The sequence below is a fragment of the Rhipicephalus microplus genome, chromosome 5 (genome assembly GCF_043290135.1).
Source record: "Rhipicephalus microplus isolate Deutch F79 chromosome 5, USDA_Rmic, whole genome shotgun sequence".
In the NCBI taxonomy this organism is placed as follows: domain Eukaryota; kingdom Metazoa; phylum Arthropoda; class Arachnida; order Ixodida; family Ixodidae; genus Rhipicephalus; species Rhipicephalus microplus.
In genome coordinates this window covers 220,530,288-221,664,330 of record NC_134704.1, presented here as the reverse complement: position 1 = coordinate 221,664,330, position 1,134,043 = coordinate 220,530,288, and the positions used below count along the sequence as shown (strand labels likewise).

The following is a 1,134,043-nucleotide window of genomic DNA, read 5'->3' as shown; positions in this document are numbered from 1 at the left end:
TAGATCAGCGTTCATACTCACGTGAATTCTCACATATTTCAAAGCCGTGTCTTTTATATACCATTTGAATATTTATTGATCAGTGGCATAAATTACATGGTGGAAGGCCTCGACCTTTCCCTAACCATTGACAACTAAAGGAAGTTGGTGATAACCTCTCCTTACATACATTTAATAAAAAAAAAAAAGTTGGTGATGAATATATATTGCGCTGTCATCTCTTTCAAGAAAAACGACCTTACTGGTTTACGAGCACTCGTAACTCGTATTCGAAGGCACCATATGAAAAGGTGCCAAGAAGAGCATCGATTACCTGAAATTTCGGTGTTAAAAAGCACTGGCATTGTGGTCGAAAAAGACAGTGAGTCCGAGCGAGTCCAGCTGAACAAATTTTTGTGATAGTGAGTACGGCTCCCAAAAATGTTTATTGAGTCCGAGTCTGAGCAAGCTCCACAAGTTTTTCTGACTTACGCTACCTTGGGTTGAAGCAAAGTGGAAGCAAGTTTCTATTAAATGTATGATTTAAATATGACTACATTGCAAGTTGTACACAGTGAAATATTTGTGTTTAAAGGTTTTCTACTTGGCCCATATAACAAGATTTTAAACTTAATAGGGCCCTCCAACACTTCGAAAAGTGCACTGTTGTAGCCAAACACCGTAAGCAGCTAACACGAGAGATTATGGAGGCCAATGAAATGCAAATGCTGGGTGATCGATGTATCAGCATGCCTTCACTTGCTCCGACTAAAAAAGAAAGCGAGTTTCTGGCTTTGACACAATTGATTGTGAACTTGTGCTGAGCTGTGGCGTTGTAACCATATAATGAGATGATGATTGTCTTGCTGTGATGCAATACATTGCGCGGTGGTGTTCCGTCATGAGTATATATTTCCAGCATTTTCGTTAATAAAATTTCAGTTGTCAGCGCTCTTTCTGTCCTTGTCTCTTCTTCTGTAGTTACATCGTAACTACTCGTAGTCTTGCGCTGTACAAATATGTTGAACCCCTTTCACCAACTAGCCCAAGCATCTGTCTTATCAAGTTATGAAATAAAAACACTGTATACCCAAAATTTCCAAAACAAAGAAAATTCAGAATATACAATTTGAGAATAAATGACCCAAGAACAGTACAACAAATTTATAAATGATGCATATGATGGTTCTATTCAAATAGACAAAAAAAATTGGAAGCGAGGTGCCACCTCATTGCTAGTGTCGTGCGGTATAAAGCATTGCTTGATTTTTTTTTTTTTTGTAGCACACATGAACTCAGTTTTCTCAATAAATTTTTGTTCTTATTGCGATAAGAGCCCACAAGTGTTCTAATATAGATGGATGTTATGATATGATTCCACTATAAATACCAATGTCCAATGAACTTCGCTGTTTAAAATTAACAGGGTTGCAGGCACTATAACCTAACTCAGTCTTGAAAGGTCGCTTCACGGCATTGCGAATATCCCCAAAGTGGTTGGTTTCACCGCACAGAAAACCTATGCGGCAGTGAAACCGCCTTTCAAAGCAGTTACACACGGTGAAGTATGTCTCACAGGCGCAGCCACTCAGTGATGTTCTGTGCAGGAAATTTTTGTTTTATCGGGGAATATTCGCCTGTCATTTTGAGGCAAAAGAAATCTTCGCAATATTGCAGGGTATTCCAGAAATGGTTAAATTCTCGTATGACGACCGATAATTAGCGGTCACAGTGCGCCTTCATCTGCTGTTATCGGTTCTGGTGCATGCACCACGCTAGCAGAACCCTTGAGATTTGATATACGCGGAGCGATTTCTAGTTCATTATTGGTGTTAGACTTGAAGCCCGCAATGTGCAGTGTACTCTCACTATATGAATGAATATGCCATGGCTTTGTTGTGCGGCAGCGGATGGGCTAGTCATGATTTCAAAAGTGGCCAGTACGTCACACATGTGTAATTATAGTGTTTGCGTAGATGAGGGCGGAAATGAGTACTGTTATGCAGGGAAATATGCTGGAACTTTCGTCAACGTTAACAGGGAAAAATTCCCAAAATAGGGAATTGTCATGTCTATGACCGCGAATTCTTCAGCGTAGAACGAAACATCACCGGCCACAGTGTACATGCTGAATCAGCGGTGACGTCAGACCACTGGGTCGTGTCCACGTGGTGTCCACGAAGGCGATCGCTCCACGAAGTTCGTCCTACCACTGTGGTTGTGACCGTCAAGTTTGTACGAGTGCCGATCGCGTTGTTGCACAATATCGAGGCACAATGGAGGAGATGCGTCAGCCACTTGAGGTCGTAAGAGATGACCAGCAGTCTACTGAACACGAGTCCGTGTTCCGAGCGAACTTGGCCGACGAAGACGCCATCAATGAATGAATGGAAGCGTACAGCGTACGGACCAACACTTCTTGGATCGTCTGGCGCGTCCAGAGTGCTGGGGAAAGGTGGGTTTGCCTTGTTGATGCCATTTACTGCACTACAGCCATTTGAGCGATCATTTACACAGGGCTTACAGCTGAAATCATAGTTTCGAAATTCCGCGCCGCGCTACAAGGCGATTTTATTGATGTCATGGCGGCAGCTCCATTTGCGGTGATGAGGTTGCTGCGGCAATTGCGCCGAGATGTGAAAACTGCTACACACTGAAACATTTTGACAGAAGAGGCACAATTAAAGCTGAGCGTCCGCCAAGACGTTTTCACGGTCTTTCGGCAAAAAAAAACGAAAAAAGTGGTAGGCGATCGAAACACGAGTGCTCGACCATTTTTCACCATGGCAAAAAAACGCGCTTGTCCCGTGTCCTCTACGTGCCTACTTGCGCATCATATTCAATTGTGCTGCCAATCGGTAGTCTAGGCTCCTCAGGGCATGTGAGCCAAACATAGCGCAGCACGTGAAACAGAATTTACAATTCTTAAACACCTTTAAATCGTTCGCTCTTCTCTCCCCCCAATGATGCCGTCAACCTAACCGCGCCATAAACTCAAAGTGGACGGCCACTGGCTGATTTGACACCCCGTGATGGGCAATGTTACCGCGGCCGTCACAAAATGCGGCGATGTTTGCTCGCTCGCACTGCAAGTAGCTTAGCATTCCCAGAAAAAAAAAAAAAGGCGACGCGCGCTGGTGAACAGGTGTGCCTAACCTTGCCTTCTTTTATACATGCTTGTGTAGCTTTCAGCCCGCTCGCTAGTACAGAAAGCACTTAAAAACGCAACCAACCCCATTAACTCTGACCATACTTGACACTGAAAATTGTTGCGGCAGTCGATTCGTACGACAATGAACTCCTTTAAATAGCCATTAGATGACTACTTGAAAAATGTAGCAGGGTCTCTAAGTTACTGCTGTAAATTTTAGTGCTCATTGAACAACACAGATAAGAGCTGCATAGTCCTAAAATCTCTCCAGGCCAATAACATCTAGGTGGGAATACCAACAGTGTAGTAGACACGCCACTTGGCAGCCTAGCGTCCTTCCTGTCCCTGTCTTTTTTTGCCTTGGTTGCTTCTGCATTCTGTTGATGCTGCTGGGGTTCCCACCAAGACTATATAGCAACTTGCCCAACAAGCCATCTTAACTCAATAACTGAATACTCAACAGAGATTATTTGCTTGAGCTAATGATAATGATGAGGCAGTTGACAAAAGTTACCTAACTCTTGGTTGAGCTCACAATATTCATGCATAACCACCATCTGTTCGGAAACTTTGCCTGCTGCAACCGGTCTTGCACTACTGCAATGACATGCGCACACTGCAGTATCTTGAATGTGGCAACTTCAGCACCGAAGCATGTGCCCTACCATAAAACCTTGCTTGGTGCATATAGATTACAACATGATGTGTCATTTCACCTAGCAGGCTCTGCAAAAGCTACAAGTATTGGCCTAACCAGCGATGCTGAAAAAGGTAATAGCTGAAATTGCCATGTGTTGTAGCAGGCTCTTGGTATAAATACCCAACTTGATGTTAATGTCACGTTCATATAGTGCCCGTCTCTATGCAATTCTGCCACAAATTCTAGATGCCTCTTTTTTTTTCTGGCTCGGGAGGGGAAGAGGGGATCGTCGCAAACAATACCAACTACAACTTATTTAACACATTGTCCGGTCTGGCAAAAAAATATTCATTAAGTTGTGGAGTCCAAAATATGTCATAATTGGTGAAGTTAAAGGTTATTGTGAGTATTGAATAATTCTTTGTTGCTTTCAGTCAACAGTCTGTATAGACAGAGTCCTTTCCTAACGTGCACCGAGCCAAACGATTGTTCAACACTACCATCATCTTCATGATGGCATGGTGGCTGAAGCACCTCTGGGGTGCCCCAGTGAGATGTGCGACAACCACTCATATGGGGCTCATACAATCGTACGGTGCCATGCCATTGCACAGAATACAACATACGAGCAGCCAGCTGCAAATGTGATAAAAGCATAGCTATTACAGCAGTGCAACTGTGAAAAGAGTTTTGTACTTATAGTTATTCTCACTTAGATAATTATATTTTACAAAGCAGTGCATTATGAAAGAGCTTATCCCCATTTGCACTCATGTGTGTCATGCAGGATGGCTTTTCATAAAATTTGGCGCTGCCAGCATCACACAAAGAACAAGAAGAGTGGCCCACGCAACGCCAAGTGCATGGCCAAAGTTGATGTAAAAATAAAGCTGGCCACGTTTGACACCAAACGCAGGGACAAGTATCTGCAGACAGAGGTGCCTCTTTCTGCAGTGATACGAATCGACGACAGGCACAGCCACAGCACCGACTCAGCGGATGCTCTGCGGCTACTTCGCGGCACCAGGTCAACAAGGCAAACATTCCTCCGTTACTTCAGCGAAGGCATGACCCCTAGTGAAGCAAGGAGACTGCATGAGAGCAAGCTCTCTATGGAAGATGATGACCTTGCAAAGCTGGCCAATGCGGCTTTAAATCCCCCTCAAAGAACGGTCCACCACTGGCACAGCGTTTGGAGGGAGGCCTGTTTTGGTGGTACTTACGTCGACCCAGTGCTGAAACTGGAGGAAAAGGCTTCTTTGTATGCAGCTCAAGGTATGTCTAAACTTGTGGGAGAATCTGTCCCCTACGTAAAACAGTATTCATAAGCACTCATTTTCAATGTGTGAATGGTGAAGTTGTAGCTATGACAAATTACAGACACATTCAGCACAAAGCCTCATCTACTTGTGATTCATGCCAGTGGCTTGGTTGTACGCTGCACCTGCCAGTCAAAGCATACATTTACCATTATTTTCTTGGGAAGTAAGAAATGATGTATTTACTTTGAAATCCACAACTTTTTGATGAATTTATGTCCCTGTGAAATCAGAAACATCAAATACTTGGAGTAACCTTGAGTATGGCAAACTTAAAGCCCAAGAGGTGCACAGGTGGTCGGAGTTTCAAGTGGCGAAACCAGAAAACCAGATCAGATTGATAGAAAAACCAAAATGATGAAAAAGAAAGGGGGGAAGAAGAACATATACATGACCAGATAAAAGAAATAACGAAAACGTTATTTACTTTCTTTGAAAGTGACACTGACTTATTTTTAAAAGGTTTTTGGTTCAAGGCATAAGTTGGCAATCTAGACCAACTGACACGTTGCATCAGCATCAATTCACAGGGAACCAGCATTAATGAAGCTCGCGAGTCAGCCCATGGAAACAAATTGTGAAATATAAAACATGAAAAAAAGAGATGAGATGCCTCATACTGGCCGGCCTATGTTTCAATGTAAGTATTTATCTTTGTCAAAGGCATTTTGTCCTTCTTGGCTGTTACTTGAAAGGATTAGTTGTAAATGTCATTAAAGGAAGTGTTGAAGTTTCGGAAAGCATGACAGCAGCAGCAACCAGAGCTGTACAGAGTGTCAGCCACACAGGTCAATCTAGAGAGGCCATTTAAACTTGGGAGAAAACAAAAAAAAGAAAAGAAGCGTAAAGCGCACGAACGGGACAAAGGAAGGCGATACAAAAATAAGCGCTGACTGCCAACTGAAATTTTAATCAACAAAATCAAGGATACATGGATACAAAAAAAAATGATTAGATTACAAATCTTCAGTCATGTGCATCACATCAAATTAATTTTTTTTTAAAACAGATTAAGTAGCGGAGTGCTCACACATCTATGGCCCCTTTGGTGGATGGCAAAAGCCTCAAATATCTCCCGTGCGATCCTTTGACAACAGCATTTTAGGACTGTAACATCCGACAGACGAAGGCATGCTGCAGCCATGCCTAGCACAATGTGTGGTTAAATTACTACAAACACCAATCTTTACATGAATTGACACGTTTGCGAGGCCTATAACTGATGCACCGCCCAGTCTGTACCACAGACACACAGCCGCACGAACACTGAATTATGACATATATTGATCACTGGATGAACGGCTTGATATGTTTCTTTGAACAGCTTGCTCCGCTTCCTTCCCGTTCGTTCGCATGGCGGCACATTTCGCCTAGCTTGGTGGCACCGATTGCTCTCACTGTTCAGAAAGATGGTCAGGTATCTTAAACCTATCTTATCCTGGTCCTGGCGCCATACCATTGAAGACTGAGAGGTAGAGCCGAAACAGAGAACACCTTATTTGACAGATGGGAAACTAACAAAAAAAAAATCAGCAGATCCCATATACTTTGGGACTTCACATTATGTGAAGCATGCGGAGGGAAGGTGGCCGTGTTGTAATTTTTTTTATTCAGCGACATGTTACGAAATGATGCTAAATATATGTACAAATGTTGCAGGAACAGATGCATATTGAACAGTTGCAGATGTTTCTATAACCAGTTGTTTGCACTTGCACAATGGTGCCATCAGTAACATGAGTATCAGCAACACCAGAAGTGATAAGCTGATATGAAGGGTTTGTGCTTGCAAGGATGGTAGCCCTGGACACTGGTACATAAATCCACTTCTGCGCATGGCACCTAACTACAATGCACGTTTACACAACATAAAGGTTGTAGCATTGGAGTAAATATGTAATCTTTATGAGATTGCATAGCCAGCACTGCAACCACATTTGACGTTTTACGAACATTACGGTCTATTTGAAAAATAGTTCCGAGATCTAGCATGGCTCTGTGGTAGAATTCTTGATTGCCTCGCATTATGCTTGGGTTCGACTCCTGCTGGCACCCTGATAGATTAATATGTGGAGTTTGACGTCCCAAAACCACCATATGATTATGAGAGACGCTGTAGTGGAGGGCTTCGCAAATTCCAACCACCTGGTGTTCTTAAACGTGCACCCTAATCTGAGCACACTAGCCTATAACATTTTTGCCTGCATCGAAAATGCAGCCGCCGCAGCCAGAATTAGATTCCGCGACGTGCAAGTCAGCAGCCGAGTACCTTAGCCACTAGACCAATGCGGCGGGGCCCTGCTCGCCCCCTGACATTTTTCTTTGTGTTTGTCGAGTAAACGCTGCCGCTGCCAGTTTTATCTTAAAGAGGCCCTGCAACACTTTTTGAGCATGGCCAGAAAATGTTGCCATTTGGTAGAAGAGGCTCCCGAGAACACACGGGCCAAATATTATAGTGCAGCACGCGGCTTGGAATTTGTAATAAATAAATGACCAAAGTCAGCTAAAAATTGCTTTCTCTCGTTTCAACAAATGACGGAGGAAGCTGAAAAATCATTCAAAGGCCATCTATGAGCCATTCGCTGATTTTAACATGGCGCGTTCGGTCCTTACAGGGATCGCCGCGAGAGGCCGCAACTTGTCCCCACGCGCGCTCGCGATCACACAGAAAAGACCATGTATTCAAAGCGAAAAAAAAAAAAAAACAAAGAGAAAGTTTTCAATGACAAAAGGCACATGTGACATATATATATTTTTTTTTTGCCCATGCCATACCCCCCACCGGCTTAGCTCCCAGAGCTTTCGCCGGGATGAGAGCAGAGCGAATGCGATTGCAGCATGACAAATCATTGCGAGTCCGCTAATACTGGACGTATTCTTAAAATATTTGCAGCGTTGAATTCGTGAGGCAATAAGCCCTTTTAGTGAATCCATTCCATGGTTACTTAAAAAGGTGTTTCAGAGTCCCTTTAACGTTCGTGTGTTACAATGGCCCATGTGTGTTCTGTCGTTTTTGGGTAGATACCAAGTGCCAAACAGCTGTGGCAAGGTATGTGCCACTGTTTAACTGTTTAACAAGAAGTGTTTAACAATGCATATAATGTTATTTGTGTTTTGACCAGCGTGTCATAATCATCAAACCCTCTCATATTAATTTAGGTTCCCACCAAGTTAAGGAGATTATCACGAGAGCACCCAGACGTAAGCGGCTAGATAGATAGATAGAGATAGACAGACAGATAGATAGATGCCACCACCGCAACAAGGATTCGATCCCGCCCCCTGTAGGACAGCAGCCGAGTACCTTAGCCACTAGACCACTGCGGCAGGGCTTAGATACATACATACATACATACATACATACATACATACATACATACATACATACATACATAGATAGATAGATAGATAGATAGATAGATAGATAGCTAGATAGCTAGATAGATAGATAGATAGATAGATAGATAGATAGATAGATAGATAGGATAGATAGATAGATAGACAGGTAGATAAATACCGAAAGTGCATGCAGTACGCAAAGAAATGCTCCGCATTCATAAGGGAATGCGGGCACCTGCACGGGTCTATGCTCTCTTGATTTTGCTCATCTTCCCTGCTCTATCTGATACTAATATGTAACAATGCTCGCTGATGTAGCCTCTTTCCCTTTGTCATTAATCGCTGTGTAGCTGACAGTGTGCTCGTGGAGAATCAATAAATGAAGTACAAAAAGATTGCAGTAAACCTGAACTCCACTCGTACTTCAAGGAGTCAAAATATTTTTGCAGCAATTGATTTGTGAGGCAACAAACTCCGGCAATGAGGTAATGTTATGATCGCTTGAAAAAAGCCTGCAGGACGTTTTTAAAAGACAAGGTGAAGCTAGAACTAAAACTTACTTTGCAGGAACACTTTACACTGTACAGAGAGCAAAATGGCCATTATAAGTCATGCGCCTGAAGATTGTTCTTAAAAGACCACCTGCCATTCCACATAACTTTCCAGGCACTCACATAAGTGTGACTCGTGGTGGCAGCAGTGCCTGCTGGGCAGTGGTCGTGGTTACCCCCATCGTGCGACGAGCTCATAACCTCGAGCTGGCAAGGGAGATCGTCTTTGTTGATTCGACTGCCTCATGCGGCACCACCAAATCCACAGTAACAGTGGTGCTGACTGCAACCAAGGCTGGTGCTGTCCCACTCGCAGTACTAATTCACAAGGAGCAGAGCACGGATGGCTACCTGGCTGCTTTCAAGCTCCTCAAGGAAGCTCATCCTCTCTGCTTTGGAGGCCAACCAGTAAGTAAGGAAGTAGGCACAAAATTGTAAATTTTGTGCACAGTGAATTGCTATATATTAATGCCATCCCAATTCTCTACAATAGCATTGTTAACACAAACTTAGAAGAGCAACTAGTGAAGAAAATGTAGAGGCCAGTGCTCAATGCGTGGCTTGACTATAATTCAGTATCTTAAGGGGAGACGCTCCTCGAAAGCACTTTTTTTTTGTTATTCAACTTAGAGCTTCAGAAATTGGACCACTGATGCAGTTTTTCCTCCCGATTCCAAATCTGTAATCAGTTTTTACATAAGTGCAATAGTTTGGGAGTTGTGTTTCAAGTAATGGTGAAACTTGATAAGTTTTCCGGGAACTTTCGCGCATACTAAATGTTCATGCAGAGAGTTGTTCAATGGCTCCTTTTGCTCCCTATTAGCCATAGAGTGCCGATATCTAGCTAGAAATTGTGCTCCAACTTTGAAACTATGAAAAAAACATCTGTGTAGCAAACTACCCTTTTTTTTCCACTCGACCACCATTAAATTTATTAATAGATATTTACAGCTGATAGGTTGTGCTGATTCAAGTAGATATCGGCACCCTACGCACTCTCCTCAATGTGTGTGCCAAATTTCGTCGTCGTATGACCATTCTAAGTGCCCGAAACACTTCCCGCAAAAAATGCAAATTGGCCAAAATTGCGAAATGAGAAAAACGCGTTTGAAAGTTTGAAAGTCTGTATTTACAAAAATGAAAAACGCAGTAGCACGAAACTTGTGCTGAACACATACACACATGTCCAGAGGGAATATCAGTTGTCTAAAACTCTCCAGCACCGTAGGTTTTCCCTTCCCGGCTGGTGCGGCAGGACTCCTCCACCCGGGCCCTCTTGGCTGCACTGCGACGGTGTGCCCTCGCCTCAGCGGTTTGACGCACATTCATCTTGTGCATGCGCATGCTGTCTCGGCGGTCGCTGAGGGTAACCAGGGCCTCCGAAGGAAGCACCCCAAGCTCTTCCAGCACCTTTTCAAAGCTCGCGTGGCCCCGGTTGAACCACAGGACTGCAATGGCTGTGGCTGTTTCCACAGCAGTCCGGGAAGCAAACCGGGTCTTTGGACACAGCAGCCATATTTTGCTGTTCAGGGACTCGGCCGCGTTCTGTGTCTTGCCGTGGAGGCACCGGGCAAGCAGCTTCGCATCTGTGAGACGCTTGTAGATTGGGAGGACTGCCAAACCCTGGGCCTTGGTCAGGAGGGGGGTGTGGCACGGTGCAGGCTGGCCCTGCGCCTCAGCACGTCGGTGCTTGCACCACGAGTCTGGGCCTGCAGGACAGAACTTGTGACTTCCAGCACCGTCTGTTGAGCACGAGTGCAAACATGAGGCCCATATGGCAGTGTACATCTTGTGGACATTTCCCCGATTGTTCACAATGGCCACCTGAAAGTAAGTTTGAAGCTTCTGGATGGTGGTCTCCTTCAGCTTCTCCCCTCGTGGAAGTGGCGTTGGCAGCTTCCGCAGGCCGGTGCCCAGACGTTTCGCCACGTGGTTGGTGCACTCCTCTTTTTCAATTGGAGTGTCAGGGTACACGTTGGCATCACAGACCCCGTTGTAGGCCTTGCTGTCTCCATCGCTTAGGAAGATGGTGAACCGCAGGGGTGTCTCATAGTCCACAGTCCTCTGCCAAATGCGCACTGCAGCTTCGGCCTCCATGGCATGCGAAGAACAGTCGCAATTCTTCTCACAAACGGGATGATGAAACGCCTGCCATGTTTCTTCATCGCCTCCCATGTCGTTATGCAAACTGCACGCCAGGCAGAAGTTGGAAAGCACTTCATAGTCCAGGCACAAACCAGTGTCCAAGGACACTACAGTTCCCACACCATTGTGGCTTTTGTGGCCTCTTTTTTGCCATGTGCCGTCAAACATGACTGGCACGTCACTGTTACCAGCCACCTCTTTGGTGACGCTGCGTGCCCTTTGCATGTTTTCACAGACAGCCTTCACTGCCGCACTGTGAATCTTTTTGCCGATAGCATGGAAGGTCTTATGGTGCATAGGGTTTGGCAATCCAACTACTGCACAAAATCGTGAAAGTTGCTCATGCCCGATACCGACGGCACGCGCTGCAAGCACCACTTTCAGGTTCACGGCAAAGGCGTCACGCGAACTCCCGCTGTCGTAGCTTCTGCTTGCACCGCGGCCGCCATCTGACGCGACCCGCTTCGACGAGTACGCGGACGAAAGGATGCTCTCCGAGCACTCCGCATTCTCGCAGTGTAGCTCCAGAAACGCCGAAAGGCCTTTCCGCTTTTTATTCGGTGCCCGAACTGCGAGTTTACTCTCGTGACAAACGGGGCATGCCGCGCCTGCGACGACGGCCGTCAATGCACCCAACTCGCACAGCACTACGCTTTCGGCACGATCGGCATTCGGCCTGACGTCGTTTTCGAATAACGCGATCTTTTTCTGCGATGCACTCACAAAATTCACTGCAGCGTTGATCTCGTCGTCGCAGTTGCCATGGTCGACGTTGCCGTGGTCGATGTTAGGCCTACCGGCCGCTGGCCCATCGCGGACATTTTCGTTGGCGGTGGCTTTCTTGTACGTCCTCCGCCGCTTCCCTCTGAACTTGTTCTTACTTCTGTATTTCCGATGGTCGGCAACGGCCTTTTTCGGGCTTGCCATCGCACGAAAACAGCGAAAAATAACTCCGGAAAACAGTGAAGCGAACTACGGCAAGAAAACACGGGTGCTGTCAGCCAATGGCGGCCCTGCGTTAGTGGCGCGCGGTTTGAAACGGCGGGAAAAGACTGTTTTTGTTGCTTTTTTTTTAGATTTTTCGTGAACGTACGAGACTTCAAGAACCGGGATCGTGGAGAGTAAGGACAACTCTACACGAGCCAGCGGCCGCAATATGGCGGACAGCTCTCTTCGCGGCCCCGCGAGCACGCGAACAGCAGCCCGTTTTGTGTAAATTTCGTGATGCCGCGCGTCACTGCCGCTCACTCAGACGCGTTTTTCACTGACTTCTGATGCTTATTTCGCTGTGATATTTTCAGATGTCAAAATATAATGTATAAAGATGATAAAGCAACAAAAAACAGAAAAGGTGAAATTTGGAAAAAAAACGCGACTTTTCGACCCGCGTCTCCCCTTAACTACAGGTTTTCGCGCCCACTTTAATCCAAGTGCCAGCTTAAATAATCTGCTTGCCATTGAAATAATCTGAGTGCCGAGCTATTTAATCCATGTGCCAAATATTTAATCCAAGCGCCAACTCAATGAGGCCGCATGTCAGTGAGTTTAATCCAATTACCAATGACTAATTAAAGTGCCAGTCATTTTAATCCACGCACTAGAAACACTAGTTTGCCGCTTTAGACAGTATAAATGTGAAAATAACGTAAACATGAAGTCACAGGAAGAACTTTTCCTTCACCTATACATGCTTGCGCTTATGAAATGAAGTGCGCATTGCTATTTCCTCCTAACATTTTGGTATCATAGCTTCAAAATAAAAAAAGAACAGTGTGTGTTAATTGCATTTATGGGTACTAAGAGTATTTGCTCATAGAGTCAGTGTATGGTTCGTCGCTACTGCATAATTCTGGCTAACCATGTACACCATCCCATATGCATAGATTCGTGTCGTCTGCTAAGCAGACGGCTTTTGGCTACTTATTCGCTGATGCATTTGCAGTCGTCTGCTCAGCCCGGTGATAACGGTGTAGACAGATGGTCACCAGGGCCTTTGTCAAGCCCTTCTCGCGGCTTTTAGCCTTGGCGACCCTCCAGTTTTTGTCCAGTAAATAAATAAAGTTTGATTTGATTTGATATTCATTCATTCTTGAAATCAGAAACAACCATTCAAAACTCAAGTTGCATTTGTTTTGGTTCATTTGGAATTAAGTTTTTTATAAAAGCATCAAAAGAAAAACTCCTGTTTTCATATAAAAAGACAACGCTAGTATTCCTGAAGCGTGTTTGCTTGAAACACGCGTTCATCGAATACACATAATTTTGTTTGAATAAAAGATAACTAATATGAATATAAAATATGACTTCTGTTTTCCACATCAGGGTCACGAGTTTGCGTCTTATGTGCCCTGCAGGACGAAAACCTCTTAAATGATTTCTAATTTGCTCTGCCCTAATTTATTGAGCATGTACCTGTTTCTGACTCATCACTGCCCACAGTCAAGTTCTTCATATCTTGTTATGCATCCCGGCACTCCAATAACAATATTATGTCTGCCGCATTACATGACCTGGCCCAGACATGTAATGCTATACAAATCTAATTATGAGCTTTGTTGACGAACACAAAATATCCTTGCTTTTTTCTTTCATTGCTATTAAAATGACTCCACCCGGGCCAAGCACTCATCTACAAACTTGTACATAGCACAGTATAAGCACTGCAAACATGGCTCAAGAGAACCACGGAATTTTTGTTTCCTTGAATACTAGCGGCGAATACTAATAATAATGATTTATTCTACTTTCTGACTATAGTATTTTATATTGTAGAAACTGCATTTCAAATGCATTGCCATTTTTACGCCCCCCGTATTGTGCTTTTTGTGCATGGATTGAACTGACTGGCACCTGAATTCAAGCCATTGGCGATTGGGTTAAACATGGTGGCACTTGGATTAAAATCACTGGCACGTGGCCTGATTGAGTTGACACTAGGATTAAATATGTTGGAGCTTCATTTCTAAAGAAATTCATTTCTAAACATGGATTAAAGAGGTTGGCGCTCAGATTATTTCAATGGCGTGCAGATTATCTAAGCTGCCACTTGGATCAAAGTGAGCGGGAAAACCTGTAGTTTCCTATGGAACTTATGTAACTACTTTTGAAGACATTTCTGAATTTGCATAGTGTAAGTAATGACACAATAGTAAATAGCTCCATTAAGCTGGACCAAAAAAAAAAAAAAGTTGTACCAGGACAGAAATTATTTGTGAAAAAAACAAAAGTAAACAATACTGCACAAACTAAGCCACAGGAGAGGGCCTTTGTGGTTCTTGTGGGCATTTATAGAAATCACCTACATGCTCTCATCATCATCATCACACATTTGGCTATGAATTCTAATCTTTCCCATGTGACACCATCATTGTGGGTGAAGTGTGCCTGTTCTGTGCATTTCACTCAGGCTAGATAAGCGTTTCTCAAGCTAAAACATGTGCCCACACCATAGGTCGGCATAGCTTGTGGAACTCTCTCAGGCTCATTCATGAAATATATCAGTCTGTTCAATTTGCCTGCACCACGTGAACCAGTTCTAAATGTTTTGCGTCTTGCCATTCGTTTCAGCGGTGCAGCATTGACAACCTCTGAACCCTGCCATTCATTTCTAAAGGTGCAGAAGAGGTACAGCGCTGGTTCACGATTTCCCGCCCCTCCCACACTGACAGTGCCGGCTTGGTGCAGCCGCGCGTGCAGCTGAGCAGACGACGCTATACTTTGGTGTAGGCACCGTACCTGCCTCCACTAACACGATGTGTTTTTTGCTAAGAAGTTTGTGCCTCATAAACTGTATGCATAATCATTTGGCCATCAGTCAGTGTTACCTTAACGGTGTTAACTAAGTGAACAGAAATAAGGCCTGCATCAGCACATCGTCATTCGTTTTGGGTGTTGCACTGTGCCTGCACCACTGAACTTGCGCTTCACAATTTCTGAACTTTGCATGCACAGCCGTGAACCGGTTTCAATTGGTGCAGGTAAATCAAATGCACCTTGTATATTGAACTTTCCACTCATTGTACTCAGACTCACAAAATTTTTTCCGAGCTGAACTCACCCAAACTCTCGTTCACACATATTTATTTATTTAACAATACTGTAAGCCTTTGTACAGGCCCACACAGGTTTTTAAGCCGGACTCACTCAGACTCAAACGCACCAAACATTACTCAACCGCACACACTCAGCCTCAGACTCACGGCTGGACCTGAGTGTGAGTGAGTTCTACTGAGTCAACTCATGAGTTCATCAGAATGAAATTAGCTTCTTTGATTGTGGTGTCAATGCTCTTTAACACCAATATCTGATGTAATCGCTCTTCTTGGTGCCGCTTCACACAGCATCTTCGAAAACGAGTTCCGAGTGCTTCCAAACCAGTAAAGTCATTTTTCTTGGAGGAGATGTTAAAATATAATAGTCGAGAAATTCCCTGGAAGACTTAGTTTGGGACTGCCAAGGTGCCCCCTTGTATAATTAAAACGTCTAATTAATAAATATTGAAACGGTGTATGAAAAGCACTGCTTTGGAATACCTATGAATAGATGTGAGTATAAATGTGAATCTAGGTAAAGCTGAGTAATGCTGAAAATGTCTAGGTCGAACCTCAAGTCGGCAAAAGAAAGTGGAACTCACTCAAGAAATATATTTTGCGCTTTAGACACACTCGGACTCAGACTCTCCAAAATTTTGCTTAGCCGAACCCGCTCGGACTCACACTCACTAAAATTTTCTTCAAACAAACTCTTTCGAACTTCGACTCACAAAAATAGTGCTTATCCAGACTCAGACTCATAATGTGAGTCTGAGCGAGTTCGTGTGAGTTGGCCAATGAGTGAGTTCGTCGACCTATTGCCCGAACTCTCTCCTCTTTTTAAAATACTGGTAACAGATGCAAACTTACACTTGTCTTTAACCTTGAAACTTACCATAAATGTTACTGCTCTCTACAGTTTATTAAAAAGCAAACAGCGAACTCAAATTCAATAGAAAATTATTAGCCAAGGCTATTTATATTTTTAGATTCACCCACGAAAATTGTTCTCACAACATCCACGACTTTTCTATGGCTTTATAACTATGGACAGCTTTCAACTTTATTGCATTGTCTGCCAGGCCCCACAGGTACTCATGAGTGACAATTCGAGTGCTGACTGAGAAGGCCGCCCTGCAGCAGACATGGCCGTCAGCAAGGCAGCTTTTGTGCCATTTTCATGTGGCACAAGCGGAGTGGCCCTGGCTGATGACATCTCACAACTCTGTCGACAAAGACCAGAGGAGACGATTCATGTCTGCCTTCCAACTGGCAAGTTTTTTTTGCAATCTAGTTGTAACTCTAGCTCTAAGATACGAGGTGCATTCGTTGCATCTGCACCTAGTGAACAAATTCACAATGGTCTGCTATTTTAGCATTCGTTTCATGTTTCCCAGATGATGGCGCTGGCATAGCAGCATAGGAGTTCAGTTCAGGCTGTCAAGGTAAATGGACGTGTTTTTTGAGCGCTCCGGATCGACTGCGCAGATAAGTGTTGTTGCATGTTTTGAGCTTGTCTCTATAATTATAAGGCAGCGGTTGAAATCTTCGTAGCACTTATTTTATGGTACGGCTTTTTCGGGGGCCAGTCACCAGGTATTTATTAGTTAGTGCGGGTGTGTGTGTTTGAATTTTTTTGTTTTTTTTATTTTGCCACCCCGTTGGGGAGGTGCGCGTACATTGAACACGCAAATTTTTGTAGTAGAGCTTGGACTTTCTTTTTTTTTTTTCGTAGTGCAGGGCTCGAGTTTAGTAATTATCGAGTATAGGGACTATTGGTGTCAGAAAGGCATGGTTAAAAAGACTGTAAAGTGTTCAGGATGTGGAGTGGGTTTGAAAGTGGACCCAAGCGTAGAAGCGGATGGAGAAGAGACTGACGCGAAGTGTAGGCAATGTGAGGTCGAGGAAAAAATGGAGAAAATGATGGTTGCCCAGAGAGAACTGCTGATGAGAATCGCCAAACTCGAGACTGCGTTGGCGACAGAGCAAGAAAAAACGAGGGCAATGGGAGAAAGACTGAAGTCCGCCAAGGAAGTGCTAGCGAAGCTGAACAAAGAAGCGACCTACCGAGAAAACAGTAGGGAACCGGCAACCAGAAAGGTGGAGAAGGAAAAGCAAGCAAGCTTGGAAAAAACAGGTTTAGCCGGTTCAACTGTCGCAAGGCCCAGCTTCAGCGAGGTAGTGGTGGTGAAGGAAGGGAACAAAAGAGCCGGCGTCACAGGTGCAAGTAGCCCCCAGGTGCAGAACGCTCCAGCGGAAAAGTCACAGCATGTGATAATCGCCGGGGACTCAAATTTAAATCGATGCACAGAAGCCATCAAAGAGAGGGTAAGAGGTGACAAGAGGGTTGCAGTAGGGGCGTTCCCAGGACGCAAGCTGGAAGCAGTCGTGAAGCAAGCGAGCGCAAAGCTCAAAACGACAGCTGATAGACGCAACCTCGTGATAATTTCAGGCGGTTTAAACGATGTCCTAAATGAAGATGCAGCAGGACTAGCAGCCACACTGGCGAAAGGCGTCGATGACATGCGCGCCACTTCTCCTAAGGTGCAGGTAGTGATATGCACGATACCGGAGGTACCGGTGCGTGATAGCAACCTGCAAAGAGCATTGGTCAACGCAAACCAAGAGATATGGCGGATGAGTCGAGAGAAAGGCTTTGAGGTGGTGGAAATAAACAGAGAGGTGCATAGGTGGGGGGGTTTTCAACGAGACAGAATTCACTTCGATGGGCGGCTAGGTCATGAGGTGGGTTGGCGACTTGCAGGACGCGCAGTAGCTTTTTTGGGGGGCAAGCGAGCCCTTCGGGGTGCAGGATAGCTAGTAACGAGGAAAACAACCAGGGAGACTCTTCGACAGGTGGTATGGACAGATACGATTCCAAAGTGGAACCAATATCTAAGATACGTAGAGTCCGGGGCATAAATAGACGTAGCCACGAGCGCCGAGCCAATTCAGACATAGGGTATATTAACATGCAGGGTGGTAGGAACAGGCTGAAGTGGGAAGAGATAGAAGAACAGCTAAGGGAAGAGAGGCCGATGGTATACGGTTTTGTAGAAACACATCTCAGGGACATGGAACAACCTCCGAACAATCCGGACTACGCGTGGGAGTATTGTAATAGAACAGAAGGTAGCAGAAAGGGGGGTGGTATTGGGGCATTCATTCATAAAAGTACAGACTGGCAAAGGGTCAAGCAGGAGTGCAAGGAACATTTATGGCTAAAAGGGAAAGTGGCAGGTCAAATGAGACTCCTTGGTGTCGTGTACTTGTGGACGGGAGCAAAGGCCAGAGAGGAAAACCAGGCAATGGTAGAGTGTATATCAAAGGACATTCAGGAGTTAGGAAGAGAGTGCGAGATAATTATACTAGGAGACATGAATGCGCACATAGAAGATATAGATGGGTATACCGACCCGACAGGCAAAATGATCATGGATATGTGTGAAAGGCTTGATTTGATCATTTGCAACAGTACCGAGAAGTGTGAAGGGCAAATAACATGGGAGGTAGGAAGGCTTCAGTCGACGATAGATTATGCACTGATGTCACATAGGATGTATGATAAGCTCAGGGAAATGCACATAGATGAAGGTGGCTCCAGAAGTCTGGGTAGCGATCACAAACGTATCAAGCTAAGTTTTGGAAGAGCAGTGAAAGTGGGAAGGAGACAAGATGAGCAACTACAGGAAAATTTTTATCCAGAAAGGCAAATTGAAATAGCCACTAAACAAATTGAGAAAGTAATCATGGAGGATAATAAGACAGTGTGGACATACACGAATCTAATTAGACTCTTTGAGATAGAGCTTGCTAAGACGCGTGACAAGTCACCCCGGAAAAGAAGACACAAACGCAAAAGTTGATGGGATGAGGAAGTTAAGAGAGCCATAGCAAAACGTCAGGAAGCCTCTAGGGAACACAGACATGCTAAGCAGCGGGGTGAACCGACAGATGATGTGGAAAGAAAATGGGCAACCTTTCTAAGCTGTAGAAGGGATGCATCCCTTCTGATCAATGAAAAGATTAGAAGGAAGGGAGCTCAGTGGCTGGCAGAAGTACATAAAAAAGATAGAAAGGCAGCTGCGAAATTTTGGAACCACCTAAACTCCCTAAGAAATGAGACGAGCCTAGAGCAGAACTTTATAACTACAGCCCAAGGTGCTAGGCTAGAAGGGGACGAAGTATTGAATATATAAGAACAAGGGTGACAGAAAAATTTCAACAGAGAAGTACTTTATGCACCACAATAGACAAAGACGAATCAAGTGGTGCAATGGCTCCATTTTCACAACAAGAGTGGGAAAGGGCTGAGAAAAGGGTTCCTAGTAGTACATCAACAGGCCCAGATGGCATTCCAATTAGGCTGATAAAAACATTAGGTCCGAAGTCTAAGCAGGCTTTGAGAGAGGCAGTGAGTACAATAATAATCGATGGCGAAGTTCCCGATGAATGTAAACTTAGCAGGATGAGCATGATCTATAAAGGAAAGGGGGACAAAGCTGACATAAACAACTACCGTCCTATAACAGTGACATCAGTGGTCTACAGGCTGGCGATGCAGATTATAAAGGAAAGACTGCAGGCGTGGATAGAGGATGAGGGGGTGCTGGGGGAACTGCAGAATGGGTTTCGAAAACACAGGAGGTTGGAAGACAATCTGTTCTCACTGACGCAGTGCATCGAAATAGCAGAAAAAGAACACAGGCCCCTGTGGCTAGCATTTTTGGATATCAAGGGAGCGTACGATAGCGTGGTTCAAGAGAAATTGTGGGGAATACTGGACACACTAGGCGTGGAACATGTAGTCACTAATCTTTTAAAGGGTGTCTATGAAGGTAACAAGGTAGTTATAAAGTGGGAAAAACAGGTATCCAAGCCTGCAGAGGTAAAACGGGGGCTTAGGCAGGGGTGCCCCCTGTCACCCTTATTATTCATGATGTACCTACAAGGATTAGAGGCAAAATTAGAGGGAAGTGGACTGGGCTTCAACCTCTCTTTAGTCAAACAAGGAAAACTTATTGATCAGGCACTACCAGCATTAATGTACGCAGATGATATAGTGCTAATGGCCAACAACAAGGAAGATTTGCAGAGATTGATGGACATCTGCGGTAATGAGGGAGATAGGTTAGATTTTAGATTCAGTAGGGAAAAATCAGCAGTCATGATTTTCAATGACAACGAAGGTAGTGAGCTTAGAATACAAGAGGTCACGCTAGAGATAACAGATAAATACAAATATCTGGGCGTATGGATAAGCAATGGGACCGAGTATCTGAGGGAACACGAAATATACGTGACGACTAAAGGTAACAGGAATGCAGCAGTCATGAAAAATAGGGCACTGTGGAATTACAATAGGTATGATGTTGTGAGAGGAATATGGAAAGGGGTCATGGTTCCTGGGCTGACGTTCAGCAATGCGGTCTTGTGCATGAGATCAGAAGTTCAAGCAAGATTAGAAATTAAGCAACGTGGAATAGGTAGGCTTGCTTTAGGAGCTCACGGGAATACACCAAATCAGGGAGTACAGGGTGATATGGGATGGACATCATTTGAGGGCAGGGAAGCTAGCAGCAAGATAAAATTTGAGAAGCGATTGAGAGAAATGGGGGAAGAGCGTTGGGCTAGGAAGGTTTTCAGCTACTTGTACATGAAGAATGTCGATACAAAATGGAGGAAGCGAACCAGGAAGTTGACTGGTAAATACTTAGAAAACAGCAGGTGGCCAAACCAAAAAGAACTATCGGTTAAGAAAAAAGTGAAGGAAACGGAGACTGACATGTGGAGAATGGGCATGATTAAGAAGTCCGCACTAGAGATCTATCGAACTTTTAAGCAGGAAATTGCCAAGGAAAGGATCTATGATAATACTCGGGGTTGTTCTCTACTGTTTGAGGCTAGGACGGGAGTACTGCGAACCAAGACATATCGGGCCAAATACGAAGGGGTCGACACAGTATGCAGTGCGTGTGGAGAGGAAGAAGAAACTGCCGAACACTTGATAATGTTCTGTAAAGGGCTTCACCCTATAGTTCAGGATGATGGCGCAGAGTTTTTCAAAGCACTGGGATTTAGGGACAGCGAGGGCAAAATAGACTTTAAGCGGGTAGACTTAACTAGAAGGAGGTTATCTGATTGGTGGCTAAAGTCAAGGCACGAGTGAAAATTAAACCCTTCACTGCGAAGTACGAATCCTCAACTTCATTATTTAAAGGAAAAAAAAAGGTAAATGTAATGGTTAGTTCACTAAGTATTACGGCTAGGTGGCGTTAGCCGCCGCCCGATCTAAAGGGTACAGCCACATCCATCCATCCATCCATCCAGGTGTATAAAAAGCACAGCTGTCCTGCAAGGCTAGTGCATGAATTACCTTTACTTCCTCGTGATATAATTTGGAGTGTATGTCGCACAAGATGCCCTAATCTGCAGATGACAACGCAGACAGTACTTGTGTCCATTTTAATCACATTTAAAAAGTACACCAGTAAACGTCTGGTGGGTTCAAATGATTTCAAATGCCATAAAATGAGGCTTGTACAAATATTCAAAAGCTTTGAATATTCAAATGAATAATGCAGTAATCAAATTTGATTTGAATCGAAGTTAAATTGCTGAAAATTTTGAATTATAGAAACCGAACAAAATAGGTGTATATTAGTCCACATGTAACACTCTGTAAAGGTGCTTTCACGGCAGTGGAGGGATGCTAAACCATGAAAGCACTTACCCAAGCATATTAGACCACATGTAAAAGTGGTTTCACTGCGGTGAATTGGTGCTAAGCCATGAAAACACGTAATCAAGAGAAATTCGCACTGCAGCAAAGCCCTACTTCAAGGTTTTAATAAAGAATTACAATGACATCGATTCTGCTTTTTTTTTGTTTTCAGTTTAAAAGCTCGTTACACAAATTTATATGCACTATGTAAAAAAAATTGAAACGCAGCATATTTTACTGGCTATTACTTGGACTGCACCAAAAGTCGAATGCTGCTACAATTCGAAGTTGTTGCCACTTCCTTTGATGAAAAAAAAATGGCCTTTGCATAGGCCCTGCTTCAATTTTTAAAGATCTGTGCAAGTTTGTTTGGCCATGACAAATATGCCCCTTTTTGTTTATAATAGGCAATATATACACTATTACAATTCAATTAGATATTATTCGACCAAAATCACTATTCGCTTCGAACCTAAAATTCCCTATTCGCACAAGCGTACAGAAAATGTCAGCAGCATCAACTTTTATGGACCACCGCTTGGCAATTCGTGGAGCAGACCGCGGCAATCAATTTCCAGATTACAGCGCTGCGCACCGTGCACAGCCTCCATTTCGAAAAACAATTCCCGCGCTCCTTTCCTACACCTGACCAATCCTCCTTTCATGAGCAGTGACACAAATTCGCCGATCGGCGACTTGACGAAGCACGCAGCTCATCGGTTGGGTTAAACCAGTCACGACGGCAGGCTACGCCTTTTCCTTCCTTTGAAAGAGAAGGGTGGCGAGACCGCACGAAAATTTGAAACTAGCTGAAACCAATGTTCTAACCCCTGTGAATTCCTTAATAAAGTATTTGCAAAATCCTTGAGGAGGCAGCATGTTCACGGAGCAAAGGTGCACATATTTTTGATTTTTGGTCCTTGGGGGTTGTTTACTGGCCCTTTGAACTGGGGCAAGCATGTGCAGATCACAAAGTGACTTCAATGCAGACAGTGAAGCATGAATCTGTATTATGGTGTAGTTTAAAAAAAGCGAAAATATCCAAATACGAGCACCTCATTGAAAAATTTCCTGCTCTCTGCAGGTCATGTATGCAGACACAGCAGAAAAACTTGAAGCTGCCACTGCCGAAGTGAAGGCCCTACAACACGATGCCTTCGTGTCTAGAGTTCTGACATTCTTGCGCCGACAAGAAGAGTGGGTGCAGCTCTACCGTGTGGACGTGTTGACAAGGGGCCACAACACCAACAATTTTGCGGAGGCAACCATACGCGTGCTCAAAGACATTATCCTGAACAGAGTCGAAGCATTTAATGCAGTCGCACTCGTAGACTCGGTGGCTCTGGTGTGGGAGAAATGCTTTGAAAGCCGTATCCTCCACCACGCCTACAGCCGTGTTGCAGCCCATCAACTATTGTACAAGCGGCTGCTGTCGAGAATGCCGAAAGACACAGCCGAGGCCATCCAAGTCGTAGGCCAGGGACAGCACATTGTGCCTAGTGCGACCCACCCCAGCTCCAGTTATGAGGTCTATGCTGACATAGGACTATGTACGTGTCTTTTTGGTAAACAAGGTGTATTTTGTAAGCACCAGGCTTTGGTGCAGAAAAAGTACGGAGGACTGTTTCCGAATGCTCCGGCATTAAGTACTGACGACCGGTACCAACTGGGACAGCTGGCCCTGGGCGAGAAGTGTCCCCCCAGGATATTTTTCGAACCCTTCCAAGAGGAGGAGCCCAGCAGTAGTTCCAGAACCACGGCAGGTACCAGTGCCCAGCAGGAGGAGCCAGACAAACTCCAAACAATGCAAGGCACCAGCACGCAAGAGGCCACACACCTCGCACCTGTACCGTCGGTGCCTGATGCAGCTTAACTTGCCCAGGTAGGACAAGCCCCTTGAAAGGGCCCTGAAGTACTTTTCAATTAAACATGGGGAATGCTACTGAACAGTAGTCAAGGCTTCTTTTATTCCTGTAAGCATATTATTGTGCTCCATTGCACTCACGAATTTACCATTTCATATTGGTGGATGTCATCATTCTGAGGGCGATTTCAAGATTTCAACACTATTGGTGTCGTATTGTTCCATGTTTGGGACTACAGGTCACCAATTGTTGGTATTAGCAGCACTTCCACTAACAGAATAGTCAAAACAGGTGACAGGAAAACCTTAACTTAAACTGACTCCTCAGCTTGAACTTTATTCTCGAGCAGTTGTCTGCAGTTAAAGAGGAGCAAAATAAATGTGCAGTTCTTGTTGGTGTGCTGTACACTTGAAGTATATTTCTTTCATCACTTTTTGTGCAGGCCCAAGAACATGCATATGAGTTCCTGGAGGTCCAGTTGCGGCGTGTGCATTCTATGAATGCACACAATCCAGCTTACCTTGATATCGTGAAGGGCCTTGCAGAGGAGCTTGCTCATGTTCAGAACAGCAGCGATGGGACAGGACTGATGCTGGCATTCAAGGCTACCGCTGCAGCAAGACGTCGCCGGGCCCGTCACATAAGGGTGCAACCGACCAGCACTGCTAGGCGTAGGCCAGGGCTTACAAGGGGGTCCAAGAGGGTCCCTACAGGGCGCCCAGCAGTTGAGCCAGCTGCCAAGAGAGCAAAGAAGAGGCCCCATTCTTTGAGCCACAGCATAGAGAAAAATGTGCCTGGTGCAACGCTGCACTGAAGGGCAGCTGCCTCCCACCAACTGGGCTCACGACAGTCCTAGGCACAGAGCCAACTTGGTTTCAAACATCATTTCTAGCGTTTTATGTGGCGAAACGATGATATGATTGTGAAGCACACCGCAGTGGGTGACTGATGATATGTGGGGTTTAACGTCCCAAAACCACCATATGATTATGAGAGACGCTGTAGTGGAGGGCTCCGGAAATTTCGACCACCTGGGGTTCTTTAACGGGCTCCCAAATCTGGGCACACTGGCCTACACCATTTCCACCTCCATCAGAAATGTAGACACCACAGCCGGGATTCAATGCCACGGCCTGCGGGTCAGCAGCATAGTATTTTAGCCAGTAGACCACCGCGACGGGGCCCACAGTGGGTGACTTCGGATCAAATTAGGCCATGTGGAATTCTTTAAAGTGAACCTAAATTTATGCGAAGGAGCAGCTCATCGCCACCGCTGCACTTGATGCTTCATCTTTGATTGAACCAAAGCGAGAACAACTCCTTGCACTAGCTGTAATATCATAACGTTACAATTAGTCACCTTAGCCACAGGCAGAAGCATTTGGCTCTGCACTACTACCTCAGTATCATGCATACAGCCTTGTCAAAGCTGATGTTAAAGAATGGTGCCCACTAATCCCACTAGTCTCTTGGATCCACCAGGTGTGGCCCTCACAAGTCACAATCAGATACTCATCAATGTTGTGCAGTAACATTGTGCCATTCCACCATGAGCGACTTTTGTTTCGCCTTACCGTCAGGAGTAACGAGCTCTTCAATTGCGTTTTTTGAGTGGCGGGGGGGTTAATGTCCCAAAACCACGACACTGACAGTATTGCTATGTGCCGCTTACCTAGAAACCGAAGAAGTTAGAAGACTAGGTGGTGCCTGTCCTGGCCATCGTGGTTGTTTTTAACCGCAGTATTGTTACTATGAATATTGTAAATACACTCATTTTCTGTCATCTCCCCGTAATATCTTTGGTGGAGGTGCTGGGCACATCAGGAGCACACAACGGAACTTCGCAGCGGGCGTATTCTTGGACAGTCCATCATGCTGGCAGACAATTCTGCTGATTCAGCCCCCGCTATGCCGAATGCACCCAGTCACATTGTCGTGACCCACCTCCGAGGCCCAGGCCCCTTCTGCGGGACTGCTGATAACAGTAGGGTGGAGAAGTGGCTGGCCAACTAAGAGTGCAGCAGCAAGACCAATCACTGGGATTCGACTTTAATGCTTGCAAACGTCAGGTACTACCTCAGGGGTAGGGCCAGCATGTGGTTCGACACACACGAGGAGAATTTAAACGTACGTAACAAAAAAAAAAGACGTATGTAAACAAAAAACATGAAACACCTTTTTGGAAAGCCCATTGCACGCCAACATAAAGAACTCTCGTGCTGTGCCCAAACCTCAAAGGAGCTGCACATGGTTTACATACAAGATGTCTTAGTCTTGTGCAACATATACGTCGTAACACGAGGCAGCTGGCTGTTCGCCTTTATTTTATCTGACTGAAATCCAATGTTGCCTATGGACACCAATGATGCCTCCTTCAACATGTCCACCCACTGAATACGCTCAATAAGCTATAGCCCATGCCGACCATACACGTCAACTTGTGTGCATTCGGCTAACCGACTCGCAAGCGGGCCAACGATTTCGTTACGAGAGCAGTCATATAAACACTCACTTTCCTCCAGGATTCCTGTGCTGTGGTCTCCAGCACGCTGTATTGGGCTTTTTACAAAGCTACTGTTCTCGCCCTCCGAACCGTACCCTATGCACCGCCAAGTGACCGTCGTGACATAAGAAATTGAATTGTCTTTGTCCTCGTCGACTCAACCCCGTACCAACATCGTTTACGTTGTACGTCTGAAGCCATGTCATACACCGGGCTGCCGCAACGCACATGTATAATAACCACCTCTATATCGTCTTTCTCTGACTGCACCAAGTCGGTGCCTTCACCGCCGGAGGGTAACAATATGTGCCGCTCACATAGAGAGGACGAAAAAGTGAAGGACTACGTGGTGCCTGCTCTCGCTATTGCAGTTGTTTTTACCCGCATTACTGTGACTGTATATATTGTAAATATACCTGTTTTCAGTCATCTACCAGTAACAATATCATTTATGAAACACCCGTTGGGGCACAGACATATTTTCGGAGAAGGTTTTTGGGCTATGATACTATTTCGGGCCTTACAAGGTTTTACAGCGAAATACTGAAGTACCCTATGAGGTTCTCCAAGAAGGCACCTCAAGAAACTGCTATTAGCTTCCAGAAAGTGTAGTCGCGCGCGTTTCTAGACTTTAACCGTATTTTTCTTGCTCCAACTCGTCTAATTAGCAACATTACAGTGTATTGACAACTTAGCATGGTTTCTTTTCATTCATCTTCTCCATTTTGTTGTTTGCTGTTTATTCTAATTTGATACCTTGCTTGATAGTGGCCAATTGAGCTATTTTGCGTTATGACACACCGTCCCATTGTATAGTGCACTCATCCTTTTTCTTTCATTCCAATGCTGCATCGAGACTGCCACCGCGGCCGGGATTTCAATGCCGTAACCTGCAGGTCACCACTAGATGTGGTGGGTTGGTCCTCAGTGCTGTCGGCCCACATCACTCAATGTATAAAACGGTACCAGAACACCACTTGTCACCACCAAGTTCCCTGCAATGCACACTTATGTGTTAACCCGGCAAACTACCTGTGCTGTCAGCAATAGTATGCCCTTCTGTGAACACCACATCATCCAGTGCATCATTATATGATGGCCAACTACCGAGCCCACATTTTTAGTACCGATGTGCCACTTGCATTTTCAATTTTAGCTCAAAACAACAGAGCCCTACTCTAGTCTCAAGATGGCTGAGCCTAAGTGCAGTATAGTGCTTTCTGGTCAACAGAAAGTCAAATTGATATTGCCTGTGTATGCACCAAGCTTCATCTGTGTACTTTACACACATTGGCATGACAGCATCGTGTCGATAGTGTCCATTTAATATACGTGCCTGCTATGCCGCTTCCACTGAAATTCTAACAAAGACTTTGTGCTTTTTGAATCAATACTTCTTTGCAGACTAGTTGGTTTCATACTTGAAAACTTTGCTTGCAGTGCAAGCTGATGGAAAAACGAGAAGGGGGACAGGAAAGAGTACGCTCTTTCCTGTCTCCCTTCTCATTTTCCCTTCAGCTTGCACTGCAAGCAGAGTTCATTTTGCTTTTCAAAGTTATTACCATGAATGTTCATACATGAACTCACCAATGTGTACATTCACGTATGTCTATGCTTGACGCATAAAGTGTTATCTTTGTTGTGCCATTCTTCTGTAAATACCTTCAGTGTTCTCTCATGGGACAGTTTTCATGTTAATAAATTATGATCTCATGTATTGTATATTTATTTTTGCATGGGTATAGTGGTTACAACAGTTGGCAGCTGTGACTTTAGTAAGCTTTGCCCTAATACATTCTTTTATTGAAGAAGCCTCTCAAAGGAGACATCATGCAGAGTAGAGCCACATGGAGTGCACTCGACAGTTTCATAGAGAAGGGTGGCAGATTATTTTCAGATCACATAATAACACAGTGGGGCGAAAAAAAAAAGCGACAACCACGAACGGGCGAGGATAACTGCGAGTGTAACTTGCCTTCACCTGAACATGGGGCCGTATTGCAGTGAAGCCACGAAAAAAAAAAAAACATCCGCGAAGAGCTCTCCAATAAGTTTAATTCTCTTGTCTCAAATTAGTTCGACTAAAGACAATGCCTTGAGGCTGCATGCTTTACTTTTAGCTTCGACATTGTGGTAGTGACGCACGACAAGGTTTTGCACGCAGGCTTTCAAGGATTTTACGATCGCACGCATGTATCACCACTACATTTCTGTCCTTGCTGCCCGAACTCAGTTCGTAGCCTTATTTAAAACGACATTATCAGAAACGCGCTTTCAATAACAGCATGCTCTCAAGAATTTTACGATCGCACGCATGTATCACCATTACATTTCTGTCCTTGCTGCCCGAACTCAGTTCGTAGCCTTATTTAAAACGACAGTATCAGAAACGCGCTTTCAATAACAGCATGATGATAATCAACAAAAACTCACCAAGTGGAGTTCAGTAATCTCCGGTGCGGCGTTTTTCGCAGCAGGCCTAGGTGTCGACTCGGCTTCAATGCATCCTGAACGGCGCGGCTTTGCGACTCGGCAGTGAAAGGTGGGGCACACGCTTTCTTCATGAGTATCCAACTCGGCGTAGGGCGTTCGTTCAGTGGGAGGTGGGCGCACACGCTTCTTTCGCGAGTATCCTACTCGGCGCAGGGCTTCCTTCTGAGCACTTGGCAACAGGCGTAGTGGCGACTCGGCTTTATTGCGTCCTGAATAACGCGGCTTTGCGACAGTGAGAGGTGGGGGCACACGCTTTATTCACGAGTATCTAACTCAGCGCAGCACGTTCGGTCAGACGAGCCGCACACGATTACTTCGCGAGCATCCGATTGCAGGGCCATATGCCTTGGCAGGGCTTCCTTCCGCGAGCGCGACCCCCCGCTAGGCTGCAGCAGCAGCCTCCGGCAACACTATACGAAAGTGCGGGGAGCGACAGCGCAATGATACAGTTAGGCTTAGGCTGGCGGAAATGCATAGCCTCCAAGAGCGCTGGGCCGCGGTGCATTGTGGGTGGCTCTATTCGCTCGCCTTTGTAAATTCGCAGCCCGGCCATCTGGTAGGTGTTCTGTGGCCCGGCTTGATCCCTCGCGCCTGCTCGCGTATGCCCCTCCGACGTCGACGTCAGTCGCCAAACTGGTTGGTGTTCTGTGCAGTCAGTGGTGCAGTCGCTTGCTGGATTCCGTGCCAACCGGTTGTGCGCCCGCGCGCTTGCGACCTTCGGCGTCAGCGTAGCTCTGGCCGACTGGGCTCGCCCTACGTCACCTCCTGCCGTCGACGACCTTCGACGACAGTGTAGCTCTGATACCGGTGTCACACGGGCGCGCAAAAAGTCTTTTAAGTAAGCGGTCTTTTATGAAGTTGAAAGACTTTTAACAAAGAGGTGTTTGCGGCGCAGACACACGGCAGCAACGATCTCCTTTTAGTGTTTTCGTTCGTGGCGCTAGCAGTTAAAAGAGAAGCAATGAAAATTAAACGATGTACAAGTTAAAGACTTGTTGCACTGCTCGTTTCTTCAAATAAATTTAAGAATGAGAGATGAGGAAACACCAATGTGAAAGTTTTTTGCACTAGATAAGGAAGCATTCCCATAACTAGCGACGTGCACAAGTACGTCTGGCACCACTGTGCTTTTATTTACCGTATTAGTGTATTCTAGTACACTGTAGTATTAGTACAGTTATAGTGCCTAGAATATACTAGCTAGTGTTAGAGGTGTGCGCCGACTGGTCGGCGCGCCGCCGCCAATAGTTTTCACCGCGCCGCCGACGCGAACTGATCGGCGCGCCGCCGCCGCCGCCGCTTTTCATCGGCGCAATCGGCGCGCCATTTATGCGCCAGTACGGACTTTTCATAGATTTGTCTTCTTTTTCATCTTGATTTATAGCCTCGTTTCACATTTTATGTAGCCAGTAAAAACCAGGCTTCTTAGTTATCTTCATCCAGCTTCAGAGGCCGAGAGTACCACTATGAACAGCGGAACGAGTTCGGCGGCCGCTGCATGAAATGACATATTGGACAAATTGACAAAAAATAATTGTAACAGTTACAGTAAAGCATAGACACTGCCTTCTTAGGCTCAAAAGCAATTTTTGCTGTTTTTTTGTGTCGTAATTAGCTATGATTATGGTGATACGACGTTGAATGTAATGGCCCAGCGTTTTGATGCGTGCGAGTTCACCATAGCACGATTCGAATATTCATACGGATGAAAAACGGCTTCATTATCAGTCCAAGATGGCAGCCTATAATTGTGCCCGAAACAGGGCGTATATAAAGAAGAAATGAAGTGGTAGCAGTGCAGCACGAATGCAGCGCGTTAGATGAAGGGAGGAGGAGGAATAAATGAGGAAGGACAGGGAGGTTAGGCGTTAGATGAAGAACTACACAAAACCCCGAAGGACGAAATCGAAAGGGAGAAGTTTAATGAAGATTAAAAGCGTCGAAGCATAATACATGCTCGAACCTACTCAGGGTATATCAGCACCTGTCCGTGGTGTTATAGTTGATAATTTTCGAGGATGACCACCTATATGCAGCGTCTGAACATGCCGCAGAAAATATTAACCGTCTGTTTTATTGTTTAACTTATCTGTTTGTACCGGCCTTTTAAGACATTGGATTCCCGGGATGAAGATGCCAAGGCAGTAAGATGGCAAGAGAGAGAGAAAGGAAGGCCGGGGGATTAACCATATCTTGGCATACGGTTTGCTGCCTAGCACTGGGGGTTGAGAAATAGGGGCAAGAAAGGGCGTGTAGAAAGACAGAAAATAAAACGCATGTGCACTCAGGAGGAAGATGGCAAACTTAACAGAGGATTTATTACATTCTGTACAGACAGGGCGAGAGGTCTCTTGCGAATGAGCTGGGTGGCTCACTATAAAGTGTACGTTTTGACTTAATCAGGGAATGGGTCCAGAATGCGCTGTTGAATCACGAGACACACACGCCATTTCTGACGGTGCCGCTCACACTCGCTCAAGTCAAGGTCTTTGATAGGGGCGTGGCCACCACACTGCATCTGTGACACCAAGAAACCATTGTGGTCGCCTCGTCGAACGTCTTATGGTGTCGGAATGCCACCTTACTTCCCGGCTAAGATGGACAGTACACGGCGGACAGCAGGCTGGCTGCCCTTCGGTGACTTGTTTGATGAACAAAGAACGCGGCCCTCCCCCGTTGGCCCAGGCGCCGCGCGTAACAACGGCTATCCGGTGGTGAGAAGAGGCGTAATAAGCTTGTCTGAGACCACCAAATTTAAAAAGAACAAAACAAAAATTAAAAACTTGCCAGTAGACAATTTACAAAAGACGGCTGGATTCATCAAAAATTCAGAGACCGACATTTGAGCGACATGTCATGTAGTGTCTATCACCAACACTTCGCTATCACCAACACTTCGCTCTCTATTTGCTGACCCTGGAACTCGATGTTTACCAAGGCCCACTGATCATGCAACGTTACTTTTCCATCATAGCCTTGTACTCGTAGAATTCTTCCACTATGCAAGCGATTTGCATCCACCAGCTTGGCATTTATAATGGACACAGAAGCACCGCTGTCTACCAGAGCCATCATATGTTTGTTTCCTACTTTGACGGGAATGTGAAGTAGGCTAGAGCAACTTAAATAAACAGTCTCATTTGGAGTCATCGGGTGGGACTGATCACCCTCGTTTATTAGTTTTTTTTCTGTCGAATACTCCTGAGCTTCAGTGTCGATATTATTCACTCGACCTCTTGGAACACGCCAGGGCAAGTTATCTGTGCGAGTTGCGAGGTGGCTCGGTTCTCGCTGAGCGCGGCTTGACCAGTCCGATTTACTCCGACTGAAACAGCTGCTTGACTCGGCGGTTATGCTTGTTTCCGAAGCTGATGGTATGTTCTGAAGACACGCGAGGAGGTCATCTAGAGTCTTTGGTGACAGTATTTGCACTTGCTTCAACACGTTAGTGTGCAATCCATGCATTATTAAGGCAACTACGGCCGTAGATGGAAGCAAAGGCTCCGCCAGCTTTAAAAGACGGCGTTTCTCAAAGAAGTACTCGACAAGGCAGCTTTGCTCAGACTTGAAATTAAGCGCCGTGTTCCATCTTTCTACTGGATTGCTTCGGAATGCAGTCAAAAACTTTTTCCTCCACTGGCTCCAAGAGTCGTCACTGTCTTCCAGAATGCATGTTTCATACCACTTTCGCGCAACACCTCTCAAGTAAACGCGCATGTTGGTGATTTTAGCCTCATCAGAGAGCCACTTGTTTTTTCCAGCGGCATATTCGTAGAAATCAAGCCAACTTTCTGGATTTGAAGACACACCGTCGAAAGCATCAGGTTCTACGAAATTAGGTGTCGGTCTCTCAGCATTCAGAGAGCTTATAAGAGATGTCATTATTTGGTTTTGTTGAAGCATCTGTTCCTGTTGCAGCTGAAAAGCTTTCAAAACGAGGCTCACCTCTTCCGTCGGAGATCGTGATCCTGAGTGTTTTCGACGCGCTGGTTCAAGAACTAGGTCGTTGAAGGTCGCCACACGCAAGTTCACTTTCACAGCACCTTTCCGTCGTAGTTCAGTAGTGTCTACGGCTGCCTTTTCCACAACCAGGTTTACGAGTTCTTCCGAGCTGAGCTCACGAGGTAGGTCTACCGCTGCTTCGTCTTGAACTTGGTACTTCGAAAAGATGATCTCCTCGGAGGTCTCGTCTATGAAGAACGTCACCCACATGATGGCTTCGATGGCCGGCTGCGCCAAAATAATGTAGTGTTCCTACTTAAAATAACGGAACAGCATTAAAGCTTCAGTATGGAACTGGCGTCCATCTTAATCTGCTTTATTTTTTCACTTCATGTCATATATGACATAGTTCAGCAAACTGGTTTTCATGACGTAACTTGAACGGACCTACTGGCACTGGGAGAGGTTAAGAATGATTGTCGCTGACAGATGTACTTCTGTTGCGAAGGTAGTGCTCAGAGTCAACCAAATAAAACTTAACATTATATTCAAGTCTTGATAAAAAAATAAGTCAAGCTAGAAGGCTCCTGAGGTGACCAAATAACAAATTACTTCACCATACTTTATGAAGAAGTAATTTGCAAATAAATAATGCAACCGCTGTTTATATGACATTCAATGACGTGACCGCAATCAACGGTGTGTCGTCGCTATAAAACTGGAAAGTTAGATGTGGACCCGATCGGGCGAATGCGGCGGAGAACGAATATGTCACGTAATAAAAGCGATGTGATGTTGCACATTTTCATCTTTACAACTCCGTGTCCTTCCGCTTGCTCGTGACTAGGAGGATATATATACAAAAATTGCTGGAGTGGAGGGAGCGCTCTTCAAGTGAAGCCAGCGCCGCCATGTTGTGGTGGGCAGAAAGCTCGGCTCGGCTGGCTCGGTGGCGGCCAGCGCTGCCAGTTCACCTGCAGCGACGGTGGATTGCGGTTCGTGCGCCTGTCTTTCCTTGACAAGTGTGTCTCTGCAGTGCATTCGAATGCGTGCGGCTCGATTCAAGCGAGCATGGTACAATCCTGCGTAGCGTATGGGTGCACAAATCGCGCGATTCCTGCTTCCAAGATCACATTTCACAGGTGCGTACTGAAAGCACGTAGTGCTTACGCGGTCTAATACGGCTGACTCGTGTTTTTCATTGGTAGGCTTAAGGAATTAATATTTGGAAATTATTGGCAGGTTTCCAAAAGATGCTGAGACACGGAACCTATGGGAGCGAGCTGTGCGTCGTGAACACTGGAAACCGACAGATAAAGATCGCCTTTGCTCTGCGCACTTTGATCCGGCGTGTTTTGACCGGACCGGACAAACAAGGTTGAAAGCGGGAAGTGTGCCGACTTCGTTCGCTGCTTTTCCTGCCCACCTCCAGGCACCGGTAAGCATCGGAACTTCGCAGATATAGTGCTCTGACATCAAGGAGGTTGGAATGACGTAGACATATCTCTTCTGTCGTGTTTTGTCGACGTGACTGCATTGCTGCGTGTTTCCTCGCGAGCTTTTCGTCCCGTTCGCTCGTTTACAATATCGCTCAACACACGATTAGCGCATGATCATTGTCGAATGTTCCCGAACATGCTTTCGTGAATACATATATTCATGTTATGAGCAATAATTGAAGTATATATATCATTCTAAAAGTAGTTAATTTCCACTATGTGCTTATTTCAGGTGAAAAGGAAGCGGCCAGCACCAAAACCTCGAGGATGCAGTCCTGCTCAGCAGCAAGAGGCCTTAAATACTGAAGATCATGTCACTGTATCACCATCAAAGCAGTGGTACAAGACGAAGTTGCAGGAAACAGAAGACGAAAGATTGCACTTGAAGAAAAAAATTGAGAAAGCTGTACAAATAAAATTTTAACACATGAAAAACGAACCGTTCTGTAGTCTCTTTAAATACTGCCAGTGTATCGGCGACTATGTGAGCACGTTTTTACTTCTCTAGCAGCAATCATTTGCGAAAAAAAAAACGGCCGCGGAAGTGCACTATATGCTACGCGGCCGCCTTCCTGCCCACCACAAGATGGCCGCCGCCGGCTTCACTGTGCTCTATGGGTAAGTATAGGCGGCTTCCACTCCAGCAATTTTTTTATATATATCCTCCTAGGCTCGTGATGTGTTCGAAGGAGCTAGCCAAGTGTCAGGTAGAAGTCAAGCAGAGTAGCCGGGGCTGATAAGAGCAACGTTTATGTTCACTATTTACACAGTAAAGGTAGCATCATGGAAGCTTGATGAGAGCTTCTGAGAGCTGGTTCAGAGCGTCTTGGTGCTCGCGTTTTAAGCCGTGGTTTTCCTAAAATTCTCTGCAGGAGAAAACAATAGATAGTTTGCAATAATCTGCAAAGCAGCTTTTCTGTAAGGTTAGTTTTCCAACCATAAACTCTCGTTCACAGACTGCTTTTCTTGCTCATTTTGTTTTTGCCATTCATCTTTTTGAGATCTTGTTGTGCTCGCGTGCCTTTGCTGGAATTTGGAGAGGTGACATTCTGTTGTACTCGCGTGCTCGCCTGCATTCGCTGGAATTTTAAGAGGTAAACACACAATGCGGGAGAAAAGCAGTCTGTGAACTATAGTTTTTGGCTAGAAAATAAACCTTACAGGAAAGCGGCCTTGCAGATCACTGTAAATGGACAGACTGCATGTCCATTCAGTCCAGGGCAGTCCAAAGAAATTGTCGTCTTCAACTTTGTCCCCCAAATGGTGGGGGTAGTGGTTAGAAGAAGGCGCCTAATTTCTGCAGCCCAGCAGGGAGCACGGCGCAGCGAATAAAGATAAAAAAACGAGAAGGAGAAAGAGAGAGAAAGTCAAACACTGCCTTTTTTTCTACCCAGGAAATAGAAAGGATACATGTTCAGTTCGTCACACGGCGAGAGAGAAACACAACGTAGGTCATAGTGCAATAATACGCACAACGCAGCACAGTGCAATAACGTTGCATCGCACGTGCAGAATAGGGTCTGCAGCGCTAGGGCCTGGGGGAGTGGAAGACTTGAAAGCACCACAGAGTGTGGGAAACATACCTGACGACGGATCCCAACCTCTCGGCTAATTATTCAGCGCGTCTCGTGGCACGTCGAACGAATCAAGCTGCCTTGATTTCCGACAGCTCTTCCTAGGCCGTCAGTCAGTCAGGCGTGTCCAAAGAGTTTTTGACGAGGGGAGCCAACAGCCCTAAAGAATTCGAAGTATGACTTTCGTGTTGTCGCCTCTTTTGGCGCACCTCGAGAGCATTGACCCGGAACAAATCAGGGTAGGTGAGGTGACTTTCCGCGAACCTTACCTGCTTTCCAAATCAGTTACTGCATGCAAGCTTCCCCTGAATGGATGAATGTGTGGCTGAAGAAAAAGAAAAAGACACCATCTTTCCTTGCGAGACCACGGCTTAGTCCCTTGAAGGGAAATGGGAAAGTGGAGAAAATAGTTTAGAAGTAGGTAGGAGGAGAAGGTTTGGAAGAACGTGACGGTCATGGCTGCTAGAGCAGAAAGATAATAGGGGCCGTCGGCAGGGCAGTCTGAGTCGTACAACTTGGAAATGTGGAGCTGCAACCATGTACGCAGATACCTAAGGTCATTCCCACGAGAAAAAAAAAATCTGCATCACCTTTCTTGGGCAACAATATAGAAAACTAGCTAAACGAAAAAACTAAAATAAGTAAAGAAATAACCGATAATCTAACCACCAATTGTCACCACAGCTGCGGAAGGAAAGAAGGAAAAACGTAATCCGCGACCTCGGCACCAGCGGCTACGCAGAGGCATTTATTCGCAGAATACTGTGTATAAGAAGAGACACGGGAAACACGACACCAATGGCGCCGCAACGACGCCACGTGTCGACCAAACTTGAGCTCACGGAACAGCGAACGAAGCACAATGGCAGAACACTGCGAGACCACTCGCAACAAGTTTGCCCCATACCAGTCCCCATGGCACGGTGTAGAGCTCGTTGCGTTGTTTTGTAGTCTTTCTGCATTCCTTGAAGTGCACAAAGCGCGCGAAAGCTTCGGTACGAGAAACCTGAGCGTGGAAACAACTTTGCCATCAAGCCGTTTGCAATGTGGACTGGACGAATGCAACGACATGTGAGGGGCGACGGGAAGTTCTACGCGCTTCAAAGATGTCTCTGAATGGAAAAGTGTTTAAATGGGAACGAAAAAAAAAATATACAAAAACACGGTCATTGCTATGTTGTATCAGTACAACAGAATTGCAAGCCTGTTGAAAAAGATGGCAGCAATATCTCATAAAGAGACCCGAGAATTAAAAGCCTCTCTGATTGCCGAGAGGTAACAGAATTCTTCGACCAGGTAACAGAATTCTTCAACCAATAAATTTATTTCCGCGAGTGATAAAGGATCACGTACGACATGAACGGTGCGTTTCTGCCTCCTTCCTTCTTGAAATATGACCGCGACAATTTTCATGGTACCTTAAAATACGCCGCCGCTGTTTAACTGGTAGCAAATGACATGACAAAAGCCCATAGTCTGTGCCATTGCTACATTTTAACAAAACTTGAAATTCAGCCAGATGGCGCATTGCTATCGGGAAATTTCAAGCGCAAACTAATGCTTCCACATGACGTTCACAAGCATCTGTCCTGTCTCTCTCGTTCTTGTTAACGTCTTGTTTGGCGCTCACAACTTTCCCAATCACCACAATTATTCAAGAAAAAACTGAAGTGGCATCTGATGGCACAAGCAGTTCAACGCAATAGAAAGACAGAATGGGTGCTCGATTGCTCGCGAATCGTGCTGCTTTCTCGTCCTTGAAGCCACATTAATAATAAAACCGGAGCTTAGCACTCATACTCCGTTGATTAAGTAGATAATCATAGATCAAGCTCAGTGTGGATTCCGATGTCGCGTAATAAATGTGACCTGCAGTGCCACATGTGTCACAACATGCTGCAGAACCCAATTCCATGCCTTCGTACCGTCATGCTCGTTTAATACGAACGTTTGTAGATTGGACTACAGAAACAACATTAAAGACCGAGAATTATTTAATTCTTCCGTTCATTAGTAACGCACTTCGTTATGCATTCTTCTGTTCTCTGGGAGCAGGTCACGTGAGTTTTGTAGCATGAATTAACATAAATTGCTGTTTCTATTTTACCACAGTCACCGAACGGTGTACAATATAAAGACATCACCTGCATTAAACTTCGTGTCAGCACAATGTATACAATGCTCAATTACATCGCAAAAAAATACGTGTTTCATGCAAAGAATTTCCTAATGCTTCGTTAGATATTCAACCGTTTAAATTAAAAATAGCACCACCGTGAACGGGATTAACTCCGTGACCAAATTTCAGTGCAAAAAGCGCCTGAATAACTGCACCTTGCAGGTATGCAATATACATTGCATGAGGTTTTAGATGTATGGTGACTTCATTAGTTCAGGTTACATTGTTTTTGTAGAATTAGCTTTTTAGTCACGTTTACTATGCTTTTTAATGTTAATATTTCACCTCATCAGTCATTTAGTGATGGTCATTTCATTTCCACATCCTTAAATGAGAGTTATGAATAGTTAATATCCAAGCATTTTTTAATGATATATGACTGGTTTTTTTCAAAGGACCAACCCTAGAACGAGTTCCGGGAAAGGGGGAGATAGTAACAGTCTTATAATTCGAAAAATAAAATTCTCGGCTATACAAGCCGGAACGTCAAGAGATTTTAAATATTCGGAACACTAGGTCGGCAAAATAAATGGAGCCCACATAGACCCACTCAGTAAATGTGCTTTTATCTTATGACTCGATATAGGGCCCATCCTATAGCCGGAATTTCGGTCACCTATAAAAATATTTTTCTCTGCAAAACATTTTCGCAATAGACTGCTTTCAATAGAGTAAATCAGCGCGACATTTTTCGAATACAACTGAGATAGTGGAATGACCGATCAAACTTTACGTGAATACCTATGACTTTTCGTCTCCACTGTCTCTTTCCAAGTTGGTGTTCTTCCTTTCTTGACATTCAACTTAACAGTATTTTAACAAATCCGCATCATATTGGTTCTATAGAAGAAAATAGCTTGTGGTATACGCATCTCAAATCAAACTTGGGCGTGCACTTACGCCCCATCTCACTGTTTTGTATCGAGCATTTCAGCGTTCTCATTTCACTTACGGCATTGTCACGTGGTTGCGACGGCAAAAGATATGGTACGTGGGTTGCTCAAGACGACACTTTTTATTGAGTGAACATGTGCATAGGAAAGTGCAAAGTACTAGAAATTCGTGCTTTACACAGATAGCGGCAATTAGAGCATTGGTCGTCGGTAAAATGATCTGCGCGAAGGTACGTCGCCATTTATACGCGTAGCATTCATATCGTAGGTGTCTCAAGCTTATCAGGAGATTCTAAAATAATGTAGAGTTTTCGCAGACAGCCAAGCGTCCTTTGCGAAAGGAAACTGATTAATATGTGGTGTTTAACGTTTCAAAACCACCACATGATTATGAGAGATGCCGTAGTGGAGGACTCCAGAAATTTTGACAACGTGGGGTTCTTCAACATGCACCCAAATCGCAGCACATGGACCTACAGCATTTTCGCCTCTATCGAAAATAAAGCAGCCGCAGGTGGGACTTGATCCCACGACCTGCGGGTCAGCAGCAAAGTACCTTAGCTACTGAACCACTACGGCAGTGCCTTTGCGCAAGACAGTGACATAAAAATACAAGTGAGCGTGGCAGTATAATAATGTTGCGATAAAAATTTCAGCAGATGCAACATGTTTCACTGTGGATGCCATTTTCATACAGAACCGTCAGTGGGTGGCCACGCGTTGCAAGGTGAATCGACGTCTTTGGGTATTTTGAGTAGGATAAATTTCTACCTAAAACATACGGCGTGACGACAGCACTCACGTTGACTGTAAATATTAATGAAACGAAGTGCACGCTTCGGTGGGATGATATGCATATGATTAAGAAGCTGTTGTGTATTTCTCAAAGGTCGAGGTCCTTAATGGTCGAGTGAGCCTTCTCTATCACGTGCTGGGTGAAAGGAATATATCCATGTAATGTTTACAGCCAGCCTATTGACCGCAACAACTGACGGTGTCGGCCGACATCACTCCTGTAAGTCTATTTATTGATGTATCCGTTACAGTAAAAAGTAACTAAATACCTCACTCGTTACTCAAATAAGAAAAAGGGGAACGTTTCACGGCTCCACGTTATATAGATACATAAAAAAGGAAACGCACTACTGTTACCGTAACCGAAAAAAACAGAACGAATGTTACCTCTGCCGTAGCTCCGGAGTCATCAGTTTTAATCAATGTGTCTTTGCTGCAGAAACCCACAATGATAATTTTAAATCTGAAATTTATGTTTCACACATACTAACCCAAGCAAGGATTATACTCAAAATGTTCAGTTAACGAGAATTATTTGTACAAATATACTGAACCTTAGCAATGTCATATAGAAGCTTAATGATGCCTGCACATGTGATGGCTTCTGACTCTGCAGTGACACAGGATGAAACCATTTTTTTATTGGAGCATTATACACAAAGTGAGGTCCAATAATCCACGGTATTCATGAAGAAACTATCACTGAACTCTCAAGAAATTTACAAATATCGGCCTTTTCTTGATCCTTCAGCACCTCCAATAAAGCAAGTCGAAATCGCCACTGTTGGACCTAGCCACCGGAAGGGCCCACCGCGCGCCAGTAGGCAATCACGGAGGCCTACATTGGTGCCTTTTTATTAGAGAGGGGGGGGGGGGATCGGGAGATGTCGTGGGGAAAAAGGGGGGCACTTACAAGCTTGTGACACCAGATGTGCCTTGCAGAGACGTAAGTCTAGAAAAATCACGTCTTGCAACACACATCTTGCAATAGCAGCCTTTTTTTAATATGTTGCAGGTTTTAATTTTGTTTATATAAGAATTCAAATCATGCCTAGAAATCAAATATACAAAAAAACAAAGGTTCCCAGCACTCGTAATTGCATTGTTCTGTTGTGTTTTTTCCGGAACAAGTCGAGAGTGGCAGTTGCTATTTCGATTTCTCGCACATCTGATGGGTATTGAGCACGTGAACACGCTACAAAAAAGCATTGAACAGTTGAATGTTTTATACATACTTATCAAGCATTCTTATTTGTGACGTTTTTATGAGAAATTTTAATGGGGCCCACTTACAAGGGGTGTTTCCCTCCCCTGACCAAACACCAAGGGGTCGGGGAGTCAACGTTTTCTGCAGGCGTGGTCAACGGACGCCCAGCTCGTGACCAGTATGGGTTGTGTATCTGAGCAAATATTGCATTTGCTCTCATCTGCACATATGACCATCGACAGGTTTTTGTCTTGGGGGGATGCAAACCCTTCTTTCAACTTGCATCACGACTGAGGGAGTAGGTCGTGTTGGTGTCGCTAGAGTGGGTAGCAAGTGCTGGTGGAGCTTGAAGGGTTCAAGTGTCCTTTTTGCACCACCCGCCTCGCCCACGCCCATGTCTACACTTCATTCATTGAACACCGCGCTGAGAACTAGTTGAATAAATGCGCAGATTTGTTTCCTTCCACATCCTATACCGCTGCATAAAAGATTCTCACATTGTGAAAAGTAGGTATTTTGATTCGTTTGAAGGAAAGTTACATTCAAAGCATGACAGATACTCAAAAAATCGGTATCATGCAATCGCAATAACAAAACTCGAAGCAGAGGTGCTTCTTTTTTGTGCAGCGTACAGTGTAAAAGTAAGATCGCATTCGGAAAAAGCGAAATGAGTGACGTGCGTCACTGCTTGCTCATTGTTCAATGAAAGAAGGTTTCATAAAGTATGACGTAGCCAACAACAGCAACAAACTGCTGCATCTTAAATTAAAAAAAAAGCAAAGTGCTGCACGTTCACGGTAGAACATGCACTTATATTGGAATACGCGTTATTTTTTATGAATGCAAAATAAAAACTATTTTACCAAACGCTTTCCATTCATAGGGATGTCGATACATCTGTGTAGTGTCATTTATGCTATTTGGATGAAAATCCCTGAATTTCAACGAATTGAGTAACCTGTGGCAAAAGAGCCTTTTGAATTTTCAGTTTCGGTTTCTGCGCCGCCGACGCCGCCGCCGCCGACGAAAATTGGCCGCACGCCGCCGCCGATGAAAAAACCGGCGTGCGCCGACAACGCCGCCGCCGCCGACTCTGGACGACCCCCACGCCGCCGCCGGTCGAAATCGCCTCGGCGCACACCTCTAGAGCCTAGTGTACGGAGCGCGCGCATTCCGTACGAGAGAGGGTGGCTCCGCACGTGATGACTGCGCGCAGTAGCCACAAGTGGCGCTGCCGGACGAGTGGGTGCATGAGAGCCGCCAAGCTCCTGTCGTCCCATGCTTTGCTCAGCGTTTGACAGCTGTCAGTGTTCGACCTGCTGTAGTGTGAAGTTCGTCGTCGCAAAATGTGGGCAGCAACGTCTTGAGATGTTGAAGGCTAAGCAGCAATGCAAAGAAAGGACGTGTTTTGTGCCGCTGTGCCGGAGCGGATATCGTTCGAACGAGGAAAAGGTGTCTTTGTTCACCGCACAGACGGACCCAGCACGGCTTGCAGAATGGGAGAGCAAAATCAAGAGGGCAGACAGGAGACTGACGCCGAAGGCTGTCGTGTGTGAAAGACATTTTGAGAGTGGCTACATGGAACGATATTTTCAGACTACGGTGAACGGTGTCGTCAACGAAATCGCCCGAGACAAGCCACGTCTGAAGCCCGATGCTGTCCCTACGGTCTTCGAAGATTATCCGACTCATCTTGTACCTAAAAAGGCGGTGAAACGAAAGGTGAGAAACATTTGCGACCAAGAACCGGCACCTAAACAACAGAAGCGAAATGTCGAGCTGGCGGACCCCGAGTTGTACGATGGCGATACGCCAGTTGACTCTAATTGCATCGCGCCTGGAGTTGCATGGGAAGAACGACAGCGTTCGGATTCCGAATAGGCACACCTTGCTGCAGAACCAGTGCGTAACGGCGGAGTGACACCGCAACAGCCGTGTCCAAGTGATCCTCGGCACCCATTCGATGGAATTTTGATTCCGGTGACCTGGATGAAGTTGCCTGCTATGTCAAATGACACCTTAACTTATGTCTATTGCGAGACTGAAGCCGGTGACTTTTCAAATGTTTTCATTGAACGACGGGTAAGTTTTGGAAAACCTTTGCGTGAGCAGGGTTCGGTAGTTGCCACAGTGCACTTCCGAGGAAGAGAAAAAGAAAAGCGCGTGCTCACAGCCCGCCATGAGGCAGAGGCATTGATCAAAAGAAGTTGCTCTGCCTGACCTGTGTAGTGGATGCGGCATGATACCTGTTGCGGGCAAGCATACTTCATACAAAAATAGGTACTTTGCGGAGAAATGCTTGCTGACCACTGATGAAAAAGAGAAGTCATGCTTCCACTGCAAATATTTACGGAGGCTCTCACAGAACAACATGTACAGAAGAAAAAAGACGAACGATGCTTGCCCTGACAAAACTAAATACAAGAACCTTTCGCGTGCTTTGAGAAGAACAAAGAAGAGCCTGGGCAATGCTCAGCAGCAAGTGACTCAAATGAAGGAGCAAAACAGTGCACTTAGCGAAGAAGCTCTAGAGGCAAAAATTCAGTCGCTCCCGAAGAAGCAGCAGCTAGCTGTGAGAACTTGTTTCCGGGCTGCAAGACGAAAGTCTCTCAAAGGCATGACCTATGATGATGAGTGGGTTGTTGAATGCTTGCTCATGGGGATGCGAAGCCCGAAGCTCTACGAGCATCTCCGGAAGCAAAGTATTATGATTCGGCCTGGGCGAAGTTACTTGCAGAAATATCTACAACGATTCAAGGGTGGCTTTGGTCTCAACAGCAAAGTTTTTGCGGCATTAAGTGAAAAGACGAAAAGCATGGACACCTTCAGTCGTCATGAGGGCCTGCTTTTGGACGAGATTAAGCTCTCGGAACATCTAAATGTGAAGGCAGCCGGTGAGTTTTTACACTATTTCCATCATTTCATTCTTGTAGATTTATATTATTTCTACAATTCACATTTACAAGCATGATTGCATTTTATTTGTTGCATTTTAACCGCCTACATGCTGCATGATGTGTAATGTGCTTTTTGTAACCATTCAGGTTACATTGAAGGCTTCGTGGATCTTGGGGACTACACAAACAGTAACTACAAGGGTGTGCTTGCAGACCACGGGATGGTTGTGCTGTTTCAACCCTACACCGGTAAGTTGTTTTAAAAAGAGACTACTGTCAAACACATGACATAAGTAACATGGTAATCTTGCACCATCATTGTTCTTGCCCATTTTTTAGGGAGTTGGACACAAATACTTGGCGTTTTTGCCTCGAAAGGCAATGTTCAAACAGCTACGCTTGCAAAAATCATAGTAGAGTGCACCGTCCTGGCTGAACGAGCGGGCTTGTATGTTGACTCCGTGACCTGTGACGGGGCCAGCTGGAATCACAGCATGTGGCGGATCTTTGGCATACATGGTGAGCAAATTATTAATTTCACTCACTTAGCATTGTCGGCCTGTGTGTAGGCATAATGGGCATCTGGAAAGCTATGTTTTAGCTACTTGAAATTTTCATGTAGTCATCTAAGAAGCTCTCTTCATCTATTGTGTAATTAGAAGCTCTTAAAATGTGTATAAATTATAGGTGGAAACAAATTCATAACAGAGAATTGCGTATATTCAGATTTCTTGCCAATATATTCAAAAGCTTAAAGTTAGATGTCCTGCACTCCTGCTACCGTGATTAAGATTTCTAAAATGTACTGCTCTATTAAACTCAATTAAAATTCTGTAAGTGAAGCCTACATTGTGTCTTTCTCACGCTGACTTTCAAAAGTCTTGTTCTCGCATCATTTCATACTTGACTAATGCACAAAATATGTTTTTATAGGTTCTGCTATTCACCTGAGGAGCAGCACGAAGCACCCTGTGGACCCCAAAAGACAACTTTTCTTCGTGTCAGACTTTCCACACCTTCTGAAAAATGTGCGAAATGGTTTTCTGTCCAAGGGTTACCTGACTCCATTTGGCCACGTACACCGTGGCATTATTGAGACAGCCTGGGAGTCGGACCGTGAGAATGTTACACTGAAAGCTATGCCCAACATCACTAGCGCACACCTGATGCCGAATTCTTTTGAAAAAATGAGAGTAGATTTAGCCTTCCAACTTTTTGGTGATCAGGTCATCAAAGGGCTCTATGTGCACAGGAAGCTTATAGATTCTGTGTACACAAATGTGCAACCAACAGAGGAATTCATCAAACGAATGAATCGGCTTACCCCCATCATGACCTCAAGGACGAGTCAAAAAGCTTTGAAGCCTGGTAATCCAGATAAAAAGTTCCTGGAAGATTTTCTAGATTACCTAGACGCATGGGAGAGGCACGCAGAACCAGCTGGGGGTGGATTTCTCACTGAAAACACTGCTTGTGGACTGAGGGTTACAATCAGAAGTACGTTAGACTTGCTATCTTATCTTAGTTCCATTGTTGGCTACAACTACCTCTTCACGTCACGTCTAAGTCAAGACAAACTGGAAAACCTTTTTGGCATCATAAGACAGGCGTTAGGTTGTAATGACCATCCTACCGTGTCACAGTTTCTCGTGACTGTTAACCTAATGTCATTTTATAACCTGGCAAAATCACCGAGAGGAACAAACTGCTCACCAGATGTTATAAAAGCACTGTTGAGCGAAGCACCTACATCAGAGCTTAATGCCAAGGCAGCACCACTTTTGAACATTATTGATGAATTATTTGACCATGGAAAGGTTGATGAAGTTGAGGAGGTCATTGACAGTGTTCTGTTCAAACATGATCATGCCGGCTATGTAGAAAGGAAAAGCAACGCTGCCTTGATTTATTATGCTTCTGGCTATGTGGCAAGAAAAACAATCGCAAAAAACGCATGTCCACAATGTGCGTCTTGCCTTTGTGTAACCCCAAGCGATGCAAGCATGGATGAGAGCTCTAACTTCACGGCTCATTTTGACAATGGCGGGCTTGTTTATCCTAGTTCTGCCCTGTCCACAGCAGTTAAGCTGACTGAGGACGAATTCACTGTCTTCTTTAGCAAAAACATTCTTCATGAAGAGAGTTTGCTCGATTTTGCAAGGTGCCTGCGGTCAGTCTCATTGCCGCAGCTTGGCTGCTCTAGCCATGAAAAAGAAAATCTCTCTGAAGTGGTGAAGTTTTATGTCTTATTACGGTTCAGATTTTTTGTTAAGGGCCTCAACAAGGAAAGAGAAGGGCAAAGGCAACGACAAAAACTGCTCAAGTTACGCCGCTGCCACTAGCGTGAAGTGCGTAGAATTCTCGTTTGAGCCCATTCTGTAGTGCCTGGTTTGTTCTATTGCGTTGAATGCTCTGTGAATAAATGTTTGATGCCTGCAGTATTTCGAACTTCACTGAATTGTTGTTTTTATCATTTTTATTATTTCCAGGTATCCTTAGATCAAATTCAAACACTTACCAATGACCACACTCATGGGTACAGAGCGTTATAAAATGGTTTAAAATACAGCTTGGACAGAAGTTTGTTTAGTCAGGATGCAAAATGAGAAACGGATTAATTTGTTGGCTTGTTTTGGCATACCAGCATTTGAATGATGCACTGAAAACAGTATATATATATATATATATATATATATATATATATATATATATATATATATATATATATATATATATATATATATATATATATATATATATATATATATATATATATTCTATTTCAACGTCTGCTTCCCAGCGCAACAACGCACTTCAGAATCTCACATGCCGCAGTAATGTCTGGTTTTTGCTTGGTATTGCTGTCATTCTTTGTGCGCACTCATTCTGATGGAGTGCAGGCTATGTGGTAAGGGTTTCCGAACCTTCTGTGATATTTCTTGCTCTAGCAAAGTAAACTTTCAAAATCACTTTGGCGGTATACTATCAAGGAGATTTTTTTTTTTGCTGGTAGTAGACAGCGAGGTGTACGTCCCAAATGGATCTTCGTTCGGTATTGCAAAATACGCTCAAGTAGGTCTTATATAACAAAGCGTTTTGTAAATAACGCTCTGAAAATGCGAAAAAAAATTACAGTTGGCCTCGCGCAGCTCGGCTTACTGAGAGCTTCGCCGCACTTGGGGAGCGCGCGCATTGAACGCAGACGCAGGATGGATGGATGGATGGATGGATGGATGTGGCTGTACCCTTTAGATCGGGCGGCGGCTAACGCCACCTAGCCGTAATACTTAGTGAACTAACCATTACATTTATCTTTTTTTCCTTTAAATAATGAAGTTGAGGATTCGTACTTCGCAGTGAAGGGTTTAATTTTCACTCGTGCCTTGACTTTAGCCACCAATCAGATAACCTCCTTCTAGTTAAGTCTACCCGCTTAAAGTCTATTTTGCCCTCGCTGTCCCTAAATCCCAGTGCTTTGAAAAACTCTGCGCCATCATCCTGAACTATAGGGTGAAGCCCTTTAGAGAACATTATCAAGTGTACGGCCGTTTCTTCTTCCTCTCCACACGCACTGCATACTGTGTCTACCCCTTCGTATTTGGCCCGATATGTCTTGGTTCGCAGTACTCCCGTCCTGGCCTCAAACAGTAGAGAACTACCCCGAGTATTATCATAGATCCTTTCCTTGGCAATCTCCTGCTTAAAAGTTCGATAGATCTCTAGTGCGGACTTCTTAATCATGCCCATTCTCCACATGTCAGTCTCCGTTTCCTTCACTTTCTTCTTAACCAATAGTTCTTTTTGGTTTGGCCACCTGCTGTTTTCTAAGTATTTACCAGTCAACTTCCTGGTTCGCTTCCTCCATTTTGTATCGATATTCTTCATGTACAAGAGCTGAAAACCTTCCTAGCCCAACGCTCTTCCCGCATTTCTCTCAATCGCTTCTCAAATTTTATCTTGCTGCTAGCTTTCCTGCCCTCAAATGATGTCCATCCCATATCACCTTGTACTCCCTGATTTGGTGTATTCCCGTGAGCTCCTAAAGCAAGCCTACCTATTCCACGTTGCTTAATTTCTAATCTTGCTTGAACTTCTGATCTCATGCACAAGACCGCATTGCCGAACGTCAGCCCAGGAACCATGACCCCTTTCCATATTCCTCTCACAACATCATACCTATTGTAATTCCACAGTGCCCTATTTTTCATGACTGCTGCATTCCTGTTACCTTTATTCGTCACGTATATTTCGTGTTCCCTCAGATACTCAGTCCCATTGCTTATCCATACGCCCAGATATTTGTATTTATCTGTTATCTCTAGCGTGACCCCCTGTATTCTAAGCTCACCACCTTCGTTGTCATTGAAAATCATGACTGCTGATTTTTCCTTACTGAATCTAAAATCTAACTTATCTCCCTCATTACCGCAGATGTCCAATAATCTCCGCAAATCTTCCTTGTTGTTGGCCGTTAGCACTATATCATCTGCGTACATTAATGCTGGTAGTGCCTGATCAATAAGTTTTCCTTGTTTGACTAAAGAGAGGTTGAAGCCCAGTCCACTTCCCTCTAATTTTGCCTCTAATCCTTGTAGGTACATCATGAATAATAAGGGTGACAGGGGCACCCCTGCCTAAGCCCCCGTTTTACCTCTGCCGGCTTGGATACCTGTTTTTCCCACTTTATAACTACCTTGTTATCTTTATAGACACCCTTTAAAAGATTAGTGACTACATGTTTCACGCCTAGCGTGTCCAGTAATCCCCACAATTCCTCTTGAACCACGCTATCGTACGCTCCTTTGATATCCAAAAATGCTAGCCACAGGGGCCTGTGTTCTTTTTCTGCTATTTCGATGCACTGCGTCAGTGAGAACAGATTGTCTTCCAACCTCCTGTGTTTCCGAAACCCATTCTGCAGTTCTCCCAGCACCCCCTCATCCTCTATCCACGCCTGCAGCCTTTCCTTTATAATCTGCATCGCCAGCCTGTAGACCACTGATGTCACTGTTATAGGACGGTAGTTGTTTATGTGAGCTTTGTCCCCCTTTCCTTTATAGATCATGCTCATCCTGCTAAGTTTCCATCCATCGGGAACTTCACCATCGATTATTATTGTACTCACTGCCTCTCTCAAAGCCTGCTTAGACTTCGGACCTAATGTTTTTATCAGCCTAATTGGAATGCCATCTGGGCCTGTTGATGCCATCTGGGCCTGTTTGATGGGCCTCGCGAATCTGACTGCAGCGCTACGCGCGGCGGACAGCTTTTTTCGTCACAGCGCCTCCTATAGACGCCCGCTTCGCTCTTGCCACTACAAAACCTTCTAGTTCACTGTAGTATTAGTAGAGTGTACTTGAAGCTTTTGACTCGAGCGGCTGCCTGGGATCGGCCGTTTCGGCGTGGAATGATGCGGTGGCGCTGGCGTCGACCAATCTACCCGGGCGGATGGCTGGCAGGCGTTCCGCGTACGTGTTGGTACCTCTCTGTCGCGCCAAGTGTGAAGATGATCTCCCTGTTTTTTTTTTCTTATTCACATACCTCCCCTTTTCCGCGCAAATAAACGTTATTTGACATTATTGCTATTGAAGTTGCTGCTGACCGCACTGCATCCCGAAGCAGCATAGTACATTGTACAATATAACGAGTGCGTTTTTTTTAATTTTTAAAGTGTACATATTTTATACGAGAAACCAGCTGGCCGGCACACACAAGAAGCGCCCCCCCCCACCAAAAAAAAAAAAAAGAAAAGGAATATGCTGCACACAAAACGAAGAACTCTTGGTCGATTCCACGTAAAACACCAAAGCTGGACTCAAATAAAAGGTTCGTTGCTTGTGGCTGCGTGCACACACGACAAAAAAGTAGGCTTTATTGATATCATTTGAAGAACAGCAGAGTTTTTCTAAACCTTTTTTTGGTTTTGAAATATGGGAATAGATTCATTGTTGTAGGACCCACAGAAATGCAAATACGTAATGCTGCAGAAGAATGTCTTAGGTGAAACATAGTAGTCGAAGATTTTGAGAGTTTAAAAAACGCAACAATACTGCAAAGCAAAGTGGTATCTAATGATAATCTTAATTGATAATATAAAAATGCAAGGTTTACATATTTAAAAAACAATACATTTGGACTTAGGTCAATTGTAAAAAACGTAAAATATAGAGCCAGGATACAAAAGATAACATAAAACAATGCAAACAAAACGACAGAGTTTAGGTTGTCTTTCCAAAATGCATTTAAATAAAAAAAAGATGTTATGGTCGAAACATCGTTTGAAGGGACACTGAAGTGTAACAATGAATTGGCTTAGATTGATTAATTATGCACCGAGATGACTAATGCTGCTAAATTTACCATCACAGGTTTAATACAAAAAGATTCAAGATCAAAGATTTATTTTGAGATTTCGCGTCATTATTTGCACGTTCTCTCACTTACAAGCCTCTTCTAGGAAAAATTGTTTTTCTTCTTGGTGTACCGTCCAAAAATTAAGTGTGTAAGAAAATATGCACGAAAAATGACATCCTTTTTACGCCACTGTAGCATTTTATAGCGTACTCAATTTTAGGTGCTGCTGTGCGCTTCTTCGTTTCTCATCCCGCGACTTGTTCAAACAGGTGAAGTATACGGCTCGTTGAATGCAAAGTTCACGAGTGCTAGGATTCAGTGAGCACGCTACGTACGACACGCCGTCAAATCCAGGAAACTCGTGCAGCGCCCATGACTTTGATGGTAGGACAAGACCACGAAGGTCACCGAGAGTGGCAACCGCGTCAGACGAGGGACTTGAGCTTGTCTCGTCAGCTTCGTCGCCATCTGAAGAAGTTGCACCGTTGGTATCCACAAGGAGGTGTGCAGGAGTGCTAATGCGTCGCCGTTTTCTGTTGTCATTCTCAGCCGGCACACACTGATGCCGCCGCTTTGTTTGGGTCCGCGGAGCCGGAGTTTTGAGCGTCAAATATGCAGGCAGGTTGGGCAAGATCGTCGGGACTGCATCAGGGGCAAGTGTCAGCGTTCCCCTAGGAATTCGGACTTGAACACCATTGATAACATGTACGTAGTCTCTCACAATGAAATGCGGTTCGAAATGTAACGCGCACACAGCACAATCGGCGTCAAGTGGCTTGTCAAGTCGATGGAGGTTCCGCTCCCAAATAAGTCGTCGTTCTTCGTCTTTCGGGGCCTTAAAAAGCGATAACTTCCGACTTTGTTGCACACGGGGATATCCAGTTGTGCAACCTGGCGCGTAACAGTGGTTTAGACGCTGCTTCTTCGTCATTTCGCGACTAAAACCGAGATGCTGGCCATGCCGCCGAGCCAGCCGAGTAAACCAAGTGGGTAGATTGTGCGATGGCAGCGCCACCGCCACTTTCGCCACAAGTTGGGGATGGAGAAAGCAAGGGGACAGCGTTTCGGTCGCGCCACTCAAAAGTTCTAGTGCACTCTAGTATTAGTTTTTCGCTGCTCTCGACTGCTCTCGACACGTTATGGGTGACCGTACGGGAGAAAAAGTGAGGATAGCAAGCCTCACGGACTGCCTTCTCGCTCTGGAAAGCGAGGCAGACGCTGCAAAAGCCGCCAAGGAGAGGATAAAGCAGCGCATGACCGAGCGTCACCACGTGGTATTGCCGACGCGTTGTAGCTGCTTACGAGAGTAGAAAAAGAAATAACCATTAAAAGAGTTAATTACACCTTCTGCAGGATATGAAATTTGTTTTTACAAAGAGTTTTGGTGACAGAAAAATAAGCATTGGCTCTTTTTTTTCCACCGCTCGAAAATCGCTGGCGCCCACTGGTTTCGAGGCTACTCATTCAGAGCCGTAAAAGAGATCTACGAACGCCGTTTACGAAAAAGACCGCTTCTGAAAAGGAGTTCGCTCTGTGCCGTGTGTCTGCTGTCAGGAACTCCTTTTCGGAAAAAGACCACTTACTTAAAAGACCTTTAAGTGCCCGTGTGACAGGGGTATCTGACCTGCTCTACGCCATCCACAGACGCCGATATCTCTCGCAAGTGTACCCCGTCCTCGGACTCCAGTGACCGTGCTTCCATCTTTCCTGTATCTCCTATCCCCTCAGTTTGTTGTTGCTTCTTCTTCCTCTTTTCTACACCTTTACTTCTACCCTTTTTATCCCTCCTCACCCCCATCCCTTGTGAGCTCTGTGGCGGTGTCGCTCACTGAAGCAGACAATAACGGGGCTCACTTTTCTCTTCCTTTCTCTCTCTTTCTTAAGAATCGACGCCGAGAGGCGCATTTGACGCTTTTGACGCGTAGACGCGAGCGTACGCGTGCCAGTGGTTGGCACTTTTACATGCCTGAAAATCGAAGAACCCCGGTAGTGCGCGCTTTTCCGAGTCTTATTCAAGTTTGCGCCAATGATGTTTTTAGCACCACCTGTTATATCATGGAGGAAGGAAAGGTTGCTATATAAACTTCCGACCTGCTCATGGCGTCGCTCCCCATGTCACCAGATTTGCTTTTGCTTGTTTAGTTTTTTTGGTTCTCGAAACGGCCACAGCAAGCCGTGGCGCCACCACTAACCCCCATCGTGTTAGCGGCCACTTCATTCTCCGTACGCTCCCAGTCGCCGCCAACACAGAGTCTGATGTTTGCTACATGCGATAGGTGCTCCTTTGTGAAGATGTTGTGTGTAATCAGTTGATATACATAGTCGGCAACATCGCCAAGAAACGGTAGTTCTATAATACCATTTTCTGCGATGGTATACTGCTGCGTTCCTTACTGCAAGTCCAGCGGGCGACTTTCTAGGAAGAGCAACAAGTGTCGGCCGCGCTAGTAATGGGTGATTGGGAGAATGAGTATTTTGGTACACTTTGGAAGTGAATTAAACTATATTTTGAACAATGGTTGCGTCCGACCCTTCGTGTAGAGTGTCCTTGCATATAGAGAAAACCAACGACAGGTTTGTTAAAAGTTTGGTGTCGCCACCTCTTTGAATGATGCTTTAAGCTCGAGGAGCTGCATAAAACATTTTGCCATCTGCCCCCTTCACACCAAATTCCACTTCAGAACAGCCTTTTTCCTGCCACGAAATTCAGAATATCGATTCCATCTTTGATGAAGACTGCACATTCATTGTTGGAAATGTTAACTGGAATATGCCTGCCAAATGCAGGTGTTTCAGTGTATGCTGAATGAAATAAACTCATTTAAATTGTGAACTTGCTTCTTAATCCTGCTTCTTGCAATGGGAAAGCTTGCACAGGTAACGACAATAGCTTCCGAGGAATCCACTTTTGTATCTTCAGCACCAAACATGGAATTTATGAACTTGTGTAGTAGTGAAATATATATGGGACTTGTCCAGTAAATTGCCAGGGTGAATGTGTAAACAGCATTGAAATTTCGTTCTTCGAAATTATTGCCAAACAGGCCTTCAGGATGCATTATGTGTACGATTTTGTCAACCAAGAAATTCGGAAATGCAGCCTTTGATCAGAAACAGTGCATGCAAAGTAGGTATTGCTGTGTAGGTTAACATAGTTTTGCAAACTGTAAAACTTGTTGGCAGATATAAAATTTCGTGAAACAAGAAAGTGATATTGCAAAGTGGATAGTCGGAATACATAAAATGATAAGGAGAGCAACTGATTAAGTTGGGTTTGTCTCGTAATGCTTTTATATGAAGCATATTCTCAAGACTGTGTACCAGCAGTCATGAGAAAGCGTGGTGGCCCCGCCAATGCAAGATACGTGGTAATTTTATTGAAGGCGCATCAATGTTTCAACTGGCTGTAACCGCGATGACTAAATTTAGATGGTGGACCTTTTGAAAGTACTGTTGGCGCGAGCTGTCGTTGTAGCGACAAGCCGCTATGTTGCTAAAACTTTGACATGTGCAAGGGCCTCACGTATACGTCGCCTTAAGTTTGCTTGACCCTGACGGTTACAATTATCGCTCCTCACGCACCCTTCACATCTGGACAGGTTGGGAATGGTGTGTATTAAAACAGAAGTTCTTGCAGCGGCAACGAGTTGGTCCTGAAGACAGGCGACAGCGTGGCTGCAGCAGGGCAGAATGCTCTGCCGAGACTCCTGTTTCAAGATGCGCCTTCAACCCCGGAATTGCTTTTTTACAGCTGATGCGAGGCTCTGCGAAGCAAATTTAGAAATGTGACGGTTGCATTCCCCTCTTCATTTTTAGTATATTATTTGGTTTTGCGGCCTACGTGTTCCCGACCGTCTGTTGGCCGTCTGACGGAAAGTCGACTGATCAACATCAATTCCACTCGACTCCTGTGCTCATTATGACCAGAGTGTCGCCTCGAGATATGAGTAAGTCAGCGCACGTGTTAAAAGCAGAAACACACACACACACACACATGAGCGCGCGCACCAGTGCGCGGGGACTTCGCCGCGCGCTCATGTAAACAACGGCGCGTCGTCTGCTATGTGAATAAGTTTTGGTGGCATCTGGTGGCACTTTTGGTTCCTACACATCAATTTTCAGGTCCATGCACCGCGGTAAGGGAGCGCGCCGGTGAGCAGGTCGGAAGTTTATTTAGAAGGTCGTGGTTTTTACACAGTCGGCGGCTTGTTGGCATCTACGTGAAGAGGGGACAACAGCAAAAAAAATAATAAAAATAAAAAATGACGTCACAACTTAGTGGTAGGACGGCGCAAGGTTTCTAGAACTAGGTAAGTTTCAAAACTCTCCGCGTCAGACGATCCATCACATGGCGCCAAGTCAGCTTTTGGTTTTGTGGCGCTGGCGGCGCGACAAGCTTCTGCTAGCAGACGAAAACGCGCTGTCGTCGTGGAAAGACGCCGTGGCGGCCGTTCTGAAAGAGCTTTGCCGACAGTATATTATCGGGATTTCTCGTTGTGCTGCCGCAGAAACTTCATACTGGGTAATATTTTAGTGGTGTAAGGCAAATACAGTGTAATGTGGCTTTCTTAACTGCCCACAATAAAAGATCCTTGATAGCATAACATACGGGTCTCTCCGTTTGTTGCTAGTTGGCAGCTTCGCAATTAAATTTAGATTTACGAATTTACATATGCAGTTAAATTTTAGGCACGAAAAAAAACTAAATTACAACGTCTTGTATCCTCGCTTGTGACCGTGTTTTTCGTGCCTTGTTACAACTACGTGGCGCAATCCCGTGGCTTTTGTGTGGTTCTGTAGTCAACTTTTCTTTTTTTCAGGTCAGTCACATTCTTTAGCAACTTAGGCCGTCGAAAAGCTGCTCGTGTGGCACTTTTCTTAAGCATGTCTTCCCTCTGCTTCTTCTTGAGTTCCTCTAATGGAACCTGTTAACACAGCTGAAGCCAAAGCTTCGAGCAGGGACCGCACTTTGGGGTATCGGTGAGCACTTCGTAGTCATTACTCATTACTCACGAGGCTGCCCGCTGACGCATTGGGACAACATGAACACACTTCCAGCTTTTCTATGTCCTCCAGAAGTTCGGCATATTGGTTGATGGCATCTGCATTGCTGGGCGACTTGGCGAAGCGATGGGGACGGCTACTAATGGTGACTGTCATGTCTTCTGGGACGACTAGACTACGTATTTCTTCACAAATAGCGCTCTTTTTCTTTTTTGAGCACTACAAACACCACAAGACATCTTGTATCGCCATTCTCAACAACTTTCCACCCACATGCAGCAGGCAAACAAACGTTTTCTTCATTTTGGTGGACCATGACAGGCTCCTGCTTAAGTGTACAGCCACCGACGACAAGTCCATGGATCTATTTAAGATGCTAATTCCCGAAAGTCTGAGAGCCACACTGTTGCGATCCTCTCACGACGAACCCATGGCCTGAGTGGCCGAAAGTTTTTCATAAAACTGAGCAGAATTGTGACCTGGCCCAGCATGAAGCATCGCTATTGTCGTGCCTGCCACGCCTGACTAACAGTGAAACCAAGAGTTGGCAAGGCACCCGATATTATGAAATTGATTGTCAGTGAGCGTCTGTGTAGCATACTAGCTGAAAAATCTCCTTTTGGGAAAACCCAGCCGTGACCATATCGCAGACCTGAAAGCCTTTGTATCACGGTCTGCGAGCTCGCGTCAGCGCTAGTGGCACTTGGCGCAAGCAACAGGGCACACTCGGGGCTGCGGAGCGGGTTCAGACCATGCACCCATATAATCTGAGGAAACGGTCACCTTTGTCATTTCACACAGGACGGCGGACTTGTTTCCCGCAACCGAAGGCCCCGAGTTTACTGTCTAGCCTCAGTATAGGTTAAATTCTTTACGGCATGGGCTCGTAAAAAAGTCGGCCCCACCCAGTTTGATGCTATTGTCTTCGTTAAATGTTGAGGTGTTTTTTATGTTTTGATGTTCTTTTGGCCAAATATTAAGTGTAATTTTGCTCTGTGTAACTTATTTTGTGTTTTTATTTTCTTCTACCAGCAATGGGAGTTGTGAATACTGGTGCTTATGCGGTGGGGAGAGGGACCGAAAAATGCCGCCTGCATCTTCCCACGGGAGAACTCGAGTAAATGCGTCGCAGAGTGAAGTAGGTATTGCGTGAATGTTGAGTAATTGAGTATGGTTCGGGAATGCTAAATTGCTATTTCATCTTTTTATTCTTATTTATCGAATGAGAGAAGCGTCGCTTCCAACGAGTGGTGGGATGCTGTCACAGGTCCCGTTAAGTAGGGAGGCGATCGCCGGGCTAATTCCAAGGGCCGAAGTATCGGCTCCCCGAACCGCACCACGAAAGCGTGGACAATTTAGAAGTGGTCCTTTTTGGCACACCAGAGGACGCCGGCTGTGGCCCAAAGAACAAGTCAGAGCCGAGAGTTGATAAACAAACAAAATTATATTCTCAATAATGGCAGATCGAAAACAATGCACAAGTATGCACACTCTACAATAGTTGAGTACAATATGTCACCAATCAAACAACGTACTACACAGTACAATCAGCCACACCGGCAACAACGGACACAGACAACAATACGCACTACAATGCAGTCGCATCCATGGAACAACCAAGACACTTAAAGACTAAAGAGATAGAAAACCTATTCAGTCCAAAGTTCTTGGAACAAAAGTCTGGATGATACTCTTCCGAGAATCACTCACTCAAAGTCCAGCATTGTCGTTTCGCTGCTCCCGAAGTTTCTCTTCCAGGAAACCTCTGTCGTTCTGCTGCTCCCGAAGTTTCTCTTCCAGGAAGCCTCGCGTCTTCAAGTGCTCCCGAAGTTTCTCTTCCAGGAAAGCTCTGTCGTTCTGCTGCTCCCGAAGTTTCTCTTCCAGGAAGCCTCGCGTCTTCAAGTGCTCCCGAAGTTTCTCTTCCAGGAAACCTCTGTCGTTCTGCTGCTCCCGAAGTTTCTCTTCCAGGAAGCCTCGCGTCTACAAGTGCTCCCGAAGTTTCTCTTCCAGAAAACCTCTGCCATTCTGCTGCTCCCGAAGTTTCTCTTCCAGGAAACCTCGCGTCTTCAAGTGGCTCCCGAATTTTCTCTTCCAGGAGACCTTGCTTCTAAAAGTGCTCCCGAACTTTCTCTTCCAGGAAACCTCGCGTCTTTAAGTGGCCACTCTCCAAGCTTCAAACTTCTTCGCCGGAAACACGTCGGCTTCACACACGCAGCTGTTGCCACGCGTCTTTGCTCGATAGCGGTAACCACACACTCCTGCCTGTAGATTCAGTCGTCACCCCTCAGGTGGAAATAATCTTCTTCTCCTGATTTGTCTCTACGGACAAAACCTTCGCCGACTACACGGCGGAATCCCTACGCGCTCTGGCGCTAACTTCCGTCTTCTCCTGATCTCCCATCTCCGCTGCTCGGTTAAATACCTTCCACGCGCGATTCCAGAAAATTCTCATCATTTCGTCGGCGCGATGCGCAGCGAAGGCTGGGGGAAAGCGCGAGACGGTACGAGGGCCGTCCGCGACGGGTGACTCAACCCGGCATCACCACGCCCCTTTCCATCTAGAAATTTCAAGTGCTTGCTCGGCCGCCGATGTGGGGTGAGGAGGTTCGTCGTTGAACCTACACTTCCGAGGGGAGAGGGAGCGTGCCCGGGGAGTCTTTGGATGCTTGTTTTATTTTTTCTTTTTCTTTTATTGTTGACCTCGCGGCGTCACTCCGGCGTTTCGTCGCGAGAATTTGGCGGCGCGCCCTTTTTTGAGCACTCTCGTTTTTGTGACAGACGCTTATATGCGATCCAGTGCTTACATATACGGGTTGCCAGGGAACGGTTGTGCAGCTCAAGCAGTTGGTTTTTACTAGCAGACGCTGCCTGCTTCGGCCTTGTGAGGTGAGAGATGGTTTGGGAATGCTTAATTGTTATTTAATTTTTATTATTCTTTTCTTATTTACTGAATGAAGAAGTGTTGCCTTCAATGAGTGGTAGGACGCTGATGTGCGATCTAGTGCCTACATATAGTAGGTGGCCAGTGAACGGTTGTGCAGCTCGAGCAGTCGGGTTTTACTAGCAGATGCTGCCTGCATCGGCCTTTCGAGACTAGAGAGGGGGAGGGGGGGGGGCGGTTAACTAACAGTTGGCACGAGACGAGATGCGAGGCACAAGCATGCGCAGTGGGGTTGTGGACAATGCCGACACACAACGCGAGACATTGTGCGAATAGGAAATGCTTCGCATTAAAAATGCTTTGCGTCTTCGCTTGCACGCGATTCTCGAGGTGTGTGTGCATGCTTATGTGCATGTGTTTGTGCGTGATGCTTCGGTGCGAGCGCGGGAGGAGTGCGCGTGGTGGGTTTGTATCACCGACGTGAACACAAGAGGTGCTCGGAGCCCTGATTCACTGACGACTGACAGTGCAGCTGATCCTGCCCTCGGCCGTTGTTGAGAAGTCTTGATATTTTTCCACCATGGCTCCTGCGTGAGGCCAGCTGACACAGCAGCCACACATGAAGTCTTCTAACACCAGAACGCCTCGCAGCAAATTTCAGTTCGGCCTCCTTAATTCTCGGTGAGGGTCGGCTCTCTCAACGACGTCCCAGCTCTTAGAGCCAGAAATTTGGTACTTTGGAACAGCCACTGGAGCGCCATTCGTCAGACTTTCCGTTTAATCGTCGAGAAGAGCCACAAGCCATGAGAGAGCCCCTTTCTAAAATGTTCTAGAAAGGGGCAGTGGGCTGACTGGAGGCCGTGCACTGACGCACTTTATGTCTCACCTGGTAGATGGCGCCACCACCACCTGCAATGGAAGCGACGCGTTGCTGCTCTCGGCCAACGCAGCGCGAAGGTTAGTTTGCCAGCGCTTCAAGCACAAACTACTCTTGTGCAACACCTGTTCATAGCCATTTTCGTTGCTTTTCTTCTTTTGACTGAGCATATTCTTGCCTTGGCCGTCGTTCTGGCGCATGAATATCGCTAAACATGAGCGCGTCATCAGCGGGATGCAATATACGCTGTAAACAGCCAGTTTTGTATTGCGCTCTCGCAGTTTTATTGCCTTTAGATAATTGATTTATGAAACCACTTTCTGCTTATGAAGCACGCCGTAGTGGAGGACTCCGGACATTTTAACGTGCACTGACATCGATTGCCTTTAGATAAAAGAGACTGTTTTCATGATCACTAATAAGTCGCAGAGTGGCATATAAGTGGCTCACATTTCTCCACCAATATGCTAGCGTTTGTACTCAATAGTAACTTTAGTGAAGTCGTACTCTCACTAAATAAAACAATATTACTACAAACTTAAGCACCTTACGCGCTCTCAGCTGATATATTCTCCTGAAAAGTGCAAGAAAATGTGTGGTAGTGCACAGAAGGAAAGTCCTATCCTAATCATGCCCAAGAAATAAAAGTGAATTTGTAATGAAGGTGTGGAAAAAAATATAGACAACAATCGTTCACGGGAATAAGTCAAAAGTTTATTTGGTGGGGCAGCACAACGACCGTACTTCAAAGAAGCCATGCATATCAATCACTTTCATTCTTTTTTCTCGAAGTGAAAGCAGATGGAAAACCCTAAAATAGCTTGAAGAGGGCCTTGCCCCATTATGTACTCATCAGCGTGTGCGACAAAGAGCATGTCTCCTAAAACAGCCCAATAGATGCTAGAAAAATATTCACAACAACAAATAATCGCAAAGATATGCTAAACATTTTCAATAGCACACTTGGCATAAAAAAGTTCACAAAAACACATGAACACTCAACACATATTGTTCACACAGTAAGTAAAGACACTGAATCAGGAGAAATACTGAAATTGACAAATAATAGACACATTTCCATTCAAATAACATGCAATTTTATAGAGATCTACAGATGTTCTCGTAGATCATATTAATCGCACTGTTGATGGTACGCCAAGGACCAAAGTCACCATTCACAATTGAATTAAGCAGAGTTGCCACTTAGTCAAGGGTTTATTGCTATAGTATGCGTGGCGAGTGATTGATTGATTGATTTGTGGGGTTTAACGTCCCAAAACCACCATTTGATTATGAGAGACGCCGTAGTGGAGGGCTCCAGAAATTTTGACCACCTGGGGTTCTTTAACGTGCACCCAAATCTGAGTACACGGGCCTACAACATTTCCGCCTCCATCGGAAATGCAACCGCCGCAGCCGGGAATCGAACCCGCGACCTGCGGGTCAGCAGCCGAGTACCTTAGCCACTAGACCACTGCGGCGGGGCATGCGTGGCGGGTGGCAACATACTATTTTGCTTGTTTTTCAAATCTGGCATTCTCTTGTATTTGGGTCAGTGAAACAGAAAAAGAATATTCAGAAAGGATTCATACATCAAGTTTAACCTACACTTGTAAAATCCACAATGGAACAATATTAAATTTTTAAAAATCTTCTAAAGCAAGGAAAAAATATTTAACAGCAGCGGCTTATCTTTAAGTGCTTTGCTTTCTGGCGTTTGCCTGCTCTGTCTGTATTTAGCCCCTTAATGTAAAAATGAAGTCGCGTAACAACATAGAATTGTATTATTTTTTGAGAGAGCATTGAGATATGGCTTGGGCACCCAACCTCTTGTCAAATCCTTGCTTTCACAATGGTCAGCACATCTAAAATGCTGTCTGCATGGAGTTGTTCACAAGAAAAGCAGCCCGTGAACAAGTGTTCAAGCTTCTTTATGAACCGAAATAGGCGAGCACTTGGGTAGAGGAGTCCACCGTTGTCACGAAATAGTGTCAACCATGCAAGCTGAAAGCTTTCGTCTGGGGCAGGCACGGTAAGTAGTATCAAACAATCTTTACAATTGTTTTTCAAAATGCACTTTCGTGCCACGTAGCCAGCAATGTAAAATATAATTCTTGAGTCGCTCCTCGCAACATGCTGGCTGTGGTCCTGGGAAGGTATAACCAACGCCTGCGCATTCGGAGAAGAGCTCGGTGCCAAATCCATGCCTGCTGCATTTTGCGATGTGTCTCGTGGGCTACTAACTTCCAAAAAGGAACCTAGCATGCCCTCTTCGCAGTTTCATTGACTGACACCTTTAACTAAACCATAGAATGACATGCAGTTTACTGTAATCAAAAACCGAGTTGGTGTTGGATGATCATTATTGCCAGAAGATTGCCTGATAATACCGAAAAGGTTTTCCAAAGGATCCTGGCTATTTTTAGCAGTCATTAGGTATTTAAAGCCAACATTTTCAGTGAGATAGTCAAGCAACTCTAGTGTACTCGAAATGGTCACACGTAGGCCAGCAGCAGTGGAATTGCTCAGAAAGCCTCCTCCACCTTTCGTATGCTGCTCCCATGCTTTGAGGTAGGACAGAAAATCCTGCAGCACTGCTGTTCCTGATGAACACGGTCTGAGGGCTTCAGCAGGGAACCGCGATGTCATCACTCTTATGAGCTGGTGGATTTTGCTGAAATATGCAAAACAGCTGTTTTCATAATTTTGTAGTTAACATTGCATGATGCATTCTTCATAGTTATGAACGGTGCAAAACACACGAGACACAAAATGACGAAAAACACAAGGACGTCATTTTGTGTCTCGTGTGTTTTGCGTCGTTCATAGCTATGAACCAAAACCAGCTCACCCAAATGTTGGTGCTAATGATGCAATCTATTAAGATATAATTTTTATTTATAAGTTGGTTATATCAGACATTTCACTACCTAATTTTAACCAGCATATGACAAAAGACGACTCACCTGAAGAACTCTTGTGTTACATCCATCCTTCCAAGTGTTGCTTCCAACTTGTCTTTGTATAGGTAGAAAGCTTGGAGGACTTTTGTCCCAAAAAGCTGGAAGGCATAGCTCATCTTCTCAAATCCATTAGTATCCAGGTGACACCGTGTTATGCCCGGCATCACTTTAAGGATCACGTTGGAGGAGTCTATTTTGTGAGCTTCCCTTACATGTTGCATATCAACCTGCAATGAAATTAAGCGGACCATATTGAAATGCACCTGGTTAAGCTTGGAGATAATGTAAGCATATATGAAATCCAATGTGTGATATGCGTAAAAAACATCAGACTTACATGACCTGCAGGGGTGTTGAATCCAGACTTCAGCAGCGAGTTCCGTAGGCATTTGATGAGATGTGGGAAGCCAGATATAAAATATAGGTGCCATGATGCATCACTGGGGTGTTCAATTTTCGAAGTAGTAGAGTCAGCTGTCGCTTGGATCCCAAGTACTTTCCACATATTTCTATTCCAACTTGCACCATCGCAAGTAATAAAATCCACAAAGAGCCCACTCTTTTCAGCTAGTATGGTTGCTTCAATGACAACTTTGGTGAGTGTGTCACCTTTCATGTTTCCATGTGAAGCAAAGTAACCAATAACTTGACTCCATTTACCTTGAAACGGGACGAAAAGGATAACCATACCGTGGTCACATGGTACACCTTTGTCCTTGAAAGTTGTAAATGGACCTAAATCCACAAAACCCTCAATTGCACCCGACTTCTTCACTGAAAAATGTTCTGACAGTTTCAGTTCGTCGATGACCAATCCACCGTGTTTCTTCCAAACATCAAGCTCCGCTGTCTTTTCCTTTAGCTGCTTTAGAACTTTCTCACTAAAGCCAAACACAGTGCGGTATGCATGTACATAGCGCTTCAGGGTTGATTTACATGGAAGGGCTAGGATGTTATTGCGACGAAGGTGTTCATACAGGCGAGGGCTCTTCATCTTCATGATTAAACAATCTTCAATCTTCATGATTAAACAATGAAGGTCCGGATGTGCTACGTCAGTCGCAACCAACTCTATAAGAGCTGGACCATTCCTCAGCATCGACAGTGGGCGCGGCGAAAGCACTGGGAACATGTGGCTCACGGCTTTTCGTTTCTTCATCGTACAGGCGTTGCTGAATTCTGCTGCTGGGGCCTTATCATCGATTCCCACCGCCGAGCCGTTTTATCAAGGCAACTCAAGACAGCAACATGACTTCGACGTCACCGTCATCGAAGAGGCGCTGCTGCATTTCCGGTCCGGATGTGCTACGTCAGTCGCAACCAACGCTATAACAGCTGGACCATTCCTCAGCATCGACAGTGGGCGCGGCGAAAGCACTAGGAACATGTGGCTTACGGCTTTTCGTTTCTTCATCGTACAGGTTAGATATGAATGTTCAATACGTAGTGACAACAGATTTCTTGTTATTCTGCCGTACCCACGCACCTGCTTTCTTATTGCGTATGAGTGCTACTGTTCATGCAAAATTATTCTCTGTGGGGACGTGGAATCAAATCCTGGTCCTACTGTTGAACAAATGTTTCAGGCAATCCTGGATGGACGGAGGGAAATCAAGGCAGAGATAGCCGATTTAAAAACTCATCTTGAAGGTACTGAAAAAACGATCGAGTGTTTTGGTGTGCGCCTAAATACCCTTGAAGCTAATGTTAACGAAACCCATGGAAAACTAACCACTACCGTTGAAACTGTTCAAGAGGCCGTTCAAACCCAGAGCGCGAAGTTCATTTACCTAGAAAACTACACCCGCAGATCGAATTTGATAGTTTTTGGTATTGCTGAATCGCAGAATGAAACTGAATCCGATCTGCGACGTAAGGTTATTGATGAATTGTTTGGGAATAAGTTAGATGTGAATTGCTCTTCTGTCGCTCGTATTCACAGGCTTGGACGCAATAAAGATAACAGGCCGATAATTCTATATTTCCAAGACTACAGGGAAAAACAGGCTATCTGGAAAAACGTTTCAAAACTTAAGGGCTCCAAGATTAGTATTGAAAACGACTACTGTGCGGAAACGCGTCGGAAACGTAAATTGCTTTGGCAGTCAGCTAAGGCAGATAAAGATGCCGGTAAAGATGTATTTCTTGTTGAAGATAGGCTCCGTATTGGTACCGACCTTTTCAGTTGGAACGACTCTTCAAATTCCCGTCAATGGCTGTCAAAGGTTAAAAAGCACCCCGCTAAGGCATAGCAATTCCCAACGTTCCAGCTTCGCTTGATATCTTTTAATGCTAGGAGCCTAGCCAACAAAATCGATAAGCTTGAAAATCTTCTTCTTTTATATGACCCACATATTTGCGTCATTACTGAAACCTGGCTACATGGTCTGATAAGTGACAACGAAATTGTGCCGCCTGGATATCAAGTTTACTGGGTAAACTGGTGTGCGCACAAAAAAACAGACAAACGACAGCAGAGAAGAGACAGGGACAAGCGCAGACTTTCAACTAAATTTAATTCTTCGTCAACCTTCAATTTACAGTCGCACAGAACATAGTCAAGTGGTCACGAGGACAGAACCTAATAGTTTACAACAGGCCACGCAAAAAATGACGCTCACTATCAAAAAGCGAAATGGATGTATCACTAACACAGGTATTGCCTCTAGCAGAAATATAAAACGCTTCCATCAGTTCCCGGGCTGTGGTATCAGCACTCCGACCCAAAATCCTGATCTCCGAGAAAATCGGTGAGCACGTGCAAGCTTTGCAATGCGCGGGCAAATGCGTGATCCCGTTATTTTTAAGTGACAGCTCATGTTCCCTTGCACGGTCGTTCACGCAACGCCCCGTATGACCCACGTAAAATTTCCCACAAGACAGCGGTATTTCGTAGACAACGCCCGTCGCACATTTCACATACACAAACGCGTGCTTCTTTCCGCAACCACCGGATCTCTTCTCGCCAGGGAAGATTCTGGGACAAAGTCCAGCCAACTTACGTGGGGCGGAGAACACGATCGGCACACCGTGTCTACTCGCTATCTTTTTGAGGTTGTGGGAAATGCGATGCATATAAGGCATCACCTCCGGACGCCACCTGCGACGCAGGCCAGGGTTCCCGCTGGAACGGACTGCTTTGGCATCACGCAGAAGCACTTCAGCGACTGCCGAGACTACCGTGCAAGGATACCCAGCAGCAATTAAACGCCGCACCTGATCATTAAAGCTTTCTTGCATTGCATGTGAGCATGACTTCTCAAGAGCGGACCGTAGACACAGTTTGGCAATCCCCCTTTTTACAAGTTTAGAATGCGCAGAATCATAGGACAAAAGGGCCTTCTGCGCACGGGGACAATAACGCCAACATAGGTGGTCATATAAAACGAGACGTAAATCTAAAAACTGCAACGAATTATCAGTAGGAAATTCATAGGTGAAGGTCAAGCCCTTACCGCACAGTTTAAATGCATTAAGAATAGCGTCAACAGAGTTGTCCAAAGAAGTAAAATGGGGTCTCTTTAAAAGAATTAAAAAATCGTCCACATACCTAAAAACTTTAACAACGCATCTATTATCAAGAATGCTAACTAAACCCCGATCAACATCCGCCAAGAAAATGTTGCATAAAACAGGCGCCACGCACGATCCAATACAAATACCTTCTCGCTGCAAATAAAAACCATCTTTAAATGAAACAAAGGTAGAACGAAGATAAAATTCTAGTAACGACATGAAATTCTCGACCGATAAGCCGGAAGCATTTTGAAAAGCTATGACTCCATTCGAATCAATGCAGGCACGAACAGACGCGAACAACTGCGCATGAGGAACGGAATAAAATAGATCCTCTACATCCACAGAAAACATAAAGTCCGTACAATTCTCGACCTGCAGAAACCGCACAACATCCTCTGAACTCTTTGTAGCGAAAGGATCCACAACTTTCAGCCCATTCAGTTCTTTGAGCAAGAACTGGCTAACTGAATGCTGCCATGAACCCTGCTCATTAACTATCGTTCGCAAAGGAACTCCAGGCTTGTGCGTCTTTGCAGTGAAGAAAACTTTGAGTGCATTACCTTTGCTTGTGCTAATATCTCTTGCCAACCGAACGAGTTCAAAGTCCTTGCACATGTTAACTGCTTTAGTTTTAACACGAACAGTACTGCTTTTAACAGAAACAAAGTTCTTAGAAATTGCCTTCATAGCCTTCTCAGCATACGAACCAGATCCTAGAACAACAAAACCGCCCTCTTTATCCGCTTGAAGAAGGCAAAGATCATTTTCTCTGAAATACTTCACCACCTGTTCTGTGGGATCCCGCCGCTGATGGCAGTTTGCCTTATGCACAGTCCTTGACAATGCGTCGACGCCCTCAAGCAAACAACGCACATACTGATCTTGAGGTGCTCTGGTAGCAACACGTCTGTTAAAAGCAAGCAATTCTTGAGGCGGCACAACTGGTTCATAGCTAAACTTGGGACCCTTCTTGAGGATGCGTTCCACGTGTTCCGGGATTTCCACATCATCTCCTAAGACGAGAACAGGTGACTCACCTCTTCGTTTGTCGGCTTTCTTTCGGATAACGTGAAGCACACTACTCAGGTAGGAGGCCCACCAAAACTCAACCATGCGAGCAGTGTACGCCCTCAGGGAACGCAACTCCACTTCTGCCTTCCAGGGCGGGTCACTAGCATAGCATAAGACACGCAGATAATCCTGGAGAAGCCGAGTTTGCCTCCAAAGTTCAGAGCGGATAAGACGACACACGCGATTGGCATGACCTGGCGTCGGTAACGCAAAACCGAACAGCCCCAAAACTTCTGCCGGTACCAGGCCTTTCCTTAAACAGAACGAAAAATATCTTGAACGGCAGGTAGTTGTGACAATGTGGCTCACCAAGAGATTGAAGGTTGACGACGAAGGAACGGACGCATTTTTTGCGTGGCCTGTTGTAAACTATTAGGTTCTGTCCTCGTGACCACTTGACTATGTTCTGTGCGACTGTAAATTGAAGGTTGACGAAGAATTAAATTTAGTTGAAAGTCTGCGCTTGTCCCTGTCTCTTCTCTGCTGTCGTTTGTCTGTTTTTTTGTGCGCACACCAGTTTACCCAGTATTATGAACCAACTCGCCCAGCTACAAGTTTTATTGATATCAAGTTTTTAGGTGGGATAGAGGCTCTCGTGGTGGGGGCGTGGCGGTTATTGTAAAAGATTCCGTTGACGCCTGTCTCGCCGATCAAATTGCTGATCATGAAAGCATATTTTTGAAAATATCGCTTGACCATGTTACCTTCTTTCTTTGTGCTCTTTACCGTACACCCAATGCAGATGATATGTTTTTGATGAAATTATATGATCGACTTCTAGGTTTATGTGGGAAACACGTCTTGCTAACAGGTGATTTTAACTTGCCATCTATTGTTTGGGATAATTTAAGCTATGGCTGCTCTCCTTCGGGTGACTCAATTCTTGACATCATGTTTTTGCTCAACCTCAAGCAAGCGGTGGATGTCTGTACTCGAGGCGGGTCGATTTTGGATTTACTCTTTCTAAGTGAGATATTTTCTGATGGCTATGTTGCAATCGAACCGGGCATTTCTGATCATAAACTGATTTTTTTTACTTGGAATAAGGCTTTACATCATGCTAAAAATACCAAGCCTGCCACACTTATAAAGGAATTTACTAGGGCGAATGATGTAGCTATAATTGACTACCTTGAAACGCATATCGGATCCTTGTTACACAATGTTGAGATCTCTTGGCAATCGTTTGTTAGAACCATCCGTCATTGTGTTGAAAATTTTGTACCGTGTCGAAAAACTTATAAGCATCGTGCAAACCCTTGGATTAGCCGAGAAATAATCCACATGAAGCGTAAAATTAAAAGGCTTCGCAAGAAGCATGTGCCAATGACACCCCAGCTTAAAGTACTGAAAGACAAACTACAAACAAGCTTGGCGCAAGCAAGAAACACTTTTTATAGTAATACGCTGACTGAATTTCTTCAGAATAGCCCTCAAAAATTTTGGAGGTACTTAAGCGAGTCTAAGACAGGGAGTAGTAAAATGAAGGTTAATGGTGTAATAATAACGGACGCTCCTACTATTGCTGAACATTTTAATGCATACTTCCAGAGCGTTTTTTCTCAAACCGATGATTATGAACTTGAGAATTCATTCGTTGACGCAGACAATGTCCTATTAGTGACGCAAGAAGGCGTTTTGCACATGCTATTACAACTTGATCCCAAAAAACCTCCGGGGCCTGACGGCATTCCTAATGCTTTTTTTAACCGCTACGCTGAATACTTATCGGAGTTCCTAACTGGACTTTTTAATCTTTCAATTGCTACGGGGGAAATACCGGCTGATTGGGGTATAGCACGTGTGAAACCAATTCATAAAAAAGGTGACCCCTTATCATTTGAGAATTACCGCCCTATTTTTATTACGAGCAGTTGTTGCAAGATTCTTGAGCACGTTATTGCTAATTACGTCTATGAATTTCTCAGTGAACACAATGTACTATCAAAGCATCAGCATGGCTTCAAAAGGGGGTTATCTACTGTTACCCAGTTAGTTACAACTGTCCATGAATTTTCACGTGTGCTTGATGTTTCTGGGCAAACTGATGTACTGTTTTTAGATCTTTGTAAAGCCTTTGATAAAGTGCCACACGGGAAATTGTTACACAAATTACAGCGTATTGGACTACCTACAAAAATTGTTCTGTGGATTCAGGCTTATCTTCAAGATAGACGTCAGTATGTAGTGATTGGTAATTCTTCATCGACTGTTCTTCGTGTGTCCTCTGGAGTCCCACAGGGAAGTGTGCTAGGGCCACTTTTGTTTTTAATTTATGTTAACGATTTAGCTTCTCTTATTCCTGAAAATGTGTCTGTGCGTTTGTTCGCGGATGATTGCATCATTTTTAAGCAAATTTCCTCACCGTGTGATCATGTGGCTTTACAAGATGCACTTATCATTATCGATAACTGGTGTCAGAACGGGGGCATGCAGTTAAACACTAACAAAACTGTGCTTCTGCGCATCACCAAGAAGCTAAGCCCTAGTAAATTTCACTATACTCTAAGAGGCACTAACATAAATAATGTAGACAAATATAAGTACTTGGGCGTCACACTCTCAAGCAAATTAACTTGGTCGACCCACATAACTGACATTACCACTTCTGCATTACGTAAGCTATGGTTTCTAAAAAGAAAACTAGCATCTGCACCCTCGCGTACTAAAATTCTAGCCTATAATGCCTGTGTTCGTTCTAAGCTTGAGTATGCTTCTATTATCTGGGATCCGCATACCAAGAAAGATATTATGAATCTGGAACGTATTAACAGAAAGGCTGTAAAGTTTATTTTTGGCAAATATCGTAGGTTTGATTCCCCGACCACCTTAATGCAATTAAACGACATTTCTACTTTAGAAGCTCGGAGAAAGTTCAGTCGTCTTTCCTTTCTTTACAATTGTTTGTGTGGTATTGTAAAAATTGATCTCCCTGACTGTGTTAAACCACTCTCAGTACGACGTTCTCATCATGGTCATGAACATGCTCTAACCCCAATTTTTGCCCGATCAAATGCTTTTAAATATAGTTTTTTTTCCTAGAACTGTCAATGACTGGAATTGTTTGCCGTGTGACATCTTTCATTCTAATAAGTTTCTTGGTGACCTTGAGCGTCACCTTCTTTCTTAACCTTTTGTTTCTTTTATATTGTTGTCTGTTGTTTTCTTCAATTACGTTTTGATGTATCCACTCCTGCTTGGGCCAGCACATTGGCCTGCAGTATTGTGAAATAAAATAAATAAATAAATAAACAAACCCAGCTTTTCGTAACCCATTGGGTTTTACTCTTGAAGCTGCAAAGCACTGTCGTACAGCTTCCTGCTGTCTTGGTGGAAGCCTTGCAATCTGTGCTTCTAAAGTTTCTGTTTTTATAGCAGCATTCCTAATTTGCATTTGTTCCAGCTTCCTTTTCACACTTTTCAAGCGAGAAAACAATCTAATGTTTCTTCTGGCCACAACACGCAACTTCAGCGCTGCATATTGGCAATTCCTTGTTGCTGTTTCCTTCCCCCGGGCTCGTCGGATTTGCAGTGCTCGTTTCAAATAGCGGCAAGACACACATTGTGCACCTGAAAGAAAGGTGCAGTGAATTAGGTTGCAATAACTTGCAAGAAATCTTTCGTAGCGACAAGATTTATAGCTGTCATACTAGTAAAAATGCACATTATAAATACCTTTTTTATCAACCTGGCCAAGACACTTAATGCTGAAGTACATTTCGTTGCATGTAACCACATGGTCCTTTACCTTCTTCGTAAAAAATCGTTCTTCATAGTCTTCGTGAGATATTGCTCCAATGCAAATGCACATACGATCACTCGTTTTCAGCACTTCTTCTGCTGCTGCCTCTGTTTCCACGGTGCCTTCTTTCAACAGGGTACCTCTGATGAACACTTTGCAGTAGCTCGCAATGCGTGACTCAAAAAACATGACCACTTTTTCCGATCGTACTTCATTCTTCGGTGTCAACACGGACGTGCAGTACACAATGCCTTTGTGATCTGGAAAGATGTGCTTAGTCCAGTGCGGTGATGGTACCTCAAGACATCTAAATAACGACATAGACTTGCGGTCTTCCTGCGGATTTCCTGAAGAAGAAACTTCTACATCGATGGCCAGCTGTTCGTCTTCTGGCCTCGATGCTGCAGCGTCTGGATCCGGAGTATTTACGGCGTTTGTGTGCAACACCGTCGAGTTGCCACTCGTGCACAGCCGGCGCTTCACTGGCGAAGCATGACTCTCAGACTTCCTTTTTCGATGCGGCCTTTCTTTCACTGCTTTTTTGGTGAGATACGATAGGAAATTTGGCAAAATAGTGGGAACAGCGTCACGGCTCAACATAGGCCTCCCGCGTAGGATCCGCACTTCTTTACCGCCGATGGTGTGTACATAATCGCGAATTACGTACCGAGGCTCGAAGTGGAGTTCACAAACCGCACTTGTGTCTTCGAGTGGCTTGTCCGCACGGTGTAAATTATTCTCCCACAGTCTTCTGAGTCTCTCATCCCTGGGGACGACGAACAGTGACGGTTTTGGAGCACCTTTCACGTGAACGTAGCCCGTCTGGCATCCGGGCGCATAACAATGGTTCTGGCGATGTGGTGCCATTCCGCACTAAGTGTCGATGACCGCGAGGTGTTCACTACCAATCTACATTATTCAAAACTATAAGAACTGAGAAATGGAACGTATTGACAAAGCACTGCTCGGCCGTAAACCTGCAGCGACGACGACACACAGCCAACACAGAAGCGGAGTGAAAAGGTGAAAACTCCCATTGCTGACGATAGTAGCGCCGCCACGCGGGCACTCAAGAAAACAAAAACTCGTTGACATTTTTTGCGCCACGGCAACGTACCCCCTCCCCGTAGAGTGGGCTCACTACCCATTATTCTAGAACACTATACCCTTTCTTGCTTCGCACACGGGCATCGCATCCAGCGGACATCATTACGCCACGGCCGCTTGATCTCCCCCTTTGGTGCGGCTTGCCAAGTTGAAAAATTGAATTGCTGCACAAACTTGAAGAAAAAAACAAGAGAGACAGGAAAGAGTGCAGAATTTAGGAACTGCACTCTTTCCTGTCTCTCTTGTTTTTTTCTTCAAGTTTGTGCAGCAATTCAATTTTTCAAGTATGAACCAACTAGTCTGCAAAAAAGTATTGCCAAGTTGTCTACCGAACAAAACAGCATGCGTGTGAGCAAAAGTTGACTGACCGGCCACGGCGGGAGGTGGGATTTACTGTACATTGGAGAAGTTATCGCTTTGGCACCTGCTAGTACAGAATTGCGTGAGTGTGTAATCCCTCATCCTCCCTATTTTGACAGTCATATCCTGTCTTCATTCAGTCAGCATGCGATGCCATTTTGTGTTTCCAGAATGGTAAGTTTAAATGTCCGAGATCTCAATCAATAAGCTACCGAATTCCTTCCTGGCCAATTGTGTGGACTTCTTAGCTGCTCACTAGAAAACATAAGTACTCTGAGATTTTCGGAAACTACTTTTCATCAAAGCCCTCTATTTCTTAAATCTTGCATCATTTTAGTGATAAATAATGTGGATGTGAGACTATTTGCCAAGAATCATTACTGATAAATGTCTGATACACATTATACGTACACTTTTTATTTACAGAATACTGCGGTCGAAAGACCAAACAGAGGGCATAATAAAAAGTGATTCACAATGTAACTTAATTAAAAGAAAGTTCAAGCAATAAAAACATGTTAAGGCAGTAGAACACGGGATAACATTTGAACAAAGTTAAATGGCAGCAAGAAATTGCAAATTGCAACCACAGAATGCAAATCAAATACAACGTGAGACAATCCGAGATCTTGAGTTGTACGGTTAAAAACTGAAAGATACATAGTTATCGAAGTTAGGATTTTCGTTATCACAGAATGCTTCAAAAGGTAACGCGTTCCAATCATTGATCGTCCGAGGAAAGAATGAGTTCATGAAAAGATTAGTACGTGCGAAGTAAGGTTCAAGAGTGTAGCTGTGAGTATGTCGAGTTTGTCTTGAGATTCGATTTCTGATATAAGTTTCTGGACAAATGTTAAGTTTATAGAACCAAAGTGAGTGTAGAAATTTCAGCCGGGCAACAGCTCTTCGGTATTGTAAAGTAGGGATATCATTAATGGCCATGATCGTTGTTGGCGAGTCATTTCTGTGGTAGGCATTAAAGATAAAGCGAACCGCCTTTCGCTGCACCATTTAAAGCTTCTTAACATCTTTCTTTATATGTGGGTCCCAAACGACACTAGCATAATCTAACTTTGGTCTTATAAAATCATTGTAGGCCAACATTTTGATTTCTGAGGGCACTGTTTTTAATTTGCGTCTCAAAAAACCGAGCTTTCTAGAATCAGATGAGCATGTTTTATTAATGTGGCTTGACCATGTTAGGTGGCTTGTAATTGTGATGCCCAAATATTTATATTCGTTAACCTCAGTCAATGGACAGTTGTTGAGAGAATACGTATATTTACGACGGTGTTTCTTATATGTTATATGCATGACAACTGATTTATTGCTATTTAATTTCATTGACCAATCTTCATACCAATTAGAAATGACACAAAGGTTGGATTGCAGGCATTTCTGTTCATTCGGAGCAGTAATCGTTTTATAAAGTATGCAGTCATCTGCAAAAAAGCTTTATGTGGACTTGTGATGTGTCTATTCATTTACCAATGCCATTTATATACACTAGAAAGAGAATAGGTCCCAAAACACTACCTTGAGGAACTCCTGATGATACTGGTAGAATACCAGACATACAGTCATTTACTTTAACATACTGCTTGCGATTGTGAAGGTAAGAACAGATCCAGTCAATGAGGTTAACAAGTAGACCTAGGATATATAATTTAGAAATGAGTTTGCTATGCGTGACAAGATCAAAGGCTTTACTAAAATCTAAAAAAATAGCATCAATTTGATTCCCCGTATCCAGCGACGACGTAAACTCGTGAATTGTTGTAACTAGCTGCGTTGTGGTCAATAATTTTTTTCTAAATCCGTGCTGTAATGGCGACAGCAGGCGGTTTTCTTCAAGAAATGTTGTGATGTAATGTGCGACTATGTGTTCTAATAGCTTACATGACGTACACGTTAAGGAAATAGGCTTGTAGTTTGCAATGTTTAAACGATCCCCTTTTTTAAACACTGGTACTACACGTGCCATGCGCCAGTCATCAGGAATGAAGGAATTTTCGAAGGAGAGGCAAAAAACGCTTGTTAAAATGTGCGCAATGGGTTCGGCATATTTACGCAAGAATGTGTTAAGGATATTATCTGGACCAGCTGAAGAGTTATTTTTCAGGTTAAGCAGCAAAAAAAAAAAAATGCCCTCATAAGTTATGAACTCGGAAGACATTACTGGAAGAAGGTTGTCATGTGGTGATTCATGTTGGGGAGCAGAAAACACGGAGCAGAAGTATCTGTTAAACTGATCAGCGACAACCGACGCATCATTTACAATGGAACCATCAACAGTTATTTGACTTGGCATAGCATCCGTTTGTTCTGAATATCGCCAGAATTTTTCAGAGCTTTTTGTCGAAAATTCAGGTCATGAATGAGTGAAATACCTAGTTTTTGCATCGAAGAGTTTGGAAGCAAGGCTAACTTTTAATTTAGGTATCTCGCTAACTGGTTTTTTATGTTTTTTGGCTCGTTTTAGCCTACGGTGTAAATGAATGATTTCTCTTGTCATCCACGGGTTATTTTTGTTAGTGCGAACATATTTGGAGGGGACAAATTTTTCAATGCAATAATGAATAGTTTCTTTCAGAGCATCCCAGAGAGTTGTAACGCAGCCCGGCATGTTATCACAAAATTCCCACAAACAGTCAAGCATTGCATGGTCATCGGCTTTAGCGAAATCTTTTATTAACTCTTTTCCTTGTTTTTTGTGCAACTTCGCATCACCAAGCGGAAAGGAAAGGTACACCACCTTGTGGTCCCACACACTGTCAACCACATCCACAGAGTATGTAGAAATATCATTACTAATAAAAATGAAATCTATTACTGAACGGGCACTTCCAGCTTCTCTGGTGTACTCTAACAGTTTGTTTTAAATCACACAATCATAATATCCACAAGATGGTTTATGTCAACATCGAAAAAGGAAACGGGGTCAGGCCAATCAATGCACGGAATAATAAAATCACCGGCGAGTATCACCCTGTTGTTCGAAAACTGAGCCATATGATCGCACAGTTTCGAAATGTATTCAGGGGAAGCCGATGGAGGCCTATACACAGCACACACGATAAAGACATGGCCCCAGCAGTTTACTCTGAGGAACAAACTTTTATGACCATCGATTTGGTTTATAACAACACCTGTCAACGGATGCCGTAAAACAATGGCTACGCCACCGCCCCTACTTGGCCAATCACAACGAAAAATGCTATAGTTTGGCGGCATTAAAACGGAATCACAAACGTTGTCATTTAACCAGGTTTCCGTGATTACTGTTTTGTGTGGATCATGTTCAAGAAGCAACAGTTCAAATTCGCCCATTTTATTTACAAGGCTCCGAGCATTAAAGTTTAGTATCGTTATATATTTTGCCTCTGCATGCGTTGTACGTCAACGAGTGGCGTCCCGCTGCTTTGGAAGTGCTACACGTTCATTTCCGGTATCGTCCCATACAAAGATGGTGTCATCAATTTTCAACTTATCATGCAAAAGAGATACGCGCTTCTTATTCACTCGGTCAACCTTGGCGCTATACCAAAGAAGCTTGCGCACGCGCAGTGTTTCATGATTGTAGTCATTTTGAATGAAAATGTTTGTTCCTTTAAGTTTGTCTGTATTTTAAATGACAGCCTGCTTTTCATTAAAATCTTGAAAATAAGCTATTACTGGGCGTCGGCCGGCGCGGCGGCGAAGGCGGTGAATACGGGCTATAGACTCGCATTTAACTCCAAGTTTTTTCTCAAAATGTCTCCAACAACACTTTTTCTTAATGATGCCTCGTTTTCCCCGTTATTTTCCAAAATGCCATAAACGATTATGTTTGACCTTCGACTGCGATCTTCAAGGTCAACAAGTTTTCTGCTTTGCAAGGCCACTGAAGTTTGAAGGGATAATGACGACGATTGAAGCGCTGTAATTAGCGGCAAGCTTTCCTTTGATTCTTTCATAAGTTGCTCTAGTGATTTTAGACGTGAGTCAAGATCACGAATAAGCTGTACACAGTCGCTAAACCTATTTTTCATTTCAGTAACCTCGGCGTGAATATCGGCCTGTCCCATCAGTACATTCTGTAAAATATCAGCTGTGGAGGGACCCGGGTTGCTTTCAACATCGCCACAAATCAAAATTCCAAGAGCTACGTAACAGTCATGGCAATACTCAAACAAGCGCCTGGGCACGGCAAAACCAATAAAAACAACTCATCTCCACTCCTAATTGTAGAGAATGAACAACTAACCTGCACAGCGAGAACAAACTTCTTGGTTAGCGGCATGGTCGCAGCCGTTTCGCCGTGCCCACTGGTGAAGTAGTTCTGTGGTAGTGCTTTTATACTGTCCATGGTGCATGACGTCACTGACATGCGCAGATCCTGAAGAGGGGTGTCCAACATGCCTGGCGTGAGTATTGATCTTGATTGCTGCCGTGTGTCTGAGCTTGCGTTGGTCGCACTGGGTCCAAGGCACACGTTGCACGAAGTTTGTACGCCGGCGATCGCTAACAGGAAAACCTGCACAGCGAGAACAAACTTCTAGGTTAGCGGCATGGTCGCAGCCGTTTCGCCGTGCCCACTAATTCGTTGTTGATATAAATACGTCATGACCCGGCAATAAATAAATGAGCTGGGTATCTCTATAGAAACCATTACTGATTATTGTCCGATTCAGCTTATACCCAGATATGTGTCGCGGAAATAAATACGTCATGACACGCGAACATATGAGAAGCTTTTTTTTTCAGAATGGACCAATTTTAAAACTAAAACTAGCTCTATTATTGCATAGACACCCTAAGCTTTCATAAAAACATTACTAATAAATTAATAACAGCAATTCGTTACTTATTATTGTTGTTTTAGAGGGAAGTTGAATGTATGTGTCAAAACAGCCTTACGTAGTTAGTGTTGGTTTTGGACTTTGCCCATTTCGAAAAAAAAGCTCCTCAATTATGCACTGCATTTATTTATAAATGAAATACACATTGACATTGGCTATATAGTTGGCACTGAATTTGGAACCTCTACATGTCACTTATTCACAACAACATTATTAATGCAATGTTTAGTTGTGTGAACTAGAGCCAGACGAGGGTCTTTTGCTTCCTTAACGCTTTATTTTATTGGACAGCCACACTCGCAGCATTCATATAATGGAGCAAATGTATGGAGAACCATCTACCTCCAAACAAAAAACTCATTGTTAGGAAAGTTAGTTGTGCTCAACTGGCTTTGACATATTGCTTTAGACCTATTATACATTGTTTCACTTCATGCACAACACTGGTTAATGGTGCACATCTAATACACATGTGGAGTTTTTCTTTCTGACTTATCTTTTTCAGAGCAACTGAGATAACACAGAAATCTTCTTACTGTAAAGGGGGTTTATTGAAGGAACTGAGCAAGCAGGTGGTAGCTCGAAAAGAATACAGGCGGACCCAGATGACGAAGCTCGATCGCCGATCTCGTGCCTTTTTCTTGTGTTGATGATAGTTGAGCTAATGGTATTGTCTTTCTTATTCACTATAATTACCCGCGGCGAAAAAGTTGAAGCCATCCTGGCGATCTAACACGTGGGGACAAGTGGGTCGAAGTAGGGCTTGAGACGGTTTACGTGAACAATATCACGTCCACGCCGACGACGGTCGCTGGGTGGCGTGAGGAGTTCAATGGCGTAGTTCACGGGTGAGGTACGCTGGACCACGCGGTAGGGACCATCGTAATCAGAGAGTAGCTTGGGTGATGCACCACGGGTGCAGGGCGGTACATGCAGCCATACAAGTGCTCCAGGAACGAAAGTTGGTGCAGAACGATGGTCGTCGTCACGGGTCTCCTTCTTGCGCTGTTGGTCGGATGTGGTAAGCCGCTTGGCTAGCTTGCGGCACTCTTCTGCGTAACGCGCGGCTTCCGAGACAGGCGTGCATTCAGAGGGATCTGGCGAGTATGGCAGTAAAGTGTCGATAGTGTGCGATGGTTGGCGACCGTACAGGAGAAAAAATAGGGAAAACCCGGTAGTGACTTGCGTAGCGATGTTATACGCGTATGTCACAAATGGAAGAACGAGGTCCCAGTTTGATCACAAGCGACATGCGTCGCAAGCATGTCCCCCAGAGTTCGATTAAACCGCTCAGTCAAACCATTCGCCTGTGGGTGGTAGGCTGTATGTACTCTTCCGGTGTACAATATGGCACTGTTGAAGAAGTGCTTGGATTACATCGGAGAGGAAAACGCGCCCTCGGTCACTGAGGAGTTCGCGAAGAAGACTATGACGAAGCACAAATTGATTGAGTATCAAAGTTGCGACGTCTTGTGCTGCAGCTGTGCGGCGAGCAGCAGTTTCAGTGTACCGTATCCACAGCCACGATAGCCCATCGGTTGCCTGCCGTTGTCAATGGTAGTGCATGGTCCGTAGAGGTCAATTCCTACACGGTCGAATGGGCGGTCTGGGCATGGTCCGGTCTGAGAACTGGCTAACCTCCCTGTCCTTCCTCATTTATTCCTCCTCCTCCTCCTGGGCATGGAAGTGGCTGCAATGAACTTATTGCAGGAAGTGGCGGGTTTTTCCGCCGCTGACATTGGTGGCAGCCGCGAATGAACTGGCGGACGAAGGTAAACATTCCACGCCAGTAATACCTTTTTCGTAGGCGCTCGTAGGTCTTGAAAACACCAGCGTGAGCACATTGTGGGTCGGAATGAAACGACACACAGATAGTAGAGTGCAGCGTTCGGGGAATGACTAGTAGCCATTTCCTACCATCTGCTGAATAGTTGCACCGGTACAAAAGGTTATTCCGAATACTGAAGTGCGGAGCCTGGTGGCGCAGGGTTCGAGTGATTGGAAGTGTCGGTGCCTCGGATAACGCGTCGAAAAGTGAAGCGATCCATGGGTCATTGCGTTGTGCAGAAGCGATGGTGTCCTCGTCAAGAGCTGACGTGTTGTCTGAGGAAACAGTTGCAATGTCCGGGGATAGGGGAGATCGCGATAGTGAATCAGCATCGGTATGCTTGCGGCCAGAACGACATACAACGCGGATGTCATACTCTTGAATCCGAAGAGCCCAACGGGCAAGACGACCTCATGGATCCTTGAGCGAAGACAACCAGCATAATGCGTGGCGGTTCGTTACTACATCAAAAGTACGGCCATAAAGGTATGGGCGGAACGTTCCCAAACGATCGCCAAGCATTCCTTCTCGGTGACGCTGTAGTTCGATTCAGCCTTGGTGAGAGTTCTGCTGGCGTAAGCGACGGCATACTTAGCGAATCCAGGCTTGCGTTGCGCGAGAACCACATCGAGGCCGACACCACTGGCATCAGTGTGGACCTTAGTTGCCGCCGTAGGATCGTAGTGACGCAGTATTTGTGGTGAAGTGAGAAGACGACGAAGGGTACAGAAGGCTTGGTAACACTCAGAAGACCATGACGAAAGATCAGTGGCCCTGCCTAGAAGTTCGGTAAAAAGCAATGATAGAGGTGAAGGTGCGCACTAACCGGCGAAAGTAAGAGCATAACCCCACTAAGCTGCGTAACTGCTTCATGGTGGTTGGTTTGGGGAAGTCGGCGACAGCACGTAATTTAGCCGGGTCTGGAAGTATATCGTCCTTTGATACGATGTGCCCAAGAATCGTAAGTTGCCGAGCAGCAAAGTGGCACTTTTTGAGGTTGAGTTGGAGCTGAGCATTCTTCAGGCACGTAAGGACGTGTTTCAGGTGCTCGAGATGTGTCGCAAAGTCTGGCGCAAAGACAATATCTTCGAGATTGCAGAGACATATTTGCCACTTCAAACCCCGAAGAACCGAGTCCATCATGCGCTCGAAGGTGGCAGGCGCATTGCCGAGGCCGAAAGGCATCACATTAAACTCATATAGACCGTCGGGTGACACGAAGGCTGTTTTTGGTCGATCGGCATCTGCAAGGGGGACCTGCCAGTGCCCTGAGCGCAAATAGAATGATGAAAAAAAAAAGGCATGACATTAAACTCATATAGACCGTCAGGTGTCACGAAGGCTGTTTTTGGTCGATCGACATCTGCAAGGGGGACCTGCCAGTACCCTGAGCGCAAATCTAATGATGAAAAAAAAGGCATGACATTAAACTCATATAGACCGTCAGGTGTCACGAATGCTGTTTTTGGTCGATCGGCATCTGCAAGGGGGACCTGCCAGTACCCTGAGAGCAAATCTAATGATGAAAAAAAACTCGGCACCTTGTAATGTATGAAGGGCATCGTCAATCCTGGGTTAAGGATACACGTCTTTTCGAGTAATCTTATTTAGGCGCCGGTAATCCACGCATAAGCGAACAGAACCATCCTTTCTTTTTAACGAGCACTACAGGTGAGGCCCATGGACTTTGTGAAGGTTGAACGACGCCGTGTTGCAGCATATCGTCCACCTGTTCGATAATAACTTGGCGTTCCGCCGCAGAAACACGATATGGTAGTTGCCGTAGTGGCGCATGGAAGCCGGTGTCGATGTAATGTAGAGTGGTAGAAGTGCGGCCAAGTGAAGGTTGAACAACATCGAAAGATTCGCTGTACTGGTACAGCAGTTGGAGGATTTCAGATCGTTCAGATGGTGACAGTCTGTCTGCGATCGCCGAATCGAACACTTTCGAAGCCTGTATGTCAGAGTGGTTACTAGCACTGACGGCGGGGAGGTCTTGCATGCTCGACGGCAGGGTGCGGGATCAGAGTCCCAGGATGTAGGTGATGTAGTTACCCAGCACGATTCACCAAATGTAAAAAGGGTTTATTGAAGGAACTCAGCAAGCGGGTGGTAGCTCGAATGGAACGCAGGCGGCCCCAGACGACGGAGCTCGATCGCTGATCTCATGCCTTTTTCTTGTGTTGATGATAGTTGAGCTGATGGTATCAACGTCTTTCTTGCTCACTATATTACAAATAAATCTTAAACATATAGTTACAGAGGTTATAGAGGCCGCATACAATGCCTACGGTAAACCAATACTGCAATATTCTTGTCCAGTGTGGGATCCTTTCCAAAAAGTACGTATTCATGCACTTTGCGTAGCGTATTCAGTTGATCACAGCAAGATTCGTTTTGTGGAAATATGACCAAACTTCGAGCTCCCAATGTATGAAGAAGAACCTTAATTGTCAATCTTTGCAAGACCAAAGACGTAATCTAATACTGAAACTATATTTTATTCAATCTCTAACAAGAAAACAAGAATTAATCCTACAGAAATAATCCTACAGATGATTTAAAAACAGCACATTATCAATCCTCTCGTAATGACCACAAACTTAAGTACGGCCATCGAACCCCAGAACTGATCTTTTCAAACTTTTTTTACTTGCCATTGCCGAATGGAATATGTGATCAGTCGATTTGGTTGGCCGCAAGACTGCGAATCAGTTCTATAAAGGACTGTGTGCCCCGTAATAATGCCTAAGATGGTGCTGCCGGTATAATCCTCCCTCCCCCTAAAAAACGTAGTTTTTTGCTGCAGACAGTATGTTTTGGCCTGCTCCAACAATTTCTTTACTAGTGTGCCCACGTTACCAAAATGACTCAAAATCAATATTGCAGTTGAAATCTACATGTGTAGCCTGCTATCGCCAGCATACGGGAGTAAATTTGTATTTTGCTGGGCATGAGTTAGCTCGTAAAAAGGTCTAAATCGCACCAAGTTAGCCAGGTACATACAAATCTTCGTTTATAACAATAATAATGATAATTGGGGGTTTACATCCCAGAACCACAATAAGATTATGAGCCATACCGAAGTGAAGGGCTTAGGAAATTTAAAACCAGCTGGTGTTCTTTCACATGCAGTGATATAGCATAGTTCATTGGCTTTTACAGCCGCGGCTGGGATCATTTTCTGTGCTCGTCGTATTCCTTGCGCTAATATGTGTCACTCGGTCATCGGCTGCTAGTCCAGCTGAAGTGAGCCAGCCTGTTCATGAGAGCATGACAAAGCACTGATCAGAAATAAATAAAATTATCAGTGCTGATAGCTCACTGTGGCAGAAGGGTGCTTTGGGATAAACACCTGCGTCACCGGTAGCTATCGCTATAGCCAGTGTAGCGGGTTGAAAGGGAACTTGCGCTCTAACAGGCGAAGGGGAGCATTCGGTGGGCCGCACCCAAGAGGGAGATCGAGCGGCTATGACAACGCTCTGTCCCCCGCTTTGTATGGTGTATGCTATCTCACCTAAGCTTCACCGACACTACCTTTACTTGCCTTTGCTCCCTTTTGCCAAAACATTTGTCGCGTTGCGACCGAGTGAAAGGCCATGCGCATCCTGACCGGCCGCCGCAGCAGAGAAAAGGGACGGAGCCGCTTTCGATGTGGGCGAGATAAAATCAACCAACCCTTTATTCCATGCAACCAGCATACATATATAGCAGACACTCATGTGACCATTGACACCACGTACAAGCAACACTTTACTATTGCGGGCGATAGCACCTGATATCACGGACACTTGACGTGATGATACTTGATAGATTGGACACTTGATGTGGACACTTGATGTGGCGATAGTACATAAGCACTATCCCCACATCTCCCCTTCTTTAATAATACACTGACAGTTGCAACCAACTTAGCAGCACTGCCAGCGAAAGAACACTTTACAGAAACAACAATGCACAAGAAACAATACAGTCAGTTGCTGAACCCGTCGTGGTCCGGCTGTCGAACAAGACGACCAGATCGCGTTCGGTATTCAGGAAGGTCAGTGCCCGGCAAGGATGTTCTAGATAGATCGTCAGGTGCCATGCTGTCTGTAACGCGATTAGATTTCTGCTTCGTTTCTACCCGACTATCATTTGCCTGAAGAAAATCATATCTACCTCCATCATCCTCACCTTTTTTTTTGGCTGTGAAACAAAGCAAACCAAGGATTTCCTGTTTCTTTCTAGGACTACACCAGTCGAAGTTCTAATCACATACGAGCTCGGCCGCCCTGCAAGTCCCAAGACTGGCGCTTTTGCTTTGCAGTCCGTCACCCAGACTTCTGCGCCTGGTTCGAGTACTCGCAATGAAGTAGCCGTATGACGACGGTTGAAGTTTTTATGCTGCCGCTGTCGGGCATTAGCATAGGAACTATGCTGCCGCTGTCATGGCTTCTGAACATCCTCAGGTTCACCGTCTGAGGCAGAAGGCTGGTAGAATGGACAGGCACCGCTGTGTGTAGCCGCCTGCACATTAGAAGCTCTGCAGGGCTTTTCCCAAGTAGCCCCGGAGTGTCCCTGTACGTTAGGAGAGAAAGATATGGGTCCTTCGCTTTTGTAATGAGACCTTTAATTGTCTGGACCATTCTCTCTACTTAATTATTTGCCTGGAGGCACCTGGGGCTAGACGTCACAGCGCGAAAACCGTAGTCGCAAGCAAACAACTTGTATTCCTGCGATACAAATTGCGCTCTGTTATCAGACATAACGACTTCTGGTATGCCATGTCTTGCAAAGAAACTTTTAAGGTGCGCAATGACAGTGGCACACGTTGTAGATGATAACAAAGCAATCTCTGGGCACATAGAAAAATAATCCACGACTGCCAAATACCATCTTCCTTGAATATGGCAGAGATCAGCGCCTAGTTTTTGCCAAGGGCACTGTGGAATGGCTGTCGGGATCATTTGTTCTGGCTTTTGGTGTCTGTGTGCGGCGCATACGAGCTCTGCATTTTTCGATCCTGAGGTAACTATCGGGCAAACATATCAAGACCTCTCAGCGCAATTTTCCAGGAATGACCAACCTCGCACCTTTAAGTAGCACGCCTTCAGCAACTGTAAGCATGGCTCTTTCCTGCCAATATGGACGCAAGACCATCAGAAGAGATGAGAATTTTGGCCACCCTTTCTGACTGAGTTTTAAGAGTGCTTGACAAACTTCGTCAGCAGCTTGTTCCGCTTTCACTCTTTCAAAAAGGCTGGCCCCGACTGCGTTTGACAAGCATCCTGAAACGTGCTTGCTGGCGTCACTAACAGACAATGCATTATCACTGCTTTTTCCCCGATCGGGGCCCTCGGCAATACATCTGCAGTAACCAGGCTCTTGCTTGGGACATGCACAACTTCATAGCAGAACCGCATGAGCCTCATGCGAAAACGCTGAATGCGAGGTGGTATAACATCTAAAGGAGATTTTCCCAGCAAGGTTACAAGAGGTTTGTGGTCGGTTTCACACACAATTTCAAGGCCTTTGATGTACTGTTTGAATCGTTCTGCCGCCTACGTCATTGCTAGTGCTTTTTTTTAGTTTGGGAATATCTAGTTTCGGCAGGCTTCAACGAGCGCAATGTAAAGGCAATGGGTCTTATTTCGTTGTTTGGTTGGGCTTGCATTAGTACCGACCCCAAACTGAATGATGACGCATCGGCGGAAAGAATCGTAGGGTACTTTGCATCATAGTTAGCCATGACGAGCGCCGAACCGATAACGTCGTTAACGTACGACAGCGCTTACACTTGGGCTGGTCCCCACGTCCATTCAGAACTCTTCAAAAGCAAGTGACGACGATGCCGTTTTTTGAAGCCAAATCTGGTATTAATCTTGCCAGATGATTAGTCATACCTAGCAACCGTCGAACGTCAGACGCGTTATTTGCCGTCGGCAGTTCTTTGGTGGCCCGGACCTTTTCAGGGTCTGGCCTGATTCCATCTCGACTAAGAATACAACCAAGAAACTTTATCTCGGTTACTCCAAAACAACACTTTTCTTTGTTTGGTGTAACGCCAGCACTCTTGAGACCCTCTAACGTCAGACGCAGACGCTCATCATGCTGAGCTTCGTCGCAGCCATAAATGAGCACATCATTCATCATGTTTACCACGCCTGGGATTCCTTCCAGAATCTGCGACATTTTCTTTTGAATACACTCAGGTGCTGACGTTATTCCAGACGGTAGCCTCTGAAAACAGTATCCGCCAAATGGTGTAATGAAGGTAGTCAATAATTGGCTCTCGGCGACAACTTGACCTGATAAAATCCAGAATTAGCAACCAGCTTCAAAAAAAAAAACCGATGCCCCACTTAACAGACCAAGGCTATCTTCATCAGTCGGCACAACATAGGGCACTTTTATTTAGTTACGTCAAGTCAACACAAATACGAACGTCTCCAGAGGGTTTGAGTACTGGTACAACACCTGCGCACCATTTTGTTGGTTTGTCTACTTTGCGGATTACATCGTCTCGCTCCATACGTTCGAGCTCCTGCTTAACTCGGTCCCGCTGAGGTAAGGCAGTGCAACTAGTGACCTGATTAGCAAAGGGTACAGAGTTCGGCTTCAGTATGATATTTTATTCCCCTTTCATAGCTCCCAGACTACCGAAAAGCTTAAGGTAGGAAGCTTCGATGGCTGTCGCGATAGCTGATAAGCTGATAAGCTGAAGCGCTTAAGCTGATAAGCTCGCTGACCGAGTCAGCGAGCTTTATCAGCTTAAGCGCTTCGAGCGCTGGGAGGCCCAAAAGAACCAAGCTCAAAGGCGAGAGCACGTACACGGTTTGTCGGACAATGCGTTGTTCCCACTGGATAGTGGCAAGAAACTTTCCAAGAGCATGCAGTGGCTCATTCGTAGGGCCTGTTAAGGTTTTGTTACACTTCTTTAATTTGGTAGGCGATCCGGAAAACGTTGAGGGTACAACGGACACTTCTGCACCCGAATCAAGTTTAGCGAACACCGGAGTGTCGTTAGTAACAACTTGAGCATACTGAGAATTAGAGAGCTCCCCATTTATTGTGCCTACGAAATATGCCCCATTGTCCATATGGAGAGAAGATAGCTGTACCTTCGTTCGCTCGCCTGCAGCCTTTATTCTAGAGACCACTGCGAAATGTCCGGAACAACCATAGTAGTTGCATTTCGCAGCTCGTGCCGGGCAGGAGGTCCTCAGGTGCTCTCCTTGACCGCTGTTGGGGCATGGACTGGAGCTGAGAGGTTGGTAGGACTGTGGTCTGGTGCGTTGATCTTGTGTGACAGGTGCACTGGTCCTTGAGGAGGTGCCGGAACGCTGGCCTGGAGAGTTCTTCTGAGGCTGCTGTTGTGTGTTGACCGCGTCCAGGTTGCTGGCTGGTGCTGGTGAAGGTTCGTCGCTGCTTTTTCGCAGCTGTTGCTGCTGTCATTGGACGGTCTCCTTCAAGTGAGCTTTTGCCAAAGCGCTGGCGAGTGTCAAATTTGCATCCATTTGCAGGGACTCCGAGTGCTTGGCATGCAAGAGGTCCGTGGTTCAAATCCCGGTACCGCGCAGTTCCCAACCGGATTAAAAAAAAAAATCCGCGTGTTGATGGAACTGCATTAAGAGGCCTGGGGTGCGGCCTCACCGGCAAACACCGCCGAGAACGCACTCCCTCACCAGAGAAGGATTGGCCACCCTGGTGCAGTATCTGGCCACTACCTCCCACATGCTTACGTCAAATAACTCACGGCCCTCAGTCCCCAGCAGCTGCGAAGCAACTGACCACGGCGGCGGTCAGATCTGCAACGCAGCAGAGGGTGCTAAGAATCTCTGGATCCGGACAGGCCGCCATTGGAACCTGAACTTGGCAACGTTTAACGCTAGAACCTTATCTAGTGAGGGAAGTCTAGCTGTACTATTCGAGGAGCTAGAGGGTGTTAAATGGGATATAATAGGGCTCAGTGAGGTTAGGAGGACAGATGAGGCCTATACGGTGCTACAGAATGGGCACGTCCTTTGCTACAAGGGCTTGGCAGACAGAAGAGAACTGGGAGTGGGGTTCCTAATTCACAGAAACATAGCTGGCAACATAGAAGAATACTATAGCATTAATGAAAGGGTGGTAGGTATCGTAATCAAACTGAATAAAAGATACAAGATGAAGATAGTACAGGCTTACGCACCTACATCCAGCCATGATGACGCTTCAGTTGAAAGCTTCTATGAAGACGTGGAATCGGCAATGAGTAAGGTAAAAACACAGTATACTATAGTGATGGGCGACTTTAATGCAAAGGTAGGGAAGAAGCAGGCTGGAGACCAGGCAGTAGGAGATTATGGCATCGGTACTAGAAACGCCAGAGGAGAGCTACTAGTAGAATTCGCAGAACGCAATAATTTACGGATTTTGAATACCTTCTACCGAAAACGAGAAAACCGCAAGTGGACATGGAGGAGCCCTAATGGCGAAAATAAGAACGAAATAGACTTTATAATGAGTGCACACCCTGGAATCGTGCAGGATGTGGAAATGATTGGCAAGGTACGATGCAGTGACCATAGAATGGTACGGTCTCGAATTCGCCTAGACTTGAAGAAGGAACGACAGAAACTGATACGCAAGAAGCCAATCAATCAGCTAGCACTGAGAGGGAAAGTACAGGAATTCAGAGTGTCGCTGCAGAACAGGTACTCGGCTCTTAGTGAGGAAATCAACCTTAGCGTAGATACAATGAATGATAATCTGACGAGTATCATTACGGAGTGTGCAGTGGAAGTTGGAGGCAGGGTAGTTAGACAGGACACTGGCAAGCTTTCCCAGGAAACGAAGAACCTAATTAAGAAGCGTCAAATCATGAAAGTGTCAAGTACAACAGACAAAATAGAACTGGCAGAGCTTTCGAAGTTGATTAATAGGCGTAAGGTATGCGATGTAAGAAGGTATAACATGGAGAGAATTGAACACGCTCTGAAAAACGGAGGAAGTGTCAAAGCATTGAAGAGAAAACTTGGGATAGGCAAAAGTCGGATGTATGCACTAAGGGACAAAGAAGGCAAAATAACTACCAATATGGATAGGATAGTTAAAATAGCGGAGGAGTTTTACAGGGATCTGTACAGTAGCCGAGACAACCACGACCTTAATACTATAAGAACTAGCAGTAACCCAGATTACACCCCACCAGTAATGATAGAAGAAGTCAGAAAAGCTTTAGAGAGCATGCAAAGGGGCAAAGCTGCTGGTGAAGATCAGGTAACATCAGATCTGCTGAAAGATGGAGGACAGATTGTGTTAGAAAAACTAGCCACCCTGTTTACGAGGTGTCTCCTGACGGGAAGAGTACCAGAGTCTTGGAAGAACGCTAACATCATCTTAATACATAAGAAAGGAGATGACAAGGACTTGAAGAATTACAGGCCGATCAGCTTGCTCTCTGTAGTATACAAGCTATTTACAAAGGTAATTGCTAACAGAGTAAAGAAAACATTAGAATTCAATCAACCAAAGGAACAAGCAGGATTTCGAACAGGCTACTCAACAATTGACCACATTCATACTATCAATCAGGTAATAGAGAAATGCTCAGAGTATAACCAACCACTATACATAGCCTTCATAGATTACGAGAAGGCGTTTGATTCAGTAGAAATATCAGCCGTCATGCAAACACTGCGGAATCAAGGCGTAGATGAAGTATATATAAACATTCTGGAAGAAATCTACAGGGGATCAACTGCTACTATAGTGCTTCATAGAGAAAGCAACAGAATACCAATCAAGAAGGGTGTAAGGCAGGGAGACACAATTTCCCCAATGCTATTTACCGCGTGCTTACAGGAGGTTTTCAGAAGCCTAGAATGGGAACAGTTAGGGATAAGAGTCAATGGAGAATACCTTAGTAACCTGCGCTTCGCCGATGACATTGCATTGCTGAGTAACTCGGGGGACGAATTGCAACTCATGATTACGGAGTTAGACAAGGAGAGCAGGAAAGTGGGTCTTAAAATTAATCTGCAGAAAACGAAAGTAATGTACAACAACCTCGGCAAAGAGCAGCGCTTCGAGATAGGTAATAGTGCACTTGAAGTTGTAAAAGACTATGTCTACTTAGGGCAGGTAATAACCGCAGAGCCGAACCACGAGATTGAAGTAACTAGAAGAATAAGAATGGGGTGGAGCACATTCGGCAAGCACTCTCAAATTATGACAGGTAGATTGCCACTATCCCTCAAGAGGAAGGTATATAACAGCTGTATCTTGCCGGTACTTAGCTACGGAGCAGAAACCTGGAGACTAACAAAGAGGGTTCAGCTTAAATTGAGGACGACGCAGCGAGCAATGGAAAGAAAAATGGTAGGTGTAACCTTAAGAGACAAGAAGAGAGCAGAGTGGATTAGGGAACAAACGGGGGTTAAGGATATCATAGCTGAAATCAAGAAGAAGAAATGGACATGGGCAGGGCATGTAGCGCGTAGACAGGATAACCGCTGGTCATTAAGGGTAACTGACTGGATTCCCAGAGAAGGGAAGCGGGTTAGGGGGAGACAGAAGGTTAGGTGGGCAGATGAGATTAAGAAGTTTGCGGGTATAAATTGGAAGCAGCAAGCACAGGACCGGGTTAACTGGCGGAACATGGGAGAGGCCTTTGTCCTGCAGTGGACGTAGTCAGGCTGATGATGATGATGATGATGATGATGATGATGAGTGCTTGGCATCACTAAGGCCAACTACAAGCCGGTCGCGGATCATGCGTTGTTTTTTCTTGTAGTCGCACTGGTCCGCCAGTGTGTGCAACGCAGTGATGAATTGGTCGACTGACTCTCCAGGCTGTTGTACACATCGGTGAAAACATGCCCTCTCGTAAACGAGGTTCCGTGCGGCCACAAGTGATCGTATAAGTTTTTTCTGACGACTTCATACTGCTTCTGCTGTTCTTCACATACTGCGAAGGTCGAAGAGATATTTCTCGCTTGTCTGCCCATCGTGTAGAGTCCGGACTTGCACGTCTTCACTTCGCTCATTTAGGCCAGAGGCAAATCGGTAGTCGTCGAATAGTTGGATCCAGGAAGTTGAACGTCCGGTTGAAGTGAAATGTTGGCGGAGCTGGAACAGCGAACAAGCCGTGAACTGGCTTGACTTTTTTGTCTTCTGACATGGCGCCGCTTGACGAAGACTGGTGCAATGCGCCTCGAATAGCAGAAGACGGCCACTTCTGACACCATGTCGCGTTGCGGCCTAGCGAAAGCCCATGCGCATCCCAGCTGGCTGCAGAAGCAGAGGAGAAGGACTGAGCTGCTTCCGATGTTGGCGAGATAACATAAACCAACCTTTTATTTTGTGCCACCAGCATACATATATAGCAGACGCTCATGTCACCCTTGACGTCATGAACAAGCAACACTTTACAATTGTGGGCGATAGCACCTGATATCGCGGACACTTGACGCGCATAAGCACTATCACCACAACACTTGTGTCATGTTTTTTTTATGTTTCTCCTTCTAATCAATTTTTTAGCAGCAGTTACAAGGCTAGACTGGGGTTAGCCGTTGCTCATAGCAGTGTCAATTCAACAACATGGGTGACATCCAGCTGTCTTTTCATACCGGTGTACGGCGAATTGAGGAGAGGGGATGTGGGAATGGAGGCTAGCTCATTGCCATTGTGTGGGCTTTGTTGCCTATTTCTGGCGTTCTCATGTCCTAACATGACTCTCCCCTTCTGTGCGATCGGTTGGCGCTGGGAGAGCGAGCACCCGGTACCAGGTCGTACTGGATCTCGACTGTGGCGCTACCTGGCGAGACGTTTCCGTGCGCGCGGCGGGAGTAGAAGTGAAGGGTGAGCATATGTTTTCTTCCGCCCGCTTCCTCTGTTCTTGCACCTTGCTCGAACTCGCCAACATTGCCTTGCTCCCGTAGCGAACGCTTACCTTTCGTTTTCCCTTCCGAATGCTAGGCTTAAGCGTGGCGTGCAGTGTGTTCGCGGGTGGTCTTACTACGCCTGACCAGCCCTATCGGAGTTTGTCCTTGCTCGAGCAATCGGGCCCTGTGGCCACTGGTCGTGAGAGCGCGCACCATAGTCGAGAGAGCCTGTTTCTCTCAGCGGCATGTCACCGTGAACCATTTTGCCCTTGGAGACGTGCTCACAGCACCCTTTGAGGGTGGCGTGGATAAGCCGCTTTTGCTTTCTCACTGCCTTTTACAGCGAGCACTGTACCTCGTTTTGGTGTTGTCGCAGGCAATAAAGTGTTGCGACTTGTTTAAAAGCAGTACTGTGTTCTCGCCACGCTGCGCTTGGCACCTTGGATGTTCGAACGGGCGTGTGCAGCGGCATTAGTCACGCAAGACAATGGTGAACACGGCCTTGTAGCTTGCTAAGACCGAACCCACACTAGTGGCCGTACTACTGTGAGATACGTGTACACTACAGTGCTCAATGTGAAGAAGCCAGGTTAGATTTGAAGTTATATCAGCACCCAAATATTTGCATGAATTAGTCGCAGTGATTCTTGGTAGACGAATGTGCCATGGCCACATTAAAGTTGTGTCCCTTAGCCAGCACTCTGTGCTCGGTCGGGGAGAGTTGTCTGGAGCAGGGGTTCTCAAGCATGTTGGTGCCCGGTAACCCAGCATGTTAGTTGAGGTGACACCAGCAGGCAGAAAAAGTGTTTAAAAATGAAGAGGGAGGAATCCTGGCCACCAAGGTGCACGGCCTCTTTGACCATCCCTGTCAAAATCAACCCGAAAAATTTCCTCTCTTGACAGCTATTTTACGTTCTTTGCATTCTGAGCGAAGAGAGCAATTTGCTTTCAATGTGCTGCCACCTATCAGCGAAGTAACATAGGTGCAGTGCAGCGCTGGTTGGGAAAACAACACAAAAGTGGAGGACGAAGTTCAAAGCGCGAATCCGATAGAGATTTCGCCAGCTAGCGCTGTCACCTCTATGCCTCCATTGCAATGAGAGTGAATCTCTGGATCATTTATTTCGAACGTGCAGATTATTCACCAATCAGAGGAAAAGACTTTTTGACGAACTGCTTCAAAGGCCGTTGAGGTTAAATTTAAATCTTCCGGTTCTTTCTTTTGGGGATACCATGCTGAGTTTTAGCCACAGGAGCATTTGCCAAGTCATATGCGATTGCCTACAAGAGACGAGACAAAATGAATCCTAATTCCATCGAATTCAAAAAACTTTACAAAGATTGGTAATCTTCCTTTACTTTTAAAAATTCAGTTTAAAGATTATGAAAAGCAAATATATTCATTAAAAACGCCAGTGTTCTTTTTCTTTTTTATTTCGAAATATTCTAATAGATGATTTCAAAACTATCTATTACCATTTTCAAATGGTTAACAAATTTTTTTTATGGTAAGGCACCACTCGTTTTATGTCTGATCTCCTATGGTGGGTTGCACCAAAACAAAAGGGCAATAAATCAATCAACCATTAACGAGTAAAAGCACATATTGCATCAATCAATCAATGACGTTTAGTCCTCGTTGAAATGCGTCAGCTGAGGACACGCCTGAGCCCTCAATGTGGTCGGTACTTGGTCATAGTTGACAGTAGCCATGGAACGAGCATGGCCATGAATGACTGAATGGTTGCTCGCAAGATTCATACAGCTCTTTTCTGATAAAATGTAAGGAATTTTAGTTTAATGTACCACCTGTTTCTTACGAAAGCCAGCTATTAAAGAGACATCACGAGCTCACGCAGGACGCCGCGTATGATGTGTATGTGTTTTATACACAACAAAAATACCGACTGATAATATATGGAAGCAAAATCGCACAGGTTTCAACAGTAAACGACAGACACTAACATTTCACTAACCGTGTGGCTGCTGAAAACTTCGCAGAGCTGAAATGCATACGCTGTGTGCCATCAATGGCAACATGACTTTGCCAGGGTGCTTTGCCATTTAAATACATAGCAAAACACCCTGGCAGAGTCATGCTGCCAAGATTCTATGAAAACTATGAATTAAAAAGTGTGCGTCTCACTAGAGGCTTAAACTTAACTTGTCATGGATGGCCTGGTTCGTTCACGAATTCATGAAACAGGTAAAGGCGTAGCGTTTCTTTTTAACCAACACATTGACAATTGGGCTAACACAGCTGAGCTAGGGAATACCTGCCGCCCCGCCGCGGTGGTCTAGTGGCTAAGGTACTCGGCTGCTGACCCGCAGGTCGCGGGATCAAATCCCGGCTGCGGCGGCTACATTTCCGATGGAGGCGGAAATGTTGTAGGCCCGTGCGCTCAGATTTGGGTGTACTTTAAAGAACCACAGGTGGTCGAAATTTCCGGAGCCCTCCACTACGGCGTCGCTCATATTCATATAGTGGTTTTGGGACGTTAAACCCCACATATCAATCATTAGGAAGTACCTGTCAGTTTGTTGTCTGCTAACTCATTTGCTGACATCCTGCTTGGTGGTGTGACAGTCTGTGGGCACTGTGAATACTGACGTTCCATCAATCATTCTTAATTTTAGAGGCAGTGGATGGAAATACTTCACGCATTTGTGTGTGCGACATGGCCCAACTAGAGGCCAGTGGTATGTGTATCGCATGCCTGAAAAATACTCTGTATTTTGTCATGTGTGCAAGAATGTAAACGACTGTTTTCTTTGTAGAGACTTGCTGCCTGTGCTGGTGTGGTGTATCTGGCTAACAGGATTGTCTATGCCATCGGCTACTCGACTGGAGGTATGTTAGTTCATGTTACCGCAGCTGCCAGTGAGTGAAACATTGTGCTGATGGTGGATATTGAGTTGGCGATTGTGTATTTTATGGCTGTTACACTTTGCACATGTGCTGCCTGAGTACAGTCCATGGTATATATACAACAGTTAAACCTGGAGATAACAAAATTGATGAATTCCTGGAAAAGTTTGTTATAAAGGAGACTTTGTTATATGCAGGTTCATTGCCAAAATTGGGAAAATAAATGTACAAATCAAACAAAAGAGGAACGGAAGGCAAAGCTAACCCTAAACACTTATTTAGCGGTAAAAACTGCGTTATTATTGTGATAGCAACTGTATGGACACTCTCAGCAGGTTTTTGTCGCCGCCACCATGTTCCGTAACAAGTGAAGTCTAAATTGATAACATGCTCTCGCGCATCGTAACTGTCACGAGCTTCAGCATGCTAGCACTGCTGAAGCTCAGATCAAATGAGTCGGTCCATTATGTCACCTGGAAGGCGGGTAAAATAATAAATGTCCTCTCGTGTGGGTAGCACTGCCGTCGAATGCTCAAACCGAAAGGAAACCACCTATCTTAAAGGGCCACTTACCAAGTTTGACAATTTTGAGCTGACAAGAGCAATGCGTAGACTAGGCGTTCATGATCACTTCTGCCAAAATTTGCAACGCTACGCGCCGTGGAAATGGGTCAAATTTCAAGATGAACGCTGCTCTCCTTTCCTTCTGCTGGTGTGCGCCCAGAGAATGAGGGCATGACGTGCACGTATGAATGGCCCTACGTACACGGCAATGCAGTGGCATCGGTCCTCTACGAAGACGGCTCTGCTCTGATGTCGTCAACAGTGGCACGTGACATAGCGAAAATTATTTAACACGGCATGCATAGTCTATGTAATTTGTTGCTTGAAAATACCAATAAAACTCGACAAATAATGAGACGCAATAAGGGAATGTGACCGTCTTTTCCATTTTTCTCCCGCGTGTTCCAACGAGATGCGGGGCTTATGTGTCGGCTCTCGCATGCGTTCGTGTCCCCGCGGTCAGTGCATGCAGCAGACGACCGCCGTGGAACGCTCCTATGCGTTTGCGCACTCATTGTGCTCATCTATTTTACCGCATCTAAGCCAGCGTTTCCAAATCATCCTGCAGAAACAGGTAGAAGACCACAAAATAATGCTGGTCAACAAAGCAACGCCGCTCGCATGCTCAGGGGTTGGACATGTTTGGACACGTCATGCGCACGCCATCTCTTGGTCGGATGCCGAAGAGAGCAGGAAAGAGATTTGTCTTGCGAAGGCTACGCGGAGGAGCGGCAAGTGTTTCGAGCTCGCCTCCTCTCATTCTCGTTTCGCGCCGCTTCAAGAAACATGTTTTCTCCGCTCGTGATGAACCGATTCAACAAACTTTTGTGGCAAAATGTTCCTCATCGGACACCCAACAACTTCCACTGTCTAACTGAAGTTTGGTATGGGGCCTGGTGAGTGGCCCTGTAAACTAGAATAAAAAAAAAACGTGAGGGGAGGTGGGGGGTTGCTCGAGTAGTAATAATGAACTGTGCTGATAAAGGCGGCGGCCGCGATCGCTTGTGCACGTGCTATCTTGGCAAGTATCAGTGTGCTTTCAACAGGAAAGGACTCTGTGAACAAAGGACTTCTCCCTGGAGCGACCGTATCTGCTCACACCAGCGTTTTGTAGGAGTACCACGATATGGAATCGAAAAAAAGTTGTCTGCTAGCCTTACTTCGTGTAACATTATAATTTTCTGCTATCGCCTTCATGGCATTGCTTTCAACACGCTGTCGTGTTCTTGCCAGAACTAATTGGCTAATCGCGATAGCTATGAGCCTGCAAACTTGTGGCGTGGCACGAGATAGAAGTGCGTGATGAGTCGACACCCAAAGATTCGGTGTCACCGTGTGAGAGTTTCCATCAGCGCCTATTGTGACATCCCCTTCGTGGTGACGTAACGGTTGTCCGCAAAAAAAAATCTCAGCATATCCACGGAGTGAATGATGATGACTGAAATGAAGCGTCTGTCCATCTGTCCGTGCATGTGTCTGTCCGTCCTGTTACGCCTTGAAGTTTAAATCAAACTTCATTGCTTCTGAAAATGCAACCAGCATCAAAGCCAGCGAGCACGCTAGATTGACACATCACCGGCAGCGGTGTTTCTTGCGCAACGCGCAGCAAGCTCCCTCCACCCACGGGTTTGATTTCAGGCAGCTTACACAATTACTGGCAACTCTTGCGTGCGTCTTATGCAACGCGTAGCAAGCCCCTTGCCCACAGGTGCAATTCCAGTCCGCGACCAGTGGCGGTTCCTGATTGGAGGCGGCTGACGCAACGGATCCCCTGGGCCTATAAAAGAATCAAGTGGCACGACGAGAAGCAGCGTCAGAGCACCTGAGAGGTTCCGAAAAAATCCCGGCTCCTCGTTGTACCTCAGTGCGAGCTCCTTAAGCTCTCGGCGCCTGGGCTGAATATGTAACGCTTCTATTCATGCTGTACATGTTGCCTTAACTGTAATGTTGCCTTAACTCACTGTGGCCTTGTCCACTCCGTCTATGAGCTCTGCGCAGAAGCAGCCGCGAGCTGAGACACGCCTCTGCCAACAGTGGTGGCAGAGGCGCGTTTTGCATTAGAGGATGGTAGCTGTTGGATCAGCCGGTGTCAGCTACCGCGATGCTGTGAGTGCGTGATGTTTTTCCTTCAGTTCACCAGACTGCGCTAGCACAGGTTATAGTAGTTTAGAGAAGGGCTGTGTGAAGCATTGGAGTGAGCTTTGATTGTGTCAAGCCGAGTCGGAGCACTTTGAAACCAATGTTAATGCGGAGGGTGTAAACATGGTAGTGTTGAAAATTGCTTGCGTTTCTTGCTAGTAGATTTGTAGTGGGTATGGCAAGTATATTCTGAACAAGGGCAAGTGGCAAGAGGCTAGTGTGAACAATGGAGAACATTAAAAGTGAAGGAACTCATCAAAACTTGAGAGGAACTTGGCCTTACTCTGGGCTGTGCGAAAAGAAAGCAAGCAATCCTTGAGATCATGAAGGAGGAGAGAGTGATGGCTGAGGGAGTCGATGAGGCCTGGGTGAATATCAAAGCATGCCACGAGGAGGTCGAAAAAAGAGAACTTAAGGAGCGTGAAGAAGCAGATGGGCGTGAACTTTGCGAGTGTGACAAAAGGTGAGAACTTTGTGAGCATGAGGAAGCAGAAAGGCAAAAACTTTGTGAGCACGAGAAAACAGAAATGCGAGAACTTCGCAAGCACGAGAAGGCTGAAAGGTGAGAACGCCGTGAGGAGGTTGAAAGACAAGAGTGCTTAGAGTTGACAAGAATGGAATCGGTGCTCCTACAGTGCTCATAAGCGCCTAGCAAAGTTTTGGCGACAGTTCAGGTCGGCGGTCATAGAATTTGGGACCAACTGCCACCATTCGTAGTAGGTGAGGACATGGCGAAGTATCTCGTGAAGTTCCAACACGTCTGTGACCGAAATGCTATCGTGCGGTCTCTTGGGGCGTTGAACAAGTTAGCCCTACTTTCTGGCAAAGTATCAGGCGTGATCACGTGCTTGTCGAAGGAAGCGTTTGATAGCTATGACAAGGTTAAGCAAGTTCCCTTGAGGCATTATCGTTTGTCACCCGAGGCTTTTCGGCAAAAGTTCCGGTATGCAAAAAAGGCAATGAACCACACGTTGACTGCGTTTCGTCTTAAAGCTGATTTAATTGAATGGTTCGAGGGCAAAGATGTTTATGACGATCGCCGTAAGGTGGTAGATTGGGTTACATTGGAACAGTTTTATCGCTGCATTGAGGATGACGTCAAGCTTCGGCTGCAGGACAACCTTGGTGAAGTACAGCTAAACAAGGCAGCAGAGTTAGCTGAAGAGTACTACGCTCGCTGAAACTTGCATATTAAGGCAGTGTGCGTTAAAAAGGGTCAAAGAAAAGGGTGGCTTTTCAAAGAAACCTGGTGAACAAAACCCACTCCGCACCGTAATTTAAGAAAGAACCCAATCGTCTCTTACGAAGGACACTGTAGGAGAAGGGCAAACAAAAGCGCAGAAATCGAGTGAAGTTTCTAAACAGCGCACTGATCCCACACGGGCGTTCAAATCAAGGAAGCTGCTAATCTGCTATAACTGCAAAAAGGAAGGGCCCATCACGGTAAATTGTTAACAAAAATTTGCTTTCGCAACAATCCGAGAATCTGAAAAGAACATGCGGTTGTTAGAGCCGTATTTCCAGGAAATTAGAGTCAATGGGAAATCGTGTCGAGCATTTCGAGACTTAGCGGCAACCTTTGACGCCGTCCATCCTTTGTTTGTGTTTTAGGACAACTTCACAGGAGAATGCATGTTAATCAGGCAAGTCGTCGAGACGGTTGTCATTGAAGGATCTTTCGCTAAGCTTCGCACTGAAGCGGCTGTGTATACCACACTTACCAATTGCTTTTCTTATCTTTTTTTCACATAACTCTGAGCAGCTTCTCAAAGAGCAGAGTAAAGCGTTCTTTTCAAACTTGGCAGATATGCTTTTCACTCAATTGCAAGCGCGGAAGCTTTCGCAGGACCTTTATCTCGTTCAATTTAGTTAAACACCACCCGCAAAGGCGGTCGAGCTGCGTGACCTTAGCGGCGAGTTGAACGAGCCTCGGACAGAAAACTCTTCGGGTGAGTCACTTGAGCCCCTTGTCGCTGAAATTAGTAGCGTCCTCTCTATCGGCTGAGGAACCGAAGTGGTGCCGTTGGGCAAGAGGGACACTATTCTCCCGCCTGTAGCTGAAAGTTTGTATAAACTGTCGAGAGTTGATAGGGAAACGCTCATTCTGCTTCAGAATCAGAATTTTATTAATAAAAGTTGAGCGAAGTTTCAAGCGCGTGGTGTACAGGAGGAGGTCCCATAGTCAAGAGACTGCATCAGAACCGCCTGTTAAATCAAGTAAAAAGCACATCATAGTAGCAATAGAAGCGAGATCAGTCATTTAAGAAATATAACATTCATAGAAAAGTAATGCATGTGATTACATAAAACAATTCGCTTTTAACATATCGCAGCAAAACAAAAATGACAAGAGAAGAGGAAAAGAAAAAAAGAAGTAGTACAACAGTAATATTATCTATACCCAAAATACTCTGAACACCAAAGCACATGTATCCTAAATGAAAGACAGAGTTACTCTTTCGTTATTCAGAATGAAGTAAGTGCATTTTTAGTTCCTTCTTAAAATGATGTAATGGTCTTGAGGTTTTCATAATAAGTGGAAGAGTGTTCCAAAGTGAAATAGAAGTGAATGCTACAGTTTGCTTCCCCTAGTTAGTCCGAATTTCGGGTAAAAGAAAATTGTTGTTCATCGCGAACCGAGTAGTGCTAGAGATCGTGAGATTAGATGATGGAAAAATGGCTGGTGGAAGTTTGTTATATATAAGCTTGTAGAGAAAAATACCTAGGCTGTATTTAGTTAGTTCAGTTATCATGATAATGTTATTCTTGTGTAGTAGTTATTAGGCATCGGAGAGGCGTGGGCTGCAAGTAATTACTCTTATAGCATGGTTATGGACAATCTGGAAAAACGCAATATGAGTTTTGTATGTATTTCCCCAGCATGTTATACCATAAGTGATATGAGAATGGACAGAGTGATAGAGAGACAGCACTGTGGTGCATGATAAGTAGGGGCACGTTTTAATGAGGATGCATATGCGATAGGTTATTTTATTTCTGATGCTAGCAATATGGCTCTGACATTTTAGGTTACTATCCAGAAGAATCCCTAGAAAAGAGAAACTTGGGCTATGAGAGAGGCAGTGGGGACCAATACTGATATGTGGTATTGATGATATACTATGCCAATGTGAAATGTATACAACAAATTTGGTTTTAGTAGCATTGATGGATGACATGGTGGTATTACACTACATTAAAATATTATCTAAATGAGCAGTCAAAATATTAACGAGAGATGAGATATCTTTATTAGAGGCGAATATTTTCTTATCGTCGGCATACAGAATGCACTAGGATGTAGAAAGACAATTAGGTAAATTATTAATATAAATCAAAAACAAAAGCGGCCTCAAAATAGAGCCTTGGGGCACACCGATATTAGTAGTTCGCTGTCGAGAATAAATGCCTGATATAGAAACAACTTGAACTCTGTTATATAATTAGCTTTTTATTAGTGAAAGAGCGGGTCCACAGACTCCAATTGACTCGAGTTTAGTGAACAGAATATTATGATTTATACTGTCAAAGGCTTTTGTTAGATCGTGAAAACTGAGGGAACTAGAAATTCTTCGTCGAATAACGTTTTTAGCTGATCAGTGAGATGAATAAGCGCCATGTCAGTTGAATGTCCATGGCGGAACCCCAACTGACAAAAAGAGAGGATGTTTTAAACTTAGAGAGGTATTTTTTTAACCGTGTTTCAATTAGTCTCTCAATTACTTTTCCAAAGAATGGCAATATGCGAATGGGTCGGTAGTTACGTAAAAAAGATCTGTCGCCTTTTTTAGTACTGGTGTCACTTTGCCATGCTTAGGTTCACAAGGAAATATACAATTTTTAAATAATAAATTAACAATAAATGAAAATATATCGGCTATTAGGTGCACAATAGATTTAATGTTAGTTGGATGATTCTCATTTATTCCAGCACTTGTCAATTTTAAATTACATACTACAGCAATTATTTCGTCCGGTGTAGTAGTAAATAAGAAGAATGAGTGGGGTAAACGACTCATGTTGATAATTGCCAGATACCAGCATGACGACCTCGATTAAAGTGCTACTGGAAAGCGTAAAATTGAAAATAATTTATAAAGAGAATAGTTTTTTATTGAAAAATCAGGGCTCCTGTATAATAGCTATACAGATGTGCAAGGTCGCAAGTATGAGCAGCTCTTTGTACCACGTAAGCATCGTCGCCTAAAAGTGGCCGATTACGGAGGTGGAGCATGACACTCCAACTCTAACAGTACAACTTAGGCGTTCATTACAAGAACGAAAAGTTAAACGGTAATGCAGACGCTTTAAGCCGTGCATTTCAGTCAGCACCTTCTCCACTTTTCGGTCTTTCGCTGGCACGTCGGGGAAAAACTTTCTCGTCACCACGGCCTTAGCTGAGCGCTCCCATTCAGAGTGATCTCAAGGGGCCAACTTTATGTAGTATTCTATTTCATTGCGTTGTTGCACGCGTAAAATTTTGAATTCTGATTTTAAGAGTTTTGTGTCCCACATGTGCCTCTTGATATAGAGGGAACGAAATTTTGATAGACACATAGCTAGGTATAAGTTCTACTATATCATGCCTGGTGTTCTGTCGGGTAACCGAGAGCACTCGCTTGTCTTGTGTGTTGCCTGCTGTCGAACCGTTCTTGACAAGTTGCAGAACCGTTGACAAGTTTTGAGACCAAAAATCATCAGAAGAGATGAGCGAAGCTAGTCGACAAATACAAGTTTTGGCGACGAGCCACTGGAGCTGAGATCCTTCCTCAAGAATGTGATCTGTTCATGAAACTGAGCCTGGAGCCACATTCTCCCTATGGTTCTGGAGGCGAATCTGGAGGTACCTGGCGAACGAGTGAGACCAACATCGGAGCCTTGTGGAAGCAGCTCGTCTTTCCGGGGCATTTCAGGCATCGACTGCACATCCGCTAAACGGTTCCTGCTTCATATTACAGATCTACGTACGACCAGGGTACGAAAACCGTATCAGCATCACTGCGTGAACTGGTCCACGATAAAGGTGACGAGCTACAAGAGCAAGATCACTGCGCAAGTATGATCGCTCCCGCTCAGGTGTCGCTGGAATTGGCACCTCGTGAGCAACGAAGCAGCCCATAAAGACAGCAATGCTCCCGGGACACGACATTAGGCAGCGGTGACAGCATCGACTGCACATCCGCTAAACGGTTCTTGCTTCATATTACAGATCTATGGACGACCAGGGTACGAAAACCGTATCAGCATCGCTGCGTGAACTGGTCCACGGTAAAGGTGACGAGCTAGAAGAGCAGGATCACTGCGCAAGTCTGATAGCTCCCGCTCAGTTGTCGCTGGAATCGGCACCTCGTGACCAACGAAGCAGCCTATAAAGACAGCAATGCTCCCGGGACACGACATTAGGCAGCGGTGACAGCATCGACTGCACATCCGCTAAACGGTTCTTGCTTCATATTACAAATCTATGGACGACCATGGTACGAAAACCGTATCAGCATCGCTGCGTGAACTGGTCCACGATAAAGGTGATGAGCTACAAGAGCAGGATCACTGCGCAAGTCTGATCGCTCCCGCTCAGGTGTCGCTGGAATCGGCACCTCGTGACCAACGAAGCAGCCTATAAAGACAGCAATGCTCCCGGGACACGACATTAGGCAGCGGTGACAGCATCGACTGCACATCCGCTAAACGGTTCCTGCTTCATATTTTAGGTTGGCCTACTATTCTTTTATGCTCATAATCTTCTTAGAAGTTTTTGCTGTCACTGCTGCCACAGTGTACCATAGTGTGTTCTGTAGCATATGCTCATTTATGTTGCGAATTTTTACAAGTGTGTCTAGATAACCACTGAAATGGCTTCTGGCAAACCTGACGCTCTGTTGGATATTTTTAAAGTCATGGCTGAAAAGGCACCAGCTAGCATTAAAGAGATATCAAAGGTACTTATTGAGATGACCTCTAAATTTGTTGAAGCTATCAATGAACTGAAAACGGAGATGAACAAAATGGATGCGATGAATAACTCCATGAAAGCTCAGCTCACTTTCATCAGGCAATCTGTCGGGTTCATGAACGAAAGCTTTGAAGAATACCGAACTGAAATGAAGAGCCTTCTTCGACTTGAGCTCGGTGAATTAAAAACCAGAGCCTTGATTGCAAGAAAGAGAATCTAAGACTAAACAAAGAGCTGCAGGAAACAAAAAAGCAGCTTATTGAACTGAATCAGTACAGTAGGCGTAACAACTTCGAATTAAAAGGTATACCTAAGGCCGAAAATGAGGACGTCCTCAAAACAGTTAAAAAGTCGCATCTTGCTTGTGCGTCCAACTTTCTGACGGTAACATTGACGTCGCTCACCGCGTCGCGTCAAAGGGCAATACGCCCCCAAACGTAGTAGTGAAGTTGAAATCCGGATCAGTTCGGGACAAAATACTGAAGGAAGCTAAAAAAACGACTCAACACTGTCATGCTGGGGTTCCAGAATAGTGACCCAGTCTACATAAAGGAACACTTGTGCCCTGAAAGAAAAATTCTCCTTAGAAAAGCAATCCAAAAGAAGCGGAAAAGGGATGGAAATTTGCATGGGTCTGTGACGGAAAAATACTTCTACGGAAATCTGAGGATTCGAGAGTAGTGCATCTAACAGGCGAAGAAGATTTATTGCTAATAGTATGAGTTTTTTTTCCATAACCTATACCACATTCCTTCATAATGGCTTATACAATAAAAGAGGTTGATAATCACTGTAGAGCAAAGACTACAAGTTTTTCACTGCAACATCCGGAGTATTATTAAAAACGGGGGTTTGCTTTCTGCATTCCTGTCGCAGCATGAGCATTCGTTCAATGTCATTGCAACAACTGAGACGTGGTTGCGAAAAGGTGAAAAGGCTGTTTTCCAGGTTACAGAACAGAATCAAATGCGTGGGTTTCACGTTCACGTGGGGGAGGCGTTGCTTTGTTCATTAAAGAAACATAGCCTACCGCACAATTGAAACGGCCACATATAGTTGCCATGACATTGAATCCCTTTTTATTCGCCTTGAGTATGACGTCAATATTGGTGTAATTTATCCCCCTCCGAGCAGTAGTATCGCAGGCTTTCTTGATAAATTGGAAGCAATTTTTCGCGTTTTGTTGGGGCACCAAAATACAACAGTGATTATAGAAGGTGACATGAACATAAACACATACAACGTTACAGACAGGGATTATGGCTATTTGTTGCAGTCTTACAACTACCATAACTTAATTACGACGCCAAAGCGTATAACTGAGGTATCGACGTCTTTAATCGACCACGCACTAACATATCTGGACACGGGGGTCACTGGAGGAGTTTACTTAGAGTCGATCTCTGATCACCTACCTACATTTGCTGTTTTAGATTCCCTTACGGGCACCATGACAACAAAAAGTAACCTCGTAACCAAAATATATCACAAGATATTACGCCAAGAAATTCGTGGCATTAAATACAACGAAATACAAAATGAGGACATAGACATCGTAACTGATAACCTAATCAACTACCTACGAAACGCTATAGAAAGGAGTAATCGCAAGGTAAAGAAAAGCATCCATGAAAAACCTATGTGCCCTTGGATGACTGAAAAGATACTTCAAACATTCAAAGCCAAAAAATACTGGCACGACAAATGACGCCATAACAAAGACAATCTCTACAACTTACAGCAATTTAAAGCTCAGCGGAATAAGTCTGTCGCTATGATTTGGTCGCGTAAAAGGCAGTATTATACTCAACTAATTAGACAGACCGCTGTCAACACGAAAAAAGTGTGGGAAATTATAAACGAAATCATAGGTAAACAACGCAAGCTAACGGTGCTTCCCGAAACCATTGATGAAGACGTTGTAGTAAATTTCAACGCATATTTCGCAGGTATTGGTCTATCACTGGCCAAAAATTCTAATGACTCGGACAACATTTCTATATCGCAGAGCGCTCTGCCCAACACCTTCGTTATGTTTAACATTGAGTCTGAAGACGTGATATCAGCAATTAATAAAATGTCTATTTTTAAAGCTTCTGGACTAGACGAAATTCCTATTCATATGATCAAAGAAAATATAGATGTATTAGGAGCAGTATTATGCCACTTATTCAATCACTCCGTCAGCTGCTCCAGATATTCATCTCAGCTGAAGATTGCTAAGGTTGTCCCTATCTACAAAGACGGAGACCACAATGACCCTTCTAGTTACAGGCCAATATCCTTGCTCAGTACCATTATTATTGTATTTGAAAAAATTCTGATCAGCTGGTTTTACAAATTCATTCAGAAATATCTGGTTATGTGCCCGCAGCAACATGGTTTCCGCCCAAATCACTCTACTTCATCAGCAGTGTTAACGCTAACTTAAAAACTTAATGTATCTTTGCAAAGTAATGTACTTGTGTGTGTCATATTTTTGGACCTGAAAGAAGCCTTCGATACGGTTGATTACAACATACTTTTAGATAAGCTAAAGCATTATCTAAAAATTCTAATTTCTAAAAAGTCCTGTGGACCTGATAATCTCCCAAATATGTTCCTAAGAAGATATGCCGAACATGTCGTTAAATTCTTGCATGAAATCTTCCGTGTTTCATTGTTGTCATCAAAGCTACCATGTGACTGGAAAGCCGCACGCATAAGTCCTGTATTTAAGAAAGGTGATCGCTTGTCGCCTCAAAATTACTACCGACCCATATCCTTGACCTCACCCTGCTGCAAATTAATAGAACACATAATTGCTACACAAATTGGAAATTTTTTGACTCAACATTCAATCCTGACCAATTTTCAACACGGCTTTAGAAAGGGATATTCGACAGTGACGCAACTAGTTACAATAATCCACTCATTTGCACTTAACCTGGATAACAATAGGCAAACTGACATAATATTTTTGGATTTCAGTAAGGCATTCGACAGGGTTCCACACGACAAATTGATCTTGAAACTTAAACATATTGGCCTTCCCGAAATCCTTGTAAACTGGATTGCTGACTATCTAAATAACCGTGAACAGTTTGTTGCTATTGCCACGTTCCATTTCCCAAGTTTTTGTTATCGTCCCAAAACACCACACGATTCTCAGCGCAAACCGCGCCTGCAGTTTTCTAGAGGGTTCCGGACTGTAGTAGATCATTTCGATAAGATCACGCCCACTGTGCGAATGGTACAGATTGTTCTGGAACGCACGCCGCCGCCAGCGATAGCACTAGAACATTCGACGGCGGGAGTATAAATGCCGACGCGCTTCGCCGCTTGTCAGTTGTTGATCGAAGGCCGACGCTCCGTTCGCCGCTATCAGTCCGAAACTGCTATCTGTGCGAGACTGCTGCTGTAATTGGACTTTCAGTTTACCGGGCACAGGTTCGCCCAAATAAACAGTTAAATCCTAACACGAAGTCTCCTGTCTTCGGCCACGTCACGACCCCGTGACATCTGGTGGAGGTGCTGCTTCGTTCATGTACCGCACGCCCCCGTCAAGCCGTGAACCCAGCCCACGTCGCGGAGAAGACGCCGACGCCAACCAGGAGCAGCGAACAAGCCGCCGACAGCAAGGGCTACCACCGGAGTACGAGATTCTAGAAGACAAGGCGCGGAAGACCAAGGCCATGACCGCGACTGCAGCGACAATGACAACCGCCGCATCTCTGCCCACGATGGTCATGCATCAACCCAGGGAACCACCAATTTTCCATGGGTCATCGTTCGAAGACCCGGAGTCCTGGTTAGAAACATACGACCGTGTGGCCGCCCTCAACCACTGGGACAACGAAGAAAAGCTCCGGCGTGTGTACTTCTACCTGGAAGACACCGCAAGGACCTGGCTAGAGAATCGTGAGTCCACGCTCCAAACGTGGGATGTCTTCTGCGGCGCATTTCTTCAAACGTTCGCGAGCGTCGCTCGCAAAGAAAGGGCCGCTGCTCAACTAGAGACCCGGGTTCAGCTACCAAACGAAAAGGTTGGAATTTTTACAGAGGAGATGACCCGCCTATTTCGTCACGCTGACCCAGACATGCCTGAGGAGAAGAAAGTTCGTTTCCTCATGCGAGGAGTCAAACAGGAGCTCTTCGCGGGACTAATGAGGAATCCACCGAACACCGTCCAAGAATTTTTATCCGAGGCGACCACCATCGAAAAAACCCTGGACATAACGATAAGCAAGAACAGCTCAAGGCCCTGCTCCTGCAATACGAAGATTGCTTTTCGTCGTCATCGAAAATTCGGCAGACCCCAATCACGAAACATCGCATCATAACCGAAGAAAATGCCAGACCACTCCGTCAGAGTCCGTACAGGGTTTCGACGCGAGAACGTGAGGCCATGAAGAGACAAGTTGATGAAATGCTGCGGGATGACATTATCCAGCCGTCCAAAAGTCCATGGGCATCCCCCGTGGTGTTAGTGAAGAAAAAGGATGGGACCCTACGTTTCTGCGTCGATTATCGCCGCCTGAACAAAATCACGAAAAAGGACGTGTATCCCCTCCCACGAATAGACGACGCACTTGATCGGCTCCATAACGCCAAGTACTTTTCGTCAATGGACCTTAAGACTGGCTATTGGCAAATCGAAGTCGACGAAAGAGACCGAGAGAAGACGGTGTTCATAACACCAGACGGCCTCTTCGAGTTTAAGGTGATGCCCTTCGGCCTTTGCTCAGCGCCTGCAACGTTTCAACGCGTTATGGATACAGTACTGGCAGGATTGAAGTGGCAGACTTGCCTTGTGTACTTGGACGACGTCGTCGTGTTTTCCTCGAGTTTCGACGAGCATCTTCGGCGCCTTGAAGCTGTACTTCAAGCCATCAAGACTTCCGGACTCACACTGAAGCCACAAAAGTGCAGGTTTGCGTATGAGGAGCTCTTGTTTCTGGGGCACGTTATCAGCAAGTCTGGAGTTCGTCCCGATCCACGGAAAACAGCCGCCATCGCCGACTTCCCGCCGCCCACTGACAAGAAAGCCGTGCGCCGATTTCTGGGCCTGTGCGCCTATTATAGGCGGTTCGTGAAAAACTTCGCCCGCATCGCCGATCCTCTCACTAACCTTACCAAGGCCGACGTGGAGTTCAAGTGGGAAACGCCACAGGAACACGCTTTCCAGGAGCTTAAACATCGCCTCCAGACGCCTCCGTTACTTGCCCATTTCGACGAATTCGCCGAGACAGAAATACATACTGACGCAAGCAGCGTAGGTCTTGGCGCCGTTCTTGTGCAGAGGGCTGACGGACTTGAAAGGGTTATTAGTTACGCCAGCCGATCGCTATCCAAAGCAGAAGCAAATTATTCCACAACAGAAAAGGAGTGCCTCGCCATCATCTGGGCTACGTCGAAATTTCGCCCATACCTCTACGGCAGGCCCTTCAAAGTTGTGAGCGACCACCACGCCTTGTGTTGGCTAGCCACTTTGAAGGACCCTTCAGGTCGCCTCGCACGATGGAGCCTGAGACTTCAAGAATATGACATTACTGTCATTTACAAGTCCGGCAAAAAACACTCCGACGCCGACTGTCTCTCTCGTGCGCCTGTCGACCAACCACCACCCGACGACCCGGATGACAACTACTTCTTGGGAACGATAACTACCGACGACTTCGCTGAACGACAGCGGGCCGACCCGGAACTTAAGGCCCTAATAGAATACCTCGAAGGCAGGACCGCCGAAGTCCCGAAGGTATTCAAGCGCGCACTTGCGTCGTTTTTTCTACGAAACGGTCTTCTACAAAAGAAAAACTTTTCACCGCTTCGAGCCAAGTACCTCCTTGTAGTGCCTTCAGCTCTGCGACCAGAACTCCTGCAGGCCCTGCACGACGATCCGACGGCAGGGCACCTCGGTGTTTCTCGCACGCTCGCGAGGATACAAGAAAGGTACTACTGGCCGCGTCTTACAACCGACGTCACTCGTTATGTGAGGACATGCCGGGACTGTCAGCGACGCAAGACACCGCCGACAAGGCCAGCGGGACTCCTGCAGCCAATTGATCCACCTTGCCGACCTTTCCAGCAGATTGGTATGGACTTATTGGGGCCGTTCCCGACGTCGGCTTTCGGAAACAAGTGGATCGTGGTAGCCACCGACTACCTCACCCGCTACGCCGAGACAAAAGCCCTGCCAAAAGGCAGTGCATCCGAGGTAGCCAAGTTCTTCGTCGAAAATATCGTCCTACGTCACGGCGCCCCGGAGGTCCTTATCACTGACAGAGGAACGGCATTCACTGCCGACTTAACTCAAGCGATCTTGGCATACAGCCAAACAAACCACCGCCGGACGACAGCGTACCACCCACAGACCAATGGCCTCACCGAGCGGCTTAACAAGACGATCGCCGACATGCTGTCAATGTACGTCGATGTCGAACACAAGACGTGGGATGCCATTCTTCCGTATGTGACCTTCGCATACAACACGGCGGTGCAGGAGACGACGCAGATATCTCCATACAAATTGGTCTACGGAAGGAGCCCGGCAACGACGCTCGATGCCATGTTACCCAACGTCACCGACGAAGAAAACCTCGATGTGAACGAGTACCTTCATCGCGCCGAAGAAGCCCGACAACTTGCGCGGCTCCGTATCAAGAATCAACAGACGACCGACAGCCACCGTTACAACCTTCGACGACGCTTCGTGGAATACCAGCCCGGTGAACGTGTTTGGGTGTGGACGCCGATACGCCGACGTGGACTAAGTGAAAAGCTTCTGCGACGGTACTTCGGACCGTACAGGGTGGTTCGACGTCTCGGCCCACTTGATTACGAGGTTGTCCCCGACGGCATCACGAACTCTCAACGACGCCGATCGCGACCTGACGTCGTCCATGTCGCACGCCTCAAGCCGTTTCATGCGCGTTAACAAACTGAAACAGTGTTTTTTTTGTATTATTGTTGTATCGTGGTTTGTTCATTGTACTTTCTTGCATTATTGTTGTACCTTCGTCTTTAGTTAGAGCATCGAGACGATGCCTTTTTCAGAGGGGGGCAATGCCACGTTCCATTTCCCAAGTTTTTGTTATCGTCCCAAAACACCACACGATTCTCAGCGCAAACCGCGCCTGCAGTTTTCTAGAGGGTTCCGGACTGTAGTAGATCATTTCGATAAGATCACGCCCACTGTGCGAATGGTACAGATTGTTCTGGAACGCACGCCGCCGCCAGCGATAGCACTAGAACATTCGACGGCGGGAGTATAAATGCCGACGCGCTTCGCCGCTTGTCAGTTGTTGATCGAAGGCCGACGCTCCGTTCGCCGCTATCAGTCCGAAACTGCTATCTGTGCGAGACTGCTGCTGTAATTGGACTTTCAGTTTACCGGGCACAGGTTCGCCCAAATAAACAGTTAAATCCTAACACGAAGTCTCCTGTCTTCGGCCACGTCACGACCCCGTGACACTATTAATGACCAGCGTTCGCAGTCTCTACAGGTCACGTCAGGTGTACCCCAAGGAAGCGTCCTAGGGTCATTGCTTTTTCTTCTATACATAAATGATATTGTAAATGTCATCACCCCTTCTGTACAAATTAGAATATTTGCAGACGATTGTGTTTTGTTCCGGGTTATTAACTCTTTAGATGATCAAAATGAACTTAACTCAAACCTTCATAATATTCATCTGTGGTGCAATGAGTGGGGAATGATCCTTAATGCAGAAAAGAATGTCTGCATGCGTTTGACACGTAAGAAAGTTCCACTAAATACTACGTACCAGCTTGGGTCTTCAACTCTTAGAGAGGTTACAAGCTACAAATATTTGGGCCTAACTATAACTAGTAATTTGTCCTGGAACATGCATGTAGACAACATATGTTCAGCTGCCTTTCGGAAACTTGGTTTTCTAAGACATAAACTGGGTACCTGTCCTGCCAATGTAAAGCTTCTTAGTTATTATTCTTTTATACGACCTAAACTGGAATACGCCAGCATTGTATGGGACCCTTACACTAAGCTTAATATTAACAAACTTGAGCGGGTTCAAAGGAAAGCTGTTCGGTTTATATATTCAAAATACTTACCGTCGGATTCACCTTCCGCGCTGATGTCTGCAAACGACATTCAGACCCTTGAATCCCGCAGATGCGAACAACGGCTGGATTTCCTTCAATTATTACTTAATCAAAAACTCGCAATCGATTCATCGCCTTACTTATCTTTTCTGTCAACAAGGAACACACGACATCATCATCCCAATTTGCTAACCCCATTTTTTGCGAGAACCGATGCCTTTATGTATACTTTTTTTCCGCGAACAGTGTCGGACTGGAACAAGTTATGCGAACCTCATTCATTGTAACGTATGTGTAACGTATTGTAAAGTATGAGGTATGCAATGTATTGTCGTTGTTTGGCGTAAGTTACTACTTGTGTTGTGGAACATAGTGTAATGTAGTGTTGTAGAACCGGGTGTGTTGTTGCTTTGCATATTGAAGTTTATTGTAGTGTATAGAGCGAAGTGTGATGTTGTTACATAACGAAGTGTATTGTAGCGTGTAAAACAAAGTGTGCTTTTCGTATGATGTACGTCATTACGCCTGTGGTATACGTGACGTGCCCTTCCTGCTTGGACCACTTAGTGTCCGCAGTATGTATTAAATAAAAATTAAAAAAATTATGTTTATCGCGGTAGCCCATTAGATCTTCTCACTAGCTACCTTCATGAGCGAGTGCAGGTAGCTAGAATGAACGATATTACGTCATTACCAAAGTATATGCGTACTGGAGTCCCTCAAGGATCCGTCCTAGGGCCACTTTTATTTTCATTATATATTAATGACCTCCCACAAATTTCGGACACTGGTGAAGTTATTATGTATGCCGATGACACTTGTATTGTATAACAGCGGACAACATTCAAGATCTGCAAACTAAAGCGAAGAAAGAGTTAAATAAAGCAAGTGGATGGTTCGTGAAAAACAAACTTACTATAAACGTCAAAAACACTAAATATGTAGTGTTTCGATCACGCAACAATATCATGCCTCTTATATCACTAGATTTGTGAATAGACGAATTTCAACTTGACGAAGCCAGCTCATTTAAATATCTTGGCGTGATATTTGATAAAAATCTGCACTGCCAAGAGCAAATAAACGCAGTTTGTACAAAGCTCTCCTCGGGATGCTACGCACTTTCACAAGCACGTCATCATCTTGATACCAATACTCTGCGTACTTTATATTTTTCACTCATTCACAGCCACATCTAATACTGCAATGAATCATGGGGTACGACATATAAAACGTTTCTTGAACCTGTTCACAAACTTCAAAAACGAGCCCTGAGAATAATCACCCAGTCTTGCTACAATGAGCCGAGTATGCCTTTGTTTATGAAAATGAATAGTTTGCCTTATGATAAGGTACACGAATAAAAAATTGCCACGTGTGTTTTCAATGTTGTCAAAAACAACCTGCCTTTTCATGTTTCTTTATTTTGCACATCCTCTCGTGTAACCAGAAATCAAACATATGGAAATTTCAATCTTCCTCCAACGAAGAATACTTACGGACAACGTTTGCTGCAGTTTTCAGGGCCAAAAATTTAGAATAAACTACCAGCAGAAATAAAACAGCCGAATAATTTTTCATTAGTTCTCAAGAAATACTTACTTACACAGAACAATGTTTGTCAATGAAAACAAATATGATGTCATTTGTGTGTGTGTGTGTGTGTGTGTGTGTGTGTGTGTGTGTGTGTGTGTGTGTGTATGTATGCATATGCGTCTGCCAGAAAATTGTGAATTCGTTTAAAAATAACATTGTCACCCAGTGATTAGGTTTTTGTTTTCGGTATTAGCCATGCATACCTTAACTTTCATAATAATGCAACAATATGCTTTGTTTACTTGTATTTTTGTAAGTTAGAACTGTTAAAAACAATCGTGCATTTACCGACACTTTCGCTCTTCCTTTGTTTTCCCTCGTGCAAATTAAGTATGCACGATAACTATCTGTATGCTTGTGATATATCTTTTTTGTACATGGAACCCTTAGTTATTTATTTTTTGGACCCCCAACTAGCCTTCAGCTATAGGTCCAACCAGTCGTGATGTTTCTGAATGTTTCACAGTTTGCGAATAAAAAATTGAATTGAATTTGTTTGGCAGCGGGGGTGCTATTATGCCTTGGAGTCCAAGAACTTCATTGCTTTTGCAAATGCAACCAGCGTCAGAACCAGCGAGCGAGTCAGGCTAACACATTCATCGGCAATGGTGTGTCTTACGCAACGTGCGGCAAGCTCCCTCCACCCACGGGTGTGATTTCAGCCAGCTTACGCAATCACCGACAACTCTTAAACGTTTCTTACGTAACGCCTGGCAAGCCCCTTGCCTACGGGTGCAATTCCAGCCCGCGACCATTGTGGGAGTTTCTGATTGGACGCTGCTGACACAAAGGATCCCCTGGGCCTATAAAAGAGCCAAGCGGCACGACGAGATGCAGCGTCAGAGCATCTGAGAGCGTCCGAAGCAATTTCGGCTCCTCGTCGCACCTCAGTGCGAGCTCCTTAAGCTGTCGGCCCCAGTGCTGAATATGTAACGCCTCTTCATGCTGTGCATAAATGTTGCCTTAACTCAACGTCGCCTTGTCTGCTCCGTATATAAGCTCTGTGCAGAAGCAGCCATGAGCTGAGACACGCGATACACAACAGTGGTGGCAGCAACGCGTTACCCAACAATTTATCTGCCTGTTTGTCTGCTGACGAGTACGAGCCGCCACAGTCCTCCGCTCCACTCCGTCCATGCTCCACCAACGATCCGACAGATACGATGACAATCCCGGAGACTGAGAGAGGCACTTGTTCCCCACGCACCAAGGCATTTGTCTGTCTGGCAAGCACGAGCCACTGCGGCCCTCCGCGTCCGCCGCTCCGCTACGTCCATGTACCACCAATGATTAGACACGTACGGTGACGATCCAGGAGTCTGAGAGAGGTGCTCATTCCCTGCACAGCCAGGCACAGCTCACGCAGCAGCCAGTCGGAGAGTAGTGGTACAGCGCTATCCAGAATATGTTCACTCAGCTGCAGCTTGTATATACTTCTATGAGACAGCACCATCTATTATACTGTTCAGGAGATACTGCCTATTCCGCCTGACACGGGACAAGGTTGGACTAAGAAAAGCTGCGCTCCTAAAGATAGAGCAAAGCTGAACATTGTCGGGGGCCACAGCATGTGCACGCAGAGACCATGCTGGCATGCACGGTGTCGAAAATGAAAAGCGAACAATACAGTCAAGGACACCACAAAAAAACTATCCGGTAAACTATGCAGCGTGGCCTCACACATGTGACTCAATCTGAAAGCGTGGCACTGCCAACGCAAAAGTATTTTCTTTCTCTTTTTTGTTTGTTATTGTTTTTAGTTTGGAGAGGGGGGGGGGCACATCCGGGCATGCTCCCGCAATGGCAAGAATGCCAACAATGCCGGCTCGTGGGGCGCAGGCCCGCCTGCCCGCCGTGTGCATCACCGCAAATGTAGGTGTTGTTGGCCGCCCCTGTTTCGTGCTTCGTCGGCACCGGGCGTTCGCCGAAAATGTATACACGTGCCAAAATGCCCAAATCCGAGGCGATATTTCGAGATTGTCTGTGGGGAAAATTTATAGATTCTGTGCTTTCCCCGCTGTTACTGTTTTACATAAAGGTCTCAAATACATGTGCTTCTATGGAGCAACGGCGGGGAATAAAAATATTTTGTTATATTGAGGAATTCGTTATATGGAGGTTCGTTATTAGCATGCCTAACTGTATATAATGCTAACATTCAGGAAATGGCTAACAGGGGAAAATTCAATCTTGCAATAAAGAAAAAAATGTCAGAAACAGGGTGTACGCTCGAGCTGCTTCGACAAGTGGACTCTTCGAGGCTGGATACTGCAAAAAAGACAAGTGCACTTGCCGTAACGTGGCACACACCCCCTGTTTACGGATTTTGACACATACAGTTGAAACCTGCAATAGCGAAATCAGCGGGGAAGTGAAAAGTTTCACCCGTGTGGGAGTTTCCTTAGGGTGAGAATGTGGCAGAGAGGATAGGAAAAAACACATTTTATTGCCAAAAGTCAACAAGCTTACTTTGTTGATTTCATAGCTCTTAACCCACAATATAAAAAATGGTTCATTTCTTCATTGTCATCATGCTCACAAAAAAGACGAACAAATTGTGTCCAGGGCATGCAACACATCCTGCGAAGTCATTATTTTCTCTGGCTATTCCCGTCTTAGATTATCTGGTTTACCTACCTTGAACAGGCTACTGATGATGGCTTTGCCATGGCACAAGTTTCGTCCTATGCACTGTCCAGTGGCAGCGGCACCAACAGTGCTGTCATCAAACGTACATACAGGCGAACCTTCGTTCAGCTTTTCTGGATCATTGCACAAGTGACAAGGCCAGCATGTGTGACACTCAGTGACCGCTTCACACACATAACCTTGTGCAGCAGCAACAAATGCGCAATGCCGACGAAGCCGATGAACCAAATTTCTGTAGATGTGGATTTAGCTGCCGACAGTGGTCATAATTATTGTACTTGATCATCAGGAGGCCTTTGTTACCATGCTAGACTTTTGGCACGAGCCTGCTTCAAGGTCATATAACTTTATTTAATCTCTGCTCTGGGCCATTACGCTAACGCAAACCCAGTTGGCCTACAGGCTGTTGTGCCAGCTATATCACAAACGCTTGCTGGGCTGGTGCATTAAGGACACTTGGTAAAACTTTCTAGCCACTATAGTGCAACTGATGCACTTGACAACAGACAACGATTGACTAGACAATCTGTCCACACCTTGAACTTTTGTGCTATGAACAGCGGCGATGGTGACAGCAGTGGTGCACTGCAGGCAACTAGAATGGTGACAATACCAGCACAGCACTTTAGCTTTTTCGTTACCACACCTATTCAAATCCATCACCGGTGATCGACACTTTTGGATCATCAATTATGGCATGTTAAGTTTGTTTCTTGTGCACCCAGCACTTTTTAGTGGTTAGTCCAGTCACTCAACTTTCAGAATATATTTGAAATTGTTTGTTCTGGCAACATTGTCTTTTTTGACAGACCTTTACGTGAACCAATGTGTGTGTAATGTTAGAAAAGGGCACTAGGCCGGCGAAAGCGCGTGCCCCTCGTGATTATGCTTCAGTAACATCAAAGTTCTGTATTGAAAAGAACCTTTGCAAGCCAAATATCGAATTGAAGGGTGAGCTTCGCAATTTAACTATGTTGAGCAGTAATATTTGCTAGAGGTTATGCCAGTAATTCAAAGAGAGCTGTTCCTAGAAGTCAGAAAATTTTGTTGATCAAGAATTATTTACAAAGGTCCGCCGCATATTTAAAATGCCGAGGTGGCCTTCTCTGACAGTTTCCAACAGGTTTAGTTTTGCTTGCATATTTATATCAGACACAGAATCGCATCTAGTTTCACTAGTCGCTCTTATGACGTCGTCGTCACACGTGCAAGGGTGTGCACCTGCGCTGCAAAACAAGTGCGCTGCTCGAAACTGTCTTAAAACCCTACCTGAACTGAGGACAAGCTTACATTGATGATGACAACACCTCAGCTTCAAGCTTCATGGCGACGATATTTGCGTCAGCGTGAGACATCCTCAGCCGTTCTTGTGTTTGTTTTGTTTACATCCTCAAGTTGTGTCCTCCATCGCAAGCACGTATGGCTTCTGACCTTAGTGCACCATTTTATAGCTATTCTGGTTACGTGCATGGTCCACACTTTGCTGGGGCACGGTGGGTTGGTACTGGCTGACTGCAGAGCTTCTCCTAACAACAAAAAGGCCATTGTAGCACATCTTGGCTCTGACTACGGAGCAGTGCGAAACGTTATGGAACTGCGTGCGATGTTGTCCTTTTTAATCCAATATGCGCAAAAATACAAAGAAATATGCTCAAATGCTTGTATTAGAAGACCGACCTATGCGGAGGGAGGTGGTTCATGGAAAGAGGTGACGCTAGATGAAATTGGAAGTTTATTGGACATCTCATTTAAAGAGATTATCTACATCATGGGTATCCACCTATATTTGAAGACTTGGAGATGCTTATGGCAAGACAACACAAATTTACCTTCAAAAGTGTACGAGTGCACTTGTGTCTCATGAAAAACCATGCAATGCTTCACCGCACAGCACGAGCAACGCAGCAGCACCTCGGTTCCGATTTTCTTTGTCTATGTGAAGACAAGCATTTTGTACAACATACATTATTCTTTATACTGTTCCTAGATCATTTATCTACAAAGTGTATATTCTGAATTTTCTTTGTTTTGAATATTTTTGCATATGTAGTGTTTTCGTTGCGCTGTTGACTGAAAATTATACTTTTTATAGTTTTATTCATTCCAAAATATTTTGTTGCTCTACAACAAATATTTTTTTAGAAAGAGCATTTCAATGTGCCAAATGTTGTATGCTGCAATGCATGCTAGAGTACTTTTTAAACTTGATCAAGCGCACTTCCTGAGAGATATGAAAAACAGGCATTTTTCGTGGGGTAATAAAAGAGTTAAAAAAACTATTTTAAAGGAGTTTAAACTTTTAAGGAGTTTCAAATTTTCAACTAATTGTGTATTTGAAATTCTGGCCAAGGATTCAATATTATACCTCGGCTCGTTTTACTATTTGGGTTAGTTTATTAGATATAGAAGCACAATTTCCATTCCCAGTACACGTTCACCTCTACTCTATAACTCAAGTTATCTTACTAAGCTGATCAAAGATTTTTGTCATCAACAAAAAACGCCAGGCCTGCGCACAAGGCGCAGCACAGTCACAGCGAAAGCTAGAAGAGCGGCGTTTCAGAGCTCTTTCTAAACACTCGGGTTTTTCTGAATACTAATTGCAAGCACACCTGGTTGAAGCACACTATGGCATTAATAATAAAAATTTTAGGACACTAGGCCGGCATTCGCTATGCTATTTTTTGTCATTCTTCTGAGAAGCATGGTACCCGCTAAACTATTGCAGGGAATTTCGTGCCGATTGTTCATGCAGTGGCTGACGACGAGTAATTATGCCTGAAATGGGTATGCGCCACAGTTAATAGTAGAACAAGAACAAGCTTTTGTTATGGGTTGGAGAATTCGACGACCCACTCGTTATGCTATTTGCATTGTGCGACGACTGCTTGGTTTTTCGCTGTTTTAAAACTCTTTACAAGTCGTATTAACGTGATTGCTTTCCTGACATCAAGCCTACCTATGTCAAGTTTGCCAACAAGTCCCAAGCGTCAGCGTGGCTCAGTGGTAGAATACTGGGCTGGCACCCCGTGTACCCGAGTCTAGCCCCACTGTGTCATTCGTACTAAGTTTTTTTTTATAATTTCACGCGATGTGGTTACGGACACCGGCAATGGCAGACAACTACAGCGCTGCGCTCGACCTGAGTTGTGATTTCATAACAGCTTTTGCTGTAAAAGCATACTGTTCCTAGGTCATTTATCTTCAAATTGTATATTCTGAATTTTCTTTGTTTCAAATGTTGTTTTTTTTGTACTGTTTGTCAGCTTGAAACAAAACTGCAGTTTCGGCAGGGGTGCCTTAATGACATCATGCGCACCAACTGTGCTGACCTTCGTGAGCTGCAGTGTTAGAACGATGGAAAAATCGAGAACACGGGGACTATTCGTGTGCGTCCTGGTGAGGGGTGGTACTGTATGTTCGGACGCAGGGTTACGGCGACTGTAAGGATTACCATTCTTTGCACACATTGTGCGCAGAGTTGAGTAGTAATGTGCCTACCTGTTGGTGCACGTATGCTGATTTTGCATCGTTTCATAAGGCATGAACAGTTGTGTAAGCCTTTAATGGGTAAAAATGTGCTACTGCAGTGCAAGCCAGCGTACAACTCAGGTCGAGAGAAGTACTCTTTATTTTCTGCCACGAAAAACGACGGAAGATTGGATACACAACACGCTAATACCCATGAAGATGATTTTATGTATTGCTATATGAAATGGCAGTGAACTTTCACTGAGCTTGTACACTCATTGCCTTGAACCGAAGTCCAGTCAAGCACGCCATCTGTTTGAAAGTTGTACTAGCTGGGTCAGGTGTCGCGAAGACAACCCTTATATTCCACCATTGAAGATGGAACACAGTGAGCCTTTGGTCTTTGAGCACTACTGCGAGCTCAAAAATTGCTGTAATATATCATTTATTGCAACCTAACTTTCATATAAAACTTCTACTTTAGTTCTAGCAAAGGTTACCTATGTTTATGATTTCAAATGTCTTAAGATGACATCACCTGTTAAGATGACATCACAGCCTGTGGCGGCCAGCAATGCCACATTGTCATTATGAGAGCAGAAGAATTCTATCATTAAATGTAGACTGAATGTACTGCCATATTATTTTGTAATTGGCAAGCCTGATGCATATTCAAGCAGTAAAAATTACAATCAGGCAGCTTAATTTTTTTTCATGATTTCTTTAATGAAAAAGTATGGTCTTCTTGAGAATATCAACTGAAAAATAACCTATAATGCAGCAATATAATTCGCTTTACACTTTGAACATATGGAGCATCTTTTTATAGGGTTGCATGCGGAACTTACTGGACTACTTGATGACCTCTGATTAACAGAAAATTGTAATTAAGCAACTTGGAATTATCGGTAGTTCATTGTACATGTTCTGCATCTCTAACAGATCTAGGCCAGCCCTATTACGAATTCAGGCCAGTGGTATGATAATATTGCGACGTTCCATTTCCCAAGTTTTGTTATCGTTTCAAAACACTACACAATTCTCAGCGCAAGCCGCGCCTGCAGTTTTCGAGAAGATTCCGGACTGTAGTATATCATTTCGATAATATCACACCCACTCTGCGAACTGTAGAGATTATTCTGGAACCTACGCCACCGCCAGCGATAACGCTAGAACATTCGACGGCAAGAGTATAAATGCCGACGCGCTTCGCCGCTTGTCAGTAGTTGATCGACGGCCGACGCTCCGTTCACTGCTATCTGTGCAAGACTGCTACTGTAATCGAACTTTACATTTATCGGGCACAAGTTCGCCCAAATAAACAGTTAAATCCCAACATAAAGTCTCCTGTTTTCGGCCGCGTCATGACCCCGTGACATCTGGTGGAGGTGCTGCTTCGTTCATGTACCGGACGCCCCCGTCAAGCCGTGAACCCAGCCCACGTCGCGGAGAAGACACCGACGCCAACCAGGAGCAGCGAACAAGCCACCGACAGCAAGGGCTACCACTGGAGTACGGGCTTCTACAAGACAAGGCGCGGAAGACCAAGGCCATGACCGCGACTGCAGCGACAATGACAACCGCAGCATCCCAGCCCACGATGGTCATGCATAAACCCAGAGAACCACCAATTTTCCATGGATCATCGTTCGAAGAACCGGAGTCCTGGCTAGAAACATACGACCGTGTGGCCGCCCTCAACCACTGGGACCATGACGAAAAGCTCCGTCGTGTGTCCTTCTATTTGGAAGACACCGCAAGGACTTGGCTCGAAAATCGGGAGTACACGCTCCGAACGTTGGATGTTTTCTGCGGCGCATTCCTGCAAACGTTCGCGAGCGTCGCTCGCAAAGAGAGGGCCGCTGCTTTATTAGAGACCCGGGTTCAGCTACCAAATAAAAATGTCGCCATTTTCACAGAAGAAATGACCTGACTATTCCGTCACGCTGACCGAGACATGCCTGAGGAGAAAAAAGTTCGTTTCCTCATGCGAGGGGTCAAACAGGAGCTCTTCGCGGGACTGATGAGAAATCCACTGAACACCGTCCAAGAATTTGTAGCCGAAGCGACCACTATCGAAAAGACCCTGGACATGCGCAACAGACAGAATAATCGTCACTGAAGACCTGCGTGAAACTCTGAAGACTCGCGTTAAAGGATCCGAGCGATCGTGCGGGAAGAGCTGCGCAAGCTCTTGCCTTCGGCGCAGCCTCAAGTGGATTCGATCACCGACATTGTGCGAGAAGAAGTTCGGCAATTGCTTCGAATTCCCTGAGCACCGCTGCCCGAGTCGGAAGCTATGAGCTACGCCGCTGCAGTGCGCCACAATGCTCCTCTCCGTCCACGGCAAAACGCCACCTCATCGCACTTCCCTCGACAGACGCCACCGCCGCCCCCCCCCCCCCCCGACGTCCTACCGTTCGCCAGCGGCCCAGCGCAGTGCACCGAGGAAGACTGACGTCTGGCGCACCTCTGACCACCACCCGCTCTGCTACCACTGCGGCGAGGCCGGACACACATACCACCTTTGGCAGTACCGACAGATGGGACTGCGTGGCTTCGCCGTCAATGCACTACGTCCGCAGCCAGGAGAACGACCACGTGACATCGCCGACTACCTGACAGGAACTCAGTGGACACCACGAAGCCCTTCGCGTTCGCCGTCGCCCAGCCGCCGCACCTCACCGTACCACCGGCAGTACTCTGGCCCAACGCGGGGCCGGTCTCTTAGCCCGTATCCGGGATACTAAGGGCAGCAACCGATGGAGGTGCGGTTGCTGTGCGACGAACTACCGAAGATCCTCCTCCGGCGACGACGCCGCGACGGAGTTTTCCGAACACAACGCCAACCAGGCAAAGCCCTGACGGCGAAACCTCACTTACCGAAGGTGACCTGACGACGCAACATGGAAGCAGCGGAACAAGCCGACGCAGCCGTGACCCGACGCCACGCCCTACCTGTAATGCGAGACGGCGAACTAGCGACCTCGACGTTCTTATCGACAGCCACAGTGTGACCGCTCTCGCCGATACTGGAGCCGACTACTCCGTCATCAGTGGGTCGTTCGCCGCGAAATTAAAGAAAGCTAGGACAGCGTGAGAAGGCCCTGAAATCCGTACAGCCGGAGGCCATCTCGTAACGCCTGCAGGAATCTGCACAGCGAGAGTCACCATTAATGGCCGTATTTATCCTACAGACTTCGTAGTCCTACAGCGTTGCTCGAGAGATGTAATCCTTGGCATGGACTTCTTATACCTCCACGGTGCTGTCATCAACCTAAAAACAAAGTCGATAACGTTATCCACAGAAGAAGCACTACCGCCGCGCACGCCGTAAAGAAACCATGCCTTGAATGTGCTGGAAGAACAAGCCACCATTTCGCCTCCTTCAAGCATCATTATTTCAGTCGGCGATCCTAACTAACCTGACTTGGAAGGCGTCGTTGAAAGCAGTCAGCATCTGTTGGTCACCTGAAGTATTTGCGTCGCAAGAGGAATCGCAGAGCGGTGGGGAGGCAAAGCAACGGTTATGCTCACGAATTTCAGCAATGAGTACAAACATGTAAACAAAGGAACAACGGTCGCATACATAGAAGAAATTGTCGAAGCCACCAGTGCTTTCGCCCTCGCCGATTCTGCGGAACCTGCTCAGAGGAACCAAGCCCCTCCCATAGCTTTCGATGTCAATCCCAGACTTCTGAACCATAAGCAAGAACAGCTCAAGGCCCTGCTCCTGCAATACGAAGATTGCTTTTCGCCATCATCAAAAATTTGGCAGACCTCAATCACGAAACATCGCATCATAACCGAAAAAAATGCCAGACCACTCCGTCAGAGTCCGTACAGGGTTTCGACGCGAGAACGTGAGGCCATGAAGAAACAAGTTGATGAAATGCTGCGGGATGACATTATCCAGCCGTCCAAGAGTTCATGGGCATCCCCCGTGGTGTTAGTGAAGAAAAAGGATAGGACCCTACGTTTCTGCGTCGATTATCGCCGCCTGAACAAAATCACAAGAAAAGACGTGTATCCTCTCCCACAAATAGACGACGCACTTGATCGGCCCCATAACACCAAGTACTTTTCGTCAATCGACCTCAAGACTGGCTATTGGCAAATCGAAGTGGACGAAAGAGACCGAGAGAAGGCGGTGTTTATAACACCGGACGGCCTCTTCGAGTTTAAGGTGATGCCCTTCGGTCTTAGCTCAGCGACTGCAACTTTTCAACGCGTTATGGATACAGTACTGGCAGGGTTGAAGTGGCAGACTTGCCTTGTGTACTTGGACGACGTCGTCGTGTTTTCCTCGAGTTTTGACGCCCATCTTCGGCGCCTTGAAGCTGTACTTCAAGCCATCGAGATGTCCGGGCTCACACTGAAGCCAGAAAAGTGCAGATTCGCGTACGAGGAGCTCTTGTTTCTGGGGCACGTTATTAGCAAGTATGGAGTTCGTCCCGATCCACGGAAAACAGCCGCCATCGCTGACTTCCCGCCGCCCACTGACATGAAGGCGGTGCGCTGATTTCTGGGCCTGTGCGCCTATCATAGGCGGTTCGTGAAAAACTTCGCCCGCATCGCCGATCCTCTCACTGACCTTACCTAGGCCGACGTGGAGTTCAAGGGGGAAACGCCGCAGGAACACGCTTTTCTGGAGCTTAAACATTTTCTGGAGCCTCCAGACGCCTCCGTTACTTGACCATTTTGGCAAATTCGCCGAGACAGAAATACACACTGACGCAAGCAGCGTAGGTCTTGGCACCGTTCTTGTGCAGAGGGCTGACGGACTTGAAAGGGTTATTAGTTACGCCAGCTGATCACTATCCAAAACAGAAGCCAATTATTCCACAACAGAAAAGGAGTGCCTCGCCATCATCTGGGCTACGTCGAAATTTCGCCCTTACCTCTACGGCAGGCCCTTCAAAGTTGTGAGCGACCATCACGCCTTGTGTTGGCTAGCCACCTGGAAGGACACTTCAGGTCGCCTCGCACGATGGATCCTGAGACTTCAAGAATATGACATTATTGTCATTCACAAGTCCGGCAAGAAACAGTCCGACACCTGTCTCTCTCGTGCGCCTGTCGACCAACCACCACCCGATGACCCGGATGCCGACTACTTCTTGGAAATAATAACTACCGACGACTTCGCTGAACGACAGCGGGCCGACCCGGAACTTAAGGCCCTAATAGAATACCTGGAAGGCAGGACCGCCGAAGTCCCGAAGGTATTCAAGCATGCACTTGCGTCGTTCTTCCTGCGAAACGGTCTTCTACAAAAGAAAAACTTTTCACCACTTCGAGCTAAGTACCTCCTTGTGGTGCCTTCAGCTCTGCGACCAGAACTCCTGCAGGCTTTGCACGACGATCTGACGGCAGGGCACCTCGGTGTTTCTCGCACGCTCGTGAGGGTACAAGAAAGGTACTACTGGCCACGTCTTACCACCGACGTCACTTGTTATGTGAGGACATGCCGAGACTGTCAGCGATGCAAGGCACCGCCGACAAGGCCAGCGGGACTTCTGCAGCCAATTGAACCACCTTGCCGACCTTTCCAGCAGATTGGTATGGACCTACTGGGGCCGTTCCCGACGTCGGCTTTCGGGAACAAGTGGATCGTGGTAGCTACCGACTACCTCCCCCACTACGCCGAGACAAAAGCCCTTCCCAAAGGCAGTGCATCCGAGGTAGCTAAGTTCTTCGTCGAAAATATCGTCCTACGTCACGGCGCCCCGGATGTCCTTATCACCGACAGAGGAACGGCATTTACTGCCGACCTAACTCAAGCTATCTTGGCATACAGCCAGACAAGCCACCGCCGGACGACAGCGTACCACCCACAGACCAACGGCCTCACCGAGAGGCTTAACAAGACGATCGCCGACATGCTGGCAACGTACGTCGATGTCAAATACAAGACATGGGACGCCATTCTTTTCTCCGTACGTGACCTTCGCATACAACACGGTGGTGCAGAAGACGACGAGGATATCTCCATACAAGTTGGTCTATGGAAGGAACCCGGCAACGACGCTCGATGCCATGTTACCCAACGTCACCGACGAAGAAAACCTCGATGTGAGTGAGTACCTTCAACGCGCCGAAGAAGCCCGACAACTCGCACGTCTCCGTATCGAGAATCAACAGACGACTGACAGCCGCCGTTACAATCTTCGAAGACGCTTCGTGGAATACCAGCCCGGTGAACGTGTTTGGGTGTGGACGCCGATACGCCGACGTGGACTAAGTGAAAAGCTTCTGCGATGGTACTTCGGACCGTACAGGGTGGTTCGACGTCTCGGCCCACTTGATTACGAGGTTGTCCCCGACGGCATCGCGAACTCTCAACGACGCCGATCGCGATCTGAAGTCGTCCATGTCGCGCGCCTCAAGCCGTTTCATGCGCGTTGACAAACTGAAACAGTGTTTTTTTGTATTATTATTGTATCATAATTTATTCATTGTACTTTCTTGCATTATTATTGTACCTTTATCTTTATTTAAAGCATCGGGATGATGTCTTTTTCAGAGGGGGCAATGCCACGTTCCATTTCCCAAGTTTTGTTATCGTCCCAAAACACTACATAATTCTCAGCGCAAACCGCGCCTGCAGTTTTTGAGAAGCTTCCGGACTGTAGTAGATCATTTCGATAATATCACGCCCACTCTGCGAACTGTAGAGATTATTCTGGAACCTACGCCACCGCCAGCGATAACGCTATAACATTCGACGGCAAGAGTAATAAATGCCGACGCGCTTCGCCGCTTGTCAGTAGTTGATCGACGGCCGACGCTCCGGTCACTGCTATCTGGTGCCGGGGCAATCCCTTCTGGGTTTTTGGATTTCACGGTCAGCCCAGGTCCTGCCGGCTTCGTCGCCTCGTGCGAGCGACTGCCACCTCTGGGTCTCGGGCATTCCAGCCCGGAGCCCCCCACCCCTATGCCAGGAGGAGCACGGTTGCCGGTCCACGCTACCTTCCCGGAGCCCGCCTGCAGCCCACCCGACTCCACCTGATCCCGAGCGGCGTCTCCCCAGGCTTAGCCGCAGATTTACCAGAGTGCAGCTCGACTTCACGCTACTAGTTTTCTACAAGTCGCGCCCCCTTCTGCTGGCGACAGCCCCTCCAGAATGGCGGCCACTACCGACCTACCAGTGCGGGAGAATTGCTTCCTCTTCACAGCGCCGGACGGCGACGTATCCCTTGATGATCTTATAGACGCTATTGAATTAGAAGCTGGTGATGATAGTGTTCTTGTTATGCAGCATATGGGCGGGGCCAAGTTTCTCGTCTGTACACTGTAGCGATCAAGCTATGCCTTGACCCAGCGGGTCATTCGCCACGCCGGATTAGTGCCAAAAGGACAGTCTCGCCACGGCTGGACGGAGGAAGCAACAGAAGCCGACCCCACGAGACGGCGCCCACTGATTGACAGCGGCGCCAACTGGGTGGAATGTCGCTGAAGAGGGTTTTGGAGCCGCCGCTCTATCTCCCGCCTGGGCCACGCATCGTTAGCGCGTTAACCGGCAGACGACGACGGCGCTGGTCAAAGGGCTCTCCCCAGAGGAATCCACGAACCTGGCACCTCTCGAAAGAGCGGCGCTTCTTTAATCCGCAGTCAAGTAGCCGACCGGCCGACTGCCTATGCCCGCCAGGCATTGTCCCAGAGGACGAGACGTAGTGTCGCCAAGACGCCGCGACGCCCCAGAGAGGACAACAGGGACGGCGTCTTCCTGGGGGAGACCGCGGCGGCTGCCGCGGATCGCCCCGCTAATTGAGCGAACAAAATCGGCGGACCCTCTGAAGTATGCGGCCAGGATCGTGGGCGCTCTCGACTAAAGGCACACACACGACGAGGAAGAGCACTGCTGGCGCCACCACAGTGCCGTGTTCACGTGGACCTTGCATGCTCGCCCCCCCCTCACCTGTGTGTGCGTGATTGGTGGTCGACTCGGAGAGGAGGAGCCCTACAGGGCATAAAACGACGCGGCAGAGTGCTGGACGCTGCTCTGAACCTTGCTCTGAACTATGTGAAGTTCAACCACCACGCTCGTGGTTTGTTAAACCACTAGTTCTTCTCTTCTCTTCTGTCATCTCGACAACTCACTGTAAAGATGTAAATAAATCCGTTAAGTTCGCTCAAAGCTCTCCCCTGGTCCTTGGCTCGACGGAGCGACGGCGATCGGCCCCGCTACCCGCAGACTGCGGTCGCCGCGACGCGCAACAACTGGTGGCAGCGGTGGGATGTGAGCCTGGAGGACGGAGAATGAACAACACGCCGAGATTATGGAGACTGGCAGCTGTGGACTGGTGAGTGCTGGCTTTGGTTTTTTGGTTGCCAGGCTGATTAGATAGAAGTGCAATCTTTTCGCTGGTAGAGGCTACCACAGAAGCAGTTGGTTACGGAACTTCTGGATAGAGAGTGAGCTGCACCACACTAGTTCTCTGTCATGGATTGGAAGCGCTTGTTGAAGAATCAGCTCCTGATTCTGGGGGAGGAGCTGGGAGCAGAAGTAGATACGGGGATGAAGAAACACGCAATTGTTGGCGCTATCGAGGGCTTGAATCTGAGCAGTGAAGATAATAAAGAAACGTGGAACTAGATTCAAAAGCAACAGGAACAGGAGCGTCAGGAAAGGCGTGAGGAACGCGAGCATGAAACAAAAAGACAGCAGTCTGAGAGAGAGAAACGCCGCTCAGAAAGCGAGCGTGAAATAGAAAGACTGGAGCACGAGATTGCGATCCGCAAACGAGAACTCGAGTTGAGAAAGAGGTCAGGTAGTAGTCCCCAGCAAGTGGTACCTTATCGCAACTTGAAGGCCGAGTACTGGATGTCTAGGTACATGCAGCCATATACAGATTCAGGAGATATTGGCTGGTACTTTAGGATATTTGAGCGGAAGTGCGAGGAACTGTCATTTGAGCGAGACACATGGTGTCAAAGGCTACTAACGGTTCTGCCTTGCGAGGCAGATGAAGCTGTTGCGCGACTCAGTGAGCAGGACGCGAACAACTACGATGTAGTTAAGGCAGAAATGCTCAGGTTATTCGGAACTTCCGTCAGCAGAAAAATAGAGCAGCTCAGACAAGAGTCTGAAAGAAAGTGCGAAGCTGAAAGACGGGAGTCTGAAAGCGAGGCGCGTCAGGAAGCTGTGCTGAGTAGAGAGGCCGACGAAGGCCAGAGCGAGTGCGACGAGGTGCTTTGCCAGTTAACTGTTAGCGAAACAGCTAGAATAGCTGTAGAGAATCTGGCACAGACCTCAACTGTGTTTGTCGTGGCGGTGGATCTTGCAAATGAGGTCGAAGTAGGCAAGAACACCGGGGAAGGCTCAGAAGAAGCGAGCGTAGAGAAGGGTATCAGTGCAGTTGCAGACAGCTCTCAGGAATGCGAGCAAGATTTTTCGAAGGGAAACAGCTGCATTGTTCCTAAGTGTGTTAACAAGTCCGCCGGTCTAGAGGGTGAGAATAAAAATGACCAGGTCGAAAATCATTTAGACCGCGCGACTGAGACAGCTGACGAAAGCTGTGAGAGGGTTCACGAGTGTGAGATGCGATCGGGAGGCTCGGAAACGACACGCAAAAAGCGGCGCAGACGAAAGAGACGTCGCTAATCCGCGAGAAAGACGAACAGTACTACGCGTGTAAAAGAAGGCGCAAAACCTGTCCGCGTAGCAAATAAGAGCTTTGCAGCAGCGTCAAAATTACATTGCATGCGTCCGAGCAACTGGACGAAAAGTAAGAGGAAAGCGGGTTCGCGAATGGAATTGCGTGGAGAGCGCCGGTCTTTCCGTTCTATCCACAGAACGTTTCAGGGCGCACCTGAGTACAGCGTTAGCACAGGTGAATCAGCCAGACAAGGCGACAGAGCCAAGAAATCAAAGTGCCGAAACACTGTGGCAGGTGGTGCAGAAGCACCCTTGAGCTGTAAAACTACCGATGACGCAACCCGAGGCCAATTTCCTAACGGTGCAGAAAAAGTCGGTTGTAGACGTCGCCGTAGAGGAGTGAAAGGTACGCGCGCGACAAAGCGACGGCAAGGAGGAAGCAAACATCGCCGAAAAAGAAAGAAGCGGAAGCGATCGGCACCGCCTAAGCCTAGGGCAGGTCCCGCTCTGTCCCGAGAAAGACGAAAGGGTAGGCCATTATTCCGTTTCAGGAAACGTCCCTGGTGGCGTCCATGGAGGCGCCAGCGGCGAGACAGGTGTAGAGGGGGGAAACGAGGTGCGTTACCCCAACGAAAAGCGCAGTTGCGTTCGATGACTTCGGGAAAGCGGCCTTGCCCGGTGGGTCAAAGTCGAAAGCCCAGAGTGGCTAAATACCGCGTAGGGGAGAACACACAAAAAAAAAACGGCACAGGTTTCACCCCTGCTCCTCACGTCCCTTGCACATTCCTGAGAGGAGCCGGCCGAAATTCAAAATGAGGCGTGACACCAGGACACAGCCTAGCATTAGTGTCTTTTGTAGCCTCTGGCGTGTTCGAAAACCGCCGGGACCGCGACCCCATTGTGTGCGATTCAGGCAAAACTAGTGTAGAAAAGGGGGCACGGTCAGTTTTAGTAATTGTTGCACGCGCGTGCTGAGTATGGTTATTCAGTATTGAATTGGAGATGCGTACTGGTGTGTTTAAGTTTGTAGGTTACAAGATGCGGTGTTATTTTTTTTAAAGAAAAACCGCTGAGCTAAAGCATGAAGGTTAGTAAAAGTAATTTAATCATTAGTACAAATATACCGAGAAGGTAAAAACTAAGGAAAATTGTTATATTTTTTTAGTGTTTCAAAGGTTTAGTGTAATATCGTATGCCTTTACTGTCATGTGGATGTGGCTTGAATGGGCATTTAAGGAAGAAGATATTAACATAGACCAGATGATTTCGTAAAATGATTAAGTTTGGCGTGACACGGTGTAGTCGTTACGCGCTATGAGAATTGAGAACAATTGGCGCACGGTTTTAGCATAAACCAGTGCAAGTGTTGTGGGTTGCTTTTGATAAGTATTGCACCTAAGATTACTTTTGTGTTCAGTTGAGGGACGGTTTTCCGTAATGATTTTAAGGGGTATTTGGAGTAATAGAAATTTTTAGCTATGGGCAAGAGTATTAGTGTGGTTGCCATTTAAAAGAAAAAAAAGCGTAGGTGCATTGTGGCACATTTGAAAGACCGGCCTAGTTGCCGAAAACTCATTGCCGGCGCTTGCTGGTTCTAGCGGTTGGTCTTTGTGGTTTCAGTGGTGTTGGGAGACTGCGGTTACTGTGATCTCTCCCGTCGAGCAGCTGATACAACCCGACGTCCGAGATCTTCCCGTCGGCGGAGGAGCTGTAGCGATCAAGCTATGCCTTGACCCAGCGGGTCATTCGCCACGCCGGATTAGTGCCAAAAGGACAGTCTCGCCACGGCTGGACGGAGGAAGCAACAGAAGCCGACCCCACGAGACGGCGCCCACTGATTGACAGCGGCGCCAACTGGGTGGAATGCCGCCAAAGAGGGTTTTGGAGCCGCCGCTCTATCTCCCACCTGGGCCACGCATCGTTAGCGCGTTAACCGGCAGACGACGACGGCGCTGGTCAAAGGGCTCTCCCCAGAGGAATCCACGAACCTGGCACCTCTCGAAAGAGCGGCACTTCTTTAATCCGCAGTCAAGTAGCCGACTGGACGACTGCCTATGCCCGCCAGGCATTGTCCCGGAGGACGAGACGTAGTGTCGCCAAGACGCCGCGACGCCCCAGAGAGGACAACAGGGAGGGCGTCTTCCTGGGGGAGACCGCGGCGGCTGCCGCGGATCGCCCCGCTAATTGAGCGAACAAAATCGGCGGACCCTCTGAAGTATGCGGCCAGGATCGTGGGCACTCTCGACTAAAGGCACACACATGACGAGGAAGAGCCCTGCTGGCGCCACCACAGTGCAGTGTTCACGTGTACCTTGCATGCTCGCCCCCCCTCACCTGTGTGTGCGTGATTGGTGGTCGACTCGGAGAGGAGGAGCCCGACAGGGCATAAAACGACGCGGCAGAGTGCTGGACGTCGCTCTGAACCTCGCTCTGAACTATGTAAAGTTCAACCACCACGCTCGTGGTTTGTGAAACCACTAGTTCTTCTCTTCTGTCATCTCGACAACTCACTGTAAAGATGTAAATAAATCCGTTAAGTTCGCTCAAAGCTCTCCCCTGGTCCTTGGCTCGACGGAGCGACGGCGATCGGCCCCGCTACCCGCAGACTGCGGTCGCCGCGACGCGCAACAACACGTAACGCCAGCCAGGCAAAAAAGTTAATGGTGGCGGAAGGTTTCAAGGTTAATGGAGTAAGCGTACCGGTTGAGGCCGTCGGGCCGCCGGTCACGTACGTCAACGTCTACCGATACCCCGCCTACCTGTCTGACGACATACTTGGTAACGCCCTAGCACAGTACGGTAAGATGCGGGGCATCTCGTTTGCTACTGTGGCCACCCGCCAAAATAAGTTGAACGGCGTCAGAGTCGTAAAAATCGAAATGAGTAAGCCGGTGCCCAACTTTGCGACCATTTCGGGGCACCGGGTCATGTTCGAATATAGAGGCATGAGACGGGTGTGCGCGCGATGTAGTGAGGTGGGCCACATGGCGACCGCATGCTCCGCACCACACTGCAAACGATGCGGAACTTTCGGTCGTAAAACTGAGGGCTGTTCAGCCGAATGTAAGCGTTGCGGGGGTCACCACGGAACGAAAGAATGTTTTAGGAGGCGCTCTTATGCGTCAGCCGCTCGTGGGTTCCCCTCGGTATCGGACCTCGCGTCGAACTCGGTCCAGCCGAGTGGCTCCCCGTCGCAGACGCCAGGCGAACCCCCCTCTCGCTTACAAGTGCTCGTACCCAAGACCGCGGCCCGCGCCCCCCCCCCCCCCCAAGGCCTCCCTCCAACTAAGGCCGCGAAACGGATGCCAGCTTGCTCACAGGAAGCACTTCGGCGGATTCATCCGCCAACGAGGAAGACAAGCCCGACAAGACTGACGTTGCCGCCACCATGTCATCGGAAACGGAATCGAGTGACCTCGAAACCGTCTCGGCCCAATCGTCCCCGTCTATGCCATTCGTCCCTCCGTCAGTTTAAGATGAAGGCCACAACTTCCCGGTGCTTGCCCAAACTTTCAAGCGAAGTGACCCCCCCCCCCCCCCAACAGCCTCCCAAACACCCTTTAACGTGTTGGCCCGAGTGTGCGCCCAGGACTTGGATGACGCTACCAATGACCCCTCCAAGGACGAATTGCCCATCGTGAGCCGCGGGTATTACGCGCTCCCTGACGACCAAGACCATGCTCAAATAAACCAGCCCCTCTCCTTTGAGCTCCCCTCGGTAATGCGTCGCCCTACATAGACCGCCAACTTGACCCACTCGCGTTCCAGCGGGTGCCAGGCCGTGAGCAGAGAGCTCGTTCGCGCTCGCGCCGACGCCAGGGAGAGGAAAACAAGAAAGAAACGAGAGGGAGAGCCACAAGCAGAGAGGCGCGAAAACGCCAAATTGGGTCAGAAGCGACGGCGAGCGACAGCGATGCCCCACCGAAGGCGAAGACGCAGAAGCTCGGCCAAAGCGCCGCAGGCAAAGGGGAACCGCCCCCTAAAGCCAGCGAGCCGATCTGATAACACCTTCGCTTCGTTACAGACGGCAGTGCCCGTGCGCGCCGGCGCCGCCGTTTACCCCTTCCTGTTTCACTCCCCCATGCGCTGCCTCCCCTTGCCCTCACCCCTCCCTTCCACACACTCACGTACCCCCCCCAACACCCTCTAGACTTTTAAGGCCTGAAGGCTGCCGCCGTGACGTCACAGAGCGGAGGCGAAGGCGGCGCCCGGCCGCCGTGGAGGAGTGCCTTCAGCATGCACTGTGAAGTAATGAACAGGCTGTTCCCGCCGCTAAAAAGGAAGTTTACAGCTGCAAACATTTATCGACCAGTAAACCTCACCCAATGTAACATTTTCTTCGTTTCAAACCAGCAGAAAAGCGTGCTTGGGAGAAAGAACTAGCAAGCGCACGGAAATGTCGTTAGTCAAGCTACCAGCAGTACATTTACAGCGCGATAGTGAACTCGTACATAGGTATTGTCATCAATTCTTGTCTATCCTTGTTTACGTATCCCATAGGTAACAGGATCTTTAGTCTCATAGATATATGCAACAAAAAGCAGCCCGAACGGATAGTTAAGGTCGCATCTCGGAAATAAGTACCTACATGTAAATCATTCCGGTCTGTTCAAATGGTTCAAAACAATACTACTCGTACACGAGCGTTAGCATTTGCCATTTAGCAAAAATAAAAGTTGACTGCTTTCGGGTGTTAATGTGAATTTGCGAAACATTTCCCTTCGTCAGTTGCGACTGCCAGCGGGCGATACATTTATGGACAGGCAGTAAATAAATTCCAGAGCAAATCTTACACAGATTGCGAGGCATTTAGAATGCTTTATAAATGAGGTTGGGAGACGAATAGCATCTTGTCTGAACAAGTTTATTTACAGGCACTTATTTACAGCACATTTATTTACAACACACAAGTTTATTTACAAAGCCACTTCGACAGCTATTTCTTGCTGAGTGTTTGCAACTTTCTCTTTTTTTGTGCGTCAGAATGCGCTTTTGAAATGTCATCATTCATTCTTCTGCAGAAGTTTTTGAGCAGAATATTTGTGCTGCACCACAACACATATTTCAGAACTACCTCGCTGGTGTGTCCATCGTCGCAAGTGTCGAAATCGGACGACTCGTCGTTTGTCAGCAGCTCCACCGTGAGATTTGTAACAACTTGCCGCTGGTTTGAGAGTTTCAAAAACACTTCGTTTTGTGAAAGTTGCTCCACGACGGCGTAATTATGTGCCACAGCATTCACAACCGACATTGCTGGGTGCACAAGCCCTCCTCGATCCATCGATCTGATGAGGTCGTAATGTTTGTCAGCAACTGACACTGAAATTTCCTTATTCAGTGTCAGTGCTTCCCTACACTTGTCGCACTTGAGTTTCTTCAAGGCCGCATAGGCTGCATACCCTGCCACATACACCAGTACAGGGATAATGTCTTTCATCTTTGACAGCGTTTCTTCTGTGACAACTACGTTGCAGCCGGGCCCTGAACAGTTAGCTTCACTGTCAAGATCCTGCCATTGCTCGTCTGGGTCACTGACACTTACAGTATTGACAACCGTCGGCAGCGTGCTTTGCAAGCGGAGTTTATTTTCACACTCATACACTTGCCTTATCGACACATGGTATTGAGCGCCAGCTAGCTGTCTGTATTTGCCGAAACGGTCTTCCAGGCAATCGGTCTGTATTTTGCCAAGCAGCACATAGGTAAACTTCAGTTCATCTAAGCAGTACCTGGAAATCTCAATGAGACCTTGCGTAGTCTGATACAGAGCAGCATGGGTTTCCTTCGTCAGCGTACCACTATCGCAACCCTTCGTCCTTTCTTTCCACTCCTCCATCCAGTCCAGAAGGTTGTAGAGGAAATCTACTTTTCTGTCGGAAAGCGAAAACACGGGCTCTTGAAATTCGTCCCTTAATCTGGCTCCCTTAGACGGGGTCTTCACGTTCACGATCTTCCACCATTTCACCATGATTTCAATGAACGTGGCGGTCCCTTCTACATGGCAGAGATTGTTCTTTCCCCCAATTTCACGAACAGCGGGAGGAACAGTATCGTTCAGCACTTGCAAAGCAAGTTTCACATTCTGCTTCTCGAGGTTTGACGGAAACAGGGCTTTCCGCGACAGCGTGTAAGCATGCCTGAGTAGTTGGCCAACCTCAAGGTTGTACACATCTACAATGGTGCCAAACGATGCCGACAGCATACGTCTTTCCGAAGCCGTTTGCTGCTCGAATTCTGGGAAATAGAAGCAGCGTTGGTGATTGCGCTGTTTTATCCAGTTGTTGCGAACGCACTTTAGAATGTGCACTGGATCAATCACAACGAATAAAGGCCTTTTGGGATCGCAAGGGTGCGGGTACACGAAAGCTGGCGAATCGCTGGTTAGCGCTGATGAGAACTGTTCCATTGCGTTACGGTTCACTCTGTTGTTATCGGTCACAACACAAATGACTTTGTACCCGATCTTCTCAAGACCACAGATGACCTCCATGAGCAATTTGTGCAAAATATTTCCTGTGGCGCCGCGGAGAGGCACTATGTGAGCAACTTCTTTAAAACTAGAGGCAACGCTCTGCACCATAAAAACCATGGCGCTAGTAGCGGCCTCGTGGGTGTTCTGCGCAATGCCAGTGATGTTACCGCCCTTGTAATCGAAGAACGGTTTAATGTGGATCTCGTCCACCATGACAGTAACTGCGCGTTGACGCTCATCCAGGCCAGATATCCTTGTCTTCATGTAACCCAAGAAAGTAGAACTCTTATGTTCTGCCTGTGGATTCATTCCCTGGCAGGAACATACAGACCTGATAGTTACTGGATGTGGCATTGTAATATCACCATAACTACGCATATATTTGTACGCATGTGGCGATATTGTGTACAGGAGGCAACAAAACACTGTGAACTCCGGTGAGTACCGCCTCCGCGTCATATTTTTAGAAAGCAGCCTCAACTGCTCTGTCAAGAATCGTATTGCGCCGGCGTTGTCCTCTTCCCCCAGCGGCAATCCACTGAGCAGAAAACAAATGGCTTCAATAATGTCCTCAGTGTGCTCTTTCGATGGTGAGTCCGTGTTGGAGTCCCATGCCTGGACACCGTCGAGGAACTCCATGACGGCCCTTTTGCTTTCTGCTGTAGCCGGGACGCACAAATCGCGCCCTAACGTTGTTGTCGGCTTCTTCATAAAGTGGAAAGTTGTCCCCATGTCAGCTTTTACAACAAGCGAATACTTGATCCAAGGAGCTTCGTCTTCCACGATGTGGACTATGACCAGCCGTTCTTTGTTCTCGATGATGTGCCAGAATGTTGAGTCTCGATTTCTCAAGTGACAAGCTAAATCTCTAATGCATGCTATTCTGTCGGCCTCTTCTTCGCGGAGAGACGTTTCTGCGGATTCTGCAATAGCAGCCTGGAGGGCTTCCGCTTCAAACCGCTTCCGCTTCGAGTCCGGGCTTTCTCTGCTCGTGCTCTCTTTTGAGAAATATGATGGGCAGGCCGGAAATTTCGAAGGCACAGCACCTGGACGAATGCGGGAACTGGGCAAAGGCGCCGTTACCGTACGCCCTGTTCGATCGTCGACGTACGAAGTCTCGTACATTATGTCTTCGGGTTGGAAGTGCAGCTCGCAAACCTATAAAAACGAGTCGTACTTTAACTTCAACCTTTCACCGCATAAACTTTTAGTGCCATGGGCTTTTTGAAGAAGAAATGTTGTGTACTTTTAATTGCAATCTAGAGCACAAAGAAAATTTTGCGGGATAACTCACCCTGGAATACTGTGTCGGACTGAAGTTCTCTCGCGGTACAGCGCGCACCCATTTCCTGCACAGTTCCTCGTCGTGGGGAAACCGGAAAACGCGCACCTTGCGTGTCGAGTCATAATTGCCACGGCACTGCGGCACACAACACTTGTACGGCATGGCGAACTCAGCAGGGTGGTTCTTCAAACTTTGTTCCACACATCACCACAACACGGCTGATAACCACAATTAAATCACAAAATGCACGCAATCACGAAAGCAATAAAATCACAGCACAACGTGTATGCACGTGCACCCACGTGCGCCGGAAAAAACCTGACATGACCGGTTTGTTGCGGGACTACTTGTATTCCGCAGTAAAATATAGTGCGCTCTCACTACGACGTTTCCCAGATGAATAATACTGTTTTGTTAGAATATCAGTGCTATATGAACAATGCTTGAACACCCACAGAGATAATTGCTTTCCTGTCTTTTTGAAATATCACCATGATTCAGAAAAATTAATTTTTGTTGTACTATGGTGCCGCCATCTAGTGGGCCGCAATGAAAACTGACGAAGAAAAATGTTTTCATTGTGTGCTTCCGCGCCCACCACAGCGCCTTGCACCGCTGCCTCCCACGGCGGCGGCGACCGCCTACGCCCCGTGACGTCACCACACTGTGACGTCAGCAGCCCTCCGGCCTGTAGTCTAGAGGGTGTTGACCCCCCTCGTTTCCACTCCACCATATTGCGACTGATGGCTGACCGAATCTGTTTCGCCACTTGGAATGTTCGCGCTTTCCGTGACATGACGAAACAAACCGCGGTCGTTTCCTTTGCGAAAGCCCGCAGCATCGACTTGTTGTTCGTCCAGGAGACGAATTTTTTATCCCCCCTCGACATCGCTCGCTTCCGCAGCCTCTGTCACGTCGAAGCCTTCTTCTCATTGACGAGGGCCAGGTCATGCGGGGTTGGGGTTGTGTTCGTCACCGGGAAGTTTAGGCAAAAAGACCATTGCGTGTTTGGCGCTGACGGCCGCACATTAATGCTTGACATCTTCATCGATGGGCAGAAAGTTCAGTTTGTGAACGTGTACGCGCCAGTAACTCGATCGGAGACGAACCCCTTTTTCAGGGAGCTTGGTGAGTACCTGCTGGCCCCCCTCCCGCACGTAGTCCTTGGAGACTTTAACTGTGCGGTCGACACTGCGAGGGATATCCGGGGACCAAGTTGCGGAGGCTCAGCCTACCGTGCAAAAGAACTGATCAAAGTTCTCGAACGCCTCCGACTTTCAGACGCATGGGTCCGCCTCCACGACGACGACTTCGGCCCCACCCGCGTGTCGAGGGTCACCGCTAGCCGGCTAGACAGCGCGTACTTACCGGAGCTCCTACTTCCATCCCTAACAGCGTGCGAGGTGGTCCCGTTGCCACCCCCTCTGGCCGCTCTGTCTGATCACGCGCCACTGCTAACAACCCTCCGTGCAAAGCCTGGCCCCAAACCAGCCGACGCATCGTGGCGCCTGGATTCTGCACTACTAAAGGATCCGGTGTCTGCACCACAGATCGAGACGCTCATAGAGGCCTCGATTAAAGCATCCCCCCGCGTAACATCGACTACGTGGGACGACGTCAAGGAGGCCTGGAAGGTGCTCCTCCAAGACGAAGGCCGCAAAAGGAAAAAGCGCTTGACGTCCCAGATGAACGAGTTACTGCGCAGAATGCGTATCATTCAGAGTGCTGACACCCTCACCTCCTGTACACGAGATTATTTAGCCTCGCTCAAGGTGCAGTACGAACGGCTTCTTCGGGCAGCTACTGGCGATAAGCGCGCGACTTGGGCCACCTCGAACGAGCGGCCAGAGGTAGCCTCGCGCGAAGTAAGGGGAAACGGCTCTGTGCGTATTGCAGAAGTAAAGCGCCCAGATGGTACCCTCGCGACAGACCCGGTCGAGATCGAGGCGACCTTCTTGCACCACTTCGAGACAGCCTTTCACGAGCCGGACGCCACAATGATCGCCTCGGAGCCAGCGTCCCTGTCGGAGCTGTGTAAATTCCTTAAGCGTCTGGAAGAGGATGAATGCCTGACTATGTGCGGCGCAGCGACGTTACCGGAATTGAGGGCCGCTATCCAGTCAATGCCACCAAACTCGGCTCCCGGTGCGGACGGCCTCACAGCGGGCTTCTACGCCACCTTTTTCGAGGGCCTATGTGAACCGCTCCTAGCCATAGTCAACACGGTCCTCGAGAGACACGCGAAACCTGCCACCTTCGGCATGGGGCGCGCAGTCCTCATTCTTAAAGAAGGTGCACCGCCGAATGACCCTGCTTCTTGGCGCCCAATCACGTTGTTAAATGTAGACTACAAGATCGTGGCGTCAATCTTGAACAGCCGACTAAAGACCTTTCTGCCGGATATTATTGCTCCACACCAGGCTTGCGCTGTCCCGGGCAGATCAATGTTCACCAACCTGACCACGACAAGGGACGTGTTCCAGTACGCTTTGGAGAAAAGAGCCACTGGAGCCTTTTTTTTCACTTGATCAGGCCAAGGCTTTCGATAGGGTCAGGCACGCCTACCTGTTCGAAACCCTGCGAGAGTTTGGCCTACCGGCAAGCTTTGTACAAGTGATAAATAAGGCTCCTGTACTCAGACCTCAGGGGCCACGTAGTGGTAAATGGCTCCACGACGGACACCTTTCAGTACACGAGAGAGATCAGGCAGCGGTGCCCGCTTGGCCCAACCCTCTTTGTACTCGCGATAGAGCCGCTACTTGCATCGCTGGCAAGCGACGCGCACATCCGGGGCCTTCCTCTCACAGGAACTGCGGACCTGAAAGTCCTCGCATACGCTGACGATATCTCCCTTTTTGTGCGAGATTCAAGCAGTCTCGAGCGCTTTCACCAGGCATTCGCGTCATACGCCCTAGCATCAGGTGCACAGCTAAATGAGAGGAAGTGCAAAGCCCTCCTATTCGGCCATTTCCCGGCGCACGGGATCGGCAACTTCGAGGTGGTCACCGCTGTTAAGGTCCTCGGTATATACTTTTCCCGCGAGGGAGTTACGGCCTCAACGTGGTCCCGAGTCGTGGACAGGGCTGCACAAGTGTCAGAGAGCGCTAGCCTACAAGGCCTGACGCTATGCGAGAAAGCAGTAGCCGTCAAAACAAGCATTTGCGCCCTAGCCTCGCATGCGAGCCGAGTAGCGGTGATGCCCACAAGAACAGCAAGCCAGTTGACCAAACTCATTAACGCATACCTCTGGGATGGGAAACCGCCACCATTGAAGCAAAACTTGCTACAACTGGCAGTGTCAGATGGGGGTCTCGGTCTACCACATGTGTTGACCACGAGCAGAGTCCTGGCCCTGAAAACCGCCCGCATGCTCGCGCGCGCGAGCGATTACCTAGGGCGAAACCTACTCCTCTACTGGAGGGGAGTGAAGCACGACTGGCTGGATGCAGGCCGCCACACCGGGCCCTTTGCTGAAGCACCCGCGCCCTTCTATAAAACGGCGTCGGCTACCTGGCGCATGTTGAGGCAAGAAGTGCCCGAAGGCGATGTGGATGAGGACCCGCCAGCGCGCATCGTTGAAGCCATCACGCGGAAGCAGCTGAGCGACACTGAACAAAAAGGAGCTGAGCGCGCGAGGCGCGAATTACTCTCGCTCCGTTGCGGCACCCCCCGTGATGCACAGGATTTCCTCCTGAAAAAGGCCTGGGCCGTCCTCCCCACCAGACAACGCCTGCATAAATTTGGAATAGTCCCGGATGCACGTTGCCCGAACTGTCACGTAGTTGAATCGCAGGATCACGCGTTGTTCCAATGCGTGGTGGTGAAACCCGTGTGGCGGATGGTAGCCCACTCCTTTGGTATTCGCCCACCTCCCCACCACAAGCGCAACAAAGGTGCCTTCTGCCAACTTGTGCTGATCTTCACGATGCTAGCTATTTGGCAAAGGAGATCGCTAGCGGAGGCGCGTAGAAAGCCTGTGCGGAGCCCGTTTCTGGTGGTCTCGCGTATCCGGCGGTTGCTATGGGCCCACCTATCCGGCGAACTCGAGGCCAGCGGCGAGGAAAACTTCCTTCGTCGCTGGCATACCAAATTCTTTTTTCTGAGGAATGGCAATCTAGCCGCTCCAAACACTACCTGGTGACCCCCCTCCCTCTGTCTAGGACATACGGAAGGGGACGTGTGTGTGTGTATATATATATATATACATATATATATATATATATATATATATATATATATATATATATATATATATATATATATATATATATATATATGTGTGTGTGTGTGTGTGTGTGTATATGTATATATTTGTATCACCTTTTTCATTTCATCACCCCATTGTCGTTGTTATTTGTAATCGATTCGGGCAAAGTGTGCTGGTCGACACTTGAGTTAATTTTTGTATAGCGCCTTCTTCATTGATTGGCGCCTTCAGTCAGTTTTTTACGCGCAGATTATTGCTGATGGCTTATTTGGGGGGAAACAAGAGTCCCCCCCCCCACTTCCTTGTAGCCCCCCCCCCTGCGTCCCCCAGCCTCAAGGCCTCTTTTATACTTCCGGGCATGCACTTACTGTGTACGAAAGCAGCATTGTTTCAGGCGACAAAAAAGGAATAATACGTAGAGTTTTACAGCGCTAAGTCGCTTCTTGTTCCAACCGCGTGTTGAGAAGACCTACCGCTGCGCATGATTAAGCCTGCTGGAGCACCACGCGCTGTACAGTAAATAGAGGGGTACATTCCCCCACATACATTGTACCTCGGTAGTGGTGCTTTCCTCATTGTACATGCACCCTTTGTGGTCGTGAAGCTTGATGTTTTTGTCATGTACTTTATCCTTGGTTGGAAGTCAATAAACTTCTCTTTGTTGCTATCTGTGCAAGACTGCTACTGTAATCGAACTTTCCGTTTATCGGGCACAAGTTCGCCCAAATAAACAGTTAAATCCCAACATAAAGTCTCCTGTCTTCGGCCACGTCGCGACTCCATGACAATTGTTTTTAGTGGAGTAAAACAAATGCTGATTAGGTTACAATGATCAAAAATTTTAAAAAGTGTGAGATCTTTCTGCAGTTTACCTTGGGCGGCGTTTTTGTTTTGTTCCACTATTTTTGTCCGCTACCAGATGGAATTTCATGTAACTCTTGACTATAGATAATATATTTTTAACAAGGGCTGACTCTGGCCTTGTTGGTACGACATATTTGAAATGATTTAGCATATATTTATCGAGACAGGATTTACACGAAGGGGATGCATGTTTCTTGTAATGGTAATCCACCTCGTCATTTTGACCAATGCTTGCTGTTCTTGCTGTTCTTCTCTCTCAACATTGTTTGCAGACCCATCCAAGCGGATGCGTGGAAGCTTCCAGTACTTTGATGTCTTTACCCTGCTCGGGCTGACTGTGCGCCAAGGGCTGCGCATGCTGGAAATTGTATAAGGCCGTCACTCCCTTACGTGGCACAAAGCTGTTCAGAGTAGAACAGTATTCAAGCTTTCGGTTAACTCAAGCTGACAACTCACATTTTGGAGACATGAGAGCATGCACAGACAAGACCAATGTAGTACTAGTGCTGCTTTTTTTGCGTTCATGCAAGGAGGTACAACAAATATTTTTTACAGACTGTGGGCGGCAGATATGTTAGCGGGAACTAGAACACTCATGAAAGGTGGGTGAGGGAGTAGCCAGCTTGGGAGGAATAAGTGTTTGTGCTAAGATTGCCATCCTTTTTTAGACAAAAAAAAACTTTATTTTCTGTACATTTCTCTGGGTGTGAAAATTTGTCCCCAGTGGGTATTGTAAGGTTTGTTTTTAATGTGGAATTTTTCTTTTTTTTTTGATGGTCTATCAAAAGTCGCGGGCCTCATCGCAGTGTTTTCCTGCTTTAAAGGGGCTCTCCAACACTATTCAGCCCCCCATGTTTTATTTATGTAGAGTGAAGTACAGACTGATGCAGCAAAAACGGCAGTGATAACGGCACGCAATCTGAAGTTACTCGACTTGAAAAATTCAAAATGCAAGAAAAAAAATGCTGGCCCTCAACTCAAATTTTTTTGCGGTGACTTGACCACATTTCACTCGCCCATGACATTGGAAGGCTGCTCCAATAAAATAAGCTAGAAGCGCCTATGTAGGTGAAGCTTGCACCCCATTGTTGCTTTTTTTTTCAAAGTCATGTTGACCTTGTCACAGTAACAAGCGTGGTGCCTGACGCCTGGCTCGCCAGAACATGAGCGGGGGCTACTGTGTCGAAGCGAGGTATTTGATGCTTTTTTCTACAACATTCCAAATCAATCCCTCCTCTTATTCCGAGAAAGGAACTTGTCGAACAACCAAGACAGTGAAGTGTTGTTGACCCTTCACGTGTTGTTCCGTGAGCCGCCCGACGAACAACAATGGTCCACTGCACCCCTTCAACAGCGCACGTGCGAAAAAAGACAGCTCGCAAACTCCCAATAGCAAGAAGAGGGAAGCCAAAAATCCAGTGGCGAAATGGCAGCAAGCGCCTCTGCCGTGCTTTGTGGTCGCAGTGATCTTTTTCTGTTCAGGGTTCGATGAAACGCACAGAGAAGAAAAATGAAACAGATTGGTAACCCCAATTTCGATCTTACACCACAATCGCTTCTAAGGTTACATTTATCCAATGATATGGCGACAACCTTCCGGCGTCATTTCCGTCCGCAAAGTTCTGGCGAGTGCCACTACGTGTTAATGTGGTCAGCAGCGATGTAGTAACTTTATTGCATGATTAAAATACTAGATCATTTCATATTGGTGCTTAGACACACACTAAACTTATCTCCAGCTATCGGTATACGCAAACTACAGATAAAAAATAGGTGCTTCAATTGTGTTAGAGGGCCCCTTTAATATCCATGCTGCATGCTTCTCTTTAAGGACTACAATGTGCAAGGTCTGGGTGACCTATGCCACACTCGTCGCCTACGTGGATTTCACAGGAGGCGTCATCTGTGTGGGAGAACATGTACTGTAGTATTTCGTTTTTTTTTAACATTTTGTAGCATTTGGCACGTGCTTTATTTTTGATTTCTTGTTTGTGTTTGCATGAGTAAACTTTCGGTTCGAATAGACATTGTTTTATCCCCCACCTGTTTTATTGCTTTTTGTTTCCGTGGAGCTTTTGTATCCTATTTGTGTGTGCGTCTTGCCACAGTCTGGCTGCGCCTTGCAAACAACAGAGGTAGTGGTGACATATCACTGTGACATAGCTGTTGCTGCGAGCGTCCTTTCTTCAAAGTGGTTCGCCACAAATTGCGCTTGTTTTTCTTGCATTATTGGTGACGCTGTGCAATATCTGGTGCATGACATGCCACATTTGTTGTTGACTTGGCCGGTGTGGTGTGATGCGGGAGGTCACGTGATCTATATTTCAACTACAGACTGATTGATGAATAAACTGCTTCTGAAAGTTTTTTACACCAGGACACAGTGAGTTCAGTGTGCACCCCAAAGGGTGTTCGAACACCGCCTCCCCAAAATTTGTCAATGTTGCTTGCATATATATATAAATATATATATATATATATATATATATATATATATATATATATATATATATATATATATATATATATATATATAAAGAACACAAGCGAGTACACGTACGAAAGAGCAATACTTTTATGCCAACGTTTCAGCCGTGGCACGGCCTTCGTCAGGGAATAAAGAGTAGACAAGCAGATGCCCCTTTTAAGGGCCGTTGAAATCACACAATTGATCAGAATAGTGATTAGAAAGTGCGAAAGCAATACCAAAACAACATTGTCAGTATAATTTGATACGAGTATTGAGCAACAATATCGCTGTGGATAACTCAAGATATGAGCGCATAGCTTCAGCGTAGGGCAAATTTTTATGCGTAGGGCAAATTTTTAAAGCAATAAAGCACTTCATAAGCCAAGCGAATATCATGAGCACATGTCACGCACACTGTAAGATACCCGAGGGACAGTAAACAAAATTCAACTGGTAACTGAAGCGTCAAGTTTGATGCCAAACTACTGCATGCGCACATATAATAAATGGAAGCACACACAAAAAATATATATAATCAAACAAATGAGAGAAGAAACGATGGCATGGGTTGGGGGGCATTTAACGCATTCCTGTGATGGACAATGCTACATAGAAAGGAAAGTAACGCGTCCAACGCTTTCGTTGATGCCTGAGTGCAAAGTGTTGAACTTGTTAATGAGATAGGACTCGCGAACTTCTCGGTCATGATGAGTTTTAAACCCGGATTGTAATATTGTGGCTTTGATGTTTTCGAAAGAGTGCCCTGGCATCTGGACATGTTTTGACAGTGGAAGATGAGGAAGGTTAGAAGCATGGGCTCTGTGGTTGTTAAAACGTAACCTGAATGATGTTTCGGTATGCCCAATGTATTGCATACGGCAAGTGGAGCACTCAAGCATGTAGATAACATTAGCGCTGTCGCAAGTGAAGTCTCCGTTGATTTTTAAGGAAAAGTTTGATGCGGTGCTAGTTGCGGTATGAGTACTTGACATGTGCGGGCAAACCTTGCAGCGGGGCTTATTGCAAGGATGGCAACCACTGTAGTTGGACCGATTAATTATTTTCGATGATGTTAATGTATCATGCAGGTTGCGTGATCTGCGGTAAACTACCCTCGATGGTTCCGTAAAAATGTCTTTTAAGTGATCACTTTGTTGCAAGATATTGTGGTGTTTTCTTAGAATATTGGCCACATTAGGAACCGAAGCTGAGTGCGTAAGGATGAGGTTAACACTGTTACGTGAAGTGTTTGCAGATCGTTTGTTGCTTGTGAGCAACTCTTTACGGTCAATGTTGTTAGCCTTCTTGAGGGCGTCGTCTATGATTCCCGATGGGTATCCTTGCCTCGTAAGAGCACCTCGTAGGTCTTCGCAGTTGCGAGCGAAATCATTGTTATCAGAGCAGATGCGTTTAAAGCGAATGGCCTGACTATATGGAATACTGGTTTTGCAGTGTTTTGTGTGACTACTATGGAAGTGAAGATACTGATGTCTATCGGTTGGTTTCCTATATAGTTTGGTCGTCAATTTTCGATTGCACAGTGTCACTGTGACGTCAAGAAAGTTGACACTGGTGTCCGAGTATGAGTGCGAGAATGATATATTTGGATGGGCATTATTATAATCGCTGATGAAAGAAAGAAGCTGGGATTCACCATGATGCCATACTAAAAAAGATGAGGAAGGTTCGCCAAGGAAGATCCGCCAAGCAGGCTAGCATCACAGTTAGCCATATCTTCTCGTTGTCTGTTGTCCTTATGCGAACGTGGGGGGCACCTGTTTCACTGACAGTCCTTGACATAGACATGTCCAGAAACACGGGAGTCTAGTCCGCGTTGCCAATGTGCCCCAACAATATTTGCGACAAGCGGCGCAGGTCGAGTACATAGCGTTGAAACACAACTAGCTTCGCTTCGAAATCTGCTGGTAGCTTGTGCCTTATCGACGTTGTTCGCCGAAGGGAAAATTCATTTCTTCGCATGAACTTTTGTGCTCATCCTCGTGAAGCCTTGAAGTTCTCCCGCGGGATTCGCATCTCTTGAGCTACGTCTCGGGCTTTCCACTGAATCAGCTCAATGTTGACCCCTAATAGGCGAGTTCACTGCTCAATCACAAACTCCACCACTTTTTTTTCACAGTTTTGTGTAACAACCACAACGAGGTTGACGGAAGCCTTTTCAGCCGGACTCTTGAACAGCGCTTCACGCTGGAGCCTCCACCCGCGAATAGTAGATTCCGCCACATCTAGCCACAGCACACCTATTTACTATCTAGCTGTCGAGCAGCGGCTGAGTTCCCGATATCCTCAGCCATCAGTATTGCACTTCTCTTGAAGGGCCACCCACCAGGTTTGACAATTTTGGGCTGACAAGCGCAATGCGTAAATGCGGCGTTTATGATCACGTCTTCCAAAATTTGCAACGAACTGCAGAAATGGGTCAAATTTCAACATGAACGCTGCCCCCCTTCCTTTTGCAGGTGCGCACTCAGAGAATGAGGGCATGACGTGCGCGTATGAAAAGACTTACGTACACAGTAATGCAGTGACGTTGGTCCTCTACGTAGACGACTATGCTCCGACGTTGCCAACGTGACATGGCGAAAATTATTTAACACACCATGGGCAGTTTATGCATTTGTTGCTTGAAGAGATTAATAAATCTTTATATAAATAATGAGGCGATATAGGGGAAAGTGAGCATTCTTTTTTTTCTTTTTTTGCCATGAATTGCAATGAGATGAGAGGTTAATGTGCCGGCGTTTCTCATGCGTTCGCGTCCACGCGCTCACCGCATCAAGCAGACGACAACCGTGGAACGCTCCTATGCGTTAGCGCACTTATTGTGCTCATCTATTCTACTGCACCTAAGCCAGCATTTCTATACTATCCCGCAGAAACAGGCAGTTGACCTCAAAACAACGCTGGTGTCACAGGTCCTGTTAATTACAGAGACGATCGCCGGGCTAATTCCAAGGGTCGAAGTATGGGCCCCCCAAGCTGCACCACAAAAGCGCGGACAATTTAGAAGTGGTCATATGTGGCGCGCCAGCGAACGCCGGTTGTGGTCCAAAGAACGAGTCAGAGCCGATAGTTGATAAACAAAACAAAATTATATCCTCGAATATGGCAGATAACCGACACACAAATATGCGCACTTGACAATAGTTGAATATGATGTCATCAATCAAACAACGTACTACACAGTACAATCAGCTACACTCGAAACAACGGACACAGACAACAATACGCGCTACAATGCAATCACCTGCATTGAACAACCAAGACACTAAAAGACTAAAGAGTTCGAAAACCTATTCAGTCCAAAGTCCTTGGAACAAAGCGTGAATAATACTCTTCCAAGAATCACTCACTCAAAGTCCAGAGCTGTTGTTGATCCGCTGTCCCCAAAGTTTCTCTTCCAGGAAACCTCGCGTCTGCAATTGGCTGCTCTCCAAGCACCAAACTTCGCCGGTAACACGTCGGCTTCCCACGCGTTGCCATTGCAGGACGCGTCTTCGCTCTCTGGCGCTAGTCTCACACTATTCTTCTGCTGGTGGCACCAGTCTTCACCCTTCAGGCCGAAACCCTCTTCATCACCTGCTTTGTCACTAAGGACAAAACCTTCGCCGATACGATACGGCGGAAAGACCCTATGCACAGTTGCGCAAAACTTTTATTTCCTGCCTTCGCACACGGGCGCAAACTTTCTTCTCCTGCTTTGTCACTGAGGACAAAACCTTCGCCGACAAGACGGAGCACCCTACGCACCGTAGCGCAAAACTTTCTTCTTCTCCTGCTTACGCCGCACACGGGCGCAAACTTTCTTCTTCTCCTGCTTTGTCACTGAGGACAAAACCTTCACCGACAAGACGGAGCACCCTACGCACCGTAGCGCAAAACTTTCTTCTTCTCCTGCTTACGCACCCTGGCGTAAACTGTCTTCTTCTGCTTTCCCTTTTTTGCTGCTCGCTTAAATACTTTTCGCGCTAGATTCCAGCAAATTCTCATCGTTGCGTCGGCGGGATGCACAGCCAAAGCTTGGGAAAGAGCGAGACGTTTGGAGGGCCGTCCGCGACACGTGATGCAACTCTACATCACCACGCCCCTTTCCTTCCAGATCTTTCCAGGGCTTGCTCGGCAGTCGATGTTAGGAGGTTGGTCGGCGAAACTACGCTTCCGAGGGGGGGGGGGGGAGACGGCGCGCCCGGGGAGTCCTTGGATGCTTGTTTTCTTCTTTATCGTTGACCTTGAGGCGCCTCTCCCGCGCTTGGTCGCCAGAATTCAGCGGCGCACTTTTTTTTGAGCGCTCGTTTGTGACAGCTGGTCAACAACAACAACAAAAAAAAAACGCCGCTCACGTGCACGGGCGTGGGGCTTGTTCAAGCACGTCATGCTCACTTGACCTCTTGGTTGGATGCGGGAGAGGGTAGGGAAGAGATTTGGCTTGCAAAGGCTACGTGGAAGAGCGGCAAGGGCTTCGAGCTCGCCTACCCTCGTCTTCGTTTCGCGCCGCTTCAGAAAGAGTTTTCTCAGCTCGTAATGAACCGATTCAAAGAATTTTTGTGGCAAAATGTTCCTCATCGGACACCCAACAACTTCCATGGTCTAACTAAAATTTGGTATGGGGCCTAGTGATTGGCCCTTTAAAGCAGGTTTCGTACTGAACTTGTTGCGCTGTCATTTGCTAGAGCCGAAGTCGTGGAAGCACAATGAAAATGAAGCGCCCGCAAAACACGTCACCATGTGTACGTCGCAAACAATAGGAATGGATTCGATTCGACTCAATGTTGACAGCGTGCATATGTTGCCAGCACACAAAAGGTTGAAAGATCACTAGGATTGTCGTAGCCATTTTAAGGAACCAGTGGGGTGGCACCGCCAAGGCACGATTTGAGGTGCTTCGATTATAATGCGGACCCCCAAATCACTTCAGAGAAATTTTGAAAAAAGCTCTCGTTACATTCGAGTAAATACGGTACTTGGTGGCGCCGGCTAGAAGCATAAGTTTGTCTAGAGACGGTCAAAGCATGTCCCAGTTCAACTGCGTTGAAAACCTATGTTTTCCGATGCTTGTGTTTCTTTGCACACTGATACCTTTATACTCAACGTACACAGTGTGTGCATGCGTGCATAAGTCGTAATATCTCCCCTTATTAGCGTGCGGCCAGCAATGATCTGGTGCCGCACGCTTTTCGTTTGGTACTATTTTACACGCGATGCAGCAGCCAGAATAGTAACGTTTCATGACTTTCCATCGCATCGGACTGCCGCATCGCATGTCTGACAAGCATCACACCGAGATTTGCCAGCGCTCCGGCGGCTCATCATAGAAGCCACGGTCGCGCCGGACGGCCACAGCCAATGATGGCTCTCTTCATGCCACTGATTGTGCGATCTTCCTGTCGCCACTCCAATCACCGTGGCCAAGGGTTGGCCTCCAAGATGGCGCACCGGCAGGATTCTCCAATCGCACGGAGAAGCGTATAGTCTCCTCGTTTTGGATGCACCGGCAGCATCAGTTGAGCGGGTGCAGCACCTTCCTCCTCGGTTTGCTGGTGCCGCGTGTGCGCTCTGCATTGGCTCCCTAGTTTTGTCGAGGTGGAAGCACAGTGCTACACGAGTTCTCTGCCGGCACAAAAGGAGGTGCAGTATGGCGTGTGCCCCTCCAACGCTTGGAGCAGTCCAAGCAGACATGCATGCATGTCCACTTTCTCAGTATACATGCAGCGAAAAACAAAACCGAGGCCTCTGAGGTAGCTCCGCATTTCGCGGAGACTAATGGCAAGATTAACCTGATTGTGGTCACGACCATCATTTCGCAATTTACGTGCATTAAATATACGTATTCACGTTTGCAAGTTAAAACTGGAACTTAGAGCCTTCAAAGCCTGCGTGCACGATGCTGTGTATTGCTACCACTTTAGATTATTGATGTTCGCAACGATGTGTTGTTTATCGTGCGCGTCGCCATTCTACTGTTGCACAGCGCGCACCGCGGTCAATTACTCTCTTAAGCTTCATAATCAAAGTTACCACGGTTCTTCGTTAAGGCTGCTCAAAACAGTAACAGAAGACCTACATTATCACACTCTCAAGCGACCAGCTGTGGAGAACGCAAGTAGCTCGCTTATAAGTGCATTACTCGCTTATTAGCATATTTTAAGAAAATTATAAGTATTCGCTTATAAGTGAATAAGGAGTTTGTCTTCTTTTATTCTGAGAAAAGAACTTGTGGAACGACCAAGGTGGAGATGCACTCTTGACCCTTCGCACGTTCTTAGGTGAGCTGCCCAAACAACAACAATGGTGCACTGCATCCCTTCAAAAGTGCGCATGCGGAAAGAGAAAGCTCTCAAACTCCCAAAAGCTAGGAGAGGAAAGATAGACAGCGGTCTTTCTTATGGACATGCAACTCGCGCAAGGTGAAAATCCAGTGACCAAATGGTAGCCAGCGTCTATAGCATCCTTTGTAGCAGCAGTGATATTTTATGTTGCGGCCACGCCTGTTTGTGGTTGGATAAAAAAAGCACGAAGAAAATTGAAACAGATCAGTAGCCTGTTTTGTTCCTACACCACGATCGCTTGACGTTACATTAATTCAATTATATGGCGACAACCGACCGGCGTCATTTCCACCTGCAAAGTCCTGGCGGCACCTTTACATTCCAGCACCGTTAGCATCATTCCGGATGGATGGATGGATGTATCCGGCTGTGCCCTTTAGATCGGGTGGTGGCTCACGCACCTAGCCTGAAGTTAAGGGGAGATGCTACTTGAAGACACTGTTTTTAATATTCACCCTAGAGCAATGAAACTTGAGCTGTTTATGGAACTTTATTTTCTGATTTCAAATATATAATTAGTTTTCTTGCAAGTTGCTTACTTTTAGCTCTGCAAAATGACAAATTAAAAACCTTAACCCTTTTGCCCCCCTCTTTTCATCCCTGAACTTTCGTAATTTTTTATCATTCATAGTTCATAATGTTTGAAATAAAGTGTAGAATGCAAATAACTAATTAGGAAGCACATACAAAATATGTAATAGGCGTGAAAAATAATAGACGTAAAAAGTCCATGTTTTACCATAAAAATACATATGTTTACATAAAATTTTTTATTATACAATAAAATATTGAAACTTAAACTAGATAATTGCATTTGCTATAGTATAGAAAAAAATTTGGCAAAATTTCACGCAGATCTGAGCACTAGAAGTGCCCAAAAAAGGAGGGGCACATTGAAATAAATGGAAAATTTGTGTTTTGAGAAAAACGAGTTTTTAAGTTAAAGTTGAGTTTTTATTTATAAAAGATATAATTAAATATGATGAAATTTGCACACCAAAAAGAACAATTCTTCTTGTAGTGGCCACTGCGACTAAAATACGCTAGCCCCATGAGTTTGTCCCCTCTCGACTTTTTCGAGCCGACTCCTCACAGACAGGGTCATTAAACGCTTGCCAAACTTCCGCTCCATCTGGCAGAGCCTTATACCAACTGCAAGCTAGGAAGAAGTTCGACAGGACTGCTATATCTTAACTAATTCCAGTGTCATGTCATTCTGCGGCCATGTTTGTGCCACATACCGTCGTGCTTAATGGCAATATCGTCCCTGCTAAGTTCTCTCAATGCGAGCTCTTTCAACCACGCAAGATTGGTGCTGACGTCATCCACTGCCGCATTATGAACTTTCCGGCTGACAGGTGTGAATGACTTTTGATGCATTGGTTTTGGTTTTGATGCATTGACCACAGGTTTGGCATTCATCGCAAGATGGTTTGATTTTGATGCATTGGTCGCAAGTGAAAGCCGCACAACGGCTTTCACTTGCGAGCAATGCTTTTTTCCTTCATAACGGAGATAATTACACGAGAAAAACATTGTTAAGCTGTGCTGCTCGACAAGACATGGACCCCGTAAATAGAATTCACAGCACATACAGTTGCGCAGCAGCCAATGGCGGTCCCCGATCCGTACCACGTGATAAGCCAGTCACGGCACTCGAAAAACGTGCAGAAGCTCGCTTCTTGCACCGCATCAGCGAGGGAAACTGTTGTTGCTTGAAGAGTGAGGCTCGACTTTTCGGCTCGTGCGATCAACAATGGCGAGCGGTGGCACATTATCGGCGGCAAGGTGCTCGAAGACTGCACACTTCGTACCTTTTAACAGGCACCTTGTGCTCTTTAGATGCAATTTTAAAGCATTTACAGTTAAGTCTCGACCTGTATTTTTTTTTCATAACAGTAGAGCTACTAATCTTATCAAAACATGATTTATTTGTGGGGTTTAACGTCCCAAAACCACCATTTGATTATGAGAGACGCCGTAGTGGAGGGCTCCGGAAATTTTGACCACCTGGGGTTCTTTAACGTGCACCCAAATCTGAGTACACGGGCCTACAACATTTCCGCCTCCATCGGAAATGCAGCCGCCGCAGCCGGGAATCGAACCCGCGACCTGCGGGTCAGCAGCCGAGTACCTTAGCCACTAGACCACCGCAATCTTATCAAAACAGGCAAAAATTAAAAATCGGTAATTTGAAAAAAAAAAAAAAACACCTGCGTTTTTCGACCCACATCTCCCCTTAAGTACTACTATCGCTGCGTGTTTAAGAATTGAATTTCACTCGTGCCTCGATTGTAGCCACCAATCTGTCAGCCTCCTCCTGATTATTTCTACTCGTTTAAAGTCAATTTTGTCTTCCCTGTCCATAAACCCCTATGCTTTGAAAAATTCGGCATCATTATCTTCGACTATAGGGCGGAGGCCGTTACAGAACATTACGAAATGTTCAGCCATTTTCTCCTCCTCTCCATATGCACTACATATCGCGTGTGTGTCTTCGTATTTTGCTCAGTACGTCTTGGTCCGCAATAATCCCGTTCCAGCCTCGAAGAGCAGAGAACTATCTTGGGAATTATCTAAATCTTATCCCTTGCACTTTCCTGCTTACAAGTTCGGCAGGTCTCCAATGATGATTTCGTTAGCATTCCCATCTTCAACATGTCCCACCCTGTTTCCTTCAACTTCTTCTTAACTGATGTTTCCTTTTGACTTGGTATTCTGCTGTTGTCTAAAATACTTGCCTGACAGTTTTGGAGTTCACTTCCTCCATTTAGTATCAACATTCTTCATTTACAAGTAGCTGAAAACTTTCCTAGCCCAACACTCCTCTTCCATTTTCTCAATTGCTCCTCAAATTTTATCTTGCTGCTAGCTTCCTTGAACTTAAACGATGTCCATCCCATGTCACCCTGTACCCCCTCATTTGGAGTATTCCCCCGTGTGCTCCCAAAGCAAGTCTACCAATGCCATATTGCTTAATTTCCAATCTTGATTGAACTTTTGATTTCATGCACAAGACCACATTGCCGAACGTCAAACCCGGTACCATGACACCTTTCCAAATCCCTCTCACAACGTCATGCCTATTGTAGTTTCAAAGTGCCCTATTTTTCATTACAGCTGCATTCCTGGTGACCTCAGTCATTACATATCTTTCGTGCTCCCTTAGGTACTCAGCTCTGTTATTTATCCATACGCCCAAATATTTGTATTTATCAACTATTTCTAGCATGACTTCCTGTATCTTATTGGGAGCTTCACCATTATGCTCACTGCCTTTGTTATCATTAAAAATCATAATTGCCGATTTTTCCTTGCTGAACTTCAAATTTAACCTATCTCCGTCCTTACCACAGATGTCTATCAATCCCTGCAGATCTCCCTTGTTGTCGGCTATTAATACTATATCATCTGCATACATCAATGCAGGTAATGACTGTTCAATGTGTTTTCCTTGCTTGGCAAAAGAGAAGCTGGAGCCGAGTCAACTCCCCTAAAATTTGGCGTCTAGTCCCTGGAGATACAGCATGAATAACGAAGGTGACAAGGGACATCCCTGTCGAAGCCCGCGTTGTATCTCTATAGGCTCAGATACCTGTTCTTTCTATTTGATAACTACCTTGTTACTTTTATGGATATCCTTTAGAAGATTAAGATTAGTTATTCTATCTTCCACATCTAGTGTGTCCAGTAATCCCCACAAGTCTTCTTGAATCACACTATCGTAAGCTCTCTCGATATCTAGAAATGCCAGCCTTAAGGGCCTGTGTTCTTTTTCCGCTATTTCAAGACACTGCATCAATGAAAACAGATTGTCCACCAACCTCCTTCATTTACTAAACCCATTTTGTAGTTCTCCCAGCACCCTCTCATTCTCCACCCACGGCCGTAGTCTTTCCTTTACTATCTGCATCACCAGCCTGTAAACTACTTACGCCACTATTTTAGTATGAAAGTTTATACCAGCTCTGTCCCCCTTTCCTTTATAGACCATGCTTATTCTGCTTAGTTTCTATTCATTGGGAGCTTCACCATTCATTATTGCTTTGCTCGCTGCCTCTCTTAATGTTTGCTCAGAGTTTAATCCTAGTTTCTTTATTAGCATGATTGGGATGCCGTCAGGGCCTGTTGATGTGCTATTAGGAACCCTTTTTTCTGCCCTTTCCCACTCTCGTTGTCCCAGTGGAGCCACTGAGCTAATTGGTTCATCCTCGTTTGGTACGGTGCATGCAGCGTTTTCTTGGCGTTTAAATTTTTCTGTCAGTTATTGCCTTTATATATTCCATTGCTTCATCCCCTTCTAGTCTGACCTATCAAACTGTTGTTGTAAACCTCCGTTTCATGCTTGTCTTATCACTCAGAGAATTGAGATAATTCTAAACTTTGCAGCTGCCTTTCTATCCTTTTTGTTTACTACCACCATTAATTGGGCCCCCTTCTAATCTTGTCACTTATCAAATCAGACGCTTCCACTCTGCAGCTCAAAAAGTTATCCCATTTTCTTTTGATATCATCTTCCGTTTCACCCCTCTGTTTGGCATACCTGTGTTCCCTGGAGGCTTCCTGACGTCTCACAATGGCTCTCTTACTTCCTCATTTCACCAGCTCTTGGGTTTGTGTCTGATTTTTCTGATTGATTTGACTCGTACCCGAACAAGCTCTAACTAAAACAGTCAAGTTAGATTTGTGTACGTCCACTCTGTTTTAGTATCCTCGGTGATTATTTTCTCAATCTCTTTAGTTGCTATTTCTATTTGCCTTTCTGAATAAATATTACCGTGTGGTTGCTCGTGTTGCCACCTTCCCAATTATATTTCTCTTCCAAAACTCAGCTTGATACGTTTGTGATCACTACCTAAGCTTCTGGACCCGTATTCTTTCATGTTCATTACCCTTAGCCGATCATACATCCTATGTGACATTGTTGCATGATCTATCGTGGACTGCAGCCTTTTCACCTCCCATGTTATCTGCCCTTCCTATTTTTTGGTGCTGTTGCAAATGATTAAATCATGCCTTTCACATATATCAATTAGCATTCTGTCTATTGGGTCAGTATATCCATCCATATCTTCTATGTGTGCATTCCTTTCTCCTAATATAACTACCTCACACTCGTCTCCTAGTATTTCAATGGCATTTTCTATGCACTGCACCATTTGTTGGTTTTCCTCTCTGGCTTTTGCCCCTGTCCACAAGTATACAAATCCCAGGAGCGTCATTTGCCCTGCCACATTCCCTTTAAGCCATAAATGTTCCTTGCACTCCTGCTTGACTTTTTGCCAGTCTGTACTTGTAGAGCTGCGGCGATGGCGTAATGGTTAGAGCATCCGCCTCGCATGCAAGAAGTCCGTGGTTCAAATCCCGGTACCGCGCAGTTCCCAACCAGATTAAAAAAAAACAAAAAATCCGCGTGTTGATGGAACTGCATTAAGAGGCCTGGGTTGCGGCCTCACCGGCAAACACCGCCGAGAACGCACTCCCTCACCAGAGAAAGATTGGCCACCCTGGTGCAGTATCTGGACACTACCTCCCACATGCTTACGTCAAATAACTCACGGCCCTCAGTCCCCAACAGCTGCGAAGCAACTGACCATGGCAGCGGTCAGATCTGCAACGCAGCAGAGGGTGCTAAGAATCTCTGGATCCGGGCAAGCCGCCATTGGAACCTGAACTTGGCAACGTTTAACGCTAGAACCTTATTTAGTGAGGGAAGTCTAGCTGTACTATTAAGGAGCTAGAGGGTGTTAAATGGGATATAATAGGGCTCAGTGAGGTTAGGAGGACAGATGAGGCCTATACGGTGCTACAGAATGGGAACGTCCTTTGCTACAGGGGCTTGGCAGACAGAAGAGAACTGGGAGTGGGGTTCCTAATTCACAGAAACATAGCTGGCAACGTAGAGGAATACTATAGCATTAATGAAAGGGTGGTAGGTATCGTAAATAAACTGAATAAAAGATACAAAATGAAGGTAGTACAGGCTTACGCACCTACATCCAGCCATGATGACGCTTCAGTTGAAAGCTTCTATGAAGACGTGGAATCGGCAATGAGTAAGGTAAAAACACAATATACTATAGTGATGGGCGACTTTAATGCAAAGGTAGGGAAGAAGCAGGCTGGAGACCAGGCAGTAGGAGATTATGGCATCGGTACTAGAACCGCCAGAGGAGAGCTACTAGTAGAATTTGCAGAACGCAATAATTTACGGATTTTGAATACCTTCTACCGAAAACGAGAAAACCGCAAGTGGACATGGAGGAGCCCTAATGGCGAAAATAAGGACGAAATAGACTTTATAATGAGTGCACACCCTGGAATCGTTCAGGATGTGGAAGTGATTGGCAAGGTACGATGCAGTGACCATAGAATGGTACGGTCTCGAATTCGCCTATACTTGAAGAAGAAACGACAGAAACTGATACGCAAGAAGCCAATCAATCAGCTAGCACTGAGAGGGAAAGTACAGGAATTCAGAGTGTCGCTGCAGAACAGGTACTCGGCTCTTAGTGAAGAAACCGACCTTAGCGTAGATACAATGAATGATAATCTGACGAGTATCATTACGGAGTGTGCAGTGGAAGTTGGAGGCAGGGTAGTTAGGCAGGACACTGGCAAGCTTTCCTAGGAAACGAAGAACCTAATTAAGAAGCGTCAAATCATGAAAGTGTCAAGTACAACAGACAAAATAGAACTGACAGAGCTTTCGAAGTTGATTAATAGACGTAAGGTATGCGATGTAAGAAGGTATAACATGGAGAGAATTGAACACGCTCTGAAAAACGGAGGAAATGTCAAAGCATTGAAGAGGAAACTTGGGATAGGCAAAAGTCGGATGTATGCACTAAGGGACAAAGAAGGCAAAATAACTACCAATATGGATAGGATAGTTAAAATAGCGGAGGAGTATTACAGAGATCTGTATAGTAGCCGAGACAACCACGACCTTAATACTATAAGAACAAGCAGTAACCCAGATTACACCCCACCAGTAATGATAGAAGAAGTCAGAAAAACTTTGGAGAGCATGCAAAGGGGCAAAGCTGCTGGTGAGGATCAGGTAACATCAGATCTGCTGAAAGATGGAGGACAGATTGTGTTAGAAAAACTAGCCACCCTGTTTACGAGGTGTCTCCTGACGAGAAGAGTACCAGAGTCTTGGAAGAACGCTAACATCATCTTATTACATAAGAAAGGAGATGACAAGGACTTGAAAAATTACAGGCCGATCAGCTTGCTCTCTGTAGTATACAAGCTATTTACAAAGGTGATTGCTAACAGAGTAAAGGAAACATTAGAATTCAATCAACCAAAGGAACAAGCAGGATTTCGAACAGGCTACTCAACAATTGACCAAATTCATACTATCAATCAGGTAATAGAGAAACGCTCAGAGTATAACCAACCACTATACACAGCCTTCATAGATTACGAGAAGGCGTTTGATTCAGTAGAAATATCAGCCGTCATGCAAACACTGCGGAATCAGGGCGTAGATGAAGTATATATAAACATTCTGAAAGAAATCTACAGAGGATCAACTGCTACCATAGTGCTTCATAAAGAAAGCAACAGAATACCAATCAAGAAGGGTGTAAGGCAGGGGGACACAATTTCCCCAATGCTATTTACCGCGTGCTTACAGGAGGTTTTCAGAAGCCTAGAATGGGAACAGTTAGGGATAAGAGTCAATGGAGAATACCTTAGTAACCTGCGCTTCGCCGATGACATTGCAATGCTGAGTAATTCGGGGGACGAATTGCAACTCATGATTACGGAATTAGACAAGGAGAGCAGAAAGGTGGGCCTTAAAATTAATCTGCAGAAAACGAAAGTAATGTACAACAACCTCGGCGAGGAGCAGCGCTTCGAGATAGGTAATAGTGCACTTGAAGTTGTAAAAGACTATGTCTACTTAGGGCAGGTAATAACCGCAGAGCCGAACCACGAGATTGAAGTAACTAGAAGAATAAGAATGGGGTGGAGCACATTCAGCAAGCACTCTCAAATTATGACAGGTAGATTGCCACTATCCCTCAAGAGGAAGGTATATAACAGCTGTATCTTGCCGGTACTTAGCTATGGAGCAGAAACCTGGAGACTTACACAGAGGGTTCAGCTTAAATTGAGAACGACGCAGCGAGCAATGGAAAGAAAAGTGGTAGGTGTAACCTTAAGAGACAAGAAGAGAGCAGAGTGGATTAGGGAACAAACGGGGGTTAAAGATATCATAGCTGAAATCAAGAAGAAGAAATGGACATGGGCAGGGCATGTAGCACGTAGACAGGATAACCGCTGGTCATTAAGGGTAACTGACTGGATTCCCAGAGAAGGGAAGCGGGTTAGGGGGAGACAGAAGGTTAGGTGGGCCGATGAGATTAAGAAGTTTGCGGGTATAAATTGGCAGCAGCAAGCACAGGACCGGGTTAACTGGCGGAACATGGGAGAGGCCTTTGTCCTGCAGTGGACGTAGTCAGGCTGATGATGATGATGATGATGATGATGATGATGATGACTTGTATGAATGAATGCCCCAATACCACCCCCCTTTCTGCTGCCTTCTGTCCTATTGCAATATTCGCATGCGTAGTCCGGGTTGTTAGGTGGTTGTTCCATGTCTCTAAGATGTGTCTCTACAAAACCATATACCATTGGCCTCTCCTCCCTTAGGTTTTCTTCTGTCTCTTCCCCCTTCAGCCTATTCCTGCCACCCTGCATGTTAATATACCCTTTGTCTGAATTGGCTCGGCCCTCGTGGCTACGTTGATTTCGGCCCCGGACTCTACGTGTTTTTGATATTAAAAAAAATTGGTGCCCCTTTGGGATTTTATCTGTCTATACCACATGTCAAGGAGTCCCCCTGGTTGTTTCCCTCGTTACAAGCTATCCTGGACACCGAAGGGGTGCCGGATAGCTTGCCTTACAAAAAAGCTACTGCGTGCCTCACAAAAAAGCTACTGCGCATCCTGCAAGTCACCAACCCACCTCATGACCTAGCCTCCCATCTATGTGAATTCTGTCTCGTTGAAAGCCACCCCACCTATGCACCTCTATTTACACCACCTTAAAGCCTTTCTCTTGACTCATCCGCCATAGCTCTTGGTTTGCGTTGATAACTGCTCTTTGCAGGTTGTTGTCATGCACCGGTACCTCGGGTATCGTGCTACCTGTACCTGAGGAGAAGTTGCGCGCACGTCATCCATGCCTTTCGCCAGTGTGGTTGCTAGTCCTAGAGTATCTTCATTTAAGACATCGTTTAAACCGCCTTAAATTATCATGAGGTTTCGTACATCAGCTGTAGTTTTGAGTTTGGCATTCGCTTGCCTCATGACTGCTTTCAGCTTGCGTCCCGGAAACGTCCCTACTGCAACCCTCTTGTCACCTCTTGCCTTCTCTTTGATTGCTTCTGCGCATCGATTTAAATTCAAGTCTCCGGCTATTATCACATGCTGCGACTTTTCAGCTGGAGCGTCCTGCACCTGGGGGTTACTTGCACCCGTGACGCCGGCTGCTTTGTTCCCTTTCAACCCCACCACTACTTCGCTGAAGCTGGGTCTTGCGACCATTGAATCGACTGAAGCTGCTTTGTTCCGAACTTGCTTGCTCTTTCTTCTCCGCCATTTGGGTGGCCGGTGCCCTACCGTTCTCTCCGTCGGCCGCTCCTTTGTTCACCTTCGCTAGTGCCTCCTCGGCGGACCTGAGCCTTTCTCCCATAACCCTTGTTTTTTCTTGCTCTGCCACCAACGCAGTCTCCAGCTCGCTGATTCTCATCAACAGTTCATTCTGGGCAACCGTCATTTTTTCTATTTTTTTCCTCGACCTCACATTGCCTACACTTGGCGTCAGCCTCCTCTCCATTCACGTCTGCACTTGCGTTCATTTTCAAACCCACTCCGCATCATGAACATTTTACAGCCTTTTTAATCATGTCTTTTTGACAGCCATTGTCCTTATAAATTGTTTCACTCGATAATTACAGAACATGACGTATGACGAATCCTGCTCTACAAAAAAGAAAATGTAAGCTCTACAAAAATTTTGCATGCTCAGTGTACGTGCACCTCCCCGACAGAGTAGCAAGAGAAAAAAAACACAAACAAAACACACAAACAAGTAAATACCTGGTGACTGACCCCCCAAAAAGCGTACAATGTAATAAGTGCGACGAAGGTTTAACTGCTGCCTTAATACTTATAAAAGGAAGCTCGAAACATGCAAAGCCACTTATCTGCGCAGTCGATAAGGAGCGCTGAAAAGACACATCCATCTACCGTGCCGGATGGATGGATGGATGTATCCGGCTGTGTCCTTTTAGATAGGGTGGTGGCTCACGCCCCCTAGGCATAAAGTCAACTACAATCACTGTGTGTTTAATGATTGATTTTCACTTTGCTGCATGATTTTTCGTTGGTCATGTTTTCTCTCAGGGTAGGGTATCCAACAAATTAGTTCCTGGTTAGGCTTCTGATCTTATGTTTCTTTCTAACTTAGTTTATATTTACTCATAGAATTGAAGTGTTTTGATGAACTTTGGCTTCTTTCTCTGTTTGGTGGCTTATTCGTGAGCTGTAGTAAAAGTCTTCTGCCACCTTACTATAGATGTTGAGACTGTTGATTACGTTACTCCATCTGTTGGAGTGTGCATTCGTAAGTAGTTTTCTGTTGTCATGCTCTGTCGTTTCAATTGTTCGTCTAATTCTTTGGTGCTATAAATCCCCGTGTCGGCAGTTTTTTTTTGTAAATCAGCCCTTTTAGCTCAGTTAATTCAACTTTAGACCTTGAGTGGGTTGCTTTCGTAGATTGTTGTTTCTTTTTTTTTGTGATTTGGAAGAGTTTGCTTTCTTCTTGCCCTAGTGCTTTAACCTAACTACAGTTGCGTTTTAGGAATCAATAGAGTTATGATTTTGTTCATTTCCTCTATGTCACAATTTTTCTCTTGTTCTAAGGCCTCACATATGAGTCTTCTAAGGCACTTCTGAGAATGCGCGTGACTGTGGCTCTGCTCCATTTTTAGAGGAGCCTTGCCATTTATCTGCAAATTATAATAAAAAAAAAGAAATGGCATTTTCGGGTGCATGAATTTCCGCATTCAATTTTGGCGTGCGTACTGATGGTGATGACTGTGGAACTCAAGCATGAAGAGATCGTTTTTGTCAAACATTTAAAATGAAAAGTTAAAGATGAAAACGTAATAAACACGAATCACTGGTCATCGCTGCTGTATGCGAGGTTGTAGCTGCGTTGAATTTTGCTCGCAACAACTTGGGCTTACATTGGCGTGTGGCAACTTGAGCTAGTTGGTATCGCATGACGATAGTTATAGCGTGAGAACAAAACGACAACACAGAGACAAGAGACTTGTCTTGTCTCTGTGTCATCGTTTTGTTTTCGCGCTATAGCTATCGTCATGCCATACTAATCAGACCAAGCTGCCACACTTCTAAGTTACATTTCTAGTTATTCGGACTCCTTTTCGTGCATTTCTCTTCGTCATTCAGTCCTCTTAACCCTCATCGCAGTCTCCATTTGCCGTGCGCGCACCTTTACCTTCTGCATTCGCACCAAGCACCTGCCTCTGGACGTTAAAGCCTTGTTTGGAGGTTACCACCCCTCTATCGACCATGGCATACGGGTGTGCAAAATTCTTCGGTTTAAATGGCACCGACAAGAACGCACGTACCGTGACGCCCTGTATGTCTAGCTTCAACAGACAGATCTTACACCGAGAGTGAAGAAAAGAAGATGGAAAGAGTACTGCGACTGAATCAAACACACTGCAAACAGCTTGTGATCACGGGAGCTAACTAGCCTTCGTGCACAGTGCCCAAAGTCGTCCCGGCAATCGGGTGTGGCCCACTCCTGCAGTGTTGTCGTCCTCCCAGACTACGTCCACAACACCCTCGCCCTAGGTCCGAAGTTCGCTGTTGACCGAGAGAGGTCCGCACCCGAGCTTCTTTCAATGGTGCGCTCTGTTGCTGGCCGCGCCTCACCAGATGATTCAGACAGATGCATCTCAGGAGGCGTCGACGTGCTCCTACGGGGTAAGCCTACCAGCACCAGCCTTCCGTTGCGGAAGACGACCAAGTTTCTGAGAGACAATGAACTTTGTGTCGTGCCGTCAGATAAGGAGGGTGGTTTCGCAGTTCTTCCAAAATTGCTTGTGCCTAGAAAAGGTGGTCACAGCTATTGGCTCTGTTTTCAAATGTTGTATTGACATTCGTCTAGATAGCACTCGTGTCCTTCGTCTCCTTGTCTTTGCGTCGTCATTTTGTTCTCGCGCAATAAGTATCGTCTTACGCTGGCACTGCGTCTGTTTCCTGCAAGGAGGTTCTACAGAATCTCTGGAGTCACAGTCCCGACCGCCGCCAACGGGAGCAAATGCAGCCGCCGGCGGCCATATTGCTAGATGAAAAACGGGGTGGAACCGCCATAGACTGCAATAGAATACACGCGTTGCACGCGTTGGTTTGCAGATTCACAATAAAAAAAATGAGGTGGAAACCACTTTTAGGTTACACCAACGAATAAATGCGTCTTCTTGTTTATGAAACAAATTATTTCTTGCACCCATTGTCAGCTGCACGCTTTCAGATCAATCTGTTGTCGAGGGATGCTTCGCATATCGAGCTTGCTGGCGTACTATTGCGGTACAAAAGGGTTGTATTGGGTGTTTTAAGAAATGTGCGTGCAGATACTCAAGATCAAGGGAAACGTGACATTTGCTCACCTCTTTCATATCTGTGCTTATATGTGTGTCGGCAGATTACCAGAGAATATATATAAAATAGTTGAAATAATTGAACCTAAAGTTAGAAAAGAAAGGTAATTAGGTAAACTTGGAGTCACCAGTAATTTTTCTAGTGTTATCGAATTCTTACCATTTTACAGGCGGAACCAAAACCGAAGCACCGATGTCGCGTGCAACCGACAAACTCCAGGAGACGCATCCCAAATGAACCGTTTATAAGAACGATTGCAGTGGCATTAGTTATGCATAACTTCCGTTGGCGACGTTTGTTGTCATGGAAAGCGCAGCCTTCGCAGCCTAGAAACGAGGTAGCTCGATGTTTGATATAACACCACTCACTCATTTTGGCAAATTCGTCTATCGGTGTTTCGGTTTCGGTTTCCTTGGCAAAATAGAACAAATTTCAAAGATGTCTCATCTTGTTTTTGACGCAATTGCTTATTTTTGTCACTACAGTCTATTCAAGCTACGTCCAGGAGGTAGAAACTGACAGGTTTTTGCAGATGTGCTCGAAAAGCAAGGAAAATCGAAGGTGCACTGCCAGACCGCAGTCTGGTTCTCTGCCCCGCTCTGTCGAAGCAGCATTCTGTCAAGTGAATAGAACAGAGATGGTAATAATTGTTCTGAGGTGGTCACCGTGCGTAGCCCTCCAACTATTTTTTCGAACAGAACGTTACCAGGCAGAACGCAGCGCACTGTCTTTCGGAAACCTGTAACACGGATAATCACGGCGTGGAATTATTCTCTAGGTTTGCGAATTCCTCGATAAACAAGCATTAAATTCAATATTCACTCGCCAATATATATATATATATATATATATATATATATATATATATATATATATATATATATATATGCATGCACGCCGTCAGTCTTGCCTTGTAAGACAACACCAGAAAACTTGGAATCCAAAGGGCATTCAGACGTCCTACTCGTTCCAATGAGCTTCCTCAATTTACCAAATGCCGGATCACTTGCGGATGGCCCGTGCATCATCATCATCATCAGCCTGACTATGTCCATTGCAGGACAAAGGCCTCTCCCATGTTCAACCAGTTAACTTGGTCCTGTGCTTGCTGCTGCCAATTTATACCCACCTACCTTGTACCACCCACCTACCTCCCTGCGCATAGAGTTCCCTATACACGGCCCCCGGACGCCTCGGCTCACAGGTGGCTACGTCACATGCACGTGGCCTCAATGTCCCGAGCCAGCCCGAGCTGCTTCGGGCCATCTGCGCGCTTGATGCTGACTGCATCCGTTGTGGCGTCTGCTATGCCAGGCTATGGACGAAGATTTGCAAAAACTGATGGACATCTGCGGTAATGAGGGAGATAGGTTAGATTTCAGATTCAGTAAGGAAAAATCAGCAGTCATGATTTTTAATGATAATGAAGGTAGTGAGCTTAGGATACAAGAGGTCACGCTAGAGATAACAGATAAATACAAATATCGGGGCATATGAATAAGCAATGGGACCGAGTACCGAAGGGAACACGAAATATACGCAACGACTAAAGGTAACAGGAATGCAGTGGAGATGAAAAATAGGGCAGTGTGGAATTACAATAGGTATGATGTTGTGAGAGGAATATGGAAAGGGGTCATGGTTTCCGGTCTGACGTTCCGCAATGCGGTCTTGTGCATGAGATCAGAAGTTCAAGCAAGATTAGAAATTAAGCAGTGTGTAATTGGTACGCTTGCCTTAGGAGCTCACGGGGATACACCAAATCAGGGAGTACCAGGTGATATGGGATGGACAACATTTGAAGGCAGGGACACTAGCAGCAAGAAAAAATATGTGAAGCGATTGAGAGAAATAGGGGAGGAGCGTTGGGCTAGAAAGGTTCTCAGCTATTTGTACATGAAGAATATCAATATAAAATGGAGGAAGCGAACCGTAATATTGACGGGTAAGTACTCAGAAAACAGCAGGGGCCAAACCAAAAAATACTATCAGTTAAGAAGAAGGTGAAGGAAAGGGAGACTGATATGTGGCGAATTGGCATGATTAGGAAGTCCGCAGTATAAATCTATCGAAATTTTAAGCAGGAAATTGCCAAGGAAAAGATCAATGATATTACTCGGGGTAGTTCTCTACTTTTTGAGGCCAGGACGGGAGTATTGCGAACCGAGACAAATGGGGCCAAATACGAAGGGGTACTTGATGAGACAAGCGCAAAAAAATACACACTCAGAGAGGACACAGACAAGCGCTTACTAGCAACTGAAAATTTTATTTCGAAGCGAACACTAATAAATACATCACATGCATGTACGTCATTCCCAACTTCCCCTGTCATCATCAACAACGTGATGTAACAAAATATGCACGCGCCCACAGCCGGAAACGAACATGTACCAAGAACTAAGAAAAGAAAACGTAAAAACAAAGAAACATCAAAAACAAAAAAATGTAACACAGAGAAAAACACTGGGTTATGTGACGTCCAAAAAAGCGAATTCCGCATCTGTTAGTAGAACTGACGCTTGGATGACGCAACTGTCCCCTCCTTTCCTTATTCTATACGCTTCCATTATTTCTCTCGTCGTCCGCTTGTTGTGCCTGTCAATTATCCTTGGGTCGTAAAATTTCGGTTGGCATGTGCACTCCTTGCAGTGCATCGCTAAGTGTGAGTAAGGGGCCCCCTTTAGTGAACTCTCATATTCACGAAGGCGCACATTTATGCACCGACCCGTCTGACCAACGTATTCCTTTCCACATGTGAAAGGAGTTCCGTATACAACATCTTTTTTTGCACTCAACGTACCTCCTGCCATGCTTTATGCTGCATTTTTTCGATTCTCCAGTTCTTTTCTTGTTGACTAGCCTTTCTACTGCTGGACAAATCTTTGATAACTTGTTTTCAGCTGAAAAAACAACCCGCACGCCATACCTTAATGCCACTTTTTTCAATCTATGTGAAATAATGTGCAGATACGGGATCACCACTGTCCGCTCTCTTTCACCCTCAACTTGTCTCCTCTCTTAGCTTGTGCCAATGACTGCATTTTTTACTTCCCGAAGATTCTTCTCACAGGCCAAAAGGATACAATCATCTTCGTAACCGGCTCCCCTCAAGCGCTTGATATGCGCGGAAACACCCTCATTCAATGAGTGTACGCACGATTTTATGAGGGAAGCTTTGATGCAAGAAGTTGCAATCCCATTCTTTACTATCTTCGAATGTGCCGAATGATATCTGAGCAATGGTGTTTCCTATCTAGGGTGATACATCCAACACGTGTGAAAAGGAGACAAATTAATTTTTATTTCTAGGTCCAGAAACTGAATGCGTCGTTCCTTTGGCACCTCAAAGGCAAACTGTAGGCCACACCCGTTTTTCCTAAAAGCTTTTAAAACAGTCACTAACGTGCTCATACTCGGATCGTTTTTTACCAAAACAAGGTAGTCATCTACAAATTTAAACAGCTTCAGATCCATACCATCTAGCTCTTTACCTACTGCAGTGTCAAGTTTGCTCAAAAAAACATTGCATAAGGTCGGGGCGACACCAGACCCAATGCAAATCCCATCCTTCTGGACGTACACTTCTTCATTCCACCCCACTAGCGTGGAACTCAGATATATGGCCAAAATCTCCATAAGACCTTATACAGATATTCCACAGACGTTACAAAAAGCCACTTCATAATTTTTTTCCGTGATGCACTCTTGTAAGCTTTGTAGTAAAGGACCATGCGGAACAGTATAATATAGATCTATCAATACTGAAGGCATCAGAGACCCTTACATCATCTCCCTTTAAGTAGTCCACTACTTCCATGGAATTGGAAACCAAAAACGGGTCACAAAACCGGAGCGTTTTCAGGTGTTTTTGCAAAACTTCGGACACGAGACATAGCCAGGTACCCCTTTCCGAGACAATGGTTCGAAACGGAAGGTTCTCCTGGTGTGTTTTTACCGTAAAGAACGCTTCCAGCAAGGGGTGAACGAAGGGGTAAACATGGTATGCAGTGCGTATGGAAAGTTGGAGGAAACTGCCGAACACTTGATAGTGTTCTTTAAAGGGCTTCACCCTACAGTTCACGATGATGGCGTAGAGTTTTTCAAAGCGCTTGGGTTTAGAGACAGAGAAGGCAAAATAGGCTTTAAGCGGGTAGAATTAACTAGAAAGGGGTTGCCTGATTGGTGGCTAAAGTCAAGGAACGAGCGAAAATGAAACCATTTAGTGCAATGTAACAGTCCTTTACTTCACTATTTAAAGGGGAAAAAATCTATTTGTTGGTTCACTAAGTATTACGGCAAGTGGCGTTAGCCGTCGGCCGGTCTAACGGGTACAACCACATCCATACGCCATCTGCTCCCTTCATAGCTGTGACACCAGCCACAACGCTGCCCCATTTGCAACCTAAAAAGCAGTTAGGTAGTAAATTATATTTATTTTCACATTGATGCAACTTGCTGTAAGTGAACTGCTCGAGCGCGTGCGCATCGTAGACCGACGTGGTTGTTCTACCACTGTTTCTTCTAGCGAATATAACGCGTGTTTGCCTGACCTTCGAGAATACGCACATGCTCGACGTGGCTCAGAACATTGATGATAAGAACTGGGTGCGATAACAATGCGAAGTCAAGAAACATGCAAGAAACGCACAGAAAAGCAAAGAGAGAGTAAGAACGCATCGAAAATTTCTCGTGTTTAACTTAAGATGGCCGCATAGCATGCGCACCGTGCTGTCAAGGCCGCTGGATGAAAGAGCACACGGTGTGTGGGCTTTTTCATCCAGCGCTCGTGGTGCTGTCATCTGCCAGCTGCCCGAAAGAAATTGTTTGGACGGATGGATGGATAGATTGATGTGGCTGTACCCTTTAGATCGGGCGGCGGCGAACGCCACCTAGCCTTAACACTTAGTGAACTAACCACTAGATTTATCTTTTTTTTTCCTTTAAATAGTGAAGTTGAGGACTGGTACTTTGCAGTGAAGAGTTTAATTTTGACTCGTGCCTTGGCATTAACCACCAATCAGATAACCTTCTTCTAGTTAATTCTACCCGCTTTAAGTCTAATTTGCCCTCCCTGTCCCTAAACACCAGTGCTTTGAAAAACTCTGCGCCATCAACCTGAACTATATAGGGTGAAGCCCTTTACAGAACATTATAAAGTGTTCTGCAGTTTCCTCCTCCTCTCCACATGCACTGCATGCCGTGTCTACCCCTTTGTATTTGCCCCGATCGCAAAACACCCGTCCTGGCCTCAAACAGTAGAAAACTACCCCGGGTATTATCATAGATCCTTTCCTTGGCAATTTCCTGCATAAAAATTCGATAGATCTCTAGTGCGGACTTCTTAATCACGCCAATTCTTCACATGTCAGTATCCGTTTCCTTCACTTTCTTCTTAACCGGTAGTTCTTTTTGGTTTGGCCACTTGCTGCATTTACCAGTCAATTTTCTGGTTCACTTCTTCCATTTTTGTATCGACATTCTTCATGTGCAAGTAGTTAAAAACCTTCCTAGCCCAACGCTCCTCCCCCATTTCTCTCAATCGTATCTCAATTTTTATTTTGCTGCTAGCTTCCCTGCCCTCAAATGATGTCCATCCTATATCACCTTGCACTCCCTGATTTGCTGTATTCCCGTGAGCTCCTAAAGAGAGCCTGCCTATTCCACGTTGCTTAATTTCTAATCTTGCTTGAACTTCTGATTTCATGCAAAAGACCGCATAGCCGAACGTCAGCCCAGAACCATGACCCTTTTCCATATTCCTTTCACAACATCGTACCTATTGTAATTCCACAGTGCCCTATTTTTCATCACTGCTGCATTCATGTTACTTTTATTCGTCACGTATATTTCATGTTCCCTTAGGTACTTGGTCCCATTGCTTATCTATACGCCCAGATATTTGTATTCATCTGTTATCTCTAGCATGACTTCCTGTATCTTAAGCTCACAACCTTCATTATCATGAAAAATCACGACTGCTGATTTTTCCTTACTGAATCTGAAATCTAACCTATCTCCCTCATTACCGCAGATGTCCATCAATCTCTGCAAATCTTCCTTGTTGTCGGCCATTATCACTATATCATCTGCATACATTAATGTTGGTTGTGCCTGATCAATGAGTTTTTTTTGTGTGACGAAAGAGAGATTGAAGCCAAGTCAATTTCCCTCTAATTTGGCCTCTAATCCGTGTAGGTGCGTCGTGAATAACAAGGGTGACAGAGGACACCCCTGCCTAAGCCCCCGTTTTACCTCTGTGGGCTTAAATACCTGTTTATTCACTTTACTTGTTACTTCTATAGATTTACTTTAAAAGATTAATGACTCCATCTTCCACACCTAGTGTGTCCAGTATTCCCCACAACTCCTCTTGATCCACGCTATCGTACGCTCTCTTGATATCCAAAAATGCTAGCCGCAAGGGCCTGAGTTCTTTTTCTGCTATTTCGATGCACTGTGTCAGTGAGAACAGATTGTCTTCCAACCTCCTGTGTTTCCGAAACCCATTCTGCAGTTCCGCCAGCATACCCTCATTCTCTCTCCATGCCTGCAGTCTTTATAATCTGCATCGCCAGCCTGTAGACCACTGATGTCACTGTTATAGGATGGTAGTTGTTTATGTCAGCTTTGTCCCCCTTTTCTTTACAGATCATGCTCATCCTTGTTACGACCGGCCCTGGGGAGCCAAGCAGGAAGAGTTTGGGGGAGAACCGGTTCTTGACCGACGGTGTCGTCCACCCCCACCTCCCCATTCGGGTTCCTCCTCGCCGGGAGAGCTCCAGGGTATGCTGTGCGTTCGTGACCATGTTTGGTAACATTTTAGGGCGCAGTGACCATATATGGACCTCGTGTTAGGTGGTGCCACTCCATGTGTTGTCAGGTGTGTTTCCGCCTCTCTCGTGGCCGAGGTGCCGGAGACATCGTATTGGCTGACGATGCGGACGGGGCGCCCAGTGTCAACGGCGCGGCGCTATAAAATGCCGAAGACGTTTTGTATCACACTCACTCTTCTCTCTTTGGGTCAGTTGACCACTTCTCCACATGTAAATAAATCTCTGTTGTTCGTTCGGGCGCTTCTTCTCGCTGAATTGTTGGACGATGGATCCTGTGACGGGGCCAGCTACCGAAAACGAGACCGGCAGGACCCGGGGTCACAACAACTGGATGGCAGCGGCGGGATGCCGATAACCCCGAAAGCGACCACTGGACGGAGTGAGCCCGAAGTTCAACAACGGGACGACAGGAGAAGGATTACAAGAGCTCATCGACTTCCAGAGGGAATCGAACGGCACTTCTGAGAGAAGCACGACGCCGGAGACATGACTGCGAACTGGGTGAGTGCCGGCTTTCTCTGTTAAATTTTACCAGGCATTTACTCTATGTGTTAAGTAAAAGCTGGTAGAGAGGGGCTGTCTTGGTCATTGGGTTAACAGGTAACTTGCGTCAGGCAGAAATTGTGTGATAGCTTGGTTAAGCTCTTTCTGTCAGTGGTGTCAAGGTTAACAGTGACAGGGCAGGATTCCGTGTAAGAGCTTTTGAAGCTTTATTTGTAGACTAAGTTAACGGAAAACTTGAGGCAAGGCAGGTATCTAGAGCTGTCGTTGCCGTCAAGGTTAATTAGTTGCAGAACAGGAATCTTTGTGGAACAGAGACAGCGGTACTGGAAGCAGCCATGAATATGAAATCCCTGCGAAAGTCCATGTTGTTGCTACTTGCAAGGGAGTTGAATCTGGAGGTGTCGGACTCTCAAAGAAAGCCAGAGCTGATAGAGGCGATTCTCGCTTTGGGGGTGGAGGATGACGAGCTGTCAGAATGTGTCGAGGAGATTCAGGAGAGGCAAGCGGCAGAGGCCGAAAGAAAGGCGGCCGCGGCCGAGGCCGAAAGAAAGGCGGCCGCGGCCGAGGCCGAAAGGAAAGCGGCAGAAGCCGAGGCAGATAAGATGCGAAAGCACGAGCTTGAAATGAAGCGCCTCGAGCTAGAGATTAGCCATAATAGTAGAACAGGAGGCAGCGAGGCATCCGGTACCGCAGAGCGGGTCAGGTTCAAAATGACGGACCTAATGAGATCGTACAAGCTAAGGGAGGACATTGGGCTGTTTCTCGTCAACTTTGAGAGAACTTGTGAAAGGCAAGGTTTCAGCCAGGATACGTGGCCTCAACGCTTGTTGTCCCTACTTCCGGGGGAGGCCTCAGAAGTAATCGCGCGCCTCACGAAAGAGGAGGCTGACGAGTACAGTGAGGTAAAGTCGAGCCTTCTCAAGAAATACAGGTTGTCAGCGGAAGGTCTCAGACAAAAATTTCGCAACGCCGTAAAAGAGAACAATGATTCATACCCGGAGTTTGCTTACAAGTTAATGGCCAACATGGGGGAGTGGCTCAAAGAGGCAAAGGCGTATGGGAATCATGACAAGGTGCTCGAGTGTATCGGTCTGGAACAATTCTATCAAAGGTTACCAGAAAAGGTGAGGTTCTGGGTGCAGGATAGACCGGACGTGAACACAATAACGAAAGCCGCAGAGCTCGCTGAAGAATTCATTACGCGCCGCGCCCTCGGGGCAAACAGCGAGCCTAAAAGGGAAAAATTCCTACTACCGAATAAGGCGCCGTTTAGAAAACAACCGACAAGTCTCGCACAAAAGGGTGAGGAAAACAATTCATCTAACCATGGGGCGTCGGCAGAGGCAAGCAAAAGAAAATTTGAGGCGAGAAAACCGGCTGCTTGTTTCAATTGCCACGAAACAGGGCACTTCGCGAAACACTGCCCGAAAGAAAAGGTGGCCTTTTTATCTATAAATGAAGCCGACGAGAACATGAAGTTGTTAGAGCCGTATATGTACGACCTTACCGTGAACGGCAAGCAGTGTCGGGTTCTTAGAGACTCCGCAGCCACTATGGACGTAGTTCATCCGTCTTTTGTTCAGTCCGGACAGTATTCAGGAGACTGTGCCTGGATTAGACAAGCCGTAGAAGCAAACAGTCAGTGCCTCCCCGTAGCTAAAGTTGTCCTTAAAGGCGCATTTGGTACGTTGGAAACGGAAGCCGCGGTATCGCCATATCTACCCCCTCAGTATCCTTACTTATTTTCAAATAAGTCAGATCAAATGCTGAAGGAGAAAGGTCTAACGTTGGGAGAAGGCATAGTGCAGGCACTGACTAGATCGAAGGCACGTGCGCTGGCTGCAAGAGCAACATTCACTGAGGCAAACAAGCCTCAAATCGACAATGGGCCTGGTTGCGAGTTGGACACCACGGTAACAAATCGACTTGTGCGAGAACAGGCTGCAGAAGCCGTAGTCGCGGAAGCAGCCATTCCTAAAGGCGACGATGAACCTCCTCCCGAATTGGAAGGGGCCAATTACGCCTCGTTGACCGAGCAAATAGAAAATGCCGTTGCTCCCAAGCCGATTCCTGGTAGTACAGAGGATAGCACAGAAGGTGACACATTCCAGGTACTAGGAAATACAAAAGAGTTGTGTGTCATGCCAACTTCGGATAATTTCAGTCGGCTGCTGCAGGTGAGTCCCGCTTCATTATTAACCGAACAAAAGGGGGACCCGACGCTTAAGCAATTCCAGGACAGTTCGAAAGAGGGAATCGCCAAACGAAATGTGAGATTCCAAGAGAGGAGCGGCATACTCTATCGAAAATATCTAGATAGGCGAGGAGTAGAATTTGACCAGGTAGTCGTACCTCAGGCGTATCGTCAGGATTTGCTTAGTTTGGTGCATGGAGAATCATGGTCAGGCCACTTAGGCGTAAAGAAGACAAAAAATCGTCTTTTACAGGAATACTACTGGCCTGGATGCTTTAAAGATGTAGAGAGGTTTGTAAAATCTTGCGATGTGTGTCAGCGAGTGGGTAAGCCGGGAGATAAGGCGAAATTTCCAATGAAGCTGGTACCCGTAATCACGGAGCCCTTTCGTCGGTTGGTAATTGACACAGTAGGTCCTTTGCCCAAAACAACTTCAGGCTACCATCACATCCTGACCTTAATCTGCCCAGCTACTAAATTTCCAGAGGCGGTCCCGCTAAAAGAGCTAAGTTCCGTCGAAGTAGTGAACGCACTTCTGTCCGTGTTTGCCCGGGTAGGCTTTCCTGCCGAGATACAATCAGACCAGGGCACCATTTTCACGAGTGCCTTAACGACAACCTTTCTAGAGCGGTGTGGCGTGAAATTATTGCATAGTTCAGTCTACCATCCGCAGTCTAACTCGATAGAAAAGCTTCACTCCGTGATGAAGCGAGTGTTAAGAGCCTTATGTTTTGAACGGAAAACTGACTGGGAAATGTGCTTACCTGCAACGATGTTTGCACTAAGAACTGCACCACATGAGACAACAGGGTTTACGCCAGCGGAACTTGTTTACCGCCGCAGACTGCGGTCTCCTCTTCGTATGCTGAGAGAGTCGTGGGAAGGTCAGGGTGATGATCCTGTAGTAGTGGAATATGTCCTCACCTTATTGGATCGTCTAACAAAAGCCCAAGAACTGACTGAGAGTGCGATGACCAAAGCACAGCAGAAGGCTAAGCTTTACTACGATCGGACCGCTAAAGCACGACATTTTGCTGTAGGAGACAGGGTCATGTTGCTGAGGCCCTCCCAAAAGAATAAGCTTGAAGTGCAATGGGTCGGCCCGGCCGAGATTACTCGAAAATTGTCTGACACCAACTATGTGGTAAAATTACCAGGAAGTCGTAAGGCACACCAGGTGTATCATAGCAATTTACTCAAACCCTACAAAGAGAGGGAAGCCATCGTGAACATGACTTTAAATGTTCCGGAAGAGGTTCCGGCAGAAATCCCTGAATTAGCTCCCGAATCGGACGAAGTCCCGATCGAGAAAAGAGTTGAGGATTTAGTATCAAAGTCACAACTAACAACAAAGCAGAAGCAGGAATTGCGTGGCCTTTTGACCGAGTTTCAGGACAGATTTGTAAGCGAGCCAGGCCGGACATCCGTCCTCACTCATGACATAGAGCTTACCTCGACGGAACCGGTAAGATCTAAGACGTATCGGGTGTCACCTCGCCGGCTTGAGCTAATAAAAGCAGAGGTTAACAGGATGCTAGAATTGGGTGTGATTGAGCCGTGTGAAAGTGATTACACTTCCCCGTTAATTCTCGTGGAGGTACCCGGCAAAGGTCGGCGTCCTTGCGTAGACTATCGTAAGTTAAACCTCATCACCAAGGATCAGACATACCCAATTCCCCACATTGAGGAACGCGTCGAGAGGGTAAGCAGCGCGCAATTTATCTCAACGCTAGACCTAGTGAGAGGTTGCTGGCAGGTGCCGCTCACCGAGAGGGCGAGCCGGTACGCTGCATTTATTTCACCATTGGGGACATTCCGCCCTAAAGTGTTGAGTTTCGGCCTAAAGAACGCGCCTTACTGTTTTTCCAACTTAATGGATAAGGTTTTGCGTGGTCAAGAGGACTTCGCATTGCCTTACTTGGACGACGTCGCCGTGTTTTCCTCGTCCTGGCCAGAACACTTGACGCATTTGAGAGCAGTACTGACACGCCTACGCGAAGCAGGTTTAACGGTAAAGGCGCCCAAGTGTCAGCTAGCACAAGCAGAGGTACTCTATCTCGGGCATGTTATAGGTCGAGGGCATCGCCGTCCCTCTGAAATGAAAGTGGCAGCTATCCGAGACTTTCCCCAGCCCCGAACGAAAACCGATATTCGGGCTTTTCTTGGAATAGCTGGTTACTATCGTAAGTACATCCCTAGATATTCCGACATTGCCAACACTCTTACTGACGCGTTGCGCAAGACCGAGCCCCAAATGGTCGACTGGGATGAGGAGAAAGAAAAGGCTTTCCGCGTTTTGAAAGCGGCCTTGTCGAGCCAACCTTTGCTTATTTCACCGGACTACTCGAGGCCTTTCATAGTCCAATGCGACGCTAATGATAGAGGCATGGGGGCAGTTCTTAGTCAAAGGGATGAGGGGGATCAAGAGCATCCCGTTCTATATGTTAGCCGGAAACTCACCCTTCGCGAGCAGGTTTACAGCGCTAGCGAAAAGGAATGTGCGTGCTTGGTTTGGGCAGTCCAGAAACTGGCTTGTTATATTGCCGGAAGCAAGTTCATTGTGGAAGTGGGCCACTGTCCTCTCACCTGGCTACAGACCATGTCCTCTAAGAACGGCCGCCTGCTGCGTTGGAGCCTCGTTTTGCAACAATATACGTTTGAAATACGCTACAAAAGGGGTGTACTCCATGGCAACGCTGATGGCTTAAGTCGATGCCCCTGACGCGAGAGGATGTCTCGAGAACTCTGGCATTTTTTTTCCTGACCTAGACAAGAGCTAGTATTGTTTTTTTACTCTTTTAGGTGTACTTGTTTGAAAACGTTGAAGACACGGCTATCCAGGGTTTCGGATTCGGTGTGCTTCCAGTGTTGTTGTTTTGTGTCACCTTAAACTGTGAGTAACATTTTGAATAAATTGTGTATTTCCTTTAATATCAGTTAAAGGGGAAAATCGCCTGGTGGAGTTTGGCGGAATTGTCCGGCGCTCACCGGCTGAGTAGTTGTGTTTTCATGTGCGTATGTGATGTCTGTTGAGCCCTCAATGAAGCAGGTGTTGCCCTCTACTTCATCAAAGACGGTCGTCACCAAACCGACTGCCGGCGCTGATCTCTCCGGACAGTAGCTGCAAACCTCAGCCCATCGAGATCTTCACCCCCCCCCCCAGCGCGAGAGACTGTTACGACCGGCCCTGGGGAGCCAAGCAGGAAGAGTTTGGGGGAGAACCGGTTCTTGACCGACGGTGTCGTCCACCCCCACCTCCCCATTCGGGTTCCTCCTCGCCGGGAGAGCTCCGGGGTCTGCTGTGCGTTCGTGACCATGTTTGGTAACATTTTAGGGCGCCGTGACCATATATGGACCTCGTGTTAGGTGGTGCCACTCCATGTGTTGTGAGGTGTGTTTCCCCCTCTCTCGTGGCCGAGGTGCCAGAAACATCGTATTGGCTGATGATGCGGATGGGGCGCCCAGTGTCCACAGCGCGGCGCTATAAAATGCCGAAGACGTTTTGTATCACACTCACTCTTCTCTCTTTGGGTCAGTTGACCACTTCTCCACATGTAAATAAATCTCTGTTGTTCGTTCGGGCGCTTCTTCTCGCTGAATTGTTGGACGATGGATCCTGCGACGGGGCGAGCTACCGAAAACGAGACCGGCAGGACCCGGAGTCACAACATCCCGCTATGTTTCCAGCCATCGGGGACTTCACCATTGATAATTGTTTTACTCAATGCCTCTCTCAAACTCTGTTTACACTTCGGACCCAATGTCTTTATCAGCATAATTGGAATTCCATCTGGGCCTGTTGATGTACTACTTGTAACCCTCTTTTCAGCCCTTTACCACTCTTGTTGTAAAAGTGGAGCCATTGTGCCACTTGATCCATCCTTGTCTATTGTGGTGCATAAGGCACCTCTTTGTTGAACTTTTTCTGTCATCGTTGTTTTTATATATTCAATAGCTTTGTTCCCTTCTAGCTTAGCACCTTGAGCTGTAGTTATATACCGCTACCCTAGGCTTGTGTCATTTGTTAGGGAGTTTAGAAGGTTCCAAAATTTCCTTTTCATGTACTTCTGCCAGCCACTGAGCACCCTTTCTTCTAATATTTTCATTCATCAGGAGGGATGCTCCCCTTCTAGAGCTTAGAAAGATGTCCCATTTTTTTTTCAACGCCATCTCTCGGTTCTCCCCGCTGCTTAGCATGTCTGTGTTTCATAGAGGCTTCCTGGCGTTTTGCTATGGCTATTAACTTCCTTATCTCACCAACTCTTGGGCTTGTGTCAATTGTTACGGGATGACTTGTCACGTGACTTAGCAAGCTCTAGCCCCCACAGCCTAATTAGATTTGTGTATGTCCACACTGTTTTATTATCCTCACTGATTACTTTCTCGATTTCTTTAGTAGCAATTTCTATTTGCCTTTCTGAATGAAATTTTTCCTGTAGTTGCTCATCCTGTCTCCTTCCCTCTTTCACTGCTCCTCCAAAACTTAGCTTGGTACGTTTGTGATCACTACCCAGACTTCTGGAGCCACCTTCATTTATGTGCACTCTCCTGAGCTTATTATACATCCTATGTGACATCAGTGCGACCGTCTGTGCGCAATGGATGAATGGATGGATGGATGTGGCTGTACTCTTTAAACTAGGCGGCGGCTAACGCCACCTAGCCGTAATACTTAGTGAACGAACTACTAGATTTATCTTTTTATTCCCTTTAAATAGTGAAGTTGAGGACTGGTACTTTGCAGTGAAGAGTTTAATTTTGACTCGTGCCTTGACATTAGCCACCAATCAGATAACCATATTCTGGTTAATTCTACCTGCTTAAAGTCTATTTTGCCCTTCCTGTCCCTAAACCCCAGTGCTTTGAAAAACTCTGCGTCGTCAACGTGAACTATAGGGTGAAGCCCTTTACGGAACATTATCAAGTGTTTGGCAGTTTCCTCCTCCTCTCCACATGCACTGCATACCGTGTCTACGCCTTTGTATTTGGCCCGATATGTTTTGGTTTGCAATAATCCCGTACTGGCCTAAGACAGTAGAGAACTACCCCGAGTATTATCATAAATCCTTTCCTTGGCAATTTTCTGCTTAAAAGTTCGATAGATCTCTAGTGCGGACTTCTTAATCACGCCAATTCTTCACATGGCAGTCTCCGTTTCCTTCACTTTCTTCTTAACCGATAGTTCTTTTTGGTTTGGCCACTTGCTGTTCTTTAAGTATTTACCAGTCAATTTCCTAGTTCACTTCCTCCATTTTTGTATCGACATTCTTCATGTACAAGTAGCTGAAAACCTTCCAAGCCCAATGCTCCTCCCCCATTTCTCTCAATCGCTTCTCAAATTTTATCTTGCTGCTAGCTTCCCTGCCCTCAAATGATGTCCATCTCATCTCACCTTGTACACCCTGATTTGGTGTATTCCTGTGAGCTCCTAAAGCAAGCCTACCTGTTCCACGTTGCTTAATTTCTAATCTTGCTTGAACTTCTGATCTCATGCACAAGGCCACATTGCCGACCGACTTGTTGATGTCGGTCGTGCTACGTAGCGGCCGGTGAGAGTAAAATCTCAGAGATTATCCGTAGGAGGCGTTGGTTGAGGAGTGGAGCCAGGCTGGGTTCTCGTTTCTTACCAAATTTCATGCACGCGATGGCAAAAAAATCTAATAGCAACAGGATGTGTTGCGTGCTTCAGTGCACGAAAAGAGCGGTGAAAAATGAGATAAGCTTTCATTCGTTTCCGCTGGACGCGCAACTCAAGAAGGAGTCGGTGGGCAAGCCTGTGACGCCACCAATGAAGGTTTGCAGCACACCTTTTGTCTCCGAAGACTTCTTTCAGAGCAGCATCGGTAAGCCAAATGCAAATGGTTGACATTGTTCACGAAAGCATAAGGATTACGCTCTAACGATATTGTTGAATTGAACGGCGCTGTCGATGCGGGACGATGGACGTAAACACCGCAACACTTGATTGTTGCTTTTGGAGAGGTTAGGAAGCTAGTGCCTGGGCGTCTGTCGCCAGCATGAAACGAAGGAAGCGTTAATTTTGGCATTCTGTCGGTTTTTTTAGGAGACCGTAATGCGCGACTTCACTTTGAAGTGTCTTTCCACGTGGGCTATTTCGTTGCGATCAGGGCCAATCCGGATCAGATTTCGTGATCAATACTGATCGAAAAACCTGTCCGGATCATGTTTGGTGCAGACGTCAAGGAAACCGCGATCATATAAATCCCAATCGCACTTAGTTGCAAGTAGCATTGTAGGGGCGATTGATCTGGACCGAGCCCGATGCAAATCGGCCCTGATCGCGAGAAAAATTCCTTTGTGACACCGGCTTTGCTTTTCAGCGCGATAGCTTTGTGACTGGTTTTTAAGTCTCATTAGTGCGCATTAGCACTCTGTTTGAACCAAGGAAAAATTTTAGTTTTTAATTCCACCGATGGCAGCTGCATTGATATGAATGCAGAATTACGTAAAATGCTTGCCTATCATGCATGCATTGAATGCTCGTTTAACAGTAAGGTATTGGAAATGTACTTTTCTGTAATGCACTAAATTAGATTGTTGTTGCGGTACATGAAATCGCAGGATTTCATTCAATCCTCATTTTATGTAGATCCCAAATTGTGGACACCTAATCGAAGATGACTGAAGAAGACTGCTGTACCTTCACAGAGCTTGCCCATAAGAACAGATGAAAAAGAAGACCTGGCAAAGATTCAGGAAGCAGCAGCGCGAAATTCCCGTGTCTCGATCTGCTAGACATGAACATGGTATGTTTGTTATTATTAACATTTATTATGACACGCCACGCAGGGCATACAACAAAAAAACCTTGGAAGGCTGTGGAATCGACCATAAGTGGGTCGCACTATGGTATATTGTTTATTAGTCGGCATTTGTACTGCTAGATTAGAAAAGCTAGTAAGCCCTTAGATAGTCATATTTGCAAGTTTTTTTCAGAGCACAAACACAGGAAAAAAGGGACAGGACAGGGTCCACGAGGCTGAAGAGTTCATCACGCTTTTATTTAGCTGCTGTGCAATCGTTCCCGAGAAGTTGTAGAACCAGGGCGTGACGGTACAGGCGAGCCTGCCGAAGCCATTCCAAGCATAAAATTTTGAATACTCTTAAACCATGGCCAACAGAGGGAGTCGGGCCACCAAACAATGCCTTGACTTCAGGAATTATTTTTAACCGGATGCAATACGCCAAAGAGCATGGGCGGCAAACCGCCACACTGATTAAACTGACGAGAACGGCTCGTAGAAGAGGAGATATAGATGTCCGATGTACTAAAAATGTAACTAAAATGTAAGATAGTCAGTTGTGTAATGTCAAACCAATTCAGTTCTGTTCTGGAAGTGCTGCAAGCTAGTTAAGTACTACTGGCTATCGGCGATCTCTACACTATTCATAGGCAGTTTTCATCTCTCCTAGATTTCTTAAGATTCTAATTTCTTCTGCAATCACCATGATGTTTCAGACACTGCAAAACAATGCTACCCGACATTAGGGCTACCAGTGAATTGTGCGTCATAGAACTGCTAAAAATGCACACAACCAAACACATGGAAAGTTTCATAAGTGCATGACACCAATGATAGCAATTGGTTGAAACGTGCACTCACCACTTCGAGAAACAAAGGCACAAAGAAGACACACACGGAGCGCGTTTTTGCGTCCTTGTTCTTATGTAGAGTTCACACTGCCTTTGTGTCTTCGTTTGTATTCTGTGTTGAGTCTGTGCCTTGCAACCACATTTGAAAGAAACTTGAAAGTGCCTAAGTCTTAAAAAAAATGCAACAGCTTGCTACAGAAATGCATGGTTGAGGAACCGTAAACGAGCCAGACTTATTGGCAGCCAAAACTTATCGCTTCGACTATTTGACATGAAAGAGCTGCTGTGTAGTTTCGAGTGCATGTTGTAAAAAGTCTGCAGCAAAAAAAAAAACTAACAAGGCATAGAATGTGGCTTGTGACATTGTCCACACGGCATGTTCTCGTGCTCCAGCTCAAGCAGTGAAGAAATGACAGGAAGTGAGAGCTTCCAGTTACACTCCTTTACTCTCCAAAAATTGGCTTCCTTGCAGTGATTTCAGGTGGTCACAAGATGTATTAATGCCAGACGTATGTCAGCAAAACATGTGGAGCTCACTCACGCTCGGCAAATACACTTTGCCCTTAGGGCTGATTCGACCTCAGGCTCACAAAACATCTTCTCAATCGGACTCAAACTGACTAAATTACTTACCACGACTCATTCATACACAGACTCACTACTTCGAGTTTGAGCGAGTTCACTTTTAAATTTGCCAACCTTTGATGCCAGATAATATCTTGAAATTCAGGACGTAACAGGGATAAATTAAAGCATTACGCACATGGCTAGACTACATCACTGTAAACACGAATAAAAGTGTGCTGCTCAGTAGAGCTGCTTGCTTTCATCTGGTGCTAGAAAATGTAAACCAATCCACAACTATGCAAAGTATATCCATGTCGTGTTATGGCCAAGATAAAGCAAAATGGCTCAGGCTTGCACGTTTAACATGTCTTAAATACACTCTGAGCTGTCACTGTGCCTGTATACTCTTTTGTAATGCAGAATGTTTATGAATTCTTTCATTTTACTTTTGTGCAGGATCAGCTTCTCAAGGAACATGTTGGCAGCCTGCTCAACCTGTGCATGTGTCACCTTGTGAAGGGAATCCCGATGAAGCCCTTTGTGACGTAAAGGCTCAATCATATGTTGTAATATGTAGTGCTATTGTAGTTATATGCATCCAGGGTGAAAGCTTGGAAACTAAAATAAGGATTTATAGTAACCCGAGAGAACATCATCATCATTCTCATCAGCCTGACTACGTCCACTGCAGGACAAAGGCCTCTCCCATGTTCCACCAGTTAACCCGGTCCTATGCTTGCTGCTACCAATTTATACCCGCAAACGTCTTTATCTCATCTGCCCACCTAACCTTCTGTCTCCCCCTAGCTCTCTCGCCTTCTCTGGGAATCCAGTTAGTTACCCTTAATGACCAGCGGTTATCCTGTCTATGCGCTACATTCCCGGCCCATGTCCATTTTTTCTTCTTGATTTCAACTATGATATCCTTAACCCCTGTTTGTTCCCTAATCCACTCTGCTCTTTTTTTGTCTCTTAAGGTTACACCTACCAGTTTTCTTTCCATTGCTCGCTGCGTGGTCCTCAATTTAAGCTGAACCTTCTTTGTAAGTCTCCAGGTTTCTGCTCCGTAGCTAAGTACCGGCAAGATACAGCTGTTATATACCTTCCTCTTAAGGAATAGTGGCAATCTACCTGCCATAATTTGTGAGTGCTTGCCAAGTGTACTCCACCCTATTCTTATTCTTCTAGTTACCTCAAGCTTGTAGTTCGGCTCCGCGGTTATTACCTGCCCTAAGTAGACATAATCTTTTACAACTTGAAGTGCGCTACAGTCGAACCTCGATATATCGAACGGCGTGGCGATCGCAAAATAGTTCGATATATCCAGAATTCGATATGAAAAATCAAGAAAAAATGCGTCAACAGCTTCCTGAAAACAACCAATGAACCGTTCAAGCGTGGTAAATACTCACTTGAAGATTCCAACATAGTATTTATTGTGTTGGTTTAAAATATTGAAAAAGAGTAGCCTGCTTTTTGTTGGCCATGGCATGTTTGACGACTGCGATCCATAAGTGATAGGCCGGTTCCTTCAATCACGCCGCAGTGGCGGCGCACAAGGGCCAAGGCAGCTACCTCAACTGATGTCGGGAGCGGGGCACCATCAGCGCTTGCGGGATCTACCTCGGCAGAGTCTTCGTTTGGCTGCTCAGCAGTAGCTTTGGCGACAATTTCCACATCCGAGAGCTCCGCCGTTCGGAGTTAGGCCTGTCGCGCACCACAGCGCGCGACAGGCCTAACTCCAAACGCACGAGCACTGCGAGCACAAAGACCGATGCCTGCCGATGCTACGGGGAGGAGCTTGCAACAAGTGCGCAGAGTGCGGTTGACACCATAGAGACTGCAACGACTGCAAGCTGCAAGGCTGCGGCGTGAGTCCGGGTGTAAAGCACGCACATGACGGCTCGCCTGACTGCTTCCCCTTTCCCGGCGGCAGCGTGGGCCGCGTCCGAGACAGTCGTCTGCGTCCTTTCCCTCCTATACTTTCCTCCTCAATCTTTACCTCCTACTCCCCCTTCCCTCGCGCGAAGCCGTGTCGGTGCCTTCGTATTGAAAGACAATAACAGCTCCACGCTTTTCTCTTCACTTTCCTCATTCAAGAACCTCTACCGCAAGGCTGCGGTGCGCGTACGCCGCTACGTTAAAGTGGCGCTCTTGGACTGCGCGTGGGAATATTGGACTACGCGTGGGAATATTGTAATAGAACAGAAGGCAGCAGAAAGGGGGGTGGTAATGGGGCATTCATTCATAAAAGTACAGACTGGCAAAGGGTCAAGCAGGAGTGCAAAGAACATTTATGGCTAAAAGGGACAGAGGCAGGTCAAATGACACTCCTTGGTTTCGTATACTTGTGGACGGGAGCAAAGGCCAGAGAGGAAAACCAGGCAATGGTAGAGTGTATATCAAAGGACATTCAGGAGTTAGGAAGAGAGTGCGAGATAATTATACTAGGAGACATGAATGCGCACATAGAAGATATAGATGGGTATACCGACCCGACAGGCAAAATGATCATGGATATGTGTGAAAGGCTTGATTTGATCATTTGCAACAGTACCGAGAAGTGTGAAGGGCAAATAACATGGGAGGTAGGAAGGCTTCAGTCGACGATAGATTATGCACTGATATCACATAGGATGTATGATAGGCCCAGGGGAATGTACATAGATGAAGGTGGCTCCAGAAATCTGGGTAGCGATCACAAACGTATCAAGCTAAGTTTTGGAACAGCAGTGAAAGTGGGAAGGAGACAAGATGAGCAACTACAGGAAAATTTTTATCCAGAAAGGCAAATTGAAATAGCCACTAAACAAATTGAGAAAGTAATCACGGAGGATAATAAGACAGTGTGGACATACACGAAACTAATTAGACTCTTTGAGCTAGAGCTTGCTAAGACGCGTGCCAAGTCACCCCGGAAAAGAACACACAAACCCAAAAGTTGGTGGGATGAGGAAGTTAAGAGAGCCATAGCAAAACGTCAGGAAGCCTCTAGGGAACACAGACATGCTAAGCAGCGGGGTGAACCGACAGATGATGTTGAAAGAAAATGGGTAACCTTTCTAAGCTGTAGAAGGGATGCATCCCTTCTGATCAATGAAAAGATTTCAAGGAAGGGAGCTCAGTGGCTGGCAGAAGTACATAAAAAAGATAGAAAGGCAGCTGCGAAATTTTGGAACCATCTAAACTCTCTAAGAAATGAGACGAGCCTAGAGCAGAGCCTAGAACTACAGCCCAAGGTGCTAGGCTAGAAGGGGACGAAGCTATTGAATATATAAGAACAAGAGTGACAGAAAAATTTCAACAAAGAAGTACTTCATGCACCACAATAGACAAGGACGAATCAAGTGGTGCAATGGCTCCATTTTAACAACAAGAGTGGGAAAGGGCTGAGAAAAGGGTTCCTAGTAGTACATCAACAGGCCCAGATGGCATTCCAATTAGGCTGATAAAGACATTAGGTCCGAAGTCTAAGCAGGCTTTGAGAGAGGCAGTGAGCACAATAATAATTGATGGTGAAGTTCCCGATGGATGGAAACTTAGCAGGATGAGCATGATCTATAAAGGAAAGAGGGACAAAGCTGACATAAACAACTACCGTCCTATAACAGTGACATCAGTGGTCTACAGGCTGGCGATGCAGATTATAAAGGAAAGACTGCAGGCGTGGATAGAGGATGAGGGGGAACTGCAGAATGGGTTTCGGAAACACAGGAGGTTGGAAGACAATCTGTTCTCACTGACGCAGTGCATCGAAATAGCAGAAAAGGAACACAGGCCCCTGTGGCTAGCATTTTTGGATATCAAGGGAGCGTACGATGATAGCGTGGTTCAAGAGGAATTGTGGGGAATACTGGACAGACTAGGCATGGAACATGTAGTCACTAATCTTTTAAAGGGTATCTATAAAGGTAACAAGGTAGTTATAAAGTGGGAAAAACAGGTATCCAAGCCTGCAGAGGTAAAACGGGGGCTTAGGCAGGGGTGCTCCCTGTCACCCTTATTATTCATGATGTACCTACAAGGATTAGAGGCAAAATTAGAGGGAAGTGGACTGGGCTTCAACCTCTCTTCAGTCAAACAAGGAAAACATATTGATCAGGCACTACCAGCATTAATGTACGCAGATGATATAGTGCTGATGACCAACAACAAGGAAGATTTGCAGAGATTGATGGACATCTGCGGTAATGGAGGGGATAGGTTAGATTTTAGATTCAGTAAGGAAAAATCTGCAGTCATGATTTTCAATGACAACGAAAGTAGTGAGCTTAGAATACAGTAGGTCACGCTAGAGATAACAGATAAATACAAATATCTGGGCGTATGGATAAGCAATGGAACCGAGTATCTGAGGGAACACGAAATATACGTGACAACTAAAGGTAACAGGATTGCAGCAGTCATGAAAAATAGGGCACTGTGGAATTAAAATAGGTATGATGTTGTGAGAGGAATATGGAAAGGGGTCATGGTTCCTGGGCTGACGTTCGGCAATGCAATGCGGTCTTGTGCGTGAGATCAGAAGTTCAAGCAAGATTAGAAATTAAGCAACGTGGAATAGGTAGAAGCGTACGCATTTGGGCTGGTTGGTTCATGTTCACAGAAGTTAAAAAACAGCGCTAAAAAGACGAGACAAGAAAAGAAAGGACAACAGGACAGCGCCCTGTCCTGTTGTCCTTTCTTTTCTTGTCTCGTCTTTTTAGCGCTGTTTTTTAACTTCTGTGGAATAGGTAGGCTTGCTTTAGGAGCTCACGGGAATACACCAAATCAGGGAGTACAAGGTGATATGGGATGGACATCATTTGAGGGCAGGGAAGCCAGCAGCAAGATAAAATTTGAGAAGCGATTGAGAGAATCGGGGGAAGAGCGTTGGGCTAGGAAGGTTTTCAGCTACTTGTACATGAAGAATGTCGATACAAAATGGAGGAAGTGAACCAGGAAGTTGACTGGTAAATACTTAGAAAACAGCAGGTGGCTAAACGAAAAAGAACTATCGGTTAAGAAGAAAGTGAAGGAAACGGAGACTGACATGTGGAGAATGGGCATGATTAAGAAATCGGCACTAGAGATCTATCGAACTTTTAAGCAGGAAATTGCCAAGGAAAGGATCTATGATAATACTCGGGGTAGTCCTTTACTGTTTGAGGCCAGGACGGGAGTACTGCGAACCAAGACATATCGGGTCAAATACGAAGGGGTAGACACAGTATGCAGAGCGTGTGGAGAGGAAGAAGACACTGCTGAACACTTGATAATGTTCTGTAAAGGGCTTCACCCTATAGTTCAGGATGATGGCGCAGAGTTTTTCAAAGCACTGGGGTTTAGGAACCGGGAGGGGAAAATAAACTTTAAGCGGGTAGACTTAACTAGAAGGAGGTTATCTGGTTGGTGGCTAAAGTCAAGGCACGAGTGAAAATTAAACTCTTCACTGCAAAGTACGAATCCTTAAACTCACTTTTTAAGGGAAAAAAATAAATATAGTTTTGGTTCATTAGGTATTACGGCTTGGTGGCGCTAGCCACCGCCCGATCTAAAGGGTACAGCTATATCCATCCATCCATCCATCCATCCATCCATCCATCCATCCGTCCGTCCATCCATCCATCCATCCATCCATCCATCCATCCATCCATCCATCCATCCATCCATCCATCCATCCATCCATCCATCCATCCATCCATCCATCCAACCATGTGTGCAGTATTCGTAAACGCCCGCCGCTCTACCGCTACTTTCGAGAGTTGCGGGAATGCTTGCCGCCTGTCAATGGAGCGCGGGTGGTTTGGGGCGGCTGAGTTCGATATATCCATTATATGTCAAACTTGGTTCGAAATAAAAAATCAATAATGCATGCGATTTCCCGCGTGATATAGGAACCATTCAATATAGGCAATAATTCGATATATCCGTGTTCGATATATTGAGGTTTGACTGTATTACCTATCTCGAAGCGCGGCTCTCTTCCGAGGTTGTACATTACTTTCGTTTTCTGCAGATTAAGTTTACAACCCACCTTTCTGCTCTCCTTGTCTAACTCCGTAATCATAAGTTGCAATTCGTCCCCTGAGTTATTCAGCAATTCAATGTCATCGGAACAGAGTAAAGAAAGCATTAGAATTCAATCAACCAAAGAAACAAGTAGGATTTCGAATAGGCTACTCAACAATCAACCACATTCATACTATCAATAAGGTAATTGAGAAATGCTCAGAATATAACCAACCACTATACATAGCCTTCATAAATTACGAGAAGGCATTTGATTCAGTAAAAATATCAGCCGTCATGCAGACACTGCGGAATCAGGGCGTCGACGAAATATATATAAACATCCTGGAAGAAATCTACAGGGGACCAACTGCTACCATAGTGCTTCATAAAGAGAGCAATAGAATACCAATCAAGAAGGGTGTAAGGCAGGGGGACACAATCTCCCCAATGCTATTCACCGCATGCTCACAGGAGGTTTTCAGAAGCCTAGAATGGGAACAGTTAGGGATAAGAGTTAATGAAGAGTACCTTAGTAACCTGCGCTTCGCCGATGAGAGAGAACAACTTTATGTCAATAGCTCGAAGCATGTATCCCTCAAAGCGTTGTTATGCCCTCTGGCAACTTTTTTACCATCATAAGCCGTACACTGATCTAACCTTCGATATAGGCACGATTAATAGCTGACATGACGACAGCGGAGAATGAAGTGAGTAGCACGAACTAGTATGCAAGGTATGCACAGGGTAAATTTACAAAACGACTCAAGGAATGCATATAAACTTGTGCAGTATCATCGAACATAAAGTGAAGGCTTCTACTGAATTTTAGAGACGCTTCAGGAAAAAAAAATATGCCACAGTTCACTTATTGCAAGCATTCATACTTTTGTTTCAAAATAGTGTTGTTGTAGCATGTACCTTAAGTTTTCTTATATTTTGCTCCGTAGGTGAAAATATCAACATGCCACTTTATCACAGAAACAATGAGTCAAGCAGCTGACAGGATAAGCAGGGAGTGAAATACCAGTACACTAATACAGTTGAACCCATTTATAAGGGACACTGATGTAAGAAACAAATGAATATAAGAGACATTAGTGTGCGTACTTTTAAATAGGGGTTCCTAAGAAAATGCTTACGTAGTACCCTGCTGATAAGAGACATCTCTTGTACATGACAAAAATCGCTCCCTGGTGTATGCCTCTTATAAAAGGGTTCAACCGTATGCACAAATTGATATAAACAGTATAAGATCATGGCATTCCACTATGGCACGCATCGTCAGTCATTAAGCAACTGTGTATACATGTGATGCTATTGTCACGGGGTCGTGACGTGGCCGAAGACAGGAAACTTCGTAATGGGATTTAACTGTTTATTTGGGTGAACCTGTGCCCGGTAAACGGAAAGTCTAATTACAGCAGCAGTCTTGCACAGATAGCAGTCTCCGACTGATAGCGGCGAACGGAGCGTCGGCCTTCGATCAACAACTGACAAGCGGTGAAGCGCGTCGACATTTATACCCTTGCCGTCGAATGTTCTAGCGTTATCGCCGGCGGTGGCGTAGGTTCCAGAACAATCTGTACCGTTGGCACAGTGGGCGTGATCTTATCGAAATTATCTACTACAGTCCGGAACCTTCTCGAAAACTGCAGGCGCGGTTTGCGCTGAGAATCGTGTGGCGTTTTGGGACGATAACAAAAACTTGGGAAATGGAACGTGGCATTGCCCCCCTTTGAAAAAGGCATGGTCCCGATGCTTTAACTAAAAATGAAGGCACAATAATAATGCAAGAAAGTACAATGAATAAATTACAATACAAAAATAATACAAAAAACACTGTTACAGTTTGTTAACGCGCATGAAACAGCTTGAGGCACGCGACATGGACGACTTCAGGTCGCGATCGGCGTCGTTGAGAGTTCACGATGCCGCCGGGGACAACCTCGTAATCAAGTGGGCCCAGACGTCGAACCACCTTGTACGGTCCGAAGTACCGTCGCAGAAGCTTTTCACTTAGTCCACGTCGGCGTATCGGCGTCCACACCCAAACACGTTCACCGGGCTGGTATTCCACGAAGCGTCGTCGAAGGTTGTAACGGTGGCTGTCGGTCGTCTTTTGATTCTTGATACGGAGACGCGCAAGTTGTCGGGCTTCTTCGGCGCGTTGAAGGTACTCGCTCACATCGAGGTTTTCTTCGCCGGTGACGTTGGGTAACATGGCATCGAGCGTCGTTGCCGGGCTCCTTCCGTAGACCAATTTGTATGGAGATATCTGCGTCGTCTCCTGCACCGCCATGTCGTATGCGAAGGTCACATACGGAAGAATGGCGTCCCACGTCTTGTGTTCGACATCGACGTACACTGACAGCACGTCGGCGATCGTCTTGTTAAGCCGCTCGGTGAGGCCGTTGGTCTGTGGGTGGTACGCTGTCGTCCGGCGGTGGTTTGGTTGGCTGTATGCCAAGATCGCTTGAGTTAAGTCGGCAGTGAATGCTGTTCCTCTGTCGGTGACAAGGACCTCCGAGGCGCCGTGACGTAGGACGATATTTTCGACGAAGAACTTAGGTACCTCGGATGCACTGCCTTTTGGCAGGGCTTTTGTCTCGGCGTAGCGGGTGAGGTAGTGTGTAGCTACCACGATCCACTTGTTTCCGAAAGATGACGTCGGGAACGGCCCCAGTAGGTCCATACCAATCTGCTCGAAAGGTCGGCGAGGTGGATCAATTGGCTGCAGAAGTCCCGCTGGCCTTGTCGGCGGTGTCTTGCGTCGCTGACAGTCCCGGCATGTCCTCACATAACGAGTGACGTCGGTGGTAAGACGTGGCCAGTAGTACCTTTCTTGTATCCTCGCGAGCGTGCGCGAAACACCGAGGTGACCTGCCGTCGGATCGTCGTGCAGGGCCAGCAGGAGTTCTGGTCGCAGAGCTGAAGGCACCACAAGGAGGTACTTAGCTCGAAGTGGTGAAAAGTTTTTCTTTTGTAGAAGACCGTTTCGTAGAAAGAACGACGCAAGTGCGCGCTTGAATACCTTCGGGACTTCGGCGGTCCTGCCTTCGAGGTATTATATTAGGGTCTAAAGTTCCGGGTCGGCCCGCTGTCGTTCAGCGAAGTCGTCGGTAGTTATCGTTCCCAAGAAGTAGTCGTCATCCGGGTCGTCGGGTAGCGGTTGGTCGACAGGCGCACGAGAGAGACAGTCAGCGTCGGAGTGTTTTTGCCGGACTTGTAAATGACAGTAATGTCATATTCTTGAAGTCTCAGGCTCCATCGTGCGAGGCGACCGGAAGGGTCCTTCAAGGTGGCTAGCCAACACAAGGCGTGGTGGTCGCTCACAACTTTGAAGGGCCTGCCGTAGAGGTAGGGGCGAAATTTCGACGTAGCCCAGATGATGGCGAGGCACTCGTTTTCTGTTGTGGAATAATTTGCTTCTGCTTTATATAGCGATCGGCTGGCGTAACTAATAACCCTTTCAAGTCCGTCAGCCTTCTGCACAAGAACGGCGCCAAGACCTACGCTGCTTGCGTCAGTATGTATTTTTGTCTCGGCGAATTCGTCGAAATGGGCAAGTAACGGGGGCGTCTGGAGGCGATGTTTAAGCTCCTGGAAAGCCTGTTCCTGTGGCGTTTCCCACTTGAACTCCACGTCGGCCTTGGTAAGGTTAGTGAGAGGATCGGAGGATCGGCGATGCGGGCGAAGTTTTTCACGAACCGCCTATAATAGGCGCACAGGCCCAGAAATCGGCGCACGGCCTTCATGTCAGTGGGCGGTGGGAAGTCAGCGATGGCGGCTGTTTTCCGTGGATCGGGACGAACTCCATACTTGCTAATAACGTGCCCCAGAAACAAGAGCTCCTCGTACGCGAATCTGCACTTTTCTGGCTTCAGTGTGAGCCCGGACATCTCGATGGCTTGAAGTACAGCTTCAAGGCGCCGAAGATGGGCGTCAAAACTCGAGGAAAACACGACGACGTCGTCCAAGTACACAAGGCAAGTCTGCCACTTAAACCCTGCCAGTACTGTATCCATAACGCGTTGAAAAGTTGCAGTCGCTGAGCTAAGACCGAAGGGCATCACCTTAAACTCGAAGAGGCCGTCCGGTGTTATAAACACCGTCTTCTCTCGGTCTCTTTCGTCCACTTCGATTTGCCAATAGCCAGTCTTGAGGTTCATTGACGAAAAGTACTTGGCGTTATGGAGCCGATCAAGTGCGTCGTCTATTCGTGGGAGAGGATACACGTCCTTTCTTGTGATTTTGTTCAGGCGGCAATAATCGACGCAGAAACGTAGGGTCCCATCCCTTTTCTTCACTAACACCACGGGGGATGCCCATGGATTCTTGGACGGCTAAATAATGTCATCCCGCAGCATTTCAACCTTCTCTTCATGGCCTCACGTTCTCGCGTCGAAACCCCGTACGGACTCTGACGGAGTCGTCTGGCATTTTCTTCGGTTATAATGCGATGTTTCGTGATTGGGGTCTGCCGAATTTTTGATGACGACGAAAAACAATCTTCGTATTGCAGGAGAAGGGCCTTGATCTGTTCTTGCTTATCGTTTGGAAGTCAGGGATTGACGTCGAAAGCTATGGGAGGGGCTTGGTTCCTCTGAGCAGGTTCCGCAGAATCGGCGAGGGCGAAAGCACTGGTGGCTTCGACAATTTCTTCGATGTATGCGACTGTTGTTCCTTTGTTCACATGTTTGTACTCAAGGCTGAAATTCGTGAGCATAACCGTTGCTTTGCCTCCCCGCAGCTCTGCAATTCCTCTTGCGACGCAAATATTTGGGGCGACCAACAAATGCTGACTGCCTTCAACGACGCCTTCCAAGTCAGATGATTTAGGAGCGCCGACTTAAGTAATGACGCTTGAGCAAGGCGGAATGGTGACATGTTCTTCCAGCACATTCAAGGCATGGTGTCCTGACAGCGTGCGCGGCGGTAGTGCTTCTTCTGTGGATAACGTTATCGACTTTGTTTTTAGGTTGATGACAGCACCATGGAGGCAGGAGAAGTCCATGCCAAGGACGACATCTCTCGAGCAACGCTGTAGGACTACGAAGTCTGCAGGATAAATACGGCCGTTAATGGTGACTCTCGCTGTGCAGATTCCTGCAGGCGTTACGAGATGACCTCCGGCTGTGCGGATTTCAGGGCCTTTCCAAGCTGTCCTAACTTTCTTTAACTTCGCGGCGAACGACCGACTTATGACAAAATAGTCGGCTCCAGTATCGACGAGAGCGGTCACACTGTGGCCGTCGATAAGAACGTCGAGGTCGCTAGTTCGCCGTCTCGCATACAGTTAGGGCGTGGCGTCGGGTCACGGCTGCGTCTGCTTGTTCCACTGCTTCCATGTTGCGTTGTCCGGCCACCTTCGGTAAGTGAGCTTTTGCCTTCAGGGCTTTGCTTGGTTGGCGTTGTGTTCGGAAAGCTCCGTCGCGGCGGCGTCGTCGTCGGAGGATCTTCGATAGTTCGTCGCACAGCAACCACACCTCCATCGGTTGCTGCCCTTAGTTTCCCGGATACGGGCTAGGAGACCGGCCCCGCGTTGGGCCAGAGTACTGCCGGGGGTGCGGTGACATGCGGCGGCTGGGCGACGGCGAACGGGAAGGACTTCGTGGTGTCCATTGAGTTCCTGCCAGGTAGTCGGCGATGTCACGTGGCCGATCTCCTGGCTGTGGACGCGGTGCATTGACGGCGAAGCCACGCAGTCCCATCCGTCGGTAATGGCAACGAAGGTATGTGGGCCCGGCCTCGCCGCAGTTGTAGCAGAGCGGGCGGCTGTCAGGTGCACGCCAAACGTCCGTTTTCCTCGGCGCACTGCGCTGGCCCGCTGGGGAACGGTAGGACGTCGGTGGGGGTGGTGGTGGCGGTGGCGTCTGGCAACGGAAGTGCGACGGGGCGGCGTGTTGGCGTGGACGGGAAGGAGCGTTGTGGCGCACTGCAGCGGCGTAGCTCATAGTTTCTGGCTCGGGCAGCGGTGTTTGGGGAATTCGAAGCGATTGCCGGACTTATTCTCGCACAATGTCGGCGATCGAATCCACTTGAGGCTGCGCCGAAGGCAACAGTTGGCGCAGCTCTTCCCGCACGAGTGCTCGGATTGTTTCACGCAGGTCTACGGAGTCACTGGCTTGAGCAGCAGCGCATTCTGGAGTCAGGCGACGATTATACTGTCTGGTGCGCATGTCCAGGGTTTTTTCGATGGTGGTCGCCTCGGATACAAATTCTTGGACGGTGTTCGGTGGATTCCTCATCAGTCCCGCGAAGAGCTCCTGTTTGACCCCTCGCATGAGGAAACTAACTTTCTTCTCCTCAGGCATGTCTGGGTCAGCGTGACGGAATAGGCGGGTCATCTCCTCTGTGAAAATTCCAACCTTTTCATTTGGTAGCTGAACCCGGGTCTCTAGTAGAGCAGCGGCCCTCTCTTTGCGAGCGACGCTCGCGAACGTTTGCAGAAATGCGCCGCAGAAGACATCCCACGTTCGGAGCGTGGACTCCCGATTCTCTAGCCAGGTCCTCGCGGTGTCTTCCAGGTAGAAGTACACACGACGGAGCTTTTCTTCGTTGTCCCAGTGGTTGAGGGCGGCCACACGGTCGTATGTTTCTAGCCAGGTTTCCAGGTCTTCAAACGATGACCCATGAAACGTTGGTGATTCCCTGGGTTGATGAATGACGATCGCGGGCTGGGACGCTCCGGTTGTCATTGTCGCTGCAGTTGAGGTCATGGCCTTGGTCTTCCGTGCCTTGTCTTGTAGAAGGCCGTACTCCGGTGGGAGACCTTGCTGTCGACGGCTTGTTCGCTGCTCTTGGTTGGCGTCGGTGTCCTCTCCACGACGTGGGCTGAGTTCACGGCTTGACGGGGGCGTCCGGTACATGAACAAATCTGCACCTCTACCAGATGTCATGGGGTCGTGACGTGGCCGAAGACAGGAGACTTCGTGTTGGGATTTAACTGTTTATTTGGGTGAACCTGTGCCCGGTAAACGGAAAGTCCAATTACAACAGTAGTCTTGCACAGATAGCAGTCTCGGACTGATAGCGGCGAACGGAGCGTCGACCTTCGATCAACAACTGACAAGCGGCGAAGCGCGTCGGTATTTATACTCTTGCTGTCGAATGTTCTAGCGTTATCGCTGGCGGTGGCGTAGGTTCCAGAACAATCTGTACCGTTCGCACAGTGGGCGTGATCTTATCAAAATTATCTACTACAGTCCGGAACCTTCTCGAAAACTGCAGGCGCGGTTTGCGCTGAGAATCCTGTGGTGTTTTGGGACGATAACAAAAACTTGGGAAATGGAACGTGGCACTATGAAGCATTTAAAAACAATTACAAAGCCAAACACGCAATGTGATTGCTTTTTATAGCAATTAAGCCAAAACAAGCTGAATTATTTTGATGTAATTTTTCCAAGAATTACAAGATTCTCAGCACTCTTGCATTGGCTTGAATCTGTCTTTATGGGAAATCTTTCTTGCGTGCAGGTACAAGAGCAGGGCCAGGAAACTGCATCACATCTATGTCCTAGTGGTGTAACTGCTACAGTTGTATCAACAGTGGAGGTTGGAGAAGCCCTTCTTCAGCTTTCGCAGTGCATGAAGGATGTACCAGACATCATGTGCACACAAGACAAAGGCGTCCAGGTCGATGTAGACTTCATTATAGCGAAGCAGTTCAGGCTTATAGGAATGCTGACATCAGACTGCTTGCTTTTACTGGTGTGTCATCAATGACTGTGTTTGTAGCCATTAGTAATTAAGTGAGCAGGATTGAAGACGCAGCAGCTGAAATGTCTACTCTTGAACGAGTCGTTCTCTCGTTCTTGTGCGATCGAAAACTTGCTTACCCTTTGTGTGTATGGCACCACTATTTTCTGTGCGCCGCACAACCATATCTCGCCACTTCTACAGCACACTGCGTAACCTTGCAGCGGTACTGAAATGTGCAATTCCAAGGCCAAACCAACAAGAAATTGCAAGCAATCTGCCTCAATGCTTTGAAGAATATAAAGAGGGACATGTTGTGCTAGACTGCACAGAGGTCGCAGTAGAAAAATCGCACGCTGCTTCTTGTAGAATTTTAATATACTCTCATTACAAGAGTACACACACAGCAAAGCTTCTTGTTGGCGTCTCACCTGATGGCTTAATTACTTTTGTGAGCTGTAGTTTCGGAGGCCGAGCGTCGGACAGGACTTGCGTTGAGAAATCGGGAGTTCTAGAAAAGGTCGACAGTTTTGAATATGATGTCATGGTTGACAAAGGTTTCAACTTGGGCTGGGGGTTGTGCAGCCTCCGTTTCTTCGTGGACAGCTGCAGTTCACGGGGAAAGACTCAGAGGAGACTAAAAATAGCCAGGGCACGCGTGCACGTCGAGCGTGCAATCCAGAGGATGAAAGTTTTTAAAGTTCTGAAGGAACCTGTACCTTGAGAAGTTGTCGGCGCTCTTGATGAAATATTTATTGTGATTGATGGAATTGTAAATCTCTCCTCCCCTATTCTCTCTGAAAAAAGCTTTGAGGGATATTATGGAGCTCTTGTTTACAATGAAATCTGGTAGAACTTGTTATGCAGGTACTCAGAAACTGAACCTATGGGACAGAACTTTGAGGTCAATGAAGAAGCTAAAGAAGCTGAGCACCACAATATGAGGGATAACACACCATTGTGCAATGTAAAGACTATTGAGTTAACGGACCAAGACAAACAGGGTCTCTTGGGCAATTGCCTAAGAAGACTTGAAAACGAAAGTCATCTTCTTTCTCTTCTCTGTCGATGCACTGTTGCACCCCCTCGCCCAAGACACGTGTGTTTGTGAAGAAAGATATTATTTTCACTGCATTTCCGAGCTGAAGAAGTTATTTTCGATTTTTTCCTCTGTCGATGTACCATTGTACCCCCTCCCCGATCCAGGACACATGTGTTTGTGAAAAGAGTTATTTTAACTGCATTTCCGAGCTGAGGAAGTTATTTTCGATGTACACCTAAGCATATGCACAGCTGTGTGATAGAACACCTGCTAGCCACGCAAATGGCCTGAGCTCAATTCTCACTCGGTAATTTATTCGCATATTTCTCGATTTTTTCATCATGGGCAAGATGATGATTGTTCACTCACAACCAACGATCCTGACGCCGGAATTTTTGTCAAACGAGCTCTTTAATGCTACCGCATTATTATTCACGAACCCATTGATGCTTCCGACTGCTCACAACATGGCTGTGTATAGACCACACGACGAGTGACATTACACATATCTTATGAGCAGAGGGTAGGCCCATATTTTCCATGTAATCTAAGGCTTCTGTAGCATGCATTTTTTCTTTACTGACTGTAAAGTGTTTGGGTTTGTTTCATTTTGTGCGTCAGCATGTTCTTGCAGTGGAACTAAATGACAATAATCTATCAACTGTTGATATTTTTCGCATTTGTTCAACAAAGCATGTACATTTTGTCATTACCTCATTATATTTCGGTAGCTTCGTATTGATGTTTGGTTTATTTGAGGAAGAATTGATCTTCTGTCTTAAATTGGAAGTATTTTTTAGCAAACTGCAGGCTATCTGTCTCGCCGCGTAAACATGGATGCTATGCCTCATGATCGCCTCCTTGACTTGGGGTATACCAAAATTAGTATGGAAGGATAAGAGGGTTTTGAGGATATATGTGGCTGATCATAATATGATTAACGGGACAATCATGTCACGCACATTGTCTAAACCTCTCTTCAAGACACGTGTGGCTTATACCTGTTATCATGGGTCGCGGTAGGCAGGTAATGCGAGAAAGGTGATTGACAGTTTATATCTACCTAGGAATGGTGAGAACAAACTTTGGTGATTCTGTGGGGCATTCAAACATTCTACCATAGTACCACACCAGGTCTCGAAACAGTTTTGAAAAAAGGCCCTGTGTAGCTATAATGCCAGTGCAGTGTCAATTGTGGTTGCTTGCTACCTAATGATATACACCTAAATATTACTCATGTACTCCAGTGATGCAGGCGTCATATCGAGTTAACATAATTTGGAGTTAGGCGCCATTCTACAAAGTTAGTTTAGGTTGCACTAGCCAAGACTACCATCCTCGCAAGCACGAGGGATACATATCAGTTAACCACTTCTGGTGTTGGTAATATCCACGTTTCTGTTGGCATCGTTACTGAACTCTTAGCAACTGGTTATATAAAACACATGTGACTGTGTGTGCGTACAACATTTGTGCATATCTTTAACATCATTTTGTAATGTTTTGCTGAATGAATCTATTACAGCACAGTCACTTCTCTCCCGCATGTTTGGATAACATAAGATCCTCATGGTGTGTTGGATCTGCCAAATTTTTTTAGGTTGCTCTGATGATTGGTCAAAGGTAACAAAAAAAAAAGCTTCGACATATAGAGAGCTAAAGTGAAAAAAAAAAGTTCATTTCATGTTTTGTTCGAATAGATCGTCTGCTATGAAAGCATGACATGAATCATCATCTCCCTTTCTTTGTTCCTGGTTTGCTTTGCTGTAACTTCCGTCTCTATTGGCCAAATACTGATAATGGCAATCTATCGCACCAAATCATATCCCAGCGTTACGCCTAAACGGCCTTGATAGTGTTTACTGTGGCCATGCAGGCCTTTTAAATAGCCAGAACAGTTTCAAAGGTGGCAGTTTTGGGGGCTTTTCACTTAAAGAAACAATACATTGTGTTCTTCATGTGTTTCATGGTTCCTTTGCATTCTGTGCAGTTACAATTACAGTTACAAGTGGTGGCGGCGGCGGATACACAAGAGCAGCATCTGGGAAATTTTGCTCACTTTTGCAGTGCCAACTGGTAATCGAAGCTCGGAACTGCGACGCGCTGTCGAAGTGCCGGCTACCCGCCCTTCCCAGGTTTCTACCGTGGAATCCACTGACATAAGGGTCCCGGACAAGGAAATACGACGACACTGCAGAACAACATTTTCAAGCGTCAACGCACCACGTGACCTGCTGCTACCCCATATAATCAGCTATAAACGCCTACTGCACACCAGTGATCACACTCAGGCAGTGGTGGCGGCAGCGGATACACAAGAGCAGCATCCGAGAAATTTTGCTCACTTTTGCAGGTTAGTTTTGCTGCTCTACAAAATATTTTTCCGCACTTGTACTCATTCCTATATTTTGCTGCTGCTCTACTGACCGAGCAATTGTTCCTTGCTTAACGTGTTTACTGAGAGAGTGTGCTGAGCTTGTGTAACGCGTTTACTGAGCAAGCAGGTGTTCCTTATGTATCGCGTTTACTAGCACTTTAAAGAAAGTTCCTGTGCACTATCGCCTTGGAACTATTGTAAGTGTGCGGCCCGTGCTTACGCCATGAGCAACGACCCTGGTGAAACGTGTCTAGCATGTTTTGAGGAGATACTGACAGATGAAGAATGCATGAAATGTGCAGAATGTGGTCTGCGTTATCACCTCGAAAAGTGCTCAGGCGTCGGCGAGCGTACGTACAAATCCAAAGACGTTGAAGCGAGGGCGAGTATGAAGTGTCAGACATGTCGCTTAACAGCGTCTCGAAGCGCTGCCACTGCTCGACAGGAGGATGGCAATGTATCCATTGCTATGAGCAGGCAGCTGGCGGACATAAGCAGAGCCCTTGCTGCGCTTACAGTTAAGGTCGATGAGATAACGAGTCTTAAAGATGTAGTGAGCAACATTGAGATATCTGTGCAACACATGTCTGACACTTATGATAAGCTTATAGAAGCTTCAAATAAACATGACAAGCAAATCGAAGCCCTACAAAAGACAGTTGATACGCTCAAAGTAGCTAATAACAAGCAAACAATTGCTGTGCTGCGCACGGAGCTGAACACCCTTAATAAATATAGCAGAAAACAAAACATGGAAATACATAGCTTGCCTGAAACTGAACGCGAAGATTTGATGGGAAAAGTCAATGAACTGGCAAGAAGGCTCGATTTGCTGGTGCTTACAAAGAATGATGTTGATGGGCTGCATCGCATTCCCTTAAGGTCCGACAAAACCCCGGTAGTGCTCATCAGATTTTGCAAACAGTCCACAAAAGCACTGTGGATTGCGAAGCGTAGCACTCTGAAGCAATGCATAAAGGATGTTAAGTTTTTCGACAACTTAACAGCGCAAATCAAGAGGTTATTGTGGTTCACAAAGACAAAAGCTGTGGAAGCACACTACCGTTTTGTCTGGACGAAGGAAGGGATGATATTTGCTCGAAAGGAACCAAGTACTCGCGCCATCAACATTAACAATGAAAGCGACTTAGACAAAATTATCTAGAACAGACTGTGCGTTTCGTCAGAAAAAAGTTAGTGACAAATGGCCCATTTTTCTACTGATTCATTCCTAGTGTTGAAAATTTCTGGATACAGTAGAAACAATAGCCTGTCCTTTTATCACTTAAATGCGCAAAGTTTAAGAAACAAGGGAGAAGTCGATGCTGAAATGAAGCAGATCAACTACACTTTTGATTTTTTTGCTTTTACCGAGACAAGGTTCCGCTCGGAGGAAGACGTCATTCAATTCACTGGCTACAAACATGTAACTCAATTCAGGAAAGAAAAACGAGGTGGGGGTGTGACTATATACACGCGCCAAAACTTATCTTTTGGCATCCTGACTGATTATACGGGCGTTTTCGAAGATTTCGAATGTGTTGGCCTGTTACACCGGAACATTTTTATCATTGCGCTGTACCGCTCACCTCAAGGTAACACAGAAGCCTTTCTTCAGTTTATTGAGACATGTTTAGATAATGCTAATTCAAAGAAATGGCGTGTTACTGCACTTGGTGATTTTAATATTGATGTTATGGGTAGATCTCCGATTCAAGCGGCTTTAACTGAAATATTGCTACTGTATGGCTGTACAAATACGATTGAGTCCGCAACAAGAGTAAACAAATCAACAGCAACAATAATAGATCTTTGCTACACGAACTTTTCTCGTGGCGCGTTTTTTTCCAGAGTGTTTTCATCTGGTCTAAGTGACCACTTGCCGTTCTTTGTATTTGTCCCTTTAAGTAAAAAAACGAACTACCCCTATTCATTCACGTCGAACGAATGATTCCAATAATATTGCTGTTTTCTCTGAGTTGCTGAAAACAACCGAATGGACAGATGTCTACAATGCAACCGATTCAAATGAAGTCTACGAAAATTTCATTATGAAGGTTATTAACCATTACAATGTCACTTTCCCTGTTATCGCCATTACAAAACACAGAAAGGCCCCTAAAGATTGCATAAACAATGCTTTTATTATGAGAATAAAAGGAAAGAACTTGATGTTCGCTAAATTTCTCAAACGAGAAGTTCTGAGATATTAGCTGAATACAAAAAGTTTCGTAATGTGCTAAATGCTGATCTAAAAAAAGCAAAGTCGTCATTTTACACAAAAAGTTTTCAAACATAGGTAACAATCCTAAGTAGATCTGGGAAGGAATTAAAACTCTCATCGGCAGCAAAGCTAACACAACACCCGTCGAAATGCCGGTTAAGGGTATTATCTATGACGGTGTTGCATTAGCCTAAAAATTCAATGAACACTTCCTGGAAGCTGGTAAATATGACGGCTCAATTCCCTTGCCTAATAATACCTCTCTTACGTCATGCATTCAGATTTCCAACTATGACTCGATATTTCTGACGCCAACAACAGAAGCAGAAATCACAACCATTATTAATTCTTTAAAAAATACTTGTGCTCCTGGTGATGATGACATCTCACCATTGCCAATTAAGAATTCCATTATTTGCCTTATAGAACCACTGACCTATATATTCAATCAAATGTTGGCTACCGGCGTGTTCCCAGATAGATTAAGATAGCACGTGTTACTGTTGTCTATGAAGGTGGAAATAAAACAGAGTTCGGTAATTACCGGTAAATTTCAGTTCTGACAATTTTTTCTAAGGTTGCTGAAAAAATAATTTATACACGTTTCTTTGGCTTCCTTTCCGCAACTAATGTGATAAGTGATCATCAATATGGTTTTCGACCTGGGAAATCGACTGAAACCGCATTGCTTTATATAAAAAATGTCTTAATTCGAAACATTGAAATGAAACACTTTACTATCGGACTATTTCTCGACTTCAGTAAAGCGTTTGGTTCGGTTCAACATGACATTCTCTTAGCAAAATTATAAATTTATGGAATTCGTGGCATTGCAAGAAGCCTTATGAAAAGCTACCTGACTGCACGTCAACAATACACAAAGCTACGTAACGACACTCGCTCTAACTACGGAACAATAAAATATGGAGTACCTCAGGGATCAATATTAGGACCCCTTCTATTCACTGTGTACATAAATGATATTGTAAACATTCCTTCATCTTCGAACATTATCCTATATGCCGACGACACTAACATCTTTTTTTCTGGTCCCAACCTAAAAGAACTTGAGCAGAGAGCGAATAGTTGGCTTGAAAAATTAGAGGGATGGTTGAGGATAAATCAGCTGAGATTAAACGTGAAAAAAAACTAATTTCATGTTATTCCGTGCTAAAAACAAAGCAATACACCCCAACCCAAAACTCTATTTTAGTAATTCAGAGATAACATGTAACAGTAGCTGCAAGTTTCTGGGCGCACACTTCCGCAATGACTTGAGCTGGTCTGATCACGTGAGTCATGTAAAACTGAAAATGGCTCGATCCATTGGTGTTATAAGCCGTATTAACCATCTTCTTCCTCATTCGGTGGCAAAGCAGTTATACTTTTCTCTCGTTCATTCGCACCTCGGATACTGCAACTTAGTCTGGGGCACGTGTAATAGGACCAATGCACAAAAATAATTACCATGCAACAAAAAGCATTGCAGCTAATAAATGAATGGCCAGATAGACATAGACATAGCAACTTACTTTCTGTTTTTCGTGTATTGTCTTTCACTGAATGCTACAAACTTAAAGTGATGGTTTTCATTTATAATTGTATAAAACAAGATTTTGCTTCATTCAGCATTATGTACCTCACTCGTCACATTGAATATAACTTACGAAGGACGTCACTTGTTTCAGCACGATCTAGAACAAATTACGGTACCCAAACACTTGACCATCAAATTGTAGATATATGTAGCAGTTTTCCTTCTGTAGTAGAATTATCACAGATAAACAGATATGTACATCATTTTAAAAAGAAAGTAAGATCACTCTTCGATCCAAGATGAAGTGCTTGACGCAATGTGTTTTGCCATTTGCGATGTATACTTTTGTTCACCAGGTTGTACTTCACTGCATTTCATTTGTTAAGCTACGCACATTGTTAGCTCCACTTGAATTCTGAATTATGATGGATACTATTGCACCTCTTCATTCATTAAATCTATTCACAACTTTATTCTGATGGACATATCAACATGAAATGGTTTTTATAGGTTTTCGTACTTCTATAGCGAAATTGCTTGAAATTCCATGACTTCTCTACAGTGATGCTGATGAATTGTGCTGTACTGGATGTTTTTCGCTTTCCTCACCGCTGTCCTTGTTTTTGTTTTTTTTTGTTTTTTGTGTTTTTGTTCACGAAACTGTTCACATGAGTATATGTCTCACTCCTTGTTTTTTTTTTTTTTTGTTCACGAGCCGGGATGTAGGCCTAGTCAGGAAACAGTTTCGTCTGTTCCCTTTTGCCTCATCTCGGTGGCATGTAACTGTTGTGTACACATGCCAGAATAAATTATTATTATTATTATTGTAAAGGGGGTTTATTGAAGGACTGAGCAAGCGGGTGGTAGCTCTAAAGGAACGCAGGCGAACCCAGATGACGGTGCTTGATCGCCGATCTCGTGCCTTCTTCTTGTGCTGATGATAGCTGACCTGATGGTATCAACGTCTTTCTTATTCACTACAATTACCCCCGGCGAAAAAGTTGAAGCCATCCTGGCGATCTAACACGTGGGGACAAGCGGGTCAAAGTACGGCTTCAGACGGTTTACGTGAACGATATCACGTCCACGCCGACGACGGTCGCTCGGTGGCGTGAGGGGTTCAATGGCGTAGTTCACGGGTGAAGTACGCTCGACCACGCGGTAGGGACCATGATAATTGGAGAGTAGCTTGGGTGATACACCAGGGGCGCAGGGCGGTACATGAAGCCATACAAGTGCTCCAGGAACGAACGTCGGTGCAGAACGATGGTCGTCGTCACGGATCTCCTTCTGGCGCTGTTGGTCGGATGTAGTAAGCCGCTTGGCTAGCTTGCGGCACTCTTCTGCGTAACGAGCGGCTTCCGAGACAGGCTTGTATTCGGAGGGATCTGGCGAGTATGGGAGTAAAGTGGCGATGGTGTGTGATGGTTCGCGACCGTACAGGAGAAAAAATGGGGAAAACCCTGTAGTGACTTGCGTAGCGGTGTTATACGCGTATGTCACAAATGGGAGAACGAGGTCCCAGTTTGTTTGATCAGAAGCGACATGCGTAGCGAGCATGTCCCCCAGAGTACGATTAAGCCGCTCAGTTAAGCCGTTCGTCTGTGGGTGGTAGGCTGTACTCTTCCGGTGAACCATATGGCACTGTTGAAGAAGTGCTTGTATTACATCGGAGAGGAAAACGCGCCCTCGGTCATTGAGAAGTTCTCGAGGAGGACCATGACGAAGCACAAAACGATTGAGTATGAAAGTTGCGACGTCTTGTGCTGTAGCTGTGGGGAGAGCAGCAGTTTCAGCGTACCGTGTTAGATGATCCACTGCCACAATAGCCCATCGGTTGCCTGCCGTTGTTAATGGTAGTGGTCCGTAGAGGTCAATTCCTACACGGTCGAATGGGCGGTCTGGGCATGGAAGTGGCTGCAATGAACCTGTTGCAGGATGTGGCGGGCTTTTCCGCCGCTGACATTCGTGGCAGCCGCGAATGAACTGGCGGACGAAGGTAAACATTCCGCGCCAGTAATACCTTTTTCGTAGGCGCTCGTAGGTCTTGAAAAAACCGGCGTGAGCACATTGCGGGTCGAAATGAAACGACGCGCAGATGGTAGAGCGCAGCGTTCGGGGAATGACTAGTAGCCATTTCCTACCATCTGCTGAATAGTTGCGCCGGTACAAGAGGCCATCCCGAATACTGAAGTGCGGAGCCTGGCGGCGCAGGGTTCGAGTGGTTGGAAGTGTCGGTGCCTCAGATAACGCGTCAAGAAGCGAAGCGATCCATGGGTCATTACGTTGTGCAGAAGAGATGGTGTCCTCGTCAAGCGCTGACAACGTGTTGTCCGAGGAAATAGATGCGATGTCCGGGGATAGGGGAGATCGTGACAGTGCATCAGCATCGGCATGCTTGTGGCCGGAACGATATACCACGCGAATGTCATATTCTTGAAGCCGAAGAGCCCAACGGGCAAGACGACCTGATGGGTCCTTAAGCGACGATAACCAGCATAATGCGTGGTGGTCCGTTACTACATCAAAAGCACGGCCATAAAGGTATGGGCGGAACTTGACAAGCGCCCAAACGATCGCCAAGCATTCCTTCTCGGTGACGCTGTAGTTTGATTCAGCCTTGGTAAGAGTTCTGCTGGCGTAGGCGACGACATACTCGGCGAATCCAGGCTTGCGTTGCGCGAGAACCGCACCGAGGCCGACACCACTGGCGTCGGTGTGGACCTCAGTTGCTGCCGTAGGATCGTAGTGACGCAGTATTGGTGGCGAAGTGAGGAGACGACGAAGGGTACAGAAGGCTTGGTCACACTCAGAAGACCATGCCGAAATATCAGTGGTGCTGCCTATAAGTTCGGTCAAAGGCGCAATGATAGAGGCGAAGTTGCGCACGAACCGGCGAAAGTAGGAGCATAACCCCACGAAGCTCCGTAACTGCTTCATAGTCGTTGGTTTGGGGAAGTCGGCGACAGCACGTAACTTAGCCGGGTCTGGAAGTATACCGTCCTTTGATACGACGTGCCCGAGAATCGTAAGTTGGCGAGCAGCGAAGTGACACTTCTTGAGGTTGAGTTGGAGCTGAGCATTCTTCAGGCACGTGAGGACGTGTTTGAGGCGCTCGAGATGTGTTCCAAAGTCTGGCGCAAAGACGACTATATCGTCGAGCTAGCAGAGACAGATTTGCCATTTCAAACCCCGAAGAACCGAGTCCATCATGCGCTCGAAGGTGGCAGGCGCATTGCAGAGGCCGAAGGGCATGACATTAAACTCATACAGACCGTCCGGTGTCACGAAGGCTGTTTTTGGTCGATCGGCATCGGCAAGGGGGACCTGCCAGTACCTTGAGCGCAAATCTAATGATGAAAAAAACTCGGCATCTTGTAAAGTATCAAGGGCATCGTCAATCCTGGGTAAAGGATACACGTCTTTTCGAGTGATCTTATTTAGGCGCCGGTAATCCACGCAGAAGCGAACGGAACCATCCTTTTTTTAACGAGCACTACAGGTGATGCCCATGGACTTTGTGAAGGTTGATTGACGCCACGTTGCAGCATATCGTTCACCTGTTCGGTAATAACTTGGCGTTCCGTCACAGAAACACGATATGGTCGCTGTCGTAGTGGCGCATGGGAGCCGGTATCGATGTAATGTAGAGTGGTAGAAGTGCAGCCAAGTGAAGGTTGAACAACATCGAAAGATTCGCGGTACTGGTACAGCAGTTGGAGGAGTTCAGATCGTTCAGATGGTGACAGTCCGTCTGCGATCGCCGAATCGAACACTTTTGAAGCCTGTAGATGAGAGTGGTTAAGAGCACTGACGGTGGCGAGGTCACTTTGGGATGATTCTTGCGGCACTGTAAAAATGTGTCCGTTATCAATGGGCTGTACGCATCCAAGAGACTCGCCTTTAAACAGTTTGATGGTATGCGGAAAGGGATTGGTAAGGCAGAGAGCACTGGCTCCATCAGAAATTGAGAGGGCTGAATAAGGGAGCAGAAGTGGTTTCCGACTTAGAAAGAGGCGTGATGGCTCGAAAAATGCTACTTCATCACGCATGCCGTCGGATACCACAGGGAGCAAAACAGCTGTTGTCGGTGGAATGTCAGTGTCTTCTTGGACAACTAGCTTGTGCGCGGCTTGATTAGTGTGGTCGTAGGGCTGCTCGAAGAACGGAAGCAGTTCAAGTTCGGAACGGGCACAATCTATAACGGCACGATTACGGGATAGGAAATCCCAGCCAAGGATGACGTCATGAAAGCACGAGGAAAGGACGATAAACTCAACAATGTAGTGGTCCTCCGCAATTTTGAGTCGGGCAGTGCAGGCGGCTATAGGTCGAACAGGTTCTCCATTTGCTGCACGTAAGAACATATCAAGCGGCGTGGTCACCTTTCGGAGCTTGCGGCAAAGTTTGGCGTCTATAACAGACACAGCGGCACCGGTATCCAAAAGAGCGTATGCATGGGCGCCGTCTACAAAAACTTCGACGATATTTGACGGCAAGGTGCGAGGACTTGAACATTTCGATAGCGCAGTTCTTGCCCCTTGAACTGCGACGGCTAGTTTCCCTCATTTTGAGGGGCTGGTCGTGGACGCATGGGTGACAAGGAGCGTCGATTGGGTGAAGGTGAGCGACGAGACGAAGTTGCCGGATAGTCACGGGAAGACGTGTTTGACTGACGATCCGAACTTTCATAACCAAAAGGTGGTCGGTCCATGTAATTGCTTCGTGGTCGGACGTCTTTGTAGGCGGGCACGCGACGACGGCAGTATCGGGAGATATGGCCAGGTCCGCCGCACGCAAAACAAATCGGCCGGTTATCGCGCGTTCGCCAGGCATTTGTAGCAAGGGGCGCCGCCCACGCGGCATACGGCTGAGTCGAGGCTGTCGTAGCGAGGGGAGGAGCCCATGCGACGGAAGACTGAGTAGGAGCGGTGACAAGCGGCAGTCCATTGAACGGCGAGGGCTGGTGTGGCTGCTGCCTCTTTACTGCGTCAGCATAAGTAAGAGGCGCGGCGACGACTTGCTGCTGAAAGGGCACTGGCATAGCCTCGGCAATCTGGTCCTGAAGTGCATGTCGGAGCATGGGAGCTAACGGTGTCGGTGGTTGCTCTTGCTGCTGCTGCGGGAGCTCTTGGCGCTGACAAAACGGCAGGAGGGAAAGCTGACGTGCGACCTCCTCACGAACAAAGTCTTTCATTTGTGCTAGAAGGCGGGAGTGGTCAGGTACGACGTCCAGTGCAGCGAGTGGTTGGTTAGGCTGAAATGGACGACGGGTGAGAGCTCGTTGCCGTCGCAATTCGTCGTAGTTCTGGCACAGAGTTACCACTTCAGACACCGTGCCAGGAGACTTCGCCAGGAGCATTTGAAAGACGTCGTCATCAACACCTTTCATAATGTGCTGGATCTTGGCACTTTCGCTCATTGCGGCATCGACGCGCTTGCAGAGATCGAGTATATCTTCAATGTAGGCGGTAAACGTTTTGCCAGGTTCTTGTGCCCGTGAGCGCAGGCGTTGTTCGGCGCGCAACTTCCGCACGGCAGGGCGACCGAAAACCGAGGATATTGCCTGCTTGAAAGTGGCCCAGTTCTCAAACTCGGATTCGTGGTTTGTATACCACAGTTTCGCCACATTAGCCAAGTAAAAGTTGACGGGGCTCAATTTAGCAGCGTCATCCCACCTGTTTGGTCCACTGACTTTTTCGTAGGACGACAGCCAGTCCTCGACGTCCTGGTCTTCGGCGCCCGAAAAAATCGGGGGGTCTCGCTGGTGAACCGGGCCGGGGCAAGTAGGAGCCGCGAGAGGTGCTGTCTGTTGGGCAGCGTCAACTTGCATGGTCGACGGCAGCGTGCGGGATCGGAGTTCCAGGGTGTAGGTGATGCAGTTACCCAGCACGATCCATTAAATGTAAAGGGGGTTTATTGAAGGACTGAGCAAGCGGGTGGTAGCTCTAAAGGAACGCAGGCGAACCCAGATGACGGTGCTTGATCGCCGATCTCGTGCCTTCTTCTTGTGCTGATGATAGCTGACCTGATGGTATCAACGTCTTTCTTATTCACTACATTATTATTATTATTATTATTATTATTATTATTATTATTATTATTATTATTATTATTATTATTATTATTATTATTATAAATCACGGTTTGTTGAAGCTTCACATCAATAGAGGGAGAATATCATTTTTAACCGCAACAAAATTAACAATAGTGCAACTAACCTGAAAATGGATGCACAGAACAGCGCCTACATGCACGTCCTGGACACGCAAGGCAATAGGCCTAGGTGAATGCAACACATGTTAAATGTTAAGAAAACCAGCATCAAGTACCTTTAAGTAGCCATAATACTTTTCTGGAAGCCTGTTACGCTAATAAGAACAACTGGTTTCAATTTTAAAAACCATTCACTTGATTTTTAAGTTATTGCACACCGCTTAGACGACAAAGACTGAACCACACGAGCACAAGCGCAAACTTTCAACTGAGTTTAATAGACAGACACATGATGCTTTTGTAAAATCATGTTTCATGGTTAGAAAAAAAATGTTGACAAAGATTGATTTACAAAAATTTAAACAGTACACTGCCGATAACTACACATGTAGAGAAACCACATACCTATCGCACAACCCTACATTACGAATACAGATACATTACATCCTTCTGCGTTAGTCCCACAGATGGCATACTTACGCAGTCATAACGCAGTCGAATAATCTTTGACACCTCAATGATTTCGAGCATCATCTAATGATTGTGTATAACGACCACCTTGGTTTAATGGAACTTCAGCTGACATCCACAATCTTGACAATGCAAGCCTGGGTGTCCTTGTACAGATTTATGCGCATTGTTGTTGTACTCCCGGAGTCATTCATTAAGGCGCCTTCCCCTCTGGCCTACGCAATTATTTCCGCACAAGAGTGGTATCACATCACCTCTTTTTGGACACAATCCATAAACTTGTTCGTGCGGTTAGTTGTGCAAGCATCTGCTCCTGTCACATTTTTCTTTGTTACCCTGCAAAGTGATGAGAACTTACAGGGTGCCGTAAGAACCGCTTGCGCTCACACACGGCTCCCAATCTTTTTCAGGCTATAAGAAACATCGTGAAAGTATGGTATCACAGTGGTCCCGCATAAGTCTTCGTCATCTAAGTGGTGCACAATTATGTAACAATGAATAGATACTAACTTGCTCAAGCAAGTAACCTTATATTCCCTTGCACCAGAAAGCCGAGGTTGTGCGCGCTATGAGAAAAAGAGGGACTTGGCTGCTCGTCAGTTGGTCTTCAAAAGCCAGGTCGTTCACATTAATAAAAACACACAAAAATGTGTGGGGCATTGAATATTGTTAAGGAAGGCTCTATCATCACAAACAACCAAAAAAAATCAATCTGATTTTATTAAATTTACCCTACCTTCAGTCCTTAAGAACTTAACATGGCAGAGCAGGTAAACGAGGCCAAATGTTACTGAACAGAAATGCATAGCCTGCTCATTTTTAAGCAAGCTCAGGAAAATTCGGCAAAACATGCTTGAAATACACAAATTGCAGTTTGTGGAGAAGTTTGTTATTGTTGTCATCATTTCTATGCACAGTTAATATCATTGACTCCAGTTCTGAATACACTACAAAGTGTGTAACAGCCAAGTTCAAAAGAAACATGCCAAGCTGCACCTGCGAGAAGTATGCATGCCTAGGGTTCACAGTGAAGTTTTCGCCGTTCTTCTTTATGTAGGCAAGCTTCTTTTGCGTAGCAAGTTGGGCAGCAGTTTAAGTTTTTCCCAGTACAGGGATCTTGACTTCCAACAAAATTTCAGGGTTGGAATTCTTGAAAACAACACCGTCTGGGCTGTATCCAAGCCTTGGAACCTTGGGGTGAACAACGAAACTAATCTTTGAAACACCGTTTCTGGTTATCCTACTGTATTTCTCAACGGCAAATCGTTTGCAGTGTTTACCTTAATGAGTAGCGTTATTTCCGCAGAAGCTTTTGGAGAGCATTTTGGACACCTTGCTTTACCAAATGTTGCATCTTTTAAGATGTATATAAAATAAGCGGGACATATGCTCCCTGTTATGCTCACTTTTCGAGCTCTTCGCCACTTTGCGTTGTCCTGATGCCTTGTCTCAGTGCACATTAGAAGTGCCTCCGCTTCAGTGAGTTGAATGTGTGTGTTGTAGAATTGAAGCTCATCTTTCGCAAGGTCATTTTTGGAAAACTTATAAATTCTCATTGCTGTTGAATCACTGAATGTCACGTCATGAAACATTGGGGGCACGACACCGGTTGGCGCAAAATGTTCACGCCGCTGCTCACCTTCCAGATCGTGGCCTGTTGGGTTGCAGACACCGTTGGCCTGGGCGACTGCGCTTGGTCACCACCCGGTGACCTACCCGTGCCCATAGCGCCCTCAAGCCATCTGGATCAACCACGGATTTCGTCACCAATCGTCAGCCCGCTGATACCAGCCCGCGCCTGCAGCTACGCCTGGCAACGCTTCTCATCGTCGACGTCACCAACCACGTGGGGCCAATGCGGCCTACATAATCTTCACAACATCACCAAAAGCTCGGGGCACGACACCGGTTGGCGCAAAATGTTCACGCCGCTGCTCACCTTCCAGATCGTGGCCTGTTGGGTTGCAGACACCGTTGGCCTGGGCGACTGCGCTTGGTCACCACCCGGTGACCTACCCGTGCCCATAGCGCCCTCAAGCCATCTGGATCAACCACGGATTTCGTCACCAATCGTCAGCCCGCTGATACCAGCCCGCGCCTGCAGCTACGCCTGGCAACGCTTCTCATCGTCGACGTCACCAACCACGTGGGGCCAATGCGGCCTACATAATCTTCACAACATCACCAAAAGCTCGGGGCACGACACCGGTTGGCGCAAAATGTTCACGCCGCTGCTCACCTTCCAGATCGTGGCCTGTTGGGTTGCAGACACCGTTGGCCTGGGCGACTGCGCTTGGTCACCACCCGGTGACCTACCCGTGCCCATAGCGCCCTCAAGCCATCTGGATCAACCACGGATTTCGTCACCAATCGTCAGCCCGCTGATACCAGCCCGCGCCTGCAGCTACGCCTGGCAACGCTTCTCATCGTCGACGTCACCAACCACGTGGGGCCAATGCGGCCTACATAATCTTCACAACATCACCAAAAGCTCGGGGCACGACACCGGTTGGCGCAAAATGTTCACGCCGCTGCTCACCTTCCAGGTTGGTTACCTTACCCATTCTAAACAATACTATACCAATAACTACTTCCTTGTCACGGTGTCGTGCCCCTACGACTTGAAATTGCGCAACTGGCTATGTACTTGTTACAATGTGTTCACCCTACAATTGTTGTCACAGTTGATACTCTTACTATCAGGGGATGTGGAACTAAACCCCGGTCCAACTAAAGCACAGATAGAACCTCTATCAGACGCTATCAAGAAGATCGAGCAAACCGTTTTAACCATTCGTGAAGATATTAATCAGCTCATGGCAGTACAAACTAACCATGAAACAGTTCTCTCAGCACTAACAAACCGAATCTCAGCGCTAGAAACAGTCCAAATCGAACCCTCATCGGGCGCCATACCCGATGACGCCGCCAAAATCAAACATGAAATTGAAACGCTAAAAGCTGCTAACACCGACGCTAGTAATCGACTGCGCCGCAATAACCTTCTTTTTTTAGGTATTGAGGACTCTGTTAAAGAAACTTGGGAAGAATCAGAGCTTAACGTCATAAACTTTTGTTCCGCCCAACTAGATATTACGCTCGAACCAAGAGCCATAGAACGTGCTCATCGGATCGGAAAATTTGCCCCAAACAAGAATAGGCCAATCATGATAAAGCTCGCTCACTTTAAAACGAAAGAAAAGATTTTGAGCTGCGGAATTAAGCTCAAAGATACGACCTTCGCCGTAAGAGAAGACTTTGCAGCAGCCACTCGCCTTGCACGCTCTAAATTACTCAAATTCATTCGGCCACAAAAGTGTGCATTTAAGCTGAGGGTTGACAAACTTATTGTTGGAAATAAATCATACTTCTATGACGCGAAAACTGATAAAGTCACAGAACTTCGGAACTCACCCGTCATTACATTTGAAAACAGCGCATCATCGGAAGCCACCTCTGTTGGCAGAACATGACGGGTTTGCAATCATTCCGCCTCGTGTAACACGTGTATCCGTCCTATGGCATTTCTAAACATAAACATTGCATTTACTAACATACGAAGCATAATTCCTAAACGCGACGAACTTTGCAGTTTCATAAATGATATCAGTGCTGACATGGTGGTACTAACTGAAACATGGTTGCATGATGACGTCACAGATACGGAAGTGTTTCCATCCAATTTAAATTTTACAGTTTTTCGCCGGGATCGCAAAAGTAAGAAAGGAGGTGGCGTGCTCATAGCTATTAAAAACACTCTAGCATCCTCACTTATTTTCCATGACGATAAAATAGAATTAATCTGGGTTCTTGTCTCCAACGGAGCCTCGAAATTTGTTTTTGGCGTCTGCTATAGGCCGCCAGACAGCCACCCCGACTTCTGCGACCTACTTCATCAATCCCTCCACACCATTACAAATAAACATTCTAATGCACCTATATTTTTGTTTGGGGACTTCAATTATCCTTCAATCAGTTGGTCGTTGCTTTCAGCGTCGAATGGGACATCATCTAAAGAGCAACAATTTTTAAACACTGCCCTTGATTTTAACCTTCACCAGGCTATTACGTGCCCTACCAGGGGCAACAACATACTAGACCTCCTGCTAACTTCGAGCCCTGACGACATAAAAACCATTAATACGCTCCCTGGTCTTAGTGACCACAACCTAATCCATATTTGCATCGCCTCCCCGCTTAAAAAGAAATCACCCACACGGAAGGTAATCACGGATTACAAGAGAGCAAATTTTGATGCGATTAATCACGAACTCGCCAACTTCTTAGAAAACTTTAGGAATACGCACCTAAAACGAAGTGTCAACTGTAACTGGGAACTTTTTAAGACTACAATGCTTAACCTCAAAAACAAATACATTCCTTCTACCCTCATTAAATCAGATTCAAACTGCCAATGGTTTAACAAACAGCTAAAATTACTCTGTAACCGAAAGAAACGCTTGTACAGAACGGCCCGCCTAAGCCAAAGTTCAACTGCGTGGGAGCGCTACCGCGCGTGCGCTAATCAGTACTTAACCGAACTAAAAGCTGCAAAAATCAAATTCTTTTCCCATGACCTACTATCAATTCTTCAATCAAATCCCAGCAAATTTTGGCGCATGCTGTCCCCCAAGTCACAATCTAATCGAATAAGCCTCACTAACGCTGACGGAGAACCAATACACGCTGACCAGTGCGCTTCTGCTTTAAATGACCACTTTACGTCTGTGTTTTCCTCTGCCAACACCACTGATACCGTAACACTGCCCGAATCTGCAGCTGTAGCGATGCCAGAAATTGAAATTACCCCAGAAGGAATATTCCTACTCATTAACAATCTTAAAGTTTCATCCTCGGCGGGCTGCGACAGTATTAACAGTAAATTACTAAAAAATACCGTTTCTGTCTCAAGCCAAATACTTTGCCTAATCTTCACACAATCATTACAAACAGGAAACGTCCCAGACGATTGGAAGAAAGCTCAGGTTATTCCCATCTTTAAATCAGGCAACCGCGCAATCCCAGCTAACTACCGACCTATTTCCTTAACCAGCATCCCATCTAAAATGCTCGAACATATTATAGCTTCAAACCTAATGACATATCTGGAATCCATCAAATTTTTCTTCGATCACCAACATGGTTTCCGGAAACAACTATCATGCGAAACACAACTGGCCGAATTCACACATGATATTCTTCACTTCATGGATGAAAATCTTCAAACTGACGCCATATTTTTAGATTTCTCTAAAGCATTCGACCGTGTTCCTCATAACCTCTTACTCTCTAAACTATGCAACCTTGGAATCCCTCCCAACATAATTTTCTGGATAGAAAATTTTCTAAAAAACCGTAAGCAGTTCACCAGCGCTAATGACCACGACTCACCTCTTTCCGACGTAACGTCCGGCGTCCCCCAAGGTGCCTGTCTCTCCCCGCTCCTTTTTCTAATATACATAAATGACTTACCCACCAATGTGCTAACCAAATTAAGACTTTTTGCCGATGACTGCGTTTTATACTCTCCAATCTGTACACCAGACGACAGCATTAAACTTCAACATGATTTAAATTTAATTGTAACTTGGTGTGATAAGTCACTAATGCCGTTAAACCTAACTAAGTGTAAAATTATGTCATTCACCCGCAAAAAGAGCCCAGAAAAATTTACCTATAGCATAAAGTCTGTTCCCATTAGCCCTACCCTATCATACAAATACCTCGGAGTGCATCTGTCATCGTCGCTATCCTGGTCAACCCATATTCAAATAATCTGTTCAGAAGCTTCACGCACTCTCGGATACCTGCGCCGCAACCTAAAATTAGCCTCACCAGACATTAAAAAATTAGCTTATGAAACGTACGTCCGACCGAAACTAGAATATGCTTGCTCAATTTGGCAACCCTCACAAACATATCTAACTAACGATTTAGAAAGGATTCAGAACCGCGCTGCCCGTTTTATTTACTCCCAATACTCTAACGATATCAGCGTTACTGCACTAAAAGAATCATTGAAACTGCCGTCCCTCGAATCTCGTCGTATCATTTCTCGATTGTGTCTGATGCATGCTTTCTATTATCACCCTCAATCACGGCACGTCCTCCTTCAACCATCACACAGAACTTCATCCCGCATAAACCACAGTCACCCTATCGCACCAATAAATGGACACACTTCTGCAATGATTACTTCCTTCTTTCCCAATGGGATAACACTGTGGAATAAACTACCTGATAATATAGTCACGTGCAATAACCGCCAAATTTTCCGCAGTAAGCTAAAATGTCACATGTCGCAATCTAACTGAATGTGCTGTTTTCCCTGCCAATGTTTAAATACTTTTTTTAACTAATGTATAAACTGTCGTCACTTTTCTCTGGAAGCTTACCTTTGTACCATTACTTTTTTATTTGCATTTGGTAATATTGGCGTTTTACTTTGCATATTGTACCTTTTTTTTTTCATTGTTCTTTGAATGTTTACGTTTTGGAACCCTTCGAGTTTTGTTGAGTTGTTCGACATACCTTGTACGCCGCCCCCCCTTATGTAATGCCTCCGGGCCTTTAAGGTGGAATAAATGAAATGAAATTAGTTCACTGTATTGTTCTATTTCATTCTTCATGATGTGCTTGATTAAAATTCGCTCGTGAATTGTGACACACTCGCGAACTGGATTGCTTTCAATATAGTGCATTATGGATGGATGGATGGATGGATGGACGGACGGACGGACGGACGGACGGACGGACGGACGGACGGACGGACGGACGGATGAATGGATGGACGGACGGACGGACGGACGGACGGACGGACGGACGGACGGACGGATGTGGCTGTACCCTTTAGATCGGGCGGCGGCTAACGCCACCTAGCCGTAATACTTAGTGAACTAACCATTACATTTATCTTTTTTTCCTTTAAATAATGAAGTTGAGGATTCGTACTTCGCAGTGAAGGGTTTAATTTTCACTCGTGCCTTGACTTTAGCCACCAATCAGATAACCTCCTTCCAGTTAAGTCTACCCGCTTAAGGTCTATTTTGCCCTCGCTGTCCCTGAATCCCAGTGCTTTGAAAAACTCTGCGCCATCATCCTGAACTATAGGGTGAAGCCCTTTACAGGACATTATCAAGTGTTCGGCAGTTTCTTCTTCCTCTCCACACGCACTGCATACTGTGTCTACCCCTTCGTATTTGGCCTGATATGTCTTGGTTCGCAGTACTGCCGTCCTGGCCTCAAACAGTAGAGAACAACCCCGACTATTATCATAGATCCTTTCCTTGGCAATTTCCAGCTTAAAAGTTCGATAGATCTCTAGTGCCGATTTCTTAATCATGCCCATTCTCCACATGTCAGTCTCCGTTTCCTTCACTTTCTTCTTAACCGATAGTTCTTTTTCGTTTAGCCACCTGCTGTTTTCTAAGTATTTACCAGTCAACTTCCTGGTTCGCTTCCTCCATTTTGTATCGACATTCTTCATGTACAAGTAGCTGAAAACCTTCCTAGCCCAACGCTCCTCCCCCATTTCTTTCAATCGCTTCTGAAATTTTATCTTGCTGCTAGCTTCCCTGCCCTCAAATTATGTCCATCCCATATCACCTTGTACTCTCTGATTTGGTGTATTCCCGTGAGCTCCTAAAGCAAGCCTACCCATTCCACGTTGCTTAATTTCTAATCTTGCTTGAACTTCTGATCTCATGCACAAGACCGCATCAACGAACGTCAGCCTAGGAACCATGACCCCATATTCCTCTCACATCATCATACCTATTGTAATTCCACAGTGCCCTATTTTTTTTCATGACTAGCCCCACCGCGGTGGTCTAGTAGCTAAGGTACTCGGCTGCTGACCCGCAGGGCGCGGGTTCGAATCTCGGCTGCGGCGGCTGCATTTCTGATGGAGGCGAAAATGTTGTAGGCCCGTGTGCTCAGATTTGGGTGCACGTTAAAGAACCCCAGGTGGTCGAAATTTCAGGAGCCCTCCACTACGGCGTCTCTCATAATCATATAGTGGTTTTGGGACGTTAAACCCCACATATCAATCAATCAATCAATCAATCAATCAATCATTTTTCATGACTGCTGCATTCCTGTTACCTTTAGTCGTCACGTATATTTCGTGTTCCCTCAGATACTTGGTCCCTTTGCTTATCCATACGCCCAGATATTTGTATTTATCTGTTATCTCTAGCGTGACCTCCTGTATTCTAGGCTCACTACCTTCGTTGTCATTGAAAATCATGACTGCTGATTTTTCCTACTGAATCTAAAATCTAACCTATCTCCCTCATTACCGCAGATGTCCATCAATCTCTCCAGATCTTCCTTGTTGTTGGCCATTAGCACTATATCATCTGCGTACATTAATGCTGGTAGTGCCTGATCAATAAGTTTTCCTTGTTTGACTAAAGAGAGGTTGAAGCCCAGTCCACTTCCCTGTAATTTGGTCTCTAATCCTTGTAGGTACATCATGAATAATAAGGGTGACAGGGGGCACCTCTGGCTAAGCCCCCGTTTTACCTCTGCAGGCTTGGATACCTGTTTTTCCCACTTTATAACTACCTTGTTACCTTTATAGATACCCTTTAAAAGATTAGTGACTACATGTTCCACGCCTAGTGTGTCCAGTATTCCCCACGATTCCTCTTGAACCACGCTATCGTACGCTCCCTTAATATTCAAAAATGCTAGCCACAGGGGCCTGTGTTCCTTTTCTGCTATTTCGATGCACTGCGTCAGTGAGAACAGATTGTCTTCCAACCTCCTGTGTTTCCGAAAACCATTCTGCAGTTCCCCCAGCACCCCCTCATCCTCTATCCATGCCTGCAGTCTTTCCTTTATAAGCTGCATCGCCAGCCTTTAGACCACTAATGTCACTGTTATAGGACGGTAGTTGTTTATGTCAGCTTTGTCCCTCTTTCCTTTATAGATCATGCTCATCCTGCTAAGTTTCCATCCATCGGAAACTTCACCATCGATTATTATTGCGCTCACTGCCTCTCTCAAAGCCTGTTTAGACTTCGGACCTAATGTCCTTATTAGCCTAATTGGAATGCACTCTGGGCCTGTTGATGTACTACTAGGAACCCTTTCCTCAGCCCTTTCCCACTCTCATTGTGAAAATGGAGCCATTGCACCACTTGATTCGTCCTTGTCTATTGTGGTGCATAAAATACTTCTTTGTTGAAATTTTTCTGTCACGCACCGAAAGGCGGGCGAGTTGGAACTTATCCATAGTGGGCAGCGCACAAAAGGAAACACACAAGAGATTGTCCTGATTCCTTCTCTTGTGTGTTTCCTTTTGTGCGCTGCCCACTATGGATGGGTTTTCTGTCACCCTTGTTCTTATATATTCAATAGCTTCGTCCCCTTCTAGACTTGCACCTTGGGCTGTAGTTCTGAAACTCTGCTCTAGGCTCGTTTCACTTCTTAGGGAGTTTAGATGGTTCCAAAATTTCGCAGCTGCCTTTCTATCTTTTGTATGTACTTCTGCCAGCCACTGAGCTCCCTTTATTCTAATCTTTTCATTGATCAGAAGGGATGCATCCATTCTACAGCTTAGAAAGGTTTCCCATTTTCTTTCAACATCATCTGTCGGTTAACCCTGCTGCTTAGCATGTCTGTGTTCCCTAGAGGCTTCCTGACGTTTTGCTATGGCTCTCTTAACTTCCTCATCCCACCAACTTTTGGGTTTGTGTCTTCTTTTCCGGGGTGACTTGTCACGCGTCTTAGCAAGCTCTAGCTCAGAGTCTAATTAGATTCGTGTATGTCCACACTGTCTCATTACCCTCCGTGATTACTTTCTCAGTTTGTTTAGTGGCTATTTCAATTTGCCTTTCTGGATAAAAATTTTCCTGTAGTAGCTCATCTTATCTCCTTCCCACTTTCACTGCTCTTCCAAAACTTAGCTTGATACGTTTGTGATCACTACCCAGACTTCTGGAGCCATCTTCATCTATGTGCATTCCCTTGAGCTTATCATACATCCTATGTGACATCAGTGCATAATCTATCGTCGACTGCAGCCTTCCTACCTCCCATGTTATTTGCCCTTCACACTTCTCGGTACTGTTGCAAATGATCAAATCAAGCCTTTCACACATACCCATGATCATTTTGCCTGTCGGGTCGGTATACCCATCTATATCTTCTATGTGCGCATTCATGTCTCCTAGTATAATTATCTCGCACTCTCTTCCTAACTCCTGAATGTCCTTTGATATACACTCTACCATTGCCTGGTTTTCCTCTCTGGCCTTTGCTCCCGTCCACAAGTACAAGAAACCAAAGAGTGTCATTTGACCTGCCACTTTCCCTTTTAGCCATAAATGTTCCTTGCACTCCCGCTTGACCCTTTGCCAGTCTGTACTTTTATGAATGAATGCCCCAATACCACCCCCCTTTCTGCTGCCTTCTGTTCTATTACAATATTCCCGCGCGTAGTCCGGATTGTTCGGAGGTTGTTCCATGTCCCTGAAATGTGTTTCTACAAAACCGTATACCATCGGCCTCTCTTCTCTTAGCTCTTCTTCTATCTTTTCCCACTTCAGCCTGTTCCTACCACCCTGCATGTTAATATACCCTATGTCTGAATTGGCTCGGCGCTCGTGGCTACGTCTATTTATGCCCCGGACTCTACCTATCTTAGATATTGGTGCCACTTTGGAATCGTATCTGTCCATACCACCTGTCGAAGAGTCTCCCTGGTTTTTTTCCTCGTTACTAGCTATCCTGCACCCCGAAGGGCTCGCTTGCCCCCCAATAAAGTTACTGCGCGTCCTGCAAGTCGCGAACCCACCTCATGACCTAGCCGCCCATCGATGTGAATTCTGTCTCGTTGAAAACCACTCCACCTATGTACCTCTCTGTTTATTTCCACCACCTCAAAGCCTTTCTCTCGACTCATCCGCCTTATCTCTTGGTTTGCGTTGACAACCGCTCTTTGCAGGTTGCTATCACGCACCGGTACCTCCGGTATCCTGCATATCACTACCTGTACCTTAGGAGAAGTGGCGCGCATGTCATCGACGCCTTTCGCCAGTGTGGCTGCTAGTCCTGCTGTATCTTCATTTAAGACATCGTTTAAACCGCCTGAAATTATCACGAGGTTTCGTCTATCAGCTGTTGTTTTTAGTTTTGCGCTCGCTTGCCTCATGACTGCTTCAAGCTTGCGTCCTGGGAGCGCCCCTACTGCAACCCTCTTGTCACCTCTTACCCTCTCTTTGATGGCTTCTGCGCATCGATTTAAATTCGAGTCTCCGGCGATTATCACATGCTGTGACTTTTCAGCTGGAGCGTCCTGCACCTGGGGGCTACTTGCACCTGTGACGCCGGCTGCTTTGTTCCCTCCCAGCCCCACCACTACCTCGCTGAAGCTGGGCCTTGCGACAGTTGAACCGGCTAAACCTGTTTTTTCCAAACTTGCTTGCTGTTCCTTGTCCACCGTTCTGGTTGCTGGTTCCGTGCTGTTCTCTCCGTAGGCCGCTTCTTTGTTCAGCTTCGCTTGTGCTTCCTCGGCGGACTTCAGTCTTTCTCCCATTGCCCTCGTTTTCTCTTGCTCTGTCGCCAACGCAGTCTCGAGCTCGGCAATTCTTATCAGCGGTTCACTCTGGGCAACCATCATTTTCTCCATTTTATCCTCGACCTCACATTGCCTACACTTCGCGTCAGCCTCTGCTCCATCCGCTTCTACGCTTGGGTCCAGTTTCAAACCCACTCCACATCCTGAACACTTTACAGTCTTTTTAACCATGCCTTTCTGACACCAATTGTCCCTATACTCAATAATTACTGAACTCGAGCCCTGCACTACAAAAAAAAAGTCTAAGCTCTACTACAAAAATTTGCGTTTCCAATGTACGCGCACCTCCCCCACGAGGTGGCAAAAGAAAAAAAAAACAACAACAAAAATTCAAACATACACACCCGCACTAACTAATAAATACCTGATGACTGGCCCCCGTAAAAGCCGTACCATAAAATAAGTGCTACGAAGATTTCAACCGCTGCCTTATAATTATAAAGACAAGCTCAAAACATGCAAAAACACTTATCTGCACAGTCGATCCGGAGCGCTCAAAAAACACGTCCATCCCCCGTGACAGCCCGAACTGAACTGAGCCACGCTGCCACACTGATGCCACGCTGATGCCACACTGATGCAGCGCCAATGCACTCTGGTGTGCTGTCGCAATCAGTCGCTAGCGTATTTCTTGTTGTTGTTCGGTGCCCAAAATTGGCAGCGGTTTAGACTGTACATGACACAGTTCTTTGAGTTTACAGGCATCATATAGTGCATTCGTCTTTAACTTGCCCCTGGCTTCTTTAACATCAGTAGACGTCAGCAGGTCCAAGTTCTGGATGCCAGTACTAATAATAAAATGAAAGGAACCATAAATAACACTCAAGATAGCTTCTGCTACTTTGCAGTGCTGCGAAATAGATTACTTGGGAAGCACTTGTCGAGCATGTTTCGCAAAGTCGCACCTAAAGGTTTACTGATTAGTAACCTGTGATGTTGGCTGACTTTCTGAGACATGCCTGTTACACAGCTATCTTGAACATTTGTTGTGCACGTCAATGTTCCCGGTTCTGATAATTTATTTTGCTCTGTATCAATGAGTCTTTAGCAGTGATTCTGGCATAAACCAAACAGCATGAAGACACCATAGTGAACCATAAAATTACTTTTTCACTCATATGTAACTTTAGCTACTTATACAAGATATTCATGTGCAGTCTTGAGCTACTTGATTGAGGAGAGGCAAAATGAAAAAAAAATGCTGCGAAAGGTTTTCCCGCAAATATTTTTGGTGCTGCTGCTTGTGGTATTACCATCAGAGTTTACGAACAATTCATGATGAGACAGTAGCCCCATTGAATTATACTAGAGGCACCAGAAGCATCAGTGCATTTGAATGCTTGCTGCTGCAGCATTAAAAGCCATAAGCCGTAAGTGGTGAAGGGAAAATGAGAACCACCTCTAATGTTTGTTTGTTTCTGAGTTTTGGACACCATGGATTCGAATGGTGTGTATGCTATGCCTGAGAGTGTTAGAAGGCCAGTTGCTGTAAGAGGCAATGCTTGTGATAGTGGCAGGTCAGTATCATTATTTGATAGTGAGTGCAAATTTTTGCATGCCTTTTTGTAACCTGTTTGATCATGACCATGTGACTATGTGCACTTCGAAATGTCTGTATCATGAATATCTATTGCGGGGTGACGATAAATAAAAGCTGAAAGTTGGCGCATGAGTATCTATTGTAGGGTGATGATAAATAAAAGCTGAAAGTTGGCGCCTGTTCATGTTCATTCTTTTCATGTCCCTGCCTAGTTTATAAGCACATACCAGTTTTACCTTCAAGTGTGAACCAAAGCGCCCAACTACAAGTTTTATCACTGTAGAAAACATTGATGGAAGTTTAGATCACTTTGTTTTGCTATCTGTATGCTGGATTGGTGTTTCATGCAATTCAATAAAATGAGAAAACTGCTCCTTGCCTGTTCACATGTAGCAACATTGCAATCATATGTTTGCAACGCTCAGAGTTTCTGGTTTTGCAGGAGCAGTAGCCCTGCAGAAGAAAGTAGGTTATGCACATAAGCCACCTTTGAGAACATAGTAACATTTATTCCGAATAAATATTACACTACTGCGTTAGTCACCTAGGCTCGGAAAGGAAAGCTGCTTCCAGATGGCAGCTGGCAACTGTCAAACTAGGTTCACGATATCCACACATGCACCATTGCCACCCAAAGGTTACCTAAAAATGATTTAATTGAGTCAGTTATAAAAGCATAAAATCTGCAAAGTGATTTTAGGTATTGCTACAACGGCAGTTTAGTTTACAGCAAAAAATTTGGTTGCTTTGGGTAAAGTTTCATTATTTAGGAGCGCCATAATTATAGTGGGCTAAAATTCAGTTAAGAACACTGCTGGATCACTTGCGTCATACACACAGTTTATCAACGCTGTGCATGAATTTTGAGTATTTGATAGTTTGGCAAAAATACAATAAAATTTTGTAGTACGGAAGTGCAGCTCTCAATGCAGAAAAAAATGGCAAGGTACAGCCTGTTTCATACCTAATGGAATACCAGGAGCGCATTACAAGTTTTCACCGTAACGTACACCAATCAATGCTTGGGTTTCGGCTATTCGCCGTGCTTTTTTTCTAACCCACGTAGGTTGTACAATAGTTCTTTCAATCCCACCCCAAGCATCTTGCTTTGTTTTCGTCGCTGAGGCAGGCAAAACGGAATAAGCAAAGTTCATGGGCGACACGCTGAAGCGCACATCCTTCACCTCGCCAGGCTCATGGCATACGAACGTAACAGGGTCCGCAGCTCCGCGCCGTCGCTAGCTATCTAATCTCTATCTTACATTGTGCACTATCTTCGATCATAATCCAATTTGCAAACGAGACCAGCGTACATTTCTGGCCTACTCTGAAAACACACACAACTTTATTGTCATTTTTAGATACTGTGCGGTAAGATAAGCGCATACGCACTTCTTGTTCGTGACGGTACGATGTCGAGCATGTACACATTACTTATTGAACAGGGTAGTTACCTTTCCTTCCTCCGAGCTAGTCATCGATATTTACATGGGGTTTGTGACGGTTCGGTGTAGACGTATGCGCAGCCACTGTGACCACATAAAGCTCACGTAGTACGTACCTTGATGCGACTGTTCATGTCGAAAAAGAGCTCCAACTATGAGGCTTCCCTCGAACATGGGACGTTTGCAGGCAGAGTCTTTGAATGTTAACGGCGTCAATGTTGCATGCTTTCACGCCACAACAAATAAGGTGGCCGGCGTTAAAAACCTCTTCTCCCTCGATGAGACACTGAATCCTTTTTCAGGAGCTTCGAGGTTTGCCATAATATCCACTAGGAATAGCTGCTTTGTAAAACGCAGCATCATTTTACGGCCGTTCAGAATCAACTATGACAGAGACTACAAAAGGCCGGCCTGCTACGACACGCTACGTGCAGTGAACAAGTTGATCATCTCTCGGTCCTTCATCGGTGGATGGATGGATGTATGGATGGATAGATGTGGCTGTATAGATCGGGCGGCAGCGAACGCCACCTAGCCTTAATACTTAATGAACTAACCAATGGATTTATCTTTTTTTTTTCTTTAAATAGTGAAGTTGAGGACTGGTACTTTGCAGTGAAGAGTTTAATTTTGACTCGTGCCTTGACATTAGCCACCAATCAGATAACCTTCTTCTAGTTAATTCTACCCGCTTTAAGTCTAATTTGCCCTCCCTGTCCCTAAACCCCAGTGCTTTGAAAAACTCTGCGCCATCAACCTGAACTATATAGGGTGAAGCCCTTTACAGAACATTATAAAGTGTTCTGCAGTTTCCTCCTCCTCTCCACATGCACTGCATGCCGTGTCTACCCCTTTGTATTTGCCCCGATCGCAAAACAGCCGTCCTGGCCTCAAACAGTAGAAAACTACCCCGGGTATTATCATAGATCCTTTCCTTGGCGATTTCCTGCTTAAAAATTCGATATATCTCTAGTGCAGACTTCTTAATCATGCCAATACTCCACATGTCAGTCTCCGTTTCCTTCAGTTTCTTCTTAACCGATAGTTCTTTTTGGTTTGGCCACCTGCTGTTTTCTAAGTATTTACCCGTCAATTTTCTGGTTCGCTTCCTCCATTTTGTATCGACATTCTTCATGTACAAGTAGTTGAAAACCTTCCTAGCCCAACGCTCCTCCCCCATTTCTCTCAATCGTATCTCAAGTTTTATTTTGCTGCTAGCTTCCCTGCCCTCAAATGATGTCCATCCTATATCACCTTGTACTGCCTGATTTGGTGTATTCCTGTGAGCTCCTAAAGCAAGCCTGCCTATTCTACGTTGCTTAATTTCTAATCTTGCTTGAACTTCTGATCTCATGCACAAAACTGCACTGCCGAACATCAGCCCAGGAACCATGACCCCTTTCCATATTCCTCTCACAACATCATACCTATTGTAATTCCACAGTGCCCTATTTTTCATGACTGCTGCATTCCTGTTACCTTTAGTCGTCACGTATGTTTCGTGTACCTTTAGTCGTCACGTATGTTTCGTGTTCCCTCAGATACTCGGTCCCATTGCTTATCCATACGCCCAGATATTTGTATTTATCTGTTATCTCTAGCGTGACCTCCTGTATTCTAAGCTCACTACATTCGTTGCCATTGAAAATCATGACTGCTGATTTTTCTTTACTGAATCTAAAATCTAACCTATCTCCCTCATTACCGCAGATGTCCATCAATCTCTGTAAATCTTCCTTGTTGTTGGCCATTAGCAATAAATCATCTGCATACAATAATGCTGGTAGTGCTTGATCAACGAGTTTTTCTTGTTTGACAAAAGAGAGGTTAAAGCCAAGTCCACTTCCCTCTAATCTGGCCTCTAATCCTTGTAGGTACGTCGTGAATAACAAGGGTGACAGAAGACACCCCTGCCTAAGCCCCCGTTTCATCTCTACGTCATGAATAACAAGGATGACAGAGGACACCCCTGCCTAAGCCCCCGTTTCATCTCTGTGGGCTTGGATACCTGTTTTTCCCACTTTATAACTACCTTGGTACTTTTATAGATTTCCTTTAAAAGATTAGTGACTCCATCGTCCACACCTAGTGTGTCCAGTATTCCCCACAAGTCCTCTTGATCCACGTGATGGTATCGTACGCTCCCTTGATATCCAAAAATGCTAGCTGCAAGGGCCTGAGTTCCTTTTCTGCTATTTCGATGCAATGCGTTAGTGAGAACAGATTGTCTTCCAACCTCCTGTGTTTCCGAAACCTATTCTGCAGTTCCCCCAGCATCCCCTCATCCTCTATCCATGCCTGCAGTCTTTCCTTTATAATCTGCATCGCCAGCCTTTAGACCACTGGTGTCACTGTTATAGGACGGTAGTTGTTTATGTCAGCTTTGTCCCCCTTTCCTTTATAGATCATGCTCATCCTGCTATGTTTCCATCCATCGGGGACTTCACCATCGATTATTATTCTGCTCACTGCCTCTCTCAAAGTCTTTTTGGACTTCGGAGCCAATGTCTTTATAAGCATAATTAGAATGCCCCCTGGGCCTGTCGATATATTACTAGGAACCATCTACTCAGCCCTTTCCCACTTGCGTTGTGAAAATGGAGCCATTGCGCCACTTGATCCATCCTTGTCTATTGTGGTGCAAGGCACTTCTTTGTTGAAAATTTTCTGTCACACTTGTTTTTACATATTCAATAGCTTCGCCCCCTTTAGCCTAGCACCTTGAGCTGTAGTTATAAACCTCTGCTCTAGGCTTGTTTCATTTCTTATTGAGTTTAGGTGGTTCCAAAATTTCGCAGCTGCCTTTCTGTCCTTTTTATGTACTTCTGCCAGCCACTGAGCCCCCTTTCTTCTAATCTTTTTATTTATCAGGAGGGATGCTTTCTTTGTAGAGCTTAGAAAGGTGTCCCATTTTCTTTCAACATCATCTGTCGGTTCACCCCGCTGTTTAGCATGTCTGTGTTTCCTAGAGGCTTCCTGACGTTTTGCTATGGCTCTCTTAACTTCCTCATCTCACCAACTCTAGGGCTTGTGTCTTCTTTTCCGGGGTGACTTGTCACGTGCCTTAGCAAGCTCTAGCTCTAAGTAGATTTGTGTATGTCCACACTGTTTTATTATCCTCAGTGATTACTTTCTCAATTTGTTTAGTAACAATTTCTATTTGCTTTTATGAATGAAAATTTTCCTGTAGTTGCTCATGTTGTCTCCTTCCCACTTACGCTGCTCTTCCAAAACTTAGCGTGATACGTTTGTGATCACTACCCAGACTTCTGGAGCCACCTTCATCTTGAATTGCCACGCGCGCCACCTATTGTTCGTGTGCATTGCGAATAGAGACTCCTTGGTTTCCTGTGAGGAAAAGTGCCATGGTGGCTTTCGGGTTTGTTGTTGGACCAGCGCGAAGTTTAAGCTACGTGTTTATTTGCCGCAAGCACTCTTCCTCGCGATAAATCTATTCTTGAGTGACAACAGTGATGAACACAATTATTCACAGCTTGATAGAGCACCTCGTGTCAAGGACGGGTAAGCTGTCAACCTCTTACCTCCGGATGAACGAGCTTTTGCACCGTTAATTTCTTGGCAGTGATGGTAATACCGCTCTGTGTTCTCACTGCGCAAATCACTCGGTTTGTACAGCAGCCTGACGAGACTATTGTAAAGGCTAATATAGATCTTGACAATAAAAGTAAGACTCATTGTTTTACCGTACTTCCACCGTACATGTTGTTGCATATTTCTCTTGCTGCAATACGTGTAGTCATGATGTCCATTCATTGTGTGTGCAATTTAAACACGTTGCTAGTTTTAGGATCACGTGTCGCTGTTCTGCTGTGCCCAATCTGCAGCGGGAGCGTTTTAACTAGGTAAAATCGGCTGCGCTGACACTGAGTGACAGACGAGTCAGCTAGCTGCTCAGAGTCGCATAACAAATTAGGGTAATACGTCACATTTGGCCCACTTTTCAAATCGTTGTGCTATTTGAATTAATAAATCACCAAAAAAATTGCCGATGAGATTTTACCCCACCCCACGAGAGGGTAAAATGTTTTCCACTTTTGCCCTGGAATGAACTATTCATTGGTCAGCCAGCAGTCATGCCTCTGGCACTTGACATGCTGGTAATAAATAGACGCAATTACTAAATATCTCAATTTCTGTGCTACAGTGTAAAAATATCAGCCTCTTTGTTTCTTTCATGTTTTCAGTTTTAGTATAGTACGTACTAGTCTGTAGACCAAGCAAGATGGCAGGAAACGAACAATGAAGAGCAATCGATGGTTCACTAACTAAGTCAAATGATTACTCATAAGAAACCAAGACAATGTGTGCATTGAAGATCTACCAAAATACAGACAAAAATGAGCTATTATTAACGCGGATTATACAAGGCAGTAGCAATTTTATTATTTTTTCTAATTAGAAGTGTCATGTTATAAAACAAAAAAAACATACAAGCTGAGAGGAAGACACAAGCTTAAAGAGATGAAAAATTTATGAACATGGGTGGTCGCTAGAGCCATCGTCTCATCATGCGGACTTCTTCAAGGCTGCAACTGCCAACCTTATCTGAATTGTGTAGGGCAGATTTATCAAGATGACGCGAACCGACATACACTGATGCTAACAATCAGCAAATGACCACAAAACATTTCACATTTGTTGTACCAACAAGGCAAAAAGTCATGCCTCACCTACCTTAGTGCATTTTGAGTATTCTTCATACCCTCTACTCCAACTTAAACAAAGCAAGGAAGAAATTTATGTAGCGCGAGGCGAAAAAACGAACACAGGAAAGAATAGACTGAGAGGACAGAGCGCTACTAGCAACAACATGTTTATTTTCGACCTCCAAGCCGCTTTTAAGCCATAATCGTCAGGCGAGCAAGCATATAAGCACGTGTATTCAGATAAATGCACGACAATGTCATCTACCTACAAGAAAAAACGATAAATAGGACAACAAAAAACCTCACAGATAAAATCACGTATCACTGCGTACGCAGGAACGCCAGTTCCTTGGGTGACAAGGCAATTGAAGGCTTGCTAATACAAACATCTCCAAGAGCATCAATAAGTTCGGATTCTATGATCAACCGAGTCATCTCATCTTTATGCCGACCAACTATGATTGTACTCTGGAACAAAGGCCTGCACCCACACGCGTGAATGTGAAGAGCGAGAAAACCTTCTGGCGGCAGTTTATCAGCCTTGTAATTGTGTTCTTTCAATCGCTCATTCACACACCTACTGGTTTGGCCGACATATTTTTTCCCACATGTGAACAGAATAAGATAAATGGCGAATGAAATGCGCTCCACAAATTTGTGTGTATGCCTTTTTGTGCACAACACCCTTTCCCCACGTGACGGATTCGTCAGCACACACAATTTACCAAGTTTATCACGTACTGAAAATAGCACCCTAATATTGTTTCGAAGTGCCACTGTCTTAAGGTTATGTGACAGCTGGTGAACATATGGAATTATGGCCGTGCGTCTTGATTTTGCCCGTGAATCGACAAGAACATTCGATTGGCTTGACCTTGCACGAATCCTTTTCAACTCTTTTTCCGCAACTGAAACTAAAACATGATCCGGATAGCCCGATCCTTGCAAACGTGTGATCTGATTATGGAAGCTCTACTTCATAAGGTGTGCACATGACTTGTTCAATGTGTTTTTTAGTCAAATCGTCACGATGGCTCTCTTAGTTAGTTTGGAATGACCGGAATGAAATGGGAGTAAAGCTTTCTGAGCACGCGGATTATAGCACCAGAAGATCTGGTTGTCAGAACACTGGACACTTAAATCTTAAAACCTTATTCGTCTGTTGCTAGGCCATTCTACTGTCACTTCAAGGGGCTTAAGACCATCACGAAACACATTCAACACACTAGTACTCTCACTTTGGAAATTTTGCCCCGAGCTGTCAATGAAAATAATAAAATAATCTACATATCGGAACACCTTCTTAGCCGTCGTCTCTGCGAGACGATATGCCACAATTCTATCAAGTTCTGCCAGAAACAGATTGCTCAAGACAGGCGCGATGCAAGAGCCGATACATATACCCTGGTTTTGCAAAAGAATATTATTGTTCCATTTAATGAACGTCGAAGTAAGATAAAATTCCTACAAGGTAAGAAAATTATCAGCGGATATACCTGACTCAGAAGAAAATTTAACAGCACCAAATTCATCAATGCTACTTCCAACACATTTTAGCATTTGTGGATGGGGGAGGGAATAGTACAGGTCTGTCACGTCAATTGAGAAGGCTCTTAGCCCTTCATTTTCATGAGCTTCCATGAACCTTAAAATACTATCAGAACTCTTGACTAAAAACGGATCTCGAACTTCGAGAAGATTGAGTTTGTCTAACAAAAAAGTAGAGAGTTCTTGCTGCCAAGTACCTATTTCCGAAACTATTACTCGAAAAGGAGTGTTAACTTTGTGAGTTTTTGCAATAAAAAATACATCGAGGCTATTCTTCTTACTTTTTTTAATACTTTTTGGAGTTCCATCTACGTTCATATTTTTGCACAATTGGATAGCCTTTGCTTTTACTTTGTTCAACGATACGCCGTCTTTTACATGGAACACCCTAGAAATAGCATCATTAGCTTTTTCCAAAAAGCATGAACGCGAAAAACTGCGAAGCCACGTTCCTTATCTCCCTGCAAAAGACACAGCGAATTATTGTCCAGGTACGACAAAACACGCTTAACAGGAATGTGAGAACACACAGGTTTACAACGCGAAATGGCGTCTACTCCTTCAGAGGTAATTCTTTCCTCCTCACCTTCAGTCGCACGACGTGCCACCTGTCGATCGACAGTCAGGAGTTCAGAATTTGTCCTCTCTCTTTGAAGACCGAACTTCGGCCCCAACTCTAAGTCTTGAATGACGTCAATCAATCAATCAATCAATCTTTATTTTTGCATAGTATGGTTACATCGTTAAGGATATGCAGAAGAGGGTCCCAAGGTCCGAAAAACCGTACCGGGACCCTCTGTACATGATCATTCGGTAAGGATTACAAAATATGCACGAAAATGGAAAAAATAAAAGAAATATCAAGTCAACCTAAAAACAAGTGTACAATAGTTATACAGAAAGAATACTACGATAACGATAATCGGAGACATCGACATTTTTACGCGTACAGAACTGTTTTCCATTTGTATAAATACTGATATTAAATATACATATACATACATATAAGTATATACACACATCTATATACACATATATATTCATACCAAAAGTGAAAGCATGTAAAGAGATACACCATGAACAATAACAATGTATTTCACGTAATGTTCATATGTAAGTATAGAGGAAAGAAAAAAGCACTAAAAACAGTACATGCTATGAATAAGTTATAATTATTGGTTCAAGAAATGAACTTTGAGTGTTCTTTTTAAAAGAGGAAGAGATGACGATGTTTTGATGGGGTGAGGAAGAGAATTCCATATTTTGATAGCACAGAATGATGCTGTCATTTTACCATAATTAGTACAAGCTTTAGGCAGCAAGAAGTTATTTTTTTGAGCAAAGCGAGTAGGGTTATTATTCTTCAAGGAATCCAAGGAAATGAACACGTGGGTGAGATCTTTATTAATTAACCTGAAAAGCAAGGTAATTAGGTTAAATGCAAATAAATCATTAGTGGTGAGCACGTTATTCTCCATGCGTACGATATTAATATTATCGCGACTAAAGTTAGAAATAATGCGCAGAGCTTGATTTTGTATATGTTGAATAGAAGAGAAATGACACTGATATGTGTTGCCATAGGCAGCAATACCGTAATTTATATGACTATGAATGAATGCATGATAAAGTGAAAGGAGAGCAGAAGTAGACAGACAATGTCTAGCTTTTATTAGTGCTCTTATGCCGAAAGAAGTTCTTTTCCTAACTTGTGATATATGATTGTGAAATTTTAGTTGTTCATCGAGATAGACACCGAGAATGAAACGCAGTCGCTAGTCGAAATGAAGTGGGAGTCGAGGGCTACCTGAGGTGAAAATTGAAGTCGTCTTTGGGGAGAATGGAAAACCATGAATTTAGTTTTGTTTGGATTTAAAATCAAGTGATTATTCTGACACCAAGTGACAATATTAGCTAAGGCAGTGTTTAATTTATTAGTTAACGTTGTTATAGATACATCCGAGTCTGAGATAGTAGTGTCATCAGCGTATAACATGCATTGTGAGGGTGAAGCGTGTAGAGGAAGATCATTAATATATAGGATGGATAATGATGGTCCCAAGATTGAACCCTGTGGCACCCCCTGATTAATTGTTTTAGTGTCTGAAAACTTGCGAGATAAATAAACTGTTTGCTTTCTGTCACACAAGTAGTTTTTCGGAAGGATTAACGCTGGCCCTGTTATTCCATAGGCTTCTAATTTTTTTAGTAACATACCGTGAGAAATTGTATCAAAAGCCTTTGAAAAATCTAAGAATACGGATCCAACAATGAGCCATTTGTCTATGGAACTGTTAATGTAGTCTGTTAATGAGATTACCGCCAAGTCGGTTGAACTACCAGAACAGAAACCGAATTGGCGGTCGTTCAAGAGATTAAATTTTTAGGTAGCTATTCAGGCGACTAACAAATAGTTTCTCAATTATTTTGCTGACGGATGATAAGATAGAAATAGGTCGGTAATTGAAAATAATTGACCTATCACCTTTCTTAAAAATGGGTATGACTTTTGTGTTCTTAAGGGTGCGTGGAAAAATTCCAGTTTTAATGATGCTGTTAATTATGCTGGCCAGCGTCGGTGAGATTAACTGGCCTACCATTTTTAGGTGACGTGCATGAATGTCATCTAATCCAGGAGAGGTATCTTTAAGGCTCTTAATAGTGGTGAAAACTTCTTCTGATGTTACAGGGAAAAGAAAAAACGAAAAATTAACTCGACTCATGCTACATTCAGCGCCCGTGTGATCCTGATTGTAAATTTCAAAAAAGAAGTCACTGAAAGCATTAGCTATTTCAAGCGCGTCATCGTACGTACAGTCATTATACATAATTTTTGAGATTGAAGTGTGACACGTTGTTCTGTTTAGGAATGTATTGAGCAACTCCCATTTTCTTTTAGAGTTGTTCTGGTGACTTATAAATTCTTTTTCGTAATAACTTTTCTTAGCCTTTTTGAGCAAAGAATTTAAGATGTTGCAGTACTTTTTGTATCTTGATGCCAATTTTGGATTGAAAGGTCGCTTCTTTGTTTTTTTGTATAAGTTTTCTTTTTACGCATGCTTTTAAGAAGACCCTTGGTTATCCAAGGACATCGAGGTGAATTGTAATGCCGTTTACATTTGCTAATAATTGTATTCCGAGACACGGCTTCTCGAAAAAAATCGCAGAAACTTTTGAGTGCACATTCAGTATTTCGCGTTGCACCTGATCAACTTCAGACCAATCGATATTACTCATATCTTCTATAAAGCTGCTCTTATCGAATACTTTGGCTAAGTATCGTGTACTGTCCGAGCTGGTCGACGAGTTAAAGATGATGAAAATAGGATAATGATCGCTAATATCAGTTTTAATCACCCCCGAGATAGGTGCAGGAGTGATGTTAGTTAATGCGTGATCTAGAAGCGTTTCTCTTCCATAAAGAGTGCATCTTGTTGGCGACGTTATGAGTTGCTCGTAACCAAATCCACTAAAGCAATCAGTATAATTTACACACAGCCTGTTGTCGATATCTAACAAATTGATATTGATATCACCCACTATGAGAACGTGTTTATTTTCTGCAGCTGATATGTTGAAAATGCGATCGAGGTGAATCATAAATTCAGATGAACATGATGATGGCGAACGGTATATACAGCCCAAAACAAATTTTTTTGAATCAACGGACAAAAAGGAATGATCAAGTTCAATCCATACCGACTCACACTGCGCAATAGGTATACTAATGTCGCGCCTTCTAGTGTAGGGGATTTTATCGGAAATAAATATAGCTGATCCTCCATGACAATCATTTGAGCGGTGACAGTATTCTGATTGATAAGACGGAAATCCAAACATGTTAGTATCAGCTTGACAAAGCCAGGTTTCGGTTATGCATATGAAAGAAAATGGAACAGAAAGGGAAGTAAGAAAGCTACTGATATTATCGTGATTACGCCGAGGGCTTCTTGCGTTCAAGTGAACGAGGCAAGGATTGTTGTCAGATATCAAAGATCGTACATTAGTGGGCGACCGAGAAGCCATGTTTCCCATATATGTTGCATTTCATGGTCGTAGTCAGAAAAGAAGGAAATCTATGTGAAAATGCGCAGATCTGAGTCTGCGAGAATGCGAAACACCCTGCTGTCGTTAGTCTTTCACGCCTTTATCTGGCAGTTTTCTGTCCACAGAAAGGACCACCTTTTTTCTTTCTTCAACGCAAGAGCCCTAGAAAACAACTTTTTGTTCTCGAGAGTCAAGTGATCGTTTACATACACGGCCCGATCAGTCGCATTACCGAAGCCGATCTGGCATGTGTGAATCCGAGCTTTTCGCGCCTTCTTAACAAATTCATTTTTCTTCTCGCGACAAACAAAACGTGCAATAATATTTTTTTCGCCAGATTTTGCAGCAACACGGTGAACACAATCAATGTCATCAGTCGAGACAGGACAGCCTATTGCTTGCCCAACCTGCTCAAGAATGGCTGCGCATTCTTCTCCTTGAGTGCTTGGGACGCCCTTTATTTCAACGTTGTTCATTCTGAAATACTGATCAAGGTCTTCCAGTTTTTTTCTGAGGGCTTCATTTTCATTAGCAAGGGCTTTGTTGGCAGCAATAAGCTCGTCCTGTCTTGCACGTATTGCATCATATTCCTTACTTAGAAATTCCACTGTATCGCAAAGCGAACCATGTTCGTCGATAGAACGGTTCTTGATTTTTTCTAGTAGCCTTCCTGTTAGGTCATTCACGAGGTCCTCTAACTTGTTTTCAAACTTTGTCTCGAGCGATTCGAGCCTTTTCGCGCGTTCAACATTTGATGGCATTCTAGTTTACGACAAGACAACAAACCAAAATGCACAATGGTTCAGCAGCAGCCGCGGTGAAGCTATTTTACAGAAAATACCTTAAAATGGAGCGCAACCAACCTGCAGATACAAGAAGAGGCGTTTACGGGATGTTGACTTTGCCGCGGACTGCTGCTGAATGTGGCGACGACGCTGTTCGCAGTCTTTTATAGCCCTTGTGGAGCGGCTAGCTTACTGCGCAGGTCCAGAGTGCCGCCAACAGAGGCTTGTAAGTCGATTCGAACGTCCTTCTGTCCACGTGGAAACTGATACGGTGATCGTCAATGCCACACCCTGCAGATACAAGAAGAGGCGTTTACGGGATGTTGACTTTGCCGCTGACTGCTGCTGAATGTGCTGAGTGTGCGACGTGCAGGGCGCGCACACTCAGTTTCTGCATCCGCAAAGGTATTATTCCGGATGAAGTCCTCGCGCTTTGCGGGGGCTTTTCGCCTTCCTTTGGCCATACAAGAAGGATTTTCAAGATTTTACGCGCTGAACTGTATCGCCACGTTCGCTTGCACCGGATTCGTCTTCGTGCGCATCTTCATACTTCCTTTGATTCATCTGTCGCTGGATCTCTACTGAAAAGGTACCTGCAATTGGCTGGACAAGCTACCGAAGCTTTTTGGATGCCTCAGCTGCACTATGTTCGTGAGCGGGTCACCACTGTTCGACGGATGGCCAAAAGAAAGGTTCATGTTCCTGAAGACCTCCAGCTTCCTGATGACGTCATTCAAGACCTAGAGTTGGGGCCGAAGTTCGGGCTTCAAAGAGAGAGGACCAATTCTGAACTCCTGACTGTCGATCGACAGGTGGCACGTCGTGCGACTGAAGGTGAGGAGGAAAGAATTACCTCTGAAGGAGTAGACGCCATTTCGCGTTGTAAACCTGTGTGCTCTCACATTCCTGTTAAGCGTGTTTTGTCGTACCTGGACAATAATTCGCTGTGTGTTTTGCAGGGAGATAAGGAAGGTGGCTTCGCAGTTTTTCGCGTTCATGCTTTTTGGAAAAAGCTGATGATGCTATTTCTAGGGTGTTCCATGTAAAAGACGGCGTATCGTTGAACAAAGTAAAAGCAAAGGCTATCCAATTGTGCAAAAATATGAACGTAGTTGGAACTCCAAAAAGTATTCAAAAAAGTAAGAAGAATAGCCTCGATGTATTTTTTATTGCAAAAACTCACAAAGTTAACACTCCTTTTCGAGTAATAGTTTCGGAAATAGGTACTTGGCAGCAAGAACTCTCTACTTTTTTGTTAGACAAACTCAATCTTCTCGAAGTTCGAGATCCGTTTTTAGTCAAGAGTTCTGATAGTATTTTAAGGTTCATGGAAGCTCATGAAAATGAAGGGCTAAGAGCTTTCTCAATTGACGTGACAGACCTGTACTATTCCCTCCCCCATCCACAAATGCTAAAATGTGTTGGAAGTAGCATTGATGAATTTGGTGCTGTTAAATTTTCTTCTGAGTCAGGTATATCCGCTGATAATTTTCTTACCTTGTAGGAATTTTATCTTACTTCGACGTTCATTAAATGGAACAATGATATTCTTTTGCAAAAGCACGGTATATGTATCAGCTCTTGCATCACCCCTGTCTTGAGCAATCTGTTTCTGGCAGAACTTGATAGAATTGTGGCATATCGTCTCGCAGAGACGACGGCTAAGAAGGTGTTCCGATATGTAGATTATTTTATTATTTTCATTGACAGCTTGGGGCAAAATTTCCAAAGTGACAGTAGAATGGCCTAGCGATGGACGAATAAGGTTTTTAGATTTAAGTGTCCAGTGTTCTGACAACCAGATCTTCTGGTGCTATAATCCGCGTGCTCAGAAAGCTTTACTCCCATTTCATTCCGGTCATTCCAAACTAACCAAGAGAGCCATCGTGGCGATTTGACTCAAAAACGCATTGAAAAAGTCATGTGCGCACCTTATGAAGCAGAGCTTCCATAATCAGATCACACGTTTACAAAGATCGGGCTATCCGGATCATGTTTTAGTTTCAGTTGCGGAAAAAGAGTTGAAAAGGATTCGTGCAAGGTCAAGCCAATCTAATGTTCTTGTCGATTCACCGGCAAAATCAAGACGCACGGCCATAATTTCATATGTTCCCCAGCTGTCACATAACCTTAAGAAAGTGGCACTTCGAAACAATATTAGGGTGCTATTTTCAGTACGTGATAAACTTGGTAAATTGTGTGTGCTGACGAATCCGTCACGTGGGGAAAGGAAGGGTGTTGTGCACAAAAAGGCATTCACACAAATTTGTGGAGAGCATTTCGTTCGTCATTTGTCTTATTCTGTTGACATGTGGGAAAAAATGTGTCGGCCAAACCAGTAGGTGTGTGAATGAGCGATTGAGAGAACACAATTACAAGTCGGATAAACTGCCGCCAGAAGGTTTTCTCACTCTGATAATTGATTGATATGTGGGGTTTAACGTCCCAAAACCACGATATGATTTTGAGAGACGCCGTAGTGGAGGACTCCGGAAATTTTGACCAATCGGGGTTCTTTAACGTGCACCCAAATCTGAGCACACGGGCCTACAACATTTCCGCCTCCATCGGAAATGCAGGTTTTCTCGCTCTTCACATTCACGCGTGTGGGTGCCGGCCTTTGTTCCAGAGTACAATCATAGTTGGTCGGCATAAAGATGACATGACTCGGTTGATCATAGAATCCGAACTTATTGATGCTCTTGGAGATGTTTGTATTAGCAAGCCTTCAATTGCCTTGTCACCCAAGGAACTGGCGTTCCTGCGTATGCAGTGATACGTGATTTTATCTGTCAGGTTTTTTGCTGTCCTATTTATCGTTTTTTCTTGTAGGTAGATGACATTGTCATGTATTTATCTGAATACACGTGCTTATCTGCTTGCTCGCCAGACGATTATGGCTTAAAAGCGGCTTGGAGGTCGAAAATAAACATGTTGTTGCTAGTAGCGCTCTGTCCTCTCAGTCTATTCTTTCCTGTGTTCGTTTTTTCGCCTCGCGCTACATAAATTTCTTTCAAATGTTTCACCAACAAGCCCACATCGCCACTCTTGTAAAGCAAGGAAGGCCACATGCGAAAAGCAGTAGATGAAAACGAGGAGTCGGCATGCTGAATCGGGTGACTTAAAAGCCGATCTTTTGTGATGGGTTGCGCCAGGGTGAAAGGGGCAATCAATCAAAAGCCCATGAAACAGAAAGAAATGAGGAGCAGGAAGGAGCAATAGTTTTGCATGGGTGATCGGAAAAGGAGAAGACATTTTGCAGAATTATCTTTGCCTCGAGGAAACCCCACCTGATAATCAGCCTTGGAAATTCCTTGAAGAATGGCTTACTTTTTATTGGTTCTCATTGTGTATGTGCCATGTCAAATAGGTTCAAGTGCCCACTTTGAAACATTTGTACTTGTTGGCTGGAATGTATTAAACTTGTGAATAAGGTGCGGCATTTTTTTTTTTGAAAAGCTGGATACTTTATTTAACATTTAGGATCGTTGAAGGCATGTCCTGCCAATATAAAATGCTGCGCCATTGCTTCCAGTTATTTGCCATGTCTTCTTGATGCTTATTTAATGAAACGTTAACAGGTTGTCCTGTTTGTTCAGTTGGCTTGAGAGCTGAGCTAGTTGGTGAGATATCATTTCAACATGTGGTGTAGTAGCACAACTTCGACGGGGACACAGAGGACAAGAAACGTGAGTGTCGTGTTTTCTTGTACTCTGCAGTCCCTGCTGAAGTTGCGCTACTACACCATATGTTAAAATGTTGCCCTGTTTGTGACAATATGTATATTTAATCATCTTGATAATGTTTGAACTAGTGTAGGTAAAACTAGATTTTATACAATGCTTAAGTCACTTTTAGTGCTTTTAATTCTAATATAACCTTGAAGGTGTTTCAGCTCCTAAATCTTTGACAACTAGGTATTATGTGTACAAAAAAAAAGGCGGGTTTACTTTTGCATGCACTAACACGTCGAAGAACGTTTTCCAAAGCGGCTCGTTGCTTGTCAATGCTGGGTAATACTTGCGAAGAATATTAATTAAGTTTGGAAGTGCGTTTCGGTATTTGATTGCAAAGGCTAGCGGCTGGTTAGGCTGTGCTACGGGATATGTTCAGCTAGTGATGACTTCCTAATTTGCAAGCTTCACTTTGGATTTTGTTCAGAGTGTTGTGCAGGTCATTTCGCCAAATGTCTCCTTTGGCTTGCTTGATTGGTTACTATAGGGATCGTTGTCGCTACAGATGCTTCTTAAACGCTTTGCCTGTTTTACGAATATTTCTTCTTTGTCATGTCATGAATGATGGCTTGTGTAGCCTATGTATTATAGTTGGCTATTCATTGGCATTATCTAGAGGGTAACCTTTGAATTCTCTGTGAAGGCAAGAACTCCCAGACAGCCCCATTAAGATGCCCATCGCAAGAATTCACCACTGAAGATTAAATTTGGCCAAACATGTTAGCAGCAAGAACAACATTGTAAACCAAACAAAGATCTTTTTTTTCTTTTTGTCCGGCTCTCCTACACATCCTTCCTCTTTAAAATTTCACTTGGCTCTGCTATGTTAATTTTTCTTTTCTAATTGGCATTGCCTGCTATATGTTTATGGTGGGGCAGAGGATTTGTCTTTTTTTCATACCTAACAATAAAGAATGTTTCAATAGATACTGTCATATCCAGAAAGTTAATTTTGCTGAAAGGGTGGTGCATGGTAAATTTACTACTAGGGTGAAACTTCTTATATTTGCCAATTAATACAATTGTCATGAATGCATGTCAAAAAGGAGGCTAGCAGCAGAGCTATCGAATCTATTCTTCAAAATGGTTCTATTTTCAATAATATCAGTGTTACCTCAAGACAACTTATCCACTGAAATATCAACAAACAATATTTAAACCAAGATAAATGCATGTCTTAGTCTCTGCTTATGATAGAGTTGTAAAGAACAAGTGGGTTGGATGTCATGTTTTGCCACTATTGAACCCACGTGATTGAAACTGTGGAAGGAAACTTTGGGGGGATTTATAGGCCTCTTCTGCTTTAGTCACGAGCAGTTTAGTTCCCTTCCCTGCACCAATGCGACATGGGTGAAATTACATTGTACAAACTCCGTAATCCCAATACCAGTTTGCTGTGCAGCTTTGCACTCGATTCACAAGCTTCTTGCGTGTATTTTACAGAAGTATTACGAGGATACTTAAGAGGAACAGTGGTGTTGTTTAGATTTACAAACTGCACTATAAGAACTCTAATGCCAATGCCATATGTTTCACTCTCCCGAGTTCATTATTAGCGTAAAAAAATAAGGTAGAAGGTTCACTATTGAAATTTGTGCGGAAATGTTCATGCGTGGCGTCAAAAATTTCTAAATGTATTTTTCATATTTTTGCAATTGTCTCAGTAATACTTTCTGAAACTTCGTTTGGTAGGTATATGACACCCACAGACGACAATGTTCTTCATTTTCATCGGTTATAAGCTATGTAGAACCCAGTAAATGCTATCAAAATTAATGATGCCATGGTGTTTGGTGAGACATTTTCTTTACGCGGTTTCGCACTTGCCAAGCGTCGTGTCGTGAAGAGTGGTGCTGTGAAATCATACTTCAATAGTATGCGAAAAATTATTTCGCTCTTTAGTGTCCCTTCAAAACCCAAAGAAAAAAAACTAACAAGAATGACGTAGAGTAGCTGACCAGCTCATTCAGCTGGCCCGAAGAGAAATGAAAGTCAGTGTAGTTGTAATGTTAGGTGTATCACATCTCAATGCGTATAATCCTATAGGAAGGAAAATGGGAACCGTGACACAGAGGACAATTTATTGCAACAGACACACATTACATGTACATTTAAACGAGCCCGGGCCCTGCTTCTCTCAAACAAGCAAAAGAAATATGCAGTCTCACAAGTCTGCAGCACTGTGGTACCTCGTGAGGCCCCGTTCATATGCTCGAGTAGAGCACTATGAAAATACCTTCGAACAATTTAACCGTTGTGCGCTCCGTTAAAAAAAGGTTTCCAGTCAAGATAACTGGGTTGTTAGCCACTCGTTGCAACAAAAAAATGACACATCCAGTTTTTGTGTCTGTGCTCTATTACCATTATTTACTAACTGAATTGGAACTACCAAATACAACTGCCAAACAAAGTACATCGCCTTTTGAAGGCATCTATTGGCAAACAAAAGAATGAATTATGGCCGTTGGATAGGCGCTGATAAAAACAGAAGTGGGCCCGCTTTCTTTAGCTGTAGGTTGATGGTACTGTAGCCAGTCTCCGCTGAGCTCAGGCCACGTGCTCACGTTTTCCCTTTCATAAAGGATGACAGTGTTTCGCCATGCTGACTATGACTGGTAACGTGGGAATTGTGTCCTCACAAGCTGAAAGGCTACACATGGCTGAAGATTGCCCTCATTTACACAACTTGTTTGATGGACATGCGAGTTTCACCATGGTGTACTAAAGCTTGAAACAGTGCAAACGTATTTGGTATGCTGTGTTTTTTTCTTTTTGCGTAGGGGTACAAGCTGTCCAGGTTCTTAGTACTTCAAAGTGAGTAATGCACACTGGCCCAAGCACTACCTCCAACTTCGTACTACTGTAAAATCCCGAGAAATCACCCCTCGACGTTGAAAGATGATCTGGAAGGGGACCCTTGCTTGGTCTCGGACACTAATTCAATATAGAAGTGCCTTTAAGAAAAATTCACACGTATTTACTGTTTTACAGACCCGTGGAGAATCCTTGTGTGAAATTTCAGGTGTTATGACAAGGCGGGAAAGATATTCTACAAATGTTCAGACAATTTGTGACAACTCAGAATGCAGCCTCGAGGCATCACACTGTAAAAGTGTTAAAAAAATCTTCCGCATATGTAAGGACTCTCAGAACTTTAGTTCCAAAGAACTGCTGCTGCAGAATTTCGTTGTGGAGATAGGTTAAAAAATAAGCGCGGGAGGGGAGGGGGCGCTTGCTCGGTCATTGGCACATATTCAAGATCTCCTGTAAAATAAAAAGGGGCGCTTGCTCTGTATTTTACAGTGCCCACTCGCGATTGAAGTTGTAATGGAGGCACTAGCATGTCCTTTTTTCATAGCATTGCCAGGGCTGCGCAAGAGGCCTATTGAATGCGACTACCCGTACAACCAAGGCACGCTCGCCACCAATTCAGCTGCTCTATCTGCGAGTGTTCTCTTCACGCTATTTTAACTGTGCTATACTTTACAGTAAAAATGCACACCTATTTTCATTATTTTGTGTTTAACAACCAATTTTGCTTAAATATCTGCAGTCTGAACAAAGTGGACACTTATTACAGTTTCTGATGAGAATTTATGCTTTGAATTGCAGCCCGAGTCATGCAGTGAAGTTCGTACATGCACAGCTTACTCACCGCCACCTTTATTTGGGAGTGGAAAGATAGGCTGCTGCTTGAATTGTACAGGAAAATAAAGGAGAAAGTGGAATACTTTGCCATGTCTGTTACAGGTAGGTGTACTTGCTGCCAAGGACCTCAAAGGAGGATAAGTGACAGTGGTGGAAATGAATCTGCACTCCAGCCAAGTGCGAAACGCGCTAAGTCAGCAACATCATTGAAACGAACCACAAGTTAAGATTTAAAAACTGCTAATAAAGCATTGTCTTGGCTTCATCATCCAACATGTGGTCGTTTTCATAATGTATTTATTTTTCCTGCATCAAAAACCTCAAGCTGAGCATGCTATCGTTATTACTAGCGCATATGTTTGCAGGTGCTTATTTTGCTGCAATCTTGAATAGGATATTTACTACTAAAAGTGCTCAGTGGCATTAATGTTTATATGCTCCCTCGCTTGGTTTTAAGATGCACTTTTTTTAGATTTCCACTTGTCTGTAATTGCGGAGTATTCATATTGATCCTTGAGACGTGTAGTAAATAACAAGCAACTTTTTCAAGCAAGGTTAACTTAGAATTTTCGATTATATGTGGGGTTCAACGTCCCAGAGCCATCATATGATTATGAGAGATGCCTAACTTTGCATTTTCCTGTCAGCAACTTTTATTAAACATTTGTATTTGTCTTGAACATTTATTTCTCAGACAGTATAGCTGCATGACTGCCGCACGATGATATAGAATTAGAATGTGTAATAGGGATGCAAGAATTTTGTTGTTGATTTGGAAAAGGCGTGTGTACGAGCCAACTTGAACACATCAAAAACTGTTTCAAACATTCCTCCCATGCAGTTTGCTGGTGAACTTGTCATCTGGTATGAACAAATATTTGTTAAAACGTTTCAAGGTCATTGGGAAGGCCTTGAAAAACCACACTGCTAAATAATGCCATAAAGTTTGTGATAAACCAGACATTCTACAACATTCCACATAAAAAAACTGGGAGCAAGGTTTTGCAAGCAGTGTGCATTTATGCTGGCTCAAAGAGGAATTAATAAAGTTAAGCTCTACGGTTTCATGCCGCAAGACTAAAATCTGGTTATGAGATGCGCTGTTTCAAGTGAAAGCCTAATTATTTTGACCTCATAATCTCGCTGAGTGCATGGCACTAGCACATTAGTACATATCGCATAATGTGACTGCTGTGATTTGAAATCAATTCTGTGATCTCGTGCAGAACTGCACACAGTGGTGGATCCCAAGGGGGATGGTAGGGGCGATTGCCCCCCCCCTAAATCCTGTCAGTACCCCCTCCCCCTCTCTTCAGTGCTTGACTTCCACCTGCTATCACCAATTAAGACAAATGAGTGGGATTGCTTTGAGCACACAATAATAGTATTTATGCTATGATAGAGTTTTTATGCTAGTAAAAAAGACAAAGAAGTGATGACCACGCCCCTCTCTCCAGTGTTACTTTAAGCCTCCCCCCTCCCCTTAAAATAAATGACTGGATCCACCCCTGACTGCATAGCACCATTTTCCTCAACCCTAGGGGCAGAATAGAGATGCAGACTCTTTTTCTTTTAATGTACTACTTCATATTTGAATAGACAGCCGTATTTACACTGATGATTTTTAAAACTACATGTGTAGACCAAAAAAGCATGTAAATGCGACCGATGGTATAGCCTCCTGTATGAACAAACAATATTGCTCATATGCTCCACAGCAAAAATGCTGAATAACGTCACTGCCTTAAACAATGGTTTTAAAAAAAACCTCTTCGGGGTGACTGGGAGATGTGACATATTGCCACCTGGTGTTCTGTGCCAGTAAACAGTGAGCCAGTTCTGTGCCAGTGAACGAAAAAGACGAAGAGGAGCAACCTGTGCCAGCGGAGACGTCCTTCTTTGTGTCTCAGATTTTTGACAGTCGCATCCCCTTGTACGTTTCTTCGAGCTCCTAGCGCGTGACAACTGGGGGAGGTGCTGGGTACCCTATGCATCGAACCCCTCCCAGTGCAAGAGGCTCTAGCCCCTTATAGGTGGTTATGCCTGTTCACCGTGCTAGCCGAAAGATCCGTGGACTGGACCCCGAGTTCGGACTCTCAGAGAGGATGACGGCCCCAACTATCCCAGGCAGCGCCGTCCCAAGTGGCTCCAACCTAGCCGGTATAGAAGGCGTAACGCCAATGCACTATGCGCTGTTCAAACCATGAACGCCGAATCCCTTTCATGGTGCTGTCCATGAGGATTTTGAGGAGTGGCTAGTCCACTATGACTTTGTTGCCGCTCATAACATGGGGAATGACACAGACAAACTCCGACATGTCTACTTCAGTTTGAATGACGGGGCGCGTGTTTGGTAAAAAAACCGGGCAGGTCTGTTCACGTCATGGGTGGACTTCAAACGCCGGCTTCTCGAAACGTATGCAAGTCCCGATCGCCAAGAGCGAGCTGAACGTGAAGTCGAGTGCCGTATGCAAATGCCAAATGAAAGCGTAGCAATGTATGTTGAGGACATGACGCGTCTTTTTCGACGAGCTGACCCTCACGTGCCGAAAAAGAAGGTGCGATACCTGATGCGTGGAGTGAAGGAGCAGTTGTTCGGTGGTCTTCTAAGCAGCCTGAAGCCGTCCTAATTGAAAGCACGCTTCGGCAACGGACGCAGACATACGAGCGACAAGTAAACTTTGCCTCTGCTACGGACTACATGGGCGGCCTTGGGGGCCACGTCGACTTCTTCCGAGAGCTCATACGCTCTGTAATCTGCGAAGAACTGCAGAAGTTATCAGTGCCCTCAGCCCCCACTGTCAGTTATTTGTCCGGCATTGTCCGAGATGAAGTTCAGCACGCACTAAGAGAACCGTCCGGTCAGACAGAGCCGCGACCCCTACATGACTTCCCTCGTAAGTCGTATGCGCAAACTCTGCTCCAGCCAGCACCACCTATGGCTCCGCCTCCCATCGCAGTCCCTGCCATGCTTCGGTCAGACCAAACTCTGCGCCAACCTGCACCACATTTCACTCCGCCTCATATCACGGCCCCAGCCATGCTTCAGGCAGTCCTAGCGGGCCCGTACCTCAGCGACCGATTCCGGGAAAATCAGACGTGTGGCGAGCCCCTGATCGACGCCCTTTTTGCTATCACTGTGACGAACCTGGGCACATCCACCGACAGTGCACTTATTGATAGCTGGGACTTCGTGGTTTTTTGGCCAACTCCGCACCTCCTAGGTTCGGCCAGCGGCCTCCGGAAATTGCGGACTACGTTGCCCAGCAGCACGTATCAACATCTCAGCACCACTCACGTTCTCCATCAGCACAACTCACGTTCTCCATCACCGCGGCGGTTCTCGCCGAATCATAGCACCTATTCGGGCGGGGTGCAGGGCCGGTCACCTAGCCCGCGTCGGGAAAACTAGCCACAGCGATCTTCGGGGGCAAGGCCGCTCAGACTGGTCATGCTGAAGGCCCCTTATCCACGCAGACTGAAGATACCGATGATACATCGACAACGAGTTCACCGGCTGATTGCGGAAGAGTTTCCTTAGATATTCCTTTTCTGATAGATGTTCGCGAAGTCATCGCTTTAGTGGACAGTGGTGCGGACTATTCCATTACTAGCGAAAAACTGGCCGGCCTTTTGAAGAAAGTAACGACGCCTTGGAGCTGAACACCAATTCATACAGCTGGCGGGCATATCGTCACGCCATTCGGTATGTGCACGGCAAAATTGCAAGTCCGTGGTTGTACATTTGCTGTCAGAGCATTCTCCGGCAGTGTTCTCGAGACCTGATCATTGGCATGGATTTTCTCAGGCAGCATTGTGCTATAATTGCGATTCGATGACGTCTAGTCATTTTCGCGACCACAAACGCCACAACAGCTTACGCGGACCCCAGCCACTCCCGAGCGTCTCTTCACGTTATCGACGACGCTGTCACACTACCACCCCGTGCAACTGTTGTGGTTCAAGTGGCGTGGAACGGAGTGATGCACGGTGAAGCATTCGTGGAAAGCAATCACTTGCTTTTGCTGTCTCAGGGTGTCTGCGTAGCAAGAAGCCTCGTTGACATTCGTGATGATCACTGCGACATTTCTATCACAAACTTCAGCTACGAGCACCGGCACCTTTTTCCTGAAACTGTCATCGCTTATGCTGACCCAGTCGCCAATGTCACCGAGTGTTTTGCTTCCGCACTGCTGAAGCGCCTTTCCACAGCGTCGACATCAATCCAACGCTTTCTGAAGCGAACAAGCAGCGTTTGAGCGAGCTGTTGCTGGAATTCCTCACATGCTTTGCACATTCTTCGAAGATATGTCAAACACAGATTACTAAACACCGTATTATCACCTAGGACTACACGCATCCCATAGGGCAGCAGCATTATTGTGTTTCGTCAACCGAACGGCACGCGATTCAATCGCAGGTTAAGGAAATGCTTCAGGATGGCGTGATACAGCCTTCAAGCAGCCCTTGGTGTTCACCAGTCGTTCTTAGGAAAAAGAAAGATGGCACTTTTCGCTTTTGTGTCCACTACAGGAAGTTGAACAATGTCACAAAGAAAGACGTGTACTCATTGCCCAGAGTGGATGATTCTCTGGACAGGCTACGGCACGCGAAGTATTTTTCCTCCATTGACTTGAAGGCAAATAGAGGTTATTGGCAAATAGAGGTCGATGAACGTGACCGAGAAAAAACGCTTTTGTAACGCCGGAAAGCCATTATGAATTCAAAGTGCTCCCTTTCAGCCTCTGTTCCGCTCCAGCCACATTCCAGCGAATGATGGTCACCGTCCTGGCAGACCTCAAGTGGAAAAGCTGTCTGGTCTACCTCGATGATGTCGTTGTGTTTTCAGAAACGGTTGACGAGCATCTTCGTCGCCTCCGGAATGTGCTCGAAGCCATCTAATATCGGTCATTCTTACACTCAAGCCTGAGAAATGTCATTTCGGCTATGAAGAATTAAAGTTTCTTGGTCACGTCGTGAGCGCCGTTGGTGTTCGGCCTGATCCTGACAAAACTGCTGCCGTCGCCGCTTTTCCAACTCCAACTGACAAGAAAAGTCTTCGACGATTTTTTGGGTCTGTGCGCGTATTACTGGCGCTTTATTGAAAATTTCTCCGACATTGCGGAGCCACTATTACGCCTCACGCGTGATGGCACACCATTTGTCTGGGCTGACGAACAGCAGACTGCTTCTGCGGAACTACAGCACCGGCTCTCTTCCCCTCCCGTGCTAGGCCACTTCGATGAAGGTGCTGACACAGAGTACGCACTGATGCCAGCAATATTGGTCTTGGAGCTATTTTGGTACAACGACAAGACGGCATTGAACGGGTAATAGCCTACGCAAGTTGCACATTGTCTCGCGCACAATCTAACTATTCTACGTCAGAGAAAGAATGTCTCGCGGTCATTTGGGCAATTACAAAGTTCAGGCCATATCTCTATGGAAGACCATTTAAAGTGGTGACTGATCATCATGCTTTGTGCTGGTTGACCAATCTACGAGACCCTTCAGGACGATTAGCACGATGGAGTCTGCGCCTACAGGCATTTGATGTCACCATCGTGTACAAGTCAGGCAAAAAGCAGGAAGATGCCTACACTTATCACGAGCACCTCTTCGATCCGCCAGTATAAGCGCAGAAGAGGATGGCACCTTCGTGGCAACTCTGAGCAGGCCGGATTTTATGTCTCATCAACGAAATGACGCCGATCTAAGAATGATTATAGATCACTTAGAAGGTGGCACCGCGCCCATTCCTCGTCCAATGTCGCGAACGTTGCCATCATTTTGCCTACGAAATGGCGTCTTATACAAAAAGAACACCGGTGCTGGTGACAGATCTCACCTTCTCGTCGTGCCTGAAGCCCTCTGCGATCACGTCTCATTAGCTTGCCACGACGAGTCCACATCCGGCCATCTGGGCTACTCGAGAACTATGGATCGGGTGCGACAACACTACTACTGGCCTAAATTGTCTGCCTGTGTCAAACGCTACGTGAAGGGATGCCGTGAATGCCAGCGTCGCAAGACACCACCCTGAAAGCCCGCAGGCCATCTACAACCGATCGATCCACCTCCTACACCATTTGACGAAGTGGAAATGGACCTCCTAGGCCCGTTTCCTTTATCTTTTTCCGGCAACAAATGGATTATTGTCGCAACCGATTACTTGACGCGTTATGCTGAGACGAAGGCATTGCCACGAGGGACCGCAGCTGAAGTTGCCAGTTTTTATGGATCAAATTGTGCTACAGCATGGCGCCCCATCATATGTTATCACTGATCGAGGGACATTATTCACATCGAAGCTCTTGGATGATATCTTCAGGTTGAGTTATACAACCCATCGAAAGACCACTGCGTATCACCCTCAGAGCAATGGGTTAACAGAAAGGCTAAACGAAACGCTAGCTGACATGATCTCTATGTACGTGGATGTGCAGCACAAAACGTGGGACGACATTCTGCCGCACGTAACATTTGCGTACAACACTGCAACGCAGGAAACTACACACTTCACGCCATTTAGGCTCGTTTATGGTCGAGATGTCAGAACTATGCTAGACGCCATGATTCCGTATGAGGACATCGACAAGTTCGACCAATTAGCCCCCGACATCAATGAGTACATTCAGCACGCTGAGGAAGCACGTCAGTTGGCCCATGTGCACATCAGAACTCAACAGTGCGCAGATGCACAGCAGTACAACATCCACCATCGAGAAGTTAATTATGAACCTGGTGACCAAGCTTGGGTTTGGACACCCATTAGTCAGCGAGGTCGCAGTGAGAAACCCTTGAGGAAGTACTTTGGACCTTACAAAGTACTCAGACGTGTGAGCGACATCAACTACGAAGTGGCTCCAGATGGAGGCTCACCATCATCCCAGCGCAGGTTACCACGCCCAGAGACTGTACTTGTCGTCCACTTAAAACCATACTTTACGCGGTGATGCGAATTTTTCTCGTGTGCCAGTGAACTCTTTATGTGAACAGTGAATGCCGTTTATTTCTTATTACCGGCCCCAGGACGCATTTTCTCTCGTGCGCTACTTTGTTTAATGTTTGTTTATGTTGCCTACTTTGACCCACTACTGTGCACACTTTTCTTGAGCATCGTGTCGATGCTCTCTTGGGGGGAGGAGTAATGCCACCTGGTGTTCTGTGCCAGTGAACAGTGAGCCAGTTCTGTGCCAGTGAACGAAGAAGATGAAGACGAGCAACCCTTGCCAGCGGAGACGTCCTTCTTTGTGTCTCAGATTTTTGACAGTCGCGTCCTCTTGCACGTTTCTTTGAGCTCCTAGCGCATGACAATATTAAGCTGTTTTGCCATCTAGCATCGGACACAATGCTAAGTCGGAGTGAAATATAACAAAGACTGGCAATGTTAATACGACTTCTGGGTTTAAATGTCATTAATAAAATGCACAGGCATAAAAACAGGATAAGTATGGTGCTACTATATATAAATACAACAAAGTGGAGCTTCAATACTAATTATTTAAATTCAATTAGTTCTGTGGCTATGGAAATCACCAGCAATGCTTTTACTGAAAGATATGTTACCCCCTTCATGAGATGCAATAAAATATCACATTTGAATTATGCAACTTTACTGTTCACTAAGTTAAGACATTTGTTATTAGATCATTTGTGATGTGTTTAAAAATCTGTGAAAATGCATGGCAATTGAAACAGTAACTGTTCAATCAGAGCAAAAATATTCTATTCATTACAGTACTGTTCAATATGTTACGATGCCATCCTGGCACGCTAAATAAAATCCGAATAACTTGTGACAATCTTGACTTCAGTAGTATTTGAATTTCTAGACATTCAACGTTCAGGAATTATCAGTTTGTTAATGAATAGGAAAAAAAGCTATATAAAGAGTAAAAATGGAGATAAGTATAACATTGTTCCAAGGCCAGCAAAAGAGATTAAGACCTATAAATCAGTTGACTTTCCTTGGTGTTAGCAGAGGGTGTTAAAACTTTACTGCCAAAAACTAGCAAAGGTTTTTTTAAAGACGATAGCCTTTCTTGGGGTCCTTCGACGAAAAAGTTTTGGTCTGTCTGTCTGTACATTTGTCTGTCCGCCCTAACACTATCTCAAAAGGCACCAAACTGCCAACCCCACCCGCAGCGCCCACCAATATTGCTCAATATTGCTCATTAGCTGTGTGATTGTCAATTAAAGAGCAATTATTGCGCATATCTGAGGTGCCACAACAACGCTTCGATGTTTTGTATGTCTGCCTTTATACTAGAAGAGCCACACACAAGTAACTCTAAGGAATGTAGCATTTATCGTGCTGCGCTGACAATGCAACGCGATGTTCAGAAAGGTGTTTCCAAAGCTTTGCTACGACGTCACTGTGGTGGCACCTGCCCGTGGCTTTGAGTTCTACACCTTATCACCTCCGAGACTGGCGCGCATCTTTCTCTGTGGGCTGCACGCCTTCGTTTTCGGAGATAACTGCCAGATGTCTGTGTCTAACATGCCTTGAATCGCTCGTTCGCCTCCGCTACATGCACGAAGCACTCTAACGCAGCGCCTCCAGAATACCATTCACCGATTTTCTTGCGCAGATCAAATAAACGTTTTGTTCACTCTCTTCAGATGCAAGATTATCGTCTTTCGATAACTTTTGCAATGTAACGTGCAGATTTGGAACCAATTTTTTCAATCACAATCAAGAGAAGCCTTGCCTTGGTTTTTCTGCTTAGGAAGCATTTTCTTTTTGACCACTAAGGCCTCCTCAGGGGGTGTTATAGCACCTAAAGATTATAAGTACTTTTACCTCCTCAACTAATTCTAACCAGACAAACTTCCTAGTTGAAATGTATGGCTGCAAAAGGTAAATGAAATTCTTTTATTATGCTTTTAATGGTCAGCAACGTAGGTTCCTGCTGTGCATAAACCTGCAAGCACAGAAACTTATGCAAGTACAAAAAATCTGTACTTGGTGACGGACTCCCAATAGGGATGTGATCAAGTGCTCCGAGCTGTTATTTAACTGCAAATAACTTGCTTAAAGTGCCGCAGCTGTATTTTCGTACCTATTGACCACATATTTTAGACAAATACTATTACGCTGTGCAATAATCAGGAGGCATAAAGTACTATTTGGGTGCTGTTTAAAAACTAATGAACCAGCTGTTGTCGATCGTCTGAGCATGTTTTCACAACCAAAAGTTTACAGAGGCAAATGTTACAATAGAATTTATTATGCATTAAATATGTCAAGCAGTGGTTTTTGAGTTGCAGTTGAAAATTGCAATATGGTAGTGCATAATCAAAGTGTCAAGGCCCTCCTCTGCCCTGGTCTTTTTATTAATGTATGAGATGTGATCTTCTAATAATTAATTTGCATTATGAAGTGGGAAAAAGCAACAAGACCATAACTGATATTTCTTGCCCAAAATAAATTACTGCTCATCATGAAAAAAGATGCTCTGACCAAAATACGCCGTACTTTAGTGCACTGTGGAATGTACCATAATGTTCACATTATCGCTTTCCATAAACTTATCAAACTACACCTTCACATACAACGAAGACCTATACATAGCCTTCATAGATTACGAGAAGGCGTTTGACTCAGTCAAGACATCAGCAGTAATGCAGGCGCTACGGAATCAAGGCAACGAAGTACCCTACATAAACATACTGGAAGAAATCTACAGTGGATCCACAGCCATCATAAAGAAAGCCAAAGAATCCCAATAAAGAAGCGTGTAAGGCAGGGAGACACGATCTCTCCAATGCTATTCACCATGTGCTTACAGGAGGTATTCAGGACCTTAGACTGGGAAGAGTTAGGGATAAGAGTTGATGGAGAGTACCTAGTAACCTGCGATTCACTGATGACATCGTCTTGATGGCATCGCCTTGAACTCAGGAGATGAATTACAGCTCACAATTACAGAACTGAACATAGAAAGCAGGAAAGTAGGTCTGAAAATGAATGTGCACAAAACTAAAGTGATGTGCTACTGTCTCGGCAGAAACCAGCACTGAGCTGAGCCACAGAACACCTACTGGCTGAGCCAGCTGAGCCTGGATGGATGGATATGGCTATACCCTTTAGATCGAGCAGCGGTTTACGCCACCTAGCCGTAATACTTAGTGAACCAAAAACGAGATTTATCTTTTTTTTCTTTAAATAGTGATGTTGAGGACTGGTACTTTGCAGTGAAGGGTTTAATTTTCATTCGTGCCTTGACTTTAGCCACCAATCAGATAACCTCCTTCCAGTTAATTCTACCCGCTTAAAGTCTATTTTGCCCTCCCTGTCTCTAAGCCCCAGTGCTCTGAAAAACTCTGCGCCATCATCCTGAACTATAGGGTGACGCCCTTTAAAGAACATTATCAAGTGTTCGGCAGTTTCCTCCTCCTCTCCACACGCACTGCATACCGTGTCTACCCCTTTGTATTTGGCCCGATCTGTCTTGGTTCGCAATACTCCCGTCCTCGCCTCAAACAGTAGAGAACTACCCCGAGTATGATCATTGATCCTTTCCTTGGCAGTTTCCTGCTTAAAAGTTCAATAAATCTTAATCATGCCAATTCTCCACATATCGGTGTTCGTTTCCTTCACCTTCTTAACCAACAGTTCTTTTTGGTTTGGCCCCCTGCTGTTTTCTAAGTATTTATGCGTCAATTTTCTAGTTCCCTTCCTCCATTTTGTATCGACATTCTTCATGTACAAGTAGCTGAAAACCTTCCTAGCTCAACGCTCCTCCCCCCGTTTCTCTCGATCGCTTCTGAAATTTTATCTCGCTGTTAGATTCCCTGCCCTCAAGTGATGTCCATACCATATCACTTTGTGCTTCCTGATTTAGTGTATTCCCGTGAGCTCCTAAAGAAGCCGACCTATTCCACGCTGCTTAATTTCTAATCTTGCTTGAACTGCTGATCTCATGCACAAGACCGCATTGCCGAACGTCAGACCAGAAACCATGACCGCTTTTCATATTCCTCTCACAACAGCATACCTATTGTAATTCCACAGTGCCCTATTTTTCATCACTGCTGGATTCCTGTTACCTTTAGTCGTCACGAATATTTCGTGTTTCCTTAGGTACTCGGTCCTATTGCTTATTCATACGCCCAGATATTTGTATTTATCAGCTATCTCTAGCATGGCCTCCTGTATTCTAAGCTCACTACCTTCATTATCATTAAGAATCATGACTGCTGATTTTTTCTTACTGATTCTGAAATCTAACCTATCTTCCTCATTACCGCAGATGTCCATCAATCTCTGCAAATCTTCCTTGTTGTCGGCCATTAGCACTATATCATCTGCGTACATTAATGCTGGTAGCGCCATATCAATGAGTTTTCCTTGTTTGACAAAAGAGAAGTTGAAGCCAAGTCCACTTCCCTCTAATTTGGCCTCTAATCTGTGTAGGTACGTCATGAATTACAAGGGTGACAGAGGAGACCCCTGCCTAAGCCCCCGTTTTACCTCTGCAGCTTGGATACCTGTTTTTCCCACTTTATAACAACCTTGTTACTTTTATAGACATCCTTTAAAAGATTAGTGACTCCATCTTCCACACCTAGTGTGTCCAGTATTCCCCACAAGTCCTCTTGAACCACGCTATGGTACGCTCCGTTGATATCCAAAAATGCTAGCCACAGGGGCCTGTGTTCCTTTTCTGCTATTTCGATGCACTGCGTCAGTAAGAACAGATTGTCTTCAGTTTCAGTTTTCAGTTTTATTGAGCATTTTCTTCACAGTGTTGCGGAAAGAAAACGCAAGGATAAGAGCAAAAAGCTGCTATGTTAGTTGTTTGACGAGGCCCCTACCCCTTTTCACTTGCCAATACAATTCCACAGCGCACTAACATGAAAAAAATAATTTAATGTCGATTTTCAAAACTTGAAGTAATTAGGAAATAAAAAGAGAAGGCATCAAAATTACATCAGTTTCTGCTTTACATAAAATAAGCAAACCACAAAGAGAGAAAAACAATAAATAAAACAAGAAAACAGCGTACGGTCAATCATGAAACATTGCACACATTGCTATACGGCTGACAAAGTATAACAAATTGATTACAAGACGTTTACAACACTGTGTATGCGAAAAGCACAAGTTTTGATGTACAAGGGAAACACTGACGAGTGAAATGTTACATGTTTCACTCGTAAAAAAAGCCACGAAAAAAATGGCAAAGAAAGCAAACATCATAGGATGCCATGTTACACACGAGCACTATTATAGGGTGTTTCTTTCACATATAGTATTTTAGCCGGACAATAAGAAGAAGCTAAACTACACGCCGCCATTCTGGATGAGAAGCTTCTTAAGTTGCTTTTATGTATATTAAAGATGTCAATGTTTTTATTTTCAAACATGTTAAAACAAGCAGGAATACAGTGTTCAAGTCTTCTCAAACCATGATTAGTTCGTGAATAAGGAACGAACCAGTAAGGCCTTTTCCGAATGTCGTAATAGGATTGTGTAGTTTTTCTGAGGTTACACAGTTTAAAACAACAAGCGCTGTTTGATAGCAAGCTTTGTTTGTATTTCATAATAAGGTTAAATCTGTGTATGTGATCGATCAGTAAAATGTTATATTCTCTAAATAAATCACTTGTATGTGCGTCGTATGGTACGTTTGCAATATAATGAATCACTTTTTTTCTGCAGTAAAAATATTTTGTTCCGATTTTCTTTAGATGTATCTGCCCACACTAGACTACAATGGTTTATGTGAGATGAAAACAACGTATTATAGACTAAATGTTTAATGTTTGCTGGAAGCATCTGTCGAAGTTTAGAGAGTATATTATACGTCCTAGCTATATTACTAGTTACTTTATTAACATGTTTGTTCCAATTAGGATTTTGATTAAAAATTACTCCTAATGATGAAACTTCTTTGACAACCTCAATTTTTTCGGGCCCTAGGTGTATATCCAAACCACGACACAGAGCTTTCTGAACTGGTGTGAATACCACAGCTTTGGATTTTTTTGTGTTGATCATTAAATAATTTGCAGTATACTCCATATGAAGATGTCGTTAAGAATGTTGTTGGCTGTGTCTGCAAGCTTACCTAAATCATTACCATGATAAAATATACTAGTGTCATCTGCATAAACTATGAAGTCCCCATATTTGCTGACACTTATGTTGTTTATATAAATATTATACAGTAGGGGCCCTAATATGCTGCCCTGAGGTACACCTGACGTTATGGTTAGTTAGGAGGATTGGCTGTCATTTATAACTACAGATTGCTTTCTTTGTGATAAATACGATTTCAGAAAATCAAGTGGTGTTCCGCGAAAAACCATAATGACGCAATTTCGCATAGAGTATATCGTGGTCGATTCTGTCGAATGCTTTGGAATAGTCAATAAAAACACCCAGTGTTAACAGTTTCTTTTCAAATGAGTTAAGTATGAGTTCTTTCTGTGTGAGGGGAGCCAGTTCCGTGGACATGCCCCGTCGGAAGCCGAATTGATGCGGTGATAATATAGAGTACTTTTCACAAGAAGACATGACACGTTGATATATGATTTTCTTTAGCCCTTTAGATATAACAGGAAGTATGGAGATCGGACGTTAATTAGAAAAGATATTTTGGTCACCAGATTTGTATAAGACACTAACTCTCGCATGCTTCATTCTTTCTGGGAAAACTCCCGTGGATAAGCCGGTATTAAACAGATGGGTAAGAACAGGTAACAAAAGATCAAGTGCTGCTTTAATAGGCTTAATTTGTAGGTCATCTATGTCCCGAGCAGTAGTGTTTTTTAGTGACATAAATACAGACAATACTTCTTCAGGAGTTCTGTTTAAGAAATATGCACTGCTCATGTTTGGCACACCTAGAAAGTTCCTGTAATCACTATTACAGGCACGAGAAGGGTTTGATAAATCGAAGGACACCAGCATTGTGAAGTACACGTTAAATTTATTAGTGAGTTCTTCACCTCTTACTATCTTGTTATCTATGTTTAACTCAAGTGCGTTGTCTCGGGAGCAACGGCTATTAAGAAGCTTATTTATTTCTCGCCAAAGCACGTCGCCACGAGTACAAACCCTGTTGAAGAGAGCTTCATAGTACGCATCCTTAGTTTTTCTCAGGTGCTTCGTTACAAAATTTCTATACCGCTTGAATTCCGAAAGATCGTAATGGTGTATTGTTTTCACGAATTTCGCGTACAGTAGATTTTTCTTCTTAATCATTTACAGACGTTCTCGCGTCATCTATTGCTTCCGACATCTCTTGAGGGTTTTGACCGTTTTATATTTAAAGCACTTATGGTACGTTTTTGTTGACAGGCACACGAATATTTCATATGCCTCATTAGCATTAACTGATTTATAGACAGGATCACAACTAATCTGGGTAATTTCACGCCTAAAAGTGTCTAATATTTTGTTACTAATTTCCTGTATTTTGTATGATTCTGGAGTTGATACTTTTGCAGGATTAAAATACTCGTTGCGATTTTGAAGTATATAAGGTAGTGTTCACTAATATCGGCAATAACAGTCCCAGACACGGTTGAATCACTTATGTCATTTGTAATAAGTAAGTCGATAAGGCTTTCAGTATCTGAAGTGACACGTGTAGGTTCAGTAATAATATTAGCACACTCAAAAAAATCAAGTAGTAGTTTGAAGTTACCAGATGTTTCAGTTTGCTGTAGAAGGTTGATGTTGCAGTCGCCCCCTATGATAATGTGCAACTTGTTAGAGCGCGCATACGTAAGCAGATTTTCAAGAAATCGAAAAAACGCCTCTGTTCTTCCGTCAGGTGGATGATAAACTACCTCATATACATACTTGTGACATGTTGGTGATAATGCTTCATAGTCTGGTGTAATCGCTGAAAAGTCTGAGAGAAGGCTGCAAACTAAATGGTCAGCAATTAGTTGCAACACACCTCCCCCTCGACGAGAGGGCGTGTTTAGAAAGAACGATTTATACGTTGGCAAGCGTAGTACCTCGTCATTGCACGTGTACCAAGTTTCAGAAATCATGATGTCGAATTTAAACAAGAATTCATTGAGAAATGCGGTTATATCATCGTGCTTGTTGTGAGCTGGTCTAGCATTTAAGTGCGTGATACTGCAATATCAACTAGTTTTAGGTGTATGGATAACACGTGGTAATATCGCCATCTTCACAAAAGAAAAAAAAAGAAGAAAAAAAGGTCGCGCTGCAAAAACAAAAGCACAAATCAGATAAGCCTACGGCATGCTAGATGCCCCGCGGCTGCTTGAAGCGGCCGCGCGCATCTTATGCAAGTCGGCTTCACATGCGATTTGAACTGCACGAGGTGTTTCCGTTTCACGCGCAAATAGTTTGCCACCACTTGCCCACGCGAAGCGCCAGTTCATTTCTCGTTTCCGAGCAATCGTCATACCCAGCAATTCTTTCAGTTGGGGACAAAAATGCTCTTTTACGAAAACAGACTGTTTAGTTGTGAATCACAGTTCTTCAGCTGTGAATCGAGTTCTCTGTGCTTTCTTAACGATGACATCCCTCTTAGCTCGGTGATTGAAAACAAGCACGATGTTTTCGTTCAGGGGGGCGTCACTGTCTGCTCTGCTACCCCAATCGGAAACAGCCCTTGCACGAGGGTGTACCTCGTTGTTCTTTGCAACACCTGGGTCTGGTGCCGTGCTACTTTGCGAAGCAGCACTCCTCGCTGGCGAACGGTGGCATATTTCTATGTCCTGTTCACTTATTGGCTCCCCCAAGGCGTCACCAACAACTTTGGCAAGCAATTGCACAAGGTTTTCATTAGGGGCACGTGGGATCCCTTTAATTTATATGTTTTTGTTTCCAGAGTATTGATCCTGAGCAGTTAGGCGCGTGGAATTTTCGTGCACTAACTTTCTCAAATGGTCTATATCACATTGCATTGTTTCTTCGGACGCCCTGAGAGCAGCGTTTTCCTTCCTAATTTCAGCACACTCTTGTTTTATATTTTCGTAGTCTTTGTTCATGTAGTCAAGGCTTCTATTTAACTCTCTGATTTCTTTCCTAATGTCGCGTTTGAAGTCCGCGAACTCAGTACCCATGATTAAAGGCCAGTTTATAGATTCAACAGTGGGCAAAACAAGTGCGAACTTTGAAAATAGGCAACAGAGACAGCGCTAGGTTAACGAATGAACTATACAAAACAGGAGGGCAAATGCCTAACCTGGGAAGACAACAGCAATGAGCGTCCCCGTCGTATGCTGTCCCTGCTGCCAAGTGATTGAGGGAGCCGTTGCCGCTGTCTTTTTGAAGGGCCAGGGGGGGTTGATGTCACGTGGTATGGTGCCGGGCACAAAGACGTAGCCGGTCGGTCAGTGCAGCACTCTTGCAAGGCGCTGGATGCAGCACGCTGCGCTATCAACGTTGATAGTCGGCCACGCTACGCCTCAAACACCTGGGAAGACAACAGCAATGAGCGTCTCCGTCGTATGCTGTCGCTGCTGCCAAGGGACAGCATTGATTGATTGATATGTGGGGTTTAACGTCCCAAAACCACTATATGATTATGAGAGACGCCGTAGTGGAGGGCTCCGGAAATTTAGACCACCTGGGGTTCTTTAACGTGCACCCAAATCTGAGCACACGGGCCTACAACATTTCAGCCTCCATCGGAAATGCAGCCGCCGCAGCCGGGATTTGAACCCGCGCCCTGCGGGTCAGCAGCCGAGTACCTTAGCCACTAGACCACCGCGGCGGGGCAAGGGACAGCATACGACGGGGATGTATGCTGTCCATTTGGGTTTCGGCAACCTGCTGTGTTTTCGAAACCCATTCTGCAGTTCCCCCAGCACCACCTCATCCTCTATCCATGCCTGCAGTCTTTCCTTTATAATCTGCATCACCAGCCTGTAGACCACTGATGTCAATGTTTAATTATTTATACTTATACCTACAGCGCCCTTTGGGGGCATTGTTGTAGGGGGGGTTACAAATTCAAAGTACATTTAAATCAGCGGGGACAAGTTGAATTGCACGCACACAAAAAATAAGAACAAATAAAAAAATACCTAAATCACAGCATACAATAACATTGTGTGACCCCATACTCCTTTAAAAGGGAAGGACACATTATGGAAGGGGCGGTCACAATGTTTTTTTGGAAGACTGTTCCATTTGTGTATAGTTTTAGGAAAACAAGTATAAATCAAAACAGGTATAAACAAAAAGGTAGACAAAACAAGTATAAATCAAAAAGAGAAGCGGCCATATAGTTGCAACCGATAGTTACAACCGATAGTTGCAATCACTTGACTTGTCACCACTCTTGAAAATAGGAATTACATTTGCTCGTTTGCAGTCATCAGGTAATGCACCCTGCAATAAAGAATTTCTGAACACAGCTGTAAGAAACGGGCTTACTGAAAAGGCACAGTTCTTTAAAATGAAGTTTGAGATTTGATCTAGCCCTGATGCCGAGTTCGCACTAAGGTTTTTGAAAGAGATGCAACACCTTGTTCTGAAATTTCAAACTCCGCCATTTCCGATAACGTCACTGTGTTGCACATTGTAGTTGAACGGCTAACGAAACCGAAAACACAGACTGAAAGTACCAGTTAAAGCATTCAGCTTTACTTGTACTGTCCGACAAGTATTTAGTACTATCGTTTAAATCAGGAATACCACCAGGAACCTTTGCTTTCTTTTAACGTATTTCCAGAAGAGTTTTGAGTGAAGTAAGGTGAATGGGGAGCGACAGGAGAGGGCTCGTGGAGCCAGTGGCACCCCTCTTGACGGGCATCTAAAAATAGAGGAGGTGCTGCTTGAAGAGTCCAGCAGCAGTAAACACAGATTCTGAGGATTGTGGAGAACAGTTGGCGAAGAAAGCGAAAAACACTCGCAAGACATGGCCGAAAAAAGAGCCTATTGCTGCATGGGTGATCTGCGATGGATGCGAAATGTGGAGCCAGCTCGAACACACACTTTTCGTGACAACGGATGAGGTAGAGGCAGCCGAGACCTATTTGCGCAAGCTCTGTGAAAAGTTCAGGCTCCTGAAGGAGGAGTTCTTGCTGATGATGAGAGAGATGGACAAGGTATGGCGACTGGCCGTGCAGAACATCACAACATGACTGACAGAACACATCGACAACACAGCAAAAGAGAGGCATGCATTAAGAGAAGAGCTAGCTGAGGAGAGAGACTGGAGGACAGCTCTGTGCACACAGGTTGAAGAGCTTCTGAAAGCTCCTCTGTATGTGCGCTCAGAGGCAGCAGATCAAAACTTAGCCCAGGACAGCGTTGCAGCAGAGGAAAATGCAAGCCAGGTATCTGGATGCGCAACAGGCGACAACACAGAATGCCAACCTAAGAGTAGCCTGGACTCAGGCAAGAGAGACAAGGTGTTCAAAAGTGATCAGAATGTGGGGACAGAAGGTCCGCAAACTGGACAATCATGAAAAGTTGCCTAAAGCAAGGCAGGAAGAAGAAGAAAGCATATCAGATGCAAGAATTGGCGACACCAGGGGGCTCCACAGCTGCCACTCCACACACGCAAGAACACCTCAAGGACATGACGGGCATCAAGAGGAAAGAGCGACGTGCATTCATCTATGGAGATGAGAGTGCCGCCAGGATGAAACACACAGTCCTCCGCACGGTAAAATGAAACAAGCTGGTTTACTACCGGGTGAGTGATGGTGTCTTCAAGAAATCAGTGGTGCTCAAATGGGTTCTGCAGCAGATATTTGGAACATACCTGAAGCCATGGTTATCCTACACGCGGGTCTTACCAACCTGCAGAAAAATGAGGTGCCAGAGGAGGTGGCTCAAACCTCAAAGGCTAACATACAGGCCTGGAATACGAGAGGTAGTGGCCACTTCGTTATATACGGGATGCCAGAAACTCTCAAAGGACAAGCAAGAAATGTGGCATGGCGTAAAGGCAGGAACTAATGTCTTGACCAAATGTGTCCTGAACTGGGAACAAAAGTAGAGCTTGTGATACCAGGGGGAAGGAGACCTGAAGGTGATACACAACAACCGTATAGACCACAGAAAGCTGGTAGTCGTCTAGGCCGCAGACTTTGTTCTTTTTTAGGACAACGAGCAGTAGCCTTGAGTGGGACGCGGCTGACAAGCAACCCTACTACCCCGATAATGGCAGTCATAGGAAAGGCCAGAAAGCTGCAAGATGGCCAGAAAGCTGCAACCTCCCAGGCCCAAAGTACGCTTACAAGACTCAAGCCAGTGAGAGTGCATGCGGGAAGCAGACGCCGACATCGTACGAGAGTTACTTCCGCAAAAGTGGGCTTCCTAAACGTGTATGGAGCAAGAAAGCTAAGCAGGTGGGAGGAGATATACAGGATGTTGGATTCTGAGGCCATAGAGCTTTACATCATTGCAGAGACGCATCTTCGCGAGCTAGAGGAGCCACCAGTTAATTCACGGTGGCAGTGGGCCGGTAACAGCCGTGAAGGAGAAGCACGTAAGGGTGGCGAAATAGGCTTCCGATCCCGGAATGCACAAGAGTGGGAAGAACTGATGTGCCAGTGTAGTGAACGCATGTGGATCCGCGGAACAATCTTGAGGATTCCTACAATAGCGTGTGTACTCTATCTTACGATCACGAGTGGACAACACGACGGTAACGTCCGAACTATGCAGTGCATCAGTGAGCACATCCAGCGGTAGGGGACGGGGAGTGAATTGCTGATCCTAGGAGACTTTAATGGCCACATCCAAGAAATGGATGGATTCCTACACTTCAATAGTGACCTCATGCAGCAATGTACAAGAAGGCATAATCTAGAGGTAGCCATGCTTCGGCCAGATTGCGAAGGAAAATATACATGGTGTGCCAGAAACAGTCGGACCTGTATTGACTATGTACTTGTCTCATCTCGACTGGCACGTCAGGTCAACCACGTCAACATTGATGAGGGGGGGGGGACTTCAGCATCTGGAGCAACCACAATAGGATCAGTCTAACTATCTGCTATTCGATGTGGTTTGAAAAAAAAGCGAGAATGCCGAAGCCTGCGCAACGATTCCTGTCTGAAGCGGCCTATGATGACATTTCCCAGGAGTTCGAGAACAGGCTACAGATCTCTAAATCTCTCAAGTATGAAGAGTTCGTAAAGGAACTGCGACGCGTAATGCGGAAATACGAAATCCACTTCAACTCACGAAAAGGGGTGCAATGAAAAAAAATGATAATTTGGGTGCACGTTAAAGAACCCCAGGTGGTCTGAATTTCCGGAGCCCTCCACTACGGCGTCTCTCATAATCATATGGTGGTTTTGGGACGTTAAACCCCACATATCAATCAATGAAAAATGATAATGGCATCAAGAAGTGCGGAAAGCCTTGGAAGAGCGCAAAAAGGCAGACCGCGGGCACAAGGAAGCAGTGAAAACCCTTCTCGCAAGTGATGCTCTCCAAGCATGGCAGGAATACCTAAACTGCAAACAGGCAATGCAGACAATAGTCCAAAGCAAAATCGCCGAACACAACAGCCGACAACTCCAGTCTTTCACAGCGGACAGACGCAATGGAGCCAGTAAGTTTTGGACTTACCTGTCGTCCCTGAGTGGGAAAGCCAAGGTACCTCAAATTTGGCACGAGGATACGGGACTGCCAGTATCGGACATGTACAAGCACCTAGCAGACCACATGTGTAAACTGTACGATGTCAGCAACGGTGATCCAGAAATCAAAATAACCGACGATAATCCCATCAATGAATACCGCCTGAGCAATAAGGTCAAATGGGAAGTGACCCATCCAGCCCTGTACAAAGCGATTAAACGCATAAGAGCACACACCGCCCGAGCGCTCGACGGCATACCTGCGAGGCTGCTCAAATGCTTAGGAGACTAGGCCAGGCAGAAGCTGGCAGATATCTTCTCGGGCATCATGGCAGGAGAACTAATACCAGAGGATTGGCAATGTGGCCGAGTGATTTTGGTGCCGAAGAGAGGAGGAGATGCAGGGTTGCTACGTGAGTACAACCCCTCACAGTTACGAGCGTGCTATACCAAACTTTCGCACAAATCTTAAAGACATGGATGGACGGCTGGGCAGAACACGAGAACAAATTGACGGAGCTACAGAATGGTTTCCGCAGCAGACGGCACCTCGAGGACAATGTATTTGTGTTCACCCAGGCTATCGAGATAGCATGAAAGGTGAACAGAGGACTGTACACTTGTTTTCTCGACGTCGCGAAGGCATATAATAGCATGCCGCATGGACCTTTGTTTCACTGCATGACGCAGGACAAGTTACGGCATGCCAAGGACATGAGTTAGTCTGCTGCGACGGCTGTACACGGACAGTATGGTGGTGGCGTGTTTTGCCGAAGCCCAAGTCGAACCAGTGATGGTGAAGCGGGGTGTATGCTGTATACGGCCAGCTTCGAGAGGGCACTGCTGGTGGATGGAGGTGGATTCTCTCTTGCTCACTCATATGGTGAAGCACCAGTGCCCTGGAGGCTTCCGGGCTTGGTATACGTGGATGATATTGTCCTAATGGCTGACAGTCTGGGTGACCTGCAGCAATTCGTTTCATTATCGGCAAATCACCTGAGCAAACTTCGACTCTGCTTCAATGCCGAGAAATCAGTGGTGCTGGTGTTCGCACGCACAGACATAACTGCGGCAGGGTCCCTGCCAGAGGGTGGGCAGATTCCGTTGAAGGAAAAGTACAGATACATCAGTGTCCAACTCAGCACATCAGGGCATGTTCTAGACATTCACGAGGAAAACATCCGCAAAACATCACTCAAAGTGGCGAACTTGAGCAAAGGAAGTCTTTGGGGCTGTAACCGCTTCTTGCTGGTTCGGGAAATGTGAAAGTGTGTGCATGACCCATGCTTTTCGTTTTCCAATGTTGTACTAACCGTCCAACCAGGAACCAGACAGTGGCTGGAACGAGGGCAGCGAGAGGTTGGTCGCTGGCCTTTGGATGCCACGGATGAGTTGCTATAGAGGCCATTAAAGGAGACGTTGGATGGTCTTTATGTGAGGGTGGAGGAGCGAGGAGCAAGATAGCCTATGAGAGCCGCCTGCGTCTCATGAATGACAACAGGTGGGCAATGCGCTTGTTCCGATACACGAGCCTGACTGAAATAACGACACAGTGGACAGCGCGGGTGTACACCCTGTGCGGAAAGTTCGGTTTCTTCGCGAAACCCGTGAAGGCAACCAAAGAGTGCGGATGGGCCCGTGCCACTCAAGAACAGGTATGGGAGGAAGAGAATGAGATGTGGCGGAAGGCGATGCGTTGCAAGAATAAAATAGAAAAAGAGCGCATGTACGACAACAATCGTGGTAGTGGCCCTCTGTTCGAGGCACAGGCAGGGCACTACGAACGCTTGTGTACCGTCGCGGATTCAACGACAATACTGATGACACGAGTGCGATGAGCCGGGTCTGCAGGCAGGAAGAAACCATCTCCCATCTAGTGCTACGTTGTACGTGTTTGGGCCCGCACCAACGAGAGGGCACCACACTGCCCAAGGCTCTGGGGTTTGTTTACAAAGGTGACCCGGGGGCACTCGCAGGCAATGGAGCGACTGGTACAGTGAACTTGACAGCAGTACGCACCACCAAAACAGGCTGGTGGAGTGGTGGCACAAGACACAGCGCTAGTGATTTATGTTGACGAAATTGAAGGCGTGCAGATACGGGGTGTGTACCCCTGTGGAGTGTTTTTGTTTATTTACATTTTAGGTGTTTTTTTCTCTGGCTAGGGCAGCTTAATCTGGCCTGCCCGATACAAAGGGATCAGCCTCAAATCATCACCATCACAGCCCGGAGGAAGGAAAAATAAGAGAGGGCATGCCCAGCCCGCGCTACGTGAAAAGTGTGGAGGAAGCATGAAGGAAGAAAAGATAGGAGAGGGCATGCCCAGCTGGCGCGCTACATAAAAAGTGTGGAGGAAATGACATCATGGTGGCCACATTCACTGGGCACAATGGCGAGGTTGCTATGGTTACGTGTTGTGCAGTGTAGCTGGTCTAGCAGTGAGCAGCGGAGGCTGCCGGCGGCATGCGTGCCTCCGCAGGTCTCGTGCTGAGCCGTGGCGGACAATATCCGTGCTTTGCACTGCGTTATTGCTTACGTAGTGTTCTCCTGGCCGTTACTGTACTCTTAGCAACGTTTACAAAACCTTTCATCCACCACGGGGCTTTAACAGTGCGTAGAACGAGCGCATATCCATGTGTCATGTGGCGGAACGAAGCATTTGAAGTGTTCAGCGAAATAGCGTTGGGCACCATGATGAAGCGGAACGACGACGAACGCCTTGAAGGTCAGCGAGGGTTGTACAATGCTCCTGTTCGTGGCAACAGACGAAACTGTTGTGCCCAGCAAGACGCAATCAGGATCATGTGCAGACACGTAGTTTCATGTTCAGTATGTGTACAGTAACTACTTGCATGTGCGTAATAAAACACCTTTTGTGTTCCGCTTGTTATACTCGCCCCCAGCATTGTAATTTCAACGTTAGAACAACCGCGTTCAAGTGTCACTTGCACCGTGCTCAAAGTCACCACGGTCGCAGAATGCTGACGCCGGTGAGTTTCACGTGGAACACAGGCACAGTGGCCGGGCACTGCGTCGGCCTCGTAATCGGAATGCAACCGTAGAAGAAAGCATTGCATTGTCTGTACAGTTGCCGAATTAATTACAAGAAAATCTCGCCGTTGTCAGTGCATCTAGCGCACGTTCTCTCTTGACTTGCTTCGTTGTCGGCAAGCCGCTACTCGCTGTTAATACTCGGACGAAATTATTTCGCCAAAGGTGTCGCGCTGGCCCAAAGCTGAGCCTCGTTCTCTAAGTTTTGCATCGTCACAACACGCGCGCTACGCAGCCCACATGCTTTCTGAGCCAGGGAGCGAGTCGCGCTTTCTTTACATTCGGATGTAAACAAGAGAGGAGAATTTGCCCAGTCAATATGGCCGACTTCCGGCTTCACCACGGCTTCCCAACGAGTGATGTCAGGGCCTCCCATAAGTTTTTTTTCCTTCCTCCATAGTCCACAGCCACAAAAACTCCGTGTCTAGAATGCACATGGCACATTTCCTCCGACAGCAGTTTTCTTTTTCTGTAGTTGTTACTGCACCCCAAAACCGCGCAGTGCTTCCCTGATGACCAATTCTTGGTCATCATACCAATGAAGAAAAACGAAACCCACATGTTGGCTTAATACACGCCAATTGCTCGATAACACATATCAGCGTCAACACACACTCCAAGCCGTCGCTAGCATGCCAGAGAGGAGGAATTTGTTGGTTGCCAGGTCGGACCTCCTCACCCGATGCAAAGGTTTCTTAAGTTCTCCGTGTGCTGGGAAAGGTTGCCGAGCAGAGTCCGCCTGATATGCGCTCAGCGACTTCCTCCGAACCCGAACTGGGCGCTAGCGTCTCGCACCCAATGGAAAATTCGCCCGTACAGGTATAAAACCAGTGTGGGCATGCCCTCACCTTGCTTCAACACCCCCTTCCTCTGCTTCTCCCCTGGCGTCGCCCGTGAGGCCAGGAACTCCCTTGACCATTTAGATGAATACTGAAGTCAAATAACAATTTACATCAGAGTGAAATCTCAATGTATGATGTCTAGAACGACAATATTATCTAGATCAAGAGCAATACCCTACTTGCCGAGAAATTAAGGTAAATGCTCAAGAGTACATGTGCCGCAGTAGGACATTTTAAAAATGATCCTGATGACGTCAGACAAACCGCCTACAATTATTCAGTAATCGAACTAGCTGCACTAAATAAAACACCTTCTGTGCATCAGGAGACGTAATAAAACGCCGCTTGTTCGTTTGACTCGTGAAAAAAAGAACCACTAGACGTTACTAGGGAGAACGGCACAAGTGATTCAAAAGTTTAAATTTTGCGCAGTTAAACTGGACAGGTCATGCCATCTAGCGGGTCCCAGTTGAACCAATAATGTATGCCATCACTGAGCGAATGGCAGGTAATATTTGAATCGTCATTGCTGCTGCTGTGACTCCCTCTGCTTTGGTTCTTCTGTTACTAGTTTCAGCAGCCGCGCAGTAAAGCCGGGCAACGTTGTGCATGGCAACAATGACGGGAGACGTTTTGTTTGGGCGGGTGATTCGAAGTGCGCTAACCCGGTGCAGACTGCTGAAACATGATTTTATTCTAAAATAAGCACATCCTTGGAACAAAAGTAACACTGTAAGGTTTCTCGACCGCCATATCAGCAATCAATGTCAACTTAATAGTTGCCTTTAGTGTCCTTTCAAATGGTGTTCCTTTACTTGAACAAACGAAAGTCTTGTGGAAGTATGTGGCTTCTAACATTCATTTGTCTGTACTTTGTCCGGGTAAGCAGCACTGCCTTTTTTTCGGCTGGTTCAGCGCATGCTCTGTCTTGAAATTGTTCTCGAGGAGGTGAAAGTTTGCACTATATTCTGTAGCCCTGTATTGCTAAACATTTATAGGTCATAAAAATTATTTTATATAGCAAAGCACCGCTCGTTTCATCGCCCATAATGGTTCGCGGCAGGTTAAAGGGCAACCAACCAACCTTGCATCAGTACTTTTTGTATACGCCACCTGAAGGTAGGATATACGGTAACTTTATGCAAGAGCCCATTCCTGCCCCACCATACCTCTCGTTCTCTCCCTTTCTCTTTCCCGATATCCGAGCCCATGAAAAGCAAAAAGATAAAAAGGTCAGCCTGTTTATAAGCATGATTTCAACCATGAGCGTACCTATCCAGGTTCGTAGAGAAATAATTTTTTCTGGGGTTTTGGATTCCCTGTATATGCGATACGACAGGTGTTTGTATGTGAGCACATGTATATACATATACAAAATTTAATAGTACCGGAGCAGTTGAATCCTAACTTCCCAGACCTCCTCGCTTCGACACTGAAATTATCGCTTGAAATGTTCATTTTCTTCTGGTCCGGCCCAAACCAACTCGGTTAGTGTTGAAAATCGGAAAGGGACAGCACTGCCCACGATCTTGTTGATGAAAGATTGCAATGGAGAAGCTGTTTACCAATTCACCAGACACTTGACCCTGCAAGTTTAAGGCGAACTTTTATGGGCAGACGTCGAGATGAAACGACAAAGTTAGAAAAAAAAGCTAAGCACGGGCTTTCTTACGAGGTTCTTTTATTATCTTTTTCAAATCAGGAACTCATTCACAGATCACTGCCTTTTATAAAATTGCATCACTCCTCAATTTCCTATTAAATTTCTCAGCGCAAACAACTTTCAACAACTAACACAAGAGACGAGGACAAGCGCAGACTTTCAACTCATTTATTACTACTACGACGCACATATACGTTACAAAAATACGACATGATCACTAGCTTTAGCAGAAACAAAAAAAAACACAGAACCAAAAAGTCAAAAGAAACTGCGAGAGACCACGTGCTCACACCGGACCCACACGTGATAAACTCAAAAACACCAATTCTTTTTCAGATAACAATATTGATGGTTTGCTGATGCAGCTGCCTCGAGTGATTGCTGCAGCCTTGATTACAAGACTTGTGCCTTCGTTAAGGTGGGACGCAAGAACCCTTGCCTTTTCGAAGAATGGCTGGCACCCACATTCTGAACAATGAGCGGCCAAAAAACCGTCCCATCTTGCACTTATTATTTTCTGGCAATGTTCCTGAAGTTTTACATTAAGGCACCTTTAAGGCATTAAGGGCTGACTGACCTGTGTACTCTAGTCCGCAACACAGATGTACACCATAAACAATCCCTGGTGCACACTCAACAAACTTTTTACGGTGCTTAATCTTGCAGCTGTCACGGTGGTTCCTACAGCACTAGTTCGGACAGATAACTGAGACAATTTATTCGGTGTGGAAAAACCCACTGACACGCCCGCTCTTTGGCCTATTTTCTTTAGTTTATGCGAGATACCATGCAGATACGGTATCACCGCTATCCTCTTGGTAGTTGCTTCTTGTAAAGCGTCCCCACCGTTAGCTACTCTTGACTGTCTGCGCAGCTTCTCACAAACAGAAACTAGCAACGAACCGAGATAGCCCGCTGCCTCTAGACGAAGAATCTGCCTGTGGAAACTTCGCTGCACTCAGTAGAAGCAAGATTTCGTTAAAGCGTTATGTATACATGCTTTTACAATTCCACGCTTACCGTTTAATGTGAGAAGACGCATACAGCAAAAGGGGCTCCTTCCCCCGTGGCTTATACGTCCAACAAACGATACAATAATTCGAAAATTCGGCACGCAAGGGTCCGGTGTGAGCACGCGGTCTCTTGCAGTCTCTTTTAACTTTTTCGTTTTGTTTTGGCTTCTGCTTAAGCAAGTGATCTTATCGTCTTTATTGTAACATATTGACACGTGTTTATATGAAAAAGAACGATGATAGGAATGTTTTGTAGATTCCAGCTAGTGGGTCAGGCGGTTTTTCGGGATGACAACGAAGCAGGCATCTTGCTGTACAGCTGATCCTGAATACGCTCTTTTCGCTGCCGTAAGCTGCTGTCATCTTTTGTTCGCGTTGCACTGCGACACTGGTGGAGGTGCTGGGTAGTATGAAGGCGGAGCGGTTGCGGAGCTTCGAAGGGCGGCGGCGTACGTCATGGGACGTTGTTCGGGGACAGGATCAGCTGTCGAGAATGCTTGGCGGATTTCGTCATGGACGACTTGAGCGACAGATGTCATGGGTGTATCCACTACCGGAGTCCGCAGCCTTTGCAATTCTTCACGAACAATCTCTCTAATCATGTCACGTAAGGAGCTATGACTGTCAAACGTCACAGCGGCGGCCTGAATTTGGGGGCTGCTGCACAAGCGGTCATATTGTCGGCAGCGTTGGTGGAGGGCCCGCTCGATAGCCGACGCTTCTTTGATGAAGTTCTCTACAGTGCTTGGCGGGTTGCGCAGAAGTCCGGCGAACAACTGTTCTTTCACGCCACGCATGAGGTAGCGCAACTTCCTACCTTCAGTCATCTGCGGGTCAGCCCTCCGAAATAAACGTGTCATGTCTTCGGCGAACATGGCGACCATTTCATTGGGTTTTTGAACCCTTAGCTCTAGTAGTTGGTGGGCGCGGTCACGTCTGTCGAGATTGGCAAAAGTTTCAACCATCTTCTGGTGAAAGTCGGTCCATGTGGACAGGTTGCCTTCTTTGTTTTCGTACCAAGTACGAGCGCTGTCATCGAGATAGAAGTAGGCCCGGCCGAGCTTTTCCTGAGCAGGCCAGTGGTTGATCTTCGCAACACGGTCATAGTGGTCTAACCAGTCTTCTACATCTTCGTGTGCGCCACCACCAAAGCGTTTAGGCTCCAGCGATTGAAAAAACGTTACCTGGGATGGAGCGGGAGGACTGGTGCCGAGAAGTACAGGCTGGGGGCTGGTGTTAGCCATTTCTAGATGTCTGGTAGAGGTTTTCTGCGAGGGGTTGCAGTCTGGAGGAATACCTCGTAGCCGACGACTGAATTGATGGAGAAGGGTTAAAATGGAAGACCTGTTTAGTTTATCTAGACGACGTCATAGTGTTTTCCCTAACTTTTGACGAGCATCTCAAGAGGCTAGAAGTTGTTTTACGAGCCATACGCTCCGCAAGCCTCACATTGAAACGAGAGAAATGCCACTTTTGTTTTGAAGAACTGCTGTTTCTTGGTAATGTCGTCAGCTGTACCGGCGTTCGGCCTGATCCCGAAAAACTTGCGGCCGCGGCACAGTTCCCAGTACCGTCCGATAAGAAAGCTGTCAGGCGCTTTCTGGGCCTATGCGCCTACTATCGCCGGTTCATCGCCGACTTCGCACGGATTGCGTCGCCGTTAACTCGCCTCACTAGAGACGACGCCACCTTTGAGTGGAATACACAACGCACTTCGTTCGGGACTACGATATGGCACGACTCATAATCGCGCGACACGTCCGCGCTCTTCACCCAGACCCCCGCACAGCAGCCGGCACGCCTGTCGCACGCCTGCCGTCAACGGGAATCGGTCGTCGTGCTCGAGCTTTCCTGCTGCGTCTTCGTGCTGGATGCGGCCGAACAGCACAACTGCTCTCCAAACAGCGTGGCAGTGGCAGCCCTTCATGTGTGCAGTGTCCGGCAGAGGAGACCGTTGAACACATTTTGTGCCAGTGCCCAGGATACGCAGACATTCGTCGCCGTCTCTGCAACAGCTACGGGAAACTCGGCCTGCCACACGTGAGTGCAGAACACTTGCTGTTCCCCTCGGCGAACGTTGCAACACTTCGCCGGGCGTTCTATGCGCTCCTGGACTCTTTTGGCGACGCTAACCTTTTCACGCGCCTACAAAGAGGCCCGTTACAAACCCACGTGTTGTTGTTTACTGTGCCGCGCGCCACGCCCCCTTGGAACCCCACGTGACTGTTTACGTAGGCCACTCCCACCTGCCTGACGGCCTTTTTCTTCTCTCCTATGGAGCCTCTCCCGTCGGAGCGCACACTCTCTCCCCTCCCCTCGTGGTTTCGGAGCGCCCAAACTTCTTGCCTGTTCGGTGGTGTGTGTGTTTGTGTGTGATTTTTTTTCTTCACTACTCGGGAGGAGAAAAACTTTATTCAACAGAGGAGTTTGGAGCTCGCAGGCTCCCGGGCCCCCGCACGACCCCTTTGCGCTCAAGCGTTCATTTGGTGGTGGTCCATGACGCTGGCAGCCCGGTCGGCCGCCATGGTCTGCTCAACCGGGTCCTCTGAGCGCAGTAGGGTCTCCCAATCCTCCCAAGTCTTTAGGTGCTCTAGGGCCCGCGGGGGAGGATCCGCCGGGCAGTGAGAAAGGATGTGTATAGCAGAAGCATGAGGTTCAGGGCAAAGGGTACAGGCTGAGGTGAAAAAAAGGGGGTGATAGTGCGATAGGATGAGAGGAGAGGGAAGAGTGTGAGTTTGTAGCTGGCGCCAGAGGGTTGCCTGTCGGTTGCTCAGGGACTTGTGCGGTGGGGGATATAGCTGACGTGCTGCCCTATAGGCCTGAGTCAGCTCGTTGAAAGTGTGCGCGCGGTCCTTCGTGAATCCCAGATCGGAGGCCGCGGGAGCCCGGTTTAAAGAACCTCGGGCTAAGAGGTTGGCGGCCTCGTTTCCAGGATTCCCGCAGTGCGCGGGCACCCAAATCAACTCAACTTGACGGGGCGGGGTTGCAGCGGGCGAATCCAGTATGCAAAAAGCAGGGACGTGAACTCGGCCTCGTGCAAAATTTAAAATTGCGGTTTTGGAATCTGATAAGACGTACCGTGCTTCTGTGTTTACGATTGCTAAGGCAATGGCAGCTTCCTCTGCAGCTTCGGGGGACGTGTCTGGAGGGAGTGTGTGTGTACCTATGGGAGAGAGATTGTGATCCACCACGGCAGCGACCGCTTCATCACCCATGCAGGCTGCGTCTACCCATACGGCGTCTGGTTCGGCGCCGTAACATAGGTGTAGAGTTTTAGCGCGAGCTCTGCGACGTTTATCGTGGTGGTCGGGGTGCATGTTACGGGGAAGTGTGTAATGAGGAGTTCGCGGTGCAGGGGTCTTGGTATGGGGAGTAATGTGGGATCATTGGCGGGTATCTGGATTCCAAGAGAATGTAGAATATGCCGACCAGTGTCGGTTTGTGTGAGACGAAGGTATTGTGCTTGGCGGTGCGCGTCTATACGTTCCCCGATAGTGTTGTGAAGGCCTAACTTGAGAAGTCGATCGGTAGGTGTACTTATGGGAAGGTGGAGGGCTACTTTGTATGCCCGACGGATGAGGGCGTCCAATGTTTCAGTGTCGCGGCGAGAGAGTTGGAGGTAGGGGGTGCAGTAGAGCACACGGCTGAGTACAAAGGCATGAATAAGGCGACATAGGTCGCCCTCCTTCATGCCTCGGTAACGGCCTGAGACCCGGCGGATGAGGTGCGAGATCGCCCCTGCAACCTGCTTGAGTCTCCGGATTGTGTTTGTGTTCTTCCCATCACTCTGGATATGCATGCCCAGTATCCGGAGGGTGTCGACCTCTGGTACCGATCTGCCATCCAGTTCGATGACGATGGGTGGGGAGGGGGAGTTGCGGCTTTTGGGGCGGATGCAGAGCAGTCCGGACTTCTCTGGAGAACAGGTTAGTCCTACGCTAACTGCATAATTTTGCGTTAGGTTGGCGGCTGTTTGGATGGTGTCCTGTATGTCACCGTCACTGCCATGGGTAGACCAGAGCGTGATGTCGTCTGCGTATAGGGTATGTTTTAGATGAGGAACAGTTGCCAATTGTCGAGCTAGGGGGATGAGGGTGATATTAAACAAGAAAGGTGAGAGGACGGACCCTTGAGGGGTGCCGACACTCTTTAGTGTGTATGTTGGGTGGGTGAGCGGGCCGAACTGAAGTTCGGCCGTGCGTGCTGTGAGAAAGGCCTGAATGTAAGTGTACGTACGTGTACCCACGTTCAGTGGAGAAAGTGCTGTCAGGATCGCATGATGCTCAACGCGATCAAAGGCTTTGGATAAGTCCAGAGCCAGCACTGCCTTTGTGTGGCCCGGAATGAGCGGGTCGAAGATGTCGTGAGTGATTTGTAGCATGGCATCTTGAGTGGACAAATGGGGGCGAAAGCCAACTATGCTGTGAGGGTATAAGTCACGGTCTGTCATATGCTGTGAAAGCCTCGCCAGTACAACATGTTCGAAAAGCTTGCCCAAACACGAAGTTAATGAGATTGGGCGAAGGTTTTGGAGTGTAAGTGGTTTGTTGGGCTTCGGTATGAACATTACTTTCGCGTGACGCCAGGACTGGGGAAGCGTTCCTTCCTTCCAACACTGGTTGAAGTACTCCGTGATGCGAGTGATCGATTTGTCATCCAGGTTGCGGAGTGTTGTGTTGGTAATCAAGTCGGCTCCGGGTGCGGATTTAGTGCGGAGAGTCAACAGCGCGGCTCTGACCTCCGCCTCGGTTATATCTGTGTCGAGTTCGGCATTCGGTTGTCCTGTGTATGAGGGAAGAGAAGTTGGTATGCCGGGCGATGTGTAGGTGTCGCGGAGTGTATCCAAAAGATCATTGGGGTTGTCCATGTGTGCGTGTATAAGCCGGGTGACGTGGTGCTGGGTAGTGGTTTTCGTGTGCGATGGGTCGAGGAGGTGTCGGAGGAGATGCCACGCCCTTTTGGTGGTCAGTCTGCCAGCAATGTCGTCGCATACCTGCCCCCAATTGGAGCGGCACAGCTCCTCCGAATGTATTTGGATTTGGGATTGTAGAGTGGCTAAGCGTTTCTTTAGCGTCCTGTTATGTTTACCCCGTTTCCACCGCTCTAGAAGGCTGTGGTAGGCATCCCATAGGTGAGCGAGTCGGTTGTCTAGTGTTGGAGTGTCTGTGGTGGTTTCAATTAGTTGCGTGTGATGTTGAATGTCAGTCTGAAGAGATTCCACCCAGTCGTTGATGTCGGTTATGGGATTGTCTGCGCGGGTGGTACGCGCAGCACGAAGAGCGTCCCACTTAATGAGTTTGTGTGTCATGTATGTGTGCCGGGGTGGTTTGAACGGGACAGTGACTTGTATAATGTAGTGATCACTGCCCAGTGTGTGCTGTGTTCTCGTCCATGTGACAGTACGGAGGGAGCGACTAAGCACCAGATCCGGACTAGTGTCCATACTGACACTGTTGCCTATGCGTGTAGGTGTCTGAAAGTTGTTGTGGACGGAGAGTTGGAGGTTCTGCATGAGCAGCCAAAGCCTGCGACCTCTATGTGTAGTTGTTTTGTATCCCCAGTCAGTATGTTGACTGTTGAGATCGCCGCCGATTAGCAAGGGATGTTTCCCCGCCAGTCGATGCAGCTCCCGGAAGAGGGAATCCAGCGAGGCCATCGGTTGGGATGAGGGGTGGTAAATGTTGGCAATAAATATGGAGGGGATGGTATGTGTGTGGTGGATAATTTCTGTTATTACACAGGGTGTGTCTGATGTGATGTAATGTGTCTTGTATGTGAGAGCGCGGTGCACAAGGGTAGACGCTCTGGGTGCGTTTGTGGTGTCAGAGTGTGTGGAGCTGTAACTAGGAAGTGTGGCCTGTGTGGCAGTATCTTGGAGAAGAAGGACTTGGGGCGTTGGGGAGAGAGTAGGAAGTAGAAGCTGCAGGGGCGCGCGCTTGCCTCGAAAGCCACGGCAGTTCCATGTTATGATATTGCTACGATACTGAGGCTTTGGACGCCGCTTCGCAAGCGCGGCCTCTGCCAAAAGTTTCTGGCCAACTACACCGGTCCATTTGTTGTCTTGGAACGTCTAAGCGATGTCACGTACGTGATATCTCACCTGTTGTCAACTGGCTGCCGCTCAAGCAAGACCAACGTCGTTCATGTTGCCCGTTTAAAACGCTATCATCATCGCAACGAAGCCTAACTCGCCCGGTGGGCATCGTCTGCAAAGGGGGAATTGCTACGATACTGAGGCTGCGCGTGGAAGAAGAGGAGAATGAGGTTGGCACGAGCAGTGATCGGCCAGATCCCTGGATTCTCGCATTGATCATCTCCTGTAAATAAAGGCATCCATCGCACCGTAACAATATGAATGGAACTATTATAGGCCCGCACTGCCATAATGGAGCGTAGGGGGATGTATGAGCGGTGTTAGACTCTCGTTAATAGAGGTGTGGGGATCCGTGGCGGCACATTGTTCTGTGAGGGGAAAGGGGGTGGCAAGCGGAGGGAGCTGTGCGAGGCGTGTCTCTAGAAGGCAAACCATCCTCTGGAGAATAGTTTCCATGCATTGTTCTATCCGTGCCTCTAATTTTGTAGTTATGTCACTGATAAGGGCGTTGAATTTACTTTCGATGCGACTTTCAAGTTCCTGGAGCTTCATGTCGAATTGGTCGGACAGATTTTTCAGCTTCGCGTTGATATCGATCGATTCGGAGGTGGGGGTTGGGGGATCAGTGCGTTGTTTTTTGGAGGGTGGAGGATGGGGAGGGATGTTAGCATGCGTTTGAGTAGTGGGGGGTGAAGGTATGAGAGAAGGGGTGGGAGGGGTTAGTGAGCGCTGTGTTATAGCTTTAAGGCGGCTTACCTCCTCCCGCAGGGCCCGGAGCTCACCATCGTTGTTGTGGTTCGGAGTCTGCTGGACGGGGGCTGGCGGCGATTTTTGTGCTCGATCGGCCCAGGTGAGGTCCTGCTTGGGTTTGAGGCTCCGGTCAGGGGAGGTTGAGCGCGGTGCATTGCGCGATGGCTTCTGAGGGGCTGGTTGTTTCTTCTCCTGGGATCTGGCGCATTCATCGTCTCCGGCTTCTCGGCGGTCTTTCGCTCGGTTGCGTGTGCTGCGTTGTTTCTTGCGCGCGTGCGCGGGGCCAGTGATCGAATGCATTTTACCACTCTATTCTTACCTCTTCTCTTCTGCCTCTTTCATTCCCATTCCCCCTTCCCTGCGCTTACCTGTGGAGGTGCCCTCATTAAGAGAGGCAGTAACGGGACAGCGCTTTTTTTTTTCTTCCTTTTTCCTCTTTCATAGCCACTCAGTGGAATCACGAACAGTAAGCAGCGTTTAATGACCTTCGCCAACGTCTTCAAACACCTCCAGTGCTTGCTCACTTCGACGAACAAGCGCCAACAATGCTTCACACTGACGCAAGCAATGTAGGCCTCGGAGCTGTGCTTGAGCAGTGTCAAGAAGACACGGAACGAGTGATTGCCTACGCAAGCAGGACGCTAACACGCACTGAGGCCAATTATTCAACAACTGAGAAAGAATGCCTCGCCGTGGTCTGGGCAGTTATGAAATTTCGCCCGTATTTGTATGGCCGCCCTTTCAAATTTATAAGTGACCATCATTCCCTCTGTTGGTTGACTAATTTAAGAGATCCAACCGGCCGATTAGCACGGTGGAGTCTGAAGTTACAAGAGTTTGATATGACAGTCATACACAAGTCTGGGAAGCGCCATATGGACGCCGACTGCCTGTCTCGATCACCAGTACAGTCAGCTTCTCTTTCTGACGACGACGATATGGCCTTCCTTGGTGTTCTCGACGCGTCCACGATTGCCCAACAACAACGAAGTGACCCTGAATCGCTTGATTTGATTAATTACGTGGACGGACGTTCTTCGAGGGCACCTAGAGTCTTTGCAAGGACATTATCGTCGTTTTGCTTACGCAATGGTGTCCTCTACAAAAGAAACTTTTCATCCATCGGAGCTCCCTATTTGCTCGTTATTCTTGCACCCCTTCGAACTGAAGGGCTCCAAGCATGTCACAATGAGCCGACGTCTGGCCATTTAGGCTACACTCGCCCATTGGCAAGAGTACAGCAGGGATACTACTGGCCACGACTCACAACAGCCGTCAAGCACCACATTCACACTTGCTTCGATTGCCAGCGACGCAAGTCACCTCCAAAGAGACCCGCCGGTCAGCTGCAACCAGTTCAGGTTCCACGTACACCGTTTGAACAGATAGGAATGGATATTTTGGGACCCCTTCCTACTTCTACTGCAGGGAATCGCTGGGTTATAGTCGCAACAGACTACCTAACCAGGTATGCCGAAACAAAAGCTATCCAAAAGAGCACCGCAGTGGAAGTGGCGAGATTTTTCATAGAAAATATTGTGCTACGCAACGGTGCCCCGACTATCGTGATCACAGACCGCGGAACAGCATTTACGGCAGCTCTTTTAGACCACGTCCTAATGCTTAGTGGAACGACTCACCGTAAGACCACTGCGTACCAACCGCAAACGAATGGACTAACAGAGCGCCTCAACAAGACGATTGAAGACATGCTGTCGATGTACGTGGATGTCCAACATAAGAATTGGGACGAAATTTTACCCTATATCACGTTCGCATACAATACGGCTAAACAAGAGACGACTCGCGTGACTCCATTCAGCTTGGTTCACGGACGGGAGGTACGGACTATGCTGGATGCGATGTTGCCACATGAATGGGATGCTACCGACACAGGCGCTGACGTGTTCACAGAACGCGCGGAAGAAGCTAGGCAGCTCGCCCGCTTACGGATCCACCAGCGACAAGACTACGACGCAGGCCGCTACAATGCTCGCCATAGAACTGTAACGTACAAAATCGGTGACAGAGTGCGGGTTTGGACACCCGTACGAAAACATGGACTGTCCGAGAAGCTGCTAAGGCGATATTTCGGGCCATACCGAGTATCGCGCCAGCTAAGTGATGTCACCTACGAGGTTGTCTCCGACAGTCCCCAATGCCCGAGGCGTCGCCAGCACCAGCATGAACTTGTTCATGTAGTGCGTATGAAGCCGTATGTGAGTGACTGACTGCACGTTAAAAAAAAATACTGTGCGTCTGAATCAGCATCAGGGCGATGCTCTTATAAGGAGGGGCAAGGGACACGTGTTTATATGAAAAAGAACGATGATAGGAATGTTTTGTAGATTCCAGCTAGTAGGTCAGGTGGTTTTTCGGGACGACAACGAAGCAGGCATCTTGCTGTGCAGCTGATCCTGAATATGCTCAAGCAGGCATCTTGCTGTGCAGCTGATCCTGAATATGCTCTTTTCGCTGCCGTAAGCTGCTGTCATCTTTTGTTCGCGTTGCACTGCGACAATATATGTGCGTCGTAGTAGTAATAAATTAGTTGAAAGCCTCCGCTCGTCCTTGCATGTTGTGTTAGTTGTCGGAAGTTTTTGCGCTGAGAAGTTTAATAATAAAGTGCAAACTAGCCCAATCCCGCACCTTACTCCCTCATTTCCATCTGTGTATTACTGCTGCAAGGTGCTCGAAGGCTGCGCACTTTCGACCTTTTAACAGGCACCTTGTGCTCTTTAGATGAAATTTTAAAGCATTTCCAGTTAAGTCTCGGCCTGTATTATTTTTTTCATAACAGTAGAGGTACTAATCCTACCAAAACAGGCGAAAATAAAAAATCTGTAATTTTGAAAAAAACTCGCATTTTTCGACCCGCATCTCCCATTAAATATCGGTACGACTTCTGCAATTTTCCAATCGGAGGGTAGTATTTCATTAGTTAGAGACCGCTGAAAAATGTAACACAGAAATTCATTAGACACGGTAATGGTATTTTTTATTATTTTAGAATTTATTCAATCAATACCTTCTGAAGTTGGAACTTTTAAGTTATTAATGAGGCTCGCTGTACCTTCCTGTGTCAATAGGTGTTGTGTAATTATTATTTCATTCACAAACTACGGGGAAAGTAGAATGTTCCTCAGAAGTAAATACTAATGAGAAGTGTTAAATATTGCAGGGCACTCATTGTCTGGTATAAAATTAGTGTTACGCAGTAAAGAAATCCAACTAGTGTCTCGATCAGGGCACATCTGCTTCCAAAACTATTTAGGATTACCTTTCATTAGTACTGCAAAATCATGCTCAGGATATTTATCTTTAGCAATGGATAAGGTCGTCCAGTAAGTTTTTAAACAGACATGGTATTTATCCCATGCAGGAAAGGTGGCCGCACCCTTCGCAGTCCGATATGAACCTTTTTTTCTTGTTTCTTAATTGTTTAAGTCTTCTAGTATACCAAGGGTTGGATTTTTTTTTAGAGGGACATATTGGTGAACCAAACATGACACCTCGTCTCGAAAGTTTTCTTCAATGCATCGGTCATCAAACGATGGTATGTATCGAAAAAGAAATTTTCAAGCTCTGTGTTTATCATTCTGAAGTTAGCTTTATTGTAATCGTAAATTTTCTTAGTCACATATCCCATAAATGGAATTGGAATATCTAAGGTTATTTGAAGCAAAGGGAATATCTAAGGTTATTTGATCGCTGAAGCCTTCCAAGTGTGTTATTAAATGCGAAGCATTTCTTGGCGAACTTCGGCGACTTTGAGCGTATCTATCTATCTAGCCGCCTACGACATTGAGCTCTCCTGGCCGTTTCGATATGGTATCGATATCAAACTTCGTATAGCATACCATGACATTATAAAGAACATATTTGACTAGTCATACCATGTAAATCATGACATGTATGTCATGAATGTCATGATTTACATTTCAGAGTGTGCAGCTCTTGCGGTGGTTTCGTTCACATGGCATGTTGCAAAGCTGGTAAGGTATGACATGATTGTATGCCGAACACAAGCGACCGACCCTAACATGAAAATCATGACATACGTGTCATGTAACAACATGACTACATGCCACACTCACGATGCGCTCGCGGCCATTTCGCTAACTTCACATATACCAAATTCGGCATTACGGTACGTGACTGGATGTCGTAGCTGACTGGGGCAGATATGATAAACATGACATGCGTGTCATTTAACAACATGACTACATGCTACGCTCATGATGCGCTCGCGGCCGTTTTGCTAGCTGCACATGTACCAAACTCGGTGATACCCGACGCGAACAGACAACATAGGTAAATGACACATCCAAATATGATAATCATGACATGTGTGTCATGTAACAACATGACTATATGCCACACTCATGATGCGCTCGCGGCCGTTTTGCTAGCTTCACATATGCCAAATTTTGTATTACGTGACGTCAATGGTTGACGAAGGTATGTGCCTGGTGCAAACATAATAATCATGAGGTGCGTGTAACGTGAGAACATGGCTACATATTACAGTCAAGGCGCCAATACATTTTGACAGACGCGGTGCGCGTGCTCGCCGGCGTTACCACGCCAGGCGCCAATCTTGCCATATCTTGCAGGCGCGCACCATGCTGCGTTGCTTTGACGCATGCGTATTTCAGCACGTCCAGCGTCCCTCCGTCACGAAAAGAGAAAGACGCAATGTTGTCTGGTTAACGCATCAGCACGAAATGCACCATGTCGCATTTCGTGCCGGTTGCCTTTGGGCCGCGCCGACGAATGCTGGTCGCACCGGTTGCGCCTGGGGTCAGACCATAGAGTGCTTGCGTTTTGCTAGCGTACCGTCGCTGTGCCCAGCGTGCGCGCGTCAATGCTACATTTGAGTATATTGGACCCTTCATGATGTGTTTGCGGCTGTTTTGCTAACTCCGCATATACGAAATTGGGTGTTACGTGACGCCAATAGATGACGAAAGTATATGACTGATGCAAACATAATGCTGACAAGCGTGTCATTTAAAAAAATGACAACATATCACGTTCATAGTGTGCTCGGGGCCATTTCGTAGCTCCACATATACTAAGTTTGGTATCACGTGACATGAATAGATGACGAAGGTAAACGACACATCCAATCATGACACGTTAATCATGTACGACATCGTTTACCTCTACCTTGTAGCATTGTGCTGATTTTAGAGTGACATATCAACCTTCCTCATTCGTGCTCCGCATATCATCGATTCCCACTGTACGCGAGATCTGCCAGTTTTTACTGCTATTGTTTCTGGCACTGTTGTCAGTACTAAATCGAGCATGTTAGTTTCACGGGTCAGCTGGTTAGCAACTTGGAACAGGTTATAATCAAGTGTCAGGTTGCAGAAGTCTGTGGAGATTTCACAGGATGATGATAGCTGAACCCAGTTAATCAAAGAATAATTGAAGTTTCCAATGAGATAGATGTTATCAGTGAGACACAGCTCAGTTGCCTTATTAGGCCCTTTCAGCCCTGGAATTTTTATTTTTATCATAGATTTTTTTCTCTTACATTTTTTCACTTTGAAGGTTCAAATGAAATGCTCACAAAATATAAAGCTTGTGTGTGAAGTAATTACCGATTTGGCTTCATGTGCTCAAAAAAGGACATCAGGGCTCAGTTGTTGTAGGAATGAAAAAAATGTTCACTTTATTTCATGCGGCTCTCACAACAAAAACTAAGCACAAAATTGATTATTTCTTTGTGTGAAAGTCTTCGAAGCGATTCCTGGACTTCGTCAAGCACAGATGCACCTTGCACTTTTCACAAAACACTCGAACTTTCCCTGTGCATCCTTCCATTTTACACCGCTGCGCCTTAGCGTCGGTGTGAATTGGCCAATGTCCAATTTGGTCAAACCTCACATCTTCTATAAGCCTATTCTCTGTGTAGCGAACTTGCTTCCTGGGCTCTAGTGGAGACAAAGATGGCCTACCACGCTTCATTATCTTGCATTTCTTATTTTTCTTTGCAAGAGCATCAATGATTCTGAGGGTGAAGTCCAGGAGGTCAAGCTGTTCATTCGATGAGACTCCTCGCACGTCGGCATCATGTCTGTACTCTAACCAAGAGTTCACAACAGCAAGATTGAAAAATGAAAAATCATTCTGAGAGTCCACTTTCTTGACCGAATTGTGGTCCTGTACAAGGCAACAAGGAAGTCCATCTTATCTACACCTCCCGTGCTTCGGTTGTACACCCAGACTACAGCTGGGCGTTTCACATCAATGAAACATTTGTCCACCTTGCTCCAGCGCTGTGCTGTTTCTTCCTTTTCAACACCGACAAAATTCGAGGCCATATTTATGACTCGATTGTTCAGCCACTGCGTCACAACAATCTTGCAGTCTTTGCTGACCAAACTGTCAGATGACCCTCGACCACTTTTCTTTAGTTGATTTTCACTCATGAGTGGGTACTTTTCACACCTGTTCATGCGTACAGTACCAGCTGCAACTATTTCTCGTTGACGCAGGGCGCACAGCATGGGCAACGAAGTAAAGTAATTATCAAAAAAAAAGGCTTGTGGCCAACAAACAGCGGGATTCGCTCGAACAGGTGCGAAACAATTGCTCCTGTCACACCATACTGCTGTTTTTTACTCTCATTCAGCTCTGTAAAAGAGCCCTGGTATACCAGAAAATCGTAAATAAGGCCAGACTCGCCGCATAGCATGAATACCTTCACACCCCAAGGGTGAGGCTTGCCCTTCACGTATTGCTTTATGTCCAAACGGCCCTTGAAAGGAACAATCTGCTCATCAATGCACAGATGCTCCTCTACCTCGAGATCGTGGCACTTTGCTTGAAAATTCTTGAGTAGAGGTCTCACCTTCCAGAGTCTGTCGTTGATGTCGGGCTTGTTCACATCAACAATGTAAAGAGTGTTGTGCAGCTTCTCGAAGCGGTTGCGCGAGATCTCACATTATACGATAAGAGCAGTTGTCATTGCACGCTTCCAATATAAGCGCAACCTTGGATATTTCAGGACGCCCATTATCAGATGGAGAGCCACCATCCGGCTGATTTCATCTTCATCAGTGTTTACACACGTGCCATACTAAAAAACTGAGCACTGATTTGTTTTCTCAGCCAGCTCAGTAAAGACACTTTTTGGGATATAACGGCTAAATTAACCAAATGGTGAGGGTATGTCCCCTACGACGTCAAAGTCTTCGTGGGCTCCCCCTTTGAATTGGGTCTCTGGCACCTTGAAAGGCTTTCTCGCCCATCCGCTTGCCGTTGCTGGTATGCTAACATCTTCCGAATCAACTTCGGAACTATCACTCTCGCTCTCCGCCGGGGCTCCAAGCGCGTCGTCCCTCTCGTCATCGCTGCCGCCAGACTCGTCGCACTCGCCTTCCACGTCAGATAAATTACCGTTGTCCAGTTCTTTAAAAAGACTATCCCTGCATTCTTCCAAGCATCGTGACCGTTTACCATGGCACGAATAAAATAACGCCGCCGGTATCGATGCACCTAAAAAATATAAAAGAGAATACGGCTAAAACGACACACGCACGACTTACAACCACTAAGCCCTGATGTCGTCAACCGTGGACATGTAAACAAAGGGCCACTACAGAAAAAGTATGCAGGTTAGGCCTACAATTTTTCGCGTGCTGCCTACGTTAACAGTAGGACATAAATATAAAAAAATATCAGCTACAAATACTCGCGACTTCAAAAGTTATACATCGTGAAAGTCGATACTTACCCGAATGCTGCTCAGCCCAATGTTTCTAGAACTAGGTAAGTTGCAAAACTGAGCGATGTTGCGCGGCGCCGCCGCTGCCAGCGACAAATGTGGCGCTGGTGTCGCATCCAGATTCACTCACTGCATGCTCGCTCATGTCACTCCCGTAACCTCCGTTGGCTCTGCATGTTGCAGTGCGTCTTTATCCGTGGAGGCTTCTTTCTGCGTGAACAGTTTTATGCTTCAGTGCGCCATGTTCTGCTTTGTATGTGTTACGTGTTTTCATCATGCCCAGATGTTGCATTCTCGGCTGTAGAGTAGCTACAGGAAATGAGAGACAGCACAACATTTCTTTTGTACCCACGTGTACCTGAGCAGCGAGAGGTATGGGACCACGCTATTCTTCGTACGGATAAGAAACTGCCCAGCACCTCACGTGTGTGTAATATGCTCTTTCATGAGAAGGACATCCTGAAGACTTTTCACTCACGTCATATGGTAAGAAGGTACAAATCGCAAGAGGAAAGTGGGACCTCATCGAAGGATGCGTTCCACGAATATTCCCGAGTTTGCCCGCTTACCTTGCCCGCTTACTTTTGTTGTGGGGCCTGCGACGAAGAAGCGAAAGCTGCCCGATAGGAGTGGGGTCTTTTCCAGAATATCATCGGCGAAAAAGAATAGACTATCTCCGAGCACTGAGCTCGAAGACAGTGAAATAAGTCTTGACATGCCGTCAACTAGTGGCGTCATTTCACTTAAAGACATAAAAAACGGTTGTTTGCATGCTGGCGAGACAAGATGTCTTGTGGTGTTTCTAGGGCTCAAAGAAAAAAAAACGCTATTTGTGGAGAAATGCGTTTTCGTTGCAGAAGACATGACAGTCACCATTAGCAGCCGTCACAATCGCTTAGCCAAGTCACCTGGCAATGCAGATACCATCACCCTATGGGCCAAACTTCTGGAACACAAAGAAAAGCTGCAAGTGTGTTCATGTTGTCCCAATGCGTCAACAGGCAGACTCGTCAGTAATGACTACGAAGTGCTCACCGATACCCCAAAGTGTGGTCTCTGCTCGAAGCTTTGGCTGCAGCTGTGTTAAAAGGTTTCATTAGAGGAACTCCATAAGAAGCAGAGGGAAGACATACTCAAGAAAATGGCCGCACGCGTAGCTTTTCGACGGTCTAAGTTGCTAAAGAATGTCACTGACATGAAAAAAAAAAAAAGCTGACTACATAACCAGACAAAAGCCACGAGATTGCGCCACATAGTTGTAATTTATTTTCAAGCCCGAAAAACACGGCCACAAAAAAGGATGCCAGGCATTGTAATTGGGTTTTTTGCGTCTAAAAATCTGTTGTGAACGTGCACTAACTAGCAACTAACCGACAACTCGTATGCCATGCTATATATATATCAAGCATTGTTTATTATGAGCAGTTCAGAAAACCATAATTATTCTGTATTTGTCTTACACCCCTTAATATTATGCAGTAATAAGTTTCTGCGGCAGCGCAACAAATCTCGATAATATACTGTTGGCAAAGCTCTTGCAGAACGGCCGCCACGGCGTCTTGCCACGACGACAGCGCGTTTTCGTCTGCTAGCGGAAACTTGTTGCGCCGCCAGCGCCACCAAACCGAAAGCTGTCACGGCGCCGTGTGACGAGTAGTCTGACGCGGGGAGTTTTGCAACTTACCTAGTCTAGAAACGTTGGCTCAGCCATGGTGCCGTTGTCAGATAGGACGCGTGGGCACTTCATCGTCGTCTTCGCGTAAACGTGCACAAAACGCTCTGCTGCTGATAGCAGTGGCAATAGGGCTCACGGAGGAACACCCCACAAAAAATTCATTGGTTTCAGTTTCGGTTTTGCAAGTGAGAGTTACGCTTTACTTTGTGGGATCAATTGACGACGCCAGGGCCGAAAGGGTTAATGCTGGTGCGCAGTTCATTGACAAAGGATTGACCAGAATCAAGTGGGTGGTAACAGGTGGCTATGAATACCTTAGGGGAAGATATTAGACAAGACACCCAAATGATTTCGAGATAGGAATTGGCGTTGATTGTGTATGACGTCAGTGCCTTCTTTATTTCTCAGAGGATGCCACTGCCTCGTTTATTAGGACGGTCACGTCTATATATAATGTATTAATGCGCAGGAGGTGAAATTTCGTCGTCTGTAATGTTAGGATTCAACCCCATTTCTGCAAGAATGATTATGTGTGATTGACTGTCATCTAGGAAAGATGAGAGATCTTGTTATGCTGGCATATGACAGAGAGAAAATTGCAAAAAACTGAAGGATATATATACAGATATATACAGAAGGGTCAAAACTTTTAGCTTGTTGGAATGACTTCATCGTAAAAAACAGCAAACACACATGGTACAAGAAAGACGACAGGAGTGAACAACGCAAAGTCTTTAGTGTATCGTGTGTTCATGCTGTTTTTTACGATATACTAGCGGCGTCAAATGAAACACGAACAGTGTCAAGTGTTAGCAGTGGTATAGTCATCACCATTGACAAGCACGCATCTGTTCGCGTTTTATTTGACACCGATAATACTAAGGACTATTTCAGGAAGGGCTTGAATTCGCCCATTTGACTCAACTGGCAATTACAACTGGTTAAAAAGTCAATTGTGTAAATTTCTATAATTACTGCAATACGTAATCTTTGTACCCATCTGAAGATGCCTTCTGCAACAGGAAGGCAACGCCGCAAGTAGCACGCAAATACCTCCTTTCTGTAATTTTTAAAGAATATTGGACACATTTCTTGGAACACCCTGTATATGCGACAACAGGGTTTGCTGGAATAAATTTTTAAATGCAGTAAAATATGTAGGCATAGTATGCAGATTCGATGTACGTAATAAATAATTTTGAGCAATACATTTCACGGTGATATAGCCAAAAACTATAAGAACTGTTTGCATTCCCAGTTCATCATTTTATTTTGTGTGGTTGCAATTTATCTACTATGCATATTTCTTGTAAAGCGAGACGACAAGTTACCGACAAGCATAAAGTTTCCTATATATCCACAATAGGGAACTCTGGCGCAAGTGTCTATGGGAGCTGCAACGCGTGGCATTCCAGCCAGCATGGGAATCGTGAACACAAAAAGCCGCACACATACAAGGTCCGTTCGATTCGCCTGCACCACGTGAAACCAGTTCACGGGTTGCTGCACTTTGCCATTCGTTTCAGTGGTGCAGCATCAATGACCTCTGAATCTTGTCATTCATTTCAAAAGGTGCAGAAGAGGTGCAGCACTGGTTCACGATTTTTGTGCACCTCGTACGATGATGGTGCCGGCTTGGTGCAGCCGTGCATGCAACTGAGCAGACGACGCAGCACTTGGGCGTATGCGCCGTATCTGCCTCTACCAACGCTGTGTATTTTGCCAAGATGTTTGTGCCTCATAAATTGTCCGCATGTGCGGTTCGCCATCGTTCAGTGTTAGCTGAACGGTGTAAATTAAGCCAATAAAAATAAGGTCTGCACCTTGTTGGCACATCGTCATTTGTTTCGGGGGTCGCACTGTACCTGCACTGCTCAATGCACGCTGCACAATTTCTGAACTTGCCGTGCACAGCCATGAACCAGTCAATTGGTGCAGGTGAATCGAAAGAACCTAAAGGCAACAGCAAAGTGTGCTTGTTAAACAACGAGAGTGTGAAGTCAGAGACTACATGGCCTCTCCGTGTTTACACCTCTGCACGGCTGTGAATTATGTACTATTGCAGTCGCCATGAACCAAAGATATGTATAGTCATGTTTTCCCCGGGACGCTGCTCTCACCATGTATTGTAAACAGAGAGCGATGTAACGGCCTCCTCCTCGAGGACCCCGCCTCCATCGGGCCAGTCTGCTCGAAACTTTGTAACTACGAGCAGCTTAATAAAGTTTCCCTTCCGCCCTCTGATCCTGCGTTCTTGATATACAAGAATGATGAGTTCGCCTAATCTCCATACTTCTGGCTCCATGTGTGTTCGTGTGGCTTGGAGTTATTCCGTCAAGAAACGGAAATTAGTCAATGTTCAGCGATTGCACTTCACCACCTTGATCTTTTAGGCTTACCTCTTCAAATCGGGTCACAAAGTTCAAAAGGGTTAATTTTTTCCTACAAAACAAAACCGAAAAACAGTAATAAATGAAGCCACAAGTGCGAAGATTAGACAAATCTGTGTACTACCCATCACTCCCATGGTCGCTGAATGATTGCAGCACCAGAGTCCCCTCTAGTTAATTTTAGGAAACTCTATGCTGACAAGATTCATTTCTTTTGTCACATATTTTTCATACTTTGTGGACTCTTGGTGTGATGAGTGGATGTGCAAGACAACTTTAGTACTCTGTAGAGAACAAGCAATCAACAAATCACCCATTCGCTTGCTCAAAACAGCCAGATGTCTCTCTTGCTCTTTTTACTCAACCATTAATAACAATATTATTAATATTAATAATGACAAATTATGAGGGGCACGGAAATGTATTTGCTGAGGGCCCCGTCTTAATTAGTTACGCCACTGTGTGAGGGGTGATTTTTCTGTTTCGAACGTGGCACTGGGACTCGCGTACTGTGCGGATTTTGTCAAGGTCTGGTTGTACAACCGTAGAATCAACAAGGTGGCCAAGTAGTTTGATCTGACGGCATCCAAAGGCGCACTTCGATGTGTTAAGCTCGAGGCCAGTACAGCGAAAAACATCAAGAATGGCAGACAGATGTGGAAGATGGCTTTCAAATGGTGGCGAGAAAACAATATCATCTAGATGGCACAGGCACGTCGCCCATTTAAAGCTGCGAAGGAGAGAATCCATCATGTGTTCAAAAGTTGCAGGCGCATTGCACAACACAAAAGGCGTGACTTTAAATGGATAAAGGCTGTCGGGTGTGATGAATGCTGTCTCCTCCTGGTCGTCAACTGAAATTTGCTAATATCCAGATTGAAAGTCCAGCAAAGAGAAATACTTGGCACCATACAGCCAGCTGAGCGCATCGTCGATTTAAAGTGGCAGAACCACCAGGTCTTATCTGCTGTGGCGCTTCATTACGCACTCAGCCCTCATAGATTGTTCAACCGGCACTTTACGGCTAAAGTTGCCTTTGTGCTCTGACGTCACTCCTACAACTCGCACATGGCTACGGTCCACGGAGTGTGTACGATTACCACCTCAGGCCGCTATGTACGTTCCTATGCTACGGTTCTCACCTGTTCCTGATGGCGACTATCTGGCAGCTTCCCTCATAGACCTGACCTTGTCCCAGAACATCACACTTCGTCATACTGCAGTGAGAATGGCCGACAACAGGACACATCTCCCCGTCCTCAACTTCTCTGCGTCGACCCAGGTTCTTCCTCAAGGTATTGCTTTAACAGGGCTCTCCAGTTTGGAGCAATGTATACCTTGTCACCTCCGACGCCAAGACTGTAGCCGAACCTGTCGCAGCCGCGCAAAATAGAGCATTCCTGGACAAAATGATATCAAACCACCTGCCGCCGTCGCAAGTTAAAGCGCTCCGTGGTGTACTATTTTCTTATCTCGACATTTTTGATATCTATGACCATTCCCTAGACAGCACTGGTGTCGCAGCCCATTGTATCGACACTGACGACGCCAGTCCACTTCATAAGCACCCTTACCGTGTGTCTTACTCAGAGCGCCACATTATACACAAGAAGACAAAGTGCTTGACAAAAACATCATAGCCTTTTTCAAGTCATTAGGCATCACGTGTTGTGCTTGTTAAAGGCAAGTATTAAGTCGTTGGTAATTACAAGCAGCATCTTATTACGTCTCCTGATGTACAAAAGGTTCTATATTTAGTGCAGCCAGTTTGATTATTTGTTATTAATAGTAGGCAACAAGCCTGATCTGATCGGGATGATTTTGCGAATGTCCTACCCCTGGTGCATGTGTTCTTGAGCATTTACATTTATTTCTCAGTAAATAGCGCACTGCTATTGATAATATTGTCATTCTAGACATTGTCATACAAGCTTTTATTCCGACCTAAATTGTTATTTGAATTTAGTGTCCCCTTAAAAACGGCAACAGGGCAGATCAGACACAGCCCCTCAACATCGTCATCTTCATCCATTCGGTGTCATTTTGGCGCGCGTGCCTGGGATACCCGTGACAATATTTTTCTTGGCAGAATGTTCCAGCTGCTCACCGATTTCAATAAATAAAATAAGCAAGACTTTTTTTGGATACAATTGAGGACATATGGCACAAAATACCCCAAATTATTATTTTTTCTTCTCAGATACAATTAGCCACCTAAATGAGTAAGGGAAAGAAGTGTACACGTACGGGTTCGTTCTCTTTGTTAGACACAATATTAATGAGATTTAACAGATAATCGTGTCAAGTATAGAAGATGGTATATGAGGTAATTTTAATGTAGATGTGCAGAAAGAAACGTGAATGAAATGATAACTTGGCACTGCACTCTGATATCTCATTAACAATTTGTCTAACAAAAAAAAAAAAAAAAAAACGAGCCCTTAGGCATACGCTTCTTTCTTTCATTCGTATCGAAGGTCTCGATCCGGCAGTCTTCGTGCCTTCAGGTAGTATCCGAGGGATTGTTGATCAAATGCCAGCTCGTAATAAGATCACATGCTGCGTCATGCCAAAACTGACAGAAAAAGTGTGTGCCACACTCGCCGTCATGGCTACAGGTGGCGCTGATTAATGCTCCCACGTTTAATTCACATATATACCCAATAAAGTGGATAGAGGGACAGCCACTGTGGTAGCTCAGTTGGTGTAGCATCAGACGCATTATTAAAAGGTCGCAGGTTCAATCTCTGACCATGGCAAGCCATGTTTTTGTCCACTTTCCTTTCTTCATATTTACATTACAATTACCTCATGTAACACACCCTGTACTTTTCTTGACATGATTGTCTGTCAGATCTCATTAATGAATGAGTAAGGTGTTACTAAGGTTAATTGCTGTAAAAGGGCCAAGTTACTGCTAAGCATTGTATTACTCAGCAGCAAAGATGGAGACCGACGAAAAGATGACTGGAAATTCAAGCTGAATGTGCAAAAACTTTTATTGTCAGCCTACACCATGGTCTTACAATACATTGTGAAAATAAGAGCAATTTTTGTATGACTATCGTTGCTCAAATACTCCCTTGAAGCAAAATTTTACATGGCGGTCCATTGGCTAAGTACATGAACTAAAATGCACTGCTCTCTGTTTTATCTCATGTGAATTGCAATGCCTTGTTTATGGCGACCTCTCCTTAAATAGAGCAGTCTCATTGAAGAAAAATTTTCCCAGTCGACATCATTTTATATAACAAGCAGTAACAGCTTATTTTAGATGAAATGCAAATTTTTGACCTTAAGTGCATTGTCAAAAGCCACCTCAGAACAACATTTTGGTGGCTCAGCTAGATGTGCATTTTGTGAAATGGTGTGCCTCTTTGCCATGGAAACCAAAAGGCACAAGCAAGACAATGGCCATAGGCACAGGGGACCAAGAGGTGCAGCGCTGTCAGCCACACATTGACATGATAGCGAGGGGGGGTGGTGCTGCGACAGACAAACCTTTGCCCCCCCCCCCCTTTCATGAAGGAGAGGAACCCTGTGCATACTTATGACACTAATGATGTAGCCTGGCTTGCCATTCAACACCAGTCATGGCCATGTGATTGGCGTCCGATGCTTTTTCCTAGGAGGTCCCTCGCCAAGACACCTATTTGTGATGCTCCTCTGCAAGGATCAATTGAGTAAAAAGAGCAAACATCAGTAGCAGTTATCATACCCCGAAAATTGTTATGCAAAACTAATTACAGCGAAAGCTCTAATGAGATCACAGCTCTAGTCACAAGCAGTTGCCCGCCGTCGGTGCCCGTAACCACATAGCGGGAAATTAGAAAACGAACCGAGCACCAATGACGTAGTGGGGCTTGAACCCAAATCTCTGGTTGCCAGCCCAGTATTCTACCACTGAGAAACACCGGTGCTTGTGACTTGTTGGCAAACTTGCCTTAGGCAGGCTTGATGTCGGGAAAGCAATCGCGTTAATACAACTTATAAAGCATTTTAAAACAGTCAAATAACAACCAGTGGTTGCACAATCTGAATAGCGTAATGAGTGGGTCGTCCAGAGCTCCAACCCATTACCAAAGCTTGTTCTTCTTCCCCTATTAACTGTGGTGCATACCCACTTAAGCCATGCTTCCTCATCATTGTGTGCCACTGCATGAACAATCAGCGAAACATTCCTTGCAAGCGTTTAGCAGATAAAAAGCGTCTCAGAAGAATGACAGCCCACTAACCCAAAAAATATATTATTAATGCCTTAATGGGTATCAAGCAAATGTGCTTGCAGTAGTTACCCAATGAGTGTTTTGAAAGGCCGCTCTTCTCCCTTTAGCTGTGACTGTGCTGCACCTTCCACGCAGGCTTGGTATTTTTATTGGAACTATGCGTGTTCTCCACCACACGAAACTTGTTCAAGCCTCAGAAAATACACTTCTACCAATGGATACGCAGTCCCTCCCATCAGACATCTTACTCAAAGGGATACTAAAGAGAAACAGACGGCTTGGCTTAGGATGACCAACTGCACTTTGAATACCTAATGTCACATGTTTCACCATCATAGATTCATCATTTGATGCGAAATTCAAGGTCGAAGTTTCATTTTTAAATTTCACCCTGAAATCTCCACCATGATGTCAAATATTTCAATATGTTTACTTGCCCATTTTCTCTATGTTGGCAGTATGAAATTCTGTGAGATTTCATATGCTAGCTTTATGGCACCGAGAGATGACAATGTGCTATATTTTTATTGATTAGAAACTACGTAGGACCCAGTAGACAACTTCACAATTTATATAGCAATGTTTATTGTGGGAATCTCAAGGAGGCGTCACCACCTGCATCTTCTCTTTGTGCCAAGAGTTGTGTTGTGGGCAATGTGAAATTGTAGTTTACTAACACGGAAAAAAATTTTTCAGCTCTTTAGTGTCTCTTTAATGAGAGAGATACAGCAAAATAGCACACTTAATTGGATTGGTAGCACACGCCATGGGGGGAAAAAAAACCTGCAAGTCTCACATTTGTTTGCCGCGACTACTCATTATGATTAGTACTACACTGTTTCAAGAATGTGAAAGGCTTTTAGATACGTTCACAAAGTCATTCCAGGCATAGGATGTCAGGAGAAAGCTGCAGCACAAGGTTTGTTTGCTTTGTAGGAGAGGGCATTCCACCAATGAAATTTCAGTATCTGCAAACAGCCAAAACAAGTTCGACCTCAGCCTCCCAGTTCGTATCACAATCAGCAACTGAAACAACTCCACAAGGCAAGCTCCTCGTGATGTAAGCGACTAATAAACTTTCGCACATTTGCTTTTTCTGCTAAATCACACATGTAGCAATCCTTCATAGGTTGGACATAATCCCAAAATAGTATATGGATGAAGTCAACTGTGTCTATGCAGTCGCAACCTACAGTCAGTACTAAGGGCTGCACGTCTCATGGCATGCACTTCTAGCAGCACCCTGCACTGCCCCTCCTTCAGTGTTGTACACGTTCCTCTAAAACTGTAACGTTCCTCATTCCTTCCAAATTTTGGAACAAGTTCCTGCAGGACTGAAATAAAGTTTTTTTATTTCATTCAATTCCCATTACAAGTACCTTTAGAAATAAATTGAACAAAAGGCGAAAAATTACTATTTTGGGCATGTATTTAACAATGACTGCATGTGCAGAATTAACAAAGTATAAGAAAAAATAAACAACATGCTTAATCGAAGGCCAGCCACCACACGAACAGATACATTGAATCTCAATGGTACTCCTATAGATGGCACAGAAGTATTCATTGACTTGTTTGAAAAAGTGGAATGTGTGGATCACGGCATTCCACCTACACTGCATGTAACTTCATCAAGGGAGTCTCCATTTCTAAAGCCTACTAATACTTCAGAAGTGACTGCAACATTTTTATCCCTGAAAAATAGCCACAGCAGGGATGTGGACCATCTAGAAATCAGACCAATCAAATATGCCACAGACCTCCTTGCTCCAGGTTTAACGCACCTTCTCAATGTGTCCCTGTATATTAGAGTATTTCTCTGCCACATGCAAGTAGCGTGGGTAATTCACAAAGATGGTTGTAAAAACAATATCTGCAGCTGCAGACCAGTTTCTATACTTCCTATACAATCGAAGGGCCTCTAAAAGATTGCCAACAACCGTATTCAAAATTTTTCACAGAAACAAATTGCTAACCGAGGGTCAGCACGGTTTCCGGAAAAAAAAAACAAGCGGTCCACTGAAACTGCCTCAGTCTACAAAACATTGAGAAAAAACTTTTAGTTTAGGTTTATACTTAGACTTCAGCAAAGCATTCGATAGAATCAACCACCAATTGTTGCTGCTGAAACTAGAAAGGTATGGCTTCCGAGGAGCAACACTTGAACTCATCCAATCTTACCTGGAAAACAGGCGTCAGTTTGTTGAAATTATTGAAAACTAGTCACAACTAAAACCTCTAACAGCGAGAGTGCCACAAGGGAGCATCCTTGGCCCGATATTGTTTCTCTATTGCATCAATGACATTGCAAAAATTAGTGAAATATGTAAATTTGTCTCATATGCAGATGACTTCCATTTTCTTTACAGGTAAAGACAAAATAATTAATGCCTATAGCTACTACTGTATGCCACAAAATTCAAGAATGGTCAAAGGCAAGCTGCTTCATTCTCAATGAAACCAAAACAAAATGTGTTATTTTCGATGCTCAAGGAATTTCTACTATAGAACCAGATAACATTGTCCCAGCTCCGTATACGATTACTATTACATCTTCTATGGAAACACTCGGCATTATATTCACTTTGCACATGTCCTGGAATGAACATGTTGGCAGTGTTTGTTTGAAAGTATAAAAAAATGTCAGTGTCTTGTATCCCATTAGCACAAGCTAATGGGATACAAAGAAGGAGACAAACGAGCGCAGACTGAAACTTGGTTTATTCAACGAAGATGTCTTAAATCGCTATCGTAATGTATTAGCCTTTAGAATTAAGCATCTCATTTATCATGCTCTTTTCCATTCACACCTCAGTTATTACTCACTCATAAGGGGGAACACTACCGCAAAAAAAATACAGAGACTGGAAACGCTTCAAAAGAAAGCAATTTGCGCCATAGCAAATGTTCCTTTCTCCGAACATATGGAAGAACTTTTTCGGCACTTTTGAATACTAAAATCTGGTGCTATATGCGAACTGAAAACACTAGAAAGCCACAAGAATGCTATCCTAGGAAAGCTAGATTCATTTCTAGCTTTGCCTACCTACAAGAAAACAAAAGTACATAATCATATCGCCCCCATCAGGCTTAATGGCAAATTCTTTTTGCCCACACTAAATATAAAAAACAGCGCCTTTGTCACACACTGCCTTTCCTAATTAACCGTTTCAACAAACAAAATGATGACGTTCTAACACTAAAATGCTAGACCTATTCTTGTGGCAGATTATCAACATAAAAAAAAATCCAAGCAACTTTTTATGGTATGCTTCTGTTATAACACTTTCTTTCTATGTTATATAAGAGTCTTTCAGTTGTATTCCGCAGTTTCTATATACTTGTTAAATTTATTCATTACATTTTTATTACGGTGGTATTCATATTTATTTATTTTTTTATTTATCAGATACTGCCGGCTGCCTTTTGAGAGCAATGGCAGGAGTGGGTACATCACATTACAATGTTACACATTGCATCGTTTTAGTCGACAACCGAAATAAAGAAAAAGAAACTATGAAAAATATGCAACTGAAATGCTATGTAGCGTATGTATCACATGATTTTTACTATTGTGCTAAGAACAACTTCATCATTGTCTGTTGGCTGCTCACCTGCAGGTCGCGGGGCGGGATCAAATCACGGCTGTGACAGCTGCATTTTCGATGGAGGCAAAAATGCTCTATGCTCGACTTGGGTGCACGTTACCCAGCTGGTCGAAATTTATGGAGTCCTCCACTACAGCGCCTCTCATAATAATATTGCCACGTCCCATTTCTCAAGCTTCGTTATCGCCCCAAAACACCACACAAAAAATTCTCAGCGCAAACCGCGCCTGCAGTTTTCTCGAAGCTTCGGGACTGTAGTAGATCATTTCGATAATATCACGCCCACTCTGCGAACTGTACAGATTATTCTGGAACCTACGCCACCACCAGCGATAACGCTAGAACATTCGACGGCGAGAGTATAAATGCCGACGCGCTTCGCCGCTTGTGAATAGTTGATTGACGGCCGACGCTCCGTTCGCCGCTATCAGTCCAAGACTGCTACTATAATCGGACTTTCCATTTACCGGGCACAGGTTCGCCCAAATAAACAGTTAAATTCCAACACAAAGTCTCCTGTCTTCGGCCACGTCACGACCCCGTGGCAATATGATGGTTTTGGGACATTACACCCTACATATCAATCAATGAAAGCTGAAACATGCGGCTACGGTGTTTAGCAATGGGTTCAACCCGACATGGCACTGAAGCCTTTAACAATTATTGGTTACATGTTCGTGCTTCTTAATGAGGTTAGACACATATTTGACTTGGGTATACCACAGTGTTTATTTCACATGCTGCACATTGTTCCTCGCATGATCATGGTCACAGACGAGTGTAATGAACGGTTAAATGCGTTTGACAAGGCATTAATCACAGTAGTTGTTCTCGAACCACAAGCGTTCACAGACAAAGCCAATTTGCCGCTAAGATAACTCCCGTTGAAAGCGAGCATTTGCCCCATCGAATGCGCTCCCACAATCATCCCATTGACACCGCATCGCTCCGTTGTTGTAAACATTTGACATCGTGAGTCAATTCAACGACGTGGTTTGCAGAGTCCGTCTGTCACCATTGCTTGCACTACCGTTTCCCATTTAGCACAGCTTGGAAGGCTCTCGGATCATCGGTACGCAGTTGCTGCCGGCACTCAGTCTACCAAGCTTGTTATTGTGCCTGGACTGCAACATCGGCCCGGTAAATGTGAGCTCTCTCAGGCTGTCCGCCCTCTTCTAGAGTTGTCTGTGGCATACCGACGTGGAAGGTTTCGGGAGAAACTGATGCACTACATCATTCACAACGCAGCCAATGGCACACTTGCTGGGATACGAAGCCGCGAACAACGTAATTGATAACACAGCCAATGAAGACCGCTCACGACACCACTGCCGGACGGTCTTTCATTTCTCCTAGCCATCCATATACAGTAAAACCCAGTTAATTCGAACTGCACGGGATCAGAGGAAATGTCCGAATACCCCGAGGGTACGAATTATCACGAGTATGAACAAAACGCTTGAAAAATGTCTCCTACACCATCAGGCCTTTATTTCTTAAAGAAAAAAAGTCTATGATCGCGGTTTGCCACGCACACTGTCCAAAGAAAGCATGCATATGTCCTCCAAAATGGCCAACGCATGCGTAGCCTCCCTCATTGTGTGGCGTGGACGCTCGTCAGAATCACTTACTTCCTCGTCAGCCGATTCCCCTTCGTCGTCCCAAACTTCGGCGACGATATCACTGTCGGTAACTGTGCCGGCCACGACAACACTGCTGTCAATTGCAAAGTAATTGCCAAGGGGCACATCAGCTGGCATGATGCTCACATAGCGGCAGTCTTGCTCTTCTTTATTCTTTATTCAAAGGTTACCCCGCATTGCCCAAAGGCGTTACAGCAGGGGGGTTACAGGAACGACATGAACAATTCTTCATTCTTACAGCACACTTGCATGGCAGACAATTCATTCCACAGTTTTAACCGGTTTCCTCATTGGCCACCACACCTGGATCAGCAGCGTCGTGCACGAAGCCTAAAGCAGTTTGTGACTACTGCAGGCGGTGTGTTCCACACATATGTCAGCATGTGGAATGCGCGTTCGTGTGCTGTCTGCGGTCCTCTTCGTGAAGATGCCGTATTCGACTCGCATGGAGCCCGGGAGTTTTGCACAGGTCACTGAACATGGCCACGCCTTGTGTGACAGAGAGAGCTGCGCGGTCGGCTGCGATCGCATTATGGAGAAGAATGGGCGAATTATACGGCCAACATGCGTCCTTGTGCCATTTCGTCTCCTAGCCGCAATTTCATTCTCATCACCCAGTTGCTTACTTCGTACTGCTTGCCTGACTCCATGCAGAGCAACATCTGCTCGAGTACGATAGCGGCTTTTCACGAACTGCATGATTCTCTGGTCCATCTACTGCAGGGAAGCCGTTGTGTTTGGAGGCGGCAACAGCAGTTCAATGTTCTCGAGCTCGGGCACCTTCGTGTGCGCACTACAGTTGTCTAGCATGAACAACACCTTCCGAGCCTTGGCCCTTCATGCGACTGTCTTGTTAGGCAAAGCCTTATAGAACAGCACTGTCTCATCAGCGTTGAAAATGTTGCACGGCTCGTACGTAGAAAGGCGCGCAGACAGTCCAGACCATCAGCTTTGCACAACACTTTCGCCAACCGCACCTCTTTCACCACTTACGTTGCAGAACACTAGCCCGTGTCGCTTCTTGAAGCGGTTGAACCAGCCTTCCGACGCACTGAAGGAGTCAATGTTATGGTCACCGCGAACTTCTCTGCTTGTACGCAAATAAGGGGCCGCTTAAAAAGGCAAATGCACATCGCGCGAAACGGCAATCCAGCACGACAGCGCTTCTTCTAGCTTGGGACGCGCTGCCGTTCGAAGCCTCTTCCTTTGGTCGCCTAACATGTCCCCGTCATACGCTTGCATAATCTGCTCTTCGTTCTTCACGAGTGCTCAGCGTGTTTTTCTTCACATTGAACTTTTCCACCACTACTTTTTGAGATGCTCTCGCTTGCAACGCCTTCAATTTTTCACCTTCGCAGCCAAATCCTTTGCTTCGTACTTCGCCCTCTTCGCTACGGGAGTTGGGGCGGTTGGGGCCACTGGAGACGGAGGGGAAGCCATCCCGACGTTGCTCGCGCACTATTTATTTATTTATTTACAGTACCTGCAGCGCCCGCGAGGGGCATTAGTGTAGAGGGGGGATAACGATTTCGAAATGCAGAAAGGCGACAGTCCATTAACACTGAGTTGAACATAAAAGAAATACAGATACATAATAAAGCATCCAATGGTGACACGTAATAAACATTGACGTGTGTAAAGGTACAGCAGCAAGAAAAAAATATATATATATATATATAAAATGCATACGCACACACATATATATATATACATATATATACACACACAGATAAAAGCAGGCGGAAAAAAAAAAGAGCTGAAGCGTAGATCGCTAGAGAGATGAAACGAAAGTGTAGGCAACTTTAATGTGTGCTCAGGCTACGATAAAATATGATGTTCCAGTACAGTGGCGAATGTTTCCCTGAACGCGGCTACAATTTCATGAGGTAGTTTGTTCCATTGCTTAATTGATCGCGGAAAAAATTAATATTTAAAAAGTTTAATTCTGGCAGCGAACTCGCGCACTTTAAGGGGGTGATCAGTACGAGCAGATATATACGTAGGCTCCGATATGTAGTTTTCTTTGTGAATACCCGTTAAACCATGGAATATTTTGTGAAACAGAGATAAATGTAAGAATTTGCGCCTGTCTTCAAAAAGAAGCCATCCTAAAGTACTCCTGATTTCGAAAGATCTTTTAGAAAAGTTGTAATCACCCGTGACGAAACGGGCCGCTCTCAACTGCATGCGTTCTAGAGCGTCGATGTTCACCTTAGTAAAAGAGTCCCACGTGCTGCACGCGTATTCCAAAAGTGGGCGTACATTCGACATATACAGGATTTCTTTCAGGCTGGCCGGTGCTTGTTTAAAGTTACGTCTTAAGAAGTTTAATGTGTTGCTGGCCTTTGTTACGATGTAGTTTATGTGGGCATTCCAAGTCAAATTGCTGGAAAAAATGACTCCTAAGTACTTATATTCTGTTACAAGGGACAGCTGTGTTGTATTCATGACATAGCTTGCCATCAGCGAGTGTCTTTTGTTTATGAATCTCAAGAGGTTGCATTTGGACAGGTTGAGTGTCATGTTCCAAGTCGAACACCAAGACATGATTTTGTTCAGATCATTCTGTAGCAGTTGACTATCTGATTCACTTGAAATTTCACGGTAAATACAGCAATCATCTGCATATAACCTCACACGGCAAGACAAGTGTTCAGTAAGGTCCTTGATAAATATAAGAAAAAACAGGGGCTCTAAGACGGACCCCTGTGGCACTCCAGATAATACAGAGACATCAGAAGAGCGGACACCATGAAGTATCACGCGTTGTTTTCTATCTAACAGGTAAGCTTCCAACCACTTCAGGAGGGTGTTCGGCAAGTTGAGGTAGGACAACTTTAGTAGTAACAGGGTGTGAGATACGGTATTGAAAGCTTTCCGAAAGTCTAAAAAGATGCAGTCAACTTGCAAACCAGAGTTAATAAATGCTGCGATGTCATGGCGAAATTCTGCAAGCTGAGTGTCGCAAGAAAAGCCAGCCCTGAAGCCATGTTGCGTTGGATAATGAAGCTATTTTCTTGAAGGTGTGCCATTAAATTTGTATAAACAACATGTTCAAATGTGTTACAAGCAACGCTTGTGAGTGAAATTGGGCTGTAGTTGCACGTTCTTGTTTTTGAACCACTTTTGTGAATTGGAATAACATTTGCAGTTTTCCAGTCCGAAGGTAGAGCACCAACTTGAAGAGATATCTTAAATAACAGTATTAAGAAAGGGGTGACAGACAATGAACAGTTTCTTAGGACAAAATTTGAAATAAAGTCAGGACCGGTAGCCGAGTGGATGTTTATCTTCCATAGTAATAATGCGATACCATCTTCAGACAGCTGAATTTCCCTCATCTGAGTAAGCTCTCTGACGTCATGTGATTTCAAAAGTGCGGCTTTTGAGCATGAAAACACGGAGTGAAAATAAGCATTGAAGGCCTCTGCTTTTGCCAAAATATCTGCGCCGTAGGCTTTTTCATCTATGACGTCAGGGATAGCATCACCAGAGTTCTTTTTGCTCTTGACATATTTCCACATTTTTTTTGGATTAGTTTTCACTTTGTGTCCTAGAGTGAAAAGAAACTTTTTATGTGCATTGCGCATCAATCTCGCTATCGTTTTGCTCATTACCTTCATCTTTGCGAACAATGTAGGATTCGGCGATTGGCAGTGCTTACGAAAGGCTCTATTTTTCCTGTTTAACATCGTATGAATCTCTTTAGTAATCCATGGTTTATCGTTTCGACGCTGGGAAGTAATGACATGCGAGAGAATGAAAGTTTGTGTCAAGGACAGTATTTTAGTCTTAAAAAGATCCCACAATGCATTTATGTCTAGACACGAACATTGAGCCCTGAACTCTGGAAAAAAATTGTCTAGTTCACATGATATTGTTGCGTAATCGCCTCTTTCATAAAAAAAGACCTTGCGAGGCTGCGCAGAACGACAATTCTTGGCGGCACAGGACATCTTAGCGACGACAACATCATGATCACTAATACCAGGAATCAAGGTAATCGAAGACACGAGATCAAGCACATTGCAAAAAAATAAATCAAGTACATTTGCACTACTAGCCATAATTCGCATTGGTTTTTGCACAAACTGTAGTAACGAATGGGCATTTATCATTTCACGGAAGGTCGTGTACAGGAGGGATGAATTGACTAACACTGGTGTAAGCTGCTGCCATATCACATCTGGTAAATTAAAATAACCTGCCAAAACAATATATGTAGTTTGTAGTGTCAGTAGCACGTTGCTTAAATTGAAAAGGGGCTGAGGGGCTCTCGTGCTGGGTGACCTGTAGAAGAAAATGAATGCCACAGACGAGCCGTTGTTCAAGAGTACTTTGCAGCAAACAATTGCTACAAACAAGTAAAACCTAAAATTATTTTATTAAACACATTTCACTTAACCTACTTGGTCATTTGACCAAGTATCGTTGCCTATAAGATATTTTAACTTGGTTTTAAAGCAAAGGTGAGTGCTCATCCGAGTATTCTGGTAAAATCGTCATTTTCTGTGGTTTTACGTAAACAGAGGCTCCCCTCGTGACGCTGCAGAGGTCAAGCAAGTATTGTCGGCATCAGAGAATGTTTTCGGCGTGAGCATACCCTGACTGGCACACCACGAGGACTATTGTTCGTTACCGCTCTCGCTTTGTTGTCGGGCTGCTCTCAAGGTGGCTTTCGCTGCTTACGCCAGAAATGCTTTTCTTTTTCCTGAGGGGAACACGCTCAATACACCCACATGGTTTTATTGTTCACCGCCCTCAGTTCACCCTATTTTGAAACGGCGCGTTCAGCGTCACCAAAGCTTGAGCGCATGTAGTCTCAGGCGCTGCCCCGCTGAGCAGCGCTAGTTTCTTACGAGGCGTTTCGGTCTGAAGCAAAATTGTCCTGAATTAGTGATGCTAGCATCAATTATAGGAAGCATTAGGGCATTTACGATTGAATTTTAGCATTACCAGGCGCAAATCTACAGATTACTGTAAAAAAGTCGCCAACAAAGCTTTTGCTGTCAGAGGTCCTTTAAACACTCCTTTTAAACTTTTCAGAGTCCCTAAAAAAGTCGCCAAGACTCCAGAGAATTGTCGTTAGCACGACTGAAAACACGCTAAATTTAGCGACTTTCTCGCTAAGTTTATTTATTTACAAAATACTGCAGGCCCATTTAAGGGCCCCAGCAGGAGGGGCAAGATCATAACATTGCACACAGGTGTAAAACAGCAAGAACAATAAAAAGATACATCATATGCAAAAGATACAAAAACATAGGTCATGGTTAAATATGCTCAAGTGCCTCTACAGAGCCAGTTAACAATTGAGGTGGGCAGTTGCAGTTGTTTATGGTTCGAGGAAAGAACGAGTATTTGAAAATGTTTGTTCTGGTGAAATATGGTGTAATGAATGAGTTTGCCGATATTGGGTTTGTCTTGTCGTAAGCGGTTTCAGATACAAATCACGGTTTACTGACAGCTTGTTGTTATTTAAAAGAAAAAGAAATTTGAGCCTGTGAGTTTTACGACGTTTTTCAAGTGTGGGTATACTGTTTTCTTTCAAAAGGTTTGTGGGGGAATCAGTTCTTAGTTACTTGGAGTAAATAAAACGGACCGCTTTGCATTGGATTAGTTCGAGAGCCTCAATGTTTCTTTTTGTGTATGGGTCCCAGACGATTGAGGCATATTCCAATGAGGAGCGTATAACAGTCAAATAAGTTAGTTTTTTTACAGTAGAAGGAGCATGCTTTAGTTTGTGTCTCAAAAGACCAAGTTTACGGAAAGACGATGCGCAAATATTAGAGATGTGCTTATTCCAGCTGAGGTCGTTGGTTAGAGTGACACCAAGGTACTTACGGTATACTCAACAACCTCAGCTGGTGTCTGGGTACTGGATTGATATGTAAATGGCAAAATATTTTTTTTGTTGGTTATTCGCATAAAGACGGTTTTGTCTGTGTTTAACATCATCTCCCATTGCTCGCACCATGCAAAGATATTTTGGAGGTTAGCGTTTAGCAAGACCTGGTCGTCATAGGAAGTTATTTCATTAAACAGCACACAATCATTAGCAAACAGTCTGATCTGAACCGGCGAGGAAACAGTATCAACAATGTCATTATTATAAATTAAAAATAATAAAGGCCCAAGTACACTCCCTTGGGGAACCCCAAAAGTTACAGGGAGCGGGTCAGAGCAATTACCGGCAATGCTTACAAACTGAACGCAGTCAGACAAATAGGAATAAATCCAGGAAATTATAAATTCTGCAAGGCCAATCGATTCCAGTTTTTGAATAAGCTTATCATGAGGAACAAGATCGAATGCCTTCGTAAAATCCAAAAAGATGACATCAACTTGACCTGCCTGATCTAAAATTTGTGGAGAACTGTGCACAACAGAAATGAACTGCGTTTCTGTGGAAAACCCTTTCCTGAAACAATGCTGAACTTTGCAAGACGAAGCCGTTATAGAAATTGGACGATAGTTTAGCACCAAATCTTTATCATTCTTTTTGTGCACTGGAGCAATGTGTCCGACTTTGCAGTCATGAGGGAAGCGGCCGGAACGGATGAAAGCGTGGAAAACGATTATAAGAAATTCCGATAGCATCTCGGCACATCGTCGTAAAAAAGTGTTGGGAATTTGACCAGGACCGGTTGAAGTTTTAGTTTTCAAATTCAGGAGCAACGAAACAATACCGGGTGAAGATAAAATATCTGGAACGTCCTCATTACTTCGAGAAAATCGGTGCTCGTTAGAGGCTGAAAAAACGTTATGGAAGTAGAAATTGAAATGATTGGCAATAGTTTTCTTGTCGACAATAGTTTCTCCTTCATGTGTTATTTGCTCAACACAATTGGTCTTTTTGCTCACAATGTTCCAAAATTTTTGTGGGGCAGACATAATAAAGTTCGGTAGAGTATCCTGAAAGTATCTACATTTAGCTGTCCTCACAGCCTCGTTCACTGTGTTCTGGGCAGAAAGAGTAATATTGCGTGGAGCACCCTTGCGTTTAAGCCGCTTTAGTTTCCTTTTCATGTGCAAGACATTTCACGTGATCCAAGGATTTGATTTGCGTGTTTTTTTTACTTTGCTAGGAATAAAATTATCCAGACAATGCAGGTATATTTCTTTGAATTTGTTCCACAATGCTTCAGTGTCAGTTCCTTGAAAGCTGCTGAGAGAAAGATCAAGGTTAAAACCTCGATCTTTCCAAGACCAAGATCAAGTTAAAACCACTGATTGACTCGCCGACTTTGCTCCCACAGCCACAAGCAAGAATGACTACTGGATTGGCTTGTCTCGATCTCGAGGTGTTGCCATAATTGTGAGACTACCTTTGGCATAAGCGAGTCTATGTTGTTTGAATTCAATGTCATGCCGTTTGGTTTGTGCAACGCTCTGCGACATTTGAAAGGTTTATGGACAAGGCACTGCGTGGTCTCAAATGGGTCATTTTTTTATGTAACCTCAACATCGTCATTTTTTGATGCACTTTTGCTGAACACAATCATCGACTTGACGTTGTTTTAACATGCCTTGAACAAGCTTCCCTTACTCAGAACTCCAAGAAATGTCACTTCGGTCAGCGAGAAGCACTTGTAATTGGTCATCTTGTAGACAAGCATGGTGTGTGCCTAGACCCTCAGAAGGTTGCTGCAGTTACCTGTTTCAAACAACTGCAGTCACAACGCGTTAGAGTTTGTGCGGTTTAACTGTAGGTTACCAATAAGCACCGTTTCTGTTAACCGATGAATTTTACTGTGCAAGACAGAAATCCAGCCATATGAGCCCGCTTAGTTCCGTTAATGGGGCATTTTTGTTTAAGCAAGTTTTGTTTACTGGGAGTCCACTGTAGTATAGTCATCTGAAGCTGGTTTAAGGACATACCAATCATTAGCAAAAGGACACATTTTCGAGCCAGAACACACCCATCAGAACGGTCATTACTACTTTCTTCATTTTCCCAGCGATTATAAAGCTTACTGTTATTGTTACTGTAAGTGCGACTTTATGTGTGTGCTCTCTCTTTCTCCACTTTTAAGGGGGGACGCGCCCTTTGAAAACCGAAAAATCGCGAAAAAGTCGATTTTTTGAAAACCACATACTCGGGCAGTATGACTCATAAACTGCCTCTACTGTAAATATCAATGTCTAATTCATCGCAAAAGTACGTCAAATAAATTTTATAACATGCCGCGGCAGCCGGCAAGCCGCGAGCGAGCGCCAAAAATACCCCAACTTCGCGCGCTCGCCATTTCCCAACCGCTCGGCCGATCGCCGCCATCTTGATGTTGTTTTGCTCGTGAATTCTTGCCCTTTTTTTTTTTTTTCGCCACCCGCGGCAGTGGCGGTGGCGCTCCGAGGCGGGAGTCACTCACGATTGGGGGGCTCGCGGAAGCTTTCGAATGTCCCGCTGCCTGGATGCGAAGCCGCGATTGGACAAAACGCGCGCCTCTCGAGGAAATGGGGGAACGCGCGGCTCCTATTGGCTGCTGCGCGCGATGACGTAGCTGCTTCTCCGGCATGCGCCGGCTCGTCGTCTGCACCGGCGCTTGCAATGCCGGCGTTCTTTGTGTGCCCCATTTGCTATCATTCCGATCGGTCGTCACACGTGCTCCTCTATCTTTCACCGTCTTCACGAGACGATCTTCTACCGTCTTCACGAGACGATCACTACCGTCCTCACGAGACGATCTTCCGCAGTGTTCACGGGACGCGGATTGTTGCGCTGACGGTCACGATGGGCATTTCGAAGTTCAAGACTCGGCACGCGTTCGGTTCAAAAAAGCGTCAGCTGAAGCTCGTACGCATGGCGAAGCTCACCTGCACGCCCACGCGCGGCGACAGTTGCACCGATGCTTCCGCTTCATCTTTTCAAGACGATTGCGTCGACGCTTCTAGCGACGAAGCTTCTACACCATCGGCACAAGGATCCGTCGTGACGAGTGAGGCTGGTGTTTCGTGCTCAAGTGCGCCTGGTGTGTCGCGCTCGCCAACCGCATTGATTCCGGCCCCGAACAGTGAGACCGCGTCGTCGACTGTGCCCATCCAAACACGTTTTCGGACGTGCGAGGAGTTGGCGACGGCGGAGAGAGAACGTGCTGCTGTGCAACGAAAGCTTGGCGCTATGCCAGCGACCGAGAGGAAGTTTCAAGCGATGATGCCTGAACCCGAAGCTGCCACCGCTACGACCGAAGGCGAGAGATATTTCCTCGTGCAAGGGGATGCCCTTAGCGACATGCTGTCCAAGACCCCGTGCCCGCGCTGCCTCGCGACCGGGATGAAAGTTCAAGGAGGCACCCAGCTTGGACTTGCCACGAAGCTTGAGCTGGTATGTCCACATTGTGGAATAGTTTCAAGTTCGTGGAGCTCTGCTCGTCAGAACGAGTCAAGGGCCTTCGACGTGAATATAAGAGCCATTACGGCCATGAAACAAACAGGGAAGGGACAGACAGCCCTCAACGACTTTTGGGCAACTATGAATGTTTCCCACCGTGGCCTGCACCACAAAACTTTCCAGAGGCACCTGAAGCAATTCAGAGAACCACAGCAACAGACCCTGGATAAATTCTATGAAGAATCGGCTTCTGCTGTGAAAAAAGTGTACAAGGAGATGGACCCATCTTTCTGCAAGGACATTACAGTGAACTATGATGGCACGTGGCATAAGCGCGGACATACATCTCACATTGGAGTTGGTGCAATCATCGAGTATCACACAGGCCTCATCTTGGATGCTGTAGTTTTATCGAATCAGTGTCTCGGCTGCCAGGTAGGACCGAAGCCTGAAGACGAGGGCTATGCAAGCTGGTTGAAGCACCATGTGTGCCAAAAAAACACTGATGCCAAGTCTGGGAGGATGGAGGTTGAAGCAGCTGTAACTCTGTTCTCACGTTCACTGTCCAAGCATAACCTCCGGTATACAACCATTGTATCTGATGGGGACAGCGCCACATTCTCTGCCCTTCAACAAGACAATGTTTATGGGCTAGTCCCTATTGTGAAAGAAGAATGCTTGAACCATGTCCGGAAGAGGATGGGCACAGCCCTACGTAATCTTGTGCAGAAAAGCGAACAGGCTCTGGGAGGGAAGGGCAGATTGACAAAAGCCCTTATTGATAAACTCACAGACTGTTATGGCTGTGCACTGCGGAACAATTCAAACAATGTGGCTGCAATGCAGCGTGCAGTGATGGCGTCATATTATCACGTCACCTCAACTGACGAGGATCCTCACCATGACTTGTGCCCGGAAGGTGCAGACTCGTGGTGCCGTCATAATGCCTGCAAGGGGAATGGCGTGCCACCTCCAAAGCACAAATACAATCTTCCGGGCTACGTTGCAGAAGCGCTGCTGGCAGTCTACCAGCGCCTTTCGCAGGCTTCTCTAATGCAACGCTGCCTGGGAGCAAAGACGCAAAATGCATCGGAGTCATTCCATTCTGTCCTATGGTCCTTGATGCCCAAGGAGCAACATGCATCATTGATTGCTGTCGAGACAGCACTGCATGACGCAGTTTTGCGGTCTAATGCCGGCTGCAACAGGGCCACCCAAGAGTTGTCGTCATCAGTGGGACTGACACCTGGCCACCTAACCATTCAACGAGCTGCGGAGAAAGACTCTCTGCGTCTGAGAAAGGCTCAGAAACGGATGAATGAGAAGCAGGAAAAGCGGCAAAGAAAAAGAGAGCCTAAGGACACATCTAGCTACTCTGCAGGGTCATTTTAGACCATAATAAATGTTTGAAACTTTCGAAGTCAATTTTCTCAGAATGACTTTTTTGGCCAGTGAGGCTGCTTAGTCAGGTGATCTCTCTGGAACTGCTGGTCTGATTTCTATCAGGTTTTTTTTATTATGCACCTTAATAAATTGCCCAGGGCAAGACAAGCCCGCTTTTTCAATTTATTGTGTCTGTAATTTGTAATAATTAACTAAAACTTCATTGATGAGAGCCAAATTGTGAACACTAAATTCAGTGCTCTGCTAACATTTTTTGGCAAGGAAATTTAAAAAAGGGCTCTGTCTTGCCCTAAAGCACCTATCCAGGAATCATCATAGTGAATTTCACAGTGCTAGGACATTTTTCAAATTCTCCAGACCCTAAGGGACCCATGTGTACTACCCTGATAAATGGCTGTAACTTGGGAACCAGTGAACATAACTGCATGAAACTTTGTGGTTATTCAAATGGCTTCGCTATTAGTGTACCCTGAAAATTTCATTAAGATATCTCAACAAACAAAAAAGTTGCCCTTCGAAGGTAGCCTCCCCCCTTAAAACTCCCCCACGCCGTTCCCCTGCACAAAGTGGTTAACATCCCTGCCTCTCCTTTCCTTCCCAGAAAGAAAAGGGGAATGGTCAAATCATGATGCGCTGACACGCTGCGAGGAGCACACGACATGCTGCCCGCATGTCACGACTGTGTTGCAGTGAAGCATGCTTTATATTTCAGCTGACTGAGCATCGCACTTTGAGGGGCTTGCCGTTTTGCCTCAGTCAGATCTGGTGTGGCGTCATCGTACTTAAGCGCTCAACACAGGCCTACAACAAGGCTATCAATGCTGGGTTGAAATAAACAGGGGTGGAAGTAGACTTAAGTGTGCTGGAGCAGCTTTGGCACAGTAAAACGAGTGTTTTGGAGCAGGTTCGGAGCACCAAAAGGTATGTTTTGGAGCAGAGAAAGTCAAGTTTTGGAGCAGCTTTTTCAGATCAAACGTCATTGTAACGTTATCGTCACTTAAAATTAATTCTGGTAAAAAAAATTCCAATGGTTTTCAATAAACATTCAGTACTAATGAGCTTACGAGACTTACCACCCACAGATGTGTGCGTGCATATGTGTACCATCATTAAACACAATAGCAGACAGAGAATTCTCAGAGGAATTAAGGAATAAGCGATGCTTATCTCTTGTTTTCATAACTGCAAATAATCACGCTGCACTTCGCTCCCCACACTAATTAAATACACTACTCTGCTCATCGGTCTGGAGTGAAGTGCGGACGAGCAATTCACACGGCAAATTTATTTATTTTTTTATTCATTTAATACTGTAAGCCTTTCTCAGGCTCATACAGGGTGGGCGAGCAAATATACACAGTCACGGCAATTCACATGACAAATCCAGGCAGATGGCACAGCGAGCCGCAAGGCAGTGACAACGTGGGCAGCATAGGCACTGCACTGCATGCAAATAAATGGTACACGTCATCGCTCCGAGTTTCAACAACTGCCAGTTGTCGCTCAGTATCCGATCGCAGTAGAGAAGCCCATACATGTATCGCAGAAAGCCGATAGTGTCCCCGTTGTTGCTTTTCAGTCACTGCATATCACAGACTCTCTAATAGTTTCTAAATGCTCCTTAGCGTCGCTACTGCGAGCAATGAAACAATAGTGCGAGAGTGCCAGCCGAGTATCTTTTGCACACTTTGATAAAAAGTAGGAAAAGACTTGCTGGTGGGTACTTCGGGCAACATCTGCTGCAGTACTGTGTTTGTTTAGGGGTGGTGATAACACACGTCAGAGAATCACATGTTAACTTATAAACGCACACTGCTGTTTAGTGCATCTGACGATTGACAGTTACTCGTGTTGGTGCCACCACTTTTGCGGGGAAGTCACGGCGATAACAGCAATGAGACAAGCACTAGTGTTGTATTTGTTTCGTTTGTAACGCCAGCAAAACCAGCTGTGCGCGCACCATTTCGTTTGGGCCCTGTGCGCCTTCATTCTCCCTCTTTCCCCCTCCCTTCACCCTCTCCTAATGCCAATGTATATAACCACGCTGCGGACAATAAACGCCGTCGTGTACTGCCCGACCATCGTCCTTGCTGCTTCGCTGCGCGCGCTTGTGTTACTACAGTGGCGACGAGCCCGGAAACCGCCCATGCTGCCGTGAAAGTTGAAGCCGACGGCCTGCCGCAACAAGTACCGGCGACCATGACCAGCCTCCAGCTCCCGGTTTTCGACGACACAAGAGATAAGTGGAAACCATACCTTGTTCGGGCTGAAGCGTATTTTGAAGCAAATGCTGTTACTGACTCCAAAAGGCAGAGAGCACTTCTTGTGGCAGCACTCAGCACGCAGACTGTGCAAGTGCTAGCGGGGCTAATTGCACCCCAAACGCCAAATTCCCTTACTTACGCCGAAGCGGTCGCAGCATTAAATGACTACTGCGATCCCAAGCGTCACGAGATTTCAGAAAGCTACAAGTTTTTTACCCGTTGCCAACAAGAAGGGGAGTCGGTGCACGCATTCCTAGTCGAAATATGGCGCATAGCAGACAATTGCAACTTCGGAAGTGTGCTGAACCGGATGTTGAGGGACAAAATTGTTTGCGGCGTACGCTCAACTAACTTGCGCAAGCAGTTACTGGCACATAAAGATTTAACCCTTGAGGAAGCTGAATCAATGTCCATTGCAGCCGAGGCAACTGGCAGCGATGCAAAAGATATGAGTGCAGAGCCGCCGACTGTGCTAAAAATGCAAACCCATCATCACTCGCCCTCTCGAGGTAATCGTACACTAGGCGCGTCGCATGACTGCGGCCGATGTGGAAGCACGAAGCACGACGATAACACCTGCCGCTGGGTTAACGCACGCTGCTATCACTGTGGGCGGCGCGGTCATTTGGCAAAGAAATGCTACAGTGCTCCAACTGATGCAAAGGTGGGAAGGCGGGCAGCGAGTGTAAAGGCACTGACAGTTGAAAGCGCGTCTAATAACGACGACCTGGATAGCGCACACGTTTAGACGTTGATTTCGGGAAGAAAAAACGGTTTGGAACCACCCATACGCCGCACGTTTAGATGGGGCAACGTAGACCTTGCCATGGAAGTGGATACTGGTTCCCCGGTGTGCGTCGTATCGCGCCAAGTGTACGATCGACACCACGCACAGTGGCCGCGCTTACAACCACCACGAATCAAGCTGTCATGTTACGCGGGACAGCTTCCGGTGTTGGGGGAACTCGAACAAACTCCCAGTGAAGTATAAAAATGTATCTGTGGCTTGCCCGCTCATCGTGCTTGACTGTGCAGGACCCAGTCTATGTGGCCGCGATCTCATTGCTTTGCTTAGCAAGACGGGCGTTCCCATTGGAGACCTGACTGCGCCGGACCCTACAGCAAGCGCCGAGCCAAGCGACCCTATGCTGAACCGACTGCTCGGCGAGTTCGAGGATGTTTTCTCAACAGGCCTTGGACTAATCAAAGGTCCACCAGCCAGCCTAAAACTCAAGGAGACAGCGACACCGAAATTCTGTAAGCCCAGATCTCTTCCTTACGCCCTTCGCGATAAGGTCTCTCGTGAAATTGATCGGCTGGTGTCACTCGGTGTTCTATCGCCCATGCAACATGCAGAATGGGCTACACCTATTGTGGTCGTTTTGAAAAAGGACGGGAGCGTGAGGATATGCGGTGACTTTAAGGTTACCCTTAACCCGGCATGTGAGGTGGAGCATTACCCTCTTCCGGTGATAGAGGACATGTTCGCAAGCTTAAACGGAGGCGAATATTTCAGCATCTTGGATTTAAAAGATGCATACAATCAAGTGCCCCTTGACGAAGCGTCCAGCGGGCTGTGTGTCATTAACACGCACCGAGGGCTTTTTTGGTATAACAGATTTCCGTTTGGAATAGCTTCCGCACCGGCCATTTTTCAAAGAAAGATGAATGCAGTACTCGGCGGGCTGCCGGGTGTTCAAGCGTACCTTGACGACGTGCTAGTGTCAGAAGGCAAGAGTGATAACGGAGAGCAGCTCAAGAGAGTGTTGGAGCGGTTCCGAGAGCACGGCGTTAAACTTAGGATTGACAAATGCAAGCTTCGGCAACCTTCTGTGACTTACCTTGGCCATCGTATAGATCGGCAAGGCCTCCACCCCATTGAAAAGAACGTAGACGCCGTCATGCAAGCCCCGCGCCCGCATAACGTTAGCCAATTGCGCTTGTTCCTTGGCATGCTCACGTTCTGCGCACGTTTCCTGCCCAACATGTCGACTGTGCTCCGCCCCTTGTATCAGCTCATGGAAAAACGAGCCCGTTGGGAATGGCGGGAACCGCAGCAGTCAGCGTTCGAGAAAGCGAAAGAAATGTTGAAGAATGCGCAGCTTCTCGTTCATTTTGATCCCAACAGGGATCTGAAGCTAGAATGTGATGCTTCCCCGTATGGCGTGGGTGCTGTTCTGTTTCACTCGGCGGGAAATGAGCCCAGACCAATCGGTTTTCGCTCCAGAACGTTAACAAAAGCGGAGCGAAACTACTCTCAGCTGGAGCGAGAAGCTTTGGCACTGATTTTTGCCGTTTCTCGTTTTCGTGACTACCTCCTAGGTCGGCAATTCACCCTGGTAACCGACCATCAGCCACTGCTGGGACTGCTCAAGCCTGACCGCCAAACGCCGCCGATGGCCGCCGCGCGCATTCAACAGTGGGCACTGTTCCTAGGAGGCTACCAGTACAAGCTACAGTACGTTACGGGGAAACAACTACTGACAGCAGATGCCCTCAGCAGACTACCAGCCCCGGCGGCAGCGGAACCAGTAGCCGAAGGGGAGCCTCCCGAGTACGTCCTGTCGTTGGAGGCCCTGGACGAAAGCATAGTGACGACGCACGAGTTGCAGGAGCTCACTGCCAAGGACTCGTTAGCCCGTGTCCCGGAATACATCTTGCATGGCTGGCCTCGAACAACAAGTGGAATGGTGCCCGACTTGCTGCCTTCTTTTGATCGCGAAATGGAGCTGTCGATGGCTCACCGGCTAATCTATTGGGGCAACAGAGTCGTCATACCACGGCAGGCACAGGAAAGGATGTTGCAGCTGCTACATGAAACCCACCAAGGCTCCTCGTCAATGAAAGCGGTGGCACGGTCACTGTTTTGGTGGCCAGGGATGGACAGGGAGATTCAGGAATTGTCGGCGCAGTGTGTAAGCTGTGTAGAAAACCTGCCCATGCCTGCGGCAGCACCACCGGTGAGTAGGCCGAAAACGGCCGAGAGATGGTCCCATATCCACATTTATTTTGCGGGCCCATTAGCCGGCAAGATGATACTTGTGGTGGTAGATGCTCACACGAAGTGGATTGAAGCAATACCTATGATGCATGCGAACACAGCAGGTACTATTCGCTGCTTACGAAGTCTGTTTTGTCGGTTTCGAGTGCCACGCAGAATCGTGTCCGATAATGGCACGCAATTTACGAGCCAGGAGTTCGCCACGTTTGTAGCAAGAAACAATATTGTGCACTTGCGTACAGCGCCTCTCCATCCTCAGTCGAATGGAGCAGCGGAAAAAGCAGTGCGAACCCTTAAGGATGGCTTGCGGAAAATGCAAGATGGCCCACTAGAAGATAACATCATGCGCCTGCTATTCCATTACAGGAGGACCCCGCAAAAAGAAGGACAGCCACCCTCGGAGATGCTTCTCGGTTACCAGCTGCGGTCCCGTCTTGACACCTGCCTGCCGCCCAGGGATGAGAACTGGTCGCCGGGTGCTGACGATTGGACCATCTCGCCAGGAAGCAGCGTCTACGTGCGCAACTACGGTGCAAGCACAAGATGGACGCCTGGACGCATAAAAGCTGCGTCGGGGGCGAGAATGATAGCCGTGGACACACCAAGAGGGTTAGTGCAGCGTCATATCGACCAAGTTCGCCGCCGCCGCGAATCGACGCCGAAGTCTGCAACTGCGGGGACAGCTGAAGGCGCGGACGCTGAAGCTGAACCTGCCAGCGTGACTACTCCTGTCCCGTCTCCTGCGTTGCAACGCACGTCCAGGCGGAATGAGCAAGAGCGAAGCCCAGAGCTACCGGCAGCGGATGGTCGGAGTGAGTTTTCCCCACCAGCTGCTACGGAACCTCCAGACACCAGGACTCCAGGAACCCGGTACAACGGTTCCACTTTTAAGAGGAAAGAAATGTTGTATTTGTTTCGTTTGTAACGCCAGCAAAACCAGCTGCGCACGCACCATTTCGTTTGGGCCCTGTGCGCCTTCATTCTCCCTCTTTCTTCCTTCACCCTCTCCTAATGCCAATGTATATAACCACGCTGCGGACAATAAACGCCGGCGTTGACTGCCCGATCATCGTCCTTGCTGCTTCGCTGCGCACGCTTGTGTTACTACAACTAGCAAACCCTATGAATTTACAACACGATTGAACTACACTGGATATGAATGTGGCCAAGGGCTTACAGTAGCCAACGCTCTGTGTTGCTCGGTCGACAATAATCCGCTAGATTGGGCAGTTTACACTTCCAATCGACAATTATCACGGAAATTGCCGTTCATGTGCAATCTGGTGCAGGAGGTCAGGTTGGCGCAGAATGGCACAATTGGCATAGTACTTCCACCCCTTAAAGGGCCACTCACCAGGCCCCATACCAAATTTTAGTTAGACAGTGGAAGTTGTTGGGTGTCCAATCAGGAACATTTTGCCACAAAAATTTTTTGAATCTGTTCATGACGAGCGGAGAAAACAGGTTCTTTGAAGCGGCGCGAAACAAGTGTGAGAGGAGGCGAGCTCGAAACACTTGCCGTTTCTCCGCGTAGCCTTCACAAGCCAAATCTCTTCCCCACCCTCTCCGGCATCCGACCAAGAGATGACGTGCGCATGACGCTCCCGAAAAAGTTCAACCCCCGAGCACACGAGCGGCGTTGCTTTGTTGATTAGCGTTATTTTGTGGTATTCTGTCTGTTTCTGTGGGATGGTTTCGAAACACTGCCTTAGACACGGTAGAATAGATGAACAGAATGAGTGCGCGAACGCGTAGAAGCGTTTCACGGCGGTCGTCTGCTCGATGCGCTGACCGCGAGGACACGAACACATGCGAAACGCCGAAACATTAGCCCCGCATCTCGTTGCGATTCACGGGAGAAAAATGGAAAAAAGACGCTCACATTCCCTAACTGCGTCTCATTATTTATATAGAGTTTTATTAATCTCTTCAAGCAACAAATTACATAAATTACGCATTCCGTGTTAAATAATTTTCATCATGTCACGTGCCACTGTTTGCAACGTCAGAGCAGAGTCGTCTACGTAAAGAGCCGTCACTGCATTGCCGTGTACATAGGGCCATTCATACGCGCACGTCATGCCCTCATTCTCTGGGCGCGTGCCGGCAGAGGGGAGGGGGAGCAGCGTTAATCTTGAAATTTGACCCATTTCCGCGGCGCCTAGTGTTGCAAATTTGGGAAGACAAGATCATGAATGCCTCGTCTATGCACTGCGCCTGTCAGCTCAAAATTGTGAAACCTCGCGAGTGGCCCTTTAATAAACATGATCTAAAATAATTCCTCTAATAGAAATAACCAAGAAATAATCACAATAATTGATTTCAAATTGCTAAAAAGTTTTAGAAACATGTGGCTGACTCTAGTGCCACGCAAAAGAGAACACAATTGTCTCACTAAGAGCGATTGGCCCTCCCGCTGGCTCCAACAACAGAGATATACCCCTGGTGAGGAAAATGATGACACGCATCTCAACTGCCGTAGCAAGTCGATTAGGCGCAGCAAGAGAGTAGAGCCCACGTAAAACACCACGTATGCTCATCTCCCTAACAAGATTCTCTTTGTGCATGGAAGCCTTACATGCTCAACTCAAACATTGGCGTGATTAATGGTTCAGTAAACGGAGCAGTGGCAACTCTAGGAATGGGAATTACTGGATGCCTGGGCTATGCACTTCCTCAGGTGTCACAGCCGTGAAGCTGCATTCATCGCAGGATTTGGAAATACACCAATCACTGCGCAAGAATGACACCAGAGCTGAATATGAATGGCATTGAGAGCTACATTAATTACTAGATACAGACCTTTTTCGAACCATTTTTGTGCTGGCAGCAAAGAGGCTGAGGTGCTTGAGCTTAGAATCGCTATATGCCACTACCTCATGGCTCTAGATACGCAGCAAAATCACAGTGGGGTGTTGCTGGCAAACATAACCATTGGAGCAACAAACTACCATACAATTCTAGTTACTTTCAGTAATTCCATGCATTCCACTGTTTGTATGTTTTGTTAACTAAAAAACTGAATAAATCCAAGGATATCAGGAGTGCCAACAACTTTTAATTAGCAAGGTGTTATAGCATTACCCTTGGCTCGCTCCGTAGTGAGGGAGCATCCCGGTAAGGCATGTTGTATGTAAACTTCTGTCAGGGATAATTTTTGAAGACTACTTCTAGTCGTACTAGATGAACAAGCCACATGACCCTCCCAGCAGACCCTCTTTAGTAGATAACATGGCTCTGCAGGCAGTTCCATCTTCAATAAGTTCCACGTTAGGTTCTTTGCATAGGAACAGTGTACTACTCGCTCACCATATTGCTCAATTAAAAAAATAGGTCCCCACCCAAATGAATCGAAATTCAGGCACATAACTAAAAGCACACAAAGAGCTTGATCCGCTTAGAACAAAGTGGTGAGCAAAGGTGTTGGCAAGCTGTGGCTATCTTTTTGCATATTTATGACAAATCAGCTGTGGCTATCTTTTTGCACATTTATGACAAATCAATGCCGCAGACAAAATATTCCCACACGGGCACAGAACAGGCCAAAGTAGCAAAGCCACGACTGATGACCAAGCAAGTGCTGAGTGCTCCCAGGTCTTTACTGTGGAGAAAACTAGAGCTGTGAAACTCGATGGGGGACCAAGCTCAAACTGTTAATGTCAGTTGTAATCCCGTTGCTGGTGTCCCTGCGATACAATCCACATAAAAATAAAGTCTTCCTGGCACTTAAAAGCGGCCATAAGAAGACTGGTCACATTTGAGACTTGCCTGAAGCACCAGGCAATACAATCAAAGCTATGGTGAGCGGTGCTATAATGGTGAAGCAATACACAAATAAAAATAAGAAAAACATTGGTGTGCCTACTCTTCTTTGCCTATGTTTTAAAAAACAACAGTGGTATGCCACAGGTAAACACGTAAACAGAAAAGCCCACCTTGGTAGATTTAGACTCCTCGTCCCAGGAACCCCATTCACCCCCACTGGATTGTCGGCCACTCTTTGTGTGAGGAGGTTCACTCGGCCGCTGTGGCCCCTTGCCATCGTTATGACTGCGGTTGCCTGCGCTGTAAATGCAAGTGCAACCGTCAAACTGTTAGATGCGGTATGAACACCGAAAAATGGCAAATGGGACAAACAGCACTCGACGCTTCACTTCAACCTCACTATAACAAACTTCAATAGAATAAAATTCTTGACATAAAGTACCTTACTTTGCAGAACTTTGTAACCAAAGAACACCATGTGTTTTGAACTTCAATATAATGAAATGTGTTTACCAATACTACAAAAACCTCAACAAAAGACCTTTGTCACACCAGCACTGCAGGACCAACCAACTATACGTAGAAACTTTTTGCTGAGGCTCGGGGTGATACGGTTGAGTTGCACATGGCTTTTGCAAATGCATTTTATGTTATAAAGAGCAGCCAACAATGCAGAGCACCTGCTTTTCAGCAGGGGCTTCAGGGAAAACTCTGCGCTCTCGTCACCTTCAGGGCAGCAGAGTGATCTTGCGGCAGACTTACACCGTGTGGGAAGCCACCCGACATGAGAGCCCCATATGGTGGTTTGAGGAGAAGCTCAAAGAGCCACAAAGAAGGCAGGGAGCTGAATGCAACAAGGTGGCATGGTCTGAGCTCAGGAAATATATGCCCTGCCGATGAATTTGGAAGCGATCCCGATTGCCAAGAAAAAAGATGTTTTCAGATCCCCAACTTTGGAGTGAGCTATTCTAGCCTCCTAAAAAAAGCACCACAGTTTCAAAGACTGGCCTGTATAAACACAGTCCCATCAGATGTGCACTTTTCCATTTACAGCTCCTCCTGCGCCCTACACTAAGAACATAACGCGGACATAAAGAGACGGCTACTCTCTCCACTGAGCAGTGTGTCGTCATGCAGCCTGTGCTCTTTGGTTTTTAGTAGCAGTATTTACTAGAGGCATGCAAATAGTAAATGTTAGAACCAAATAGAATATGAATCCAACTAAGATGACACCAAATCGAATAACAACAATTAAATGCTATTATTCGAATAGTTTTCAAACAGTAGGACAACAATTTTCAAGGAGAGCTTTAGAGGGACTGTCTACCACCCAGAGAAATGATCTGATTGTGATGCACATGAGAAGATCATTCATCACATTGGCGGTAACGAGCATGCTTTTGTCCCATACTGCTGCAATTTCGAAATAAAATTCATAGCACGGCCGCTAGATAAAAAACAAGGTGCGGCCTGTTGCGTCACGTTGCCATCAATGGGCAAGCGGGAGTGGGCAGAGTTGACAGTTTCGGCCGCTTTTTTTTTTTTGGGGGGGGGGGGGGCGATAACGCTACACCTGTCGAAGCGAATGGCACTTCGTGTGTCAATGTGGTTGCGTTAGGATTTGTGCATGTCCATGTGCTTTCTTACAATTTCTTTGTGTGCGATCGTCTATAGGAGGTAGCTCACCTCATGTTTCCTGCGATCGTGTACGATTCTTTGTTGTGTGCGTCTGTGGCAGATGGTTTTTCAGTGGTGTGACGCCGCGAAGCTGCTGTGCGCCACTGAGCAGCCTAAGCGTGAAAAAAAAAGACGCTACTTTGAAGTACAACGTATTCCCCTGCGATCTACAATGTCTAGAAGAGTATCGGGATGCGTATTATTCGTAGTAAAGCACATACTTTTGTCAGAAACGAGCACTGAATCAGACGCGTGTCGCCCCCAAACGACTGCATCAAATCATTGTGCCAAGTGTTTCTTCTATGAACGCACGTAATGTAATAAGAAAACAAGCATCAAAATGCACCCAGGGCATGCCCTTACGCTCTACACACGCGACAGCCAACAAGCACAGATCAGGAGAAATCTAGACATCGAAGCGGGGCCTTTTTTGGAGGCCACCGTTTTCACAGACGAACCAGTGAGATGAAACCCTTTCCCCTGGCTGCTGCCCTGGCACGTACGTGCCACGCAAGAAGGTTTGGCGCTAGACGCAGTACAATTATTTGGAATGTTTGCAAATCAGGAAGGATCCAAACAAGAGGTGTCGGAGGGTAGGGCAAGCGGTGAACTCGGGCAGTAAGTTGTGATATTTGAGCGTGTGAGTTAGTCCTGTATAGTCCGATTCAATCGATGTTGAAGAATCGAGTTATGACACCGCTGGAGTCCTTTGTTGAAGAACGTCGGCAGGACGACAACCAGTGCTGGAGTTCATTTCAGTGTTTCCTTGAAGATAAATATTCGTATTCGAGACATGTTCGAAGAATTGTTGAGTACGCGTGTGTGGTGAATATTTGATGCCGCTAAGTGTTTTTGCGCACTTTATAATGCGTGCGATTGCATTTGTAGTGCGCCAAGTTTGTTTCCGTTGTTTTAAATGCCTTCTAAGTGATTTTGTGAGTTGTAAATGGTACCTGCCAAGTGTGCAAGTTTGTATGATGCCTTTACTGATAATACATATTTTCTTTGTGTCGTAACCTATTAGTTTTTATTTAGGTCTTTGCACCACCACCGGCGTTGTTGATGCACTAAAAGAACCTACAGTTAAATTGTTTGTGCTTTTGCCGTGTGTTTCGGTGGGCCAATGCGTTAGCCCTTGGAATCTGCCTGGCGATTGCTTTCCCCATGAATGGAATCAGTGACCCTTTTCATTTTAGGCGAGTCCAATGGGCAGCGTTCATGGAGAGTATTGAGGCCTATACTCTACGAATGATCAGCCCTCCTAGGGCAAAGTGTTCACATATGTGGTGTAATAGGTACTCCTAATAGCGATTCAGAATTAAACCTGTGATGTGCAGCTACGAAACACATTATTTACGGCCTACTGTCCCGTGTAGAAATTCTCATGAAAGCGTTTCTCCTGGAAGTAGTGGTGGCGCCAGAGTGGGCGCGAGGTGAACTAAGCCCAACTCACCGCTTCAGCTGGACGCATTAGGCCGCACCCTTTTTTTCATCCAGCGGCCGTGTATACAGTTTTATGCTAGAAATACTCTTCTTGAAATTCAGAAAATGAGAAACATTTTACAGATCTGAAAATTTAGCTATCTTGCACACAATCTAATAACAGTTACAAAAAATTTCTACAGGGCAACACGAATTTAAAATCAGCATCACACGTCCTAAACAGGTTAAACATGCTGTTTTTGTTTCTTAAATGGTTATGACCCATGCAGCAGAAAATTACTGTGCTGATAGCTATGCTCTTTGGCGGAGGAAGCTTCTACTGAAGAAGAAAAAGTCAGACATATTTGTCCCAATTTCACGAAGGGTTAAGGCCCAGTTAAGGCAGTAATTTCATGCTCTGGGTGCAGCCTAATTCAGTTATTTGTACACAGGAGAGCATGGTACAGCAACTCCAGTCACGCTAAACAGGTGACCATGGAAGCAGTAAAATCGGAGTATTTTAACTGACCGTAGCTTTGTGGTGGTTGAATCAGAGGAGAAATCCCGGGAAGCCTTCCGCTTGCTGCGACTGTCAGCGTGCTTCCGCAGAGCAGACAGGGCTCGTCCCGACCGGGTGTCCCGATACTTCCGCTGCGGCAGTGGCAGCACCGTCTTCTCATACAGCTGCACCAGTGCTTCTTTGTCTAGTTCCTCGAGCCGTGGGTGTTTCACGTACCGCTGTGGGTAAATACAAGCAGGACCCTTTGCAGAGCCATTTAGGCAAGCCAGCCATGCTTTCCTGAGTATACTTTTGAGCTATTTTACTTATAGATGTTATTCTTGCTGGCCCATTAAAGAGTGTATTAGCTACTTCCCTAAAGCCTAGAAATGCTCAGTTAAAAAAAAAACACACCAACAAGACTGAAAAAAAAACCCCCCAGCCTATGAATGTAACAACTTGTTTCATACAATGCCGCAGCAAGAAGCAGATGGGCTTCCTTATTGCTGGATCAATCAGACAAGTAGCATTATTCACCATAAAAAGCCGAGCTAAAATAGCAACACTAAAGCTTCTATTCCAATGTATGAATGGAGACATTAAGATTAATAAAACCAAGTTCATCTCATTAAACAATACAAGACCAACAAGACAGAAACACTCCCAAACATTAGCTGAATGCTCAACCAACACATTTTCTTTTTTCTTTGTGCATTTTCTTTGTGCAACAAGAGAATGGAATGAAGTAGATAAATCGATCACTAATACAAAGTCCGTAAACACATTTGTGACATCATTACAAAACTCTCTCATGATCATGTAATTGCAATAACCTTTTTATTTGTTATTTTTGTACTTTTTATATTGCAAACTTGCTGCTGTAGTATTCTCAATGCGTGTACGCCAGACAAGCATCACACTACTTTTTTCCTTATGCTTACGCGTATACCTACGATGTCCTTTTGCTTATGATGTGATGTACTTTAATTTTCATTACTTGAGCCATACTGGTGCGCTGCAGACATTATTTGGAGGATATGCAGAGTGCCTAGTACTAAGAAGCTAACAATGTACTACGTATTTTTGTTGTTGTTTCTTTAAGACTATTGTATGTGACACTGTGTTCCTCCTGCAATAATCCTGAATGGGATTGGCAGTATTGTAAAATAAATAAATAAATAAACCAGAGGTGTCAGGAGTGAGGTCGTTCATCTCTCATGCAAGAGCAGTATGTGGCTTTCTGGGAAACAAGAACTTGCTAAAGGTTGAACTTGGTTTCCTCATTCAAAAAGTTAGCTCGGAAAGATAGAATGCCTGACACACGGTGTAAAATACAAACGCTTTAGGTGGGGACACTTCTCGGCTTTCTTATGAGATGCAATCGACCAGATAAAATAACAAAGACACGCGTCCGTCGAACCATGGCCCGCAGCGCACCTATTGGCCAGCCAGCACAACTTGAAAAAAAAAAAATAATAAATTTTCAATGCTTTATTGCTATAGTAACCGGTGAGGCTGGCAGCAACGCCTGCGTTCCAAAAGCGTCGCGATTTTCTCTCGCAATAAACAAGTCATTCGGCTGCTTCAGTCTCTAGCAGCCTTTGGCTCGTTTTATGAATAGGTGGCATTTCATCATTCCCGTTAGCGAAATGAACTTGTGATGTGGTGAGCAGCCATGAATGAAACCTGCTGAAAGAAGACATTCACACAGTGAGTGAATATGGAAAGAAAAAGCTTAGTTAGTGGTTGCGGGTCAGGTTACTCTACGCGCCAACAAAATGTAATATTATCCAATGTTCCTTCTGATCCCGAACACCAGAAAGCATAGACTCAAGCAGTTTCCAGGAAGGACAGTCCACTCAGCCCAAAAGATACAGTCTGCGGCGAACATTTCACAGATGAAACGATTCATCATAAATGTGAATGAATCATTTCCGTAGCACAAACATTTCTTTTAAGTTTATACAACACAATGACGTGTTCCAATAAATAGCGATTTTTGCAATTACATAGGCACTGAGCTTTTTTTTTTTCCATATTATGTTGTGCATTCACTGCTTTTTGTGAGCAAGTTTTTAGCGGCATTCCTAAAAAAGTCCGGTGATTGTTCAATGCAAAAAAAAAAAAACTGTAATCCTCTTTTCGTGCACGATAAGAAGGAATTAAAATCAGCGAGAAGATAGGTGTAGGGGTCCGGTAAACTTGTCTCCCAGCAGGTAATCACACGGTCCTGAACTTTTCGCCATGAAAACAAAATTTGGTGCAACACCGGAGGTATCTATGTAATGCATGCAACAAATAGGTCAAGGTATCGAAGTGGTCGGTTCTCCTTTTACGAGCAGTCACGCGGTCTTATTCAAGTTCTGCTTTGCTCGTCATCGAAAGAATGTGCATCCCCCATGCTCTTTGCGCGCTTCGGAGATCCAGCTTGCGGATACAAGCGCCCCACCTACCATGAACAAGTGCATAAAAATTAGCCTATTTTAATAATAAACTGCTTGATACAAAATTTTAGAAAGCATGTCAGTTATGTGCGTATCTGTCTCGCCCCAAGCAGTATTAAGTTCAGAGGACGTACGAGAACCACTTCCAATATCGGCATGCGCTCCATAGAGAGGCATCTATCTAGACCGTGCTCTCCACGTGACTCAAGCTCCTGGCATGCTTGCAGATAATAGTAATCAATTTTCACTCTTTGGCATGAACAACATTCCTGCGCCACTGAATTCAAATTTCTCATTAATGACCGGTTGTTATAGCAACACCTCTTTCTGTCTAGAGGTTCCGTCTATTTACCGGTAGGCATTCTGCCGGCAGCGGTTCGACAGACGCGCGTCGCTCTTACTTTATCTGGTCGATCGAATCTCACGAGTGTCCCCCCTAAAGTGTATCTTACACCATGGCCCAACACAAGAAATGTGCTGTTTAATTGTCTTCTTTATTTTGTTAGCTAGTTCTCGTACAAAACAGGTGGGATGGAAAGAAACAAGAACAACGCGGTGTGCTTTTTTTATCACGTTCTGACCATGATGGCAGTGAAAACATGCTAGACGGTTCTACATTGTGTCATGGATGACTCTAGTGTTTTTTTGTCAAAATTCAGGCGACAACTGGTTACATTAAATGTAGACGCTGCAAGCCTGCACCTGTTTTCACATCCACAGTTGAATTACGCATTTATTTTACAAGATGACAAGCTTTGCACCAGCATGGCAGCAGGCACGTGAGCTCTTTTCACCAAGAAAGAAGGAGCCATCTTTAGGTTCTGGCTCTATGTGGATGCTAATAAACATCTGTGTGAGTTCTTAAGTTTTTTCTGGCTGTTTATGCCATACATATTATATTCATTGCAGAAACGGTGGAGGTGACAGCCGGGGAGCTACTGACAAGAGACATTGCTGGTAGCTACCAAGTGGAACAACAGAATGAACTACGTAAGCGGACAGTTCACCTCACCGTCATAGACAAGCTAAAGTCGAACAGGACCCGCCCAGAATACCGAGCTAATTCAGCAGACAAGTGTGCTACTTGAAAACGACGATGTGATTTACGAGAAGTTCAAGAACAATAATAAAGCGCTGGCAAAGATTGTTGAGCAGAAAGATGAGGCATTCCAGACAGAGTATGCCACCGTAATTGAAAACGAGGACCTGGATATTAACTGTGCTCTAAAGCAAACGCCAAACGCGTAACGAAGCATCTGCGGTGTCACCACCATAATGAAGTTTGTGACCTGCCGAAAAGCCACTGGTCGAGTTACCGAAGCTGACAATTCCTTAACAGGTGACTTGTGCAACTAGAACGAGTCTTGGGAGCAATTCAATCAGGTCATCAGCCGGAGTGGAAATCTTGCATCGACTGAGAAATTCAACTGTGTCGAGCTTTTCTTGAAAGGTGACACGTTGGCAGCTACAGCGGGGCTTTCCTACCACCAAAGCATGTGATGAAGACGCATTGGTCATGCTGAAGAGATGTTTGGGAGACAAAAAGTACTTGGAGCAGGAGTATTTCTCAAGGCTTCGAAGGCTTAGTTTAGTTTGTCCTTCCAAAGAAGTGACCAAACTGAGCAAGTTGTGTGACGACGAGCTGAATTAGAGTGGAAGCGCTTGTTGTCCTCATTGATGCCATGCGACGTTTTGCTGGGGACACTATACCCACTGTGCACCTTGGTTTCGCTTCCTTGTGCTTTCTTGTTACATAGCATCTTTACTGTGCACAATAGTGCACCGTATTGTTATGATTTTTTGATGTCTATGCCAGTGTTGTTTGTATGCCCACTTTTTTCATGGCTTAAAGTATCCTTTAATAAATAAAAATAAATGGCACCAGAACACCATTTAAGACACATGCATTGCAGGTAGAAGGGGAAAAAAATGTTAACCCTAATAGAACCTGTCTTGCGGTTAAGGCCCGTGTGCTCAGATTTGGGTGCACGTTAAAGAACCCCAGGTGGTCAAAATTTCCGGAGCCCTCCACTACGGCGTCTCTCATAATCATATGGTGGTTTTGGGACGTTAAACCCCACAAATCAATCATGTCTTGCGGTTAAGGAGTTGGAAAAAGAGTGCACCAAATGATATGCATAACTATGGCAGCTGATCGTGTAGAGGATAAGCACTCTCTCAGTGACATACCTATCAGTGTGGGTGTGTAATTACTAGAGACCGGATTATAGGCAAATGCCTATTTTGTTCCTTGCATTCCTATCGTGGCATTTTGATATATGAGCATGAATTAGGGGTTAAAGAGGGCTTTTATAGTGTTTTAATAGTGCCTATAAATGCCTATTTCAGGGGTTCGTGGCTAAATGCCTATAAGTGCCTCTAAATGTTTCTTTTAAGAAATCAGTGCCTAAATGAGCACTATCTAGGCCCAAATTTTGTTTTGGAGCGCGGTTTGAAACTGTTATTCATGTAAAGGCAACATTGATAATTCCAAGCACTATGAGGTTCAACAAAGTCCTCTAGATCTAGCAACTTCTGCAAAACAACCGCGAATCGCAGTGAAAAGACGCTTGCTGGCCACCATACGTGAACGATCAGAGGAGGAGCATGAGGAGTGCAAAATGCTCTATTTCTCAGCTCTAAATGGAAGCAGCATCTGTAGGGGATCGAGGAGAGAGAATTAAAGACAGGAATATGAGTGGCGTCTGTGGCTGAGGCCATCATCTACAGAGAGCTGCTCAGTGTCTTGAAGGAACTGATGAACAGCAGCTTTTTCTGTGCAGTCGCTAGTATAGGCGCAGAACGAATTAAAAACCATATAGGGCCACTCATGGAATGCTCATGTTGATTCAGTGGTGATGTAGGCCGCTAAATCATTATACTTGATACAGCGAAGTCTGATAGAGACACCAGCATGTTTACAATCAACGGTGTATTAAGCATACATCCACCCTATGCTTGAATACGCTTGTGTCGTACGAGATCCCCTGGCATATGTCTTTAAGTGACAAACAAACAAATACAGAACAGGGCTGCAAGGTTTGTCCTAAACCATTACTTAAAAAAATGACAGGTGTACCAATAGGAATATTGAGCTTGGATGGGAAGTGCTATCATTGTGCCGGATCAAACTGGGGTTAAAGTTCTTATGTCTAGCATTTCATGATAAAACTCTCATTCAAAAATGATTGTACCTAAACAGTTCTCTTCGCACAATGGTAATTATTTTCAGATTTTAGAATATTGTATCAGATCTAACTTTTATATTATTTGTTTTTTGTTAGTTTCATGACTGAATGAAATGACTTTTAAAGAGAACAAGTGTGCTGTATCAGTGAAGGCGTGTTCTCTTTGACATTGTAACCCACCTTCTGCAGCACCTTCAGATAAAAGATGTGATGAGCACGCGGCTTTTGTTTCGTTTGTAATTTACTTCTTTAAGGACCCCTCTGTCAGTGACATGAGAAGTGACAGTTAGACACTAGTTCTTGTGTGCCCAATAAAAAGCGTTCTACCACGGTGATTTTCCAAATTGGTTCGCTACGAGCCGCAAAACCATGATGCGAAGAGACAAGCTTGAATCCCTTGCCTCGCACCTCATGCAGCCATCACGAGCCTCATTCCTTCCCTGCTCTCTTTGGTATCGGGAATGGGGGATAACATCATGCATACGCACCAAGAACATGATGCGCAAGCAAGGCCACGTGTGCACCACGTGCCCCAACCTATTCATACTCGTACGTCATCGATGTTGTCATTTCGACATTCTCTGTAGTGTATTACCCATTTATGTATGATGGATCAGTTGGTGGGTGTACTTTTGGAGAGGCTGGGATGGATCATGTATCGTAACAGTGATACACGACGTCGCTCTGCTGAAACTGTGGTCAGAGACGACGCACCAAATGCAAGTTGATTGATATGATTGATATGTGGGGTTTAACGTCCCAAAACCACTATATGATTATGAGAGACGCCGTAGTGGAGGGCTTCGGAAATTTAGACCACCTGGGGTTCTTTCACGTGCACCCACCAAATGCAAGTTAAGCTTCGTCAGGGTTGGCGAAGACACGATGCAGGAACGACGAGAAGACGAATGCAAGAGAAATGAGACATAATAGCAGAAGCAGTAGTGGTAGTTTGTGCAGTTTACGTGATAAAACCACGATATTGCTACGTGCCAGTGCATGGAGCTGAAGAAGAAAAAGCAGTTAGACTGGCGCGAGCTAATCTGTGTGGCTGGCGCTGCTCACCTAACCAGCTGTAAATACATCGGTGACTACCCCTCTGGGTCAGTCTCCTTTCCGTAACATATTTGGTGGAGGTGCGGGGTAGATGGTCGGCGGGGCTGTGGAGAACGAGACTGGCGACGTTGGGGGGATGGAGAGCGGGAGTAGCGGTGTTCAGAAGCAGGTTCCTGGGCAAAATGGTCGCGGCTGGTCTCATGGCGATAGGCAGGACGGGCATAGAAGGGACGAGAGGATGGTTGTGCAGGAGGACACCAGCGACTTCTGCAATGGCGAGAAATGTGCCCGATTCTGTGACACGAGAAGCATATCGGCTTGTCATCATGTGTTCGCCATGCGGACGGGTTACGAAACGTTGAGAGAGAGCCGGTCGGGAAGGGACGTGCAGGCGTGTATCGGAGCTGGTAGTCGGTGCGGGGAGGCGGTGAGATAGAGTGAATTCCCAAGCTGGCGATTTCCTGCCGGACGACTGCTTGAATGAGAGGCAACGTAATTGGCGGAGAGGGGTCAGGGGACTTTGGTCCCACATTAGCTGGAGCAGTCGCTTCAAGCTCCCGCCTGACGATTCGCGTCAAGTTGTCACAGGTGACCGGTGGATGATATGTGCCGAGACACGAGGACGTCGCAGTGGTGTTCGGGAGGCGCTGGAACTGATGGGAGATGCGTCTGCTTTTAGCTTGTTGGAACCGGCGGCATTCTTGAATGATCGCATCAACAGATGACACATTGTTGAATACCAACAAGTTGAACGCATCGTCGGCGATACCCTTTAGGATATGCGCAACTTTTTCAGGTTGAGACATATTTTCGTCAGCTTGGCGGCATAGTGAAAGGACAGCCTGAATATAACCGATGTAGGGCTCCGTGGAAGATTGTGCACGAGTCGACAACTCCTTTTTCGCAGCTTCACGACGACCAGAGATGTTGCCAAAGAGCTCACGTATCTTTGCCTTGAAGCTGTCCCAGCTTGTTATGTCATGCTCGTGGTTATCAAACCAAACACGAGGGGTTCCTTCGAGATAAAAGATGACGTTTGCGAGCATAAGAGTGGGATTCCACCTGTAAGTGGCGCTGACGCGTTCGTAGAGGCGTAGCCACTGGTCGACGTCGGAACCCTCGCTGCCCGAGAACACGCCGGGGTCTTTGAGGGCGGGAAGCGTCACGAAAGTTGTTGCGGGCGCTGGGTTGACAGGTCGGGCAGAAGGGGGAGCGACCGGAGAGAATGTAGCCGAGTTTTGAGTGGTCATGTTGTAAGCCGCGAGGAAGCGTCTGCTTCGGAGTTCCGTGGCGAGGACGGGGATCGCACAACTCCACCAAACATGGCCATGATTGCGTTATTGCATATGCCAGGCGCCTCTTATCCGCCCCTAAACGTAACTATTCGATAACAGAGCGTGAGTGCTTGGCTCTTGTATGGGCGGTGGCGAAATTTCGACCTTATTTATACGGACGCCCATTTTCGGAAGTTACCGACCACCACGCACTCTGCTGGCTCAACTCTCTGAAAGATCCATCAGGCCGCTTTGGTCGCTGGGCTTTGCGCCTGCAAGAGTTTTCCTATTCGGTGGTCTACAAATCTGGAAACCCACACCACGATGCCGATTGCCTCTCCCGGTACCCTGTCGACGATCCTGAGGACACTGACGAGCCCACGGAGAACTCTATCTTGTCAGTGTCCGACTTCCTTAATATTGGGGAAGAACAGAAGCGTGATCCAGAGCTGTTTGACATCATCAGCCATATGGAATCTTCCACAAATGATGCTTCCGTCCACTACTCTGTTATTCAAAAGGGTGTGCTATACCGTCACAATTTCCGACCAGACGGGCCCGACCTTCTCATTGTTGTGCCTAAGCATTTGCGCCGCTGTGTTCTCACCGAACTTCACGACGCTCCCACGGCTGGACACCTTGGCGTATCCCGCATGTAGGAGCGCGTCCGGCGCAGTTTTTTCTGGCCAGGCCTTGCTCGATCGGTACGCTGATACGTTGCGACGTGTGACCTATGCCAACGTCGTAAGACACCGTCGCTGCTACCCGCTGGCCATCTTCAACCAATTGACATACCCGCGGAACCATTTTACCGTGTTGGGTTAGACCTGCTTGGTCCTTTTCCCACATCAACATTGGGAAACAAATGAATAGCCGTTATTACAGACTACGCTACACGCTACGCTATTACGCGAGCTCTACCGACCAGCTGTGCAACCGACGTTGCTGACTTATACTTATGGGACGTTATATTGATTCACGGTGCTCCAAGACAGCTTCTCACAGACCGTGGCCGTGCATTTCTATCCCGAGTCATCGCCGACATTCTGCGTTCCTGTTCCACGCAACACCCACTGACAACCGCTTACCACCCTCAAACAAACGGCCTCACGGAACTATTTAACCGCACTTTAACAAACATGCTCGCTATGTACGTGTCGCCCGACCACCGAGACTGGGACCTTGCCTTACCCTGCGCAACTTTCGCGTATAATTCATCCCGTCACGACACAGCGGGCTTTTCGCCGTTCTACTTATTGTACGGAAGAGAGCCAACTTTACCACTGGACACGGTCATCTCAGCTCACATCTCGTCCATCAGCGAGTATGCCCGCGACGCAATTGCGCGAGCCGATCATGCCCGTCAGCTCGCTCGCGCTCGGCTGATGGCGTAGCAAACCAACCAATGCCGTCGGTATGATGCGGAACATAGAGACGTACATTTCACTCCCGGTACCCTCGTTTTACTCTGGTCCTCTCATCGTCGGCTGGGCATATTCAAAAAACTTCTGTCTCACTACACGGGACCCTACCGTATATTGCGTCAAGTAACACCTGTCACCTACGAGATCAGCCCCATCTGTCCATCATCATCTACTATGCGGCCCAGTGATATCGTACATGTCTCGCGGATCAAGCCCTACAATAATGCTTCAGATAACGACCTTTAAAGCACCGGGACGGTGCCTCCACCGTCGGGGGTCATGCTACGTGCCAGTGCATGGAGCTGAAGAAGAAAAAGCAGATAGACTGGCGCGAGCTAATCTGTGTGGCTGGCGCTGCTCGCCTAACCGGCTGTAAACACATCGGTGACTACCCCTCTGAGTCAGTCTTTTTCCCGTAACAATATGATTATGAGGGATGTTGGAGTGGAGGTCTCCAATACTTCTGACCATCTGGCATTTTTCAATGTGCACTGACATCGCGCAGTACTCCCGCATCTATCTTTTCACCTCTATCTTAGACGCGACAGCCGCGGCTGGCATAGAACCCACGACATTTGCGTCAGCAGCGGAGCACTCTAGCCTCTGGTCCACCAAGGTAGACGCAAAATGAGGGCCGATCAGTGTAGAAAATTTCGCTGCCATTGAAAAAAAAAAAAATAAGACGAACAACCTGACATTTTGTTTAAGCATTTTTTCATTTTATTTTTCTCGACTTTCATTCATTGTACCTTTCTTGAAAGGACAACGCAAAGACGCAGGGAAATGAAAGACAGAGACAAAGAGTGGTGTCTTTCTTTTTCCTTTGTCTCTGTGCTTCCCTTTCAAAATGATATGACTCAGCTAGACCAAACCAAAATACTTTTCATTCATGCTACACAACAGAACACACAAATTGCACATGCCAACTAGAATAATTAGCATACAACCCTCTTAATGAGGTACCATTTAAAATGCAGGATGTAATCAGTAAATGGGACATTCATCGTCTCTTCTTTTTTAAATATAGCATTTAATTTTTTTTAGATATAGCATTTAACCAAGATCTGATAAAAAGTGTACAGTGAGCGACGTCAGAGCATGAATGTCAACGTAAAGAAGCGACGTAAAAGCAGGAACATTCCTTGTTGTACGTCACTCCATTCATCTTGGGCAGCACACCCACGACGAGGGCAAGTGGCATTCAGTAGAAATTTAGTGTTTTTCCGCGACACGTAACTTTCGAAATCCCAACAGGCATGATCTCGAATGCCCAGTGCATTCATTAAGCTTGTCAGCTCTAAATGCCCAAACCTAGTAAGGAGCCCTCTAAGGTGTTCACTGACAGTGGAGAAATTACGCGATTAGACTTGGCATCACTCTTTTCTGGGGTATCAGTGGTCTGGTTATTTGCTCCTGCGGTGCCCTTCCTAGTCAGGACAAAACCAAAGAGACCCAGGAGAGTGAAGATTGGATAGTGGACACTTGACTCACAATGAGGGACAATAAAACAAAATTCGTTAATCTGCGAATCGCGTGGGAAATGCCTGTTTAAGTTCAACCGTTGGTGCCTTTGTGCTACCTTAAACATTAAAATTTTTTTGCTTCTTGTCGTAGATACAAGTCACCAACGTCTCGTTTTAAAATATGTTATGTAAAATGAGATGAAATGGAACTATTTGCCAGTGTATTTACACCGATAAAATCAAAGCGAAGCACACAGAGCGAGCAAACCAGTCCTCTTCGTCGTCTTGTCCACAGAATGGTTCACCTTTCATGCGATAGCGATGTAGCATTACCCCCCCGGTTGTAATAGCACCGGCTGGGTGCACTTTATATGTGTTCTTCAGAAGGAGGGCGGTATGATTTCAACCTACTGACGTGGACTACGTCACTGGGGGTGTTTGCAGACAGGTTAGTCCCGAAGACTGGAATGACCTCATAGATAACATCCTTTACCCGTCATATGATACAGTAAGGTCCCTTGTACTGAGATAGCAACTTCTCTGACAATCCAACACTACGAATTGGGCACCAGAGAAGAACTAGAGAACCAGGTGAGAAGTCAACATCGTCATGCTTGCTGTTGTAACGAGCCTCCTGGGTTGCTTGTGAAGCCAAAAGCCTAGGGCGGGCAATCTGACGTGCGTGGTCGGCACGAGCGATAGCATCACGTGCGTATTCACTCGGCGGAGGTGTAGTAGTCTGTAGTAGGATGTACAGTGGTAAGGTCGGATTACTGTCATAGAGCATATAAAAAGGTGAAAAACCGCAGTATCATGACGAGATTAATTATAGGTGAACGTCACGTGAGGTAGCGCTAGATCGCAGCAGTCATGGTGGTCAGATGAGACATACATCGATAGCATGTCCGTGAGGGTGCGATTTAGGCGTTCGGTAAGGCCATTTGTTTGAGGATGGTAGGAAGTGGTCAGTTTGTGTTGCGTTGAAGAAGAGCGCAAAAGGTCGTCGAGTACGTGTGACAAAAATGCGCGTCCACGATAGGTGAGCAATTGCCGAGGAGCGCCATGGTGTAGAATTACATCGTGGAGCAAAAAGTCGGCAACGTCAGTAACAGTGCTGGTGGGGAGTGCTCTAGTGATGGCAAACCTGGTCGCATGGTCTATAGCAACGGCGACCCACACATCGTGGAGCAAAAAGTCGGCAACGTCAGTAGCAGTGCTGGTGGGGAGTGCTCTAGTGATGGCAAACCTGGTCGCATGGTCTATAGCAACGGCGACCCACTTGTTCCCAGAGATTCATTCAGGGAACGGTCCGAGGAGGTCTACACCAACACGGAAGAAAGGTTCGGTAGGGATGGAGATAGGGTGAAGTCCAGCAGGGGGTGCGGCAGGTCGTTTTCGACGTTGACATTTATCGCAGCAGGCCACGTAGCATCGAACGGACTGCGCAAGACCACGCCGAAAGAAGCGGCGCCGGACGTGGTCGTACGTGCAAGATATGCCCAAGTGGCCGGTAGTTGGTTAGTCGTGACGCTCATGCAGGACCGCTGAACAGAGATGGTTAGGCCCGACTAGAAGTAGCTCAGGGTCGTCTGGCTGGACGCTACGACGATACAGCGTGCCATTTAGGAGAACAAACATGCGGAGTGACACGTCGTTAGGGTCAGATTCTAGACGGACAATGAGTGACCGCAAGGAAGGATCGCGACACTGTTCACCACCAATCTGACGAAACCTAGACATGGACACGACGATGGGGCCAGGCTCGCCGACCGATTCATCTGGTTGGTCAACAAGGTAGCGGTTTTTGACAAACAAGCAATCGGCGTCCAGATGGAGGCGTCTAGACTTGTAGGCAACTTAGTAGGAGTACTCCTGAAGATGCAACGCCCAATGACTAAGTCGTCCAGAAGGGTCCTTCAGTGAAGAAAGCCAACAGAGGGCGTGATGATCTGTGACAACAAGGAACGGGCAGCCATACAAGTAAGGACGAAATTTCGAAACCGCTCAGACAAGGGCAAGGCATTCTCGTTCCGTTATAGAGTAGTTACGCTCAGAATTTGAAAGGAGACGACTTGCATATGCGATCACACGATCAGTGCCCCGCTGAGTTTGGGCCAAAACTGCGCCTATGCCGTGACTGCTAGCGTCTGTGCGTACTTCTGTGGGAGCATCTGGGTCAAAATGTGCAAGTATAGATGATGTCGTTAGAGCGGTGATTAGTCAAGAGAAAGGGATAGCTTGAAGAGGACCCCAACAAAACGGGATGTCGTGTTTGAGAAGGTCTGTGAGTGGGCGTGCGAGTGCCGCAAAGTCTTTCACGAACCTGCAAAAGTAAGAGCATAGGGCCACAAAACTGCGAACATCATGAATAGAGCGCGGAACAGGTACTTTTGCCGGGTCTGGTCGTACCTTGTAAGTGTCAACAGCAATTTGATGAAGACCGAAGCAGCACTTCGACGAATTCAGCTGGAGGCCGGCATGTCGGAATGTTGATAGAATGTTCGAAAGGCGTTCAAGGTGTGTGGCGAAGGTGGGTGAGAAGATTATCACGTCATCCAAGTCACAAGCATGTCGCCCATTTAAGTCCTCAAAGCAGCGTGTCCACCATTCTTTCGAAGGTTGCTGGGGCCTTGCAGAGACCAAACGGCATGACCTTGAATTGGTAAAGGCTGTCGGGGATAACGAATACAGTTTTCTCACGATCCATTTAGTCTACAGCAATTTGCCAGTAGCCAGACCAGAGGTCAAGAGATGAAAAAAAAAGTGGTGCCATGAAGACAGTCAAATGCGTCGTCAATACGTGGAAGAGAATACACGTTTTTCTTGGTTATTTTGTTGAGGTGGCGATAGTCAATACATAAATAGCAAGAGCCATCTTCATTGTTTACCAAGACCACTGGGGAGGCCCAAGGGCTTGACGATGGTTTGATGATGTCTTTCGATAGCATGTTGTCCACTTCCTTCTCAATCACTGCTCGTTCTGATGCGAACACGCAGTAAGGTCGACGGTAGATGGGCGCAGAGTCACCAGTGTTAATTCGGTGCTTGACAATATTAGCCTGGCCCAAGGGATGATCACAGATATAAAAAATATCACTGTAGGAGGCCAAAACGCAACAGAGAGCGTCGGCCTGATCAGGCGAAAGGTCTGGTCCAATCATGTTTCGAAAGATGGCTTCGGCAGAACCGGGTAACTGTGAGACCTCGGCTTGGTCCGGAATAGTTACAGCAACAATGTTTATGTCATCATCTCTTATGGCAGTGAGTTTAGCAAGCGACATCTGGTAGTGCAACACTTGAGGAATGAGGCCGAAATTTAGGAGCGGAAGAAACACACAGTTGTCCACTATGATGGCGATGGTATGCGGCACTGTAACACTGCGCGTCAGTCGTGCGTCTGTTATCGGTGTAACGATGTAGTCTCAGTCAGGAACTGGAGGAGTCAATGACAGACGTATGTCACAGCTCGATGCGGCAAGCGAAGCAAAGTGGTTGGACCCAAGCGGCTGACGAGCTTTTCACGGGCATCAGAGAGCAGGGAATGGTCGAGACTTAGCATGCCAGAAGAACAGTCAATTAAAGCCGAGTGTGCCGAAAGGAAATCAAGGCCTAGTATGAGGTCATGGGGGCAACGATTGAGAACGGCAAAAAAGGACTACGGCGTGACGACCAGCAACGTTGACACGAGCAGTGAACATTCCGACGACTTCTACAGCGCCGCCGTCGGCAACACGTATGGCTTGAGTCGTAGAGGGTGTCATGATCTTCTACAAACGGCGGCGTAGATGTGCGCTCATAACAGATAGGTGGGCGCCTATGTCAACAAGGGCAGTAACAGGAACATTGTTGACTTTTATTTCAATGAGACTGTGGTGTGTGGGCAGCGTCAGTAGAGGGTTTCCGGGCGTCAATGGTATTGCAGCTTCACCTCCATAAGCTGCAATATCTAGTTTTTCTGCTGCGATTGTCCAGAGAAGCTCGGCGAGGAAAAGCGCTGAGGCGGCAAAGAAAGGGATTGGCGGCGTAGCGGCGACTGGAAGGAGGGGCAGCAGTGGGGAGAGGCTCGTGAGAAGGCGGCGAGTAAAATTTGGGCGGTGTAGCGGCTGGACGTCTAGAAGTGGTAGGGTAGCTCTGACGTGGTGGGTTGGACCAACGGCGACGGCAATAACGAGAAATATGTCTAGATTAATGATAGAAAAAGCAGATAAACTGGTCGTCAGGGGTTTGCCAATGCGTAGGGTTCCGTAAAGGCAATGATGGAAGAAATCGGCGAGCGCTACCAGAGGAGTATGAGCGTACTTCAGGGTGACTCATGGGACACGATGACGGAAGACGAACATTAACAAACTCCTGCCTTACCACAGCTTGAATTAAGGCTACCGATGGGTGTGATGTGTTCGTGGCTTGGGTTGTAAAAACAGGCTGATGAATGGGAGCTGGACAGGCAGCTTCAAGCCATCAATGAACAATTCGGGTGACGTGGTCGTAGGTGAGTGGTTAGCAGCGGCTTCACACCATGAAGTTGCGGCCGTGTTGGGCAGTTGTGTGAATCTGTGCGTGATACGGCGGCTCTTGGCGTGTTCAAACCGCCGGCACTCTTTGATGATTTCATCAATAGGGGCGACGTTAGTGTATACAAGCAGGTTGAAGGCATCATCGGCGATGCCTTTGAGCACATTCGATACCTTCTCAGGCTCAAGCATGTGTTCGTCAACCTGGCGGCAAAGGGCGATGACATCATGAATATGCGTGACGTAGGATTCGGTAGATCTCTGTGCCCGAGTAGCCAACTGATTTTGCGCAGTTATCTGTCGTGCAGCGGTGTTTCCAAAAAGGTCACGGATCTTCTCCCCGAAAATGTCCCAGCTGGTAATGTCGGCTTCATGCGTCTTGAACCACACCCGCGGAGGGCCATCAAGGCACGTTGGCAAGCATGAATGTCGGTTCCCACCTTAAGCTGGCGCTGATCCGTTCATACACGTTGAGCCACTTGTCAACGTCAAGGCCATCCTGTCCAGGAAATACGCCATGATCACGAACAGGAGGCAGGACAACGTAAGTAGGAGTTGCAGAAGAGGCGGGTGGTTAGGACGATGTTCCTTGAACTTGTGACATGGTAGAACCCGCTATGATGCGGCCGTTGTGGAGCTTCGTGATGGGTACAGGGAAGGACCAGCACATCCACCACAAATATGTTGTGTAAAATGAGATGGGACGGGACTATTTTCCAGTGTATTTACACCGATAAAATTGAAGCGCAGCATACAGAGCGAGCAAACCAGCTCTCTTCGTCGTCTTCTGTACACAGAATGGTTCATTCACCCTTCATGCGATAGCGACGTAGCAATATGTCAATTTTTGTAGAAATTTATTGTGCCTTTATTTATGATTTTGAAGGCCTAAAATGGTGTTTTACCTGCCTGTCTTTGGTGCCTAAAAGACACTTTTTAGTGCCTGAAAATCCGGTCCCTAGTGATTACCTGTGAGCATGCTTTACACGTGCATTTTTCTCGGAATATAATCATCCATTATATTGACTATAGGGATGAAAGGGCAAAGACACAAACAGAAAAAATCAAAGGTATTCCCCCGACTCACTCTGCCCCCTTCCATGGCATCCCCAATTGAGGCTGAGCTCTCTCTGTCAGGTATTTTTCTTCCCCATAGATAGAATGAATCTTTCTTTTGACGGGTAACTACTATATCAAAATTACAACTTAATGTGCTCCACTACATTCCTTTTCTTCTAGTCACTACAGTCTCATCGTTTGAATGTGTAGTCACTACATGCCCTAGGTAGATATATTCCTTCACCTCCTTCGGTGCCTCCCTACCTATCGCAAAGGATTGTTCTCTGTTGAACCTTACCTTGGTTTGCGACATATTACTTTTCATACCAATGCCGTCCAATTCAGTAATCATTCCCCCGAGTTACACAGCAAGGCAACATCAACAGGGAATGGCGTCCCTAAGTGTTCGCCATCTGAAAACTTGGAGCAAATGTGTGGTGAACAGCACTGGGGAGATTGCATCCTCTTCAGTCCAAAGAAGGCCATTTTGGTGCAGTATATTTGAAACTTATTTATTTGGTTCTTCTAGACTCAAAAGCAACAAAATTATACTTAAAGAAGAAAACACGGCAGTTCACAATGAACGGGTATAGTATATGTTTAAAAAATCAGTTTGCACACAGATCTTGTACTTTATGCATTTATTTAGCACATAGATTCCGTACTTCATGTATTTATGTCAGAGACAGAGTCTCAGCAGGTCCACAGGCTGAGTATCCGGAAAAGCCATCGTTAGCGGAATAGCCCGTGGTGGTTGGCATTGACTGTGCCGTGGTGGTTGGCATTCACTGTGCTGTGGTGGACGGTCTTGCACATGCCCTAACCTGTCTTGCTGAGCTGCCGAACATTTTGTGGGACGACAATGCCTGTGTCGGGGTAATAGTTGAAGGCATCGGCCACGCTGTGACATAACGTGAGCGGCAGCAGATAAGACAAGCAGCTGGCACTTTTTCCGTTTCTTCGAGCCAAGCTTCTGCCCGGCGGCTGTGTCCTCAATGACCATACTTTGGTATCCAACGCACGTGATATATCTCCGATGTCAGCAGCCGTGTTACTATTGAACCTTATAAACATCGTTGAACGGGATGGAAAGATCACTTCAAACGAATTTCGGAGCTCGTCTGCGAGATGTGGGGACCGTTGAATATGAAGTCATGGTTGTGGCGACTTTGTTGCAGATGACATTGTGGTCAGGTAGGATGGAACTTTGCACGTGGAGAGCATCCGCACGCTCGACCAAGAACTGTGGAATGCGCGACATCTGGGGAGATGTGGCTCCGACGTGGGAGGGCCGATCTTGTTGGCATTATCTGCCTGGTCTAGTTTATGTTCAAGTGGAGTGCCCTGTCTGGCAGTAGTCAGTGCGTTCTCGTGGTGAAGTGATAGTGAGCGTGAGAGCAGCCTCTCTGACTGTTGTTGGTTGCAAACGCTCTCAGTCTCTGTCGGTATGACCGTGGCATCACGTACTGACACACCCTCAGATAGCTGTAATGGTGTTAAGCTTCCGGGGCGAGTTTCACCGGCAGGGAAATTGATGATGTTTTCTGGGCAAGAGTCATCGAGCACAGCTGCAGTGTCGGGATGGTGCTGTTCACGACCGCGGTCTTCGAGAGAGGGCATAGTGGTGGAAGCCTGAGCTGCGCGATCGAGGTTGTCTGCTTTGCAGCTCTCCTGCGGGATAAAGACTTGGTCGGCGTCAAGGGCTTCAGAGAACCGCTCTTCACGAAGTCTGTCTTCGATAGCGGTCCGTGGCCATGACAAAATGGTTTTGGCACTGGCAAAGAGTTTGGGAGCTCAAGTGGAGAACTGGAGCGTACAGCTGGAGCCTCGAGAATAAACCTTTTTTGAGCTCTATCATTGGTACCGGTCAGGTTGGTCTCAGTGCCGTCAGAGAGATAGGTGGGAGTCTGGCCAAAAGCAGCAATTGGCCTGCAGCTCCATTCCACCCAGGATTGCTGCCGCACACCTTCGTGCCTGTGCCATGCCATGGCAGCATTCTGACACAGTTTCCTCTGGTCCGTCTAGGCTTCACAATCTCCAAGAGCGTTAACAGTTGCCACCCATTCCTCGTGCAAAACTCCGGTAGTTGGAAGCAGCCGGAAGTGATGACAGGGAATGTAAAACTTCGAAAAATAACGACGCCAGACAGCAGAGTTGGTGTGAAAGTGCCATGAGGGTATACAGGAGCTTTCTGCAGCTCACGGGTGACCTTTCTCGATCGTCTTGCGAGGTGGCTGTGGCCAACGCCTCACCGATCGTGCAGTCCTGGCAAGGCCACAGGGTACAGCACAGTGGTCGATGCTGCCAAAGAGTTGACCGCGAGGCGGAGTCGGGCGTGCTTTCGGGCGACCCACATGCAGAGCCAGTGGTGGCGTCTGAAGAGTATTCCTCGATTAACGTACACACTGCGATGGTACACTTGAACAGCACCCCTAAGCGGCCGAGGTGACGTAGGAGTACACAGCAAGAGGTTGCAGTGGGAAGCGTAAACAGCATTCCCGGGCAAGGGTAGGCCATGCACTGTCTTGGTGGGGTCGGGGTAAGCCTGCCCAGGAGCCATCAAGAAGGCCTGGACGCCGTCCTTGAATGGTGGAATAGGCATTCCCGGCTGCAGGGGGGTCATCGGCTCCATGATTGCAGCGCCGTGAGCGGCGTTCATTAGAAGGCAAGCCCACAACAGCAAAGACCCACGGGGCCGCAGTTGTGATTCGTAGGTCGTTGACTGTGCCATTGTGATAGTGAGAAGTAAGAGACAACGCCTGTTCAGCAGGCTGGCTGTTCTCATTCTGATCTCTTTCTTCTCAACATGCTAGCCAAATACATGCCAATGCCCTGCTTTGTACAAGTAAAAAGAAGGGTCATTCAGGGCACTAATCCGGAACAAGCTCACAAGGTCAGAAGTTCGAAACCACGTAGGGCGGTTTTTTTTTTTTTTTATTAATAGGGAACTTAGATTTTCAGACCACTACAAAAAAAAAATGTGAGGTGAGCTACGAGCCAGGTGAAGTTGGCAGCTTATAGGCGGTCAGGTGGTTTGCTACATTGCTAATCAAGTGCAGCAGACCATCTACTTTGAGATAGCGCAGCAGCCAAGCATGCCATGACAAAATTCAGTTCGTATAGAGATGTCGAACCATTCCCAATTGTATGTCTACTTAAAATGCGTGAGCAAGGAATCATTAAAAAAACGAGGTCTTCGGTGCGGCCTCACTGGCGACCATCTGCTGGTAATGCACTCCCTCACCAGAGCAGGATTGGCCACCCTGGTGCAGTACCTGGCCACAACCTCCCATGAAATGAACACAGCAATTAACCCTTGGCCCTCAGTCCCCAGCAGCTGCGAAGCAACTGTCCAAGGCGGCGGACAGACTTGTGAAGCGGCGGAGGGTGCTAAGAATCCCTGGGTACGGACAGGCCGCCATTGGAATCTGAAAATGACTACTTTCAACAACAGAACGCTATCTAGCAAGGCTAGTCTAACTGTGCTGTTCGAGAAATTAGAGGGTGTTAAATGGGATGTAATAGGGCTCAGCGAAGTTAGGAGGAAGTGTGAGGCTTATACAGTGCTGAAGAATGAACATGTCCTATGCTATCATAGATTAGTTGACAGAGAAGAACTAGAAGTAGGGTTTCTCATACACAAAAATATCGCTGGCAACATAGAGAAATACTATAGCGTCAGTGCGAGGGTGGCAAGTATCATAATTAAGTTTAACAAAAGGTACAAGATGAAGGTAATACAGGCCTACGCGCCTACATCGAGCCTTGATGATCATTTGGTAGAACGCTTTTATGAAGACGTAGAGTCAACCACTAATAAAGTAAAGGCACAGTATACTATTTTTATGGGCAACTTTAATGCCAAAGTACGCAAGAAACAGGCTGGAGACCATGTAGTGGGGGAATATAGCATCGGCTCTAGAAATGCCAGAGGGGAGTTATTAGTAGAGTTTGCAGAATGGGATAATTTACGGATTATCATTACTTTTTACAGAAAACGGGCTAATTATAAGTGGATGTGGCAAAGTCCTAATGGCAAAACTAGAAATGAAATTGACTTCATTCTGTCTGCACACTCATACATTGTATAGGATGTAGAAGTAGTTGGCAAGATTAGATGCAGTGACCATAGAATTGTAAGAGCTCGTATACACCTAGATTTAAAAAAGCAAAGACAAAAACTGATACTCAAGAAGCCAATTAATTAACTGGTTGTGAGAGGAAAAATGCAGGAATACAGAGTTTTGCTTCAGAATCGATTCGAGGCACTAAATGAGATAACCAATGTTAGTGTTGACACAATGAATGATAATATTACTAGTGCCATCAAAGAGTTGGCAATCGAAGTTAGAGGTTCAGCAACTAGACTAGAAACTGGTGAACTATCTCAGGAGACGAAAGATCTTAATAAGAGACGACAAACGATGAAAGCCTCAAATGCAACCGACAAAATAGAGCTAGCGGAGCTTTCGAAGTTAATCAATAGGCATAAAGTAGTTGACATCAGGAGGTATAAAATAGAAAGAATTGACCAGGCTGTAAAAAGTGGCAGAAGTATAAAAGCTGCGAAGGTAGACTCCTGCATAGGCAAAAATCGAATGTATGCATTGAGAAACAAGGTAGGCAATGTCATAACTAATGTGGATAGGATAGTAGAGATGGTGGAGGAGTTCTACAGAGAGCTGTACAGAAGCCAAAAGAACCAGGATAGTATTGGGAGAAACTCTAATAGCCCAAGAGAATTTGACATCCTACCAATAACGACAGGAGAAGTAAGAGAAGCCCTAGAAGGAATGCAGAGAGCCAAAGCCGCTGGTGAGGATAAAGTAACAACGGACCTCCTGAAAAATGGTGGAGAAATTGTGTTAGAAAAATTAGCCACCTTATATACAAAGTGTCTCTTGACGAGAAGGGTACCAGAATCTTGGAAGAACACCAACATCATCTCAACCCATAAGAATGGACGTCAAGGACTTGAAAAATTACAGGCCAATCAGCTTACTCTCCGTTCTCTACAAAATATTTACAAAAATAATAGCTAATACAATTAGGACGATATTAAAGTTCAATCAGCCAAAGGACCAAGCAGCATTTTGTACCGGCTACTCCACCATAGGCCATATTCATACTATCCATCCGGTAAAAGAGAAATGCGCTGAATACAAACAACCCTTTTAACGTTATTCGAAGGTTCAATAGCTGCTCACAGCAAGTTATTTTTTCACAAACCTTTCTTTCTTCTTATTTATCTTACATTGGCTCTAACAACTTCCCCCATACATTCCTTGGCAATATTGTCTGCTAGATCTCATTAATATTGCCGCATTCAACCTGCAGAGGAGAGCTCGCACAGCCAGAGAAGAAGACGAAGCTCTTGCCCGGTCCTCTTTACGAGCGCCTTTCATTTTTAATTAAAGTGAGCTCTTCTATATCGAACTCCTGCTGTGTCTGCGTCGTGACACTGGTGGAGGAGCTGGGTACATGTCCAGGACACCTTCCAACAGCCCAGGATCTAGTCCACAAAGACTTCCGCTCGTCGAAACACCCGTTCACCGCGCCAGCCGCCGCCTGTTAGGCCTGAGCCCAGAGTTCGGTCCTTGGGCGGAAAACATGACCGCGCCGGGAAGCAGTTGCCCCACCATGACGAGCCCAAGCAAGACACAGGTGACTGTTTTCACCCCTAAAACTCCTGTGGACTTCCATGGCAACTCCTATGGGGACGCAGATGACTGGCTTGAGGAGTTCGAGCGCACAGCCAACGTTAACGGGTGGAACGCCGCACAGAAGTTGGGGTACGTGTATTTCCCTCTTCAAGACGGGGCTCGCACGTGGTTCACGAATCGTGTGTGGTCAACGTGGGACGAGTTCCGGCGGAAGTTCCTGGACACCTTCGCAAAACACCGAAAGGCGGGAGCATGCACAACGACTCCTTGAATCACGGATTCAAAAGCCCAACGAGTCTGTTGCTATGTTTGTTGAGGACATGGCTCGTCTCTTTCATCGAGCCGATCCCGACATGTCCGAGAACAGAAAGATCAGCCACCTCATGCGTGGTGTTAAAGAGCAGCTGTTTGCTGGTCTCGTACGGAACCCACCTTCAAACGTCGACGAATTTTCGAAGGAGGCGACCGCCATAGAACGCGCACTACAGCTACGGTACCGCCAGTACGACCGTCCAAACAACAGCGGACAAATCAGCGCAACCGCCATGACCACGGTGACTCCTGACGAGCGTTCTTTGCGTGACCTGATACGCGAAATTGTGCAAGAAGAGGTGAAGAAGCTCGCCGCCACACCCAATGACTGCGCGATTGCGTCGGTCACAGAAGTTGTTCGCCAAGAAATAAGGCAAGCGCTTTCACTTCCCGAGCCAAACACTGAAATAGTTAGGCCAACATATGCAGATATTCTCCGTCGACAGCCTAGATCTAACGTGCCGCCACCTCAACAGTACCACCAGCAACAGCCGCCGACAGTGCCTTGGTACTACAGAGAAACGTCGACGCCGATGCGACCCCCACTCCGCAAAACCGACATATGGCGTACCCCTGACTACAAACCCCTGTGCTTCCATTGTGGGGAAGCAGGCCACATTGTGCGGTATTGTCCTCATCGCGTTGCCGGGTATCAAGGATTTCCGTCCACTACCCCTCGGCGCTATTTCGACGGAAGACGCAACGTTGAAACGAGCGCGACGATCCCGCGAGACGTTTCTCCTGGGTTCCGGTCACGCTCGCCCTCCCCAGGTTACTTTCCCCGATCTAATAGAGGTAGCACCACGGACATGGCGAGAGGAAGGTCTCCCAGTCCACGCCGGGGAAACTAAAAGCAGCGACCTTAGGGGGGAAGGTTGCGAATTGCCGAAGATTTGAAAATCCCCCATTGCCGCCGCATGAAGTGCCACACATTTCGAATGAACCAACGAAAGACGAGATTGTCACCGCCGACATTACACTTTCAATTGACGGTCACGACGTGACCGCACTGGTCTACACTGCTGCGGACTTTTCAATAATGAGTGCGAATCTGGCCGACCAACTCAAGAAGGTAAAAATGGAATGGACGGGGCCGCAAATTCGAGGAGCCGGAGGCCAGCTGCTGACACCTACGGGAAAGTGCACCGCACGAATCAAGATCGGGGATTCATCATTCGTGGCAACCTTCATTATTCTTTCTGAGTGTTGTAAACAGGCCATCTTGGGTATGGATTTCCTGCGGGAGTACGGTGCCATTATAAATATACCGGACGGTGTACTGACCTTCTCAGCGGACCATAGCGCAGCGCTGCAGCGCAAGCCCATGCGCGTGATTGACGACGTGACCATGCCACCGTTGTCATGCCGCCTCGTCTCTGTCACGTGTAACACGCAGCATAGTGGAGAAGGTGTCTCGGAACAAATATCGACGCTTTTACTCTCTCTCGAGGAATCGCTATTGCCAGAAGTCTCGTCAGTGTAGTGTCTGGGCAAGCAGAGGTCCTGTTGACAAACTTCAGCAACGAGCGTCGACACATTGCAGAGGGTACCACAGTTGCATACTTCGAAGAAATTGTAGAATTCCGCGAGTGCTTCGCAGTACAACAGGCAGAGACGTCGGCCGCTTCAACACCACTGCCTGTCGACGTGAGCACAGATTTATCGCCAGCGCAGAGGCAGAGTCTTCTAGATATTCTCGGCCAGTTTGAAGATTGTTTTTCGTCGACCTCGAGAGTAAATCAAACGCCACTGACAAAGCACCGAATTATAACGGAAGAGACGGCACGACGAATTCGACAAAACCCATACCGCGTGGCACCGATAGAACGCGAAGCAATCCAAGAACAAGTCCAGAAAATGCTCAATGATGACATCATTCAGCTGTCAAAAAGCCCCTGGGCATCACCGGTAGTGCTAGTTAAGAAGAAAGACGGCAGCTTACGCTTCTGTGTGGACTACCGCAAGCTGAACCACGTGACAAAGAAAGACGTATACCCACTACCGCGTATTGACGATTCACTTGACAGGCTGAGGCATGCACGCTTCTTCTCGTCGATGGACCTGAAAAGCGGAGTTTGGCAAATCGAGGTCGATGAGCGGGACAGAGAAAAGACTGCTTTTGTTACGCCTGACGGGCTTTACGAGTTTAAAGTCTTGCCCTTCGGATTGTGCTCAGCCCCAGCAACATTTCAGAGACTGATGGATACCGTCCTATCAGGCCTTAAGTGGCAGACGTGTCTGGTATACCTCGACGACGTCATTGTTTTCTCACCAACATTCGAGGAACATCTAAGACGGCTGCTATTAGTATTTCGAGCAATACGGTCCGCTGGCTTATCGCTGAAACCTGAGAAATGTCATTTCGGTTTCAAAGAACTCCGATTCTTAGGACATGTGGTGAGCCATGAAGGTGTTCGTCCGGACCCCGACAAGATCGACGCCGTCCGAAAATTTCCGGTGCCAACAGAAAAGAAGGCCGTAAGACGTTTTCTTGGCCTTTGCGCCTACTACCGCAGATTTATCGCCAATTTCTCGCACATAGCGTCGCCCTTAACACACATAACGAGAGACGATGTTCCATTTTTATGGGGCGAAGAGGAACAAGCAGCATTTGACGGTCTATGACAGCGCCTGCAGACACCCCCTGTGCTTGCTCACTTTGACGAGGACGCTCCAACCATGATCCACACTGATGCCAGCAACGTAGCTTTAGGCGCTGTACTCGTCCAGTGGCAAGACTCAGCCGAGAGAGTGATTGCATATGCAAGTAGGACGCTTTCCCGTGCCGAGTCCCATTATTCCACAACGGAAATGGAATGTCTTGCTGTAGTATGGGCAGTTCTGAAGTTTCGCCCATACCTCTACGGCCGTCCCTTCCACGTAGTCAGCGACCACCACTCTCTTTGCTGGCTGACCAACTTGAAGGACCAATCCGGTCGGCTAGCGCGCTGGAGCTTACGCCTACAAGAATTCGATATGACGGTCGTCTATAAGTCGGGACGACAGCACTCTGATGCTGATTGCTTATCCAGGTCGCCTATAAAGCAAGATGATGTCTCAGAAGATGATGACATGGCATTTTTAGGAGTGGTCGACACGGTCACCATTTCGTCTAAGCAGAAAGAAGACAGTGAGTTGCTCCATCTTATTAATTTTCTTAACGGCCAGTCTACAAGCGTTCCCAAGATATTTGCAAGGAGCCTGCCATCATTCTGCTTGCGCAGTGGTGTCCTATACAAGAAGAACTTTGCCCCCAGCGGAAATGCCCACTTACTTGTCGTCCCGACATCCATTCGCGATGAGATCCTGAGCGCTTGCCACGATGAGCCAACCTCCGGCCACCTCGGATACACGCGCACATTGGCCAGAATCCAACAAAAGTACTACTGGCTGAAGCTTCCAGGCACTGTAAAGCATTACGTCCGCACGTGTCTCGATTGTCAACGACGAAAATTGCCACATTTAAAACCAGCCGGATTGTTGCAACCAGTTCAAGTGCCCACCATGCCTTTTGCACAAATCGGAATGGATCTCCTTGGACCCTTTCCGACTTCGCATACTGGAAATAAGTGGGTAATTGTCGCTACGGACTATCTTACTCGCTACGCAGAAACAAAGGCTTTATCAAGTGGAACCGCAGTAGAAGCGGCACGATTTTTCATTGAAAATATCGTTCTGAGGCATGGTGCTCCTAGAATTATAATAACAGACAGAGGTACCGCTTTCACGGCCATGCTCCTCAAGTCAGTGCTTGAGTTGAGTGGAACAGCGCATCGAAAAACTACCTCCTACCACCCACAAACCAATGGCTCAACAGAACGCCTCAACAAGACAATTGCTGATATGCTTAGTATGTACATCGACGTGGATCATAAAAATTGGGACGACGTTCTACCATACGTGACGTTTGCTTATAATACGGCGCAGCAGGAAACTACGCGGAGCACGCCATTTAGTCTTCTTTATGGCCGTGGAGTGACGACAATGCTTGATGCCATGCTGCTGCACGACTGCGAGGATACAGACACGGATGTTCAAGCCTTTACCCAACGAGCTGAAGAGGCACGGCAGCTAGCACGCGTGCGAATCGCCCGACAGCAGAGTTATGACGCACAACGTTAAAACCTGCGACACCGATACGTCACTTATCAACCAGGCGAAAAAGTGTGGGTCTGGAGCCCTATTCGCCGACGCGGCCTTTGTGAAAAGTTATTGAAGAAGTACTTTGGTCCCTACAATGTTATACGGCGCCTAAGTGACGTGAATTATGAGGTCATCCCTGACAGTTCTTCGCGAGCTCAAAAATCTGAAATCGTACACGTTGTGCAGATGAAGCCATATTACAGTGAGCCAGTTGCGTAATACGTCAACTACATACACCGTGTATTCTGTAGCCGAGCATCGGGTCGATGCTCTTCCTGGAGGGAGGCAAATGCCGCATTCAACCTGCAGAGGAGAGCTCGCACAGCCAGAGAAGAAGACGAAGCTCTTGCCCGGTTTTCTTTACGAGCGCCTTTCATTTTTAATTAAAGTGAGCTCTTCTATATCGAACTCCTGCTGTGTCTGCGTCGTGACAATAATGTGTCAAAACACGGAAAAACGAGCCCTTAGGTATACACTTCTTTTCCCGATTATATATATATATATATATATATATATATATATATATATATATATATATATATATATATATATATATATATATATATATATATATAAATATATATATATAGGGGTTAGATCCTGCTCACGGCAAGTTGTCTTTTCGCCCAATTTTCCTTCTATACATTTACATTACAATTACTACTGGTAACATTGCCCACACTTCCCTAGGTATCATTGTCTGTTCTAATTAAAAACAACTGCATTAAAGAATTGAAGCGAGAGTCCCTGAACAGGGACTTCAAAGTTACCTAACAAGAGACTGCCACAATGTACATACACTGACCCTGATTCAAACCTTCTATGAAAGCTGGAAAAATGAAGGTGAAATGAAACACATGTTAAGAAAACAAAAGTACTCATACCGAGGGAAGGCAGCCCGTGTATTTTCGTTGGAGATGACATTTCTGAAACGCACTGTGACTTTCCATCTTTGCAGGATAGAGAAAATAGGACCTGCCGAAGCAGAAAACTCAGAATTTCAGTTGAAGTTAACATTCCCTATTTGTCTGCGTATGCTTAAGCTAATGTCCCGATTAGTGGGTGCAAGGACTCAGTACGTTATTGCTTTTCTTTATGGTGGCTTTAGAAAATTTCTATATCTGGTTTGTTTACGTCCCAATTGGATAATGCTTGCGTGACTGCCAAGAGTTCCACCAAATGAGACACTTTATTATTCTGGGTATTTTTACATGGTGAAATTAATCAAGAGGTAGCTAACATAGGAAAGTACGATAAGAAGAGACTCGAAAGACATGTTCTAAAGAACAGGCAAACGTAGTGCGCCACACAACTGATTAAGCACCTTGCGATATCGACATCAACTTGGCTGAGGTGGAAACCAGAAGCAAGTTGTGAGGGCACCGAAATACACATGCAAGCGTAGTAGAACAACACACACGCATTACACTTTTGTGTCGCGACTTCAGCAGCTGTTACTTTTAGGCCTCCTTGGAGTCACCTTGCCATGTTGCAAAATGACAACAAAGAGCTGTAAAAGGTCTTAAAACGATTTTGTTGCGCTGGAGCAAACGAGTTTTCCAGCTGTGTTTAGGTCTCCACATTTACTGCTAAGGGTGTTGACAAATGTTAGTGAATGTGTATAGGCAAAAGTCAACTCGAGTTTTTGTGAGTGTGTCAGTGACAAAAAGTTAACTTGGGCAAAGGTGAATGAAGATTAACGTTAGTTCCTGTGACTACGTACATCACGAATAAGAACATGGGTGTGCAAAACTCGGAACAGAAGACCATGAAGAATCGACCTGATTGGCGTCTTACGGGCGTTCTAGGTGCGTCACTAAGCGCCGACGAGTGCGCTGGTGAGAGTAGGCATGAGTACGAACGCGATCACTGCATATCAGTGAGTCCACGCAGCCCACCGCGGCTTCTGACAGAGGGTTTGACACCGGCCTCATTTCGATGGAGGAGGCCCGCGCACTCTACGATGTCAGTGCACGTTAACAATTATCAGGTGGTGGGTATTTCTCAAATCCTGCCCTGCAGTGTCTCTCGTAATCATATCGTAATTTCGGGACGTAAAACCCCAGACACTGCCATGGGAAGCTGCGGTCCGTATCGTGTCGCTTTTAAAACGTGTCAGCCTCTAATCCCCATTACAAATCTGCCACAACACCTGCGGCATAGTGAACTCTCAACACCTGGTGACCTGCATTCGGTATCCAAGAAGTTTCACCTTAATGTCTGGAAAGGTTCTGTTTGGCGTTGCATTAGCTGGCGTCGCCTTCCTCAGGGTAGCGCGTGTGATCTACTGGAGGCCACCCGACTGCCTACTACACAAAACGAATGGACGAGAAGACCAACTGGTTTACGTTGCCCACAGATCTTACCTAAAAGAGCTTACCTCTTTTAAAATGTTGACGATGGCCGTGGACGACATGAGCACTGGATAGAGCAGGTTCACATCTTCGGGAGGAGCTGACGACGCAGCCGCCATCGCCAGATTGAGGGTAGCCGTAGTTGCCAGCTGAAAAAATTGTTGAAGGAGCACTGACATCAAGACGATAGTTAAGGCGCGAGAACAAAATGACGGCACAGAGACAAGAAGAACACGAAGGACACGAGCGCTAACTTCCAACTGAGTTTATCGCGCCAAGCGCGAAAATATATAGAGGAGACAGTAACCATTTGACAAAAACCATATGTCACAAAGAGCAAAACATGATTAGGAGAAAATAAAAAAACAAAAGCACAGAAAAAGGCAAAAAGAAGTTTATAAGGAAACGAAACAGAAAAGTAAAGATAATATAACTACTTGCGCGCACCGAAACGTTCTCGCACAGAGACACTGAGGGCTTGCTAATGCAAGACACCTGTTCGCGTGCCATCGGCGCGGTATCGATAATGACTCGGGTGCGCTCATCTTAAATTTGTGCTTGTACAGCGTCGCTGTGTCCTTGAGATGGTTGGAAAGGTGGTTTAGTTGGTAATTCATGATGGTTCAGCGAACTGGGAGCGCGCAAGGAGGATTTTTATATCCTCCTTGGTCTGCTGCGTCTGCTGCCACCGGGTGGCACGAACCTTTTGAGGGCCAAAACGTTCGGTTCACCCAATAGCCGCTTCAAACCGGCTTGACTTGGCTGAAAACGTATGAATAGACGGCGACAGAATCGCCGTGTTGGACATTTTTTGGGGGACGTTTAGGTGGTGGGAACAAAAGGTCTAAGGTTCCTCACTAACTTGTGAGAATTTTTACCGTGCGGTGGTTATTTATCCGTGGTCTTTGCCTGGCCGGGAGCCTTGTGCATTCGCGAGAACCGCCTCTGCGCATGGATACGTGGTCTCGTTCTGTAATACTGTCTATAAGCAATGTGGTAACGACTTGCCCGATCATGAACACCGTGTGTTATGCTATTTGTGGATGTATGCCGTACGTGTATGTCTGGTAAGTGCGTGTGTAGCGTACGGATCAATGTGTCGCTTCGGTGAAGTGTATGCTTGCGCCAAAACTTTCTTTGAAGCTTCTTCTTGTGTAACTGCGTGAGACAGATACGAAATGTACAAGTTGGAAGCGATAGAATATTACCAGGCGTTCACACGACGTTATTTCCAAGTGGCTTAAATATGCTGTCGCCGATTACGATAATCGGTTTTCTAAGCTATGTCTGTTCTTGTGGGTGTATGCAAAGGAAAAAAAAAGAAATAAAGATGAAGATATGCTGGGAGCAGTATAAATATTCGCTCAAAATTGTCACCTTAAGCGTCTTTTTAAAATTAAACAGTGCCGCAAGGCAGTCGTGCCTTGCGGTGAAGGGCACGCTGTGTATTGCGGTAAAGCATACATATTGCGCGCGCTCGTGTTTAAATTAGATATGTAGCACCGACATTGGGCCTCGTGTGTGCACCTAAATTGTACACGCGATATCCTCTGCCTCATCAGTGACGATGCGGCAGTCAGTATTGTCATCATCTTCAGCTTGTGTAACAAGCACAGAACAATTTACCTAGTAAAATACATTTTGTGGCAGGCAATTCGCAAGGCATTCAGATGTTAGTTCATTGCAGGATTAATTCAAGATTGTTAAATGGCACCTTCAAATAAACGAAACATGCATATGAGAGGCTCCAGTCGTACTTCAAAATTTGTGCCATGCCCCAAATTGAAAATGAATATAAAGAAAATATATTGCCACGTTCCATTTCCCAAGTTCTTGTTATCGTCCCAAAACACCACACGATTCTCAGCGCAAACTGCGCCTGCAGTTTTCGAGAAGGTTCCGGACTGTAGTAGATCATTTCGATAAGATCACGCCCACTGTGCGAACGGTACAGATTGTTCTGGAACCTACGCCACCGCCAGGGATAACGCTAGAACATTCGACAGCAAGAGTATAAATACCGACGCGCTTCGCCGCTTGTCAGCTGCTGATCAAAGGCCGACGCTCCGTTCGCCACTATCAGTCCGAGACTGCTATCTGTGCAAGACTACTGCTGTAATTGGACTTTCCGTTTACCGGGCACAGGTTCGCCCAAATAAACAGTTAAATCCCAACACGAAGTCTCCTGTCTTCGGCCACGTCACGACCCTGTGACATCTGGTAGAGGTGCAGCTTCGTTCATGTACCGGACGCCCCCATCAAGCCGTGAACCCAGCCCACGTCGCGGAGAAGACATTGACGCCAATCAAAAGCAGCGAACAAGCCGCCGACAGTAAGGTCTCCCACCGGAGTACGGGCTTCTACAAGACAAGGCGCGAAAGGTCAAGGCCATGACCTCTACTGCAGCGACAATGACAACCTTAGCGTCCCTGCCCGCGATCGTCATTCATCAACCCAGGGAGCCACCAACGTTTCATGGGTCATCATTTGAAGACCCGGAAACCTGGCTAGAAACATACGACCGTGTGGCCGCCCTCAACCACTGGGACAACGAAGAAAAGCTCCGTCGTGTGTATTTCTACCTGGAAGACACCGCAAGGACCTGGCTAGAGAATCGTGAGTCCGCGCTCCGAACGTGGGATGTCTTCTGCGGCGCATTTCTGCAAACGTTCGCGAGCGTCGCTCGCAAAGAGAGGGCCGCTGCTCTACTAGAGACCCGGGTTCAGCTACTAAATGAGAAGGTTGGAATTTTCACAGAGGAGATGACCCGCCTATTTCGTCACGCTGACCCAGACATGCCTGAGGAGAAGAAAGTTCGTTTCCTGATGCGAGGGGTCAAACAGGAGCTCTTCGTGGGACTAATGAGGAATCCACCGAACACCGTCCAAGAATTTGCATCCGAGGCGACCACCATCGAAAAAACCCTTGACATGCGCACCAGACAGTATAATCGTCGCCTGACTCCAGAATGCGCTGCTGCTCAAACCAGTGACTCCGAAAACCTGCGTGAAACGATCCGAGCGATCGTGCGGGAAGAGCTGCGCAAACTGTTGCTTTCGGCGTACCCTCAAGTGGATTCGATCGCCGACATTGCGCGAGAAGAAGTTCGCCAATCACTTCGAATTCCCCAAACACCGCTGCCTGAGCCAGAAACTTTGAGCTACGCCGCTGCACTGCGCCACAACGCTCCTCCCCGTCCACACCAAAACGCCGCCCCGTCACCCTTCCGTCGCCAGGCACCACCGCCGCCACCACCCCCACCGACGACCTACCGTTCACCAGCGGGCCAGCGCAGTGCGCCGAGGAAAACCAACGTTTGGCGCACCCCTGACCACCGCCCACTGTGCTACCACTGTGGCGAGGCCGAGGACACTTACCGCCGTTGCCAGTACCGACAGATGGGACTGCGTGGCTTCGCCGTCAATGCACCGCGTCCACAGCCAGGAGAACGACCACGTGACATCGCCGACTACCTGACAGGAACTCGGTGGGCACCACGAAGCCCTTCGCGTTCGCCGTCGCCCAGCCGTCGCACGTCACCGCACCACCGGCAGTACTCTGCCCGAACGCGGGGCCGGTCTCCTAGCCCGTATCCGGGAAACTAAGGGCAGTAACCGGAGGAGGTGCGGTTGCTGTGCGACGAACTACCGAAGATCCTCCGACGACAACGCCGCCGCGACGGAGCTTTCCGAACACAATGCCAACCAGGCAAAGCCCTGGCGGCGAAAGCTCACTTACCGGAGGTGGCCTGACGACGCAACATGGAAGCAGCGGAACAAGCCGACGCAGCCGTGACCCGACGCCACGCCCTAACTGTAATGCGAGACGGCGAACTAGCGACATCGGCGTGCTTATCGACGGCCACAGTGTGACCGCTCTCGTCGATACTGGAGCCGACTATTTTGTCATCAGCGGGTCATTCGCCGCGAAGTTAAAGAAAGTTAGGACAGCTTGGAAAGGCCCTGAAATCCGCACAGCCGGAGGTCATCTCGTAACGCCTGCAGGAATCTGCACAGCGAGAGTCACCATTAACGGCCGTATTTATCCTACAGACTTCGTAGCCCTACAGCGTTGCTCGAAAGATGTCATCCTTGGCATGGACTTCTTATGCCTCCATGGTGCTGTCATCAACCTAAAAACAAAGTCGATAACGTTATCCACAGAAGAAGCGCTACCACCGCGCACGCCGTCAGGACACCATGCCTTGAATGTGCTGGAAGAATAAGTCACCGTTCCGCCTCACTCAAGCGTCATTATTTCAGTCGGCGCTCCTAAATCTCCTGACTTGGAAGGCGTCATTGAAGGCAGTCAGCATCTGTTGGTCACCCGAAATATTTGCGTCGCAAGAGGAGTTGCAGAGCTGCGAGGAGGCAAAGCAACGGTTATGCTCACGAATTTCAGCAATGAGTACAAACATGTGAACAAAGGAACAACGGTCGCATACATCGAAGAAATTGTCGAAGCCACCAGTGCTTTCGCCCTCGCCGATTCTGCGGAACCTGCTCAGAGGAACCAAGCCCCTCCCATAGCTTTCGACGTCAATCCCAGACTTTCGAAAATAAGCAAGAACAGCTCAAGGCCCTGCTTCTGCAATACGAAGATTGCTTTTCGTCGTCATCGAAAATTCGGCAGACCCCAATCACGAAACATCGCATCATAACCAAAGAAAATGCCAGACCACTCCGTCAGAGTCCGTACAGGGTTTCGACGCGAGAACGTGAGGCCATGAAGAGACAAGTTGATGAAATGCTGCGGGATGACATTATCCAGCCGTCCAAGAGTCCATGAGCATCCCCCGTGGTGTTAGTGAAGAAAAAGGATAGGACCCTACGTTTCTGCGTCGATTATCGCCGCCTGAACAAAATCACAAGAAAATACGTGTATCCTCTACCACGAATAGACGACGCACTTGATCGGCTCCATAACGCCAAGTACTTTTCGTCAATGGACCTCAAGACTGGCTATTGGCAAATCGAAGTCGACGAAAGAGACCGAGAGAAGACGGCATTTATAACACCGGACGGCCTCTTCGAGTTTAAGGTGATGCCCTTCGGCCTTTGCTCAGCGCCTGCAACTTTTCAACGCGTTATGGATACAGTACTGGCAGGATTGAAGTGGCAGACTTGCCTTGTGTACTTGGATGACGTCGTCGTGTTTTCCTCGAGTTTCGACGAGCATCTTCGGCGCCTTGAAGATGTACTTCAAGCCATCAAGACGTCCGGACTCACACTGAAGCCAGAAAAGTGCAGATTTGCGTATGAGCAGCTCTTGTTTCTGGGACACGTTATCAGCAAGTCTGGAGTTCGTCCCGATCCATGGAAAACAGCCGCCATCGCCGACTTCCTGCCGCCCACTGACAAGAAGGCCGTGCGCCGATTTCTGGGCCTGTGCGCCTATTATAAGCGGTTCGTGAAAAACTTCGCCCGCATCGCCAATCCTCTCACTAACCGTACCAAGGCCGACGTGGAGTTCAAGTGGTAAACGCCACAGGAACACGCTTTCCAGGAGCTTAAACATCGCCTCCAGACGCCTCCGTTACTTGCCCATTTCGACGAATTCGCCGAGACAGAAATACATACTGACGCAAGCAGCGTAGGTCTTGGCGCCGTTCTTGTGCAGAGGGCTGACGGACTTGAAAGGGTTATTAGTTACGCCAGCCGATCGCTATCCAAAGCAGAAGCAAATTATTCCACAACAGAAAAGGAGTGCCTCGCCATCATCTGGGCTACGTCGAAATTTCGCCCTTACCTCTACGGCAGGCCCTTCAAAGTTGTGAGCGACCATCACGCCTTGTGTTCGCTAGCCACCTGGAAGGACACTTCAGGTCGCCTCGCACGATGGATCCTGAGACTTCAAGAATATGACATTATTGTCATTCACAAGTCCGGCAAGAAACAGTCCGACACCTGTCTCTCTCGTGCGCCTGTCGACCAACCACCACCCGATGACCCGGATGCCGACTACTTCTTGGAAATAATAACTACCGACGACTTCGCTGAATGACAGCGGGCCGACCCGGAACTTAAGGCCCTAATAGAATACCTGGAAGGCAGGACCGCCGAAGTCCCGAAGGTATTCAAGCATGCACTTGCGTCGTTCTTCCTGCGAAACGGTCTTCTACAAAAGAAAAACTTTTCACCACTTCGAGCTAAGTACCTCCTTGTGGTGCCTTCAGCTCTGCGACCAGAACTCCTGCAGGCTTTGCACGACGATCTGACGGCAGGGCACCTCGGTGTTTCTCGCACGCTCGTGAGGGTACAAGAAAGGTACTACTGGCCGCATCTTACCGCCGACGTCACTCATTATGTGAGAACATTCCGGGACTGTCAGCGACGCAAGACACCGCCGACAAGGCCAGCGGGACTTCTGCAGCCAATTGATCTACCTTGCCGACCTTTCCAGCAGATTGGTATGGACCTACTGGGGCTGTTCCCGACGTCGGCTTTCGGAAACAAGTGGATCGTCGTAGCTACCGACTACCTCACCCGCTACACCGAGACAAAAGCCCTGCCAAAAGGCAATGCATCCGAGGTAGCTAAGTTCTTTGTCGAAAATATCGTCCTACGTCACGGCGCCCCGGTGGTCCTTATCACCGACAGAGGAACGGCATTCACTGCCGACTTAACTCAAGCGATCTTGGCATACAGCCAACCAAACCACCGCCGGACGACAGCGTACCACCCACAGACCAACGGCCTCACCGAGCGGCTTAACAAGACGATCGCCGACATGCTGTCAATGTACGTCGATGTCGAACACAAAACGTGGGACGCCATTCTTCCGTATGTGACCTTCGCACACAACACGGCGGTGCAGTAGACAACGCAGATATCTCCATACAAATTGGTTTACGGAAGGATCCCGGCAACGACGCTCGATGCCATGTTACCCAACGTCACCGACGAAGAAAACCTCGATGTGATCGAGTACCTTCAACGCGCCGAAAAAGCCCGACAACTTGCGCGTCTCCGTATCAAGAGTCAACAGACGACCGACAGCCACCGTTACAACCTTCGACGACGCTTCGTGGAATACCAGCCCGGTGAACGTGTTTGGGTGTGGACGCCGATACGCCGACGTGGACTAAGTGAAAAGCTTCTGCGACGGTACTTCGGACCGTACAGGGTGGTTCGACGTCTCGGCCCACTTGATTACGAGGTTGTCCCCGACGGCATCACGAACTCTCAACGACGCCGATCGCGACCTGAAGTCGTACATGTCGCGCGCCTCAAGCCGTTTCATGCACGTTAACAAACTGAAACAGTGTTTTTTTTTGTATTATTGTTGTATTGTAATTTATTCATCATACTTTCTTGCATTAATATTGTACCTTCATCTTTAGTTAAAGCATCGGGACGATGCCTTTTTTTCAGAGGGGGGCAATGCCACGTTCCCTTTCCCAAGTTTTTGTTATCGTCCCAAAACACCACACGATTCTCAGCGCAAACCGAGCCTGCAGTTTTCGAGAAGGTTCCGGACTGTAGTAGATCATTTCGATAAGATCACGCCCACTGTGCGAACGGTACAGATTGTTCTGGAACCTACGCCACCGCCAGCGATAACGCTAGAACATTCGACAGCAAGAGTATAAATACCGACGCGCTTCGCCGCTTGTCAGTTGTTGATCGAAGGCCGACGCTCCGTTCGCCGCTATCAGTCCGAGACTACTATCTGTGCAAGACTACTGCTGTAATTGGACTTTCCGTTTACCGGGCACAGGTTCGCCCAAATAAGCAGTTAAATCCCAACACGAAGTCTCCTGTCTTCGGCCACGTCACGACCCCGTGAGAATATGCTAAGGCTGGGTGTAGATTACCATTCACAATTCAATTATTATTCATATTTTAGAAACTTAGAAAATTTGTAGCTCATGTTTTCCTATCGAGTAAGCACAAAAATAACTGTTGAAGAATGGTCTACAATTACTTACACAGTTTGCAAGAAATAGATCTTTGAAACGTATGTCGTGCCAGAACTAAGTGCAAGGTGGTTAGAGGAAACTGGTTATGACCCGACATAATAGAGCATTCGAACGTTTTACATGGGCTGCTTGTTGGAAAAATTGGGTGGGAATTAGGTAAGTGCCTGTAGGGATCTGTACCAAGATACGAAACCTGCTACATCTTTTTCATAAATTTCATTATTTGTGTCAAGCATGCGTGCACTCTTCGTTGTTGTGTTTTCTCAGGGAGCAAGTATATAGCATACGCTTGAAATCCTTACGTTATCCCTGCGATTTGAAGATGTTATCACAGCGGACATGAACGTGCAATGTAGTTGAAATTGTTGCTGGGCACCAACTTTCTTAACAATTTGAACCCGCTTATACTACAAAAGTTACCACGTGACTTCAGCCAAATAGTTTCTAACTGTTGTGGTTACTGTCAGATAAAAGTAATAATGAGCTAGTTGTGCTTGGAGAACAGTCTTGCTTTACTGTATTAAAATACAGTAATTTAGTACCCGCATATAGAACTGACCACTTAGTTATTTTTTTTATTTGTGGTCCTATTAGTTAAAGTTTATTTTCAAAATATTTCATACAAGGTGGTTAAGTTTTAAGTCCATACAGTGGGCAAACTTTATCAGCAGTACCGCATGCTGTACAATCACTTTTACTTCTCCTAGAAGGCATGGTGTTCCACTATTCCGGTATGTCTCGGCTGGGCTTCTCGACCGCGACGACTGTACATGTCAAACAGTTTGCCAAGTGTAACTACTTACTCCCCCATAACTCTAAATTTTGTCGAGCCATAATAAATAATTGGCAGTAAGGACCAGTTACAAAACCCTTTTTTTGTGAAGCGCTCAATAATAAGGGACCTAACAATTCTGTACATAAACGATGACAGCAACCACTTCTCTACAGATTGAACGATTATATTGTAATAATAAAAGCATTAATGTAATCAGACTCTTTTTTTTTTTTGGAAAGTAAATACAATGCATAAGTAGTCTTACCGGTCCGTGATTCAGTATTGTAGCTAAACTATCACTGAAAGCCAGAGTCATTTACAAATGCTATGTGAATTCCCGGAGAACGCTAGGTAGCTTTATATAAATTGGGAATGTCTGCAAAAAAGCAAAAAGCCTACGTTTATTTGGAGCAGAAGTCCAAGTGAACATGCATACATATGTTCATGAACTAGTTCCGTGTAACATGTGGTGCAACAGCTCTAGCTTAAGCTTCAGGCGGCTTTTATGCTGCTCCAAAAAGATTTTAGTTGCACCACAAGCTCCGGATATGCCTTTCATAAGTCATGTCACTGTGCCCGTTGAGTCTTTAAAAAAACAGGTTTGAAGGGGATGCTAAAAATTTTTTTTGAAGGGGTGAGTAGCAGAGAGCATTAATTTATTAATGTCTTCAATTTTATTATGTTAGCTCTGAGGCTTGCAGGTATGTTAAATGAGCATGGTCGCATGAGTCGAACGTTTTACACCTCATAGGTCAATAATTATTGGGTTGACAGCAAGGTATGAAGAGACAGGATTATGAAAATTGCAGAAGTAGAAGTAATGAAGTTGTCGAAAAGACTTTGTTAACAGTACATTTACAGGCTTCACGCAGAATTTGCTTTCTAGCAGGGTGAATTTACTTTTGCTGATGCTTCCGATGGCATCATTGCACTTCATAAGCACTGGTTTTATGCACTGCACGTGACGATCTTGTTTTTTCAAGGTTAATGTACTAATTAAAAAGTATAGGATCAAGAAACTTACATGCTGTCTTAAGGCATAATCAGGCTCACCATAGAGGTAATTGGTGACATTTTAGTGAGTTGTATGTGGGAGGTCTGTGTACATAACATCATAGTAATCTTGCAATGCTGTAGCTTGATTTGTGTAACGAGTGAAGCTTCTTTTCCTGTTAAGAATTTCTGCCAAGCAAACAAGTTCCAACAGTAGGATTTGCCCTTGGGTAAAGCAGGTGGTAAGAGTGAGGTTATTCAGAAGGCCTTGTAGAGTACCCACTGAAGGAATTAGTACCTATAGGGCAAAAATTCCAGTGCACCAAGAAGGGCAAGGGAGGGCGGTGCATGTTAACATTTCAGGAGGGCATCTTCTGGACATCATCCTTCTCTAGCCACAAGCTTGTATAGCCAATGTTTAGCAGGCTCCTACTAACATAAACTAGGTATAAATGTTGCTTCTCTATTGTAAGATGACACACCATATAACTTTTGAGAGTCTCCTCACCACAAGCCCTTACATTAGCCTAAATATATTTTTTTTCTACGGTGCCCTTTTTTTTGTCCTAAACAGTTGTCTCAAGCAACAATATGCACATTGTGATTGTCTAGCTGGTGACCACAGAGACTGCTCCAGCCATCACGATGTATACTCCACTCAGAATGTAAGACACTGCAAAATCATAGCCCGGTGTGCGTGCATACGACCTTGAACATGCAAGCAGTGACCACTTCTCTTGTGTTCTCTGCACTGGCGCATGCTTGTTGCACACCTGTTCAAGATTGTGACAGTGAAATTAGTTCTGGCAATGCTGTCTCAGAAGTAAGACTGTGTACACCCTTAGAAACACCATGGTGGAGCGAGCAGAGATTCATATCAAATATAGTAATAAACTGGCAACACCATGGTGATATAAGTACACTTGCATTAATTTATTACATTTTTATTGAGGCAGACATCACACAGCTAAGCCTAGTTGTGATCTCTTTTCATTATTGTCCACATAGTTTTTCCGTTGGTCACAGCACAGGAAGAAAAATATCTCTGTGGGAGCACCATATTTAAAGCTTGCATGACTCCGATGAAGCATTGTGCGAACAGATATATTGAAAATGTCAATACTTCGGGTCCTATAAATGGTGAACTGGTTGTCACATTCAGCCGGTGATCCTGCAGGAGCTTTAGCATATGCTCTAAGGTCATTTTGCATCAGCAATGCCACATACAATAGTTTAACAATGTTTGTTAATGGGCAAGATTATGCATAGCTTCAGGGAGGTAATTAAGCTAAAGGGGAAAATTATAGATGCCTAAGCACCACTGGAAAAATGAAAAAACACAGAAAAAGAGCATCGGTCGCAGCTGAACTACAGAAAATATTTACACTGCACCACACATTCGCATCGTCTAAAATTTTCCCTAATAATGTTATACCAACCTGCCCAGCAACAAGTACTTCTAAGGTAATAAAGTGCAGAATGACACTTGCATAAGACAGGAAACAGGACGCGAGTTAACTGCCATCTATCTTTGTTTGTGCAGGGTGTCTACCAACCTGGGAAAGTCGGGGAATTGGGGCCTTGCTGGAAAACTGGAGGAACTTTGGTAAAACCTGGCTAATTCATGGAAACTGGTGGCAGTCTGTGCCACCATCACAAAAATAAGCATTACCCTTGATCAATACTCAAAAAGTCACTCCTTCGACTGCAACTACAGTGAACAGCTAAAAGAGGCCTAAAAAAAGGCAATGCATAACTATTTCTTCTTAGTGTACAAACAAAAGAATACACCGACCAAAATAACACAAAGTTTACTGATGTTTGGGCACCTGATATTGTTCTGAATGACAGCCATAAGAAAGGTACATCGTATTTAAGAATGACTAGGTGCATGATGTAAGCACCAAAAGTATATGGTCAGCGTTCCATAAATCTTATTGAGGATATGTGCAGCTGTGTGAAGGGATTCCAGGTGCTGGCATGATGCAAGCTTGTTTTCTTCGACCAGAACACGGTTGCTTGACCAGTCAATTTGAAAGCCTGTATATTCCACATGTTCAGCGAGGGCATTCAAGGCCACCCATGACTTGGTGACTTCATTTTGAACTGTTGTGTTGTTTAACTCTTTCATTGAAATCACAGGTCTCATAGACTGACATGTTGTCACACTCGTGGCAGACTACAGTGTAAAGAAGACTACAGAAAGTTCCGCTCGGCAGCTTATTCTTCCCAATGATTAAAGCATTCCTTAGCTTCCATGTTGGTACATGCACTATTTTGATGTATGTTCCTTCTACATATCACATACCATATCTGACTTTCCAAGCACAGCATTTCTCACATCGGTAAATTTGTGCATATTTGTCGTGGCCACAAATTCGGCTTGCCTTGAAGGCCTTTTAGTTTGGTGCTTATGTTAGAACTGCCATCACAAGAGGTTTGCTGGGCTATGTCTTGTCTTGTATAATATTACTGCTATTATTATTATTATTATTGCCGATGCAGCTGCAAACGTCCTCCGCAATGCACTTATTGCAGATATTTCAAGAGTAGCACACTCTCTTCTCATTTCATTTCCTTGAGATGGTGTTATTAAATCGATGAGTATTTTTTATCATTATGTTCATAGAAGAGTACGTAAATGAAGGTAACCAAAACACGCAACTTAGCTTCACAAAAAAAAAAGCCTACTGGCTTTTTCAGCTTGCCTTTGTTGTACATAGCCTGGTCACGCCTCACAACAGTGTTCATGCTGTCTGAGACGCATCTGGAAGCTAAGTTGCATGTTTTGTTTGCTGACAAGGAAGGCTTCTTTTCAACTCTAGATGGCTCTATGTATAATGAAAAGGTAGTCACTGGTTTGGAAAAAAGCTGAATGAATCATTTTCTGAGCAACTGCAGCCAATCAATTTATGTTAATGGACATGCATCTTCACTTTCACATGCAAAGTCTGGTGTTTCCCAGGGATCAATCATGTTTCCCAGGGATCAATCAGTTTTGTTTCTCATTTACATCAACGACATTGGACATGGTTTGTCATCTACTATCAAATTATTTACATACAACTACATCAATTATAGAAAAATTGACAGCACCCAAGCTAACGAGTCATTATAGTTGGACCCTAATAAACTCGCATTTTGGTGTCACCATGGCAAATTCACACTTCCAAACGAAGGCCATGACGTTTACAAGAGCACATAAAACAGAAATGAGTCAATATGAAATTCAAGCTCTCTCCATTGAAAAAGTATCCCTATTTAAGTATCTTGGAATTCATTTATCTTCTGACTTGCCTTAGAATAAGTGCATCGATATCATAACTAGTGAGGTGTCAAAAGCACTTGGATTTATTAAAAGAAACCTTTACTTGGTGAACTATACCTCTAAAATGCTAGCATACACTACACTTGTCCGTTCAAAGATAGAATATGCATCCATCATCTAGAACCCACGTCAATCATATCTCATCGATTAACTAGAAATAAAATAAAATGAAGCAGCAGGATTTATCACCAAGTAGTATTCTCGCAACTACAGCACTACAGATATTACACACTCACTTTCATTACCCCTTCTTGAAAAACGCAGACTGTCGTCACTGTTGTTGCATCTTCGTACATTTTATCATAGTAAATGTGCCTTCATGAAGCTTGTACAAACACACCTCATAATATTTTGAAACATATTGATCACCAATTCAAAATACACCCCTTTTTGGCACGCACAATTATGTATCAACACTCACCATCACTTCGAAGCACACATCACTGGAACACACTGCCGGGCGACATCGCTTGATTCATTGATCATGCCGCCTTTGTAAACCAATTCAATATTTTCTTGGACATATGACTTACCTATCTGTGTGAGTTTGTAAGTGCATGTATGCGCTTATTTTTACTCTTCTTTCATTGTAAATATATTTTCTCCTTAAAGATAATAGTCTTGCTTGGGATACTCCAACGCAAAAATTTGGTCTGTCTGTCAGCAAAAAGGCTCAAGTACGACCACATCCACAGCATCCACCAGTATTGCTCAAGTTTCTGCATTCATACTTGTACGATTGTCAATAAAAAGCAAATATTGAGCATATTTGAGGCACAATATCAACACGACATTGTGCACTGTGTTTATTTATACTAGAAAAGGTATAAAGAAGTAATTCTAAGCACTGCAGCTGACAATGCGACGCTTTGCATGGAAAGGCGAGTCTCCTACGCTTTGCTAAGACGATACTGTGCTGCTACCTGTCTTGAAATCTACAAAATATGGCCTCCAAGATTGCACGCATGCTGCGTGCTCGCTATAACAAAGGCCATCCTTTCGTTTTCTGAAATTACCGCCAGATGGCACTCATGTCTCACGCAACACCTCCAGGATCCCATTCACCAGTTTTCTCGTGCAAAACATCAAATAAATATTTCTGTCTATTCACTATTTTCAGGCGAAATACTCACTCTTAAATATTCACTCTTTTCAGGCGAAAATGTCATCTTTCGACTACATTTTTGGTCAAATATGCAGATAGGAGGCAATTTTTTTCATGGCAATTTTCTGTATATATATATTTTTGCACTATAGGTGTGTCTCTCTTATTGAGTTTTCATTCCTGCCACAATTTTTTTTTCCTTTTGCATCTTTGTCTATGGAACTGTATTTTACATTCTTTACCACTTTAATTTTATAATGGCAATGTTATGATTTGCAAATTTATTGCATAACTAAAACCCCCTGTGTAATGCCTGAATGGGCCTTTAGGGTATATATTAATAAAAAAAAGTGTTGATGCAAAAAGCGGGTGACTGAACGAATAAGTTTATGCCCTGTTACTAACGCTTAATCGGGAACGCGGAGCGGCAAGTGTGAAAAAAGCAAAAAGGCAAAAAGTATCAGTTTTTATTTTTTTATTTCATTGAAGATTCATGTTGCCACTAAGAGCTGCTGTTTCAGAAAAAGACACTTGGTAAATAAATGTTTCAGGGTATATTCAAAGAAATTTGGAGCATTTGAAGACTTGTGATCCGCTAAGAATTTCTAACTCTGAATCTATCATCTTATCACTAAGTGAACACCCTTCTTTGTGCCGTAATGCATTCGGTATAGACGTAAAAGAATTATATTATTGTTTGCCCCAATGTGAAGATTTGAAGTGTATAAAGCAGTGCATGAGAAAAGATAATGATGAGTTGTTGTTTCAGTGCCAGTGTGGCATCTCTATTGCGTCGTTTTTAGAGCTCATGCAGGCCACCTAAATTCTACCGTTGTGTCTTGTAAGGAAAATAATTTTGTCCAAAAATCTGGTATCTGCATTGAATCATGAATATACCTGTAATTAGTTATATTTTTCTTGGGTATGTAGACGGGCAGCTGCAAAAGCATTTGAATTGGTTATCATCACACGTTGTTTGATATGTCCATGACTTCTTAGTTCTACTGGACATTAACAATTGCTCTTTACTGGTTGCTAATATAAAAAAAGATGTTAAGGAAAACGAAATGTCAGCGTTTCACTTTGGAGTTTTAAAAACTTGATGAGCTACAGTTTCTCAATTTAAGACAGGCTTTCGTCAAAGATCACATATATAGCAATACCAACCTAGATTCATAAAGCCAATTCTGAATTTTAATTTCATTTCATTTCATTTATTCCACCTTAAAGGCCCGGAGGCATTACATAAGGGGGGGCGGCGTACAAGGTATGTCGAACAACTCAACAAAACTCGAAGGGTTCCAAAACGTAAACATTCAAAGAACAATGAAAAAAAAAAAGGTACAATATGCAAAGTAAAACGCCAATATTACCAAATGCAAATAAAAAAGTAATGGTACAAAGGTAAGCTTCCAGAGAAAAGTGACGACAGTTTATACATTAGTTAAAAAAAAGTATTTAAACATTGGCAGGGAAAACAGCACATACAGTTAGATTGCGACATGTGACATTTTAGCTTACTGCGGAAAATTTGGCGGTTATTACACGTGACTATATTATCAGGTAGTTTATTCCACAGTGTTATCCCATTGGGAAAGAAGGAAGTAATCATTGCAGAAGTGTGTCCATTTATTGGTGCGATAGGGTGACTGTGGTTTATGCGGGATGAAGTTCTCTGTGATGGTTGAAGGAGGACGTGCCGTGATTGAGGGTGATAATAGAAAGCATGCATCAGACACAATCGAGAAATGATACGACGAGATTCGAGGGACGGCAGTTTCAATGATTCTTTTAGTGCAGTAACGCTGATATCGTTAGAGTATTGGGAGTAAATAAAACGGGCAGCGCGGTTCTGAATCCTTTCTAAATCGTTAGTTAGATATGTTTGTGAGGGTTGCCAAATTGAGCAAGCATATTCTAGTTTCGGTCGGACGTACGTTTCATAAGCTAATTTTTTAATGTCTGGTGAGGCTAATTTTAGGTTGCGGCGCAGGTATCCGAGAGTGCGTGAAGCTTCTGAACAGATTATTTGAATATGGGTTGACCAGGATAGCGACGATGACAGATGCACTCCGAGGTATTTGTATGATAGGGTAGGGCTAATGGGAACAGACTTTATGCTATAGGTAAATTTTTCTGGGCTCTTTTTGCGGGTGAATGACATAATTTTACACTTAGTTAGGTTTAACGGCATTAGTGACTTATCACACCAAGTTACAATTAAATTTAAATCATGTTGAAGTTTAATGCTGTCGTCTGGTGTACAGATTGGAGAGTATAAAACGCAGTCATCGGCAAAAAGTCTTAATTTGGTTAGCACATTGGTGGGTAAGTCATTTATGTATATTAGAAAAAGGAGCGGGGAGAGACAGGCACCTTGGGGGACGCCGGACGTTACGTCGGAAAGAGGTGAGTCGTGGTCATTAGCGCTGGTGAACTGCTTACGGTTTTTTAGAAAATTTTCTATCCAGAAAATTATGTTGGGAGGGATTCCAAGGTTGCATAGTTTAGAGAGTAAGAGGTTATGAGGAACACGGTCGAATGCTTTAGAGAAATCTAAAAATATGGCGTCAGTTTGAAGATTTTCATCCATGAAGTGAAGAATATCATGTGTGAATTCGGCCAGTTGTGTTTCGCATGATAGTTGTTTCCGGAAACCATGTTGGTGATCGAAGAAAAATTTGATGGATTCCAGATATGTCATTAGGTTTGAAGCTATAATATGTTCGAGCATTTTAGATGGGATGCTGGTTAAGGAAATAGGTCGGTAGTTAGCTGGGATTGCGCGGTTGCCTGATTTAAAGATGGGAATAACCTGAGCTTTCTTCCAATCGTCTGGGACGTTTCCTGTTTGTAATGATTGTGTGAAGATTAGGCAAAGTATTTGGCTTGAGACAGAAACGGTATTTTTTAGTAATTTACTGTTAATACTGTCGCAGCCCGCCGAGGATGAAACTTTAAGATTGTTAATGAGTAGGAATATTCCTTCTGGGGTAATTTCAATTTCTGGCATCGCTACAGCTGCAGATTCGGGCAGTGTTACGGTATCAGTGGTGTTGGCAGAGGAAAACACAGACGTAAAGGGGTCATTTAAAGCAGAAGCGCACTGGTCAGCGTGTATTGGTTCTCCGTCAGCGTTAGTGAGGCTTATTCGATTAGATTGTGACTTGGGGGACAGCATGCGCCAAAATTTGCTGGGATTTGATTGAAGAATTGATAGTAGGTCATGGGAAAAGAATTTGATTTTTGCAGCTTTTAGTTCGGTTAAGTACTGATTAGCGCACGCGCGGTAGCGCTCCCACGCAGTTGAACTTTGGCTTAGGCGGGCCGTTCTGTACAAGCGTTTCTTTCGGTTACAGAGTAATTTTAGCTGTTTGTTAAACCATTGGCAGTTTGAATCTGATTTAATGAGGGTAGAAGGAATGTATTTGTTTTTGAGGTTAAGCATTGTAGTCTTAAAAAGTTCCCAGTTACAGTTGACACTTCGTTTTAGGTGCGTATTCCTAAAGTTTTCTAAGAAGTTGGCGAGTTCGTGATTAATCGCATCAAAATTTGCTCTCTTGTAATCCGTGATTACCTTCCGTGTGGGTGATTTCTTTTTAAGCGGGGAGGCGATGCAAATATGGATTAGGTTGTGGTCACTAAGACCAGGGAGCGTATTAATGGTTTTTATGTCGTCAGGGCTCGAAGTTAGCAGGAGGTCTAGTATGTTATTGCCCCTGGTAGGGCACGTAATAGCCTGGTGAAGGTTAAAATCAAGGGCAGTGTTTAAAAATTGTTGCTCTTTAGATGATGTCCCATTCGACGCTGAAAGCAACGACCAACTGATTGAAGGATAATTGAAGTCCCCAAACAAAAATATAGGTGCATTAGAATGTTTATTTGTAATGGTGTGGAGGGATTGATGAAGTAGGTCGCAGAAGTCGGGGTGGCTGTCTGGCGGCCTATAGCAGACGCCAAAAACAAATTTCGAGGCTCCGTTGGAGACAAGAACCCAGATTAATTCTATTTGATCGTCATGGAAAATAAGTGAGGATGCTAGAGTGTTTTTAATAGCTATGAGCACGCCACCTCCTTTCTTACTTTTGCGATCCCGGCGAAAAATTGTAAAATTTAAATTGGATGGAAACACTTCCGTATCTGTAATTCTGGCCACTCAAAACCATACAGGGATTCATTGCGTCAACTGTGCTGGGTGCCGCTCTTCAGAAGTTACGTGAGCACCTTATGGCGCATGCATTTGATGCACAAGTTGCTCGTCTTGCAAATTCTGGCTTTCCGAGTGACGTGATTTGCTCCTTGTCAGAAAAACTTATTTCAAAAATTGAGAAGTTTTATCATTGTGATTCTATTGCACTAGAAATTAGCAAGAAAAAAAGGCAGGCAGTTATCCCATACATACACAGGATAGCACATGGTTTGAAAAATGTTGATGCTCGTTATTGCATAAACATGTCATTCTCAGCACGTAATAAAGTACATAATGTGTGTACTTTGGTAGATAGAGCATTGTGTCAGCAGCCAGGGAAAGGGAACATATGTCTCCAGTCATGTCCACAGATATGCTCCTTGCACTACTGGCGTGGTTTATTGGATTCCACTGTCTTGCAGATGCGAATATTTAGGTGAAATGGGGCATTACATAAACGTGTGCTTAAGAGAGCATGGGCTAATGCTATCAGATGCTAAAATCACGTCTAATTTGGCAGCTCGTTGTAGGCCATGTGGATGTGTTCTCAGGGCTGGGCAGAGATGCCCGAAAAAGTATTCTGGAATGCAGATGTCGAAATGCGTGGTTTGGAAGCATAAAAAACAGATACTGAGATAAATTTGCTATTCATGTGTGAGGATATTTCAGAGATACGTTTGCAAAAAGACAAAAAAAGTATTCCAGAATACATATACTAAAATACTTTTGTCTATGTCGGGGATAGTTATACTCCATACAAACATTTGTTATGTTCAGCATAATATTTAAAATGTGCAGCACTTTGAAACTTGCAAATGAAATTGATTTATTATATTTTTGCCATTCTCCGAGTGTCATTAAGGCATTACAAAGGATGCTTACACTGCACATAATTGTTAATAACCATATACTTACAGATATCAGTTGCAATAAAAAACTATGCCATATGAGAGCATCAGTCACACGCATTGTACACTGAAATCCGGAACTCAACAGCAACACTATTAGTTATGCTAGAAGGAGCACAGTTCAAGCGAAGTGCTGGAACCATAAACAAACAAACTTCCAGTTGAAGGTTTAGTGTTTTCTAGAAACATCTTAGAAAAGGCAGAAAGAATTAAGAACGGACAAAACAAGGAATGCGAAAGGAAACTCAAAAAGACCTCTTTCGAATCGCTGTTTGGCCATGCTGGCGTTTTTCAGAAATGCTCTGCAGAAAGAAGTATCGTAGATGGCACACGGCACCAAATTCTCTTTGGGTGGTTTGTGGCTTCCGCAATAAGCTCCGGTTTTTCAAATGGGCGCTGCAAAAGAAAAGTGGAAAAAAAACAAGAAAAACAAACACTACTCGTTCAATTGGCATGAGGAAATTCAAGTAGTACCCTAATAAAACAAGACCTTGCATTTCAGTCACTAGAAATACGCCGCAACATTGCTCTTTTATGTCTGTTTCATAGGTACATTTATAGTAACAATATTCACTGTTTGCCACTTTATTCTCCTGCGCGCACTTCCCAGCGCATTCACAATGCCCGTAGTTTTATGCGCATTCATGGTCACACACAGGCATTTAACTTGTCATCACTACCTCGAGCCATTGCATATTGGAACGGTCTTCCCGATCATGTTGTATCCATTTGTAACCGTGAAATCTTTCGTGACAACCTGAATTCGTTGCACTCTAGCATTGTATAACGCTGTTGCACCTTGATTTTTGATTTTTGTAATCTTTTATATATGTATATATTTTTTCGTCTGCTTTTCTCCTTTATTGTTATTTCGTTTGTATACTGATGCCCCCCTTACTCAATGCCCTTCAGTGGGCCTGTAAGGTATTTTGAATAAATAAATAAATAAATACATTTAAAAAATGGCGCCCATTGTGCAGTATACAACACTCCTCACAATGAAAATATCTGCGCTGGAATTCAATATAGCAGTATAACATTGTTGTCACGCTGAAGCAGGCCATCATTCAAACACATTCCAGTTCTGCCTGAAGAAGCACAATGGGATGCGGGTAGCAAAGCAACTAGCTCGCTTTCAAGAAGCTAGGAGTCAGTTTCGCCCTCAGCAGAAATGTAGAAATGGTGGGTGCATATCTTGCCGTGGACTGGCAAGGTCACAGCAGAAATTTTTTTCCCCATTGTCACCACGTCTCAGCTCATTTACGAAAAAAAAAAGTAACAAGATACCCGTGTCCTGGATAGTATCGCGATACATGCGATACACCGTAAAAGTATTTCACTACTGAGATACAAATACATTTTTTAAAAGTGCCTCGATACAGCAATACAGGCACTCAAAAGTATCTCTTAAATACTATTGCGATACTACCCAGCCCTGTGTGTGCCCCACTTGTAGAAAACAAATATCAAATATTGACATGTTCATTAGCGCATGTGTGAAGTAGCCGAAGCATTTTTCATTCGCTCTAACAACAAGTGCATAAGTATTTCATGTAACACTCGTCTATATGAAGAACATAAGGTCTTAGAGAAAACATGAATCATTCTGTGTTGTAACACATGTGTACATGTGCATAGTTTTGATGAGTCAATATTTTCTATATATGTTCTTTCCTTTTCCAAATAAATTTCAGTTGTGAAATCAGCGATGTGACCCTCTCTGACTGCTTCTAACTCGTTCCTTTGTAAAACATTCTACGGTGAACACTCACCAATTTGCCTAACTCACGATTCTGCATCTTTTATTTACCTATGGAATCGGGGAAGCAGTTGCGGTCTGACAGATTCCTTTTTTCCACCCCATATTCAAACATCAGCGCTTCAAACGCTACCGCAGCTTTTATTGCAGGTGTCTGAGTACTTTCATTGTGCTCCACGTGTCAGAACCCAGAGAAATAAAACACCAACAGGCTTGTGTGCATTGTGTAAAAAAAGAAAGTGAAAGAAAGGATAAAGTAAATTTTGCTGTACGGTTCTGTTGCTGTGACATTGTTGTTAGTCGTTGTCAAGACAAGGTTGCATAAAATACGTAAGTACTCCTTTTTGCTGAAAAGTTTATTTTAGACATGTACAAATGAGACGGGGATGCAAATCATTAGTAAATACAGCAATCTAGGTCAAGGTAATCTAATACAATCCTAAATGGCCTGCAGGCTATAGCCATTATAATGAACTAGAATGTGCTCCAGTAAGCCAACTGGCCGGGCATCCTTGTTTTATACGAATGCCGCGAGATAGCGCCACCTTTACGTTTCCTAGCAGCATTGGCTGCACTGTTGGACTATCGCAGGCTCCTTCAAACTTGCAGCTGCAGTTGATTTTATTTGTGTGGTTGTGTTCTGGTTGTTCCAAAAACCAAACAGCCAGCTTCCTCAGTGCCTGGGTCACAAGTTTTGTTTTGACCAGATACACACGTTTTGTCATATTTACCACATACACTCACAACATTATGAGTGTGTGTAAAATGTGTTCATTTGTTTTATATGAGTGCCTCTTATTTTATTTTTTTACTGCTAAAGTGTTCTTTCCACCGCACATTTTTCCAAGCAGACATTATGGTCATGGAGTTTGCTTTTAATCTATGTGAAAACCTGGAAAAATCACTAAATTTGAAAAAAATGAAATTGATAAACATCCTGTTGTGGCTTTGCTAGCAAGTATGTTAGGAAACAGACACATGTGCAGTATGGAAGTGTGCATTGTCACAGTAATGTATTGTCAAGAAACCTCACATACCTACGCTTGAAATACTTTTCTGACCTTCCAAGTTTCAACAGATGTGTCAATGACACATCACTTCTTTCCTAGGATGAAATGCTTTCAATTCAAGAGTCCTATCAGGACCCCTGCCTGTGATCTTTGTCAGCTATTTAATCTGAACTGACATGCCCCAATGCTTGCATACTTACACAACAATCTGTCAAATTTGTCCATACACTCTTAACAGCCTGTAAATTCACTCCTAACAGCACCCCCTCCACTCTTCCAGTATAGGCCAAAAGGGTGATTACTTACAATATCACGCTTGTGGAACATTACTATCTATGAATCTTACAATTGTTTGGTGAAAAAAATTAGGGGACCCTCAAGGTTTGAGTAAAACACAACAGTGATATCCTATCTCTAGTGCATACTCCAACCACCTAGTGCAATCTTTTTGCAGGGTAACATTACTTGAAAAGTTTATACTGCAGATTATTACTACGTAATCAATGTTTAAAGTGGCTTGTGCTAGTAAGGGTTTTGCATATAGTTGCAGTCTGCGTAATGGATTTCTAAATGGTGGCTAAGCGAGCTTGTTGATACGTACACATAGTTACTTCGAAGAGCGCAGAGATGGGACACAGGATAGACCACGCAACACAGGTACTGGGTAGTATGCTTTAAACCACGAGCAACTATGTGCATGAAATGTTTTTCAACTTGATATGCACCCAGTACATGGTCCTAAGAGAATACTTCTGTAGCATTTGTGCCTTTTGTTTTTCGTGGCTACTTTAAACAACGAAGTCATTATGATAATCACACGTTCTGATGGCCAGTGGCAATGTACATTTGTACCATGAAATACTGCGATATTACATGTTGTATTGTGAAGCGTGTATACTAGATGCGTGTATTTGTAAAGCATGAAAATTATTTTTGAGCAGGCACGTGGCTTTGTGGTAGAATGCCTGCTTGCCACACAAGCAGCTTGGCTTCTATTCTCACTCAGACCTAGAAGGATTTATTTGTTATTCTTTTTATTTTTATGTTTTTATATAATAGACGAGATGAAAAGTGAACATGTAGAATTTCATGCACCAAAAAAAGGCCAATACTGCAGCTGTACAGGTGGAATCACACTTGTCCAGAGCAGTGGAGCGCATGGCTCTTGTTAGTGACGGCTTCTATGTCACTTTAGCTACATGCTTCTGTTCACGCTTAAATTATCGCACAAAGGCCTAGCACGCCGTATGCCATGTTAGATATTCATACGGCGTCGGCATTAACATATTTCTGCAGAAAACAGCAACTGGAGCGGTCGGCTGGGTGTTTTAGACAAGTGTGATTCGATCTGTAGAAATATTAAGTGATTTAACACTCCAAATTTAATTTTGTTGTGTTCGATTCAACAGCCATGATTTGCAAAACTGTATATGTTTTAAAAGTTTACTAATGTTTTAAAATGTTAAGTACACCAAAATAAAAGAGAACTTGTGCAACAGTATGATACGCAGAATCCGCCCTGGCACAATAAAAGAAAAGACTTGAGAAGTTGTGTAGCGCAGCTGGCTACTCAGCTCCAGGAATGTGCTTGTACCAATGAATACTTACCTTTCCTAATGGTTCTGTGGATTTCGAGGGCCTGATTATTTCCTACGGCCAACCAATTTTTTAATGTACATTTCTTTTATGTCACTGGAAAGCTCGTAATTCAGAATGTCTAATCACGCATTGGCAACACAAAAAAGGCAATGAAACAGTTTTCACCAAACGTTGTTGCTGATGGAGTCTTATATGCAACACATGTTGCAAACAGTGGCCTACAGCCATTCACTGCATTGGTACCAAATTCTGCCATGACAGAGTGCATGACAGAAGTGCTGGAGAGATGGTGTGTGCATGCACTGTGGTTCAATGCAGGTTTTTTGTTGCTGTGGAGGAAGCTCCACTGCTGAGCATCAATTTCTTAACCTTTTGATGGTTAATAAAATGAATGCGTCCCGCTTTTTCCTCAGTAAAACTTTCTGTGCCACTTTACGTTTCCATCAGCACAATGCCTTCCAGCTGTGGTGTATCAGAAACATTAAGGAAACTTAGAAACTATATATTGCACATTTCCAATGCATGATATCAGTGATACGTTGAGTTTAAAATCTTTTATTCTGTTAATATTTTTTTTTCAGCCGGTGTCATATTGCATACCAGGTAGCTAAAGTTTCAAATTTATGGTATTCTTCTGTTCAGATTTTTTAGAGAATTTTAGGGTGCAACTATAGATTTTCTTTCCAAATTGCAAAAATTATATCTACCTAAAATCATTGTGGAAGTGCACTCCAATGAAAAATGAAGCAGTTTCTTGCATAGCCTAACAACATAGCATACATGCATAACTGTTTTTTCATGTTTGATGGATGTCACAAAACAGCACATTCTTTGATATTTTTTATTATTATGAGGAGAGGCAATGAGACCAAAAGCTGGGGCTAAGACACTGTTGCTAAAATTTCGGGCCAAAGGAAAAATATGGCAAAATTGCTGCTTCATACAGCCAGGAAGCCAAAGAGAACACAAATATTCAAGATCATCAAATCATGCAAGATATATGAGAAAAGCAAATATGTCACACCTGAATAGAGTTCACGAATATGATGCAGCATTTGTTAACACACTTACAGCATTCAGTGCATTGACATCACGTCGAAGTGGCTTGCCATGATTCATTACCACAATTTTAATTATTTGCGAAAATGCAGGCTTAACTGAGATGTTCGCCCTTATCCATTGCAGATACAAGGCAAGACATGCATAGACACAGCTTCGTTAAATGTGAATGAAATCAATATTCTCCTTTTTCTTTATTTTCATATGAATACGTGCACTCACCTATGCCTGCTGTTTTCTCCTTGTTTTCGACGAGTTTCAATATTATCGCCACCTACCGACAAGACAGACACAAGCTGAAAGGGCACGTGTATGTGAAGACCTTGGGACAGAGCCGCTAGACTCAATGCCACAGGCAGAGGCACAGAATTGCGTAGAAAATCTGAAATTAAGGTTCACTGCAATTTTTCTCCCACAGTTTTAGAAGTGTTCCTCTGTACTGCTTCCATTGGGCCCTTTTGGGCAAGAAATTTGGCAGCAGAATTACAGCTTAGTGCCCTTATGAGACAATGTGACATGTGTTGCCCCACTTATTCAAAGATGCTTCATGGGTCGATGAGCCACATGCCTCCCACTTTTTTCTCATAAATTGATGGCCATAGTTTAGTGAAGATTGTGTCACACTATTTTTAGGCATGAAGTTCTGCAAATTTCGGTTATTATGTGGAAAATATCGATGAATTCACGAAGGGTAAGTTAAATTGCATAATAAGCAAAATTTAAAATGAGAATGCAATATATATACTATATAATTTTAAGCCAGATTAACGATTGTCTGAGCTGCAGCAGGCAACGTGCAGAAATTCTCCAGAACTCGATACTAAGCTTTTGCCACGAAGCGGTGTAATGGCACAGCTGCTGTGATTTTCAAACACCATTTCAAAATACATATACAACTGAAATTACTCGAGGGAAAGGGAGCTTGACTTTATCATACTTCTGCATGTTTCCAAATAAAGAAAGATCTATTTACACTTCCTGGCCAGTTAATTGCTGTACCCCTAAACAGACATAAAAGTGAAAGCCATGACATTTGGTAGTCTAACAATGGACCTAGGGATTTCAACATCACACCAATGTGATTTGGCATAAGCTGTAAAAGCTTATTCAATCAGTCATACATTGTTACCCTTTTTTTGCCAGTTTTAACGCGATAGTTTTAAAAATCTCGTGGGCATCGTTGATTGTGAGTGATGAACCTTGTGAGCAACCGGAAAAATCAAGAAAGATGCAAATAAAATAAGTAATAAAAAATTTCCCAGTTTGCGGGAGGATGAAGCCCAGGCTGTTCGCATGGCAAGCAGGCGTTCTACCGCACAGCCACACATCTGCTTGGAAATTAAGGAAAATAACTTCATCTGCTTGAAAATGCAGTGAAAATAATGTTAGGCTTTGCAAACACATGTGTCCTGTATACTGCCTTCACAATTCAATATGTAATATCACAGTAATATTTCTTGTGTGCATTGTAATCAGGCATCAGAACATGTGATTATCTTAAGGACTTCATAGTTAAAAGGTGGCCAGCCATAACAAAACGCATACATTTTGCTGCACACATTTCCTTCAGACTACATAGTGAGTGCATACCAAGTTCGAAAAGATTTCATGCACCAAGTGCTTGAAGTATGCACTAGGGCCAGGGTATCATTATCGTGTTCAATTCTTGAAAGCGAACTTTAAGGGTCGCCCAACTTTTCTCTTTTAGGTGATGGAAATGAAGCATTATTCTAACCATGGATATTTTATGCCAGCAATTAGACTAGTAGGTTAGCTCAGTGAGCCATTTTTGCGTTTATATCAGGTTTGTTGGACTCAAGGAAAGCAATATTATTTTGAAATAGCACTGTATGCCAAAGATCTAACATGGTGTCTATTGTTGGACATTAATCTCCAGGTATCCTCGGCTCTCCCTCTTTCCCTCGTTGAAGGGCCTGTTTTTTGTTTGAGAAAAGGTGGCAACCCTGGTGGCTGCAAAGTGTGAAAACAGTATAAAAATATTGAAGCAGGTTGTGTAGACAACAATCTACAGACAGTGAGTGGCCTACATAATTTACTTGGCTGTCGTTAATGTGTGTGTGGGGGGGGGGGGGGGCATGAAAAAAGCTGCTACAGGGCCAAAACAGATGCCTTAATTGCAGTGGCAACTATGCAAAAGGGCAGCTGGAATGTCTACTTAAATCTTCCAAACATGAGCATCTTGAATTCGCTGTAGCTTTATCTCGAACAAATTAGGACTTGAAAAAAAAAAGAAAACCTAGTCCTCATATATTTGAAACAGGCACATATTGCAAGAAGGCTGTTGATAAACCAGGAACAAGTTTAGCCATGCCTTCATTGTTGTCAATTGTGAGCACACAATACATACCACAGCGATACTTTTGGGAAGTACACCTTAATGTGACCGAGGTTAGGGGCACAGGCTTACACCCAGGTGCCGGGGAAGAAGACACCTTTGAGAGGCTTCTTGACGACAGAAACACACAATTTATTTACATATTTACAGGTGTAAAAAACACAAGGCGTCGAGATGCACTTTTACAGGAGACAGGACTGGCCGTAACGAAGGCCACAGAGAGAGCCCTGAGTGCACACGTGACGCGCTTTTCATATCCTCGGTCCGTGCATGCGCCTCTCCTCAAACATGAACTGTCTGTCCCAGCAACGCTGATGCATGTTCCCTGCAGCACACCCAGACACCTCTTGCGTTTCTGCTGGATGCGTACCACATTTGGCTGGTACGCCAATGAGCGTCTATTGCAGACTTGGTCTTTGCACTGCCAGTCATAACATTTGAATGGATACTGGCAAGCTAACTGGCACCTTCGAACCTGTGCAGCTTTAGAAGACGGGTCCCATCGACAATGAACCACTTCTTAGCAGCAGAAGAAAAGAAAACAAAAATACTTCTTGGTTTTTTTTTTTTTTGCTTACCCGAGGCAATATTCGAACCAGCGAATTGAAAGCTGAGCATAATAACTATTCAGCTATTTATGCACGGTGACAGAAGAAATCATAGCCTTAAATGGTAAATAGTATAGGGGGTGGCAAAGGCAAGGGAGGATGCAAAGGAGAGAGTGAAAAAGAAGATGGGAGAACCATTAGAAAGAGGAGAAAGAGAAAAAAACAAGGGGAGAAACCAATTGCGAAGAGAGAGCAAAAAAGACTTATTAACTAAAAAAAGCAGGGTTGTGCAAATATTCAAATGCTTCGAATATTTGAAGGAACAGTACTGTATTTAAACTCGCTTTGACTCGATTTTAAATTATTAAAAATTTTGAAGTATTTGCAATGAACAAATAGTTAACATTGATCTGCACATAACCTCCTGTGAAGGTGATTTCACTGAAGCATAGAGTGCTATGCTGTGAAAGCACCTATCCAAGAGAATTCGCACTGCCGCTAAACCTCTTCAAAGTTCAAGGGGCACTGCAACTCTTATTGAATATGGTCGTAAAACGCGGCCAATCAGTAGTCAAGACTCCCGAAGACACGTGAGCCAAATATTGTTGCGCAGCACAAGGCCACGATTTCTCAATAAATATTCAAATTCACCTGAAAATTGCTTTCCTTTCACTCGACAAATTGCGCTACAAGCTCAAAAATTACCCATTACAGCCATTGTATCAGCGATTGGCTGATTCGAGCATGGCACGTTGGACGTTAATGGGGCCAGGCTCACTTGGACTATGATCGAGTCGTGAGTTTGAGTGAGTACAGCTGAGTAATATTACATGAGTTTGAGTTAGAGTGAGTGTGGCTAAGGAAAATTTTAATGAGCTTGAATCCGAGTGAGAAAAATATTTGCAAGTCTGAGGTGGTGAGCCCTAAGCTCAACGTGTATTTCTTGGGTGAGCCTTAGTGAGCACCACATTTTATTTCTGACCTATATGTTCCTATATACCCGCCTATTAGCATAACTATCGACGTCATATTTGCTTACATTGCTAATCAAGTCTGTTCAAGCATACATCAACACACAACCGTTCATGCGGTTATTGCACAGAGGCACAAGTTAGGAGATAAGGAGGCCGCCAAGACCTCCCTTCACAAACTCTCTCATGGGACATTCATGGCAAAAATTTCTGATGTGAGCTGCATATTTCATAAAAATATTCTTATTGGATTGCGACTAGTGACAGCTGTTCGCTCACTCAGACACGGGTCAAATCGCGAGTCTGAGCGTGCCGAACTGAGTAATATGTTGGTAAGTTTGAGCCTGAGTGAGAGTGGTTGACAAACAGTTTAGCGAGTCCCAATTAGTTCTGTTGAGCTAAATTTAAGTGAATTTGAGTCCAAGTGAGTTTCCATGGTGAAACGTATTTCTTGAGTGAGTTTAAATAGGTTCCACTTTTTCTACCGGCCTAAGGCTGCTGCTCTCAAACATTGACACTTAATCCTTGGGCAGCATTGAAGCAGCTGCAGACATTCAGCCCTCATGCCTGCGATGCAGGATCGTTTTACTGAGGCAGGGTCTCGTTTCAGGAAAGGATGTGCCAGTTTTTCAACACAAATGTCAAACATTTAAAACAAATATAATTTTAAATAAAAGCAGAACAATCACACTGAAACTGCACCCATTACCAAACTACTAAAACAAGCAAAGCTTTGTAATTAAATGAAGTTCTGCTGAACATTTGAAACAAAAACAGTCACTAGTAGTTCCAATGCTGGTGTCATCCACAGTGGCAGACTCATTCTTTGCAGGTGTATTTGTTGGCTGAAGCAGATGAGAAGCCCAATTCACCCATAAGTCATGGACAGAAGCGCTTCAGTCACAGTGTGAAAACAATCTCCAAATGTGAGCAGAGAGATCAGAACATCTGATAGATAGAGCTGCAAGAGACAAGATGTCCCTTGCAGCTTCTGTTTCTTCTTTCTTTGTCTAGTTGTAGTGCTGTTTATAGCAAGTTCACGACGTATTAACAAGCCTGCATTAACACTTTATATCAGACAGATCTACCCATGCATGCACCATGGTGGCTGGTCACTGCACCATCGTGGCTGGTGACCAGAAGCAGGAACCCGCTCGCCAACCTAGACGGCTCAGTCAGCCTCCCAAAGGCAGGTCAGGACCAGGACATGATGGCTGGCAGCAGGTCCTTGTTATGGTCTTGTGAATGGTAACCAACATGAGCACTGCACTGATGTTACACGCACATCACAATGTCTAAGTATATGCACTGACTTAAATTTCAGTGATGTGTAAAAACCACTGGCTGCTAACAGCAGCAAAAATATGGTTGTCACTAATATAAACCATGACTATATGCCTGTTGGTCCGCGGGCATAACTGCCTGTACCATGATATGAAGCAGCTTTGTGCAACTTCACATCATGGAACGTTTCTCTATCCGCCACCCGAGAACGCGCTCTGTAGCAGTCAGGCTCCGCCCAGAGACTTAGACAGTATGAAACTAATACAGGCCATGCTAAACTGCTGCCTCAAACTGCAGCCAGTCTAATGGAATCAAACTTTGCCACAGCAAACATTTAGACTTTTACGAAAAATGATGCTGTTTTCTAGGGAATGTTCAGAATATGAACTTTTTGTTAATGCATTAAGAACATCTTACATTGTAATACAATCACATAAAATTTATTTGCAGTTGGAAAAGTAAATTTTCACCAGCTGCCCACATTAGCTTTCATTTTGCCGAAGTATGTGTTTCCACATTGCACAGCTTAGAAAATGAAGTCAGGCATTCAATCACAAAGGAACAAATTTTCTTCATCTGAAAGGGACGCTAAAGGCAAAAAATTTCTCTTCTTCGAATGATGAGTGAAAGTTTAAGAATGCCTAAATGCCAGTATTATCTACAGGGCTTAGTTCACCAAGAAAGAAGTAAATGTATGATAAGGCTCCAGTCACCCATGCCTTATTCTGCGAACTCTGTAACTCTATAAAATGACATAGTCGAGTCCCAGAAAAAGTAATTACTGAAACTGTCCACAGTAGAAAAGACAATTTCAGCGCATTAAAATCTGGTATGAAATACTTATTTTTTTATAAGTAAGGTTTAACGTCTCAAAACCAGCATATGATTATGAGAGACGCCGTAGTGGAGAGCTCCGGAAATTTTTACCCCCTAGGGTTCTTTAACGTGCACCCAAATCTGGTATGAAATGCTGCTTGGTTCTTTCTATTCCTTTCTTTGAACTAAGAGCCGCCGACAAGACTCATGGCTAGCTTCAATTATCCCCCAAAAACAAGGGGGGGGGGGGCAGTGAATGTTCTCTCAAATTACCTACCTGTGCCACAGAAGCTTCTCCGAAGCTACTGACCGGTGTCTGCTCATAATAGCAAAATTTTCCTTCTACCACGCCTGCTGCTACTGTATTTCACGCCACCTAAAGGACAAAATGTCAAGAAGACCTACTTGGAAAGTTGTTTAAATATGTACCAGTTGTAGCATCCTGACCACTTAATATATAACTTCTTTTTAAACAAGGCATTTCCTTAGCACGGAACAAACAGTGCACCACAAACAGTGCACCAACAGTATGCCTTTAGGGCCCCTTTAAAAGGTTTCATACATTTATATACTTAAACATCTAAAAAGGTTGCAACATGCTAGGATGCTCAAGGTCCCTAAAATATACCACAAAAATAATAACTTTCTGGCCTGCGTTATTTACACAGTTCATTTTATTGACCGATAGGCATCAAAATTTATTAACTTTTCCTCAGAGCACTTAGTTTTTAAAAGCAAGGTGCATATAGTATAATGGTTTGCATTATTTTGTGGATAAATAACGCCTGTAGAAACTTATCTCACTGAATAACACGGACCAAAGAATGTCATTTCAAAATTCTTTGTGGGGCAGAAGAACTAAGAATTGTAATGGTGATGACCGAGTATATTAATAACCTAGAGTTGGATTCTATAGAAAGTTCTCAAATCAGCCGCTATAGAATTATATGGTTTCAGTTTAAGGCTGATTTTTTTAATGGTTTAAACATGTAATATTACTTTGGAACAAAAAAGCAACTTGACTTTGGTTTTACCCTGGGCACTTGCATTGTAGCAATAGGGAAATGCACCATCTCATTGTCTGCTAAACATGATATTAAATTCCTGCGCATTAAGGTCTTATCAAAAGCAACGGTGCACGGGTCGACGCCAGATGCAATGGTGAATGCATTAGCAATGGTGAATGCATTAGCAATGGCAAAAACGCCACAGTCATAACAGTTCTCTTGACGCTGTACTGCCTTAGCGTGAATGGTGAGAGTGTTAGAAGCTAGACTCATTATGTTCATAACTTGAGTTGCTACACTTGGCATTTGCTACACTTGGGTTGCTACACTTGGCTTCAATGGAGCGACACCAGGTGCTCTTGGTCTACATGACTTTGTGTGAGCTGATGCCGACCTGATTGCATGCGAGGAGTTCTGCAATTTTTGGGTAACTCAGAAGGCAGCCACGTGACCCAAAATTTTTTCTCTCAAAAAAATTTTACCATTCAGTATTTTAAACACAGTGCTCCAGGAAGATTTTTTTTTCAATACATTTAAGATGGTTGCCAAAATGGCTGGGACGTTCGATGTATAATGATCCAATTACATGGATGACTTGCAGAATTTTTACTTTTTATATCAGACATTGCTGCCCTGTTTTGGAAACAAGTAAGGCATATCAGACATCTCATTTTCAGTATTTCAATTAAGAGAATAAAATGGGCTAACATGGGTTTGATGAAATATGATCTGTGTTCATAACAATAACAGTAACAGTAGTATTGATCTTTCCTTTGATGCACAATAGGGAATTCACATTTACACCAGATGCTTGTCAACTCATGGCAGAGATAATGCACATAAGGTAGGTAACCTCACTAGCCTCCTTAGTAGTTTTTGTCAGATTGCTTATTCTGCACTTCTGAGTAAAGGAGATGCTGTTGCATAAAGGCTGTGCACCAGTGAGCTTACCCGTTGGTGCCTCACAAATATACTGTGATAATGAACACACAGTAAAACCCGCTTATATCATTGATAGCCGAAGTCGCAAATAGTCCCACTGCACGCGTCATTTCACTCTAATCAAATCATTTCGGAAGGCTCTACATGTGCCAAACATGACCAACAGACAGCCGCTCGATTCCGACGATCTAAGCATGCAACTTATGTTCAAAGGTCGTCCGTAGACCTGCAGTGCCAACATAACGAATTAACTCGGGAAAAAACGAAAAAGGCCGTAGCAAAATGCCGCTAACTAAATTCTCCAACGTCCACGTTTACGTGGCCTTCACTGCACGGTACCACACTGCGCGAAAAATATACGTAGGACGGCTATCACAGCTACACACACCTAATTTCACCTAGTTTTTATCTTCCGCGGGCACTTGCGATGAAGCACGTGCACTGTAGCGCTGCAAGCACGCCTGCGTTTTCTTGGAGGATTGAATTCGTCCCTTCTAAATGCAACAATTGCAATATGTGTCATTGACTCGTCGCTAACCCGTAACTTTGATCGTCCGCAGCTGCTACCGACTAGGCAGCTAGCCCCTTATAACATCCACATTAATTGCTTACCATGGCTACAACGTTTCGTCGGGTGCACGCCGTCAGCCTTCAGCATCCCCATCAGCTCGCATGTGCCGTCCACGAAACCGTAGCCGTTCTTGTGGCACAGCGCCTGCAAAATGGCATTCGTCTCCCCGGCATCCGTGTTGAACACCTCCAATTCTCCGACAGACAGCGCCCACTGGCACTTGCGCAAACTCGCTTGTCTCGGCAGAATTGCAGACACTACAGCACGGATTGACATCAAGAATTCTGGAGATCAGTGATCGGAACCTGGCAATCAGCACGAGGGGTTCTTCACCGACATTGTTAGTGCCAACGTGAAGAACGACCACGTGCACATCTGCCAGAGAATGAGCATATTAAAGAGAAAAATTGCTCAATCCGCACACCGCTGAATGAGCGAACCTCGACATGTGTCCTGGAGCTCAATGTGAAAGACCCTGCGAGGTACTTCAACATTGAGTCTCCGGCAACGAGTGCACGGGTCATGTTAGGGTTGGCTTTTCAGCAGCCGCACACGAACACTTCAAGCACACTTAAACAGAGAAATAAATGCGAACAAACTACAACGCGAAAAGTGCAACAGAATTGACAGGCACAACTGGAAGATCACATGCAATCTCCAACACGATACGGTAGCAGAATCCGCCGGCTGTCAACGGTTAGAATGGTCCGCACAGTCAACCGCACAACCAACGCCGACTGCGTTGGCACAACTGACCACCACTGAACAACGAGGGCACAGTGGGTCCGTTCGATTCACCTGCACCACTTGGAACCAGTTTACAACTGTGCACGCGAAGTTCAGAAATTGTGCAGCATGAGTTCAGCGGCGCAGGCCCAGCGCGACCCCCGAAATGAATGACGATGAGCCAACAGTGTGCAGGCCTTATTTCTCTTCGCCTAATTTACGCCGTACAGCTAACACTGAACGATGGCGAACCACACATGTGGACAGTTTATGAGGCGCAAACATATTGGCAAAACACACCGTGTTTGTACAGGCGGATATGAAGCCTAAGCCACCTACGCTAAAGTGCTGCATTGTCTGCTCAGCTGCACATGCGGCTGCATCAAGCCAGCACCGTCAGCGCAGGTGGTGCAGGAAAATTTTGAACCAGTGCTGCCCCTCTTCTGCACCTTTTGAAATGAATGACAGAGTTCAAAGGTCGTCAATGCTGCACCGCTGAAACGAATGGCAAAGTGCAGCACCCTGTGAACTGGTTCATGTGGTGCAGGTGAATCGAACAGACCTAGTGCTAGGGAACAAAGTTCCGAAATGAGAGCTTTTGCCGGTATGCTTTCTGCGCACGCGCCAAAGGCGGGCGCAAGGCAGTATGGGAAGGCGAAGCGCAAGCCGCTGCAGGGCTTCGGCCGCCGAAGTTTCGTCTGCTCGACTTGCACCCTTGCTTGCAGCGCGTGGGAGCGTGTTGCGCTGTTGCAGCGCGTGCATGCGAACACGTTGTTGCAAGACTAACACGGGTTTGTGAGCAGGCAACGTACACATACCAATAGCTGAACCATTTCCCCGAAGAGAACCCTGCTGGGATGCGAAGCAGCAGTGGTGTGCATATTGTTGACCCAGTTGAAACGGGCGTCGACGCGGGTGCTGGAAGAACGGCTGGAAGCGAACTCGGTGTAATGTTTACTTGAGTAAACGTTTGTTTGAAACGCAAAGACATGGGAGGCGGGTTGGGTTTCCTGTAAGTTTCATCGCAGATAACGAGCTGAAAGAGTGTTTCGACTCGACGTGCAGTCGAGCATTGCGGGTGGTGGAGAGGGTGAAGTGGGGAGATGTGTGTTATGAGCGGGTGGAGGACCGACGAATGCAAAGAATAAATGTCGCGGTCCCGTCAGGAATCGAACCCAAGCATTCTGCGCGGCACTCAAGCATATTTTACAACAAAGCCACGCCAGATCTCGGACCTACTTTTCGAATAGCTTAATACCTTAATATGGTCATGAAACGTTAATAGTGGTTGCAGTACTGGCAATCCAGCTTTATAAACATTACATATGTACTCCTATGATGCAGCTGTGATGTTGGGTTAACATCAATTGTTGCTAGGTGCCATGCACTGAAGTTGATTTATGCAGCAGCGTCCAGGGCCACCATCCTTACTAGCACCAGCACTTCATACCAGCTTATTGATTCTGGTGTTCCTAATGCTCAAGTTCATGTTTGCATCATTGCACAAGTGCAAACAACTGGTTATATAAACACTTGGAATTTTTCAATGTATGTCTGTGTGTGAAACTTTTGGACGTATATTTGGCATAATTTCATGACGTGCCGCTATAAAAAAATCACAACATGGTCACGCTACGCATGCCTCCGCATGTTCGCATAATGTCGATTCCGGAGCTACGTGGAATATGCTGAATTTTTCAAAAATATCCTTGGGCAAGGCGTACTTTCGGCACGAATCTTGACGTAGGTATGTGTCAGTTTTTTACAAGAAAATGTTCTTAGAAATGCTGATTACCATATTTTTAATTGTATAGTCAGTGTACTTAAGATTTCAAGCAGTACTCTCTTTTATGTTCATACAAAACACAGCTGTAGAGTACGGCTCATAGTTGAGGAAAATGCTGGCAAAGCACAACTTGCACTTCTGGAGTTAAGACGGCATAACTTAAGGGCCCACTGAACGCTTGTGTTATGCATGGTATACTACTTAGTTATTACCGTTACTTCGTGCGATCAGGCTGACATGATCTGTGCATGATACAGCTCCTCAGCTGCACGATAGTGATTTACATTGCAAAGCTGTTTTCTGGCACGACAGGCATGAAAATTTTGGGACAGGATGTGACAACGAGCACGTACCCTAAATCTGAGTGCGCCATCAATTCAGTCGATCTGTGTATAGGAGCGAAAATTTAGCCAGGTAATGGTAAAAAAGTGACGCATAGGGAAAAAACGAGGAGCCCTCAAAAATGAGGGCGAGAGAAATTCAGTGTGTGTGTGCCTCCTTCTTTCTCTCTTTTTTTTCTCTCTTTCTCTTTGAGAGCTCGCCTTTTTTAGGGGCGAAGCTCCTTAGGGCGTGGGCTGTGCGTCCCCTGTAGCCTGTATGTAGCCACCTCTAGTTTAGTTCTTGCAGTGTTCACTAGATGGCGGTACCGTCCCCTGTATGTAAAAATTAAAGGTGAAAGTGAACGCTGGATGACAGAGATACACGAAAAAAAGGAGGCCGCGCCTAGGATTTTTTGGAGCCACATAAAGGCACTAGGTAGGAAGTCTGTCACAACGCAACAACATATTCTAGATGAAGGAGGAAATCAATTGGAAGGGTACGAAGCGCTAGGTTACATCCAAAAGGTAACAGCCGACTCGTTTCAAAAGAGCGTCCAGGGGATCTCCCCGGTGAGTAAAAGTGTGGCGGAGAAAGCAACAGAGGAAGAGCTAGTACTTGATAATTTCAACTGGAAAAAGGCCGAAGGAAAAATTCCAAAGCGCACTGCCGCGGGTTTAGATGGGATTCCCGTTAACCTCATTAACGAACTAGGACATAACACTAAAGAAGCATTGTTAAAAGCAGTAGAAAAAAGCTTAAAGGACGGACAAATACCGGACAGTTGGCGACAAAGTAGAATGAACTTAATCTATAAAGGCAAGGGAGAAAAGGACAAGATTCGCTCGTATAGACCACTAACCATTACATCGGTACTATACAGGTTGGCGATGCAAGCAGTAAAAATGAAAATAGAAACATGGGCCGAACATAACGATATTTTGGGAGAACTTCAGAACGGATTTCGAGTCGACAGGCGGTTAGACGATAACCTGTTTGTTCTCACTCAGTGTATAGAAATATCTAAAATAGAGAATAGGCCCTTGTACGTGGCTTTTCTAGACATCACTGGGGCATACGACAACGTTAATCAGGAAATTTTGTGGGATATATTGAAAGGAATGGGCATGGGCGACGACTGTATACAGCTTTTGAGGGAGATATACCGAGAAAATACAGTTTGCATAGAGTGGGAAGGAATGCGTAGCAAAGAGAACGTTGAGGTTAGCAGGGGTCTGAGACAGGGATGTCCTTTGTCCCCGCTGTTATTCATGCTGTACATGGTGAGTATGGAAAAAGCGCTAGAAGGTAGCAACATTGGTTTTAATCTGTCACACAAACAGGGCGGCATGATGATTGAGCAGAAGCTTCCAGGTTTATTTTATGCGGACGATATCGTCTTATTTGCGGACAGTCGAGATGATATACAGCAGCTGGCGAATATATGCGGAAGGGAAGGTGAAGCTCTTGGACTAGGATTCAGTGTAACGAAGTGTGGATTGATGGTATTCAATGATCCCTGTGATCAGACGGTGTCCATACAAGGCCAAGAAATACCGAGGGTAAGTGAATACAAGTACCTTGGAGTATGGGTAAATGAGAGTGATAGATACATGAAGGTACAGGAAAAAGCCTCGGCAGCAAAAGGAAAGAGGAATGCGGCAATAATGAAGCACAGAGCGTTGTGGGGATACAATAGGTATGAGGTGCTTCGAGGTCTGTGGAAGGGTGTAATGGTTCCAGGGCTTACTTTTGGGAACTCAGTGGTGTGCATGAGGGCAGAGGTGCAATCGGGAATGGATGTAAATCAAAGGACTGTGGGACGCCTCGCGTTGGGTGCTCACGGGAAGACGACAAACGAGGCTGTAAAGGGCGATATGGGGTGGGCAGGTTTTGAGGCGAGGGAAGCGCAGAGCAAAATAAGGTTCGAAGAAAGGCTAAGAAATATGAAGGAGAGTAGATGGGCAGAGAAGGTGTTCCGTTATTTGTATAGGAAGAGCGTGGACACACAGTGGAGAAAAAGAACTAGAAGACTCATTAGTAAATATACGGCTGGTATTGTAAGCCATATGTCAACAAAGAGCGTTAAGGGAAAAGTCAGGGAGGCGGAGAGGATTTACTGGATGGCAGCTATGGAGAAAAAACCGGCTTTGAGTAACTACCGAAAGGGCAAAAATGAAATAAGGAGGGAGGCATTTTACGATAATTCAAGGGGAAGCGCTTTACTGTTTGAAGCGAGATCGGGTTGCCTTAGAACGCGTAGTTATAAAGCAAGATTCAGTAAAGAAGAAGAACAATGCACATGCTGCGGGAAAGATAAGGAAACGGCGGAGCATGTTCTGATTGAATGTGGAGATATCCACCCAGGTGTACGCTTGGGCACGAGCCTACAGGAAGCCTTGGGTTTTAGGGACAACAATGGAAAGCTGAACACACCCGCGATTGAAGTAAGTAAGAGACGGTTAGAGGATTGGTGGCAGAAAATTAGAGAGTAAGGACAAAAATAAATATTGGAAAAATAAAATATGGGCAGTGTGCCGTAAATGGCAGAGAACTTAAGCTGAAAATTTACCTTTTTTCCATTAAGATAGAATTTATCGAAGTAGAGGCATTAGGCCAACATAAAAAGAAAAAGAAAAAAGGTTTTTTTTTTTTTTTTTTTTTTTGTCGAGCCTGGTGGCATACTTGTCACCACCCCGTTATAAAGGGGACGCTCATAGCATCCATGTTAGGGTTCCTCGATGCGCGCTCTCCCCTCCGCCGCCTTGGAGGGTGGAGTTAGAGTGCCTAGAATATTTCTCCTAGTGTCGTGAACGGGCTGGCCGAGGGGAAATGGTATGCGATACAGCCGCCAGGTGGCAGTACCGCTCTCTGGCGCGCTGCTTTTTCGGCAAGCTGGGAAGGCAGCAAGCCGGAGCAGACGCTTTGCGTTGAAATTGCAGTGGTGGTTTCATGGCTTAGCACGTGATTGCCTTGTTATCCTGTGTTTTCCATGCAGACTGTAAATAAAGCGTGTGAATTTGAACGAAATGTATGCGAGCTCTCTGCCTTGTTGAGATTTTGTGTCCTCCTGACGTGCCGCCTCTTCATAGATTGGTCGCTCGCGCGTTACCAATGCTACTTTTTAAATTGCGGTAATTAAGGGGTGGCCAACCGGGGGCTCCCAGCGGTACGACTGTTCAACACAAAAAATCACATATTTCTCTCCTCATCCGCGACCACCATTCCCTCCCGTAGGCGCACTTAGTGCCAGCGGCAGGCTCAATTTCGCAGCCGCAACAAAGAAGCAGATCGTCGGCCCTTTTCAGCGAAGCGAGTGCGTCAGTTTCGGTGCTGACATAGTGCTCTTCCACATTTATGCCGCGGCAGTAAGTACTGCAAAGGTACCCATCTGCAGCACCTACTTCCTTGCTTGACGAAAACACTACGTGTTTCAACACGCAGACGTCACCCAACACTGTATTGTAGTGCCATGCGAAGGACAATGCTTCTGGGTTACTGGGCAAGCAAATTTTGCTGCAAAATGCCGACGGCGGCGTTATGCTGTGAAACGGGTGCGGCGCCTGTGCTGTTTCCTCGCCAGCGGCAGCATCGTCACAGGCCTGGGAAGTCGTGGGTTCATTCGGCGCTTTACGCTTAGCAGGCGGAGCTGTGCAGTCAGCAATATTCCTCTCTTTTCTTTTTCGAGGCACTGGTTTAGTCAGGTAAGCGGGGCCATCCGGGAAAATGGTAGGAACGGCGTCCGGCGTTAGCGATGGTCGTTCACGGTCGAATTCGATGTCCTCACCGTTGATGACATGCTTGAAAGTTCTTTGGATGTAGCGATCATCAAAATGACGAGAACACACTACACAAGTTTCGTCTAGAACTTTGTCACCTCTTTTGATGTTTCGCGCCCATTCTTGAAGACGAACAGGGTCTGCCGGAGCCCTGAACAGAGACACCTTCTCTTTGAAAGACTTGTACCCGCCTTTGCACAATGCACGTTCTTCCTTTTTTTTTCAGGCATAGTCACACACAATCGCTGCACGAGAATTCACGGCACATATTCGAAACGTAGCGAGAACACGCTTCACCACACAGACAAGTCGCCACCCGACACAACGTTGAAAGGCCTGGCCGGCACGCAAACTGACGCGCCAGTTGCAAGTAGCGCCCCCTAACGCCGAATCCAAATCAATTTCCCAGCCGCCGATGGGGAAGGCGCCTGTTCATGACACTAGGAGAATATTCTAGGCACTCTAGTGGAGTCATTCTGTGAGGGGGTGAATGCCGCCTTCCGATCGGCGGCCGCCATTCGGCTCCCCCCCGCCTCGCTAGAGTGTGCTAGCCCCGTCGCGTCTGGTTTGTGTGAGACAGGTGCGCGGCGTTTTATAGCGTTTTCTCGGGCAAAATGCCCGGGTGTTGCGTGCCACAGTGCACAAACCACTCGCGAAATGGCTATAGGATGTTTTTGCACACGCCAGCGAACTCTAGTTATGAGAATGACGACTCTGAGTACCTGGTTGACATGATTTCCCAAGGGAAAAGAGAGTGTCGAGGAGATGATGAAGAGGAAATTGATGATGGGGAAATTCTTTTCATTGAAGCGTTGACTTCAATAGAGTGCAGCATTTTACACCATATAGGTGGATTCCTTGTGAAAAGAATATTGAAGAAAACGGACTGCAAGCAGTGCAGGGCTGCAATGCAAGACTCGGCGAGCCATGAACACGCATATTTAACTGCACTAAAGGAGTATGTTCAGGATGGTGAGAACTTGTGTTATCCGAGCGGTGAGGTTATGAGCTCGCTCATATCTTGTGAAGAACACTTTAAAGGGATCACATCCTGGACAGACAACTTGTTCACCCTGAAGTCCCCTCTCAAAGCTGTAACTGAATATTTAATCAAGAGGACCAAGTGCAGTGTGCAGGCATGCCAGCAACACAAGGGTTCTCTGGAAAAAATGTTGATATCCAGTTATGCACGAGTAAGGCTTCGCATTCACCTGCGCCAGCTCGAAACAGCGAGAACCAGTGGGAGTGGAAGCAAGACATGCGCTGCGGTTAACTTGCAGTGAGTTGTAGCACTTGTTTTTGAAATATATTAAAGTTATCGATGAAATAAACAAGCTATGACATCAGAAATTGCCGTATATTGAACGCAATTTGCTTTCTTATTGTTGAGAAGCCGTGTGGTCGCTTCATTTTAACGATATCGACGAACGCTTTATTACAGTTACTAATTTATAATATATTCCAGCGGAAAACACGCTAAACCTGGTTTGATAGTCAGTGTCTGCGTGCGAGTCATGATTTAATGCCATAAAAGCCGTATGTAGAGCCCCAAATAGTATATGTATTGAACAATTTTTTTGCCCATCTGCTATTTACAGTAAGGTAAAAAAGATGAAAACAAAATTCAGCATACTGTGCGTTGCAGGGTGCGGTCCGTAAATGGAGTAGCTGATGAATAATTCGAAAACTAGATCTGAAAATATGGTGTGCAATCACAGTTTTTTCTCTTTTCTCGTGACAGCACATTGTTTTTTTTTAATTCTTTTTTTGACCGGCAGGCAAACTGTTTTTACACTTTTGTGAAAGGCACAAAACACACAGACACAATGAAAGGTTATGGGACTTGCGTGCGTGTGTTTCGCATCTTTAACCAGTATAAATAGTTACCGACTAGCCCAAGAAGATGCTAACTGAAAACGTTAACGTGGCTGGCGTGGACGGTAGTATTCTGCTGCGAACAACTCCAGCTGCTAATGTCGCTTTAAAAATAAAGATTAGAGAATAGAAATCTGAGACCTTGACACTCCCGATGCGAAAACTTTGTATTTTTGTCATGTTGTTTGAGTACCACTCGTTTTGACACAACGAACTCTGCATGCAGCCGCGCGACGCCCGTTGGCTGCCTATCGTGGCTATAGGTGGCCTGCGGAGAGGGCATCCTAATGGCGGACGCCGTAGCAGACGACGCTGTTGTTTCCACCCTGTAAGGGGGCGCGCGCATCGAGGAACCCTACTGTATGTAGCCACCTCTCGTTTAGTTCTTGTAGTGTTTACTAGATGGTGGTACTTGTAGTTGATGAAAGACGCGAGATCTTATAAAATAGGAATTATGTCACATATGGCGCGTGTCATTGGTTGAAGGCAATCGTTCGATTTAGTGCGGCGACGTACGCTAGGGGGAGCGATGTAATAAAATAGAGTGGGCAAAATGTACAGAGGATTCATGGTTTACCAGGTTTACCTCCGGAGCTTCGCCCACTCATCATCATTCACTTCGTGGATATGGCGGAATTTTTTTCTTGCTCTGTTCCCTGTTTTATCTTTCCTCTTTGTTTTCTTTTCTGCCTTTGGATGCATCAATTTCTACATTCTTTCCTTTCCAGGTGAAAATACTCCACGGTATCAGTTCACTTTAACTGAAACCATGGCTGTATACAGCTGGGACTAAGTACAAGCCAACACATTAGCAACATGTTCCAGTTGGTCGCAGCATGAACCACTCGAGACTGAAAATGAAACCAGCTGGCCTGGAAATGGAATCAGCTGCAATCATTTGTTATAATGAAACCAGTTGGTGTGAATTATTATTATTATTATTATTATTATTATTATTATTATTATTATTATTATTATTATTATTATTATTATTATTATCGTCAACTTCTTTATAGCCATTCTCTTCATCCCAGAATAGCTGTAGTGCAAGGCAAATAAGTGATAAGGGCTCATTGGCTTCATGATGTTTTTTTTTGTACATCTAATGCTGACAACATTTACAGTTCATTGTACGCCAGTACAAGTTTCATTTCAAAAAGGCACAGGGTATTTCAAGCAGTGCAAACAACTAAAAAACAGTTTGTGTAAAGCACAGGACATATGCACAACCAAATATTGCTGTGTGCTGCACCGAAGTTTAAACGGGCTGGCACTCCCTTACCTCCTATTGCCTAGCACCTCTCTGCCAGAGGAGGACATGGCACTGAAATTTACAGAAAGGCATAAAGCTACTCTGAAAAGGTCTAACGGCTTTGCCTCATACTGCCATTACCTGATCATTTGGAGATAAGGTGAGGTTGCATGAAAAACAGGTAGCCGTGCATCAGTCATTCCCTAATATGTACACCTCCTTCAAAAATCCAAAGCATACCCGGGATGTCCTGAAATGACGAAAGTATTCTTGTCCTGCAGGGTTTGCCACAAGACTGGCTGATGTATCTGAGTCCATTAAATGCAGTTAAAATATGTAGGTCTTTGTAAGGACATTATAAATACTGCCTTGAACAGTGTAACAGTGAAATACAGATTTAATAAGTAAACTGCAAATCAAGTGCAATGTTATCAATGCAATAATAATAATAATAATAATAATAATAATAAATGAATATATTACTAACATGATTATAATAGCATTGGGGGGTTTCCACATACAAAGTAACTAATTGCGAGGATTAAAAGGGGGTGCACAGGAAGGCAATGAGGTATATTTATAACAAATGCAATCTAACGAATTCTTCTACTGAGTTGCAAACGAAAGCTGGTCTATTAACACTACAAGGTAGGACAAAAATAGCAAGACTAAAGATTTTGTTTCAATTAATTCTTAGTGACATAAACATCGACACGTCAAAAGTAATTTTTTTCTGTCATTTTAAGTTAACACATTACAGGCACTCACAAACACATAATAAATACACTTTTAAATCAAGTTGCTATAAATATTCATACTTCCCCCAAACCATAAAAGAATGCAAACCAAATAAGTCCTTTTGGTACTGATGCCTCATCTTTCACTGTGTCTTTAGATATGGTACAAGCATCACGCATAACCGAGAGAAGAGAAAACAAAGAAAAGAAGGCAGTATTTGCCGAACAGTATAATAGACAGCGCTTTCTTTAGAATTACATAGAAACTGCAGTTGGGTAAAGATAACTAGATGGCGCTGTACCCCTACTCTCAGATTGGCTGCATGGGCGGCTGTGCCTGGGTATGCATAGAACGAGCGGATCTCTCAGTCTCCTTTATAGTCGCCATACGTAGTGGATCGTTGGTGGGGCATGAACGAAGCAGAGTGGCGGGCACGTTAAAGACGCTTGCGCTCGGCTCTTTTGGCACGCGTCTTATCGGTGTTACCCATGTGTCATCTGCATTCTCGAACTCGATCGAACGCATAGACGCATGCATGGACGGACGCTTCAACCCACTCATCATCAACCACTCCATGAATATGCTGTAACTTTTTTTAATTTTTTTTCTTCTGGAATTTAAACAATTTATTATCATTTTTCCTCATTTTAACTTGCACATATGTTGTAAAACCACTACTATTATTATATTCTAACAAAGCTTATTCAGCAGCTAAGTACGTCTATATCGCCCTACATTTCATACAACACTACGCAGTATAGATATATATACAGATAGACTCCACTTATTTACTCATAAATTGTGCCATTCTCTTGATGCAGTGATTTATAGAATGAATTATTTTAGAATTTTCTAACACATATGACAAGGCCAGTCCTAAACATTTACTTTAAAATTAAGTCATCTGGACCTTGGCACTACCGAACAAAGTTTAGTACTTTGAATGCTTCGCATGAGATTGAACTCACTTTGTGCTCAGCTAAGCCCAGCTTATTTCTCATTTTAACTGCCAATACCCCTTCCTTGCTATCATTTAAATTTCGTAATAATTTGCTGATAATAGTGTTGTCATTTGTGAAATTACTAATAGAAACTATTTGTACCACATGTTATAGATATATTGCTAAAAAAATAGGATGGAATTAATCTGAAACTCCCGCACTAACTATAAAGTTAGTGCGGGATAAACAGCATATTCTTTCGTCCCGATCGTAAAAATGCACGTGGCGGAGGCATACTCATCGCCACTAAAAAAAAACTATCATGCTCTCTAATCAACACATCTTCACAACTAGAATCATTATGGGTAATATGCCGTGCCCCTCCCGAAGCAATAATACTTGGCGTATGCTATAGGCCCCCTCGAACTGACCCAGACTTCCCCCGCAAACTTAACGAAGTCTTATCCCAGCTAACTAATAAACACCCTAATGCACGTATTCTGCTTTATGGGGATTTTAACTTTTCCTCCATTAATTGGCTCAATCAGGTTTCACCAACCTCGGGAAATACTGAAGCAAGAGTATTCGTCGATGTTTGCCTCAACTTTAACCTCATCCAACAGGTAACCGAACTAATGCGCGTCACTAGTGAATCCTCAAACACTTTAGACCTTGTACTAACAAATAGCCCCGAAAGCTTAAAATCTATTGCATACTTACGTGAAATCAGCGATCACAAAGTCATTCATACCATATTTAACTTCACCCCAAAAATACGCTCCATTTTCTGCAAAACGATTCACTTGTATGATAAGGGTAATTATGAATTAATTGTGAATCGCGAGATTTCCTACCATACTTCGAGCTCAATCTCGGTTCCTGTTCTCTCAATGACAGCTGGCTAATGCGTAAGGCCAAGATAACTGACTTGACTAATAAATTCATCCCCACAGTGAGCTTTACTGCCAATAAAAATAAACCATGGTTTTCCAAAAGTTTGAAAACACTTGAAAATAAAAAAAAGTGCCTTTACCGAGCTGCGAAGTTAAATGGTAATGCGTGCACATTGGGCAAGTACTATGCTGCGAAAGATGCTTATTATGCTGAAATTAGAAAAACGAAACAGACATTCTATCACAATGATTTATCTAAAATTCTGACATCTAACCCTAAAAAATTCTGGGAAATCATAAAACCACAACTAACACGAAACATCATGCTTACAAACGATAAAAATGAAGACGTAAGCGACATTGTTTGTGCCAATATCTTTAAAACAACGTTCTCATCAGTGTTCACTAAAGAAGCCAACGTACCGTTTCCTACGCCACCTACTACGACATTACCAGTGATGGCCTCTGTTGTGTTATCCGTTAGTGGCATTTCATCACTCATTGACAAATTAAAACTTTCATCATCAGCTGGCATAGACAATATTAACTCTAAATTGTTAAAAAATACTAAGGAAATTATTGCAGTGTACTTTTCGATGATGTTCTCATTGTCACTTGAAACAGGAATTTTAGCAGACGACTGGAAGGAGGGAAAGGTTATTCCAGTACACAAATCAGGTAACAGACAGTCCCCCCTAAATTATTGACCCATCTCTCTAACAAGCGTCCCCTGCAAAATCATGGAACATGTCATATATTCACACATCATGAACATTCTTGACACCAACAATTTTTTTCATTCTTCCAAGCATGGATTTCGTAAATCATTATCCTGTGAAACCCAACTTGCTATATTTATTCATGATATACACTCTTCTCTCGACCGTCACTTTCAGACCGATGCAATCTTTCTCGACTTTGCAAACGCCTTTGATAAGGTACCGCACAAACGCCTACTGTTAAAACTTTCCCAGCTGAACCTGCAGCCCAACATTCTTGCATGGATCACACAATTTCTTACTAACTGCTCTCAGTTTGTCTCCATTAAAAATACTCGTTCTAGCTCCCTCCCAGTAACATCCGTCGGCCCCAAGGATCTGTACTCGCACCCCTCTTGTTCCTAATATATATTAATGATCTTCTTGTTCATTTATCTTCCCATATCTGTTTATTTGCCGACTTCTGTATCATCTATCGCACAGTTACTAACATTTTTGATCAAACTACGCTCCAACAGGGTCTGGATCTTGTGCAACAGAGGTGTGATCTTTGGTTAATGAAGCTTAACCCCACTAAATGTAAACTCGTCTCATTTCAACGCCAGCGTAATCCTTTATCATTCTCATACCTAATCTCTAATTTCGCTATCGGACAAGTTCAGTTATATAAATACCTAGGCGTCACCTTGACATCTGACCTTTCCTGGAACACACACATCAACAACATCATATCATCCGCGAACAGATCCCTCAGTTTCCTAAAGCGTCATTTGCGTCACGCACCACTAGACATAAAACTTCTGGCTTACAAATCGCTCATCAGACCTAAACTAGAATATGCAGCGCCCATCTGGAGCCCGCACCAGATATACCTAATAAACGAAAAAGAATCTGTACAAAATCGTGCCACTAGGTTCATTCACTCTTCATATTCATACGACATAAGCATATCATCCCTAAAACGTGACATTGATATTGCTAATCTTTCTGTGCATTGTTGCATCGCCAGCCTCTGTTTGTTTCACAAGTTCTTTCACAGTTCCCTCAATCAGGCACCTTACATCATCCCACCAATGCCCATATCTCCCTTTGACAGTTTTTCTTTTTCCGTTTCACTGTTTACTGTGTTTACTGTGTTCTCTTCCTTGCCACCATGTCTTCATTATGCCACCATGTGATGCCATGTATTGCCACTTTGTATTTTGCTTTCCTTCGCAAAGTATTACACCATGTTTGTTTTGTACCGGCCTGTTACCCACTCCTGCCATAGCCCTTACGGGTTGCAGTATGTAAAAATAAATAAATAAATAAATAAATATCTCACCGCACAACCCATCCTTATTCAATCGCACGCGCACGCCCTCGCACTACTACTTTTGCTGCCTCATTTTTTTTTCGCACAGCAGTGGACTGGAATGGCCTTCCCCGTGACATTGCAGCCATCACGTGTTCATCAACGTTTGCGCAAAACATAAATACATATTGTTTGTCAGAAGATCACTCTCTGTAACCTCCATTTTTTAACCCACCCCTTATGTAATACCCCCTCACCGGGGTCTTTAAGATAATAAAGTGAAGTGAAGTGAAAGTTAGCAATGCTAACCACATGCTTGGCTTGTGCCAGAAATGTCGCACCACTCCTTCCTTTCTTGATGTTAACGTACAATCAAACCAAAACATGTGCACGCATGTGCCTTTAACACATTTTGTAAACAGATTTGTCCAATGCCTATAAACAAGCCTTACCAATGCCTTTTGGCCTGTTTGACACTTCAGGGCCTTCGATGCACTGTAAGGGCACAAGAAAACTTGTGGGTCTTAAAATGACTTGTTTCAAGACTTTGCAATATGATGGTTGATTGAAAGGGATAAAATACTGAAGTTGATAAATGAGTTAGTTGTGGTGTCTTGTATAATAATATGCATACTCTGTGAAAAAGATGCAAGCATGCAAATTAGTAAATTCATAATGAAAACATAATGACATCAGTGCAAGATTGGTTGTTGTGGTAACTCACCTGCAGTTTGATCGTAATTATGGAATATGAACTATCTTGAGTTTTAATGAACTGGCATTCAGTTTGTGAATAACAGTATGCAAAAGAGCATGTACCTATTCTTGTTTGGTTGTACAGCAACAGCGTTAGGAAATATTTTTAAAGAATGAGTGGTAAAAAATTTGTGGCACAAGCCAAGAACATTATTAGCATTGTTCATTTTGTAGTCAGCCTGGACATTCGAGAATAATTTAACAGACATCTGCCCAGCCAAGTATTTAAAATTACCAAGGATGTTTCAAGGGACGACTACATAATAATTGCACCTGCATGCATGAGCTCGTGTCTCTCAAGTTTTATGCATGTGCTTCGTCATGGCAGAGCACGGTGCAAATCACCCAATGGTTGTCGGGGCCACTGTTTGGTACACAAGTTGTGCAGCAAAACGAATTTGAAATAAATTTTAATACAAAATGTTTCATTGCTATTTCCCAGTTGATGTATTATTTCCATTGCAATATAAGAACAAGTACATGAAATACTGGCTGTATCTCCCTTTGCAGCTATGATAAGGACTCCTAGCAATCTTAAAAGTAGGAATCGAGTATCTGGCGAAAACATCAAGCCCTTAAAATGTACAGAAGTGTTAAGAAAGGGTAAGTGACAATTGTATAGGTAGCAAAATCACTTTTCTAGAGAGAAGCAGCCAGCTGCACTAGATAAGCTGTCATGTTTAATGTGTATAACCTGCCAGGGATTAAATTTATGATACTTTTACACTTTTTTTTTTATTTCAGTGCACTTAACATTTTAAACTTTATTAAACTAGTAAAAAATATTTAGTTCTACAAATAATGGTGACTGAATCAAATAGAACAGTATTCAACTTGGTACGTGAAATCGTAGAATATTTTGCACACCCTTCGAATTTGGCAGTTTCAGAATTTCCCTGGGACACATACTTCTCCATATGGGCTTTACATGTTTTCTAGAGAAAGCTTTTGGACCATCATCGTGAAATAATTTTTTTAATTAAGCCATCACAGCAAGTGTTATACTTGTACTTTATTTGTTTTTGCAAAGCAGTTGTAGGGTTCACATATCTCTATTTTCAAGAAATATGAAGTGAATGAATGAAAGTATAGTTAGGCAGCTAACTGAATGATATAATGACCCGTATGGACTATGACCACTGGAAGGGTGGAGCGGGTGTTGTTACACGTGGACTTACAGGCTGTTAAGGGTAGATAGACAAATCTGGCTGATTGTGTGTAAGTATTAGGGCATGTCAGTTCAGATTAAATACCAGACAAAGATTACAGGCAGCAGTCCTGATAGATGTGAACTGTTGGAAGCAGTTCAAGCTGGAAAAGAAGTGGTGTATTTAATTGTGACACATTTGTTGAAACTTTGAAAACCAGGAAAGTTTCTCGAGCAGGCAATATTGAGTGATGTTTTTGATGACTGTGACATTGCACACTGTCACTCTGCACATGTGTCTGTTTCCTTATATATTTTCTACCAAAGCCACAAACAAAGATAGATGGCAGTTAACTCGCGCCCTATGTTTCCTGTCTTATGCAAGTGTCATTCTGCACTTTATTACCTTAGAAGTACTTGTTGCTTGGCAGGTTGGTATAACATTATTAGGGAAAATTCTAGACGATGCGAATGTGTGGTGCAGTGTAAATATTTTCTGTGGTTCAGCTGCGACTGACGCTCTTTTTCTGTGCCTTATCATTTTTCCAGTGGTGCTTAGGCACCAATAATTTTCCCCCTCAGCTTAATTACCTCCCTGAAGCTATGCATCATCTTGCCCATTAACAACCATTGTTAAACTATTGTATGTGGAATTGTTGATGCAAAATGACCTTAGAGTATATGCTAAAGCTCCTGCAGGATCACCGGCTGAAGGCGACAACCAGTTCACCATTTATAGGACCCGAAATATTGACATTTTCAATATATCTGTTCGCACAGTGCTTCATTGGAGTCATGCAAGCTTAAAATATGGTGCTCCCACAGAGAAATTATTCTTCCTGTGCTGTGACCAACGGGAAAACTATGTAGACAATAACGAAAAGAGATCACAACTAGGCTTAGCTGTGTGATGTCTGCCTCAATAAAAATGTAATAAATTAATGCAAGTGTACTTATATCACCATGGTGTTGCCAATTTATTACTACATTTGATATGAATCTCTGCTCGCTCCACCATGGTGTTTCTAAGGGTGTACACAGTCTTACCTCTGAGACAGCATTGCCAGAACTAATTTCACTGTCACAATCTTGAACAGGTGTGCAACAAGCATGCGCCAGTGCAGAGAACACAAGAGAAGTGGTCACTGCTTGCATGTTCAAGGTCGTATGCACGCACACCGGACTATGATTTTGCAGTGTCTTACATTTTGAGTGGAGTATACATCGTGATGGCGGAAGCCATCTCTGTGGTCACCAGCTAGACTGTCACAATGTGCATATTGTTGCTTGAGACAACTGTTTAGGACAAAAAAGGGCACCGTAGAAAAAATATTTTTAGGCTAATGTAAGGGCTTGTGGTGAGGAGACTCTCAAAAGTTATATGGTGTGTCATCTTACAATAGAGAAGCAACATTTATACCTAGTTTATGTTAGTAGGAGTCCGCTAAACGTTGGCCATACAAGCTTGTGGCTAGAGAAGGATGATGTCCAGAAGATACCCTCCTGAAATGTTAACCTGCACCGTCCTCCTTTGCCCTTCTTGGTGCACTGGAATTTTTGCCCTATAGGTACTAATTCCTTCAGTGGGTACTATTGAAGGGCTTCTGAATAAGCTCACTCTTACCACCAAGGGCAAATCCTACTGTTGGAACTTGTTTGCTTGGCAGTAATTTTTAACAGGAAAAGAAGCTTCACTCGTTACACAAATAAAGCTACAGCATTGCAAGATTACTATGATGTTATGTGCACAGACCTCCCACATATAACTCACTAAAATGTCACCTTTTACCTCTATGGTGAGCCTGATTATGCCTTAAGACAGCATGTAAGTTTCTTGATCTTATACTTTTTAATCAGCACATCAACCTTGAAAAAACAAGATCGTCACGTGCAGTCCGTAAAACCAGTGCTTATGAATGCAATGATGCCATCGAAGGCATCAGCAAAAGTGAATTCACCCTGCTGGAAAGCGAATTCTGCATGAAGCCTGTAAATGTACTGTTAACAAAGTCTTCTCGACAACTTCATTATGTCTATTTCTGCAATTTGCATAATCCTGTTTCATACATACCTTGCTGTTCACCCTATAATTATTGACCTCTGAGTGTTACTTAAGTGACCATGCTCATTTAACATATCTGCAAGCCTCAGTGCTAACCTAATAAAATTGGAGACTTTAATAAAATAATGCTCTCTAATGCTCACCTCTTCAAAAAAAGTTTTTAGCGTCCCCTGAAAACCCATTCTTTAAAAACTTGATCATCAGAGATGTGATGTATCTCCATACCTGATGACAGACATTTGTCCAATCACAGCCACATTATAACAACAAGCAGCCTTTGTAAGATGCTTGAACATGTGCCATCATCTCAGGTCAACATGTTTCCTGAAACCACCTTGCTCTTAGTTATGCGACAGATTAGTTTTCATAAAACATTTTCTTGCTAAGCTCAACTTGCCCATGGCAAACTGTGTGTTTAATTTTAGACCAATTTTGGGGAGCTATTTTTCTTAATAACTAAAAAAAAAACCCGATAAAGTGATGCATGAGCTTTTAAAAGAAAATTTGCAAAACATGCACAATCATCTCCAATACCTAGCCTAAGTATATCTTTCAATAATAATGGTCATTTTCATTTTAGAGCACATATCTGATGGCACAAAATCTGGAGTACCAAGGAGTCTGTCCCAGGTATTTTTCACTTCTTTATTGGGGGCCATGCAACAATTTTAAATTATTCATGTGATATACTAGAAGTTTACTGCAGTGTGAATCACTTGCCACAACTAAAAAATACTTACGGAGGGAACATATGGACTCTTTACAAAGGTTGAAGTTGGTGCTGATGCCGTCTGTCGCATGACCAGTAATGAGACAAAGCACGGCGCATCGCATTAGGCCTAATAGCAGTGCTACGCTTCCATTTCAAACACACACGCGCGCGCGTTATGTATGCTTTACTGCAATACACTGCAAGCACTTTACCCCATCACACTGCTGTATTGCGACAATGTTAACTTTTAAAAAGACCTTTACGGGTTAGCAATTGAAGCTCAACAATGCTCCCAGCAATTAAATTTCTATTTTATTACATTTTTCTTCATTTTTATACACTTGCCTAAACTAGTGTTACCAGCCGTCCCGAATTTCGCTGGACTGTACAAGACTTTGCCCGCGCTGTCCCAGTGGGGACAGATGTCCCCGATTTTTTCCGGACTGTTCAGTAAGCTAAAAAACAAAACAAAAAGAAACGTTTCGTGTTATAAAAGGCATGCCAAATAACGTGCGTCCAACTGATCACATAGACAAAAAGATGTTGCTGTGGTTAGCTGCAAGGAACTTTAAACACTTCGGCTGAACTTTAGCGTCAACTTTTACTAGATCATTCTAGAGCGAGAGGAAGTGTCGCGAAGAGCACATAGCAAAATTTAGTGCCACATCAAGAGACCGACGCAATGAAGAGAAGAAATAACGGATTTGTTTGGAAGGCACCGCAACAAAGAAAACTACTTTCCTCACCCACACACTACTACCTTCACTGTTGGTTACCCAATCTAAACGCACACTGCTAAGCAAACAAATTGCCATCATCTGCGACTGCTTAATAAAGCCACTCGGACAAAACGTTCTCTAATTCCAACTTGTGCATTCCGTATCTATCTCGCGCACTTACGTCAAAACAAGCTTCAACGAAAGCGTTGGCACAGTATCAGTCCTTAAGCAACACGCATGCACCTACCATACATCCGCGTAGTACATGCGTCAGACCAACATTCACAAATCGCGTTCCAAAGGCCTTTATTTTATGCTCGTTATCATTGCTTGTAGATTTGGTGGCAAACACTTCGGGCTGGTAGGTGTTCTGTGCTTCGGGCGAATGACGTTAACTACTCGATAAGCACGGATGAGAAGCTCCTGAACACGGCGACATCACAGGAATTAACAAAAGCGGCAGCGACTTGCGTATGAATCACTTTCTAACAACAGAAAGCGACCACGACCCCACGGGCAGAGGCGGTTCTCGCCATTTCAAACAGATTACAGTCCAATCCAACACCAACATCGGAGAAAACAACATAACGACTAGAATCACGACTAGAATACGATTAACCCGCCACAGACTGTGTGTCACAAGCTAGTGAGGAACTCTACCTGAACCACAGAATAAACAATGCCTAAATCGCCTGAAAAATGTTTTTCAACACACCGACTCTAGCGCCATCTATTCATACACTTTAAGCTAAGTCAAGCCGGTTTTAAGCGGCTATTGGGTGAACCGAACGTTTTTGCCTCGAAAAGGTTCGTGCCACCGGGTGAACCGAAACACTTCCTTGTTATTATTATTTACGGCTACGAGACTACTTGAATGCCTGACTTCGCACACTTGATGCCGCCCGGTTCTCCTCCGTGTGCCGCCCGGTTCTTGGCCGATCCCCCTGTGTGGGCGAGTGCCAGCAAAGCTGAACGCTCATCATCATCATCTCTGATAGGCTCTCCGAGACCTTGAGTCCAGCCACTCACGGTAGGCACTGTTGATCGCGGAGAAGTGACTTGTTATCGGTGCCCAATTGCAGTGCTGCTGTAGGCCTGTGCAAACGCACCAGTGGGCTGCGTAAGGTGACCGTCGAACTGCGCTGCTGCAAGGTCTGTCTATGCGATGGCCTCTCTCACATTGTTCGCAATCAGATCTTGATCTTTGTATATAGCTCTCCACGGTCCTTGGTCGCCGCTGCATGGTCCCGTATCACGGGTGTCGCTGTTAAGCGCGGTCTGACTCGCGCAGCGCGTTTATGCCGAACGGATAGGTTCTGTTTGGTGTTGCATAAGTTGTTGCCAGACTTGGAGGGTTATTGTTGTCAGACTGCCACTAGATTTGGCAGAGAAGTTTGCCTCTGTAGTTGTGGCTTCTCCGTGAGGTTTTGGTGTCGTCCGCGGTGCATTTTGCAAATGCATGAGCGACGCTGGCCGTTTTAATTACGGAATTAACCGCGCCTTGCAGACGTTGGGACGCGTTCTCTTGATGTGTGCTGCTGTAAATAGGACCCGCCGTCGCTTGCAGGACCCCACCCACAATAAGCACCAACGACCAAAATTCCAAATTATGAATGCTTGTGCGGGGTCCTATTACAGGTACGCGCGAGTCGCGCTTAATACGCTCCAATTCACTGCGTCGATAAAGCAGCCTTCCAGGCATATCCAACGTACCCCGATCAGCCAGTCTTGGGACGTTTATTCGTCACATGTGCACGAGTCCGAACGAAATGTCTTGAGCTGACGCAGCTATGGGGAAGCGTAGCGTCCCCGTCATGGCACGCGGTCGACGCGGCACGATCAGCTGTGAAAAAAAAAAGGGGGGGTGGGGGGTGCAGCGCACTGCCTACTGCGTCTCTATTCAGTTTTCCCCGTCGTCCGTAATACTGAGACGCGATCTCTTGATTGCACAGCTCCGCACACAGCAAAAGAACGCGCCCCGATTTTTGTAACGCGTGGTTCATTGTGTTTAATCTGCGCACACACACTCGCGAACAAGTTCATCGCACTCGCGAAATGCACGGCGGGCGACGCATCGTTGATTCCCCAACTCTGCGACACGATCTATTAATTGCACAGCAGCGCGCTCAGCAAGAAAATGCGCTTCGACTTCTGGAACACTCGTTTTACATTCATTTTGTTAAATAATACAGCGAACGTAACTCACGCACTTCCTAAATGCACCACGGATGACACTGAACCCTCACGGCGAAGCCTCGGCTACACAGGCAAACTTTTTCGCTAAATTTTTAGCAGTCTGGCAACAACCACCCCTAAGTCTTGCAACTGACTTATGCAACGCCAAACAGAACCTTGCCCATGCCGATCCGACTACGGGTAGAGAGAGATCTATCGAGCATAATCGCGTGCGTTAATGGGTGGCCGTGTCATTCGCATGCCTTTCGGCGCACGTCAAATTTTCTTCGTGGGTTACAGAAATAAGGAAGATCATGCCCCTTATAGTTTGTGGCACTACAAGAACTTTGCGTTCAGACGCTGTGTTTGAGTACTGCGCGAGAACGACGAAGACCGGAGGGGTGCGTACGAGCTCCGACTTGCAACTGAAAAGGTTTATATTGAAAACACATGAACGGGGAAGAGAAAGCGTAGAAGCGTAAAAAAAAGGAGGGGGTAGATGTCTCTCATCACCTGAAAGGGAGCGCAAATCTTCTATCTAGTCGGACGTTTGCCACTATTGTTTAACAGCATGGTTATTATGGCCATGTAGTTTTTTACAGGGGCAGCCAAAGGACACTGATGTAGCATTCCGAGAACAATTACAATTTGCTTCCCGTGCCTTTACGGAGAGACTAAAGAACCGCCAAAACATGTCCACATTGCCATACCGTGCACTTTTTGGGTGCCGCCCCTGGGAAATTCTAAGCAAGATATGTTTCTCGTATAGCCCCGTGGCTTCGCGCGCACCGTTAATCGTGTGGTTGAATCAAATGCTGGCTGCTTAGCGCGTCTAAAGGTGTACGCTTTGGAAGCGTCACTTTAGACTGAGCGGTTTGGAAGGAGAGGACATTAATGATTGATATGTGGGGTTTAACGAGCCAAAACCACCATACGATTATGAGAGACGCCGTAGTGGAGGGCTCCAAAAATTTTGACCACCTAGGGTTCCTTAACGTGCATCCTAATCTGAGCACATGGGCCTACAACATTTCCGCCTCCATCGGAAATGCAGTCGCCACAGCCGGGATTCGATCCCCCGACCTGCGGGTCAGCAGCCGAATACCTTAGCCACTAGACCACCGCGGCGGGGCTGGAAGGAGAGGACAATCAGCTTTGTGTGCGCCTCTGTACTCACTGCTTCTGAGCTCAATGAGATGAATAATTCACTTTGTGATTGTGTTGGCATATCCAGACAGTGCATTGAATTTGACTTATGTGTTAACCTAGCTGGCATATTGAGGGGGCGCCTTGAGAGAGGAGGAAGTGGAACCCCTAAAAAATTTTTGGCTGCTCCCCCCCTCCTAAGATGGAACATACAGTGGCCAAGTTCCCCGCCTCCCGGCCAATTTTTCGTAAAAGGTTGCTTGGAAAAACGTTAAGGGGAGATGCGGTTAAAAAAAGTTTTGTTTTTATGTAGCCTTGGGCAATAAAATTTTTTGTTGTATATATATATGCTTTTACTCTCATTCTGTCCAAAAGGGGCAAAACGTGTTACATTGACTCATCTTTTCAATGTTTTTAAGTTAGAACTTTTCTAGATTTTTTTCTTCTACGCATTGTTTTTGGGATAAGCTATTCCTGTTGTTTTCTACCGTTGTAAAATGTAATATCAAATGCATATATATGTACCCACTCCTGCCTACGACTTCGCATAGAAGTCGGTAGTATTGACTAGATAAATAAATAAATATATATAATTTGTTCTTTAGTAAGTTGCACAGTTTTCATATTCTGCCTTGACAATGTTCAAAGTAGTGTTTTGTTTTGGACAAGTGTTTTATGTCACTAAACATTTATGGTTCTGAGCCATTAATGGCTCATGTTGCTCCACATGAACTATAGAATGCAAATAACGATCAAGAAAGTGCATATAAGACATTTTAATAGACAAAAAATTGTTATGTGATAATTCTTGGAATCCTTAGCCCATACTAATCGTTCCCTTTTAATTTGTAATAATTTTAATGGTGTTATCAAGTTTGAAAGAAGATACTTCCACTCTTCACATAATTCATGTGGGCAAGATTTCATCCCGATTGGGCTATCAGAAGTACTAAAATCATGATGTCCAAACTTGAGAAGTTGCCTAATAGTAGACCTTGAGAAAGATGCATTTTAAAGGTATGAGTAAAAGCTGATCTTGTGAGGAAAGTTTGTTTTTTGAAATTATTTCTTCCATCGTGAGAGTTTGTCAATCATTGTTATTTTGAGCATCTGGCTTTAGTGAACTCCTCATGCAAAATGCATTTTGCAAGCAGCCATTTCCAGCCCCGCCACGGTGGTCTAGTGACTTAGGTACTCGACTGCTGATTCGCAGGTCGTGGGATCAAATCTTGGCTGCGGCGGCTGCATTTCCAATGGAAGTGGAAATGTTGTAGGCCTGTGTGCTCAGATTTGTTTGTTTCTTTGTTTATTCAATACTGCCAGCCACCCTTTGGCAGCCAGGGCAGGAGTGGTACAGTGCACAAAGTTTACACGCAAAGTTTACAAACACAAAGTTTACACGCGACCAGTAACACGGTCCGCGGTACACAGGGAAGCAATAATGCAATAAGTAAGTAAAAAAAAAGCAAAAAAAGCAGTGTACGTTGTAGCATGGTAGCAAGATAACACGTGAAATACGTTAGTTCAATAGGACAGGGGAACAAGACCAGCACTTCCAATCATACACAATTTTGAATAGCCGTTGAAAAAGCATTTTGATTAGTTAAGTTAGTAACGTCGCGTGGCAAAGTGTTCCATTCTGCTATCGTTCTCGGGAAAAAGGATAGACGGTGAGCGTTCGTTCTCGTGAAAGGCATTAGGATTGTTTTGTTGTGCTTGTTCCGGGTGGGGCGTGACATGTTGAATTCGAGATAAGTATTGAAGTCAAGCTTTGAATAACCATAGACTATACTGTGTAATGTTTTAAGTCGATGTAATTTACGGCGGGACTCTAGTGTTGGTAGGTCAGAACGCTTGCGCAGTTCTGTCACGGATACTCGCCTGCTGTATGCGTTGTGAATAAATCGCAGCGCTTTCTTTTGTACCCATTCGAGCATCGCTGAATCCGTCTTTGTGTGTGGGTCCCAAACAACGTCTGCATATTCGAGCAAGGGGCGGACCAGCGTAGTGTACGCAACGGTCTTCGTTCTGCTTGTACAGTGCTGAAGTCGGTGTCTTAGAAGCCAAAGTCTGCGCAGTGCTGATGATGTAATATTTTGTATGTGTTTGTTCCAGGTGAGGTTTGATGTCATGGTTACACCCAAATATTTGTACTCGTTAACAACCTCTAATTCAACATTGTTAATTTGATAAGCATATTGAAATGGAAACTTTTTGTGCGTTATTGTCATTTGGCGGCACTTTGTTATGTTGAGGCTCATGTTCCAATCGGCACACCAATTACTAACAGCTGTTAAGTATTTGTTGAGAACTTTCTGGTCATTTACCGATTCAATAGGGAGATAAACAACGCAGTCATCGGCAAAGAAACAGAAACGCACCAGACAGTCGAACTGTAAATCGTTTAAATAGATAATGAAAAGCAACGGACCTAAGACGGAGCCCTGTGGGACTCCAGAAACAACTGATGACAAGTGAGAGGCAGAGTCACCTATCTGAACGTACTGATACCGGCTTGATAAGTAGGAGTCCAACCACTCAGTTATTTTCTCATTTTTGACCAAGTTTCGAATTTTTAACATCAGGTTGCTATGGGGTACTCGATCGAAAGCTTTTTCGAAATCCAAGAATATAGCGTCAATTTGCCCCCCCTTATCTAAAACTTTTGAGATGTCGTTAGTCGTGTGTATTAGTTGTGTAACCGTGGAAAATCCACGCCGAAAACCATGTTGATTGCTCGTAAAAAACATGTTGCTCTCAAGATACGTTACTAGGTGTTTAAATATAAAGTGCTCCAAAACTTTACCGGCTGTACACAAAAGGGATATGGGGCGGTAGTTTTTTACAGAAAGTTTATTGCCGGATTTATGCACAGGAGTAACTTTTGCAGTTTTCCAATCGTCTGGAACCACACCGCTTAGTAGACTTTCGCTAAATATAATGTAAAGGTATTTCGAGCACCACTCCGCATACCGGTGAAGGAATGCATTTGGTATTCTGTCGGGACCTGCGGACTTTTTAGGGTCAAGGTTGAGCAAAGCCGAAAATATTCCCGGCTCAGTAATAGTTATATCGGGAATGTCAAAGCCAGGAATATTGAAATTAGTGCAGCACTGGGTTGTACGTACAAATACAGACGAGAAAAAAGCATTAAAAGCCCTTGCTACCGAGCAGGCATCGGACACTTCCCTGTCGTTTACTGTAATTTTGCCGACTGGGTCTTTCTTTTGGGTGATGTGAGTCCAGAACTTCTTAGGGTTGGTGACAAGAAAGCCGTGCATCTTAACATTAAAAAAGTGATACTTTGATTCTTTTCCGTAGGTCAGCCCTTAGGGAAGGTAACACGTTAGGCGTTTTGGGCGCTTGGGAGAGACGCTTAACACGACGTTTTAAGTGAATTATGTCACGCGTAATCCACGAGCTTTGGCGGTTAATCTTTCTTTGTTTTTGTGGGACATATTTGTTAATACAAGTATGCACGGCCGTCTTGAAGTGCAACCATAATCCGTTTACGTCGAGATACCCGTTATTGTATTTGCTCTTAAAGGTGTTGAAATCTAGTTCGAGGAAGTCCAAAATACTTTCATCATCAGCACCGTTAAAATCTCTAAATGGCTTAATGATTGCCCGCGAAGTTGAGGGCAACATATGACTTTTAAACTGTACTATTTCGTGATCTGAAATCCCGGGCAGAACATTGACATCAAAACCGAGCCGTTGAACGGATTCAGAAAGAAAGACAAGGTCAAGTAGTGACCTTGAGTTTGTCGAAACACGAGTAGGTTCATGCACAATTTGGCCTAATTTACAAGAAAAAACAACATCAAGCAGCAGTTCGGAATGATCGCAGGTAGGAACGGCACGCATCGAATCCCAGTCAATTCGGGGCAGATTAAAATCACCGCAGAGTACCATATGCGTGTAACGCTTGGCATACACGCCTACATGATCTGCAAATGCTTCAAGTACTGTAATGTTGGAATTTGGTGGTCTGTAAAATACACCGATAAAGATGTTGAGTTGTGGATGGTGAAGAACAATGCAAGCCATTTCAATGTTTTTGTGTTGGGGAAGGGGGGTATAGTCCAGGCCTTTTTTTATTATTAGTGCCACACCCCCACCTTTTGAAGCCCGGTCACAGCGATAGATTTCGTGGGAGCTCGGTATCGCTACCGAGTCTGGAATTTCGTCACTTAGCCACGTTTCTGTTACAGCCGTGACGTCGGGATCGTATACGGTGAGAACGCTTTCCAGATCATCAGAATTGTTTAAAATACTTCGTGCATTTATATTCAAAACAGAAAAGGGTTTGGAATTCGTGAGCGAAGGCACATCAGAGTCACTCTTTCCTTTGCTATCAGCTCGGTCGTGGTTTGGTGGCAATCGTCACTGCGGAGCGAAAAAGACTCTCGCTCCAAGAGTGTCGTCCCACACAAAAAGCTTACCATCGACTTTGATTTTGTCGAACGACTGCGTCACTTTTATCCCCTTCTTTCTTAGTTCAGCAGTGCTATCCCAAAGTTTTTTCCGGACAGCCCGGACGCGAGACGAAAAGTCTTCTGATATGCAATAATCCGTGTCTTTCAAGTTTTTACAGTTTTTTAGTATCCTCGCCTTGTCTCTACCGTCCACCAGCTTGAAAATTACTGGTCTACATTTGTTTTCCTTTTTTCTACCTATCCTGTGAGTACATTCTATTCCGACGTTCTTCACTTTTAGTATTTCACCAAGAATGTCGTTCGATACTATCTGCTCTAGTAACTCCACCTTTTCATCCTTCATCTCTTTGATACCGTACACTATCAAATTACCCCTCCGACTGCGGTTTTCCAAGTCGTCGATTTTATAAACGAGGCTGTCTACTTGTTGTTGTAGTTTGTCTACTTTAGTGGTGTAACTTGTTACGGTGCCAGATAATTCGTCTAGCTTTCTCTCAATTGCTGAGAGCTTATCACAAGTTTCACTCAAGCGTTGTGTGGCGGTACCTGAACTTTCTTTGAGTAGACGAATTTCATCTAAAATCTTCTGAAACATAGCTTCTGTGGGGCCAGGGTTCGACTCAACGTCCCCACAATGAGGTAGCAGGTCTACAAACAGTCATACACTGCAGAAAGAGCAAGTAGTAGCGACCGTGGGCACGGCAGAAGCACAAGGCATACATCATCATTACGATATTCAAGCTCCGGACGGTAGTCTCTCACCTGAATAACAAGCAAGAAGGGGTTCCTGAGAATCATGCTCTCGGCGCCTCTGTCGTGCCCACTGGTCGGTACCGGCCGAGCGCTTCTTCTTATATCCGTTGGTGTCGATGACGTGGCTGATGGTGGTACTCGATGCGCCGCCAGGGACGGAGTAGTAGTGCGCAGGCTTGAAGAATTGGTGTCGATCCCATACACGGGCGGATACGTGCTCCAGGCAGCATATCTTGCTGGTTGCGTCTCGGTACAAGGGAACGCCGGTGCGCAGATGGCACGAACATGAAGCAGCACCTGAATAACAAGCAAGAAGGGGTTCCTGAGAATCATGCTCTCGGCGCCTCTGTCGTGCCCACTGGTCGGTACCGGCCGAGCGCTTCTTCTTATATCCGTTGGTGTCGATGACGTGGCTGATGGTGGTACTCGATGCGCCGCCAGGGACGGAGTAGTAGTGCGCAGGCTTGAAGAATTGGTGTCGATCCCATACACGGGCGGATACGTGCTCCAGGCAGCATATCTTGCTGGTTGCGTCTCGGTACAAGGGAACGCCGGTGCGCAGATGGCACGAACATGAAGCAGCACCTGAATAACAAGCAAGAAGGGGTTCCTGAGAATCATGCTCTCGGCGCCTCTGTCGTGCCCACTGGTCGGTACCGGCCGAGCGCTTCTTCTTATATCCGTTGGTGTCGATGACGGGGCTGATGGTGGTACTCGATGCGCCGCCAGGGACGGAGTAGTAGTGCGCAGGCTTGAAGAATTGGTGTCGATCCCATACACGGGCGGATACGTGCTCCAGGCAGCATATCTTGCTGGTTGCGTCTCGGTACAAGGGAACGCCGGTGCGCAGATGGCACGAACATGAAGCAGCACCTGAATAACAAGCAAGAAGGGGTTCCTGAGAATCATGCTCTCGGCGCCTCTGTCGTGCCCACTGGTCGGTACCGGCCGAGCGCTTCTTCTTATATCCGTTGGTGTCGATGACGTGGCTGATGGTGGTACTCGATGCGCCGCCAGGGACGGAGTAGTAGTGCGCAGGCTTGAAGAATTGGTGTCGATCCCATACACGGGCGGATACGTGCTCCAGGCAGCATATCTTGCTGGTTGCGTCTCGCTACAAGGGAACGCCGGTGCGCAGATGGCACGAACATGAAGCAGCACCTGAATAACAAGCAAGAAGGGGTTCCTGAGAATCATGCTCTCGGCGCCTCCGTCGTGCCCACACGACAGAGGCGCCGAGTGCACCCCAATAATGTGGGTGCACATTAAAGAACCCCAAGTGGTCGAAATTTCTGGAGCCCTCCACTATGGCGTCTCTGAATTGTATGAGGGTTTTGGGACGCTAAATCCCACGTATTAATCAATCAAGCTGCCATTTCCATAGGACTTTAAACATTGAACTGTTTTTAGTCTTTAGTAGCCACCTAGTGCTCTTTAAAATAAATTTGTACATACTAAGAGTTTGGTTACAATTTTCAGTTCTTTTGTTGAAAAAGCAGATAAACTAAACTTGGGAAAACCAAATAAAAATGATGAATATGTAATTTTCAAAAAACTTGTGTTTTTCGACTCGCAACTCCGGTTAGGCTTCAGAAGTTTGCGATAGTGGCCATACAAACAATATTATTGCTCATTTTAAACAAATGAGGCGATCAAGCCACCATGCGAATGAGCATCGTGGCAAAGCCGGCCTTCCTACTTGGAACACGGCACATGTTTACTAAGAGCAATGTTGTACGCGTTCCTCTCAACAGTAATGGAAACTTGTGTTTGTTCCTTCCTGAATTTGAAGGAGTTGCTGTTACAAGTGTTTTTAATGTGAAAGGGATGCATTTTAGCTGTAATATCAGTATTATAATGGGTCGTTACTTTAACGTTACATTTGATTTTCAAATTAACATAGGGTCAGATCATCTTTATTGATTGATATGTGTGGTTTAACGTCCCAAAACCACTATATGACTATGAGAGACGCCGTAGTGGAGGGCTCCGGAAATTTAGACCACCTGGGGTTCTTTAACGTGCACCCAAATCTGAGCACACGGGCCTACAACATTTCCGCCTCCATCGGAAATGCAGCCGCCGCAGCCGGGATTTGAACCCGCAACCTGCGTGTCAGCAGCCGAGTACCTTAGCCACTAGACCACCGCGGCGGGGCAGATCATATTTATTGAAAAGGGGAACTCAGAAGCACATTGATACACATACATTATATCATTTAGCCAGAAGTAGTTATCATTAGCCGGAAGTAGTTACTTTGAGGAGCTAGGAATTTTTTGCGAGAAGTTTCGTTGAGGAGAAGAATTCTTTCAGGAGCAAGGAATATACTGTCGACATGTCTAACTTAGTGATCCTCTATACCAAGTGTAATACATGTGGCATTTTTGATGCCGGTCTTCATTAAAGCTCCTGTACATTTTGAAAAGTTCTCTTGATATAAGCTTCCATACCTTTGACTGTGGTAGCATGTGCCCTTTTCTTGGAATTTAATTTGCTTTGCCAGTTAAGAGCTTCAAAGTTCCACTTTGCTGCGTGTGCGCTGCATGCAAAGGGCACAATGTGTGAAGTGCACTCGAGCCTCGGGCATTTTGTCACGATGCCAGTTCGCTGTGTGTTTGGCTGCCACAACTGTGACACCCAAGGGTTTTAAAAAACTTTGATGAGCTTTTTCGCATGGAAATAAGAATGAAGCTTGTGGCAGAGCTTGGCTCCTCAGAATAGGCAGTGATGTAAGTGCTGCTTCAATCACTCAAAACTCCTCCAAAAGAGAGATGCTGCTACAAAATGCATTATTTGTTTGTAATTGTTCCGAACCTACACCGAAAGGTTTCTCTAAAAACAATGAAGTTAAATCATGTGACCGTCTACGAGCTTACATGAAAGCGAAAACAAGCTGTATATTGTTATCTAGTGTACAGCTTGTATAGTGGCTGTATACTAGAATACTATTGACTAGGCTAAACATACTTGGACAGTTGCTTCGCAGCCGCTGGGGACTGTCCAAGGATGCAGTGGATGGTGCTCTCTGTGTCCTGGCAGGCCGCCGTTGGAATCTCAACTTGACTACGTTCAACACTAGAACTCTTCCTAGTGAGGCTAGTCTAGCTGTCCTATTCGAGGAATTAAAAGGTGTGAAATGGGATGTAATAAGGCTCAGCAAAGTTAGGAGGACACGTGAGGCTTATACAGCGCTGAACAATAGACACGTCCTATGCTACCGTGGATTAGCTGACAGAAAAGAACTAAATGTGAGGTTTTTTATACAAAAGAATATAGCTGGCAACGTAGAGGAATACTATGGCATCAGTGAGAGGGTTACAAGTATCATAAATAACTTTAGCAAAAGATTACAAGACGAAGGTGGTTCAGGTCTACGTGCCTACATCGAGCCATGATGATCATTTTGGTTGAATGCTTCTATGAAGGCGTTGAGTCAGCCATCAATAAAGTAAAGAGACAGTATAATATTCTGATTGGCGACTTCAATGCCAAAGCTGACAAGAAACAGGCCGGAGACCATGCTCTGAAGGAATATGACATCTGATCTAAAAATTCCAGAGGGAGTTACTAGTAGAGTTCGTCGAGCGTAATAATTTATAAATCTTGAATACCTTCTTCAGAGAACAAGCTAACTGTAAGCGGACATGGCATAGTCTTAATGGCAAAATTAAAAAAAAAAAAAGAAATAGACTTCATTCTGTGTGCACACCTAGGCATTGTACAGGATGTAGAAGTAGTTGGCAAGATTCCATGCAGTGACCATAGAATAGTAAGAGCTGGTGTTCACCTAGGTGTAAAAAAGCAAAGGCATAAACTGATAACCAAGATGCCAATTAATGAGCTAGCAGTAAGAGGGAAAGTACAGGAGTTCAGAGTTTAGCTTCAGAATAGATTCCAGGTGCAAAATGAGGTAACCATTGTAGCATTGACACAATGAACAATAACTGTACTAGTATCATCAAATAGTCTGCACTGGAAGTCGGAGGTGCAGCCACTAAACAGGACACTGGCAAACTACCTCAGTAGACGAAAAGTGTCATTAAGAGACGACAAACTTTGGAAGCCTCAAATGCAACCGACAAAATGAAGCTAGTACAGCTTTCGAAGTTAAGCAATAGGTGCAAAGTAGCCGACATCAGAAGGTGTAGCATGGAGAGAACCGAGCAGGCTGTAAGAAACGGCAGTGGCAGAAGCCTGAAAGTTGTGAAGTCAAACTTGTGCATAGGCCAAAATCTCATGTATGCATTGAAGAACAAGGAAGGCGATGTCATACCCAATATGGATAGGATACTTGAGGCGGCAGAGGAGTTCTGCAGAGAGCTGTACGGAAGCCAAAAGAACCAGGATGATACTGCCACGTTACTTTCCTCAAGTGACAATATCGTGACCCTGCGGCAATATTGTGAGAAGCAATAACAGCTCATAGAAATTAGACATTCTACCAGTAACAACAGAAGAAGTCGTAAAAGCCCTTGGAAAATTGCAGGCCGATCAGCTTACTGTCCGTTCTCTACAAACTGTTTACAAAAGTAATAACTAATAGAATCAGGGCGACATTAAAATTTAATCAGCCAAAGGACCTAGGAGGATTTCGTACAGGCTACTGCACAACACAGCATATTCGCACTCTCAATCGGGTAATAGAGAAATGCTTGGAATAAAACCAACCCCTTTACATAGCTTTTATAGATTAGGAGAAGGCGTCTGACTCAGTCGAGACATCAGCAGTAATGCAGACACTACAGAATCAGGGCATCGAATAACCCTACATAAACATACTGGAAGAAATATACAGTGGATCCACAGGCACCATAGTTCTCCTTAAAAAAAGCGACAGAATCCCAAGAAAGAAGGGGGTGTAAGGCAGGGAGACAGGATCTTTCCAATGCTATTCACCGTGTGTTTCCAAGAGGTGTTCAGGGCCCTAGATCGGGAAAAGTTAGGGATGAGAATGAATGGAAAGCATCTTAGTAACTTGCAATTCGCTTATGACATTGCCTTGATGAGTAACTCAAAAGACGAAATACAGCTTATTATTACAGAAGTGTACACGGAAAGCAGAAAAGTAAGTCTGGAAGTTAGGATGTACAAAACTGATGTGCAACAGTCTCGGCAGGAAACAGCACTTTGCGATAGGTGGGGATACGCTGGAAGTTCTAAAGAAATATGTGTGCTTAGGACAGGTAGTAACCACAGAGCTGAACTATAAGAGTGAAATAACTAGAAAACTAAGGATGGGGTGAATCACATTTGGCAAGCATTCTCAAATGATTCATGGTGTTACGGCTCGTGTCGCTAGTGCTGCCAAGGTCACGGGCCGGGATATCTCAGCTTTCGGTAGCGCGTTTCTCAGCTCGCGGCTGCTTATGTGCAGAGGTGATAGACAAAGCGGACAAGGCGACAGTGAGTTAAGGCAACTTTATGTACCGCATAAACAGGGGCGTTACATGTTTGGCACTGGGGCCGACAGCTTAGGAGCTCAAAGAGCCCAGATGTCTTTGGGCGCTCTGACGCGTAGGTCTGCGCATGACACATAGTTATGACACATAGGTCTGTTATCAAGGCCTTGTGTTAGTGCTGCGACTCCTTGTAGTAGTTGTCGTAAATGGCCTGGTTCACCGAAATACCCTTCTGTTTTCACTTTTTCCATCCTTCGTCCTACTCATCGACAGTACAGAAATTTCACTGTTTTCTCTTCTGAATTGTGCAGTATTTAACATATCAAGACCTGGGCACACACTCTTAAAATTGGTTTTGCATTCATTTCAACATTCACAATGTCACGACTGCTACAGATGCTGTAAAACGTTGCATGCCACCTTTTAAGTGCAAGACAAAATTTATTCATGAAGTGGCCAGCATTCATGAAAAGGGGCAAAAAATTTTATGGTGCACTTACCCCTTTTTTTTCTTTCTTGAGACTTTCATTGAAAGTTGCGCACTTGTCTAATGCTCTTTGATTATTAGCACTGTTGAAATTAGGGCTTGTTGGTGCGTGTTGATGCTGAGAGAAGTAGCGCTGAATGATCGGGGACACAAAACGAAGACACACAACACAGTTTGCTGTAAATGAACTCTCTTACAAAAATGTTGATAAAAGCGAGAGTTTGCATTGAAGTATTTATTCTTGCATTTGTATTGTCTGAATATATATTGCTGTGAAAGTGCTACAGTGACCTTGTTTTCCTATGAGTTCTTCTATATGTTTTGGGAAATTTGTCAATCTTAGTATAAACGAATTTGATGAATCGGTGCAGAACATGAGAGGCACTCAAACTGTGCTCCTTGGTTAGAGTTTCGTGCTACTTGAAATCGTTTTGGTTCACTAGAGTAGTCATGGAATGTATTCACTAAAGGAACTTATTGCCTCACGAATTCAACGCTCCAAAAGTTTTAAGAATCCGTCAAGTACGAGCAGAATAACAGAGATTGGTTGCACGCTGCAATCGCATTCTCTCTTCCCATTGAAAGCGCTGGAAGCTGTGGAGAGAGGAATGGCACGGAGAAAGAAATTATGTCACGCATGCCTCGTGACCTTGAGCACTTTTTCGCTTTTTTCTTCTTCTTTGAGTACGAGCTTTTTCAGTGCGATTGCTTGCGCACGCATGGACAAGTCAAGCCAATGGCTGATTGAGCATAGATGGTCCCTACGAAAAACTGGGCTTGCCCAAAATTGAACTGTATAAGCATTATGGTGTGGGCTTACTGGGGTGTTTCTTCAACTGTGGCAGTCGGGAAGCAAACTATAGGTTCTATGTTTGCTTCTCGTCCATAGTGTGGCAGTATAAATGCTTATTTGACAACCACTGTATGCATGTTAGCGAGGCCCAGGTTATACCTTCGTATCAATGTAGATGATTATTAGCCATTTATAGACCCTCATTAGACTGTTATACTATGTAGAGCCTTATTAGCACACATTTATTAGCATATTCAAAGAAACCCTCGCATGTTCTCCTCTCATAAGAATCCGTTTTTTTACCCTCTACAAGATTTTGATTGATTGAATAATTAGTTAATCTGTAAGTCAATTAGTATACTATGTCCTTCACAATCTTCCAAGGTTGTGCAAATATTTAAAACTGAGAATATCAAATAGAATATAGTATTTTTTGTGATTCATTGTTTAAATTGAGTCATGCATAGTAGGTACAGATATGCAGTATAGTTAAAAATATACCAGAATGTTAACTGCACCCAGCATATTAATGCAAATGTACAATATTTCTGCTGCATATTGTGCCTTACTTACACCTATATATGTTATGCCTGCAGGCACATTGCGTATAGGCATAAAGAATTGACAACCTACGCACCAAGGCTATGTCACTTGAACCTTGTCTGCAATACAGTCTGAATATGCAACGAATCTGTTACGTTTTGGTATAACTTTTTTTTTTCCAATAAGAAAATTTTAAATGATTTTATATTGTGGAAAATGTGACAGCTAGTTGAAATATGCTCTCTTCAGCTTGACACTAGCACTATTTGCATCCTAAAAAAATGACTCCATTTGTTAGGCCTACAGCTTTCAATACAGTCTGCTAAAAGGAGGCAGTGTGCTCACTGAGGGGCGGATCACTTTGTGTTGCCACCTTGTAGCATTACCTGAATCTTTTCGTCGGGTTGAAAGGTGCATCTAATGCGCATTGCTGTTTTGCGCGTAAGAGAAGTCAAAGTCACAGCGGGTATGCAACTTTTCTGTGTTTTAAATAAATTACTGCCATTGTGACTGATTTACGAAGGGTGGGTGATGTTTTAAGGAGCTCTTGCGTGGATGAATGCTAGTCCACACAGCCGCTGCAGGAACAAGGCGTGTAGTTGGAAGCATTCAAGTTCATTTTTTTTTTGCCTGCTGATTTATACGATGTTCAGTGCTCTTTTACCACTGTAGCGATAATAACAACTTTACTTCCGCCTTTCGAGCTCCACTATGTAAATAAAAATGGCTCATTTTCTTTTTATTACTTTCTCATATGAGCGAGTCTAATTGTAACTAACCTACCTAATGCGTTTTTTTTCCTGAAACATTTATGGGTAGAATCATGGAATCACTCAGCATTGTGATAAATGTGTCCACATTGTAACATTAACAAACTTTATATTTGCACATGTTGATCATAAAAGGAAGACTTTAGGCATCTTCGTAGACTATTCAAAGGCGTTCGACACAATAAATCACATTACGCTACTAAAGAAATGTGCACACTATGGATTTCGAGGTGTTTTCTTACAACTCATTGAATCATACCTAACGTATCGGCTGCAGGAAGTAGTCGTCGGCAATTGTACCTCCAATTTACTAAAAATTTCAGCGGGTGTACCACAAGGTAGCATATTAGGGCCTCTGCTTTTTTGTGTATACATAAATGATGTTGTAAAAATTGACACGTCTGTAAAATGTATTATATACGCTGATGATACAACCTTGCTTCTTACTGCTGAAAATTATACAAACTTAATTAATGACGCAAATGAGGTACTGGCGAAGTTGGCCACGTGGACATGCGTTAACTGTTTAAAACTTAACACATCAAAAACAAAAGCTGTATATTTCAGGCCGAAAAATAAACAAACCCCTTGTCGTGTCCCATTAAAACTTGGCAGTTCAGAACTTGAGATAGTACAGCGTATTAAGTGTCTGGGAATAGTTTTCGATCAACACATGTCTTGGAACGCACACACTGAAAAACTATGTGGCACTATATCAAGGATTTCGGGCATATTATCCCGGGTGCGTTTCTCGCTACCTAAGGCAGTTAAACTTCTCATCTATAAATCCCTGTTTTTATCTCATGTCAACTACTGTCATCTGGTTTGGGGATGACAACTCTAACAAATATCCGCAAACTGCACGTCATACAGAAAAGGGCTGTTCGTGCCGTTGCAAATGCTCCATATCGCAGTCACACCACTCCCATATTTCACGACATGAAGCTGCTACCTCTACGTGAATACTACCGCGCAATGCTTGTGAAACGCTACCAGGCAGGATTAAAAGGCGACAACCTTTTAGGAACCATTGCCAACCTAAACCACCGCAAAGTTCTTTATAACACGCGTTTCAATCACACATGGCTTATCCCGCGCACGCGCACTAACTACGGCAAAGAAATGCTGCGCTTCCTCCTGCCGTTTCACTTGAATGCCATATCGTCTTCCATTTGAGTGACTGTTCTGATTGTAAGTCTAGTAAGCGTATTGGGCACATGCCCCATATTTTTTTTTTTTACTTTGGTGCTAATCTTGCGATCTTCTTTTCTTGCATCGTTACACTCTCTTATTGATATCGTATGTGTAAGGAAATAACTACGATCATTTCTTTGAGTTTATTACTTTTCAATCTTCATGCTTTATTATGCTTATGCTTTATTATGCTTATGCTTATTATACTTTATGCTTTATGCTTGCTCAAATTTTTGTACATTGTCACTGCAATAAATGTGTTGTCTATGCTGCCCATTTGTAAGGGGTCGTGGTCCCAGTCAAGCCCATTAGAGGCTTTTTGACCACGGCCCTCAGCATCCCGAATGTTGAAATAAAGTTCAAAGACCGTTTGAACATGTAGGCGAATGTAGTGCTATACTTACGGATCTATTGAAAAAAATATTCATGCATAGTTATAATGAGTGCATAACAAGTAATATACATAACGTGTGTACACATACTTTTACTACACCATAGAATTGCACCAGCTCTCCAGCACCATGAATAAAACAGGACACAAGGAAACTCTCGACAACGTGATGCACTGAGAAATTGATTTTATTTGCACAATATCCTGTGTATGTATGTGGAAATGCTTGCTATATCTCATTATAGATTAAAGATGCAGAAATTGTCACTAATTATCAAAAAATGAACTAATGCAGCCAATGTGAAAGAACATCTGCTAATTGACCATAAAAATGAAAAAAAAAAGACAGTAAGTCATATGCAATGTAATTCAAAAGCTTATCAATAGGCATCCAGTGTCCGAAGACAGAGGCATCGTTAATGTGCAACTCCGCTAAAAGCTATTATCACGCACAACAAGAAAGAATCTATGCATATAGTTAAAGGTCAATGATTGTAAAAAAATATATATATAGAAAACATAAAAAGTAGGGTTAAACCGCGTAACAACCAACACAAAACCACCCAGAAAAGCAAATTTTCTATCATTTAATATAGGTAACTGGCTAGCGTAGTTGGAATCAGCCAAGGTTGATGTATAAAAAGGCTGATGTAATGTTTTAGTAATAGAGTTCTCTAGCTTCACCAAAGCATGATTATGGCTTTGCAGTCAATCTCGTGTTTTCTTGCTTTTTTTTATCGTACTTGACTCTGCCGTCAATCCTTGATGGGTCCAGCTCTTTTTGTTGTCAAACGCTGCCCCAAAAATTCCTCTGCATGCTTTGTGTGGGCGACCGCCATAGGCTGCAAAAAACGTGTCCTTCCTGACCAGATGCAGCAGCAGGCTGCGCTTGAGACAGTTGCTAATGGGCATGCACGAATAGTAACTGCAACCTGAACTACTTTAGTTGGCTTAAAAAAGAAAAAAAAGGACTCTTTCTGTATGCATATACGCATATATTTATCTTTTTTTTTTTTCATTGTGGTGACCCTCTCCCCGCCTCCAACCCGTTTTAATACTTTCCGATCTACAGCGTAACCAGGGGTACCCCAGGGACATCGCAAGAGAAGTTTTAAGGAGAAACTGGCGGCAGAGCCCCTGGTGGGTGCCCGAGCAGCCGACAGGGGGGCTGCGGCGCTGCAGCGCAGAGATAGGGCAGTGCCCCCTTCTAGTTTTTATTCGTAGCTGTGTGTTGCTCGACAGAGGTTTAGTGGCAGTTTGTCTTGCTTGATGCAGGTCAGGTGGGCAGCTGCTATGTCATCCAGGCCGGGCGGAAGCCAACCACTGGGCGCCATGCCAGCTGGAGGCATGAGTGCCTTGCGCCGCCATGCTCGCAGCTTTCTTGAACATGGCATCGAGCAGGTAGCATGCAGGGGCACTTTGTTGTTTGGAGCGGCACTAAAAGCCTCAGCTACCTTGATCTGCTGCTCACGGGGATACGTGTTAGATACTTGCTGTAATGTGCTGATCTTGTCATCAGTTTGCTTGTTCTTGTAGATAATTGTATTTCTCACCTTGTGACAAAAGCACAGGGTCATGGTAGAATTCATTCATTCATTCAATCACTGTTTATTCAGACAAATACAATGATTGCCTAGGTTGAAAGGACTAAAGGCAGATTACCTCTGCCTGACTAAGGTCCCTCCACCCATAAGTTTGCTCAGGTGAAGTGGAACAAAGGATACAAATTTCATTCTGCTTTTGAATGAGGGGACACAAAATTCAAATTCAACAAGTATAACAGATGTTGATACATACGTTTTAAAATAACACATTACAGTCATCACCAATTTGCAGTACCAATACAAAATATATATATAAAAAATGCAACAAGGAGAAATTTCTGACAGAATTACTAAGTATCATAGAGAAATACATTTGAAAAGAAAGAAATTGAGCAGTTTTCAATTAATATGCAAAAGCACGAATGACACAAAATAAATATTTATAATGATTAATACAATTAAGGCTCCTTACAAGGAACGAAGTACATCTTAACTTTCTTCTTCACACTGTTTTTATTGTTATGTTCTTTCAAAAGTTCATGGACATAGCTATTTTCGTGGAGTAGATAAGGTATTTGATATGATAAAGTTTGCTTACCATATGTTGTTCTGAAAAAAGGCAATCGAAAAAGATCAAAGCGTAGTTCATAGGGAGTATCGCTTGGGTAGCAATGCTCCATATAAGTGCCAACGGTGTTTCCTATTAGATTAACGACATATAAGCTGAGTTTAAGATTGTATAATTGGTAGACAGTAAGTATCTGAAGCTTGCAAAAAATGGAGGAGTATGTTCTCGTTGCAGATTTTCTATGTAGCGTAGAGACCTTTTTTTGTAAAACTAACAGCCTGTCAAGATTGGTTTTTTAAGTTGTGCCCCAAATTAAAAGACAATAATGTAGATGGGAATGAACCAAAGAATAATATACTAGCTGGAGCTTTAACCAGTCTGGAACTAGGGACCTAAGTTTACTTAAAACCGAAATCGATCGAGACATATTGGCGTGTACTTTATTTATTTGTGGTGTCCAACTAAGGTGCTCATTAAAAAGTACACCTAAAAATTTAAATGAGTGAATATGGCAGACAAAAGTGAAGCACCAACAAAACAAGTTGTAGTTTCATTTTTATAGCTGTTTCATAGAGTGAATGTTAAATACCGAATAGCTATACCAACAAAAGCATAGGCTGGTGCTTATTCTTTAGTAATAAGTGTATTGGATATTTGTAAACATTACTGTGCTGGAGGACAAAGGAGAAAAAATAGGGAGGCGAATGAAGTATGCAAAAACCCATGTGGCCTATGAGGTCATGCTGTGACATCATGATGAAGTCAGTTATTGAAGAACCTTGTGATTTCTTTAGTGACATGGCTTCATTGCTTGGTCAAAGGTGGCCAGTGTCGGAGGTCATGTTGCAGAGCAAGTGCCAAGAAACAGTGCAATAATTTTCTGAGAACGCCCGGGTAATTGAATGCGTGTCGCTTGCTGGAAGTCGTCAACTGATTGCATGACCGAGCTTCCAGCAGGATTTTACTCTCAAGTGTTGCTGAGATAAACATGCTCCTGTGAGGAGCACTGAGTGAAAATATTTTACCATTCACCCAGTTTCTAGCCTAGGCCAGCGTGGCATTTCATTTCATTACCAGCTGTATCGGTGCAGCCTATGCCATAATTAGGTTAGGTGGCTGTGAAAGATATGAGACCGTTCGGCATGCTTTTTTCTCGTTGTTTCTTGTGCGAGCGCATGTTTTTGCAGGTTCTCCCACATGCACTGGTCAACAAGGCAGTGCAGCGTGAGGGTGATGCACTGCGTGTGAACAACGAGCTGGTGCCCCTGGCACACAACGCCTACCTGGTCGGCTTTGGCAAAGCCGTTGGGGGCATGGCCAATGTCATGCAGACTCTGCTGTCCGACCACCTCGTCGAGGGCATCGTCAGCGTGCCCCAGGGCACTCGACAGATAGCAGCCAACATGAATCGGCCGTGCGTATCAGTGCAGCTGTTTCTTGTCTGCCTGGCAGAACAATAGCTGCTTCTATGTACATCTTAGAAATGTGGCACTGAGGGCATGCATGTAACAGTGATGACCACTTGTTGATACACATTTCACTTGATTGTGCTTGGCTTCACTGCATGAAATGCATTGTATTATTAGGCCTAGAGTAGCCAGGTACAGTGAGGATTACATGTGCGCTTGGTTCTGCCCACAGTGCCAAAGGAGCTCTTTGTAGCTTCTACGTTGCAGCTGGTGTGCCACGACCACATTAGTGTTGTATGCACTTCTTGTGCACCAATCAAATACTAAATGAGCTATGCAAAAAGGCGTGTACACCTCGATTGCAAGATCTACGGAGAAACTAAAAGCTGCTTTGGATACTGTGAGAATTTCATTATCGTGAAAAACAAAACAAAACTTTATTGCTGAACTTTACAGGGAGGGTCCGCACCTCCACATACCTCAAGAGTCTCGAGGGGTACTACATAAGGGGTGGGCTAAAAAAGAAAAACATAACAGATGAAAAAAAGAAAGAAAGCAAAGTGGGGCAAACAACAACAAAATATAAAAAAACAACAGTATATCACAATTAGAAAGATAAAATATGGCTTTTTAAGGCGTTTTTGAATTGATCGAACTGAGATGACATGGTGATGTGGGCAGAAAGGTTATTCTAGTCATGTGCTGCCTGAAGCAAAAATGACTTCTGAAAGGTCTTTGTTTTTGGGCATACGGGAGGACTGCTTTGGGGTGATAATTTCGTGATGTCCGATGTGCAGGTCTGATGAATGCATTGCCTGATGGCAAGGAATGAAAAAACTTCTGGTACAAGCACAAGCGTGAAATGTTATGGCGAGAGGCAAGATGAGGAAGATTAGGCTGGTGTTTGACAGCTGACACACTTATGTTATTTGAGTAATTTGAGATAATAAATCTGAAAGCACGGTTCTCAATTGATTCGGGCATAGTGGAAAGGTTAGCTTGATGAGGATCAAAAATGGCAATAGCGTACTCCAGTTTAAGCCTGATGAGTGTTTTATAAGCTATTAGTCTAGTAGCAGCAGGTGCCGAAGCAAGGTTACAACGTAGGTATTCAAGAACTCGATTATCTGAGTTAGTGCTGCTAATGATGTGTAAAGTCCATGTCAGATCAGATGAGATATGAACACCTAGGTATTTGGTAGTGTTGGTAGTGGCTATGAGGTAGTTGTGTAGAAAGTAAGTGTTAGCGATCTAATCTTTACGATAATGAAAACTCATTAGCAAAGTTTTGTTAACATTTAATGACATTAACCAGTCCTCACACCATTGCTGTATAGTGTTAAGATCTGACTGTGAAACGGAAGAATGTGAGGCATTATTTACAGGGTGATACAACACATAATCATCGGTGAATAATCTGATAGTAGAGGTGATGTTACGTGGCAAGTGGTTAATGTAATTTGAAAAGAGGAGGGGACCTAGTACAGTACCTTGTGGAATGCCCGAATGAACGGGAGAAAAGGGAGATTTGCAAGAGTTAGCGACAACAAACCGTCGGCGATGGGTTAGAAATTTGCGAATCCAGTTCAGCATGGAGGGGTCTAAGTTCAAAAATGAAAGGTTAAGCAGTAAGTGACGATAGGAAACCTTATCAAATGCTTTTTCGAAATCATTAACGGGGATATTATTATTAAGGTGAGAATGAATTTCATGCAAGAAAAGGGCTAGTTGGGTTTCACAAGGATAGCTGGGACGAAAACCATACTGATTAGGATGGAAAAAATTATTAGTAGACAAAAAATGCGCTATATCAGAGTACACTATATGCTCCATTATTTTGCAACAGACACTGGTGATGCATATGGGACGGTAATTGTTAGGAGACGACCGATTACCTTTTTTGAAGACAGGGACGACCTTCCCGATCCACCAGTCCTCTGGAACTGAACCTGAGTCTAATTATTGCTGAAATAATAGCGATAATATGATACTGGTTACATGTTTGGTGTTTTTGAGCACTTTGGTATTGATACCATCAGTTCCAGCTGCTGACAAGTTTTTTAAGTTGTCGATAGGCACAATGCCCCTTCGACTAAAGGTAATACAATTCATGAGTGCATAGGGCGAATAGGAAGCGGCTAAGTGGATTCACGGGCGAAAACCGAGCAAAACATATTGTTTAGTTCAATAGCGACATCCTCTTTGGCAATGGGACAATCATCAGAATCGATTAGTGAAATACTTTCCATTTCTTCAAGTGTAATGGTTTTCCAGAACTGTTTAGGATTGTTGTGCAGGAAAGAAGGTATCATGGTCTTGTAAAAATGACTTTTGACATGCGTGATTGAAGTTAGATAATCTTCAGCTGCATCGATCGAGCAATGCTTGTAAGTTATGCGCACGCATGCACCACCGTCAACAAAACTAATCTTAGATAATGACCACACGTGGTTATCATGCTGCATACTATAAATACGCATTCCTTGTTTGAATAAAAGGTCTTTTGTTACTGGCTTCCACTCGTCACAGATCTGATACATGGTGTCAAAAGTGGTCGCGTCGCTCCGCGACGTAGATGAAATCGGCCCACAAGCTGCAAACAGTAGCCGGTCTATGCAATTAGAAGCCACGACCACCCGGCAAAATTGAGCATTAGCAATGGAACTTCCCAAGGCACCAGAACCCTTGCTGCTATCCGGAAACACGGCAAAGAACTGGGATAGATTCAAACAGAAATTTGAGCTGTTCTTGGAGGCAACATCACCAGCGAAGGAACCCAGGACTCCAGCTGTCAAGACCGCGCTCCTGCTGAGCTTTGTGGGAGACGAAGCACTCGAGGTATTCAACAATTTCTATTTTTCTGAGAGTGAAAGCAAGCAAGATTACGAGACAGTTGTGAAGAAGTTCGATGAATATAGCCAAGAGCAGAAAACGAGGTTTTTGAGAGATATCTGTTCCGCATTAGGACCCTTTGAGCATTTTCTACGTGACCTCAAGAGACAGGCACGCTGCTGCAACTTCGATTCCTAGACAGAATTTTTGATACTGGACCAGATAGTCTTCGGCACAAACAACGCCAATCTGCGCGAAAAAATGCTCAAGGAGAAGGACTTTATTCTCGACAAAGCAGGGCAAACATGTCAAGCTGCGGAAGTATCCGCCCAACAGAATGAAGCGTGGTCCCATGCATACAACCAGATAGATGTAGTTAAAAAATCGCAGCAGCACGTTTGTGCCAAATGCAGTCGTTCTCACGCGCGTGCTAGGTGTCCAGCCTTTGGCAAAACTTGCTTCGTGTGTAAAGAAAGAAATCACTTCGCTAGGTGCTGCACGAAATGTCAAGTAGACGAGGTTCACAAAGAAAGCTATGACTTCAGCGTTTTGGATGTAAAAATTTGCAACGTCAACAGCAGGGAAGATTGGACAGTCAAAGCGCAGGTTGCGAGTGAAAAGGTTGTGCTTAAGGTTGACACAGGCTCTCAGGCAAATCTGCTGCCTTACTCTATTTACCGAAGGTGCAAGGGGGACCTGAAGCTTTACCTAAGCTGTGCCGTACTTCGGTCCTACAGCAGAGGTGTTATCAAACACGTCGGCGTGGCAACACTGCAAGTTGAGACGAATGATCAGTCGTGTAGCATCCCCTTTTTCGTTGTGAAAAAGAGCAGCCCCGCTATTCTGGGATTAGCCGCAAGGGAAACTCGGGGTCTGGTGTCGCGCAACGTAAACATGGTCAGAAAAGATGGCACCAGTGACATTGTCGAAGAATTCCCGGATTTATTTCAGGGAACTGGCTGCTTGCATCAATAGTACCACATGGTTTTGTGCAAGGATTCAGCACCAGTTGTAACGCCAGCGCAGCGCGTACCATTGGCACTGCGAGGACCACTACAAGATGAGCTCGACCGGATGGAAAGAGGCGGCATCGTAGAGAAGGTCAACGCGCCAGCAGGCTGGGTGAGCCCTCTAGTAATCATAAGAAAGAAAAACTGAAAGCTGCGTTTGTGCATGGATCCTAGGAACATCAATGAGTGTCTAAAGCGAGAACATTATCAAATGCCAAAGTGAGAAGATATTGAGGCTGAGTTAGCAGGGGCCAAATATTTTTCGCGCTTTGATGCAAACACCGGCTTTCACCGAATCCTTTTAGACAATGCAACGTCCAATATCTGCATGTTCAGCACAACGTTCGGGCGATACCGTTTTCTCAGGCTCTCATTCGGTATAGCTTCCGCTCCAGAAGTTTTCCAGAAGGCGATGAGCGAAATCTTTGACCGTGTAGCAGGAGTGCACGTGTATGTTGACGATGTCCTAATATATGGAACTACTAAAGATGAACATGATGCGTGCCTCCGTCATGCTTTGCAATTAGTCAGACAGGCTGGTTTGATGTTCAATGCTGATAAATGCAAGTTCGGGCTGACTGAAATTCATTTCTTGGGGGACGTCATATCTGAAGAGGCAATAAAACCAAACCCTTTGTTGAGCGCATTACTGGGCGATTTACCTCACCAGGCCGACAAGGCAGCCGTACATCGGATGCTAGGCGTGGCTAATTACTTTGGCAAATTCATAACCAACCTGGCCGATAACATGAACCTGCTGCGCAGCCTTTTAAAGAAACACACCATTTTTGAATGGTCAAAGAACCATGTGCGTGAGTGGGCAGTTATTTGCGAGCATCTCATCAAACCACCACTGCTCGCCATCTTTGACGCGTCTAGAGAAACTGAAATCTCTGCAGACGCTTCGAAATGCGGGCTAGGAGCAGCTCTTTTACAGCGTTACGGTGATGCTTGGTGGCTAGTTGCCTATGCATCTCGCGCTACGAGCGATACAGAACAAAGATACTCTCACATCGAAAAAGAGCCGATGGCAATTACCTACGGATGCGAAAAGTTTCACCAGTTTGTTTATGGATGCAAGATTGTGATTGAAACTGACCATCGTTTGTTGATTGCCATTGCTACAAAACATATTGGTGACATGCCTCCACGACTTCAGCGTTTCTTTCTGCGTTTGTTCACCTATGACTTTGATCTTTACTTCGTGCCAGGCAAGCAGCTACTCCTGGCGGACATGCTGTCCTGGGCGTCACCAAGTGCCGCAGGAGATATTGGATTCAACGAGGACGTGGAAGTCCACGCAATAAGAATTGTGTCCGAGTTGGTAAGCAAAAAGACCATGGATCGCCTAGCGAAGGAAACTGCAGCCGATCCCGAGTTTCGAGCTGTTATCGACTACTTATGCGGCAAAGGAAAGCTCGAGGGCCCATTGAAACTGTTCGCATCCGAGTTATCACTCGTACAGGGCATTTTAGTTAAGGGATGCGAAGTGGTTATCCCAAAGTCATTGAGGCGAGAAACACTCGACCGCATTCATGAAGGGCACTTGGGTGTGAACAAGGCCAAAGCAAAAGCTCGACGTCTGGTTTTCTGGCCAGGGCTTAACGTGGACATCGAGAAGATGCTACAGGGCTGTACAGCCTGCCGCAAGTACGCTTATGCACAGCAAAGTGAGCCGCTGGTATTGAGGCCGACACCGCAATACGCGTGGTACAGAGTTGGAGTTGACATTTTCCAGCAAGGTGGAAGTTCATACCTCTGTGTCTTTGGTGCTTTGTCCAATTTCCCAGAAATCGAAAAGCTAACGGACTTGACCACTATATCTGCAATTGAAAAGCTGAGCGCCATTTTCGCTAGATATGGCATCCCAGTAGAAGTTTGCAGCGATAATGGTCCTCAGTTTTCATCCTATGAATTTGCACGTTTTGCCTCCAGATACGACTCTCAGCATGTGACATCTAGCCCCGGATTCCTTCAGTTCAATGACCTCGCTGAAAAAGGCGTTCAAATTGTCAAACGAATCATGAAGAAGACTGCAGAAACGAAACAGGACTTCTGGCTTGGGCTGTTGAGCTATTGTTCGTCACTCCTCGAAGATGGTCATTCCTCTGGTGAACTCCTCCAAGGCAGACGCCTACGCACGAGACTTCCGGACTTCAGCCACCACTCAAGCATTCCCGTGACTAAGCACAAACAGTCCGATGATCAGAACATATGCTTGCCAGCGCTCAAGAAAGGCGAAGTTGTACGCGTCAAAGACAAGGCATGGACCAGAAAGGCACAAGTGCTAAAACGAGTCGCTTGCCAGCGCTCAAGAAAGGCGAAGTTGTACGCGTCAAAGACAAGGCATGGACCAGAAAGGCGCAAGTGCTAAAATGAGTCGCACCGAGATCTTACGAAGTGGCCACGGAGGGCGGCAGAAGGTTTCGACGTAACAGGCGCCACCTACTGAGGACAGGTGAGCAGTATCGGGAAGACTTTGAAAGTGAGTCCTCATCGAGCGATGAACGTGATGGCCTCAACGAGCCAGGACGGGCTCAGCATGAGCACAGTGACGAACATTGAAGGCCTGGTAACAGATCATCCGAGCAGCCACCAGCACAAGATCCTCAGCAAGGTGTACTTCCTCCCCTACGCAGGTCTGCTCGGGAGACACGACCACCGGATCGACTACGCTATGATAGTAAATTTAATCAAGTAACTTAAGTTGTTTTGTTTTCCGCGAGAAGATGTATCGATCGAGCAATGCTTGTAAGCCATGTGCACGCATGCACCACCGTCAACGAAACTAATCTTAGATAATGACCACACGTGGTTATCATGCTGCATACTATATATACGCATTCCTTGTTTGAATAAAGGGTATTTTGTTACTGGCTTCCACTTGTCACAGATTTAAAACAGTTTAGCACAATAGCGACATCCTCTTTGGCAATGGAACAACCATCAGAATCGATTAGCGAAATACCTTCCGTTTCTTCGGGTTTAATGGTTTTTGAGAACTGTTTAAGACTGTTGTGCAGTAAAGAAGGTATCGCGGTCCTGTAAAATTGACTTTTGACCTGCTTGATTGAAGTTAGATAATCTTTAGCTGCAGCGAAATACAGTGAAATCTCATTAAACAGTAGTTGGCCAGAGCTCAGAAAAAGTACGTACTAAACATACTGCTTAACCGAAATTGCGTCAGGTCGCTCACTTACCTGTCAAAAGAAGAAACTTTGAGGGAGTGAGATGAAAGAACAAAAAACGTGCAGTAATTTATTAACTTCGCATGACAAAGTCTGTAATCTTCATTTGACGACGCGGCGACCTAGCAGCAACGACAGCGGCCTCAAACTCACATATGCTGTGAGCCAGCTTTTCCACCAGCCCCCTCTTCTCGGCAAATACCCGCATGACGCTGACGCAATGCCCTGCTTCGGCCACTGTCGGACCTGGATCACCCGTGTTGTCACTTTCCATGTCGTCCTCATCACTATCATTTGGCGACACTTCGACAACCGAGGCAACAATGGCTTCGTCAGACATGTCCGGAGATGTCTGCACATCGCTGTCTGCGTCTCTCAAGTCGGGGAAGGAAATGCCTTCCGTAACGCCCTGCCGCTCCAGCACTTCAGCTAGCAAAGTTTTGCAAGCTTCGTCTACGATGTCCGAAGTCTGGTCGATGGTGTCACTGGCGTCATCTGCGTCGCCTGCACACACACTGAAGCCAGCTTGAAGCAATTGCTTGAAGCAATTTTGAACTGTCAATGCTTCAACCTGCCGCCACGAGTATTCACGCAGGTGAATCGCGCCAATCAGGTCGATGGAGAATAATTTTCCACATTCGATGGGGAGAAGCAGATTCTTCTTGTAGAGCTGTTTTACGGCACGAATGATGCCTTGGTCCAAGGGCTGGGCAGTTGCTGTTGTGTTCGGTGGCAGAAATGCCATCTTCACAGCCGTCAGGTTGTCCAGGGCAACGTGCGCCGTAGCGTTGTCTAAAATAATAACAACTATTCTGTTCTTAGCCGCAAAATGACGATCGATGAGGCGCACGTACTCCTCAAAGAGTTTTGCCATCATCCATGCTTTGGTGTTGCTGCGATAGATGACCCTTGATGGCAACCGGGCGCCTTTGAAACATCTAGGCTTCGCCGACTTTCCAGTCACGAGGAGCGGAGTTTTCTCGGTTCCAGTCATGTTTACGCAAAACGCCACTGATATTCTGTCTTTTGCATGCTTGCCGCCGGTGCACGTCTCGCCTTTGAGCGCGAACGTTTTGTCTGGTAGCAGCTTAAAGAATAGCGCCGATTCATCCATATTAAAGATGTCCTCAGGTGCGTAGTCTTCCAAGATGTTCTTCAGCTGACCATTTTGCTACTGCTCCGCGCCATCCACGTCAGCAGCAGCACCTTCTCCTGAAACAGTCCTCGTGATAACGCCATGCCTCGTCTTAAATCTGGCCAGCCAGCCATTGCTGCACACGAAGTTGTCATGGTTGAGCTGCGAGGCAAAAACCAGGGCCTTCTCCACGAGCAGGGGTGCGCTGATAGGCAGATTTTTTGACCGTGCAGCTTTTAGCCACTTCACCAGTGCCTCCTCTACATCTGAAAACGCCGAACCGTGTAGCCGGCACCTTTTCGCAGTTGCAGCAGCACTGCCGAGCAACTTCTCTCTGGAATTCCAAATTTCACACACCGTGGTTAACAGCAGGTCCTTTTCGCGTGCCAGCGCCGATTTTTTCGTGCCACTTTCAATAGCATGAATTATGTCCAATTTCTCCTCTATTTTCAGCACTCGATACTTTTGTCCCAGCTTTGGCATGAGGCAAGTACGAAGCAGCACAAGCACACATACACAACACGTGAAAAACGATGCGAGAGCTGTACGGCACGAATCAACCAGAGAACACCTATGCACGGCGCCAAAGAAACAAAGAAAGCAAAGCAAGCACACACCGTGTTTGCGTGTTTGTGCAAAGCGCTATCGCGTGGACAACACAGAAGCCTAGCCGGCCGAGTGCTTCTTATTGCAGAAAAATCCAAGAGATGGCACTCACCAACACAGCCGCATAAGTGCATGAGTTGGCAAAGAGTCAAGCAGGGATGCAAGGAACATTTATGGCTAAAAGGGAAAGTGGCAGGGCAAATGACACTCCGTGGTTTCGTGTACTTATGGGCGGGAGCAAAGGCCAGAGAGGAAAACCAGGCAATGGTAGAGTGTATATCAACTAACATTCAAAAGTTAGAAAGAGAGTGCGAGACAATTATACTAGAAGATATAAATGCACACATAGAAGATATAGATTGGTATACTGACTCAACAGGCAAAATGATCATTGATATGTGTGAAAGGCATGATTTGATCATTTGCAACAATACCGATAAGTGTGAAGGGCAAATAACATGGGAGGTAGGAAGGCTGCAGTCAACGATAGATTACGCACTGATGTCACATAGGACGTATGTAAGCTCATGGGAATGATATAGATGAAAGTGGCTCCAGAAGTCTGGGTAGTGATCACAAATGTATCAAGCTAAGTTTTGGAAGAGCAGCGAAAGTGGGAAGGAGACAAGATGAGCAACTACAGGAAAATTTTCATTCAGGAAGGCAAATAGAAATTGCTACTGAACAAATTGAGAAAGTAATCACTGAGGATAATAAAGCTGTGTGGACATACACAAATCTAATTAGACTAAGGCACGGGACAAGTCACCCCGGAAAAGAAGACACAAGCCCAAGAGTTGGTGGGATGAGGAAGTTAAGAGAGTCATAGCAAAAGGTCAGGAAGCCTCTAGGGAACACAGACATGCTAAGCAACCAGGTGAACCGACAAATGATGTTGAAAGAAAATGGGAAATCTTTCTAAGCTCTAGAAGGGAAGCATCCCTCCTGATCAATTAAAAGATTAGAAGAAAGGGTGCTCAGTGGCTGGCAGAAGTACATAAAAAGGACAGGAAGGCAGCTGCGAAATTTTGGAACCATCTAAACTCCCTAAGAAATGAGACGAGCCTAGAGCAGAGGTTTATAACTACAGCTCAAGGTGCTAGGCTAGAAGGGGACGAAGCTATGGAATATATATGTTGTGACTTCTTTTATTCATCCCTTGCAGCAGAATAGCAGTCATCATCATTATTGAGCCTCCTCACGAGCTGACGCTTGGCCTCGTGGCATGCCCCGCTCACCCTTGTCTTTTTCTTTCTTTAGTTCCATTAAAACCTTTCATCTGGCAAGACGTGTTTTTGCTTGATGTGAGCCGCGCCGCAGCAGAAAAGCTCAGAGGTCCAACACATGGTGGCGAAACCCGGGACCTTCGACGACGCCAACATCATCGACGTTAGGAGCCGCAACACCTCGGAAGACGGTGCCTGCGATCTTGTCGAGATACATCGACTGCGGGTGGCAGAATGGAACGACATCTTAGACGACGCCACAGCCTGCGGTCCCAGCTGGATGTCCTGTTGTCCGAGGCGGAAGACCACTTGCGAGGAAATCAAGCCGTCACGGCAGCAGCAGTGTATTCCTCGACCGAATAAGCTCATTTTATGGTCAGATAGAAAAAGTGGATGAGGCAATTTTTGAGGAGACGCCAGACGACCTGTTGGACAGCGAGACGTTAGACGCTGGAGAATACCACGACAAGGTTGTTACTCTCACAGCGAATCTACGAGTCAAGCTGAATGAATGTCTGGCTCCTCCAGCCCCACTACTTACGAACGTTCACCCTTTATCATCTGGCAAAAGCAAGCTTCCCCAACTAGAACTCGTAAAATTTGATGGTAACCGCAGACTATGGCCAAGATTTTGGACGCAGTTTACATCAGCAGTCCACAACAACAGCGAGTTAAGCACAGCTGGTAAGTTCAACTACTTGAACAGTTTTGGTTACCGGAGCGGCCGCGTCAGCCACATCGGGATTACAAGCTACCGAAGAGTGCTATAAAGACTCTATTTAAATTTTAAAGAAGCGTTTAGGAGATGAACAGATCATAGTGCACAACCATTTGCAAGGTTTGCTGGATCTAAAGCCGGTGTCGTCGTCAGCAGACGTTCGTAAGCTGAGGCAGCTTTACGACAAGGTAAAGGTTCATATTCGAAGCCTCAACGCGCTTGGCACAAGCTCGAGAACTTATTGCTCCATGCTTCGGGAAATCCAGCTAAGAGTTCTACCGACGGACATGGTGCGGCGATTTCACGAGATGCACAAGGCATCCTCGTCGGCTGCATCCTCTTCGAATGTGCAAGGCAATTCAAACCGTGTAACGGTTCCAGAAAATAACGATGTTCGAATGCTTCTGGAATTCTTCGAACTTCAACTCGCTTGTCGTGAAGCTATTGCTGAACAAGATGTAACAGAAACTCATCGAGCCCCAGATAAGGGAGGACTAAAACACAGTCATCCACGTGACGTTTCCACGACAGCTGCTCTACGAAGCTCAACAAAAAGTCCACAACAATGCCTGTTCTGCTGGTCTGAAAAGCATTCTGCCGAAGTCTGTGATACGAAGAGTACCGACTTCTCAAACAAAAGGGAGATGCTCATCAAAGCTGGACGACGCTTTCGTTGCTTAAAGCAGGGTCACATGGCAAAAGATTGCAGAAGCCGGTTAAAATGCGGCAAGTGCGCAAGAATGCGCAACGTCGGATGTGCAACATCTCTTTGCGCATCCGACGACATCAAAAACGACAAGACGGTGATATCTGCATCGGTCAATCTGGTGTGCAAGCAGGCAAGGTCAGTCGTAATGCTCCAGAGTCTGACAGCCACCGTATTGGGCACCAAATCATCTGGTCGCTACCGAGTCCTTTTGATGGCGGAAGTCAGCGAAGCTTCATTACAACCAAAGCTTATGGAAGACTTGGATGCGAACTAATAGAAGAGGAAACGTTAGCCATTGGTGTGTTCGGGGGTGATAACATACGGAAAACCATGAAGAAGGTGCGTGTATCGATTCTCCCTGCGAACCAAAAGCTTGCGATTTCAATAGAGCCGCTGGTGGTGGACACGATATGCACTGAATGTATTCAGGTACCAGAAGAAAACGTTATAAGAGAAATGAACAAGATGCACTTGGATACGCGAGCTCTCTCTTTACAAGGAGTAGAAGACAAACAGATTGCGGTCCTTATTGGATCAGACTATTATTGGAATATAGTAATGGGTATTGTGAAGCCTGTGTTCGAAAAGTTGAAAGCCGTCAAGACGAAACTGGGATGGACTGTGCAAGGACCATTGTCTACTGCAGCCGATGTTACACAAAGTGCCAGTATTGCAGTCCTACGATCCACAGTGACCGAGCAAGATATCTCGAAACTTTTGACTCGTTTTTGGGATATAGAAAGCGAGCCAAAATGGGATATATCCAGGCCAAAAATGAAGAAACGATGGTTGCTGAATCGGTGCTGGCAAATTTTGAGAACAACATCAATAAGAAAAACAATCGATATGAAGTGGCGCTACCGTGGAAGGAAAGGGTTGAGATGGGTGAAAACTACGCAGTTGCACTCAAACGTCTGCACAGTTTGATGAAGAAGCTTAACAAAGACAGTGAGCTCTTTAAACAATACGAAGCAACTATTCGAATGTACCTCGAAGAGGGATATGCTGAAAAAGTACCTTCAAAAGAAGACTAACCAATTGGACCCCGGTATTATATTGTCACGCACCAAGAGCCGTAGAGACAAGACAGGAACAGCGGGGCAGAAAGACACGAGCGTGTATCTTCAGAACAAGGTGCTAACCACACTTCTTCTTCGTTCTCTTTGCCCTTTTTGGCTCGCTAGGTCTTGTCGGCTCACAACTCTAGGTGGCATTATTCCCCCTCCCATTAGAGCATCGACTCGATGCTCATACACAAGGGGACGGCAGGGCCGATAAGGAAAAAAAAAAAAAAAAAAGAGAGAAACGGTACCTATAGTGCACAGGGCATATGCAGGTGCAAAAAAAAAAAATTGTCTGAGGTTGGTCATAAGAGAAAAAATCATTAACTGAGTTCACAGTTCATTCGAGACCTAACGGACAATGTCAAAAAAAAAGGAAATGTTTGCTGCTCGAGCACAATAAGGCGATTATCACCGCGTAATACCGTGGTATAAGTTTTTAGGCGGACGACATGCACAATCTCTGTTCGTGGTGAGTGGCATTGGGTCGTTGCCGAGCCTCCGTCTGGAATAACTTCCTAATTGACCTCGTTCAATCGCCGCAGTACTTTGTAGGATTCGAAGCACTTGCTCAGGAGTTTTTCGCTGAGACCTCGCCGTCTAACAGGAGTCCAAACCCACACTTGGTCGCCAGGTTGATAGGAGACTTGTCGATGGTGGATATTGTACCTTCGGGCGTCTTCACATTGCTGCAATCTTATGTGCACGCGAGCTAATTGACGTGCTTCCTTTGCACGCTGAATGTAAGCATCGACATCAGGAGTTAGTAGCTCTTCCTGGTCGATGTCACAAGGAATCATAGCATCTAGCATGGTTTGCACGTCTCGACCGTAAGCGAGGCGGAATGGTGCGAACCTTGTCGTTTCCTGGGTTGCGGTGTTGTACGCAATCTATGCACCGTACCCCTCCGCATAGCAGGAATGCAAGCGTCGTACCGGTAGTCACACCTGTGCATCGCGCCAGCAGAAGAATCCGAGGGCTATCCCCTGAGTTCGGACTGCTCGCAAACAACATGGCAGCTCCGACCAGCCCTACCGACACCAACCCAACCGGTATGAACAGCACAACGCCACTTCATTGCACCTTACTCACACCGCGAACGCCAAATCCCTTTCATGGCACTGCACTTGAGGATGTAGAAGATTGGCTTGTTCATTACGAGTTTGTTGCCTGCACAACCAGTGGGATGACGCAGACAAACTGCGGCACGTCTATTTCAGCCTTTTGGACGGCGCACGTGTCTGGTATGAGAACCGGGCAGGTATTCTCACATCATGGGAAGACTTCAAACGCCGACTTCTTCGGACATATGCCAGCCCTGACCGTCGGGAGAGAGCTGAGCGCGATCTGCAGTCCCGCATACAATTGCCGAACGAAGGGGTTGCGATGTATGTCGAAGAAATGACGCGCCTTTTTCACTGAGCTGACCCCGGCATGCCAGAAAAAAAGAAGGTACGGTATCTCATGCGCGGAGTGAAAGAGCAGCTTTTCGGTGGGCTTGTAGGCAGTCTACCCAAGACTGTCTCAGAATTTCTCACGGAAGCCGTCACCATAGAAAGCACTTTTAGGCACCGGGCCCCGTCATACGAACGGCACGTCAACGCTTCAACTACGAACTACTTAGGAGCTTTCGGTGGCCAAATGGATTTCTTCCGAGAGATCATACGTTCAGTCATCCGCGAAGAACTCCAGAAGCTGTCAGTGCCCTCGCAGCCCACTACCTCCTCGTCAAGCGTTGTCCGAGATGAAGTCCAGCATGCCTTAAGAGAACTGCCTTGCATGCGGGATTATCAACCACCCGGTGACTTTCTCCGCATGTTGTATGCTCAAGCTTTGCAGCAACCTGTTACACCTGCCATTCCGCATCCCACCGTGGCCCCAGCCATGCTGTAGACGGTCCAAGTGGCGCCATATTACAGCGCACCTCGCCTGATCTCGCGGAAGTCAGACGTCTGGCGTGTGCCATATCGACGTCCTCTCTGCTTCCACTGTGGTGAAGCTGGGCACATGTACCGACAGTGTCCTTACCGACAACTTGGACTACGCGGATTTTCGACGAACTCACCACCACCGAGGTTCGGTCAGCTGCCCCCTGAAATTGAAGAGTATGTAGCTCAACAGCGCGGAACTTCGTCATCCTTGCACCAGTCACGCTCCCCGTCACCGCGGCGATTTTCTCCTCATCGCCGCACCTATTCGAGCGTGGCGCAGGGTCGGTCACGTAGTCCACGCCGGGAAAACTAACCACAGCGACCTTCGGGGGCGAGGCCGCTCATACTGGACAAGCTCAAGGCCTCCTACCGACGCTTCCGCAAACTGACGATTCTCCGACGACGACACCAGCTGGTTCCGCAAAGATTTCATTAGACATTCCAGTGCTGCTCGACGGTCGCAAAGTCAGTGCTTTAGTTGACAAGGGTGCGGATTTTTTTATAATAAGTGAAAAACAGGCTGCTCTCCTAAAGAAAGTGACGATGCCTTGGAACCTCAGGCCTATTCGTACTGCTGGCGGGCACATCGTCATGCCACTCGGCGTTTGCACAGCACGAATACAGATTCGTGGTTCTACCTTCGTTATCAGCTAGAGCGTTCTCCGTCAGTGTTCTCGAGACCTGATCATTGGCATGGACTTTCTGAGGGAGCACGGTGCTATCATCGACATTTGGCAACGCCTCGTCAGGTTCTCGACAAAAAGCGCCACACCAGAGCATAATCGCAGCCATGATCGAGTATGTCTGCGGGTAATTGATGATGCTGTGACGATACCACCGCGCTCAAGTGTTATGGTTCAAGTGGCGTGTAACAAATCAGCACACAGTGAAATGGTGGCGGAGAGCAATCGATCCCTACTCTTTTCCCAAGGTCTCTGCGTAGCACGAAGCCTATTAGACCTACAGGCTGGCCACTGCGAGGTACTTGTTACGAACTTCAGCTACGAGCGCCGACACCTTTTCCCTGGTACTGTCATCGCCTATGCCTACCCAGCACCTCCACCAGTTTGTCACGCACCAAGAGCCGTAGAGACAAGACAGGAACAGCGGGGCAGAAAGACACGAGCGTGTATCTTCAGAACAAGGCGCTAACCACACTTCTTCGTTCTCTTTGCCCTTTTTGGCTCACTAGGGCTTGCCGGCTCACAACTCTAGGTGGCAATATGCCACACCGAGTCGTCATACGAGAGGACCGATCTACTACGAAGGTACGCATCGTGTTTGACGCTTCGTCTCACGAATCCGGGATGAAGTCCTTAAACAACAATCTAAAAGCCGGACCAAATCTAAATCCCGACGTAGTGACGCTACTGCTTCGTTTCCGACGCTACAAGATAGCAATGAATGCTGATGTTGAGAAGGCGTTCTTTCAAATTGGCCTGCAAGAACACGACAGAGATGCACTTTGCTTCTTTTGGTTCAAGACTTCACCTCAAGTGGACAGCGCACTGCCGGAAACAGAAGTTTGGAGAATGACGAGAGTGCCCTTTGGAGCTACTTTAAGTCCTTTCCTTTTGACTGCAACCTTAAAGCACCACTTCAGGTCCGAAGAAAATCGCTTTCCTTCGACAGCCCGGCTATTGCAAGACTCCATATATATGGATGATCTTCTTATTGGCGCTGACACCATTAAACAAGCTATTCAAATGCATAAAGAGATAATTGAAATCTTCAAAGATGCTTCAATGAACATTCGTAAATGGGCCAGCAACGACCCCGTTGTATCTGCTGTCTTCGTACAAGGAATCACATTTTCCGAAAAATTACTTTGCTCACCTTCTGGACCTCTGAAAGTCCTAAGACTTTATTGGAACAAAGAGACGTATACCTTTTCGTTTAGGCCGCAGGATATTCTACAGTTTATGGAGGAGCATCGAATTACCAAACGCTTTGTGCTCCAAGCTGTTGCAAGGATCTACGACCCTTTCGGGTTTCTGTCACCCTTTATAGTAAGGGCGAAGATCTTCCTTCAAGGTCTCTGGAGGGGAAACCTCGGCTGGGATGACACCATGCCAATGAAGCTGTCAGCTGTCTAGAAAAAATGGAGCAAGGAGGTAGCCATGCTACATGAGATCAATATTCCCAGGTTCCTCGCAGCGGGCAGCGAAGGCGCTTATCAAAAGGCAGAACTGCACATATTTTCCGACGCTAGTGAGTCAGTATACGGTGCTGTAGCCTACCTTCGTACCGTCGACTCAAGTGGTACCGTCCACACTATACTATTAATGGCAAAGACAAGAGTTGCACCGTTGAAGACGGTTACCTTGGCGAGGCTGAAATTAATGTCAGCTTTACTTGCAGCCCGCTTATATGCCTACATCATCAAGAACTGCGACCTGGGCATTGGTGAAGTAACATTTTGGTCAGATTCCCAGATTACCCTTTGCTGGATTTACAAGGACCCCGTTTCTTGGAAGGCATTCATACGGAACTGGACGCAGGAGATCAAAAATTTGACAGAATATTCTCGATAGCGATTTTGTCCCGGAAAAGAAAACCCTGCAGATTTGCTAACTCGAGGCTTGACTGTACACAAACTGAGTAAATCACAGTTGTGGTGGTATGGACCCGGATGGCTTGCCATGTCTCATACATTTTGGCCTGAATTCAGGGGAAACCTTGACCTCAAAACGGAAAACTCGAGGCAGCTGAGACAGGGCCAGAAATCAATATTCACGCTGTTAATACGAGAACATCGATGCCAATGCTGATTGATAACGAACGATTCAGCAGCCTCACAAAACTTGTAAGAGTAACGGCATGGGTTTTCCGTTACGTTAAAAAGTTGAGGAAGGAAAGCGATAGGTTCGAGGAGCTGTCTGAAGAAATTCAACAGGCAGAGTGCTACTTGATTCGCGTAGAACAGAGAGCTCACTTTGGTAACTAAGCCAACTGCGCTGCAAACGAGAATCTGACTCCTTCCCAAAGTCCAGCTGGACAATTAAGATTGTTCCTCGACAACAACGGGCTGCTTCGGGTACAAGGAAAAGTTCAGATTACGGACGACCCGTACGGTTCTCGCCATCCAATCCTCCTACCGAAAGACTGTCACCTCGTTACTTTAATCATCAATCATGCTCACAAAAAAGTCTTCCACGGAGGAGTACGAGACACACTGACTCAAATAAGGGAACAATACTGGATTCCACAATTACAACAGCTGGTGAAAAAAACAATACGACGGTGTGTCATCTGCCAATGCCTACAGTCTAAACCAGTTGAACAAGTTTCACCTTGTATGCCCCAGGATCGTTGTAAACATACGCCTCCATTTCTTGTAAGTGGAGTAGACTTTGCGGGTCCACTTTACATCAAAGGGCATCTTCACCAGCGCTCTTACATCGCTCTTTTTACTTGTGCTGTAACAAGAGCTGTTCACTTGGAACTTGTTGAAGATTTGACGACAGTGGCTTTCCTTTGTGCACTTCGGAGATTCGTATCACGTCGAGGCCTCTGTCACACAGTGTGCAGCGACAATGCTCGAACCTTCGTCAAAACGGCCAAAGATCTAGAGAAGCTCTGGCGAACAATTCGGCATCCCGATGTACTTGCATATTTCTCTTCCTCGAAGATTCAGTGGAAATTCATTTGCTCAAGTGCTCCTTGGTGGGGTGGATTTTACGAGAGACTCGTACGTTCTGTGAAGACCTGCTTGAAGAAAATGCTTGGTCAACGTTTGGTAAATCAGAGTTGGTCACATTACTAACGGAAGTGGAAGCAGTAATAAATTCTCGGCCTTTAACATATGTGTACAATAATGTGGATGAGCCGTGCCCCCTATCTCCAGCAGATTTTCTCGTTGGAAGAAGACTGACAACGCTACCACCTTACAACCTCAATATAAAAACCGAGTCGACCAACGATCAACTGAAGAAACTTTGGAGCAAGAGAGAAGAGGATCTGCAAACTTTCTGGTCTCATTGGTTAAAGGAGTACCTCGATGAACTCGGGAATTACACATTCAACCAAGCCAAAAGAAATCACATATTGAAGGAAGGCAATGTAGTTCTACTCGGAGAAAAACATTGTTTGTGGACCTTGGTTCGCATAGAAGAACTGATCGGTGGACGTGACGGCATCGTGAGGACTTGCTTTCTACGCTTGCCCGACGGCACTGTTGTGAAGCGTCCTGTGCAGCTACTCTACCCATTGGAAGCAACCTAGCGTCATCTGTCGGCACGGGAGACTGTTGTGACTTCCTTTATTCATCCCTTGCAGCACAATAGCAGTCATAATCATTATTGAGCCTTCTCACGAGCTGACGCTTGGCCTCGTGGCAGCGCCCACTCACCCTTGTCTTTTTCTTTCTTTAGTTCCATTAAAGCCTTTCATCTGGCAAGACCTGTTTTTGCTTGATGTGAGCCGCGCCGCAGCACAAAAGCTCAGAGGTCCAACAATATAAGAACAAGGGTGACAGAAAAATTTCAACAAGGAAGTGCTTTATTCACCACAATAGACAAGGATAAATCAAGTGGCGCAATGGCTCCATTTTCACAACAAGAGTGGGAAAGGGCTGAGAAAAGGGTTCCTAGTAGTACATCAACAGGCCCAGATGGCATTCCAATTATGCTGATAAAGACATTAGGTCCGAAGTCTAAACAGACTTTGAGAGAGGCAGTGAGCAGAACGATAATCGATGGTGAAGTTCTCGATGGATGGAAACTTAGCAGGATGAGCGTGATCTATAATGGATAGGGGGACAACGCTGACATAAACAACTACCGTCCTATAACAGTGACATCAGTGGTCTACAGGCTGGCGATGCAGATAATAATGGAAAGACTGCAGGCATGGATAGAGGATGAGGGGGTGCTGCGGGAACTACAGAATGGGTTGACGCAGTGCATCGAAATAGCAGAAAAGGAACACAGGCCCCTGTGACAAGCATTTTTGGATATCAAGGGAGCCTACGATAGCGTGGTTCGAGAGGAATTGTGTGCAATACTGGACACACTAGGCAGAGAAGATGTAGTCACTAATCTTTTAAAGGACATTTATAAAGGTAACAAGGTAATTATAAAGTGGGAAAAAGAGGTATCCAAGCCTGCAGAGGTAAAACGGGGGCTTAGGCAGGGGTGTCCCCTGTCATCCTTATTATTCATGATGTACCTACAAGGATTAGAGGCCAAATTATAGGGAAGTGGACTGGGCTTCAACCTCTCTTTAGTCAAACAAGGAAAACTCATTGATCAGGCACTACCAGCATTAATGTACGCAGATGATATAGTGCTAATAGCCGACAACAAGAAAGATTTGCAGAGATTGATGGACATCTGCGGTAATGAGGGAGATAGGTTATATTTCAGATTCAGTGAGGAAAAATCAGCAGTCATGATTTTGACAATGAAAGTAGTGATGAAGGTAGTGAGCTTAGAATACAGGAGGTCACGCTAGAGATAACAGATAAATACAAATATCTGGGCGTATGGATAAGCAATGGGGCCGAGTACCTAAGGGAACACGAAATATATGTGTCGACTAAAAGTAACAGCAATTCAGCGGTAATGAAAAACAGGGCACTGTGGAATTACAACAGGTATGATGTTGTGAGAGGAATATGGAAAAGGGTCATAGTTCCTGGTCCTACGTTCGGCAATGCGGTCTTGTGCATGAGATCAGAAGTTCAAGCAAGATTAGAAATTAAGCAACGTGGAATAGGTAGCCTTGCCTTAGGAGCTCACGGGAATACACCAAATGCGGGAGTAGAAGGTGATATGGGATGGACATCTTTTGAGGGCAGGGAAGCTAGCAGCAAGATAAAATTTGAGATGCAATTGAGAGAAATAGGGGTTGAGTGTGGGCTAGGAAGGTATTCAGCTACTTGTACATGAATGTCGATACAAAATGGAGGAAGCGAACCAGAAAATTGACTGTTAAATACTTGGAAAACAGCATGGGGCCAAACCAAAAAGAATTACTGGTTAAGGAGAAGGTGAAGCAAGCTGAGACCGATATGTGGAGAATTGGCATGATTAAGTAGTCCGCACTAGAGATCTATCGAACTTCTAAGCAGGAAATCGCCAAGGAAAGGATCTATGATAATACTCGGGATAGTTCTCTATTGTTTGAGGCCAGGACGGGAGTATTACGAACCAAGACATATCGGGCGAAATACGAAGGGGTAGACACGGTATGCAGTGCGTGCGGATAGGAAGAAGCTCACTAGCGCCAGATTTCTCTCTAAGTAAGTTTGTGAGAAACTCTATGTACCGATCTTATGATTTTGAATGATGTAGGCGGACACATAAGAGAACCATTCCTGACAAAACAACTTGATGTTTTATGGAATAGTCGACGTCACGTCATCCAAGAACTACGTACAGTCTGAGCAGCTAATCACTGCGTTCTGCAGAAACCACTCAAAATATCTATTGAATTAAAGGAAATTGAGCGTGCCCACCGTCTTGGTCGCCACGCTCCAGACAGGTGTCGGCCCATAATAGTGAAATTCACCTCTTTCAAAACCAAGGAAGCTATCCTTGGTAATGGCCCTAAACTTAAAAATACTGATTTTAGCGTTAGGGAAGATTTCTTGCCACTACTCTGGAACGCACGAAAGCACCTTTTCGCCTTTGCTAAAGAAAAATTGGGTCCTTTCCTTCTACGGTACAAAACATTGTTTATGGGCCCTAATCGCTACGTCTTCGACGATACTACCGGAACTGTCGAAAAAAAATCGTAGCAACCCCCTTCTCACCCCAGGTCATCGAATCGTTCTGTTCTTGGTCTCAAAGCCAATCTTGGTTTTTCGATTATATTCACTAATATTCGCAGTTTTCTGTGTCGAATCTTGCATCTTCATCCAGTAGCAGTTTGCTAATACTAACCGAAACATGGTTGACAGATGACGTCACCGACAGCGAAGTTTTGGCCGATTTGCCGAACTTTAATCTCCTTAGAAAAGAAAGGATCGTCCCAGCACACATCGGAGGGGGGGGGGGGGCGTTCTTATTGCCGTAAACAAACAACTCTCATGCTCTGCTATCAAAGTAGCCTCTCACCTCGAAATCCTATGGTTGATCTGTCATTCCGCACCTCAGTCAGTACTCTTAGGTGTGTGTTACAGGTCCCCTAAAAGTAGTCCAGGATTCTCTCGCGAACTTAACAGTCTGAAATACGTGGCGCAAAGTTTCTCATTGTCAACCTTGCACCACGTATTTTAGCCTAATATGTACCAACTAGCCCAACATAACGTACTGTTAAACTTAACTGTATTTTAACCAAACTGTCGATCAAATACCCAAAAGCTCGCGTCCTTCTCTTTGGGGACTTTAACTTTCCGAACATGGCTTGGACAAACCTAACCTCGTCAGCACTCAATGCAACAGAAGCTAATGAATTTCTTGACGTCTGCCTAAATTTTAATTTTACTCAGCTGATATCCCAACCTACACGAGTCACTTCCGATACCGCCAATATTATTGACCTAATCTTAACAACAGACCCGGGCAGCCTGTCTTCCATAACATATCTAAATGAAATAAGTGATCACAAAGTCATTCACGCTAATTTTAACTTTGTTCCTGAAATACGTCAAGCTTGCATTAAAACAATTCGGCTATATGACAAGGGGAACTATGAAACCATCATTGCTGAACTTGATGCCTTTCTTCCATCTCTTTAGGACGGGTTTTGGGATCAACCTAATAACAAAAACTGGTTACTCTTCAAAAACAAACTGAACCGGTTAGCTGATGAATTCTTCCCCAAGGTAACCTCCCGTCTCACCTGCCAAAAGCTCTGGTTTACGAAATCATTCAAAACACTTGAAAACAAGAAGAAACGCCTTTTTCATGCCGCAAAGACTAGAAACAATGCTTGCGGATAGGAAAAGTACAACATTTCAGAAAAAGCATATTTAAGAGAAGTTCACAACGCAACGTATTCATTCTTTCACAGTGGACTGCCTAAAATCCTCGCTGATTCACCCAAATTCACCCTGGGCTGATTCACCCAGGGGGGGTGGGGGGACAACACCCCCCACCCCCCCTGTTGTCCTTACTAATCAGTCTGGCCAAGAAGCAAGTAGTTTTGAAAGCGCAAATATGTTTAATAAAGCCTTTCATTCGGTCTTTATGAACGAACCTAGCCCTACTGATACGGAACTGTTCTGTGTTCGTCTGCCTGAAATGCCATTCGTAAACATAAGCTTCTCTGGAATCGTTTCTTAAAAATAAATAAAATGAAATTGTCATCTTCTACTGGTACGGATGAAATAAATACCAAGCTCTCAAAAAACACACCACATATCTGCCGAATTTTTGCTGTTCTCCCAATCCCTGTCCATAGGAATTCTGCCTTACGACTGGAAGTGTGGAAAGGTCATTCCAGTTCACAAATCAGGTAACAGAGACTGTCCGCAAAATTACTGCCCCAGTGTGTTGTGCAAACTCATGGAACATATTATATACTCTCAAATCATGCAGTTCCTTGACTCCAACCGCTTTTTTAATGCTCACAACATGTATTTCGAAAAGGCCTTTCATACGAAACTAAATTAGCCCTTTTTCTTTATGACCTGCATACTAACCTCAATACTAACCTACAAACAGATGCTATCTTTCTTGACTTCACCAAGGCGTTTGACAAAGTACCCCATAAGCGCCTGCTAATGAAGCTTTCTCAACTGAATCTACCACCCGACGTTCTAAACTGGATTGCCTAATTTCTGACTAACCGCTCTCAATTTGTTTCTCTTAGCAACGTCCACTCTAACTCCCTGTAACGTCCGGCGTACCACAGGGGTCTGTCCTCGGTCCGCTGTTATTCCTATTATATATCAACGATTCGCATAACAATTTACCATGCAACATTTGCTTGTTTGCTGATCACTGTGTTATCTACAGAAAAATGAATAACACTTCTGACCAAATTTCCCTACAGAATGACCTTAGTAATGTGTTAGACTGGTGTAACCGCTGGCTAATGACCCTTAATTCTAAAAAATGTAAATTAGTTTCCTTTCACCGCCGCAATAACCCGCTCCTATTTTCCTATGAAATCGCTAACATACCTGTCCAAACAAGTGACTCTTATTGTTACCTTGGCGTAACACTAACCCCTGATCTTTCCTGGCCCACGCATATTACTAATATCATTTCATCGTCTAACCAGTCATTAGGATTATTAAAACGCCATCTGCATCACTCACCCTATCACGTAAGACTTTTGGCTTACCAATCACTAGTACGACCCAAACTTGAGTACGCATCGCCTATTTGGAGCCTTCATCAAGTTTACTAAATAAACGCCATCGAAGCAGCGCAAAATCGTGCTGCGCATTTCATTCATTCTTCCTATTCATATGATATCAGTGTGTCATCCCTTAAAAATGAATCTGGGCTGACCACTCTTTCGTCTCGCCGCAGAATCGCTACATTATCACTATACCACAAGGTTTATCACAGTTCTTTCAGCCAACCTCCTTACATCGCTCCCGCCACACGCATTTCCCCCCGTACAGGCCATCCACTTCAAGTCTCCCGACCCCGTTCTAGCACGAATACCTTTTCTGCATCTTTTCTGCCGCGCAGCTGCAGAATGGAATGGCCTTTTCCGCGACATCGTTTCTATCACTTGTCCATCACATTTTGTTCAAAGTGCATGTATGTACCTGTCTCGTTAATAAATTGTGGCATTAATTACATCTCTATACAACCCACCCCTCATGTAACACCCCCTTGAGGGGTTTTTAAGGTAATAAAGTGAAGTGAAGTGAAGAATAAAAATTTATTCTTAATAACCGCATTGTCCTAATATTCTTTGTGGAACTGGCAGAGGCGAGATATTTCTCTACATTGTGAAAGCACAGTGTGATGAGTAAAAGAGAGGCAGGAGGCACGTACTGAACGTGGAAGCAGGGCGATAGTGCACGAGGAGACAAGAGTCACTCAAGCACACGCGCACCAGCCACGTAGATGCAAGAGATTGGTCGGACAAAGGCTTGTGGCACGTGACCCGAGAAGAAAAATCTCAGAGGATGAGCTGGCACTGTGTGCTGGGATGCCGAGCTGCTAATACTTGGGAAATGAGCGTCGCTACCGTGACGGAAGCAGTAGAACTGCCTGGTTCTGAGGATGTCGGCAAAGAGCTTCGGGAAGTGGCCGTCGATATCGGAAGAATTGAGCGAGGCTGCCCCGACTTGCCGCAACCTTTCACAGCAGTTCCTGTATGGACTATAGCTCCTCCGCTTCGAGACAGAACCTTTGCGGCCCGCTCCACCGACACTAGAATAAACTCAGTTTCAATGCTTCGTATCTCCGCCAGCGAAAGAGGATGGGCCAAACGGCGTTTGCGAGAACTAGCAGCGCTGTAGTTTGATCTTGCGCTACTCTCGGTGCATCGTCTGCTACGGCGGCGTACCACGGCGGTTTGCTGCACTGTTCCTCGCGCCGGCTTCCCCGTTTTACTGTTATCGAACTTGACCATTCATCATGCGCTTCCAGTCGACATGCTCGCGTCGCATATGTGGACTGGATAAGGTCTCGTGTATAGATTGGCCTAGATGTGTTGCTCATTGCAAGTTGGCTAAGAGTTGATGTCCTGCCTATATTTGCACAGTCTGCATTCGGTTTAAAATCAAAGTACGGGAAATTCTACATTAATGAGCATTTTAAGTGTAAACATTTTATGACAACCGCTAGCATTTTAACCACTGTCATCTTGCCTAGATGAAAAACGGCCCAAAATGTCTGTAAAAGCCTCAAACAAGTTGACTTACTGAAATACAGAAATGCTCTTTAAGAACAGTACTCATGTTTTCTACTAGGTACAAAAAATGAAAAACTTTCTTCAAAAAACGGTACGCGTGCTTCACACTGTTCATCAGACAAGTCTTTGCGACTGCTACCAATCGAGTGCAGAGTGCAAAATGTTACAGCAACTTCACCGCCTTTATCGCATTTTCTACCTTTTCAGAAAGCTCCTGAATGTAGAACAATGTAAAACATAACCCTCACATTCTCGTGATGTCTCGTGATGAGCGGTATAACTCAAAAGATGCAGTGAAAGGAAAGCCACTCCAACTTTTCAAGCCCCATCTAGAACAGGTCATCAGCCAGGGGGTCATCGTGAAAAGCCTTTCGACAGTTTTCTCAATTGCTTTTAGTGTAGAAAGAAAGCCGTGTAAGGGATCATCCAAGCAGCCTTCTTGAAAACACCTCATCTGAACGAGTGCACTTTCGTTTGATTATCCAATTTTTTACGAAGGTACCCACAGGTGCAGTACACTTCGTGGTGCACTTCGCTGCGCTGACAAGTGACACTGACATGTGCCACCATTACCTGCTTTAAGGTTTAAAAATAAGAACACTGCGATTGATAAAAATATATATTGCTGTAATGTGAAGGAAATGTAACAAAACCTGGTCACTGGCAATACACCACTACTCACATATGTTTGTGTTGGTTAATAAAGGAAATATGTATAAAAGCAAAAATATCCACTGCTTTTAAGACAGCGAGACAGTTGAAAATTGATCGAATATCACCGTGATGCAACTTTAAGTATTGACAGCGTTGCTCGTCGCGTGCCTTTTGTCTTGCTGTTCTATTTTTGGCGGCTCCTCCAAGCTGGGCACCAAAAATTCGAGCATTCGAGGGTCGCTATGCGTTTAGGGGGGGGGGGAGTTGGCACCTGGGTTATGAACAGTGCATCGATATATGGGACTGAATGCTGGGAACAAGTGCGAAACTTCTTGTCCGGCAAGACAAGGTAGTGCCTTACGATGCCGTCATTCTCATACTGTACGTCATAGACTTGATGTTTGGCATTGAGCCTTCTATCTTGGTACCACCTTCTGGATCACGCCGGCTTTCTTCGGAGGTCTGTCATGTTCAACATTAATTGGTTTTACTCCAATCAAGACTAAATAATGGCATGCAACTACTTCAATTTACTTCTCCTGATTTAAAAGTTCTACTACAGTAACATGGTCTTAAATTGTTCCAATCATTTGGTCACACTGCAAGGTTATTTTTCTTGGAGGTTAGAACTACCTTTCAGTGTGTGCTTTGATCATGCTCTCAAATTAAGTTGTAGGATAAACAGCTGTCTCTTTACCTATACTGATATTTGAAATTTTTATGCGTTGTATATTATTTGAACATGATAGCTTTAATGAGCTCATTTCACAGAAATTTCAGTGTTTGCAGGGCTGTCAGCGTCTCCAGTTGTGAGCGTGAAGATATCATCTGGTCCGTGGCAAAAAAAAAAAAAAAAAAAAAAAAAACCCAAGAACCCTGTCAATCGAAAACAAAACGAAAAAAAAAAAAAACTTCAGTACGAGTGAGCATCGGTTCAAGGCTCTCTGTGTCGCAATTAGGTGTTATACCACAGAGGCATGCCAATGATTGAAACTGATTCGAAAAAAAAAAAAAAACAACTATGAATTTAATGTAGTAAAAGTTCTCGTTAGTGTCCAGTCGAAAACGCGAGGCCTTATGTTTACACTTCTTTTATTCATGTAATAAAAGGAATTCAATCCACGCAATATTAAGTTGTAGAAGCGTAAAATGGCCCCAGGCGTCTAAACATGTGAAATGCGTAGCAAGGGGGTGTTAGAAAGGCCCAGATATTACACGGCGCTTAAACTTATGTTTGCATGTTACTTTTGTACACGCGTAAAGGCCCCTTCGCTGATTCACAAAAGGAACAACTATGCAGCAGTGGGAACTTTGCAACTGTACTTGCAGTGTACATTCTACGATAGTTTGAAATGGCCAGTGTTGCATGCACAGTCATTCGTTCCCTCGCAGCGCACGGTTGAAGCATACACCGAGATCAAAGCTAGGCTAGTAAGTGAGAAGGTGATTCGTATAGGGCTCGGTTGCGCTATTATGGTCTACTCTTGAAGGTGAAGCTCAAGCGTCCTCAAACATGTAATTGTTGTGTTTGTAACTGTTGTGTAAATGTTGTCCCACAATATACATAATACTCAACGGCGTCACCTCTGCCATATCGGCTATTTGCTACTGCATGTAATAATAATAATAATAATAATAATAGAAATATAATTTTTATTTGCAATGCGATATAAATTCTCTCAGGTACCGTGCAAGGCTGGACAGCAAATGTGCTTACGATCGTTCGTCTGCTAGCCCATCACCGCTGGACGAAAGAAATTGAAGGCTACATATATGAGGTTCTCAAGCTGCCTATAGCTGCTTTGATGTTGGCCCTCACCACTTTTTAACCTTGTTTACACAGAAAATAAGTTAATGAATAAACAAATGAACGAATAAGTTACGTGAAGCAGATTCGTCATTGGGGTCGCCATCGTTGAAACTTTGCACAAAACTAGTACGTGTACCTCAGTGTAGATAAATCTGCTCCTCCTCGCTATGCCTCATATATGGCAAACTCGTTTTCCTACAAGAAACTACGCAGTGCCGAAAACAGTACGAGAAGTGACGTGGCAATACAGTGCACCATTCGCGGTAGCCGCTTGCAGGTCGCCGTCGCCGATCACAACACGCTCGTTCCGTGTCGCTGGAGCACGATTGTACTGCAGCGCCACTAGTTTTCGTGATCGTCACACGACCCTGCTCTCTGGTGAAGCTTTCAAACCGAGTTTATTCTAGCAACGTTGGCCCGCACCACAGTCAAGACGTCGTTGACAAGTTAGGCACAGCCTATCTGAGCCGGGGATATGACGAAGATCGAAACGAACCGGTAATGAGGTCGAGTGGCTCGTTCGGCAAAAGAGGACGACAACGGTAGGAACTTGGGGAAGACATTGACAACAGAAGCGACGCACCCTCGACACAGTAGGGAGATTCAGAATAGTGCTACACGAGCCCTTGAAGTGCGGTCGCTTCCACTGCGTATGCATTGTTAATGGGAGCCGCCATTTGCGTTCTCGGCCCGCCCGCAGAAAATCTGAAATAGTGGGCGGCGTGTGCGGCTACGTAAAAAAAAAAGTGGCTACGGTGCCACTGCGATTGTGCATTGCAGTTTGCAGGAGGGCGCACGCTATTTTAAAGCTCATATGGCTCCAGCTATGCCCGCAATGCCCACAGCGCCTGTAAACGTTATTTTAAAGCTTCCTAGTAAGGGGCAACGAGTCGCAACGCAACAAGCTGTAAGAACAGTCCATAGTTGACGCTATATTGGCTTAGGGCTAGTGGCCAGGGCTAGCAGTAGGAACTGAGCCACAGTCAGTTTTGGTTTTCCCATGTACACAAACGGTTATCGAGGATTATTGAGTATTGGTCTATTGAGCTATTAATATTTAATGCGAATTCAGTGTATTGTTTTTGTCCATTTTGAGTGATGAATTGTGTTTGTTTTGCCACACTCGCCTCCCGCCTTTCTCTCTCAAATCCATCCTTTTCAAGCGCTTTTGAGATAAAATCGTGACACAGAGGTAACGATTAAGTTGTTTTCATAGCTGGAGGTGCGATGATAAAAAGGATGAAATGAGCAGCCTGACTCTTAATGGATTGAAGCTGATGAATTAGTGTTTCTTGAATGGGGTCTTAAAGCTGGTGCAAACCGGCGACTAGCAGCGGTCGCGCGACCATTTGCCACTGGTCGCCAACAGTAGCGAACGGTCGCAAACGGTTGCAAAGCGACTGCTTTGGCTAGTCTCTTCCTGACCGATTTTTCAGTCACGCGACTGCAGTCGGAAAGCTACTGGAACCAATCAGCGATGCTCAATTTTTGTTCTTTTGATTTTTTATTGTGCTGGCTTCCTGCCGCCAGATACAAGCGAGTGCGTTCCTCTGGGTCTGTGGCACCATGGCCACCACAAAATACTTGACTTGTAGATGGCGGAGCGCAGCAGCTCGAGCAAAGTGTCGAATTTACGTGGGGGTATTCGCCAGAAGGTAAACACCGTCAAAGTAAAGAGAAAATGAATTGTGCACGATCTTTTCCTTGTATTCAGAACCGTTTTATTGTCTTGAACTTGATTTGTCACCGCCTTCAATGCAGCGCGTTTGGAACGCGTTTGTGCTTCATGCCTTGGCAACGACTTAAGACACCGCGTTCGAGACGTGTTTGTGCTGTATTGTAGGCTGTGGTAAGTCAATTATAATCAAGGACCGTTTCTGAATACATACGACTCTCACAAATACTCCTCGTCGTCTCAGCGCAGCTCAGGAGGCAGGCGGCTTGCATGGCCAGCTAACTCCCGCGATCGAAAGGATGGTCACACCCACTACAGGCTTTTTTTCTTCGGAGGCATCTGTGATGCCAGCGCTGACACCATGGCACAGCATATCAGCACCATGACGATGTCTTGTTCGTCGCTTGAATCGAACTTGGCGCTGTTGGAAACGCTGTGCGAGAACGGACTAAACAATAAATGCAGCGCGCCCGGTTCGCTCCGCTCACTCAGCTGCCGGTGCTCAGCTGATCGGCGCCGGTCTGTAGAGCTCTCGCTGATAACGAGATCTGGATGTGACTCTCCACGTTTGCGACTTCCGGTCACTCGCATGCAGCCCTTGCCGGTGTGAACATCAGTCGCTTTTTGGTCGCCAGTCGCAAATGGTCGCGCGACCGCTGTTAGTCGCCGGTGTGCACCAGCCTCTACACAGATGCAGCATATTCCAGTTTCGAATAGACTAAGGATTTTATAAAGAAATAATTTTACAGGACCGGAAGAACGATAAACATGGCGACGTATAATGCCCAATATACAATTAGCATTATTGGTTACGCAATCTACATGCATATTCCTACAAAGATCAGAAGAGATGAGTACGCCTACATATCTATCAGGGGACACAGGTTCTAGGTTTGTATTATTAAGATGATGAGAGGGCAGTGTTGTGTTGACGTGAAACAAACATGTGCTTGCATTTGTTAGTGTTAAATTCCATGTTTCCCATGTTCGACTTGTCATGAACTTGGTTTATATCACACTCAAGAAGATCGACATCAGAGTGACTGTTAACAACACATTATACAGTGCAGTCGTCAGCGAACAGGTTATTTGATTGATATACAGTTGAACAATAGTCATACTAGTTGACTCTTCTCTGTTCTGCAGTATCAACAGGTCACTCTTATGTGCTGCATGTGCACATTAATTGCAGGGCCTCTGTTATACATTGTAACGGTAGGGGGACGGCACTCAGGTTGTCAGATAACCCGAAGCTGCTCTTGAAAGTGCACAGTCAAAAAGGATCAGTTTGCCTACAGTTTCAGTGCTGTGTGCCTGCTGCTCTACTACTCGGTGTTGTCAAGGATGGGGGCATACATCAATTGGTAAGCGGAATGAGGTGCGAGCCATCAGCGAGATATGACCAGCCAGCTCGAGACCAAAATGAGGACTAACTTTATTAATATGAAAGCGATGAAAATGCAGATGGCATCACCAGCAAGTTATGCACTGGTGTGCACTAGTAGCAAACTCTTCCTTTTTTGGGAGGGACGGGCACGCACAACACACATACTTTACAAGATCAAACGGTTCTATGGAACAACACGATGACCGCTTCTTGTATGAACCATGGGATCGCAACCATCAGGGTCTCATTGCTTACTGGCCTGTTCAAGTCAGAGAGATGAAGAGGCCATTACTAGTTTCGCTTCCTTGCGTGGAATGATGTTCAGTCACACTCGGGGCATTTGGGCTGTCAAATGACACAAGGTGACGGCGATTATGTCGACGCACTGTACCCTCGTCTGTCTACGACGTATGACCTTGTGCGCTGAGCCTGGCTCAGTACTGTTGCCTGTGGATCCTCTGGGTGTATCCAAACTCTGTTCTCGGTTCTAGGTGTGGCAGAGGTTGAGCATGATGACGATGGTTAAAATCATTTTGTGATGCTTTTTGCAGACCTTGTCTCTTTTGGCTACTTGCTCTGGCACCGGCAACGCTGGTCGAAGCAATTCATCTGTTTTTGGTAGCCTTGTCCTCAACTTTCTTCTCAGGAGTAGTTGTGCAAAAGAGCATCTGCTGATGCCTGGTGTGTCTCTATAATCCAACAGAGTGAGATAGGGGTCTGCGGCTATTGAGAACAAATTTTTAACTGTTTGTACCAATTTCTCTGCTTTACTGTTGGACTGAGGCTAGTGAGGTGCTGAGGCCTGCTTGTTGTGAATTGCTCTATAACCACTCCCGCTGTAGTGCATTTGAGTGTTGCTACTTCCGTGTATTGCTAATAGTATGTCCCTAGCCAACTAAGAAAGTCTGTCTGTTGCAATGGCACAGTCCCATGCCCAAAACTTCCCATGGAATTCCAGGTAGGGGAGTCAAAATGGAGAGATTTCATTGAGCTAGCAGCAATGGAGGTGCAGCATTCACACTTTTTGACTTCTGCTTGTAACGGAATTGGAATATGTTGAGGAGCACTCAACGAGAAGAACACTGCATCCAGTTTTAGTCGAATCGTGTGCTTGTCTTTCGAGACCTCTTAGCCCAGAAAACAAGTTTGCATGAAGTTCTGGTTGAAGCGTCTGAGCATCGGTAGTGTTGACGCCACTGAGAAGCTTCACTACTCAAAGTGCATGTGAGGCTGGGAGACTCAATAACGGTGAGCAGTTGGATGACATAGAGACGTTGAGCGCTTTTCTTGCCTTGCCAGATGAGTTGTGCAGTGCAAGAGCCAAGTACTCGCAGTGTTGTATGGTTCCCTGGACCAGTTAACTGGTTATCCACATGATCGAGCTTTGAAGGCAGGTTGGGAAAGTCATGAGATATTACTGATACCTCTGTGCCCGAGTCCATCTCGAATGAAGCCGTGTAGTTGTTGACCGTGACAACGATGTATTTCGTGTTTGCTGGCTATTCGAGGGTATGCAGATTGATTGATGCAAGCTTATTTCATTCCCCTTGTCACTTGCGAGAATGGTGGGTGCAGAAATTATTGAAAAGTGAGTGTTGTGGAGGGCATTCGAACCCTGGGTGGGGCAAGCGTTCACTGAAAGAGTAAGCGTTTTGACGGCTTTTGATGAGTGCGTTGCGAGGCATTAGATTGGAACGCCGAGTTGATCTTGGTTTGGGATGATGTAGCGCAGCTTGCTTGAGCCACCTTTTCCTTTTTGACATCCTCAGCTTGGCGGGGTTGTACCCAGGCGTCTTTTGGTAGGAGCTTTGGACTTCAGCAGAGTTGTTCTGAGAGATGGGTATCCACATACACTAAGCCTACCACAAAGTGGTCATGGACAAGTGTCACTTTGGCGTGTGCAAAAGGCTAATTGCAGCGTTTGATGAGTGGGCTTAATTCAGCATAGTCTACGTCTACACTTTCACTCAGTAGTTGCATTCGTTTGTGGAAGAGAGACGACTCGTTTAGTTCTTTGTCGGGGGGGGGGGGGGGGACGAAGTGTTTCGTGAAATGCGGTGACCATAATGTCGAAGGAAAGCGCCGATGCTTCGCCGAGAAAAAACATTTTAAGCAATGGACATGCTTCTGGTCTCATGCAGTATAAGAGGGAAGGTACTAGCACATCAGATGTGCCTCACTGTATTCCTGACGCTGCAGCATAATATTCATAACGTGACTTCAAAGCAAGCCAACTTGATGCATCGGAAAAATCCAAGTATTCTGGCAGTCAGAGAGAGATGCTGAGCTATTGTGCAGGAGGCCCCATTTTGGTTTCATCCTTGTCTCATGTCTGCATTATTCCAGAATGTGCAGTAGCCTAGCCATTTCAGCTGCCACCACTTCTGACGCCATGTCAAGGACGGGAGCATACATTGATGAATAGGCTAAAGAGGTGCGAGCAAGGAGCGAGAAAGGATATAACCAGCCAGCTTAAGACCAGAATGAAGGCTATCTATATTAACATAAAGGTTATGAAAGAGGAGATGGCGCCAGTAGCAAGCCATGCACTGGGGCTCACTAGTAGTGACCACGCCAGGTGTTGGAAGTCTACCTCCAGTAAACATGGATTGCCTGCCCCCTCCTGAACACCTGGTGCTGTCCGATAATGCCTCAGAGAACTAGAAACGCCTTTATGTCAGTGCATTGAAGCTTTATTTAAAACCTCAGGCAAAGAGTGTTCGCCAGTGCAAAAGCCTGCTGTCTCACCTCATGGGACTTGAGGTATTTAACATCTTTGTGCTGTTGGAGCCGCTACTTAGAAATTCATTGTTCAAGCTTTTAAGGAATTTTGCATTCTGAAGATAAATGAGATTTACAAATGCTCTATGTTTTGTTGCCACTAACAAGCCATTCGAGCAGTACTGGATCAGCTTGTCTGTGACATTGATGACAAAAAGTGCCGTGCACGTCTCTTGCACAAGGAGGATCTTAATGCAAGAAGCCATAATAGAGCTTTGCAAAGTGGCAGAGGTGCTGGCATTGCAAAACGGGACACTAAAAAACGCTGCTAGCAGTAAAGCAAACGTGCATCATGTCAATTTTTTTTTGGGAGAAATGCAAAGTGTGGTCAGTGAGGCTACTGCGAAAAAGCAGGATTTATAGTTTATGGATGCAAAAGAAAACCTGTCAAATAAATTGCATTTTAAAATTTACCACACCAAGAGCTGCCTGTATAACAAACTTAAACTTATAAAATGATGAATCAATAAGGGTAATATGTTAATTTAACTTGGAACTAGGAGTTTTGCAGAAGTGTAAATGTCCTCTGGATAGGTGTTTTCATGGCTTAGTGCCCCTTTATTGCAATGAAATCATATTAAATGCAAGTGCATTTCTTAGTAGGGCTATGTCAGGCATCCGGCATTGTCCACTGCGGTGTCCGCGCGCCAGCAGGTGTTATCTCTCCATTCTCACTTCCTCTCCCATAGCAACAGCTGTGTGCGCGCGCTTATATTTGCCCCTAGCAACCGGAGCACGTGGTGTGAGAGAGTGTAGGAAATAGTAGGTGCAGTGCTTCACCACTCCATCTGTCGCCATTCGCTCTCTCTCCTTCCTGCGCCCCACTTTCCCTTCCGCTTGTGCCTCACTCTGAACCAATCGCTTGCTGGGCGCCTCTTAAGAACATTCAGAAATGTGTGCTTAAGACACCGCTGTGAATTGGCAATGCAGAGGCGAGAACGCTGCTTGTTTTGTCCACTTTGTAGTATTTTTTAACCAGGCATGCTAGCTACTAGAGCTGGAAATGCATACCGTGTTTTTCGTGACAGAAAAACGCCACCTGCGCTGAACGGCACTATTGGCTACGCGATGTAACAAAAAAAAAAAAAAACATAATTCTTCTCACTTGCACAACTCCATTATGGACGTGACGCAATGCGTTCACATTTCTTCATAATTCCCTTCGGGGAAGTGGGGGCATTTTTTTTACTGGGGGTTACATGCACACTAATACAAACCTTTCTGTTTATTTCGAGTACTGTAAGATTCTTTTATTTATTTGAAGGGTTCATTATTTGCGCAAGTCTGCAGAATTTGTATGAACAAAATGTACAGAAATGAAAAATAAATGCAATTTATTTTTGGGGAAAAAGCTCTTGATGTTGGAGTGCACTTTCATTTTACTGATATTCTCTGTGGTCTCCTTTTGGAAGGCGTGAAAATGTGCACAAGAAACTTTGCGAATGTACTCTCCCGCCACAGCACATCAGGCACAAGGTGTGTTTCGAATGTTGCCGGTGGCCCATCATGGCTGCTCCTGGGGTCCTCCTCTGCACGGCTCAGATCATCAGGCGTGGACAGCTCTTTCGCAATGTCCTCCACAATATCCACACCACGCATTTTAGTACCGACAAAACCTTCCTCTGTGCTGAAAGCAATGCGACCTCATGCCTCTCATCAAACCCAACTGCTGGCTCGTGTGCACGATGTTCAACGCCTTATGGAAGCCGCATTTCGAGAAGCAGTTTGAAATTGTTGTTGGCGAGACATGGTCCCAGCTCATAGCAATGAAGTGAATTGTGTCTAAAATGCTGTTTGGTTCGCAATCTTTATGCTCGAGCCTTGCGAGCAGACAACGCGTCAATAGGCTTCCGAAGTGGTACTTTATGTTTAGAATGATAGCTGTATCCAGCAGTTTTGTCATGTTCAGCTGCTGAAAGACTAGTTTCCCGTCTTCGAGGGTGACATCAGAGGTGCAGCAATGGTGTTGTGGTTAGAGTATCAGCCTCACGTGCAAGAGGCTCGTGGTTCGAATCCCAGTGTTGCGCCATTTCCCACCAGATTATAATTAAATTATCTGTGTGATGATGGAATGGCATTAAGAGGCCTCACCTGTGATCTCTGCCGGTAACCAGAGAACAGTTGGCCACCCTGGTGCAGTATCTGGCTACTACCTCCCACATGAATACGACAATTAACCCTCGGCCCTCAGTCTGTAGCGGCTGCTGAGCAACTGACCACGGCAGCGATCAGATCTGTGACACAGCAGAGGGTGCTAGGAATCTCTGGGTCTGGACAAGCTGCCATTGGAACTTGAACTTGGCAACGTTTAACACTAGAACCTTATCTAGTGAGGCAAGTCTAGCTGTCCTGTTCGAGGAGCTACAAGGTGTTAAATCGAATGTAATGGGGCTCTGAGGCTAAGAAAACAGATGAAACCTATAGAGTGCTACAGAACGGGCACATCCTTTGCTATCGTGGCTTGGCGGACTGAAGAGAACTGGGAGTAGGGTTTCTTATCGACTGAGATATAGCTGGTAACACAGAAGAATACTACAGCATTACTGGAAGGGTGGCAGGTATCGTAATTAAACTAAATAAGAGATACAAGATGAAGGTGGTAAAGGCTTATGCACCTACATCCAGCCATGATGACGCTTCAGTTGAAAGCTTCTATGAAGACGTTGAATCGGCAATGAGTAGGGTAAAAACACAGTATACTATGCTGATGGGCGACTTCAATGCCTAGGTAGGAAAGAAACAGGCTGGAGACCAGGCAGTAGGAGACTATTGCATCATCACTAGAAATGCGAGAAGGGAGAAATTCGTAGAATTAGCAGAATGCAATAATTTACATATTTAGAATACCTTCTAAAAAAAAGCCAGTGAACCGTAAGTAGACAATGAGGAGCCCTAATGGCAATAGTAAGAATGAAATAGACTTTGTACTGAGTGCACACCGAGGCATCGTACAGGATGTGGAAATGCTTGGCAAGGTACGATGCAGTGACCATAGAATGGTAAGGTCTCGAATTCACATAGACTTGAAGAAAGAACAACAGAAACTGGTATGCAAGAAGGTAATCAGTGAGCTATCACTGAGAGGGAAAGTACGAGAATTCAGTCTCGCTTCAGAACAGATGCTCGGTTCTTATCGAGGAAACCAGCCTTAGCATTGATGCAATGAATAATAACCTGACGAGTATCAGTATGGAGTGTGCAGTGGAAGTTAAAGGTACAGTAGTTAGACAGAACACTGGCAAGCTTTCCCAGGAAATGAAGATCCTCATTAAAAAGCGTCAAATCATGAAAGTCTGAAACGCAACAGACAATATAGAACTGGCAGACCTTTTGAAGCGTATGGTATCCGATGTAGAAAGGTATAACATGGAGAGAATGGAGCGTACTCGAAAAAACGAGACAACCACAACCATAATCTAAAAATTAGCAATACCCCAGATGACATCCCCTCAGTAATGACAGAAGTTGTCGGGAAAGCCTTGGAGGGAATGCAAAGAAGCAAAGCTGCTGGTGGGGATCAAGTAACATCACATCTGCTGAAAGACGGAGGACATATTGTGTTAGAAAAACTGGCCACGCTGTTTATTAAAGTGTCTTTTGACGGGGTGAGTACCGGAATCTTCGAAGATTGCTAAAATCATTTTAATTCATAAGAAAGGGGATGACAAGAACTTGAAGAAATACAGAACGATCAGCATGCTCTTTGTTGTATGCAAACTCTTTACAAAAGTAATTGCTAACAGAATTAAGACATCATTAGAATTCAATCAACTATAAAGGAACAGCCAGGATTTCAAATGGGCTACTGAACAATCGCCTACATTCATACTATCATTCATGTGATAGAGAAAGGCTCAGAATACCGCCAACCACTATACATAGCCTTCATAGATCACGAGAAGGCATTTGATTCAGTAGAGATATCAACAGTCTGCAGACACAGTGGAATCAGGGTGTTAAGGAAACACATATAAACATCCTGTAAAAAATTCAGAGTATCAACTGCCTCCATAGCACTCCATAAAGAAAGCAATAAAATACCAAATAAGAAGGGAGTAAGACAAGGAGATGCAATCTCCCCAATGCCATTTACTGCGTGCTTACAGGAGGTCTTCAGAGGCCTAGAGTGGGAAAAGTTAGAGATATTATGAGGAACCGGTTTACTCAGCCAGGCTCGAGCTAAATCACGCTGGTGATGATATTTTCAGATGAAGATGTACAGGTGATGATGATATCAAAGAGAATAAAGAGTCATTCACTTGTCGCGCTCACACTAATTCCCCCGCGCGGTGAAAGCGGCCGCCAGGTCGCTTGACAGTATTATGAAATGCGTCGCGCATGAGGCTTTAAACGAGATACGTGCACTATCTCTGTTCCTCGGCAACGATGATCAGGACTAGCGCTAAGAGGAGAAACGCGGTAATTGACAGGAGATAACTGTTCGACCATCGTGTACGGCCCAATGAAGCGACTGATGAATTTGTCGCATAGGCCGGGGACGCGTAGTGGAGTCCATAGAAGAACTTCGTCACCAGGGGAAAAACTCGCAACACGGCGAGACGAGTCGTAGCAAGATTTTCGAGTAATTTGAGAGAGGCTGGTGTTAACACGGGCCTGGTGACGGCAGTGTGCGAGACGAGATAGGAATTCTTCAGAGAAAGGAGCCATCGAGGGTGCAGGGGCCGGAAGGAAAGAGACATCCAGAGCGTAACTCGGCGAGCGACCATGGACGAGAAAAAATGGAGAAAAGCCGGTAGTGCGTTGAGCAGCCGTATTATAGGCAAATGTCACTAAGGGTAGAATTGCATCCCAGTTCGTGTGGTTGGGGTGAATGTACATGGCGATCATGTTCGATAGGGTCCGATGAAACCGTTCAGTCAATCCGTTGGTCTGCGGGTGGTAGCTAGAAGTGGTCTTGTGAGCAGTGTTCGAGGCACGCAAAACTTGCTCGACAATGGAAGATAGGAAGACTTTGCCACGATCACTGAGGAGAATCCATGACGCAAAAAGATGTGGCGAAGAAAGAAATCGGCGATCTCAGTGGCAGTCCCAGGTGGTATAGAAGCTGTTTCTGCGTATCGGGTAAGGTGGTCGACGGCCGTGACAATCCAGCGATTCCCATTGGATGATAGAGGAAGAGGGCCATACAAGTCGATTCCAACGACTTCAAAAGGCAAGGCGGGACAAGGAAGAGGTTGCATTAAGCCAGCCGGAGCAGTTGTCGGTCGTTTTTGCCATTGGCAATGGACACAGGAGGTGACGTACTTAGCGACGACTGAAGAGAGGCCAGGCCAAAAACAACGACTTCGTATTTTGTCGTAAGTCTTGTGATAGCCTAGATGAGCGGTGGTTGGATCATCATCATGAAAGGCTTCCAGAACTTCACGCTGCACAGAACGTGGGATGACGGGCACCCACTTGTTGCCATCGATGTGGTAAATGTAGCGACATAAAGTATCACTGACAAGCTTAAATTGTTTAAGTTGTCGACGGAGTCTGGCGTTTGGAGGAGTAGTAGAGCCGGTCAAGCGGTCAACAATGGTGCAGCAGTATGGGTCGACACGTTGTTGTGAAACAAGGACGGATAGGGTGGCAGGTGATGAACTTAGCGCTGCGATTGGAGAGGTGCTGTCGTTTTGAAGTATCGATGGTGAGTGGCTTCCGCTGGGCAAAGGACAGCGCGATAGAGCATCAGCATCTTGATGCTTCTTCCCAGATCTGTAGGCGACATCGAAATCATACTCCTGCAAGCGAAGCGCTCAGGGACCGAGGCGACCCGATAAGTTTTTCAGCGATGAAAGCCAGCATAGGGCGTTATGGTCGGTCACGACGGTAAAAAGACGGCCGTGAAGATATGGTCGGAATCTTTGCACTGCCCAAACAACAGCAAGGCACTCCTGCTCGGTGATAGTGTAGTTCTTTTCTGGAGCGGTAAGAGCACGACTTGCGTAAACAACGACGCGTTCGCGTGAGTTTTTGTCACGCTGCAAGAGTACTGCACCAAGACCATCACTACTTGCGTCGGTGTGAAGGATGGTGGGTGCGGTGGAATCGAAGTGGCACAGTACCGGATCCGACGTGAGGGCTTGCTTCAATGCCGTGAAAGCACTTTCCAAGTCTTCGAACCAAATGAAGGGGACGTTCCTTGCGAGGAGTTGATGGAGCGGAGACGCAAGTTCCGCGAAACCACGTGTGAAGCGCCGGAAGTAAGAAGATAACCCAAGAAAGCTGCGCAGGTCCTTTTGACGTAGTGGACGAGGAAAATCGAGGACAGCGGCAAGCTTCTCGGGGTCGGGCCGAATTCCTTCTTTGCTGAAAAGGTGGCCGAGAACCTTGATTGTCTTGCTAGCAAAGGTACATTTCTTGGTGTTAAGCTGTAGACCGGCTTTTGCAAGGCATGTGAGGACTTTGTCAAGACTTTGTAGATGCTGCGAGAACGTGGATGAAAACACTACTATGTCATCGAGATAGCACAAACATGTTTTCCATTTCAAACCACGCAATACGCCGTTTATCATGCGTTCGAAGGTGGCGGGCGCATTACAGAGTCCAAAAGGCATCACCTTGAACTCGTACAACCTATCTGACGTTGAAAAGGCGGTCTTCTCTTTATCAGACTCTGACATTGGTATCTGTCAGTAGCCTGACCTAAGGTCGAGGCTAGAAAAATACTCTGCGCCCTGTAATGAATCCAGTGCATCGTCGATCCGAGGGAGGGGATAAGCATCCTTGCGCGTTATTTTGCTTAGCGCACGGTAATCGACGCAGAAACGCACTGTCCCATCTTTCTTTTGAACGAGAACAACTGGGGATGACCAGGGACTCGAGAAAGGACGTATGATGTTGCGTCCTAGCATGTCTGAGACGTTTTCCTCAATGATCTTGCGTTCTGCCTGAGACACGCGATATGGGCGCCGATGTACAATACGAGAGCTGTCAGTCTGGATGCTGTGAGTAGCGGTGGTAGTCATGCTGAGGGCGGGCGAGTTCACGTCAAATAGAGAACGGTGTCTATTTAACAGGGCGAGCAAATCTTCAGTTTGATCAGGTGTTAAGTCATTGCTTATTATTGCCAACACAGGTGTGGCAGAGGCATTGAATGGCAGTGATTATGACTTCGGAACATCGTTGTGGTTGTTGTTCGGAAGAGTAACAATCGCAACAGGCTCACTGTCGACCGCGCAAGATACTGTTGAGTCACAGGGGAGCAGTGCACACTCTGGTGTTTGATTTATGGCGGTTAGGTACGTAGACCCATCGAAGAAGCGAATAAGCCCTGGTGTGATCACAATGCCTCTACGTAGGGTATGACCGTAAGGAAGAATTAGTACGTCACCATCCACAATGTTGGTGCAAATAACACTTTTAAATTCTTCGATGTATGACCGAAGTACATGATCTGACTTGGTGACAAGGCGGATGCGTCCATCGTGTTCAAGCGGAGAAGAGTCCGTGGCATTTAGATGCAGGAGGCGCTGATGACGTGATATGAAAGCGGACGCCGAAAACAAGAAATCCCACCCAAGAATGAGAGCGTGGGTGCACTCACGAAATACCGCGAAAACAATGTGATGACGAATGCCTTCTATGCAGACACGAACGGTACACTGTGCTAGTGGATGAATGAGAGCGTTGGTAGCCGCATGTAGAGGTGAGCCGCCATAAGGTGTGGTGACTTTTCGAAGGCGGGAACAAAAATCAGCACGAATAATCGAAACGGCAGCGCCAGCGTCTACAAGAGCCTCAACACGTACACCGTCTACAAACACTACTATCAAATTCGATGGCTGCTCTGGAGGAATTGTTAGCTGTCCAATGGATGCAGTTTCCCCTCCTAAAACTGCATTGGGGAGTTTTCCGCGTGGGCGTTCGTGGAATGGGAGGCGGGCCGTAGAGGCGACACTGAACGGCGACCTGCGGCGAGACGTACGGGAATTCCTAGGCATGTCCGTATGGTAAGTAGGAAACGGTGAACGGTAATAGGACGATCGGGAGGGTGGTCGAAAGTAGTTCATGGTCGGACAGAAGCTTCGATGTTCTTCGGGAGCGTAGCCGCGTTGCTCGTCTTGTTGGCGCCTTCGACAAAACCGAGCGATATGTCTTCGATAGCCGCAGTAGTAACAGATTGGTCGAGGTGGGCGCTGAGGTGCATAGTAGGGTGGTGCGCGCACTGGCGGTGACAAGGAAGCCACAGGCGTATGGTCTGCTGTTGTAGGCACAGAAACGGTGGGTGCGGCAGAGAGCGCGGCAACTTCGGCGTAAGTGCGCGTCTGGCGCACGCAGGGACTGTTGGAACACGTCGCACGCGATGCGGAGGCGATCTCTTGTTTAATCAGGTCTCGCAAGCTATCTTTTTCAGAAGGGAAAGTAACTTCCGCAGCACAGGAAGAGCAGCGCCCGTGCAGCTCTTCGCGAACGATCTCGCGAATAAGCGCACGCAAGTCGAGGGGTGCAGGCAAACGAACGTCGGTGGCATTGTAGCAAAGGCAAAGAGACTGAAGCTCGTCAAGTCACTGACAGATGGTTATCACGCCCTGGGTGGTGGCAGGATTTTGCATGGCGAGGGCGTTAAAGGCGACGGTGTTAATGCCTTTTATAATGTGGCGTATTTGGTCGTTCTGAGACATGCCGGTGTTAACGGGCTTGCACAGTGCAAGGACATTCTCAATATAACAGGTGTAAGATTCACCCAACAGCTGCGTGCGTTCAGCGAGTTTCTTCTTTTCTGCCTCAGTGCGAACTGCAGGGGCACCGAATATCTGACGAATTTGCTGCTCGAAAGTGTCCCAGTCGGAAAGATCCGGGTGGTGGTTCCAGAACCAAGTTTTCGCAACATCGGACAAGTAAAATGGGACGCTGCGCAACTTCTGTGGATTGTCCCACCTGTTCAAATCGCTGACGAGGTCGTAGTTCTTGATCCAGTCTTCGACATCATCACCTCGGAGACCGGAAAACACAGGTGGGTCATGCAGGCGAATGTTGTTGGGCAGAGCGGGTGGCGGTGGCTGCAGTAGGACGGTGACGTTGGATGGGCCAGGGTTTCCTTGGGCCGCCATGGCAGGGGGTTGTATGCGACGACCTGAGCAGAGCTCCAGCGAGAACGGGCGAGAGGACTTGAGGGAACGAAAAGCACAGTGCACCACTTGTGAGGAACCTGTTTATTCAGCCAGGCTCGAGCTAAATCACGCTGGCGATGATATTTTCAGATGAAGAAGATGTACAGGTGATGATGATATCAAAGAGAATAAAGAGTCATTCGCTTGTCGCGCTCACAATATGAGTTACGGGAGAGTACCTTAGTAACCTGTGCTTTGCTGATGACATTGCATTCCGGAGTAACTCAAAGAACGAACTGCAATTCATGATTACTGAATAAGACAAGAAAAGCGGAAAGGTGCATATTAAGATTAATCTCCAGAAAACGAAATTAATGTGCAATAATCTCGTAAGACATCAGTGCTTCGAGAGAAGTATAGCATTGCACTTCATGTTGTAAAAGAGCTCGTCTACTTCGGACAGGTGATAACTGCATAGCTGAACCACGAGATTGAAGTAACTAGAAAAATAAGAATAGGGATGTACACATTCGGCTAGCATTCTCAAATAACGAATGGTAATCTACCACTAACCCTCAAGAGGAAGGTGTATTACAGCTGCATCTTGCCAGTACTTACTTACGGTTACTTACGTAGCAGAAACCTGCAGGTTTACAAAGAGGGTTAAGCTTAAATTGAGGGCGACGCAGTGAGTGATGGAAAGGAAAAGGATAGGTGTAACCTAAGAGACAAGTAGAGAGCCGAATAGGTCAGGGAGTGAACTGGGGCTAAGATATTACAGTTAAAGTCAAGAAGAAGAAATTGACATAGGCCGGGCATGTAGCGCATGAACAGGATAACCGCTGGTCATAAAGGATCACAGACTGGATTCCCAGAAAAGGCAGGTGGATTAGGAGAAGACAGAAAGTTAGGTGAGCAGCTGAGATTAGAAAGTTTTCGTGCATAAAGTGGCAGCAGCAAGCACAGGAACGAGTTGATTGGGGGAACATAAGAGAGGCCTTTGTCCTGCAGTGGGCATGGTCAGACTGATGATGATCTTTCGTGTGGGCTGCGCACTCATCGAAAATCAAACAGATCTTTCTCTTTTAGCGGTCCACATTGAAGCAGCGAGTTTTTAGGTAGTAGCCAATAACTTTCTGTATTTTCGGAAGTGGCAGAATTACAGCTAAGCAAAAATGTAACTCGCTGCTAGCTTTTTTTTGGCTGCCATGGCTTGCCTTGCCTTTAACTTGGTCATTACCAGGCGAAAATGGTTATTTTTCATGTCTCGGGAAAATCGTTGTTGCAAGTTTTAAAAGTACTGCAACATGCATTGCGGCATACCTAATTTTGTACAATTAAATTATCTTAGTAAAAACTATAAGTTGTAGAGCAACAGAAATATTTTGAAACAAATAAAATTGTGAAAAGTGTGTGATCTTTGGTTACCAGCTGGTAAAAAGTGCAATAAGAACACTATATATGTAAAAGCACATTTGGCAAGCACTCTCAAATCATGACAGGTAAATTGCCACTATCCCTCAAGAGGAAGGTATATAACAGCTGCATCATACTGGTACTTAGCTACGGAGCGGAAACCTGGAGGCTTACAAAGAGGGTTCAGCTTAAATTGAGGATGACGCAGCGAGCAATGGAAAGAAAAATGGTAGGTGTAACCATAAGAAACAAGAAGAGAGCAGAGTGGATTAGGGAACGAACCGGGATTGAGAATATCATAGTTAAAATCAAGAAGAGGAAATGGACATGGGCCGGGCATGTAGCATGTAGACAGGGTTAATGACCAGCGGTTTCTAGAGACCATTTTGAAAGAAGGCAAGCAAGTTAGGGGGAGACACTAGGTTAGGTGGGCAGATGAGACTAAGAAGTTTGTGGGTATGGCAAGAGGCAATAAGCTCTTCCAGTGAATTCATTTCATGGTTACCTGAAAAAAGTGTTTCAGGGCCCCTTTAAGTGAATGTTCTTTTAGCTATCTAGTGAGAAAGCCTGTCCAGTGCACTGCACCATGTCCTAGTCATCATAATCACATGGAATGTAAGGTGGAAACTGTCAAGGAATGACGTGAATTTTTCATACTTCTTGTTTAGTGTGCATTTAGTGCAGCACCATGACGGTGTTTCGAGCTTGATGCATGAAGGTTTGACGATTTCCTGGTTAAGCATCTCGCTGATGAAAGATAGCTTTCTAATGTACTTGAAGTAAGGCTTAAGCTATTTTAAAAAGGTCATCATCTCAAAAAATTTGAACGGCGTCTCTTCCGTCAGCCTTACGTGCAAATATTTTTTCATTCCGTGTCCAGACGAAGTGCGAATTGAACTCGCATTTCCTGGATACAACACAGAAAGCAGTCGCTTCAAACTAGGACACAGATGGTAATTGAAAAATATTGGACTGCTGTCTGTACGTTTGTTGTCCCGGTTTTAAGCACTGTCAGCAGCTTGACGATTTGTATTAGACATGGACAGGCAACTATTGGTTATGTGGTTCCTCTTTGCTTTCTTAAGGACGCAGTCCTGCTTTTGATGATTCTTGAGTTGAACAATTATGTTGTTCTGGTTTCCATTGCGTGTAGGCATGCAATGACACGCTTCAATATCAGTCTATGATTTAGGCTCCAACAAAGCATCTTTCAACTTGGACACAACCGTGACAATGTCTTTGTTCTTACTCTGTACCACCCCTTTGATTTCCAGGTTGCACCGGTGCGAGTACTTGTCGCACTGAGTGACTCTGTTTTCCAGATTCTTGATGAGATTTTCGTTTTCGAGGCACCTGGTTTGCAAAAATTCATTTGCTTTCTGCAATTCTCTACTTTCTGTGTGAACAGATTCGAGGGCGCTTTGGATTGTTCGAGCTGCTAGCTCATAAAACCCATTGCATCGTTTAAATCCCGTATTTCGGTCCGGAAGTTTCGATTTTCACTGCGGTTTTCTTTTTGCAATGTCCCCGCTGTTTTTGACATAGTATACAAGCAGTTGATATATGTAAATGGTGAAAAGTGTCAGAGAAATCATCAAGTAGGTAAGAACACTCAGGCAGCAGCAAAAGCGTTATGCTTAAAACAGCAGGGTACAAAAATATAATCCGAGACTGACCTGCAGAACAGGATAACAGAAGATTAGATGGGTTCCTTCCAGCGCTACCGCTGCTGCCAAAATGGGAGCTCCCTTGTCGATGACAGCTTTTCGTAACCCTGTAGTGTGATGTCACGTTGGTGGCACTGCTTCAGAAGAAATGCGCAGTGTCCGCTCCCTTGTAATGACGAGTTTAAAATCCTGGTCAGCAGGAAATTCACACATGCAGTCACTGTGGCGCTGTGCAATGCACGGAGGTTTGCAGAACAGGATAACAGAAGATTAGACGGGTTCCTTCCAGCGCTGCCACTGCTGCCTATATGCGAATAGACGGTAGCGTCATCATGCTCTCTTGTATTTCTGTGCAGGCATCATCGCACTCGCGTCAAAGTCATAGTAATCACTGCATAATCTACTGGTGATGTCATTGCAAATGCGCAAAACCGGAAGTTCTTCATTGCAACATATGCGGCTGAATATTCGTGACGATAAAATATTCGAGGAATATTCAATTTAATTTGAACACTTGAATATGTGATTATTAAATTGAATATGAATACTACAAATGCAATATTCGAGGAATAATTGAAACCTTAGATTATTCGCACACCCCTAATATTGAAAATAAAAGACCCAGGAACAGTATAAAAATAATAAATGTTGTACAAGATGTTTCTATTCACATAGACAAAGAAAATTGAAACCGAGGTGCTGCTTCATTGCTCGTGCCACGCGATGAAGCATTGCTTGGGTTTTTGTAAGACACAAGTAAACTCATACACTTTCCTGCAGGTGTTGCAAAATAGATGAATGCCCGTCATGTGAACAACCCCTCCGTAAATGAGATGGCCAATGAACTTCGCTATTTCGTCGTGCGTCACCTCTTTTCATGAGCCACCTTGCTCCGCATACGTTGGCATTTCAATATATGCATCAAATCATATTTCTTTTCATATTTGCACATTCTATTATAAAAAAATTTAGCAATATTACGTGGAGTCCTAATACGACTTGCGCTGCTCTGCAGTGAGAGCCAAAATGAGCTCCGGCAGTTTTCTTGTCGTGAGGAGAAGCTTTGCACCCACTGTCAACACACCGCACCTCAGCGATGTGTGGACCTCGCACATAACCAGAGTAGCTTTAAGATTGTGCACAAAAGTCAGCAGCTATGCACTTGAGGCAACTTGAGGCCTTAAACAAAACAAACGCATAAACAGCTGTGGATGTCTCAGGATGACGCAAAACATCATCACCATAAAACTTGAAACTGAGGTGCCATCATCCTTAGACTCTAAGCTAGTCCTCACTTGATTCAGGTGCAAGACGGGTTCGAGCGGCACGTGTTTTTTGCAGCGCAGGTGCGCACTCAAGGCAGGTGAAGATAACGCCGTAGGAGCGGCTAGTGACACTAGATGCGCCCCCCTTGTGTCTGATATGACAATACGGGCGAAACCAGAGGCGCTGGAAACTGGTTAAGAAGGCCACCTCCACATTTTATACATGTGGCAGACGTTCGTAAATATTTTTTTGTATAACAAATTTTTCCTAACTTCCAACAACAACTTTCAATTGAATGGCCGGCATAAATTTCTGGCAATTATTACTGCTCAACTCTATCAGCTTACGAAGTTGACACCTTTATTCGATATTTCATTTTCAAAGGTTCTTTTGATTACAGAACTTTGATGGTACTGTCGCATAGCCGCGAGGGGCCCGCACTTTATTCAAGTTTGCCTGCCAAGTGCATTTTTCCAAGAACACATACGTTGTTTTGCACAAAAGTCTGTCAAAAATCACTATGTTGCCAAAACAGGTAAATTCAAATTGATTCTAAAAGTTGAGTAGCTGGACTAACTACAAGAAAGTGCTGGGTTAATGAAAAATAAATTTCATGTACCAAAATAGACGATACAAAGCATCGATCACCAGTGATTGACTTGAATAGACGTGGTAACGGAAGAGTTAAATCATGAAAACTTCTTCTGCGCTGAAAGTTGTAGAAGAGGCCTGCTTATTCTCAATCGAATATATCTCGTAACGTGTCCCCAGCGATGAGTAAAGGCAGAGTGGCGGCCATTCAGTTATTCACAACGGCCTCTTCCACCTCTCTCCCTTCACCACTCATGGTCTTGCAAACAAGTTCGTGTCTCTTTACAATGGTGTGCTCAGCTGCTAGATGCTTGAAAGTTGCTCGCACCAAGAAAGAGTACGATGTGTGCAGCCTTCTCACGAAGTGCTGTGTCGTTGGTGTTCACACCTGCCACCTTCACCTCCTTGAACCACGGGAGCAGAGTTATGTCTAGCTGCACACAATGTGTAGTTTTTGCCTCCTTAGAATTATCGCTAAAGTATTTGCAGGGGTGCAATTGCGTCAATCGCACTAATTTGATATAATTCCTAATTTTCGCACTGTGCGGAGCCAAAACCATGGCATTTCCCAGAATTGCGCGTCGCTGCGCCAAAAGATTCGGTCAGCTTCTAAATTTTCTCTGTTGCACTGAATTCAGCGAGAAATGAAGGTCACGTTGGTCACATGTAGTTTGCTTCATCAATCAATCCAGGGATCCAGGTGCACTGACCCGAACCCGAAACCACTGTGTAAGATTAGGAGAGGACACTCGCGAATGTGATCGACCAAATAAACTAACAACGTGGCCTGCCAGTCGTTCCGCTAACCGCAGAAGATATCTATAGGCACGATGCTGCAACTTTAAGACGAAAATTCGTTGCCGTAGCCAGTAACACTTCGGGAGGAATATAAATTTCTTAGTCGGCAAATGTGGCTATGAAACGTTAAGAAATAAAGCTGAAGCTTACATAGCGAGCATGTCGGTAAGAGTGCGATTTGTATGTTCTACTAGACTATTCATCTGGGGTTGGTATGGTGTCATATGCCGGAACTGTGAAGTGAAGAGGTGAAGCAATTTTTTCAGAGCATTTGCGATGGATTGGCGACCACGGTCACTGATGATTACTCAAGGTGGACCATGGTGAAGAACTACAGAGCGCAACAAAAAGGCAGTGACGCCATCAGTTGTGGACGATGGTATTGCAGCTGTTTTGGTGTATTTAGTAAGGTGGTTGACGCTCGCTAATATGCAGTGGCAATTGTTCGAAGATCACAAAAATAGGCCTAATAGTACAAAAAAGCGGGCTTGTTGTGTCTTTGTCCGCCTGTGTGAGTGCTTAAGTTTCAGTATGGGCCCAATAGGTTGATGCCAATTCTCTCAAAAGGTGTAGTAGGCGACGTTGCGGGGTGAAGGAGGCCATGCAGGGCACTTGTCAATAGTTTATGACACTGGCACTTCTCGCAGCTTGAGACATATTGCTTTGCAAAATCTCGCATTCAAGACGAGTAAAAACGCTGCTGTGCTCGATGTAAGGTGCGAATGGATCCAAGGTGTCCTGTCGTTAAATCATCGTGCGTACACGAAGAACATTACATTGAAGACTTTCAGGGACAACCAGTAAATAATGTGTGTGCCACTTGGTGAGTAATTAGTCTTGCTCAACAGTCCATCACGAAGGAAAAAGTGACCACTGCCTTTGAGGCTGTAGACATCAGGAAACAAATGGCCTAAACATAAGTGATTCAGATGTTCTTGCTTGAAGACCTGGGCATCAGGTAACATGGGGAAGACAGCAGCAAAACAGATATTGAAGGTACCTGCACTACCTTCTATTGTGGTCATAGGTAGGCGAGAAAGGCAATAAGCATCAGAATAATGTCTGCCACTTCTGTACGAAATTATAAAATCAAATTCTTGGAGCCTTCACATGAAACTCATTGTGCAAGGCGGCCAGAAGGGTCTCAGAGGGTAACACGCCAACGCAATGAATGATGGTCTGTCACAATTGTGGACGGGTAGCCATAGAGATGTCAGGAAAACTTCTCAATGGTGAATGCAGCTGCTAAACATTCTTGCTCTATCACCGTATAATTCCTTTCAGCCTTGCTTAGAGATCGACTTGTATAAGAAGCGACATGCTCTGGATTATTACAGCGCTGAACAAGCATTCCTCCAATGCAAATTCTACTTCCATCACTGTGCACTTCAGTAAAAGCTGACGCATCGAAGATACGAAGAATAGGTTCTATTGTCCGCAGAAACTTCAATTTAGAAAATGCAATGTCACATTCAGCTGTCCCCTCAAATTGGCCGTCTTTTCGCAACAGACTGGTCAACAAACTCGTCAACGGGTGTGCAATGTCCGCGAATTTGGACAGAAAGCAACGAAAGTAGGAACGTAAGCCCAAGAATCAATTAGTGTCGGGGTGTCTTGGATCTGCCGGCTGCTTTGATCTTGCGGGGATCTGGTCTGACACCATCTTTGTCAACTAGGTGACCAGGAGCTAATGCTTGTCATTCATCACAACGGCACTTAGAGTTCAAAATCAAGCGGGCCTTATGATACAGCCTGAAACAAAACTCGAGCAGGCATTGTGCTTCTCGAAGGTATGCCCAAAAATGACGACATTGTCGAGGTAAAATAAGCACACCTCATACCTAAGACCACAAAGGACAGAGTTCATAAAGCTGCCAAAGATGGCGGGAGCGTTAGAAAGCCCAAGTAGCATGACTTTAAATTGGCACAGCCCATCAGGTGTCATAAATGCGGTATTCTCCTTGTTTGGAGGGTGCATAGATATCTACCAATATCTTAATCATAGGTCTACAGAAGTAAGGTACCAAGCCAAGTACAAGCGGTGAATTACATCAATCTGAGGCAGCGGATATGCATGCTTTTTTGGTGAAGGCATTGAGTCATCAGTAATAAACGCCAGACTGCCAGGAATTGTCTTTCTTTTTAACCAATATGACTGATGCTGCCCATGGTCTACCTGACTCTTCGATGATGTCCTTTTGAAGGATTTCCTGAATCTGGTCGGCGATAACTTAGCATTCTGATAATGACATTAAGTTTTTTGTCGGATCAAATGAGCAGTGCTGGTATCAATCCTGTGCTGAGCGCGAGAACATGGTAGAGGTTACTAGTGGCTTCTCCTCTTGGGAAAAGTCAAGTGCAGAAGCATGTTGTCCTAACAGCTGGAGTAATGGCTGCTCCTCGTAGGACCGCAAAGTGGTGCTGATCATGCCGATGGTCTGCCACTACTAAGAGCAACTTCGCTGGCAAGAGACTGTAGTTTTTTCACTTTCACTGTTGTTAATGACCGCTGTAAAATCTTCGGTGGAATCACCTAACACGCCGAGCTTCATTTCTCGAGGGAGTAAAACTGGCATGGGTGAACAGTTCAGTGCTCACAGAAAGGTTGCTCCTTCATCAACCGATACTAGACGAGGCACGAGTATGCCTTTTTTGGCACATAGAACGATGGCAGGTTCAAAGACATTGTCAAAGGATGTGGCAGATACTAGGGCGAATACCTCAGCTGACCTCATTGACCACAGTGGCCCTGTCAGTTCAGCAAAAATATTCAGAGCGTCCTCTGCGGTCTGCTGGGACTTATCAACTAGGGCAGGAACAACGTCACCGCTGACGGAAAGTTCACCTGTTCCACTGTCGACAAAAGCTACACATCGTGGAGAAAGTCATTGCTGAGAATAAAATCGGGGGTGAAACACTGCAGCACAAGAAACTCTGTTGGGAACACCTTCCTTGCGAATAAGACGCTAACAGCGCAAACACCGAGAAGATGAAATGCTTCCCTACCAACAAATGCCATGAAATCTTATTGATTAGCCCTAAGAAAACATAAAGTTGCGGCTAATGCGATTTTTAAAAAGACTCATAATTGATATCGTGGCACCGGTGTCCACCAAAAACTTTTACAAAAGCCATCTACTAGTTATGTATGTATCTTGTTCTTGGACATTATAAATGGCGGAGGCATTTGAGGCAAATCCTGTTGTGTGACCTTACCTCCATCGGTCGCGCTGGCTAGTTTCCCGGCGGCGGCAGCGATAACAGCTGTCGTCCCGGTGAAGGCAAAGCGATGCAGTCGGCCAGATGGAGACGTCAAACTATGGTCAGAAGCGGGAGAACTGCCACGGCGATTCTCTCGCTGTGAGGTAATCCGAGAATAGGTGGGCCAATGACCATAGTTTTGACCGGTGCCCGCTGGTAGAAGCTCTGATGGGGAATCGTATCGGGATGCCAGCTATCTCAAGTCGATGAGAGAACCGGGCGATGTGCCTGGCGATACTGCAACAGTAGCACAAGGGGGCTTGTCCGTTTGGAAGGCATTGTGTTGACTTGGTGGTAGCCCAGATGCATCTTTGTTCGAATCATGATAGATGTTGGCCGGCTGGGGGGGTAACTGAAAAGGTGTTTGTACCTCGGCAGCGAGTAGTTACTGCGCTGCGGCCTTGGTGGTGAGCGCGGCCTGTAGTTGTAGTTATCGCCGTCTGCTGCAGCAGTTGACATGTGATGGTGAGAGGGAGGCGGCACGATGTAGCTTCGTGCAGCATCGGGCAAGTGTGTCAAGTGAGCTCTTCATGAACGATCTCTCGTATTGTCCACGCTAGATCAAGTGGCGTGTGCTTGTCAGCACTGGCAACGGTGGTTACATTCAGTAGGCGACAGAATTTGGGAGTGATATGCCGCATCTTCACTGTCTCGAATGTGCCACAATGGCTTATGACGTCGGCTACTGTGCCAAGGCACAGTAACCTCTTTGCGCTCTTCAACAGCTTCAACTTCCTCTGACATAGAAGGGCTGATGATCTTGCTTCAAGATAGCCTCGGTATATGTCGTGCACGTTTCTGCTGGGATCTAAACTCTCTGCAGTAGCGTTTGTTCCGCTTGCTTTCTCATTGCTACGGATTCTCTGAAATACGCCCCCTTATTTCGAACACTAAACAATCTCATGACGTGACGGCATCGTTGTAGTTCTCATACCTAATAAGCGCTGCGTCTGTCAAAAAGAATATACTAGGTACATTGGACAGCTGGGTCACCGTCTCCCACTGTATTTGCTCACACCTTTGTAGTGTGTGACCTGGCATCTAGATCCTCACCAGATTTTTCACCAAATGTGCAAGGCGCTATCATATTCTGGTGCAACCAGGGACAAGCCGTGCCCGAAGCTGGCACTAACAGCACTGCTGAGACTGGTGCAAGATCTGCAGCTGCGGGGATCCAGTTTCTGTTTTCGCCTTGAGACATCTCAACCGCCAGTAGTCAGGGGGCCAGTCTAGCAAGGCGGAAGCTTTGGCATAGATCAGGAGCTTGAAGAACCGTGTTGCTTGGTTGATTACCCAGCACTTCCACCACAAAACTGTTACGGTTGAATAATAGTTGACTGTGCTTATTTACAGGTTGAGAGCGAGATCCGGCAATCAGAGGTAAATATGGAGTCCTCAGGCTGCAGCAAACAACCTCGTCTTCCACATGCCTGGCTCATACCGTAGCATTATGATGCACGGAGTTCTGTTATCACTTTCGGCTTATATCGGACATAACGGCAAGGCAAAAGCCCGTCAAAAGGGCCCATGTAGATTCTATTGCAATAATAAGGCTATTGCATAATTTAGCTTAGTGTTTAAAAAATGCAGCATTGGAAAAATCTTGCACAGCCCCACAGGGGTGTCTGCGCAAGCAGGCGTTTGGTGCTTAGCGACACCACGGACCCAAGATAATGGGGGGGGGGGGGGTTTAGACTCTTTCTCACGTCCAGCCATGCATGGCTTTGCAGTGTCCGGGGAAAAGGGGATTCTGGAGTACGCGTCGTTCTCACGGCTCCCTGCAAACTGGCGAAACTGCGCTCCATGATAGAAAATCATAGAAAGGTGAACAAGAGCGGTTGCGCGAAAAAACATGCCACGCTGTTTGTACTGTGTCTTTCAGGGGTTGTGTACATAATCCCCTTGAGCTGTGGAAAATTGTACATTGGCCAGACGGGTCGTTGTTTAAATGATCGACTCTGAGGACATGCGACGTCCTTGAAGGATCTCGCAGGTGGCATGCACTTGTCAATGCACTGCAAGGATTGTGGGTGCAATCCGCAGTTTAGGTAGCACGAGAATTCTGGGCAAATCAAAACACAGACTGACCAGAGAAATAATGGAAGCAGAACAGATTAGGGCGAACGCAAGCACGTGTATCAGTGTTCTTTGGGTAGTAATAAGTGAAAAAAAGGTGTCTTTTTTGAGCTGTTGAAGTAGATAAATGTATACCTTCTTTTCTTTTGGGGAAGGGGGGGGTGGCAGCTTGACGTGATAGTTGGTTGCGCCTGCGCGTTTGTGTTCTCGTGCAATGAATGTTTTCTAATAAGAGTTCAGTTGTAAGCGAGCGTCTTTCCTGTCAAGTGCTTTTCCTTCTACCTTTTGCGCTTATATATTTCCACACTATGTTGTACCAACTAGCCCAGCATTCCACTTTATCGGGATTCTGGGGGTTGAGCCGACGCTGGGTGATTGGACCTTCAAGGCCACCTGGCAGAGGCATCACGCCCCTTTGGCCCCAGCTTCACGTTGAAGGCACCCCTGGCTGACCCACCCAGGGGAAATTGGCAGTCACCTTTTCTTCTCTCCCCCTAATCTTCGTCTATCTTTCACTTTTTATCTGTCCTGTCATCTTCTCTCTTCCGTTTAATTTCAAATTTCCTGGCGGCGAGGGTTAACCTGGTGTAGCTGTCCAACCTAGGGTAATTATAACAGGTTATAGTGGCGATGTATGGCTGGCGTCTCTAAGTGTTTGCTTTCAACCTTGTAGCGTCCTCATGTTGGGCTCAGTGGTGGGTGGCCACTATCGCCACCGAGAAAGAGAGAGAGAGAAGTAAATGTTTATTTTGAAACAGTGCCCCAAGCAATGCCCGGTGTCACCCTGAGGTGGGAGGGCTCCTTAGTCCAGGAACCCTTTGGCTTCTACTGCCCTCTGGCCCTGGCGACGAGTCAAATTTATAGTATTTTTATGGCAAAAGCTTTCTCCCCCTTCCTAATCCCTCCCTGAAAAGGTGGCGCACTGAAGACCCTTTCCTGCTTAACACACCAAAGCCGACATTCCCAAAGTACCATGTTATCCGCAGCCAGAACGAAAAGAAGGCAGTCCGAGCGATTTCACCTTTCCTTGTGTCGAAAACTCTCACAGAAGCAATAAGCCCAGGTTTTAAAGTGACAGAAATGGGAAGTAGCGATTTTCTTCTGGAGGTTCGTGACAAAGTTCAGCATGAGAAGCTGCCTAAACTTGTAGTGCTTGGGGAAATCCCTGTTTCGGTGGGCCCACACAGGTCAGTAAACACTGTCTGTGGCGTAATTTCCGATGATGATCTTACTGAATTTTCTGAAAGTGAACTGCTCGAAGGTTGGCAGGACCGAAACGTGGTCAAAGTCCAACGAATAACAATAAGATGCAACAACAAACAGATTCCTACAAAACATCAGATAATTACCTTCGGAACCAGTGACTTATTAGAATCAATCGAAACCGGCTATTGTAAGCTCCATGTAAGACCATACATCCCCAATCCTCGTCGATGTTTCAAGTGTCAGCATTTCGGTCATGGATCGCAGAGTTGCAGAGGGCGTGCCACTTGCGCAAAGTGTGCATCCATTCAACACATATCCGACGACTGCACTACAGAAACAACTCATTGTTCAAACTGTGAAGGAGATCACGCTGCCTACTCACGATCATGCCCCCACATGGAAAAAAGAGAAACAAATAGTAGATTTTAAGGTCGAATTCAATCTGTCATTTAAAGAAGCACGTCAATGTTTCGCACTACACAAGCCATCTTATCCCTCCTTCAGATGTGGCACGCTGGGGCGCCGCACCACATGTTTCTGCACACACGAATGTCACACAGAGTGTGGCCGCAGTCGTGTCACCAGCACCCTTGGCTGGAGCAGTCTGTACTGCTCCGCCACCTGACAAACAGGGCCGGCAGACCCTCATGTCTGCTGAGCCTCGGACCACTGCAAGCGCAGTTAGGTCCGAAAGTTCTCTGACCATCCGCCACCTCACAAGAGGTGATGGATACAAGTCCCACTCCTCCGGCACCTGAGATGCCGAAGGAAAGGCGCAGCTCTTTGGAGCGTGCTAAAAAAGAAAGACTACGCATTACAGGGCCTTCTAAGGACCCTGTAATCTAAGGCAACACTTTTTGTACACACAGTGCCACACAACCTAAAAATGACACAAATATTACAGTGGAACGTTAGAGGACTGCTGAAAAACCTCGTCGATATTCAAGAACTTTTTTCACAAACATACACCAAAAGTGCTGTGTACAAGAGACACACTTAAAACCGAAACACACAAACTTTCCACGCCAATACGTTACGTTTCAAAAGGATCGTAACGATGCAGCCGCGTCATCCAGTGGTGTTGCAATTGTTGTGAATCTAGGAACTGCTTATACACATTTACCACTTCAGACGGGTCTTGAGGCAGTAGCCGTCCGAGCCGTTCTCTTGAACAAACTGGTCACAATTTGCTTTATTTATGTACATCCTCACACAAACTTAGTAAATGAGAATTCCAGGCATTAATTGATAAACTTCCAGAACCGTGTCTTCTCCTTGGAGATTTTAACGCACATAGCAGTCTGTGAAGTGACTCGCACTGCAATGCGCGTAGTCTGAGTGAACAGTTCTTTTTCTCCTCTGGGGCATGTCTCCTCAATAGGAAAGAGGCAACATATTATAGCCTCGCTAACAATACTTACTCTTCAATCGACCTAAGCATTGTATCTTCATTGCTCCTTCCCTTAGTGTACTGGAAAGTCATCAATAATCCTTTTGGAATCGACCACTATCCTGTAGTTCTGAGCACAGCCGTACAAAATGAATGCCTTCCACAGGTTCCCAAATGGCTCATAGAAAAAGCTGATTGGGACCTGTTTTACAAGACTGCTAGCTTAAGTTAAACTGACACACGTGGTTCTAGCATAGATGCAGCTGTACAATACTTTATTGCTTTTCATATTGAAACGGCAGCTAAGTGCATTCTGCAAACATCTGGACTGGGCGGAAAACGACAAGTCCCGTGGTGCAACAGTGAGTGCCGCAATGCTCGCAAACAACAAAACAAAGCATGGAGGCTGCTTCGAGACTCATTGACCGCTGAAAATCTTGTCAATTTTAAAAACGTCAACTCCCAAGCCAGGAGAACGCGTCGACAGGTCAGGAGGGAGAGCTGGCAGAGGTTTTTATCTGGAATCAACTCATATACACATGAAGCAAGAGTCTGGAGCATGGTCGGTAGAGTAGTAGGACGAGAACCACATCCTGTTCCTCTAGTAAACACACAAGGCAACGGTTTGGAAGACCAAACGAACTATCTCAATGCACTCTTCGAACAGGTCTCCTGCTCATCCCATTACAGTCCAGCGTTCCAGCGATACAAAGCAAGAATATAAAAGCAGAAAATAGAATGCAAATCCACAAAGAGGCATACAATGAACCTTTCGTCTTAGCTTAGTTACAAGCATCGTTAAACTGCTGTAACAACCCCCCCAGGCTCCGACCGTATATTATACAAAATGCTCAAACGTCTGCCTCCCGAAACACAGAAAGCTCTCCTTTCTTTGTATAATGCCATTTGGTTTTCCCGTGAAATTTCTTCCATCTAGGAAGAAGCAGTCATTATTCCGATTCTTAAACAGGGCAAGGACCCATCTTCAGCACCAAGCTACAGGCCCATAGCATTGACGAGTTGCTTTGGCAAGGTTTTTGAAAAAATGGTAAAGCAACGACTGATGCATTTTCTTGAAACAAATAGCCTGCTTGACCCATGCCAGTGCGGGTTTCGAGAGGCTAAGTCCACTACTGATCACCTTGTTCGTATTGAGGTGCAAATTCATGATGCTTTGATTCATAAACAATTTTTTCTGTTGGTGTTTCTCGGTATGGAGAAGGCCCATGACACTACGTGGCACTTTGGCATACTCCAAGACCTGTCACACCTAGGTGTGCAAGGCAGAATGTTGGCAATAATTGAAAGCTACCTGTCCAATTGGATATTCCGTGTTTGAGTGGGCACTGTGTTATCCCGTACATTTGTTCAAGAAACAGGAGTGCCGCAAGGAGGGGTATTGAGTTGTACATTTTTATAGTCAAAATGAACTCCTTGCGCCTTGTTTTCTCTCAAAATATGTTTTACTGTACATATGTTGATGACGTGCAGGACGGTTTGAAGTCCTGTAACTAGGCTTGTGCGAATATTCGAATGCTTTGAATACTCTAACGAATAGTTGAGTATTCCAATTCGCTTCGATTCGAATTTAAATTCTTGACATTTTCCGAAGTATTCGCAATGAACGAATATATGTATATTGTCGCGGTTATAAATTACAAGGGGTTAATTTAAAAACACGGACAGTGGGACTTGTAGAGATGCTCTCAGAGAAGGCCGCTAAGATTGTCGTCTTCTTCACTCTGCTGCGCTGCGCATCTCGAGCAAATCCGCGTTCTTCGTTGTCGTCGCTATCTCGCCGCTAAATGCAGCTATGCACGCGGCATTACCCTCCCGCTACAGTGAGCGTGGTCCTGATGCTCAACAGGTAGAGATGCGGCCAGCGAGTGTTTGCATCACTGAGAGTGGTAAAGTTTCATGCCGACCACGTGTACTGTCTCAGGCAGATGCTGGGGACGTTTCGAACAGAAGAAGGCGTCGGGCACGACTTCGTACATCACGTCGCTAAGACGGCGCAAAACCTTGTAGGGTCCGAAGTATCGGCGTAGGAGTTTCTCTGAGAGGCCTCGTCGTCGTACAGGAAACCAAACCCAGACTCGATCTTCTGGTTGATATATGACGAATCGATGACGAAGGTTGTACCGTTGGGCGTCAAGTTGCTGCTGGTTCATTATTCTGACGCGGGCAAGCTGCCTTGCTTCCTCGGCATGCTCAGTGAAGTCTGCGGCGTCTGTCTCTGAATCATTGCGATCGTAAGGCAGCATGGCGTCAAGCATTGTCGTAACTTCTCTGCCATGAATTAGTGCGAACAGCGTCATTTTTGTTGTTTCCTGGCGCGCCGTTTTATACGCCAATGTGATGTACGGCAATATTCGGTCCCAATTCTTGTGTTCGACGTCGACGTACATGCAAAGCATGTCAGCGATTGTCTTGTTAAGTCGTTCTGTAAGCCCATTCGTTTGTGGGTGGTAAGCTGTCGTCTTCTTATGCGCTGTGCCACTGAGCGTAAGCACAGTGCGCAAAAGCTCGGCTGTAAACGCGGTATCTTTGTCTGTTATGACAACAGCTGGAGCACCATGTCTCAGAACAATATTCTCAATGAAGAACTGGGCCGCTTCAGCTGCAGTGCCACTCGCGATTGCCTTGGTCTCCGCGTATCGGGTGAGGTAGTCCGTCGCCACTATAACCCATTTGTTGCCGCTCTCCGATGTTGGGAATGGGCCCAGCAGATCCATTTTGATTTGAGAAAACGGGGTTTCTGGCACGGGCACAGGATGTAATCGCCCAGCGGGTTTGACAGGTGGTACCTTGTACCGCTGACAGTCAATGCATGTTCGGACGTAATGTTTAACCTCTGCTGCGATTGTTGGTCAGTAATATTTTTCTTTGATGCGTGTCAGTGTTCTTGTGAAACAGAGGTGGCCCGCAGCAGCTTCATCATAGCAGGCTTGTAAAATTTCGCTGCGGAGAGCTTCAGGAACTATCAGCAGGTAGCTTCTACCTCTTGATGAAAAGTTCTTTTTGTACAGAATTCCGTCCCTTTTTGTACAGAATTCCGTCCCGTAAACAGAATGACGATAAGTTCTGCGAAAACACTTTTGGTGCATTGGCGGCTCGTTCGTTCAAGAATTCTATAAGCGAATTGAGCTCCCGATCATCTTGTTGTTGCCAAGAAATGATAGCTGCATCAACAACTCCTAAAAAACCTGGGAAATCATCATTCTCTATAGCCGGTGATTCAATCGGTGACCTTGACAAACAGTCGGCGTCTAAGTGTTGCCTTCCGGACTTGTAAACTACGGCCATGTCGTACTCTTGGAGCCGTAAGCTCCATCGTGCTAAACGTCCAGATGGGTCTTTTATGTTGGTCAACCAACAAAGAGAGTGATGGTCGCTTACGACTAGGAAAGTGCGGCCATATAAGTACGGGCGGAACTTCGCAACTGCCCAAACGACGGCCAGACACTCCTTCTCCGTTGTTAAGTAGTGGGACTCGGCGCGTGTCAACGTTCTGCTAGCGTAGGCAACCACTCTCTCCACACCATCTTGGCATCGGACAAGAACAGCACCTAGGCCCACACTGCTGGCGTCTGTATGGATGGCTGTTGGTGCATTCTCGTCGAAGTGAGCGAGGACAGGTGGAGTTTGTAGAAGCTGTCGCAGCTCGTTGAACGAAGCTTTTTGCTCTTCACCCCATACAAATGCAATGTCTTCCCTTGTAAGGCGGGCGGGTGGAGAGGCGATGTGTGCAAAGCCTGTTATAAATCGCCGGTAGTAGGCGCAGAGACCCAGAAAACGCCTGACCGCTTTCTTATCAACAGGCCTTGCGAACTTTGCGACGGCTGCTGTTTTATCTGGGTCAGGCTTCACACCTTCGCGACTGATCACGTGTCCCAGGAACTGGAGTTCTTCGAAGCCGAAGTGGCATTTTTCCAGTTTGAGTGTGAGTCCAGCGGCTTGAAGGACTGACAGTAGCCGCTTTAGATGCTCTTCAAACGTGGCTGAAAAAACGATCACGTCGTCGAGGTACACATGGCATGTTTTCCATTTCAGGCCGGACAGAATGGTATCCATTAGTCTCTGAAACGTGGCTGGGGCTGAGCATAGACCGAAAGGGAGTGAATTCATAAAGCCCGTCTGGCGTCGTGAAGGCGGCCTTTTCTTGGTCGCGCTCATCTACTTCTATTTGCCAGTATCCACTTTTAAGGTCCATTGACGAGAAGTAGCACGCATGCCGTAGCCTGTCCAAAGAGTCATCGATCCGTGGTAATGGATAAACGTCTTTTTGTTACATGGTTCAGCTTATGATAATCGATGCAGAAACACAAGCTGCCATCTTTCTTTTTCACGAGTACCACTGGCGATGCCCTAGGACTCTTTGATGGTTGGATTACATCATCCTCTAGCATCTTCTTGACTTGCTGCTGGATTACCTCACGATCTTTCTGAGCGACGCGATATGGGTTCTGTTTCTGTCAGATCGGTCTTGCTGTGTCTTCCGTAATGATGCGATACTTAGTCAGAGGCGTTCGACCCACTTGTGATGTCGATGAGAAGCAGTCCTTGAACTGGTCGAGCAGCTCCATAAGATGGCATCTTTCAGTCGGTGTTAGACTTGGACCGATATCAACTGGTTGTGTATGTGCAGGTAATTGAGCTGTGGCTTCCCCTTGCATTAGAAGACAGTTGTAAGAGTAGTGGAGCTCTTCGAGGTACGCCACAGCCGTGCCTTTACCGATGTGCCGGCGCTCATTCGTGAAGTTGGTCAGAAGCACCTCTGCGCGCCCATCCACTAAGCTGACAATGCCGTGAGCGATGGCGATGCCTTGGTGAAAAAGAAGGGCAGTAATGCGTTCGGCTATGGCGTCTTCATTACAGTGCACGGCGCAACACACGAAAACAAGACTACATGACAGTGGTAGCACGCAGACGTCATCGTTGGCCACACATAACACCCTGGGTTCTTGGTCTGGATCATTGGTCACAGACTTGTCAGCGGCGAATGTGATCACACCATCGCGTATGTTGACCACAGCACCGTACTCTCTTACGAAGTCCATTCCGAGTATCATAGGTTTGCAGCACTCCGGTAGGATCAGAAATGTGGCTACAAAAGCCACATTCTCAATCGTGAGTCTTGCTGTACATCTTCCCGTGGGAGTCATTACCTGGCCTCCAGCGTTTCGAATATAAGGGCCCATCCATTCCATCCTGACTTTCTTGAGTTCGTCTGCCAATCGTTCACTCATTATGGAGAAGTCTGCACCCGTATCGACTAAGGCCGTCACTTCAACGCCGTCAATCGTCACAGCGAGGTCGGCAGCCACAGTTTTCTCGGCGGAGTCTTCATCATCGTCTGCCACGTGTGTCAGCAGCAGTGGGGGATTTTCGGCAATTCGACGGCTTGCAATCTTCCCCCCAGAGGTCGCTTCTTTCAGTTTCCCTGCGGGGGCTGGGAGACCGACCTCTGACGGCGTCAGCAAAACTACGGCGGCTTGGTGAACCAAAGCGAGCCGGGGATGGTGAGCGCGTCCGGAAGGTAGAAGAGCCTTCCCGCCTGCCAGCCTGGTCGTCGTCGATGGGGGCACGACTTTCGTCGAACTGTCGGCGCGTAGCTGTAGGTGCACTACCGCGGTATTCAGCTCCGTTTTCACGACTCAATGATCACTTAGGATATTATTACGCATTTATTAGGAGCCGTAAGTGAATGCGCAATCAGGTGCGCGGGCACGCGGTCTACGAGTGCGGCGCGTCATCGGAGTCGTCTTTAGGTCCACCGACAGCAAGACGGCGGGCAGGAACGACACGCTAGCACACTCGTGATGACGTGCTTCTTCGCAAGCAACAAAGCTGTAAGCGGGGGCACGATCAGTTTACTACGACCGGCCCCACCAGATGCACGATCAGATTACTTCGAGAGGGCGCGCGGTGTTACGAGCGCGGCGCGTCATCGGAGTCGTCTTTAGCCCTAACTCCGCTGACAGCGAGACTGCGGGCAGGAACAACGTGCTAGCTTACTCTTGGCGACGTGCTTCTTCGCAAGAAATGAAGCACATCACTTGCTAGCTCTTCTGAAACACGTACAAGCATTTTACACATTGGCAGCGAACCACACAGTCAAGCCTGTCGCCCCCCCCCCCCCCCTTTCACTGCCAAGGATTGCTCGGAACAGCGGCTAGCAGTTTCACGCGTCGTCACTCGAAAATGTGATGCCAAGCCTAGTGTGCGCCGATTTTTTGTCATCGTAATTACACATTTTGCGCATCGTCACGGAACGCCGCCAACAAGTGCATTACGCACCTGCTGCACTGTCCAAGCGGCCGCGCACTCCACGGTCATATGGAGTGCTGTCAATAAGCTTTTGTGATGCGATTTAGACGTGCTTGGAGCCGTGCTTGGTATCGCCACGAACATCTATGAATGTTCTGAGGAAATGAAAGCCTCGTAGATTAGTGTTTCCGTGACCGGCTGTATGATTATGTGTTTCACGGCTTGAGTGTCAAAAGAGCATGTATAAATCAGGGGCACGAATTTTTATATGCCCGTTTCGCGTCATTAAATATACTGCTGAAAATTCCTGGGCCACAAGTCTTCTGCCCATAACTTTGTTATCTGGAAAGGAGGCGTAGGCTATCATGATATCTGGAACGAAGGCATAGGCTGTCATGGTGTGACCCATTTTTCTGATGCAAAAAACTTCTCTTGAAATAAAGAAATGTTTAGTGATTATTTGTAATCAAGTACTTTATTACACTAATTACAACTTCAGCAGAAGAAATATGTGTGATCATTTCAGTATATGTTCTTAATCAATTACAACCTTTTTTGTCATGCCTATCACACCACTCCTTCATACAAAGAACTTGGTTCGAAATCCATACTTGCCCTTTGTAAAACATGAAAAGGAGGTTATGGGGGGGGGGGGGGGGGAGGGCAACCAAGGCACACTGGTCAGAGGCCAGATACCTGAGAAATCAAATATCACAAGACAAACCTAAGATCACAATCTTTAGGTGTTTTGAGATGTAAAAAGAAGTTGAAACTTTAAAGGCAGTTTTCTCAATGCTAATAATAGCAATAATAGCTAAAGTGTTGGGCTAGTTGGTCGTTCATACTTGGGAAGTATAAACAGCGCAAAAATAAAGACAAGGACAGAGGAAGAGACGACACCACGCTGAACTCGCATCTAAACTTTATTGAAAGATACACGCACATATATCAAACATTCATCATAAATCATTTATCATATCATATCATCATATCAATACTGTTTTTTTGGCAGTATGCTCAGCTCGTGGAGCAGATAACTCGGCAACCACTGTACAGATTTTGATTCCGTTGATTCTGTAACGCTCCATGAACTGTGCTTCAGGGGACTGTGATCTTAGTTTTTCATTTTACTCTTTAAAGAATTTTTTATAGTGTTTCTTGTTTGTAGTGCAAATGTGCTCATTTCAGTGTCGCTAGAGAAAACATTAACTACAGGCTTTAGTGTTGCAAAAAAATTATTTTGAGAACGCAGCCCCCTTCAACATACATATGGCTGTGCATACCGTAACTACCAACTATTTTTGTCATTTTATAAATCCTCCAGCCCCTCCACAAGGTTCAATTGAAAAATAACTTGTCTCTCATTAAGTATTTGTGCTATCGCCTCGCAATTATTATGGATGCAGGTTGAGGTCATTCTTGATGTGTCTGTCAATTTTCATTATCATTCGACCAGAATTAAGAAAGTTCATTGTCAAAGGCACATCCCCCCTTAAATGAATAGTCGCTCCATCTGCAGAGATGTTGCCTGTCTTTTACGTACTATCTCAAGGTTAACGCTGATGAGGAACATACCGCTCACGCCATAATTAATGATGTGTCCAATGCTGCCTTGTTCGACAACTGTCCTTCACTGACACAGCCCTACTCACTTCATTTGAGGAGCTTGTCTGAGGAAACTGGCGTGCCACTTCTAGAGCACCGGTTGATGGCTCCCGCAGCATATCCACCGCCATGCCAGTGGCAGATTATTGACTGCAACGTATCTTTCATGGAGGTTACTAAACATGCACCTACTGCACACATTCGCACACACTTCCTCGAACTTCAACATAAATACATTTGCCCAGAATTCTTTGCAGATGTGTCAAAGTCTCGTACTGGTGTGTCCTATGCAGCTGTTGGCCCATCCTTTTCAAGATCTGGTATTCTGCACCGGCAAACAAGCATCTTCACTGCAGAAGCCCATGCGATATTTGTGGCCATCAAGCATATCGAGGTATTACAACTGCAACGTTCGGTTGTATACGCAGATTCGCTGAGTGTCGTAACAGCTTTTAAAACGCTAAAAAAACATAAACATCTTGTCCTGATATCACTTTACCCTCTTTCATGCACAATCTATCCCCTTAAACGACAGTGTTACATTGGTGGCAGAGATGCCACCACAAACATGAACTAGTTTGTGTCACCAGGCAGAAAACAGCGTTTATTGACCGCTTGAAACTTATATCATCAAAGAGGGGAAAGGGGCAGAGAGGGAAAAAAGAGAGAGAGAAGACGCATGCACGTGCTGTTCTGCGTCCACTTGAGCAACCGCCGTCGTTGCAACACTTCTTTTACCTAAGTAACCATAACGATCCACTGGTTTTTTCCTTCTCGTGAACTGTCGTATTGGTTGTGATACTGTAGACGCGTTTTTAGCGTCTTCGGTCATCGCTTCGTTGTCGGGTAGCGCCGATTCCCGAGTGTTGTTGCTCTCCAAGAATAATTCCTTATCGCACTTTCGTACTTGGTTCATATGGCGTCGGACAATCCCTGCCTTAGTCTCCACTTCCAAAAGTCGAGCACTGGTCGTGGCCTTGACCCTTCCCGGCGTCCATTTGTCGCCCGTTCCGTATTTTCGCACATATACAAATTGCTCTGGTGCGAAATTCTAATCAGTGTCTTCCATCGGCTTGGCCAAGACGCTGCGATGGTTCTTTGCCAGAAAACATCAGCCTTGTGCGCAACCGGAAGCCCAAAAGTCTTTTTGAAGGTGAAAGGCCGGATCGTTGAGGGGTATTTCTATAGTTGCAAAGCAATCGGGCCAGGGAGGTCATCAACTCGGCGTTTCCAATCTTCTTTAATGCATCCTTCACAGTTCGCACAGCACGCTCAGCCAGCCCATTGCTCTATGGATGATGTGGGGATGTTTTAATGTGAACAATGCTATTGCGCTTCATGAATTGACGAAATTTCGAACCTGTGAAAGGTATTCCATTATCCGACACCATTGTACGTGGTATCCCAAACTGGGCAAACATTGTTCTCAGGGCCTCGATGGTACTGTGAGAATTGGCATGTGCTACTGGCACAGCCTCGATCTATTTACTGTATGATTCAACCACAATCAACGCCATCTTGCCACTCAGTGGTCCCGTATAGTCAATATGAAGCCGCGACCACCTTTCGCCCGTCTCTGGCCAGCTTACAGGAGTTTGTGCAGGTGGCATAGGCAGTGCTTGAACACAGTTGTTACAGTTGGCGGCTACGCGTTGTATGTCTTGGTCCAACCCAGGTCACCAAAATATCGATCTTGCTCTGGCCTTCATTGAAGATGCTCTCTGATGGGAGTCATGCAGTAGCATGAGAAACTTCTTGCGGGCGGCCGTAGGTATCAACACGCGATGACCCCAGTGCAGCAGATCGTTTTCTACCGACAGCTCTTACTGCTTCTTCTAATATTGTGAGAGTTCGTCATCTCCTTTCACACTCCATGGCCAACCACTGCGGGTGTATTTGCATACTTGAGAAAGGACGTCGTCTGTCATTGTTAATGCTTGCAATTCTTTCGTTGGCATAGCAGCAATGTCCTGCTGATGTAGGGATAGAACGACTGGCGTGGTGTCCTCCAGTTCTGATGCATTCTGTGAGGTTATAGGTAAACGGCTTAGTGCGTCGGCGTTGTACAAAAGTCTCCCAGGCTTATGCTGCAAACGGTACCTATAGGTGCCTAGCGTGATAGCCCATCTCTGTATTCGAGCTGCGGCCATGGTAGGCGTTGGCTTGTCCGCCCTCAAGAGACCCAGCAAAGGTTGATGATCGGTCAGCAGAGTAAACGCTCTTCCAAGTAGACAGTCGCGAAACCATGTGACACCATAGACCAAAGCCAGTGCCTCTCGTTCAATCTGAGAATCATTCTTCTCGGCCGACGTCAATGTTCTTGACCTAAACCCGATCAGTCTATACTGCCCATTCATTCGGTGAAAAATAGCAGCTCCTACACCATACGGTGAAGCATCACATTCTAAGAACAGCTGTTTTGACGGGTCAAAATGAGTCAGTACCGGAGCGGCACACAATGCTTCTTTAGCTTTTTCAAAAGCATCTTTTTCTGTGCCGCCCTATGACCATCGGGTTGTTTTTTCCAAAAGTCGGTACAGTTTAATAGGGTCGACAGGTTCGGTAAAAATTTGTTGTAAAAAGTTAGCATGCCCGAAAATGAACGCAAATCTGTAACATTCCGACGGGCGGGAGCATGTCTGACGGCCCCCGCATTCTTTTCTGTTGAGTGCTACCCTGCGGCATCGATTTGGTGACCTAGATAAACTACAGAGGCCTCGTTTATCCAACACCTGTCGGCGCGAAGTTTAATGCTGTGTTTTCTGAATCGTTCCAAAACCTGTCGAAGCTTTATGTAGGGCTTGTCTGCAGTTTCCGCAATCAAAACATCGTCCAAGTACGCTTGCAACCCGGGCATTCTTTGTAGTATGGACTCGATCATTTTCTGGAATATTGCCGCTGCTGAAGCGATTCCGAAGGGCAACTGGTTGTAGCAAAACAACCCTTTGTGTGTGTTTATGACTGCCAGCTTTCGCGAGTCCTCGTACAGTGCAATCTGGCTGTAAGCGTCTCGCAGAACCAAGATACTGAATTTTTCTTCGCCTCGCAAATTCGCAAAGATGTCATCAATGACTTACACAGGGTTTAATGTTACCCTAAAATCTCCACAAATGCGCCCAGCGCCGTTGCTCTTCAAGTCTGGTACTATTGGTGTTGCCCAATCTACAAATGGTACCGGAGATATTATGCCAGATTCTGCTAGTCTATCTATCTCAGCAGATACCTTATCTAGCAGCGCAAAGGAACCTTTCTAGCCTTGCAAAATTTTGGAACTGCCGTGTTCTTGATGTCGAGTTTAGCTGGTGGGCCCTTGACTAACCCAAGACCTTCCGTGAATACATTTACATATTCGGCCATTATGGCACCAGTTCCTGCTGCCTTCTGTTGGCTTGCCACGCTGGGTGGCGTAGTGACGTGCAGACCCGGTGTTCCTTCAGCTGCAAGCTTCTCCAATAAGTCTCGTCCACACAGTCTGCGACCTTCACAATCTAACACAGTAAGGTTACAATCGACCTCCGCCGACATATAATTTGCCTTTATTGCCAACGTGCCCTAACACAGGTAGTTTGCCCAGGTAACAAGAAAGCTTTAAATAAGTATTCTGCAGCTGGGGCCAATGGGTGCTATGTGTCTCATACGTTCCTTTAGGAACTATGCAGACAGGAGAACCCGTGTCCACGTTCATCTTTATGATAACATCATTCCATGTGATAAACTGCCTTATGGGCGGAACCAGGGGCTCAGTACCAGTCACGGACCAGATTTCCAATGCGCTAGAGTTACTGTCATCCCTTTGGTCTCTATTTCCTGCAGTTAGAGCTAGCGTTTTTCCGGTGCCACCTGTCCTTGTACACATGTGAGCCAGGTGTCCTTGCCTACCATAACTGTAGCATCGACGGCTCTTTTGAAAACATGTAGCAGCTTTGTGACCGTACTTGCCACAGCATTTGCGTTGCTGCAGCGCGTTTCTTTGCTCCTTCGTTATGGTATCAGATGAGCGGCGTTGGCTAATGTTCAAAACCGTCACAATGTCTGTGTGCTTATCTGCACTTTCAGCAGTCAAAGAAAGGGCTTCTGCTTCTTCAAGAGTCAAGTCGCTTTTCGCTAGCAACTGTTTTTTCAAACTTTTCGAGTGAACACCACATATGATTCCGTCTCTCAGCATTCGGTCTAACATGAACGAAAAATTGCAGTTGTGAGCAATCTTTCTAATTCAAACAAAGAACGCTTTCACGGACTTCCCTTCCTCTTGCTTACGGTGAAAAAACTTGAAGCTCTCCGAGATCTCATTAGACGTTGGGGCATAAGTCATTCAGCGTTTCTACCACTTCCCTGTAGCTGAGAGCGTTTGGCAGATGCGGCGCCACTCTGACTTCTACCGTCTTTGACCCCAACGCAGCGACCAACAATGCTTTCTTCCTAGCTTTATCGGTAACAACTTTATCGGTAACTTGAGCTGAGTTTGAGTTTAGTTTATTTACCACGTACATTTGTACAGTAAGTGGCTGGGACAGAGGAAAAAAAGCTGTATAGAACAGCTTGACAAAGCCCATATCCCCATGGCAACTGTGGCAACAAAAATGGCAAAATCAAATTAAACACAGGACAGTTTAAACCAGCAATGCATATGCTTTGCATCAGAAAAAAAAGTTTAAAGAAACTATACTAACCAAAAACGCACATGTTATACATCGAAAGAAAGAAGTAATCAAAGAAAGTAATACTATACACAAACTAATAAAAAAGCATATTTAAAAATAAAATTATTAGAGAGCATATGAACATTTCCATAATTGATTCCTAATTTATTTAGTATATTCGGCTAGCAATAACTCAATGTCTGAAAGCCATAATTTGTGCTCGGTCTCGGCACATGCCAATATTCAGATTGTCGGTTTAGGCTCGTTGAAGGATTTAATTGCAAGTTAGCTAAACTACGTATATAGCTGAGACATTTTATGGTATCATATCTAAAATAGACTGCTAAAGAATATCCGTAGAGCAGGTTTAATTTGTTTATTTAGTATTTAGCAAATAATTATGAGGTATGGGCATTAAAAGGGAGGTTAGCAACACACCGTAGCGCCTTTTTTTGTAAGATATCAAGATTACTAATAGATTGCTTTGTTTCATTACACCAAATTAAGTTGCAGTAACTCAGATGTGATGTAAAGAGCGCATTAAATATCAGAAGTTTTTGAGGAACTGGCAATAAACCCTGACATTTTCTCAAGACACGCAAGACTTCGCATAGCTTATTGTATAAAAATTCCGTGTGATAATCCCATTTCATGTGTTCATGGAAAACAATGCCCAAAGACTTTGCGGTGGAAGAGAATTCGATTATGCTGCTATTTAACATGAGATTGTAGGATTCAGTGGTTTCATTGAGGGGAGATTTGGCATGAAAAAGAACAGCCTTTGTTTTGAGACAATTTATAAGTAAAGAATTTTTAAGGGTCCAGCTGTATATCTTTTGTAACGTTGAATTAGCAGTGTTTACGAGATGACTGACATTCGTACCTAAAAAAAATAAGCTTGTGTCGTCTGCGTAAATTACGTATTGGGCTGAAGGGTCAACATGTACAATATGGTTTATAAATATAATTGGCTTCAAAATATGCTTCAACTTTTACAAGATAAGCATTCCACTTATTTGTTTCCTGGTCGAACTCCGGGAGCCTGTGTGCCATGGCCGTCACTGGGTTCCGCACTGAGTCAGCGTTGCAGAGCTCCTGTCGTATAATCAGCGCTGAAGGGCCAGCGACGCCGGGCTAGCGTCGGCATAAGCGTTTTCGGTGGGTCGCATAAACTCGTCGCCACTGTTACGTTGGCGGCAGAGACGCCACCGCAGACATGAACTAGTCGGTGTCACCAGGCAGAAGACAGCGTTTATTGACCGCTTGAAACATATATTATGAAAGAGGGAAATTGGGCGGAGAGGGAACAAAGAGAGAGAGAAGACGCATGCACGTGCTGTTCTGTGTCTATTTTGGCAACCGCCGGCGTTGCAACGACAGGTTGTGGTGTGCTGGGTGCCAGGGCACCGCGAGATTGCTGGAAACGTAGTGGCAGGCCAGCTGGCTGGGTCTGCGCACGACCACGCACCTGCCAATTCATCTCTGGCCGTCCCTGCAGCTGACATGAGACCCTTCCTACGACGGGAGCTCAGGGCGTACTGGCAGGTCCTGTGGTCCATCTTGCTAGGAAGCGCAGCCACTATTACAAAGAACACACAACACAAGCGCTTAAACGAGATGGATCCTTACCAACTGGCTCGATACAATTGTTTATTGAGGTCCTGTAGGATGGGCAAATGGATAACAAATTGCATGTTATCAAACCGAGACTTGAAAATTGGCGGACAGACTTGAAAATTGGCCAACAGTATTCAGATCCCACTACACACAAGTCACACTTACAAGGCTAGAAAAAGGACACACTCACTCAACACATTAACATCTTTTGTCTGGGAGTGATATGCCATCGTGTGAGAGATGTGACCGCTTACCACTTACGGTTCTCCACATCCTCGTACATTGCGATGTGAGTTAGATGCTCTGAGAAAAAAGTACTTTTTACTTCCCTACCGACAAAAGCTCCCACTAGACCCTAGGATGCTCATCAATAGGGATCGGATTTTTAAACCTCAATCACTGTTTAGGTTTTAAATGATTTACATAGTTTTCACTGCATATTTCGGGCTGATCCATAGCATGACGTCTGTACCAAGATTGCGGCTGTGGTGACACTACATCCCCGCCATGGTTTTATGATCATGACCTTTCGCAATCCACTTTCACTGGACATACCTAATGTCACTGTCATGATTTTAAATACTTCTATGTTTTTACCCGAATTAGCGCGAAGAATTTTAAGGCCCCTATACAGCCACGCACCATGTCATTGTTCACATCTTTAGTCTACTGAAATGGTGCTCTTTGGCCATCAAATGGCCTTTGCGCCATAAAATACCACACATCATCAAAATGTTGCACAAGAGGAACGGGGTTACATCTTCAATGAACATTCTCTCTGACTGCTCCTAACTTGCTCAAAAAGGCCTTCCTGGCTGCTGCAAGCCTGCTCCAAAATGTCTTTTTGAATACTCCAAGTCTGCTACAAAAGACACTTTAGCCTGCTCCCAGGACTGTTCCCAAAGCCATGTACCCTGTTGAACCCCTTAATAAGTGGTTTCTAATGCATGTCTTTTTAGTCATGTGGTAACATTTTCACTTTTATTTGGGTCCATGTATAATTGGATTGATAGCCATGAAAATCTGGCCTCTTGGGCTCACTTTCAATGTAATTTATGAGATACACACATATACAGTGGAGAGCACTTATGGCATAACTGCTTATAGTGCAGGGCTGGTTATAATGTGGTATTTTTTTATTCACGTTTAGTCTTCTGTAGAACCCTGTGTTTATGGTTTATGGTGTTATGGTTTATGGCACACGGTTTATGGTGCAGTCCCCCAAAATGATAAGTTGCCAGAAAATATTTGTGACAAATGTGTAGCAAGGGCACTTCTGAAAGGAGGGGGGCTGGATACGCTGCTGGGGAACGAGCGAACAGTTCATTTTACGGAGGATGAGGGGGTGCAAAGAGAATGAACGAAGGGTGGAAGGAGGAAAAAGAAAAAAATTGTCGCCCGCATGTTCTCACTGGGAGAAATCGAGTAAATGTTTGGCAGAGTGGGGAGGGTATCGCGTGAACGTTGCGTAATTGTGTATGGTTTGGATATTCCTAATTGTTATTTTTTCTTTATTATTATTATTTATATAATGGAGAAGCGTTGTCTTTTAACGTCAAGCAAAAGCCAAGTAAAAACACCCTTTACTGAATTCCGAACGCGCGATTCAGTGCCTACATATACGGGGTGGCCAGTGAACGGTTGTGCAGCGCGAGTAGTTGTTTTTTCACTAGCAGACGCTCCCTGCATCAGCCTTGCAAGCCGAGAGAAGGGGAGAGAAGCTACAGTTTTGCCGGTGTCTTCCTGGGCTGGCACAAAACGCGGGCATGAGACGCAAGCATGCACAGTTGGGGTGTGGACAGCACCGTCGCCGATGCCGAAGCGCTACATCGTGCGACTAAGAAATGCTCCACATTTAAAAAAGACTCAAGCATGCTGCACGGGCTTGCTAACTGAGGGAGGAGGTCGATTGCCTAGGTGACAGACAAGCCTTTGCACCAGCGCCAGTGCAGCTGCAGTGTACTTGCGTGGCACCGGTCGCATGTGGCTCAGCATGGCACGTGTGATTCCGTCCTGAACTGTACTTAGTTTTCTTATGGTCTTGTAGATTCCTGTAAAAAAAAATGTCATAATCGAGCTTGCTACAGATGTAGCATTTGCTGTTTCGCCATAATTTTAAAAGATTTACAACTTTATGATGCGAGCTTTCACCTTTGCTGCCTGTGCGCGATCATACAGGCTTTGTCGTCCTTGATCTCCCAGCTGCAAGTGCACACTTCTTATCACGCACATTGTACATGGTGCGATCTTTTGTGTAATCTCCAGTGTGATCTTTTGACGTTCGATCTTGATGCCCTGGACAAACTTCTTACATCAACACTGAAGGGCAGCCTAGGCATAATAATCAACAGCATTTCCGTAGTGGTCGCGTTCAATCTAAGTTGCAGTTTTGTACTGAATTAACGAAACATTTTGTGGTGGCTGCACTTGAAGAGAAGGGATAAGTATCATTAACTAAACCAGAAAAGCACGTGCGGGGTGCAACAGCTGCGCCAATTGCACCAATTTGATACAGTTCCCCATTTCTGTGCTGAAAAAAGGGGAGACGAAAACCATGAAATTTGCCGAAATTGTGCCATGATGTGCCAAATGCCTGACCAGCCTCAAAATTTTCTCAGTTGTGCTAACTTCGGCCAGAAATGAAGGCCACGTTGGCCGCCTGTAGTGTGCATCCTCAATCAATCTAGGGATTTAAGCGTGCCAACCCTTATGGTGCATTCAGACGACGGACCGAATCCGGATTTGTCGTGGACGCGGACAGCTAATCCGCGGATAGTCCGCCTCCAGGCGCATCCACACGACGGACGGTGTCCTAGGAGAAAACAGCCGGATTACCCTCGACAGCAGATTCGGCGCTCACCTGCGCCCGCTGGCAGCAGACTGGTTTGAGAGTATTCAACATGGATGCCCGCAAAAAGCGAAGCTAGGCTGCGATGTCTGTCGTGTTGTGACAAATGAACGAGTAGTGTTATTCTTTCAGGAGAAAAGGGAGTTGCTAGCAGGATATTCTTTCAACTACATTATTCCCCACTTGTAGAACTTCTAAACGTGTCTCCCGCCTTTTTTTTTTTAGAAGCGGCACGTCGCCGGTTGCAGAAGTTGGAATATTTCACCACCATGACAGCTAAAAATCTCGCGTGTTGAGCGACGGCAGCGACATTTCCCGAATCACCAAAAGTGATTTCTGCATATTTAATCACCTGAGAACAAAGTCTCCGGAAACTAAGCAAACAATGCTCAAGCTTAGATGATGCCGGCCAGTCATGCAGCTGTCCGCGAGCCATGGAGGACATGCCGCGAGCAGACGAAAAGTGTTGCCACCGACCCCAAGCTATTCCGCTGAAGTACCGGCTCTCCCCCGCCAGAATCATGATGTGAGAAACAGGTTGGGTTCATCCGTCCGCGAGCCGCGCGGACGAGTCGCGGACGAGGGGAATCGCTGATGTGAGGTCACATGACGCGCCGTCCGTCCCGCCACATTGGGATTTGGTCCGTCGTCTGAATGCACCATTATCGTAAATCACGGCAGGACACTCAGGAAACGTGATAACAGCATGTTAAGAATTGAAGCTGGAAGTGTATGCCGCTGTTACTGGGCTCCAACAAACTCCGCATGCTGCACGAGCACGTGTCAGTGTTACTTTATCTAGCGAGCCAAGTTGTGCCCTGAATCTAGCTTCATCATGAACAAAAGAAAGTAAGGGGGGTGGCTGTAGCGATCCGAAAATTTCTTGGCCTTGTTCTAATCCGTGCAGAATGGCGCTTAAGCCACCTTTGCCCCTGTTTCAGAAGGACCAGAGAGACTGCGGAACCGATACGTCTTCGGTTTATTGTTCACAGAACAAGAATAAAAAAAAATATGCAGGGCGTGCCCCTGGCCACTTCCTCTTCCTCGTCTCCAAGCTCTATCTTCAATCTGTTTTCTACATCTTCCCGCCGACCAGATTCAACCAAAGCAACCTTCGAGCGAATACAACAGTTGAATCAGATTCTTGAGTAATTTGCCTTCAGGTGTACGAAGCAAGCATGTTCTCACTAGTCCATTCTTACCTGGGAAAGTCTTTTCGACCTAGCAGTGTGTCCACTGTGTTCTTTTTCGAGCTTCTCCAAGCAGAAGTACATCTTCTTGTATATCTGTGTGACCCTCTATTTTTCTGCTGGCACACTTAAGCTCCCTCAGGTACTTTCCTTTTCCATCTGGTCCACTATGTTATCATTGCCTGTTTTCTTGCACTCTACTAATTCAGCAAACTGCATTCTCCGAGTCTGTTTTCTTCCTGCTTGTTCATTGCTTGCCTGCCTCCTATAACGTCCGCCGGTGTGATGGGTTGTGGCTCGTTAGGATCGTCATACACATAAGAGGCCAGTTGTGGATTACTCCTTCTGCTTCAACAACCACAGTTCAAAGTTCTTCTTCATTCAAAAGTCGAGCACCTATAGTTTTTGCCATGGACGTCTTAAAGCTTCTGATCAGCCTTTCATAAAATCCTCCCCACCATGAAGCTAAACAATAAACTTCCATTTTATTTTCAGGTTACTGGTATACTGTTGCACCCTTTCATCTTCCATCTTTAATATCTTGTTCACCTCTTTCTCAGATTTCTTGAACGCTCTTGCATTATCAGTGTAAATAGTTGTACACAATCCTCTTCTAGCTACGAATCTTCGGAATGCTTGTATAAATCTTCTGATGACATCCTCTTGACTAACTCCAGTTGTATGGCTCTTGTTACTGTACACCTACCGTATTTACTCGATTCTACCGCGCCCTCGATTGTAACGCGCACCCGATTTCCACCGCGAAAAAAAAAACAAAAAACGTAAGACATCGATTGCAACGCGCACCCATTTTTTTTTTTTTTGCTGGCCCGCACGATCACACCACTCGAAAAAACGATTCCTTTCGGGATTGTCTTCCATTTATATATGAGGTACGGGCGAAGCTTGTGCCCATCTGACGTGTAACAGAGCATTGCCGTCACTGTAGTTTTACCGTGGACCGATGTCAGCACGCGAACTTGCTTCGCCCCCTTCTTCTCGACAGTTGTGGTGCCAGGCATGTCGAAGTAAAGAGGCGTCTGATCGGCATTCCAGATTTGCCCAAGCAGGTAGCCGTTGTTGCGCCGCAAGTTTAGGACGAACCTCTGAAAACTGTAAAGCTTTTCATCGTACTTCTCCGCAAAAGTTTTCGCATATGCATGTTCCCCTTCGGAGGGAAGAGCCTTTCCTCTTCATATAGTTAATTAGCCAGCACCTGCTCGCTTTAAACAGGCTCCGCATTAGACTTTTTTCTAAGACTAATTGCATAGCCCGCACTTGGAGCAGTTCTGTCGTCATGGGCCGCTGTGCCACTCGCTCCTCAAGCACATACTCGCGGAGCAGCTCTTCAATTTGCGGAAACCGACCCTGCTGTGGTTCACTGAAGCCTTTGCGTGAAGCTTTGCTGTCGACAATCTTCTGCTTTTGCTTCCGCCGGTCCCGCACGCACGTTTCGAGAAGGACCGCGATGCGGCCCGATTTCCGTCCGATTCTGCACACGCGATGACTTTTCTTTTAAAAGCGGCATCGTGGTGCACTCGAGTTTTTGGAGTCGGCCCTTCCACGTCGTCGATGCTAATGCACTACTAGATGACGAACTCCTCAGCACACGTACGAAGTGCCGCACATGGTAAACACATAGGCAGAAATAGCCGACGCACCATGCCGACGCCCGTAGGGGGCGGCCATTTTGGATTTGCGATGGCAATAGATTGACCGTAATTTTTTTGTTCGTACTCGATTCTAACGCGCATGCGATTTATGAACTCGCTTAACCGGAAAAAAGGTGCGCGTTAGATTCGAGTAAATACGGTAAGTATCACAGTGTAGAACTTTGTAATTTTGTTGCTTTTTTCCTTTCGAGCATTTAGCGATCCAGCAAAGTCTATACCAAATGTGTCGAATGGCCTCGTCTGTGTATCCTGTCAGCTGGTAGCAGTGAAATTTCTTGTACTATTGGTCTAGAATTAAACCTTCTACATGTGATGCATTTCTTTATCACATATTTCACCATCTGTCGGCCACACACAATCCAAAACTTCGTTCTTAGATGTGTCAATGTTGCCGCAACGCCACCGTGCATTGTCACTTGATGCGCGTTCAGGACTAGGAGCTTTGAAAAGGGACTTTCTCTTGGTAAAACAATAGGATGCTTCTCATCAAAGCTCAAATCACTCCACTGAAGCCTCCCTGTTACTCTTAGGACATCTTGATCATCTTCGAAGATGTTCATGCCGTACAGATTCATGTTGTCATATATTCGTGTCACTGCATTTTGTAACGTTTTCTGCTTCTGCTTTATCAGCCTTAACTCTGCCTTGTTCAATTCTTCTCCTGTGAGCGAACCTGTTTTCCTTTATTTTCCTATATAACACATCACCCACGCGGTAAGTCGTAACGCTTTCTAGTATGATCCAAACCTGTTCACATCAATTATCTTTTCTTGACTCGTGGTGGTAGTTAAGCTTGCCACGGTCTTTTCTTCGTCTTTGTTGTCATCCCTGTCCGATTCTTGCGTGATGTCATAATCGGGTCTTCGTTTTTCATTCTTGATCTACGTGGGGCCTTTCCACCATAATTCACTGTTCAGCAAACGTTTCATTTTCATCCCCTTTGTCATCAAATCCGCAGGATTTTCATCACTTTTAACATAACTTCATTGACTCTCGTTGGACTTGCTCTCGATTTCTGCTGCGCGGTTGCTAACAAACAGATATTTCGTTTTGATTGGCTTTATCCAGCCTAATACAATTTGACATTCAGTCCAGAAATTCACACTCTTTAGTTTTCTGATGAAATTCTCAGTTATATGACTGGCCGATCTGACTGATATTGTGGCAGCTAACAACTCCATTCTTGCAAGTGTAATCTTTTTGATTGGAGCGACTCAATCTTTTGCAATTATAAAATTGGCTGCATCGCTTCCATCAGAGTATTCTGTTAAATGTATGCTGCTGCTCCATACACCATTGGACTTGCATCGGAAAACACGTGTAGAGTCGATACTTTCACTTCAGCTTGCCTGTTGTCATAGCATCTGTTAACGGTGAAGTCATCTGAGTGCTGAAGCTCCTCCGACCAGTCCTTTTAAGCTGATCGATGCTGGCTTGGTAACGGGTCGTTCCATTTCAGTTTATCCATCCAAATTTATCGCAGCAATATTTTTGCTCTAACTGAACATGGTGTCAAAAACCAAGAGGGTCATATAGCCTTGCCGTGGTTTGCAAAACCTGTCTTTTTGAGAGTTGTCTCATGTCCTTGTCGTTTCGCCATGTAGTGTCGGGAAAGCTCAACACATTGTCTACGAAATTCTATTTCAGTCCCGAAATCTTGATTTGTCCCTCCTTTCTTAACCCTCGATTCAGATCATCTCCTTCTTCATCAAATAGTTTTCTTAGTTCGGTGTCATTTGAAATCCATTTTCTTAAATTCATTCCCGCATTACGAAAAAATACGCCCAAATACTTGTACTCAGAGACTATTTTTAAGACCTTCTTGTTTATAGTATATGAAGGCGAAGCTTCACCCTTCTTTCTAGAAAACGTCATACACATTGTCTTATCCAAATTAAGTTGCATTTGCCATTTTTTACACCATGCATTTATCTTGTTCAAGTTGTCTTGAACTGCACCCCGATCACTTTCGCAGTTTATTGCTCTATAAACGATGCAGTCATCTGCAAACATTCTCATCGACGATTGTACGTCCAGGGTGATGTCATTAGTATACATTAAAAACAATAATGGGCCCAGTACTGACCCCTGAGGGACCCCGGACGTCACATTGGTAGTGGATGACTGTTCGCGATTCACGACGACGTACTGCTGCCTGGAATTTAGGTATTCTGCTATCCAGTTAATAACTTTCGGGTTAATCTTGTATTGGGTCATTTTCTGCAATAATAAATTATGGGGAACCAAATCGAACTCTTTTCTGAAATCCAAAAAAATGTAGTCAATACTGGTTCGGTTGTCCAGTGCGCATGCTACCTCATGAGTAAATTCAATTAACTGGGTCACACAGGAATGGTCCTTGCGAAAGCCATGTTGGCGCTCATTTAACATGGAATTGGCTTCTAAATGCTTCATTATTGATGAGTATAAGACATGCTCAAAAATTTTGCAGCAAACGGCTGTTAACGATATAGGTCGATAATTTGAAACAATTTCTCGTGGTCCCGATTTGTGAATAGTTACAACAGCAGCCAATTTCCAATCACTAAGTAAGGCACAATGGTGTAAAGATTTTCTGAAAATTATTACTATATATCGAGATACTATGTGCGCACAGGATTTCAAGAGAGCGTTAGGCAGTCCATCAGGTCCAGAAGCTTTTGATACATCTAAGCGCTTTAGCAGGGTTTCAACTCCTTGGCTATAAAATACAATATCGTCCATCTGAGTCTTGCCCGTAGAAGGTACAGATAAATGGTATGCATTTGCTTTCGTACCTGGTACGGAAAAAACAGAGGTAAAATATGAATTAAAGCTCTCAGCTTTTTCAGCAGCACTTTCAATGACAACGCCATTCTGTTCCAGAGCAGGGATTGAAACAGAGTCCTTTTTCTTTTCTTTCACATATTTTCATAGTTCCTTTTTATTTTGCTGAAGTCGTGATTGAAATGACTGAAAATGTGCAGTTTTTGCAGCTGTCGTAGCACATTTCAATTGAGACGCAATTTTCTTAAGCTTGCGAAAATTTTGAATGGACAGATTGCGCGAATGGTGGTGATAAGCCTTTTTCCGTTTCTGTACTAAGGCATGTAACTCTTTTGTAAACCATGGCTTGCTTCTTTGATGCCTTTTAAATAGCAGCGAAGATGGCACGTGACGGTCACGTAGTTCCAAAAACTTATCTTTGAAATTTGACCAATGCTGCTGTACTGAAAATGATTCTGCAAGTGTCTCGAAGACGACAAACTAATTGTCAAGCTCGGACCCAATTTCATCGGTATTTGCCTTCACATAATTGAATATACGCCGGTTGTTAGTAGCAGTAGTATTTTGATAGCTCATGTTCATGTTACAGACAACAGCTTCGTGGTCGCTAATTTCTGGTATGACTACTGTGGACAAAACATTATCTGGTGCATTTGTGAAAAATAAATCAAGAACATGATTTTCTCTTGTGGGCTCCAGAACAGTCTGCGTAAGTGAAAATAAGCTAACAATACTGGCCATAGCAGTATTTAGCCTGCCAGTAATTCCTAAAAAGGCAGGCTGGCTGTGCCAATCAACATCTGGAAGGTTAAAATCTCCAGCGACAACAATGTAATCAGTTTTAATTACTTCTAATTGGCTCGTAAGCTCTGATAATGTTTCTACAGAGGCCTGCGTTGGGCGGTAAAAGGAGCACACAGATAACGTTTTACCATTCTGAAGTCTTATTTGGCACCATACTGCTTCGCATGTGCTTTCCCGCAGTATAGTTTGACACGACCCAACACTTTCGTCAACTAAAACAAATACGCCCCCACCGCAGTTATTCCGATCTTTTCTGAAGCATACAAAGTTCGCTGGGAACACTTCACTGTCAGCTACGCTCTCATCAAGCCACGACTCTGTTCCTATTACGACTAACGGTTTAACAGTTTCTAAGAGGCTACTTAGTTCATCAACCTTATTCTTAATACTGCGGCAATCGATTACAAGAAAAGATATTTTGCCGGACGGATCGCTGCATAGTCACTTGCTTCGTACGACTTCTTCAGTACTCTCATCATAAACATATTTGGTTTTGTTCAAGTAGAGGGTGTCGTTTTTTATTATAGCCTGTGTGTCATCAGTTTTGTGTTCTTGTGCGAACACAAAACTGATGAGTGTGGATAAAACTGTTATAGTGTGGATATTCATGACTCTCTCGATTTACGCTATAAGTTGTCTATACTTTACATATGATGGTGTCAAGACTTCACAACTCGCTTCCGCAAAATGAAATACCCAGCTGCACCTCGGGTCCTTGTGTTAGCAGAAAACAAGATATTCTACTAGGTTGTCATTCTACTTGTCGTATTTTCTTGTCGTATTTTCTTAGGCAAATGCGAAGCCATCATTCATGCAAGTTACATAAAGTTTAGTATAAACTGCAAAAAACCGAATTCATTCTCGAAGTGTGCAGATTCTTTTTGATGCAGGAAGGCACCTGTAGAATCTTGCCTATGGCTTCATTAGCCAATCTGACAGTACTATTGGGCTTGGCAGCTGTGACACAATGCAGTTTGCTCACCCGTTCCTCCCAACAATGCAGGTGTTCCTTGTAACTGTCGCTCGCTTGCTGATGCCCGGCATGGCAATCACTTCGTTAGACCCATCATCAAACAGCACCTTCCTGCCTGGCAATGGCGAAGCAGGCACTGTCCCGCCCCCCTCTGCTACCGCTCCAACGCTGTTGCCAGCCCTGTGGCTAGACTACTCCTCACCCACTTCACCTTGGACAGCCGCATCGAAGTCAACATCACCACACCGAGCACCTATATATCGCGAACGGTCACCGGCGTCAGCTTGTGGGCTTGGCAGCTGTGACACAATGCAGTTTGCTTACCCGTTCCTCCCAACAATGCAGGTGTTCTTTGTAACTGTCGCTCGCCTGCTGATGCCCGGCCTGGCAATCACTTCGTTGGACCCATCATCAAACTGCACCGTCCTGGCTGGGAATGGCGAAGCAGGCACTGTCCCGCCTTCCTCCGCTACCGCTCTGACGCTGTTGGCAGCGCCGTGGCTAGACTACTCCTTCCCCACTTCACCTTGGACAGCTCCATCGAAGTCAACATCCCCACTCTGAGCACCTATATATCGCGAACGGTCACCGGCGTCAGCTTGTGGGCTTGGCAGCTGTGACACAATGCAGTTCGCTTACCCGTTTCTCCCAACAATGCAGGTTAGTAAGCACAGCAGTCTTTACGCGAAAAAATCAAGTGATTACTTTCTAGTCCAGCTGCCGGGCCCACAGTGTCTTGTCCCTATCATTGCCGAGTGTTTATATGCCGTTTACTCTGTGCTCTTGTTGTTATCTGGTGACGTTGAAACTAACCCTGGTCCAGAAATTAACGAAATTCTCGCACAACTCGAAAAGATTAGCGCTGGACAAAACAAACTAATATCCGATTTTGAAGAAGTAAAGCAGCAACTCCTCACAACCGACAAAACATTGTCGGATCTGGGAAAGCGTATGACCGAACTAGAACGCCATTACCAAAATATTTTGCCCATACGAGCTGACATTGCCGCAATTCAAGCCGACACTACTGCAACCACGCACTTAGTTTCCGAACTTGAAAAACGGCTGAATGACGCAGAAAACCGGTCACGCCGCAACAACTTAATCTTCTATAACCTTTCAAATAGTAATGCCAAAGAAACAAATATTGAAACAGAAGAACTTATCATTAACCACTGTCTTGAACACTTAAAAATAAAAATTGATCCGAAAGAAATTGACCGAGCGCATTGCTTCGGCCACCACACCAATGATCGTTGCCGCCCGATAATTGTCAGGTTCACATTCTACAAAACCAAAGAAAACACCCTCTCAAATTCCAAAAAGTCGAAAGGAACAGATTTCAGCATTGGCGAAGATTATTCCCTCTCAGTTCGTACCTCCCGCCGTCATCTCGTTGCTTTCGCCAAGCAGAAATCAGGTAAATTTCAGATCCGTTTCAAAACTTTGTATATGGGTTCCAAAAGGTACATTTTTGACCACGGATCACAATCGGTCATAGAAGTCGCATAGCGATCACCGCGCCCGCAGGCTATACCGCACCACCGCAAAATTCAAACACGAAATGAACTTTCTTTTTCTGTTATCTTTACTAATGTTTGTAGTCTCATGCCGAAGTGCCAACTCGTGTCGAACGTTGTGGCGTCTTCCAACAGTAATATTTTGGTACTAACAGAAACTTGGCTAACCGATGAAGTTTTGGCGCCGAAGTGCTCTCGGACTTACCTGATTATCAGTTATTCCTAACCGACCGCAAACACGGCCGGGGCGGGGGTGTGCTAATCGCTGTTGGCTCAGAAATACCCTGTTTTCCTGTCAACATAAAAGTCTGCCTTTGAAATTCTGTGGCGGGTTTGCCACGCTTCCCCTCAAACATTCCTACTCTCGGGGTGTGCTACACTGAGCATCAATACAGGTTTTTCATGTGATTTAAACAATATAATGAGCACACTCACGACCACCTACTCTAACGCTCACATTATACTTTTTGGGGATTTTAATTTCCCGAAAATTGATTGGCATAACCCTGCACCCTCGTCGGCATACGTTGTCGAAACGAAAGATTTTATAGACGTTTGTTTGAATTTTAACTTATCTCAATTTGTGTCAGAGCCCACGCGCATATCAGGCGGCTGTGCTAACACCATAGATTTAATACTAACCGACTGCCCGGATTCTTCATCGTTTTTTTCATACCTACCCGAAATTAGTGACCGCAAAGTAATACACGCAGATTTTTCCTTCCCTTTTGAGCGGCGCGACAAACTCAAGAAAACAATTGTCTTATATGATAAAGGTAATTACGAGGCCATAAACAAAGAACTCGAAAAACTTCTTTCCAGACTTCGAACATAGCTTTCACTCTCGATCTGTGAGCGATAATTGGGAGATTTTTAAAAATAAGATGAATGAATTAGCAAATTTATTCCAACAACATCATTCTGTAGCACGCCGCAAAAACCCTGGTTTACAAACAAACTAAAGAGACTAGCGAATAGAAAAAAGCGCCTTTTTCGTGCAGCAGAAGCAAAAGAGACGCCTGAAGCTTGGGCGAAATACAACGCAGCCGAAAAAGAATATACTACCGCTATTAGTAACGCAAAATACACGTTTTTCAATCAGGATTTACCAGGCATGCTAACCGATAACACACGTAAATTCTGGCAGATCGTGAACCCTCGGTCTACCAGCACCATCCACCTTACTAATGATTCCGGTCACATGCTCTCAGATGATCAATGTGCTGATGCTTTTAACAGCGCATTTTCATCTGTATTTACTAACGAATCTAGCGTACCTTCCTCTCCTGCCCAAGTGCTGTTGACATCCTCTATGTGCTCAATTGTTCTTTGCGCAAGTGGTATTTCAAGTATTATTCAAAACATGAAACTGTCCTCATCAGGTGGCGTCGACGATATTAACTCAAAAGTATTAAAAAATATCCATGACACCATCGCCCCATTTCTGTGCTTGATGTATGCGCAGTCGCTCTCCACAGGTATTCTTCCAGATGACTGGAACATGGGCAAGGTCGTTCCCGTCTACAAATCAGGTGATAAGAACTGTCCATTGAACTACCGTCCCATTTCTTTAACAAGCGTCCCATGCAAAATCATGGAACATATCATCTACTCTCAGATTGTAAACTTTCTAGATTCCAACAACTTTTTTCACCCCAGCCAGCATGGTTTTAGGAAAGAATTCTCGTGCGAAACACAACTAGCAATATTTCTTCACGATCTGCATGCTAACCATGACAACAACTTACAAACTGACGCAATCTTTCTAGATTACGCAAAGGCATTCGACACAGTACCCCACCAAAGACTAATGCTAAAGCTATCCCAGTTAAACTTAGACCCAAGTGTACTAAATTGGATCAAAGCATTTCTAACTAACCGTTCTCAGTTTGTGCATGTCAATAACAAATCTTCTGCCTACCTCAAAGTAACATCAGGCGTACCTCAATGTTCAGTTCTTGGCGCCCTCCTGTTTCTGATATACATTAACGACTTACCCCTCAGCGAATCCTGCAAAATCCGCATGTTTGCAGATGACTGTGTAATCTATCGGACAGTAACTAACACTCACGACCGAAATCTTCTCCAGAACGATCTTAACCACATTCAAGAATGGTGCGATAATTGGCTTTTGTCTCTTAACCCTAACAAATGCAAACTAGTTACGTTTACCCGCCGTAACAATCCTTTCATTTTTTCATATCATGTCGCCAATGTCCCTGTACAATCACAACCATCCTACAAGTATCTAGGTGTCACATTGTATAGTGTTGCGAACGACGGCGACGCCAACACGATCCCGAAGGCGCCACTGCTTCGAACTCCGCCGGAAAGGTCACCTGCCGTTTGGTAGCGTAGGTTTCTCAGCTCGCGACTGCTTCTGCGCAAAGCTGATAGACGAGTAGACGAGGCGACGGTGAGTTTAAACAAGGTTTATGTACAGCATGTATACAGAAGCGTTACAAATTCGGCACTGGGGCCGACAGAGACTCGAAGAGCCGAGCTCTCCTCTCTAACACGTAGGTCTGCTCTCAAACGGGTCCGCTCTGACACACATGTCAGCTTTCACCTAGGACCGCCGATCGTGACGCGCCGCAGGGCTTCTTTTATATGCACCGGGTCCAACTCAAATGTCCAACCAGAAGCGCCGCTGGTCGTCAGGGCGGACTCCTCCAATGGGGTCGCCGCGCAATGCGTCAGACCCCCAGACATAAAGACGCCCGTTGTTTACTCGACGGGCTCGCTTGCTGGGATGACTCACAGCACGTGCACGCCAGAAAGGCGCCGTCCGCCTGTTGACGCCATTGAGTTGTTCGCGTCAGGCGGGCTGGCCTTGACACAGATTGCCTTTTTCAGAGGCACGGCCGTTCGCTGTGGACTCGCAGGCATAACAGCACCCCCGCCGCCAGACAATGCGCCGAAAAGACGAGCTGCTTCCACGGGGCTCGGATGACAGGCGCGCTCGTTCGCCAGGTCCCTCCAGGTTCGCCTCCAGGGCCATGGGCAGAATGCAGCTCCAGACTCTGTTCCGGGAAGACATCCCATTCTTGACGACAGATCCCAGCTCGACTGGCTTGACGACAGATCCCAGCTCGACTGGCTTGTCGCCACAACTTGTCGACCAGCTTCACTCGTCTCTTCTGACCATCTTCGGTTTCAGCACTTGTCGATGGTTCTGCAACTTGCCAAGACGGTTCGACAACAGACAACACACGACACAAGCAAGTGCCCTCGGTCACCCGACAGAACACCAGACAAAGTATAGTACAACATATACCTATCTACGTGTCTATCGGAATTTTGTTCCCTCTACATCAAGAGGCACATGTGGGACACAAGACTCTTAAAATAAGAACTTGAATTTTCACACTTACAACAACGCAACGAATTAGATTACCACATAAAGTTGGCCCCCTTGAGATCACTCTGAACGAGAGAGCTCAGCCCAGGTCGTGATGAGGTCAAAATTTTGCCCCGTATTGCCAGCCAGAAACCGAAAGGTTGAGAAGGTACTAGCTAGAACGCACTGCTCAATGCACCTGCATTAGCGTTTAGCTTTCCTTTTTTTTTTTTAGCGAACGTCAAAGTTGCGCTGTGAAGCAACACGCTCCATCTCAGTAACCGGCCACTTTTAGGCGACGATACCTATGCGGCACCAAGAGCGGCTCACACTTGCGACGTTGCACAGGGGAACAACGATACGGCTTGCTACGGATTGACTCCTCATCGCTTAGCTCGATATCGTGTTCGATCACCCTCGTGTTTCCGGGACGGTCTGAAAACACGTCTCCAAACTCGGAAACAATCTTTCTCAGGTCCTCCTTCTGTACTTCACTTAACCTAGGCTCTAGGTTTATCTGCTCCCAGATTACTTTCGATCCCCCTTCGATTACCTCACAAGAACTAAAAATTTCTGCTTCCTCTTCCTCTGAAGCATTCAACAGCTGATTTACGACCGTTTGATGTTGAACTTTGGGTTTCATCAAGTTGTAAATTTTGTTCTGCCGCCTTCCTAATTTCACTTCAAAATTCGTATCGGGAAGCTTCGATATTACATTGGCAGGCCCTTCCCAATCAACCTCAAGCTTGTTCCTTTTGGATGGCTGCAGCAGCATTACCTGACTTCCTACTTCGAAAGCACGCTTCTTCACCGATTTCTCGTAGTGCTCCTTCGACAGCACTTGTGCCGCGTTTTTGTGGCTTTCCACTAGCGCTTCAATCGAGAGGTCCTCACGCTGCTCTCGAATGAGCGTCTCTCGATCAACTCTCGGCAGCTCGCTCCAACTTTCCGCTACAGGCGAGAGCGTTGCAACCCTCTCACTCTGACTCAATGGCGCCATGTCGTCTCCCTCTACGTATACCGCGCCGGTCGCTTCGGCGACGGGCCGCTCGCGTGACTGCTCACATGACTCACGCGGAAAATTTCCTTTCTGGGGTTCCGTCGACCTGCCGACAAGGTCACTTGAGAGTTCACCGCATTGAACAAGGTCAAGCTTCCGCGAAAGCTTCCGCGTTTGCGATCGCGTGAGGGCCATGCACGCTAAGTTGGGGAAAAACGATTTGCCCTGCTCTTTGAGAAGCTGCTCTGAGTTGTTGGAAAAAAGATAAGGAAAACGATCATTTAGCGCGGCAGACACAGCCGCTTCGGTGCGAAGCCTACCGAACGGGCCTTCAATGACAACCGTGGCGATTGGTAAGCGAACACTCTGCTCCTCGGCGACTTGCCTGATCCACGCGCATTCTCCTGTAAAGTCATCCGGAGACACCAATGAAGGATGGACAACGTCCATGGTTGCCGCTGAGTCTCTAAGTGCTCGGCACGTTTTCTCATTCACCCTAATTTCTTGGAGATACGGCTCCAACAACCGCATGTTTTTTTCTGATTCTCGGATTGTTGCGAAGGCAAACTTTTCCTGACAGTTTCTCGCGATGTGCCCTTCCTTTTTGCAGTTGTAGCAGATTAGCGGCTCCCGTGATTCAAATGCCCGTGTGGTATCAGTGCGTTGTTTAGGAACCTCATTCGATTTTTCCGCTTCTGTTTGCCCTTCCCCTACACTGTCCTTCGTAAGAGACGGGTCCTTCTTGAAATTACGGTGCGGAGCGGGTTTTCGTTGATCAGGTTTCCTTGAAAAGCCCTCCTTCTTTTCATCCTTTTCAACGCGCACTGCCCTGCTATGCAAATTTCGGCGAGTATAATACTCCTCAGCTAACTCTGCTGCCTTGTTTAGCTGTACTTCATCAAGTTTGTCCTGCAGCCAAAGTTTGACATCCTCCTCGATGCAGCGGTAGAATTGCTCCAATGCAACGCATTCCACCACTTTATCGCAATCGTCATAAACACCTTCGCCCTTGAGCCATTCAATTAAATCGGCTTTAAGACGAAACGCGAAGTCAACGTGTGACTCATTCCCCTTTTTAGCATACCGGAACCTTTGCCTGAAAGCCTCGGGTGACAACTTATAACGTCTCAAGAGCACTTCCTTAACCTCGTCATAGCTCTCAAACGCTTCCCTCGACAAGCAAGTTATCGCGTCGGACACTTCGCCGGGAAGAAGAGCTAACAGGTTCCGCGCCCAAAGAGACCGCTCCAAAGCGTTTCGCTCACAGACGTGTTCAAACTTGACGAGATACTTCGCCATGTCCTCGCCTACTACGAACGGTGGCAGTTGGTCCCGAATTCTAAAACCGCTGACCTGAATCGTCGGAGAAGCTACGCTAGGTGCCTGCGAACACTGTAGGATTGCCAATTCTATTCGTTTCAACTCGAGGCGCTCCTGTCTCTCGGCCTCCTCGCGGCGTTCTCGCCTTTCAGCTTCTTCGCCAGCTTCTCGCCTTTAAGCCTCCTCGCGGCGTGCTTTGATATCCACCCAGGCCTCATCGACTTCCTCAGCCGACACTCCCCCATCCTTCATGATCTCAAGGATCGCTTGTTTTCGTTTCGCACGGCCCAAAGTAATGCCGAGTTCCTCACAAATTTCGACGAGTTCCTTCACTTTAAGGTTCTCCATCGTTCACACTAGCCTCTTGCTGTTTGCCCCTGTTAACAATTTACTTGCCGCACCCACTATAAGTCAACTAGCAAGACGCGCGAGCAATTTTTCACACTCCCGTGTTTACCCCCTCCGCATTGCCTTTGGTTTCAAAGCACTTCGACTTTGCTTGAAACTATCAAAGCTCCCTTTAATGCTTCACACAGCCCTTCTCTAAACTACTACAACCTGAGCTAGAGTAGTCTGGTGAACTGAGGGGAAAACATCAGGCACTCACCGCATCGATGTCGCTGACGCCGGCCGATCCCGCAGCTGCCAACCACTGTTGCGAACGACGGCGACGCCAACACGGTCCCGAAGGCGCCACTGCTTCGAACTCCGCCGGAAAGGTCACCTGCCGTTTGGTAGCGTAGGTTTCACAGCTCGCGACTGCTTCTGCGCAAAGCTGATAGACGAGCGGACGAGACGACGGTGAGTTTAAACAAGGTTTATGTACAGCATATATACAGAGGCGTTACAAATTCGGCACTGGGGCCGACAGAGACTCGAAGAGCCGAGCTCTCCTCTCTAACACATAGGTCTGCTCTCAAACGGGTCCGCTCTGACACACATGTCAGCTTTCACCTAGGACCGCCGATCGCGACGCGCCGCAGGGCTTCTTTTATATGCACCGGGTCCAACTCAAATGTCCAACCAGAAGCGCCGCTGGTCGTCAGGGCAGACTCCTCCAATGGGGTCGCCGCGCAATGCGTCAGACCCCCAGACATGAAGACGCCCGTTGTTTACTCGACGGGCTCGTTTGCTGGGATGACTCACTGCACGTGCACGCCAGAAAGGCGCCGTCCGCCTGTTGACGCCGTTGAGCTGTTCGCGTCAGGCGGGCTGGCCTTGACACAGATTGCCTTTTTCAGAGGCACGGCCATTCGCTGTGGACTCGCAGGCATAACAATAGCGATCTCACTTGGTATGCGCATATTACTAACGTCATTTCATCAACAAATAAAACTCTGGGCTTTTTGAAGCGTCACCTACGTCATGCACCAAATCACGTGAAGTTGCTGGCATATCAGTCCCTCATCAGATCGAAACTCGAATGTGCTTCCCCCATATGGAACCCGCTCAAAACATACCTCATTAACGACCTCGAATCTGTCCGAAATCGCGCCGTTCGATTCATTCACTCCCAGTACTTATACGACATCAGCATTTCATCCTTGAAAGCACAGTCCGGTTTATCACCCCTCTCTGTTCGTCGCCGTATCGCCACCCTTTCTCTCTTTCATAAATTTTTTCATTCTTCTCTCAATGCAGCTCCTTACATCCTTCCCCCCGACATGCATTTCACACCACACAAGCCATCCACTTCAAGTGTCCCGTTATCGCAACAGAACTGCCACTTCTTCCGCTTCTTTTTTTCCCCGCGCCGTCAAGGATTGGAACGACCTTCTCTGCTCCATTGTTTCAACCACCTGCCTATTATCCTTTGCGACAAATGTTAATCGCCTGTGCTGCAAAAATTAACGTGTTCAAATGTTCTCTTTTCTTGTGTATCTGCCCCTTATGTAATACCCCCAGTGGGGTCCTTAAGGAAATAAAAATGAATTATAATGGAAATGGAGTGCCATTTCAGTGTGTGTGTCTCCCACCAGAGAGATGCTGCCCGATCCTAGTGGCCCAATCAAGGTGCTGGAAGGGGCCAGGGACAACGTGCCGGATGACAGGGCTGTGGCTGCAGCTGCGGACATTGTGGCTCTCATGCAGAAGCTTAAGGACACGGACATCCTCATTGTGCTCATATCGGGTCAGCACTCACGCACTTGTTTATTGTTGACGCTCTGTTTTACTGAAAGCTCGTGTTCACATTTTCAGCTGCAATGCATCACTGGCTTTTGCATAAGCTCTAGGGACATGCGGATATCATATTTTTTGAATACGATTCAAATATAAAATAATCAAGAGGTGCAATTTTTCTCACCAGTAATCTTTTACTCTACCTGATATTTATGTCAGAAATAGTACACTTAGGAGCTATTACATGCTGTTGCCCAAAGGAATATCACCTTCTTTTTTTTGCAGGAAGCATATTGTTTCGTGAATGACTAGTCACTTGCATTGTAGATGATGTACGAGATATATTAACTATAGCAGTAGCACAGCTGGCCAATTCAGCAGATCTTCATTCTCGTGCACACGCGCGTGGTTCAGGAGCCTTACAATATGCATGTAGCAAGATAACTGGGCTAAATACAGTTTAACCCTTTTATTATAGACACTGATGTAACAGACAGTTGGGTATAAGAGATTTTTCTATGTAAGACCTGGCTTATTAGAGACCTTTCATATAGAAAAGAACAATTGCTCTCTGGAACATGTTTCATACAAAGGGGTTCAACTGTATCTGGGGCTCAGTTCACCTGCCGGACAAATTTTGTATATATCTTCTTGAACTGTGGCACTACTGCATTACAAAAATAAGCACCCATTTTTTGTACCTTGCATGATGCCTGCCATGGAAGCTACAATATGATGATAATGGCCATGTACTACATCAATATTTACGCGGTCACCACTAATTCGGGTTCGTTCACGATCATCATCGGCACATCATGGTTTAGGGAGTTTTGGCTCAAACCGCCCCACATATTGCTGTTTTTATTTTTTATTTTTCCCCTCTGTTCTTACTGATCGACAGTCAAGAAAAGTATTTGTGGCGTCGTCCTACTGCACAACAATACTCGTTGTCGGGCCTGCTTGCGTTCTCGAACTGAGTTCTCGCCATTGTCCTGAGTGCTATATCATGCACATAGTCCGTGACTGCATAACGCTGAGCCCACAGCAATAACGCAAGGAAAGCACGCCAGATAGCCGAATACTGTTGTGTGACAAAATAACTTTAGAATACTGCTTTCTTGTCTTTAGTCACGACTCTTGGCGGTGAGGATGCCTTGTGACCACCTTTGGTGCACTTGCTGCCAGAAGAAGTATAAAACTCGTTGGCAAAACAGCAAGATTGCTTGAAAATATTTGATGTAGTGCAAACCGACACTAGACTAGAGAAAACACTTAAGGCACCAAACAGCCATGTAGCGCTGTGTGGTGTTGTTATGTGTCTTCTCTTGTCTGTGTGTCGGTTGGCACTACATCAAGTATTTTCAAATGAATCACCGACAAGCCTATATTGCAACTCTTGTAGCAGGATCGCAGCGCCAGAGTTCCAGAAAATTTATTGCAGGAGATGCTGCCACTTTTGTGTGATGTGTGTACTTTGTTACTCCGCACAATGGCCCTAAAAACACGGGTGGTAATGCAGTAACTTCCTGAAGTTTCCGTTGCCTGACATGCACCACCATTATCAAAGAAAAACATATCTGCAAGTTGTTACCGATAGTGCATCGCTTTTTCTTTCTGCTTGCCATTCGCCGGAAAATACTTCAGCTCATTGGTATGGCATTGTGCTGCTATCAAATTATTTCAAGACTATGACAAAACAGAACGATATAAGAGATGTTGATATATGGCACAGTGGACAAACTATTTGTCTAGCTTTCTTTGACAGGTGCGCATATGTTTGCACGGCTATCCACGTGTGAGAACCAGCAGAGCTAAATATGACTGTTGAAATTTGGGCTTGTTGGTGTTGTGTCGGGCAGGAGCATGCGTAACCCTGGAGGCAAGCTGGCGTAGAGCCGAGCGACAGGAGGGTACCTAAAGTGACGACACTGGACCAAGCTTTGGCAAGACTGAGAGGCGACTCCCCTGCTGCAATTATTACAATGTTTGAAAGGAGAGGGTGATTGACCGACATGACACAGGTCACATGACTGACGTGGCCAGGCTGGGTAGGCTAAGAAAATATGTTTGGTGGAGGTCTAGCCCCTCCCAGAGGCAACTAAAGCAAGCTTAAATGCACTGATGTCACTAGGGGTTGCATGACAGAACAGTTAGTATACGATGATGAGACAAGTACTGCTGAATGAACAGGGACACAAGAAGAACAACAGAGGCACTAACTTCCAACGTAATTTAGAGCCTGCGTTGTGTGTCTTCTTGCATCCTGGTTGCATGTTCGATTCCAGCTCTGGCAATCTCATTTCCATGGTGGCGAAATGGTAGAGGCCCATGTTCTGTGTGGTGTCAGTGCACGTTAAAGGACACCAGGTGGTACAAATTTCTGGAGCCCTCCACTATGGCATCTCTGATAAGCTACGTAAAATGCCAGATATTGTTATTCTTTCATGTCCAGTCATTCAGCACTATTATTCTCAACGCAAGCAGGCCCGACATCAGTTACTAATGAAACGTGTTACCTGCTGCAGCCACAGCCGAGCGCCCTTAGCTAGTTGCACACAGTGCATTGCTGGCTAAGCCTACTCTGTAAACGTCGCTTGCTGTAACGTACACGTGTGTTTGCCCTCGCGTAGTGCCATTTCTTCATGCTCATGCAGCACCAGATCATGCGAGTGAGCCGTTAGTACTTTGTCTGACTAATGCTGATTTGCTTCAATTTCTGCTCCCAACTCGCACTCATTGAAGTGCTCCCATGCAGGATGGTGCGGCAGTGAATGGCCTGTTCGGTTAATTAACAGTACACTTACACGAGTGGTGACAGTACTTAACTGCCAAGCCACATGCACTACCTGGCAGGCAAGTCAAGATCGTTGGTTGGTTTGTCGTGAGGAGGTGTCGGCACATTTGTTAGTAGCCTGTGGCGGCAGCCAAGCCAAGCCAAGCTGCCAGGCAGCGCCACCCTCTGCTGCTCTCAGGAACCTCCAGAGAACCCGAATAAAACCAGTTGATGTTTGGGATACATAATGTGCAGGCGTGTCTGGTCCTCCTGCGCGTACACGCGTCCCAAAAGCCGTTATCATGCTCCCATCTACACATTTCTGTGCAGGCACCACAGCACTAAGCTTCAAGCTCAAGCTGTAGTAATCACTTTAGTAATCGAAAGAAAAATATTTGAACAGATTGAACGTGGTTTTGGAATCGAATACGAATATTACAAATGCAATATGAAACTGATATTCGAAATTTTTGAATATTTGCACTCCTCTATTAAACTGAAAACAATAGGCTTGCTCGAATAGTAACTTTTAGGTTCGGAGAAAATAGTAATTTTGGTCGAATAATATTGAATCGAATTCATAGGATATGTCGCATACTATGAAGAAAATTGAGTATACTTGTCATGACCTAATTAACTTTCACAATATTTATAAAAAATTGAAACTATGCCAATTCAAATGCCTTCTTTTTTGGTCCGAAGAAAATGGAAACACGTCTGAGTAGGAGCATGAAAGTAACAACCTGTGAACTAAGTTTAATTTTAAAATTAGAGCGTACAAGCTGGTATAGCAAGCTTTTAAACTTGAAAACTTATGAATTAATGTGAGAGTAGTAATAATCATCATTATTGTCAGCCTGTGTTAGTCTACTACAGGATGAAGTCCTCTCACAATTTTCACCCTGTCCTGTGCGAGGGTAATATGTTCATTTAACCTTGGAATGGGGCTTTGCGGCAGTGTAGATTTCACATGGAAGGGTGTTATTGCGGTTTAGCACCCCTTATTTGCAGTGAAACCACCTTTACAGGCAGTGGTATAATTGGGGTTTCGGGTTTTTGAATAAATTCGAAAAAATGCAATAAACATTTGTCAGTACTATATTTGACAAATCACATTTATCTGATAAACTCTGATTTCAACTGGGCATTGTCAACATTTATTTATTTATTTATTTATTTATTTATTTATTATACCTCATATGCCTCAGCAGGGTGTTACATGAGGGGTGGGCTGTGGTACAAATTTTTTTCGATGTGGGTTTTGAACAGAACTGGGCTTGTGTGGTGCACGACGTCAGGTGGAAGATCATTCCAGTCCTTTGCTGTTTGAACAAAGAACGAGCGAATGTGGGCAGTTGTGCGGGTATGCGCAGGATAAACAGTGTTGCGGTGGCTAGTACGAGAAGAGATTCGATCTGCGGGCAAGATACCGAATGCGTCAGATAATGAATGAAACAATTGGAGGAAAAGGATTAGTCTAGCGGCCTTGCATCGCAATTCTAGATTCTGAAGTTGGGCTTTGTCTTTCAGATTAGTGACACTTAAGTGATATGAATATTCAGAGTCAACGAACCTTGCTGCCCTATTCTGAATAGATTCCAACATTTTAAATAGATTAGATTGGTGTGGGTCCCAGATGCTGCAAGCGTACTCGAGTTTCGGGCGTACTTATGTTAGGTTTTACAGGAGGAGGGACGACGCATAAGTTTCGTCTGAGGTAGCCAAGAACTTTATTTGCTTCGTTACGAATGTTTATTATGTGGGGTGTTCAATTAAGATCGGGAGTTATGTGTATACCTAAATACCTATAGGAGTCCACGGGGGACAACTTAGAGCCGAAAATAAAGTATTGCCACGTTCCATTTCACAAGTTTTTGTTATCGTTCCGAAACACTACACGATTCTCGGCGCAAACCGCGCCTGCAGGTTTCGAAAAGGTTCCGGACTGTAGTGGATCATTTCGATAAGATCACGCCCACTGTGCGAACGGTACAGATTGTTCTGGAACCTACGCCACCGCCAGCGATAACGCTAGAACATTCGACGGCAAGGGTATAATTGCCGACGCGCTTCGCCGCTTGTCAGTTATTGATCAAAGGCCGACGCTGCGCTCGCCGCTATCAGTCCGAGACTTCTATCTGTGCAAGACTGCTGCTGTAATTAGACTTTCCCTTTACCGGGCACAGGTTCGCCCAATTAAACAGTTAAATACCAACACGAAGTTTTCTGTCTTTGGCCACGTCACGACCCCGTGACATCTGGTGGAGGTGCTGCTTCGTTCATGTACCGGACGCCCCCGTCAAGCCGTGAACCCAGCCCCCTTCGCGGAGAAGACACCGACGCCAACCAAGAGCAGCGAACGAGCCGCCGACAGCAAGGTCTCCCACCGGAGTACGGCCTGCTACAAGACAAGGCGCGGAAGACCAAGACCATGACCTCGACTGCAGCGACAATGACAACCGGAGCGTCCCAGCCCGCGATCGTCATTCATCAACCCAGGGAACCACCAACGTTCCATGGCTCATCGTGTGAAGTCCCGGAAACCTGGCTAGAAACATACGACCGTGTGGCCGCCCTCAACCACTGGGACAACGAAGAAAAGCTCCGTCGTGTGTACTTCTACCTGGAAGACACCGCAAGGACCTGGCTAGAGAATCGGGAGTCCACGCTCCGAACGTGGGATGTCTTCTGCGGCGCATTTCTTCAAACGTTCGCAAGCGTCGCTCGCAAAGAGAGGGCCGCTGCTCTACTCGAGATCCGGGTTCAGCTACCAAATGAAAAGGTTGGAATTTTCACAGAGGAGATGACCCGCCTATTCCGTCACGCTGACCCAGACATGCCTGAGGAAAAGAAAGTTCGTTTCCTCATGCGAGGGGTCAAACAAGAGCTCTTCGCGGGACTAATGAGGAATCCACCGAACACCGTCCAAGAATTTGTATCCGAGGCGACCACCATCGAAAAAACGCTGGACATGCGCACCAGACAGTATAATCGCCGCCTGACTCCAGAATGCGCTCCTGCTCAAGCCAGTGACTCCAACGACCTGCGTGAAACGATCCGAGCGATCGTGCGGGAAGAGCTGCGCAAACTGTTGCCTTCGGCGCAGCCTCAAGTGGATTCGATCGCCGACATTGTGCGAAAAGAAGTCCGGCAATCGCTTCGAATTCCCGAAACACCGCCGCCCGAGCCAGAAACTATGAGCTACGCCGCTGCAGTGCGCCACAACGCTTCTCCCCGTCCACGCCGAAACGCCGCCCCGTCACACTTCCGTCGCCAGACGCTACCGCCGCCACTACCCCAACCGACGTCCTACCGTTCCCCAGCGGGCCAGCGCAGTGCACCGAGGAAAACGGACGTTTGGCGTGCACCTGACAACCGCCCGCTCTGCTACCACTGCGGCGAGGCCGGGCACACATATCGCCGTTGCCAGTACCGACAGATAGGACTGCGTGGCTTCGCCGTCAATGCACCGCGTCCGCAGCCAGGAGATCGGCCACGTGACATCGCTGACTACCTGGAAGGAACTCAATGGACCCCACGAAGTCCTTCCCATTCGCCGTCGCCCAGCCGCCGCATGTCACCGCACCCCCGGCAGTACTCTGGCCCAACGCGGGGCCGGTCTCCTAGCCCGTATCCGGGAAACTAAGGGCAGCAACCGATGGAGGTGCGGTTGCTGTGCGACGAACTACTGAAGATCCTCCTCCGACGACGACGACGCGACGGAGCTTTTTGAACACAACCCCAGCCAGGCAAAGCCCTGAAGGCAAAAGCTCACTTACCGAAGGTGGCCGGATGATGCAACATGGAAGCAGCGGAACAAGCCGACGCAGCCGTGACCCGACGCCACGCCCTAACTGTAATGCGAGACGGCGAACTAGCGACCTCGACGTTCTTATCGACGGCCACAGTGTGACTGCTCTCGTCGATACTGGAGCCGACTATTCTGTCATCAGTGGGTCGTTCGCCGCGAAGTTAAAGAAAGTTAGGACAGCTTGGAAAGGCCCTGAGATCCGCACAGCCCGAGGTCATCTCGTAACGCCTGCAGGAATCTGCACAGCGAGAGTCACCATTAACGGCCGTATTTATCCTACAGACTTTGTAGTCCTACAGCGTTGCTCCAGAGATGTCATTCTTGGCATGGACTTATTATGCCTCCATGGTGCTGTCATCAACCTAAAAACAAGGTCGATAACGTTATCCACAGAAGAAGCACTACCGCCGCGCACGCCGTCAGGACACCATGCCTTGAATGTGCTGGCAGAACAAGTGACCATTCCGCCTCGCTCAAGCGTCATTATTTCAGTCGGCGCTCCTAAATCACCTGACTTGGAAGGCGTCGTTGAAGGCAGTCAGCATCTGTTGGTCACCCGAAATATTTGCGTCGCAAGAGGAATTGCAGAGCTGCGGGGAGGCAAAGCAACGGTTATGCTCACGAATTTCAGCAATGAGTACAAACATGTGAACAAAGGAACAACGGTCGCATACATCGAAGAAATTGTCGAAGCCACCAGTGCTTTCGCCCTCGCCGATTCTGCGGAACCTGCTCAGAGGAACCAAGCCCCTCCCATAGCTTTCGACGTCAATCCCAGACTTCCGAACGATAAGCAAGAACAGCTCAAGGCCCTGCTCCTCCAATACGAAGATTGCTTTTCGTCGTCATCGAAAATTCGGCAGACCCCAATCACGAAACATCGAATCATAACCGAAGAAAATGCCAGACCACTCCGTCAGAGTCCGTACAGGGTTTCGACGCGAGAACGTGAGGCAATGAAGAGACAAGTTGATGAAATGCTGCGAGATGACATTATCCAGCCGTCCAAGAGTCCGTGGGCATCCCCCGTGGTGTTAGTGAAGAAAAAGGATGGGACCCTACGTTTCTGCGTCGATTATCGCCGCCTGAACAAAATCACAAGAAAGGACGTGTATCCTCTCCCACGAATAGACGACGCCCTCGATCGGCTCCATAACGCCAAGTACTTCTCGTCAATGGACCTCAAGACTGGCTATTGGCAAATCGAAGTCGACGAAAGAGACCGAGAGAAGACGGCGTTTATACCACCGGACGGCCTCTTCGAGTTTAAGGTGATGCCCTTCGGCCTTTGCTCAGCGCCTGCAACTTTTCAACGCGTTATGGATACAGTACTGGCAGGATTGAAGTGGCAGACTTGCATTGTGTACTTGGACGACGTCGTCGTGTTTTCCTCGAGTTTCGACGAGCATCTTCGGCGCCTTGAAGCTGTACTTCAAGCCATCAAGACGTCCGGACTCACACTGAAGCCAGAAAAGTGCAGATTTGCGTATGAGGAGCTCTTGTTTCTGGGGCACGTTATCAGCAAGTCTGGAGTTCGTCCCGATCCGCGGAAAACAGCCGCCATCGCTAACTTCCCGCCGCCCACTGACAAGAAGGCCGTGCGCCGATTTCTGGGCCTGTGTGCCTATTATAGGCGTTTCGTGAAAAACTTCGCCCGCATCGCCGATCCTCTCACTAACCTTACCAAGGCCGACGTGGAGTTTAGGTGGGAAACGCCGCAGGAACACGCTTTCCAGGAGCTTAAACGTCGCCTCCAGACGCCTCCGTTACTTGCCCATTTCGACGAATTCGCCGAGACAGAAATACATACTGACGCAAGCAGCGTAGGTCTTGGCGCCGTTCTTGTGCAGAGGGCTGACGGACTTGAAAGGGTTATTAGTTACGCCAGCCGATCGCTATCCAAAGCAGAAGCAAATTATTCCACAACAGAAAAGGAGTGCCTCGCCATCATCTGGGCTACGTCGAAATTTCGCCCCTACCTCTACGGCAGGCCCTTTAAAGTTGTGAGCGACCACCACGCCTTGTGTTGGCTAGCCACCTTGAAGGACCCTTCAGGTCGCCTCGCACGATGGAGCCTGAGACTTCAAGAATATGACATTACTGTTATTTACAAGTCCGGCAAAAAACACTCCGACGCTGACTGTCTCTCTCGTGTGCCTGTCGACCAACCGCTACCCGACGACTCGGATGACGACTACTTCTTGGGAACGATAACTACCGACAACTTCGCTGAACGACAGCGGACCGACCCGGAACTTAAAGCCCTAATAGAATACCTCGAAGGCAGGACCGCCGAAGTCCCGAAGGTATTCAAGCGCGCACTTGCGTCGTTCTTTCTGCGAAACGGTCTTCTACAAAAGAAAACTTTTCACCGCTTCGAGCTAAGTACCTCCTTGTGATGCCTTCAGCTCTGCCAATCGATGAATCGATGCTTCAGCAGCCAATCGATCCACCTTGCCGACCTTTCCAGCAGATTGGTATGGACCTACTGGGGCCGTTACCGACGTCGGCTTTCGGAAACAAATGGATCGTGGTAGCTACCGACTACCTCACCCGCTACGCCGAGACAAAAGCCCTGCCAAAAGGCAGTGCATCCGAGGTAGCTAAGTTCTTCGTCGAAAATATCGTCCTACGTCACGGCGCCCCGGAGGTCCTTATCACCGACAGAGGAACGGCATTCACTGCCGACTTAACTCAAGCGATCTTGGCATACAGCCAAACAAACCACCGCCGGACGACAGCGTACCACCCACAGACCAATGGCCTCACCGAGCGGCTTAACAAGACGATCGCCGACATGCTGTCAATGTACGTCGATGTCGAACACAAGACGTGGGACACCATTCTTCCGTATGTGACCTTCGCATACAACACGGCGGTGCAGGAGACGACGCAGATATCTCCATACAAAGTGGTCTACGGAAGGAGCCCGGCAACGATGCTCGATGCCATGTTACCCAACGTCACCGACGAAGAAAACCACGATGTGAGCGAGTACCTTCAACGCGCCGAAGAAGCCCGACAACTTGCGCGTCTTCGTATCAAGAATCAACAGACGACCGACAGCCACCGTTACAACCTTCGACGACGCTTCATGGAATACCAGCCCGGTGAACGTGTTTGGGTGTGGACGCCGATACGCCGACGTGGACTAAGTGAAAAGCTTCTGCGGCGGTACTTCGGACCGTACAAGGTGGTTCGACGTCTCGGCCCACTTGTCCCCGACGGCATCACGAACTCTCAACGACGCCGATCGCGACCTGAAGTCGTCCATGTCGTGCGCCTCAAGCCGTTTCATGCACGTTAACAAACTGAAACAGTGTTTTTTTGTATTATTGTTGTATTGTAATTTATTCATTGTAATTTTTTTGCATTATTATTGTACCTTCATCCTTAGTTAAAGCATCGGGACGATGCCTTTTTTTAGAGGGGGCAATGCCACGTTCCATTTCACAAGTTTTTGTTATCGTTCCGAAACACCACACGATTCTCGGCGCGAACCGCGTCTGCAGGTTTCGAGAAGGTTCCGGACTGTAGTGGATCATTTCGATAAGATCACGCCCACTGTGCGAACGGTACAGATTGTTCTGGAACCTATGCCACCGCCAGCGATAACGCTAGAACATTCGACGGCAAGGGTATAAATGCCGACGCGCTTCGCCGCTTGTCAGTTGTTGATCGAAGGCCGACGCTGCGCTCGCCGCTATCAGTCCGAGACTTCTATCTGTGCAAGACTGCTGCTGTAATTAGACTTTCCCTTTACCGGGCACAGGTTCGCCCAAATAAACAGTTAAATACCAACACGAAGTTTTCTGTCTTTGGCCACGTCACGACCCCGTGACAGTATGTTGGAGCCAGGTAATGTTTCCTACGGTGAAGAGAAACGACAGACGTTTTGTTAATGTTTAGAGTCATTAGCCAAGTTCTGCACCACGTTTCTATTGTTAATAGATCGTTTTGAAGAATGCAGGAGTCATTAGGGTCATTAATAGGGCAGTAGATGACACAGTCATCTGCACTAAACGGATACTTGATGAGATATTATTCAAAGGGGTCAATCCATGCCAAATCAACCACCGTTTTTCCGACCATCACAATATAATATGACTGAAAAAATTCCCACATGTGTCGCGAAGTTTGAAACTCGTCCTGGTCATCTATTTTTGTTGCCAAAAAATTTTTCCCCTATTTATGAGAGTTTGTAGTTTGGTGCCAGCTGAGCAAGAGGGCATCAAACAACAACTTTTTCTAAAAACGTTTCTGGAGTGCATTCGATAAAATAGTATTGGGGCAAGGTTATGAAGTGATCTAACTATAAAAGTTATCACTTGATCATAAATTCTTTGAGAGCTTTTCGCAGAAGCGATATTCAATAATGTTGCAAAAGTCTGGATTTTTTTTCGAAAACAAGGCAAGCTCAAAGGGCACAAATAAAATATGTGCTGGTGGCTTGTTTGACATACTACAAATTAAAAATTATATAGAAAACTGAAGGTATAGCAGATAGCCTGAAAAGAAAATGTGAATTTCACTTTTTCTGGGAATAGTATTGTATTCAGCATCAAAAAACTCGTCTTGGTGGTCAAACTAGCAATAGACACAATATCTTATATGAATGTTTTATGTATTAGCTAAAAATAGGTGAAGTTACTATAGGGTATTATTTTTTACACTTGAAATTTTTTCCATTTTTTTCTTGAAATTTTTTTCTTGAATTTTTTACACTTGAATTTTTTTTCCCTGCAGGGGCATCTGCGTAAGCAGGCGTTTAGTCTGTAGCGACACCACGGACCCGAGCTAACGGGGGAGTTTCGACTCCCTCTTACACCTAGCCGTGCGTGGCTTTGCCGTGTCCGGGGAAAAGGGGATCCTGGGGGTTTAGCCCACGCCGGATGATTGGACCTTTAAGGCCCCCCGGCAGAAATTTATCTAGCACGAGGTGAAAAAACGAACACAGGAAAGAATAGACTGAAAGTACAGAGCGCTGTTTGTTCCAGAGTACAATCATTGTTGGTCGACATAAGGATGAGATGACTCGGTTGATCATAGAAGCCTAACTTATTGATGCTCTTGGAGATGTATGTATTAGCAAGCCTTCAATTGCCTTGTCACCCAAGGAAGTGGCATTCCTGCATACGCAGTGATAAGTGATTTTATCTGTGGTTTTTTGTTGTCCTATTTATCGTTTTTTATTGTAGGTAGATGACATTGTCGTGCATTTATCTGTATACACGTGCTTATCTACTTGCTCGCCTGACGATTATGGCTTAAAAACGGCTTGGAGGTCGAAAATAAACACGTTGCTAGTAGCGCTCTGTCCTCTCAGTCTATTCTTTCCTGTGTTAGTTTTTTCGCCTCACGCTACATAAATTTCTTTCAAATGTTTCACCAACAAGCCCACATCGCCACTCTTGTCCCCCGGCAGAGCCAACACACCCCTTTGGCCCCGGCTTCACGTAGACGGCACCCCTGAGCTGACCCACCCAGGGGAAATCGGCAGTTGCCTTTTCCTATCTCTCTCTCCCTACATCTTCGTTTTTCTTCATACTTTTTGTCTGTCCTGTCTACTCCTCTCTTCTATTTGCTTCCTTGTTCTCTGGCGGCAAGGGTTAACCTTGTGTGGCTAACCACCCTGAGTTAAGCCATATTCGGTTATAGTCATGGTATACAGCTGGCGTGGGCAGGTCTTGCATGTGAGACCCTGTCCCATCCTCTCGTTGGGCTCCATGGTGGGCGGCTGCTACTGCGGCTGAAGCACACACAAACTAGATGGACTCTCCAGTCTTTTCACATGATCGCCACCCTCAAAAGAGGACGCGCATCAATGTAACATCAAAATTTTTCACTAACAATTAATGCACATTCCCAAGATTTCATGTGATTCACAGCGAGCACTCAGAACGAACAGCGAGACATGTCTCCCCCTTCAAAGTATCCAGAACGCTAACCGACACTTTAGGGCAAGGGTGTAAAATCAAGAAACTAGCCAATGGTGACCTTCTTTTGGAAGTACTGTACAAGCACCAGTATGAGAACCTTTCAAAAATCACTGCCTTCGAAGATATTCCAGTGTCTATTACACCTCACCAAACACTAAACACTGTCCAAGGTGTCATTTCTGATGATGACCTTAAATATATAAGTGAAGCAGAACTCCTGGATGAACTGAAGGACCAAAACGTCACAAATGTGTATAGAATAAAAATCAAACGAGAAAAAAAAAATACAAACAAAGCACTTCGTTCTCACTTTCGCATCGAGCGTGCTACCAGAAACTGTGGAGGCTGGATACACCTAACTCAAACTATGCCCATACATACCAAACCTGTGACGCTGCTTTAAATGCCAACAATACGGCCACGGCTCACAGAGCTGCAGAGGCCAAAACACATGTGCTAAGTGTGCCTCTCACGAACACACTTCCAAAAATTGCGAAGTCAAACCACACCACTGTGTGAACTGCGAGGGTAGTCATCCTGCATACTCGCGTGCTTGCCCAATATGGAAACAAGAAAAAAGCATTGTTACTCTCAAAGTTAAGGAAAACATCAGCTTCAGAGAAGCGCAGAAGCGTCTTTCGTTGATGGAAAGCAGAAGCTACTCCGTTGTGCTGCAACAGGGCACGTCAACACAGCGGTCTTCAGCGCCTGCCCAGGGCACAGCTAGTGACGTCAGGGCAGGGCACCAAGCGCCCAAAGTGGACGCAGCTCCCGCTGCACCACTACCTCAAACTCAGGCTGTGCGAACTCCAGGGTCAGCGAGCATCAAAGCCTCTCTCCATGCGGCGAGGCTAAACGAGAAAAAATCCATGCAGTCAGGACGGACATCCATCGTGTCAGGTGATGCGATGTACAGAAGTAGTCAGGGTAGTCCTGGACCGTCGACATTAGAACGACGGCGGGACTCCTTAGATCAGAGAAAAGACAAGCCCAGAATCACTGGGCCTGATAACAAAACTTAAGTTTTACACTACCCGTAACATACAACATGGCTTTTATACACTGGAACTGTAGGGGAATCCTACATAACTTAAACGACATAAAGGTTATACTAGCCACTTTCTCACCAGGATCCTTGTGTTTACAAGAAACTAATCTAGGTCCTAAACATAGAAACATCTTGAAAAACTACAGTGTATTCCAGCACGACCGAGAGCAGGCAAGTAGGCTCTCAGGTGGTGTTGCAATTATAGTCAAGAGCGGAGTACTAGCACGAGAACACAAACTTACAACCAGAATAGAAGCCGTGGCGGCCACCATACACACATTTAAATCGATTACATTGTGCAGCGCATACTTAGAGCCACATCTTAAAATATCCATTTCTGATTTAGAACACCTTATAGAGCAGCTGCCAGAGCCATTTTTGGTGGTTGGAGATTTTAATGCACTCTCCGTTTTTTGGGGTAGTGAAAAAACTGACACTAGAGGTCGAATCATTGAAAATTTTTAATTGAGCAATAACACATGCCTACTTAATACAGGAAAAGCAACCTACTGCTCTCCTAGCTCAAGAAAAATGAGCTGCATAGACTTATCATTTTGTTCACCCTCTGTTTTTATGGATTTTAAGTGGGATGTACTAAACGACCCATATGGAAGCGACCATCTGCCCATACTAATCAGCCAAACAACATCTCAAGTCATTCAACAAAAACCACGACGTTGGAAGCTACATTTAGCCGCTTGAGCCCTATTTCAAGAAAAGGCTTGCCTGGAAAAACTAGAGACAGAAGGCCTCAACATAGATGAACAAAACGAATGTATTACAAACTGTACCGTAACAGCTGCCTGGCTATCTATCCCTCAGACATCTGGACTCGCAAAGGAAAATCGCAAAACATGGTATACATACAAATGCAGAGAAGCTAAAAAGAAGCAAAATAAAGCCTGGGGGACCTTTCGCAGGTACCCGACACGGGAAAACTTTGTAAGTTTTAAAAAAGCTAGAGCCAAGGCCAGATACATCCGTCGCAATGCTGAAAAAGCATCATGGCAAAAGTACATCTCTTTCATAAACAGCACCACCACATCAAAGGAAATGTGGGAACTGGTCCGGAAGATAGACTGCAAGTTTTCTCTGTTTACTGTATCGTTGCTGTTTTTTCTGTTTACTGTATCGTTGCTGACGCCTCCTGGCGTACAGACAAGTATTGAAGAACAGGCGAATATTTTAGGTGAATTCTTCTGTGCTGTTTCTAGCTCGTCACATTATACACAATCCTTTCTAAAACACAAACACGCAGCCATAAAACAAAGACTTCCAACAAGTGGAAACACAAACGAACCATACAACTGCTTAATTACTTATCAAGAAATACGCATAGTATTGACAGCAGGCAAGAAAATTGCACCGGGACCCGACGAGATACACTACGAAATGTTAGCCCATCTCTCCGAACGCGCCGTAGAAATACTTTTAACATTCTTCAACCAAGTTTGGATATCCGGAAAATTACCTGAAGCCTGGAAGAAGGCCATCATCATCCCTTTTTTGAAACCGGGAAAGCCACCAACCAGTGCTAGTAGCTACAGACCGATAGCTCTCACCAGCTCTCTCGCAGAGTCCTTCGAAAGTGTTGTTAATATGAGGCTTGATTGATATGTGGGGTTTAACGTCCCAAATTAATATGAGGCTGTCATTCGTCTTAGAATCATGCAAACTCCTCGATATTCACCAGTGCGGCTTTAAAAAATCATGCTGCACAACCGATCACCTAGTACGACTCGAACACACCGTCCGTGAAGCCTTCGTACACAAAAAAAATTGTCTGGCCGTCTTTTTTGACTTGGAAAGGGCATACAACACTACCTGGAGGTTCGGAATCCTCCAGGACCTGGCTGAGCTAGGAATCCGCGGAAGGATGTTGAACTGCCTCAAAGACTTCTTATCTAACCGTTCATTCCAGGTTCGCCTAGGTTCAACACCATCGAAAAGTTTCACTCAAGAAAATGGTGCACCACAAGGGTGCATTCTAAGCACAACACTATTTGTCATAAAAATGAACTCGATCAGCAAAGACCCAAGTCCATCATTTACTCACTCTACGTCGATGGCCTCCAAATAGCTAGCACATCCTGCAGCACATCGACATGTGAAAGACAAGTACAGTTAGCAATTAATAAACTAACAACATGGGCAGACAGAAATGGTTTCTGCTTTTCTGCACAAAAAACTGTGGCCATTCTCTTCTCTCTCAAATGAGGCATACAGACAGACCCTACCTTACATCTAAATCAAACCGAATTACCAGTAAAGAGAGAACATAAATTTTTGGGTGTAGTATTTGATAAAAGGCTTACATTCCTTCCACATATAAAAGCGTTATAGAAAAAAAGCATCCTAATCTCTGAACATACTGAAGGTTCTGTGACTGAAACGCTGGGGTTCAGATAGGGCAGGCTTACTACAAATTTACCGCTCTGTTGTACGATCCTGCCTAGATTATGGTAGTGTAGTATATGGATCAGCGAGAAAATCTTATCTGAAACAGCTGGATCCGTTACACAATTAAGGTCTGTGCCTCGCAACCGGTGCATTTCGGATGTCACCTGTAAAAAGTCTGTATGTAGAAGCAAATGAACCACCACTGGAAGACAGAATAATCATGCTCACATGCTCACACATTCTAAAGATTCGATCAATGCCCAACCACCTTTTTCACGCTATAGAAACTCAGTGCCCATCCAGAACACTATTTATTAATAAACCCCAAGCAATTAGGCAGCTCCTCCTCAGATTTGAAGAGATGTGCCAAGATTTAAATATAAAGGACACGTTGCTGATGATTGCTCAGAGACCCAATGCACTCTCTCCTTGGTTCTGCCTCCCCTCTGTGGAGGCAGCTGACTCAATTTCAAAAAAAGGAAACCCCGCATGAGCATATACTACAAGAATTTCTAGCAATTCAGGCAAAATATGCGAGACACACAGCATTTTACACCGATGGTTCAAAATCGACAAGATATGTTGGAAGTGCGGTGATACACAATCACTGGGAACATACAGTTCGGTTACCACAAAGTGTATCGGTATTTACCGCAGAATGCTACGCTGTATCAATAGCGGTGAAAAAAAATCAAAAATGAAAACACCGAGAAAAGTATAATATACACAGACTCATTAAGTTTACTAAGAGCTCTTCATTCGAGAAATGCGTGTGTACCAATGATAGGCGACATCCTACACAACATAATAACAGTTATAGAACAGGGACACAATATAAAGCTTTTCTGGGTACCGAGCCACGTCGGAATCTGTGGAAACGAGAAAGCAGATGAAAGTGCAGCAAAAGCACGACGTAAAGAAATAAAGAACGTCAGCATTCCCTACAAAGATGTCGTAAAAACAGTACACCACGAACTCAGAAATGCATGGCAGGCTAGATGGCACTCAGAAACAGAAAACAAGCTCTACCTAGTGAAACCCACCGTAGAAGAATGGAAGTCCTGCTCACACCAAGAACGGTTCATAGAAGTAGTTTTATGTCATTTACGCATCGGACACACACACCTCACCCACAGTTACTTACTAGCAAAAGAGGACAAACCTCCGTGTCCGAAATGTGGAAGCGAGCTATCAGTAAATCATATTTTAATGTCATGCACTAAACTAGAAGAATTACGAAAAAACATTTCATCATATTTTACAATCAACATATACCTCTTCATCCTGCACTGCTTTTAAGTGAAGACGCGCTTGTTGATAACTCAGAAGTTTTTAGCTTCCTAAAAGAAGTAGGTTTTTTAGACAAACTCTAAACTTATACACTGCATCGTCTAAATACACAGGAACACCTCGTAGGGCTTCTCACTTTTGAGAAGACGATCGAGGTTTTTTTTTAGAACTGGTTGGTATCCTCAAGGCCCTTGCCTAGGCAAGGACTCGGCGAGGCATCTTAACATTTTAAAAGAATCATACCATGTGTTTGGTGCATGATGGCCTAAGCTGCCTATGTACCACAAAAACCAAACCAAACCAAACTTGAAAATTTTTTTAATATATCTCCACCAGCTTTTCGCCGATGTAACTCAAGCGGCCTTACGCACTCGCGAGGGTATTCTTTAGAAGCCCCCTGACCTGCGATACAGACTGTAAACTATATACTTTTTAACATACTGTATACTTTTTAACAGCTTTTTTAACATACTGTATACTGTATACTTTTTAACAGCTTGATGGCTGGAACCATAACCAGCGGCATAGCCAGGAACGAGGGAGGAGCTGCTTGACTCTCTCCCCCCTCACAGTCATGATGTCTTTAGTTGTGCATGTGCATACATACACGTGTACATACAAACCCACATACGAATGTTGATAAAGTATAACTGAAGTAACCTCCCCCTCACCCCCCCGTCCCTTGAAAAAAATATATATTTTTTGCTACGCTACAGGTCTCCACACTCTGGCTGCATTATTTGTAGCACACTTATGTTGGCAATGGAATGCAGATGATAACCCCATCCCATTTCAATTGCTTTATACAGAGCGCCAAGTTTATACAGTTTATGCAGAGCATCAAGGATCCACATACCAGGTCAGTGGCCTCAGGCTGCCCTTGCGAGTGCATCATGCCGCTTTAGTTACATGGGTGAAAAGCTGATGGAGATACATAACTTAAAAAAAAATATTCAAGTTTAAAAAATGATACTCACTAGTAACTTCACCTGTTTTTAAGCCAATACAAAGAGGTTTTGAATGAAATATTATGCATATTTTTAATCCAACCACCAATGTGAGTTTTCTAATGCTGATTACAGAGCTTTTACCCAAAAAAGTGATATGCACAAATTTTTTTTCAGACTATCTACTAGAACTTAAGCGCCTGAATTATTTTTAATTTGCAGCACGTCAAACAGGACTTCAGCACATACTTTCTGTCTTTTGAGCTTGCTATGTTTCCAAAAAAAAATTTTGATTTTGGTAACTTCATTTAATATTGCTGGTTCGAGAAGCCCTCAAAGAATTGATGTACGTAAGTCATTATTTTTATAGTCAGATCACTTCATTACCCATCCACAAATACTATTTTAATGAGTATATCAAAAAAATGTCTTTTGGAAAAAAAATAATTGTTTGATGCTCTGTAGATCTGTCAGCGCAAAACTATATACTCTCATAAACAGGCAGAAAAAATTATGGCAACGGAAATGAATGACCAGGATGAGTTTGGAACTTTGAGAAACATGTGGAAATTTTTTCAGTCATATTCGTGATGGTCAGAAAACACTGGATGATTTGGCATGGAATGACCCAAAGGGCATTTCCAATGCTGAGAATCGTCAATCGAACAGAGTGTTCCTCTGTTAGGGGTAGCAACCTCGCAAGGCACGCTTGTGTCTAACAATGACTTTTAGCCTTGTAATATAAACAACTGTGGTTGTTCTGTACTCGAGTAGTTGTGCTTGTTTATGTATATGTGTGTTCGAGCATTCAAACCTTCCAGACATCTAAAATGCACTTAGTATCCATCGTGAACGTACTTACAGCGCAACACCAAAAAAATACAGGACAGGGAAGAAGCAAAAGAGAAAGAAAAGACGGCGCTTTACTTTCTCTTTTGCTCCTTCCCTGTCTTATATTTTTCTGGTGTTGCGCTGTAAGTAAGTAAGTTCATGATGGATCCTAACCAACTGGCCCAACTTACCGTCTTACTGCACTTAGTATGTTCATATGTTTTCGTGTTCACATATAAATTTATCTAGCCCCCCCCCCAGAAAAGTACATTTTGCACTGGACAAGATAAATAAGCAGCAACTTAAAAAATTAATGAAATGAACTTTATTTGGACCAGGCTCTTTGTATTTCAGCCCCAAGGTGGGTGGCCTCCTCAGTCCAGGTAGCCATGGCTAACTACCGCCGCTTGAGCCCAGTTCACCAATCGTAGCTAGTTGTCAGGGTCTTGTGTCACCAGCAAAGCCTCCCACTGGTCTTCAAATACTTCCTCTGGATTTGTTTCTTTCTCTTGGTTTGCGCTGGGCGGTAAGGACAGGGGTATGTCCAAATGGTTGCGTCACTCCAGCACCATGTTGCGCAGAGTGTTGCACGTGTCTAGAGGGCAAAGCTTGCAGTCCCACCTGAAGGTCCCTTGATACATCGCGTGCATTAATGTTCCGTGCGGGTAAGTTTCGGCTTGTAGTCTTCTTCATATTACTTTTTGTTCCCTACTCAGACTCTTGTGTTCGGGCGGATCCCACTTCTCTGTTTCGTGTAGTGAGCCAAAATGTCTGCGTACTTCTTCTGTATGCACTCATGCTCGTCGTGAGAGCCGTTGGTACGTGTTCCCAGCGTATCAGAGATGACTCTGCATGCATGATCTTGAGCCGGGGTGTGCACCGCCTGGTTCTCCGCGAAAGACTCGTGTCCCGGTGTCCAAAGGATGGTTGTTTTGTCCATATTGGTGCTTTTTAAGACATGTAGTGCTGCCTTTCCGATCCTTCTATTCATGTATCTTCTGCACACTTCTAGTGAATCTGTTATCACAGTAGCCCACGTCTTCTTGCAGATAGCGATGGCCAGGGCTACGCCCAGCTCTTCCACTGTACTCGCATCCTCGGCACGTATAGATACTGCTGTCAATTCTTTGCCACTTTCGTCGACCACGCTTATAGCAAAACGGTCATTTGTAAGGTAAGCCGCTGCGTCGGTATATCTGCTTGAGTAGTTTTATCCTGGCTTGTCTTTTTCCTTGGTCGCATTCGGGATGCATGTTCTTTAGTATATTGCTTATATGTAAGATATTTCTGATCTCGTACGGAATACTCTGAGGGATGTGCATGTCATCCTCGACGTGGTAACGCAAATCTTGGAGTAGGGCTCTACCTGTATTCGTCAGCTGCAGTCTCTCCAGCTGGTTGACATGGTGTGCTTCTGTGAGCTCTTTTAATGTGTTGTGCACTCAGATTTTGAGGAACTTTTCCGTAGACGTGGAAGGTCACAGGCCCATGGCAATTTTGTGGACATTTCTGATAAGAGTGTTAATTCTAATCCTCTTGCTATTCTTCATATCTCCATACGGTCCCATACGTGATTATGTTTTTTACTAGTGCCTAGATCATTTTCGTGCAGTCTTCTTTTTTCAGTCCGTTGCTTTTGCTTGTCACCATTTTTTTCAGGTTAATGACCTGTCGCACAGTTTTCTGAACCTTATAATAACTCTGCTCCTCCAGCCCCATTCTTCTGAATAAGCAGTTCGAGGATGCGCAGTGTTGAAACCTGAAGAATTATGATGCCTCCCACCTTCAGTCCCGGGTCCTGTGTCTGCGGCAGTTGTCGGCCTCCTGAGCGCTTTCTTAGCATTAAGAGTTCAGGCTTTTTCAAGGCGCATGTCAGTCCACATGCTTCCAGATATCTTTCTGTTCGGTCGACCGCTTCTTGCAGAGCATCTTGTTGTTGGCCTGTGGATCACCCCCCATAGCGCTAGCGCTGTGTGCGTGTGCGTCTCTCTTCTTGTGTCCTTGTCGGGGTGCGCTATACCCTTATAAATGATGACCCCCCCCCATAGTCTAGATGGTGAGGTCTTAAGCATATATTGCATGGTCAATCCCTGCTATTTGTTGGAGTTCTGTTGGTAACGGGCTCATCGCCGAATTGAAGAGGGTTGGAGAAATAACAGAGCGTTGGGGCGTACCCTTCGGTGGTATTTCAAACTTCTCAGAGCGCAAGTCGCCTATTCCCACTGTAGCTGTCCTTTCTTTCAGAAAAGATCTTTTTTTCTTTTTGCAGATATAGATGTTAAGGTGCTGCAGTATGGCTTCGTGCCACCCGTTGTCAAAAGCCCCTTTCACGTCTAGTGCAAGTAGGGCTCTCTAAGTGTGCATGGCCAGTCTGTCTATGACTTTTTTCTTGATCTGCAGTAGCGTGTCTTGCGTGGACAGGTGAGCTCTGAAACCAAACATGGTTTTTGGGAAATGTCCGATGACCTCGAGATATTCGACCATGCGATTGTGCACCATGTGCTCGTAAAGTTTTTCAGCACACGAGGTCAGGAATATAGGTTTTAGGTTCTGAATCTTAACAGGCTTGTTCGGCTTAGGAATTGTAATCACCTCAGAATGTTTCCATTTTGGTGGTACTTTACCACTGTCCCAACATTCATTGATATATTTCAAGAGAGCGTTCAGAGATGGTTCGTCTAGATTCTGGAGTGTCTTGTTATTTATTCTGTTATTGCTCGCTGCCGTGTTAAAAAAAATGAAAGAATGGAGGAATAGGATTATCAGCAAATATGTAATGCATTTCTGCTAAAAAAATAAAATTCTAAGAACACAGTGCTACAACTTATTATGCAAACATAAACACTGATATAAAATGTTTGAACAAATAATATACAGTATTTGGACTTGATTTGAATCAAATTTCAATGATTGAAAATTTCAAATTATTCAAAATCAATGAATAGATGCATATCAGTCTACACAAAGCACCTTGTCAAAGTGCTTTCACCTCAGTAAAGTAGTGCAAAGCCATGAAAACACACATTCAGGAAAAATCAGCACAGCCACGAAATCTCACTTCAAAGGTAAATGAGGATGTCCTCTCATTGATTCATTTTATAGGTTGTTAGACCAACAAAAATATGTTATACCAGCTCTAAGTATAGGGAATTCTAAACGGTATGGCTATGGTTACATTCAGGCGTAACTGGAACCGCAACCGTCGTTTTTGTCCAGACGTAACTTAACATCCGCTATAGTAACGTCCAGCCAAAAGGACAGCTAACGCTAGCGCTACCTCTAGACGTAACTATAACCACCAGTAGCGTTTAGGGTAGAGTTACGTTCACGTTGCTATTTTTCATTCGTGGTTATGCCCTATTTGCACGGGCAAGTAACTTTCTATACTTTCTATACTCTCTGAAAATCTATACTTTCTGAAGTGCTTTGTTTGACATAACTTAGGGATGATATCGCATACGTTGGCGAAGTCGCACCCAGCCACGGTACTGTATCCTTCAGTGCTGTAGCTCGCTGAATTAACCCATCGAATCCCGACGGAGTCGTTCAATTTAGGAAGGTTTTATTTTGAAAACCACACCAGAATCACAACAATAGGCTTTACGGTAGCTTAGGGTACCCCTTACAGACATCATGTGGCAGAAGTTTTCTATTTCAATTGGAGAGCTACTAAACACTCGCCAAATTGTGGTTTACGTTTCTGCGGGTCAGCATGGGACGCTTTTTCGAGTGAGCCAACATCTTTGTTGTATTATTTTCTGCAATAGCGTGATGCACATGTCCCTGCTGAGTACTTGTACTATGATATCTGTGGTGAAATTTTTAAATAGATTAACCGTTGTTTTGCTCGCAAACAAACATGTTAGTTAATGTGTTGCCATATGGCCACACCAGGCCTTTAGGCTCTATATTTTGGTTGAGTTGGTTACTTCGTTATACGTTCCTTGTAGGATGATTCCGCTACACCCAAGTGCCAATTGATTGTACTATACTCAAGTTTATCTCAAACAGAACAGCCAGAATACTTGAAGAGGGTGATAAATATGTGTCGATCATCTACAGTGAGCTATTAGAAGCTGCCACCTACTTGGACGCAGATTTCACATACAAGGATTCCGATAGTCTCATAGACAATCTAAGTAATGTTATATATTATAACGTCCCAAAACTGCTATTGTATGATTATGAAGGACGAAGCGCTTCTGGTGTTCTGTTCACCTAAATAGCAGTCAATCTAAGCAGTAGGCAGCTTAGAGCAGGTGCACGACTGTGATGAATTTGAAGAAGAGTATGAAGGACGAGGTGATGAATCATCAAATATCTGCTCGGGTGTTAGGAATAAAATGCCTGATGCGAAGTTATTTTCAATTGCGCACAAGATTCAAATGTCTCGACCTAATGCCATTAGTCAATATAACTGATTTGCTGGAGGCATCGACCAAACGAATAGAAACGTAAGCGCCTACTGGGCTGCAGCTTCCTGCAGGAAATGGTTGTAAGCGATATTCACTTATCAACATAGTCATAAACATTGTGCTGTGCCAATTCACAGCATATGATTTGAAGCGAGTCACCTTGACTTCCATAGGCAACTCCCTCTAAAATACCTAAAAAAATGGGATAACAAGCCAAAAGAAACAGGGCATCGAACAATGTTGATGGCTTGTGGTCCAAATTATGAATGAAAAAACAGACCTCTTCGTGGACACTTAGCGTGATGGCAAAAGGTGCAGGTGCACTGGGGACCACCACGGCGCCCACATAGTGCAGTAAATGTAATGTCGGCGTGTGCATCGTGGGCTTCATAAAATTTCACAATTAGTGCCTAATAAATCTCTAATTATATTTTCCGCGACGTGCCAAGGCCTGAAATAAAACTTGCCACTGTCATTTTTGCTGTAGCCTTGGGTCCAGCGTAGCCATATGGTCAATACTATATTGTAACCAAAGAGCTCCTTCACGATTAAATTTTTAGTGTGATCCATACAGATGCAGATACAATAGAAAGTTGCATCTCTTTTCAGAAGACTCGTAAAAAAAAAAGAAGCCGGGCCAAAATGGGTTAAGCAGTCATGTGCATATCAGTTTCACTGTCGTATCATCAGTGTACCGGCATTGTGTGTTAAAATGTGCATAATCTATATTTCCAAACTGTTTCGTGTATCAGCAGCTTCATTGAGACAGAGCAGCTTTCGCACTTTTAAAAGACGTTAATTTCAGCCTCTGCTGTAGCCATGCTAGCTGCTCTGCCTACAGCCTCCGTCTTTGGTGCTGCTTTTTCATTAACTTCCTTGAAGCAGTCAACTTATGTTTGAGTCAAACATAGCGGAACTATAGAGGCTAGAATGTTTCCAGCCTCTATAGCGGAACCCTGCCCATTCGCTTAGTGTTAAACTATAGAGGCCATGCAGCTCTCCTGAGTAGGGTGCTGCAACGCACGTTGGGGCATTCGCCTCTGCCACCGGGTGATTTCCTTCAAGAAAGATATATATATATATATATATATATATATATATATATATATATATATATATATATATATATATATATATATATATATATATATTTAGGGGAAAGAAGTGTGTACCCAAGGGCTCGTTTTTCCGTGTTTTAACACAATATTATTGAGGTCTAACAGACAGTAATGCCAAGGAATGTACAGGGGAAGTTATTAGAACCAATGGAATGTAAATAAGAAGAAAGAAAAGTGGATGAAAAAATAACCAGCCGTGAGCAGGAATCGAATCTACGACCTTCGAATAACGCATTCGATGCTCTACACTGAGCTACCACAGCGGCCTTCCCTCCATCCACTTTTTTGGGTTTATATGTGAATTTAGAAGTAGGAGTGACAGTCAGCGCCATCTATAAGCCAAATGACGAGTGTGAAAACACTCTTGTGCGCATGTTTGGCGTCACGTAGCACGTGAACTTATTATGAGTGGGCAGCTGATTAATTGTCCCTCTTATACAACCTAAATACACCAAGTCTGCCAGTACGAGACCCTTGTTCAATGAAGTAAAGGAAAGAAGTGTGTACCTACGTAGTTTCATGGGCCTGTGCTTGTACTTCCGACGCTTCATACGAAACTTTGCCACGAACATATCACCCTTGACGAAGCTCCTTCGAGGTAACGGGCCCCTTAATTTGTGGTCAACCGAGTGCAACAACGCGTTCGCAAAGCTCCGCCATTTGTTGACGTCTCCTCCCATTCTACGCCACTATGACCCTACGGCCCCAACGGAGGTGCACACGGACGCCAGCGGTGTTGGCCTCGGTGCTGTCCTGGCGCAGCGCAAACCCGGATTCCCTGGTTATGTCGTGGCATATGCAAGCCGTGTGCTCAAGAGAGCTGAGACAAACTACACCGTCACCGAAAAAGAGTGCCTGGCGATCGTCTGGGCCCTTACAAAGTTTCGACCTTATCTGTATGCTCGCCCATTCGATGTTGTCACCGACCATCATGCACTATGCTGGCTGTCATCATTACGGCCGTCTCGCCCGTTGGGCTCTTCGCTTACAAGACTACGACATCCGCGTGCTCTACCGCAACGGATGCCAGCATGCTGACGCCGACGCCCTCTCGCGCTCCCCTCTGCCTGAAGCTGACGTGCTCTGCTCTGTATCCTCGGTTGCTGCTTCTACCATTGATGCTGACATCATCGCTACCGAACAGTGAAAGGATAATTGGATCGCCCCACTGATAGACCTGCTCTCTGATCCATCCGCAACGCCATACACGCGTGCCTTGCATCGTCGAGCTCACCATTTCACTATTCGTGACGGCCTCCTACACTGACGCAATTACGACGCCAATGGCCGGCAGTGGCTACTCGTGATACCCCGCAGTCTGCGGTCGGAGATATGTGAATCCTTCCATTCTGATCCGCAATGTGCGCGCTCTGGGATATTCAAAACCTACCATCGCATTCGACGACGCTACTTTTGGCGCAGGTGTACCGCTACGTCCAGCAGTTCGTTCGCTCTTGCCTTGCTTGCCAATGCCGCAAACCGCCCGCACACATGTCACCAGCCGGTCTGCAACCGTTACCTTGCCCTGATTGTCCGTTTGGGCGCATAGGTATAGATTTTTATGGACCACTCCCTCTGACGTCCGCTGGCAACCGCTGGGCCATCGTTGCCGTAGATCATTTAACGCAATACGCCGAAACCGCCGCTCTCCCTGTGGCTACTGCGCGTGATGTTGCGTCCTTCCTACTGCATCGATTCATACTGCGCCACGGTCCACCCCAGGAGCTTCTCAGCGATCGAGGCCGTGTCTACTTGTCAGAAGTCGTCGACGCCATTCTCACTGAGTGCCATTCTGTCCACCGCAAAACAACTGCTTACCACCCGCAGATGAATGGTCTGACCGAATGCTTTAACTGCACCCTCGGCGACATGCTTTCGATGTACGTCGCCGCCAACCACACAAATTGGGATACTATACTGCCCTTCGTCACATATGCCTACAACACCGCCCCTCAGAGCACGACCGGTTTTTCACCTTTCTTCTTGCTGTACAGAAGGCACCCGTAACAAATCATCGACACGATACTCCTGTACACGCCGGATCTATCTGAGTGTGCACCTATTTCCGAGACAGCCAGGCTTGCTGAAGAGTGTCGCGAGCTGGCCAAGACATTTACGACGCATGAGCAAGAGCGGCAGAAGAGTATTCGTGATGGCTTCGCCACTTCTGAACCCACGTTCCTTCCTGGTTCCCTTGTATGGCTCTCAATCCCGACCTCTGTAGCTGGCCTTTCTTCCAAACTACTCCCGAAACATGAAGACCCCTACCGTGTGATCAAGCGCACATCTCGAGCCAATTGAACAACCTTCGGACATGCGCTGTCGCGGGCGCGACATAGTCAACGTGGAGCGCCTCAAGGCTTACTATGACCCGCTTATAGTGACAAGCTGTTAGATCCCCATGCGTCTCCCTCTTCGACCCCGGGGTAGTTGTAGAGAAGCCGCCGAACACTGAAGTGGGTCTAACTCTCAAGTGTTCTCTAGTGGGTTTATTCAAAAAGGACGCCGCTCGCGCTGAGAGTTCGTGCTTGGCCGTTACTGTCGCCATTGTGTATACTCGCTGTGTGCCTGCTAATAACTGCCATAACAATATATATATATATATATATATATATATATATATATATATATATATATACACACACACACACACACACACACACACACACATATATATTAATGAGATCTAACAGACAGTAATGCCAAGGAATGTACAGAGGAAGTCATGAGAACCAATAGAATGTAAATAAGAAGAAAGAAAAGTGGATGAAAAATAACCAGCCGCGTTCCTGCCCACGGCTGGTTATTTTTTCATCCACTTTTCTTTCTTCTTATTTACATTCCATTGGTTCTAATAACTTCCCCTGTACATTCCTTGGCATTACTGTCTGTTAGATCTCATTATTATTGTGTTAAAACACGGAAAAACGAGCCCTTATGTATACACTTCTTTCCTTTATATATACATATATATATATATATATATATATGCCGCATGCATAGCTGCATTTAGCAGCGAGATAGCGACGACAACGAAGATCTCGATTTGCCCGACAGGCACAGCGCAGGCAAGTGAAGAAGACGACAATCTTAGCGGCTTTCTTTTGAGAGCGTCTCTACGAGTTCCACTGTCCGTGCTTTTAAATAAACCCTCTGTAATTTTTAACCCACGACACTTTTGAAGTGGCTGGGTACTACCGCCTCATGATCAGCACCCCTGTGAGAAGCCCCGAGTCTAGCCCTACAAGACAGCCACGCGTGGAGACGCCTGTGCACCGCTCAAGCCGTCGCCTTCAAGGTCCTGAACCAGAATTTGGCCATTTAGAAGGAGCAACACTTCTGACAGCCGCCTCTACTCAAGAAATGGTATTTTCAAGGAGTTTTGCTCAAGTGACGGTCCAGAATATACGCATTCCTAAACCATTTCGTGACCAGCCAAAAGAAGATGTGCAAGACTGGCTGAGCAATTTGAACGGGTAGCTAAATCGAACTACTAGAGTCTCGATGGAAAGTTCTTCCACGTATACTTCATCCTTGAAGACGTGGTCTATAAACCACGAGGCAACATTGACGACATGGGAGGAGTTTTGTTGTCGGTTTCTTGACACCTTAGGTAATGCGGACTGACGCGAAAACGCGCAACGCCTTCTTGAAGGACGCACCCAACAGCTGCGTGAAAGCGTCGCCATGTTTGCTGAGAATATGGGGCATCTGTGTGCCACCGCGCAGACCCCAACATGCCGGAGGCTCAAAAGCTAAGTCATCTCATGAGGGGCGTCAAACAGCAGCTATTTGTTGCTTTTGTGCGCAATTCACCAACAACAGTGGCCGTTGTTGGCGAATTGGACGAGTTAACCAGGGAGGCCACTGCAATAGAGTGTGCGCTGCAGCAACGGTACCGACAGTCTGATCGCCTGGCCACCGGCGCAGCTGCAGATGCCGCCGCACTTACCGCAAACGACGACTTTCTCTATGCCACCTGATTCGACAGATCGTGCGTGAGGGGATCGCAAAGGAGAACGCACTGTACACATTGCAGTCACAGGCAGCAGGAGTTCACGGTAGCTAGCCTCTGTCGCTGAGGTCGTTCGCCATCAACTTCGCCAGACGTTTGCCTCTCCTCAGCAATATTTTGCTCCACCGTACTATTCAAACTCGTTAGCTACGCAGATGCTCTGCGTCGACCATTGGCTTCAGAAGTATCCTACCAGCCGAACGAATACAGCTATGCAGATGTTCGTCGGCCCACGCCCATGCCAGCGCCACAGTACCTCGAACCATATCCTGTAGCAGCCTGGGCTCAGCAGGATTGTCAGGCGATCCTATATGCGGAAGACTGACATATAGCGCTCTGCGGATCGCTGACCACTCTGCTACAACTGTGGAGAGCCAGGGCACATTCACCGTTTTTGCCCACATCACTCAGCTGAATACCGTGGATGTGCACCTACCGCTACGTGCCGAAAGTTCGATGAAAGCCGTGCCTCTATCGACAACGACCAGGCTGGCAGCCGGGGAGGCTCTGCTATCTTCCGGACGCGCTCATCATCCCCGGCTTGTTTTGGTTCACCAAGCCGCCGTAGTTTTGCTGACGCCATCAGAGGTCGATCTCCCAGCCCACGGCGGGGAAACTGAAAGCAGCGACATCTGGGGAAAAGGTTGCAAGCTATCGAATTGCCGAAAATCCCCCACTGCTGCTAAAACGCATGACAGACAACAATGAAGACTCCGCTGAGAAAACTGTGGCTGCCGACCTCGCTGTGACGACTGATGGCGAAGTGACAGCCTTTGTCGACACGGGTAAAGACTTTTTCATAATGAGTGAACGATTGGCAAACGAACTCAAGAAAGTCAGGACGGAATGGATGGGCTCTTATATCCGAAACGCTGGAGGCCAGGTAATTACTCTCACGGGAAGATGTACAGCAAGACTCACGATTGAGAATGTGGCTTTTGTAGCCACATTTCTGATCCACCCGGAGTGCTGCAAACCTATGATACTGGGAATGGACTTCTTAAGAGAGTACGGTGCTGTGGTCAACGTATGCGATGGTGTGATTACATTTCCCGTTGACAAGCCTGTAACCCATGATCCAGACCGAGAATCCAGGGTGTTACGTGTGGTCGATGATGACGTCTGTGTGCCACCACTGTCATGTAGTCTTATTTCTGTGTGTTGTGGCGTGCACTGTAATGAAGACGCCATAGCTGAACGCATCACTGCCCTTCTTTTTCGTCAAGGCATTGCCATCGCTCGGGGCATCCTCAGCTTAGTGGATGGTGCGCAGAGGTGCTTCTGACCAACTTCACGAATGAACGCCGGCTCATCGGTAAAGGCACGCCTGTGGCGTACTTTGAAGAGCTCGACTCATGGCACGGCCATCTTCTTATACAAGGGGAAGTCGCAGCCCAATCACTTCGGCATACACCACCAGTCGATATCGGTCAGAGTCCAACACGAACTGAAAGATGCCGTCTTATGGAGTTGCTCAACCAGTTTAAGGACTGCTTCTTATTGACATCACGAGTGGGTCGAATGCCTCTGACTAAGCATCGCATCATTACGAAAGACACAGCAAGACTGATCCGACAGAACCCATATCGCGTCGCTCAGAAAGAATGGGAGGTAATCCAACAGCAAGTCAAGAAGATGCTAGAGGATGATGTTGATTGATGATAGATTAATTTGTGGGGATTAACGTCCCAAAACCACCATATGATTATGAGAGACGCTAGAGTGGAGGGCTCCGGAAATTTCGACCAATTTCGACGGGGTTCTTTAACGTCCACACAAATCTGAGTACACGAGCCTACAACATTTCCGCCTACACGGAAAGAGGATGATGTAATCCAATCATCAAAGAGTCCTTGGGCATCACCAGTGGTACTCATGAAAAAGAAAGATGGCAGCTTGCGTTTCTGCACCGATTATCGTAAGTTGAACCACGTTACAAAAAAAGACGTTTATTCATTACCACCGATCGATGACTCTTTGGACAGGCTACGGCAAGCGCGCTACATCTCGTCTATGGACCTTAAAAGCAGATACTGGCAAATAGAAGTAGATGAGCGCTACCGAGAAAAGACCGTCTTTGTGATGCCAGACGGGCTTTATGAATTTAAAGTCCTCTCTTTCGGTCTATGCTCAGCCCCAGCCACGTTTCAGAGACTAATGGATATCATTATGCCCGGCCTAAAATGAAAATATGCCTTGTGTATCTCGTCGACGTGATTGTTTTTTTCGGCCACGTTTGAAGAACATCTAAAGCTGTTACTGTCAGTCCTTCAAGCCATACGGTCCGCTGGACTCACACTCAAGCCAGAAAAATGCCACTTCGGCTTCGAAGAACTACAGTTCCTGGGACACGTGGTTAGTTGCGAAGGTGTGAAGCCTGACCCAGATAAAACTGCAGCCGTCGCAAAGTTCGCAAGGCCTGTTAATAAGAAAGCGGTCCGGCGTTTTCTGGGTCTCTGCGCCTAGTACCGGTGATTTATAGCAGGCTTTGCACGCATCGCCTTTCCACTCACCCACCTTACAAGGGAAGACATTATGTTTGTATGGGGTGAAGAGCGAGAAGCTTCGTTCAATGTCATTAGCTGCCACAGCGTCTACAAACTCCACTCGTCCTTGCTAACTTCGACGAGAATGCACCAACAGCCATCCATCCAGATGCCAGCAATGTGAGCCTAGGTGCTGTTCTTGTCCAATGCCAAGATGGTGTATAAAGAGTAGTTGCCTACGCTAGCAGAATGTTGACATCCGCCGAGTCCAACTACTCAACAACGGAGAAGGAGTGTCTAGCTGTCATTTTGGCAGTTGCGAAGTTATGCCCGTACTTATAAGGCCGCGCTTTCCAAGTCGTAAGTGACTTCACTCTCTTTGCTGGTTAAACAGCATGAAAGACCCATCTGGACGTTTAGCATGATGGAGCTTACGGTTTCATGAGTACGACATGGCCATAGTTTACAAGACCGTAAAGCAACACTTAGACGCTGACTGTTTGTCAAGGTCACGGATTGAATCACCGGCTACAGAGGATGATGAATTCACAGGTTTTTCAGGAGTTGTTGATGCAGGTATCATTTCTCGGCAACAACAAGATGATCGGGAGCTCAACCTGCTTATAGAATTCTTGAACGAATGAGCCAACAATGCACCAAGGGTGTTTTCGAAGAACTTATCGTCATTCTGTTTATAGGACAGAATTCTGTACAAAAAAAATTTCTCATCAACAAGGAGAAGCTATCTGCTGGTAGTTCCTGAAGCTCTCCGCAGAGAAATTTTACAAGCCTGTCATGACGAAGCCACTGCGGGTCACCTCGGTTTCACAAGAACGCTGACACGCGTCAAAAAAAAATATTACTGGCCAAGAATCGCAGCAGAGGTAAAACATTACGTCCGAACATGCATTGACTGTCAGCGCAAGGAGGACTACGGTTGTGCGTGAGTCGTGTGTCGCAGCGCTGGTGACTGGCCAAACAAGAAATTGTGCTTCCCGTCAGAAGCCTCCATCACCCCACAAGCGAGTGACGCAGGACTATCGCAACAAGGTTGCTTCGAAAAGTTACCGGACAGACTCCGCTACGAGAGGTTCGTCAATTGGACCTTTGCATTCAGCAAAGGACCCTACAAGTCCCTCAGCCAGTGGTCACCGCTACAAGCTTCGCAGCCATACTCAAGCCATGCAACAGGGACCTGCCGATTGACTAAAGACTTTGTCTCCCGGTAAAAACACTTCTTGCCTCTGTTCAAAGGAATTTTTAAGGTTAAGGAAGGTCGTAGAAAAAACGCGTTCAAAACGACCTACATGTAGATACATTGAACACCTGCTTAACCGTGTCTGTTGCACTTAAGGGTCTACATGCCATTGTGAAACCAGCCCTATCTAACGTGTCTCAGCAAAATATAGATAGGTGGGACAACATATTAAGAAATGCTTCAGTACAACTCACCCGAGTTATCCTTGATCATTATCGTTCTTCAAGCAAAAAAATCTTGCACCAACAAAATCAAATTTCAGCAAATATATGCCTGTCGTCTAATTAGTCCGCCGCATTAGAGGCATTCACATCTAAAAAGCATCGTGAAATCTACGCATTGAAAGTCAAGATAATGTCGCGTGACGGTGTTTGGTGCCCTAGCCAGAACAATGCATGTAATTACGTCCCTTTGCAAACGAATCTGGTACAAGCTTACCCCGATACTTCTTTGTCACCTTCCATTGACAAACATATCATCAAAGAGCAGAACAATATAGTAAATATTTCGGACATTGTACTAACTGCTGAGGAGCGCAGTGTTCTGTGCCGCGGTCTCAATTTCTTTCTGCCACAGGCAGACACAGTGAATTTCAATTACGGAAAAACTTGGATAATTTTGCCCGCCACCTATCCTTATGCGAGTTTTTTCATGACCAGCAAAATACAAATGGTTCCACAAGCATTACCTTCTGGAAAACGTTGGGTACCTCCTTCACAACGAGACAAATGCTTAGATATGTATATCAAAGCTGTGCAAAAAGATGTACTACAATCGTATTGAAAGCAAACGCCGTTTCACTGTAACCTATCCACCAGTGAAATGAAAGCACTAAATGCCTTGTCCTCTCGTAACGAGAACGCTATCAAGCCTGCGGACAAAGGTGGGGCTGTTGTCGTATTGAACAAGTCTGATTACGAAGCAGAGGCCCAAAGACAGGTAGCAGACACGAGTTTTTACAAGCGTCTAGATCATGACCCCACTGATCAATTTAAATTTCTTTTCCAGAGCACTTTGCTAGAGCTTCTAGAAAACAAAAAGGTGCCTGACAGTGCGATTTATTTTCTTATTCCCCTAAATCCTGTTCTCGGTCATTTTTACCTTTTGCCTAAAATACACAAGATAAACAACCCCGGCCGTCCCATTATTTTAGGTATAGGTACTGTCACAGAAAAATTGTCCAGCTATGTCGATTTTCTCATCAGTAGTATCCTAGCATCACTTCCGTCTTAAGCAAAGGACACTACCGACTTTGTTTCTGGTATAATTGATCTGATTATTCCTCAAGGTTCTTTTTTGGTCACGTTAGACGTAGCGTCTTTATACACCAACATTCCGCTTGTAGATGGAATAGCGGCAGTCGCCAGGTCCTATGAAGCAGCATCACCTGGTAAATTTATCGACAGCAACACATTAGCAGTACTGCTCAGGCTCATGTTAGATCTAAATAACTTTCAATTTGAAGGGCAACGTTATGTCCAAGTTTGTGGCACGTCAATGGGTACGCGTATCAGACCCAACTACGCCAATATATTCATGGGCCAGCTTGAAAGTGAATTTTTGTAACCCGCATGCTGAAACCTTTTTATTATAAACGTTACATCGATTACATTTTCCTTATTTGGCCGCATGGGGTACAGGAGTTTCTTTCTTTCATATCTGACTGTAATGATGCCATCCATCAATATCTTTTCTCACACCTATTCCACATCAACGCTTAGTTTTCTTGATGTAAGCATTTCGGTTGTAAATGATAAACTATCCACTGCTCTATACAGGAAGCCTACAGACCGGCAACAGTATTTGCACTTTGACAGTAGCCACATGAAACATTGCAAAACTAGCATCGCTTACAGTCAGGCCTTACGCTTTGAAGGAATCTGCTCAGAGCAATCACAGTTTCAAAAAAATTGCAGAACACTAAAGAATGCTCTAGTCAAGCAAAAACATCCACCGAATTAATTGATGATGCAATAAAACGTGCCGACATGTATAATCGCAGCACGTTGTTGTGCACTGCTAAAAACTCGACTCCCTCACCGCAGGCAAACTTAGTCCTTACCCATTCTGCGTCAGTTCCGCATGTTTCGAATGTGCTGACAAAGCACCACAATATTCTAATGCAAAGTGAATGCTTACGATCTATTTTCACCGAACCAGCTTAACCAGTGTATCGCAAAGCTAAAAATATTCGAGACATACTCTCGTCGTCATCATCGTCAAAAGCAGACAGTCCTGACACGATCGGGTGCCATCCTTGCCGAAAATCACGATGCAAAGTATGCCCATATATGCGCACATGCCAACAAGTCACCATTACTGGTTCTAACTTTCCCTTAAAAATCAAAGGCAGTCTTGACTGCCATTCTAAGAACGTGATATACATGATAGAATGTGCACTATGTGAAATACAGTACATTGGTCAAACAGAAGGGCCTTTTAAACTGCGTTTCAACAACCATAAATCTCATGCTAACACCTTGTCCCACTTGCCCATTTCAAGACACGTGCACCTCCCTGACCACTTTTTTGAAAATCCACATTTCATATTACTTAAATCTGGTTTCCACACAACTTATGGTAGAGAAGCCTGTGAATCATTCCTCATCTATAAGTTCGACGCCGTCGCGTCTGGTCTAAATGAAATTGTAGAAAAACTTAGTTGCCTATCTGGGTAACATGTATCACCCTGTCTATCTGTTCTCTACCTTGCTCAGCAAGTCGCACTACATTGTCTTTATCGGTTGATTACGTAGCAGCTTTGTATCGTCTTTGATATAGCTCTTTGTGATTTTTTTGTTATTAATTTTTTCTTCTTTTTTTCACCTTGCTATCACCGGTCGGACTACTCTTCATGTTATGTGCTTTATCTTAAGCACTTTATCTTTTATTCGTAAACAATGTGCTCGCACATGGAAACAATATCTTTTTACACGTGCATCAGGTGCCCTTTAAATTGTGTGACTTGCATTTATATATGCCCATATATCACCTTTCATGCCGGTTTTCATATATTTATCTTATTGATATGCACATGTATATAAACAGCACTCATGCCATAAACTGTAGTCTGATGAAGGCCGGATCCGCAACCGAAACGTCAATAAAATCACTTCGTATGTGCGTCTTCTTTACTGCGGATATATATATATATATATTGTCATGACCAAAAAAGACGCTGGCGCTTCGGCGTGCGGATAGCTAGAGCAAGGAGGAGGAAGACGAAGTCAGAATAAGAACAACTGGCCCAGGGCCGGGTGTTGTCTCTTGTTCTCTGTCTAGTACATTACAATGACGCAGTCGACGAAGAAGAAGTCTTACGTCCCGGCTTCGTCATCCAGGACAGCTGTGATAAGCGCCGCTTGAGGACGGCGTCAGGGCCTCCTCGGCAGCTGTTCACCTGCCGCCACTGCCACCACTGTTCGGGAACGGCGTCAAGACCTTCTCGGTGGCTGCAGTACACGTTATCGGTACCATTTCACAAGGGACGCTGTCCACGCGTCCTTGGCTATGGATTCTGCCGTCAGCGCAAGCCGACAAGTGAACTCACTGCGGGAAGCCACCGGTGCGTGTCTTCGTGGTTCGTCGGCAGCGCGGGCTTCTCCATCCAGGAACGCCGTTCACGCTTCTTTGGCGATGGAGTCAATAACCCGGCCGCCGCTTCAGCTGCCCATCGGATCATCAGTGGACGGTGTCCATACCTCCTCTGTGGTACCAGGGCATCGCCCAATGGACACTATGCTACCACTTCGCGGCCGTAATACGCACGGGCTCCTGTCCTTTGGGAATGCTGTTCAAGCTTCCCACGGCCCGCATTCCCTGTCCGGTACTCTTCCAACACATAAGCCGCCAAGAAACACTGTTCATGCTTCCTTGGACGTGCGTGTCACCACCGTGAATACTACTAGAACCACGTACTTCATGGACGCGAACCAAAGCGGTTCAGAAGCCTCGTGCGACAGTGCTGTGGAACTGCGGCGTACCATCACACTGCTCCGCGCCGAGACCAGCAAACTGACACCGTTGATCGCCGAGCGAGCTCCTACAATGTTGCCAGCATTGTGTGGCATTAACGCAGTGTTGGATGTAGCTGCCTCATACAACCTTGAGGCTAGCACACCGGAGCAACGCAGGGAGCTTCGGTCTTCTCTGATCGAGCTCTCACACCAGCTCGACTGCTTCCTGTCAGTGATCTCTGCATTGCCACCTGCCACCTCACAATCACCAGCCGTCTGCGAACTACCGGAATTCCACGGGGTCCGGAACGACGCCGACAGCTGGTGGCAACCGTCAACGCCATAGCAATGCGCGAGGCCTAGACGGAATCTCAGAAATGGACCGTGGCTATAGACCGTCTTCGGGAAGGTGCAGCGGCGTGGCACCGGTATGAAGACTTCAAGCTACAGTCCTGGGTAGAGTGGAGCTCCAAGCTCATAGCTGCCTTTGGCCGGACACTTTCCGATTTCCCTTCCACCACCCAGTCCAACCTGACCAGTACCGAGGATGGAGTTCAAGAAGGGTTCCATCTCGAGGCTGCAGCTGAGCACTCCAGTTCTCCACATGAGCTTCCAGACTCGCTGCTGGTACCGGACCCAAATTCGTGTCAGCCATCGGCCGCCCCGTCCTCTTTTGTGGGGAGAGATACAGAGGGGCACAGGGTAGCTGCACCCTTCGTCAACGCGCCCACTACTATATATCGAGCTCAAGTGGGGCGGCAGCTCCATGTCTCATCGCAGTCCTCCAGCCTGACAAAAGGCAACAAGACCACCCTCGAGTCTCAGCAATTGGCATCGCAGCCTGTCCAGAACGCCGACAGCAGTGAAGACCAGTGCCCCAAACTGTACCAACGGAATTGCCTGCTAAGCGTGCTGCGACCGCTACGAGATAGCCATGGTCACCGACCAGAGTGTTCGACAGCCCCGCAAGGCGAGGCATTGCGTCCACGAGAGGGACCCCACAGACGCAGCCAATACGATGACAGCTTCACAGAATGTCCTGCCGCAGGTGCCAAGACCAGCCATGAATTATGTTTTCGGCCACACATCACAGAAGTTGTGTACCCACTCTTGACACCAGCTTGGGATACGCTTTCGGCAACCCTCGTCCGGCGTTTTACGTCAGCCGCTGATTTTGCGGCCCGTCCGAAGCACGCTGTCAGGTGCATGTTTAGCTGCTTCCCACAGAAAGTCTCTGCATGGTCGAGACCAACCACAAGGATGCAGCCAGTCTCAAACTCCCGATAGACTTGTGGCAGACTCCGGCACCTAGTTCCAGCGTGGTCGAAGCCGACCTCCGAGATGCAGCCAGTATCGACCACCAGACTTCTGGCAGATACCTGGACAAAATCGCATCATGGCCGAGAGCGTTGGCCACAACGGGGCAGCCAGTGCCGGCCGCCTGAGTCCACAGCACTTTTTCAAGAGACATTGGTGTGGAAAAGAGCGACCGGCTCGAGGCAGCCAGTGCCGTCCACCAGAGACGCTTTCCCCAGACCGTCGCTCCATCTTGCATTGTGGTCCGGGCTGACCACCACGATGCAGCCAAGCCTGCCCATAAAAACTTTGCCGCCAGCTCCGCGCGCGCAGTCAAGGCCGAGTATTATGACCAAGAAAGACACTGGGGCTTTGGCGCGCGGATAGCTAGAGCAAGGAGGAGGAAGATGAAGTCAGAATAAGAACAGCTGTCCCAGGATCGGGTGTTGTCTCTTGTTCTCTGTCTCGCTCGTCACAATATATATATATATATATATATACTGCGGCGGCTGCATTTTCGATGAAGGCGGAAATGTTGTAGGCCCGTGTGCTCAGATTTGGGTGCACGTTAAAGAACCCCAGGTGGTCGAAATTTCCGGAGCCCTCCACTACGGCGTCTCTCATAATCATATGGTGGTTTTGGGACGTTAGACACACATATCAATCAACAATATATATATATATATATATATTGTGGGCATTATATATAAATAAATATATATATATTGTGGGCATATATACAAATAAATGACCACTACGCCACTATAAATAACCACTAGGCCATCGCAAGGCGGCGATGGCGTAGTGGTTAGAGCGTCAGCCTCCATGCAAAGGTCCGTGGCTCAAAACGCGGTGCCGCGCAGTTCCAAACCGGATAAAAAAAAATCCGCGTGGTGATGGAACTGCATTAAGAGGCCTGGTGTGCGGCCTCACCGATAACCACCGCTGGGAACGCACACCCTCACCAGAGAAGGATTGGCCACCCTGGTGCAGTATCTGGCCACTACTTCCCACATGCATACGTCAATTAACTCACGGCCCTCAGTCCCCAGCAGCTGCGAAGCAACTGACCACGGCGGTCAGATCTGCAACGGCGGCGTTCAGATCTGCAGAGGGTGCTAAAAATCTCTGGATCCGCACAAGCCGCCATTGGAACCTGAACTTGGCAACGTTTAACGCTAAAACCTTATCTAGTGAGGGATGTCTAGCTGTACTATTCGAGGAGCTAGAGGGTGTTAAATGGGATATAATAGGGCTCAGTGAGGTTAGGAGGACAGATGAGGCCTATACGGTGCTACAGAATGGGCACGCCCTTTGCTATCGGGGCTTGGCAGACAGAAGAGAACTGGGAGTGGGGTTTCTAATTCACAGAAATATAGCTGGCAACATAGAGGAATACTATAGCATTAATGAAAGGGTGGTAGGTATCGTCATTAAATTGAATAACAGATACAAGATGAAGGTGGTACAGGCTTACGCGCCTACATCCAGCCATGATGACGCTTCAGTTGAAAGCTACTGTGAAGACATGGAATCTGCAATGAGTAAGATAAAAACACAGTATACTATAGTGATGTGCGACTTTAATGCAAAGGTAGGGAAGAAGCAGGCTGGCGACCAGGCAGTAGGAGATTATGGCACTGGTACTAAAAACGCCAGAAGAGAACTACTAGTAGAATTCACAGAACACAATAATTTACCGATTTTGAATACCTTCTACTGAAAACGAGAAAACCGCAAGTGGACATAGAGGAGCCCTAATGGCGAAAATAAGAACGAAATAGACTTTATAATGAGTGCACACCCAGGAATCGTGCAGGATGTTGAAGTGGTTGGCAAAGTACGATGCAGTGACCACAGAATGGTACGCTCTCGAATTAGCCTAAACTTGAAGAAGGAACGACAGAAACTGATATGCAAGAAGCCAATCAATGAGCTAGCACTGAGAGGGAAAGTACAGGAATTCAGAGTGTCGCTTCAGAACAGGTACTCAGCTCTTAGGAAACCAACCTTAGCGTAGATACAATGAATGATAATCTGACGAGTACCATTACGGTGTGTGCAGTGAAAGTTGGGGGCAGGGTAGTTAGACAAGACACTGGCAAGCTTTCCCAGGAAACGAAGAATCTAATTAAGAAGCGTCAAATCATGAAAGTCTCAAGTACAACAGACAAAATAGAACTGGCAGAACTTTCGAAGCTGGTTAATAGGCGTAAGGTATGCGATGTAAGAAGGTATAACATGGAGAGAATTGAACACGCTTTGAAAAACAGAGGAAGCGTCGAACCAGTGAAGAGGAAACTCGGAATAGGCAAAAATCGAATGTATGCACTAAGGGATAAACAAGGCAAAATAACTACCAATATGAATAGGATAGTTAAAATAGCGGAGGAGTTTTACAGAGATCTGTACAGTAGCGGAGTCAACCACGACCCTAATACTATAAGAACTGGCAGTAACCCAGATGACACCCCACCAGTAATGATAGAAGAAGTCAGAAAAGCTTTGGAGAGCATGCAAAGAGGCAAAGCTGCTGGTGAGGATCAGGTAACATCAGATCTGCTGAAAGATGGAGGACAGATTGTGTTAGAAAAACTAGCCACGCTGTTTACGAGGTGTCTCCTGACGGGAAGAGTACCAGAGTCTTGGAAGAACGCTAACATCATCTTAATACATAAGAAAGGAGATGACAAGGACTTGAAGAATTACAGGCTGATCAGCTTGCTCTCTGTAGTATACAAGCTATTTACAAAGGTAATTGCTAACAGAGTAAAGAAAACATTAGAATTCAATCAACCAAAGGAGCAAGCAGGATTTCGAACAGGCTTTTCAACAATTGACCACATTCATACTGTCAATCAGGTAATAGAGAAATGCTCAGAATATAACCAACCACTATACATAGCCTTCATAGATTATGATAAGGCATTTGATTCAGTAGAAATATCAGCCGTCATGCAGACACTATGGAATCAGGGCATAGATGAAGTATGTATAAACATTCTGGAAGAAATCTACAGAGGATCAACTGCTACCATGGTGCTTCATAAAGAAAGCAACAGAATACCAATCAAGAAGGGTGTAAGGCAAAGAGACACAATCTCCCCAATGCTATTTACCGCATGCTTACAGGAGGTTTTCAGAAGCCTAGAATGGGAACAGTTAGCGATAAGAGTTAATGGAGAGTACCTTAGTAATCTGCGCTTCGCCGATGACATTGCATTGCTGAGTAACTCAGGGGACGAATTGCAACTCATGATTACGGAGTTAGACAAGGAGAGCAGAAAGGTGGGTCTTAAAATTAATCTGCAGAAAACGAAAGTAATGTACAACAACCTCGGAAAAGAGCAGCGCTTCGAGATAGGTAATAGTGCCCTTCAAGTTGTAAAAGACTATGTCTACTTAGGGCAGCTAATAACCGCGGAGCCGAACCCTGAGATTGAAGTAACTAGAAGAATAAGAATGGGGTGGAGCACATTCGGCAAGCACTCTCAAATTATGACAGGTAGATTGCCACTATCCCTCAAGAGGAAGGTATATAACAGCTGTATCTTGCCGGTACTTAGCTACGAAGCAGAAACCTGGAGACTTACAAAGAGGGTTCAGCTTAAATTGAGGACGACGCAGCGAGCAATGGAAAGAAAAAGGGTAGGTGAAACCTTAAGAGATAAGAAGAGAGCAGAGTGGATTAGGGGACAAACGGGGGTTAAAGATATCATAGTTGAAATAAAGAAGAAGAAATGGACAGGGGCCGGGCATGTAGCGCATAGACAGGATAACCGCTGGTCATTAAGGGTAACAAACTGGATTCCCAGAGAAGGGAAGCGGGTTAGGGGGAGACAGGAGGTTAGGTGGGCAGATGAGATTAAGAAGTTTGCGGGTATAAATTGGCAGCAGCATGCACAGGATCGGTTTAACTGGCGGAACATGGGAGAAGTCTTTGTCCTGCAGTGGACGTAGTCAGGCTGATGATGATGATGATATTAATGAAGTGGCACCCTTGGAGCATTAATGCTAATGTTGCTATGTTAAAACTGCTCCCCCCTCCCAAAAAAAAAAGGAAAGAAGTTTGTAGCACGATTCGCACCAACGACCTCACTGCTCTGAAAGTTACGCGCTGGCTTACGGAGCCACAGCCACTGTTCTGTGCAGTGGGTTTATCAAGCCGGTTTTGTATTGTTGTCATGCTGGACTTCGCGTAACGCTTGCTGTTTCTGACATATTGATACATCTTTCCTTACATGATCAAAAATTTGTGCCCGAGTGCAAGACTGGCGTATATTTCATGATTCTACTGCTTGCACCATCTCTTGTGTCTGTTCAAAAGCACATATTTTTGCCCCTCATTCTGTAAGTACATATGCATCACTCGGCCACTGAGGTGGACACTGTCTGGTCTGATTGATTGCATAGTTGACACTTGCAACACGTATGTGTTTTTCTGTAATCACCATTGTTGTCTCACCCACTTGTTGTGCAGGTGGTGGCTCGGCTTTGCTGACATACCCAGTGCCGCCCTTGACCCTGAAAGATGTCACTCGAACCACGCAGCTGCTGCAGTCGAATGGGGCTCGCATCACGGAGATCAACGCAGTTCGCAAGCGCATATCGGCTGTCAAGGGCGGGGGCCTGCTGCGACAGACCACTGCTCAGATGCTGTCACTCATTCTGTCCGATGTAGTGAGTTGATCCAGAGAGCTTTCTTTTACTCCTGTCCTTGCTCCAGCAGTGCTTGGATAGCAAAATTTTTAGGATAGATGTGGTTGTGACATTTGAAGGCACACTAAAATGAAACTATGGCTTCGTTTTGATTGACCAACTCTGGGCAGTTGAGCAGGCCCTTGAAGCAGCGGACAGATGTCCCGGCTCGGGTTTTCCATGTGCTGACATGGGAGACCCGAGTCGGGACATCGATTTGCGGGACCATTGAGGAAGTTTTTTCATTCATTCATTAAATTGACAAACTGTATTCTTAGAACTCCATAGTCATGTTTCAGCATCCTAATTAATTATTGAGGAAAAAATCAAGTTTGAAGTTTTATTGTTAATTATTGTGCCGAAATGTTGGCACAGGACTTGAAAAATTTTCAAAATGTATTTTTCATAAGATCGGCTTGATAAAATTTTCTGAAAGTTGATATCCTAGATCTGTGACCCCCACAGATGACAATGTACTTCATTTCATCGGCCTACGTTGGACCCAGTATACACCTTAAAAATATATGACGTCATGGTGTTTGGTGTGGGCGTCTCCACCCACATTTTCTTTTCGCTTGTTTTCTCACTTACCAAGCATTGTGTGGCGGTAAGGGTGGCATTCTTGGTATTTTGAAATTGTATTTCACTAATACATAAAAAATCGCTGTGCTCTTTAGTGTGTTTTTATGATTCCATGAGTCAAAGCGGTAGAGGGAGAAGTTCATATTAGTCAGACCTGTGCCCCCCAAAAGATGTAATACTGACAGTGCAAGAGCAGCGCTGAGCTTTGTAGTTGTTGATGAAGTTACCTCCAGATCAAATGTGTCTCCCACTTGTATTCTAGCACAAATCTTTTGTATCCACATGCATTCCCAATTCCACATACATACTGTATCCTTTGTTTTGGGCATGTTATTTAATTGCAATAATAATCAAGGGCATTCCAGACTGTTCTAAGACATTCAGGTGAGCCAAGCAATAGATAAGATGTAAAACATTTAGTTTGAGATTACCTGTCACATTCAAAGAGAAAAAAAAGTTTGCATCTCGAAGTGTGCTGTGGAAAAGCATTGTCCTGAGGCTGGAACGATTGCATGGAAACAAAAAAATACTTGCAGCACGTTAGTGCACGTAGAAAGGTTGAAGGTGGCCCCGCAGCAGTGGTCTAGTGGCTGTGGCACTTGGCTGCGAACCTGCAGGTCGTGGGATCGAATACATTTTTCATGGAAGTGACAGTACTGCAGGCCCGTGTGCTCAGATTTGGGTGCACGTAAAAGAACCCCAGGTGGTCGAAATTTCCGGAGCCCTCCACTACGGCGTCTTTCATAATCATATGATGGTTCTGGGACATAAACCCCACATATCAATCAATTAATCAAAGATTGAAAATGCACTACATGAGTAATGTCAGGTTGTGTATAGTGCCATTGAATACTGGGCACCACTTCATACTTATATGTGCACAATATGCAGGGGGGGCGGGGGGGGAATGAAGAATGAAGCCTGGGTTGCTTGGCACCAGTTAGGGCTTGGCCTCTGATGGCTGGCCTGCCTTCATGCTTCAGATGTAAAAACAGTGAAAAAAAGAGAAAACACAGGCGCTGAAGTCGCAACTAAAAATTTTTTTGGAAGGCACATGCACATATATCAAGGCTCTACTTATGCAGCACACCATGGCATCTGTGCAGCAGAGCAAGTAGGATACAAAGATTACCTTTATGACGAAATGCAACTTGTGTGTAAACATATTATAAATTTTTTTATTAATAAATTTCTTAGCACGCACAAAAAACATACCAACACTCCCAGCTATCTGTTGCACTTTAGTGTGTAAACACCCGAGAGAAAATAACAAACCTTCTACTGAGAAAAACATGCTTAGTTGTTCACAAAAAATAATCGCTGTAACGCAACATTGCTGTGTCTACATTTCACCAAGAGCCATAGGCCATTCACTCATGCACCTTTCTTCCTCTCTTTCAATGTAAAATGCTTCCATCACCTTTTTAGTGCATTTGTCCCCATGCCAAACAAACAAGTGGTTTTCTCTGCCATCGGCTGGCAGCTGCACTCTCTGCAATGTGCTTGCAATTTCAAATAACCGGAAGTCGTTATTGAGGCTAACTGTTTTCTTAATTTTACATTGATGCATCCTGGTGTGTTCTATGTAAGCACCCCCCCCCTCCCCCCCGCATGATAGTGTGACCAATATACCTTATTTACTCGCATATTAAACCCACCCCTGACCTTAGCCTTCAAAAAAGAAAAAAACTTTTTTCTAATGTATCTGTTCATTTTTTTTTTGGTGTGATAGCCAGTGCCATTGACGGTTGAAACAACAATAAATCAAGACATTAGATCACAAAATAAGAATGCACTAAAATTGAAAACATAGTTTTGCAACCATGCTAAAAAGTTGCGAGCAGTGCAAGTGCAGACGACGTCCGTAAAAATTTGAAGGTCGTGACCCTTACATTTTATGGCAAAGCGCCATTTGTCCAATGCAGGAGAAAACTCTTTGCTGATAGCGTCAAGCAAGCACAGCGGCACGAAAACAAGGCGCGTGGCATAGAGCATGGCCTCCAAGATGGCGAGCGCGCCAAAACGTTCCGCACTCCTGCCATTTTGAAGGCCATGCATAGAGTTTCATTATTATATGACACTCTATAACGCGTAGCCTTCAAACTGGCACGCCCGTGATGTAGAAACACACCGCGCGTTCACCATTTGCCGACTGCGCGTTATGCACCCGCAACGTTTCTGCGCCGAAATCCGACGCTGCGTTTTATTGCAGTTATATGAACACTCTCAGCTGGGTTTTGCTGCCGAAGTCGGTGTCACTCACTGTATATGTATACGTATCTATATATATACAAAAACTCAAAAAAGAAAAAAAAAGCCACCCGCGCTAGGTGTGTGCAGCTTGGATGGATGCGCCGACACGCGCTTATCTCCCACGCGTAGTTTGCCGCTCGAATTGGGAGGGGGGGGGGGGTTCAGACGCTTGCACGCACACCCTTATCCTTTGATATGAAGAATCGTGTGCCTACGGCTTTGACCGGAGTGATTGGGTTTAGTAGTTGCTGGGTGCACAAAAATCACTTTGCTCGCTGGGGAGGCCCAATTTGCGAAAAGAGTGTGCTTTTCAAGCATACTGAAGTAATAACAGGGACACTTGTTCGCCCTCATCTGTACCTGTGGTTACGTTTAGTGCATTGTTTTTGTTTAAACAGCGTGTTACGTGTCGAGCGGTAAACGTTGTTATTTCACTCTCGTCCTGTGTGTCTTGTTTTTGTGCATTATGTGTGCGCGAATAGGGAACTGCACATTTCAATCTGCTATCCTCAGCATTACACTCTAAGTTGTTGCTATCGCACTCATTGCTTCGCCTTTGTGGTGAAACTCTGAGTTTGTTGTTGTCGGGTTTGTCGTTGTGAACTTAGTTGGGACACCTGCTTCACTAGCTACATGGCTGGTTACAAACAGCATGCGCTGGAGCATTGGAACCCAGCGGCTGGACGACACTTCAGCGTTGATCCCTGCGCTTTCATTACGGGAGGAAAAAAAAAAGAGCTTCGGGCTACAAAAAAGATTTGTGATGCATTTCATGACCCCAAACAAGCAAAGCCGTCACTCGAGTTTTTCGCTGCTGTAACTCCCGTGACTTTTTTTCTTGCGCATATTGAACCCTCTCCCCAAATTGGCATGAGCTTTTCTGAAAAAAAAAAGTGGGTTTCTTACGTAAGTAAATACAGTACAACGTGTGATTCACATTGAACATATCTATTGTTTTTCTGGAGAGAGTGCGCAAATCCGAACTTCTAAGCAAGCGGGAGCAAATATACGACATCTTATTGGGAGCTGACAGTACAACACACACCCCATACCTACTGGCCACACTCCTCGAGCAAAGGGAAAACTTGTGCAAGTAGGGGACTACAACTGATTTTAGATGCGAAGCAGCTCTTTGACTAGTCTGTGTAACGCTGCCCTCCATCCGCACCATGCTTCTCTGGTCGCAGGTTTTGGGGCGGTGCCAAGTAGGTCACACTATTCCTCACACTGCACTCGCGTTAACATCACTCTCTCCGTAGCAACGTCTTTCTGCGATGAAACTTACAGAAAACCGGACCTGCCTCCCGTGTCCTTGCGTTTCAAACAAGCGTTAACTCGAGTGAACGCTGCACCGAGTTTGCTTCAAAGCGTTTTTTCAGCACCCGCTTCCACGCCCGTTTCAACCAGGTCAACGCCATGCGCACCGCTGCTGCTTCGCATTCCATCAGGGTTTCCTTCGGGGAGATGGTACATAGTTTTTGCATGCGCTCTTTTTTTCTACGCATCCTATTAACGCCTTTGACCCACTTGGTTAGTTTTTGACAGCCCCTCAAGATATCCGTATCATGGTAGCCCGTCAACTTAGCCTTTCAACTCGGCTCAGGAAACTTTTCTTTGTCGCATGTGTGCACATTTTCTGGAGTGCAGCTTGCAGTGCGGCATCAATAATGGCGGGCTTGACTATTTTAGAATGGCCAGTAAACGGCAAGCTTGTAGAGCCAACACGAATGTTCCTCATGAAAGTGCAGTCTAATATCTAAAAAGTAAAACTTTTTTTTTTCTGGTTGCTCGTAGGTGAACTTTAATCCATGGCAAGAATCCTTAAAAATGTTTAATACTAATCAGTTCTTATTCAATGCTGACTGCCAATTTTGATTAAATTTCAGGAATCATTTACATACTGAAAAAGGTGGCAGGACAAGTTGTGCAACTTTGGCAATAAACCTGTCGACTTGACCCAGGAAAATATAACCCTAAATCGGTGCCACCCTAGATTCAATGCAAACCCTAGATTTTTGGACGTAAATGCCCCTTTTCCATTCTACAAACATAGACTGCAAGTAAAACGTCAGTAATTCTGGAAAGTTTTCCAAGGAAATGTCACAACTGTCAACGAACTTGACTTAATTTACTCAACAACAGAAGATTTAGCACTGCAGGAGTTCACCACCCAGTAATGTATCCTTGATGTTGATGCTGAATGCTGAACATGAACCCTGGTTACTAGTTCTGAGAAAAATCTACTACACATTTCGAGTTCTTGACTGCAAGAGGATTGGCAACATTGAGGGTTCCCAGGTGCATCTGCAAGTAAGTCGATATTGTTACGGGGAAAAAAACAGACATAATATCTGAGATGGCCAAGTCCCGTTTTCTGAAATAATGGCTCTGGACGGAGAATTGAGTTTATGGGTTCTTATTGCGAAGAAAAACTTCGGAGTTTAACAGTTTATTGCCTTTTTTACTCTATTGACGAGACCACACACATCTTGCAGCATAGCAGTGACCTTCCCTGTTTCGGCCTCCCTGTTTGAACGTCCACTCTTTTGAAATTATTAAACATCTGCCTCAGATTTTTTATTAAAAATGCCCTCTTTAATGACCACAAACATTCCCTCCTTATCTGACAAGCAAACCCTAAGACTATTTCTCTACGACGAACTTTTCAGCCAAGGGCCTTCGCTTATCCAACGACCTTTGAGCGCACACATTGATACAGTCAGACATTCATCTTATTTGCTCACCTTCAGGCACATATGGGGAAAGGCCTCTTGAAAAAGCAACCTTGTTAACTTCATCCGGCATAAAGCAATCACCAAGAAGATGCACTTCACCTTGAGTCAGTCTTTTCTTTTTCCTGAGCGTCGGTCGCACAGTGTTCCGAAGGAACTTGGTGATTCTCTTGGTCATCATTCTTTCAAGCAGCACCGTGGTCTGTATGCTGGCTCAGTCGAGCAGGCCACCACCAAAAATGAACCTGCCTCCGAGCACAAAATGTGGCTTATTCTTCAAGCATGTGCTACCGAATGCTTGAGGAAATCGCACATCCCTTGTAGATCCGGCGGGCACAGGTACTGTTTGATATACCAAGAGCAAACCCAGGAAGGTTGCAGAGTTTGCTCTTGCAATATCCAGCAACCAGGAGGCGGTCACGCAAACTGCTGAGAGGTTCTGCTGTAGCTCAACCATTGTGGTGACCGCCATCGTCTCTTCGAATTTCTCACCAAAGTTGCTGGTGTGCTTGCCGCACAGGATGCATTCAGTGTGTTTGCTGAAATCTTGTGTGTGTTGCTGAAAGCCTTCACCGGTCAGAAGTAGGTGCTGGTGCTTGGGGCAGAGGACCCTTCCTTCTATTATGATAGGACCTGGAAGTATTGTGTGCTGTGGTTACCTATGACCCTCTTTTAACTTGAACAGTGTCGCCTGTTCCTAGTGACACTAGTGTCCTCATCTCTGGTGATGTTCACAGGCCTTAATTTTTAGAATGGCACAGGCATTGGGCAACATCATTTTCAGTCTCCTTTCTTAGTAACACCTTATAGGATGGCACCCTTCTTTGGTGCCATCTTGTAAGCAACTAATCGCAGCCCAACGTCTTTTTTTTTCACCTCAATTGTTTCTTTAAAATTCTCCTAATGATTCGCACCCCTTTTTCCACAAGACTTCTTTGAATAGGGAGATCTGCTATGTCTCTTGATTCAGTGGCGATAACATTTTTAATGTCATGTGTCGTGGCACCACTTTTCAAACCAAAGTACTTTGTATGCCTCCTTCATAGGAATGATGGCATACGTATAACCGGAATATAGGCCGAATTAAAAAAAAAAACAGTCATGAAATGTCCCACTATGGTCAAGTGAAGTCAACCGTCGACATCCCAGTGATAGGAATCACTTTGTTTATTACCAACCTTGTGCCGTAGTTGAGCCCCATTTTGCGTTTTGCTCTTGTCTTTTGAATTCATCTGTAACCTGAGCTCTTTTTTTTTTTTTGTTCTCATACTCAACTGTCAACCGGCAGCTAACAGCAGTTCACGATAGCGTTAAAGAAAGGAGTGATCGAGTTCACCAAGGCATAAAGAAAGCTAGTCTGAAGTGTATGAAACATGTTCTGGGATGGTAGTGCACAGGAAGGCAACTGAGAGCTGTGAATCGCAGACAATAACTGAAAGATCTTTGTACAGATATTCTTGCTGCTCAAATCTTGTCAGATACTCTTTCCTTATTGCTTCCTGCAATGCTCACTGGTGTGATAACAGTGGAACATATGGCTATGATCAGCAGGCAGATCGAGTGCACTGTTAACTGCTGGCAGACGAAGAAGGATCAGATCACAACTCAAGCATTCAGAAGAAAACATTGTTTCAATGATAGACCACAGCATATCTAGAGCTGAAGACAAAGGTTGCAGAATTTATTCGGGACCACCACTCAAGTCATGGTTGCGACCGGTACTGCGCCACCCTCCAAGTACCGTAGTTGACTTTATCAAGGAGGCTACGGCTATTGAGCAAGCCCTCCATCAATGATGCGGGCAGTATCATCGAATGTCTAGTAGCGCCCCAATCAATGCTGCCGCCATACCTGAGAATCAAAGCTCCCTGCGAGACCTCATTAGCGAGATACTAGTTCGCGAAGAACTGCAAAAGTTCCGGACTCCAGTTGCTCAAACCCTCGTTGCATCCGTCGCTGAACTGGTACGCGACGAAATCCGCCATGCATTTTCTACCGCTAGTCCTGATGGCCAGCACCGTCCCATGAGCTACACCGCCGCTCTGCGACGTTCACCATCTGGTACATCGCCGCCATACCACCCAGTGCTGACGGCCCCCTTTCTTTATCGAAATAGAAAATAAACGAAAGAGTTTTTGTCACCGTTACTTTGCGACAGCTATTCCTTTCCACTTAATTGGTACAAATAAACATATGAAAAAATAAACAATGGCATATATACATATATACAGTCCTACATGGGTGAGAGCAAAAGTTCTCCTATATGGGCGGCAGAACAAACACGTAGACGACACGCTAACTTTTAACTTTTGTCCGCTCAATAGTCACTAATCTTCGTTTCTTTGAAGAAGTGTTGCAGCACCTTCATTGCTTTGCCGTTTGTTTCGGATGGCCATTGACTTAGTATTTTATTCAACCCGACGGCCCCTCAGAGCAGACCTTGAGCCGACCGCCTAGTCAACCGATGTACCACCAGCTGTCCACAGCAGCATCATGGACATCGTCGCAAGAAGGGAGGCTCAGACGTCCACCACTCCGAAGAACAGACGCAATCGATTGACGTCCACTATGCTTTAACTGCGGAGGTGCAGGTCATATTGCCCGTCATTGCTGGCACCGCAGTGATTCGTTCCGCCCTCTTCGAACATGGTCTGACGATCGACGTGCGAACGAAGAATACATACCACGCCGGGAGCACACCTCTTTCCACGGAGCCAGTTCTCACTTCTACGACTACCGTACTCCTGACAAGGAGGCAATACCTACCCGCCAGCCAGGTTTGGGACGTCAATCCCGCTCTCCTTCTCCCGCTCATTCACCTTCGTCACACCGACGTACCTCCGCGGACCTTAACGCAAAAAGGTCACCCAGTCCGCACCGGAAAAACTGAGGACGGCGACCTCTGGGGGTAAGGTTGCAGGCCATGAAGATGACGATGAAAAGCCCCCATCACACGACGCTGTAAATCTGACAAGACATGAAAGCGACAACATCGTGACCGCCGACCTTATTGTTTTTCTTGACGGCCAGAAAGTAACAGCCTTAGTCGACACCGGTGCCGACTTTTCTATTATCAGTCAGGACCTCGCCATCTGCCTCAAGAAAGTGAAGACGCCGTGGACAGGCCCTCAAATAAGGACGGCAGGTGGTCAGTTATTGATGCCCTCTGGAAGATGCACAGCAAGAATTGACATAAGAGGTTCTTCCTTCGTTGAGTCATTCGTCATTCTCGCCGCATGCTGCAAGGATTTAATTATTGGTATGGACTTTTAACGAGAGTACGGCACCGTCATCAATATCCCAGACAGTTTGATTACGTTCCGCAACAGTGCAGGCGCACCTGCTTGTACACAGGCGTGACCAAACCAATTGCGTCTAACTGATGACAATGTGGTTCTCTCTCCTCGGTCATGCACGCTTGTTTCTGTGGCAGCCGCTGTCCAGTTTGACGGTGAAGACTAGCAGACTGAATAAGCTTGCTCCTCCTCACACACGGCATTTCCGTTGCTAGAGGTATCGTCAGTGTCGCCGCTGGATGCACGGACTTGTTTCTGACAAATTTTAGTGATGAGCGCCGGCACCTTCCAAAAGGCATGGCCGTGGCTTACTTCAACGATATCACAGAGGCAGAAGGCTGCTTGGCAGTAGTTGACGAGGCGCCAAAACTTGATTCAGCACCAGTTCTCGACGTTAGCACTACTTTGCCTAAGCACGAGCGAAAGAGGCTTCATGAGCTGCTGGCTGAATTCAAAGACTGCTTTTCGACAAAATCAAAAGTTGGCCGCATGCCTCTAACCAAGCATCGGATAATTACCGAGGATGTGGCGAGACCAATTCATCAAAACCCCTATTGCTAGGCTCCAAAGGAACGCGAAGTAATACAAGAGCAAGTCGAGAAAATGCTAGAAGATGAGGCCATTCAGCCCTCAAAAAGCCCTTGGGCGTCACCTGTAGTCCTCGTTAAAAAAAAAAAAACGGCAGCCTGTGCTTTTGTGTAGATTACCGAAAACTCAGGTGACAAAGAGGGATGTGTATCCACTTCCTCGTATAGATGACTCTCTCGACAGACTTCGGCATGCTCGTTACTTTTCATCGATGGACTTAAGGCGTGGGTATTGGCAAATCGAGGTAGACCAAAGAGACCGCGAGAAGACTGCTTTTGTGACACCAGATGGCTTATATGAATTTAAAGTCTTGCCCTTTGGTTTATGCTCAGCGCCTGCTACCTTTCAAAGACTCATGGATACCGTACTTTCTGGGTTGAAGTGGAAAACCGGCTTGGTCTACCTTGATGATGTCATAGTTTTTGCCGCAACATTTGACCAGCACCTTAAAAGACTTGAGGCAGTTTTACAAGCCATACGGTCCGCGGGCTTGACGTTGAAGCCTGAAAAGTTCCACTTTTGCTATGAAGAGCTGCAATTTCTTGGTCACGTTGTCAGTCACGCAGGCGTTCATCCTGATCCTGAAAAGATCGCAGCTGTTGCACAGTTTCCGGTGCCGACTGATAAGAAGGCTGTCCGACGATTCCTTGGACTTTGTGCGTATTATAGGTGATTCATCGTGGACTTCGCACGCATCGCATCACCGTTAACCCGCCTCACGAGAGAATACGTTGTCTTCCAATGGAGCAACGAAGAGGAAGCTCCGCCAGCGACTACAGACGCCTCCAGAGGTTGCCCACTTTGATGAGAAAGCCCCAACCATGTTACAAACTGATTCCAGCAATGTTGGTTTGAGAGCTGTGCTTGTGCAGCTGCAAGAAAACATAGAAAACGTAATTGCCTATGCAAGCCGAACACTAACACGCGCCGAGACTAATTACTCCACGACTGAGAAGGAATGCCTCGCCATGGTATGGGCGGTCACAAAGTTTCGCCTGTATTTATACGGCCGCCCTTTCAAGGTCATCAGCGACCACCATTGACTCTGTTGGTTGACAAACCTTAAAGATCCTACCAGGAGATTAGCGCGTTGAAGTCTCAGGCTGCAGGAGTACGACATGACGGTCATACACAAGTCAGGGAACTGCCACATGGACGCCGACTGTCTATCCCGCTCACCCATTGAATTGGCAACTCTATCCGATGAGGAGGAAACAGCATTTCTCGGTGTGCTTGACTCGACCGCTATTGCGCAGCAGCAACGTGGCAACCCTGAGTTACTTGCCCTAATTAATTACCTGGACAGAAGGTCTCAGAAGGCACCAACTGTTTTCGTAAGAGTGCTGTCATCATTTTGCTTACGGGGCGGAGGACTATACAAAAAAAACTTCTCTTCGACAGGATCTGCGTATTTGCTTGTCATCTCAGCGGCCCATCGCTCCGAAGTACTCGAAGCATGCCACAACGAGGTGACTTCAGGCCACTTAGGTTACAGGAGAACGTTGGCCAGAGTACGGCAGCACTACTTCTAGCTAAGACTTACCATAGCCCTAAAACATCATGTTCATACTTGCCTCGACTGCCAGCGATGGAAGTAACCGCTGACCAAACCAGCTGGCCTCCTGCAGCCCGTGCAGGTCCCAAGTACATCATTCGACCAGATTGGCATGGCTATTTCGGACCCACTTTCTACTTGTACTGCTGGGAACCGCTGGATTATTGTCGCGACTGATTACCTTACCCGTTATGCTGAAACAAAGGCTATCCAGAGAGGTACAGCAGCGGAGGTGGCACAATTTTTCATTGAGAAGGTTGTCCTGCGGCATGGAGCACCAAGCGTCGTAATCACGGACAGAGGAACCGCATTCAAGGCAGCTCTTTTGAATCAAGTCCTCATGCTGAGTGGAACAACCCATCGTAAGACCACCGCCTACCACCCGCAAACGAATGGGCTTACAGAGCGTCTGTACAAAACAATTGAAGACCTGCTTTCAATGTACATAGACGTCGAACACAAAATTGGGACGAAATCTTGCCATACATCACGTTTGCATACAACACGGCCAAGCAAGAAAGAACCCGAATGACCTCGTTCAGCCTAATTCAGGGAAGGGAAGTACGAACCATGTTAGATGCGATGGTAGCGCACGAATGCGACGACATCGCCTGGACGCCGAGATGTTTACAGAACGAGTGGAAGAAGCAAGGCAACTAGCACGCTTGCGAATCCAGCAACAACAAGAGTACGACGCGAGCCACTACAATTCTCGCCGCAGAACACTCGTTTACCAGACCGGCGACAGAGGTTTCGCCAACACTGTCCTGAACTAGTTCACGTTGTGCGCATGAAGCCTTATGAAAGGTAATGAGTGCGCAAGGCATTTCTTTAAAAACAAAAACAAAAAAGTGCACTTTTGGGTTAGCATCGGGGCGATGCTCACCAAGATAAGGGAAAATGGCACGTGTGTACTGGTGGACCAAAACGACGATAGAAGGATTCGGCGGACACCAGGTGGTGGAGCTATGGCTGATGGCAGATAAAGAAGCTGATCTTGCTGTTCGGCTGCGTAGAGTCACTGTGTCAACATTTATCTGCCTTTGGTTCGTGCTGTACCGCGACAATATATATATATATATATATATATATATATATATTGGAGGAGCGTTTGTCGCCGGATCCGGGAATAATAGGAGAATAAAAGGAGTTTGACTCACAAGTGAAAAGATTTTTTACTTGACGTTTCGACCGTGGGCCCGGCCTTCGTCAGAATGAAACAAAACACAGCAATGGTAACCACTTATATGCCAGTTGGTCACACGGATTGTAGATAGGTACAATCAATACACGTGGAAAAAATGCGTTCAAAATGTATCAACATACTGTTCGTCAGTAACATACTCGCGTAACAAGAAGATTCAACAGCAATTGACAGCTCATGTGGTGACGAAAAAAACACCGATAACAGAAGATTAACACGTGAAAAACAGCACCTACACTGTTACGGACAATTTTCAAGGATATAATAATAAAAGGTGATCAATGCGCATGACATATTACTGGCGCAAGAACGTTAAGGTGCCGGGATTTTCGTTGAGACCGAAAGCAATGGTACTGAATTTGTGGATGAGATATGATTCCCGGACTTCTCTGTCACGATGGGAGCTAAAGCCTGACTCTAGAATTGTAGCTTTTATCTTGCTGAAGGAATGACCTGGAAGCGCAACGTGTTTCGATAACGGTAAGTTAGGAAGGGAAATCGCGTGTGCTTTATGATTATTAAAACGTAGACGAAAGCTGGTCTCGGTTTGTCCAATGTATTGCATACCACATACAGAGCACTCCAGAAGATAGATTACGTTCGATGTGTAACAGCAAAAGTTACCCTTTATTTTAAGACTGAAACCGGAGGCGGTACTCTGAGCTGAAAGTGATGTTGTCATATGTGCACAAATTTTGCAGCGTGATTTATTGCATGGATGGCAACCCGAATATTGCGGTTTAGTAACTTTAGAGGATGTGACTAAGTCGTGTAAATTTTTAGAGCGTCTGTAGATTACTTTAGGTGGAATCGGGAAGATTGTTCGGAGACGTTGGCTTTGCAAGAGGATATTATGATGCTTTTGAAGAATACAGTTTACTCTGGGAGCCGAAGCTGAATGAGTGAGGACCAGGTTGGTTAGGCGTGAGGTGGCAGTCTTTTTCGGTGCCTTTAATAAGGTCTTGCGTTCGACGAGGTCAGCCTTTTTGAAAGCGTCTTCTACGAGACGGACAGGATAATTCTGTTTAACTAAAGATTCCCTCAGGGAAGTGCAGTTCTGGTGATAATCAGACTCATGTGTACAAACGCGTTTGAAACGGAGTGCCTGACTGTATGGAATGCTGGTCTTCCAGTGCTTTAAATGACTACTGTGAAAATGAAGATATTGGTGCCTGTCTGTGGGCTTCTTGAAAAGCGTGGTGCTTAGTCTGCCGTTCCGCAAAAAAACAGTAATGTCAAGAAAATCTGCGCGCTTGTCCGAGAATGAATGGGAGAATGATATGGAACTGTGAACATTGTTGAACGCTGTTATAAATGAAAGTAATGCATGCTCCCCGTGTTCCCAAATCAGGAAGATGTCGTCAATGTACCTTTTATAAAAAAGTGGCGTTAATGTTTGACTACTCAAGAATTCTTTCTCCAGCACACCCATGAAGATATTAGCGTAATTGGGGCCAATTTTAGTCCCCATGGAAGTCCCGTTCACTTGTACGAAATGGTCATCGTTGAATTCAAAGTTATTGTATTGAAGAATTAATTTCAATAATGTTGCTAATGTTGCGCCATCTATAGAATGGTCGGAGGCCGAACGCTCGTATTCCTGACGAACAGCTTCGATTCCGTCCTTGTGTGGAATGTCAGGCACTCCGTTTCAAACGCGTTTGTACACATGAGTCTGATTATCACCAGAACTGCACTTCCCTGAGGGAATCTTTAGTTAAACAGAATTATCCTGTCCGTCTCGTAGAAGACGCTTTCAAAAAGGCTGACCTCGTCGAACGCAAGACCTTATTAAAGGCACCGAAAAAGACTGCCACCTCACGCCTAACCAACCTGGTCCTCACTCATTCAGCTTCGGCTCCCAGAGTAAACTGTATTCTTCAAAAGCATCATAATATCCTCTTGCAAAGCCAACGTCTCCGAACAATCTTCCCGATTCCACCTAAAGTAATCTACAGACGCTCTAAAAATTTACACGACTTAGTCACATCCTCTAAAGTTACTAAACCGCAATATTCGGGTTGCCATCCATGCAATAAATCACGCTGCAAAATTTGTGCACATATGACAACATCACTTTCAGCTCAGAGTACCGCCTCCGGTTTCAGTCTTAAAATAAAGGGTAACTTTTGCTGTTACACATCGAACGTAATCTATCTTCTGGAGTGCTCTGTATGTGGTATGCAATACATTGGACAAACCGAGACCAGCTTTCGTCTACGTTTTAATAATCATAAAGCACACGCGATTTCCCTTCCTAACTTACCGTTATCGAAACACGTTGCGCTTCCAGGTCATTCCTTCAGCAAGATAAAAGCTACAATTCTAGAGTCAGGCTTTAGCTCCCATCGTGACAGAGAAGTCCGGGAATCATATCTCATCCACAAATTCAGTACCATTGCTTTCGGTCTCAACGAAAATCCCGGCACCTTAACGTTCTTGCGCCAGTAATATGTCATGCGCATTGATCACCTTTTATTATTATATCCTTGAAAATTGTCCGTAACAGTGTAGGTGCTGTTTTTCACGTGTTAATCTTCTGTTATCGGTGTTTTTTTCGTCACCACATGAGCTGTCAATTGCTGTTGAATCTTCTTGTTACGCGAGTATGTTACTGACGAACAGTATGTTGATACATTTTGAACGCATTTTTTCCACGTGTATTGATTGTACCTATCTACAATCCGTGTGACCAACTGGCATATAAGTGGTTACCATTGCTGTGTTTTGTTTCATTCTGACGAAGGCCGGGCCCACGGTCGAAACGTCAAGTAAAAAATCTTTTCACTTGTGAGTCAAACTCCTTTTATTCTCATATATATATATATATATATATATATATATATATATATATATACCAAAAAGTGGAGGACGGGCGAAACAAAAACTTTTTATTTTTCCTACGTTTCAGCCGGGGACCGGCCTTCCACTGGCTCCAAGGACACGTTCTTTTTCATATATATAGGTGTGTGTGTGTGTGTGTGTGTGTGTGTGTGTGTGTGTGTGTGTGTGTGTGTGTGAGAGAGAGAGAGAGAGAGAGACGTAGGAAGGCAGTGACTTGTAGTAGAAGCCGAGAAAGAAGAAGTCAGAATGGAATAAACATGGCGTATGAGCCAGGCTTTCTCGCCCAGTCATCAATAGTGTCACACGAGTTGACAGGATGGAGATCTGCCTGCTCCTTCATCAGTCGCTCAGCATCGACGCAGTTTTCCGCAAGACACCCTGACCACACATGGACTACTGTACAAGCACCTAGTATTAAGTATCGACCAGCATCATGTCAGAACCATCTGCTGAACTTGACATCCCCAAGTACACCGGATCAGCGGACGACAGACCCGTAGAAGACTGGTTCAACCTCTTCGAGCTCCACGCTACTGCTGCATCCTGGTCAGAACGGGAGATGATTACCAACTTCACTGACTACATCTCAGGTGAGGCATTCAAATTTTACCTCACCCACATCTTCGAGAACGATGAGTCTTGGAAAAAGATCAAAGAATAAATGATCACCCGTTTCAAAGAATACTATGAAGACCTGTCCATACTTCATCAGCGGAAGGCTTTTCAACTCACCCATCACAGTTACGTAAAGTCTTCCCACAGTAAGCCTATTTTTCAAACGAGACCTCAGAGAAAATATACCACCATTGTACCATCATATGACTCTTCTGAAAAAACGTCACGCATTCGAACACCGACTGGTAACTTGCACGTCGCAACAGACAAGGTAAAGCTTCCATATACCGAAAGGAATCTAGGCTATTTCGCCAAAAGACGAAACCTAAAGCCGGCTTTCCCAAGAGCAATGAAATCGGCATTTTCAACGTGTTCACTGCACCACAACACTTCACATTTTACTGAACCACCCGAATCCCTTGATGCTTCGTGTCACACACAAGGGCCAAACGGTTTCGAACGTGCGACAGAATTTACGCGTGACGAGCTGTGGGCGTGACCAGCCCATACGTTCTGGACCAGGGTTGTTCGACAGACATTCTCAGCCTAATCACGCTGCAAAAAGAAAAACATACACCATCAGAACCACCCGAAGCCATGTCTGTTGTGCTCTCATCGTCAAGTGATAACACACATGTGAGTCAAAGCACTGCAAGAATTTCGAATCCACCAACGCCGGCTCATTGTCAACTGACAGAAGCATTTACAATCAATGATGACTCACAACCATCTTGGGAGCTTTCTCATCAGTCTGTCACGATGCTTTCATCGCAAGACGAGCCCAGCAGTACAGTATCAACTACCGGCTATTTACTGATCACAGCACCATGCAAAGAAAAGCAGACTCGCATTCCTGAAAGATGCCCATCGGACCAACTTTCGCAACAAAACGAGCAATTTCAACAAAGGCAACTCCACGAACTCCAGGAACTACAACGGCTGCTCGAACAAGAACAACGATCAAGTGAAACCTCCTCACAAGTACACTTGTGGGTTAAAGGTCATGAGAGACAACAGCAATTAAATGAGCAAAGACAAAGTCAATGCCTAAGCCATCTTCGCAGAAAGCAACGTCGACAAAATTTTCTGCACCAGTTCTTAAGGCCGTGTCTGCGATCCAACAAACTGAGAAAACGCCACAAAAAGTTACGAAAGAGACATGAAGCTACCACGTATACAACGGAGAAAAAAAAGACTTTGTCCCATCAGCCTTGGTTCTCACGCACGCCGACTAGAAGCGAAGCGTCTGTTGCCATGACGGCACTAGATTTGATGCCAAAGACATCCATCAATCCAATGCTACACAGATTTAAAGCCTTATTCGTTCTTCACAAGACCTCAAGTCGTGTCATCATCAATGCATATGTGCAGGGCAGGCTATGCTATCCCAGGCGCAACAGCCAGCCTCGTCCACCAGAGCTACCCTAGATATGACTGGACTGCTGCCCTCTGCTGTGAAGCTTTTGTGCGAGTTAAGAAACTTCCTTCTGAAATTGAACTACTGTGCATTTTGACATTTTATGCTTTTTGTTGTTTTGTTGATTGTAACTCGTTCATTCTTTCGGGGAGAGGGGGAATCCTGTGACGTAGGAAGGCAGTGACTTGTAGTAGAAGCCAAGAAGGAAGAAGTCAGAATGGAATAAACATGGCGTATGAGCCAGGCTTCCTCGCCCAGTCATTGTAGCGTCACACACACACACGCACGCACGTGCGTGCGCACACACACACACACACACACACATCCGTATAGGGAAGAAGACGCACGCACGAAGTGATTTTATTGACGTTTCGGCCGCGGGCCTGGCCTTCATCAAATTCTGATGAAGGCCGGACCCGCGGCCGAAACGTCAATAAAATTACTTTGTACGTGCGTCTCCTTCTCTATACGGATAATCTTACCCGGACCCAGCATTACTTTTGTTTTTGGTATATATATATATATATATATATATATATATATATATATATATATATATATATATATATATATATATATATATATATTAATACATATGTATATGTATATATACAGTTCAATTTTTTTGAGTTTATATATATATATATATATATATATATATATATATATATATATACATATATATATATATATACATATATATATATATATATATGAAAACTCAAAAAGAAATCAAAAAGCCGCCTGCACTCAGCGCCCTGCAGCTTGTCAGGATGCGCCGACGCGCGCTTATCTCCAACGTGTACTTTGCCCCGCGAGTTGGGATGGTGGAGGGGGGGTGTAGATGTTTGTGCGTGCGTGCGCGCGCTTATGCTAAGCTTCAGTGGGGAAAATCGCTCGCCTTCGTCTTTGACAGGAACAATTGCGTTTAGTTGTAGGGCGCACAAAAATTCCTTTGCTCGCTGGGCAGGCGCTGTTTGCCAAAAGAGTGCGCTTTTCAAACACAGCACAGTAACAAAATAACTGGGGAACTTGATAGTTCGCACTAATATCTGCACATGTGATTAGGTTTCTGCCTCGTTTTTGTTTAACAGCGCATTAAGTGTCGAGCGATAAAGTTGTTACCTTGTTCTCGTTCTGTGTATGTTGTTTTCGTGCATCATTTGTGTGTGAGCCGCGCGCTGCATGTTTCGATCTGCTTGCCGTTCTCAGTGTTACATTCCAAGTTTTGCTATCACATTCAATGCTTCGCACTTGCGGCGAAACTGGGACTTTTCTTAATTTTGGACAACTGTGTCCTTACCACCGCGGGGATGTCAGATTAGGCGATGGAAACTCTCTGTGACCACGGTGACGACAGATCTTCGGAGGTTGGCTCGTAACGCGCTTCTGTCTTGCGCCGCTATTTTGCAATCTGACAGCTTTCACAATTACCTGATTAGTTCTGGTAACATGACGGCGCTTTGAATGCAATGCTATGAAAGCGATAGCGAATAATTGTATTGTTGTAAGAAGTAAGGCTGGCAGTCAACTCTTTTGGATCCGATATCGCGGAACTCGTACAAAACGCTGGTGTGAGCAATTACGGTTGCTCCAGGGAAAAGTGCTCGGTCAAGACGGGTGGTTTACTTTTTGTTTGAGCATTCGAGGGCAGTTCTAACACACGGGAGTTTGAGCATTCGACGGCAGTTCTAACACACGGGATATGTTATCTTATGCAGTTTTCAGGCGATATAGGATGTGCTGACTCTTCATCTCTGCTTCAGCTGCACTCTGGCACTTTTACTCACTCGTGTAAGTTACTATGCGTGGGGGCACCTTACGAAACATGGCGACGACGGCAATTACCCACCGAGAGTGTCCATGCAATTGCTATCGCAATAATAATGCAGTTATTCACTGTAAAATAAGTGCTTTTGGTTAGCTCTGCCTTCAGTCCCCCTTTTGTTTATTTGTGCATTTATTTTTTGAATTTTCACGCTGAACCTGCATATAACAAAGTCCTCTTTATAACGAACTTTCCCGGGAATTCATCAATTTCATTATATCCAGGTGTAACTGTATACGTGTACAGCAGATCAAGTTGCTGGATACAGTGACATCAAGGTATCTATAAGAGTTAGTCGGTTCCAGGTGCTGGCTATTATTGGTGTATGTGAACTGGAGCCGAATAATGCTGCGTGTGAATTACATAGTTTTGCATTTAGTTACGTTTAATGTCATCGACCAGGTACTACACCATTGGCAATTGTTTGCAAGATCATTCTGTAAAGTTATCTTGTCAGAATTGGTTAAGATGGTTTGGTAGATAACACAGTCATCTGCGAACATACGTGTGTTACTAGTTACATCCAAGGGTAAGTCGTCGATATAGATTAAAAATAGTAGAGGGCCTAGAACAGACCCTTGTGGTGGGCCTGATGTTACTGGAACATGAGTAGATAGGTAGTTATTTACAACGACGTTTTGTGATCGATTAGTAAGGAACTCGGTTAACCATTTTAAGATGGTGGGTTGTAAATTTAGTCGGCCAAGTTTAGCAAGCAATTGTTATTGAGACACCTTATCGAAGGTTTTAGCGTAATCAAGAAAAGTAGTGTCAGTCTGCACGTTAGTATCGAGATTGGTATGAATGTCATGTAAGAAAGCTGCCAGCACCGTTTCACACAAGTTCATGGGTGCCTGACCCATGTTCAACTGCTGCTCACATGGAACCCTTCTCCACTTCAGTCCTCAAGGTTCTCACTTGAGTATTTGCTACTACCACCAAGATGTGCACCAGTGGCGGCTCCAGGCGGGCTCACGCCTGACACCTTTAGCGCACACCGCTGCGGCCCTCTTGCTCTTCGCGGCTTAGCACCCCCACATTTCGTGTTTTTCTGCCAGCGACGGCCGGGGATAGGCGCGACGCTAGAGCGCCATCCATTTTCGGTGCTAGTTGCTTCGGCAAGTGAGTTGTTACACACTTATTAACGGATTCCGACTTCTATGGCCACCGTCCTGCTGTCTTAAGCAACAACACCTTTCATGGATTCTGATGAGCGTCCCAACTCGGGCGCCTTACCCCGGCGTTTGGTTCATCCCACAGCGCCAGTTCTGCTTACCAAAAGTGGCCCACTTGGCACTCTCATCGCAGCAGGAGGCCTCAACCCAGAAGGCCTCCCGTACGCCCATTGAAAGTTTCAGAATAGGTTGAGGACGTTTCGACCCCAATGCCTCTAATAATTCGCTTTACCAGGTGTGACTGCTCTCCCATCGAGCGCTAGCTGTCCTGAGGGAAACTTCGGAGGGAACCAGCTACTAGACGGTGCGATTGGTCTTTCGCCCCTATACCCGGATCGGACGATCGATTTGCACGTCAGAATCGCTTCGGACCTCCACCAGAGTTTCCTCTGGCCTGGTCCTGCCCGGGCATAGTTCACCATCTTAAAAGTTCACCATCTTAAAGTTCACCATCTTAAAGAAAAGTAGTGTCAGTCTGCACATTAGTATCGAGATTGGTATGAATGTCATGTAAGAAAGCTGCCAGCAGCGTTTCACACAACCCCTTGCGGAAGCTTTGTTGTGAAGGATGAAAGAAGTGATAGCTGTCAAGAAAATTTATTACCTGGGAGTAGATGACATGCTCCAGGATTTTGCAGGGGACGCTTGTTAGTAAGACGGGGCGGTAGTTTGGTGGAGAGTGTTTATTACCTGATTTGTAGGCCGGAACGACTTACTCCATCTTTCAGCCATATGCAATGTTTTCTGAAGAAAGTGACTGTGAAAATATTAGCGCAAGAAAAAGTGAGGTGCTTTCTTTCACATTTTTTAGGATTTTGCAATTAATTCTGTGGCATCAAAGTCTAACATCATCATCACCAGCAAGAAGCGCAATGCACCGGTCTCGTGACACTCGCACTGCGCGGGAGCTTGGGTTCGCCGAAGCTCTGGCTGACCTGGAATAAACAACGTGCCATCTATGTTCTGTTGAGTCAGTGTCGTGCGTTGTAACGAATTTCATCTGTGCCAGCAGATGAAGACTATTTCGTTTTTTTTATTCTGGCCATGATTCCATTCGCACAAAAATTGATTGCTGGCATCTCACGATTATGATTAAAACGAAGCGAAGGTAGGTGAGAATGTATGTTTTTTTAGTAAAAACAGTAGCAAATGTAGTATTGAATATATTCGCACAATCCTCGCCAGTGACCGCTTCACCGGAGTCATTGGTTCGTACAGGTCCACGCGGTGTGTCAGCTCTAAGTATTTTTCAAAACTGTCTGCCATTAGTTTGCAATAGCTTGGGTAAGTCTGAACTATAAAGGGAGTTATTCGCTTGATGCAGGACTAAAGGTAGCCCTGGGCAGCTTCACAAGACCTGTCCCATGCATCTGCTTATTCTGTAGGTTTGGCAGATAGGAATAGGCATTTCTTTTTATTTTCAAGGCACTTAAAATGTTTCGTAAACCATGGTTTATGAATTGACGGAAGCCCGTCTGGTCGGGATGATACATTGTTGAAGGTAAAAAAACCTGGAGGCACTGTACCGAGCAAAGGAAAAAAATTAAAAAGAGAAGACACAGAGAAAAGATGTTTCGGCTCTCACACGAAAGCCTTGTTCACAGTGAAATCAAAACATGTGTTAAGCAGTTCGCCTTATGTATGTTTCAATATATCACGCAGACAGCGCGCATATACTGACGGCAGATTACCATCGCTCTTGTTCAAAGTGCGCGGAGTAGTTTGTATCACGAGTGACTAAAGATAAAGGCGCCATGACAGTCCTTTTTTTCTAGCGAGAACATGTGCCTTCCCCCAATCGATTGTGTGACCACGTGACGCATGCTCGGCCAAGGCACTGGATGTAACATTTCATTTCTTAACGCCGTAAATGTGCTGTTTGAGGCGCTGTTCAAAGTCACCGCTTTCACCGATATACACATCGTCACAGTCCGCACAAGGGACAGCGTACACCACACCGGGGAACTTCACTTTGGCTAATCTGTCTTTCACATTTACAAGCGATCGTTGTAGCTTTTGGTCCAGAACATGTGCCTACGGCACATGTCCTGGATTCCTACGGCATGTAATGCCGTAGGAATGCAGAATACGCAGAATACGTCCTAGGGCTTCGTTATGGAAAGAATATACGGTGTTCTCGCACGCTTTTCACCAGATGCAGCACAGGGCAATTGTGGACCTGCAATCGCCCTTCAAGTTCAGCAAGACGGCATTCAACGCGAAGCAGCAAAATGCACGGTTCTAAACATGTCTTTTTACAAACCAGACGAGGCTGAACTTTCTGTCCTTAGCCTCGGGCTCAATTTCTCATACGACTTAATGGACAAAGTGCATGACGTCATCCTCGATAAAGATGATATTTTAGTGTCCTTTGACGTGAAATCACTTTTTACCAGTGTGCCTGCAGAACTGGCTGTGGATGTGGGCAGGACAGCTCTGGAGTCGGATGCGAATCTAGCGGAAAGATCGCCAGTGGACATACCGGACTTAGTTCGGCTTTTACAGTTCTGTTTGTCGAATACGTACTTTACTTTCAAAAAAAAGTTATACAAACAGATCCACGGTACAGCTTTGGGTGCTTCTATATCAGTGAACACTGCTAATTTGACTATGGAAGCGATTAAAAGTCAAGCCCTCTTCTCATTCAGTCCAGCTCCGAAGGTGTTTTTCCGTTATGAGGACGGCATTTTCGCATCATTAACCAAGAGGCTGTTCAGGCGTTCATCTCACACCTGAACTGCATGGAAGCAGCAATTCAATTCATGGTGGAGATGGAAGTCGAAGGAAAGTTCCCATTCCTTGATATGCTCATTGAAAGAAAAGGGCCCACTTTGTCGTTTGGCGTGTTCAGGAAGACAACCCACACAGGTCGTTACTCGCATTTTGATAGCATGCAGCTCGCTTCTCACAAAAAATCCATGGTTTCTACACTTCTATGACGCACGCAGGAAACCTGCAAAAGAAGACTATGCAGCCAACGTATGCTTGGTGGGGCGTGAATTGTCGGTCTGTGGCTATCCGAATTCTTTCTTGAACGCTGTCGAATGTCAAATGGCACGTCCACAATTGCCCTCTACTGCATCTGGTGAAAAGCGTGCGGAAATACCATAAATTCTATACCTGCCTAGCTCAAAGATTCTAAATTCGCGAGATTTTCGCGACGAGAGGGGGGGTGCACGCGGTACAAAAAAAACAAGGACATACAAACAAACAAAAAAACATCTCGAAAAACAAAAGGGGGTGGGAGAGGGGTCTCAATTGCAAGCGCCAACATCAGCGTTGCGGTCTTATAGTGGGGCTCTTCGATTTTCAGGCCTCTGGCAGCTCTCTGGCAGCCAGAGCTAGCCAGAGAGTCAGTTAGCTAATTCCGGTCCGGACAGGAAACAGCATCGTGGTCACGTGTGTGGGGAACCCGAGACAACCCGAAGCTGCCCGAAGATCGCAACATCGAACGCTGGGACAGCCAGCGTAAATGTAAACAAACTCTACCGTCATGGCAGCAAACAAAACAATGCACCGCGTGTATGTTGTTTTTTTTTTTCTGCATTGTCCACTTGGAAATACGTAGCTAAGCTCACCAAAAAAGCTGAAATGATATCCTGGAGCGTACGCATTTAAGGTACGACTTTGTACACTCGCACGATCACTCGCCGCGAACAAACAGCCAGCTGGCGCACGCTGCCTCAAGAAAGATGCAAGGCGAGCTGCCGATACGCTGACGGCTGGACAAGCTCACGTCTCTTTAGTACATGTATCAATCACTGCACAACACGATGCGAAGTCACGCGAAAGTGATCGTGTCCCCAAAAGCGCTCAAGGATATATATATACCTACTCAGCTATCGCGTAATATACGTCGCAAACACACATTGACCAACTTGCGTTTTTATCTAAAGTTCACGATATGCGCAGGTATCGGTACTACGAGTGCGCGTCGTATATAAAATTAACATTTGCATGACACGTTCTCGACCCATTTTAGAACCTGCCTTGACCTGTTTTCCAGTCCTAAGTGGCACTTAACGAATGTCATGTTTATCAAGTTTGATTTTACTTGCTAGGTTATAGTACATACTGCACAGCGTTATTATAAAGAGGTGAAAAAAGATGCCAATGATGAAATAGGCAACGAAAGGATGTATATATTTCTGAATTCATTCTCTGTTTTTTTTTTTTTCTCACGCCGTGTCGTATAATATCACACCACATATACTGGCTCATAAATAGAAATGGGCTCGCACACCGCTCGCGACCAGTGAGCATCACGAATAGTTCCGATCTAGGGCCTTCTATCACCATCGAAGATCAATCGAGTAGTCAGGATTCTAACAGGTTCACATACGCACACACGCAACGGAGCGGCGGCGGCGGCGGCGGCGGTGGCGGTGGCGGCGGCGGCGGCGGCGGCGGCGGTGGCGGTGGCGGTGGTGGTGGTGGTGGTGGTGGTGGTCGGCGCGGCGGCGGCGGGCGGCGGCGGCGGCGGCAAGCAAGCAAGCAAGCAAGCAACAGCAAGCAAGCAGCAGCAAGCAAGCAGCAGCAAGCAAGCAGCAGCAAGCAAGCAAGCAGCAAGCAAGCAAGCAGCAAGCAAGCAAGCAGCAAGCAAGCAAGCAGCAAGCAAGCAAGCAGCAAGCAAGCAGCAAGCAAGCAAGCAAGCAAGCAGCAAGCAAGCAAGCAGCAAGCAAGCAAGCAGCAAGCAAGCAAGCAGCAAGCAAGCAAGCAGCAAGCAAGCAAGCAGCAAGCAAGCAAGCAGCAAGCAAGCAAGCAGCAAGCAAGCAAGCAGCAAGCAAGCAAGCAGCAAGCAAGCAAGCAGCAAGCAAGCAAGCAGCAAGCAAGCAAGCAGCAAGCAAGCAAGCAGCAAGCAAGCAAGCAGCAGCAAGCAAGCAGCAGCAAGCAAGCAGCAAGCAAGCAGCAAGCAAGCAGCAAGCAAGCAGCAAGCAAGCAAGCAGCAAGCAAGCAAGCAGCAAGCAAGCAGCAAGCAGCAGCAAGCAAGCAGCAGCAAGCAAGCAGCAGCAAGCAAGCAGCAGCAAGCAGCAGCAGCAAGCAGCAGCAAGCAGCAGCAGCAGCAGCAAGCAGCAGCAGCAGCAAGCAGCAGCAAGCAGCAAGCAGCAGCAAGCAGCAAGCAGCAAGCAGCAGCAAGCAGCAAGCAGCAGCAGCAGCAAGCAGCAGCAGCAAGCAGCAAGCAGCAGCAGCAAGCAGCAGCAGCAGCAGCAGCAGCAGGCGGGGTTAGCCTGGCCTGCATGGCCGGCAATTGTTCCGCCTGAGCATCTCCTGAATTTGGAAAATGTTACCACGTGTCAGACAGCCCAGTGTCTCGCAGGAAGACCAACGAAATTCGTTGCACGTTCCTCCTAGTTGCAGCGGGTCCTTCAGGAAAGATGATGTCATCAACTGTCCGGTGCCTATGACAGCCTTTTCGCAAGGTGCGAATCATCGCTGCTCTTTGCACATCAAACTGTGGGCAAAGCCAAATGAAATGTTCAATATCGCCGATGTCACCACAGAAGGCACAGAACGGGGAATCGTATCTCTCATTCTTGAATGACCAGGCCGGGGTGTATGCGGAGCCCGTTCTTATGCGGTACAACAGCGTCGCTTCTTCACGAGAAAGTCCATGAATTACACATGCTTGGTGTGGAAACTTGTAGATCGCCTTGAAATAATTGCGTATCACATCTTTGTTGTTCTGGTAAGTCTTGGGAGTTCTTAATTTTGGAAACGATGTACGTGCTTCGCATGCAAGGGCGTCAGCCTTTTCATTGCCCTCAATGCCAACAGGGAGGGGATCCACTGGAACATTATATTAAAACTCTTGCCATTTAGGTGCTTGATTAGTGCCAGAGATTGCCTGGTGAACTTTTCTTGAGGTAGGCCACGATGCAGTCTTTGTAGCGCCGATTTGGAGTCCGTCAGCACTACAACATCTCGTGCAGAAAAGGATTGCAATTTTCGCAAAGCCGCCGTGATTGCAGCGCTTTCTACCATTGTGAACGAAACCACGCGATCCAGGCGGCCCGACCATGACACGCCAAGGCAGGGTATGCAGAAAGCCGCTGCGCAGCTATCCGTTTGTGTGCACACTGATTCGTCGGTGTACACTTGTAGGTGGCTGCGGTACATGGTGTTCAAGTGGTCCAGCGCAAGAAATTTTGCTTCCGCGGCTGGAATGGTGCACTTCGCTGGTAGATTGGGTACGCTGAAGTTACACGCAACATCCACAAAAGACCATGGCGGGCCCATAGGGCGCCGTTTAGGCAGTTTCAAGCCTGAATATCGAAATGTGTTTAGTGCCACGTGTAAATGTGAGCCAGTTCTTGCTCTTAGCCGCCGGAGAAGCGCCATGCCTGCGAAGGACTCGCCCAGTCTTGACAGCTGCGTCAATAAGGCCTGAGACGCCAAAAGGCGGAGTGGAAGAGACTCGGCTTCATTGGTGACCTTCGTGTTTGAAGCCGCCTGAGGGACTCCCATCGCCAAGCGAAGACCCTTTCTGTGCACTGCCTCTAGGCGTTCGAACTGGCTTGGTGATGGTGATATCAGGGGCAGCTGATAAAGAATGCGGCTTGTTATAAGCACATCATTCCATTTAAGCATGGACATAGGATTATTGCGCCAACGAACCCCTGCCATTCGACGAAGAGCGTTGATCTTTTGCACTGATGCAGTGACTGTACCATCAACTGCACGTCGCCATAATAGTTTGTTATCGATGGTAATGCCCAGGAAACGGACACTTGTTACATAACGAATTGAGTGGCCTCGAATATTCAGCGACAGACGTGTTGACTTCCGCCGCGCTCCCGGGAAGAGCATGAAGGCCGATTTTTCCGCTGATAAAGATAGGCCAAGTGTCAACAAGTGATGCTCAATGATTGAAATAGCGCTCTGTGCTATCCGGGCCAAACGTTTGTGCTGGTACCCTGAGATCCAAATGCAGATGTCATCGGCGTAGATGGATATTTTAACTGCTTTCAGAGCTAAGTGCAGAGTGTCGGGAAGGCTGGCCATGGCAGCGTTAAAAAGCAAGGGAGATAGAACACTTCCTTGTGGGACGCCGAGGGAAACGCGTCTCTCTTCGCTCGTTACATTTCCAAGCTTAACACGGACACAGCGGTCTCTGAGAAATTCATGTACGAACCGAAGAGCATTTCCCGACACACCCATGGCTTGGAGCCCGTTCACGATGCCTGCCTGAAGCACACAATCATATGCCTTGGCAACGTCCATGAAGACGGCGAGTGTCGAGAGTCCGCTGACGTGGTGGTGCTCGATGTGGCTTAATAGGTCCAAAAAACTCTCCTGGGCACTCAGTCGTGGGCGAAAACCGGTCATACACGATGGCCATCGTCTTCCTTATTCAAGATACCAAGTTAATCTTGTACATATTGATCTTTCTATCAACTTGGATATGCATGATGTAAGAGATACCGGTCGATATGACGCGAGGCTCGTAGGATCCTTTTCGAACTTTAGGACTGGTACCACCCATGCTGTCTTCCAAACAATTGGGATCTCTTCCGTGCTCCAGACATGATTAAATATGTCCAAAAGGGCCCTTTTTCGCTCATATGGTAGATTTGTCAGCAATTGATTGCTGATCAAATCGGGACCCACACACAGCGTCTTCTTAATTTGTTAAGTGCCATATCCAGCTCTCGAAAGGTGAATGGCGTATCCATCGTGTGAAAAAACTGGGGTGACAGAGGAATCGCCGCTCCTGCTGATCTACCAGATGTGTACACGTCTGCGAAATCCTCTGCAAGGGTTTGCAAATCTATCCCTTGTTTCAAAGCAAGTGCTTCAAATGGCCTGTGTATTCGGATCTTCCCAGAAAGACTATTTATTACTGCCCATATCTTTGTCGAGGGCGTAAACGTTGATAAACTCTCACAGAAAGTGGCCCATTGATTTCGTCTTAATTTTTTTGTATGGCGACGAATCGCAGCGTTTATCCTGTTATATTCGGTTTTCGCAGACGGATTTCCTTTTGTTCTCATTATTTTCTGCTCCGCCCGTCTACGTGCTGCGCAGAGGTTTTTCAATTCCAAGTCAGGAGCAGGAAAATGGTCGGGCAGTTTCAGCAACGAAGTTGCTGCTCGCTTGCTTTGCAACATATCTGCAAACAGCTCACCAGTGGATTTGTCCAACGCTTCTCTGTAGGTGTCCCAGCGTGTTACATTGCAGAATTGTCGACCAGCAGTTCAAAATCCCAGGATATTGGTGAAGATGGGGAAATGGTCGCTGCCCATCCTGTCTGGAGCCGTGGTCAATGATACCAGAAGGTCCGTGGAGTGAAGTAAAAGGTCTATTGCACTCCATAAATCTGGTGGCCTGAAAAATGTAGGTTTGCCATCGTTCGCCACACATAAGTCGGCAGCATCCGCAGCTGCTAGAAGTTCCTTGCGTCGAAAATCTACACTCTTATCTTCCCAGAGTGGATGGTGCGCGTTAAAATCACCACAAATTATTCGAGGAGCGGGACATCGAGTGCAAAGGTCCTTTAGGAAAGTCTCCATGGAGATCTTTTTTCATGGGCTTATGTGCACCGATACCACACTCAGTTTTCGGTTTCCCAGGCACACTTGCACAGCAGCGACTTCCAGTGAGTTGGAACAGAGGTCTTGCACTGGTAAGGCGATGTGAGGTATCTCCCACCTTATGTATATCATTGCGCTTCCATTTGCAAACGACGTTATGCTCGGGTTGGCGTGTCGGCGATGTGAGGTATTTCCCGCCTTATGTATATCATTGGGCTTCCATTTGCAAATGACGTTAAGCTCGGGTTGCCGTGTCGGGTGTACCCTGGGAGCGTCCTTGCATTCGGTAGACCGGCTTCGGAGAGGGCTAGAATCGGTATTAGAATGTCGCGCAGGAAAACGTTGAGTTCGCACAGACGTTTTAGAAAACCGGCGCAGTTGCATTGCATCATTAAGGGCACTTTGGAGGACGAACTAGACCAGGTGGGCGAGACATTGCCATTATTCTACTGTGTGTTTGTGGAAGCAAAGCAAAGTAACACCGACTCTAGAGCCAGGACTGCTCGAGGTTTTCTTGCTGTTTGCTTCCAGATGGTACTTGAGGTGGGCTCAGTGCATCAGCGTAGGTGCGCTTGGCGGACTCTTTCGTGATACATTTCTCACCAGCGTTGAGCACTTGCGTTGATTCAGTACCAGCTCTTGTCGGATTTAGGCACGGAAAATTTCCTGCGTACTCGTTTTCCAAACCGCCATGTTGCGGCGCGCCTATACGTCTTCTTTGTGAGCGATGGTTCGTTCACAGTCTTCGGGCCGAGGACAAACGTCTTATTTCTTCGCTGCGCAGCTGTTCGTGCTGAACATCGGCCGTAGCTAGCTGGGTGGTCGCCACCACAGTTTGCACATACAACTTTTTCTTTACTTGTACACGTCTTAAAGTCATGAGGCCCCCCCACAGCACTTACACCTTTGTTCCCCACGACAGTGCTTAGCAACATGTCCAAAACGCTGACATTTAAAACAGCGTGGCGGCATCTCCACGTAGTCTACCAGCTCGTGTCTGTTGAAGCCAAGGTTGATCTTCTTTGGACGTTTCGAATTGGGAGCGAATGTGAGAACCACAGAGTCAGTGCGCCTTGATTCCCACTCGGAAGATGAGGTTTGGACCCGTCGTATGATTCTTCTTGCGTGGTATACTCCCTGAGGTGTCAGGAGGTAAGTTAACAGCTCTTCGTCCGAGTACCATCTTGGGACCCCTTTTATAATGCATGTATTTTTCATGTAGCTGCGTGGTACACGGGCAGATATGGCAAGGCCGCAGATAGTGTTGGTCTCTAGAAGCATATTAGCTTGGTGTTCTGTCTCTATATCCAAGAGCAGGGCTTCCTGTGCTGTGAAACGGCTCTTAACTGGGGCTCCACCGAGAATCGTTGCAATTTCCAAGTATAGGTCAATAGGATTCACTTGCCTCAAGTTAGCTCCTTCGGATGTTGGAGCAATTAACACAGGAATGCCCACCGTCCTGTCTTTGCGATGTCGCACAAGGCGGGAACCACCCTCGTCCATGTCTACATCTGTGAGGTTCGCCCCGTTGTGGTCCCCGACGACAGTTGTTTCGTCCTCTGATTCAACGCTGTGTTGTCGCTTGCTGTCAGGTATGCTTGCGCAAACCAGCTGGTGCTTCTGACCTCGTGTCACACCTTGGGAGGTCATGGCGGCGCTCTCCCTGATGCTTGTTTCGTTTCTTCTATCACCTTTCGACGCGGCGAGCTGCGCAGCACCCGTCGGTCGCCGATACGGCAGATACCTTTTCGTGTCGTCCGATGTCTTGAGCAGTGCTGAGCTGTAATATAAACAAAAATAAACGATAAAGGCAGACAGAGCTACTTAGACAAGCAACAACAGCTTCGTCGTCTTCTTCCGTCTCCTAAGTGCACAGAAAGCAGACACAGCTCCACAAACGACTACTACGAAAAAAAAATAACTGCAAAGTTGTCTCAATGCGTGTGTACTAACGTGTAGTATGTATTGCCACGTTCCATTTCTCAAGTTTTGTTATCGCCCCAAAACACTACACAATTCTCAGCGCAAAACGCCCGTGCAGTTTTTGAGAAGCTTCCGGACTTTAGCAGATCATTTTGATAAAATCACGCCCACTCTGCAAACTGTACAGATTATTTTGGAACCTACGCCACCGCCAGGGATAACACTAGAACATTCGATGGCAAGAGTATAAATGCCGACGCACTTCGCCGCTTGTCAGTAGTTGATCGACGGCCGACGCTCCGTTCGCCGCTATCAGTCTAAGACTGCTACTGTAATCGGACTTTCCGTTTACCGGGCACAGGTTCGCCCAAATAAACAGTTAAATTCCAACGCAAAGTCTCCTGTCTTCGGCCACGTCACGACCCGGTGACATCTGGTGGAGGTGCTGCTTCTTTGATGTTCCGGACGCCCCATTCAAGCCGCGACCCCAGCCCAAGTGGCAAAGAAGACACGGACGCTAACCCTGAACAGCGAACAAGCCGCAGGCAGAGGGGACTACAACCAGAGTACGGGCCCCTTCCTGAAGCAGCCAGGCAGACCCGGATCCCGACATCAACTACTGCAACCATGACCGCCCCGTGCAGCCTGCACCACTCTTGCTCCGGCAACTCAAAGAGCCGCCAACTTTCCGCGGTTCGCCACTGGAAGACCCAGAAAGCTGGATCGAAAGGTTCGATCGCGTCGCCGCCTTCAATGACTGGACAGACGATGACAAGCTATGACATGTGTATTTCGCCTTAGAAGATGCTGCTCGGACCTGGTTCGAGAATCAAGAGCGAAGTCTTACAACGTGGGACGTCTTTCGTGCCAGGTTCCTCACCACTTTTGCAACTGTGGTGCGCAAGGAAAAGGCCGCAGCTCTTCTCGAAACCTGCGTACAGTTACCAAACGAAAACGTGACGCTATTCACGGAAGATTTGATTGAACTTTTCCTCCACGCTGACTCCGACATGTCCGAGGAGAAGAAGGTCTGTCTGCTCATGCTAGGAGTAAAGCAGGAACTCTTCGCCGGGCTGATCAGAAACCCACCAAAGACGGTTGCTGAATTCATTTCAGAAGCGTCTACGATAGAGAAGACGCTCGAGATGCGCACGCGGCAATATAACCGTAGCTTCTCGTCTACAAGCTACGCCGGCATTCAAGGGCTTGGAATCACTGACTTGCGTGAGACGATCCGAGCGATTCTGCAAGAAGAGCTGTGAAAATTACTTCCTTCAGCGCAGCCTCACGTGGAATCCATCGCGGGTGTCGTACGCCAGGAGATCCAGCAATCGCTGGGCGTTCCTCTGTCTCAAGAGCCTCAGCTGCAAGTCATGAGCTATGCTGCTGCAGCCCGCCGCCACGCCCCTCTTCCACGCGCACGCCAAAACGCTGCCCTATCGCACTTCCGTCGCTAGACGCCACCGCCGCCATCACCCCCATCGACGTCCTACCGTTCGCCAGCTGCCCATCGCAGTGCGCCGAAGAAGACCGACATCTGGCGCACCCATGACCACCGCCTGCTCTGCTACCACTGCGGCGAGGCCAAACACACATACCGCCGTTGCCAGTACCGACAGATGGGACTGCGTGGCTTCGTCGTCAATGCACCGTGTCCAGAGCCAGGAGAGATCCTGGCTCTGGACACGGCCACGTGAGATCGCTGACTACCTGACAGGAACTCAGTGGACACCACGAAGCCCTTCCCGTTCGCCGTCGCCCAGCCGCCGCACGTCACCTCACCACCGGCAGTACTCTGGTCCAACGCGGGGCCGGTCTCCTAGCCCGTATCCAGGAAACTAAGGGCAGCAACCGATGGAGGTGTGGTTGCTGTGCGACACTACCAAAGATCCTCCTCCGACGCCGACGCCACGACGGAGCTTTCCGAACACAACCCCAATCACAACGCCAACCACGCAAAGCCCTGACGGCGAAACCTCACTTACCGAAGGTGACCTGATGACGCAACATGGAAGCAACAGAACAAGCCGACGCAGCCGTGACTTGACACCACGCCCTAACTGTAATGCGAGACGGCGAACTAGCGACCATGACGTTCTTATTCACGGCCACAGTGTGACCGCTCTCGTCGATACTGGAGCTGACTACTCCGTCATCAGTGGGTCGTTCGCCGCGAAGTTAAAGAAAGTTAAGACAGCTTGGGAAGGCCCTGAAATCTGCACAGCCGGAGGTCATCTTGTAACCCCTGCAGGAATCTGCACAGCGAGAGTCACCATTAACGGCCGTATTTATCCTACAGACTTTGTAGTCCTACAGCGTTGCTCGAGAGACGTCATCCTTGGCATGGACTTCTTATGCCTCCGTGGTGCTGTCATCAACCTAAAAACAAATTCGATAACGTTATCCACAGAAGAAGCACTACCGCCACGCACGCCGTCGGGAAACCATGCCTTGAATGTGCTGGAAGAACAAGTCACCATTCCGCCTCGCTCAAGCGTCATTATTTCAGTCGGCGCTCCTAAATCACCTGACTTAGAAGGCGTCGTTGAAGGCAGTCAGCATCTGTTGGTCACCCGAAATATTTGCGTCGCAAGAGAAATTGCAGAGCTGCGGGGAGGCAAAGCAATGGTTATGCTCACGAATTTCAGTAATGAGTACAAACATGTGAACAAACAAACAACGGTCGCATACATCGAAGAAATTGTCGAAGCCACCAGTGCTTTCGCCCTCGCCGATTCTGCGGAACCTGCTCAGAGGAACCAAGCCCCTCCCATAGCTTTCGATGCCAATCCCAGACTTCCGAACCATAAGCAAAAACAGCTCTAAGGCCCTGCTCATGCAATACGAAAATTGCTTTTCGTCATCATCGAAAATTCGGCAGACCCCAATCATGAAACATCACATCATAACCTAAGAAAATGCCAGACCACTCTATCAGAGTCCGTACAGGGTTTCGACGCAAGAACGTGAGGCCATGAAGAGACAAGTTGATGAAATACTGCGGGATGACATTATCCAGCCCAGCCGTTCAAAAGTCCATGGGCATTCCCCGTGGTGTTAGTGAAGAAAAAGGATGGGACCCTACGTTTCTGTGTCAATAATTGCCGCCTGATCAAAATCACAAGAAAGGACATGTATCCTCTCCCACGAATAGACGACGCACTTGATCGGCTCCATAACGCCAAGTACTTTTCGTCAATGGACCTCAAGACTGGCTATTGGCAAAAGTCGACAAAAGAGACTGAGAGAAGAGGTGTTTATAACACCGGATGGCCTCTTCGAGTTTAAGGTGATGCCCTTCGGTCTGTGCTCAGCGCCTGCAACTTTTCAACGCGTTATGGATACAGTGTTGGCAGGATTGAAGTGGCAGATTTGCCTTGTGTACTTGGACGACGTCGTCGTGTTTTCCTCGAGTTTCAACGAGCATCTTCGTCGCCTTGAAGCTGTACTACAAGCCATGAAGACATCCAGGCTCACACTGAAGCCATAAAAGTGCAGATTTGCGTACGAGGAGCTCTTGTTTCTGGGGCACGTTATTAGCAACTCTGGAGTTTGTCCCGATCCCTGGAAAACAGCCGCCATCGCTGACTTCCCGCCGCCCACTGACAAGAAGGCGGTGCGCCGATTTCTGGGTCTGTGTGCCTATTATAGGCGGTTCGTAAAAAACTTTGCCCGCATCGCCGATCCTCTCACTAACCTTACCAAGGCCGACGTGGCGTTCAAGTGGGAAACGCCGCAGGAACATGCTTTGCAGGAGCTTAAACATCGCCTCCAGACGCCTCCGTTACTTGCCTACTTCGACGAATTCGCCGAGACAGAAATACACACTGACGCGAACAGCGTAGGTCAAGCGCGCACTTGCGTCGTTCTTCCTGTGAAACAGTCTCCTCCAAAAGAAAAACTTTTCACCGCTCCGAGCCATGTACCTCCTTGTGGTGCCTTCAGCTCTGCGACCAGAACTCCTGCAGGCCCTGCACGACGATCCGACGGCAGGGCACCTCGGTGTTTCTCGCACGCTCGTGAGGATACAAGAAAGGTACTACTGACAACGTCTTACCACCGACGTCACTCGTTATGTGAGGACATGCCGGGATGGTCAGCGACGCAAGACACCGCCGACAAGGCCAGCGAGACTTCTGCAGCCAATTGAACCACCTTGCCGACTTTTCCAGCAGATTAGTATGGACCTACTTGGGCCGTTCCCGACGTCGTCTTTCAGAAACAAGTGGATCGTGGTAGCTACCGACTATATCCATAACCTCACCCGCTATGCCGAGACAAAAGCCCTTCCCAAAGGCAGTGCATACGAGGTAGCTAAGTTCTTCGTCGAAAATATCGTCCTATGTCACGGCGCCCCGGAGATCCTTATCACTGACAGAGGGACTGCATTTACTGCCGACTTAACTCAAGCGATCTTGGCATACAGGCAAACAAACCACCGCCGGACGACAGCGTACCACCCACAGACCAACGGCCTCACCGAGCGCTTTAACAAGACGATTGCCAACATGCTGGCAATGTACGTTGATGTCGAACACAAGACGTGGGACGCCATTCTTCCGTACTTGACCTACGCATACAACACGGTGGTGCAGGAGACGACGCAGATATCTCCATACAAATTGGTCTATGGAAGGAGCCTGGCAACGACGCTCGATGCCATGTTACCCAACGTCACCGACGAAGAAAACCTCGATGTGAGTGAGTACCTTCAACGCGCCGAAGAAGCCCAACAACTCGCGCGTCTCCGTATCAAGAATCAACAGACGACCGACAGCCGCCGTTACAATCTTCGACGACCCTTCGTGGAATACCAGCCCGGTGAACGTGTTTGGGTATAGACGTCGATACGCCGGCGTGGACAAAGTGAAAAGCTGCTGCAACGGTACTTCGGACCATACAGGGTGGTTCAACGTCTCGGCCCACTTGATTACGAGGTTGTCCCCGACGGCATCACGAACTCTCAACGATGCCGATCGCGACCTGAAGTCGTCCATGTCGCGCGCCTCAAGCCGTTTCATGCGCGTTAAAACTTAAACAGTGGTTTTTTTGTATTATTACTGTATCGTAATTTATTCATTGTACTTTCTTGCATTATTGTTGTAACTTCATCTTTTGTTAAAGTATCGGGATGATGCCTTTTTCAGAGGGGGGGGCAATGCCACGTTCTATTTCTCAAGTTTTGTTATCGCCCCAAAACACTACACAATTCTCAGCGCAAAACGCACGTGCAGTTTTCGAGAAGCTTCCGGACTTTAGTAAATCATTTCGATAAGATCATGCCCACTCTGCGAACTGTACAGATTATTCTGGAATTTACGCCACCGCCAGCGATAACGCTAGAACATTCGATGGCAAGAGTATAAATGCCGACACACTTCGCCGCTTGTCAGTAGTTGATCGACGGCCAACGCTCCGTTCGCCGCTATCAGTTCAAGACTGCTACTGTAATCGGACTTTCCGTTTACCGGGCACAGGTTCGCCCAAATAAACAGTTAAGTTCAAACGCAAAATCTCCTGTCTTCGACCACGTCACGACCTCGTGACATCTGAAGTGCGGGGTATCGATCCTCGTACCTCTCAGCTCTCACCTTACCACTAAAGCGTGTGCAATTCATGTCCACTGTATGTTGATGCAAAGTTTCCTGAAATGAGGGGGAGAATTCGCTGAGACCTTCGTTGATTGCCTCATAATTACCTTTGTCATACAGATAAATAGTTTTCTTGCAGGTTTCTTGTTTGAGTGGTTGAAAAGAAAAAGTGGCATGATTTGTCTTGTGGTCCCTGATTTCTTGTAAGTAGTGAATGTGTGACAGGCTTTCGGGATTGTTGATTTGTATCAGATCCAGTACATTCGCTTTATCTTGCGAAACACACGTGTGGGTTCCGTGACAAGTTGGGTCATGTTGAAGTTTAGGCAAATATCAAGGAAAGCATTAGCTTCGCTTACACCTGTTGATGAATGCAAATTGTTTGTACGGCAGTTTATTTGTGGGAAATTGAAATTGCCAAATAAAAGTATGTGCGCGTTTGGATCAGCAGGCATAAGCTGGCACAACCTGATTAGGTTGGTTGCAAAGCTTGGAAGTTGGGCGAGGTGATCGGTGACAAACCCCTAGTAAAGTAAAATCTCGGTAGAACGAATACCACTTTAATGAAATTTTCAGATTAATGAACTTTTGAAAAATCCCGCACCGACTGCTAATAGTTTCAATGTAAAATTATTTCACTACTATGTAATTCAGAATACCGAACTTTTTTTCAGATGAACGAGTGAAATAAGTGGTCATTTCGGTACTAGCGAAATTTAGTAATTCTGACAGAACCTTATCATCACTGATGTCATCAGTCAGCCATGTCTCGGTTAGTATCAGTACATTACTTTGAGAGGATAATACAGTACTTGATACAGGTTCTTGCTTGCTAAGAAAACTATGAATATTAGTGTAAACAGTTTAATGTAAAAGATTGTTTCTAGAAATGACAAAAGGTGTCCCAATTTTCTGCCACCGCCTAGATTTCTACAATAGTTCTTTGATAGTGTTGGCAGTTGTACTGGAAAGTAATCACCAGATATTTTTGAAAACATATTGGGGTTCACCTGAGCTGCATAGCGAAAGTGAACCGATTAGTGATCCATGCAGTGGCACAGTCACCAAGCCCACAGCACTCCGCTGAAGGTGGTGATGGGCTTGTTGCTGGTGACCATGATGTAGTTATCTAGTTGGTTGAGCTCAGCTGTCCTGGGTCCCTCTTCTGGTTGTACCAGCCACGATGGATAGAAGCTGGGCGCTGCCTTCATTGCCTCCGGGACAGCTGAAGCTGCACTTTGTTGGTGTTGCCGACGTCACATGCGCAAGCGCAGACAGCAGCCGATGAACATCAACGTAACGGACCATCTGCATAGTGAGAGCGAACGGATTAGTGATCCGTGCAACGGCATAGTTACCAAGGTCACAGTGCTCCGCTAAAGGTGCTTGCTCTTTTACAGGTGACTGGCTTGCTGCTGTCGACAGCGATGCGACCGCCCAGGCTTGGTCGTGCTCAACTGTCCTAGGTCCTTCTCCTGGTTGTTCTAGCCACTTGTCGATGTATGGGAGCTGAGCGCTGCTTTCATTGCCTCTGGAACAGCTGAAGTCGTATTTAGTTGTTGTTGCTGATGCCACAAGGGCAAGGGCAGGCAGCAGCCGGTGAACAATGATGTAACGGACCATCTGCATAGCGAGAGTGAATCGATTAGTGATCCGTGTAGTGGCACAGTCACCAAGGTCACGGTGCTCTGCTGAAGGTGCTTTCTGTTTTATAGGTGACTGGCTTGCTGCTGTCAACGACGATGTGACCGTCCAGGCTTGGTAGAGCTCAGGTGTCCTGTGTCCGTCTCCTGGTTGTACAGCCACTTGTCGATGGCAGGAGCTGAGTGCTGCTTTCGTTGCCTCCGGGACAGCTGAGGCCACATTCTGTTGGTGCTGCTGATGCCACATGCGTAAGGGCAGGCAGCAGCAGATGAACAATGACGTAACGGATCATCTGCGTAGCGAGAGCAAACCGATTAGTGATCCGTGCGGTGGCACAGTTACCAAGATCACAGCGCTCCGCTGAAGGTGCTTGCTCTTTTAGAGATGACAGGCTTGTTGCTGTCTATGATGATGCGACAGTCCAGGCTTGGTTGAGCTCAGCTGACCAAGGACCCTCTCCTGGTTGATCCAGCCACTTGTCAATGGATAGGAGCTGAACGCTGCTTTCGTTGTCTCTAGGAGAGCTGAAGCCGCATTTCCTTGGTGTTGCCAATGCCACATATGCAAGGACAGGCAGCAGCAGATGAACAATGACGTAACGCACCATCTGCATAGCGAGAGCGAACCGATTAGTGATCCGTACAGTGGCACAGTCACCCAGACCACCAAGCACAGTCACCAAGCCCAGTTAACATCCACCAGAATACTTGATCTGAAGGGAAACAATGTTCACAGATCGAGTCTTTTGTGGCATGCCGATCTTCCTGCCGAGCCACGAGACAGGTGGCATAGAAGCAGAGCCCCGAGGTTCCTATGTAGTGGAAGTGCTTTCCGGAGGCTAAGCAGTTCTCTGGTGTTGGGCTGCTTGGTCAGCCCCGAGAGTTCTTGTCAGCTCGAGCTGGGCCGCCATGGGAGTTGCAGGTGGGCTAGCCCTGTTTTCCCCGGGACCTCCCATCGCGGGCAGTAGGTGCTTCCGGTAGCGCTGGAGTACACCCATCAGTCTTCATCACGTAGGAGCATGGGTGTTGAGCTGGCCCTAAGACTGTCGCTGGGGAGTTGACGTTTTGTACCCAGACCCATTCTCCGGGCTGTGTACTTTGTTTCTTGAGTTCCATGCAGTGCTGTGGAAACTGCAGTTCTCGACCAATCCAAATGGTGAGCACATCTAAATGTATCCTTCCAACCCTATCGTCTACAAGCGAGGCCACCGCCAGAATTTCCTTCCCGTGACAGAAATTGTGCATGACTATGTGCAACACACAGAGTCGTCCAGTCGTCCAGCAGCTTTTCTTAATCGCAGCTCCCTGACACCGCAAAACAGTGTCTTGGGTGACAGTTACATTGGCGAGCCACATCATCTGCTTTCGGCTTTTCGTGTCTGCCTCTGTTGCGGCACAATTAAAGTTGCTTGCTTCTTGCTGTGCGTTTTTCATGCTATTGTCGTCTGCGTTGGTTGTTGCCTGGCATAGTTTGAGGAGTCAATGGAGCGTCTTAGTCTGCCTGGTATTTGAAAAGTGCTGTGTAAAAACAAATAACAAGTCCTCAAGCTGGTGCTGGGAGAAATAGCGCCACCTATCGAAGATTAGAAAATGTTCACAAACACGTAATGTATGCCCTCTGAGATGCGGGAAGTGCCCATTGCCATGTGCTAAGCCTACAAAATCGGTTATATGAGTGTGGCTTTCAAAAGCGGTGCCCAGTTCGCATGAATACCATGCTGTTGAAGTTTAAGGACGTGAATTCAAAGCAAATTTTAGGCAAGGTAATACCGATAGCTTGTACTTTAGGGATGAGATTTTATTGCGCACGAGGTACAGTAGCGTTATTTCTTCTACCACTTTTATGTCGTAACATGATCAAGCAAGAACTCTTTCTTCAGTATCACAGAGAAAAAAAAATTGTTTTATATGAAAAATGGGGTCGAAATTGTTGGAAACATCATAGGTATAAAACGCGGAGAAACCCTGATGTAAAAATTCTCTGATGAGACCGCTTGTAAATGTCACGAGGACATGCAACGAGGTCTGAGAATGGGCACTACATATTGTTTCGCAAGAATCTGTGCTCGAAAATCGTGGAGCCTTGGCACTGCTGCACAGAACTCATGAAACGGAGTATAGAGGCTGCAAGGTGTGAGCGGCATTTCTTCGGTTGAAATCGGATGCTTGGCGACTTTTTCGGCAGTCAGGTCTGTAGACGCTTAGCTATGAGCAGCTGAGCAGGACTCGCTACATTTACACCAGGTGTGTCCTGGCATGCGAGAAGTGCAGGGTAGGAGGTCTTTGACTGTCCATGCCATGCATTTCACTTGCCCGTTTGATTGGAAAATGATGCTTACTGCTGACGTGGCAGGAGTCGTATAGGACTCTCCAAAGGTGAACTTTTTTGCAGCAAACTGAGAACCGTTGTTGCTCCCCACCAGTCTCAAAATCCCATGGCATGGGAAGATGCTCTTGATGGCCCTGATGACCGCAGGTGCTATGGTCAAACGTAGGCTGATGACTTCCAAAAAAAGTGACCAGTAATCCACCAGAAGGACGTAGTCTTGACCCCTTTTCAGAGCAGAGTTGCAGTGCTTGACAGCAACATGGGCTTTGAGCACTGCACCTTGGTTTCATCGCACATGGAGCAATTAGACACCAGTGTTTCTATCTGGTTGGTGATGCCAGGCCACCAGACTGACTCTCAAGCTGATGCTTTGCATCGGTTGATGCCTTAATGAATGTCATGAAGGAGTTGAGGGTGCGGCACTGAAGGGCAGACAGCACAACGGGAACCCTAAAGAAGCAGTCCCTTCTAGGCATTGAGGTCCCCTTGGTACTGTCAGTACCTCTTACATAAATATTCTAATGGAATTGATGAGGCCAGCCGTTGGCGCAGCACTGATGTTGCTGATTGCACTCACTGTCATTGGCTTGGGCCTGGTGAATGGGCTCGAGCTGTGATGAGGCGACGTCTAAGAACAAATCGCCTCATTAGTGAAAATCTTCACTTAATTCACCTGGTTGGATGGAGGGGAATCCAGGGGCGCATGCAAAAGTGTACTGGCCATCGGCAACAGCTTCTTTAGTATGTAGAGTACTTAGTATTTATTTATTTGATTTGCATGCACGGGATACACAAGGAAAAGAAAGCTGAGGGGGCACAACGCCTGCTTACTCATTCGGGAAGAGGGGAAAGTAAAGACACCCTGTCACACGTGGTAACACATTGAGTGAGTGTATTTATGCTCACTATGTGTCATTTGGGCGGTTTGATGCTACACGAGAAAGCAAGGTGTACCTAGAAAATGATGGCAGTGGCACTTGATAGATATTTAGTGCAACATATATTTGTTATTTTAGCACCTGTGTCTCGTCATCGAACCACTATGTCTTTGTGGAAGTAGGGCTAGTTGCACATTCTATATTAAATGACTAGATAATGACTCAGCTACACATGTGCAATTGTGCCTGGAAATAAACAATGCGACAGTCGCAGCAATTGCACAGCATGTGCTGCTGCATCCCCCCAGTGTACATGGCCGCTAATTGTCCGAAGGTGAGAGTAGTGAGGCTTTTTGTGATATTATGACTTGTTTTAATACATGGCAGTGTTCTTTATAACAAAAACAATGGTTTAAAAGTAGTATGAGCGCCTCTTTAGGCAACAGCGTATTTCTGTACAAACAACTGGTACTGAGGCTGCACACTTCATCGCAGCGAAGTGAAGTTGGAGAACACCCTTGCCAGAAGGGTACTTTGCAGCGAGTGACCCTAAACTTTCTTGTGTGACAGCAAGCAAATGACACTCGCAGCGAAGTGTACTTGCTCTACGTGCACTTAAATTGCCACGTGTGAAAGGGGTATTGGACAAGCATAAGGAACGCTTGAGCTTCAAGTGATACCGCTGGACCTGTGGTGGCAGTAGGTCAACAATTGCCGCCAAAGCTGCTTTTTTGGCTGTACTGGTGTTCTGTAGCTGGGAGAGAGCACAATGTGAACGGAACGGCTTGGCGCTCATTGGACAGCTGCTCTTGAATAAGTACTGCCTCAAGACCGTAGGAGCCGGCATCAGCCGAGATCGTGGTCTTGTATGTGGTGGTGTACCAAGCCACACAGCTGTCAAGGTTTTTAGTAGCTTAGCTTCATCAGTTTAGAAAAGGCAGACGGCTCCACAGGGCTCCAATTCCAGGCTAAGTTCTTGAGCAGCATTTCTCAGATCGGTGCAGCCACCTCCAAATTGTGTGGTAGCAAGTGTCTGATGTGGTTCGCAAGGCCCAGTAGGCAACGGACCCTGCGACATCTTTGGGTGGATTTATGGCTTGAATCGCTGAAATCCTGTCTGGGTCAGGACAAATGTCTTCTGAGCTGATCAGGACACCCAGGAACTTGACACTAGATATGGTGAACAAGCACTTCTCACCGTTGAGTGTGGCTCTTACCTTTGCTCACCAGTCCATGACTTGTCGGAGACAGTGGTCATGCTTGGAGCGTGTCTGCCCAAAGATGAGGTGTCATCAATTTCACACCTGCTCCACTTCATGACATCCGGGACATCTGCTGCTGAAAGTACTCAGTTGCTGGCATGACCCCAAATTACAGTTATAGAAAATAATAGCATCTAAACGAGGTTATGAGCGTGGTCAGATCTTGGCACTCCGGCGACAGCTTGACCTGGTGGAAGCTTAACGTGGTGGCAAACTTGGAGAAAACTAGTTTTTTCAAGCAATCCAAGATTGTTCCACTGTAGGGAGCACGTGAGGCTCTCGAAGAATCGCCCCATTGAAGCGAGTCAAGTTCACACACAGCCGATAACTGCCAAAGACCTTGGGGGCAACAACCAGTCCAACACACCAGTCAGTGGGTGTTTCCACTCGACAAATCACGCCCTCTGCTTCTAGCTTATCTAGCTCAGTCTTGACGATGTCGTGGACAGGGAGTGGTATGCGCCGTGGTAAGCTCAAGAAGAAAGGTGTAGCATTGGGCTGCAGCCTGTATACTTAAAGGGGCGTCCCAAGTTCTCGGAAGAGATTGGGATTGAGCCGCGAGTTTCCCGAGTGCTGTGAAGTCCTCGCCACTTCGTCTACATACGTGCAACGCCCTGGGCTTGGAATGCTGGGAAGTCTAGCAGTGAGACCGTCTTGGTTCACAGGGCGTAGGAGAAGCTGCTTGATTGATTTGCCACACCATGAAGGGTAGTAACGTAACTGCCAATGTTCAGCAGGATGTGGTTGCGAGGGCCTTTCAACTCGACCTTCGGAACTTGTAGCTTCGAGGGGACACTGAAAAATGTACTTAGTACAACAGGAACTTTGGCGCCCAAGTCCACCTTGTAGGAAAGTGGGCGCCCATCGATGAGTATATCGACAAACTTCGCATACGGATGCTCTCCCGCTATTGCATGCAACTCCATGGAGCTGGTCGAAGGCATCTGTGTGTGCTTCCCATTTACTTGCTTTTTTTTGCGGCACACATTCTGAAAATAGCCACTCCTGTGGCAAAAGTTGCAGAAAAGTCGGCAGGTTGGACAGCTGGCATGAAGGTGTGATGCTTGCCCGCAGATAGCACACAACTGTTGCATTATTATCAGCTGGTGCTTGCTTGCCTTCACAAGCAGCGTCAACTGTGGCCGACGATGCCTCTGCAGAGTCAGTGCTGTGCACTCATTATCCGCGTTTTCATGCTGCCGAACGTATTCAGCCCTTTTTAAAGTGTCATTTCTGGTTTCCGAGGGAGCTTGTTCGAGAGCTCGCAGTTGAGCAAGCCCTAAAAAAACAGTCTCGTGCGAGACACTATTTGACGTCAGGTGATAGATAGTTGAAAAACTTGACGATTGTAGGAAGCGCAGTAAAGAATGCATCTGCCATTTCATCTGGTTGCTGCATTCGACGGTTGAAGCGCACTGACTCGTACAGCTCGTTGGGTGGGTAGACAAAGTGTTTGGTGAACGCTTTTTGCCAGGTGGCTATGACCTTCATATCTGCCTTGCCTAGTGTTGTTGGTGCGAGTACAACCCTGGCTTGTGGGCCCATATGGTAGAGCATGGAGTGCACTTGTATCACAGCTGGTCCAATAGCGAACGAGGAGTCCTGAAACTGTAGGAGCCATGTGGGCCAGAAGCTAAGGTTATCGAAGTCAAATGGCAATAGTGAACGCAGCTGAGCCATGCCTAGTAGAAATGGAGTGGCCAGCGACGTAGACATCCCGGCGGAATTTTCAACATTTGTAGTTGTCATGATGGAAGTGGTGGCGGCAGCGGGGTCGGGTCATGAGGGTGCAAGCACAAGATCAGTGGAGATCGATGCCGCCCGCATCTGAAGCCATGTCGAGCGCATCGAGCGAGTAAGTCACACGACAGCCGAGTCACCAGGCGGGTGGAGAAGTCATGTCATGTTTATTGGTTGCCCTTCCTTATTATAAAAACCGGTACATGCTGCACTGCCACCTGGCAATACTACGGCACACTACAGACATGTTTCATGATCTTCCGGCACTGAAAATCCAGAAAATGGCAGAAGTTGAGGGCTATAGGTGGATGCCTGAAGAGATAGAAAAAAATTCGTGAATGTGGTGTCTAGGTGGAGCCATCATTACCTCTTGTCCGAAGCTGCAATCTTTAGTGCTTGGTACCCTTTCCTCCAACCCGACTAAAATGGAAGGAAAGAGCAACTGCCAAAATGGGGGTGAGTGAGAAAGGAGGGCTTAAATTGGGTCAGGTCAGGCGAAGTGAGAAATGTGAGGGCACAGAGATAGAAAAGCAGGCAGACGTTTCTCTAAACTATGTTAATAAAGAAGAAGCACCATCTGACAATGATAATTTCACTATGACAAGCATACTTAACGATGTCTGGAAGAAAGGCTGTATTCTTGCTGGTATTCGTTGTGTATATATCATATCAAATAAATACAAGAGCCTCCTTTTAAGCGTGTTGGCTGAAGTGTATCAAACTTGGAGATAAGATGCGACTCATTTTTTTTTTATCGAGGAACTGGAATTGTGACTGAAGTATGTCCAAGATTGTCGGAAATTGTAACCTACCACATTAAAATACTTTTGGGAATTCCTTCCTCATGTCCACATGACGCCCATTTAATATAACGTTAACTGGCTATTTCATTTTACTAATGTACCATTTTTGACAAAATGAACACTCAGTTGTGTATGCAGTGTAGATCACTTATCACTTAACTGCTTATTGTGCAGAATCTGTTACGATGCAGTCTTTTTAGACTCCTCTTCACCCTCCTATGTTCCCCATGTACACGCATACCGCTTTCTGTGCTGTCCCTCAAAATGAGAGACCTAGACCGGTTATCATACGGTTGCCGGATAATCTTTGTGACCATCACAGTAGCGAGTGCGCATCTGAAAGGAGGCACGCTGGGTGCGCGGGCCGCTGAGGATTGAGCGACAAGGTCATTACGAGGGGACCCGGATTGAACAAACGAAGGGCGGAAGGAACAAAAAGACTTGCACGCTGCACACTGAGTGAAGGAGAAGGGCGGTTGCCACAGCCATGGATAAGCCTTTGCACTAGCGCCGACGTGGCTTGACGGTGTATTAGCATCGCTAGCAGTGCTCTGGCCGTGCGAGGCTCGACATGGCACGTGCGATTCCATCTTTACCAAGTGCGCCTAACAGTTTGCTGTCGAGAAAGACATTATTGTTAACGCGTTTGCTACCTTGGCCACAAATTCATAAGAAACTAAAGTCGCAGCCTTATAACCTTGCATTAAAATGACGCTTTCACAAATACTCAGCAACATTATCTTCCTTACTTAGACGTGCTAAGCGCAATTACTACCGGAATCTCATTGTAAAAAACACAGGTAACACGAGACGCTGCTGGGAAATCATTAAAGAATTTTTGAACATGAAAAACTGCTCAGAGCCCACAATAATAATAAAGCAAGGCGACGAAATGTATACCGACCCTGTAAGAGTGGCCGCCACGTTCAGTGAGCATTTCTGCGCATCTGCCGATACGCAGCAATCACCAGGTCATTTACGCAATATACCACGGTGTACTCATTCTTTTTATCTTCATTCCACGTCTGCAGATGAAGTCCTTCAGGTCATCACATCACTAAAGACCACAAGTGCTGGTTTAGATAATATTGATCCTTTTAAAGTAAAACTAGTTTCAAACTTAATATAGCCACCTTTGGCAGTAATTATTAACAAGCTGTTTTCAGCGGGTGTGTTTCCGAACTGCCTTAAAGCTGATAAAATAGTTCCAGTTTTTAAGAAGGGTGATAAGACTTTTGTACAGAATTATAGGCCAATCTGTATCCTGCCTTTCTTCGGTAAGGTAATTGAAAAATTATTCCACATTAGAATAATGCGTTATCTGAAAAAATTTAATCTTTTATCTCCACAACAATTCGGATTCCGTCAAGGATCTTCAATTGAGCTGGCACTAATTATCTTAACGGAGGAAATTAAACAAGCTATTGATAGAGGGTTACTTGTGGGATCTGTGTTTATCGATTTGACGAAGGCTTTCGACACTATAAATCATCACGTTCTACTTGCTAAACTCGAATCATTTGGTATGTCTGGTCTGCCACAAAGTTTTATTAAGAGCTACCTCAGTAACCGGTCTCAAATGGTTCATGTTAATGGCCATCTTTCGACACCAAAGTTAATTAACCTTGGTGTTCCACAGGGATCAATTTTAGGCCCACTTTTATTTTTGATGTTTATTAATGATCTACCTACCATTCTTACAAGGACCAAGTGCATACTTTACGCTGATGACACAGCCATCTTTCAGTCATCTAAATCAGTTTCTTCACTCCAGTCTGACCTCAACACAGATTTACATAACATAACTTTATGGTGCCAGGCCAATTATCTTCAGATCAATGCTACTAAAATCGTGTTTATGTTGTTCCATTCCCCGCGCATTTCACTTGACATATAACCTTCCCTTCATGTTGGTAATACCGTCATAAACATTTTCAGTGAAGCGCGGTTTCTTGGCGTCATCTTAGATAGCGAACTAAAATTTCATAAACATGCAGCATCACTCGTTAAAAAGATTGCATTTGGTATTCACGTTATCATAAAGACACAAACTTATTTTCCGCCTCACATCATACGGACTTTGTATTTTGCTTATATTCATAGCCATATTTCGTATTGCGTATCATCTTGGGCCAACACATATTTCACGCACATCGAACGTTTGCAGCCACTTTAGAATCAAGCAGTTAGATTAACGACTTTCAGCCCATTTTGCTTCTCCTGCAGCTCGTTGTTTCCTCAGCTTAACATATTCCTATTGAGACAATTATTTTGTCATAGAATGTCCATTGTCGCCTTTAGACTCATCACGCATGACATTTTTATTGCATGCATTGATCATCGTCACTTAACTAATGGTAACATCACCCCGTTTTCCCAGTGCAATAATCTTCTTTTGCCGGCCGTAAGGACAAACTATGGCAAGTTCTCAACCTTATTTACTAGCATAGCCATTTGGAATTCATTGCCTTTCGAATTGAAATCATCGCATAACATCCATATTTTCACTTCGCGCAGTAAGAAATATTACGTTCAGGAATTGATCAACTCATCCGATTTGTGTAATTAACTGTTAATAGCTCTCCACAGTTCTGTGCAATCTTACTACTTCAATTTGCCTTTGTATAATTGATAACACTGATAATGAAATGTGTTGCATTTGTCACGTAAAGTTCATTATATTGTTTTTTGTCTTCACTTGCTTTTGACTATTTCCTTGTTATTTTTCAATAGTGAGTATTACTATTATGTTGTGTATTGATCGTATTTTTATTGTTAATCAAGATTATTCATTATTACTCACAAGTCCGTATACTATTGCTGTATTTTTTGTAATTACCCCATCCATGTAGCCATAGGAGGTCCCCCTGTCAGTTTCTCTGAAACTTTGGAACCTCCTGCTGTAATAACGCTAACCATGTAACTCAACTGAACTATTTAATAAACTTGACTTGGCTTGACTTGACTTGACTTGAAATTTGAAAGCTTTTCGGCTTATTGACGCGAGTTTTCACCATTGTGGCCTCCACGTGGTCTTGCACAAGCTTGGCAGACTTTTGTCGCCACTGATTTCCTGGCCGTGAACCTAAATATCGCATTATGGGCGCTGCTCTTGGATCAGTGCTCAAGTGTGATCTTTTCGACGCCCGACCTTCATGTTTTCTCGTACAAACTTCTTGCGCCAACATGCCAAAGAGTAGACTAAGCCTAATCAGCATTTGTTGTTTTTCAGTGGCAGTCGTGGGTGATCAAAGTTGCGGTTTTGTGCGGAATCAACGTAACTCTTTACGGTACCACAAACATCAAAATAGAGCCACAGGGTTGTACTTGAAGGAAATAGGCCAAGGGTGGCAATCAAATGGAGTTTGGCGATTCGATACAAATGTCCTGGCTATGGGCTGGGAGCCTGTGAAATCAAATGATCGACACAGTTAAGAGCACAAAGTTCCGGTCGTGCTAATGCTTATATTCTAGGTGACCTGAAACACAAACGGGGAATTTGTGCGATGGTGCTTTCTTTTCACAGCTTTACTGTTGCATTGTGGGTCTTTCAATGTTAATATTCGGAAATTTGAATGCTTTTAAGCAAACCTTGATTTTTGGACGTGCGAGACTGCATGCTCAACACGTTTAACGTTAGTGTAGCCTATAATGAAGGTTGTTTCGGCTGTAGTGCAAATATTGGCACTTTGATGACTAATGCTATCAGCCGTCAATGCTGCAGTCTGATATAAAAGTTTCAGAAATTTGGCCCCACGTAATAGGTGCACCATGAACTTGGAGCCGGATTTTCTGGACAATAGTGCACCTATTATGCGAATAAATATGGTAACTACGGACCTACTTTCCAATATAGATGATAACCTTCAAACTGACTGCATCTTTCAGGACTACTCTAAAGCATTTTTCTGCATAGCACATTGTTGTTGCATGGAAAAATCATCATCACTTGAAATGGACAGTCTAACTTTATCATGGATATAAGATACTTCATCTAGCCACTTTCAACTTACAGTTGCAAATAACTTGTGTTCTTCTCTGACTGACGTAATATCTGGTGCACCGCAGGGTAGCTTTCTGAGCCCATTACTATCTTTAATGTATGTTAATTGGTATTAGCAGTAGCATAACTTCAAGTGTAAGGATCTTAACGGGCTTCAAAAAATACTGAGGATGATCATATTCTTCAAAACAATCTTAACGGTGGTGCGATAAACAGGGGCGGTGCCAGGATTTTCGTACTGAAGGGGGCATCCATGACACATTGGTTCCTTCAGGAGGGGGGGGGGGGGGGGGCACTTTGTCTTCTCTGTTTTGACTATGCTTGCTCTTGTGGGGGAGGGGAAGGATGGAGAGAGAGCGAGTGAAAAACTACTTTGGAAAAACAGAAGCTCTAGTCCCCCGCCCTCGCCTCGGTGTGCTTTCTGCTGACATTGCCCCTGGTGATAGATGGCTAATGACCCTTATCTCAACTAAAGGCAAGGTACAGTCGAATCTTAATAATTCAAACTCGAAGGGGCCCAAAAATTTGTTCAAATTAAAAGAAGTTCGAATTAATGAAAGCTAAATAAACCAAGGGCTCTCTATGCAGTGAGGCATGTGCATTGAGCTAACACACGAGGGGAAAGTTTCAGAAGACTTAGATTCAATTACAAATCACAGGACATTCGTTAATAATTGAAGTATTCGGTGATGCGCATCTGCACACGTTTGCCTTGCAGCAAGTCAATCGATTCCGCACGCAGCTTGCAAAGCATTTCTACTTCAGCTTTAGCATTCTCCAGGCAAGAGAAGTTGCGCACCAAAATGTCCAGCGCTGACAATTTCTAAAAACGACAACAACAACGACTGCGTAGTCTCTCTGCTACGCAGCCGCAGCATGACCAGCACGTGATGAGAAAGGAGGAGCGTCTCCACGTGGAGAGAAGCAGATCGGCATTTGGGAGAAAACCAACACTCCACAGCAGCTTTTTTTTTTTGCTCTTTTCGCGCACGTCATTGAAAGGAGAAGGGTTACGTGGCTGGGACGGGAAAGAAGGGGTAAGCATGGCACGAAGGCATAAGAGACCCGCCCCACCCCCCCTCAAGGTGCAGAGCCATGCTGCCGCAAGGGGCAAAGGCTGCAGAAGATAGTGCCTTTTTCCTTTCCTTCAACCACAGATTCATTCAACCCAGTGACAGCTTTTTTTTTTCCCCTCCCTCTCTTCGCGCGTTAGAAGGAGAAGGGTCTTTTCGTGGCAGGGACAGAAAAAGGAGAATGGTGACACAGGCACATCGTAGATCGGCATTTGAGAGAGAGCAAACATTCCACTGCAGCCTTTTCTTCCCTTTTCGTTTCCTTTGCGCTGCGCGCAAAGGAAACGAAAACGTTGTTGCAAGTGCCGCTGTGCGATTGGGCGGCGTACTGAAAGCATTTACCGAGCACGGTATGTTTGAATTTACCGTCGCAAGTGCTTGCGCGTTCCGAATTACCGGGCCTTTTCGTCCATTAGAATACACATAGCTTTGACGGGACCTTATCATGAGTTCGAATTAGCTGGAAGTTCGAATTAAGCATGTTTGAATTAATGAGATTCGACTGTAGCTTCATTGTCGTAAGCACTGTATTTCTATTTTCTATTCTATTTTATTTATTTATTATCACCAAAACAGAAACAATGGCGAAAAATGGGGAGACGGCAAAAAAGCTGCAGTCATTGCAGCTTGACTAAGCATCGTCCACCCTACGTCAGCAATGACAGGGTGAAAACGAAATGCAATAAAAAAATATTATAAAACAAGTAACAATACAAGCAGAAGGCAAAGTAAATGACAGGCCAAGGTATACAAACAAAAAGGAATGTTTCATAAACACATGAGCACAGTGATTTGCAGAGTATGTATCATCGCTTTCGTACACGAGAAAGGTACACAATGAGGTTGCACAAAAGAAATAAATAAAAAAAATAAAGGTACACAAAAAATGATGCAAAGCAACACAGTGACCTATGTAAACAGTACAAATCTACAAGAATAGTGTTTGAGCATCGATATTGTTTAATTTGTCAATTTTTATGTCTTGCAGCTCATATGAGTTAAGTATAGTAGGTAGCATGTGGCTTAGCCTTTGGGTGCCCTAATTGGTGCGAGAGAACGGAATTTTCTACGGGGATTTATATCGATGGAAGAAAATTGTTTGTGTATGTTCAAGATTTGCAAGTGTCAGAAATGTGTCGAGTTTCCCTCTGTTTGCGCTAATATAGGATTGTAACAACCTGAATTTGTATATGTCATTTGCCTTAACAATTTTATGTTTAACAAATAGTTGTCCTGTGTGTTCAAGGTATGGTATGTTTTCTATTGCCCTGACCGCTCTTTCCTGAAGTATTTTTAGCCTATTTAAATTTGTCAACGTAGTGTTTGCCAATACTAAAGTGCAGTAGTTCAAGTGGGCATGGAAAAGAGCCTGATATAAGAGTTGCTTTACAGTAATGGGCAAAAGACGTCGACAATGATTCAAAGTGCCAACCACGCGTCTCAACTTTAAACTAATATGGTCTGTATGCTCATTCCAGGACATATGTTCATTAAAAACTACTCCAAGCATCTTATTTGATTTGGTCACTGTAATTTTGTAGGGGCCTAGGGTAACATAATTTGGTACATGCAGGGATATGCCGAGAACTCGGAAAGGGACACATTTTCTTTTTGATTCATTTAACATTAACTTGTTCTTGGTAGACCAATCATGAAGCTTATAACATGTGTTGGCCGCTAAAGCCTCGAGAGTACTGAAATCTTTTCCAGGAAAAAATAATATGCAGTCATCAGCATATATTATGAAGTTACAATTTTCACCAATTCTGACTATATCATTTATGTAGTATAAAAAGAATACAGGCCCCAGAATACTGTCTTGTGGTACCCCGGTTTTAATTGGTTGTGTGCGCGATTTGAAGCCATTTATTTCAACATACTGAGATCGCGCACTCAGTTTGACTGCATAAGTTTGACTGCATAAGTTTGAGTGATATTCCCCTAAATTCATAGCATTCTAATTTATTTAGTAACAGTTCATGAGATACACGATCAAAGGCTTTAATAAAGTCCAAGTACAATGCAAGTGTCAGAAGTCTCTTTTCGATATTGCAAAGTATGATTTCTTTTTGTGCTAATAAGGCACTTTCTGTTGAAAGTTTCTTTCTGAAACCATATTGGCATTCTGTTATTAGATTGTGCGTTTTCGAGAAACTGTCATTTCTATCGCTTATTACTTTTCTCGAGGCATTTCGAGAAAACTGGTAGTATAGATATTGGGCAATAATTGCCAAGTTGTTTTTATCTCCGGACTTATATATTGCAGTAACTTTCGCTATGTGCATGTTGGTTGGGAAAATACCTGTTGATAACACTAAGTTGTACATATGTGCTAGCAATTCCGCTATGAGGTCTAATACATACTTTATTGGTCGCATTTGTATGCCATCAGCGTCACACCTCCGACTATTTTTTATTTTATTGCATAGTGTAATTACTTCAGATGTGGAAGTCGGTTTAAGAAAAAGTGTGTTTGATAATTGGGTAATGTCAGTTGTTGTTTGCACGCTCTGGCTGGCATTTCCTATTTTCACAAAGAAGTCATTAAATTTTTCAGCAAGGTCGATGCCATTTAATATCCTTCCATGTATTTCAAGATTATCTATTTTCGTGGCAGGGGCTCCTCTGTTCAATACTTGATATAACTTTTTCCACATGGTGAACGTTGCTCTGGACGTTCTTGGTCAAAAATATTACTGTAGTGGTCTCTTTTCGCCCTTTCTTTTTCTTTATTCAGCCGATTTCTAAGAGCCTTGTATTCAACCCATAAGTCCGCAGTACGTGTATTGACGAACTGCTGGTAAAGTTTATTTTTATGGTTTATCTGACGCTTAAGGTAGTTTATTATCCATGGCTTTCGCGATTTGCTCGACCTGTGATGTGCCTCGAGAGGAAATGATTCGAAGTAAAGTTCCTTGAATGTTGCAATAAAGTTGTTATATGAGTTGTTGGCATCCTCATCAGCCATTATATTATTCCAATGTGTCTGCGTGATGCGGCGCCTAAAATGCTCCAATGTGTTTGGTGTTATTCAACAGTACATGAATTTTTCCAATTTTACATAAGCCAAATTTGCATGCATTTTTAGGAAAATGAATATAGACAAGTGATCACTTATGTCAGAACTGATCACCCTGGAAATTGTTTCTTTTGCGGTAGAATTTGTAACAAACATGTCTAGCCGTGACACTGTAGATTCAGTAATATGCATAGGCATAGTAATGACATTTTTTAAAAAAGTTGCACTCAAGCATGGATAAAAATTCAGTACTTGTGGCTGAGTTCTTCGAGACATCTATGTTGAAATCGCCACCTACGGTAAGCATATAATTCATGACACTTTCATGGGACAAAAGGCGATCAATAAATGTTAAGAAATCAGCCGTAGAACCACTAGGAGGGCGATAGACAACAGCAAGTACAATTGTGCCCTTCTTTGGACATAATGATTCGTAGTTTTTTGTGATAAGACTATATTCTTCGATTACTTCACAAGACTTGAGTGTTAGAATGGCAACGCCTCCCCCTCTACTCTCCATGTGATTTGAAAAGAAGTGATTGTACCCTGGTAGCATGAAATGTTCTGACTCATTAGTATACCACGTTTCTGTGAACATTAAAAGATCAAAGTTTGTGCCACACGATTCCAACAGCGAAGTGATATCATCCTTTTTTGGTTGAAGTGATTGGGCGTTTAAATGCATCACTTTGAACAGACTACGGGCGTTCTTTCTAGATTTCACAATGCGCTGAATGTCCTCAGCGGGGATATAACTAGCCGACAACATGGTAAAAAGAGCCATCACCCAATACTTCAAAAGCTTCACTTGTTAAGTGGTACTAACTTTTTCAAGATCACTTTCTCGACAGATTGCCACGATAGGTGACGTCTCCGTGCGACGGGCAAAAATGTTTCCCTTTCTTGTCCAAAGTACATCTAACTTTTCTTATTCTGTAAACATTGTACACTACTGCCTCATGCTTCCCCATACACTTATTTAGGGATAAATTTCACTTCTGCCCTCTCTTGGAAAAGGCGCATAACCACATTTGGCACTAAGGCATCTAAACTACTGGGATATTTGTTGCATAACTTACGTCATTGTAACTTTCATAGATTAGCCTTAAGCACTCTGCTGTTCAGGCACACTGGCAGAGCATGGCATAGTCTTGCACAGGGGCGAGAGACGCACAGCATAGAAGGAATGATGGCAGACAGAGAGACAGAAGGAAGTTGAGAAGGACAGAAGGGGAAGAAATATAACGAAGTGAAGGGAAGCGAGCATACTGAAGAAACCAAGAAAAAAAAACGAAGAGAGAAAAAAAAAAGCAAGCAAGGAAGATGGAAGTAAAAAGAGACTAACGAAGGCTGTCCAGCTGTGCAGTTTTTAGCCACTGGGGCAAAGTTGCGCTAATTTTTTTATATGTTATTATTTCAAAAAAATAAGCAAAATCAGCGTTAGGCGGGCTTAAATAATTGCCCATCTCTAAATGCTTATAAAAATTACCGCTCTATGCTAGGGTGTCCGCTTGGCATAAGGAAAAGAATAGAGTGTGAAAGGCCAAGCACCAGGAAAAAAAGCTGTTGTTTACATGCTCCTTTTTTTTTTCTGGTGCTCTATCGTCTGCGATGTTATGGAGAACCGCTAAGCATGGTTCACATTCTTATATAGTGCAGAGACGCCATCAGGAAAAAAAATTTTTCCTTGCCTTACCGACAGCAGATATCGTTATATCCATCGATGTTCATAGGTAGTGAAGCACTTTTTTTTTTAAGCACGAATCACTTTTTGCATTTTAAATGATGTAAATAGTTTGCATGTGATGTTTTCAGGCAACCCTTAGCATGAGCTTTGTATAGAAGCTGCTGCTGCTACACTAAGAAAAGCACCTACCTCCCATCACTTGGCAACAAAGGCAGTTGACGCAGGATTCGTGCTGATGAAATGCACCTGTAGCTTCATTATCATGCACCACTGGTCATTGATCTTCACTGGACATGTGTCACGTCAGCCTCATTTTCTTTAATGCATGTATATTTTACCTGCTTTTAGCACGACGAATCTTGGGCCCCTTTACAGCCACTTACACTACCATTGTTCGCATGTGTTGTCATGTCCTCGCACTCTTTGGCCATCGAATGGCCCCTGCAGCATAAAATACCATATATCACCATGATCATCTTTTGCGCTGTTTTCTTTTTGTAATGTCAGTGACCCATTAATGGGTCATAATGGGGTCTGAATCTGCTTAATAATCACCTCTCAGACAGAATTAAACCACAATATCATGGAGAGATGACATAGTGGAGGGCTTCTGTAACATCAACTAGTTGGGGCTCTTTAACATGCATCTTAACATAATTACATGGATCTTGAGCATTTTAGTCTCCACCCGAATGCGGTCACAGCGGCCAGGATTTGACGAAAGCAGAGATAGCTTGTTTGAAATTAAACTTTTTATTTAGATGATAATTGATTGTAACCCAGACTAAGAACATGGACAAAAGAAGACACATTTAAGACAACACAGCGCTGTGTTGTCTTGAATGTGTGGTCTTGCGCTACTATTAATTATCGTGCTACCGTACCAGCAAGCCCAAAATCGTCACCCTCGACTGTTTATTTGGCCGAACTTGAGGCCGGTGAACCGAAAGTCAGATAACAGCAATACACACTGGCACTCAAGGCGGCGAACAGGGCGTTGCTCGTCGAATTTTTGGCGTTGTGGGAGTCAGCAGTGTGTTCTCTAAGGTTAGTGTCTGGTTATTGATGGTGATGCTTGCTGTGTGGTTTCAGTCGGCATTATTAAATGACCTTCAGCGGTCAGAATTTCGGGGCCTTGCCCTGCAGTCTTCATTTTCTTTAATTCCGTCGCGAAAGGCCCACTGATGACAAAATAGTCGGCTCCAATGTCGACGAGCGCAGTAATGTGGTGGCCGTCAAATATTACGTCAAGGTCGCTGGTTCCAGGTTGTGCGGTGCAGTAAAGTCATGATGTCGGATCACTACTATGTCAGTGTGTTCCGCTGCTTCCACGTTGCATCATGAGGTCTCCTTTGGGCTGTGAAGTTTGGACGTCAAGGCCCTTTTCTTCTTGCAGCGGGGGCTTTCGATTTCATTTCATCATCGTCGGCAGCGGCAGCGGAGGATCTTTGGTAGTTCATCATACAGAAACCACACCTCAAAAATGGGCTCAGGGAACAGCCCCAAGTAGGGCCGATGTACTGCTGGCGTTGTGATGAAGGTAATCGGGGTATCTGCTGCGCTCCTGCAAGGTAGTTCGCAATATCTTGAGGTCGTTCATCCTGCTGTGGACACGGCGCACTCACGTCGAAACCACGAAGCCCATTTGGCAGTACTGGCAGTGGCGGTTGGTGTGGCCAGCTTCCCCGCAGTGGGAGCATAGTGGTCGGTGGTTGTGAGCACGCCAAACGTCAGTTTTCCTCGGCGTGTATCGCTGGCCGGTGGGTGGGCAGTATGTTGACGGTGAGGGCAGCAGTGGGGTCTAGGTAAAACAGTGGCGTCTTGGCGTGAGTGTGGAGAAGGAGCGTGACGTGGGGCTGCTGCAGTGTAGCTCACGGCTTGCAGCGATAGCTGGATCTCTTGGCGTACAAAGTCAGCGATGGGAGCCACTTGAGGCTGTGCTGAAGGTAGCAATTTCCCCAGCTGCTCTTGCACAATTGCTTGGATCATCTCATGCAGGTCGGTGGTTTCTAGAACCGAGATGTGCCTGCGTAGCGTGTAGCCGAGAAGTTGCGGTTCTATTGCCGTGTCCCCATCTCGAGCGTCTTTTTAATTGCAGATGCTTCTGAAGCGAATCGGCGACAGTCTTCGGCGGGTTCCTGATTAATCCGGCGAAGAGTTCTTGCTTGATAACCCTCATAAGATAGCTCACTTTCCTCTCTTTGGTCATGGGGGGTTGGTGTCCCAAAGCAAGCTGGTCATTTTTTCCATGTAGATCGCAATATTTTCATTGGGAAGCTGCACATGTGTCTCCAGGATTGTAGCGGCACGTTCCTTCTGGACGACGCTCGTGAAGGTGCCTAGGAACGTCGTCTGAAAGAGGTCTTAGGTTCGGGGTGTCAATTCTCGGTTCTCGAACCATGTCCTCGTGGCGTCTTCTAGGTAGGAGTAGAAGTGGTCAAGTTTTTTCTTAGAGTCCCAGCTGTTAAAGGCAGCAATTCGGTCGAACCTTTTAAGTCAGCTTTTCGGTTCTTCGAGTGGCGAACTGCAAAAAGTTGGCTTGGTTGCTGGAGCAAGATCAGTTCTGGTGGCACAAGCCCTGTCAGTGTCACCGTGGCCGACGTAAAGGTCTTCGTCTTCTGAGTATTGTCGGGTAGATGCGCGTACTCCAGTAGAAGACCTTGTTGCCTACGGGTGAGTCGTTGGCGTTGGTGACTTCTCCGTAATGATGGCTGGGTTCACTGCTTGATGAGGGTGTCCAGGACATGAAAGAAGCAGCACCGCCACCAAATGTCACAGGGTCCTGACGCTGATGAAGGTAGAGACGGCTTGTCCTCAATGAAACTCTTTATTTGACCGAACTTGCGGCCAGTGAACTGAAAGTCAGATTACAGCGATTTACACTGGCACTGATGGCACTGAACAGAGCGTCAATCGTCGATCAACTGACAAGTGGTGAAGCGCGTGGGCATTTATACATGTGTTGCCAAATATTCCAGCCTTATCACTGGTTTTCGTGCAAGCTCTGGAATACTCTCGGAGTGTGCAATCTTAACAGAACAATCTACAATAGTCATGAAATCTTCTTGAACAATGAGGTGTAGGTTGCGCTGAGCATTCCTGACAGGCTTTGTGGGCAGAAACCGAATGAAGCAATGGAAAATAAGAAATGTGCATGGGATTATTTCATTAAACTGCAATTACAGCCAATTAAAATAATCCTTTATTACCCAAGCACACAGTGGACCTATGAAGAGCTGCATGCATGAATTGTATAGGCAAGTTTTGTATAAAGATGCAGAAGCAATTTTATTGCGATAGCAATTATTTTTTATTATTTTTTATTTATTAATACTGTCAACCCTCGCTTGAGGGTCATAACAGGGAGGGAATACAATAGTAAGTAGAAACAGAAAACCAAAACAACTGGCACTCAAATAGCAATGCACACAAGAAACCGAAATTGGCTCTAGTTCAATTCAACCATGACCAAAATAAGCATCGATTTCTCTGTCAAAAGATTGCACATTGGTACTATTAAAAACATGATGGGGTTCCTGATTCCATTGTTCTTTAGCATCAGGAAAAAATGACCACCGAAAGATGTCAGTGCAAGCGTTGAAAGGTTTAATGGGAGCGTCATAATTCAATCTAGCGCTACGTTTTCGGGAAGGCGTATGTACTCATATTTAGGTATTTTTTGTTATCCCTTGCATTATACGATATAACGTTTCAAGTTTTTGTTTTTGTCTTCGAATTTCCAGTGGTTCTAAATTGCGTGAATTGAACGTGTCAGTTACTAAATCCCGCCTTCTATATCTAGAGCATACAAACCGTACTGCATGCCTTTGAATACGTTCTAACTTAGTAACTAAGTGTTTTTGGTGAGGGCTCCAAACCATGGAGGCGTACTCCAGTCTGGGTCTAATATATGTTTGGTATGCAAGCAGCTTAACGTGTTGCGGTGTTCTATGCAACTTCGTTCGAAGATAACAAAGTTTTTTAAATGACCCGGAACAAACTGATTCAATATGACAGTGCCAAGTTAAGTTGTTTGTAATTGTCACCCTTAAGTATTTAAAATATATTGTTTCACAGAGGGTGTTGCTCCCAATGCTGTATTGAAATTTGAGAACATTTTTCTTATTGGTAATGTGTACATAAGTTGTTTTTTTTAGGGTCAATTTGCATATCCTATTCACGACACCACAATTCCAAGTCTTCAAGGCACTTGTTCAACTCAAGCTGATTATCAGTATAGCTTACAGGCATATAAATCAAACAATCATCAGCACAAAGTTTCATCTGAACAGGTGGCTTTACAATAGTACTTATATCGTTGATGTACAATAAAAACAACAGCGGGCCAAAAACGGACCCTTGAGGCACACCTGAAAACACATCTAGCATAGCTGAAAGACAACCATCGATCCTCACTGCTTGCTTGCGGTTACTCAAGTATGCTCCAATCCAATTTATGATATCATCACTGAATCCCATTTTTCTCAGTTTAAAAAGCAGCTTAGTGTGATTGACAACATCAAAAGCTTTAGCAAAATCAATGCAAATTACATCAACCTATTTGCGTTCTTCTGTAGCCAAACTGAAATCATTAATCGTTTGAATCAACTGTGTCACTGTAGACTTGCCGCTTCTAAATCCATGCTGACAGTCATTAAGTAATTGATTGACCTCCAAGTGAACCATGATATACTTTGCTATAATATGCTCTATAACCTTGCAGCAAACGGACGTGAGTGACGAATGATAGTTGCTAATAACCATTCGGTTGCTGGCTTTAAACAAAGGTATGATAATTGCGAAGAGCTAATCCTGTGAAAGAGAGTGAGTTTCTAAAGATTTTTCGAAGATAATAACAAGAAAGAACGATACTCATTCTGCGTATCTTTTCAGAAAGACAGTTGGTATTTTGTCCGGGCCACTAGTCTTTTTTGGATCCAGATTTAGTAACCGAGAAAGTACGCCTTTTTGGTCAAATAAGGGTTCCATAGGACATGCGCATGAAGAATGCACGTTGCTATCACTGCGCACATCTGACGGCATCGTGAACACCGACTGGAAAAACCTGTTGAACTCGTCTGCTATCTCAATCTTTTGCGTCACTATTATCGATCCGGCGGTGATGTGTCCAATTTTTTTTTATCTGTCAATATTGACATATGGTGAATTCTTGCTGCTGCTTTAATATTCTAGTTAAGTATATGTGTGTATGCATATATAAATAAAAGCCCCAAAAATATTGAACTGCAGAAAAGAAAATGCAAAATACACCACTGTTATTTGAAACTGTGACCCCTTGCTCCACACCCTGCCAAGTTATACAACTCTGCTAGATGGCCCTTGTTCTTTGGAGTGCTAACAGTGAGAATTTATCGCAGGCAGGACACGCTCTGGCATGTTCAATACCACCTGCGAGATGGTATGAAAGGCTTGCTGTAAATCCTAGATTTTGTTTCAACTGCTTTTCAGGCGTGCGACCGATTTCTCTGCCCATTCACAATGTAGATTACTGGGCAAGCAACGCTTTAAATGCCGCATGATGCAGGAAATGCAGAGGGGTTACACCATGCACCACAGTGCTCAACAAAGGATAACACATAGAAGTAACAAATGTAGCTGTTATCCTGTGTGTACCCGTCTATTCTTTTGGAGCATCCTGCTCTGTGTTTGAGCAGCGTGGTGCGAGTATAGGGCTGTGACAGTTGATAGTTCGCACTTGTCTTGTGTGTGTGCGTTTCATGTGCTAATCACGCTTGAGGGATGCTCTGCAAGTATTGAGTTGCATCTCGTTTATCGTGCGTCATTATAATTTGTTGCTGTTGCATTAATTGCTTCACCTTTGTGGCAAAACTGTGACTTTTCTCTTCATGAGGGTCAATTATGACTGTTATAGATGACTACTCGCTTACCATGCTGCAACTCCACATTCGATTTGCAGAGGGACCAGATGTTCTTGTTTCTCAATGGTCATTGTTATACAGTGCAACAGACTGATCGGAGTGGTTTGAGAACCACCGTGGGCTTGAGTTCATACAGGCTAAAGTGGGTAGTCAAGGAAACGCTGTCACATTTAAAATACATGCTGGCACATTCTCTTCTCAAATATTTTTGAAGGCTAGCCACAGATTGGCTAAATACTCGCTAGCATCCATAGAAAAAAAAAACTATTGCAAACAGTGATGCATACTGAAGTTAATACGAGCTCTAACTATTCATAGAAAGTATGCAATCAGAAATATATGCTTTTTTTTTACTTTATGTACTCCAAAGGTGAAGCTGTTATGTCTACAATTGGTTGAACTTACATGAGCCAAAAGTGCACTGTAGGTGATATTTATGCCTCTGATGGCTGTGTTGCACTCGCCAGGTGGATGACCCGCTGGCGAGCATCGCCAGTGGTCCAACGGTGCCCAACAAGGATGATCCAGGCCTACCGCTGCGGCTGCTCGACAAGTACCACATCCGGGACAAAGTGCCTCCGGTCGTGGTGGAAGTGCTGGAGCGCGTTGTGTCCCACCTAGATCCACCTATCACGCAGTCCCTGAATGTCCTCATTGGCAACAACAAGGTCAGCTTGCATTTCACAACACAAGAAAAAAGAATGTTGAGAACATTTCAGTTTGGCTTTCAAAAGTGAAATGTGATAGTATCATTGAGCCCCGTTCACACTGTCTTTTCATTCGTTCGTCATAGTTTGTGGCTCACTGCCACACAAAAAAAGAATATCTCTGCATGCTGGTGGCCTTAAAACACTCCTAAGCTTATGCATTAGCAAAGGGCGTAATTTATCATCTTGTGTGAAGCAAGCTCAGCGCACCCGCACAGCAGTAGGGCACCATGGTTCAAGTTTTTTTGCTGATGTCAGCGCTTGCCATTCGCTTGCTAAACTGACGGTAATATCTGACTCTAGCTCGCCTTGCATTCCGCTGTGGTGCACGGGCCCTGCCTTCTTTTTCTCGAGTGTTTATATTCATATAGGCCTCCTTGAAGGCTGTGCTTGCAAAGCTCATGATGCACGTGAAGCCGATCTGTAAATGGGAAAAATGGCGCAAAAAGAAAGGCAGAACAAGCAAAAGAATACCCAAGATGAGGGCCTCTGTTTTATGATTGACGGCACATCTGCAGGAGACTGGTAATTATTAAAATGCAAAGAGCTGGGCTTGTTGGTTGTACATGCCTAAAAACAGCATAAGAAAGGCACAGGATGCACAGAAAGAAAGATCTCACAGCGCTGACTCTTAACAATTTTTTATCGTGAAAACGACATACCTTCTATAAATATAGAAGATAACTACTCCCGTAGTACCACATGACAGGGACATGGCACAGATAGGCTGCCTTCAGCATAACTAAGCTTCTTACGTGGATAATAAAGTTCCATGGGCTATACAGTCAAACCTCAATATATTTAACTCACAAAAAAACGCGTGTCAGTTCGATGTAGGGCATAATTCAAATAAGCTTGCTAAAGAATTGGACGTCATAACCTCACATATCATTCATAAAAGCACTTTCTTGACTAAGCTAGTGTTTTTCAATGTAAACAGCATGAAAAATGAAGACAGACTTTAAAAAATGAATCGCTACCAACTTGCCCAATTTTAAATACTACTAAGCTAGCTTAGTTGTGCTTGAAATAGTCCTCCATTTTTTTCTATTTTAACAACTTTGCTGCCTCAGGCAGCACGCAACTTTGCTGCCTCAGACAGCTGCTCTAAACCTGCTCCAAAACACAGATCCTTCCACTCTTAACATTATGCTTGATAAGCTGTTTTGCCGAAATGCCCTTTTCTTGGCCAGGTGATGTCTCGTGCCGTGTGTCTGTTGGCTCGCCAGACAGGCTACCAGTCGTACCTGTTGACCACCTCACTCGTTGGCGAATCACGCAGTGTGGGCAGGGCCATGGCTCAGCTGGCTTTCTACCTGTGCTACGGGGGCAATTCTGCCGTCCGTGTTGTGCATGACCCTGTCACTGACATTGCCCAGAACCTTCAGGTATCCGCAGTATTTCACTTGACATAACTTGTTGCAGCATGGTGAGGCAAATGAAAATATGCCAAGAGTCTTGGCGCTCCTTGGGTGTGCCAAATCGTGTTTTACTGGTGATGCGGTCTAAGCAGGCACACCAAAAAAATGCTGCAGAAGAAGCATGCATGTTCTTTAAGGAGGAGCTATACATCTCTGCTTACGATATTCAGGTACCAATCACTGCATAGCTGTGCAGACAACAGAGCCGGCTACCTGTTCAGATATACACCACCCATAAGCAGTTTGGTTGACCTGGCTTTTTGTGTGTTGTCCGTGGACATGTGCATGGGGCATGCATGCTTGCGAGTGAATCGAACAGGTGTCGAAGCAACTTGTACGTCGAATTTTGAAAAAAAAAAAATGTGTTTCTCTGAAAAATCTAATCATTTATCGTGATAGCAGCATGTCTTTGTTATTTATTTATATATACTGCTGTCTCAGTTTTTTTAGACATATAGCAGGTGCTAATACAAATGTTCAGCGCCTTGAAAAAATCTAATTTAGCAAAATTAATCTTTCCACAATTCTTTTTTCCAACTGCTCAGCATCGAGTTTGTGCAGATACCCATCATGCGCATTCCAAAAATGCACACTCTGCAGAAATGTAAAAAGAAAACGAAAACAATCCTGAGTTGATCTAACCGGCAAAATATTTCAAGAAAATGATATGGGTGATAAAACACTCGAACCAACATGAACTATCATACAGGAAGATGACACGATCGCAAGTGTGCCGATGTTCAAGAGGGGCTGCCAGGATTAAACCTGCCGATGTGAAGCAGGCGAGAAACGCTGGTTATAGCAACGAAATATCAGCAGTATTGCTTTTTAAACAGATTATAACATAGTTATGTCACGTTTGTGGTGAGGCGACGAAACATTCGACGCATAATCAAGTCTAACCAAATTCTTACGCGTTGTCAGTCAGCATTTTTTTGTCGTGTTGCTTAACATGCGTTGGAAACACCAAAGTTTTCTAAGAGCTCGTTGCAGATTGTTTTGATGTGTGCGTGCTATTTTAAATTTGCTGTGAGAGTTACACCAATGTATTTAAACTAAATCACTCCTACTGGACTCACACCGTCTTTAGTATATGAAAATGAACAGGCTGTTTCTTATTTGAAAAGGTCAAGACTACAGTCTTTTTGAAGTTTGCCATGTTTTACTCTTGCTACAAAAGGATGAAAAAAAAAAGCACTATTCAACCCATCCTGATCTTGAGATGGTTCTACAGTTAACGCAGTCGTCTCCACACATTCTAAGTTTTATTTGAGTGTTACTGATAATTTCTTCTCTGTTATTTATATATAAATAATAACAAAAGTGGAACAAGCACCCAGCCTTGAGGCACCTTCATGATGTGAACCTCAGGGGTCCCTCAGGCAAGTGTACTTGGCCCACTATTATTCCTTATTTATCGCAATGACTTAACAGATGTCATACAAGCCCCAGTAAATATTCGTCTTTTTGCAGAAGACTGTGTTATTTTTAACAAAATTAATACAGTTGAAGACTAATTCTTGCTTAGTGCAGTCTTAAAAAGTATATTTAGGTGGAGCAATAAATGGGGCATGAAACTAAATTCTTCTGAGTCTGTGCTCCTGCGTATAACTAAAAAAAAAACTACCCCAGAAGTCTTCATACTCTATTGGCCAAGTCTGATTGATTGAAGTTAAGGAGTACAAATATCTTGGAGTTACCATTACTAACAGCCTCAACTGGAGCACCCACATTTCTAACACCGCCTCTTCAGCTTTCAGAAAATTATGTCTACTTCTACACAAGCTTAAACATGCATCACATGATGTGAAAACTTTAGCCTATACCACTTTTATCAGACCCAAGTTAGAATACACCTGCATTATTTGGGATCCTTTCACCAAAACCAATATTAATTATCTTGAAAGAATACAGAGAAAAGCCATGCGAATCATTTTTTCTAAATACAGCCGCGAGGATTCTGTAACTGATCTTATACCTTCTAACGGTTTTCACACACTTCAAATGAGGCGTAAAATATCCCGTCTGAAACTCCTCCATTCTTTGTTAAATCGTAAGTTTTTTACAGATCCCAGTCCTTACATAACCATTTCTGAGACTAGGAAAACCTGTCATTCCCATCCCCTCACACTCTCCCATTATGCTGCCAGATCTAAACTCTTTAAATATTCTTTTTTTCCCCGCACCATAGAGAAATGGAACCTAATGCCTTTTGATCATCTGGACTCGACTGAATCAATACAGAATTACTTCTTCACTATTTCGTAATTATATTTTATTTAGAGTTGTTTTTTATCTTTACCTGACTTGTTTATGATACTCAATTCTGCTTGGTACATGTATTTATGTTGTACCCTGCCCCTCCTGCATGGGCCACATGGCCTGCAGTATTTTGTAAATAAAAAATAAAAAAAATGTACATCAGATGACTTCACGTGGTCATCCATTAGAAATTTTGAGCGCTACAGCAAGTAATCTGTTATCTAATCAAGCAGCTTGTTGTCACCAAAAAAATTTGTGAAAACGCTAAATGTTTAGCATGGCAAACCATGTTAAAGACCTACAAATAGTCAGTAAATGTGACACCAACCTGTTTCTGGTGTTGAGGTAAGAAGCAATGTCGTGCGTAAATTTAAACAACTGTTTAACTGTAGAATAGCCAGCACGAAAGCTGTGCTGATGAGATCGTGAAAGAATATTGTATTGTGTGCATTTAGGTATTATACAATTTACTTCTTAATAATATACTCTAAAGCTTTAGAGCTGGTAGAAGGCAAAGTATTAACCAATATTTTGGTATTATTTTCTTGTTTCAGACTTAAATACGGGCACGATGTTTTCTAATTTTCATAGCAGGGGGACTGCTGCAGAGATAATTGATATTTCAAATTTTATAGTAAAATAGCACACCATTCTGAATACCACTTTAGTGACATATTTGGAATACTGTTTGGGTCTGACCATTTTGAAACCTCAAGATTTAGTTTCAGGTTATGCACTCCAGAGGAACTTAGTTCCAGATGAGAAAGAGCGGGTATACATATACTTTGCTGCATGCGAAAAATGAGGGAGTGATGCCGTTATCAGTGCAAAACCAGATTTGAAGTAATTATTAATGGCATTTTCTGCAGCTCCAGGACTAAAGGAGGATTGGTCATCAAGAATAAACCATGAGGCAATAGACAATGCAAGACTAATCGACCTTAAACTATGGATAGATTTTTTTTCTTAAAAGTAGCGAAGATGTTGTTAAAGTAGCACTTCTTAACCTCTTTCATTCTAGGTTCTAATTTACTTGTCAATGCTTAAAATGAGAAAGCATTATCAATGATGATTCTTACATAAACATTCTATGCTATAAAAGAAATTAATTATATATTTACGGTACCATGTGTGTGTTCGGTTGTAATATATTTTGGGGCACATACCGTATTTACTCGCGTAAAGAACTCACCTTTTTTTTTTTTTCCAGAAAAGTTGTTGCCAATTTAGGAAGAGGGTTCACTACGCGGGCGAAAAAAAGTCACGGGAGTTATAACAGCGAAAATTTCGAGTGACGACATTGCTTGTTTTGACCCGTGAAATGCGCAACAAATTTTTTTTAGCCCCAAGCTCTTTTTGTTTTGTCTCGTAATGAAAGTGCATGGATTGACTCCGAAGTGTCGCCCAGCCACTTGGTTTTAATGCTCCAGTGCATGCTGTTAGTAACCAGCCGTGTAGCTAGCGTTCCGGCTGAACGCTCCCTGCGCAGCAAGTGTCCCAACTAAGTTTACAATGACAAACCCAACAACGAAAACGCAGTGTCGGATGGCGGCACACAAACATGTTGCGCATGCACAACGCGCCGTCGGTGTGGTGGGTGCCGTTGCGCTTTGCATAGGTCTGAGGTGGTGAGTGCAGCAAGCGCGCGGCGTGTTCCATGACGCAGCGCGTGCGCCATTTTTAATGCCACGCGCTTTGTCTTTATGCCGCTGTGTTTGCGTGGCACTATCAGCAAAGAGGTTTCTCCTGCATTCGACAGATGGCGCTTTGTCGTACGAGGTACGACTTTCAAATTTTAATTGATGTCGTCCGCGTTCGCGCTGCTTGCAACTATATAAAATTTATTTATTTATTTTTACATACTTATTTATTTATTTTCAAATTTTTGCAGTCTGATTACAGGGCTACCGCAGGAAAGGGTACAGAGCAGTAAAAATACAAGAAAGAAACTGCGAATAATTGAAATAAATACCAACAATGACAGATCAAATAATTGTGAAAAATGCTGTAAAGATAATTACACAAACATTGCAAAGCTCGAAGACGTCTTTTAGTGCCTTCAAAAATTCATCTTTTTCTAATTAGCGAATGTCACCTGGTATGGTATTCCACATTTCAATACATTGGGGAAAAAAAGTGTAATTGAAGAAGTCTGTGTGATGATGAAACACGTTGAGTGTATGAGATGTTGAGTGTACGGCTGTTTCTGGTGAATGTTGTTTTAGCAGGGGTTATGTAGTTGTTGTGCGATGAATATTGCGGCGAATTGAAAAAAAAGTGGAAAAGTTTGAGAGACTTTATGTCACATATTTTAGAAAGTGAAGCTAAACTAAAGTGCGTTAGGTGGGATGTTGGTGAGAAATTGCAGTCATAGCATTTATATATGAAACGAATGGCTTTTTTCTGGATGTATTCAATGCATTTTATGTCACTGATTCTGTATAGGTACCATACAGTGGCGCCATATTCAAGTACAGTGAAATCTCGGTAGAATGAATCACATATTAATGAACTTTTCAGATTAACAAACTTTTAAAAAATCCCGTGCCAACTGCTAATAGTTTCTTTGTGAAGTTATTTCACTACTACGTATTTGAACAAAATACCGAACATTTCAGAATAATGAGCACTAATTTAGTTCTGGATTATATTAACAATGCCTCACTACAGCAAACTCATGTTCTGAAATCCATCCGTAGGGACCACCGGAGCGGTACACAAGCAGACCACACAGCGAACAGACGCCTTACTTCTCGGAACACGCGCGACGGTGTGAAGTAGTGCTACAAGTGTGAAAGGGAAAAAAAAAACAAAACGACGACTTTTTCTTTCTTTTTGTTAAAATGCCGACGCTGCAGATTTACAAGCGCCGAGGCGAGGGGCGAGGGCAACACGGCAGGGCAAGGTCGGTGGCAGAGTGGGAGTTGTGAAGCAGGAAGCATGGGCGCGGAAAACCTGAGACAGTGAGGGAGCGGGAAATGCGAAGAATTTTCTTTTTTAGCTCTTTCTTTTCATTGGAAGAGGTGGTGACAGCTGTGACGCTTCAGGTTTCTTTATCTTTGTCATTTCTATATGTGCTCCAGGAGGCCTTGTCAGTCGTCTTCTTTTCTTTTCGGCGATTACTTATTGCGTTTGCAAAGCAAGTCGGCGTTCACGCTGCGGTGCTACTGAGTTCATCTCTGCTTGCGACGAAAAAGCGGAAGCAGTTTTTCCTAAGCGACAGTGTGGACCGCAGCACAGGAATGTGCATGAGCTGGAGACCTTCGCGCTGCAAAGCTTGTGCTGCACATGTCAAAAGAAACAAACAACAAACAGACTTTTTCAAGTAAACGTGTATGTTTTAGTGTTCACTTGTGCATGCTTTTCTCGTGACAAACGAGTTCAAGGACCCACCGTTCGAAATGTAAGTCACTTTGATTGGTGGAAAATAAGTATTTAATGTTAATTTTCAAGGTTTCGCTATAACAACCTTTCAAAATAACGAATAAATTGCCATAGCCCCCTGAAGTTCGTTATACCGAGCTTTTACTGTATTGGCCTTACCAGAGTTTTATACGTTAACAATTTTCATTCTTTTGGGGCTTAACGTAGTGAACAACCGTTCACTACGTTAAGCCCCGAGTTTTTTTTACGTTAAGATATCCGAGTTTTTTTTAAGTTTTGTTGCAAGTTGTGTCGATGTGTTGAGACAATGATAAGTTTGTGGTGAAAAAGAAGCCAAGATATTTGTATTGTGGGACCTGCTGTACAACGTAGTTATTGAATGAATAATTGAATGCTGATGGTGTTTTCTGCCTCGTAAAACACATGGCAACAGTTTTTTGGAAATTAATGTTCATCTGCTAATTCTGACACCATGTACAAAAGTTTAAGAATGAAGCGTTGAGTGTATGATCACCAGGTGAATTGATTACATGATACAGGACACAATCATCAGCATAAATACGAATTTTAGTATAAACTATGCTTGGTAGGTCATTAATATACAATAATAATAGTAAGGGCCCTAGCACTGATCCCTGGGGGCACTCCTGAAAATACCTGTGTTTCAGATGAGTGTAATGTTTTATAAGACACATATTGGCAACGATTTGAAAGAAAACTATCAATCTAGTCAACAAGGAGAGGGTTCTTTAGCAAAAAATTGAGCTTATATAGCAGTTTGGAATGAAGAATAGTGTTGAATGTTTTAGAAAAGTCAATGAATAATGCGTTCTCCGGAAAGCCTAAGTCAAGAGTGATCGAAACATCATGTGTGAAGTCTGCGAGATGAGTGATGGTTCTGAATACACGCCGAAAACCATGTTGTGCACTGGAGAGGACGTTGTTAGATTCAAGAAAATTGATTATGTGGTTAAAGACGATATTTTCTAGCAGTTTGCATGAGTGCGATGTTAATGATGTAGGCCTGTAATTTGAAAGAGATCGCTTAGTACCTGAGTTGTGTATAGGAAGCACTTGTCCACTTTTCTATGATGATGGCACAGTTGATATAGACAATAATTTTTCGAAAATGTCTGACAGGTATTGGCCTGTCCATAATGAATAACGATGGAGAAACATGTTAACATTGTCTGGACTAGACGACTTTTTTTAATCAACATGTAAAATCAAATTGAGTACACCTTCTGTAGACACAAAAACATCACCAAGAGAAACAAGCGAGGCACAAAATGTACTAAGAAAAAATTTCATGATTATCTTGAGTAAAAGAGTTGGCAATGACCTGTGGCTCACTTGTGGGAGTTCCGCCAAGAATGAATGTATTAGTGGTCGATTGATGCGGCGAAATCGAGCTCCGAAGTTTTCTGGGGATATTCTTAACCATATTTGGTAAAGTAATTGTGTAGAAAGAGTCCTTAGCAGCATTCATTTTACTGCAAAGCTTTTGCTTTACTGCATCAAATTCGGCTCTCGCAGAACATTGCCATTACAACTTGCATGTCTTAGTCTTGCTAGATGACGCTTTAAATGGAGTATTTCTCTCGTTATTCATAGAAGTTCAATGTTTTTTGTTTAGTTTTTATCGAAACATAAGTTTCAACACGTTTTTGAACAAGCTTATAAAAATAAGACACCAAGCTATTCACATCTCCAGTATAGCTAAATTCATTAAATGTATCGAATTCAGTACTTAAAGTGTCAATTATGGACACATCATTAGCCATGCTATTGTCATGGTAACTTATGTACAGTCGACTCCTCTTAAACGGAACTCGAAGGGGATCCACAAAACTGTTCCATTTATCAGAAGTTTCATTTAAGCAAAGTACACTTATTTAGTGAACCAAGACCTTTATTCAAATTGCACAAACCTCACCTTACTCATAAGAATGAGTAGGAGAAAAAAAGGAGTGAAGAGTGGTTTGTTTGTCAAGCTTGAGTTGTTTTTTCACAAGGTACACACCCATGCCTGACAATCTAGCTAGAAATTCTGAACAAGCCTCATGCTCAAAATAGCGCTGCCAAAGTTCAACAGCTTCTTTAGCTGATCGGTCTGGTGGCACCACTACACTGGCAGTATTGTCATCACGTTCATCGCTGGAAGGTTGATCCTCATCTTGCACTTCGGCAATCATTTCCTCGACAGTCTCTTCACGACAGGCACAAATATTTTCATTAATTGATTCGCAGTCCTGCAGCGTGAAAGGGGCAGAGGGTACAACCTGATTTAATACTGTCTCAATGTCGGCATCAGCAGGGCTGTCTTCTTCATCAAGTACTACTTTCTTGCACTTGAAAGTCAGCATGGTGAAAGCATCTGTGTATTGTTGTTGCCATCATTTGCTCTCAGGCACAGGCCAAAATGTGGATGGCTGCCAATAAATCTATGCTGTAGCATTTACTGCTGCCTGCTCTATGCAGCATTTGATAGAGCAATTGTCTGCAGTTGTGAACTTTAATGTTCTGAATAACCCCTTGGTCCATTGGCTAGATCACTGCTATTGCATTGGCTGGCAAGAACTTCAGTGATGGCTTGGAGTACTTGAACCTAACCATGGGCTAGGCAATTGTCCATGATGAAGACAACCTTCCTGCTTTGCCTCGTAAATCTTGCGTCTTCCTCTCGAAGCCAGTTTTCGAAAATGGCCATGGTCATCCACGCTTTTCTGTTCCCATGGCATGCAACGTGAAGGTGTAGAATTCTTTTGAAACAATGTGAGTGCTTTGATTTTTTCATTACCAACAGCATCAATTTCTCATCTCCTGCCATGTTTGCACCCACCAGCACAGTGATGCGATCTTTGCTGCGTTTTCCTCCAGTACAGGCTTCGCCTTTGAAGGTGAAAGTTTTTGATGGAAACGCCTTATAAAAAAGACCCATCTCGTCGACAGTGAAGACGTCTCGTGGCTCAAAGCCCAACGAAATTTCCTTAAACCACCCCTATTGCCAGGCGGTGCAAATGTCTCTGTTGACTGCACCACTCTCAACTGAGATTGATTTGAAGACTAGGCCATGGCGTGTTGTGAAGCGGCTGAGCAATCCGTTGCTTAAGACAAAGTTCTTAACATTCATTCGCATGGCGATCTCTCGAGCTTTCTGCTCGAGAATCGGTCTGCTTATGGGCAAATTGGAACTTTGTGCATGCTTGAACCACACAAAAAAACTCTTCTAGTTGCTGTAGGGCATCGTCCGCATCTGTTTAGATGTAAAGGTCCCGTTCTTAATAGTCTTTCCAGATCAGCAACAGCATCGATTTCGGGATGTATTTTTTCGCCACCTCCATTTTGGGCAGGCCGCTTCGATCGAGCTCCTGAAAAATTTGCAGTTTTTTTTTCAGGCCAGAGTGTATTGTGCGGCCGCTTTCTCTCCTTCAGACTTAACTAACACCGTGATCCACCGCACTTCGCCGCACAAATAGGCCTAATGCACAATTGACTCGTCGACCTGGCTCCCACAGCCATGAGCGAGAATGACTACTGGATTGTCTTGTCTCGATCTTGAGGTGTTGCCATGCTATGGTTGTGGTTCACTTTCATTTTTTCGTTTTCATTCTTTATGTTCAACAAGTCTTTTACAACCAGTTGGGGGGTCCATCAGGCGAAAAGCAGTGAGACTACACTATCTTTAGCATGAGCGAGTCTATGCTGTGTTTGGAGTCTGTGCCGTTTAACTGTAGGTGACCAATATGCACTGTTTCAATTAACCAATGAATTTTACTGCGTAACACATAGAAATCCAGCCATATGAGCTCGTTTAGTTCCGTTACTGAGGCATTTTTGTTTAAGCGAGTTTCGTTTATTGGGAGTCCACTGTATTCATGTCGACGTTTTGTAACTGTGTGGTTAAGACATAACAATACGCCTTTGTGATCAGAAATGCCCTTAATGACTTGAGATGTAAAGCCCCTTGTATGAAGTAACGCTCTCAGAAAAACACAGTTTAGGAGAGCACTGTTTCTTGTGACATCAATCATAACTTGCGGTAGTCCTAAGTTTAATAAAAAATTAACCAATTCCTGCGAATTGGCGAATCAGCACCAGGATGGACAGCGATTGCCATAAGATGCCGGGCACATTGAAGTCACCCATGCAAATTAGGTTGCCTGAAGAAAACCCTTTCCGGTTTAAGAAACTGCCGAGTGCCGTTAACGGATTCAATGATGAGCCGGGGGGACAATAAAATACACTGACAATATTCGCGATATGGACCTTACACCAAACAGTTTCAATGTCTGGAGGTGACTTCAATACAGAAAAACTCAAATCAGACCTCAAGAAGATGGCAACGCCCCCACCTCGATCATGTTGTCTATCAGCACGAACATCATTGAATCCTGGTGGAGTAACTTCCGACTTGTAAATGTCAGTGTGAAGCCAAGTTTCTGTCACACCAATAATGTGGGGACAATAAGTTGCAAGCAAGTGTATAAAATCAGGAAGTGTATTATTGAGACTTCTAACATTAATAATGTTACGAGTAATGTATTTATTAAACTATATGCAATGCACAGAGCTCGGCAAACAAGATCGCTAACATTAATAATGTTACGAGTAATGTATTTATTAAACTATATGCAATGCACAGAGCTCGGCAAACAAGATGGCGCCACTTCATCAACAACCAGCAACCGTCGTCTTCTTTCTCTTTTATGCAGCAAGGCTGCGTCGGCTGCTCTGTATCATAACCACCTGGCGGTAGAAGCACCGTCTTGGTGCTTGAGCTACTTGCATGCGGTGGGAGGAGGGTGATAAGGCTTGAGTCGAGCTATGTGCACGATGCCCCTCGAAGCTGATGATGATGACGTTGGATCGGCTGGAACAATCTCATATGTAACGTCAGTCATCTGACGGACGACGCGGTATGGTCCAGTATAGCGTCCAGTGTAGCGTGACAGCAGTTTTTGAGAAAGACCTACACGCCGAATGGGGGACCAGAGAAGCACAAAGGAACTTGGTGAAAAGTGCACATTTCGATGATATGAATCGTAGAGCTGTCTTTGGTGCTTCTGTGAGGCCTACAGATGACTGTGGGCGAGTTAGCGTGCATGGTCGGCTCGCGCGATGGCTTCGCCAGCATATTCAGTGACTGAGGGCAGCAAAGTGTCAAAGGTAGGGCAAGTTCTTGGCCGTATAGAGATAGTATGGCGAATAGCCGGCAGTGTCATGACACGACGAATTATATGCGAACCTCACAAATGGCAAATGAACGTCCCAGTCTTTGTGGTCAGTTGCTACCTATTTAGAAAGCATGTCAGTTATGGCCCGGTTGAGGCGCTCCGTAAGACCGTTCGTTTGCGGATGGTACGAAGTGGCAAACTTGTGCTTGGCAGAGCAAGTGTGCAGAATTTTGTCAACAACAGCTGACATAAAGGTCCGGCCCCGGTCAGTGAGGAGTTGACGCGGAGCTCCATGTACTGAAATAATATTGTATACCAAAGTTTGCCACATCGGTCGCGCAACTCGTCGGAAGTGCTCGTGTGATAGCGTACCGTGTCGCATAGTCAGTGGCGACAGCAATCCATTTGTTGCCTGAGCTGGAGATCAAGGATGGGCTAAGCAGGTTGAGGCCAACGTTAAAGAAGGTTCTGTGGGAATGTTGATTGGCTGAACGAATCCAGCTGGTAGGGAAGATGGCTTTTTGCGATGCTGGTAGGGCTCACAAGCGGCGATGCAGCGTCGAACAGAGCGGGCAAGACCAGGCCAAAAGAAACGACGATGTACACAGTCGTATGTGAGAGAAACTCCCAAGTGGCCCGCCAAAGGAGCGTCATGAAGTTGGTTGAGGACAGTCGCATGAAGATGTGCTGGTATGACGGGGAGTAAGTCATGGCCATATGGATCGAGGTTACGGCTATACAGGATTCCATCTTTGACCAGGAACATTCGTAGAGATGCGTCGTGAGGCATTAACTCAAGCTTTTCAATGATGGCACGCAGAGAAGCATCCCGGCGTTGTTCGTGGCTAAGGTTGAGTAGCTGCGTCACAGACAGAGGGTCTGGAAAGGTGTCAGTATGGGTGGCTTCTTCCACAGGGTAGCGGAATAAACAATCCGCGTCTTGATGCAACCGCCCTGTTTTTTGTATGGTACGGTGAATGTGTATGCTCGTAAACGTAGGGCCTAACGAGCGATGTGTCCTGTGGGATCCTTCAGTGAGGCCAGCCAGCAGAGTGCGGGGTGATCGGTGACTACTTGGCCACAGTCAACATCCGCTACCGGGTGAAAGAGTTAAACGTCACTCCGCTCCGCTAAACGTGTCCGCTAAACGTGTCCGCTGGCGATGCCCGAGTGCAAGGTCAGAGGTACAGGAGGGGGCTCACTGATGGCTTGTTGCTGCTCCGACGAGACCCGAGTGACGGACGGAAAAGATAGCGTGGCTCACCGTTTGCTGTCCCAGAGAGTACCTGACCACTCCCGACGCAGCGCGCGAAAACCTCTCGGGAGTCCCCGCGCGCGGCGCCACAGTCAACATCCGCTACCAGGTGAGGGAGTTAAACGTCACTCCGCTCACCCACCACGGCAGACAGCAAAGGAGGGCAGACATGTCGAGACGTGAGAACGGCAGAAAAGGCGGCAAAGCCCGCGCAAAGGCAGCGGGCTAGCCTCAATTCCTACAGGCTTGATCAACGCCCCAGGAAAACAGGGCGTTCTTCTTCAGGAGGTTTGTCAGTGGGCGTGCGATGATTGCGAAGTACTTAACAAAGCATCGAAAATAGGAGCACAATCCCACAAAACTATGAACGTACTTTGTGAACTTCGGAACTGGAGAGTTCGTGACGGCGCGAATTTTCTCGGGATCAGGGCGGACTCCTGCGGCATCGACGATGTGGCCAAGTACGGTTATCTGACGATGAGCGAAGGGGCATTTTGAAGAGTTCTGTTGAAGTCCGACTCGACGAAAAACTCTTAAGAATCCTCAATAAAGGATCGAGATGGGAGACGAATGTGGACGAGAAAACGATAACGCCGTCTACATAAGCAGGTTGACCATTTCAGCCCTTGGAGTAATGAATCCATCATTCTTTTGAATGTGGTCAGCACATTACACAGAACAAAAGCCATAACTTTGAAATGATAAAAATGGTCAGCAGTGACGAATGCGGTTTTCTCATGGTCGATCTCGTCGACAGCGATCTGCCAATAGCCAGATTCAAGGTTGATAGTGGAAAAATACGTAGCACCCTAAAGGCAGTCTAAGGCATCATCGATTCTAGGGAAGGGGTAAGCATCTTTTTTTGTAATTTTGTTGAAATGCCGATAATCTACACAAAAGCATTACGTTCCATCCTCCTTCCTGATCAGGATGACAGGAGAAACCGAGGGGCTGCTCGAGGGCTCGATTATGTCTTTTGCGAGCACCTTTTCAACTTCCTGTTGTATGACTGTACGCTCGGACGCGGAAACCCGGTATGGACGTCGGTGAATGGGACTCGCGTCACCAGTATTGATGCAATGAGTAACAACACTAGTTCTGCTTAAGGACGTGCTGGCAAAGTTGAAAATGTCACGATAGGACTCCAGGACAAGACGGAAGGCTTCCCGCTTGATCAGGAGTGAGGTCTGATGGTACCTTGCAGTCAACGTTGACCCCCAATAAACATGATAGAGTTGGATCACGGTCTGAGCTGCGGCAATCATCCACTCTGAAGGGCTCAATCCTATTGTCTTTTAGGGCAGTAATTTCGGCCAGTGAGATACCTTGGGGAAGAATTTGGGCCGTAAGGGCGAAATTGACAATAAGAAGACATGGGCGGTTTCCAGCAATTGTCAAAATTGTGTGCAGAACAGCAACGCCACGCGTAAGCATCACGGCATGAATTGGTGCAACAATGTAATCGCTGTCAGGTGCAGGTGGCGTAGAGGAGAGATCAATGTGTGTAACACAGTTAGGCAGAAGGCATATGGATTCGATGCAGCAAAGACGGCTTTGGGGTGGGTCGGTCGGATCTGAAAGTAGAGGCATCTTAAAGTCAAGACAGCCGGCTGAACAGTCTATAAGGGCAGAGTGAGCAGTTAGAAAGCCCATACCTAGAATTAGATCATGAGGGCAATTTTTGATAGCGGTGAAAAGAACAGCTGTGTTTCTATCACACAATGGGCAATAGTCACACACAGCAATGGCACATGCCGATAAGGGGGGCAGTTCCCCTGTCGGCGACTCGAACGGCTCAGTTCAAGACTGGTGTGACAACTTTCTTTAATTGGTGACGAAGAGCAGCACTCATGATGGACACATGCGTGCTGATATCGATCAACGCGCGCACAGGTACATTGTCTAAAGTAACGTTCAAAATATTTCGGGTGGTCGGTAATGTTACACAGAAATTTCTTGCAGAGGTTGTCGTCAATGCAGCTCCACCTCCAGAAGCTGCACTGCCTAGTTGTCCAGTAGGGGGCGCTGCGAATAGGTTGGAGTTCAAGCAAGATTAGAAATTAAGCAACGTGGAATAGGTAGGCTTGCTTTAGGAGCTCACGGGAATACACCAAATCAGGGAGTACAAGGTGATATGGGATGGACATCATTTGAGGGCAGGGAAGCTAGCAGCAAGATAAAATTTGAGAAGCGATTGAGAGAAATGGGGGAAGAGCGTTGGGCTAGGAAGGTTTTCAGCTACTTGTACATGAAGAATGTCGATACAAAATGGAGGAAGCGAACCAGGAAGTTGACTGGTAAATACTTAGAAAACAGCAGGTGGCCAAACCAAAAAGAACTATCGGTTAAGAAGAAAGTGAAGGAAACGGAGACTGACATGTGGAGAATGGGCATGATAAAGAAGTCCGCACTAGAGATCTATCGAACGTTTAAGCAGGAAATTGCCAAGGAAAGGATCTATGATAATACTCGGGGTAGTTCTCTACTGTTTGAGGCCAGAACGGGAGTACTGCGAACCAAGACATATCGGGCCAAATACGAAGGGGTAGACACAGTATGCAGTGCGTGTGGAGAGGAAGAAGAAACTGCCGAACACTTGATAATGTTCTGTAAAGGGCTTCACCCTATAGTTCAGGATGATGGCGCAGAGCTTTTCAAAGCACTGGGGTTTAGGGACCGGGAGGGCAAAATAAACTTTAAGCGGGTAGACTTAACTAGAAGGAGGTAATCTGATTGGTGGCTAAAGTCAAGGCACGAGTGAAAATTAAACTCTTCACTGCAAAGTACGAATCCTCAAACTCTTTTTTAAGGAAAAAAAAAATATAGTTTTTGGTTCATTAGGTATTACGGCTTAGTGGCGCTAGCCACCGCCCGATCTAAAGGGTACAGCCATATCCATCCAGAGGCAGGACGGCATTGCGGGAGCAAACGAGATTGACGGCGAGCTGGGGATGGGGAGCGAGCGTAGCAAGCTCTCGTCAGAGGTGCGGCAGAATCAGAGAATGTGGTCGGCATAGGGAATCAAATGCTGAGGATGACTGGTGGACAGAAGTGGCCTGTGGGGAGGCCCATAGTGAGCCGGCGGAGCCCAGTGATTGCGGCAGTAGCGAGCGATATGACAGACGCGTCGGCAGTTGAAGCATATGGGCTTGTTGTCCAGTGTACGCCGTTCGGACAAACTGCGTTGTCGAGAGTAGTTTGAACCAAAGCGAGGAGCGGAGGGACGACGATAAAAAGGCTCGGCAGAGCAGACTGCTTGAAGAGGATGTAGGCCCAGGTTCGATAACTCCTGACGAATGAGGGCTTGTATCAGTGAGATCGTGGTCGGTGAAGAATCAGGCGTTGGTAATGGAGTGACTACTGGTAGGGCTGCCTCGACGAATTATGCGGGCGAGGTTGTCACATCAGGGAACTTGTCGGAAGGCATCATCGCATGAAATAGTAGCCGCTGTGTTCGGCAGGCGCGTGATGCCGTAAGTGACGGGGCGGGCTTTAGTCTGTTCTAGACGGCGGCACTCTGTCAGGATCGTGTCGATGCTCGTGACATTCTTAAAAACCAGCAGGTTGAAGGCATCGTCAGCAATTTCTTTAAGAACGCGATTAACTTTCTCGTCTTCTGACGTGCACAGGTCGACCTTGATACAAAGCGCCAAGACGTCAAGAATGTATGAGACGTACGATTCAGTATACGTCTGGGTGCGAGTTGCGAGAGTCTTCTTGGCAGTGAGCTGACGACCAGATGAATCGCCAAAAAGATCACGGATCGTCATTTTGAAGAGATCCCAGCTCGAGATTTCGGCTTCATTTGTTTGAAACCATGTCCGCGACGTGCCGTCGAGGTAGAACAAAACATTCGCGAGCATAAGCATGCGATTCCAGCGCTGACACGCGCGTATCGATGCAGCCAGGAGTCAACTTCGATGGCACCGTCAGTAGAGAAAGTTCCAGGATCCCGCAGGGGCGTCAGGGTGACGTAGGTTGTCGACTTGGCTGGAGATGCCGGTGGTGATGTACTGGCAGTTGAAGTAACCGAAGAGTCCCCGGTGTTGCAACCGCTGCACGTCTCCGTCAAGGTATGGAAGTCGTCCACTTTCACCAATAATGTTACGAGTAATATATTTATTAAGGGGAGATGCGGATCGAAAAATCGCGTTTTTTGCGAAAATTTCCACTTTTGAGATATTGCTTCTAAAATCACTTTTGATCAATCAACTATCATTTCGCCAAAGGTCATAGCTGAATTCAAACAAGAAAGTGGTAAAAAGTCGATTTGCGCTAGTGAAGGTAGCTGCCGAAGTCGCGAATTCACGCTTCCGACGGCTATTTTTGAAAATCCGCCACTTGGCAACACGATGACGTCCGCCATCGGGGTTTGTTCGGTGGTGTAGATCAAGGCTCCTTCTAGTGTACAGGCGTCCCCCTAGTTTTGTATTTTAGTGAGGAATTTCACAAAACAGTCGTTTCCAAGTCGGTTTACAGCCAAGCTGCAGCCGCTTCGCGCATCTCTACCGGTCACATGGTACGCTACCGAGGCCGCCATTGGCTACATCTGATCGGCCTCGCTCGCTGAGCGCTTGCGACGATCGGCACTTACCGTGCGTTTCTATGTTTTCCCGAGTTCACCATGGATAACTCGAAGAAGCGAGACTTCCGAGCACGAAAGTTTGCAAGTAAGAACAAGTACCAAGGGCGTCGACGTAAACCAAAGCGCAAAGCAGCGGTAGAAGAATGCGAGCCGCGGGCCACTAGGCCTAATCAAGGCAGCGGGGATACGGCGGCTTGCAGGAACTTTGACGAAATCGACGCCGCGATCAAGTTCATCAGCGCATCAGAAAAAAAGATTGAACAGTTCGAAAGCGAAAGAACGAAGAGTGTTTGTGGCTCTGTGAGCGGAGTATTTTGTGACATCGGCGCACTGACATCGATGGTAAGCCGTGCTGTTTGTCCAACATGCCACACCGCTGGACTCGTCGTTCGCGACACCGCAAGTAAACGTAAGGGCCTCTCTTCGTTCCTCGAGCTGCACTGTGATAACAGTGAGTGTCCTGAGTCAGTGGTTTCTGCCGCGCATAGTTCGCGGCGTGTTCTGCCGGAAAGACAGCCCACCGATGCCGGTGATGACTGGAGCTACCGAAGCGGCAGCTCGCGCGACAGCTTCGCTGTCAATGTGAAGGTAGTTGTGGCTGCGCGTGCAATAGGCATTGGGCATGAACAGCTGTCGCGTTTTTGCGCTATTCTTGGACTGCCAATACCTATGCATCATAAGACTTTTATTGCAATCGGCAAAAAAAAGTTCATGCTGCAGCTACCAAAGCTGTGCAAGAAAACCTGGCGAAAGCGCGGATGATAACTAAAGAGAAAGTGGATGGGGCTGATGTTGCTGTCATGTATGATGGCACATGGCAAAAAAGAGGGCACAAGAGCCACAATGGCATCGGCACTGCTGTGTCTGTGGACACTGGTTTGTGCCTAGATTTTGAAGTGCTATCGAATTACTGCCTTGCCTGTAGCCGGCACCAGGACTTGGGTGATGAGGAAGAAATATGGCAAGCATTCCACACACCTGTCTGCGAAAAAAATACAGAGTGCTCCTCTCATGCCATGGAGACTGAGGCAGCTTTGCGCATATGGGGCAGGACATCCTCATACACAACACCATTGCGCTTCACCAAGTTCCTCAGGGATGGGGACAGCAAAGCTTATACCGCTGTCGCTGAGGCCAAGGTATATGATGAAGCTGTTGTGGACAAGGAGGAGTGCACAAACCATGTGGCCAAGCGTCTAGGCACTGCACTTCGGAAACTGCCAAGACGACTTCCACGAGGGGAAAAGCTGACAGATGGCACAATTCAGAAGCTGCAGAACTATTACCGTATTGCAATCACAAACAACAGAGGTGATATTCTGAAAATGCATCGTGCCATCTGGGCCTCATATTTCCATTCATCATCGAGCAACACAGCAGGCAGCCACCGATATTGTCCAGAAGGGGCGACTTCCTGGTGCAAGCATAGGCGAGCCGAAGCGCTTGGGGAGGCCCCACCCGACCACACACCAATCTTGACCAAGGCTCAAGGATTGGCTGTGCTTCCCATTTACAAGCGGCTCACAGATGAAAAGTTGCTGGTGCGTTGTATCCAAGGGAAGACCCAAAACGCTGCAGAATCTTTGAACAGCAAAATCTGGTTGTTTTGTCCGAAGACTAAGTTTGCCTCCCGGACAACAATGGAAACTGCAGCTGCTATGGCCGTGTTGTGGTTTAATAAAGGACAATCAAGCTTTGAACACGTGCTAGAGGAGCTTGGTGTAGTCCCACCAGATCAACTGATCACCCTGGGCCAATCCCACGACCAGAGGAGAATCGAAAGAATGTCTGCGTGTGAAACAGCCGAGGCAAGGGCCCATCGGCGGAACGTGGCAAAGAAAGCGCGCCTTGATGACTCCCTTCTCAAGCGGCGAGAAGGATCCACATATGGAGCAGGACAATTTTAGGTGCTCTAGCTGTGTCCCTTCTATGATATCACCAAGTTTTGTGCAAATCGCACTGTGTAATCATGAGTAAACATATTTACAACTTTCAAATGCATTTTTCTCGATTTCCATTTTGAGGTAATTCTCTCATCTTGTGCACAATCTTTCTAGGCATAAAATAGTCCTATCTTGATGAAATTTTGCACAGAGCTTAATCAGCCACTCTAAAATACAAGTATCTACTTTAGGTTGCAATATACATCACAGATTTTTTATTACACAACTTGATACACTGATAGAGAGATGTAAAATATGCATTTAGTACTTTTAATTTTTTTTTATGTAGCAAATAAATTTTCTGTTTGAGGTACTTTTCTGTATTGTACTGCTCAAGTGCAGCAGAATAAGCCATTTTGCAATTCTGTGTGAAAATTTTTAGTAAGCTTTATTATGTGCACAAAAAACACTATATTTTGATATCAAAGTTGTAGTAACTCCGGAACTACTATAGCTATCAAAAAAATAATTGCAGTTATGAAATCAGCGCTGCAAGCTTTATTAACACCTAAAATTTCAAGGAGCTGGGTTATGAAATAAAAAAAAACCTTTTTCGAGTAGCATCTCCCCTTAAACTACATGCGATGCACCCAGCTCGGCCAACAAGATGGCGCCAGTTCATCAACAACCAGCAACCGTCGTCGTCTTCCTCTTTCTTGAAACAGAAACGTAAAAAAAGGCAGTCCGCAAGTAGAAGACCGTGCAGTCCGAGCCCTCTCGCCTTTATCTTTTTTTGCAGCGTTTCAGATTTGGTTGACCGCGTGGAGGTCACCAGGCGCTGCGAGTGCCGTAGAACACTTCCAACTTGCGTGTGGAGCCACGCTACCGCGGAGATAGCGGGGCGCAACGAGTGCTGGAACGCACCTTCCAGCTCCCACGGTGTTGGATATATCCGAAGCCTGGTAAAAATACCGTTCGATATAAACGTGCGAATTTCTATACTTTTACAAAAGAATTTCAAGGGGATAACTTGAGAGTTCGATATGCCCGAAAATTCTATATATGTGGGTTCGACATATCTGTGTTCAACTGTATTGCCATGGCGGGAAGTAGTAAGCACCGACCATTCGCAGAAATAAAATGGGAATCAACATTCTGGCCCATTATGGAGGTCATGTTCACAAAAAATGAAAGTTTTTCAGGGGTGTCGGTTTTATGGGCTTGGTTATGTGAAAAGGATTCCTCATTGCAACAATTCTTTGAAGGCTGCAAACTGCAGTTCTGTGCACAATCTTTAGAAGCACAAACTCAATGATGTTGAGTGGTTGGTGTTGAGCCTAGGTGTCAGCTACGACCTGGCTTTAGAACCTGATGTGAAAAGTGCGGTCGTGGAAAGTGTGGTCGTGTGAGTGGATCCATAACCTCTAAGCAGACCCATTGCTAATATGTGTCAGTGACACTCCTATTGTGCTCTATCAGTGTGAGTTGTCCTTCTTTAATCAACTGCTCACGTGATGACACATCTGTGGTAACTATTCCGTGCCACTGCACATGGGTGGATGTTTCCCTGTTTTTCAGCCTATACCAGCAGTAAACAATTAGTAGTTTCTCTCCCGTCTGTCTCTTTCTTTCTCTCTTTTTTGTGTTCTTAGAATAGCGGCAGTTACGAAATGTTCAGCAGATTAAGGCACCAACTCGCCTAAAGACAAGTTCTCCTAAGAATGGTTGTCTTAGACAAGCGAGACTATGAAAATAAGCTCGATTTATGCTCGAGGACGATCGAACATTTGTGTCCTTGAGTCATGATCTCACTGCAAAACTGCAAAGGGATTTGCAGAAGCTGTTGGCTGACATGTTTCGCCTTGTGCCTCCTCAGCAGAAGTCCATTTATTTTTCCCTTCTTTACAACGATGGCTCTGCTGCCGCTCTTTACGCGTTACTCAAGACCCACAAGGAGGGCATCCCTATGCACCCAATCATCGACTTCACCCACTCGCTTATACACAAGCTATCAGTTACCTTTATAGAATTATCTCCCTGTAGTCGGCAAAAACTGAAACGGCTGTTTAAAACTCACACCACTTCATTGAAAAAGTTCACGACACAGTCATACATGATGATGAAATTCTAGTGTCCTTTGACGGAAAGTCATGTTGAAAAAGTTCACGACGCGGTCCTACATGATGATGAAGTCCTAGTGTCCTTTGATGGGAAGTCACGTTACACCACTGTACCCATTGACTTCACTGTCAAGGTCTGCACTGACGCGCTCGATTCGGACCCAGGTCTTTGGTAAAGAAGAACACTTGAGGGTGGAAGCTTGGGCTAGTTGGTGCGTAGTCATATTTGCAAGTTTTTTTTAGCGTGCGAACATAGGAAAAAGGAACAGAGTAGACAGAAAGAGCACTGATTTTCAAGTAACTTTATTTCGCAGAGTGTCATGTTACATCCCATGCACAGTGGGAGTCATCTACTTGATTACGCTGACACATGGGAACGCCTATGTCGGCCTAACCAGCAGGTGCATAAATGACCATCTCAGAGAACACCGAAATAACATGCACAAATGTGGTACAAGGGCACCTTGGCATCCATTGCCGGGATTGTGGTTCCACCCCTCTCTTCGATCAGTGCTCTATATTGGCAAGGCATAAGAATAGGCTTACTCGCGAAATTATTGAAGCGAAAAAAATACACCTACTAGGTGATAAATATGTAAGCACCTTATCTGTTGCTTTATCATGTTAGAACGTGATTACCTGGCTGGGCTTTGAGGCAATCGAGGAACCGCCACATGTGCTTTAATACTGACGCATAGATTAGACTTGTTGTGATACTATGGGCAGAAGAGTGAAGACGACAAAAAAGCGCGCCCGGGATCAGGAAGCGCGTGACAGCGTTCGAAGCAGCGAAACGGGCAAGGACAGACGGTTCTTGACTGAACGACCGGTCCGGGGAACTAGAAGACGTCCTCTAGGCTCTGTACTGTCCTTGACTCCGGCTGGGTGACTGGCCCAGCGACAAGGCGATCCGCTGCTGTTCCGGCTGCCGTTGCTGACAGCTGGACAACCGGCTAACGAGGCCTCGACTCCGGCTGGGTGACATCCCAGGGACCAGGTGAGCTTTCGCTGTTCCGGCTGCCATCCTGAGTGGTTACGAGTACTCGTTTGCTGTGGGCCGCTGGTCCTGCTGCCGTTCCGGGTGGCTGGCACGACCCAGGTGTGCTACTGGGATGAACGCGGCGGCTGAGAGCTGTTGCTCTAGTGCGGAGCTTTTGAGCGACCGCTACCCTCCTGCTGCTACTGCGGCAGAAGGCCATGAGGTGGCGTGGGCCAACTCACGTTGAAGACGCCAACGAGACAGACAGCACGTCACCCCGAGCGATCAGCGTTTAAGCCCAAGCAAAAAACGGCGAGCGACTTTTAATTAGTGAGAGATTTCCCATAGAACTGCATGTGACAGACTATGTTTAGAAATGCTCCATTAATAGTTGCTTTTCCCGTGTAAATATTATTTGTGTGTGTGTGCTCTCGTGGCTCAATTGTTTTTTGGCTAGCGGTCCTGGGCCCAAAACTTGACCCTACGTCACACTTGTATTTTATGCTCCTGTTCTGTATGATCCTTTTCGACACATATATATTTTAACACTCTGCAAAATAAAGTTAGTTGGAAGTCAACACTCTTTCTGTCTACCCTGTTCCTTTTTTTTATGTTCACGCACTGAAAAAAAACTTGCAAATAACACTTGAGGCTCCAGATCTCAGCAGATTTCCAAATTTTTGTCTGAGCAACACATACCTCAAGCTCCAAAAGTTCTTCTAACAAATTCATGGCACTATAATGGGAGTTTTGATTTCAGTCACAGCAGTGAATTCAGAAGTGGAGTTAGCAGGGTGCCATGCCCTGTCTTGTTTCACGCCACATCCAAGGGTATTCTTACGCTATCGGCACGACTGTTTCCCCGTGTTTAAAGGGTAGACTTTAAGCGCTTTGCTCTTGCACCTTAAAGGAGTACTGACACCTTTTTTCGGAAGCGAGTTTACTCTGCCATACAAATCTTCTGTATACAGAGATGGTTAAAAGCAAATATGATGCTCAGGGAATTCTGATCACATTTCTCGCGGCACACCTACAGAGATCGACACTAACTTGATATCAGGCTACAGTATTAATCCTGGTGACTTCACACAGCAGTCTGGCAAGTTGTGATGACGTCAAGCACCAAAACACAAAAAATGGCAGCTTGCGCGTCGCCCTCTCGATCGTCTGCTCGCACTGTTCGGTCTTGAGGTCACTGTCATCCAGCAAATGAATCGTTTGATTTAGAATTGCTTGTCATCCAGCAAATGAATCGTTTTATTTAGAATGGCTTGTCATGGCACCAATATTTTGCCCTGTGGATGGTCTTGCACCAGTTAAACAGAGGACAATAGGGGCTTTTAGCTTGTACCTATACTTCTTTACGTTACCGTGTTACCAGATAGAATCTTCGCATGCACGGGTCTCTGCAAAACGTAAACCTTTATGTAGCGTAATCTATCCGCTGGATAGACGAGTATATTACGCTTCTATGTTTGAGGCCTGATCTCGCAAGTCCACCTTTGTTCGTAGGAACTCGCTATATCAGCATTGCAGAGACTCCAGCCGCCAAGTCAAAATAAGCCATAGTGCGAGCACCAGCAGCGATTATATTGTTTCAGCCAAATCACCAAAGCTAGAAATGGCCATGCTCGCCTACAACATCGAAGCCATAAACATGCAAGCCCCCGATAGGCTGGATCTAGCAGAATTGAAATGAACCAGGCAATCCCAAAATTTTTATTGCTGAAGCTCAGGGCAATGTATGCGCAGTGCGAAAATGGCATAGCGGCGGCGTTATTATGAATGCGTTACCTTTTTAATCATTTTCACCTGAAAAATAATATGCATAAGCGAACGTGTTGACGACCGTGGTCGCACAATGTGTCACAAGATGTCAACACCAGAAATCACACTCCTGCGCCAAAGTGCGCCAAGTCAGATTTACTGCGCCATTCTAATAACATCAACGAAAATTGCGCCAAACTGTGCCAAAGTCGGATTTGAGAGCTTCTATCACCGGCAGTAGCCATGCCGGCGCGCAAAAGATGTGCAACTTGTTCTCGAGGCCACCAAAGTTACAATCGCGTGCCTAGAATTATTCTGCTGAATTAACGGCGGTCACCAGTGCGTCCTAAGTAATCCACAATGCTATCTTTGGTGCCGATGCAACTTCTGTTGTTCAAGTCCGCTTAACGGTGAAACGCGCTCTTTGCAGGGACTCGTGACGTCTAGTCCAATCAGTGTGTAAAACTGTGGCGGTGATTCGTCGGTGGACTTTTTGATATCGCAGTCTATTTTCTTCCTGTCCACAGAAGAACACGTGTATGGTGTACATGCGTTGACACTTTTCCTTTAAAATACTTTATTATTTATGTATCTTTATTCAGAAATTTATTTTCGTAAATCCTTCAACCAGCACATCTGCATTTGTAATCGCTGCTGTGGTAAAAGCTCCTAAAACACCCTGCCATTTTGAACTTGAGATTGCTAGGGTCCGAAATTCAAAATTTTCGCATGCTCTTTTTAATGTCATCTCATTATTAAAGGCATGCTTCCTGGTGGGAAGCTGGAATCCAGTTTTAATATGTGCAGCTTTCAATACGAAGGCTATCGCTGGCAGCTCTGGGGTCGGAAGACCTACGGTGAAGCAGGTACGCCTTGTTACACAACCGCCTCTCGCTTTTTAAGGTCAAAAGCTGACGGTCGAAAAAATTAAACACCACGTCATCGCATTTATTGCTTCTATTTTGGAGGGGGGGGAGAAGAGGGCAGAAGCTGCATTGCATAGAAGAGGAAGAGGGCAGAAGCTACATCGCTTGAATGGCGCATTCGCGAACGCGCTATCTCGTGGCCTAATGAGACATGTTCATAAACTTTTTTTCCTAATATAATCTCTGCTTCGTATTTAGATAACTGCTGGTGCGAAAACCGCTTTGGCAATTGGAGAGATCATTGTCCCTTTAGCCAACATTCATCTGAGTTATGCAACGTCTTGTCCAAAAGATACTATTTGTTAGTTTCACTTCATCAGATTTAAAATGAATGTAAATATTTCAAGCTCTTCACAGAAGACAAGAGCCCCAAAATAGTTATTCATGCCCATGAATGTAAATGCAACTTGCTTCTCCTCTAGGATGTGAAGTTAGCTGCTTCAAATTGCTCCAAGATGGAAAATTTTACTGCTTCATTGTGCTCCAGAATAGAAACTTGTGCTGCTGTAAAGTGCTACGAAATGAAAATTTCACTGCTCCTAAAATTGCTCCAAATCAGAAGACCTCGATGGCATGGCTGTGACACCATCCTTGGAGTAACCTTGTATTCTTCTTTTTGTTCCTACCAGGATACCAAACACGATAAAAAAATGCCTTGTGATCTTGCTGCAGTGGTGATTCAGTCCTCTTAAAGCTAAATATAGTTTAAATGCAGTTAGTATCACCAGTTATTGTTTGCGAAAAGGTAAAGGCAAGTGTTTACGTACGTACGTTAAAGTTTACGTCTTAGGCAACATTTCTAGAACTAAGTAAGTTACAAAACTCCCCGCGTCAAACAATTCGTCACATGGCGTCGAGGCCGGTTTGGTGGCGCTGGCGGAGCAACAAGCTTCCGCTAGCAGACGATAACACGCAGCCGTCTTGGCAAGACGCCGTGGCGGCCACTCTGAAAGAGCTTTGCCAACAGTATATTATTGGGGTTTCTTGTTGTGCTGCTGCAGAAACATAATAATGCGTAGTATTTACCGATGTAAGGCAAATACATTATAATTATGGCTTTCTGAACTGTCCACGATAAACCATGCTTGATAGCATAGCATAGGAGTCTGTCCATTAGTTGCTAGTTGGTGTATGTTCACAATTTGTTTTTAGGCACGAAAAACCGAATTACAATGTATTGTATCCTCTCTTGTGACTGTGTTTTTCGTGCCTTAAGATAAATCGCTATGTGGCACAATGCTGTGGCTTTTGTCTGGTTCTGTAGTCAGCTTTTTTTTTCATATCAGTCACATTCTTTAGCAACTTAGATCGTCGAAAAGCTGCGTGTGCGGTGCTTTTATTAAGCATGTCTTTCCTCTGCTTCTTCTTGAGTTCCTCTAATGAAATCTGTTAACACAGCTGAAGCCAGAGCTTCGAGACCGCACTTTGGGGTATCGATGAGCACTTTGTAGTCATTACTCTGGAGGCTGCCTGCTGATGCATTGGGACAACATGAACACACTTTCAGCTTTTCTATATCCTCCAGAAGTTCGGCCAATTGGGTGATGGTATCTGCATTGCCGGGCGACTTGGCTAAGCGATAGTGACGGCTGCTAATGGTGACTGTCATGTCTTCTGCGACGACTATGCATTTCTCCACAAATGACGCTCTTTTTTTTTTCTTTGAGCACTAGAAACACCACAAGACTCTTGTCTCGCCATTCTCAACAACTTTCCGCCAGCATTCAACAGGAAAACAAACGTTTTCTATGTATTGAAGCGAAATTTGGACACCATTCGTTGACGACATGTCGGAACTTATTTCATTGTATTCAAGCTCAGTGCTCGGAGATAGTCCATTTTTTTTCGCCGATGATATTCTGAAAAGTACTCGGGCAGCTTTCGCTTCTTTGGGATGGGTTTTGAAAGCTAAGCGGGCACATTTGGGAATATCTGTGGAACGCATCCTTCAATGTGGTCCCACATTTCTCTGGCGATTTGTACCTCCTTACTGTTGATGACGTCAGTGAAAGCCTTCAGGATGTCCTCCGCATGAAAGTGCATATCACACTCACGTGATGTGCTAGGCAGTTTTTTACCTGCACGAGGAATAGCGATGTCCCATGCCTTTCGCTGCTCAAGTTCATGCGAGGCACAAAAGAAATGTCTTGGTGTCTCTCATTTCCTGTAGCCACTTGTACAGCTGGGAACGCAACATGTGGGCATGATGAAAACGTGCAATAAAATCAAAGCAGAACTGGGCATGCTGAAGCATAAAACTGTTCGCACAGAAAGAAGCTTCCACGGATAGCGACACACTGCAGTGTCAGCGGCACTCGAGTTCGCACAGCTGAATTCTCCGGCAGCGTCTCATTCTCCGGCAGCGTCTCCGTGCTTGCACGGGAAACGCTGCACTGCGTTAACGTGGACTCCGAGCCCTGAGCGCGTCCACTCGGCGCGGTTGCCCATTGGTTCAACGAACATTCAAAAAACAAAAGTGAACCTTCGAGCTGGGACTGCATAGCAACGCATCGCCAGAGAGAGAGGAGAACGAGCCGAGATTCGAGCCGGGACCACAGAGCAACGCATCGCAGAACGAGCCGAGACGCCAGTGGCGTCGGACGTAGCATATCGAGCTCCTGCACCCAGTCCAGTTTCCTTATACATGTAACCACTGCCGATTCACCTGTAACTTAGCACAATACAGTTTTTCTTAAAATTTGAACCTTCCCTTGACTACATTCATTCGGACAACGCTGACATGGCGCAGCCGACAGGATGTGAATCGACCGAGCTGCATGCGGAGGAGGAAACGAGCTGCATGCGGAGGAGGAAACGACGCCACAAGAAGGAGCGACGCCACGCTATACATCGTCTCGGGACTCCGAAACGACCATCGTCGAAAGGGTGTTCACGACCCTCGACCACAGCACGATGGCCAATGCAACGAAAAAGCAACTCGTCGACGAGCTGAGAGGACGAGGTCTATGGTGCTCCGAACGAAAGGACGAGCTCAAGCTCATCGCAAGAATCATCCGCGACAACATCACTTGCCAAGCCCTAGAGCCGATGGACTCGTCAACGAAGGACCATGCTGCCTATGACGTCGACAAGCAGGCACACCTGGAGACACTGTCCGCCGACAACGCGAGGCTTTGCGCTGAACTGAGCAGCCTGCGAGCCCAGCTTAACCGTGCGACCACGAGTGAACGTGAGACATTGCACGAAGGCCATCAGAACGCTTCACTGCCAACGGAACGGGTGACGACTTCAACCCTCGGGCTGCACCATTCCGTCCCTGCTAACATAACGGTGTCCTCGGGTTCGACGCGGCCACCGTCACTGAACGACGGCACCAACCAAGACGCGGCACGCCCCGTCGCGCCGACCGTTTCATCGCACGAGGGAGAATCTTCCATGGCCCAGATCCTCGCAGCGCTTGTGAACACACAAGCCCTGCTCGCCAACACGCTGTCGAGAGGTCCACCGACGACGAGCCCGATCCAGATTCATTCCACAAGCGACACGTCATCCTCAATCCCCTTGTTCGATGGGACGCCGCAACAAAGTGCTCACGAATGGATTACGCAAGTGGAGAGAATCGCAGCGCTCGCCCACTGGACGCCATCGCTGACGTTGGTGAGAGCAGCGAGCCGCTTGACGGGATCTGCCAAGGATTGGCACAGCGCCTACGGCTCACAGTATGACACCTGGGAGCAATGGAAAGAAGCGCTCATTCTCCGATTCAAACAAAAGCTGACAATGCAGGAGTTCCTCGAACTGCAGACGAAGCGACGCCTTCAGAGCCACGAGACCATCGTCGAGTACATGTTTTCGAAGAACGCCATTCTGAACAAGGCACTGTACTGTTTCGCAGAGGAAGAACGAATTTCCCTCATTCTCAGCGGCATCGAGGACGACACATGGGCCAACCCACTCGCAGCGCAGCTGTGTGGCACAGTAACTGAACTCATTGACAGAGCGGCTTTGCTCGACGCGAGGCGTCGCACAACCGTGTGTGCCGAGAACGACAAGAAACCGTCATCGTCTACAGCGAGCCGTGGTCAGGTTTCAAACCAGCGGGTGCCAGCCAGCAGCTCTGCCAACTTGCCGAAGGCCAATCCGTGCAGCGATTTCTCGGGAGCTCCACACCCGCGGCCCATCTCTGCTCGTTTGTGCTTCAACTGCGGCAACATCGGTCACCTGTCCCGTGATTGTAGAAAGCCGAAAACGCCAGCAACGATCAGAGCGGACGAGAAACGAGCGAAGAGGGACAATAGCAGCCACAAAACAGGGACCACGTCACCTAGGCAAGCGAACTGTTTTTTGCATTCGACGGGCAGCACATTACCAATAGTGTCCGGTACTGCTAACAACCGAACCATCCGCGTATGCATTAACAGTGGCGCCAACTTACCCATCATGAGTGCCAATGCCTTGACGGATGACATTCCTACGCACGCATGGGTATCGCTCGAGAACATTGAAGTTCTCAACCGCAGCATATGCCCAACTCTCGCTGCAACACTTGATGTGACACTGGGCACCACGAATGTGCGACTCGAAGACGTCGTGGTAACGGAACTGCCCAGCGGCATCGACCTGATTCTGGGATCAGACTGGCGACGAGTCGCGAACGTCGACGTAACGTTTCACACGTCAAACGATGTGACTATCGTTCCAGTCCAACCCTCCAAAAAATTTTCATCGTCCGAAGTGCCACCCCCGAAACAAGGTACACCACAACGCACCGGGGAAACGCTTATTGCGATGTTCTGCCGGCAATCGGACGAGAGTGTTTCCAAAGACGAAGGGTACGTGCGCCTCAACACGAAATGTCCCGCACCCGACGAAGACTTCACGAGTCTAGTCGAAGACGCCACACGGAAGATAACGAAGGATGCCACCGAGGCAGAGAGGGAACAACTTCACGCAATTCTGTTAAGGCATCACCAAGCGTTCACTTCCAAAGGCGACACTTTGGGCGTGTGTCCTCACACTGAACACAGCATCGAACTTAGAGACAATATACCAGTGTCATCGAGGCCGTACAGGTGCCCACCGGCTGATCGCAAGTTAATCCGAGAACAGGTGAATGACTACCTCTCCAAGAGCATCATAAGGCCGAGCGAAAGCGAGTACGGTGCTCCAACGATAGTTGTCGACCAACCGCACCAGCCGACGACTCCACAAAGAATGGTACACGACTATCGCAAGCTCAACGAGAAAACCATCAACCCTTCTTATCCAATGCCTGTCATGGAAGACGTTATTGACGATGTCATGCGCGACGGATCGGCTTACTTCACTGTGTTGTACGTGAAGACGGCATTTCTGACTATACGAATGAAGCCGGACGACGTACACAAGACCGCATTCGTCACTCCAGACGGAAAGTACGAATACCTTCGAATGGCCTTTGGGTTTTGCAAGGCCGCTCAGACCATGCAAAGAGTCATGCGTCGCACGTTCGATGGCTTACCTAGGACAGCTACGTACATGGACGATGTCGGGCAGGGAGCCACAACAGTGAGGGAAGCTTTGGATTTACTGAACGAAGCACTCAGGAGAGTCGTGATCAACGGCTTGAAGATGGATCTCCGGAAATGCCAGTTGATTCAAGACAAAATATCTTTCCTGGGTTACGTGATCTTCGCCAAAGGACGAACACTGGACGAATCCAGAGTTGCCGCTGTCGAGAAGTTCGAGCCGCATCGCAATGCAAAGAAGCTGTACTCCTTCCTGCAGTTCGCTAACCACTACCGAAAGTTCATACCGGAGTTTGCAGTGCTCCTGTTTTACTGTACTCCTCGTTTTACAGTGTTCACGGACAACTTCAGCTTGTCATACCTCGTCCAGAAGGGAGCCAGCAACCGCAGATTTGCGAGGTGGACGCTCGACTTGGCAGAGTACACCTTCGACGTCAAGCACAAGCCAGGACGCCAGAACTCCGCTGCTGACGCACTCTCGAGGCAGTCGGAATCTGCAGAGGCTTTCGACCAGCGCATTTCAACCCGAGACCTCCACCGCTACGCAGTAGTGGTCGGCAAACACAGTCGCCTACGCGAGTTTCAGGAGAAGGATACTGACTGCAAAAGATTTCGGGAGAAGGCCAAGCACAATTCTTCAGACTACGAGATCGAAAACGACATACCGGTGAAGAAATCTCTCGAGGGAGGATGGGTCCGTCGGAGGGTGATCATTCCCACTGCCCTCCGAAGCAGTGTGATGATCGTTTTCCACGACAACAACGGCCACCTAGGCGTCGAGAAGACAAGAGACCTGATCCAGCGAAAGTACTGGTGGCCATCGATGAGAAAAGACATACGCGAGTATGTTGACTCCTGCCACACGTGCCAGACTATCAACGCCCGCACAACACGGAATGAAGATTGCCTCATCCCACGCGATATTCCTACTGAGCCAAACGCGGTGATATCCCTGGAACACATGGGTCCGCTAAACGAGAAGGGAGACCACATCCTCGTGTGTATCGACCACGCCACGAGATACATGGACGCCGTGACCGTACCGAGCACTTCGTGGATGCACTACGTTGACTTCATGACAAACCGGTGGATTCCGCGATTTGGAGTTCCCAGCGTCATTATTACGAACCAAGCCAAGGGATTCGTGAACAAGAAAACCAACCAATTCCATCACAGACTGGGAATTGCTCATCAGAACTCCCCACCGTACTGGCCACAATCAAACGGACTGATTGAGCGAATGGTAGGAACATTGAAACAGGTGCTACGCAAAATGCTAAACAACAAGGACAAATGGCAGAAGGATCTACCCCGAGCAAGGCTAGCAATCAATGCCACGAAGCATCGTCACAGTGGCCACAGCCCATTTCGACTCATGTACGGCTACGACCAAAAACTGCTAGGAGAGCTCAACCTCGCCTCAGTCGAGGGAGACATCGACGAGTCTCATAGACTGCACGACTTGGCAAGGGGACATGCGAAGACAAGAGAGAGGCTACTGCAGAGTCAGCGCAAAACAACGGTCCGATATGACAAGAAGCGGCGAACTCCGAGGTTCATAACGGGGGACCTCGTCCTGCTTGAGTTGAGCGCTCAAGGCACATTAGATTCTCGCTATGAAGGTCCGTTCGAGATAACCGCCCTCGTCGGAGGAAACAGGGCCGAGATCCAAAGAGTACCCCACACACCGGGCATGATCAACCAAAAAATTGTCAATGTGGAGCAGCTTCGTAGATATAAGGAGCCGCTCCTAGAAGTTACGGAACCATCGCCATCTAACGACACGCACGCCTGAAGACAGGCGCAATTTTCGGGAGGGCCGTGTCAGCGGCACTCAAGTTCGCACAGCTGAATTCTCCGGCAGTGTCTCGATCTCCGGCAGCGTCTACGTGCTTGCACGGGAAACGCTGCACTGCGTTAACGTGGACTCCGAGCCCTGAGCGCGTCCACTCGGCGCGGTTGCCCATTGGTTCAACGAACATTCAAAAAACAAAAGTGAACCTTCGAGCCGGGACCGCATAGCAACGCATCGCCAGAGAGAGGGGAACGAGCCGAGATTCGAGCCGGGACCACAGAGCAACGCATCGCAGAACGAGCCGAGACGCGAGTGGCGTCGGACGTAGCATATCGAGCTCCTGCACCCAGTCCAGTTTCCTTATACATGTAACCACTGCCGATTCACCTGTAACTTAGCACAATACAGTTTTTCTTAAAATTTGAACCTTGCCTTGACTACATTCATTCGGACATCGCTGACAGCAGCATGCACAGCGGACGAAGGTTACGAGATTGACTCGAGCCAGCATGCAGTGAGTAAATACGGATACGACAGCAGCGCCACATGCGCCGCTCTCGCGCAACATTGCTCAGTTTTGCAACTTACCTATTTCTAGAAATGTTGGAGCCAGCACATTGAAATACATGTGTTCCGGTAACGGTAAACGCAAATGGGTATCACATTAACGTAAAGGAGTATGTGCAAGTTTTACCGATTCCAGTGCCATCGGGCGCCGAGACAAGCGTGGGTCGACTTCATGCATCGTGGGCGAGGCGGAGAATGGACGCCAACCAGGCGGAGTTTACTTTGTTCGTTCCACTTCACTTCCGACGCGTACACGCACAACATGCAGTTGCTGACTGAGTTCGGATTGTCGACGAAGAACCTGCACCTTAGGAAATCATGCCATCTCAATGTTGTGCACCCCTGCAGGGACAGACGTGCGGCGCACAGCAGATGAGTGAAGAAGCGATGCGCGGATGGGAATAGTCACAAAAACTTGCGCGTGCACATACTACCATCTGGTGGTGCTTCTCGTACCATGTTGTGATGTCAGGGTACAGTAGGAACTGAAACTAGCTTTTAAAAGCATGCTGTAATAATTTTTCAGCGTGCACTCACGCTTACCGGCAAGTTTCCTACGCTCTCAGTGGCTTGACATATCACTTGATGCAAAAAAACGACAAATAAAAAATTTCAAGTCAGTACCCCTTAATAGGGTGTCTACCAACCTGGAAAACCTAGAAAAGTCAAGAAATTGGGACCCTTGTGGAAAATTCATGAAAAAGTCGAGGAATTTCTAAACACCTGGCCAGGTCATGGAAACTAACAGCAGTTCTGTGCAGCCATCACAGGCTCGGGTTCTCCTCAAGTGACAAAACGTCACTTTTCTCCCGAGCCTGCCCTCATGCTTGGGATGAAATAAAATTGAATTGAATTGAATTGAAATAGACATTACCATTGATCAAAGCTTACGAAGTTGCTCTTCCAACTGCAACTACAGTGAGCTGCTAGAAGAGGTGTGAGAAAAAAAAGACAGTGTATAACTGTTGCTTCTTAGTGTAAACGTGAAGTGATACACCGACCCATGGAACACAAAGTTTGCTGACATTTGGGCACCCGATATGGGAGAGAACCCCGTTCACAATAAAAACCGTAAGAAAGGCACAGCGTACTTAAGTATGCCTAAATATGTGACGTAAGCAGTGAGAGTACATTGTCAGAAGTGTCCCATCACTCCTGTTGTGCGTACGTACAGTTTTCTGTCTGGATTCCAGGTGCAAGCATGATGCAAGCTTCTTTTAAATGCGGAGCATTTATAGTCGCACCTACTCACAAATCCAGCGTTGGCGGTGGTGCCTACACCCTACTGCGCATGCTTGCATCTTGCGCCTCGTGCCGCATCTTGTGCCGCAGGCCACGATTTTGGCTCGACTTAAAGGCCGTCTAGTTTGTCTAGGCTAGAATTACCATCAGCAGAACCTTGCCGGGCTACTCATTTTTATTATTATTATTATTATTATTATTGGTGATACAACAGCAAATATCCTCAGCTACACACTTATTGCTGGTAGCTTGTGTTTCAAAAATAGAACTTAAGTAATTTCAGCTAAATTTCTCATTTCAGTTTTGTGAAATTGTGTAAATGAATCGTAATTATTTTTAGTGTGACATCCACAAAAGAGTATGTAAATCAAGGTAACATGCGGACATCTGTGATTCATGTGTGAAATCATGGTAGCTGTTTCACCTTGACAGATTCCTTTTTGCCACCATATATTCAAACGTTGGCACTTTAAACGCGGTCCCCGTCTTTCATTGCAGCCATCCAAGGACTTTCGTTGCACTTCAAGCGTCAAAGCCCAGAGGCACAAAATGCAAACATGCGTGTGCTCGTTGGAAAAAATAAAAAAAGAAAACTTTGGAGTGCGGCTGTGTTCGTGCAACACTGTCGTTACTCGTTGTCAAGGCAAGGTACACAGAATATGTGAGTAGTTATTAATTTTTTTCAGAAAAGTATATTTTAGAGGTGCGCAATGAAGTTAGGCGGGGACGCAAATCAGTAGGTAATACAACAATCCAGGTCGAGTCAGATCTAATCCAATCCACATCCTGAATAGTTAAATCAGTAAATACAGCAGTTCAGGTCGATCAAATTCACTTCAATCCAATCCACATCCTAACGGCCTGGGCTATAGCCATTATAGAAAATAGATTATACGTACTCCAGTGGCAGAACCGGCCAGGCTCCCGTGTCCTCATTTTGAATGGATGCCATGAGATGGCACCACTTCTACCAGATGCACTCAGAGCATGAGTGCATCTGGTAAATATGTTTACTTACTTCATAGAAATACTTCATAATTTATAATTTGACTTCATAATTTTACTTCATAATTTTTTACCACTCGAGGATTTGTTTCCAATGCACAGAGTTTTCTAAGCAGACGTGGCAGTCATGGAATTTGCTTTTAGTCATCATGAAAAACCTGTAAATGTCAAGAAATTTTAAAATAACAAATTGGTAGGCACCTTGCTTTAATAGAATGGAAACAGCTATACAGTTCACAACAGAGAAAAAAGTTGATGGTCGTCTACCAGTTTTGGTCGCACTCGTGAAACGTGATGGCAGTAGGTTGTCGTTTAGTGTTTTCAGAAAAGAAACAAACACCGGCAAGTACTTTGGCTTCAGCTCTATGCACACAGTGTGTCACAAGAAGTCCATGGTTACTTCCCTTGTACATCAGGCAGAGAAACTTCCCTTGTAACCGAAGCACCAAGTAGCCAACCTAGCCACGACGTGCCATGATCTCTCATTTTCGAACTACCCCAGTTCGTTCATTGAAGCTGTTGGAAAGAGTTTTTTCGAATGAATATGGGTGACTTTTTATTGCGTCCAGGGAAAAATTAAATAAATATCGGTACTAAAAACAATTGCGAAAGTAATATAAAGGGTGCCTTTTCTAGCTTCCAAGAAGGCAAGAAGATTGCCCAAGATAACGTGAGGCCAGCAGAAGCATAAAAAGGCGCATTTATTTTTAAAACACCATACTAAAATGTGGTATTCAGCACCAACCTTCCTGGTGTGCTGAACTTAGTTCATGGGATTCCCATCTGCCGAGCGACATAGCTCTCTCAACTGTATCGGTCCAACACTGGCCGCCACAAGGTGACTGCACTGTTGTGTGACAAAATCACTGACACGCTGTTCCAATCCAAAGTGGTGGCCGTGACAAAGGCCACGAAAACCTTGTTAGCCACATTCGCGCCCAATAAGGAACTCCTGTTGAAGCCACCACTCACGGACGGTCGCCTCACTCACGTGGAGTCTTTGGGCATCAGCTGACTTCTTCAGCTATAAAAATATTGAAACGGGTATCGTATTGAGCACAACACGTTCCCATTGCAAGTGGAGCCGAAGGCTAGTTCAAATGCTTGAGGATGGTGTTTGGCTCGCGCATGTTGCGTGGAATCCAATGCATCACTGCAGATTTTTGACAACTTGCATTTCAATATAAAACTGTAACACGTGGATCGACTCTGGTTAGCAAAAGTATGCGGGTTTGGCAGGAACGTGTCACGTAAGTAGATATGCTAATCACGTAATTTATGCGAGAACATTTCACACGATTAGTTACATAACTGTGCATGGTTTCAGTTGCAAAATTACGTGATCGTGATTAGTTACGTGTTTTCACATGCGTTTGTTAGCAACATATCACTTCGCGTGGTTGAAGCCCCTATACTTCGTAAAAGTACTGCCAATGCTCTCCCCCTCGCCGCCTCTTCTCTGGCATGTGCTTTTTTTCGTTCGCTTGCCACAGTGGCACCCCCTGTAACGCGCCACGAGCTTGCAGTTTGCTTTCAAGCCGCTGAGAGGAGGAAGCGGCGCAGATCAAAAGAACACTGTATCTTTCCGAAGGTATAGGGGCTTTAGGCGTGGCCAGCTGTTACACAACCAGCAAGAACGAAGAAAAGAAAATACCCGATGAAGGCGGAAATGTTGTAGGCCCATGTGCTCAGATTTGGGCGCACGTTAAAGAACCCCAGGTGGTCGAAACTTCCAGAATCCTCCGCTACGGCGTCTCTCATAATCATATGGTGGTTTTGGGACGTTAAACTTCACATATCAATCAATCATCATCAGAAAAGAAAACACGAAAGTTTCGGCCCCACTCATGGGCATGCACAGGGTTCCCTATCATTGGGGGCAGGGGCAGCTAAGTCAATGCATGGTGTAGATTTAGCATCCCTCCCTCTTAGGCGAAAAGTAAAGTGTGGCCGGTCTCATCCTCTCCCCCACTAGGAAAAGGAGGCAGGGGATAACACAAGCGCGTGATAAGACAGCTTGTGCAAAGCAAATGAGCATTTATTATCATCAGTCTGGCTACGCATGCTCACTGCAAGGCAAAGGCCTCTCCTATGTTCTGCCAATCGACCCGTTGCTTTTGCTTCCACGTTATACCTGCAAACTTTTAAATCTCATCGACCCATTTAGCTTCCTCTCATCGACCCATTTAGCTTCCTGTCTCCCCCTCGTGCGTTTGCGTTTTCTGGGAATCCAGTCAGTTATCCTTAATGACCAGCGTTTATCCTGCCTACTTGCTATGTTCATTTCGCCTTGATTTCTACTATGATATTCTTAACCTCGGTTTGTTGCCTGATTCACTTTGCTCTCTCTTAAGGTTACACTTATCATTTTCCTGCACACCGCTCGCAAAAAAGCGCAGCTGTGTGCATTTGCATGTGCACTGCCGGCCACCTATTCACACTAGTGTGGTGACGGTGCTGCTCTTTATAGCCCGATCTTTGGGTAAATAGTACTGATATTTGTTAATTCAGAAGAAATCTCATGGACCGTCTATGAAACTTTCCTCTCTAATTTGCGACGGTGCTGTCTTATTTGGTGGGATGCGTAAGTGCTTCTGTGTGCTTGTGCAAAACAATGTATTTGATGCAATTTGCTAATAAATATCAGTTGGAAATTACCACACTGTCCTTTAGTCTGCCTGGCTCCGCCATTTGTTTTTTTTTCTGTTGTACCAGTCAAGGGCAGAGGCAGAAATTTTTTGCAGGGGGGAGGGGGGGCACCTTTTTAAAGGGTCATTTTTCGCTCTGCATGCCATGGTGAAAAAAAAAGTTTGGGGTGAGGGGCACAGGTCCGGTGTGCCCCTCCCTGGCTACGCCACTGGTACCAGTTCACCACTCTGTCTCGAAGCCTTGTTGTCACAACTCTCTTGCCAGGAGGCTGGATGGAGATACACTGTGCAAACACGTACAGGAGCAGTTAACCCTGACGACCTGAAAACGCCACTGTATCGGTTGCTGTACCAACTGAGTGACAACCGTGACCAGTTTTCAGCAGACTGGTAAAAAGCACCCAGCCTTTATTCACACACATTTTATACCAGGTAGGAGAAAAGACACACAAGTGGTGAGCATGCGCCGACAATGCTGCTTGCAGGCACGTATCACTTCAGCTTCAATGTAAACATTTGGCAGAAGTCTGTCTGGTTGAGTATGAAGCTGGGAGACGATTTAGACTCCTACCAGAAGTTTTGAAGATTCCGACTTGGTTCCTTCTTCAGGGGTGACTGCGGAGACTACGTAGCAGCGGCATCTTCAAAGCACTCGCAGGGCGGATAATGACCCCCCCTTTCTCTCGTTGATCCAACTTTTGGTTGGAGTCTAAATCATCTCCGTTCACTTCAGCTTATCTACGCGATACATCTTCCTCTCTTGGAATGAAACAAAATCACTGTAATATTTTGACGAAAGGCCAGTCCCTTAAAAAAAAACACCGCCCCAATCCGAAGGGTTTGAGTTAACGGAACGAAGTTGCCCATATATCTCAACCGCTGTGGTTGCTTCCTTTCGCGCTGTTTTCTTTTTGGTTCTCGCGTCGATGGTGCAGCATTATATGCGCTTTCATCATTAGGTTCGACCGTTTCAGTGTACCCGTCCTCCTGGAAGTCATCGGGGGCGTCATCAACACTACTCGAAGTGCTGAAAGGTTCAGCCGTAGCCCTTAGGTGTTGGCGGTTGCAGCGCAATACACTGCGGTCTTCGGTGGCGACCTGGTACGACATGGGTTGGTTAGCCGCATTCAGAACCTTTGCTTTCTGTGCCCACGAGTCTCCTCGTACCCTGAACTTGACCTCTTTGTAACAGACGAACACTACGTCGTGGGGGTTGGTACTGTTATGCTTCTTTACCCACTGTCTTAGAGCTTCGTTAAAGTCTGGAAAAGTTGTCCGAAGTCGTCGTCCTTGAAGTAACTCTCCAGGTGACTGGCCATCTTCTAGCGGACGGGTCCTGTAAGCGAATAATCCAAGCCACAAGTTATCTTCCATCTCCAACGTCTGTTTTAAGATTCTGTTTACGATTTGAACACCCTTTTTCGCGAGATCGTTCGAGCGGGGGAACCATGGGCTGGACGTAATGTGTTTAAAGCTGTACTTTTTTGCAAACGATGCAAATTCGCGGCTCCCAAACTGCGGGCCATTATCTGTGCACACCTCAATAGGTATTCCATACCGTGCAAAGATTGCACTGAGCTTTGTCACAACTGTGGCTGATTTTGTGTTATGTAGAAGCTCCACCTCAGGAAAGTTGGATAAAGCATCAAAAACGCACAAGTATGATTTTCTTGCCCACTGAAAACTGTCGACACCTACATGGTATTATGCATGTTCTGGCAGTGCGCGCTTCACGGTTCACTTTGCTGCTGATAAACGTACTTCTGACAAACTGGGCATCTTCTGATAAATGCTTCAATGTCCATATTAAGACCCTGCCAGAACAGTAACCTACACGCTCGAGATTTAAATTTATTTACTCCCAAGTGGCATTCGTTATTTCTTCGCAGTAACTCAGGACGCATGCTTGGTGGTATCACTGCTTTACATCCCTTAAGCAACACACCACTCACAACTAATTGACTTTCTAAGGGTTTTAGTGTCCCACAGACTGGCCTATTGCATTCCAGACAATTAATCACTTGGCTCAAGCAGTAGTTCTTGCTAGTTTTTTGAGCCAAACACTTCAATGTTGCTTCGCTGACCAGTGATGAAAGAACACTTACCGCTTGAACTTCTACGTCATCATTTGTGTTTTCTTCTGGCTTTTCCACAGACATCCAAGACAGCATGCCGGCGACAACCAAACATTTTCTAAAGCAAAGTGGAGCATGTAGTGGTACTTAAGTAAGCGAAGAAAAAATAGTTGTAATCTGGGTGGCTTTCCTTCTACGGCTTCTCAGACACTGCTATCAAGGGTCAGGGGTCGGTCTCGAGGGTAATGTTACGCCTGTATACGAAATGGTGAAACTTTTCGCACCCAAAGACAACAGCCTCTTTTTCTATCTGAAAGTACCCTCGTTGCACTTCTGTTAAGACGCGCGAGACATAAGCAATTGGCTTCTACGAACCCTCAGAGCATTGTCAGAGAGCGGCGCTTATTTCATTTTGCGAAGGATCTGATTTTTCCTCTGAATCTTTTTAGGATCAAAAATCGCCAGCACTAGACCTTTGCTCAAACTGTCACAAATCATTTTCCATTCTTTAGAGTGGTTTTCTGTCTGCTGAAAGATGCGATCTTTTTCTATCAAGTCGCAAAGCAGTTTCGTTCAGTCTGTGAGCGATGGCAGGAACTTGGCAAAATAGTTTTACGACACCTAGCAGACGCTGCACAGCTTGTTCATCTTTCAGTAGTGTTATACTTAGCAGAGAACAGACCAAGGTAGGATTTGGGTGTATGTCTTCTGCTGTCACCAAGAGAAAAAATCTTGCTCTCGCCATTGATGCATTTGTCTTCATTAAACGTTAGACCAGGTTTCTGTGTCGCTTTCATTTCTGCTCATAACGTCTCATCGTGCTCTTGTCTTGTGGTACCCCACATGATGATGTCATCGATGTATACTCGCACTCCTGGCAGTGTCTCGAAGATTTCACTGATAGTCTTTCGAGACACTTCTGGGCGGAGTCTATGCTGAAGGGCAGCCTCAAAAAGCGGTAACGACCGAAAGGAGTTGCGAACGGAGAAACTCTTGACATTTCCTTATGCAGCGGTATCTGATGAAACCCTGAGTTGGCATCAAGGCGCGAAAAGAAACGTGCTCCCGCTAATTCAGATTCAATATCTTCTCTACGCAACATCTCGTAATGCTCGCTCTTCAGACAGTTATTAATTTTCCTCGGGTCCATGCATAACCTTTGCTTGCCGTCTTTTTTTCTGATACTAACCAGAGGACTTACCCAGTCCGTCGGCTGGTCTTGCTTGTCTATAATGCCGGCTTTGACCATGCGGTCAAGTTCTTCGCGCAGAGGCTCTCGTAAGGCAAGGGGCAAACGGCGGGTTGCTGGACAACTGGGACAGCGTCTTCTCGAAAAACCATGGTGTATGAGCGGTTGATACATCTAGTCCCAGAAAAAAAGGCGTCGATACTGCTGGACAACTTCCTTGCTGCTGATTATTCCAACATCATTCATTAGCGGTGTGCAAGAATAGTTCGAGCAGCTCACTCGCTTGCAGTCCTAATATGGCCTGCCGATCCTTCTTCACGAGGAAGAAATCAATCTTTGCCGTTTTGCTTCCGACTGTCACCATAGTGCAAAGATGTTTGTTGACTCCTTTGGCGTAAGATCGCAGGATACAGTTATTTCTAGCCAAGGGTATTCTTATTTGCAGCTTTCTGTATGCCGAGACATGCATGAGATTGGCTTGCGATCCTGTGTCAACTTTCAAGTCCAGTGTCATGCCTGAAACTTGCGCTCTCACCACCCAGTCACAGTCACCTGCTCTTCGAACGCTGTTGACGCCGATGTCCAAAATGCCAAATTCCGCATCGGTATCCTCGGTGCTCCGTACTTCCTGGACTTGTCTGCTTGCCTTGCATTGTACAGCGAAATGATTCTAGCCTTGGCATTTTTCCAATGTTTTGCGAAATGCAGGGCAGCTTCGTGGACCGTGTACACGCCCACACTTGCGGCACTTGAACGTTGCCGGCTGTTCCTCGTATTCATCATCATCATCATCATTTATTTTTCCCTTAAAGGCCCCTCTCGAGGTATTACATAAGGGGGGGGAGGTTACATAAAGAGTTACAAAACATATCGGATCACAATACTGAAACATAACACATAGAAATGCAGACTTATTTAAAAGCAAAAAAAAAATGTTACAATTTGAATCAGGCATATAAAGGCGAAAAGCAAGAACAGTGTAAAAGAATTTTACAGCGTAAGATGATCAGTGAGCAACTGCTTAAACGCAATAGGGTTTCGCTCAACGACAACACAGTCTGGCAAAGTGTTCCATTCTGCAATGGCTGTTGGCAAAAAAGATTGACTAAAAGAAGACGTAGAACCGTGCAAACGCTGGACGCTGCACGAGTTAAAAAGGCGACAAGATGTACGGCTTGGCGGGATAAAGAGTTTACCGTGAAGATGTTATGCGAAATGTCGTTTTACAGCATCAATCTGTTTCGGTTCTTGTGACCAAATCTCATTTTGGGTGGCCGACATCTCCGTAGCCTTGCAGACTTCTTCCGCTTTACCCAAAGTTGACTTTTTATATTGCAGCAACTTTTGTCTGACTTTGTCATCCTTCGTTCCAAATACTATTTGGTCACGAATGAATGAGTCTGCTATCGTGCCAAAATTTCAGAAGCGAGACATCTTTCTGTGCTCTCTGATAAACTGGCTCACCCTGAGCTTGGATGCGTTTCTGGAATATGCAGTGCTCATGCACTTCATTCAGGTGTTCGGCACATTAAGTGTGGAACTTAGCAATGACAGCTGCATAACTTTCTCTGCTCTTGTCGTCCTTAAAGGTGAAATTGGAAAGTTCTAAGGCATCATCACCTGCCAGAGTTGGCAATAAGGCGATCTTTGTAGCATCCTGTCTAGGCATTTTATCTGCTGCAGAAGCAGCCAAGCAAAGTTTGAACTTTTGTTTCGAAAGGTTCCACTGCTTACTAATTTCGATGACAAAATGCAGCGACTCTGGTGGCTTCACAAGGTTCATGATTCTGCTTGACCGTGCACAAGCACGGTGGCTGTGCACGCCCATCGATGTTCCTGATCTGTTACGGTTGCTTCAGTTCTGCTTAGAGAACACCTACTTTATATTCAGGAGCAAATACTACAAGCAGGTGCATGGCACTGCAATGGGATCTTCTGTGTCCGTCACTGTCGCAAACCTTACCATGGAGGCTGTTGAAAACCGGGCTCTTACTTCATTTGCTGCCCCGCCAAAGACCTTCCTTCGATATGTGGATGATTGTTTCTGTGTTTTGCAACGAGATGCCCTGCCAGTATTCTTGAAATAGCTAAATTCTGTGGAGGCCGCGATACAGTTTACCGTGAAAGAAGAATCACTTTCAGCGTCTACAGAAAAAAAACACACGCCGGTCGTTTTCTAAGTTTCAATTCTCACCCATCCTGCCATAAACGTTCTGTTGTGTCTACACTCGTAAAGCGTGCTTGGAGGATTCGTTCGAAGGAAGAAGACACAGTAGAAGATGTAGAGTCCATTCAACGGGAGCTGGCTACTTGCAGATACCCGCTTTCCTACATGAACTCGGTGCAGCGACAACTGCAGCGCCCGGCTCTGTCACACACCATTGCTACAAGAAAACACGCATCGGTGCCTTATGTTTCAGGCTTCAACGAGATCCTCGCTCGATTATTGCGCGGCTACGACGTCCAAGTGGCTCACGTTCGGACAAGAAAGCTCTGAGGCCGTCTCACAAATGTCAAAGATAAGTTGGACAGACATGATTTTTCCCGCGTCGTGTATAAAACTCCTTGCAAAGACTGTGAATACGGATACATTGGTGAAACGGGCAATTACAAAAGAAGGCTCCGGGAACATTTTAATGACATCAAGAACGAGAAAGTAGCTTCTAATGCCCTCGCAGAACATGTTGCGTCTACTGGGCACGTTATCGACTGGGATAAAGCCTGCATCATTGCCACGGAAAGAAAGTTGTTACCATGGTTGCACATGGAATCTCTGGCCACTCAAACTACTGCGCATATGTTGAACAGAAATATTGGGACACTCCCTTCTGTGTACGCGCGATGTCTGCAACACGTGATGAAACGTGCATAAAAAGAGCGCACTATGCCATTTGCGGTCACTGTGAACAAGGCTTCTGTGTGGGGAGCCGAAACGTCTTTTTAACTTTTGTGTATTTCACCTTGGTCGGCGTTCTTGTTATTTGCACTGTGGCTGTGTCTTCTCGTTCTGACACCGTGTATCGGTTGCTGTACCGACTGAGTGACAACCGTGACTAGTTTTCTGCAGACAGGTAAAAAGCATCCAGCCTTTATTCACACACATGTTATGCCCGGCAGGGGACAAGGCACACAAGGGGTGAGCATGCGCCGACGATGGTGCTTGCAGGTGCGCATCACTTCAGCTTATCTACCTGATACAGCTACCTCCCTAATTGTGCTGGTGGTCTCTTCTTGTAGCTCTAATTTTCAATATGCATGGGATCCAGGTCCGCTATCGCGAACTGGAACAGCTGAAAGAGTCGGCCGAACGGGCCTTCGACATGGGCCGGCCCATCTGCGTGGTGACTGCGGGTGAGACGACTGTGCACGTGACGGGCTCTGGCAAAGGGGGTCGCTGCCAGGAGCTGGCTCTGGCGGCCGCTATTGAGCTCAATCGACTCTTCAACCACGCCGAGCTGCAGCATGCTGAGCTCGTGGTACTGGCAGCAGGTAGGTGGTCACACAAGTAAAACAACATAGCTCTTATTGTGAAAAGATGCCAGCCAAAAAATAACAATTGTAGAACATTTATGGCAGTGCTGCCTTTTGCAGAATGCCACAATGCTGATAACATCGAGAACGTATGCTCTTTTTTTTGCACTCTTGTTGAGCAATGGCAACAAGATGTTATTAACTTATTATGCTTTGAAGCCTAATTAAACATTGTCAGGGAGGCTTTGATGTTGGCAGCAGTTTTTATTAGAGCACATGTCTTTGTCATTTTAACCGCTCATGAAGTGTGGGCTGCACAAATGTCCTGCCTGTTCTGCGACACTGACTTAAGGCACATGACAGGTCTTTCTCCTGAGCTGCTATCCTTCTCCAGGATATCCACCTCCTGCTAATTCTTGATTCTTTCCACAGGTGGGTTGCACCTACTTCTTGTGGTTGGTAAGCTTACACAGACGGCTTAGTTTGTCTGGAGCAGAGAACACGCAAACATTTCTTTTTAGGGCTATCTTTTTCAAATGGTGTGAAATCAGACCAATGGTGAGTCTGATGCTGGGAAAATCAGTGTGATTCTATACGTACATCAGATTTCGCACCATTTGAAAAAAATAGCCCTGAGAGGAAATGTCCGCGCGGTGTTCTCTGCTCCAGACAAACTAAGCCGTCTATGTAAGCTTACCGACCTCAAGAAGGATGTGCAACCCACCTGTGGAAAGAAGCATGGAACTAAGTTTGTTGAATGCGCCCTAGCTGTTGTGTACGTGTTCCTGTTGTCGTGTGGCACGGTTTACATTGGGCAGACTGGTAGGTGTGTTAATGACCGCTTGCGCGAGCACTCTTGCAATGTAAAAAACAAGCTTTCTTCTGGTGGTTTTCTGGCTGTGCATTGTAATAGATGCACTCCATTCTTTGATCAGTGTGTCATCTTGGGCCGCAATCGTAACCAGTTGAGAAGGGAAATTATTGAGCTAAACGCTATAAAAAAATGGGCAAAGCTGTGCGTGAGTACGCCGTCTGTGGCCTTATCTCAAAGAGAGCTCAATTTCCTAGAGCGCGTGCTGTGAAGCATTAGTATAGAATTGATAATTTGTAATCAGGTAACAACTAGGTTTCCTTGATAGTGCGCTGTGCCACACGTGTGCGGTTTCGTCATGTCTGTGGCGTCACATGGAATGAGCTATATAATGTGTTGTAAGGGTACGCAATAAACAAAAGTTGGAAGTTAGCGCTCACACTGTCGTCTGTTTTATCCCCTTCTTAACTGCATAGTATGTTTTCTTCACGCTCAAACTGAGCTCTGCTGTAGCAATATCATTTTTTTTTCCTTTCAAAAGTCAGGGAAATGAACACTTTGGCCTGGATTTTGAGTTTCTTATATTCGCATGAGCACTACGCTCCCAATGCAAAAATTTCTTATGTTGCGATATGCCTCCCTTCATGTAGAAAGAAAAGGAAACAGGCTCCTCTCAAAAGTCAGGGAAATGAACACTTTCGCCTAAAGTACCTTTTATTGATGGAGCTGTCAAAATCCCTCTAGCTCCAAACTTCACCCACAAAGAATTGTGGTACAAGAAAGAAAAAAAAACTGAATGAATCGCAAACGAGGTACAATTAGCAGCTGCAAAAAAAGGATAAAACATCGTTGCTGTATCAATAGAGCCTTTTAAAATGTATTGAGGCTTCTCGAAATTTTATTGACAAGATACTGGAGGAGAACATACTGTCAGATGAAGAATTGGAACTTTTCCAAGCAATCGTTTTCTCCGGATATCCCAGAGCTTCTCAAACAACTCCGTGAAAAGGCAAATACCCCCCACAATAATTAAGAGTTTGCAAACACGCTGTACTGTTTTTCGCCAAGGGCTTATAATTGTGTGCGAGTGAAACGTTTAATTTCACTGCATGTTCACACTGGTTACTTCTGCTGTGAGACAACTGTGTAAACATATAATACGAATTGATGTCCCTGAGTACCTTTTCTTTAACACGCTTAAATTGCTAAGTGTGAAAAAAAATTAAAGCAGAAGTGCAATAAAGTCACTACCACATCCCGTCGCCTCTTAAGAATAATAAACAGGTGTTGTAGTAGCTATAATGAAATGCGCAGCCGCAAGCGCCCAGTGCATTAGAGCACTGGGTGCTACAAGGCAGTCGCCACCTCCTTCTGCTCTGAACAATAAGGCCGCCGCGGCTTCACTTCAATACATGGGTGGGTATGCGGGACTGCCACTCCAAAAATTTTAGTACTACAACCTCCTTGGTGCAACCACTGTGTCATCTTAGCAAAGCGTAAGAAACATTGCCTATTCATGCATGGCTTTGCATTGTCAGCGCAGCATGATAAACGCTACGGTCCTTAGAATTACTGTCGAATTTCATTAATTCGGACACGCTTAATTTGAACTTCCGGTTAATTCGAACTCACAATGAGGTCCTGTCAAAGCTATGTGTATATCAATAGGCGAAAACCCCTGGTAAGTCAAACGTGCAAGCACTTTTGATGGTTAATTCGAATATACTGCGCTCAGAAAATGCTCTCAGCACCCCGCCCAATCTCGCAGCGGCACCTCCGACACCTCAACACTGAGCGCGAAGGAAAGGTGGTGGTGGTAGTGGTCAGAAGAGGAGAAGGACACCTAATTTCTGCAGCCTGGTAGAGAGTATGGCGCAGTGCCTCGAAGGAAAGGAAAAGGAAAGAAAAGGTTGCGATGGAATGTTTGCTCTCTCTCAAATGGCGATTTGCAACGCGCCTGTGCACGCTTCTCCCCTTTCCGCCACTGCCACGTAAAGACTGTTCTCCTTCTAACGCCATGCGTAAAGAGAGAGAGAAAAAAGCTGTCGCGGGGTGTGGTTCTCTCTCATGCGCCGGTGCCACGCTTCCCCCTTTCCCGTCCCTGTCACATAACCCTTCTCCTTTCAACAAAGCGTGCAAAGAGAGCAAGAAAAAAAAAAAGCTGCCATGAAGTGTTCGTTCTCTCTCAAATGCCGATCTGCTTCTTTGCACATATACATGCTCCTCTTTTCTCGTCACGTGTTGGCCACGCTGCAGCTTTCGCGGAGAGGGTAGTAACGGAGATGCAGTTGTTGTCGTCGTCTTTAGAGTGTGTCGGTGCTGGACATTGCCGCTCAACTTCTCTTGCCAGGAGAATGCCGTAGCCGAAGTAGACATGCTTTGCAAGCTGCATGCGAAATTGGTTGACTCGCTGCAAGGCAAACGTGTGCAGATGCGCATCACCGATTATTGCAATTAATGACGGATGTTCTGTAATTTGTGAATAAATGTAAGTCTTCTGAAACTTCCCCCTTGTTGGAAAAGAAAAAAAATAAACGTGTGCAGGCTAGTACGCAAGAGAAGAAGAAGAAATTGGAAACAAGAAACGGCGTTCGGTAGTTTTCCTTTACATCGTGGTGCCGAAATCCCTCGTGTGGACACGTCTCATTCATCGCACGACTGGAGGAGACCTTCTACTGGCCCCCGTCGTTCTGCGGGTGGCCAGGATTGCAACGGATCGTTCCTGATCGGCGTAGACCAGACTAGACTTTAACACTGGATCCAATGAATCGCCTCAAGAACAAGCGCTCCGCTCGACGAGCCCGGAACACCAAGCTCCTGCAAGAAGCAAGGTTACTGCTAAGTGACCCTACCGCGGACAAGCCCAAGCTCACAGGTATTTATGACCGTTTGTCAGTGAGCAACAACGAGCTCTCAAAGATCAATGATGCGATCGAGGAGCACCTAGCGGACAAGGAGCTCGAAGCTGAGTATGTCGCGGGAGCAGAGTATAATGACAAAGCTATAAGCATGTTAGCTGAGATTCACTGCAAGATAGACGATTTGCGACATGGAGACTGTACAGCGGCGGCTGCTCCTCAGAACGCAAACCCATCACCTTCTGATGTGCCGACCGCAATTGGCCCAAGGCTGCCGAACCTTGGCATGCCAACATTTAGAGGTGATATACATGAATGGTCGGCTTTCTGGGAGCAGTTTGAGCAAACTGTCCACCTTAACAACGCTTTGTCTACATCGACGAAGTTCTTCTATCTACTTCATTATCTTGCGGATGAAGCGGCAGCTGCGATATGTGGTTTTCCGACTTCCGAAGCCTGTTATGCAGACGCCATCAAGTTATTGAAGGAACGCTTCGGAGATCGAAAACTGATCAAGCAACACCACCTATCAGTGCTTCACAATCTACCTCACATCAAGTCGGGAAGCGACGTCCGCGGCCTTAGGCGACTTTGCGATGCTGTGCAGCTGAATATCCGTTGTCTAACTGCACTAAATGTTCCTACGCTTATCTTTTCTGCTATGCTGATTGATATTTTACAGAAAGCCCTACCATACAACATTATTTTGGCCTACACACGTGCAAAGCGCAGTCAGGCACTAAGAGAAAACGGGTCTGCTGCCAATGCCTTTGAGCCAAGCATGCAGCTGCTACATCTGATGCGGAGTTAAAGGAGCTGCTCACTTATACACGTATAGAGCTAGAAAGTTGGGAGCAGTGCAAGCCCTTTAATGACTGAGTGCTGAATGACTGTGCACGGAGGACTCGAAGCAGCAGCACCAACATGGCTTCCGTGCTACACAACACATCGAGCAGCTAGGGTGAGTGTTTTTTCTGCAAGTCAAAGAAACATGGCACCCCCGCTTGTGACACGAACCTTGTCATCGATTTGAAAAAAGAAATGCTTGCGATAGACAATCACTGCTATCAATGCATTTCCCGAGGACATCAGGCACATTCATGCCGCGTCAAACTCATCTGCTCGAGTTGCCACGGGAGGCACGCATCAAGTATGTGCGACCCGCACTACACATCGAACCAATCAATGACACCTCTTTGTCCAGTTGACACCTCCGGCAGCACAGTCGGAATGGTGTCGTCAGAATCAGTTACGCTGTGTGACAAGGATTCACTGAGTGGGGGCACAACAAATCACAGTGAAGTATATCTACAAACGTTTCGCGGCTTTGTCATCAAAAACGGCAACACAAGGTATGTCAGAGGGATTCTCGATGGAGGGAGCCAGCGATCCTTCGTCACGGAAGATCTCGCCAAGACATTACACCTATAGGTGCTCGGAGAAACACAAATTGCGCTGAATACGTTTGGCTGTTCATCACCAAGTACTGTGGAAAGACGGCAAGTGGTAGAAGTTTCTCTTCGTAGCCAACACTGTTCTGACACCTGCACGTTGCGCGCAATCTTTGTTCCAGTTATCTGTCACGATATTGCTTCCCCGAAAGTTGACAGCCATTTCCTTCAGAACCTGCGTCTTGAAGGCAAAGTCATTGCGGACAAAAAGAAGTTTGATGCGCAAACAGAAAATAGCATCAGCTTGTTGGTCGGGGCTGACCACCTTTTGCAAATCATGTCGGGACGTGTCGTCAAATGTGCAGAGGTTCCAAGACTGGTAGCAACCGATACAGCTTTTGGATGGACGCTACAAGGACCCAGTCATCAAAAAGCCTTTCTTGAGTGCAGCTCTAGCCTAATGGTCTGCATTCTAAAAGTGCAAGAAATTGGTGATGACGAATCAACCTCGCAGACCTTGCAATCTTTTTGGCAACCAGAAGCAATGGGCATCGCATATTCAATGGAACCTTCCTCCCACGAGTCTGTTGCGCGATTCCACTGGGAAATTGCGCTATGACGTCTACAAAGATTAACATGGAAGCTATCAACGATGGAAAGAATGTTGCAGCAATATGACACAGTAATCCGGCAATATCTGGAGTTGGGCAACGCGGAAGTGATGCCTAAGGATACTCCTCGGAAGCAAGATCACGCCATATATTATATGCTACATCGAGAAGTAATAAGAGAGGAATCGTTAACTACCAAACTGCTTGTAGTGTTTGACGCATCGTCACACACCCAATGTGTACCATCCCTTAACGACTGCTTGGATAAAGGAGTGAACCTCAATCCAAAATTGTTCCAAGTCTTTCTTCACTTTTGGTGGTTCCCTGTCGCCATCAATTCTGACATCGAAAAGGCATTCTTACAAATTGAGATACAGGAGACTGACTGAGATGCATTCCGGTTTTTCTGGTTTGACTCCATTTCCGTAAGCCAACACCATAAACTCGTCGAATGGCGCATGACACGGGTATCGTTTGGATTAACTTCAAGCCCTTTCTTGCGCATGGCAACTATTCACTACCACTTTGATAACGCATGTGAAGACAAAGAGCTCGCTTCTACATTAAAGAAGGCATTTTATGTCGACGATTCATTGGTGGGTGCGGACACATTCCATGAAGGTCGGCGCATCTACGAGCAGTCGAAAGCAATTATGAAAAATGCTGGCATGAAGCTCAGAAAGTGGAAGACCAATGACCATTAGCTGCAGAACATTTTTAACAACCAGCAGGAGCAAATAGAAGGAGCATCCGGAGAAGCAGCTGCGGTCTTGGGAATTCATTGGGATATAGAAAATGATTACTTCAAATTTTCTTCCAAGTCTGTGGCCCAGTATTTAGTGGCTGGCCAGCTCGACACAAAACGTACCCTACTGAAGGTTGCTTCTCGAATTTATGATTCGCTTGGCATTCTATCCCCATTCACCATCACTGCGAAGCTTTTGTTTCAACGCCTTTGGGTTTTAGGCCATTCCTGAGATAAAGAATTGCCCGCGAAGATCAGGACGCAGTGGACAGCCTGGTGTGCAGATGTAATACAGCTCGGCCACATAAAGATTCCGCGTTGCGTGAAAGACCGACTGCATGGAGCACTTGAAGAGGCTGAACTGCATATATTGGTCAACGCCAGCCTGAAGGCTTATGAAGTATGTGCCTATTTGAGAGCATTTCATGAAGGTGGGAACTCAGCTACCTCTCTGATAGTAGCGAAGTCAAGAGTGGCACCTATTAAGACATTAAGGCTTCGAAAGCTCGAACTTATGGTCGCAGTATTGGGAGCCAGATTGCTAAAATACATTTGCTCCTCATGGGATTTCAAGCATTTCCATAGCGTCATGTGGACAGACTCCATGATCACACTGAGCTGGATCCGCAGAAACTATAGCAAGTGGAGTCAATTTGTAAAGCACGTAGTGACTGAAATAATGCAAGTTACTTAAACAGCGTTATGGCGCTACTGCCTGGGCAAAGACAACATGGTGGATGTACTGACTAGAGGCATACCGATAAGGACTCTACATATGTCGCTATTGGTGGTATGGACCAGAATGGTTGTCCCAGCCAAAATCAAGCTGGCCTCCAGAACCTAACCAGTACACACCGATAAACGAAGAGGCAGAGATTGAGACGCAACATGTATTCAAGCGTCGTCCAGAAACTTACACCCGGTAATCGATATAAGGAAGCATAGCGACCTGCAGAAGCTCCTGCGCCTCCCCGCCTGGGTCTTTCGCTTTGTGGATCGATGCCCTGAACTTCAAACTTCGCTGAGCGAAACAATTTTGGCACGGGAGATAAGCAAGTCAGAAATGTTTTGGGTCCGACATGTTCAGCTGAAGTATTCGCGAAGGACGTCGAACAACTGCAGTCTGGACACACTTTCTCCAAACAGTCTAAGCTTGTCGAGTGAAAGCTCAAGACGGGAAGTTTTTCAGAGAACCAGTGCAGAAATTGTACTGGCTGAAATCGAGCGACGCTACTGGGGGGCGGAATATGTTGTAAAAGAAAAGAAATAAACGTGTGCAGGCTAGTACTGCAAGAGAAGAAGAAGTTGGAAACAAGAAATAGCGTTCGGTCTGGTTTCTTCGCCGATCGGTAGTTTTCCTTTACAACCCTCATGTGTTAGCTCATTGCACATGCGCCACTGCATGGGGAGCCTTCCGTTTACTTAGCTTTCATTAATTTGAACTTCTTTTAATTCGAACGAACTTTTGGGCCTCTTTGAGTTTGAATTATCGAGATTCGACTGTACTTATGTATACCTTCTCTAGTACGAAGAAACACACCACATAGTGTTGATACTGTGTCTCAGATAGGCGTATTATTTTTTTATTTGACAATCACAGAAGTATAAACGCAGAAACCAGAGCAATATTGGTGGGTGCTGTAGATATGGTTGGATTTTAGCCGGGTATCATTTCGATAGACAAGCACACAAAGAGACAGAAAGACCGACCAAATGTTCGTGTGGAGGTACCCCAAGAAATATTATCGTCTTTAAAACTTGGGTGATATTTCAGGCCATACACAGTGCTTTGACGTCCCAGCGCTCTAGATTGTAAGGCTATTCAGGACAGCATTACAATCTCTCAGCAGCACATGACTGGAAGTTGTTCATGTCGGATTTTATCTGCATTAGCGAACTTAAGGGGGGATGCTACTCGAAGACACTTTTTTAAATATTCAGCCTAGAGCAATGAAACTTGAGCTCTTTATGGAAATTTTTATGCTGATTTCAAATATATAATTAGTTTTCTTGCAAGTTGCATACTTCTAGCTCTGCAACAAGCCAAAGTGAAAACCTTGATTATTTCGCCCCCCCCCCCCTATTTTCATCTCAAAACTACCATAATTTTTACCATTCATAGTTCATAATGTTTCAAATAAAATGCAGAATGCAAATAATTAATTAGGAAGCACATACAAAATATGTAGTAGACGTGGAAAATAATAGACAAAGGAAGTCCATATTTCACCTAGCCTAGTGAAGGTTTACATAGAATTTTTTATTATACAATAAAGCATTGAAATTTAAACTAGATAATTGTATTTGTTATACTTTGGGAAAAATTTGGCAAAATATTTTGCATATTCGAGTACTAGAAGTGCCCAAAAAAGAAGGGGCACATTGTAAAAAATGGCAAAACTTGTGTTTTCAGAAAAAACTAGTTTTAAAGTTGAAATTCAGTATTCATTTATCAAAGATATCATTACATCTGATGAAATTTGCGCACCAAAAAGAACAATCCTTTTTGCAGCGGCCACTGCCACTAAAATATGCCAGCACTATGAGTTTGTCTCTCTCGGCTTTTTCGAGCCGACTCCTCACAGACATTTTGCTCACAGACAGGGCCATGAAATGCTTGCCAAACTGCTGCTACATCTGGCAGAGCCTTGTGCCAACTGGGGCTGAGAAACTGCAAGCTAGGAAGAAGTTCGACAGGACTGCGAAATCTAAACTAAGTCCAGTGTCATGCCATTTTGTGGCCACGTTTGTGCCACATACCGTCGTACACAATGGCAATGTTGTCCCCTCTAAGTTCCCTCACTGCAAGCTCCTTCGCCATCGCAAGATTGGCGCTGACGTCATCCATCGCCACATCATGAACTTTCCAGCTGACCGGTGTGAATGACTTTTGGTGCATTGGCTTTTGCAAACCAACAACTGCCGCAAATCGGACCAGCTGCTCGTAGCCTACTCCTACAGAGCGTGGTGCACAACGGCTTTCACATGCGAGCAATGGCTTTTTTTCATTCATAACGAAGATAAATACACTAGAAAAGCCTGGACAAGACATGGACCCCGCAAATATGCTCCACAGCACATAAAGGCGCACAGCGACCAATGGCGGTCGCCGATCCGTACCACGTGATAAGCCAGTCGCGGCGCTCGTAAAACGCGCAGAAGCAGGCTTCTTTTTATTATTTCTTCTGCTGCATCAGCGAGGGAAACTGTTGTTATTTAAAGGGTGAGGCTCGAGTTTTCTGCTCATGGGATCAACAATGGCGAGCAGCGGCGCGTTATCGGCGGCAATGTGCTTGAAGACTGCACACTTTGGACCTTTTAACAGCCACCTTGTGCTCTTTAGATGCAATTTTAAAGCATTTCTAGTTAAGTCTCGACCTGCGTTTTGTTTTTTTTATAACAGTAAAGGTACCAATTTTATCAAAACAGGCGAAAATAAAAAATCGGTAATTTGGAGTAAACTCTTGTTTTTCGACCCACATCTTTTCTTAAGGACTATACTTTTTGTGTTATTTTTGTCTCTTTGTGTTTGCAGGGTTTTTTTTTCTTTGTTTCGTTTTTTGCCACACAACATGTTGGCAAAGTGGATGAGCAAAAATAGTAATCTCTTCTGTCTACATGCGATGAAATCTAGACTGTGTGTTTGTCAACAAAACTTTGCAATGCGTTTGATCCCGCACACCTCACAAAATCTTTTGGAGCCTGGCGAAAATACAGCACCAGTTGCTCTTTCATGCATACTGCACTCAAAGTTGTTATGCTGAAGCGGTTCTAGTAATAGTGGTTTAGCCATTAGCTTCCAGTAGGCAGCTGCGTTTGACCTCGCTGTCGACAGAAGCCCAGGCTCATGTCTGCACTTGGATAGCACGGCATGGCAACAAGATGATGAAATACCGTGGTCTTTTTTTGTTTGATTGTTTAGCTGAGAATAGCAGACCTAGTTCTGCAGCTGCACTATTCTCGCAAATTCATTTAATCAATGCAGCGAGTCAGCCTAGTAAAGCTGTGGAATTCCGCATGATGCTTATCTGACAGCCCACATCGATGATGCAGGTACAGATGGCCAGGATGGGCCTACGGATGCGGCAGGTGCCATGGTGCACATCACAACCGTGCCCGAGGCCTCCGCTCAGGGCATCGACGCCATAGGAGACCTGGAGCGCAACGATTCGCACCACTTCTTTCGCACCTTCAACAGTGGTGCCGACCACCTCATCACGGGGCTCACCGGCACCAATGTCATGGACTTGCATATGCTGCTGCTGCGCCGAAAGCCTGCTAATAGCTAGCACCAACTCTTCAGACTGTTTCATTTTTTTTAATTTTCAATAAAATAATTATGCTGGACTAGAATGCTTGAAAGCTGAGACTTAAGTCTCAGCTTTCATGCTTGTGGACATTGCATGTTGTGCATCTGTTGTGCGGCAATGGCAGCAGCTGTGAAACCTCCAAGGGCTGTTGATGAGACATGCTTCCTTAACAATTTTTAATTTATCCCTATTACATTACAGGTTGCGATTGCATGCCTGCGAAGTCTCCCAGATTGGCCGGGAGACTCCTGGATTTTGACCTTTTTTTTACGGTTCTTTCTTTCTTTATTGGTTTATTAAGAACAATTACAAAATTGTCCAAGGAGACACGGCAAAAAGGCAAGCATTGCCTAACTGGGCCGTGCCACCCATATAGCAGCAGCAGCAGCAGCAGCAGAAAAAGACTATTACAAATATAAAAGGGTACATGGAAATCAAATACTACACCTCTAATCAATATTACACAGTCCTATAGCAAAAAAAAAGAGAAAACATACGTACAATTTAGCAAAAAATATTGCATGCGCTACTCTCGAGCAGAAAAAAAAAATCGCATTATACTCATCTACACACATAAAAAAAAAAAGACTGGGAACAACTTGTAGGGCTCGTAATCTACATGTAAGAAGAGAAAAAAAAATCAGCACAATACATAATATTCTTTCATTTGCATTAGTCCTCTGAAAATAATACTTTTTTATTGTTTTTTGATATGCTTGCTTCTCAATTCCAGATTTCAGAAGATCTATGGTAAAGGTATACTCATTGAGGAGGTTAGGAATTTGAACAGCATGTTTTTGTTCTCCGTAATTTGTTCTGCTACATGGTATAAATACAGAACTATTTCTGAATTTGTAGCCTGTCGTTTTCACACTGTACTTAATCTGGAAGGAATGTTTGTCAGACTTAAATTGCCGCATAACTTCAAGAAATAGTTTGTATGTGTAGAGTTTGGGCACCTTTATTATTTTATTTTTGGAATAATATATTTAGGTGCTTATCTCACAGTTTTGAAGCATTTGAAGTGATCCTAAATTATACTGTGTTGTGGTCGAGAAAACTAGAAAACAGTACGTTAAACGGGAATGTATAAGTTCGTTGTAGATGTGGTGCTTCATGCTTGTTGGTAGTAAATATTGCAGCCTGTTTAATGCACCTACAGTGCGGACAATACTACTCTTGAGAGATTATCATGACGGTTGTCATGAAAATCTCCCGAAAATTGAAATTTCTGTGCCTGATCTGGCCGCATTGACAAAAAAGCAACTAAATCAGCTCCAGGATTTTCGAACCTACCCCATTTTATTATAAATGAGTTTAAGCGTTCATGTAAACGTACAGTATAATCTCAACGATGCGCGTAGCGTTTCTTGGGTTCTCAAATGCAGAAACCCAAGACAGGTGTTTCTCCGACATCATACATGACGACATCATACATCATACATGTTCAGGTGTTTTTCCGACATCATACATGACGCCTGGTTTTTGCCAAATTTTCTACCGGGGCGTCTGTCACTGCTGTGTCTATTTTTACATACTCCGCATCGGCTGAAAGTATTTCCTTTCGTGCGGGACCAGCAATCGGCTGCGCAATGGCCCACTTTGTCACACAGGAAACAGCGACTTGCAGGCTTCTCCGTCTTTTTTGCGGATTCCGGCTTGAACACCGAAGGTCCCGAATCCTTGGGAATCCGTTCTCTTCCTAAGTTTGTGAGCGCCTGTGCTTCCATGAAGTCATCGGCAGCCTCGCACAGCGAACTCAGGGTTTTGCAACTTCTTTCCTTGAGAAAGATCCTGAGTGACGGAGAACAATCCTTCATGAATTGCTCACTTATCATAAGGTCTCGCAAGCTAGCAAAGCTTGTCTCCGTTTTTCCCACTTCAAGCCAATGATCAAAGTAGCTGGAGAGTCTGGCAGCATACTGCTGACCAGTCTCGTTTTCTTCGGGCTTCGTTTTACGAAATTTTGCGCCGTAGGTTTCCGCAGTATAGCGGAACCTCTGAAGAAGTGCCGCTTTTCAGCTGATCATAATTCAGCGCACCTGTTGGATCTAACCTGCCTATGACTTTTAGCGCTTCTCCTGTCATGCATAGGCTAAGCGAAAGAGCCCACTTTTCACGCGGCCACCCTTGACACGTTGCGACCTGTTCAAATCGCTGCAGGCACGTGTCGAGGTCATCCTGAGATTCATGGTAGGGCGGAATCAGTTTATGAGAACTTGAGACCTCTGTAATTCCTCTGGCGCTCATGCTGGGTCCTCCTTGTTTGTCAGCCACTATTGGCTGTACCCTGCTTGCGCTCTCCTGAAGTCGAAGTTTCAGCTTGAGGATCTTTAGCTCTTGTTCTTGCACCTTCTGCTGCTGCTCTAACAGCTTCCGCTGTCGCTCGGCGTTTTCTTTCGCGATCTTGCACTCCTTAGCACGCTCATCTCGAGCTTCAACGCACTCTAGCTCAACCCACTCTCTGAGCTCCTCGTTCTCCGACACTAGCTGTCGGCCAAGTGCAATAAATTTCTCCCTGTTCATGACAAAGGCTCTGTCTGAGTATTGGCTTTAGATTTTAATAAGCCATCCTGGCAGAGGCTCGCCAAATGTGGCGGTTCTTGGGCCCTCAGAGGCAGAAACCCAAGACAAGGACAAGAAAAACATTTATCGACTTCACACACGCGGAACAATCACAAAACTGTGGCTATCTGTACAGCACAGTTACGTTCCCCAGTCCTTACGGTCCCGTAGCCTAGATGTATCTCTAAACATGCCCTGACGCGTTCAGAATTATCGTTCGTAGAGGTCACTCATGACACCGATGACCGCGCAGTTAACACACACTGGAAGCAGGAGAGAGAGCGCGCTGACTTCTCCGGCTCAGGAACAATCCGAAGCACAATGACTCTGCGTAGCGCCGCTACCACGCCACAGTCGGTTGTGCCAGATCACGAACCTACACGCGGTACGAAGGCTACGCCCTCAGCATGCGGTTGTGCCGGACAAAAGCACACACGGTACCATAGACCGACTCTGTAAGCTGGTTGATCTCGGACACCATCTGGCCCACGATCAGCACCTCACCCTAGCCTGCTCACACGTCACCAAGGAAACGCGCCACTAGGCCCAGTCTGGAAGCCACCCGCTCACCGCAGGAAACGCCAGGCTCGTGCTGGCTGGTCCGATGGGCCCAACGTGGCAAAGCATGCTCTTGCAACTGGCCGCGCTCTTCCTCTGCCCGTCGCTGTTCCAAAGCTCTCGCGCTCAGTTCGTCTGACCCCGCTTCCTCGTCTTCATTTGTGTCAACACTTTTGTTCGCACTTTCAGTTTCGGTTTCTTACTACATGCGAAACCGCGGAGATACGAATTCTTAAATTCCCCAACAAAATTTTACTATGTTGATAGGGCCTCAATTTGAATGTTTTGAACACATTTCTCAATCGCGGCGAGTGATACGAACTTTAGTACAGAAATTGTCGAACAAAGGCCGAGAGCAGCGTACCATAAGCTTCAGAAGTACGCGTGCGGCCGGCGCACTACAGTGCATGTGATTGTCGTGGCCACATCTACTGAGGACGAAACCACGGTCGCTCTTGACACGATCATGTATGGCAATGACGTAACTGAGAGAACCCCGAAAGTGTGCGCTCAAATAGTCAAAGCAAGGCTACTTTCCACAAACTCTCTGGACAAACCTGCGGCAGATGCTATCGTAGATGGCATAAAACGACTTGGTTTTGAAGGCGCGTACGCAGCCAAGCGCATGGGGATTGTAAAATGAACTACCGTTTGCCGCAACCGTGGCACACAAAACCGCGGTCATGATGACGCGACAGCGATCTAGGAGCTCTGAGGGCGTGCAGCGGTAGGTTAAAGACAGTAAATACGTAAAAAAATAAGAAAAGTTACAGTTTCGCCGCAAGTGCGAAGCAACGAATGCGAGAGCAGCAACTTGGAATGTAATGCAGAAAACAGCAAGCAGATCAAAAGGTGCGGCGCGCTGCTCACACACAAATGACGCACGAAAACGATACTCGCAGCAAGAATGCAAACAGCATTTACAGCTCGACACATAACGCGCTGTTTAAACAAAAACGATGCACGATACGTAATCACCGGTACAGATGAGTACAAACTAACAAGTGTCCGAGTTGTATTTCGCTGTGTATGTAAAGCACGCTGTTTTCGCAAAAGGGGCCTGTGCAGAGACAGGAGTGACCTCTTTGGGCCCCGCAACTAACGCTTTCGTCTCAGTGAAAGCCAAAGGCACATGATTCCCCCACTAAAGGATAAGCACGTGTGTGCAGGTATCCATCCATAGGGCAAAGTACATGTGAGAGATAGGCACGCGTCGGCGCATCGCGACAAGCTTGGGACCGAGCGTGGACGGCTTTTTTTTTCTTTGAGTGTTCATATATATATTTACATATGTATACATATATGATGAAGCACGGTGGCGACGGCAAAAACATTCTGGACTGTCCATATAATTGCTATTGCAATAAAAAGGGGCCAGACGTTCTAGGGGGTCCATCCTATGTATGGCTGACGCAGAAGCCTTACTAAAGCCTCAGACGCACACAGTCGTACTATGCACGATTAATGTCCCCTATCTGTAGCTCGTCTCACTGCAGCTACATGGGTTCGGGCGAATAAGGCGAATAGGTCAACATAACGACACTTTATTGCTAGACGTTAGCAATAGGGCGCAAATGTCGCGAGCAGGTAGTACAGAAAACAAGGGTAGACGCTTACTCCTTTGTCGTTGTCGTCCTCGGTTCGCGGGGGGGGGGGGGGGGGGGCGTTGCAGGTTCGTTTTACCTCCTTCTTCCAAGGCCTTTGTCAGAGAGCCCGTGCGGCCGTCCGCACGCTATTTTTGTCCACTGACGCGGTTTCCTTCTCCCTGATGAGAATAATACCTTTTCTCGCTGAGGGAGGGGAGACCCAAAAGAGTGGCTACTTGGGCTGGTTGGTATTGCATTTTTGAAAGAAATATACTTTCTTAGTGCACAGGGAACGTTTTTTGAAGAAAGATGGAGCCGAGAGATAGGACAGAGGGAACACTTAGAACCAATTTTATGGCACAGATGGCGGGAATATATATACATTCAAGAGGGTGAAGAGATCATACACAGATGAAAGGACAAATGACGGCGCATGCGCCAGACCACCTTATTCCTAGCTTAAATGACAACCTAACTGAGAAAATACTCGTCTTCATTATCCGACAGATTGACGGATGGGGCACATACACACTCAGTTCCTGCTTTGCGAATCAAAAAGCTTCATATATTTCACCTGCCCTCTTGTCCTTATACCTTGCCATTACTTGGCATTCATCTAACTTAGGTGTGCACCCACAATTTGCACAGTGACTTGCCAGGTGGCTGCCCACTGATCCGCGCATCAGATTCGCGTGCTCCCTAATGCGATCGTTCAGACAGCGCCCTGTCTGACTGATGTAGTATTGACCACATGATGAATAAATCAGATACACAACACCTATAATACATTCTACAAACATCTTTGTGCGCTTCATATTGCACCCGACATATAAAGATCCTTCGTAGTTAACTCTTTACAAAGAGAGCTCAGCTTATTTTGTTTGCCATGAAGACAACCTTTACCCCCGTTTTCTCAACAATTCTTTTTAAGCAGTGCGAAACTTTGTGCACATAAGGGATGGCAGACACTTTTGGTTTTTGCTGGTCTTGAGATGTGCACCGTGTATTCTTGCTCTGCTTAAATACATTCAGAATGATTCTGATATGGCCAAGAGAAGGTGATCAGGAAAGCCTGCTTTCCTAAGTCTGTTAACTTGGTTGCCAAAACTGGTCTGAACCTGGTGTTGGCAAGACTTGACAATGATGCCATCATACATTCTCTGGCAATTCCTCGCTTAACAAGCTTGGAGTGTGCTGAGCTAAAGGGTAACAGGACCTTCTTGGAGTGGGGAGCGTGTTGCCAGCAAACGTGTTCTGGAAGAAACATAAGCTCCAGGTATAAAAATCTAAGTCAGTTATTGTCCGGGAACTCCGTCGTCAGCTGGAGATTGGTCATGTTCTCAGAAAAAAATGCTAAAAATCCCGGTGTGCTGCCTTGGGTTACACTGTTCTGCACTATAAAAAACTAAAAAATCATCACGTAGCGGAATAACTTAATGGTATGTGTCTCAGCAAGCCTTGCTTGAATGTGTTTGTCATAACGAGCCAATAAGTTGTCACTGAGGAATGGAGCTAAACAAGAACCAATACACACGCCTTGTCTTTGAATGTACCATTTCTCATTTCTCGTGACGAACGTCGACTGCAATTAAAAGTTCAGAAATTCAAGAAAGCTATATACGTCAGTTCCACAAAAGACATCCTCACCATATCGCTAGATGCACTCTTTCACCTCCTCGCACAGAATGTCCTGAGATAGGGAATAAAATAACTCCTTAATGTCCACGGGAAACGCACAGGCATTTGGGGGGGACACATATCACGTAGAAAGTCTGAGACATCCTGGGGTTTTTTTATGATGAACGGATCTTCAATGGTCAGGGCTGTAATATGCATTTGTAAATACTTCCCAACAAGTTTTTGTCAGGAGTCGCGTTCCGATACGATGACCCGAAAAAGGACACAGTTTCTTGTGGGTCTTGGCAGTGAAGAAGACAGAGAGGTTTGTACCTTTGCATGTCCTCACCGACAGGGCCAATCTAGTGAGCCCCGCTATTTCGCACAGCTTCTCAGTCTCTCGCTTTAGTTTAGCCGGAGCGACTTTCGGCAGTTCTCTGAAGTTCTTTGATAAGACTGCTACCACCTTTTTTTTATAGAGTGATTTTGGAACCAGGACAAATCCTCCTTCCTTGTCAGACTGGAGTGGCTTGATGTCCGCTTTTCTAAGAGCAGACATGACATGCGAAATTTCCAAAGTTCCTTCTCTCGTGGATTCCTTGGGACTCCCTGTTGAACACAGCTCTCAAATTCACCAGCTTTTGTTCTTCCCAAAGCCTGTCTGACGAGACTGACAAATTCAGTCTTATCAAGCCTCCGATGGCCGCAGTATTTTGGTCCGAGTTCCAGAAGGCACTCCACGTCATTTGGAATTCTTTTGTTGCCAAGAACGACCACTTACTGCCCCAAAACGGGTGATTTCGATTTTTTTTTTTTGTAGCCTAATCACCATGGAACGCCAAAAAAGCTCAGCTGTTTGCGAGGCCTCCCGCAGATCCTGCTGGAACATTTTCTTCGCTTTCTTGAAAAGGCCCTGCTGAAGGTTAATGGCAAGAAGAAAATCGGTGAAGAATCTCACCTGCCTTCAAGCCTCTCCTTTTAGCATCTTACACATTCTTTTCTTGTGGCTCTAGGAAGGTTGAAGTCCACCAAAAAGGCGTGAAACTTCCGGTGGTAGATAGGAATTCTTAACCGAAAAGGCGTAAAAGCCTGGCTTTGCATGTTGCATCAACGATCAAACTTATGCACGCCTGTCTCGAGCAGGCAGGTTAGGAAAAACAAAGGGAAAGTCAGGGTAGGGAAAAGGGGAGACCTGTTCCGCACACCCGGAAAGGAGGAATTGTGAGCACCGGCCGTGCGAGTATTCCCGCAACACAGCTTTCACGCTGCAGTGAAAATGGAAAGCGAGGCTGGGCGGGCGTGCTCCCCCACATTCCCCCCTTCAAGAAGGTCCCCGCACGACAGAGAATGCAACATGAGATTATTTTGTTATTCATCATCGAAGGCTAGGATTGTTGGTCCCAAATCCATGCCCTCCTGCGGTTGGCCCTCTGCCGTGAGTGCTGCCAGTGTTCCCACTTGTCGTTGCTGCATCCAAAGTAGCCACCACCATCACTGCTGCCGTGCCCACTTGCATCATGGCCAGTGATCGCCACCGCTGTCACCTCCTCCGCCGCTACTGCCACTGCTGTCGCCTTCGCCGCCGTTACTGCCGCTCTGGATCTGGTGCCGGTATCACTCTGGTCCGGACCGCGCCCCGTTTACTTCTGCCACTCAGGTTGCTCGTGGCGGTCCCGTTCAGCACTGGCCCAGGCCGCCCTCTCTAGCATGGTCTGGGCTGCCGCATCGGGTCAAAGCTCCACTGGTCTGGCGGGCTCGAGAGTCATCTTCGGCGTGCCACGCCTTGGCCTCGAGGTAGCAGAGGCCAAAGGGTGCCCGGAGAATCATGGGTTGGCTAGGTAGGCTTGTGATAGTGGCTTCGAGGCGGCTGGCTCTCCCGGCTGGGCTGGCGGTTGGTCACCCTGGCGCCTGTTGCGTACAAGCCCGATGAGGAGGGCGATGAGGTAGGTTGAAAGTAACGTTGCTTGTGTAGCGAAACTACGGGGTTGTTTAAGCTAGGCACATCTGAAGACCGTCGAGACGAAGAAGCGTGGGAGCGATTTCGCACAGGCAAGCGATGACCAGCCGACACGATGATTTCGGGGAGCACTCATTGGGGGTTTTAATTATCTAATACAACTCAAATTCACAGAATGTTCTCAGTCCCAAATACAAAACATGGAAAATGATGGCATACCCCTCGGCTTGCATGACTGGTCTCTGGTGGTGAAATGCGCTGTTGACCCCGAGTTCGCTCACACCAAAAAGGGGCCCGAGTCGCTGCTTAGATAGGGTTTTCTAGCAACCACTGGTGCGTGGACCAATCAGGTAAGCCGAGGATAACCAATCCCAACACGAGTTTTCATGGTCGCGTGAAGCCTGCCTCGCAACAAAACTGTAGTGGCTTTTTTAAACGGGCACATTCTCTGAAACGGCCTTGACGTGCACATAAGTGCTCAAATGTCGCTCTCCGATTGCCCCGGAGGACTCAAGCGGCGCTTCGCTCGTTTGGGGCAGTGGTGGTAGTGATTAAAAGCAAAGAAAGGTGCCTGATTTCTGCAGCCTGGTCGGGAGGACGGTGCAGTGCCTAGCTGGTTTTGGGCGAAGCGCACAGTGACTGGCCGGCCGGATACAGATTTTCCTGTTCAGTTCTTTGTCGAGGTGCCCTCCTTGAGACAAGTCGTTAAATAGCGCCTCTAACAAGAGCACCTGGCACATAATGAACTCCAGCTGTAGCTGAAAAAGAAGAAGCTTTCCGCGAGACATTGCCTTCGCGACACTTTCTCGGGTGGGGCTACGATGACGACATAGATGATGTTGGGGGTGATCCGGCGAGAAGAGCGGTTTCCTCTCCGAGCTGTTCCAGCGGCACCTCTTTCCCTTTCGACTCTCCATCTTCTCGGTGAAAGTCGACACAGAAAAAAGAACAGGTTAACAATCGCACATGTATTGCATGCGAATCCTTGCACCCCGCGTCGAACTTATCAAACGCGGCCTACCATGGAGAGTTGTCTCCGCCTGTTACGCAAGAAGTAATGCGGTTCTGTGCTCCTCACTCGGTGTCGAACGATATCACCCGCCGCACGCGGCTTGAAGGGAGACTGGGCGTAGTCCTCTTGCTCCTCCCGTGCCACGTAGCATTTCAAGTCACATACGTGCACCGGTCCGCCCCTCGGTTTACCTTTCATCGTGAGCCGATACACGAGCAAGGAAACTTTTTCTCCCACTCAGTACGGCCCGGATCATTTCGGTGCCAGCGAGGCAGCAAATTTTTTGCTAGCATCGCTGAGAACATGATGGCGCCACAACACCAGATCGCCCACTTCGTAGCGTAGGTTCCGATGCTTGCCGTCGTACTGCGCCTTCTGCTGTGCTCGAGCTGTGCTGAGATTATACCGAGCTTTATGTAAAGCTTCCGCTAGCATCTCGGGCAGCTGTGTTGCATATTCAGCACGTGCTAATGTCGCTACTGGCACTCCAGTGTGATCCGCAAGTACTGTCTTCATCAGATTCGGCAGTTCTCTCTCTAGGTTCAGAGATGCATACCCAGTCAATCGATTCACAGTCGATCGCAATGCAATAACGATCTCTGGAAAATAGGTATCCTAGTCTTTATGTCTTTCAGAGAATTCAACAAGCATGTTCTTGATGTTGCTATTGACTCGCTCCGTGGGGTTCGACTGAGCATGGTAGGTAGTTGTTTTCTCATGCTTAATGCCCAACGCGGCGCACGTGTCAACAAATAAGACGCATTGTCTGTAATCAGCTGCTCAGGGAGCCCAAACCTGGCGAAAACCTCCACCAACTTTTCTAAAATCACTCGAGCTGTCAACTTCCTAAGGTAAAAAGTCCCACTCATGTAGTGAATTGATCCGGGATCACCAGCAAGAACTTGTTTCTGCTAGGAGTTGTGGGGTACGGGCCCATTACGTCACATGCCTCGATTTGCCAGGGAGTCTGACTGTTAATCGTTGCATTAGGCCGGGAAGACGTCCGCCTCGTGACTTGACGCTTTGGCACACACGACATGAACGGGCGTAGTGAATCACATCCCGCTTCATACCTACCTGGCCAGGTAGCGAGGCGACACAACTTAGCATAAGTCCTGGGGCCCCTCGCATGCCCAGCAATGCACGAGTCGTGAAAGTAGCGAAGAAGTGCTCCCCTCAACGTGCGCGATATCACGACTTTGAATGACTCACTCGTGTCATCGTCGGATGGGATGTACCTCAGCAGGACGTCGTCAGAATCAAGCAGATATGAATCCATCGTGCTCACAGCACTACCAGCTGTTGCCGAGCGCTCTGCACTGACAGCAATACCAGCTGCCCCCTTGCGCGCGGTGGCCTCATTACCACCCGGCTCCCGTCGAACACCTTTCGACAAAATGGATCTTTCTGCTGAGCTTCGACCAGTTCCCTTCTGCTGAAAACAATCCCTGCGCTAACGACAGCCTTAACGTGATTCACGCTCTTACCTCGAACTAACGTTTGCTCTGTTGTTTGCGTTAGCGCGAATGTCTCGCTCTCAGTTTGTTCCGAATTAGTCACGTGACTTGCCTCGTGTCAGACTGGAACACGCGATAGTGCGTCGGCCGTGGCATTGTTTTTACCCTTGCGGTAGCGAACGGTGAAGTCGTAACGCTGCAGCAGCAATGCCCAACGCGCCAGGCGGTCACTTGGTTCGTTCAAGCGCCTCAACAACGTGAGTGTCATGTGGTCAGTCTCAATCACAAATGCAGCTCCGTCTATGTATAAGTCAAACTTACAGAGTGCAAAAACTATCGCCAGACACTCTTTCTCGGTTACCGAGTAGTTCCTCTCCGCCGGCATCAACGTACGGCTCGCGAACGCAATCGGTCGGAGGGAACCTCCATGCTCCTGAAGCAGAATTGCTCCTAAGCCCAGGTCGCTTGCATCTGTGTGAATCCCAAACTCCCTGTTCAAATCGGGTAGCTGCAGCTGAGCCGTGTTGGCCAGCAACTTCGTGAGGCGACGCCATGCGGCCTCCTTCTCTTGGCTCCAAGCCCAACGCTCGCCTTTCTTCAAGAGCTTTGTCAAAGGCGCCTGCACTGCCACGCAGTCTGGTATGAATCGGCGAGAAAAACTCACCATCCCCAGAAAGCGCCTCAGCTCATCGATATTCAGCGATGAATAGCTGACTATCGCGTCAAGCTTACCCTTATATGGCAAGATGCGATCCTCGTGCAGTATAAATCCCAATAATGTTATTCGGGTCGCCGTTATCTGAGCTTTGTTTGGTTTCAGAGTGATGCCCGCAGACCTCAGCCTTTCTAGAACGACTCTCAAGTGATGCAAGTGCTCGTCGAACGTTTTCGAGTGAACCACTACGTCGTCTAGATATGCAAGTGCGTGCTGCAACTTTGCATCTCCCAAAACACGGTTCATCAGCCTCTGATACGTAGCGGGAGTGCCCACCAAGCCGAAAGACATTCTCCTGAATTGGAAAAGTCCCCTGTGGCACATGAAAGCTGACTTCTCTTTATCCCGCTCGTCCATGTCAACCGGAAAATATCCACGGCTAGCATCAAGCGTAGTGAAGTACTTCGACCCACCTAGGTTAGATACTAGCGATGAAATGGAGGGAAGGGGGTATAGGTCTTTCTTCGTAACCTCATTCAGCCTGCGGTAATCTACACGTATCATCTTTCTTTGTAACTAGAACTACCGGAAAACCTTATGGGCTGTTTGACCTCTCAACTACGCCTCTGTCGATGAGTTCGTCTAAGGCGGCGTCAAGTGCTTTCCACTTAGCCAAGCTGATTGGTCGGGGGTTGCATTTCCAAGGTCGTGCATCACCCGAGTCAATTCTATGCTTGACTAGCGTAGTGCAGCCGGGATGGCCAGTAAACATCGCGTCATACTCGTACAACAGCGACGACAGCTGCGCTCGTTCTCGTTCTAGTAGGCTCTGTGCTTCTATCAAAAGCGGGTGCACTGACCTTCCCTGCAGCGGAGCACATTGTTCCGGCTGGGTGGTTACTTGCTTTCTCGGCGCACTTCCCTCCTCGCGTTTTCGCGTCTCTCCCTGCGATTGGCATGCTTTTGTCAATGCGGGGGCCTTCGAGAAAAGCCTTATAGCGCGTCTCCGTTGCGCTCGCAGTAACCGCCGTTTGCAATGTCAATTACCATACGCGACTTGGCGAGAAAGTCTCGACCCAGGATTAGAGACATTGACAGCCCAGAAAGATGCATGAAACGCTGCCGCCTCACGCGTCTATCCCAGCGCATCACTAGCCTGGCCACGCCGCTCGATTGTGCTGTGCCCGTAGCAAGGTGGAAAATGGTGTTACTTTGTCTCAAGCGGATATTATTCTCGCGGAGATGGTGCAACACGCCATCGCCAAACAAAGAAGCGCTTGCCCCAGTATCCAAAAGTGCTACGAACTTCTTTCGAGGTATCGTTAACTCGATTAGCGGTGCGGGAGAGTCTACAGCCTCACCTGCGTGGCAGACTGATAGTGCAAGTGATTCGAGGCATCAGTGGAATTACTGATCGCCGCGCGGGGTCCGATGTGGATCACTGGCGGCGCTGTTAGTTTCCCGAACTGCGCGTTTGGCTCCTGACCCGGTGTGCGGTCGCATTCGTGGGCAATGTGCCCAGGCCCGCCACACTGATAGCAAGGATCGCGGACACCACGCCGGCCCGACCGTAAGTCGCCTTGATCAGGTGGTCCTCGCTCTGGGTTTTGCCGCTCGTTAGGCCTCGTGTCAACCGCGTGCTCCTGCCCTGGAATGTCATGCGCGGGGGCGGCGGGGGCCATACGGAGCGTGTAAGCGTAGGGGTCCCAAGCACGGTCTGACGGCTCCCAACTCCGTGGTACCTGCTCATCAGCGAACGATGCCGACGCTTCTGAAACTACCACGCCGCCATTCCACGCACAACGAGGCTTGATTGACTGCGCTGCGGGCGGAGGTGGGCGATACAATCGCACAGTGAGGATGTCCCCTTGTATGCGCTTCGCCTCGGTGGCGAGCTCTTCTAGGTCTGCCAACTTGCATCTCTTGAAGTGCGCCGCAAAAGTCGGGTGCGCTTGACGCGTAACGCGCTCGACTTTTTTCGCGTTGGTGGCTTGAGGGTTTGCAGGGTGCTCGCGAGGCTTTGCATAACTGACAGCGCATTCTGTAAAAGTACGTGGCTCGAAGGCAAACTGCTGTTCGAGGACTCGTCTACCGTTGCGGGGCGTGTCGGAGTAACTTGGGGCGACGCCTCTCTGTTCGCGTCGTGAGATGCCGGAGCGCCATGCATGACGTTTTTCGTCGTAGGTCTAATCTCTGCTAACACGGTCTCTGCACCATCCTGATCATCCCACGTGAAACGAGCAAAATCTACACTGTCAGAAAGTCCTAACAGTGCCCCCGCGTTAGCCAGAAGATCGCCACTCTGCGACGCGACATCAGATAACATTGACAAATCCTGGAATTCCGACATGCCTGTTATCTTACGTGTGGGGGAGCGTCGGTAGTTGCTCGCGTCCACAAAACTAGCAGCGTTGCCAAATTCGTTACGTTGGGCGCCAGATGTAGGGGGTCCGTCCTATGTACGGTTGACGCAGGAGCCTTACTAAAGCCTCAGCTGCACACGGTCGTACCTGGTAGAGTCACTGGGAAAAAAATTCAGAGTACCACAAAGGTAGTCTGCATGCGGGCAACATTGAGCGGCGGCGGCCATTTCTCTTCCGGGCCGTTAGACGCATTGCTAGCGAGCGTTGAGAAGACCCGAGTTCTCCACTTGAATATCGTGTTCCGTTTGATGCAACTGTAATATTTTTCGCGTGTTTCTGCAAGGGGATATCACAAGTGATTCAGGAGTATCGACTACGGTAAGCGCCGTAGCTGTATATGACATCTGCAGCAATGGTTGCGATGCTGTCGAACGCTCTTCTTGGCATTACAAGGCTCGTTTTGCGTCAACTGCTCCGTTTGCAAGGTCCGGGGCTGATAACAATTGTACACCCACTTGGTGCATTCGTATTAAATGCTATGTGCTTGGACATTGGGTGGATCTTGAGGTTACGTTTGCGCGAGATTGTCGTGTTTGCGGTTTGCGGTTTGTCGTGTTTGCGGTTTGTGCGGTCGGTGTTCGCGTACTCATTGGCGTACTGAAATTGATTTTCTAAGTGTACAAAAAAGCTGATATATACAATGCTTGCTTGTTGGCAGGTTGATTTTGGTCATATCAAAGTATTATTATGACACGGCTTCTCATATTTACGTATCGGGGATGTACGACAGCAGCCGCTTATGTGGGCAGCTCAGAGTGTTGCGGTTACAGGCGTATTAGCTCTATGGGGCCGTAGTCGTGCGGCTGTAGGTGCTAAACACTAGTGTCTTGGCAATTTGTTGTTCTCTTTAAAACGTGCCACACGACCACATTCAATCTCGTTCAAGGTCGAATTTATTTACTGCAATCAGCTCCCCTCTGCGTCTCAGTGCGGATCAAAAAACCTGACTCCGATCGGAATCTAAAGGGCGCCGTGTAAGGCTTGTATTATTTGCGAACGCACAGTTGCCATTTTCTCAGTTCTGTCAAAAAAATAAGCTATTTGAAATGTTCATTCACGAGAAATCTGGAATGTTTGTGGGCGGACATGCGTAAACTGTGGGTGCAGCTGTGTGTCTTTATGACCAATTTATGCTGCTGATATTATAAATGTTGCAGTGTATTTGTAGCTATATAAATTTGTTAGACATTATTGTTTTGTCTGCATCTTTGGTGCGTGAACAAGAGTGCAGTTATTTTCAAGTCGCATGGTATTTTTGTAGATGACACACCTTCACCCGAGGAGACAGGTTACCTGAATAACATAATTAACAATACAGCATTTCAGATAACGACCTGTAAGGCGATTGGAATGAGAGATTTTAAAAGTGTAACGAAAGGAACAGGCCAATTGGAAACACGTTTTTTGGAGTCCACTCTCCTTTTACTATACCGTTGGTAGAAAATCACAGACGAGAGAAATTAGAGACGTTTCAGCTATTGGGATATTCAGGCTTTCAATATCTTTCTGGACCAGGCGTGAAAGGACAGCTACTTGCTTCCAGTACTTTTTACAGCTTTATTTTGCTGGAAGGACACCTTACTATTCTGCTCAATTGCTTTATGCCGTGGCCAAAATTAGCACCTTCAGAATGGCAAGCGTATATAAACTGTGCGTGCAGCTGTGTGCCTTGGCTTCATTATCTGTTGGTTTTCATTAAGGATGCAATCACAAAGACATACTCAATGGTAAACAGTCAATATTTGTTTATTCATACACCAAGTACTCACGTGATTGCGAGAGCACCTGAGAAAAGCAGATATTATCTGGACTTTCTCTCATATCCGCAGGCAACAAGGGTGTAAAAGCAAAAGCAAAATTGTGGGCAATTCACAAGTGCAGCGCAGTGAAGCTAGATTCACAGAAACAACAACAGCATTTTAGCACAATGTCAAGACATTTGTTGACAGCTACAGCTGTAGTGGTGGATCGAAGCTGCAGAAATTATGGCCGAAGTTTATACATGGTAGCAAGCAACTGACACGAACATTATCAGGCGTACTGGCTGCAGCGTTTAACTCCATAACGTTATTACTGGAGAATTCTGGGCAAAACAAGGAAAGCATTGTCCTGGAGTTAGCATCTCAACAAGAGGACTACCTTGTCGAAATTCAGGGTCAAGGTCATTCTCGCCAGCTGTTATCCAAGTAAATCTTCTATGAAACTCTGCATTTTCTAAGGTGTAGAATCATGGTTAAAAAACACTGGCACAGTTTGAGGTTCTAACATCTCATTGGCCACATATATCCTACCTATAGAGTTCACTGTTAAGACCTGTGCAATGAATAACTTCTCATGCTGCAGTGATCATGGACATGCATACAAACTCTTAAGATTGAATAAGTACACTCGTATATTTTGCCCAGTACTATGCAGTTGCGAGTAATGAACAGTCTGCATTTGCTCATGTTACTGACTAGTGATTTGTAAAGCACTGCCGGCTTGTGTGCTTTCTTGTTGCTTAGCTCAAGAGAGAGTTTGCAATCATTAAGCCCGACAAAAAATTAAATATCTAGGACATCTGCCTCAAGCTGTGCAAATGTTTTTAATGGTGCCGTGTTACTGTAGCCCTTCTATTCTCAGTCTAAGATTGTAGCAAAGTAGGGAGCCCAATTTGATTATGCACAAACAATTCTGGACTCTAAGCTTACATTTTATGAAATTTCAAAACGCTGCTGCAACTCTTCTCACAAGCAGCAACTTCCATTTTGGCATGAAGCATCAAGCGTGTCACCCCTAAATTGTGTTGGCAATTCACTCAAATGCGTAGTCGAAGGCATATCAAATCACTAAGAAAATACACTAAAAACAACGACGCATCATAGACAAGCTATTTACAGCTCTTGCAATCACTTCCTTTATGTACAGTGTGTAAAAGCATGGCCTTCAAGAAAGGCTTGTGGTACCTGAGTTACTTGCAATGATTTCCCAGACTATTCGCTTAGTCACCACGCAGTGGTACCACGTCATTGTGTGGTTAAATTGAAAAAACCAAATATAAATTTGCTGTCACAGCAATTTATGCTAATATTTTTCTGCTTGCTCTCAGATGTGTTGTTTAACGTGCAATGCATGAATGGAGTTTGCGAATTTGGTGCCATGGCCTCCTTAAAATAGGTTATGTATCTGGTTTTAAAGTAGCACATGAAGATGTAAGTTCACGCCATTAATACTATATGCAAATAACACAGCTCTAAATAATCCTGTTATGCAGAAGTACATAGTATCAAAATGTCTTGTATGATGTACAAATAAAGCAGTGAAAAATAAAACTGCAATAGTAATTAGCAATTTACAACGAATCAATTAAACAGACAAAAAATGTGGAAGCTTCAGCTTTCTTCTAAAAAATAAAGTGGCTACATTAGTTTAAGAGTAAGCCATCTTACACACACAAAAATGCACAGAACAATGTATACCAAGCAATTCGCACAACTCTAAATAATGCTATCAGCAGGAAATAATACTGATAGTTCTCGTATGACCACTGTGTGAACGGAACTAGTCACACAGATAAAAAAAAACCCACAGATAAAAACCTTACAAAACACTAGAAAAAATTATTTTATTTAACACTACTAACAGCTACATGCAATCCCACACTTTTTGACACACATTTTGCTTGCTGTGTTGCTTTCTTCTTCATTTCTTCATTCCTTTCATGCAAACTATACCTCAGTCTACACAACAAGAACTGCTGCACAACCTTATCAGCAATGTTATGGCATGCGGGTAGGGATGAAAGTGCAGGTTCTATTGCCGAAATCACTACAGCAACGTGCTTGAGTGGTAGCTTTCCTTTTACTAGTGACTCTTCATTTTTTTTTTAAAGTAACTCTCCGTGCATTCCATGAGGGACATGACTGATGCTGATGGTATGCATAACGATTGCTTGTTTGGTACATAATTCTTCAACTGCAAAAGCAAGCCAGCCCGAGCAGCATCAGTTTCAGTCAACGTGCCTTTGCAAAGGTCACAAAACCCATACTTCTTACTGACGCTTCGAGCAATGTACCCTGCCAGGTAATCTAGCGATTCCTGCTCTTCTGGCTCAAGATTTTCAAGCAAGGCAGGCATTTTCACATCATCTAGCTCAGCCCTCAAGTCTGGTCTTGAGCTCAAAAATCTGTTATATGAACAGAGTCATCTGTGTCATAGCTGCCATGCTTGCTTGGCTTAAAAAACTGTGCAAGCACAATGAGTCTCTGCGTGTACTTGAATTCCCTAGCTCTGGGGACAGGAGACTTGGCTCTTATGGCACTAAAAAGGGTCTTGCGAGAAGCGACTTAGGAGAAGGAACTTCAAGCCTTTGGACTTGACATACCACTGGCGAAGATTTAATGCAGTAGTAGTTGTTATTATGCCAGTCTGTATTGGCTTCCACGATGCCTTAGGCCGGCTGTGGCCGAAAATGTTAAGTTTCCTGAACATCACAATAAAATTGTGAAGAAATATCTCAACCTCCTTTCCCTTTTGTGGGCACAAATCACTCAAAGACAAGATCAGTGTCCTTGACGTCATTTGCGAAAACCACCTAAACACCTGATCCAAGCTGTTGTTAGAGCTTTCTCATGAATTTTTTTTCTGCTCAAGCACAAGCAGCAGAGCAGCAGAGATACTGTGGTCGAACAAGGCACGAGCTGTGCCAACATTCATTTTGTCTAAGTGGCTTGGGTTTAGATGTTTCTGCTTTAAACGTGGGGCAAGCTTGAGGCTGTGCTGTTCGTCAATTTTGCACAGCTGCTCCACATACTTTAAGCTGACCTGAAAGGAAAACGTGTTATTATGGTCAAATTTGCTGTTTATGTAATCATAATCACACATGAATTTGTTGTATCATAAAAAATTCAGGAAAACTGTACATAAGAATTTGTAGCTCATTTGAAACATAGTAAAAAATTGCATAAACGAAACCATTTCTCTGCCAATCTTTACGATGTGTTTTCAGGTTTTTGCCATTTCAGACTAACCGGCAAAGTTCAAAAGTAGGTTTAGAAATGCATATGACATGTAAACTCTTAAATTGTAGGCTCTTTCTCTTAGGACTGAAAGTGCTGTATTCACCCTACTCGTATTTACCTATCGTGCATTTATTTGAAGCAAAGAAGCTCATGAGGAAGCTAAGGACTGCACTGAAAGATAGGAAAAAGTATGTAGATAGCTCATTCATGACTTCTTTGCGCAAACACGTACACGGACACAAGGAAAAGAGGCAAACAACACGGGCGCAAACTCACAACTGGTTAATTTTGAACAACGAACTGTACTTATATCTTCACGTAGCCCACACGCCCCCCCATCGGTGGATCCAGAAACAAACAAGATAACCTAAAGAAAGCTTATTCAGCGCTACGTCATGATAAGAACCACAAAACAACAAAAAATCGAAGAGTTCATGCATCTGCAGACGGATTGTTACACGTGCCTTTCAAAAAGTCAAATTCTTTATCGGACATGGTGACAGAAGCTTGGCCAACACATTTATCTCCCATGTTTCTAATATGGAATGCTTCAATCAACTCCCTGTTAATTTTTCTCTTGTGAGTTGACAGAATCTTTGTGTCTGTAAAAATTGGTACGCACCCACAAGACTTGCAGTGATCCACCAGATGTGTTCGTCTTGAACTACGTAATGCCGAGTCATGCTCCCTCAACCGTGTGTTTACACACCTTCCAGTTTGCCCGACATAAGATCTGCCACAGCTGAACGGAACCTGGTATACCACTGCTGTTCTGCAAGACCGGTATTGTTGGCTGTGTTTCATCTGGCAGCTGTTCTTACTCTGCGTAGTGCCGGACTCCACCATGTTCCGAAGTCGTGGACACAACTTTGACAGCTTGTAGGGTGCTGTTAAAACCGAGGTTACTTGGTATCTCGCTGCTACGTTCTTCAAGCCATGGGACAACCTATAAACATATGGGAAAACTGCAAGCTTTCTTTTTTCACTTTGTATTCTTCTGGGACTTCTTTCCGTACCTTTTATCACTGAGATGAGTTTTTTGCAAATAGTGTTCAGCAAATGGCTGGGATATCCAGCTGCCCTGAGTCTGCTTAGCTGGTCCTGAAAGCTGGAAGCAATCTCGTGCACACAGGACCAGCTAAGCAGACTCAGGGCAGCTGGATATCCCAGCCATTTGCTGAACACTATTTGCAAAAAACTCATCCTAGTGATAAAAGGTACGGAAAGAAGTCCCAGAAGAATACAAAGTTAAAAAAGGAAGCTTGCAGTTTTCCCATATGTTCATAGGTTGTCCCATGGCTTGAAGAACGTAGCAGCGAGATACGGAGTAACCTCGGTTTTTACAGCACCCTACAAGCTGTCAAAGTTGTGTCCACGACTTCGGAACATGGTGGAGTCCGGCACTACGCAGAGTAAGAACAGCTGCCAGATGAAACACAGCCAACAATACCGGTCTTGCAGAACAGCAGTGGTATACCAGGTTCCGTTCAGCTGTGGCAGATCTTATGTCGGGCAAACTGGAAGGTGTGTAAACACACGGTTGAGGGAGCATGACTCGACATTACGTAGTTCAGGACGAACACATCTGGTGGATCACTGCAAGTCTTGTGGGTGCGTACCAATTTTTACAGACACAAAGATTCTGTCAACTCACAAGAGAAAAATTAACAGGGAGTTGATTGAAGCATTCCATATTAGAAACATGGGAGATAAATGTGTTGGCCAAGCTTCCGTCACCATGTCCGATAAAGAATTTGACTTTTTGAAAGGCACGTGCAACAATCCGTCTGCAGATGCGTGAACTCTTCAATTTTTTGTTGTTTTGTGGTTCTTATCATGACGTAGCGCTGAATAAGCTTTCTTTAGGTTATCTCGTTTGTTCCTGGATCCACCGATGGGGGGGCGTGTGGGCTACATGAAGATATAAGTACAGTTCGTTGTTCAAAATAAACCAGTTGTGAGTTTGCGCCCGTGTTGTTTGCCTCTTTTTCTTGTGTCCGTGTACGTGTTTGCGCAAAGAAGTCATGAATGAGTACCAACTCGCCCAACTTTCAGTACTGTTGTTATATAAGTAACGTTTATAAATGCCAAGAGTAGTGCGAGTAGTAACCATTAACTGAAGAGAATAAATGCTTGTGAATCAAATAACAGAGGCAGTTTGAATTAGTGACATGAAGTTGAGCAAGTTATGCCTGCAGTAGATAGCAGGTCATCGATCAGTATAACAGAAGGGGTGCAGTCAACAGCAGAGGAATAGAGGCGATGAAATGAGGAAATATGCAGGTATAAGATATAATGCAACATGGGGCTATCAGAATGTGCTGATCCATTTGGTGTGTCTTGTTGACAGTTTGAAAGGCATAAACCATCAAACCTGCAGAAATGTGGACAGTGTGTGCTTTGTTTGGCTTTCACATTCGTCTTTCATGTACTTTAAGTTGTATTTGAACGTGGTAGAGCCCCTTGTGCAGGCATTCTGGCAGGGTTAATTGGCTTAGCACTTTAGCACATAAGAGGCTGTTTATTTGCATTTGCCTTGAAGTGTTATAACACGTGGTCATTCAAAGAAAGCAGTAAAAGGAATTAGTGTCTCCTGGTGAATACGTGACCACAAGATGTCATGCACTGACTGCTTACATGGCAACATAGTACTTTACCTCATTCGTTAGGAACTTGTTCTTAACCACAGTCTCATCATCCAGGACTATCTTCTGCTGCCTCACCAGATGACCACGCAATTTTTTCAGAAGGTGGGGTGCATCCGCAAGGAACTGCAGGTTGCGGCCTTCATCACAGGGGTGAACACATGTGGTCCGAGGGCGCACGTACTTGGTGTCCATTATACTGCACAGTCTCCAAACGGCCTGGTTTCCTCTCCCCATGTCAGAAGTTACACAGTCTACAGACAGACCAACTGCTTCACATTTCCTGCTGATGTCAAAAAGTATGGCCAACACCTGCTTTGCATCAAAGCAGTCAGCTGAAAAAGAAATAAACATGTTATAATTTCTGGTGTTTAATGTGCCAAAACCACAATATGATCACGAGCCATGGCCTAGCAGAGGGTTCTGAATAATTATGACCACCCGGGGTACTTTGGAGTGCACCGACATTAAACAATACATGATCCTTTAGTACTGCACTTCCATCCAAACGTAATCGCCACGGCTGGGATCGAACCCGCATCTTTTTGGCCAGCAGTCAGGTACCATAATCACGGCTTCACTGTGGCGGCAAGGCCTAAAGTTTTTGTGATAAGCTCGCTTATTTACTCTTGCAGTCTACTGAGATTCACTTAAATGGAAAGTGTACAATGGGAGAGAACAATGTGTCACTGTTGGCTAGATAAACTGCTTTTGTCTTCTAGAAGTTACAGAGCAATCCATTATTTACCTGAAAAGTGGTATGCTACTGTCTGTTTCCACCTGGACGTAACTCCTCCAAGCATGAACACCAGGGCGTGTGTTGCGAGACCGGCTGGTGCACTTGGGTGTGATGATGCTAAAGTAGAATGTCATGAAAAGTAGCGCACAAGCATATATTTTTAAACAGCGTTGGTCGGCTCTGTGGCTGTGCCATCGCACGGTCCACTAACCCTTTCGTCTTCACAATGAAGGCGCTCCTCCTATCATCGCCCAGTTGCTGGTTCCTGCTTCTGGCTGCCTCATCAGATGTTCCAACGTGCCGAGAGCGACTCGGCACCGGGAATGACACCGTCCTTCTCATGCGTGCCGCAAACGCATCCGGCTGTCCTGCTGTACCGCCAGCAAATCACGGGACCACCGACGTCATCATCGTATCACCGCTGTCATCAACCAGTTCAATGACAACAGCTACAAATTATTAGCAACCACCCATCAAGCTTTGTGGGCTCTGTGGCTGTGTCATCGCACGGTCCACTGACCCTTTCGTCTTCGCAATGCAGGCACTCGCCCCTATCATCGCCCAGTTGCTGGTTCCTGCTCTGCTGGCAGCCTCATCAGATGTTCCGTGCCGAGAGCGACTCGGCACCGGGAATGACACCGTCCTTCTCATACGTGCCGCAAACGCATCTGGCTGCCTTGCTGCGCCGCCAGCAAATCACGGGACCACCGACGTCATCATCGTATCACTGCCGTCATCAACCAGTTCAACGACAACAACTATAAATTGTCAGCAACCACGTCAAGCTTTGTGAGCTCTGTGGCTGTGCCATCGCACGGTCCACTAACCCTTTCGTCTTCGCAATGCAGGTTAGTGTGCCATATGACCTCTTCACTAAAAAAAATAGCAATTATTTTTTGGTACAGCTACCGAGCCCACATTGCCGTATTGCCCTAGCCATTCAATGTGTGAATGTCACTCGTGCTCTCTTACTTCTGTCAGGAGACGAGGCACCCAATCGTGGCCCAAACTCTTTCCCTAAGGACCCTCCACCTAAAGACCCTCTCCCAGCAAGCCTTATTCTTTCCGAGTTGCAAAAGTTATGAACGGGTCAGTCTACACTGCTCGAGCAAGTGCAGAGACTTAAATCTGCGCTACTAACAACAAAGAAAGCCATGGCTGACTTAACTAAACGTATTACGGAGCTTGAAGTTCACTACCAAGATCTTGTGACAGTTAAAAAAGATGTCGAAACAATTAATGGTAACACCGCAATAATGGCCCGTCAAATCTGCGGCATAGAGGCGCAGATTGACAACGCCGAAAATCGTTCCAGAAGAAACAACTTCATCTTTTACAGCCTCCCTGATCCGAACCCGTCTGAAAAATGAGCAAACTCCGAAAAAATACTTATTAACCACTCTTGGTTTCTCAAAATCATCTGGAATGAAGTGGCCCTATTGATTGTCCGTCAGGAAAAAATTGTGACTGATGTTACTTTGACCTATTTATTGTTTTAAGATGCTTTAATAGTCATAAGGAATCATTGAACAGGAAATATAGTTGCTGCCAACATCTTGAATATATCACTTTTCGTTGTTGGGGCCACAACCACGTTTCTAAATTATCAGAGGCATTTTCATGTATGCTTGCTCACTATTTCCTAGTTTCAAATGCAAAATAGGATAAAAGGGTGCTATCTTAGATGAAAAGGCAGGCATGGAAAAGGGAGACACGAGTTGTGTAGTATAACAGTGAGAGAAACAAGAGTACAGTTGAAGCAACACTATAAAAATGGACTAGGCACCTTCATTTAAAATAAATTTATGCAAACGGCCGTCCACATTTATTCAGTCTTAAAAGTTGCAATATAAAGGCGAAAACATGTTGACGAAAAAGGAGGGAACCACTGGCACCTTTCAATTCAAACTTTGTATGTACAACTAAACCAGCTTTCCCAAAACGCATTCTGCAGACATACTAATATTAGTGGCACTTTTTCGCCATTTTGGGCCGGCTAACCATCGTCACAAAGTTATGGAATAAATACCCACAATACGATCGCGTTAATCGCAAATCACTCATATTTTATGCCCACTCTCAGTTGTGTTTCTGTCCTGTTAATCGAAGGCTTGTCATGCCGTCAATGCCGACTGGATAAACGCTCCACACAATCTCTGTTCGTATGAATGTAGCATGCAATTGCTCGAACAAGCCATGCAAACAGAACGGGTAAATATTTCAACCGCATTAGAGCATGCTCAGCAAACCGCCACATCTCTCATACAACAGTGCTAAGACGCTATTACACAAGCGAACAAACACGAGCTGTTGTACCACTTATCTCATCTATCAGTTATTCTAGTCTGGAGAGCAAAATTATTTATCACCAACTCGTCCAACTTGTAACGCTACTTTTATTGCACTTGGAGACTTCACCAACTTACCTTGCACAAGCGGGTGTTTTTAGAAGACACGAAGTTCTTGCGGCCGATTCTGTGCAGCCATGCCGAATGTCGTTGCTGGTCATTTTTTCCGGTCGGAATGCAAAAAAATGCCTTCCCAGACTCCGTTCAGTTGCTGCACTCGAAGACGCGGGGGGGGAGTTTGACCTTTTTTTTTTCCAAGGTTGGTGTCAGAGAGTCCTTGCGGCCATCCGCACGCTATTTCTGTCCACTGACACGGTTTCCCTCTCCCCGATGAGACTATAATACCTTTTCTCGCTGAGGAAGGGGAGACCCGTTCCGCGCGCCAAGAAAGGGAAAAATCGCGAGCACCGGCCGTGCGGGTATTCCCGCAACACGGCTTTCACGCTGCCGTAAAAAGAGAAAGGGAGGCTGGGCGCGCTTGCTCCCCCACAACGTGCTTTGGCATTCCTGTAAAAAGAATCTAGCAGTGAGCAAAGCTTTGACCCGCACTTTTGCGACAGCCAGCTGCGCCGTCCCATCCGTTCACACGTGTCCCAGGAAGACACACGCGAGTTGTTTTGACAGACATAGATTCTGCTAGTTGTTTTGATCCTTTGAGACTCTCACCTTAGTGAAAAACTTTACCCTTGTGTGTTTGGCCACTCCTAGCCACTATGGAGCAAGTAGTACGATGGCATTTTTTCTCTTATTTTGCTTGCAATTAGCGTCATTGAAGAACAAATCTTGCCATGAATGTGCCTACGAACATTTGGATGCGAGAGTATATCGGTGTGGCTTGCCTGTCCGAAAAACAGCTTAGTTTTGAAGACACACAGCAAGGACTGTTTGCTTTTGAAAAAGAGTCACGACCGCAACGCTGATGTTGGCGCTTGCGATTGAGACCCCCCTCCAAACCCCTCTTATTTTTCGCGATGTTTTTGGTTTATTTATCCTGTTTTTTTAATGCCCCCCCCCCCCCCCCTCCTCCGTTGCGGAAATCTCCCGGATTCAGAATCTTTGAACTTGGCAGGTATGCGATTGGCACTAATGAAAAGCGCTTGCAATAAGTACTACCTCGAATGTTCCTGTGGGCTGCATAAGAAATGCAAACACTTTGTATGCAATGAAACTTTACACAACCAAGCTCACCTGGGACGGGAGGCACTAACTAGTCTCTGTTCTGTTGGAGCACTAGGAAATGATTCAGTGTATCACAGTTGCTGTGAAATTTAGTGAGCACTTCAAATAATCATACCCTTATTTTTGTACATTTTCGCAAACTGCATAGTAGTGTCTCTTGTTTTTTTTTCTTGCAGCTTCTCTTCATACTAGAAGACACTGGATGGATTTTTACATCTGGCTGTTTTTTTTTATGTGCCACATGGGCATCGTTGCATGTGAGGCAGTTGATGTGCATCGAGCAGTTATGAGGGGTGTAAATGGCTCAACAAGAAGCTGCCTTAACCATTGCAGTCTGTGGCTTGTCTCAAGTAGAACGATGGTATTTTTTCTTATTTGCTTGCAATAAGCGTCACTGCAAAATAAATCTTGCCATGAATGTGCCGACAAACATTTGGATGCAAGAGTATATCTGTGTGACTTGCCTGTCCAAAAAACAGCTTAGTTTCGAAGACATACAGCAAGGACTGTTTGCTTTTGAAAAAGAGTCACGACAGCACTGTGGTCATGAGCACTTGCAATTTGTCTGCTGCAATTCACACTGCTCATGAAACATGTTCACTTGCTAAAGGGGCCCTGCAACACAGTTATACGTAGCCGTGAAGTAGATTCAGTAAAGGAGCTTATTGTCTCACAAATTCACCGCCGCAAAAATTTATTGAATCCGTCTGGTACAAACAGAGTTACAAAGATTCGCAACACACTGCAGTTGCATTCTCTCTTCTCTCGTCCCGACGAAAGCGCTGAAGCTATGGGGTGAGGGATGGCATGGGGGAAGGAACTCTGACACATGCGCCTCTAGACATTGAGCACTTTTTTTTTTTTTTTCAAATAAGTGGCTTTCCAGTGCAATCGCGCAGGCACGCGTGGACAAGTTACGGCCTCCCGTGGCGATCTCTGTGAGTGTAACGACTGAGCGTGTCATGCTCTCATCAGCCAATGGCTGATCGAACGGCTGTGAAAAATGATTTTTAAGTTTTTTCTGTCATTTCTTGAGAGAAGAAAGAGGAATTTAGAGCTGGCTTTGAAAATTTATTGTCAATCCCAGCCAGTGTGCTGCTCTATAATATTTGGCTTGTGTGGTTTTGGGAGCATCTACTATTGATCGGCAGCGTTTTCTGACCATGGTGAAAAAGCGTTGCAGGGCCGCTTTAAAAAACTGCCTGTGCAAGCACGTACACTGATGAGAGGTCACACGTATCGTCTGAAAAGGTGCACAGATGCAGACAAGAAAGTTTGCACAAGGACTTTTCTGCAGAAGCCCAGGCAAGATGCAATACCTATAAAATGAGCATATGTGTGGGATTTATGTGCATTTATTTGATTTATTTATGCTGGTTAATCAACAGTAGGCTTACACTGTTGCTACCACTCTTATAGATATGTCTGGCCTAAACCATCAGATGCATTTCTGTGCTATTACAAAACTGTGCACTCATTGAATTTCAGTGTGCATTTATGTTTTTGACAATGTAAAAATGGATTAGGCGGTCAGCGCTTTTGTTAGCAAGCTGTTTTGTACCAATAATATTTGGTTAGCACAGTAGCCCATCTGTTCTTTTTAGAAGTGGCCACAGCTAGAAGGTACCCTTTAGCCACCCCTGTACAGCAATCAGCGAACTTTGTGTGTTTTATGAATGTGCTTCTCGTCTATTACTTGGTCATTCTTTGTCTGCACAGTGGCACATATCTTTCCTATCTTATTGGCAGCTGTAAAAATAACATTAGCACTGTACCACTTTCTCACTTTCTTTTAGCCTGCAAGATAAGCAACAAACATAAGGAATATCTGTAACACGTTTGTTGCCTATTGTTTTCTGCAACCATGCTGGGACTTGACAAAAAAAAAAAAAAAAACTTCTTTGAACGTTCAGCAATGGTGGCCACTGCAACAAAAAGATAACGAATCTCTAAAGGACAGGTAACTTGTGCATCAAAGCTGCCACTCATTTTGTGCTTGCACAGAGAAAACTTGAGCTGTGACAGGGCTACACTGTCATCATAGTAGTATCTAACAAGGACAAAAACAAGAACGAAACACAGACAAGAGCTTTCTTGATTGATATGTGGGTTTTAACGTCCCTAAACCACTATATGATTATGAGAGACGCCGTAGTGGAGGGCTCCGGAAGTTTAGACCACCTGGGGTTCTTTAACGTGCGCCCAAATCTGAGCACACGGGCCTACAACATTTCCGCCTCCATCGGAAATGCAGCCGCCGCAGCCGGGATTCGAACCCGCGCCATGCGGGTCAGCAGCCGAGTAGCCACTAGACCACCGCAGCGGGGCAGACAAGAGCTTTCTTGTGCTCTTAGATACTACAATTACATTCTAAGGTTACTATAATGGACAATTAACTAGCCGAAACATTTTCATTCTTAGAATGTCTGAATGAGAAGTTATGGTGACCCCGCTACTAACTGCAGCGGACGATCACTGCGGGTTCACGCTTAGCGAGCCACAGGGCCGCTACTCCGTTTACTCGCGTGTAGCGCACCGCTCCGCGTGCGCTCAACTAATAAGGCGTGTAGCGCGGCGCGGCAAACAGACAGTGTTCTAATGCAAAAGTACACAACACTTTATTGCCTCTGGCGGCACCCCGAACAACAGTACAACGTCCGCTCCCGGGACGCGGGTAGCAAAGGCACCCGCACGCGGATGTTCACAATAAGGGGAAAACCGCGAGCACGTCGCAGCTGGCAATGGCGAGCTTTGACACGCCGGTCGGGAAAAGGTCCCTCGCGGCTATGCTACGCACTCTCACGATGGCCACTGGGCCTGGTCGCGAGTGTTAGGGCAAACCTCGTACGCGTAGGCCTACGGCAAGTGCGACTCGTTGTGGTACGACCACTTCAAGCACTAGGCACCGCTGTGGGCTTAGCGTACGCTACCGAAGCTAGCACACAAGTAAACACGCCTGCCGAGGTGCCCAAGGCCACCCCAGGCAGGCTACAGTCCGGCGATTCCCAAAGGGGACGCGGACGAAGGAGCCGTTGTCAGATAGGAAGGAGACGCGGCGCCGAAACGCTTTGTCCCAGAGTCACACTTAACTCATCAACCCATCATCATCCTACGTCTGTCCCGGCTCCACCTCCCCCCAGGGCTGTGTGGGGGGAAGATTTGTTTCGGGCAGACGGCCATGCCCTGGCAAGGGGGCCACCGTTCGGCACCAGGCGCCCAACAGACGCGGCCTGCCTCCTGGCATATAAGCCAGGGAGGCCCGACAAAGGGACTACCCTCTGGCGGAGCAACTTCAGTCGCAACGCGCAAAGTGAACGTACCCCGGCAAGGTGGGCTATCGCAGTGCGTAGGGTGCGCTGCGGTCATGGCCCGTCTCCTGACCGATAGGGCCCAGCGAGACTTGACACAGGGGCTACCCTTCTGCACGGTAGCTCTCGCCACCACACGCAAAGCGGACGTACCCAAAAACGTTGCAGCGAACAGCCCTCGGTCGCAGTAACTTCAGTCACCACAACCAAAGTGCCCGTCCCCTCACACTGTCTCGCGGCTGAGAGCCTGCGACGACACCCCCTCAGGGCGGATGGGCTATCGCTCAGCGCGAGGCGCTTTGCGGTCATGGCCCGTCTCCTCACCACAAGGGCGCAGTAAGACACAATCCGTCCTGTGGGGTCTACGGGACTACTATTTGGTGCAGAGGCCAGTGCCGCTGCACGCAAACCAGACGTACCCACGGAAACCGGCACGGCTGAAAGCCGGCTTAGTCCTTCTCGAAGAAGGGAACCACCTTCCGCCTCGACGAGTAAAGTAGCCGAGCCTACAGAAGGGGCCAACACGGACCTTGCGGGTAAAGCCCGACAAGGTGACAGGATCACCTTAGCGCATGCGAAGCTCGAAGGAAAACACGTGCTTGCTTACCCGGCCGGCGCCGACCAACAGAAAAGACAGCGCTCCCTCGGCGCGCGCGTACCGCGTGCCGTGCCCGCACGTGGCGCCATCTATCGCCACGTGGTGTTAACAGAGCGGGAAAGCAAAAGGGTGTGGCCGTGTGGCGGAATGCCCGCGAAATGGTCGCGGGCGCGCCTCAGATCCCCACATCCTCCTCTCCTTAATTCACCCTATATACCGGTCTGCAAAGGCAGCCGGTCGTCGCCCATGCATGCAAAGGCGTCATGCAATGGGCAACAGCTAGCCTCAGCCTCGCTCTGCAACTGCATCTGAAGAAAAAAACAACACAAGAATACACTTGACAAATAGAATGGCTTCGCGGAAGAGGGGTAACGGGAGTTCATGATGCTCACGCAAGAGCGCGTCCACGGCTCGGAGGGGCAGCGTCACGTAATGTCTGACTTGGGTGATTGCGTGGATGCGAGAGTTCAAGGGGAGGGTTGTGGTTGAGGCCTTCATGCGAGGAACGGGCTCACCTTCGTCTCGTCGATGTTGACGACAGCCCTGCGAGTCCGACGAACGCCGCCTCGGTGGAGGTTCGGATGGACCTCGCTGCGACAGCCGGCCCTTCTGCTGGAATAATGGTCGCCAAATATACTGGCTTTGGTGTCGGTCGAGTTGTGCACAGCGTCTGCGACAGATGGCCTCGTGCAGGTCTCCGAACACCTCCAGAGTCCAAAGTGGTGTAGGGGTCGGTGACTTCCTATGTTGTCGCCACACGCACGCACACACGCAACACACCTCCGATGGTCGGGTCTCTCCAAACACGCACCGCAAGGGAAGCGCAGAGTGTCATTTGTCCCTCTCCCCACGCTAAAGCACCAATTCACAATCCTCTCTTCCAGCAAAAAGAAATAAAAAGAAAACATGAAAAAAAACATCAAGTAAACAACAACACTCACATGACAATCAGCAGCAGTAACTGAGCGGAACCGACTTCTTTGCACGCACTGGCTGTAAAGAAGCTAGCTAACTGAGACTAGACAGTATAAATGAGGGCCTTCGGTTGCGGAAATAAGCCCGCCGACCGGCGCGAAATCACTAAGGTGACCGCTTCCTCAGATTATACCGGTGCGTGGTCCGAATGCGGTCCGCCGCGCCGGGTGTGCGCCGTTCCTTGCGCGAAGAGCCACTGGCGCAGGCTCGTCAGACCTCGACGCAAAGGCTTTCAGGTCTGCGATGTGGGCACGGCTGAGTTTTCCCGAAAGCGGGTCTTTCAGCAAGTACGCGAGTGGAGTCCAAGCTTTTTCCACTCGGTACGGACCAAGCCGCGAAGCGAAGTTGGAGCGAGCGAAGTTGAGAAACCCTTGCTCGCGTCGCTAAGAGCGTGGTTGCGCTTCAGGACGAGGTCACCCACCTTAAATGAAAGGTGGCGACGTTTTCGGTCGTACTGGGCCTTTTGCTCGGCCCTGGCCGATGCCAAACTTTGCCTCGCTCTACTGAGAGCTCGACAAAGCCTGTCCCGAAGTGTGGAAGCGTAAGCAGAACAGTCTGCCGGTTCTTCCTCGTCTCCGAGCTGGCATTGCATGACACTGGTCACCGGATTTGCCAACTTCCTTCCGAAATTAAGGAAGGCGGGAGAGAAACCAGTAGAGCGACTCTCGGAGGTTCGGATTGCAAACGCGAGTTCACTCAAACGGTCTGCCCAGTCCCTTTGACTTTCGGCAAAGGCCGCCAACATCGGTTTGAGCGTACGATTGGTTCGCTCCGTCAAATTGGACTGGGGATGGTAGGGCGAAGTGGTGCAGTGATCTATTCCCAGGGAACGGCACGTATCACCAAACACCCGAGCGGTGAAATACGACGCATTGTCCGTGATCAATCTTTTCGGAAAGCCGAACCGACAAAACACTTCCTGTAGCCTCTCTAGCACCGCTCGCGCTGTCACTTTCCGCAGCGGAAACAGCTCCACCCATTTGGAAAAATGATCCACAACTACCATCAGATGTATGAACCCCTGCTTACTCCTAGGGAACAGCCCCATTAGATCGCAGGTGGCTACTTGCCACGGACGCTCACTGACAATTGGTTTCATCAAGCCGGGCGGCTTGCCACCCCTTGATTTCACCGTTTGACAGAAGTGGCAGGAACGGCAATAGCGAAAAATGTCACGCTTCATGCCAAGCCAAGTCACAACCTTGCTCAGTTTCGCAAGAACTTTAGAGCCACTCAGGTGACCGGCAATGGGCTCGTCGTGAGAGGCTCGCAACAGTGCGCCTCTCAGACTTTTGGGCACAACCACTTTAAACGGGTCCACTGACTCCTCATCGGTGGCTATGTACTTCAGCAGGGGTCCATCATGGTCCAGCAAGTATGTATCCGCGGGGGACCCAGCGACACACGCCGGTTCCCGTCCCCCTGCGCCCGCCGCACTACCAGCAGCGTCTCGGCGCTCTGTCTCCCTGAGACCGTCGCTCAACTCGCGACAAAACGGATCATCTTGCTGGGCCTTCAGTAACTCTTGTCTGCTGAAAGCGATTCCCATTCTCCCAAAGGGGAGCTTGGTATCGTACCCACTCAGGACTGAGTGGCTATGAAAGAGGAAAAGGAAGAGAAAAGCGCTGTCCTGTTACTGCCTCTCGTAATGAGGGCACCTCCCCAGGTAGGCGCAGGGAAGCTGGGAATGGGAATTAAAGAGACAGAAGAGAAGAGGTAAGAATGAAGTGGTGAAAAGCATTCGATCACTCGTATCGCGCACGCGTGCATGAAAACAAACGCGAAAGCGCGACATAAAGAAAGGCCCGCGGAGAAGCCGGGGAGGGGGGGGGGAGAGGAGATGCACCCGTCAAAGGAAGAGAGGAAAGAAAAAAAAGAAAAAAAAGAAAAGAAACCACTAGACAAGTGGAAAGAAGGTAGGGCGCTCCCGATCTGATAGTGAAGGGGAGATAGTGTATGCTGCAAAGGCTTAATGCGCCCACATAGAGTAGGAAGGAAAAAAAATTAAGAAAAGGAAAAAAAAACAAGAAGAGTAGAATAATAATAATAATAATAATAAAAGAGCGTCAGACAGCTCCGAGCAGCCCATGTAAACAAGTACACGTGGAACTCGGAGCAAGAAAAAAAAAGGACGTGCGCAGCGCGATGTAGCAGTAGGGGAAGGAAAAAAAAAAGAGGGGAGTAAGGATACGCGCTAATAAACTATGCCAGATGCAACCGACTGGGACTTACCACCAAGAAGGCCAGCGGCACAGTGATGAGCACGATTTATGACGGACCGGAGCCGGATTCTCGATAACCGGGTGTGCCCTCCAGGTTGATTCCAAACTGTTGGGCACAAGCCTCAAAGGTGAAGAGGGCCCAAGAAGCCAGATTTCGATCATAGCCAAGTGGTAGGGCCCTGAGCGCCCTTCCAAGTGCTTTAGCGAGGGCGATCAGGGGTCGTTCCTTTTTTGGTCCTTAGGTTGCTGCGAGGTTGCAGCAGCGGGCTCCATCGTTGCGCTAGTGTGGACGGTGACGGGAACCGGCGGTTGCAGAAAAGCACGCGGTGTCTGCGTCACTGTCGAGCGCTTTTGGACGACAGTAGGGGCCGGCTGAGCTGTGGCCGAGAGTGGGGCAGTCGTCGTTGTTGTGAGGACGACGGGCGCACTCGTTGCAGGACAAGGGGCGGCATCCGAGGTGGTGTCGTAGGTACCGACGAGCGCATCCCGGAAGGAGCGACCCTTGATGATGGAGGGGTTGCTGCCAGGGGTCCTGGCATGCTGCAGGGCTTGGCGGCGAGTCACCGTGCCGTCAGTCGAGGCCATGATGACCGCTGCTTTGCGATGAAGTTGCCAGGCTGGACAGCGGGGCTCGGTTGCAGGGTGTCTCCCGCCGCAGTTTAAGCAACAGGGGTGTGCTGCACACGACTCTGGGGCGTGCTTGAGACCGCAGCGCAGGCACCGTTCGTCCCAATAGCAGGTGGCGGTTGCGTGCCCGAAGCGGCCGCAACGGGAGCATTGCAGAGGCCGGGGCTGTCGGGGTCGAACTGGGCGCCTTTGTTTGTAGAGCAGGATATCCGGTGGGACAGTAGTCCCAGCGAGAATGAGGTTGAGGCAGTTGCCTCTGCGTACACCGGACACGATGGGCACGGGTGAGGCAAGGTTGTCGGCTAGGTCCTCGAAGGGGATCGTTGGGTCCACTCCAAAAACCATGCCAACGCAGGTGTTGAGGTCGAGTTGTTTGGCTCGAACTTTCGTTGCACAAATCGTTCCGACCTCGAGTAGGGCAGTCAGATCGGTGTTGGGATGGCTGTCCACAGCAACAAGGTTGCGCCGGAAATTCACCCGCACTCGCTTGGTGGCTGGAAATCCCGAAAGGAAGGCGGCGATCGCATCCCTCGAAGCAGCCAGGAAGTTAGCCTTCTTCCCGACAGGCCGAAAAATGATGGTGGCCGCACATCCAATCGGAGGAAGGTCGTCAACAAGTTGAGGACCGCCAGAACGCGGGAGCGTGCTTGGGGACACGCCGCGCTCGCTGGAGCCAGACGCCGTTTGCTCGGCAGCCGGAGTGGTTGAAGGAGATGAGGAGGTGTTGCTGCTAGGGGGGTATCCCTCGCAGATAGCCACGGCCGTGGCAGGAGACGAGCAAGATCCGGTATTCGCCTTCCCTTTGCTCGAAGCCGCGGAGACAGCAGCAGTTTGATGGTTGCTGGCTTTCTGCGGCAGGGGTATTTTAGAGCTGGCTGGCTTGGCTGGGGCCTGCTGCTGCTGCTGAGTGGGCACCGAGGATGATGCCGAGGCTACCGGAACGGCATCCTGCTGCGTAGTTCTTTTTCTGGTGCCTCGCCGAGGTGCCATAAGTAGCCCTTAAAAGGGCTGCGCGCGAGGAGCGCGGAGCGAAGTTCGGGGTGAGGACGGGAGCGCAAAAAAACACGTCCTCCTTGCTTGAAATCTCATCCGCTCGTTCCCACTCAGGACTGCAGCCATCGCCTCCGCTCGCATTGGCGTTATGGGTTCGCTTCCCTTTCGCTCCCCCTCTCACCCGCTTCGCGACGCGCTGCTTGCCTGGCCCGTGGAAAGGGTTTGCTCGTCGCCGCATTTACCCTTTTCTCCACTCGGCGGCTCCGCCGCCGTTTCGCCCGCGCCGCTTGCTTGCGCAAAGGCACCGCTAGCGGTTGTCACACCGGGATCCAGGCTCCTGGTAGACACTGGGGCACGAGATAGCGCGTCAGCTACCACGTTAGTGCTCCCCTTCCGATACTGCACTGAAAAGTCATAATGCTGTATTAGGAGAGCCCAGCGCGCTAGCCTGCCTGCAGGCTCACGGAGCCGCATCAGCCAGCTAAGCGCGCTGTGATCCGTTTGCACCACAAATTTCGTCCCATCAAGGTAGACATCAAACTTCCGCAGTGCAAACACAATGGCGAGACACTCCCTCTCGGTCACGGAATAATTCCTTTCCGCGGGTATCAACGAGCGGCTGCAACACACCATCGTATTCCTGTAGGAGAACTGCTCCTAATCCCAGATCGCTTGCGTCAGTCTGGACAACAAACGGTCTGGTCAGGTCGGGGAGCTTGAGCTGCACTGTCTCCGCAATGGCGCTAGACAGACGGCAAAACGCCTCTTGCTGCTCAGATCCCCATCGCCACTCAGCTGACTTACCCAAGAGCTTGGTCAAGGGCGCCTGCACTCGGGCACAGGACGGAATGAACGACCGGTAAAAATTGGCCATTCCGAGAAAGCAGCGCAGGCCGCGTACGTCCTTGGGCGCGGGGAAATCGAGGATTGCTCGAAGTTTCTCCCGATCTGGCTCAATGGAGCCTTCGCCCAGCGTGAAGCCAAGTAATTGAACTCGGATTTGCGTTAGTTGGGCCTTTGCGGGATTTAACGTCATCCCGGCGGCTCTCACCCTCCCGAGCACATCGGCAATGTGGGCCAAGTGCTCTTCGAAGGTTCGTGAATAAATCACGATGTCGTCGAGGTAGCACATGCAGTAAGACCACTTTGCTTCCCCGAGGACGCGGTCCATGAGTCTCTGAAAAGTCGCAGGAGCATTGCAAAGACCAAAGGGCATACGAGTGAACTCAAATAACCCTCTGTGGGACGTGAACGCGGTCTTGCACCGGTCACGCTCATCCATCCGGACCTGTAGGTAATCTTTGGAGGCATCTAATGTGGTAAAATACCGCGCAGTGCCGAGGTTTCCTACGATGGAGCTAATCGTGGGGAGCGGATAGGCATCCTTACGAGTCACGAACAATGCCAGCCGCAAGCATCTCGTCCAGCAAGCCGTCAATTACCTGCCTCTTGGCCTGGCTGACGGGCCTGGGGTTACACTTCAAAGGGAGCGCGTCGCCAGTTTCGATCGAATGGCTCACCAAATCGGTACAGCCGGGTTGATCGGTGAAGAGCTCATCGTATTCGCGCAACAGTGCCGACAAACGAGCCTACTGTGTATCATTCAATTGAGTCGCACAGGCGATCAAAGGATGCGGAGCCTCTTCGTGTCGTGCCGCTCGATCCCGATGGGGATTTTGAGCCGACGAGTGCATAGCGCAGGGGCCTGCCCCCGATGTTTGCACGTGACACGGTTTCGACGCTTCAACTGCACAGGCAACAGAAAGCGCCGGAGGGCTGATGAACGGCTTTAGCTCGGAAAAAGGTGGTGCCGACCGAAAGTGGTGCCGACTGAAAAGTTGTTGTTCCGTCACTGGGCTGCGCACCAGTTTCCTCAGAGTCATTGCTTGATGTTGTAGCGGATGCTCTGTCTGGCACTCGATTGCGATTATGATCTGTGTGACGGTGCACGATGCCTTGGTCTGTCTCTACAGACACCACTCTTGAACCCTCCATGGACTTGACCTTGCATGTTGTCTACTTGTCACCGGTTCCCTAATTACAAACATACACAACATCGCCTGGTGCAATTGTTCATTGCTCGCAGTTTAGTGTCATCCTAGATGCTGGCGGCTCCCTGGGGGGAAAACACATATCAAGCCTTGTTCGCACTTCTTAACTAAGAAGCATTTCTGAAGGGGGAATCCCAGATTCTTGCGGCACATTCCGATAATGGCACCTAGCTAACGATGTGCTAAAGTCAGTCGTACCCGCCTTCTTCAGCCCGTACTTTACAGTGCGCACTGTGCGTTCGCTCATTCCGTAACTCTGAAGGTGGTAGGGAGGGGTGCGAATGTGAATGATGCCATTTTGATGTATAAACTCAACAAATATTATACTATAATATTACTCAACAAAATACCGTAATAACTCGAATCTAACGCGCACCTTTTTTCTGGTTAGGCAAGTTCATAAATCGCATGCGCGTTAGAATCAAGTACGAAAAAAAATGAATACGGTCATTCTATTGCCATCGGCATTTGCAAAATGGCCGCCGCCTAGGTGTGTCGTCATGGCGCGTCGGCCATTTCTGCCTATGTGTTTTCCATGTGCAGCACTTCGTACGTGTGCTGAGGAGTTCGTCATCTTGTAGGGCATTAGCATCGACGGCATGGAAGGGCCGACTCCAAAAACTCGAGTGCACCCCGACGCCGCCTTTAAAAGAAAAGCCATCGCGTGTGCAGAAACGGACGGAAAGTGGGCCGCATCGCGATCGTTCGGAGTTCCCGAAACGTGCGTGCGGGACTGAGTGAAACAAAAGCAGAAGATTGTCGACAGCAAAGCTTCACGCAAAGGCTTCAGTGGACCACAGCAGGGTCGGTTTCCGCAAAATGAAGAGCTGCTCGGCGAGTATGTGCTTGAGCAGCGAGCGGCACAGCGGCCCGTGATGACAGAACTGCTCCAAGTGCGGGCTGTGAAATTAGCCTTAGAAAAAAGTCTAATGTGGAGCCAGTTTAAAGCGAGCAGGTCCTGGCTAACTAACTTTATGAAGAGGAAAGGCTTTTCCCTCCGAAGGTGAACGGGCATATACGAAAAGTTTTGCGGAGGAGTACGATGGAAAGCTTCACAGTTTTCAGAGGTTCGTCCTAAACTTGCGGCACAACAATGGTTACCTGCTTGGGCAAATCGGGAATTCCGATCAGACGCCTCTTTACTTCGACATGCCTGGCACCACAACTGTTGACAAAAAGGGGGCGAAGGAAGTTCGCGTGCTGACATCGGTCCACGGTAAAGCTACAGTGACGGCAATGCTTTGTTACACGTCCGATGGGCACAAGCTTCCCCCGTACCTCATATTTAAATGCAAGACGCTCCCTAAAGGAGTTGTTTTTTCTAGTGGTGTGATCGTGCGGGCCAGCGAGAAAAATGAGTGCGCGTTGCAATTGATGTTTTACTTCTTTTTTCGTCGTGGAAATCGGGTGCGCGTTACAATCGAGGGCGCGCTAAAATCGAGTAAATACGGTATTATTCCTTCTTAAATGATGGCTCCACCGCGTAAACTTGTTCATCCTGGCTACCCCAACTCTCTTACGTTGTTGCATTTTATCGCTCAGTCGGCCCGTAATAAACACGACCAGATAGAAATATTTCTTAGTGACTTTACATTCCAGTTTGATATCGTAATGATAACTGAGACATGGTACTCTGCAAAAGATGATATTCTTCGTTTGTCAGGTAATCAAAACTTTGTTTTAAGTAGACCAAGCCGTCGTGGTGGAGGAGTCATGCAGACGGTGTCAGAAAAACTTTCATGTTACTTGGTTGCAAATCTTTTTAAAACCACACCCTACTATGAAGCGCTAGCTATACAATGTGGATACAATGTTTTCACTGTTTTGTATCAACCGCCTAATGAAAATTGCGAAAGTTTTTTCACCTTCCTAGAGGAGCTATGTTGTGCATATCAAAATAAACTGCATAAACACAGGTGGTGATTTTAATATTAATCTGCTGCAATCGAATTCAGTTACTCAAGCTTTAACCTTACTCCTTGACTCTTTAGGTTGTGTGAACGTAATAAAATCACCCACTCGCGTCACATACCCTACTGAATCTCTTATCGACTTATTTATTACAAATAGCTCAGTGCCAAGTAAGTATCAGTGCTGGTACCATGGTTGCTGATTTAGGTGATCATTTGCCGGTTTACATGTTTTCTAAACGAAACAACATTCTTACAGCAAGACGACGCGAATGTAAATTTTTCGTAATTCAGAAAATAAATCCAAGAACAATGAATGATTTTCGAGATCAGCTTGAAGCCGTTGACTGGGTACCCGTATTCAACTGTAGCAACGCTAACACAGCTTACGATACACTAATGCGCATGATAAAAAACACCTACACTGGTTGTTTTAAGTTAACAATAAAAAAGACATCAAAAAAGCTACGCGAACCTTGGTTAACAAATGAATGTTTAAAGCCAATTCGTAAGAAAAACAACTTGTATAACCACTTCGTGCGCTCAAGAAGCCCGGAATATCTTTCTGCTTTTAAAAAATACCGTGATTTTGTAACTAAGTTTCTTCGAGATGCAAAAAAGTAAAAATGGAAAAACTGTTAAGTTATACATACTCCAAGGGCGATTTAGTTTGGCAGGCACTTAATAAACTTCTAAATCAAAGCAAAAGCAATGAAGAGCTCGTAGTTAGTGAGAATGGGAAATAGCTAAAGGGTGTTGAATTAGCAAACCGCTTCAATCAACACTTTACAAGTTTAGAATTTAGCGCTCACAGTACAGACGCTCTCAATTACATGGGAGCGCCCAATCTACACACGGCATTTTTTGAGCCCACGACACCTGAAGAAGTTTACACTGCTTTCATATCTTTAAAGAACAGTAAGGCAAGGGACATTGATGGTCTGCAGATTAAACCAATTAAACTTGCACTAGATTTTCTAGTAGATGCACTTCCACACATATTCAATATTTGCATGTCTACTGGTGTGTTCTTGAAAAAAATGGAACAAGCAAAGGTAACTGCTTTGTTCAAATCAGGTGACCGAAATGATATGTCGAATTATTGGCCAGTGTCAGTGCTCCCTGTCATTTCAAAAGGTTTGGAAAAGATTATTTGTAAAAGGGTTGTGTCATTTTGTGAAAAATATCGGCTATTAACTCCATACCAATTTGGGTTCTGTAAGGGCTTATCGACAGAATTGGCTCTATTAACAAAGAAGGATTTAATTTTGAATGGCTTTGAAGAAAAAACATTAACATTAGGTGTATTTGTTGATATTTCCAAAGTCTCTGACAGGATTAACCATGTTACTTTACTAAAAAAGCTAGAACATTATGGATTCCGTGGATTACCGCTGGATCTTTTCAGGTCTTACCTGATGGACAGAAAACAATGCGTTTGCGTCTCGGGTGAATACTTAGACCCGCTGAAGCTGGTGTTCCTCAAGGAAGCATATTAGGAACCGTACTGTTTAACATCTATATAAATGATTTAGTGAACATTAGCAGCTTACCACATTACATATTATACGCACATGACACCAGCTTTTTCTTCCAGTCGCGTAGAACTGATTATTTATCCCAACAAGCTAACTCTGTGGTCGAAACGCTGTATTTGTGGAGCAAAGCAAATTTTTTGCAGGTTAATTCTGAAAAAACAAAAGCTGTTGTTTTTGCACCAACCCAAAAACACGTAAATCGTAATCTAAACATATTCTATCGATCAGAACGAATTGAAGTCACGGCTGATGTTAGATCTTTAGGTGTAATCTTTGATCAGCACTTATTGTGGGACTGACACATCGAACGTGTTGCAACACGTATGGTGAAAGCACGCGGGGCACTGTGTAGGCTTCGGGATGTTCTTCCATCAAAAATACGACTACTGTTGTATAATACGATATTTATCTCTCATGCTAATTATTGTAATTTAGTATGGGGAACTATGTCAAAGAAGAATTGCAGGACATTATTATGCTACAAAAAAAAAGCATTAGGGCATGTTGGGTGTGTTCTTTATGACAGCCATACAAGTCCATTATTTGCTCAGTTTAATGTTCTCCCATTTTGTTACCATTATGAGTTTAACCTTGCCGTGAAGTATAAAGAAAGCGTTAAACAAGGCCATGGTGCATTTATTCATCTTTGTAAGTTAAACGAACCACATCAACTCAATTATGACATCAGAGAGCGTAAAACTTGGGCTGTCCCCTTTTCGCGAACCAATTATGAAAGAGACCGGCTACCGTACCGTATATCATTACTGCTTAATGATCTTGAGGGGGAAAACATTAATTTAGGTACTACTTCACGTCGAATGTTAAAGCAGTATTTTCTTAGCCATGCGGCTTTATGTGAGTAATTTTATGCCACATATGTGCTTGCTTTTCCTTTCTTGTTTCTTACGTATGGTATATCTTTTATTTTTGTGGTGTGTGTGAAAGCTTTCCTACATGCTCCTATGTACTTGAATATCTGTGTGGTTTCACCATGATGCATATTTTCTACGACTGTGTTTGTAAACGTTATGAACTGTTCACTAAAAAAAAGTGTCTTCTGTGTAAGGAAAAAATTTTTTGTTGTGCTGTCAATTTGCAACACACATTTCAGTGTTTTATTGGTTTGATTATTTTTTTTCTCGAAAGATAATCTGTATATCGATGCATTTCAGTTTTTGAGTACGTGTGTTGTCACCTGCCAAATTCTGTAGGGGCAGGGGCCTTCGTCAAGCCGCTATGATAGCGGCTTTTTGCTCCTGTCCTAGCATTTGTTGTAAATAAATGCTGAAATAAAGAATCAGAATCAGAAAAAAATTCACGGCCGACAAATTGCGCCTCGTTGTCAGAGACAACTGTGCGTGGTAGCCTGAAACGGCTGAACAGTGTGCGCAGCGCGTCGACAGTGCTGCTTGATGTTGCCTGCCCCAAGGGGATCACCTCTAACCATTTACTAGAGAGTCAACGACTATCAACAGCATCTTGCCATGAACAGGTCCTGGGAAGTCGACATGGAGCCTAGACAATCTCTCCTGCGTTTCAGGCCACCTTACTGGCTTCTGGGTATATGGGATCGGTAACGCCTGAATGCAGCTTCTACAACTCGAAGCAATTTTTTTATTGTCTTCATCTAGCCTGGGCCACCAGAACTTTGACCTCGCAACCGCTTTCTTTGTAGAAACCCCCTGATGGGTAGCAGGCAGCAATTTCAAAAGCCTCGTACGGACAACTCATGGTGCTACAACCCTGTGGCTTCAGTACAGCAGCCCCTGATGAATCGATAGCTCGTGCCGCTTTTTGTGGTATTCTGAAATGTCTTGCTCATAGCTGCTTGCACCTCTTGGCCAGCCATTGACGACACACCTGTAAACCGCGGCAAGCATGTCGTCCGCTGCCATCGAGGCTTGTAGTTCCTTCACCAGAATAGCCGGTTCGTCCCACAGGTGCAGCAAGAGCACACACTCTGTTGAGTCTTCCTCGGCACCGACTTCAAGGTGCAAAGGTCGAGACAAACGACTCAGTGCATCAGCATTTACGAGCTGTTTACCTGGTTTGTATTGCAGACGATACTTGTAAGCGCCTAGAAGGAGCGCCCACCTTTGAATTCTTGCGGCCATTGCTGGTGTTTGTCGACGTGCCGAAAGAACATGTCAGCAGCGCATCAATCAGTTGGCATCTAGAGCGGAGGCACACAAGAGGATCAAGGCACTCTATTGGCAACAGCGGCACAGTGGAAACTGCTGGCTGCGGCACACACCTCTAGCTGCTGCTTGCAGCACGCCAATTCGTTTTGTTCACTCCAGCACAGCGGCACCACAAGCTCAGTGAACGTTTCCTATTCGCGGTTCACATCGCTAAAAAATATGAGATTACTTGCCTTCTCTCTCTCTTTTTTTAGTATCCACGACCAGCATGCATAAAGCAAATCAATTCAGTCTTATCACAGCAATGTGTAGTAGGCGGGACGCAAGCTCGACACTCATAAATGGTTATACAAGAAACGTGACATATATAGGGAGAAAACACAGACAGTCGCCAAGCGTGAACATCTCTTTCAATGATAGATTGCGTTTCTATCACAAGTAATTGTAACGTTCGGCGAGCTTCGTGCATCTATTTGATGGTGTACACACACATCATATATATATATATATATATATATATATACAGACAGTTAGATATATATATATATATATATATATATATACAGACAGTTAGATATATATATATATATATATATATATATATATATATATATATATATACAGACAGTTAGAACTCTTCTTTCCCTTATTTCATTAAACGAGGGTCTCGTACTGGCAGACTTGGTGTCATTAGGTTGTATACAAGGGACTATTAATCAGCTGCCCGCTCATAATAAGTTCCCGTGCTACGTGACGCCAAACATGCGTATAAAAGGGTGTTTTCACACTCGTCGCTTGGCTTATAGATGGCGCTGACTGTCACTCTTACTTCTAAATTCACATATAAACCCAAAAAGTGGATGAAGGGAAGGCCGCTGTGGTAGCTCAGTGGTTAGAGCATCGAACGCGCCCTTATATGTGTGTGTGTGTATATATATATATATATATATATATATATATATATATATATATATATATATATATATATATATATAAAGAAAGAAGTGTATACCTAAGGGCTCGTTTTTCCGTGTTTCTACACAATATTAATGAGATCTAACAGACAATAATGCCAAGAAAAGTACAGGGGAAGATATTATACCAAATTGTACAAATTGTTAAGTAAATATAAAAAAAAGTGGGTGAAAAGATAACTTGCCCTGGGCAGGATTCGAACCTGCGGCCTTCTAATAACGCAGTGCGCAGTACTAAATATATATATATATATATATATATATATATATATTATGAAGTCTTGATAGTCTTGGCTGCGACAGCGTTTATTTGAGGAAAGACCTCGCAAAACGAACGGGCAGAGTCAGCACACAGACGATGACGATGATGATGACCCAGAGTGGCAATGAGGGCAAAGAGACAAGCGGATGATGGTGATTATGATTATGCAGGGATGAGGACGATGTAAGTTAAAAATGCCCACACTAATTCCCCCCACCTGGAAGCGGACACCCTGGCCGCCGTAAGTCAAAGTGACGGGGAACGTCGCGTGAAAGGTTTCATGCGACAAACGTGGACAGTCTTTGTGCTGCGATAGCGGTGGTCTGTTGGGGCGACGAGTGGTGTCACACGATAATTAACCGGCGAAGTCTGTTCTAAAAATATGTATGGCCCAATGAAGCGTGGTTGGAATTTGTCATAGAGACCAGGAGTGCGAATAGGTGTCAAAAGCGGCACCTCGTCACCAGGTTGGAAAGACACAACACGGTGGGATTCGTCATAGATGATCTTCCGCTCGTGCTGTCTCGCTTCAGTATTGATGAGAGCCTGATGGCGAGACTGGGCCAGGCGGGAAATGTATTCTTCGCTAGAAGACTGACATGAATTCCCATGGCTGCTAAAGAAGGAGACGTCGAGAAAGATAGTCAGGGTGCGTCCGTACACGAGGTAAAACGGTGAGTAGCAAATTGTTCGCTGAACGGCGGTGTTGTAAGCGAATGTCAGGAATGGTAAAAGTGTATCCCAGTTTTTGTGGTCGGGTCGGACATAAACGGCTATCATGTCTGCAAGGGTTCGGTGAAATCTTTCTGTGAGACTATTTGTCTGAGGGTGGTAGCTTGAAGCTGTCTTGTGAGTAGTTCCAGAAGCGCGCAGTACTTCATTTACAACTTGTGACAGGAACACTTTGCCGCGGTCACTAAGCAGTACACGAGGAGCCCCATGACGCAGTATTATTGCGTGAAAAATAAAGTCTGCAACTTCCACAGCTGAGCCTGTAATAACTGAGGAAGTCTCAGCGTAGCGTGTCAGGTGGTCCACGGCAGTCACTATCCATCGTTTGCCAGCAGATGTGACGGGGAGAGGCCCGTAAAGGTCAACACCTACAACCTCGAACGGCATTGAAGGGCACGGAAGTGGCTGTAGAGGTCCAGCAGGTGCCGACGTGGGGAGTTTACGACGCTGGCATGGGTAGCAGGAGCCGACGTACCGAGCTACACTAGAAGAAAGGCCAGGCCAGTAATAACGACATCGAATGCGGTCAAGAGTTTTTTTAAAAACAAGATGACCAGCAGTCAAGTCGTCGTGGAAGGCTTCGAGCCCCTGAAGTCGAAGAGAGCGTGGCAGTACAGGAACCCAGCGCTGACCGTCAGGGTGGTAGACGTGGCGGTAGAGAACCCCATAGTCAAGCTTAAAGTGCAGGAGTTGACGACGGAGTCGCGCGTTTGGTGGATGAGAAACTCTCGAAAGGTGGTCCATCATGCGTCTGCAGTATGAATCGAACCGCTGGCGGGAGATAAATGTTGGCTCGTCGTCCGAAAAAGGTTGCGTTAGTGATGCGAGCGTATGAACTTTGGTAGATGTGGCGGTTGAGTTCTCACCAACGCTCATATGGGTTTTCTGCCTGAGTTGTAAGTTATGTCAAAGTCGTACTCCTGCAAGCGTATTATCCACCGACCCAAGCGTCCGGACAAGTTCTTCAGTGTAGAAAGCCAGCATAAGGCATGGTGGTCCGTAACGATTGTGAAGTGACGGCCGTGGAGATAGGGACGAAACTTCTGGACCGACCAAACCACAGCAAACACTCTTGCTCAGTTATAGTGTAGTTCTTTTCAGCAGCGGTGAGTACGCGACTGGCATATGCAACAACTTTCTCTAAAAAAGACTTGTCGCGTTGTAGAAGAACGGCTCCTATACCAAGGCCGCTAGCGTCGGTATGGAGGATAGTTGGTGCGGCTTCGTCAAAGTGGCAGAGCAGAGGTTCAGACGTGAGTGCCCGCTTCAACAGGTCGAATGCCGTTTGACATTCTTGAGACCACAGAAAGGGGACGTTGGAAGCAAGTAGTTGGTGTAATGGAGCAGCAATAGAAGCGAAGTTTTCGATAAACCGGCGAAAATAGGAGGCGAGGCCAAAGAAACTGCGAAGCTCCTTTGGTTTTTCGGGGCGCGGAAAGTGAAGGACTGCAGAAATCTTGTCAGGGTCGGGCCGGATGCCATCTTTGTAATGACGTGTCCTAAGACCTTGATAGATTTGCTAGCGAAAGAGCATTTCTTAATGTTTATTTGAAGCCCGGCGCCGGCAAGGCACGTCAAAACTTGATCCAATCGTTCTAGGTGCTCAGGAAACGTTGACGAAAAGATAATGATGTCGTCCAGGTAGCAAAGGCAACTTTTCCATTTCAGGCCGCGCAGCACGGTATCTATCATGCGCTCAAAAGTCACGGGTGCGTTGCAGAGCCCGAAAGGCATCACGTTGAATTCATATAGCCCGTTGTGGGTTTAAAATGTCGTTTTCTCCTTATTGTCTTCATGCATGGGGATCTGCCAGTACCCAGAACGCAAGTCGATGCTTGAGAAGAATTCCGCGCCTTGTAGGGAATCAAGGGCGTCGTCAATGCGTGGCATAGGGTACACGTCCTTGCGTGTGATCTTATTGAGCGCCCGGTAGTCCACGCAAAACCGCACAGAGCCATCCTTTTTATGGACCAAAACAATAGGAGACGACCAATAGCTAGATGAAAGACGGATGACTTCCCGTTTAAGCATGTCCGCAACGTTTTCTTCTATAATTTTTCTTTCAGTTAGAGACACGCGGTAGGGTCAGCGGTGTACAATAGATGTCCCAACAGTTTGAATTCGATGTGCTGTTGTATTAGTGCGGCCCAGCTTAGACGAGCAAATATCGAAAGAATTTGCATGTTTCTGTAACAATGCGAGCAGCTGCTGCCTCTGTGAATATGTCAATTCACTGCTGATAGTGGTGGTAAAGGCGGAGGAAGAAACATGCTCACCGAGGCAAGGTTCTTTGGATGTGATGGCCTGAAGTGGCGTGACGAGTACAGGCTCGAAGTCAGCAACACGGGCCACAGTAGTGCCCTGTGGCAGTAAGATCTTCTCCGGTGTAGAGTTGACAGCGGTGAAAAGTGCCGAGCCATTGCAAAAACGAACGACACCGGACGGAAGAACTATACCTTTGCGAACGCAAAGTGGTGACGGTGAGACCAATATATCCCCGTGATAGATGTCGTTGGACGTAATGCTGACAATTTGCTCTTGTAGTGGTGGGAGTTCGACGTCTTTCGCAGCGACCAGACGAAGTGGCTTCTGATTATCGTCGTCAAGCATGTAGTCGGTGTCAGCGAGGTGAACGACGCGTTGTCCACAACAAATCGCCGCGGAAGCAGATGATATAAAATCCCACCCTAAAATTAGTTGGTGAGAGCAGCGGGACAGGGCAGCAAACTGGACATGATGGCGGATGCCGTCGATGAAAACACGCACAGTACAAAGCGTGGAAGGGCGAATGACGTTCCCCTGGGCAGCAACTAACGTGGGGCCATTGTAAGGCGTCATTACTTTCCTTAAATGCTCACACAAATCAGCACGTATTACAGACAATGTCGCACCTGTGGCCACCAAAGCATCGACTCGCACTCCTTCCACTTCCACAGAAACCATGTTACACGGGCCTAATGGAGGAATTTCAGTTCTAATTCCGAATGCAGTTTTTCCTCCACAAACTGCATCACTTAGTTTTCCGAATGAATATCAGAGCTGAATGAGGCGGGCTGAAGTGGAGAAGTGAAACGGCGGAAGGGTGAAGGTGAGCGGCGTCTCCTGTTACGGCTGTTTCGTGGTGCAGTCGATGCAGGAGGATATGGAGACCGGTGCGGGGGAGATGAATAACGCTGTAGCGAGAGAGGAAGACGGGACGGCGGCCAACGTAGTCGTGTCGTTCTCTCGCCACTTTATTCCACGCCTGAAGCGGAGCCGCGTGGCTTTCCACGTCCGATACACCAAGTGCGCTAGCTTGTTCTAATCCTCGCGCAGCTCGAGCTAGCCTCAGCTGCACGAGAGGCGCGGCGCAGTGATTGAGAAATGATGATGGTGATGATGGCACTACAGGGCTCCCCCCCTAGCGCTTTGCGCGATTAGAAGGCATATGAAAAAAAGAAAGAGAGTGACAAATGCTATATACAAGAACGACAATCCATAAAGTGTTCATTTGGCAAGTCCAGGTTGTCAACGTTTATGGGCCATCGGTAAGCAGTGTGTCTCCGGTGGGCGACTCTGGGAGAAGCGCAAGGGACGAAGAAGGAAGTGCCGGGTCGCTGTGGTCACCGACAAGCGGGTCTCACGATGACCTGATTGGACAGGCCGAGAGTGGACGGTGTGTCGCGAGGTCATGCTGCTAACGTCGGCAGAGGGTCGGCAGTGCGGGTTTTGACGTTGGGGTCGACGCAACACAGACCTCAAAGTCGAGCGGCGTCTGACGTGCCGGCATAGATGGACGTGCCGACGCACGCAGGAACGTGTCCTAACAATGCCGCCAAGTGTACGGTGGGTAGTCCGGTTCACGACTAGTGGTGGGACATTGCCTCCGATAGGCCGAGTAGGCGCTTGCGCCGTCTTCAGGGCTGTGACTGCAACTCGTGGCTGCGTAGCAGGGCGGATCAAAAGTTGCCGCAATGTGTGACGCCAAGCACGTTGCCGTCGCCGACGTAGGGTAATGGGTGGTAGACACGTATGAGGTACGAGTGTCATCGCGGTTGTGACACACGAGCTGGCGTTGTGGACACACGTCTGGTTGTTGCCGTCCGGAGGCAAAGGCTTCGGGGAATGGTGGTGGTGGAACCCAGTCAGCGCGGGCTCGCCCGGAGTATTGGACAGGACACCTGTGCTCATGTAATGACCTCCAATAGTCCGCGCATGAGGGTTGGCGTGCAGGTCTGTATACTTGATGGCTGCCTCTAGCCAACACCCCCTAGATTGCTCCACCGCAGGCGTGGTATGCCTGGTGAGCCCTGTCTAAAGCAGACCGGGCACGTCGTCCTCAAGCGCGTCAGTCATAGTCGCAGCGTCTTGGAAGCTTGGCCGTGGTTGATGGCTGGTGGCTTTAACTTCAGCAGCGGGAAACTACGAGGACGATGGTGGTCGTTGCTGGCAAGACGTGCAGAGCATTGAGGCTGGTCGACAGTCGCCTTCGGACATCGGGGAGGGAGAAGGTTCCACAACCGGGAGGAGAAGCGCGTCAGTCATAGTCGCAGCGTCTTGGAAGCTTGGCCGTGGTTGATGGCTGGTGGCTTTAACTTCAGCAGCGGGAAACTACGAGGACGATGGTGGTCGTTGCTGGCAAGACGTGCAGAGCATTGAGGCTGGTCGACAGTCGCCTTCGGACATCGGGGAGGGAGAAGGTTCCACAACCGGGAGGTGAATAGCGGGCGTGACAATGCCCATAGTCGTGGTAGCCACCAGGGCGTTTAGTGATGTTTCCATCGTAGAACCTGACGTGTCAGCCGTGTTGTGAGTCATGGAGGTCGGGAAGTCAATAACGGGCGAAAGGTCACCTGTGCCAGGCTCCGAGGCGGGCGGCAAGGTGGTCGTCATGGAGTCTGGTGGAGCCACGGTGTCGCGTGCCGTCGCTTTCGTGGAAAACGTGCAGGTAGCAAGCGTGCCAGAAGGACCATCGGCCGAGGACTTCGAAAAAACACACTTCGTGGTGGACAGGTTGTCGGCAGCAGGAACGACTTCAAGAACCTTGTCGGATCTGTGACCGGGTGCGAGAATCACTGCGCTAGTGGCCGGACCAAAGGTGCAGGGAGACGTTGTCGGGGAAGTTAGGTTGCGGTCAGATGAGAGCTTCGGGCTGGAGGGTCCAGCACGCTGGGACGCAGGGAAAACCTGAAAGTCGCGGGTAAACGGCAGCGGGTGGTAGGTGAGGCCATAGCTGGCAAGCACCGCAGAGCACAGGTCATCGTAAGGCTGCTGGCTGGAGGTTGAAGTGGCAGAGTTATGACGTAACTCTACTGGAAGGGCGTCATAAAAAATGGCGTGCATCAGCGGCTGGTCCGTGACGCCATTCAGCACAAGAACGGCATCGAGCTGCATGAACCATACCTTGGGATAGGTCGATTGGAACGGCGGCACTGGCGGGCAGAGTTGCGGGAACATGGCCGCGGGCCGCTCGGCGAAGGGCGTGTTCTCCGGGTCACCAATGTAGCGAGAGAGAAAGACGGGACGGCGGCCAACGTAGTCGTGTCGTTCTCTTGCCACTTTATTCCACGCCTGAAGCGGAGCCGCGTGGCTTTCCACGTCCGATACGCCAAGTGCGCTAGCTTGTTCTAATCCTCGCGCAGCTCGAGCTAGCCTCAGCTGCACGAGAGGTGCGGCGCAGTGATTGAGAAATGATGATGGTGATGATGGCACTACAACGCCGACCTTGATAAGACGCCCCGGTGTACAAATCCCGTTCACGCACATCGTTCCGACGCTCATCTTGCTGGCGCTTTAGGCAGAAACGAGATATGTGGCCGCGATAGCCACAGTAGTAGCATACAGGGCTAGACGAGCGCCACGGTGGAGAATAGAAGGCATTTGGGGCACCTGGAGATAACGCGGTCAGGTGGGCCGAAGGGTCAGGGGGCACGGAATGGTAGTTGACAGGGGTAGCAGCAGCAACTGACGCGTAGGATGGACGCGGCAATGTCGCGTGGGCGTCGCTGGGAGGCACGGCAGCAACTTGAGCGTACGTGGCTATAGGGTGAGTAGCAGGTGGCTGTACGGGCGCAGAGCCAGTCAGGGATGTAAGTTCCTCCCTGATGATGTCACGTAAGGGCATTCCCGAAGGCTGTGTAGGTCGCAGTGTAGGAGGTGGGAAGCCCATGGACCGCAATTCTTCGCGTATAATGCCCCGGATGAGGTCACGCAGATGGCCATCTGACCAGGAGTGGTGGTCGCCGATGTCTGGTTGAAGGCGAACGGAGTCCAGCGCATCAAGGCGCTGGCATGTCGCCACGACATCAGCGATGGTAGCTGGGTTTTGCACAGCGAGGGCATTAAAGGCAACAGGCCCAATGTTTTTCAATATGTGACGCACTTTGTCCGATTCCGGCATGGATTGATTGACACGCCGGCAGAGTGCGAGGACATCCTCGATGTATGAAGTATACGATTCACCGGGATGTTGTCGGCGAGTATCGAGTGTCCTCTTCGCGACGGCGGATCGAATGTCTGGTGTCCCAAAGACGTACCGCAGCTGCTGCTGGAAGGTAGCCCAGTCGGGTAAGTCAACGACGTGGTTAAAATACCATGTCTTCGCGACTCCGACCGTATAAAAAGGCACGTAACGCAGTTTGGCGGCCTCGTCCCACATATTAGCGGCACTTACGCGGTCGTAGTCATCAAGCCAGTCTTCTACGTCTTCTCCCCGAAGACCAGCGAAGAGCGGGGGTTCCCGCTGATGTCCGTGTATGTAAGTAGCAGGGGCAGCTTGCGGCGTTGCGTGGTTGATGACATCAGTGCCGGCAGGCTCGGTCTGGGACATGCTGCCTGACTGTGGGCGCAAGCGGCGGCCTGAACGAAGCTCCAGAGGGTATACCGGGCTGCGGGAGGTCAGAGGACCGAAAATCCACCTCCACTACGTATGAAATCTTGATAGTCTTGGCTGCGACAGCATTTATTTGAGGAAAGACCTCGCAAAACGAACGAGCAGAGCCAGCACACAGACGATGACGATGACCCAGAGTGGCAATGAGGGCAAAGAGACAAGCGGATGATGGTGATTGTGATTATGCAGGGATGAAGACGATGTAAGTTACAAATGCCCACAATATATATATATATATATATATATATATATATATATATATAGGAAAAATAAAGTACGACGCACATTGGTTTTGCACGGTATATTCTGACTGACGTCTCGGCTGGTCCACCAGCCGTAACGTCCGTCAGAATATACCGTGCAAAACCAATGTGCGTCATACTCTATTTTTCCTTATTCAACCGGGGCCAGCGTTACTTCCTTACTGTAACTATCTATCTATATATAAATATATATATATATATATATATATATATATATATATATATATATATATATATATATATATATATATATATATATAACAAACAAGTACAATGCCGGTAGCTAAAACAACTATTTAGTTTGGGCGAACTTGTGCACGTCAACTAAATACACAGATGTTGTCCTGAGCTCACTAGTGAAAACTTCGTCAACTTCTTCTAGTGTCTCGCTGCGTGCGTGCCATATATATATATATATATATATATATATTGTACCGTAGCATAGTGGCGCCAGCTCTGTGCCAGCGAGAAACAAGACGACCTTCGTGTGTGGCTCATGCTTGCCGGGTTCCTGCCTGTACCAGCTTGTTGCGGCTAACGCTTCTCGAATAATAACCTGTGTTTTTACGTAACCTCGCTTGTTGCATTTGGTGGAAACGTGCTGGGTAACGTCCTGGAGCTCTGCAGCCGTAAACTACCATCTGAGTCCACGATGACCGAACGCGTCAATCCCCCACAAGCCTCTTCCACGCTGCCACCTGTCATGTGCCCTGGTGTACTTCGTCTGCGTGACCCACCAGTATACAACGGCACTGAAGATCATGATGTCGAGGACTGGCTGGCAGAGTACGAGCGTGCCAGCACGATTAACAAGTGGGATGACCCTGCGAAGCTGACTCACCTCATCTTCTACCTGAGGGATTTGGCCAGCCTATGGTTCACCAACCACCAAGCCGACATCCCCACCTGGTCGGTTTTCAAAGAGGCAGTGACATCGTTTTTCGGTCGTCCAGCCATGCATAAGCTTCGCACAGAACTGGGCCTGCGGGGACGATGTCAGTGAAATGGTGAGAGCTTCACAAGCTACATTGAGGATGTGATCAGCCTCTGTAGACGAGTTGATGCAAGGATGACTGAGGCTGACAGGATAAAGAATATATTGAAAGGCATTGATGACGACGCTTTTCATATGCTTGTGGCCAAAGACCCACAGACCGTCACGGCCGTGATTCAGCTATGTCAGAGTTTCGATGAGCTGCGCAAGCAGGGAATTTCTACACGTCGCGCTAATACGCAAACAGCGGATATTTCGACTTTGGAGTGCAAAAGCAGTGGCCCCGGCTACAGCGTGTTAATGCCTCAAATTCAACAGTACATCCGGGAAGAAGTTGCTTGACAGCTCTCTTTTGTTGCCACGATCAACGAGACACCCACAGCACTGGATCAGTCACTTCACCGTGCTATTCAGACGCAAGTTGCCGAGGCTCTCCCTTCGCCCGCGTTCCCAATATCAGTTGCTGCACCGCTGACTTATGCAGAAGTCGACCGCTGACCTCCTGCCCAACCGCCACTCCCTTCATACAGTGCAGCCACCAACTACTACAGGTCAGCAGTTTCGGTTTATCCGGTAAATCGGCTCTTTCCCACACCTGGAGCATCTGTAAACTCTTGGCGTACTCCGGATAACCGGCTTGTCTGCTACAACTGCGGTATTCCAGGACATGTCCACGCTACTGTCGTCGCTGTGGATTCTATTTTAATGATGCTCAGCATTCCGGCAACATACCTCGGCAATCAGAATCGCATGCACCACCTGATGCACATGACCCCCGCTCACGTCGACCCGACTTCAGCCGACGTCGATCTCTTTCACCCCGTCTTTGGTCTCCTTCCCCTATGCTTCGCCGTTCCAACCACGCCCAGGAGGAAAACTCACAGTCGCAGTTCCTGAGGCAAGAACTGCGCAACCGACGAAATTTCTAAGGCCTCATCTTTCACCTCCTAACGAGATTGCCGTGTTTGTGGACGGTTTCGCCACAACTGCTCTTCTCGAAACAGGTGCCGCTATTTGTGTAATCAGTGAAGTGTTATGCCGTAAATTGAACAAAGTGATGACTCCCCTGATTGAAATTACTTTACGCACAGCGAGTTCGTAACACGTCCAACCTTCTGCCACATGCACTGCTCGTGTTGTTATTCAAGGAGGGCTTTACATTGTTGAATTTGTCGTCCTTCCGCATGCGTCTCATAAAATCATCCTGGGATGAAACTTTCTTTCCACTAATCATGCGATTCTCGACTGCGCTCGTGCTCAACTCGTTTTGTTTCCATTCAGCACGACATTCATAGATCTACCTTGCTCACCCAAAAAGGTGATCGTCGCCGTTGACGTCATCTCTGCTTTTTCAGTCGCCACGGTATCTCTCTTGTGTAAATTTGTTTCAACTGCCCTCTTTATGCCGTCACAAGAATGCACTCGTCGCCGGAACGTTGTCGTCCCGTTTGCCGTCATAACACTTGCAGATGACTCTAGTGCCGTGTACATGTGCAATTCGTTCCCTTGTCCCGCTACCTTATTACATGGCAAATGTATTGGGCATCTTGACGCTTATGATGCCATTTTTCTTTTCGATGCCCCTTCTGATACGATGCCGATATCCGCAGATGCTGTCACAGCTGCCACCGCGCCCTCACTACCTGACGAAGATGTTCTGTTGCGCAGCGTAGACACCGGCCTTACACAAGACCAGCGCAATCAGCTCATTTAACTACTTGACCGTTTCGCACCTCCTTCGACCACGGACAATCTCCCTTGGGACGCACGTCGGTTGTCGCTCACCATATCGACACCGGTCATCATAATCCACTTCGTCAGCGCCCCTGCTGCGTCTCGCAGACTGAGCGTGACGTCATCACTCAACACGTCGACGAGACGCTGCAACGTGGTGTTATTCAACACCCACACAGTCCTTGGGCTTCGCCAGTGGTCCTCGTGCGAAAAAAGGATGGCTCCATCAGGTTTTGCGTGGATTATTGTCGACTAAACAAGATCACACGCAAGGATGTTTATCCCCTGCCACGCATTGATGACGCCTTGGATTGCCTTCAAGGTGCGGGGTTTTCCTCTTCACTGGATCAGCGCTCTAGATATTGGCAAATGCCGCCTCGCTCGCTGGGCTTTATGCCTTCAGGAATACGACATCCGTGTTATTTATCGCTCAGGACGCAGACATTCAGATGCCGATGCACTATCCCGTTCTCCACTGCCTCCTGACCTTGCCTGCTTGCCAACTGCCATCTGCGATTCGTCATCGTTGAGCATCACCGACATGCCATCCGAGCAGCGCAAGGATCCCTGGATCAATTCTTTGCTCGACATCCTCTTTCACAGTTCGTCAGAAAGGACTTCACGCTCCCTCTCTCGTCAAGCAAGACACTTTGCTGTCCGTGAAGGCCTGTCGTATCGCCACAATTACGTGACGGACGGCCGTAGGTCGCTTCTTGTCATCCCTCGTCATTTGCGCTCCGACATCTGCGCTGCCTTTCACGATGACCCCCAGTGTGGCCACGCTGCAGTATTCAAGACATACTCTCACCTTCATCTAAGATACTACTGGCGCAGCATGTATCGTCACGTTCGCCAGTACGTTCGGTGATGCACCACGTGTCAACGCCGCAAGACGCCTTCTCACAGCACTGCTGGCCCTTTGCAACACTTAACCTGCCCAGTGATACCATTTGACCGTGTCGGAATTGATATTTATCGTCTTCTACCCAACACTCTTCAGGGCAACCGGTGGATTATCGTCGCCGTCGACCATTTGACACGCTACGCTGAAACATCTGCGCTGCCTGCTACCACTGCGAAAGACGTTGCGTCCTTTCTTCTTCACCATCTCATTTTGCGACACGGTGCACCTCGTGAATTACTGAGTGACTGTGGACGCGTGTTTCTCTTGAACGCTGTCGACGAGCTGCTCAAGGAATGTCGCACTGTCCATCGGAAAACCTCGGCATACCATCCTCAAACCAATGGCATGACAGAACGCTTTAATCGTACCCTTGGAGATATGCCTGCCATGTACGCGTCTGACGACCACACTAATTGGGACCAAGTGCTTCCTTTTGTCACGTACGTGTACAACTCTGCACCACAAACAACCACCGGCTTTTCTCCTTTATTCCTCCTGTACGGACATGAGCTGTCATGCTCCATAGACACTATTCTCCCTTTCAGGCCTGATGTTTCCGAGGCAGCTGCTTACGCCGAAGAGTGTCGTCAACTCGCTTGCTCATTTACTGCACAAGACCAATGGGGCCAGAAAACTGACCACGACGCCTCTACCTCTAGTGTCCACTATAACCCAGGAATGCTGGTTTGGCTCTAGGTCCCATCTACCCTCTCGGTCTTTCCCCGAAGCTTTCGTCGAAATACCATGGCCCCTACCGTGTGCTGCAACAAACATCCCCTGTCAACTATGAAGTTGAGCCCATTGATCCACCTTTGGACCAACGCTGCCGTAGGGGTGAAACAGTACACGTATCACGCCTCAAACGGTGCTATGACTCCCTTGTCGTGTCATTTCCCTAGGTCGCCAGGTTGGCTCCTTTCTGCGTGGGGAGTAATTGTACCGGAGCATAGTGGCGCCAGCTCTGTGCCAGCGTGAAAGAAGACCTTGACGTTTGTGTGTGGCTCGTGCTTGCTGGGTTCCTGCCTGTACCAGCTTGTTGCAGCTAACGCTTCTTGAATAATAACCTGTGTTTTTACGAAACCTCGCTCGTTGCGATATATATATATATATATAATGAACAAGAACAACGCCAGTAGCTAAAACAACTATTTAGTTTGGGCGAACTTGTGCCCATCAACTAAATACACAGATGTCCTGACCTCGCTAGTGAAAACTTCGTCAACGTCTTCTAGTGTCTCGCTGCGTGCCGCACCCTTTTAAAAGCTGCCAGCGTTCTCTTCCCAGTGCGTGGTGTGTTCACACGCACAGTCCAGCGTTGCATGATGCATTTTGCATCATGCAACGGTTGGTGTGATGGGTTTCATAAAAGCAGGAAGTGGTGCAAGACTACAGCGGATCTCTAACAACATGCGGCATTAGTAACCCTCCTAAAACGCATCTGTTTTAACACACCCTCTGATTTTGATGGAGGTATTTTGCATCTTTGGCAATCTCGGCATGACTTGATGTAATGGTGCACGAATCCTTCAATTTCGGCCAATAATGCTTCCGGCGGATTCTGGCCAAAAAGCGACTACTATCCATATGGCCAGCCGATGGGTCGTCATGACAAGCTGATAAGATTTCTGCTCACAGCGATGACAGTACGAGGAGCAAACGTCTCGCTGCTGTTTCCAAAGTTGTGCTTGTATAGGCCGTCATTCTGGAAAACATGGTTAATCCACGGACGAAAACTTGTGGTACCTCAATTTGATGACTCTCCAAGTGTTGGATAAGTGGGCGTAGCTCCAGGTCCGTTCACTGACGGCAAGCCATCTCTGACACATTCAGAACTCCAAGAAATGGGATGTCTTGTCCTTGGTCAGATGATGGAGACTCCACAGGTGCGCGAGACAGGCAATCAGCGTCATTGTGCTTGAGACTTGACTTTTAGACCACAGTGACGTCATGTTCCTGCAGACGCAGGCTCCATCTAAAAAGTCTTCCTGAAGGGTCCTTGATATTTGCCAGCCAACACAATGATTGCTGATAGCTCGAAACAATATTCTGTAGGGGCATGGGCAAAACTTGCTGATGGCCTATATAACTGCGAGACACTCTTTCTCAGTCGCTGAGTAATTGGACTCGGCATTCGATACAGTGCGGCTCGTGTAAGTGATGACCTTTTTTTCTCCATTCTGCAACTGAACGAGGATGGCACCGAGACCAGCCTTACTCGCGTCAGTATGTATGCCTGTGGCGGCGTCTCTTTGCCTTTCGAGGTTGCCTTTCGAGGTTAGATAGCACAGTGTTAATCATTTTCTGAAAGATAGCGGGAGCAGAGCACAAACCGAAAGGGTGAACTTTGAACTCGTGTAGTCCGCCAGGTGTCACAAACACCGTCTTCTCGCTATCTCGTTCGTCCACCTCGATCTGTTAATATCCACTTTTTTAGTCCACTGATGAAAAGAAGTGAGCATTGCATAACTTATCCAAGGCATCGTCAATCCGCAGAAGTGGGTAAACATCATGCTTTGTGACTAGGTTCAACTTTCTGTAGTCAGCGCAAAATCGCAGAGTGTTGTCCTTCTTTTTGACCACTACTACAGGTGATGCCCACAAACTTTTGGATGGCTGGATCACGTCATCGTTGAGCATCGTCGTAACGAACAAGTACAATGCTGGCAGCTAAAACAACTATTAATTTTGGGCGAACTTGTGCCTGTCAACTAAATACACAGATGTTGCCCTGAACTTGCTAGTGAGAACTTCGTCGACTTCTTCTAGCTTCTCGCTACATGCCGCTCCTTCAAAAAGCTGCCAGCCTTATTTTTTCAGCGCGTGGTGTTGACACACGCAGTCCAGCGTTGTACGGCGCGTTTTGCTTGTCAGTTGGTGTGGTGGAATTCATAAAAGCAGGAAGCGGCGCAAGGCTACAGCGGGTGTTTAACAACATGCGGCATTAATATATATATATATATATATATATATATATATATATATATATATATATATATATATATATATATATATATATATATATATATATATACTTGTTAGTTGGTGTGGCGGAATTCATAAAAGCAGGAAGCGGCGCAAAAATACAGCGGTTGTCTAACATGCGGCATTGATTGATATGTGGGGTTTAACGTCCCAAAACCACCATATGATTAAGAGACGCTGTAGTGGAGGGCTCCGGAAATTTTAACTACCTGGGGTTCTTTAACGTGCACCCAAATCCGAGCACACGGGCCTACAACATTTCCACCTGTATTGGAAATGCAGCCACCACAGCCGGGATTCAATCCCGCGACCTGCGGGTCAGCAGCTGAGTACCTTAGCCACTAGACCACTGTGGCGGGGCAACAACATGTGGCATTATATATATATATATATATATATATATATATATATATATATATATATATATATATATATATATATATATATATATATTGGTTCCTGCCCACGGCAAGTTATCCTTTTACCCACTTCACCCACTTTTTTTTCTTCACATTTACCTTACAATTCGGTCTAATAACCACCCCTATACTTTCCTTGGCATTATTGTCTGTTATATTTCATTATTATTGCATCAAAACACAGAAAAACGAGCCCTTAAGTATACACTTCTTTCCCTTATTAATTAACGAGGGTCTCGTACTGGCAGACTCGGTGCCTTAGATTGTATACGAGAGACTATTGGTCAGCTGCCAGCTCGTATAAGTTCATGTGCTACGTCACACCACATAGGCTCATAAAAGAGTGTGCCACACTCGCTGCCATGGCTGCAGAAGGTACTGGCTGACACTCGCACGTTTAAATTCACATATATACCCAATAAAGTGGCTGGGAGGATAGCTGCCATGGTAGCTCAGTGGTAGAGCATCAAACGCATTATTTGAAGGCCGCAGGTTCGGTTCCTGCCCACGGCAAGCTATCTTTCCACCCACTTTTCTTTTTTCGCACTTACCTTACAATTCGGTCTAATAACTTCCGTATACTTTCCTTCGCATTATTGTCTGTTAGATTTCATTAATATTGTGTCCAAACACGGAAAAACGAGCCTTTAAGTACACACTTCTTTCCCTTTTTTATATATATATATATATATATATATATATATATATATATATATATATATATTTTTTTTTTTCGCCACGACAGACCCAGAAATGACATGACGCTAAGCAGGAAACTGTTTTTCGTACTGCAGGTTAGTTCTCATTACTGTATATTTCGAAGTGACTGTCCTGGCCTTGTGGTCCTGCCGTGCCCCAAACGGTGCTATAGCATTGCTTATGACTGTGTGTTTATGCTGAAGTTGCTGTTGTGTGGTGACGTGGAAGTAAACGCTGGACCTACACAAAAAGAAATTCTTTAAGAGCTGTTTCAGGGCCAGAAGGCCTTGCAATGTGGCTTAAATGAATTAAATACAGAAATAGCGGACATGAAAAAGACAATAGAAAGACTTATCGATAATGTGTTGGAAAGTAGCCCTGAACCCTCTTTTCCTTCAGGAAAAGCTGATAAAGTACAGTCAGTGGAGCATGTCATCAACTTTCAAGCAAAAAAACTTACAGATCTGGAGGACCGAAGCAGATGATCTAATTTGATAGTTCATGAAATACCCGAATCATTCGATGCAACAGAAACGTCGATTAAGGATAAGGTTGTGACAGACGTGTTCGAAGTTAAACTTGGCAAGAAATTTAGATCCATTGGTCGCATTCATCGACTTGGGCATCACAAAGGCAAGTGCCCAGTGATCAAATACCTCCAAGATTTCAGCAAAAAAAAGGAAATCTTCGCTAATGTAGAAAAGCTAAAAGGCAGCTCAATATTTGTCCAGAATGACTACTCCGCATTAAAATTAAGAAAACGAAAACTACTCTGGGAAAGTGCTAAAGTAAAAAGCAACTCGGGAAGAAGGTCTCGCTTATTCACGACAGACTAAAAATACATAAAAAATACTTTTATCGGGATGAAACGTTGAAAAAAACGTATTAAAGCGAAAAAACCGCACAGTCCACGCACGTAAAAGGTCAGCGCAATAATATATTGACATTATCTTGCGACTGACATGATGCCTTTAAAAGCCCTAAACAAGTCGGAATATTGTATGTAAACGCCCGCAGTGTGAAAAACAAAACTGAATCCTTAAAAATCTTGTTGCTACAGTATGATCCTCATGTAGCTGTCTTAACAGAAACCTGGCTGAATGAGAAGATATGTGACAATGACATATTCCCCCCTTCTTACACAGTATTTCGTAAAGATCGGCAGGCTAGGGACGGTGGCGTGGCTATCTTAGTTAAAAATAGTGTACAGGCGGTTTTACTACATGACGTAGTAGGTATGGAAAGCCTGCATGTTAAAATCTCAAGCTGGGGCCAGAGTTTTATGTTGTACGCATTTTATAGACCTCCAGATGCCACAACGGATGTATTAGATGCTGAATAATGAAATTTAAATGCACGAAAATAAGAAAATTGTTCTTCTCGGTGATTTTAACCTGCCGGGAGTAGTTTGGCAAGGCATTGCTGCCAGTAGCTCATATAATAAACGCGATAGCATTATGTTCGATATCATGTTAAGGTATAATTTAATGCAGGTAGTCTATGAACCAACTCGTGTACAGAAATCATCTAGCTCTGTGTTAGACCTGGCATTCATCAGTCGTGATTTTTCTGATTGCATAGCAGAAATGGAGCCAGGGCTCTCTGATCACCATCTCGTAACCATATCATTACCGCTTCAACCACTTAAAAAGTATAAGCACGTCTTTCCATGTTCCTTTAAAGACTTTGCTCATGCCAATGACCCAAGCATTATCGATTACATGCAAAACTGTTTGATTGATTTCGAGGGCAACAACGCTCAATTACTTTGGAACAAGTTCAAAGATATGTGTCACTATCGCCTAGATAATTTCGTTCCTAATAAACTAAAAAAAGTTGAAAAGGAAACGTCTTCGATGAATCGGAAAATCATTCAACTAAAACGCAGGATAAAGAGATATAAAAAAAAAACATGTGCAGAATGACAAAATAAGGCAGATGCAAGATGACCTCGCTCATGCACTCCGTGCAGCAAAACATTATTATTTCAAAATATTGCTTTCTAACTTCATAAAAAATGAGGCTGATAAGTTTTGCCACTGCATAAAGGATAGCAAGAAATCAGTTACTCGAATATCAGTTGACGGAAAGCCCATGACAGATAAGTGTGAGATTGCTCAACACTTCAACAACTATTTTCAAAGTGTATTCTCTAGCGCAACTGTATGCGCGTGTGACGGCACATTCTCCAAACTATTAGATACGAGTTTTGTATCGTATGCTGGGGTGTTTAATATGCTACTTAACTTGAAAACTAAGAGTTTTTCTGGTCCTGATGAAATCCCTCCAGCGATATTTCTCAAGCGATATGCCGAGCTTCTTGCAAACTTTCTTGTAATTTTGTTTCGTGTCTCAGTCAACACTGCACAACTGCCTATTGACTGGAAGACAGCCCAGGTTGTTCCTGTGTTCAACAAAGGTGACAGGACACTTATACAAAATTATCGTCTTATTTCACTGACATCCCAATGCTGCAAACTTGTCGAACATACTATAGCCAACTGTGTTTGCGAATTTCTAGAAAATAATGCTGCACTAACAGAACATCAGCATGGCTTTCGAAAAGGGTATTCAACGATAACCCAACTAATAACAGTAGCTCACTCGTTCGCTTTATCTCTTGATTCTAATGGCCAAGTAGACGTAATATTTCTTGATTTTAGCAAAGCTTTCGACAAAGTTCTGCACAATAAACTAATCATAAAGCTTAGAATTCTTGGTGTCTTTGAACACTTCAACAGATGGATTTCTGCTTACCTGACTGACAGGAAGCAATATATTGACATTGGAGGTAAACGTTCTGAAAGTTTGGCAGTCACTTCAGAGGTGCCAGAAGGCGGTGTCCTAGGCCCCCTGCTTTTCTTGGTTTATATTAATGATATTGTTAGCATAGTAAGCCCTGGTGTTCAAGTTCGATTATTTGCAGACCACTGCGTATTATTCAAAGAAATTTTTCATCTTGATGATCAGGTCTAGCTAAATAGCAGTTTAAATAACGTATTGCAATGGTGTGAAAAATGGGGAATGGTTTTGAACGCCGATAAAACTGTACTGCTCCCTATAATGCGTAAAAAAGCACCCCTGTCTTTTACTTACCAGCTTGGTTCTTTGCCACTTAGGCAAGTCGATAGATATAAATACTTAGTTGTTACAATAACAAAAACAAAAATAACAACAACAAAAAGTGTTACCTTAGCGTGGAATAAACATATAAATATTATTTCCTCCTCTGCATTCAGAAAGCTTTGCTTTCTAAAACATAAGCTTCGTAATGCCCCAAAGGATGTTAAATTACTGGCCTATTATTTTTTATTAAGACCCGAATTAAAATACGCGAGCGCAGTATGGAACCCATACACTCAAACTAACATCAAGTGCCAAAAAGAATACAAAAGAAAGCCATCCGGTTCATTTACAATAAGTTCTCATGAGTCAACTTTCCTTCTGAAATAATGAATGCCAATGCCATTTCCCTTCTTAGCACATCCCGAAAACAGATAAAATTGACCTTCTTTCTCTTCTTCTGAGCCACAAACTTGCGATTGACTCACCGCCGTACCTGAGATCGTTATCAACCAGACCAACAAGGCATCATCACGCCGAATCTCTAACAGCCTATTTGTGCAAGACAGATGGTTATAAGTACTCATAATTTCCACGCACGGTCTCAGATTGGAATGGAACAACTCGGGCATCCTCATAGAATCTATTTCTTCTTCGCTCTAAATAGCATTGTCCTGAAAATCCAGGTTTCCGATCTTTTATTACAGCGTTTTTCTTTTCTTTTTGTTTTCTTTTTCATCTTGCATGTGCTATATTTATTGTATACATATGTATTCATTACTTTCTTGGCTTGAACAGAGAAAATTATTGTGTTTATTGTTTTGCATTTAATATGTATTTATTTTTACTTTAGTCACACAACATATGAAGTATGAATTTGTAGTGTTTTTTCTCTTTTGTCCGGTACATGCGTTATTATGAAATAATTTGCTATGTCGCTCTTTGTGTTCATTTAGAGTGTATGAAACACTCACCCTAAACAATCTTTATGCCACTCTTTATGCCATCTTTATGCCACTGTTGCGTGGAGCAATGTCTTTCGCAAAAAGCAGATGCAATGAAATGCATAAAGACCCCAAGGCTAAGCAAAAGTCATCAACCTTGCTGTTTTACCGGTCTTCACGGCATTGAGTAGGTGAACGTGCGCTAAATTTTGCTCTTGAATATTACAGTCACGCACTCCGACTAGCAGCTCGTGCTGGCTTCACTGCATCATTGCAATGCTCACTGCGATTCGAATACACTATAACGCAATAGAACACTGTCGCAGGAAGAAAGCTGAGGCCGTAATAATTGTCAACGGCTGAAAGAAAAGTTGGACCGCGTCCAGCTGAAGCAGCAGCGCTGCTATGTCTCGTCACCTAAGCAACCTCAGCCGGCTGGACTGCCGTGCGTGTGCTGCAGCACAGAGCTTCGAAGAGTGAGCATGTACCTACCATGTACCTCCATGCACAAATTATCTGGAAATACTCTGCCGTTTCTGTGTGTGTGTGGTGCGCGTCGCTTCTCGATCTGTCTAGTTCATTGATTGATATGTGGGGTTTAACGTCCCAAAACCACCATATGATTATGAGAGACGCCGTAGTGGAGGGCTCCGGAAATTTCGACAACTTGGTGTTCTTTAACGTGCACCCAAATCTGAGCACACGGGCCTACAACATTTCCGCCTCCACCGGAAATGCAGCCGCGGCAGCCGGGATTCGAACCCGCGACCTGTGGGTCAGCAGCCGAGTACCTTAGCCACTAGACCACGGCGGCGGGGTGATCGGTTTAGTTCAGCACTCGGTGTTTTATTGTTTGAAATGTGCCTGTGTTCTGTGCTCGTGCTGTGTGTTCTGCCAGTGCTGCTTATTACAAAGATGTACTTGCTGCACTGACTGGGAGACCAGCAGATTCATATTGTGGAGCACATGAAGTGAAAAACTCATGTTGCTGTGGTTAGCGTTTTGTTAACTGCATGAGCGCGAGAATAATGTGCTCAAACAAGTTCTTAACCAGTTGGTTATAGTGGAGCATTTGTTTACGTAGAGAGCATATTTGTGTGAACTGGGTGCGGCACTCTTCTTCTGGGCACGAACTTACGTTGCTTCATGTATCAGGTGCTGCCCGGTATCCTTGTTGCTGCGGCGTTTATCGGCAGAACAGCGGCTGAGTCTACCCCACAGCCCTGGATGGCGGCTATGGCGCATGTGTAGTGCGCCCTTCCTTGCCATCCACTGATGCGAGCTGACACGCCTGATACCCTGCTTGAACTGCGGTCAGGCCACATGACTGCGTGGCGGGGAGCGCTTCCGGATCCGCCTTACGAGGCCGATAAAAGGGAGCATCTCGGCCGCCGTCGACTGGGGTGCGGCACTCTTCTTCTGGGCAGGAACTTACGTTGCTTCATGTATCAGGTTTGTTATTTGAATGACGCAAAATTTTATTGCACGAGTAATGTGATGCTTGTAAGAGTGCCGTGCCCCATTGACAGACAGAAGTTGTGCTTGTTCATTGACACTGTTTGCAAATACTTGGTTGACTCTGTTTGGGTGCTAATCTGCAATGATTGTTCTTTGTTGGGGGAGGCTTCATTGCTACTCTCAGGGGATGTAGAGCTAAACCTAGGCCCTATGAACTCAACCAAGAAAGAGCAGACGGCGAACATTGAGAAGATCCTTTTGGATGTACAAAGTAGTCAGAAAACCATGCTTACTAAACTTGCAGAAATAGTGGCGAAGCAAGCCGACCTGGAACAGAAAATAGACAGCGTGATAGCGAAATCAAATGTAATCGAGGAGCGCATTAAGATTGTTGAAATATCCGAAAGAAAGGTAGCGGCTAAGCTTGACGATCTCGAAAACAGGAGCCGCCGGTTAAACTTGGTTTTTTTTGGTGTGCCAGACAATGAGGGCAAAGAAACATGGGAAAAATCTGAGAGCCTGGTTGAAGAGATTTGCAGTAACATGCTCAAGCTTAGTAACATTCTTATAGAAAGAGCTTACCGGCTGGGGGCATTTACAGAGGGGCACATTAGGCCTATCGTCGCAACCTTTTCAGGGTGGAAAGCCAGGAAAAGTGTTATGTGTAATGCTTACAAATTTAAGAACACCTCTTTTAGTGTATCCGAAGACTTAAGTCATGCTGTTCGCGAAAAACGACAGCTTCTTTAGAATTATGCAAGGGAAAAGAGAGATAGCAAGGGATGCCGAGTGCACCTTGACTATGATAAGCTTGTTATCAACGGAAACACGTTCGTGTGGGACAGTGAAATGAACCAACCTATCCCACTGCATGCACATGTGCGATCACAAGAAGCCGACTGACGTGACGCCAGTCATCGCAGAACTGGGAGAATCAATACTTCAAACACGTGCGTGCGCATACCACTGCTTCTTGTGAACTGTCGAAGTATTAATAATAAAGTTGACGTCTTTGTGTCTTTTGTGGCAACTACTCAAGCAAAAATTATTATGGGTACAGAATCTTGGCTGGACAGAGCCATACCTGATACTGAGGTCTTCCCACATGGCTTCACTGCTTATAGGAAAGACAGAAATCGCCATGGTGGGGACGTATTTATTCTTATAGCGAACGAGTGGACTAGCGAGGAAGTTTCTTTCCACAATTCTGCCGAAGCAGTTTGGTGCCGTGTTTTTTTACCAAAGGGAAATACTGTCGTGTTGAGTTGTTTTTATCGACTACCAGACAGCAGCGATACTCCTATGACACTGCTTTCTCAAATGGTACAGTTAATTCCAGACAGTGTACTCCTGAGTGGAGATTTCAATCTACCAGATTTTGACTGGATAACCAGTGGTACACAAACAGGTCATCAGTGTATACTTTGTTCGGCGAATTCTTGAGAGTGTTTGGTTTTTGTCAATATGTGAATTTTCCAACGAGACATGATGCCATTCTGGATTTAATATTATGTAATGACCCAAATATTGTTTCCACTGTGTCGGTGATTCCTGGTATTTGTGACCATAAGGCCATTGTGGTAGATTTAAAGATAGAATACTGCCAAGTAGCACAGGCAATACCCCGACAAATTTTCCTGTATGAACAAGGTGACTACGATTCTGTTTCTGCAGAATTAGAGCCGTATTACCCAACATTCTTGCTTTTGGCAGAAAGTCGTTGCTCGTTAGCTCTGTGGTCTTAATTTTGTGATAAGTTACTTAATGCAGTTGAAGCTCATGTACCAAACAGAATACTAAAGAAGAGAACAAAACAAAAACCTTGGTTTAATAAAGACATTTGCACGTTAATTAGGAAAGCACGAAGTTCGTACAGAAAACTTCGCGATAGGAGTACCACGTCTAATGAACAAGAGCTTAGGCATGCAAACCTGACACTAAAATCGGCGATAAAAACAAGGAAGGATACTTTTTTGCCCAATTAAGCGATAGGTTAAAGCAAAACCCGAAAGAGTTCTGGAAGTATGTTAAACTAACTAGAAAAGACGATATAGGTATTCCTGCTCTGACAGTGGAGGGTGATACTTTGTGCACCGATGAAGAAAAAGCTGAAGCTTTTAACAACTATTTCCAATCAGTTTTTACTCAAAGCACACCTGGCGATGTGGGGGTGCTTCTAGTCACGTGGCCTTCCATGAAAGACGTGGAGGTTGACATTACTGGTGTTGATTACTTGTTACGGCAGAAAGATACAACTAAAGCAGTTGGACCAGATGGTTTATCACCATTTGTTCTTAAAAACTATCACAGTGTCATTGCAAAGTATTTATGCGTTATATATGAAATTACACTAAATACTGGAGTTGTCACACATGACTGGAAAGTTGCAAACCTTATCCCGGTTCATAAATCAGGTGATAAAAAGCTTGTCGAAAACTACAGGCCCATCTCGCTAACAGCAATTTGCTGTAAGTTATTTGAGCACATCATATACAGTGAAACAGTTAAACATCTAGAGTCAATCAACTTCCTCACTCCATCTCAGCATGGTTTCAGAAATAGACGCTCATGTGTAACTCAACTAGTCAAATTTCAGCATTACATCGCACAATCTATAGACAGTGGCGCTCAAGTAGATGCAGTGTTCCTTGACTTCCGGAAAGCCTTCGATACCGTCCCACACAATCTGTTGGAATTTGCAATGCTCTCTGCAAACATAAACCTTAAAGTTATCAATTGGGTAAAGAACTATCTAAACGATCGACAGCAGAACGTAGAACTTAACGGATCAAATTCATCTGCGGTAACCGTTACGTCTGGTGTACCACAGGGGAGCGTATTAGGACCACTGCTTTTCCCGATTTGTCTTAATAGCATAGTCGATGGTATTACCTCTCCCGTTAAGTTATGCGCAGATGATTGTGTAGTGTTTAGAGTGATTAAATCGCACAAGGATGCTGAAATTCTGCAGCATGATCTGTACCGAATATCAACGTGGCACCAAAAATGGAAAATGAGTCTAAACGTCCGTAAATGTTGCTGTGCATCATTCACCAACCGGATTAGTAAACTAGACACAACATACGAAATAAATAATTTAATAATTAGCAATGAATTCTATTATAAGTATCTGGGCGTCTATTTTTCCGACAATTTCAAGTGGAATAAACACATTGACATAACTGTGACCAAGGCAGGCCGTATGCTATACTTCATACGCAGAAATTTTAGGCAAGCTTCACAGACCATGAAACAAACCTTTTATTTCATGTATGTAAGACCTATTCTAGATTATGCTTGGGTAATCTGGGATCACCACCAGCAATACTTGATTGACGCATTGGAAAAAGTTCAAGACGAAGCAGCCAGATTTGTTAGCAACAACTATAATTCCTTTGCAAGCATAACAGAAATGAAACGAGCATTGAAATAGGAGACACTGATGGTAAGGAGGCAGAAACTGAGGCTTAAATTTCTTCATTGTATATATTATAATGGAAATGTCATTAACCCTCTTGATTATCTGTTCACACCAACGTACCTCTCTAATCGTCAAGACCATTCACGAAAAATATTAGAATACCGTTACAAAGCCCACTCTTTAGGTAGTTCTTTTTTCGTAAAAAAAATACAGGAATGGAATCGTCTACCGGATGATCTCGTCAATGAAACTGATAATGAATCCTTTTTTTCTTCCTTGTAACAACTCCTACAATATCACTGCCACTAAGAATGGTTTGTTGTCTTGAAGCGTGTAGGTGTGAAGCGTGTGAGTGTGTCTTGAACCGTATGACTGTGACGTTGTTCTCGCTCATCAATATTCGAGTGTTTTTTTCTCTTTTCTTAAAATATTTTGAGTGCTGTTTTATTTGTTGAATGTATTGTTTCGATTGAAAACTATGTAATCAAATTATTATGTGTACCTCCCCAACGTAATTCCTCACGACGATGTAGGTGAAATGTAAGTAAATAAATAAAAATAACTGCTTCATCGGGATGATGGCAAAGTTGTGTGATGTTAAGTGTGGGCATGTTTTTCTTTGGAGTTGAAAGCAGAGTGTGCGGCTGTAGTTCAGCGAGAAATTTGAACAGAGTTGTGGTGACGCCTTTCTCTGTTGATGGTGTTTGGTGCCCCGCTTGCGATGAACCTCCATTTCGGTTTAATGCATAGGGATGGCGCCTGTTAGCTCAGAGTTACTTGTGTCTATATGATGTTGGTAATTCATTTGCACTCTTTTTTTTTTAATAACACATGTGGGGATCGAGAGCGCCCTCTTACCTGGCACCTCGTTCTCCAGCTGCCGCGTGCGTGCCGACCGCGTAGCCCGGGCGCACATAAGCACGGGCATTCGCCAAGATGGCTGCCAGGGCGCCTGTTGGTCTGGGCGAGCCAAGTATCAGCTCCGTCCCGCGCTGGCATGTCCGGGCACGCTACGCTGGCGCGCTGCGCGGGCCTACGTCACAACGCAGCGCCACTTCCCTTTGGGCCGCGCGTGACATCCTTCTTTTCTACGAGCTGTGTTGCGCCCGACGATTCGCTCGTCGCGGCAGGTGCTCTCAAGTCTTCACGAGGGATTTACGCGCTGCTCAGCAGGCGGCTTTTCGTTAGTGCATTCGACTTCGGCCCTTGTGCGTGAGTCGTCGCGCTGTAGGCAAGAGTACTAGCTCGGTCTTGCGGAGTTTCCTATACGGCCTGCAAGCCCGTGAGTGTCGCACTGGGCTGCATCTTGGGTTAATAAACCCGTTGTTGTTATCCTGCCTCAGGCGTGGTTACTGTGCCGTGTCAGAGAAAACGACGAACCCTGCTGCAGCGTCAACGCACGCAGCGGCAGTGGAGGACGTCGCATCCCTACACGGTTGCGCTTAGTAGGTAAGCCTAGTTCAAACCTATCTCCACACACGAAAAGCAAAGACGGAAAATGAGGGCGTGGTGTCCGCATCATTCCTTTCGGTCCTTGTTCGTTTTGTGCGCTAGAACTGCTGTGACACTCGGGTTAATGCATGGAGGTGATAACACAGCATATCGCTTTGTGTTAGGTGCACGTTACGAAGCTCGCTTACGTTCTAACACGTTCAATTTCTTTAAATTCATACCTATGTTTTCGTCCACCCGCAATATAGGTTGCGTGTTACTGCCGGCAGTCGTGCAGGTGTATTCGTTTGTTAAACTTGACTTGTGCTTGAACGAATCTTTCATCTCTGTGTGTTGTCAAACTGCCATACCTGAATTGTGCAAATGCTAGTTGGACCATAGGTGCTGGCGTTCGAGCACTATTCATTTTATTTGGCTCGTTTCCACCATGTCTAACTTTCATAGTATTCTTGTTATTAAGAATTGTATTTAGGTTGTCCCACTTTGGTGTTTAACTTCACTAAATACTTTTACAAGTACAAATATGATAAAATGTAGTTTATAAAAGCACCTTGAATAACATTTTCGATAAACGACAAGCTTAATGGTTTATCCAATATTGTAAGTTCCCTAGTCATACGCTACAGATGTTTAAGAGATTTTCACAATGTGAAGCATAAAATTTTTTCTTTGTTGCACAAAAAACAATGTAATATTTTACACACCGCTGAGTATGCATGCATACATGCGTTGCCCCTAAAATGTAAAGTTAGGCAGCATATTTTTCTGAGAACATGACAAATTTAGAATGCTTCTTCCAGGATCTTGGCCTTAAAACTATTTAATAACTCAGGGAATCATTTCACCGAATGATTATTGTGTGTTACAATATTACGGAAAGGATTTCAGGATTCCGGTTGCTGTACAGATTGTCAGAGAAGCTCAAATACTTTATTATAATGGTACGAAATTCATGACTGGCACTTTGTAAGCCTCAGCATTTCCACTTTTTTGCTATATGCACAGCCAATGAACAGTCTATGCTGCATTACGAAGGTAGGAAGGAGAGGTCTGCTTTTTTAGCTGACCAGCATCATTGAAACTAATGGCCGTAATTTAGCAGTATGCAATAGCCATTGAGTAAATTAGCAATTTCTTACGTTATATACTTTTAATTTCTTACGTATATACTTCGTCTACCATTTTTCATTATATATTAACAATGTTTTGATTTGCAAATTTATTGTACAACTAAAACCCCCCTATGTAATGCCCGAATGGGCCTTTAGGGTATATATGAATAAAAAAATAACCCTGTCAATGTGAGCCACCTGAAAAACACTAGTTTTATTTGCAACTAAATACAAATACACACAACTTAATTTTACATGTTACCTGCACTGGATACCTGATGAATGCGCATACCGTCATATATGCTCAGTGGCATTGTGTTTTTTTACAATAGATAAAATATTTATATGGTGTGCGTCGCATTATATTCCTTTCAAGAAACAAATTGTACGAGTGCCATGATAGACCTTCAGTAATACACATGTGAACTGTTCAAGCCAGCACACCTGAAAAGCCATTAAACATTACTGAGCAGTCATGCTACCTACTCCTTAGTATCTGTGAATTTTGTATGATGGGAATGGTGAAATTTACATTTTACGGCATACTGCAGTCAAAATTGAAACAAGATATTAACAGTAGGCTAGTATTTCTTCTGCAATCATCATACCATCAGGTCACGTGGCAGAGCATAACTGACCCTGTCAACATACAGCTACTGCAAATTGCCAGGAATGTCACTGTTTCTTCACCTGCTGCAACCACAGAGAAAAGGGCCAACTTTAACAGGTACACAAGCCGTGTCCCTTTGTGCTTTCCTTCTCTTGAATGGAATCACACGCAAATATGATAGCACACCATCCAGTACACCAACATAACCAGAACAGGTAAGCCCACGGCAATAGAGAAGAATGATTGCAAGCAACGTGTGTAGAGACGACTAGATGATGAACGCTGACTGAGCCGCTTCTACGAAGCAGTGCCGAGCTGAAGACAGTGGCCACGAACAGCTGCCTTAAGATCTTCAGGTGAGTGCCCGCCGTGCCAGCTTCACAGGGTGGCATAGCTCATGATAAACAGCCTCTCCTCTTCCTGTTTAATCCAGTGCAGCAGCTTGCTCATGGCACGCACGGCTACATCTTTGCTCACTAATGGCTCGAAGGCTGCATACAGCTCGAATCCGGCCATGTGCTGCAACATAAAACAGGAAGTGCAGATCCAATTTCTGTTGGACAAGATGTTCATTAAAAAAACCTGCAAAAAAACTTTCTTGCACAGCAAAAACTTGAGGGAAACGGTGGTGCACATGTTGTGTGCAGTGTATACTGTCCGCAATACGTCCTGATGATATCAGCATTGCATGCCGAGACGTCCATTGACTCTCTTGTGATTCAATTACACTTAACGAAATAGACAAGATTGAAAGTTTACTTTGCTGTGTAGAAACTTTGTCATATTGAATATAACCTTTTGGTAAGGTAAAAATCAAATTATAGGTCAAATATAAACAGAAAAATGCTATGAAAAGTCGACCCTCGTCTCATATACCTGTCATAGGCAGAAAAAGAATGTGAAAGTCTCACAAGTCTCACAACAATGCACAGCTGATGTCAAAAGCCTTCATTGCCATTGTGAGCATTACCAACAGCGCTGTTGAGCAAGGCTAGGCAACTAGCAACGCCATTTCCCTTCAGTTATCTTTGTCAGTTAGCTGTTCTGTTTCTATTTCTTTCAGGAAGGAGTGGTAGTCGACGACAGTTTACGATATGCTTTAAGAAAAAAGTAATAGAGTATGCCAAAGCGCACGGCAAACTTGTGGCACAACAGGAATTAAGTGCATCGGTGAAAATCGTTCGATGCCAGAGGAGCTAAAGGCAGCGCATCACGTCATGCAGCAAAAAAAAAAAAAGAAAGAAAAAAAATTGTTTCGTGGACGGACTGCAGTGCACCCCGAATCAGAAATGCTAGTCGCCGAATTCGTCTGGGAGCTGCGTGCAAGGTCGCTACCCGTAACAGCTGAGGGCATCCAGGTGCAAGCTCTCGAGATAGCGCGCGACTCTGGGCTCACGAGGGTGCAATTCAAGGGATTGCCATTGTGGGTGCACCGATTTATGAAGCAGAAGGGCTTCAAGCTAAGGCAGCGTACTTCTTCCGCAAATGCTGCATCGGTAATGCACTGGATGAAACAGAGGATGATGCACTCTGGGACTTTATAAGTGAAAAATAGACGTCAGACTAGAGTTCGAACGAGTCTGAGTGACAGCCCTTTGTGGCCTTCTGGTGTTTAACTACATAAAACTAGTGTCTAAATAAAAAGAAATGTCACCACAGTGCAGCTGCTTGTGTCGCACATTTACCATGGTATGGATGCGCCATGATACTTTGAGAGTTTTTTAAATTTGTATTTCGGAGATTCAAAGTTTGGGGTGTAAACCTATATGTCAGCGCGACCTATATTCCAGTTTTTACGGTAGTTTCTGAAATATTACTTTTTTTACATGGAAGGTGCTGCAATAAATGTTCATGTACAAGTAAGAATGCATAAGCATACCAATTTCAATAATCATAAAAGAAGTTTCATTGAACACCATTTCAAGTTTGATGGAACATCAGTAAAGTTCTCATGGCATGTGATGGCATGTGAAGAGCCAAAACAAATGCAGTGCCAATGCTGTGACAGTGCAGTGAGTGGGCATGTCAGCTGGCCGCAGGAAGCAGCGATGTCAAACTCTTTCGTCTTCTTAATGCAGATACTTCTGCTGGGAACGTCACGGGCGGCCAGCGACTATTCACCGCCGTACCTTATCGCCACGGATCACGGAAACTGCGCAAGGGATGCACTACCCCACGTGGAATTCAACTGGACACCGCCCCCTACATCGACCGATATAAAGACCCAACGTGCGCAAGACTGCTTCAGTGGGCATGTCAGCTGGCCGCAGGAAGCAGCGATGTCAAACCCTTTCGTCTTCTTAATGCAGATACTTCTGCTGGGAACGTCACGGACGGCCAGCGACTATTCACCGCCGTACCTTATCGCCACGGATCACGGAAACTGCGCAAGGGATGCACTACCCCACGTGGAATTCAACTGGACACCGCCCCCTACATCGACCGATATAAAGACCCAACATGCGCAAGACTGCTTCAGTGGGCATGTCAGCTGGCCGCAGGAAGCAGCGATGTCAAACCCTTTCGTCTTCTTAATGCAGGTTAGTGAAAAAAGCTCGTCTGTAAAAACGAGCAATCGATGTTTTCTCCAGCTGACATGCCCAAACAGCGTATGTGAATGCTTCTCGTTTGCCATGGATGTTATCCTTTCTCTCCTAATGCTTTCTGGGGATGTAGAGCCCAACCCAGGGCCTCCCATCGAGGAGGCGCTGAAGGAAATTCTGGATGGTCAGAAGAACATTCAGGATAGGCTTGAGGCTATAGAAACAAAACTTAAGAACGTTGAGGAATGTACGGCTGTAATCAAACAATTCCATAATAAGTTCAGTCAGCTCGAGAACAGCATAATGGCATTAGAAAACCAGATTGTAGACCTGGAGGACAGAAGTAGGCGCAATAATTTGATAGTGTTCGGGCTTCCAGAAGTCGTGAACGAGACAGCAGAAGGGCTCGCTAAGAGTGTAATCGAACACTTATTTCAGAAAACATTAGACGTCATGGTATGTTCAATTGAAAGAATGCACAGGTTGGGACGCAAAACTGCTCACCGGCCACGCCCAGTTATAATGAGGTTCATGGATCACCGCGAAAAATTAGCCGTGTTGATAAACTGCCCTAAACTAAAAGGGGGGGGGCATATCCGTATCAGAGGACTTTTCGGCCACTACCCGGCAAACAAGAAAGCAGCTTTGGGATAGCGCAAAAGAAGCCAAAAAAGCGGGCCAGAAGGTAAAGCTCATGCACAACAAAATCAAAATTGACGATGACATGTTTGAATGGGACAATGCCCAAGCGAAAAGAATTCCTATCTCTCGGCGCAATACCAGAACAGACTCGGCGCAATGAACTACTAAAGAGCGTAAAAAGAAGACACTCCTTTGCATGAATTTAAATGCTCGCAGCATAATAAACAAAACCGCGGACTTAGAAAGCCTTATTATCACATATAAACCACATATTTTGATAATAACTGAAACTTGGCTACACTGTGATATTGGCGATTCTGAAATAACACCCCCCGGATTCAAGGTATACCGCAAGGACAGAGGCTCTCGAGGGGGAGGTGTTGCTATTCTGTTTTTAGAATCTTTACGTGTAGTCAGATTACCCGATATGGATGGACTAGAATGTGTCGTCGTTGAAGCAATATTTGAAGAACTTCACATCATTATTGGCGTCTTTTATCGCCCTCCCAGCTGCGACACGTTTGTCGAAATATTTAACGAGTTCTTGTGCTCCTATGGCAAACATTCCTCTAATATGCTCCTGGCGGGTGACTTTAATTTCCCTTCTGTAGACTGGCAAAACGACGTACCTGAAGCCCTTAGTGCTGGTTCGGAGCCGTTTGTTGACTGCGTAGTGCTTCATGGTTTAACACAACTGGTTACTACACCCACCCGAGTGCAAAATGAAGCTGAGTCCGTTTTAGACCTGTTCCTTGTAAAAAACGGCATTATGCGACGAAATCCCCAAGTTGAGGTTTTTAAGGGTATATCGGACCATAAAATCACCTGCCTCACTATGCAATTAAACGCTCCGCTTCAAGCTACAAAAGAACAACGTCTAATACCCGATTTCACACATGCTAGTGATGTAGACATACTTGATGTGCTTGACAGCTCGTTTCCTGAATTTGTTTCTATGTGCGGATCAAAAGAATATTCGATTGACCACATCTGGGGTTTCTTTAAAAGCGTAGTGTTTGACACAATGAATAAATTTGTACCCTTCCGGAGGAAAGTACTGAGGCAGGATAATCCGTGGATGAATAAAGAAATCGTACGCATGGGACGAAAACTAAAAAAGCAAAGAAAGCAATGTAAGCAGCGCCCATCAACAGCTGCCTCTGATAGAATGCACGATTTGCGAATGCAACTGAAAAACAAAATTAAGACAGCAAAAGAGCATTATCAGCAAGTGTCGTTAAAAGAATTCATGATTTCGTCTCCAGACAAGTTCTGGCATTATCTCGCACCGAAAAAGAACACTATTATCAGCCTTTACGTAGACGATGAGCCTGTTTACGACGGCCTAGATGTTGCAGATGCTTTGAACCGGTATTTCTGTTCAGTGTTTACTGATGACGATGGAAACATCTTGCAATTTCCTTCTTTCATTGAAGTGCCTCCTATCAGTGACGTGTGTGTCAATGAAGAAGGTGTCTTTTCCCTTCTGCTCCATCTAAATTTTAAAAAATCCCCAGGTGTTGATGGCATACCCAACGCTTTTCTTGTGAGATGTGCTGAATGGTGCGCGAAGTACTTGTGTTTACTATTTAACAAATTTCTCGAGTGCTCTGAACTTCCCGAGGATTGGGTGTATGCTAAAATCACTCCAATACCGAAAGGTAACGAAAACCGTTCTCACTTATCGTCATACAGACCGATTTCAATTCTCTCAACATGTGTCAAAACGCTCGAACATATCATATTTAAGCACATTTCACAATTTCTTGAGAGCAATTGCATTGTGGACGCCCGACAGCATGGCTTCTGCCGGGGACGGTCCAATGTAACTCAGCTTCTGGAAACGGTTCACGACTTCACTGCAACACTGGACAAACGGGGGCAAGTGTACGTCATATTCTTAGATTTTGAGAAGGCATTTGACCGTGTGTCGCACTCAAAATTGCTGAGTAAATTGACGGCCATTTTGAAAAATGAAACTTTAGTGGCATGAATTAAATCATACCTTTCCTACAGGCAACAGAGCGTAGCCGTTAACGGCGCATGTTCTGTGGCCTCGCCAGTACTTTCGGGCGTCTCACAGGGCTCTGTTCTCGGGCCACTTTTCTTTCTCGTTTTTATTAACGATATTGTACATGACATACCGGTAAAAATTAAACTTTTCACAGATGACTGCGTTTTTTACAATGAAATCTGCAACCATAACGATCAGGCCGTCTTAAACGCGTCACTTGAAAAAATACAAACATGGTGTACTAGGTGGCAGATGACTCTTAATTACAAAAAAACTGTTTCAATGACCATTACACGCAAAAAGGCCCCGTTGAAGCACACGTACCAAATAAACAATCATAGTCTAGCTGAAGTATCATGCTTCAAATATTTAGGAGTTTTAATCACATACGATCTGAAATGGAACGAGCACGTCACGTACATTCAGAAAAAGGCAATGCGAAAACTGGGATACTTAAGGAGAATGTTACCGAAAGCTTTTCAAGATACCAAACTGCTAGCTTACAAAACTTACATCAGACCACTATTAGAATATGCTTCAATTATCTGGGACCCATACACTCTAGTTAATACCAATAAGCTTGAGAGCATACAAAGAAAAGCCGCGCGATTTGTTTACAGTTCATACAACTGGAAAACGTCTCCTACGAGTCTTCTCCGCAGGGCCGGTTTGGAAAGCCTTGCGGTAAGACGTTATCATGATCGGCTAAAATTTTTTTATTTGATGTATAACGATAGACTTCAAATTGACAAGGAAGCATACATCCGACCAAGCATTTGCCGCCCAACACGATCCAATCGCCCAATGAAAGTCGCTGAATTTTCGTGTAAAACAAACGTCTTCAAAAACTCCATTTTTCCCCGTACGTGCCATGAGTGGAATCTGTTACCTGCTAATGTTGTACAATGTTCCGATGTCTCATCCTTTCTTCGTGCCCTGTTGAATTCGGCATGATTTAGTCTTCAATAGTAGTTGTTATCCTACCGATTGCACTTGTACAGTATATTCCGGTTCCGTTTTTTTTTTTCCGGTTCAAAGTGTACCCTTAGAAGTGTATTGTTATGCTTGTATGTTATCCTGTTTTCTTCTTTTGTATTGCCCACACCTGCTCAAAGCCTGGCACCCAGGCTAGCAGTAACCTGTAAGTAAAAAAACTATAGTACTCATTTTGCTGCTGCAGCTTGCCATCCACAACTTGTTGCTGCATAAATTGTCGTATGCTTCCTGGAATAAAAAAATATGCAAAGGGCACAGAGAGAAGATGAGACCAAGAATAGCATTCTGTCTTGTCTTCTCTCAGTGGGGATTGTCTAGTCTATGTCCAGAAAGCCTTGAGTTTTTGCCCAGAACACTGCAATCCACTTAGTCTGATGAATATGCATAATAGAAATATGTGAGATGCCTATCACAAATGTAAGAGTGCTTAGGCTCTGTGGCATTCAAAATGTGTGTTTATACAACGCAGATAAGCACATGCCAAGCAATGAACTCTGAAATATGAAGTATTATTGGTGGAAGAGTTAACAGACAGATAAAGAATTGTCTTGGAATGCGACCACGTGCAAGATGAGTTGCGTTTTTACGCATGTATAAGATAGATGTGAAGGGCAGTTGGAAAATTAGTGCCTACATTTCTTGAAGTGTGTGCCGTCTTTTCCTTTTCTTATATGTGCCGCGCAAGTACAAGCTAAGTTCACGGACACAATCAGACCACAGACCAGGATGAAACGGAGAGCTGGTGATCCCATGTACTCGACTGATTTTCCTTGAGATGTCAATCTACGAGCGGACTGCGAGGTTGAGTTCACCTGGTGCGCCTGGATAACTGCACAGCAATAGACTCTGCTAGTTTTGCCAAAAATGGGGCCTATATCATGCAGCTCACATAAATAAAGATGGATGCCTCAGCCAGGAGAGTGGCCACCAACATTTGTCATCCACTAGGTGCCACTGAGAAGTGGCGATACATGAGCCGGACCTTTGATATCTACCAACAGGGCCATATGAAGTAGTGAACAAAGTGGGGTGTGACCCCGGGCTATGACATATGGAGTGCACATTTAGCAAACAAGACGCATCTTGTGCCAACAAGAGGTGTACACTAGCTTGCAGGGCAGCACACACACCAAGCCACAGTGGGACACGATACGACAGCACATGGCAAACCAGGCCCCCAAAGTGCTCTGTACTTGATATCATCACCTAAGCACTCGAAGAACAAGATGAAGAAGAGTCCTCCATGCTACAGATGGCTATGCTATTCGCGGCTTTGCCTGCATTACGCCAAGCTACATGAGAAGACGACAGCAAACGACAAGAAAACATATATGACATTTACAGGCATAGGTAGTGGTTGGCGGGCTGTAACCAATCTCTACTCATTCTTCGTAGTTGTCTTCCCTAGATTGGGACGCTCTACCGCTTTATGCTCTAAACTCACAACTGCCTTGTGACAACTACTCGGCAGCGTAAAAGCGCCGACCCAGCGTTTGTCTCGGAATTGGAGTGTTCGGTCGTACATACGGCTTCAGTCTTATGAGATGCACAACAGTACCGTATATACTCGTGTAAGGGCCGCCCTCGTGTAAGGGCCGCACCCCAACTTTGAAAGCGGATATTTCGAAAAAAAAAAAAAACAAAAGTTCAAAATGTCCCGCCAGAAAAGTGTAGTTAGTTCATTTACAGCCAGATGGCGCTGCACGCTTTTCCGCTTTTATTCTACTTCTGCCGACGCGCCGACCACGCTGTTGACAGCGCGCCGCCATATTTGCCTTGTGCGGCCTCTTTGTTGGCATCGTTCCTAGCATCGTGTCGATACGTTGGCAGCGCGACTTCAGATCGGTGTCGTCGGTGTCACTTTGTTGGTTGTAGTGAACCCTGCAGAAGCCAGCGCACGTGACGGACGATGGGCCGGCATCTGAGATCATTCACTGCAGCATTTAAGCTGCAAGTGATTGACTATGCCGAGGAGCACGGGAAGCGGGAAGCTGGACGAAAGTACGACGTCGATGAGAAGCGCGTGCGTTACTGGATGAATCAGAAAGATGCCCTCGCCGCTACTAACAGGAGCCGAAAGGCGTTTCGCGGGAAAAAGTGCAAGTACCCGCAACTCGAAAGCGAGCTCGTCAACTACGTCGTCGACACACGAAGGGACGGCTACGCCGTATCGACTGACATGATACGCGTCAAAGCCCTCAGCATCGCTCGCCACATGGAAATACCCCCGGCACAATTCAAGGCAAGTCGGGGCTGGGCTACGCGGTTTATGAACCGTAACCAGCTTTCTATTCGGCGCCGAACGACGATTTGCCAAAAACTGCCGCGCGAGTACGAAGACCACGTCATTAAGTTTCATCGCTTCGTGAATGCTCTCAGGAGGGAGCATGAATACGACCTGTCCCAAATTGGGAATGCGGACCAGACACCTGTGTGGTTCGATGCACCGGAAAGCACCACAGTGGATTTAAAAGGTGCGAAAAGTGTGTCTGTGCGCACGACTGGTGCAGAACGCCAAAGGTGCACTGTGATGTTGTGCATCACGGCAGACGGCAGGAGGCTTCCGCCGTACGTCGTATTTAAAAGGAAGACTCTCCCAAAAGAGAAGTTCCCTCAGGGAATCGTCGTACGTGCGCAAGAGAAGGGCTGGATGTCCGAGGAACTGGTCGTTGACTGGATTAAGACCGTCTGGGCAAACAGACCTGGAGGGCTGTTACAACGGAAAGCCCTCCTTGTTTTGGACAGCTTTAGGGGCCACTTGACCGACCGCGTCAAGAACCGAGTTGCCGCAACTCGTACGGACTTGGCCGTCATTCCCGGTGGCCTGACGAGTGTGCTGCAGCCGCTCGACGTATGCGTCAACAGACCATTCAAAGTGGAATTTCGCCGATGTTACTCTGAATGGATGGCTGGAGGCGTCCACGAGAAGACCCCTACAGGACGGCTGAAGCGGGCGTCGCTCCAACAGGTGTGTGAATGGATTTTGAATGCGTGGCGTGCCATGTCAGTAGAAGTAGTTGCTAAAAGCTTCAAGGTAACGGGAATTTCGAACTCCATGAACGGCACCGAAGATGACCGTCTCTGGGAAGACGCGGACGCCGAGGCGAGCTCCTCCGAGAACGAGGACAGCGAAATGGAATCCGAATAAAAACATTTCTGGCATGTCATTTGTGACTCTTGCACTCTGCTACTGTTGCATAAACAGTACAGACCTTTGGCCTGTACTGCCTGTACTAAATCGGCCTGATTCGTGTAAGGGCCGCACCTAGCAAAATTTTCGAAAAAAAAGTGCGGCCCTTACACGAGTATATACGGTAGATCGTGGTGGCGTTCAGTGTGCTAAATCGACGACTCGCTGCTGGTATGTTAGGTCAGTGACCTGGAACAGGACTTTGTATGGTCCATCATAGCGAACTGAGAACTTTTCAGAGAGGCCGATGCGACGAAATGAAGTCCACAAGCGCACTAGTGAACCGGGTGTATACCAAACATCCCAGTGATGGCGATTGTACCGGTCTTTCTGAAAAACTCAAGAAACTATGAGCCCTTCTCGGGCCAGGAGAACGTGGTGTCCCAGTCGCAGTGGTCTGCAGAAACATAGATCAACATCATTTCCCACATACTCCCCGGGCCTCTCACGCCGACATCCTCAAAACCGGGCGGTTATGCTGCTCCTGTAGAAATGCACATTCCCCACGTCTTCACAGCTTGGCGTGCCAACGCACAGTGCCAGCTCACCCTCTGAAATTTTTTCTCACACCCCGGGTCGTGTGCCACAAGCCATTTCCCGATTAATCTCTTGTGTATACGTGGCCTGCGCACCGTCGCCGCACTTCCATGTTTGGCATCCGCCTCGTGCCTCTCTATTACTCGCGAAACAAATGTCACCACAACTCATGCGGGACAGCGAGTAGAGTTTTTTAGTCCAAAGTGTAAGTAGCGGTGCGCATTTCGATGGGAACCTGATTCGCAACTATGGCAGAACCAGCAACTTCCCAAATAGTCCTGGACTTGATGCGAGCAATTTTTTCTGTTGCTTCAGAGTGAAAGTGGAGCCAGAGTCCTTTTGGAATGCCCCTTTCATGCAACTGCATGTGCTTATGTGAACCCACCTTCAGTGAACTAACCTTCAGTGAACCCACCTTCCGTAAACCCACCTTCAGTGAACCCACCATCAGTGAACAAGCCATCAGACAGATCAATGTTTAGGGAACGCATATATGACTTGTCCGAACAATGTACATGTTTTGTTCAAGAATGCTCTTTTCAAGTCCATTGACAGTAACTTGTACATGGTGTATATACATAGTGTCACGGGGTCGTGACGTGGCTGAAGACAGGAGACTTTGTGTTGGGATTTAACTGTTTATTTGGGCGAACCTGTGCCCGGTAAAGAGAAAGTCTAATTACAGTAGCAGTCTCGCACAAATAGCAGTCTCGGACTGATAGCGGCGAACGCAGCGTCAGCCTTCGATCAACAACTACTGACAAGCGGCGAAGCGCGTCGGCATTTATACTCTTGCCGTCGAATGTTCTAGCGTTATCGCTGGCGGTGGTGTAGGTTTCAGAACAATCTGTACCGTTCGCACAGTAGGCGTGATCTTATCGAAATGATCTACTACAGTCCGGAACCTTCTAGAAAACTGCAGGCGTGGTTTGCGCTGAGAATCGTGTGGTGCTTTGGGACGATAACAAAAACTTGGGAAATGGAACGTGGCATTGCCCCCCTCTGAAAAAAAAGGCATCGTCCCGATGCTTTAACTAAAGATGAAAGTACAATAATAATGCAAGAAAGTACAATGAATAAATTACGATACAACAATAATACAAAAAAACTGGTTAACGCGCATGAAACGGCTTGAGGCGCGCGACATGGACGACTTCAGGTCGCGATCGGCGTCGTTGAGAGTTCGTGATGCCGTCGGGGACAACCTCGTAATCAAGTGGGCCGAGACGTCGCACCACCTTGTACAGTCCGAAGTACCGTCGCAGAAGCTTTTCACTTAGTCCACGTCGGCGTATCGGCGTCCACACCCAAACACGTTCACCGGGCTGGTATTGCACGAAACGTCGTCGAAGGTTGTAACGGTGGCTGTCGGTCGTCTGTTGATTCTTGATACGGAGACGCGCAAGTTGTTGGGCTTCTTCGGCGCGTTGAAGGTACTCGCTCACATCGAGGTTTTCTTCGTCGGTGACGTTGGGTAACATGGCATCGAGCGTCGTTGCCGGGCTCCTTCCGTAGACCAATTTGTATGGAGATATCTGCGTCGTCTCCTGCACCGCCGTGTTGTATGCGAAGGTCACATACGGAAGAATGGCGTCCCACGCCTTGTGTTCGACATCGACGTACATTGACAGCATGTCGGCGATCGTCTTGTTAAGCCGCTCGGTGAGGCCGTTGGTCTGTGGGTGGTACGCTGTCGTCCGGCGGTGGTTTGTTTGGCTGTATGCCAAGATCGCTTGAGTTAAGTCGGCAGTGAATGCCGTTCCTCTGTCGGTGATAAAGACCTCTGGGGCGCCGTGACGTAGGACGATATTTTCGACGAAGAACTTAGCTACCTCGGATGCACTGCCTTTTGGCAGGGCTTTTGTCTCGGCGTAGCGGGTGAGGTAGTCGGTAGCTACCACGATCCACTTGTTTCCGAAAGCCGACGTCGGGAACGGCCCCAGTAGGTCCATACCGATCTGCTGGAAAGGTCGGCAAGGTGGATCAATTGGCTGCAGAAATCCCGCTGGCCTTGTCGGCGGTGTCTTGCGTCGCTGACAGTCCCGGCATGTTCTCACATAACGAGTGACGTCGGTGGTAAGACGTGGCCAGTAGTACCTTTCTTGTATCCTCGCGAGCGTGCGAGAAACACCGAGGTGCCCTGCCGTCGGATCGTCGTGCAGGGCCTGCAGGAGTTCTGGTCGCAGAGCTGAAGGCACCACAAGGAGGTACTTAGCTCGAAGCGCTGAAAAGTTTTTCTTTTGTAGAAGACCGTTTCGTAGAAAGAACGACGCAAGTGCTCGCTTGAATACCTTCGGGACTTCGGCGGTCCTGCCTTCGAGGTATTCTATTAGGGCCTTAAGTTCCGGGTCGGCCCTCTGTCTTTCAGCGAAGTCGTCGGTAGTTATCGTTCCTAAGAAGTAGTCGTCATCCTGGTCGACAGGCGCACGAGAGAGACAGTCGGCGTCGGAGTGTTTTTTGCCGGACTTGTAAATGACAGTAATGTCATATTCTTGAAGTCTCAGGCTCCATCGTGCGAGGCGACCTGAAGGGTCCTTCAAGGTGGCTAGCCAACACAATGCGTGGTGGTCGCTCACAACTTTGAAGGGTCTGCCGTAGAGGTAGGGGCGAAATTTCGACGTAGCCCAGATGATGGCGAGGCACTCCTTTTCTGTTGTGGAATAATTTGCTTCTGCTTTGGATAGCGATCGGCTGGCGTAACTAATAACCCTTTCAAGTCCGTCAGCCCTCTGCACAAGAACGGCGCCAAGACCTACGCTGCTTGCGTCAGTATGTATTTCTGTCTCGGCGAATTCGTCGAAGTGGGCAAGTAACGGGGGCGTCTGGAGGCGATGCTTAAGCTCCTGGAAAGCGTGTTCCTGCGGCGTTTCCCACTTAAACTCCATGTCGGCCTTGGTAAGGTTAGTGAGAGGATCGGCGATGCGGGCGAAGTTTTTCACGAACCGCCTATAATAGGCACACAGGCCCAGAAATCGGCGCACGGCTTTCTTGTCAGTGGGCGGCGGGAAGTCGGCGATGGCGGCTGTTTTTCGTGGATCGGGATGAACTCCAGACTTGCTGATAACGTGCCCCAGAAACAAGAGCTCCTCATACGCAAATCTGCACTTTTCTGGCTTCAGTGTGAGTCCGGAAGTCTTGATGGCTTGAAGTACAGCTTCAAGGCGCCGAAGATGCTCGTCGAAACTCGAGGAAAACACGACGACGTCGTCCAAGTAAACAAGGCAAGTCTGCCACTTTAATCCTGCTAGTACTGTATCCATAACGCGTTGAAAAGTTGCAGGCGCTGAGCAAAGGCCGAAGGGCATCACCTTAAACTCGAAGAGGCCGTCCGGTGTTATAAACGCCGTCTTCTCTCGGTCTCTTTCGTCGACTTCGATTTGCCAATAGCCAGTCTTGAGGTCCATTGACGAAAAGTACTTGGCGTTATGGAGCCGATCAAGTGCGTCGTCTATTCGTGGGAGAGGATACACGTCCTTTCTTGTGATTTTGTTCAAGCGGCGATAATCGACGCAGAAATGTAGGGTCCCATCCTTTTTCTTCACTAACACCACGGGGGATGCCCATGGAATCTTGGACGGCTGGATAATGTCATCCCGCAGCATTTCATCAACTTGTCTCTTCATGGCCTCACGTTCTCGCGTCGAAACCCTGTACGGACTCTGACGGAGTGGTCTGGCATTTTCTTCGGTTATGATGCGATGTTTCGTGATTGGGGTCTGCCGAATTTTCGATGACGACGAAAAGCAATCTTCGTATTGCAGGAGCAGGGCCTTGAGCTGTTCTTGCTTATCGTTCGGAAGTCTGGGATTGACGTCGAAAGCTATGGGAGGGGCTTGGTTCCTCTGAGCAGGTTCCGCAGAATCGGTGAGGGCGAAAGCACTGGTGGCTTCGACAATTTCTTCGATGTATGCGACCGTTGTTCCTTTGTTCACATGTTTGTACTCATTGCTGAAATTCGTGAGCATAACCGTTGCTTTGCCTCCCCGCAGCTCTGCAATTCCTCTTGCGACGCAAATATTTCGGGTGACCAACAGATGCTGACTGCCTTCAACGACGCCTTCCAAGTCAGGTGATTTAGGAGCGCCGACTGAAATAATGACGCTTGAGCGAGGCGGAATGGTGACTTGTTCTTCCAGCACATTCAAGGCATGGTGTTCTGACGGCGTGGGCGGCGGTAGTGCTTCTTCTGTGGATAACGTTATCGACTTTGTTTTTAGGTTGATGACAGCACCATGGAGGCATAAGAAGTCCATGCCAAGGATGACATCTCTCGAGCAACGCTGTAGGACTACGAAGTCTGTAGGATAAATACGGCCGTTAATGGTGACTCTCGCTGTGCAGATTCCTGCAGGCGTTACGAGATGGCCTCCGGCTGTGCGGATTTCAGGGCCTTTCCAAGCTGTCCTAACTTTCTTTAACTTTGCGGCGAACGACCCACTGATGACAGAATAGTCGGCTCCAGTATCGACGAGAGCGGTCACACTGTGGCCGTCGATAATAACGTCGAGGTCGCTAGTTCGCCGTCTCGCATTACAGTTAGGGCGTGGCGTCGGGTCACGGCTGCGTCGGCTTGTTCCGCTGCTTCCATGTTGCGTCGTCAGGCCACCTTCGGTGAGTGAGCTTTCGCCGTCAGGGCTTTGCCTGGTTGGCGTTGTGTTCGGAAAGCTCCGTCGCGGCGTCGTCGTCGTCGGAGGATCTTCGGTAGTTCGTCGCACAGCAACCGCACCTCCACCGGTTGCTGCCCTTAGTTTCCCGGATACGGGCTAGGAGACCGGCCCCGCGTTGGGCCAGAGTACTGCCGGTGGTGCGGTGACGTGCGGCGGCTGGGCGACGGCGAACGCGAAGGGCTTCGTGGTGTCCACCGAGTTCCTGTCAGGTAGTCGGCGATGTCACGTGGTCGTTCTCCTGGCTGTGGACGCGGTGCATTGACGGCGAAGCCACGCAGGCCCATCTGTCGGTACTGGCAACGGCGGTATGTGTGTCCGGCCTCGCCGCAGTGGTAGCAGAGTGGGCGATGGTCAGGGGTGCGCCAGACGTCAGTCTTCCTCGGTGCACTGCGTTGGCCCGCTGGGGAACGGTAGGACGTCGGTGGGGGTGGTGGCGTCGGTGGCGTCTGGCGACGGAAGTGCGACGGGGCGGCGTTTTGGCGTGGACGGGGAGGAGCGTTGTGGCGCACTGCAGTGGCGTAGCTCATAGTTTCTTGCTCGGGCGGTGGTGTTTCGGGAATTCGAAGCGATTGCCGGACTTCTTCTCGCACAATGTCGGTGATCGAATCCACTTGAGGCTGCGCCGAAGGCAACAGTTTGCGCAGCTCTTCCCGCACGATCGCTCGGATCGTTTCACGCAGGTCGTCGGAGTCACTGGCTTGAGCAGCAGCGCATTCTGGAGTCAGGCGACGATTATACTGTCTGGTGCGCATGTCCAGCGTTTTTTCGATGGTGGTCGCCTCGGATACAAATTCTTGGACGGTGTTCGGTGGATTCCTCATTAGTCCCGCGAAGAGCTCCTGTTTGACCCCTCGCATGAGGAAACGAACTTTCTTTTCCTCAGGCATGTCTGGGTCAGCGTGACGGAATAGGCGGGTCATCTCCTCTGTGAAAATTCTAACCTTTTCATTTGGCAGCTGAACCCGGGTCTCGAGTAGAGCAGCGGCCCTCTCTTTGCGAGCGACGCTCGCGAACGTTTGCAGAAATGCGCCGCAGAAGACATCCCACGTTCGGAGCGTGGACTCCCGATTCTCTAGCCAGGTCCTTGCGGTGTCTTCCAGGTAGAAGTACACACGACGGAGCTTTTCTTCGTTGTCCCAGTGGTTGAGGGCGGCCACACGTTCGTATGTTTCTAGCCAGGATTCCAGGTCTTCAAACGATGAGCCATGGAACGTTGGTGGTTCCCTGGGTTGATGAATGACGATCGCGGGCTGGGACGCTACGGTTGTCATTGTCGCTGCAGTCGAGGTCATGGTCTTGGTCTTCCGCGCCTTGTCTTGTAGAAGGCCGTACTCCGGTGGGAGACCTTGCTGTCGGCGGCTCGTTCGCTGCTCTTGGTTGGCGTCGGTGTCTTCTCCGCGACGGGGGCTGGGTTCACGGCTTGACGGGGGCGTCCGGTACATGAACGAAGCAGCACCTCCACCAGATGTCACGGGGTCGTGACGTGGCTGAAGACAGGAGACTTCGTGTTGGGATTTAACTGTTTATTTGGGCGAACCTGTGCCCGGTAAAGAGAAAGTCTAATTACAGTAGCAGTCTCGCACAAATAGCAGTCTCGGACTGATAGCGGCGAACGCAGCGTCGGCCTTCGATCAACAACTACTGACAAGCGGCGAAGCGCGTCGGCATTTATACTCTTGCCGTCGAATGTTCTAGCGTTATCGCTGGCGGTGGTGTAGGTTCCAGAACAATCTGTACCGTTCGCACAGTAGGCGTGATCTTATCGAAATGATCTACTACAGTCCGGAACCTTCTAGAAAACTGCAGGCGTGGTTTGCGCTGAGAATCGTGTGGTGCTTTGGGACGATAACAAAAACTTGGGAAATGGAACGTGGCATTGCCCCCCCTCTGAAAACGTGGCATTGCCCCCCGTCAGTGAAATGAACAGCATGGGCGGAGTGGCCTAGCTGGTTAAGGCAGCGTGCTGAAGAAATGAGTCACCGGTTCAAATCCCCAGTTTATTTTATTTTGTGCTGTTTATATATATATATATATATATATATATATATATATATATATACCAGGTGCTTTGAACGTCATTCACGCTGGACCCGACGTATTGTAGGCAAAAAAGGGGCGACGAAACTTTCGTGGAAGCGTCTTTACTAAACGTTTTCAGCTGGTGGACCAGCCTTCGTCAGAGTGACGAAGGCTGGTTACTCTGACGAAGGCTGGTCCACCAGCTGAAAACGTTTAGTAAAGACGCTTCCACGAAAGTTTCGTCGCCCCTTTTTTGCCTATATATATATATATATATATATATATATATATATATATATATATATATATATATATATATATATATATATATATATATATATATATATATATATACATACATATAAACACGTACATATACATATCCGGGACATGACGGCGATTGCAAAAATCATCCGAGAGTGTTGCTATCACAATAAAAAGAAGCCTGTAAGCACATGCATCAAAGTACGCACCCATCCCATGAGGGTCTCCCGGCCCGTGGAGCAGAAGAGTATCTTGAGCGGGCAGGCCGGCTGGTACATGCGGTGGTGCAGCAGCCGGTACAGGGCCAGCAGCTGCTGGGGCTGCTGGGAGTAGGGGGCCTCCAGCCGGGGGCTGCTCAGCTGTGCGCCGCTCTTGCTCTTGTAGAGGAAGTGATAGAGCTCAGGCACGCCAGCCTCACGCACACTGTACCCACCACTGACGGTCGCCTCCTGCAGCGCCTCCAGGGAGCCCTTGCGCTGAAGGCTCTGCATTCACACATATTATCCCAGTAGCAAAAACAATGATTGATTTGTGGGGTTTAAGTCCTAAAACCACGATATGATTATGAGACGTCGTAGTGGAGGGCTCTGGAAAATTCGACCACCTGGGGTTTTTTAACGTGCACCCAAATCTCAGCACACGGGCCTACAACATTTCCACAGTAGCAAAAACACTGACTGTTTAGCACTAAAGCTCCGCCCATTTGGTGACGAAGTTTTGATGCAAAATGCACGACCAGAAAAAAGCCCTAGTTGCACTGATCTGTGAGAGAACAATTTTTGTTGTAGGGCAAAGAAAGCATTGCTTATCGCAGCCCAATTAGAAAGCTGCATTACGACACAAAAGAAAATGCTTGCAAAAACTTCCTCCCAGCAATGACAATTGCTTTAAAACCAACTGTTTGTATTTCTGTGGCTTGTAACATGTCGCCGGCCTTTCCCAAAACTGCCGCTGTGTAGCATATAACATAGATGCACTATCTGAAATACTATCTTGGATACTCTTTTACTCTGTGAGTATCTTGCATTCCCATAATTACTTGTCTCATGCAGGACATCCTCGCCACAAGAGAGAGAACTGGTCAGCAAAAGCCCCGAGATCACTAAGGAGCTGCATTAGCTCACTTTATCATACATAGGCATGAAAGTTTAAACGCGTCTACAGAAAAAGGCTCAAGAAGGGTTAACCCTGCTGCAAGGAGGAAGAATAATGATATGCCGTAGTGGGCCACCAAATTAGCCTGGTGAGCCGAGCGCGAGCTGCTGTGATCTGCCCTGTGACATTTGTGCCGGTGGTCACCACCCGCTCTCAACACTTGCACCAATAAATCCCGTTTCAGAGTTTTGAAGGTGCAGGATATTCAAACTGGAACTCCGCAACAGTAGACTGCCCACTTTGTTAAAAATGGCTGATCAGAAGGCTCAGCCAGAAGGCACGACCCAGATTCAGTCTACGATGGCCATCGTGGCCATTGCACTATGCGTGCACGATTTACCTTTCTTCAACCGCACTGACGAATAAGAAGTCGAAGATTCACTGTTGATATTTGAAAAGATTGGTACGAGCAACAAGTGGGATGGACCCTTCAAAATCTCAGTATGTTATCTTTTATCTAAAAGCAGTCACAAGTTACTAGTTCAACAACCACCAGTCCGAATTCATTACTTAGCTTTTAAGCAACAAATTGTCGGTATCTTTCGCTGTCCCTGTGTACACAAGCTCTGTGCTGAACAGGGCCTACGGGGCCTGTACAGCTGCAGGAAAAAGGCTTCACAAACTACATGGATTTAACATATGGCGTAGCAGCGCAAATTCGACGGGGACAGAGGACAAAACACGTCACTCGCTACACTTACAACTGATTTTATTTCAAAAGCAGCGCTTCATATATAACCCAAATCCCTAGCAACACAGAAAAGAATTTGCACTACTACACCATATGTTAAACTGATATCGTACCAACTAGCCCAGCTCTCAACCCTACTAAACTACATTGATAACCTGCTCGACTTGTGCAAGTGCTTTAATCCTTCGAGGGTGAAGGCAGACAAGATTAAACACATCTTTAAGGGCATGGATGATGATGCCTTCCAAGTGCTACTGGCCAAAAACCCACAAACCGTGTCTCAACTAGCCACCCTGTGCCAGAGCTTCGAGGAGCTACGGAAACAACGGGTCTTGAAATAGTGGCCAGTGGCTACAGATGATACTTTCGCAGCGTTGATCCTCGATGGTGAGCAAAAAACGTTAATGTCAGGAATGAAGCGATTTCTTCGTGAGAAAGTGGCTCGACAGCTTTTGTACCTGTCGTATTTATGGAAAGCGGAACCCACTACGGTCTCACACCCGCCATCCAGCAGGTGATACAGTATCAGGTCTCTGAGGCACTGCTGTCCTCCTCTCAGACAACACCTGTCGCCGCACCTTGAACATAGGCAGCCATTGCTGCAAGCCCACCCTGACTGTTACCTCTGTCGACTTCTCACCCTGTGTGTGTGCCAATGATGCCTAATACACAGCAGTGCTACGGAAACCCCTGGCACACAGTTGACAGCAGTTCAATTTGCTACGTGCGCAGGTATCCAGGCCATGTTGCGTGCTTCTGTCATCGGCACTTTGCAGCAACATTGGCTGCACCGAGATACCCCAACTACTCTAACCGGGCCCATATGACATGCAACAAGAACTGCCTTCTCAACATGGACTGACTGCCAGCTGAACATGACCCGCTACTAGTCGAACGAGACTGCCGACGCACTTCCGAGTACTGACCGTCCACTTCTCGTTGTTCACCCTCACCACGGTGCAGTTCCCTGTCAACCCTGCGTCGCCGACCAAAGCCACTGGAGACAGAAAACTAATTGCCGCAGCTCCGGAGACACGAGCTACATCATTGTCACTCCGTGTAAGTCCTCGCCTGTCCCCTGCCAATGTTATAGAAGTGCTTGTCGAAGACGAGTGGGACAAAGATAAAGTCAGCTTTTACATGCCAGAGAGGGCTTTTCCAATTCATGAGGATACCTTTTGGCTAAGTAGGAGCTTTCGCTGCGTATCAGAGGCTAATGGACCGTGTTTTGCAAGATTCAAAGTGGCAGCATGCACTCGCAAAGAAACTGCTCGGTAACATAAAAAGAGTATCTGGCGATAGTTTTCGCTCTCCATAAGTTTGACTATTACATCGATGGAGTTGCGTTTGTGATTGAGATTGACCACATGGCACTCACATCATTGAGACGCTTGAACGAAACAAGTGGCTACCTGGCTCATTGGGCATTGCTGCAGCAGCATTACGACTTTACCGTGTGCTACCGCAAGGGTAAGAAGAATGCCGCAGCTGAAGCATTATCACGTGTTCCAGTCCGACACGAGGCAAGTCACGAGACTAACCCGAACCAAACTGAAAGCGAAACACTTGCGCTAATGAAAACAGCGGAGCAAACATTAGTTCAAGGCAGAAGCGTGAACCACGTAATGGCTGTCGTTAGCGTAGGAACAGTTTTTAGCAGAACAGACCTGTTAGAAGCACAGCAGAAAGATCTGTTTTGCCCAAAGGTGTTAGACAGGCTTCGAGAGCCAGGTGGCGGTGAGGCCATCGTGCACATGGGGGCAGCTGGTATTGCTGTCGGTGCGAAGCGTTCGGAACAGCTGGTAGTGCTGTGAGCGTGCCGGATTTTTATCTGCTGGGTTCTTATTGGTGCCCTGCGGAGGTACACCTGATCTGACAATGACACAAGGGAGTCATTCAAGGTTGTGATACCGCACACATCGAGAGAAGCACTTCTTCGCTAATTTCATGACTCGTGCATTGCTGGCCAAGCGAGCAGCCCCAAGACTTCTGCGAAGTTGCGTCGCCTCGCTACCTGGCCAGGCATGAAGCGGGACGTAATTCCATATGCCCGTTTATGTCATGTGTGCCAAAGCGCTAAGTCCCAAGGTGGACGACCGCCCAGCCTCATGCAGCCGATAAACAGCCAGACCCATCGCAAATCGCGGCATGTGACATAGTTGGATCGTAACCCACAACTCCCAGCAGAAACAACTTCTTGCTGATGGTCCCGGAACAATGCCCTAAATGGGTAGAACTTTTCCCCCTCAGGAGGCTCACGGCTCGAGTGATCTAGGAGAAGTTGGAGGTTTTCACCCGATTCGGGTTCCCTGAGCTGTTGATTACAGACAGCACATCTTATTTCACTGTGAAGGTGTTTGGTGACACCTGCGCCGCGTTGGGCATTAAACACAAGAAAACAACCACCTACGATGGTCAGTCGAACTACATGGAGTGGGTCAATCGCAACATCAAGCACATGCTTGTTGCGTTCTCTGAAAGACATAGAGACTGGGATACCTACCTTCCAGAAATCAGGTTTGCATTGCGATCGGCTGTGATCTGATTGACTGCGTATGCGGCTTCTTTTCTGAACCTGGAGAGTGTGGGGTCTCGAAATGGCGAGCGGCGCCACGCCCCACTCTTGAAGTGAAAGGACACAGCAGACGCGGTCGGTACAAACCAAAGAACAATACACATTTATTTAACTAATTTATAACGATGATATCGTCTGCCAAATCGATACATCAATCGTTACCAAAACACTAAGTCATCATTACACAAAATCACCATACATTCAAACAACATAACACAAGAGCACACAAAAGGCGGCGTTGCCATCGCTTCACTCACCACGTGGGCCTACCCCAGGCGACCCGCGGTGCCATCCACGGCAGACCCACCACGAGAGACAACCGTTCGCGGCAACCGCCACGCGCAGAAAAGACTCGCTCAACCCTCGCCCGCCACCAAGGCTCCCGATCCGCCAGGAGTCACCGCCGGCACTACCACTGTAACAACCACGATCATGATAGTGGTGCTCAACGCGAACACAACGCCATCTATCGCCCAACTGCTGTCACCCCCGAATTGCGGCTTTTGGTTGAGACAGGTGCGCCACGCGGCGCAAACAACTTTACAGGGGAGTGTCAGCCCCCCCCCCCCCATTAGAGAGAACTGCCGAATCCGATGAAGACTGTTCTTGAGGATCACAGTGAAGTTGATATTGATTGATATATGGGGTTTAACATCCCAAAACCACCATATGATTATGAGAGACACCATAGTGGAGGGCTCCGAAAATTTAGACCACCTGGGGTTTTTTAACATGTGCCCAAATCTGAGCACACGGGCCTACAACATTTCCGCCTCCATCGGAAATGCAGCCGCCGCAGCCGGGGTTCGATACCGCGACCTGCAGGTCAGCAGCCGAGTACCTTAGCCACTAGACCACCGCGGCGGGGCGATTGCAGTCAAGTGCCAGTGGCGACGTCAGCACGAGCTGAATACGCGATGCAGATACATGAGAAGCTATTGGAAGCTTTACGTAAAGCACGACATAACCTCAGCACAGCTAGGGCACAGTAGAAGGTGCAATACGACTGCATGCATCGAAAGGTACACTACGAAGTGGGGCGATCTGGTGTTGTGGCGGCATCGTGTTCTCAGAAACAGTTTGCATTCTCGCTGGCACCGAAATGGTCCGGGCCGTGCCGACTGCGAGAGAAGGTTTGCTTGCTTGTTTGTCGGCTCCCGAACACGAAAGGCAAAGTGAGCAGCAGCACGGTGCACGTATGTGAGATGAAACTCCACATGTTATGACAGGAGCATGAGAACTACGGCCAGTCCTCCTTCAGGCCGCAGATGGCGGGTGAGAACCCTCGACAACGAGTGAGAAGCCCAGAGTCGTGTTACTTCCTGCATAACAGGCGGAAAAAACTCTGCATGGCAGGCCGCATTTGGTATGCCCCACGCTAGGTGCAAGGCTTCCCGCATGACACATTGTGCGTGTGTTAATTTTTTCTTTTTTTTTTCTGTGTCAACTTTCAACCAACAGATGGAGCCCAATAAAGGAAAGGGGTGCCACTAAGAGGGCTCAGAGGGGAGACCGCTCCTCTTGCCAACTTGCCAAATCACCACTAACGATCTCCATGTCGTCGTTGAAGCCCCTTGACAATCAAGCAACACCATTTCAACGCTACCCCATCACTCTCACGACTGGGCCTTTACGCAAGAGAGGCCCACAGACCAACCGCCAGCCCAGCCGGCAGAACCAGCTGCCTCAACACTACAGTCACAAGCATGCGATCACCTGGACGAGCCATGGTTGTCCGGGCACCCTCATGGCCTCTGATATCTCAAGACCATGGGGCAGCACACCAAAAATGAAAATCCGGAGCCCGCCAGACCGGAGGGGCCTTGGCCCAAAGTGGCAGCCCAGACCATGCTGGAGGCTGAAACCAGAGTGCTGAAAAGAGACATTTCACCGACTGGGTACTCTCTTTCACCACGACCCAAGTGGCGGGGCTCAACGACAGTGCGGTCTGGACCACAGTACTACCGGCACCAAATCCACATTGGCAGTAACAGTGGCAAAGACGACAGTGGTGGCGGTGAATGGCCATGATGCAAGTAAGAACGGCAGCAATGATGGCTAGATTGGATGCAGTGGCGACAAGTGGGGGCACCGGTGGCATCGTGAGCAGGGGGCAGGAGGGCATGGATTGAGACCCACCGTACTAGCCCTCCTCAATGATTAATAAAAAAACATTCTCACGTTCCAGCCTCTGTTGTTCAAAGGCCTTCTTAAGAAGAGCGCCCACAGAACATGTGCCCATGCTTCTTTTCCCTTTGCGGCAGCACAGCAGACTAGTCGCGGGGACAGGTCGACAGGGACAATAAAGCCTTTTTCGGAGGGCCATTCACACCACGGCCAGCGTGTGCTATTCTCCTATCTTAGCTCACGAAACCGGTTACCCTCCCTTGGCGAGGAAAGAACCCTCATTGGAGAGAGGAAAATTGGTGGTTGGAGAAAACAAGTGTGCGAACAGTGACACACAGTCTCTTGCACCAGCGAACGGACAGGGTCAACTGACCTCCGAAATTACTGCAAGCCAAGGCGACCGATGAAAGGTGTAAGTCTACCCTTTGTTATCTCCATAGACCAGACCGTCCCTCTATAGTGCAAAATAAGAAAAACGCCAACCAAGGTGAAATACACAAAACTTAAAAAGACATTTCGGCTCCCCACATGGGAGCCTTGTTCACAGTGACCGCGAATGGCGTAGTGCGCTCTTCTTATGCATGTTTCATCACGTGTTGCAGACATCGCGCGTACACAGGGGGGAGTGCCCCAATATTTCTGTTCAACATATGCGCAGTAGCTTGAATGGCCAGAGATTCCATGTGCAATCGTGGTAACAATTTTCTTTCCGTGGCAATGATGCAGGCTTTATCCCAGTGGATAGCGTGCCCAGTAGACGCAACATGTTCTGCGAGGGCATTGGAAGCTACTTTCTTGTTCTTGACGTCATTGAAATGTTCCCGGAGCCTTCTTTTGTAATTGCCCGTTTCGCCAATGCATCCGTATTCACAGTCTTTGCAAGGAATTTTATACACCACACCGGGATAATCATGTCTGTCCAACTTATCTTTGACATTTGTAAGACGGCCTCGAAGTTTTCGTGTCGGAACGTGAGCCACTTGGAGGTCGTAGCCGCACAATACCCGAGCGAGGGTCTCGCTGAAGTCTGGGACGTAAGGCACCGATGCGCGTTTTCTTGTAGCAATGGTGTGTGACTGAGCCGGACGCTGCAGTTGTCGCTGTACCGAGTTCATGAAAGAAAGGGGGTATCCGCAAGTAGCCAGCCCCCGTCGAACAGACTCAACATCTTCTACTGCGTCTTCTTCCCTAGAACAAATCCTCCAAGCGTGCTTTACGAGTGTAGACACTCGTCCCTCTATGCGACATTTATGCGTTAGTAGAAATAAAGTGTTTTTTTTTTTTTTTGTTGTTGACCTAGCCTGTTGCCTTATTCGCCTGAACCCATCATAGCTATGATGACTTTAGCTACGTGGAGGGGACGTAAATCGTGCACGGTACAACTGCGTGCGGCTGGAACATTAGCTAGGTTTCTGTGCCAGCCATTTATAGGGCAGACCCCTTTCAGATTAAAGAGTGCTGCTTTAAATAATTTATTCTGCTCAGCATATGATGCCACATTACAGGAATACATGCAAATTTTACAGCAAGAGCTGTATATGGTTAAGAGAAGCAAAAAAAAACGTTCTCCCCGAGTTTCAATAAGGTCTCAATTGGCCGCAATGTCAGTTACGTTGCTTACTACGCTGCACCCAAGCCTGTACCGTTAGCAGTGCCGTTAGTGAGGCTATTCCCCATGTCTCACCCCACCACACGTGCCATTGGCTGCACCGTCAAAGACGTTCACACCTTCGCAGCCACGCGTAACAGTTTTGAATTACAACTTTCACCTGGGAAGGGCACAGATCGTACTAACACCCGAACAGCAGACAACTTTCCAAGAACAGCGCTTGCAGCTGGTCGTAGGAGTATTCACCTTTGCTGGAAAGATTCCCACTTTTGGCGGAGTTTCTCAAGCGGCACTTTGGCTTCGGCTGCGACTTCTCCAGCCACCTGTAGCCACATGTTTCTGCTTCGCTGGTTAGCAATCTTCATGGAGTGCTTGATGGCTATTTCTTGCCTTGATGTCTGTCCCCCTTTTTTTTCTTTCAATGTTTTGCTACAGCAATGCCCTGGCTATCGGTTGTTGCACTAACAAAACTGATGAATTTTTTGTTCAAAATCTTTTTAAAGGTTACCGATTGATTATTCTCTCATTTATTGTTCCCTGCTGTGTAATACACCTGCTTCCGAGCAGATGCTGGCTGACTGACACAAACGATGCCACTGTGGTTGCACTTCCTATTTTAGGGACTAACAAAAATTGTCTCTGTCTTATAAGCGATACAATAAAGTATTATTATGAATTCCTGACTTGTTTTTGTTTTCTGAATGCACACACACACAACCTTACAGTTCTTTTTAATTGCATTCACCCGTGCATTTCACTTGCAGTATGGAAAGTGTGCCAGTTTTTCTCCTGGAAGTCAAATGACGATTCAGAGAAATCCTCGCTTGAGGTTTGCATCAGAATCATTTTGTGCCAGCCCATAATATGATTAGTAGCTGCAAGTTAAGACTCACATCAAAAAAGCAAGCATGGTGCTGACTAAATAAGAAGTGGCTTTTCTCCCTCCGTGCTTTCATTTGATGCCACTTCATGAACTTATTTTGTACATCTGTGAATTACATAAATGTTTATTGAAAAGCATAATCTCTTAGCAGTCACATAAGCCTTTTGCAGAATTAATCTTGCTGTTACTCATGAGTGAATGATGTGCAACACAAACAATTTTGTTGCCACTTGTGGTCATCCTAAAAATTGCAGCAATTTTTCTCTGAACTAGATTCTCAGAAAGAATTCATATGGACAATAAAAAACACTCAATGCCGGCATTTCGAGAAAAAATTTTGCTTTCAAAAGGTTATTAATCAGCGGTATGAGAACTTTCTCTGCCAACGAGGTGAAAGGCACAACCACGGTGAAAAAGAAATCAACCTAAAATTTGGCTAACAGCCAATGCATAATAAATTGGCTTAGATTAGATGGCGAGCATTGCTCTCAATGTGGCCGAATAGTGAATGGCACTCCACTAGATACTGCCCTTTGGTGTCACCATGAGAAGGTCTTTACGCCACAAAAAGTGCCATTTATAAATTCAACGTTTTTCAAGGTATTCACAGAACTTGGTCAACCTTAATAAATTATCCTAAAAGAACTTTTATACTATGAAAGGCTGCAGTTATAGCGAAATTGTATGCCCTTTTTGCTGTGTATTGCCTCTCTGCTGGGATATAAAGCCGCTTTCCAAACATCCAAAGCAGAGCATAAACAGGGGAGGCAGACAGGTGTCACGTTTTCACGTTTTGGTTACGTTGCATTTCAGATAATCACAAATGATCTGCTAGACATCCCCTCGTCAGATTAGCTGAGGCTGCATCATGCACTAGGACACAGTTGTATATGCAACTCCAGACAAGGCCAAAAAGATGAAGGCTTCAAGAGATGAATATTCTTGGCCTGTGATGTAACCCAATGTACCAACATGTCGAAACTACAGAAAAACCCCATGTTCTAGAACAGCCTGCCAAACATGAATGGTGCCCACCTCGGCAATCTTTCGTCGACACTCCTGCAGGGGAAAGAAAAGGTCACGGTCCACAGTGAGAAGCAGCAGACACGCAGGGCTGCCTTCGGCCAGGTACGACACGTGGCCATGCAGGAAACCACTGCACAATAGCACTGTGCCATCACCACACGGCACTAATATGCATACACAAGTCTAGTTATTTGGCCCACTACTTGTGCCAATTAACAATATTAACATTTGCTAATAGCTTTTAGATTGGCAAATGACCTGTACTACATAGGCAGAGAGATAGTTTTCCCAGCTGTGACTTTGGTTGAAGTTCTTATTCTACATGTCATACCATTACTATTTAATGCAATAGTATTGAATGGGCCCTTAAGGCAAATATTAAGTCCACGTTTGATTGTTGAAATGGCAGTACAGAAACCTCGTAGAGCTAGTTTTGTGCCAGTAAGAGCTTATTTTGAAACAAAACAACATACTAGTGGTCCACATTGCGTTGCCGTACTTAAAATCACCCGCCTGAAAGCGGTCTTTCTGGCATCACTGTTGCTGCACCCAAGATTGCCCGCCTTTACTTTGTGACCACCGACACTAGTAGGAGCAGATCGTAATAGTGGGAGCCACAGCAGCAACAGCAGCCAGTGAACAATTTCCTGCTTGCTTGGTTCAACTGAACCCCGCTGCATGGCACCACCAATCCAGCCTAACAAAGTGAAAACTGAAATTTCAAAACACTCGCACCATTCCCAATAGTACCGCCAGGCAGTTCTTTTTTTTATAAATCAGGCAGAAACAGACAAGCAGCATTTTATTACGCCTGTTTATGCACGGCAGGTTTTTCTATTTGCAGCTAGTTTAATTACTATAGTCGGTAACAAGCTAAGAATATTAGCCCGAAGTTTCTGAAGAGCATAAGTGTTTACAGTTCTATCATACTAACCAAAATCTTTCAACTGCTTGACACGGGTTCCATCCCGGTCGAATGGAAGGTGGGGAAGGTGATTCCACTTCATAAATAGGGTAACAAGCATTCTCCATTTAATTACTGACCCATTTCACTCACCAGCATTCCATGTAAACTTCTCGAGCATGTATTGTTTTCTAATCTTGCAAACTATCTCGAGTTGAACTTCTTTTTAACGCACTCTCAGCACAGATTTCCCGAATCGTATTCATACGAAACACAATTAACGTCATTCACATACCATCTGCATGCCATTCTTGATCGCTCTTCTTTTGCAGACGGCATATTTCTTGATTCGTCAAAAGCATTTGATAAACTCCCTCATAATCTACTAATGCACAAACTACATCATCTTTTAACATAGATCCCCAACTTCTCATTTGGCTTGAATCCTTCTTGTCCCATCATTCTCAGTATGCTTCTGCTAACAACTTTGACTCACCCTCAAGACCCGTTTACTTGGGTGTTCTACAGGGCTCTGTTCTGGAGCCGCTTTTATTCCGAATTCATATTAATGACTTACCTTCCTGTGTTTCATCTAATATTCATCTCTTCGATGACTACTACGTAATATTTAGAGAAATAAATTCTAGCAATGATGCAACCACTCTTCAATCTGATCTTAACGCTATCAGTGCATAGTGTAACACATGGCAGATGGAACTAAACATAACCAAATGCAAGGCAATGCGCGTTACCAGGCGTACTAACCCTTCACTAGCCTATCATATCACTAATACATACCCCTCTAGATTGTGTTTCATCCCACAAATAGTGAACCTTGGTGTCCACATTTCATCTGACCTTACCTGGAACACACACATTGCATGCCTAACAAGCAAAGCTAACAAATCACTCGGCTATCTCTGACGAAACTTTTCACGTGCACCACAATCCCTCACACAATTCTCTAAAAAACATCTCTCCAGCCTAAACTAGAACATGCAGCCTCTGTATGGGAACCAGTCAGCATAAATTAATTGAGTTAGTAAAAAAAATTCAGAACAATTCAACACGATCCATTTCATCTAACTATAATAGAACCGCTAGCATCAGTTTAATGAAAGCTAATCTAGATTTACCATCTCAAGCTTTACAACGTAAAATCGCCCGTCTCTCTTTCATAGAATATATCAACACTACTTTTTACGACACCAACTCCTTTCGGCACCACATTACATATCATCTCGCATTGATCACCAACACAAAGTGGGCATGCCATCTTGCAGGTCCTCCTCTTTCTTTCACTCAATTGTGTCACACAAGTGATGAGTGGAATCACCTTCCTCCAGATGTCACCATAAAGGATACTAACCAATTTAAGGAAGCTGTATGTGATATTTTTCTTTAGGTTTTCTTTTTCTTTTAAACTAGGCACCACCATTTATACTTATATCGTGTGTCTATCTTTGTCGATACACTCAATTTTGACCTTTATTTATAGTTAACATATCTTGTATTTTGTTTTCTTTTTTGTGCCGCTATAATTTGTGTCTCTACAAGTAATCTTTTCGAAATGTACTTAGGAATTGTTGTGAGTTCTTTTCTGTATTTTTTGTGCTTTTTGTCTTGTGACCTTTTTCTAAACTACTCCCCATTTTCTGTATTTTTGCCCCACCCCCTCTGTAATGCCATTGGCCCTGAGAGTATTCTAAATAAATAAATAAAAAGGAAAGTGTATGCCAATCTGTTTGTATTATGCGCATCCAAATGCGGCCGCTCTTTGCTGTGACGTAACAATCATGATGAACCAATGACAAATTCAGCATGACGCCGTTTGCGAAAAGAGAAGATATGCTGCTGCACCGAGACCGGGAGGCGTCTATTCCGTTTTCCTGCGGTCTTTCCTTCGTCAAGAAGCAATTTCATTGACTCGCACTCAGCATCATCCTCGCTGGCCATCCTTCCATGATGACATTTCTGATTTTGCAGTGTTTGAAGTGCAATGCAGCGGAAGAGCTTCATAGTGTTCCTTCGTTCGGCAGCGTGAAGCAGCAACTCAGCATCTACTTCATCAGTCGCTCGGACGCACGAAGCATGTTGCCTGAGGGTGACCACTCTCGACGGATGTCGTTGCAGTCATTCGTGTGCAGTAAGATGAAAATGAAGTATGAATTGGCAGGTCTGTGTTTTCTGGAATGTGAGCATCTGTGATTTATCACCCGCAAAGCCCGTGGCATCAGCGTTGCCATATGTGCGTGTGCGAGTGAGTGTGTTACTTGGGTGTCACAACGTGGGAACCTTTGTGATCCTCTGTGATATGCGTTGTGCTGTGCGCCCATATGAGTGATGTGAACGCGGACAAGGTGTGAGTAAAAAGCGTCCAACAGAACCTGCTACGCGACACAGTACGAAAGTAAACAAACAAGGTGGAAAGATGATGCAATGTTCAATGCATTATAAAGTTAATCGTGTTCATCCGGTGGGTGTGTGATTAATTACAGGCCACATTGAACTGTTCCTTGCGTAAGCAACTGTCTCATGCTCAATGCACGAATGCCTTGCATGAAAGACACCATGCGAGGTTCTTCAAACCGCAATATGACACACGCTATTTAACATCGCCACATCTATCGTAATCGGTGCAGCGATAACTATCAATTACGATCAGTTGCATTAATCATGATTGTTACTGAGGCGGCACCGCTAAAACTATTATTGAGCGAAAAAAAAAAAAGCAAGGTCTCGTTTTTTAAGGCATTGTACGATACTTAATGGTAATTTATCAGGAAGTTATTTATCAGGAAGTTATCAGGTAACTTATCAGGAAGGTAATGAATTTTATCAGGAAGTTTTGTCTAACATGTTTTTTTTTGCATTTCACCTGTATTGTGTGCATGTCTTATGTAGTGATAACTTGTTGATATTAAATTGGAGTCCCGTGAAAGAAAACATGAAGGATGCATTGCACCCCCCTGTGAAAGCAGTCTGGCATGCAATTCACTGCCCAGAGAAAACCTTCTCCCCCTTGCCAGCACAGAGATATCTTCACACAGACACATTTATATAAAGTATAGTGGCCCCTTTTCCAGCAAAACTGGGTGGCATTTTGAAAACTTTGAATATTCAAGGGCTGACGGGGTCATGGTAAACCATCGAGTACAAATAGTGAAACCAAGAATATCAAAACTCACCTAAAGCTTTTAGTCACTGCCATTTAGCCGTGTACATCGCCTTGGCATTGACTTAACGAGAAATTATGCAATGACTCCCATTGTTAAACCAAATTTGTGCTACGCAGTTTTATTTCGTTCAAAGAAGACGCCAAATGAAACATAAGTGTTTACCTAAAGCGCGATGACAAGCACCGAAACCCTGAGATGCACATTCGGTATTTACGGCAGCACAAGAATCGAATTCACGAAGTCAATTTCAGATCACTTCTCCATTCTTCGCTCTGCATCATAGTTGCCATAGTTACACCAGATAGTGAAGAAACCTGGTAGCAGAAGGTTCGTAAAACAACATAAAAATTTTAAACAACGTTATAAAATTTGATTTATGCCCCTGTGTCCATTTTGAAAGTGCGAAACAAGGACTCTTTTCTTTTAAACTTCACTTTAACTGTGGCATTGTTTGTTTTAGTACCACTATAGGTACTGCGCAGAAACATCGCCTTTGAGAGATATACATTGCTTCTTCGTGGACTCTTAGATGAGCGCGGTAGGGAATGTGATTTAAAGGGACCCACAACAAATATTTATTTATGGTACCCGTTTTTTTGAGTGAAATGGAAAGCTTACCGGTCAGAGCTTGTAATCACGGAACAGTAACGCGGAAACCACTGTAGAAAATTTATAATCAGAATTTTTCAATTTGTGGCGATTATGCAGTTTTAAGAAGATATGCTGTAAACAGTGTAAGTGGTCGCGATAGCGATTATATGCCAGTTTAAAGGCAGCACTGCCCAAGAGTAATGAAAGTGAATACCCAAGTACAAACATGTAATGTTGTGTTAAGCCTTCAGTCCCGCGACCACTACTTTTATGCATGCTAAATTATTTTACAAGAGCTACAGCCCTTTCCTGGAGCTTCTTATGAAAGCACTTTTGGTTGTACACAGGTTGTTTTTTCGACTTTAGCCAAGCTGAGCTTAGCCAAGTCTTCGAAAACGAAACAACGCCTCTACAAGTGATCGACGATTCATGCATAGTACTAGTTAATGAGTGGTCATAGTTGGATAACTTCGATATGTCATTGCTTGACAACTTGAGCAAGTTAGAGGAACGAATGTTGGCTCACACGGGAGCGCAAAATTTGGACCCCTATTAGGTAGCGCTACAGCGAAATGTTCTGACGGAACACAGCGATAGCGATGAGTCCAACAGACCACCACCATCGCCACCACCAGCTACAGGTGTGCTCTGAGGCGTTTTCAACCGGCAGTGGCGTGGGGCTCGTTCCAAGTTGGCGGCGGCAACATTGTCGGCACTTGACGGTCAAAATTATCGGTGGCGGCGCACAGCACCTTTTCGGCAGCCGCGGCGTAAAAATTGAAACTGCAATTTAAAAAAAAAAAGCTGCATTACTGTGTCTTCTCTGCTTATTTGGCTGAAATCTAGTACTTTTTAACAGTAATGCCTGAAAGAACAGCATAGAGATGAAAGAAAACTGATAAACATGCCGTAAATGTTTCGTTCTTCAGCCTCCATATTGAATATATGTTCTTTCAGCGTGCCCCATTTGTTCACATAGCTAACACTGTACCACAAGAAGATTTCTTTTTACTCTCACAGCAATGCTGTTATATCTGCTAGCTATTATTCCTTATTAACTTACATTTTGTATTGTTTTTACTTACAAGTAACTATTAATCTTTTATTTATTGCCACATGTACCACTTGCCTCTGTAATGCCTTCCGGCCTTCAGGCTATTAAATAAACGAATAATGAAGGAGTCTCTTTTCAATGGGTAAGTAGGGGCAAGTGCAGCTCGCAGTCTTCGTGCGTAATGTACTACTTTTTTTTTTTCAGGGTAACAGACAGGTGGGCAATTTATGAACAATGACATATAATGATTCATGAAGCACGTAGCGCTAATTCGTCTCCCACGAGGGGACTCTGCTCAGCGACCTGTGATGCGAATCCCACAACAAAAAGAAAAGAGGCAAAACGAATATAGGACATGCGCTTTTTTTTTTTTTAAGGCTACATTCTCGAAAGACGGAAGGAGGTTCGGGTGGGGTGGAGAGCAGTGCTTGAATCTCATCTGTTCATAGTATCTTCATACCAGCCTTTTACTTTCTCCCCCTTTCTTTCCCCTAAAGAAGTACTGACACAAAATTTTGACAGCGAGATAGCCTGTCGGACAGATCTGTGGAGACATGCACATCACCTACAAAATACCAACAAATATTATCACCTGGAACGTATTTAAAATCAATTTTGAATTGCGTGTCACCCTATGGCATACTAAATATGCCTTCGTTATTCGAGTAAACAACCAACCAGCCTCTGCGTCACGAGTTTTGTGCTGGCTGCCACTCACTCCTGGCACACCATTTCAACGGAAAGAGGAGCAGACTGGTACGGGAGTACAAAGGCTTGTGATCGATCTTCAGCGGCACTTTTTGAAGGGGTCACACATATTTACAATGCCAAAGAGAAGATCACAGCAGCACCCTCAAAACCTTCATTGAAAAGACTTGTCTACGTGGTGATTTACGTGCACGCGGCTTTGTGTGTCCACCTAGCCAGTTAGCTTTGCACGAAACTCGGGATTCCTTTCCTCCACGCGGAAACTCCTCTGGGTCCTGCTTCACTTGGCACTCTATAAAACCAAGACACGCTCGGGCAAACGAGCTTTCCGGCTGTGGGTCCTTAGCTGTCTCTTGCAAAAATAAAAAAGGGACATTTTTTGCATTAGTGTTGGGGCTAAATAGGTGATAAAAGAGGGGCTATTTATGACATGCACCAGTTTTATCTCCTATAACAGTGTGTTGGAAACAGGGGGCTAAAGCGTAATGTACGAATGGAAGTGGGGATGGTCGTAAATTAAATAGTTGCTGCAAAGGCTTTAGCAATGCTCTCTTGTCCAAAAGATCCTCTCTTTTCATTTTGCTGTGCCATCTCCATATCTTCTCAAGACCTCCATCTAAGCATTGTTTTTGTGCTTGCCAGCTGTGGGTGAGGAGAGCTTGAGCTAATCGCACCAGCCTCCTAGATCATTTAATGCAAGCTTCCCCTGAATAGTACCCATATACGTTCATATCTACGGTCATTCCATGAAAAAAAAATGCTTTAAATCACCTTTCTCGGGCAAGAAAAAAGAAATCTGAACAAACTTGAAAACTGCAATCAAAATAAGCAATCATGCAACCACCAGTTGTCATCACCAGCGGCGGAAGAAATAAAATAATCTGTGACCTTGGCACCAACGGTTATATACAAAGCAATTTTTTTGCAGAGTGCTCTGTAAGAAAAAAGAAGGGGAAATGTGACACCAACAATGCCACAACAGCGCCACGTGTCCATCCCCTACATCGTGGATGCCAGCAAAGTTAAAAAGGCAGGATTCGAGGTTGCCACAAACCTTGCACCACCATCGGCAGTTTCATTCACTGGTCCAAAGACCTTGCATCTGCGGGAAGAGGGCAGGCATTGTGTGCATGATCGCGTACGCCGGCTAAACCAAGATTTTCCATGAAAAAATGCGGGCGCACAGGAATGACTTCCGTCAAATAACTAAAAAACGAAGGGCAGAGGCAGAACACTGCAAACGGGTCGGCCACCATACCAGTCCCAACGTCCCGGTGATCTCCTAAACAGAAACATTTGCCGGCGGCTCTCTCTTGAATCCTGGCACAGTCAGCAGACAGTGGGAGAGAACAACCGCACCACAGGGACACTGTGTGGTGCGGTAATAGAGAGGTTAAAGCGTGGTTTTACCTTAACATTCGCCTTCCAGAATGCCCATGAAAATGTTGGCGTAGTTAGTGCCTACTTTCATACCCATTGAGGTGCCGTTGGCTTGTACGTAGTGAATGTTGCTAAACTCAAAATTGTTTACTTCAAGGATAAGTTTCAAAAGAGTACCAAGCACTTCTTTATCAAAAGAGGAACTTTCATAGGCCTTTATTACTGCAGAAATACCATCTTTATGCAGTATGTTGGTGTATTTATTTATTTATTTATAAATACTGCGATCCTTCAGCTGAAAGATCATGGCAGGGTGGGAAAAAAAATGTTCGAGAATCGGTACATACAAAAAATAATGAAAACACAATAAATCGTACGATTTGAATATACAAGGCGAAGGTTCACAAACGCTTATTTCAACAATTTTTCGAGTAACATAACACATAATAACGTAACACGTAGAATACGGGTTATAGACTAACACAATAATTACAATAAAACAAATAATACAATGCAATGTGTAGTGATGGTTTAGGCGATGCTGTTTTCAAACAATGACAGTTTCTTCTGTAAAACGACATCATTTGTCAGGCTATTCCAGTCATTAATAGTTCTAGGGAAGAACGAATACTTGTGGCAGTTAATCCGTGAAGGTAAAGGAGTTATCGTTTTACTATGTCGCTTGCGAGTTGCGTAACCGGAAGAATACCGAAGAATGCCTGCATTGTCAACATTTAAATGACCATTTATTAATTGATAGAAAAACTTAAGCCGGCAAGTGCGGTTTCTGTCCACAACGGGTTGCAGACCGCTTTTTACCAATAATTCAGATACGGATGTTCTACCGTAGGAGTTATAAATAAAACGTAAGCCCTTGTTCTGCACTTTTTCTAATTGATTAATGTTACGTTTAGTGAATGGATCCCATATTATTACAGCATATTCCAACATTGGACGAATGAGTGTTTTATATGCCAACATGCGTACAGACGGGGTAGAATATTTTAAGGATCGCTTTAGAAAAAAAAGTTTCCGTAGACATTTACCTGTAGTTATATCGACGTGTTTGTTCCAGTTTAGATCATTAGTTATCCATACTCCAAGGTACTTGTATTCTGCAACTTCTGTAAGATTGACGCTATTTGTGCCGTACTGATAACATAAAGGATTTTTCTTTAGTGTTATTTTCATATAAACAGTTTTGTTGTAATTAATTGACATTTGCCATTCCTGGCACCAAGAGACGACCTTGTTGAATTGATTATTGAGCCTTATCTGATCTCCAGCAGTTGATACCTTCGTGTATAATACACAATCATCAGCATAAAGCTTTACACTTACAGAAAGGTCATTCATTATATCATTTATATATAATAGAAAAAAAAGAGGTCCGAGGACCGAGCCCTGAGGTACGCCGGAATCCACAGGTAGTTTGCTGGAACAACTGTCATTAAATGAAACAAATTGTTGCCTGTTTTCAAGATACGCTCGTATCCATACTATAAGTTTCGGATTTTTCAAGATATATTGCAATTTATGAAGTAATTTTTTATGTGAAACTTTATCAAAGGCCTTTTGGAAGTCCATAAAAATGGCATCTAGCTGTTCACCTTCATTTAGTGCGGTAGCAAAATCATGGATGGTTTCAACCAGCTGTGTAGTGGTAGAATATCCACGTCTAAATCCATGCTGCGCTTTTGTTAGTACTTTGTGTTCATCAAGAAATGTAACAATCTGTTTGTGAATTATGTGCTCGAGAATTTTACAAGCTGTAGAGGTTAACGAAACTGGTCGATAATTCTTTATTTGAGTTTTATCACCTGCTTTGTGTAGAGGCTTAATTCGGGCAATCTTCCAGTCCTCAGGGAGTACACCTTCGTTCAAAGACCTAGTATATAACACACACAAATATTTCGCGCACCACTCTGCGTACCGTTTTAAGAAGGCATTCGGTATCTCATCTGGTCCAACAGATTTCTTAACATCCAGATTTAGCAATAAATTAAAGATACCCTCTTCAGAAATAGTGACATCTGATATTGGTGGTAGGTTCGCATCGAAAGGTGGGAGATGATTATTATCTTTTGTATAGATGCTGTTGAAATAGTTATTAAAGGCCGTACAGACAGCTTTTTCATCACTCTCTAATTTTCCATCTAAAAGAAATACATCGGTAGAGCACGTGCCCGGAGTGACCTCTTTCCAAAATTTTCTTGGACACGTTTTAATAAATGACGGCAATTTTTCGTTAAAATACTTTTCTTTGTCACGAAAAGATTTTTCTTTAATTTCTTCACGTATATTGCAAATAGTTGTTTTTAAATTAGGACTGTTAGCCTTGTTCGACCTTTTTTTTAACCGTTTCAACTTTCGCTTCAGCTGTAACGTCTCTCTTGTTATCCAGGGATTGTGATTCTCTACTTTCTTTGTAATTAAAGGGATAAAACGCTGCACACAATCTTCAATCATTCTCTTAAAGCAAAGCCACAGATCTTCAACGCTACGATTACTTACATTGAAATGATCATATTCAAAGGCCAGAACATCAATTATAGATTCATCATCTGCTTTTGAAAAATTGGGAAATTTCTTCACCATCCTCTGCTGACTAAGTTCAACTCCCTTTAGCTTTAGTACCACAGCCTTGTGATCCGATATGCCATTTGTGACGCTGCACAACATGCTTTCTTTTATATTGCCACTTACAAGATATATATCTAGGATAGATTTCGTCCCCTGATCTATTCTGGTAGGGTCGGTGACTATTTGCGTCAAATCATATTGAAACATGATATCGGATATTTGAGTATCCGCAGCTTGACATGGGTCTGATATAAACGTTTCCCAATTCATATTTGGCATATTAAAATCTCCCGCTATGATTAATTTATCTTCGGTTTTTACGTGACAATGAAGGTAATCCTTAAGCTTTGCGATAACATCAAGGGAAGCATTTGGTGGCCTGTAAACGACACCAAGAAGATATTTAATATTGCCAATATACACTTTACAGAAGATGCTTTCTATGTCTTGAACGTCTGGCATTTTTACGACACGTGTATTATTCCTAAAAAGAATAGCAACGCCCCCTCCCCTCCCATTTCGATCCTTACGGAACACTCTGTAATTTTTCGGCACAAACTCACTATCAAAAACATCATCTCGTAGCCATGTCTCAGTTAGTAATACAATATCTGGGTCATGTGCTAAAAGCATGCCTTCCAACTTCTCAGCCTTATTAACAATACTGCGGCAATTTACATTTAACACCACTAAGCATCGTTCATCTAGTTTCCCCGAACCTTAATTTGGTTAGATAACTTATATCTTGTATTCTTATTATCATCCCAGCAAAAAAACTTTCCATCAATGCTTATTTTGTCAAAAACTAACTTCACTTTAGATCCACTTGCACGCTCGCGCGACGAACTTTGCCACAACTTTTTTCTGATATCACGTACACGAGCGGAAAAGTCTTCACTTATCGACAGCTCGGTGCCCTTCAGCTTGGAACACCTCTGCAGAATAGCTACCTTGTCTCGGTAATCGAGTATTTTTATAATTACTGGGCGTTTTTTGCCATTCTTTTTTCCCAATCTGTGACATCTTTCTATGCCCCTGACATTCACTCCCAGCTTTCCCTCAAACAAGTCCTTTTTTATTGTTTCAGTAAGGTCAGCAGTTGTTTCATTAGCTTCTTCCCCTAGGCCAAAAACAATCAAGTTATTTCGTCGACTTCTGTTCTCTAACTCGTCAATTTTTTTGACCGCGAATTCAAAGTCTTTCTCAAGCTGTGTTGCTCTTTGCTTTAAGTCGTTTACATCTGTTTTCAGTTCAATCAAAGGTTTTGTCTGTATTTCGACGGAACTCATCCTTTCAGTCAAGCTAGCAACTTCTTTTTCGATTTTTTCTTGTTTTGATAAGACACTGTTCATCATATCAGTGATGTGTTTTTGTCCTGAAAGAAGCTGCTGCAGTATTTCTTTATCTGAAGGGCCTGGGTTTGCTTCAATATCCCCGCAAACTAACAAATCCACGCCAAAAGCACAAATGCATGAAAAAAAGCTACCAAGTGGGCGTGGCAGCAACACTAAAAAGCGGTTTTCACTGCGGTAACATGTCGTAGGCAAGTAGGAACTAACCTGCACCACAAAGACGAATGGTTTGGTGAGCATTTCGCCCTGAGTGCCGCTGCCTGGCCCACTGAAGTTCGACGGAGGTACGTGGCTTCTTATAGCCGTTGGAAGGTGTATAGTGGTGCTACGTCCAGTGTTACTAACATTGAACCAGGTGGAATATAAAGATCTAATACTTCTTGAAGGAAATGGTCGGTGTCTATGATGAATGACGAAAATGTGACTGGAATCTTGTTTATGAGGGAGTCAACGTAGCGAGATAAATTTTTGGTCACGGTGCCAATTCCAGAAATGATGGGGCGGCCGGGATTATTATGCTTGTGAATTTTAAGAAGCATGTAAAATCTTCCCGCTACGGCACTGAGTGGTACCAAAGAGCGGACTGTTTTTTCGTTCAATTTACCATGTTCCAGTAGAGACATAAGTTTGTCCTTAAGCTTAGATTTAAATTCACAGGTAGGATAGGAGGGCAAAGCTCTGTAAAAGGTGGCGTCTGAAAGTTGCCTGTTGGTCTTGTTTATATAATCAACCGCGTTGAAGATTACAATAGCCCCCCATCTCCTTTATCGGCTGGTTTAATGACGAAGTCACGATTTGTCGACAATTCTTCGAGAGCAACCTTCTCTTTTTTAGACAAATTGTGGCGGTAAGCCACGGTTTTCTTATAGGCAGCCAAAATGTCCCGTTGTACAGCCTTTATGTAAATGTCTAGGCATCTGTCGCGATATGATGGAGGTGACCATTGTTTCTATGTCGGTAGTGCAGGTCGGGTTTCGTTCGGGCTTCGGCGGTCATGATAGTATTCTCTGAGGTGCAAATTATGGGAAAAATTGTGTAGATCCTTCAGAAGTTGAAACTCATTGAAGCCACCTGAAGCGGGCAAAAGTTATCACTATAAGAGTTACCGTGATACTTCTTATAGCCCCCCTATATTTAGTGTGGGCATTTAGTATACCAATCCTCTTCATCTGTACATTATCATCATTATCATGTGTTGCTCATGCATCCTCATCGTTGTCACGTAGCATCATCATCTTGGTCCGATCATCTCGGCTGTCGGCTGCCGGTTCTTCGGGCCTAATAAAGGTCTTCCAAACCAAGACTCCATACGTGGTGGAGCGTGCTGTTGGATCCCCCGCCATCCTCTCGACCACTCTACCACCTGGAGCTACGTTCAGGTCGCCGCTTGGGCCAGGTGTCCGGAAATATGTCGCACCAAGAAGAGGTCGGTGCTGCAGCCGTTCCCACTCCGCCACCGCGTGCCGCGCCTTTTCACGTCATTAACAGCCTCCAGCGTGAGCCCCATCCCTTCGCTGGTATGCGCGGGGAAGATGTGGAGGAATGGCTGGACGATTTCGAACGGGTCGGCGCTGCTAACCGGTGGGATAACACCTCCAAACTCGCTTACGTGTCATTCTACCTCACGGGTGTCGCGAAGACGTGGTTCCTCAACCACTTCATCGACATCCCCGACTGGTCAGCCTTCAAAGATCAGCTTCGCCATCTCTTTGGCACACCGGCTGTCCGTTCAGCTCTCGCAAGGAAAGCTCTTGCAACTCGGAAACAGCACATCGGGGAGTCGTATACATCCTACATCGAGGATGTCCTTTCACTTTGCCGCCGGGTTGACACCCCAATGACACAGACAAGGTACGCCAGCTTCTTAAGGGCATTGGACCCGTCGCATTCAATGCCCTTGCAATCCAGAATCCGGCTACCGTTGCTGACGTTGCGACAACCTGTCAGCGCCTCGAAGAACTTGAGTCGATGCGCCTACAACCGGACAGTGACGCGGCCCGTATCACGACTGATCCAAACTTACAAGAAACGATAAGAGTGATAATACGCGAAGAATTAGAATCAATGGGATTCACACTACCTTCAGTATGTACCATTCAGCCTTCTTCAACGTCATTGCGGGATGTCATCAGGGAGGAGCTTACGTCCATGACCCATATGGCCCACCTGCAGCCCACTGTCGATCGTACTCTCCCATCGTTCTCGCATGCCGTCGCTGCACCATCAGGCACCGTCAGCTCGACGTCGCCACCACGAACGTACGCGTCGGTTGCTGCCGCACCTCCCAGAAGCTTTCCCACGAGCTTTGCATCACCACCGCCTGAGCCATCATCTGTCCCTCTCACTGCTCTCTCTCCCGGTGCATCTAACACAAGCTACCACCCTCCTTATCGATCGACTCGCCCTACGTGCTATTATTGCGGCTATCGTGGTCACATTTCACGCTTTTGCCGCAAGCGCCAGCAAGATGAGCGCAGAGGGTACGACATACGCGAACGAGACTATATCGCAGGAGCCTTGTACCAGGGCCGTCGTTATTCGTCACCGCCGCGTCGGTCTCCATCTCCGCCAGCATCCGGTGAACTGTGCAGTAGTCTTCGATCAACCAGACGCCGTTCACCATCGCCCTACCGTCGCTCCTCTTCTCCTCTTCAGCCTGCTTCCCTCGCTTCTGATCGGCGTCCGGAAAACTAAGCAATGCAGTTTTTGGAGGACAAACTGCATTCCTACACAGTACTCCAATTCCTCCAGCGCGCCCTTACAATATGATTGCAGTCTCAGTTGAGGGAGTAGACGTTGATGCTTTGGTGGACACTCGGGCTGGGTTTTCTATTATTCGTGCTGATTTGTGTACCCGTCTTCGAAAAGTAACGACGCCTTATGATGGACCGACACTGGTTACAGCCCAGGGAACGATGATTCGCCCTTCCGCTCTCTGTACTGCCCGTGTGCTAATCGACGACATTCTTCATCACATACAATTCGCTGTGCTATCCCCGTGCTCCCACGAACTCATTTTAGGCTGGGACTTTCTTTCGTCTGTTTCCACGACTATTTGTTGTGCACAACGTGTCGTCCATCTTACTGGCACAGACCACTTGCTTAGTGACGAAACCTACAGGCCACTTCGACTCATCGCTGCTGTAGACATCGAGTTACCCCCGAACGAACATCAATTAGTCACAGTTTTGTCCAACGACGTCGACTCTGGTGACATTTTGGTCACTCCATCGCCCTGTTGCCTTAATAAAGGCATAGCTCTCGCATCAGGTGTGGCTCGCTTCAACGATGGATCAGCTGTCCTCGCTGCTACGAACACCACACCAGATAAAATTTTACTGCCGCGGGGCACTACTGTCGCCTGCGTTGCCGATCTGGAGCCTGTGTGCGTCGTGCCTCTTACCCCTGCCTCCTCTAAAGGCCATCCTGGAGATCATGCTGCTTCCTCGGCCTTTACAGCAGCCATCAACAAGGACTTGACAGACTCGCAGAAGCAGCAGCTGCTTGATTTGTTGCAAAAGCATGCAAACTCTTTTGACGTTCATTCATCCAGCCTGGGTCAGACAACTGCTACAGCACATCGTATTCAGACCGACGGAACATCCATTGTGCATCGTCGTCCGTACCGCGTCTCCCTAGCCGAACGAAAAATCATTGAGGAAAACGTAGACGATATGCTGCAACGGGAGATAATCCGACCCTCAACCAGTCCTTGGTCGTCTCCAGTGGTTTTGGTGCATAAAAAAGACGGTTCCGTACGATTTTGCGTCGATTACCGAGCACTCAATAAGATCACTAGGAAGGACGTATACCCCATGCCACGTATCGACGACGCCCTCGATTCTTTACAAGGTGCTGAATTCTTTTCAAGCCTCGACTTGCGTTCCGGCTATTGGCAAATCCCCATGCACGAAGAGGACAAAAAAAAAAACTGCGTTTGCAACCCCGGACGGCCTATATGAATTCAATGTTATGCCGTTTGGTCTATGCAATGCGCCCGCAACTTTTGAGTGCTTGATTGACACCGTACTGCGTGGCCTGAAATGGAAGACTTGCCTATGTTACCTCGATGACATTGTTGTATTTTCATCGACGTTTCCTCAACATCTGCAACGCTTGGACGAGGTCCTGACTTGCCTTGCGGGCGCTGGTCTTCAAATTAACACCAAGAAGTGCCATTTCGCCAGCAGATCTATCAAGGTCCTCGGTCATGTTGTGAGCAAGGACGGAATTCGTCTAGACCCTGAGAAAACTGCTGCGGTGCTTCGATTCCCTCGCCCTGACAAGCCGAAAGATTTGCGAAGTTTCCTTGGTCTCGCCTCTTACTTTCGGCGATTCATACAAAACTTTGCCTCCATAGCCGCACCACTACATAAGCTACTTGCTTCTGGTACGCCCTTTCAGTGGTCTCAGGAATGTGAATCGGCTTTCGATAAATTGAAGAGTGCCCTCACGACCGATCCTGTACTTTCTCACTTTCACGATGGTGCACCGACCTTCCTCCATACAGACGCTAGCGGCCACGGTTTAGGAGCCGTGCTCCTCCAGCGCGACAACTCTTCACGAGAGCGAGTCGTTGCGTACGCCAGCCGCATCATCTCCGCAGCCGAGAGGAACTACACGATCACCGAGAAGGAGTGCCTCGCCATCGTTTGGTCAGTGCAGAAATTTCGTCCCTATCTTCATGGCCGCCATTTCACCATCGTGACCGACCACCATGCTTTATGTTGGCTTTCGACACTCAAGAACTTGTCGGGACACCTCGGCTGCTGGATTCTACGCCTACAAGAATATGATTTTGACATCGTATACAAGTGTGGCAGAAAGCATAGCGACGCCGATGCTCTCTCTCGCTGCCCACTACCAGCGGCTCCCCTCAGCGTTTCCGCAATCACTTTGCACAACACGCCCTCGGAGACCACGTCTACGGCGGTTTCCTCTCTCGCCTCTATGGACCAGCTGCCTTCGGACGACCCGCACAATTTTTCTTCTCGACAGCTGGCTGACCCATACTGTCGACGTATTATAGGCTACCTCACTGGCAGTTCCCGTCCACCTAATGCGAGGCTCCGTCGCCAACTCTCGCAGTTTAAGCTGGACAACTCGGTGCTGTACCGCAAAATTTACCATCCTGACGGTCAGCGCTGGGTTCCCGTTCTACCCCGATCGCTTCGGTCCGAAGTCCTCAGAGCACTTCATGACTATCCGACGGCAGGTCACCTTGGTTATCATAAAACCTACGATCGCCTTCGAAGTCGGTTTTATTGGCCAGGTATTACCACTAGTGTAGCTCGGTACGTTGGGTCCTGCACTACCTGTCAATCTAGAAAACTGCCCACATCTGCTCCAGCCGGTACACTACAGCCTCTTCCGTGCCCAGCCACACCCTTTGAAGTTGTAGGCATCGATCTTTATGGCCCCCTTCCAGTCAGTGCTGCTGGAAAACGATGGATAGTAACAGCCGTTGACCATTTGACGCGCTACGCCGAGACGGCATCCGTCACTACCGGTTCAGCTTCTGAAATTGCCGATTTCATCCTCCGAGCCATTATACTGCGTCATGGGGCTCCACGTGTATTGCTCAGTGACCGTGGAAGGGCCTTCCTTTCGCAACTAGTGAACGAACTTCTTTGCGCTTCTGGCACAACTCACAAGACTGCCTCTAGTTATCATCCCCAAACTAACGGCCTCACTGAGCGATTTCACCGCACTCTTTCTGACATGATCGCCGCCTACATTCAACCAGACCACAAGAACTGGGATGTAGTCCTACCATTCGTCACTTTCGCCTACAATACGGCTATTCAGCGGACAACCGGCTACTCACCATTTTACCTAGTTTATGGACGCTCCCCTACTTCTCTCCTGGACGTCTCTTTCTTTACTTGCCATGTGAATTCATCTCCATCCTCTTCAGAGGAATACATTTTACGGCTCGCAGAGAGCCGCCAACGTGCTCGTATAAACACTGAAGCCCGACAGCAAGACAGAAAGCTGGTTTATGATGAATCCCATCGTGCTGTATCCTTTCAACCTGGAGACGAAGTGCTTCTTTTGACGCCTATTCGCACACCTGGTTTGTGCGACAAATTCCAGCCACGGTTTATCGGGCCGTACACAGTTCTTGAAGAAACTTCACCAGTGAATTATCGCGTGACGCCACTTGTAGCCCCAGCTGATCGCCGTTATCGAACTACTGAGGTCGTCCATGTCTCCCGTATGAAGCCCTTCATGCGACGTTCTTTGTCTCCTTGACTTGCCGCGGCCAGGCTGGCCGCTTTCACGTGGGGGGAATTAGTGTGGGCATTTAGTATACCAATCCTCTTCATCTGTACATTATCATCATTATCATGTGTTGCTCATGCATCCTCATCGTTGTCACGTAGCATCATCATCTTGGTCCGATCATCTCAGCTGTCGGCTGCCGGTTCTTCGGGCCTAATAAAGGTCTTCCAAACCAAGGCTCCATAATATATCTATATATATCGATCACCTAAAAACTTTTTGTAATAATTTTGTCCTTCATACCCTCTTTTATTTGCTTTGTCGCCCCGGTAACTGTTGCTTGGGGATTGTTGTGGCATAAAACAATTACATGAGCTACGTTTTTGCTGAAAGTCAGATAAATACACAAGAGGGGACGTGCGAACGTTACACTCATTTGAGTGCAGCACTTCACATGAAATCTTGTGCTATTGTTCATCCATCGCCAGGCAGCCATATCTTACGTTACTGGTCCTTCAGACTAAATTCGTTCAGTTATAGTGACTTCCCGGCACTTTAGGGCCCGGTCAGATGAGCTGCATGCCGACGCTCTTTCCTTGCACCTTATTTTTCAGTACTGACTATGTGCGCGCTAGTCAAGGCAAAAGCTATTCAAAACTGCTCATAACGTCGCTAGAACGATACTGACTTCATAAAAAATTGAGCCACAAACATTGGTGGGTCCGCCCATTGGTGGGTGTTTGACACCCATCTTTTGACACCCATTGGTGGGTGTCAAAAGACGTGGCAGCTGTTGATTTGAAAAGTGACGCAAAAAAATCCTAATCACTAGACTGCGTACAATGCCAACAGCCACATGTCTGCAGACGTGCCAAGGGGGTACTGACACGGAGAAAAGGAAACTTTCGCGAAAAGACGACAGAAGTCATTCATTTGGCTAAATCTAGCCATTCCACTAAATGACGAAGCTGCTGCTGCTGATGATAATAACAAGAGTACGTAGTGTCCTCTCATAGGAGTAGAACTTACCATAATGACATATTTGTGGCCTTCGTGACTGGCTACAGCAACACGCCGGAGCCGATTGTGAAGCCATCTTGGTAGGAAGCATGCAACTTTTACACAGAAACATGAGACACAAGCGCATGTGTCTCGTGTTCCTGTGTAAAAGTTGTGTGCTTCCTGCTAAGATGGATTCATATCAACTGGCCCAATGTAATTGTTTATTACGATTGTGAAGGCCACGCTGTTCTATCATATTGTCGCTAGGTGAAAATAACAGAGCACAGGACGACGGTGTGACCAGAAAAACGAGGCCTGTATTAACAGAACAAAAGAGCAGCCACTTCGACTTCTTCTTTCTCAGAGGAATCGTGGGTGCTGTCCACGCTCATCACTTCGTCGTCCTTTGTCTTCTTGCCCGGCCTTTAGCCGTGACATTAACCTACCATTCAAGAAAGCATCCTCCCGATGCTTTATAATCAAAGCGGTTTGTACTCGTTTGAAACGCATGAGTTCATTCGGCGAAATAAGGCTTCATGCGTACCACGTGCACAACTTCTGGAGCATACCTTCGACGCCTTGAAGAGTGCGCAGTATCAGGAACAACCTCATAATTAATGTCACTGAGACGTCGCAGAACTTTATAGGGACCGAAGTACCGTCTTAACAGTTTTTCTGAGAGGCCACGGCGCCGAATAGGTGTCCATATCCAAACTTTCTCTCCTGGCTCGTAGGAGACTGGTCGGTGACGAAGGTTGTACCGTCTTGAATCGTAGTCCTGCTGGCGACTAATACGTAGGCGTGCAAGTTGTCGGGCTTCTTCGGCCAGCTGAGTGATATAATCAGCATCCGTTTCAGCGTCTTCGCACTCGTGCGGCAGCATAGCATCCAGCATAGTGGTGACTTCACGACCATGAAGAAGGCGGAATGGCGTTGTTCTTGTTGTTTCTTGATAAGCCGTGTTATAGGCGAACGTGACATATGGCAAGATCTCATCCCAGTTTTTATGCTCCACATCGACGTACATGCAGAGCATATCCGCTAGTGTCTTGTTGAGACGTTCCGTAAGACCATTCGCTTGCGGATGATACGCCGTTGTTCGCCGGTGGGATGTGCCACTAAGTCTTAAAACTGTCTGTAATAGTTCGGCTGCGAATGCGGTTCCCCTGTCAGTTATTACCACTGATGGAGCACCATGCCTCAGCACCACATTCTCTATGAAAAATCGGGCTGCTTCACTTGCCGTCCCCCTCTCCAAAGCCTTGATTTCGGCGTAACGAGTGAGGTAGTCGGTGGCTACTATAATCCATCTGCGACCTGCTGATGAGGTTGGAAATGGGCCCAAAAGATCCATTCCGACTTGAGTGAATGGAGTAACAGGCACGTCAATAGGATGGAGGAGGCCTGCTGGTTTGACGGGTGGAACTTTTCTGCGCTGGCAATCAAGGCACGTCCAAACATAGTGTTGAACGGTTGCCGTCAGTCGTGGCCAGTAGTATTTCTGCCTCACTCTGCACAACATACGCGTGTAACCCAGGTGGCCGGATGTTGGTTCATCGTGGCATGCCTGTAATACTTCGCTCCTTAGAGATGTTGGGACGACGAGTAAGTAGTCGTTTCCGTGTGGCGTGAAGTTCATCTTATACAGGACGTTGTTGCGCAAGCAAAATGACGAAAGCCCTCTCGCGAACAGTCTAGGTACAGCTGAAGTGCGACCCTCTAAAAAACGTATTATGGTTTCTAGTTCGGGGTCGTCTCGTTGCAGCTGTGCGACAGTTGCCGTGTTTACAACTCCGACAAAGGCTGTGTCGTCATCTTCTGCCGTCGCAGGTTCGTATGGCGCACGAGAAAGGCAATCAGCGTCTGAATGTCGCTTCCCCGATCTGTAGACCACCGTCATGTCAAATTCTTGAAGCTTCAGGCTCCAGCGCGCCAACCGTCCTAAAGGGTCTCTTAAATTCGTCAGCCAGCAGAGGGAGTGATGGTCGCTGACAACATTAAAAGGACGACCATACAGGTATGGGCGGAATTTTATAACCGCCCACACCACCGCAAGGCACTCTTTTTTCCGTAGTGGAATAATTTTCTTCCGCACGTGAAAGAGTTCTGCTCGCGTAAGCAATTACTCGTTCGGCGCCATCCTGCCACTGCACGAGTACAGCTCCTAAGCCGACATTGCTAGCGTCGATGTGCACTGTTGTCGGTGCGTCCTCATCAAAGTGTGCGAGGACTGGTGGCTTCTGAAGGCGTTGCCGCAGCTCGTCGAATGATTTTTGCTGCTCTTCATTCCATACGAATGCGACGTCTTCTCTGGTAAGGCGAGTCAACGGCGAGGCAATGCGCGAGAAGTTCTCAATGAAGCGTCGGTAGTAAGCACACAGTCCTAAAAACCGTCTGACGGCCTTTTTGTCAGTTGGCACTGGAAAATTCGTAACGGCAGCTATTTTTTCAGGGTCAGGCCGCACACCTTCACTGCTGACAAGATGCCCCAGGAACAGAAGCTCTTCGAAGCCGAAATGGCATTTTTCCGGCTTAAGTGTTAGTCTGGCGGAACGGATAGCTTGAAATACTGACTGCAGTCGCCTGACGTGTTCGTCGAATGTGGCAGAAAATACGATGACGTCATCTAAATACACTAAGCACGTCTGCCACTTGAGGCCTGATAGTACGGTGTCCATTAGCCGCTGAAACGTTGCCGGTGCTGAGCACAAGCCAAATGGAAGTACCTTAAATTCAAAAAGGCCATCAGGTGTCACGAAAGCTGTTTTCTCCCGGTCTCTTTCATCGACTTCTATCTGCCAATACCCACTCCTTAGATCCATCGACGAGAAATAACGCGCGTGCCGTAGTCGATCGAGTGAATCGTCGATACGTGGAAGTGGGTAGACGTCTTTTTTTGTCACCTGATTCAGCTTGCGGTAATCCACGCAGAAACGTAAGGTGCCGTCTTTTTTCTTTACTAATACAACCGGCGAAGCTCAAGGGCTTTTCGACGGCTGAATAACGTCGTCTTCAAGCATCTGTCGCACCTGCTTTTCGATGGCTTCACGTTCTCGCGGAGCTACCCGGTACGGGTTTTGCCTGATGGGTCTGGTCATGTCGTCCGTTATAATTCGATGTTTCGTCAGCGGCGTTTGACGGACCCTGGAAATCGAAGAGAAACAATCTTCAAACTTGTTAATAAGCTGCATGATACTTTGCTTCTGCGCCGGCAGCAAACTTGGGCCAATATCAACAGATAGAGGTGCAGGGGTGAGATCAGTTGAATTATCTTTTTCAAGAGTTAGGCAGTCTGTCATCTCGGCGAGCTCTTCCACGTACACGACTGCCATGCCCCTCGTTAGATGTCGGCGTTCAGAGCTGAAGTTCGTAATAAGGACGTGCGTGTGTCCGCATTTTATGCTTACGACGCCTCTTGCGATAGTAAACCATTGCTGAATAGCAGTGTTGGAATTTGCTCGGCGATGTTTTCAGAATCGCTCGACGTGTCACATGTCACAGCCACGAGTGCACTCGACCGCGGTGGGATGGTCACGTCGTCTTCGAAGACACGCAAAGGCTGACGTCGCTGGTCTGTACAGGGCACATTCGAAACTTGATCTGGGGCCGTCCAAAACGTAACCGATCTTTCAGGAATATTGATAATGGCACCGTATTCACGCAAGAAGTCCATGGCCAAGATCAGGTCTTTGCAGCACTCCGGTAAAATTACGAAAGTAGCGACGAAATCTGAACTGCCGATATTAATTCGAGCTGTACATTTGCCTGTCGGCGTCACCAATTGACCCCCTGCGGTTCTAATGTTTGGTCCCGTCCATATTGTTCTTACTTTTTTTAGGCAGTCGGCGAGTTTGCGGCTGATAATAGAGAAGTCCGCACCAGTATCTACCAGTGCTGTTATTGGGCGTCCGTCTGTACAAATGTCTAGATTGGCGCTTACGATTTCCGTTGATGTCGGTGACGTCGTATCGTCCTTGGTAACGTGCGTCGTACGATCCGTGGTATCATTCGTCATATCACGTCGTAGAGAAGATGTTGGGGGTGTGTTAGCATCTCGACGAGCGGCAACCTTCTCCCCAAAGGTCGCGGCTGTTAGTTTCCCCGACGAGGGCTAGGAGATCTGCCCCGGACCACCTGGGAGTACCTGCGCTGCGGCGGCGAGTTCGGTGCAGGTGAAGGAGAGCGGGGTTGACGATACGGCACTTCGGGTTGCTGTGCTTGCGGGCCTGCACTGCTGTCACCGCGGTTATCGAAATAGGCACGAGGGGAGGTTCGTAGAAAGTTATGATGTCTACGGTCACGGTACGGTCAATGGTGGAAAATATGGCCGGCTTCTCCGCAATGAAAGCAAAGTGGTCGACGGTCGACGGTGCGCCACAAGTCCGTCTTACGGATGAATGGTCGACTGGTGGGCATACCTTGCGACCAAGATGCAGATGTCGGCGGAGTGTACATTGGCGCCGTTTGCATAGGCACGTTGGACTGTGGATACGGCTGCGGCGGATTGGGAGCTGGGGCCCACGGCTCGTTGTAAGGTCCTTCGCTCACGTCACGATAAGCCAGTGGTGACGAGTTGTAGGACACTGGAGTGTGTCGACGGACAGCTGATGCGTAGCTCACAGACCGCTGGTCTGAGGGCGATTCGGGCAACGAAAATGCCTGGCGGAGTTCTTGCCGCACAACTTCTGCAACGCAAGCCATGGTATTTTCTTGCGGAGTCAAAAGGAGGTTTCGGATCTCCTCCCGAACGACCTCACGAATGAGTTCGCGCAGAGAACACTCAATACCGGCACTCAAAGCAGAGAGACTGGGAGATGTTTTGATTGGTTGGTCATGGTATCGGCGCCGTTGCTGCAGTGCTCGCTCGATTGTTGTAGCCTCTTTGACAAATTCCGCTACGCTTGTTGGTGGGTTGCGTAGGAGACCGGCAAACAGCTCTTCCTTGACGCCTCTCATCAAATGTCGTAGTTTTTTACCTTCAAGCACCTCGGGGTCGGCCCGCTGAAATAGGCGGGTCATGTCTTCCGCAAACATGGCGACGCTCTCATTTGGTTTCTGTATGCGTGCTTCGATGAGCTGCAAAGCAGAATCACAGCGGTCGGTGTTTGCGAATGTCCCGAGAATTTGCTGCCGAAATTCTTCCCACGAAGACAGCGTTGACTCGCGGTTCTCGTACCACGTACGAGCGCTGTCTGCCAAAGCAAAGTAGACGCGCGATAGCTTTTGTTCAGTTGGCTAGCGGTTGGCTTTGGCGACTTGCTCATACTGGGCTAACCAGTCCTCGACGTCTTCATAAACCTCACCGTGGAAGGTCTCAGGAATTAGAGGCTGATCAACAGTAAGCTGTGAAGGCCCTCCGGTAGCCATTTCTCCCGGTACGGTGTGTTGCTGGAGAAGTTCGAGCGGGATCACCTCGGGACTAAGGCCTCGCCGTCGGCGACTGTAGCGGTGGACAGGAGTATCCACTGCAGGAACGGATTGCGGTGGTGGACTCGATGTGCTAGGGCGCGGAGGTGTCCCAAGCATCAGTCGGAGAAGTCCAGCACCTCCACCAATGTCGCTAGGTGAAAATAACAGAGCACAGGACGACGGTGCGACCAGAAAAACGAGGTCTGTATTAACAGAACAAAAGAGCAGCCACTTCGACTTCTTCTTTCTCAGAGGAATCGTGGGTGCTGTCCACGCTCATCACTTTGTCATCCTTTGTCTTCTTGCCCGGCCTTTAGCCGTGACAATATTGTCACGGTTATTAGCCGTAAGCTCAAAAAGAGGAAGAAGCCAGCACCACGAGCGGAACTCTTTGGCATTTTTCGAGGAAGACGACGTTGCGCGTCTGCTCTGGCGCTTTGTTTTCGTGTGTGAATAGAGCCTTGCTGTTAACGTCAAAAGGAAGCCTTGTGTCCTGTTCTTTGCACGTTGCGACACTGGTGGAGGTGCTGGACTTCTACGACTGATGCTCGGAACTCCTCTGCAGCCCGCACTTCAAGTCCAACACCGCAACCCATTCCTTCAATGGATACCCCTGTCCACCGCTACAGTCGCCGACAGCAAGGCCTTAGTCCTGAGGCAATTCCCCTGGAACTTTCCCAGCAAAGCACTCCAGCTGGAGAAATGGCAGCTGCAGGTGCTTCCCAGCTGACTTTTGAGCAGCCCCAGATTCCGGAGACATTCCATGGTGAGGCGTATGAAGACGTCGAGGACTGGTTAGCCCCGTATGAGGGAGTCGCTAAGGCGAACCGCTGGAGCACCGAGCTAAAGCTTTCACGCGCCTACTTTGCTTTAGCAGACAGCGCTCGTACGTAGCAACGCTGTCGAGGCAACGCTGTCTTCATGGGATGAATTTCGGCAGCAGATTCTCAGCACCTTCCCAAACAACGACCGCTGTGACTTTGCTCAGCACTTCATCAAGTCTCGGATCCAGAAACCAAATGAGAGTGGCGCCATGTTTGCGGAGGACATGACGCGTCTATTTGGACGGGCTGACCCTGATATGCCTGAAACCAAGAAACTCCGCCATTTGATGCGAGGCGTCAAAGAACAGCTGTTTGCCGGCCTTCTCCGCAATTCACCGACGACCGTAGCGGAATTCATCAAAGAGGCTACAGCTATCGAGTGTGCACTGCAGCAACAGCGTCGCTATTACAACCGACCAAATAGTGCCTCAATCAGCGTCTCTGCTCTGACAGCTGGCAGTGACGGTTCTCTGCGTGAGCTTATTGGCGAGGTTGTTCATGAGGAGATCCGCAGCTTCCTTGTGACTCCGCAAGAACGGGCGATGGCTTCAGTTGGAGAAGTTGTGTGGCAGAAAATCAGGCAAGCATTTTCGCAGCCCGAATCACTACCCGCCCAGCGATCGATCAACTATGCGGCAGCCACCCGTCGTCCGTCGCCAGCGCCGCACAACTCGTCTGCACTGGCTTATTCTTACAACACGACGGCGACATCAGTCTACAACCCATCGCCACCGCCGCCGCCACCACCATTAACGACGACGACTCCGCAATATAACCCACCTACTGACACTCTGTTCTACCCACCGTTCTACCCTCCGCCGACACCTGCAACTTAGTCGCCGAGGGTGCCTACCAGTCGACCATTCGTTCGCAAGATGGATTTATGACGCACCGTCGACCGCCGTCCACTGTGCTCCAATTGCGGAGAAGCTGGACATGTTTACCGCATTTCACCATATCATGAAAAGAGATACCAGACTTATGTGCCGACTTTTTCACGACCTCAATTCTACACCCGACGTGATAGCGCGCACCCGCAAGGACAGTCATCCGCTCTGTATCGTCGATCCCGCTCTCCGTCACCTTCGCCGAGCTCTTCGCCGAACAGTCGCAGTTACGCCGACGCTGTCCGAGGCCGGTCCCCAAGCCCTCATCGGGGAAACTAACAGCTGCGACTTTTGAACGGAAGGTTGCTACTCGTCGAGATGCTGCGATACCTCTAGTGCCAGTACGATACGACGAACGATGCAACGCCACAAACCCCACAGGAAATCGTAAGCGCCGACATAGCTGTTTACATAGATGGACGCCCTGTGACAGCGCAAGTAGACACTGGCGCAGATTTCTCTATCATGAGCAGAAAGCTTGCTGATTGGCTTAATAAAGTTAAAACGACATGGACAGGGCCTAACATAAGAACAGTGGGGGGCCAACTGATGACGCCGACTGGAAAGTGCACTGCCAAAATTAGTATCGGTGATTCAGCTTTCGTTGCCACATTCATGATTTTGTCCGAGTGCTGCAAAGACCTGATCTTGGGGATGGACTTCCTTTGTGAATACGGTGCCGTCATAGACATTCCAGACCGGTCAGTTACATTTTTGATGGCCCCAGATCAAGTTTAAGATATGATATGTAACGATGACCAGCGGCGTAAACATCTGCGCGTCTACGAAGACAGTGACCCTTCCACCCCGTTCTCATAGTGCTCTCATAGCTGTAACATGCGACCACCCAGGCAACTTCGACCACATCGCTGAACAAATTCCAGCATTGCTATTGAGCCATAGACTATCTGTTGCAAGAGCCGTCGTAAGCCTCAATTGCGGACAAACACACGTTCTGGTTACGAACTTCAGAACTGAGCGACGACATCTTGCAAGAGGTATGGCAGTCGCGTATGTCGAGGTGCTCGTTGAGATTGCAGGCTGCTTGACTATGGAGAACGCCGATATCACCGGGTCAGCCCCTCTATCCGTCGACGTTGGCCCAAGTTTACTGACCCCGCAGAAGCAAAGCCTTCTGAAGCTTATTAATGAGTTTCAGGACGGTTTTTCTTCGACGTCCAGAGTTCACCAAACGCCGTTGACGAAACATCGCATAATTACGGATGAAACTGTCAGACCCATACGGCAGAACCCATACTGAGTAGCTCTGCGGGAACGTGAGGCCATAAAAAGTCAGGTACGAAAGATGCTTCAGGACGACGTTATTCAGCCGTTGAAAAGTCTTTGGGCATCACCGGTAGTATTGGTGAAAAAAAAAGATGGCACCTTGCGTTTCTACGTTGATTACCGCAAGCTCAATCGGATAACGATAAAGGACGTTTAACCGCTGCCTCGTATAGACGATTCTTTCGATCGACTACGCCATGCACAATATTTCTCGTCGATGGATTTACGGAGCGGATATTGGCAAATAGAAGTTGATGAAAGAGATCGAGAAAAAACAGCATTTGTGACACCTGATGGTTTTTATGAGTTTAAAGTTCTCCCGTTTGGCTTGTGCTCAGCACCGGCATTGTTTCAGCGGCTCATGGACACAGTCCTGTCAGGCCTAAAGTGGCAAATGTGCCTAGTACATTTGGACGATGTAATTGTATTTTCAGCGACATTTGACGAGGACTTGAAGTGACTACACGAGGTATTTCAAGCGGTACGATCGGCCGGACTAACACTCAAGCCAGAAAAATGTCACTTTCGCTTTGAAAAGCTTCTTTTCTTGGGACACCTTGTTAGCAGTAAAGGGGTACGGCCTGACCCAGACAAAATAGCCGCTGTTGCAAGTTTTCCTACGCCACCAGACAAGAAGGCGGTGCGTCGATTTTTAGGCCTGTGTTCAATAACCGACGCTTCATTGAGAATTTTTCGCGCATTGCATCACCTTTAACACGACTCACTCAAGAAGACGTCACGTCTGTGTGGGGTGAAGAGCAGCAGGAAGAGTTCAACGAGCTGCGGCAACGTCTTGAAAGCCCACCAGTTCTCGGACACTTCACGAATACGCTCCGACAGCGGTTCACACCGACGCCAGCAATGTCGGCTTAGAAGCTGTGCTCGTTCAGTGGCAAGATGGCGCCGAACGAGTAATTGCTTATGCAAGTCGGATCCTCTCCCGTACAGAAGAGAACTACTCTACCACTGAAAAAGAGTGTCTTGCAGTGGTGTGGGCGGTCAGGAAGTTTGGTCCATATTTGTACGGCCACCCATTTAAAGTCATCAGCGATCACCACTCGCTTTGCTGGTTGACGAACATAAAGGACCCGTCAGGACGATTGGCGCGCTGGAGCTTCAAGCTTCGAGAATTCGATATGGCTATAGTTCATAAATCCGGAAAGCGACATACAGACGCCGATTGCCTTTCTCGCGCCCCATTCGAAGACGCAAATGCTGATGATGATGACGATGCGGCGTTTGTCAGTGTAGTCAACACGTCTACAATCGCACAGCAGCAACGCGACGGTCCCGAGTTGCAACCCCTTATTGATTTTTTAGAGGGACGCACATCTGCTATACCAAAGCTCTTCGCAAGAGGGGTAGCATCGTTTTGTTTGCACAACGAGGTCCTTTATAAGGTGAACTTTTCTCCGAGCGGCAACACCTACTTACTTGTAGTTCCAACACCACTCAGGAAAGAAGTACAAGAGGTGTGCCATGACGAACCGACATTCGGTCATTTAGGCCACACACGAGCACTTTGCGGAGTGAGACAGAAGTATTACTGGCCGAAACTGACGGCAACCGTTCAACAGCACGTTCGGATTTGTCTTGAGTGCCAACGTAGGAAAGTGCCAGCCGTCAAACCAGCAGGGCTCCTCCATCCAATTGATGTACCGGAAACTCCATTCGCTCAAGTCGGAATGGATCTTCTAGGACCATTTCCAACTTCAGCTGCTGGTCTCAAATGGATAATAACCACAGACTACCTTACTCGCTAAGCCAAAACAAAGGCTTTGGAGCGGGGCACAGCAAGTGAAGCAGCCCGGTTTTTTATTGAGAATATAGTCCTGAGACATGGTGCTGCATCTGTAGTAATAACTGACAGAGGAATAGCGTTCACAGCCAAGCTATTACGCACAGTTCCAAGTCTAAGTGGAACATCTTACCGGTACAGAACGGCATACCATCCACAAACAAATGGTCTGACGAAACGGCTGAACAAAACACTTGCGGATATGCTTTGCATGTACATCGATGTGGAACATAAAAACTGGGACGAGATACTGCCTTACGTCACTTTCGCTTACAATACGGCACAGCAAGAGACAGAAAGTTTGGATCTGGATCCCAGTTCGCTGTCGTGGCCTCTCGAAGAAACTCTTGAGAGGGTACTTTGGGCCGTATAAAGTCCTCCGTCGTCTCAGTGACGTTGACTATGAGGTGATTCCCGACAGTCCACATTGTTCAAGACGTCAAAGACATGCACCAGAAGTTGTGCACGTGGTTCGGATGAAACCCTATTTGTCCGAATGAACCTGTGGGATGCCAGTGACTACAAACCATTCCGCCATGATGATGAAGCATCGAGACGATGCCTTCTTGAGAGAGAGGCTAATGTCACGGTTATTAGCCGTAAGCTCAAAAGGAGGAAGACGCCAGCATCACGAGCGGCAGTCTCTGGCGTTTTTCGAGGAAGACGGCGTAGCGCATCTGCTCTTGCGCTTTGTTTTCGTGTGCGAATAGAGCCTTGCTGTTAACGTCAAAAGGAAGCCTTGTGTCCTGTTCTTTGCACGTTGCGACAATATCTTAAACTTTATTCTATTAGAAATGAAACATTTCCCACAAACAAATCTGACCGATTTCAACGGAAGGTGGTCAGATTCATTTTAAGCAAATATAAAAGACATGATTTACCAACACAAATTATGTAACTTAATGACACCCAAACATTGGAATCTCGAAGGAAAATTAACAGGTCAACGTTTCTACACAAAATTCTCTCCGGTAAAGTTATAAGTTTGTCCAACTGTGTCAAACGTCTATCTTCAAGAAAACAGGACATAACAATAAATATTCACTGGCGCCTGTTTTTGCTCGTACTACTGCTTTTAAAAATGATTTTCCTTCTAGGGCTAATGTGGCCTGGAAATCTTCACCAATAAGTGATTTTCAATCTGAAGATATTGAAAACAAGACTTTTTTTTTCTAGATTAGTTTTGAACTATGTATGAACATGGCGTGTTGACAGTGGCCAAGTGAATTACTTATAGACTTTTGATGCATATGTTCATATTTTATCTGCTGTAACACTGCTGGCTAAAAGCTCTATAAGCCGTCTGATTATGTAATGTGACAGTGTACAACTTCCTACATTTTTTTGTTGTTGTCCCTAAATATAGGCCTGCAGAACCTGAAAATAAATAAATAAAATATCATACATGATTCACAAAATTGTAAAAGAGGTTGAATTTTATATATTTTACGGAAAATTTAGAAGAGTTGGCAGGCATGTATAATCTGTGCAAGGACTTGTGTAGCAGGCACACCGATTTCGCCCAATAAAAAGTTCTTGATGGCCTGCTGGGAGTAGTCAGTGGCTTGCTTGCGTGCTGGCGTTATTGCACGCCTCTGGCTTTTCTGTGATCATGGAAGATCAGAGGTATTAATGTGGCCTAGACCGCCACTCCCTCAGTCGTCCCATACATGGCGGTGTCCCTACAACGAGCTGTGGTTTAGAATCAATATGTTATCTGAAAGCAGCGGCTCTAGCTCTCTTTCTCGCACGGTGTAGGTTGGGGTCGATGTTGCGTGAGATTCGGAAAGAATGGTTTCTTGCTGGGCTAGCTGGTTCATTTCAACACATGTAACAGCGCAGAAAACTCGAAAGGACGACAGAAACGGAGTGTAAAGAGCGCCGACTTCCAACTGTTATCTTCCACTGACGATACAAGGTAAAGTGTAGACCACTTATAACCTAACCACTTATAATGCAGAACTGGTTACAATGTGCTCTTTTTAGACCTCTATTTGCTTTTCCATAAGGCCATTTATGTATGAGGCCATGTATACGCATACGTACTACTCATTGTGCAGTCCCTCAAGGTGAAAGACTGTTTATACTGTGGTTCTTTGCCGGCAAATCTTTCAGACAAGTGCGGTATAGTGTGTGTATGAAAGGAGGTGTGCGGAGAGCAAGCGATGAGGTCATCAGAAAGGAGGAGAGGACGCAGAGTAAATGAATAAAGGACGGAGGGGAAAAAAGACGAGAAAAAAAGACCCCGGCATGCTGCACGGGCTCACCGAGGTCCACAACAGATATGGGTTTGTACCGGCGCCGACACGGCTACAGTGTACGAATTCCTAGCGTGGCTCCGGCCGCACGCGACTGAACAGAGCACGTGCGATCCCGTTGTTATTAACTGCACTTAACAATTTCCTGTCAGAAAAAGTGTGCTGTTATCGAGCTTGCTACAGATATTGCGTTTGCTACCTCGCCTGGAAATTTAAACCTTTTACAGTTTTATGACGCCAGCTTTCACCTTTGCTGCCATTTCTCGGTCTTACATAAGCTTGGCGGATTTTCGTCATTGCTTATCTCCCAGCCACAAATGCAAACTTCGTAAAATGCACACTATTCTTTGTTCAGTGCTTGAGTGCGATCTTTTTGACGCCGGATCCTCACGTCTTGGACAAACTTCCCACGAACACATGCCAAATGGCAGGCTTGGCCGAATCGGCATTAGTTGCATTTCGATAGCAGTTGCGTGCTATTTATAAGTTGCGGTTTGATACGAAATCAATTAAACTATTTGCGGTGGCTGCACTTGATGGAAAGGGATATATATCATTAATAAAAACAAGGGTGGCACGTGTAGTACTTCAATGTCTGTTCACAATTCGATTGCGATGTTTAGGAATCGGGTGCACACCTGTGAAATCAAACGATTGGCATCTTTCAATGTGTGAAGTTCTAGACCATAATTTGGCATAGTTTCTGTGTAATGCGCATAATCGAGACGGTCTGAAAAGCGGTCGGCGAATTTTCTCGATTGTGTTTTCTTTTGTTAGGACCCCCCTCCCCCTTTTCACTTTCATTTTGCTGGTAACACATGTCTTTGAACACAAAATTTTTTTTTAAGATTTGGAAACTTAAATGATTATAAGCACCATGCATCGCATGCTTCGATTCTGGAACTAGTGAAGCTGCATGCTCAACGTGTTTCGAGCAAGCGCAGCTCTTGAAAAAGGTTGTTTTGGTCATAGTGTGGCACTGCTTAGAGTGCGGATATTCGCAACTCCTGAGACTTAAGTTATAAGTATTCTATACTGTATAAATACATGCACAGAGCCAGCGGGTAAAGAAATAAAATAAAGCATAAGATAAAAATAGCAATCAGCAAATAATAAACTGGGTGACACTGTCTTAATCATCAAGTTTCCAAAAATCTTAGGTCATTCTTAGTCAATCCAAGCGATGGCATGCTGATGCAGCCCTCCCACACGAGCAATCTCTATTACCTCAACTATTTCCTTGACAACAATGCCACTTTTTTTGAACTCAGGTTCGCAAAGCTGAGTGCGCCAACGCGCTGACTTATCATCACAGTTACTGCAGTTTAAGATGAGATGTCCCAGGTTTCTGTCTATGATATACCTTTTATTGTGCTCTTTTAGCCTTTTGTTTACGTATCTGTCCGTCTACGCTATGTGTTCACGTGTGCAAGACAATGACATGCAATATACAACGCCCTTGTCAGAAGACACAAACCAATTTTGCTGCGAATAATCCACGATTTTTCTTCTTTGCATGGGTTAATTTTCTTACAAAAAACTGAAAGCTTAGTGGAGTTGAAAATAGGAAATCGACACCTACACGTTTTGTAATCTTTTTCAGGATATGGGCGGACTGGTGATTATATTGTATTTACTATCCCCCCTCCTTCTCGGTCCTTGAAAAAATAACATGTTTTTTAATGTATCTGTATACTTTATTTATGTGTGATAGTGCCATTGATGATCGAAACAATGTTAAATCAAGCCACTGTATCACAAAATAACAACGCAATCAAAGTCAAAAGATAGTTAAATGATGGTGATGTTTGGTGCTTTGTGGCGCAAGGGCCATTCGATGGCCAAAGAGCGCCAGTTTATGGGACTAAAGATGTGGGCAATGATTGTGATTAGAGGCTGTATAAGGGCACTAAAATTCTTCGTGCTAAGACGGGTAAAAACATAGAAGTAATAAAGTCATTGCCATGTCAAATGTGTGTAGTGTCAATAGATGACGAAAGTTTGTGACAAGTGCTTTGTTAAGTGTAGCCACCGAAGCGGAGATCTCTCTGTAGAAATCCTTCTACAGGATGTCCGGGTATATCACATGAAAGGTACGGACTTCTTTATAAAAAACCAACAAGGATTTATGTGTGAAAAGTGGTTCCCTACCGACGAACATTGCAGGACGAAGTGGTATCTGTTGTCAGTAGGGTAATAAAAGTGTTGTCTTCTTAGCGTGTTTAATTCTTTACACTGGATTAGGATGTGAAGTACAGTAAGTGATATTGCTTTAGCATTGCTCAGTTCGAGCATGAAGACAAGATGCTATGCAGTAAATATAGGGGAAAAAAAAACCTCCAAGAGAGACACATTGCAATCTATCCCCTGCCACTGCCACGGTGGCAGGCATACTGTGGGAGCCATCAAGTGGCACACCGATTTCCTTTGCTAGACCCCTCACACTAGTAGGGCTGTCTCATAGAAGGCCATTTCTCAAACACAGCAACACTCGAAATGTCAATAATTGTAGAATATGAAGGGTGTTTTTTGTCTGTGTTCACTTTAAGATAATATTTAGAAGACATGTAACACCTCTCTAGGTGGAGAGACCATTCATTTGATTCCCCGTACAGGCTTTCTACGGGGCTAGTGCGAAAAGCACCCGTAGAAAGGCGGATGCCTAGTTGATGAACAGGGTCAAGAATTTTAAAGCCAGTAGGTGTCGCAGACTGATATGCTATTGCACCATAGTCTAGGCGAGTACGTATGAGGCTTTTATACAAATTGATCAAACACTTCTAGTCATTTCTCCACGTAGTGTGTGACAACACTTTTAGAACGTTCACGGCTTTTATAGAGTTAATTTTTAAATACTTGATGTGTGGTACAAACGTTAGCTTGGTGTCCAGGATTAGGCCTAAGAATTTATGTTCAGTATTAACAGAAGGGTGTTGCCCATGCAGTTGAATATCAGATTCGGAACGAATGCTTCTTTTCCTGGAGAACAAGACACACATGCTTTTCTGTGCATTCAATCGGAGCCCATTTCCTTCTGCACAATTACGCCTTGATTACCTATGATGGCGACACCAGCAGACGATGCCACAGAATCGTCCCAGCCCTTTCTGAATATAACATATTGGCATAAAAAACAAGTGTTCTTGGATTGCAAGTGTGTTTCTTGTACACACAGCACTCTTTGTTAGTGTTTGTGTAATAGTTGTTGTACATTGTCAGGGTTTTTGAGAAGTCCCCTGACAATCCATTGTAAAATTTGTGTGTTCATGATGAAGTAATGTAGTGCTGTGTGTACGGAGAGGAAGTGATTGTTTAGGCAGTGAGTGGGAATTCAAATAACAGGGCCATTGTCAGGCCCCGTTATTTGCTTTTTAGTTTTCTTGGCCGGCTCCAAGGAGCCAAGCCGACCCTTCAGCACCAAGGATACTGCCGTGTGTGTTCATGATGAAGTAATGTAGTGGTGTGTGCGGAGAAGAAGTGATTGTTTAGGCAGTGAGTGGGAATTCAAATAACAGGGCCATTGTCGGGCCCCGTTATTTGCTTTTTAGTTTTCTTGGCCGGCTCCAAGGAGCCACGCCGATCCTTCGGCACCAAGGATACTGCCGTGTCCATTGCCTCCTCGGAGGCACTAGATGCCCACACGTGCGAGCTGGTCCTTCGAATTTTGGGCCTCGCCTGGCGAGGTGAGGCCTCGAGACCCGAGAACCCTGGGGTCTCCGACCTCTGTTTGTGTGTAGGTGGAGTAGGCTGAACTACTGCCTCCTTGGGGGCAGGTGTCACAGCTGACAGCTCGCTCTGCGTAGGCCGAAGGAATAACGAGGGCTGGTGCGACGCTGCCCCCTGACGCGCCGGATCAGCATAGGTTAGGCAATTAAATGATGAAACTCTTCTTCTTCCTTCTTTGAACGAGATATTCTCCCTCACCGTCAACGTGATGATCTCCTTTTCTTTTTTTCAAAATAAGCACGACCGTGTATATGCGGCATAATCTCCGTCAATGTTCACACAATGCGCTGGTTGTTTGCAGGTTTCGAACTAATGGCCAGAAACTCCACATTGGGCACAGGTTTGCCTACCACGAAAGCTTTGCGAGCTGTGGCCATATTTTTAACATTGGAAGCAACAGCGAGAGTTAGGTATGTATGGTCGAACACGGAGCTTTGTGTACCCAGTTGTAAGTGTTTTGGGAAGGATGCTAGAGCCAAAGGTTATGATTATATGTTTTGTTGGAGTCTCTTTGCCATTTTGCTTCATCTTAATTCTCTGGACATTGATTACATTCTCTTCTTTCTAGCCGTCAAAAAGTTTAACTAGGTCATCCTCCATTACAACTCCTCGTACAGTGTTCACTGAACGAAGTGCTAATACAGTGATGGGGACATCACCAAAGGTCTTCAAGTTGGATAGTTTTTCATATTGCTCTTTGTCTCGGACTTCAGTGAGGAGGTCTCCACTGACCATTTTCATTGCTTTATAACCTGTTCCAAGTGTGTTTATCAGGCACCTTGAAACTAAGAATGGGGAGAACTTCCTGACTGTTTTTAAAGGTGTGTCACTACGAATAACATGGTAGCGTGGGAAGTTGTCCTTGTTTAGTTGAAAAGGTTCAAAAGTTGCCTCGGTGCGCACCCTCTTCTTGGAGTGATCAATGGATAGCTGGAAATTTTTGGCCATAGACTATGGATTGTGTTCAGTAGCGGTGGCAGCCACCCACCACCGAGCCCAACAAGGGGACGCTGCAAGACATGAAGAAGTTGCTTGCATACGCTAGCTGTACACCGCCACTATAACCTTATGCGACACATATCAAGGTGGGGTGAACACAAGGTTAACCCTTGTCGTCAGGAAGAATTAGACATCCCCACATCCCCAAACACACTACCAGTTTAGATAAGCTGTCGTATTAGAGCTTGTCGCGAATCTCCAAAAGGAGGTCGCCGCTTCCCAACTTGGTTACACGATATCCTGGCCCAATCGCTTCGGTGAGTGTTTTCGATAAAAGAAAAGGTGAGACAGCTTGGACTGTTTTGTTTTCTTTCTGACTATGCACTACATGAAACTTAGAGAAAGACTGCTTTAGTTTTGGGGATAGAAACGGTTCTTTCGTGCGCACCTTTTTGTGCAGTGATCAGGGAGGGGGGCAGAAAAAGTTGGCCATACATATTGTGTAAAGTTTCGCGGTGATGGTGGCCACCCACCACCGAGCCCAACAAAGGGACCTACAAGGTTGAATAGTAAACACTTCGAGACGTCAGCTATGCATCGCCGCTATAGCTGAATATAACTACCCAAGGTTGGGCAACTTCACCGGGTTAACCATCACCGCCAGGAAATTCGGAAGTAAATGGAAGAAAGAAGAGAACAGGACAGATAAAAAGTTTAAGAGAGAGACAAAGTTGAGGAAAAAGAGATAGGAAAAGGCAACTGCCAGTTTACCCTGAGTGGGCCAGTCCAAGGGTGCCGTCTACGTGAAGCTGGGGTCAAAGGGGTGCGTTGCCTTTGCCGGGAGGCCTTAAAGGTCCAATCACCCAGCGTCGGCTCTACCTCCAGGATCCCCTTTTTCCCAAACACGGCAAAACCACGCACGGCTTGCTTTCAAAACCCCCCTCCCTATTAGCTCGGGTCCGTGGTGTCGCTACGCACCAATTGCCTACTTGCGCAGACGTCCCTACGGGGCCAAAAGATAGTTTAACAACTGCGCTAAACAGTTGCGGGCAGCGCAAGCGCAGGCGACGTTGATGAAAATTTAGAAGTTGCACTTTGTGTAGCACAGTGCCATCTATTTAGTGCAGAAGGAATTTTCAGTCTACAGCCCCACGTAAGCAAAGCGGCGGGCAAACAAAGCAGAACACAAAGCGCAACCGCAGGATGTACGCGCACCCACAATGTGCTCTACCCACAAGCTGCCATCCGACTCTGCATTTTTGTTGATGATCGGCCAGTGCACTAGCAACATGGCTGGTATTCAAATTCAAAGTTGGTAGAGCCTGTGCTGGAGCATGGACCGAGCGTATAGATGCAGTGGCATACCAACTCTTTTTCTCTCTCTCTTTCTCACACGCACGCATGCACGCACGCACACACACACACACACACATACACACACACATACACACACACAAGAGAAAGAAGTGGATACTAAGAGCTCATTTTTCGGTGTTTTGATGTAATATTATTGAAATCTAACAGACAGTAATGCCAAGGAAAGTACAGGGAGGTTATTAGACCAAATTGTAAGATAAATAGGAAGAAAGAAAAGTGGGTGAAATGGTAACTTGCCGTGGGTTGGAACCGAGCCTGCAACCTTCAAATATTGCGTTCGATGCTCTACCACTGAGCTACCACAGCGGCTATCCTCCCAGCCACTTTATTGGGTATATATGTAAATTTGAACGTGGGAGTGTCAGTCAGCGCCATCTGTAGACATGGCGGCGAGTGTGTCACACTTTTTCATGAGCCTGTGTGGCGTCACGTAGCACGTGAACTTATTACGAGCTGGCAGCTGACCAATAGTCCCTCGTATACAACCTAAGGCACAAAGTCTGCCAGTAAGAGACCCTCGTTAATGAATAAGGGAAAGAAGAGAATACTTAAGGGCTTATTTTTCCATGTTTTGACCCAATATTAATAAAATCTAACAGACAATATTGCCAAGGAAAGTATAGGAAAGATTATTGGACCAAGTTGTAAGGTAAATCTGAAGAAAGGAAAGTGGGTGAAAAGATAACTTGCCATGGGCAGGAACCGAACCTGCGATCTTTGAATATATATATTGCCACAGCTCTACCATCGTAGAAGACGCGTGCCACAATTCGCGTTCTTAAAAGCCGCCAAGCAAGTAGCAAGAAAGCCGCGCCATGGAATGTCGTCCTGCACACGCCACGATGCTACGCCACGGGACCGGCACGAGACTCGAGGGGCAGATGAAGAACCGATGAAGATGATGATGATGATGATGATGGCAGATTTTAGTGGCGCAAGGGCAACTCAGGCCAAAGAGCGCCAAACACACATTGGTTCAATTATAGAAAAATCTAAGGGTGGCAAGCATAAAAGAGTGGGACATAGGAATTAAACTTAAGTGCAATGACTTTGTGTGAAGAGTTTAAAACGGTCTAAACCTATGGGTTTTAAAAAGACACGCAGTGGCGGCAGTGGTCCTTGTCAGGACAAGGAGTGCGTGCTGCATGACATTTAGTAAAGAAGTCTCAGCTGTTCTCTCAGGATTGAGAGAGGGCTGAGATTAGTGAGGATATGTAATTAAGTGCAGGAATCCAACATCAGCTAAAAACTTTAAAACTACTTTTATGGGAAACATGGGACTGTCCCCAAGAAAGAATAAAGGGTGAGGCGGTATGTGGCATTTGTATAGCTTTGGAAAGTGATGCATAGCTTTGGAAAGTGATGCAGTCTTTGTGGTTCAAGGTACGGGCACATAATTAAAACCTGAACGACAGATAGCACATCACCACATTTTTCACAACACGATGCAGGAGAGTTGCTTAAAAGGTGCGAGTGTGTTGCATGTGTATGACCGATCCTGAGTCTGCACAGTGCAACCTCTTGATGCCTGTTACGTTTTTCAAGAGCATATCTGCCTATTCTTGGCTTTACTGTGTGCAATTTGTTTTCAATTGCTGCGTTCCATTCCTCTTGCCATTGCTTACACATTCGGTTTCTGGTTAGCGGCCTCAAGTCCTCATATGGGATCACGACTACGTCTACTGTTGGACGGAGTGCAGCGGACTTCGCAAATCGGTCCGCTGCCTCATTGCCAGCTATGTTGCAGTGTCCCGGAATCCAGAATAGCGTGATTTTAAGCTTGGATCTGTAGGCTGACATGAGGCAGTTAAGAAGGGTATTAGTCACTGTATTTTTATGTCTTTGCGGAACAACGCAGTCACTGCAGTGAGGAAATCTGTGTATATGATGGAGGCTGGTTCTTTCTTCTTTAAGATCTACCTTATAGCTAGCAGTATGCCATAGCACTCAGCAGTAAATATGCTGTTATGTTCATTCATTGTTGCAGATTCAGAGTACCCTGGGCCGTATGCAGCACATGCGACGGCTGAGGACTTGGAAGCATCAGTGTAGTACTCAGCACACCTGTATTTTGCCTGCAAGTACATAAAATGCTGATCGATTGTGACTGGGAGGCCATGCTTTCCTACCTCTAGGAATGACAAGTCGTAATTGATAGCTCGCAATTCCCATGGTGCCACAGTGTCCTTGTGGGAACTTAGTTGAAGATTGGAATATTAAGATTTTCAAAGTGTGAGGCCACTTTTATGGGATACGCTGGCGTAGCTGATGGTCGCCTCAAGAACAAGTGGGCGTTTGATGTATCCTGCAATAGCTCGCGAGATGGGTGGTCGACATGAGAGAGCACCTTGGTTGCATACTTCATGCTTGTGAACTGCAGTCGTCATTCTAATGACCACCGATCTGTCTCAACATACAGGCTGGCTATTGGGCTGGTTCGGAAAGCGCCACTAGTCAGACGAAGCCCATGGTGATGCACTGGATCGAGCATCTTAAGTGCGGATCTCGATGCTGATTCGTACACAACCGAGCCATAATCAATACGTGAGAGCACTACACTACTAAGAAGGTTTAATAGACAGTCACAATCTGTACCCCATGACTGATGCGAGAGAATCTTGAGCAAGTTCAAGGCTTTCAAGCATTTCAGTCGCAGCTGCTTGATGTGTGGGGCAAAGCTGAGCTTTTCATCCATCACAACACCTAGAAATTTATCACCCTTCTTAGTAGCAATGGTGTGTCCGTTCATTGAAATGTCGGGGGACGGCCTTATGCCACGTAGTCTTGAAAAGAGTTGGCAGACAGTCTTGTCACAGTTAAACTTAAAACCATTTTTGTCTGCCCAGCTTGAAAGCTTATTTACTGCTAACTGAATCTGACGTTCGCAGATGGCTAGGTTGCACGATTTCAAGCTGATCTGAATTTCACCACATATACAGAGTAGGAAATTGTTTTAAGCAGTATAGTGTTTATGGAGTTCATTTTTACGATGAATAGTGTGCAACTAAGTACACCACCTTGGGGGACACCATTTTCCTGCGTAAACCGCCTTGAAAGGACATTTCCAACACGAACCACGAACGTATGTTCAGAGAGGTAGCTTTGAATTGTACACAGCATGTTCCCTGACACTCCAAGAGATTGCAAGTCACGGAGAATGCCATAACGCCATGTCGTGTCATAAGCCTTCTCCAAGTCGAAAAATACAGAAAGGCAGTGTTGTTTGTGAATGAAGGCATCCCTGACGTAGGATTTGAATGCTACGAGTTAGTCAGCTGTCGACCGGCCTGATCTGAATCCAGCTTGACGACGGTCAAGGAGGCCATTATATTCAAGGTAATACATGAGGCGGCGGTTTACCATTTTTTCAAATACCTTGCACAAGGAGCTAGTCAGGGCGATAAGTCTATAACTAGCGACAAGTGTGGCTTCTTTTCCTTGTTTGAGGATGGGTATTATAACTGCCTCTTTCCAGGCCTTGGGTAGACGCCCGGAAGACCATACGCTATTGAACAGTAAGAGAATGACATCAAGCGTGTGTTCGTGTAAGTGTTTCAGCATGCCATGTGTAGTCTTGTATTGGCCTGCAGCTGAGTTGCCACATGTTGCCAGCACTGCCTTCAATTCGGCGATGGTAAACAGAGTATTGTAGCCTCCAGCAGATGGCCTTCTATCACGGATAGGCTTACGTTACTCAGCAAGCTTGTGCCGTTTAAAGGAGTCTCTATAATGTGCTGAGCTGAAGATATACTCAAAGTGTTGGCCTATGGCATCTGCCTGGTGTTCCAGCGTATCACCAACAGTACTGACGAGGGACCGGATGAGTGTTGTGCCCTTGAAGTGCTCTTACTCTGTTGTACATCCTATGCATATCAGTGTAGGAGTTAACTGACGAGAGAAGGGACTGCCACCTCTGCATCTTTGATTCGCGTCGGTTACGCCTACCATTTGCTTTTGCATGCTTGAAATTCATCAGCTGTCGGGTACCTGCGAAATTTCGACCAAGCTTTGCTTTGGTTCTTGCGAGCTTTTTTGCACTCCGCATTCCACCAGGGCCGCCGTTTGTTTCGCGTCTTGTGAGATGTCTGTGGGATCGATCGCTCTGCGGCCTGTATGATATGAAGTACGACCAATGCTTCACAGTCATCAATGTGTAGGTTTTCAATAGAAGAACGCGACAGTTCTGTAAGTTCTCAAAATTTTGTCCAGTCAGCATCCTGTTCTCTAAACCTGAATGCATTTGTAGTCGTCTTACTTGTACTTCCTGTGTGTTTCAGGCAGACAGAAAAATGATCACTTCCATAGAGGTTATGAATAACAGACCAATCTGTGGTTGCCATGAGTGAAGGGGAGCCGATAGCAAGATCTATAAAGAGACTAGTAAAAGGCAGAGAAGGAGAGGAAGGCGAAGAGTCTTGGCAAGATTACAGTGCGCTGCCGCGAACAACCATCGCTCACCTCTTTTAAATAAAACCATTTCATTACAGTTCGTTGTAACAATATATATATATATATATATATATATATATATATATATATATATATATATATATGTATGTATATATATATTGAGATCTAACAGACAATGCCAACGAAAGTATAAGGGAAGATATTAGACCAAATTGTAATGTAAATATGAAGAAAAGTGGTTGAAAAGATAACTTGCCGTGGGCGGATCACGGCAAGTTATCTTTTCAAACACTTTTCTTCATATTTACATTACAATTTGGTCTAATATCTTCCCTATACTTTCCTTGGCATTATTGTCTGTTAGATCTCATTAATATTGTGTAAAAACACGGAAACACGAGCCCTTAGGTATACGCTTCTTTCCTTATTCATTAAAAATAACAGTCTCATACTGGCAGACTTAGTGCCTTTAGGTTGTATACGAGGGACTATTGGTCTGCTACCCACTCGTAACAAGTTCACGTGCTACGTGACGCCAAACAGGCTCGAAAGAGTGTGCCACACTCGCCGCCATGGCTACTGGTGGTGCTGACTGACACTCCCACGTTTAATTCATATATAAACCCTATAAAGTGGCTGGGGGATAGCTGTCGTGGTAGCTCAGTGGTAGAGCATCGATTGCGTCAATCCAAGGTCGCAGGTTCGGATCCTGCCCACGGCAAGTTATCTTTTCAACCCCTGTTCTTCATATTTACATTACAATTTGGTCTAATATCTTCCCCTATACTTTCCTTGGCATTATTGTCTGTTAGATCTCATTATTATTGTGTAAAAACACGGAAAACGAGCCCTTAGGTATACACTTCTTTCCTTATTCATATATATATATATATATATATATATATATATATATATATATATATATATATATATATATATATATATATATATATATTTATTTATTTATTTATTTATTTATTTATTTATATATATAGTTACGAATAAATATAGCACCTGGTACTATATAAACTATTTAGGGCGAACTTGTGCCCGTAAACTCGAAACTAAAAATGGTCAGCCAAAAATGTCTTTTGCTCCCTGACTCCAACTTCGTCGGTCTCTTCATCTGCCCCTCGAGTCTCGTGCCGGTCCCGTGGCGTAGCATCGTGGCGTATGCAGGACGGCGTTCCATGGCGCGGCTTTCTTGCTACTTGCTTGGCGGCTTTTATGAACGCGAATTGTGGCACGCGTCTTCTGCGATGGTCGAGCTGTGGCATTAGTCCCCCTCCTAGCACGCATCGCCCCAATGCGTAGAGCTGGCTGACAGTTTCTAAACAATAGGACTTGTCCTTGTGTTAGACGACGTGAGTCAGTTCACTTGTTCTGTTCCTGTCGTAGTACGGTTTCATCCGTACTACATGTACAACTTCCGGGAGATTCCTGCGTCGTGTTGTGCATACTTGACCTTCAGAGATCACTTTGTAGTTTAATGGGCTTAGCTGACGAAGAACCCTGTAAGGGCCAAAATAGCGCCGCATAAGCTTTTCTGATAGGTCACGTGCACATACAGGCGTTCAGACCCACACTTGGTCTCCAGGGGAGTACTGAACGTTCCTTCGTCTTAGATTGTAACGGTGTGCGTCGACGTCCTGCTGTTGAATCATGCTGTTCCGTCCTAGTTGTCGCGCCTCTTCTGTCCTTTCTACATATTCGCTTATGTCAGGGTCCTCTTCATTTGTGCTGTTGACAGGCAGCATCGCGTCTAATGTCGTTATTACTGTGCGACCATAAACAAGTTCAAATGGTGTGAAGTGGGTTGTCCTTTGTACTGCGGTATTGTATGCAAATGTAGCATACGGTAATATGATGTCCCAAGTCCGATGCTCAATGTCCGCATACATCGCGATCATGTCAGCAAGCATCCTATTCAGCCTTTCAGTTAACCCATTAGTTTGCAGATGGTACGCGGTAGTTTTTCTGTGGTTGGTGTGCGTTAGTTTCATGCCAGACTGTACTAGCCTGGCAGTGAATGCAGTTCCTTTGTCAGTTATAAGGACTTTAGGTGCGCCATGTTGCAGCACTATCTGGGTCACAAAAAACTGAGCCACTTCATTTGTTGTTTCTTTTGTGAGAGATGACGTCTCGGCATACCGGGTCATGTAGTCGGTCGTTACAACTATCCAGCGCTTCCCAAACGATGACTTAGGAAATGGTCCTAGCAAATCCATTCCGACCTGCTAAAACGGGACTTTCGGTGCCTTTATCGGTTTCAAAAGACCTGCTGGTTTTAGGAGTGGTACTCTGCGTCTTTGGCATTCTCAACATGATCTTACGTAATGCTATACTGAATCCATCAATTTTGGCCAGTAATATCTCTGGCGGATTCTTGCCAAAGTCCTACTAATGCCCAAGTGACCTGCCGATGGGGCATCATGACACGCTTCTAAAAGTTCCGCTTGCAGTGATGATGGTATCAGCAGTAGGAACATTTCATTGGTGTGTTGAAAGTTTCTCTTATAGGGAACGTTGTTGCGGAGGACGTAGGAACGTAGTCCACGGATGAAAACTCGCTGTACTTCGACTTGCTGTCCCTCCAAGTATTGAATGAGCAGAAGTAATTCTGGGTCCATTCGCTGATCATGAGGCATCTCCGACACATTCACAGCTCCAAGAAATGCGGAATCTTGTTCATGCTCAGGAAACGAGGTCTGGACTGATGCTCATGACAAACAATCCGCATCATTGTGCTTGTGGCCAGACTTGTAGACTACAGTGACGTCATATTCTTGTAGACGCAGGCTCCATCTATCAAGACTTCCGGAAGGATCCTTGAGGTTCGCAAGTCAGCACAATGAATAATGGTCACTGATGGCTCGGAATGGTTTACCGTATAAATATGGACGGAACTTACTGATGGCCCATATAACTGCGTGACATTCCTTTTCCGTAGCTGAATAATTATACTGAGCTTTCGACAGAATGCGGCTTGCATAAGCAATAACTTTTTCTTCCCCGTTCTGCATTTAACAAGAATAGCACCGAGGCCAACGTTGCTGGCGTCCGTATGAATGTCTGTTTTGGCATCTTCGTCAAAATCAGCGAGTATGGGAGGTGACTGCAAACGCCGTCGTAACTCAGAGAAGGCGTACTTTTGCTTTTGGTGCCAGACGAATGGTACACCTTCCTTCGTAAGCTGTGTCAGTGGTTCCGCAATCTTGGAGAAGTTTTCAACGAAGCACCTATAGTAGGCACAAAGCCCCAGGAAACGTCGCATAGCTTTTTTGTCTCTTGGCCTTGGGAAATTTTCAAACGCAGTGATCTTATCCGGGTCAGGGCGGACACCGTGAGAACTTACAATGTGCCCGAGGAACCGAAGCTCCCGGAATCCTAAGTGGCACTTTTAGGGTTTGATTGTAAGTGCAGCCATACGAATAGCGTCCAGTACCGTTCTCAATCTCTGTACGTGCTGCTCGAACGTAGCGGAAAAAATTACTACGTCATCAAGATAGACAAGGCATGCCTCCCATTTGAGGCCAGAGAGCACAGTGTCCATCATCTTCTGGAAGGTAGCGGGAGCAGAACACAAGCCAAATGGGAGTACTTTGAACTCGTAGAGTTTGTCGGGTGTCACAAACGTCGTCTTTTCACGATCTCATGACGGCTTTTTCGGCTTCGTGACGAGGTTGAGTTTTCTGTAATCAACACAGAACCGCATGGTGTTGTCCTTCTTCTTCACCAGTACTACCGGCGATGCCCATGGCCTTTTGGAGGGCTATATGACATCGTCGTCGAGCATCTCCTGTAACTCATTCAACATTCAATTCTCTTACCCAACGTGTTGCAAACACATTGCCGTCGCAGCAGCTCCATCTGTGTGTCAGTAATGGAGAGGAACCACATATTAGAAGTCTCAGTACTCTAGGTATAAGAGTGAATCCAGATACTGTAGAATACCGTGTTCAAAATAGTTACTCCTATCTGCTAAAACAGCCTTTCTTCACCAAATGCGGTCACGTTAACTTGCGTTTGAAGCTTGTTGCCGCTTTTCCGTTCCGATTTCTAGATTTCTCAACTTATCAGCACATTCTCGAAAAGCTCTGATTTGTACCACGAATATTGTCGCTAAAACCAAAATAATGCAACATGTTTTTCTATATTACTGTATGATGGCCTTCGGTTGTCTATTTACAAGATTTTAAGAAAAATTGAAGATGGGGTTTTTTATTATTCAAATTTCAGTGGAGTACACTTTTGCCAATATGAGAACTTTGAGGCAATATATAAAAATTTACATTTGCCCTACGGCAGCAATAATTTTTGTACCTAATGAACACACTATATCCTTAAGTCGTGTCAAGTTTGAAAACGCTGCTTGCATTACTTTTGGAGAAAAAAAATGGGGAATGCGTAACTCTTTTTAAACTGTGGCAAAATTTGACATTTTAAAAATCTATTTTCTTAAGGTCTACAAACTTGAAACCGTATGAGTTCATTCTTCATTAGACATGCATTTCAGGTAAAAAATATCTTCCTTAAAACAAAAGTATGTCTTTTTATAGCATCTGAAAGTTTCGAAAATGACAGGTGACGAAATTGGTGCCTCCGTGTTGGTGAAGTTTGATATTTTTTTTCTCGTAAGTTATGCCGTTAATCATAAAACGAAGTTGACTTTCGGGCTACCTGGTGAGAGGTGCACGAAATATAAAATACTCAATAAAATCTAAAATACCAACTTTTGGACCTGTGTCAATCTCTCGTGGAATCTCACCCACCAGCTTTCTACGCAGTTGCACTATTTTCTGAAAGGACTGGATGATGCTGTCGCGTCATCCGACAGTGTTGCCATTATAGTTGATCAAGGAACTGCCTGTGCACAATTACCACTTCAGGCACCCCTTGAGGCGGTGGCCGTCCGAGCTGTCCTCTTCAACAAACCAGTCACAATTGGCTCTATTTACATACCTCCGCATCAACAACTCAATAAACAGGAATTTTTGTGTTTATTAGACGAACTTCCGAAACCCTGTGTTGTCCTTGGGGACTTTAATGCACATAACAGCTTATGGGGCGACACTCGCTGCGATGCGCGAGGTCGCCTGGTTGAACAGTTCCTTTTTTTTCCGGCACGTGCCTTCTGAATCGTAAATAGCCAACATATTACAATATCGTTAACAATACTGACTCGTCAATAGACCTCAGCATAGCATCTCTGTCACTCATACCTTTATTTAAATTGGAAGTCATCAATACTAATTCATATCGCAGTGACCGTTTTTACATAGTTCTCAGCGCATCAATATTAAATACATGTCCTCCACAGGTTCCTGAATGGCTCTCCGATAAAGCCAATTGGGAACAGTTTCAAAAGATAACTCTCCTAACTTGGACTGACATGGGGGTGTTGAGAATAGAAGCCGCTGTGAGCTACCAGACAGCTTTTTTGATTGATGCTGCAACGAAATGTATACCACAAACATGTGGACCGTCAGGCAATCGACAATTCTCATGGTGGATAAATGAGTGCTGTAATGCGCACAAAAAACAAAATGACATGGAAGTTGCTTAGAGACACACTGACGTCGGAGAATCTTATAAACTATGTCGCAAGGCAGGAGAACGTGCAGACAGGGAAGAAGGGTAAGTTGGCACAAATTTCTATCGAGAATCAAATCATACACAGTTGAGGGGAGAGTCTGGAACATGGTTGGTAAGGTGGCAAGACGACAAGCACACTCACGTCCTCTAGTAAACACACAAGGGGAGAGTTTGGAAGACCAGGTGAACACTCTCAAGGCGTATTTCGAACTGGTCTCCAGCTCATCACACTATAGTGAAGTGTTCCAACGATACAAAAGCAAAATAGAAAAACAGAGATTAGAGCGCAAACCCACAACACAATGAACCTTTCTGCTTGGCTGAACTACAAGCATCACTTACCTGCTGCAATAAATCTACCCCGGGCCCAGACTGTGTGGCATATGAAATGTTAAAACACCTGTCCTCTGAAACTCAAAAAGTTATCCTCTCCCTGTATAAGGTGATATGGTTTTCTGGCCAGCTACCCTTAGCCTGGAAGGAAGCCATCATTATACCGATTTTAAAACAAGGCAAGGACTCATGCTCAGTTTCCAGCTACAGGCATAGCGCCAACCAGCTGTCTTTGCAAGGTCTTTGAGAAAATGATAAACAGGCGCCTGATGCACTTCCTTGAAGCTTCCTTCAAACAGAAAACAAGCTACGTGTTATCAAACCGAGAATTGGAAATTGGCCAACAGTATCCAGATTATACTACACTCAAGTCACACTTACAAGACTTTAGATAGGACACAGACACTCGACACATTCATACCTTTTGTCTGGTGGCAATGCACCATTGTGTGAAAGATGTGGAGAACCGCTCACGGTTCTACACATCCTTGTCCAGTTCAGTGATTTAGATTCTCTCAGAAAAAAGCACTTTTTATCGCCCTACCAACATCAGATACCCTCGCCCCCATCAATGTTCATCGGTAGAGAACCCTCATTGGTAAAGAACCCCTTTTTTCACATAAATAATTGCTGGCGTTTTTAACAGACGTACATACTGTTGTGTAATACTACCCAAGATAGAGCGCGTGTCGTATATAAGATAAGATGCACATGGAAGTGTCTGGCTCTCTGACGTCACTGTTAAGTTCTTTGTTAGATATAAGACCGCCGCGGGTGTGCGGTGCGGGATTCCGTTGTATTGCTCGTTGAAATAAACATGTGTGTGTTGGCTAGTCGGCTCCCAAGTTGTGAAGACATAACAGTGGCGACGAGGATGGGATATACTCGGGCACGTTAGCCGGGCCTCGGCTGTAGCTCACGTCACGGCACCAGTATTCAGGAGCGGAAAGCGTCCTGGTGGATTACCACGACATGGCTTCCTTTGGCCGGTTTGAGCCGTTCACGGAAGAGGGAGACGAAGACTTCGACTCATATGCGGAACGCTTTGAACATTACGTCCGGGCGACCCAGGTCAGTGAAGACTTGAAGGTGTCAGTCTTTGTCACCGCCATTGGAAAACAGGCCTACCGCACGTTGAAGAATTTATTGGCCCCGACCAAGCCGGAAGAGAAAACGTACGACGAACTGCTCCAAATACTGAAAGGGCACTATTCCCCGAAGCCTTTGGTGATAGCGGAAAGATTCCGGTTCAACCGTCGGTCGCAGCGGGAAAATGAGTCAGTTGCCGCATTTGCGTTAGAATTAAAAAGGCTGGCTGGATCGTGCGAGTTCGGGCAATTCTTGGATGACGCCCTGCGGGATCGGTTCGTGGCCGGACTGAGAGATGAAACGGCACAAGCAGAGCTGCTTAAGAAGAGTACCCTGACGTTTCAAGCTGCCTATGACCTGGCGAAAAGTGGGGAACTCGCTCGCACAGAAACCAGAAAAATTCACCCCAAAGAACTCGGTGACGTGAACTTGGTGCGGCCACACCACCCCCAACGGTCCACAGGTACGAAAAGGGGCGTGAGCGGTAACGCGGAGCGGCATGCCGAGGCGACGGACTGTTCGCGGTGCGGAGCAGCGCATGACGCCACCACCTGCCCTTTTCGCAAATATCGATGTCGTGCCTGCAAAAAGGTGGGACACCTGGCAAGGGTCTGCAGAACAACGCCACGTTCGGTGCATTCTCTCATCGATGGTACTGGCTTAGAAGACTCTGGTGACTGGGACGATAAAAGTGGTGAGAACGAGGTCTTGCTTAGTCATATTTTTTCATGTCGGAGTAGTCACGGTGGCTACGCTGTGAAAGTTAAGATCGCAGGCAGGAATGTCACGATGCAGGTTGATACCGGAGCCTCTGTGTCTATTGTGCCAGAAAAGATGTACAGACAGTATTGGCCGAATGTACCCCTAGAAAGATGTAGTTTACGGTTAAAAACGTATGGCGGTTCCACACTAGCAGTTGCCGGAAAGTTGACGGTGCATGTAGAGCACGACGGGCAAACCGAGACCTTGCCGTTGATTGTAGTCCGGAAAAAAAAAAATTGTGACACTTTGTTGTTGGGCCGCAACTGGCTAGAGGCTTTGAAGCTGAATTGGGCAAGCGTGTGTAATATCAACTTTGATAAAGCAAACACACATGATAGATCAGCCGCACTCATCGAAAAATTTTCGGAAGTGTTTAATCAATCACTAGGACTGATAGCTGACACGTCGGTCAAACTGGTGCTAAAAGACAGCTGTACGCCTGTTTTCTGCAAGCATCGGCCTGTGCCATTCGCACTCCGGAACGCGGTAGCGTCGGAGTTGCAGTCGCTAGTGGAATCTGGAGTACTGGTTCCAGTAAAACACAGTGAATGGGCAACGCCTCTAGTAGTTGTCCCCAAGGCAAACAACAAAGTGCGAATATGCGGAGACTACAAAGTGACCCTAAACCGTTGTCTGAGAACTGATTATTACCCTCTGCCAACAATGGAAGATACGTTTGTAGCGCTGCATGGATGCAAGTGGTTTACTGTCCTTGACCTGTCGACAGCGTACCAACAGTTGCAGCTGCACCCCGAGTCGCAACCCTTGGTCACTGTCAACACCCACCTAGGCCTTTTTCAATACACACGTATGCCGTACGGGATAACAAGTGCTCCATCCATTTTCCAAGCGGTAATGGATGATATGCTGAAGGGGTTGGACAGAGTGTCATGTTATCTTGATGATGTGTTAATAGCGGGGGAAACGATGGAAGAGTGTTATGATAGGGTGGAAGCTGTGCTGACAAGGTTCCAGGAACGAGGGGTGAAATTGCGGAAAGAAAAATGCAAGTTTTTTGAGAAGTCTGTGACTTATTTGGGGCACGTGATTGGGGAAAGCGGAATCCGCCCTTCAGAGGACAAGGTGCGTGCTATAAAAGAAGCACCGACTCCAAAGAACAAGAATGAGTTGAGGGCTTACCTAGGCTTGTTAAATTTCTATGGGAAGTTCGTACCGAACATGTCAGCACAACTTAAGCCATTGCATGACTTGCTAGCTGCGAATGCCAAGTGGGAATGGACGGAGGTCGCCGAAAAAGCCTTCAAAGCATCCAAGAGCTGGTTGCTGAGCACGTCCGTACTCACCTACTATAACCCTTCAAGGGAGCTAGGGCTCGTTTGTGACGCATCTGCGTATGGTTTAGGCGCAGTCCTTTTTCACAAGGTAGGATCAGAAGAAAGGCCAATCGCTTTTGCCTCTAGAACGCTCACTAAAACAGAGCAGGCGTACGCCCATATCGAAAAAGAAGCACTGGCTGTCGTGTACGGGTTAAAGAAGTTTCACAAGTACCTTTTTGGGCGAAAATTTGTAATATACTCAGACCATCAGCCCTTGGCGGGATTATTGGGAGAGGATAGGCCGATTCCTGCGATGTCAGCGGCACGCGTGCAGCGATGGGCTCTGCAGATTGCTGCGTATGAGTACAAATGGGTTTATCGCAAATCACGCGATATAGGCAATGCAGACGCACTATCGCGCCTGCCGCTTAGGAACTCTGATGACGTGTCGGAGTACATCGGCTTTTCGATGCTAGACGAGCTCCCACTCTCCGCAGAACACATCAGAAGGGAAACGAGAACAGACAGCCTGTTGTCAAAAGTGTTGTTTTACACGCAGAGCGGTTGGCCTTCAAAAGTGTCTGACGATGCACTGGCGCCCTATTTTGTGCGACGCCACGAGCTTTCTGTTGACAGAGAATGTGTGACGTGGGGAAACCGGGTGATAGTACCATTGTCTCTCCGCGACAAAGTGCTATCACTGTTGCACGAGGGCCATCCTGGAATGGCACGTATGAAAATGCTGTCTAGAAGCCACGTATGGTGGCCTCGCCTTACGCCGGATGTTGAGCAAAAAGTTAAAGAATGTGTAACATGCCAGTTGACGCAAAATGCGGCGCCCAAGGTTCCGGTGATGTCATGGGGGGTGGCGGGGCGCCGGTGGGAGCGTGTGCACTTAGATTTTGCGCATCGAGACCAGCATTGGTTCCTAGTACTTATTGATTCGTACTCCAAGTGGGTTGAAGTGCTTCTGATGAGGTCAACTAATAGCGAAAAGACAATAGAGAAATTGCGCACCGTATTTGCCGCGTACGGATTACCGGAAGAAGTGGTAACAGACAATGGGCCCCAATTTACTTCGGAACTTTTCGAGACGTTCATGAGTCGTAATGGCATCCGGCACACTAAATCGCCGCCTTATCACCCGGCATCGAATGGCAGCGCAGAGCGTTGTGTACAGACGTTAAAGAAAAATCTTCTTAAGCAGGTCATGGACGAGCAGAAGAATGGGCGGATGAAGTCTCTCCAGCAGCGGATCGACCAATTCCTATTCAATTATAGGAACACGCCAACAGGTGTTACTGAAGAGACGCCGGCCCAGCTGTTCTTATCGTGGAAACCTAGAACCAGGTTGAGCTTTCTCCATCCAGATATCGAGCAAAGGATGAAAGAAAAGCTAGAGCGAACAAGGCAGGCAGCCAATCGGCGACGTGGAGCTTGGAGAGACTTCGAGGAAGGGGAAGACGTCCTCGTACAAGGACTGCGCCCCGGGGAAGGAGAGTGGTTGAGCGGTAAGGTAAAAAAACGCGAGAGTTTAAGCACTTATGTGATAGGGATAGGGAACGAGGAGAGGTACGTGCATGTTGATCATATGAGACCACGAACATTCCAGGAGTGTTTCCCGCCTTCGGTTCAGGTGCCGTCTGCAAACTACGAACTTCCCGCATGCACCCAAGACGTTGTGCCTCGCAGGTCTTTAGGTGCCCCTGTACCCATCGAGGGCGCACGAGAGACGGCCGACCCCGATCAAGTCGAGGAGCAGGCAGAAGATACAAACAAAGAACCGGTCAACCTACCGGGCCCTTCATCTGCTGGTGGGGACTGCGGCGGGGGCGAGACTCAATCTTCCCCACCGGAACTTCCGGAACTTCGACGCAGCACCCGGCAAAGACGACCGCCGGATCGGTACTAAAAACACTTGGGGGGGGGGAAGGAGTGTTGTGTAATACTACCCAAGATAGAGCGCGTGTCGTATATAAGATAAGATGCACATGGAAGTGTCTGGCTCTCTGACGTCACTGTTAAGTTCTTTGTTAGATATAAGACCGCCGCGGGTGTGCGGTGCGGGATTCCGTTGTATTGCTCGTTGAAATAAACATGTGTGTGTTGGCTAGTCGGCTCCCAAGTTGTGAAGACATAACACATACTTTTACGTCATATGCCCAGGCGCTCCGTAGCGCGATCTCTGAAGAGAGGTCGCTGCCACGGTGACTGCATCTCCATCATTGTTTTACTATCACTACGTTTCGCCATTCATTCTCACTGCACATATTTCACGTCAATGTCATGGTTTTAATACTTCTATGTTTTTTCCCGCATTAGCGCGAGGAATTTTAAGGCCCTTTTACAGCCACCTATCATAATCATTGCTCGCATCACTTGTCCATTGACCTGGTGCTCTTTGGCTATCGAATGGGCCTTGCATCATAAAACACCACACATCATCATCATCATCATCATCATCATCATCATCACCACCATAGAATTATGGCACACTGCACGAATGGTTCTTCGAGCGGCTCTGAAGCTTCAAAGCAGACCATGGAAGGAAGACTCGTTTGCTGGCTTTGAGCATTTCATTTGGAACAAGGACACTTGGTTACAAGATGGCCAGTCTGGCGACAATGATAGCATGTGGCCTTGCTTAGGCAGTCCTTGGGGCAATAAGCAGGTGCGCCATTTCTAGAGCTGATTGCAGAGTAATGACTGTCTTGCTCTTCCAATGGTAATGAGGAAACGCTACATGGAACTGGTGACTGAGCCAGATTGATTGGTGGAGAAGATCCGTTGTTCACAATACCCATCTGCTGCACAGGCATGAGAGGCACTCGTGACGTTGATGTTGTGGTTGCAATGAACGGCTGACTTGGGAAAACAGAGGCATGCTCTAAAGTTCGGTCGAGTTGGGTGACGATGGCAAGAAACGTGCTCATAGTTGGTGACCGTTGTGCAGTGGTAGTTGTTGCCAAGTGTGCGTCGCGCACATCCTGTAAGGCATATTGAATGCGCTGGGGATCTGTCAGTTGGACGGGACATCTTGAAATTACGTGCAGTTTCACCGAAAAGTAGTCAACGAGGCTCTCATTGGGTGACTCGACACGTCTAGCGACTATGTGCTGCCACTGCAAGAGTGCAAGTATGTCCCCAAACTGGCTCTCGAACGGAGTCTTGAAATTTTCGCACGTGTCGAAACAGTTTTCTGCCATGCTTTTCCAATCTGCAGCAGGGCCACGGAGTTTATTAAACGCTATAGCGAGGAGAGTAGACAGTGTCCATGACGCCAGTACTTGGGTACACTTGAGCTCTTCAAGTCACTGGTGTGCTGAAATGCTACCGTCACCATTAAAGGTTGGTATTAAAGCCGAGAGGTCAGGTAACGTAGTAACTTAGACTAGAACCGTCGGCCGTTGTGATGTCAAAAACTGTTGTAGTAAGTCAGTCAGTATTTTCGTACTTGAAAGCAACTGCTCAGCTGTCGATTCGGGCCCACCAGATGGTTGACGGTTGTAGGCGACATCATGAAGCAAGTGTTCAATCATTTCTTCCTTTGAGCCAGTCGTCTCCAGGTTATGGCGCGAAAGTTCATGGTGTATAAAGTCCGCTGTTAATTCCTGGAGGTCTTCCACAGTAGCCTCATTCCAGTTTATAAGCGGCATTGCGGTCGATGGACAGGCGGGCAAGATCGAAAAAGGCGTAGGGCAAGCAAAGGCAGTGAGGTGGGAAGCTAGCACAAAATACCAACTCACACGAAATGGACGAGTGGCTTCGATTTCATCGGCATGGTTCGTCAATGACTGCGCTAAATGTGAGGACTTGGCAGCAAAGACAAGGCAACAATATAACAAAAATGGCCTTAAGGTGGCTGTCCCACTCCCTCCTTCTCACAATAGTTCGAAAGAAGACACCAGACGACGCTACTCATCCACGCTGGCAAAAAGCGAGAAAATTGCTCTCGCAAGTACGGTCAGTGTCGCTCGCGCGTGTCTTGTATGTCGCGCGAGGTGACGGAAATCGGTCGATGAAAACCAGAAAGCACAAACGCAGACCACGTCTTTCACCTATAATTCGCCAACTGTGACCGTCGTTACAACGACGCGACGAAAGGTGCCCCAGTGACAGCTGGCAGACTGAAACCAGTGTCGTTTCACAGGCGCGTATGCACGTGCATACACAAACACACACTCTCTCCGTCTCTCTGACTCACTCACATCCATGGAATAACGATTGAACATGACATCAACCAAACGCTTTGAAGCGTTTGAGTGCGCTGGCATCTCCGCTAACCTTCTTTTTGATGTAGCGACCTTAGCACTGGCTTGATGTAGCATCGTGCAAGCCCATTCTTTGTCTTTTGTTTTGTTTTTTTGCCACGCAAAACTGCTCAACCTCAGCCAATGTAGCTTACGCTACAAAAACAGCCAGGCACATTTTAGCACAAGATAACCTGAGGATTCTCAGGTTAATTGCTTAGAAAGGTTACCTAAATAAATGCCTTTTGTTGATGATTAGTCTAACAGATTATTTACACTAATATAGAGGAGTTAGAAGCTCCTAGAGCTCATGGTTTTTCTAAAACTTTTCATGAGAATTATGTGGACCTCCTAGTATATGGGATGACGTTGGATGATCCATAAATTGGTTCACGCTGTTTGCCGTCTTGCTTTCACCATCTCTGTGCTACTGCCTAAATCGTGGTAATCCTAAATCGTGCTACTGCCTAAATCGTGCAGTGTGCCATAATTCCATGATGATGATGATTATGATGATGATGATGATGATGATGATGATGATGATGATGTGGTGTTTTATGATGCAAGGCCCATTCGATAGCCAAAGAGCACCAGGTCAATGGACAAGTGATGCGAGCAATGATTATGATAGGTGGCTGTAAAAGGGCCTTAAAATTCCTCGCGCTAATGCGGGAAAAAACATAGAAGTATTAAAACCATGACATTGACGTGAAATATGTGCAGTGAGAATGAATGGCGAAACGTAGTGATAGTAAAACAATGATGGAGATGCAGTCACCGTGGCAGCGACCTCTCTTCAGAGATCGCGCTACGGAGCGCCTGGGCATATGACGTAAAAGTATGTACGTCTGTTAAAAACGCCAGCAATTATTTATGTGAAAAAAGGGGTTCTTTACCAATGAGGGTTCTCTACCGATGAACATTGATGGGGGCGAGGGTATCTGATGTCGGTAGGGCGATAAAAAGTGCTTTTTTCTGAGAGAATCTAAATCACTGAACTGGACAAGGATGTGTAGAACCGTGAGCGGTTCTCCACATCTTTCACACAATGGTGCATTGCCACCAGACAAAAGGTATGAATGTGTCGAGTGTCTGTGTCCTATCTAAAGTCTTGTAAGTGTGACTTGAGTGTAGTATAATCTGGATACTGTTGGCCAATTTCCAATTCTCGGTTTGATAACACGTAGCTTGTTTTCTGTTTGAAGGAAGCTTCAAGGAAGTGCATCAGGCGCCTGTTTATCATTTTCTCAAAGACCTTGCAAAGACAGCTGGTTGGCGCTATGCCTGTAGCTGGAAACTGAGCATGAGTCCTTGCCTTGTTTTAAAATCGGTATAATGATGGCTTCCTTCCAGGCTAAGGGTAGCTGGCCAGAAAACCATATCACCTTATACAGGGAGAGGATAACTTTTTGAGTTTCAGAGGACAGGTGTTTTAACATTTCATATGCCACACAGTCTGGGCCCGGGGTAGATTTATTGCAGCAGGTAAGTGATGCTTGTAGTTCAGCCAAGCAGAAAGGTTCATTGTGTTGTGGGTTTGCGCTCTAATCTCTGTTTTTCTATTTTGCTTTTGTATCGTTGGAACACTTCACTATAGTGTGATGAGCTGGAGACCAGTTCGAAATACGCCTTGAGAGTGTTCACCTGGTCTTCCAAACTCTCCCCTTGTGTGTTTACTAGAGGACGTGAGTGTGCTTGTCGTCTTGCCACCTTACCAACCATGTTCCAGACTCTCCCCTCAACTGTGTATGATTTGATTCTCGATAGAAATTTGTGCCAACTTACCCTTCTTCCCTGTCTGCACGTTCTCCTGCCTTGCGACATAGTTTATAAGATTCTCCGACGTCAGTGTGTCTCTAAGCAACTTCCATGTCATTTTGTTTTTTGTGCGCATTACAGCACTCATTTATCCACCATGAGAATTGTCGATTGCCTGACGGTCCACATGTTTGTGGTATACATTTTGTTGCAGCATCAATCAAAAAAGCTGTCTGGTAGCTCACAGCAGCTTCTATGCTCAACACCCCCATGTCAGTCCAAGTTAGGAGAGTTATCTTTTGAAACTGTTCCCAATTGGCTTTATCGGAGAGCCATTCAGGAACCTGTGGAGGACATGTATTTAATATTGATGCGCTGAGAACTATGTAAAAACGGTCACTGCGATATGAATTAGTATTGATGACTTCCAATTTAAATAAAGGTATGAGTGACAGAGATGCTATGCTGAGGTCTATTGACGAGTCAGTATTGTTAACGATATTGTAATATGTTGGCTATTTACGATTCAGAAGGCACGTGCCGGAAAAAAAAGGAACTGTTCAACCAGGCGACCTCGCGCATCGCAGCGAGTGTCGCCCCATAAGCTGTTATGTGCATTAAAGTCCCCAAGGACAACACAGGGTTTCGGAAGTTCGTCTAATAAACACAAAAATTCCTGTTTATTGAGTTGTTGATGCGGAGGTATGTAAATAGAGCCAATTGTGACTGGTTTGTTGAAGAGGACAGCTCGGACGGCCACCGCCTCAAGGGGTGCCTGAAGTGGTAATTGTGCACAGGCAGTTCCTTGATCAACTATAATGGCAACACTGTCGGATGACGCGACAGCATCATCCAGTCCTTTCAGAAAATAGTGCAACTGCGTAGAAAGCTGGTGGGTGAGATTCCACGAGAGATTGACACAGGTCCAAAAGTTGGTATTTTAGATTTTATTGAGTATTTTATATTTCGTGCACCTCTCACCAGGTAGCCCGAAAGTCAACTTCGTTTTATGATTAACGGCATAACTTACGAGAAAAAAAATATCAAACTTCACCAACACGGAGGCACCAATTTCGTCACCTGTCATTTTCGAAACTTTCAGATGCTATAAAAAGACATACTTTTGTTTTAAGGAAGATATTTTTTACCTGAAATGCATGTCTAATGAAGAATGAACTCATACGGTTTCAAGTTTGTAGACCTTAAGAAAATAGATTTTTAAAATGTCAAATTTTGCCACAGTTTAAAAAGAGTTACGCATTCCCCATTTTTTTTCTCCAAAAGTAATGCAAGCAGCGTTTTCAAACTTGACACGACTTAAGGATATAGTGTGTTCATTAGGTACAAAAATTATTGCTGCCGTAGGGCAAATGTAAATTTTTATATATTGCCTCAAAGTTCTCATATTGGCAAAAGTGTACTCCACTGAAATTTGAATAATAAAAAACCCCATCTTCAATTTTTCTGAAAACCTGTTTAGCAGGAGGCGGAGAAGCTAAGGCTACTCCAGCCTTGGACGCAGATGGTGCGACCGCTGTCACACTTCGTGTGACACTTGCGGGTGCGGAAAGATGTGGCGCAGCGCCCTGGCGCGTCACATCTGCAAAGGAAGGAGAGTGCTTGTTATGGAGAGAGAAGCTCTGGCATGCCTCTTGAAAAGACAGATTGAATTTTACTTTAAGTTCAAGGATTTGTTTTCCTTTTTCCAGGATGGGCACGAACGCGAGCAGGTGGGATGGTCTCCTTCGCAATTCGCACAGTGGGCTGTAGCAGTACAATTGTACCATAGGTGTTCGTTAGAACTACCGTTTGCAAAGTAGCGCGCCCTCTGCAGCTTTGCGATCCATGTTTAAAGCGCTGACATTTGAAACACCTATGAAGATTTGGTATGTAGGGCCTGACTGCCTGACTTGAAGCTTGCAGTAGCCGGTTTCGATTGAATTGTATGAGCCCTGGTACAAAAAAGTGAGGATAATGTGTTTTGTTGTTGTTTCTTTCTTGTCTCGTTGTATGACTATTCTTAGAACCTTTACTACATTCTGGTCTTGCCAGCCTTTCAATAATTCACTCCCTGATAATTCAAGAATGTCGTCGCTGGAGATGACACTGCAGACTGTGTTCAAGGATCTGTGGGGGCCTACAGAAACTGGGACATCCCCAAACACTACCAGTTTAAGTAAGTTGTCATATTGGAGCTTGTCGCGAACCTAGAAAAGGAGGTCGCCACTTCCCAACTTTGTTACATGATATCCTGGGCCAATTGCTTTGGTGAGTGTTTTCGAGACAAGAAAAGGCAAGATAGCTCGGACTGTTTTGTTTTCTTTCTGGCTATGCACTACATGAAACTAAGGGAAAGATGGCTTTGGTTTTGGGAATAGAAACGGTTCTTCAGTGCACACCTTTTTGGGCGGCTTTTAGAGAGGGGGGAAAAAGTAGGTCACAGATATTGTGTAAAGTTCGGCGGCGATGATGGTAACCCACCACCAAGCCCAACAAGGGGACACTACAATATTCAATATTAAACACTTGGAGACGTCAGCCATGCATTGCTGCTATAACCGAATATAACTACCCAAGCTTGGGTGAATACACAAGGTTATCCCTCGCCACCAGGAAATTCGGAAGTTAATGGAAAAAAGAAGAGAACTAGACAGATAAAAAGTTTGAGAAAAGACGAAGATGAGGGGAGAGATAGAAAAAGGCGACTGCCAGTTTCCCCTAGGTGGGTCAGCCCAGGGGTGCCATCTACGGGCAGCCGGGACCAAAGGAGTGTGTTGCCTCTGCTGGGAGGGGGGGGGGGGGGGGGGGGCTAAAGGTTCAATCATCCGGCGTCAGCTTAACCCCTCCGATCCCCTTTTCCCCACCAGACACGGCTCAGTTACGCACGGCTAGGCGTGGGAGGAAGTCGAAATCCCCTTGTTAGCTCGGGTGCGTGGTGTTGCTACACATCAAACGCCTGCCTACGCAGACGCCAATGCGGGGGCCGTAATTCGAGCCGACATTGCACTTATAGGCCCTGTTGATGCATTTCCAGATAGTGGTCCCAAACACACAATTATCTCGCTGAGTATTGTTAAATCTGCGAACCTCTTACCATGTTTTAAGCCTCCCATATATGTTGTAGGCGGTGGTGTCATCATGCCAGTAGGTACGTTGTGTACTCGCATCACTGTGGGGCCTATTTCCGAAGTGCTTGAAGTCCTATTTCTGGCTACAAATACCTTGCCTTTAATCCTGGGAGAGGACTGGTTTGAAGCCGCCCACGCTGAGCTTACTGTCCGGCCACCTCATCCAACAGGAATTTGCCATCCCAACACGGGTGTTACCATGCGATGCCTGGAGAAGTCGTTGCCAAAAATGTCTACTGCTCTGTGCCTTTTTTTACACGAGCAACTACTTTTACAGCCTGTTCACCATTTTTGCCGAAGCCACACAAACCCCAGACCACAAGGTTATTCCTCAAACTAGTTGAAGGGTTACCTAAGGTGATGCCACATGAACCAAATGCAGCGCAACTTTGCTCGAATGATACCACGTTGGAATCGCACCAGCGTGTCGACATTTTTGACACTGATAGCAGTGACGTGTGGCTTAACAAAGCTACTGACCAATCCACTGATCTGCAAAATGTATCATACACATGTCGTCTGCATAGATGCAGCGAAGAGGATGACGATTTCATTCTAAGGCAATGTCAAGAGGTTCATGCCAAAGACTCAAGCATTAAGATGGGATGGCTAGACCCAGAACATTGCCAGAGAGTTAGCCAGCCACTGCAAGCCAATGAATTGAAAACGGAGAAACAAAAGGAAGCCTATAAAGCATGGAGTGAGCCATACTGAAACGTGTCAGTTCTCTAGATGAGCCCCGACGGCCTCTCAGCTATAAGATTGAAGCTCTCAGAGATGAGGAACTAGCAGGTGATGGGCACAAGGCCAAAATACAGGCCACCAAACCAGCTGCTAAGTCAACCCAGAAAAAGCGACACAAGCCGAGTCAGAGTCAAGGAAGCCTAGTTGCTGCGAGCTACACGAAAGCGGAAAAGACATCACAGGAGGCAGCTGCCTTCTAACTTGAGAGCCGTGCGAAAAAGGCTCAGGAGAAGCGAAAACATCACTAGGCTCTGAACAAGTAAGAAGAGATCAAGGTCAGAGGTGACCATGTTTTTGATGAATACATCGCGGAAACAGTGCGAGAAGAGGCAGCAGACCAGCGCAAGACGTGGGACTCACGCACTGAGCAAGTGGAACAACGTCAAATAGAGCACCAGCAGAAACTTCAGGACAACATTAAAGCACGCAGAAAGACGAAGCCTCAGACAAAGATGAGTTTTAAGAGAGACGACATCGTTCCAAGATTCTGGGAAGATAATGGTGTTTTGGTTGCTGCTAAACTATGAGACATGAAAAAAAACGGGGAGGGGTGTGATCTCAAAAGCCCATCAATCATTTAAAAAAAAAAAAAAGAAAAGGGAGCAGATGTGAGACGTCACGTAATCTGGCAGCCTCGTGCTCCAAGTTGAGCTAGTCAAGACCCAGTTTCGTAGTGTTGTTTCTAGGCGCGCGCATGCACCATGACTGTGTTTATGCCGTAGCTGCTTATTAAAGTCATTTTGATTATATCGCCGCCTTGTCTACGTTGTCGAGTCCTCACAATAGAATGTGTGCGATCCAGTATTTAAGATTAAGTCCCCAGTGTTCCAGCAACAAATAGTGCTCGACAGTCGTTTGGAGCTAGATGACAAGTTGCACTAGTTACTTTGTTGCAGGAGCATGCTCTCGGTGGTAAAGCAGTGCAGCCACACCTGGGGTCAAACTTGGGCAGACAGACGGGCGTCCAGGCCTCTGCCGTCTTGAATGACTCCGAGGCATGCACCAGGTTGAGCAACAGATGAAGGTCCATGTGGTGCAGCTGGTATTTGCGCATGCCCACCAGGGCCACCAGCTGTTGCTCTGCCACCAGCAGGCCAAACACCAGCTTCTGCACAACGCAGCAAGGTTTCATGTTGACATCAGACAGCCAGACTAGTTGGCAAGTATGTTTTATTAGAAAAGTCTGAACAAGATCAAGATTTAGCACAGGATGGTCCTTAATTTATTTGCCAATTCGAAACACTCTTAGGGTACAAAGGTTCTAAATAAAGATTGGCGTGCTTAAAGTTTCTCTTCTTCCACCACCAGTTCATACTTGATCCCGAAATTCTGTGCATTGAAGTCGGCAAATAGCTTTCGTAAACTAGAGCTGTGCCAACAGCCAATTAGAATTATTAAAAGAGAATACAAGCTGTATAGATTATCTTTTCAATATGTGTACTACAGTCGAACCCACTTTTAACCATACTCTAGTGGCACAAAAATTTCGCTGCTACAGTTAAACTTGGATATAACGAAATAGAAAAATTCCACAAAAATTTGTTATAAAGAGGATTTCGTTATATGCAGGTTCGATATGGGAATTAAAAAAATAAATGCACATTTTAAACAGGAAAGGAACTGAACGCAGAGCTAACCTAAAACATTTATATGGCAGCAAAAAACTGCATTTTTATTGCGATAGCAATTATATAGACACTCTCGGTAGATTGTTGCTATTGTTGCCATGTTCCGTAACAAGTCCTAATTGATAGCATACGCCCGTGCATCTTAACTTTTACAAGCGGGAAAAAGCGCTCGAAAGCTACTGATGCAGATATCAAATAAGCCGGCCCATTTTTATCGCCTGGAAAGCGCATGCAACAACATCCCTCTGCATGTTAGAACTGCCGTCGAATGCCCAAACAGAAAAGAAACTACCCGTCTTGAACGAGCATGAAAAAACGCAAGGGTGGGGGGGGGGGGGAGGGGGAGGGGGTTGCTTAAGTAGTAACAGTGAACTTTGATTTTAAGGACGCGGTCGCAATAGTTGCGCACATGCTATCATGCTGTCTCGGCAAGCATCAGTGCCCTTTCAATGCAAAAAAACTGTGAAAAGAGCACTTCTCCCTGAGAGAGAGGCAAACTTTATTAATATCCGTTAGATTGCTGGGTTCCCACACTTCTCACTAAAGCGGCCGTATTTAGCGTTTCATAAGAGTTCCATGATACCGTATTCAAAAAAGTTCGCTGCCAGCCTTACTTCGTATAACATTAACATTTGTTCATATCACATTCATTTCATTGCATTTAACGTGCCGTCCTGTTGTTTCCAGAGCTTATCGGCTAATCTTAAAGGATACAGTCTCACGGTGCGGAAGCGCGTGACAAGTAGACCTCCGAACATTCGTCGTTGTAAGAGTTTTCATCAGTGCTTAATCTGAAATCCCCTTGGTAGTGACGACAGAATTGTCCACATTAAAAAAAAAAGCTCCTCGTTTTCGATGATGTGCGCATGTCCATGGCATGCGCCTGGTGTAGCTCCCGACAACATTCAGGGTGTTCCCACATATGTGAAGCTAAATAAAAGCGTGGCACTGAACATGCCAAAAAAGCTTTCTTTTTTTTTTTTAGTTTTTGGTATAGAGGAGGAGGGAGGCCGCATGTGCTTGCGGCGGCAAGAACGGCAGCAATGCCAGCTCGAAGTACCTAGGCCCATCTGCCCACCTCGCACACACGCGCATGAATTACGAGAGTTCTCACCTGGGAGTTCCCAGGGCAACGAGCACGACGTGTGCGCCTCCACAACTTCGCACTTCATCGACGACTGGGCAACCGCGGAAGATACATGCACGTGTCAAACTGACAAGATCCGGGACGAAATTCTTAGATTGTCTAGGTCGAAAATTCGTTATATCAAGGATGTCTCCCGCGATTACTTCAATACATAGAGGTTGCAAATACGTGTGCTTTTATGACGTGCAAACTGACAAGATCCGGGACGAAATTCTTAGATTGTCTGTGTCGAAAATTCGTTATATCAAGGATGTCTCCCGCGATTACTTCAATACATAGAGGTTGCAAATGCGTGTGCTTTTATGAAGTAATGACGAGGAATATAAAAAATTCTTCTATAGAGATTCATTATAGGCAGATTTAAATTTGTTGCTAATAATTGCTATAAACGAGTTTCAAACACACGAAAAGAAAACAAATGGGGGCATGACAGACTGTTGTGTGCAAACTATATTTAAATCAGATGAGATATGCCAACATACATCCATGATGAGGACAACAAAGCTGCCAATTTTTTAAACAAGCTTGAAATTTTCTACGCTTCCACAGCACCACCACAAGCTACATAGAGCCAATATATTGCCACGTTACTTTCCTCAAGTCTTATTGTCACCCTGTTACACTACGTTCAGCGCAAATCACGCCTACGATGTTCGAAAAGCTTCGAAACTTTAGTAGATTGCTTTGTTAAGATTACGCCCACTTCGGGAAGGTCACAGATGATTCGGGAACCTACGTCGCCACTAGCGATAACGCTACAGTAGTTGATCGCAAGAGTATAAATGCCGACACGATTCCCCGCTTGTCAGTTTATGGACAGCCGACGCTCCGTTCGCAGCTATCAGTGCAAGACTGCTACTGTAATCCAACTTCTTGTTTACTGGGCACAGGTTTGCCCAAATAAGCAGTTTTTTATTCGACTAGCAATGTGCTCCATTCACCCACCTCACAACCCCTTGACATCTCGTGGACGTGCTATCCTTTTCATGTACCAGAACGCCATGACAGTGACGAGCTCCTCGTTAATTCCTGCAATCCTGTCGACAGTGCCATAAATAAAGGACAGACAGCACACGATTCTGGGTCAGCTGTTGTATTCTGCACTTCCTTTTCCTCTGCTTCTTTCGCTAGCTTTGTGCACGCTAGAACCACGATGCCACTTTTACTCATTAATATACATATATATATTAGGCAGGCATGGTGGTGAGAGTGGCCGTAGAATTGCAAATAGTCAAGAAGATCCTTCATGAGAACGGTAACACAGAAGCGTTTATTCCGACAGTTTCGGCCAGAGTCTGGCCTTCATCAGGAATAAGGGTACATTCTGTTTACACTCACATTTATAATATTTTGAGCAAGAAAAATGATAGGAAAAGAGTGACTGAAACAGAAAAAAATAAAAAATTACAAAAAAGGAAAAAGAATTAGAAAAAAGGCCAGGGTTCACTGCACTATGCGAGTGGCGTCGTGAGTGTGTGCTTTCTTAGAAGTATTGCGTTCTGTGAAGTTTGGGCGGTGGTCCCTTTATTATAGAAAGTGGCTTGCTAAGGTAAGGAATTGCATGTTGCAGAAGCTCTATCTCTCTTTCTCAATTTTTCTTTTTGATCGACCGTCACTAATCAGGCGTCGATGGCATGGGTGGCTGTGATGGGACTGCCCGTTGTCGTCTTTCTACCGCGTGAAACGGCCCAAGTAACCACAAATATCCGCTGGCTGTTTATTATGAATACAACACGGATAGCCAATAGACATAATATGAAAATCCATGTCCTGTGTGGCTGTTTCCTAGACGTCCGAACTGGATGTCCGACCGGACCTTTAAGTTTTGAGCGTTGACTGGCTGTCCATATAAGGACATTCCGAGGATATGTGCATTGGCTCATCAATTATTCTAAAATTAGAATGTAGTGAAATGAACAAATCTGCAGAATCACGGGTGACAATTTTGTAAAATTTCATTAAAAATGCTACTATAAAATAATTTCCAATTTCGGCACATGCGTTTGATCCCAGGATGCCAAATAATTTTGCTTCCTGTGGCAAAACAATCTGGTTGATTCAGTATGTGTATGGTATGTCATAAGAAACAATGTATTTAGAGTTATTACTGTTGCATGTAAACAGGCAAAAATACGGATCGAGCGCATCCTAGTGGTCAACATGTAGGCAAGGTTTCATGCGCCAGCCTTGACACTTATCACCAAGCGGTGCACCACAGCTGCTCAGATCCTCAAACGTACACTTCATGCTAGCCGGGCCCCCCTGGATGTGTTTGGAGAAAATATGCGCCATTGTGCCAATTCTCCTGAAACCTGCTTGAACAGCGGCCCCCACTGAGGGAAAGAGCACGAGAAAGGAAAGCGTACATACGCGTCACACGTATGTACGCTGAGCAAGTCTCCGATCGGCAGAAGGCGGATTTTTTTTTTTTTTCCAATTACACCTGTTTGGACATCAACAGCAACATGTGAAGTTACAAAATATGACTTTTCTATAAGAAACACTGAAACGCAGCACAAGCACACCATTGTTTTCGGCAGTGATCACTGCAGCAAGCAGCAGCAACCCTGCCCACTCGCACGACACGGATAAGGCCACGTATTGTGGCCTTATCCACGTATTGGCCACTTATTACATATCTGTTCTTTACATCTCATATCGGACATTTATCTGTTTTTATCATGCGTTAACTATTGTCCATCGTTTGTATAAGCCCTGCTAATACGTGGCATGTTTCCAGTTCTTCATTTGCTCTCATAAGTTCAGCCAATCGATGAACCGAAGCGGAGAAATTGAGCTACTTCGCTTTCTGCTTGACCAGCGTAATCAAAAACCTGGTATTTCAATCACAAAGCTGACTTCGTCGATTGGTCGACCTTTGCCAACAAACGACGACAAACCTTCGGATGCTCATCAGGTCATTCCAAAAACGCGAAACAGAAGCTAGCTGTGCGTCTTCAACTTGCACAAGAGTCATACACTTCATATATCGAGGATGTTCTGGCCCATTGTGACCGTGCGAACAGCGATATGACAGAAGACGAGCGCGTTCGCCACATTCTTAAAGGAATTGGCCCAATTGTGTTCAATGCCTTGGCTGTTGGCAATCCCACTATGGTTGAAGGCATCATTTCGACATTCAACGCCTTGACCGGTTGCAGTCCCTCCAAATTCAACAAGACAGCGATCCTCGCCTTACGCCTCTCTCTGAATTGAAAACCCTTATCCCCACAATTATCCAGGAAGAACTTTATAACTTTAAAACTTCGAACAGCAGTGGCCCACCGTCGCCTCCACTCCATTCTCACCGTTCGACCTGTGGAATCTTGTAAAGCAGGAGTAGGCGGCGATGTCAACACCGACACCCCAGGTCTTTACGCCAGCACGCCCAATGCACACATACACTGATGTGACACCCAGGACAACACCGGCAGCATCGCTTGCTCAAACTGTGATGCCCCCATATGCGGAGATAGCTGCGATTCCATCTGCTCCTGTGACATCTTGCTCTTCTGACATTACTTGTGGCCATTTGGCTGCTGTGCGCGAAGGAATAACTGCGGCACCCTTGTATCCTTAATGGCGTCAATCCCGTTCCGTCTGCTTTTACTGCGGTATCCGAAGCAACATTTCTCGTTACTGTCGTCGCCGCCAGCAGGAGGAACGACGATGTTATGCCGAGTTCGAGCGAGACTGGTTCCGAAGACCCGATCTTTATACTCCAGATACCTACCCGTTCAAGCAATACCGATCTCCGTCTCCTGCAGTGTTCCCTCGTCAACATGAGGACCACCGCACCCCCAGACGACGCTCCCCATTACCCTACCACCACTCCACATCACTGCTCCGTTCCATCATCTTTGCCCTGTTGAACAATCTTCGGAAAACTAAGGATTGCAGTTTTTGAAGGTAAAACTTCACTTCGTCGACCGACAAAAATAGCTCCTGCCAATATGATGTCAGTGGCTATTGAAGGTATTCCTGTGCAAACTCTTGTTGACACCGGTGCAACCACTTCTGTTTTGCGTAGCGACTTGTGCTCGCCGCTCCATAAAGTGACAACACTCTATGTGGGATCTGTGTTGCATGGCGCAAATAACGTGCTGATTCAACCTGACGGACGGTGTACAGCTTGTGTTTACATCGATGACATACGTCACCACATCGAGATGATTGAATTGCCCACATACGTTTATGAACTTATCCTTGGTTGGGACTTTCGACATTCTGCTTTCGCCGTTATATCCTTTAAAGAGAATGTCATTCACATTACGAATACAATAGATGCACCCATTCCAGTTTTGGCACTCTCAATCTCCAGCTTAGTCATTGTTGTAGACCGCGTCCGGCGCCCTGGTCACGAACACGTGATAGCTGTCACACCTACTCAAGTAACCGACGATGATGCACTAGTGGCTCCTTTTCGCTGCCCTTCCTGTGGAATTCCAGTCGCCTTTTGTCTCCTCCGGTTTTTCCTGTGGTCAGGCTTTTCTGCCCGTTTGTAACACAACTGCAGAATCTATGCTGCTGTCCAAGGGAATGACGGTGGCAAAGATCGACACCTCTCCACTGACCTCCATCCTGACACTCTGCCCGTTTTCGTCACCAGTACCAGCACCAGGTTTACATTCTTTCTCTTTTCGAGCCGTCATTGGTTCAGACTTCACACCTGAACAGTCAGAAGTGCTATTGGCCCTTTTAGCTAAGCGCAAAACCTGCTTTCATAGCTGTGCCACAACACTGAGTCAGACTTCTGCGGCTATACACCCCATTGAAATCGACAGTTCCGGTGTGATACATAGTTGCCATATCGGGTTTCACAATCAAGAGAGAGAAATCATTGAAAAAAAAGTGAACAACATGCTATCGCGAAATATAACACGACCTTCTGCAAGTTCCTGGGCACCTCCAGTCGTTTCAGTGAAAAAGAAAAATGGCTCTGTTTGTTTCTGCATTGACTGTATTTTATTTTTATTTATGAAGTACTGCACACCATAAAAATTGCCCAAGCAGGAGTGGGAGGTGGTACAATGATAATGATATGACCAATTAATAGATGTACAGGTGCAGAGAAAGAAGAAAAAACAAAGGAAACAACAACAACAAAAAAAAATCAGACAGACATACAATATATTCGCGGGTTACATACCTCACACTTCAAATAATTTTCTAGAGATTTTAGTACATTTGCAGACTCAAAAATATGGTGCGGCAGTTCGTTCCAGTCTGTTATTGTACGAGAGAAAAAAGAATACTTGAAGTTGCTAGTGCGCGCAAAGGCAGGTGTGAATTTGTAAGAATGGTATCCTCTAGTAGGACGTGAAGGTAACGGAGTGAGGACGTGCGAAAGGTCTATGATAGTGTTTTTCTTAGATATATGAAAAAGAAATTTAAGTCTAGCTAGTGTCTTTCGGGATTCTAAAGTTGGAATTTTGTTATTAATTATTAGTTCTGTTGCGGAGTCAGACTGGCGGAAGCGATTGTAATTAAACAGAACAGCTAATCTTTGGACTTTCTCAAAATTATTATCTTCTTTAGCGTGCAGATCCCAGACTTCAGACGTGTACTCTAAACAAGGCCAGACTATTGTGTTAAAAGTGAAGAGTTTAGTTTTAGAGGGAGAGCTTTTGAGGGTGTGCCTTAGTAACCCTAATTTTCTACGGGCAGATGAGCAAATCTTTTCACTGTGGCAGGACCGAGTTAAGTTGTTGGTGATTGTGACGCCAAGATATTTATAATTTCGTGTAAGTAAAATTGGAGTTTCTTTAATACTGTACAAGTGAATTAGGGGCTGTTTTTTGTTAGTAATGCGCATACAGTTTTTTCTGGGTTTATGTGCATTTCCCAGCACTCACACCAGGTAATAACTGAATCAACACTTCGGTTCAATAACACTTGGTCATCTGTGGATTTCACTGAACTAAACAGAAGGCAATCATTGGCAAACAGCCACATTTCAGCGCCGTATTTAGCACAGGATGTAATATCATCGTTATAGATTAAAAATTGTAGTGGTCCCTGAACGCTACCCTGGGGAACTCCGGAGTTAACGGGAAGAGGATTGGAGTAGGTATCGTTTATATCAACAAACTGTGTACGAGAAGGCAGATACGATGTTACCCAATTAACAATGGTCAAAGGAAAACCAGGCTAGTCAAGTTTGTGAATTAATTTGGGGTGGGGTATTTTATCAAATGTCTTGCTGAAGTCAAGGAAGATGACGTTAGTTTGACCGTATTTATCTAGGACTGAGGAGAAAGAATGTTTACAGGAAACTAAGTGGGTTGTCATGGATAGACCTTCACGAAAACCGCGCTGAAATGGGCTGTTTTTTGTTAGTAATGCGCATACAGTTTTTTCTGGGTTTATGTGCATTTCCCAGCACTCACACCAGGTAATAACTGAATCAACACTTCGGTTCAATAACACTTGGTCATCTGTAGATTTCACTGAACTAAACAGAAGGCAATCATTGGCAAACAGCCACATTTCAACGCCGTATTTAGCACAGGATGTAATATCATCGTTATAGATTAAAAATTGTAGTGGTCCCTGAACGCTACCCCGGGGAACTCCGGAGTTAACGGGAAGAGGATTGGAGTAGGTATCGTTTATATCAACAAACTGTGTACGAGAAGGCAGATACGATGTTACCCAATTAACAATGGTCAAAGGAAAACCAAGCTAGTCAAGTTTGTGAATTAATTTGGGGTGGGGTATTTTATCAAATGTCTTGCTGAAGTCAAGGAAGATGACGTTAGTTTGACCGTGTTTATCTAGGACTGAGGAGAAAGAATGTTTACAGGAAACTAAGTGGGTTGTCATGGATAGACCTTCACGAAAACCGCGCTGAAATGGTGATAGTACGTTGCGCTCGTTTGGTATGTGCTGCGCGTTAAATAAGATCCCACGCAAATACGTATATCCTATGCTTCGAATTGATGACGCTTTAGACACACTGCAAGGGGTGAAATATTTTTCAAGCCTTGACTTACGATCAGGCTACTAGCAAATGCCCATGAACGAAGCTGACAAAAAAAAAACTGCATTTGCTACGCCGGACGGCCTTTATGAATTGAATGTAATGCCATTTGGCTTGTGCAACTCTCCAGCCACGTTTGAGCACATGATTATTACTGTTTTTCGCGGCCTAAAATGGAAGACCTGCCTCTATTACTTAGATAATATCGTTGTTTTTTCATCTAGCTTTGCCTAACATCTTCAACGATTAGACGAAGTACTTCAATGTCTTTCCAAGACTGGCCGTCAGATAAATACAAAGAAGTGCAGATTTGCCAGCAAAAGTATCAAAGTCCTTGGTCACGTCGTTTTCAGAGACAGAATCAAACCAGATCCCGAGAAGATCACAGCTGTGCCACAGTTCTCTCGACCATCCAACCAAGAAACATGCAGCTTTTCTAGTCTCCCGTACTATTTTCGTTACTTTATACACAACTTTTCTACCATAGCGGCTCCGCTAAATAAGTTATTGGCCACTGGTGCTCTTTCCTCATGGTCCACCAAAAGTGCAAGTCCACATTTGAAATTTTGAAATAACTCCCGACTTCCAGACCAGCGCTGCACCACTTCAACGAAAGAGCACCCACTATACTCCATACTGACGCAAGCGCACAAGGCTTTAGAGCAGTCCTTCTGCAGCATGATCCCAGCTATAAGGAGCACATTGAGGCCTACGCTAGCCGGTCTCTGTCAGTAGTCGAGCGGAACTACACCATCACAGAGTAGGAGTACCCGGCTATCGTCTGGCCGATACAGAACACCCATACCACTACGGTCGCCTTTTCACCATCGTCACCAACCACTACGCACTATGTTGGCTCTCATCAATGAAGAAGATGTCAGGACGTCTAGGGCGCTGGATATTGCGCTTGCAAAAGTACGACTTTACCATCACATAGAAGTCTGGCAAATGTCATCATGATGCCGATGCGCTGTCCAGATGCCCACTTTCACTCTCTCTTGAGAATACGTCCACCTTATCGCCTTCGAATGACTCTGACACCAAGCTTGCCTCCCGACACGTATCACTCGCCATGCTGGACCCAATGCAACTATTTTTGGGCTCTGATTTATGTTCATTTCATCTGGCAGATTCCTACTGTCGGACTTTCATTGATCACCTTTGCGGTGTCACTAAACCACCCAATAGCTGGTTGCCACGCCAGCTTGAACAATTTGGCCTTGACAGCGCGCTACATTTACCATTCCACCGTTAACAAGTGGGTGCCAAAGTTTCCCCACTGCCTTTCTCTTCGAGTTTTGAAAGCATTCCTCGATGATATTGCAGCCAGTCATCTACACTTCCACAAGATCTATGATCGCATCAAGACGCGCTGTTTCTGGCCTGGCTTGTCTACATCGGTAGCCGAATATGTGGGCTCATGCACATCGTGTTAGCACCACAAGCGATCCACATTCCCGCCCGCTGGTTTTCTTCAGCTTCTTCCCTATTTGACCCCAATATTTGAATTTGTCGGAATAGACTTGTATGGTCTTTTGTCGCTGATGCCATCCGGTCACCGTTGGATCGTCCCTGATGTTGACCATCTAACAAGATATGCTAAGACTTCAAATTTTCGTTCTGCTACCGCCACAGAAAACGCCGAATTTTTCTTGCACTCTATTGTCTTGCGTCACAGAGCCCCTTGCGTTTTTTTTAATGACCGTGGCAAAGCCTCCATTTACAAGGTTCTCGAGGCAGTCCTGCGGGCGTGTAATACAACGCGTCAAACCACTTCTACATACCATGCGCAGACGAATGGCCTTACCGAGTGCATCCACCGAACACTCTCCGACATGATATCCATGTACTTACATACTGACCACAAAAATTGCAATAACATTATACCGTTTGTCACCTTTGCCTACAATACTGCGATACAAGAATGAACTGGCTACAGACTTTTTCCCTCATGTATGGCCGATCTGCCTCCTCGGTCTTCGACACTGCATTCTTCTTTGCACCTGCTCTGAGCTGTACCGCGCTCCCAGAAGAGTACGCAGTCCGAGTCAAACACTGCTGTGAAATCGCTCGCTGTTGCGAACTGAACTTTCCCTCTTCTACGTCTCCCCCTTTCCCCCTTCTGTTTCTGTCGATGACTGAAGCGATAGCCGTTCCCGCCTTTTCCCCCTCTTCCTGCTTGGTAGGCGATACAAAAGAAGCTAGCGTGAGAGAAGAAACGTTCATCTCGTTGCCCCTAGTCTGCGGTTTTCTGCGTATGCTTGCCGTGGCTGAGCGGCTAGCTATGTAACAGTGGCGACGAAGTTGGTTTTCGCTACCCACAGTACCTAACGTAATACGAGTCCTGGTGTCAGTCGGACGAGGAACGACCACGATGGCCTCCCTGCAGTTGCCGGATTACGACGAAATAAAAGATAAATGGAGGCCTTACCTCATCAGAGCAGAAGCGTATTTCGAGACGAACAGTGTAACAGACCCAGCTAAGAAAAGAGCACTCGTAGTTTCGGCGTTGTCTAGCAAGACGGTCTTGGTGCTAGCCGGCAGGATAGCCCAACGTGCACCAAATGAACTAACATACAAGGAAGTCGTTCAGAGCTTGAATGAATATTATGACCCTAAGAAGCACGAGATAATGGAAAGCTACAAGTTCTTCAATCGCTCACAACTTCCAGGTGAAAGCGTTAGCGCGTTTCTCGTTGCTATTAGCCAAATAGAAGACAACTGCAATTTCGGCACGTCTCTTGACCGCATGCTGCGGGATCACATTGTCTGCGATGTACACTCCGTGGCACAGAGGAAACAGATGTTGGCAAAAAAGGATTTAACGCTAAAAGAGGCCGAAGCATTGGCACTGTCTGCTGAAGCAGATGAAAATGGTGCCGAAAGCATGACCTCAGAAGCTATGCCGTTGCTTAAGCTACGCACGTCCGAGGCCAACACTGTTAAAACATCTCCGACTCGGCACGCGGCACAGCATTGTGATAGATGCAGAAGCAGCAAACACGACGGCAACAGCTGTCGTTGGTTTAGAGCAAGGTGTTGTCGCTGCGGTCGTTATGGGCATCTCGCAAAGATGTGCCGCACCACCGCCAGCAACGCATGCGGTGGAGGGAAGAGCTTTGACTTTTGAAGAAGCCCTAACTGAAGACGACGATAAGGACGAGACACATATATGGGCCTTACTTTCTGCACGAAAAAGCCGCCTCGAGCTGCCGATAAGGCGCAGTTTTTCATGGAATTTGACCCGCTCTAAGTTTACTGCCGTCTTATTGTACTAAACTGCTCGGGACCTAACCTATGTGGCCGGGATCTGATTTCCTTGCTCCACAGAGTGGGAGTTCCAGTTTTGCAGCCGTCGGCACAAGACTTGCTACACTCAACGCCAGAACCCGCTGGGGCAGTTCACAACATTGTCAACGACTACCACGATGTCTTCTCCAAGGATCTTGGCCCGATCAAGAGGCCTCCAGCCACATTGCAGCTGAAAGAGGGAGCGGTGCCAAAATTCTGCCCTCTCCCTGTGAAGACATGTTTGCATCTCTAAACGGCAGGGAGTATTTTAGCATTCTTGATTTGCGAGATACCTATAATCAAGTTCCTTTGGATGAATCTGCAAGGAAGCTCTGCGTCATTAACACGCACAGAGGCTTGTTTTCGTATAATAGGCTTCCCTTGGGAATATCCTCTGCTCCGGTTATTTTTCAAAGAAAAATGGATGCAATACTGTCAGGGTTGCCAGAGGTTCAGGCTTACCTTGATGATGTACTGGTTTTAGAGGCTCGTGGCGATGGGAGTGAACGCCTGAAGAGTGTGTTGCAACTGTTCCGTGAACACGGAGTTAAGCTAAGGTCTAATAAGTGCAGCTTTAGACAGCCTTCTGTCACATATCTCGGCCATCGGATAGACAGAGAAGGTCTTCATCACACAAAGAAAAATTTGGAAGTGATCGCTCAGGCACCTCGCCCACAGAACGTGGCGGAGCTGCGTTCCTTTTTAGGAATGCTGACATTTTATGCCAAATTTATTCCAAATATGTCCACTCTACTTTCTCCGCTCAACAAACTTTTGGAGAAGGGCACAGTATGGCAGTGGGGGCGGCAACAAGAAGCTGCCTTTGAGAAAGCAAAAGACAGCCTAATGCAAGCACAGGTTCTTGTTCAATTTGACCCGTTGAAAGAGTTGAAGCTCGAATGTGATGCTTCCTCATACGGTGTGGGCGCGGCACTTTTTCACACGAGTAACAACATGCCGAAACCCATTGGGTTCCGGCCCCGTACACTGACACCACCGAGAAAAATTATTCTTAGCTGGAAAGAGAGGCCCTGGCTTTAGTGTGTGGCGTCACTAAGTTTCGTGATTACTTTCTAGGTCGCCAAGTCACTCTCGTGACGGGCCACCAGCCTCTCTTGAGCTTGTTGTAATCCAACTGCCCGACGCCACCCCTGGCTGCCGCACGCATCCAGCGCTGGGCACTGTACTTGGGTGGCTACCGCTACAAGCTGCAATACAAGCCGGGAAAACAGTTGCTCAACGCGGACGCCCTGAACAGGCTGCAACTGCGGTCTACGGAGGCTGATGACGTGGGTGAGCCACCCGAATATGTTCTCGCTTTGAAAAATTTTGACGATGGCGTTATCCCAACACGGGAGCTGGAACAGCTATCGGCCGCAGACCCCACGGTAACGGCGGTAAAGAATCGTATATTACATGGCTGGCCCAAAAGTGCAAAACAACTGGAGCACCGTTTTTCGGATGCGGCCGTTTTTCGACCATAATCTAGAACTGTTCGTAGCCCATGGTCTAGTGTATTGGTGGCATAGCGTAGTGATACCGGAAAAAGCGTGGGACGGACTTTTGAAACTGTTGCACGAGACCCACCAAAACTCGTCAGGAATGAAAGCAGTGGCAAGGTCAAAATTTTTGTGGCCCCGACTAGACCGCAATATTGAAGCGCTTTCAGCCGGCTGCACGAACTGTGCCCAAGACATGTCAATGCCGGCAGCGGCACCCCCAGTAAACTGGCCGAAAACGAATGAAAAATGGTCGCGGCTACATGTCGATTTTGCCGGACCCATAGCAAGCAAAATGATTCTAGTTGCAGTAGATGCCCATACCAAGTGAATAGAAGCCGTGCCAGTAAAGCATGCCACAACAATAAGCACAATCACCTGTCTGCGCGCCATGTTCAGTCAATTCGGCGTCCCGCGAACCATTGTTTCAGATAATGGGACCCAGTTTTCTAGCCAGGATTTTGCTACATTCGTGCCAAAGAACAACATAATGCATCTGAAAACAGCGCCGTTTCATCCACAGTCTAATGGAGCGGCAGAACGAGCAGTGCGCACAGTAAAGGATGGACTCCAGAAGATGAGGGAGGGTAACTTGGAGGACAACCTTGTGCGGCTCCTGTTCAACTACAGGAGAACACCACAGAAGACGGGAAAATCTCCGTCAGAATTGCTGCTAGAGTTCCAGTTACCTTTACGATTGGATGCGTGTTTTCCCTCAACTGTTGCAGACTCGCCGCCGGCATCAGATGACTGGGTGGTCCCCATGGAAAGCTACGTGTGCGTGCGGAACTACAGTGTTGGAGAAAAGTGGACACCAGGGCATGTGCAGTCCACTTCAGGATCCCGAATGATGACCGTCCAAACTCCTCCTTTTGTAGTCAAGACGCCACGTTGACCAAGTGTGCCCTCGACAAGCATCGCAGTCCCCAACATTGCCAGGCTCTGCATCCTTATCAGTCTAATATGTCCATACTGCCGAAACGATCACCGGGACTCTCAACTACAAGCTCCATCATGCTGCCTCCAGAAGCGCTCACTACCGCAAGCCCCCACGACCATCCGGTGACAGCCATGCCACACGCTGGTTCTACACAAGCGGTGACCCCAAACGCGGAACCAGTGCTTCCGCGTTCTACCAGACAACCCGAGCCAGTGCAACGGTTCCATTTTTAAGAAAAGAGAAGTGTTGCGAACTGAACACTCCCACTTCTACGTCCCCCCTTTCCCCCCTTCGTGTTTCTGTCGATGCTGAAGCGATAGCCTTTCCCGCCCCCCTTTTCCCCCTCTCCCTGGTTGGTAGGTGAAGCTACAAAAGAAGCTAGCGCGAGAGAATAAACGTTCACCTCGTTGCCGCTAGTCTGCGGTTGTCTGCGTATGCTTGCCGTGGCTCAGCGGCTAGCTATGTAACACTCGCAAAAAAAATGGTACCAACCTAAAAGGAGAGAAAACGTCACTGGGATAGATGAAGACATCTTTGAGTATGTTGATGACTGGCTTGACCACTTTTATCGAGTTGCCAGTATCAACAATAGGACGATGTTTGCAAGCTGAGCAGAGTTTACTTCTACTTGAAAGATTCTGTGAAGACGTGGTACGAGAACCATGAGGGCTCCTTTGCAAGATGGCAAGAGTTTATCTGACAGCTCCGTGACACCTATTGCAACACCGAGAAGAAAGAGAGAGTTGAACAAGCCATATCCTGCAGAAACCAGCGGCCGAACGAACAAGAACCTATGTTTGTCGAGGACATGCTTTGGCTCTTCAGGTGCGTGGACCCTGCCATGCCGGAGGAAAAGAGGGTGCGGCATTTGATGCGCGGATTAAAAAAACAACTTTTCGCTGGACCCGTGCGCAATCAACCAACTGACATACGCAGCGGCATTGCGATCCGCAGCGCCACTGGCTACAGATCTTGCTATGCGGCCAAGGTACCAGGCAATGCAACCATTCCACGACACTGCTTCAAGTCCGCCTCTCGGCTCAAGGTTTCCGAGCACACCCTCTTATCTGCCGTCTGCCTCAAGACAAAGTTGTAGCAAGGCAAGCACGTGGCACACCTCGGATAACCGTTCACTCTGCTATCAATGTGGCAAAGCGGGTCATGTGTACCGGAACTATTAATACTGCCAACTAGAATTCCGCAGCTTCCACCCTGATGCTCGATGCCCACGCTCCAGTGAGCGCCCCCGCGAAATCGAAGTCTATCTCCCGAGCCAGCGAACTCCTTCGACTATTCAGCACCACCAGTCGAGATCACCATCGCCTCGCCAGTCTAGGTCCACCAGTTTGCCTTTGTCGTCTTCCGCTCCTTTCAGAAGCCGGTCACCAAGTCCCCGCAGGGGAAATTAGGAATGGCGACTTCTGGGGGTAAAGTCGCGGTCCGACGAACTGTTAAAGACCCTCCTTTGACACAACGACCCAAAGATGACATTCCGATTTTGCAGTGTTCTCCAACAGCAGAAAAATCATTTCTGCCGAAATCGCTGTCTTCGTCGACAATCATGCTGCCAACCACCTCATTGACACCAGCGCCGACTATACCGGAATGAGCGCCACACTGGCATCTGAATTGAGGAAGATTACCACACCGTGGCAAGGACCCAAGTTGCGCACGGCAGGTGGCCATCTGGTGATGCCTACTGGTATGTGCATGGCACGTATTCGAATATGTGCAACAATATGTGTGGGCTCTTTCCTTGTATTGTGTGTGTGCTCTCGGCCAGTCATTCTAGAAATGGACTTATTTCGTGAATATGGCGCCGTCTTTGACCTCCGTGAATTACTTGTGTCGTTCCACGATCCTTTTTGCACTGCGACTGACAGTACGCAATTCCCGAAAAGAGGGCTTCGTGTTACCGATGATTCTCTGACTCTCCCACCTCAAACCAGCCTAATTGCAGAGATCAATTTGTCTCTCCTTATTTCACAACAAATCTGTGTTGCCTGAGGAATCATTCAGCCTAGCAACAGGCATGCTCACCTGCTGGTCACGAACTTCAGCAACAAATATCACCACTTCACGAGACACACTACCATTGCATATTTTGAAGAACTTGCCGATGCCGAAGGTTCATCCACGTTAGCTTCACTTTCATTGAATGGCCACTTTGACGAAGCCTTCGCGAGCACTCTCGATGCAAACAAGAGTCTACCTTCAGCACAACGAGAAAGCCTTTTGCATATACTCGGCTCATTTCAAAACTGCTTTGCCACTACATCGAATGTTAGATACCACTTGCTCAGCATCGTATCATTACGGAACCCACCGAGAGACCCTTCCGACAAATGCCTATAGGGTGTCTCAAAAAGAACAAGACGCTATACATGACCAAGTCCAGCAGATGCTTCAGGACGACGTCATCCAGCCATCAACCAGCCCTTGGGCTTCGCCAGTAGTGTTAGTAAAAAAAAAAGATGGTTTGTTGCACATTTGTGTTGATTACCGTAAACTAAACAAGGTCACCAAAAAGGATGTTCATCCTCCTCCCCTGATAGATGACTCGTTGGATTGTATACACAACGCTAAATATTTTTACTCCACGAATTTGCGTAGCGGCTACTAGCAAATCGCAGCTTTTATTATTCCCAACGGTGACTCGTTGGATTGTATACACAACGCAGAATATTTTTCCTCCATGTATTTGCGTAGCGGCTACTAGCAAGTCGCAGTGAATGAGCACGACCGCAAAAAGATGGCTTTTATTACTCCCGACGGCCTGTACGAGTTTAAAGTGTTGCCTTTCGGCCTACGCTCAGCGCCAGCTACTTTCTAAAGAATGATGAATATGGTTCTCATGGGACTTAAATGGCAATCATGTCTTGTTTACCTTGATGACGTCGTGGTCTTTGCAGACGCATTCGAACAACACATCCAACGCCTTCAGGCAGTTCTTCAGGCAATTAGAACAGCGGGGCTTTCTCTCAAACCAGAGAAATGTCATTTTGGATACGAAGAACTGAAGTTCCTTTGTTATGTTGTGAGCCATGCTGGCATCCGCCCAGATCCCAGGAAAACCTGCACCATTGCTGCGTTTCCCGTGACCACAAATAAGCATGACCTATGCCGATTTCTAGGGCTCTGTGCGTACTACAGGCATTTCGTCAAAAACTTTTCGAAGATCGCTGAACCCCTCAACAAGCTTACAAAAAATAGTGTCTCACTTGTTTGAGGTCCGGATCAGTGCCATGCGTTCGACACCCTCCAAAACCTTCTCCAGGCTCCGCCTGTACTGAGTCATTTTGACGAAAATGCCGACATGGAATTATACACAGACACCAGCAACGTCGGACTAGGAGCGGTATTATTTTAATGGCATAATGGCGTAGAGCGCGTGATCGCTTATGCGAGCATAACATCATCCTCAGCAGAAAAAAACTATTCTGCAACCAAAAAGAAATGCCTCGCTGTTGTCTGGGGCATAACAAAGTTGCGCCCATACTTGTATGGCCGCCCATGCAGGGTAGTTAGCGACCACCATTCCCTTTGTTGGCTCCCGAATCTCAAAGATCCCTCAAGTCGTATAGCACAATAGAGCCTTCAGCTACAAGATTTCGATGTCAGCATCCTCCACAAATCTGAGCGGAAACACATTGACGCCGACTGTCTTTCACGTGCACCAGTCGACACTGCCAACACTGACCTTGAAGACGACGACAGTTTTCTTTCTGCCGTATCAGCCACCAGCTTGGTTGGGCAACAGCGTCATGACTCGGAGCTCATCCCACTCATTGACTACCTGGAAGGGCGCGATTCCCACCCTCCTTGAAGCTTTCACGCTCGCTATTCTCCTTTTGTTTCCGCGATGGAGTGCTTTATGAAAAGAACTTTCATCCCACACAAGCTACGTATCTGCTTGTTGCGCCAACTACGCTTCGTAGTGACATTTCTTGTGCGTGTCATGACGAGCCATCGTCCGGACACCTTGGCTATACGCGCACGCTGCAACGGATTCAACACTCCTACTACTGGCCACGTCTCGCAAAAACTGTGAAGTACACTGTTCGCACATGTCACGACTGTCAGTAACGTAAGATTCCACCTTTTTGACCCAGCGAGACTACTGCAATCAATAGGCCCACCGAAGGCGTCTTTTCATCAGATTGGCATGGACTTGCTGGGGTCCTTCCGCACGTCTTTGTCTGGAAAATATTGGATTGTAGTCACTACTGACTACTTAACACGCTACTGTGAAACAAAGACACTCCAAAAAGCAGCTGCAGCAGACGTTCATTTTTTCGTTAACAGCATCGTCTTACGTCACGATGCGCCAGCTGTCGTCATAATTGATCGTGGGACAGCTTTCACCGCAGAGATGCTACGCTGCCGAAAGTCTTGCGATTAAGTGGCACTGAACATCGTAAAACAGCGGCTTACCACCCGCAAGCAAACGGGCTGACTGAAGGACTCAATAAGACAATTACAGACAGGCTGTCAATGTATGTGGACATCGATCACAAGAACTGGGACGTCATCCTTTCTTACATAACTGTTGCGTATAACACTGCTGTTCAAGATTTTAGTACTGGTTTCACATCTTTTCGCTTAGTCCACGGTCGTGAGATCACGACAATACTCAACGCATGCCCCTGCCCGACAACTTAGGAATATACCACATGGATGCCGCCCGATTCGCGCAGTGCACAGAGGAGGCCCGTCAACTCGCTTATCGATGTATCCAATATCACCAAACCGCAGACGCACGCCGCTACAATCTTCATCACCGTGAAGTTATTTTCAAGCCTGGTGATGAAGTCTGGATGTGGACCCCTATCCGACAGCGTAGCCATTCAGAAAAGCTTCTTTGCGGCTACTTTGGCCTTGACAAGTTCGTACAACATCTCAGCGATGTTAGTTATAAGGTGTTCCCAAAAGGCACTTCAAAATGTTTCCGTCGCCCACCGCAAACTGAAGTCATTCACGTTTCATGGCTCAAATCTTACTTTTCGCGCTTTGAATCACCAGTGGAGTGACTGACTTTATTGTTGACTTTGTGTATTTCTTTTTGTTTCCTCTTTTCCTTACATTCTTTCCTATCTTTCTTATTTTTCATTTGATTCTTGACTTCACAACCGACTACTTTATTCTGCCTTACACCATTCCTTTTGCTTGCACAGTAATTTTCCTCTCATTTTCTTTTTTTTTTCGTCCATGCACAGCATCGAGATGATGCTTCATGGGAGAGGGGGTAATGGCACATGCCACCATTGATGAACAAGCTGCTGTGGCTCATACTCGTTTTGGGCTGAGAAGAGAACATTTTCGTTGCCCTGGTTCAGGTCAACTTCTGGCAGTCAGTCTTGTTTTGCTCGTTAAAGGGTCTGTCAATGTCCATGTTGCTTGTCCTAGAGTGATGTCAAGCGACCGTACAAATTTCTTACCTGTGTACATCCGATTTGATAATTGTCCGGAATGTCCTAAATGTATGTGCCTTCATACACCTACCAAATATTCGTGGTTACTTGGGGGGCGTACAAAGGCTCCAGCGAGGCGGCGCAAAAGAAAAAGTTTTTTAAAAAGCTGTCTTGCTTTGAAGGGGTACAAGGCAGTGTTGGCAAAAGACGGGAATGGGCGTTTAAAGTGGACACAGAACAAAATATTATTCCCTTTAAACGTGCATTCCCATCTTTTGCCAACACTGCCTGGTGTGGCAGGTTCGTGTGGACACAGGTGCTCAAACGACAAGAGATGCAACATAATGACAGCATGATTATACAACATGGACACACGTACACGGAATATTTACAATGGCATAAATGATCTCCAAATTTCTTGCGGCACAATTATCACAACGTTTCTATAACCTCCAAAACACGGTTCCCGCGGCCCAAACACAGGGCAGCCATTTCACACACCACTCACACGTCCCTGTCGACGAGATGGTCTGACGTGTCGCCGTGTCACCTTGAGATTGTGGTGCTACGGAGTGACTCTCCTATAACGACAGTCGCTGAGAAGGCCGCTTCGCTGTAACATGGCTGGCCAGATGCGTGCTTGGCCACGCCTGGAACACCAGTCGGCCAGTCTCGCAGGTCTCAGCTTGCCTGGCTCGGTTGCCCCCGGTGTCGCCAACTCGCTTGCGGGTCTCAATGGTGACGCACTGTCATCACCCAGCGTCGCTCGTCGTCAGAGTTCGCTTGAGTCCACCCGTAAGAGGTTCGGCGCCGCAATGGACCGGTAGCTGTTGCAATCCTCATTCTATCCGGCTGTCCAACTGCCTCGACCCGCCTGGCTTTTCGAGTGTTCCAACCTCATTCGACGTCTTCTTGCTCCCTCATGAGCGGTGCCCCCGTGCACCACACACATTTTCGTCCTCTTCCGACCTCTAAATCCATGTTTCACTAAAACATGTACTCCAGTCGTCACACTAGTACCCTTTCAAAGAGAGACAGCTCCTTAAGAAACCTTTTCTTCCGCACCGCCTCGCTGGAGCTTCGGGACACCCATCCCACGCGGGAGAAAGACAACTGGCAGTCCCACCACAGCCGCCCATGCTATCGACGCGTGATCAATGATGGTCTGTCAAAAAAAAAAAAAAGAGAGAGAGAGAGAGAGGGCTTCCGCATCACATAAGCACTTACCTTAACCAGCCACCGTCTACAATAAAAGACCACCACCCAAACTACACTGAACGTAATGCTTCTAATAAAATACACACTCAAAATGCCACTCACATAGTGCAGTGCACCCTGGAACTTTTTCTAATTTTTCTGTCATTTTTTTTTCTTTTTTTCTTTGCCATTGTTTACCTTTAATTTTTCTGCTCAAAATATTATAAATGTGAGTACCTTCATTCCTAACTAAGGCCAGCCTCTGGCCAAAACTGTCGAAATAAGCACTTTCGTTGTTACCGTTCTACGGAGGATCTACCTTACTATATATATAATACGTATCAAAGGCACAAAGAAAAGAAATCAGCAGAGGAAAAATTCCAAGGCGAGCTATGTATATACTTTATTTAACACTGGCTTACTGTACAATGGGCTTGAAATAAACACTCTGGAACAAAGCATGTACTTTTTTTAGACAAGCCGTGCATGTCTGATGGCTTGACCAATGGAGGAGTGGGTTTACTGAAGCACATGCAGGTGATTCCAAAATGTCACTGGCTCCACTTTCACTCACAAGCAGCAGGAAAAATTGCTCAAATTAAGTCCAGGACTATTCAGGAAATTGCTGGTCCTGTCGTGCCTGTGAATTCAGTTCCCGTCGAAATGTCCACCACCACTATTATTTTAGACAGACAAACTCAATTTGCTGCTCCACGTGAGCTGTGGTGATGCTTGCGCCATTAAAATATCGCAAGCCTTCGTCGTAGATACAGTGCACATCTCACCAGGAAGCTTGCAGACTGACGTCATGAACTTCTTACTACACAACTTCTGCATGGTATGCCTACAAGATGTGCCAGTGATAGCCACTTGAGACTCCAGCATTAATGTACTTCAACGTGAAAACCAGTGGCTTGTCACGTTTCTCGATGCTGAACATGGACCTTGAAAACTTGTGCTCAACCGCCGTCGGTCAGGCGGTGCGATGAAGAAAGGGGCAACTCGAACTGCCCACCTTCTTTCCTGTTTTTCCTCTTTCCCTTTTGCATCACCCCGTGCGTTTCTTGGGAAACAATAAACAGTTCCTAACCAGATGTAGTAGCTCTCCGTTCCTCTTGCACACGCGCTCTACAATTTGTTTGCCTCCTGTGTGGATATCACACAGTCAACTATTCACGACACCACCTGTTTAGGTGTTGCGGTTACTGGATTACTTTCAATTCACTACATTTCAGTACGATTCCCAAATCTCCTAGCCTTACTTCGTATAATATAGCCTGGTGTGTTGCTATCATATTTATTGCTTCAACTTTGTGCTGAAACTGTGACTTTTTCCATTGATGTACTCGTCGGCAGGCAGAGAGCAGTCTTGAATGCCATTCACAAGAGGGTGTCGGGTCATTTTGTCTCAGGTTTTGTGAGATTTAAAAGGGTAGGCTGTATGTTATTTTGCTAACCACCAGGCTTTGAAATAACCAAAGGGTCACTCTCTCCTTCATGACTGCACTTAGATGCTGTCAGCGCCACTCGACTTCACACAGCCAGATTCCCCGGCAGCGTCTCAGTGCCCGCACAAGAAAAGCCACACAACGTAAACGTGGACTCTAAGCCCTGGGCGCGTCCTCTTGGCGCAGTTGCCATGAAGCGTTGCTTCGACGATCATTCAAAAAGAAAAAAAGTGAGCTTGTGAGCGGAGAATGCATAGCAATGCATCGCCAGCGAAGAGACACGAGTGGCGTCGGACATAGCCGATCAAGCTCCAGCACCGAATTCTGTTTCCCTCCACATGTAAGCACTGCCGATTCACTAGTAACTTTAGTAAAATACAGTTTCCTTCTTAAATATTCGAACCTTGCCTTAACTCCATCATTCACCCTTCACTCATCGCTGACATGGCGCAGCCGACGAGAGGATGTCAATCGACCGAGCTGCATATGGAAGGGGAAACGATGCCACGAGAAGGAGCGACGCCACGCCGTACATCGTCATGGGACTCGGAAGCAACCATCATCGAAAGCCTGCTCACGACCCTCGATAACAGCATGATGGCCAACGCTATGAAAAAGCAACTTGTCGACGAGCTGAAGATACGAGGTCTTCAATGTTCCGGACGAAAGGAAAGTACGAGCTCATCATCATCATCAGCCTGACTACGTCCACTGCAGGACAAAGACTTCTCCCATGTTCCGCCAGTTAAACCGATCCTGTGCATGCTGCTGCCAATTTATACCCGCAAACTTCTTAATCTCATCTGCCCACCTAACCTCCTGTCTCCCCCTAACCCGCTTCCCTTCTCTGGGAATCCAGTTTGTTACCCTTAATGACCAGCGGTTATCCTGTCTATGTGCTACATGCCCGGCCCATGTCCATTTGCTCTTCTTTATTTCAACTATGATATCCTTAACCCCCGTTTGTCCCCCGAATCCACTCTGCTCTCTTCTTGTCTCTTAAGGTTACACCTACCATTTTTCTTTCCATTGCTCACTGCGCCGTCCTCAATTTCCTCACGAGCTGGTCCTCACGAGCTCATCGTCTTCCTCTCGAGCTCATCGGACGACTTATCCGCCACAACACCACTCGTCAAGCACCGGAGCTGACGGACTCGTCAACGAACGACTAGACTGCCTACAACGACAGGACGGCACACCTGGAGATGATGTCCGTCGACAACGCAAGGTTCGTGCAGAACTTGACAGTCTACGAGCAGAGCTCAACCGTGCAACCACGAGTGAACAACGCGAGACCTTATACAACGCAAGTCAAAATGCTTCAATTCCAAAGGGTGACGACTCCAACCCACGGGATGCACCATTCCGTCCTTGCTGACACGACGATGTTCTCGGGTTCGACAAGGTCACGATCACTGAACGAGGACACCAACCAAGATGCGGCACGCTCCGCCGTGCCGACCGTTGTTTCGACACACGAGGAAGAACCAACCATGGCCCAGATCCTTGCAACGCTTGTGAACACACAGGCTCTGTTCGCCAACACGCTGTCGACAGGTCCACCAACGACGAGCCTGATCCAGATTAATTCCACAAGCGATATGTCCTTCTCAATCCTCCTGTTCGATGACACGCCGCAACAAAGTGCCACGAATGGATTGGGCAAGTGGAGAGAATAGCAGCGCTCGCCCACTGGTCGCTGATGATGATGATGATGTTTGATGTTTTGTGGCGCAAGGGCCATTTTACGGCCAAAGAGCGCCAGTTCATCTAACTAAAGTTACGGACAATGATTGTGATAAGCGGCTGTATAAGGGCCATAAAATTCCTCGCGGTAAGGCGGGTAAAAACATACAAGTAATAAAATCATGACCATGCCGTGAAAGGTGTGTGTGTGGTGAGAATAGATGACAAGAGTTGGTGATTATAAAAAACGATGGTGGATATAAATGGCATTAGCACAAGTGCCTCACTCGTTCATACCCTTGCGTCCAAGGGCCGTGAGGCAAGTGCTTTCTTGTGTAGCCACCGCAGAAAAAACCTCTCTGGAGAGGTTGCGCTACGGAATGCCCGGGTATATGATATGAAAACTATAACTTTCTTTTAAAAACGCTAACAATGATTTATGACTAAAAAGCGGTTCTTTACCGAGGAACATTGCAGGGTGTAAAGGTATATGTTGGCGGTAGGGTAAGGGAAAGTGTTGTTTTCTTAGAGTGTCCAATTGTTTGCACTGAATTAAAATGTGAAAGACTGTTGATGCTTTACCACATCTGTCACACAAAGGTGGATCGCCACCGGACAAAAGATGTGTGTGTGTCGTGTATGTGTGTCCTATCCTGAGTCTCGTTAGTATTACCTCTGTATGACGCGATTTCGATACGGGCAGCCAATCACCAAAATGTGGCTTAACAATGTGTATTTTGTTTTGTGTGTGTGTATCCCACTTGCTCTGCCAGTAGTCCCTGAGGTTTCGTTTGAGAGACGGCTTAAGATCAAGGGCCGGGATTGATATGGATGTAATGGCGGTGCTCTCATGGATGGATGCAACGAGCTGATCCGCCCTCACGTTGCCTTGATTCTCACGGTGCCCTGGCACCCAGCACACTACAACATGTTGTTTGAGTGTGTAGAGTGTGCACAAAATGGAGTAAAGTGAGACAAGGACTGGGTTTTTTTGTTTTTTAAGAGTGTGCAGAGCAGTTACCACACTGAGGTAGTCCGTAAAAACTACTAGTTTTTGTATTTGTAGTTGCTTGATGTGTTTAGCCGCCACAAGTATCGCATAAGCTTCCGCTGTGAAGATACTTGTGCCTGGATGTAGAGGGCCAGACCCCGAAAAGAATGGGCCGACAGCAGCGTAGGACCCAGAGGAGTTAGACTTGGAGGCATCTGTAAAGAACTCAGGACGTGTGTATTTGTGTTGAAGTTCCAGGAAGTATGTAGAGTATGAGGGGTGCTTCTTGTCTGCTTTCACCTTAAGGAAATAAACAAAGGACATCTAAGTTCTCTGCAGATGAAGCGACCACTCATTTGACTCAACATAAAGGCTTTCTACGAGGCTGGTGCGAAAAGCACCCGTAGAAAGGCGGATGCCCAAATGGTGCACGGGGTCCAGCATCTTCAAAGCACTTTGAGTCGCTGACTGATAAACAACGGCCCCATAATCTATGCGGGTGCGAATGAGGCTTCTATACAGGTTCATGAGGCATTGACTGTCACTACCCCACGTAGTACGTGACAACACTTTTAAAACATTCACGGCTTTTGAACATTTTGTTTTTAAATTCTTGATGTGTGGTACGAAGGTCAACTTGTTGTCCAATATTAATCCTAAGAATTTACGCTCCGCATTAACAGACAGACGTTGACCGTTCAGTTCAATGTCGGGTTCTGAGTGCATGCCTCTCTTTCGGGAGAACAAGACACACGTGCTTTTTTGTGGGTTCAGTCGGAATCCGTTTTCCTCTGCCCATTTAAAGACCTTGTTTAAACCTAACTGAACCTGCCGCTCACGCATTGCCAGATTGCAAGATCTAAAGCCAAGCTGGACGTCATCGACATATGTACAATAAAACATATAGCGAGGGATGGACAAACGCAAGGAATTCATTTTGATGAGAAAAAGTGTGCAGCTAAGTACACCACCTTGTGGCACGCCTGTTTCCTGGACAAATGTTTGGGAAAGAACCGTGCCCACTCGGACACGGAATGTGCGGTTTGACAGGTAACTTTCGATTATGTGAAACATTCTTCCGCGCACGCTAAGGTGGGACAGGTCTCTTAGAATTCCGAAACGCCATGTTGTATCATAAGCCTTTTCGATATCGAGGAATACAGAGAGAAAATATTGTTTATGGACGAAGGCGTCCCTGATCTGTGCCTCGATACCAACAAGGTGGTCTGTGGTGGATCTACTTTCTCGAAACCCGCACTGGAATGGGTCGAGCAAATTGTTTGTTTCAAGGATATGTACAAGTCGGCAGTTTATCATTTTTTGAATACTTTGCACAAGCAGCTTGTAAGTGCAATAGGCCTATAACTTGAAGCTAAAGAAGGGTCCTTGCCCTCTTTCAAAATGGGAATAATAATAGCCTCTTTCCAGGAGGTAGGGATAGTGCCAGAAAACCAGATAGCATTGTACAAACAGTAGGGTTTTTCGTGTTTCGGCTGGTAGGTTTTTTAACATTTCATACACCACACGGTCAGAACCTGGGGCGGAAGTACTGCAGGTGTTTAGGGATGTTCGAAGCTCCGCTAGACTGAAAGCGTGGTTATATGCCTCGTATCTAGTGGATTTGTGTTCGACTTTCTGCTTTTCTATTCTTGTTCTGTATTTTTGGAAAGTGTCAGTATAGTGGGACGAGCTGGATACCCGTTCAAAATGTGCCCCGAGGAAGTTTGCCAGATCTTCCAAGGTATCACCTTGAGTGTTTACGAGTGGAAGTGTGTGTACTTGTTTCCCTGCTATCCTACTGACCATGTTCCAGACTTTGGCCTCTTGTGTATGAATTGATCCCTGACAAAAACTTCTGCCAGCTTTCTCTTCTGGCCTGCCGACGCGTTCTCCTGCCTTGAGACTTTATTTTCTTGAAGTTGTCAAGATTTACGGCTGTCAGTGAGTTCCGAAGCAGTCTCCAAGCTCTGTTTTGCTGTTTGCGCGCGTTTCGGCATTCAGAGTTCCACCATGGCACACGCCGTTTTCCAGGGTGTCCATTTGTTTGTGGGATGCATTTTGTTGCAGCATCAATCAAAAACGCTGTGAAGTAGTTGACAGCAACATCAATGTTCATAGTACATATGTCATTCCAACCTAGACGAGCGATGGTATAAAACTTTTCCCACTCGGCTCTATTTATGAGCCACTTGGGAACACGTAGTGGGCACTCATTTACTGTAGTTGTGCTCAAAGCTACGGGAAAGTGGTCACTTCCGTACAGATTACTGACGACTTTCCACTGGAGTAGAGGCACAAGAGATGGAGATACTATGCTTAGGTCTATGGAGGAGTAGGTGTTATTAGCGAGATTATAATAGATTGGTTCTTTTCGATTTAGGAGACACGCGCTCGACGAGAGAAGGAACTGTTCGATCAGTCGACCACGCGCGTCATACCGAGAGTCACCCCATAGCCTGCTATGCGCATTAAAGTCTCCAAGGAGAACATAAGGCTCCGGAAGTTCATCAATTAGAGAGTGTAAATCACGTTTTTGCAGCTGATAGCTAGGAGGAATGTAAATAGTGCAGATTGTGATCAGTTTATCAAAAAGAACTGCTCGAACAGCCACTGCCTCAAGGGATGTTTGGAGTTGTAAGTGTGTGCATGCAATTCCTTGATTCACTATGATGGCAACACCTCCGGATGATGTCATGGCATCAACACGGTCCTTTCGGAAAATAACGTATTTACGAAGAAAATTTGTGTGTTTTGAATTAAGGTGTGTTTCTTGTACACACAGCACTTTTGGTGAGTGTTCGTGTAAGAGTTCTTGGATGTCGTCAAGGTTTCTGAGAAGGCCCCTGACGTTCCATTGTATAATTTGAGTGTTCATAGTGAATGTAAAATAGTGCTGTGTGTACGAAAAGCGAGTGGCTGTTTAGACAGGGAGTTTGAGTTCACTTAACAGGGCCGTCACCAGGCCCTGTTATCTGCTTTTTTGTTTTCTTGGCGCGCTCCAAGGAGCCACGCCGCTCTTTTGGCACCAAGGGTACCGACATATCCATTGCCTCCTCGGAGGCACTGGATGCCCGCACATGCGGGCTGTTAGTTCAAGTTTCAAGCCTCGCCTGGTGAGGTAAGGCCTTGAGACCCGAGGACTCTGGAGTCTCCGGTCTCTGTTTGGGAGTAGGCGGTGTAGCCTGGGCTACAGCCGCCTTGGGGGCAGGTGCCACAACCACCAGCTCGGTATACGCGGGTCGAAGGAGTGGCGAGGGCTGGTGCGGCGGTGCCTCCTGACGCGCCGCATCAGCGTATGTAGGTCCATAGAATGGAGCGACTCTTCGCCGTGCTTCCTTGAATGCAATGTTCTCCTTCACCTGCAACGTAATTATTTCTTTTTCTTTTTTCCAGTATGTGCAGGAGCGTGAATATGCGGCATGGTTTCCATCGCAGTTTACACAGTGTGGCGGTTGTTTGCAGTTCTCAGATACGTGGCCTAGGACCCCACATTTTGCCCAAGTCTGGCGACCACGACAGCTTTTAGAGCCATGGCCATACCTCTGGCATTGGAAGCAACGACGAGGGTTTGGTATGTACGGCCTGATAGATGTCTTCGTGTACCCTGTTTGAATAGATTCCGGTAGTTTAGTGGATGCAAACGTGAGTATTAAGCGTTTTGTCGGTGTTTCCTTATTATCTCTTCTGATGATGATTCTCTGTACATTAGTGACATTTTGGCTTTGGCTCTTCCACCCCTCCAAAAGTTCAGTCTCAGTCAAGTAAGTCCATGTCAGATACCACTCCGCGAGTTGTGTTCATTGATCTATGTGGTGTAATGGTTATTGGTGTGCCACCGAAATCTGAAAGACGGTCTAGCTTTTCAAATTGTTCTTTGTCACGGATTTCGAGAGGAAGTTCTCCACTAGCCATTTTGGTTACCTTGTATCCTGTGCCAAGAGTTTCGGTAAGACATCTAGAAACCAGCAAAGGAGAGACGGTTCTGGCTTGCTTTTCAGTTTTTTCACAGTGGATAACATGATAGTGAGGATATGTTTCTTTTGGCTGGTTGAAAAAATTTATATCATCGGTGCGTACCCGCTTTAAGCCGGTACGATCAGACAGTAAGGGAAATGCTCTGTGTATGCCTGTCTTATTTTTGTTCAGCAGCGTTGGCGGCCACCCACCACGAAGCCCAACGAGGGGACGCTACAAGTTTGCGGATGCTGAAACCTGCAGACGCCAGCCGTACAACGCCACTATAACCCAATGGGCCTAGACCAAGGTAGGCTATTTGCACAGGATTAACCCTAGCCGCCAGGAAGTTTGGAAGTAAACGGAAGAGAGTAGAAGACAGGACAGATAAATAGTAAGAGATAAAGACGAAGATGTAGGGAGAGAGAGATAGGAAATGGCGACTGCCGATTTCCCCTGGGTGGGTCAGCCCAGGGGTGCCGTCTACGTGAAGCCGGGGCCAAAGGGGTGTGTTGCCTCTGCCGGGGGGCCTTAATGGTCCAATCACCCAGCGTCGGCTCAACCCCCAGGATCCCCTTTTCCCCGGACACGGCAAAGCCACGCACGGCTAGGCGTGGGAGGGAGTAGAAACTCCCCCGTTAGCTCGGGTCCGTGGTGTCACTACACACCAAACGCCTACTTGCGCAGGCGCCCCTGCGGGGGCCCACTGGCCGCCATCGCTCACGCTGGCGACAGCAGCAGGCCGCCTGACGGGATCTGCCAAGGATTGGCACAGCGCCTACGGCTCGTAGAACGACAACTGCGAGTATAGAAGGAAGCGCTCATTCTCGGATTCAAACGGAAGCTGACAATGCTGGAGTTCTTCGTACTACAGACGAAGCGACGCCTTCAAAGCCACGAGACCATCGTCGAGTACATGTACTCGAAGAACGCCATTCTGCATATGATGCCGTACCGTCTAGCAGAAGAAGAACGAATTTCCCTCATTCTCAGCAGCATTGAGGACAACACATGGGCCAACCCACTGGCAGCACAACTGTGTGGCACAGTGACTGAATTCATTGACAGAGCGGCTTTGCTCGAAGCGAAGCGTCGCGTGACCATGTGTGCCGAGAATGATAAGAAGCCGCCTCCGTGTACAACACGCCGTGATTAGGGTTCGAACCAGCGGATGCCAGCCAACATCTCTGCCAACTCGCCGATGGCCAACTCGCGTAAAAATTTTTCGAAAGCTCCGCACACGCCGCTTATCCCTGCTCGTTTGTGCTTCAACTGCGGCGACATCGGTCACCTGTCCCGTGATTGTAGCAAGTCGAAAACGCCAGCAACAATCAGAGCGGACAAGAAACGAGCAAGAGGGACAACAGCAGCCATGGAACATAAATTACGTCATCTAGGCAAGCGAACTGTTTTTTGAATTCGACGTGCAGCACATTACCAATAGTGTCCGGTACTGCTAACAACCGACCCGTCCGCGTATGCATTGACAGTGGCGCCAACTTATCCATCATGAGTGCCAATGCCTTGACGGATGACATTCCTACGCACGCATGGGTATCGCGCGAGAACATTGAAGTTCTCAACCGCAGCATACGTCCAACTCTCGCTGCGACGCTTGATGTGACACTGGGCACCGCGAATGTGCAACTTAAAGACATCGCGGTAACGGAACTGCCCAGCGGCATCGACCTGATTCTGGGATCGGACTGGTGACGAGTCGCGAGCATCGACGTAACGTTTCACACATCCAAAGATGTCACTATCGTCTCAGTCAAGCCCACCGGAAAACCTTCATCGTCCAAAGTGCCACCCTTGAAACAAGGCACTGCACGACGCACCCGGGAAGCGTTTATGGCGACATTCTGCCGGCAATCGGGCGAGAACATTTCCAAAGACGAAGGGTTCGTGTGCATCAACACAAAATGTTCCGCACAAGACGAAGACTTCACGAGTCTAGTTGTAGACGCGACACGGAGGATAAAGAAGGATGCCACCGAGGCAGAGAGCGAACAACTTCGTGTTAACGCATCACCAAGTGTTTACCTCCAAAGACGACACTTTGGGCGTGTGTCCTCACGCTAAACACAGCACCGAACTCAGAGATGATATACCCGTGTCATCGAGGCCTTACAGGTGCTCACCGGCTGATCGCAAGTTCATCCATGAACAGGTGAATGCCTACCTCTCTAAAGGCATCACAAGGACGAGCGAAAGCAAATACGGTGCTCCAACGATAGTCGTCGACCAACCGCGCCACCCGACAACTCCAAAGAATGGTGCATGACGATTGCAAGCTCAACGAGAAAACCATCAACTCTTCTTATCCCATGCCTGTTATGGAAGGCGTTATTGACGATGTCATGCGTGACGGATCGGCTTACTTCACTGTGTTGGACGTGAAGATCGCATTTTTGACAATACGAATGAAGCCGGACGATGTCCCCAAGACCGCATTCGTCACTCCAGATGGAAAGTACGAATACCTTCGAATGGCCTTTGGGTTTTGAAATGCTCCTCAGACCATGCAAAGAGTCATGCGTCGGACGTTCCATGGCTTACCTGGGACATCTACGTACATGGACGACATCGGGCAGGAAGCCACAAGAGTGAGGGAGGCTTTTGCTGAACGAAGCACTACAGAGAGTCGTGATCAACGGCTTGCAGATGGATCTCTGGAAATGCCAGTTGATTCAATACAAAATATCTTTCCTGGGTTACATGATCTTCGCCGAAGGACGAACACTGGACGAATTCAGAGTTGCTGCTGTCGAAAAATTCAAGCCGCATCGCAACCCAAAGAAGCTGTACTCCTTCCTGCAGTTCGCTAACCACTATTGAAAGTTCATACTGGAGTTTGCTAAAGTCGCGCACAAGCTACGACAGTTTTTGACAAAAGACTTTTCTTTCGTATGGACCGACGCTCACAAAGGAATCGTCAACGCCGTAAAACACGCCCCGAAGAACCCGCCAATTTCAACAAGCTTCCACCCAGACTGCCCTACTAACGTTCATGTCGACGCTTTGCAGACCGGGCTGGGCGCGGTGCTTTCTCAAACTCAAGACGGAAAGGAGCGAATCATAGAGTAGGCCAGCATATCACTAAACGAGCACGATCGTAGTCTACACTCTAACATGCTGGAGTGGGTGGCGCTCCACTGGGCGATCACTGAGAAGTTTTCGGTCTACCTGTGAGGAGGCCTTCATTTCACAGTGTTCACGGACAACTTCAGCTTGTCATACCTTGTGCAGAAGGGAGCCAGCAATCGCAGATTTGCAAGGTGGACGCTCGACTCGGCAGAGTACACCTTCGATGTCAAGCACAAGCCAGGACCCCAGAACTCTGCTGATGACGCGCTCTCGAGGCAGTCAGAATCTGCAGAAGCTTTCGATCAGGGCGTTTCGACCCTAGACCTCTACTGCTACGCAGTAGTGGTGGGCAAACACAGTCGCCTACGCGAGTTTCAGGAGAGGTATACTGATTGAAAAAGATTTCGGGAAGAGGCCAAGCACAAATCTTCAGATTACGAGATCGAAAACAACATACTGGTAAAGAAATCTCTTGAAGGAGGACGGTTCGTCAGAGGGTGATCATTCCCGCTGCCCTCTGAAGCAGTGTGATGATCGTTTTCCACGAAAACAACGGCCACTTAGGTGCCGAGAAGACAAGAGATCTGATCCAGCGAAAGTACTGGTGGCCATCAATGAGAAAGGGCATACGTGAGTATGTTAACTCCTGCCACACATGCCAGACTATCAATGCCCGCACGACACGAAATGAAGGTTGCCTCAGCCCATGCAATATCCCTACTGAACCAAATGCGGTGATATACCTGGATCGCATGGGTCCTCTAAACAAGAAGGGAGACCACATCCTCGTGTGTATCAATCACGCAGCGAGATACGTGGACGCTGTGACCGTACCGAGCACCTCATAGACACACTATCTTGACTTCATGACAAACCTGTGGATTCCGCCATTTGGAGTTCCCAGCGTCATTATTATGGACCAAGCCAAGGAATTTGCAAACAAGAAAACGAACCAATTCCATCACAAACTGGTCAGAACTCCCCACCGTACTGGCCACAATTAAACGGACTGATTGAGCGAATGGCCGGGACATTGAAGCAGGTGCTTGGCAAGATGCTAAGCAACAAGGACAAATGGCAGACGGAACTACCCCAAGCGGTGCTAGCAATCAATGCTATGAAGCATCGTCCCAGCGGCCACGGCCCATTTCGACTCATGCACGGCTACGACCCAAAACTGCCAGCAGAGCTCAACCTCGCTTCAGTCGAGGGAGACATCGACGAGTCTCATAGGCTGAACGACTTGGCAAAGGAACGCACGGAAACGAGAGAGCAGCTACTGCAGAGTCAGCGCAAAACAACAGTCCGATACGACGAGAAGCGGCGAGCTCCGAAGTTGACATCGAGGGACCTCGTCCTGCTTGAGTTGAGCACTGGAGGCGCATTAGATCTTTGTTATGAATGTCCATTTGAGATAACAGCCCTTGTTGGAGGAAACAGGGTCGAGATCCAGAGAATACCCCACACACCGGGCAAGATCAACCAAAAAATCGTCAGAGTGGAGCAGATTCGTAGATGTAAAGAACCGCTTCTAGAAGTTACGGAACCATTGCCATTGAACGACACGTGCGCCTGAGAACAGGCGCAATTTTCGAGAGGGCCGTGTCAGCGCCACCCGGCTTCACACAGCCAGATTTTCCGGCAGCGTCTCGGCGCCCGCACAAGAAACGCTACACTACGTAAACGTGGACTCCGAGCCCTGAGCGCATCCGCTCGGCGCGGCTGCTATGAAGCGTTGCTTCGACGATCATTCAAAGAGAACAAAAGTGAGCTTGTGAGCAGGGAACGCATAGCAATGCATCGCCAGCGAAGAGACACGAGTGGCGTCGGACATAGCCGATCGAGCTCGAACACCAAATCCCGTTTCTTTCTACATGTAAGCACTGCCGATTCCCTTGGAACTTTCGTAAAATACAGTTTTTTTCTATTCGAACTTTGCCTTAACTACATCATTCACTCATCGCTGACAATGCTACACAAGATATGCGCAATTATAGCCTTGACACTAATTTGGAAGAGTGTAAGGGTGTGGGTAGCTCGTTGGTTACTTCGCAGCAACATTCTCAGGATCCTCATCAATGGTTTCTCTGGTATGAGGTTTCCCTTGCGGTATATCTCAAGTTTTAGCGATGGGTCTGTGGAGACTGTGTGATTACTTCGGTTTCGCCATACACATGAGCTTTCTGATTTCTTCGGGGAGCACTGTAACACTCCCATTGGCTGACATCTTCTTGGATGATGTTAGCTGCAGTTCGCAGACGCTCTTCCTTTTCAACAAGTCCTTTTCAACATTTGCGGTCCAGAATGTCATGTCTGCACAGAAGGCATTGCAGAGGCCTTCTACCTCATGTAGTTTTGCAGTCCATAATGTCATGTCTGCACAGAAGGCATGGCAGAGGCCTTCTACCTCATGCAGTTTTCTTGTAAGGCCAATCATGGCGACGTTGAGAGCATGGGTAATATGATGGCTCCTTGCGACATGCCCTTGTTGGGAGGTTCGTATCCCGGGTTTTGGAGCTCTCCGATCTTCAGCTCCACCGTGCAGCAACTTAAAAAGCTCTGAATGTACCTTATATGTTCTTTTGCTGCATTTTGTGTTACCCAGCCCTTCCAGTATTCCTTGGTGACTGATGTTATCAAAAGCCCCTTTAATGTCAGTGGCTAAGAGGATGTGTCACTGTTACATGGGATGTTGCTGAGAACCTCTTCCTTAATTTGAAGTAGTATGTCTTGTGAGGACAGACCAGCAAGGAAACCAAACATGGCGTCGGGCAGGTGCTTAGTACCAAGTGTTTCTGTAGTCTTGTGTTTACGATTCTTTCATACACCTTGCCGAGGCAGGATGTCAACGAAATGGGTCTGAGGTTTTCTATTGAAGAAAGTATGTCCTGGAACACACGCATGAACAAAATTACCTCAGAAATAAGCAGAGCAGTTGGTTTGTTATTCAAATTATCAGATCTAATTCCATTACATCTTAAGAAAGCGATATATTATGCTCATTTCTATTCCCGCTTATCATGCTGTACAATAGATTGAGACACCACCACGACTACCAATATCAATCAACTAGAGATAATGCAAAAAAGAAGTGCTCAGGCTATTTGAGAATTATTTTGGTGAACCGAAAAGCTCATCAACCAAGCCTTTATTTACTGAGCATAATTTGCTCAAAGCGAGTAAACTATATGACTAGAAACTTCTCTAGCACGTACATAAGAATAATTTGTCAAAGGAAACACGACACATTTGGACGGTATCGCCTACGTAATAAATAGATACCAATGCCACAAACGCACACAATGTATAGAACCCTAACTTAATAAATCGTGCCTTCCCAAGCCAACTTGCCTGTTCTATTAAATTTAAAAAATAAAATTTTTCTTTGTGAATGATTCTTCAGCCAATACAACAAGCTCACTTATGTCACTACGACATTGTTTTTGCGTTGTTCTAGTTTTTACGCAATCGCGATGACGTACGTCCACATTACCTGAACGCATACTATTTTTCTAATATGGTTTTATTTTTTAACTTTGATTGTGTATCTTCATGTATGTAGGTACCTGTAGTGTACCTGTAATCGTGCTTTTTATTGTATGTTTTTTATATTTTTCTCAGCTTAGTATTCCCAGCTACTTTCATAATCAAGTTACAATAGACTCATGATAATTTGAACTCTGATAGTAAATTCACACCTTTGGTTAATTCAAATAAAATTCAAATTTTTTGTTGGCCCTTTATTCATTTAATGTATTTAAAACTTAAAAACTCCATCATTTAGTTAATTCATACTTTTTGCAGTTTCATACGAGAAAGCATCTGCTGCTTTCCCACTACTATTTAAGAATTTTCATGCAGCCTAAAAATGAAAAATAAGAACCTCAGGCTTTCAAGGAAAAAGTCTTTACAAGTAAACAAATGTTTGAAACGAAGCACACTCATGGTAAACCGTTATGATTCCGAACTGGTATAGGAGAGCTTTGTGCTGAAGGCGCATATAGCAAAAAAGCAGTTGGCAATTTGCAAATTCCTTAGGAGGTCTCATCAGCAGTAAATGGCCGATAAACTTGTGGACATTACACCTCTACTTTCCGTTTAATGCGTGCAGTTAGGTTTCGCAATCGCTCAAAAAATTTTATATCTGATAAAATCAATGCCTAATCATAATGTGTGATGACACCTCACCCACAGTCATATATCTAAAAACTTATTCAAACCTCTTGATAATTAAAACAAAGTTCAGAGGTTCCTTTAAGCTTGAATTAACGAGAACCGACTGTATCATTATCCTTTTTTATATGTGACTATTTACGCACTGCTGCCTTAAGGTCCCTCAAGTCGCTCAAGCTGTTTTTGACAGCTTTTTACCTGGGGGCACCACCAACATTTTCTGTTGGAAAATAAAGTTGAAAGTTCTATTGCCAGTTTGGGGATCATTATTATTTTTGCGCGTTTTCACATTGCTGGCACAGTGCCTTATTTCCAGTGCTGTATGATAAGAGCCGTGAGTGCAGAGATACAATCGAACCTAGATATATCGAATGGCGCAGCGATCGCGAAATAGTTCGATATATCCAGAATTCCATATAAAAAAAATCCCGAAAAAAATGCGTCAACAGCTTGCTGAAAACAACCAACGAACCGTTCAAGCGTGGTGCAGTAAATACTCAATTGAAGATTCAAACATAGTATTTATTGTGTTGGTTTAAAATATCGAAAAAGAGTAGCCTGCTTTTTGTTGCCCATGGCGTGCTTGACGACTGCGTCCTCAATATAGTCCAGGCGATCCATAAGTGATAGGCCGGTGCCTTCAATCGCACCGCAGTGGCGGCACACAAGGGCCAAGGCAGCTACGACCTCAGCTGATGTGGGGAGTGGGGCACCATCAGTGCTTGCGGGATCCACCTCGGCAGAGTCTTCATTTGGCTGCTCAGCAGTAGCTTCGGCGACAATCTCCACATCCGTGAGCTCCGCCCTTGTGAGCTTTGCCGTTCGGAGATAGGCCTGTCGCGCGCTGTTCAGAGCTTGACATTCTGTACTCCTGACCTGCCCAGCGAGCGAAGCGCCAGCACGCCCTTTCTGGTATTGGTGCCTGCCGCTATGCGTCTTGTGGCGCTGCAACTTACCCCATCCCCACCGGTTGCTGGCGCCCGGAACATGGGCCGCCGCGCTTTTTTTGTCGTCTGCTCGTGCGACGCTGGGAGAAAACCAGCAATGTTTACCTATGCATACACTCTGAACGATTAAAAAAATGAAAAGCCTCTTTTTGAATTAACTTTGTATAATGATGAAAAGTATAATGACGATCTTTTGCTACCGTCTGCTCGTGCCGAGCTGCGACAGAAGTGTGCAGGTAGGTGCAGTTTGTACAGCAGCGAAGCGAGGTTTCTTGGTGCAAACTAACCATCATGATGGTGGTGTGCTGCGTGCCTTTTTGCAAATCAAGGCAACGGAAGACTCCTGATGTGACTTTTCATGAGTTTCCAGTGACCGAGGTCCGTGAAAAATGGATCAAGGAGATTTCTACAAAGGGTAAGTCTGCCCAATTAGGCATTGTCTGGCATGCTTAATATGCATTGTGTTATAAAAGACTATGTGTCTCTAAAAGAGTGAGTTGCTGGGCTGGTTGGTGGTGCATGACAGACTGAGACGCATATTAACGCAAAAAAAAAAATAAACCGACAACCTCAAGGAAGTAAATGACGACGCGCTCTACTCACAACTGTTTATTTGCAAAAAAAAAAAAAAAGATGGCAAGAGTGCACATATGGAAGCCATGTCACTACATGTGGTTATGCGACTAGATTTTCAAACAAACCCAATCTGTGAAGAAGCAGCTTCTTCGAGATTGCTTTGGTAGTTTAATTACATTACCAAAAAGAGCAGAAATCGTTGATTAAGTGAATATTTATCCTCTGTCGCTTAGTTCGACCTCGAACTTGAATTTATGCACTACCGCGTCAGATATAAACGTGTTAGCTTACCCGTCTGCGTGCATGCATGATAAAAGGACATATATGTGAAACCTTTTCTCCTAATGAAAAGTTGTGAGTAGCGTGTGTCCTTGTCTTCTTTCTTGTGGTCATCTGTTTTATTTAGTGCGAATGTATCTCAGCTAGTTACGTGTGTCAGATTGTTAACGAGGTGAAGTAATACACCAACTTTATAACTGTGTTTTATTCACTTCGCCACTACGGTATAAACTTCTAATTGCATGATATACTCCTTACAAAACAACAAGAAATTTTGTATTTTATCCGCAATAATTCATTGAGTGTTCATCTTACTTCTTCCTTTCAAGGTGCTGACAATGAAGTTTGGCTCCCAAATGACAGGTTGAAGGTGTGCAGTGTGCACTTTGCTTCAATCAACTATAAGCCGGGACTAAAGATAAAAAGACTGAAAGTGGATGCTGTGCCATCAGTGTTTCCACACTACCCAAAATACATGGTGCGGCCCGTGGCAAAAGTCCGCCGCACCTTGAAACATTCAAATGTTCAGGAGCCTGGACTCTACCCAAAGAAAAAAAGGTAACTAAGTTTAATGCTATACGTCTCCCCACGGCTCTTCATACGAATTGGATCAATAAAAACGAATTTCAAGAAAAGGTGTATAACAACACGTAATTTTTTAATGCAGGCAAATAACAGGTTCAGCCCTGGCGCAGCAGAGCTTGACATCGAGCGACATGTCATCAGTACCATCCACCAACACAACTGCGGGACCATCCTCAGATGTTATGCACCCTTCCACAGAGTTTGAACACACGGAACCACCTGAAACTGCACTTGGCGCGAGAGACAAAAATGACCAACGCTCTGTCAACGCAAACAACTATAACCAGCCAGAAGATGCGCCGTCTGATGACTTCCACAAAATTACTGCGTCAGAAATGCCAAACCATGGCAAGGAATAATGCTGAATTAAACGCGCAAATAGCCAAGCTGAACTGTGAAGTTGCAGAGGTTAATCTGCTCTCCAAAAGAGCAAACGCTGCAGTCTTGCAGGTAAAGTTGTTTGCTGTTGTTGTTTGCTGTTTCGTTTCAAAACAGTTGCAGAGTGTTTTTTTATAGATTATTCATGTACCTGCAATCTACATTTGTCATTTGAGACGGAGGTATTTATGCACAAAATTGTCTGTATTGGGTTGTTTTCTATGCGCGCTGGATGCCGCGGCCACTGTCAAATGTCATAGTCCTTGCACTTTTTTGTCCAGACAGTAAACTCAATCCAGCTGAGTGTGCGACAACAAGTCTACCATTGTATACACGTATAGCCGGTATCATGAGTTAAATAAACATTTGGTGGTCAGCGCTTTTTACAAGCTGTCTCTGTCATCATTCTTTCTTGTTTTGCACGATGATACATGTATTTGTATCTGATTTGCAGTTCCATTTGAAAAATAATGCTCTGAAATGTCATGTAAAATGCAAAACAAGATTCTCAAAGTAACATAAAATAAAATCATTCAAGATACCCGTCACATTTACTCAAACCGTGATGAAACTTTTCTCAAACTGGCGGCAACCCATGCATTTCTATGCATCTACCGGCGCTCAGCTGGGGTAACTCGAGCGCCCCTATGTGGCGAAGTTCGGAATCCAAGCCGGCGCAGGCAGCTCCGTAGACCGCCGCCAGCTGGGCAGGTCAGGAGTACAGAAGGTCATGGTTCAGAGTTAGGCCTGTCGCGCACCACAGCGCGCGCCAGGCCTAACTCCGAACGCACGAACACTGCGAGCACAACGACCGATGCCTGCCATTGCTACGGGGGAGGAGCTTGCAACAAGTGCGCAGTGTGCCGTTGACACCATAGAGACTGCAACGACTGCAAGCTACAAGGATGCGGCACGCGTACGCCGCTACGTTGAAGTGGCGCTCTTGGCGCCAAAGATGTGTGCAGCATTCGTAAACGCCCGCCGCTCTACCGCTACTTTCGAGAGTTGCGGGAAAGCTCGCCGCCTGTCAATGGAGCGCGGGCGGTTTGGGGTGGCTGAGTTCGATACATCCATTATATGTCAAACTTTGTTCGAAATAAAAAATCAATAATGCATGTGATTTCCCTGGTGATATAGGAACCGTTCGATATAGGCAATAATTCGATATATCCGTGTTCGATATATTGAGGTTTGACTGTAGACTTGTCACTGAGGTTTCTTACCATAGCGTTTGTAATTCGGTCCGCACCCGTCACTGTGTTATGGGTGGTCGCTGCAATGGCTGCTGTCAATTCATAATCGGTAATAGGTCGCACTTTATTAAGTGAGTTCTATTTGCATGGTTATTAGTATTTAAAAGTCTAGGTGTTTCTACACTTTCTTTGTTTTTATTGTCTGAAAAAAATAATACACTATACCATTACTACAAATAAAGTCTTAAAGACAGTTCTTGAGGCATCAGTGTTTTCTAACGATGTTTCATAAACTGTTATGAAAAAGGGTGATACTGTCGCTACTTATTTGTTTAATACTGTTTTAATGTATGTAAATTACTGCTTTTTGTGTTGTGGTGACCTCGCTACTCACGCAGCAGATGATCACCGCGGGTTCACGCTTAGCGAGCCACAGGGCTGCGACTTCGTCACCTACTCGCGTGTAACACACTGCTCCTTGCGCGCTCAACTAGGTAACAAGGCGTTCAGTGTGGCACGGCAAAACAGACAAGTGTTCAATAAACAGAAACACACAAACACTCTATTGCCTTTGGCGGCACCCCGAGCAACAGTACAACGTCCGCTCCCAAGACGCGGAGAGCAAAGGCTCTTGCAAACGGACGTTTACAATAAGGGGAAACTGTCAGCTGGCAATGGCGAGCTTTGACACGTCGGTCAGGAAAAGGTCCCTCGCGGCTATGCTACGCACTCTCAGGATGGCCACTGGGCCTGGTCACGAGAGTTAGGGCAAACCTCGTTCGCATAAGCCTATGGCAAGTGCGGCTTGGTGTGGTGCGACCACTTCAAGCACTAGGCACTGCTGTCGGCTTTGCGTATAGTACCAAAGCTAACACTCAAGTAAACACGCCTGCTGGGGATGCCAAGGCCCCCAGGCAGGCTACTGTCCGGAGATTCCCAAAGGGGATGCAGACGAAGGAAACATGTGCTTAGAAGGCGCCAACCAACGAAGGAGAGGCCTTTTCCGGCACGCACGTGACTCTGCCTTCTGATTTTCCCAGCCCCCAAAAACACGTGCCGAGCCCGCGTGTGGCGCCATCTATCGCCACGTGCCCTTACCAGAGCATGAGAAAGGGAAAAGGAGTGGCCGTACGGCAGAATGCCCGCAAAATGGTCGCGGGCGCGCCTCAGATCCCCACAGTGTGCCTTATTGACTGAGACGGGTGACGGCACCTTATCAAGCATTAATCTGCCTTTTTGCCTACTCTGTCTCTTACATGTCCGTGTAACTCATTTATGATTGATTGAACAAATCAAGTTCATCCATTGTTGATTTCAGTTGTACCACGTATAAAGTGCTACATGGCAATGTGGGATCAGGATCTCCTACAGACTGGTTGCCTGCGTAAACTTCCAGTCTGAAGTGTTATGTGTTGTAAGTAGTGATCCCTTCCCAAGCTTTTTGAGTGTTGTTGAGCCATGTGGCTCGTGTAATTTGTGTAATGGAAGTGAGATCATGTGTTGTCACATTTTGCACTGTTTCCCTCCCTCGTCGGTGTGCTTGAGCCTGTGATGACCGTTAGTTGACATGTTTAATGAAGGCACTCTGCTTCTGGTTGCCTTTGTAGACAAGTTGGAGCACTACATGCAGTATGTTGTCCTCCAGTTAATGTTGCATAGTTGTGTTTTTTTTTTATCCCCGGGCGTGCCTACCTACCACTAGTCATCTTGACCAGACTGATATGCCTCATATTTCTGTAGTGTTGGTAGCATACCGATAGCTTGTAGGGCGATGACCCCTGGTGGTCTTGAAAATTGAGCAATCATTCGTGTCAGCAGTCCTCTTTTTGTGCAGTACCTGCGGAAGTTCCATTGCCAGAGTTCCAAGTTTTCTTAGACTTGCTTGCACGGTCAAGGCATGTCTAGACGTTTTGGTTAATTTTGTTTGAGTCTGTAATATTTGGTTTGAGCCTGTCATAGGGGTCACCTTGTGGAGGTTCTGTCATAGCCTATTACGTAGTTCAGTCGGTCGAATCTTGTGTTTGGTCTTGCAGTCACTGTTGTTAGGTGCTTCTATTTCTGCAACTGCTACCTGTGTAGCTGTCCCAACTGAATGCATATGTCATACATGAAGGTTGGCATCTGGGTGCGGATGGCCTCGACACGGTGTTACAGGTCAGTGATGGCTTGGCGTGGCGCATTCTTTTGTGGTTTTTGTGAGTTTGTGGGATTGCTACCACCCCCTGTAAAGTTGTTTGTGCCTCATAGCGTACACGTGTCCCGCAAGTATGCCGTACCCATGTCCCGCGAGTAGGCCGCATTTCGGGTTCACAACTATCAAGTGGTAGGTGGCGTTACACTCACGAGCATTTATTGCTACCATCATCATCATGGTTAGCGTGGTAGCGCCGGCAGTGATGCCTGGTGGAAAGCCTGAGTGGTAGCACATGAGAGATGAGTGGGCCTCTTTTGCGTGTGGCGGCTGGAGTGAGGGGTCGACTCTTTAGAGGCGGGTCAGCGGTGGAGGGCACTGCAGATTGTCTGCCGTGGGCCTTAGTGGAGAGTCGAGTGTCGACAATGCCGCCTCCTGTGTGTTTTTATGTTGTTGAGTGTAGTGAAATATTGTGTAAGGTTATTATAGTGCACTGATCACAACTGCTGTATATCGGCTGGCGATATCGTTGATCTAAAAGGAATTGAATAAATGTCTTGTTTGGTTTGGTCCGGCCGTGTCAACAGTGTGCGTTTGAGAGCTTGAGCATTTCCAAAACCCCACACCGGCTGCCCAACATAGAGCTCTTGGAGCATCAGACGACAGTTTTCATGGCTCGGAACCACTTCTTGTTTTAAGCCGCAGTAGAGTAGGCCTAAGGAAACCAGCATCTGCAGTGTGCTTTGTTGAGAACGAGGAGACTGGTGGCGTGTCTGAACTTGTAAGCACATTGAGATTGTTTCTTTCTGCTCGCAAGTGGTTTGTGTTTTTTAAGAAAGTTGTTGAGTTGTTGGTACGAGAGCCATGTTGTCTGTATCTCCGGGAAAGCAAAGCTTAGAGCACGTAGATTGTAGGCCAAGCCTGAAGTGAGTGAGTACAAAAGCCTGGTAGGTGATGCGAGTTTCTGTAAATAGCTTTTTCAATCTCCTTGGCACAGGGAGTCTGTCATCATTGCTGTCTTGTCTTGTGGCTCGACGCCATGGTGTCGTGACATCATTCGGGATGGTGGGCTCCAGTACCTCAGTAAGCTGCTGTGTGCGGCGAGCAAGTATGGCCACCTTACGGAGGTGCAGCGGAATAAATATCCATCTTGGTGTCTTCCCTGAGGGGTCTCAAACGCAACATGGGGCCCGTTCCCTGGGCAACAGACAGAGGGGCAACCTGGTAGTTTGTGACCATGGCCCTGATGACACTGCTGACAACTTTTGCCAGCCAGGATGTCAAGAAATTCGTCGTCAACTTCACGATTTCTTGCGGCTTCTCAGAGCTTGACGTGTTTCAGCAGGTCCTGCCAGCTGGCCTGCGTGGTGTCGAAGGACAATGGCACCATGTCCAGCCTCCATTCCTGTGCTGAAACCAGTTTGTCGTGGCATTCTGAGAAGTGCTCTTGCCGGTAAGCTACGGCGATTGTATCCTATGAGAGCTAGACCGCCGAACACAACATCCAGACGGTCTGCAGGAATATGTTCGAGCCATGCAGCAGCTGTTTCATCGAGCTGAACCCCCCCCCCCCTCCCCCCCCCCCCCCCGAGACTGATAAGGTCTTGCACATTCTGCGGCAATGCCCCGCTCACAACAAGCCATACCTGTTTGGCCACTCCTTTTTTCCCCTCAAGGGGCTCGCCCGCATTGCTCAGCAAGTTGACGCGCCGATTTTTTTTTTTAGCACTAAGCTTGTGTGAATAGTTAATTTTAGGTTCGAAGCACATAGTGATTTTGGCCAAATAATTTCGAATCGAATTAGAATAGTATATGTGACATATAAAGAAAAATGGGCATATTTATCACGACCTAACTAACCTGCACAATTTTTTTTTTTTGAAATAGGGCCCCTATACAAATGCCACTTTTTTTTTTTTGTTTGAAAGAAATTGGAACAACATTAGGTAGTAGCAGGATTTGACTTTCAGTAAGATGCGAGTAATAACCAATAAGATACGCAACATCCTAAAATTTATTATACTTGGAGCATATAAGCCGTCATAATAAGCTTTTAAGCTTAATAAAATGATGAATTCATTTGAAGGTATTATGTTCATTTAGAGGGGCCCTGCAACATTTTTTTCAAGTAGCCATGCAATGAATTCACTAAAGACACTTATTGCCTCCCAAATTAACAAGTGCAAAAATTTGTCGCATGCTGCAATTTCATTCTCTCCTCCCGTCCCGACGGAAGTGCTGGAAGCTAAGCAGGGGGTATGGCAGGAGGAAAGAAAATATGTCACGCCCGTCTCGTGACCTTGAGAACTTTTTCTTGAGTGAGTGAGTGAGTGAGCAAACTTTATTTAACCAGCGGATTGAGGCGTTGGCCTAAGCCGCACCAGGGGCGGTGGAGAGACCCTGTCTCTCAGCCGCCTCCCGTACTCGCTGGATGGCCCATATTTGATTTGTCCGATCTGAGCTCATCAGCGCGGCTCTCCAACGCGCCCCAAACTGTTCTGGGGAGACTGCATTGGCGTCCTGTATCTGTGTGCATTCCCATAACATATGCTCTAGGGTGGCGCGTCTCATGCTACATAGCTTACACAAGTCATCTGGGTATAGTTCGGGGTAGATGCGATTTAGGTGCTTCGGGTTGGGAAATGTTCTAGTTTGAAGTCGCCTCCAGTCAACCTCCTGAGATCTGTCTAATGTGGAGCTAGGTGGTGGAAATCTGCGCCTCGACTTTTGATAGAATTCGATAATGTCGCAGAACCTAAACATTCTGTCCCTCTCCCACCACTCCTCTCCTCCCAGTACCTCATGTGAAGCTCCATCGCGAGTGCGGTAAGTGAGACCTCGCGTTACGCGGTGAGCCTCCTTGTTGAGGTTGGGATTGAGGGACGCACACGGGTTGTGGGCTGGGAACCATATAATATACCTTTCTTCGAATTCCTCGGATGATATGAGATTTGCCTTGCGGAGGAGTATGTTGACTGCCTCGGGAGACATTCTTCCTCGTGCATAGTTACGGATTGCCGACTGCGAGTCGATGATGACATACCTACACTTTGGGGAAATTATGGCCTGTGCAATAGCCACCTCTTCCGCAATTTCGGAATTATCCGAGCGTATGGAGCACGTGTTTACGCATTTGCGGTCGGTCACAAATCCTACTGCCGCAACGTAGGATTTGTGACTAGGGTACTCCGCTGCGTCTACAAACAATGCCTCCTTGTCTCTGCCGTAGGCCTTAAGTAGAGTTCTAGCGTGGCTTTCTCTTCTGCCCAGATTAAGTTCGGGGTGCATGTTTTTGGGAAGATTGGGGTCCTAGATTTTTGCCCTGGTCACCTTTAGAACCGACACTTTTCTTCCTTGTTGACTATGGTAATTTATACCGAACTTGTCAAGGATACACCGTCCTGTGCGCGTGCTGGCTAGTCTCTCCGACTGGGCAATCTGTTGCGCTTCTATCAGCTCCTCTAAAGTGTTATGTAAGCCCAGTTGAAACAGTTTTTCGTAGCTGGTGCTATCTGGAAGGCCTAAAGCTTGTTTGTACGCCTTTCGTATGAGTGTGTTGATTTTGAGTTTTTCGGCTGTATACCAGTTTAGATATATGACTTATGGCGAATAAATAAATAAGCCTGATGACATTAGTTTCTTTAATGCCCTGGTGTTTGTTTGTGACTCTCTTGATTAGCCGTATTGCGTTGGTGACTTTGGTTACTAACCTCTTGACAGTTTCACCGTTCGTACTTTTAGACTCGATGATGAGTCCAAGGACTCTGATTTGTTGCACTATAGGAATAGTCCTGCCGTTTTTGGTGTGAATTTGGATCTCTTCGTAAGCACCGTCCCGGTTGTATCCCTTGGGTGGTCTGCCTTTAAGCGTGGGGGAGAACTTTTTCTTGCTTTTTTTTTTTCTTTTTTCCTTCAAATATGTGGCTTTTCAGTGCTATTGTGCACATACGAGTAGAGAAGTGGCGACCTCCCACCGCAGCCCCAGTAACGACTGAGCGCGCCATGCTCTCAGCCCATGGCCGATACAGTGGCTGTGACGAGCGATTTTTGAGCTGGTAACATCATCTGCTGAGAGAAGGCATATTTTAGCTGACTTAGAGACTATTGTGAATCGCAGGTGACGTGCTGCACTATATTATTTAACTCGCATGGTATCGGTTGCCTCGACTACCGATTAGCAGCATTTCCTGACCCTGCTCTAAAAGTGTTGCAAGGCCCTTTAAAATTTGAAGGGGGGCTTCGCGACAGAGCGGATTTCCCCTGCATAGGTGCTTTCACGGCTTAACACCCCTACACTGCAGTGAAACCACTTTTACAAGCAGTTATATGCAGATTGGCATACACCTATTCATTCCTTGCGAATACTTCGAAATTTTAAATAATTTAAATTCTAATCAAAGCAAATTCGAATACTCTACTATACGTTCGAATATTCAGAGCATTCAAATATTCCCATAAGCCAAGTGAGCCCCCCCTCATGCCACCATGTCCCGACATTCCTTTCGAGCCAACTTGTGCCTCACTGACTCCCTCGGCATCACAACCACTTCGTCGGCGGCTGGACTCCCATTGACATCTCGTCCGTTCGCGACATGTGCCTCAATGACGCAACCACAAAGAATACTCTACATGGAATGACGGAGCACCGTACCAGGGTTAACTTCACGGTGAGCGCAGGCAGTGCACATGATGAAGCAGCACCGGATGCCGATGGCATCTGCAGGTACGAGCGAGCCCTTGGGAGCCTGAGTTCTGAGGTGTCTACTCTGGCTGTGGTGATTGTCTTGGAGAAGGGAGGCCAGTTCCAGGGAGGTGAGGAAGAGACCAACTTGTCTTAGTAGAGTGCATGGGATATCAGTGACACAGACGCGGTGTGGCAGGTTGACGCGAGGCAAGACGGGCTTGCGGACCAAGAGGGGGCAGGCGATGGCATGCACAGTCACAAGTACAAACAGGTGACCAAGATGCCTGTGAAGGAGTAGAGGAAGAAAAGGCGGAACTAGCACGGTCTTGAGAAACTACTGAATGAGATTATATTAGAAAGCGACGTGGTTTCTGGGGAGGGGTTCAACCGAGGAGTGCAGTCGACGCAGCGACACATATTTGCAAGAAAATGTAGGCAGGCGACTCGGACAGTGAAATAGAGTGGTGCACTGAGAGAGAGACCAAGAAGGTCAAGGCTTAATTGGCCAGGACACTTTCCCAGCGTGAAAACAAGTCTGCAGATGGGATTGATTGATTGATTGATTGATATGTGGGGTTTAACGTCCCAAAACCACTATATGATTATGAGAGACGCCGTAGTGGAGGGCTCCGGAAATTTAGACCACCTGGGGTTCTTTAACGTGCACCCAAATCTGAGCACACGGGCCTACAACATTTCCGCCTCCATCGGAAATGCAGCCGCCGCAGCCGGGATTCGAACCCGCGCCCTGCGGGTCAGCAGCCGAGTACCTTAGCCACTAGACCACCGCGGCGGGGCAGTCTGCAGATGGGGGCCATGTGAGCAGCTTGGAGGCAGCGTGGGGTGACAAGAAGGCTACTACTTCAAGGTGCATTAAAAACGAAAGTGAAGAAGCAACAAGCAGCGTCGACTGAGGCGGCCCCAATGGGACCTGTCAACGAAGATGAGTCAGCGGACAGCAAAGACAAAGGCGAGAAGGTCGAGGTAAAGCATGACGAGGATGCAGCCAAGGCTCCGCAAGAATATTACGCAAATTTCAGCGTTAATAACAAGGAGAAACTTGCGGTCTACAAGGAAAAGGCAACCACAGACAACAGCAGCAAGGAGTCTGCCGCCATGACGACTGCTGCCTCGAAAAAGGATGAGCCCCAAGTTGCCGCGGACACCACTGGGACCTTGGTGACCTGTTGGACTAACTTTGCTAATGTGTGGTCGTGTGGGCCATGTGCGTTCTGCTGTGGCCAAGGGTAGATGGGAAATGGGAAAGACGGGTAGACCGGAAAGTTGCTTGGGCTACTGCAGTGAAGCATACCGTATCGTTGTTCCCAATTTTAAGACGATAGTCTTTCTTGAGGACCTTCGTCGCGAAAACTTTGGTCTGTCTGTCTGTACATTTGTCTGTTTGTCCGCCGTTACTACGAACTGGGTATTTTAAACAGCACCAGCCAATAGCCCGAATGGCTGACCCCATCCGCAGCGACCACCAATGTTGCTCAAGAATCAGCGTTCATACGTGTGCGATTGTCAATTAAAAAGCAATTATTGCGCATATCTGAGGCATCATAACAACACGTATATATTCTGCATGTTCGTCTATTACTAGAAAAGGCATACATAAGCAATACTAAGAACCGTAGCGCTTATCACGCTGCGCTCACCATCCAAGGCTTGCACGGAAAGGCGAGTGTTTCCAACGCTTTGCTAAAACGAGACAGTGGTGGCACCTACCCGTCGTCTTGCATTCTACACCTTATCGCCTCTGAGGCGGGCGCCCACACCCGTCTCAGAGCTATGCTCTTTGTTTTTGAAAAAAACTGCCAGATGGCAGTCATGTCTCACGTGTGACGTGACTTCATGCGCTCGTTCGCCTCCGCCGCACGCTCGAGGCACTCTAGCGCAGCGCTTCCAATATACCATTCACCGATTTTCTTGAGCAGAACATCAAATAAATGTTTTGTTCACTCTCTCCACATGGAAGACTATCATCTTTCGACGACATTTGCAGATTAAATGCAGATACGGGGCCAATTTTTTTTTTAGGGGAATGGGCACACAGATGTGGCAGCCACGAATACACTGATAATAGGTAGAAGAGAGGGACAATCGTGGGTGCTCTCGTGGCACACAGCAGCCGCAGGCAGCGGGCAGTAGCGGCCTAGGCAAGGCAGAGTAAAGATGGCTGCTGCCGGTCTGTCTTGGTATTTTTCCTGAGGGGGAAACCCCCCAATATAAACTAAGTTGTGAAAACTGTCATGAGTAAATTGGCGCGAGACGTGTTCCACATGCTGGCATGGTGCGCGAGGCCTCGGTGATGCGCATACATGACATGTTCACACATTGGATTGGAGAAAAGCTAGTGGTGCACGACCCGAGTCATAGTGAAAAATCCCAGACAAGAAAAAACCACTACAAAACTGCGCGAAAAAAAATCGACAAGAAACAGAGAAGGCACACACACAAGCGCAGACTAGCAACTGACAGTTTATTGAAAGAAAACACTTATATACCTAAAGAAAAACTATGACGTGAAAGATTAGAAGTTGGCAGTGAGATAATCAATCTCTAGTTGGTGCAAAGTCACCGAAGGCCTCGCAACACACGTGTCGCCATACTTGTGTATATAAAAAGCCTCCGCAACTTCTCTCGCTGTCCTATCCCTGTGCCGTGACAACACCCTTGTTTCGTGAAATAAAGGGGAACACTTGCAATCCCTGCAATGTAGGCACAGATTCGACGAAGGGTGGGCCTTCAGCGATGCCCTGTGATCCATTAGTCGGTTGTTCAAACATCTTCCAGTTTGCCCAATATAGCACCTACCACATGATAAGGGGATAAGATACACCGCACCAATTCCACACTCTACAAACGTTTCCCGGTGTTTGACCACACAAACATACCACTTTTTTTCTTTTCCTTCAGCTTTCCTATCCACCATTGCGCACACTCGGCCCAACTTATTCCTGGACGAAAAAACGACATTAACACCGAATCTATGTCCCACCTTTTTCATGCGGTGGGAGAAGGCATGAAGATAAGGAATGCACGTGTAAGGCAAACGTTTATCTATGCCCGCTCTGTCATTACCTTCCCGTTTTAGTTTCTTCAATAATCTTTCACTTAGAAGACCCAGCCTTCCTTCTGGGAAGTTCGATAACCTAAGCCTAGTAAGCTGGTCATGAAAAGCCTCCGACATCTGATGCGGGCACGATTTGCACAAAGCAGATTCGAGACACGAAGTGGCGACACCATTCTTGACCAGCTTTGAGTTACAGGAATGAAAATCAAGAATGGGCTTAATCGACCTCGGCGAATACCGCCAGCACGTGTGCTCCTGCCCAATCCTAATTTTCAAATCAAGAAACTGAATGCAGCCATCTTTCGGGACCTCAAAGGTAAATTTCAAACCCCGTCCTTTCTCATTAAACATTTTCAGCACATTGACCCTGGACCTGACACAGTTGTCCATTTCAACAAACACCAGATAATCATCAACGTATCTCATTGTCTTAAGCGCTAAACTTTCTAAGCCTCCCTCAAGGTCTCGATCTATCCTCCCCAAGTATACCTCACTCAGTTTAGGGGCAACACGGGAACCTATGCACACACCCGATTTCTGCCTATACACACCACCTTTCCATTCTACCAAAGTCGAGCGAAGATACATCGACAACAGTTCCAGGAAGGACGCAACAGAAACTCCGCACTCATTTTGGAACTGTAGGGCGTCGTTGTGGTCCTGTATGCAGTCTCTCACACTTTTCATCAAGGTTTCATGCTCCAACGAGTAAAAAAGGTCCTCTACATCTATGCTAAACACTGACATAGGCCCGGGGGGTACCGTCCTCAGGAACTGAACGACTTCCTCGGAATTCTTCACCCGAAAAGGATCCTGCACCTTTAGAGATGATAGGTGCTTTTGCAGAAATGCTGATACCAAACATTGCCAAGTTCCGCGTTCTGAAACAACCACCCTAAAGGGATGGCCCTCCTTGTGTGTTTTGACGGTGAAGAAAAGGTTCAGCAAATTGCCTTTCGCACCTCGCACCGCCGCAGCCAACCCTTCAAGCCTCAGTTGTTCCAGTAAGGCGACGGCCTTTTTCTTCACCTCCTTTGGTTTTTCTTCAACCCGCTTGAGGTTCTTGTGAACAGCTTGCATGCCCTTCTCAGAAAAAGTCCTCTCATACATGAGGACGAAACTCCCTTCCTTGTCAGCAACTAATGGCCTGATGCTGCTTGAACCCATGTAATCCACCAAGGAATTCAACTTGCACTTCCTTCCAGTACTTCCACTGAGCGTAGTCACCACACCAGCTCCTTCGGCCACGCACCTTCCCCTTTCACCTTCAGGCACCCGTTCAGCAACGGAACGTGCCACCGCCAAGATTTCTGGAAATCCAAGGGTTGGCTCGAAGCAGAATTTTGGTCCCAGTCCTAGAGTCTTCAGATGAGCTTCCGGCAAAACGATGCCATCCAGAGAGATGACTTTGGCAGAGGGTTCCCGTGCTTCCTTCTTTTTCTTCTTCGGGAGCATGGGTCGCAACGTGTTCCAAAGGAATTCCGTGATACGAAACCTGGTGGCGCACCATTCCCTGTATCTAGCAGACACAGCCCTACCTGCCACAACACCGCAGGTTGTCTTAAGACAGTCTTCATACAGCCTTGCCTGTCTCCACCACTCGGATTTTAGTATCTTGCAAATGCGCTTAGCATGGCCTGGCGAAGGTTCAATCCAACCGCACAACTTCTGGACATCTTCAGGGCACGCCCCCACTCTGATGAACCACGAGGCGGTTCTTGCTCGACACACACACAGAGAAGAGAAGAGCTTGCATGCCCTTCTGAGAAGGGCATGCAAGCTGTTCACAAGAACCTCAAGCGGGTTGAAGAAAAACCAAAGGAGGTGAAGAAAAAGGCCGTCGCCTTACTGGAACAACTGAGGCTTGAAGGGTTGGCTGCGGCGGTGCGAGGTGCGAAAGGCAATTTGCTGAACCTTTTCTTCACCGTCAAAACACACAAGGAGGGCCATCCCTTTAGGGTGGTTGTTTCAGAACGCGGAACTTGGCAATGTTTGGTATCAGCATTTCTGCAAAAGCACCTATCATCTCTAAAGGTGCAGGATCCTTTTCGGGTGAAGAATTCCGAGGAAGTCGTTCAGTTCCTGAGGACGGTACCCCCCGGGCCTATGTCAGTGTTTAGCATAGATGTAGAGGACCTTTTTTACTCGTTGGAGCATGAAACCTTGATGAAAAGTGTGAGAGACTGCATACAGGACCACAACGACGCCCTACAGTTCCAAAATGAGTGCGGAGTTTCTGTTGCGTCCTTCCTGGAACTGTTGTCGATGTATCTTCGCTCGACTTTGGTAGAATGGAAAGGTGGTGTGTATAGGCAGAAATCGGGTGTGTGCATAGGTTCCCGTGTTGCCCCTAAACTGAGTGAGGTATACTTGGGGAGGATAGATCGAGACCTTGAGGGAGGCTTAGAAAGTTTAGCGCTTAAGACAATGAGATACGTTGATGATTATCTGGTGTTTGTTGAAATGGACAACTGTGTCAGGTCCAGGGTCAATGTGCTGAAAATGTTTAATGAGAAAGGACGGGGTTTGAAATTTAACTTTGAGGTCCCGAAAGATGGCTGCATTCAGTTTCTTGATTTGAAAATTAGGATTGGGCAGGAGCACACGTGCTGGCGGTATTCGCCGAGGTCGATTAAGCCCATTCTTGATTTTCATTCCTGTAACTCAAAGCTGGTCAAGAATGGTGTCGCCACTTCGTGTCTCGAATCTGCTTTGTGCAAATCGTGCCCGCATCAGATGTCGGAGGCTTTTCATGACCAGCTTACTAGGCTTAGGTTATCGAACTTCCCAGAAGGAAGGCTGGGTCTTCTAAGTGAAAGATTATTGAAGAAACTAAAACGGGAAGGTAATGACAGAGCGGGCATAGATAAACGTTTGCCTTACACGTGCATTCCTTATCTTCATGCCTTCTCCCACCGCATGAAAAAGGTGGGACATAGATTCGGTGTTAATGTCGTTTTTTCGTCCAGGAATAAGTTGGGCCGAGTGTGCGCAATGGTGGATAGGAAAGCTGAAGGAAAAGAAAAAAAGTGGTATGTTTGTGTGGTCAAACACCGGGAAACGTTTGTAGAGTGTGGAATTGGTGCGGTGTATCTTATCCCCTTATCATGTGGTAGGTGCTATATTGGGCAAACTGGAAGATGTTTGAACAACCGACTAATGGATCACAGGGCATCGCTGAAGGCCCACCCTTCGTCGAATCTGTGCCTACATTGCAGGGATTGCAAGTGTTCCCCTTTATTTCACGAAACAAGGGTGTTGTCACGGCACAGGGATAGGACAGCGAGAGAAGTTGCGGAGGCTTTTTATATACACAAGTATGGCGACACGTGTGTTGCGAGGCCTTCGGTGACTTTGCACCAACTAGAGATTGATTATCTCACTGCCAACTTCTAATCTTTCACGTCATAGTTTTTCTTTAGGTATATAAGTGTTTTCTTTCAATAAACTGTCAGTTGCTAGTCTGCGCTTGTGTGTGTGCCTTCTCTGTTTCTTGTCGATTTTTTTCGCGCAGTTTTGTAGTGATGATTTACCAACTCGCCCAGCGTTCAGTACTCACAAGAAAAAAACGGCACTATTCTGTGTGGCTTCGAGCTGCAAAGATTTAAAAAATCAGCATCGCGACGGTAGCAGAAGTTGCCCGATTCTGAAGGCTGTCAGCGTAGAGGCCAGGGGAGTGGCTATTGACCTCGGATGACCCGAGTGAGGGTTCCCCGATTTGCCGCATGCTTTCACAGCAGATCTTAGCCCGTCCACAACTCTTGCACTTTGCGCCAGGACAGTAGCGGTAAACACCACAGTCATCCTAGTGGCTCATCATCAGGGGAACCATTGATGAGTTGTGCTTAACCGATCTGAGCCGAAGACAACGCAGACACAGGCAATGAGGACACGCTGCTGATTAGGTGAAAACAACAGACCATGACCTTAAGAGCTCGCGGTGGACATCGATGACGCTTTCACAGCAGATCTTGGTGCGTCTACAGCTCTTGCACTTTGGGCCAGGACAGTAGCGGCCCACACCACAGTCATTCTAGTGATTCGTCATCAGGGGAGCCACTGACGAGTTGGGCTTAACCTAGCAGAGCCGAAGACAACGCGGACACTGGCAATGAGGACAAGCGGCTCGTTAGGTGGAAACAACAGACGATGACCTTAAGAACTCGCAGTACACATCGATGACGAACTCAAAGAATCGTCAATACGGCAAAAGACACTGAGTCGGCGTGCTAAACAGCAAGAACCTTTCATTACCGAGACGCAATATTGGCTATATACAGTGAAATCTCGGTACAACGGACTTCAGGGGACTGCAAAAATTCGTTTGTTATTTTGAAAGGTCGTTATAGTGAAAGCTAAAAAAGTAACCACAAATACATATTTTTCACCAACAAAAACGACTTACATTTACAACGGTGCGTCCTTGAACTCGTTTTTCATGAGAAAAAAATGCACAAGTAAAAACCAAAAAAATGCACGTTTACTTTAAAGAAGTCTGTGATTTTTTTTTTACGTGAGCAGGACAAACTTTGCCGCGCGAAGGCCTCCAGCTCATCCAGATTCCTGTGGTGCAATTCCATTCTTTGGTCACAACAGCCTGCTTTTTGCCTTCCAGTTGCCGAAGAATATCCATGAATATCCATTGTCTCGCTTAGCGAAAACTGCTTTCGCTTCTTCGTCGCAAGCAGAAATGAACTCATTTGTAGTATAACCACAGCGCAAAACGCGGTCTTCCTTTGCGGACGCGATAAGTAATCTCCGAAACCAGATGAACACGACTGAAAAAACAAGGCCTCCAAAGAAAAACTTGAAGCGTCACGGCTGTCATCGCCTCTTTCGAAGAAAAAAAAATGCTAAAAAGGAAAATTCCTCGCATTTCGTTTTTCACTCTCTCGCTGTCTCAGGTTTTCCCCGCCCATGCTTCCTGCTCAGCAACTCCCACACTGCCTCGCTGACTTTGCTCTCTTGTGTTGCCCTCGCCTCTGAGCTCGCTTGTAAATCTGGAGCGTCGGCGTTTCTATAAAAAGAAAGAAAAAAAGTGCCCTTACATTTTTTTTTTTCCTCCACAACGTCGCCCGTTTTTCGAAAAGCAAGGCGTCTGTTTGCTTTGTCGTCTGCTTGCGTACCACTCCGGTGATCGCGACGGATTTCAGAACATAAGTTTGTAGTACTGAGGCGTTGTTAATATAACGTGGAACTAAATTAACACTCGTTATTCTGAAAAGTTTGGTATTCTGAAGTACATAGTAGTGAAATAATTTTACATTGAAACTATTACCAGTTGGTGCGAGATTTTTAAAAGTTCACTAATCTTAAAAATTCGTTAATGTGAAATTCGTTATACCGAGATTTCACTGTACTGGTTAGGGTTAGAATTGGTTTTAACGTGGATTGTAGTTAGTTCTGGTTTCACTGCATGGCAGAATGTTGTGTAAATAGGGTATGTAGTTTTTGGGTCAGTTTTGAGTGCCTTTCTCTTTCCATTTCTTGTGATAAAGTTTGTCTTCCCTCTACGGTCTCCTATTGCTGTCTCTCTCTCTTTCAGTCCATTTCTGTTGCAAGGACTCCCAAAAATTATGACAAAAACTGAAATGCTTTCTTATAACGAAAATGTCATTGTGCAAGTGCAGCTTAACAATTAAAGGAACGAGTGCTTGCCTTGTGTTTGGCACAGTGCTTGAGCATGGCCTGAGTGATCTGGTCCCGCAGGGCTGGTGCCAGGGGTAGACAGCGGACTGCGCCCAGCAGGAAGCTCGGGTCACAGTCCATCAGGTCACACAGGGAGTCGAGAAAGCGCTCGGATCCAGCCAGGAGCCGCCGCAAGTCGAAATTGCACCGCTGACTGAATACCCGCTCCAGCTGGCTGGCTGTCACCACCGACAGGATCTGGATGAGCCCACGAGTCAATAATGCAGCAGTTCTCTCAATTCTCAATCTGCCTTCTTTTAGGTGTAGAACAACAAGGCATAAGAGATATGCCATGACCGCCAAGATGTGCAATCATCAGACAGACATTCTGGTAACATGCTTGCCCCCAGTCTGAAGCTTCTCTTGAGCACTCACTTCGCACCTCCATCACTAGTACTAAATAGTTACCTGTCTTTATCGAAACAATAATTTACAGAGTCATTAAATCGAATGCTATCGATACTATTTTTTTGTAGCTCATTTTTTACCACCCAGCATCTCATGCTGGAGCAGATTCAGAGTGTACATACTGTATTCACTCGCATAATAAACGCAGGCCCAGCTTCAGTCATCAAAATCTGGATTTTATTTTTCACCCGCGCAATAAATGCACCCACTACATTCATCTACTACAGTACCACGAACAGACGTGTGACAACTTCTTGCCTGTTCACCTTTTCTATTATTGCAATATGCAAACCCCCTGAGTTCACTCTCTCCCCTCTTCACCAGCTGCAATGCACAGTTTTTCGTTTTGCTTTGTATCTGTGCACACCACACGTTTTTTCTTTTTTTTTTCAATCATCAGTGTGCCACAGTGGGATCAACAAACGATGCATGTGTGGAGACATCGCAGCTCACGAGCCCGCAGTGAGCGAAATTCACGAAACTGCCCCCGCCAACAGACGGTCCCTTCCTGAAAATACGAAACTTAAGGCCCAACCACATGCATGCAATTTCTAAGCGGCAGAATTTGCTGTCCCGAAGGGCCATCTGTTGCCACCGCAGATATGTAGCCAGTTCCTGGAAACCCAGAAAAAAAAATTACTTGTCGCCCGTAAAAGAGCGTGACCATTTCGGCAACATGATACACACCCTGATCCTCACTTCAGTCACAATTTGCTCTTCATGCTTGTTATCCTTGTGTAATTCAAGATTTTTGAAGCGAGTGAAGAGTCTGCAGCCAGCAGCTGTATTTTGTCATTAGTCTTGTTATCTACTGTTTTGATGTTTCGGTGGTAGCTTGCAGCAACGCCGGTGAGACTTGCGACAATGCCAAACTGGTCATGATCACAAGTTTGCAACGTGCGTCATATCGTGCACTTCCAGGCACCCCTGAAGATTACAGCAGACACCCCTGTCGCTGGTAAACAAAAGAGATCGGAAAAATAAGAGAGGCACAAAACGCTTTTATGGAGTGCGTGGGAACAGCTAGCAGAAGATGGCGACACCAACCACCGAAGATGAGCGAAGTGCAATAAGGAAACTGTTTCGGAACACTGTACGTGTATGCTAGTTACGAAATGTTAAGTCACCTATCCTTTTTTTTTTTCTTGCATTACTGCATTTCATGCTTATCCCGGGAAGGTTGTCGTATACCTAACAAACCCCCCCCCCCCCTTTTTTTTCTTATTGCATTTCTTGCTCATCTCAAAAAAAGTTTTTGTAAAATTTGCCCCGCATAATAAACACACACCACAGCTTTGCTTCAATTTTCCGAAAAAAAAAAAAAGTGCGTTCATTACACGAGTATAATGATCATCATCATCATCATCAGCCTGACTACGTCCACTGCAGGACAAAGGCCTCTCCCATGTTCCGCCAGTTAACCCGGTCCTGTGCTTGCTGCTGCCAATTTATACCCGCAAACTTCTTAATCTCATCTGCCCACCTAACCTTCTGTCTCCCCCTAACCCCCTTGCCTTCTCTGGGAATCCAGTTAGTTACCCTTAACGACCAGCGGTTATCCTGTCTACGGGCTACATGCCCGGCCCATGTCCATTACTTCTTGATTTCAGCTATGATATCCTTAGCCCCCGTTTGTTCCCTAATCCACTCTGCTCTCTTCTCTTCTCTTAAGGTTACACCTACCATTTTTCTTTCCATTGCTCGCAGCGTCATACTCAGTTTAAGCTGAACCCTCTTTGTAAGTCTCCAGGTTTCTGCTCCGTAGCTAAGTACCGGCAAGATACAGCTGTTATATACCTTTCTCTTGAGGGATAGTGGCAATCTACCTGTCAAAATTTGAGAGTGCTTGCCAAATGTGCTATACCCCATTCTTATTCTTCTAGTTATTTCAATCTCATGGTTAGGCTCCGCGGTTATTACCTGCCCTACGTAGACATAGTCTTTTACAACTTGAAGTGCACTATTACCAATCTCGAAGCGCTGCTCTTTTCCGAGGTTGTTGTACATTACTTTCGTTTTCTGCAGATTAACTTTAAGACCCGCCTTTCTGCTTTCCTTGTCTAACTCCTTAATCATGAGTTGCAATTCGTCCCCTGACTTACTCAGCCATGCAATGTCATCGGCGAAGCGCATGTTACTAAGGTACTCTCCATTGACTCTTATCCCTAACTCTTCCCATTCTAGGCTTCTGAAAACCTCCTGTAAGCACGCGGTAAATAGCATTGGGGAGATTGTGTCCCCCTGCCTTACACCCTTCTTGATTGGTATTCTGTTGCTTTCTTTATGAAGCACTGTGGTAGCAATTGATCCCCTGTAGATTTCTTCCAGGATGTTTATATATACTTCATCGACGTCCTGATTCCGCAGTGTCTGCATGAAGGCTGATGTTTCTACTGAAAAAAACGCCTTCCATAATCTATGAAGGCTATGTATAGTGGTTGGTTATATTCTGAGCATTTCTCTATTACCTGATTGATAGTATGAATGTGGTCGATTGTTGAGTAGCCTGTTCGAAATCCTGCTTGTTCCTTTGGTTGATTGAATTCTAATGTTTCCTTTACTCTGTTAGCAATTACCTTTGTAAATAGCTTGTATACTACAGAGAGCAAGCTGATCGGCCTGTAATTCTTCAAGTCCTTGTCATCTCCTTTCTTATGTATTAAGATGATGTTAGCGTTCTTTCAAGACTCTGGTACTCTTCCCGTCAGGAGACACCTCGTAAACAGCGTGGCTAGTTTTTCTAACACAATCTGTCCTGCATCTTTCAGCAGATCTGATGTTACCTGATCCTCCCCAGCAGCTCTGCCTCTTTGCATGCTCTCCAAAGCTTTTCTGACTTCTTTTATCATTACTGGTGGGGTGTCATCTGGGTTACTGCGAGTTCTTATAGTATTAAGGTCGTGGTTGTCCCTGCTACAGTACAGATCTCTGTAAAACTCCTCCGCTATTTTAACTATGCTATCCATATTGGTAGTTATTTTACCTTCTTTGTCCCTTAGTGCATACAACCGGTTTTTGCCTATCCCAAGTTTCCTCTTCAATGCTTTCACGCTTCTTCAATTTTTCAGAGCCTGTTTAATTCTCTCCATGTTATACCTTCTGATATCGCATACCTCATGCCTAATAATCAACTTCAAAAGCTCTGCCAGTTCTATTTTGTTTGTTGTGCTTGAGACATTTATAATTTGATGCTTCTTAATGAGATTCTTCGTTTCTGGGAAAGCTTGCCAGTGCCCTGTCTAACTACCCTGCCTCCAACTTCCACTGCACACTCCGTAATGATACTCGTCAGATTATCATTCATTCTATCTATGCTAAAGTTGGTTTCCTCACTAAGAGCCGAGTACCTGTTCTGAAGCGAGACTCTGAATTCCTGTGCTTTCCCTCTCAGTGCTAGCTTATTTATTGGCTTTTGCGTATCAGTTTCTGTCGTTCCTTCTTCAAGTCTAGACGAATTCGAGACTGTACCATTCTATGGCCACTGCATCGTACCTAGCCAACCACTTCCACATCCTGCACGATGCCTGGGTGTGCACTCATTATAAAGTCTATTTCGTTCTTATTTTCGCCATTAGGGCTCCTCCATGTCCACTTGCGGTTTCCTCATTTTCGGTAGAAGGTATTCAAAATCCATAAACTATTGCATTCTGCAAATTGTACTAGTAGCTCTCCTCTGGCGTTTCTAGTACCGATGCCATAATCTCCTACTGCCTGGTATCCAGCCTGTTTCTTCCCTACTTTTGCATTAAAGTCTCCCATCAGTATAGTATACGGTGTTTTTACCTTACTCATTGCAGATTCCACGTCTTCATAGAAACTTTCAACTGAAGCGTCATCATGGCTGGATGTAGGCAAGTAAGCCTGTACCACCTTCATCTTGTACCTCTTACTCAGTTTAATTACGATACCTAGCGCCCTTTCATTAATGCTATAGTATTCCTCTATGTTGCCAGCTATGTTTCTGTGAATTAGGAACCCCCCTCCCAGTTCTCTTTTGTCAGCCAAGCCCTGATAGCAAAGGACATGCCCATTCTGTAGCACCGTATATGCCTCATCTGTCTTCTTAACCTCACTGAGCCTTATTATATCCCATTTAACACCCTCTAGCTCCTCCAATAGTACAGCTAGACTTCCCTCACTAGATAAGGTTCTAGCGTTAAACGTTGCCAAGTCCAGGTTCCAATGGCGGCCTGTCCGGATCCAGAGATTCTTAGCACCCTCTGCTGCGTTGCAGATCTGACCACCGCCGTGGTCAGTTGCTTTGCAGCTGCTGGGGATTGAGGGCCGTGAGTTATTTGATGTATGCATGTGGGAGGTAGTGGCCAGATACTGCACCAGGGTGGCCAATCCTTCTCTGGTGAGGGAGTGCGTTTCCGGCGGTGGTTACCGGTGAGGCCGCACCCCAGGCCTCGTAATGCAGTTCCATCACCACGCGGATTTTTTTTATCCGGTTGGGAACTGCGCGGCACCGGGATTTGAACCACGGACCTTTTGCATGCGAGGCGAATGCTCTAACCACTACGCCATCGCTGCTCCATTACATAAGTGTATATACAGCTAAAGTACACAATAACAAATTCTCGGAAACAAAACATTTCTCTGACACTACCACACACTCATAAGATTTAACACATAGTATTGCTGTTCTAAACAATGAAAAGTTGCTAAACTGCAATATTACAACAATGAAAATTGACAAGACGTATCCTCACATATTGTCTGCTCGTTGAAATCAATGAAAGGCACTGGGGTACTTGCTGCACTGCAAAGGCCTACGAGTTTATCGCACGAAGAGCGACAGCAAGGTTAACTAAATTCTGCCATTAAAGTGCAACGAAATTTCACTTAGACAAAAATTTGCTCAGAATGTGTAGTATATTTTACGTAAGTATTGATAATCACAATGAGAAATCTTGCTGTCATGCATTTCATTCTTAATCGGTGCTCTAATTGTCAGCTAGCGGACGACACGGAGCCATAGCAGTGTGCAGGAGCAAGTTGGACAGACACGAAAATGAAGTCAATTGCAGCTCTCCGCCACTCGTGAGCTGAACTTTCTGCATCCCTTCCTTATCTACGTGGAGCCCCTCTTTGAGCAGCTCATTCGGAAGAATTCTGTAATGCAAAATACGGGGCCGAGGTAGGCAAAAATTGTCATTGAGGCTCACTCAAGAAATATATTTTGCACTGAGGGCTCACTCATACTCGCTTAAATTTTACCAACCCGGAGTGAGTGAAACCGTTAGTCCAGAATTACGCTCTCTCGACCATCATGTCAGCGCTCTTCACAAATATCACACATCATCTGTGCTCTTCTTGGTGCCTTTCCAACCTTCATATACGAGTGCAAATCGGCAAGGATGTTTTCTTTAAAGGTATGACAAGATAAGACATATTCATCAAAAACTTACCAGGTAGAGTAGGCAAAGCTTGAGTTCAAGGCATCCCCCTAACCTAACTCAAGCCTCTGATGAATAAATATTGAAATTATTTACGAACAATACTGCTTTGGAATATGTGCAGTGGTGGGAATGCCTTCCAGCATTTTGGAGCAGCCACTGGAGCAGCTACCTCTGCATTTGGAGCATGCACGCACTTTCTAAGACAAACACAGGGGGATACTTTAAATATATTTTTTACATTACACGGTGCTGTATAAATTTTATCTAGAGTGAAAGATATTGAACCAAGCTAGCTACTGCATGAAGTTCATAGCAGCATACACCTGCACAAAGACCCACAAGCATGCACTCAGAGCTCGTTAAAGTAAAACCTTGTTAATATGTATGGACATGACCTGTTGGGAAAGTAGCTAACTACGCGCTAAATGTAGTATGTGCGCACAAGATTCTCCTTCGTGAGGGGGGGGGGGGGGGCAAACGTTTGCTGCAGTGCCCCTCCTATCATGTCAATGTATGGGGCTGGCTTTGAGCCCTCTGCTCCCTCCTCCCCGTGCACACGCTTATGACCAAATACCAATTTGTATGTTTTTACATGCACCATCAGCACTAAAGAAGGAATAAATAGAGTCCCACAGCAATGAAGCCATTCTTTTTATCTTGCGAATGTTCGGAAAAGATTGTTCTTCTCACATGACCATTGTCTGATGGCACGCGGTGGCGACACTGAAGAGCATTTTGAAGCTACAGCAGAGTCCGAGATACGGAACCAACGCAGCAACTGACATAGCAACAAAATAGACATAATAGAGTGTCCGCGATAAATGTGCACCGCGACCTGCTACTTAGCAAAAACTGACACAGTCCTTTAGGTTGCGGTATGGTCGCAGGGAGCCGATCGTCTACTGGTTAGTTGCATGCAGCGCTTCGCTTATTTAACATACAAACCGTGCCAATCCATTTGCACCCACTCTGCTTGAGACTGTTGCAATAATACAACGATGCGACCTTTCTGCAAGCGATGCTCTAGCGGCCCTGGCAGCGAACGGACGCTTGCTGTCTCCGTACCTGTGATTTACAACACTTACTCCGCAACAGCGAACTGCTTTCGTTTCTAAAAAGTGGTGCATGCTGAACACAGTGCCACACAACGGGTGAAGATTGGGGCCTCTATCATTTGCCTCTGACCACTCATTTAATGATTTAAGAACAATGTTTCCTTAAAGTTCGACGGGGCTGTGGCCACTAAGAAATATTTTTGTATAAAGAATGAACTGTGGGTCACTTCAAATGCTGATGATATCATTAATATAAACATTAAAAATAAAAAGACCGAGCAGGCTACCTTGCGGAACCCCACATTTGATAGACCGCATAGGTGATACATAGCCGTCAACAGCAACCGCTTGGCCTCATTGATTTAGGTACAACTGAAAAACATCAAGACAAGGACCCCAGTACCATTTCATTAGGGTTATGAATCAAAATCTCATGATTTAAGAGGTCGAATGCCTTAGTGAAATCTATGAATATGCCAAGCGTTAATTTTTTCTGGTCAATATTGCGTAAAATACTTTTCTTTTTGTAAAAGCAAAGTAGACTCGGTTGATTTCCCTTTACAAAATCCGAACTGAAAATCGGTTATCATTAAATGTTTGTCGAAAAAGGTGATCATTCTCTTCAATTAATTTTTTTTTCAAAGGCTTTTGAGAATAGAGGCAGTAGAGAAATTGGAAAGTAACAGAAACCCTTGAACATAACAGAAACCTTTACGGTTTTCATATCTTCGGGAATACCGCCGATGGAATGCATGGGTTGACTACGTGTACTAAACAAGGAGCTAGAATGTCAGCAAAAAAATTGATAAGTTTTATTTGGAGCCCATTGTAATCTTTAGCGCAGATCGTTTTTAGCTTCATCAGAGCGGAAAAAATCTTGTCCCTGTAATAAAACACTACGGACTCACTACAGTAACAGTGTTAGAAACGAAACTAAGAGCTTTGTGTAGACATCCAGAAGGCGTAAAGCTTGTAAAAAATCTGTTACTACGAACTCACTACAGTAACAGTGTTAGAAACGAAACTAAAAGCTTTGTCTAGACATCCAGAAGGCATAAAGCTTGTAAAAAATTTGTTAATCTTATCAGATAATTCACTCCCTGAGTGAGTGAGTAAAAACTTCACTGAGAATGACCGGCAGTATTTAGCGGGGCGGGGCTACAAGCAACCCAGCCTAGGTCACAGGCCTCAATTCCTTGGACACGGCCGGCTTCCTGGGCGTGCTGAACTGCCCACAGTTGATCGGCGAGGTCACGGCTGAGCAGAGGGCCTCCCGGTTCAAGAGTGCCATTTATAGGGGACTGCTGCATGCTCCCAGTGCACTTCCACAACATGTGCTGCAGCATCGCTCTTGCTCCACACGCTTTACAGTCGTCGGATGTATAAATGTCAGGGTAACGAAGGCGTAGGATCACTGGGTTCGGGTACGTGTGAGTCCGTAATTGTCTCCAGAAAACCTCCTCTTTCTTGTTTAGTTTTTCGTATGGTGGTGGATCTGTTCAGTCTGAGACAGCATTATTTTTTTATTTATTTTATTTATTCACAATACTGTAAGCCCTGTCGGGCTGTTACAGAGTGGGAACTACATCATACAATGACAATTCTAATTTACCAACAAAAGATTCAACTGTGTCTACATTCTCAAAGAAATCGGCGGCAAGAAGTTCCAGTCGACAATCGTTCTGACAAGAAAAGTGTTTTTAAATGTGTCAATTCTCGGTGTGTAGGGTATAATTACGTGTGGGTGATTGGTTCTTGATGAGACTCTTCCTGGGGGACGCAAATAGAGAGAAGGGTTTAAATTGAGTTTATGGTTGTAAAGCTGATATAAAAACTTTAGTCGAGTGATTTTTCGGCGAATGGCAAGTTGAGGAAGTTTAACCTCAGTGAGCAGGGTTGTTATTGACTGCCTCCTCTCATAAACGGAAAAAATAAATCGCGCTGCTAGCCTCTGAACACGCTCCAGTTTATCATTTGATATTGGTGATGCGGGTCCCAGATCATACTAGCGTATTCTAAGGTAGGCCGAACAATAGTTTTGTACGCCTGAAGTTTAACCTCAGGAGGAGCACCTCTTAATTTACGTCTCAGTAGTCCAAGTTTCCGCTGCGCTGATCCGCAGATATTGTCAATATGTGCATTCCAATTTAGTGTATCTGTAATTGTCATACCAAGATATTTAATTTGGGTGGATCTTCTGATTTGGTTAGTATTCACTGTATAGTCAAACATTAAAGGCGTTTTCTTGTTTGAGACTGTCATGCAGGCAGACTTCTTAGGGTTGATTTCCATATCCCATTTTGCACACCAATTGTGAATAACGTTTAAGGCATCATATAAACAAGTTTGGTCAGAGACAGTCTTGACGCGTGTAAACAAAAGACAATCGTCGGCAAACAATCGCACTTCAATGTTGGGATGTACACCACTTGCAATGTCATTAATGTACAGCAGAAACAAAATTGGGCCTAAAACCGACCCTTGCGGCACACCAGAAGGAATGGGCAAAAAAGATGAATGTTCGCCGGCTGTTTCCACAAAATGTTGACGATTCGTCAGGTAAGCTTGAATCCACCTAATTATTTGTAAATTAACACCGTAACCATGTAATTTATTTAGAAGTTTCGCATGACATACCCTGTCGAAAGCCTTTGATAAATCTAATGAAATAACATCTATTTGTTTTTTCGAATTCATAGCTGCAGCAAAGTGATGAATGCTTTCAAATAACTGTGTCACAGTTGAAAGGCGTCGGCGAAAACCATGTTGTTTGTTGTAAAAGAGGTTGTTATTTTCAAAGTACGCAACAAGATGTTTACCAATTATATGCTCTAAAAGTTTACACACTGTACATGTAATGGAAATGGGGCGATAGTTTTCAACCATCAGCTTATCTCCAACTTTGGGCACAGGCACAACCCTTGCTAGCAGCCAATCACTCGGTACAACACCAGTTTCCAATGAGGAGGAAAAAATTTTGACTAAAATTAATGCAACCCATTCGCAATAGCGCTTTAAAAACTCGTTCGGTATTTTATCAGGCCCTGAAGACTTCTTGACATCTAATTTTAAAAGCAATTCAATTATACCTTCCTTAGAGATAACAATGTCATCTTCACAATGGCTACCATGTTCTTGACTTATCGAGGTCATGTCCGTCGGGCTAGTATATGTACTGTTAAAGAAATTGTTAAAAGCTTAAGCAACTGAAACTGGATCACTGCAAATGTTTCTATTTAAAAGTACACTGGTTGTAGCCGGCTTTGACCCAACCAAGTATCTCCAGAACTTCTGAGGTGAATTTTTCAAATAATCAGCCAACGTTGTTGAAACAAAATGCTTTTTAGCAGTTTTTAACTCCTTCCGCACGTCAGTACTAAGCGTAGCGATGGCAACGGGGTTTCTCGGTCTTTTCTGTCGTGCCCGGCGCAGTCGTCGTTTCAAATGAATTATATGTCGATTAACCCACGGGTTTGTTTTTTGTAAGCATTTCTTTCTTTTCGGCACAAAACGAGATAAGCATTCACTCACAGTAAGTGTAAAGTATTCCCAAAGTTCATGAACGTTATTTCCTCTGGGCATCTTATCAAGAGCAGTTTCTAGTAGATCAAGAATGGATGTGTCATCAGCGCGTTTGAAATTGTAAACCTTCACGATCGGATTCTTTACTATGCCCTTATTCGCAATTTGAACCGTAGCCACGACAATCTTATGGTCATAGATCCCTTCCTCAATTTCGACTGTGTAATGAAACGTTTCCTCTGACAAAAATACGAGGTCCAGCAAACTCTGGCACTGTCCTTGTATTCGCGTGGGGCTGTCAACTACCTGAATAAGACTGTGTGTTGCCATAGTTTCCAATATGCATTCCGCGTGAGGCTTCTCTAAGGGCCCGGGAATGCACGCCTCCCAATCTATTCCAGCCAAGTTGAAATCCCCAACCATAATTATCCGGCTTTTGGTACTAGTTAGGGCTGTTAAGTGATCATCTATTTTTTTAATGAATTCGACCGGGCTTCCCGTGGGTCTATAAATAACGCCAATTATTACAGCTATTTCGTCAAGAAATATCTTGCACCAAACACTTTCGTGGTCATCTAAAAGGGGTAACTGCTCATACTTGATGGAACCTTTAATCAGCAATGCCACACCACCCCCTCTCGTTGCCCTATCTTCACGGATTACGCTGTATGAACTGGGAAATACTTCGTCATTCGTAATGTCTTCGTTTAACCATGTCTCAGTTATGGCAATTAAATGTGGATCATGCTGTAACGATACGCACTCCAATTCTTCAAGCTTGTTTACGACACTTCGGGCTTTTATGTTTAGTAGCTTAATTCCATTGCTCGCCTGCTGTCAGTCCCGATCTTGCGAAGCAGTTCCAATATTACTGCGAATTCTGGCCCGAGCATTCGACTGCTTGTCCCACGTGTACATTGTACCATTAATATCGAGCTTGTCGTGAACAAGCTTGACTTTCGCTCCCTCTTTCTTGTCTTTTTGGGCTGATTGCCAAAGTAACCTCCGTTTTTCAAGAGTTTCCTGTGAGTAATCATGGGATATACTGATCCCTGATCCTTTCAATTTTTTACACTGGTTGAATATCGCAATTTTTTCGTTGTAGTCATATAGCCTCATGATAATAGGTCTGTCTTTATCGGCCTTTTTTCGCCCAAGTCTATGGATTCGCTCTACGGACGACACAGTGACACCAAGACACTTAGTGAATACGCTTTTTAGCACCTTATCCTGTATATCTTCTCGCATTTCGTTCTCAGCTTCCGAAATACCGAATACAATCAAATTGTTCTGTCGGGCTTTATCTTCCATTGTAGTTATTCTTTGCTGTTGGTACTGGATAGTTCGCTCTAGGTTGCGGACGGTCTCTTCGAGGCCAAGGAGCCTCCCACACTGGTCCGCCAGAGATTGAATTTTGCCCTCAATATTAGCAAGCCTGGCCTCCATTTGATTTTGGTTGTCTAAAATTTTTTGAAGGAGTTCCTGAGTGGTTGGGCCCGGATTTGTTTCAACATCACCAGAAAGTAACACTTCTAGATACGACCACAAAGAGCACAGAATTTCACAACACCTCAGTGGGAGCGGCAGCACAACAAGAAAAATGCAGTTAGAACGATAACTTGTTTTTGAGTAATAACTAACCTGCAAAGAAAGCCATGCGTGCGTGAGCGACATGGTCGCGAGCGTACTGCCGCCCCCACTGAAGTCCGGCGGGCTCGGCGACGGCTTTATATCCACGCTGCGGCTGGCTTTCAGCATTATTTTCTATGGTCAGCTTTCCAAGGGTGTTTCCTTTACTTTTGCTTAGATATGTGTCGTTTAAATCTTTCCAAAACTTTTCCCAGTTAGTTTTGTTCCTTTCAAAATATATATATATATATATTTTTTATATTGGTACAGCAAATTGGTGATGACTGTAATATGTTATTTTAAAATGTATGTGTCGACATCTGTTATACTTGTTGAATTTGAATTTTGTGTCCCCTCATTCAAAAGCAAAATGAAATTTGTATCTTTTGTTCCACTTCACCTGAGCAAATGTATGGGTGGAGGGACCTTAGTCAGGCAGAGGTAATCTGCCTTTAGTCCCTTCAACCTAGGCAATCATTGTTTTTGTCTGAATAAACAGTGAATGAGTGAATGAATGAAAAAGCAGTTTTGAAATGAAGATTTTGATTTCAAAGCTCTTTGTTCAGTTTACTTCAGTGAGAGTTAAATACCTTCAAGTCAAGAGGATGAGGGGTGACCATAAAACGTTTGAAAAGCTTATTTTTGCGTTTAATCGTCTTCGTGTGTCCACGAGTTATCCAAAGCATATGCAATGTATGTTTTCAACTTTTGTTTTCCACATAAAAAACTTGTCATAGATTTTCGTTACAATACCAATAAATAATTCATATGATTGATCAGGTTCAGGATAACCAAGAACTGCATACCAATCAGCATTTAGCACTCAGTCACGGAAAAAAACAAAAAGCCCGGTCCTTCATAAGTTGTAGATTGACAAGAATAAACAAAACGCTTCCAATCTCTATCATCGTGTTGAAGCGAAAAAGAGGCAAATACATTACTGTGACCACTGACATCACAAGCAATTGTGCCAGCGCAGCTCACAACAGAAGCCACATCAGCAACAAGTAAATAAAGTATACTAATCGATGACGCTGTGACTCTCGTGGGTGTTGTGATAAGGTTCACGAAACCATTTGTCGAAGTAGCAGACATGAAAACAGAAGCAGCATCTGCTAGATCTACAACATTAATATTGAAATCCCCTCCTGTAAGCGCCATGCTGTTTCACAAACAAAAGAAATCAAGAAACATTTCAAGGAAGCTTAGGAAGGTGTTTGCATTGGCTTAGGAAGGCCGGATGACGGCCTATAGACCACCAACTAAATTTTTCCATTCATTTTTGCACTAAGCATTTCATAATTTGGTGTTATCACAGAGCAATCTGGGAGCAAATAAGCCTTGAACCTTTTCTTTACATAAAATGCAAAGCCCCCTTCTCGTGAAGAGCGATTTAGATGATGTACATATCCAGAAATATTCTTGATATTGGCATCATGCAATGCCCATGTTTCCGTTTGTAATATGACATCGAAATTGCAAGAAATGCTTTACAGAAGATAATCTAGGTCATCGCTTTTGTTACGGGTGGACCATATGTTTAAGTGCATAACAGAAAAACCATTTGTTATCTGAGAATTCCCATTGTGTGATAGGACAGTCAGTCAGTCAATGAACTTTATTCACAAATTGTCCTGAGAAGCCGATGCCCTTCAAGAGGGTGGGTCGGCTGCGGGCCGCATCCATGTTGGGACAGGAAGGGCATGCCCCTTACCCAAACAGCAGGCCATAATACTACATTGCTGAAAGTGGTGTTACGCAGTAAGTACCTGAAGGTCCGCCTGATACCAAACAGCAATTCCGATAAATATTGTAACACACAGTTCAAAGAACACTTTTAAACGGCCACTCACCAGGTTTGACAATTTTGAGCGCAATGCGTAGATGAGGCGTTCATGATCACATCTGCCAAAATTTGCAACGCTACGTGTTGCGGAAATGGGTCAAATTTTAAGATGAACGCTCCTCCCCCTTCCTCTTGCGGGCGCGCGTCTAGAGAATGAGGGCATGACGTGCGCGTATGAGTGGCCCCACGTACACGGCGATGCATTGATTGATTGATTGATATGTGGGGTTCAACGTCCCAAAACCACCATATGATTATGAGAGACGCCGTAGTGGAGGGCTCCGGAAATTTCGACCACCTGGGGTTCTTTAACGTGCACCCAAAGTACACGGCAATGCAGTCATGTTGGTCATCTACATAGACAACTCTGCTCTGACATTGTAAACAGTATACCACGTGACATGGCTGAAATTATTTAACACAACAAGCATAGTTTATGCATTTTGTTGCTTGAATAGATGAATAAAACTTGAGATAAATAATGAGACGCAATGAGAAAATGTGCGCGTCCTTCTTTCATTTTTTTCCGCGAATCGCAACGAGATGCGGGGCTAATGTGCCAGCGTTTCGCATGCGTTCGTGTCCCCGTGGTCAGCGCTTCGAGCAGACGACAGCGTTGGAACGCTCCAATACGTTCGCACACACGTGTGCTCATCTATTCTACCAAGTTTAAGCCAGCGTTTCCAAACCATGCCGCAGAAACAGGCAGTACACTTCAAAACAATGCTAATCAGTATAAATAAATAAATGAATAAACCCTACTCGCGTGCACAGGGGTTGGGCTTGTTCGGGCACATCATGCACGCGTGACCTCTTGGTCAGATGCCAGAGAAGGTAGGGGAAGAGATTTGGCTCGCGAAGGCTACGCGGAAGAGCGGCAAGTGTTTCCAGCTCGCCTCCTCTCATCCTTGTTTCGTGCCGCTTCAAAAACAGAAAAAAAAGTCTTGTGGCAAAATGTTCCTCATCGGACACCCAACCACTTCCATGATCCAACTAAAATTTGGTATGGGGCCTGGTGAGTGATCTTTAATAGTAGGTGGGGCCAACTTGTTAATAAAACAACTAGAACGAAATCTTCTAGCAGTCTCGAGAACTCACTTCTCTTTTCGTGTTCTTCTTTTGTGTCCAGTATGGGTCGCATGCAACTGGGTCCTGCAGGCACGTGCGCCGCTAACTATCAAGAGGGCATAAGTATCGACTAGCGAACGTAACTTGAAGTCCCACTGTGTCATTGCTCCCCTCATGTGCAAATTGGTTGCATGGCAGTCGTGTGTAACACCTCGTCATGGATGCAGTTGACGTCGAACAACGTTGTGTCCTCGACGTTCCATTGTCTGTCATAATACAATTTCATCCCAACAACATGCACAGTTTTCGTGCGATGCCACTGTTGTGATGAAATATCCTGTCCTTCTGGCATAACTTCATAGTTGAGCGAGCCGACGCGGCGGATCACTGTGTATGAACTGAAATAGCGGTGAAGCAGTTTTTCCAATAGGCCACGTATTCATACAGCATTTTACACCCATACTCTGTCTCCTGGTGCGTATTGAACGTCCCTTCGTCGCAGATTGTATCGGTGCGTGTCAGTTTACTAGTGTTTAGGAATACGATATCGTGCCAGTTGCCTGGTTTCTTCTGCTTTTTGTATGTAGACGTGAGCATCATAGTCATTCTCGGACGTCTCGTCAATAGCTAACATTGCATCTAAAGGTGTCATTACCGTCCGGCCAAAAACAAGTTAGAATGGCGTCATCCGTATTGTCTCTTGCATCGCGGTGTTATAGCCGAATGTTGCATAGGGTAACAGTTTATCCCAAATACGGTATTCTATATCCACGTACATCGACAACATATCAGCCAGTGTTCTGTTCAGTCGTTCGGTAAAACCATTCGCTTGAGAATGATATGCGATTGTTTTTCTATGACTGGTGTGCGTCAATTTCATAATAAATTTTATCAGGTCGGCCGTAAATGCAGTTCTTCAGTTTGTGATCAAGCTCTTGGAGCTCCATGCCACTGTACAATGCTGGAGACGAAGAATTCAGCTACTTCAATGGCTGATCCTCTAACAGGAGTCGCTTCCTAGGCATATTGGATTAGATAGTCAGTCGCAACTTTTATCCACCGGTTTCCCAACGATGGTGTAGAAAATCGGACCAGGAAGTCCATTCCCACCAGTGTGAATGGGGCCTCTGGTGGTTCTATTGGTTGAAGGAGACCTGCTGGTTTTAGTAGTGGGGTTTTACATCTTTGGTGGTCCCGGCAAGTTCTGACATAGTGTCGTACAGATCTGAGCAACTTCGGCCAGTAGTATTTAGTGCGAATGCATGCTAACATTCTGCTTACTCCCAAGTGTCCAGCTGATAAATTGTAGTGGTAAGCCTCCAAAATCTTTGGTTGCAGAAGTAAAGGGATGGCAGCAAGAATGTCTCTGTATTGTTGTCAAGTTCCTTTTATACAGGAACTTGTTTCGTAGGACGAACGCTGACAAGCCACGGGCAAAAGCTCGCGGAACATCGACACATTGTCCTAGTAGGTACTTGATCAACAGGAGTAGCTCGGCGTCGGATTGCTGATGACGTGCCATTTCTGATGGTGCCACAGCTCCTAAGAACGCAAAATTTTCACCGTCCTTGGTGGAAGCAGAAGCAGCAGGTTGAATTGGGGCACATGACAAGCAATCCGCATCACTGTGCTTGCGACCTGACTTATACACAAGCGTTATATCTTACTTCTGTAATCGCAGGCTCCATCGTGCAAGCTGTCCACATGGGTCCTAATGATGATGTTTGACGTTTGGTAGTGCAAGGGCCATTTTATGGCCAAAGAGCGCCAGTTCATCTTACTAGAGATATGGACAATGATTGTGATAAGCGGCTGTATAAGGGCCATAGAATTCCTCGTGCTAAGTTGGGTAAAAACATAGCAGTAATAAAATCAAGACCATGCCGTGAAAGGTGTGTGGTGTTAATAGAAGACAAAAGTTTGTGATAATAAAAACGATGGTGGACATGTATGGCATTGAAACAAAAGCCTCACTCGTTCACACCCTCACGTCCAAGGGCCGTGAGGCAAATGCTTTGTTGAGTGTAGCCACCGCAGCGCAGACCTCTCTGGAGAGGTCGTGCTACGGAATGCCCGGGTATATGATATGAAAAGTACGAACTTCTCTTTAAAAAGCTAACAATGATTTATGTGTAAAAAGTGGTTCCCTACCGACAAAAATTACAGGATGGAGTGGTATCTGTTGTCGGTAGGGTAACAGAAAATGTTGTCTTCTCAGCGTGTCTCATTCTTTACACTGGATTACAATGTAAAGTACTGTGAGCGCTTCTCCACATCTATTACACAAAGGTGGATCGCCACCAGACAAAAGAAATGAATGCGTTGTGTGTGTATGTCCTGTACTTAACCTTGTAAGGATTACTTGTGTGTGGCATGATTTTGATACTGGCGGCCAATGACCAAGTTGCGGCTTGATGACATGCAATTTATTACCTGTGTGTGTGTCCCATGTGCTCTGCCAATAGCCCCTGAGCCTTAGTTTCAGAAAAGGTTTCAAGTCGAGTGCAGGGACTGGTATCAATGTATTGGAAGCGGTTTTGTTGGCGGATCCAGCTAGCTGGTCCACCAGAACGTTGCCTTAAATTTCGCGGTGTCCTAGCACCCAGCAGACTACAACATGCTGCTTAGATGAGTAGACTGTGCATAAGAGCGAATAAAGTGAGACAAGGACAGGGTTTTCGTGCTTTTTTAACGAGTTTTCAGAGCTTTTACTATGCTGAGAGAGTCTGTATATATCATTGCCTTCTGTAGTTTTATTTGTTTAATGTGCTTGACGGCCGCAAGTATCGCATAAGCTTCGCCGGTGAAAATGCTTGAATCAGAGTGCAGAACGCCAGCTTCCGAGAAGGATGGGCCAACGACTGCGTACGAGAGAGAACTGTCGGACTTTGAAGCATTCGTAAAGAACTCAGGATGTGTGTATTTCTGTTGTAGTTCTAGGAAATATATCTGGATATGTGCAATCGGTGCATGCTTCGTAACCTCCAAGAAAGACACGTCGCAATCTATCACCTGCCATTGCCACAGTGGCAGGCATACTGTGGGAGCCATCTAATGGTGTTCAAGTGGCACACCGGTTTCTTTCACTACGCCCTTCACACGGAGCGAGTAGCACGGTCTCATAGAGGGCCGTTTCTCAAACACAGCCAGGCTTGACATGTCATTAATTGTGGAATGTGATGGATGATCCTTGTCTGCATTTACATTAAGATTTATTAAGACATCTAACATTTCTGTAGGTGGAGCAACCATTCGTTCAATTCCATGTACAGGCTTTCCATGGGGCTAGTGCGAGAAGCACCCGTAGAGAGACGGATGCCTACATAATGAACAGGGTCGAGCATTTTAAGGGCAGAAGGTGTCGCAGACTGATATGCTATTGCCCCATAGCCTAAGCGGGTACGTATGAGGCTTCTATACAAATTCATTCAACACTTCTTGTCACTTCCCTACGTAGTGTGTGGTCCACATGGGTCCTTGAGATTACCGAGCCGGCATAGTGAACGATGGTCGCTTATAGCTCGAAAAGGCTTACCATTTAAATATGGTCGAAACTTGCTGATAACCCATAGTACGGCAAGGCATTCTTTCTCTGTCGGTGAATAATTTACCTCAGCTTTCGAAATAGTGCGACTGGCATACACAATGACTTGTTCTTGTCAGTTTTTTCATTGGATGAGTACAGCCCCCAGACCTAAACTGCTTGCTTCCATGTGAATAACGGTTTCCGCTTCTACGTCAAAATGCGCCAGAACAGGACGGCTTTAAAGACATTTCCAAATATTCATTGAAGGCATCCTCTTGTTTGTCAATTATACGAACGGCATGCCTTCTTTTGTCAGCCTATTCATGAAAAGTTTTAACAAGCACGCAGAGACCTAAAAATTGCCTAACAAGCTTTTTGTCTATTAGCTTTGGAAATTTCACTTAGGACTCAGTTTTTTCGGGTTCTGGGCAGACGCCTTCTCCACTGATGACATGGCCAAGAAAAAGGAGCTCACGAAAGCCGAAATGACATTTCTGCGGTTTTATTGTCAAGTCAGGTGACTTGATAGCAGTGAACATGGCTCAGTGCCTTTTTAAATATTGCTCAAGGTTAGCAGAAAAAACTACAACATCGTTAAAATAAACCAGGCACGACTGCCATTTCAGACCAGAAAGCACTGTCTCATCATCCGTTGAAATGTGGCAGGTGCTGAACTCAGGCCAAAGGGAAGTACCTTGAACTCGTAAAACTGTTTGGTGTCACTATCGCAGTCTTCTCGCAATCTATTTCGTTCACTTCTACCTGCCAACATCCACTTTTAAGATCCAGTGAGGAAAAATATCTGGCATTTCGCAGTCTATCCATAGTGTCATCAATTCTTGAAAGAGGATAAACTTCCCGTCTGGTGATGGCGTTGAACTTCCGGTAATCAATGCAGAAACGTAAGGTTTGGTCATTTTTCTTCAAAAGGACTACAGGTGATGCCCATGGACTTGATGAAGGCTGGATTACGTGGTCCTTGAGCATTTCTTTAACCTGATTGCCAATAGCGTCTCTTCCTCTAGGTGACACTCGGTAGGGATGCTGGTATATTGGCCTCACTGACTCATCAATAATGATGCGATGTGTGGCGATAGGAGTGCGTTGAACTTTAGATGACAAGAAACATTCAGCGAATTCACTCACAAGGCCCTCTATTTTCGCTCTTTGGGTTGGTAGTAGCCCAGGTTCGATGTCATTGACTGCAAGGAAACACTCCATGTCTTGTAAATCCGACTCATTCGTTTCGAAAGTGCGCAGCTCCGTATGCTGGACGAAATCATTCAGACTAGCGATGACTGTTCCCTTTGGAACGTGCTGCACCTCATTTCCAAAGTTTATAATACATTCGTACATCCTTCACGTAACTTAACAAGGCCTCGTGCCATGCAGATCCCTTTCTGGAGTATTGAAGGCAGTGCTGTTGTCAGTAAATCTTTCATATTGGCTGAATGCCTTGTTGGTTCATCATCATCATCATCATCATCATCATCATCATCATCATCATCATCATCATCATCATCATCATCATCATCAACCTGACTACGTACACTGCAGGACAAAGGCCTCTCCCATATTCCGCCGATCAACTCGGTCCTGTGCTTGCTGCTGCCAATTTATACCCACAAACTTTTTTATCTCTCTGCCCACCTAACCTTCTGTCTCCCCCTAACCTGATTGCCTTTTCTAGAAATCCGCTTAGTTACCCTTAATGACCAGCAGTTATCCTGTCTACTTGCTACATGCCCGGCCCATGTCCATTTCCTCTTCTTGATTTCAACTATGGTATCCTTAACCCTGCTTTGTTCCCTAATCCACTCTGCTATCTTCTGGTCTCTTAAGGTTACACTTGCCGTTTTCCTTTCCATTGCTCGCTGCACCGTCCTCAATTTAAGCTGAACCCTCTTTGTAAGTCTCCAGGTTTCTGCTCTGTAGCTAAGTACCAGCAAGATGCAGCTGTTATATACCTTCCTCCTGAGGGATAGTGGCAATCTATCTGTCATGATTTGAGAGTGCTTGCCAAATGTGTTCCACCCCATTTTTATTTTTCTGGTTACTTAAATCTCGCGGTTCAGCTCCGCCGTTATTACCTGTCCCAATTAGACATAGTCTTTTACAACTTGAAGTGCACAATTACCTATCTCGAAGCGCTGCTTTTTTCCGAGGTTGTTGTACATTACTTTCGTTTTCTGCAGATTAATTTTAAGACCCACCTTTCTGCTCTCCTTGTCTAACTCGGTAATCATGAGCTGCAATTCGTCCCCCGAGTTACTAAGCAACGCAATGTCATCGGCAAAGCGCAGGTTACTAAGGTACTCTCCATTAACTCTTATCCCTAACTGTTCCGATTCTAGGCTTCTGAAAACCTCCTGTTAGCACGCGGTAAATAGCGTTGGGGAGATTGTGTCCCCCTGCCTTACACCCTTTTTGATTGGTATTTTGTTGCTTTCTTTATGAAGCACTATGATAGCAGTTGATCCCCTGTAGATTTCTTCCAGGATGTTTATATATACTTCATCGACGCCCTGATTCCGCAGTGTCTGCATGAAGGCTGATGTTTCTACTGAAACAAACGCCTTCCATAATCTATGAAGGCTATGTATAGTGGTTGGTTATATTCTGAGCATTTCTCTATTACCTGATTGATAGTATGAATGTGGTCGATTGTTGAGTAGCCTGTGCGAAATCCTGCTTGTTCCTTTGGTTGATTGAATTCTAATGTTTTCTTTACTCTGTTAGCAATTACCTTTGTAAATAGCTTGTATACTACAGAGAGCAAGCTAATCGGCCTGTAATTCTTCAAGTCCTTGTCATCTCTTTTGTTATGTATTAGGATGATGTTAACATTCTTCCAAGATTCTGGTACTTTTCCCGTCAGGAGACACCTCATAAACAGGGTCGCTAGTTTTTCTAACACAATCTGTCTTCAATCTTTCAGCAGATCTCATGTTACCTGATCTTCACCAGCAGCTTTGCCTCTTAGCATGCTCTCCAAGGCTTTACTGACTTTTTCTATCATTACTGGTGAGGTGTAATCTGGGTTACTGCTAGTTCCTATATTAAGGTTGTGGTTGTGCTGGCTACTCTACAGATCTCTGTTCCTTGTTGGTTACTTGTTGGTTACTGCAACAGATATGCTCAATCTTGGCGGCACTATGATGTCATCATCTGCAATACAAAGGTCATATTCGTTTTCTTCGGTTTCAAAGGTAGCAATAGCATGCCTAGTCGAGAATGAGACGGAAGATTCTCGCAAGTGTATTACAGCGCCATTAGCTAGTAAGAAAGCCATGCTGATAATCAAGTCCCGTGAGCATTCCGGCAGCACAATTAAGCTGTTGATGTACGTTAAATCTCGCAATCCGACTCTAGCTTGTGATTATTCCCGCTGGTTCGATGAGGTGCTCTCCTGCTATGCAAACTTGTGGTCCCTCCCAAGGAGTTAACACTTTTTTGATGGGAAGTTAACAAAGGTGAAAATTCAGGATGTCACCATGTAGGCGTCGACTGCAGTGCTGATGAACAGGCATCAGCTCGTTGGATCCAAGTCGCTGTGGTTCTCGACTGTGTTCCTTCCCTCGAGAGGAGCTAAGCATCGTATCCGGCACCTCCACCAAATTTGTAATGCACAGCTCAAAAAAAACTTTAATAGACCTACGAAGGTAGGGGGAACTTGTGCCCGATAATAATAAAAATGCTAGAATGAAATCTTCTAGCAGTCTCGAGGACTCACTTCTCTTTTCCCTGTTCTTTTGTGTCCAGCACTGGTCGCGCGCAGCTAGGTCTTGCAGGCGCGTGCACCACAAACCATCCGAAGGGCATAAGTATCGACTAGCGCACGTAACTTGAAGTCGCATTGTGTCAATATTTTTCCGTTAATGTGCCACGCGAACGCACAGCCAGACTGTTTAATTCACTCTTTGCATTTCGAGTGGTGATGGGAACACTTTGTCATGTTTTCAGAGATGTAAACATTTCATTTCATTTCATTTTATTTTATTACCTTAAAGACCCCTTAAAAGGGGTATTACATAAGGGGTGGGAATACATTAGTACATAATTTGCTTAATGCATAACTAAACACAAAAAATATATGCGCTAAAGTACATAATTTGCACATTACTATTTGCTATCTACAAGGACCGTCTTTCTGCACACCATTTGTCTCGTATCTCCTGTCCAGTGAATCGCAAGATAACACCCGAAATTCTGTCTGGCCTTGATGGAAGCCTGTGCACTATGGTGACGTCATGCATATCTAAAGTGTCAAAGCAGACCTGAGCCTCAATTTCATTAATTTTGGTCAGCAGGTTTTCGTGTTATGTTTTCTGGATGCCATAATATTCAAGGTTTAGCCGTCGGCTTTGCCATTTTTAAGTCATCAATGTGTGCCTACATTTCATCGGTCGATTTGGCGTCACTCGCCTTTTCTACGCATGCTTTTAGTTGCTTAGTCTTTTCTTCCCAAATACAGAGCATTTCTCCAAGCAACAACTTAACGCTTCGTCCTGCTGTCTTAGAGAGCATATGCAATGTGTAAACCAGCAGCATAATTTATTGCGAACCAGCAAGTTCTCTAATACAGCAGGACGCAATGTGAAGTCGTTGCTTAGAAAAATGCTCTATGGGCATGTATTTGTGTTTCTTTCCTCGGTGGATGTTTGTTCTGTTACCATCAAGAAAGGAAACTCTAGGGCACGACCTCGAAGAGAGCAGACGATTCTTCTGCAGCAGTCCACCTTGCTTTTGGTCAGCTGTAATGGTGTTGTTTTCTTTAGTTTTGGGATCAAAAATTGATTTGTTGACACAATTTTTTTTTAGGTGACCACTGGCACTTTAAAGGTAAAATCTGGCATTATCTACAGCTAGACTGGCGTTTTGAGGTGTGCATAATTTCATTGCACTTGGCCTTTAGAGTTTCGTTTTCTTATTTGTACTGCGTTACTCATGATAACTAAATTCTCAGAATAAAAAACTTTTTCAGTTTAGCCATCGATTTCATTATTGTGGAGTTGAACAGTATGCGTAATTCGAATGTCTGCATGTAACAGAACATGCAATCAGTCCTAAAGTGCTTATTTGGGCCGGTTGGTACATGGTCAACGAAGTGAAAAAACAGCGCGTAACACAGGACACAGGACAGAGAAGAGACGGACGAGGCGCTGACTTACAACCAAAATTTATTTCGTACAGGGGTGTATATATAGCACACGAAACTTGAAAAAAGAGGGAGAGAAGTCGAGTGACATGAAAGAGTAATTTTTGTTATGATTGTATGCGTATAACAAATAAACTGTGATTGCGCAATCATTCGCTTGTCAAATACGCCAATTCCCTGGTGAGGAGCGTTATCGAAGGTGCACTGACACACATATCGCCTTTCTTGATTATGCAGAATGCCTCATAAATCTCACGTGTCCTTTTATCTCTGTAGCGTCGAAGTATCTTGCATTTGTCAAACAATAAAAGGACACGTGAGATAAAAGGACACGTGAGATAAAAGACACGTGAGATAAAGGACACGTGAGATAAAAGGACACGTGAGATTTATGAGGCATTCTGCATAATCAAGAAAGGCGATATGTGTGTCAGTGCACCTTCGATAACGCTCCTCACCAGGGAATTGGCGTATTTGACAAGCGAATGATTGCGCAATCACAGTTTATTTGTTATACGCATACAATCATAACAAAAATTACTCTTTCATGTCACTCGACTTCTCTCCCTCTTTTTTCAAGTTTCGTGTGCTATATATACACCCCTGTACGAAATAAATTTTGGTTGTAAGTCAGCGCCTCGTCCGTCTCTTCTCTGTCCTGTGTCCTGTGTTACGCGCTGTTTTTTCACTTCGTTGACCATGTACCAACCGGCCCAAATAAGCACTTTAGTACAGTTCATTTCTAATACATCGGGCTCTGTTATATCCTACCCCTTTCTCCGCTCTTCCGTTGTGTGTATAAACCTGCTGGCTACTGCGATCTGCAGGACTCGTCTTTATACGTTCGCCTTGAAGAATTCGTCTCTGCCTCCAGATGTTCTTCAACTTTTTGGTGGTTTAGCGCCATCAAAGGGTCATGCTGACAGAATATGCCGAATCTTCCGGTCGGAGGCCTGGCGACAAGTGCGGTTCTACTCGGACTGCCTATATGCTGCAAGCATGGGAAATGCATCGCAAAACAGTGCTCTGAGGGCCTACCGCAGAGACCTGGGTATTGCATCCCGGACAGCGGATTTTCTTTGGAAGATGATATTTGCCAGCCTGCCAAGAAGAAAGAAGCAAACATGCCAATCTGGACAAGAAGTTGTGACTCTAGGGAACGCTAGCATCCCTCCTGGAGTAAAAAGCGCATTGGAAAAGGGCCCAAAATTTTGCGAGCCACCAAAATTGGACCAAGTAGAGCTTTTGAGCTTAGTAAGGAGCACGGCGGCACGAGCCTCTGTTGATAATAGAGACAGGTGCATTCAAGAAGGCGTGGATTGTTTGTTGCCAACAAAGCAAACCGGAACATCACGTCAACCTTCCGTGATTAAGTCGCTACGCGCTGCAGATCTCAAGCTCCTTCAGGCGGACAAAGAAGGCGGTTTTGTCCTTGCCCCGACAACCGTCTACAAAGAAAAGGCGGACGCTGCTGTCACCGAAAACTTCCAAGTCGCGAATGTAAAACCTTCCAAGGTCAAGGCAACAGCTAGCAAACTTTGTGAAGAGGCTGGCCTTCAAAAACTGGCGTCATCAGTGAGAGCAGCGAGGGGTGTGAACCTTTCAGTGTTCTTTTCAGCAAAGACGCACAAGCCGGAAGTTCCCTTCCGCGTCATTGTCTCGGAACAGGGCACATGGCAGCGCCTGGTGGGAAGGTACCTGCAGCGTTCCCTATCTGTCCTTCCTGTGGAAGACCCTTGCCTCATCAGAAAGCCTCAAATAGTATCCGAATTTCTTCAACAAGAGTGCCCTTCAGAAGTGAGCTTCTTTTCTGTCGACGTAAAAGACTTATACTATTCCCTGCCGATGGACCAGGTGTGCGCAGAGGTGAGCGACTGCATAGACCGCTATGGGAACGTCAAATTTCAGGACTCGTGCGGAATTAGCGTCAGAAACTTTTTAGAAATGTTGACCTTTTATTTACGTTCTACATTTATAAAGCATGATGACAAACTTTATATTCAAAAAGAAGGTGTTTGCATAGGTTCCTGTCTCGCCCCGATCCTAAGTGACATTCTTTTAGCCAAATATGACAGATCTCTCATTAATTGCCTACAACTGACGAGCGCCGTGAAAGTGTTTAGATTTGTTGATGACTTCTTGATTTTGTACCGGTCCAACCACTCTGAAGCTCAGCAACGTGCTGATCAAATTGTTGATGTGTTTCGCACTTGCTTGGGCTCACTGCAACTAACCACTGAATTCCCCATTGCTAACAAACTCCGGTTCCTTGACATTGAAGTTTTTTTGTCCGACCACGTGTGCTGGCAGTATGCCCCCCGCTCCAAAAAAAGTTTGCTACCCTACAGTTCTGCGCATTCAAAACTTGTAAAGCGAGCGATTGCAAAATCCTGTCTAAAGGCGGCCCTGATGCGGTCTTGCCATCACACATTGTGTACTAGTTTTGAGTCACAGGTGCGCAGATTGCGCAAGGCAGGGTACCCGGATAACATACTGTGTTCCATAGCTGAAAGTATCTTAAAAGACATCAAACAGCTAACCGAACCGACTAGTGGTCAAGAAAAAAGTTCTTTTTCAAGAACAGCAGTCATTCCTTACTTGCATAAGGTGTCACATTGTTTAAAAAAGGTAGCACAAAAAGCTGGAATCAGAGTTGTTTTTTCAGCCAGAAATAAGTTCTCTAGTATGTGCCATCAGGTGAACAGAGAGGACAGAGGGCCTCGAGTGTGTGATAAAAAACACGCAATCAAGTTTGTTGAATGTTGTTTTTGTGCCATTTATGAAATTCCCCTCTCTTGCGGCCGCTGTTACATCGGGCATTCTGGCCGCTGTATAAATGACCGCCTCAGGGAACACCGCAATCTAATGCGGGGTTCTGTTGGCAGCCACTTAGCTGCGCACAGCTCCATTTGTGGATGCCGTGCATTGTTTGACAAATGCAAGATACTTCGACGCTACAGAGATAAAAGGACACGTGAGATTTATGAGGCATTCTGCATAATCAAGAAAGGCGATATGTGTGTCAGTGCACCTTCGATAACGCTCCTCACCAGGGAATTGGCGTATTTGACAAGCGAATGATTGCGCAATCACAGTTTATTTGTTATACGCATACAATCATAACAAAAATTACTCTTTCATGTCACTCGACTTCTCTCCCTCTTTTTTCAAGTTTCGTGTGCTATATATACACCCCTGTACGAAATAAATTTTGGTTGTAAGTCAGCGCCTCGTCCGTCTCTTCTCTGTCCTGTGTCCTGTGTTACGCGCTGTTTTTTCACTTCGATGCAATCAGTCAGTGCAGAAAAATTTTGATATCTGCATTTATTCGAGTTGCGGGGGTACTAACACCTCCTGTAAAGTTCTCATGGTGCACGTGTTTCGCGCATAGGCCGCATTTCGCGCTCACGACTACCGAGCGCTAGGTGGCGTTGTACTTGCGAGCGTTCGTCACCACTATTATCGTATCAAGCGCTGGCAGTGACGCCTGGCGGCAGGCCTAGGTGGCGGCGCACGAGAGATAAGCGGGTACTTTTTGGTGGATGGCAGTCCGTGTGAATAGTTGTCTCTGGCATGGGTCTCCTGTGTGCAGCACCGCAAGTTGCGTGCCGGGGGCCCTTGTGGTGAGTCAAGCGTTGGTGAAGCCGCCTTGCGTGTGTTCTTGTGTTTGTCATGTTGTTGAGTGTTGAGTGTGAGGTTGTTCTAGTATGTGAATCACAATATGCATAATCATTTGTCTGACCATATCGCCATTCTAAAAGTAGTTAAATGTGTTTTGGCTTCGTTTGATCCAACCGTGACTGCTCTGCATGTGTTCCAAGAACATGGCATGGTCTGCTGTGCCCATGTTCCAAGAACATGGCACGCTCGCCATTTCGAGACCCTACACTGGCTGCCCAACGTGGGGCTCTTGGAGCATCGGACGACAGTGGTCGCAGTTCGGTACAAGCTTTTGTTTGAGCCGGAGATGAGTAGGCCAAGCGTACTTAGGGGGACTTCCATTGCTAGCGTAGGCGGTGTGTTTTGTTGAGGGCGAGGAGATCGGTTTTTGTGACGTGTTTCAACTTGTCGGCATGTTGAGTTTTTGTAAATAGCTTCTTCTATCTCTTTTGGGCTCAGAGAGCCGGGCGTCGTTGCTGTTTTCTCTTGCGGCTCGACGCCGGGGCGTTGTGACACCGTCCAGGACAAGAGGCGCCGATCGCTCGGTAAGCTGCTGTGTGCAGTGAGCAAATAGGGCCACCTTACAGAATGAACGTCGCCTTGCCGCTGCCTCTTTTGCGTCTAGGTTGGTTGCTATGTGAATGTCGGTTGTTGTCAAGCGACTCATTAGGCCTAAAGCTCTGCACAGCCGCCTGTCGCACGTAGCACAACTAGGTGGATCGTGGTGTTGAGGTGTTGCACTCTGCTTCTCGCACTTTTTTTTTTTTTCTTGTGATGCACGAGTTTGGACAAGCGACCTTTATTATAAGTTAGCTGGGCGTTTCGGTTGCTGCCGACGTGTTAGCTAGCAGTACTAACCATCGTACCATGTGGGCGAGGAGCCCGGAGCTCCCTTTCCTTTGCCCTACTGCATTGTTCTTTTGAGTGTTTTGAATGTACGCAGCGGGAGTGATGTAAACCGTGGCTGGCTGACTCTGCACATTGTCTCCAGTCAGGCGCCATCATGAGTGCTGGTCGCAATCAGAAGACGTGTCATTGCGAGTGGCGGTTCCTTTCGCCGACGGCAACGTTGCTGTTGTGTGACTGGTACTGAGGTAAAGTCACCGAGCCAAACAGTAAAAGTCACCGAGCCAAACAGTGCAGCAGGGTTGACCGGCGGCGGTGTCGTGGTGCACAGACATTCTTTAGGGACATATGCTGTCATCTTCTGTTAGAGCTTGTGTAGCTGATTTCTTTTCTTTGTTCTTTTCGGGATATGGTTTGAATTAAGGTTGAGGAAAAGTGGTGGTGCTAACACCCCCCGTAAATTTGTTTGCGCCCCATGGTGCACATGTTTCGCGCATATGCCACATTTCGGGTTCACAACCATCGAGCGCTAGGTGGCGAGCTCGCAAGCGTTTGTCACCACTATCATCATTATGGTTAGTGCGTAGTACCCGCAGTGACACCTGTCAGCAGGCCTAGGCGGCAGCGCACGAGAGCTAAGTGGGTCTTTTTTGGCGGGTCGCGGTCGGCGCAAATGGTTGTATCTCGCGTGGTTCCCCGGTGCGCAGCACCACATGTTGCATGGTGGGGGCCCTTGTGATGGGCCAAGCATTGGCGAAGCCGCCCTGCGTGTGTTCTTGTTTTTGTGATGTTGTTGAGTGTTGTGCAATATTGTGCAAGGTTGTTCTGGCGTGTGGATCACAATATGTATAATCATTCGGCTGACGATATCACCGTTCTAGAAGTAGTTAAATAAATGTTCCAAATGCGTCTGCTGTGTCCATTCACTCTAAATGTGTGGCGCTATCCACAGCGAGAGCCTACAAAGTGCAATGGCAAACCTTTTCAACCTGAGCTTATCATAAGCAGAGTAGACCCACCTGAGCGTGGACGTAGACCAGCTGGCCCTGCAACTGCTGCAGAGAGATAGGCAGGCTGGTGGCCGCCACCAGGATTAGTGGCAGCCGTAGCAGGAATGCCAGCCGCAGGCGCCCTGCTCGCACGTACCGCACCTGGGGTACATTGTAAAACCACAGCTTGACTCAATCAGTTATTTAACATGGCATACCGACTCTCAAATTTGCAAAATACGCTGCAGCCAACATGCTGAAAACTAACTGTTCTCAAATGCAGACCTCGACAATTCAGTTTTTTTTTTTATTGAATGAAGCCACAGTGCAGAAAACCCTGCAACTGCGGAAGAGGGCAGGATATTCACTACTTACAACTTATCTGAAACACGTTGTACCAAACATGACAACTGAAAAAATGTGTTTGAAGTGCAACCGGCAATGTCCATTACTGTGGGCACGAAGAAGACCAAGTATCTGAATGCAAATTCTCTTGGATAATTTCGGTATCCCAGCCATGTGAAAGTATGACCAGGGTCAGGAAAAATTGATCGATACGTGGGCTTCAAGTGCCAACCACTGGCACGCGTATGCACGCGCCTATGCGTCGAAAGCGTCTAGTCGCACCTGTGGAAGAAAAGGGGGCGCAATCACTGACATGCGTCAACTGCATTGACGCCCACGCGTCCAAAGCCGATGCGCAATGTTGCTTAACCTTTTGGCTTAGAACTGTCCAAGTTCAGCACAGAACGACACGTTCTTCACTGGAGCGGGTTTGTATGTTTTAGAGGATATGAGAACACGTTGAAAAATTGAAAATGCTTCACCCAACGCAGTTTAGACTATTTTAGAGTTAATTGACATTCCAGTGCCCAAAGTAACTACAGCGGTATGCACCAGAAATCAACATCAATGCGTACGCTGCTCCCGCGAATGGACACTCGCATCTAGAATACTGTACGTCTATCATAGCCGTGTGGAGGGTTCTCCTTAAGGAGGGGGGGGGGGGTAAAATTTCGTCACAGTGCCCCCTCCCCCTTCCTAATATGTCCATATAGGGGCTGACTTAGCACCCTCTCCCTATTATGTTAATATATGGAGTTGACATTGAGCTACCCCCATCCTCTCTTCTGTGAATGATGCGGCAGCTGCCCTTCTAATCAGGTTTACAAATCACTGGGTTTCTATACCTGCACTACAAAATTTATTAACAATATCGTGAATATGCTGGTACCTTCACTATATATACACTTCATATTTTATAGCACTCAACCTAATAATCCCACCTGAAACTTCATGATCTGACAGATTTAAGTCAGTCATGAGACTACAATTGATGCCAGAGTAGCAGGATTTCAGCTGATGTGTGTGTTCGAAATATCCTCTAATGCAACAAAGCACCCCTGGTTCATATTGATACAACAGATATTGGTCATAAGATAGGAACCAAATACTGCGCAGAATGCCTTCGGGCATTTTCCATAGTCGAAATGTACTCTAATGCAACTAACTGTGCCTGACACTTAATGGTGTGACAGATATCGGTCATAATATTGCAACTGAACCCTGTATGGAAGACTTCTAGACGTTGCCTTTAGTCAAAGTATTCTTTAAAGCGACTAAACACACCCAACTGTTCATGAAGTCACAGATATCGGTAATAATATTGGAACTGAACCCTGTATGGAAGATGTTGTCTTTAGTTAAAGTATTCTATAAAACAACAAATGACACCCAACTGTTCATGAAGTCAGTGATATTGGTCATAATATTGGAACTTAACCCTGTATGGAAGACTTCTGGACGTTGTCTTTAGTCAAAGTATTCTCTAAAATGACAGACGACACCTAACTGTTCATGAAGTCACTGATATCGGTCATATTATTGAAACTGAACCCTGTATAGAAGATTTCTGGACGTTGTTGTTAGTCAGTCTTCTCTAAAACGACAAACGACACCCAACTGATCATGAAGTCATAGATATCGGTCATTATGTTGGAACTGGACCCTGCATAAAAGGCTTTTGAACGTTGTCTGCAACCGAAATGTTCTCCAATGGAACAACCCACACCCTACTCTTCATGATGTGACAAATTTCGGTCATGAGACTAATTGTGCCCTGTGCGGAGGGCTTTTTGAATGATAAGTGTATTGGAAAAAAAATACTCTAATGCAAGGAACCGCATCTTGCTCTTAATGATACGACAAATACTGGTCATAAGAATGAAACCAAGCACTATGTAGAATGCCTCTGGGCATTTTTTTTAGTCAAAATATGCTCTAACACAACTAACTATACTCGAAACTTTCATGATAAGACAGATAGTGGTCATTACAGGTCATTACAGTCTGAAGGAACAGATAAATACATGCACAGTTCTTAAACATCTCATAAGTCACATGAGGTACTTTTTGCATTTCTTTTATACAAAGTGCAGTACAGTACTAGTGCACCTTCATTCAATCTGTGCATACATGTGGTGACCTTCTCTTCCTACTATCGTGTCATCGTGCAGCTAATTTCAAATCAGGTGCTTCTCGCAAGATTTTCAGTTATCTGTCCAGCTGTAAACAAAACGCACGTTATATTATAGTAAACAGTAAAACGATGGAGAATTTGTATGCCTATAGCTATGAGTGTCAAAATGAACTATAAATTAAGAATGTGTGTGTTAGAATGTCTCCAAACAACGTATGTGCTACTGAGCATGGCAGAGAAGCAGAAGAAGCGAGAAGCGAAATAGCAGGCAATACCAGCAGCACTTAATCATGCAACTTTCTTTTTCGATCACCACAGCAACGCACGCTCGAGTTTCTGTCTTGTACGTGAATGGAAATCAGAACGCTGACAGCTGAATGTGTCAGCGTTGGTGGTACCCGACACGAAGTCACCTCACACTGCTACCAACCAGCGCACGCTTGTTATCAACTTGACAACACACAAAAACGATTTGCGCCGAAGCCAACGAATGTTTCAGCGTCGTACAATCTGCGAATACACTTCTACAAGTATGCACGTTTTCACATCACCGAAATGTGTTGGCTAGTGTTCGCTTTCAGCAATGATGAATACCGATGTTGAAAACAAACACAGTGCAGATAAAAATTCCTCCGTATGAACAAACTACGCAATGTTTCGGGCGTCGTATATGGTGTCTATGTCGCGACGGAAACTACCGTAGAGTTTTTTCAGGGGATGTTCCACGCATGTGTTGGTTCATACGAACCAGACGGTAGAGGCCTGCGCTCGATGCAGATGACACCACTCTGAATTTCCTTCGCAGTAGGAGAGGGCTCACGCTCAAACCTTCGAATCTCCGAAGCCTGTTAACACTCGTTTCTGGCACAGGAAATCACAGATCAAAGCACAAGAACACCTACATGCCCCATTCGGTCGGCCGACGATCGCACACGGGACCGGCTCAAGCATAGCTGGCCGGCATTCGCTGGATTTGTCGGCGTCGCTCGAACTCTGCACGAAACCGCGTCACGCGGGTAGCACTCGCAGTCGTTCGTCGTGTGATTGTCGTTCTAGATTACGAAGCGGTCATTCAGGAACGTTTGGAGTAGTTTCCGTGCTTGCTTCCAGCACTCGGCCGTGCCTTCGAAGCGGCGGCCATTAGGCATAACATTCCGAGGCATCGCGGCCTCTGGTTGGTTGGCGCGCGGCCCCTGTTTGGTTGGCGCCACTGTACGCGTGGTGCCGTAGCGTACGCGTGGCAAAAATATCAAGCCCAGCTTGATCCCTCGTGCCTCCTCGCGTATGCCCCTCCGACGCCGACAGGCACATTTGACGTTTTTGACGCATAAACGCGAGTATACGGGTGCCAGTGGTTGGCACTTTAACGTCCCAAAACTACCACATGATTATATGAGAGACTCTTTAGTAGAAGGCTCCAGAAATTTCGAACCCCTGGGGTTCTTTAACGTGCACCCAAATCTGAGCACACAGGCCTACAGCGTTTTTGCCTCCATCGAAAATGCAGCCGACACAGCCGGAATTCGATCTTGCGACCTGCGGGTCAGCAGCCGAGTACCCTCGCCACTAGATGACCGCGGCGGGGCGACGGTCACGAAAAAGTACAACTACGATCTCACACTCATCGTATGCTGGGGTGGGTCAAGAAATGCAACAGAATCGAAAGTGGGGCTAGTTGGATATGCATGGTATAACTGTCACTTCAAGCGCACGAATAAAAAGAAAGGAAGAGAGGACAGGTGCATCTGGAGGACAAGCGTCCTCTCTTCCTTTCTGTTTATTCGTGGGCTTGAACTGACAGTTTTACCATGGGTCAAGAATATATATACTGAGTTAAGAAAGAGGCCATTTGAGTGACTATGTTGGCAAGTGGTGTATTCTATGCAGACACTGAAAATAGAACCTGGTCTCCAGTAAGGCTGATGCACGAAACGAGGGCCTGCATGACACCCGCAAGAGCGGCAAGCTGCTCCTCGCTGCCGTGTCGACAATAGATGGGCTTCCCTGCATCGCTGAGCACAAACACGTGCTTCTCTTGCTGCTGCCAAGCATAGTTGTCACAGTCCTCAACCAGGGCACTCAACTCGGGAGGACACAAGTCGGCACCTTCATTCCCATCCACCGCTCTGATGGGAGTGTCCGAAGATAGAGAAGGGGAGTCCTGTGCAAAGAAGAAGGAAGAAAGTGCGAGTGAAGCATTGCTAAGAAGCCGGTACAGCGTGAAAGAAAAAGACAGGATCTTGGTTGGAGCTGGCAGGTATATTAAAAAAAAAATGTCACAGTTTTGCCGCAAGGCCAAAGCAATGAAGGCAATAGCAATAAATACAATGCCACATAATGAGCAGGAAGCAACTGCATACTTGTCAAATGTTGATCAAGCCCAAACGGCGCATGAAAAGAACCCACACAAGATGAGTGCGAACTATCTATTATCACAGCTTTGTGTTTGAGCAGCACACTGCTCAAACACAAAGGACAGTTAAGACAAACACATAGGTGTCATAGCACAACCAGAAACTCACAACCCTTACACTTGTTACTTCATGTTTGTCAGTGCGCTGCAAGTGTTGACTATGCTTTGTTGAACACTTGGGCATGTTGAGTGACCCCTCTGTGACTCCTGTGGTATTCAAAGCAATGCTTGCTTGGTGTTCAACATTGCAAATAGGTACAGAAATGGGTGACATTTAGCGTGTGTCTTAAGAGCAGTTGAAAGAAAAGCTAGGAGTGTTGCTTTAGAGTGCCCTTCACACTATCTCACAGGTGGTACTGAACCCACCGAAGCCCCTCAAAGATCTGCATGCCACCAGCAGTAAATGCTTGCCATTAGCTTTTTAAAAAAAAATTAGTGATAGATCTTAAACAGGGCAGGCTGATGAGCGCAGGGTCATAGATGCAAATCCTATCAATACACTTCAAAAATTTCATCTTCTGATTCAGTTTTTTTTATGGCTCTTATTTATATATACATTCTGTAATGATGAATGCAGTGGGTCTTGCATAGCTCGGAAAACACATCGTCAGTGCTAAGCACGAGACGCTCGCGCCGAATGTTATCGCTGCTTTCGCTGGCTAGGCCTACGCTCCTACCTGGTTTCAAATAACAGTTCTTACCATCACAGTTCTTTATTATATTTGGTGAAGTTGCGAAGCCGGGCTCGACCTGCCGCTATGACCACTGCATTTGCCACAAGCCCTCCGCCTATGGCTCCACAGGCCATCGTGTGCTCCGGCGCGGTCCGTCAGCGGGACCCTCCCATAATCAGCGGCACGGACGACCACGACGTCGACGACTGGCTGGCTACCTACGAACTCGTGAGTGTCTTGAACAAATGGGACGAAGCCACGAGACTGGCCACCCTCCGCATTTACCTCAGCGGCATTGTCCACTTGTGGCTTCGAAACCATAAAACCGACAATCCAACCAGGACAGAACTTTAGGACAAATTTCAGCGAAGTCTTCGGTCGTCTTGCTGTTCGCAAACTTCGTGCAAAGCAGCGCCTTCAGTCAAGATCTCAACTGCCTGGTGAGAATTTCACCAGTTACATATAAGACCGTCATTGACTTGTACAAACGTGCCGATGCGAACATGACAGAGGTGAACCGCATCAAGCATATTTTCAAGGGTGTCGACGAGGACGCATTCCAGATGCTCATATCAAAAAGCCCGGCTACTGTAGCTCAAGTTATCGAGCTCTGCCAAAGCTATGATGAGCTCCGCCGGCAACGTTTCATCAGCCGCCGTGCTGTCCCACATTAGGAATCATATGTCCAGCTTGACTCTCTCGCAAGATCCCGTCCCCCTCTCGCAGATAAAAGATTTTGTACGCGAAGAAGTTGCCCGCCAACTGTCGCTCATCTCCGGCCTATCGGAGCGGAGTGCACCGCTTAGCCCTACACTGCGGACTATTATACAAGATATAAGTGTCTCAGGCCCTTCCTCCACAGCTGGTGCTACCAGTCAATGCGCCATTGACGTATGCCGAAGCAGCAGCACGACCACGTCCACCTACGTTCCGAGCGCCGCCTCCACTGCCTCCTCCTATTTATACCACCCAGCCGCCACGACCTCCAGTCCACCGAGTCCCTAATTTATGGCGCACTGCCGACAACCGGCCGATCTGCTTTTCGTGTGGTCTACCCGGACACGTCGCATGTCTTTGCCGCCGCCGCCCGCTCCATTCACGTGAAAATCCGCGTCCATATGAGTACGACCACACATTTCCCTCCACTCCAGACCCCGAATTGCACCCTCCTCGACCAAGCCAACGACCACCTTCTGATCACCGATCTCCTTTTCCACGTCGTCACTCGCCCTCCCCGATGCATCGACGCCCCCCTACAATCGACGCGGAAAACTGAATGACGCAGTTCCCGAGGCAAGAACTGCATCCTCGTCGCAAAGCACAAGCCCTCTTCGTTCGCCGACGAATGTGATTAATGCCGTTCTTGAAGGTGTACCTGTACTTGCCCTTATTGATACTGGTGCCGCCATTTCTGTCATTTCCGAAAAAGTTTGCCATGCAATTCGAAAAGTGACGCCTTACTTGAGCTGGTTTCTTCATACTGCCACTGCACAGCCTGTGCAGCCTGTAGCAGAGTGTACAGCCAGACTTGTAATTCAAGGAGTGCCTTACAAAGTGTAGTTCGTAGTACTTTCGCGCTGTTCTCACGACATTTTAGGCTGAGATTTTCTCTCCCATCGCCAAGCCGTCATTGATTGCGCCCGTGCCGAAGTTGTCTTTTGTCCTCTTGGTGATGCTCTACCTGCGGATGATCGCCCTTCCTATGCAAAGTTGGTCAGTAGTGACGACACTCGAATCCCTTTGCGTGCTACTGTCTTCGCACCTGTGTCGTGTTCCACCGTCGTTGACGCTACCGCATTCTTCACGCCTTCCGCTGCTTTCGTTCATCACCACCTATCAACGCTCCCAACCGCTCTCGTTACTCTTCAAGGTGGTGCGACCGACGTGCCTGTGGGGAATCCTTTCCCATTCACGAGTATGCTGCTTCGGGGCGAATGTATCAGCTCAATTGAATCATTTGAAACCCTCGCTACACTTGACGTTCTTGATGGATCATAGGAAGTCAGCGCCCTCTCCTGTAGTTCCGGGAATGGCCCTTCCACTGCCGACATTCTCAACCGTGTAATCGGCGAAGACCTAAACCCACAACAGAGGTGTGAGCTTTTGAGCCTCCTTGACAATTTTCGGCCATCTTTTGACAGTCATAGCGCTACCTTAGGTCGAACATCTACTGTATGCCACCAGATCGACACAGGTAATCATCCACCACTACGACAGCAACTGTACCGTGTTTCACCGACTGAACGCCGTGTCATTGATGAACAAGTAGGTGACATGCTAAAGCGCGGCGTCATTGAACTATCGAACAGTCCTTGGGCGTCGCCGGTTGTTTTAGTTAAAAAGAAGGATGGCACAATATGCTTTTGTGTAGATTACCGTTGCCTAAACAAAATAACACGATAGGATGTTTATCCTTTGCCTCGGATCGATGACGCCCTCGACTCTTTACAAGGCGCAGAGTTCTTTGCCTCCCTTGATCTACGCTCTGGGTATTGGCAAGTGCCCATGAATCAGGATGATAGACCAAAAATTGCCTTTGTTACACCAGACGGCTTATACGAATTTAACGTGATGCCATTCGGCCTATGCAATGCGCCGGCAAAATTTGAGCACATGATGGACACTATCTTACGAGGCCTCAAATGAAACACGTTTGTGCTACTTAGATGATGTGGTGGTATTCTCGCCCGTTTTTCCCACGCACCTTCGTTGCTTGGAACAGGTTCTACGCTGCCTTTATGCAGCTGGCCTCCAACTAAACTTGAAGAAGTGTCACTTGGGAGCACGCAAGCTGACCATTCTCGGACACGTCGTATCAAAGGATGGCAATCTCCTGGACCCCGCTAAGCTAGGTGCTGTTAGCGAGCTCCCAAGGCCTGCGTCTCTCAAGGAGCTGCGTAGTTTCATTGGGCGTTGCTCATACTTCCGCCGCTTCGTCCGGGATTTCGCCTCGATCATAGCACCTCTAACAGACCTACTTAAGAGCGACTGTAATCTATCTGCGTGGTCTCCAGCCTACGATAGTGCTTTCGCGAAGCTCCATGAACTGCTAACAACACCACCCATACTGCAACATTTAGATTCAAACGCTCCCACAGAAATTCACACGGATGCTAGCGGTGTCAGTCTTGGCGCTGTACTCGCCCAACTAAAGCCTGGTTACCAAGAATATGTTGTTGCATACGCGAGCCGCACTCTTACAAGAACAGAAGCAAATTATTCATTAACTGAGAAAGAATGCCTAGCGATCATCTGGGCCACTACCAAATTTCGGCCTTATCTGTACGGCCGCTCTTTCGATGTTGTTACCAATCACCACGCGCTCTGCTGGTCATTCTCCCTCACGGATCCCTCCGGATGCTTGGCACGGTAGGCTTTTCGGCTCCAAGAGTACGACATACGTGTCATTTATCGCTCAGGCCAAAAGCATGCCGACGCCGATGCTCTTTCGCGTTCGCCTGTTTCTGCTGATATTGCGAGTGTCTCCATCCAAGACAACTTACTTCCACTATCAGGACCCATCGACATGGCTGCGGAGCAGCACAAAGATTCGTAGATTGCGTCTATGATGGATCACCTATCTGAAACACTCGCCCACCCGCCATCTCGAGCGCTACACCGACAAGCCTCTCACTTCGCCATCCGTGATGGAATACATTATCGCCGTAACTACCACCCTGACGACCGCAAATGGCTACTCGTCATACCCAGGCATCTCCGTGCCAGCATATGCGCTGCTTTCTATGCCGATCCGCAGTGTGCACACGCCGGTTTGTTTAAAACCTACGCCAGGCTACATTTTCGGTTTTATTGGCGCGGCATGTACACATTCCTTCAAATGTACATTCAATCTTGCACAGAGTGCCAACGCCGCAAGCACAATCCTAGCCGTCCTACTGCACCAATGCAGCCATTACCGTGCCCAATGCAACCATTTGACCGGGTTAAGATAGACCTTTATGGTCCTCTACCATATACATCAGCTGGGAATTGCTGGATTATTGTAGCGATCGACCGTCTAACGAGATATGCAGAAACGGCCTCTCTACCAGCCGCGACGGCACGTGACGCTGCGTCTTTCCTGCTGCAACATTTTGTTCTGAGTCACGGCGCTCCACGTGAACTTTTGAGCGACCGAGGCCGCGTCTTTCTCGTGGATGTTTTTCAAGAACTTCTTGCAGAATGCCATGTGATTCACCGCTGTACTACCGCATATCGCCCACAAACAAATGGCTTGACCCAGCGTTTCAACCGTACTCTTGGCAACATGCTTTCTATGTATGTCGCCTCTGACCATACCAACTGGGATCTTATCCTTCCCTACGTAACGTACGCTTACAACACGGCACCTCAAGTGACGACAGGTTTTTCTCCCTTCTTTTTACTTTATGGTCGAAAACCATCATCTCCAATCGACACCATTCTCCCCTACCGACCCGACTCAATCGAAGGCACACCAGTTTCCGAAGCAGCGCGGTATGCGGAAGAATGTCGGCAATCAGCTCGCACCCTTACAACACAAGAACAAGGGCTACAGAAATTTCGTCACAACGATGAATGGTCCAACTACCAATTTTCGCCCAACTCTGTTGTTTGGCTGTGGGTGCCCCCCAGTGCTGCTCCTGGTACCTCTACAAAGTTTGTCAGCAGGTACCATGGACCTTATCGCATCATAGAGAAAACTTTCGCTGACAACTACCTCATCGAACCCCTCACGCCTAGTTCGGACCTGTGTCACCGAGGACGCGAAATCGTACACGTGGATCGGCTGAAACCGTATCACGAACCACTTGTTCTCAGGACACCTTAGAACACCTACTTGGCTGCGTCTTCAGCCAGGGGAAAATATGCAATGATGAATGTAGTGGATCATGCATAGCTTGAAAAACACATCGTCAGTGCTAAGCACGAGACGCTCGTGCCGGACGTTATCGCTGCTTTTGCTGGCTAGGCCTACGCTCCTACCTGGTTTAAAATAACAGCTCTGACTGTCACAGTTCTTTATTATAATACATATACTGGACATGATGGTGACGGCAGAATTTCACCGAGTGTCGATACAAGTGCTGTCACAACAAAACTTCTTGATGCAAATTAGAACACGAACTCAATAGAATACAACAAAGAGGAAGGCCCCCATTTCTAACCAGTATAATTTGTAACGATGAAATACACTTCCGAGACACGAGACCACCATGTGTATGCATCATCATAATGCTCAACTGTCTGTGCACGGTAATCAAACAAATAATACAGCCTTGCCGAGATAGCCGAGTTCCTTATCCTGAAAGGTGTGCCGATGCACCTATCACTTGATGTAGATTGACTATCACTTCTCTCTTCCTTTCTCTACCAATAAACCTCGTTGCAGTGAACTTCAGAACACCTTACAAAGTGCTGCCATCAAGCTGCCAAAAGCATTTCCGACACTGAAGTGGTGCTGTCTCGCTAGATTGTAACAACACTAGCCAGTCTGACTGTGGACTCTTGATGATGATGATGATATATGGTGTTTTTTGGCGCAAGGGCCATTTGATGGCCAAAAAGCGCCAGTTCATGAGACAGGAATGTGGACAATGGTTGTGATTAGCGGCTGTATAAGGGCCATAAAATTCCTCGCAGTAAAGCGGGTAAAAACATACAAGTAATAAAATCATGACTATGCCGTGAAAGGTGTGCATGGTGTGAATAGGTGACAAAAGTTGGTGATAATGAAAAACGATGGTGGACATGTATGGCATTAGCACAAGTACCTCACACGTTAGTACCCTTGCGTGCAAGGGCCGTGAGGCAAGTGCTTTCCTTTGTAGCCACCGCAACAAAAACCTCTCTAGAGAGGTCGTGCTACGGTATGCCCGGGTATATGATATGAAAATTATGAATTTCCTTTAAAAACGCTAATAATGATTTGTGACTAAAAAGCGGTTCTCTACCGACGAACATTGCAGGGTGTAAAGGTATATGTTGTCGGTAGGATAGTGGGAAGTGTTGTCTTCTTAGAGTGTCTAAATGTTTACATTGAATTAAAACGTGAAGAACTGTCAATGCCTCACCACATTTATCACACAATGGTGGATCACCACCGGACAAAAGATGTGTGTGTGTCGTGTATATGTGTCCTATCCTGAGTCTTGTTAGTGTTAACTCTGTTAGACATGATTTTGATACTGGTGGTCAATGGCCAAGGTGTGGCTTGATAACGTGTAGTTTGTTTTGTGTGTGTGTATCCCACTTGCTCTGCCAGTAGTCCCTGAGGTTTCGTTTGAGAGACGGCTTCAGATCAAGGACCGGGATTGATATGGGTGTAGGGGCAGTGTTTTTGTGGACGGATGCAGCGAGCTGATCCGCCCTCACGTTGCCTTGGATCTCACGGTGCCCTGGCACCCAGCACACCACAACATGTTGGTTGAGTGTGTAGAGTGTGCAAAATATGGAGTAAAGTGAGACAAGGACAGGGTTTTTTTGTTTTTTAAGACATTGCAGAGCCGTTACCACACTGAGGGAGTCTGTATAAATTACTGCTTTTTGTATTTGTAATTGTTTAATGTGTTTAGCTGCCACAAGTATCGCGTAAGCTTCCGCTGTGAAGATACTTGTGCCTGGATATAGAGGGCCAGCATCCGAAAAGAAAGAGCCAACAGCAGCGTAGGACACAGAGGAGTTAGACTTAGAGGCATCTGTAAAAAACTCAGGACGTGTGTATTTGTGTTGAAGTTCCAGGAAATATGTTCGGATATGGGCAATGGGCGCATGTTTTGTAACTTCTAGAAAAGACACATCGCAGTCTATAGTCTGCCACTGCCACGGTGGCGGGTATGCTACAGGAGCCATTAAACTGTGTTCGAGTGACACTCCAGTGTCCTCAGCTAGACCCTTCAGGCGAACTGAGAAGGGCTGCCTCATTGAAGGCCTGTTTTGAAAAAGAATGGAGCTCGACAAGTCATTAATAGTAGAGTATGAGGGGTGCCTCTTGTCTGCTTTCACCTTAAGGAAGTATACAAAGGACATGTAGGTTCTTTGCAGATGAAGCGACCACTCATTTGACTCAACATAAAGGCTTTCTACGGGGCTGGTGCAAAAAGCACCCGTAGAAAGGCGAATGCCCAAATGGTGCACGGGGTCCAGCATCTTCAATGCACTTTGAGTAGCAGACTGATAGACAACGGCCCCATAATCTAAGCGGGTGCGAATGAGGCTTTTATAGAGGTTCATGAGGCATTGCCTATCACTACCCCACGTAGTACGTGACAACACTTTTATAACATTCATGGCTTTTAAACATTTTGTTTTTAAACATTTTGTTTTTAAATACCGTATTTACTCGATTCTACCGCGCCCTCGATTGTAACGCGCACCCGATTTCCACCACGAAAAAAAAAAAACGTAAGACATCGATTGCAACGCGCACCCATTTTTCTCGCTGGCCCGCACGATCACACCACTCGAAAAAACGACTCCTTTCGGGATTGTCTTGCGTTTATATATGAGGTACGGGCGAAGCTTGTGCCCATCTGACGTGTAACAGAGCATTGCCGTCACTGTTGTTTTACCGTGGACCGATGTCAGCACGCGAACTTGCTTCGCCTCCTTCTTCTCGACGGTTGTGGTGCCAGGCATGTCGAAGTAAAGAGGCGTCTGATTGGCATTCCCGATTTGCCCAAGCAGGTAGCCGTTGTTGCGCCGCAAGTTTAGGACGAACCTCTGAAAACTGTGAAGCTTTTCATCGTACTCCTCCGCAAAAGTTTTCGCATATGCATGTTCCCCTTCGGAAGGGAAAGCCTTTCCTCTTCATAAAGTTAGTTAGCCAGCACCTGCTCGCTTTAAACTGGCTCCGCATTAGAGCTTTTTCTAAGACTAATTGCATAGCCCGCACTTGGAGCAGTTCTGTCGTCACGGGCCGCTGTGCCGCTCGTTGCTCAAGCACATACTCGCCGAGCAGCTCTTTAATTTGCGGAAACTGAGCATGCTGTGGTCCACTGAAGCCTTTGCGTGAAGCTTTGCTGTCGACAATCTTCTGCTTTGTTTCCGCCGGTCCCGCACAGACGGTTCGGGAACTCCGAACGACCGCGATGCGGCCCGATTTCCGTCCGTTTCTGCACACGCGATGACTTTTCTTTTAAAAGCGGCATCGTGGTGCACTCGGGTTTTTGGAGTCGGCCCTTCCACGCCGTCGATGCTAATGCACTACTAGATGACGAACTCCTCAGCACATGTACGAAGTGCCGCACATGGGAAACACATAGGCAGAAATGGCCGACGCATGTAGGGGGCGGCCATTTGAATTTGCCGATGGCAATAGATTGACCGTAATTTTTTTTGTTCGTACTCGATCCTAACGCGCATGCGATTTATGAACTCTCTTAACCCGAAAAAAGGTGCGCGTTAGATTCGAGTAATCACGGTACTTGATATACGGTACGAAGGTTAACTTGTTGTCCAAGATTAAGCCTAAGAATTTATACTCGGCTTTGACGGACAGACGTTGCCTGTTCAGTCGAATGTCAGGTTCCGAGTGCATGCCTCTCTTTCGAGAGAACAAGACACACGTGCTTTTTTGTGGGTTAAGTCGAAATCCGTTTTCATCTGCCCATTTGGAGACCTTATTTAAACCCAGCTGAACCTGCCGCTCACACATGGCCAAGTTGAATGACTTGAAGCCAAGCTGAACGTCGTCGACATATGTACAATAGAACATATTGCGGGGAATGGACAAGTGCAAAGAATTCATTTTGATAATAAAAAGTGTGCAACTAAGCACGCCACCTTGTGGCACGCCTGTTTCCTGGACAAATGTTTGAGAGAGCACACTGCCCAGATGGACACGGAATGTCCGGTTTGACAGGTAACTTTCAATTATATGAAACATTCTTCCGCGCACACCAAGGTGGGACAGGTCTCTTAGAATTCCGAAACGCCATGTTGTATCATACGCCTTTTCGATATCGAGGAACACAGAGACAAAATATTGTTCATAGACAAAGGGGTCTCTGATCTGTGCCTTGATACGAACAAGGTGGTCTGTGGTGGATCTACTTTCTCGAAACCCGCACTGAAATGGGTCGAGCAAATTGTTTGTTTCAAGGATATGTACAAGTCGGCAGTTTATCATTTTTTCGAATACTTTGCACAAGCAGCTTGTAAGTGCAATAGGCCTATAACTTGAAGCTAAAGAAGGGTCCTTGCCCTCTTTCAAACTGGGAATAATAATAGCCTCTTTCCAGGAGGTAGGGATAGTGCCAGAAAACCAGATAGCATTGTACAAACAAAGTAGGGTTTTTCGTGTTTCGGCTGGTAGGTTTTTTAGCATTTCATACACCACACGGTCAGAACCTGGGGCAGAAGTGCTGCAGGAGTTTAGAGATGTTCGGAGCTCCGCTAGACTGAAAGCTTGGTTATATGCCTCGTATCTAGTGGATTTGTGTTCGAGTTTCTGCTTTTCTATTCTTGTTCTGTATTTTTGGAAAGTGTCAGTATAGTGGGACGAGCTGGATACCCGTTCAAAACGTGCCCCGAGGAAGTTTGCCTGATCTTCCAAGGTATCACCTTGAGTGTTTACGAGTGGAAGTGTGTGTACTTGTTTCCCTGCTATCCTACCGACCATGTTCCAGACTTTTGCCTCCTGTGTGTATGAATTGATCCCTGACAAAAACTTCTGCCAGCTTTCTCTTCTGGCCTGCCGACGCGTTCTCCTTCCTTGAGACTTTATTTTCTTGAACGTGTCAAGATTTTCCGCTGTTGGCGAGTTGCGCAGCAATCTCCATGCCCTGTTCTGTTCCTTTCGCGCATTACGACACTCCGTGTTCCACCATGAGACGTGTCGTTTGCCGGGCATTCCAGATGTTTGCGGTATGCACCTGGCTGCTGCATCAGTTAGAAAAGCTGTGAAGTACTTCACAGCTTCATCTATGTTTAACCTACATATGCCTGTCCAACTCAAACGTGTAGTGTTGTGGAACTGTTCCCAGTCTGCTTTGTTTATCAGCCATTTGGGAACATGTAGAGGACATTCATATGTTGTTTGTGAACTCAACACTACAGGAAAATGGTCACTTCCATATAGATTATTTATGATTTTCCATTTCAGTAGGGGTAGGAGTGAAGGTGATACGATGCTGAGGTCTATAGACGAGTAAGTTTTGTTGGCAACGTTATAGTATGTTGGCTCTTTCCTATTCAACAAACAGGCACCGGAAGAGAAGAGAAATTGTTCAATGAGACGACCTCGTGCATCACAGCGAGAATCGCCCCAGAGTCCACTATGTGCATTTAGGTCGCCAAGAAGCAAATAGGGTTCAGGCAGTTCGTCTATTAAAGACTGAAATTCACGTCTATCAAGACGGTGGTGGGGAGGTACATACAAAGAGCAAATGATGACGAGTTTGTTTAAAAGTACCGCTCGAACAGCCACTGCCTCAAGGGATGTTTGGAGTGGTAAATGTGTACACGCTACTCCTTGGTTAATAATAATGGCTACCCCACCGGATGACGCAACAGCATCATCTCGGTCCTTTCGGTATATGACGTAAGCACGTAAAAAATTTGTATTGGAGGATTTTAGGTGTGTTTCCTGTACACACAGCACTTGAGGTGAGTGTTTGTATAAAAGCTCTTGGACGTCGTCGAGGTTCCTAAGCAGTCCTCTGACGTTCCACTGTATAATTTGTGTTTCCATATTGGAAGTAAAGTAGTGCTGTGTGTACGTTAAGGGAGTGACTTGTTTAAGCTGAAAGGTCGAGCTCAAATAACAGGGCTATTATCAGGCCCTGTTATGAGCTTTTTAGTCCTCTTGGCGCGCTCCAAAGAGCCGCGCCGTTCTTTTGGCACAAGGGGTGCCGCCGTATCCATTGCCTCCTCGGAGGCACTGGATGCCCGCTCATGCGAGCTGGTTTTTCGAAGCTTGGGCCTCGCCTGGCGAGGTGAGGCCTTGAGACCCGAGGACCCTGGAGTCTCTGGTCTCTGTTCAATAGTAGGCGGAGTAGACTCAACTACTGCCGCCTTGGGGGCAGGCGCCACAGCCAATGGCTCGCTCTGCGCAGGCCGAAGGAGTGGCGAGGGCTGGTGCGACACTGCCCCCTGGCGCGCCGCATCAGCATATGTGGGGCCATAAAATGGCGAGACTCTTTTTCTTGCTTCTTTAAATGTAATGTTTTCTTTTATCTTTAAAGTGATGATCTCTTTTTCTTTTTTCCAGAAAGAACAGGAACGTGAGTACGCAGCATGATTACCGCCACAGTTTACACAGTGTGCAGGTGCTTCGCAGTTGTCGGACGCATGGCCCACGACTCCACACAGAGCACAAGTTTTCCGGCCACGACAGCTTTGCGAGCCGTGGCCATATCTCTGACATTGGAAGCAACGGCGGGGGTTGGGAATATATGGTCTCACGGATGTCTTTGTGTACCCAGTCTGAATAGTTTCTGGCAAATCGCTCGAAGCAAAGGTCAGTACTAAGTGTTTAGTTGGGATTTCCTTTTGATCTCTTCTGATCTTAATACGCTGTACGTTTGTCACGTTCTGGCTCTTCCATCCTTCCAGAAGTTCAGCTTCGGTCAGGTCAAGCAAATCTACGTCCGATACGACCCCGCGAGATGAGTTCATGGACCTGTGTGGCGTAATACTGATGGGTGTGTCTCCAAACGTTGTGAGGGTGTTCAGCTTATCGAATTGGTCTTTGTCACGTATCTCAAGAAGTAGATCTCCGCTGGCCATTTTGGTAACCTTGTACCCAGCACCGAGAGTTTCGGTTAAGCATCTAGCCACTATGAAGGGGGATACAGTTCTGGCTTGCTTGTTAGTTTTTTCACAGTGTATAACGTGGAAACGAGGAAACATTTGTCTTGGCCGGATGAAAAAATGGATGTCTTCAGTGCGTACCCGCTTTGAGGAGGCACGATCACTAAGTAAAGGAAATGCTTTCTGCATGCTAATTGTATGTTGTTCAGCAGCGTTGGCGGCCACCCACCACGGAGCCCAACGAGGGGACGCTGCAAGTTTGCGGATGCTAAAAGCTTGCAGACGTCAGCCGTACAACCCTGCTATAACCCAATGCGCATAGGCCAAGGTAGGCTATTTGCAGAGGGTTAACCCTTGCCGCCAGGAAAATTGGAAGTAAACAGAAGAGAGAAGTAGACAGGAAAGCTAAAAAAGTAAGAAAGACGAAGATGCAGGGAGAGAGAGATAGGAAAAGGCGACTGCCGATTTCCCCTGGGTGGGTCAGCCCAGGGGTGCCGTCTACGTGAAGCCGGGGCCAAAGGGGTGTGTTGCCTCTGCCGGGGGGCCTTAAAGGTCCAATCACCCAGCGTCGGCTCAACCCCCAGGATCCCCTTTTCCCCGGAAACGGCAAAGCCACGCACGGCTAGGCGTGGGAGGGAGTAGAAACTCCCCCGTTAGCTCGGGTCCGTGGTGTCGCTACACACCAAATGCCTACTTGAGCAGGCGCCCCTGCGGGGGACTGTGCACTCTTCTCTGCAGTTCAACGAGATGAGGCAAACTGCTCCGAACATACACCCTGTAAACATGGTTGCGTGGTCATAGGACAAGTTTTTTTTAAAGCTGATCACAATGCAGATATTTAGCAGTTTCCACTGTGCCAATGTTGCGACCCTAATACCGTAACTGGAGGCAGACTTCTTAAGGTTATGTAAAATGGCTTCACGTAACCTCAAGTTTCGCATAATGGCTTGCCTAATGTACGCCCATACGACATGACAACAGTACTTTAAAAATGACAGCCTGCGTACACTGAATGGCCAAAAAGTGCGGGAATCAGCCACTTAGTGCTTGTGTAGTAATTGCGGTCGTATGCCATAATTTGACAACACAGACATTGTTTATCACAACAGGGAATTCATTGCCAACCTGCTTAACTGTTTTAAATAGCTGAAAGAAAACATGAAAACATTAACTGCGTGATTATTTACCCACCAAAAAAGAACTTTACTATTATGATGGGGGTGCCCGATGCAACTGGATCAAGAGTAATGTTTTTTAACTTGAGGTCACTGACTAAATCAGGGCAAAAACACGTTGTTATTCACCTTGACTTGGTCAGTGAATGGATCCTCATCATGCTACCTGACCACACCAACTTTCGTTGTACTCTGGACTAAAGATGTTTGACTTGGCACGATTGTTTTTAACAGCAAAATCTGTTTCAGCCGGCCATAAGAACTTTGGTGTGTACAAAGAGCCCTTTGAAGCGATTCGCTTGCCAAGCAACCACTAATGCCAATGTTGCGCCACAATACGGGCATGCACTTTCTTGGTCTTGCTTAGGGTAGTGCGGATGTCGTTGGAACAGAAGGGACGCGCTGTCCTGTGAAATACATTCTCTCCTAAGCACGATGCCGAAGCAACAGCTGACCATACTCTTTTGGTCACCATCGCTGTCTTCAAGTTCTGCCATGCTGTCAAAACACGTGCACCGATCGCTGTGGCTCGGGATACAATAACTCTCTCATGGGCGAGACAAATACAGACAGACAGAAAAAAAAACACGGCTGACCGCTCTGTCAACAGCATCGGTATAACAAAAAAGTTAAACGTTTCCTTACAGAAGTAAACTAATCTTCACTGAACATTAATATAAGAAAGGTTATACAATGTCTGTTGGTGTTCGATAGCTAAAGCTCTATCTGACGAAAATGCATCCACATTGACATTTAGTAATACATCTCCATCCCGACAACTAATGTTCGTGATTAATGATCGATGAATGATTAAAGATGCCCTTGTGGTCCTGAATGCCTGCAGTAGTTGTAGTAAACAGTGAAAGCAAAACCAAAGAACGCCGAAAAAAAACAAAACAAAGGAAGTGTGCCAGCCCAAAGCGTGTAACTGATTGTACCCATACTTGGGCTAGGGTCCCCTACTCGCGGCATGTAAGAGTTATTAGACAGTTTTAGCCGAGCATATGCACCAGCTCAAGGCACAATGACGTAGTGGTTAGAGTATCTACCTTGCGTGCAGGAGGTCCGTGGTTTGAATTCCAGTGTCATGCAATTTCCCATCAGATTTTTAAAAAAGTTGGCGTGATGATGGAATTGGATTAAAGAGGCCTGGGGTGCGGCCTCACCGGCGACAACCACCGGTAATGCACTCCCTCACCGGAAAACGGTAGGCCACCCTGGTGCATATTCTGGCCACTACCTCCCGCGTGATTACGCCAATTAACCCTCAAACTTCAGTCCCTAGCAGCTGCAAAGCAACTGACCACGGCAGCGGTCAGATCGGCGACACAGCAGAGGGTGCTAAGAATCTCTGGGTCCGGACAGGCCGCCATTGGAACCTGAACTTAGCAGCGTTTAACGCTAGAACCTTATCTAGTGAGGGAAGTCTAGCTGTACTATTCGAGGAGCTCGAGGGTGTTAAATGGGATATAATAGGGCTCAGTGAGGTTAGGAGGCCAGATGAGGCCTTTACAGTGCTACAGAATGGGCACGTCCTTTACTATCCTGGCTTGGCTGACAGAAGAGAACTGGGGAGTGGGGTTCCTTATCCACAGAAATATAGCTGGTAACATAGAAGAATACTACAGCATTAATGGCTGGCACAAGAGAACTGGGGCTGGGGTTCCTCACGCACAGAAATATAGCTGGTAACACACAGGAATACTAGAGCATTATTCAAAGGGTGGCAGGTATCGCATACAATACCTAGAAAGCAATTTGGCACTGCGATCGTATATCTCCATGGAAATTATGCGAAGTACAGGCTTCCGATTGGATAAGATTAGCTAGCAAACTGTGAATACACTTTTTTCTACAGTTTCAGTTTTGTTTTTCACGCAGCGCGGGTAGTAGGGTGCAGTGAAAAGCATTGAAGCAGGGCCACTGTTGTTCAACGAGGCTTGGGACCACTAGGTCTGAAATTTGCTGCGACGTTAGAGCTTTACGAGTTGTATTTGACAGTTTAAGAGAAGGAGATTCACTCACCGCTGCGCATAGATGTTGTGTCTCATGCCAGTGCAGGATATTGCATCGAGTGCTTGTATTAACGCGATAGCACTAAGGGACCTCATGTCGCAGAAATTCCACCATCGCCATCGGCACTGTCGGTCATGAGCGAAAAATCGACAAAGAAGCAAATAAAATGAAGAAGAAAACTTTCGGTCTCATTACGGATCAAACCCGAGCCGTTCGCGTGGCAAGCAGGTGTCATAACACAAAGCCACGATGTTACTTACAGCAGCTTCTGGAAAAAACACTACATAAATGCCATGTAGTCTCCTCAACACATTTTGTTCAACAGGTGTCACGACGAAAACAAGCCCATTTGGCAATTCGTTGGCGCATTTGGGAGGCAAAATACGTTGAAAAAGGCCAGGATAGTGCAGCCATCGCCACTAAAAACACACAGCAACTTTCAAACAGCTCTAAAAATGGACAACTATGTCCATTTAAGGGAAAACATATCATGCCTTTCCAGAGGTGTTGATCAAGCAAGCAGCAAAAGCTGGATAGTGTGCTGCCATCTGTGAGGCATTGTGAGACTCTTTACGGCCTCTCAGATGGCGAGCGTGCAGCATCTATTTTAGAGACCGTGCGACTTGCTTTACATCAAAAGCGCGCGCATGTGTGTGTCTGTGTGCCATCTGTGAGACATTGTAAAAAACGTGTCTCGACAACAGCAGAGCGTCGTTCTAGCAGAGGGAAGCGGCCACACTACACATTACTATAGATATGTCGCGCTTGCTTGCGCGTTTGTGTGTGTGTGTACCAAAACATATTATTAAGTATGCTTAGTCATTGAAGAGTGCGTCTTGTCTAAACTTGTTTTAAATCAACTGCAAAACGATGAAGAAGGTAAGTAGACCCCCGTCACGCTCTGCTGACTTGGTTTAACAACAGAACCAGAGGTGCGTTGGGGGCAGATAACTTGGCCAGGCGCACCTAGCATCGCATAAGACTAAACGATAATTGTTTCTCCTTTAATACTGTACTGTTATTTTCATAAATAGATGATACATACCTTCGAGAGAAAAAGAAGCATGTTTGTTTTGAAGTGCTGTAAAAAATCATTCATTAGATCTTGATGCCAAATCTCGAACGCAATGGCGGAGCAATGCATACCCTGATGATTAAATTTGCCCACGTTTTACTTTCACCGCCTTGTCACAAAAGCTTTTTGTAATAAAGCTTGTGTACAAATAAATAAAGCACGATTTAATTAAATATAAGTTCATTTCACTTTTTTACACTCGGAAAAGGAGCATCGCGAATCTCAAGAACGTAATCCATTCGAACCGGATCCAAAGCCTGTACTTCCCATAATTCCCATGGGGGTACAAATGCCGCTGAAGCAGCCCGCATTGACACTAGCGCCAGATTCCCCTCTAGGTATTTTTGTATGAAACTCTATGAGGTATCATGATTAAAATTAGTACGAGACACAAGATGAAGGTGGTACAGGCCTATGCCGTTACATCCAGCCATGATGATGTATTAGCTGAAAGATTCTACGAAGACGTGGAATCGGCAGTGAGTAAATCACAGTGTACTATACTGATGGGCGACTTCAATGCCAAAGTAGGAAAGAAGCAGGCTGGAGACCAGGCAGTAAGAGATTATGGCATCGGCACTAGACATGCCAGAGGGGAGAAATTAGTAGAATTAGCAGAACGCAATAACTTACAGATCTGGAATACCTTCTAAAAAAAGCCAGTGAACTGTAAGTGTACATGGAGGAGCCCTAATGGCAAAAGTAAGAATGAAATCGACTTTATACTGAGTGCACACCGAGGCATCGTGCAGGATGTGGAAATGCTTGGCAAGGCACAATGCAGTGACCATAGAAAGGTAATTAGGGTCTCGAATTCACCTAGACTTGAAGAAAGAACGACAGAAACTGATACGCAAGGCGATCAGTGAGCTATCACTGAAAGGGAAAGTACAATAATTCAGTTTCGCTTCAGAACAGATGCTCGGCTCTTATCGAAGAAACCAGCCTTAGCGTTGACGCAATGAATAATAACCTGACGAGTGTGCAGTGGATGTTGGAGGTACAGTAGTTAGACAGGACACTGGCAAGCCCTCCCCGGAAACGAAGAACCTCATTAAGAAGCGTCAAGGCATGAAAGCCTCAAACGCAACAGACAATATAGAACTGGCAGAGCTTTCGAAGTGTAAGGTATCGGATGTAAAAATGCGTAACATGGGGAGAATTGAGCGTGCTCTAAAGAACGGGACAACCACAATCATAATCTAAGAATTAGAAATACCCCAGATGACATCCCTTCAGTAATGACAGAAAAAGTCGGTAAAGTTGTGAGTGAATGCAAAGAGGCAAAGCTGCTGGTGAGAATCAAGTAACATCAGATCTGCTGCAAGATGAAAGATAGATTGTGTTGAAAAACTGACCACGCTGCTTACGAAGTGTCTCCTGACGGGGAGGGTACCGGAATTTCGGATGAATGCTAACATCATCTAAATCAATAAGAAAGGGGATGACAAGGACTTGAAGAATTACAGGCCAGTCAGCTTGCTCTCCATCGTATACAAGTTATTTACAAATGTAATTGCCAACAGAACCAAGACTACATTAAAATTCAATCGACCTCATTCATACTGTCGATCAGATGATAGAGAAATGCTCACAATACATCCAACCACTATACATAGCCTTCATAGAGTACGATAAGGCATTTGATTCAGTACCAGGAGTCATGCAGGCACTGCGGAATCAGGGCGTTGACGAAAAGTATATAAACATCCTGGAAGAAATCTACAGAGGATCAACTGCCACCATAATTCTCCATAAAGAAAGTGACAGAATACCAATAAAGAAGGGAGTAAGATAAGGGGATACATCTCCCCCGACGCTATTTACCACGGGCTTAGGAGAGATTTTTAGAGGCTTACAACTGGAAAAGTTAAGGATACGAGTTGACTATTTCATTACCGTGCAATGATGGCTATTTTTCATGTCTCGAAAGGATAGCTTTTGCAACTTTGAAAAGTACTCTAGCACATCACGCAGCATACTTAATTATGCACAACAAAGTGCTCTTTCCAAAAAATATATGTTGTAGAGCAAACAAAACATTTTGAAATGAATAAAAATGTAAAATGTGTGTAATTTTTAGTAGCCAGCTGGCAAACAGTGCAATAAAACACTATGCGAAACTATTTAAAGCAAAGAAAATTCAAAATATACAACATTTTGAAGATAAATGAGCCTAAATAGTATAAAGATAATAACTGTACAAAATGTTTTTGTTCAGACAGATAGACCAAAAAAATTTGAATTCAAGTGATGCTTCATTGCTCGCGACATGTGCTAAATCATTGCTTGGTTTTTTGTGTGACACAAGTTAACTTGTACAATTTTCTCAGTGAATTGTGCATTTTTTTAAATAAAAGCCTGCAGGTGTTCCAATATAGGAAAAATGTCAATAATGTATAAATCATATGTCCAATGAACTTCACTATTTTGTCCAGCATCACCTCTCTAGATGAGCCACCTCACCCCACATAGTTTGTCATTCCAATATATACGTCCAAGCATATTTCTTTGCATTTTTTTCCCAGCATATTAAAAAAAACCTATATCACGTATAATTATAATATGTTTCACGCTGCTCCGTAGTCCGGGCCAAGTTGTGAGGAAAAGTTTTGCAGCCGGAGCCACACCGCGCCGCAGCGACGTGTGGACCTTGCACAGAACCAGAGTAGCTATAAGATTGTGCACAAAGGTCAGCAGCTACACACTTGGAGGAAAGACAACTTGAGGCTGTAAATAAAACAAGCCTATGAAAAACTAAGGATGTCTCAAAACACCGTCGCCATTCATTTGAAGCTGAGGCGCCATCATTCGTGGACTATAAGCTCGTCCTCACTCAATTCAGATGCAGTTGCGAGACTATTTTGAGCGACGCGTGTTGTCGCAGCGCAGGCGGGCGCCCGTGACGATGACATCAGAGGCCTAGACTATTGACACCAGTTGTGGCCCTGTGTCTGAAATAATGGGACAAGTGAAACGTAAATTGCTGAAAACAGGCTTAGAAGAACAGCTTCACACTTCATACACACGGCGGACATATAGAAATATTTTATAGCATAAATTTTCCCTCACTCCTAGTAACACCTTTCTATTGAATAGCCGGCATAAATTCTGGCAATTATTACTGCTCTTGGGTGCACGTTGAAGAACCCCAGGTGGTCTGAATTTCCAAAGCCCTCCAGTACGTTGTCTCTTATAATCATATGGTAGTTTTAGGACGCTAAACTCCACATATCATCATCATCATCAGACTGCTCAACATCATCAGATTACGAAGCTGACACCTTATTTGATATCTGACTTGCAGAGCTTCTTTTGATAAGAAAACTTTCATGTTACTGTAGTATAACCATGAAAGGCACTGACATCTGTCAAGTTTGCCGGCCTAGTGCATTTTTCCAACACACACCCATTGGTTCGCGCAAACGTCTTTCAAAAACCACTATGTTGCCAAAACCGGCAAATTAAGATTTATTCTGAATCTTGAGTGGCTTGAAGTGTTGGGTGCACGAGAAATGCATTCAACATGCCCAAATCGACGATCCCAAGCGTCGATCACCGGTGATCCATTTGAGTAGGCATGGGAGCGAAAAAGCTAATCGAGAGTAACTTAGTAACCTGCGCTTTAAAGATGACGATGCATTGCTGAGTAACTCAGGGGACGAATTGTAATTCATAATTACTGGACAGGGAGAGCAGAAAAGTAGGTCTTAAAATTAATCTGCAGAAAATGAAAGTAATGAACAATAACCTTGAAAAAAAAAAGCTCTTCGAGATAGGTAGCAGTGCACTTATGAGTATATCTACTCTTAGGACACGTAGTAACCGTGGAGCTGAACCACAAGATTGAAGTAACTCGAAGAGTAAGAATGGGGTGTAGCACATTTGGAAAGCATTCACCATTCTCAAATCATGAAGGGTAGATTGCCACTACCGCAAGAGGAAAGTATACAACAGCTACATCTTACCAGTACTTACCTACGGAGCTGAAACCTGAGTCCTTACAAAGAGGGTTCAACTTAAGTTGAGGGAGACGCAGCAAGCAGCCGAAAGAAAAATGACAGGTATAATCCTAAGGGGCCATAAGCAAGCAGAGTGTATCAGGGAACAAATGGCTGTTAGGACATCATAGTCGGAATCAAGAAAAGGAAATTGTCACGGGCAGAGAACGTAGCCCAAGATAACCGCTGGCCATTAAAAATCACAGACTGGATTCCAAGAGAGAGCAAGCGGGTGAAGGGGAGACAGAAAGTTAGGGGGGGGGGGGGGGCAGATAAGATTAGGATGTTTGCAGATATGAAAGGGAGCAGTAAGCACAGGGGCAAGTGGACTAGTAGAACATAAGAGATGAAAAATTCATGAACAGGGATTGTGTCGAGCAAACGTTTCGAAACCGGACTTGTCTTCCTCACAGTTAGAACCGAACCTATTTCTTCATGACTAGCGTGTCTGCGCTTCATACCCTTTTGTCCATCCTAACGAGGAAGGGCAGAGGGCAGCATTGGATACGCAAGTGTGGCAAAGCGTGGGGGGGTGGGGTCTGTGAAGAATTATATGATTGGAAAAAAAAAACAAGCATTTCGTGAATAAAAAAAGAATAAGGAAGCAGTGGGGAGGTGAGCATGTACACGTGCCGCGGAGTCCCTGTTGTCAGACCAGTTGTCAGAAGTTAACAATCGCAGCTTTAAAATTCCTTGATGGAGGGCTTAACTCGCAGTGGTCTTTGTTTATCTAGCATACCGATTAGAATGAAGAGTTTCTCTATAAGCGTGCAAGTCCCTCTAGAAACCTACTGGCTGTAGTGTGTATTGAACTTGTGAACAAGGTACGAATTTGTACATTTTCTGTCTCTTGCGGACCGGAAGTTTGACTGAAGGATGTCTGCAACATTAAAATGCTGAGCTACTGCGTTCGGTTATTTCTTTGCCGTGTCCACACGATTACAGTGTAATACAACATTAGCACGTTTTCCTGTTTCACCAATGTACTGTTTATGACATTTGAACATTCGATCATGTAGACAACGTTTTCACTAGTGCAGGCAAAGCTGGAATCTATACGATGGACATAATAACTCCCAGTGCTTTCAACTCTACCACCATCTTGAAGATGTTTGCAAGTCTTGGAAGCAAGGTGTAATTTGGGCAGTAGAATGAGAGTTTACTTTTTTACGCACTAACATGTCTTAAAAATTCCTATTTTGGCGATACACTATGCGAAATGAGGTGGCTCGCAGAGAGGTGATGCTGGACTAAATAGTGAAGTTTGATTTATACATCACGGACATCCTTTCTATGTTGAAACACCTACAGGGTCTCATTGCAAAAACACAAAAATTTACTGAAAAAATTGTACGAGTTCACTTGTGTCACACGAAAAACCAACCAATGCTTCACCGCATGGCACAAGCAATGAAGCAGCACCGCGGTTCTGATTTTCTTTGTCTATATGAATAGAACGATTTTGTATAACATTTATGCTGTTCCTGGGTCATTTATCTTCAATGTGTATATTTTGAGTTTTCTTTGTTTTGAAAATTTTTGAATATATAGTGTTTTTATTACACTGTTTGCCAGATGGCTATCAAAACAAACTTTTCATATTTTATTCATTTCAAAATATTTTTATTGATGATTAGTGGAGCTTTTTTGGTGCAAGAGCCATGAATTGCCAAAGAGCACCATGTCTTTCCATGCGATGTAAGCGATGACCAATGATTGCGACGACAAGGTATATTGGGGCTGCATAGAGGCCTAAAATCACGTGCTATATGCAAGCATAAAAGGTGTTTACAGACTTTAAAAGTATGGCATTGATGCGATCTATAGGTGTAAAATGAATTGGAAGTGACCACGGTATCTACAAGTGAGCAATAAGAAAATAACACGAATGCCTCCTCAAGGCCTTTGCAAAACCAAAGGCTGAGAAGCAGGTGCTTCTGTGAGTAGCTACCGCAGCAATAATTTATGTTGAGAGGCTGTCCTGCGGATGTCTTTGATGCATATGTATCGCAACTTAGGCTGAGATACTGATGTAAATTTTGTTGCTGTAGCTGAATGTTTGCCATTCATCTTCAGACTTTTCACTTAATTTCGCAGTTATACGGGGAACATAATTCCCTTTTCGGCGGCGATAGAAGTGGACTCATCTGCACGCCCACCCGAGTTGCCGGCGACAGCGCCGGCAGCCTTAAGGAAGCGAAACTGCCTTTCCAGTGACAGCAAGGCTACCCTCATTGACACTGTCGAGAGCGTCGACAGCTCCGACGACGAATACGTGACTGTCATGAGCCAGACGGATACTCAGGGCATCCATGGACTCATCTGCAGGAAGGGCCTCGCAAAGCCCGCCGAGGTACACCGTCCTATTCTTGCCTACGCAACCATCCATCAACATGAGACTACTGAACAGGCAAGCTGTATCTTCAGAGCTCGAGGCACTGGTGCCGAACAGTATTAAGAATATCAGAGTGAATCCCCGGAAAAATGTTGTAGCAGTGGACGTCGCTCAAGCGTCAGCGATAGATTCACTGAGCAAAGTTACCGTCCTTGGCGGCATGAATGTTCACACTATCATTCCGCTAAGAAATCAGGCAACTACAGGCGTCATATATGACATCAATGTGACCATCTCGAACGAAGATCTGCCGATTCTTATTAGGCCTGCTAATGATGGGCCCCAAATACTACAGGTGTACCGTCTAGGAAAGTCGAGATGTGGGAAGATAGACTTTAAGAGTGATTGCCTGCGACACATGTTAAGGTGGGTCATTTCAGACATGCTGTGCGGCCATTTGTCCCTAAGCCGCTTCAGTGCCGAAAATGTCAGAATTTTGGTCATGTGAGCGCCGTCTGAGGAAATCCTACAACATGTTCTCGTTGTGGTGCACCACATTTTGCCGACAACTGTAAGGCTAATTCCTATAAATGCCCGAATTGCCAAGGGCCCCACGACGCCACATCAAAAGAGTGTCCGAAAATAAGGCAGGAGATTTCCGTTTTGAAGAAAATGGTGAGGGACCGTTCGACTCACCGAGAAGCGGTTGCTGTCGTCAGGCGACATCGTTCTCGTCGCCGACGCTCATCTAGAAAGCCTGCCCACAGTATCAAGTTTTCTGTAAAGTCTCTTTTCATTGAATCGGCTTCACCACCACCGCCGGACAGAAGGAACACGTGCACTGAGAGTGCTGCCTCTGAAAAGGAGGCTCTGGAAGAACTTTGGCTACCCCTTCCAAGGATAACCCCTGCAGAAAAACTGGAACGTGCACTGGTAGCACCACTTTCTGCATCTCGCCAAGATGAGCGTGACCTAGAAATTTCGACGATGATCAAGTCTCTCATCAATGCCATTCGCCCGCTTTAGGCAACAGGAACACGCCTACAGCACGATGCGCAGTGCAAGTATTGGATGCCCTGAGTCCAGTGCTTGCCAACTTCGCATAGACAAAATGGCTCTTTCACTGCCTTCATTCCGAGATGAAGTACGTAGTGCGACAGTTTTACAGTGGAATGCCAGAGGACTTAAATCACGGATCTCATGTTTCCGACATTACATTTTCCACAACAGATTTCCTATATTAGTAATATGTGAACCAAATTTGTCAAAAGCGATAAAGCTTTCTGACTACGAAGTCTTCACTTCATCGACTTGTGGTGAGCCCAGCAAAGTAATTATATATATCCGCACAGATTTAACCTATATTCCACATTTGATGCAACCCCATAACGGAAATCAATACGTATGCCTCCGCGTTGCAAAGAAGAAGGTAGCCTTCACACTTATCGGAGCATACATCTCACCATCTGGTCAGTTCGATGGTGAAAGACTACATGACATCTTGACCGCTACACCTGGACGATTGTTATTGGTGATTTCAATGCTCATCACTTGCTTTGGGGAAGCACAAAGATCGATTCCAGAGGCCGGAAACTTGCTGAATTCGCCTCACGCCACGAACTTAACGTTATGAATGACGGCAGTCCAACATATTTGCGTGGTTCGATATATAGGAGTTGCTTGGATCTTGCATTGGTGTCACTGCAATTCACCCAACAAGTGCGATGTTTCACTGATATTGAGACTCAGGGCAGTGATCATATTCCAATGTATCTGAAGGTCACAGGTTTTGCAACTTCCTCCTCATCAACTAACAGAAGAGTTAACTGGACAATATACAAGGCAAAAGTGGAAGAGGCATGCGATGATATCGCGTGCGGCCTCGAGGAGGTAATGAAAAATGTGATGGAAGAGGTTACGTGCGCCTTTAAATACACATCCAAGTGTACAGAATTTGATATAGAACTTGAACGACTACGAACGATTCTCAGGCGGGCGGAGAGGAGGTACAGGTGCACTAATTCGATTCATGACCTCAGAGATGCTCGACGTCTACAAAAGAAAATCCAACGTCGAATGGACAAGCTTGAGGACCAACAGTGGAAGAAATTTTGTGAATCACTCGATCCTCGCAAGCCTATGTCCCATATATGGAGGACGGTGCGCGGCCTTGGCTCAACTCCACAACAACGTCCATTCAGCACATTAATTCTCCATCAAGGCCGCCTGCAGGTTGACGTTGCTGAAGATTTCTGCGTGAGGATTGCGGGCAATGTGGTTACCATGAGTGACGAAGTTCTCGAGGATGTTCCTGTAGCACGAGTTTCTGAACTGAATATGCTTTTCTCACCCGAGGAACTGGATGCAGCTCTAGCCACCTGCAGATGTTTATCGTCACCTGGGCCGAACGGTATTACATACGCTGCTTTGTGCCATCTTGGAAGACGCGGCCGAGACCAGCTACTAAAATCCTACAGCCAGTCATGGAACGATGGCGTCGTTCCAGAAAGGTGAAAATCCAGCCGCTTGGTACCAATCCTCAAACCTGGAAAGTCGCCGCTTGATCTCGCATCATATCCACCCATTGCGCTATCCAGCTGCATAGGGAAAATAATGAAAATAATGGTTCTGACTCGCCTCGAGTGGTACCTTGAACACTATAATATATACCCAGAGGCCGTGGCTGGTTTTCGAAGAGGCCGCTCTTCTATTGATAATGTCTATTTTTCGGTCTAAAAATAAATTAACTCGTGAGTTGACAGAAGCTTTTCACATAAGAAAAAGACGGGAACAATGCGTCAGCCAGCCTTCGGTTTTGCTGCACGATAAAGAGTTTGTTTTTCTAGATTATGTTCCGAGATCATCTTTCTTCTTTTACCATGTGTTCTCGATGTGCCACGGATGTACTTTTTTTGCCTGCACACGCATGTGTTGTGTTTTTCAATTGCCTGTATATATATTCTGCCCTTTCTAATAAACAGTTTAGTTGCGAGAAAGCGCTTGTCCTCTCTTCCTTTCTGTTTATTCGTGCACTTTAACTGATAGTTATACCATGTATAGAGACTATTGAACATCTCTTGTGCCACTGTGCCCAATTTGATGAAGATCGCCGGACTCTCCAGTGTGCCTTGAATAGACTCGATGACCGGCCATTTAATGAAGCAAAGATCTTAGGAGCCTGGTCGTGCAGCACATCAGCACAGAAAGCCACACGAGCCCTCCTGAGATACTTGACAGCAACTTCATTGAGGGACTGCCTGTGAAACTCGGCATTTTGTGTGTGATGTGACATGTGTCTATCCTTTTCTCCCTATTTTAGTCCCCTCTCCCCCTCCCCATGAGTAGGGTAGCAAACTGGACGCATAGTCTAGTTAACCTCCCTACTTTTCCTACATTCATTCTCTCTCTCTCTTGTTTGTAAAAAGCTTTCTTTAGTAATGGGAATGGTATCTCGCTGCCATAACATTTTGCCGCTCAAGGTCAAACTTCAGATATATTATGCACTATTTAATTTTCATCTTATGTATTTCACCCTTGTATGGACCATGACAAACAAGGCAAACAAAGTCATTGCTCTGAAAAAAAATATATATATATATATATAGTCTGCTAGGTTGGAAATGTTGAAGCGTTTGGAACAACGCATAGAGCTCTTCCAGAACTTAATATAATACAAGCTCACAACCTTTAGACATTTCACTTATTGCACACACTTTATTTTTCGAATAGAAATCTCTCCAACTTCATTTTATCACTGTCATACCTAGAGTGTCATGTCACTACAATTTCCACAAAAAATACAGACATCTGGTTCGTACCGCATTTCAGCACTAGGTATAGATACATACCATGGCTTTGCCTACAACGTTCCCACAACCCTTAACACGCACAAATATACAATCACCTGTAACAAGAAAACTTCACTCACATTTCTGCTCTTTAGCTTGATAAGAAAATGCACAACAAATCATTCTCACAGTCTATGTATTATTTTTCATAATTTAGTCTAGTGTAAATAAATTGTATCATGTTATATTTTGTTACGTTGGCTTGTATTAGGGATATGAATATAGTATGTGTGTTCAAGTAAATGTATAATTAAACCTGGATATAATGGAATTGACAAATTTTGATAAAAATTTGTCAATGTGTATTTCGTTATATACTGCTCTGATATGAAAATTTGAAAAATAAATGCACAAATAAAACAGAACTGAAGGCAGAGCTAGCTCGAAACACTTATTTGGCGGTATTGTATTGTGATTGCAATTATAGGGACACTCCCGGCAAGCTTTTGTCGTCATCTTCCATAACAACCTCAGGAAACTACCCATCTTGAATGAACACGAAAAAACGGGGGGGGGGGGGGGGGGTCGCTTGAGTATCAACAGTGAACTTTGCTTTTAAATATTATCTCGGCAAGCATCAGTGCACATTTAACAGACTGTGTGAAATGAGCACTTCTCCCTGGATTGGGTGTATTCGCTCACACCGACATTTTGTAGGAGTTCCTAAAAAATGTTGTAGAGTTGGCTGCCAGCCTTACTTCAAATAACATTACAATTTTTTGCTATCGCATTCATTGCATTGTGTTGAACGCATCGTCGTGCTGTTGCCTGAGCTAATCACGAAGACTACAGTTCGTGAACTCACGGCGCAATACGGAATCGCGTGATGGGTCGACCTCCGAAAATCCATCGTTGTCACATGGTGTCAGAGAGCTTCCATCAGTGCCTAATCTGACATCCTCTTGGTGGTGACAACACGCTTGTCCACATAAAAAAAAAAAAGAAAGATGAGCGTCATCAGGGGCCAACCCATAAGCGCACACAGTAAAACCTGCACGTGAACACGAGGTCGAATAAGAAGAGCGAATAAAATAACATGGATACCACAAAAACTATTCTAGTGATGCTACTGGCTTAGGCTCCTTCAGAGCAGCTTTTGAAGCAGGCGAAAATGGCTACCGGAGCAGCTGTTGCTAGAAGCAAATTCAAGACATCAACTGTGTTCACCACAGACGACTGCTAAAAGCACAATGTGCAGCACGCCAATCGTAATGAAAATACCAAACATACAATTATCAATAACCCCTGTGGCTAACTTAGTGGACAAAAGCAATGGTGAAATATAGAACCATAGCACTTTATTCTAATAAGACTACAGATGAAATGATTATCACGGATGGGTTTGTCCATAGTTGTGTACTGTTAGGGAAGGGGTTTCGTCTATAACAACAAAGCATCTGGCTTGTTGAACTCATCGACCAAACACTTTTTAATATACTGCTCATGACCATAAGAAACTGTTTAGTAAATTTTAAATCTTTCACATGCGAATTGCTTGAAAGTTTCAAGGTCTAAACATTTTTGGATACGAGCAGTTGGTGCATCAGCCCAAGAGTAAGGAATGCCCTGAAGTGTCATCCCATGAATAGTCTACGTTTCCCATACCAAGCACAACGATTCCTGGACTTGCGGATTTCAAAGTTGGCTGGGTTGTCTTTCACTGAATCAAGCTCTTTGGTCTTGTAATCTTGTCGGTGTTCACCCAGCAGTTCTGGTAATTTAAATATTCACAAATACAGTTTTTCGGCTGCCGAATTTTTCAGATGTGCATGAAAATTATGATGCTGTCACGGCACTGTCACAAGCAAACATGTAATAACGCCTTAAATGTGGGACAACGAACAGCTTCAGTCTTCAGTTTTTTAACTTCCTGCTCACATGATGGAGACAATGATTACAGCCCCACCTTAGCTATGTATGCTACCATCATGTATGCTTAAATCGACACTTTCGTAAATTCATGCGTTTGCTGTCGCAGTTAAGATCCTAAAGTCAGCTTTACCTCTCAGCTTATGTAAGATGGGGTGAAGCAAGCCAAAAATTTGAAGGGGCAACTATCATTGCGCAGAGCGGTGATGCCTTTATGGATAACCACCAAAAATGCACGGAGATGTCATGGCAACCGGTGGCAAATGCGCCAGTGCGACTAATTGCTGACAACTCTTTATGATAAGTATTTTAGGCTAAGTGCTCTGTAAATCAAAAGTCAAAACACAAGTAACTGATAGCAACAATAACAGTCATCGGCAGCCAGTAATCTGATTGACGGCAGAATGCGTGAGCCAAGCGTTTCTCAAATCGTCCATAGCAGTAACTTCGGGCGTTCCCCAAGGGAGCGTTTTAGGACCCTTACTGTTCCTAATCTACATAAACAACGTTGAAAACATTAGATCACCCATAAAATTATTTGCTGTCGACTGCATCATATACAGAGAAATCACGACCGAGTCTCATACTTGCGTTTTCCAAACCGACCTAGATCACATAGAGGACTGGTGTAAAGAATGGAAAATGAATTTAAACATTAAAAAGTGTTGGAGTGTAAGCTTCTCAAGGAAAATATCCAAATCATTTCATCAATATAACATCTATGGCGTACTTATTAACACACACTGCGATCATAAGTATCTCGGTATTCATTTTACCGAATCGTTTACATGGAACAAACACATTGACACGGCCATAGCAAAAGCTAGTAGGATGTTATACTTTATTCGAAGGAATTTCAAACAGGCGACGCGCGAAATCAAGAAAACTTTATATTTTTTGCAGGTCAGGTCCATACTTGATTATGCATGCGTAGTATGGGACCCCCACCAAGACTATCTTATAAATAAAATTGAAAAACTTCAGAACCAAGCCGCAAGGTTTGTTTTAAATAATTATAGCCCCTACGCCAGCGTTTCACAAATGAAGGCCACTTTGGGATGGGATCTGCTACGTGTACGTAGACAGAAACTACGGCTTAAACTGTTGCACCAGATATATTACTCTAACACAGGAATCAATCACCATAGCTACCTTGTTCAACCCCCCTACACATCCACTTGCTGTGACAATAGCAAAAAGATATCTACCTTCAAATGCAGATCCAATACTTTTTTCCACTCATTCTTTCCAAAAACAATAAGAGAGTGGAACAGCTTAAGTGACAACTTGGTTAATATAACAAATAATGATCTATTTTTTTCTATGCTGTGAAATTCTTCTTGCATTATGTATGGTCTGTGCGTATGAAAATGCATTTTGTGATGCAGTATTATGTTCTGATAAATGTGGCGGTGGTTCTTTTTTTATTTTTATGTATTTTGCTACGAATTCCTTTGCACTGACTGTTTTTATGTTCTTCCTTACGTAATGCCTATATGGCGATGTAGGTACTCTGTAAATAAATAAATAAATAACATTCCAGTACTATCAAAAGTCATTTGTGCCTTATGGCCCGCACGTGTCTCACAGACACGCTGCATTTATGGTTAACAACCATCCAGCAGTAGGTGGCATTGTGCTCGCACACATTTGCCACTATCATCGTCATTATGGTTGGTATGGTAGCGCTAGTAGCCAGGCGGGGCTAAATGGTGGCACAACAGATATTAGCAGCCCTCTTTAATGTGTGGTGGCAGGCATGAATGGTCCGGACCTGACAGGATCCTGCTGGATGCGGTGACCGTGGGTCATATCTCATAATCATATCGCGTAATCAATTCTCACTTTTCGCACAGCGATCTAACAATCGCTTTTTGATACTGCTCCCATGCCCACAAGTGCTTTGTGAAACATTGCTCGATTGCGTTGATGTCGCGCTGTTGCTGCTTCTGTCAGGCGACATAGAGACTAACCCTGGTCTTTCTAAACCCCGAAACCAATCCACAGCTCCCGACGAACCTCAGGATGCGAACTCGGAGCAAATGAACACAATGCTTCAGATACTCAAAGACATCAACGAACGGACAATCGCATTAACTAAGGGGCAAGCGGATCTTCAAACAGATATCAGAGAAATCAAGTCCGGCCAGCAGGCAATAGAAACAAAGCTGGTTGACATTTTCGGCCATCTTGAATGCTTAGAATCAAATTCGGAAGTGATAGAGCAGATGAGTGGTGACCTGGCGGCTGTCAGCGACGCTGCAGAACGCTTGATGTCGCAGCAGGACGTCTTGCAATCTCGCCTGGACGACCTAGAGGACAGGTCAGGGAGAAGTAACCTGCTCGTTCATGGCATCACGGACTCGCGGGAATCGTGGCAAGACACAGAGGAGAAGACGCTAGCTGCACTATCAAGTGCGACAGGAAAAGCCATTACTGGAAACGATGTCGATCGCGTTCACCGCATAGGCACCTTTTCCAGCTCCAAAACTCGTCCGGTCATCATTAAATTTCGCAGCTTCAAGATGAAAGAAGCGATTCTTTTCGACCGCGCTGTTTTAAAAACTAAAGACATTGCGGTATCGGAAGATTACTCAGTCGCAACTAGGCAGGCTAGAAAGAAACTTGTAGAATTCGGCAAAGGCCAACCCCACTCTCCCCAATTCCAATTGCGCTATAACAAACTAATAATAGATGACCGGTGCTTCATGTACGATACCGTGTCTGACAGCGTAAAAGAAATAAAACGGGCGCCACCTACTGCGCCACTTCCCAATGCCACGTCCGCCGCACCGCTTTTGGCGAGTGCGTCTGCGTTGTCCGGCAGGCCTACCAGCTAGGAACACGCGAGGGGAGCTAGAGCACCGATGCCATGTGTCTCCGTAATTCTAGCAAATACTCGCAGTGTAACAAGCAAACGGGAATCCCTTAACTCTGTCATTAACACCGTTAGCGCAGACATCGTAGCACTCACTGAAACATGATTGCACACACACATTCATGATAGTGAAATCTTCGACGTGTCCTGTTTTAACATTTATCGCTGCGATCGCACCTTGCGTCAAGGCGGTGGCGTATTACTTGCTGTCAAAAAGTCTTATCCATCTCACTTAATTCACGTTCACACTGATTTAGAATCTGTATGGTCTTGCGTTGACATTGGGCACCGGAAATTTGTTATAGGCGTTTGTTACCGTCCACCTTCATATCCCCCAACGTTTGTGTCTGAACTACACGATGCGCTGAATATTGTTTCTACACGACACCCCACTGCTCCTATATTCCTTATGGGTGATTTTAACTTCCCACATATTTCTTGGTCCTCGGAAACCCCCGCATCCAAACCACCTTCATCTCAAACAACAGAATTTCTCAATCTTTGTTCATTATTTTCTTTTTCCCAGCTCGTTTCTGAACCGACTAGAACCACGCAAGAGACCGCGAACATACTAGATTTGATATTAACTACGCACGCTAATTTTGCTTCCCCGATTTCATACTTACCCGGTCTCAGCGACCACTCGCTCCTTTCATTTAATATAAACGTTCCACTAAGCAAGGCTACGACCTCAACTAAGCAAATTCGTGACTACTCAAGAGCAGACTTTGAAACTATTAACAACGAACTAGCTTGCTTTCTGGACATTTTCTTGTTGCATTTTGATACGCGTACCGTTCAAGAAAACTGGAACCTATTTAAAAATAAAGTTCACGAACTAACTGATAAATACATCCCTTTGCGCACAATAAATTCTAACCCGGAGGCGCCTTGGTACAACAAGCAGTTAAACAGGCTGTCTAATCAAAAAAAGCGCTGCTATCATCTGGCTAAAAAATTCCCGAGTGATTACCGATGGAACGCATACACAACCGCCAACAAAGCATACATTGCAGCAGTAAAACTTGCCAAATCACACTTTCTTCAGCGCACCCTTCCTTCTATGCTTATTAACGACCCTAAAAAATTTTGGCGTGTGATCACTCCTTCTAAAACGAATAGTATTACATTGACTGGGCCAGATGGTTCCATTATACCCAGTAGCGAATGTTTTTCCCTACTCAATGCAGTTTTTTGCCAGAACTTTGTTGTTTCTTCTAACCCCTCAATACCTGAACTTCAGAACTGTAATTATCTCTCCATGGACCCCATTGTTACTGACCCAGGTGGTGTAAGTAAAATAATCCAGTCACTGAAACCCTCATCGAGCCCCGGTGTTGACCTTATTAATACGAAGTTCTTAAAAAGTACTGTTGCGTATTCCTCTATTATTTTGTGCAAAATATTCCAGCAGACCCTCGACACGAGCATCCTGCCGGCGGATTGGGAAGTCGGGAAGGTGGTGCCACTCCATAAGTTCGGTAACAAACACACGCTTAACAATTTCCGACCCATATCACTAACAAGCATTCCATGCAAAATTCTCGAACATGTAATTTTTTCCCATCTGGTCAAATTTCTTGAATTTAACTCTTTCTTCTCACCAACGCAACATGGTTTTCGAAAGAAGTTCTCGTGCGAGACACAATTGCTTTCATTAACCCACAAGCTACACTTAATTTTAGATCGCCGTTCATCCGCTGATTGTATCTTCCTCGACTTCTCCAAGGCTTTTGACAAAGTGTCTCACAAACTACTCCTTTACAAACTAAGCAAGTTAAATCTAGATCCTAAGTTGTTTGCATGGATTGAGTATTTCCTTTCTAATCGTTTCCAGTTCGTCACAGCCAATAACTATGACTCTTCACCCAGTTCTGTTCATTCCGGTGTTCCCCAGGGCTCTGTCTTGGGACCACTTTTGTTTTTGATATACGTTAATGACCTACCTAGCTGTGTTCTCTCTAATATTCACTTGTTTGCAGATGACTGTGTTATTTTTCGAGAAATTAACAACGATAACGACATTACGGCACTGCAATCGGACATTAATGCAATTTCTAACTGGTGTGAGCAATGGTTAATGGAACTTAATACAACTAAATGCAAAGTCTTACGCATTTCAAGAACAGCCCTTTCGACGGGTTCCTATTACCTTAACAACACACTTCTTGAACCTGTGACGTCGTACCGATACCTGGGAATTCACATAACAACTGATCTTACCTGGTCGCTTCATATTAATACCGTTATTAATAATGCTAATCGCCTACTTGGCTACCTTCGCCGCAACTTCTTTTCTGCACCTACCTCTTTAAAAACACTTTTGTATAAATCATTGGTTCGTTCTAAACTCGAATATGCATCATCCATTTGGGACCCGAGCCACGACTATCTGGTGACATCACTTGAGCTCATGCAGAACAACGCAGCACGTTTCATTCTCGGTAATTTCACCCGTGCGGCAAGTGTCACGTCCATGAAAAACTTGCTTCAATTACCCACTCTAACTTCGCGCCGCAAACACTCTCGCCTCTGTCTCTTTCACAAAATTTACTACCATAATTCGCCCCTATTCAGTGAGTTAATTACTCCTCCTTCATATATTTCTTCTCGTATGGATCACCGACACAAAGTAGAAACAATACCATGCAACACCAATGCCTTCTTCCAGTCATTTATTCCTCGGACGTCACAAGATTGGAACCGCCTTCCCGGACTGACCGCCGCAATCGAAGACAACCATCAGTTTCGTGCAGCACTAGCTAACATTGTATGATTAGGGCCCATGTATGTTTGTACTTATCTGCTTACTACTTTTGTTGCTGCTTTTTAGTTTTTTGTATAACCTTGTAACCCACTCCCCTCTGAAATGCCTGTAGGCCTTGAGGGTACAAATAAATAAATAAATAAAATAAATAAATAAATAAATAAATAAATGAGTCCCTAGCAGTAAATCGAACATCAGCGAAGACGTTTCTACGTTACCTTGTGTTTGTTGTTATGATTATTTAGTGTATTGGAATATTCGCGATGCAATACATGGACCACTTTTTATTTATTTTTTACAATAATAACGCTTGTGATGTGCAGCCTGCCTTCACTACAATTTTTCACTTATCCCTTAACTCTTTCGTAACCGTGCGAAAATGGTTGTTTTTTTATATGTCTCTGGAAGATCGTTTTTGCCAGTTGGAAAAGTACTCCAGCCCTCAGTCCAGCATTCCAAACTTTGCACAACAAAATGCACTTTCCAAAAATTGTATGTTGTAGAGCAACAAAAATACTTTTGAATGAATAAAAATGTGGTAAGTGCAAAAATTTTGATCGCCAGATGGTAAACAGTGCAATAAAAACACTATATATGCAAGAATATTCAAAACAAAGAAAATTCAGAATGTACATTTTGTAGATAAATGACTTAGGAACAGAGTAAGAAATAATGAATGTTGTACAAAAATGTTTCTCTTCACATAGACAAAGAAAATCAGAATCGAGGTGCTGCTTCGTTGCTCGTGCCATGCAGTGAAGCGTCGCATGGTTTTTCGTGAGACACAGGTCAGTAAGTTTTTGTTGTGTTGCCATAAGAGCCTCCCGGTGTTCCAATATAGGTAGATTTGTACTCGTGATTTACATAATCCCTCTATAAATGCGATGTCCAATGAATTTCGCTATTTAATCTAGCATCATCTATTTCCATGAACCGCCTTACACTGCATAGGTTGGCGTTCCAATATATAAATCCAATAATATTTCTTCACAATTTTGCGAATATCGTATTAAAAGGGACAATATCGCACATAGTTCTTAAGCGTTTCGCACTGCTCCGTAGTAAAGGCCAAGATGTGCTCCGGGGGCTTTTTTGTTGTTAGAAGCTCAGCGCCAGTACACTGCGCCCCTGCTATGTGTGGACCCTGCACGTAACCAGAGTAGCTATAAGATTGTGTGCAAAGGTCGGAAGCTATACGCACTTGCGACGGAGGAAACAACCTGAGGATGTAAATAAACCCATCCCATTAAGTGCTGTGGATGTATCAGGCTGATGCAAAACATCACCATAAAACTTCACGCTGAGGTGCTGTGATCCTCGAACGCTAAGCTTGTCGTTACTCTATTCAGGTGGGGTAGCAAGACAGTTTCGAGCAGCGTGTTTTGCAGCGCTAATGCGCACCCATGCACGCATGACGACGATGTCACAGGAGCGACTAGTACACTAGATGCAAACCTGTGTCTGATATAATGATACAAGCGAAACCAAAGCTGCTACAAACTGTTAGAGAAGGCCACCTCAACACTTCAAACACGCAGCGGATCTTCGCAAATATTTTTTGTTGAACGTTTTTCCCGACTCCTAGGAACCGCTCTCTATTGAATATATGGTATGAATTTTGGTCATTACTGCTCTACATAGTCAAACTGCAAAGCTGACACTTTGATTCGATACTTGGCTTGCAAAGGTTCTTTTCATTACAGAACTTTGATATTACTGAACCATAATCACGAGGGGCATGTACTTCTGTCAAGTTCGCCAGCGTAGTGCACTTTTCCAACAATACACGCACATTCGTTCGTGCAAAGATCCGTCAAAAATCACTATGTTGCCGAAAGGGGCAAATTCAAATCGATTCTGTAAGTTGAGTGGCTAGACTAACTTCTAGAATGTGCTGGGTGCACTAGAAAGGAATTTAACATGCCAAAATCGATGATTCAAAAGCTGTGATATCACCACCGGTGATCGATTTGGATTTGAATAGGCGTGGTAACGAAAGAGTTTAGCCATTCCCCTTTCTTCGAATGACCTTTGAGCATCTCTTGAATTATTTGCCCCCATTTTTCTGGCACCAAAAAAAAGAAAAAGAACAGCATCACGAAAAACAAGAGGCGGTCCCAATCACGAACATCGGCACTGCAGTCTTATAATGGCTTGGAGTGGCCAAACACGCGAGGTAGCTTCAACTAAGGTGAGGGTCTCCATAGTGGGAGCGCAAATACTCTCGAAATTTCGCGCCATCAAAACAACCAGCAATATCTATTTCCGTCAAAACAACTCACATATGTCTTTCTAGGACACACATGTACAGACGGGACGACACAGCTGGCTGCCATAAAAGCTGCGGGTCAAAGCTTTGCTCGCTACTAGATTCTTTTGACAAGAATGCCAAAGTGCTTCTAGCCCTTTTAACTCTTTTGGCACTTTACACCACCACACAACATTTCCCCTATTATTCCAGAAACGTAACCAATATTGCTCATTCTTGGGGAAATAGTTTTTCAATGATCCCCACTGCCATTGACTATAATATTGCGGCATGTTTCTGAAGGTAGCAGCCACAAAGAAGAAGCGCGACCGAGGTCGCCGGTGCCGAGGCACGTCAGGTTAGGCAAATAAGTGGCATTTTCAGGACGACGTACTCAAGCTGTTTCAGTGAGTATTAAGCTGTCAAGTAAAACGTTGGTTCCCATTTCGTGTTCACTTTCGTTTAGCAAGAAAAAAGATGCCATTTTTTTTATTTTCCAATCACCGTGAGCCCAAATGACCTAATATAATGCCACGTTAATTAATCCAAAAATGCTTGCACAACTGGCTCAATTTTTTATTCGTGGTCTTCTGGGGTCCTAACTTCGAGAAAAACATGCACGAGAAATGTATCCTACCAAAATGAAAAATCCAATGCTGAAAGGGTTAACGTCTTTACTGCCTTTAATCTACCACTGTGTTAGCACCGTGCCCTCAGAGCTCGTAGATCGCTACCACATCGCCGCAACCGCACCGCGGTTTTGTGCATGGCGGTTTCGGCAAACGGTAGGTCCATTTCCCATCCGTGTGCGTTGGCTGTAAACGTAACTTGAAAACAAGTTGTTCTACGCTATCTATGATGGCATCTGCCATAATTTTCTCCACAGAGTTTACAGAAAGCAGCGATGCTTTGACTGGTCAAGCTTTGGACACGCACACACTTTCAGAGTTCTGTAAAATAAGTCGTCACCATACATGATCATGTCAAGAATGACCGCAGTTTTGTCCACAGCGGTTGTGGCAACGACAGCCACACGCACTGTAGAGGGCTGCACTGGTCGCACAAGTACTTTCAAAATTCGAGGAAGCTGCTCTCGGCCTTTGTTCAACAGTTTTTGTACTAAAGTTCACATTACCCACCACGATTAGGAAAAGTGTTTGGAACATTCGAACTTTGGCCCAATGTACAGAGTAAAATTAGGCTGGGGGTTTTCCCGAATTCCTATCTGCTCCAGTTTCACATCACTGAAATTCTACTGTATGTTTAGATGAATGCCCCCTCTATTTGTTTATAATGAAATGCAGTGGGTTCACAAGAAGCCTGGTGCAAATTGACCAGCTTTTTTTGTCAATGCGGCTAGATCACGCACAGAAATTTCGATTTCCAGAAGATTTTCATGACAACCATACACACAAAAAAACAGTTGAAATCCAGAAGGTTTCCACATAACACGGGTGACTTGGCAGATATATGTTCTACTAACTTAGTATTATTTATGCGTTTTGTACATAAGTACATATACATATCCGAAACATGACGGCGACATCACAAATCAGCCCAGTGTACATAGAATTGCTATTTCAATAAAATATGTAATAAGAAGCACAGGCAGAAGTCAGTCGAATGCTGTGTACAACATCCCTCTTTCTTGAGGGCTTGTCAAACGATATGGTGCACAACTGCATGCGCGCACATTCGAACAAGCTTCAGGAGCGCGCTAGGGACTGACGGTTCATTCTAACCATGGCAGTTGCACATTATTGTTTGAAAATTCGTAAACGTGTGCAGCTCATTTCTGAAGCTTATCCTATCCATAACCATGGTGAGGCAGCTTCCCAAGAAACACGAAACGTCCTAACAACCTTTTGAAAGACTAGAAAGGTATGTGGACACCTAGGTGTATTATGTGACGTTGAATAAACGTTTTTCACGGGAAGTTTTTTAGAAGATGTTAAGAAAACATTCTTTACTAAACTTTTAAACTTTTTTTTCAAAAATTTTACCGAACATTATTTTCTAGAACATTTGGTAGAATTCGCAGATGAAGTCTCGATCGCTTGCTCGCTTCTCATAGTACATATGGCGGTTGGTTATATCGTTCAGCCAAAATGTCTGTTTAATGACAAAGAAAAAGAGAAAACGGAAACGTTTAAAACGCAACGAAGTTTAGATTGTCCATGCCATATACGAAGGGTGTTTTTCAAGTTTCTTCTTTTTAAATCAAAATATATGCTTTACATATTTATGTAGCAAATATCCTTGCATATTTTTTACATATTTAAATGTAATAACAAAGCTTTATAGTCAAGATGCGCAAATGCAGTGTGCGTCTGCGCAGCTAGAACAATTTAACTTGTTTGAACGTGCTACCCGCTGCTCAACAGCTTCTCGAAGATGTCAAGTTTGAGTCGATATCTCTCGTGTTTTAAGTGTGCTTGTGCTTTGTGTTCATATTTTGTGTTCTGCCAGGGCTAATTGCAAAGATGCACTATACTCAAGCGAGGACGTGTGGCTTCGTATGGTAGAGCACTCGCATGGTATTGCTGCTGTCAGAGCTTTGTTATCACCGCGTTCACCAAGTTTTTCCTACCAAGGGCACGATAAATGAGCTTTTGTTTACGTGGCAACCCAGTTTTTCTGTATAATTTCAGCACTGTAACAGCAAAATTGTGCAAAGTTAAGCGCGGACAATTTTCTTTCTTTTGTGTGGAGTGTGAAGCAGATTTGAGCAGAGTTGTGGCGGGGGCTGCTTCTGTCGACAGTGGTGCTGGAGGTTGGCTCTGCTCGTAAGTGGCCACTATTTTTGTTTAATATTTCTGGGGGTTTGTTAGCTGTAGGCGTTGATCATGCCCAGTGTGAGTAAGTCTGTCTAAGGCAGGTTCATCTGCTGTACAATGTCGTTCTTTATGAAAGCGAACACTCGAACGCGTGGCCTGCGCTCTGCGGTGGTTGCCAACAGCACCATCAACGAACAAGTGAAGAAAGCATGTTCACTTTTCGCGTCATCTATGGCCAAGCAAGATAACGTGTTATGGCCTATAGACAAGTGCTGCTAACTTACGTTCCCTGATCCCACGCACAGCGAGCGATATTTAGCGATTACTGCAGCTTGCGCCGTGGTCGTGAACAATGTTCCATATGTTGGCAGTGGACTACGCACTGCAGGCGTGAGCAGCGAAAGAGTGCAATCTAGCAGCGTTTGTCTACCAGCCATAACATGTTACTATTTTTTTCGGCAACAGATCACGCTGAAAGCGAACGTGTTTCCTTTTGCTCTTGGTTGATGGTGCTGTAGACAGCCACCGCAGAGCACAGGCCACGCATTCGCCTGTTCCCTTTCATAAAGGACAACAGTGTACATTCTATTTTAAACAGCTACAATATCTTTATATGCTATGATTACTATCAGAGATTTTTTTTCCTTGCAGGTGTGCCGGTGTATGCATCCGCGCCGGCACGCGTCTTTATAAACTTCCGTAAAAGTCAAGTTGATGCCTATTCGTGAGCAGCATGTTGCATTGCCTTAGGTATAGCTCGCGAAGGTTGCACTTACGCTGAAGTGTTCATGCAGCTCGTTTAGTAAAATTCAAACTTACTGTATACCCCAGCAACATGGGTTGCCTCATGCGGCCTGAATCCATGCATTTTAAGCACTTCGTTTACCTTGAACTGTATTTTCGAACAAATTTGTCAAGGCTAAATGTGGCCGAATTGCTGTACCTTACAGTGCGAGCACTAATTCAGTCATTAGTCCATGCCTTCGAGCACCATCAATTTTACTCTGCTTGTTTCCACTATGCTTAGATTTTGTTTTGGTTTATTAAATATTCTATGCACCTCACCCAACCTTGGTGTTGAAACTTTGCTAAACACTTTTACGTATAGGAACATTAAAAATAGTTCAAAGCACCACCTGCAATGACATTTTCTGATTAATTACAAGCTTAACGGTATATTGGATAAAGTAAACTTTCAAGCATGCGCTACAGATGTCAACACGATCTGTGGTATGTGCAAAATTAACATTTTATTTATGACTCAAAACTCGCGATAAACCACGGCAAGCATGCATAAGTCATGCACGTATTGCTGTTAAAATGTAAAATTGGACACCATGTTTATTTCAGAATAATAAATATAGACTGCAAGTTTTCAAGCTATTGGCACTGAAGGAATTACACAAATTCGGAAATAAGTTTCATGAAATCTTATTGCTAAATCGTGGTCAATAGCTTCCAAGATTCTAGTTCCCGGAAATTGTCGCAGAAGCTTGCATGCTTTATTGGGATGGTGTGTGGTTCAAGATGGGTGCCTCGTATGTGTTAGTATTTTCACTTTTTTTTTTCATTAGACAGCTTGTGATGCTTAAGTGAGGGGTACTGCCTTTTTAGCCAACCAGAATCATTGAAACTGATGACCATAATTTGGCAGCACACAATAGTAATTTAGTGACACCAATTTCTAACACTGTAGGCATAATCGTCCCTGTGTGAGCAGTCTAAAGGAAGCTACATTAGTCGTATCTGAAATCAAATTCATATTTATTAATATAGGTTATCTGCAATGGATACTAGATGAAAGTGCATACCATCATGTATGTGTTGTGGCATCATTGAATTTGTTGTCAATGCACTATTCACTAGTGCAATTTAAGCATGGTTTTGACACATCTGCAATTTGAAAATTGCATTTTCTTTCATAAGGCTGCAACTGTGTTCGCCAAGAACATTAAGACAGTTTTACTTATAACATCTCTAGTTTGTGTACATCCTGCTTGTTTCAAGACACATTGTTCCAAATCATTTTAACCCCATATATGTGTTTAACCCATATATGCCCAGACTGACGTATTCAGTTTTGCTAAGAGACACATATCGCTGAATTGTGTTTTCGGTGTTTCCATTGCAGACTATGCATGCACCTCGTACGAACTGAGCGTGAAAGAATTTCAGACAAGCCTGTCATAGATGGTGGTTCGTGAAAAAGTTGGCTACTGAATATACAGCAGCTGCTCATAGCTTCTGTTTCCTAGGGAAACGGAACCTAACTGAGCCACCTGGTTGCTGTATTCAAGCGGCTCGCATGTTAAGGATGTTCAAAATTAAGTCTTTTGTTTTTCTTTAAAAATGTCAGTGCTGTAGGTTGTGTGTGTAAAAGCAACCTTTGCAGATAGTTAAGTGTTCAGGGGAACGAAATGAGCAACAATATTTATCAGTGTCAGCCGTTCTGTTGAATAAGATTTTATAATAAACTTATTAGTGACTGCATCAAACGCCCATGCACGTATTTAAAATTTTAGCCAGTCACATTTCTACACAGGCCCAAAGAATTGTGGCATGCCTGTGCTCAGATATCCTGCTGGAAAGTTTAGTTGTGCTTTGCATCATCATGCATGCAGGACAGTGAGCACTAGCACACAGCTACTACTCCCTGAGGTGCTGCATATAATCTGACTACGGGTTGATGCCATAGACAAACATTACAATGGTTACCTTTTTAGTACCGGCTGGTAATAGCAAGCCCTGACTGCTCGTCCTACCAGGGAGTAATATTTTGCTGATCCTCCGTGCCTTGCATGCGTAATCATAAAAAGCACAATTAAACTTCCGGGTGGAATATCTCAGAGCATAGACATGCTCGAAGAATTTTGCCCAGTGGCATTGTGTATAAACACGACTGCCACAAATTTTTCCATGCAAACATACCCAATTTCGTTATTATTAGTTGATTGGGCAGCTGACAGCATTATTATCTTACATTGTGTCTCCCTGGACACATAACTTATCTGCAAAGGCGGTTTCCTCTTCTTGGAGCTGAATTTTAATGCAAGCACAAAGCACGTCCCTGATTGTGTCTGAGGTACTTCCTAAGCTTTTATGTCATCTTTAATTTTTACGTAATGTGCAGTTTGTCACTTAAAAGTGAACTTCTTGCACTGCAATAAGGCTGTAGCAAATCAATGATTTTATTTTCACTGTAATATTGACTGAATATTTTGTTTTAATATGTTTTTGTAACCTTAGTTCACTGTCTTCTCGAATTCAATGCCATAAGTGCAATAAAATAATTTTCTACTCTCATACCCAAGTTTGTCAATACCTAACCATGTGTGGACGAAGGAAGTGCTTAACAACGCAAACGACAGAAGGGGATAGAAGAGACGAGAACAGAGCGCTGTCGTTTGCGCTGTTAAGCACTTTCTTCGTCTACCATGTAGCACCAACCAGCCCAACCAAGCACCTTGTTAAAAACCATGTGTCATATATTACAGCGATACGTAACCATGTTTAACATTGTTAATGATAACTGATAACATTGTTAGTGATAACATTGTTAATGATAACCTAATAACTTTGACTACTGATGGTTCTAACATACCTAAATTTAAGTGCACTGAATGAAAAAAAAGTTAGTTGTTCGACTGGTACTTTTTGGCTGTAACCAATTTTTTACCTTCATATCTTTGTTAAGCTAGCCGGCTAATTTTCGTTGCACTGATAGAAGTCTGTTCGAAGAAAACATTTTGTGCCTTTTGTATGTGTGCAGGTTCCTGGACCAAGCATCTGGCCAGCACTTCAACCGCTTTGTATAATCATAGTTACTATAAAGCGTGCAAGTTTTGGGACAAAGTGTGTAGTCATTGTCATGTATAATAAAGGTTACAAGTATGCAACGAGATTTGTTGAAATTCTGCATTTACTTTTGGATGTGCAGTATCATGCATTCCAGGCAACACCAGAAACGAAAATGAATTTACGTTTTAAAAGCCTGTCTTGTCTCCATGAAAAACAGATTATCACAATGATAGACAACAAACACTAATTCATTCTTTCAACAAATAGGGCACCAATTTTGCTGGTTACAAAAGTACCAGCAACCATTTTGCTGCCAAATTATGCTACTGTCCCTACTTGTCAATCTCAACAGTGAATAGCTAAATGCACTGATTGCAAAACGCTGACATGATGCAACAAAATTAACCACGGGAAACGCTCAACAAGCTGGTTTGCATGAAAAATAAATGTTTAAGCAAGGTGTTAAAAGATCTGGCAAAACCCATTCAGAATTTTGGCAAGAAGTTTACTAGGCTTCGAATAATGTAAGTGTAGTAAAGGCTTACAAAGGTTCTTCAAAAAATCTAGGAAGACGTTTTTTTAGAATTCTTGCTATAAGTTTTCTAGCCGTATAATAATGTGGCATTAGCACAGCTACAGGAGGTTTCCAAGCTGCTTAGGCTTAAATAACATCTCAACAAGACTTCTTATATACCTTTGCACTATCCTTTTTGGACATTTACTAGAAGTTTTTTTAGCTTTTCTTGTGTTTTGCGTGTTTCCCTCCTTCTATCGAAGGCGATGGCATTTCTGTGTAACTTCACGGCCTCCATCTTGATTTTTTTCCCTCTTGTTTGATGCTTACTGGTTTCGTCCTTTTTTTTCATCCCGTCCTTTTAGCACGAGCGAGGTCAGCATCACACAGATATTCCACCACAGATATTTAACAAATTCTATTATTTCTCCCCCCCCCCTTTTTTTTTTCTTTTTCTTTCTTTTTTTTAACATTGCGCCAAATTAATTTCACATTCAAAACACAGTATTCATATTCCCCTAATCTAGAAAATCTATAGGTATTTACTTGCATTAACCACCGGCTTCTTGGCCAATCCCCCTTAGTGGGTGAGAGCCACAAAAGAAAGGAACAAGCAAGCAAGCAAGCATCCGAGGTGTACCTCAGGGGTCAGTACTTTCCCCGGTTTTATTCAACATATTGCTTAGTACCATCCCCGTTCATCCAGAAGTGAAAACCTATGTTTATGCCGATGACATTGCTTTCTTTGCTATGTCACATGACTTCCACTGTCTCTACACTATCTTGCAAACATATCTTAATAAAATAGAACATTGGTTGGATGGATTGATGTTGAACCTCAATACCGGTAAATGTGCTATTCTCGTTTTTCCAATCAAAGATCCCGTGCACATATCCATTAATTACAAGCTTCAAGATATCCCACAAGTACAATCATTGAAATATCTTGGAGTTATGTATAATGAGCATCTAAATTGGCGCCCTCACATTGAATACATCGCGACAAAAGCAGTACGCGCGATGGGGGTATTGCGGAGGTTGAGCAATTGCAGATCAGGTATGAGAAGAAAGGCACTTTTGATTATATATAAAATGTATGTCCGACCTGTGTTGGAGTTTGGCTGCATTCTTTTTTCTGGTGCGCCAGCCTACAAACTTCGGCCGCTCGTTCTGTTGGAAAGAGAGGCTTTACGGCTCTGCTTAGGACTTCCAAAGTATACTGCAAATGCAGTGTTATACCTTGAAGCACGAATACCAACCTTATTATGTCGCTTCAACATTCTTACTGTGCAGACCTTTTTACGACTATATGAAGCACCGTTTAACCCTGAACAAATTATTTTTATTTCCAATCCTGACCTATTCTTCTCCGTGCATTGGCCCAGATTTACCAAACCACAAATAGTATTTGTTCAATCGTTACTTGAGCCCCTAAATGTACACGTTCGTGATCTGATTCCTTTAACTGAGCGACAAAATTCTCCAGAAATTGTTTACCATGATATCTTCCCAACTCACGCAAAGCTATTACCTACAGGCATTTTAAATGGTTTATTGCAGGACCATTTAAGTACTCTGCCAACAAATGTCATTATAGCAACGGACGCATCTCAATCACATGAAAAATCAGGCGTTGGAATATATTGCCCCGTACTTGATTGGTCATTTTCACTTCGCTTACCGGACTTTCTTCCTGTCTTTCTGGCTGAATTCATGGCAATAATGTTAGCTTTGCGAAAGGTAAATATTTCCATTCCAGTTGTAGCAGTCATAACTGATTCATTATCAGTGTGCTCTTCTCTGTCCGCATCTGGTCACTCACCTATAGTGAAACTTTTTAAATCTTTGATCCCCAGTCATCTCCGAAGTATTCATTTAATCTGGACACCAGGGCACAAAGGTTTGTTTTTAAACGAAATAGCTGATTCTCTTGCAAAGGCATCCCTTTCGACACCAATTATTCCTATTTTCCCCCATACAGTATACATTACGGTGGCGCGATTTCGCACACTTAAAATCAGACAAAATTTATCTGACCCTGCACTGACGGCTTCTCCAGAGTACAAACACTTGTTATTTCCCTGGCGCAGTGAACTGACTAAATCAAGGATGATGGAAGTTGTCATCACGAAATTTCGTTGCCGCGTTACCTCCCTCAATTTTTACTTGCATAGATCAGGCATATTGAATTCCCCTATGTGCATTTACTGTAATCAAGAGGAAACGATTAGTCATTTTTTATTACATTGTCGCCGTTTCGATTTATTCAGGCAAAGCATACTAGCACCACCTCTTCAAAGACTGGGCTTGCAACTATCACAGCCTGATCTTCTTTCATTTGGAGCCTCTACACTGGGTTTCAGCCACAGGGATGTTTTATTCGCCGTTCAAGAATACATCACTGCGACTAAACGATTTTCTTGCTAAATTGCTGTCTCAAAATTTTTCTTATTTTTTTTTTCTGCAAACTTGATATCGGTATTTCAAATCAAAATTAAGTTACAAAAAATTGTAGGAATGACACAATGCTGAAAGTTTAGGGCAAATTCACCTTAAAATCGGCCAATCCCCTTCTTTGGGTACGAGCCATTTCTACAGGGAAACAACAACAACAACAACAAGCATCCCACAGAGCCTTTCAGGTGCCCATCGAAGTGGGCCACAGGAGAGACTGAGCAACGCAGACACAAACGACAGCGAATTCAGTCACCAGCGGGAGCAACAGCGTCGCCGTATTCATGACGGGTATCTAAATGGAATGCTCACAAGACTGTCAAGGCAGCACAATGGCTCTGGTGTTCGGTAAAACAGTAGTGGTCTAATCGGCTGGCAATGCAAGCGCGCATGATGCGCAAACAGTGGTTTGTTTTTTGTTGGGTAGCTATGAGTACGCGTGTTTTCCTGAGGCGCGACAAAAGCCACATCTTAGCAACGACGCAATAAAATCTAATGACGCGCGAGAAAAACACCGTGTGCAGTGTAGTAGTGGAGGAGGCGCACCTGAGGCACATCGGAGGCGGACCTTTCGATCTCATCGATGGTGCTCTTGGACATCCCGCCGTCCCCTTGGAAGTCGGACGAACAGTCCACTGACAATATGATGGGATCTTTGGACGCACCAGGTTCAAAATCCTTTGGTATGTCGCCCACATCTTCTGACAGCCTCGGTTCGCCCGTCAACGAAGAATCAATCTGCGTTCTTTCGTCCGTCTCCGCGGGCGCCGCCATCACGCCGGCGGATGCATAGAGTTTCTCAAAATTAACTAGAGGGCACTCTGGCGCTGAGATCGTCCAGCGACCATGGGAATGATGGGTAGTACCACCGCCTCCTCTAGGATAGAGTGTACTACACGGAGGAAGGAAAAGGTGGTGTACTAGAACTTTTGAGTGGCGCGACCGAAACGCTTTCCCCTTGCTTTCTCCATCCCCAACTTGTGGCGAAAGTAGCGGCGGCGCTGCCATCGCCCAATCTTCCCACTTGGTTTACTCGGCTGGCTCAGCGGCATGGCCGGCATCTCGGTTTTAGTCGCGAAATGACGAAGAAGTAGCGTCTAAACAATTGTTATGCGCCAGATTGCACAACTGGATATCCGCGTGTGCAACAAAGTCGGAAGTTATCACTTTTTAAGACCCCGAAAGACGAAGAACGACGACCTCTTTGGGAGCGGAACCTCCATCGGCTTGACGCCGATTGTGCTGTGTGCGAGTTACATTTCAAACCGCATTTCATTGTGAGAGACTACGTACATGTTATCAATGGTGTTCAAGTCCGAATTCCTAGGGGAACGCCGACACTTGCCCCTGATTCAGTCTCGACGATCTTGCCCAACCTGCCTGCATATTTGACGCTCAAAACTCCGGCTCCGCGAACCCAAACAAAGCGGCGTCATCAGTGTGTGCCGGCTGAGAATGACAACAGAAAACGGCGACGCATTAGCACTCCTGCACAGCTCCTTGTGGGTACCAATGGTGCAACTTCTGCAGATGGCGACGAAGCTGACGAGGCAAGCTCAAGTCCCTCGTCTGACGCGGTTGTCACTCTCGGTGACCTTCATGATCTTGTCCTACCATCAAAGTCATGGGCGCTGCACGAGTTTCCTGGATTTGCTGGCGTGTCGTACGTAGCGTGCTCACTGAATCCTAGCACTCGTGAACTTTGCATTCAACGAGCCGTATACTTCACCTGTGCAGACAATGGAATCGTGCAATGTGAAGCGTTCGTGCTAGAGAAACTAATCAGCAAGTCCAGTTTAGTAACTGTTCGAGAAGCCTCAGATGCTCTGCAGCTTGTTGCAAGCATCCCACTCTGTTGTAGAGCAGCAGAAACTTCATTTTTGCCACCATCGGACCTTACCCACGGTCTACACGCGCAAATGAAGTCAAGATGAGAAATCTTCTACAGTGTCAAAAGCGCACAGAAGCACCTAAAATTGAGTAGGCTATAAATTGCTACAGTGGCGTAAAAAGGATGTCGTTTTTCGTGCATATTTTCTTACGCTTTAATTTTTTGATGGTACACCAAGAAGAAAAAAAATTTTTTCTAGAAGAGGCTTGTAAGCGAGAGAAAGTGCAAATAATGACGCGAAATCGCAAAATAAATCTTTGATCTTGAATCTTTTTGTATTAAACCTGTGATGGTAAATTTAGCAGCATTAGGTATCTCGGTGCATAATTCATCGATCTAAGCCAATTCATTGTTGCACTTCAGTGTCCCTTCAAACGGTCTTTCGACCATAACATCTTTTTATTAAATGCATTTTGGAAAGACAACCTTAACTCTGTCATTCTGTTTGCTTTGCTTTATGTTATCTTTTGTATCCTGGCTCTATATATTACGTTTTTTACAATTTACCTAACTGCAAATGGATTGCTTCATAAATATGTAAACCTTGAATTTTTATGTTATCAATTATGATTAACATTGGTTACGACTCTGCTTTGCAGTGTTGTTGCGTTTTTTAAACTCTCGAAATCTTCCACTACTATGTTTCACCTAAGACATTCTTTTGCAGTATTACGTATTTGCATTTCTGTGGGTCCTACAACAATGAATCAATTCCCATATTTTAAAACCAAAGGGATGTTTGGAAAAACTCTGCTGTTCTTCAAATATCATCAATAAGGCCTGCTTTTTTGTCGTGTGTGCACGCAGCCACAAGCAATGAGCCTTTTATTTGAGTCCAGCTTTGGTGTTTTACGTGGAATGGACCAAGAGTTCTTCGTTGTGAGTGCACCATATTTCTTTTCTTTTTTTTTGGGGGGGGGGGGCGCTTCCGGTGTGTACCGGCCAGCTGGTTTCTCGTCTAAAATGTGTACACTTTAAAAATTAAAAAAAAAACGCGCTCGTTATATTGTACAATGTGCTATGCTGCTCCGGGCTGCAGTGCGGGCCTCAGTAACTTCAATAACAATAAAGTCAAATAACCTTTATTTGCACGAAAAAGGGGAGTTATGTGAATAAGGAAAAAAAAAGAGGGAGATCATCTTCACACTAGGCGCGACAGAGAGGTACCAACACGTACGCGGAACGCCTGCCAGCCATCCGCCCGGGAAGATTGGTCGACGCCAGCGCCACCGCACCTATCCACGCCGAAACGGCCGCTCCCAGGCAGCTGCTCGCGCCACTCAAAAGCTTCTAGTACACTCTATCTAGGAAGAGGAGGCGTTGGTAGTACTATACCTTCTAGTTCACTGTAGTAGTACCAACGCTCCTCTAAACAATGCCTGGGGAATGGCTCGCGCTCCCAGCGGAGTTGGCCCGCCTTCAGTTTTGAGCAAGCGCCGCGCGGTGGCGCTCGCGACCGAGACTATTTATCACCCTTATTATTCATGATGTACCTACAAGGATTAGAGGCAAAATTAGAGGGAAGTGGACTGGGCTTCAACCTCTCTTTAGTCAAACAAGGAAAACTTATTGATCAGGCACTACCAAGGAGGAGGTTTTTATATCCTCCTTGGGCACTACCAGCATTAATGTACGCACATGATATAGTGCTAATGCCCAACAACAAGGAAGATTTGCAGAGATTGATGGACATCTGCGGTAATGAGGGAGATAGGTTAGATTTTAGATTCAGTAAGGAAAAATCAGCAGTCATGATTTTCAATGACAACGAAGGTAGTGAGCTTAGAACACAGGAGGTCACGCTAGAGATAACAGATAAATACAAATATCTGGGCGTATGGATAAGCAATGGGACCAAGTATCTGAGAGAACACGAAATATACGTGACGACTAAAGGTAACAGCCTAACGGTCCCGACGTGGGAGTCGCCCGCTGCGCGCTGACGCGCGCCTTGCAGGACCCCAATAAAGTTTCGCAACCAACCAACGCACTAAAGGTAACAGGAATGCAGCAGTCATGAAAAATAGGGCACTGTGGAATTGCAATAGATATGATGTTGTGAGAGGAATATGGAAAGGGGTCATGGTTCCTGGGCTGACTGACGTTCTGCAATGCGGTCTTGTGCATGAGATCAGAAGTTCAAGCAAGATTAGAAATTAAGCAACGTGGAATAGGTAGGCTTGCTTTAGGAGCTCACGGGAATACACCAAATGAGGGAGTACAAGGTGATATGGGATGGACATCATTTGAGGGCAGGGAAGCTAGCAGCAAGATAAAATTTGAGAATCGATTGAGAGAAATGGGGGAAAAGCGTTGGGCTAGGAAGGTTTTCAGCTACTTGTACATGAAGAATGTCGATACAAAATGGAGGAAGCGAACACGGAAGTTGACTGGTAAATACTTAGAAAACAGCAGGTGGCCAAACCAAAAAGAACTATCGGTTAAGAAGAAAGTGAAGGAAACGGAGACTGACATGTGGAGAATGGGCATGATTAAGAAGTCCGCACTAGAGACCTATCGGACTTTTAAGCGGGAAATTGCCAAGGAAAGGATCTACTCGGGGTAGTTCTCTACTGTTTGAGGCCAGGACGGGAGTATTGCGAACCAATACATATCGGGCCAAATACGAATGGGTAGACACAGTATGCAATGCGTGTGGAGAGGAAGAAGAAACTGCCGAACACTTGATAATGTTCTGTAAAGGGCTTCACCCTATAGTTCAGGATGATGGCGCAGAGTTTTTCAAAGCACTGGGGTTTAGGGACAGGGAGGGCAAAATAGACTTTAAGCGCGTAGGCTTAACTAGAAGGAGGTTATCTGATTGATGGCTAAAGTCAAGGCACGAGTGAAAATTAAACTCTTCACTGCAAAGTACGAATCCTCAAACTCACTTTTTCAGGAAAAAAATAAATATAGTTTTTAGTTCATTAGGTATTACGGCTTGGTGGCGCTAGCCACCGCCCGATCTAAAGGGTACAGCCATCCATTCATCCATTTGTGTATGTCACTCACATCTTGTCTTGTTGTCTTGTGCATGAGATCAGAAGTTCAGTCTTGTGCATGAGATCGGAAGTTCAAGGAAGATTAGAAATTAGGCAACGTGGAATAGGTAGGCTTGCTTTAGAAGCTCACAGGAATACACCAAATCAGGGAGTACAAGGTGATATGGGATGGACATCATTTGAGGGCAGGGAAGCTAGCTAGCAAGATAAAATTCGAGAAGCGATTGAGAGAAATGGGGAAGGAGCGTTGGGCTAGGAAGGTTTTCAGCTACTTGTACATGAAGAATGTCGATACAAAATGGAGGAAGCGAACCAGGAAATTGACTGGTAAATACTTAGAAAACAGCAGGTGGCCAAACCAAAAAGAACTGTCGGTTAAGAAGAAAGTGAAGGAAACTGAGACTGACATGTGGAGAATGGGCATGATTAAGAAGTCCGCACTAAACACCTATCAAACCTTTAAGCAGGAAATTGCCAAGGAAAGGATCTATGATAATACTCGGGGTAGTTCTCTACTGTTTGAGGCCAGGACGGGAGTACCGCGAACCAAGACATATCGGGCCAAATACGAAGGGGTAGACACAGTATGCAGTGCGTGTGGAGAGGAAGAAGAAACTGCCGAACACTTGATAATGTTCTGTAAAAGGCTTCACCATATAGTTCAAGATGATGGCGCAGAGTTTTTCAAAGCACTGGGGTTTAGGGACCGGGAGGGCAAAATGGACTTTAAGCGGGTAGACTTAACTAGAAGAAAGTTATCTGATTGGTGGCTAAAGTCAAGGCTAGAGTAAAAATTAAACCCTTCACTGCAAAGTACGAATCCTCAAACTCACTTTTTAAAGAAAAAAATAAATCTAGTTTTTGGTTCATTAAGTATTACGGCTTGGTGGCGCTAGCCACCGCCTGATCTAAAGGGTACAGCCATATCCATCCATCCATTTAAGAAGGTCCCTAGATAAAAACGTTTTTTTTTTATCTAGGGACCTTAAGACTATTGAGTTCGGGCTGTCACGGTGGATGGACGTGTTTTTTGAGCGCTCCGGATCGACTGCGCAGATAAGTGTTTTTGCGTGTCATGAGCTTGTCTTTATAATTATAAGGCAGCGGTTGGAATCTTCGTAGCACTTATTTTATTTTACGGCTTTTTGGGGGCCCGTCCCCAGGTATTTATTAGTTAGTGCGGGTGTGCGTTTTAATTCTTTGTTTTTTTTTCTTTTGCCACCCCGTTGGGGAGGTGCGCGTACATTGAACACGCAAATTTTTGTAGTAGAGCTTAAACTTTCTTTTTTTTTTCGTAGTGCAGGGCTCGAGTTTTGTAATTATCGAGTATAGGGCAATTGGTGTCAGAAAAACATGGTTAAAAAGACTGTAAAGTGTTCAGGATGTGGAGTGGGTTTCAAAGTAGATCCAAGCGTCAAAGCGGATGGAGAAGAGGCTGACGCGAAGTGTAGGCAATGTGAGGTCGAGGAAAAAATGGAGAAAATGATGGTTGCCCAGAGTGAACTGCCGATGAGAATCGCCGAGCTCAAGACTGCGTTGGTGACAGAGCAAGAGAAAACGAGGGCAATGGGAGAAAGACTCAAGTCCGCCGAGGAAGCACTAGCGAAGCTGAACAAAAAAGCGGCCTACGGAGAGTACAGTAGGGAACCGGCAACCAGAACGGTGGAGAAGGAAGAGCAAGCAAGTTTGGAAAAAACAGGTTCAGCCGGTTCAATTGTCGCAATGCCCAGCTTCAGCGAGGTGGTGGTGGGGCTGGGAGGGGACAAAGCAGCCGGCGTCACAGGTGCAAGTAGCCCCCAGGTGCTGGACGCTCCAGCTGAAAAGTCACAGCATGTGATAATCGCCGGGGACTCGAATTTAAATCGATGCACAGAAGCCATCAAAGAGAGGGTAAGAAGTGACAAGAGGGTTGCAGTAGGGGCGTTTCCAGGACGCAAGCTTGAAGCAGTCATGAGGCAAGCGAGCGCAAAACTCAAAACTATAGCTGATAGACGAAACCTCGTCATAATGTCAGGCGGTTTAAACGATGTCTTAAATGAAGATACAGCAGGACTAGCAAGCACACTGGCGAAAGGCGTCGATGACATGCGCGCCACTTCTCCTAAGGTACAGGTAGTGATATGCACGATACCGGAGGTACCGGTGCGTGATAGCAACCTGCAAAAAGCGGTTGTCAACGCAAACCAAGAGATATGGCGGATGAGTCGAGAGAAAGGCTTTGAGGTGGTGGAAATAAACAGAGAGGTGCATAGGTGGAGTGATTTTCAACGAGACAGAATTCACTTCGATGGGCGGCTAGGTCATGAGGTGGGTTGGCGACTTGCAGGACGCACAGTAGCTTTTTTGGGGGGCAAGCGAGCCCTTCGAGGTGCAGGATAGCTAATATATAACGAGGAAAACAACCAGGGAGACTCTTCGACGGGTGGTATGGACAGATACGATTCCAAAGTGGCACCAATATCTAAGATAGGTAGAGTCCGGGGCATAAGTAGACGTAGCCACGAGCACCGAGCCCATTCAGACATAGGGTATATTAACATGCAGGGTGGTAGAAACAGGCCGAAGTGGGAAGAGATAGAAGAACAGCTAAGGGAAGAGAGGCCGATGGTACACGGTTTTGTAGAAACACATCTCAGGGACATGGAACAACGTCCGAACAATGCGGACTACGCGTGGGAATATTGTAATAGAACAGAAGGCAGCAGAAAGGGGGTGGTATTGGGGCATTCATTCATAAATGTACAGACTGGCAAAGGGTCAAGCAGGAGTGCAAGGAACATTTATGGCTAAAAGGGAAAGTGGCAGGTCAAATGACACACCTTGGTTTCATTTACTTGTGCACGGGAGCAAAGGCCAGAGAGGAAAACCTGGCAATGGTAGAGTGTATATCAAAGGACATTCAGGAGTTAGGAAGAGAGTGCGAGATAATTATACTAGGAGACATGAATGCGCACATAGAAGATATAGATGGGTATACCGACCCGACAGGCAAAATAATCATGGATATGTGTGAAAGGCTTGATTTGATCATTTGCAACAGTACCGAGAAGTGTGAAGGGCAAATAACATGGGAGGTAGTAAGGCTGCAGTCCACGATAGATTACGCACTGATGTCACTTAGGATGTATGATAAGCTCAGGGGAATGCACATAGATGAAGGTGGCTCCAGAAGTCTGGGTAGTGATCCCAAACGTATCAAGCTAAGTTTTGGAAGAGCAGTGAACGTGGGAAGGAGAGAAGATGAGCAACTACAGGAACATTTTTATCCAGAAAGGCAACTTGAAATAGCCACTAAACAAATTGAAAGTAATCACTGAGGATAATAAAAATGTATGGAGATACACAAATCTAATTGAACTGTTTGGGCTAGAGCTTGCTAAGGCACCTGGCAAGTCACCTCGGAAAAGAAGACACAAGCCCAAGAGTTGGTGGGATGAGGAAGTTAAGAGAGCCACAGCAAAACGTCAGGAAGCCTCCAGGGAACACAGACATGCTAAGCGACTGGGTGAACCAACAGATTATGTTGAAAAAAAATGGGAAATTTTTCTATGCTCTAGTGGGAAGCATCCCTCCTGATCAATGAAAAGATCAGAAAAAGGGTGCTCAGTGGCTGGCAGAAGTACATAAAAAGGATAGAAAGGCAGCTGCAAAATTTTGGAATCATCTAAACTCCCTAATAAATGAAGCAAACCTAGAGCAGAGGGTTATAACAACAGCTCAAGGTGCTTGGCTAGAAGGGGACGAAGCTATTGAATATATAAGAACAAGGGTGACAGACAAACTTCAACAAAGAAGTGCCTTATGCATCACAATAGACAGGGGTGGATCAAGAGGCACAATGGCTCCATTTTCATGAGCATAGGAAAGGGCTGAGAAGAGGGTTCCAAGTAGTACATCAACAGGCCCAGATGGCATTCCAATTATGCTGATAAAGACATTGTGTCCGAAGTCTAAACAGACTTCGAGAAAGGCAGTGGGCGGAACATCGATGGTGAAGTCCCTGATGGATGGAAGCTTAGCAGGATGAGCATGATCTATAAAGGAAAGGGGGACAAAGCTGACATAAACAACTACCGTCCTATAACAGTGACATCAGTCACTGTCTACAGGCTGGCGATGCAGATTATAAAAGAAAGACTGCAGGTATGGATAGAGGATGAGGGGGTGCTGGGGGAACTGCACAATGGGTTTCAGAAACACAGGAGGTTGGAAGACAATCTGTTCTCACTGACGCAGTGCATCGAAATAGCAGAAAAGGAACACAGGCCCCTGTGGCTAGCATTTTTGGATATCAAGAGAGCGTACGATAGCGTGGTTCAAGAGGAATTGTGGGGAATACTGGACACACTAGGCGTGGAACATGTAGTCACTAATCTTTTAAAATATATCTATAAAGGTAACCATGTAGTTATAAAGTGGGAAAAACAGATATCCAAGCCTGCAGAAGTAAAACGGGGGCTTAGGCAGGGGTGTCCCATGTCACCCTTATTATTAATGATGTACCTACAAGGATTAGAGGCCAAATTAGAGGGAAGTGGACTTGGCTTCAACCTCTCTTTTGTCAAACAAGGAAGACTCATTGATCAGGCACTACCAGCATTAATGTACGCAAATGATATAGTGCTATTGGTTGACAACAAGGAAGATTTTCAGAGATTGATGGACATCTGCGGTAATGAGGGAGATAGGTTAGATTTTAGAATCAGTAAAGAATTATCAACAGTCATGATTTTTTAATGATAACGAAGGTAGTGAGATTAGAATACAGGAAACCACGCTAGAGATAACAGATAAATACAAATATCCCGGCGTATGGATAAGCAATGGGACCGAGTATCTGAGGGAACACGAAATATACGTGACGACTAAGGGTAACAGGAATGCAGCAGTCATGAAAAATAGGGCACTGTGGAGTTACAATAGGTATGATGTTGTGAGAGGAATATGGAAAGGGGTCATGGTTCCTGGGCTGACGTTCGGCAATGCGGTCTTATGCATGAGATCAGAAGTTCTAGCAAGATTAGAAATTAAGCATCGTGGAATAGGTAGGCTTGCTTTAGGAGCTCACGGGAGTACACCAAATCAGGGAGTGCAAGGTGATATGGTATGGACACCATTTGAGGGCGGGGAAGCTAGCAGCAAGATAAAATTTGACAAGCGATTGACAGAAATGGGGGAGGGGCGTTGGGCTAGGAAGTTTTTCAACTACTTGTACATGAAGAATGTCAATACAAAATGGAGGATGCGAACCAGGAAATTGACTGGTAAATACTTAGAAAACAGCCAGTGGCCAAACCAAAAAGAACTATCGGTTAAGAAGAAAGTGAAGGAAACGGAGACTGACATGTGGAGAATTGACATGATTAAGAAGTCCGCACTAGAGATCTATCGAACTTTTAAGCGGGAAATTGCCAAGGAAAGGATCTACTCGGGGTAGTTCTCTACTGTTTGAGGCCAGGAAGGGAGTATTGCGAACCAATACATATCGGGCCAAATACGAAGGGGTAGACACAGTATGCAGTGCGTGTGGAGAGGAAGAAGAAACTGCCGAACACTTGATAATGTTCTGTAAAGGGCTTCACCCTATAGTTCAGGATGATGGCGCAGAGTTTTTCAAAGCACTGGGGTTTAGGGACAGGGAGGGCAAAATAGACTTTAAGCGCGTAGGCTTAACTAGAAGGAGGTTATCTGATTGATGGCTAAAGTCAAGGCACGAGTGAAAATTAAACTCTTCACTGCAAAGTACGAATCCTAAACCTCACTATTTAAAGAAAAAAAGATAAATCTAATGATTAGTTCACTAAGTATTACGGCTAGGTGGCGTTAGCCGCAGCCCGATCTAAAGGGTACAGCCACATCCATCCATCCATAGGTTGTAGCTTAGACGTCGCTCGCTCGGCGGCTCGCTGCAGCGAAGCTGTCATGTCAAGGCTGATTTGTGGCTGATATGGTTTTGTTTGTATCATAAATTTTATGTGCCTCTACCATATTGCAGGGCGTAAGTGCATCATATATAAATGAACTTCGCGGCAGATATTATCAAACATTATCACCGTATGGTGTGACCATACCCATAGAATTATAAGTGAAGCTTTACATCAATCGCAAACATCGTGGCCAGCTAAGCTTGCCACTGCTATTGATCGTTTCTTGGTGCTAAGAAATGTAACCGATTAACATTTTGGGGGGATTGCCATTTCGCAAGGTTATAAGCAAGCTCAAGAAGCACAAAATGCTACTATGACATTGAAATTGTCACGGGGTCGTGACGTGGCCGAAGACAGGAGACTTCGTGTTGGGATTTAACTGTTTATTTGGGCGGACCTGTGCCCGGTAAACGGAAAGTACAATTACAGCAGTAGTCTTGCACAGATAGCAGTCTCGGACTGATAGCGGTGAACGGAGCGTCGGCCTTCGATCAACAACTGACAAGCGGCGAAGCGCGTCGGCATTTATACTCTTGCCGTCGAATTTTCTAGCGTTATCGCTGGCGGTGGCGTAGGTTCCAGAACAATCTGTACCGTTCGCACAGTGGGCGTAATCTTATCGAAATGATCTACTACAGTCCGGAACCTTCTCGAAAACTGCAGGCGCGGTTTGCGCTGAGAATCGTGTGGTGTTTTGGGACGATAACAAAAACTTGGGAAATGGAACGTGGCATTGCCCCCCTCTGAAAAAAGGCATCGTCCCGATGCTTTGACTAAAGATGAAGGTACAATAATAATGCAAGAAAGTACAATGAATAAATTACGATACAACAATAATACAAAAAACACTGTTTCAGTTTGTTAACGTGCATATGAAACGGCTTGAGGCGCGCGAAATGTACGACTTCAGGTCGCGATCGGCGTCGTTGAGAGTTCGTTATGCCGTCGGGGACAACCTCGTAATCAAGTGGGCCGAGACGTCGAACCACCCTGTACGGTTCGAAGTACCGTCGCAGAAGCTTTTCACTTAGTCCACGTCGGCGTATCGGTGTCCACACCCAAACACGTTCACCGGGCTGGTATTCCACGAAGCGTCGTCGAAGGTTCTAACGGTGGCGTTCGGCCGTCTGTTGATTCTTGATACGGAGACGCGCAAGTTGTCGGGCTTCTTCGGCGCGTTGAAGGTACTCGCTCACATCGAGGTTTTCTTCGTCGGTGACGTTGGGTAACATGGCATCGAGCGTCGTTGCCGGGCTCCTTCCGTAAACCAATTTGTATCGAGATATCTGCGTCGTCTCCTGCACCGCCGTGTTGTATGCGAAGGTCACATGCGGAAGAATGGCGTCCCACGTCTTGTGTTCGACATCGACGTACATTGACAGCATGTCGGCGATCGTCTTCTTAAGCCGCTCGGTGAGGCCGTTGGTCTGTGGGTGGTATGCTGTGGTCCGGCGGTGGTTTGTTTGGCTGTATGCCAAGATCGCTTGAGTTAAATCGGCAGTGAATGCCGTTCCTCTGTCGGTGATAAGGACCTCCGGGACGCCATGACGTAGGAAGATATTTTCGACGAAGAACTTAGCTACCTCGGATGCACTGCCTTTTGGCAGGGCTTTTGTCTCGGCGTAGCGGGTGAGGTAGTCGGTAGCTACCACGATCCACTTGTTTCCGAAAGCCGACGTCGAGAACGGCCCCAGTAGGTCCATACCAATCTGATGGAAAGGTCGGCAAGGTGGATCAATTGGCTGCAGAAGTCCCGCTGGCCTTGTCGGCGGTGTCTTGCGTCGCTGACAGTCCCGGCAAGTCCTTACATAACGAGTGACGTCGGCGGTAAGACGTGATCAGTAGTACCTTTCTTGTATCCTCGCGAGCGTGCGAGAAACACCGAGGTGCCCTGCCGTCGGATCGTCGTGCAGGTCCTGCAGGAGTTCTGGTCGCAGAGCTGAAGGCATCACAAGGAGGTACTTAGCTCGAAGCGGTGAAAAGTTTTCTTTTGTAGAAGACCGTTTCGTAGAAAGAACGACGCAAGTGCGCGCTTGAATACCTTCGGGACTTCGGCGGTCCTGCCTTCGAGGTATTCTATTAGGGCCTTAAGTCCCGGGTCGGCCCGCTGTCGTTCAGCGAAAATGTCGGTAGCTATCGTTCCCAAGAAGTAGTCGTCATCCGGGTCGTCGGGTAGCAGTTGGTCGACAGGCGCACGAGAGAGACAGTCGGCGTCGGAGTGTTTTTTGCCGGACTTGTAAATGACAGTAATTTCATACCCTTGAAGTCTCAGGCTCCATCGTGCGAGGCGACCTGAAGGGTCCTTCAAGGTGGCTAGCCAACACAAGGCGTGGTGGTCGCTCACAACTTTGAAGGGCCTGCCGTAGAGGTAGGGGCGAAATTTCGACGTAGCCCAGATGATGGCGAGGCACTCATTTTCTGTTGTGGAATAATTTGCATCTGCTTTGGATAGCGATCGGCTGGCGTAACTAAGAACCCTTTCAAGTCCGTCAGCCCTCTGCACAAGAACGGCGCCAAGACCTACGCTGCTTGCGTCAGTATGTATTTCTGTCTCGGCGAATTCGTCGAAATGGGCAAGTAACGTAGGCGTCTGGAGGCGATGTTTAAGCTCCTGGAAAGCGTGTTCCTGTGGCGTTTCCCACTTGAACTCCACGTCGGCCTTGGTAAGGTTAGTGAGAGGATCGGCGATGCGGGCGAAGTTTTTCACGAACCGCCAATAATAGGCGCACAGGCCCAGAAATCGACGCACGGCCTTCTTGTCAGTGGGCGGCGGGAAGTCGGTGATGGCGGCTGTTTTCCGTGGATCGGGAGGAACTCCAGACTTGCTGATAACGTGTCCCAGAAACAAGAGCTCCTCATACGCAAATCTGCACTTTTCTGGCTTCAGTGTGAGTCCGGACGTCTTGATGGCTTGAAGTACAGCTTCAAGGCGCCGAAGATGCTCGTCGAAACTCGAGGAAAACACGACGACGTCGTCCAAGTACACAAGGCAAGTCTGCCATTTCAATCCTGCCAGTATTGTATTCATAACGCGTTGAAAAGTTGCAGGCGCTGAGCAAAGGCCGAAGAGCATCACCTTAAACTCGATGAGGCCGTCGGGTGTTATAAACGCCGTCTTCTCTCGGTCTCTTTCGTCGACTTCGATTTGCCAATAGCCAGTCTTGAGGTCCATTGACGAAAAGTACTTGGCGTTATCGAGCCGATCAAGTGCGTCGTCTATTCATGGGAGAGGATACACGTCCTTTCTTGTGATTTTGTTCAGCCGGCGATAATCGACGCAGAAACGTAGGGTCCCATCCTTTTTCTTCTAACACCACGGGGGATGCCCATGGACTCTTGGACGGCTGGATAATGTCATCCCGCAGCATTTCATCAACTTGTCTCTTCATGGCCTCACGTTCTCGCGTCGAAACCCTGTACGGACTCTGACGGAGTGGTCTGGCATTTTCTTCAGTTGTGATGCGATGTTTCGTGATTGGGGTCTGCCAAATTTTCGATGACGACGAAAAGCAATCTTCGTATTGCAGGAGCAGGGCCTTGAGCTGTTCTTGCTTATCGTTCGGAAGTCTGGGATTGACGTCGAAAGCTATTGGAGGGGCTTGGTTCCTCTGAGCAGGTTCCGAAGAATCGGCGAGGGCGAAAGCACTGGTGGCTTCGACAATTTCTTCGATGTATGCGACCGTTGTTCCTTTGTTCACATGTTTGTACTCATTGCTGAAATTCGTGAGCATAACCGTTGCTTTGCCTCCCCGCAGCTCTGCAATTCCTCTTGTGACGCAAATATTTCGGGTGACCTACAGATGCTGACTGCCTTCAACGACGCCTTCCAAGTCAGGTGATTTAGGAGCGCCGACTGAAATAACGACGCTGGAGCGAGGCGGAATGGCGACTTGTTCTTCCAGCACATTCAAGGCATGGTTTCCTGACGGCGTGCGCGGTGGTAGTGCTTCTGTGGAGAACGTTATCGACTTTGTTCTTAGGTTGATGACAGCACCATGGAGGCATAAGAAGTCCATACCAAGGATGACATCTCTCGAACAACGCTGTATGACTACGAAGTCTGTAGGATAAATACGGCCGTTAATGGTGACTCTCGCTGTGCAGATTCCTGCAGGCGTTACGAGATGACCTCCGGCTGTGCGGATTTCAGGTCCTTCCCAGGCTGTCCTAACTTTCTTTAACTTCGCGGCGAACGACCCACTGATGACGGAATAGTCCGCTACAGTATCGACGAGAGCGGTCACACTGTTGCCGTCGTTAAGAACGTCGAGGTCGCTAGTTCGCCGTCTCGCATTGCAGTTAGGGCGTGGCGTCGGGTCACGGCTGCGTCGGCTTGTTCCGCTGCTTCCATGTTGCGTCGTCAGGCCACCTTCGGTAAGTGAGCTTTCGCTGTCAGGTCTTTGCCTGGTTGGCGTTGTGTTCGGAAAGCTCCGTCGCGGCGTCGTCGTCGGAGGAGGATCTTCGGTACTTCATCGAACAGCAACCGCACCTCCATCGGTTACTGCCCTTAGTTTCCCAGATACGGGCTAGGAGACCGGCCCCGCGTTGGGCCAGAGTACTGCCGGGGGTGCGGTGACATGCGGCGGCTGGGCGACGGCGAACGGGAAGGACTTCGTGGTGTCCATTGAGTTCCTGTCAGGTAGTCGGCGATGTCACGTGGCCGTTCTCCTGGCTGCGGACGCGGTGCATTTACGGCGAAGCCACACAGTCCGATCTGTCGGTACCGGCAACGGCGTTAGGTGTGCCCGACCTCGCCGCAGTGGTAGCAGAGCGGGCGGTTGTCAGGTGCACGCCAAACGTCCGTTTTCCTCGGCACACTGCGCTGGCCCGCTGGCGAACCGTAGGACGTCGGTGGGGGTGGTGGCGGCGGCGGCATCTGGCGACGGAAGTGCGACGGGGCGGTGTTTTGACGTTAACGGGGAGGAGAGTTGTGGCGTACTGCAGCGGCGTAGCTCGTAGTTTCTGGCTCGGGCCGCGCTGTTTGGGGAATTCGAAGCGATTGCCGAACTTCTTCTCGCACAATGTCGGCAATCGAATCCACTTGAGACTGCGCCGAAGGCAACAGCTTGCGCAGCTCTGCCCGCACGATCGCTCGGATCGCTTCACGCAGGTCTTCGGAGTCACTGGCTTGAGCAGCAGTGCATTCTGGAGTCAGGCGACGATTATACTGTCTGGTGCGCATGTGCAGGGTTTTTTCGATAGTGGTCGCCTCGGTTTCAAATTCTTGGACGGTGTTCGGTGGATTGCTCATTAGTCCCGCGAAGAGCTTCTATTTGACCCCTCGCATGAGGAAACGAACTTTCTTCTCCTCAGGCATGCCTGGGTCAGCGTGACGGAATAGGCGGGTCATCTCCTCTGTGAAAATTGTAACCTTTTCATTTGGTAGCTGAACACGGGTCTCTAGTAGAGCAGCGGCCCTCTCTTTGCGAGCGACGCTCGCAAACGTTTGCAGGAATGCGCCGCAGAAGATATCCCACGTTCGGAGCGTGGACTCCCGATTCTCGAGCCAGGTCCTTGCGGTGTCTTCCAAGTAGAAGTACACACGATGGAGCTTTTCTTCGTTGTCCCAGTTGTTGAGGCCGGCCACATGGTCGTATGTTTCTAGCCAGGTTTCCGGGTCTTCAAACGATGACCCATGGAACGCTGGTGGTTCCCTGGGTTGATGAATGACGATCGCGGGCTGAGACGCTGGGTTATTGTCGCTGCAGTCGAGGTCATGGCCTTGGTCTTCCGCGCCCTGTCTTGTAGAAGCCCGTACTCCGGTGGGAGACCTTGCTGTCGGCGGCTTGTTCGCTGCTCTTGGTGTCTTCTCCGCGACGTGGACTGGGTTCGCGGCTTGACGGGGGCGTCCGATACATGAATGAAGCAGCACCTCCACCAGATGTCACGGGGTCGTGACGGGGACGAATGGAGCACACTGCGAGTCGAATAATAAATTGGTTATCTGGGCGAACCTGTGCCCAGTAAACGGAAAGTCGGACTACAGTAGCAGGCTTGGACTGATAGCGGCGAACAGAGCGTCGGCCGTCGATTAACAACTGACAAGCGGCGAAGTGCGTCGGCATTTATACTCTTGCCATCGAATGTTCTAGCGTTATGGCTGGTGGTGGCGTAGGTTCCAGAATAATCTGTACAGTTCGCAGAGTGGGCGTGATCCTATCGAAATGATCTACTTAAGTCCGGAAGCTTCTCGAAAACTGCACGCGCGTTTTGCGCTGAGAATTGTGTAGTGTTTTGGGGCGATAACACAACTTGAGAAATGGAACGTGGCAATATGTAGTAAACTGTTTTTCTTGCATGCTCATCTACTGACGCAAGCAGCAGCCAAGAAGCTAGAGACCACAAGAGCGCACAGAAAGGGTTTAAGCATTCGCACGTGCGATCATACCGGTGTCACACGGGCACTTTTGGTTGCAATCAGCTAGGGCGTCTGCGCCAAACTCGATCCGGCGCAGCTGCGATAGACCTGTCGATCTCGATCAAAAGTATTCGAGTGACACCAGTATTAGTCACCGCTTACTGCCCGAACTAATCGGATCAAATACGGTGCATCCGTCCTCTAACTGTGATATAAAAGGGTATGGCAAATAAGAACCCGTGTGACAGTGGTGTTGTCAGTACAGTGTGTCAGACCCTGAATCTCATTCGGAAGTATGTCTGCACAAACATGACCACGCTTACGCGGGTGTAATTCAACGCTACGGCTCACATGAGCCAGCCAACACTAAGAAATCATCAAATGTGCAGGGAACTAAATTTGTCAAACAAACCACCACACAGCACACACAAGACAGCCAGCACTTGAGCATATCACATCGACGCGGGATGTTGGTCATTCAACGCTACCGCTTGCACGAAGCACCCACGGCGCTTGATCTCCCCCCTCTGAAGGATCGGTCGGCCGAGGATCACTGCCACATCACCAGATTCGCAAGGAATAATACCGCAATTTATACACACCGCCGCACAACACCAAAATCAACCTCCACCAAACTAGAGGAAGCGCTGACAGTTGACATCGGCGCACCGCTAAGGACTAAGCGCGCGAGTTTGGTGCCTAGGCAGCGTGCGGTCACCAGAAAATCACCTAGGGCGCGGTCACTCGTATTAGTTCGAGCCCTGACTCGCCGTGGCGCTGCAGTCACTGTCTTCAACGGTGCTGGAATGCTGGAATGTAATGTCGCGGTACAGTGTACTAGAAGAGGGCAGTGGGCTTACTCCGCTGCTCCTCTGACGCAGTTGGTGTCGCATACGAGAGGTGACGCCTCAGGCACCTTCAATAAAAGCTTCGCCTGCAGCTAGAAGCTGCTCGCCGCTCGTACAAGTTGCGAAGCGCGTTTCTTCGATATTTTTAATAAACTTGCTTGTATTGACTTCCCTTTGACTGTACTGAGAGCGTATGTTGCTCTCGGTTCACCATTATTTTCCTTTTTTTGCGATAGATTTGCCGAAAGTCAGTCCAATGACAGCTCATGCAGATATGCTTGCTCCTTTCTAGTGCGACGAAGTTAATAACTTTATTTCTTGGAGACGGGGGAGCTTGAGTTCTTTGCACATTTTGGCAAACACTACATTTGTTCAAGCCACATCGTATTTTCCCCAATATAACACCTCGCCAAACCCAAAAGGACGGTGTACCTCTCAACTTATACGGTTTCATGCAGTGACCAGCCGTGCATTTCGATCTAGGTGCACGTTAAAGAATCCCAGATGGTCGAAATTTCCAAAGCCCTCCACAACGGCGTCTCTCATAATCATGTAATGGTTTTGGGACGTTAAACCCCAAATATTATTATTATTACAGTGACCAGATATACGGTTACATGCTGCGTAGACCTAACCTAAAATGACTTTGTAGCAAGATTGTGCCCTGCCTTCCACCAGACAATTAGAAAACAGTGCACGCTAGCTTCCTAGCCAAGCTTTAACATGCAGGCGTGCTGGCTGAGTTTGTGCCTTTGCTTTGATGAAATGAAATTGTAGCTGAACCATCTTTTGTTCTGAATTGATTGTTGCACATAGCACAGTAGTTTTATCGGGATTTTGAATAACTATAATTACGCAGTTACACATCGGTTAGACCTACGTGCAAGCTTCTGTTCCTGACATGAAGCTCTTATTTTCAAAACTGAAGCAGAATATTCAACCACTGTTTTAAACACACTTTATTCACTTCATGTGGAACGACTCAGATTCAGCTGCTTGGTCCTCTGCCGCTTTCTTCCTCTGTCTCTGTTCAGTCCTTTCACAAAAATGTGAAGACGTGTGACAACGTAAAAACTAATTACTTTCTCTGTGAGAGTAGCTGCATGCACACTGCAAAATTTAATCTTCGGCATAGCTTTCAACGTTGTAGCACACTTGTCCAAGTCGTGAGCTGTCGTGATTGGCCTAACATCAACGTGCCCATCTGGTGTTTTATAGCCATTTTGATGAAGCCGTTCCTGATGCACTTTACTAAATGCGGAAAGTCAGACAGAAGGAAAAGCCGCCTCTTGACGTCAGTTGGATGAGGTGCTGAAGGCTTGATAGCTCATGCCAAACCAGATATGCCAAATCGATGCCACATTGCACGGTTCCAAGATGCTCCATCCGATGTCACATAGTCTACCCTGAGGCCAGCATTCTCTGCCAGGATAACTGCTTCTAAGATGATTTTGGAAAGCAGTGGGGCTTTCACGCTGTCTCTAGATGCAAATACACCCAAGATTTGGTGCCATGAACCTGACAAAGGTTGAAACATTATCACAAGACCATGATCACATAGAACACTTTTGTCAGCCTCGGGAGTGAAAGAACCAAGGTCTACAAATCCATCAACTTCTTTATTTCCCCGCTGAACACCAAAGTTTTCTGCAAGTTTCATTTCGTCAACGACCAGTCCACCATGACGTTCAAAGTCTCCCATATTAGCAGTCTTCTTAGAAATGCCCGAGAGAACACATTTATATCGTTCTTACATACTAATATCCGTAGTGTAATTCCAAAACATGACTCGTTATGTGGCCTCATCAGCTCATCTTCGTGTAATGTTGTTTTGCTTACTGAGACGTGGCTTAACACATCCATTTGCGATTCCGAGATCCTGCCCCTCTTTCCAGACTTCGATATATTTCGCAAAGATAGTGTCGACAATACCCGCGGTGGTGGCGTCTTTATCGCCAGAAGCCATCAACTACGATGCATCCCGATATTAACTAAATCACCTCGTGCAATGCTATGGCTATGTTGCACTGAATCCTTCCCGCGCATCCTTCTTGGCATTTGCTATCGCCCTCCTTCTACCGGTGTCGCATTCTTGCCCGCTTTCCACGATGCATTGGGCCAGATAACTAAGTCGTATCCTAACGCGCCTGTCTTGATTTTTGGTGATTTTAATTTCCCATTTATCACTTGGTCAAATCTCGCTTCCACACTATCAAAAAGTAACATGGCCAGTGAATTCGTCAACACGTGTCTTACATTTGGGTTATCGCAAGTTGTCAACGATCCCACTCGCACTACTGACCATTCGGATAACATCTTAGACTTAATATTAACTTCACACCCTGAAAACCTTTCCGATATCGCGTACCTGAATGGTCTCGGTGATCATAAGATACTGCATGCTGCTTTTTCATGTCACATGTGCAATCCAACAAGAATTAAAAAAACACTCACGCTTTATGAGAGGGGTGACTACAACAGCATGTCCCAAGATTTAACAACCTTTTATGATAACTTTGAGGCGGACTTTCACCACTGTTCACTTGAAACTAACTGGTTGCTGTTTAAATCTGAATTTCTGCGCCTAGTTAAAAGATACGTTCCCACCATAACAATCAGTGAACGGAAACAATCTCCGTGGTTTAACACAACACTAAAACGTCTGAACAATAAAAAGAAACGTCTCTTTTGTTCTGGTAACTCCTCTCAATCTGACTTTCAGTGGCAGAAATACCACGCTGTGGTCAAGCAGTATAAGAAGCACGTCGCAGACGCCAAACGTAGCTTTTTTTTCAACCACGCTGTCCTCCATGTTGCACACTAACCCGAAACGCTACTGGCAACGCATTAATCCCCAGGTGTCTGGCAGTGTTTTTCTCCGTAACAGTGCTGGCTGCCCTGTTCCGGAATCTGAGACTGGTGATGCTCTAAACACTGCTTTCTGTTCTGTGTTCACTAATGCATGCCCCGAAATTCTTCCTCATTTGCCACCGTCTAATTACCCCCCCCCCATGGAAAACATCCCTTTCGACGCGAACGGCACTGTTACAATTATTGAGTCATTAAAAAATTCATCCTCGTGTGGCATTGATGGCATGAACGCTAAGGTATTAAAAAAACACCGAGCACATCACCAGTCTCTTCCTAAGGTTAATATTCCAGCAATCCCTCTGCACTGGATCTATCCCCTCTGGCTGGAAAGTTGGTAAGATAATTCCCATTTTTAAAAGGGGCGACCATACAGATCCTAGCAACTACTGTCCCATTTCTATTACCAGCGTTTGTTCTAAACTAATGGAGCACATTCTACATTCACGCGCTGCCAATTTTTTTGTCATCTGTCAACTTCTTTCATCCTAACCAGCACGGGTTTCGCAAAGATCACTCTTGCAATACTCAGCTTGCATTATTCCTGCATGATGTACATTCTAACCTGGATCTGAACATCGCCACCGACCCTCTTTTTTTGGACTTCGAAAAAGCCTTCAATAAAGTAGCGCACATTCTTCTCATGCATAAAGTTTCGCACCTAAACCTACACCCCGACACAGTTAATTGTATACGTTAATTCTTGACCGATCACCATCAATTTGTTTCCACCAAGTCATTTTCCTCGTCTCTACCCCTGTTTTATCTGGTGTGCCGCAAGGCTCCGTACTTGGACCGCTACTCTTTCTTATATATATTAATGACCTTCCTGTTAATGTATCATCAAATATACGCCTTTTTGCAGATGACTCTGTTCTGTATCGTCCCATAACAAATTCTTTAGGCTCTTCCTTTCTCCAGGATGACCTCCTTAAAATCCAGGCGTGGTGCAACCAATGGTACATGTCCCTCAACGTCAGTAAGTGCTCCCACGTGTCCTTTCATCGTCGCCGTAACTATGTAGCTCCTTCTTACTCTCTCAACAACACATTAACCCAATGCAAGACATTTAAATACCTAGGAGTACATACATCTAGTGATCTGTCCTGGGCCCATGATATTCTCCAACTAATTCCTGCAATCGCCTATTAGGTTATCTACGCCGTAACCTATCATCAGCATCCCCTGTAGTCAAACTACTTGCTTATAAAACGTTGATTCGATCCAAACTTGAATATGCCTCTGCTATTTATGACAATCACCAAGTTAATATAAACAATTCACTCGAATCAGTCCAGAACCGCGCTTCCAGGTTCTTCTTTCCTATTATTCTTACAGGTCAAGTGTATCCACCTTAAAATCCCAGCTCTGCCTCCCCTCACTTTCTTCTCGCTGCAAAACTGCTCGTCTAATATTATTATTTTAGGTTTTTTCAATCGCTGCCTCCAGGAAACCAAATCATCATTCCTGCACATCGTTCCTTTCGCCACTCGCACTAAAATGCTGTGTATCTACCACGTGCACAAACGGCCACCTATCAACGTTCATTTTTCCTGCATACGCCCCGCCGCGGTGGTCTAGTGGCTAAGGTACTCGGCTGCTGACCCGCAGGGCGCGGGTTCGAATCCCAGCTGCGGCGGCTGCATTTCCGATGGAGGCGGAAATGTTGTAGGCCCGTGTGCTCAGATTTGGATGCACGTTAAAGAACCTCAGGTGGTCTAAATTTCCGGAGCCCTCCACTACGGCGTCTCTCATAATCATATAGTGGTTTTGGGACGTTAAACCCCACATATCAATCAATCAATCATTTTTCCTGCATACTGCCAGAGAATGGAATGCCCTTCCATCCGATATCACCCGCATCACTGATATTGCTCAATTGAAAGCTGCCATTCAGGACCATCTTTCAAGTCATGAAACCTAACCTGACCCGCCAGTTTTTTTGTTCGCCAACCCCTCATGTAACGTCCCATGTGGGACCTTTGAGGTATTATGAATAAATATGAATAAATAAATTAAGACCAAAGCACATGTCGTACTTCTTCATAAATGCTCTGAGGCATGTACGACTGAACAGCACAAGAATTTTCTCCCTACGCACATGCTCATAAAGTCGTGGGCTGTTCATGTGCATGATGACACACTTTAACATCCACTCCGGGTTGTAGCGCATGCCATTTCGGGACTTGCGCCTTGCAGCTTCAAAACACTGCATTATAGCGTTTTTCTGTTTGGATAGAAACTTGTCTATTTTGCTCAAGAGTGCGCTTTCTTCAATTTCTTCATTCTATAGTTTTAGCTGTGCAATGGTCTGGTCGAGAGTCTTCACCTTGTTTCTAAGGCGGCGTACTGTTTGAGCTTCAGCTTTAAGTTTTGTTGCATGGGTCAGTTTGCCTGCTGTTTTCTTTTTCTGGTATCTCTCATTGACAAGGAGCTTTCTCAAGTGCTTGAAACTCATGCAGCGTCTTTCATCTTGACTTGAGGTACCTTTACACTTGTGATGGGAGAGCTTCCCATTCCAAACCTTCAAGTTCTTACCAGATGATGCAAAAGGAAACTCGCACAACAAGCTTGCCCCTGAACACACTTGCATGGCATCAACAGTCTCCAGAAGAGAAGCTGGTTCATACGGGCCATTCATCGAAATCTACACACTACGCACAAGTACTTCATGTGTTATGGCACTTCCACTAACACAAAATTTAACAAGTTTCTCTGCGTGTAGAAGGCTCATGTCCGAGCTCGGCATGCACAAACTGTAGGTGAAATTTAGTGGTTCCTCACTGAATACGTGCCTTCCCCACCGATTTGAAGGAAGTGAAACGTGCTTGTAGTCGTAAACGGGCGCAGCTGGAAGGTCGGGTGGCTCCGGTTCATCCTGCGGCTCCCGGTCGTCATCCTTTCAACGTCTTTTCTGAGGAATCACAAGCGGTGGGTGTGATCCTCCTTGGGGTTTCTTTTTTGCGCCACACGTTTCGCGAGGTAGAAAGGAGCATTTGGAAAGATCGTTGGAACGGCATGCGGCAATAGTATAGGCCCAGCTCTGTCCAAACGGACCTAACCGTTAATAACGTGCTCAAAGTGGCGCGAGATGAACTGCTGATCGAAGCGGAGCTCGCAAACGGCAGCGTTCTTTCCCAAAGGCTTGTCTGCTCTTGGTATATTACGCTGCCACTGCTGGAACAAATGGTCTTCTTTCGGGACTCCAAACAATGAAACCCTCTGCCTGCACGATTTGTACCCAGTTGAGCATCTGGGCACAAAACAGTGGCTCTGACGTCTGCTCATGGCACACACTCCGCAAAATACATAACGTAGACATGAGAAGGCTGTCCGAACAGCAAATGCAGCACGAAAGAACAACCTAAACAGCCAAAAGAATCACGTTTGACCGGCGAGTTGCAGCGTTGAACAACATGCGCAGCCTGAGAACCTGAAGTTGATGATGATGGTAATTATGATGATGATGGTAACGAGGCCATTCTCTTTGTAACGGGCGGACACACTTTGGCACCCTAGCCGATAGTAAAAAATACAAAGAAAATAAGAAAATAAAATATGGACTGGGCGGGTTGCCAAGTTAAGAACCCTCCCGAAGTCCCCGGAGAGTTATTTTCCTCCATTGTTCTAGGCGAGTTTTGCTGCGCCTCACTGCTGTATAGTCCACCACATCACCTGTGTCCACAAAACCCAGTGCGGCAGCGAGATCTGTGTTCGAACTGGATGGGCTCAGTTGCGGGCACTCAGTCACGATGTGTGCGATGGTCTCGTCAACTCCACCACACGCGCGACACACCACACTCACGAGTTCACCGTCGTAGGCTTGCCTACGGACGAGAGTACGCAGGGCCCCTGCTCTCGCCTCAAACAACAGCACACTTCCAAGGCCATTGTCGTACAGTGGGACTGGAGCGATGGTGTCCTTGTGCTGGCGGTAGAGGAGGAGACTTGACTTGTTCACTTGTGCCTGCCTCCACTTCTCCTCCTCGGCCTCCTTAATACGTTGGCGAATTTCCTTAGTGCGCCCCCGTCGGTTTTCGGCCACCAGTGGCTCCTGGAAAAACCCGAACTTTTTCTCGAGTTGGTACACTCGTCGTACCCACTTGGTGCGCATACATGTCGCCATGAGGTAGTCAAAAACTCGTCGAGACCACCTCTCGCGGGACATGTACATTAGGCGGCAGTGGAACGTCAGTTTGCTGGCCACCTCACGCGCTTCGAAGCTCGACCAGCCGATGTCCCCCTGGACCGCCTCATTCGCCACCATGCCATGACAGCCCAGAGCGATGCGTCCTACTTCCCGTTGTCGCCACTCCAACCATTCCCGGGTGGCCGCTGACATAACCACGACTGCGTTCGCGAATGTCAGTCCAGGCACGTGGACGAGCTTCCAAAGGTCACATACCATTAAATATCGGTTACAGCCCCACAAACAGCGGCGCCGGAGGATGCTCTGAGCCCGCAGTCCAGCTTCACGCGTCTTCACCTCATGTAGGCTGTACATGTCCGTTGATGCTGACAATTTTACACCCAGGTACCTGTATTCGGTGCAGCTACTCACTTCGGTATCTCCCAGAGTCACAACCCTCTCCTTGGTGCACTCCCTCACAAGTCTGAGAAGGGCAGTCTTCTTAACGTTGAAGCAGAGCCCCAGGCAGGTGATTTCATCCTGGCAGATGTCCAGCAGTGCCTGCATTTCCTCGGTGCTTTCTGCCATGAGCACGATGTCGTCTGCGAACGTTAAGCCCGGTAGACGACGCCTCTCGTCGATACCGCTGGTCGTGTGGTGGAGCCGAAAACCAAGGCTGGAACTAAGAAGCTTCCTCTCGAGGCTTGAGACGTAAAGAATATACAGTAATGGTGAGAGTGGGCAACCTTGACGCAGGCCTTTCACTACTACAACGGGGTCAGACTGAACATCCCCGAAGTGTGCCACTACAGTGTTACCTCTGTACATACGTCTCACGGTCGTGATGAGGATCTCTGGAAGGCCCAAGTGGTTTATGCAATCAAATAATGCTGCCTGCGGGACACTATCGTATGCTTTCTGTACATCCAGAAAACAGCATAGCAGAGATCGCCCTTCAAGCTTCGCTATTTTGGCTCATTGGGTCAGAGTGAAAATATTATCCTCCAATCTACGACCCGAACGAAACCCATTTTGTAGTTCCGTCAGCAAGTTCTTCGTCTCAGCCCAGCCACTTAGCCATTCCCTTAGGATACCGGCAAACTTTCGGTACATCACGCTAGTGACCGTGATTTGGCGATAGCTTTGCAGCCGTCTGCCGCACCGCCTTGCTTTAGGATCAATCTTATCCGACCCTGACACCAGTACTTCGGGATTTCAGCGCCAGAAAGGATGCTCGACAGCTGGTCTGCAAAGTTCTCCCTAGCCTGTGGGCGGAGGCACTTCACCAGGCGCGCTGGCACCTCGTCAGGCCCCGTTGCAGTTCGAGTGCTAATTCGCGCTAAGGCACGAATGACTGTCACACTGCTCACCGCCCAGCGCGGTTCCGCTTCCTCTTGCCTTTTGCCGAGGGCAGGGTGCAGTGTCGCGGCCGCGGAAGCATCCCTGTCGCCGTCATTTCCCGTCGAGCCAAACAGTCCACTGATGTATCGTGTCAGGTGCTGCCGCACATGTGTCACTGGCTGGTTGGTGTCAGCATCCCTCAATTGGGGCGAATTCTGTTGTCGCCTGTCCAGTGTTTGCACATATTGCCAGAACTTCTGGGCTGCGTTCTTGGCCTCTTCGCGCAGAGATTGAAATATCTTCTTGTTGAACTCGGCAATTTTCGCCTGCACCAATGCCTGTACCTCGTGCTTCAGTTCAAGATATCTCTGCCAGGTGGATGCGCATGCCTCTGTATCCAACGACTGCACCATCCTTCGATGCTCCCTGTTTGCCTCTCGACGCCTTTTCAAGACTTCAACATCGCTATCCCACCACGGACTCTTTAACGCTCGTGTCGACCGTCTGTCTTGGACCATATGTCGTTCCACCACCCGTCGCAGGGCCAACATGTACTCGCCATAAGGGGTAGCTTCGTGTATTTCGGCACAAGCCTCGATGGAATGGTGTGGTAGGTACCGTTTCATCTTCTTTCGTCTGGAAATTATTTTTCCTTTATAACAGGAGTGTCCGAAGTCGAGCCTGAGGCGGTTATTGTCACTGCCGAGACTGTACTTTCCCTCTTCGTCCACACCGCACCTCTGTAGTATTGCATGCAAACGCAGAGAGACCAGGGCATAATCAATATTGGTGGCGCTGCCGCGAGCACACCATGGGAACTGTCCCTTCCACTGTGGCTCGAGGTTCATGATGACGAGGTCTAAGTCTTCGGCCAACTGCAGGAGCATGCAGCTTCCCGTTGGCATCCAGGTGCCCGTCCAGCTCACTCAGGTGCCCATTAAAGTCGCCAATAACGATGAGCTCGTTGTCTGCCTGCAGTCGTCGTGCGTCCTCGCGTACATATCCAGTAAGCCTTACATTTCCTTCGTGTAGGCCTCGCACAGACAAGTATACAACACACACCACAGTGTTCACACCAAGCACATTTCCTGTTACCCACATGTGATCTCTGCATTCCCCATCCAAACGTTGCCAATGGAGGTCGTGGCGCCATAACACACCGACCCTCCCCCTTTGCGACTCTGGCCAGATCTGTTCTGACCCGTCCAGTGCCAGTCTGGTTGAATTGGTGGCGGTTCCAGATCTCGCAAGTGGGTCTTTGCCCCTGCATATAGCGAGAACTCTTCGTCTCTCAGGACATTATACAGCTCTCCCCACTTTTGTTCCCGGCGGGCACCGTGCATGTTAAGAAAACCCAATCGGAAGCATTGCCACTTCGCCCGGCGCCTGTGGCACTTTGATCGACATGTCCGATTGTCCTCTGGACCACAGTGTCTCCCATACTCCCCACTGCGAAAGCTCTCCTGCTCATGTCCTGCTCGACACGGAGGGCATGTCATTGGGGATGTTGTTGCCTCATGTAGTGCTGGACCATGTCGGCTATCATGCGAGCCAGGTCTAGTCCAATAGGTAGTACTCCTATCGGTTGGGTTAGGTATGGAGGCTGTATGTTGTCCTGCCAGGGCGGGGACTGCTGGGGCTGGACAGCTTGTGGTATCACGTCGTTTGATCGCGTCTCCGGGAATAGTAGCCCCACGGGGGACACTTTGGCCCAAGGCTCTGTTTTCTGGGGGTTCGTCGGCTCCTGTGGATGTTTGGTGGTGCCAGGTTGTGGATGCCGGAGAAGCACGGGGTGCTGCGTCTGGGGCCGAGCTGGACGACCTTCGCTCCCCTGTCCGCAAACGCCTAAGGCAGTAGGTGTCAACCCGCCCGGACTCCCGTGGCTAGTGGTACCAGTGTCGTTTTCCTTTTTTCTCTTCGGGCCCCTTTTGTCGCGTCTCCGAGGACCTTCTCGATTCCCTAAAAAATTGTTTGCAATCGTTGCCAATCGGGTCGCCACTTGGGAGGCTGTGTCTGCGACATAGAGAGCGCTGTCCCGGGCCAGCCATCCTTCTTCCAACTGCTTGCTGTTGTCCAAGAACGTTGCTCTCAGTATAGAACACATCTTTCTTAGCTGGGCATTCAATGTAATAGCTCGAGCCAGTGTATCCTTACCTCGGGTAGTCACCTCTGGAACAGAGCAAGTCACCAGCCTCTCCGCGTACAGGGTCACGCTGTCACGTATCACTTCGACGACGTCTTCCGGGCGGGTCCCCCGAATTGCGTCTGTTGCTCCCACCAGCAGCACCACCAGCCGGTGACAACGGCCAGCTTCCCCTCGGGGTTCTCCTATGTACTGGTGTAGCAACTTCTGTGCACGTTTCACAGTCGCATGTTGCGTCCAGCATGTCTGCAGATTCTGTTTGGGGCCAAGTTGTCGTTGGAGTGCTCTTGCGACGCGTGGCACGTTCCCATCTCCCACCAGCAAAATCTGCGAGTGGGTATTGCGGGAAGCCTGAGCTGACTTCGCATACCCTTTAGAGTGTCGACGCTCCTGCTTCATCGCTACGTCGTTCGGCCTTGGGGGTGCCTCCTTGCCCATTGCAGATAAATCCATTGTGTTGTCTGGGGCTTGGAGGTTGTCTTCTTGCCTCACACCAACTTGCCGGGTTTCCCCAGGTGAGTTTGGTGTAGTACCTAGCTCTTGCAGTAATTCACCCCTCGACCTGTCTACAACCTCCTTCATATTCGTGTGTATTCGAGGCCGTTCGGGCGGTGCCCTGCCTTGCTCCTGCTGCGAGGCTCGTTGTGATCGTCGTGTGCTAAGTCGTCAAAGTTGACAGGCGCGCTCTTTCCGTCCAGGGGCTGTCTCGGGCTGTCCCGATGAGCCTGATGTTGTGGTTCTCATCGCCCCGGTTTCGGGTGTTAATGTGGACAGAGTGGTATCTAGTTCCTGCTCAGACCGGTCAGGTACCTCCTGACCTCGGGTGGTTACTTGCTGCCCCAGACCTGCTACTATGGCCTCATGTGCATGTAGCCGGGTCTGTAAGGCTTCTACTGTCAAGCATGGCTTGCAAGTGAAGTTAGCCGCACTGGCCGTGGCGAGGTCAGGGAAGCCAGCCTCGTCGAGGTATAACCATCTGTCACACCAGTCGCACTGTACGACTGGCGCGCCGGTGCGTTGCTGTTGTTTAGCTCGCTTCGTCATTTGACCCTTCAGCATTACCTGTTGCTTGTCACTAGCAGTAGCCTGTTGTTTTTCTGGCCTACCTCCTCGGCGTCATGGTATGCTGCACGTCAAAACGACGTGGGCAGCCGACAACACTCGACGAACCGCCTCTCGCACATCACCGTCCGCAGGTGGTACCACTCCACTACATGCCGATGTTGCTGTCGGTATTCAAGACCAGCCCGTTAGGCCTCGTCCTCCTAGAATCTCGTATAGAGCAACGGTCCGTTGTCACTGCACATAGATGGTAGCCCTATGGTCCCCGGGACTCGATGAGACACTCCCCCGCATCCGGAGCGCAGCACTTGCTCACGTAAGCCTTAACGGTACATCATAACTCACATCACAACGGGTCTGGTGGACCCCACCCACCACCCGCGCCGGCGCCAGACGGGTGACGTCAGAAGTAGATAGATAATGTGGCCAAGTACCTTTTGCAACGGGCGGACTCAATGAAGTGTCCTAACCATATTGTAAAAAAACGAAAGAAAACAAGAGTTGAAAACACACACGTCAGAGTTCACAAGTCACACACTTCCAGCGCCGTGTGTGTCCGCCGTGGGTGACCGTCTTGTGGCCCTCCACCACACTTCGAGGCGAGCTTTCGTGGTGTGCACACTTTTGCCACAGCGGTTTCTCTCCGCATCAAGAAATCTGAGGGCGTGCGGCAGGGTGGTGCCCTCTACCGTAGGGGTAGTCAACTTCGAACATCCCCAGACAACACTTGATGTCCTGAGGTCGTCCTCATATGGTACAATCGTCCTCGCACAGTTCTCATTGACCTCAGTACTTACTGAGGACGACACAAGCTGGTTCGACCCGGAAACGTCTTCTCGAGTGCTTTCTGAGGACAACAATTAGTCCAGAAAAGGTCCTGTCAAGGATCTTTTGGGGATGACAAAAGCATTGCACTCAACACTTACATATAATTCCTCAAAACCTTGGCGCACCAAGTAGATGCACTTCATATGTGAAAACTTTCTCCACACGTTCATTTCATACAGTTATAAATTTATTGTATATTTTCACCTCGTTTGTTTCTTTTTTGGCAGAAAATTTTCAAATTACGCGTTCCACTTAATAAGACATGCGTAATTATTCGGCTTGGGTATGGAACCTGGTATTGCAAAATGTCTATTTGAAACAGTGTATTCTTAAATGTCACGGCCTAAAATTAGTCATTACACGCTGCTGTAGCACGTAATAACAAACTAGCAGCTGGCAACCACTGATCATTCTGAATAGTCAAGCAGCCAAGCCATTCCAAGCCAACTGACTGTCAAAATGGTGTCTGTCAGGAAAGGTGCATTGTACTAGTGAAGGTTCGTGTCCTTTGTTGTTTGTGTGCATGGTTGAAAGTGAGATATGTGTGAGAGTTTAAGTCGTAGGTGATGACAGGAGGTGAATCGCCGTGTTGATGGGTGCACTGGGCTGCTCAACGTTCAAACTGATCATGGATGTATTGTCACCAGCCGACCGCGGCAAGGTGTGGTACGAAGCAGCCTGGAACACCAGCGAATCTCAATCAATTGTGTTTCGAAGCAGCCTGGTTCCAACGTGAAAGTATCGACTTCTGCATCTGACACATGGCCCGAACTCGGGCAAGTCAAGTCAAAGCCCATGTAGAGTGTACTGGTAGGCTGTCATAGCAGAGTCTCTAACACTAGTGAGTGCATTGGGCATGATACACGTGGTGATGAGGACACTGTGTCAAACTTTCGAGGAAGGTTACAAACGCAGTTGATTGGGCTGTGTTGACTGCCTCGATATTGCCTTTCTTTTTTCAGACTATATGTGGACTGGAACGCTTGACAAAGCTGTCAGTTGTGATTAATTACTATTAAATAAATTTCACTCAACAAGCTTTGCTTGTTTTGTCACCTCTTTTGATTGATTCAGTATATATACACGAGACCTCGAAGGTGTTTTTTAGACGTATGGAAATATCATGAAAACAACTAAATCCTAAGTAGTATCACTGCCCACAGTACCGAGCCGGCCACGTAATCGTTGTTCTGAAAATATACTGACAAAGTCCTGAAGTGCTGTTTTGAGGATGTGCTGAGGTTATGTGTATGGACAAGTGGACGGGATTAGTGCCGTTCTAGTACCATAAGAGGACATTCTGAGGGCGTCATATTGTCCTCAAGGAGGCATACTGAGGATGTCCTGAGGTTGTGTTTGTGTTGTCTGGGTCGTAGGAGCAAGTGCTCGATAATCTCCCACTCGCCACCGCAGGACCTGCACACCGCCGCGCGCGTCTCGGGGGTGCAATCATAACGGCTTCGATAGTCGAGAGTGCGCAGCGCACCCGCCCGAGCCTCGAAGAGGAGGGCACCACCACAGCTGTCATCATACAGCGCTGGCTCCGTCACAATATCTCTCTTGCTTTCCCGGTAGATGTTGAGGGTAGTGTTAGGGAGCATGGCTGAATGCCACATTTCTCCCTCTGCCCCACTACCACGGTCACAAATGCCCTTTGCAGTCTCTCGCTCAGGTCCCGTTTCGATATAGTCGAGGAGGCCGTATTTTAGCCTCAAGAACATCACTCTTTACCTCCATTGAGTGCGGATGCCCTTGACGTAAATATATCGAAAGAGCCTGCGTGCCCTCCTGTTGTCATTCATGGTCCGTAGCCGACATTCGAACGAGATTTTGCTGCGGGCCTCTCGAGCCTCGAACGTGTACCATCCGACATCCCCCTGGATAGCCTCCACGGCGACACAGCCATGGCATCCAAAGGCTATGCGGCCCACCTCTCGTTGCGCACGTTCCAGCCAATCCCATGTTGCGGCTGACAGACATATGGCCGAGTTAGCGTAGGTAAGTCCAGGTACATGTACAGCTTTCCACAGGTCACGCATTATGTGGTATCGGCTGCAGCCCTACAAGCATTGTCGACGCAGTATGCTGCTGGCTCGCTGTGCCACTTGTCTCAAGTGGGTTTCATGCTCCGCTATGAGCTTGTCTGAGGCGGACAGTAACACGCCTAGATAGCGGTATTCCTCCAGTCTTGGAAGCTCCTCGCCATTTGGTAGTACCAGAGCAGCCTCAGCACCATCACCAGAGAACTGGAGCACCGCTGACTTCTTCGGATTGAAGGCCACAGGCCTGGAATGTCCAGGTGGTTGGCTGATGTCTCGACCAGATGCTGCAGTTGTGCCGTATTTTCGGCCAGTAGCACGAGGTCATCCGCGAAAACAAGGCCGGGGAGTGTCCAAGTCGTTGGGGTGCCGTCGTAGGACCCATTGAGCTTGGACCCCACACATGCATCCAGGAGGGCATGTTCCAGACCCGCTGTATATAACATATACAGCAATGGGGAAAGAGGGCAGCCTTGTTTCAATCCCCGCTGTATTGTTACTGGGCGCATGCGGGTTCCACCAAAGGTGGTTTCAACTGTGTTGCCAGTGTAGAGTCGGTGCAGTAGTTCGATCCACACGGGCGACATATTGAGTTCTATCCGAGAAAGAAGGTGCCCGTGTGGCACGCTATCGTACGCCTTGGCCACGTTTAGAAAGCAGGCGATTAGCTCGCGGGATTCCCTGCTTGCGATCTCGATACTCTGTAGGAGCACAAAGAGATTGTCCTCTCCTCGCCGATTCCGACGGAAGCCATTTTGCAGCTGAGTAAGTGGTCCCTGCGTTTCCACCCACCCACTCATCCATCTCTTGATGACCTGTGTGAAAAGTCTATACAGCACACTGGTGACGGTGAGTGGTCTATAATCGTGCAGCTGGTCACTGTTGCCTCCCCTCTTGGGCACCAGGCACACCTTGCCGCGGCGCCAGTCCTCTGGGATGGGGTCATCATTAATAATGCAGGTGAAGATGGACACCAAGGTCTCTCTTGCAATCTGTCCAAGCCGTTTCATTAGCCCAGGTGGAATTTCATCCAGTCCTTTGGCGCTGTGGGCTCTAATGATGGACATGGCTCGGTCGATTGCCACACGGGACACCTTCCATTCGCACTCCGCCGTGGTGCCGTTGTCCATCTCACATCTTTTTCCGCGAGGTTGGTATGACACTCCCTGTTGTTCTGGCGACAGGTTGTCATACATTCGCTGCATGTGGCTTGTCAGGTGTTCTGCAAGGTCTGTGACAGCTTGACCTGTTGCGTCTCGGAGAGTTGGAATGGGGGCCTCGCGGTTGAGCGACGAGATATATGTCCAGAATTTGCGCGGTCCGTTGTTGCCAGCGTCTGTAATTGGACGCAGTTGTTTTTTATTGCTTTCCGCGATTTTTTCTGGACCATCTGTTGCATGTCTCTTTTGGTCCGCAAGAACTCCTGCCACGCCTGTTGGCATTCCTCAATCGAGAGGCGCTTTACTGCGTGTCGGTGAGCTTTATTGGCATTACGTCGCACTTCAATGCTGTTTTCACCTGCTAATCCCATCAGGCCTTTGGTCTGGCGCCTCCTCGGGATTGTACTCGCTTCTCATGGTGACACATAGTGCGTAAAAGCTCTCCCACGAACTCCTCGTATGTGGTTTGCTGCGCATGTATGGCATTCTCTTCGAAGTTCTCCGCCACTCGTTCAAAGGATGTTGCCGGTAGGTAACGTCGAGCTGACTTGCGGCATTGTGTCTGACGATTCCGATGGACAGAGGTAGAGAATGTCAGGGCAATGCGATTGTGGTCGCTACCCAAGCTATAGCGCCCACTCTCATCCACATGCACTCTTGTCAGGAGTGCCGCTAGATTAGGTGATGTGGGGATATAGTCGATGCAAGATCGACTATTTCTGGCGCTCCATGTAGTCTCGCCTATGCAGTCGGGGTGGAGATTGGCGACTTCAAGGGAGAACGTTTCTGCTAGCTCCAGCATAAGTGCACCGTTATGGTCCTGGAAACCATCGATGCTTTGGACATGTCCGTTGAAGTCTCCCTTAATTGGGATCTCTCTGTTGGAGCCCCAGCGTTGAATGTCTTCCGCGATACATTGGGAGATGCATCTGTTTTCAGCATTTTGCCCTGGATCAACGCTGAAGTATAGGACTGCAACAAGCGCTGGCATGCCCAAGATAGCACCCGTCATCCACTGGTGTTCCTTGCAGGAGCCCTCCAGTTTCTTCCAGTTACTTTCTATGCCGTTGCGCCACAAGACACCAATTCCGCCTCCTTTGCGGGAGCCGGGCTCTCTGTTGTTACCCGCCCATTGCCAATTTGGGTGTACCGGTGGCTCCTCTAGCCCAAAGAGGTGAGTCTCCGCGACTGCGTATAGTGTCATCTTTTCGGTTTCGAGCATCTGGTATAGCTCCTCCCATTTGCTACATTTCCGCCCTCCATAAATATTGAGGAAGCCAACATTCGCATTGGCCTCCCTTTTTTTTCCGGCGGCGGCGGCAACGTCTATTCATTGTGTTAAGTTTGGGAGCATAGCGTGTTTGACCGGCTGCGGCCACTGTACAGCTATCTGTTGGCGGACAATGTCCCTCACCATGTGGAAGAGGTCTGGGTGCGCCCCGGGGCTGGGTGGTCGCCATGGGACCATTGCAGGGTGGGTGGTGCCCTCATGTGGTATCCATGTCTGCGGAGCTGGGCTCGCCCTCGGTGAGCAAGGTTGTGTGCTTTGGGTCAGTAGAAGCGCCGTGTTCATCAAGTACATCGGATGGGGGAAGTCCTGGATGTTGTCTCTGAACTCCCTGTGTGGCGTATTGAGAGTCACGGCTGCCATTCCAAGAGGTTGCGGTGGCGGGTGCGCGGCTGGCGTTTCCGGGGTAGGCGAGGAGACATTTGGGTCTGACTTCCGCCGAGGTGTGCGGTTGGACTTGTCTCTGCTCCTTCGAGGCCTCTGTAGTCCTAAAAAAGGGCGTATCGCTTGGGCCAGTTGGGTCACGACTTGGCGCGTTGTAGCTGACAGGTAGTGGATCCCGTCCTGGGCTAGTCGCTCTTCGCCTGCCAGTGTATCGGATAGGTCAACAAACGTCACCTTTAGAGCTCCACATAGCTTCCTAAGCTCAGTGTTAAGTAGCATTGCTTTTGCCCGCATTGCTTTGCCTCTAGTTGCAACTTCGGGGGCTGAGCATATGACCAGCTTCTGCGTAAATGGGGCCACACTCTTCCGTATGGCTTGGACGATATCTCCAGGCTGTAATCCATTAAGGACATCCTGTATACCAGCGTGTAAGACCACCAGCCCTGCTCCATGGCTTTCGCCTTCACTGTGCCGTCGGAGCAGATGCTGTAGCCTGTTGGCGGTCGCCTTGCGTTCGGACATTTGCTTCACAATCACAGTATTGTCCCATATTCGGTGAAGAGCGCCCGCAATTCGAGGTGCATTGCCATCACAGATGACTAGAACCTCGGGTGCAGAGCCTGGCGGCACCTTTCTCTTCTCCTGTCGTTCTGTTTTCTGGGTGTTGGTATGAGGCCAGCCATTGGCCTCAGCCCCATTGCTTTCAGCTTTTGTCCTGTGCCCTGTTCTCCCAGTCTTTTCAGAATTGCGTGCTTCGCTGGCTTGTTCCTTACCTCCATTCGCAGTATCAAGAGCGCGGTTGGCGTTGTGCTCGTCCAGCCTCGCATTCTCGCCTCTATGCATGGTTGTTTTCGGAGCGCTTCTCCGCTCTTGTGGCTTCTGTGGTGATTGGCCGCTTCCCTCCTCTACTTTTGGCTGTTTCACTTCTCGAGTGGTTCTTTCAGGAGCCTGGAAACAGCAGCTAAGCATAGCATCTTCTTGGTGTTCTTGAAGGGTCGGCTTCGCTATGGGGATACTGCTCGGATAAGTTTGGCATAGTATGCCTCCAGTTGATCCATCATCGCCCGTACAGCCCTTCCAAGCGTCTCCACTTCCTGCTCTGAGGCTCGAAGCCTTGTTTCGAGTGACCCTACTACGTTGCAGAGGTTGCATGTGAAGGCCGTCACATCTGCGGCATCTGTACATGCGAAGTCCGTTTCATCTAGATACACCCACCTCCGGCACCTGTCACATTGCACCATCAGCTCCTCGCGTTCCTTTCTCTTCGATCGCTTTGCCATTGTCTTGCAGGTAAGCTAGGAGAACGGGCGGGCGGTCAGGCGGAGTGTCGCAGCAGCTGCTGCGGTGAGGCGTAGGCTGGCACTACTTCTCGTCTGTATGTGACGATGTTCGTGCTGTTTCGGAGGCCTCTAAGACGAGGTCGGCATGGCCGGCAAGCTAGGCCTTGTCGCTTCGGAGGAGGTTCGTGCGGCGCGATACATTGTCTCCACTCATAGATGGTATCCGGATGATTCCCGTGATCTGATGGCACAGTTACCCGCATGTGGGGCGCAGAGCTAGCTTGCATACGCCTTTACGGCTCCGTATATCACACACATCACTTACACATGACGAACAGGCAGGCACTTACACATACCACTTTAGTTTACACGACAGCGCGCGCCACCTAGCGTAAACATTCCAAAGCGGCGTCAATACCTCCCATTGCAGCCGCTTGGCGGTGATCACACTTCCAGTATTCTAGCCACTGTAACTTGATCCATCCTTGTCATGGTTAGCTATTTATTTTAACATACTGCAGCTCCGAAGGGCTATCGCAGGAGAATGTTAGATCTGTTAATACTGCAATGTCGGCTAGATCTCATTCATAGTGCACTGCATACATTACTTCCGTGTGCGTGAGATCGTAGGCGTACGCACAATAAAAATGCAGCTGCCTGTTTTGTAATCTAAATGGTGCTCTGATTCGGCTTCGCACCTGTTTCCATTAAGACGTTCCACGTAACCTTTATTGCAGTGTTTTGTCCATGCATTTTTTTGTTGTTGTTTGACGTCAGTAGCGATTAAATAGTCCGCGTGAATAGAGCGCCGCATGCGCATAAAACGTTCGGCAGGCGCCATGTTTGTTTTCATTCTGGAAGTTAAGATGGCGGTTACACGTTGTCGGAGTCCTGCGCCGGTGTTTTCGACTTACACTTTTCGTGGGGAGCTAATTTATACGTTTTATGCGAGGGTTTTGTGCGTACAGCAAACGTTTGCGTTCAAGTTGTGATTCCTTCCATACGCAGGAGTGGCGCGTTGATATTCGCCAAGCCGAGGCTGTCCTGAACAACGATCTCGGGTAAGACTCCTTTCTCTGACCTGAACATTCTTCGGCTGTGTTGAGTATTGAAGGTACAGGGACTATAATAATTGAGTGTCAAAGCTTTATGGGTGCACCTTTACTCGCATGTGTACGGAATGTGCCATTGCATACCTCTGAAGTTGCTTACGTGCCATTGAGTCGCCGACCGGAGCTGGCACCATAAATATGTATACAGACAGAGTCGCACTTGTCTAGAGCACCCAGCCGGCCGCTTCAGCTGCCGTTTTCTGATGAAATGTGCCAATAGCGACACCGTCATGGTCGTTTTAGGTCATTATGGTGTAATTCTAGCATTAGTGAAAATTTGTAGCCAGCGTGATGTAGCAGCTGCAAACACCAACTGCGTCCACAGCCACGCGCTCCGCTGCTTTAGACAAGCGTGATCAGTGCTCAAGGATTCAAACATGACACGTTCGGGATTTCAGTATTAACAGATCTAACATTCTCTGCGCTGGCCCTTCGGAGCTGCAGTATGTTAAAATAACTAATCATGCCAAGTATAGGAGATGGTATCAGAAGCAATTCTTATATAAAGAAAGGGAAGCAGGGGCGGTGCCAGGATTATTTTAGCGTTGGTGGGGGGCATGAACAAGTTTTGGGGAGCTGCAGCTCCCCATACGGCGGCACCCCCGAAGGAAAGTGGCCAAAAAGATGACGTGCCGTGGCCAGGGACCAAACCTGCGACCTTCGAATAAGGCGTCCAATGCGCCAACTGACGCGACCAACTGAGCTATGCCCCTTTCCACTTCTTGGGCTATCTATATATGCGTCTTTAGGTGGGAGCATCAGTCAGCACAGTAGCCATGACGGCGAGTGTGAAACACTTTCTTTTTTTTCTGCCTATTTGGCATCACGCATGCGATCTTATGAGCTGGCAACTGGGCAGTAATCGCTTATATACTATCTGAAGGCACAAAATCTCTCAGAAGGTGCCCTTCCCTATGAATGAAGGAAATAGGCGTACATTCAAGGGCTCATTTTCTTTGTTAAACATAATGTTAGATGTAGCAATCATGCCAAGGAAAGTATCAGGGATGTTATTAACAGTAATTATATGCTTGTGTGAAGAGTCCCACAAATATATATAGTTTTCTTTCGGCTGATCATGTTAGGGCAGTTATAAAATGTAATAAATTAGTCACAGAATCGCTGTCGTTTATTGCTCCCGTCAAAAAAATGTGCAAATGGTGCACTCAGCATACAAACACCCACACACGAAAATGTTCACACAGCACCAAGGTTTGTTTAACATTTGTAGCGTATGCCTAAAAAAAACTTACTATATCCGGTGAACTGTTATGCCTAGAAATTGCCATTGGAGGGCGTGCTACAGGCAGTATTTTGAGCGAAGTCTCAATAAGTGTAAAGAAGCACAATACACGCAAGATTTATTTATTCCCGCTAAACATTTTCATAACGCCTTATTTATGAGGAGAATTTTTTACTTCGGGGCACTGAGTTCGGCATGTAGCAGTGTAGGTGGCTTGGTCAAGTGACCACACAAAACTTTGAAGCTGCAAGATGATCAAGTAAGTTGAGAGTATTGCTTCAAAAATAGTAAGTAGTGACAGCAACATAGAGTTATATCTTAGCAAAAATCACAAAAATAAAGACCATGAACTATAATGACAAAATTTACCATTGTTTTCGCAATTTCAGTAGGATCTCAATATTTAAATTGTGTTCGGAGGCCGCAAAAACGAATAAATTGCACTGCCTGGAGGACAAGCCACTGCAATGTGCTGAGGGGTTTTTAGGATTGCTGTACATAAGAGTTTCAGTCTGTCCGCAAACTCCTTTGTGTTAGCGTTATACCAGATGTCGTAGTCTTAAATGTGAGAAGCCTAGATACTGGCAAGATCTGTCGGGGCAAGATTAATCGGGTACCCAGTGTTCTGTTCAATTCTTTGCATTTTGCATATAACAAAATAGTGGACAAGCTAAAACCCTCTCTAGTCTGAAACAGTTGTGTAGGTGCACCATAATCTGTGCGTAAAACTACAGCACGTATAGTATTACTAATACGCCCCTACTTTATTCTGTGCTTCTAACGTTGTAAATAGACTTAAATTGCTGGAATTAAAAAGCTATCGAGCCACTGTTCCCACCTATGCAGCATACCTCAGCACAAGGCCTCCCTTGTTTGCTGGAGTAGAATTATCTGTTTGGCTCGCCTAGCACTGTCAGCTGTGTGTGATGTATGAAAGACTTCATCGGCTCTGCACACACAAAATTTTGATAAACGTGCTACCATACTATATAAGGACATAATGAATGCAAGGCTTTTCATTGCATTGAAAAAAACAAAAACAGGTACCACAAACATTTGTGCTTGTTACTGCAATCACCGCATAAAAAAGTAGAGATATGTTCATGGCACACAAGAACAATTCATTGTAGCACACACACCCACACTCTGATCAATGTGAAATCAAGGCAGTAGTTTAATTAGCTAGAACACTAACAGAAAGAAAATAGTATAGCTAGAGCTAAAATATGGCCACAAGTACTTCATTTTCAATTTTTATGTAACGAACCCGTTACTCCCTAGCACTAACTGTGCCGGAGTGTTGGAGAACCTTCCCATTTGTGTAGAACCTTTCGATGAATTTAGGCACACAATATAAATATCTAGAGTTCACTATCGAACTAACACATAGTCATGTGTGCATGTGTTTTGTGCATGCACGTGTATCTATTGAGAAATTAGAGCGCAAAAAACAAAAGATATTCACAATAACAAGAAACAAGGCGGGAGCTACATTCATCTAAATTTATTTATTGTTTTGTTCACAAATATATACAGAAACTGTTTGACATTGCATTTGAGTGTGTGTGCATGCGTTTTCCGGAATACGTTTATGGACGAAGCCTCAAATAAGGTTAGATGATAATTGCTCGCGTCCTGCATCGTGTTGTGAATGTTCTGTGCGAGTGCGCTTCTGTGTGCATGTTTGTGCGTGCATTCGCTTGTGTGTTTGGGTTTGGCTGCATTTGTATATGTGCGAGTCAGGAAGCTGTGAGCTATAAAACAGATCCCCCCCCCCCCAAAAAAAAAAATATGTGTTTTTCATTTTAACTTGCTTTCACAAGTTTGGTTTCTCCATAATTTGCAACAAAAACTGAATATTGCCGATAAGGTAGGTTAAGACCACTTTTAAAGAGCACGAGGTGGCTACTAAAGAATTGGCCTCGCACCTGCATGTTCGACTGCAAACGTCATTGAAAGACGACCGTCTTCTGTCTGGAGAGAGTGAATAGAATAAAATATTGTGAGCGCTGACTGTGATATCTTGCGTGATAACATCGGTGAATGGGATTATTAAGGCGCTGTGTGAGACGTGATCGCTATCTGGTGGTAATCGTAGAAAACGAAAGGATGGCCTCCGTTATAGTGGGCACGTACAATCTTGGCGGCCATGTTTTGTAGATTTCAAGGTAGGTGGCAGCACTGTATCGTCTTAGCAAAGAGTAGGAAACTCGCCTTTTCGTGCATAGCGTCCCGTTGTCAGTGCAGCGTAATAAACGCTAAAGTTCTTAGAATTACTTATGTATACCTTTTCTAGTATAAAGAAACATACCGCAGAATATTGATGTCTTGATATTGTGCCGCAGATATGCACAAGTATGAATGCAGAAACCTGAGCAATATTGGTGGGCGCTGTGGATGTGGCTGTACTCGAGCAACAGACAGGAGGAGGAAAGAACTTTATTCAGAGTCCGGCGAGTAGATGGGGTGGGCGATTGGCCCCGCCTAGGTTACGGCCAGGAGTCCTTGAATCCTGGCGGCTTCCTCGGCCCGCTGGACGGCCCACATTTGGTCTTCGAGGACGGAACTGAGCATTGCGGCCTCCCAGCGCGCGCGAAGGCTGTCAGCAGAGGCCGCATACTTGTTATGAGTACTAATCCCTCTACATTCCCATAACATATGCTCCAGAGTGGCTCTGGAGTCGCAACGCTTGCACCTGTCCGTTTTGTATATATCAGGATATATAATGTGCGATAGTGCAGGATTCGGATATGTCCTAGTTTGTAACTGCCGCCATTCGACAGACTGTTTTTTTGTTAATTTTGGGTGAGGTGGCGGGAATATGCCCCTCTGTAATCTATAATGCTTTGTAATTTCATTGTATCTGGTCATTCTGTCTTCCCACTCCCACTCGTCTGCCACGCCGTAATCACCGGAGGAGGTTGGGGCGGCACTTGAGAGGGCAGCTCGGTCGGTGAGCCCTCGAGCTGCGTCATGTACAGCCCCATTGTTGCTGTCCCCCGCGATGGCATGAGCAGGTGTCCATATAATATATGTATTTCTGGGGCTTGTTCGACACCCTCCTTTGATAATACGTAGTGCCTCCGGGGAGATGCGGCTGTTGGCAAAGTTTCTCACTGCCGTTTGAGAGTCACTGACTATCACGGTTGCGTTTGTCTGAGCTACAGCGAGCGCTATGGCTACCTCTTCCGCTGTCTCGGTACTTGTGGTGCGTATCGTCGCGCATGTCATACAGCGTTTGTTGCTATCGATTACGGCTGCGGTAAACCCCCGTTTGCGCTTGTATCGAGCAGCGTCTACGAAAACTGCGTCCTTGTCATTACCGAACTTTTTTTGTATTTGTTTTGCTCTTGTCTCTCGTCTAGCTTTATTGTGTTCGGGGTGCATGTTTTTTGGCAAGGGTGGTATCATCATTGTTTCCCTGGTCTCTTTTGGAATGTCCACCTTAACGCCGTGTTGCGTGTGATACGTTATACCTAGTCGCTCTAGAATATGTCTTCCTGCTCGTGTCTTAGAGAGACGTTCATATTGCGCCGTACGCTGCGCCTCAATAAGCTCATCTATTGTATTGTGCAGGCCTAACTGCAACAGTTTGTCGGTGCTTGTGCTAATCGGTAGCCCTATAGCTAGTTTGAATATTTTTCGAATGAGGCAGTCTAGCTTGATCTTTTCCGCGACTTGCCATTTTAAGTATGGCGCTACGTATACTATTCTGCTAATCACGAATGCCTGTATCAACCTTATCGTGTTTTCCTCCCGCATGCCACTGTGCTTAGTTGCTATCCTTTTTATGAGTCTCATTATTTGGGCTACAGTTGCATCCAATCGCCTGAGGATTTCTCCATTGTTGCCCTTGGCTTCGATGAGCAGACCCAGTACTCTGATCCTGTCGACTATGGGTATGGTTTTTCCATCGGCTGTTCTTAACTGTATTTCTTCTCTATGAGCAAGACCTTGCAGGCAGTTGCCTGGTTTGCGACCTCTACGAGTAGGTCTGTACAGCAACAGCTCTGATTTTTCCGCAGAGCAGGCTAGCCCAGTACCTTCCAGATACCGCTCGACCGTTTCGACTGCTGTTTGAAGCGTTTCCTCTATTTCGCCATCACTACCACTTCTCACCCATAGGGTGATGTCATCTGCATATATAGTATGATTCAGTCCTTCGATTGCTTGGAGTTTGGTTGGCAGTCCAATTAGAGCCAGATTGAATAACATAGGTGATAATACCGAGCCTTGCGGCGTACCTGCACTGCCCATCTCAATTTCCTCTGAAACTAGGTCCCCTATCATGATCTTTGCCTTCCTTCCCGTCAGGAAATTACGCACGTAATTGTACGTCCGTTGTCCCAGATCTAGATCGTTTACCCTTTTTAGCACCGTTGCATGGGTTACATTATCAAAGGCCTTCTTGAGGTCTAACCCTAGAATGGCCTTTGTCGCTGTTCCCGGATTATCTATAATCTGATGTTTTAACTGTAGCATTGCGTCTTGCGTTGAGAGGTTCCTCCTGAACCCTATCATTGTGGGTGGAAGCGCATCCCGGTCCTCTAGATAGGTAGTTATCCTCTCCAGAATCACGTGCTCCATGAGTTTCCCCACGCAAGATGTGAGAGATATGGGCCTCAAGTCCGCAATCTGCACTCGCTTGCCTGGCTTGGGTATTAACACGATTTTTGCCGTCTTCCATTGTTGCGGAATCTGTCCTGCCTTCCATGATTTGTTAATGAATTCAGTTAACTTAGTTATGGACTCGTCATCCAAATTGCGTAGCGTTTTGTTAGTTATGCCATCTGGTCCAGGTGCTGATCTAGTATTGAGTTTTTGCAAGACGGCCCTCACTTCTGCCTCCCCGATCTCGTTGTCTAAATCATCATTTGCTAGCCCTGTGTAATCAGGGTGTGTAACGGGAAGCGCTTGAGAGATGTATGTTTTCTTGATTTCATTCAGGAAATCCTGCTCTGTACCTTGATATCTTTGTATTAACCGATTAATATTGTGCCTTTCTGCCAACTTGTTTCCGTCCGGGTTTAACAAATGTCTAAGGATGGTCCACGTTTTCGCCATTCCTATCTGGTTGTCCATGTCATTGCACTTTTCCTCCCACTGTTGTCTGCACAGCTGCTGGGCGTATTGCTCTATATCTCTGTTCAATTTAGCTATCTTTCTACGAAGTGTCCGGTTGTGCCTTTGGTTTTTCCACCTCCGTTGTAAACCTTCCTTAGCTTCCCACATGTGGAGAAGCTTATTGTCTACATACTCTAGCTGCGCCTCCGGTGGCACCGTTTGCGTAGCGGCCTCCACGTCTCGTTTTAACTTTTCGGTCCATTCCTCAATACTCCGTATCATTTCGTCGGGCTCCTCTCTGATGTTTCGGAACTTGTCCCAATCGACAAGTTTAAGTTGTCTGCCTTTTGCCTTCCGCGGCCCTGCCCTCACCGTTATTTCAAGTATAAAATGATCGCTTCCCAAGTCATGTTGCGTATTGGTCCATTGCGTGTCCAGTATATTTTTGGTGAACGTCAAATCTGGCGTGGTATCCGCGCAAACGCTAGTACCCGTTCTTGTAGGAATGGATGGATCGGTCATGAGCGTCAGGCCCTCCTCCTGTGCGTCCAACCACAAGTTCCTGCCTTTCTGGGTTTCGATCCTGTATCCCCATGCACCGTGTGGGGCGTTGAAATCTCCTCCAATCACTAGCGCCCGGTTGCCCGTTATAGCGAGGGTTTTTCGAAACAGCGTGCGGAATTTGTGCTTTCTGCATTTAGGACTGCTGTAAATATTCAATACGAAAAGACTGTCCTCTGTTTTTCGCGTGGGTATGAGTTCGAGGAGAATGTGATTTATTGCCTTGATTTCCGTGTCATGTTGCACCACCGCGTGATTTCGCTTAACCAACGTTGCTAATACCTTTGTCTCCCCATCAGCACTGCCGAATGACTTATATCCCGACAGTTTGACCAGCCCGTGCGTTTCTTGCACCATTATAACATCCGGGGTGCTGGTGTCTTTAAGATGTTGTTGCAAAATGTATCGTTTTCGATTATATCCTCGACAATTCCATTGCCAAATCGTGTAGCTATTTTGTCTGTCCATGGCGGCGTTACAGGCTCTCTAATCCCTCGGTGGGCACCGAGGTCCTAGCGTACGGTTTAAAAGACGTCTTAACTGGGCCCCCACCACTTGACTGCGATCCCCATATTGCTAGCTTGGCGTCGAAATCAGCCACCATTTGCTGCACTTTCTGCAATATCGTCTTGCCTAGCTCCTCAATTTTGGCCTCTATGTTTGCCTCAAATCTAACTTCTTGTTGTTCGAGCTTAGTTTGCAATTTTTTTTTCAATTTGTTCCATTTTGGCTTCCATGGTGTTTGCGAATTCCTCCTGTCTTTCTTGTGGCGTCGCCACTGCTTTTGGTTTCTTTACCACGCTTTTAATCGGAGTGTTCTCTGGTTTACGTTTAACAGGGGTGAGAGCTGCTACCTCTTCTTCCATTGCTGCGCCTTTTTTCTTCATTATAACTAGTGAGGTTTTCTCGTTGCGTGTAACCCCTCCGTTTTTCAGAAAATCATTTTCTTCCCTGGGTTTTCTAATCTCATTCATAAATGCAACATTGTTCTGCCTGATCTGCGCCAATTCGTTCTCTAGCGCCTTAATTTTACATTGAAAAGCAGCCTCTGCCTCCGCGCGCGCCCCGGAGGCCACATCAGCCCAGCCCACCTGGAAGGGTCCCGCGGTGCCACGGACGCCGCTCGGTCCTTTTGAGCTTTGGGATCCTCCTCCCTCCTTTGATCGGGGAGACCCGGTGTTGCCGGTCTTGGGTCTAGACCTCCATCTGGACCTCGATCTGGACCTTGATCTGGACCTCGATCTGGATCTCGACATAGATGTGGTGGTAGTAAACGTAGAGCGGTTTTTGTTTTGTGCTTGAAGCTTGGTGAAGGCTTCTGGTCCGGATGCGTCCCGCGTCCGATGTTCCGATCTTTGACCTGAGTCACCCCATCTTTGCCTGTGAAGTGCTTTCGCTTCCGTCTCGTAGTAAAGTGCTTCTTCTTCCTCCCGTCGGGCTCGTTCCCAGCGGCGTCGTTTCACCAGATACGGTACCTTAAATCTGGCCTTGCAATGGCGATCTGCCGTCGGGTGGTCTTTGCCACACAGCTGGCACTTCACTTCGCACTCGTGCTCCTGCGGTGGGCTCTTAGTGCCACACCCTCTGCATATTCTGTTATTCGGGCTCGGGCAGACGTCAGCTCTGTGACCAAGGCGTCCACACTGGTAGCACACGTCTATTTTCTTGCAGTATAGTGAGCACTTGACCAGTGCTCTTCCGTAGCTCACATAACTTGGAACGCGATGCCCATCGAAGAGGACGATGACGTTTGTGGTGTTTCCCATCCTCTTGGCCATGAGGACTGTCGGATTTCTCGGGGTTACCAGCATTTCCACGATCTCTCTTGGAGACACGTCCTGCGTTACACCTCGGATCACCCCTTTAGATGTATCTTCCGGAGCTGACTCGTACGCATTGGCTTCGAATTCTTTGTCCCCAATCTTCAGTTTAGCGATGGTTCTGTATTTTTCGGCGCGCTCCTCTGATGGTGTGCTGACCACTAGAATGTTCTGTTTATAGTTGGCACATACCGTGTCTTCTTCCGATTCATTCCTGGGTATTTTAGCGGCGTTGGCGATGCAGCATTCTAGACGATTGATCCCGTAGTCAGTGACCTTGAAGCCGTCACGTGGGCGCACAATTATCTTGTAATCTTCCTTCGGCAGACGGGGCATCCTGCTCGCAGCCGCAATTTGTCTTGCTCTCTGTCCCTTCCTCCATCTATTACTGACCATGTTCTCGCTTGAGAAGTGCGTTTCTTGGTCCTTGGCTTCATGCGTTGTGGTTTCTTTGTTGGCTCGTCCTTTTCTGTTCACAAGGAGCCAACCTGCGTCGTTCTCATACTCTTGTTGCGTGATATCTTCGCCATCCACGCTCATCGTAGCCATCCTGTGGCATTAACCCGATAAGACGCCGCCTTGAAGGGGCTCAAGACGCCAGCGTCCGTGGGCTAGGCCAAGCGCATTATGCACAGCAGCAGGAGGCAACGGCGTCATGCGTTCGTCGGCGTTACATAAATGTGGTCAATGTGCCGAAAATTAAACGTCCACCTACTTGAGAGTGGTATCGCGGGGTTCCGTGGAACTTCCACTTTCTTCACTGTAAGAAGGCGTCCGTCAATTCTTCGATTTCACGCTGAGAATCACTGAAAATCTGCGGAGCCGACGCGACATGCGTGTCTGCACTCCGTGGCCCCCTGGCGGTCCCGAGCAACAGACAGACCAAAATTTTTGCGTTGAAGTATCCTAAGAAAGACTATCGCCTTTGAAAAAACAAAAAGTGCTCAGTATCTAGAGCCCTCTGGAAATGGTCACCTGACTGCTAGCCATTGCATTTGCACGAGGGCTTCACTAAAGCTCCCATGATGAATAAAGTCATCTAAAAAACATATTTTCTGCAGAGATGAGCTTTCACTTATAGTTGTACGTCGCACAAATGGAAGCGCTGGCTTGGGAGCAAAAGTGGCTTGACGGGTGATGGCTACGGCAGTCAGTGACATAAGTCTTACATGGCTTGACAATGTACAATCAGCGTCAAATGAAACCCAAACAGTGGCAAGCCGTCGCGATGGTATAGTGCACGCATATATGTGCAAAGCTGCTGAACAGGATGCGTGCACCTATCAATGGTGATAACTGGACGGCACGCACTACACCAACGCAAAGGGTTGCCGCTGTTCCGGTTTCATTTGACGCTGATAGTACGTTGGGCATCAATGGTAGATGTTTTCGAATGTTGGAACGCCATAAGCTATGAGGGCTGGAAAGTTACGCTTCTGGATTCATGTGACGCTAACGTGAAAAAAAGGTTATCAAGACAACTACACTCGATATTATCGATTATGTTTCTGTGAAGAAAGCCTAGGAGACTGAATGAGTTGCTGCTATTTATGAAATAGAAGGTGAAGAAATCTATTAAATATCCGGGCATACCAGATACTCTGCAGATGGCATTTTCTGCAATTGTTCTAGATTTATCAGGACAACAGCTAGAGCGAAATGTTGGTGTTGAAAGTAGCTTGCACGAGGGAACAATTTCGGGAAGGTGCGCCTTGTTTAGTTCTTTGTAATGTGGTGTATCTTGGAACATATGTCAGTATGTTTGCTCGACCACTGTTTCTTCTTGTGCCGATAAAGTATTAAAGTATTTTGACATGTTTGACGGGCAGTTTCCAGTAGCTAATTTCTTATTTATAGTGTGGTTGCAACATCCCTGTGTCCAGTTGATATTGAAAGAAATGAGTTTTAATCTACCTATGGATCATTTAGAAAACAGGGTCGATTTCAAGTGTTGCTTCAGAATTGTTATTATATATTGTAAATGAGCCTCTCATACAGCCAGATTGAAAATGAATAACCTCTGGTGGCTTTCCTCTTGGGTTTTTTGCGAGTACACATGTACGGTTATGAGTATTGGTTGGTCTGAAATGTCATCTTAACAAAAAATCGGGTTGTGAATTAGTAGTTCTATGTGTTGTTCCTCATCACTGTGCTGGTGTGAGAAAAGTTGTTTCAGGGAAACAACTTTCTTGTGGGGTGGGTTATTGTGATGAGTGAGGAAGAACGACGACGACTACGAAATTTCGAGGCAAGGCGCATGGGATTGCAAGCCAACTGTGCGCCAATCGGCTGATGACTTGTTGTGGTCCATAGAAATGGCGTACCACGATTGGGCAACCTGTGAGGATTATGTGGCTAGAAGCTTTGTGGCTGCGGACTAGCCAAAGCAGCTGCAGATTGAAGACAGCGGGCCGATGCGTCAGACACTGGCGATCCAGGTTCCGGCCAGGGAAACTGACTGTCCACGCTACTGCCATCCGACCACCAAGCTGCGGCGGCACGGCCAGCACGAGTACTGCATCTAGGGGCGCGGTCAGGCCCTCTGCTCTGTTCCTTGCCGAGAGCATCACGGATCTCGGCAAGGCGTTTCCATGGTCAGTCGTTCCACATAGCAACGGACGTGGCCTGACCAATGGTCCTTGTTGCGCCAAGCATCGCGTCTCGACGCAAGCTGTTCTCTGAACGGGCTAGCCATTCTCTGCGTGGAGCACTGCATCTCCGATGCAGGCTGACTGCTCTGTAGTCCGATTCAAGCCGTCAAGCGTCATCGTCGCCACAGTATCGCACATCGAGACACACCCCGCTCCACATCGCCCTCCCCCCCCCCCCCCCGCCGCCTTCTGCCCAGCACCTCAGCGTTCAACTGGCCTTTTATCTCATCATGAGGTTTTGAAAATTTCTGCATAAAACTCGCATTTGTTGTTTTCCTCATTCAGCGAGACAGACTTGTTACTCAATCGATTTAACGCTTTTACTGGTTCTGTGTTGTAAGATTTTATTCTGTGTTTATCATAAATGTCGGTGTGTTTTTAACACATCGTCTCAGAGCCCATTTCTCTTCAGAAAACACGGAAAATCAGCATTTGTGAACGTAGTCGGAGGCCTCAAGCATTCTGCATATACCGAAACACAGCTACCTCAGCTGAGACTCTTTCCCGCAACCAGATAAGTTTAAGGAAAAAGAATGGCACTAGGGGCATATAAAAATTGACAGGTTTCTTAGGATAGATTTATGTGGTATTGCCTCATCAAGTTTCAGCTTCAGTTTATTTTTACTTTCGTACAAAACATACACGCTTACATAAACATACAGAAGTAGGTCCCAGAGCTCTTGGCTGAAGGGGGACCTCCTGTCAGAAAATGGGATAAATATGCACAAGTAAAATGCAGCTCTGACAACAACGTGGAATAAGTTATACAAATAAATGGAATACAAACTAAAAAAACAAATTTTAACAATCATATGTACAACAAAAGACTGCATAGAACATATAAAAAATAAAAGAAAAACCCAAATAATATTGACGAAACGAACAGAGGAACGAAAAAAGCAAGAAAAAGATGAGTAGCTGTGGTACCACTTAGAGTACATGAATATGAACAGGTGTAGATAATATTACACATCTTAGAATTATATGGTATCCAGCAGAAAAGTAAATAATGTGTTTTTTAAAAATAGCTAATGATGAAGACTGCTTAACGTTAAGGGGAAGACTGTTCCAGGCTGATAACGACGTGAAATAACCAGTGTTTTCCATAATTAGTATGGACTAATAGCAATAATAAATTATTGTTAGCTGCAAATCTTGTTCGGTTTGTGTTTACTAGAACAGCGTCTGAAAATATGTTTACTGGAGGAGGGTTCTTCATTATTTCAAATGACACTATGGATAAATTGTATTTAACAAGGTTGTCTAATGATACGATTCTGTTATTATGAAGAATGTCGGACACACGGCAGCTGAATGAGCTGAACGTTAATATACGGATGGCCTGATTTTGTAAATGTTGCAGCGGTGCTATGTGTGTTGCATCAGTGATACCCCATGAGGTGATGCAGTAGTTCAGATGACTGTGAATGAAACAATAATACAGTGTTAGTAGCGTAGGTTTGCTGAAATAGTACTTGGCTTTTATTAAACGTGAGGTACTATTTGAATGAAGCAAAACAGAAGCCGAGCTGTATTTATGTACAAGATTTGGTGCTACCTACGTGTGGTCTACAGCACTTTACACCTGAAAGGCCAAGATACCATTTCCTCAGCCTCTCCTTCTGTTAAATCTTCTGTCGAAGCCCAACTGCGGCAGACAAGAATTAGCTTCCTTCGATTCCTTCATTCTTAATATGCTTCGTGAGCATCAATATATAAGGACATGTTAAATTCTGGATGCTAAAAGTCTTTAGCAGCTAATTTTTTTATTACTTTCTGGCCAAACTTTAAGGTCAAAAACACCATTGTTTGAGCTACCAATTTTGCCACATCAATCATTTCAATGATGGAACCAGCAGTTTTTATTCAATTATTCAATATATTTGTGTTTGTAGCAGAGCCTGAAAGGCAGCTTTGCCGCAGTACGAGAGGATCTGAGGCGAATATTTTAAAAATGGGGCCACTGCGAATCGGACATTGACTTTGTATTTGCGATGTCTAAATAGTTTCCAATAGGAAAATTCCAGTGCAAATTGAAATAAATAGCAAGCACATTAGAACCATATTCGAAATTTCAAATATTCACACACCCCTACTAGAAACCTTTTTTCAGCGGAGGGTTTCAACCAAAGCTTACGTATGGTTGTGGGTGTGTGTGTATGTGTATGCATTATACACATTAAAAACTGAATATGGGGGAAAGAAGCCCGCTGGCTCCAGCACAGCAAAAGCACAATGCTGACTATGATATTGTCACGCAGCAAAGGACGACGCAGTTGTCTATAAGGAAAACAAGTTTATTGGAGCGAGCTTGTGCTCCCCTAACAACTGAAAGAATACACAGGCGGCGAAGCAGCGGTCGGCAAAACGACGTGCACGCTAGTGAGCGTCGGCGATCGAATGTCGCGGCATCGGCTGTGCGGGAATTTATATCCCTCGGCGTGAGCGTTTATCGAATAGTCGAATTGTATCGAGAACGCTGTGATAGCGTTTGTTCGAAACGCTGTTTGTTCGGAACGCTCGAAACGCTGTTCGATAGCGTTTGTTGGAAACGCTGTGATAGCGTTTGTTCGAAACGCTGTGAAACGAGTGATAGCACAGGCCGGCGCAGCCAGGCCGAAAAAGCAAAACACAAATAAACAAACCCAATGCATGGTTCGCGGCATTACCCCCCTTCTATGAGTGCATCGACCCGATGCTAACATAAGGGACTGTCCAAACAAATTAAAATAAAAGTTCGTCATTGTCCGTAGAAAGGTTTTAAGCGAACCACATGGACGACTTCGGGCCGCGTGCATCGTCGTGACGTACGGGAGTCACCATCGGGGATCACTTCGTACGTTAGTTCGCCAACACGTCGTAGAATCCGGTAGGGTCCGAAATAGCATCGTAGAAGTTTCTCACTGAGTCCACGTCGTCGAATGTGAGTCCAAACCCACATACGATCTCCAGGATGGTACTCGGCGTCTCGGCGTCGGAGATTGTAGCGTCTGGCATCCACCAGTTGCTGGTCCGTTATACGAACTCGAGCGAGCTGGCGGGCCTCCTCCGCACGTTGGAGGTATCCTTGCACGTCGGCGTTGAGGTCGTCGTCTTCTACTTGCGGAAGCATGGCGTCGAGCATCGTAGTCGGCCGTCTTCCGTAGACGAGCGCGAACGGTGTCATCTGCGTGGTTTCTTGGATAGCCGTGTTGTACGCAAACGTGACGTACGGGAGGACTTCGTCCCACGTTTATGTTCAACGTCGACGTACATAGACAGCATATCCGCGATTGTCTTATTCAGCCGTTCCGTTAGTCCGTTCGTTTGGGGGTGGTACGCCGTCGTTCTTCGGTGATCTGTGTTGCTGTAGCGTAAGATTCCTTGCATGAGCTCCGCAGTGAAGGTCGTTCCGTGGTCCGTGATTAGGAAGGGGCTCCATGTCGCAGCACAATTTGGTTAATAAAGAACTTTGCAACTTCTTGTGCAGTTCCCCTCGGAAGAGCGGTATCTCTGCGTAGCGCGTCATGTAGTCTGTCGCTACGACAATCCATTTGTTCGCGGATGGGGATGTAGGGAACGGGCCCAGAAGGTCCATTCCGATCTGTTGGAAGGGCCTCGTTGGGACGGCGATCGGCTGCAGAAGTCCGGCGGGTCTCGTCGGTGGTGTTTTTCGTCGCTGGCAGTCACGGCAGCTCCGGACGTAATGGGTGACATCGGATGTAAGACGGGGCCAGAAGTATTTCGCCTTAATTTTTGTAATCGTGCGAGCTGTTCCGAGATGTCCGGAAGACGGGTCGTCGTGGCACGCTTCCAAAACTTCGTCACGAAGGTCTGCGGGGATGACAAGTAGATAATTCGTTCTCGTTCCGCGGTTGAAATTCTTCTTCACTAGGATGGAGTTTTTGAGGCTGAACACTGGTAAGTTGCGCTTGAACGCCCTAGGCACGGCGACGTTGCGTCCTTCGAGGTAGTCGATCATGGCGCGGAGGTCAGGGTCGGCACGCTGCTGGGCGGCTAGGTCGCTCTCTGTCACGACTCCGAAGAACGCGCTGTCTTCATCGGAGTTCTGTGGTGGTGGATCGACGGGGGCGCGGGACAGGCAGTCGGCGTCGGAGCGTTTCCTGCCGGATTTGTAGAATATTGTAACGTCGAACTCTTGCAGGCGCAAGCTTCACCGCCCAAGACGGCCAGAGGGGTCCTTCAAATTGGCGAGCCAACACAGCGCATGATGGTCTGTCACAACCTTAAACGGTCTACCATAGACGTATGGGCGAAATTTTGAAATGGTCCATATGATAGCCAGGCACTCTTTCTCGGAGGCAGAGTAGTTTCTCTCCTCCTTCGACAGACCACGGCTTGCATAGGCGATTACCTTTTTGTAACCGCTTTGCTTTTGGACGAGGACGGCACCCAAACCAATATCACTGGTGTCCGTGTGCATTTCCGTTTCGGCGTTTTTGTCGAAATGAGCGAGCACGGGTGGGTTTTGCAGGCGTTGTTTCTGCTCACAGAATGCCTTTTCTTGGTCGTTTTCCCAGCTGAAAGGGGTGCTTTCTTGCGTCAGGCGCGTGAGTGGCTCTGCAATGCGTGCGAAGTTTGCGACGAAGCACCGGTAGTATGCGCACAGTCCGAGAAACCTTTGCACACCCTTTTTATCTTTCGGCCTTGGGAAGTTCGCAATGGCTGATGTTTTTGCCGGGTCAGGTAGGACTCCCGCGGCGTTCACGACGTGACCCAAGAGCTTGAGTTCCTCGTACGCGAAACGGCACTTCTCAGGCTTCAGCGTTAACCCCGACGTGCGAATGGTCTCGAGTACAGATTCCAACCTTGTGAGGTGTTCGTCGAAAGTCCGGGCGAATACGACAACGTCGTCGAGGTATACGAGGCAAGTGTGCCACTTCAGGCCTGCTAGCACAGTGTCCATGACTCTCTGAAACGTTGCGGGCGCCGTGCACAGTCCAAACGTCATCACCTTGAACTCGTATAGACCGTCCGGGGTTATAAATGCAGTCTTCTCTCGGTCTCTCTCGTCCACTTCAATTTGCCAGTAGCCGGTCTTCAGATCCATGGATGAGAAGTACTTGGCGTAACAGAGGTGGTCGAGGGCGTCGTCGATTCGTGGCAGGGGGTACACGTCCTTTTTGGTGATTTTGTTTAGTCTCCGGTAGTCAACGCAGAATCTTAAAGTGCCATCTTTTTTCTTCACGAGTACAACCGGCACAGCCCACGGACTTTTCGGTGGCTGTATTATGTCGTCGCTAAGCATGTCATCTACTTGAGTCCGGTTGGCTTCGCGCTCGTGTGAAGAAACGCGGTGCGGTGACTGTCTGGTAGGTCGGGCTCCATCTTCGGTTATTATCCGGTGATTCGCCAAAGGAGTCTGCCGTAACTTCGAGTTCGAGGAAAAACACTCGCTGTAGCAACGGAGCAACTCCAGTAATCTGTCCCGATTTTCTTGCGACAGCGCCGGGTTCACGTCGAAAGGATGTAGCAGCCTGGAAGAATCTGCGCGTGCGCGTTCAAAGGTGGTGACCGCGATCACTTGACTCGCTTCTTGCGTTTCTTCGAGGAACGCAATTGCAGCGCCCTTGTTTAGATGCTGGTACTCCTCGGTGAAATTGGTGACCAAAACATGGGATCTGCGTTGCTTAAACCGCGCAATGCCTCTTGCGACAGACACACCGCGGTCTAGAAGCAACCTTTTGTCAGTCTCCACGATAGCGTCGACGTCAGGAGCAGCACCTTCACAATAGACGGCGATCATCAAGCTTGCGCGGGGTGGCAGGGTGACGTGATCGTCGGCGATCCTTACAGCAGCACGGTGTCCGAGGTTCGGCTGCGGCGTCGTGGAGTGATCGGAAGAAAACGTTATTGACCTGGTCTGCAGATCAATTATTGCGCCATTGTCCGTCAAAAAGTTCATTCCGAGAATTACGTCGCGGGAGCAGTTAGGCAAAATGACGAACTCCGCAGGGTACGTAGTGCCATCTATGGTGACGCGCGATGTGCACATTCCACTTGGGGTCACGAGGTGGCCTCCTGCTGTGCGTATGTGGGGACCGTCTCATCTGGTCGTAACTTTCTTCCGTATGAAATCTTACGAAAAATATATGGACTCCGTACATTTCCTTATGCTACATACGGAAAACATATGGAGTTTTATGGAAATATACGGAAGTTGTATGACATTTACGGAAGGCTTCTTATGGAGTATATGGAAGGATAAGGAAATTGTATGGCGTATACGGAAAGCTTTTTATGGAGTATACAGAAAGATAAGGAAAATGTGTGGCATATATGGAAAGCTTTTTATGGAGTATATGGAAGGATAAGGAAGTTTTATGGCGTGGATGGAGTGAGTTTTATGGAAAATATGGAAAGATAAGAAAACTTATGGAGCATACGGAGAGTTCATTATGGAAGATTTGGGAGGATAAGGAAAGTGTATGGAGTGTACAGAAGCTTTCATAAGGAAAATACAGAATGTAAGGTCTTACGGAAATATACAAATTTTGTAAGGTGCTTACGAAAATGTGCAATAGTGTATGAAAGGAATGTGGATTGTTGCAAAAAATGTGGAAACTGTACAGTTGTTGTCACATTTTCAGCAGGAAATTCGAGCTCTATAAAGTTATAAATGAATGCACAGTGACATATATAGTACAAAAGAATAACGCAGGCTAGTCTGTGTTGTCAGTCACCACTGTTCGCCCTTTTCCAGAATGAATACCAACTTCTGCAGATGACCAGGTGCTAAAGTCTGTCACACGGAAAATGTGTCATTCACAAGGAATGACAATAACTGTCATTTTACTTGCATGCTGTCACACGAAAACAAATCAAGCAAGAAAAGCATAACTTCAAGGGCTCGTTTTTTGGTAGGAACAATAATAATAAGAACTAAATTCAATGTGAATGAACTTGTCAATATTAATGAAACTGTTCTCATTAACATTGGCAAAGAGAAATGTCATTTTAAAATATTGACAATGAGCTTAGCTCTCCCGAGCACCGACAAAAGAAATGAAAATCGATGAGAACTAATTGCATGTAGCCTAAAAATAATTTTTTATTGATAGTATATGTGCTCCTACAATATAAATACAGCTATACACAACTTGCCACAGCTTCACGACAGAAACGAGGTAGGGGCAGAGGGAGTGGTCAGAAAAATAATTAAGTATGAGAGCACAACTGATATGTACGGACACATAATGGTGCTTATCATTGATGCACGGATGGTCGTGTATAGAGCTGGGTCGTTTTGAGATCTTCAAAAGCATTGTTTCAGACCACCATGCAGATTACGCTTCAATTGTAGTGCTACATAAGACACAACTTATGGGCCAGCTTTAATGAATAAGAAGATTATAGGTTAAACAAATGCTTTAAAATATATCATATCATGGCTGCATGGACGCATACAAGCTATGTAAAGCGCAATAAAGTGAGGACGCATGAGCTTCTCTTGATGCTTCAGTTCTACATAGATGCTTCAACTGTGCTGCAAAGAAATTTAACCAATGTCTGTGTGTGCAACATTGTCCATTTTAAACTATCTATATGTATATATAAAATTCCTACTGCGGGTTAATCTACGTAGCACTCCATAACTCTTCCTTTTATTAAGGGCAATTTTTCAAACAATCAACATTATTCATTTTCTGTCTCATGACTTCGTGCCCGCAATTCTTGGTTTGGCTCGATCACAATTGTGCAGCCCTTATTTTGGAGGAATCAAAAAACATCGACCAAAATATATTTTGGAACTGCTTCTCGGTGATATTGCCTTCCCTCAACTGCCACAGCTTGAGATGAGTCATATAGCAAGTCTCGCGCATACCTAGGGCCTACCCTTGAAAAAACTGGTCCGGCTGTGAAATGCTCAGTTTTTTCTCAAATAAACTTTTTGGTTTGAGTTTTCTCAGTTCTCGAGTCCCTTCACAATCAAGCAGACCCAATGTTCCCCTTAGTCCTTAATTTTGTTATATTATGAAATAAATAAAAAAATTAATAATGAAAATAGATATACTAATAACTGTTGCGCAAAAAACACAGTCCCACATACGTACTTGAACGCAATATTGCTTTTATTTTGTTTTATAACCTAAGGCATTAGAAAAAATAGCAGTACAATAAAAACGTTGAAAAAAAAACCAAAAAATTTAGACTTGGCGGGACTCGAACCTGCGCCACTTAGTTGTGCTCGCGCACGTGAACTGAGTGCGTTAACTTGCTAAGCTATTCTTTTTTTTTTCTTTATTACCTTGCAAATCATGACTGTTCACATTTTACATATTTACATATTGGTCCATATTCAAGTGCGTCACAAAATACACCCACAGAATTCATTGAGGTACCGTCAGCTCTTGGCTGACTATTAATCAATACTTGGGCATTCGTAACAATCGCTCAATGCACCCAATCCAATCTGGCACATCCTCTTGGCTTTTCAGCATTTCAAGAAAATGGCACACAGATTTGCAAAAATATTGGCGCACAGCTAGCACTTCTACATCCGCGTTTTCAAAGGCACATCGGGTTTTCCATATACTGTGCAGGCCCAGAAGCATGATAAGATCATAAGGTACACCTGCCTCGTTTTTAACCGAAAGAAAACGGATGCCATGTGGACTTAACGGTAATTCTTTTTTCAAGGTTCTTTGCAGTATATCCCAGAAAAAGACCCCGCTCCAGCAATCTATAAACACGTGTTCAATTGTATTACACAAGTGGCAATTTGTGCTCCATGGCACGAATATTCCCTTATCCTGCAACCACGTTTTAACTGGTAAGGTACCAGTATGTAATTTAAAGAAAAAAGTTTTGACCCCTGGCGCTACAAGCATTCTTTTAACACGTTTCAGAACATCCTGTCCTGGGCCTGCACAATATAGCTGACGGTACAATGGAACAGGCAGTAAAACATCGACAAGGTCTCTATACAATTTTTTACGTGGTACTTCAGCCAGATACTCTAACGAAAATCTTACTGACAAAAAGCGGAAAGACGAAACAACTTCTTTTAAATACCCTTGTATTGGTCCTTGCATATTTGATGATGATACGAGAAATCCCGGCAGCACTCTAGATAACCTTAGTTGTATAACAGTTCTCAAAAAGGGGTCATCCACAACACGCAGAAAAAGGAAACGATTGACAAGTTGTCTTATGTACAAATGAACTAATCCGAGTCCACCATCTCTAACTTTTCTGAAAAGGTTTGTGCGGCTTGATCTTTCCCATACAGAGCTCCATATGAAAATTGCAAATACTCTGTGTATTTTCTGTACACTTATTCTACTGCAGTGCAAAACCTGCATTACGTACCACAGCTTGCTCACCAGAAACAAGTTGTATGTTGTGGCCCGTGCGAATATCGAAATACCCCAACCTTTCCATTTTTCTACATCATTGCGCAATGCCTGTGTTTCTTTTTTCCAATACGGTTCACTGTCATGATAGAACTCCAGCGGCACTCCTAAATACTTCACTGGTGTTTCCTGCCATTTAATGTTTAGAAATACTCTTGGCGTGACGTCCCATTCCCCATGCCAGAAACCAAGGCACTTATCCCAGTTCACGGCACTACCACTCGCCTGGCAAAAAGTTTTCACGGCATTTACAGCATGCATTATACTCTCATAATTTGTACAGAAAACTGCAATGTCGTCTGCGTATGCGAGGAGGCTAACCTCAGCTTCATGCAGTTTAAAGCCGCTTATTGCAGGGTTATTAATTACACTTAAGCAGAAAGGTTCAATGAAAATAGCAAAAAGCAGGGGCGATAGTGGACACCCCTGTCTCACTGACCGCAGTACAGGTATACGCTCACCCGCAGTTTTATTTAATACCAATCTCGTTGTGCATCCAGTGTAAGCCATGCGCACTCCTTCGCTAATCAAACTCCCTACGTTAATGTGCTCAAGTAATGAAAGGAGCACGTCGTGCGGCACGCGATCAAATGCCTTTTCGAGGTCAATTTGAAGCATGGCAACACTGAGATGCATAACGTCACAATTTTCTAGGATTGATCGTGCTATGTTTATGTTGGTCATTATTTTCCTTCCCTTTATGCCACAAGTTTGGTGGGGCCCAATCAGTTTTGTCATAACTGTCTGGAGTCTTCTGGCCAATATTTTCATCAATATTTTATAGTCAACATTAGTTAGGCTAATTGGTCTATATGCAGTAACACTTCTTAACTTCGCGGGATCTTCTGTTTTAGGTATTAAGACCGTGTGGGCTGACAAAAACGATGGTGGAAGTTGTTTACACTTAAAAGCCTCGTTAAATACCTCCCTCAAAATAGGTGAAACTACGTGTTTGAATTCCTTGTATACTGCAGCACTAAGGCCATCTGGTCCTGGAGACTTACCATTGTTTAACTTATCAATTGCTTTTTCAACTTCTCGCTCTGTTATAGGCTATTCTAAAATTTTCTTTCTTTCGTCATCAAGTCTTGGCAATAATGAAATGAAATCGCTATTAAAACGTTCTGCGTGTACACTGGTTGGTGTGAATAACTCTTTGTAATATTCGAAAAAAGCACCGGCTATTGCTTCTTTCGTATGGCACCTTGTTCCTTTATATTCTATTTCTCTTATTTCATTCTTACAGGCATGTCTCTTCTCAGCTCCAAGAGCTCGTTTTGTTGGCATTTCTCCCGCTACCAAGTTTTCTGCTCGAGCTCGAATCAATGCTCCACGATAACGTTCTTGGTCTATCAACTCTAGCTTCTGTTTAGTTATGTTTATCTCTTCTGAAAATGTTCCGGCCGGAGTACATTCATCCGCTACTAACTGTTGCAAGTTTTCACGCAAACGCACTTCAAGTTCTTTTTCAGCATGTCTCAGGATACTGGCTCTCTCAAGTGCTTTCAGTTTAGTTGTCTGTTTAAATATTTCCCACTTACGTCCCCAGGATTCAAGTGTTCTATTTGCTAAGTCTTCTATGCCCTCTAGAAAAAACCGATTAAACTCTTCATCCTTTAGTAGCTTTACATTAAATTTCCAGAGGTCCCAAGAGAAATGTTTGTTATTCCTTTTATGTTTACCCATTGAGAATGAAACCAAACAATGATCACTAAACGTAACAGGTGTAACTCTGTAATCATGGCACGAAGGAATGATTTCGGAAGACACATATACTCTGTCAAGTCTAGCATGGCTTGAACGCTGAAAGTGGGTAAACATAACCCCTTTTCCACTGCAAAGACATTCACCCACGTCCTCTAGCTGAGCTTTCGCCACCATATCAATTAGAACGGCAGTGCTTAAATCTCTGTATGGCCTGGAACTTGATTTATCTATACTCGAACAAACGCAGTTGAAATCCCCAACCAAAATTAGTTTACGTTAACATTTTAAATACACATCAAGTTTTTCAAAAAACTCCTTTTGATCTTGAATCACAGTGGGTGCGTACACACAGATTACTCTCCATTTTTCTCTTGGTAGGGATAAATCACATATAATAAAACGACCCGCCTGGCAGGTAGTTACAGACTCCATTTTCGCATTAAGGCTCTGCCGAATTAACAAGAGGCAACCTGCAGACGCAACCACCGCGTGACAAACGCACACATCAAACACTCTCGTGAAAGGCTGCACCATTCGCTCAGCGTGCTCTTCACTCTCTACTTTAGTTTCCTGTACAGCGACGATGTCCAGACCTTGTTCTATAATCAGGCGTTAAAGCTGGTTTTGCCGCCGTTTGGCAGAAAGCCCACGTACATTTAGCGTCGCCAATCTAATCGTCGCCATCGTGATGAGAGAAAGCCGAGCGAAAGACGCTTACCTTAGCAACACCTAAACAACTGTCCAGCCGATGCTCAAGGCGTCGTCCCGTCGCCGCCGCGTGAAAGCGACGACGAACGCAGGCGGCCAGCACCCCGAGACTTTTTGGAGCCAGCCACTCGCCACTGCCCTTGATCTTCCTGGGTCAGACGCTGCTGGGACGCCGCGTCTCCCTCATTCAGGCGTCGCTTTACTGGCGTAGCTTCAACTGTATCCATGTCCGAAGTAGCGTCGGAGCCGATGACTGGTTCAGCCTTGTGCTGGGTTTCCATTTGAGTCGAACGCCATTGCGTTGGAGTGCCCACAACCGTATTTTCATCTGTGCCTGTGTCTTGCTTAGGTGTCTCCGTCTTTTCCTCGCTGGTCGCCACTGCATGAGACGCCTCCTCTCCTGCCTTCGACGCCGCGGCCCTCTCTGCTTCCTCTTCATCCATGAGCAATTCACTGTGGTCGGCATTTGTTGCTCGACTTGCTGCACTGGCATAGGAACGAGTACAGTCCGCCTGCTCATGCCCAAAAGCGCGACAACCAGCGCACCTGGGCACCCTGCAGTCGCGACGAATGTGTCCCGTGTTCCGGCAACGCAGGCACAGCGGTGCTCTTCCTGGCACGACCACCAGTGCCATGCCGCTTCCGAGACGCATCTGGTGGGGTATGCGATCCGTAGTAACGCCTTCTTTAAGTAGTAGCCGAACGAATCTTGTGGTTGACTCAACTCCTTCGAAGTCTTCGTCTCTCCACTTGTCGCTGATAACTTCTTTCACTTCACCGTACTCCCGGAAAGCACCCCGTACAGTCTCTGCGTTGACGTCAAAGGCTACCCAATGCAACTTTAGACGCACCTCTTGCCTTTCTGGGTCGACGACGACGCAGGGCCGGTCTTTCACGGAGAGTAGGCCAGCGTCCAGAACTATCTTCTTGGCTTCATCTGTCTACATGTTAAGAAGCCAGACGTGCGACATCTGATACGCTCCTATGCCGCTTACCTCTTGAATGATGCCTAGTTCCTTGAGCGGCTTTCGGAAGTCGTTAATCCCGTACGGACGCGCTGCGATGTCGCAGTGCAGAACCAACGTGCGTCTGAGTCCTTCTCCTGTGGGCAGTGGTGGCAGAATTAAACGGTAGTCCTTGGGAAGCGATGTGCACGAGAAACCGCGGCCTGCGTCGGCCGCTGTAACAGCTCTTGAGGAGCCTGCCATCCTGCGTCCGCACGCGTCGGTGACCAGAAGCAGAATGCTAAGCTATTCGCACAGATCAGTGCACTTATGTTTAAGTTATGTATATAAATTTGCTTTTCACACGCTATGTGTTGGCATATTTATGTACGATATGCGATCGTATCTATTGTTGTGTGCATATGTTTTGTGATTGTATATACGTCACATGCTTTTCGCATGTCTTTCAACTATAGATTGCTGCCCCGCCGCGGATGAAAACAAGTATTTTTACACCCACACACAAGCTTGAGCAGTTGAAGGTTGTTTCCAGGGGCTCTCTTGCGATTGAGTCGGCCACCACAGGGAATTAGAGTGATACGCCATTAATCCCTGCATCTAGCTGTATTCCACTTAGTAGCTCTATCGCTTGATGACAAATCGAGCGCGGGGCGCGACGTTATTGCGCATGACCATGCCTCGCGTAGTGGCGACATCAGCTGATTGCGCCGACACGCTTGCTTCGATTTGCTTCAGAGCAAAGAAATGTCCTACCTTGAAAGGTTGCGTACTGCACTATGTCAAAATGTTACTGCTTTGTAGCCATCCTATTATTCATTGAGAATTGATAACTCTGATATCACTACTGTAGAGCTTTGCGTCGGCGACACGCACCGAACGTGAAACCGCACTACGTCTGTCGTAGAAGCAGTAGGAGGCTGTCGTCTGCTAGAACAAAAACAAAACAAAAACCTGCGAAAATATTCATAAGTTGTAACTTGTTTTTTGAATAACCGTTTATCACTTTTAAAGTTATTTTGCCAGATAACATACATTTTTTTTAGTTTATAGCAGCGACAGATGTTTTTTTTTTTTCCTCACACAGATATCCAAGCCAAATCCATTCACAGCTAAAGCCACATGTTGTTTGTCTTTGTCTCCGTGGGCATGCTCTCTCCTGTGTTCGCGCTGCTACACACGAGAGCACGAATTGTTAAATTTACGCAAGGAAGCGCCGTTCCTCGTTCGTGTGATGTGCCAAGATTGCGCCCTATTCCCGCGGTTGTTCGAGTGCGGATCAAGTGCGAGTCGTCCAAGGAATCGGCGGGTTGGGCGGGCGCTCGAAGGACTCCGAGGTGACGGCTGACGCCTGTGGTTGCTTCCCTCAGGACAGTGTGAAAGAAACTAAAGGTAAGGGGGACACTTTTTTATGTAGACCAAGTATGCCACTCAGTGCAAGTGTGTGTTGCTGCGCTCGAACGAGGCGTCGTGAAACGGCAACCTTACGCGCCTTTGCGAGTGCGGTTGCCGATTCGCTTTGACAACGCTAACGCCAGCAGAGCCATGGCGCATCGGCGCGGCCTTACTGGAGCTAATTCGAGACAACTGCGGTAACATGCATGTGTATGGTGATCGATTTTTTCATATGTGCAATGTAGTGAGGAAGACGCACACGGTGCTTGCTACGTTGTTGATTAAACGAAGCCTGCAGTGCCATTTGATGGAAAGCAGCATTTTGTTTACGTTCGCGGGTGATACAATTCGTAACTTAGCTCGATTCACCTAGCCAACCGCCTAAATGGGTTGATTAGCATACGTTCACGGTAGAGCGTTATTATGCCCCTAAACAGTGGCGTGTGCTTGTTAAAAGATATAATGTGTGTGCCTAGTGTAGAGAGAGAGGTGTTCGTGCAATCTGCATATGTACCTGCAAGACGCTTTTGCTTGTAACTAATAATGTACCGGCCAGCACCTACATTGTACGCCTGACTTTGAAGAAAACTTGCATGCACAATGTGAGATTTTGTAATCTGCCAGAGTTGCTTTTTATAAAATAATACACTGCCAGCATGTTCAAAATATGTTTCGCTGCTGTGTGGCAGGGGTGCGGTTATCACGCTGTTGTGTAGCTGCTGATGCAAGCACTTATAGTTTTGATGCGTTAATATTTCTCATCTAACTCATCAGGTGTTTGGCTGTTTCAGCACAAACAATGCAAAGAGAGAAGGAAGACGGGTAATGACAGGACCAGTGCCGACTTTTGTTTGCAGGAGAATACCCATGTTGGTGTATTTATTGTGACAGCCTTTCTGTGTTGCTTTTTTGCCCAATTTATGCAACAACACAGTTGTCAGCAATATGAGAGAGAGCACTGAAATTAGCTTTTAAAGATCATGGTGACTAAATGCCTAGTAATTCACAGCACAAAGTAACAACAAAAGACATCAGTATGATCAATGTGGACGAGTACAGTCTTGCATCTAAAAAATATATTGTGCAAAATGTTGCCTAAGTAAGAAACCTCTCTATAATTGCAAATAGTGTGACGTCACTTCGAGCGCCGTGCCAGCCATTCCCTCCCTCTGTGCAAGAGCTGGTTGGCAAGGAAGTTGTTTGTGACGTTCCTGATAGACCACTGAGATGTATGCGATTCTAAACCTGTAGCCTAATATATACGTAATCTTTTGCGCAGTTACATCGCTGCATCTGACACCTACAACTTATTTGCATATTTACTCTGCTCCCTTAGGATCTAACACACAAACTTGTTGTTTGCATTGTCACTTCATGAATATCGAGCAGTAAAGGTACTGAGTATATCTGAAACAAGAATCTCTGCTTATTACATGAAGACATATGAGGCCTTCGATAAAACGAGTTATACCTTTATTGGGCTTGCGTACTCGTCGGGGCGATTTATACATGCAGCTTCAGCAAATGGTATCTTCCAGCCCGGTGACCATGCAATTTTTTTCTGCACACAGCGCAAACACCCAGATGTACCCACTCGCAGATGGTCGCGTCAAGTGCATATTTACCTTGACTAAAATGTCGAATCAAGTTTTTTCATCGACCGATCCCTGCCATGAGTGCTAACGTCTTCGCAAACAAGACACATTGTTATTGACACTGCACACACCACACACAATATTATCAGTTGAACCAATATTCTCAATACCTTTCAATGCACACTACATGCCGCAATCAACAGTGCACATTTTTGAAGACTATGCCACTGTTCCTCGCACAGGCCACCACGTGTGTTCACTTCTTCAAGATAAACAGACAGCGTGGCAAATATTTTACCACACAGCTAGATGTTTGCTGACACATACTACAGCTAATGTCGACATTGTAACGTGAGGTGTAAGCTTTGAAAAATTAAAACTTGCCCCAAACACCGTACGACTGTACCGGCTGAGCCACCAGCGGGAGTGTTTTTCCAGCCACACCTTTTACATGTGCCAGTGACATCATGCTGTGACGTACCTCGGTAGGGGCCTATCGCTGCATACTTTATGTGAATGAGGGTCCTGTTAGTGAAAGCAGGCATTGTTGATTTCGTAACTTGTTCATTCCCAACTGGACCTTCATTTGCACGAGTTGTCTGACTGATATTCAGGCGAACTTTTGTGCAATAAATTATACAGTTGGCAGTCTGTGCTTGCTCCATACTGTTGTTACTGGTGTTTCTTGTTGTTACTTTGCACTGCTCATTACTGCTCACCTACAGAAACTAGCCTATCTTGCTGCTGTTTTGGACAAGATGCAGCTGGCAAGTGCGATAGTGTTGATAACTCTAAATTCTCAAGCAAAAATTATCGTTTCATATTCAGTTAGTTGTATTCATATCAGTACATTATAAGAAATCATTGATTAAACATTAATCCGTGTTCCTTCACATAATGCTCACAACTTTTATATCAAATTGAATGGTGTTTATAAAAAACATGGGTTTTAGCTAAACTTCATGCTCTTTTCTTGAACAGCTGACAAAACGCTATTGGATGCTTACTTGCCATGAATTGGACTGTGTTTGAAATACATTGCAATTCTTCACCGGACTGCCAGTACACTTCACATTGGGGGAACATTTATTAACCATGGATTGATTAATTAAGAACGGAAAGAAAGAAGCGGCAGGCCGGGATACTTGATATTGGCATCCGTTTTGCTACCCAGCGCATTATCATGCAAACTTCCTATAGAGTGGTTATGCGTCTTGCATGTGTGTCTGTAAACCAAGAACTTTGGGTAGAACTATATTTATCTTACAAATGGTTGCAGGACTGTGGAGGCTGTAGGGCTGCTTAGGAATGGTGGAATCCCTCAACATGTGTTCAGCCTTGCTGCATCAGCTCCTTGGTGTTTTCACGGCATCTTTACAGATGTGTTGGGTGAGTAAAGCAAGCAGGTTTCAACACAAGGAAAAGTATAATATGGCAGCACCTCTTGTGCGTGCCTTACATCCCAAGTATATCAAATATTTATCTTGCACCTTGTGGCCTGTAATTTTTGAAGAGACACTTCTTTTCTTTATATTTGAGTCTTGATGCTTCGACAGCAATGTATTTGTGTTTGACAGCAAGTGTTCTTGAACAAATAACTGATCTCAATAATGACAAAACACCCTTCATACTTGGTCCTTAGCATAAGCTAGCACATACCTGTAGCAGATTCAATTATTCATTTTTTGCTGGGATGATAATGGGCAAGTAGCAAAGGCAAGTTCAGATTGGAGTGGTCGGTGACGTCTGTTTAGGCTCTGCCATATTGCTTTGCAACCAGAGTTACTTGTGGCCACATATACAATGAAGCCACATGACGTGCATTCTAAATGAGATTACCATATCACATTTCGCTGCATCTCAATGTGTGCCAAACAGATGCAGATATCATTAGCTTGCCACTATAAAGGGATACTAAACCAACACAAGGTTGAAATTTAGTCGTGGTGTTGCAGCTGTGTATGACTCTACAATGGATGCATAGCCGTGATAATTTGTCTATATGTTGTCGCAATAGTAATGTTACACACATTGTACGATACAAAAGAGGTCCTCACTTATTTCGCTTTTTTTCGCAATGCTTCTTTCTTGTCTCTTCTTGCCATGTGCTCCTCCTCACTGTACAAGGAGCAAGAGTAGTGGGCACACAAACACGTATTTAAAAAAATGTTGTAAGGTGAGCACTGAGAAGCTGAACACTTCCGAAAGGCTCAAAAAAGTAAAGGTATTGTTTCTAGCTACTTTTTGGGCACCCACAGCTAGCTGTGCTGCTGCAGTTAAAAAATGAGTTAAATGTTAAAAATTAATTGGAGGTGGTTTGGCACCCATAATTGCAGTTATATACAGAACTAGGTTTCAATGCGTAAGCAAAATCTGTTCACTCTAAATCAGTCCTAATGATATCTGAAATTCAGGAAATATTCACAGAAAAGCTCAGGAAAAGGCTAAGTGGTTGCCCCTTGAACGTGAAGGAGATACCCTTCTTCTAAAAGGTCAATAGACAGTCTAGTAGTCTCGATATTACATGCACTATAAAATATTCTGGTGTGGTGCTTTTCATGCATGTTATAATGAGAGGGGTTTTTAATAGAACTGTTGTCACTTTGCCCTGCGTTGCTGAAATTGTTCACATAGTTATAATACATGAATCACTTTATGCCTTTTGATTTTATGCAAATGGTTTGCTTACCCAGTTGGTTTAACTTGATTTGGATAAAAACATAAATGCTCTAAACTTTTTTTTAATATACAGCAGGTTTATTTTTAAAATACGCGACCATTGATGTGAACACAGTTGGTGGCGTGCTTGATTAATCCTTCACTATCACCACTCTAACTACACCTGCTACAGTGCATAGTGTGACAAAAGTAATGGTACTTAACATTACTGGCAGCATACACTTTTATGTCTCAAAATGTGTTAAAAAGCCTGGTAAAAATGTGTGTACGTTTTTTTTTTTTTTCGCTCCAACTAAATATTCTGGTCTACTCAAAGTAGCTTCCGCTCTTTTAAGGTCCTCAAACTATTAGGTGTTCAAAAGAAGTATCAATGCCATATGCTTTCTTTGTCAGCCTACTCACCACTCTAATAATGAGAATTATCCGACAACATTACCCAGTAAAATATAGGGATGTTATAAAAAGTAATGTCAATTCAATTGTCAAGAAACGTTGCCAAGTTACGTTTTTGTTCACTTTTCTTTTCATAATTTTGTTAAAGTTACTTTTGATAACATCCCCTATAGTTTGTTTGGCATCATTTTCTACTAGTTCTCATTATAATGTGTTCAACAAAGACAACAAACCCTTAAATTTATAGTTCTTTCCTTTACTCATGGATCTGAAACAGTGACTCTCAGTAATCTTAGCGGTGTGTGACTTGTTTTTTTTTTTTTTGATCAGTTTTGCATGTGTTCAAGTACATGCATTTAGGTGGGAGGGTGAACCATTGCCACCTCCTGTGACTAGCAGATTTTCTGAGAACTGACAGATGCATAATGCTGCCAAAGAAGTATAGGGATATTGGAAGTAATCGTAACGTAATTGCAATCGTAATGTAATTGCCAGTAGGCAAAAAAAAAGGTGTCCCACACTCGCCATAATGGTAACAACCAGCGCTGACTGACTCTTCCATGTATAAATGCACATATATTCCGTACAAAATGGAGGAGGGATAGCGGCCATGGTAGCTCAGTTGATAGAGCATCGGACATGTTATTCGAAGTTCGCAGGCTCGGTCCCTGTACAGGGCAGGTTATCTTTTTTTCCTTCTACTTTTCTTTCTTCACAATTAGAACACTTCTATTCTTCTTGAAGACTTTCTGGTGTAAAAAAGGTACCTTATAATCTGAAGAGGCAAACAGAATGTGCCAGTGCACGAGTTAGCTCTTGTAGTGGTTACAAGTAAGATATGTTTTGAAGAATAAATCATTCTGCCACTTGCCTAAAGAATGGCTACAGGACATGGCACTGGATGCACTTTGTTATTTTTGAATCAAGCTATCTTGTATTCTATTTTTATAAATTACATGGGATACACATGACGGTATCACACACTTTAATGCCACAAAGATTATGCAGCAAACAATGTTATAAATGCGAAATTGCATAAGGATAAGGTGAAAACTGCACCCTCAACGAGAATGTACAGGGAGCACAGGGTGCAGGCGTCATTCCTTCTGCCCGTGCTTTTCAAGTGCGAGCTGTTTTCACCTCATTCTGACCAATTAACTAAATTGAGATGTGTTGTTATAGTGCAAGACAATGCTCCACGGGAAACTAGGTTTGTCTCAAACTCTGTGTGTGTCTTTTAATCTATATGGTGCCCGGTTCAAGAGTTCATGCAGACCAGATCGTGTAAAACAGGACCGTGTAAAATGGACCGTGTAAATAAAATAAAATGGACCATGTAAATAAACAGGATCGTGTAAAATGTCGTTTTCGTGTGCAACTGTAGTTGTGGTTGTGCTGAATGACCTTTCTTTATATACACTACATAACAAACTTGCTCCTTTAGAGTCGAGTGCATCTTCGGATCGATTGTAAATGTTTGCATATGCGAGGCCTTAAGTTTTATAAGAAATTCCTCAGTGTGCCACGAGGAAATGTGTGTAAAACGAAAATTTGCATATCATTATATACAACTCTTAAAGCCTCGTCTACAACTTTGTTCAGGTTGACCTTGAGCAGAAAACGAGGAGCGGCAGCAGCCCCCAGAAAAGAGCAAGCCCCCTCCAAGCTCCCGAAGCTCTCTTCGACAGGAACATCATGGTCACTGTGTGGCATTGAAAACCATTGCAAGGAGTGATTTATCAGTACACTGTGCTGCTCTTTCATCGCAGAAGACGAAGTTGACCACTCCAGAGGAACTTCACGCTGTGTATTGTGAGTGCTTCAGTGGTTTTGTTTTTGTCCAGCCAGCAGTTAAGAAACCATGTGTCAGATTCAGCCGGGATGGCTAGAGGGAGTCGGGCAGGCATGTTTGGACATTTGTCTAGCCAAGTAGTGCCAATTTTCGCACTGGTCGTGTTGGAGTTACTGCCACAATCACAGAAGTTACGTCACCTCTCTAAATGTACAGATGTGTCGGGGAAGATTAGCTGCATTAGGTTTTTCTATAACTGATAGCAGCCAACATTCTTCATTATACAGGAGTTTTGTTCATCACTTATGGGTGTAAAGTCCTCCACAGAAAAAATACAACACATCTACTTCCAGAAGGCTCCAAGGCCCTACTTGTAGGTTTTTTCGGCTTGTATCATAAGCACCTCGTTTGGGTGTACATGAACATTTTATAAACATGTACAGCGAAAAATTTGGGTGGCCGGTCGTTTTGTCGTTATCATGTTCCTCGCAGTATTCTTAAGCATGTTGTGCATTACGTTGTCAATCTGGTTCATGTGCATAGAAGACATTACGAAGTTTCAGGCTACAGTATAAAAAGCCTGGAAGCAAGCTATCAATAATTTTTTAACAGAGTTGCTTAATCTCATACATGATACATCACTAAACTTTCGTGGGTATTCATCAATGTAAGCTCGTCTTAGTGTTATCCAAAATGAAGATGTGAGTCGACAGATGGAAACATCTAGTGGGGTAATCAGGGTGAACAGTGGAAGTGCCTCAGACAGGCTGGCCGATGTTGCGATAAGAGGACCTATTTTTTAGAAGTCACCTTGTCATCCTTGGCGTGTTAGTTTAAATGGGGTCAGTAATGACATCATCTTTTGGTGTAGGCGTGCGTGCCTGTTGGAAATGTTTGTCTGAAAAAAAAAAAACCTATAACGCAGAAGAGTGCAGCCCTTGCTTCTTTTCAAGTTAGGTTGTGCTGATACAAAGTGTTCTCCTGTCGGAGGTTGGGGGTAAGGGAAGCAAAAAAAAGATAAATGATAGAAAAGAAGAAAAAAGAAGAAAGAAAAGGGAAATGCAAAGTAAAAGTAGTGCTACACTGCTCCTACTTTGCATCCCCCCTTTTCTTCTTTTTTCCCTTGTTTTCTTTTTTCACCTTTTTTGTTACATTTGCATTGTCCCATCTAGTGCATGAATCAATGACACATGGCTTTGCTGTAGCAAAGATGCCTATGTGGTGTTGGATTGAACAGTGCATTGTACTTCATTCAGATAATTACAGACTGATCAGTCTTGCAATAAGTGCTTCCTGTCTATCACCACACATGTTCAAATGAAAAGTTTGTGCTTGGCTCTTAGTATGCTGGTATATAGCTTGTGTCTTGGACTACTCAAAATGAATGTTATTTTGCTGCTGTTTATGGTAATGAATTTATCCAACATGAAAATATCTTGCCTTGCGAACGTTGTCGGACCTGCCTTTCTTTTTCTTTCCTATGCAGGCATTGTATGTGAGGGAGGCAGTAACAGAGAGGTGACAGCTTGAGCTTCGGAAGAATAAATGCTGGCAGTGAAGCAATTACACATCAAACATCCCAGCCATTTTGCCAACCGTACTAAATGTGTTTTGAAAAAAAAAATATTGTGCTCGGTTACTGTATTGAAAACAGCAAAATGCTAAAATATATCGCAGAGAACAAAATATTAGGCCACGTTGGTGCCTTCTGGACTTCCCAGGATGTCGTCTGGGTGTTGTTTGTAAAAAGTAAAAAGTGTTTCAAAAATACTGCCTCTTCTACACCAAATTCGGTCTAGGTATTAAGTAAAGGTGATTGTGTGTAGTGCATGAAGCTCAGTAATATTAGTGCAATTTTTTTGCCACATCAAAAGCAAGGAAGCAGTTCTCTTTATATGGCAAGTTATATGATTACACTTTGTCTTAAAGTAGAAATGAATTTTTGAAGTTTTCTTATGATGGCTGTTTTCTGCATTTGATATACGACAGCTTCCGTTCCGAAGTTCTCCATGGCCCTCAATAGGAGACTTTAAAAATCGTTTTCCTCATTTAAACAAAAATTGTAATGATAACACTTGCCATGTAACAAGAACTGTTTATTTGCTTTCAACTTACACATAAAAGTAATTTTCAATTAGACAAACACACAGCTCAAGTTGCATCTCAATGTGGACAAAAACGATTATGTAGTGATATTTGTAATCTGGACCTAACATCATTTTTTTTCGTGAAATATAACTTCTGTGCAGTGAGTATTTGTGGCTCAAATATTCATACAAAGTGCAGTATTGCCATACAAGAAATGCAAACGATAAACAGTTTGGCTGAATTCTTCAAAGCCTATGTAGCGGAAAAATTGCACTAATGTTACTTGGCTTCAAATACTTTAAGAAGCACCTTTACTTAATATGTAGATCAAATTTGATATGGCAAGAAAAAGCGGGTACTTTGAAATTTTTCTCACAAATAACACCCGCACGACATTCTGCGAAATTCTGAAGGTACCCACGTGACCACTACTTTTTTCTCTTCAAAACATTTCTGCAAATTGCTATTTTCAGAAGAGTAAATTACCATCATTTTTTAAACTATACATCTGTGATGGTCACCAGGCAGTATGGTTTGTATGTTTGGTGTAGAATAGCCCAGTGCGAAAAACAACAAATGTCTGAGCATCCTTTGACGCTCGGGCAATTTCGAAAGCATTTGTTTGTTAGCAGCAATTCAGTTAAGCCCTTGTCTTTATGCTTAGGCCCAGAAACAAAACACAAGTAACCAAAGTAGTCCTAAGAGTCATGCAGTCTCGCTGTTCCAAGGCTTGTGGAGCCTAATTTAGTGCAAGCTTCACCATTTTTTAAAAATTCAGATTCAACCAACAGGTTTTGGAGGCACAGTGCATTTTCAGCTAACTTGTTTCACACCAGTTACTTTGATAAAAAGCGGGAAGTACAGGTAAAAATACCATTTTAAAGGCATTGTAGGTAATAACAAAAAGGACTGCTTTCTTTTTTTGTGTGGTGCTTTGCCTGAACGCTGTGCTTTTTCTGGTATAGTTCATTGTCTAGTGAACATAGGCCTTAAAAAGTAACATTAGCCATGTTGAGGTCGATTTCTTGGTTATAGTCACAGTAGCCATATTGAAAATATATGACTTCAAACTTGATTGTTCTTTTGAAGATGTTTTCTTGCATAATGATATTTCAGGGTCTTAGTCAATTTTGTTATAAGAAAACGTGATGTCATAATAGGGTCACTTTTTGTAGAGTCGTTCAGTTCTACCTTACCTTTTATATTCCTAATAGAGCAGTTATTTTCAATATCGGCATTTAAAATGGAATGAGCGTGCTGTATGTAGTAAGGTGTAAGCACTTACAGATAGCACATGCACCCAACTTTTCTGTTGGCAGTTTATTTCTGTTATTCTTGATTTATATGTGGGGTTTCACGTCCGAAAACCACGATATGATTATGAGAGACGCCGTAGTGGAGGGCACTGGAAACTTCGACCACTTGGGGTTCTTTAACGTACACCCATATCTGAGCACACGTGCCTACAGCATTTCTGCCTCCATCGGAAATGGAGCCGGGATTTGATACCGCGACCTGAGGGTCAGCAGCCGAATTTCTGGTACTCTTGCTCCCCTATATGTGTGCAGTTCGGTTATAGTTATCTGGCTTGCACAGATTTTTAATGGCACCTGCCTTGTCCTGCTTGCTTTCATGGTGATTTTAACCTTCATAAGTTGCATAGGTTTAACTCTCAAAATTGTTCAAGATGCCAATTTTGTGCACAAACTGTATAGTATAAAAGCAGCAGATATACATGCACACACTATTAAATGTACATTGAGAGCTTTCACTTGCAGTTTCTAAAGTTTTACTGTGCAGGAAGCATTTAAATCATAATTTCATAAGGACATATTAATCGATTATCTCTACCATTGAAAATCGTGACAACCTAGTTATTTTCACTGTGATAAGCATGCTGTTTTCTTTGATGTGGCAGAACTAATTTATACACTCATTCCTTCTATTATTCACATATGCATAACATGAAGGATTGTGTGCCCTACATTTTCAGTTTCATTCTGTGTGTTATATTTCTTGTGCATGTGAACTAATGTGCTAACATGTGTCTCTGACATTATTTGTGCCAATTATTTTCATTTCCAGGTGCCTATGAAGGACACTTAAGTTCTATGGCAGTGACCTTCCAAATTTACAGTGGTGCCGGAGCCTCAAGCAGCATTTTGCCGATCTCCACAAGGCGTTCATGATACAGACACAGCGCCACACTTTCACAGTGCTGTGATTATTATTTATGTTTAAATATTTCGTTCTAAAATTGCTGTTACATTGTGTTTTGTGCCAAAATCCTGTGGCTTAGGTGGAGCTCGTGAAATTACGGTGTAGTCACCTCATTTGTGTACCATCAACACAGCAATGTCACCATTCACAGCTGGAGCATACAGACAAATAAAAAAATATATTGATTGTAGCAGGGCTGGTGTGTATAATAATGCTTCTCTATTGATAATGATAACTTTATAAGTTCTTTAGGTCTTGCATAGAACACTGCATTAATGTGTTGCAATGTAACCACCATTTATGATCGCTAGCATGTTAATTTAGTAGTTTTGTTTGGTTTGGTTTGGAAAAACTTTATTGACAAGTCCGAAGGCGTGCGCCCTAGCACACGGCGGGCCGCTCCCACGATGGGACAGTAAGGCCGAGCCCTAGCGCCGCATCGTGGGCCCTCTGGACAGCCCAAAGTTGCGATGTTATGTCTGGACTCCGGAGAGCGGAGTCCCACTTTCTGGACGATGCTGTATCGGTGCCACGTACCGAAGGGCACTCCCAGAGCATGTGGTGTAAGGTGGCTAAACCGCCACATTTTGTACACGAGTTGGTTAAATAAACATCAGGATAAAGCTTGTGAAGAAAGGCAGGGTTAGGGTACGTTTCTGTTTGAAGTAATCGCAATGTAAGCGCCTGCGCTCTATTTAGCTTCGCATGTGGAGGTGGAAAGATTCTCCTATCCATAGCGAAATGTTGGGTTATTTCATTATATGTAGTTGGCGGATCCCTGTTTACGAAATCTCCAGTTCGACCCAAAGGTCCTCCATGGCCGCGGACAGCTAACCCTCGCGCTCTGGAGTGGGCCAACTCATTGAGATTTATGATCCCTCCGTCCATGTTTCCCATATGAGCTGGGAACCATGTAATGGTATGGGTTGTAAGCAACTTATCACCGAGTATGTTTTTGGCCTCTTTGCACACAGCTCCAACACTGAAGGCACGAATGGCAGCTCTAGAATCGCTAAATATGTGTTCATTACGCTGATCTAAAAGAGCCAAGGCGATGGCAACCTGCTCAGCTGCATTGGCAGTTCTGGCGCATACCGACGCCACATTAATTGTAATGCCTTTGTGGTTGATTGCCACTACCGTGAATCGGTCTCTCTGGCCATCATATTGCGCCGCGTCTACGAAACAGGCCCCCCCGTCAAGATCCGCAACTTGGCGAAGAAGGGCCCGAGCGCGCGCTCTCCTCCTTCCAACATTACGTTGGGGATGCATGTTCCGCGGGGCAGGCGAGACAATGATGTTTTCCTTCTGATCCCTCGTCAACCCTTGGTACAGAGCCTCAATCTGAGCTGGTGGAATACCCATTTCTGCGAGAATCATCCTCCCCGCTTTTGAGCCAGACAGCCTAATTACCTGTGTTCTTTCTTGTGCTTCCGCAATTTCCTCCAATGTATTATGAATTCCCAACTGCAGGAGACGATTGGTGTGGGTGTAGTTGGGGAGCCCAAGGGCATTCTTTACAGCTCTCCTGATCATTGCATTAAGCTTGTCCCTTTCCATTCTCTTCCAGACATGCATTGCCGCCACATATGCAAAATGACACAGCAGAAAAGCATGTATAAGCCTGACCAAGTTGTCCTCTGATAGTCCTGTCCTTCGGTTAGCCACCCGTCTTATGAGCCTAATAACACTGTCTGTCTTTTTTTCCAACCTTTTAATCGTGATGGTGTTGGTGCCCGTTGCTTCTAGCGTCATACCTAAGATCCGAATGGAAGCGACTTTGGGGATTGATCGTCCACTTTTGGTACGTAAGTGGATGTCATTTTCTAGGGGCGGCACCCAGCCTCGCGGTCGACGGCCCCTCCTGACCGGTTTATAGAGGAGAAGCTCAGACTTTTCCGGAGAGCAAGAAAGGCCTGTGTCTTCCAGAAAACTCTCGGTAGTGTCGATGGCCTCTTGCAGGGCCGCCTCTACAGTGCCATCACTTCCTCCTCTACACCAAATGGTGATATCATCGGCATAAATTGTATGACCAACATCTGAAATTCCAGAAAGCTGCCTCGAGAGACCAGCCATGACGATGTTAAAAAGTAAGGGTGATAGAACAGATCCCTGCGGGGTGCCCCTATTTCCCAGCGCTTGCACATCCGATTCTAGATCTCCAACTTTAAGTATGGCTTTTCGACCACACAGGAAGGATCTGACAAACGCATGAAATGAGGAACCTAGGTTGAGACTTGAGATCGCATCTAAAATAGAATCATGGCGGACATTATCAAACGCTTTTTTTATATCCAAGCCTAGGATCGCCCTGGTGTCTCTGGTATGATTATCTAAAATTTGACACTTAATGATTTTCATAGCATCCTGCGTACAGAGGCCTGGCCTAAAGCCAATAAGGTAGTGAGGGAAGAGATCATTGTGCTCTATGTAGTCCGCGATTCGGTTCTGGACAACGTGTTCCACCACCTTTCCCACGCATGACGTGAGAGAGATGGGGCGCAGATTGTCCAAACTTGGTGCTTTACCGGGCTTGGGAATGAGGATCACCTTGGCCAACTTCCATTGTTCCGGGATGTCACCTCCCTTCCAAATCCTATTAATCTCATCAGTAAGAAATTCAACAGAGTCATCTTCCAAATTCCGAAGCGCTTTGTTGGTGACCCTATCTGGACCCGGTGCCGATCGGCCATTGAGTTCGTGCAGGGCACGTCGCACATCGCTGATGGTGAAGGGTTCATCCAAATGGGCACAAGGTGTTCCCATATACCCCGGATAGGCTTGCATGGAATCAACTGCTAGCGGTAGATACTTCTCAGCAAGCTGCCCCAATAGCTCCGCGCCCGAGGAGGATTTTTGAGCAAGATGAAGTATTCTAGCAAGGACCCCCCTCTGATTAGATTTAGTGCCCGACTCGTCAAGCAAGTGTTTTAAAAGATTCCATTTACCTCTGGTTCGCATTTGTCCATCGACTGAATTACAAATTTCATCCCACTGCTGCCTCGACAAGTTTTTGCAATGTTCTTCAATTTGTGTATTTAACTCTGCTATCTTTTTCCGAAGCCTACGATTAAGTCTCTGACCCTTCCATCTGGCCAATAGCGACTGCTTTGCCTCCAGTAAATGCGCAAGCCGACTGTCCATTTTGTTTGTCTGTACCTCTGTCTCAATGGTTCTGGTAACCGCTCTAACGTCCTGCAGCAGCATCTCTGTCCATTGCCCCAGAGAGTCCGGGATTTCCCCCTGTTCCGCTCGAGCGCTGCGTGACTCCCGAAATTTATCCCAATCCACGTAAGTAAACTTTCTTTTAGATTTTGCCTCCATCTGTAATTTAGTAACTGTAATATAATGATCACTTCCTAAATCCGTCAGAAGATTTTCCCAACCTACCGAGCCAGCATTTTTCACGAAAGCTAGGTCCGGGGTGGAGTCCCTGGTGGTGGATGTGCCGCGCCTAGTAGGAAACATCGGGTCCGTAATTAACGAGAGATCCGCATCTCCCGTCTCCTGCCACAAGCTCCTGCCTTTAGCTGAATCATACGGGTAGTTCCACGCCCGGAAAGGCGAGTTAAAATCCCCCGCCACAACCAGAGGAGAGAGCCCAGCCAATCTGGTTGCCTTAGCTATGATCGTCCTAAAACGCTGCCTATGATCACTAGGGCTACTATATATGTTCAGTATAAAAATGCTGGAAAGGAGCTCTCCTTAGTTGAGGTCATTCCGAATTTAGTAGTTTTGTAATGTATTTTATTTGAAAGGTAATTTTGCTTCCGCATCTCGACAACTAGAAAGATGCCGATGATTCAATCCCTCATTAAGTAGCTTCTTAACACATTTGTTTCTTTCAAGCCTTTGTTTACTCATCAAGGCTGTTTCAGATAGCAAACATATTTCACCTTCATGCAACATATTAAGAATGAAATATTCATATATATTTCTACACGGTACTTGCTTTTGCAAACAACGTGAATGGCCAATTGCTTTTACTCGAGATATAGGATGTCCATTTGATCTCTGCAAGATGCAGCAGATAGATGCATAGTTTCTGCATTATGCTGATTTCCGTAAGCTGCTTATCGGGTAATTTAGCATGATATGGCACTTTCCGTAAGCTGCAGATGTCCGCATCTTTCCGCACGATATGGCGCTTTCCGTAAGCTGCGGATGTTCGCAGCTTTTCGCATGATATGGCGCTTTTCGTAAGCTGCGGATGTTCGCATCTTTCCGCATGATGCGGCTTTCCGTAGTCTAATAATTGCGTATATGCGGAACGCTTCAGTAGGGGAAAGGGGTGCTTTCTTGCGTCAGGCGCGTGAGTGGCTCTGCAATGCGTGCGAAGTTTGCGACGAAGCACCGGTAGTATGCGCACAGTCCGAGAAACCTTTGCACACCCTTTTTATCTTTCGGCCTTGGGAAGTTCGCAATGGCTGATGTTTTTGCCGGGTCAGGTAGGACTCCCGCGGCGTTCACGACGTGACCCAAGAGCTTGAGTTCCTCGTACGCGAAACGGCACTTCTCAGGCTTCAGCGTTAACCCCGACGTGCGAATGGTCTCGAGTACAGATTCCAACCTTGTGAGGTGTTCGTCGAAAGTCCGGGCGAATACGACAACGTCGTCGAGGTATACGAGGCAAGTGTGCCACTTCAGGCCTGCTAGCACAGTGTCCATGACTCTCTGAAACGTTGCGGGCGCCGTGCACAGTCCAAACGTCATCACCTTGAACTCGTATAGACCGTCCGGGGTTATAAATGCAGTCTTCTCTCGGTCTCTCTCGTCCACTTCAATTTGCCAGTAGCCGGTCTTCAGATCCATGGATGAGAAGTACTTGGCGTAACAGAGGTGGTCGAGGGCGTCGTCGATTCGTGGCAGGGGGTACACGTCCTTTTTGGTGATTTTGTTTAGTCTCCGGTAGTCAACGCAGAATCTTAAAGTGCCATCTTTTTTCTTCACGAGTACAACCGGCACAGCCCACGGACTTTTCGGTGGCTGTATTATGTCGTCGCTAAGCATGTCATCTACTTGAGTCCGGTTGGCTTCGCGCTCGTGTGAAGAAACGCGGTGCGGTGACTGTCTGGTAGGTCGGGCTCCATCTTCGGTTATTATCCGGTGATTCGCCAAAGGAGTCTGCCGTAACTTCGAGTTCGAGGAAAAACACTCGCTGTAGCAACGGAGCAACTCCAGTAATCTGTCCCGATTTTCTTGCGACAGCGCCGGGTTCACGTCGAAAGGATGTAGCAGCCTGGAAGCATCTGCGCGTGCGCGTTCAAAGGTGGCGACCGCGATCACTTGACTCGCTTCTTGCATTTCTTCGAGGAACGCAATTGCAGCGTCCTTGTTTAGATGCTGGTACTCCTCGGTGAAATTGGTGACCAAAACATGGGATCTGCGTTGCTTAAACCGCACAATGCCTCTTGCTCCAGACACACCACGGTCTAGAAGCAACCTTTTGTCAGTCTCCACGATAGCGTCGACGTCAGGAGCAGCACCTTCACAATAGACGGCGATCATCAAGCTTGCGCGGGGTGGCAGGGTGACGTGACCGTCGGCGATCCTTACAGCAGCACGGTGTCAGAGGTTCGGCTGTGGCGTCGTGGAGTGATCGGAAGAAAACGTTATCGACCTGGTCTGCAGATCAATTATTGCGCCATTGTCCGTCAAAAAGTTCATTCCGAGAATTACGTCGCGGGAGCAGTTAGGCAAAATGACGAACTCCGCAGGGTACGTAGTGCCGTCTATGGTGACGCGCGATGTGCACATTCCACTTGGGGTCACGAGGTGGCCTCCTGCTGTGCGTATGTAGGGACCGTCCCATCTGGTCGTAACTTTCTTTAGCTTGGACGCGAATGACCCGCTCATGACCGAGTAGTCGGCTGCCGTGTCGATGAGGGCGACTACGTCAAGGTCGTCGATGGACAACTGGACGTCGGATGCCGCTTTCCTCGAATTTCGGGTGCGTCGGGGCGTCGTATCGCGGCTTGCGCGTGTTGATGGTCGGGCACTATGCGTCGTCATCGTCGTCTTCTCAGCGGCAGGCTTCGTCATTTCGGGTACGCGTCGTGCAGCGTAGCTGTCGTCGTTTTCGGGGGTCTTGTCAGGGCGTCGTCGGGATTAGGGCATGTCGTGAATCACGGTCTTGCGTCGTTGGAGGGTTTTCATTTTCTCGCCGTTGTGCAACTTCACCTCCAGAAGTTGCTGCTTTTAGTTTCCCCCTCGTTGGCTGGGGGACCTTCCACGGGCGAAGTCAACATTGCTGCGACGGTTGGGGGATTGGTACGGGTAGGGCAACGGCGAACGGTTGAAACGGGATGGTCCACGGCTGGTGTTCGACAGGTATTCTTCGATCTCAAATGGGCGCTGGCCGGCTCGCGGGCGGGGTGCGTCGACGGAGAACCCACGCAAACCTAGCCTCTTGTACAGGCAGCGGCGGTAGATGTGGTCGGCCTCTCCGCAGTGGTAGCACAGCGGACGATTATTTGGCGTTCGCCACACCTCGGTCTTCCTGGGCGCCTGGTTTCGGGTTACAGGGGGTCGGGCGGGCGACATTGGGCGGCGGTACGGCGGGGCCTCTTGATAACGGATTGGGACGGGTCGGAGTCAACGAGCAGCAGTGGAGTAGGTCATCACTTGTGGTTCGTAAGATGCTTCCGACGGCGTAGAATTCCCCAGTGCTTGCTGAACCTCCTCGCGGACGACGTCAGTGAGGGAGGTGACTTGGGGCTGCGGCATTGCTGGGAACAATTTCCTCAGTTCCTCGCGAACGACGACGCGGATGGTCTCCCGCAAGTCTTCCGTCGCCAATCCAGGGGCGTTTACCGGGTTCACCGAAAGGGTGCTGAGTGGTCTATCGTATTGCCGCGAACGCATATCCAAGGTCCTCTCGATCATCGAAGCCTCGGTGACGAACTCAGTGACGGTCTTAGGGGGGTTGCGGATGAGTCCAGCGAAGAGCTCTTGTTTAACTCCCCGCATCAGAAAGCGCACCTTCTCTTCTGCCATTTCGGGGTCAGCTCTCCGGAACAGCATCTTCATCTCCTCAGCGAACAATACAACACCTTCGTTAGGGTGTTGCATTCGCGTCTCCAACAAAAGGGCGGCTCGTTGTTTTCCGCACAACTGTAGCGAATGTTTTGAGGAATTCGCTCTTAAAGACAGTCCAGTCGGTTAGGGAGCCTTCATGGTTCTCAAACCACGTTCGAGCTGCATCCTCCAAATAGAAGAAGACATGACGAAACGTTTCTTCGTCATCCCACCTGTTAAGGATGCGGATGCGCTCCAGCTTCTCCAGCCACTCTTCCGGGTCTTCACCAGGAGATCCTCGGAATGATGGGGGCTCACGAGGTTGTTGCAGAACGACGGGAGGGTTGGTAGCGCTGGTCATGGTGCCTGCATTGATCATCGTTGTTTTTACGTCTTCTTTCCTCTTTTTATCCGGGAGCAGTCCAAACTCTGGCTGAAGGCCTTGCTGTCGGCGGCTGACACGAGTTGGGCGTGCTTGTCGTGTTGGGCTTGCTTGTCGGCTTGGCAATGGCTTAGGGTTCATGTACCCCGCACCTCCACCAGATGTCACGCAGCAAAGGACAACGCAGTTGTCTATAAGGAAAACAAGTTTATTCAAGCGAGCTTGTGCTCCCCTAACAACTGAAAAAATACACAGGCGGCGAAGCAGCGGTCGGCAAAACGACGTGCACGCTAGTGAGCGTCGGTGATCGAATGTCGCGGCATCGGCTGTGCGGGAATTTATATCCCTCGGCGCGAGCGTTTCTCGAATAGTCGAATTGTTTCGAGAATGCTGTAATAGCGTTTGTTCGAAATGCTGTTTGTTCGGAACGCTCGAAACGCTGTTCGATAGCGTTTGTTCGAAACGCTGCGATAGCGTTTGTTCGAAACACTGTGAAAACAGTGATAGCACAGGCCGGCGCAGCCAGGCCGAAAAAGCAAAACACAAATAAACAAACCCAATGCATGGTTCGCGGCAATATCACAATTCAGCTGAGCATCTCGGAGCTCGGTTGCAAAGGTATCCATCACAGGACTTAACAGTAAATCGCCTTCAGCTTACTTCGTATGGTGTCAGTGTCGTCATGCGCAGTGTATAGCACAAGATAGGGCACACAATCTTCAAAATGCATGTAATTACTTTTCAAGCATTATTTGCTGTTCAGATTTTGTAGATTATATGCACGTCTCATATACGCAATTACACATCCCACAGGCTAGCTATGAAAGTTTGGGTCAGTGCCCTTCAACACTGTGCATGGGCACTTCCCTCAGAAAGTAGAGTACAAAGCTTTCATCAATATGGTGTGCACAGGGATGTACATTCAAATGCACAAATGGCTTGGTTCTTTTTCTGTGCAACTGCACAGTAGAACTACGAAAGACACCCGAATAAATTGAATGCAAGAAATTCTGCATCATCAAACCCACAATTTTTGTAAACAAAACAAACTTCTCTCAATACCTCCTTTTCAGGGGTTTTCGAATAGTAGTACGAGCATAGAGTGCTCAAATGCTGTGCACAGTCATGAAGTCATATGGGCTTTCAGCAAACTGTGATGTACAATGCCATGCCAAAGTAGCCGAGGTCAGACTCGTCTACAAGAATAGCCAAAGAGGGACAGTCGCACAAGTTTAGGAGTATGAACAACACAGTCCATAGCTGTACAATATTGTATTGTGCAGTTTTGCTATGAAGTTCATGTGCTTGTCTAAACAAAAATCCTTCCCGAATTCAGTCCTTCCTCGAGTCCTTGGTTGGCGATTCTTCCATAGCCCATTCACACATGAATGTAGTCTGTCTACGTTGGCAAGGCCACATAGTTTGTCTAAGTAGTGGTAACTTACTGCATGGCCAACAAAGAAATCATATTTTACACCAGTCCTCCCCCACATTCTCATGTCAAGGGCTTGCTTTGCTGTAACACAAGTACTAAAATTTTACAATCATAACTACATGGTTACTAGTGCAATATTTTTCGTGAGAACTACCGTACTTACATAACTTGCGCACTTGTTTTTGCAATTTCGAAACTCCGCGAAGGGGGTGCGCAGATCACGCAGGTACTTTACGGAGCACATCAGAAATAACATGCATAATGAAATAATACAGTAAAACCTCGTTAATTCGAAATTGCACTTAATTTGAAGTATTTCCACGGTTCCGTATTTTGCAATGCAAGTTTGAGAGGGTACTTTAAAGCGGGGGTCAGCAAAAGTCTGCTTAATTTGAAAACTTTGGGTGCAGGGTGCAAATTCTTGATTCCGACTTCGCCGCAAATCCGCGGAAATGACCGCCAGTAGGAGCCACTAGGCAATGTACTTTAGCGATACTAATTAGTGGTGGCTGAAGCACCCTTGCCTTCCTACTGCAAGCCTGAAAAATAAAATAAAAAAAACGTTCTTGTGAAAACAAAACACACTGGGAAAAACAAGACGTGCTTCGCAGCAATACACCGATGACATGCGGGCAGCATATTGCATGCTTCTCACAACGTCAGTGCGTCACGATTTATTCTTTGTTTCTGGAATATAAAGAAATTAATAAAGGACAGTCTGCAGAAATCCGCGATGTATGCGAACCTACGATTGCCGGTTTCTCCAGCAACTTGCACACTTGCACTGCTGGAGGAGTTGTTGCCTGCAACGCCTACTTTGAAAACTTGGGCCGAAAGCTTCAATGGTGATGTTTTCTAGCCACATCGCGAATTTCATCACACCGTCCATTGATAAATTCTTTATTTCACAAAAAAAAAAAAAGGGCGAATGGTTCCATCATTATGTGCTGAAGCAGCGAGGAACAGGTGACATGCTTCCCGCCAGTCACTACTGTGTTGCAGCGAAGAAGTCCTGTTTTTCGCAAGCACGCATTTTAGTTCACTTTTTTTTTTCGGTGACAGCAGTGAGACCTGAATTCCCCCTTTTATGCGGCAACATTGTGACCAGGTATTGCTGGAAAACATAACCCTTGGAGCCACAATCTAGCTGGCACAGCAAATGACCAGCCCTTATTAATTTGAATAATTTCAAGTTCCTTGCATCCCACTTTTTGTGTATTCTGTTAGTTCAAAAACCCGCTTGATTCGAAGATTTGCCACCGTCCCAGTGACTTCGAATTAACGAGCTTTTACTCTACATTAAAACAAAATGAAAACTATAGCACAGATGAAGGAACTCTTCGAATACACGGCTGGGATTTGATCCCGCGACCTGCGGGTCAGCAGCCAAGTGCCTGCCAATAGACCACCATGACGGGCAGTAAAATAAAGTGAACGTGTTAAAACATTAGTCACAAAATTCGCCATGACTTTCCTGTTCATGGGAAAATAAACAATTACTCCTCTAATCTTGTAAACAAGTTCTGTAATGACACATACAGCTATTGAAACCATAACATGTTGACAAGTTTGTGGAACACGCAATGGATCTAATCGTGGTAAATTTAAATTTAGAAAAGATGTGAAAAATAGAAACTTTAACAGAAAAATTTTCAAGAAACACGTCAACATTGTAAGTACATTATAAGTGCTTTGCACAAAGTAAACACAAAAATATGCCTTTTAGGTGAAAATATCATATGCAATAATCCTGAATATGTAGGCATAGCCATAGCAGTTGTCAGATAAAAACGTTAGCCCAAGTGGCTGTTGTGCCACCGCACAATGCAGTTAGATCATGTGTTGAAGCATGGGTTTCCACAGCATGTCTAGAAAAAACATTCATTTTCTGTGCTATTTCTGACCTAAGAACATGAATCAATGCATCATTCCTAGCCGTGTTACACAATTCTGCGATAGTTTTTCGGGTAAAGAATGGGCATATGAAACGCTGCAGTGCACTGCAGAGTGTTACGCCAAAGTTCACTGCATTTCGCCTCGCCGCAAGAAACTCCTCTTATTCAGCAGTTGTAGGAATGAAGTGCCAACCAAACAACGTTGACACCCAGCAGATAAAAGCTGTGACCTTTAGAACATGCCAAATATCTTTAGAATGGAGAGCAGCTGTGACGGCTTGGTTTGAAGATAAAAACGAGAATTGTCAGCTGATACCTGTTGAGGTTCCGTGGCTTTTCAACACACCCTGTCTGTGATGGTGTATGACGAGAATAATTTTTATTTGAGTTTCTGCTGTTGCCACTATAAGGAAACTATGACTAAGGCTCGTCGGTATCCGCCAAAATTTGGAGTTTCCGAGAGACAGATGTGCATAGTGTCGGCACCATCTTTGAAGCTATGCCCATTCAGTGCTCTCGACTTAAAAGCCAACTCCGGCAATTTTTCGAGGTCAATGGATCTCAATGAAATTTGCTGGGTACGCTCCTTTGCACATTTCCGTAGTTTATGCCAAATTACAGGCTTGAGAGAAGCACGGATTATTTCCAAATGAATTTTAAAGGGTTTCTTGAAGGGTTAGTTGGTATATGATACTGAGGCTGGTGCTGTTTCCCTCAGAACTTTAAAAATTGACTCGAAAAGCTCACCTCACTTGCCAGAATCATTCACAACACTGTCTGTGTGACGTCATGTTTAGCATGTCAACGGAAGTGACGCAGCCAATGGCATCGCTACTTTGGCTGATACAGCATTTATTGTGCTGGCCACACGGCGATGGCGGTGGTGTTTGGCCGGTGCTTCACTGGTCGGGCTTTCAGAGTTTTTGTACCACGCGCCGGCGGAACCAGTATACGGCCTCCGGTTCTTACCAAATAGTATGTCATATTTATTTATTTATTCATACTGCAGACTACAAAACGTGGTCCAAGCAGGACGGGCAATCAAGAATCACAAAAACAGAGGACTAAGATTGATCACGAACGTAATAAATAACAAAGCGAGTAAGAAGAGGAAATATATACAGTGCTACATCAACAAATATACACTATGAGACAAACATACATACAATGCAGGGTGGTCACACTCAGACACTGTTTGCGGAAAAAAGGAAAACTTATATGGATCTGTTCTAGCAAAATATGGTGTAAAAGAGTTTGGTTGGTGATGTCGTGTATATCTGGTTGACAAAGGGGTTAAATACAATGAAGGGTCAATCGCAACTCTATGGTTAAGCAAGGAACTCGGGAAGTCTAAGCGCAGTTGCCTTCTTCTAGACTGAAGTAGTGGAATGTTGTTAGCTGACATTAGTTCAGATGGAGAATCCATGTGATGAAATTTAGAATATATAAAGCGAACTGCTTTTCTCTGAATTCTTTCCAATTTGTCTATGTTACATTTGGTGTAGGAATCCCACACTACGCATGCGTACTCCAATTTTGGTCGAATGTAGGATTGATAACACAGAAGTTTTACACTTGGTGGTGAATTGCGGAGCTTGTGTCTAAGGAAGCATAATTTTCTGAAAGCAGATGCACAAATGTTTTCAATGTGTGAATTCCAAGACAGGTTAGTAGTGAACGTAACACCTAGATATTTGTAGTTATTGACCTGTTTAAGTGTAGATGAACCAAGGGAGTAAGCATGGTGAAGGGGATATTTTTTTCGAGTTATACACATGGAAACTGTTTTTTCTGTATTTACAATCATACCCCATTTGTTGCACCATTTGTATATGTAGTCTAGATTTTTGTGTAGCTCTGTTTGATCATGTTTGTTATGAATTTCACGAAATAAAACGCAGACAGGACACCCGGTCGGATTTCGGTTTTGCAACTTTTTGCTTATTAAAGATTATTTTCCAATTTTCTAACCATTTCAGCTACTGGGCTCATGACGAGAGTGTCTCAGGAACCTAGAAACACGATTACCTTGGCACGGTCGAAAAATCGTCGGAGTTGACCTTTAAAGACATCCAGAACACACCTGCAGTGAGAATGGTAAATGAAAAAGCGAAACTAAAAAAATGGCAGCATATCCACGGAGTGAATGATGGAGAGTGGGGCGAAGCATTCGTCCGTCCATGCGTCCGTCTGTGTGACCGTCCATGCGTCTGTTTGTGCGCCCGTCCCTGCGTTCTTTCTTGCATCCGCCCCTGCGTCCGTTCATGCGTCCATCCATGCATCTGTTTGTGTGTCCGTTCGTTCATCTATTCAACACTCCAAGTCCCACCATCTCGCATCTTTTTATCATATATTCCCCATATAGAAGCACCGCCATCCAGCGGACATTCCAAGGACTAAACGAGAGGTGGCACACGCACACTTTCTTACGGCCTGCGCTTTGGGTCCACTTCCCACCTTTAACAACCTCGAGTTCACTGTATTTATGGCACTGCGACCAAACGCTCGCAAAACCTTTCGAAAACCAAGGAGGTTACGCCCAGCGAGTATAACGTAGCAACCTTTCCCTGTCAGATAGGGCTCAATTTACATGCCAATGGCTGCTAATGAGAAATGAGAGACAGGAGAATTCGGCTTTTACTTTCTTATGGCTGGCGCTTCGTATCTACTTCTCATTTTTAACCACCTTGAGTTCATTCATGGTATATACAAGTTCATTGTATTGATGGCACTGTGGCTCAACGCTCGCTAAACCTTTCTAAAGCTAAGGAGGTTACACCCAGCGAGTATAATGTAGCATCCCTTTCTTGTCCGATAGTGCTCAATGTACACATGCCAATGGCTGCTAATGGGGATCGCAGCGTGCGCGTTGACTAAAAGCCGAATGCTCATGTCTCTCATTCCCCATTAGCAGCCATTGGCATGTACATTGAGCACTATTTTTTATTGTTAAACAATGCACAGAAGAAATCTCTCACTGGCACCACCTTGGAGGTCAAGTGTTATACCTATTTCGGGTATGGGCCACTGGTGGTTACATACGAGGGACGCCCAAGCCACGCCATAAGGAGCTTCGCCCCTAAAAAATTGTTTTAGATGATAGATAACATTAGCCCTTGGTAAGCACTTCTAGTACAGCAGAATCAAAGGGCATGGGTGTGGAAAGAAAAGTGTTCAGGCACAGTAAGATATATACCAAGCTTCACAACCACCATCAGGATTTTAGTATTTTCACTCAAAAGGCCTGAAGTAAGGGAGGGAAGCAACTTTTCAACCGGCTGCAAAGTGCCTCATATAAGCAAAAATAATGTTCCATTAAAAATTCCAAATGAGCTTCTGTAATGGCTAGCGCAAACACTTTCTCACATACCTAATAGTATGCATGATACCTAATACCACATACTTCATATGCCTAATGGTCCCACAGGGGCCATATAATGAGAAGAACCAGATCGTCAACCCTCAACATTAACACAAAAAAGCAATACTACTACCGAGGTGGTTGTATCATCTAAGAAACGAGAAGCACAACCCAGAAAACAAATCTATAAAGGGCACCTTTTTCACGTAACACTTGTGCACTGCAGGGCAGCACAGGAAGGCAGTGGTATTCTAACAGTAGTATCGCGTCTCCAAAATGACAGAGCCCACTTTTCAGCGTTCACATAGGTTCTCTTGGGGCTCATCCCGAATCCGTGCATAGCTGCTACCTGTAAGTTGCATCGGTTTCTCATAACCAGAAAACATGTTGCATCTTTATCCTTATAAATTGTATCATGATGTCGTTTACCCTTTTGTATGTTTCACCTGTTATGCATATTATAACACGTGTATATATACATAGCCTTTTAAGTTTCTAATGTTTTGTTTTTCTCGTTACAGTAACTAATGTATTCTACTTACATTTATTTAGATTATGTAATTGATTAAAGTTATATTTCTAGATATTATGCTTTTGTTATCTTATTTGTATGTCAATGCTTCTGACCCTTTCATTTTAAGTAGCGGGAGCTAGTAAAGCTGTTTCAGTACAGCTTTTACTCCCGCTATCGTTCATCTAGCATGAAACATGAAAATAAAGATTCAATTCAATTTAAAAAATTATATAAAGAGGAGGTTATTTTGCATGCAGAAAGAAGACAGCTGCATCGCGTTGCTTTTGCATTCTGTATGCCTTTTTCTGAGTAGCACTAGTATGAGATCTGCAGTTACATATCAATCAGGAATATTTTAGTGGATAAAAAAAAAACAGGAAATATCTGGACCTCAAATACTAGCTTGTCGACAATACTAGCTTGCCGACAATCTCTAGCTATCCTATAAAGAAAGGCGTTGTAGAGGTGACAGCCCTAGAATATCCCTGTTTTCAAGAACTACCCGCAAGCGATTTCAAAGCTACAAATTTATATCGCTGAAGAAAAAACTACAAAGAGATAAATAACTCATTTCATGAACGGCACAGAATACTTGTGTCTCACATACTCGCTCTCAAACATCTGTTTTATATTGAAAACTGGAATATTACATTAGGTTAAATTGTTCGTTGAACCCATGACAGCCACCTTTATGTTACATTCTAGTAAATGCAGTATTTTATTAGATCCTCAGTTGACAACAAAGGTGTTGTACATGGTAGGGTTGGCGTGAACTTTCCTCACATAATATTCTTCAGTAAATTAGTACAGATTTTAGGTCTTTAGTAAAATACATATTTTGACGTGTTTTCCTGTGGCCGAGCAAATTTGTCATAAATAGGTGTCGGCACAACTTGAGGAATGTATAAACGAGGTCACACGGTAGACTGATACGTACATTGTAGTAGCCCAATTCAAGATGTGTAATATGAGAAATAATATTAATGCATATCAAGTAATGGGAATTATCAAAAACACATAGCTCTGCACTAGATATGTGTATGATGTGCCGTATACAAGGATGAGGGAAAGAATACATACCCCGATCCTTAAGCATAAGCCAATACCTCATTTTATGGAAACTGCATGAGGGTAAATGCGCAGGGCAATGACTTACGCCGTTACACAATACAGCAGCACAAAGGAAACAAACATGCTTTCACACTGATATGAAATATTTGAGGCTGTAGGCTATTTACGAAGGAATGCAACAGACAATGGAATGCACTCACTGAAGTAGATATGCTAACAAGTTTGCGAAGCTTTTTACATGAACTGTGTAGTCCCTCTGGCTATACGAGGGTCTCTGAAAATTTAATTCTCTCTTGTCAAGCTTTCCTTTGTTATGGGAGTCTATTGACACGTTGAGAGGGGCGTTGCGTGAAAGCAATGCCTGGCTTGTGAGATGACCATAGGCCTAGCCATGGGACAGTGCAGCTTGAGTCGCAGCAGTGGCAATAACACCAACAATGAAGCTCGGAAATTGCACTCAAGTTTCAGCTGCTCATCAATGGCAACAAAAACATCAACAGTCACTCAAAGTGCACCATGGCAAACTGTGCCGCTGCCAGTGTGTCGCACTTAGAGTTCACTACAACTGCAACCTACACAGCAGTCACATTGCCAGTATAAAGACAGGGGTGGTTCGTCACGTTTGCCCGTGCGTGGTCAACAAAATGAATGATATGATATGACGCCAGAGTGAATTCTGAACAACATTTATATGAACAAGGGACCCGATCGACTTTCACAACGGCAAGTACAGAAGTACACACTTAAGCTATCTAAGGTCTGCGTGGTTACTGTCTAACCTATGTGGCTACACAATAGCTCACAGTTTGTTGAACCATCATCCTGAGGAGGTGACAGTCCACGCACGGTGACGACCCCTTCCAGTAGCGAGCAGCAGGAGACAAGGCCTCCATCAGGCCTCACATTTGTAAATGGCTTTCAGCCGTCTAAGGTGGCGACGGCAATCCAAAACCCCTCGTCCCTATCGCGCGCGCCGACGTAGCAGGAGCCACACCCGGTGTCTGTAATCCCGGACAGGTACAGCTGCTCCCAGACCTCGATCCCCAGGGAACAGGCAGGAGGAGCTTCTCAGACAGCGCCCTGGTCTGGCGTGTCCCAGCTGGAGCCACCGTCAGGACCACCAGGCGAGCACCAGGCCCTCTGTCAGCACGCCACAAAAACCTCCAAGGACAGAGCCCTGGTATGGCACATCCTTCGGCTAGGTCTTGATCGGCTCTTTGCGCGTTCCGCACGCGCCTCTCTTCTTTTTCCTCTTGTGCGACCTGTCACTGGCTCGGCTTCTTGTCCTCATCCTTCTTTTCCACGTACGTCCGCACTGACATTACCAAATTTCACCAAAGTTTCCACGCACACAAAGTTCGTTCATGCATTACAGCCAGGTCCCTGTGACAGTTTTCAGCAGGGGCAGAGGAGAGGCTGCCTATCAACAGCTGCCTATATGGTGCACTGGTACAGAAGACCACCACCTCACCTGGAACAGTTAGTTTCCCAGATGAAGCACACCATTAGGTAGTTAACAGCAGCATCTTGGCACCTGGTTCTCTATTTTTGTCAACAATATGAATACGTTAATGAAATTTAGCAAGCAGTAGTCAATTATAACAGTAATATCATAAATTCGTTTTGGGGAATGATATAAATTCGTTTTGGGGAATGAGTTAGAATCGCTCGGCTGTGATTTCCGAACGAAATGAACACATGTTTCTCAATATTCTCCAATAAACTGCAACCTTGGCATCCAAAAGTGGCAAGTTATAGGTGTGAAGAATTCAAAGTGATTAAAAAAAACTCAACTTACATGCAGAGGCTTAACCTCCAACTTTTGTATTGAAATATGGCAGATCCAGTCAAAGTTGCTGGTCCAGTTTCTGCCGGATGCAAGTTCTGTTACTTTTATTGCCTTTTATATACGCACGCACGCACGCACACACACGCACACACACACACACACACACACACACACACACACTATTACTACAACGCACTTGGAGGAGCCCCGACAGAAAATTTTGAAGGCGAGATAATGAGCGAGATCTATTTATCTCGAGACACAACATCTACGAAATAATAAAGGCAAATATAGCCTAGAATATGTTCAAAATCAATTTTAAAGTGTGCGCCACATGGCTGCTTGTGTGGAGCCCATTGCGACAACACCAACGCGACCAGAGTGTAAACAAGCTCACGTCACAATATTGTGTTGGTCCCCTGACAGTGGTATAGTGGCTAAGGCATTCAGCGGCTGGGTCCCAGGATAGAATCTCGGCTACATGGTGTCAGGATCCAACTAAATTCATGTAGCCTGACGCCAGGTGCAATTGTGCCACATGAGATTACATCTTTTAACAAGACTACTTGTATAAGTCATCCACAAGAAGCACTAGTGCCACAGCCACCGGAATTGTGGTCACGTGCAGTCGTCATCTTAATACCCCGACCAAGGTGCTTGGCCCGAGTATATCGTTGTGGATTTTTGTTTCCTCATCATTTAACAAGACATCAAAGTGTCATGTGTCAGATCACTGAGCGACGGCTATTTTGGCCACATGTGGGCACTCACTGGCCACACCTTGTAGCTAAGCTCAATGAATACTCTCTAGGATCTTGCAGCGCTTTTTAAACACTGACGTGGCTCTGTAGCAGAATGCTCGAGTGCCCGGGTTCGATTTTGGCTTGCGCTCCACTTTTTTAAATTTATTATTATTTCTTTTATTAACCTCACCAAGGTCATGGAAATTTTCATACTGCGCACAACATTTTTCAAGGCAAACCTCACGCGTCACAAGGGGCTTAAGGCTGTCGTCTTAGTAGCCGCGGAATTCAGACTACTGTCAGCGCAGCCGTAAGCTAGGCACAAAGTATTAATTCATGGCTTCGGCAAAGACAATTATTGAGGAGTTAACAGGCTGCCCTTATACATGGCATGCTTTGATGTCACTGAAACCACCTTGTTGAGACACGATTATGTGAAGACACATCATCTGCCATTTCGCATAAAAGGGGTTATAAAACGTTTTTTGAATAGCCTTAACTACATGTGTATTCAGATTCATGGCCGTTTATTCACAACAATACCTCCATAAGTTCATTTAGTCGTTACATTCGATTCCCAGCTCGTGTTCTCCTCCAGTGCAGAGCCGACGTTGCTTTAGGGCAGCCAATGAGAAGCTTCTGTCATCGACAAAACATGGCGACCCAGTTACGTTTGCTGACAGAGCTTCCTGGCATCACATCGTCTCGATGGCAGCACCACAAAGTAGTCACAAACGTTGTTTCCACTTTGATAAGGTGTGTGGCACCGTATGGTGACGCATGCGGAATGCACAGTGAGGACAAAGCTACCCAGAACACGCTGCAGGACGCAATCCAGCGAAACCAGCAAGAAAAAAACTTAGATGCCGCACCAAGCGAGTGAAGACAACACGTGACAGAGCGCAGATGTGCTTGAAAGCAGAAATAAGCAGATTACTTGCTGTACTTCTATGGTAAGCACAGCTGAGAGCACGAGAATTGCTGTTATTTTTTGGCTATGTCCTAGCTTCCTATAAAATGGCTATGTCATAGCTTCCTAAGAAATCTGTCATTTTGAAGCAAACGGAAGCTACCATTGTGTTAACTTTTCTTGCCATGACGTTTGACTGACGTCGCACGTTAATTGCCTATGGTGGTAGGCAAGGCCCCGTGGTCGTTTAGGAGCTCGAGATATTCAAAAGGGCATGATTAAATATAGAGATACTTTGGGATATGTATGTCTCATCTCTATTGAAACAGGGTAATGTACTGCTGAGCAGTTTCATGTTCGTTTTCCGACCCTTTCAATACCATCAAAACATCTCATACATTCTTCGTTGGACATGCAGACGTTCCGGCCACACCCTTTTCGCAGTGACGCCACTCGTTCGTTATCAAGCTCAATCGTGGAGTGGCAGTGCATTCCGAAGCTGAATTCATGATGTCGCAGGCGAGCTATCTATTGGCCGACACCCTAAACGCAATTAATGTAGCGTTTCCCATTAATTCTAGGCTTAATACTACAGACGAAGTTTCCAAATACGGGTTTGCCTGATAACACTGTATACAATTACGTGCATCAGCTCGTGCTTCCCCACTTAAGGCGGCGGTCTCACTCCGGCGGCACGAGCACATCGTTTTTGTCACTTTTCCAACTGACGTGGCGGCTGTTCTTCTTGTCTTATATAGTTGGTTTATGTGTCATTGAAAAGCTTAATTTTTGTACATTTTAAACATATCTATTAAAAATAAGTAAGCTTTTAGCATTTGGGTAGGGAGAGCCAAGAATAAGCGCTAGTTACATGGTTTGGTCTGACTGTGTGTCAGCAGTGACCATTTTCTGAAAAATCTGCTGCAGTTACAGCACTGTTCTTTGCGCAGAACATTTAAGACATATTTATCTATTTCCTCAACGTAGCAAATTATTCTAGCACTTTTACTGTATTGCTGATTAGCTTTTGAAAAGAGCCAAATTTAGTAAATGTCGATGCGAACTATCCGGCACCTATTCGCTAGAGAAAATTCATTTTCTGGGTGTATATAGAGGATGTCATTTTCCGTTTGAGTGCTCAATTTTATTTATGTACGCCCGCTCACTTTTTAATTATATTGATCTAAATTGGGCAATATTCTCATTAGATAGACCTACCGTGGCCCATTTTTGCGGAGAACTACTGAAGTTCGTTTGCTGAATTTGTACGTAGATAAACTAGAACCCCTGATCTATTTCCTCAACGTAGCGTTTTTCAATAAAGTAAGCAGAAATGCGAAACAAAGCTCGCGAATTGTCTTAATTTATCGTGCCGTAAACATCAACAAAGTCGTTGTTATCTTGAAATAGCAATGAAATCTAAGCATGCATAGCCTAAACTATAACAGTTACGGTCTCCTGGTATACTTATGCACACGAATCGCACACAACAGCTGCAGGAATATTGAGAAATCTACATTATTCCTATCACTACAACGAAAATCTTCCCCTAGCGCCACCTAAACAAAAATAAGGAAAGCGCTGAATTTAAAGGTTCCCTGTCTCCCTGAATGCGGCGTGCAAAAACATTTTGCCTCAGGAGGAAACGTCTTTTCTAACTTCAAACCATGCACCGTCATCTGTAAGCCTTCCTCCCCTCAGAGTCTCATAAGGCTGCGCGGTACCGCGGGAGAGCGTGAAAACAGGTCGGCAGTATCCTCCGAGAGGGTGGGGTGAGCGTCTTCACGGGAAAAGAAAGGCCGAATTCATGGAAAGTCCCTCTTTTATGTGTGCACGTCTTTGTCGCCCTCCTCACCCCCCACGGACTAAAGCGAAAAGCGAGGGCTGTGCGACGACAGTCAGAAGAAAGCAGAAAAACGAACGACAAACGAGCGATACGAGCGAACTGAGCAGACGTGCGTGAGTAAGGTATTTGTGAATATCTTTTTTTTTTTTTACCGTGAAATATACGGAGCTTCAGACGTGCTGCGCTTGTTCGTATGAACCCATCACAACAAACAGCACAAACACGAAACGAGGTACACCTACAGGAATGAGATGAAGTCTGTTTTGTACTTTCTGCGTGTTTATTTCATTTATTTACTTTGGGGAAAACTACGGTGCGGCAGGAGTTGAGGACGCGTGTTCGCTTTCCGCCTTTATATACGACAAGCGCACATTTCCATAGCGCCGAAATGCGCGAACACCAATGTTCTGGAGTACCCCATGACGGCGTTCCTCATAATCACTGCAAACTCGCTCTAAGGGGACGCGGGCGCTTGCAATCTCTTCTCTCGAAGTCAGCTGTGAATATCCGTCATCGGTTTCAATAAACCACAAAACCGAGCAATATTTATTCCGTTGCTCACTGTATAAACTGGCTAAAATCATGCTACTGCCTGAAAATCTTGCAGATTTTTCAGCCAGTAACAACGAAGCGAAGTGGCATGAAATTTGCTGAATGCACGGCGTGGTGTAAGAAAGTACTTCGGTGCGGGGACAGCAATGAGGCACCAGGGCTCTTGTTTTTTTTCTGCTTTGAAGCACCCGCGACAAGTGAGGTCCTTCAGGGAGGCAGAAAGGCGGATAACTTTTGACTATGCTCCCACTGAGCAGGTCTGGTGGGGGAGCGGCAGTGGTGAAGCCCATCTACATTTCCTATGCACTGAAAACTTGTAGGTTTTCTTCGGTGCCAGTGTACAACACCATGCGACAAGGCACCCTGCCGACGCTTTCGCCTGAAGGAGAGAGAGAGAGAGAAAGGCAAAGGAAAGGCTTATATGATACCCTACACGGTGAGGGGGAAGGGGAGAAAAAGAATAGAGAAAAATGTCAAGGACATGCGGCACCTGCTGACAATTCGTCATTAGGAAGTCTGCTGTGCGGAGAACTGTCAATGCGTCAAGATAGCAGCTCCTTGACTCGTTAGCGTGAGTCATAAGGCTGACGAGTAGAAATAGCCGATCTTGGACTTACGCCTAGTAGCTCGAAAAGAACAGAAACGTTTCTGAAAGGGATAAGTTTATAAGAAAGTGTGGTGACATCGGTGTGCATAAAACACGTTTACATGAGTGCGAAACATGCGCTTCGCATTCATGTAAGCAATGGAAGGCGCATTGCACTAATGCGTAGGAAATGGGCAGTTTTGCGAGTGCCGGTCGATTCACGGGCCGTAAATCACGATGAGGGGAATGGTGGCCCCCCGTTGTGCGAACTTCGTGCGTCCCTCTTTCGCTATAAGGAATTTATTAATATTAGCTCAAGAAAACAAAAAACGTACGTTCGAGAAAGAAGTGGGACGAAGCAGAAATGTCGGGAGCTGAGATATTCCTGCCTCCTGCCACTCCTTTCTCAAGTCATTGTTATTTTGCTCGCGCTAATATGTACCTATTTATATAGTGGTTGATGACGCAGAAAATTGTGCGAATTTCTGTTTCCCGTGCTCGAGGCACGACTAAGCTAATGAGTTATTTTTTTTAGTTCTTTTACATAAACCAACTCGCCCAGCTACAAGTCGCTGTAATCTGATACTCGCTCGCTGTAATCAGACACCACATGGTAGCTGCGGCGTACAGAAGACGAGAGGTCCTGCAAACGGCGTCGCATCACCTTTCCGAAACGCGCTTGCAAAGTCGATGGGCTACTCTGGCATTCGTGTAAAATTGATTACAGCCTGACAGCTCGAAGCAACTGCCAGTCAGTTGGCTGCCAGCTGGGGCGACTAACTTCATTCAACAAGAGGCCGGCACGCCGTCTCCACGGTTGTTGGGAGTGGGGTCCAGTTCCTCTTTCCTCGATAAGAAAGCACGTTTGCGTATAGCCGGGCGTCGACAGTTTGCCGTAAGCCGGCACGACAACTGGCGCATCACGACCATGTAAACGGGGGTAATGCGCTAGAAAGACGTATCCCACAAATGCGCCAGGCAGGTCTGGATTTCGAGGGGTGAGTCGACCCAGAGTACTTTTCACGACAAAGGAACGCCGACCACTCGTCGTGTTGGCCTTGTGTGCACTTCTCGCACACTACAAGACATCTGCGAGAACAGAAAGCAAGAGCTTCTCGGGACTAAAGTCCACTAAATTTTTCTCTTTTACCTAAGTAACGACAACTGCCTCCTCTCCCGACCCTCTCTCACACACAGCCGGTGGCTGCCACCATGTGCTTCCTAACTAGGAAGACTTCCAAAGCCACGTACGTATAAGTAAATTAGCCACGCGCCTATCAGTGAACATTGTGCGAACGCGACGCGCCTTTCCCCTCCAGCTAGTCCCCCGTCAATAGTGAGCGAGGAACGCGTTTTACCAGGTACCAAGAAGGGGTGCCCAAGCAACACCTCCTAAAATTCTTCAGGCCTGCGCCTCACTTGACATGACGTCAGCTACGTCATCACTCGCCGTCCGACTGGTCCCGCGGGAGCGCGCCGCTTCTGGCACTCCTCTCGCAGTGAACGAGTTGTATCTCAGCAATATTGTTTTCTCTCGCGTCTCAATGTCTTCAAAGGGTATTGTTAATTATAAGAAACTTGTCAAACGTGCAAACTTCCTGTAGTAAGAGTTAGTTTATTCAACATGTACACACGAAACAAGGGCACGAAGCAATGATCAAAAACACAAATAAATGAACATACTAATGAAAATTACAAATGATACATGAGCACTTTATTTTGGAGCAACATTTTTCAATTTCCGTGCTTTTGCGACAGCTTTGGCATCGGCTTTAGCAACAGCGGCTGCGTCATTCCTCTCTTTGCAATAATTATTTAGCAGAACATTTGTCGCACATTTTATCAACATATTTATCACCAAATCTGGTTCGTGCCCATTCGCACAAGTCACCAGTTCCTCAAATGCTGGCAAGCTCTCCTTCACAAGCTGTTGAACAATGCATCTGTGATTTCGTGCCTGCAGAAAGCACCCGGCATTTTTTTCATTCTGCAGCAACTTTGCAAGAACAACTTCAGTGTGCATCACTACTGTCACAACACACGCGTTCGGAAATTTCAAGCCACCTCGATTGAGACTTGCTATTAAAGAATTAGCATCACCATCGCACTCAGCATCGCAACTGTCAGCAACAAGGTTCTCTTGACAGTAGTTGCACTTCAACGTTTTTACCACAGAGTTAGTGCAAAAGCCTCCAACATAAGCAAAAACAGCGACGCGTGTGCTTAAGCTGTCAAGGTCTTCAGGTTTGACAGTAACTCTGAAGTCCTGTTGATTTGTGGCTGTTGCCGATGGAATAGCCTCATCAATGAAATCGTCACTGCTCATTATAGGAAGAGTATTTTGTAGGCGAATCCTGCCTTCACTCTCGTACAGCTGCCTAATGCTGATGTGGTAATGACCACCAGCCATTTGCCTGTACTGGCCAAATCGGTTTTCGAGGCCGTCTGTCTGCAGCTTGCCGAGCAGGACATATTTATAACGAAGCTCGACAAGGCAGTACTTGGTGAATTCAAGTATTGCATAGGCGGAATGCCTTAGAGCAGATTGAGTTTCTCGCGTGAGAACGCCGTTGTCGTGTTTGTAGGATTCCCACACATCCAACCAAGTGACAAACGTATCGAGAAATTCCAGCTTAGGGTCACCATTCAGGCACAAAACTGGCTCTTCATAAACATCTCTGTGGTGATGGCCTTTGTGAGGTGTTTTAACGTTTACAATCTTCCACCAGCGGAGAACTATCCTGATGAAATTGGCAGTTTCTTTGGCATGCCATAACGCATGAAAGTTCCAGTGGTGATCCAGTGCCTCAGCTACAAAAGCATTGAATATTTGTAGTACTAGCTTAACATTTTGCCTTTCGAAGTTGCTAGGATTTAGCGCCTTTGACGAAAGGCGATAGCTGTACTTCAAAAGCTGAGAAGCCTCTAGCTTGTGCAGCTCCCGAAGATCTTTGAATGATGCCCGCTGTATGCAGTCGGGATGGACACTGTTGTTTGAGAGATCAAACATAGGAAAATATAGGTTTGTCCCAAGATTCTTTTGATTTATCCAGTTGTTTCGAATGCATTTCAACAAGTGCACAGAATCCACAACATAAAACATGGGTCTTGTTGCGTCTTTTGGATTTGGGTAAACGATGCTCGGCTTTGGCGGATCTGAAAACATACTAAGTGCTTTGCGATTGATTGCGTTGTTGTCTGAAACTACTGCAAGAACTTTAAAACCAATTTCCTCAAGGCCAATGATTACATTTTTCAGGACAGCATGAAGAGAGTGAGCATTCATTGTTCGTGCAGGCAGAATGTGCACCACCTCGCGAAAAGAACTCAGCATGCTTTGCACCATAAACACATGAGCAGAAGTAGCGGCCTCTTCACTGTTTCCTGCTGCCCCTGAAATTTTTCCACCTTTAAAATCGAAGAAAGGCTGGATGTGAATTTCGTCAACCATGAGAACCAGGGCACTTTCATGCGGCTGCAATTGTTTAAATCTGTGTTTTATGTACCTGAGAAAATTTTCACTGGCTGACTCAGTGTCAGGTGACAAGTGAAACGAGGAGCAGACATTTCGACAAGTACTGGGATGTGGCATGGCAAAAAAACCTGAACCCCTGAGAAATTTGTAGGCGTGTGGAGATATGGTATGCAATATGCAAGCAACCACCATACTTTCGGAGGAATACTCCAATCGCTGTTTTCCAAGCAACGCCACCTGTTCTCGCAAGAAGCGACTGATACGTTTCTTGCTGTCAATGGCATCTCGTTCAAGTTGCTCAAGAAGGCTAACGACTACGTCACAAAGACCTTCTGAGGAGCATTTTTCATCGAGGATGCTTTGAAGCCTACTCAGGATGGCAGACAGGACAAGGACATTCACATTCCCAATGCTTCCTGGCACGACATAATCACCTATACGGCTTAATTTGGTACCATGAAAACATACACTGATACTCAGGTCGCTGAAAACAGTAACAGACGACCGCAACATCGGCATGCTCTCATCAACAATATTTAAAAACAGGGCACAGTTTGTGCGGTGAATTACAATCCACTCATTTGGCACAGGTGCACTTTTCAAACATTCCATAAGCTCAAAAAGCGAGGAAAAACAGCATTTCGTTTCTTCATCACGATAAGAAGCCTCCGATTCTGCGATGGCACGAGCGAGGTCAGCCGCTTCTCGGCGCATTTTTTTCGTTTCCGGGCATTCTCTCGGAGAAGGGTCATCCTTCGACAAGTACGAAGGACATCCTGGGAACAGTGTGGGCACTGATCCTGAACGCAGGCGTGGTACTTTCAGTGAGACCTCTAGCACTCTTCCTGTCATAGGATCCGTGTAGGACGACTTGTTCTGAAGGCATGACTCGGTGAAATGCAATGCGCATACCTGCATACCAATGGCAGTCGCAGAGTGTCAGCGAACCTCGGAATGCGTCTAAACATTGCACAAGCACTTCGCGAACAGTTACAATGAGTATAATTTCACCATCAGTGTGATGCAATGGTGACATCCAGTTTGCTCTTACCTTGTTGTTTTCCGTAGGGAAGAAATCCTTTCTTGGGATAGCACTGAGCCACTTCTTCCTTAGCACTTCATCCTTGGGGAATGAAAATACTTGAACTTTCTTCCCGGTCTTGTAATTACTTGAACATGCCGGCACACAACACTTATTGGGCATGTCAGAAGCTTCGTGCAATAAAATTCCGGCAGTAAAATTCACTGCACACAACGCAAAGAAAATGGCTCGGCAGACTCGCGAAAAAAACACGTGCAGCACGGCCGTCACCACTGCAGCAAGTGGAAATTCGGGAATGCGCGACGGAACCGGTCAGGAGGTATTGGACTCGTAGGACGGCTGGTGGTGACGTCACGGCGGAGGGGGCAGGCCTGAAGAATTTTTAGGAGGTGTTGGTACAGCGCCTTGATGGAGGGCAGAGTTCAAAACTTCAATAATGAGAACTTCAACGCTTTTAACAAGAAAGAAATGGAGTTCAACTGTCATCGTGGTTGTATCGAATTGGGATCACGAGTTGTCTTCATGGCCCACTTCGACAACGAGCAATGGCTCTCATTCTTGCCGGACACCGAGGCGTGATCACAATGAAGTGCGCCCGCAGCTACATGTGGTGGCCGGGAATCGGCAAGGGCACCGAGATAGCTGCAGAGTGTACAGCCCGCCACTTAAATGAACACGCTCCGACGCGAGCTCCAGCACTGGACTGGGGCAGACTGAGCACACCTTGGCACACATTCTTGGTAATTCCGGATGCCTAGAGTAAATGGGTTGAAATTCACCAAGTGAACAAAACAACATCGACAAATGCCATCAAATGCCTGCGCTTGTTGTTCGAAACTTTCCAATTACCCCACAAGGTGGTTTCAAACAACGGAATCGCATTCGTGTCAGCCAAAATACAGAAATCCTACGAGTGACAACTGCATCACAGTGGTGAAATCTGGTTTGAACCACCCAGCCACAAACGGACAGGCCAAACGCTACGTGGTAGAGCTAAAACGTGCCCTTGCAAGTACGGGGTCATTACAGCGGCGCATTGCACGCTTTCTTTTTCAAGCAACTTGCAACGAGCCAGGTCAACACCTCCTAAGGTGTTGGCCAGGTGGGCCAGGTACCGGAGTATATCATGTTTTCTTGCGAGCTGCGAACGCACATCTCAGCCATTCTGCCAGAACCACCTTGAAAGGTCACACCACATAAAATAGACGCCTCGTGTTGCGGGTAACTCCACAAAGGACAACCAGTGGTCGCCCGCCAGTTTCATGGAATGCCCGAATGAACGGCGCCCATCGTAAAAAAAAAATGGCAGGGGATTTTGGCTTGTTGAACCTAAAGCCCCTCCATCGCGTCTTCTACGGAAAAACGCATGGATGGCCTTTAGACCGTGCATTCCCGCTTCCAGCCAGCTGCAGGGATGATGCGCCCTGCCCTCCACCTGACCTCCCCCCCCCCCACGATACTTGACGCCGCGCGCCCGGGGCTGACCAACACCGACTAATAATTTTTTTTTAGTCGGTGTTGAGCTGACTGACTCAGTGGGCCCGCGCACTGGCTGCCTCTCCTTTGTACTCCTCATCCCTTTTATGGCCCACGGCGGACTCGAAAGCCAGCGCTCGGACCATTTTGACTATGCTGCGCACAAATGCCTTTCTTGAAAGTAATAAACTCAGTTCCCTGTTACGGACGCTTGATATTCCGGCTACCGTGGACATTACACAGTGCAAATAGGGTTATTTTTTCCTAAAAAATTTAACCTCCCGGTCTTTCAGCATTATATCTGTCTCTTTTAACTCACTTTCATGAACATTTTTAAAATTTATAACGTTAAAATTGGAGAGTCGCGTAATAAAAAGAGGAAGTGGATTTATTTATTTATAGATTTGTTATTTACCATAGAGGAAAACTGCCAGTCAAGTGCCGGCCTTTGGGCAAGGGTTTGTGGCGCAGTGGACGCAACAATGTGTAGGAGGTACAGCAGTAGATATAGTATTGAACGAAAGCGCGTTGATTAAAAAAAAAAAAGAAATGACATGAAATGCGGTCCACAGTCGCAAGCGCAAAACAAACACTATAAAAACAGTGCCCACTAGGTTATGTTGTTTGGGTAAAAAGTAAAAAGAACCCAAATACCAACTGTAGCAAAAATAAAGCTGGCAATGTTAAAAAGCGAGACTTTGCAGAATCGAAGCATTGAAGAATCGTGCAGAAGCGAGGCTTTGAACCTCAAGCAATCAGTCTGATCAAGACGGGTAATAAAATGAAGAGCACTGTGATATATATGAAAGTGTAGTTATGAGCCATGTGAAAGAGCTAACGCACGAAGAAACGAGTTGTTATCGACACTTTCAAGAAACTCTGGTGGCAGATTGTTCCACTCTCCGCTTGTGCGGGAAAAAATCGTACCTGTATATAGGGGCTCAGTCACTCTTTCAAGATTGGAGGCACGCGTTTTGTGGCGCAAGATTGGTTCGGTATAATTAGATTTTTGTATTGCCAGCTTATTATTATATATGAGATAGAACAGCTTCCTTATTTCGTAATAACGTCTAATTAACGTAATAATTCCAGGGTCTCCAGTTTAGCGCTTTCCAGAAGAACTGACGGATATGTCTTACTTTTGGGCATTGAAAATGAATTTTACAGCTCTTCGCTGTATTGATTCAATTTTATCTGTGTTTGCTTGCGTGTGCGCGTCCCAGGCAGCCGATGAATATTCTAGTATTGGTATTACGTACGTTTCACATGAGGTCCTTTAGGTTCACTGCCTGCCTTAGCGAGGGCCCATCTTAGGTAGCCCAGTATTTTCAAAGCCTTTTTCTCAGCATAAGACACATGTTCATTCCATCTTAAATCAGATGTGATGACAAGACCAAGGTGCGTATACTGTGAGACAAAAAACTAAAATTGATTGCCGAGGTTGTATTGAAATTTTAATAAATCTTTTTTGTGGGTTATGGTTATCGCCAAAGTTCTTCTCGCGTTAAAGGTCATCTGTCATTTTGTGCACCAATGTTCAATCTAGATGAAGAGTTATTTAAAAGAACCTGGTCGCTGGAAGCGTTCACTATTTTAAAGCGCACAGGCATCTGCAAAAAGCTTTAGATTTGCTGGGTATCGCGGGTGGAATTATTGATATAAACCGGAAAGAAAAGAGACCCGAGGATGGATTCCTGAGATATGCCGGATTTAAGCGGCGCGGACGGCGAGTTGATACCACCGTCCATAATATCGCGCCCGATAAATATTACTTGCAATTTCAAAGCCTGACCAGGGATGCGTTAGTTAATTAGCACTAATTAACCAATAAGTAAATAACTGTAAATACCGTGTAAACTGTAAAACTCGAGAATGTGCTGTTAATTCAGGGGTCTATGTGGTACATACACTGAATGTTCGGAAACACGCACTTCGTGTTTTTTTTAATATCCCATTGATGTGCTATACTATCGATCTTTACCTCAACGAACCCTAAATATAGTTTCACGGGGTCATGAACGTGCCTTCCATAAGAATGCTCTCTTTTTACGCGCACCCTATTTTATTTTTACGTGGCACTGCAGGGTACACCATCTCAACGCTAGATGGAGCTACGAGGGCTTGACGACTGTCGCACCCTGAACAAAACTGGCCAGGGAACTTTTTTTTACCACGCGATTCAAACACGCTCTATACCATCATAAACTAGACATATGCCAGTACCTAAATCCCAGAAAGAAATTGGATATCTTCAAGCCCGTCTCCGGGGCAGCGATTCAAACGCGGTAAAACAGCCGATATTTCCGAGAGCGCCCATAGCTAGGCGCTGTTCATTATCTTTTAATAAGCTAGGGAACTCGCACTATTGAAACTACGATACTGTAACTCCAGCCGAAGAAAGGTTCATACAGTTGCTACTTTAAACCGTGAAAGCAATGAGAAAACCAGAAAGGGAGAGGAGTTATCGTCGTTTTGCTCTCCGGTCCCATAGAGTGACGCGGGGCCCCGCCCCTACCGTGCGGGAAAGCGCGCCTCCTGCTCGTTCATTTAGTTCATTTAGTAGTGATTTTTATTGCATAGTATGCAATGAAAATCACTACTAAATGAACTGTTCACTATATTTTTACCCAGATGAGTAAAACAAAAGCTTTTTTAGCAAATTTTGTCGCCAGTTGTCCACACTATTTTGCATTACCTACGTTTGAATTATTTTTCGCCTACAGGAACACTACTTGACAATTCGTTATACAATCTATTTCATTTCACTATTATCTGTCCATGGAAAATATCTCTAATATGAGCCATATTTCTCTTGCTTAAGGCAGCAATAAACACTTATGAAAGGTTTCGTAAAAATTATTTCGAGTTAGTAAAATTTAGTAGGAGTGAGTTAGTAGGAGTGAGTTAGTAAAAATTTTATTGAGAATGTAGAACGAATTTTCTGGCATAACATTTCACGAGTCAAGCTTTCCGAAAACGATTCGCATGCGTCTTACGGTACTGAAAATTGTATGTCAAGAAACATTTCAGGGGAAAACCCCTTGCTCTATAAATAAATGATCCTCATTTTTAAAAGCTAATATCTAATGGTCGAGTGCCAAGGTTTGGAGAGATGGCGCGGAATAGCCCAGTGATAACACTTGCCACATAAAGCTGCTTGTTTGCTCTAGATTGAGGTATAAAGTTAATTTTTACTTGGAGCCCCCCGTGGTGTAAATTACGTCTCAATGTTGACCCAAATTACGATTTTCTTAAGCCCGTGTTTTTTTCTCACAAAATTGAAAAAAATAACATTAGTTCTTTAAAAATATAGGCATAATATACCCTCCCAAGAGCAAGCATTTTCTTACTCAGGTATTTATGCATAGCGCAACAGCACAAAGAAATGAATCAGGGGCAGCGTCAGGATTATTTTACTCGGGGGGCACCCATGATAAGTCAGTTCCTTAATGTTGGGCAGGGAGGCAGGAAACTTAGTCATTGTGTTGTAACTATGTTCACTGTTGAGGGGGGCAATGGGGGGCGAGTGAAAATTGAGGGGGAGGGGGTGGGAGCTCCAGCTCCCCTGTGCCTACCCCTTGCACCGCTACCTGGAAGAAATGCAAACAGAACATTTCGGCAAAATTTCTTGATGCTTGTATGACAGAAAAATAGCAGCAATATTGTTCAGCTTTAACACCTGGAACAAACGATTTTGCTTAACATGAAAACTGAATTCGCCATTCAAACAAGCAAGATTATAGTAAATTTCGCAAACAACACTCAGACTACACTCTGCGGAGTACGGAAAGAGTGCACGTACGTCATAGGTTGGCAAAATAAATGGAACTCACTCAGACTAACTCAATAACCACACATAAAAATATTTTGCTTTGGACTCACACGGACTGAGACTAACAAAATTTCTCTCTACTTAAACTCACTCAGACTCACCGATGTTTTTTGTCAGCCGGATCCACTAATACTTTCCTCAAATATACACACTGATACTCAGACTCATCAAAACGTTCCTCCAGCGAACTCACTCGGACCTAAGCTCACCAAAATAAAACGAAAATATAACTCTGACAGACTCATACTCACCAAAATTTCCCAGAAAAGGACTTGCTCGGACTCATAGACTTGCCAAATGTTTCTAAAACAGATGCACTCAGACTAAAAATGAGCGATATTCGACTTGGTCCGGCTCATACAATAAACGTTGAAGGAGTACCATTCAAAAACACATCTGAAGGAATTGCAATTGCCTAGCAACCTAAAAAGTATATATAAAAGCTTTCAACATACAAAAACAAGCTATTTCCCGTGCCTCTACATAATAATATTAAGAGATGCTATTTGAAGGCATTTTTTTTAATATTCACCCAAGAGCAATGAAACTTGAGCTGTTTATGGAACTTTTCATGCTGATTTCAAATATATAATTAGTTTTCTTGCAAGTTGCTCACCTTTAGCTCTGCAACATGATTGATATGTGGGGTTTAACGTCCCAAAACCACCATTTGATTATGAGAGACGCCGTAGTGGAGGGCTCCGGAAATTTCGACCACCTGGGGTTCTTTAACGTGCACCCAAATCTGAGCACACGGGCCTACAACATTTCCGCCTCCATCGGAAATGCAGCCGCCGCAGCCGGGATTCGAACCCGCGACCTGCGGGTCAGCAGCCGAGTACCTTAGCCAATTAGCTCTGCAACATGACAAAGTGAAAACCTTAACCCTTTTGCCCCCCCCCCCCCCTCTGTTTAACCCTAAGCTTCTGCAATTTTTTACCATTCATAGTTCATAATGATTCAAATAATGCGTAGAGTGCAAATAACTAGTTAGGAAGCACATATAAAATAAGTTATACGCGTGTAAAATAATAGACTTAAAAAACTCCATATTTCACCTACCCGAGTAAAGGTATACATACAGTTTTTTATTATACAATATAATATTGATTGATTGATATGTGGGGTTTAACGTCCCAAAACCACTATATGATTATGAGAGACGCCGTAGTGGAGGGCTCCGGAAATTTAGACCACCTGGGGATATTTAACGTGCACCCAAATCTGAGCACACGGGCCTCGAACCCGCGCCCTGCGGGTCAGCAGCCGAGTACCTTAGCCACTAGACCACCGCGGCGGGGCTACAATATAATATTGAAGTTTAAACTAGATAATTGCATTTGCCATACTTTGGAAAAAGTTTGGGCAAAATTTCATGCAGATCCGAGCACTAGAAGTGCCCGGAAAAGGAGGGGCACTTTGAAAAAAATGGCGAAAATTGTGTTTCGAGAAAAAACCAGTTTTAAAGATAAAATAGAGTTTTTATTTATGTAGGATATCATTAAATCAGATGAAATTGGTACACCAAAAAGAATAATCCTTCTTGTAGTGGCCACTGCGACTAAAATACGCCAGCACCATGAGTTTGTCCCTTTCGGGTTTTTCAAGCCGACTCCTCACAGAAAGAGCCATGAAACGCTTGCCAAACTTCCACTCCATCTGGCAGAGTCTTGTGCCAACAGCAAGCTAGGAAGAAGTTCGACAGGACTGCGAAATACAAACTAAGTCCAGTGTCATGCCATTTTGCAGCCATGTTTGTGCCACATACCCTCGTATATAATGGCAATGTCGTCCTTGCTAAGCTCTCTCACAGCGAGCTCTTTCGACCTCTCAAGATTGGCGCTGACGTCATCCATTGCCGCATCACGAACTTTCCGGCTGACTGGTGTGAATGGCTGGATGCGTTGGCTTTTGCAAGCCAACAACTGCCGCAAATCGAACCAGGTGCTCATAGCCTATTCGTATACAGAGCACGCCGCACAACGGCTTTCACTTGCGAGCAATGCCTTTTTTCATTCATAACGGATATAATTACACGAGAGAAGCATTCTTCAGCTACGCTGCTCGACAAGACATGGACCCCGCAAATAAGTTTCACAGCACATACAGGCACGCAGTGGCCAATGGCGGTCCCTCGATTCTTACCACGTGATAAGGCAGTCGCGGCGCTGGAAAAACGCGTAGAGGAGTGCTTCTCTTTATTATTTCTTGCGCTGCATCAGCGAGAGAAACTGTTGTTATTTGAAGAGTGAGGCTTGACTCTTCGACTCATGCGATCAACAATGGCGAGCGGAGACGCATTATCGGCGGCAAGGTGCTCGAAGACTGTACACTTTCAACCTTGTAGCAAGCACTTTGTGCTTTTTAGATGCAATTTTAAAGCATTTCCAGTTAAGCCTCGACCTGCATTATTTTTTTCATAACAGTAGACGTACTAATCTTATCAAAAGGGGCGACAATAAAAAATCGGTAATTTTGAAGAAAAAAAAAACTCGCGTTTTTTGACCCGCATGTCCCTTTAAAGAGAAACTTAACATGCAATTTCCGTGACAGGCATATGCGCGCTGATAGCACTAAATACAATAAGTACCACATGAATTGGCTGCGGTAAATACCTGAGCTATTTGAAATTTGGTGACACTATGCTAGTCAATACATACCCCCGCGCTTGTAATTTGGTCATTGTGCGGAAGGCTGTAATATAAATTTTTGTCAGCAGAAAATCTGAGAACCATGACTTGACAGGGTCGTGTTCTTTAAAAAGTCTGTTACCTGTCCCGAGTTTCGAACCAGGTAAGGTGCATTCATGGTTCATCATTGATCAAGACTTCCTGCAAAACACTGCAAGAAAAGCTTGTCTTCATTGTATGCTCTAGTGTTAGTGCACATGTACGTGTTATCCTACATAAGCTGTGTCTTTCGACAATACATCATCAGGTGCAATACAGCGCCTGTGTTTGCGTCTTTTTAGGTGGGCATGATTGTGTTGTATTGTATGCTGCTTCCTCAAAAAGAAAATAATGACTAGGTCATTAGCTACCTGCTGCAAGAACAACAACAAAAAACACAAGATGCAACATTTTTTCCTTCAGTACTCCTCTCTCACCCCCCCCCCCGCACACAGACACACACGAAAGCTATAAGCGTCCAAGAAGGAAGAGGGGCTGTTCACGGTTGCGCACCTGTTATTCCTTCTCTAAATGTCTCGGGTGAGGGGGTTTGTCGGAAGAGTGAGGACATAATATACGACAGGAATCAAAGGTGAAAATTCGACATAAGTCTGCCTGTTTTGGATAGAAACTGAAGGAATGAGAACTTGAACCAAAATATATTAAAGAAAAAAAACCGATGTTTCGAAATTGGTCGGGCTTCTTCCTCAGGGGTGAGAGACTGGCTTCAAAACGTCGTTTTTTTATAATGTTTTGGTTGGCGTTTTCTAATTACTTCAATGTATGGCTAGAAGTGGGGATGGTGGCAAAGAAAAGAGTTGCTCCAATGGCTTTCGCAATACTCCATTAGGCAAAATATCTTCTCTTTTCATCTTGCCGAGTAATCTCCTTGCCTTCTCATGACTATCGGCTAAGCTTTGTTTTGTGCTCGGCAACTCACGGTGAGGTGAGTTTCCGCGAACCTTACTTGCTTTCCAAACCAGTTACTGCATGCAAGCTTTCCCTGAATGGATAAATCTGTGGTTGAAGAAAAGGAAAAAAAAGACACTATCTTTCCTTGCGAGACCACGGCTCAGTCGCTTGAAGAGAGAGGGGGGGGGGGGGTGGAGAAAAGAGTTTAGAAGTAGGTAGGAGGAGAAGGTTTGGAAGAACGTGACGGTCATGGCTTCTAGAGCAGAAAGAGAATTGGGGCCATTGGCAGGGCAGTCCTAGTCCTACAACTTGGAAATGTGGAGCTGTACCTACGTGCGCAGATACCTATGGTCATTCCCACGAGAAAAAAAAAACGTTATAGATAACCTTTCTTGAGCAAGGATACAGAAAAATAGCTATAAACGAGAAAACTAAAATAAATATAGAAATAACCAATAACCTAACCACCAATTGTCACCACAGCTGCAGGAGGAATGGAGGAAAAACGTAATCCGTGACCTCGGCACCAGCAGCTCCACAGAGGCATTTATTCGCAGAACACTGTGTATAAGAAAAGACACGGAAACACGACACCAATGGCGCCGGAATGACGCCGCGTGTCGACCCAACTTGAGCTCTGGGAACAGCGAATGGAGTGCAATGGCAGAACACTGCGAGACCACTCGCAACATGTTTGCGCCATGTATACCAGTCCCGACGGCACGGTGTAGAGCTCGTTGCGTTGTTTTGTAGTCTTTCTGCATTCCTTGAAGTGCACAAAGAGCGCGAAAAGAAGGGTACGAGAAACTTGAGCGTGGAAAACGACCTTGCCATCAAGCCCTTTGCAGTGTGGACTGGAAAAACGCGATGATGGGTGAGGGACGACAGGAACTTCTTACGCACTTCAAAGATGACTATGAATGGAAAAGTGTTTAAATGGGAATGAAAAAAAAATCAAAAACACGGGTGTTGCTATGTTGTGTCGGTACAACAGAAGTGCAGGCCTGTTAAAAAAGATGGCAGGAATATCTTATAAAGAGACTCGAGAATTAAAAGCCTCTCTGATTGCCGAGAGGTAAAAGAATTATTCGACCATGTTTCAGCTTGAATAAATTTATTTCCGCGAGTGATGAAGGATAACGTACGGCATGAACGGTGCGTTTCTGCCTCCTTCCTTCTTGAAATATGGCCGCGAGAATTTTCATGGTACCCTAAATTACGCAGCCGCTGTTTAATTGGTAGCAAATGACATGACAAAAGCCCATGGTCTGTGTCATCGTACATTTTAACAAAACTTGAAATCCAGCCAGATGGCGCATTGCTATCGGGAAATTTTGAGCGCAAACTAATGCTTCCACATGACGTTCACAAGCACCCGTCCTGTCTCTATCGTTCTTGTTAACGTGTTGTTTGGCGTTTACAACTTTCCCAATCGCCACAATTATTCAAGAACAAACTGAAGTGGCATATGAGGGCACAAGCAGTTCAACGCAATAGAGAGAGAGAAGGGGTGCTTGCGAATCGTGATGCTTTCTCGTCTTTGAAGCCACATTAATAATGAATCTGGAGCTTAGCACTTATTCTCCGTTGATTAGGTACATAATCATAGATCAAGCTCAGTGTGGATTCCGATGTCACGTAATAAAGGTGACCTGGAGTGGCACATGCGTCATAACATGCTGCAGAAACCAATTACATGACTTCTTAACATCATGCTCGTTTAATACGAACGTTTGTAGATTCGACTACAGAAACATTTTTAAAAGACCGAAAAATATTTAATTCTTTCTTTCGTTAGCAACGCACTTCGTCATGCATTCTTCTGTTCTCTGGGAGCAGGTCACGTGAGTTTTGTAGCATGAATTAACATAAATTGCTGTTTTATTTCACCACAGTCACCAAACGGTGTACTCTATAAACACATCTCCTACATTAAACTTCGTGCCAGCACAATGCATACAATCGTCAATTACATCACCAAAAAAATACGGGTTTCACAGAAAGAATTCTCTAATGCTTCGTTAGATATTCAAACGTTAAATTTAAAAATAGCACCGCCATGAACGGGATTAACTCCGTGACCAAATTTCATTGCAAAGAGCGCTCAAATAACTGCACCTTGCAGGTATGCAATATACACTGCACGATATGTGTGGTGACATCATTAGTTCAGGTTACATTGTTTTTTGTTAAGGCGTTTATTAGCCGGCACACAGCGAGCATGCAGAATGGCGACAGTAACGGCCAAGCACGGACTCTCAGCGCGAGCGGCATCCTTTTTGGGTAGATACACTAGAAGGCACCTGAGAGTTCGACCAATTTCAGTGTTCGGAAGCTTCTCTACAATTACCCTAGGGTCGAAGAGGGAGCCGCCTGGCGACCTAACAGCTTGTCACTATGAGCGGGTCATAAGAAGCCTTCAGGCGCTCCACGTTGACTATGTCGCGCACGCGACGGCGCATGTCCGAAGTTTGTTCAATTGGTTCAATCAGCTAGTTGACCGGAGATGTGCGCTCGATGACATGGTAGGGGCCTTCGTATTTCGGGAGTAGTTTGTAAGAAAGGCCAGCTACAGAGGTCGGGATTGAGAGCCATACAAGAGAACCAGGAAGGAACGTGGGCTCAGAAGTGGCGGAGCCATCACGAATACTCTTCTGCCGTTCTTGCTCATGCGTCGTAAAAGTCTTGGCCAGCTCGCGACACTCTTCAGCAAGCCTGGCTGTCTCAGAAATAGGTGCACACTCAGATGGATTCGTAGTTTACGGGAGTATCGTGCCGATAGTGTGTGACGGGTGCCTTCTGTACAGCAAGAAGAAAGGTGAAAACCCGGTTGTGCTCTGAGGGGCGGTGTTGTAGGCGTATGTGACGAAGGGCAGTATAGCATCCCAATTCATGTGGTTGGCGGCGACGTACATCGAAAGCATGTCGCCGAAAGTACAGTTAAAGCGTTCGGTGAGACCATTCGTCTGCGGGTGGTAAGCAGTAGTTTTGCGGTGGACAGAATGGCACTCCGTGAGAATGGCTTCGACGACTTCTGACAAGAAGACACGGCCTCGATCGCTGAGAAGCTCCTGAGGTGGACCGTAGCACAGTATGAATCGATGCAGTAGGAAGAACGCAATATCACGCGCAGTAGCCGCAGGGATAGGGGCGGTTTCGGCGTATCGCGTTAAATGATCTACGGCGACGATGGCCTAACGGTTACCAGCCGACCTCAGTGGAAGTGGTTCATACAAGTCGATACCTATGCACCCAAACGGACGCTCAGGGCAAGGTAACGGTTGCAGACTGGCTGGCGACACGTGTGCTGACGGTTTGCGGCGTTGGCAAGCGAGGCAGGAGCGAACGAACTGCTCCACGTAGCGGTACATCCCGCGCCAGAAGTAGCGTTGTCGAATGCGATAGTAGGTTTTGAATGCCCCAGAGTGCGCGCATTGCGGATCAGAATGGAAGGATTCACGTATCTCTGACCGCAGACTGCGGGGTATCACGAGTAACCACTGCCGGCCATCGGCGTCGTAATTGCGTCGGTGTAGAAGGCCGTCACGGATGGTGAAATGGCGAGCTCGACGACGCAAGGCACGCGTGGATGGCGTTGCGGATGGATCAGAGAGCAAGTCGATCAGCGGGCCGATCCAATTATCCTTTCGCTGTTGAAACAGTACTGATGGTACGCGAATCGGGACAACGTGAGTCATCAGGTACGTCCAGGACTTGCACGTTATTCACTGGTTCCACTCTGCCGAGACATTCCCCTCGAACCAAGGTAACAGTGTACGGGGATGGGTTGGTCACAAAAATAGCGGCGTTGCCCTGGGTGATTTGCATGGTCGCGAAAGGTACTAGCAACCCTTTCCTTCGGCAAGCACGGTCGGATGGCGAAACGAGTGCAATTGTATCAGAGAGTCCAGCGCAGTAGACAGATACACCCATCGCCGAGCTTGGAGGCACTATGGTATCGTCTTTCACGAGAATCTTGCTCAGTTTATAAGGACTGTCTTCCGGCGTCAAATGCGAGAAGGGTGAGAGTTCAATTTCGGCGGCGGCACAATGAATGTTGGCGTTGTTGCGGGAGAGAAAATCCCACCCCAGGATGACGTCATGAGAGCATGCAGAAATGATAATAAATTGGCCGACATACAGAACGTCCTGAACGACAACGCGAGCTGTGCACCCTTGCTGTAGGATGGATACGATGCAAACCGGCAGTACGAAGGGACAACCCAGAAATTGGCGTCGTCGCTTTTCGAAGCAAGTGGCAAAAGTTTTCGTCCATAACAGATACTGCAGCTCCAGTGTCAATAAGAGCAGATACATGAACACCATCCACAAGCACGTCAATGACATTATATGGGCGGCTCTGAGGCATTTCACAATGCGATAGCGTCGCAGCCCTTGCCTGAGGGACTGCGACGACTAGTTTTCCCGCTCGTGAGCAGCTGAACTTGGCCGCATGGGGGACGGGGAACGACGTCGTGGAGACGGTGACCTACGAGAAGATGAAGCTAGGCGAGTTGGTGGTGGCATAGACGGCGTTTCGTCGTGATAGGTACGCCTGATCTGGCCAGCAACAGGCGACGAGATATAGGGCGTCTGTACGCGAGTGCAATAACGTGCTACGTGGCCGGCGTAACCACAGGCAAAGCAAATGGGCTGGTTGTCGGGTGTGCGCCATCAGTTCGCCGGGGTAGTTTTTGTCCCTGATGCAAGAGCCGATGGACGGGACGGCGGCTGGAAAGGCTGCAGGGGGTGCTGGAGCTGAGTCTGAGAGGTCACGTCAACATACGTAGCCTGCATACCCGCTGCAAAGGACGGAGGTCGTGCGGCAGCTTCGGCGTAAGTGGGGCGGGCGCTTAAACGACTGGAGGTGGCCTGGCGACCACTTGGGCGTAACTTGGGGGCGCTGGGGCCAGAAGCTGTTGTGGGTGGTACGCAGGCATGACCTCCGCTATTTCCTGCTCAATCACTCGGCGGATGGGTGGAAGAATGGTAGTGGCCGATTGTTGAGCAGCCGGTGGGTGGGCAAAGGGCAGGAGAGAGAACTGCCGCGCGATTTCCTCACGTATGAAGGACTTGAGGTGTGCCAGCAGTGCCACCTGCATTTGATGATTGAAATGCAGGTGGCAATTATATATCTATAGTGTACTCTATGTAAATTACAAAGTTATATTAATCTGTATGCATGTATTATGAAGGTAATCTATATGTACTGAGCTATTTATATTTAGTACATCCGTTGGTGTATATTTTCTTTTGTGTATGGTTTGCACGCAAGACGTGGTTATTTGTAGTGGGCTCACATTTTCCTTCGGGTCCTGTACTAAGTGATTTATCTGTTCAGTACATATATTTTTTCCTTCTCTTATTGTTGTTATTGTTGTTGTCTGTTTATGCACTGAGAACACCGTTGTACGCTGGTGACGAAACGGGGGCCCGCAGCTTCGTCAAGCTATCCTTGCGATGGCTTTTTCTGCCGGCCTCCGGCATTGTGTACTATGTACATGATGCCAATAAAGTTCACTGTTTACTGTTCACTGTTCACTGATCACAGCTCGCCTCCAAGCCAGCAAGCCCTGCATCTAGTGGTGTGGAGCGACGGGTCATTGAACGCTGCCGGCTGAGCTCCTCGTAGCTCTGGCACAGCGTGATGACCTCAGCCACTGTGCCTGGATTTTTTTTTTATTTTTTGGCAAGCAGCATCGTGAAGGCATCATCGTCAATATATAGGTCACCAAAAATATTTTTCTCTACAAACCATTTTTGCAATAGACTGCTTTCAATGGAGTAAATCAGCCCGACGTTTTTCGAACACACCTGAGATAGTCACCAAAATGCCTTGGACGTTTGGCGTAAAATGACCGATCAAACTTTACGTCGATACCTATCACTTTTCGTCTCCACTGTCTCTTTCCAAGTTCGCGTTCTTCCTTTCTTGACATTCGACTTCACAGTAATTTAACAAATCCGCATCATATTAGTTCTACAGAAGAAAAAAGCTTGTGGTATACGCATCTCTAATAAAACTTGGGCGTGCGCTTACGCCCCATCTCACTGTTTTGAATCAATCATTTCAGCGTTCTCATTTCACTTACGGTATTACCACGTGGTTGCGACGTCAAAGAAGGTGGTACGTGGGTTGCTCAAGACGACACTTTTTCTTGAGTGAACATGTGCCTAGGAAAGTGCAAAGTACTAGAAAATCATGATTTACGTAGATAGCAGTAATCAGAGCATTGGTCATCGGTAATATGATCTGCGTGAAGGTACGTCGCCATTTATGCACGTGGTATCGAACATCATCCATATCGTAGGTGTCTCAAGGTTATCAGAAGATTCTAAAATAATCTAGAGTTTTCGCAGACAGCCAAGCGTGCTTTGCGCAAGGCAATTGATTAATATGTGGTATTTAACGTTTCAAAACCACCGCATGATTATGAGAGATGCCGTAGTTGAGGACTCCAGAAATTTTGACAACCTGGGGTTCTTTAACATGCACCCAAATCTCAGCACATGGGTCTACAGCATTTTTGCCTCTATCTAAAATAAAGCCGCCGCAAGCGGGATTTGATCCCGCGACCTGAGGGTCAGCAGCCGAGTACCTTAGCTACTGAACCAGTTCGATGGTGCCTTTGCGCAAGACACTGACATAAAAATACAAGCGAGCGTGGCAGTATAATGATGCTGCGATGAAATTTCAGCAGATGCAACATGTTTCACTGTGGATGCCACTTTCATACAAAACCGTCAGCGGGTAGCCATGCGTTGCAAGGTGGATTGACGTCTTTGGGTATTTTGAGCAGGCTAAATTTTTACCTAAAACATACGGCGTGACGACAGCACTCACGTTGACTGTTAATTTTAGCGAAACGAAGTGCACGCTACGGTTGCATGATATGCATATCATTAAGAAGCTGTAGTGTATTCCTCAATGGTCTAGATCCTCAATGGTCAAGCAACCCTTCCCTATCACGTGCTGGGTGAAAGGAATATATCCATGTAATGTTTACAGCCAGCCTATAGACCACAACAACTGACGGTGTGGGCCGACATCACTCCTGCAAGTCTATTTAGTGTTGTATCCGTTACAGTAAAAAGTAATTAAACACCTCACTCGTCACTCTAAAAAAAGGAACGTTTTACGGCTCCACGTTATATATATACATAAAAAGGTAATGCATTACCATTACCCGAACCGCAAAAAAACATAAAGAATGTTACCTCTGCCATAACTCCGCAATCATCAGTGTTAATCAATGTGTCTTTGCTGCAGAAACCTACAGTGAGAATTTTTAAATATCAAACTTATGTTTCACACACACTAACCCAAGCAAGGATTATACTCAAAATGTTCAATTAACGAGAATTAATTGTACAAATGTACTGAACCTTAGCAATGTTATATAAAAGTTTAATGATGCCTGCACATGTGATGGCTTTGGACTCTGCAGTGACACAGGATGAAAAAATTTTTTTTCATTGGAGCATTATACACAAACTCAAGTTCAATAATCCACGGTATTCACAAAGAAATTATCGCTGAACTCTCAAGAAATTTACAACAATCGTCCTTTGATCCTTCAGCACCTTCAATAAAGCTTGTCGAAATCGGCACTGTTGGTCCTAGCCACCGAAATGGCCCACCGCGTGCCACTAGGCAATCGCGGAGGCCTACATTGGTGAATATTTATTAGGGAGAGGGGGGATTAGGGATGTCGTGGGGAAAAGGGGGGACACTTGCAAATTTGTGACACCAGATTTGCCTTGCAGAGGCGTCAGTCTAGAAAAATCACGTTTTGCAACACACATCTTGCAACAACAGCCTTTTTTTAATATGTTGCAGGTTTTATTTTTGTTTATTTAAGAATTTAAATAATGCCTAGACATCAAGTATACAAACGAACATAGGTTCCCAGCACTCGTATTTGCATTCTTCTATTGAGTCTTTTCCGGAACCAGTCGAGAGAGGCAGTTGCTATTTCAATTGTCTCACACATCTTATGGGTATTGAGCACGTGTACACGCTACAAAAAAGCATTGAAAAGTTGAATGTTTTATGCGTACTTATCAAACATTTTCATTTGTGACGTTTTTTAATAGAAATTTTAATGGGGCCCACTTGCAAGGGGTGTCCCCCTCTCCTGACCAAACACAAAGGGGTCGGGGAGTCAACGTTCTCTGCAGGCGTGGTCAACGGGCGTCGAGCTCATGACCAGTACGGGCTGTGTATCTGAGCAAATATTGCATTAGCTCTCATCTGCACATATGACCATCGACAGTTTTTGTCTTTGGGGGATGCAAACCCTTCTTTCAACTTGCATCATGACTGAGGGAGCGGGTCGTGTTGGTGTCGCTAGAGTGGGTAGTAAGTGCTGGTGCAGGTTCATGGGGTCAAGTGTCCTTTTTGCACCACCCGCCTCGCCCACGCCCATGTCTACACTTCATTCATTGAACACCGCGCTGAGAACTAGTTGAATAAATGCGCAGATTTGTTTCCTTCCGCATTCTATACCGCTGCATAAAAGATTCTCACATTGTGAAAAGTAGGTATTTTGATTCTCTTGAAGGAAAGTTACATTCAAGGCATGACAGATACTCAAAAAAGCGGTTTCATGCAATCGCAATAATAAAACTCAAAGCAGAGGTGCTTCTTTTTTTGTGCAGCGTACAATGTAAAAGTAAGATCCGATTAGGAAAAAGCGAACTGAGTGACATGCGTCACTCCTTGCTCATTATTCAATGAAAGAAGGTTTCATGAAGTATGACGTAGCTAACAACAGCAACAAACTGCTACATCTTAAATTAAAAAACAAACAAAGCAAAGTGCTGCGCATTCACGGAAGAACATGGACATTGATTGAAATACGCTTCTTTTATGAAAGCGAAAAATAAAAACTATTTTACAAAACGCTTTGCATTCATCGTGATGTCGACACATCTGTGTAGTGGCATTTATGCTATCTGGATGAAAATCCCTGACCTTTAATTATTTCAGTAACCCGTGGCAGAAGAGCATTTTGAATTTTCAGTTTAGGTTTCTGCGCCGCCGGTGCTGCCACCGCCTACGAAAATTCGCCGCACACCGCGCGCCGCCGCCGACAACGCCGACAGCGGCGTGCGCCGACAACGCCACTGCCGCCGACTCTGGACGACCCCCACGGCGCTGCTGGTCGAAACAATGTTTCTGGACTAGGTAAGCTGCAAAACTGAGCGATGTTGCGCGGCGCCGCCGCTGCCAGCTGCATACTCGCTCACAGAACACCTAGCTTGCTCGTGTCACTGCCGTAACCTCCATCGCTGTGCATGTTGCAGTGTGTCGATATCTGTGGAGGCTTCTTTCTGCGTTAAAACTTTTGTGCTTCAGAGCACCCTGTTCTGCTTTGTATGTGTTGCGTGTTTTCATCATGCCCGGATGTGGCGTTCTCGGCTGTAGAGTAGCTGCAGGAAATAAGAGACACCACGACATTTCTTTTGTGCCCACGTGTACCCGAGCAGCGAGAGGTATGAGACCACGCTATTCCTCGTGCAGATAAGAAACTGCCTCAGCACTTCACGTGTGTGTGATATGCACTTTCATGAGAAGGACATCCTGAAGACTTTCACTCACGTCATATGGTAAGAAGGTACAAATCACAAGAGAAAAGTGGGACCACGTCGAAGGATGCGTTCCACGAATATTCCCGAATTCGCCCGGTTACCTTTGTCGCGGGGCCCGCGACAAAGAAGCGAAAGCTGCCCGATAGGAGTGGGGTATTTTCCAGAATATCATCGCCGAAAAAGAATAGACTATCTTCGAGCACTGAGCTCGAATACAGTGAAACAAGTCTCGACATGCCGTCAACTAGTGGCGTCATTTCGCTTAAAGACATAGAAAACGTTATTTTGCATGCTGGCGGAAAGTTGTTGAGAACGGCGAGACAAGACGTCTTGTGGTGTTTTCTACGGCTCAAAGAAAAAAAGAGCGCTATTTGTGGAGAAATGCGTTGTCGTCGCAGAAGACATGACAGTCACCATTAGCAGCCGTCACCATCACTTAGCCAAGTCGCCTGGTAATGCAGATACCATCACCCAATGGGCCGAACTTCTGGAGGACATAGAAAAGCTGCAAGTGTGTTCATGTTGTCCCAATTGATTGACATGTGGGGTTTAACGTCCCAAAACCACCATATGATTATGAGAGACGCCGTAGTGGAGAGCTCCGAAAATTTTGAACACCTGGTGTTCTTCAACGTGCACCCAAATCTGAGCACACGGGCCTACAGCATTTCCACCTCCATCGGAAATGCAGCCGCTGCAGACGGGATACGATCCCACGACCTGCGGGTCAGCAGCCGAGTACCTTAGCCACTAGACCACCGAGGTGGGGCATGTTGTCCCAATGCGCCAGCAGGCAGACTCGTGAGTACTTACTTCGAAGTGCTCACCGATACCCCGAAATGCGGTCTCTGCTCGAAGCTTTGGCTGCAGCTGTGTTAACAGGTTTCATTAGAGGAACTCCCTAAGAAGCAGAGGGAAGACATGCTCAAGAAAATGGCCGCACGCGTAGCTTTTTGACGGTCTAAGTTGCTAAAGAATGTGACTGACATGAAAAAAAAAACTGACTACATAACCAGACAAAAGCCACAAGATTGCGCCACATTGTTGTAACTTATTTTCAAGCCCGAAAAACACAGCCACAAAAGAGGATGCCAGACATTGTAATTGGGTTTTTCGCATCTAAAGATCTATTGCGAACGTACACCAACTAGCAACTAACCGACAGACCCGTATGTTATGCTATATATATCAAGCATTGTTTGTTGTGGGCAGTTCAGAAAAACATAATTATACTGTATTTGCCTTACACCACTAAATATTACGCAGTATTAAGTTTCTGCGGCATCACAGCAAATCTCGATAATATACTGTTGGTAAGCTCTTTCAGAACGGCCGCCACGGCGTCTTGCCATGACGGCTACGCGTTTTCGTCTGCTAGCGGAAGCTTGTTGCGCCGCCAGCGCCACCAAACCGGAAGCTGTCTCGGCGCCGTGTGCCGAGTAGTCTGACGTGGGGAGTTTTGCAGCTTACCTAGTCTAGAAACGTTGCTACTTCCGAGCGGCGCGGAGGTGTTTTCGCGCGCTCCACCTGTTCGACAGATTCAAGGTTGTGCAAGGTCAGTTGGTGCAGAAGCAGCGTGCAACGAGAGATAAGTTTTTCTTCATTTCTTTGTGATTGCGCACACCATTATTTTTTTTCTTAAACAAATATTAGCGTTGCGAGTACTGTAGCTGCAGGACACAGGCAATGTTGTAGTGACGCTAACCACGTGAACGGGCTAGGCGGCTGTTTTGAAGAAGGTCGGGGCGCCCGGTTAGTTGTTAAAGAGCTAGACCCGAGCACGAAGGGGACCTAGTGAGAGGTTACTAGTGGAAATGAACGTGCAAGTGCGGTTTAGGCGGCAGATTCAAACAGTTGTTGAGATAGGAGAGTTAACGGAGGCCTCTGGATAGCGGGATTAGGGTTGAACGTAGGCCTGTCGGGAACTCGGTCCGATGGTAGGGCGGGCGATGGCTAAGGATGCTAGGAAAACCACGAGCGAGAGTGAGCTGGTGCAGTGCGAAGAATGCAAGCGCTTGTGCTACTTAGATGAGACAACATTCACGAGTTCGGCCGATGCGCAGAAGGCGAGCTTCGTGTGCAGGCTGTGCGAGGCATTGAAGGCGGCCGTGCAGCGCATGAAGGCTAGCATCAAGGGGTTTCAGGGAAGCCTAGGGCGGAATGGGCGCAGAGAATAAAAATCCAAAAACAACTCGGAGCGTCGCGTGAGCAGGCTACAGCCAACCTATTAGAGCTAATGAAGGGCGACCTTCGAAAAGAATGGGAAGGGCGGACCGAGCTAGAGCAGCGGGTAAAGGAACTAATTGCGCTTTGCCCCGGCCCCGAGCGGTGTGAGACGGAAGACGTGGGAAGCGGAGAAGGCGACAGGCGGGAAGGAACAGGCAAGAAGGGAGGTCAGGCAGCCACAGTGTTTGGCCACCGCATGGAGGCTCCGAGAACATACAGCTCGGTGGCGTGGCAGTCTTCGAGCAGGGCAGAAACACGGGACAGACGGCAGAGAGAGAAACATGCAAAGAACTTGGGCGCCATCACAAACAGGAAGCCAGCGATTAGAGCGTAGAAGGGTCCTAGTGGTGGGTACTCTAACGTGGCCAGGGTTAGGGATGGCGACTTCAAGACAGCTAGTGAAGGAAGATGGGAGAGTCAGGGCAGAGGCACAGTCAGGGAAGAGCATGGTGGATGCACTGGTCAAAGCTCAGGAGGTTGTAGAAAACAGCATGGAGGGCAAAAATTTAGTCATTATTCATGCTGGGCTCAATGATGTGTTGAAGGCAAGGATCAGAACCTTCGGACAAAGCTGGAGGATGGGATGCGTAAGCTCCGAAAAGTCTCTTGAAGTGTGCATGTGACCATATGCACAGTCCCAGAGGTCTGGGGCCAGCCTCGTTGGATTGAAAGAAGGATAGTGGAGGCCAATTGTGTGATCAAGGATTTGAGCCGGCAACTCGGATACAGCGTAATTGAGTTTAACCAAGACGTGTACAAGCCCGGCGCTCGCCCCTTTGCACAGGATGGCATTCACTACAGTGGTGCGACGGGCAGGAGGGTCGGTAACAGAATGGGTCGCCAAGCTGTAGCTTTTTTAGGGGGACCCAGAGCCCTGAGGCCAACAGTGTAGCCAAAGACGGATTTAAAGGGGCACAAATATTCAAGCCACACGAAGTCCGTGAGAAAAGAAATCGACGTAGGCACAGGGGCCGAGCTAAGTCAGACGTAGGCTCTATTAACAAGCAGGGTGGCAGGAATAGGTTAAAGTGGGAAGGGATAGACGAGCAGTTAAGGCAGGAGGAGCTGATGGTATATGGGGTTGCGGAGACACATCTTAGGGACCTAGAGCAACCACCCTGCAATCCAGACAGCGTATCAGAATATTGCAATAGAAGAGAAGACAGCAAAAAGGGGGGTGGAAGTGGTGCATTCATACAAAAGAGCATGAGTTGGCATAGTCAAGCAGGCATGCAATGAACATTTATGGCTAAAAGGGAAAGTGGCAGGGCAAATGACTCTCCTTGGTTTCGTGTACTTGTGGACGGGAGCAACGGCCAGAGAGGAAAACCAGGCAATGGTAGAGTGTATATCAAATGACATTCAGGAGTTAGGAGGAGAGTGCGAGATAATTATACTAGAAGATATGAATGCACACATAGAAGATATAGATGGGTATACTGACTCAACAGGCAAAATGTTCATGGATTTGTGCGAAAGGCATGATTTGATCATTTGCAACAGTACCCAGAAGTGTGAAGGACAAATAACATGGCAGGTAGGAAGGCTGCAGTTGACGATAGATTACGCACTGATGTCACTTAGGATGTATGATAAGCTCAGGGGAATGCACATAGATCAAGGTGGCTCCAGAAGTCTGGGTAGTGATCACAAACGTATCAATCTAAGTTTCGGAAGAGCAGCAAAAGTGGGAAGGAGACAAGATGAGCAACTACAGGAAAATTTTCATTCAGAAAGGCAAATAGAAATTGCTACTAAACAAATTGAAAAAGTAATCACTGAGGATAATAAAATTGTGTGGACATACAGAAATCTAATTAGACTGTTTGTGCTAGAGCTTGCTAAAGCACGTGACAAGTCACCCCGTAAAAGAAGACACAAGCCCAAGAGTTGGTGGAATGAGGAAGTTAACAGAGCCATAGCAAAATGTCAGGAAGCCTTTAGGGAAAACAGACATGCTAGGCAACGGGATGAACCGACAGATGATGTTGAAAGAAAATTTGAAATCTTTCTAAGCTCTAGAAGGGAAGCATCCATCCTGATCAATGAAAAGATTATAAGAAAGGGTGCTCAGTGGCTGGCAGAAGTACACAAAAAGGCTAGAAAGGCAGCTGCCGAATTTCGGAACCATCTAAACTCCCTAAGAAATGAGACAAGCCTAGATCAGAGGCTTAAAACAACACCTCAAGATGTTAGGCTAGAAGGGGACGATGCTATTGAATATATAAGAGCAAGAATCACAGAAAAATTTCAACAAAGAAGTGCCCTATGCGCCACAATATACAGGGATGGATCAAGTGGCACAATAGCTCCATTTTCACAACGAGAGTGAGAAAGGGCTGAGAAGAGGGTTCCAAGTAGTACATTAACAGGCCCAGACGGCATTCCAATTATGCTGATAAAGACATTGGGTACAAAGTCTAAACAGACTTTGAGAGAGGCAGTGTGCAAAACTATATTCGATGGTGAAGTCCCTGATGGATAGAAACTTAGCGGGATGAGGATGATTTATAAAGGAAAGGGGGACAAAGATGACATAAACAACTACCGTCCCATAACAGTGATATTAGTGGTCTACAGGCTGGCGATGCAGATTATAAAAGAAAGACTACAGGCATGTATAGAGGATGAGGGGGTGCTGGGGGAACTGCAGAATGGGTTTCGGAAACACAGGAGGTTGGAAGACAATCTGTTCTCACTGACGCAGTGCATCGAAATAGCAGGAAAGAACACAGGTCCCTGTGGCTAGCATTTTTGGATATCAAGGGAACGTACGATAACGTGGTTCAAGAGGACTTGTAGGGAATACTAGACACACTGGGCGTGGAAGATGGAGTCACTAATCTTTCAAAGGAAATCAATAAAAGTAACAAAGTAGTTAGAAAGTGGGAAAAACAGGTATTCAAGCCCACAGAGGTGTAACGGGGACTTAGGCAGGGGTGTCAACTGTCACCCTTGTTATTCATGATGTACCTACAAGGATTAGAGGCCAAATTAGAGGGAAGTGGACTTGGCTTCAACCTCTCTTTAGTCAAACAAGGAAAACTCATTTATCAGGCACTGCCAGCAATAATGTAAGCAGATGATATAGTGCTAATGGCCGACAACAAGGAAGATTTACAGAGATTGATGGACATTTGCGGTAATGAGGGAGATAGGATAGATTTTAGATTCAGTATGAAAAAAATCAGCAGCCATGATTTTTATTGATAACGAAGGTAGTGACCTTAGAATACTGGAAGTCACGCTAGAGATATATAACAGACAAATACAAACATCTGGGCGTATGGATAAGCAATGGGACCGAGTACCTAAGGGAACACGAAGTATACGTGACGACTAAAAGTAAGAGGAATCCAGTAGTGATGAAAAATAGGGCACTGTGGAATTACAATAGGTATGATGTGGTGAGAGGAATATGTAAAGTGGTCATGGTTCCTGGGCTGACGTTCGGCAATGCGGTCTTGTGCATGAGGTCAGAAGTTCAAGCAAGATTAGAAATTAAGCAACGTAGAATAGGTAGGCTTGCTTTAGGAGCTCACGGGAATACACCAAATCAGGGAGTACAAGGTGATATGGAATGAACATCATTTGAGGGCAGGGAAGCTAGCAGCAAGATAAAATTTGAGAAGCGATTGGGAGAAATGGGGGAGGAGCGTTTGGCTAGGAAGGTTTCCAGGTACTTGTACATAAAAAATTTCGATACAAAATGGAGGAAGAGAACCACGAAATTGACTGGTAAATACTTAGAAAACAGCAGGGGGCCAAACCAAAAAGAACTATCGGTTAAGAAGAACGTGAAAGAAACGGAGACTGACATGTGGAGAATTGGCATGATTAAGAAGTCCACACTAGAATCTATCGAACTTTTAAGCAGGAAATTGCCAAAGAAAGAATCTATGATAATATTTGGGGTAGTTCTTACTGTTTGAGGCTAGGACGGGAGTATTGCGAACCAAGACATATCGGGCCAAATACGAAGGGGTAGACACACTATGCAGTGCGTGTGGAGAGGAAGAAGAAACTGCCGAACACTTGATAATGTTCTGTAAAGGGCTTCACCCTATAGTTGAGGATGATGGCGCAGAGCTTTTCAAAGCACTGGGGTTCAGGGACCGGGAGGGCAAAATAGACTTTAAGCGGGTAGACTTAACTAGAAGGAGGTTATCTGAATGGTAGCTAAAGTCAAGGCACGAGTGAAAATTAAACTCTTCACTGCAAAGTACGAATCCTCAAAATCACTTTTCAAGGAAAAAAAATAAATATAGTTTTTGGTTCATGAGGTATTACGGCTTGGTGGCGCTAGCCACCGCCCAATCTAAAGGGTACAGCCATATCCATCCATCCATCCATTCATTATTCAGTTCGGGCTGTCACGGTGGATGGACGTGTTTATTGAGCGCTCCGGATCGACTGCGCAGATAAGCGTTTTTGCATGTTTTGAGCTTGTCTTTATAATTATAAGGCAGCGGTTGAAATCTTCGTAGCACTTATTTTATGGTACGGCTTTCTCGGGGGCCATTCACCAGGTATTTATTAGTTAGTGCGGGTGTGTGTGTTAGAATTTGTTGTTTTTTTTTGCCACCCCATGGGGGAGGTGCGCGTACATTGAACACGCAAATTTTTGTAGAAGAGCTTAGACTTTCTTTTTTTTCGTAGTGCAGGGCTCGAGTTTAGTAATTATCGAGTATAGGGACAATTGGTGTCAGAAAGACATGGTTAAAAAGACTGTAAAGTGTTCAGGATGTGGAGTGGGTTTGAAAGTGGACCCAAGCGTAGAAGCGGATGGAGAAGATGCTGACGCGAAGTGTAGGCAATGTGAGGTCGAGGAAAAAATGGAGAAAATGATAGTTGCCCAGAGTGAACTGCTGATGAGAGTCGCTGAGCTCGAGACTGCTTTGCCGACAGAGCAAGAGAAAACGAGGGCAATGGGAGAAAGACTGAAGTCCGCCGAGGAAGCACTAGCGAGGCTGATCAAAAAAGCGGCCTAGGGAGAGAACAGTAGAGAACCGGCAACCAGAACGGTGGAGAAGGAAGAGCAAGCAAGTTTGGAAAAAACAGGTTCAGCCGGTTCAATTGTCGCAAGGCCCAGCTTCAGCAAGGTGGTTGTGGGGCTGGGAGGAGACAAAGCAGCCGGCGTCACAGGTGAAAGTAGCCCCCAGGTGCAGGACGCTCCAGCTGAAAAGTCACAGCATGTGATAATCGCCGGGGACTCGAATTTAAATCGATGCACAGAAGCCATCAAAGAGAGGGTAAGAAGTGACAAGAGGGTTGCAGTAGGGGCGTTCCCATGACGCAAGCTTGAAGCAGTCATGAGGCAAGCGAGCGCAAAACTCAAAACTATAGCTGATAGACGAAACCTCGTCATAATTTCAGGCGGTTTAAACGATGTCTTAAATGAAGATACAGCAGGACTAGCAAGCACGATGGCGAAAGGCGTCGATGACATGCGCGCCACTTCTCCTAAGGTACAGGTAGTGATATGCACGATACCGGAGGTACCGGTGCGTGATAGCAACCTTCAAAGAGCGGTTGTCAACGCAAACCAAGAGATATGGTGAATGAGTCGAGAGAAACGCTTTGAGGTGGTGGAAATAAACAGAGAGGTGCATAGGTGGGGTGGTTTTCAATGAGACAGAATTCACTTCGATGGGCGGCTAGGTCATGAGGTGGGTTGGCGACTTGCAGGACGCGCAGTAGCTTTTTTGGGGGGCAAGCGAGCCCTTCGGGGTGCAGGATAGCTAGTAACGAGGAAAACAACCAGGGAGACTCTTCGACGGGTGGTATGGACAGATACGATTCCAAAGTGGCCCCAATATCTAAGATAGGTAGAGTCCGCGCCCCTATCGGAAAAAAACGAATGGTGGGCATGGTGGAAACCAGCACCCACCATTATGGTGGATTAATGTAGTGGGTGAATGGCGGGAAACGCCCACCATGGCGCGTGGTGGGTATGGTGGGTGCTGCAGTGCCGGCAACACTTGATCGCGAAATGACGTCAGAATCACCGTGACGAGCTGCCACAAAAAATAAAAAGAATTCTATAAAAACGGTATAAAAAACACCTGTCCCGTAAAAAAAAACAAAGCGCCACAGAGGATCGAACGTGCAACCTGCGGATCCCCATTCGAAGACGCTAACCACTGCGCCACACCAACATGCGCTGATTGCGTGTGAAATACTCAGTTGCCATACAAACTTAAGGTTCAACTTAGTTATGTTTGTCGTGTACACAACATAGACAAGATCAACACCTGCTACTAAATATTGCACATTTATTAAACACAAGCAACTGCGGCCTGTAATGATTGCCACTATGTTAATGACACTAGTGCTATTTTTTGCAATTCACAACTTCATGATAAAAAAAAACCAAGTGGACTGAGGAGCAGCGACAGTTTACCGGCGGGGTCTGCCAAGTTTAATATCCGTTTCGCGCTCGTTCTAAAGGGCGACATCTGCTCACGCTTTATGACGCTTCTAGGCTCATTCCATAGATACGCCCACCTAATTTATTTGATTGAGTATTGGGATGCTTTTCGTGCAATGTAGAGGGCGGTCGCGCCAGCGCAATGCTGTAGCTCTTTCGCTAAAGCAACAACTACATAACGGCTTGGCCAAAACGAATGCAGTGTGCCGGAAACACTACGCTGTCATATTGGTTCACCAAGCACACGAATTGCCACGTCTGAGTTCTCGTACAAAAGCTAGAGAAGTGCCGGCGAGTGGGACCGGCGGCTGTCGGTGAGAAGACACTTAATTACGTTCTCTGGGAGCACTTTAATTGCGTCGCATCGATAGTTGTTGCTTCTTGAGTGGACACCATACACAATGAAAAAGGCTTCATTTAGGTTAGTTGATGCCATATGGCTGCGCTGTATTGTCATACTTAATCGTCGTAATCATGTATTCTGAAACCCGGAAGCACGGATAACACAATTGTACGGGCTCGGTCAGTAGGCCTAACCTTTGGTGGAAATCATGGTGGTAGAACATGTAGTGTACAGATCCCAGCTTTGTACACTATATAAATTGCACGCCATTATAAGCCCACCCATCATCTGCTTACTGCTTCCCAGCATTATCGCGATGGTGGGCAGAGCTTCTCAGCTTGGTACACCATGTGGCCCACCATAACAAGCAGCACCCATCATCTGCTTAGTGCTTTCCAGCATTATCGCAATGGTGGGAAGAGTTTCTCAACTTGGTACACCATGTAGCCCACCATAATAAGCACCACCCACCATATGCTTAGGGCTTCCCAGCATTATCGCAATGGTGGGCAGGGTGTCCCATTATTGCCCACTATCTAGCCTCTGCTTTCCACCATCATTTCCACTTTACCCATCATCTGTACACCGTACCACCCAGTATGTCCCAGCATAACCACCATATTTTCCACTACGTCCCACCATAGACATCATAATTTCCACCATGCCCACTATTATTTCCACCATGCCCACTATTATTTCCACTACTCCCACCAAGTTTTCCAGTATCCACCATGGCAATTTTTCCGATAGGGCGGGGCATAAATAGACGTAGCCACGAGCGCTGAGCCAATTCAGACATAGGGTATATTAACATGCAGGGTGGTAGGAACAGGCTGAAGTGGGAAGAAATGGAAGAACAGCTAAGGGAAGAGAGGCCGATAGTATACGGTTTTGTAGAAACACATCTCAGGGACATGGAACAACCTCCGAACAATCCGGACTACGCGTGGGAATATTGTAATAGAACAGAAGGCAGCAGAAAGGGGGGTGGTATTGGGGCATTCATTCATAAAAGTAGAGACTGGCAAAGGGTCAAGCAGGAGTGCAAAGAACATTTATGGCTAAAAGGGAAAGTAGCAGGTCAAATGACACTCCTTGATTTCGTGTACTTGTGGACGGGAGCAAAGGCCAGAGAGGAAAACCAGGCAATGGTAGAGTGTATATCAAAGGACATTCAGGAGTTAGCAAGAGAGTGCGAGATAATTATATTTGGAGACATTAATGCGCACATAGAAGATTTAGATGGGTATACCGACCCGACAGGCAAAATGATCATGGATACGTGCGAAAGGCTTGATTTGATCATTTGCAAAAGTACCGAGAAGTGTGAAGCGCAAATAACATGGGAGGTGGGAAGGCTGCAGTCGACGATAGATTATGCACTGATGTCACAAAGGATGTATGATAAGCTAAGGGGAATGCACATAGACGAAGGTGGCTCGAGAAGTCTGGGTAGTGATCACAAACGTATCAAGCGAAGTTTTGGAAGAGCAGTGCATGTGGGAAGGAGACAAGATGAGCAACTACAGAAAAATTTTTATCTAAAAAAGCAAATTGAAATAGCTACTAAACAAATTGAGAAAGGATCCACGGAGGAAATAAGACTGTGTGGACATACAAGAATCTAATTAGGCTCTTTGAGCTAGAGCTTGCTAAGATGCGTGACAAGTCACCCCGGAAAAGAAGACGAAAACCCAAAAGTTGGTGGGATTAGGAAGTTAAGAGAGCCATAGCGAAACGTCAGGAAGCCTCTAGAGAACACAGACATGCTAAGCAGCGGGGTGAACTGGCAGATGATGTTGAAAGAAAATGGGAAACCTTTCTAAGAAGTAGAAGGGATGCATCCCTTCTGATCAATGAAAAAATTAGAAGAAAGGGAGCTCAGTGGCTGGCAGAAGTACATAGAAAAGATAGAAAGGCAGCTGCAAAATTTTGGAACCATCTAAACTCCCTAAGAAATGAGACGAGCCTAGAGCAGAGTTTTGTAACTACAGCCCAAGGTGCTAGGCTAGAAGGGGACGAAGCTATTGAATATATAAGAACAAGGGTGACAGAAAAATTTCAACAAAGAAGTGCTTTATGCACGACAATAGACAAGGATGAATCAAGTTGCGCAATGGCTCCATTTTCACAACGAGAGTGGGAAAGGAATGAGAAAAGGGTTCCTAGTAGTACATCAACAGGCCCAGATGGCATTCCAATTATGGTGATAAAGACATTAGGTCCGAAATCTAAGCAGGCTTTGAGAGAGGCAGTGAGCAAAATAATAATCGATGGTGAAGTTCCCGATGGATGGAAACTTTTTTAGCAGGATCAGCATGATCTATAAAGGAAAGGGGGACAAAGCTGACATAAACAACTACCGTCCTATAACAGTAACATCAGTGGCCTACAGGCTAGTGATGCAGATTATAAAGGAAAGACTGCAGGCATGGATAGAGGATGAGGGGGTGCTGGGGGAACTGCAGAATGGGTTTCGGAAACACAGGAGGTTGGAAGACAATTTGTTCTCACTGACGCAGTGCATCGAAATAGCAGAGAAAAAAAACACAGGCCCCTGTGGCTAGCATTTTTGGGATAAACATGTATTCAGGCCTGCAGAGGTAAAACGGGGACTTAGGCAGGGGTGTCCCCTGTCACCCTTATTATTCATGATATACCTACAAGGATTAGAGGCCAAATTAGAGGGAAGTCGACTGGGCTTCAACCTCTGTTTAGTGAAACAAGGAAAACTCATTGATCAGGGACTGCCAGCAATAATGTACGTAGATGATATAGTGCTAATGGCCGACAACAAGGAAGATTTACAGAGATTGATGGACATCTGCGGTAATGAGGGAGATAGGATAGATTTTAGATTCAGTATGAAAAAATCAGCAGCCGTGAGTTTTAATGATAACGAAGGTAGTGACCTTAGAGTACTGGAAGTCACGCTAGAGATAACAGATAAATACAAATATCTGGGCGTATGGATAAGCAATGGGACCAAGTACCTGAGAGAACACGAAATATACGTAACGACTAAAGGTAACAGAAATGCAGCAGTGATGAAAAATAGGGCACTGTAGAATTACAATAGGTATGATGTTGTGAGGGGAATATGGAAAGGGGTCATGGTTCCTGGGCTGACGTTCGGCTATGCGGTCTTGTGCATGAGATCAGAAGTTCGAGCAAGATTAGAAATTAAGCAACGTGGAATAGGTAGGCAAGCTTAAGGAGCTCACGATGAGGGCAGGGAAGCTAGCAGCAAGATAAAGTTTGAGAAGCGATTGAGAGAAATGGGGGAGGAGCGTTGGGCTAGGAAGGTTTTCAGCTACTTGTACATGAAGAATGTCGATACAAAATGGAGGAAGCGAACCAGGAAATTGACTGGTAAATACTTAGAAAACAGCAGGTGGCCAAACCAAAAAGAACTATCGGTTAAGAAGAAAGTGAAGGAAACGGAGACTGACATTAGGAGAATGCGCATGATTAAAAAGTCCGCACTAGAGATCTATCGAACTTTTAAGCAGGAAATTCCCAAGGAAAGGATCTATGATAATACTCGGGGTAGTTCTCTACTGTTTGAGGCCAGGACGGAAGTACTGCGAACCAAGACATATCGGGCCGAATACGAAGGGGTAGACATAGTATGCAGTGCGTGTGGAGAGGAAGAAGAAACTGCCGAACACTTGATAATGTTCTGTAAAGCGCTTCACCCTATAGTTCAGGATGATGGCGCAGAGTTTTTCAAAGCACTGGGGTTTAGGGACCGGGAGGGCAAAATAGATTTTAAGCGGGTAGACTTAACTAGAAGGAGGTTATCTGATTGGTGGCAAAAGTCAAGGCACGAGTGAAAATTAAGCCCTTCACTACAAAGTACGAATCCTCAAACTCACTTTTTAAAGAAAAAAAATAAATCTAGTTTTTGATTCATTAAGTATTACGGCTTGGTGGCGCTAGCCACCGCCAGATCTAAAGGGTACAGCCATATCCATTTATCCATCTATCCATCCATTCATTTTCACTGCGACGGGCGGTACCAGCTAAGCGTTTTTGATTTGCGGCCCATATGGGCTCGTCAATCGAGAGTTGTTCGAGACCTGCAACTGTGCACCACTATTTCGGAGGCTATGCAAAGTGTTGCGTTGTTGCACCGTCCGCCACAAGTGACGCTAGCGACCGAGAACATTTTCAAAGTGAAGGAGGGAAAGGGTGCGGCAGCTGTTTTTTTTTTTTTTTCTCGTGCGGCAGGCATCTTCCTAGAGGAGGCATTGGTAGAGGTGTGCGCCGAAGTGATGTGGACCGGCGGCGGCGTGGGGGTCGTTCAGAGTCGGCGGCGTTGTCGGCGCACGCCGGTTAATTTATCGGCGGCGCCGTCGGCGCTGTAACCGAAACTAAAATTTCAAAAGGTTCTTCTGCCAGAGGTTGCTGAAATATTTGAAATTCAGGAATTTTCATCCAAATAGAACTAATGACACTACACAGATGTGTCGACATCACGATGAATGCAAAGCGTTTTGTAAAATAGTTTTTATTTCGCTTTCATAATAAAAAACGCGTATTTCAATCTATGTCCATGTTCTACCACGAATGTGCAGCACTTTGCTTGTTTTTTTTTTATTTAAGATGCAGCAGTTTGTTTCTGTTGTTGGCTACGTCATACTTCATGAAACCTTCTTTCATTGAACATTGAGCAAGCACCGACGCACGTCACTCAGTTCGCTTTTTCCGAATTGTATCTCACTTTTACATTGTATGCTGCACGAAAAAAGAAGCACCTCTGCTACGAGTTTTCTTATTGCGATTGCAGAAAACCGCTCTTTTGAGTATCTGTCATGCTTTGAATGTTACTTTCCTTCAAAGGAATCGAAATACCTACTTTTCACAATATGAGAATGTTTTATGTAGCGGTATAAGATGCGGAAGGAAGCAAATCTGCGCATTTAGTCAACTAGACCTCACCGTTGTGTTCAATGAATGAAATGATGATTCCGGAGCTACGGCAGAGGTAACATTCCGGAGCTACGGCAGAGGTAAAAACTGATGATTCCGGAGCTACGGCAGAGGTAACATTCGTTACGTTTTTTTTCGGTTACGGTAATGGTAATGCGTTACCTTTTTTATGCATATATAGAACGTGGAGTTGTGAAACGATCCCTTTTTTATTATAGTAACAAGTAACGTCTTTAGTTACTTTTTACTGTAACGGATACAACCCTAAATATATAGACTTACAGGAGTGATGTCGGCCCACACCGTCAGTTGCGGTCTATATGCTGGCTGTAAACATTACATAGATATATTCCTTTCGTCCATCACGTGATAGTGAAGGTTCACTCGACCTTTGAGGAATACACAAGAGCTTCCCAATATTATGCATATCATCCAACCAAAACGTGCACTTCGTTTCGCTAAAATTTACAGTCAACGCGAGTGCTGTCGTCACGCCGTATGTTTAAGGTAGAAACTTAGCCTACTCTAAATACCCAAAGACGTCGATCCACCTAGACACGCGTGGCTACCCGCTGACGGTTCTGTATGAAAATAGCATCCACAGTGGAGCCTGTCGCATCTGCTGAAATTTTATCGCACCATTATTATACTGCCACTTCGCTTGTATATTTATGCCACTGTCTTGCGCAAAGACACCGCCATTGTGGTTCAGTAGCTAAGGTGGTTCAGTGGCGGTTCAGCTACTGAAACATTGTGGTTCAGTAGCTAAAGCCTGTTTCACATGCGAGCGAACCAGCGGCGGCGGTCGCAGCGATTAGCGGCGGGAGGACGCGCGGACGCGCGTTCGTTTCACATGCGCCGCTGCTACCGCTGCTCTTCCGCGACGTCCGCCGCATAAATGCGAGTTTCTGCAGATCGCGCGGGCACTCGCATGCGGTAGCTTGTTGTTGACGAGCACGTACGCGAAACACAAGTGCTCACGACAGACAGAAGTTTGCCTGCGGAAGGCGCCCACAACACAGTATTGCTTTTTAATTTTCCTACAATACTTCCACTTTGTGATGTGCGGTACCTCGTCGTTCCTCGATGGAGTCCAAACGCGCTTAGACATCTCGACGGGGCAGGCGGATCATAAGCCCTAATGTTCGGTGGTACAGTACCTTAGTAGCATCACAGTCAAACTAAACTTGCAACTCTTTTCGAACTGCTCCTACCAGAAACAAAGGTGCACGGAGCGTCGTGTTTCCCATATTGGCTTCCTTGAAGTGGCGACAACGCGCAGGCGCCGAACATGCCGCACGTAAAAATGTGCAGTCGGCACACACAGAGGCCGGCTGTGGCCGGCGTGTTTGTTGTTGTTGTTAGTGGTTCATGAGGAAAAGGAAGGGGCGCAACAGGGCGGCGGCGCAACCTGGCAACGAGAGTACGGCGCGGAGACCGTTGCTAGGCGCACGTCACGGCGGCGTCCCTGCGAGAGTGTGACCAATAGGGCGCCGCTGCGGTTGCCATGCGTTGAGCCTACTGCAGATTACAAATGCGCATTGCGGATAGTGTTGCGCATGCCGATACCGCCGGCACGTGGCCTTATCGTGGTCCAAGATGCACCGCGACTCATCTGCGAAGATCATGGCCCGCACGTCGACCATTCGTTGATAACGAGATAGCGCCAGACGCTACGGCGACTGTATCTCGGATGGCGAACGCGCCTTGCGTTCCAGTGGGACATTTTCTGTTACCCGACGGCCGTCGAACGCGCCTTGCGTTCCAGTGGGACATTTTCTGTTACCCGACGGCCGTCGAACGCGCTGTTCGCCTCCCGCTAAGCCGGCGTGTCTGTTTTCCTTTAGTGGGCGCAAGTCCGCCAAATAAACGGATCTCCTTCTATTTCTACTAACCTCCCGGTCTCCTGTCTTCGGGCTACCCTCACTCTAACGTGACATCTGGTGGAGGTGCGGGGTATGCACAAAAACGACCTTAAAACAGCCACTGCAGAGAACTAGGACGCTGAAGACACAGATATTCGAAGCAGTCGCCGCCTCCGAGACCTGCCACCTGAGCTGGGACCGCTACCGGACCCCACGCGACCACGAAAGGACGCTTCCACAGCCACCATGAGCACCCCACAATCACCTACCCCTGTCATGCTGCAGCAGCCGCGGGGGCCCCCAACTTTCCATGGTTATGCCGCTGAAGACCCAGAAGAATGGCTCGACCAATTCGAGCGCGTGGCTACCATAAACAGGTGGGATGAAGAAATGAAGCTGCGATGCGTTTACTTTTCCCTGGACGGCCCCGCCAAAACGTGGTATGAAAACCATGAGACCACACTGATCACCTGGGAATTTCTGCAGAATGAGTTGCTCAGGGCCTTCACCAGCATCATGCGAAAAGAAAGGGCCCAGCTGCTGCTAGAATCGAGGACCCAACAGCCCAATGAGACCCTAAACGTGTACGTCAAAGAAATGAAACGTCTTTTTAGGCGAGCGGACCAAGACATGACCGAAGACAAAAAGGTGGGATACCTAATGCGAGGGGTGAAGGAGTCGCTTTTCGCCGGTCTCATAAGGAACCCTCCTAAAACAGTCGCCGAATTTACTGAAGAAGCGCACACCATAGAAAAGACCCTGGACGCCCGGACTCGGCAATACAACCGCCCGTTTCAGCTCAGCTCGCTCTACTCGGAACCGATTCGAGGTGGGCTAACCACCAACGATCTGCGAGAAGCTATTCGAGAAATGGTTAAGGAAGAACTACGCCGATTGCTACCTCCTACCCCCCAGCCCCCCCAAGGAGCATCTCTCTTGGACATAGTGCGTGATGAAGTCCAGCAGGCGCTTGGCTCTTCATCAGCGACGACTCGAACAGAGGCCGAAGCAATGACTTACGCCGCTGCAGTGAACACTAGGCCACCCCGACGAAACGAGCCCAGTCCTCGACGGTACGCTGCAGCCCCAAGTAGCCATCCGCCCTTACCCGCCCACCCTACATACGAGAGACACCCGAGCCAAAGAAAATGCGACACCTGGAGAACTCCCGACGACCGTCCCCTATGCTTTCACTGCGGTGAGGCCGGCCACATTCTTCGACACTGCCCCTACAGGCGGATGGGACTGCATGGCTTCTCATCTCAGGCACCACGGCCACGCCCTGGACAACGACCTCCAGCAATCGAAGACTACTTGCGCCATACAGAGTACTTGTCCAGCCGTTCTCCATCACCGCCATCCCCACGCTTCACGTCACCGAACCGCAGCAACAACGAACGAAGAAGGTTCCTAAGCCCCCGTAGGGGAAACTAAAACCAGCAACCTTTGGAGATGAGGTTGCTTCAAGAGGAAAAGCTGAAGACCCTCCACCGACGACCATATATGACGACAGTGCATCATCTACGACGACGACAACGCACAACAACCCAAGCCGCGAGACGAAGCAAAACGAAGCAACAAGACGAAGCCGTGACCCGAACCCAAAACCAACGCGCAACTCCAGCCCACGTGCCACCGATTTTGAAGTATCTATCGACGGCCACCCGGTAACTGCCTTGATTGACACAGGAGCTGACTACTCGGTCATCAGCGGGCCATTGACAGCACAACTTAAGAAGGTTAAGACGGCTTGGAACGGCCCGCAGATCCGCACAGCGGGAGGCCACCTCCTCACCCCATCGGGGCGATGTACTGCAAGGGTGACATTCGATGGTCACACATACCTTGCCACTTTCTTGGTGCTCCCACAGTGCTCCCGTGACGTCATTCTCGGCATGGACTTCTTGACTCAACATCACGCGGTTATTGACCTGGCGTCCAGATCCATCAAACTTTCCTCGGATCAAGCCATAAATTCATACTTGGCACCACACAATCGCGCAGCCCTCCGTGTGCTCGAGAATGACGTGAGCGTCCCACCCCGATCAACGACCCTAATCCCCGTAACCACTGGTACTGCCGAAAATGCTCATGGCGTCGTCGAAGGTAACATACAGCTTTTGCTTGGCCGTGATATCGCAATCGCAAGAGGCATTGCGGACTTCCGGAATGGACAGGGCCCAGTGCTGCTAACAAATTTCAGCCAAGAACACCGTCACCTGGCCAAAGGCACGACCATTGCCTTTCTCGATGAAATCGCGGAAGTCAGTGACACCCTCGCCCTCTCGAATCTAGCGACCATCACCCCACAGACCCACAACTCGCAGCTGTCATTCGACATTAACCCTTCCTTGCCTCAATGCAAGCAGCAACTGCTCCAGAACCTCCTTCAACGTTATGACGACTGTTTCGCCACTTCTTCACAGGTCCGACACACTTCTCTGGCAAAGCATCGAATCATAACACAAGAAGACATCCGCCCTCTCCATCAAAGCCCTTATCGTGTGTCGGCACGTGAACGTCAGACCATCCGAGAGCAAGTTGAGGAAATGTTACACGACGATGTAATTCAGCCATCGAAAAGCCCATGGGCAGCACCAGTCGTCCTTGTCAAAAAGAAAGACGGAAGTCTTCGGTTTTGCGTCGATTACCGACGGTTGAATAGTGTAACCAAGAAGGACGTGTACCCTTTACCAAGGATCGCCGATACCCTAGATCGTCTTAGTGATGCAAGGTACTTCTCGTCCATTGATCTGAAGACAGGGTATTGGCAAATTCAGGTTGATGAAAGAGACCGAGAAAAGACCGCCTTCATCACGCCGGATGGATTGTATAAGTTCAAAGTGATGCCATTTGGACTTTGTTCCGCTCCAGCAACCTTCCAGCGTCTAATGGACACAGTACTGGCAGATCTCAAGTGGCAAATATGTCTCGTATACCTGGACGATGTGGTCGTCTTCGCCTCCAACTTTAGCGACCACCTGAAAAGGCTCCGGACGGTACTGGACGCAATTAAGTCATCAGGGCTGACACTGAAGCAAGAAAAATGCCATTTTGCCTATGAAGAACTACAGTTCATTGGCCAAGTTATAAGCAAAGATGGCGTAAGACCAGATCCCGAAAAGACAGCCGCTATCGCACAGTTTCCTCAACCGCAAGATAAGAGAGCAGTGCGCCGATTCTTAGGGCTGTGCGCCTATTACCGACGCTTCGTCAAGAACTTCTCACACATTGCTGCCCCTTTGATGCAGCTCACCAAGTCGGACGCCCCTTTAGAATGGAAAGCTGAGCAACGTGAGGCATTCAAAGAACTTCAACAACGTTTGCAGTCGCCGCCGGTCACTTTCATGAAAATGCCGAAACTGAGATACATACAGACGCCAGCAGCATCGGCTTAGGTACCGTTCTCGTTCAGAAGCACAAGGACTGCGAGCGCGTCATCGCGTATGCAAGCCGCTCACTGTCGAAAGCGGAAGTGAACTATTCCACGTCTGAGAAGGAGTGTCTTGCGATAGTATGGGCCACCTCGAAATTCCCCCCATACTTATATGGCAGAAGGTCGTAACGGACCATCATGCGTTGTGCTGGTTGGCCAGTTTGAAAGACCCTTCTGGCCGCCTCGCTCGATGGAGCCTACGGCTTCAGGAGTTTGACGTGAAGGTAGTCTACACATCTGGTCGTAAGCACTCCGACGCAGACTGCCTCTCAAGAGCCCCTGTCGGCGCACCACCAAGCCATGAAGACGACGATGCCTTTCTTGGGCCTATCAGCAGCAGCACCTTTGCATTACAGCAGCGCTCAGACCCGATCCTACAACAGTTGATCAGCTACATCGAAGGAAAGGCCTCCATACCGCCTGCACTGTTCAAGCGTGGGATATCCTCCTTCTGTGTGCAAAACGGGGTGGTAGTTAAAAAGAACTTCGCACCGAATAAGGCAGCTTACCTTCTTGTCGTCCCAAGCAGCCTCAGAGAAGAAATTTTACAAGCGTTACATGACGAACCCACTGCAGGCCACCTCGGTTTTACACGCACACTCCACAGAATTCAAGAACGATACTACTGGCCCCGCCTCTCCTCAGATGTTGCGCGGTACGTCAAGAGTTGCCGCGAATGTCAGCGCCGGAAGAGACCTCCAACAAAACCAGCTGGATTTCTCAAGCCAAGTGAACCCCCGTCGAGACCATTCCAACAGATTGGTATGGACCTGCTTGGACCTTTCCCCACGTCAACATCCGGTAACAAGTGGATCATAGTGGCCACTGATTACCTTACCTGATACGCTGAAGCTAAGGCCCTCCCGAACGGCACAGCCGTAGAAGTTGCCAAACTTTTTGTCAAATCAATTCTCCTCCGTCATGGCGCACCTGAGGTACTAATAACAGATAGGGGAACAGCGTTTACGGCTGATCTTACTCATGCAATCTTACATTACAGTCATACAGATCACCGAAGAACAACCGCGTACCATCCGCAGACAAAAGGTCTCACGGAACGCTTGAACAAGACCATTGCCGATATGCTCGCTATGTACGTGGACACAGAACACAAGACCTGGGACTTAATTCTGCCTTACGTGGTCTTCGCCTACAACACGGCGGTGCAGAAGACCACTAAAATGACACCATTTAATCTCGTCCATGGGAGGGATGCCATTACTACCCTGGACGCCATGCTGCCTAATGTCACCGATGAAAATAACCTAGACGTAGCCGCCTACCTTCAGCGCGCAGAAGAAGCCCGGCAGCTTGCTCGTCTGCGCATAAAAGACCAACAGCGAAACGACGCAAGACGCTACAACCTGCGGAGACGCGATTTAACATACAGGCCAGGTGACAAAGTCTGGGTTTGGACGCCTGTTCGCCGCCGAGGATTAAGCGAAAAACTCATGCGCCGTTATTTCGGGCCATACAAAGTCATCCGTCAAGTGGGTGAAGTGGACTATGAAGTGGTCCCTGATGGGGCTAGCTCATCCCAACGACGCCGCGCACGACAAGAAGTGGTACACGTCGCCCGTTTGAAACCCTATCATGCGCGCTAAAGGAGGCTCCCTGTTTGCATCTCTTGTTTTGTTTATGTGTGCGTGATTCGTGCTTATTTGCCATTTACTTTCGCACAGGCTGTCCTTTTGTTTTGGTTTTATTTTAAACAAAGCATCGGGTCGATGCTTACGTTGAGGAGGGGAGCAATGCCGCGAGGCGTATTGCGGATAGTGTTGCGCATGCCGATACCGCCGGCACGCGGCCTTATCGTGGTCCAGTATGCACCGCGACTCATCTGCGAAGATCATGGCCCGCACGTCGACGATTCGTTGATAACGAGATAGCGCCAGACGCTACGGCGACTGTATCTCGGATGGCGAACGTGCCTTGCGTTCCAGTGGGACATTTCTGTTACCCGACGGCCGTCGAACGCGCCTTGCGTTCCAGTGGGACATTTTCTGTTACCCGACGGCCGTCGAACGCGCTGTTCGCCTCCCGCTAAGCCGGCGTGTCTGTTTTCCTTTAGTGGGCGCAAGTCCGCCAAATAAACGGATCTCCTTCTATTTCTACTAACCTCCCGGTCTCCTGTCTTCGGGCTACCCTCACTCTTACGTGACATTATTTTCGTCGGTTTATCAAAGACTTCGCCCAGCTGGCTCATCCCCTGACAGAGTTGCTCCGCAAAAACGCCCCATTCCGATGGACCGTTGAGTGTGAGGCTGCTTTCGAGCAGCTGAAGTATTTGCTTACTTCCGGGCCCCTCTTGTGTCATTTCGGCCCGGAGGCACTCACGGAACTGCATACAGGTGCTAGTGGTATCGGTGTTAGTGCCGTGCTAGTTCAATGTCATGACAGTCGCCAGCACGTCGTGGCGTACGCAAGTCGTACTTTGACTAAGACGGAGAGGAATTATACGGTCACTGAACTGGAATGTCTTGCAGTTGTTTTCGCCGTCCAAAAGTTCAGACCTTATTTGTACGGCCGGCAGTTCAAGATCGTCACAGATCATCATTCGCTTTGTTGGCTTGTCGGACTACGTGACCCAGCTGGTCGGTTGGCTCGCTGGGCCTTACGGCTTCAAGAATATAATTATTCTGTGACCTACAAGAGCGGTCAATGTCACGCAGGTGCCGACTGCTTATCTCGTCTTCCATCTCCGACTGTGGATGCTGGTGATGATGATTTCGACCACTACCTGGCCGCAATCTCATCCAACTTCCCAAATTTGGAAGTCTTCCGTCACGAGCAACAGCGTGACCCTTCGCTGAAACCAATGATTGATGTGGCTCGTAGCTCTAAACTCACCAAGCCATTCGTGGTTCATGACGCCCTACTATATCGCAAGAATTACTCTAGCCATGGCTCGACACTACTCCTCGTCGTGCCAGAATGCCTGCGTCTTGCGGTATTCCAAGCCATGCACGATGACATCACGTCTGGGCACCTTGGATTTGCCCAAACGCTTCACCGTATCCGACAACGTTTTTACTGGCCTTGACTCTGGAAGACCACCAAGCACTACGTCGCAAGTTGAGATGTCTGCCAACGCCACAAACAACCTACCACACCATTGGCTGGCCCACTGCAGCCGGCTAAGCCACCGACATCACCATTCGAAAAGTCGGCATAGATTTACTGGGCCCTTTCCCTAAGTCTACCACCGGCCGCCGCTGAATTATTGTGTGCGTAGATTACCTGACGTGGTATACTGAAACGATGGCGGTTGCTTCAGCCACATCATCTGATGTGTCATGGTTTCTTCTACACTCGATCATACTTCGTCACGGGGCCCCTCGTGTGATCGCAGCCGACAGTTTACCGCTGACGTTGTCGAAGAGTTGCTACGGCTTTGTGGGTGTCAGTATCGCCATTCCACGCCATACCACCCTCAGACCAACGGCCTCACTGAGCGCACCAATCGTACCATCATCAACATGCTTTCAATGTACGTCGCAGCGGATCACAAGAACTGGGATGCCATATTACCTTTTGTTACATACGCCTTTAATACCACGAAACACGAAGTCACGGGTTATACGCCTTTCTATGCTCGTCATCCCAAAAGTTTTCTTGACACCATACTTCCTTTTTCCACGAACGAAAACGCCAGTGTCGCGCAGACTTTGTGCCGCGCCGAAGAAGCTCGCCGACTTGCTCGGCTTCGAACTCTTTCCGCCCACGCTCGCGCGAAAGACCGTTACGACGCAAAACACCCGCCCGTGACTTTCGCTACAGGTGATTTGGTCTGGCTGTGGACGCCCGTTCGAAAGAAGGGACTTTGCCAGAAATTTCTTTCTAAGTACTCAGGACCATTCGTCATTACTCAGTGCTTAGGTGACATCACTTACGCTGTTGCGAAAATGACAGCTCAGAACCGGCGTTCGCGCAAGACGCAAATTGTGCACATTGCCCGATTGAAGCCCTACAACAACCGATCGCTTCTACTCGCTCGGTGAGCTTCGTCTGGCCCGGAAGGAAATGTAACGCGGACTGAAAGAGCAAGGAAGAAGAAGAGTTCGGACGCTCTCGAGCAATGGTGATTCGGCAGTGATGGTAGAGCGCTGACATTTTTTTCAGTGTAAATAAACCCATCACATCCGTAACAATATTATTTATTATTACTATTTTTTTACAGTTACTGTAATCATCATTTGGTGATTTCAGCAGGGTGGTACATACACTTAGTATTGACAAAAACATGACAAAAAAGTGATGCAGAAAAGTAAGCAGAGCTACAGTCGGAACTGAAACCACTTTGGTAGCTTCTGTGAGAGTCGAGTAACATGTTCTTAAGAGTAGTTCATCCTTCAGCCCCCCCTCCCCCCCCCCCCTATTTATGGGCCGCCCCACCACAGTGGCCTAGAAGCTCGGGTGTTCGGCTGCTGACCCACAGGTCGCGGGTTCGAATCCCGGCTGCGGCGGCTGCATTTTCGATGGAGGCGGAAATGTTGTAGGCCCATGTGCTCAGATTTGGGTGCACGTTAAGAACACCAGGTGTTCGAAATTTCTGGAGCCCTCCACTACGGCATCTCTCATAATCATACGGTGGTTTTGAGACGTTAAACCTTACATATATATCAACCTATTAATTGGCCACCAGAAGTAATTGCGTAATATACGCGAAAATACGCGCACACGATGCAGTCAAGTATACAAAAGTATTTCAGGAGGTAACTTTGCACCATTGAAATCATTTAAATTGTACGACCTCTGTTATGTCTTTTCGATACATCGTAGAAAAAAACGAAGCCTTTGTAATCAAAACTTTCCTGGCAATGCGAGAATTGCTTACGTCCAGTACATTCGACACCAAGATGCAATTGGTGCACATCGTGCTCAATACAGAAGGAAGAAAGAAAACAAGAGGTGGCTTGACGTGACACTCTTCAAGCCCATTCATAGAAAAATTAAACTGGGACATGCTGGGAATCTATCAACAGCATGAAGCACGAGGGGGATCGGCGACTGATGAAGTTGAATAGAGGACAAAATAGACACGCTCTCTTCTACGTATCGTTTACTTTGTGGCGCTGAACGCTATGTGCTACAGCCAACCATGAGAAACTTTTTCTTGGGTCAAAACAAACCTCGCTTGTGTTTTATAAGGCTATTAACTTAACAGGGCCAAAAGCAGTGTTCTTTCAAAAAGAATGCCAGAATGTGTTTACCTATATGTTCAACAACTGAATAACAGTGTTTAGTATGTGGACATGGTTCTCCTGAGAAAATAGTTGTACTAACATCTTTAATTTTTTTGCATGCTTTCCAATAACCTATCAGCTAAAAAAGATTAAATAACTTTGTTCTGCGCTAGAAAAAGTTCGGGTCGGCAAAGAATATGGCTTAGCCACAAATTAAGTATTGAACCTGATATTAGGAATACTATAGATTACCTACGACGAGAAACAAACTAAATAATCTAATGCGGTTGGTCGTAGCTTCTTCGTATATAAATGATCTATGACTATATTAAAGCTGTGAGGACTCAAGCCCAACCGAGCCAAAGAAAGACAGAAGTCCTCAGTCTCAAAAACCGTTCATGGCCGGTCCGGAACATGTTCGCGTACTCTACACCGGCCGGCGTTTAAACGGTGGTGGTAGTGGTTAGAAGATGAGAAAAGGCACCTAATTTTTGCAACCCGGTGGGGAGCACGGCGCAGGGGTAAGAATGCTCTAGCAGTGGGGCTTTATTCTTTGGTTCCCACAATGAGGGTCGGGCGAGACCAGGTTGAAGAGCAAAACAATTTCCGTAGGGAACTCGTCAGCGTCGTGGTGGGAGGAGAAAAAAGCGAGCGGCGGGAGGGGTTCAACTTCATGCGCCACGTGGTGGACGTTTAAGGAACTAGCCCCTCGTGAGCCAGAATCCTGGCCTCGCTGACTGAAAGTTTTTGTTTACTTTTTGTTTTAGGTGAGAAAATTGTTTACTAGTTATCTTCGGCTTATGTAAGTTATCTGTGCTTGCACGTGTTCATACCTTGTAACAATGGATCCTAGCATGAAGTACAAGCTGCGTGGAAGCGAGGAGCATTTAGAGAATATATTCAGCTTTGTTCAGGCTAATTGAAGTGATTTATTAGGGAGTATTAGCTTGGGTCTCTATCGAAATGCCAAAAATCAAGGCACCGATTTATTAAAAAGTCGAATGTGAAAAAGCTGAAAATATTAAATGCCATAAAACCAAAACACCTAAAACAACGAATGCTGGAAAATCAAAATGCTGGAAAGACGTATTGAAGAAAACCCCTTGAACCATGCACGCGAATACCCCCGATTCGGGGGGAAATGGACGAAGATGTGGCGGTTTGTGTTCCCAAATAGAAAAACCAATACTTTGCCGCAGTTGTGGTTATGTTTATGTGTTTGACAGGAAGGTGTATTCTAGGCACTATTGGAGGTGCGAGAAGTAAGGAGACTGCAACGCCAGAGTGACTACCGACCTTCCTGTAGAAGGTACTCGCATGGAAATCTCGAAGAAAGTGATCTACGACAGCCATGCACTTTAAGCTTATTGCTACCATGAAGAGGAAGCAAGATTGACTCGAAGACATCGTCAAGGGAGCGACAACCCCACCGCTTACAAAGCAAGAAACAAGGGTTACGCAAAATCGCTTGATGCTGCAACCCGGAAAATGACGACGTTTCAAGTTTTCGACAATGAATTGCACACAAGCTAATTGCGATAAGCAAGAAATCACTCTGATGTGCGATTGTAGGTGGAAAAGTATATAGTTGGCTATTTGTCTGAAGGCTTGAGATAAATCTAAAGGGACAAATGGAAACGAGGGTGAAAGAATGTGCTGGCGTAACCTCAAATTCAGCTAAATACTTCATCTTCCAGTATAGCTAGGTGACGCAGACATTTTTGTATTTTGGCGTTTCGATAGTTAGGTGTTTTGATTCTTTGACATTTCACACTTTCTGTATCTTGTTTAATCGGCTTTGTGATTTTTCGTTGTTCTAAATTTCGGCATTCCAATAGTTCGTCATTTCAATTTTCGGCGTTTCAAATGCTACATTATTATAGCTTTAGTCAACAAAAAATGCGAACTCTACCCAGGTGCACTTAAACCACGTGCAGCTCTCCGCTTACCGGGAAGTGATACAAACCTGTGCGACAAAAGCAAAGAATCCATGAAAATAAAAAAAAAACATGTTGCATGGCAAAGAAGTCAAAGTTATGAACTAACTGAATAGTATTTGAGGGACCATGTTTAATTAACCAGTAATCATGTGTTGGTTTATAATTGCAACTTATCCGCCACGAAGCATACCTTTTTTTATTTTCACGGATTCTCAATTGCTCGTTGTGGTCTATCGATTTATGAATCTTCGGGTGTAATTAACGAGGTGCTTTACACGTCGGTATCCCTTCACAGTGTCACAAGAGATCCACGTGGTGCACTTTAAAGGTATTCGAATTCCTCGACGACTAAAGCTAATACTTGCGCGGAAATAATTTGAATAAGTACTTAGAGAGCTGGATATGCTGTCTAGATGTTTCTCCCGTCCACTCAGCTTGTACTTAATGCTAGGATTGAACTTAATGCTAGAAACCACCGCAACCAACCACCTTCATATAAACACATGCGAGGACTGAGATCAGTAGAACGCCAAATTAAAATGATTTAACTCACAAAAACAAAAAGCGTTTCTTGAAAAAAAAAACTTACAGTCGGTACCCAGGGCAGGCTGCTAGCAAATGCGCTGTTAGTGTATTGCTGTCTGGACACATCAATGTTAAATTTAGAACCTAATGCGGCGCGCCATTGGCTCAACATCTTTCTGCAGAACACCACAGTCTAGATGGTGAAGGTATACAAGTCCTTCAATCAGCAGAAGTGGTCTCTTACAACGTGCCTTACTTTTCCACCTGCGTCAGGCGTATAGTCTTCTATGCAGCCCCCTAGAATAGGTTTAATTGAAGGACTCATTCAAGAGGAGATACAAGCTAGTGTTCTTTTTGTACCAGCACCAAAAAGCACATCGGCACTACTGCCGCGTGCTCCACATAGCAACACTCAGTTAATATACAAATGCCATGATGAAAAATAGCAATGGGCAAAGTGCATGGTTTAACCCAACACCCTCAAGACAGGAGGGCTTCGTTACACTGGCCGTACAGACAATAGCATAAAGGCTTTTACTTGCCGCCTTCGCGTTCGCGATGGTCAAGAGTTGTAGTGTGCAACATCTGTGCACCGGGCTCCAGTGCATAACCCGGGTTTTCAGCAAAAATATGTCGCTTCTTTTAATCCAAATATGCCGGAGGGAAAATGTCTGGTGATCGAATGCTTGGTAGTCTGTAGGAAATCCTGTCACTGCGTTGATACGGCTTATTGTACACCATTCTATAGAAGAAGCAGCGGGACTTAACACTCATGAACCATGGAAAAGCGCAGACAGAGAACAAGTACTCCCACGTGCGAACTTAGTTTAAAAAATATTGGAGTGATTTCCTTTTTTTTTTTTGGAGTATCATTTCCAGAAGTCATGCGTGGCGAATAAATATTTGTAGTACTTTAACCCAAATATATGCGACTAACAACCGCCTCATACTCCAGCTATATTATGAAAATATACTAGAATTCCAAGACTTTCAAAGAAAAGAAGCTATGGCATACACTGCACGCCTTTTTATAAAAGATGCACGTTACGTACGTCATTGCGACCACTACCAATTCCCTCTCGGAGTGAAACTGTGCGTGCTTGTGTGCGTGTGTATGTAGAAATGTTAAGATCGCCCTCCCTTGCTCGGCACCGCTTTGACGTGGGGGACGATAGCAGCTAAGCCTACCCTGATTTGTTCTGGGTCAACACTCTCGAGGTGTGCCAAAAGCGGCGACAACACGAAAGTCATACTTTGAATTCTTTAGGGCTGTTAAACAGCGGTTGCATTATTAAATGCAACCGCTGTTGCAATTAAACAGCGGTTGCATTATTTATTTGCAAATTACTTCTCCATAAAGTATGGTGAAGTAACCTATTACTTGGTCACCTGGGGAGCTTTCTAAGTTGACTTACTTTTTTATGAAGACCTGAATATAATGTTAAGATTTATTTGGTTGATTCAGAACATTACCTTCGCAACAGAAGTACATCTGACAGCGACAATCATTCTTCACCTCTCCCAGTGCCAATAGGCCCGCTCAAGTTACGTGACGAAAACCTGTTTGCTGGACTATGTCATATATGACATGTCACTCAAATGTGTATCCGCATTATTGACGAATCCCGCCGTCTTTTGTAAACTTTCTGCTGGCAAGTTTTTTAATTTTTTATTTTGTTCTTTTTAAAACTGGTGGCCTCAGACAAGATATTACGCCTCTGCTCACCACTAGAGAGCGTTGTTACGTGCAGCGCCAGCTGGGTCAACGAGGAAGAGCGGTGTTTTTTGTTCATCAAACAAGTCACGAAAGGGCTGCCAGCCTGCTGTCCGCCCTGTTTTGTCCATCTTAGCCGGGAAGTGAGGTGGCATTCCGACACCATAAGACGTTCGATGAGACGACCACGATGGTTTCTTATTGTCACAGGTGCGGTGTGGTGGCCACGCCCCAATCAAGGACGTTGACTTGAGCGAGTGTGAGCGGAACCGTCAGAAATGGTGTGTGTCCCGTGATTAGCGCATTCTGGACCCATTCCCTGATTAAGTCAAAACGCACACTTTATAGTGAGCCACCCAGCTCATTCGCAAGAGATCTCTTGCCCTGTCTGTACAGAATGTAATAAATCCTCTGTTAAGTTTGCCATCATACTCCTGAGTGCACATGCGTTTTATTTTCTGTCTCTCTACACCCCCTTTCTTGCCCCTATTTCCACACCCCAAGTGCTGGGCAGCAAACCGGATGCCAAGATCTGGTTAATCCTCCAGCCTTCCTTTCTCTCTCTTGCCATCTTACTGCCTTGGCATCTTCATCCCGGATATCCGATGTTTTAAAAGGCCAGTACAAACCGAGAAGTTAAAGAATAAAACAGACGCTGAATATTTTCTGCAGCACGTTCAAAGTGTTCATCCTCGAAAATTATTAACTTTAACACCGCGGGCAGGTAATGATATACCCTGAGTAGGTTCGAGCATGTATTATGCCTCGACGCTTTCAATCTTCATTAAACTTCTCCCTTTTGATTTCATCCTTCGGGGCTTTGTGTAGTTTTTCCTCTAACGCGTTGCATTCGTGCGGCACTGCTACCACTTCATTTCTTCTGTATATACGCCCTGTGTCGGGCCCGATTAGAGGCTGCCATCTTGGACTGATAATGACGCCGTTTTGCATCCGTATGAATATTTGAATAGTGCTATGGTGAACCCGCGCGTATCAAAACGCTGGGCCAGTACATTCAACGTCATATAACAATTATCATTGCTAATTACGACATATAAAACCAGCGAAAATTGCTTTTAAGCCTAGGATGGCAGTGTCTATGCTTTACTGTAACTGTTACATTAATTTTTTGTCAATTTGTTCAGTATGTCATTTCATGCAGTGGCCGCCGAACTTGTGCCGCTGTTCATAGTGGTACTCTGGGTCTCTGAAGCTGGATGAATATAACTAAGAAGCCTGGTTTTTACTGGCTATTTAAAATGTGAAAAGAAGCTATAAGTAAAGATGAAAAAGAAGACAAATCTGTGAAAAGTCAGTACTGGCGCAGAAATAGCGCGCCGATTGCGCCGATGAAACATGTCGGCGGCGGCGCGCCGATGAGTTCGAGGCGGCGGCGACGACGCGGCGAAAACTCTTGGCGGCGGCGCGCTGACCAGTCAGCGCAAACTTCTAGTACTACCCATCATTCTCATGCTCGCTGAAGCACCATGCTACAGGCTACAGCCTACTAGAAGAGGGCAGTGGGCTTACTCTAAAGCTACTCCGACGCTTTTGGCGTCACATAAGAGAGATGGCGCCACAGGCATCTTCAATGGAAGCTTCACCTGCAGAAGCTGCTCGCTGATGACCACTAATAAAAGTTGTAACGTGCATTTATTCGATATTTGTAAAAAACTTGCAAGCTTTGACTGCCCTCTGAATGTATTAAGAGCTTCTGGTGCTATCGCTTAACAGTGTTTTCCTTTTCTTTTGCGATACAGCTTCCCGAAAATTAGTCCGATGGCAGCCGGTGCATTCTCCTTTCTAGTGCGACGCAGCTAACGGTTTGTCTGTGTGTGTGTGTGTGTGTGTGTGTGTGTGTGTGTGTGTGTGTGTGTGTGTGTGTGTGTGTGTTTGTGTGTGTGTGTGTGTGTGCGTGTGTGTGTGTGTGTGTGTGTGTGTGTGTGTGTGTATGTATGTGTGTGTGTGTGTGCTTGAGTTAGTAGAGTATTCCTGATAAGCACTATATTTGTTCATGCCACATCGTGTTTCCTCGAATATAACACCTTGTCGAAAAGGATGATGTATCCCACAAATCATATGTTTTGATACAGTGACCAAACGTACGGTTCGTGCTGTGTAGACCGAACCTAAAAAGAATTCGCAACAAGATTATGCCCGCCCTTTCACGACATAATGAGAAAACAGTGCACGTTCACTTCCTAGAAAAGCTTTAACATGCAAGCATGCTGGCTGGGTTTGCGCCTTTATTATAAATAGAAATTGTAGTGCTTAAATAATATTTGTTCTGATTCAGTTGTAGACCATGGCACAACAGTTTTCTGCGGGTTATTATTAATCATAATTATGCAGATACACGAATGTTAGACATATGTAGAGGGACATAATGAAAAACTAAATAAATATACACACGAAGCTTCTGCTCCTGACATGAAACTCTTATTTTCAAGAACTGAAGCACACCATCTGGCCACTGATTTACACACCTTATTCACTTCATGTGTGACGGCTCATCTTCAGCTGCTTGGCCCTCTGCCGCTCCCCCGCCTAATTGTCAGTGTTCAGTCCTTTCAAATTGAATGAAGACGTGTAACAACGTAAAAGTAATGACTTTCGCTTTAGGGGTAGCTGCGTGCACACTGCAACCAACTTCAATCGAGAGTCTGCGCTGAACAATTGCCAGTATGTCCGTAATCCTGTCAGAGTGCAGCTTACTCTGGCAAAAACATTCTGTGAAAATATCCTCGAGCTTTTTCATGAAGCTGTACAGCTGACTTGAGGGATGAAGAAGGCCCCCTCGGTCACAACAGTTGGTCAGCCGAACAAGTTGAAAACAGCCTCAGCGTCGATAATGGGTGAGGTATGCGCACTTTTTTTTCATCGATAATATGCACAGACGCGGTTGCAAGTGGAGTTCGCAAACTGCGTTGGTGCCTTCCAGAAGCTTGCCCGCTCTGTGCTGGTTCTTATCGCATTCTTTCGGCCTGTTTTCATCCTTCAGGATGCCAAACAATGACAGGTCCTGCTTACTCTTCACGAACACGTTGCCTGTTAGACACCCAAGCGCCTAACAGTAGTTTTGCCGTTGTCGCGGCATTGTTACAGTATGCACTGTAAAGCATACTGTCATCTTGCGTGGTGCGTAACGCTCAAAGCTGATGGCGAAAACTCAGCGCAACAATGTCCACAGCCACACAACGTGGCTCAAACTCGGTTACTCTGCAGGACTTGACCAGCTCACAACCAGCTGAGCTGCAACGTTCTTCCCAAAATTCATCCATGGATGGATGGATAGATGTGGCTGCACCCTTTAGATCGGGCGGCGGCTAACGCCTTCTAGCCGTAGTATACTTAGTGAACTAACCACTAGACTTATCTTTTTTTCCCTTTAAATAGTGAGGTTGAGGATTCGTACTTTGCAGTGAAGGGTTTAATTTTCACTCGTGCCTTGACTTTAGCCACCAATCAGATAACCTCCTTCTAGTTATTTCTACCCGCTTCAAGTCTATTTTGCCCTCCCTGTCTCTAAACCCCAGTGCTTTGAAAAACTCTGTGCCATCATCCTAAACTATAGGGTGAAGCCCTTTACAGTACATTATCAAGTGTTCGGCAGTTTCTTCTTCCTTTCCACACGCACTGCATACTGTGTCGATCCCTTCGAGTTTGGCCCGATACGTCTTGGTTCGCAATACTTCCATCCTCCATGGCCTCAAACAGTAGAAAACTACCCCGAGTATTATCATAGATCCTTTCCTTGGCGATTTCCTGCTTAAAAATTCGATAGATTTCTAGTGCGGACTTCTTAATCATGCCCATTTTCCACATGTCAGTCTCCGTTTCCTTCACTTTCTTCTTAACCGATAGTTCTTTCTGGTTTGGCCACCTTCTGTTTTCCAAGTATTTACCAGTCAATTTCCTGGTTCGCTTCCTCCATTTTGTATCGACATTCTTCATGTACAAGTAGCTGAAAACCTTCCTAGCCCAACGCTCCTCCCCGATTCCTCTCAATCGCTTCTCAAATTTTATTTTGCTACTAGCTCCCCTGCCCTCAAATGATGTCCATCCCATATCACCTTGTACTCCCTGATTTGGTGTATTCCCGTGAGCTCCTCAAGCAAGCCTACCTATTCCACGTTGCTTAATTTCTAATCTTGCTTGAACTTCTGATTTCATGCACAAGACCGCATTGCCGAACGTCAGCCCAGGAATCATGACCCCTTTCCATATTCCTCTCACAACTTCATACCGATCATAATTCTACAGTGCCCTATTTTTCATCACTGCTGCATTCCTGTTACCTTTAGTCGTCACGTATATTTCGTGTTCCCTCAGGTACTCGGTCCCATTGTTTATCCATACGCCCAGATATTTGTATTTATCTGTTATCTATAGCGTAACCTCCTGTATTCTAAGCTCACTACCTTCGTTGTCATTGAAAATCATGAGTGCTGATTTTTCCTTAATGAATCTAAAATCTAACCTATCTCCCTCATTACCGCAGATGTCCATATATTTCTGCAAATCTTCCTTGTTGTTGGCCATTAGCACTATATCATCTGTGTACATTAATGCTGTTAGTGCCTGATCAATAAGTTTTCCTTGTTTGACTAAAGAGAGGTTGAAGCCCAGTCCACTTCCCTCTAATTTCGCCTCTAGTCCTTGTAGGTACATCATGAATAATAAGGGTGACAGGGGACACCCCTGTCTAAGCCCCCATTTTACCTCTGCAGGCTTGAATGCCTTTTTTCCCACTTTATAACTACCTTGCTACCTTTATAGATATCCTTTAAAAGATTAGTGACTACACGTTCCACGCCTAGTGTGTCCAGTATTCCCCACAATTCCTCTTGAACCACGCTATTGTACGCTCCCTTGATATCCAAAAATGCTAGCCACAGGGGCCTGTGTTCCTTTTCTGCTATTTCGATGCACTTCGTCAGTAAGAACAGATTGTCTTCCAACCTGTGTTTCGAAACCCATTCTGCAGTTCCCCCAGCACCCCCTCATCCTCTATCCATGCCTGCAGTCTTTCCTTTATAATCTGCATCGCCAGACCACCAGTGACCACTGATGTCACTGTTATAGGACGGTAGTTGTTTATGTCAGCTTTTTCCCCCTTTCCTTAATAGATCATGCTCATCCTGCTAAATGTCCATCCATCGGGAACTTCACCATCGATTATTGTTTTGCTTACTGCCTCTCTCAAAGCCTGCTTAGACTTCGGACCTAAAGTCTTTATAAGCATAATTGGAATGCCATCTGGGCCTGTTGATGTACTACTAGGAACCCTTTTCTCAGCCCTTTCCCACTCTCGTTGTGAAAATGGAGCCATTGCACCACTTGATTCGTCCTTGTCTATTGTGGTGCATAAAGTACTTCTTTGTTGAAATTTTTCTGTCACCCTCGTTCTTATATATTCAATAGCTTCGTCCCCTTCTAGCCTAGCACCTTGGGCTGTAGTTATAAAACTCTGCTCTAGGCTCGTCTCATTTCTTAGGGAGTTTAGATGGTTCCAAAATTTCGCAGCTGCCTTTCTATCTTTTTTATGTACTTCTGCCAGCCACTGAGCACCCTTTCTTCTAATCTTTTTATTGATCAGGAGGGATGCTTCCCTTCTAGAGCTTAGAAAGATTTCCCAATTTCTTTCAACATAACCAGTCGGTTCACCGCGTTGCTTAGCATGTCTGTGTTCCCTAGAGGCTTCCTGACGTTCTGCTATGGCTCTCTTAACTTCCTCATCCCACCAACTTTTGGGTTTTTGTCTTCTTTTCTGGGGTGACTTGTCACGTGCCTTAGCAAGGTCTAGTCCAAACAGTCTAATTAGATTTGTGTATGTCCACACAGTTTTATTATCCTCAGTGATTACTTTCTCGAATTGTTTAGTAGCAATTTCTATTTGCCTTTCTGAATGAAAATTTTCCTGTAGTTGCTCATCCTGTCTCCTTCCCACGTTCGCTGCTCTTCCAAAACTTAGCTTGATACGTTTGTGATCACTAACCAGACTTCTGAAGCCACCTTCATCTATGTGCATTCCCCTGAGCTTATCATACATCCTATGTGACACCAGTGCGTAATCTATCGTTGACTGCAGCCTTCCTACCTCCCATGTTAATTGCCCTTCACACTTATCGGTACTATTGCAAATGATCAAGTCATGCCTTTCACACATATCCATGATCATTTTGCCTGCTGAGCCAGTATACCCATCTATATCTTCTATGTGTGCATTCATATCTGCTAGTATAATTATCTCGCTTTCTCCTCCTAACTCCTCAATGTCCTTTGATATACACTCCACCATTGCCTGGTTTTCCTCTCTGGTCTTTGCTCCCGTCCACAAGTACACCAAACCAAGGAGTGTCATCTGCCCAGCTACCTTCCCTCTTAACCATAAATGTTCCATGCATCCCTGCTTGACTTTTTGCCAACCCATGCTCTTATGTATAAAGGCACCAATTCTACCCCACTTTTGCTACCTTTTGTTCTATTGCAATATTTCCATAAGTAGTCCGTATTGCAGGGTGGTTGCTCCATGTCCCGAAGATGTCTCCACAACCCTATTGTTACAACCAGCCCCGCGGCTGGGCCGCGCCCCGAAATGCAAGAACAGAGTGGCCAGGGCAAAAAGAGAGCGTTTATTGTCCGGCTTGGGTTTTTATAAGAACGAAAGGTAAGGGAAGGGGAAGAGGGAGATAAGAGAGAAGGCGCGCGCAGCGTAGACTGGCAGCGCTTGTTTAGCGGTGGCCAACAGTTCGTGGCATTTTTTTCTTCCTTAGAATCCATAATGCTCCACTGGCTTCTTGATACGTGTGGAACGTCTTAGCTCTGGGGGCGGGTGGCCCGGAAGACCGGGGCCAGTAGCCGTTGGAGCTTCGCAGTCTTGTACTGGAGGGTCCGGGCTTATCTGGGGGCTAGTGAGAGCCTCTGGACTCGACGGTTCTTCGATGCTTCTCCACCTGAGCTGGTCCATGTGCCGGTGAACAAGCCCGTTCTCCGTGTCGACAGACACGATGCGTGCACCAGAGGTTGACCGGCCCTTCCCAGGTGTCCACTTGTCACCACGGCCGTAATTGCGAAGGTACACAGGATCTCCCGGTGCGAAGTTCCGCCCGGCGCTGTCAGCGGAGTGGACATCCCCTGTTGCTCGGCTCCTGGGAGGAAAACACATGTCTAATCGGGTGCGGAGCTGGTAATCCAACAACATTTCTGATGGTGAGCGCCCGGACGGAAGCGGCGTGTTTCTATAGCGGCAGAGTGTTCTAGCCAGCGTCTTTGACAAGTCTGCGTCCCCACACTTCTTTAGTCCGTCTTTGATGGTTCGCACCGCACGTTCGGCGAGTCAATTACTCTGTGAATGGTAGGGGGGTGCCCGCACGCGAACTACCCCGTTCTGTTGCAAGAACTCGTTGAACTCCCATCCGGTGAATGGCATGCCATTATCAGACACTACTCTGTGTGGCAGACCGAATCTACTGAACAGCGTTCGCAGGGCATCGACTGTGTTCCGCGAGGTCGCGTGAGCCAGGGGAATGGCCTCAATTCATTTACTGTGAGAGTCCACGACGACAAGAAGCATCTTGTTTTGGATCGGACCCGCGAAGTCGACATGCAGTCGCGACCATCTTTCCTGCGTCTCTGGCCAGCGAATGGGTGCTTGCGCGGGTGGCATGGGCAACGCCTGTACGCAGTGCTGACACACAGCGACTAAGCACTCAATATCGTGGTCCAAGCCAGGCCACCAAAATTTTGACCGTGCAACTGCCTTCATTGCAGAAACTCCTTGATGAGCTCCATGTAATAACTTCAGTAGCTTCTTCCTGGCTTCCACCGGAACCACAACACGATGACCCCAGTGAAGCAAGTTATGCTGCACGGACAGCTCGTTCCGCCTTTTGTGATACTCCCGCATCTCTGTGCCTTCCTCCGCAGTGCGTTGTGGCCAACCTTGGATGACGTACCTGCACACACTTGACAGTACGCCGTCTGAATGCGTAAGTGCTTGAAACTCTTTCATGGGCGCCGCTGGCTCGTCCCACTGGTCCACGACGAGGACGTACTCGGCCGCATCCTCGTCGTCCTGCAGCTCCTGTTCAAGAGATTGTGGTAACCGGCTTAATGCATCCGCGTTGAGCATAAATTTTCCCGGCTTGTACTGCAGTTTATACTTGTATGCACCAAGTAGTAGCACCCATCTTTGTATTCTGGCTGCCGCCATGACGGGGGTCTGACGGTCGTGCCTTAACAGGCCCAGCAACGGCTGTTGATCCGTAACCAGAGTGAACTCTCGCCCAAACAGGTAGTCCCTAAACCTAGTAACACCAACTATCAAGGCTAACGCCTCGCGCTCGATCTGAGAGTACTTTCTTTCGGCAGTTGTCAACGTTCTCGATCGTAAGCCTACGGGTCGCTTCTCGCCTTCGGTGTGATGAAAAATTGCAGCACCAACTCCGTATGGGGACGAATCACACTCCAAGAAGAGCTCACGGTTCGGGTCAAAATGAATGAGTACGGGTACCGCGCACAACGCATTTTTAACCTGGACAAAGGCTTTCTTTTCTTTGGTGCTCCACGTCCACTTAGCGCCCTTTTCCAGCAGTTTGTACAACGGTGCTAGAATGGTAGACAAGTCGGGCATAAACTTGTTATAAAAGGTTACCATGCCCAGAAATGAGCGTAGCTCGCAGACGTTCTGTGGCGAGGGGGCTAGCCTGATAGCATCCACGTTCTTTTCCATGGAATGCAGTCCGCTCGCGTCAATACGGTGACCTATACATGTAACAGAGGGCTCGCTAACGCGGCACTTATCAGCACGAAGCTTAATGCCATGTTCACGGAAGCGCTCGAGCACGCCATCAGATTGCGGTTTTGGCTGTCACCCTCTTCCGCTATCAACACGTCATCTAGGTACGCTTGCACCCCACGCAAGCCCTGTAGGATTGTTTCAATCCGCCTTTGAAATATCGCCGGTGCCGAAGCAATCCCAAACGGGAGGCGGTTGAAGCAAAAGAGGCCCTTGTGGGTGTTTATCACGGCCAATTTGCGAGACTCTTCGTCTAGCGGGATCTGGTTGTAGGCGTCACGCAAATCCAAAATGCTGAACCGCTCCCCCCCACCTAATTGCGCAAAAATATCCTCGATAAGAGGCAGCGGGTATTGTTCCAGTTCGCAAACTAAGTTCAAAGTAATCTTGAAGTCACCGCAAATGCGAACTACATGTGCCGTCTTTCTTTAAGACCGGAACAATGGGCGCAACCCATTGCGAGTGCGTCACTGGTGATATAATGCCAGCTACCACGAGTCAATCTAATGCCCCGGAAACTTTATCCAACCGAGCGTAGGGTACCTTTCTTGCCTTGAAGAACTTTGGCGTCACTCCAGGCTTGATGTGAAGGCCCACCGGTGGGCCTTTCATGAGTCCTACGCCCTCTGTGCACAGGTCGGAGTAGCGGTCCAACACAGCAGGCGCGGGCGGAGACTCCGGGCTCGACCCGAGTTGTGGCGCAGCTACGTGAAGTACTGCTGCGCCCTGCTCTTGTAGTTTCTGCAGCAAATCACGACCGCACAGGAGAGGACCTTCGCAGTCCAAGACGATTAGGTTACAATCAACCTCCGCCGATTTGTGACATACACGCATTGACAGTACTCCGAGTACGGGTAGCTTCCCCAAATAGCACGCCAGCTTTATCTTCGGCTCCTGCAACTTCGGCCATTGAAGACGGTGGGCTTTGTAGGTTGCTCTAGGAATGACGCATACGGGCGAGCCGGTATCAACGTCCATCTTCAGCTTTACGCCGTTCCACGTGAACGTTTCCTGAATCGGTGGCACCAATGAATTCTTCGAAGTTACGGACCAAAGTTGCGACGCGCTGCTATCACTGGCGTCGGCTTGGGCTGTTACATTCAACGCGTTGTCGATTCTTTGGCACATGCGTGCCAAGTGCCCTTGTTTTCCACATTTGTAACAGTGCCTCCCACGCATTGAACAGGTCGCGCGCTTATGATTACGCTTTCCGCAGCACTCGCATGGCTTTCCGCCTTCGTTTTTCTTCTGGCCTCGCGGCACCCAGCGTTGCTCCTTCATTGCCGACACTGTTACCGGGGGCGTTTCTCGATTTATGTTCTCCGCATCTAACTCTGCACTTTCTGTCGCCAACGCAAATGCCTCTGCTTCTTGTAACGTCAACTCAGGTTTCGCGAGCAGCTGCTTTTGCAAATTTCTGGAACGTACCCCGCCCACGATACGGTCCCTTAACATCCTCTCCAGCATGGACGAGAAGTTGCAGTTATGTGCTAGGCACCGTATTTCCACAATGAATGCGTGAACAGACTCTCCTTCCTGCTGGTTTCGGTGGAAAAACTTGAAGCTTTCTGAAATTTCGTTTGGTCGTGGGTCATAATACTCGCTTAGAACTTTCACTACCGCATCGTAGCCGAGTGCGTTTGGCTTCTGCGGTGCCACTCTACCGCATAGCACATCAATCGTTCGCGACCCAAGCGCGGCTACCAACAGCCAACAGGACTCTTTTCCTGGCATCGTCAGTGACTTCGTTTGCTTCAAAATATGCCTCAACCTTCACGAGGTACGCTTGCCACTTATCTGTGTAGTCGTTGAGTTCCGGGAGGCGGTGATTCATGCCTGTCGATGGGTGGCTGCTTGCCCGCCTTCAGGAAGCAGCTGGGTCTCGTTCTTTGTTGAAATACTCGTCGCCACTGTTACAACCAGCCCCGCGGCTGGACCGCGCCCCGAAATGCACGAACAGAGTGGCTAGGGCAAAAAGAGAGCGTTTATTGTCCGGCTTGGGTTTTTATAAGAACGAAAGGTAAGGGAAGGGGAAGAGAGAGATAAGAGAGAAGGCGCGCGCAGCGTAGACTGGCAGCGCTTGTTTAGCGGTGGCCAACAGTTCGTGGCACCCATATACCATCAGCTCCTCCTGCCTCAACTGCTCTCCTATCTCTTCCCACTTTAACCGACTCCTGCCACCCTGCATCGTAATATAGCCTACGTCTGATTTAGCTCGGCCCCTGCGCTTACGTCGATTTTTTCTCCCACGGACTTCGTGTGGCTTGTTTATTATTGCCCCTTTAGGTCCTTCTTTGGCTACACTATTGGCCTCAGGGCTCTGGGTCTCCCTAAAAAAGCTATGGCTTGGCGACCCATTCTGTTACCGGCCCTCCTGCTCATCGCACCACTGTAGTGAATGCCATCCTGTGCAAAGGGGCGAGCGCCGGGCTCGTACACTTCTTGGTTAACTTCCATTACGCTGTATCCGAGTGGCCGGCTCAAACACTTGTTCCCACAATTGGCCTCCACTACCCTCCTTTCAATCCCACGAGGCTGCCCCCGACCTCTGGGACTGTGCATATGGTCACATGCACACTCCCAGAGGCTTCTCGGAGCTTACGCATCCCATACTCTAACTTTCTCTGAAGGTTCTGATCCTTGCCCTTCAACACATCATTCAGCCCAGCATGGATAATGACTAGATTTTCGCCCTCCATGCTGTTTTCTACAAACTCCTGAGCTTTGGCCTGTGCATCCACCATGCTCTTCCCTGACTCTGCCATCTTCCTTCACTGTCTTGAAGACGCCATCCCTAACCCTGGCCACGTTAGAGTCCCCCACCACTAGGACCCTTCTACGCGCCAATCCCTGGCTTCCTGTTCGTGATGGCGCCCCTGTTTGCTTCACCTGTTTCTCTCTCTGCTATCTGTCTTGTGTTTCTGCCCTGCTTGAAGACTGTCGCGCCACCGAGCTGTATATTCTCGGAGCCTCCGTGCTGTGGCCAAACACTGTGGCCGCCTGACTTCCCTTCTCGCCTGTCCCTTCCCGCCTGTCGCCTTCTCCGCTACCCACGCCTTCCTTCTCACACCGCTCGGGGCCGGGACAAAGCGCCATTAGCTCCTTTACCCGCTGCTCTAGCTCGGTCCGCCCTTCCCGTCTTTTCGAAGGTCGCCCTTCATTTACTCTAATAGGCTCGCGGTAGCCTCCTCCCGCTCACGCGACGCTCCGAGTTGTTTTTGGATTTTTATTCTCTGCGCCCATTCCGCCCTAAGCTTCCCTGAAGCCCCTTGATGCTAGCCTCCATGCGCTGCACGGCCGCCAGCAGTGCCTCGCACAGCCTGCACACGAAGCTCGCCTTCTGCGCATCGGCCGAACTCGTGAATGTTGTCTCATCTAAGTAGCACAAGCGCTTGCATTCTTCGCACTGCACCAGCTCACTCTCGCTCGTGGTTTTCCTAGCATCCTTAGCCATCGCCCGCCCTACCATCGGACCGAGTTCCCGACAGGCCTACGTTCAACCCTAATCCCGCTATCCAGAGGCCTCCGTTAACTCTCCTATCTCAACAACTGTTTGAAGCTGCCGCCTAAACCGCACTTGCACGTTCATTTCCGCTAGTAGCCTCTCACTAGGTCCCCTTCGTGCTCGGGTCTAGCTCTTTAACAACTAACCGGGCGCCCCGACCTTCTTCAAAACAGCCGCCTAGCCCGTTCACGTGGTTAGCGTCACTACAACATTGCCTGTGTCCTGCAGCTACAGTACTCGCAACGCTAATATTTGTTTAAGAAAAAAAAATAATGGTGTGCACAATCACAAAGCAATGAAGAAAAACTTATCTCTCGTTGCACGCTGCTTCTGCACCAACTGACCTTGCACAACCTTGAATCTGTCGAACAGGTGGAGCGCGCGAAAACACCTCCGCGCCGCTCGGAAGTAGCAACGTTTCTAGACTAGGTAAGTTGCAAAACTCCCCACGTCAGACTACTCGGCACACGGCGCCGAGACAGCTTCTGGTTTGGTGGCGCTGGCGGCGCAACAAGCTTCCGCTAGCAGACGAAAACGCGTAGCCGTCATGGCAAGACGCCGTGGCGGCCGTTCTGAAAGAGCTTACCAACAGTATATTATCGAGATTTGCTGTGCTGCCGCAGAAACTTAATACTGCGTAATATTTAGTGGTGTAAGGCAAATACAGTATAATTATGTTTTTCTGAACTGCCCACAACAAACAATGCTTGATATATATAGCATAACATACGGGTCTGTCGGTTAGTTGCTAGTTGGTGTACGTTCGCAATAGATCTTTAGATGCGAAAAACCCAATTACAATGTCTGGCATCCTCTTTTGTGGCTGTGTTTTTCGGGCTTGAAAATAAATTACAACAACGTGGCGCAATCTTGTGGCTTTTGTCTGGTTATGTAGTCAGTTTTTTTTTTTCATGTCAGTCACATTCTTTAGCAATTTAGACCGTCAAAAAGCTACGCGTGCGGCCATTTTCTTGAGCATGTCTTCCCTCTGCTTCTTCTGGAGTTCCTCTAATGAAACCTGTTAACACAGCTGCAGCCAAAGCTTCGAGCAGAGACCGCACTTTGGGGTATCGGTGAGCACTCCGTAGTAATTATTCACGAGTCTGCCTGCTGGCGCATTGGGACAACATGCCCCGCCGCAGTGGTCTAGTGGCTAAGGTACTCGGCTGCTGACCCGCAGGTCGCGGGATCGAATCCCGTCTGCAGCGGCTGCATTTCCGATGGAGGTGGAAATGCTGTAGGCCCGTGTGCTCAGATTTGGGTGCACGTTGAAGAACCCCAGGTGTTCAAAATTTTCGGAGCTCTCCACTACGGCGTCTCTCATAATCATATGGTGGGTTTGGGACGTTAAACCCCACTTATCAATCAATTGGGACATCAACACACTTGCAGCTTTTCTATGTCCTCCAAAAGTTCGGACCATTGGGTGATGGTATCTCCATTACCAGACGACTTGGCTAAGTGATGGTGACGGCTGCTAATGGTGACTGTCATGTCTTCTGCGACGACAACGCATTTCTCCACAAATAGCGCTCTTTTTTTTCTTTGAGCCCTAGAAACACCACAAGACGTCTTGTCTCGCCGTTCTCAACAACTTTCCGCCAGCATGCAAAATTACGTTTTCTATGTCTTGAAGCGAAATGACGCCACTAGTTGACGGCATGTCGAGACTTGTTTCACTGTATTCGAGCTCAGTGCTCGAAGATAGTCTATTCTTTTTCGGCGATGATATTCTGGAAAATACCCCACTCCTATCGGGCAGCTTTCGCTTCTTTGTCGCGGGCCCCGCGACAAAGGTAACCGGGCGAATTCGGGAATATTCGTGGTACGCATCCTTCGACGTGGTCCCACTTTTCTCTTGCGATTTGTACCTTCTTACCATATGACGTGAGTGAAAGTCTTCAGGATGCCCTTCTCATGAAAGTGCATATCACACACACGTGAGGTGCTGAGGCAGTGTCTTATCTACACGAGGAATAATGTGGTCCCATACCTCTCGCTGCTCAGGTACACGTGGGCACAAAAGAAATGTCGTGGTGTCTCTTATTTCCTGCAGCTACTCTACAGCCGAGAACGCAACATCCGGGCATGATGAAAACACGCAACACATACAAAGCAGAACAGGGCGCGCTGAAGCACAAAAAATGTTCACGCAGAAAGAAGCCTCCACAGATATCGACGCACTGCAACATGCACAGCGATGGAGGTTACAGGAGTGACACGAGCGAGCTAGGTGGTAGGTGTTCTGTGTAGAGTGTACTAGAATGGGGGAGTGGGTCCACTGAAGGCTCCACGCTGAGGCGTTTTTTTCGGAAAATCCAGGTGGCGCTACCATCGCCTTCACCTGAAGACTTAGCCGTGGTTGCCATGGTTACAAGTCCCCTTTGCCACGCGGTTCGCGACGGGTGGGTAGTCTGATAGTTCGCGCGGTTCGCGTGCTGCTCGCGCGTCTGGCGCAGTCTCGCAGCGTTGTTGCTTCGTTCGTGCGTGCGTGGCCGTGAACGGCGTCGCACCGTGCTTCCGCGCCAGTTCAACAAAATCTAAATGTTTATATTGCGAAACGCCCTGCTCGTATAGGTAGTCACGCACGCAAGTACCGTGATTTCCACGGTAATTGTTTACAATCAAGAGCGTAAGTTGAATTTGGCTTTTGCGAAAACGTACGCATCGAAAGTGTAATATGAGCATTAACTGCGATGCTTTTAAAAATGTCAATATAACTGGGATATATAAGTAAGTTTGCGTTTGGTGCAAATTTAGACTCACGGCAGCAAATTGAATATGATGCAAGACTAAAGTTACCAGCTGTTATCACGAGAATTAAAGCTAAAGTATGCGAACCCTTCTGCAAATTTGCAGCTATTCGTTAGGGACGCGTGATATTATTGAAAAACTGAACCAGTCCTGTTGCGATTACGTGAGGGTGTTGGCAAAGGAAGTTTAGTCACATCGGACGGCAACTGTGCTATTCGTAGGAAATGACTTATAGGGCGGACGCACGTCCGTCGCGGTGGTTTTATGATGAGTTTTTGTTCGGCATCTAGTGCTGGTATACGTTGTAGGTATTAATGAAATATGTTATATTTTACCTTTTCTCTTCGTGCCTGCGGTACGTGTCCATGCAAACATTTGCTCGAAACATGAACGTGTTTTCACCTATAGATAGGAAGTCTGAAAGACACCAATAAAGAAGTGATATGCGCAAAATATTTTATTTTAAATTGACTGCGCAAGCTTTTCGCATAAATATAAAAAACAAAATAAATATCATCGAAAGACTTCGACACCGTCGCTCAAGGAACGTCAGGCTCTATGTTGTCCTGCTAAGCTTTAAGTGTTTTGCTCTCGCTCGTTTCGAAGCGTTTTCCCTGTTCATTCCCTTCACTAAGAAGTGAAGGCGAGTGAGCACGTAGAACGAAACGAGCTTTGTGCTCACTGCATCTTTGTGGTCTGGACAGCCGACCGCTTTCGAGTTCAGAAAATTAGTTTTCACCAATGAAAGGATGTCAGAGATGCTATCTGTGTGCAACATGGAAACACTGAAACATTCAGTAAACAAGTTTTCAAGTGAGGCAATGAAATCATACAGCTGTCGTGAGGGGTACAGAAGTCCACCCCAGTCGCATTGCTCCGTGAATTGCGAAGGGAGCTGTTCAGCAACCGCGACAGCTTTCTCAAACAGAAGCACTTCTTTGCATTGTACGCATGCCAACTTCAATACACACTTTCTGGCCACGTACCCTGCTGTGTAGTAAATGAGTCTCGAGTCACTCTTCTCCAAAGTCACATCGATGTGGTCAGCAAACTTTTCTGGCATCGTGGCAATCGTGCTTTCGACCTCGCCAAGTTTTCCCTGTGATATAAGATCATCAATTTTTTTGTGCGTGACCTTTAGACCCTGTCTGTCATGCACAGTGACAAGAGCGTTTATCATGTCAGGGTTTGCGTTTGCGCTGTCCACACTGTGCGCCAAGTTATAAAAGGACAAGCAGTTGACGGTTATTAGAAACTCATCCGGAGAGGGGTGCGCGTTGCAGCCACTTGACTGGCGAACGATGCCGAAGAAATGTTCCACGGGATCGGTGCTAAGTCGAGATGTCATGAGATATTTGAATCCAACGCTCTCTGTCAGGTACTTCAGCAATGAAAGGGTATTTGCTATAGTGACCCTAAAACCTATGGCAGTGGACTCGCTGAGAAAGTGCCGCTTGTTGTCACTGAATGATTCCCAGTCATTCAGGAAGTCCAGAAAATTGGACAGGAATGCCACGTCTGTAGAAGCTGGTCTCAGCGCTTCGGCCCGAAACCTGGAAGTCATCACGGTGATCAGTCGTTGGATCTTCCTGCAAAATAAACAAAAAGAATGTATGTCAGAAGAGCGCTCATCATGCGTTTGAGATGTTTACGATTACACTTAATTCATTTGGAACGTAGGCGCAACTCACGAGAAGAACAGCTGAGTTGCCTCGATGCTGCCACACCTTCTCTCGATGTCCTCCTTGTAGAAGGCCAGGCCCCGTAGGACATATGGACCGAATAGTTGGAAGGCGAAAGGGGTTCTCATCTTCTCAAATGAGTTTGGTTCCAGATGCGTCTCGGTCAAATTGGGCATAACTTTCAGTGTCCTAACACTTCTGTCTAGAAGGTACGCCTCCCGAACCGGATGCACAGACACCTAGAAATATAGGTTGAGGTAATGCAATGTATGCAAAAAACACAATCTTTGTAAAATGTCAACCATGAATCTATACGTACCAATCCGTCTGGTGTTGCAAAGCCTTTCTGGAGAAGACCATTCCTGAGGCATTTTAGCAGATGCGGGAAATCGGAGATAAAGTGCAATTTCCTCATCTCGTCGACAGGATGCTGTATGGCGCCATTTATTTTCTTCGATGACGCCGACACCCCCGCTAGCTTCCACATTTTTCGATTCCAGGGGGCTCCGTCACAAGTGATGTGGTCGACGAACAAGCCCGCCTGTTCCACGAGGATGGTAGCTTCCATGAGAATTTTCAATAAAATGTCTCCTCTCACATTTCCTTTTGTCGCAAAAACGCCCACAATTTGGCTCCATTTTCCAGCGAAAGGCACAAACATGATGACCATGCCGTGATCACATTGCTGGTACTTGTCTTCGGGCTTCGTAAATTCTCCAAGGTCCACGAAGCCTTGAATCTGGCCAGACGCCGTCACATTGAAATGTTCTGACAATTTCATTTCGTCCACCAATAGTCCGCCGTGTCTTTCGAGGTCTGACATGCTCGCGGTTTTTTTCTTTAGAGTGTTCATTACTGCTTGATTAAAACCGAAGGCCGACTCGTATGACCTCAAGTATCTTTTCAAAGTAGTGTTGCTGGGCATCATGAGAATTTCGTTCTTTCTGATGTGCTGATAAAGCCGGGGACTCTTTAGTTTCATGAGTAAACACTCGAGGATCCACTCCTGATTGTAGCGCATGCCCTGCTTGCTGGTTTGTTTGGCAGCTTGAAAGCAAGCGCGAACACTTGCCTGCTGCTTTCGCGGTAGTGACGATATTTTATCCTCTAGTATTTTATCCGCGACATTCGCATTGTTTGCCCTCATCTCTTCGAGACGACCAGCAATGTCCAACAGCCTTGTCGCCATCCGCTTGTTTCTCTGACTCAGGACCCGCAGTTTGGTGGAGACTGAGTTTCTTCGCTCTTTTCGTTTTAGGTAGCTTTTTCTGGTGAGTATTACTTTCCTCACGTACTTGCATGAAATGCATGAAGAACCTGGAAGTATACGAGAAAAAAATTATGAAGAGCTTCCAGTTTTTTACCATGCATGTTTGAAACGCAATTTATGCACTTTCACTTTCTGTAGGCAAACTATTCTTTCGTAAATGTTAATGAGTACTACAAAAATTAGGGGCCACACAAATGTTCTAGCATTAAACAGGTTACTGATTGATTAATTGTACAATTACAAGTGACGTCTCAATAAACGTTTGCCGCACTCACCTTGTTGTTTAACCGCTCCTTTGCACGTGACACTGAAGACAAGGCCGTCGGAATGAGAGATTTGCTGCTCCAGTTTCTTCGTAAGAACGTCATAGGTGAAGTCCTTCGCCCTACCTGCTCCTCTGCAAGGGTGAAGAGATTCTGCGCAGTCCAGGACTTGTTTGGCATCTTCAAGGTTATAGGCGACCTTTTCGGAGATCAGCGTCTTCCGAACATATGTCCGACAAATCACTTCACTCCGGTCGGTACCGTAATTCATGAGCACAGTCTTTTCGATGCTTACGAGTTCACGACTTAGGGAGGCCGAAACATAAGCAATTCCGTCATAATGACGAAACTTGTGCATTGCCCAGTGGTCGTTTGGCCGGACAACGTCTTCAAGTTCAAATGCGTTGTCGCTTTGCCTCGCACTTTCGCAATCTTCAAATCTCAGTTGCGGCTCAACTGATTGCAGCGCAGTTCTTTTTGACGGCTGGTCTTCACAGGTTGGTGGTGAAGCCGCTCTCTTCTTCGTTGACTGCTCCGGTGTGGGCTGCTCGTCAGGACACTTCAGGAGATGAGGTATAATTATGGGTACAGCATCACTGCGAAGTTCCGGCTTTCCCCGCTCTATATATACTTCTCGGCCTTCGATAATATGTACATATTGCCTTAGTATGTATTTTTGCTCGAAGTGCAGCTCGCAAATGGCATCGGTGACTTGCAAGGGCCGATCAGCGCGGTTGAGATTCTGGTCCCATAGCCGGCGTCTTTCTTCGTCTTGAGGTACTCCAAAGAGTGAGAGCTTGGGCTGGTTTTTAACTCTGCTGTATCCGGTTTGGCAGCCTACGACACAACAGTAATTTCTACGCCTAGACGTGCTCATCCTCTAATCTTTTGAAGCAGCTTGGAACGCTCCGTTATGCAACCAGCAGACACATATCTGCGCACGCAAACGTGCCGTCTGCCGCGTATTCTTTGTCCAGACGGCTTTGCTCAAAGGGAAATACAAACCTACGCGTTCACGAAAAAAAGCATACATTTTATTTCATGTCACTTGTTTTTGTCTCTAATAATGTGTAAAAAAAGAACCAGGAGACAAATTGTGAAAACAGCGCACGAACGACGGTGCATCGAACAGACGACGGCGCGTCGAGCAGACGACAACATCGAGCGCTCAGCGTCCCCGCCAGCGCGTCGTGCGGCCCGAACCGCCGCACGACTCGCACGCTCCCGCCGAAACTGACGTCACTTCAGGAGAAGGCTACTGCAGCGCCACCAAATTTTCCGCCGTTTTTGCTTCACCCGCACCGCTTGCCGCCGGCCACAGTGG

At 46.0% G+C, this 1,134,043-nt stretch overlaps 6 protein-coding genes, 2 long non-coding RNA genes and 1 pseudogene across 22 annotated transcripts; 5 read left to right on the top strand and 4 right to left on the bottom strand.

Annotated features, from left to right (window-relative positions):
• Nucleotides 1-12,657: 12,657 nt before the first annotated feature.
• LOC142817200 (uncharacterized) lies at nt 12,658-25,357 on the top strand (annotated as a pseudogene).
• Nucleotides 25,358-76,001: 50,644 nt separating this feature from the next.
• On the top strand, nt 76,002-142,230 carry LOC142817631 (glutathione S-transferase 3, mitochondrial-like). Its single transcript, XM_075894684.1, has 3 exons — nt 76,002-76,010; nt 92,904-92,976; nt 140,132-142,230. Exons 1-3 carry the CDS (start codon nt 76,002-76,004, stop codon nt 140,230-140,232), a joined length of 183 nt encoding a protein of 60 aa, XP_075750799.1. The 3' UTR covers nt 140,233-142,230.
• Nucleotides 142,231-255,939: 113,709 nt separating this feature from the next.
• On the bottom strand, nt 255,940-347,758 carry LOC119173504 (uncharacterized). 6 transcript variants are annotated; one of them, XR_012895613.1, is made up of 7 exons: nt 347,619-347,696; nt 347,198-347,320; nt 318,311-318,519; nt 314,853-314,982; nt 288,989-289,106; nt 281,385-286,811; nt 279,289-281,146 (listed from the first exon to the last, which is right to left on the bottom strand). XR_012895613.1 is itself a non-coding variant. In XM_075896533.1 (6 exons), exons 1-5 carry the CDS (start codon nt 347,679-347,681, stop codon nt 289,032-289,034), a joined length of 600 nt encoding a protein of 199 aa, XP_075752648.1. In that variant the 5' UTR covers nt 347,682-347,696; the 3' UTR covers nt 255,940-256,089; nt 288,989-289,031. The 6 variants fall into 6 exon arrangements, 4 of the variants coding, with proteins under 4 accessions (XP_075752648.1, XP_075752647.1, XP_037280197.2 ...); XR_012895614.1 differs by having other exon boundaries at nt 286,583-286,811; XM_075896533.1 differs by lacking the exons at nt 279,289-281,146; nt 281,385-286,811 and adding an exon at nt 255,940-256,089.
• Nucleotides 347,759-347,983: 225 nt separating this feature from the next.
• LOC119173503 (uncharacterized) lies at nt 347,984-360,981 on the top strand. 2 transcript variants are annotated; one of them, XR_012895612.1, is made up of 3 exons: nt 347,984-348,238; nt 358,404-358,605; nt 360,801-360,981. It is a non-coding gene; the product is annotated as an uncharacterized LOC119173503 (long non-coding RNA). The 2 variants fall into 2 exon arrangements; XR_005110120.2 differs by having other exon boundaries at nt 358,404-360,981.
• A 12,921-nt stretch (nt 360,982-373,902) lies between these two features.
• LOC142817630 (uncharacterized) lies at nt 373,903-409,739 on the bottom strand. Its single transcript, XM_075894683.1, has 4 exons — nt 409,704-409,739; nt 408,552-409,656; nt 380,354-380,569; nt 373,903-376,961 (listed from the first exon to the last, which is right to left on the bottom strand). The coding sequence occupies exons 1-4, from the start codon at nt 409,737-409,739 to the stop codon at nt 376,924-376,926; spliced, it is 1,395 nt and encodes a 464-aa protein (XP_075750798.1). The 3' UTR covers nt 373,903-376,923.
• LOC119173510 (glycerate kinase) lies at nt 400,467-670,988 on the top strand. 6 transcript variants are annotated; one of them, XM_075896528.1, is made up of 11 exons: nt 400,471-401,059; nt 401,112-401,181; nt 419,395-419,520; nt 421,419-421,645; nt 463,868-464,092; nt 511,406-511,557; nt 553,611-553,810; nt 614,767-614,967; nt 616,200-616,394; nt 660,021-660,243; nt 670,695-670,988. In XM_075896528.1, the coding sequence occupies exons 3-11, from the start codon at nt 419,413-419,415 to the stop codon at nt 670,928-670,930; spliced, it is 1,767 nt and encodes a 588-aa protein (XP_075752643.1). In that variant the 5' UTR covers nt 400,471-401,059; nt 401,112-401,181; nt 419,395-419,412; the 3' UTR covers nt 670,931-670,988. The 6 variants fall into 6 exon arrangements, with proteins under 6 accessions (XP_075752644.1, XP_075752645.1, XP_075752643.1 ...); XM_075896526.1 differs by lacking the exon at nt 401,112-401,181 and having other exon boundaries at nt 400,472-401,059; XM_075896527.1 differs by lacking the exons at nt 400,471-401,059; nt 401,112-401,181 and adding an exon at nt 416,075-416,230.
• Mon1 (vacuolar fusion protein MON1 homolog) lies at nt 491,607-967,831 on the bottom strand. Of its 4 annotated transcripts, XM_075896525.1 has the most exons (9): nt 967,397-967,830; nt 948,351-948,464; nt 920,179-920,436; nt 915,827-915,958; nt 886,658-886,885; nt 830,649-830,824; nt 768,897-769,017; nt 759,031-759,306; nt 741,530-742,468 (listed from the first exon to the last, which is right to left on the bottom strand). In XM_075896525.1, the coding sequence occupies exons 2-9, from the start codon at nt 948,393-948,395 to the stop codon at nt 742,328-742,330; spliced, it is 1,377 nt and encodes a 458-aa protein (XP_075752640.1). In that variant the 5' UTR covers nt 948,396-948,464; nt 967,397-967,830; the 3' UTR covers nt 741,530-742,327. The 4 variants fall into 4 exon arrangements, with proteins under 4 accessions (XP_075752638.1, XP_075752640.1, XP_037280205.1 ...); XM_075896523.1 differs by lacking the exons at nt 741,530-742,468; nt 948,351-948,464 and adding an exon at nt 491,607-491,954 and having other exon boundaries at nt 967,397-967,831; XM_037424308.2 differs by lacking the exon at nt 948,351-948,464 and having other exon boundaries at nt 967,397-967,826.
• On the top strand, nt 633,641-638,652 carry LOC142818139 (uncharacterized). Its single transcript, XM_075896531.1, has one exon. It carries the CDS (start codon nt 633,849-633,851, stop codon nt 634,995-634,997), a length of 1,149 nt encoding a protein of 382 aa, XP_075752646.1. The 5' UTR covers nt 633,641-633,848; the 3' UTR covers nt 634,998-638,652.
• Nucleotides 967,832-1,066,804: 98,973 nt separating the features above from the next.
• LOC119173298 (uncharacterized) lies at nt 1,066,805-1,068,446 on the bottom strand. The gene is made up of 2 exons (XR_012895611.1): nt 1,067,372-1,068,446; nt 1,066,805-1,067,232 (listed from the first exon to the last, which is right to left on the bottom strand). It is a non-coding gene; the product is annotated as an uncharacterized LOC119173298 (long non-coding RNA).
• Nucleotides 1,068,447-1,134,043: the final 65,597 nt, after the last annotated feature.

Coding starts and splice junctions, on each gene's coding strand:
- LOC142817631 (XM_075894684.1), top strand. Junction 92,977..140,131: donor CATCGGCTACTCGACTGGAG/GTATGTTAGTTC, acceptor CATTGTTTGCAG/ACCCATCCAAGCGGATGCGT.
- LOC119173504 (XM_075896533.1), bottom strand. CDS start 347,681: ATGGCACGCGAACAGGTGTCTTGCATTAGCAAGCCCTCAGTGTCTCTG. Junction 347,321..347,618: donor CTCTGTGCGAGAACGTTTCG/GTGCGCGCAAGT, acceptor CAATTTTTTCAG/CTGGCAACTACGGCTACCCT. Junction 314,983..318,310: donor TCAACCACCACAAAGCTACG/GTCAGTTAAAAT, acceptor TTGCATTTACAG/CGCAGGCAACCGCAGTCATA.
- LOC142817630 (XM_075894683.1), bottom strand. CDS start 409,739: ATGATTCTCAGGAACCCCTTCTTGCTTGTTATTCAG. Junction 380,570..408,551: donor CCTTCTTGCTTGTTATTCAG/GTGAGAGACTAC, acceptor TCCGTGCTGTAG/TGTCTGCAATTCTGCCGAGA. Junction 376,962..380,353: donor GACGAAACGTTGTAGCCATG/GTAAGCAATTAA, acceptor GTGTAACATCAG/TGCAGTGCTCATGTTGGTTA.
- LOC119173510 (XM_075896528.1), top strand. CDS start 419,413: ATGTCATCCAGGCCGGGCGGAAGCCAACCACTGGGCGCCATGCCAGCT. Junction 419,521..421,418: donor TTGAACATGGCATCGAGCAG/GTAGCATGCAGG, acceptor ATGTTTTTGCAG/GTTCTCCCACATGCACTGGT. Junction 421,646..463,867: donor GCAGCCAACATGAATCGGCC/GTGCGTATCAGT, acceptor TTTCTGCCTCAG/TGCGAACTGCAGGGGCACCG.
- LOC142818139 (XM_075896531.1), top strand. CDS start 633,849: ATGATAACTAAAGAGAAAGTGGATGGGGCTGATGTTGCTGTCATGTAT.
- Mon1 (XM_037424308.2), bottom strand. CDS start 967,624: ATGGCGGCGCCCGCGGAGACGGACGAAAGAACGCAGATTGATTCTTCG. Junction 886,886..915,826: donor TGGTCTACGTCCACGCTCAG/GTGGGTCTACTC, acceptor GGGCTCATCCAG/ATCCTGTCGGTGGTGACAGC. Junction 742,469..759,030: donor GGGAGACCCTCATGGGATGG/GTGCGTACTTTG, acceptor TTTATGTTGCAG/CACATGGCCGGATTCGAGCT.